This window comes from Pleurodeles waltl, chromosome 10 (genome assembly GCF_031143425.1).
Source record: "Pleurodeles waltl isolate 20211129_DDA chromosome 10, aPleWal1.hap1.20221129, whole genome shotgun sequence".
Classification (NCBI taxonomy): domain Eukaryota; kingdom Metazoa; phylum Chordata; class Amphibia; order Caudata; family Salamandridae; genus Pleurodeles; species Pleurodeles waltl.
In genome coordinates, this window is record NC_090449.1 from 726779099 (window position 1) to 727932531 (window position 1153433).

The window sequence follows — 1153433 nt, forward strand, 5'->3', positions numbered from 1 at the left end:
ATCAGGGAGCCAGCAGATCGCCAAATCCACCCACACCCCCCTTCAGCCTCCAAGCCTTCCTAGTCCGCAGGTACATCAGGGGGCAGTAGGTGGCAGGATACACCATCACCTGCCCCAGTGGCAAGCCATTACCTCGGACAGGTGGGTACTCCAAATTGTCTAAAGGGGCTACTCCCTCCCCATCGAGACATCTCCTCCAGCCATGCCACTTTCATACAGTCAGATATCGGAGGATCATATGGCCCTTCTCCTCGAGGATGTACAAGCCCTTTTGGCCAAAGGAGCTATAGAGAGGGTTCCTTTGCCAGAAGTATGTTATGGTTCCTATTTCCGCTACTTTCTGGTTCCGAAAAAGGACAACAGTCTTCGACCTATATTAGATCTTTGGTCCCTCAATTTCTTCCGAAAAAAGGAGAAGTTAAAAATGTTGACATTGGCTCAGGTCCTATCTCCCTGGATCCCGGAGGCTGGATGGTAATGTTGGACTTGCAAGACGCATACTTCCACATTCCCGTCTTGCCAGCCCACTGCCGTTACCTACGATTCGTGGTAGGTCACGAGCACTTTCAGTTTACGTGCTCCCCTTTGGCTTTACCAGTGCCCCTCGGGTGTTCACGGGAGTGATGGTAGTGGTGGCAGCTCATCTGCGCAGGATAGGGGTCCCAGTCTTTCCCTACCTTGACAATTGGCTGTTGAAGGCAAACTCGCCCCAGACAGCCATCTCCCATCTCCAGACTACGGCAAACCTTTTGCATTCGCTAGGGTTCACTATCAACATGCCGAAGTCACACCTGACTCGTTCTCAGACGCTCCCTTCTATCTGAGCTGTTCTGGACACAGTGCAGTTTCGGGCATATCTTCCCGAAAAGTGAGTCCAGGATATATGGGCTATGATACTGATGTTTCAGCCTCTGTCCTGGATTTCGATGAGAATGACTCTGAGGCTGCTGGGCCTCATGGCCTCCTGCATCCTGCTGGTTCAAAATGCCATATGGCATATGCGGGCTCTGCAGTGGAACCTGAAGTTCCAGTGGGCACAGCATCAGGGGAATCTCTCTGACAAGGTCCAGATCTCAGAAGGCACTGCAAAAGACCTGCAGGGATGGTTAACGAATCAGAATTGGGTCAAGGGCAGATCCCTCTCCTTTCCCCAACCAGATCTTACGATCGTGACAGATGTGTCACTTTTTGGGAATGCGGTGGCCACATGGGAGAGGCAGAGATCAGAGGTATCTGGTCTCCGGTAGAAACCAGTCTTCATATCAATCTTCTGGAGCTCCGAGTGATTTGACTGGCATTAAAAGCATTTCTTCCCTCCCTCAAGAGGAAAGCAGTGCAGGTGTTCACAGACAACACCACCACCAAGGCGGAGTGGGGTAGGGGACCCTTTGTTAAGAGGCCCTTCGCCTCTGGACTTGGCTGGAACATCAGGGCATTTCCCTGGTGGTTCAACACCTGGCAGGTTCCTTGAACGCCAGAGCAGAGGAACTCAGCCGACGATGCATGGTCGACCACAAAAGGCGTCTCCATCTGGAGGTGGCGCAAGGTCTCTTCCTTCAGTGGGGGAGAACCTTGGTGTAGGAAAATGGCTCCCTGTTGCAGTTACCCCCCACTTTTTGCCTGATATTGATGCTGACTTGACTGAGAAGTGTGCTGGGACCCTGCTAACCAGGCCCCAGCACTAGTGTTCTTTCACTTAAAAATGTACCATTGTTCCACAATTGGCACATCCCTGGCACACAGATAAGTCCCTTGTAAAAGGTACCAGTGGTACCAATGGCACTGTGACCAAGGAAGGTCCCTAAGGGCTGCAGCACATGTTGTGCCACCCTAAGGGACCCCTCACCTAACACATGCACACTGCCATTGTAGATTGCGTGAGTTGGTGGAGAGAAAAAGGCAAAGTCGACATGGCGTCCTCCTCAGGATGCCATGCCCACAAAATACTGCCTGTGGCATAGGCAAGTCACCCCTCTAGCATGCCTTACAGCCCTAAGACGGGGTGCACTATACCACATGTGAGAGCATAGCTGCATGAGCAATATGCCCCTACAGTGTCTAAGTCTATTCTTAGACATTGAAAGTACAGTGTGGCCAAATTAAGTATATGGTCTGGGAGTTTGTCAAAACGAACTCCACAGCTCCATAATGGCTACACTGAATACTGGGAAGTTTGGTATCAAACTTCTCAGAATAATAAACCCACACAGATGCTAGTGTTGGATTTATTAAAAAATGCACCCAGAGGGCATCTTAGAGATGCCCCCTGTATTTTACCCAATCCTTCAGTGCAGGACTGACTGGTCTGTGCCAGCCTGCTGCTAAGAGATGAGTTTCTGACTCCCTGGGGTGAGGGCCTTTGTGCCCTCTGAGGCCAGAAACAAAGCCTGCTCTGGGTGGAGGTGCTTCACACCTCCCCACTGTAGGAACTGTAACACCTAGCAGTGAGCCTCAAAGGCTCAGGCTTCATGTTACAATGCCACAGGGCCTTCCACCTACTGGAGATGCCTGCCCCCTGGACACAGCCCCCACTTTTGGCAGCAAGTCCAGAGGGGATAAAGAAAAACAAGGAGGAGTCACCCACCAGTCAGGACAGCCCCCAAGGTGTCCTGAGCTGAGGTGACCCCTGCCTTTAGAAATCCTCCATCTTGATTTTGGAGGATTCCCCCAATAGGAATAGGGATGTCCCCCCTCCCCTCAGGGAGGAGGCACAAGGAGTGTGTAGCCACCCTCAAGGACTGTAGCCATTGGCTACTTCCTCCAGACCTAAACACACCCTTAAATTGAGTATTTAGGGGTGACCCTGAACCCAGGAAATCAGATTCCTGCAACCTGACCTACAAGCCTTCAGAGATGACGGAAGACGACAACTGCTTTGGCCCCAGCCCTACCGGCCTGTCTCCTGACTCGAAAACCTGCTACCAGTGACACATCCAACAGGGACCAGTGACCTCTGAAGCCTCAGAGGACTGCCCTGAATCACAGGACCAAGAAACTCCCGTGAGCAGCAGCTCTGCTCAACAACAGAAACATCTTTGCAACAAAGAAGCAACTTTTAAAGAACTCACTCTTCCCGCCGGAAGCGTGAGACTTCACACTCTGCACCCGATGCCCCCGGCTCGAGATCCAGAGAACAAACACCACAGGGAGGACTCCCCAGAGACTGCGACCCCGTGAGTAGCCCAAGACGACCCCCCTGGACCCCCACAGCGACGCTTGCAGAGAGAATCCAGATGCTTTCCCTGACCGCGACTGCCTGTAACAAGGGACCTGACGCCTGGACCAAGCACTGCACCCGCAGCCCCCAGGACCTGAAGGAACCGAACCTCAGTGCAAGAGTGACCCCCAGGCGACCCTCTGCGTAGCCCAGGTGGTGGCTGTCCCGAAAAGCTCCCCCTCTGCCTGCCTGCACCGCTAGAGCGACCCCTCGGTCCCTCCATTGATACCTATCTAAAACCTGATGCCTGCTTTGCACACTGCACCCGGCCGCCCCTGTGCCGCTGGGGGTGTGTTTTGTGTGCCTACTTGTGTCCCCCACAGTGCTCTACAAAACCCCCCTGGTCTGCCCCCGAGGACACGGGTACTTACCTGCTGGCAGACTGGAATCAGAGCACCCCTGTTCTCCATAGGCACCTATGTGTTTTGGGCACCTCTTTGACCTCTGCACCTGACCAGCCCTCAGCTGTTGATGTGGTAACTTTGGGGTTGCCTTGAACCCCCAACGGTCGGCTGCCTATGCCCAGGAACTGAGACTTGTAAGTGTCTTACTTACCTCACAATCTAACCATTACTTACCTCCCCCAGGAACTGTTGATTTTTGCAGTGTCCACTTTTAAAATAGCTTATTGCCATTTTAACAAAAACTGTATATGTTATTGCTCTAATTCAAAGTTCCTAACTTACCTGTGTGGAGTACCTTGCATTTTATGTATTTACTTCAAATCTTGAACTTGTGGTTCTAAAAATAAATTAAGAAAATATGTTTTTCTATATAAAAACCTATTGGCCTGGAGTAAGTCTTTGAGTGTGTGTTCCTTATTTATTGCCTGTGTGTGTACAACAAATGCTTAACACTACCCTCTGATAAGCCTACTGCTCGACCACACTACCACAAAATAGAGCATTAGAAGTATCTAATTTTGCCACTATCCTACCTCTAAGGGGAACCCTTGGACTCTGTGCACACTATTTCTTACTTTGAAATAGTATATACAGAGCCAACTTCCTACATTGGTGGATCAGCTGTGGGGTCTAAGACTTTGCATTTGCTGGACTACTCAGCCAATACCTGATTACACGACTAAATTCCAAAAATTGTCATTAAAAAACAGATTTTTGAAATTTGAGCTATTTTTCTAAATTCTTAAAAGTCCTGCTAGGGCCTTGTGTAAGTCCCTGTTAGCACTTCTTTTAGAGTTTAAGAGTTTGGATTTAAGTTCTAGAAGTAGTTTTTAGATTCTTAAAAATTAATCCCAACTTTTTGAGAAATAATGTCTAGCACAGATGAGATGGTGGTGGAACTCAACCTCACACCTTACCTGCATCTAAGGATATCAGAGTTAAGGACTTTCCGTAAGCTAAAAAAAAGAGAACAACTGGGTCCAATCCTACCAAAGTAAAGCTCCAGAAGCTTTTGGCAGAGTTCAAAAGGGACCACCCTTCTCAGGATAATCCTTCAGATGGGGAAATTAGTGAACAGGCGGATGAATTCCCCCCTCCTGTCCTAAATAAGGAGGACAGGGTCCCTCAAACCTTGACTCCTCAAATCATATTCAGAGAGACTAGTTCTTCCACAGGGGAGACCAGTAACTCTGGAAGCATTGAGGGCAGCCTCAATGAAGATGACCTCCTGTTAGCCAGGATGGCCAAAAGATTGGCTTTGGAGAAGCAGCTCCTAGCCATAGAAAGGGAAAGATAAGAGAAGGGTTTAGCTCCCATCAATGGTGGCAGCAACTTAAATAGGGTCAGAGAGAGTACTGACATCCTAGAAATCCCCAAAGGGATTGTAACAAAATTGGAAGATGGTGATGACATCACCAAATGGTTCACAGCTTTTGAGAGGGCTTGTGCAACCAGAAAAGTAAACAGATCTCACTGGGGAGCGCTCCTTTGGGAAATGTTCACTGGAAAGTGTAGGGATAGACTCCTCACACTCTCTGGTAAAGATGTAGAATCTTATGACCTCAGGAAGGCTACCCTGATTGAGGGCTTTGGATTCTCAACTGAGGAGTACAGGATTAGGTTCAGGGGGCTCAGAAAACCTCGAGCCAGACCTGGGTTGATTTGGAGACTACTCAGTGAAAACACTGGATGGTTGGGTAACTGGAAATGAAGTGCATGACTATGTTGGGCTTTATCGTTTGTTTATGAAAGAACACATTATAAGTAACTGCTTCAATGAAAAGTTGCATCAGTATCTGGTAGACCTAGGTCCAATTTTGCCCCAAGAATTGGGAAAGAAGGCAGACCACTGGGTCAAGACTAGGGTAACCAAAACTTCCACTGGGGGTGACCAAAAGAGAGGGGTTAGAAAGCCTCCCCAGGAGAAAGTGGGTGACACTAGAAACAGAGAAAAATAGTCCTCTACAGGACCCCAAAAACCAGACCAGGTGGGTGGCCCCAAGACACAACCCAAAACAAAGGTGGGTACCAGGGTAAGAACTGGGATGCCACTAAGACATGGTGCCAAAACTGTAGACAGACAGGGCACCACACCAAAAACACTTCTTGTCCCAAAAACAAACCCCCTAGCAAACTCCCGAGGGTGACGAGTTTAGCCATTGGGGATGACTCCTCAGATGAGGAGGTCTTCATAGCCTTCAACTGGAAAAAGGGCCCAACAGGTGAGTTGGAGATTCCAGAGGGAAGTAGACATTTCCACCACCTACTGGTGAATGGAATCCCAGCCACTGCCCTGAGAGACATTGTGCCAGTCACACTATTGTGCATGACAGGCTGGTGTTCTCAAACCAGTACATCCCAGGTGAGACTGCCAGAGTAAGAGTTATCCCAGACAGGGTCACTGATAGGCCTGTGGCTTTTGTGCCCATAGAAGTGGGTGGCACTTTTAGCTGGAGAAGGGTGGTAGTCAGTACAGACCTCCCCCTTGATTGTCTGCTGGAAATGACTACCCAGAGGTTAGTCAGAGCTCAAGAGAGGAACTGGTCCAGTGCCAGTCCTCTCCAGAGGATTCTGGAGGTGCTATCCCTGCAGTAACTGCAAGTAGGCCCCAGAAAAAAAAAAAAAGAAAACAGTGAAGGAAAGGTGGACAACCTTTAGCCAAGGTTCCAGCAAGCCAAGGAGATTCTGCTCCAGTAGGGGAGAACTCCAAAAGTGGCACTGGTAAAGTCCAACCTGACCCACAAGACGTCCTGCCTAGTCAGGCAACTGTTAAGCCTGAGTGGGTGGCTCCTCAGCTAACAGAAAAAAGAGTGGAAGAAGGGTGTTTACTACAAGATGTAGTAACCACCCACTCTAACACAGAAGACAGGCACCCTGAACCCAACGAAGCCTGTAACTTAGCCCATTCCCTTGTAGGTGAAGAGCTAAAGGTGTGGTTCTGGGCACTGATAGCTGTCAGTGACCTCTGCTGGGTGTTAATATTTATGGCTGCACTATCCTTGGCATGGTGGTCTGACCCCAGACCAAGAAACTCCCGTGAGCAGCGGCTCTGCTCAACAATAGCAACATCTTTGCAACAAAGAAGCAACTTTTAAAGAACTCACTCTTCCTGCCGGAAGCATGAGACTTCACACTCTGCACCCGACGCCCCCGTCTCGAGATCCAGAGAACAACCACCACAGGGAGGACTCCCCGGTGACTGCGACCCCCTGAGTAGCCCGAGACGACCCCCCTGGACACCCACAGTGACACCTGCAGAGAGAATCCAGAGGCTCCACCTGACCGCGACTGCCTGTAACAAGGGACCTGACGCCTGGACCAAGCACTGCACCCGCAGCCCCCAGGACCTGAAGGAACCGAACCTCAGTGCAAGAGTGACCCCCAGGCGACCCTCTGCGTAGCCCAGGTGGTGTCTGTCCCGAAAAGCTCCCCCTCTGCCTGCCTGCACCGCTAGAGCGACCCCTCGGTCCCTCCATTGATACCTATCTAAAACCTGATGCCTGCTTTGCACACTGCACCCGGCCGCCCCTGTGCCGCTGGGGGTGTGTTTTGTGTGCCTACTTGTGTCCCCCACAGTGCTCTACAAAACCCCCCTGGTCTGCCCCCCGAGGACGCGGGTACTTACCTGCTGGCAGACTGGAACCGGAGCACCACTGTTCTCCATAGGCGCCCATGTGTTTTGGGCACCTCTTTGACCTCTGCACCTGACCGGCCCTGAGCTGCTGGTGTGGTAACTTTGAGGTTGCCTTGAACCCCCAACGGTGGGCTGCCTATGCCTAGGAACTGAGATTTGTAAGTGTCTTATTTACCTCACAATCTAACCATTACTTACCTCCCCCAGGAACTGTTGATTTTTGCACCGTGTCCACTTTTAAAATAGCTTATTGCCATTTTAACAAAAACTGTATATGTTATTGCTCTAATTCAAAGTTCCTAACTTACCTGTGTGGAGTACCTTGCATTTTATTTATTTACTTCAAATCTTGAACTTGTGGTTCTAAAAATAAATTAGGAAAATATATTTTTCTATATAAAAACCTATTGGCCTGGAGTAAGTCTTTGAGTGTGTGTTCCTCATTTATTGCCTGTGTGTGTACAACAAATGCTTAACACTACCCTCTGATAAGCCTACTGCTCAACCACACTACCACAAAATAGAGCATTAGAATTATCCAATTTTGCCACTATCCTACCTCTAAGGGGAACCCTTGGACTCTGTGCACACTATTTCTTACTTTGAAATAGTAGATACAGAGCCAACTTCCTACACTTGGTTAGACTTGTTCGCCTCCGTAGAGAACGCGCAATGTCATCCGTTTTGCACGTTGGAGTATCCAAGGCGGCACTCACTCGGCAATGCTTTTCGCTGTGAGTGGAACTCAGGCCTCCTGTACGCCTTCCCCCCAATACCACTTCTGCCCAGAGTTCTGAAGAAGATCAGGCAAGACCGGGCCCAAGTACTGGTGGCTCTGAACTGGGCACGGACAGTCTGGTATCCCGAGCTTTTGAACATGGCCATAGCCTCTTCAGGAGGATCTTCTGTCGCAGTAGTAGGGGAAGGTCCTCCACACGAACCTGGCAACTCGACTTCTTGTGTGGAGATTGAGTGGGGACAGTTGATGTCTTTCGACTTGCCACCCGAAGTCTGTGACTTTATCTTGGCAGCCTGGTGTCCCTCAACCAAGACTATATACGCCTGTCGTTGGAAGAAATTTGTGGCATGATGCGTCGAAAATTCTGTTGATCCTCCATCTGCTCCTCTCTCTCACGTTTTTCTCTTTATTCTTTCCCTTGCCCGTCAGGGTTCCACCTTGGGCACTCTTAAGGGATATCTCTCTGCTATCTCTGCCTTCTTAAGGTTATCTGATCAGCCTTCCTTATTTAAGTCTCCCATAGTTAGGAGGTTTCTTAAAGGCCTCACACATCTTTTTCTTCCTATCCTATTCATCATGCCCCAGTGGGATCTCAACCTGGCCTTAACCTACCTTATGTGTACCCCGTTTGAACCACTTCACAACTGTCCCCTAAGGCTCTTAACTATAAAGACTGTCTATCTAGTTGCCATTACTTCCGCCCACAGAGTTAGTGAACTCCAGGCTCTGTCATCTAAGCCACCTTTTCTTGCCATACACCCTGACAAAGTGGTGCTTCGCACAAGGGCTTCTTTTCTACCCAAGGTAGTGACACCCTTCCATGTTGGACAGTCCATCACATTGCCTACCTTTTATGCACCCCCACATCCCTCTCATGAAGAGGAGAGACTCCACCGTCTGGACCCAAAAAGAGCGTTGGCGTTCTATCTTGATTGTACCAAAGACTTCCGGATGAACGATCAACTCTTTGTGGGATATGTGGGTGCAAAGAAAGGGAAGGCGGTGCAGAAGAGGACCATTTCAAGATGGGTACTCTTATGCATCAAAACGTGCTACGATCTGGCTAAAAAGCAATCCACTGAAGGTTTGCGAGCTCACTCCACCAGAGCTACTGCTGCTACCACAGTGCTAGCACGGGGCGTTCCAGTCCTGGATATTTGTCAGGCAGCAACATGGGCATCTCTGCACACTTTTACCAATGACTACTGCCTGGACAATCAGGTCCGACGGGACGGCTACTTTGGCTGTTCAGTTCTACAGGACTTTTTGGTGTGATCTTAGATCGCAAGCCCTCCACCGGGGATGGTATTGCTCGGGTATCTACTCAAAGGTAAGGAATCTGCAACTAGAAGTCTCTATCAAATGTACAAGTTAGTTACCTTCAGTAACAAAATATCTGGTAGAGACATATTCTAGTTGCAGATTCCTTACTGACCCGCCCATCCTCCCCGCACTGCGAACTGATTTCTAGGGACAGGAACTTTCCCTTGAGGGCCCTAGTTTTGGCTCACCACTCTCAGTGTTGTTCATGGCTCCGCCCTACTGGCGTGGAAAGTCGTGGAAAGAAACTGACATCAGCGCGCCGGGGTGGCGCCTATATACGACCGTGACGCCATCACGGTGAGCACAACACCAACGACGTCTACGGAGTCGACCAACGCCACTTGGTGGTGCGCAGTGGTACTGCTCGAAGAAAAATTCTCCGGATCCAGTCTGACGCCTGGGGAAATTCAAAGGTAAGGAATCTGCAACCAGGATATGTCTCTACAAAATATTTTGTTACCAAAGGTAAGTAACTTGTACTTCTGGGGATGTCCCCTCTGGTAGGCCTTCTAGCCCTAAGGCAGAGTCCATTATATTACTTGTGAGAGCATATCTGCATGAGCAGATATGCCCATGCTATGTCTGTCGATTCTCAGACATTGAAAGTGACCAGGGAAGCCATTTTAAATGCATGTGCTTGACACTAGACACTACAAGTTACCCATTGAAAATAAGTGATACACTGTTCCAATCATATAAAACAGAAAATAGTGACCGGGGTCCTAAATTCTAGGAGCAAGAGGCCTCACACACCCATAGGGTGTCATGCTTCATCATAGGCACTGCTCCTCGTCAGACCGGCGCTGCAATGTCTGACGGGCACCACCCCTGGTGGGGGGGGCTCTTTGCCAGAGATCTTAATATATGGTGGTGCCGTGACCCCACAGGTGACTAAAGTGTCAACGGAGATCAAAAGAGAATGTGGTTAAAATTGACTCTCAAAACCGCCACTGAGACAGTAGATTTTATTGGACCCAATGGACGGTCAGGGTCAAGGTTAAAAAATAGAATCGGAAGAGTGAATAAAGAAGTTAAGATCAATCACTCTTGTAATACAGAGAATATCAAAGAGAGGAGTTTGGGAATTCTCCAAAGTCTACCCTCTCATGGGTCAACATGTTTCGCATCCTGGTGGTCCAAACGGATCCAGTGATGCTTCATCAGGACCTTATGTGACTGTATGTATCTCCTGAATAATGAGGGCCACATATATTTTCAAAGAAGTTATACAAGTACCTCTAGACCAGCAATTAGTTGGGAGGCGTAATAATCACTTACATGAATATGGAATCAATAATTCCTAACTCGTACCCGTCCTAAAATTGAAGAAGCACTTTGGGAACCACGGACCGGGGTAGGTTTCCGCCTGGCCAGAACTGCTCCAACAAACATTGTTTAGCGCTGGACTATTGGTCTGTGTATTCCTAGGATGCTCGTCTTCAATTTTAGGACGGGTACGAGTTAGGAATTATTGATTCCATATTCATGTAAGTGATTATTACGCCTCCCAACTAATTGCTGGTCTAGAGGTACTTGTATAACTTCTTTGAAAATATATGTGGCCCTCATTATTCAGGAGATACATACAGTCACATAAGGTCCTGATGAAGCATCACTGGATCCGTTTGGACCACCAGGATGCGAAACATGTTGACCCATGAGAGGGTAGACTTTGGAGAATTCCCAAACTCCTCTCTTTGATATTCTCTGTATTACAAGAGTGATTGATCTTAACTTCTTTATTCACTCTTCCGATTCTATTTTTTAACCTTGGCCCTGACCGTCCATTGGGTCCAATAAAATCTACTGTCTCAGTGGCGGTTTTGAGAGTCAATTTTAACCACATTCTCTTTTGATCTCCGTTGACACTTTAGTCACCTGTGGGGTCACGGCACCACCATACTGTATATTAAGATCTCCGGCAAAGAGCCCCCCCACCAGGGGTGGTGCCCGTCAGACATTGCAGCGCCGGTCTGATGAGGAGCAGTGCCTATGATGAAGCATGACACCCTATGGGTGTGTGAGGCCTCTTGCTCCTAGAATTTAGGACCCCGGTCACTATTTTCTGTTTTATATGATTGGAACAGTGTATCACTTATTTTCAATGTTTACACCAGGAGGATATACACTGGACCACAACTCCTCCTGATCCCTCCCTTATTCTCAGGACTACAAGTTACCCAGCCACATGATGGCTTCTCTGAATATAAGGCTGTTTAATACCAAACATCTCAGATTAATAAATCATCACTGATACCGGTGAGGGATTTATTAATAACTGCATCCAGCAGGCACCTCAAAGGTGCCCCCTGAAAACCTATCAGCTACTAGTGGGTTGACTGACTGGTTCTGACCAGTTCAGCCACCATAGATGCATTTCTGGCCCCCCAAGGTGAGAGCTAGCGTTCTTGGGGGTCAGAAACAAAAGCCTGCACTGGATGGGGGTGTTATCACCTCACCCAGGCAGGATGGACATGCCAGGGTAAGAAGCTTCAAAGTCTACCCGCCTTGTAATGCAACCCAGGTCTCTCCAGATGGTGGAGATGACCGAACCCCCTGTCCCCACCCCACTTTTTACGGCAGCACAGGCAGGAAAACTAGGCAGAATGTGAGGTGTGCCCACTTCATGCCAGTGCCACGCCTAAGGTGGACGAGCTGAAGTGGGCACCACTTTTCAAATTCTTCTATCTTGTTTGGAAGGAATTAGGCCACTAGGGTTAGAGGTATTCCCACCTCTCAGTGGAAGTGGTCGTAGAAAGGTTGTAGTCACCCTAAAGGTGGGCAGCCCATTGGCTACCGCCTGGCACTCTCTGTAATGCCCCTAAATTGAGTATTTGGGTGGCACCCCTGAACCTTCAAACTCAGATGCTGATGACCTAAGAAACAAAGGACAAAGAAGAGTTGCACCTGAAGAAGAGGAAAAAAAGAAGCAGCTGACTTGGTATCAGCCCCACCAGCCTGCCTGCAACCCTTGATGGACTCTGTACCAAAAGGCATCTCCTCCTGCAGCTGAGCCTCCAAAAACCCAGGAGGACTGCCTGCCTTCGGCAAAGACTCCAGCATCCCGTGAGCATCAGGTCTGCTCCCCAACAAACTCCAAAGAAAGGACTCTGCAGCCTACAGAACCTCAAAGACCCAACACCTGAAGTCACCACTGCAGCCACCATCACTGACCCAAGTGAGAGTTGAACTCTAGTGCAATCAAGGTTCCCCAGCTCCCCAGAGTCTGAGTCCACCATGGTTTCACCCCTCCTGGACTCCCTGAAGTTGCCTGCAGCCTCTGCATGCAGGCCCCCTCTCCCACAGCCTCTGTGGTGAGAGAAACCCGACACCTAAAGCAACCACTGCACCCGTCTTATACAGACCAATCTGAAGTGGGTACCTGGTGTCAACGATGTTCCTGAGCTCAAGTTCACTGTGATTTCACCCCTCCTGGACTCCAAGACTCAGACCACAGGACCACTCAACTGCGAGTGCTCCTGGACACAGGAACCCAACGCCAAAGGACACCCATGCATCCGTCAGCCCAAAACCTTGGAGAAGAGGGCCAAAGGTACACCTACGTCCCAGAACACACCACGCTTGTTACCTGCCTGTTGGTTTTCCCTGACTGGCTGCCTAGCCAAAGCCTACAGCCTTTTTCCCAAAGAGACAATCCCCGTTAAAATACATTGAGCACCTGACACCGTACTACACCTGTGCACCCGGTCGCCCCATTGCTGCCCGGAGTGATATGTAGGTGTGGTCCTGACCCTTTTCCATTAATTACCTTAAGTCTCTGAGATTGGTCTTGTAAGTCATCATAAAGTACCTGTTTGATGACTTTGTTTTCCTCTCGTAGGTTAACATTGAAGAACTGAAAAGTTGCACTAAGTGCTCACTTTTGCAAATGAAAAGTATGTATGCTTAAAAACATGCTTACCTTTTTACGAAGTTCTTGGTTTCAAAGTATATGTAAAAAGAAGTGTTATTTTTTAAAATTGGTCTCAGATTTATTCTTTGATTGTGTCTCATTCATTGCTTCTGTGAGTATAACAAATGCTTAGCACTACACTCTGATAAGTCTAACTGCTCGCCCACACTACCACAAAATAAAGCATTAGTACTAACTACTCTGAAAACTAATTGGGGATCCACTGGACTCTCTGTATGGTGTACTTCTTTTTAGTGCACCGTATAGAGCCAGCTTCCTACAGCTCCAATTTATATATCTTTTCTCTTTTGGAAAATAGTACAAATGGCTTAGTGTCTGTTGTGTTATGTCTGATGAAAATACAGAGTACATTGGTCTTAGATGCTTGCGATTTCATCTTGAAGATTTATTCATCATCTCAGCAGGTGTGTTTTTTGTATATATTAATACTGGTAATACAGGTAAGAATAGACTGATCCCCTATAAATTGCATTAGTCTGAAAAACTGCTGGTGTAAATGTGAAAATGCAAGTTTATAGGAAAGGGCACAGACTCCCATTTGCACTTGCTTCACGATCATGTTTTTTAAAGTTAGTGAACGTGTGAGCACAAAAAAGGGCACACATGAAAGCACGCGCACACCATGCATGCTCAAATTGTATAGAACCATCATTGTCAAGACTGCCACCATTACATGTCTGTGCCTTTATGTTGCTAAACAGGGAAGACCTCAAAGTAACTCTATCCCAGGCACATACATGACAATAAGCAGCAAGGGCCCAGTGCCGATGATGCTCTCTCTCTCTCTCCTTTACTTATCAGTGATTCGTGATGACTGGTCACAGCAGATCAGCACAGTGCTGGTTGGTGCCTTAATTAATCCGTGCAGGCCATGCGAGCGTCCACTACTCAGGTTCTTGTGCCGGTGCCTGCTGCCCACCTGCTACCTGACCCCATAAAGTTGCCAGACTCACACAGCTCAGCAGTTAGGGTAGTGGTGACAGCCAGTGCAGTTCAGCACAATGATAGGCGAGCGTTCTGACTGAAATTGCTGGGTCACAAGCACAACAAAGGCAGAATTATGGCCAGAAAGTTTTATTTCTAAGCAGTAAGGGAAGTATAAGGTGTGCTGGGCACACACTTTTATTTTCTCTGAAGTATGGTTTGTTCGCGGAAAAGTTCGTCCTGTGTCTGTGCTGCCACATCATGCTTTACCCCAGCTCATCCATGGAAGCCAGGCCTGACGCTACTATCCAATCAGAATAAGTAAAATTGAGTGAACATGATGGTCTTCGCAACAGGCAATCGTTCTGATATCATGATGCATGTTCATCTTGCCTTGACCAGGGTGGACTAGCCTGAAGACATACCCGGCAGGCACTCTGAAGGACAGGTACATTTATTTGTAATAATTATCTGGCCCACGCATGAGAAACAAATTCTATAGCCCCGGACTTGTGAAGTAAGTGCCGGTGCTGGGCACTAGAAATCACTGGTACAAATTAAGCACTGGCTATAAGTCTCTATCAGAAGAACATATTGCTTACCTTTGGTAATGCTCTTTCTGATAGTTGCTCTATCTACATACGGATTCCTTACCGACCCTCTCATCCTATTCAGACTATGATGGGATTCTACCTCCTAAAACGATCCCAAGTCTGGGAATCTGCACACAGGTATACCAATTTGCTTTTGGGGCTCCACATCTGTAGATGTAGACAGTCTCAAAACCAACTGACAGCCTTAGGGAGTGGCCCCACATTTCACTTCCAGAGAAGAACGACGTCAGTGGGAAAGGTACTGTTAGAAATGGGGTTTTTGGTTGGCAGTTAGGTTGCCCTCTGTCCAAGCAAGAACCCTCACTCTAGTCAGGGTAAGTCACACACAATCCAAAATCAGCCTGTGCTCACCCTCCGGTAGCTTGGCACGAGCAGTCAGGCTTAACTTAGAAGGCAATGTGTAAAGCATTTGTGCAATAAATCATACAACACCATAGCATAACACCACAAAAATACACCACACAGTATTTAGAAAAATATATAATATTTATCTGGGTATCTTCAGGTCAAAACGATCAAAGTTGCAATATGAATTTGTAAAGATATCACTGAAAAGTGATATAAAGTGTCTTAAGTCTTTAGAAAGTAAACAGAGTCTCTTTCAAACACAAAGTACCTGGTTTCTGGTGGAAAATCTCCTCAGAGGGCCACAAAGGAAGAGGTGCGTGGAAAAAGGGTGTGTGCGTCGATTTCTCCCCAGCACACACGGACTTGCGTCGTTATTTTCCACGCGGGGAAGTCGGGCGTCGTTTTCTGGCGCGCGGACAGTCTCTTTCTGTGGGTCGCGGGGATTACCAGATGTCCCGGGTCTGTGCGTGGATTTTCCTGCTTGTTTTCCGGCTGCGCGTCGTTCTGCGGGGCTGCGCGTTGAAGTTTCGATCTCACGGCAGGCGTCGCGTCGATTTCTCCTGCGGAGTCGGGCAGCGTTGTCCTTGCGAGGCCGTGCGTCAAAGTTTTGATCTCACGGCAGGCGTCGCGTCGATTTCTCCTGCGGAGTCGGGCGGCGTTGTCCTTGCGAGGCCGTGCGTCAAAGTTTTGATCTCACGGCAGGCGTCGCGTCGATTTCTCCTGCGGAGTCGGGCGGCGTTGTCCTTGCTAGGCTGTGCGTCAAAGTTTTGATCTCACGGCAGGCGTCGCGTCGATTTCTCCCGGGAAGTCGGGCGGCGTTGTCCTTGCGAGGCCGTGCGTCATAGTTTCGGTCGTCCCAAAGGCGTCGCGTTGATCAGCGTCGGTGTGCGGCGTTTTTCTTGCCGCGGAACAAGCTGTGCGTCGAAAAGTTCGGCGCACGGAGCGTCCAAGAGGAAGAGTGAAGTCTTTTTGGTCCTGAGACTTCAGGGAACAGGAGGCAAGCTCTATCCAAGCCCTTGGAGAGCACTTTTACAGCCAGGCAAGAGTTCAGCAAGGCAGCAGGCCAACAGCAAGGCAGCAGTCCTTTGTAGAAAAGCAGACAGGTGAGTCCTTTGAGCAGCCAGGCAGTTCTTCTTGGCAGGATGTAGTTTCTGGTTCAGGTTTCTTCTCCAGCAAGTGTCTGATGAGGTAGGGCAGAGGCCCTGTTTTATACTAAGTTGTGCCTTTGAAGTGGGGGTGACTTCAAAGAGTCTCTAAGAAATGCACCAAGTTCCCTTTCAGCTCAATCCTGTCTGCCAGAGTCCCAGTAGGGGGTGTGGCAGTCCTTTGTGTGAGGGCAGGCCCTCCACCCTCCCAGCCCAGGAAGACCCATTCAAAATGCAGATGTATGCAAGTGAGGCTGAGTACCCTGTGTTTGGGGTGTGTCTGAGTGAATGCACAAGGAGCTGTCAACTAAACCTAGCCAGACGTGGATTGAAGGGCACAACAAGATTTTAGTGCAAAGAAATGCTCACTTTCTAAAAGTGGCATTTCTAGAATAGTAATATTAAATCCGAATTCACCAGTCAGCAGGATTTTGTATTACCATTCTGGCCATACTAAATATGACCTTCCTGCTCCTTTCAGATCAGCAGCTGCCACTTCAACAGTGTATGAGGGCAGCCCCAATGTTAGCCTATGAAAGGAGCAGGCCTCACAGTAGTGTAAAAACGAATTTAGGAGTTTCACACTACCAGGACATATAACTACACAGGTACATGTCCTGCCTTTTACCTACACCGCACCCTGCTCTAGGGGTTACCTAGGGCACACATTAGGGATGACTTATATGTAGTAAAAGGGGAGTTCTAGGCTTGGCAAGTACTTTTAAATGCCAAGTCGAAGTGGCAGTGAAACTGCACACACAGGCCTTGCAATGGCAGGCCTGAGACAGGGTTAAGGGGCTACTGAGGTGGGTGGCACAACCAGTGCTGCAGGCCCACTAGTAGCATTTAATCTACCTGCCCTAGGCACATGTAGTGCACTCTACCAGGGTCTTACAAGTAAATTAAATAGTCAATCATGGATAAACCAATCAGTAGTACAATTTACCCAGAGAGCATATGCACTTTAGCACTGGTTAGCAGTGGTAAAGTGCCCAGAGGTCAAAAGCCAACAACAACAGGTCAGAAAAAATAGGAGGAAGGAGGCAAAAAGTTTGGGGATGTCCCTGTCAAAAAGCCAGGTCCAACATGACCCCCTACCAGCCTAAAGCCAGGGGAGAACAATCACTATCCTGATGTACTTCCCTGTTTGAGGCGACAGAACAAGGACCCAGGCCCACAACAGCAGGGGCATGCTCCAGTTCTTCACCTTCCTGACTCCAATTGGATCACTCTGTCCATACTCTCAGGGCCCACTAAGCCAACCCATGGGGAACCTTTCTCCTTACCTGCGGATCCCATCTGTGCAGCACCTAACCTTACTTTGCTCACAGATGTATCCCAGGAGCAGGATAGTACCACCATGACCAACACAGTGGTGTTTCCCACTCTACCCCTGGGGTGTGACACTTGTCCCCTCCCCAGGGATAACTCTGTCCACCCGGACAGCAAGCCACAGTGATTACTGACAGCTGCCAGGGATGAGAGCCAGGCCCCAGGCCTCTCAAAGCTCTCCAACCACTGTGGCTGTGGAGAGTGGGGGGCGGTAGCCCCAGGTGCTGGGCACCCTTTAACCACTCTCCCTTCCACCAGGTCAGGGATGACAGCCTGAACTTGGTCCTCCCCTCTGGGGCTTTGTACCCTCCCTCCTGGAGCGGTACCCCCAGAGTCCAACATGGTCAGGGTGCTTACAGAAGTCACCCTGTACCATTCCTCCACCAGTGCAGGGCTGTTAACCTGCAACTGGCCCTCCAACCTGGGGCCTGTACCTTCAGGTTGGACTAGGGCCCAGGGTGAGGCTTCCCTCCCCCTGCCCTCCCTTCTGGGGTCCAGCACCCTCCAACTAGGAGTGGCCTCCTCAGAAGACAACATGGTAGGGGCACTGTTATCAGTAGCCCCTCCCTCCAGGTCCGGGGGGACACCCTGAACCTGGTCTTCCAGCCCAGGGTCTGTACCCTCAGACTGGATCACTGCCTGGCAAACCAGGACTTCCTGGGAGGCACACCTACCCCCCACCAGGTCAGAGTTTAACCTCTGCACCTGCCCATTCAACTCAGAGTCACCACCCTGAAGTTGAACAATTGCCTGGCACGCCAGGACTTCCTGGAGGGCACACTGACCCTCCACCAGGTCAGAGTTTAACCTCTGCACCTGACCATTCAACTCAGAGTCACCACCCTGAAGTTGAACAATTGCCTGGCACGCCAGGACTTCCTGGAGGGCACACTGACCCTCCACCAGGTCAGAGTTTAACCTCTGAACTTGGCCATTCAACTCAGAGTCATCACCCTGAAGTTGAACAATTGCCTGGCACACCAGGACTTCCTGGAGGGCACACTGACCCTCCACCAGGTCAGAGTTTAACCTCTGAACTGGGCCATTCAACTCAGAGTCACCACCCTGAAGTTGAACAATTGCCTGGCGCACCAGGACTTTCTGGGAGGCACACCTACCTCCCACCAGGTCAGAGTTTAACCTCTGAGCCTGGTTCCCCAACCCAGGGTCACCACCCTGAGGTTGGGCAATTGCCTGGCACGCCAGGACTTTCTGGGGGGCACATCTACCCCCCACCAGGTCAGAGTTTAACCTCTGAACCTGGTCATCCAACCCAGAGTCAACACCCTGAGGTTGGACAATTGCCTGGCACAGCAGGGCTTCTTGGGAGGCACACCTACCTCCCACCAGGTCAGAGTTTAACCTCTGAACCTGGGTATCCAACCCAGAGTCACCACCCTGAGGTTGAACAATTGCCTGGCACGCCAGGACTTTCTGGGGGGCACACCTACCCCCACCAGGTCAGAGCTTATCCCCTGAACCTGGTTAGCCAACCCAGAGTCACCACCCTGAGGTTGAACCATTGCCTGGCAGGCCAGGACTTCCAGGGAGGCACACCTACCTCCCACCAGGTCAGAGTTTAACCTCTGAGCCTGGTTCCCCAACCCAGGGTCACCACCCTGAGGTTGGGCAATTGCCTGGCACGCCAGGACTTTCTGGGGGGCACACCTACCCCCCACCAGGTCAGAGTTTAACCTCTGAACCTGGTCATCCAATCCAGAGTCAACACCCTGAGGTTGGACAATTGCCTGGCACAGCAGGACTTCTTGGGAGGCACATCTACCTCCCACCAGGTCAGAGTTTAACCTCTGAACCTGGGTATCCAACCCAGAGTCACCACCCTGAGGTTGAATCTTTGCCTGGCATGCCAGGACTTCCTGGGGGGCACTCTCACCCCCCACAAGGGACACACCGTCCCCAAGGGCCACACAAGAGTCTGGTTGGCGCAGGTCTCCCGACCTCTGCCCATCCGGCAGAGTCTGGGTTTCCCCCAAACCAGAAACGGTTTCACCTGGGTCATTCCTGGGGGGCTCTGCTCTCAGAGCTGTCCCCTGACTCTCAAGGTCCTCCACTGGGGTCTGCAACCCCCTCTCAAACCTATGTCTGGACTTCTGCACCCCCTCACTAGGAGGGGTACTGCCAGACACCAGAACTGTTGGGATGCTGGCTACAGTCACCCCCCCAAGTTCTTCTGACACTGCGGGGCTTCCCTCAAAAGGTGGCCCTACGGTACAGGCTAGGCTTCCCTCCTGGTGTTCCCTCATGGAACCCTCTAGGACCTGGGACCTACCTGGGACACTACAATCCTCTCCCACCACACTCGGTTGGGAACCACCTAGACCACTCCCTTCAGGAGCACCCCCAAATGCCTCTTCAGACTCTCTGGTACTCACCCAGAAGTCTGCCTCCATTGTAAGTTCCCTGGGGTCAGAGAACTCACACTCCACCTGGTGTTGGCGTAGCTCTGGAAAATAAGGACCAGACATATGCTCTCCAGCAATTACATCACTCTGCCCTTCACATGTATTAACCACAGTACCCTTCACCCAACCACCCAGTAACTCAACCTTGGAAAAGCACTCTACTTCACCCTCCTGAGACTGGTGAGACAGTATCTGTCTGTCCCTGACACTCAACCCAAACTCTTCTGGGATGTCTCTACACTCTATATCCAGGACGTCCACCAGGGGGGAACCCTTTTCTCTGTCACTCTCTGCTAGAGTCAGTAAAGTGTCCCTCCCCCCAGTAGGAATATGACTCCCTGTGCCAGTTCCCCAATCCTTCTCAGGGACCCTGTGCATAACGGGAACTACCTCATACCCTTGAACTGCCTGGGGTGTGTCAACTCCCTTCTTCAAGTTGGGCACCACATCTCTGGGCTTGTGCCCTTCTTCAGCAGTACTAGATGCAAGATTTTTGCTGCCACCATCTGAACTGGACTCAGCCCTTCCGGCCTCCAGTTTTAGCTCTTTACAGCTCAGCTCTTGAGCTGCAATCTTTTCTTCATCCAGGGCTAAGAGTCTTTTTGCCTCAACCTCTGCAAGATACTCCTCTAATTGTTGCTCCTGTCGCCTTTGACTTCGGAGCCATTCATCTATTTCTGGGTCACTGTCCAACTCTGAGTAGTCTTCCTCCTCATCTGAGTAGTCTTCCTCCTCATGTGCGTAGTCCTCCTCCTCATCTGAGGGGTACTTAGTCATTTGGTTTCTTGCTGCCTCTCTCTCTGCCCATCTTTCCTCCCCCCAGACTATGTAGTGATGGAGCATCTCCGCTTTAGTAGATCTCCTTGCTACAGGAAGGCCCCATTGTCTGCAAAGCTTCCTTAGGTCAGCCTTAGTGAGGTGGTCAGTACGAACAAAGAATGAGTAGGTACACAATCCCATTTTGATAAGATCTTATCAGCAAAAACCAAAATCCAAAGTCCAAAATATCAATAGTATATCCAGGAGGACATCAGAGAACCAAGAGCCAAAAAAGATGAAAAATCAAGTTGACCTTCAACTGTGGGTAGGTAGTGAAATACTTAGCTACTGTATGTCACTGCACAAACACAAGTCCTATCCTCACCGCTGATCACCAATGTTAGAAATGGGGTTTTTGGTTGGCAGTTAGGTTGCCCTCTGTCCAAGCAAGAACCCTCACTCTAGTCAGGGTAAGTCACACACAATCCAAAATCAGCCTGTGCTCACTCTCCGGTAGCTTGGCACGAGCAGTCAGGCTTAACTTAGAAGGCAATGTGTAAAGCATTTGTGCAATAAATCATACAACACCATAGCATAACACCACAAAAATACACCACACAGTATTTAGAAAAATATATAATATTTATCTGGGTATCTTCAGGTTAAAACGATCAAAGTTGCAATATGAATTTGTAAAGATATCACTGAAAAGTGATATAAAGTGTCTTAAGTCTTTAGAAAGTAAACAGAGTCTCTTTCAAACACAAAGTACCTGGTTTCTGGTGGAAAATCTCCTCAGAGGGCCACAAAGGAAGAGGTGCGTGGAAAAAGGGTGTGTGCGTTGATTTCTCCCCAGCACACACGGACTTGCGTCGTTATTTTCCACGCGGGGAAGTCGGGCGTCGTTTTCTGGCGCGCGGACAGTCTCTTTCTGTGGGTCGCGGGGATTACCAGATGTCCCGGGTCTGTGCGTGGATTTTCCTGCTTGTTTTCCGGCTGCGCGTCGTTCTGCGGGGCTGCGCGTCGAAGTTTCGATCTCACGGCAGGTGTCGCGTCGATTTCTCCTGCGGAGTCGGGCGGCGTTGTCCTTGCGAGGCCGTGCGTCAAAGTTTTGATCTCACGGCAGGCGTCGCGTCGATTTCTCCTGCGGAGTCGGGCGGCGTTGTCCTTGCGAGGCCGTGCGTCAAAGTTTTGATCTCACGGCAGGCGTCGCGTCGATTTCTCCTGCGGAGTCGGGCGGCGTTGTCCTTGCGAGGCCGTGCGTCAAAGTTTTGATCTCACGGCAGGCGTCGCGTCGATTTCTCCCGGGAAGTCGGGCGGCGTTGTCCTTGCGAGGCCGTGCGTCAAAGTTTCGGTCGTCCCGAAGGCGTCGCGTTGATCAGCGTCGGTGTGCGGCGTTTTTCTTGCCCCGGAACAAGCTGTGCGTCGAAAAGTTCGGCGCACGGAGCGTCCAAGAGGAAGAGTGAAGTCTTTTTGGTCCTGAGACTTCAGGGAACAGGAGGCAAGCTCTATCCAAGCCCTTGGAGAGCACTTTTACAGCCAGGCAAGAGTTCAGCAAGGCAGCAGGCCAACAGCAAGGCAGCAGTCCTTTGTAGAAAAGCAGACAGGTGAGTCCTTTGAGCAGCCAGGCAGTTCTTCTTGGCAGGATGTAGTTTCTGGTTCAGGTTTCTTCTCCAGCAAGTGTCTGATGAGGTAGGGCAGAGGCCCTGTTTTATACTAAGTTGTGCCTTTGAAGTGGGGGTGACTTCAAAGAGTCTCTAAGAAATGCACCAAGTTCCCTTTCAGCTCAATCCTGTCTGCCAGAGTCCCAGTAGGGGGTGTGGCAGTCCTTTGTGTGAGGGCAGGCCCTCCACCCTCCCAGCCCAGGAAGACCCATTCAAAATGCAGATGTATGCAAGTGAGGCTGAGTACCCTGTGTTTGGGGTGTGTCTGAGTGAATGCACAAGGAGCTGTCAACTAAACCTAGCCAGACGTGGATTGAAGGGCACAACAAGATTTTAGTGCAAAGAAATGCTCACTTTCTAAAAGTGGCATTTCTAGAATAGTAATATTAAATCCGACTTCACCAGTCAGCAGGATTTTGTATTACCATTCTGGCCATACTAAATATGACCTTCCTGCTCCTTTCAGATCAGCAGCTGCCACTTCAACAGTGTATGAGGGCAGCCCCAATGTTAGCCTATGAAAGGAGCAGGCCTCACAGTAGTGTAAAAAAGAATTTAGGAGTTTCACACTACCAGGACATATAACTACACAGGTACATGTCCTGCCTTTTACCTACACCGCACCCTGCTCTAGGGGTTACCTAGGGCACACATTAGGGATGACTTATATGTAGTAAAAGGGGAGTTCTAGGCTTGGCAAGTACTTTTAAATGCCAAGTCGAAGTGGCAGTGAAACTGCACACACAGGCCTTGCAATGGCAGGCCTGAGACAGGGTTAAGGGGCTACTGAGGTGGGTGGCACAACCAGTGCTGCAGGCCCACTAGTAGCATTTAATCTACCTGCCCTAGGCACATGTAGTGCACTCTACCAGGGACTTACAAGTAAATTAAATAGTCAATCATGGATAAACCAATCAGTAGTACAATTTACCCAGAGAGCATATGCACTTTAGCACTGGTTAGCAGTGGTAAAGTGCCCAGAGGTCAAAGCCAACAACAACAGGTCAGAAAAAATAGGAGGAAGGAGGCAAAAAGTTTGGGGATGTCCCTGTCAAAAAGCCAGGTCCAACATGACCCCCTACCAGCCTAAAGCCAGGGGAGAACAATCACTATCCTGATGTACTTCCCTGTTTGAGGCGACAGAACAAGGACCCAGGCCCACAACAGCAGGGGCATGCTCCAGTTCTTCGCCTTCCTGACTCCAATTGGATCACTCTGTCCATACTCTCAGGGCCCACTAAGCCAACCCATGGGGAACCTTTCTCCTTACCTGCGGATCCCATCTGTGCAGCACCTAACCTTACTTTGCTCACAGATGTATCCCAGGAGCAGGATAGTACCACCATGACCAACACAGTGGTGTTGCCCACTCTACCCCTGGGGTGTGACACTTGTCCCCTCCCCAGGGATAACTCTGTCCACCCGGACAGCAAGCCACAGTGATTACTGACAGCTGCCAGGGATGAGAGCCAGGCCCCAGGCCTCTCAAAGCTCTCCAACCACTGTGGCTGTGGAGAGTGGGGGCGGTAGCCCCAGGTGCTGGGCACCCTTTAACCACTCTCCCTTCCACCAGGTCAGGGATGACAGCCTGAACCTGGTCCTCCCCTCTGGGGCTTTGTACCCTCCCTCCTGGAGCGGTACCCCCAGAGTCCAACATGGTCAGGGTGCTTACAGAAGTCACCCTGTACCATTCCTCCACCAGTGCAGGGCTGTTAACCTGCAACTGGCCCTCCAACCTGGGGCCTGTACCTTCAGGTTGGACTAGGGCCCGGGGTGAGGCTTCCCTCCCCCTGCCCTCCCTTCTGGGGTCCAGCACCCTCCAACTAGGAGTGGCCTCCTCAGAAGACAACATGGTAGGGGCACTGTTATCAGTAGCCCCTCCCTCCAGGTCCGGGGGGACACCCTGAACCTGGTCTTCCAGCCCAGGGTCTGTACCCTCAGACTGGATCACTGCCTGGCAAACCAGGACTTCCTGGGAGGCACACCTACCCCCCACCAGGTCAGAGTTTAACCTCTGCACCTGCCCATTCAACTCAGAGTCACCACCCTGAAGTTGAACAATTGCCTGGCACGCCAGGACTTCCTGGAGGGCACACTGACCCTCCACCAGGTCAGAGTTTAACCTCTGCACCTGACCATTCAACTCAGAGTCACCACCCTGAAGTTGAACAATTGCCTGGCACGCCAGGACTTCCTGGAGGGCACACTGACCCTCCACCAGGTCAGAGTTTAACCTCTGAACTTGGCCATTCAACTCAGAGTCATCACCCTGAAGTTGAACAATTGCCTGGCACACCAGGACTTCCTGGAGGGCACACTGACCCTCCACCAGGTCAGAGTTTAACCTCTGAACTGGGCCATTCAACTCAGAGTCACCACCCTGAAGTTGAACAATTGCCTGGCGCACCAGGACTTTCTGGGAGGCACACCTACCTCCCACCAGGTCAGAGTTTAACCTCTGAGCCTGGTTCCCCAACCCAGGGTCACCACCCTGAGGTTGGGCAATTGCCTGGCACGCCAGGACTTTCTGGGGGGCACACCTACCCCCCACCAGGTCAGAGTTTAACCTCTGAACCTGGTCATCCAACCCAGAGTCAACACCCTGAGGTTGGACAATTGCCTGGCACAGCAGGGCTTCTTGGGAGGCACACCTACCTCCCACCAGGTCAGAGTTTAACCTCTGAACCTGGGTATCCAACCCAGAGTCACCACCCTGAGGTTGAACAATTGCCTGGCACGCCAGGACTTTCTGGGGGGCACACCTACCCCCCACCAGGTCAGAGCTTATCCCCTGAACCTGGTTAGCCAACCCAGAGTCACCACCCTGAGGTTGAACCATTGCCTGGCAGGCCAGGACTTCCAGGGAGGCACACCTACCTCCCACCAGGTCAGAGTTTAACCTCTGAGCCTGGTTCCCCAACCCAGGGTCACCACCCTGAGGTTGGGCAATTGCCTGGCACGCCAGGACTTTCTGGGGGGCACACCTACCCCCCACCAGGTCAGAGTTTAACCTCTGAACCTGGTCATCCAATCCAGAGTCAACACCCTGAGGTTGGACAATTGCCTGGCACAGCAGGACTTCTTGGGAGGCACATCTACCTCCCACCAGGTCAGAGTTTAACCTCTGAACCTGGGTATCCAACCCAGAGTCACCACCCTGAGGTTGAATCTTTGCCTGGCATGCCAGGACTTCCTGGGGGGCACTCTCACCCCCCACAAGGCACACACCGTCCCCAAGGGCCACACAAGAGTCTGGTTGGCGCAGGTCTCCCGACCTCTGCCCATCCGGCAGAGTCTGGGTTTCCCCCAAACCAGAAACGGTTTCACCTGGGTCATTCCTGGGGGGCTCTGCTCTCAGAGCTGTCCCCTGACTCTCAAGGTCCTCCACTGGGGTCTGCAACCCCCTCTCAACCCTATGTCTGGACTTCTGCACCCCCTCACTAGGAGGGGTACTGCCAGACACCAGAACTGTTGGGATGCTGGCTACAGTCACCCCCCCAAGTTCTTCTGACACTGCGGGGCTTCCCTCAAAAGGTGGCCCTACGGTACAGGCTAGGCTTCCCTCCTGGTGTTCCCTCATGGAACCCTCTAGGACCTGGGACCTACCTGGGACACTACAATCCTCTCCCACCACACTCGGTTGGGAACCACCTAGACCACTTCCTTCAGGAGCACCCCCAAATGCCTCTTCAGACTCTCTGGTACTCACCCAGAAGTCTGCCTCCATTGTAAGTTCCCTGGGGTCAGAGAACTCACACTCCACCTGGTGTTGGCGTAGCTCTGGAAAATAAGGACCAGACATATGCTCTCCAGCAATTACATCACTCTGCCCTTCACATGTATTAACCACAGTACCCTTCACCCAACCACCCAGTAACTCAACCTTGGAAAAGCACTCTACTTCACCCTCCTGAGACTGGTGAGACAGTATCTGTCTGTCCCTGACACTCAACCCAAACTCTTCTGGGATGTCTCTACACTCTATATCCAGGACGTCCACCAGGGGGGAACCCTTTTCTCTGTCACTCTCTGCTAGAGTCAGTAAAGTGTCCCTCCCCCCAGTAGGAATATGACTCCCTGTGCCAGTTCCCCAATCCTTCTCAGGGACCCTGTGCATAACGGGAACTACCTCATACCCTTGAACTGCCTGGGGTGTGTCAACTCCCTTCTTCAAGTTGGGCACCACATCTCTGGGCTTGTGCCCTTCTTCAGCAGTACTAGATGCAAGATTTTTGCTGCCACCATCTGAACTGGACTCAGCCCTTCCGGCCTCCAGTTTTAGCTCTTTACAGCTCAGCTCTTGAGCTGCAATCTTTTCTTCTTCCAGGGCTAAGAGTCTTTTTGCCTCAACCTCTGCAAGATACTCCTCTAATTGTTGCTCCTGTCGCCTTTGACTTCGGAGCCATTCATCTATTTCTGGGTCACTGTCCAACTCTGAGTAGTCTTCCTCCTCATCTGAGTAGTCTTCCTCCTCATGTGCGTAGTCCTCCTCCTCATCTGAGGGGTACTTAGTCATTTGGTTTCTTGCTGCCTCTCTCTCTGCCCATCTTTCCTCCCCCCAGACTATGTAGTGATGGAGCATCTCCGCTTTAGTAGATCTCCTTGCTACAGGAAGGCCCCATTGTCTGCAAAGCTTCCTTAGGTCAGCCTTAGTGAGGTGGTCAGTACGAACAAAGAATGAGTAGGTACACAATCCCATTTTGATAAGATCTTATCAGCAAAAACCAAAATCCAAAGTCCAAAATATCAATAGTATATCCAGGAGGACATCAGAGAACCAAGAGCCAAAAAAGATGAAAAATCAAGTTGACCTTCAACTGTGGGTAGGTAGTGAAATACTTAGCTACTGTATGTCACTGCACAAACACAAGTCCTATCCTCACCGCTGATCACCAATGTTAGAAATGGGGTTTTTGGTTGGCAGTTAGGTTGCCCTCTGTCCAAGCAAGAACCCTCACTCTAGTCAGGGTAAGTCACACACAATCCAAAATCAGCCTGTGCTCACCCTCCGGTAGCTTGGCACGAGCAGTCAGGCTTAACTTAGAAGGCAATGTGTAAAGCATTTGTGCAATAAATCATACAACACCATAGCATAACACCACAAAAATACACCACACAGTATTTAGAAAAATATATAATATTTATCTGGGTATCTTCAGGTCAAAACGATCAAAGTTGCAATATGAATTTGTAAAGATATCACTGAAAAGTGATATAAAGTGTCTTAAGTCTTTAGAAAGTAAACAGAGTCTCTTTCAAACACAAAGTACCTGGTTTCTGGTGGAAAATCTCCTCAGAGGGCCACAAAGGAAGAGGTGCGTGGAAAAAGGGTGTGTGCGTCGATTTCTCCCCAGCACACACGGACTTGCGTCGTTATTTTCCACGCGGGGAAGTCGGGCGTCGTTTTCTGGCACGCGGACATTCTCTTTCTGTGGGTCGCGGGGATTACCAGATGTCCCGGGTCTGTGCGTGGATTTTCCTGCTTGTTTTCCGGCTGCGTGTCGTTCTGCGGGGCTGCGCGTCGAAGTTTCGATCTCACGGCAGGCGTCGCGTCGATTTCTCCTGCGGAGTCGGGCGGCGTTGTCCTTGCGAGGCCGTGCGTCAAAGTTTTGATCTCACGGCAGGCGTTGCGTCGATTTCTCCCGAGAAGTCGGGCGGCGTTGTCCTTGAGAGGCCGTGCGTCAAAGTTTCGGTCGTCCCGAAGGCGTCGCGTTGATCAGCGTCGGTGTGCGGCGTTTTTCTTGCCGCGGAACAAGCTGTGCGTCGAAAAGTTCGGCGCACGGAGCGTCCAAGAGGAAGAGTGAAGTCTTTTTGGTCCTGAGACTTCAGGGAACAGGAGGCAAGCTCTATCCAAGCCCTTGGAGAGCACTTTTACAGCCAGGCAAGAGTTCAGCAAGGCAGCAGGCCAACAGCAAGGCAGCAGTCCTTTGTAGAAAAGCAGACAGGTGAGTCCTTTGAGCAGCCAGGCAGTTCTTCTTGGCAGGATGTAGTTTCTGGTTCAGGTTTCTTCTCCAGCAAGTGTCTGATGAGGTAGGGCAGAGGCCCTGTTTTATACTAAGTTGTGCCTTTGAAGTGGGGGTGACTTCAAAGAGTCTCTAAGAAATGCACCAAGTTCCCTTTCAGCTCAATCCTGTCTGCCAGAGTCCCAGTAGGGGGTGTGGCAGTCCTTTGTGTGAGGGCAGGCCCTCCACCCTCCCAGCCCAGGAAGACCCATTCAAAATGCAGATGTATGCAAGTGAGGCTGAGTACCCTGTGTTTGGGGTGTGTCTGAGTGAATGCACAAGGAGCTGTCAACTAAACCTAGCCAGACGTGGATTGAAGGGCACAACAAGATTTTAGTGCAAAGAAATGCTCACTTTCTAAAAGTGGCATTTCTAGAATAGTAATATTAAATCCGACTTCACCAGTCAGCAGGATTTTGTATTACCATTCTGGCCATACTAAATATGACCTTCCTGCTCCTTTCAGATCAGCAGCTGCCACTTCAACAGTGTATGAGGGCAGCCCCAATGTTAGCCTATGAAAGGAGCAGGCCACACAGTAGTGTAAAAACGAATTTAGGAGTTTCACACTACCAGGACATATAACTACACAGGTACATGTCCTGCCTTTTACCTACACCGCACCCTGCTCTAGGGGTTACCTAGGGCACACATTAGGGATGACTTATATGTAGTAAAAGGGGAGTTCTAGGCTTGGCAAGTACTTTTAAATGCCAAGTCGAAGTGGCAGTGAAACTGCACACACAGGCCTTGCAATGGCAGGCCTGAGACAGGGTTAAGGGGCTACTGAGGTGGGTGGCACAACCAGTGCTGCAGGCCCACTAGTAGCATTTAATCTACCTGCCCTAGGCACATGTAGTGCACTCTACCAGGGACTTACAAGTAAATTAAATAGTCAATCATGGATAAACCAATCAGTAGTACAATTTACCCAGAGAGCATATGCACTTTAGCACTGGTTAGCAGTGGTAAAGTGCCCAGAGGTCAAAAGCCAACAACAACAGGTCAGAAAAAATAGGAGGAAGGAGGCAAAAAGTTTGGGGATGTCCCTGTCAAAAAGCCAGGTCCAACAGGTACTATGAAAAAAATCTATATCTGGCCTGATACCTGGGGAATATTCAAAGGGTGAGGAATCTGTGGCTTGATAGAGTCTACCAGAAAGAGTGTTACAGAAGGTAAGTAACTTGTTTGTTTGGACGTGCAGGTCCACCATGGTCAAATTCAAGGTATTGTGCAAAATCCACAAAATGTTTTTGGGGTGAAGGTCCTGCATACCTGCAGAAACAAACACCTCACTGCATCCCTGCATTCCAGATCTGCCCACTGGATCAAATAATGATTCTTTAAGATGAGTAAACCAGGGGGCAGACACCTTGGTGTGTATTGACTGAGACTCTGGCCCTGGACCCTGAAATGAAAGAGGAATCAAACCAGATGATGTTCAGGAAACTCCCAATAACCAAACCCTTAAGCTTGTCTTGGAGTGAAATTGACATGTCATGATGAAGATCCTGCCCAATTGGAGAGCTAACCTCCCTTTCCAACAAGCGGACTAGATTTGTCATTGCTCTGAATTTATGAGAATGTAACACAGTGCTATACAAAAGTAACTCATATTACCAGTTTATCTTTAGAAGCCTTTACCTCGGGTTTGAGACTTGTGTTGAGTGACTCATAGTCAAATTCCCTGAAACCCATAGTGCATATGCAGTGGCTTAGCGTGGCGGGTGCAGGGGGGGCCGGCCGCACCGGGTGCAACATCTTGGAAGAGACTAAATCCACGGGTTAGGGGGCGCAAATTACTTGCCTTGCCCCGGGTTAGGGGGCGCAAATTACTTGCCTTGCCCCGGGTGCTGACAACCCACGCTACTCCACTGTGCATATGGACTCTAGACCAATCTTTAAATATGTTTTCAGCTATAAAGTTTGAAGTTGTTTAATGCTGCTTTTTCTAGGAACTGTGCATCACGACCATAAGAAACGTTACAGTTTAATGCAAACACCAGGCAGTTCAGAAGCCTTAACTATAGCCTTAGAAGCTGAGAAAACATAACTTGCCATTTGAGGAAACTATTTCTTATGAACTCGGGCAGTTTCCAGTACCCATACAGTTAACATCATTGGTGGCTTAACTAACTGCGTCCATTTCTATGACTCAAGTCCCCTTTAGCTCTGTACCAATAGAGTCACCGGGGAAGAAGGAAAGCTGGAAAGTTGATCAGCGAGCGAATGAAGAAAATAATGCTTGGACAAAGCATGAAATAGATCCCCCAGAAGAAGGATTAGATGCTTGTCCAGAAAGGTAATACTGCAGACTAGACATCGTCTCATCATGAGGCTGTTTTTCATCATAAGGTCACAAAGGTTACAGTGCAAGGAAAAGAAAAGGACGCTCACTTAGACACCAGAACGTAGAAGACAAACCTTTATTTTCCAGTTCTGATACGAAAATGTACTTTTGAGAATTGGAAGAGCCCAGTAATGAATAAATCTGTCACATCACACGTAGAAAAGAACAGGGTAGCACCACACAGCGTTTTGTATTTGAGATTGCAACCAAATTAATTGATAGTCTATTCTGCACATAAATGTGTTTGACTTGGATCAAAGGAGAGTCTGCCTCTGAAGAAGGTGAGCAAGAGGATGGATGCAGCAGCCAGTACAGGTTGGCTTGAGGGAAAGCATGGGTTGATGTTTTGCTAATTTGCTGCTCTATTAAGAGTGTAGTATCAAGAAAAGGAAATTAAGGATTTACTCCAGCAAATAATTCAGGAAAGCAGGACTATTACTTCTATTTATTTTGAATTAATTTATTAAAGTTTCCAAGAGTTACAAATCATAACATGAATGAAACTCACTTAGTATATTGTTAGAAATTGGGTTTCTGATTGGCTAGGGTATACACCTAAGTCAGGCAGAGCCCAACACTCTAACCAGGGCAAGTAAGTTACACACCAAAGGTAACCTGTGCTCCCCCCCTTGGTAGCTTGGCACAGAGCAGTAAGGCTTATCCCCAGAATAAAACTGTAAAGCATTTGCACTACACACTCACACCAGTGACACAATAAAGACACCACAAAAGAGATTCCACACTAAATATGTATAAAAATATGCTTCTATATTGGAATGTGCATCACAGACAAAACAATTACATAAATCATAAATATTGTGCATAAGGAACAATTACTAAAAGATGGTACTTGGTATCCTGAGTAATACAGTATTCAACAGTGACATATAACACATTATCAGTGGCTATTTCGAACGTGAACGTTACCCAACTCAGAACTAAACACATGAAACGTCATGTGTCACCATAAATTAGAACTAGTGTGCACAGTATGCCAACACTGAAATAATACTTATCATTCTGTATCAGACAAGAATCCAAACGACAGGCATCAAGGGTACCTTGCAAATCAGGCAGGCTAGTAGCCTCCAAAGCGTCATGCATTATATAATGAATACAAGCAATGTGAGTGAAACACTTATTTGGCAAAACGATATGACTTCTGTAAGCAGTGCAAGCAATGCAACCGATCTTCACACGACACACAATTCACCAACCACAATTGGAAGGCGCGAGGACACTAGTGCTCCTACTAGGTTAATTACTGTACGTTTCGAGCGCCTCCGGGGAGAACGAGTAGAATCATAGCCAAGGTGTAGGCCGCAGGCGTACCTGCGCACCTACAGGTTCGGTTATGGTAATCCGGTCACCCATTCACTGAGCCTTCCTGTACGAGGCGAGTTTTCCTGTGGCGATCGGGGCTTCCGTCAAGGGTGTTCCCCCTCTCTGTGATGCAATAACTGTTCAAGTGCCCCCCAAGCAATGCCCCCTAGGCCTTGCTCAAAGAAACGAGATTGGGGGGGTGGACACCCATGTGACAGAGACTCATGGAAAAACCCTTCTCGGGTCACCATAGGCACAATCAACACAGGAGCAGCTGTGCGCTGCACAGCTGCAGCAGGAACAAATGGTTGGCATTTCCAGACGTTTAGCATGTTGTTTTACATTTAGCTTTTATGGTTACACATATTTTGCTCTCTCCTTTCTTTTTTAGACTTATCAAGGTTGGTGATTTTTCACAGTATACTATATTTTTGGTATCTGTTTTCATCTGACATTACTGTTATTCTGGAAGATAGGAATCTTTTACAGGACATAGATTGACGGGGTTCAGAAAATGACAAACTGTGTGTAAGGAAACGCCTCCTTGGCATGGTTACCCTCTGACTTTTTTCTTTTGCTGATGCCAAGTTATGATTTGAAAGTATGCTGAGGCCTGCTAACCAGGCCCCAGCACCTGTGTTCTTTCCCTAACCTGTAACTTTGTTTCCACAATTGGCACACCCTGGCATCCAGGTAAGTCCCTTGTAACTGGTACCCCTGGTACCAAGGGCCATGATGCCAGGGAAGGTCTCTAAGGGCTGCAGCATGTCTTATGCCTCCCTGGAGACCCCTCACTCAGCACAGACACACTGCTTGCCAGCGTTTGTGTGCTGATGGGGATAAAATGACTAAGTCGTCTCCCTCAGGGTGCCATGCCAATCTCACACTGCCTATAGGCATAGATAAGTCACCCCTCTAGCGGGCCTTACAGCCCTAAGGCAGGGTGCACTATACCATAGGTAAGGGAATAAGTGCATGAGCACTATGCCCCTACAGTGTCTAAGCAAAACTTTAGACATTGTAAGTGCAGGGTAGCCATAAGAGTATATGGTCTGGGAGTCTGTCATACACGAACTCCACAGCACCATAATGGCTACACTGAAAACTGGGAAGTTTGGTATCAAACTTCTCAGCACAATAAATGCACACTGATGCCAGTGTACATTTTATTGTAAAATACACCCCAGAGGGCATCTTAGAGATGCCCCCTGAAACCATACCCGACTTCCAGTGTGGGCTGACTAGTTTTAGCAGCCTGCCACACACCAGACATATTGCTGGCCACATGGGGAGAGTGCCTTTGTCACTCTGTGGCTAGTAACAAAGCCTGTACTGGGTGGAGGTGCTTCTCACCTCCCCCTGCAGGAACTGTAACACCTGGTGGTGAGCCTCAAAGGCTCACCCCCTTTGTTACAGCACCCCAGGGCACTCCAGCTAGTGGAGTTGCCCGCCCCCTCCGGCCACAGCCCCGCTTTTGGCGGCAAGGCCGGAGGAGATAATGAGAAAAACAAGGAGGAGTCACTGGCCACTCAGAACAGCCCCTAAGGTGTCCTGAGCTGAGGTGACTCTGACTTTTAGAAATCCTCCATCTTGCAGATGGAGGATTCCCCCAATAGGATTAGGGATGTGCCCCCTCCCCTCAGGGAGGAGGCACAAAGAGGGTGTAGCCACCCTCAGGGCTAGTAGCCATTGGCTACTAACCCCCCAGACCTAAACACACCCCTAAATCGAGTATTTAGGGGCTCCCAGAACCTAGGTAACTAGATTCCTGCAACCTAAGATGAAGAAGGACTGCTGACCTGCAAGCCCTGCAGAGAAGACGGAGACACCAACTGCTTTGGCCCCAGCTCTACCGGCCTGTCTCCCCACTTCAAGAAAAACTGCAACAGCAACGCGTTCAACAGGGTCCAGCGACCTCTGAAGCTGCAGAGGACTACCCTGCATCTAAAAGGACCAAGAACTCCTGAGGACAGCGGCTCTGCTCCAAAGAAGAAACATCTTTGCAACAAAGAAGCAACTTTTAAAGAACACACGTTTCACGTCGGAAGCGTGAGACTTTGCACTCTGTACCCGACACCCCCGGCTCGACCTGCGGAGAACCAACACTACAGGGAGGACTCCCCGGCGACTGCGACCCTGTGAGTAGGCAGAGTTGACCCCCCCTGAGCCCCCCCAGCGACGCCTGCAGAGGGAATCCAGAGGCCCCCCTGACCGCGACTGCCTGCTTCAAAGAACCTGTCGCCTGGTAAAGACACTGCACCCGCAGCCCCCAGGACCTGAAGGATCCGACCTCCAGTGCAGGAGCGACCCCCAGGTGTCCCTCTCCCTTGCCCAGGTGGTGGCTTCCCCCGATGAGCCCCCCCTTGCCTGCCTGCTTCGCTGAAGAGACCCCTTGGTCTCCCATTGAACTCCATTACAAACCCGACGCCTGTTTGCACTCTGCACCCGGCCGCCCCCGTGCTGCTGAGGGTGTACTTTTTGTGCTGACTTGTGTCTCCCCCGGTGCCCTACAAAACCCCCCTGGTCTGCCCTCCGAAGACGCGGGTACTTACCTGCTGGCAGACTGGAACCGGGGCACCCCCTTCTCCATTGAAGCCTATGTGTTTTGGGCACCACTTTGACCTCTGCACCTGACCGGCCCTGAGCTGCTGGTGTGGTAACTTTGGGGTTGCTATGAACCCCCAACGGTGGGCTACCTTGGACCCAACTTTGAACCCTGTAGGTGGTTTACTTACCTGCAAAACTAACAAACACTTACCTCCCCCAGGAACTGTTGAAAATTGCACTGTGTCCAGTTTTAAAATAGCTTATTGCCATTTGTGTGAAAACTGTATATGCTATTTTGCTAATTCAAAGTTCCTAAAGTTCCTAAGTGAAATACCTTTCATTTAATGTATTGTTTGTAAATCTTGAACCTGTGGTTCTTAAAATAAACTAAGAAAATATATTTTTCTATATAAAAACCTATTGGCCTGGAATTGTCTTTGAGTGTGTGTTCCTCATTTATTGCCTGTGTGTGTACAACAAATGCTTAACACTACCCTCTGATAAGCCTACTGCTCGACCACACTACCACAAAATAGAGCATTAGTATTATCTCTTTTTGCCACTATCTTACCTCTAAGGGGAACCCTTGGACTCTGTGCATGCTATTTCTTACTTTGAAATAGTGCATACAGAGCCAACTTCCTACACTGTGGTATGTTGTTTATAGTTTTTTTGGTTGGTGTCTTATATTATTATTCTTTTCGCCTTTCCTGATACACTAATCTGGTCATCCATTTTTTGGGGCTGTTGGTGAATGTTAACGTCGGAGTGTTATAGGCGGGCTCTTGGGTTACTCACAAGAATTTATGTACAGTCACACTGCTTGTTGTATTGCATCACCTGTGGTCTCATTTTCTCACATGGGGTCTTTTACTTAGCGTTTTCTTTCCTTTTTACTTTAGACCCACCGCATGGGTGACCCCTTTGTATTTTCAGGTCTCTTGTTTTATATAAAACATCTCTTTCACTATCTTGGAATTTGTAGGAATTGCTGTTTAGATGATACCAGTTTGTACTATGCAATATCTGGGATGGTAGGATTTTATCTAATTTTTTTCTGTGTATGTATTTTGTTACAGCCTTGAGAAAGTCTCATGGACGAAACACGTGTCGGCTGTAATTTCTGTTGAATGGTGTTATTATCGGAGATATATGAAAACAAACCATATTAAATCTTCTTTATGGGCCACATTACAGTGTTCTACGTTTCCGTTTGAATACACAAAGGACTGAACCTTACAGACTTTTTGGAGTGCCATGGTACATTGGTGTTATGAATAAATGGTTGGTGGCTGGTCCCGGAGAAGGGCTTCCTGGCTGAACAAAGAGGGCAGACGTCAGGGAAATCTTTGTCATTTGGGCCATGCGCCTGGTAGGAATAAGGCTTTTGGGTATGGCGCGCACCGCCTGAGAATAACACCCCTTGTGGACTCTGCTCAAGCAGCCCTTGCGACACGAATCCAACAGGGGATATGCTTGTGCTTCTTGGAGATCGCTCAACACGTGCTGATATCCTGGAGAGCACACAGGGCTTAAAATGCGTGAAGAAACAGCTAAGCGCTTCCCATGCACTGATCACAGAGAAAACAAGCATTTGCAATGCAACGGATCTTACAACCGGACTTTTCTTGCCACATTTAATAAATAAATAAATTGAAAAAAAGAGCACGATGGCGCTGCGAAATAAAGAGAAAAAGTAGTCCAGGAACCATACGGAAAACATGGAGCCTCGTATGTTTCCAGTAGTTTACCGTGCTCTCTAGGAGGGCTAAACACCGGAAAAGGCATGACATATGCATGCCTGTCACAAATGAAAACAAGCGGATTTTTAAAGGGCAAGCCCACCAGCCAATGAAACTGACTGAGGTAACATTTAAAATCCCCCTAAAGAGAGATTAGAAGAGGGAACTAATGAAGCATGAATCGCTCCCCATGCGCTGATCATGCAGGGGTGCAGAATGAGTGAAGCACTCACCAGCTGCAGGCAACTTGAATGGCTGGACTCAGAGTCCCACAGCCAATTTTGAGGTGGCCACCAGTCCCAGAAGGATACTGGGGGCACAAAGGGGGCAGGCAGGGCAGTACAAGAGTCCTTACTGCAGGGTGGCAGTGTCTTTAGCAGCCTAACGGGCAAGCAGGCCAGCACACAGCAAGCAAGTAGTTCCAATAGCTGTACCCCCCGACAACACCACAGTGCCTTGGTAGAACAGGGTCAGGGAGCAGCTGGTTGCAGGGCAACAAACAGAAAAGCAATCCAATGAGTCGTCCTTTAGGCCACACCAGAAGTAGCAGGCAGCAGGGCAACCGCAAAAGAGCAGTCCAGATGAGTCCTTTGTGCAGCGCAGTAGTAATTCTGACAGAGATTCAGTCCCAGTTCCAAAACTGCTATAAAAATATGGGGTCAGAGGAACAAGTTACTTACCTTAGCTAAAGCCTTTTCTGGTGGATACACTAGCTACCTGTGGATTCCTCACCTAATGAATTCTCCCAATGCGCAAGCATTCAACAGAAATTTTCTTCCCAGCTCTGCACGTTGACGAGGACGTCACAATTGCCCCACTCCAACGCGAAGCTGTCTGACGTCACTGAGGCAATAAGAGGTCCTTGCCGTCGTGCTGACGTCAGTTTTCACCATTTTTTACGTGCCTTTGAGGTGAACAGGTGACAACCAACAACATATATTTGACATAAATACCTCAACCAAATATTTAAGATCATCATTTAATCAAAAACAACTGCAAAATATCAATTTAAAAATAACCATACACAAATAGACATATATTTACATATATATATATATATATATATATATATATATATATATATATATATATATATATACTTACATATATCCATATAAATATACAATTCCATTGATATATACATATCCATACACAAATAGACATATATTTATATATATATATATATATATATACTTACATATACCCATATAAATATACAATTCCATTGATATATACATATCTACAATATACAGATGCACACCCAAGGAAATCTTGGTACGACCATACAGGCAACGGGAAGGTGGGTGGGACCGTGAGGAATACACAGGTAGCTAGTGTATCCACCAGAAAAGGCGTTACCGAAGGTAAGTAACTTGTTCTTCTGATGGATACAACTACCTGCGGATTCCTCACCTAATGAATAGAGTCTCAAAGCAGTACCGCACACGGTGGTGGGTGCCTGATTGGTCAAACCAAGAAATCCTGCAGCACGGACCGTGCAATATGGCCATCTCACCTAACCTCTGAATCCAAGCAATAATGTTTTGCAAAAGTGTGGAGGGACGCCCAAGTTGAGGCCTTACAGATGTCAACCACAGGAACACCTCTAGCCATGGCCGAAGAGGCCGACTTAGCCCTGGTGGAATGGGCTCTAATTCCAACAGGAGGAACCTTCTTTGCCAAAGAATAACGGATTTTAATGCAAAGAATGACCCACCTGGACAGTGTTCTCTTGTGGACAGCCTTGCCTTTCCTCTTCCCCACGTAACCGACGAAGAGCTGATCCTCCAATCGAAACTCTTTCATTCTGTCGATGTAAAAGCTCAACGCCCTTTTAGTATCCATTCGGTGCAGCCTCTCTTCCTCCTTTGATGGATGAGGAGGAGGATAGAAGGACAAGAGTATTATAGACTGCCCTACATGAAAGGGTGTAGCAACCTTCGGTAAGTAAGCCGCCTTGGTCCTCAACACCACCTTGTCCACATGAAAGGAAGTGAACGGGGGCTTCACACAAAGCGCCTGAAGCTCACTCACCAGCCTAGCAGATGTATTGGCAACAAGAAAAACAATTTTCAATACTAACAACCTTAAGAGTCATGAACGCATTGGTTCAAACGGCGAACCCATCAGAAATGTTAGCACTAAATTTAAATCACACTGAGGCATAATAAAGGGAGTGGGAGGAAACCTATTAGTTAGGCCCTTTAAGAACCTTAAAACTGTAGGGGACTTAAATAAAGAGGGTTGGTTAGGAAGGCACAGAAAGGCTGGCAGTGCCGACAGATAGCCTTTAACAGTCGCAACTGCACAACCCCCCAGCCCCAAGGATAAAGCAAATAATAAAATGTCAGACAAGTGGGAACGCAAGGGATCAATTTGCTTCTCTCCACACCAAGTCACAAATTTAGCCCACCTGCTAGCATAGATAGATTTGGTGGAGTGTCGCCTGCCCGATAAAATAACATCCACCACTTCTGGTGGGAAAGAAAACGAACTCAGATTGCCCCATTCAATCTCCAGGCATGAAGGTGCATGCTCTGGAGGTGGGGGTGCAGAACCTGCCCCTGCGACGGCAAGAGGAGGTCTGCCCTGTGAGGGAGACGGAGCGGAGGGCACAGTGAGAGTTGGAGAAGATCTGTGTACCACACCCTTCTTGGCCAATTGGAGCTATCAAGATAACTTGGGCCCGGTCTCGGCGAATCTTCCTCAGAACCCGAGGGATCAAGAGTATGGGGGAAACTCATAAAGCAACTGGCCGAACCAGGACATCTGAAACGCATCCCCCAACGCTACTTGCACCGGATACTGGAGGCTGCAGAACGACGGGCAGTGCGCATTCTCCCGAGTGGCAAACAGGTCCACCTGAGGAAACCCCCACATCCAGAAGATGTAAAGGATCAGGTCCGGATGGAAACGCCATTTGTGATCAGCCGAGAAGTGCCGACTGAGACTGTCCGCACATACATTCAGAGCTCCGGCCATATGGTTTGCTACCAAGCAAATCCGATGGTCCTGAGCCCAGGACCAGAGCCGCAGCGCCTCCCTGCAAAGAAGGTACGACCCTAGTCCTCCCTGCTTGTTTATATACCACATCGCAGTAGTGCTGTCCGTCAGGACCTGGACCGACTGGCTGCGAAGGGAGGGGAGGAAGGCCTTGAGAGCCAGAGGTATCGCCCGCAATTACAACAGATTTATGTGAAGCATCTGTTCCACTGGAGACCAATGACCTTTGATCTCCAGGTCCCCAAGATGAGCTCCCCACCCTAGAGTGGAAGCATCCGTTATCACCGTGGCCACTGGAGGAGGCAGCGAAAACGGCTGTCCTTGGGAAAGGTTGCTGCCTCCAGCCCACCATCGTAGATTCGCTGCAGTGTCTCTGGAGATCTTTATCGACTCCTCGAGATCCCCTTTGTGTTGAAACCACTGCCTGCGGAGGCACCACTGAAGAGCCCTCATGTGCCAGTGTGCATGAGTGACCAACAGAGTGCATGAAGCGAACAGACCGAGCAGACCAAGGACCTTGAGGACCGGAACTACAGCTCCACTTTGAAATATTGGAATCAACGCCTGAATGTCCTGAGTCCGCTGAGGCAGAGGAAAAAGGCCCGATTCAATGTCGTGTCCAGTACTGCCCCTATTAACAGTAGGTGTTGAGAGGGCTCCAGGTGAGATTTGGGCATTTATTGTGCTGAGAAGTTTGATACCAAACTTCCCAGTTTTCAGTGTAGCCATTATGGAACTGTGGAGTTCATGTTTGACAAACTCCCAGATCATATACTCTTATGGCTACCCTGCACTTACAATGTCTAAGGTTTTGCTTAGGCACCGTAGGGGCATAGTGCTCATGCACATATGGCCTCACCTGTGGTATAGTGCACCCTGCTTTAGGGCTGTAAGGCCTGCTAGAGGGGTGATTTACCTATGCCACAGGCAGTGTGAGGTTGGCATGGCACTCTGAGGAGAGTGTCATGTCGACTTAGTCTTTTTCTCCCCACCAGCACACACAAGCTGTGAGGCGGTGTGTATGTGCTGAGTGAGGGGTCCCCAGGGTAGCATAAGACATGCGGCAGCCCTTAGAGACCTTCCCTGGCATCAGGGCCCTTGGTACAAGGGGTACCAGTTACAAGGGACTTATCTGAGTGCCAGGGCTGGGACATTTGTGGGAGCAAAGGTACAGTTTAGGGAAAGAACACTGGTGCTGGGGCCTGGTTAGCAGGGCCCCAGCACACTTTCAATCAAAACTTAGCATCAGCAAAGGCAAATAGTTAGGGGGTAACCATGCTAAGGAGGCATTTCCTTACAAACATTTATACAGCACATAATACAAATCAGTTGTCTAACTGTACATATGCAAAAGTAAATGTCAGTAAAAACATGAGTGGAAAAAAGCATTGCACAGAAAACTGCACTGAAATTGAATCGAGTATGCTTCTGTAAAGGCTGCAAGACGCCTAAGAGGTCGGGCTTCTCAGATGCTTGGCATTAATTGATTCCATAGACAGGAATCTCACAGTTATCATTGGCAGATAATGTGTGCCACAATCCTGCAAACATTTCTGTACAAGTCCATGAGAAATACATTCTCGATGTTTGGCAGTTCACAGAAAGAATTCTGGTCCATATGTACGAGAGAGATGCAAACACTTGAAGTGCACTTCCATCCACAGACGATTGCTGAGGACCACACCAGACAAAAGCAGCAGAAACAAGGACTTTCTTGACTGTGATCCTAAAGTTCCCACTGGAAGCCACTGACTCTGCACACAGCTAACATTGGTGCTGGAACAATTTTCATGATGGGGGTGCAGACCATCAACATCATGCGACTTGAGTGATGTATTGGTACTCCATGCTGTTTATGTACATTTTGAGATATTTGTTCATTCTCCAATACTGGATATTTCACTCACTCATATACTTGAATCACCACTGTTGTTGAATTGGGATTCCTATGGTAGTCATAGTGAGGAGTTAAATATTAAACATACACAGAAAAGCTCACAACTTTAGCAGAGTAGGGAGAAACATAGTGGCAGGCTGAGCTAGCCTGTTAGGAAGCCCCCTTTTGCGCTCTCCCTGTACATCAGAGGTCTTCAAACTGGAAGGCGGGCCCCCCTGGGGGGCCTCAAGTGGTCCCAGGGGGTGCGCCAGACTATGGCCAAAATAAGCATTATACGGATAACAGGCCCTTTTTTTAAGCAGCAGCAGGTTATTGCATTTTTAAGAAGGTAACAGCACTTAACGGCAATGTTTAAATAGGTCTAGAGATATTTAAACATTGCCATCTTTATAAAATAATTGTGAAAAATTCTGAGGGGGTGCCCAATGATTTTTATTTTTTAACTGGGGGGCGCGACATTAAAAAGTTTGGAAACCACTGCTGTACATGCTGGAAATATGCAAAATGTGTTGGTTACTTTATAAGCAGTAGATGAGCTTGTACATGCTGGAAAAATGCTAAATGTGATGCTTACTTTGCAAGCGGTGGATGAGCTTGTACACGCTGGAAAAATGCTAAATGTGTTGAGCTTGAAACCACACCTTTAGAGCTTACCTTTTTAAGGTTGAGCACAGCAGCGCGCAAGCGCAGCTTTTAGGACTTTTTGTTATCTATTTAGGCTCTTAGCCACTCCCTACTCACGCCCATCACTATGGCTCGCTCATGGGCTTGCTCTTCAAAAATCCTTTGTTATCATTGGTAAATGCTTTATGTTTGTCCCTCATTGGGGCGGTTTGGTTATGGCCTTGGACATCGACCCTGTTATATGGCTTATTGCACTTTTGCCGATATGTTTGACTGCCAGTGAACTTCTTTTTCCTTTTATGTGTCTCCTTCACACTCATGGAGTGGCTCTTTGATCAGCTCGCTTATGTGACACTTTATTACTTTTCATTTTCAATTTATGTGGCAAGAAAAGTCTGGTTAGGTGTTTACAACGCTAATAGCGCTAACTCGAGCAACTGCGAGAACCGTTGTATTGCAAATGCGTGTTCTTCTTTCTTTGTGGTGCCCCCATGTTCTTTTTGTCCGCTTTCAAAGGAAGAGGAGACTCGAACTTGCGCGCACAAGGCTGGCTTCGGACGGCGTTGTACATCCAGCGAGGAAGTGCTGTGGTATGCTGGTTGTTTCTCCTAGCGGCAGTGCCAGCACAGCAGCTGCATGCCATACGCCTGGAGATGAGGGGGTTAGGCGCCCATGTGATAGCTGGCATGCCAGCTCCTCCCCACCTCCAATGTCGGCACGGATAAGGGAGGTCCCGCTGGAGCAAACGTAATGCTGAAGCAGATACGGAGACTCCGCAGACCGTGAACAACATATCAGGTAAGTGGGAAAACCAAGTATAAGAAGTCTGAATTGGATACTACTGCTCAAGGTAAAGGGGCTAAGGTGGGCCAGTTGTTAAAAAGAGCAGGTATTTAGTGAGGTCAGCAAAGTTAACCCCCGTATTGCAGACAGGAAAGCAAGGCATTTACAAAGAAGGTACTCTGAACACAGAAAGCCCAAAAGGAAAACAAGAATTGGCATAGCCAATGGGTCTCGCTTTTGGGACCTTTTAAGTGTTTAGCCAGAGCTATTGGCTTTGCCAATGTGTCCAAGCTATGTTGTAGGGCAGCGTGGGTACTGCTCAGCATGTCGAAAAGTTATAATAAAAAAGACTTATAAGCATTTTTGCTAATAAATCTTATGTCTAGTGTGTCAAGTGCACTATATCCTTTGTTTTTGTGGTTACTATGCTCATACTAGATCAATATTACTTTTCATAACAAAAGCGGCCCAAAGGTGTTGGTTTACAGGTGTGGATGCTGAGAGTGAGAATCAGGAAGTAGAAGACGAGCTATGCATCAGATTTAAACTGATTGTCATGCTTATAAGGCAAACCTTATAACCACATGGTTGTTAGCACCGAAGTGAAAGTTTGACCTCAACCAGCGAAATCATCCTCAGAAAATTACATTTTTTCCAGGAAAACAAGACAGTCCTAGTGCAGTTATAACTCTCACCCACCAAAACCCCAAAACGTGATTTTATAAATAATATTGCTTTGTGACAGAAAGAGGTCTTACAGTCTCATCTACAATTCACTTGAAAGAGAATGGCTCTATTTTCCAGACAAAGCTCAGTTACACACTTCATTCATGTGTGTTAGTTGGTGTGCGTCAAAGTGTCCCCGTCCAATATAAATGGTCATATCTAACTAACACTTTTATGTCTACCAACATTGTTGCCCACCACTACAAAGCAGCAGTCAACTTTAGAGGCAATGCATGTACATTAGGAATAAAATTCATGCATCACGGAGCATAAGTAAAGCTTTCTATCCAGAGGTCTTGGACGTGATCTTGTTTTATTTATTTAAAATTAAATAATAAGTTACATATTAACCGACAAAGAAATGTGAAAGAAATACGTATGTGTGCATCATTCTATGTAACGAGTGGCAGTTCAACTTTAAAGTGTTGCTAATTAACAAGATATTACAACAGAGGAAAGAAACGCTTGGTTCGAACATTCAAAAGGTACAATTTTCCACAATCAAAACAAATGTTTTGTATGCCAGTCAGTCAAAATAACTTTATTCGGAGTTTTGCCATAAAAATATACATGCATACATAAAAGTCATCATAAAATACAGTACTTATAGCATTCATAAAAAGCAAATCTATTAAATCTAAGCTTATCACCCAAGCTTACTAAAACAGTATAAGATAATAAATACTTATAAAAGCGTATATAATGATATAATGATAAGACAATGTAGTAATAAGACAATGCCTAGTTTCTCTTAATAAATAGTCACATTACCAGTTCATATCGGTTTCTAATGGTGATAGCGGATTTAATAAAACTAAAAATAGAAATGCACATTTGTTTGGATGAGAGGCTTTGGATGCCAGTCAATCCTTCTTTGTAGGAAGAAGTGTGCAAGTTACGCAAAATGGGTAATAGAAAGGATTTCCTGGGAGCTGAGTAAAGTTTACAAAATAGAATAAAGTGGCAAGTGCTTTGTTATCACAAGGGCGTGGCGGTAGTGTTTTTTCCCACACGCATTTTATCGGAAACGCCACTCTAAAATGGATCAGGTTAAATCTAAAAAGTACGAGTAAAGAGTATAAAGAAGGGGTCGGGAACCAAACAAAATAAGGTTCTAGCAAGTCTGATGATAGAATTTGTATGTATAAATTAAAAGAACTCAATTTCTCTGCCACTTGGTATCTAAGATTCATAACATGCTCTTTATGTCGAAGTTTAACAATTTCTTTCGCATTAGCTGGCAGGGGCTCTGGTTTAAAATACATATACTCCAAGTCCAAGTTTCGAAAGCCATTGTGGACAAAATTTAGCCATGGAATTTTGTTACGGTTTGTTAGTGAAATACAATCTTTTACGCAATCGTGTGTTAAAGTAGCCGCCAGGTTTAACCATACTTTTATCCATAGCAAAAGTGGGGCAATATCTATCAAATCTGTAATGTAGCGGATTCCCAGTTCCTCGTGGCATAAAGGGCCATATTTATACTTTTTGACGCAAAACTGCGCTAACGCAGTTTTGCACAAAAAAAAATAGCGCCGGCTAACGCCATTCTGAAGCACCATGCGGGCGCCGTATTTATTCAATGACGTTAGCCGGCGTTAGCCGCCGGCGCTGTCTGGTGTGCGTTAAAAAAAACGACGTACACCAGGCAGCGCCGGCGTAGGGGGAAAATGGCGTATGGGCGTCCACAAATGGTGCAAGTCAGGCTGAGGCAAAAAAATCGCCACAACCCGATTTGCGCCATTTTTTTACGACGCCCATCCCCCATTGAAATGACCCCTGTCTTAGCAAAGACCCCTGGGCATGGTAATTGGGCATAGTGGCATGTAGGGGGGCACAAATCAGGCCCCCCTATGCCACAAAAAAAATAAAAAAAATACTTACCTGGACTTACCTTAATGTCCCTGGGGTGGGTCCCTCCATCCTTGGGTGTCCTCCTGGGGTGGGCAAGGGTGGCAGGGGGTGTCCCTGGGGGCAGGGGAGGGCACCTCTGGGCTAATTCTGAGCCCACAGGTCCCTTAACGGCTGCCCTGACCCAGGCGCTAAAATCCGGCGCCAATGCGGTTTTTTAGACCCGCCCACTCCCGGGCGTCATTTTTGCCCGGGAGTATAAATACGACGCATATGCATCGGAGTCATTTTTTAAGACGGGAACGCCTACCTTGCATATCATTAACGCAAGGAAGGTGTTCACGCCAAAAAATGACGCTAACTCCATAAACTTTGGCGCTAGACGCGTCTAACGACAAAGTATAAATATGGAGTTCGTTTTGCGTCGAATTTGCGTAGAAAAAAACGACGCAAATTCAGCGCAAACGGAGTATAAATATGCCCCAAAATGTTCGCTATGTTCTTAGGTACCATAAGTAACCGATGAAGGAATTTATTCTCTGCAAGCTTTAGAATGCTTGGACTGGTATACCCCCAAAGGCCACCCCCATAAATCGCAGCCGAAACACATTTAGAGTTGTAGAGCATGAGGATCTGGTGGACCGGTCTATGCCCTAATCTGCGGGCAAAACGAAAGATTGCCTCAACATTTCTTGCCAGTTGTTGAAACTTAAAATTCAAATGGGATTTCCAAGACAGAGTGGAACTTAGATACAGACCTAGATAGCAAAAGTCTTTTACCTTTGTCAAAGTGTTCCCCCCCATTCTAAAACATTTGGTACGAGTATTTTTAGGACCGCAGGTCATAACGTGTGATTTTTTAAAATTGACTTTCAAATCAAGCTCTCGTGTATGTGTTAAAAAAAGATCCAGGAGAGTCTGTAGACTATTGGCCGTGCGGGCAATTAAAACAGCATCATCGGCATATAATAAAATTGGCAATTGTCTAAAACTCATCCTTGGGAAATCCTTACCATTTTGGACCAAACAATTATACAAGCCAGTTATGTACAGTAGAAACAAAAAAGGTACCAGTGTGCAGCCCTGTCTAACACCTCGATTGGAAACAAGGGGATTAGACCTTTCGCCGTGTTGTCCAAACTGAATTAAAATAGAGAGGTCAGAGTATAAGCGTTTGATCAAATCCAGCAAATCTTGCTCAATCCCCATTGTATCCATTATGTCCCACAGTTTTGCTCTGTTCACCATATCAAATGCACTGGACAGATCTATAAATGCTAAGTGGATAGGTTCCCTTTTGGCAATAACATATTTACTGAGGATAAGATGTAAATTTAGGGCCTGATCCACTGTGCCTAATCCAGGCCTAAACCCATATTGAATTGGCGATAAAATGTTTGTCCTTACAACCCAATCCTCGAGCCGGGTCAGAATGACACTCCCCAGTATCTTTGCCGTGGAGTCTATTAAAGAGATGGGTCTATAGCAGAAAGGGTCAAGCCTATTACCCTTTTTGAAAATCGGGACGATTATTGCCATTAACCATGAGGAGGGGATGGCACTTTGAATAGCACTGTTCAGAACATTTGTGATTAATGGAACCCACAGATCAGGTAGAGATTTAAATAGGTCCACCGGTATTCCATCGGGGCCAGGAGCTTTCCTTGGTTTCATTTTAGTTATTGCTGCACTGATCTCGTGTGCCTCAAGTAAAATGCCGCTCTTAGCTGGATTTAGAGTAGCCGAACATGGGAGGCCACATACCTCCCCTCCATCATTAGGATTATTTGCAGATTGAAATACAGATGAAAAATGCTCTACCCAAACCCCCTCTGGTATCAAACAGTCGTCGTCCCTATTTTCCTTTCCTGAGAAATATGGGTGATTAACCACCTTCCAAAATTGAGAGGGATCCCGTAGTTCCGTCGCAGCCATAAGGTCTTCCCAAGCGCTAGTGCGTATTTCATGCTTTCTCTTTTCAAGGACTGATTTGTATCGGCCCCTGGCCTGTTTAATTAAATCCCGATTACATGGAATAGTTTTGATCGCTGACTTTAGATCTCTATGGGCAGCCGTACAGGCAGAATTGAACCACTGTTGAGGTTTTGCACCTTTGGGATATTGGGCACACGTCAGTGCCTCAGAAATAGCACAGCTTAAAGATTCAAAGGCAGTTATAAGGTGGAATGGAGTGGATTGCAGGGACAGGCAAGTGTTGATGTCAGCCTTATTTTGAGTTATAAGGTTCGCATGAAAAGTGTTAGGGTTTACCCTCTCCCACCTCATGCGAGGGCCAGAATTTCTTTTAAACACCTCTTTCCCTTTATATGCAGTCCTAGGTAAGATTACTCTAGTTTTAAAGGATAATTTTATACTCAAAGGGTTATGGTCGCTGGCACAGTGAGATTTAATTTTAAAATCCACTATTGAACGTGAAAGTGAGGAGTTGATAAGAATAAAATCAATAATGCTGCCATTAGTACTCCCTGTATAGGTGGGTATTTCTCTTATCTGACTGTTTTCCATATCCCTTGCAAAAGCAAGGTCAAATTTATAAATAATGGTATTCAAGGCATTTCCTAAATTAGAGTGAATAAAATGAGTGAGTGACTCTCTGCCTTCTGTAACGGCACCACATAAGTGGGGTAATTCATACTTGCATAACTGAACATTAAAATCTCCAACCCAGATCGTAGCAAATTCCCTGTCCTGGAGTTTCCCGGCTGAGTCTAGTTGGTCTGTAAGCTCTTCGAGACTTCCTGGCAGGGCAACACTTGGAATGTTATTGTAAAAGTTTAAGAGTAGAATGTCTTTCAGTCCAGATATTGATAATAAAACTACCAAAAAATAAGCACAATACCAAATCAATGAAACCTCAATTTTTGGGAGTAATAATGACACAAGTACCAGAAGACCGCCGCTTGCTCTGCCTGCTCTAGATGGAGTAGCTGGCTGAGACACGGAGTAGTAGCCGTCTAAATGGAAAGGTGCCGTAAGCCAAGTTTCTTGAAAACAAATGATATCAAAAGTGGATATAAACTCCAGCCATTCAAAATGTTCAACTTTAGAACGAAGCCCAGCAATATTCCAACTAATTAAAGATAACAATGCATTACTTTGCTGGGGCATTTTCCCAGACTCCTCAGTTATGGCCGTGTCTGTTATAAGATGTGGAAAGCTTACTAGCTCATCAGACCCTATGGGTGATTCCAAAAGTGAATGCACTCCCATCAGCTCTAGTTCCTGTAAACAATCATTTGGGAGCCCCAAGCCCTCCAATTGTCAATCAATTGCATCAAGGGAAGAGTGATTTTGGGTATCCCCAGGGTCAAGGGTGGGGTTCTGTAAAGGTGCCTTTGTTAAAATATTTTTACCATGGGAAGCCCTCGTAGGAGGAAGTGATGAAGTGGGCGGCCTGTAGAAAAAGCTTAATGGATAGACTTTGATCCCACCTTCCCCTTTTGGACTCGATGGTAGAGATGCCAACAGATAATTAACACAATGAGAATTTGCTAAATTAATCACTATACAATCGCCTTCATATACTTTTTTAGACAAGCCTAACCACTTCACCCTTCTAGCCATAATTATTCTATTATTTAAATCATCTTGGCTCATCCAATGTGGACATTTCCTTATTAGCGCATGAGTATCTTCCTTCTGGGTACAATCAAGAGGAGGAACGTTTGCTAAGACTAAAACATATGGCTTGCTATCCGGATGAAGCTGTAGAACCTCCTTTGTACTAGTGGAAGATCTAGGTTTAGAAGCAGTTTCAGGCTTCAGTAAGGCATTCGCACCACCATCCAAAGTAGACAGAGAATCAGATAATAAGTCATCATGGGAATCGCGGGTAGATATGCGATGGAGCGGGAGTTGGTTGCAATTCATTAAACAGTTAGCCTGCTGAGAGGCATTGGGATCAGACACCAGTTTCGGAGTAGAGGGAGGGGAATTTGTACTAGTTTTTAAAGTGGATTGCCGAGGCAGATATTTAAGAATAGTTTCTTGTAACTGCTCAAATTTGGAATCAATAAGTAATGTTAGCTTCTCCTCTAAAGCCGAAAGAAAAGGTTTGAGGATCGAGTCTAAGTTGGTCAAATGATTGTCTCTTAGAATCCTGCAGTCGCCCAATAATGGAGTTTCCTTTGGAAAAGGGTCGACCGGGGTATCCAATGGTGTTAAAATACATTCCTTAGCCTTCGTTGGATATTTAAGTAACTTATTACACTTACGGAGTCCTCCAGCTTTCCTTTTTTTGGGGGGGAGGGGGAGTGTCAGCTAAATGTTCGATGTTAGCTGCGTTAAAGGACTGTAAGGAATGCAAGGTAGTAACGTCATCTTCAGGCAGAGGCAAATTGAATACACGGGGAGCAATTGAAGAGACTGCAGACTGTATGTAAGTCGTGGATTCTAAAGAGGTTCTTTGAGTCAAGTTATTTGCCACCCCAATTCTTTCTTCCACTTGGACAATTTCAGTTTCAATGGCCCCGATAACTGAAGATAAGTAGCTAGTTATTGATGATTGGACGGGCACGGCGTGTACTCCATCGGCCCTAGGTGTGGTGGTCTTTCTTTTACCCATCGTCTTGCAAATAATAGTGGGGCAAAACACCAATCTAAGCCGATATGAGTAATATACAGGGAAGCTATGGCAGTGTGAAAATAGTAAATAAATAAGTGGAACTGCTCTATTAGCAGGTCTTACTTAAATGCCAGTTACTTGGGACCTCCCGAGCCGTGAAACCCAAAAAAGGGGGGTTATGAAAGAACAATCACAGGAGATAAAAATGCAGTACCTCTTAGGAGTCCAATGAGCCTGATATCCCAAGGAAGTTCTCAGGGGGGTGGCCCAGCCCAGCCTCTTCCGGGCGCTGACGGGCGAAGGACGGGCCCGCCCTTGGCCCGGGCGCGTCCCGCGGCAGCGGGAGCGCGAAATCAGATTAAAGGGCTCCTGCCCTGTAGACCGCCTCCGCCTCGAAATGCGATTCCCGCGACAACGGGAGCGCGAAATCAAATTAAAGGGCTCCTGCCCTGTAGACCGCCTCCGCCTCGAAACGCGCTTCCCCTGTTTTGTATGCATTTATTTACAGCTCTAATGCTAATGCTCTATGTGGCTAAATGACTTTCAAATGGAGCTACATATGTGACTCTCATACAGCCCGTTGACATACTAATCTACCAATACCTTTTTCAGTTCTTTAAAAGTGCTTAAATTGAGGTAGAAGTAGACATAAGTGAAATATGAAAAAGCGCGGTCTCCCAGTCATCGGAAGTTTGGTGGATATGGCGTACAGGTATATTAAGGCACAGCAGTGTCAACCTGTACTTTTAGAGGCAAACCAGCAGTGCTATATTCCTTATGACAGTGTGAGCATACAATTGGTGCTCTGCTGTATTAAATAACTGTCCGTGTCTGAATCTGTTGCTAATGAAAGGTTGTAAGTGCCCTACTTTTGTTACTATGAAGAAGTTGGCAGAGTCACAGACAAGCACACAGTGATAGACTAGCAGTGTCCTGGGTGTGCCAATAACAAACGATTGGTATTGCCCTACATGCGCCTACATACAATAAAAAGGGAGAGTGCGGCAGTGACCGGGTATGCACATAAACTAACACTGCTTGATCTGTGCTGGTATTTAGTTAGGGAATAGGAGTTCCTTTGTGTTGAACTAGAAGTACCATACCATCGTGGTTGATCAGCAGTGCTCATGGTACGATGAGCTAGTAGCTCCCCATTTGGGCTGATCTTAGGGTTATGGGGCAGGAGTCAAGTAGTGCTGGTAGTGAAAATCAAGCAGAGCCAGTTGCTGTCCGACTCATCTGCGTGCTGGTAATGTACTGCAGAGGGGGCTTGACAGGTCCTGGTGTTGCAATGACACTGCTTTTGAGTCAGCAAAACTGACAATGCCATCCAATGTATAGGGATGGAAACACACCTAAGGAAGAACTGGTGTATATATCCTCGGGATCCTTGTACTCACTCCTGCGTCAGGTGCCAGTGACCAGTTCCAACTGTTTCTGTGGATCTCCTCCAGCATCTTTGGCCATTCCTAGGTGGCATTACTATGCCCTGAGCCCCCTCGGCTCTCATGTGAGGCACAATGTGATCACGTGACCTGGAATTTTTACCTGGAAATGAGTACTCACCGTACTCTATCAGTAGTCTGGGTGTGTCTCTGGGAACAGTTACATTAGGGTCAGGCAATGAGCAGCAAACTAATCTTTAAACCACACCTATTAAAGTAGAGACTTGAGTGTGCACTTCTAGGGGAATAGAGTTTGGAAACAAAAGCCCTCATTACAACCCTGGCGGTAAATCCCACTTACCACTGTGCAGAAGACCGCCAACATTCCGCTGCGGCCACGGAATTCCGCTACAGGTATTACGACCCAAGGCTCGGAATCCGCCACAATAAAGACAACCACACAAGTCTGCCGCTCCAAAGGACAGTGATAAACTGGCAATAACAAAACCGACACCGTCACGCCGACAAGAGTACGCCCACACTATCACGACCCACGAACCAACGTGGCGGACTTTCAAACGCAGTAAACCATTGGCGGTACACACCGCTGCGCTCAAAATACACACACACTTAAAAAACTCCACCACATTGGACAATTCGAAATACACACACCTGATACACATACACACACCACACTACCACAACACTATAAAACACACACCCACATTACCCACAAACCCTTACAACCAGAAATTTAAAGCAGGCCAGAGAGACACTATCTTAAACAATAGCAGCATCCACAGACACACAACACCATCACTTACACAACATCCACGCACCTCAAACAACACACACCAACACATCCCTTCACACATCACAACAGACACCACCTCACACATCACCCACACCACATCATGACACCTCAACAACACCCCAGGTTCTCTGAGGAGGAGCTCATGGTCATGGTGGAGGAAATCGTCCGGGTAGAGCCACAGCTATTCGGATCACAGGTGCAGCAGACATCCATTGCAAGGAAGACAAGGAAGATGGAGCTATGGCATAGAATTGTCAACAGGGTCAGCGCAGTGGGACAGCATCCAAGAACACGGGATGACATCCGGAAGAGGTGGAACGACCTACCGGGGAAGGTGCGTTCCGTGGTCTCCAGACACCAGATTGCAGTACAGAGAAGTGGCGGTGGACCCCCACCTCCTCCCCCACAACTAACAACATGGGAGGAGCAAGTCTTGGCAATTCTGCATCCTGAGGGCTTCGCAGGAGTAGCAGGAGGACTGGACTCTGGTAAGGCAAATCTTTACTACTTTATCCCCCACCCTACCTGCATGCCATCACATACCCCACCCTTACCCTCACACCCATCACCCCAACAACCCACAGATACCCCACCAACACAACACACACATCCCAAAAACAAGCCCTGCATGTAACACCAATGCATGGACACCCATCACTAAAGCATGTCCAGTACAGATACCCACACAGGCCCCCAACCAACTATCACATAAGGACCAAACCAAGAATGCAAGCACTGGAGTAGAGGGTCACTCACCCATTGCACACGATGGCACATGCAGATGCAATAAATATGCTTTTACACCCCTACAGGACCCCTAGCCAATGTCACCGGACAGGAGGTGCCAGACATATCCAGTCCCCCCACAGAAGAGGTCCACAGTGATGACAGCAGCTCTGCACAACTGGATCAAGAGGACCAGCCCGGCCCATCAGGGACCTCGGGACAGTCGGTTCCCCTGACACAGTCACAAGCCACCACTGAGCCTCCCCCCTCAGGAAACACCTGCACAGCACCCACCCAGCGGGCCCATCCCTCTGTCCCCAGGACACGTCAATCAGCAGTGTGTCCACCACTACAGGGAATCCAGGCAACCCCACTAACACAGGACGATCCGGGACCTGGGGGCAGTGGACACACGGTTCAGGGGACAGAAGAACAGGACAACAGGGAAGCTGGGAGGACTGCTGTGTGACAGGGGGAGGACGGGCCCAGGGAACCCACTCTCCACGAGGCCCTCTCCAACATCATGGGAGCTTACCATCATTCCCAGGAGACGATGGCAACGGTACTGGCCAAGTTTCAGGAGACCCAGCGGCTGCAGGAGGAACACTACCTTGGGATCAGGGAGGACTTGAAGTCCATTAACACTCTGGTCACCATTGCAGGGGTGCTGCAAGACCTTGTCAACACCAGGAGGGATGCAGTGGCACAACAAGGGGCCCCTGACATTAGCCTGGACAATGAACAGCCCTCCATCTCTGCTGTCGCTAGTGCACAGGAGGCACCGCCACAGGAACACGACATCAGCACTCCACCCCAGATGGTCCCTGAGATCCAGAAACAAGACAGAGAACATTGCCAAGACCCCCGCCAGGAAATGAGACCCCCCTGAATGTCACCCTTCTGTCCCACTTTGTCCCCCTGTCCATCCTTCAACTGCCATTGCTGCACTTCCTATGCCCCTTTGGACAATGCACATGTGAAACAAATAGACTGGACCCTGCCATGGACATTCCTCCACCATCCCCCAGCCCATTTTACAACCCCCTCCACTTATTAGCTCAGAAATAAACACACTTCGATCACAAAACAATCTGGAGTCAGTCTGTGCTTTCACAAATGTGTAATTGCAATAGCCATGGAATATAGCAATGTCAATTTACTTGTGCACATACCAATGTAACACAGCTGTAGGCCAGGAGGAAACATAGCAGAGGGCACAAAGTGGGAGCCAAATCTGTGAAATGGAAAGGCAAAGTGACAAGTCAGGGTCCATACACTGAGTTAAAATGACAGACTGATGCTAGCTCAAACAATAGTATGAGATGTGGGAGGCAGTGACATCTTCTTACCTGGGTCTCACTGGAAGAATTGCCAGATGATGTTGTTTCGGTTTTCGATATCCTCTTCTTCTGCCTCCTCTTCTTCACTGTCCACAGGCTCCACAGCTGCTACAAGACCACCATCTGGCCCATCCTCCTGCAGAAAAGGCACCTGCCATCGCAAAGCCAGGTTGTGCAGCATACAGGAGGCCACGATGATCTTGCACACCTTCTTTGGTGAGTAGTATACGGAACCACCTGTCGTATGGAGGCACCGGAACTGGCCTTCAGGAGGCTGAAGGTCCGCTCTATAATCCTCCTAGTTCACCCATGTGCCTCATTGTAGCGTTCCTCTGCCCTTGTCCTGGGATTCCTCACTGGGGTCAGTAGCCATGACAGGCTGGGGTAACCAGAGTCACCTGCAAATATCGAGGGACAGCTGTTAGACACACACTAACAAGTAGGGACAACCCCAGGCCCAGACACCTGTTCACACTGTATTGGGTCCTTGGCCTCACCTATTAGCCACACACGGTGCCTCTGGAGTTGCCCCATCACATAAGGGATGCTGCTATTCCTCAAAATGTAAGCGTCATGCACTGAGCCAGGAAACTTGGCATTCACATGGGAGATGTACTGGTCTGCCAAACACACTATCTGCACGTTCATCGAATGGTAGCTCTTCAGGTTTCTGTATACCTGTTCACTCCTGCGTGGGGGTACTAATGCCACATGTGTCCCATCAATGGCACCAATGATGTTGGGGATATGTCCCAGGGCATAGAAGTCACCTTTCACTGTGGGCAAATCCTCCACCTGAGGGAACACGATGTAGTTGTGCATGTGTTTCAGCAGGGCAGACAACACTCTGGACAACACGTTAGAGAACATTGGCTGGGACATCCCTGATGCAATGGCCACTGTTGTTTGAAAGGAACCACTTGCCAGGAAATGGAGTACTGACAGGACCTGCACTAGAGGGGGTATCCCTGTGGGATGGCGGATAGCTGACATCAGGTCTGGCTCCAACTGGGCACACAGTTCCTGGAATGTTGCACAATCAAGTCTGTATGTGACTATGATGTGTCTCTCTTCCATTGTCAACAGGTCAACCAGGGGTCTGTACACCGGAGGATGCCGCCATCTCATCACCTGCCCCAGCAGACGTGCCCTATGGAGGAGAACAGCGAGCAGAGTCAGCCAACACTGAGGTATCACAAAATGTAATTTGCTGAAAATGTATTAATCCGCAGTATGCCTGTAACTGTGTGTATTTCAGGCCTAGATAGGTGTGACGCAGTTATTAATAATGCCATGTGGCCCCCTGAAATGGCGGCTGCCTGACCTGTAAGATGGGACAAGGGGATATGAGGTAACTGCGCTGGCGTTGTACACCGTCGCGGTGGGCGGTCGAAGACCGCAGCACAATTCAGCATTGGTTAACATTGGGCCCTATGGGTCTGAGGAGCCAATGACGATGTACGCCGGCGGTGATGGTACGCACCGCCACAGATGTGACCGCCATTTTCTGTCTGTTCACTCACTTGATACCTGACCTTCAACAGGAGAGGACCTACACTGCAAGTGCTGCTGTGACCTGTGTCTGGAAGCGACGATGGCTACAGTGTCTGGGGAAAGGGCCCACGCCTTCACTTCGGAGGAGTTGGAGAAACTAGTGGATGGGGTCCTCCCCCAGTACACGTAACTGTTCGGTCCTCCAGACAAACAGGTGAGTACACTGTGAGCATGCTGAATGGGCAATGCCTGCTTTGAGTGGTGTGGCTGGAAGTAACTTGGGGGGGCTGAGGCCTACATGTGTGGATGCTGAGTGTATCTGCGTCATGGCATGGGTGGGAACTGGTGGGCAATGAGTATGACGGTCCGGCTGGGTGAGTAATGTCCTTTCCCCCGTACCATTCCTCTAGGTCAGCACCCACCAGAAGAAGGCTATGTGGCGTGCCATCGCCAAGGACGTCCGGACCCTGGGGAGCACCCACTGCCGTAAAAGATGGGAGGACCTGCGCCGCTGGAGCAAGAAGACGGTGGAGGCCCAGCTGGGGATGGCCTCCCAACGTGGAAGGGGTGCCCGTCACACCATGACCCCCCCTGATGTTCAGGATCCTGGCGGTGGCCTATCCGGAGTTGGATGGGCGCTTGAGGGCAACACAGCAGCCACAAGGGGGTGAGTACACTCCTTCAGCTGACTCTGCGTGCATTACGAGGTGTCTGGGCGGGGGAGGTGGGCAGTGGGTTCCCCTAGGCCAGGGTGATCTTGGTAGACAAGGTCCCTTGTGAGGCTGGCTATGTGGCACCCCAACCCCACTAGTGTTAAGAACCTTCTACACCTAGTCAGGCTCCTGTGACTTCCAGGTGTGCAGCAATTGGGCTTAGGCCTTGTACCCCATGGCCATGTGAAAAATCTAGGAACTATAAGTGCATGGCGTAGTGCAGAGGGCTGCTCACTGTCTGTTGTGTCCGCCAACGGTAGTGGTGTTGCATGCACTGAACATGTCTTTCTTCTGTTTGCCCCCCCTTTTGAGGTCTCCCTGTTCTTGTGTGCAATAGCATCATCAGGCAGAGGAGCATTGGCACCGGAGCAGGAGGGAGCTGCATCCCACTTGGCCCTGGAGGGTGAAGGTACAGAGTCTGAAGCCACCAGTGGACAGAGGGCGAGGGGAGCTCCATGACGGGGACAGGAGCAGAGACCAGCGACAGCGACTCCTCCTCTGATGGGTGCTCCCTTGCGGTGGTGGCCCCCTCCGTGCCCACTGCATCAACAGGTACAGCCGCCACCCCCTCTACCAGCACCGCCCTCCCAGCAGCCCCTCAGCGTCTGTCCCGTGGCCGCTCACCCAGGAGGGTGGGCATCTCCTTCGCCCTAGGCACCTCAGGCCTGCCCCATCAGCCCTGCTGCCCTCAGTGAGGAGGCTATTGACCTCCTGAGATCCCTCACTGTTGGGCAGTCTACCATTGTGAATGCCATCCAGGGTGTTGAGAGGCATTTGCAACAAACAAATGCATACCTGGAGGGCATTCATTCTGGCCAGGCAGCCCAACAGAGAGCATTTCAGGCTCTGGCCTCAGCACTGATGGCAGCCATTGTCCCTGTGTCCAGCCTCCCTCCTCCAACCTCCTCCACCCAGACCCAATCCCCTGTACCTCTGCCTATCCCAAGCACACCATCAGACCAGCATGCACACACATCAACACACAAGAGTGGCTCAGGCAAACATAAGCACCACACATCCCACAGGCACTCACACAAGCACCATACCCATCACACATACCAACATCCACTTCCTCCACTGTGTCCCTCTCCTCTACGTCTCCCTCCTCCCTCCCAGTCTCTTCTCCACTCACACCTGCATGCGCTACATCCTCAGCCACTACCTCCATCACCAGCACGCCCATCACCACACACCGCTCATGTGCAATCACCACCCCCACTACCATTCACACATCCCCAGTGTCCTCTACCAGTGTGTCTGTGAGCCCTCCTCCCAAAGTACACAAGCGCAGGCATACACCCACCCAAGAGCCATCCACCTCACAACAGCCTCCAGCCCATGCACCTTCACCCAAATTCAGCAGACGTACACATCCTACAATCACTACTTCCACCTCCACTCCCAAACCCCCTCCATCTACCTGTCCCAGTGTGACTAAAAAACTTTTCCTGGCAAACCTTGACCTCTTCCCTTCACCTCCCCCCGATCCTTCCCCTAGGGTCAGGCTTTCCAGGTCTCAGTCCAGCACCTCAGCCACCACATCCCCAGGCACAGTGGTACCAGCAACTGAAGAGTCATGGAGTGTGCCACCCATCAGGGTTGCCAGTGTGCCACATAGCAAAGGCAAGGACATTCCGCCACCTGCCAAGGTGAAAAAGGTGCCTACATCCCAGAGGGAGAAGCTGAAACTACAAGCCACCAAGGGCTCAGCGAAAACGAAAGGGGATAGTGGCAAGACAACTGCACCACCATCAAAGGTGGGGAAGGGCCAAAAACAGAAGGTCGGGTCAGGAGAGGGCATGGTGGCACCGACTGAGGGACCAGTGTCACACCTTCTGTCCACGTCCACGCCAACCTGTACGGCGGCGAACACCGCGAGCTGCACCACCACCTGCACCGCCTCTGGCACGTCTACAGCCGCTGCGACAGTCCCCAGCCTCTTCCCCGGTGGGCAGCTGTCCGAGGCTGCAGGAGACATCCTGCTTTCTCCCTCAGCAGGTGCTGACCCATGCACCGCCGCCAGCCCCGCAGCCACAGACCCCGCCGCCAGCACCGCCACCACATACACCGCCGCAAGCACCGCCGCCACAAACACCGCTGCAAGCACCACCAGCGGCCCCGCGACGTCCTCGGACAGTGGCACCACCACTGACATGCCTATCATCCCCAGTGGTCAGTCGTCCGAGGCTGGAGGAGAGTTCCAGGACCCTGGGCAGCTTCTATGACCCATTACTGTCATCACTGTTGGCCCCTACAGGTGGAAGGCGAAGCCGCAGCAGTGTGGGGTATGTCGCTGCCTCCATGGCGTATCATGCTACCTGTACCTCGCCAATGTCGTGGCACGCACACCCAGGTGAGGGAATTGTACCGGCCACACTGCACGTGGAGCACTCTGGGCACCATGCCCCCTCCAGAACCAGTGGAGTATCACAGCCACTACCTCAGTCCTTGGCAGGATGAAGCACTCTGGGCACCAGGCCCCCTCCAGAACCAGTGGAGTATAACATCCACTACCTCAGTCCTTGGCAGAATGAAGCACTCTGGGCACCAGGCCCCCTCCAGAACCAGTGGAGTATCACATCCACTTCCTCAGTCCTTGGCAGGATGAAGCACTCTGGGCACCAGGCCCCCTCCAGAGCCAGTGGAGACTGTTATCCACTTGAGAGACTGTGGCTTTGCACTCCCCAGGATAAAGCAGTGGGCATCCCACCCACTGGAGAGACTTGGGAGACTGTGGCTTTGCACTCCCCAGGATAAATCAGTGGGCAAACCACCCACTGGAGAGACTTGAGAGACTGTGGCTTTGCACTCCCCAGGATAAAGCATTGGGCAACACCCACTGGAGAGACTTGAGAGACTGTGGATATGCACTCCCCAGGATAAAGCAGTGGGCAAACCACCCACTGGGGAGACTTGAGAGACTGTGACTTTGCACTCCCCAGGATACAGCAATGGGCATGGAGCCCCCGTGTGCAGCAGTGGCGTCGTGCATTCATCTGGCTGAGGTGCCCCCCCTCTCCCTACCCCTGAGGTGCGTGGTTCATTTGGATCTGATGCCCCTGCAGTGTTCTCTCAGTTTCCAGTCAGGCATCTAGTGTGGGCTTCACCCATTTTTTTGGGCCCAGTGGTCCACGGACAATGATTGGTGCACTACCCGGACTTGTGTAGTTGGTGTACCTAATTGTATTGACTGGATTTTGAACTTTGATGATGAGCTTCCACATGATTACATTTGTTCAAATCATTTCCTTTTCCTTTTGCGTTCTTCCAGGGATTGGGGGAGGGGGTGTATATGTAATGTTGCTGCATGTATTTGTGTATATGGTGTTGTGGGTAAGGGTGGGGGTGCTGCATGTGTGTGTCACTATCTTTTCCCTCCCCCCTTCCCTGTGTTGTAGGTGCAGTACTCATTGTGGTCGTCGCCGCCGTCTTTGGTGCTCCTGAAAGAAGAGAAGGAAGACCAGCATCGGCAATATCTGCAATTCAGGCTCCATGGCGTCCTGGTTCCTCGTGGGGTGTGGAGAGGTGAGTGTTTTCCCTTCTGTGTACTGTTTCCGCTGTGTTTCTGTTCGCGTTGGTTCTGCCCTGGAAAAGGTGGCGGATAGGCCTGTTGTGATACGGTGGGCTGTACTTTGTCTTCTGCCTGTCTGTTGGCGGTTACCACCGCGGTGTTTGTTTCTACCTCCGTGGCGGTCAGAGTGTTAAAGTGGCTGTCTAAGTTGGCGGTTTCCGCCATGGTCATGATTCCATTTTTTTTCCGCCAGACTGTTTGCGGTATTAACGCCGCTTTAACACCGACCGCCAGGGTTGTAATGAGGGCCAAAGATTCCAGCTTCCTCATAGTCGTCATGAAAGCACCAACAGGAGGGAGGGGTGCTTTGCGTGGCAAATAGCGATGGCTGGTGGAGGGGGGGTGTGGAGGCACAGATGGGTGCTGAAGCTGAACATGCACCAAAGCACACAGCAGGAAACAATTAAAAAACAAGTAACAGAATAGGAGGTGCGGGAGAGGAAGCAGTGGGGGAAGGGAAATGTGTGGAGGACTTGCTCGACCAGTCCCCGAGGGAGCATGGCTGCTCTGGAACACATACCCACAGTGTAACATGAGCAGGAAAGAAATAAAAAATAGTCCCCCCATGAACAGATATACACAACAAAGCATAATGATATTGTACTTAGACCCTGTTACGGACTAAAGAGAACAAGCATTTGCAATGCAATTGGTCTTGCCTTTTCTTGAGTTAGAGCTATTGGCTTTGTAAATTCAGAACTGGACTTTTTTTGCCACATAAATTGGTCAACCCTTTCTCATAATTTTGTCTTTTTCTGCCATGTTTTGGTGGTGACTGGCAGCTTCTGACATCAGAAACATCTGAACAGAAATTTAAAATGAGGCTAGAAAAGTATTTTCTTTTTATTTTAACAGAATGAAAAGTCTTGCAAGAGTTTTTGCCTCGCGTTTCAACAAAGGTCTAATGAAGTTAACAATAGCAGAGCAGCCTGAGAAGATTTATGTCCACAATAAAGGAGATAAGCAATGCCCTGCAAGCGATGTCCTGAGCGCTGGCAGGGAGGGACCCTGGAAAGAGAGACTCTGCGAGGCAAAGCAAGTTTCATGTCATTGCTTCTAGGTTTAGCTACATTCTACAAGAAGGGACATAAAGTGGCTATTGTGAGCAGTGACCTAAAACAACTGTGTGCTTCTTTTGTAAAATAAGCTTATTTTAGGAGCCAGAGGTAAACGAGGACAACTCTGGAACAAAGCCAAAACAAATGTCAGCAACATGGGGGGAGTTGGGAGGAACGAAGTGCTGCAATAAAACAGGCAGCTACCAGCCTAAAACACCCACAGTGAAAAGGCAACAACAAAGAAATAACAAAACAAGTCTGTTACAGCAACAGATGAAGAAACCAAAGTGGAATAATACAGTAGTTGGTCACTGCTCTGAAACAGAAAAAAGAGGGAGAAAAAGGCAGAACTGACCACTAGAGAGCAAGAATTTTTAAAGGACACTGCAACCAACAAATTAAATTGCTTTAAGCCATAAAAGGTATACTAAGAGTATACACGAGGTCGAACGCTTATGCTCAACCTAAAAAGGAGTGACAGCACCCCAGAGCTGCTCCTCCTTTACGCACCTTTCTTAAAATCACCTCCGGGGAACAAGCAAAAGAAAATTTGCAGCAATAGTCTTCCCTAGATAGAAGAGTGCTTATTATAGAAATTAAAATAGTATCAATGAATAAACTTAGACTGCAGTTAAAATAAAGAAGCATATTTTAGGACGAACCTTGTCCCCTGGCAGTCCTGCTGAACTTGTAAAGGTGACTGAGTATAGGCAAGTAAATATTATTGGGGAGAAAGAGATCAAAAAGCATGAACTGAGGGAAGAAGGGTCAATACCATTAGTCTTGGCTGACAAACATGCCACTAATAGATATGAGGTGTTGAATGAACTTCAACCCAATTTAGAAGACCACCTTTAGAACCCAGGATATAGCCAGCAGGAAGGCAATCTCAGAAAATACATTGTGTTCATGTTCCACATTTATATGCACTTTGTATGTATTTCGTTCTGTGCTCTGCTCAAGGTTGTTATATTTATCCAGAATAGTTTACTAAGTTTTGCCACTAAAGAGTACAAAGTCATGGACACACAATCACATTTTGTTATAAAAACACCACACAGGCCAAAGGAGGTTAAAAAGGACATTCCAGCCAGAGACGCAATCTTATGCTGTGTGCCACTTCGTCGCAGCCACACTGATCTTGGCCTTATCTTCCCAGCCAACCAGGAGGACTGCCAGGCAGACCAACAGGCAAGACCCTGGCCTATCTCAAAGTATGGGGTTGTGGATCCTTCCATAAGACTGGGACACGAGAAAAGGCTAACACTGCTATGCTCTCATGTTAGAGAATAGGCTGTAGGTATGAATTCTTATACACATGTTTATTTCAGGATGTTGGGGCTGTTCCTCTGTTTTTCCCTAATGGTCACAATTCTTCCTGTGCTATGTTTCATCCTCCTAATAATCGCAACTCATGTCTTTTATCGTAGAATGCAGTCATTTCAATCACTGCATTGAAACATGTTCTGCATCTCTTTGTCTGCCTCTGCATGTGTGAGACATTGTGCAACTGAGAGAAAGGGGTAGGGTCTGTCGAGCACGACTTCCCTCAGGAGTCAGAGTGTCATGCGTTTAGGCTGCCACAAATCACATTTACTGAAGGTGCTACTAACCGCAGGCTCTGTGGAGCGAGTAAAGAGTTGATGGTTCATATTTTATCTGTTTGCCCATCATGACTTGCGGAAAGAAAAAAACTACATTTAGGGGCTCTTTCATCCAAGCCAGAATTAGAACTTGTAGACAAGTGCTCATACAGGGCCTCAACCTCGAAAATACCTGTCTGAGCATAAGGGTTGTTAAATTTGTACAGTTATTTTTGGTGACGGTAAAGGCCCAGTCGGTGAGTGACAAACAACAACTACAGGAGAAATTTACACAGGAAATTAAGTAGCTACCCCTCTGGAGAGGCCACACGTAAATATGTGACTTTTTTTTGTTTCATTTTTTTTTTTACTACTGACCAGATGTGACACACCTTTGTTCATAAATCATCTATTGTTTTAGCATGTAAATATTGTATTATAATGACATTAAAATGTATGTTGGTATAGTGGTTTTAATTAACTATGCACTTTGTTAATAAAATCGGAATCTGAAATCTGGTAAACCTGTAGAGACACACTTACATGCACCCACTTACAACACTACTCAGCAGCCCACAAAACATATGTCAGACCACACTATGGTGGTCATTACAACCCTCGCAGTCGGTGTTAAAGCGGCGGTAAATCCGCCAACAGGCCGGCTGAAAAGAAAATGGAATTACGACCATGGCGGAAACCGCCAACATAGACAGCCACTTTAACACTCCGACCGCCAAGGTGGTACAAACAAACACAGCGGCGGTAACCACCAACAGACAGGCGGAGGACAATGTACCGCCCACAGAATTACAACAGTCCAATCTGCCACCTTTTCCAGGGCGGATTCACCGCGAACAAAAACACGGCGGAAACAGGACTTGGAAAGACCACGGTGAGTACTGCACCTACGGCACAGGGGAGGGGGGATGGAAAAATCAGTGACACACACACGCAACACACAAAACCACCCACCCCTACCCACGACAAAACACACACGAATTAATGTAATATATTCAAATACAGTAATCAAAAATATATACATATATAAAGATATGTACACTATAAACAAATATATACACCAAGTATACAAGTCCAAGGGATTCCACTATCATAGTCCGTGGACCACTGTGCCCAAAAGGCATGGGCGAGGCCCACACAAGATACCCGAACAAGACGGAGAGAACACTGCTGGGGCATCAGATAGAAAAAAAACAGGCACCTCAGGGGGAAGGGAAGGGGGGGCACCTCAGCCAGATGAGTGCACAACGCCAGATCCACAAGGGGGCTCCATGCCCACTGTTCAATTCTGAGGAGTGCAAAGCCACAGTCTCTCAAATCTCTACAGTGGGTGGTTTGCCCACTGTTCAATCCTGGGGAGTGCAAACCACAGTCTCTCAAGTCTCTGCAGTGGGTGGTTTACCCACTGTTCAATCCTGGGGAGCGCAAAGCCACAGTGTCTCAAGTCTCGCCAGTGGGTGGTTTGCCCACTGTTCAATCCTGGGGAGTGCACAGCCACAGTCTCTCAAGTCTCTACTGTGGGTTGTTTGCCCACTGCTTAATCCTAGGGAGTGCAAAGCCACAGTCTCTCAAGTGGATAACATTCTCCACTGGTTCTGGAGGGGGCTTTGTGCCCAGAGTGCTTCATCCTGCCAAGGACAGAGGTAGTGGATGCCTTTCTCCACTGGTTCTGGAGGGGGCTTTGTGCCCAGAGTGCTTCATCCTGCTCGTGGCGGCCTCAGTAGCGTCGGAATCTTTGGTGCTCGGCAACACTCCGTCCGCCTGGGACGACTCCTGGTGGTCCACGGCCCTCGGCACCGCACCGACCCCCACAGACCACGCCCGCAACCTCGGCTTCATCTTGGACCCCCTTCTCACCATGACCAAGCAAGTCAACGCCGTGTCCTCCGCCTGCTTCCTCACCCTCCGCATGCTCCGCAAGATCTTCCGCTGGATCCCCGCCGACACTAGAAAAACCGTGACCCACGCCCTCGTCACGAGCCGCCTGGACTACGGCAACACCCTCTACGCTGGGACCACCACCAAACTCCAAAATCGCCTGCAACGCATTCAAAACGCCTTGGCCCGCCTCATCCTCGACGTACCCCGCAACAGCCACATCTCTGCACACCTGAGACACCTGCATTGGCTCCCAGTCAGCAAAAGGATCACCTTTCGACTTCTCACCCACGCACACAAAGCCCTCCACAACAAGGGACTGGAATACCTCAACCGACGCCTCAGCTTCTACGTCCCCACCCGCCTCCTCCGTTCCTCTGGCCTCGCGCTCGCTGCCGTCCCTCGCATCCGCCGCTCCACGGCGGGCGGGAGGTCTTTCTCCTTCCTGGCAGCCAAGACCTGGAACTCCCTCCCCACCAGCCTCAGGACCACCTAGGACCACTCCGCATTCCGGAGACTCCTAAAAACCTGGCTTTTCGAGCAGCAGTAACCCCCCCCTTTCCCCTAGCGCCTTGAGACCCGCACGGGTGAGTAGCGCACTTTATAAATGTTAATGATTTGATTTGATTTATTTTGATTTGATTTGCTCACTGGCCTGCGGTGCTTGTTGCGGCGGTGTCCTGGGCAGCAGTGCTTGTTGCGGCGGTGTCCTGGGCAGCGGGGCTGGTGGCGGCGGTGTCCTGGGCAGCGGTGCTGGTGGCGGCGGTGTCCTGGGCAGCGGTGCTGGTGGCGGCGGTGTCCTGGGCAGTGGTGCTGGTGGCGGTGGTGTCCTGGGCGGCGGTGTCCTGGGCAGGGGTGCTGGTGGTGGCGGTGTCCTGGGCAGTGGTGCTGGTGGCGGCGGTGTCCTGGGCAGCGGTGCTGGTGGCGGCGGTGTCCTGGGCAGCGGGGGTGGTGGCAGTGGTGTCCTGGGCAGCGGAGCTGGTGGCGGTGGTGTCCTGGGCAGCGGGGCTGGTGGCGATCTTGTCCGCCGTGCAGATTTTCCCAGACTTGCCGGTTTTACTGTGCCCCTTCCCCACCTTGGATAGTGACGCAGCTGTCTCCACACTCCCAACTGTACCCATGGGAGCGGCTTTGGTGGCTGATTTCTTTCCTCTCTCCTGCCGGGCATTGGCCAACTTTTTATGCTTTACAGGTGGGAGACTGTCCATGCTCTGGCTCCTTGCCACACTGGCTGCCCTGCTGCCTGGCCCACTCCAGAAGCCGGTTACTACTGGCACCACTGGTCCCGCAGATGTTGTGGCTGAGGTGCTGGGTTGGGACCTGGAGAGGCAGGTCCTAGGAGACTGAAGGGGTGGGGGAGGTGAGGGGAAGAGGTCAAGGTTGGACAGGAAACGTTTTTGGGAACACAGGGACGGGTAGATGGAGGGGGTTTGGGAGTGGAGGAAGAGGTAGTGGTTGTAGGAGGTGTACGTTTGGTGACTTTGGGTGAAGGTGCATGGGCTGGAGGCTGTCATGAGGTGGATGGCTGTTGGGTGGGTGTGTGGCTGCGTTTGTGTACCTTGGGAGGTGGGCTCACAGACACACTGGTAGAGGACACAGGGGATGTGTGAATGGTAGTGGGGTGGTGACTGCACGTGAGCGGGGTGTGGTGGTGGGTGTGCTGGTGATGGACGTAGTGGCTGAGGATGTAGTGCATGCAGGTGTGATTGGAGATGAGGCAGGGAGGGAGGAGGGAGATGAGGAGGAGGGGGACACCTTGGAGGCAGTGGATGTTGGTGTGTCTGCATGTGTATGAGGCTTGCGTGAGTGCCTGTGGGATGTGTGGTGCTTATGTTTGCCAGAGCTTCCCTTGTGTGTTGAGGTGTGTGCATGCTGGTCTGATGGTGTGCTTGGGATAGGCTGAGGTACAGGGGTTTGGGTCTGGGTGGAGGAAGTTGGAGGGGGGAGGCTAGAGACAGATGCAATGGCTGCCATCAGTGCCGAGGCCAGAGTCTGAAAAGCCTGCTGATGGGCTGCCTGACCAGAATGAATTCCCTCCAGGTATGCATTGGTTTGTTGCAACTGCCTCTCTACACCCTGGATGGCATTCAAAATGGTAGACTGCCCAACAGTGAGGGACCTGAGGAGGTCAATGGCCTCCTCACTGAGGGCAGCAGGGGTGACAGGGGTAGGGGCTGAGGTGCCTGGGGCGAAGGAGATGCCCATTCTCCTGGGTGAGCCAGCACGGGACACACATTGAGGGGCTGCTGGGAGGGCGGTGCTGGTAGGGGGGTTGTCAGCTGTACCTGTAGATGCGGGGGGGACAGATGGGCCAGCCACTGCAGGGGAGCTCCCATCAGAGGAGGAGTCTGTATCACTGGTCTCAGCTCCTGTCCCTGCCGTGGAGCTCCCCTCGCCCTCCGTCCCACCGGTGAATTCAGACTCCGTTGTGTTGCCCTCCAGGGCCTTGTAGGATGCAGCTCCCTCCTGCTCCGGTGCCACTGCTCCTCCGCCTGATGATGCTAATGCACACAAGAACAGGGATAACACAAAAAGGGTGGGGAAGACAGAAGAAAGACATGTTGAGTGCATGCAATACCGCTACCGTTGGCGGACACTACAGACATAGAAGCCCCCTGCACTACGCCGTGCACTTGGAGTTCCCTAATCAATCCCAGAGACATGGGTTACAAGGCTATGCCCAATGGCTGCACACATGGATGTCACAGGAGCCTGACTAGGTGTAGTTGGCACTGTACACAGGTGGGGTGGGGTGCCACAGGGCCTGCCTTAAGAAGGGACCTTGCCTACTAAACTCGCCCTGGCCTAGGGGAACCCAAAGCCCACCTCCCCTACCCAGACACCTCCAATGCGTGCTGAATCAGCAGAATGAGAGTGTACTCACCCCCTTGTGGCTGCTGTGATGCCCTCAAGCGCCCATCCAACTCCGGGTACGCCACAGCCAAGATCCTGAACATCAGGGGGGTCATGGTGCGATGGGCACCCCTCCCATGTTGGGAGGCCATCCCCAGCTGGGCCTCTGCCGTCTTCTTGCTCCAGCGGTGAATGTCCTCCCATCTTTTCCGGCAGTGGGTGCTCCGTCTGTGGTAGACCCCCAGGGTCCGGACTTCCTTGGTGATGGCACGCCAAATGTCCTTCTTCTGGTGGGCGCTGACCTACAGGAATAGTACAGGGGAAAAGGAGAAGATATTACCATCTGCACCATCACAGTCATTGGCCCGCATCCCTACCCTTGCCATGACGCACATGCACTCACCGTCGTTTCATGCACGCCTCATTCTCTCCCCCCCTATCTTTCATCCACACCACTCCACACAGGCATTGCCCATACAGCATGCTCACAGTGTACTTACCTGTTTGTCTGGAGGACCGTACAGTAGCGTGTACTGGGGGAAGACCCCATCCACTAGTTTCTCCAACTCCTCCGTACTGAAGGCAGGGGCCCTTTCCCCAGACACACAAGCCATTGTCTCTTCCAGACTGAGGTCACAGCAGCACTTGCAGTGTAGGTCCTCTCCTGTCGAAGATCAGGTATCAAGTGATTGAACAGAGAGAAAATGGCGGTCACGTCCGCGGCATGCATACCGTAACCGCCGGGGTACATTGTCATTGGCTCCTGGGACCCATAGGGTCCAATGTTAACCAATGCAGGATAGCGCCGCGGTCTTCGACCGCCTACCGCGACGGTGTACAACGCCAGCACAGTTACCTCATATCCCCTTGTCCCACTTTACAGGTCAGGCAGCCGCCATTTCATGGGCCCACATGGCATTATTTTGGACTGCGTCACACATATCTAGTCCTTGCTTAAACACTAATACAGGCATATGTCGAATTGCTAAGATTTTCCGATTAAGCTGTGTTTACGTACCTCAGAGTTGGTTGACTCTCTGCACGCTGTTCTCCTCCATAGGCACCGTCTGCTGGGGCATGTGAGGAGATGGCGGCATCCTCCGGTGTACAGACTGCTGGTGGACCTGTCGACAATGGAGGAGCGACATGTGATCATCACCTACAGACTTGATCGTACCACAATCCTGGAACTGTCTGCCCAGTTGGAGCCAGACCTGATGTCAGCTATTCGCCATCCCACAGGAATCCCCCCTCAAGTGCAGGTGCTGTCAGTACTTCATTTCCTAGCAAGTGGGCCAATTCAAACTACAGTGGCCATAGCATCAGGGATGTCCCAGCCTATGTTTTCCAACGTGTTGTCCAGAGTGTTGTCTGCCCTGCTGAAACACATGCAGAGCTACATCGTTTTCCCTCAGGTGGAGGATTTGCCTACAGTGAAAGGCGATTTCTATGTCCTGGGACATATCCCCAACATCATAGGTGCCATTGATGGGACACATGTGGCCTTGGTCCCCCCGCAAGAGTGAACAGGTATACAGAAACCGGAAGAGTTACCATTCGATGAATGTGCAGATGGTGTGTTTGGCAGACCAGTACATCTCCCATGTGAATGCCAAATTCACTGGCTCAGTGCATGACGCTTACATTTTGAGGAACAGCAGCATCCCTTATGTGATGGGGCAACTCCAGAGGCACCGTGTGTGGCTATTAGGTGAGGACATGGACCCAATACAGTGTGAATAGTTGTCTGGGTCTGGGGATGTCCCTATGAGTTAGTGTGTGTCTAACAGTTGTCCCTCAACATTTGCAGGTGACTCTGGTTACCCCAACCTGTCATGGCTACTGACCCCAGTGAGGAATCCCAGGACAAGGGCAAAGGAACGCTACAATGAGGCACATGGGCGAACTAGGAGGATTATAGAGCGGACCTTCGACAGGTGGTTCCCTATTCTGCTCACCAAAAAAGGTGTGCCAGATCATCGTGGCCTGCTGTATGCTTCACAACTTGGCTTTGCGACGACAGATGCCTTTTCTGCAGGAGGATGGTCCAGATGGAGGTGTTGTGGCAGCTGTGGAGCCTGTGGACAGTGAAGACGAGGAAGAAGAAGAAGAGGACATAGACAACAGGAACACAGTGATCCTGCAATACTTCCAGTGAGACACAGGTAAGAAGACAACACAGCCTGCTACATCTGATTTAATTCTACTACCTCTCATCTGTCTGTCATTTTCACCCAGTGTATGGTCACTGAGTTGCCACTTTCCCTTACGATTTCACAGATGTGGATCCCACTGTGTGACATCTGCTTTGTTTCTGCATGGACTAGAGCTGTGTGACATAGGTATGTTGACATTACATTTGATATAGCATTTTGCCACTGTTATTGCTAATACACATTTTCGAAAGCACAGACAGACTCCTGATTGTTTTGTGATTTAAGGGTGTTTATTTAAGTGCTCAATAGTGGAGGGGGTTGTAAAATGGTCAGGGGTGATGGTGGAGGAATGTCCATGGCAGAGTTTAGTCTATTAGTCTCACAAGTGCATTGTCCAAAGGAGCATAGGAAGTGGAGCTAGGGCAGTTGAAGTATGGACAGGGTGGCAAAGTGGGACAGAAGGATGACAATCAGGGTGGTCTCATTTTTTGGTGGGGTCTTGGCATTGTTCTCTGTCTTTGTCCTGGATCTCAGGGACCGCTTGCGGGGTGGTTCTCCATCTGCAGGGGGTGGGGTGCTGGTGTGGTGGTCCTGTGGCGGTGCCTCCTGTCCGCTAGCGCCGGCAGAGGTGGTAGGCAGTTCATCGTCCAGGCTAGTGTCAGGGGCCCCTTGTTCTGCCACAGTGTCCCTCCTTGTGTTGACGAGTTCCTTCAGCACCCCTACAAAGGTGCCCAGGTTGGAATTGATGGATTTGAGTTCCTCCCTGAAGCCCAAATACTGTTCCTCCTGCAGCCGCTGAGTCTCCTGAAACTTGGCCAGTACCGTTGCCATTGTCTCCTGGGAATGGTGGTAGGCTCCCATGATGTTGGAGAGGGCCTCGTGGAGAGTGGGTTCCCTGGGCCTGTCCTCCTCGTGTTGCACAGCAGCCCTCCCAGTTCCCCTGTGTTCCTGTGCCTCTGTCCCCTGAACCGTGTGCCCACTACCACTGCCCCTAGGTCCCTGGTGTTGTTGGGGTGGTGGGTTAGCCTGGGTTCCCTGTAGTGGTGGACACACTGCTGATTGACGTGCCCTGGGGACAGAGGTATGGGCCCGCTGGGTGGGTGCTGTGCTGGTGTTTCTAGAGGGGGGGAAGCTCTGTAGTGGCCTGTGCCAGTGTGAGGGGAACTGAATGTCCTGAGGTCCCAGATGGGCCAGGCTGGTCATCCTGATCCAGTTGGACAGAACTACTGTCATCACTGTGGGCCTCTTCTGTGGGTGGAGTGGACATATCTGGACCCTCCTGTCCGGTGACGTTGGGTAGGGATCCTGCAGGGGTGTAAAGGCATGATTATTGCATCTGTGTGTGCCATGGTGTACAATGGGTGGGTGACCGTGTACCCCAGTGCTTGCATTCCTGTGTAGGACATTGTGTGATAAAGGTTTAGGGGGGTGTATGGGTATGTGCAGTGGCCATACTTTGGTGATGGGTGTCCATGCTTTGGTGTTACATGCAGGGCTTGGGTTTGGGATGTGTGGTTTGTGATATTGGGACATACGTGAGGAGTTGCAGTGATGTGGTGAGGGCGAGGGTGGGGGCATGTGATAGCATGCAGGTGGGTGGGGGATGAAGTAGTTAAAGGTTTGAGGCCCTCAGGATGCAGTATAGCCAAGACCTGCTCCTCCCATGTAGTGAGTTCTGGGGGAGGAGGTGGGGGTCCGCCGCCAGTCCTCTGAACCGCAAGGTGGTGTCTTGAGACCACGGAACGCACCTTCCCCGTAGGTCATTCCACCTCTTCCTGATGTCATCCCGTGTTCTCGGGTGCTGTCCCACTGCCTTGACCCTGTCCACGATTCTTCCCCATAGCTCCATCTTCCTAGCTATGGTGGTGTGCTTCACCTGTGAATAGCTGTGGTTCTACCCGGATGATTCCTCCACCATGACCCTGAGCTCCTCCTCAGAGAACCTGGGGTGTCTTTGCGGGACCATGGGGTGGTGTGGGTGATGTGTGGGGTGGTGTGTGTTGTGATGTGTGGGGTGATATTTAGAGGTGTGTTGTGTGAGGTGCTTGGATGTTGTGTGAGTGATGGTGTTGAGTGCCTGTGGATGCTAGTTTGTAGATGGTGGTGTCTCTCTCTGGCCTTCAGTTGCAATTGTTGATGTAAGGGTTTGTGGGTGATGTGGGTGCGTGTTTTATATTGTATTGGGTGTGTGGGAGTGGTGTGTGTATGTGTATCAGGTGTGTGTATTTGGAATTATCCAATGTGGAAGTGTTTTGTAAATGTGTGTGTATTTTGAGCGCAGCGGTGTGTACCGCCAATGGAATACCGCGGTTGAAAGACCGCCACGTGGATTTCTGGGTTGTGATAGTGTGGGCTTATTTCTGTTGGCGTGACAGTGGAGGTTTTGTTATCGCCAGTTTATCACTGACCTTTGGTGTGGCGGACTTGTGTGGGTGTCTAGATTTTGGTGGATTCCGAGCTGTGGGTCATAATGACCGTGGCAGAATTCCGCGGCCGTGGCGGTGTGATGGCGGTCTTCTGCACGGCGGTAAGCAGCTTTTACCACCAATGTTGTAATGACCCCCTATATTTTTGCAGTTAAATGCCTCATACAGATGTTGGAGGAGGTCGACCAAGGCCCTCCTACGCTATATAACCATGGCCTGGTGACTAGTACCCCACACTTGAATGCAGAAAAACTCATACACAAAAAGGCCTTTGAGTACTTAACAATACTTCTCTGAAAGCCCCTCCAATTACAAATAACATAGCTTCATGTGTTATGTTTTGGGGCGATAGCATTTGTTTAATTTTGTTCTCCATTTAAAATACATACATAAAGTTATTTTACATTTTTATTTAACACAAAAGTATTTTTACTTTTCTTTCAAGTTATACAAATTGTTTTTAATTTTATATATTTATTTTAAATGAATGTAGAACAAAAAAAACGACAGCACTCTTAACTTATTTCTAAATCTTTAATTAAATTAAATCTATTACATTCAATTAAAATTAGCTTCTAAAGTATAATTTAAAAAGATAAAATAAATGCAAGTTTTATACATTATTTATTAAAATTATGTATAACATTAATTAAACGTAATTATATTTCCATAAAACTGATACATTCATATTTTAAATTTAAAAAGGTTTTTAAAATATGTTATAATTAGATAATAAATGGCTACTGTTTTGGGTTTTTGTTTAACATTAAAATGTATATATGTACTTGCAAACAATTTTAAATCATGTCATTTACTTTACCATTATTTCGTTTGGGATGTTATTTTAATTCCAGCCCTCAATTATTTTCTGTGGGATGGTGTTGCATTATCAGTGGTTGGCCATTTGTGGTGCTGGACATACTACTATTTTTTGGCAGTAGTAATTTACACTTGTAAATTTGTCTTCACCCATTTTTCAGGTCTACACTTTTGACTAACTTTACACTCGGATTTTGTGGAAAGCCAAAAGTAGTAAAGTTACTCAAACTTTTAAGAGTAAATCACACATGAAAATTATTCATAAGTGTAATTTACCTTTGTGAATAGCCCCGTATGTTAGCTAGCATCAAGACTGAAGACTAGGAATATGTATGGCGTGTAACAATAAATAGGTTATTTGATATGAGACAAGGCCACCAATATATGCTCCATAAGGTACTGTTAGGATGGGAAAGCTATCTTGGTCAAATGTTATCAACTTTTGATCTTTTTCTGCTCTTTGTACCTTAGCTTTCAGTCTGGTATCTTAACTTTCCAGGCTTTTACGACCAAGTGGACGAACTGTAATTCTGCAAAGAAAGACATTCTACAAGATTCGTAAAAACATTTATCAAAACATGATCTCAACCCAACACCCCTATAAGTCCTTATCTTATTAAAGAAGGCAGTAGGTGTCTTGCTCAGGAACCCAATATATCATGTCCTTGATCCTGTTGGTTCTCTTCTGTCAATCTTCAAGAAATATATACATGCAGATATGCAAGGTGCATATACAGAGTCTACTGCTTTAAATTATATCATCATAGTTTAAATATTATTGGTTATAACCAGGAGACGGTCTGCAGACACAAACTAATAAGAACTGTATATAAAAACATGATAGATTATTAGATACACCCCAGAGATAGTGTGCAGAAACAAAAAGTGAGAATTAAATTTTATTGGTTGCAGTAGTGGCGGCTGGTGACATTTGAGAGAGGTAGGGCGTAAAAGTCTGGATATGACTTTTATGTAGTAAGTGAAGCAAGCAAGCTTAATGGACAAAGAAGGGTTCCAGGGTGGTTCTCCTCCCAAGAACAAAAATAAAAAAGACTGACAAATGGTGCATTTAAAAGGAAATACATTTAGTGAGAAAGCAAGGTTTATAAAGCAGGGGGAATGTATAGTCTTGGGATATTGAACACATTAAAAACTGCCCCATATTGTACTACATTAATATGTTCACTCTTTATTTGAATGTGCAAATTATACACTGCAACAACTTCAGGCCCTGTAAAGTGTGTGCTTACCCAGTGTCTTGCACTGCATGCAGCATCTACTTTGGAAGAACATGCTCTAACCAGGCATCAGGAAGCACCCACAGCCACTGGCTGCAATCAGTAATACAGAAATATGTGCAGACAGATGTTTAAGTGGGATGCAAAAATTGGGGGCTCGCTAAAAGGGAACATGCAAAATACATTTCTGTGATTCCCATAATGTGCCACCTGGCCTGTATTTTGGTTTCTCTCTAAGATGTTATTGCATCCAGAAATATAACACATCAACTGACATACACCTAAAATCAGTCAATACTGGTAGCTTTGTCAGTGGTTGTTAGCTGTTTAAGATAAATGACTAACAACGATTAGTTATAGAAAATTAACAATGGAAACAATTCAATTATGAAAATGTGAGATTGTGAATTAAATATTATTAAGGCCTGTGGAAGGACTAGGGCCTTCAGTTATGTGTGCTTATGTTAGATATATGAGCCCTTTTTCTTTTCACAGCTCATCCATCTGCCCATTGTCAACTCTTTTCACTCTCCCCTGAATGCACTTTTCGTCATCTCCCTCATTTTATCATACCACACATACAATGCACTCAGTCACATTTAGGCATTGTATTTCTTTTTGCTTTCAAAATATTTTGACCTCTGTGCACCCCCTTCTCACATATGTATACTGAATTTAAATTGTAACTGGAATACATGACCATTGCTCTGTGTTCTCTGCAGAGACGCCAACCCACTGACAATCACTTTGCTTTGCCTTTAGCCTTAGCACCAGCGCTCTCAATCAAAGTTCTTCCTAAACACCTGGCACGAGTGTGCACTATGCAAGAGTAATAAAATGGATGTAAAGAAATACAGAAACTGAGCATGATGAAACAGCTAATTGTCTTGGTGAATGCCATATTAAGTACAATGTGAAATAAAAGAGGAACTAAATTGCTTTTTAACATTCATTGTTCTCATAGCAACCCATGTGTTTGCCATTAATGCAAAGCACACGACGATAGGGCCAGTTTTAATGCCATACAGCAGATAACTGCCTTTACTGTCAGCACATAGTTCTCTCTTTGTACTTGACTCTGATATTTGTATCAATTTTGCAAGGGAACAAGAACCCTGCTCGTCTTTTGTAACAATTTGTGGGGGAACAAATACAGCAGCTACACTTCTAAAGGGGCCAGTGATTAGCAGCCAGGGCCTGGTTGCACACAGTGGGGAGGCTAGTGTGGCAAGGGGACTCAGTATAGTGAAAATAATACAAGATTAGCATTATAACACTTACCATTACGGAAGCCAAGGCACCAAGTTACATGTGCTTGCATCCACTTCTACTGCATGACGAATGGAGAAAGGGTGGGAACTATGCCTATGAATGACGATGGCTTCCCTCACGCAGGGATGAAGCCTCAAACACCTGAAACCATGATGCTAAACGTGTAAGTGGCCTATAGTGGATACTGCCATAGACCACAATGGAAATGAAGGGCTTTAGATCAGTAAGCCCTGCTTCATGCATCCCAGCGCAGAAAGGTGTTTTACGGCCTGGCTTTCGTCTCCAGCTTCAGAGAGAGGCGGGGCAGGCAGCCAGGGGGAGGGAGCCCAGACTTAAATGCATCGATTTGTTTAGCGTTTCGATCGTGATCTATTTATTATTTTTTCCTAACAATGTGTAGGACTTTCTGAAGGGTGCAGCCCCTCAGCTCTAAAGGAGAAACTGCCCCTGGGTTGCAGCCAGGAGAAGAACACAAACCCATATGAATAGTATCAAAAGATTAGTGGTTACTGTCTGGAGATGAGCAAAACCAGTATGCATTATACATAAGAACACGAAAACTGTAACAATATTGGTTGCACCCCGAAGTTATAATTAAACCAATAAAGAATGTAGATGTGACAACTGAAACTTTATTTGTTGCAACCCAGAGATGGAACAAATACAATAACAATGGTTGAGAAGAAAACTGAAACAACATTAGCTGCAACCTAGAAATGGTCAACAAAGCGATAAAAATTGTGATTTAAGTAATGAAAATAGGAATAACCAGCCTCTTACACTACTGCTGTGGGCTTGAACTAGTTCTCCCCAGCATGACCCCCACCATAGGCTGTTTTAGATGCCCTTGGTTTTCCTTTCTGCTCTGTGAGTCTCCCTCTAATGCTATCCATTGAGTAGTGTCTCTTCTCCAGGTGGCCATTTGTGGGGGACAGAGGGACTTCCAACAAATCGTTGTTTGCTGAGCCACGAGCGATAATAGATCTCACAATTTCACGTTTGCTTTATTTTCCTTGGGCCTAGTAAACAATTCCAATCCCAACATACATCCCTCTTTACTTTCAAACCCTGTACTCCCAGTAGTTTGCGCCAGGCCTCCCAACACTTCCTCCCAGAACCAGCTGCACTTCTCCACACGTGCATGCCAACATTTTAAAACAGGAACTTGGGAAATTCTGAAAAACAAAATCCGGGGAATGTAGTTTCTCCATTGACTTTTATTGAAGCAGAGGCAATTTTAGGAGTGAAACATCTAAAATAATTCCATTTTTGGCTCTAAAAATCGGAAGTCTCCAATTCGAATCGGGACTATTAGTATGTCTGCACACATTCCCAAAGTATGTGTTCAAACCCAGCCTGACTATTTCCACATTTAGGACATCCGAGCGCAACTCCTAGGTTGATCACGTAATAACTTCTAAGGTGCGAGATATGCAACATGTAGCATATTAAAGCGTATGTATTTAAAGGAGACATTTCGGGATAATTTGTGTGGGAATTATTGTGCCTTCTTTCGTTCGTTAAACATGCGAGGCTCGCTGTTTTCCATCGGGCTCGTGGACTTCTTTTTCTCTAATTTACGAGCGCGATCTCGCTTGGCAGAAGTCGAGCACTTTACATAGTTAATTGCACTTTTTCGGGTTACTTATATAAATGCACTTTTGCCCGATAGATGAAAAGTCGGGTTAGGAGTTTACAACGCTATCAGCTCTAACATGAGCAAACGCGAGACCCGTTGCATTGCAAATGCTTGTTTTTATTGCAAGTGTATCCTGCTTCTGTTTCCCACCAGTCTCTCTCTCAATGACCAAAGTATTGTCCCTGTGTGTTCTAATATGGCATTGTATAGCCACTTAATCAATTTCTTGCCATGCCCAATAGTGTGAATCGCCTATATTTATTCCATTTGACCCTAGCTTCAAAATGATGTGGTACTCTACTAAGGTATTTGCTATACCCGTGAGGTCTTCAATATCATGTACAGCAGCATGTTATCTGCGTCTAACAAGATAACATGTTGAGTTTCTCCCACAGGTATGTCCCTCTCAACTCCCTGGGTCCTCATCTTCACCACCAATGGCTCCATTGCTGAGGCAAACAGTAACAGGGAGAATGGAACGCCTGCATTGTACCTACCCCTCGCTATTAGCTTCACATAAAGAAGTAAAACCTATTTGATCACTTGCTTCCTGATGCTGAACCTATCCTGTGCCAATGCCATGTATCTCCAATTTAAGTGTGTCGAAAGCTTGCTCAAGGTTCAGCGACAGGCCAGTTGACAAGGACATCACTGCTGTTTTTTTTTCAAGGATCTAATATAATCTTCAAATATTTAGGGATGTACTATGTCATGGCATAAAGCCATTCTAGTCTTCATGTATCATAATGGGTAGGACTGCAAATAGCCTATCTTCTAAGACCTTACTCAGAATGTTGATATTTGGTGTTCAAAAGCAATGCAAGAAAGTAGGAGGACATTGTAAGTAGGTCACGCCTAGGTTTTAAAGGTGCACTGACTAATACCTTGTATGTAGAGTCTGGTAACTTTCTCCGCTTCTTCATAGAGGCTGGGGCCAACTGGAGCTCTTGAGTAGAATTTGATGGGTAGTCCATCAGAACCTGGTGTTTTTTCTCCTGCCTACTACATGAATAGCATTTTTAATTTCTGGTATGATTATTGATGCACTCAGCCCATCCATATATTCCTGGGGCCCTCTGAGGAGTGTCATGTCCTGCATAAACCTTTCTAGCTCCTCATCAGTAAGGTCAATTGTGTTAGAGTATAATTTCACAAAGTAGTCCTTAAACGCTATTTTTATCACTCCCTGGGTGCAAACCGCATACTCCTGACCATCCTTGATAGCTAGGATTAGAGTGTCTGGGAGACTTATTTCACCAAAGAAGCCAGGAGCCTCCCAGATAGTCGCTCTCCGAATGAATTTTCAGGGTGCATGCCAGAATATCAATACAACGCAGACGTTGTGACAACTCTGCATATCTCTTGATCGCAGCCATTAATTATTCTAAGCGCCCAAAGCTGCTTTCCACTCAAGACTCTGTAAGGTGTCTTCCACACTATGCAACTCAGACTCAATCATCATGTGCACCCTGTTCTTGTTCGTATACATGTTGCCTTGATTAACTATTCAACTCAGACTCAATCTTCATGTGCACACTGTTCTTGTTTTTATTCGTTCCCCCTGACTACTCCTTGAAAAATTTCCCACTCTGATAGGGTGTTGCCTTTGCTTTCTTTAAAGTAGTTCCCAATCATTCCTTTCAATGTTTCTTTAAATGCTGCATCCTCTAACCATTAGAGCTGGAGCTTCCACAAGGATATTGGCATTGGGTTTCTGCCTCAGGTTAAGCTTATCTCCATGTGGCTGTGGTCTCAAACCCCCAGGTTAAGGTCATCTCCTTTGGGCTGTGGTCCAATTAAGCTTACTACTTGGTGCTTTGAAAAGCCCTTAACACTTTGTTCATTGAGGGCCTCGAGGCACAAGTAGTGGCTTCAGGCTACCCACCAATGTCAGCTCTCATAATAAACCCCAAGCCCTCAAGTAAGATTATGAGTTTTGGAAAAGGCAATAGCTATTCAAAGACATTCTCATCATTGTCACAGGGATCACCCTACTCTCTATGATCTGGCGATGCCAACTACCTTAATGGGTTAGTTTTCATATTCCCACACAGATAACAAGACAAACTGTTTGAGGAGCTACAGGAAGAAACTCTACCAGTTTGGATGTATTTCTCTCTTGGGAAGGCTATTAGTGGGTTCCAAGCTACATCTGTTGTAAGTTTACAAACATTATGCCACCTAGCTCCTAAACTGTGCCCTGGAAGGAGTTTTTTGGATCTGAGCAAAAAATGCTGATTTCCCGGGACCTTACTAACATCACCCCCCTTACCATAAACACTGCTTTTCCTGCAGCCATAAGCATGGCTAAAGTCTTCATGTCTGAAGCCAGATGCCCAAGAGAAAGTTGTTGACATTGTTCAATGGGGAGAAAACATCTTTGATCTCTCCACCTACAAGATGATCAAGTAGCACAAAATAGAGATGGTCACAACCAAATGGCCCTGCTATACCTACTTGGAACAATCTTCCATCCATTGCCACTGTAGGTAAGGCAACTTATGGAACTTTCGTCAGGCATTAGCTATTGGGCAGCTTCTTGGGCTAATCAAAATGGATACTGCAGACATTAAGCTGTTGAGTCTTGCTCACGGCATAATAGAGATTCGGAGGAACCTATGTGCTTAAGCTGTCCAGTGCTGTCTTACCTCCAACCTTTCTGATGTTTTTGCTGTGAAATCTACTAGCAGATTGAGAATGAGAGAAAGGCAGAAGAAAGGAATAGGTGAATGCTTGATACGCTTGAAACCTTATTGTATTCCCAAAGCTAGAAAGTAGGCAATTGAACAAGAGGTTAAAGCAATGTTAGATGCAGAGATTATAGAACCTCCCCATAGCGAATGGTGTTCCCTAGTTGTTTTAGTACCAAAATCAGATGGCAGTTTGAGATTCTATGTGGACTTTAGACAACTGAATGCTAGCTCCTATTTTGCCACCTACCCCATGCTCTGAGTAGATGAGCTGGTAGAAACATTAGGCAGGGCAAAAGTGATGTCCACCCTGGATCTAATAAACGGGTATTGGCAGATCTCCTTGAGCCCTGTCAAAAAGGAAAAAAACAGCCTTCGCCACTCATACAGGCCTATACCAATTCCGGGTGTCACCATTCGGCCTTCATGGGGCACCTGCAACTTTTCAGAGTTTGATGGTCAGTTTACTAAAAGAACACGCAGCATATGCTGGTGCCTGCTTAGATGACATTGTAGTATATATCCCGGACTCGGATACTCACTCACCTGTTCCATTTAGGCCAGGTTTTACTCTTACTCAACCAGGCAGGGCTCATGGTAAACCCTGCGAAAAAGACACTCGCCACTAAGCATACTGACCATTTGGGTATTCCATCTCTGATGGAAAGATACTGCCCCATCTAGAAAAAGTTAAAGCAACTCAGCAGATCCCTCAAACCGTGACTAAAAAGGACAACAGGTAATTTCTGGGGCTCGTAGGCTATTATCGTTGGTTGGTGTCACACTTTTCAGAGACAGCCTGTCCTCGTACGGATCTTTGGATGGCGAAAAACATAAGGAAATGTATTGAATGGACCCAGGCGCTAGAAGACGCCTTCTCTCAGTTGAAAGATATACTTTGTAGCCCTCCCCTCTTGGTTGGGCCCGGCTTAAAAAAAACATTTGTACTCCAAACTGATGCCACAGGCTGGAGATTGGGTGCAGTTCTGTCTCAGCCTGACTCAGGGGAGGACTTCTGTCTTGTATCGTACCTCGGTCATACACTTTTCCCCAGAGTGATCCTTATGCTAATATCAAGAAGGAGTGGCTTGCTATTAAGTGGGCCATTTAGGCCCTTCAGTACTATCTCCTAGGACGGACTTTCTATCTGTTGACTGATCATGCCCCTCTTACTTGGGTAGCCCAAAATAAAGACACAAACTCTTAGGTTTTGGTGTTGGTTCATGGCATTGCTGCCTTTTTCCTTTCAGACCTTCCATGTCCCTGGTAAATTCCAGGGCAATGAGGATTTCCTTTCATGTGATCCCATTCCTGAATGGTCCTCCAATCCATTCCAGTAGGGGAGGCAATATGGTCATGCCATTCTGGAACCCCGGAACTCCAAGATGGCAGCCATGTCACTCCATGGTAGTGACGCACCCAGCGCACCAGTCTGCTACAGCAATGTCACACACTAGATGCCACTGTTGTCAAAAGACAAGCAAGGAAGAACGGAGTGGTCACCAGGAGAAGTTGAATGCGGCGAGGGATGACGAGAGAACACGCACAGAGCAGCAGGTGGAGCCCAGAATGAAGACAACCGTGCAAAGTGGATGTCGGACCAGACCTGGGAAAGGAAAGTGAATGCTGGGAAGGAGTACCATGCTAGTGCTACTAGCCCCAGTGGTCCTGGGGTGGAGGAGGATGCAGTGGGTCCCTATGCCATGTCCCTAGTGGGTTGTGGCCGAAGACAGGTAATAGGAAAAACGGGGGAGGGGATACAAAGCTGGTGGGCAGAATTGTGGACAAACACGGGCACAAGTGAATAGAGAAATCCACCTAGCATAATAGTCTGGTAGCACTGCACTATAGCACAAAGGTGACAGACACTGTAAAATTGCAGGCACCCCTTGAGAACATGAACCGATCCCTACCTTGTTTTCTCGAGGGCAACCTTACTCCCAAGCAGGACCTCTAAAGAGGGGACAGGACTGCATAATAAGCCAAGCAAGAAGAGAAAATATCAAACCAACCCTGGGAAAAGCTAGAACAGAAGAGGAATACTCACTTTACTCTGATATTATTATAGTGTTTTTCACCTTTACAGATACACAGCAAAGATTACAAATACCTATATTATAGAACTCTCAAGCCTCTGTGCCTTTCTATTCAGTTGTGAAAACAAGAGAACTAGCAGAGATAAGCCCATACACTACAGTAACTTTATACAATTCAGAGTCGTCCCTTTGCTCTGACCAGTGCAACTTGTGTTCACCAAGGTTTCAGAAGAGGTATATGCTAGCTGAGACTTACAATGTGTTGAGGTATACATATGCCTGATTCCTTGTGAATGGAAAGTCCTCCTAGGAAGTAATGCTGTCTATTGTTCACATAGCAATGCCCTTGCTACTCAGTTTAGGCTTCTCACTACATTTTGCAAAGCCAAACAATATCCAAGCAAATAAGAATTCAGACTATTGGAGCGGTATTAGTAACGATGGTGGAGAAAGCCTACATCTCACAGACAAAGACTGGGAAAACTGGGCTGATTGCAGAAGCCCCCTAACTGTTTGCGTCCATTTTTCACTTATGCTGGTGTTTTTCTGACTCTAATGGTGCCCTGGGTCTATGCTCTGATTAACATTATTATGCAAATTAGGCTAATTATAATTGGCTGTGTCAACCTACCTATGAGTTCATAGTATGTGGTAGGACATAGGTACACTGGTGTGGTGCCGGGGTCATTTTAAAGGCAGACCTGCCTTGCTGGCTGCTTTTAATTAAAGTTAACCTAAAATTGGACTTTGGGATCAATAGTAGTTCCAAAAACCTAAACTACCTTATTTTTACATATAAGTCATCCTAAGGTGTACCCTAAGTGTCCCTAGGGTTGTGTGTAGTGTAACTATAAGCAAGGACTTTATAAAATATGTTTTATAAGCCCTGGTGAGGAAAATATAGCAACATTTGTTTTCCCCCATTGTTGTGAATGGGTTCCATAGTCTAACATTGGGAGGCTTTAAGTTAAAATAATAAAGTCATATTTTCCATAGAAAGGAGCTAAATATGGCATGTTTAGTACCAAATTAAAAGTTATAATAAATCCAAAAACTTGCTGCTGTTGAATTTAATATAACTTGCACCTAGAAAGTGTTTTACAACTCTTCCTAAAAGTTACCAGTTTCAGCTCTATAGTGCCCTTCCTTCTCTGACTGGCTAGCCTCTGGCAGCCTGGCCAGGCTGCCTTGATGAGGTGTGAAGTGGCCTGGGCTGAACACAAAAGAAGTGCTTGTGGGAGGAGAACAACTTCAGCAGATGGTGAAACAGGATGGGAGACAGCAGCCAAACTGTACTTCAAAGGAGCGAAGGACAGCCAGGTGTCCCCTAATTCGATTAAAGGAGGGCTGGAAAGGGATGTACCAGGGGAAACTTAGCCACACCAGTAGGTGGGCTCAGCAAGACCTAACCTCTGAGATTGAATTTTTGCCATCTTGGATTTTTGGAGGCTGCTGCTCCGTGGGATTGAATTTTGCCACATTTCCCAGTAGGTGGTTACTCAAGAGGGTGGTGGCCTGCACATGCTTGGACAGAGGCCCCTCCTGCTTTACACCCCCAGGACTAAGGAGAAAACTGGCAGAGCTGCACCTCACTTCAGATCCCTACAAGGAACAATATAAGAAGAAGAAGGACTGCCCTGCTGGACGCCTGACCTGCACCTGGACACCACAATTTGACGGACTGCACCAGCTGTACACTTGGGCTTCACCACTTTTCCTGTCTTCTACTGCTTCAAGAATGGACTCCCTGTTTGCTACAGGTAGAAAATAGCTGACCAGAGTCCCCTGCATCAAGCCCTGAAGAAACTGACCAGTGATCATTTTTGGATTTGAGCCAGGTGCATTCTGGGAGTTGGAGTCCTAACCCTAAAGGAGCAACATAGAGCTTCTGGAACCTTGCAGTGAGTTCTGGAATCCTAAAGGGCCTTAAAAATCTTCTGGAAGAAGATCCAGAAGTTTGGTGCAAAAAAGCTCCATAAGTGGACTGACCAGATGTCATGAGTCAAGTCAGCCTGACTTGCAGGTTCAACCCGCTGAAAAGCTCCGGAGCTCCAGACCACAAGGATTTCTCCGGAGGCTTGCGGAAAGGCAATGTGATGACGTCAACTCAAAATTTTCTTGCTGTGGAGGGTCATCCGATGTTGGAGAGAAAAAGCTCCAAAAAAGTTTCTAAGTCTGAATGTAAAAAGTTGACAAAGGGTTTTTGCACAACGTATCCAAAGAGGGCTCCAGGAAGGTCAGCTTAAATTTCAAGTTTGTCCTGGATGAAGATTTCCGTCATGAAAAATTGTTTAAGTTTGAACGTAGAATCCTTCACCGGCTTCTCCTACGAAACGTATTCGAAGAGGGCCCTAGGGAGGTCGGATCCGACTTGTGACTGCATCCCGATGCAGAAAATCGTCAAGAAAAAGACTAAGGGGCATATTTAAGAAATGTGGCGCTGCACATAGTGCAGCGCCACTTTTCTTGCACCCCTTAGTGCCCCCCCAACACCACCATGTGTGCACCGTATTTAAAATATGGCACACCATGGCGATAGTTAGGGGACTATCATCAGAATTGTTTACGCTAGTCCAGAGCTTTGCAGGATTAGCGTAAAAAATGTTAACGCTAATCCTGCAAAGATCATTTAGGCCCATTGTAATCAATAGTGTGTGTCCTTCTAACGCCTGCTCTCAGCAAGCGTTAAAAGTGCCAAAAAATGACTCAAATAAATCTGTTAGATTTCTTTGCACCATTTTTTCAGCCCCACTAACAGGGGAACGCCCCCTTTGCATACATTATGCCTGATGCCGGCATAATACAGCGCAAAGGGTTATAAAGTAGTGCAATGCATGCATTGCCCCACTTTAAAAATATGACGCAGGGATTTTGGCCTCTTTGGGCCACATTAGCATCAAAATAAATTATGCTAATGTGGCGCAAGGAGGCACTAGGGGCTCTCAAATATGCCCCTAAGTCTGAAGGTAAAACTTTGACCAAGGCCTGCCGCTCACTCTAGCTGAGCAGGACTCCATTATGGTTGGCCTCAAATTTTGACTTTGCCCCAGTCAAGTTTGACCAGATGTCCAGATTGGCACTTTTAGTTTCTATACGCTTAAAAACATTTAGGCCCTTATTTATACTTTTTTAGCGCGGCATTTGCGCCTCTTTTTGACGCAAAAACGGCGCAAACTTACAAAATACAATTGTATTTTGTAAGTTTGCGCCGTTTTTGCGCCAGAAAGCGGCGCAAATGCGGCGCTAAAAAAGTATAAACATGGGCGTTATTCTTTACAAATTCATATCTCCGGCTCCCTTTATTGGATTTTTGTTGTTTTCGTTTTATTTTAAACATAAACATATAAGCTATATTTATAAATTGGTGTTGAATTTTTATTGTGTTTTGTGTTTTACTTATTTACTGTTTTGTGATTTTTAAGTGTGGACAACAAGTTTGTCACCAAAATAGGCAACCTGTCCAAACTGATCAGTAGTGACTCCACAGCAAACCCAATGTGGTCTGAGCATGTTTCAGCCACACTAGAAAAGATTGTAGAAAGTCTGAAGAATGAAGAAGGCAAAAGCACATAGCACAGTCTTGGGATACTAATATAAGAGGTGAGTCAGTTAATGAATTGATAAAAGTTTTTGCCCAGCATTTATATTTTGCTTCTAGTTATTTACCCTTATCATCACCTGTCACCTACTGTATAAATAAAAATTGGTTGAACATTGTTACAAAGCAGCTGTAAAAAACATAACACTTTAGGAAAGCCTAAAAGTCTAACATAAGTTTAGTGCAAAAATAGCCCAAACGCAAGCAAAACATACACAACTATTGCTGCTTCAATAGATCAGAGCTATAATACTAAAATACATACATTTTGAGCACATAGAACAAAGCGTTGAAGAGAAGTGCTTGATTATTGAGAAATGCTTCCCCAATGGGTGGTGGTAGTCCAAATCAAGAAAGTAAATCCACTTATATAAGGAAAAATCCTTCTTATCCAGTTCATCAAATTCATCAGCCAAGTATCAGCAGGAAGCCACGTTGTAATGTCACATTCACATTTTATTAGATTTTCTTTGTAATATGCAGCAGCCCAGCCAATGTGTTTCGTCCAAAGAAGGACTTTATCAGGGCTGCAAATGTATAAACAAACATAGAAATCGTACACAATAAAATATATGACATAATTTTTATATATTACATAATTTACCACACTGTTATATACCTATATAAATACTATCCCTTAAACACCTGGCTCCCCTATATATCACCCACAATAACCCCCACACATTTAGAATCTGGTGCCAGAAGCATAAATGTACATCAATAGATTTATGAAATATAAAAAAATGAAAGTGATATTTATTCAACTCAATTTCTTTATGCAAAAAGAGAATTAAAAACAATTATGTTGCAGTATTTCTGTCCTAATATATTCTTCATATTTACACTGAGTACCAAAATTATGAACCAACTTGAACTACAGCCATATTCTACTTACTCAATGTATCAGTATATTCATATTGCTTGTATTCTTTCTGTCAGATAAATTCGCTCACTCAGGCCTCTGTGGACCTGGCGGCACTCGCAGTGGGACACTTCCAGAAAGGGCCAGAGAATGGCAGGTGCCAGGGTGAGGGTTGTCTTGGTGTTGGGCTGTTTGGGGAGATCTCTTGGCCTTCCATGACCAGGCCCCAGGCTGCACACTCCCATGACTAGGAGAGCCACTCGGAGGTCTGCTCAAGCCACAGAGTCAGGTCATCTCTCTTAGTCGAGCGTAGGCCACAGCGAACACCTCCTCGCCTCTGTGCTCCTCCACAGGGATCTGCTCTCCCAGTAACGGGTGTCTCCAGGATGAAGGATTACAGGATTATGTGTGGGCCCAGGACAAGCTTGCTAGAGAACATCTTGCTCAGTCGCCATCTTCGCCATGCCCTCCCAGATGCAAACATCCTTCACGCAAACCACTGATATTAGTTCAAGTCAGATTGTTATGGGTACTTCACATTCAGAATAGGCCTACAAACTCCTGATATTTTGTCAGATGTTTATTGGTCCTTCATGATGGCTTTCACAGGGATGGTAAACTGTATTGTTTCTCCATGTGGTAGCTCACAAAAACAACTATATTCATTTTGATTGTTCATTCCCATATGTGCCAATGTACTGAGTTTCTTTATCCATTAAATTTCTCTGCGTATTCCAGATTTTCGGCATCCCCAATACAGTTAATCTTAACTGACTGATGTTAAGCCCATGAGTGTTGAAACGTAAGCAACTGTGGATTTTTCATTTTTCGTCCAAATATTGTTCTTAAAATTAGTTACTCTGACCTTAACTTTTCACTCAGTTTTGCCCCCACATGCTGACCCACACAGGTATTTCAGCATGTAAATTAAATTTTTTGATTCACACGTAGCATTGGTTCTTAGTTGGATTTTTGTGCTTTTAGAAGGATGGGTTACTTTTGTACCTTTATTGATGTTATTGCAATTGCTGAAATTCAAACATGGATTGGTGCTTTTTGTATTTGTTAGCCATATTCACTAGTTTATCGTAACATTTTTGGGATGTAATCGTTTTTTCAAATTCTTGGATCATCCATCAATGAACAATGGAGGTTGCTCAAAAATCCTCTTAAAGTTTGGTTCCATTTGTAACATTGGTCAATGTTTAAGAAAACTTTTCTTTATATGACATTCAGACTTTGGATCTTTTTTGGAAGTCAAAAATCTCCACTGGGACAAAGCTGCAGGCTGCAGCTGACAAGGGCTCCATGAGGTCGGATATTTTGCAGAGAGGTTGCGCTGAACAGGATTTGCTGCTACATAAAAGAGATAGCAGGAGTTACTGCAAAGCCAGGCTGACTGGCAATGAATTGTGGGTGGGTCGGCAAGCAAGTAGGTCCCAGTCTCATGCCAGTTCTCACACCACTTTTTGGTGAAAATGTTTCTAAGTCCCAACTTTTAGGGATAGTCAGGAGCAGCACCTTCAATACCATTTCCAAGGTCCAGGACTGTAGGGGCACCACTTGGAGCATCAGGCTCACTCTAGCAGAGCCCAGTTGCAGGTTTCAATGTCTTTTAAGCTTTTTATGACCTTGAAGCTCACACAGGAGGCCAGCCAACTAGCCATTGGAGTCACTCTGGTAGTCCTGGATTCAAGCAGCAGGGCAGTGCTCTGTGGTGCAAGGCAAGCATCAAGCAACAAGGCAGTCCTCTGGTAACAGCAGAGAAGTCATCTACTGTACGAAACAGGCCTCAGGCTGCAACAGACCTCTGGGGATTCAAGGCAGTCCTTTCAAAGCCTGACACAAGTGCAGGGGTGAACTGAATAGTTGTCCAAGCAGGGCCGGCTTTACAGTTGGGTGACTGGAGCAGTCGCCCTGGGTGATGACCTGTATGGGGGCGCTAACCTCAGGGGGGCGCTGTGTTTGGCAATAATTCATGAAACGTGTGATTTAAAAGCACCTGCTTCAGTGTTCATTGTGCTTCCAGCCTTCAGGAAGCAATAAAATGTCAAGGTAACTCTTGTGATTAATGTTCCTGCTAGAGAGAGAGAGAGCGATGGAGTTTTGTCGATCTGCAGCTTTGACTCGCCATAAAGTAGCGCAGAGGGTTAATGTGCCAGCTGCAAAGAACAAATCTATATTTTATGTGGAAAGCTCAGTGGATTAGTAAAACCAGCCTTCACCAGCGCTTTAAAACAAATGAAATGTATGAGGGAGGGGGGCTATGGAGAGAAGAGGGGCACTTTTTCCAGCTGGTAGTGAGGGAAGCTGACGAGGTGGTCATGGGGTGGTGGGGCCAAAAAAGATTGTCGCACAGGGCGCCAACAGCACTAAAGCCGGCCCTGGGTATGAGGGTCCAATATTTACACCTGGTTCCAGCTTTTGAAGAGGGGGAAACTTCTAGACCACCCAACATCTGGTCCTGGAAAGTTCTTTTTTCACCCACCCATGGCTTCAAGAAGTCTAGGATGAAAAAAGCCTAGTGTTAGATTTCTTTGTGTGTGTTTGAGGCAGTCCCTTTGGATGTGCAAGTGGGACAGGGGACACCTCTGCCCACCACTTATCCTGCCCACGCTGAGACCCTTTTGTTTCACAGTCTAAGAGGAATACACAAAGCCTGACAGCAGGATTATTTGATAAAGGACACTGGTAGCAGGCGCTAAGTGGTTGGGATAAGAATCTGTAGATTGTTATCAAGGAATTAAAGTTTGTAAACAAATAACACAATAAAATGTTCTAATAACTCAAATCCCAGGACATTCAGTCTCTATTAGCTTCACATCTCTTCATTGACTTATTATAGAGGCTAGCTTTTTCTTTTCTGAGGGTCTGTTCTGTCTAATCTTCTTTACGTGCTCTCTCAGTACTCACTGCCATCGTCTTTACATATATATATTTATAAATGAGATAGTTTTCTCCCACCCAACTCCCTAGTGTCCCTCCCCTTCCTTTGCCAACGCGTACCCTTTTACGCATCCGTGATAGCCAAGCTCTTCCTGTAACATGGGGAGTGATAGAGCGAAACTGGTGGGGCTTTCCAGAGTCTGCTGCACTGCGATTATCGATGTCCTTAGCACTGGGAGCTTCACCCAGACTATGGACTGCGCACAGGAACTGTTCCATTGCTTTCGCTTGCCTGGGATTTGTTTTGAGGGATTGGAAACAGCCCCCATTTGGGAAACTCTTCTCATTTCTTTCCGACTGATTTTGAAGTATTTTTGTGTTTCCCAGTGTCTTTCTTCTCTTCACCTTTCTCGCTTTCAGTTTTCCCCGTGTCCATATTCTCTGTCTCCTTTTGTAGTTTCCCCGTCCTTTTTCTATCTCCTGATCCTCTTTAGCATCCTATAGGAACAACAGCCTGTCCTTTGTTTCCATTACTGGTGGAGATGTCAGAGATGGCCACAGAGTCAAAGTTGTGGAGCAGGCAGTGAGTGAGGAAGATATAGGTGGTCATTACAACCCTGGCGGTCGGTGTTAAAGCGGCAGTAAAACCGCAAACAGGCCGGCGGAAAAAAAATGGAATTACGACTGTGGCGGAAACCGCCAACATAGACAGCCACTTTAACACTCCGACCGCCAAGGCGGTACAAACAAACACCGCAGCGGTAACCGCCAACAGACAGGCGGAGGACAATGTACCGCCCACAGAATTACAACAGTCCAATCCACCACCTTTTCCGGGGCGGATTCACCGCAAACAAAAACACGGCGGAAACAGGACTTGGGAAAACGCTCACCTCTACACAGCCCACGAGGAACCAGGACGCCATGGAGCCCGAGCTCCAGATTCTTCCAGCCTTTATCTTCCTGCTCCTCTACCAGGAGCATGAACGCCAGCGGCGAAGACCACGGTGAGTACTGCACCTACGACACAGGGGAGGGAAAAAACAGTGACACACACACGCAACTCGCAAAACCCCAACCCCCACCCTCACCCACGACAACACACACACTAATACATCATGATACATTATAGTTACACCCCCAACCCCCCCTGGAAGAATGCAAGGACAAAAGGAAATGAGTCGAATGATTGTAATATATTCAAATACAGTAATCAAAAATATAGCGAGATATAAATATATCTACACTATAAACAAATATACACACCAGGAATACAAGTCCAAGGTATTCCACCATCATAGTCCGTGGACCACTGGGCCCAAAAAGCATGGACGAGGCCCACGCTCAATACCCGATCAAAACGGAGAGAACACTGCTGGGGCATCAGATAGAAAAAAACAGGTACCTCAGGGGGAAGGGAAGGGGGGGCACCTCAGCTGGATGAGTGCACGACGCCGGATCCACGTGGGGGCTCCATGCCCACTGTTAAATCCTGGGGAGTGCAAAGCCACAGTCTCTCAAGTCTTTACAGTGGGTGGGTTGCCCAGTGTTCAATCCTGAGGAGTGCAAAGCCACCGTCTCTCAAGTCTATACAGTGGGTGGTTTGCCCACTGTTCAATCCTGGGGAGTGCAAAGCCACAGTCTCTCAAGTGGATAACAGTCTCCACTGGTTCTGGAGGGGGCATTATGCCCAGAGTGCTTCATCCTGCCAAGGACAGAGGTAGTAGATGTGAATCTCCACTGGTTCTGGAGGGGGCTGTGTGCCCAGAGTGCTTCATCCTGCCAAGGACAGAGGTAGTGGATGTATCCCTCCACTGGTTCTGGAGGGGGCTTTGTGCCCAGAGTGCTTCATCCTCCCAAGGACAGAGGTAGTGGATGTGAATCTCCACTGGTTCTGGAGGGGGCTTTGTGCCCAGAGTACTTCATTCTGCCAAGGACAGAGGTAGTGGATGTGAATCTCCACTGGTTCTGGAGGGGGCTCTGTGCCCAGAGTGCTTCATCCTGCCCGTGGCGGCCTCAGTAGCATCGGAATCATTGGCGCTCACTGGCCTGCGGTGCTGCTGGCTGCGGTGTCCTGAGCAGCGGGGCTGGTGGCGGCGGTATCCTGGGCAGCGGTTCTGCTGGCGGCGGTGTCCTGGGCAGCGGTTCTGCTGGCAGCGGTGTCCTGGGCAGCGGGGATGGTGGCGGCGGTATCCTGGGCAGCGGTTCTGCTGGCAGCGGTGTCCTGGGCAGTGGTTCTGCTGGCAGCGGTGTCCTGGGCAGCGGGGCTGGTGGCGGTCTTGTCCGCTGTGCAGATTTTCCCAGACTTGCCGGTTTTACTGTGCCCCTTCCCCACCTTGGATAGTGGCGCAGCTGTCTCCACACTCCCAACTGTACCCCGGGAGCGGCTTTGGTGGCTGATTTCTTTCCCCTCTCCAGCCGGGCACTGGCCAACTTTTTATGCTTTACAGGTGGGGGACTGTCCGTGCTCTGTCTCCTTGCCACACTGGCTGCCCTGCTGCCTGGCGCACTCCAGAAGCCGGTTACTACTGGCACCACTGGTCCCGCAGATGTTGTGGCTGAGGTGCTGGGATGGGACCTGGAGAGGCGGGCCCTAGGAGACTGAAGGGGTGGGGGAGGTAAGGGAAAGAGGTCAAGGTTGGACAGGAAAAGTTTCTTAGGAACACTGGGATGGGTAGCTGGAGGGGGTTTGGGAGTGGAGGAAGAGGTAGTGGTTGTAGGAGGTGTACGTTTGGTGACTTTGGGTGAAGGTGCATGGGCTGGAGGCTGTCGTGAGGTGGATGGCTGTTGGGTGGGTGTGTGGCTGCGTTTGTGTACCTTGGGAGGTGGCCTCACAGACACACTGGGAGAGGACACAGGGGACGTGTGAATGGTAGTGGGGGTGGTGACTGCACGTGAGCGGGGTGTGGTGGTGGGTGTGCTGGTGATGGACATAGTGGCTGAGGATGTAGCGCATGCAGTTGTGAGTGGAGACGAGACAGGGAGAGAGGAGGGAGACGAGGAGGAGGGGGACACAGTGGAGGCAGTGGATGTTGGTGTGTCTGCATGTGTCTGATGCTTGCATGAGTGCCTGTGGGATGTGTGGTGCTTATGTTTGCCAGAGCTTCCCTTGTGTGTTGAGGTGTGTGCATGCTGGTCTGATGGTGTGCTTAGGATAGGCTGAGGTACAGGGGTTTGGATCAGGGTGGAGGAAGTTGGAGGGGGAGGCTAGAGACAGGGACAATGGCTGCCATCAGTGCTTAGGCCAGAGTCTGAAAAGCTCGCTGATGGGCTGCCTGATCAGAGTGAATGCCCTCCAGGTATGCATTGATTTGTTGCAACTGCCTCTCTACACACTGGATGGCATTCAAAATGGTAGACTGCCCAACAGTGAGGGACCTGAGGAGGTCAATGATGTCCTCACTGAGGGCAGCAGGGGTGACAGGGGTAGGGGCTGAAGTGCCTGGGGCGAAGGAGATGCCCATTCTCCTGGGTGAGCCAGCACGGGACACACATTGAGGGGCTACTGGGAGGGCGGTGCCGGTAGGGTGGGTGGTGGCTGTACCTGTAGATGTGGCGGGCACAGATGGGCCCGCCACTGCAGGGGAGCTCCCATCAGAGGAGGAGTCTGTATCGCTGGTCTCAGCTCCTGTCCCTGCCATGGAGCTCCCCTCGCCCTCCGTCCCACCGGTGAATTCAGACTCCGTTGTGTCGCCCTCCAGGGCCTTGTAGGATGCAGCTCCCTCCTGCTCCGGTGCCACTGCTCCTCTGCCTGATGATGCTAATGCACGCAGGAACAGGGAGACCAGAAAAAGGGGAGGGGACAGAAGAAAGACATGTTGAGTGCATGCAATACCGCTAATGTTGGCGGACACTACAGACACAGAAGCCCCCTGCACTACACAGCGCACTTGGATTTCCCTATTAAATCCCAGGGACATGGGTTACAAGGCTATGGCCGATTGCTGCACACATGGATGTCACAGGAGCCTGACTAGGTGTAGTTGGCACTGTACACTGGTGGGGTGCCACAGGGCCTGCCTTAAGAAGAGTCCTTGCCTACTAAACCTGCCCTGGCCTAGGGGAACCCACAGCCCACCTCCCCCACTCAGACACCTCCAATGCACGCTGAATCAGCAGAATGAGAGTGTACTCACCCCCTGGTGGCTGCTGTGATGCCCTCAAGCTCCCATCCAACTCCGGGTACGCCACCGCCAGGATCCTGAACATCAGGGGGGTCATGGTGCGACAGGCACCCCTCCCACGTTGGGAGGCCATCCCCAGCTGGGCCTCCGCCGTTTTCCTGCTCCAGCAGCGAATGTCCTCCCATCTTTTACGGCAGTGGGTGCTCCGTCTGTGGTAGACCCCCAGGGTCCGGACTTCCTTGGCGATGGCACGCCAAATGTCCTTCTTCTGGTGGGCGCTGACCTACAGGAATAGTACAGGGGAAAAAGAGAAGTTATTACCGTCCGCACCATCACAGTCATTGGCCCGCATCCCTACCCTTGCCATGACGCACACCGTCACGCCTCAATCTCACCCCCCCCTATCTTTCATCCACACCACTCCAAACAGGCATTGCCCATACAGCATGCTCACAGTGTACTTATCTGTTTGTCTGGAGGACCGTACAGTAGCGTGTACTGGGGGAGGACCCCATCCACGAGTTTCTCCAACTCCTCCGTGCTGAAGGCAGGGGCCCTTTCCCCAGATATATGAGCCATTGTCTCTTCCAGACTGAGGTCACAGCAGCACTTGCAGGTTAGGTCCTCTCTTGTTGAAGATCAGGTATCAAGTGAGTGAACAGAGAGAAAATGGCAGTTATGTCCACGGCGGTGCGTACCGTCACCGCTGGCGTACAGCGTCATTGGCTCCTGGGACCCATAGGGTCCAATGTTAACCAATGCAGGATTGCGCTGCGGTCTTCGACCGCCTACCGCAACGGTGTACAACACCAGCGCAGTTACCTCATATCCCCTTGTCCCACTTTACAGGTCAGGCAGCCGCCATTTCATGGGTCCACATGGCATTATTTTGGACTGCGTCCCACATATCTAGGCCTTGCCTAAACACTCATACAGGCATATGTCGATTTGCTAATATTTTCAGAGTAAGCTGTGTTTACGTACCTCAGAGTTGGTTGACTCTCTGCTCGCTGTTCTCCTCCATAGGCACCGTCCGCTGCATGTGAGGAGATGGCGGCATCCTCCAGTGTACAGACCGCTGGTGGACCTGTCGACAATGAAGGAGCGACATGTGATCATCACCTACAGACTTGATCGTGCCACAATCCAGGAACTGTGTGCCCAGTTGGAACCAGACCTGATGTCAGCTATCTGCCATCCCACAGGAATCCCCCCTCAAGTGCAGGTGCTATCAGTACTCCATTTCCTAGCAAGTGGGTCATTTCAAACTACAGTGGCCATAGCATCAGGGATGTCCCAGCCTATGTTTTCCAACGTGGTGTCCAGAGTGTTGTCTGCCCTGCTGAAACACATGCAGAGCTACATCGTTTTCCCTCAGGTGGAGGATTTGCCTAGAGTGAAAGGTGATTTCTATGTCCTGGGACATATCCCCAACATCATAGGTGCCATTGATGGGACACATGTGGCCTTGGTCCCCCCGGCAGGAGTGAACAGGTGTACAGAAACCGGAAGAGTTACCATTCAATGAATGTGCAGATGGTGTGTTTGGCAGACCAGTACATCTCCCATGTGAATGCCAAATTCCCTGGCTCAGTGCATGACGCTTACATTTTGAGGAATACCAGCATCCCTTATGTGATGGGGCAACTCCAGAGGCACCGTGTGTGGCTATTAGGTGAGGACATGGACCCAATACAGTGCGAATAGTTGTCTGGGTCTGGGGATGTCCCTATGAGTTAGTGTGTGTCTAACAGTTGTCCCTCAACATTTGCAGGTGGCTCTGGTTACACCAACCTGTCATGGCTACTGACCCCAGTGAGGAATCCCAGGACAAGGCCAGAGGAACGCTACAAAGAGGCCCATGGGTGAACTACGAGGATTATAGAGCGGACCTTCAGCCTCCTGAAGGCCAGGTTCCGGTGCCTCCATAAGACAGATGGTTCCCTATTCTACTCACCAAAGAAGGTATGCCACATCATTGTAGCCTGCTGTATGCTTCACAACTTGGCTTTGCGGCGACAGGTGCCTTTTCTGCAGGAGGATGGTCCAGATGGAGGTGTTGTGGCAGCTGTGGAGCCTGTGGACAGTGAAGACGAGGAAGCAGAAGAAGAGGACATAGACAACAGGAACACAGTGATCCTGCAATACTTCCAGTGAGACACAGGTAAGAAGACAACACTGCCTGCTACATGTGATTTAATTCTACTACCTCTCTACTGTCTGTCATTTTCACCCAGTGTATGGTCACTGAGTTGTCACTTTCCCTTACGATTTCACAGATGTGGGTCCCACTGTGTGGCATCTGCTTTGTTTCTGCATGGACTAGAGCAGTGTGACATAGGTATGCTGACATTACATTTGATATAGCATTTTGCCACTGTAATTGCTAATACACAATTTCGAAATCACAGACAGACTCCTGATTGTTTTGTGATTTAAGGGTGTTTATTTAAGTGCTCAATATTGGAGGGTGTTGTAAAATGGTCAGGGGTGATGGTGGAGAAATGTCCATGGCAGAGTCCAGTCTATTAGTCTCACAGGTGCATTGTCCAAAGGGGCATAGGAAGTGGAGCTGGGGCAGTTTAAGGATGGACAGGGTGATAAAGTGGGACAGAAGGATGACATTCAGGGTGGTCTCATTTCTTGGCGGGGTCTTGGCATTGTTCTCTGTCTTTGTCCTGGATCTCAGGGGATCATTTGCGGGGTGGTTCTCCATCTGCGGGGGGTGCTGGTGTGGTGGTCCTGTGGCGGTGCCTCCTGTCCACTAGCGCCAGCGGACGTGGTGGGCAGTTCATCGTCCAGGCTAGTGTCAGGGGCCCCTTGTTGTGCCACAGTGTCCCTCCTGGTGTTCACGAGTTCCTTCAGCACCCCTACTATGGTGCCCAGGGTGGAATTGATGGATTTCAGTTCCTCCCTGAACCCCAAATACTGTTCCTCCTACAGCCGCAGGGTCTCCTGAAACTTGGCCAGTACTGTTGCCATCGTCTCCTGGGAATGGTGGTAGGCTCCCCTGATGTTAGAGAGTGCCTCGTGGAGAGTGGGTTCCCTGGGCCTGTCCTCCCCCTGTCGCACTGCAGCCCTCCCAGTTCCCCTGTGTTCCTGGGCCTCTGTCCCCTGAACCGTGTGCCCATTACCACTGCCCCAAGGTCCCTGGTGTTGTTGGGGTGGTGGGTTAGCCTGGGTTCCCTGTAGTGGTGGACACACTGCTGATTGACGTGTCCTGGGGACAGAGGTATGGGCCCACTGGGTGGGTGCTGTGCTGGTGTTTCCAGAGGGGGGAAGCTCTGTAGTGGCCTGTGCCAGTGTGAGGGGAACCGACTGTCCCGAGGTCCATGATGGGCCGGGCTGGTCATCTAGATCCATTTGGACAGAGCTGCTGTTATCACTGTGGGCCTCTTCTGTGGGTGGAGTGGACATATCTGGACCCTCCTTTCCAGTGACATTGGGTAGGGGTCCTGCAGGGGTGTAAAAGCATGATCATTGCATCTACTTGTGCCATGATGTGCAATGGGTGGGTGACCGTGTACCCCAGTGCTTGCATTCCTGTGTAGGACCTTGTGTGATGATGGTTTAGGGGGGTGTATGGGTATGTGCAGTGGCCATGCTTTGGTGATGGGTGTCCATGCTTTGGTGTTACATGCAGGGCTTGGGTTTGGGATGTGTGGTTTGTAATATTGGGACATCTGTGAGGAGTTGGAGTGATGGGGGCGAGGGTGGGGGTATGTGATGGCATGCAGGTAGGGTGGGGTATATGGTAGTTAAAGATTTGACTTACCAGAGTCCATTCCTCCAGCTTCTCCTGTGAGGCCCTCAGGATGCAGTATAGCCAAGACCTGCTCCTCCCATGTTGTTAGTTGTGGGGGAGGAGGTGAGGGTCCACTGCCAGTCCTCTGAACCGCGATGTGGTGTCTTGAGACCACCTAACGCACCTTCCCCCTTAGGTCGTTCCACCTCTTCCTGATGCCATCCCGTGTTCTTGGGTGCTGTCCCAATGCGTTGACCCTGTCCACGATTCTTCGCCATGGCTCCACCTTCCTAGCTATGGTGGTGTGCTGCACATGTGATCCGAATAGCTATGGCTCTACCCGGATGATTTCCTCCACCATGACCCTGAGCTCCTCTTCAGAGAACCTGGGGTGTCTTTGCGGGGCCATGGGGTGGTGTGGGTGATGTGTGGGGTGGTGTGTGTTGTGATGTGTGGGGTCATATTTAGAGGTGTGTTATGTGAGGTGTTTGAATGTTGTGTGCGTGATGGTGTTGAGTGCCTGTGAATGCTAGTGTTGTTTCTAGTGGTGTCTCTCTCTGGCCTTCAGTCGTAATTGTGGTCATAAGGGTTTGAAGGTGATGTGGGTATATGTTTTATATTGTTTTGGATGTGTGGGAGTGGTGTGTGTATGTGTATCAGGTGTGTGTATTTCGATTTGTCCAATGTGGCTATGTTTTGTAAATGTGTGTTTATTTTGAGCGCGGCCGTGTGTACCGCCAATGGAATACCGCGGTTGAAAGACCGCCGCGTAGATTCGTGGGTCGCGATAGTGTGGGTGTATTCCTGTTGGCGTGACAGTGGAAATTTTGTTATCACCAGTTTATAAACGCGGGGATAAACACATTATGTGTACCGTCAGTAGCCCCAATAATATTGGGACCATGCCTCATTGCATAGAATCCCACTTTCACAGTGCCCAAATCTTCCACCGGGGGGAAAGCAATGTAGCTGCACGTGTTTCACCAAGGCAGACAATACCCTTGCCAGCATGATTCAGAACATTGACTGTGACATTCCTGCTGCCAAGCCCACTGTCACTTGGAAAGAACCAGTTGCCAGGAAATGGAGCACTGATAGAACTTGCACAAGAGGGGGGATCCCAGTGGGATGACGGATAGCTGATATCAGGTCAAGCTCCAATTGGGCACACAGATCTGTAGTTGTGGCCCTGTCCTATCTATAGGTGAGTATAATGTGCCTGTCCTCCAGTGTAGCCAAGCCCACAAGGGGCCTGTACATGGGGGTTTGTCTCTTCCTCCTATTCATCCGCAGTGGTAGGTATCTAAGGGACACAAGTGAGTAGGCTGTCACAATTTGTACAACGGAACCACCACCTCAGTGTGCATACAGCATTAATGTGATAGGACAGTGGGAATAGCAATGTAGGTGCAATTTCCATAAATGATGCAGTTATGGAAGATCTGTATGTAGTCCGCCACCATAAATTGGCGGCCGCCTGTCCTGTATCTAGGGACAGGTGGAAGTGAGGTAACTCCGTCGACGTTGGGCTTCGTGGCAGAAAGCGGTCTTGCACCGCCGTACAATTCCTCATTGGCTAATATGGGGCTCTATGAAGTACAGTGGCCAATGGGGATCAGCGTCGGTGGTGACAGTGTTCATCGCCGCGGACATAACTGCCATTTTCTGTCTATAACCTCACTTGATACGTGACTTTCCACAGGACAGCACTTACACTGCATGTGCTGCTGTGCCCTGTGTCTGGAACCTACCATGGCCCGTGTGACTGGGGATTTGGCCCCTGCCTTCACTTCAATGGATTTGGAGCGCTTGGAGGACGGGGTCATGCCCCAGAATGGACCGTTGTATGGGCCTCCAGACCAACAGGTGAGTACACCTTGGGCACGATGCATGTGAGAGGGTTGCATGGAGATGTATGTGCAGGCATTGTGGGGGTCATTCTGACCCCCGCCGGCGGCGGAAGCCGCCGGCCTGGCGGGAACCGCCAGAAGACCGTACCGCGGTCAAAAGACCTCGGCGGTCATTCTGACTTTCCCGCTGGGCTGGCGGGCGACCGCCAAAAGGCCGCTTGCCCGCCCAGCGGGAAAGCACCAGCAACGAGGAAGCCGGCTCCGAATGGAGCCGGCGGAGTTGCTGGTGTGCGACGGGTGCAGTTGCAGACACGCAGACACTGAAAATCTCAATGGGGCCATGTTAGGGGGCCCCTGCAGTACCCATGCCAGTGGCATGGGCACTGCAGGGGCCCCCAGGGGTCCCACGACACCTGTTCCCGCCATCCTGTTTCTGGCGGTGAAAACCGGATGGCGGGAAGGGGGTCGGAATCCCCATGGCGGCGCTGCTTGCAGCGCCGCCATGGAGGATTCCCTGGGGCAGCGGGAAACCGGCGGGAAACCGCCGGTTTCCCTTTTCTGAACGCGGCCTTACCGCCGCGGTCAGAATTGCCCCAGAAGCACCGCCAGCCTGTTGCCGGTGCTTCCGCGGCACTCTGCCCCAGAATGACCGCCTGTGTCTTATGTGGAGGGGAGTTGTCTGGTGGTAGTGTGTATGGTTTGCGCCGGGCGATGTGTGTGCCATTGAATTTGGAAACGGGATTTGTGGGCCATATGTGTAACAGGCTGGATTGTATTTGTAATGCTGTCCTCCTGTCTGTATTACCTCTGCAGGTCAGCGCCCATCAAGAGAAGGGATTGTGGTGTGCCATCGCCAAGGACATGCAGACCCTGGGGGTCTAGGGCAGGCGGAGCACCCACTGCAGGAAACGGTGGGAGGACCTGAGAGGCTGGGCATGGAAGACCGCAGAGGCCCAGATGGGGATGGCCTCCCAACGAGGAAGGGGTGCCCGTCGGAACCTGACCCCCCTAATGGCCTGCATATTGGCGGTGGCCTACCCAGAGCTAAATGGGCACTTGAGGGCATCACAGCAGCCACAAGGGGGTGAGTACAGTGGGCTTTACTACAATAATTGGTAGGTGGCATGGGATCCGGGTGGTGGTAGTGGTTGGCCCCTTAATGCCAGGCCCGACATTGCAGAGTGATCCAGCTCAAGGGTAATGAGTGTATGGCAAATGCAGGTAACCTAGCTTGTTTGCATTCCATGTCAGTCAGGGCTTTGTGGGTCCCAGGAGGTGTGCAGTTGGCGGGGTTTGGCCCTCATCTTGCTGTGCCATCTAGCCAATTCAAAGTCAGTGCAATGCATAGTGCTCAATCCTGATCCCTGGTGTTGGTGCTGTAATTGACCCAGTGCTCCCTTTCTCTCCCTGCCCCCTTTCTCCTTCTGTCATCCTGTCCATGTGTGCATTAGTATCATCTGACGGAGGAGCAGGGGCTCTGGCGACAGAGGGCACTGCATCCCACAGGACACAGGAGACAGAGTCCACCGACGCAGAGGGAACTAGTGGGACGGAGGGTGAGGGGAGCACCACAGCGGAGACAGGAGGTGACAACACTGTCTCAGATACCTCCTCCGATGGAAGCTCCCTGGTGGTGGTAGACACCTTTGTGACCACCCCAGCTGCAGGTACAGCCGCCACCCCGTACCAGCATGCCTTCCCAGTATCCCCTCACAGATGTCCCCGCTCACCTAGGAGGGTGGGCATCTCCTTCGCCCCAGGCACCTCAGGTCCTTCCCCAGTCAGCCCTGCTGCCCTGAGTGCAGAGGCTATTGACCTCCTTAGATCCAACTCTGTAGGGCAGACAACCATTGTGAATGCCATCCAGGGGCTGGCATCCCAGATGCAGTAATGCATGTATTCCTGGAGGGCATCCACAGTGGATTGGCAGCCCAACAGAGATCAATTCAGGTTCTGGCCTCCTTTCTGATGGCAGCCGTGGTCCCTGTTCCTACTGTCCCCCCTCCAACCACCACTTCCCAGTCCCAGTCTCCTCAACCCCAACCCATCCCATGCACACATACAGACGAGCATGCACACAAGAGTGGCACAGTCAAACACAGGCACCACACTTCAGTCCACAAGCACTTACACAAACAACAGACAGTTGCACACACATCCACTGCCTCCACTGTCTCTCCCTCCTCCTCCATCTCCCTCACAGTAATGTCCACACTCACACCTGCATGCACTGATTCAACAGCCACCACCAGTATCACCACACCAAGCAGCACACACACCTCACTAGCAGACACCTCCACAACATCCATCCACGTGTCCCCTGTGTCCTCTCCCACTCTGTCTGTCCCCTCCTTCCTAAAGGACACAAACGCAGGCACTCAGACACCCAACAGCCATCCACCTCACATCAGCATACTGCCCATGCACCTGCACCCAAGTCCAGCAGACATACTCCTCCAACAACCACTCCCTCAACCTCCACTCCCATCCCTCCTCCCTCATCCCAACCCACCGTCCCTAAGAAGCTTTTCCTTGCTCAACTTGACCTCTTCCCTCCCCCCGTCCTGCTGGTAAGAGCAGGGCCCCAACTACCCAGCCCAGCACTTCAGCCAAACATTCCACGGGGACAGTGGAGGCACTTCCTGGTCATGGAGGCAAGACAGTGAAGATTCCCACTCCACTAGCCAGGAAAGGGAAGGATCCCACTCCAGCAGCCAGGAAAGGGAAGGATCCCATTCCACCAGCCAGGAAAGGGAAGGATCCCAGTCAACCACCAATGTCAGAAAAGGTTCCCACTCAACCACCAATGTCGGAAAACGTTCCCACTCAATTACCAATGACAGAAGAGGTTCCCACTCAACCACCAATGACAGGCAAGAAGCCCTCACCTCCACCTCCATGTGGGCCTTATGTACTTTAGACTGGGTATTATGTACTGTAGACTGGGCATTAGCCCTTTCTGGACAATTGTTCTAAAATTGGTTCATATGATGGGTGTTTCCTTGCTATTAATGTGTCAGTGCTGCTGACCTGTAGTCCTTGTATTATTATGCGTTGCTTCGTGTGCCATTTGTTTACGTCTGCAGCTGGTTGTGTGTATGGTGTGTGTGTCGTGCCTGTGTGTGTCACCCTCCTTTTCCTCCCTCCCCTGTGTGCTAGGCGGCTGTACTCACCGTTGTCATCTTCATGGGCGTTGGTGTTCCAGGTGGAGCATGGCGGGAAGACTTGGAGTTGCAGTTCCATGGCAACGTTAGTCTTATCTGTGTCTCTGTTCGTGAGTCCTTGGTCTTATGTGATGTGTTTCTGCCAGACTTTTGATGGCGTTCGTACTGCCCCAGAAATCGTGGCCGTTTGCAGTTTCATAATGTGGTGGGGGGTACCTTGTCTTCCGCCTGGCTGTTGATGGCTGCCGCCGTGGTGCTTGGTGTTAATACCCTGGCAAATGTGGCGCTAAAAAAGTATAAATATGGGCCTTAGTGTTTTGTGTGGTGCCCATAGGTGTCATGGATAAAGATGGTGGTTAAGCCTTTGGGCTTACTAGAGCTAGTAAGTAGCGTAGCACAATCAGGGTGACTCACAAAGTGTATCTTAGTGCCTCAGACGGTGGACGGGAAGAGGAGGGAAGGAGCTGGGGTAAGCCTAATTGTGCGTCTGGTTGACAGGGTATCCAGGCATATGACGCTGTAATGCCCCTCATATGTTGACACAAGTCTCATAACGTCACAAACAATGGCTGTCCCTCCCCAGGGAGCACAGGGTTGGAACAAAACAGAAAATAAACAAACATAACATATATAACTGAGCCAACAGGGCCCAACGTTGTAATCCGGCTCAAGCGGTGATAGGTGCCAAAGCACTCCGATCCCGCTGGAAGTGTCACCCTCTTTGGTTGCAAATCATGGTGTGTGGGTCTCAGGGAAGACTAACAATATCCTCAGTAGAAGACAAGTCCAGTGATGAGACATAAGGGCCAACAAAGTCGGGTAACAAGTGCTTCTCCCCTGACCCTGTGGTCTGCTTCTGCCAGGGTCAAGAGCCTAGACATAGCCTACAGCAAAACAAGATGGCGAGCGCCCCCTCAATATGTTAAGGAAATAGTTATCAGGTGTAGATGTCAGCCACAAGTGGAAGTCGCCAGTGAGAATTTCTTCTTCATGTTCTTGAGGTGAGTGATTAAGTCTTCTTTGGCCTCCCGAAGGGTGCACTCCAGTGGCGGCCCGTCCTTTAGGGCGGAGGGCCACGCCCCCTCACCCCATGAAGAGTGTCTGTCAGGCTGAACAAAGGTCAGCCTGACAGACACTCTTCATGTTCAGGTCAGGCAGCCAGGAGCAGACATGCGCGATTTGCGCAGACTCCTGGCTGCCTGAGCTGAACTTTGCTGGGCTGAGGAGATCACAGCTCCTATGGGAGTGACCTCCTCGGCCCAGCAAAGGTGCCTCGAGGCCCTCCCCGGGGTGACGAGGAAAGCGTCACCCATTGACACTCTCCCTGGGCGCTTCAGGTTTAAGCCCTGAAGCGCCCAGGGCAAGTGTCAATCAGTGACACTTCATCACAGAGTGGGGTGGGGTCAGCAGTCTCACTGACCCCATCCCACTCTGTGACGAGGCTGGGACTGCTGCCTTCCATCATTGGCTGACCTCAGGTCAGCCAATGAGGGAAGGCAGCAGTCCCAACCCTCCTGGGACCTGGAGGCTAAAGGTAAGTGTGTGTGTGTGTGTATGTATGTGTGTTATGTTTTACATTGAATGTTTGGTGCACGCGTGCATGTTTGAGTGTTATGAGTGTTGTTAATGGATGTGCGTGTGTGCGTGCGTGTGTGTGTGAAAGAATGTGTGTGATCTTGTAAAATGAATGTTTGGTGCGTGCGTGCATGTTTGAACGGAATGAGTGTTGTTAATGGATGTGCGTGCATACGTGTGTGTGTGTGAAAGAATGAATGTGTGTGATCTTGTAAAATGAATGTTTGGTGTGTGCGTGCATGTTTGAATGGAATGAGTGTTGTTAATGGATGTGAGTGCGTGCATGTGTGAAAGAATGAATGTGTGTGATCTTGTAAAATGAATGTTTGGTGCGTGCGTGCATGTTTGAATGGAATGAGTGTTGTTAATGGATGAGCATGCGTGCTTGCGTGTCTGTGTGTGAAAGAATGAGTCTGTGTGTGTGTTTGTGTGTGTGTGTGTGTGTGTGTGTGAGCCCCGCCCACCCCCCTCCCAAAGCTGCCGGCCGCCACTGGTGCACTCCTTCACCTGCTTTTCATGGGGGTGACAGCAAACAGTCTGTGAGGCCAAATGCCACCTGGGATGGAGATGGTTGTCTGCTGGGTGTGTTGTCTGGAATAGTCAACAATTTTTTTGTTTCTCCCAGGGAGCGTATGATACATTGCTTCCCCTTCCATTGGAACATAAGGGAAAATGGATGGCCCCATTGAAATCAGATGTCTTACGCCATCAGTTTTTCAGTGACTGGCTTGAATTCACACCTCTTGTAGGTGTGAATTCAAGGTCTTGGAAGAGCTGTAGATTGTGGCCACGAAAAATCAGTCTGTTTTCCCCCTTGATGCTCACAGAATGGCCTCCTTTTCTGTGAAGAAGTGGACTCTCGTGAGAATATCTGGTGCTGCGTTTGTATGCAATGGGATAGGGGACACCCGATCAGCCCCGTCAAGGTTTGGCAGGGAAGCCCCAGCATAGCTTCAGATCATCTGGAGGAGCTCTGCGGTGAAGGCCATGATACCATCACCTTCCGCGCCCCATGTAATGCCCGGAATACGGATGTTGTTTTTGGTGGCTCCTGTTTTCTAGGTCTTCCTGCTTGCCTTGTGGTCATACTTGTTGTTCTTCTAGCATCGCCACTCTGCGCCACAGCATCTCCTGGTCTCCTGCCTCAGAGTCCGGCATTCATTCCAGGTCATCGAGCGTGTCCTTATTTTGTAGATGTTGCGGTGCAGATCTTGAAAACAGGTTCCGAATTCTGTTTTGAGGGATCCTATTTCTGAGTGGATGTCCTTAAGAAATTGCTCTATGTAGTCTTGAGAGATGGGCACAGGAGCTGAGCCTCCTGCTGTCGCCAAGGGGCCTCTGTCCTTAGCATCCATGTCCAGTGATGCAGCCTTGTGCCAGAGGGCAGTCACAGAGCTTTCCTTGGCGAGCTTAAGATGTGGCATAATGTGTTGGTCCGTTGGGGGTGTACTGCCCCAGCCAAGGGGTGGTGTGGGTGTGAGCACCTCCTCCCCTGGCCAGCGTCCGGCAAAAGGTGCCTCGGAGATAAAGGCAAGCAATGGTCCCTGGGAAGTCCAGAGAAAAAGGGGCACAATGATAATCCCCTTCAATTTACAATGCGCATGTACCAGAGCTTAGGCCACAGAATTTTATCAGGATAGTCCTGGGGGTGTCAGGATTCAACAGAACAAGGTCAACATAAAGTTACATTCAGTAGGTTTAGTCAGTTATAAAAGATGTGTGAGGTCAAAGAAGAACAAAATTTCAACTTGCAGGTTTCAACTACAACAAAGGAATTCAAAGATGGCCACTGACTCCCCATTTCCAAGTTCTCGCACTAGTTGTGCACCTCCTCTGGGGCCCTAAAATGTAAAACGGGCACACTCCACATCCAGTGCACTTCACTGAGGAGAATTCTTAGTGTGCTTGTGTTTTACTGAAGCTCCTTCATGTAGTTAGTGTTAAGGTAGTGGCGTTGGGAAAGGTGTTGCTGCACTTAGTTATTTCGACACGCAAATCACGTACCTGGTAAATAAGTTCTGGTGAGAGATTCTTTCATGTGAAAAAGGAAGTGTATCAACTTTTACTCAGCCCAGAAAGGAGATTAGTGTCTCTCCTGAGAATACGAGCATTACATTCCGAATGCCCGGCCCCTTCTTTGAGAGAGAGACTTATGGGTTGTGTCAACTTTGCTGAGTATTCGGTAATATGAAAGAGTAGTGTTTCTAGAAGAACGCAGCTATCAGCAGTTCTAATTAGAAGTCAATGATCCTGACACAGGTAAACAGTATTAGAAAAACAAGCAAATAACTACAGCTTACCTGATTGAAGAATTCCAGAAGACACATTTCATATGGGGAGCCAGAAGATTTTCCTGTGGGGTAACACAAGTATCCTAAAATAAAAAGAAAAGCAAGACATTTTCATAAGGGTTCGTTATTCCCGGTTGCCTGGTTGCTTTTTTTCACAGATGAGAGTCTTAAGTATATCCTCCGTTGAAGAGATAGGACCAGCATAAAAAATGTTTGGCTTTACAATGGACTTTGTGCCTGATTTCGATATTAGCAGACAAGTTAAGGATATCCCATCCACTGAAATCTAATTCCCCTTATATCCTATGGGATTTCGATTTTGGCAGACGGGATATCCGCCACTGTTGTGACGGAGTAACTCGTCCACCAGTATCTAAATAAGGCCCTTTACTTCAAACACTAAGTTGGAACTATTGTTGATAATGCACTGTTTCCACATGTATTCCTCAGAGACTTTACTCCCTCTAGAACTATTGTTGTGGGTCCATTTTAGTTAGTTGCTTGGACACAGTGATAGCTTAGCTTAGGCTTGCGGCCTGTGCCCTCTTACCTAGTTATTATGCTCTGTATCCCTGTATTCGTTTTTATTTCTCCTTCCTTTTGGCAATGTTTTTAATTCATTTTAAGGCGCTATTCTGCGAAAGCGTCATTATCAGTGCTATGGATGACATATTTTGCATCATGTTCCTTTCCTCAGATTACAAGAACGGAATGCGAGGCACACAGAATAATATTTTATATTGCCGGCCCCAAGGCTGCATAAACAGTCTAGCGCTTAGGAACAAACCTGCCTCAGGCTTCTGTGCATGAACATAAACATGTCCCCTATAAAAACATCTTGTAGGACAAAGGGCATTAGAGGGGGTTCCAGCCAGAATTTCTATCCATGCTGCATGCTGCTTTTTGGCCAACCTCAGCCTTTGTGTCTCCATGGATCCTGATCTGGAGACTGGCGGCCTGACCTTGTATCAAGGTAACTGGGGTAGGGTGCACTTCTCATGGACACTGTCGGGACAGATTTGGCTTACATCGCCATGCTCTTGCTCAGGGGCTAGAGATTAGGCTTTTAGGTAGGAATTGTATACTTATGTCTTGACAATATGTTGGGGTTGTTTGTATTTACATCTCTAATTTTCACAATCTTGATTTTGTTATTCCTCACTATCCTAATCATTGCAGCTCATGCATTATATCGTAGATTGCAGTCTTTTCAATAAATGTTTTGAAAACTTTCCTGCATCTCTTTTCTTGCCTATATGTGTGTAAGAGACTTTTATGTGAAGAGAAAAGGGTAAGGCGTGTTTCACCATGATTTCCCTGAGGGGTCTTCAGAGTTCCATTCGCAAGGCTGTCACAAATCACCTTTACCGTTCGGGTTTGGGTAAGGAGCTGCCAGAGAGCCAGGAGGGTTGGGCCAACAGCTGCAAACTGGTGTGGGAGTGACTCAGTTGCCTGCCAGCAGAGATGCTGCTGCCCCAAATTCAGCCGTCTCGTTGGAGTACGACAGTCCTTATGACACTATTGCCTACTAAGGATGATTTAATCTATTTATTTGAACCAAATCCATTAAAGAAAATACTGACACTATTACAAGACATTCTAAGTAGAAGGGCAGCAGTTTACTGGGAGAGTACAAGTGGTAACCGACAGGAACCAGTGGGAGGGAGGTATTGTAATCGATATAAGATGGACAATGGTACCACAGTAATCAATTGCCTATAAATATTGTAATCAGCATAGTTACTAACAAAACCAGAAGACATTCAATGTGAACATCACCAGGCATGTCATTACAGCTGAGGCAGTCTTTTGTGATCCAATTATCCTATATGCTGCAAAGAAGAGTTATGAGAGAAAGGTAGGGGCATTGTCAACTAGGCATTTACCTGTATTGACAAGGTTGAAATGTTTTTGACACTACAGAAACGAGGCAATGTCCCACTACATTAATTTGAGGATCGTGCTGTGCATCTTAACATAAGTCAGATATCCAGATGTCGATCTGATCTTGGTTGTTTCTATTTGCATAGACACACATTCAATCACAATCATTGCTGCTCATCATTGTGTGATCACCGTGGGCACTGAGCACTTGTTTGACACTTAATGATCAATGTATATGAGAAGAAGATTTATTTAAACATTTGAAGGGGGCATGGCTTGGTCGCTGAACATGGCAGATGCATGATAAGGAACCCTCTACTGGATTCCTTGAGCCCCTTATGTTACTAAGTAAACTACTTGGCATTCCAACATTGCATTGGAAAATGGAGGGGAGTGCACAAACAACAGAGGGATTCCCACTCTGACCCCGACCACATCTTCCATTATTGCTTCACTCAATGAAGGATACACCTATGGTGACTAATACGGACCCCACGAGGTGATGAATCTCTACCGTACTGAAAGTTAGCCCCCCCACTCCCGGTTCAGCTGGCCCGGATACTGGTAGCAATCGCTTAGCGTCAGGAAGCCTTTGAGGCTAAATGTGACTCATTTACCAATGACAAAATGATCCTCAGAGAAACCCAGCAACATTTCTCAGAGAGAATCCACACAAATACCTAAGCGAAAGCAGAACTGCAACTATTTCCTCTAACGATTGCCAAACAGATGCCGTCAATCCTAAAGTGACTGTGTATTGCAGATGAAAAACTAGACGATACAGAGGGTCGTTCCCACCACAATAATGTGTGGCTAATAGGTTTACTGAAGTGTGCAGAGGGGCCGACTTTGTCGCATTTCTGGAATTCTCCATAAGACAAGATATTGTGCCTTCCATGCTCTCCCTGAATTTTGTGCTTGAACGGGCGCACAGGGTCCCAGCTCTAAGCCCTCCCCTGGATACCCTGCCAAGACCCATTGTTGCAAGACTATTTAATTATCTGGACTGAGATGTAATCCTTGCAGCGGCCCATGAAAAGGGCACCGTCTATTTTAGCAACACAAAACTGATGTTTTTTCCGAAGTATATACTGGCGGGACAATGCCAGAAGGCTTTGTTCCTACAGGTCAAGAAGAAATTACGAGACATAGTGCTCAAGTATGCTCTAATATTTCATAACAAATTGCATGTTTTAGATGGACAGTGTACCCATTTCTTCACACAGTCATAAGCAGCATGGACTGGGTGGAAGTTTTTGGTAAATGAGCTCCTTGTCGCTCCCTGTCACCACTTGCTTGCTACTCCCAGGACGGATCAAATAATGACCACAGAGTGGAAGCTGTGTGGCCAAAGATTACAGCGGGGTACAAACTCTCGCTCATACAGAGTCAGAGGGGGAAGCAGGATATGGACACAGCAGCAGCTTCCTTGTAGGGACTATCAGCATCGCCACATTTACTTTCATCGGATTCAGCCGTTTTGGGAGACGACCCCATGTCCGAGGAACAAATCACTTATGGTTAGGATACAGATATGGTTTTATCCTTTCTCCCCTTCCATTCATTCACTTGGTATGTTTGTTTGTGTTTTTTGTTGTTATTGGACAGCCAGGATATGTTCTGTCCTATGGATGCTATTCTTATTCAGTTAGATTTCTATTGTTGTCTCTGCAACTATGATGGTTTGTACCATCCTTGGCACCTCTTGCTATATCTATTACACAAGTGTTATGTTCCAAACACACCATATAGTACCAACCACAGCTATATCATTTTTTCAATTCGCTAACACATATAATATGATTACGTGGAGTGTCAGGGATATGAACACTTGAAAAAACTTTACAGGGTACATGCAGCGCTACTCTGCGGGCAAACACACATTGCTCTGTTACAGGAAATCCACTTGTCAGCTGTGGAGGTTTTCCGGCTGCAGAATAAATGGAAGGGACCAAGTGATTGGCACAGGTTTCGCTGGTTATACTAGAGGGGTTGTGATATGGATTAAAGCGGGAGTCCCCTTTAGAATGGATAAAGTACATATCAATTCTTATGGCCGTTTGGTACTTATTAACGGTTCCCTCAATGACCACCTGTGGAATTTAGCAGTTGTTTACGCTTCCCACACCAACCAATTAGCCATCTGGTCTCGGCTAACAACTATAATCGTTAATTGGCCAACTGCCCCATGGGTCATTGGAGGCGACTTTAGGGTGATCTTTGATGCTCATCTTGACTAATTGACACTCCCTCTCCCGCAATCCCCAGTGCTACTCAACTCTGACGTGCTTTGACAATGGCTGATTCACTGGGTGTCAGACGATACATGGTGTGAGGAAATGGGGTGTAGTATATAATTGTAGAGAAATGCCTCCTTGGCATGGTTACCCCCTAACTTGTTGCCTTTGCTGATGCTAAGTTTTGATTGAAAGTGTGCTGGGACCCTGCTAACCAGGCCCCAGCACCATTGTTCTTTCCCTAAACTGTACCTTTGCTTTGACAATCGGCACATCCCTGGCACTCAGATAAGTACCTTGTAACTGGTACCCCTGGTACCAAGGGCCCTGATGCCAGGGAAGGTCTCTAAGGGCTGCAGCATGTCTTATGCCACCCTGGGGACCCCTCACTCAGCACATGCACACTGCCTCACAGCTTGTGTGTGCTGGTGGGGAGAAAATGACTAAGTTGAGTGCCATGCCAACCTCACACTGCCTGTGGCATAGGTAAGTCACCCCTCTAGCAGGCCTTACAGCCCTAAGGCAAGGTGCACTATACCACAGGTGAGGGCATATGTGCATGAGCACTATGCCCCTACAGTGTCTAAGCAAAACCTTAGACATTGTAAGTGCAGGGTAGCCAAAAGAGTATATGGTCTGGGAGTTTGTCAAACATGGCTACACTGAAATCTGGGAAGTTTGGTATCAGAATTCTCAGCACAATAAATGCACACTGAGGCCAGTGTGCAATTTATTGTAACATGCTCCCAGAGGGCATCTTAGAGATGCCCCTGAATACCAATCCGACTTCTAGTGTGGGGCTGACAAGTTTCTGCCTGCCTGCCACAACCAGACGAGTTGCTGGCCACATGGGGAGAGTGCCTTTGTCACTCTGTGGCCAGGAACAAAGCCTGCATTGGGTGGAGGTGCTTCACACCTCCCCCTGCAGAAACTGTAACACCTGGCGGTGAGCCTCAGAGGCTCACCCCCTTTGCTACAGCGCCCCAGGGCATCCCAGCTAGTGGAGATGCCCGCCCCTCCGGCCACTGCCCCCACTTTTGGCGGCAAGGCTGGAGGAGATAATTAGGAAAACAAGGAGGAGTCACCAACCAGTCAGGACAGCCCCTAAGGTGCCCTGAGCTGACCTTTAGAAATCCTCCATCTTAGTTTTGGAGGATTCCCCCAATAAGATTAGGGATGTTCACCCCTCCCCACGGGGAGGAGGCACAAAGAGGGTGTAGCCACCCTCAAGGACAGTAGCCATTGTCTACTGCCCCCCAGACCTAAACACACCCCTGAATCTAGTATTTAGGGGCACTCCAGAAACCAGATTCCTGCAACCTGAACTACAAAGAAGGACTGCTGACCTACAAGCCTGCAGAGATGACGGACAACGACAACTGTTTTGGCCCCAGCCCTACCGGCCTGTCTCCTGAGTCGAAAACCTGCACCCAGCGACACATCCAACAGGGACCAGCGACCTCTGAAACCTCGGAGGACTGCCCTGACCCCCAGGACCAAGAAACTCCAGTGAGCAGCAGCTCTGCTCAACAACAGCAACATTTTTGCAACAAAGAAGCAACTTTTAAAGAACTCACACTTCCCACCGGAAGCGTGAGACTTCAAACTCTGCACCCGACACCCCTGGCAAGAGATCCAGAGAACCAACACCACAGGGAGGACTCCCCTGCGACTGCGACCCCAAGAGTAGCCCGAGACGACCCCCCTGGACACCCACAGCGGCGTCTGCAGAGACAATCCAGAGGCTCCCCCTGACCGCGACTGCCTGTAACAAGGGACCCGATGCCTGGACCAAGCACTGCTCCTGCAGCCCCCAGGACCTGAAGGAACCAAACCTCAGTGCAGGAGTGACCCCCAGGTGACCCTCTGCCTAGCCCAGGTGGTGGCTGTCCTGAGAAGCCCCCCCGTGCCTGCCTGCACCGCTAGAGTGACCCCGGGTCCCCCCATTGAAGCCTATTCAAAACCCGACTCCTGCTTTGCATACTGCACCCGGCCACCCCTGTGCTGCTGAGGGTGTGTTTTGTGTGCCTACTTGTGTCCCCCCCCAGTGTTCTACAAAACCCCCACGGTCTGCCCCCGAGGACGCGGGTACTTACCTGCTGGCACACTGGAACCAGAGCACCCCTGTTCTCTATAGGCGCCAATGTGTTTTGGGAACCTCTTTGACCTCTGCACCTGACCGGCCCTGAGCTGCTGGTGTGGTAACTTTGGGGTTGCCTTGAACCCCCAACGGTGGGCTGCCTATGCCCCGGAACTGATACTTGTAAGTGTCTTACTTACCTCACAATCTAACCTTTACTTACCTCCCCCAGGAACTGTTGATTTTTGCACTGTGTCCACTTTTAAAATAGCTTATTGCCATTTTAACAAAAACTGTATATGTTATTGCTCTAATTCAAAGTTCCTAACTTACCTGTGTGGAGTACCTTGCATTTTATGTATTTACTTCAAATCTTGAACTTGTGGTTCTTAAAATAAACTAAGAAAATATATTTTTCTATATAAAAACCTATTGGCCTGGAGTAAGTCTTTGAGTGTGTGTTCCTCATTTATTGTCTGTGTGTGTACAACAAATGCTTAACACTACCCTCTGATAAGCCTACTGCTCAACCACACTACCACAAAATAGAGCATCAGAATTATCTAATTTTGCCACTATCTTACCTCTAAGGGGAACCCTTGGACTCTGTGCACACTATTTCTTACTTTGAAATAGTATATACAGAGCCAACTTCCTACAATAATTGTGAAACTTCCCCTTATAATACACTTACTAACCCCTTTAGCACCCTTAGGTTTTGTTTGCAAAATCTTCAGCAACCCTGACTAGATGTGGCTCTGAGCAGCAAGGCTTACACAAATGAACAAGTGTAAAGCATTTAAACAGCACCAAAACAATTGAAGAAAATGAGGACATCAAAGAAATCTGACATTTTTAGGTACCACAATGAAATAGATCCATCGAAGGACTCTGGAGCTGTAGAATTTACAAGGTATAGTAAATCAGAGCATTTCACTCAGCTGTGAACAATCACTGGCAAATTCAAGGAGTCTGACACTTAGAAACTTTTTCACTAATAGGTTTGGGATAGGTGTAATTCGGTCACTTGGATTCACTTTGGGTGACCAACTCCAGGAGTAGGATGGCAGTCATGGGGACCAGCAAGGTCTTCTAAAACAGTAACCTCAGCAGGTGAAGCAGTCTTCAGCCAGTTCCAGGCACTTTTATCCTTTGCTGGGTTTTCCTATTAAAGTGTTCCTAAAACACGGGATGAAGGATGCAGAAGATGCTCAAAGGATGCTGTGGATGCAATGCTGCCAATGGTAGTTGTGCTGCAACTACTCCTCAGTCCACAAAGGCTGTGAGGCATTCCTGTTCACAGGGTTGATGTCACTCGAAGTCTTCTCAGTGCTGGCAGAAGCCCAAGTGCCACTAGACTCCCAGTCACCCAGTATCACGGTCACAGGCAAATCCTTTCTGGGCCAATAACTCATCCTCTGGGGGTCATAGCTGCACTTCAATGACACTCCTGGGCTCAGTAAACTTGGGTGCACATTTGTGCTTTGGGTCCTGGTTCCCAATGCTGCACAGCAGCGATTGGCAGCAAGTTGAAGACTTTGTGCTACCAACTTGCCTCTGCAGGGTTCTCAGCAATTGAGTCCCTGTGCTGTGAACAGGAGGCATGCTCACTGACCCTTGGAGTCGCTTGGCTTTGGCTGGGCTCTAGAGATGGCTTCTCCTTGAGCAGGACACAGCAGACACAGACCCTCTCCTTTGCTAGCCACCAGGTTCAGCAGGTGCAGTCCATGCTGGTGCAGCCTCTCTTTGTTGGTTCCACTGTGCAGCAGGGCAGTCTTTTTCAGTCCTCCTTCCAGTCTAGTCAAGATCTGAGTTTTTGATGCCCTACTTATGCTCAGAAAATGACCCCAGGGCAGGATGTGGTTGGTAGCCAATGGGCTAGCAAGGTCCCTCCCACCTGATGATCACTTCCTGTAAAGTGTGGCATCTGGGCATCCCAGGATTCAACATTCTCCTAACTTCCAACATGGCAGGATTCCTCTCCCAGCGTGTGGCGCTCCCTAGCCCAGTCCAGAGGTGTGGCTATCAAGGGGGTCAAATGTTCCTGGAAAACCAGTTTGGCAACGGGTTTCCCCTCTCCTGTCCCTAGTGCCTGTTGTCTGCCTGAACAATGGAGCTGCACCTCCCCCAAGTGTTACCAATTTGTGCTTTAAAGGCTGCTTCTAGTTTAAAGCTCGCCTTTTGGGCCAATAGCCTTGTGGCTTCCTGCAGGAGTGAGTTGACACCTCCTTCCAGAGCAGGCCCCTATTGTATCCTTTCCCGCAAGTCGTTAGCACATCTCCCCGACAGGGCCAAAAGCTGTCTAGGTGACTGGACCCCATGAGCAACCAGTATGGGCACAGCGTACTAAAGGCAGCAAAGTGGAAACTTTACTAAAGTAAACTGTAACATGTTACATTAATTCCGACCTGATAATCAAGTCAAGATTAATGTAACAAGTTATTTGATACCTTGGATGACCCACTTTGGTTATGCCTTTCCACAGTTAGCACAGCTGAGGGGTTAGCATATAAATCTTCAATTGCCAATTGGGCGACCAAACTTTTCCACAGTAAAAACAACAGTTACCTGTTTTTACCATATGAACGTGTAAAATTACATGTTCTGTCTGGAATATGTTGTACCCTTCCTTAGGACTCAAAAGGCCTGCCATTGGGGTGACTTTCACATATACCAGGAAGAAGTCTGGCTTTGCCATTGCTTGAAATGGCAAAGTTGGGCCTGCAGTTAAACTGTTCTTCAAGCCTGCAAATGGTGGACTGGGGAGTCTCATTTTACTCGTGTCACACCTATAGTAGGACAACTAGTGCTGTAGGCCCTGGAGTGACCTTCTAACTTACATGCCCTGGATACCGTTTACTAAAGGCTTACAAGCAAGTTAGCCGATTGGGTATGAGCCAATTCGACATACCAGTAAAAGGGTAAAGGTACAAGCACTGAGGTCTGGTTAGTAGGCCTCAGTGCACTAGAGTCGAAAAACCAGGATCATTAGTCCAGAAAATATATGATACAAATATAAGCATTTCCTTACACATGGAGTCTTAGCTAAGGGACGTGAGGAGAATTCTCCTTCTTTCCCTCAGTCCATAAACTAAATTCACGACTGGACCAATTTATTTGCTCTACAGCCTTCCTTATGACACTGACCTCTATATACTCCCAGCCCTGAGTTTTATCTACTTATAAACCTCTGATCATGAAAGTGGGCTGGGGCTCCCCTACTTCATTAATCCCCACTTGGAGACTGGCATTTTTGATTCTAGATGATGCGATGATCCAAAGAGACATTGTCCCAGCACACTGATACCTTTTTTCAGGAAAATGCTGGAACCTTCTCTCCTCTGAAAGAATGGGAAATTTTAAAGTGGTCATGAGGGTGTTATGCATTAAAACCATGGTGGTCGTATGCAGGGTGCTGTCCCTTTTGGAGCTAGAGCGGGCAGTGGTGCACTTCCCTGCTAGAGTAGGCAAATTGCGGGAGGCGCAAACCACGTATTTTGAGACTGTGGAAATGCTTAGTTGTATGGCCATGCTGCCTGTCTGACTAGAAACCCACAATGAAGGGGACAAATGTAATATCCCACTGGCTTGACTGGTTACTCCCCTGATTGATTCTAACCCGCTGAACATTTTTCTCCCATCTGGAGACATATCCAAACCCCAACTATCAACGGTGCCTTTGGGAATTATATGCCGCTCCACCGCCACTGTCCGACGATTTGTTCTATCATTTTGTTGCCCAGATCCACCTCCCACATCTATGCCAGTAGCCCCAAATGTCCCTGAACGCATCCATTATGACACTAAAGATCATCTCACTCTTAACGGACTTGTGTCAAGACAAGATCCCAGGCATAGATGGCCTACTAGCTGAATTTTATGCACAGTTTGTACCGATACTGGCACACAATTAGATACATTATACAAGGTAATTCATTCAAAGGGCTTGTTCCCCCACCCCAACTCTCTGTCGCTCCACTCCACTCTACTGAAGCCCCACAAATTCTCAACAGATTTAGCATCATACTCTCCATTTTAAACACCAACTATAAGATCTTAACTAAACTACTCAAATGTCACCTTACTCCCAGAACTACCAGGTTTAATTCATGAAGACCAAGAGCGCTTTTTACTAGGTCGAAATACCTCTTTAAACCTCAGCAGACTGTGACACTTTAAAAACAACTTGGCAATTCACTTTCTCAATGCATTTTGTATTTCATTAGATCTAGAGAAAGCATTTGACTCCCTGTCTGGGATTATATGCATGGGGTGCTGCAACTGTTTTGTGTAGGCCAGTGGTTCCCAACCTGTGATCCGTGGACCCCCAGGGGTCCATGACACATTCACAAGAGGGTCCGCAGGCCTGGGCGGGCAGGAAGGCACTTCTCCAGCTGGGACCTGTTGCTACCTGTTTTTATGAACTGTCACCAAAGAGCTGCATGCAAACTGCATGGCACAAATTAGAAAGTTATGTTTTTCCCCTAGTCTTTCATTTTCCTTATACTGCTAAAAAAAGGTTTGTTGTGTAGAAATACATTCTTAATATTAAAGTAAATGCTAACCACTTTGTTATGTTCTGAATCCTGAGTTTGTGCTTCTCCAGATCAAGCATTCTGAGAAAATGCCTGCCAGTTTGGATACATGGGAATCCTACACCTTGTAGTTCCTTGTAAAGTGGCTCTGACACCCTACACTGGTATGAGAGGTGCTATAAAACAAATTAATTCATGCAACAGAGAGGCTATGGAGAAATGAGAGGCCCTTATGGTTTTACTTCCTTTCCCCACTACATATTTATGTGATAAAACTTTCTCAGATGTTATGTACATAAAAGAGAAAAACAGAAATTGCTTCTGAAATGTAGAATCTGACCTGAGGATTCAGCTTTCCTAAATAAAACCAGACATTGAAAAGTTAGTTGACTAGATTCAGCCCCAACCTTCCCATTAAAACGTTTCGATTTTTGAATTTTTGGTCAATATAAAATAATTATATCTTTGGTAAATTGAGTATTTGGTGGGTGTGTGCTTGTTTTTGTATTTTTTGTGAATTACTGTTTTAATGTTTGACATTTAAATCGTACAAATTGCTTGGGGGTCCCCGGCTTACAGTAGTGATTCAGTGGGGGGTCCTCAACCCTCAAGAGTAAAATGGTTGGGAACCACTGGTGTAGGCCATTATTGGAGGAAATGAATACAAATGTAATAGTCTGCACCTTCGACTCTTGTAAAAACTGGGATGTGTATCTCTGCTCCGTGGCCTGTACGTAGAGACAGCTGAAAGGGTTGCCCCCTTTCACCTCTGATATTCACCATGGCCATGGAAACATTGGCGGCCCATCTATCCCTTCTCGGGGTGACATGGGGAATAAAAGTACAATGTTCTACCTACATAGTGTCCTTATATGCTAATGATCTTCTCTTGCAGTGTCCATGACACAGATGCTGATTTATCATCCATTACACAGAATTCCTCTGAGTTTACGATCCTACCAGGCCTCAAGGTGAATTGGGCTAAATCCTGTATTTTTCCTCTACAACAAATGGGCAAACCTCCTTCCCATTCCCTGTTAGACCCCAGGTTGCGATTCAAACCGGTTATGTGACAGAAAATTGGGCACGGCAAGGCGAGCACTCCGAGCGCAAATTACTTTTTGGTTGTCTGTCACAGTCTGTAATCAGTCGTATAGCTTTGGTAAAAATGGTAGTGTTTCCCCAGTTGCACTATAATTTCACTAACCTTCCCCTCCTTTCATGTTCTTTCTTTAACCCCTTGGTCGCCAAGGACGTAATGGTTACGCCCGGTGGCGCGACGCTGAGGCGCCATCGACATAACCATTACGGCCTGAGACTGGCCCTCGGGGGAAGAGCTAGCGCTACCCCCGAGGGCCAACCCCCCCAGGGCAGGAATGGAAGGGGAATCGCTTCCCCTTCCACCCCAACCCCCCCTCACCGTGACCTCTGATGACATCAGTGCGCGATTGTGCGCTGACCTCATCAGAGGCCGCCCCCACGGATCGGAAGAGAAATGCATTTCTCTTCGGATCAGGGGCTGGGGCATGCAGAGGCATCAAAGGAAAGGAAAAGCCTGAAGCGATCGGGCTTCAGAAATGCCCAATAGACAACAGGGATTTTGTGTTTTGTTTAATGGTGAATGTAATTGGCATGAGGGGAGTGACCCCCTGAGAAAGGGTTGCTGTCCGGGGGAGGGGGTGCAATTTTTTATTAGGCCATTTCTGCCACCCCTGGGGCAGATTGGTCTATTTTAATTAGGCCGATAGGCCAGAAGCCACTAGGCACCAGGGATAAACATTTTTTATGTAAACAATGACGGGGAGCCACCCCTTCAATTATTTATGAGGCCTTTTCTGGACTCCCCTGGAGGCAGATCAGCCTATTTTAATTAGGCCGATCTGCCCCCGGAGGGGGGGGCAGAAGCCACTAGGAACCAGGTTTTTTTACAGACGGAGAGCGACCCCTCAGGCAAGGATCGCTCCCCTGCGGGCAAATTCTTTTTAGGCCAATACTCCCCCCTTTTGGGGGCGAGGGCAGATAGGTCTATGTTTCTTAGGCCAAACTGCCCCAAAGGGGGTGCAGAAACCACTTAGGCACCAGGGATTGGTGTGTGGGTGTTTTGTTTGGGGGGGCAGCCCCTTGGGCAAGGGTCGCTCCCCATGGGGGCACATTCCTGTTGTCCATTTTTGCCCCCTTTGGGGGCAGATCGGCCTATTTTTGGAAGGCCCATCAGCCCCCTAGGGGGACAGAAAGCCCAGCAGAGACCAGGGAAGATTTTTTTTTTTAAAAAGAGGGTGGGGGTAGGACGATACCCACACCCCAAATAAATGGGGACAAAGTTTTTCTGCCCACAGGTGGGCAGATGGGGCAATTACCCCTGATCCACCCTCTGGGGGGGCAGAAAGCATACTAGATGCCAGGGAATTACAAAAAAAACATAGTGGGATGGTGGCTGCCAACCAGTATGGACGTAGTTATGCCCCCACCCCAACTGAAGGGGGTAGCAGTCTTTCAGCTCTCCCCCCCACACACTAAAAGATCTTATCCTACGGCAAGCAAGAGGGCATTTGATTATTTTGGGTTTTGGTTTTACATTTGGGCCATGAGAGCTGTCTAACTCTCAAAATGGTCCCACTAGTAATGGTGAGGGCTGAGCCTTTTGGACTTTGGGACGCTGTCCTCTAAAAAAATCTATGAGACCTAGACACATCTGAAAACTAAACATCTGCGTGAGTCCAGGGTGGTGTGCGTTACATGCACCCCGCACCCTTTTCTTACCCACAATGCCCTGTAAACCTCCAACTTTGCCTGAAATCACAGATTTTTCCCACATTTTTGTGATGGAGACCTTCTGGAATGTGCAGGAATCCACAAAATTCCTACAACCCAGCATTGTCGCCGATAAAAATTCTACTCCACTTGTCAGCCTAAAAACTTTTTTTTTCAAGCTGCCCTTTTGGACCCGCTTTGGTTCCCCCTTAATGTTGACATGTTTTTGTCTCTTGCCTGTCACAGGCACTTGGCCCATCTACACAGGTGAGGTATAATTTTTATCGGGAGACTAAGGGGAATGCTGGGTGGTAGGAAATTTGTGCCGGTGCAGTGATGCCACACAGAAATGTGTGAAAATGTGATATTTTAGCTAAATTTGAGGTTTGCTGAGGATTCTGGGTAAGAAAACACTGGGGGATCCAAGCCCAGTCACACCTCCGTGGACTCCCTCCGTTGTCTAGTTTTCAGAAATGTCTGCGTTTGGTAGATTTCCCTAGATGGCTGCCGAGCCCAGGACAAAAAACGCAGGTAACCCCCAGCAAAAACAGGTAGGTTTGTATTTGATCATTTTGATGTGTCCACGTAGTGTTTTGGGGCATTTCCTGCTGCGGGCATTAAGCCTACCCACACAAGTGAGGTACCATTTTTATCAGGAGACCTAGGGAAATGCTGGGTGGAAAGAAATTTGTGGTTCCTCTCAGATTTCAGAACTTTCTGTCACCGAAATGTGAGGAAAAAGCGTTTTTTTTGACAAATTTTGATGTTTGGTAACAGAACCTAGTCAGAGCGCCACACGTTACCCCGTCCTGGGTGTCAAGTTTTCAAAAATGCACAGGTTTAGTAGGTTTTCCTAGGTGCCGGCTGAGCTGGCGACCAAGATCCACAGCTAGGCACTTTCCAAAAAACACATCTGTTGTCAATGTAAAAATGTGATGTGTCCATGTTGCGTTTTGGGGCGTTTCCTGTCGTGGGCACTAGGCCTACCCACACAAGTGAGGTGCAATTTTTATCGGGAGATTTGGGGGAACACAGAATAGCAGAACAAGTGTTATTGCCCCTTGGCCCTTGCCTTTCTCTAAATTTTTTCCTTCCAAATGTAAGACTGTGTGTAAAAAAGACGTCTATTGAGAAAATGCCCTGTAATTCACATGCTAGTATGGGGACCCCAGAATTCAGAGATGTGCAAATAACCACTGCTTCTCAACATCTTATCTTGTGCTAATTTTGGAAATACAAAAGTTTCCATGATATCTATTTTTCCACTATCTATATTTCACCAAATGAATTGCTGTATACCCGGTATACAATGAAAACCCATTGCAAGGTGCAGCTCCTTTATTGGCTTTGGGTACCGAGGGTTCTTGAAGAAGGTTCTTGGGTGGTAGGAAATTTGTCCTGGTGCAGTGTTCCCAAAGAGAAATGTGGGGAAAATGTGATATTTTTTCCCCGTTAAATTTGAGGTTTGCTGAGGATTCTGGGTAAGAAATCAATGGGAGATCCATGCCAGTCACACCTGCCTGGACTCTCTCAGGTGTCTATTTTTCAGAAATGTCTGGGTTTGGTAGGTTTCCCTAGATGGCTGCTGAGCCCAGGAACAAAAACGCAGGTGACCCCCTGCAAAAACAGGTAGGCACCGATATGTGTGGAAAAGGTGTTTTTTTAAGCCAAATTTTGAGATTTGCAAAGGATTCTGAGTAACAGCTCCCCAGCTTGGATTCCCCTAGGTGCCACATATACGCAGGTTTGGTAGGTTTCCCTAGGTGCCGGCTGAGCTAGAGCCCAAAATCCATAGCTAGACAATTTGCAAAAAAACACGACAGATTTCAATGAAAAAATGTGATGTGTCCATGTTGTGTTTCCTGTCGCGAGCATTAGGCCTACCAACGCACGTGAGGTACCATTTTTATCGAGAGACTTGGGGGAACACAGAATAGCAAAACAAGTGTTATTGCCCCTTGTCTTTCTCTACATTTTTTCCTTCCAAATGTAAGACATTGTGTAAAAAAGAAGTCTATTTGAGAAATGCCATGTAATTCATATGCTAGTATGGGCACCCCGGAATTCAGAGATGTGCAGAAAACCACTGCTTCTCAACACCTTATCTTGTGCCCATTTTGGAAATACAAAGGTTTTCTTGATACCTATTTTTCACTCTTTATATTTCAGCAAATTAATTGATGTATACCCGGTATAGAATGGAAACCAATTGCAAGGTGCAGCTCATTTATTGGCTCTGGGTACCTAGAGTTCTTGATGAACCTACAAGCCCTATATATCCCCACAACCAGAAGAGTCCAGCAGATGTAACAGTATATTGCTTTTGAAAATCTGACCTCTCAGGAAAAAGTTACAGAGTAAAACGTGGAGAAGAATTGCTGTTTTTTGCACCTCAATTTCAATATTAATTTACTTCAGCTGTTATTTTCTGTAGGAAAACCTTGTAGGATCCACAGAAATAACCCCTTGCTGAATTCAGAATTTTGTCTACTTTTTTTAAATGTTTAGCTGCCCGGGACCTAGTATTGGTTTTACACCCATTCTGTCACTAACTGGAAGGAGGCTAAAAGCGCAAAAAAAATGGTAAAAATGGGGTATGTCCCAGTAAAATGCCAAAATTGTGTTGACAAATGTGGTTTTCTAATTCAAGTCTGCCTGTTCCTGAAAGCTGGGAAGATGGTGATTTTAGCACTGCAAACCCTTTGTTGATGCCATTTTTCAGGGAGAAAAAACACAAGCGTTCTTCTGCAGCCCTTTTTTCTCTTTAAAAAAAAAAACTACAAAAACTTTTTGCTGTATTTTGGCTAATTTCTTGGTCTCCTCCAGGGGAACCCACAAAAAAAAGTTATGAGGGCCTAAGCACAAGCTGCCCCAAATAGCCAAAAAAAGGCCTGGCACCTGAGGAGGAAAAGGCCTGGCAGCGAAGGGGTTAATCAGCTAAACTCCTCTTGGTTACCTTGGTCTGGATGACAGGGAGACGCCAGGTGCCCCTTGCTACACCAAAACTTCCGGTGGATGCAGGAGGGCTGAACCTCCAGGATTGTGAACGCTATTACTTAGCTTCACAACTGCAGTGGACGTCTTGCTAGCTCTCTGGCTGATTTCCAGTACAAGCAGTGCTTTAAATGGGCCGGTACTCTCCGGTACTGAGTACCGGCACTTTTTTATTTTGAGAGGGAGAGTACCGGCATATCTCAAGAAAAACGTAATACTTTTAATTGGAGAGTACCGGCACTTCTCAGAAACAAGCAGGTACTCTAGTACAGAGTACCTGCACTTCTATTTTTCCATTTAAAGCACTGAGTACAAGACAGGGCTTTCAATGGCTGATTTAATGGACGGTCTCTTGAATGATCTCCCATTCCCTCCACCTGCCTAGATACTCCGGCCACAGGCCTGCTTTGAGTAGTGGATGTCTACTTGGCCAGGTCAAATGGATTGATGGGCCTTTGCCCCTGCTATTTTCCTACTAGGTCAAGCTACGACCGCCGGACGCTTGAGAACGGGACATTTATGGTATACTGTTGGCAATCTCTTTCTTAATGGGGAGATGATGAACTTTCATAGTCTAGTGGCGGAGTATGATGTTCCACTTGGGCAATTCTTTACCTATGAACGCATCTTGCACTCCTTTAACACTATTTTTCGTACCCGGCTTCAAATACCCCAACACACAAAGTGCACTAGACATGGCATACGGTGGGATCATGAGGAAAAGTGAGAAAGTGGTTCTATAGGGCATTACAGCTTAAATAGTTAGCTCCTGTCACAACACTGAATGGGCTAGTACACTGGTATACCCCCACACGATATCTAGAGGGGTTTGATTCAAATATATTTAATTTAATATTTTAAACAGAGCCTACCTCACGCTGGCCCAAATTAATACAAGTTTTTCCTGAATGAAACACAAGCTGTTCCCGAATGTTCTCTCCTAGATGCAGACCTTTTCCATATGCTGTGGTCCTACCCCTTGTTACAGACCTACTGGACACAAATTCTTCAAAAACGTGGTACTACAACTTTCCTCCCCACTCCTAACTCTCCAAGGTTGTACTCATGGGACTCTTTCCTCATCCTAAACTGTGAAGGCCTACACTGAAATTCCTCTACCTGGCACTTCTTTCAGCAAAGTGCTCTATTGCAAAGCTTTGGAAACAATCTACTGCCCCCACATTGCCATTCTGGGCTTGGTCGGTAGGTTCTTGAGGTCGAGCAAACAGCACAGATTCACAGGGAAGAACGTGCAGGCGGAGGAAATATTGAATCCCCTAGGCCTGGTACATGATCCTGGAAACACAACCAAAAATGATACCCACTGTGATATGCTCCTGGCACACATATACAATTGTGCACATCGATATTTTTTGTTCAGACATTTCTTGGAGGGTTTGGGACACAGCATCTTGCAATGATGTACTAACGGATTGAGGGCGTTAGGCAGATTACTCCGATATGTTAGACAGTAAAGAGGGGGTGAGTTTGGTTCGTTTCCAATGTTTAAGGATTTGTGTTCTTGTTCTCTCCTTTTTCTTTGGTTCATAACAAAAAAAACACTGTACATGGAGACAATTATAATTCTGTGCTTATGTATTATGCTAATGCTTTATCTCATGGGTTGTATTATAGGAGTGCCAGATGATGCATATGCATCTGTAACATTAACAATAACCATGTACTTCAATAAACATTTTTTTTTTTAAAGGGGGGGATGGGAGCACACTACCTCACAACATGGCACAGTTTGCCCCTTTGCATTGTGATAAATGCACTACAAAGTTTGTGCTTACTTGAATATTAGCCATAGTTTTTCACCAGAGTTTGTGCAGATAGTGCTGCACATCTCTAGACATGTTTCTGGATTTTGTCCTTTATCAGTAGAGATCCAAAAGCTAATTTTATCTGGGGTTGCAGAGACTGCTGCCACGGTCCACTCAGGCTTCAGTACCTCTCACTGGCACACAGATGTATCTCCAAAAGCTTGCCAGTTTTTTGGCTCGAAGGAGCCTTTTTAAACAGAAGGGGGAAGGAAACACGCTGCCTCACATCACACCACAGTTCGCCCCTTTGCATTATGCCCAGGAGACTGAACGTGTAAGTGCTTTACTTACCTGAGAAAGTAACCAATACGTACCTCCCCTGGGAACTGTTGATTTCTGCAGTGTCCACTTTTAAAATAGCTTAGCCATTTTAACCAAAACTGCGTGTGCTACTGTTTTAAATCAAAGTTCTATACTTACTTGTGTGGAGTACCTTACAATTTATGTACTTACCTAAATTCTGAATCTTGTGGTTCTAAAATATGTTAAGAAAATAATATTTTTCTATATCAAAACCTATTGGCCTGGAGTTAAGTCTTTGAGTGTGTGTTCTCATTTATTGCCTGTGTGTGTACAACAAATGCTTAACACTAACCTCTGATAGGCCTACTGCTTGACCACACTACCACAGAATAGAGCATTAGTATTATCTAATTTTGCCACTATCAACCTCTAAGAGGAACCCTTGGACTCTGTGCATACTATCTCTCACTTTGAGATAGTATATACAGGTCCAACTTCCTACAACGTGTGTTTCTGGATTTTATCCTTCATCAGTAAGGATAAAAAACTAATTTCATAAGGGGTTGCTGAGAATGTCCCACTGTCCCCTCAGGTCTGGCGGACAGGTGCATCTTCAAAAGCTTGCCAGTTTTTTGGCTCGAAGGAGCCTTTTTAAACAGAAGGGGGAAGGAAACACGCTGCCTCACATCACACCACAGTTCGCCCCTTTGCATTATGGTAAATGTAGTACGTTTGCGTTTACTTGAATATTAGCTGTAGTTTTTCAACCTGAGTTTGTGCAGATAGTGCTGTAATTCTCTGGACACGTGTGTAGGAAAATGCCTCTCATGGCTTGGTTACCCCCTAACCTTTTGCCTTTTGTTGATGCTAGTTATGAGTGAAAGTGTGCTGGGATCCTGCTAACCAGGCCTCAGCACCAGTGTACTTTCCCTAAACTGTACCTTTGTCTCCACAATTGGCACAGCCCTGGCACACTCATAAGTCCCTTGTAACTGGTACCAAGGGCCCTGCGCCAGGGAAGGTCTCTAAGGGCTGCAGCATGTATTATGCCACCCTGGGGACCCCTCACTCAGCACATGCACACTGCCTCACAGCTTGTGTGAGCTGGTGGGGAGAAAATGACTAAGTCGACATGGCACTCCCATCAGAGTGCCATGCCCACAACCCACTGCCTGTGTTAAAGGTAAGTCACCCCTCTAGCAGGCCTTACAGCCCTAAGGCAGGGTGCACTATACCACAGGTGAGGACATAGTTGCATGAGCACTATGCCCCTGCAGTGTCTAAGCCAAACCTTAGACATTTTAAGTGCAGGGTAGCCATAAAGAGTATATGGTCTGGGAGTTTGTCAAACACGAACTCCACAGTTCCATAATTGCTACACTGAAATCTAGGAAGTTTGGTATCAAACTTCTCAGCACAATAAATCCAAACTGATGCCAGTGTGGGATTTGTTGAAAAATGCACACAGAGGGCATCTTAGAGATGCCCCATGTATACCAGTCCAATTCCTAGTGTTAGGCTGACCAGTTCCTGCCAGCCTGCCACAACCAGACGGCTTTCTGGCCACTTGGGGTGAGTGCCTTTGTCACTCTGTGGCCAGGAACAAAGCCTGCACTGGGTGGAGGTGCTTCTCACCTCCTCCTGCAGGAACTGTAACATCTGGTGGTGAGCCTCAAAGGCTCATGCCTGTTATAACAGCGCCCCAGGGCATCCCAGCTAGTGGAGATGCCCGCCCCTCCAGACACAGCCCCCACTTTGGCAGCAAGTCTGGAGGAGATAATGAGAAAAACAAGGAGGAGTCACCCACCAGTCAGGACAGCCCCAAAGGTGTCCTGAGCTGACCCCTGCCTTAAGAAATCCTCCATCTTGTTTTTGGAGGATTCCCCCATTAGGAATAGAGGAGGCACAAAGAGGGTGTAGCCATTCTCCAGAACAGTAGCCATTGGCCACTGCCCCCCAGACCTAAAGAAACCCCTAAATTGAGTATTTAGGGGTGACCCTGAACCCAGGAAATCAGATTCCTGCACCTGAAGAAAGAAGAAGGACTGCTGACCTGAAAACCCCACAGAGACGACAGAGACGACAACTGACTTGGCCCCAGCCCTACTGGCCTGTCTCCAAAGAACCTGCACAGCGACGCATCCAGCGGGACCAGCAACCTCTGAGAACTCAGAGGATTGACTTGCACCTAAAGGACCAAGAACCTCCTGAGGACAGCGGCTCTGTCCAAAACCAGCAACAAGAAACCAACTTTAAAGAGACTCTTGCCTCACTCCGGGAAGCGTGAGTCTTCACACTCTGCACCCGACGCCCCCGGCTCGAGTTCAGGAGAACCAACGTCGCAGAGAGGACCCCCAGGCGACTCCAACGATGTGGACACCATGAGTCGACCTCCCTGCACCCCCACAGCGACGGATGCTGAGAGGATCCAGAGGCTCCCCAGACCGGGACTGCCCGGTAATAAAGGGACCCGAGGCCTAGAGAAGCACTGCACCCGCAGCCCCCATGACTGAGAGGAACTAACCACCAGTGCAGGAGTGACCAGCAGGCGACCCTCATCCTAGCCCAGTCGGTGGCTGGCCCGAGAAGCCCCCCTGTGCCCTGCCTGCATCGTCAGAGAGAGAGACTCCCGGGTCCCTCCATTGTTTTCAATGACAAACCCGACACCTACTTTGCACACTGCACCCGGCCGCCCCTGTGCCACTGAGGGTGTATTTTGTGTGCCTGTGTGTCCCCTCCCCCAGTGCTCTACTAAACACCCCCAGTATGCACCCTGAGGACGCAGGTACTTACCTGCTACCAGACTGGAACCAGAGCACCCCTGTTCTCCATAGGCACCTCTGTTGTTTGGGCCCTCCTTTGACCTCTGCACCGGACCTGCCCTGTGTTGCTGGTGCTGAGGGTTTGGGGTTGCCTTGAACCCCCAATGGTGGGCTGCCTATGCCCAGGAGACTGAACTTGTAAGTGCTTTACTTACCTGAGAGAGTAACCAATACGTACCTCCCCTGGGAACTGTTGATTTCTGCAGTGTCCACTTTTAAAATAGCTTAGCCATTTTAACCAAAACTGCGTGTGCTACTGTTTTAAATCAAAGTTCTATACTTACTTGTGTGGAGTACCTTACAATTTATGTACTTACCTAAATTCTGAATCTTGTGGTTCTAAAATATGTTAAGAAAATAATATTTTTCTATATCAAAACCTATTGGCCTGGAGTTAAGTCTTTGAGTGTGTGTTCTCATTTATTGCCTGTGTGTGTACAACAAATGCTTAACACTAACCTCTGATAGGCCTACTGCTTGACCACACTACCACAAAATAGAGCATTAGTATTATCTAATTTTGCCACTATCAACCTCTAAGAGGAACCCTTGGACTCTGTGCATACTATCTCTCACTTTGAGATGGTATATACAGGTCCAACTTCCTACAACGTGTGTTTCTGGATTTTATCCTTCATCAGTAAGGATAAAAAACTAATTTCATAAGGGGTTGCTGAGAATGTCCCACTGTCCCCTCAGGTCTGGCGCACAGGTGCATCTCCAAAAGCTTGCCAGCTTTTTGGCTCAAGGGAGCCTTTTTAAACAGAAAGGGGATGGAAGCACATTGCCTCACATCACAGCACAGTTTGTCCCTCTGCATTGTGGTAAATGCAGTACACAGTTTGCACTTACTTGAATATTAGCCATAGCTTTTCACCAGAGTTGGGGCAGATAGTCCTGCACATCTCTAGACACATTTTTCTAGAGTTTATCCTTCATCAATAGAGATGAAAAAACGAATTTCATCAGAGATTGCTGAGGTCACAGTACCTCTCAATGGCCCACGGGTGCATCTGCAAAAGCTTGCCAGCTTGGTGGCTCAAGGGAGCCTTTTTAAACAGAAGGGAGATGGGAGCACATTGCCTCACGTCACAGATCAGTCCACCCCTTTGCATGGTGGTAAATGCAGTACAAAGTTTGCACTTACTTGAATATTAGCTGTGGTTTTTCACCAGAGTTGGTGCAGATAGTGTTGTACGTCTCTGGACATGTGTTTCTGGATTTTATCCTTCATCAGGAGAGATCAAAAAATGAATTTCATCAGGGTTTGCTGAGAATACTGCCACAGTCCTCTCAGGTCTCAGTACCTCTCATTGTCATACAGGTGCATCTCCAAAAGCTCACAAGCTTTTTGGCTCGGAGGAGACTTTTTTAACAAAAGGGGATGGCAGCACACTTCCTTACATCACAACACGGTTCAGCCCTTTGTATTGTGGTAAATTATGTAAAAAGTTTGCACTTACTTGAATATTAGCTGTAGTTTTTCACCAGAGTTGGTGCGGATAGTGCTGTTCATCTCGACACGTTTCTGGATTTTATCCTTCACCAGTAGAGATCAAAGAACAAATTTCATCAGGGGTTGCTGAGAATGCTGCCACTGTCCTCTCAGGTCTCCATACCTCTCACTGGCACACAGGTGCATCTTCAAAAGCTTGTCAGCTTGTTGGCTCCAGGGAGCCTTTTTAAACAGAAGTGGGATGGGGGCATATTGCTTCACATCACAGCACGTTCACCCCTTTGCATTGTGGTAAATGTAGAAAAATGTTTGCACTTACTTGAATATTAGCCGTAGTTTCCCGCCAGAGTTGGTGCACATAATGCTGTACATCTTTAGACATGTTTCTGGATTTTATCCTTCATCAATAGAGATCAAAAAACAAATTTCATCAAGGTTTGCTGAGAATGCTGCCACGGTCATCTCAGATCTCAGTACCTCTCACTGGCACACAGGTGCATCTCCAAAAGCTTGTCAGCTGGTTGGCTCCAGGCAGCCTTTTTAAACAGACGGGGTTGGGAGCACATTGCCTCACATCACAGAACGGTTCACCCCTTTGCATTTTGGTAAATGCAGAAAACGTTTTGCACTTACTTGAATATTAGCCGTAGTTTCCCAACCAAGTTGGTGCACATAGTGCATAATGGTAGACATGTGTTTCTGGATTTTATCCTTCATCAATAGAGATCAGAAAACACTTTTCATCAAGGGTTGCTGAGAATGCTGCCACAGTCCTCTTAGGTCTCAGTACCTCTCACTGAGGCACAGGTGCATCTCCGAAAGCTTGTTAGCTTGTTGGCTCAAGGGAGCCTTTTGAAAGAGAAGGGAGATGGGAGCACACTGCTGCATATCACAGTACAGTTCACCCCTTTGCATTGTGGTAAATGCAATACAAAGTTTGCTCTTACCTGAATAGTAGCCATAGTTTTCCCCCAGAGTTGGTGCAGATAGTGCTGTACATCTCTAGACAAAACTGTTTCTGGATTTTATCCTTCATCAGTAGAGATCTAAATACAAATTTCATCAGGGGTTACTGAGAATGGTACCACAGGCCTGTGTGTATGTGAACTGGAGTCTGGCTGACAGTCTGTGTGTATTGGCATCTGGCTGGCTGTGTGTGTACTGGCATGTGGTTGGTGGTGTGTCTGGACTGGCGTTTGATTGATGGCGTGTTTGAACTGGGGATTTTTCTGGTGGTATGTGTAGACTGCTTTTTGGTTGGCAATGAATGTGGCTGGCTTTTGGATGGTGGTGTGTATGAAGTGGTGTTTGGATGGGGTAAGAGTCACTTCTTCAAGTCAAGTCAATTTCTTGTCTTTGCTTTGTGCCTTCTTTGGGGGGAGATTGGATGTTTGTGATGCTGATCTGCCATCATGGTCAGACTTCATAGTTTTTATAATGTTAATGTCGAGGATCTCACCTGGACTTTCTGCTGGAGTGAGAGAAGGCTCGAGGATAAACTCTCAACTTCCAGATCAAACAGGTGGGCCAAAACTAGGTCAAAGCCACTTCTGCTTAATGGGGAAGAGAGAAAGGAATAAGAGAGACTCAATAACAGGATGGAACTGCTCAACAGACTTCTGGATGGTCACCCACGCCACACAAGTTCCTTCCCTAAAATACACATATACATAATATTACTTTTCCGTCACGTTTCCTCAATGACATAAGTGTACCTGGGATCCTTCTTATGAGAAACTGCACTCTACCTGATGCTTCCTCCCTTCTTTTATGTGAAGTTAGGAAGAAAACAAGGGAGTTACCATTGTGGCTGAGAAAACAAACAAAAAGAAGGAGAACAACTGTCATTCCCCAAACTATGGTAAGATAATACTAATAATGTGACATAATCTCTGTTATAACAATTCCCTACCTTACTACCATCTCCAAGTCCCTTCTTAAGGTAGACATAGGGTACATTAGGTGCACATGACACATAGAGACAGACCCACAGAACATAACAGCAGAGAATGTCAGTGTCACTTGTAAGCATAATATACAAATTAACTTTATTAAGAAAAATCAGAATACTTGCTTTCAACTGAAAGCTAACATTGGAATTCACTTAGTTAAAAAAACATATTATATTCACCAACACATAGGCCCTCATTACAACATTGGCGGTAAATGCGGCTTACCGCAGTGCAGAAGACCGCCAACACACTGCTGCGGAATTCCGCCACAGCTATTATGACCCACAGCTCAGAAATCACCAAAATCTAGACACCCACACAAGTCCGCCACACCAAAGGTCAGTGATAAACTGGCGATACCAAAACCTCCACTGCCAACAGGAATACGTCAACACTATCACGACCCACGAATCCACGCAGCGGTCTTTCAACCGCGGTATTCCATTGGCGGTACACCGCCGCGCTCAAAATACACACACATTTACAAAACACAGACACATTGAACAAATCGAAATACACACACCAGATACACATACACACACCACTCCCACACACCCAATACAATATAAAACACACACCCACATTACCTACATACAAACACCTACTACCAAAAATTCTGAAGAAGGTCAGACAGATAGCAAAGCAAAGACAACACCAGCATACAGAGGCACACAACACCATCACACATACACATCCACGCACAAAACACCACACACCCCTAAACATCACCCCACACATCACAACACACACCACCTCACACATCACCCACACCACCCCATGGCACCGCAAAGACACCCCAGGTTTTCTGAAGAGGAGCTCAGGGCCATGGTGGAGGAAATCATCTGGGTAGAGTCACCGCTATTCGGATCACAGGTGCAGCACACCACCATAGCTAGGAAGATGGAGCTATGGCGCAGAATCGTGGACAGTATCAACGCAGTGGGACAGCACCCAAGAACCCGGGATGACATCAGGAAGAGGTCGAACGACCTAAGGGGGAAGGTGCGTTAGGTGGTCTCAAGACACCACATTGCGGTTCAGAGGACTGGCGGCGGACCCCCACCTCCTCCCCCACAACTAACAACATGGGAGGAGCAGGTCTTGGCTATACTGCATCCTGAGGGCCTCGCAGGAGTAGCTGGAGGAATGGACTCTGGTAAGTTAAATCTTTCACTACTTCATCCCCCACCCCACCTGCATGCTATCACATACCCCCACCCTCACCCCATCACTCCAACTCCTCACATATGTTCCACTATCACAAACCACACATCCCAACACCAAGCCCTGCATGCAACAACAAAGCATGGACACCCATCACCAATGCATGTCCACTATACCCACACAGACCCCTAAACAATTATCACACAAGGTCCTACACAGGAATAGAAGCACTGGGGTACAGGGTCACCCACCCATTGCACACCATGGCACACACAGATGCAATAATCATGCCTTTACACCGCTGCAGGACTCCTAACCAACTTCACCGGACAGGAGTTTCCAGACATGTCCACTCCACCCACAGAAGAGGCACACAGTGATGACAGCAGCTCTGTCTAACTGGATCTAGATGACCAGCCCGGCCCATCTGGGACCTCGGGACAGTCGGTTCCCCTCACACAGTCAGAGGCCACCACAGAGCCTCCCCCCTCAGGAAACACCAGCACAGCACCCACCCAGCGGGCCCATACCTCTGTCCCCAGGACACGTCAAGCAGCAGTGTGTCCACCACTACAGGGAACCCAGGCTAACCGACCTCCCCAAGAACAGCAGGGACCTGGGAGCAGTGGTAGTGGGCACACGGTTCAGGGGACAGAGGCCCAGGAAAACCGGGGAACTGAGAGGGCTGCTATGCGACAGGGGGAGGACAGGCCCAGGGAACCCACTCTCCACGAGGCCCTCTCCAACATCATGGGAGCCTACCATCATTCCCAGGAGACAATGGCAATGGTACTGGCCAACTTTCAGGAGACCCAGCGGCTGCAGGAGGAACAGTATTTAGGGTTCAGGGAGGAACTCAAATCCATCAATACCACCGTGGGCACCATTGTAGGGGTGCTGAAGAACCTCGTGAACACCAGGAGGGACACTGTGGCACAACAAGGGGCCCCTGACACTAGCCTGGACGATGAACTGCCCACCACCTCCGCCGGCCATAGTGGACAGTAGGCACCGCCACAGGACCACAACACCAGCACCCCACCCCCTGCAGATGGAGAACCACCCCGCAAGCGGTCCCTGAGATCCAGGACAAAGACAGAGAACAATGCCAAGACCCCGCCAAGAAATGAGACCACCCTGATTGTCATCATTCTGCCCCACTTTGTCACCCTGTCCATCCTTAAACTGCCCTAGCTCCACTTCCTATGCCCCTTTGGACAATGCACCTGTGAGACAAATAGGTTGGACTCTGCCATGGACATTCCTCCACCATCACCCCTGACCATTTTACAACCCCCTCCACTATTTAGCACTTAAATAAACACCCTTAAATCACAAAACAATCTGGAGTCCGTCTGTGCTTTCACAATTGTGTATTTGCAATAACTGAGGGAAATAGCAATGTCTATTCTATTGTCAACATACCTATGTCACTCAGCTCTAGTCCATGAGGTAACATAGCAGAGGTCACACAGTGGGACCCACATCTGTGAAATCGAAAGGCAAAGTGACAAATCAGGGTCCATACACTGGGTGAAAGTGACAGACAGATGAGAGGTCGAACAATTTTATCAGATGTAGGAGGCAGTGATGTCTTCTTCCCTGTGTCTCACTGGAAGTATTGATGGATCACGTTGTTTCTGTTGTCTATGTCCTCTTCTTCTGCCTCCTCTTCTTCACTGTCCGCTGGCTCCACAGCTGCCACAACACCTCCTTCAGGACCATCCTCCTGCAGAATAAGGGCACCTGTCGTCGCAAAGCCAAGTTGTGCAGCATACAGCAGGCCATGATGATCTGGCACACCTTCTTTGGTGAGTAGTATAGGGAACCACCTGTCATATGGAGGTACCTGATCCTGGCCTTCAGGAGGCCGAAGGTCCTCTCTATAACCCTCCTAGTTGGCCCATGTGCCTCATTATAGCATTCCTCTGCCCTTGTCCTGGGATTCCTCACTGGGGTCAGTAGCCATGACAGGTTGGGGTAGCCAGAGTCACCTGCAAATGTTGAGGGACAACTGTTAGACACACACTAACCCTTAGGGACAGCCCCAGACCCAGAAAACTATTCACACTGTGTAGGGTCCATGTCCTCACCTAATAGCCACACACACGGTGCCTCTGGAGTTGCCCCATCACATAAGGGATGCTGCTATTCCTCAGAATGTAAGCGTCATGCACTGTGCCAGGAAACTTGGCGTTCACATTCATTTAATGGTACCTCTTCCGGTTTCTGTACACCTGTTCACTCTTGCAGGGGGGACCAAGGCCACATGTGTCCCATCAGTGGCACCTATGATGTTGGGGATGTGTCCCAGGGCATAGAAGTCACCTTTCACTGTAGGCAGATCCTCCACCTGAGGGAAAACGATGTAGCTGTGCACGTGTTTCAGCAGGGCAAACAACGCTCTGGATAACACGTTAGAGAACATTGGCTGGGACATGCCTGATGCAATGGCCACTGTTGTTTGAAAGGACCCACTTGCCAGGAAATGGAGTACTGACTGGACCTGCACTAGAGGGGGGATTCCTGTGGGATGGCGGATAGCTGACATCATGTCTGGCTCCAACTGGGCACACAGTTCCTGGATTGTGGCACGATCAAGTCTGTAGGTGACTATTACATGTCGCTCTTCCATTGTCGACAGGTCCACCAGCTGTCTGTACACCGGAGGATGCCCCATCTCCTCATCTGCCCCAGCAGACCTGCTCTATGGATGAGAACAGCGATCAGAGGGTCAGCCAACACTGAGGTACGAAATCACCAACTTTATTGCACACATTTGTCAATCCGCTATGTGCCTGTCTTAGTGTGTATGCAAGGCCTACATTGGTGTGACGCATTTAAATGAATGCCATGTGGCCCCCTGAAATGGCGGCTGCCTGACCTGTAATGTGGGACAGGGAGATATGAGGTAACTGCGCTGGCGTTCTACACCATTGCGGTAGGCGGTCGAAGTCCGTGGCGCAATCCTGCATTGGTTAACATTGGACCCTATGGGTCCCAGGAGCCAATGACGATGTACGCCGGCGGTGACGGCACGCACCGCCGCAGACGTGAACCTCCATTTTATCTCTGTTCACTCACTTGATACCTGATCTTCGACAGGAGAGGACCTACACTGCAAGTGCTGCTGTGACCTCAGTCTGGAAGCGACAATGGCTCAAGTGTCTGGGGAAAGGGCCCCTGCCTTCACATCAGAGGAGTTGGAGAAACTTGTGGATGGGGTCCTCCCCCAGTACATGCTACTCTACGGTCCTCCAGACAAACAGGTGAGTACACTGTGAGCATGATGTATGGGCAATGCCTGTTTGGAGTGGTGTGGATGGGAGATGGGGGGGTGAATGAGGCGTGCATGAAACGACAGTGAGTGGATGTGCGTCAGGGCAAGGGTGGGAACGTGGGCCAATGACTGTGACGGTCCGTCCGGTTATAGTTTTACCTTTTCCCATGTACTATTCCTGCAGGTCAGCACCCACTAGAAGAAGGATAATTGGCGTGCCATCGCCAAGGACGTCCGGGCCCTGGGGGTCCACCACAGACGGCGCACCCACTGCCGTAAAAGATGGGAGGACATTCGCCAATAGAGCAAGAAGACGGCGGAGGCCCAGCTGGGGATGGTCTCCCAACGTGGGAGGGGTGCCCATCGCACCATGACCCCCCTGATGTTCCGGATCCTGGCGGTGGCGTATCCGGAGTTGGATGGGCACTTGAGGGCATCACAGCAGCCACGAGGGGGTGAGTACACTCACATCCATCTGATTCAGCGCGCATTGGAGGTGTCTGGGTGGGGGAGGTGGGCTGTGGGCTGTGGGTTCCCCAAGGCTAGGACGAGCCTTGAAGGCAAGGACCCTTTGTGAGGCAGGCTCAGTGGCAACCCATCCCCACCAGTGGTAAGAGCCATCTACACCTAGTCAGGCTCCTGTGACTTGCATGTGTGCAGCAATCGGGCATAGGCCTTGTACCCCATGTCCCTGTGATCAATTAGGGAACTCAAAGTGCATAGCATAGTGCAGAGGGCTGCTGTGTCTGTAATGTCCGCCAACGGTAGCGGTATTGGATGCACTGAACATGTCTTTCTACTTTCTTCCCCCCCCTTTGTGGTCTCCCTGTTCTTGTGTGCATTAGCATCATCAGGCGGAGGAGCTGTGCCACTGGATCAGGAGGGAGCTGCATCCCACATGGCCCTGGAGGGCGAGACTACGGACTCAGAATTCACCAGTGGGACGGAGGGCGAGGGGAGCTCCCCGGCGGGGACAGGAGCTGAGACCAGCGACACCGACTCCTCCTCTGATGGGAGCTCTCTTGCGATGGCGGGCCCCTCTGTGCCCACCGCATCTACAGGTACAGCCGCCACCCCCCCTACCAGCACCGCCCTCCCAGCAGCCCCTCAGCATGTGCCCCGTGGCCACTCACCCAGGAGGGTGGGCATCTCCTTCGCCCCAGGCACCTCAGCCCCTGCCCCAGTCAGCCCTGCTGCCCTCAGTGAGGAGGCCATTGACCTCCTCAGATCCCTCACTGTTGGGCAGTCTACCATTCTGAATGCCATCCAGGGTGTAGAGAGGCAGTTGCAACAAACAAATGCATGGAGAGCATTCATTCTGGCCAGGCAGCCCAACAGCGAGCATTTCAGACTCTGGCCTCAGCACTGATGGCAGCCATTGTCCCTGTGTCCAACCTCCCCCCTCCAACTTCCTCCACCCAGACCCAATCCCCAGTATCTCAGCCTATCACAAGCACACCATCAGACCAGCATGCCACACCTCAACACACAAGGGTAGCTCTGGCAAACATAAGCACCACACATCCCACAGGCACTCACACAAGCATCATGCCCAATCACACATACCAACATCCACTGCCTCCACTGTGTCCCCCTCCTCCACGTCTCCCTCCTCCCTCCCTGTCACGTCTCCACTCGCACCTGCGTGCACTAGGTCTTCAGCCACTACCTTAATCACCAGCATGCCCATCACCACACACCGCTCACATGCACTCACCACCCCACTACCATTCACGCATCCCCTGTGTCCTCTCCCAAGGTGTCTGTGAGCCCTCCTCCCAAACTACACAAACGCAGTCACACACCCACCAACAGCCATCCACCTCACAACAGCCTCCAGCCCATGGATCTTCACCCAAAGTCAGCAAACAAACACCTCCTACAACCATGACCTCTTCCTCCACTCCAATACACCCTCCATCTACCTGATCCAGTGTGTCTAAAAAACTTTTCCTGTCAAACCTTGACCTCTTCCCTTCACCTTCCCCACCCCTTCCATCCCTTAGGGCCCGCCTTTCCAGGTCCCAACCCAGCACCTCAGCCACCCGCTCAGGACACCGCCGCCAGCAGCAGGCTCAGTGAGCCCTCCACCAGCACCGCCGCTCAGGACACCGCCGCCAGCAGCACGCTCAGTGAGCCCTCCACCAGCACCGCCACTCAGGACTCCGCCACCAGCAGCACGCTCAGTGAGCCCCCCACTAGCACCATCGCTCAGGACACCGCCGCCAGCAGCAGGCTCAGTGAGCCCTCCACCAGCACCGCCGCTCAGGACACCGCCGCCAGCAGCACGCTCAGTAAACCCTCCACCAGCGCCGCCACTCAGGACTCCGCCACCAGCAGCACGCTCAGTGAGCCTCCCACTAGCACCATCGCTGAAGACACCGCCGCCAGCAGCAGGCTCAGTGAGCCCTCCACCAGCACTGCCGCTCAGGACACCGCCGCCAGCAGCACGCTCAGTGAGCCCCCCACCAGCACCGCCGCTCAGGACACCACCGCCAGCAGCAGACTCAGTGAGCCCTCCACCAGCACCGCCGCTCAGGACACCGCCGCCAGCAGCACGCTCAGTGAGCCCCCCACCAGCACCAGTGCCCAATAAGCGCCGCAAACACCACCGCTACTGAGCCTGCCGCCAGCACCGCCATCGGCCACGCCACATCCTGTGCCAGTGGCACCACCGCAGACATGGCTGCCATCCCCAGTGGTCATTCGTACAAGGCTGGTGGTCAGTTCCAGGGGCCTGGACAGCTTCCATGTTGCCCCACCGTCAGTGAAGTGTCAGATCCACTACCTCTGTCCTTGGCAGGATGAAGCACTCTGGGCACCAAGCCCCCTCCAGAACCAGTGGAGTATCACATCCACTACCTCTGTCCTTGGCAGGATGAAGCACTCTGGGAAAGCCCCGTCCAGAACCAGTGGAGTATCACATCCACTACCTCTGTCCTTGGCAGGATGAAGCACTCCGGGCACCAAGCCCCGTCCAGAACCAGTGGAGTATCACATCCACTACCTCTGTCCTTGGCAGGATGAAGCACTCCGGACACCAAGCCCCATCCAGAACCAGTGGAGTATCACATCCACTACCTCAGTCCTTGGCAGGATGAAGCACTCTGGACACCAGGCCCCCTCCAGAACCAGTGGAGACTGTTATCCAGTTGAGAGACTGTGGCTTTGCACTCCCCAGGATAAAGCAGTGGGCAAACCACCCACTGGAGAGACTTGTGAGACTGTGGCTTTGCACTCCCCAGGATAAAGCAGTGGGCAAACCACCCACTGGAGAGACTTGTGAGACTGTGGCTTTGCACTCCCCAGGATAAAGCAGTGGGCAAATCACCCACTGGAGAGACTTGTGAGACTGTGGCTTTGTACTCCCCAGGATGCAGCAGTGGGCAAACCACCCACTGGAGAGACTTGTGAGACTGTGGCTTTGCACTCCCCAAGATGCAGCAGTGGGCAAAGCACCCATTGGAGAGACTTGTGAGACTGTGGCTTTGCACTCCCCAGGATAAAGCAGTGGGCAAACCACCCATTGGAGAGACTTGTGAGACTGTGGCTTTGCACTCCCCAGGATTAAGCAGCGGGCAAACCACCCACTGGAGAGACTTTTGAGACTGTGGCTTTGCACTCTCCCGGATACCTCAATGGGCATGGAGCCTCCTTGTGGAGCTGGCGTCGTGCACTCATCCGGCTGAGGTGCCCCACCTTCCCCCTGAGGTGCCTGTTTTATTTCGATCTGATGCCCCTGCAGTGTTCTCTCCGTTTGGATTGGGTATTGAGTGTGGGCCTCGCCCATGCATTTTGGGACCAGTGGTCCATGGACTATGTAGGTGCAGTACATGGACTTGAATTCTTGGTGTACATATTTGCTAATAGTGTATATATATTTTTGAGTAATGAATTTTTCCTGATTACAATCGCTCAACTCATTTCCTTTTGTCCTTGCGTTTTCCAGGAGGGATTGGGGTGGGAATGTAATGTTTCAGCAAGTATTTGTATGTGTGTTGTTGTGGGTGAGGGTGGGGGTGTTGCGTGTGTGTGTCACTCTCTTCCCCCCCTCCCCTGTGTCCTAGGTGCAGTACTCACCGTGGTCGTCCCCGCCGTCGGTTGTGCTCCTGGTAGAGGAGCAGGAAGACTATTGCAGGGAGAATTTGAAGTTCCGGCTCCATGGCGTCCTGGTTCCTCGTGGGGTGTGTAGAGGTGAGAGTTTTCCCTTCCAAGTCCTGTTTCCGCCGTGTTTTTTGTTCGCATTGAATCCGCCCCGGAAAAGGTGGTGGATTGGCCTCTCATAATGGTGTGGGCGGTACATAGTCTTCCGCCTGTCTGTTGGCGGTGACCGCCATGCTGTTTGTTTGTACTGCCGTGGCGGTCGGAGTGTTAAAGTGGCTGTCTATGTTGGCAGTTTCCACCATGGTTGTGACTCCATTTTTTTTACTGCTGGCCTGTTGGCGGTCTTACCAGCGCTTTAACACCGACCGCCAGGGTTGTAAAGAGGGCCATAATGTTTGATTAATGTGGCCTTTCTAACAGTCGTTAAATCAAATTATTTGTTCCCCAAGGAATCTCACACAAGTCAAGAGAAGCTGAGAACCCCTGTGTCAAGAAATGAGTCTAAGTGTCTGTTATGCGCATGAGCACTGCATATTACAGCATTGTATGATTTGATTTTGTCTTGTTCATTCTTCTCTTGTCGTTGCAGGTTCCAGGTATGGACTCGTTCAGGAGCCTGTGGAAGAGTGCCTGTCAAAGACTCCAGGACACGACTAACAGCTACTGAGACGGCACACCCGAGAGATCCGGGAGCACAAGAGGATGCCAAAAATCTGTGAGGACACCGAAAACAAACGCAGAGTTAAAGCGCAATGAGAGGCGAGCATGCAAAAAATTGCAAGTTGGAAAAAAACACTAGAACAGCAAGCAACTTACAGTAGTGTAGCACTTAGATTTATAGGCTACGTGCTTTGTCAAGGCTTCACACAAACTGCAGACCAGTTACTTGGCAGGCCCAAGAGCACACCCCTCCTATAGCTCCCCCTACGTGCTTGGGTTTGACAGGGTGTCTGCAATGAAATTGCCGTAGTAAATGAGGAGCGTGTACATGACCCATCGGTTCCCACATCCAAGCCTCTGGGCCATAACCCTTCCAGTGGACCAGGTAGTAGAGTATGTTGCATTTGTTTAGAATCCAGAATAGCTTCCATCTCAAACTCAGGTTTATCATTGATCATGATAGCAGGGGTTTTGGTGGGGAGAACAGTACAAGAGGTAACAAGTTTCAGCAAACAAAAATCAAACACAGGATGTATTTGCATCTTCGAAGGTAAATCTAATTTCATTGCAACACCATTGATTTTCTTTGTGATTTTATAAGGTCCAATGTACCTTGGGTTCAATTTAAGTGGTCCTTTCAAGGTTAACACGTGGATAACCAAACTCCATCACCAATTTGGAAGTCAGGACTAGATCGACAATGTTTATCAGCTTGCTTTTTATAAGCGTCTTTAGCTTGATCAAGGTTACCTTTTGCTGCCTTTTTAATCTCTGGTACATGGTCAAAAAAGTCTTGTATAGCTGGTACCCCAGATGGTGATTTGAAAGACGTATAGAACGGGGTTTGAAACCCATAATTACAATAGAATGGAGAGTAGTTAGTTGAACTATGTACAGTACTGTTGTATGCAAAGTTCGCTGCTCACAAGTAGTTATCCCAATCTGCTGTGCTATGCAACAACTGACACCATACATATTGTTCGAAACATCGTTTCACTCTTTCTGTTTGGCCATCCATCGGAGGATGGTGACTAGAAGACAAACGTACATCAATATGCAATATATCACTAAACGCTTTCCAAAATTGAAAAATAAACTGAGCACCACCATCTGAAATCACAACAGAAGAAAGACCATTGAGACATATAATCACCTGTAGAAATATATCTGCCAGGTCTCTGGATCTAGGTAGCCTCTTCAGCGGAGTGAAGTGAGCCATCTTGGTTAATAAAGCTACAGTGACCAGTACGGCAGTATGACCTTTCTCGGTTTTAGGTAACTCGACTACGAAATCTATAGAAATTGTATGCCAAGGGATTGAAGGAGTGGGCAATGGAGTTACCAACCCTGTTGGCACCTTATGGATGTTTTGACTCTGTGCACATGTACCACGTCTGACATATTGTCTAGTGTCAGCAACTATAGATAGCCACCAAAAATAGCTACTAAGCATTTCCAATGTCTCCCGCCCCCCCGGCCCCCTGAATGACCTGGTATGATTTATGTATGACACAACTCAATAGCTTGTTGTTGTATGGTGTATGTAGGAACATACAAACCCTCTTGAACTTAAATAAGATCATTTATCTTCTGGCCATCGTTTTCTTGAGTAACAGTTTCTGCCCCACTAGTCCTTTGACCCTTGGTCACCTCTGTGATAAAACGTTCTTCAGGATACAACCCTTCCAATATCCCTTCAACTGGGATAATATGTGGATGCTCCACTGTTTGTTCAGGTGCATTGTGTCACAAGCGAGAAAAAGCATCAGCCTTCCCATGTTTTCAACCTGACTGAAATTACAAAATCATAATCATTAAAGAACTGTGTCTAGCACAGCTGGTGCATGGACAAGGTTCTAGCTGATTTCAGAAAATGTAGGTTTCTATGGTCTGTTAGAATAGTGGCAGTATGTAAGGACCCCCGACAAATAATGTCTCCATTCCTCAAAGGCTCTCTTGATAGCCAAGAATTCTTAGTCTCCTACGGAAGAATGTGCTTCTGTGGGACTTAACTTGTGAGAAAAGTAGGACACATGATGTAGCTCCACTGTAATTTTATCCCTTTGTGACAAGACCCCACCCACAGCCACTTGATAGGCATCTACTTCAACTATAAAAGGTTGTATGGGACCTGGATATTGCAAAATAGGGGAGCTAATGAACACATGTTTAACTCTTGGAAAGCCTTCTCATTCCACTGAAATGTAATGCCCTTGCACAATAACTTGGTGATGGGTGAAACTAAGGTGGAGAACTGGTCAATGAATCTGGATAAACATTTGCAAATCCTAAAAAAGTTTGTACTTCCTTAGCTGATTGAGGTGATTTCCAATGTGCAATTGATGACACTTTCTGGGGATCCATTCTAATGCCTTGTGCCAATAGTATATAATCTACAAAGGACACTTCGGGACATGAAGTTTGCACTTTTCCAATTTGACAAACAGGAATTCCTCTCTCTTCTTAGGTAAGGAGATGGTGCTGGGGAACAGAATGATCTAACAAAACCTATAAGAAACATTTCATCTAGATATTGTCAAAGATGGAGACTTCCCTTTTCAGTTAATACATATATTCTACTACATGGAATTACCAGCCCCTGGTAGAAGGTAAATTTGGAAATCATAAGATCTATGGGGAGGGAGAACTGATGCCTTCTGTTTATCAAAGACATCCGCAAGGTCCTGATACCACGGTGGTATAGTAGGAATCAATACCTCAGAGGTCGCTGCAATCCCTCCTTGAACACCCCTTACAGGGATGGAACCCAAGCAATGTAAATCACAATAAGTGGAATTAAAAGTTAAAGAGTGCTTAGCGTTGCCAATATCAGTGTTATGAATTTCCAACCAAGGTATCCCTAAAATAGCCTAAAATTGAGGTTCTTGGATTAAGTCAAAACATACATTTTCTGTATGTGTATCCTGTATAAATACCACCAGATCCCTAGTGGAATGAGTAATGGGTCCGACGACCTGCTGAAAATCTGTGAGGGTGCCAAAAAACACAGCGTGAAAAAGCGATGAGAGGTGAACACACAGGACATTGCAAGTCGGAAAAAAGACTAGAACGGCAAGCAACTTCCTGCAGCGCAGCGCGTAGTTTTATAGGCTGTGAGCTTTATCAAGGCTGCACACAGACCCCGGACCGGGAACTCAACAGGCCTGATAGTAAACGGTTTTATTTCTTGTCATCATTTGCATTTGTGATCTTAATGTTTTATTTCTCTGTTGTATTCTAGTGTAAAGCTTTTGATTTCTGTGGTGGGGACGCCTGCTTTCAGTTTCGGCACTGGTAGATCTGGAGTTTGTATAGTTGCATTTTTAAATGGTGTAATAATTGAAGCCTATTTAGCTTCTGTTTTATTTTATGTTAAATTCTCTTTGGATTTGTTCAGGGTGTGTATTGTGTTGTCTTGTGTGTAATTTGTTGTTTTTCCTTTCTAGTAGGATATTGTTGCTGCTTGCTGTGTCTGTGTAGAGTAGGTGCAGGTGATCCGCAGTCTACCTGTCTTTGGGAAGTGAGTGGTATCGTTTTTGAGTGTGTCGATCTTTGTGTGCTTTGTATTGACTCTTCCTTCCAGATTACTATAGGCCAGTAATTTGACTTTCTGCTTGATGAAGCCACACATTGTTTATTACTTATTTTACGCAGTGATGGTTATAGTTGACTTATTTGTTGTGTTAGTTTTATTAGTAAGGATTATGGCTGGCTGCAGGATTATCACTAAATAGGTTGTTGGTTTGCTTTTTGAATCTTCCTCTGACCATGGCTCTGAGACTGACTCTGCATCTGAGACAGAGGAGGAAGCACAAGATTCAGGCAGTGAATTTTCTGTCTGAGAGGAACCATCTAATAACGAAGCCACTCTCAGTATGAAGGAAGTGCTTTTTTTTTTAGAGGAGGACACTGATATGCCAATAGTGCAGCAAGAGAAGTATGAATTGCAGCCTGGGTCTGAATGGGTTCACATTGGAAGTGCTGAATTCTGAGTTGCCCCACACATGGTGTAGCCTGTGTTGCCTGCTTTTAGTGGTGTTTTAGAGTGTAGAGTCAATATTGAAAGCTTTTTGCCTATAAAATATTTTAGTTGTTTATGAGGATGTCTTTTTGAATAAGACTGCTGATCAGGCAATTTGTATGGTGAACAGTATTTGAGGGACAACAGTGCCAGATTTAAGCCCCACTCTAGAGGTAGCCGGTGGACTCCTACAAATATGGATGAGTTGAAGTTCTTGGGTTTATCCTTTCTGATGGGCTTGATAAGGAAGGTGTCGCTGTCTTTGTATTGGTCTCCTAGTCCCTTGATCGTAACTGCTATATTTCCTGCAACCATGAGGCATGATCAGTATTTGCTTCTGCTTCAGATGCTGCATTTTGTTGCTAATGCTTTAGCGTTGCCAGTGGATCACCTGGATTGGGACCGTCTCTTCAAGATTCGGCCTGCACTTGATAATTTTGTAGATAGCTTTTCAGAGATCTAGGTTCCAGGGAAAGAAATTACTATGGATGAGTATTTGGTCCTTTTAAAGGCCGTTTGGCCAAATGAAGCCTGATGATGTGATTAATGAGATATAGCAGAGACTTTAAAAATGCAAAGATAGGCTTCAATCATTAATCTGGAATAAAGTAGTTAAAGCATCTCATAATACTAAGCTTATCACCTTTGAAAATAGCGAGGATATGGGTCACGTATTAGTATTGTAGTTTCAGGAAAAAATGAATAAAAATTCCATACATTCTATTAGACATGCGAGCAACAGGTTGCATTGGAGACACTGACAGCTATGGAGTTTGCTGGACAAATGTTGACTAGAATGCAAGCGCTTTATTCTAATCTGTCTGCCTGTGTAGTTTGTCTAGGTTCCATAAAGGAGAATGTTGCTATCAAAAAAGAGGACCATGTCTAAGTGACTGCTGTCCCCGCTACTATTGCCAATCAATTTGGAACTATATTTGAGCCACATAAGAAATTTAGAGCAGCCTGTAACGCTCAGGATCAATGCAGCAACCTATAGTATAGTAGTATATGTAGACGATGAGGCGGTCTTCTCATCCGATCCATCTACATCCATTTTGGCAATCGAAAGGGAAGCCATGTCACTAGGAGCTCTGCCTGGCTATAAGGTTAATACATCCAAAAAAACAAATTCCTTATAATCAAGTTAAGTCAGAGGGCGACAATTGCTATGTAGACCCTGCTCTGTACATGGGAGTTCAGCTTTCTCTAGTGATTAAGGATAATCTATCATTAGGTGTGTCAGTTGTCATTATGATTAATTGTGAGTGTGTGAAGGAGGTACACAGCTCCTATTGACAGCAAAATATTCACAGGGTAAAAGTTAAAGAAAATGTAGTACGTACAAGTGGGTGTGTTAACGCATCCCAATCTAGATAATTTACTTACTCTGGGACTCGTTTTAGGCCAATGGATCCTTTGACCCTGATTGAAGTCTCCTTAGGACGAGATAGCTACTCAACCTGTCAATCAATAGATCAATAACCTTGTCAATAATCACAATAGCAAGTCAATCAAAGTAATCAATGGCATCAATAAGACTTGGAAACCACCATGACCTTTCAGTCATGAATAACCACACAGAATTTAGTAAGATTTATGATATTTATTCCCTATTGATTACAATTCTACTAGCAAGTTTATTAGTCTCAAAATCAGAAAACACATCAACATTGTCGTAATTTGGCAAATTGAATAAGACTTCATCAAAGCAAAGATTATAAACATTAGAACATAGCACGACGTCAACATGGATTAACTTTAGCTGAGTATTATTAGCGCGTTACTCAACAAAGCATAGATTCAGTAATTTGTCTATTTGCGTCATTCAGTGAACCCCTTAACTAACCTCAAATTAGCATCAGCATGTTGGGCTTCATGCAAAACAGTTTAGCAACATCAATTTGGAAAATGTCTATGGTCTCTGTCAAAAGAAGCAGTTGGTACCTAGAAAGGAAAGGCAAACAGACAATTACATTTGCATCATTATATAGTTACCCTCCGTAATGGCTCGTAATGGCTAGAATGGCATGTAATGGCATGTAATGGCATATATTGGCCTATATTAGCTGATTTCTCCTCGTATCAAGGGATTTTATCCTTTTCCTGTTGTACAGTCCCCTATTCCTAATTGGGCAAAATTTGGCGCACCATTATCTCCATCCAATGATTTACCAGTCGTACCATCCAAATCATCACCTCATAACAGTTCTCACGTAGTTTATTGGCTCCTGTGATTGACGCCTTCAATGGGCAGAATGTCCGGTATGATTTCATGTTCATGTGGTCCTCTCACATCCCCAGTCAGCAGTCCCATTGTCTATACCGGTTTAGGCGACCTTGTACCTGTTGCAAGTCTACACTGTTGCATTCGGCAAAAATGTTTCCTTGAGCAAGTCGAGTTTCATGAGAACGGATCCACTACGGTTACATAAATCCTCTAACTTTTGGAAAAGTACGAGTAAATGTCCTTCAGCAAGTCAGCACACTGCGCGTTAGAAAAACACATTTAATATGAAACCGGGCAGCTAGGCCTCGACTCATGCTAACTAAGGCCTAGTGATTCATTAGCAAAACCTTAACACATATAACCCCCAATACTAATATAAAATCATACATTAATGCATTAATTCTTCATTATTAGTCAATTTCATTAATCATCAAATACATTGCTGGCCACTCCCCGTGGGCACATTTCAAACACACGTTTAGTAAGGCATATTAATACATTTTCTATGCAGCATTATTACGCATTAGTTCATAAACATTTCATGTTAATTTTCATTAGAAGAGCTACGCTCCCACAGGTGCATTGTGTGTTTGTGGGGGAATGTGAAGATCCCTGGACTCTCATAAGTGGCGACTTGTGAAACTTACCAGATGGGCAACAACTTCTAGTTTGAATGGATTCATGTTCCAAATACTCCACAATAGAGATTGTGTAATCAACCACATTTGAAAAGATCAAACCTGAGTTGGAGAAATCTTCTCCACGCATGGACTCCCACAACAGCAAAAGACAGACAATGACCTACAGACCTGCCAACTCACACGGTGCCATCTTGTCACAATTTTGTCTCTCTTCACACGGTCACCTGGTGAGGAGCCAAAATCACACAATGGCAGGCAAGAGGAGCTGGAAACCACTGAAAAATGTGGATTTCCAGCTACACTTGAGGTTGCAAGCAGCCAATGTCCATTAAGAACTATGAAAACACACCACGACATTGGCTGCAGCCCAAGCAACCCTTTATTTTTTGTTTTATGGGGGTGTGAAGGCTGATGGGGTCAAGGCACGGAGCAGACATGCCTTAAATGTAGTTCTCAGCATAAAGCCCTGACCCTCCAAGGCAAAGCCCCTTTTCACACTGCAAATTGTATGTTTAAGTTGGCAGGTCTGGGCCTACCATTCTGTGGGCAGGATTTGTGGGAGTAATTCCTAGAGCTACAGAAACAGAATCAGAAAATCACACCTCGTTGGCCCCACGCAAATGGGGATGTGGAGAGATTCATGTGCACCATGAATAAGAAAACGTGTGTTGCAATGGAAGCAGAGATAACATCAAATGGACTCTACGCCGTTTTCTCAGGGCATACAGAAACACTCGCCACTGCACCACCCAATGTTCCCACACAAGTATATTATTTCAAAAGACCTCCCGAGACACCATGCCAACTGCCTCTCAGAAGTGTCCACTGCAGATTGACCACTAGAGCAGCCAGCTGCCGAGGAGAGGGACCAATGACCTGGCAACGTGGAGAAGAGCTATGCCCCCGGACATGTACATATCAGAGACTGGGTGCTGGTCCTAAACCATCACCCTGGAAGCAAACTCAGTCTATCCTTTGAGAGAACGCCCTGAGTGGGTACTGACATTGATGGGACAATGGTATCGGACAAGAAAGGTCCCAAGACAGTCACCAGAAACATATCAATATTCAAAAGGTTGATCCACCACCTAACCCGAGTGCCCCTTTTAACAGTCAATTGCAGAAAACAGAATGAAGGAGAAGATGAGAGCACAATCTTCAATGAATTATGAGCTTTCCCGTGGAGTGGAATCTGCGGTGCTGCAGGGACACTCAGAAAGCACTGAAGGCAGAGATGTCCTCTTGCAGAGCCAGATATGCACTGCAAGATCATCCACAACCATCCCAAAGGATGCATGACTTTGTGAAGCACTGAAAGACTCAGGGTTTTGTGTACTGTTGTATTTACTTGTGTTTGATCAAGGTTGATGAGAAAAAGGATTTAGATTTATTAAAATTGTGTGCCTATTGCTGTGAACATTTTTCCACTAAAATGAAAATGCTGCACATTGTTAAACTATATTTTTCTGTGCTTGGCTAACTAGACCAGAGCTAGGATTAAACTCCATCTTGAATTCTAAGGCAGCCATGATGCCTCACATCACACATAGCAAATTCTGCACTTATATAATGTTCTGTGCTGAACTGCTATTCTTTAACAACTCCGGAGAAAGCCTTTCGGCAAATTTTATGGCTTTCTTCCTTAAACTACTGTAGGCATATTTGAATGTAAAGACTTTTGCGTGTAACAGCTTTGTACTGACACATCTGATATTAGGTCAAAGGGGATATTCTACTATTCATTTAGGGGATGGTGCAGATGATGCTGTATTCTGATGTGTCAATTTGTGAAATGATGTATGATAACCTTATGCCATCACTGTGCTTTTCAGAGTGTATTTTATATAAAAGGGCCCTTTTTGGAGGTGAGTCACAAGTCTAGTTTACAAGATTTTATAGAGTGGACCTACATCTTTCTCTTGCTTAGAACTTAGGAATATTTTGAACTTGACTTCTTGTCATTCTCTTTGCTGCACTGATTGAGCCTTATGCTAATTCCATGCGCTGATTTACTGTGTTTTTTTGTCTGTTATTTTGCCTTCTGTTATGCACGTCAACTATTTAGCAAACCTTAATGATTTTGAACTTAAAGAAGGCTTTGAGTTTCTTCTAGTTCTTAAAATATGTTGATTTGCTGTTACTCTGCTACCTGTAGGGACATTTTGCCTCAAATTATTTCAGATTAACATAGTTTCTTATCCTGTATAAACACTTTATATTGACTATAAGATATGATAGCATCATCACTGACAAGTAATGTAATGTGCAACCCCACCATTGTGAGGAGTATGCTCATCAGCAGGAATGTCAAACACAATAAAAGCATACATGCCAATAGACCTGATTCAGGCAGAAACTAGCCATTTTTAAAGCCAAAATGGCTTTACTTTAGCTACCCCCCCTGAATATTAGCTCTGCCTCAACAGAAGTCAATGGAAAAAATGAATTTGCCAAATATTATTTCCAAAATCTCCCACTTTCCATTGTCAACATTTTGGAATGTATGTAAAAGGGATCAGCTTACACAGTTTCCTGGCACCTGTACCCAGTGAAACATGCAACCTTGGATGACCCAGTCACTACACACCATAGGCGATGAGTTTGCTGACGCCTCCTCTCCTTTGTACAACTGATTACAGATCACAACCTCACACCAGGCAATTTCCTCCTCCAAAGACAGCTGGTTCGTACCTGCCAACCGCTATGACACACCTCAAATGAAGATACTGCCACCCATCCAGTAGTGCAAACTATGCTGATCCTGGGCAATGGCTGGTGTCATATTACTTGGCTGTACAAAGCCATTGTAGGCCTGTTGGCAGCCCCCTACATGAGCTCAGGTGCAAATGGGAAGATGACTATGTGAGAGTGCTACATGATAAAGATTGGCTAGAAGCCCTGTAGTTTCCCCTGAGAGTCTCGTGAAATTCTTGCCTTAAAAATATACAATTCTTTATCCTGCATAGGGCATATCTCACTCAGGCCCAAATCAACGGATACCGCCCTGATGTACAAGAACACTGCCCGTGTTGCCAAACCCCAGCCAAGGACCTAAAACACGTTGTGGACCTGTCTGGCGCTTCAACAATATTGGTTCTCAGCACACGACACCCTCCGGGCAGTTTAACCTTGATTGGTTGATGAAGTCAATGTAAGGACAATATTGACTAGGGGCACACAACCCGGACGAAATGAGATTTACTCAACTGTGTAATGGTCAACCAACAGGCTTTTTAAACTTAGTATTTTTTGTAGATTTGTTGTAGATTTATTGCTGATTTCCATGTCTCTAATCATGAGCACTTTACTTTTGTGCTTTTTTCTGTCCTCTTTTTTGTTCTATTGTGGTAGGACATTAAGATTGTTATATTTTTATAATTGTGCAAGGAATAATTAAAAATTGTATATTTTCTTATGTGGAGTAATTCATGTTTTTCTGGTTGTCTCATTATTTGTTATGTTATGCTGCACGGCTAGAACATCTACTCTGTATGGATCATTAATTGAACGTTGTCAATGAGAAACTGTCTCCGAGTGGGCCAATGTAGTTTTTATTTTATTTTATTATTGTAGTTTTTATTATGATTTACCCAGGTCCTTCGGGTTACTTTTGGCTTACCCAGTGTATACTGCAGTATACAAATGGGCACCAGCAGAGGACGTCCTCCGTTATGAGGAAGTTCACCACCTATGCAACAACCCACATCTCCCCACTGGTCGGTTCTCCTGGGAGAATTTACCCAACATACAAAGAAAGACAACCTGCCCCTGTGACCAGATTTGCCCAGCTCCCAGTCTCTAATATAGCTAATTATGTCAGACACTCACCTGACCCGCCAATGGCATCGTTAAAGTCTCCCTCTATGGGTCCTTCACAAGCCATTCCCTCCTCCCTCTACATTTCGGATGTCCAGTGACCTGCCATTAATGCCCCACCAGTTCCCTCCTTCAGTTTACTGAGACTGTTGTTCCTGTTCCTCATAGCATTTTTTAACTTCTTCAATGGACAGAAAGTGATATTGTTTTATCCTGGTGAACTCACAAACTACATTTGCTAACTGATGTTCAATATACTTACTGATACTTATAAGACACAAATGGTCTAGGTAAATTATATATTGACGTGCACATCTGCAAAATGTGTCCTGTTATAGAAATTTGTTATTGATTTTTGTTACAACTCTATAAAAATGATTTACAAAAAAATGTATGTAAAAGGAACCGGTTTGAACTGTGCGCACGCATCCAAAGCCATTTCAGTGCCCCTGCCTTATTTGTTGCACACGTTTTTAAGCCAAAAATGGTTTCATTTTGGCTATCTCCCGTCTGAAATTGCTTCTGCTTCCATACAAGTCAATGGGAGAAATAGTCTCAATGAGTTAAAAAAAAAAACGTTTTTTTTTCTACAATATTGGCATCTAAGCTGTTACGCTAACCCCAACCCAAACAAGCATTTGCAATGGGTCTTGTGTTTGCTCAAGTTAGAGCTATTAGCGCTGTAAATTCCTAACTGGACTTATCTTGCCACATAAATTGAAAATGAAAAGTAAAACAGTGGACATAAGCAAGTCAATTCAAAGCGTTACGACCGCCATGAGTGTGAGAGTTATTGGCTCCGTGTGGCGGGGATGAAAGGCAAAGCAAAATCGGATGAGGGGCCATCACACGCTTTGACAGGAGGAAGCGTGAGGTAGTGTGATGGCCAACAAAAATGTTCACTTAGTGAAATCACCTGGGAGGGAACTCAGCACACAAAGGAGGGACATTTAACAAAATGCACAAATAAAAATGAAGCATTTAAAACAAGAACAACAAAGAATGAATAGCAAGAGTGGGAGTTGTGACAAACCCACAAAGAGATTACAACAGATCAGAGCGCTTGCGCGCTCGACTCTTAATATGACCTCATAGAGATTCTACTTCTAGGTTATTATATTTGAATGTCACCTGAGAGGTCACATTGGCCCTTGGAGGCATACAAACTGGTGCAGCTGATTTTGGCCACACATGCATTGGTTCTCATGCCTAAGGCTTATTATGGTCGTATGGGTTATCTAGTGTCGCAGGACGGATGTTTATGAACATATTCTTCATATTGTTAAGGTTTTTCCTCGTACTAGAACCATATACTATACTTATAACAAAACCTGGACATTATTTATGCATTTCTAAGCTCGGGCCTTGAAAAAGTCTTGTTGACGAAACACGTGTTGGCTGTTGCATTCCTGGATTTATGGATTTATGATGTCTGCTTTCCTCATGAACTATTGGAAGGATTAACCGCTTCTGTGCCGCGGAAGTAATGGTTACGTCCCACGGCACAGTGCTCATGTGCCGAGGACTTAACCAATCTCTTTGAGCATTCCTGTGCGATCGGGCAGCAGGAATGCCCACTAGACGCCAGGGATTTTCTTTTTTTTTGTTTTAGTGTGCTGTTTGTGTGTCGGGAGCGGCCCCTTGGGCAAGGGTCGCTCCCATTTGGGGGCATGTTTGTTGTGGCCATTTCGGGGGGCAGATCGGCCTACTATTTTTAGACTGATCTGCCACCAGGGGGGCAGAAACCACTAGACACCAGGGATTTTTTTTTTCATATTGCTTGATTTTGTTGTTTGGAAGTGGCCCCTTGGGCAAGGGTCGCTCCCATTTTGGGGGCATGTTACCTGTGGCCATTTCTGCCCCCCTTGGGGGCAGATCAGCCTATTATTTTTAGGCTGATCTGCCCCAAGGGTGGCAGAAACCACTAGAAGACCAGGGATTTTACTAAAAATGTTTATTTATGTGGGGGGCGCCCCCTTGGGCAAGGGGCACCCCCCCCGAGGGGGGCATTGAACTGTTGGCCATTATTTTTAGGCCGATCGAACGCCAGGGATTTTTTAAATATGTTTATTTATGTGGGGGGGCGTCCCCTTGGGCAAGGGGCGCCCCCCCCAAGGGGGCATTGAACTGCTGGCCATATCTGCCATCAAGGAGGCAGATGGGCCTATTATTTTTAGGCTGATCTGCCCCCAAGGGTGGCAGAAACCACTAGACACCAAGGATTTTTTTTTTTCATATTGCTTGATTTTGTTCTTTGGGAGCGGCTCCTTGGGCAAGGGTCACTCCCATTTTGGGGGCATGTTACCTGTGGCCATTTCTGCCCCCCTTGGGGACAGATCAGCCTATTATTTTTAGGCTGAGAATGCCAGGGATTTTTTAAAATATGTTTATTTATGTAAGGGGGCGTCCCCTTGGGCAAGGGGCACCCCCCCAAAGGGGGCATTGAACTGTTGCCCATTTCTGCCCCCCTTGGGGGAAGATGGGCCTATTTCTTTTAGGCCCATCTGCCCCCAAGGGGGGCAGAAGCCACTTAGACACCAGGGATAGTGTGTGTGGGTGTTAGTGGAGGGGGGCCGGCCCATGGGGAAGGGTCACCCCCCTTTGGGGGCACGCGTACCAAGGCCATTTCTGCCCTCCCTTGGGGACAGATCGGCCTATTATTTTTAGGCTGATCGAACGCCAGGGATTTTTTTATGTGTTTATTTATGTGGTGGGGCATCCCCGTGGGCAAGGGGTGCCCCCCCAAGGGGGGCATTGAACTGTTGGCCATATCTGTCCCCAAGGGGGGCAGATGGGCCTATTTATTTTAGGCCCATGGGGCAGAAGCCACTTAGACACCAGGGATAGTGTGTGTGTGTGTGTGTGTTAGTAGATGTGGGGCGGCCCCTTGGGCAAGGGTCGCCCCCCCCCTTTGGGGGCACGTGTAACAAGGCTATTTCTGACCCCCTTGGGGACAGATCGGCCTATTATTTTTAGGCTGATCTGCCCCCAAGGGGGCAGAAACCACTAGAACGCCAGAGATTTTTTTATATGTTTATTTATGTGGGGAGGCATCCCCTTGGGCAAGGGGGCATTGAACTGTTGGCCATTTCTGCCCCCCTTGGGGGCAGATGGGCCTATTTTTTTTTTAGGCCCATTGTCCCCAAGGGGGCAGAAGCCACTTAGGCACCAGGGATAATGTGTGTGTGTGTGTTTTTTTGTTTGGAGGTGGCCCCTTGGGAAAGGGTCGCTCCCTGTGGGGACACACTACTAAAGGTATTTTCTGCCCTCCTTGGGGCAGATAGGCCTATTTTTTAGTAGGCCCATCTGCCCCAATGGCAGAATCCACTTAGGTACCAATTTCTAAATGTTTGATGGTGAGGTGTTTGTCAACTGACGAAGTATTTGCATTTGTGATACATTTTTTTCCTCCTTTTTGTTCTAGTTCAAAGCTTTTGCTTTCTTTGCTGTGGCTCCTTGCGGTTTTGGCGGTGGTTGACCTGCGGTTTGCATAGTTGCATGTTTTAGGTAAGTAAAAACAATTTACTCCAAAGGAGTATTGTTGCCATGCATGAATGACATGTTTGTAGGTGGTGTACTAAATGCAGGTTTGTGTGTGAAATTGTCCTTAGATTTGTGCACAATGATATTTGTGTTGTCTTATTTCTAATTTGCTTTTCTTTCTTTCTTTTTAGTGGGATATCATTGGTGATTGCTGTGTCTGTGCAGAGTAGTTGCTGGTGAGTCAAGCTTTTTCAGGCAAGTGAGCGATATAGTTTTTGAGTTTATAACTCTTACTGATAAAGCTACACTTTATTACTTATCTTACACAGTGCTGGTTATTGGTGGTGCATTTGTCCAGTTAATTTTCGTAGGAAAGATCATGGCTAGCCGCAGGATGACCACTCAGCAGGTGGTTGGTATGCTTTTTGATTCATTGTCTGATCATGATTATGAGACGGACTCTGCATCTGAGGCAGAGGAGGAAGTGAGAGATTCTGTCAGTGAAGTTCCTGTCGGAGAGGAATCTTCTGATGAGGAAGCCACACTCAGTGCAGATGAAGGACCTGTTTTAGAGGAGGACACTGATGTGCCATTAGTGCAGCAACCTGGGACTGAAAGGTTTCCCATTAGAAGACCTGAACTCTGGGTTGCCCCAAACATGGAGCAGCCAGAGTTGCCTGCCTTTACTGGTCTCCCGGGGTGTAGAGTCAATGCAGAGAACCTTTTGCCTGTCAATTTCTTTGAGTTATTTGTGGATGATGTGTTTTTGGAAGAGATTGTTGAGCAGACTAATTTGTATGCGGAGCAGTATTTGAGGGACATCGCTGCTAGACTTAGGCCACACTCTAGAGCTACCCAGTGGATTCCCACAAATTTGGAGGAGATGAAAAGGTTTTGGGGTTTGACTCTTTTGATGGGTTTGATAAGGAAGCCGTCACTGGCTTCTTATTGGTCTACTAGTCCCTTGATGGCAAGAGCTATATTTCCTGCAACCATGAGTCGTAATCGGTTTTTGCTTCTTCTTAGAATGCTGCATTTTGTTGACAGTGCATTAACCTTGCCACGAGATCACCCTGATTCTGACCGTCTTTTTAAGATTAGGCCTGTACTTGATCATTTTGTAGATCGGTTTTCAGAGGTCTATGTTCCAGGCAAAGAAATAGCTGTGGACGAGTCTTTGGTCCTCTTCAAGGGTCGTTTGGTTTTTAGGCAGTACATTCCTAGCAAGAGGGCACGATATGGAATTAAATTGTATATGCTGTCTAAACGTAGTACAAGATATGTGTATAGTTTCCGTGTCTACACTAGTAGGGATTCCAGTATTGACCCCCCTGGTTGTCCTCCCACTTTTGGAGTTACTGAGAAAATTGCGTGGGAACTTGGTAGACAACTGTTCAACAAAGGTCACCATTTGTATGTAGGTAACTTCTACACTGGAGTGCAGTTGTTCAAGGAATTGTTTGAGTGGACACTGTTGCTTGTGGCACAAATCATTGTAACCGGAAAGGCTATCCAAGGGAGCTTGTCTGTAAAAAACTTGAGAGGGGACAGTGTAGTGCCTTGCGGAATGATGAGCTGCTAGCTTTGAAATGTTCAGACAGGAGGGATGTCTACATGCTAAGTACCATCCATGATGAGAGTACTTACCTCCTGAACTGTTTGGGGCCAGGTTGCTGAAGTGGGCAAACCTGTGTGCATTTTAGATTATAATAAGCACATGGGAGGTGTAGATAGAGTTGATCAAAGGTTGGAACCTTATACTGCTATTCGTAAGTCTTACGTTTGGTATAAGAAGTTAGCAATTCACCTCTTCCACTTAGCAACTTTTAATGCTTTTATTGTGTTTAAGGATAGGTCTCCAGAGTCAAATATGACATTTGTGAAATTTCAGAAGTCAGTGATAGAGAGCCTTATTGTGGTGGAACAGGCCAGAGTTCCTAGAGAAGCAGTGGTGGAGGATGTGGCTAGATTGAAAGATCTCCACTTTGCTGAGCACATTCCTCCCACACCCAAAAAAGACTTTCCAGATAAGAAACATAGAGTGCGTTTTCGAAGAGGTATCCGGTGGGAGACTCAAATGTACTGCCCAGATTGTCCTTCAAAGCCTGGGCTGTGTGTGGGTGGTTGTTTCAAGAATTACCACACCCAGAAGAATTACTGGGAACAACCATGAGTGTAAACTGCCTGTTTTGTATTTTCATGTGTTCAGTTTCATTGTTGGCATTTCTGTCATGTACTTAGTTAGAGCTTTTGTGTTTGTAGTTTTGTAATTATTTCTAATTAGTTAGTGGTTTCTTTGTTTAAAAAAAAAATAAGTGATGCCATTGTGTGTAGAGTGGCGCTTGGCTGACAGTGTACATATTGGCTTGCTGTTGGCTACTGCCATCAGCTGGTGTGATTGCTGTATCAGGCACGTGGGCTTATGTAAGTCATGGGCCCTTGAGTGGCGCTGTCTGTTGATGCAGGTGTTGTAATGTGCTAGGCCTGTGGCTGGCGGCGTGAATGGTCTTGTGCATGTCATGTATGAAAGGTGTGTGAATGGACTGTAAAGCGGTTGGTGCCTTGCCGTGGCTTTACAGCTCACGAGCTGTGAGTCATTGGTTCAGTTTTTTGGCCTTTCAGTTATTAACAGCGCATTTCATTTTTGTGAAATCTCTTGTTAATAAAATTTTATCCACTGAACCATCACTCACCCTTGTGCCAAATCCAACCAGTATGTGTGGTAAAAATGACAAAACCTGCTCTGCTGTAATCAGGCGTCACAACACACCTGCGACACGCTAGGTGCCTCGGGTGGGACCCCGATGATGAAGCATGCCACCAACTTAGTTGGTGGGTGAGGGGTCTTTTTAACATAACCTAAGTGTGTTTCGTTTTACAATTTTAGTGTTTGGAACATCACATAAGTATGTGGACACACCAAAATGATCTATTGCAAAACTACTTGTTTTTTTGGGGGGGAGGGGGGACCTATGGTTTTGGTCCCGGGTGCGGCCTTCATCTAGGGAAACCTACCAAACCTAGAAATGTTATAAACATAGACACCCCAAGGAGTCCAAGGAGGTGTGGCTTGCCTGGATCCCCCGACATTTTCTTACCCAGACTCCTCGGCAAACCTCAAAATTTGCATACAAAATCATATTTTCCTCACTTTTCTTTGTAGGATCACCGCTGCAGCACAAATTTGCTACCACCCAGCGTTCCCTTCTGTCCCCCAAGTAAAATGATACCTCACTTGCATGGGTCCCCAAAGCAAAGTAAGCCTAAAAGATGTATAAAAGAAAAATGTGTGCTTATCAACTCGCTGTGCTATCCCCTCAATCACTATAAGTTTTTGGCCTTTTTCTGTTGCCGGCACCTGGCCCATCCACACAAGTGAGGTACCATTTTAACAGGAGACTTGGGGGAACGCTGGGTGGAAGGAAATTTGTGGCTCCTCTCAGATTCCAGAACTTTCTGTCACCGAAATGAGAGGAAAAGGTGTTTTTTGGCCAAATTTTGAGGTTTGCAAAGGATTCTGGGTAACAGAACCTGGTCAGAGCCCCACAAGTCACCCCATCTTGGATTCCCCTAGGTGTCTAGTTTTAAAAAATGCACTGGTTTAATAGGTTTCCCCAGGTGCCGACTGAGCTAGAGGCCAAAATCAACAGGTAGGCAGTTTGTAAAAAACACCTCTGTTTTCTTTGTGAAAATGTGATGTGTTCGCGTTGTGTTTTGGGGCTTTTCCTGTCACGGGCGCTAGGCCTACCCCCACAAGTGAGGTACCATTTTTATCGGGAGACATGGGGGAACGCTGGGTGGAAGGAAATTTGTGACTCCTCTCAGATTCCAGAACTTTCTGTCACCGAAATGAGAGGAAAAAGTGTTTTTTGGGCCAAATTGTGAGGTTTGCAAAAGATTCTGGGTAACAGAAACTGGTCAGAGCCCCACAAGTCACCCCATCTTGGATTCCCCTATGTGTCTAGTTTTCAAAATTGCGCAGGTTTGCTAGGTTTCCCTAGGTGCCAGCTGAGCTACAGGCCAAAATCCACAGCTAGGAACTTTGCAAAAAACAGCTCTGTTTTCTTTGTGAAAATGTGATGTGGTTTGGGGAATTTCCTGTTGCGGGCGCTAGGCCTATCCACGCAAGTGAGGTACCATTTTTATCGGGAGACGTGGGGGAACACAGAATAGCAAAACAAGTGTTATTGCCCCTTGTCTTTCTCTACATTTTGTCCTTCCAAATGTAAGACAGTGTGTAAAAAAAGACGTCTATTTGAGAAATGCCCTATAATTCACATGCTAGTATGGGCACCCCGGAATTCAGAGATGTGCAACTAACCACTGCTTCTCAACACCTTATCTTGTGGCCATTTTGGAAATACAAAGGTTTTCTTGATACCTATTTTTCACTTTTTATATTTCAGCAAATGAATTGCTGTATACCCGGTATAGAATAAAAACCCATTGCAAGGTGAAGCTCATTTATTGGCTCTGGGTACCTAGGGTTCTTGATGAACCTACAAGCCCTATATATCCCTGCAACCAGAAGAGTCCAGCTGGAAAAAGTTACAGAGTAAAACGTGGAGAAAAATGGCTGTTTTTTCACCTCAATTTCCATATTTTTTTTTTTATATCAGCTGTTATTTTCTGTAGGGAAACACTTGTAGGATCTATACAAATGACCCCTTGCTGAATTCAGAATGTTGTCTACTTTTCAGAAATGTTTAGTTTTCTGGGATCCAGCATTGGTTGTGTGTGAAGGAGGTACACAGCTCCTATTGACGGCAAAATATTCACAGGGTAAAAGTTAAAGAAAATGTAGTACGTACAAGTGGGTGTGTTAACGCGTCCCAATCTAGATAATTTACTCACTCTGGGACTCGTTTTAGGCCGATGGATCTTTTGACCCTGATTGAAGTCTCCTTAGGACGAGATAGCTACTCAACATGTCAATCAATAGATCAATAACCTCATCAATAATCACAATAGCAAGTCAATCAAAGTAATCAATGGCATCAATAAGACTTGGAAACCACCATGACCTTTCAGTCATGAATAACCACACAGAATTTAGTAAGATTTATGATATTTATTCCCTATTGATTACAATTCTACTAGCAAGTTTATTAGTCTCAAAATCAGAAAACACATCAACATTGTCGTAATTTGGCAAATTGAATAAGACTTCATCAAAGCAAAGATTATAAACATTAGAATATAGCACGACGTCAACATGGATTAACTTTAGCAGAGTATCATTAGCGCGTTACTCAACAAAGCATAGATTCAGTCATTTGTCTATTTGCGTCATTCAGTGAACCCCTTAATTAACCTCGAATTAGCATCAGCATGTTGGGCTTCATGCAAAACATTTTAGCAACATCAATTTGGACGGGCACTACAAAGGTTTTCTTGATACCTATTTTTCACTTTTTATAGTTCAGCAAATGAATTGCTGTATACCCGGTATAGAATAAAAAACCCATTGCAAGGTGCAGCTCATTTATTGGCTCTGGGTACCTAGGGTTCTTGATGAACCTACAAGCCCTATATATCCCCGCAACCAGAAGAGTCCAGCTGGAAAAAGTTACAGAGTAAAACGTGAAGAAAAATGGCTGTTTTTTCACTTCAATTTCAATATTTTTTTATTTCAGCTATTATTATCTGTAGGAAACACTTGTAGGATCTATACAAATGACCCCTTGCTGAATTCAGAATGTTGTCTACTTTTCAGAAATGTTTAGTTTTCTGGGATCCAGCATTGGTTTCCCACCCATTTTGGTCACTACCTGGGAGGAGGCTAAAAGCACAAAAAAAAGTTTAAGTGGGGTAAATGTCAAAATTGTATTGTAAAATTGGGTTTTCTAATTCAAGTCTGCCTGTTCCTGAAAGCTGGGAAGATGGTGATCTTACCACCGCAAACCCTTTGTTGATGCCATTTTCAGGGGAAAAAAACACGGCCGCCTTCTGCAGCCCTTTTTTCCCCATTTAAAAAAAAAAACAAAAAAACGTTTCACTGTATTTTGGCTAATTTCTTGGTCTCCTTCAGGGGAACCCACAAAGTCTGGGTACCTCTAGAATACCTGGGGGGGGGGGGGGGGGGGACGTAAATTTGGCGTGGGTAACTTATGTGAACAAGAAGTTATGAGGGCGTAAGGGCGAACTGCCCCAGATAGCCAAAAAAAACTGCAGAGGGGAAAAGACCTGGTAGCGAAGGGGTTAATAAAAAGCTGCTACTTTATACTTACCTCGAACTATTGCTTTTGATGTCTACAACAAGAAGGAATTGACTTTTATGGTGTGCCGTGGTTTGACAATATTATGAGGCTTACGAACTAGCATGTTCGAGCTGTACTCCGTTATTATTTTTAATAAGAACAAATATTTTAAAACAAGCAGCCACGTCGAAGAGCACCGAAAGGGAGGGGTAGTAACGTCAGGAGTACTAAGCGCTAAACACATACAAGTGAGCCAAAATATAAACTAAGTTCCGCTATGTCCAGTGTGGATTCGTGCCCCATTCCTGACATCTCTTCGTGCGTTGTTATTGAAGCCTTAGAACAACCAAAGAGAGAAAATGGAAATAGGTCACAATTCCACATATGTGACTGAAGCTTCCCTGTGAGGCGATGCTGCCGCACCCACTCACTGCGAAGCTCTCTGCCAGCTGTAAGGCATGCGGGCCAGCCCCGCCCGGGAGACCTCGGTCAACGCCAGGTGCTGAACGCAGCGGACCAGGCCTAGCCTGCTGCCTGGCTGCTCCTGCACTGGTTGGCAGTCTCTGGCGTCTAGCACTGTCAACCGTCTCCTCCCTTCTGCGACTAGGAGGGCCCTCGTGCCTGGGCCGTTGTTTCTTTTCCTCAGACGTCGAATACGTCACTACTGGACTGCCCAATCCCAGGGCGTGCCGGGAGGAGGAGGGCTACCCGGCGCCTACCCCTATGGCTGCCATGTTGGATCGGAAGTGAAATCTCCTCCTTTGCCGCGGCTCCTTTGACAGGGTTGTGCACCAGGACTGGGCACTGGGGCCGTGCCCGCCTTCTCAGCGGGCAGGAAACGGTGAGCGTGGGTTAGCAGAGAGGCTCCTCGTCCCTCAGTGCCCCTGGCACCTTACCATATTATTCCCACTCAGTAACAGAAGAGGAAGATGGCGGACCCGGCGGAGTGCAGCATCAAAGTGATGTGCCGGATCCGGCCCCTCAACGACTCTGAGGTTTCCCGCGGAGACAAGTTCGTCGCCAAGGTGCAGGGGGATGACACGGTGGTAATAGCGGTAAGTGGCAGTTGCGGAGATGTGTATGGTGTTGCAGGGGTGAGTGCTATACTGGTTGGTTTCTCATAGCTTGCCTTGTAGGCTGCTTTCGTGGCTTCTGGCAGTCAGGCCCGGTTTCATCTGGGGCTATTCTTCATTTCCAGACGACACTTCCGGTATGCGTTGTTGTAAACCTCCACGCAGACCATAACAACAAGCTGCACAGCGAATGAGTTCTATGTATGACGTCATAGTGCGTCAATAAGCATGGGGGCGTCAGTTAAGAGTTGGTTCTTGAGATGGCATTGATTTGACTTCACCGTACTGAGATGGTTCAACGCTGTCTGCGCTGAACAAAAGGATGTACAATTCGTGCCTGTGACACTACCCGGGGTCACCCCCGGTAGTTGTTTGCATCCACGGTTTTACTTTTCACAGTTACCCTTCCCAGTTTTTACCTTGACAACTCCTCTTCCCGATGTCATTGACCCCCTCCTCCCTCGAAGTTTAATCGGTAACCAACTTTACCAGCGATCGTCAGTCACCTTCAATTGCACCAGTGATAGACCACCCTCGGGTTTATACTGTGGACCTTTATTCGTTGACGTAATTCCACTGCCATGTGTATCCAATGACATGTGTTCCTTTTCTTCGTAGGCTAGATCACTTATATAGGGTGGGGAGTGACTCTACAAAGTGTACCAGTGTCTTCCGTCTATTCATATTCGGATTAATATATACTTCAAAATCATTAACTTTTCTATTTGAGGTATACATGAAATTGTGTGTAATCACAGAGCTCTAGAGTTCCTCATCCAGTTGTAAAAACACGTCTTTCCTAAAACTAACAGCATCCCGTTCATATAAAAGCGCACCCATTTCTGCTAGATGTTCCATTAGAGCCACCACACTTATCCGAATACTTGGCCAGTGGACGAGAATTATAATCTCAGCTATATTTTAAATTCGCAGCACAGAAAAGCTTTTGGCTCTGCACCACTCAGTGAAACAGCGATGGCACATGACAGCAGAAATGCATCACTTGAGTCTACGCAAAGAGTGGAACGTATGCCTCGCGCATCTTTGTCATACAAAACATTACCACTACCTGCTGGATATAACTGTACCCTCTCCTAAATTCTGTGTGCCACTTACACTTGTTTTCGAAGTTGAAAACAGGAATTTTCATGAGTGTACTTGTGTAAAATATCTGTAATGTTTCTTGAACAAAGTGTTTTTATTTTGATCAAACATCGATTTATCTTTTACTTTCATTGTTCGTACCTAAACTTTTGGCGCACTATTTGCCCAGTTTTTAGAGTGAGGAGGAACACACAGCACAGACGTTTCTAAGCGAGTGAAAAAAAAACGGTCATAAGCAATCTTGAGTGCTAAGCCTAAAAAGTGCCTCCCCGATTTAAACAATGTAGCCGGTGCAGAAATCCTGTTTTAAAAGCTTTTATCCAAAAGATGAAACTGCATGCAAGATAAGTGCCTAAAAGCGGTCACTGCGAGGTAACTTCCTAAGTGCATCATTGATAATGCGCATGACAAAAGTCATATTTGACAGTGCATGCTGATTGAAAGTAGCTGCTAGACTGCCACTGCCATGAGCAATCTTGATGAGTTTTGCTGTTTAAGTACAAGAACAGGCAATTATTATTGACCGTGATACAGAGCATAAAGCAGTTGGTATAGTCCTTTAAAATAATAATAATAATAAATAAAAAAAACACACTGGAAAAAGCGGAAGGTCTATACATGCTTGTCAGACCATATGTATGTTAACATTCCTTCAACTCCGTTAACTAGTTCCCACTCATTCTGTCACACATTAATTTTAGACCTACCTCAATCTGAGTAATGGATTTTTTTTAAGGAGGGGATCCGTTTCGACTACTACCTAATGCACAGTTTTTAAGATTACCTCTCTGTTCCAAGTCTGTTACAACAACTTCCACACCTGTTCACCTCATATCACTCCTCGCATTGTTATGTGTATTTGTGAAGTGCACTATCACCTAAAAGGGCTGATGCTGAACAGGTGTGTGTGCCGAGCCCTGCCTATGGTAGGTTAGTTAATTGTAAAACCAGCTGTTCAGCTTCTAGAAGAATTCAAGTAGAGAGAAGTAGCCTATGATGTGAAGTAGGGGTCAATTCCAGGCTTTGAAGCGATGTAAGAGAACAACCGTCCTCTGAGTGTGTGTCTGTAGAGCAGAGGGGTCTGGCTGGTTGGCAAAAAGAGATGTGACTGTTCAGGTAGGTGGGGCCTAAGTTATATAGTGTCTTGAATGTGCGTGTGAGGAGTTTAAAATTAGTGTGTTTTGAGAGCCAGTGTCGCTCTCTGAGGTGTGGTGTGATGTTGAGTTCTGTGTGGGAGGTTTAGGATGAATCTGGCTGCACATTTCTGGATGGTTTATAGCCTTCTAGAGAGTTGCTTGGTGATCCCATCATAGACGGTGTTCCTGTAGTCCAGCTTGCTGGTAACCTATGACCCGAGTGACAGCTTCTCTAGTGTTGCTTGGGAGCCATTTGAAGATCTTCCTCAGCATCTTCAGGGTGTGGAAGCAGGATGCAGTGATGGCGTTGACTTGTGCAGTCATGTCTAGTTTGCTGTATGGTTCTTTGGAGGATCCTGGTGTGAGTGCTGGATTCTGTTTCTTAAATTTTGCTACCCAGTGCACAGGGTGTGGCAAGCACAGGGTACTATGGCAAGTGAGTTAGACATTTAGACAGGTAAACAGACGTTTGTGTTTTTTGCCAAAGTTACCTGTGTTATGTGTTAAGGACAAGTAATGCTTCCCACCTCCAGCTATGGATATGGGGTTGGAATGATCTTTTGCCCAGTTGTTATTTACACAGATTTGAAAAAAATTGAGCAATTTGAAAACAAATGTGACTTGTCCATGTGCGAATGTCGGCATTTAATATTCTAGAGCATGGGCTGACAGTTCTATCTATATTAAGTTATTTTTCAGTCAAGATCCTTTATTGGATATTGTAAATGTCTATTCAAAAAGTGTTTTTTTTGTATCCAAAACATGACATTTGATTTTGTTTCTAGTTGGTGGAAAGATCGGTGCATGTATGCAATTACCTTTCCAATTACCTGCTTTCCTTTAACACAAGTTTTGTCTGGAAAAAAATCCTCCCCATTTTGTAATAGCTAAGTTTAGATCTCTTAGATGATGTCTATTCAGCCTAACATTGATCTTCTTAAGGATGCATCACTATCTTACTTAATTGAGGTGCCTTGATGGGCTATGTTTGTGAATTATTTTTCATATGTTTATTTCTAGTTAGTTTACTGACATTCACTACATATTTATTGTAAAGTTCTTGCAAATGTAATAATGTTACTCCGCCTTTTCCATGCTGGTGTGTTTGTGCACATCGGTATTGTAACTTTTAAAAATTGTATTTGTTTTAGAGAAATAAATGTGCATAACGTTGTACAAGCTCTTATAATTGTTTGGTATTTTTGGTCACCTATACAAACAGTATTTGTTTGTTTGTTACTCGCAGAGCTATTTATTGATACATAACCCTTAAATTTTTCAGTCTGAGCATGTAATGACAATTATTATTGATATATATCATTTTTTTATGAAAATTGGCTCAGTGTTTTATTTCATTTTTCAAATCGATATACATGAATTCTAGAACTCTAACCAAGAAAATGATGCTCTTGATATCTTCAGTCTGACAATATGAAACACTTGTGGGGTTTCCCAGGGTATTTAGTCGGCGAAATCAATTATATAAAATTATCACAAACCACTAAACTATGGAAGAATCACAATTAATTGTGCACAGTTCATTTGATGACATATCAAACTCGGGGCAATATGGAAAGTATAAAAACTACATATTTTCTAAGTCTATATGAGCTAAAGAATCTCTTGGTGAAGGCCAGACCTCCCTTGTCCTGACTGGCTGACAAGTGAAACTAGCTGCAGAAACAAAAATTTGATGGATGGAATGTTTGAATAATCTAAGCCATTGGTAATTACCTGAGTCGCATCCCAATCCATCGTTTGTTTTGCCCACCACGCCACCTCAGTTTAGACCCAGTCATATGCAAATCAGTCTTGACCCTCCTCCTCGTGGAAACAGTCAAGCCCAAACTGCCAGGCCAGGTCCTCCCTGAACCGGAACACAAGCAGATTAGGACTGATATGACTAGATGTGGGACCCCTGCACACTGTCACTGGAACCAAGCTCAGCTCAGCTGCTGAGTCCATAATTAGGGCGAAACCGGTCCTGGATTGCTTGTGTTCCGGTTTAGGGAGAACCTGGCTTGGCAGTTCGGACTGGATTGTTCCTGCTGGAGCAAAGTCAGGACTGATTTGCATACATCTGGATCCCAACTGAGGTAGCGTGGTGTGCAAAATCATGATGGGTTGTCCCGTGCAGATATCTGATTGGTGAACAACACTTCAACAAGGAAGTGTTGGCAGACGTCTTTGGACTCGGCTTCAGCTGAGTTTTAGGAAAAAAAAAAGTAAATAAATAAAAAAGTGTCCATCTCTTCGGGATTTGAAACATATAGAAATGGGAGGGTACCTCCCCCGCACACCCAGGGACCACCACCTCCCCAAGGCAATGCCTGTTGGAGGGGGGCTACGCAGCCCTCCTTGAGGAGCCAGTGATTAGCCTGGGGACCGCTACCCCCCTGCTATGCCCCGGGGTGCCCACTCATGGGACATAGTTGTTTGCTTTTGCTTGGTGGGAGCTGACAGCCTCCACCAAGCAAAAGCAAACAAAGTCCGGTTTCTGACCATGGGAGCTGTCAGAAAGCAGAGTTTTCAACTGTTTCCCTGCACGCAGATATGTGAACATTGCTTCCACAAGCATGGAGCTGCCATTTTTAAAGCAAATTCCTGCTTGTGGGAGCAAAGCCGCCTCAGACAGGATGTGGGGAGCCGGCTAGGACCACGGGGCCGTGAGGATCCCCCACCGCGGCTCGCTCTCTCTCTTCTCTCTCTCTTCTCTCTCTCCTCCATCCCATAGTGGGATGGAAGAGAGAGAAATTGTCATTGCAATGGTCTCTCCATGCAGTGACTTCAAAGTGGCCTAGTGATCAAGGTCTTGTACTGTCACTGTGTAGGCTGAAGGTTCAAATCCTAGTTTTGCTTGGTAATGTGTTTATTTATCTAGTAGTGTTTTGACTGTTAAAGCTTCCTAGGGATGGAACATACACTTTTCTTTCCAATCACGTGGTGGGGTTGACTCATAGGTATGTCTGGAAGCATCAAAGTAAGGAGTCACCTATGGCCTCAGGGTTAAGGTCACAGACCGTCTCACTCAAAGTTGAGGGTTCTACTCTAGGCGTGTCCGTGGTCATTTTCCTTCTTTAATTTCTTTTAAACTTCAGAAGTTTAAAACGTTTATACTGAAAGGTGATCTCACTCTTTATAACTGATATATACATTTTTCTTTTCAATTTGTCCAGAACTATCTCATTCTAAGTATATTATTGATCTAAGCCTTAAAAAAACTCTTTCTCTCACCCTCTGACTCTTCCTCGCTCTCTCAATTTTTCTCTCTCTCTCTCTTTCTCCCACTCACACATTCACTCAGAACCTCCTGAACCTACTCCTAGAACCACTCACAGACCCATTCAGACACTCAGGCATCCACTCACAGACCGACTGGAACTCTTACGCACCCACTCAGACCCAACACATTGACGCACCCGCTAAGACACTGATGCACCTCCTCTCGCTCCCAGACACTCTCACAGCCACTCTCACCACACATACACCCTCTGACACCCAGAGAGACAGTCTGCAGCCAACTCCCTCCGTATATGACTAAAGGGCTATGTGCAGTGTGGGGTTGGGTGGTTGGCTGCAGGGTCTGGCGCAAGGTTGAGTGCTTGTAGGGGGTTGGCCTCAAGGCCTGTGGTGGTGGTTGGATTAACGTATAGCAATGACAATTACTATACATGAAAAAACCCATAGAAATTTACTGAAAAAAACAAAGGTTACAGTGACGTTATAGTTAGGAAATAGAATTGAAAAAATAAGCATAGAAATTCACTTAAAAAACAGTTAACAGTGATGTTATAGTTAGGCTCACATTTTACACGTACAAACCATAGAAATTAACCTGTTATAGTTAGTTATCTCAAGTAACTATAATTTGTGCCCTAAGGTAACTAACTTTCGCCCTCGTCTTGCACTGTTAATTACCCCCACAAATTACAGCACTCATGACACCTTTAGTAACAAAATTGATATTATCAGCGGAATATTTGAAGTAACATTTTTGACAAATAAACTGTGCATGGCGTGGGCGCGAGTCCAAGACTTACCTTGATTCTTGTTTTTTCATTAACCCTCTGAAATTTAGCATCGTTTGCACATCCATACATGGAAGTTAATTTTTAAATATCCTGTTAATTTTCTGTTTGCATAATTTAAAATGTTTGCATTAAATAGCACTATTTGCACAATATATTGAGTTGTTTAGAACTCTTGAATGAACATGATGCAGTGTTTAGTTTTTATGATTTTTGATATTGTTACCTGCGCTCAGTGTGCCCTAGGATTAGTATGGATAATTTATTACTAGGGTGAAGATGTGGAACGTGTACATCAACATGAAATTGTGGTTTCTCGTGTTGGTGACTACTTCCACTGATAAGATTGTTTCATGAATTGTGTAGATGTTCATGTATTGACTTATCATAGAATTATATAGCAACATTGATATGTGCTCGGCAACCTGAACTTCCACCTAGAAAACAACACCACCACCAACCTGCTGGACAACCTCGCCAACCTCGGCCTCCAAAACTCATCACTTCACCCACCCACTCCGCAGGCCACACACTCAATCCCGTCTTCTAAGCCAGCAACCACGTCTCCATCAGCCACACCACCAAACTCAGCTGGACAGACCACCGCTGCATTCACTTCTCCTACCAGAAACCGGCCACTCACCACCACCGCACACACACCCACGGACGCAACTGGAGCAAAATATCAACGGATCGACTGATTTCTACCCTCGCCCGGGCCCCACCCCCTGGGACCCCAAACCCCAACACAGCAGCCACCAACCTGTGTCGCTGGATAGAAGACTCCGCCAACACCCTCGCACCGCTCCAAAAAACCTCAAACACCCTCCACAGAATCAAGGCCAGCTGGTTCACCCCAGACCTACAGGAATCCAAACGGCTATGTCGCAGAATGGAAATAACCTGGCACCTTGAACCTACCAACTCCAACCACATCGCTTTCAAGGATGCCATACACAAACATCACCAACTGATCCACACCACCGAAAGGACCCACTTCAAAAACCGCATTGACACCAACGCTCACAACAGTAAAGAGCTCTTCGGCATCATCAAAGAGCTCTCCACTCCCAGGACCTGCTCCAACGAACCCCCGCCATCACAGGAGTTGTGCAACTCACTCGCAACCCACTTCCGTAGAAAGATAGAAGAAATCCACAACAGCTTCAACCCCCAGACCCACCAGCTGACTACAAACACCCACGAACCCAACGCCCCGAGCAACACCCACCTCCTCCACATCTGGACCCCCGTCAACATAGAAGACACCGCCAACACCATGGCCTCCGTCCACTCCGGATCACCATCGGACCCCTGCCCACACAATATCTTCAATAAAGCAAACATCATCATCGCTCCCCACCTCTGCAACACCATCAACAGCTCCTTTGAGTCAGCCACCTTCCCAGAAAGATGGAAGCACGCCGATGTCAATGCCCTGCTGAAGAAGCCAAAGGCAGACCCAGACGACCCCAAGAACTACTGGCTGATCTCCCTCCTACCCTTCCCAGCCAAGGTCATCGAAAAAATTGTCAACAGCCAACTATCCCGGTTCCTGGAAGACAGCAAGGCACTCAACACCTCCCAATCCGGATTCCGTAAAAACCACAGCACTAAGACCGCACTCATTGCTGCCACAGACGACATCAGGACCATGGTCGACGAAGGAGAAACGGCAGCACTCATCCTCCTGGACCTCTCCGCAGCCTTCAACACGGTATGTCATCACACTCTCTGCACACGCCTCCACAACTCTGGAATCCGCGACAAGGCACTCGACTGGATCTCGTCATTTCACGCAGGCAGAACCCAGGGAGTCCGCCTCCCACTGTTCCTGTCAGAAGCCTCCAGAATCATCTGTGGCGTCCCGCAAGGATCATCACTCAGCCCCATGCTCTTCAACATTTACATGGCCCTACTCGCCAACATTGCACAAACCCACCACATCAACATAGTTTCCTACGCAGAGGACACTCAGCTCATCCTCTCCCTCACGAAAGACCCTCCAACTGCAAAGAACAACCTCCACAACGGACTTCATACCATCACCAGCTGGACGGAATCAAGCCGCCTCAAGTTAAACACAGACAAGACAGAAATCCTCATCTTTGGCACCAACTCCTCAGCATGGAACGACTCCTGGTGGCCCACCTCCCTAGGATCCGCACCCTCACCCACCACCCACGCACGCAACCTGGGATTCATCTTCGACTCCTCAATCGGCATGACTCAGCAGGTCAACGCCATGTCCTCTTCCTGCTTCAACACTCTCCGCATGCTCCGCAAGATCTTCAAGTGGTTCCCCGTCAAAACCAGGAAAACTGTCACCCACGCCCTGGTCAGCTGCCGGTTGGACTACGGAAATGCCCTATATGCAGGAACAACAACCAAACTCCAAACAAAGCTGCAAAGAATCCAGAACGCATCTCCCACCTCATTCTTGACGTCCCACGCCGCAACCACATCTCCCCCACCTCAGAGACCTACACTGGCTACCAGTATCAAAGAGGATCACCTTCAAACTTCTCATCCACGCACACAAAGCCCTCCATGACACAGGTCCAGCCTACCTCAACGACAGACTCACCTTCCACACCCCCACCCGCAATCTTCGCTCCGCCAGCCTCGCCTCCGCCCCCGCATCTGCCGCACCACCGCCGGAGGAAGATCCTTCTCTCACCTATCCATCAAGACCTGGAACTCCCTACCACTCCACCTTCGCCAGATCGAAGACCTCTTGACATTCAGGAAACGCCTCAAGACATGGCTTTACGACCAGTAGCTCCCCCCCCCCCCAGCGCCTTGAGACCCTAACGGCTGAGTAGGGTGCTTTATAAATCTTTTGATTGATTGTTTGATTGAAAGTATTTGTATATGGATTTATGGGATCACTCAATACTAGATGCTTTTTTGAAAACCAGGGCAGGGTGGTAATCGCAATAGTAATGACATTCACCCTAGCAGGTGTCTCTGTTGCCAGAACACCGGGTCTGGAGAGTGCCTTCGAATGTACTGCGTGATGAACGCCTCTTTTAATGAGATGACTCTCAATGGGTCATGGTGTTGCATCGTCATATTCACTGTTGTCTGTGTTCCTACTGAGTTGTGGCAGGCGTATGCCAGCTGTATCCTCTCTCTCGTGCATTGATGTATTCGTATGTTTTGCCCTACACAACTATAAACAACCAGAATTAAGAATCCCATCTATGGCCTCCACCTCACTTTTACCTGGCTTGGGTTTTGAACTACCCACGCCATTAACACCACTTTAAGTGCTTCCCTCCCTCAACTGAAGTAGAGTGTGCTCTCCCTTCTTCCCCCAGCACTCACTCAAATCGAGTTCACCGCCTAAAGAAAGTCATTGAATGGCGCTGCTTATTCTTTTGTGTCCTAGCCCCTCTTGCTGGTTTGCATGCAATGATACCAGTGTCGAAGGAAAGGGCCTCCGACATCTTTCCTTGGGTGGCCAGGCTGTTTGTCTTCCCACGACCCTCCTCTCCGTGCCTTGGGCCTTCCCCTCTCTCTACACCCCGTTGTGTTCACCACATCCCGAGGGGGGAGGGCATCAGTCCTCCCTTCCACCTTGTGGTTGTTCATCCAACCAGTCCCGTGCCCAGTCTAGTCAAACGGGATGGCTTTGCCTTGGAAAAGCACTTTCCGTTTGGCTGGATAAAGCATCTTGTATTTAATATTCAAAGCCACAATTTCTGCTTCACCTGCTTCAGAGATTTTCTTTGTTGTTTTTGTTCTAGTTTGACGTCTGCGGAATATATGGCTCTACCTGGATTCATGCTTGACCTCCCCAGTCCTCTGACCATGCGTGGCACTAAGTCCCTGTAGTTCAGAAAATGAGCGATCATCTGCCTTGGGACAGTGGCCAGTGGAGGTTTCCTTATCAGGGCTAAAGGCGCTTTCTCGATGAGAAAACTCTGTGAGTTAATCGGATGTGGAGGAAGTAATGCAGCCATTCTTCCAAGATCTTTTCCGGCTGGGGGCCCTCTGTTCTGTCCGGAAACCACAGAATTCGAAGGTTTTTGCACCAGCTCTCCAGAGATGCCTCCTTTTTTTATTTTTTATCACTTGGTTCAAATCCCACACCCTGCCTACCAGTGTCGCTGTTCATGTTTTGGCCTCTGCCAAACGTCCAGTAGTTCTCAGGTCCTTTCTGAGCAGTGCTACATCCACACCTCTACAATTTGTGTCTCTAGGACTGGTGGGAGGATTCAATAGCTAGCATCTATCTCTGGGTGGGGCTGTCTCCCACCGCGCCCGTAGCTGGTGGTGCAGGACTACCACGTTGGCTGTGTTAGTGGCTTGGCAAATTTATCTAGTTTCCCAGTTTGGGTTAGGCTTTCTCTTTGTCCGTGATGGTGACATCTCAGTCACTGTCAGTAAGTAGAATCGTTTTGTGTAGCCTACCATTCCCCTGTTGCTAGAAATGAAGTTCCAGGTTGGCTAGGGTAGGCACCTAAGCCAGGCAGTAACCACCACTCTAGTCAGGGCAAGGGTGGTACACACCGAAGATAACCCCTGCTTACCCCTTTGGTAGTTTTGGCCAGAGAAGTCAGTCTTATCCCAGAGACAATGTGTAAAGCGTTTCCACAACACACACAACCCAGTGACGCAATAAATACACTAGAAAAGAGACTTCACATTATAATATACAAATAAACTGTATTGCACTTAAACTGTAGACCAAAACAACATCCTAAATCAACAACACTTTGCCAAGCAGGCAATTGTCAAACCATAAGCGTCATGAATGCAAGTATAAGAAACAGTCCCCTATGCACAGGTCATAAATATACCCCCCTTGTGCAGGCAATGCAGATCCTGAAATATGTTTGTTGCAACCAAGTAAAAGTGACTTTATAAATCATGGCATAACCACAGCATAAGCCTTAAGGGCATGTGACCGTCATAGCGAACTTGCGGCACTTAAAGAAATCACTCCTCCTTCACAATGTCATCATATAGACACGTGAACACCACTTGTCTCACCCAGAGACACAGCGCACCTGCACTCATTTTATATGTTCCATGGTAATCTGTCCACAAAGTAGCAGGCAGACTCAGCTACGTGCCTACTAGGTTAAATACACTGAGCGTAATGGCCCAAAGGCTGGATCTCATGGTCCTCAGCAATAACCTCCAAGAGGATCTTACCTGCAAAACCAGCGTCCTCAGGTTAAGGGTGCCCAGTATGTACACAGCCAAAAAGGGTGGGATCGACACCCACACCCCGACAGGAGATGGCCCGGAGGTCTCCTGGGGTCTTCCCATGCTAGTGCAATGTAGGTGACTGCACAGGAATGCACAGTGTAGCTGTGCCTGCTGACTTTGTTGGGGTGTGCCTCTTAGGCGTTCTATGGTGCAGCCAGGAGTGGAGAGCGCAAGCACTGTTGTCGAGCAAGGACCTCGCTTGGACTTCTCCCCGGCTGGCACACACTTTCTCTGTGTTCCCCAGATTGTGGTCTTGCGACCGGGGGCTCTCAGCGTCTCCCTCGGCCTCTGCTGTGTTCCGGGAGAGGGGGCAGAGTGAACAAGGTCCAGATAATGTATTCTAGGTTATTGAGCAACTTGCGGCCGTGCTGCAGAGGCATGTGACTGCAGACTTCATTAACAAGCACCGGGTGTCTCAACTAGGACAATGTCAGGGAGCAGACAGGCAGCACAGAAACATACAGAAAAGCAATCCAGATGAGTCCCTTGTACCACCTAGCAGACACCAGGCAGCAGGGCAACAAACAGAAGAGCAGTCCAGATGAATCCTTTTGTGGGGACAAGCAGTCCTTCTGACAGAGGTTCAGCCTCTGTTCCAAAAGTGTTCTAAAAATCAGTCGGCTGGAGTCCCTCTACTTATACTCTGAAATGCCTTTGTTCAGGGGGTAACTTCAAAAGAGCCCTTTCAAGTGAAGCACCACACCCTCTCAACCCAGTCCTGTCTCCAGACATGAGTAGGGGGTAATCAGTCCATTGTGTGAGGGCCGGACACAGCCTATTCACATGCAAGGTGTGAACGATCCTCCCTCTCTCCAGCCCAGGAAGACTATCAGTATGCAGATGCCTCTTCTGTTACACCCAGCCCCTCCTGTGTGATGGCTGTCTGGAAAGTATGCACCAAGTGGAGCTGTCACTCTGCCCCAGATGTGGATTGGAGTCAGGCTGAAAATCACTAGAAGTATAAGCACAGAATAATGCCCACTTTGTAAAAGTGTCATTTCTACAATGTTAATAAAAAATCCACCAAAAGCAATCAGCAGGATTCCTCACTACCATTCCAAACATGCCTGCACTACTTCTCATAGATCAGAAGATACCACTTAGACATATGTTAGGGCATTTATAATGCAATCCTATGAGAGGAGCAGCACTCGCGGTAGTGGGAAACTAAACAGGCGGATTGTCACTACTGGGACATGGAACACATAAAAATATATGTCATATCTTTTATATACACAGCATCCTGCCCATAGGGCTATCTATGGCCTACGTGGGGGTGACTTGGGTGTAGTAAAAAGGGAGTTTAGGCCTTGGCAAGAAGTTGGACTTGCCAAGCCAGGGTGGCAATAAACTTTGCATGCAGGCTCTGCAGTGGCAGGCCTGATACAAGTTTGAAAGGCTATTCCTGTGGGTGGCGCAGTCTGCAATGCAGGCCCACTATTAGCATTTACAAGGGACTTACAGGTAAATTACATAAGCCAAATAGGTGCAACCAATTCTATCAAGTTGTAGGGGGGAGAGCACATGCACTTTAGCACTGGTTAGCAGTGGTAAAGTGCCCAGAGACCTAAAGCCAACAAAAAAGGGGGTGAGAAAAATAGGAGGAGAAAGGCAAAAAGTTTGGGTATAATCCTTCAAAAAGGGCCATTTCCAACACCTGTCTTTCTGTTCAGGGCAGATGGCACACGCAGCCATAGTCCTAACAGTCTCCTAACAGTATTGGGTACATCTGGCTTCACTCTCACCTGGTTGCTCCCCGAGATGCAGAAGGAAAATTAGGTTGACTTAGTTTTCCAGTTTACTGGGCCACCTCTCTCTCTCAGGGCCCCTGCAGTGCCCCCGCACTCTGAGCCCCTTTGTGTCTCACACTCCTTGTAGTCGGTTGCTGGAACACCCCCTCAGAGGTGTATTTTGGCTACTCCCCTTCCCTTTGTCCCTATTTTCTCATATCCCCACCTGGGCTCGGAACCTCAGTGGGGCCTTGATGCTCCCTACCCGGTGTAATTGCAGGTCTAGGGTAGTGAAGATGGGGGGGATCAACGGTCCCACTGGACTGCTGGGCTGTCCATGGTCCCCTGCTGCACCTCGGCAATCCCATAGCCATCCCCACCACTTCTTCACCCTACAGAGGGGTGGGGCTGTCACTGGAGGACACCAGCCGCAGACAAGTGCTTCACAGCCTCAGGGGTCTCCTCCAGGTATGGCTGGCCTCCCTCCCGAGCTTTCCAGGGGCCCTCATGGGTTCCCCGCCCTACGGGGAATGCGTCTTCAGCCGCAAAAGGAGTCTAGTTTTCTGCAGCTTTAATGTTGCTCCTCACAATCATGGGGGGCCTCCTCGCCACCAGGAAAGTCGACTAGGCATTTGCAACACCCGGATACTGCCCGATGGTCAGTGTGAAAGCACTACTGGATGGTAGCCACCATCTTGCACTGCCAACTGCTATTTTTTTAAGCAGCTGAATTTGTAGTAGCCTACGTAAAGAGCTTACATCAGTAGTCCGAATGCATTAATGACATCTGTGGCAGTGCTTTTCTGATGACATGTATGCATATTATTTAAAAATCAGGCCTAATTCCAGACGAACATGAGTGAACTAACTGTTTACGGGGGCTAAGGGCATAGAAAATTCACATTTTGAATGGTACTACTACCTAACAGTCTGTGCAAAATAGCCACGCTATAAGCTAGTTGACATTAGTCATACTATCAAAAATAACAGAAATGCCTCAAAGAAGAAACTTCTATGCTTTATTGAGGACATAAGGAATCGAGCACTGGCTGTAAAACACTTAAAAAAAAATGTTTATCCACCTAAAAGCGATCATAGTGCCTACCGCAAAAATAGAGGAGATGTGTGGCAGTTTCAATTAGGAGGGTTGGGGTGAGGAGGCGAGTGACAGTCATGGGTGTCCATATTTGCTTCCGTTATTCCCGTTCTAAAATAGTCTTTGCTCCAAAATTTTGCCTCTCTGCGATTACCTGCACTAGCTGAAAAAAAAACCTAAGCCCCGCATGTAACCTCAATCAAGTAAATAACCTTCATATTTACTCTTAAAAAAAAAAAAAAAAAAAATCCTGGGACACCTCTACCTAAGTGAACACAACCCGTTTTCCCTTCAGTGATACATTTAGCTTTGCATGGTGCCTCAGGGAGGCATTCCACTGGCAAGCAATTCCTTATTACTGAGTTGTAGCTTCTGCATGCTCTTCTGCTTGGAGTGACTAGTCTGGTAAAGTCATAACATCCTTGTTGAAAATCTTCCCCCTTTCCCTGGTGGTTGGCTGCATGCCATTTATTATCCGTATCTGCTCTGGTTTGCCATATCTATGGCTCTTGAATCTCTGTTCCCCTTGGAAATCTTGGTTGGACATCTGTGTACCTTTCTTACCTAATTCGGGAGGAAAGATCAGTAGGTACTCCAAGAAACTATGCATCATGGCAAAGTGGGGTGATCACTAAAAGGTAGTGCTGGGAGCTTGGTTGATTTCATTTTGAATCATTGACTAGTCTACAGAGGTAATGCCTGTCGACCTTCATAGCTGTCAGCACCACCATTTATGTTGTACCGATCAAATCTGTTTATTAGCATATAAAAGGGATAGAAACCAGACACAAAACACTGTGCTGCGACCATAACTGACAGAAGCATTGAATACAGACCAGTACCACTGTCATGGATAGTAAAAGACAACCTAGGCATGAGCCGAGGACAAGGCACGCAGGAGTTGCATTCTGCGCCACCCCATCCACCGGCGCTGGTACCCACGCCGCCCGTGTCCATCAGCTCAGTCCGTGCTAAGCTGGAATGCACAGAAACAAACAAGAACACAATAACAAAACAGTGCTCCCCCATACCACCCTCAGCAATGAAGCTCCCTCCTGACGCCCTCCTCGCCCTTCTCGCCCTCCCCAGGAGGTCCCCCAGCCCGCCACCGTCCCGGGTCGCCCGTCTAACCCCCTCCCCCAGACACCTCCAGCAGTCCCAGTACCCTTAGATAGGTAGGACAAGTCAATTCATTAAATTCTGTGGAAAGGATCTGAATGAAGGGTCGCCAAAGTTCGGAGGCCTCCTCTGCCCGCTGCTGCGAAGCTAATGTTAATTTCTCCATCGCAAGGATGAACCACAGCCTATGGAGCCAGGAGGTGTAAGTCGGGACCCCATCCGAACCCCACAGGGCTAAGATTGCCTGATGTGCTGCATTAAGGGCAACGGCCATCTGTCGGCCCCTCAACGAGCGCAGGGGATAGGTGCAGGGATTGGGTAAACCCAATATAACATAAGCGGGAAGCCTAGGTATCTCTTTATGGAAAAATTTGTCTATATCATCAAGAATGCCCTTCCAAAATCTATTCAACTTGAGACAGTGGCACAGCAGATGTAGAAGGGTGCCCGTGTTGCTGCATCCCCTCCAGCAGAGCCGCGTTCTAGAAGGGTCCGACGCATGCACCCTGGGCGGCGTATAGTACCAATGTGTTGCCAGCTTATAGACTGTCTCCGCCCCCGATGTATTGTATGCTGTGCTCTATAGTGGGTGCTCTATAGTGGATACTCTCCCATTCCTCCTCTTTCAGCCCTCGTCCCAACTCCTCCTCCCATTGCTTCTGTCCCAAGGTTTTCGGCGGACGTGCCACTCCCTGCAGGAATCTGTACAGCTCCGATATCACCAGTTTTTCATCCCTCTTCACCTGAAGCCATCTCTCAAAAGGAGTTAGCACTCTGTCCATCAAGGGCCTAACCGCCGACTGGAGGGCACAGTGTCGGACCTCATAATATGTCAACCTGTCCGCCTCCATGAGCCCATAATCCTCCCTCATCCGATGTAAAGTGATTATTCCCTCTGTATCAAATAAGCTCCCCACTCTTCTGCAACCCCCTTCATACCAACGACGGTTGCAGGCCCGGAGCAAAATCCGGATTCTCACAAATCCGCGACAAGGGAGAGGGGAAGGTTGTCAGGCCCTGCCTGACTGCCACTGCATCCCAAACTCGGAGGGTCGCACCCGTAATCGGGGAGGAATACAGCCCATGCGCTCTGTGCCTACGACAGAGCCAGGGCTCCTTCCGTATGTGAGACCCAGCCACTTCCTGGTCCATAAAGCACCAGTGCTTTTCAGTTAGCGACCGGTTCCTCTCCAGTAAAAAGCGTAACTGAGCTGCCTGGTAGTACTTCAATAGACACAGGACCGCCAGGCCCCCCTCGTCCTTAGGACGATACATTGTGTGGTGCGGGATCCGCGCTGGCCTCCCATCCCAAATAAATTTCGGAATCGCCTTTTGAAGCCTTGCAATGGTATGCGGCGGTGGCGTCAGAGGAAGCGTCTGGAACACATAGAGTATGTGTGGCAACAAAAGTCATTTTAACCGCAGAAATCCTGCCAAACCAGGACAGCTTTTGCTTACCCCACTTCCCTAGATCCTTCAGGATCTCCCCAGCGAGGGAGGCGTAATTCACGCTAGCCGTCCTAGTCACTGACGTGGCCAGCTCTATACCGAAGTACGGGATATGTGATGCCACCCATATGACGGGATATCTGGACCGAAGGGCCTCCTCATGCTCCGGACGGACTGACAAATTTAGAATCTGTGACTTCTGTGTGTTCACCTTAAACCCCGAGACCCTGCCAAAGGCACTCTGGGCATCCATAAGCACCTTCTCCGCATCTATAGAGAGAAGGAGCGCTTCCCTATGGGACTTGTTTGTTTTTTCTATTATGTGTAAGGGCCGTTTTGTGTTGTCCCCGCACTGTCTATGAAGTATAAAGCCCGCCTGATCCGGGTCGATAAGTTGAGGCATAAAAGGGCTAAGACGCTGTGCCAAGACGCTGGTGAATAACTTCTATATTCAGGAGCGAGATGGGTCTATATGAGCCGCATTCCTCCGGATTTTTCCCAAGCTTATGGATGACCGTGATAGTGGCCTCGAGCATGCTGGGGCCAAGGGCCCCCGTCGTGAGGAAGGAGTTAAAGAGCTGCGCAAGGACTGGGGTCAACTCTGGACAGTAGGTCTTGTAAAAGAGCACCGTGAACCCATCTGGGCCAGGAGACTTCCCGACCTTAAAACGGGAAATCGCTGATATCACCTCTTCTACTGGAATGGGTTGGTCAAGGCTCTCCGCATCTTGTTTGCGTAGCGGCACAACCCAACAGTCCTTGAGATACGAGGAAGGATCTGCACTAGCTACCCACTCCGTGGCATAGAGCTCCCTATAAAAATCTGCAAAAACCGCAGTGATTTGCCGATCAGTCCGGCATTCCGCCAGATCGGTGGAGCGCACCATTTTGACAGCATCAGCAGAGCGTTGCGCCCTCATCTTGTGAGCCAAAAGTTTCCCACAACGGTTACCTCCCACATAAAATTTGTGTTTGAGCCGGGCTATTGCATACTCCGCTCGGTCACAATCCAGTCTCTTCAACTGATGGCGCATCTTCTCCAGCTCCCTCCATATTCTAGGGGCACCCGTGTGTATGTGGGAGCATTCCAATGCTGTCACTTTCTGCTCTAACACCGCCCTCAGCTCTCTTCTAGTTTTATTTTCTTTAGCCGAGAGTGAGATCACCTCCCCATGCACAACAGCCTTCATTGCCTCCCAGAGTGTCGTTAGGCTAGTCTCCCCATTATCACTGTGTCTGAAATAATCCAGAATCACCTGACGCAGCGTATTTTCCATCGACCGGGGCTGCAGCAATGCGTCCCGGAAGCGCCAACCCGGAGCCCAAGCCTGCTCCACTTCAAGACAGGCCACCATGGTTATGGGGGTGTGATCGGTCATCGCCCTAGGCTCAATCGAAATCTCCCTAACAATGGAACCAAACTCTGAGGAAGTGAAAAAGAGGTCTATGCGTCTATAGGTCTTGGCCGCTCCCGAATAAAAGGTATAGTCTTGAAGGTCGGATGTGTCCTCCAGACGTCATCAAGGTCACAGTCAGTCAACCACTGTCGCCCCGCCGGTGTCAGTGCCCCTGTCTGCCCAGAGTGGTGTCCCGATCTGTCTAGCTCATTATCCATGACCAAATTGAAGTCCCCGCCCACGAGAATAGACCTGTCCGGAGTGGTAAGCATTGGGGTTATAGCCTGCCTCATAAATGCTTCTTGCTGCACATTAGGAGCATATATCGTAGCAGCTGTAAAGTGGAATGAATCTACGCACAATCTAAGGGCTAGAAACCTCCCCTTAACCTCGTGGATCCTGGCGTCCACCTCCCCAGAGAAAGCTCTCGATAGCAAAATCGCCACCCCCGCATGCTTTGTTGGGGCGGAGGACCAGTACTGCCTGGAAAACCATCTGGACTGCATTCGATATGTGTCTGAGGCCACAAAATGCGTTTCCTGCAGCAGACAAATGTGGCTCCGAGATCTCTCTAAAGCAGAGAGGATCGCCAACCTCTTCGTTGGGCTATAAAGGCCTCTGATGTTAAGACCTAAACACTTTAATGACCTGAATGGTTATGTAGGTAAAGCCCTAGTCGGCATCCCCCCGCGTGGCAGCAGCCGGGGACACCCCCAGAATCAGCGCGGTCTCCATGGAGGAAGGGCCGAGTCCACAATAAGAAAGGCCACCCTGGGGAGCACAAGAAAACAAAACCAAAAGGCACAGCAGGTGCACATCAAACACAGACAAGTCCCTCATCGGAAGTCCAATGAAAGGTAAGTTCTAGACGGGGGTCGACAACGCCTCCCAAGGCTGTCTCGTGATATCCTGAGACCCCGCCGCCCGGGCCCCCCTGGCATCTTCACCGACCGCCCCAGAAACAGGCCTGCACCCCAGCAACTTTTCAGGGAACCTTCACATCTAGCAACTGGTCCCTGCCGCCAGACTGCTCAACACAGACTGTCTCTCCAACGCACGTTCGGACGACGACGGTCGCAGCTGCCTCTGCTTCTTATCTGTCTTGCACCATTGTGTCTGTTTCTCAGCAAGGCCCCCCACCGGAGGCCTGGAGCCCGCCGCCTCCTCCTCCCCCAGATCCAGGATCCGACGTGCCTCCGACAGCGACCTCACGTGCCTCATCTGGTCCCCCCATGGGAACATGAGGCGGAGTGGGTGACCCCAGGTATAAGGCGTAGAATGAGCACGGAGGTGCTCCGTGATAAGCTTGAGTTCCCTACGCTTCACCAGTGTCTGCAGCGTAAGGTTGGGGAAGATTGCGTGTCTTTTGCAGGATATTTTCTTTAGTCACAAAGTTATGGACACAAGCTAGGATGTCCGGAGGGCGGGCGCCGGCCCGCCCGGCCGACCAGCCCTATGAACCCGATCCAGCGCTATTTCATGCGTGCTGTCCGGGCCCAGGATGGAACGGAACAGGGCTGCAACGGACTCCCTGATACCTTCGCCTTCCGCCCCGGCCGGGGCACCTCTAATACGTATATTATGCCTCCGAGAACGGTTTTCAAGGTCCTCTGTCGCAATCCGCAGCTTCTCCTGCTGCTCCCGGAGACGCAGAACCTCCTGTTGCAACTGTTCAATCTCTTCTCCCCGGGAGATCTCATTATCCTCCATGCTCGAGACTCTTTCCCCCTGTGAGGTAACATCGGTAAGTAGGTCTCGCAGCTCTTTGGAAAGATCCCTCCGCAGTTCCTGCAGGTCCATCCTCAAGGAGTCAAATAAGGAGGTAAGAAAGCCCTTTGTCACTGGCGCCCGCTGTCCTCTTCCTCTTCACCCCGATCTTCAGGCCTCTTTGCCTGCGTTGCCCCATCAGCCGTTTTGCTCTGTGAGGGGTGAGATCTCTTCAACATTTCCCTCACTGATTGGTCTCTTTTCGGGTTGGAGAACGCCATCTGTGCCCCGAGTATCAGCCGGTACCAAAGTGGGAACAACTCCTGACTCCCACCTCGCAGCGGGCAGACCCACACCACCAGGCCTCCGTTCTCCACTGGGGCCCCCAGCTCCTGCTCAGGGCCCTCGGGCCTGCCCAGTCATGGACAACCAGTCCTATCACTGCTGCTCACTCAGGGCCCGCCCGTCATGTTAGATCTCCACTGCAAGGCCCTCTGAGGCCCCAATCCGAGGCCTAATGACCCTTACCAGCCGTCTTCTACAATTTCACGCCGAGTGCCGAAATGTCCCGCTGAGCTCAGCGCCCGTGCTCTCTCCGCTCACCTCAGGCTTTCGCTCCGCCGTCTCCGGGGGGGGCTGGGGATCTCTTTCTCTCCCCTTCCCAGCCCACACTGTCTCAGTCAGGCCTCCCGGAGGGGGGCCAGGGCCCACTCCGGCCCAGAGGCCCCGACTACACGGCACGACCTCCGCCGTGGCCCCTCCTCCTGCTCTGTGTCTCTGCGGCCCAGCAGCCGCGGCCCGACCAGCCAAAGCCACTGCTCCCCTCCTCGGCGGCGCACGGTCAGGAGCACTGCCTCCGCTCCCCAGACCGGTCCCTCAGTCGCAGGCCCAGGCTGCCGCGCCCACCAAGGGCAAGCAGCCTCCGTTGGCCCAATCAGCTCCCATCTGGCCGTTCAAAGTGGTCCCCGGCTCTTCTTGGCGCACCCCCTAGACCTGGGGACGCCCCAGCCAGCAGAATCCGAGCCCGTAGTGGCGCTGGAGAGGCCCGAGCGGCGGAGCCCCAGAACATATGTCCATTCACGCCGCCATCTTGAACACGCCCCACCATATAGGTTTTAGAGGCTGTGCAGGTGCACTTTTGCTTTCTGCTATAATGTGTAGCACTGGCAAAGATGCTCCTAACCAGGACATTAGAAGTTGGAGCTGCACGACATCGCCCTGATTCTGATATGCAGTGGTGTTGGTCAAAGTGGTACACCATCAGAATTTGTCAAAGTGCTAAGCGTCTTGCTGGTTTTCTGGTTAGATGTGTGCAAGTTGATGAAAAGTCTGCGGATGCCTTTATTAGTTGTTGAGTAGTTAATTCTCCCATTTGGCATCGGATTGTCATTTACCTAACTTATGGACCTTGCATAACAAAAAATTAAGAACGTGCTCTGTGAATGTACCACTGCACATGTGCTATCAGGGGAAATAATTGTTTGCCTGGTCATTAAGTACCAGTGACTCCGTACATTTGTATGACCATGGCTAGATAGCTTAGGGCAGGTGCCTTGTAACGGTGAAGGACCTCAGCTTATATATTTTCTTTTTACCTAATGGAAATTTTGTTCTACACATACATGCCAAAATTGTCTTACACCTGTTTTGAACGCTAACAATAAAACCAGCCTGATAATATTCACAGAGGTATGTACTGATATTTTAAAGAAATGACAGATAAATAACGGGGCATCCAAATGTTAATGTAGCTATATTTGTTCATCGATGGTCCTTAATTTTATACTTCAAAATACAACAGTAAGTGCTGATATTAGGTGCAAGCTATATGGATGCTGCATCACCCAGTTTTTCTTTGCAGTTTCACTTAATTCTATGGGATTCAGAGTACAATATGAATTGTAGATCACTCTGAAAATGTATATGAACTAAAAATAAAATGTAAACATGGATGTACTTTTATAATCTTTTAATGGTGAGTGAGGACTCTGTCTCTGAAAGAAACAACATACTGATATGGTGGCACTCCTGCAGTTCTTCACTAAATTGGCCCACCTAGTGACTGAAAAAACAAAGAACACTCAAATATTAACAACAAATCTGAGTCTTTACTTGCCCGGTGTTAGACCTGGTTTCCTGGGCACCGGGGCACTCATCAGGTATCCCGCTTCAATCGTATCAACTGGAGTGTCTCCCACTGGTGTCCTGGAGCCTCAGTACTAGTGGACCCAAAACTGGATAACCAAGTACTCCTCTCAAGCACTTGACTCTCTCCGGTTAGTGAGGCTGAGCAGTCCAATGCTTACTTCAGGAGGTGAGGTGGATTTAGACATTCAAAATATAGGGTACACTGTACTACCAGCTGATAAGATAAGTATCAGCTCACCCGTGCCCTTCCCTATTCCTTGGAGTCTTCTCGTAATTTTCTCCAGATTCATTTTATCCAAAGTTGGTGGCAAAAGGTTTTGTAAATAGATATTAGGGCATGTAAGGCTTTCAGCTCAACCTCCTAACATGAAGTCTTAGGGCAGATTTTTACGCTGCATCTACTATTGTCCTAGTGTGGCCTTTATCACCCCTTACAGTGTACTTTAGGCCAGACCGTTGCATAGCATTTATTGGCTTTCTTTTCTATCACATTTTATTCCCATTCAGTCGCTTTCCTTAGTCTTGTTGAACTTCAACATCCTTTTGATGGAAGACTTCTATCCTTTCGCTTCTCACATTCAGGGAACGACTTTTTTCTTGTTTCTTTCACCTACGGAAAGGATTTTGTTTTGTTGCTGTATCTCTTGTGCTGTTCCTTGCCTTAAATATTCTCTCCCCCATGTGCTCCGTGTTGCTGTCACCTCCCTCCCCACAGCTCATTCTTAGATGTTTACTCACTGGTAGTTCTTCGTTTTACTCTTAACTTTTATTTTTCTCCCCCAAACTCCTTTGTTAAGCCCTTACCCATCCACCTCCCCGTTCTTTCCCACCCAGTCTTCCTAAAAAAGAAATAATAAATAAAAAAATAAAGTTTTAAAACTTTTGAAGAGCCCATCAGATACAATTTGCTGCTGGGACACTCCTTTTAAAAGTGCGCTTTCGTGCACATTTAAATTATTTTTCCATTCACCTCTCCAGATTGGTGCCCACCATATTGGAATTGTCACTAAAAAAAAAAAAAACCTGGCGGTCATATCATGCTGTGTGCATACATTTGTAGTGATGCATGCGAGTATGTTATCACATTATGCTACCATAGTTTCATGACAGATACATTCCTGCACCTCTTAATGCTTTTTTTAAATTCTACATCTCTTCATGCTTTCTTCTTTCTTTTCTGCTCATGCTGCACAGCATTAGCAAAAAGTATTGGCAAATCCAACAGGCCTGTGTTAGCAATCTAAAACTGAGACCAGTGGGCTTTGCCAACGCTTGTTTTTTTTTTTTTTTAACGTTTCATTTATTCATGCACCTATATCTTAATTTACTGTACAGTGTCTGGCAATTGTTTTTCTGAAGCACCTGAACACCAGTGGCTCCTCTAGCACATAAGACCTTCTTAGGTAGCTTAAATTTCCCATAAAAAAAAAATCAGAGAATTGCGTGCATAAAAAAGTGCTTCATAATTTATTATTATTAAATTCACAAAAAAACATCCAATAATTCAGATAACAAATGTAACCTATGTTCTACCTTTTTTTAAATTTTTATTTTCCAGTTCCCTTTTCAGTTCATTTTTACGTTTCTCGACATGTAGTAATCAGCATTTATGGGCTTGCACCACACCCATCACTTTCCTTCGTTCCTTGGCCTGCCTTTCCAAATTTTCTTGATTTCATAGGTAAATGCTTTACGTTTATCCCAACTTGAGGCTGCTTTGTTACCGCCTTGGAGATTGACCCTGTTACCGGGACTATTAATTGCATGATTGGCCATATAGCTTAGTGCAGCACGCTACTTTTTTCTTTTGCCTCACTCTGCATGGCCATATGTTGTTTGTTTCTCTTCCTTGTTTTGGGCATGCTGCTGTTTTTTTGTGGTGTCTGCACACAAGGGCTGCAAGCTGGAGGGGGGTTATTTTTTTATTTCATTTTTGAAGAAAAAAAAAGGTTCATGTATCACAGACTCGATTGGAGGAGTGCTTTACATGAGTACGTGTTTGGCAGTTGAAAAATATACAAACCGAAGCATTTAAAACAGGAAAAAGCACAGAAATCCTAAACGTGACACTCCTGGCACAGCGGGACGTTGATACTACAATATTCACTGCACTTGGGGAAACTCACCCCACAATGTTTGCAGAGAATTTCTTTTTCAAAACATTTTTGGCCATAACTCAGCCTGTGGTGGTCCTATGACAATAGGACAACCACCAAACCGTTCAGCACGACACTTTCTTGCTGTCTAGGTCATCTCTGGGTCCCCATACTAGGTTTGAGGGGGGGGGCTGCAAAATAGTAACCTCCCCCACCATTCAATGTCTTTTAAAGCGCTCTCATGGCTGGATGATAGTTTTACAGCTGGGAGTAGTGTGTTTTTTTAAGGGCCTTGCTTGTAATGGTATTTCAGTAGGCCTGCTGGACCTGAAAATGTGAAAGGCACTGCGCCCCCTAGGGGCTACATATATGGTTACACTGCATTACTTAATGCCATTCTGTTTTCATGTTGTTAGGCGTCTAGGGGCTGATTATATGGTTACATAACCATGTTTATTTTTTTTTTACAAATGCTATATTTATTGTGTTTCCTCTAGGGGCTGTTCTGAACATTACAGTCAAGATGCTACAGAATTTGCTGCACTCAGAAACTCACCCCATAATGCTTTGCGGGGCATTCCTTTTACAAAACAACCTCACTGCACGACGTCTTTCTGTCTAGGTCATCTCTGGGTCACCACAATAGGTTAGGTGGGGGACCCCAAAATAATAATATTAAAAAAATAATAATAATGGCAATATTTTCATTTTTGGCTGCAGGTAGAGGAAGAAGGTAAATGGAAGTGCTTTAGTTATATGCAGGGCCACTGGAATTATGTGGGATAGAGGGCCAAATTATACAGCAGGGTTGACCAACGTATGTGGCAAGAAACGTCCATTTATGCATTCCCAGCGCCAATAGCTCTTAACTCAAGCAAATGCTAGATATATTGAATTTGCAAATGCTTGTTTCGTATGTTAGATACAGTTCAAACAAATCTACACTGCTTTGAGTGCAAATACTTATTACCTTTTAACCGTCTTTACAAGTTTTTCTAGGAATTGTAATATGATTTAATCCTTAGGCCTGGTTCTAGACATACTGAAATAAAATGTAAACGTTTGTATGTATCCAGTACTGCCATTGTTTCTGGCAGCTAAGTAATTTTTTTTCTGAATATGCAGTTGCTTGAGATCTGTTTGATCTGGTTCTTTTCAGTATAATTGATTCTATTATTATTTTATGAGCACCAGTTAATACATAATGCATCAAGGGGTGAACTGTAAGAGCACATAATGTTTTAGCCCCTTTTCACAATGTTGGGATGTGCTGCCAAGATATTGAGGGATAAAAATGCATCCACCCTGGTTTTACAATAACACTTATGATGTTTTGAAAATGGAAAGTAATCTATAATAATAAGCTATAATCAAACATCTTACCAGAACCAAACTCAGATGCCCCCTAGAGGCCAATGGGCTTATAATTGAAGGAAAGCAAAAAGACAACAAGTACATCAGCCTCAAAAACGTTCCCAAGTAACACTATGCGTGCTCCTCAGCTCTCCCTTTCCCAGTCCCCAGAGGATGAGCCATTCCCAAATCAACCATCCCAACCCCCCTTCCCAGGGCATTACCAGCTTAAACTGTAACCCAAGCAGGATGTTCCCCTGGTTATTCCTCAAGGTAGGATCTCTCAGTTTCTGCCTGTGAGAAAACATATTAAAACGTATTGCATAATTTGGAAACCACCTAATGCAGAGAGACCCTTTGCTGCCATATGCTCCTTAAACACGTCAAATCCTTTCTAGCCAGCATGTTTGAAGGAAGACCCTAGAAGAGCGTGAGTGATCTCTCTTCAGACATCACCCTTTTCCTACTGCAGCAGCTCAAATGATTCTTTCTTTGCACTGAGGACTGGAGGATCACCCTCACTATAGTCCCTGTTGAATTGTTCTCTTTTCGTGACCTCAGAGGGAGTCAGTGGGTCTATTCATTAATGGCTAATTTAACCTGGTTTGAATGTTCAGCAGTTTCGGTGCAGTTGTTTATAGCGGGATACTCAGTTTTTCTCCCAGAACCACGGCTGGTACTCCTAGAATTCAAAGGTGAGGTCAACTTCTAAAGTTATCCTGCAGCTCTATTTGTGAGTTCAAAATACTCGCAGTCACACAGAACTTAAGGCAGTCAGATCTTCCACAGCTCTCTTGGTAGCCATATGCTTGTCTTCAGTGAGGTAATATCCTGTTTTACAATTTCAATAGAGTGCTCTTAGGCGATCAATCTATTGGCTTGCCCTTCTGCTTTTTGCTTTTTGCTGGACTGCTTTAACTGCTGCCTGTTGTTTTAAAGGTTCTAGCTGTGATTTTGACGCGCTGGGTGTTAATGGATTTTAGTTAGAGCTCTGACTGGGAGAGAAAACTTACGTCTGCCGCTACCGCCCTGTCCTTTTGCAGCTGAAGTAGAAATGGAACCAAAAAAGTACACTTCTGCTTCCCATTATATACTCTGTGTTAGGCGATTACACCTGTATATAATGAGGACTCTCCACTTCTCTGGGTTGGTGTGCCCTATTTTATGGCCAACTGAGACATGATGGAGGAAGTCTAGAAAACCTTCCCAGAGAAAAGATGTTCACACTTTCGGTCGTTACTCCTTCTTTTCACTTGCATGTTTGCCTGTCATGTTGGTTTGAAAGGGTTTTCCCGATGCTAAACAAAATTATTAGATCTGTGGAGAAAAGACGTAAGTTCCGTCCGTTCACAGCAGCTTGAATGCAGTGCCCAGTCCAGTTTCACTATTTTTATGTTCATTAAGTACAGTGTTGCCCTTGGTTTTAAGACTGCAAATATTTGTAGGCATTCCTAACTCATTTTGCACACAGTGTCACGTGCTACTTGACTTTTGCAAGCTTTGACTGCACACTTTAGAATTTCTTTCTCATACCTATGTATCAGGCAGTTTATCGCAACAACGTCCTAACACAGTTTGAAAAACCCTGTTATGGCGCCCATACACAACTATAATGACAAAATGAAAATGGCAGACCTGCAAAAGAATCCACGTACATCTGTGGCTACCTGTACGTACAGTAGTTAGTTCTTACCGAAGGAGCAATCATGCAAAAAAAATGAACTAGAAGTGAAAAAGTTCAAAAATGAAATTGATGCACTCCCCGGGTAGTGGTGTTGTGTGGTTTAAGATTAATCTCAAACCAAATAAGGCAAAAAGGAGGAGAACCATAGCACGCTGAATGGAAACAGTAGCAAAGATAACTGCCAGTGTAATTAGGATTAACTGGAGTTTGGATGTACCTCCAGATTAGATAGTTATCAAACTGTGCCTGCATAGCCATTGCAAAATGCAAAAAAAATCCCTGGCGTCTAGTGGTTTCTGCCCCTTGGGGGCAGATCGGCCTAACTAAAATAGGCGGATCTGCCCCCGAAGGGGCAGAAGTGGCCTAAAATAAATTTGCCACCAGGGTAGCGAACTTTGCCTAAGGGGTCGCTTCCCTTGCGTGAAACTGACATAACAAAAAATCACTGGTGTCTAGCGGTTTCTGCCCCCCATGGGGGCTGACTGGCCTCATAAAAATAGGCCCATCTGCCCCTAAGGGGGGCAGAAATGGCCTAAAAAGAAATTGCCCCCCAGAGGAGTGACCCTTTAAGGGGTCGCTCCCCCCCTTTAATTTTTTTTTTTTTCTTATTATCCCGGCTGCCTAATTGATGGATTAAACCCAGATCTGTGACTAGGGATGAATATTTGATTGGTTCTGCACTCATCCATCATTTGTGTTTTTTTGTTTTTGTCACCCTAAGTACGCCGAGTATGCCCAGACATGGGTCTCGGGCTCACTAGGCTACTGGATTCAAGCTAGCCTGGCTGATACACTCAAACCGGTCCCAGGATGCTTGTTTCCGGTTCAGGGGGGACCTGGTCTGGCAGTTCGGGCTTGACTGTACCGGATCAAGGCTAATTTGCATGTAGCTGGGTCCAAACTGGGTTGTCTTGGCAAGCAAATTAACAGTGTATTAAGCCCAAAGCTGTGACCGGGAATGAGTGTTTGAAAAGTTTCAACACCCTGTCCATCATTTTAATTTGTGGTGTTTCTTTTCTCATACATGTCTCCACTGGCATGGTACTGATCATTTGTGGGGTTACTATTAGCCCATTCCATCCCTCAGCACCCTCTGGGTCCTCAGCTGTTCCCCTGATGTCACCATGGTGTCTTGCATGTTTGACAGCGGGTATTGAAAATTGGGTCCAACAATGTTCTAGTCTCCGTAGAAGAGCTTTTAATGGAGTAATGGAATAGAGTTGAATGTGAGCTCAGTACAGAACAACTGTGTGTTGGTCGGAGGCCCAAAATAACTTTATGCAATTGAGTTCTGAAGATCAAAAAGCCTAATCCTCCACATTACTGAGATCCCAGGACTTATGGTGCAGCCACAGCTGTAAATCTTCTCTTCTTTTGTATGCTCTAATGGCCACAACCTGTACAGAAAAATTATTATATTTTCTGCTGTTTCTACATATTGGAAATGAGACCAGAAAACCCTCTCTTCAGCAGACCGAGCTGAAGAAAACAGACACATACCCTGAGCTTACCTCTTTGAAAATCCTGCAAACATGCCTCCTTTACTTTGGCAAGGTGGGTGGAGTATACTCCAAACAAACAAACCACCGATCATCAGTCCAGTTGCATAAGCTGTCCCCAACACAGCTTCAAGGTGGATGCTCTTAGGTGAAACCTTTACCTCTGCCATCCATCTAGTCCATGCATAGTATGCTTCTTCCACGAAATTTAAAAAGCACACGTTATGCCACATAGCTGATTAGTCCAAAAAGAGTTTGTGAGCAATTGAATATATCATGACACATTCATCCTTTTGATTAAGGGGCAGAACGTTTAAATTGCACAGCCACTGCAACTGCACTCAAATATGGGAATGCATGACAGCTATCCATTGAGTATATAAGTGTGGCAGTTTCCTTCTACTTTACGTAGGGAGGTAGAGTCAGATTCAAGAACGTCTATTCTCTCACTGTTGATTGAAGAGGGCAACTGGTAGTGTTTCGTGTTTGTGTATTAGAGAGAACTTTAGTTTTTGTTGTAGTTTAATTTAGGTGTGACGTGAATACCTGATGTTTTTCTTGGAGACTCGGGTGTAGTCCTGATGAGATTGCAAACCTAATGATAGAGGTACATAGCTGATGCAGTGTTTATGTTGCCATATGCTTGACTCCTTTAAGTTAACTATCCCTTGCTTGGTTTGACCAAATGCATCGTAATCCCTATCTTGGTAGTCACATTGCTTCAGGTAAGTTGTCAGTGAAGGTTCCCTTCTACTAGGGACTTATGTGCCTGGTCTATCTGCACAGAAATCTTCAAATTTGGCACTAAAACAAAGTCATGCCTGGTGCTAGCAAAGTCGGTCTCACGGATGGGGTTTTTAAGCGTCTGTTCTCTTAACCTACAATTCTGATTTTATTCAATGGTGATCTTAACTGATGCACTGGCTACGTTGTCTACAACGCTCTTGCTGCCTTTCACTTTGCTTTCCTTAACATGGAACATGGAACCTAAAGACAGCTAAACAGCACTCTCTGAATACCTTTGTGTAGAACAAAGGTTTTTACGAGAACCTTGACAGCCCTGTATGCAGCATCGTTTAGTTACATCTCCCACCCAAGAACTTTTTATGGTGCTGCATTATTTTCGGAGAAGCGCGAATTGTTCAGTTCTTCTGCAGACAGTAAAGCTCCTTTGTATTTTTTAACCCCCCTATAGTTTTGATTGTCTGAAATCGGCATGGGTGAAATTTTTATTATGCCTTTGCAATTTGCATACTTTCAAGAATTTCGTCTAATGTTTAAGTGAAATTACCGAAATTGTCGTTTTTTATGCCCAGCAATTACATTATCGATCACACTAAAATTATAGCACAGGAGCGTGGGACTAACCAGAACAATCAATATGCGAGTGACCGTTGTGTTTTCTCGCTTTTTTGTGTGAAAGGGACCCTTGAATTAAAACTTGACGTGGAGATGTTTTTCGTGCTAAAATATAGCATTAAATGATGGTTTTGCATTTTAATTAATTATGCTTAATTTTCACTGAATTAAGCACACTCCAGTCTAAATGATTCATCCAACCATTTAAAAAAAATAACATAAAACAAAATAACAGTGCAATTACCACACAACAGTGGATTGTGTTTCAGAATGAGCAGAGGATTACAAGGTTAGTATTTATAACCAACATAGACTTGTACACTTTTGATTGGCACAACAAGGAATCTGAGCCCTGCACTGCACATATAGCATTATCATAATGCAGCCTTTCCTGGGTCAGAGCACACCTAGCTAGAATTGCAGGCACCAATGGTTCTTAACCCTTTGACTTCTGTGGACCCCCACTGAATCATTAGTGGAATCTGGGGATCCCCACTGAGAAATTACTGGAAGCCGGGGACCCTGGCATAAATGCTATATTTGAGGGAAATGTCGAGGTATTTTGGCCTTTTATCTGGGTTGTGGGTACTCTAATTTGAGGTTGCCTGAAGAGAGAGAAAAGCTACAGTACTTGCTTTTTGGGGCCTTGATTAGTCGTTGCGTGAGTTTAGTGAATTTCAAATAATATATCTAAGAAAAATATAATGTTACACTTCCTCAAAAATATAGAAACATATAAAATGTTACATGTTAAAATAATTAAATGTAGATGCTTATTCGTATAGCCAAAAGGGTAAAAACACAACACGATTTTTTAACAAAATGGGTTGCATATATTATACCCGCATATTATTAATCATGTTCGTTTGCTACAATCTTTTGAATCAGCGATCATATGAAGAAAAGACTAGGCATAACCCATATATGCAGATGCGGAGTGTAATATGCTTCTTTCATACCATTGATGGAAAAATGTGAGGGACATCATGATCCCTCAACACACTTAACAGTGGTAATAAATATTATATTACACGCTGTGTGTGTGTGTCTGTGTATATATTCACTTAAAATAAAACACAACACTTTCAGGGATGTTACAGTAAGGCTGACATTTTAAACATACCAAACCATAGAAATTCACCTGTTATAGTTATCTCAAGTAACTATAACTTGTGCCCTGAGGTAACTATAACTCGCGCCCCAGCCTTCCACAGTCTTTTCCGTCAAAAAGTTTAGTGCAAATATTACAGATATTACCAATGAGGTTATCAAAGATGTCATGAGTGCCGTAATTTGTTCAGGTAATTAGCAGTGCATGGCGAGGGCAAGAGTTATAGTTACTTGAGAGAACTCTAAATATAAACAAATGAATTTCTGTGTTTTTGTACGTTTAAAATGTGAGCCTAACTACAACATCCTTGTAACGTTTGTTTTATTTTTTAAGGGAATTTCTACAGTTTCTTTAAATGTAAATTAATTTTCATTACTATACCTCAATCCAACCACCACCACGCACGGCCATGCGCGGTGGCTGTTGGCTGCAGGGCCTGGCCTGTGGCCAGCCCCTGCAGCCAGCCCCCCAACCAGCCATCCCCACGCTGCGCACGGCCCTTTGGCGGGAGTTGGCCGCGGCCTATCTCTTTGGGTGTGAGAAGAGGTTTGAGAGGGTGTATCTGAGGGTGAGAGTAGCTGTTAGAGTCTCTGCCTGGGGGTGTGAGTGGGTACCTCAGTGTCATAGTGGGTGCTTCAGTTTCTGTGTGGGTCTGTGAGTGGGTGTGAGTCTGAATGTGTCTGTGAGTGGGTGCGTGAGGGTCTGAGTGGGTGAACAAGGGTCTGTAAGTGGGTGTATGAGTGTCTGAGTGGGTCTGTGAGTGGGTGAAAGGTTTAAAAATAGAAATTGAGAGAGAATTTTTTAGGCTTACTTAGATCGAGATATTTATGGATAAACTGAAAAGAAAAATGTATTGTCTATTAAAAAGAGTGAGATTACCTTTTAAACTGTAAACTTCGTACTTGTATAGCGCACTACTCAGCCGTTAGGGTCTCAAGGCGCTGTACGCATACCGCTGTGGAACCCCTCCTGGCTTTTCCCTGTGAGGTGCACACTCCTGGGCAACCTCCAAGGTGAAGCCAGGCATCCCAGCGCTTTTGGGGCCGTTGTGGAGATTAAGCAAGCTATTGCCCAGAGTTACAGAGTGGGACCCATGAATTAGATTAGGCACCGATGCGAGAATTATCAGGTCTGAGGAAATTGAACTCAAGACCCGCCAAGGTGGGAATTGAACCCTGGTCCCAGTCCAGATTTCTGCATCAGGGTCTGCCGCTCTAACCATTGAGCCACTCTTCTCCACACTTTTATTATGTACCTTAAACTTTTGAAGTTGAAAACAAATTAAAGTAGGAAATGACACACCTGAACTAGAACCCTCAACCTTCAGTTTTAGGGTCTGTTGCCTTAACCATTGTGTCACAGGTGACTCGTTATTGTGCTGCAAAGTCATTGCGCAGAGAGACCATTGCAAAGACTATCTCTCTCTTCTATCCCTGCATCATATCACTTAGAAGCCCTTTCTACCCTACCCTGGCCACTTTTTTAGCCGAGTTTCAAGATGGTTGCCAACACCTCCTTGTTGAAGTGTTGGCAGCCAGTCAGATCTCAGCATGAGATTGGGAGGATGTGCAAAGCCTTTGCATCCCTAAATGTGTAAATTTTGATTTTCTTTTATTTCTCAAAAACTACTGAATGGATTTACACCAAATAACAAAAAGGTCTCTTTCTCGACCAAGAGCTACCTTTCTGCCAAATTTGGTGTAATTCTGTCCAGTGGTTAGGCCGCTACAGCTGTTCAAAATACCATGGAAAAATTAATGGAGAAAAAGCTTTTTGGGACCCCTCAGTTGACGGATCAACCCAAAACTTTCCAGACAGAGTTTCACATGAGTGTCAATTTTTTTGGGGGAAATTTCGTGAAGATTCGTCAAATGGTGCCAAAGATATTGGCAAGTAAGTAAAATGCTTTTTCTACCGAATTTAGGTCCTAACTAGAACTACCTAGTGGCATCCACCACTAGGTAAAATATATATATCACATTACCTACTGGTGATAACTATTTGGTATTTCTAGTTAGGACCTAGTTTCCATAATAAAAGCATTTTTTGTTTTGCTAATTACTTTGCTGCTGTTTGCCAAACCTTCACAAAATTTTCAAAACTAGTGTCCTGGTCACTTCAGTTGGTGTCTGGGTTTATCTGTCAATAGGGGAAGTCCCAATACGTTTTTCCAGTGCAATTTCCCGTATGGATTTTAGACATGGCTACAGGCCGAACTACTGAACAGAATTACACCAAATTTGGCAGAAATATAGATCTTGGTCCAAAAATATATTTTTGTTATTTGGTGTAAATCAGTTCAGTAGTTTCAGAGTTATTAAAGGAAAAATACATTTTTATATCTACGGTTACGGGTCCGCTCGTGGAGGATCCATGGATCTGGGGAAAAAGCAAGGCCCTGACTGGCTGGCAACAACATGAGAGGAAAGTTGCGGTGGCCATTTTGTTTCACACATTGGGCTGGAGGGAGGAAATAAGAATAAAAAACTAACATAAGGGGTCAGGATACAGGTAGCCTGATCCCCATAAGAGAGGTCACCACAAGCATCCCCCAAGGGCAAAAATTAGGTAAATATTTTTTTGTTTTTTTCCCCCAGCCGATCTGGGGACTCCTTGCGGCGCTCATCATGTCCCTCCAGTGAAACTTGTAAAGGATCCATGGATCCCGCAAAAAAGAAAATACACCCACTAACACACAAAAACCTGCAGCGCATGGCCAAAGGCCAACATGTGGTAATTAGATATTACTTTATGGTAAAAATAAAATAAAAAAAATACATAGAAATTCTCTGGGAAAGCCAAAGTACATTAAAGTTAGGTTGACATTTTAACCATACATTAGTATAATTATAACTATACTGCTATAACTGCTGAATTTCTGTGGTCTTGTGCGGGTAAAATTTCAAACTAACTAAACGTCTCTATAACCTTAAGGGATATGGGTGTAATATATATATATATATATATATATATATATGTGTGTTCAATGGCATGTGTAGCTACAGATACACATGCTGTGCATATCCCGCCATCTAGTGTTGGGCTCAGAGTGTTACAAGTTGTTTTTCTTCGAAGAAGTCTTTTCGAGTCACGAGATCGAGGGACTCCTCCCATTTCGGCTCCATTGCGCATGGGCGTCAACTCCATCTTAGATTGTTTTCTTTCCGCCATCGGGTTCGGACGTGTTCCTCTTCGCTCCGTGTTTCGGTTCGGAAAGTTAGTTAGATATCGGAAAATTCGATGGTATTGTTTGTGTGCGGTATCGGGTTAGTTAACGCAGATCGACACCGAATTTTGAAGCGCTCTGGTGGCCCTTTGGGGTTTCGATTCCCCGGCGGGGCCTGGTCGGCCCGACCACGTGAGTCTACAAGGCTAATGGAACAACTGACCCCATTCCGCTTCTGCCCCGAATGCCACAACAAGTCTCCTTACACAGATCAACATTTGGTCTGTAATTTGTGTTTGTCTCCCGAACACAAAGAGGATACCTGCGAGGCCTGTCGAGCGTTTCGGTCGAGGAAAACGCTGAGGGACCGGAGAGCAAGAAGGCTTCAAATGGCGTCGGCGCCGTCACGACACCACGACTTGGAGGAAGAAGAATCCTTCTCCATTGCTGACTCGGAAGAGGCCGAAACAGAACAGACGCCAAAAACCGTGAGTAAAACAGCCCCGGCCAAAACTCACGTAAAAATCATCAAAGCCCAGGGGACGCCACCGCCGGCAGGCCATGGCTTAACCCGAAAAATCGGTGACCGTCCATCAGCACCGAAAAAGGGCACACATGTGTCGGAAGTCATCCGACTCCGGTCGAGATACCGGCACAGAACAGACTCTGCACCAAGACACTGCTTCAGAACAATCTCGACATCGAGATACCGGCACCGAAATGAGTCGGCACCGAGAGATTGGAACACCGAAACTTTAAAAAGTGGCTTCTGAGCCGAAAAAGACTGTTGAAAAGGTTTTGATACCGAAACATCCGGCTTCGGAGCCGAAAACAAGTTCCTACATCGAGGAACAAGGCCTCTCTGCACAAATGCAAAGCCATAAATTCGGACAAGAGCTAGAAGTAGGGGAGCCAGATTATACACAGAGAAGGCTCCATATCCAAAAGGAGACGGGGAAGATAAGAACTCTCCCTCCTGTAAAGATGAAAAGGAAACTTGCTTTCCAAGATAAAGATAAACAACCACAGGCAAAGGTGGCAAAACAAGTAACTCCGCCACCATCACCACAACGCTCAACGCAACCATCACCAATTGCTACCCCTCTTATGATGCAGTCTCCAACGCACACAGGGATGAGCCAAGATGACCGAGATGCATGGGATCTTTATGATGCGCCTGTGTCATATAATAGTCCCGACTGTTACCCAGCAAGCCCATCACCACCTGAAGACAGTACTGCTTACACAGAGGTGGTGTCCAGAGAAGCTGCTTTTCACAACGTCGCACTCCACACTGAACCGACTTTTTATTTAATACTCTGTTGTCTACACATAGTCAGTACCAGAGTCTTCCGATGCTACCGGGAATATTGAAACACGCAAAGCAAGTATTTCAAGAACCCGTAAAAGGCAGAGCCATTACTCCTAGGATGGAAAAAAAAGTACAAGCCACCCCCAACAGACCCTATGTACATCACGCAGCAACTGACACCTGACTCAGTAGTATTAGGCGCAGCACGTAAAAGGGCGAATTCACACACCTCCGGAGATGCACCACCTCCCGACAAAGAAAGTCGCAAGTTCGACGCAGCGGGAAAAAGAGTGGCAGAACAAGCGGCCAATCAATGGCGCATTGCCAATTCACAGGCTTTACTGTCAAGATATGACAGAGCCCACTGGGATGAGATGCAGCACTTTATTGAACATCTGCCCAAAGAATTCCAAAAGCGTGCACAACAAGTGGGGGAAGAGGGCCAAAGTATCTCGAATAACCAGATACGATCGGCAATGGACGCAGCAGACACAGCTGCAAGAACTGTAAATACAGCTGTCACAATCCGGAGACACGCATGGCTACGCACCTCGGGATTCAAGCCCGAAATCCAACAGGCTGTGCTTAATATGCCTTTTAATGGACAGCAGTTGTTTGGGCCGGAAGTGGACACAGCTATCGAGAAGCTCAAAAAGGACACAGATACGGCCAAAGCCATGGGCGCGCTCTACTCCCCACAGAGCAGAGGCACATTTAGGAAGACCCAATTTAGAGGGGGGTTTCGGGGCCAAACCGCAGAACCCTCAACCTCACAAACCAGGCCCACATACCAGAGCCAGTATCAGAGAGGAGGCTTTCGGGGACAATACAGAGGTGGACAGTTCCCTAAAACTAGAGGGAAGTTCCAAAGTCCAAAGACCCCTCAAAACAAACAGTGACTTCAGTGTCACAAATCCCCAACACATAACACCAGTGAGGGGGAGACTAACAGATTTTTACCAAAATTGGGAGGAAATAACAACAGACTTGTGGGTCCTAGCCGTCATCCAACATGGTTACTGCATAGAATTTCTACAATTACCACCAAATGTGCCTCCAAGAACACTCAACATGTCCAAACAACACATGGATCTATTACAGCTAGAGGTCCAAGCGTTGTTGCAAAAAGATGCAATAGAACTAGTACCCCAAAATCAGAGAGGAACAGGGGTTTACTCCCTGTACTTTCTCATACCCAAAAAGGACAAAACTCTAAGACCCATCTTAGATCTCAGAACACTAAATCTTTACATCAAATCCGATCACTTTCACATGGTGACACTTCAAGACGTAATCCCCTTGCTCAAACAACAAGACTACATGACGACATTAGATCTCAAGGATGTGTACTTCCATATACCCATACATCCTTCACACAGGAAATACTTAAGGTTTGTAATCCAAGGAGTACATTACCAGTTCAAAGTTTTACCATTCGGGATAACAACAGCACCAAGGGTATTTACAAAATGCCTTGCAGTAGTAGCGGCACATATCAGAAGACAGCGCATACACGTATTCCCATATCTGGACGATTGGTTAATCAAAACCAACACACAAGAAAAGTGTTTTCAACACACAAAATGTGTCATAGAAACCATTCACAAATTAGGTTTCTCACTAAACTACCAAAAATAACACTTACAACTGTGTCAAATACAACAATATTTAGGAGCAACAATCAACACAAAAAAGGGATTGCCACTCCAAGTCCACAAAGGGTACAAGCATTCCAAAACGTAATACAAAGCATGCACCCAAACCAGAAGTATCAGGTAAAATTAGTGATGAAACTACTAGGCATGATGTCCTCATGCATAGCCATTGTCCCAAACGCAAGATTACACATGCGGCCCTTGCAACAGTGCCTAGCAACACAATGGACACAAGCACAGGGTCAACTACAAGATCTAGGCCCTCATTCTGACCCTGGCGGTTCTCTACCGCCAGGGCCAACGGGGGCGGGAGCACCGCCGACAGGCCGGCGGTGCTCCCTTGGTCATTCTGACCGCGGCGCTTTGGCCGCGGTCAGAACGGGAAAACCGGCGGTCTCCCGCCGGTTTTCCACTGCCCCTTAGAATCCTCCAAGGCGGCGCAGCTCGCTGCGCCGCCGAGGGGATTCTGACCCCCCCACCGCCATCCTGTTCATGGCGGGAAAGCCGCCATGAACAGGATGGCGGTAGGGGGGGTCGCGGGGCCCCTGGGGGCCCCTGCCGTGCCCATGCCAATTGCATGGGCACGGCAGGGGCCCCCGTAAGAGGACCCGCAAAGTATTTCAGTGTCTGCCTTGCAGACACTGAAATACGCGACGGGTGCCACTGCACCCGTCGCACCTTCCCACTCCGCCGGCTCGATTACGAGCCGGCATCCTCGTGGGAAGGGAGTTTTTCCCTGGGCTGGCGGGCGGTCTTTTGGAGACCGCCCGTCAGCCCAGGGAAAAACTCATAATACCCTCCGCGGTCTTCTGACCGCGGAGCGGTATAATGGAGGGCGGGATCCTGGCGGGCGGCCTCCGCCGCCCGCCAGGGTCATAATGAGGCCCCTAGTGTTGATAGACAACCAAACACACACCTCGCTACAATGGTGGAATCATATAAATTTAAATCAAGGGCGGCCTTTCCAGGACCCAGTGCCTCAATTCGTGATCACAACAGATGCTTCCATGGTAGGGTGGGGAGCACACCTCAACCAACACAGCATCCAGGGACAATGGGACACTCAGCAGAAACAACTTCACATAAATCAGCTAGAACTACTAGCAGTGTTTCTAGCGTTGAAAGCTTTTCAACCGCAAATAGCCCACAAGCACATTCTTGTCAGAACAGACAACATGACAACAATGTATTACTTAAACAAACAGGGAGGCACACACTCATCACAACTGTGTCTCTTAGCACAAAAAAATTGGCATTGGGCGATTCACAATCACATTCGAGTTTGGACTTAGCCTAATGCAAATCAGTCTTGACCCTGCTCACCATGGGAACAGTCCAGCGTGAACTGCCAGGCCTAAGTGCGCTGGGTATGACCAGATGTGGGTCCCGGGTTCACTATGCCACTGGAATCAAGCTAGCCTGGCTGATGAATGGTGATACCCTGAAACTGATCCCAGGATGCTTGTTTCTGGTCCAGTGTGGATCTGGTCTGGCAGTTCAGGCTGGACTGTTCCCATGGGTAACAGGGTCAAGACTGATTTGCATATGGCTGGGTCCAAACTAGGGTGGTGTGGTGAGCAAAATAATTGATAGATTAAACCCAGATCTGTGACTAGGGGTGAATGTTTGATTGGTTCCGCATTCCGTCCATCATTTGTATTTTTTTGCTTTTGTCACCACAAGAAGGAAGGCGGTAAGAATCAGGACAAGGGTGGCGAGAAACCAAAAGAAAAAGAGGCTTCATCAGGCCCACAAAAGTCTTCTGGGAGTGGGTCTAAGCCCTCTTCCTCTTCCTATAAGAAACCTTGGTGCTACATCTGTAGAAAACAAGTCCATTGGGCAGGTGACAGCATCTGTCCTAAATAGAGCACCAAGCCCCCAACCACTACTACTGCCACTCGTACCCCTAGTGCCCCTAGCAGTATCAGTAACAGTGGTAGTAATAGTCAGTCCAAAAGTGTAGCTGGGCTCACCTTGAGGACTGTAGTGGGCTCTGGGGTAGTCGGAGAGACCATGGAGACTGTGTTGGTCTATGAGGGTGGCATTGACACCCTAGCTGCTTGTCCCCTTAATGTGGGTAAGTAGAGGCAAAATCCCTTAATAAATGGTGTTGAGGCTCAGGCCTACAGGGACACAGGTGCCAGTGTTACTATGTTGACTGAAACACCGGTGTCACCTGAAGAACAACTATGTGGTCACACATACCAAGGGACTGATGCTCACAATAACATAGTGTGCCACCCCATGGCAGTTATTGACTTTAGCTGAGGGGTGGTTAGTGGCCCTAAGAAGGTTGTAGTGTTCTCTGATCTACCTATAGAATGTCTGCTAGGTAATGACTTGGAGACTTCAGCTTGGGCTGTAGTGGAGTTGGAGGCCCATGCAGCAATGCTGAGCATCCCTGGGCATATTTGCTGTGACCAGAGCACAGGCCAAAAAGAAAAGGGAACCGGAAGCTGTGGAGCCTGGAACAATGGCACAGGAAGCTCCTGAAAAAGAAACGCAGGCAGGGTAAAAAGTTAACCCCTACTTAATCTTCCAGTAAGGATTGTATTCCAGAGGGAGGGGAATCCCTCCTTGGGTGGAACCTACACCACAGAAGCTCAAAGCTGACACAACTGAGCTCTTAGGTGCGGGGGGAACCAGGGAGAAACTCAGTATGGAACAGAAAACCTGTCCCACACTGTAATGCTTAAGGCAGCAAGCTGCAGCACAAGAGACAGGGGATGTCAGTGGTACCCATAGGGTATACCCGGTTAAGAGCCTCCTTTATTCAGAAGCAAGGGACCCTAAACCTAGTGCCACCAGGAGACTGCTCATCCCTCTGGAATTTAGGGAGTTGCTGTTAACTCTAGCACATGACATACCCCTTGCAGGCCACTTAGGGCAGAGCAAGACTTGGGACAGGCTTGACCCTCATTTTCACTCTCCCCACATATCTGAAGACACTAAGGAGTTATGTCACTCCTGTGTGACCTTTCAAGTCAGTGGCAAGACAGGTGACACCCCAAAGGCACCCTTAATTCCACTATCAGTGGTTGGGATACACTTTGAGAGGGTTGGGGTGGATATTGTTGCTCATCTGGACCCTCCAACAGCCTCTGGAAACAGATTTATACTGGTGGTGATGGACCATGCCACCAAATATCCAGAGGCCATTTCTCTTAGGACCACTACAGCCCCTGCAGTGGCTAAGGCCCTCCTGGAAATTTTCTCCATGGTGAGTTTTCCGTAAGAGGTGGTATCAGACAGAGGTGCAAACTTCATGTCTACTTACCTTAAAGCCATGTGCAAGGAGTGTGGTGTCACTTATAAATTCACCACTCCATACCATCCTCAAACAAATGGGTTAGTTGAAAGGTTCAACAAAACCCTCAAAGCATAATAATGAGACTCTCAGAAAAACTCAGAAGGGGTAAGATGTCCTGTTACCTTGCATTTTCTTGGCCTGCAGGGTGGTTCCTCAAAAGGGAGTGGGCTACAGCCTCTTTGAATTTTTGTTTGGACATCCTGGTAGGGGTCCACTTGCCCTTGTAAAAGAAGCGGGAGCAACCTCTCAAGCCTTCCAAACTGGACATTGTGGGTTACTTATTGGGCCTCAGATCTAGAATGGCCGTATACATGGAAAGGGCATCCAAAAATCTTAAGGCCATCCAAGAACTGCAGAAGCAGTGGCATGACCAGAAGTTTGTGCTTACTCTTTATCAACCAGGACAGAAGGTGTGGGTCCTGGAGCCTGTGGCTCTCAGGACACTCGGACAAGTGGAGTGGCCCACACACTATTGTGTAGAGAAAGGGTGACGGCACCTACCTGGTTGACCTAGATACTCGTAGATACCCCTATAGGGTACCACCTGAAACCTTTTTATGACAGGGCTGACATGACTGTGCTCATGGCCACTGATGAAGGTCAGGAAGAAGAGTGACCCTCTCCCTGACCTCTTCTCCCACAATATAGTGGATGGCTCAGAAGATGGAGTTTTACTTGCTGACTGCCTCCCTGAGCAGCCAAAAGAAGACTGCAGAAATTTCCTAGGCCAGTTCTCTGAATTGTTCTCTCTGACATCTGGTCAAACTACAGGGTTTGAATATACCATTGACACAGGTGACAGCCTGCCTGTCAAAAGTAAAATATACAGGCTGCCTGCTCATGTCAGGGAGTGTATCAAAGCTGAGGTGCAAAAGATGCTAGACCTAGGTGTCATTGAGGCTTTAGACAGCCCTTGGGCTAGTCCGGTAGTCTTTGTCCCAAAACCCCACTCCCAAAATAGCAAAAAAGAGATGAGGTTCTGTGTGGCCTTTAGAGGTCTCAATACTGTAACAAAAACCGATGCTCATACTATCCCTAGTGAAGATGAGCCAACTGGCCTCTGCCAAGTATCTAAGCACTTTTGATCTGACTGCTGGCTACTGGCAGATCAAGTTATCAGAGGATGCCAAAACAAGAACGGCATTGGCCACTCCCAGTGGGCATTAGCACTTTACCGTGATGCCCTTTGGACTAAAGAATGCACCTGCTACATTCCAGAGGTTGGTGAACAAAGTTCCCCAAGGCCTGGAAAGCTTCAGTGCAGCATATCTAAACGATATAGCTGTCTTTAGCTCCACCTGGGAGGATCACCTGGTCTACCATGGGAATGTACTGGAGGGTCTGCAAAAAGCAGGCCTCACTATCGGGCATCAACGTGCCAAATAAGGCAGGGGAAAGTGGTTTACTTAGAGGCCACCTGGTAGGTGGAGGCCAGATCCAACCACTTCAGGGCAAAATCCAGTCAATCTTGGATTGGGTTGCCCCTACTACTCAGACCCAAGTCATAGCCTTCCTAGGCCTGACAGGGTACTGTAAGAGGTTCATTAAGAATTATGGCTCCATTGTAGCCCCCTTAAATGACCTCACATCCGAAAGGATGCCCAATAAAGTATTGTGGACAGCTAGTTGCCAAAAAGCTTTTGATGACCTCAAACAGGCCAAGGGCTTTGCTCCTATACTAAGAAGCCCTTATTTTTCCAAGGAGTTGATTGTAAAGACAGATGCTTCTGAGCTAGGGATAGGGGCAGTACTGTCTCAACTGCACGATGAGGGCCAGGACCAACTTGTAGCTTGTATAAGCAGAAGGCTGACCCCCAGGGAAAAGCGTTGGCCAGCCACAGAGTGGTAAGCCTTTGCTGTACTCTGGGCGTGAAGAATCTTAGGCCATACTTGTTTAACAATCACTTCCTTGTTGAGACAGACCACACGCCCCTCCTATGGCTCAAGCAAATGAAAGGTGAAAACCCCAAATTGTTAAAGGGGTCCACATCCCTACAGTGAATGGACTATACAGTGGAGCATAGACCCCCTGAGTAACCACTCCAATGCAGATGGACTCACCAGATAGTTTATGTAGGAAAGTGCCCTCTTTTTGGCAAGGTTACCCCCACTTTTTGCCTGTCATCAGCATGCTTGGACTGTTTTCACTGGAATCCTGCTAACCAGGACTCCAGTGATTGTGCTCTCTTCCTCTAAATTTGATTGCTTAGGACTTTGCACATCCCACAATTGTCATACTGATGCCCCCATAGAAGTCCCTAGTATATGGTACTTAGGTACCCAGGGCATTGGGCCACCAGGGGTTCCTCATGGGCTGCAGCATTTATTGTGCCATCCATAGCAGCCTGTGCAAAATGTGTCTGCAGGCCTGCCATTTCAGCCTGGCTGAAACGTTGCATGCACCCTTTCACCACAGGTCACTGTACCAGGCCACTGTAAGTCACCACTGTGGGAGACCCTCCTAACCCAGAGGCCTGGGTCCTCCTCTGCCAGAATACACCTTTGGTGTCTTCCAGTCAGGTCTGGGTCTTGCATAATCCTTTTCCTAAGTCCCCATGTTAGTTTTGGGGAAAACCAGGTACATACTTCTGGTCTCTGGGGATCACATTGGTACTTACCTCTTGGGGTTCCTAGTTTCTCTAGCTTCCCACTAATGAATCCATATTCTTGGGTGGAGACTGTGTCTCACATTTCACTTTTAGTATATGGTTTGGCCCTCCCCTAGGGCTCTCTCTGTTTTCTAATACTTTTGCCAATGCTTGTTATTTTTATGCTCCTTACTGGTTGGTATTGTGTATATAATTAGTGTGTATACTTACCTCCAGTTGGAGGGACTGCCTATTAGTATTCTAGTATTTGTGTTACCATAATAAGGTACCTTTATTTTTGTAACACTATGTGGTTCTTTCATGTGTGATAGTGCTGTGTGACTATAGTGGTATTGCATAAGCTTTGCATGTCTCCTCGATGAGTCTTGGCTGCCCATCCATAGCTACGTCTAGAGAGCCCTGGCTTCCTGGACACTGCCTACACTTCACTAATAGGGGATACCTGGATCTGGTATAGAGTGATGACACAGTAGTTGTCCATCACACACCTGGCCAGCTTCCTACAATTAGTATTCATATTCATTTTGAAAACAAGCTTTCTAAAGATGTAGGGCTAACTAGTCTGAAATGCGCTGGCATTATAGGATCTGTACAGTGGGAGGGAATGGCAGTTTGTTCCTGGTCAAAATTGGTGAATGTTAAGCCTTTCATGGATTTCAAAAAGTTAGTTTGCTCTTACGTGCTGTGAAAGGGATTTTGAATGTTTGGAGTCCTGCACATGAAATGCCTCTGGAAAGGTGTTAGCCTTTAACTCAGAGTTATGTATGAATGTACACAGTAGACACTAAATGCATTTGTTGCATCAGTAATAGCGCACTACTTTAGTGGGGTGTTTTGGGGCTGTTACTTGGGTTATTATGTGTTCCAAGTCAGCTGTTTCTTCTAGGTGGATTTTTGTTATTGGTTTAATATTGGCATAAGTGTATGGACGCTCTGCAGCTTGTTTGCAGGGAAAGGCTAATTGAAATGATGTAGCCCAATAAAGACATGCACAGGTATTCTAAACACTAATGTGACGACATGAGTAAATGGCATAGGAGGGAAGATGCAACTTTGCCTTCCTTACTCACTGAACAACGTGCAGCGAGTGAAAGAAATTTGGGGAAAATAATTAACTTTTGGTTTCACTGAGCAGGCAAGCTGAGACGAATGTGACTCAAAGGTTTCATATCTTCTGATCTTGAGTTGGAGGGGCAAGGAGACTAGAGCAAAGGAACTACTGGGCCTGTCGCACACCCATAGACTTGATAGTCCTCGAAAGAGGACCTGGGGTTCTTCTAAGGTGACTCTCGGTTCGCTACTTCAGATTGGTCTCATTTCTGTGAAGTGATCATGAGAGATGTCCAAAGTAAGATTGAAATGAAGCAGCCCATCCCAGCCCTTGTTTTGTGCCGATGCTTGTGTTGGGGGGGGGGGGGGGGGTGGAGGAAAGGTGGTGGTTCAGGTATGCTGCTCCTGCATTGTGTATAGCCTTGTACATGTGGGTGAGTAGCTTGAATATGATTCGTTTCTCGAGCGGGAGCCAGTGGAGGGTCCTCAGGTGTTGGGAGATGTGTTCTCAGCGTGGAAGGTCCACGATGAGTCTGGCAGTGACGTTCTCGATGAGTTGTAGTTTTTTGACGTTTCTAGTCAAGGTGCTGACGTAGAGGGCGTTGCCATAGTTGAGCTTGCTTGTGACTAAGGCGTGGATGACTGTCCTGCGACAGTCTGCTGGGATCCATCTGAAGATCTTCCGAAGTTTGCGGAGTGTGTGCCAGCAGGGGAAGGCGACTGAGTTCACCTGGCAGGTCATGGATATGGTGGAGTAGAGTATGATGCCTAGGTTGCGGGCGTTCCCAGTTGGTGCATGGACGGCGCTGAGGGATGTGGCCCACCAGGAGTTGTCTCAAGCTGAAGGGGGGTTTCCGAAGATGATGAGCTCAGTCTTGTTGGAGATGAGTTTGAGGCAGCTTTCTCTCATCCAGGTGGTGACGGCTTCTACTCCTGAGTTGAAGTTCCTTTTGGCCGTGTCTGGGGCTTCAGTGAGGAAAATGGTTGTAGGGTCTCTGTTCACTTGTGTAAGTCGTGGTGTGAAAAGGAATCAGTATTGTTATGGAAGTATTAGGTAACAAAAGGTGTTATTTGAATTCTGTATGATGAGGAATGGGCAACATAATTTTAATCACATGTTAAGGGACAACAGAGATGGAGAATAAAAAAAAGCACGGCAATCATTGAGGACTTTAAAAAATAAAATAAAAACTTGTTTGCTTTTTGTGTTGCTTTTGACGTCATGTTATTCAGAAATGGAGCAAAGTCCATTAAAGGTTGTTGGATAGGCTCTCCCACCTGTTCCCTCTATTTTGTTTATTTTTTTTTTGTTGCTGTTCAATCGTGTGTTGTCTACGCAGGTGGACAGTATGTTAGATAAATAGCTTTTGTTGTGCAGGTACTCCAAGAAAAGAATGTTGTAGGTTTTCTTTAGGGTGTTTTTTAAAACTATTGTCCTGTATTTGGTACAGTGCTGGTGCTATTATAACTGCATTTACAATTGTGTATTATCAGAAAGATTTGCAAGCAGTTAGGCCTATTACATTCGTAATCATATTAACTTAATTTAGTATTCAGTTGGTGAGAAGAATGATGGAGAGATAGGAATGCGAGGTAGAAGAGATACGTGAAGAGCTGTTCATGGGCAAGAGTGATTGGAGGCCTGGTTTTCAAATGGGAAAAACAAGACTACAACTCACATAAGCAAAGAAAAACTTTGACTGGAACAGGTTGTCACAGCTAGACTTGCAAACCTTGCCAGTGCTATGATAATGGCCGTACTCCGAAAACAACAGTAGCTGCTTTATTTATCAGTAACTAAATAATTTGGGCATGTTAAGCAGAGAGCTGGCAGCTCATTGACCTGCTCCACTCTTCTTCTCAGGTAAACTGTCTATGCAGCGAGACCCAGAAATGAATAGGGAGGAAATTTTAACTAATTTATCATAAAAGAATACAATGACAGAGCAAAACAGTTAAAGAAAATATCGTGCTGCTAAATTGGCCATTGTTTTTCTGTGCTGCAGTATCGTGAGGGATGTGATTTGTGTATCTAAGACTTGTAGGTTGTGCGCTACTGGTAGCTCTCCATCTGCTGGTCCTTAGCTGTTCTGTATGAATCCTAGCCTTTTAAACTGGAACTTTTTTGCTTGGTTAATTTAACAAATGTATAACAAAATTATGTTTTCCAAGATGAAAATGTGTTATTTTCACAACTTGATGGCTGACGTTTGGAGAAAAATGGCTTGAATTTTCAAAATATATTTAAAGGTGTATTTTGAGTGATGCATCACGTGCGGAGATTTATTACAACTATGATTAGTTTTGTGCCAAGAGCACTGGAGCTGTGGCTGACATGTATTACATATGTATAGGTATTCCACATTGACTTCTTTTTTTATACATTACTGGGCACCCTCCTGCACTGAGGTGATCTTTGGCATGGTGGTCAGTCATGTAATCTTGTGTGATATGGTCACTATTACAACACTAATAATATTAGTAGCTTGCAATGATTTTCTTTTAATATAAGTAGCTCGCATTACTCAAAAGTCTGGAGATTAGTGATCTAGAAGCGATGTGTGTTTGACTTAGTGTGTGTATTTCACCCCTCGGGTGCCTTGGACGTAACGGTTAAGTCCTGGCAGCACCGCTTGGGCGCCCAGGACGTAACAGTTACGTCCAGACAGGGGCCCATGGGGGAAGCACTAGCGCTCCCCCTGGGGTCCTGGCACCCCCTCCCCTTGGCAAGGGTGGAATGAGAATCGCTTCCCCTTCCACCCACGACCCCGACACCCGTGGCGTCTTATGACGTCAGTGCACGATCGCACGATGACCTGATCAGAGGCTGCCCCCACCGCGCTGGAAGCTCAGCTTCTGGCACGGATCGTATGAGAAATGCAAAAGCATTTCTCCTCCGATCACATGGAGGGGACAAGAGAGGCTTAAAAGGAGAGGAAAGGCGTTTCCTCTCCTTCCATGTCTCTCTCAGCATTTCTGCTGCTCGATCGCGATGCGAACGAGCAGCTGAAAGGCCACTAGACACAAGGGAATGTTTTTGTTTATGGCATAAGGGGAGCGGCCCCTTGGGCAAGGACTGCTCTCCGGGGAGGCAATTTATTTTTAGACACTAGACACCAGGAACCTTTTTTTGTTTTGTTTTATGTATTTGGGGAGCAACCCAAGGGGCAGATTGGCCTATTTCTATTAGGTGATCTGCCCCCGGGGGAGGGGGGATAGAAACCACGTAGGCACTAGGGATTGGTGTGTGTATGTATGTGTTTTGTTTGGGGGGGCAGCCCCTTGGGCAAGGGTCATTTCCCATGAGGGGCACATTACTGTTGGCCATATTGGCCCCCCACCGGGGTCAGTTCGGCCTATTTTTGGAAGGCCCATCTGCCCGAGGGGGGCAGAAAGCCGACCAGGGAAGATTTTTTTTTCTTCCAAAAGAAGAGGGTGGGGTTTAGCCATACCCCCACCCCAAATAAATGGGGACAAAGTTGTTCTGCCCACCAATGAGCACATAGGGCAATTACCCCTGATCCACACCCTGGGGGCAGAAATCCACTAGATGCCAGGAAATTGTTAAAAAAAAAAAGTGGGGAGGTGGCTACCAACCATTATGGGCCTGGTTATGCCCCCACCCCAGCTGAAGGGGGTAAACATCTTATCCCCCGGCAAGCAAGAGAACATTTGATTATTTTGGGTTTTGGTTTTACATTTGGCCCATGAGAGCTTGGCTAACTCTCAAAATCATCCCACTTGGAATGGTGAGGGCTGCACTTTTTTGGACTTTGAGACGCTGCCATATAGAAAAATCCACAAGACCTAGACACATCTGAAAACTAAACGTCTGGGTGATTCCAGGGTGGTGTGCTTCACATGCAGCCCGCACCATTTTCTTACCCACAATGCCTTGCAAACCTCCAACTTTCCTGGAAATCACAAATTGTTTCCACATTTTTGTGATGGAGCCTTCCAGAATCTGCAGGAATCCACAAACTTCCTACCACCCAGCATTGTCTCACCTATACCAATAAAAATTGTGTTGCACTTGTCAGCCTAAATTTTCTTTTTTTCCAAACTGCCCTTTTGGACCCCTTTTGGTCCTCCCCCTCAATTTCGGCATGTTTTTGTCTCTTCCCTGTCACAGACATTTGGCCCACCCACACAAGTGAGGTATCGTTTTTACCGGAAGTCTGAGGGGAACGATGGTTGGTAGGAAATGTGTCCCGGTGCGGTGTTCCCAAAGAGAAATGTGGGGAAAATTTGATATTTTTTTCCCCGTTAAATGTGAGGTTTGCTGAGGATTCTGGGTAAGAAAACATTGGGGGATCCATGCCAGTCACACCTGCCTGGACTCCCTCAGGTGTCTATTTTTCAGAAATGTCTGGGTTTGGTAGGTTTCCCTAGATGGCTGCTGAGCCCAGGACCAAAAACGCAGGTGCCCCCCTGCAAAAACAGGTAGTCACCGATATGTGTGGAAAATGTGTTTTTTTTTTAAAGCCAAATTTTGAGGTTTGCAAAGGATTCTGGGTAACAGCTCCCCAGCTTGGATTCCCCTAGGTGCCAAATATACGCAGGTTTGGTAGGTTTCCCTAGGTCGGCTGAGCTAGAGGCCAAAATCCATAGCTAGGGACTTTGCAAAAAAACACGACAGATTTCAATGTAAAAATGTGATGTTTCCATGTTGTGTTTCCTGTCGCGAGCATTAGGCCTACCCACGCACGTGAGGTACCATTTTTATCGAGAGACTTGGTGGAACACAGAATAGCAAAACAAGTGTTACTGCCCCTTGTCTTCCTCTACATTTTTTCCTTCCAAATGTAAGACATTGTGTAAAAAAGAAGTCTATTTGAGAAATGCCAGGTAATTCACATGCTAGTATGGGCACCCCGGAGTTCAGAGATGTGCAGATAACCACTGCTTCTCAACACCTTATCTTGTGCCCATTTTGGAAATACAAAGGTTTTCTTGATTCCTATTTTTCACTCTTTATATTTCAGCAAATTAATTGATGTATACCCGGTATAGAATGAAAACCCATTGCAAGGTGCAGCTCATTTATTGGCTCTGGGTACCTAGAGTTCTTGATGAACCTACAAGCTCTATATATCCCCACAACCAGAAGAGTCCAGCAGACGTAATGGTATATTACTTTAAAAAATCTGACATTGCAGGAAAAAGTTACAGAGTAAAATGTTGAGAAAAATGTCCTCAATTTATTTTTTATTTTTTTATTTCAGCTTTTATTTTCTGAAGGAAAACCTTGTAGGATCTACACAATGACCCCTTGCTGAATTCAGCATTTTGTCTACTTTTCAGAAATGTTTAGCTTTCTGGGATCCAGCTTTGATTTCACACCCATTCCTGTCACTAACTGGAAGGAGGCTGCACAAAAAATAGTAAAAATGAGTTATGTCCCAGTAAAATGCCAAAATTGTGTTAAAAATGTTTTTTTATTTTTTATTATTCAAGTCTGTCTGTTCCTGAAAGCTGAGAAGCTTGTGATTTTAGCACCGCAAACCCTTTGTTGATGCCATTTTCAGGGGAAAAAACACAAGATGCCTTCTTCCGCCCTTTTTCCCCATTTTTATTTTCAAACAACATTTTCACTGTATTTTGGTTAGTTTCTTGGTCTCCTTCAGGGGAACCCACAAAGTCTGGGTACCTCTAGAATCCTTAGAATGTTGGGAAAAAAGGACACAAATTTGGCGTGGGTAGCCTATGTGGACAGAAAGTTATGAGGGCCTAAGCGCGAACTGCCCCAAATAGCCAAAAAAAAGACCTGGGACCTGAGGGGAAAATGCCTGGCAGCGAAGGGGTTAAGAGAAAAGGTAATGTTGACATACCTGTTCACCATCAGTAATAAAAGAAAACAAGCATTTGCAATGCAGTAGGTCTCACGTTTGCGTGAGTTACAGCTATTGGCGTTGTAAATGCATAACTGGATTTTTTTCCACATAAATTGGTCAACCATGCTGCATAATTTGGTCCTCCCTTAACCGCGTAATTCCACTTGCCCTGCGTATAAGTAAAGCACTTCCATTTACTGCAGAGAGTTTTGCCCTGATGACCATGAACATTTCTTAGATTGCTTTTAGTACTGTTTTCTTTTACATTTTTTTTTTTAATGTGGGTGATTTGTGAGGGACTATTATTGACATTTTCAGAGAATTTGGACGGGTGTGTCTGTGCATTGTCAGTGACCTGAACCAAAGAGGGCGAGAAAGAGCTAGAACTGGATCATAAATTCAAATCTGCTAAGAACGGGGCTTCCCAAAAAACGTTAGGCCCAGGGCCCCCAGAATCCTTAAGATGCCCAAGGGGAGAACTAGGGCAAAAGTATGATTAATTTGGTTGCACAAGTAGGGAAGTGGATTAGACTGCAGTTGTCAGTAGCTGGGAGAATATGTCTTATGAAGATCGTTCTTCTCCTGAAAAGCGTTCTCTAAAGAGTTTACAACAGACATGGAGCTTTACATGGGCCAGAATTGAGTCATGATGGCTGACCTCTCCTCGTTGCTGCTACTAAGAAGTTGGAACTGGAGGGGTGGCTTTAAATCAATATGACAAGCACTAATCTGTGTAACCACACTTTTTCATCCCATACATATGGTAAGCAGAGTGCAGGAGAGGGGCCTATAGGGCAGCGGAAAGAGAGAGGAATGTGGATTTGTAGGGGTAGTAAGTGGGATAAAGCACATTACTTTGTGAAATGACCAACATTTTTGAAGTCTTTCCAAACAGAAAAAGGGATAGTGTGGCATCGTTTTTAACTATGTTTGAAAATTCCTGGTGAAATCTGACAGACACCGCACCATACCCACCTGAAAGCACCTTCCTTGTCACAAAGGATGACAGAAGCTCGGCATTTATGTGAATTCTTGGTGCTAGGTGACTTGTGACTTAAAATCTTCTCCAAAATCACTGCTGTTATTTTTCAGTTTTATATAGTGCAATCTCAACCAGCAGGCATCGAATCGCTTTGCAGGAACACCAATTATATTACGCAAGTGCAGATTTATTTTTTGGGGGGGGCACAGGAAGATTAAGTGAATTGTCCAGAATCACGGGATGGTGAACCAATGCTGATACTTGAACCTTGAACCCTCCCCAGTTACAAAGGGAGCAGCTTTGGCACTTCGCACATTTGAGACATCTGTTGACGGAGAGCTTTATTGCAGTGGGAACGCTTTAGATAGCATGGACTAAAAGAAACAAGATTATGTAAAGCATGTGAAATGTCATCAGGAAGAATATGGTTATGTTAACGCTTTTACACTTACAATATGCTGGCTGGAAAAAACCTGCACATTTACTTCAGGGCAAGGGTGCAGTGCCACAGGCTGTCCCTAGGTGTCCCTTGGGATCTGTTTTGGCCACTTAAGGTACTGCACCCTGCAATCTTGAATTCCACACATCCCCAGTGACTTTCAGGCACTGTGCTGAAAAATGAAACGCACCGCCTGTTTTGTTAAGGTTTACGCTGCACATTCAGGTTATGAGGGAGGGGAGACCAGAGTAATGTGCTGGCTGAAAGAAACCAGCGCCATGAGCAAAACAGTTAAAATAAATTTAAAAAATAAAATAATAAATCACTGTGTGAACCTACAGTAACAAATAGAACAATGGGCTGGAGAAGGTGGTGTGCGCAGCCGCCATACTTAAAGATTCAATATGACGTGCTGCACTGCAACAATTACAAAACAAGTATTTGCAATGCGACGGGTCTCGTGTTTGCTTGAGTTAGGGCTATTTGAGTTTTAAACTCATAACTTTACTTTTCATGCCATTTAAACTGAAAAGTAAAGCAGTTTCACATAAGCGAGCCCACGGCCACCGTGATGCATGACAGACACACACAAAAGGAAACAGAAGTTTGCTTGCAGTGAAACATATCAGCAAAAGTGCAATTATCTATGTAACAGGTTCGATGTCATGCAAAGTGCTCGACTATTGCCCAGCGAGATTGCACTGCCTGCGAAATAAAGAGTAAGAGTAGTCCAGAAACCAATCAGAAAACATGGAGCCTCATATTTTTTCAGTAGTTAGCCGGTGCACTCGAGAACGGCAAAGCACCGGAAAAGGAATGACATATGCATTTCTCCCACTAATGAAATGAAGCTAATGGTTAAAAGGCAAGCCCATGAACCAACCAAACTTATGGGCGTGGTTAAAAACCTGGAAACAGATTACACCAGGGACAGAGCGCTTTGCGCTCGATCCTAAAAAAGAGTATGTTCCAACACCAGATGAAGAATACAAGCGGAAGGAAACTAATTGAGCGGTGCTTCTCTGCGGAAAAATAGAAGTGGCGTATCTCTACGTGTACCACTTTGGAGGCAGCAAAAAACAGCGGCACTGGACTAAACCAATGGTAAGCAGCAAGCGGGAGCAAAGTCCTTTATTCAGTACAATAGGTCTTCCAGACAGCAGATGCTCATTGCCGAGGCTCGACCTAAAAAATCAGACGTAGTGTCTTTGTCAATAGTTGGTTTTGTTTTGCCGTTTGCTGCTGCTGGACGGCGCTTGGGTCAGCATGCATCTGCCGATGAGTGTTCACCACTTTCTACCATCACTCCACTGGGACAAAAAGAAAATGGTATACCTCTGCAGCCAGGAAAACTCACTGGAACAAATGATGCTGCAGAAAGATTGAGGTCTCTGCTCAATTCGTTTTAGTGCTTTGTTTATGGCTTGTAGGCTCCATACACAAGAGTGTCTGGTGATGCTACGACTACAGTTCCTCTGTGCACGTGACTGAATAGTGCAGTGTGTAAGTTTGGGTTTGTCCTTCCGACAGAGTGGGAAAAGAACAAATAGTTATGTTTGTTAATATAAATGAATCGTGACATGCGTGGGGTCTGCACACAGCTGATTATCCTGCTTACATTTCCTCATACAAGTGATGCTTTGCCTAAGGCTTTCACATACATGGATTCATGAGTGGTATTGTGCCTTCATCTCCCTGGTACATAAATAAATGCTGATATGTTTAGTATCCATCACGCTCAAAATGTGTCCCTAGAGCATCCTACCGGAGAGGATATTCTACGTACTGACCATCGTACATGAATAGTACAAATGCAGTGGGATTCTCATGCATGAATAAAAGTACTTTTTTTTGTTGTTGTTGGGCCTCGAGCTCTCACACACACACTCACACTCACACTCTCTCCTGTGCCTGGACTAGTACACAGGAATGACTGGTGTTATAACAAGTAGTTTTCTCTTGTGAACTGTGATATTCATATGGCTCTTCACACGTGAATGTTGCTAGGGGAAAAAAAAAACTTCACACATCAGTGATTTCTGTAGAGCTCCTCAGAAATTATTGGCATTTCGCATAATGAGCTCATCACATGTAAATGTAAGGCACTGTACTTAGGGCTGCTTACTCAGTGACTGATGTTTGCTTATGGCTCCTCTGGCCCGCCGACTTGAATGAAGTTTGCTATTTGATGGGGGCATTGAAACTGTAAATATCAACCAACGGTCGTTTGCCTTGAGCTTCTCACATGAACGAATTAGCCCAGTCCCCCTGAGTTCTGCACATCATGTGGAGAGGTCGGGCAGACATTCATCTATTTAGCGTTGTATTCCATATGAAGGCTTTTCCTTCATCTGGGTAGTCCTTATCAGCCTTGTGTATACTGTCGGCATCGCCAGGAATCTTAAAATCTCAGTTTAGTTTTCTCATGCCATCTAGCTTCTTCCAGCTGCCTCAGTACAAGCACAGCCTGGATACCACCCGGCGTCATGGCAGTTCATCAAGCTGGGGAGAACTCGCTGCAGCGTCGTCACCTCCCCACTTAACTTCCTGGGGCTGCTTCTCTTGGGTCCCAGCAACTGAATGGAACTGATGTGTTGCATTTTGCCTACGTATGTTTATGTATTGGTTTATATGTTCTTAAAGGACCGTTGCTTTCTGTGCATCCGTACGTGCCCACGTTTGTTCTTACTTTTAAATATCAAAGTTGTAAGGAAAATACTTCATGCACATCTACAGAAGCCGATCCAGGTATTGACTTTAAGTGGCTGAAGATACTGTGGGCCTGATTCCAACTTTGGAGGACGGTGTTAAACCGTCCCAAAAGTGGCGGATATACCACCTACCGTATTACGAGTCCATTATATCCTATGGAACTCGTAATACGGTAGGTGGTATATCCGCCACTTTTGGGACGGTTTAACACCGTCCTCCAAAGTTGGAATCGGGCCCTGTATGTCTTGAAATAAAACAACTGAAACTTTAAAAACACCATCTGTATCATTATTTAAAGCAAAAGTATTAGTGTGTAACAAATGGAGTGCAAGGTCTAAATGGTGCTCGTTAGCAGCAGAAACGACGGTTTAATTCAGCTGTTGGGGTGTGCTGTGACAGCTGCTGATTTGAGAACAGCTAACCAACAACACAGGGCCTCCAGTAATAAGTGCCTTAAATGTGCGATGCATAACTATACGATGAACTTGGATAGTAATTTTAAACTCCTCATGACGCATTTGGCTGAGAATATTTTCCATGCACCGGCTGCTAATAGATGCGCTTACTAACAGAGCTTTAATCTTTAGGGTAATAATTTAAATTGGAGATATAGAAATATAGAAAATGCACGGCCTGACTGAAAACGTTATTTTTACCTGCTTCCTATAATGATTTTGATAATGTCGTTATTTCTACCATTTGATCCCTTAATAGGCATAGCTGATAAATTCTGTTTTACTTACACTTGTTAATTTAAGTCATTGTTATTTAAGGATGGTGGGACAGAATTTTCCACTAGTATTTTAGTGAATGAGGTATTTACTGGCTGGTTTTCCCAAGAGCAGTTCTTCTTAGCGACGGTTGAAGGGCTTTCTTCATGCGTTAAAATAGCCTTTTACCTCCAGCAGTAACTCCTTACTCCAGAGATACACTGGTAGTCTGAAAGTGACTCCGAAATAATTCGCAGTAAGAAGGGAAAAAACTGAAGCTCAGAAAGAAAAAAAAATCCTACTACGCAGGCCAAGCAGCAAGTAGAGAAGCAGTATGAGGTTCACTGGAACATGGCAACTCCAAACGAATCCAGTGAGTGAGCAACCAGGCAAGCCACAGTAGCGACACAATCTAGACTCAAAATGGATCTCTTTATGTACTGCAGGAACAGGATGTGATTTAAAAGTTTTAAAAAACACATTTGGATTTGGGAAGGTTGCAGTAAGTTTAATGAGTTTCATGCCCAAAAGTACCTTAATTCTAAATAGTTTTTAAATAATAGAAAATGGGAAAAAGACATTTACATATGGCGTTGCAAAGACTACAGGGATTTTGGAAAATCCTGTTTGCATGCACTATTTCAGAGACCCTGCATACAGGATCAGATTTGCCCTATAAAGGCCGTTATGTGCTTCAGGCAGAAAAACCAAGCCTAGTGGCGGACTCCGAACAAGTGCTCCCCATAATTCCCCATGGGTGCCTCAGCAGAGAAGCTGAGCTGTGGAGGAGCCAGAGAGTTGGTCATGTAGTCAAGCCAACGGTGGGCAGACAAATGGCACTGCGGGCCCCAATTAGGCAAGGAATGTTCACTCTGCCTCTCTTTACTAGCATGTGCTTTACGGGGACACTTGGGAAAGAATTGCTTGATCTAGAGGGAAGCATGAACCATTTCAGCATGTTGACAGAAACAGTCACAAGGGTGGTAACACTATCACTCAATGAGAGGTAGTGACTTTCCTTTTTAAATGAAAGAATTTACAAATGTCCAGATGGCTTCCTTTTGATCAGGTTGCCTGAACGTTGAAGATAAGGTTTCAGCTGGGAAGCATGAAAGGAAGGATGAACCTTCCAGGAAGATGTAAGCTTAAGCCCTAAAGGGACAGGATTAATTATCTTGGAGATTTCAAAGGGGCCATACAACTTTGGAGAGAGCTTGGATTTATGAATGGATGAGGTAAATTGGTGGAAGACCTCAACACATTGTCTCCTAGTTTATAGCATGCAGCTGATTGCCTAGGTTGATGGTCCTGATTACCTTTTTTTGTTTAGATAATTACAAAACTGGATTAAAATTTCTCAAACCTGTTTGTCTTGCCATCAGGACTTGCACCACAGATACAGGATCTTCAGTTTCTGAGATGTCGGGCAAATCCCAGTCAAGGCAAAAAATGGTGAACAACCAGGTGGAAGGTGGATTGAAATACAGGCAAATTCATCCACGGGCAACAGAGCCTTCCAGTTGTCTTGAGAGACTTAAATGTAGCATATTAAATGCTCTTCAAAGTTCTATTCAGTCTCTTAGGTCAAGGTCCTGTAAAAAATATTGTCAAGGTAGACCACCATAGTTTGAAGGATCAGATCAGAAAAAAATTGTATTTATGAATTTGCTGGACGACAGGTGGTGCATTGCAAAGGCTGAATGGCATAACAGGGTATTTGTAAAACGCATGGTGTTCTGAAAGTGGTATTTGATTTGGCACCACCTTTAATTCAGATTAGATGGCACACCCCTTTTGAGCCCACCCCTCTTAAGTCTAAGCCTTGAACAGCTTCTAGACCATCAAATTTAATGGCAAGGGGTAGCAATCTGGGGTGACCACAGTATGTGGCTACATGTGTTCTGTTGGGAATAAAATCAATTATTGCTTCAAACAGTTTATTTTCTGTCTTATAACTTTATTATATCAATAAATGATTTCAAATACACAGGAGTCTGGTAGCCATCATATCATGTCATTCATATAATGAACAAAAAGCATAAAAAGAAACATCAGAATTGTTAAAGTGCCAGTTTTGTTCTTTCAACCTTCTATACAACAACAGCTTGTTCAGAATCACTTGATCACAATGGTTGATCACTTCACATTTATAATACTTCTGAAGACAGCCTTGTTTAATGATTCTGAAATCATTTATTGATATACCAAAGTTATAAAACAGAATATAATCTGTTCTTAGCAATAATTTATTTTATTCATAACTGAACCCTTGTAGCCATATTCTGTTATATACACAGGTTCTGAGGGGCATAGGGTTACCCCATTGCAATTAATTGTGCCCACAGTAAAGGCACAAGCCCAGTTTACATCTCCTAGATCTTTCTTCTGCAGTCAAGAGACTTCTTATGTAGCCATCTTGCATTGGTTCTTTCTTGCAATCAGGGGCTTTGAACATGGCCTTGAACGCAGTTTTGTGGAAAATCTCCATCCTCCTCTCCTGCATTTGCCTATCATTTTGAATGGTCATTTGAATGAGATCTTAAAAGGTCGTTGGTTGAACGATTCTTGAGATTTCATCTTTTAACTCATCATTTTACAGAACATGGTGACTAGAGCTGAATCAGGCTAAACTTGGAAATATAGATGTGAGATCCCAAGATATTTTTATTTACCCCCACAATGGCTTCTTGAGCCTAGTCTTTCCAATCTTGACAATCAAATACTTTCTTGAATTCCATCATAAAAGCAGGTAAGTTATCTAGGAATGGATTTGTGTCAGAAACTAACAGCATAGTCCAGGCCAAGGCTTGTCGGTTTGTATTGCCAACAATAAACAACACCCTGGGCCCATCATTGGCATAAATGTGAGGTGTAGAAAAGTAACCTCTGTCTTGGCATGGTTACCCCCATTGTCTGCCTGTTGTCAGTGTGGTTCATTGTATCTTCTGGGATCCTGCTAACCAGGACCCCAATAGTTTTGCTCTCTCTCCTAAAAACTGAACCCTTTTCTTCCCACAATTGGCATATTGGTCCCCCCATGTAAGTCTCTAGTATATGGTACTAGGTACCCAGGGCATTGGGTTCCAGGGGATCCCTATTAGCTGCAGCAGTTATTCTTCCACCCATAGGGAGCCAAGCAAAGGGTTCTGCTGGCCTGCCATTGCAACCTGCGGGAAACGCGTGCATGCACCAGTTTTCACTGCAGGTCAATGTAAGTCACCCCTATGTTAGACACTCTCAGCCCAGATGGCAGGGTGCAGGTACCTGTGTGTGAGCTGCCCCCCAAACTCCTGATACATTTTCCTGGATTTTGTGAGTGCGGGACGCCATTTTACGCTTGTACTGGACATAGGTCACTACCTGTGTCCAGCTACATAATGGTAACTCCGAACCTGGGCATGTTTGGTATCACACGTCGGCATCATACCCCAATACTGTTGCATGTATTGGAAGTAAGATTCCATGCACTCTGGGGGCTCCTTAGAGGACCACCAGCATTGCTACCACCAGTCTTACAGGGTTTTCCAGGCAGCCCAGCTGCTGCCACCCCTCTGACAGGTTTCTGCCCCCCTGCTCGTTGTTGATCAAGCCGAGGAAGGCAGAACAAAGGATTTCCTTTGGAAGATGGAGGTAACACCCCCTCCCCCTTTGGAAATAGGTGTGACTGGTTTGGGAGAGGTAGCCTCCCCAAGCCACTGGTTTGCTTTGAAGGGCATATTTGGTGCCCTCCGTGTATAAACCAGTCCACACCGGTTCAGGGACCACCAGTCCCTGCTCTGGCACAAAAGTGGACAATGGAAAGGGGAGTGTCCACTTCCCTGTCCATCACCACCTAAGAGGTGGTGCTCAGAGCTCCTCCAAAGAGTCCCTGGGTTCTGCCATCTTGTTTGCAAGATTGGCAGGAAACTCTGGGAGCATCTGAGTGGCCAGGCAGGTGACCTCAGAGCCCCCTCCTGATAGGTGCTTACCTGTTTGGTCACCAATCCCCCTTTCAGAGCTATTTAGGGTCTCTCTCTTGGGTGGGTCTTCAGATTCGGCTTGAAAGACTCCAGCAGGATTCATCTGCAACCTCCACTTTAACTTCTGGCCACTGGAACTGTGCCTGGACCCTCTAGGAACCGACAATGCTGCAATCAACGAAGAAGACTCTTCTGCAACTTTGTTTCCATGGCTCCTTCCAGCTTTGCAAAATTTCCATGGCCGTGCATCCTCAGAAGACCGCAACTCTTCAAACTGCACAAGAAGAAGAAGCAATCTCCCTTGGAGTGAAGGAGTCACTCCCTTGCAACCGCAGGGACCTACAGCAAGCAACGATAAGCTGCGTGGATCTCCCCTCATCTTGAGATGTGTGGATCCCCCATCCCAGGTGGTGGTCCGGAGTAGTCCTCTTGGTCCTCTCTGCCAGCTGTCCATCTTTGATGGAGGTAAGCCTTTGCCTTCAAACGCAGGACAAAACCCCCGTGCACTGCGTCTCTTGCAGATGCCAAGGCTTGTTGGCATCTCCTCCAAGGGATCGTCAGGCAACGTGTTGCTCCAGCCCCCAGCACTCTTTCCTACAAAGCACAGCCTCCTGCGTGGTTCTCCGGCGGCGTGGGATCCTCTTTTGTAGTGCTGCGTGGGCTCCTTCTGTGACTCCTGTGTCCCCATCCTGTGAGACTCCTGTGGGTGCTGCCTCTATTCCTATGGACTCTCTGCGATGCTGAGGGTTCCCTGTGACTCCCCCTCCTGGGTTGAGTCCTTCTGGGCCTAGCTGATCCCTGGCAACACAGCTTTTCACTAGCCACCAGTTTGCCTTTGCCAAAGCTTGTTGGTGGAATTCCTGCCTAGAGACACCCGTCTGCAACCTTCACTCCAGCGTGGGACATCATGTGCATCCATCAGGAACTCCTCTCTGGGTCCAGGACTGCAGTGCTGACCTGTTATTCATCACAGTCGACCAACTCCTGCAAGTACAGGGGTGGGTAGTAGCTCCTTCTCCTCCTGGACTCCACTGTGACTCTTGGACTTTGTCCCCTATCTCCATAGGTCTTTTTTCTTTAGGAATCCACCGCTGTTTTTCTTGCAGTCTTCCCTGGGTGTTTTCTTTTTCTTATTTTCTTTTGGGTGGTTTGGGGAAATTCCAGTGATTTACTCCTGCTTTCCTGGTCACCGGGAGGTACTGTGTTACTTAGCTCTGTGGTTTTCTAGTACTTCCATCTCCCCTCTATACATTCCACTTACCTAGGAGTGAGTCCCGTGTTCGCATTCCATTTTTTTTGTATATGGTTTGTGCTGGCCCCAGGGTCACTGTTGATTATTGCTTTTTGCACTGTTTTCTAGCCTTTTCTATGCCTATTTCTGATTGCTAGTGTATTTATTACTTACCTCCTATTGGAGGGTTGCCCTTTCAGTAATTTGTGGTACTGTGATCCAAAAATAAAGTACCTTTATTTTTGTACAACTGAGTCTTTTCTTTCATGTTTGTAAGTGCTGTGTGACTACAGTGGTATTGCATGAGCTTTGCATGTCTCCTAGATAAGCTTTGGCTGCTCATCCACAGCTACCTCTAGAGAGCCTGGCTTCTAGACACTGCCTACACTTCACAAAGAGGGGATACCTGGACCTGGCCAGTTTCCTACATGAGGTTTGGTAGTAAAGTGGTTTGAACCCCAAAACTCTTGTAGCTTTTAATGATTTCCATCAAATTTTAATTAAACCTAGTCAGCGAAAGGAAGATCCAAGGACCCTTATTGCTGAGTGGCTAGAGATTGGCATATGGATATATTTTCAGAGGTTAAAATTTGGACTTGGAGGGTGGAGGGAGAGTTATTTACTGCTGTTAACAAGCCCTAGATTTGGTCAATCTACAGATTTTGGTAGCATGGCAACTGGACATGGGCAGACCATCTTGGCTAGGTTTGAAGGACCTTTTCCATGCATAAAAACAGCCTTCTATCTCCAGCAGCAACATCAGACTACAAGATCACACTGGTAGTCTGAAATTACATCTGAACTAATTCACAGCAGAAAGGGGAAACGGGAATTCAGAAAAAGCTTCCTACTGTCCAGGCCAAGCAGCAAAGAGAAAAGCAATACAAGGTTAACAGGAACACATAACCTCCAAATGAGTAGAGCAAGCGGGCAACAAGGCAAGGCAAAATTACAACTCAACCTAGAAGCGAAATGGATCCCTTTATAGAATAGAATACAGGAACAGGATGTTTTCTAAAAGGAGCAACAGAAAGAATAAACCTCTCATCTTGGATTGGGAAGGTTATGATGTGCTTAATGTTGTGCTCAAAAGTTCCTGGATATTAAATAACCTTTAAATAATAGAAAATGGAAAAAATAACTTTGACCAGCAGCATTGAAGAGATGGTATAGGCCTAGTGGGAAATCCTGTTTGCTTGTAGCATTTCAGAAGTGCCACATGCAGAACCTAACTCCTCCTCGCACGCGCCTGAAGGTGGGAATTCATATGCCACTGTGAAACCCAAGTAGGTAAAAAAAAAAAAAAGTCCCTTAAGTATTTTGTCTAACTAGCAGAGCAATATGAATTGAAATAATTGGGAGAGAGATAGCATAATGGCTTGTACATAGCTGCTGAGACAAGGTGAGAAGATAGTCTGAGAAGGATGTTGACAAACCTACATATACTGAGAAATTACAGTGGAGAGAGAGAGAGTTTGAAACCAACCTGTAGTGCCATCGGGATAGAAGGAATTTACGGAGATCATAAGACATAAACGGACGAACAGTAAGAACAATAATGACTTTGGACAGACCTGATTTTTTTTAAATTGAATCTTTTCTGTCACTGGCTGTCTTTTTGTGTACTCCTTCCTCTCTGTAGGTACATGATTTTAACCACTCTTGGATCAGAGGATCAGTGAGGAATTGTGGCCCACTAATAGTTTTTTTTTAAAACTTGTAATCACTGCTTGGAGACTCATTTCTTTCATGGTTTTAGCTAAGCAGAAGCTGGTGAGCTTGCACTGACTGGCTATTCTAACCTTCTTCTTGACCCGGTGGCTTGGGAAACAAAGAAAGATTACTTCTGTTCACAGGACTGAAGAACCAATGCAGTTTTCCACTGTTGCAACTTGCATCAGTAACAGTTATGAGCCCACTGCTTCTGGACGTAATAGCAAGTAAATACACAGTGAACCCTGTTTAAGATGGTAACTATTTGACATTTGCCTGCAGCGCTTCTGCCACTAGTGTGTCTTGGCAGCTTTGTTCTTCTGTAGTTCATGAGGACTCGGGTTTGTGATGAAAATAGTGCATGGATGGCAGAACAATTTATGTGAGGTTTTGTGGTCTTGATACTGGGGGTAGGGACTTGCCTTAGTCTTGAAGAAGAGTAAGGTGGAAACACGGTGCCTTCATATGTATACCTGCACCTCTCCCTGGCTTGGTCTCAAGTCCTCCAAAGTTTTGAAAGGGATGGGGAGGGCTAGGTTCTTCTAGTGTTTGTGGTTGGTGAAAGACTGATGCAGGTTGGTCGGTTTGCCTTTCTGTAGTGGGTGTAGATGCCAATAATAATCCGTGAACTCCATTGTTTGTATTTCCTGCTGCTGGAGAATTCAGTTGATGGGACAGAATATTGTGTCCTTGAATCAACAAGGTCTTCGGGTGGATTTTTATTTATAGTTCACATTTAGGATTTAGGACCTAGCCAGAGATAGCCAGATTGGATCTGGAACCTTGGGGGATTTGCTTTGTGTATTTATTTATTTTTGTGATCCTGGCCATTTCTGCGTTCATTATGGAAAGTAGATCCTGATTGCCAGTTCTTTGCAGCTATCTGGAGTCATTTGACAATAAATTATATCAGTAAGGTTGAACATACAAATGACTGCATGCGCTGAGATTCCTGGACACAGAATTGCTGCTGCATTAACTGAGAGAAACATGCATCTTGATTGTACAGCTGCTGTTTTCAAAATGAGATGGGAACATTATTTTTTTATAATTCACAGCAATTAAAATTACTCATATAAAAATGGAATAAGAATATTCTGATGGATACAACTACCTGTGGATTCCTCACCTCATGAATACTCCCATGGCGCCAGCATTCGACGGAAATCTTCTTACCAGTCTCTGCACGTCGACGAGGACGTCACTGTCTCGCACGCGACGCCGTCTGACGTCATACAGGCAATAAGAGGTCCTCGACGACGTGCGGACGTCAGTTCCCTTTTTTCCGTGCATTCGAAACGGTTATCTTCGAGGGAGCAACTGTTACTCTTGCGGTTACAGTGTATATCTTGCTGCGTACTCTTTCTCTGTGGAAATAATGTCGCAGAGAAAGTCTGGATTTAAGCCTTGTCGTGAGTGTGGAGGCAAGATGTCGGTGACGGATCCTCATTCCGATTGCCTTTGGTGTTTGAGCTCCGACCACGACGTCTCGACTTGTGATTCGTGTCAGCACATGAATCCGAAGGCCATTAAAGAACGCGAGGCGAAGCTGTTTATGGCCAAGTCAAAGGAGAAGCATCACAAGAAAAAGTCTTCTCCAAGACATCGGCGTCATCGAGAATCCCGGCGCCGTAGAGAATCTCGGCGTCATTCAAGGGAGGCTCGTTCCAGGTGTCCGGATCGGCACCGGAGGACATGGGAGGTCAGCCCCACGGTGACGCCGCATCCTTCGACGCCGTTGCTCTCTCCGACGTCTCCAACTTCGCCTGGACAGGCGTCGGTGATTGAGGTATTGGAGCCTGAGGTGTTTTCTCCGGCGCAGACGCCGAGGCCGGCGTCGGGGTCGCCTCCGAGTCAGGCACCCCAGTATCCGGCTTTTCCCATCCCTGGAGCCGATAGTTCCGCATTCTTGAATGCGATGTATGCCATCTTCCAACAGATGGCTCCAGGGGGTGCTCCGGCTGGGCCTTTGGCCTTTTCTTTGGGTGATCCTGCGCCTCTTCGGCCGGCACCCTTTATGCCCTTTCTCCCGTTTGGGAACGTGGGCTCGGCGCCAGTGTCGGCGCCGGTGGCCGCTCCGATGGCTTCGGAGGGATTGGCCCCAGGGATTTCCATCCCGTCGACGTCGAGATTTCGGCCTGTGACTCCGGTGGGTCCATCCGTTTCATCTGCTCTTCAGTCGGCGCCGAAGTTACCTGTGGCGCCGGATGCGGCGTCGGTGGCTTCGGAAGATCGGCGCCGATCTCCGACTTCAGCGGAGGTGTTGTCGACTCCGTGGATTGAGCAACGACTGCGTTCAAGGAGGCGTGCTCTCCGGGTACTAGAGGAGCAGGAGTACCAACGAGCCCTAGAGGAAGGAGAGCTAGAGGACTCGGGTGATGGGCTGCGTGGACTGGAGTCGGCCAGTGGGCTGGACACTTCCCCTGAGTGGGACCTTTCGTCCCCGGGGGAATATACCGAGGAAGCTGCTTCCTTTCATACAGTGGTACGGAAGGCAGCTAGTTTTTTGGACCTGCCTTTGCCGGTGGTGGAGGCGAAACAAAACCTTTTGACAGAGGTGTTGCATCCGGCCTCAGCCGCGGCGGAGCCTCTATTACCTTTTAATGACGCTCTGCTGGATCCGGTTTTAGAGGTGTGGAAGAAGCCGGCATCTTCCCCAGCAGTTCACAGAGCCGTGGCCAGGAGGTATCGGACGGCTCCAACTGATCCTGGTTTCCTATCTAGGCACCCTACGCCGGAGAGCTTGGTTGTGCAGGCCTCCTGTTCGTCCAAGTCAGCGCCTGGTTCTTTCCCGACGGTGCCTGGGGACAGAGACTCAAAAAAGCTAGAGGCGCAGTCGAAGAAGATTTTTTCGTCCTGCAGTCTGGCGTTAAAAGCCACTAATGCGACCTGTATCCTGGGGAGGTATATTCATGCTCTGATGGATGACATCTCCTCTTCATTTACAGAGCTTCCCCAGGGTCTTTTGGATCTTGTCTCTGATGCCCAGGCTGCTGCGACCCAAATTATCCAGACGGGACTGGATACCACCGACTCGGTAGCCAGAGCAATGGGCACAACTGTGGTGGAAAGGAGACAGGCCTGGCTCCGTAACTCGGGCTTTTCGGCAGATGTACAGTCCACATTGTTGGATCTCCCGTTTGATGGGGACAAACTGTTTGGGGCTAAGGCTGATTCGGCCTTGGAACGTTTTAAGGAGAGCAGGGCCACGGCTAAGTCGTTGGGACTCCAAGCTCCTTCTTCCACGGCCTCTTCCAGATTCTTCAGGAGGTTTCGTGGATTTGGGCGTGGCTCTTCCTCCTCTTCCTTTCGGGGAAGATATCAGCAACCTGCCTCTTCCCATCCCTATAGATCTTTTAGGGGGAGGGGTAGGGTCCGCACCAGGGGAGCCTCTCAGCAGCACTCTGCCTCTTCCTCATCCTCTGGCGGGGTGCAGCAGGGGAAGCAGCCTTAGGCTTCCACCATTTCCCACTCACTCCTCTCCTGTAGGGGGAAGATTACAGCATTTTCTCACCAAATGGGAGACTGTTACGTCGGACACTTGGGTTCTCAGTGTTGTGGGAAAAGGCTACACCCTTCCCTTTCGGGAGTTTCCGCCCCTCATCCCGCCCCGCCCTTCGTATTGTTCACAAGAACACCTCCTGTTGCTAGAACAGGAGGTAGAAGTCCTCCTTTTAAAGGGCGCGGTGGAGTTGGTCCCGGAGCAGGAAAGGGGTCAAGGAGTTTACTCAAGGTATTTCCTGATTCCCAAGAAGGATGGTCGTTTGAGACCAATTCTGGACCTGAGGATCTTGAATTGGTTCCTCAAGCAGGAAAAGTTCAAGATGCTGACCCTAGCACAGGTGCTTTTGGCGTTGAACATGGAAGACTGGATGGTGTCTGTCGACTTGCAGGATGCTTACTTTCATATCCCGATACTCAAGTCACACAGGAAGTATCTCCGGTTTGTGGTGGGATCGCAACACTACCAGTTTGCGGTCCTTCCGTTTGGTCTTACTTCAGCACCTCGAGTCTTCACGAAGGTGATGTCGGTGGTTGCGGCAGAGCTCAGAAGGAAGGGGATAGCAGTATTCCCTTACTTGGACGATTGGTTGATCAAAGCCAAGTCCCCGGAGCTTGTGTTGCGTCATCTGCAGTCAACAACCCAGTTGTTGTTCGACCTGGGCTTTTCGGTGAACGAGCCCAAATCTCACCTGGAGCCCTCTCAGCGCCTCCTGTTCATAGGGGCAGTACTGGATACGACATTGGGTCGGGCCTTTCCTCCGCCTCAGCGGATTCAAGATATTCAGGATTTGGTTCCAATGTTTCGAAATGGAGCGGTAGTTCCAGTCCTCAAGGTCCTTCGTCTGCTCGGTCTTTTTGCCTCCTGCATTCTGTTGGTCACGCATGCTCGCTGGCACATGAGGGCTCTTCAGTGGTGCCTCCGAAGGCAGTGGTCTCAACACAGAGGGGATCTAGAGGGTACTGTCAAGATCTCCAGAGATGCTGCTGTGGATTTGAAGTGGTGGATTGCAAGCAACAATCTTTCACAAGGAAAACCGTTCCAGCAGTCGCCACCAGTGGCCACAGTCATAACGGATGCTTCCACTCTAGGGTGGGGAGCTCATCTGGGGGATCTGGAGATCAAAGGTCTTTGGTCTCCAGAGGAACAGATTTTTCACATCAATCTGTTAGAGTTACGGGCTGTACGTCTGGCTCTCAAGGCCTTCCTCCCTTCCCTTCGTGGTCAGTCGGTACAGGTCCTAACGGACAATACTACCACGATGTGGTACATAAACAAGCAGGGAGGAGTGGGGTCGTACCTTCTCTGCAGAGAAGCTCTTCGACTATGGTCCTGGGCAAAGGACCATCGGATTTGCTTGATAGCAAACCATCTGGCCGGAGTCTTGAACGTGCGTGCGGACAGTCTCAGTCGCCACTTCTCGGCAGACCACGAGTGGCGTCTCCATCCAGATCAAGTCCGTTTAATCTTCCAGAAGTGGGGGTTTCCTCGGGTAGATCTGTTCGCCACTCGAGAGAACGCGCATTGTCCGTTGTTCTGGAGCCTTCAGTATCCGATGCAGGAAGCGTTGGGGGACGCGTTTCAAATGACCTGGTGCGGCCAGTTGCTTTACGCGTTTCCTCCCATACCCTTGATTCCTCGAGTATTGAGGAAGATTCGCCAAGACCGGGCTCTAGTAATCTTAATAGCTCCGGATTGGACAAGGAGGGTGTGGTACTCCGACCTTCTCCAACTCTCAACGTGCCCGCCGCTCCGTCTCCCTTTCAGGGCAGACCTCCTCTCGCAGTCGCAGGGGCAGGTTCTACACCCCAACCTCCAGAGTCTGCACCTACATGCCTGGAGATTGAACGGGGCAACCTGAGTTCCTTCTCTCTCCCGCCTGAGGTAGTGGATGTTATATTAGCGGCCAGGCGACACTCCACTAAATCTATCTACGCTAATAGGTGGTCTAAATTTGTTGCGTGGTGTGGAGAGAGGCAGATTGATCCTTTACATGCTCATCTATCGGACGTTTTGTCTTTTGCTCTATCTCTGGCGCAGAAAGGTTGTGCAGTGGCTACCATTAAAGGTTATTTATCGGCCTTGTCAGCCTTCATATGTCTTCCAGACCAACCATCTTTATTTAAATCCCCTATTGTTATCAGATTCTTGAAAGGTCTTCTAAATCAATATCCTCCAAAGCCATTCGTTATGCCGCAATGGGATTTGTCCTTAGTCCTGACTTTCCTTATGGGGTCCCCTTTTGAACCTATGCATTCTTGCCCCTTGAGGTATTTGGTTTTAAAAACAGTCTTCCTGATAGCTATAACATCAGCAAGGAGAGTGAGTGAGTTGCAGGCCTTATCAGTAAAACCCCCTTATACAACTTTTTATGGGGATAAGGTGGTGTTGAGGACCAAGGCTGCTTTCCTCCCGAAGGTTGTTTCACCCTTCCATTTGGCTCAGGCAATTACTTTGTCCACGTTCTATCCTCCGCCTCATCCTTCCAAAGAGGAAGAAAGACTGCACCGTCTGGACCCAAAGAGAGCGTTGAGCTTCTTTATCGATAGAACAAAGGATTTCAGGCTGGAGGATCAGCTGTTTATTGGATACGTGGGCAAGAGGAGAGGAAAGGCAGTCCACAAGAGAACACTATCCAGGTGGGTTGTTCTTTGCATTAAAATATGTTACTCTTTGGCAAAGAAGGATCCTCCTGAGGGCATTAGAGCTCATTCCACCAGAGCTAAGTCGGCCACTTCGGCCTTAGCCAGAGGTGTTCCTGTGGTCGACATCTGCAAGGCCGCAACTTGGTCGTCCCTTCACACTTTTGCAAAACATTACTGTTTAGATTCTGAGGTTAGAAGGGACGGCCATTTTGCACGGTCAGTGCTGCAGGATTTCTTGGTTTGACCATTTAGGCACCCACCGCCGGGCGTGGTACTGCTTTGGGACTCTATTCATGAGGTGAGGAATCCACAGGTAGTTGTATCCATCAGAAGAACGAGTTACTTACCTTCGGTAACGACTTTTCTGGTGGATACATTAGCTACCTGTGGATTCCTCACGGTCCCACCCGCCTCCCCGTTGCCGTTATGGTCTTGCCAAGTAATCCTTGAGTGCGCTCCTCTTGATCTTTGAGGGTGCAATAGATGTATATATATAATATATTTATATATATATATAGGTATATGTGTATATATCTTTATGTATATACTTGGTGTGTGTGTATATTTTAAAAGAGAGAGTTTTATATATATATATATATATATATGTATATATATATGTACATAAAAAGATTTACAGTTATTCATACAATGTGGTGTATTTTTACAATATAATGGATGTTGCTTTGTTCTTTCATTGCATTGCCTGGTTGTTCTCATGCACGTAAAAAATGATTGGTACTGACGTCCGCACGTCGTCGAGGACCTCTTATTGCCTGTATGACGTCAGACGGCGTCGCGTGCGAGACAGTGACGTCCTCGTCGACGTGCAGAGACTGGTAAGAAGATTTCCGTCGAATGCTGGCGCCATGGGAGTATTCATGAGGTGAGGAATCCACAGGTAGCTAATGTATCCACCAGAAAAGTCGTTACCGAAGGTAAGTAACTCGTTCATTTGGTTTATTTTTAATTGACCATAATTGTGCCTAATTTGGCCACTGAGAACGAAAAATTGGCCATGATCGATGAAAATTAAGCATCAAACAAAAAAAAGACATATCCAAGAAAAAAGCGAAGCACACACAAACATTTTTACCACAGAAATGTTAAAATCTTTATTCTTTACAATTAATTCAAAACTCACAGTCATAGATGTAGTTTTAAAAATCAGAATATACATTTATATAACACCAATCCTATATTTTCATTCTTGGCAATCTTGCCAAACTGTAAATTAAATTTTTCAAACAAAATGTTAAATAAGCCTTCTATTTGTTACCCCATTATAGGTTGTAATGCTTTCATAATTTTATTTTTTTGCTGCCTGATGTTGTAAGGGATTTATTTAAATCCCAATTTAACACGAAGTGATATAAATGGTTCTAGCAATATCCTTTCTACATACAGCTTAAAAGGAGGTCGTTATGAATTAAGATAACTCCCTCTGCCAGTAAATAGTATGCAGCACGGAAGGGGAATATTGGCAAACAGCAGTGAGCAATGAAAAATTCTCACAAGTACTCAACAATGTATATATGTTTGTGTATGTATGTGTGTATATATATATATATATATATATATATATATATATATATATATATGTCCGATGGCATGTGTAGCTGCAGATACAAATGCTATGCATATCCATTCCGACATCTAGTGTTGACTCCATTGTTAGATTGTTTTCTTTCCGCTGTCGGGTTCGGATGTATTTCCTCTGTCTCAGAGATTTCGATTTGGAAAACTTTAGAAAACCTTCCTTTTCATTGGTATTGTTTCGATCACATTCTCTATCTAGCATCGAACCGGTAGTACCGTCGCAAAATCACTTTGTTCGCCCTTCGGTCTGTGCGCTTAACTCGGGCCTACGGCGTGGAGAGCCTGATGGATCAGACTCCATTCCGATTCGGTCCTCGGTGCCACGCGAAGTACCCACATACAGACCAGCATTTGGTTTGCAGCTTGTGCTTTTCTTCAGACCATCGGAAGGAAAACAGTGAGGCCTGTCGATCGTTTCGATCAAAAAAGACTCTGAGATCAAAGAGAACAAAGACTTGAAATGGCTTCGAAAATCAGTGAATATCTTGACGTCACCGAAGAAGAGCAGGCGCAGACAGCAGTCTCTATCCGAGACACAGACTCCGAACAGGAATCCGAAGACGACAGACCCATCACAGCTGGCTAGCATGTGAGTACGTCTGCCCCTGCACTCCCACACAAGAAACATCCTAAGGCCTTGGGTAAACCACTGTCGGAAGGCCATAGTTCGGTCCGAAAAAAGACTGTCGGCGACTGACCTCCGAGATTAGCGCCGAAAAAGGCCACTCCTCCGTCCACTTCGGAGTCGAGTAAAACTATAAAAGGCTCAATTTCAGACTCCAGCAGCGAACACCAAGTTTCGGAGTCGAAAATTCGAAAGGTAGCTTCGGAGCCAAGACCTTCCACAACATTTTCGGTACCGAAAAAAACAACCGACTTCGGAACAGAAAAAGACATCATATACAGAGGAGCAAGAACTTTCCAGAAAATTAAGAGAAAGCCATAAAACCTCTGAGGAAGAGTCGGACACTGAGCCCATACTACAAATTATGGATGAGAGACAATCTAGAATACACATCCATAAAGAGACAGGAAGGATTATTACAGCACCTCCTTTAAAAACAAAAAGAAAGCTGGCATTCCAAGAAGAACTGGACACTGCACAGCCACCAGCAAAAGTGCAAAGGCAGAAGAAGCCAGTACCTCCTCACTCTTCTCCTCCTCATTCTCTGTAACTATCTGTCTCTCCCCACACCAGCCCTCCACCAATGCCTTCTCCAATACACTCTTTTTATTTCGCAAGAAGACATAGTAGATCCATGGGACCTTTATGATCCTGATCCCATCCCAGATAATGACCCAGATACTTACCCATCCAAAACATCTCCACCTGAGTATACCACAGTATACAACCGGGTCATAGCCAGGGCTGCAGCCTATCATGGGGTAACATTGCACTCTGAACCATTGGAAGAAGATTTTCTATTTAATACATTATCTTCAACACATTCTAGGTACCAATGTCTCCCAATGTTACTGGGCATGGTAAAACATGCAGACCAAATGTTTAGTGAGCCTGTGAAATCTAGAATCATCACACCTAGTATAGAAAATAAATGTAAGCCTGCACCCTCTGACCAAGATTATATTATTCATCAGGTGCCTCCAGATTCAGTGGTGGTTAGTGCAGCACGAAAGAGGGCAAATAGCCAGTTTTCAGGAGATGCACCCCCTCCTGACAAAGAGAGCACAAAATTTGACGCTGCAGGGAAAAGAGTTGCTTCCCAAGCAGCAAATCAATGGAGAATAGCTAATTCTCAAGCACTGCTAGCCCTCTATGATAGAGCTCATTGGTATGAGATGCAGGATATTATACAGCATCTCCCAAAAGAACACCAAAAGCGGGCACAACAAGTGGTAGAGGAAGGGCAAGCCATTAGCAACAATCAAATAAGATCTGCCCTTGATGTTACTGATACAGCTGCAAGGAGCATTAACACAGCCATTACAATTAGAAGACATGCATGGCTACGCTCCTCTCATTTTAAACCAGAAATTCAACAGGCTGTGTTAAACATGCCTTTTGATAAAAACCACCTATTTGGCACCAGAAGTCGACACTACAATCGATAAATTACGAAAAGACTCTGATACAGCAAAAGCAATGGGTGCTCTGTACACAACACCATATAGGGGGCAATTTCGTAAGCCTCAGTTTCGAGGAGGTTTTAGAGCACAATCCTCCGAGGCTTCTACCTCACAAACAAAGCAACCATATCAAACCCAGTACCCGCGAGGTGGGTTTAGAGGAACATACAGAGGTCAATACTCTAGAATTAGAGGTAAATTCCAAACCTCTAAAGAGCCAACAACCAAATCAGTGACTTCCTTCACTCCCTTCCACTCCACACATCTCCTGTGGGGGGGAAGACTACAGCAGTTCCACTCTCATTGGCAAAATATCACCACAGACAATCGGGTATTATCAATTATCTGCAGTGGCTATTGCCTAGAATTGATAAACACCCCTCCAAACATTCCACCAAAATATCACAAATTATCCCCAGAACATACAGTTCTGCTACAAGAGGTTCAATCTCTACTACTCAAACAAGCGAAAGTAGTAGTTCCACAGTCCCAACAAGGTTCAGGAATATACTCACTATACTTCCTAATTCCCCAAAAACATGGCACCCTCACACCAATATTAGACCTCAAGCCCCCCAATCTCTACATCTTGTCAGAGCATTTTCACATGGTAACTCTGCAAGATGTTATTCCACTGCTACAAAAACAAGATTTTATGACCGCTCTAGACTTAAAAGATGTGTGTTTCCACACACCCATCCACCCAGCTCAAAGAAAATATCTCAGGTTTGTCATAGCAGGAAAACACTACCAGTTCAAAGTGTTACCATTTGGCATAACAGCTCCCAGGGTGTTCACAAAGTGTCTAGCGGTAGTAGCAGCATACTTAAGAAGACAACACATCTATGTCTTTCCATATCTAGACGATTGGCTGATAAAATCAAACAATCGTACACAATGCCAAAAACCTACACGTTACATGATAGAAACTCTGCACAACCTAGGATTTTCTTTAAAATACCAAAATCAGTCTGTAGTATCTCACTCCAAACTCCGAAACGGACCAGATTTGTTAACACAAAACAAGGTCAAATCAGGCATCCAAACCCCAATGCTCTCAATCTAGCGATTTGGCGCCTGAAGTCATAGAATTTGGATACTTAAATCTTTCATCTGAATGTTTGGAAGTCATTAAACAAGCACAAAACCACCCACTACTAGACAGTGCTACACAAACAAGTAGAAGAGATTTGTCTACTATTGTCAATCTAAGACCATAGATCCACTTACAGCATCTATACAAGATATTGTATGTTATTTACTTCATTTACAGAAAATAAATGTAGCTTTTTCCTCCATAAAAAATACACCTTATTGCAATATCTGCATACTTACAAACTATTAAACATACTTCTTTATTCAGAGTTCCTGTTATCAAAGCCTTCATGGAGGGATTAAAACGCCTAATTCCACCCACAACACCACCAGTTCCATCATGGACTTTAAATATTGTACTTACAAGACTCATGGGACCACCCTTTTGAACCCATGCAGTCTTGCCAAATTCAATTTTTGACATGGAAGGTTGCCTTCCTTGTGGCATTTACTTCTTTAAGAAGAGTTAGTGAAATACAAGCATTCACTCTTGAAGAACCTTTTTTCCAAGTACACAAACATAAGGTTGTACTAAGAACAAATCCAAAATATCTACCAAAAGTAGTATCTCCTTTTCACATCAATCAAACAGTGGAATTGCCAGTCTTCTTTCCACAGCCAGATTCTGTGGCAGGAGCTCTTCATACCCTAGATCTAAAAAGAGCTCTTATGTATGTACTATATAGACAGAACTAAACAGATTAGGAAAACAAAGCAACTTGTTGTTGCTTTCCAACAATCACATGCAGGCAATCCTATATCAAAACAAGGTTTAGCAAGATGGATTGTTAGATGTATACAAACATGTTATATCAAAGCAAAAATACAACTTTTAATCACTCCTAAAGCACATTCTCAAGAAAGAAAGTTGCAACAATGGCTTTTTTAGGAAACATACCAAAGGTTGATATATGTAAAGCAGCAACATGGTCAACCCCGCATACATTTACTAAACCCTACTGTGTTGATGTTTTCTCTCAACAACATGCCACTGTAGGGCAAACTGTCTTAAGAACATTATTTCAAAGAACTTCAACTCCTACAGGCTAGCCACCGCTTTTTGGGGAGGACTAACTGCTTTGTAGTCTATGCATAGCATGTGTATCTGCATATATATATTTTTTTGATGGCACGTGTAGCTGCAGATACACATGCTTTGCATAAGTTTGCCATCTAGTGTTGGACTCTGAGTGTTACAAGTTGTTTTTCTTCGAATAAACATTTTCGAGTCACACGATCGAGTGACACCTCTCGAGTCCTTTGTTAGATTGTTTTCTTTCCCTCCGTCGGGTTCAACGTGTCCTCTCTCGCTCGGCTAGATCTCGATTTGGTACTATCTGAACTTCTCTATCTTTCGTTTAAATGTTGGTATCGTTTTTTAATGCTTTTTCTATACTACGCTTGATCCGATTGTAGCATCGGGATCGATTAAATGCCCTTTCGGGCGCCTGTGCCCTTCTTGGGCCTTCTCGGGCCTACTGCGTCACAGTTTCATGGATCATACTCTGTTTCGATTCTGCCCTCGGTGCCACGCTAAGTTCCCCTGCATCGACCAGCACTCGGTGTGTAACCTCTGCCTCTCTCCAGACCACCAGGAGGAAATCTGTGAGGCGTGCAGATCCTTCCGCTCCAAAAATACTGTGGGATCGGAGAGTGCGTCGGCTGGAAATGGCATTGAAGTCGACCGAAGAAATGCCTGACATTTTCGGTGACGAACAGGCGCACATTGCGGTTTCCATCGCAGACTCAGATTCCGACTGTGACTCAGATGGGGGAAAGCCAAGTTATTCCTGCGGTGCAGTACACAAGTACGCCAGCCCCTTTCCATCACCAGAAACGTCACAAAAAGTCAACACAAATGGTCTTGGGTCCACCACTGCTTACCGGCCATGGTCGGGCCCTTAAGTTACATCTCGACGACTGACCCTCTGGTTCAGCGTTGCAGAATATCCAAATGTTTTTGACCGAGCAGACTGCCACGCCTGTTTCGGTCTTGAGTCGCAAGATGAAGGCTTCCTCTTCGGAACCTGAAACTTTGCATGCCACCTTGGTGCCGAAGCAACCAAGCTCCTCTTCTGAGCCGATAAACTCCCATTTGGTTCAGAGCCCACATTTTCGGCCCGATTAAAGCAGTGAATCGCCACGCTTTTGGAGCATAGAACTCTAGGAAGCAGATATGTTCCATCTACAGTGGAACCAGCAGATATTAGACTCATTCTTGAAGTGATAGACCATAAACAACGGAAAGTATATATTCAAAAAGACACTGAGAAGATTGTCTATCCTCCTTCAATAACGAAGAGGAAACTGTCTTTTCAGTAAAGTTTGGAACCTGGGCCTTCCCCTGCAAAAATATTTGAGCACAAGGAGAAACCAAAGACAGTACAACAGTCTTCTCCACCGCACTCTCCTCCTGCTTCCCACTTTTCCACCACCTCAGACTCCACCACCTTCACCTACACAGTACTCTATGCAGTCTCCTGACTCTTCACATGGGGATTATATGGGTGACAATACTTACATTGTAGGCCCATGGGATGTATATGATTCTGACCCTATCCCATCTAATTACACTGCTCTATATCCCACTAGGCCATCTCCACCAGAAGACGCAACGGCCTATAATCAGCTGATTGCTAGAGCAGCCACATCCCACAATGTGCAGCTGCCCTCTGAACCCATAGAGGATGACTTTCTGTTTAACACCCTGTCATCTACAAATAAACAGTACCAATGTTTGCTAATGGTACCAGGCATGCTAAAACATGCTGATGATATTTTTAAAGAACTAGCAAAGGCTAGAGTACTCACATCAAGGGTGGACAAAAAATATAAAGCCAGCGCCATCAGATCCACTCTTCATGACACAAAAATTACCATATGATTCCATTGTTGTCAGTGCAGCTAGAAAAAGAGCAAACAGTCAGTCCACAGGGGTTGCTCCTCCCCTTGATAAAGAGAGCCACACATTTGATGCAGCAGGCAAAAGAGTGGCAACTCAGGCTGAAAATCAGTGGAGAATTGCCAACTCCCATGCTTTTTTGGCCAGGTACGACGAGGCCCAATGGGACTAGATGCTAGAGTTCCTCCACTATCTCCCTACGGAACACCAAAAAAGGGCACAGCAGGTAGTGGCAGAAGGACAAGCTATTGCCAACTTAGATCTGCTCTAGATGCAGCACACACCACAGCTAGGGGTTTAAATACTAGCGTTATGATCAGACCACATGCTTGGTTGCAGTCCTCAGGATTCAAACCTGAGATATAGCAAGCAGTCTTTAATATGCCATTTAACAAACAGCAGCTATTTGGACCAGAGGTGGATACCACCATCAAAAAATTAATAAAGGACTCGGATACAGCAAAGGCCATGGGTGCCCTTTACACAACACCTTTTTGGGGTACATTTTGCAAGCCCCAATTCAGAGGGGTTTTAAACCCCAAACATCAGAGGCCTCTACGTCCCAACAAAATCAGGGACATCCGTAGTATTCTAGGGGAGTTTTCGGAGGATCCTATAGACGACCCAACCTCAGAAGTAGGGGTAAATCCACTGCCACAAGAGGTGATCCACCTCATCAAAGCAGTGACTTTCTCTGCATCCCTACACAGCACACATCTCCTGTTGGAGGAAGACTGCAACATTGCTGCCATCAATGCTGCAAAATTACATCAGATAAATGGGTACTGTCAATTATCCACAATCGTTATTGCCTAGAACTCATCTCCACTCCACAAAATATTCCCCCTCATTCACACAGGCTTTCTCCAGAACACATTGTTCTGCTAAAACAAGAGGTAGAATCCCTTCTACTCAAACTTGCAATAGAGGTAGTACCTATCCCTCAACAAGTAACAGGAGTATATTCTCTATACTTCCTCATACCAAAAAAGGATGGCACTCTCAGACCAATCCTCAATCTCAGACCTCTCAATCAGTACATTTTCTCAGAGCATTTCCACATGGTCACTCTTCGGGATGTCATCTCTTTGTTACAAAAACAAGACTATATGACAGCATTAGTTCTAAAAGATGCTTACTTCCATTTTCCCATACATCCTGCACACTGTAAATACTTGAGCTGTGTGATAGCAGGCAAGCACTACCAATTCAAAGTGCTACCCTTTGGAGTAGCAACGGCTCCAAGGGTATTTACCAAATGCCTAGCAGTGGTTGCAGCACACCTCAGAAAACAGTATATACATGTCTTTCCCTATCTGGATGACTGGCTCATAAAAGCCAGCACCATTCAAACCTGTCAACAACACACACAATACACAATCGATACCCTACACAATCTAGGGCTCACAATTAATTACCAGAAGTCACACCTTCAGCCAGCGCAAATACAACCATATCTGGGAGCAATTCTGAACACTCAGTCAGCATTAGCCTACCCAAACCCACAAAGAAATCACGTGTTTCACAATTTCATACCTCATCTACAATACAATCAAACTTACACAGCAAGGTTTATTAGGAAACTGTTGGGAATGATGGCATCCTGCATACCAATAGTGCCCAATGCACGTCTAAACATGAGACCCCGCAACAGTGTCTTTCACAACAATGGTCTCAGGCACAGGGTCAGCTTCACAATCTAGTGTTGTTGGTTTGCCAAACGTACAACTCTGCAATGGTGAAATCACACCCACTTACCAAAAGGGCCGCCATTTCAGCACCCTGTGCCACAAACCATAATCACCACAGATGCATTAGTGACATGTTGGGGAGCCCATCTCAACAATCTTACGATACAGGGAGAATGGGACTCAATCCAGCAGATTTACCACATAAACCACTTGGAATTGCTTGCAGGGTTCTTGGCATTCAAAGCATTCCAACCACAGATCACACACAAGACCGTGTTAAGCAGGACAGACAACATGACAACAATGTATTATCTGAAGAAACGGGGCACACACATACTCATTTCAATTGCCCCTTCTAGCACAGACAATTTGGAAATGGGCAATTCACAATCGCATTCACCTCTTAGCAGAGTATCCCAGGGATATACAACCAACTAGTGGACCTCTTAAGTAGGACGCAGCAACAAACACACGAATGGGAGATTCACCCTCAAGTAATTCAACAGTACTTTCACATGTAGGGAACACCAAACATAGACCTCTTCGCAACAAGCGAAATCGCAAAATACCCAAACTTCGCATCAAGGTACCCACACCCTTGATTCAAGGGCAGTGCTCTGTGGATCAGTTGGTCAGGGAAATTTGCTTACGCTTCCTCCCCCTCCCACTAATTCTGTTTCTGGTCAGCAAGATCTGTCACACTTCCCTCACTATGATACTCATAGCTCACACATGGGCACATCAATACTGGTACACAACACTATTGTGTCTATCTGTAGTACCACATCACAAGCTCCCAAACAGACCAGACCTATTGACTCAAACCAAAGGTCAAATCAGGCATCCCAATCCCAGTATGCTTAGCCTAGCTATTAGGCTCCTGAAGTCATAGGGTTTGGATATCTACAGCTTCCATCAGAATGTATGGACCTTCTAAAGGAAGCACGTAAACCTACAACCAGCCAGTGCTATGCAGCTAAATGGAAACATTTTGTATATTACTGTCAACCCAAAAACATTGCTCCACTTAAAGCATTGGTACAGGATATTGCATGTTATTTGCTTTACTTACAAAAAGCAATTCTTGCATATTCATCTAATAAAATTCATTTAACAGCAATATCAGCCTACCTCCAAAACAGACCTCTCTGTTTTGAATTCCTGTCATAAAAGCGTTTATGGAAGGCCTTAAAGGAGTTATTCCACATAGAACTCTACCAGATCTTGCCTGAAATCTTAACATTGTGCTCACAAGGCTTGTGGGTCCACCATCTGAACCCATGCATTCTCGCGCTCTTCAGTTTCTCTCATGGAAAGTTGCTTTCCTGGTAGCAATTACTTCCTTCTCCACCCCGACCCGACAGCTTCGCTACGCTGACCTTGCCCTCGCCACCGTCCCACGCATCCACAGTACGGCCGCCAGTGGCAGATCGGTCTCCCTCCTCGCCGCCAAGACATGGAACACTCTTCTCACCCACCTACGACAGACACAGGACCTACTTGCCTTCAGGAGACCTCTCAAGACTTGGCTGTTGGATCAGTAGCAGCCCCCCCCTCCCATCAGCAGCTTGAGACCCTCACTGGTGAGTAGTGCGCTTTACAAATGCTTTGATTGAATGATTAATTAAGTGGAATTCAAGCATTCTCTTTAGAACAGCCCTTCTTCCAAATTCACAAACACAAAGTAGTACTTAGGACAATTCCAAAATTTCTACCCAAAGTGATTTCACGTCAATCAATCAGTGGAATTGCCAGTCTTCTTTCCACAGCCAGATTCAGTTGCTGATAAGAGCTCTCATGTATTATATAGACAAAACAAAAGATTTTAGAAAATCTAAACTTTTTGTGGCTTTTCAACAGCCTTATAAAGGTAATCCTGTTTCGAAACAAGGAATGGCCAGATGAATAGTCAAACTCAAACTTGCCATCTTAAAACTGAAAGGCAACTATTAGTAACTCCAAAAGCGTTCTACTATAAAGAAAGGAGCTTCAGTGTCATTCTTAGCAAATATACCAATGGCAGACACCTGGTCCACACCACACACATTTACTAAACACTACTGTGTGGATGTGCTATCTCTACAACAAGCAAGTGTTGGTCGAGCTGTGCTTAAAACACCATTTCAGAGTACTCCAACTCCTACGGCCTAGCCACCGCTTATTTTGGGAGGAGACTTCTTTTCAGTCTATGTAAAGCATGTGTATCTGCAGCTACACATTCCATTGAATAGAAAATGTCTCTTACCCAGTGTACATCTGTTCGTGGCATGTAGTTCTGCAGATTTACATGCGCCCTCTCTCCTCCCCGGAAGCCTTCAGCTGTTGCAGTACTTTCTTATGTAAATACATGTATACATTGTATGGACATCTTCTTTACTTACTAAATATATGTACATATACAATTCTTTACTCCTTACTTCACCCTCCTGTGGGAAAACAATCTAACTAAGGACTCAGTGCCCATGACTGAGAGGAGGAGTCTCTCGATCTCGTGATTTGAAAAAGCTTCTTCTAAGAAAAAAAACTTTGTAACTCTCTGAGCCCAACACTAGCGAACTTATGTAAAGCATGTGAATCTGCAGCACTACATGCCACGAACAGATGTACACTGGGTAAGTGTCATTTTCTATATACACAAACTCATACAGTTGTTTCAGTTGCAAAACCTTTATTCTTGCTATAGAAACCCAATTTAAGCTATGCAAACAGTAGAAATTCTAAACTTCTAGTTATGTTATTTATAATTTACGCACCACCTACAGTTTACTATGCCACGCCACTCCGTACATAGTCTTGCCACCTCACCAGCTACATTACATTAACTATAACTCACCACTATACCATTTAGTGGGTTCTCAGAAATGGTGTATTTAGAGACTTCTTAAGTGTTATCAATGCTATAATTTTACATGATATATGTCATGCAGTGTGCAAGGTATAACCTGTGCATAACGGAGGCGCGAGTTATAGATAATGTTGTGTGGTGAGTGAGGTGACAACACTGTAAAGAGATGTGCAAACTAAAGCAATTTGATGGTGGTGCATACATTTAAGTAGTTACAGTTACAACTTTAAAATGTGTTTCAGATTGAAGTATTTCATGTTATTAAATGAAGTGTTGTTAAGCGCAGTGTTGTACATTTCAGTGGAGGAGAGTGTCCTAAAGTCTGTTTTCATACAGTGGATTATTGTAAAGTGGAATCGGTTGGTGTGTCGTAGCGTGCAGAGAAATAAAGTGTTATATAGTGGAGTATTGTAGAGTGGAGCAGCGTGTTGTACAGTGGAGTGGTGTATGGTACATTAGAATTGTGTTGAACATTGGAGTATTACAGTGTAAATTGGCGTAGAGGGGAATTTAGTGTACTGGAGAGTTGTATAGTTGAGTACTGTTGTACAATGGACTGTGGTACAGTGGATTACTGTGGCAGGCAATACAGTGGAGTTCATTCTTCTAGAGAGAAGTGCAATGTGATGAAGTACAGTGGAGTGCCATATAGTGCAGTGCACTGCAGCAGAGTGAAGTGTTGTACAGTGTAGTGTGGCGCAGTGTTGTCTTAGTTTTGGCATTCTTTGTGGCTGAATGACATGTTCGCAAGTAGAGTGTCATAAACTGTCAAAGAGTAGAGTATTGTAGAGTGAAGTGTCGTATAGCCCAATGGAGGAGAGTGTCGTGGAGCGGAGTGGCGTATCTTAGAAAGCAGTGGAGTGGTATGTTTTTGAGTGTAATAGAGTGTAGTACAGTGGCATTGGTAGATGGACATAGAGCGGAATAGAGTGCCATAGAGTATAGTACAGTGGAGTTGCATACAGTGGAGTAATGTGTCGGATAGTGGAGCGGTGTTAAGTAGAGTATGCTGCAGTGGCATAGAATAGGCCAAAGTGTCATGGAGTGGAGTACACTGGAGTGGGGTAGAGTGGAGTAAAGTCTTAGAGTGGAGGGGTAATGTCATATAGTATAGTGGCATGGAGTGGCATAGCATACAGTTGAGTAAAATGTCATAAATTGGAGTACCATGTTGTACAGTGCAGTGGCATGTCGTACAGTGTTGGAAAGTGTTGTAGACTAGATATGCATACAGTGTAGTCCACTTGTGTAGAGTGAAGTGGCGTAGACTGGAATGGCATTCAGTGGAGAGTGGTAGAGTAGAAAAGCATACAGTGCAGTGGCGTAGAGTTGAGTAGTGCCCAATGTACCGGTGTAAACGTGACTGGCATGGAGTGGCGTAGATTGAAGTGGTTTAGAGTGGAGTACTGTTCATTGAAGTGGCATACGGTGGTGCAGCGTATTGTAGAGTGCACTGGAGTGCTATTCAGTTTATAAAATGCAATGTGCTACATTATATTTGAGAAATCTATTGTACTACAGTATGTTTTCAATGCTTTACATGTATAAATCTTGGATCGAGTACCGTGGAGATACCTCCGAATTAATGCACTAATTCAAAGAATTAAAAAACATTTGTTACAAAAAAATTAAATATTCTGTACTATGTTATTTTCAAGTAATATAGTGTGTTATAGAGTGTTTTTAACTTTTACATTTGTTTCTTGTTACTACTGCGGTACTTTATAGGTACTAGCACAGTTCTCCGCAAACGTAAAAAAAATAAATAAAAAAAAATCTAGAGAACAGTATAAATACATTACTTTACCTATTACCTCTAAAGTGGTAATCGGTAGGGAACAACAATAAAACCCACTGCTTACCTATATCTAGTGCTCGAACCCAGAACACTGCAAAAGTGTGCTGAAACTTCATGGTCGACTTTTACGTTTCTTAAAGATAGCCATTACCCAGTTATATACTGTGTTATTGGCATGAACTGTGCTAAACCGCAAATTTACTGCAGTATAATATGTATCTATTTTACACCCCATAATCGAAATTCCTGCCAGATTATATCTGATAGACACTTCTAGCTGCAGATTCCTTTTCTTTGAATTCCCTGGCTTCACCTTTGAATATGGAATTTTTTGCTGAGAAATAACCTGCTCGCGCCGTCGGGTGGCATCATTCGGATCCTCATGCGTTGAGCGGCTCAGCGTGGCATTGTCTGGGTCGTTGGAGCTGTCTGTGACGTCACAATTGTCTATAAAGGCACCACCTCGGTGTGCGTGCATCAGTTCTTTTCCTTCTGCGCCGGCTAAGCGCAGTTCCAGGATCGAGCTACCTTCAGCCTTTTTTTTTTTTTTGGCAGGCCTTTTTCAATTTTTTGTTGAAGATTTTTTTTTTCTGTCTGTACGAGATGTCCTCGAGGAAGAAGGGGTCCAACCTGTGTGGTGCATGCCATTGTGCCATGTCGGTGACAGACCCCCACCAGGTATGTGTCTGGTGCCTCGACAGAGACCACGACTCGAAGTCGTGTTCCGACTACTGTGCCATGACCTGAAAGCTTTGAGAGAGCGATCTCTGACGCTTCTAGCGGCCTGGCAGTTGACGTTGGTTGCCGCGACTCCTAGTAGGTCACAGTCTAGCTCGTGGAGGTTGCGGGACCCTTCCAAAAGCCCCAAGACCTCTTTTTCGCACTCGAGGTCCTCCAGGCACTCGGAGAAAGAGGCACAAGTAGAAGAAGTCCAAGAGGACTTCGACTTCACCATTCCAGTCGGACGATGAGGTGACTCTGGAACGTTGACGTTCCACACATGATTCCGCGGAACCGATGCTCACCGGTGGTGCAAGCCTCATCCTCATTGCGGATGATCCTGAGGCGGAACAATGTCGTACGACGCTGATTCCGACAGCGCTGACACTTCCCAGAGTGCCTGAGGCTTATTTCGAACAGCCAGGCACAGGTGAGGAATGGGAGGGGTGTGAGGACCCTTTAGAATATGGATTGGAGCAGAACTGGCATGAAGATCTAGGGGGGAGCCAGTGGACTGGATACTTCTCCAAATACTGGCATGCTCTCACCTCCTTCTGTGGCTATGGAGGAGGGAGCTTCATACGCCATGGTGGTGCGTAGAGCTGCTGAGGTTTTGGACCTAGAGTTGCCTAGAGTGCTGGTAAGGACTAACATCCTGACAGAGGTGCTTCAGCCGGAGGGCATCCACATCGAAACCGATGTTACCCTTCAACGAAGACTTCACTGATGTCCTGCTGGGGACGTGGTCGAAACACATCACAAGGGCTCCTGTAAATAGGACAATCGGCCGTCGCCATCGACCAGCTACTACTGACCCTAGTTTCCTCACCCAACACCTCATCCTGGAGAGCTTGGTGGTCCAGGCCTCCACTTCCCATGGTGCCTTCTCTTCTGCTCCCCCGGATAGGGAATCCAAGAGACTGGAGCAGCTTGGTCAGGAGATGTTTTCTTCCTCCAGCCTCGTGTTGAGGTCCATAAACACCTCATGCCTATTGGGCCCTTTTCCCCATACTTTATGGATTACGGTGGCATAGGTGCTGCCCCAGGTCTTGGAAGACGTATGGGACACTCTTACTCAAGCTGTCAAAGATGGGAGAGACGCAGCCAAGTTTAAGGTTTGGTGTGGTTTGGACATGACCGACTCACTAGGCAGGGCGATTTAATCGACAGTGGCCCTTCGACGCCATGCCTGGCTTCGTACTTCTGGCTTTTCGGGAGATGTCCAGACAAACCTCATGGAAATGGCTTTCGATGGCTCACACCTTTTTGGAGATAAGGCAGACTTGACGCTTGGGCTATGGCCAGCTCCTTGAACCTGTCGACACCAGCTCGTCAGCAGTCAGCCTTTCGTCACTTTCCAGGCTTCAGAAGGGGTGGGGTACCACACCACCCCAAATCAGCCACTGTCCTCCATCATCTCAGCATCCAGTGCGAGGACGAGGTTGTGGTACCTTCAGACCCAGAGGGTCTAGCCAGAGGTTGCCAATCACCCAGCCCCCCTCCTCTGCAGTGCCCAAGTCCTCCTAGTTTGCTTCTGCAAGATCACATATGTCCATTTGGAGGGAGGATTATTCCCTCCTCTTCCAGTCTTTCCCTCCCTCTATTCCTCCATTCAAAGAACGGCTGATGGAGGATCACTTAATTTTGCTCCGCAAGGAAGTTATGGCTCTCTTGGCCAAGGGACCTATACAGAGGGTCCCGATGTCAGAAATAGGCAGTGGTTGTTATTCCCGCTACTTTCTGATTCCCAAAAAGAACAAGGGTCTTTTCCCCATTCTGGATTTGCTGGACCTCAGTCTTCGCCTCAAAAAGGAGAAATTGAAAATGCTCACTCTTGCTCAGATCTTGTCTGCCTTAGACCAACGGGACTGGGTGGTAGTGTGGGAGTTGCAGGATGCGTATTTTCACATCCCCATCCTGCCTGCCCACAAGCGTTGCTTGCAGTTCTAGGTGGGCCAAAAGCACTTTCAGTTTACCATGCTCCCCTTCGGTCTCATCAGTGCCGCCCCTCGGGTGTTCACCAAGGTGATGGCTGTGGTAGCAGCTCATCTGCGCAGGCTGGGTTTTTAGCCTTCCCCTAATGGCTGTTGAAGGCTTCTGTGCCCCAGCTTCTCGTCAACCACATTCAGACTTTGGCGGAATCTTACCGACATTCGCTGGGGTTCACCGTAAACGTGCCAAATTCACATCTGTCTCTCTCTCAGAAGCTCCCTTTCATCTGAGCTGTTCTGGACACAGTGCTGTTTCAGGCTTATCCTCCCGAGCAGCAAGTCCAGGATATTCAGGTTATGATAATGATGTTTCAGTCTCTATCCTACATTTCGGTGAGACCGACTCAGAGGCTGTTGGGACTCATGGCCTCCTGCATCCTGTTTCTCAAGCATGCCAGATGGCATATGAGGGCTCTGCAGTGGGACTTGAAGTTCCAGTCGGCGCAGCATCACAGGAATCTTAACGACATGATTCAGATCTCGGAGGGAACTGCAAAAGACCTGCAGTGGTGGTTAGTAAACTGCGATTGGGTCAGAGGCAGACTCCTCTCCCTTCTGCAGCCAGATCTCACAGTAGTGACAGATGCATCACTTCTGGGATGAGGCGGCCATGTGGGAGAGGTGGAGATCAGAGGTCTCTTGTCTTGGGCGGAATCCCAACACCATATCAACTTACTGAAGCGCCGGACGATCAGACTGGCATTGAAAGCATTTCTTCATGTTGTAAAAGTGAAGATAGTCCAGATGTTCACAGACAACACCACCGCAATGTGGTACTGCAACAAACAAGTTTGTGTTGGTTTGTGGACCCTTTGTCAAGAGGCTCTGTGTCTCTGGACATGGTTGGAACAGCAGGGCATAACCCTGGTAGTTCAATACCTGGCAGATTCTCTGAATGCCAGGGCGGACAAACTCAGCCATCGGTGCCTATCGGATCACAAATGGTATAGCCCCCCAGAGGTGGCCCAAGGTCTCTTTCAGCAGTGGGGAGAGCCTTGGTTAGATCTGTTTGTCTCCGCAGGGAACGTGCAATGTCAGCAGTATTGCCCATTGGAGTTTCCAAGGTGGCAATCGCTTGGCGACACTTTTCATCACGAGTGGAATTCAGGCCTCCTGTACGCTTTATCGCCCATACCACTTCTGCCCAGAGTTCTCAAGAAGATCAGGAACGACCAGGCACAAGTAATCTTAGTGGCTTAGTGGTATCTCGAGCTTTTGAAATTAAGCATTGATCCTCCGATCATGCTGCCCCTTTGGAAAAATCTTCTGTCGCAGCAGCGGGGGAGTGTTCTCCACCCGAACCGGTCAACTCTGCGCCTTCATGCGTGGAGATTGAGCGACGGTTGATGGCTTTTTACCTTCTTCCTGGAGTCTGCTAAGTTATTTTGGCAGCCAGGTGTCCCTCTACTAAAACGGTGTATGCCTGCCATTGGAAACTCTTGGTATATTATTGTACAGAAAGTTCTATTGATCCTCTTTCTGCTTCTCTTTCTGATATCCTTCTCTTTATACTATCTCTTGCCCAGTAGGGTTCTGCCTTGGGCAGTCTCAAGGGCAATCTTTCTGCCTTATCAGCATTTCTTCTGCTGCCTGATCTGCCTTCACTTTTCAAATCTCCCATTGTACATAGATTCATCAAAGGGCTTGTACATATGTTTCCCCCTACGTCCTTTGTTATTCCCCAAGGGGACTTAAATCTGGTCCTCACATTTCTTATGTGTGCTCTCTTTGAGCCCGTACACAACTGTCCCCTCCGACTGCTCAACATCAAGACAGCCTTCTTAGTGGCAATACCATCTCCCAGAAGGGTGAATGAGATGCATGCTCTTTCATCCAAGCACAGTATCTCACTATATTTTCAGACAAGATGGTGCTCAGAATTGTGCCTCTTTCCTCCCCAAGGTGGTGACCCCATTACATCTGAGTCAGAACATCACCCGGCCCATCTTCTTTGCTCCACCACATCCCTCTAAAGAAGAGGAGTGACTACACCGGCTGGACCCAGAAAGACCATTGTTGTTCTACCTTGACCACACAAAAGAGTTCTGGGTGGATGACCAGCTCTTTGTTGGGGTGCTTGGGAGCAAAGAAGGGTCGGGCAGTGCAGAAACAAACCATTTTGTGCTGGGTTGTTCCCTGCATTAAGATCTGCTACGCATTGGCCAGGAAGCATCCTCCTGAGAGCTTGAGGACTCATTTTACCAGGGGCAAAGCTGCTACCACTGCACTAGCTCGGGCGTACCAGTCCTGGATATCTATCAGACAGCAACATGGGCATCCTTGCACACATTTGCAAAACATTACTGCCTGGACAATCAGGTTCCGGAGGGACAGACACTTTGCCCGTTCAGTCCTACAGGACTTTTTAGTGTAAAGGAGATTTATCCGCAGCCCACTGAGGTTAGGGCTTGGGTATCTATTCAAAGGTAAGGAATCTGCAGCTAGAAGTCTCTATCAAATGAACAAGTTACTTACCTTTGGTAACTTGTTATCTGGTAGAGGCTCTATCTAGAAGTTTCTTCCATACGTGAATCCAGCCCTATGACATCTCCAGACTATCGAAAAAGGATTCCCCTTGATGTAGTACACTTTTCTTGACTGTGTATTACATGTGCTGAAATTGTATAACTGAGTTTTTCTTCATTGAAATGCTCCAGCTGATGCTGTACCTATTTCCGTGTAGTCCATAAAAATGAGCATATTAGCTAAGTCATAGTTTATGTCCTGTTTCTGCCCGGGTATTCCAAGGATGATGCCCCTATCCACGTAGTTCAGCACCTTAAGAATCATGGGTCATGGACGGGCACTTGGAGGAGGCCTCATAGATAATGTTGTGTAGACTATTTCCAGTACAAAACACACAAAAATCAATTTCCAGAGTCCCAAGATTTAAACCAGGTTGTTAAAAACTTCTTGGGTCTAAGGCCCTTTAGGGATTACCACAAGTCTTAAATCATCCCTCCTGGGTCTTTCCCCTGCATCTTCTATCCGTCTCCAACTGGATCATGGTATATTGCAGGTTCTTTTAATTCTTGGTGAAGGATTGTAAATCGTCCTCCTGAGATACGGTCCTGGCATGTGTGAGGCTGTCGGCCAGCTTGTGAAGGTCCTGTCAGAGCAGCAATACTTCTCTCCATTTCTAAACTTCTCATTGAGAGCCCTGCACATGTACTGGATGGCTTGCAAGGTTGTGGCTGTAGAGATGGTCTCCTCTGAAATAATACGTTAAATCTCTTGGATGTGCTGGAATGTGCTATATAGGGAGTTTGTATATTAGTTTAATTTGTCTGATTGAGAGGCTCTCAGTCTCTCCTCCCCCGGTGGTGCAACTGTCCCAATGCTGGAATACAGTCCAGTTTTGAGGTAGTATTTTCTGCGTGTGGCTTGGTACCCTGATTTGCCTCTCGGTGGGAACCATCATAGCTGTTCAGTCACGCCAGCTCCTCATAGCAAACAGTCAGTAAAAACATTTAGCCCCCTGTATGAACTGAGCTGCACAGCTCACAGAGGCCCTGCTCACGCTGCATGTAAAAGGGGTGGAGAAGGCCATGACCAGCTCACCGCTCCCACTATAGGTCTCTGTTCAAAGCAGGCGGAGTGCCTCCAAAGTATACGGATCCCTCTTGAAAAGCCACAGACCCAAGGACTGGCCGCAATGCTGCTCAGATGGTCTGCTTAGAATCTGGTGTTCATCCTCATCCCTATTCATGGCCCAGTGAGAAATTACCTGGGCACTTCACCACTTCCCCATTAGCCTTCCACCTCTGAAGCTGCTGATCCTTCTCTTCACCTCTGAGCTCCTGTCAGGCACAGGCTTGCTGACTTCACAACTTTTTCCACTCATGACTGCTGCGGGCTGTGGTCCATTTCAGCCTCCTACCACTGCACTGTTCTGTGAAGGGTAGGAGAGTGAGGAAGACAGCCCACTCAGCTAGAGGCCTACCTGGCTGTGTAGGCTGTCTTCCTCACTCTCCTCCTTTTCACAAAGCATTGCTCCATGAGCGCAGTAGTTGAAAAGGAAAAGGTCCAGCAACTCCCCAAAACAGCAGCATTTTGCACAAAGGCAGCAGCAACGGTTATTACATTCACCAAGGCATACTTTTGTAGGATTTACACAGTCAGGCCCAGAAAGTGACTAAATTGTGGCTGCCCTCTTGGACATTCATGCCACACTCCAAGATTTGAAAAAAGTTTCAGGAAAACCTTTTTGCGCATTTCTCTTTTTCGCTGATAAATCACCTTTTGTTGTTTAATCATTGTTGTTTCCCCCAACTTTTATTCTGTATTTGGGATACCTTCTTTAGAGATATTTTATAGTTTAGAACAATAGTTCCCAACCTGTGGTCTGAGGACCCTCCTCACTGGGTCCGCGACTGTTTAGAAAATTAAATAATATTAACAGATTAGGTCCCTGGATTCCAGTGAAGATTCAGTGGGGGTTCCGGGCCTCCAGCAATGATAAAGTGGAGGTCCACGAAAGTCAAAAGGTTTGGAACCACTGGCGTAGAAAGCTTTGTTGTTGATCAAATATAATTCCTCTACATATTTAACCCAAGAGAATACTAACCATAGTTCCTTATAGTGGATGTTGTGTTGCTTCGGATTGTATTTTACTTTATGCTTGTGATTAACGTGTACATCAGTGTGTTGTACAGAGCACATGTACATCTGAAAGAATGTGAAAAGTTGCCAAGGTATCAAATCAGTATTCCAGTCCAGCTTTGGTATCGAAATAGGAGTCTAGGCTCTGAACCGTTTTTTCTCTAAGTGAAGAGCAAGTGAAACCCAGGGGAGGAGCTTAGGAAAGAGCGACGCCCATTCAGATGCGGATGGTAGGAACCTGTGCAAACAGACCTGGGTGAAAGGTTTTAGCCTACATGAGTATAGAGAGCCTGACACATCATCATACACTTGAGCTTAGCATTTATTTTGACAATGGTATATCATCAGACCAAGGAGATAAAGTGGCTTAATCTGTCACCATGATTAAAGTTGCATGGGAACAACATCGTGTAATAATGTAATGTAGGTTTCATTTCATAACGCAGTGGGAAAATCCTAAGTGAGGAGCCTGGTGTTACCTATATCGGAAGTGTGTGTTGCAAAAATTAGTATTTTATTATTTCCTGAATGTATTTTTTGTACATGTAAACATGTTAATGTTGTGAAATTAAAAGATGGCTTCATCTAAAAATGCTGTATTCTTTTTTTAAATTTCAGTCCAAACCATACGTTTTTGATCATGTGTTCCAGTCAAACACAACTCAAGAAAATGTTTACAATGCCTGTGCGAAAAAAATTGTCAAAGGTAAGGCCATATAGGTAGGTCTCTTTCCAGGCAATTAAAATGTAATTTACAGGATGATAAAATATTTCCCTTAATTAGTACTATTAAACTAGATGATGAGATTTTCTTTTTGTCAAATCTGGGCAGATTTAGACTTCACAGATAACTGAAGTGTTGACCACCTTCCGCTGCATTTATTAGTTCCAGATACGAACAGAATTCTTTTAAGCAATGATAAAAAGATTCCATCACAGAATGTTGTCTTGCTTTGGTGCCTTGCTCTTCCTCCTTCCCAGCTGGTTGCCTGCACTGCACCTGCTTCTATTTCCTTATTTTACAGTGGATTCGGGCGGCAATCATGGTCTACCTGTCACAACTGTTACTAAGTTTGGTTTCCTCAAGCTATCGTTCATGTTGGCTTATGTGTACAAGAGCAAATGGTTTTGCTTTTTTGCTGTTGTTTTTTTACAACCTGTATCTATTAAAGCAGTGGTTCCCAACCTTTTGACTTCTGTGGATCCCCACTTTACCAATATTGGAACCCAGGGCCCCCATCTCCCCCACCCACTGAATCATTATTGGAATCCTTGGAACCCTCTCCCCCCCCCCCCCCCCCGAGTCATTTCTGAAAGCTGGAGACCTAATCTGTTAATATTATTCAATTTTCTCAGCCGTCACGGATCCCCTAAGAGGCTTCGCGGACCCACAGGGGTCCCTGGACCACAGGTTGGGAAGTACTGTATCAAAGTGATACCACTTTTAGCTTCCACCCACTAGTCAACGTGTGTGCGTGCGGCCTGTTGTGAGCCATATTGTGGCTTACCAAGAACAAAGAGGGGCTTACCATTCGTTGGCATTCCTTGTCACTCTTGTTTGGCTGCATCTTATTAGTGCCCCAGCTTGTCAGTTTTATGTTTGTCCCTTCCATGGAGCTTTGTCGTTTTACAATCTCTTTGGCTGGCTGGCATTGCTGCTTCCACTGCTTGCTTTTCAAGGACAACAGTTTTCTTTTGTGTAAAGAACTCCATTGGTGTGGGTGTGTGTGTCTTTGTGCACCGTCTCCTTAGTGTAAGTCTCTTACCCTGCACTCTGTGTTGCTCTCGGTTGCCGTACTTGTCCTCCCTGCCCTAACTAAAATGAAAGGAAAACAAAAGTGTCATTTTGTAGGATCATGCAAGCATCATGTGCATGATTACAAAATGACACAGGTGGTCCCGTCAAAAAGGCTTTTGTTTTTTTTCTTTTAGTTATGTCGCGCAGCATTTGTTGCTAAAAGTCATTTGTTATTCCGATAGGTCACTAAAGCGGAACCTATTTGTTTGCTCATGCTTATTTAACGAGGCTGTTAGCGGTCCGTCTTGCATGATTGGCAGTGTTCATGTATCATAAAGAAGGGATAGGTGTGGACTGAAATCACCATAAATACCATAAAGACTTTTTTTTATTTGTTTAGCATGTTTAGCTGTAGATCTTCTGAAGAGCAGTTTTTATTAGATCTGTTTGTATGAAATGGGAAGGCAAAGTATTAGAGAAACATCAAGTATTACCATGTCTTCATTAATTTCTGTTCCGCCACCTTTTATTTAAACATTTTGTTCCACATTAGAGTTGATATTTTATTTGATACGGCAACAGAAGTCAAGATCAGTAATTATTATGTTGTGGTGAGTTCATTGTGTACTCACTTTTAGCCTGATGTGTGCGAATAGTTTAGTTTGGTAGTGCCACATCCCTCATAGGGTCAGACCCGATATGTGTCACTTGCTGTCTCCTCGACCTAATGATCTTGCTCCATCCTTTGCCTTTGATCCTTCTGATCCCCCTGCCTCCACTAATTAATGTTCCAACCACCCCTCAAGTGATTTGCTTCGAAAAGTTAGGAATATCCTTTTCCTGCACATCTTTGGCACTTTGACAATACCAGTGTTAAAAGTGGCAGAACTTTATCAATGGAAAAAAAGTAGGTACTTTAAAGTAAGTTGCTTAGAAATTTCACATGTCTTTTCCTAAATGTACACCAATCATTTGACCAGCTGATCAATGTCAGTGACCCTAATACGTCCCTATCGCACCTCTGTCCATATCACTTACAAGCAGGTAAATTAATAGAGAACTTGAACCACCGGGTCTGGCTAGTAAGACTGTCTCTTCAGTTGACTGTAGAAAACTGCTCACAATTTCATTTGAAACAGACTATGTTGGAATAAAAACCCTTTCCAAAGCGTCTTTTTGACTGCTGTATTCATTTGCTTAATTGTAGTACTCACAAAAGAGACTGAGGCAGAATTCTACTGGGTGGGGCACCTATAAATCATGCCTGGTTCCGTTGGCACAATAGGATCAACTGAAACTTGAACAGGCCCTGCAACGTACAGCCAGCATTTTAGGGACTGGCACAGATTCAGTCTGAAATGGTTATCATGTGATGCAGTTGAGTGATAAAGCAAGCAAGTGACATACTTCACCTACATTTAGCGCTAGTCATCTTTTATAGACCTTGAAGATCCCTCTGCTACAAAAGAGACAAGCGAGCAGGGAAGGTAAGATGCCTGAATACTGAAGGCCCTAAGTACTCCAGTAGTTAAAGGTTTCTAAACCAGTTTTGGGTGCTATTTTCAGCCACAGCAAACCCAGATCCCACCTTAGACTTCACAACACTTCCAGTTTTAAGATGATATAAAGGAAAACTCTCAAGCCTTTCCATTGCACTCAAAGCTAACATGCTGGGTGTGTTTGTTTGTTTTTTTCTTTGTTGTTCATTTTATTTATTTTATCATTTAATAAGACATATCTATAAGCCTCAAGAGGTAGGTATAGTGAAAAATAATATACTGTAGAAAACAATGTTTAAAATCAAAGAAGAAAGGGAAGCAGATGATGGAACAAATAACCAATACAATTTGGTATCATAAAGAACAGCAAACATTGGCAAAGCCAGCAGGTCTGACGTTGGTTGCCGGTCTTGCGGTTTGCTGGTTTTGATTTATCATGTTTGCAGCGTCCTCCCCAGCCTGTGTACGCTCCAATGACTGTGCCACACACGGAGCTGTAAATTGCACGTCTTTATTCTTTTGCATGTACCTGTGAACTCCAAACATTCTAAACCTAGTTTTCATTACAGTCCACTCCAGCGATTTCATCACACTGCTACCTGCTGCTGAGACTGTTCAGAGCCAAAAGGGTTCCGTCATAAAACTTCGAGACACTATATCTCCTTCTCTGTTAAATGAAAATTTATAATTGTTATAAAATTTGTGTGTCCACACATTTCTTCGATCAATCTTCTTGATACTTTGATCTTCCTACCTGCTCTTGTTACTGGAAGCTGCCATCTTCATTGTCTGAGATCGTTAGACGGTGAAGAGATAACAGCAGTCACTGAGCATTCTGGTTTAGTCTTACCTTCACTATCTCGATTGAAAGACTGACGAATCAAAAGGCCTAAAAGGAGAGTAATTTCTTGTAATAGACGTCCCATGGCATTGGGCTGTCACCATGCCTCCTTGGTAGACACTGCATGGAAAGGCTCAGCATCATATGGAGCAGAGGTCTTCGACATTGGTGAATTCCATGTCGACGCCGAGAATAGAGGCCAGGTTAAGGTCAAGGAGAAAGGCTCTAAGGCTCTAAAGACAACTCCTGGAGAAAGGAGAAATTGCTGAGCCCCTGGGGGTCTATCAGGGCTTGGACTCTGCAAATGGACTAGACACTTCCCCTGAGTGGGATCTAGCCTCTCCAGTGGAATTTACAGAGGAGGCGGCCTCATTTCATACTGTGGTAAGGAAGGCGGCAGAATTTCTGGACCTCCCACTACCATCTGCAGAGGTCAAGACTAACATTTTAACCGAGGTCCTCCATCCTGCTTCAGCTGCTGCGGAGCCACTATTTCCTTTGAACAATGCTTTTACAGATCCTATTCTGGTAATCTGGAGGAAGCCCGTGACTTTGTCTGCTGTTAGCAGATCGGTTGCAAGGAGGGATAGAGTGGCTCCAGGGGACCTGGACCTGTCACGACATCAGACTCCAGAGAGTTTGGTGGTCCAGGCTTCATGTTCGTCACATTTGGCTCCTGGTACGCCTTCAGACAGGGAATCCAAGAGGATGGAGCAGTCTGCCAAAAATACTTTTTCATCATGCAGTATGGCCCTCACATCTGCCAATGCGACTTGTGTTTTGTGCAGATACATACATGCCCTGATGGACAAGGCCAACGCTGTGCTACCTCATCTGCCTTTGGATATGCAGGGACTCCTGTCGGATGCTCAGGCTGCTGCTACACAAGTTATCCAGTCAGGTCTGGACACTACAGACTCTGTGGCCAGGGCGATGGGCACTTCCATTGTCACCAGAAGACATGCATGGTTGAGGTCTTCTGGGTCCTCAACGGATGTCCAGACGACCCTTTTGGACCTCCCTTTTGATGGGGACAAATTGTTTGGGGCTAAAGCTGACTCTGCCCTAGAGCGCTTTAAGGAGAGTAGGGCTACTGCCAAATCCTTGGGCCTGCAGGCTTCCACTGCCACCCCATTCAGATCTTTTAGGGGCTTGGACGAGGAGCTTCCTTTCATGGGAGACCCCAACCGGCAGGCCAACAACCCTCAAGTTTGCATATAGAGGGCGGGGTAGGTTTAGAACAAGAGGGGCCACCCAGCAGTACCCTTCCTCTTTCTCCGGGGGCGTGCAGCAAGGAAAACAGCCTTAGTTCTTTGCCCTTTGGGTCTCATGCTTCTCCTGTAGGGGGAAGGTTATTTCATTTTCTCCATGGGTGGGAGTTAGTCACATCGGTCTCCTGGGTCCTCTACATTGTGGGGAAAGGTTATGCCCTTCCTTTCCTGGAGTTTCCTCCTCCCATCCCTCCCCGTCCATCCTTTTGCACAGAAGGCCGTCTCCTGTTGTTACAGCAGACGTTCTATGCCTTTTATCGAAAGGTGCAGTAGAGTTGGTTCCAGAGCAATAGAGGGGTCAGGGTTGTTATTCAAGATATTTCCTGATCCCCAAGAAGGAGGGTCCTCTGAGGCATATCCTGGACCTGAGGGTTTTGAATTGGTTCCTCAAACAAGAAAAATTCAAAATGCTGACTCTAGCACAGGTGCTCCTAGCGTTGAACAAGGAGGATTGGATGGTGTCTGTAGATTGCAGGATGCTTACTTTCATATCCCTATTCTGAAGTGGCACAGGAAGTATCTCCGGTTTGTGGTGAGGTTGCAACACTACCAGTTTGTGGTCTTTCTGTTTGGTCTTACTTCAGCACCTCAAGTCTTCACGAAGGTGATGGCAGTGGTTGCAGCAAGTCTCAGGAGGAAGGGAATATCAGTATTCCCTTACCTGGACAATTGGTTGATCAAAGTCAAGTCTCCAGAGCTCGTGCTGCATCACCTGCGGATGACAACCCAGTTGTTCGATCTGGGATTTTTGGTAAATGTGCCCAAATCTCACCTGGAGCCCTCTCTGCGTCTTCTGTTCATAGGGGCAGTACTGGACACAATATTGAATCGAGCCTTTCCTCCTCCTCCTCAGCGGATTCAGGACATTCAGGCGTTGATTCCAGTGTTTCAAAGCCGAGCGGTCGTTCCAGTCCTCAAGGTGCTTCGTCTGCTCGGTCTGTTCGCTTCATGAATTCTTTTGGTCACTTATGCACACTGGCATATGAGGGCTCTTCAGTGGTGCCTCCGCAAGCAGTGGTTTCAACACAGAGGGGATCTCGAGGAGTCGATAAAGATCTCTAGAGACACTGCAGCAGATCTACAATGGTGGGCTGTGGACTGCAACCTTTCCCAAGGAAGGCCGTTTTCACTACCGCCTCCAATGGCCACGATTATAACGGCTGCCTCCACTCGAGGGTGGGGAGCTCATCTGAGGGACCTGGAGATCAAGGGTCATTGGTCTCCAGTGGAACAGATGTTTCATATCTATCTGTTAGAATTGCGGGCGATATGTCTGGCTCTCAAGGCCTTCCTCCCCTCCCTTCGCGGTCAGTCAGTCGAAGTCCTGACGGACAACACTACCACGATGTGGTACATCAACAAGCAGGGAGGAGTAGAGTCGTACCTTCTCTGCAGAGAGGCTCTGCGGCTCTGGCCCTGGGCACAGGACCATTGGATGTGCTTAGTAGCAAATCATTTGGCCGGGGTTCTCAATGTTTGTGCTGACAGTCTCAGTCAGCACTTCTCAGCCGATCACGAGTGGCTTCTTCATCCAGACCTGATCCTTAACATCTTCTAGATATGGAGATTTACTCAGGTAGACCTGTTTGCCACTCAGGAGAACGCGCGCTGCCCCTCGTTCTGCAGCCTCCAGTATCCGGTGCAAGAAGCGTTGGGGGACGTGTTTCAGATGTCCTGGAATGGCCAGTTGCTTTGCGCATACCATCTCCCCCCAATATCCTTGATTCCTCGGGTTCTGAGGAAGATTTGCCAAGACCGGGCCCAAGTCATCTTAATAGCTCCGGATTGACCGAGAAGGGTGTGGTACACAGACCTTCTCCAACTCTCGCTGTGCCCTCCTCTCCGTCTCCCTCACAGGGCAGACCTCCTCTCGCAGTCGCAGGGACAGGTTCTACACCCCCACCTCCAGAGCCTGCACCTTCATGCCTGGAGATTGAACGGGGCAATCGGAGTTCCTTTTCTCTCCCGCCAGAAGTGGTGGACGTTATTTTATCAGCCAGGCGACACTCCACCAAGCCTATCTATGCTGGCAGATGGGCAAAATTTGTTGCTTGGCGTGGAGAGAAGCAAATTGATCGCTTAGGGGCCCATTTGTCGGACGTTTTATTGTTTGCATTGTCCTTGGCGCAGAAGGGTTGTGCATTTGCGACTGTCAAGAGCTATTTATCGGTACTATCAGCCTTTCTGTGCCTTCCTGATCAACCTTCCTTGTTTAAGTACCCTATAGTTGTAAGGTTCTTAAAAGGACTGACCAAAAGGTTCCTCCCACTCCGTTTTTATGCCTCAGTGGGATTTGAATTTGGTTCTCACTTTTCTGATGGGTTCACTGTTTGAACCTTTGCATTCTTGCCCTTTAAGGCTTTTGGTTTTGAAGACAGTTTTCCTCACAGCCATCACGTCTGCTAGGCATGTGAGTGAGCTTCAGGCTCTTAGTGTTAAACCCCCTTTCACATCCTTTCATGCAGACAAGGTGGTGCTAAGAACCAGGGCGGCTTTCCTACCAAAGGCAGTTACTCCCTTTCATATGGGGCAATCCATAACACTCTTTTCCTTTTACCCTCCTCCCCATGTATAGAAAGAGGAGGAGAGACAGCATCGGCTTGACCCAAGGAGAGCTTTGAGCTTTTTTATTGAAAGGACAAGAGAGTTTCGAGTGGACTCTTCATTGGCTATGTGGGGAAGAGGAAAGGCAAGGCCGTCCACAAGAGATCACTGTCCAGGTGGGTCATTCTTTGCATTAAAATCTGTTATTCTTTGGCAAAGAAGGTTCCTCCTGTTGGAATTAGGGCCCATATCAAAATCAAATAAACCAAGCAAAACGTTGCAGTCACTTACAATGAAGAGTACTGTCCAACCAGTCAACTAAACTCGTTCAGGAGGATACGCTGGGGTAGGTGACAGAAGAAGGGACTGCCGCAGCAATACTAGCGACAATCTTATGCGTGTGCCTCCTATGGAGCCCTTTCTACAGTTGTGTTTAGTTGACCGGTTGGACAGTACACTTCATTGTAAGTGACTGCGACGTTTTGCTTGGTTTATTTGATTTTGATAAACTATACTAGGTACTTTATTCCTTGTGATACAGGAGAAGTTTCTTTGTTTTTGATGGTCCTGAAGAAGCGTCATAGGATCTGTTAGACCGTAAGACGCGAAACATGTTGACCAATATTTAGGTGGCTTTGAGATAGTTTCCCGCCCCTATTATTCTAGAAAGTGTTTGAGCATTATCTCAATTTATCACTTTCAAGTTGTTTTTAATCTTGGTCTTATCCCCTTGGTGCCTATTAAATGAGTGATTCTTGTTGGGGTGCAGAACCAATTTTAACTCTTTCCTGTTTTTAGCCACTACCTGCCTGTAGGTTTTAGTTCCTCACATTCTACCACAGCAGTTATTATAAAAGATCTCCGGCAAAGAGCCCCCTCACGGGGAGCCCGTCAGACATTGCAGTGCCGGTCTGACGAGGAGCACCCCGATGATGAAGCATGATATCCAAATGGATGTGTGAGGGCTCTTGCTCCTAAACCAGTGGGTTTCTCATTTTTCTGCCAGGAACAGTGTATTCATTATTGCTTATCACTCTTCAAGATGTCCACTCTGACAACAAGGCGACTTCATGACCGCTTTAGATCTGTAGGACGCATACTTTCATCCCATTCATCCAGCACACCACAGATACCTCAGATTTGTCATTGCAGGAAAACATTATAAAATCCAAGTCTTACCATTCGGGTCACAACTGCCTGAGTATCTTCACAAAATGTCTAGCAGTAGTTGTGGCATACCTTAGACTGCAATACATCCATGTCTTTCCCTACCTGGATGACTGGCTCAACAAAGCCAGTACCATCCAACAATGTCAGTGTCCTACTCAGATAACAGTAGACACCCTGGGATTCATGATCAACTTTCTCAAATCTCATCTCCATCTATTACAGATACATCTTTATCTAGGGACAATTCCCAATTCTCACTCTGGGTTGGCATATCGAAACCCAACTCGAATTAAAGCTTTTCAAACATTCCTTTCCCAGCTACAGGAAAACCACACTTACACAGTGAGATTGTTAATGCAGCTTCTAGGGATGATGGCATCCTGCATTGCTATCGTTCCCATGCCACTCTACACATGTGTCCCTTACAGCAGGGACTGACTTGCCAGTGGTCTCAGTCACGGGGTAATCTCCAAAATCTAGTGCTGTTGGACTGCCAGACTCCCTGCGCTCTGCAATGGTGGAATCCCACCAATCTCTTTTCAGGACCCTGTGCCTCAGATTACTCTCACTACAGATGCTTCACCGACAGGTTGGGAAGGTCACCTCAACAACCTCTCAATATAAGGTATATGGAATCCCATTCAACAAGCTTCTCACATCAGCTACTTGGAATTATAGGCAGTCTTCCTAGCAATCAGATCCTTTCTAGTACAACTCTTACACAATGTGGTTCTATTCTGTACAGACTACACAACAGCCATGTATTACCAGCAGAGACAGGTTGGGGACACGTTCATCTCAATTACCCCTTCTTGTTCCGACAACCTGGAAATAGGCAATTCACCATCACATTCACTTACTGGCAGAGTATCACCCAGGCATGGACTACCTGTTTGCAGACCTCCTCAGTAAGAAGCAGCAACAAGTCCACCAATGGGAACTCCACCCACAAGTCCTTCATCAGTACTTTCAAAGGTGGGGAACACCACAACAAAACTTTTCTTCCAGATACCCACACCCTCAGTCCAAGGGCAATGCTCTATGGATGAATTGGTCAGGTATATTTGCTTACACTTTTCCTCCTCTCCCACTCATTCCTCCTCTAGTTTGTAGACCGAGACAAACTTCACTCACAGTGATCCTTGTGGCTCCCACGTGGGCATTTTAACCCTGGTTCACTACAATTCTGGATCTATCTGTAGTTCCTCACAAGAAACTCCCCAACAGGCCAGACCTTCTTACCAAAGTCAAGGTGAGATCAGACATCCAGATCCCAAGACTCTCAACCTTGCAATATGGCTCCTGATGTCATAGAGTTTGATTACTTGAATCTTCCAACAGAATGCATGGACATTCTTAAAGAAGCCCGTAAACCTACCACTAGACAGTGTTATGCTGCACAGTGGAAACATTTTGTATGCTACTGTTGCCTTAAACACATTGACCTACTCAAAGCTTTAGTCCAAGACATTGTTATTTGCTGCATTTGCAAAACTCAAACTTAGCATACTTATCCATTTGTCTTCATTTAACACCTATACTGCTTACCTTCAAATCTGACAGCACGTCTCTTTATTTAAAACAATTTAAAAGGTCTTGAAAGAGTCATTCCACTCCGGGTTCTCCAGCATCATCCTGGAACTTTAATGTTGTACTTTCCAGGCTCATGGATCCACCTTTTTAGCCTGTGCGTGCAGGCACGTTAAAATTCCTTCCATGGAAGGTAGCCCTTTTTTGTAGTTATTACTTCTCTAAGGTGTGTAAGTGAACTCCAAGCTCTGACTCTAGAAGAGACATTCTTTTAGTCACACAAGGACAGAGTAGTTCTTCGAACAAACCCTAAATTCCTTCCAAAAGTACTTTCACAATTCCACATCAATCGGTCCATTGAGTTACTAGTCTTTTTCCCACAACCAGACTTAGTTACAGAGTGAGCTCTTCACACACTAGATATTAAAAGGGCTCTTCTGTATTATATTGTCAGGCCAAAACAGTTTAGGAAATCCAAACAACTTTTTGTAGCATTTTCAACACCTCATAAAGGTAACCTAATATAAAAAAATGATCTAGCTAGATGGTGTAGGAAGTTGGCTCTGTATATACTGTCTCAAAGTGAGAGATAGTGTGCACAGAGTCCAAGGGTTGCCCTTAGAGGTAAGATGGTGGCAAAATTTGGATAATTCTAATGCTCTATTTTGTGGTAGTGTGGTTGAGCAGTAGGCTTATCAGAGGGTAGTGTTAAGCATTTATTGTGCACACACAGGCAATAAATGAGGAACACACACTCAGAGACTTACTCCAGGCCAATAAATTTGATATAGAAAAGTATATTTTCTTAATTTATTTTTAGAACCACAAATTCAAGATTTGAAGTAAATCTAAAATGCAAGGTACTCCACAGAGGTAAGTTAGGAACTTTGAATTAGAGCAATAACATACACAGTTTTAGTAAAAATGGCAATAAGCTATTTTAAAAGTGGACACAGTGCAAAAATCAACAGTTCTTGGGGAGGTAAGTAATGGTTAGTTTGTCAGGTAAGTAAGACACTTCCAAGTCTAAGTTCCTGGCCATGGGTAGCCCACCGTTGGGGGTTCAAGGCAACCCCAAAGTTACCACCTCAGCAGCACAGGGCCAGTCAGGTGCAGAGGTCAAGGAGGTGCCCAAAACACAAAGGTGCCTATGAAGAACAGGGGTGCTCCTGTTCCAGTCGGCCAGCAGATAAGTACCTGCGTGCTCGGAGGAGTCGGCCAGCAGATAAGTACCCGCGTGCTCGGAGGGCAGACCAGGGGTTTTTTGTAGAGCACTTGGGGGGGGTGGGGGGGGGGGGCTGGGGGGGGGGGGGGAGGGTACACAAGTAGGCACACAAAACATACCCTCAGCGGCACAGGGGCAGCCGGGTGCAGTGTGCAAAGCAGGCGTCGGGTTTTGATTGGAAATCAATAGAGGGACCTGGGGGTCACTCTAGCGGCGCAGGCAGGGCACAAGGGGGCTTCTCGAGCCAGCCACCAACTGGGCTAGGCAGAGGGTCGCCTGATGGACACTCCTGCACTGAGGTTCGGTTCCTTCAGGTCCTGGGGCCTGCGGGTGCAGTGCTTGGTCCAGGCGTCAGGTTCCTTGTTACAGGTAGTTGCGGTCAGGGGGAGCCTCTGGATTCTCTCTGCATGCGTCAGAGGTGGGAGTCCAGGGGAGTCCTCCCTGTAGTGTTGGTTCTCTGGAACTCGAACCGGGGGTGTCGGGTGCAGAGGGTGAAGTATCACGCTTCTGCCGGGAAGAGTGAGTTCTTAGAAAGTTGTTAGAAAGTTGCAAAAATGTTGCTGTAGGTGAACAGTGCCGCTGTTCTTGGGAGTTTCTTGGTCCTTTGGTTCAGGGCAGTCCTCTGAGGATTCAGAGGTCGCTGGTCCCTGTTGGATGCCTTGCTGTTGCAGTTTTCTTCGAGTCAGGAGACAAGCCGGTATGGCTGGGGCCAATGCAGTTGTCATCTCCGTCGTCTCTGCAAGGCTTTCCGGTCAGAAGTCCTTCTTCTTGTTTCAGGTTGCAGGAATCTGATTTCCTGGGTTCTTGGGTGCCCCTAAATACTAAATTTAGGGATGTGTTTAGGTCATGAGGGCAGTAGCCAGTGGCTACTGTCCTGGAGGGTGGCTGCAGCCTCTTGGTGCCTCCTCCCTGAGGGGAGGGGGGCACATCCCTAATCCTGTTGGGGGAATCCTCCAATCGCAAGATGGATTTCTAAAGGCAGGGGTCACCTCAGCTCAGGGCACCTTAGGGGCTGTCCTGACTGGTAGGTGACTCCTCCTTGTTTTTTTCATTATCTCCTCCAGCCTTGCTGCCAAAAGTTGGTGGAGGGGGCGGGCATCTCCACTAGCTGGGATGCCCTTGGGTGCTGTAACAAAAGGCATGAGCCTTTGAGGCTCACCGCCAGGTGTTACAGTTTATGCAGGGGGAGGTGAGAAGCACCTCCACCCAGTGCAGGCTTTGTTCATGGCCACAGAGTGACAAAGGCACTCTCCCCACGTGGACAGCAACTCGTCTGGTTGTGGCAGGCTGGCAGAAACTGGTCAGTCTAGCACTAGGAGTCGCACTGGTATTCAGGGGGCATCTCTAAGATACCCTCTGGGTGTATTTTACAATAAATTTCACACTGGCATCAGTGTGCATTTATTGTGCTGAGAAGTTTGATACCAAACTTCCCAGATTTCAGTGTAGCCATTATGGAACTGTGAAGTTCGTGTTTGATAAACTCCCAGACCATATACTCTTATGGCTACCCTCCACTTACAATGTCTAAGGTTTTGCTTAGACACTGTAGGGGCATAGTGCGTATGCACATATTCCCTCACCTGTGGTATAGTGCACCCTGCCTTAGGGCTGTAAGGCCTGCTAGAGAGGTGACTTACCTATGCCACAGGCACTACAAGCTGTGTGGCAGTGTGCATGTGCTGAGTGAGGGGTCCCCAGGGTGGCATAAGACATGCTGCAGCCCTTAGAGACCTTCCCTGGCATCAGGGCCCTTGGTACCAGGGTACCATTTACAAGGGACTTAGCTGAGTGCCAGGGGTGTGCCAATTGTGGAAGCAAAGGTACAGTTTAGGGAAAGAACACTGGTGCTGGTGCTGGTGCCTAGTTAGCAGGGCCCCAGCACACTTTCATTTGTAACTGGCATCAGCAAAAGGTAAAAAGTCAGGGGGTACCCATGCCAAGGAGGCATTTCCTTACAGATGGATAGTCAAGTGTATGCAAACTTGTTATGCCAAAGCCAAAAGGCAGTTAACGGTTACCCCCCCAAAGCATGTTCCACCAGAAAGAAGGGTGCTTCTATAGCCTTTTTAGGTAACGTCCCAATAGCAGATATATGTAAAGCTGCTACTTAGTCTACTCCACAGACGTTTACTAAACACTATTGTGTAGACTTTTTAGCACATTAACAAGCCAATGTTGGCCAAGCTGTGCTCAGAACACTTTTTTAAGCAAATCCAACTCCTACAGGCTTCCCATCGCTTACTTGAAGGGACTGCTTTACAGCCTGTGCAAAGCATGTGTATGTACAGCCAAACATGCCATTGAACGGAAAATGTTAATTACCCAGCAGACATCTGTTTGTGGCATGTAGTGCTATAGATTCACATGCGCCCTCCCTTCTATCCGGACACCTGTGGCCGTTGATGTTGCATTTTTATATAAATATTGTATATATGTAAATACATTGCATGGACATCTCTTTTCCTATTACCCTATATCAACTCCTTGCGTCACCCGCATGCACGAACACAATCTAATAAGTGACTTGACGTCCATGGGTAGTATCGCCAAGAGGAGTCACTTGATCGCATGACTCAAAATTGTTTGAAGAAAAAGAAGTTGTAACAGTCCAAACCCAACACTCAATGTCGTATTTATAGAAAGCATGTGAATCTACAGCACTACATGCCATGAAAAGATGTCTACTGGGTAAGAAAAGTTTCATTTTCTAGCTACGCCCATTACCAAGTTTAGGATTAGGATTTTAATGTGTACTTTGGATTTCTACATAAGACGGCTATGCCTCCAACAGTGAAAAATAGCTTTTGGGTGCTAGTCACTGTAAGGATATGGTAAATTACATTTCTACATGTCCTACTTTTAAATACAGTGCTCCCTGCTTTGTGGGCGAGAAGGTCTACATAGGGGTTACTTTACTATTTAAAAGGGAGATTTCAACCTCATGAAGGGATTATTTGGACAATTCGAATTGCAGTTTTTACACTGCTACACTAAAATGGTAGGTCTGAAGCTATGTTTTACACTGTTACTGTAGTGTATGGCACAATAGGTGCTGACATTTAACTTACTGGCCCCCGGTGTCCATGCACGAGGGCTTTATCTCTATGGCATTGAAGACTGACTGGGGCCACTACTTTGTATCCATCCGCCTATCGTCCGCTTACAATGATAAGTACGGACATTAAGGTTCTTTGTAAGGTCCTTGCCCTTATTCTGCGCCCAGTGATTTCTCAACTGGTCCATGAGGATCAGTATGGTTTTATTCTGGGGCGTAACACTACCACGAACTTGAGATGGTTAATGCATGTTATGCATGAGGTGGAAGGCAGAGATGAAGACTTGATGGTTATATCTGTCCATATTGCTAAGGCGTTCAATACTGTGGATTGGTATTATCTTAAAGTATTTGAAGATATGGGGTTTGGCGAGCAGTTTTGGGCATTGGTGCATATGTTGTATACTGCACCAACAGCCAGGGTGAATGTTGGTTGCATGTGCTGTGACTCATAGGAGGTGGGTAGAGATACACGGCAGAGTTGCCACCCGTCAGCTCTTCTTTTTAACATAGCACTTGAACCACTGACAATTCAGATTTGGTTGACGATGCAGTAATGGTGGCATCTGAGTGGGTGATGTTAAACATTTAGCCTGTCTTTACACTGATGATAATCTCTTTTATCTCGCAGCCCCTAGGGAGTCACTAGCCCTTCTACTGCAGCACTTAGAGGCACTCGGGGAGCTCATAGGTCTTAAGATCAATCAGGGCAAATCAGTTCTGTTCCCACTGAGTGCACTGGCTGACATGAAACCAGCTTCCCTGCTCACCCTGCCCTTACGATGGGAAACTGATCAGTTCCGCTACTTCGGGATCATGATGGCACATACCTCCCAAAAACAAAGGCATTATAATATTGATAAGAGTCACTGAGGGTCTGAGTGCTTTGGTTCAGTTTTGGAATACTCTCCCCCTATCATTAATAGGCTGAGGGGCTGTGACCCAAATGGTGTTCTTGCTGCGGTGCCTCTACACTCTGAAACGCTCGTTTGATGGCCTCCTTCCAGCAGCATTGGGGATTACACTCTCTTTTTATGAGATGGGTGCAAGATCCTTGGAGATTTGTACCCAAATAAGATTTTTATCACTTTTGAGGTGGCGCAGGAGTCCTTTGAAGTAGGTCATGGGCAATTTTCGACATATACTAGAGTAGATGTCATAACGCAGGAAATACTGGCCAAGTTTCCGGCTGCAGTGCCCACGTCACTCCTGTTCCGAGGGTTATTTGAGGTAGGAGGGTCTTGCTGCTTAGTTTCGCACCTATATAGAGTCATGATGGCTGACAGACCCTGAATCCCATTTCCTGCCAGAGCTGCTTGGGAGGTGGAACTAGGGGGTGCCCTTGGAGGATGTTCAGTGGTGCAGGGCCTGTGCCTTGGTCCAGACTGTTTCTAGGAATGCACATTTTAAATTGTCTCATTTCACTTTCCTACACCGCACGTATATCACACCAGTACTGCTTCATAGAATGGATCCCAGTAAGCCTTGTGGTTGCCACTGGTGCTAGGCTTGGGTGGCATCTTGTCCCCAGGGTAAATTCTTTTTGGACTTCTATTATGTTGTGAGTGGCCACAGTATCTGGGGCTGCAATGATGATGATGGACCCGGTCAGTTGTCTGTTGTCAGATGTTAAATGGTGCAAAGATTAAAAAAAAAAAAAAGGGAATTTTAATTCCTGCATCTGCAGTATTTGTTAGTAAAAAGGTGAGTTGCAATAACATGGATTGGGCAGGCTGGACTGATTGATGAGAGATGTAAATGAGTGGGCAGTTTCAGGAGAAATACGTCTCAAGAAATGTCAGCGTGATGAGAAATTGAGGGAAGACCTACGAGTTTGGGATGTGCTCCTTAATAAAATTGTGGGACAGAGGGGATTGCAGGACACTTTCTCAGAAGAGGACGCGCAAACTCCACCTGCCTCCCCTGTTGTGGCACGTGCGGACACATGAGAGGAGAGTGCTGGGACATGAAACATATATATCTTTGTGGGGTCTGAACCACGAAACCCTGTTACTTCAGGTCAATTTTTTGGGGATGGCTCTAGTTTCTTTGTTTTTTTTCCTGTATTGCTGTTTACCAACTGCAAAGAATAAAAGATGTCTTTAAAAAAAAAAAAAAAAAAAAACATACCAGCCTTTGGTACATTTTGTGCCATAAACGAACTTATGGGTAAGTTAAATATATCAATTAGGAGTGTGCCGAAATGACCATGTTTGCAGGTGGTAACCGGGCCCTTAACCACTGGTTAGGAGGGTTAAAGTGCAGAGCTCCAAAGCCAGCATAAATGTGTCTTGCAAAAGACGAAAAATACTGGGTGATCATGCAGAAAATGCAGATTTGCTATGATCCTGATGTTTTAAGATCAGTCCTGAGTCGTTGTGAGGATGTATTAGGCTTTTTGGTCTCCTGGCCTCAGTTGTTTTTCTCATTCTGAATGGCAGGTGACACATGGTGGATCCTGCGGTGTATTCTCATATCCCAGTGGGCCTTCATCCGGATGCCTCATAGACTCCATCAATATCATGCAGGAAAGAGCTCATGATTTTCTGGTGGCAGACAACTCGCAGTCCGATTTACAGCAGTCCACTCTTCCTCCCCCATCCATAATTCAAAGAGGTGTCTGACACATCACTGCTGGGCTATGGAGGGGGTCATTTGAGAGTGGTGGTGATTAAAGTTTATAGCTCTGTATATCAAAATCTTCTACTCAGTGGTTGAGAAGCAGCACCTGAAGTCACGTGGGCTTATTCCAACAGATCCAAAGCTGCTACCATGGCTTGGAGGTGAGGAGTGCCTGTTTGAGGCATCTGCCAGGCTCGGCCATGATTATCAGTACATTTTGTTCATTAAAACCTACTGCCTAGAAAACCAGTTTGCACAGACTTGCAAGACTTCCTAATCTGAGTCCACTTCAGACCCTCTACCTTGGGAGGTACTGCTATACTGTCTATTCTAAAGGTGAGGAATCTGTGCTTAGAAGTATCCATCAGAAGGACAAGTTAATTACCTTTTGTAACCCTCTTTCTGGTGGATACTCCATCCAATCACAGATTCCTCACTGACACATGCCTTGACCATCCCATTTCATGGAGTGTCCGATGTATCCTCTTTAAAGGTCCCAAGTTAGGAGTCTGCACACCATCTCAAACAATTTTTCCTATACTCCATGCTTGAGGTTGCGGAAGGAGAAGGATACAAGAAACTGGCTAATAGGGGTAGTGCTCATAAGCTTCTTTGCTCGATCTCTTCCTGGGTGATGCGGATTAATTGTGGAACCACTCAGTGCCATTTTCTTGTGTGCTGCAGCATTTCTGGAGAATTCTTTGAATCTTGTCCTGGTGCCTGGGGATATTTTAAAGATGAGGAATCTACAGTTAAATTAACCCCCAGAAAGAGCGTTCTGAAGTTAACTAACTTTTTAATTTGTTTCTGCTCTATTCTTGAGTTTTTTGCCAATGGAAGGCAGGTTGGTTTTTGCATGGTGTTTAGTAACATTTGCATGATCCATGTTAGAGTTTGTAAGCAGTGGTAAAACACCTGTCGTACTTTACTGTTCTTCCAGAAGATTCCCTGAGCTAGAGATTCAATAAATAAAGAAATTGATAGAGGAATCAAAATGTTTAAACTTTGTTGGAGTTAACAGGGATCCGTTGCCATTTCAAGTGAATTTCATAGCTATGACCTACGCTCCATTTAGGGCTTTAAAGTTTTCCACAGGGAACTGAGCATGGTGTTAACCTTGAAATTCAGGATAAGAGGTTTGATCTTTTATCATTATTGCTCATGGCAGTTTTTGTCAGAAAATATTCTATTTGGCTGAGTAGTAACATGATCCATGGGTGTCTGATGACAGCAAGCAATTGGTTTGAATGCTTTAAAGCAGAATTATTTGGCTGGAAATAATTGTCTTGTGTATTAATGATTCACCTTCTTAAGTTCTGATTCTTTGGAATTCTCGATTTGTAGGTACACTGTGACCTATTTGTAGGTTCAGATGCTTCAATTATAACTCTTAAAATATAGCTCTGCCTGCTCTGGGCACTCCATCTAATTTATTTTAGAGATTTTTATTAAAATTACTTAACTAGCTTCATCGCTTTCAGTTCAGTTTACATTCCTTTAGCATACATATTAAACTGTCTGAAAAGTTTCTTAAGCCAAAACTACAGGGAGTGCAGAATTATTAGGCAAATGAGTATTTTGACCACATCATCCTCTTTATGCATGTTGTCTTACTCCAAGCTGTATAGGCTCGAAAGCCTACTACCAATTAAGCATATTAGGTGATGTGCATCTCTGTAATGAGAAGGGGTGTGGTCTAATGACATCAACACCCTATATCAGGTGTGCATAATTATTAGGCAACTTCCTTTCCTTTGGCAAAATGGGTCAAAAGAAGGACTTGACAGGCTCAGAAAAGTCAAAAATAGTGAGATATCTTGCAGAGGGATGCAGCACTCTTAAAATTGCAAAGCTTCTGAAGCGTGATCATCGAACAATCAAGCGTTTCATTCAAAATAGTCAACAGGGTCGCAAGAAGCGTGTGGAAAAACCAAGGCGCAAAATAACTGCCCATGAACTGAGAAAAGTCAAGCGTGCAGCTGCCACGATGCCACTTGCCACCAGTTTGGCCATATTTCAGAGCTGCAACATCACTGGAGTGCCCAAAAGCACAAGGTGTGCAATACTCAGAGACATGGCCAAGGTAAGAAAGGCTGAAAGACGACCACCACTGAACAAGACACACAAGCTGACACGTCAAGACTGGGCCAATAAATATCTCAAGACTGATTTTTCTAAGGTTTTATGGACTGATGAAATGAGAGTGAGTCTTGATGGGCCAGATGGATGGGCCCGTGGCTGGATTGGTAAAGGGCAGAGAGCTCCAGTCCGACTCAGACGCCAGCAAGGTGGAGGTGGAGTACTGGTTTGGGCTGGTATCATCAAAGATGAGCTTGTGGGGCCTTTTCGGGTTGAGGATGGAGTCAAGCTCAACTCCCAGTCCTACTGCCAGTTCCTGGAAGACACCTTCTTCAAGCAGTGGTACAGGAAGAAGTCTGCATCCTTCAAGAAAAACATGATTTTCATGTAGGACAATGCTCCATCACACGCGTCCAAGTACTCCACAGCGTGGCTGGCAAGAAAGGGTATAAAAGAAGGAAATCTAATGACATGGCCTCCTTGTTCACCTGATCTGAACCCCATTGAGAACCTGTGGTCCATCATCAAATGTGAGATTTACAAGGAGGGAAAACAGTACACCTCTCTGAACAGTGTCTGGGAGGCTGTGGTTGCTGCTGCACGCAATGTTGATGGTGAACAGATCAAAACACTGACAGAATCCATGGATGGCAGGCTTTTGAGTGTCCTTGCAAAGAAAGGTGGCTATATTGGTCACTGATTTATTTTTGTTTTGTTTTTGAATGTCAGAAATGTATATTTGTGAATGTTGAGATGTTATATTGGTTTCACTGGTAATAATAAATAATTGAAATGGGTATATATATTTTTTTTGTTAAGTTGCCTAATAATTATGCACAGTAATAGTCACCTGCAACACAGATATCCCCCTAACATAGCTAAAACTAAAAACAAACTAAAAACTACTTCCAAAAATATTCAGCTTTGATATTAATGAGTTTTTTGGGTTCATTGAGAACATGGTTGTTGTTCAATAATAAAATTAATCCTCAAAAATACAACTTGCCGAATAATTCTGCACTCCCTGTATATGGGATCAACTTGTATGTAAATGCTAGCTCTCTGCTGCTCTAATTCATTGATCCCTTTTGTCTGCCATCTTTTATTTGTCTGTCTTTTTCTCTCTTTTATATCATTGTTGACTTAGCGTATATAATGTCGTTCATGTATGTACAATCATTTAGATTATTCTTTTATTTACCTATCCTGTGTGGAAGTGGTGATCTTTTGGAAATGTACCATGTGCATAGAACCAAGTTTTCTGCATTTCTCATTGTGTTGGCTTCTGCTTCAACCACTTCACAATTTTAGATGTCCACCCTGCTATCCTGGGAGGAACAACTGACCTCTGATTCCTAGATACCCAGAAGCAGTGCCAGATCTACAAACATGGATTCAGTTTTGCCCTTGTTTAGGTTTCAGCATGCCACCCAGTAAGCACGTTCTGTGGTTATTCACATTTCTCCTATCTGTTAGCAAGTTAACAAGTCTGTAAAATTTGACCAGTACTTGGATAGCGTGCTACATCACATAACTAAGCCATGTATAGGAACAATGCCCCTTCCTCCCTGCATCTTAGGTATGCGCCCAAAACCTCTCTATGTATTTGATGTAATCTCTTTGATGTCAGGTATGTTTGGTGGATATACTTAAATTGGAGTTATTTAAAACTCGAATTCCTTGACAGTAATTTGCGAAATGTCATAACCCTGTCCCAAAATGAATTGCTGAATGTTTTTTTTAAACTGTGTTTCCCATCTGATCCTTACTAGCTCTCTGGAAGCCAGCAGGACCTTTTTAAGTATTGTGTATATCGGCTGTACGTTCTCTCCCCAAAGTGAATACACTTTGCTGGGTGCTGTCAGTTGGTGGTTCATCTGATTCTGTGTATAATTTCTACGTTATTGCTGGTATCACCCTAGTGTAGTGTAGATAAGTTGTAGTCTTTGGTGTGTTCTTCAGATGTTTAACTTTACATCTTCAAATATATCTCCTAGTCTGACAATTACTACAATCCATATTCTCCTCCTAAACAACCTCCCAATCACTTTCATATTACCCGTGTTCTGCAGTGGTAATTTGTATAATGGGTCTGCCTTTAGTTTGCAGGTATATTTTACCCAGCAATTATTAGCCATTGTTACCAGCTTGGGTGGCATCCATCCTTTTCTAGCCAATCCCCCATACTATCATTTTCAGTAGCATATTTTCAGTGACATTTCTACCATGCTAGTCTCTGATGGGCTGGGTATGTACCTACCTAGCTTCCATTGTAATTAAACAACTAGGTACTTGCTTTCCAAGTTTGAAACACCCAGTCCTCCTTCTGATGATGACTGCATTAGTTGCTGTAAAGCAAAACTCTATCTTTCATTGCCTTCTATGATGTCAGTAATAATTATATTTAACTCATTACAGAGGGCCTCATTATGACCCTGGTGGCCGGCGGGAAGCTGGCGGTAACATAGCCAACAGGCTGGTGGTGTTCCGCCAGCTATTATGACCGTGGCGCAATAGCCATGGCCATACCGCCGGCCCCTCCACTATACTGCCAGGCTTCTGCCTGGCGGTCATAATCCCCAGGGCAGCGGTTCAGGCACCCCTGCCCTGGGGATTGAGTCCCCGACTACCTCCATGGAAAGGCTGGCGGTAAGGGGGGGACTTGGGGTGCCCCTGGGGGCCCCTGCACTGCCCATGCACTTGGCATGGGCAGTGCAGGGACCCCCAGGCATAGCCCCGTTGCGCATTTCACTACCCGAAATGCGCAACGGGCAGTGAAATGCGCGACGGGTGCTACTGCACCCGCTTCAAATCAGCATTGCCACCGGCTCTATTACTAGCCGGCAGCAATGTTGATGTGTCTTAGGGAACCAGGAATACAACCAGCGCTGGTGGTATTCTGGCGTCTGCAGCCGCGGCGGTCTTTGGAAAAGACCGCCGAGGTTGCAATGAGGGTCAGAGTTTGGTAGCTGATTATGTAGGGATATTGGTGAAGTAATATAGTAGTCTTGGTAGAAATACTGTTTGGTTACTGTAACCCTTCCCACATATTGGTAATCTGGACGAGAAATGTGGGTGGCTGGTGTAAGGTGGATCCAGCTTGCCGTAGTTGCTATCAACAACATCTTTTTATTTTCTGTATGTTCAGCTTCTTAAGTATTTAAATGTGCCCACTTCCTTACCAATACTACATTCTTCATTGGTGCCTTGATTGCCAGTTCCTGTTTTGATCATGTGAATTGAAATGTTTTGTTTCTGTTTATATGCATACCTGAGATTCTCCCACGTATATGTAATCATTTGATTGTGAAATCCAATTTATCATTTGATTTTGTAAGGCACAACAAGATGTCTTCTGCATATATTGATATGTTGTATGTCACCTTACATATTCTGACTCCCTTGCGTTAGTGCCCACTGTGCAGTGACCGCACTAGTCGTTCCACAGTGATTGCAAGAATAATTATGTCAAGGGACATCCTTGCCTGGTGCCCCTTCCCACTTTCAGCATACTTGATATGGCAGAGCATGTTTGCACTCCTGCTTTTGGCGCCAGAGATAAAATCCCAACTTACTGTATAAGAAGTTTTCTTCATGTCAATGGAGGTGACTGTAGCATATTGTGTGTGGCCATCTAACATGTCCATTATTAGTGTTTCTCTGCTAGATTATGAAAGTGCTTCTAACCTCTGTTTTGTACATTTTGAGTGGATTGGGTGAGAGAAAGTATGCATATGTGACAAAACAATTGGCAGACAAGCCATCTCTGCCTGTTGTTTTGTTTTCAACATTTTTTAATTAGCATTCTTAATACCGCAATAGAGAATGGCCCCTCTAACATCTCTGCCCTCTGGTTGTAGTTGCACATATTTAGTTTCTTCTAGAAATTGCATTATCTCTAGGTCTGGTTGTTTGTAATACATATTACAAATGTAATTGTTTCTTAACCGAGTGTATTTGATTTTCCCTTTCTGTCCTCTTAGTGCTGTTCTTAGACACCTGGCTATTTTATCAGCTGGGCCCGTAATTGTCTGTCTTACATGGCTCTGCATGCATTCTGTTCTTGATGCATCTTAATCTTTCCTTTGAATCAGCATATTGTTCCTTGGCTCGTACACACTTGGTGTTAAGAGTTAAATTATTAACTATTTGTCTTTCTAAAGTGCTCATGTAAACTTTTCCCTTCACAATACTGGCGTGTCCACATATGTTCCATACTCTTTCCCTACATCATGTATACCATGTATATTAGAGGGGAGTGGTGTCTGAGATTGTAATATCTAGACTTATCTGTAGGTTATGTAGAGGCTGGAAAATAATAGTCTCTTGTGTGCATTTGTCGCCAAATATCTTGTAAATTCTAGTTTGTTTTCCACATTAAAATTTCTTTAGTTGCTCTAGCGTTCAGGGTACTCAGAAGCAGTGGTAAGGATATATCTATTGCTAGATGCTTTACAAAGTTAAAATCTCTATATAATATTGTACTTTTGAGTAGAGTTTATTTAAATATGAAATGGGTGAAGCATTTGAAATGTATATTAACCCGCATTCTGAGCCCGATTTGTGGACCACATGTTGGAATGGCACATCTGGTTTGATCCAGGCTGCTACTTAGCATATGCACAATAATTTGTGAAGTACACCATCCTCCACATTTTTTTTCTTCTTTTTTTTGGGATCATTATTCCCTCATCTCCTGTAATGTAGAATTCTTGCATAAATGTGGTGATTTTGCCTCTAGGTTTTAAGTACATATGTATTTAAACTTATTGGAAGGAGTAGCCATCCCTCCCAAGTATCAGGTCATGTAGGTGAAGATCGCACTCCCTTTGAGTCGCATTACAGCAACTCCATGTGACTGCTCACTCTCAGGACTGTATTTCTTGTCGCCATATTATTGGCGTGTCGTGAAAGAGTTTCAAGCTCTTCGTCAACCCTCCCCTAGTTCAATCCATGATTTGGGTCCTCCTTAGGGGCCCTCCGCCCTGTCTATTTCTCTAGGCTGCGATCCAGCTGGGGCACCCCCTGGCAGGGCATGAGGAAAGAGCTGATCCAATCCAGTGGCACGCATTGCTTATACTGCTCCATGCATTACCCAGGTGTATGAGAATCTTACCTTCCTTCTTGATCTGGTTTGGGGACGAGACACTGGGTGGATGTGGAGAGTCCTGGGTTGCACCACATTCTTTTTTGGCTTATTCACACGGCTGCCAGGGTCTTATTTTTTGTTCCCCTTACCCTCCTCTCTTCCGAGAATTCTACTATCCTACCTTGCATCAGTACAGGGCCAGGTCTTTTCACCTGAGGGACCCAGGATCATTGCATTGATGCTCAAAACCTAGGCCTGAGCTGCGCACACAACTTATGCATCAGCTGCTCCTTTCTTAATGCCTCTGGTGCTTCCTTACAGTGCCAACCCTTTTCTTATGGCAATCTGTGTCTTACTGTCAGCTTGGTTCAGGGCCACTTTAGGCTTCAAGCGGATGTTCCAAGGGTGCAAATCAGTTGGATTTTTTTTCGAGGTGGTTAGTTGATTTTCCACTGAAGGATTGTAGCTTTAGGAGTCTGCTGCTGTGAGAGCTGAAGCTGAGTATGTGCTCTCTCCATTTTGATGCTGCCACGCCCACTTTTCTTATGTGAAATCACCTATGTTTGCCTTATTCGAATGCCGAAGCGGACCTCTGGAAAGTTAAAAGTGTGTTGTCACAAGGCCAGTTTCTTACTGGTGTAAGACGTTCTCTATCCAGATGCTGTTCTTACAATTGAGGCAAGGGGTATGAAGCTCAGCAGTGAAGCATCCTTCGAAGACTAGATTCTCTCCCACTCCTGAGTGACCCTGCACCCTTTAGAGTTGTGCCCTGTTCTTAATGTATGCATGGGGATCCCTAGCTGCTGGTACATTGTAGGACTTTAGCAGGTTTCACCGTCTGGATGTTGAGTACCAGGCCTGTTACACTAACAGGTTGAACGAGTCTCCCTCTCTGGTTACAGGTCAGGGAACTAAGTTGTAGTTTGCTTTGGTGACTCCGGAGAATTGTAGGGGGAATTGAGCCCAGTTCCCCATAGCAGACTTTCTGACACAGGCTCTCTATATTCAGATAGGCCCATCTCCTTACTTCCTCCAGGACACCTGTCAAGCCTAGCTCTCGGGCTGTGCAAGTGGCGTGTAAGAGAAGGGCACCCCCTATTAGGATCAGAGCTCTTACGTGTAATTAGAAGCTTAGGAGGCATGTCTCCCTGAAAAACGAGAGGTGTGAGAAAAATAGATGCTCTCAAAGGCAGTGGGATTTCTGTCATGATTTTTTTTGGCACCTTGCTAAGCAGTCCTGTTTGAAGCCTGCCTACTCCAGAGGTACACTGCACTATGGAGCACATGAATCCTCCACCTTCTGTGCCAGTTCAGTTTCTGGACGAGCAGCTGGACTCCTGAAGCTACTGCAGAGCTTTCAGGAGTTAATCCAGTATGTCTATGTCTTAACTTTACATCCACTCACCCAGTCAATTGGACCAAGCGTTACTTTAAGTCAGTTGTCTTGTCAAATCAAGTAGCAGGACCTGCCTCTATGCCATCCTTGCCCATAAAAGTTTCTTCTTGCATGCAGTGATTGCACACTTAAATACTAGACAAACCACCCAAACCTGTCCATCTCAGGACTTGGTTCAGCTCCCCACAACTCTCTTGCAGCTCTGGGCAACCCTTGTTTGGCTCCCTCAAACTCTGGTACTGCTTTTGAGACCAGAAGACCAGCCCAGTGGACCAGTTTGCTTTCCAATCAGTACTCCTACAGTAAGTGGGCAAGCAACCAGTCCAGACCTACCTTTCTGGGCCATCAATATTTGAGAGTTCCCTTGGATCCATCTTGCAGCCCCCCTACAAGAGATCCCTGTTGGGAAAACTAGGCAGAAGTTCAGAGAACTGTACTGGTGTCCACTAAAACCTGTATTCAACCAGGTATTGCTGTGAGCATTATCCATCAAGACTTTTGCTCCCACACCAGAAAGAAAGGGCATTGGTAATTTTGTGGCTCCATCAGCTCTTTCCCTAAGCCAGACCTGGCATCCATTCTTAGGTTTGCAAACAGGGTCATGAAATTTGAAGGAGGTCCATCTCAGAGCATGCCATCTCAAAGTCCTTGGACAGCAAATAGTGGACCCCAGTGAATTCTTTGTGTCCAGGAATTACCTCTCTCAATCTGCGATGGTAATGACAACTTTTCTGACGAACAAGGCAGTCCTCCTATAAGGACAATGAGGCCAAGTGCCTGAAGACAAAAAAATGTGTCACTCTACGGATGGGGCGGCCATCTGGGAGAGATGGAGATCAGAAGAGTCTGGTCTCTGGCTGAAATGGGACTCTGCATCAACATGCTGGAGCTCTGTGCTATCCAAGTGGCATTGGAAGCCTTTCTTCCTTCTACCAAGGAAAAAAAGTGCAAGTGTTCACGACAACTCCATCGCCATGGGGTACTGCAACAAGCAGGAGTGGGGTGGGGTCTCGGACCCTTTGTCAAGAGGCTCTTCGCTGCTGGACAGAAGGGCTTATCACTAGTGGTTCAACATCTGGCAGGCTTTCTGAACGCCAGAGCAGACAAACTCAGTTGAAAATGCATAGCGGATCACAATTGGCATCTCCATCCGGAGGTGGCGCAAGGTCTCTTTCAACAGCGGAGAGAGCCTTGATTAGATTTTTTCCTTCTCTGAGAATGCACACTGTCAGTGGTTTTGTGCGCAGTAGTTTCCAGGGCGGCTATCACTCGGGGTGATTTTCGTCTTGAGTGGAATTCAGGCCTTCTGTATGCCTTTACACCCATACAACTCGTGCCCAGAGTTCTCAAGAAGATCCGGAACGACTGGGCCCAAGTAATCCTTGTGGCTCCCGACTGGACACATAAAGTCTGGTATCCCGAGCTGCTGAACATGTCCATCAGTCCTCTGATCAGTCTGCTCCTTCAGGAGCATCTTCTTTCGCAGCAGCTGGGGAGGGTTCTTCACCCGAACCTGTGCACTCTCTGCCTTCTTGAGTAGAAATTGAGTGGCAGTAGTTTGGAGATTTTGACCTTCCTCCTGAAGACTGTCACATCATCTTTGTAGCCAGGCATCCCTCCACCACAATGGTATATACCTGCCATTATAAGAAATTTGTGGCTTGGTGCCCAGACAAGTTTGTGGATCTCCTTTCTGCCCCTCTTTCTGAGGTTCTCCTTTTCATTCTTTGCCTTGCCCAGCAGGGCTCTGCTTTGGGCACTCTTAAGGGCTATTTATCTGCTATTTCTGCTTTTTTGCGGTTGTCTGATCAACCTTTCTTGTTCAAGTCTCCGATTGCACATAGGTTCCTCAAAGGTATTACCCTTCTCTTATCTCCATCCCCATTAATTATTCCCCAGTGAGATCTTAATTTGGTTTGGGCCTTTTTGATATGCGCTCCTTTAGATCCTCTTCACAACTGTCACCTCAGGCTTCTCGCATTGAAAACAGCCTTCCTTGTGTCAATTGCATCTGCCCGCCGAGAGAGTGAGCTGCAATCTCTATCATCCAAGCTGCCATACCTTTTCTGCCAAAAGTGGTCACACCTTTGCATGTAGGCCAATTTATCACGCTGCCTACTTTTTATGCGCCCCCACATTCTTCTAAGGAAGAGGAGAGACTCCACCGCCTGGACCCAAAAAGGGCGTTGGCATTCTATCTTGATCGTGCAGAAGAGTTCCTCTTTGTATATGTTGGTGTGAAGAAAGGTCGAGCATTTCAAAAGTGGACCATCTCCAGATGGATCATACTCTGCATTAAGATCTGCTATGCACTGACCAAAAAGCAACCCAAGGGTTTGCACACTCATTTTACCTGAGCTAAAGCTGCAACTACTGTATTAGCGTGCAGAGTTACGATCCTGAACTTCTGTCAGGCAACTACGAAGTCATTGCTGTGCATGCTTATCAAACACTGCTGCCTGAACATTCGGGTCTGTAGGGACGGCAGTTTGCCGTTCGGTCCTTCAGGACTTTCTCGTTTGAAATTAGTTCGCATACCCACCTCCGGGGATGGTATTGCTTATGTATCTATTGAAAGGTAATAAATCTGCAGCTAGAATTCTCTATCAGATAAACAAGTTTCTTCCTTCGGTACCGCCGTACCTGGTAGAGACTATATCTAACTGCAGATTCCTTAGCGACTCACACATTATTCCCGCATTGCAAACCGATTTCTAGGGGCAGGGACTGCCCTATCAGGACCCTAGTTTTGACACACCAGTGGTCACTGTTCTTCATGGCTTGTGAAAAGAAAAAAGACATTGTTGCGCCTGGGTGACGCCTGCATTGGAATCACAATGTCATTCCTGCTGCAGACACCTCTGCCCATGGATGCAGGGCTGATTGACGCCACCTACCGGTGCGCCAAGCTACTGCTTACAAAAAACCTCCAGGTCTAGTATGATGCCTGGGGAGAATTCAAAGGTAAGGAATCTGCAGCTAGATATAGTTTCTACCAGATAAGGTGTTACTGAAAGAAAGTGACTTGTCCTTTATGTAGCTTTTAGAAGCATTTACATACTACCTTTTTAAATCTGTTTTGCTTAAGAGCCCACCCATAGGCTGATGTATTTGTTTTTGGTTACTCTTTGTCTGTAGGCTGTTTGTGTTCTCATATGGAGAAGTCTGCTTAGACCAGTTTTCTTTCAAAGAATGTAACTGGCTACTTATGAAATATGAGTACATGTAAAGTTCCAGCACTCCAAGCTTTATAAAAGAAACAACTAAAGCATTTTCAGTGGTCCTAACACTAGGTTTAATGCTACCCACCATAATGTGTTACCCCCCCCCCCCCCCCCAATTCACTTACGTCAAAGATTGCATGATATTGAATTCAGGTGATGTGTTAAACAGTACTGACACTGAAAGGGGCAGAAACATAGAACCACCTGTTGACATACATAGGAGGCTTTCTTGGTGAACATAAATGCCACGCGTTGCACTATACCTTTGAGAAAACAGGGGTCTGTCGCATGAAGGACATGGATGAAGACCTTGCTTTCCAGGGCACGCTGTCATCTTAGAGGATGTACCACAACAATGTATTGGTGCAGGGGGATATTCATATAGTTACCATACACACAAGACACTTTCATGTTGGGGCCCTTGTGATTGGTCTTCTTGGAGATATTCAGATAGTTACCATATGCAAAGAATACTTTCATCTTGGGACCTTTTTGTTAGTGGCCTTGCTAGGATCAGGAGAGAGGGCAGCTCACAAAATTATCTTCTCCTTAAAGAGAATTCCAACACAATAAACTTTATTTGTTAAAACAAACGATTGCAGGCAACTGGTTAGTTTTGGCGCTGTGAATGATTTTTATAGAGCTGGCTAATTATGTATTCTTGATACCGAGGCCAGAGAAGAAATACACACAGCTCTTCAGGACCTTTATGATGAAAACATCTATCTGATGGTAGATTCCAGAAAAAGATTTACGTAAGATGGTTTTACAATAAGCTGTTTCACAGTCCAGGGCAGCAGATGTGGTTTGAAGGAGATAAAAACAAATGTTAGATTTTTTTCATCATAGGACGAACAAAGTTATCTGTGATTCTAGATGAGTGGAATTCTACGACTGTCAGAGCTGCGTTGGATGCAGGAAATAACACTGCACGAGAACTTGTCATGAGCAGAGTAGTTTAGAATTGAGGCCTATGTTATGATTATGCGCTTTCATAAGTGCCCTTTTCAGTGGAGGTGATGCATTGTGCCCTGCACCGAATGAATAACTTCTGAAGCAAATGACCAAAGCATTTGGAGAACTGCAAATAAATCCACTTTTTTATGGAGTCTCTCATAAATAGAAGCATGATGAGGTACCAACATAGCAAAACAAGCTCATCATGGGCTTTCTGCAATAGCAAAACCTCCTATGCAGAAGGTCAGTGCCATAGGACAGGAAAAGGTGCTATGAGCGTGTGTGTCCTTTTTCAAGACTGCCAGTTGATTGTGTTGACATACATCTGGTTAACATTTATTTCAGACCTTTTAGAGAGATCTGTGAAGTCCCCTCAACTTCATGGGGATTTCCTGTCTCAGAATTTTGGCCTTTTTCCACATCTGTGGCCTCAGTTTTTTCCGCTTGGTTCTTTAAGACTAAGGTCCTCATTATGAACCGGGCCTGGAACCCTTCCGGCCGTAAAATGGACATTCCTCTTGGCCGGTGGGCGGAAACATTGTTTCTGCCCGCCGGCCCAGAGGAATGCGTGGCCGGGTCAATGCCTCGGTGCGGCGGGTGCAGCTGCACCCATTGCGCAGATCACTGTCGTAAATCGGGCAGTGACCTGCGCAACGGGGCACTACACAGGGGCCTCTGCACTGCCAAGTGCAGATGCCCTCAGGGGTGCCCTGGTGCACCCCTTCCGCCAGCATTTCCCTGGCGAGGAAACCTGCCAGGAAAAAACTGGAGGCAAAGGGATCATTATCCGAGGGGCAGCAGCGCTGCCCTGTTGGATAATGATGCCGTCCACCACCAGGCTGCCTGTTGGAGGTAGCCTGGCGGTGGGTGGCAGCCCTCTCTGGCTTCATTATGTGGCGTGTGGGCCGCCATGCCGGATGGCGGGATTTCCCGCCACCGCCGGCATGGCAGCCCACACCGCCACATTCATAATGAGGGTCATAGTCTAAAGTTACCCTGTTCTGTTTTGAGTCAATTAAGTGTCCTGAAGCTTTTTATTTGATGATGCTTTGAATGTACTCCCTCATCTCTTCCGGTGTTTACACATGCTATTCACTGAATGCCAAAGCTTGAAGCTTATGATCCAGATGCACCAGAGGCTTAACGAAGTGCATCGGGATCTGTAATATGGACAATCTATATGCTAAGCTGCATGTTAACGTTGTGGATAGCTGAAATAGTAGTAATGTATTTAGCGAGTGTACTCACACTGGATTGGTGTGTCTCTCCTCAAGAGAATCACTTTTCATTGTTACAAATGTTCGTTCAGTACTAATATTTGTACATCTTTTTTTATAGATGTGCTTGAGGGGTACAATGGTACAATATTTGCCTATGGACAAACTTCCTCTGGAAAAACTCATACTATGGAGGTAAATCTTAATTTTCTCAGTTATTGCAATCATTGGTTTTCTTGCCATTTTCCCTAGTTTTCTGTTAGTTTAATTTTAGCTTTGATAACCCTTTTGTAAAGTCTTTAAAGTTGCTGAAATAGTTCATGTTCTAGTCTGAGAAATTAATTTGTGCATAGAACTTGTTTATTAAAGGAAGCAGAGCATTCTATCTCAGCGTTGGTCTTTTCCCTTTTCAGGTGTTAGAGCCCATTCTAGCACATAAGTATATTGTTCTAATGGGGTATTTGTTTAGTGCAGCAGGTTACTTTCTTCAGTATGTTTAATGATTGTAACCATTGTTAAAAGAAATAAGAATTCCATCCAGGCAAAACATATGGTGTTCTCCTTTCATAAAAGAAATGTGCCAAAGATCATTTCTGCAGCTCTCTGAAGTTGCGTAAATGTCATACTTTACTCTTCAGCTCGAAACTTTATTATATGCATTTATGGATTTCATCTGAACCTGAATATCCATACTGTTGCTGGTCATTTTGGATATCTTTAAATGCAGCTTTAAATGACCCCAAGCAAATGTTCCTACTTGTTGCATTTTGATGTGCTCCTTTTTCTCGAGTCATATCACTTGGATCTGTTGATATTTCTACCCCTTTTCATTTAGGTTGTAGATTCCTGATCTTTTATTGGACTCCTAGAGCAAACTTTCTTTTCATGATTTTATTAACAATACATACTGGGGCAATAATTGGCATTGCTTGTGAAAGAAGCAACAATTTGTAAGTAATACACATTTGCACTGTAAATCTTTTTAGGATTCCCATATTGTGCATTATTTCGTCATCTAAACGTTTGGTCCAGACAGCAACATGGGAAACTGAAAAAAAACACGGACACTGAAAATTTGGACCCTACATTTGGGCTTCAGACACACTGGCTGGGGGAAGGGTGGAGCTTTTATGAGACTTGAAAAATATCCCTCTTAATATTTTGCCTGACGTGCCATCAGAAACACGGTCGGAAGCACAAATTCAAGATTTATAACTTGTACCTACCCAAGGATCATAAGTCTCAAGGAGTTCCTCCTTAGCACACTTATAATAAGGGAGAGGAGAGGTGGGCTCATTATGCCATAATTCATTCAGAGCCCAAACGGGGTTTCTTAAGGATCTTGTACTGTTAAACGAAGAAGTAAAGTAAGGCAGTGAAGGGGAGGTGTAAAACATCATTTAGACCAACTTCGCCCTGGAGAAAGAAGAGGCGCCGAAAAAGACATAGACCTGGAACAGATGAAAATTGCATCCAAACAGTGCCTAAGGATTGTAGTGAAATTAAGCCAACACCATTGGTCCTAACGTCTTCAAACACATCCAGCGTTTAAACTAAATGTAGTCAAACTGAATAGAAGGACCGAAGAGCCCTACAGTTCGAAGACGCTGCTGGGAGGACAAACTTCAGACCTTGGACCTCACGCAGAGAGAGGATCAGAGTCAGAGGAAAAAAAAGAATAAGAAGGGAAAAATACTTAACCTCACAAAAGAAAAGCCATCCCTTTCCTTTTGAAACGCTTTAGGGATTGAGAGCACCCTTGAAAACAGAGAGCAGGACTCGGGAAGAAGAGCAGGTAGAGTTAGAGCCACCTGCAGTCTCGAGCACCAAGAAGAAGGACAAGACCACGTATATGAAGATAAGGAACAGTATGAGCATGGTGTGCATGACACATTGGAGACAATAGAAGAGTGGTGGCAAACTTTGAACACAGTTGCCGAAAGAGGGCATTGGTTTACTCCTCAAGAGCATCACCTCCAGATGATATTTCAGTCATTAAAAGGGCCAATGTCACAGATGGTATGCAGTTAGAAGAGGAACAAACAAAAACATCCTTTTCAGAATCTTACTTTAAGCACGAAAAAAAGAACAAAAACCTGCCTGTGTTGCCATGCATGCTAGACCAAAGTAATAAAAAGCTTGTGAAGGACTTGCCTCTTCAGACGCAGTCATACCTAGGGTGGAGAGGAAATTCAGACAATTCAAAAGACCCTATTTAAACATATAAAAAGTAACACCCCTTACCAATTTTATCATAGTCTCTATGCCTAGGAAGACAGCTACCACATCCACACGACCACCACCAGATATTAAAACCAGGAGAATAAAAATCATTGGGAGAAAATGTAGAGCTCTAATTTGCCACACAATAATGACTAGCAACATCTAATGCCATGTTAAACAGATATGTGAATCACGCCAAAAGTGAAGGATGGAATGCTTGCTAAAACCCTTACCACTGGCAATCGCTCAGGGGAGCATTCCGACCTATTGTTCTTTTGCCTACTATGCCACTTCTGAATAGACCTTGCCACATGGAAATTAGTCTTGGTCTTGCTCCAATAAGAAGAGTCTAGCCCGAACTGCCAAGTCAGGCCCTCTCTCATTCATAGCGCAAACAACCCATGACAGCTTTCGGCCTGATTGGACCTCTTCAGTCAGGTGTAGTTTTGTTACAGTTGCACAGTGAGCAGGAGACTCACGTCTGAGCATACACCTGGCCACTTAATGTGTTACATCAATCTCACAAAAGGTTAAGTCTAACCATTGGCAATTGCTAGGGCTTTGTGTTGCTCTGCTTTAAACTAAGAGGAAACGAGGCCAAAGAAGGAGGCAGTCTTAGTCTGAGTAATGAATTGTTAAGGCACTTCCCAGATATCAAGTAAAAGCACACGAAGATATGTACATAAGCATTTAACTCAAATGCAGTGAAACACAGGCATATGCCAAAATACTAACAACAGTTAAACAGTGACAGGCAAAAAAGGTGCAATACATCAGCAGTGAATATATACATATATATGTTCAAAACAACAAAAGAACTGGCAACTCTGACCAACAAAAAATGCACATTCCTGTAATTTCCTATGCATATAGTGAACAACTCCGGTGCTCATACACTAATATACACTGTTGCCAAAATGTACATACTGGAATCTCATAGAAACTCCAGTGGATACATAAGATTACAAAATAGCGGAGCACACCATGTATAACAAACACATTTAACTCATATCAGATTAAATCTAGATAAGAAACATTAATAAATTCCATATTTGTAGGAAAGTTTATCCAAACGCAAAAAGAGTGTTTATTGTTCTCTTTAAACAACCAAACTCAGTTATTAATATAAAACTAAAAACGTTTAATATAACCATACAAAGAATAAAATAAAATACCATACAAACATATGACACACATAATACAAATATGTAATACATACAATACAACATAAACCCATAAATCGTGATGTGAACAGTTCTCAAATATCCCAATTGTTTGGACAAGGGCAAAATGATGTATAATTCAACCCCTTTGCAGTAGTGCTTCAGCCGACACGTGTTTCGTCCACAGATGGACTTTTTCAAGGCTGATAAATCACAATGAGGAAACATTGTATTAGTTTCAGCAATCCACACAGTAAACAATTTTTCTCCACTTACAGAATTCATTATTATAACCCATTTATATTACCAAAGGTCCTCAAACACCAATGACCATAAAAAAATAAAAAAAACCAATATCCCAAGCCAAATCAAAACTACATAGTGCATAGTATGTGATTCAAAACCTAAAAAGTTTTATCACAAGACATGCAACCAAAACGTGTAAAAGAAAGTGAGACATTAGGGAAAGCAAGACATGCATTTTGAGAGCAAACCTACCATAGTATAATAATAAAACTAGATCCAAGAACATAGATAGTTATGACCCAGAAACCATGCACAGTCACTATTTTGTTTTTTAGAACTAACCGTAATTTGTAAATAGAAACCTGCAATAGACAAGAATATTCTTAAATCCAAAGCCGTAACAGTAGCTGATATAATTCAAAGTGACAACCAGGTCAAATTCTACATACCATTCTTTCACAAAGAGTCCACTAATTATATAATAGCACCATCCTCTTGGCCAGATGGAACTTATCAGTCTTTTCATTCAACCCATTCACAATACGGTATGAACACTGGGCTAACGTGAGCTCAGCGTACACCAGTTGGGCGAAACCACCAATGGGACAATCCCTTTTGTATCTGAAAACACAAAATCACTTCTAAGTCTGATAATGTTTCCACAGCTGACATTTTAGACTTTTAACTAAACCCTTTATTAGATTCCGAGACCACTTATGAACTTATCCTTTTCCAAAAAGTCCAAACTACATTATCGACTGTACCAAGACAAAACAAAACAATTTTATTCTATATCTAACAACACAGACACTTATAAGCGTAATAGTGTCCACAGCGACTCCCATTTTGGACTGTAAAGGAACTTTTAACCAATTTATTTTTTAAATTCCAAAACAACTGTTAATATTCCCTTAGGATATATCCATGCTAAATTGTCTACTAGAGACAAAACAAAACTTCTTTTCTAAGTCAAAACTATTAAATTATAGCAACAGTACCTGTATATAGTAGTCTTAGAAAAACAGAATCGCAGACGTTCGTAAAACTGTGCAGAAACGAATTATGTATTGCAGACTTATTTAAATAGGGAAGTACTCTTTCACTATAGGGTTGACTTATCCAATGGCGTCTCCCGTTATTAACAAATGTGAACGGCTACGGCCATATTGCTAGTTTGGGCGAAATCAGGAAATTACCCACCACCTCCATCAATGACACGAAGGTAGTCTTACTAAATGCAAAAACGGCGGCCATTTTGACAGTATCACATAATGCATTATCATCAATACCGGTATAGCCATTGTAACAGCACTTATCCTATATACCGCGACAAAAAATCTAATCAATATTGTATAATTCTTTACACTAGCTAGAACAATAATACTCAAACATCAAAATTCGTCTTATCATCAAGTTACTAAATGGTGCATATTATCCTTACAATATCCACAGTACATTGTCTACTAGAGACAAAGCAAAACATCTTTACTAAATTGAAACTATTAAATTACAGCAATAGTACTTGTATATAGTAGGCTTAGAGAAACAGAATCGCAAACGTTCATAAAACTGTGCAGAAGCGAATAATGTATCGCAGACTTATTTGAATAGAGAAGAGCTCTTTCACTATACGGTTGAAATACCCAATGGCATCTCCCGTTATTAACAAATGTAAACGGCAGCGGCCATGTTGATAGTTAGGGCGAAGTCAAAAATAAATCCACCATCAACAACACGATGTCAAAAAATTAACTACCACCACCATGAACAGCACAATGTTATTCTTACTATTGGCAAAAACGGCCATTTTGACAGTATCACATAAGGCATTATCATCAATACCGATATTGTCATTGTAACAGCACTTACCCTGCCACGACGAAAAATCTAATCAATGTTGTGTAATTCTTTACACCAATTACAACAATAGTAATCAGACATCAAAATTCGAATTAACAACAAGTTATTAAATGGTGCATATTATCCTTACAGTGTGTTAGTAAACAATCATATATACTGGTCTGGGTCATTAAATGATTGTTACATAGTTGTCCAATAGTGAAACATGCTGTTAATATACATGGTGAGCAAAAATGTCCATATAACCCGTAGATGGAAAACAAAGGGTTTGTGTACAAATACTCCCAATTATTTGTGTATGGCATATTTCAATATGTAAACAGTACATGTATTTACAGAAAATTGTACATTTCATCGTCCAAGTTAATTCCAAATTCTATAGTTCTCAGTCTGAATGTCCATTTTGCTTCATTTCTTCTTAGTTCCAGGGTGCTATTGCCACCCCTGGGATTGGCAGAAGTCTGACTAATACCCATAAATTTTATAACTTGGAACTCAGAAGAAGGATGCGTTTTTGCCATATGTCATACCACCGGAGATGTCACATCATTATTCCTTAACAAGCGTATATGCTCCTGAATTCGCTCCTTAAGGGACCTAATAGTACTACCTACATATATCTGACCACATTCACACACCAATATATATACAATATATTTGGTGTTACAATTGATAAAAGTTGCAGTTTTGTATGTGGTGGGTAATTTCCTGATTTCGCCCAAACTAGCAATATGGCCGCTGCCGTTCACATTTGTTAATAATGGGAGACGCCATTGGATAAGTCAACCGTATTGTGAAAGAGTACTTCCCTATTTAAATAAGTCTTTTTCTTATGGTCATTGGTGTTGTCGAGGATTCACACATTTGAGGACCTTTGGTTAAATAAATGGTTTACAATAATGAATTCTATAAGTGGAGATACATTGTTTACTGTGTGGATTGCTGTAACTAATATGATGTTTCCTCATTGTGATTTATCAGCCTTGAAAAAGTCCATCTGTGGACGAAACACGTGTTGGCTGAAGCACTGCTACAAAGGGGTTGAATTATACATCATTTTGCCCTTGTCCAAACAATTGGGATATTTGAGATCTGTTCACATCACGATTTATGGGTTTATGTTGTATTATATGTATTACATATTTGTATTATGTGTGTCATGTTTGTATGGTATTTTATTTTATTCTTTGTATGATTATATTAAACTTTTTTAGTTTTCTATTAATAACTGAGTTTGGTTGCTTAAAGAGAACAATGAACACCCTTTTTGTGTTTGGATAAACGTTCCTACAAATATGGGATTCATCAATGTTTCTTATCTAGATTTAATTTGATATGAGTTAAATGTGTTTTTGTTCTACATGGTGTGCTCCGCTATTTTGTAATCTTATACATATATATGTTCAATGGCGTGTAGCTGCAGATACACATTCTATGCATAGCTCTTCTGACATCTAGTATTGGGCTCGGAGTGTTACAAGTTGTTTTTCTTCGAAGAAGTCTTTTCGGAATCATGGGATTGAGTGACTCCTCCTCACGGTTACAGTGCGCATGGGCATCAACTCCATTGTTAGATAGTTTTCTTTCCGCGGTCGGGTTCGGATGTGTTTCCTCTCGCTCCCAGATTTCGATTCAGAAAACTTCAGAAAACCTACTTATTCATTGGTATTCTTGCAATCGCGTTTCCCATCTAGCATCGAACCAGTAGCTCCGTTGAAACTTTCAAATCGCCCTTCGGGGAGTGCGCGAGCCCAACTCGGGCCTGTTCAGGCTTACCGCGTGGAAAGCCTGATGGATCGGACTCCATTTCGATTCTGCCCTTGGTGCCACACGATGTACCCCTATTGAGACTGTAGGAAGTTGGCTCTGTATACACTATTTCAAAGTAAGAAATAGTGTGCACAGAGTCCAAAGTTTCCCCTTAAGGGTAAGATAGTGGCAAAATTAGATAATTCTAATGCTCTATTTTGTGGTAGGGTGGTCGAGCAGTAGGCTTATCAGAGGGAAGTGTTAAGCATTTGTTGTACACACACAGGCAATAAATGAGGAACACACACTCAAAGGCTTAACTCCAGGCCAATAGTTTTTATATAGAAAAATATATTTTCTTAATTTTTTTTAAGAACCACAGGTTCAAGATTTGAAGTAAACACATAAAATGCAAGGCACTTCACACAGGTAACTTAGGAACTTTGAATAAAAGCAATATCATATACATTATTTGTTAAAATGGCAATAAGCTATTTTAACCTCTTAGCTGCTGGGCCTTTCCCCCCCCAGTGCTGAGCCCTTTTTTGGCTATTTGGGGTAGTTCGCGCTTAGGCCTTCATAACTTTTTGTCCACATAAGCTATCCACGCCAAATTTGCGTTCTTTTTTTCCAACATCCTAAGGATTCTAATGGTACCCAGAGTTTGTGGTTTCCCCTGGAGGAGACCAAGAAAATAGCCAAAATACAGTGAAAATTTCGTTTTTTCCAAAAAAATGGGAAAAAAGGGCTGCCGAAGAAGGCTTGTGGTTTTTTCCCTGAAAATGCCATCAACAAAGGGTTTCTGGTGCTGAAATCACTATCTTCCCACCTTTCAGGAACGGGCAGACTTGAATCAAAAAACCACATTTTCCAACACAAATTTGGCATTTTACTGGGACATACCCCATTTTTACTATTTTTGGTGCTTTCAACCTCCTTCCAGTTAGTGACAGGAATGGGTGCGAAACCAATGCTGGATCCCGGAAAGCTAAACATGTCTGAAAACTAGACGAAATTCTGACTTCAGCAAGGGGTCATTTGTGTAGATCCTACAAGGTTTTCCTACAGAAAATAACAGCTGAAATAAAAAAATATTGAAATTGAGCTGAAAACAACAGCCATTTTTCTTTGTTTTACTCTGTAACTTTTTCCTGCGATGTCAGATTTCTGAAAGCAATATACCGTTTTGTCTGCTGGACTCTTCTTGTTGCGGGGATATAAAGGGCTTGTAGGTTCATCAAGAACCCTAGGTACCCAGAGCCAATAAATGAGCTGCACCCTGCAGTTGGTTTTCATTCTGTACTGGGTATACAGCAATTCATTTGCTGAAATATGAAGAGTGAAAAAGAGGTATCAAGAAAACCTTTGCATTTCCAAAATGGGATCAAGATAAGGTTTTGAGGAGCAGTGGTTATTTGCACATCTCTGAATTCCGAGGTGCCCATACTAGCATGTGAATTGCAGGGCATTTCTCAGATAGACGTCTTTTTTACACACTCTCTTATATTTGGAAGGAAAAAATGTTGAGAAGGATAAGGGGCAATAACACTTGTTTTGCTATTCTATGTTCCCCCAAGTCTCCCGATTAAAAATGATACCTCACTTGTGTGGGTAGGCCTAGTGCCCGCGACAGGAAATGCCCCAAAACACAACGTGGACACATCACATTTTTTGACAAAATACAGAGTTGTTTTTTGAAAAGTGCCTACCCTGTAGATTTTGGCCTCTGGCTCAGCCGGCACATAGGGAAACCTACCAAACCTGTGCATTTTTGAAAACTAGAGACCTAGGGGAATCCAAGATGGGGTGACTCATGGGGCTCTGACCAGGTTCTGTTACTCAGAATCCTTTGCAAACCTCAAAATGTGGCTAAAAAAACTGGTTTTCCTCAAATTTCGGTGACAGAAAGTTCTGGAATCTGAGAGGAGCCACAAATTTACTTCCACCCAGTGTTCCCCAAATCCTCCCGATAAAAATGACACCTCACTTGTGTGCGTAGGCCTAGCGCCCGCGACAGGAAATGCTCCAAAACACAACGTGGACACATCCCATTTTTTGACAAAATACAGAGCTGTTTTTTGCAAAGTGCCTACCTGTAGATTTTGGCCTCTAGCTCAGCCGGCACATAGAGAAACCTACCAAACCTGTGCATTTTTGAAAACTAGAGACCTAGGGGAATCCAAGATGGGGTGACTCGTGGGGCTCTGATCAGGTTCTGTTACCCAGAATCCTTTGCAAACCTCAAAAAGTGGCTAAAAAAACAAGTTTTCCTCACATTTCGGTGACAGAAAGTTCTGGAATCTGAGAGGAGCCACAAATTTCCTTCTACCCAGCGTTCCCCCAAGTCTCCCGATAAAAATGATACCTCACTTGTGTGGGTAGGCCTAGTGCCAGCGACAGGAAATGCCCCAAAACACAATGTGGACACATCACATTTTTTCATAGAAAACAGTGCCTACCTGTGGATTTTGGCCTCTAGCTCAGCCGGCAGCTGGGGAAACCTAGCAAACCAGCACATTTTTGAAAACTAGAAACCCAGGGGAATCCAAGATGAGGTGACTTGTGGGGCTCTGACCAGGTTCTGTTACCCAGAATCCTTTGCAAACCTCAAAATGTGGCTAAAATAACACGTTTTCCTCACATTTCGGTGACAGAAAGTTCTGGAATCTGAGAGGAGCCACAAAATTCCTTCCACCCAGCGTTCCCCCAAGTCTCCCGATAAATCTGATACCTCACTTGTGTGGTTAGGCCTGGTGCCCGCGACAGGAATAGATCACACAACGGTCAATGTTGGTCCTTACGTGAGGCAGCTGTTGACCCTGGGGTGATCCATTCCTGACACAGGCACTAGGTCAGAGGTCTTCAAACTTTTTGATGCCGGGACCCCCTCTTAAAAAAAAATGTGGGTGTAAGGACCCACTCCTGATAAAAATTTCTAGAACCTGGTACTCCTCATCATCAACAATAATAAAGATCCCCATTTCGCACAGCAAATCATTTTTACTGTGAGGAAATAATACTGAACAGTGTTTAGCAAACCAATGATCAGTGAGTGTGGGGCGTGGTCAAGGGTTTGGCTAAAAACAAAGGTCATAATTTATGAGAAATTGACGTGGGGCAGCACCGCAACTCTAATTGCTACACTGCCCCACGCCAATACAAAAGGGCAGGAATGGACCGTATTTATGAAATACTGTGCATTTCTGTCCTTTCCCCTTGTGCTGGCGCACAATTGTTGCCTAGTGCCAACATAGGCAGGATTGTATTTGTGCAGGAAGGGGCAGCTTCCTGCGCAAAAACAATCCAGAAAGGCATTGTACCTCTTTCTACATGTGCGGCAGAACGCAACACATACGGAACGAGAAAAAAACAAGGAGAAATTTAAACATTTCTCCTCGTTACGCCTGCTCTGGTGAGGCGTAAGGTTTTGGCACTGCTCCAGTTTACGTGATTTTGTAAATCCGGGGCAGCGTCAAAATCCATCTGGGTTGCATGGGAACACCTACCACTACACCCGTGGAACGCCTTCTTGACGCAAAGAAAGGCAATGCAGCGGCTTGCGCTGCTTTGCCTTACTCAATATCTACAAGGCCATTCAAAGCCACTCAGGGTGGCTTTGCGTCACCTCATAGGTATGATTGAGAGGCTTGTGTCGCTGGAGAATCAAAAAAGTGATGCTCCAGCAGCACAAGCCTCTCATAAATAAACCCAAAATATTCTCTAAAAGTTTTTAAGTCTTTCACCGCAAGGTAGCTACATCTAAAATAATAGCCAGCTGAAATGAAAAATAAATAAAATAAAGTTCTTACTCATTGGGAAATGCACTGTAGTGCATTATGAAACCTCTATTAGTTAATGCACTGCAGAGGTCTGTGTTTAACCGGTGAGCAACAGAACTAAATCTTTGTTAGTACAGTTGAGAATAGTGACTTGTGTATTTTTTGTGCCATGATGTCACTGCCTGTGACAAAAAGCACTGTGAATATATAAAAAGGCATTATTTTATACTTGCATTGCACACAGTATAATATAGGCCACTACAAAAAGGTTTATTATAAAACTGTGCTTCCAAAATGTGGATTTAAGTAATATCAGAGCATATGGAATACCTTTTTTTTAATAGCTGTCCCTTCAACACCTCCAGGTGAAGTGAGCTGTGTAAATAAAATTACAATTAAACGCATGCACTTCACAGCTCAGTTGTTAACTCTTCGCACTACCCCTAAAAAAAAAAAAATGTTTGTCCTCACAAAGCTTTGATCATTTAAAGCTGCTCCCAAGCACCCTTTACATTTGCAAATCAGCTCGTAGAGCACATTTGCTTTTCATTCAGGAAGCAGAAGCCCTGGGCTGAAAGTCTCCTTAGCTGTCTGTACAGCTTTCACAGCACAGGAGACTCAAATTAAAGTTCAGCTAAGGCATTTTAAGGATCAGCTGGGGGAATGTGCGACCCCCTTTCCAGTTCTCCACGCCCCCCCTGGGGGTCCCGACCCCCAGATTGAAGACCTCTGCACTAGGTGTAGGCACTCAAGTGGGGTAGTGTTTTTATCAGGACAGGTGAGGAGTCACTGGGTGGTAGGAATGTTGTGGATCCCAGCATATTCCTGTAGTTTGTGTGACAGAAATGCGAGAAAAATTGAGTTTTTTTTCAACATTTCAGCTTTGCAGGGTATTCTGGGTAAGAAAACTTTGGGGAATCCACACAAGTCACACCTCTGTGGACTCCCCCGAATGTCTAGTTTCCAGAAATGTTTGGGTTTAGTGTGTTTCTCTATATGGCCGCCGAATCCAGGACCAAAAACACAGGTGCCTGCCTTACAAAACCAGTTTGTTTTGCCATAGATAATTTTGATGTCTCCACAATATGATTTGGGTGGTGGAATTTGGGGCTGAACTTAATTGGGGAGCTCCCAAGAGAGCACTCTCTCTCTGCTTGCCGCCGCATTCACCTGCTCTCTGGGTTGGGCTAACCCACTATTACCCAGTTGCACAAACAGCTTGCGAAGGGACAGCAGGACTGTCCCCATCACCTCCCTCATAATGTACTGGAAGAGGAGTTATCGAATGGGACTCCTCTGACTGAAAAATCACTCCCAGAGTCTGCGCCATTGTCCTATCCCTCAGATGCTGTCTCAGTATCTGATGTCTCAGTCTCTGATCCTATACCAGAGCGGTCCTCTGTAACCCGAGTGCAGGCAGCAGTCATCCATCAAGATGCCATCTCTGCTATTGGCTAAACTGTTGCTCTAAGACACTAGCCTACGTAGACAGTCACAAAATCGATGGTGTGTGTGAGATACGTGCAACAGTAGAGGCCACCTTACCTGCGCGTCTTCCCTCAATCAGCACGTACTTTCAAGACACTCACAAAACACCTTGTCACATACCATTCGTTACAGTCTTTAGCACCTCCTGCGCCCAGTCCAACAATCATTATTGGGGCTCCCACTCCCTCCTCCTCGGATTCCCTCATTACCACCCAGCAAAAGTGCCCTTCATCTCTCCATAGCCGCCCTCCACCCCGCACATACATTTCATTGGTATTATAGCGCAGGTAATGGCTGACTTTACTAATGTACTCAGCTATTTACATAAAATAAAGATTTGCTCTTTGCAGTAGGCATATAAACCTTCTGCGCTTCTTTATGGCACTAAAACTGTCACTAGACAAGTCGGACCCTTTTCCCCCCAGGGAAACCACACACATATTGACAAAAGTGATATCTATATGACCGCCAACCACCTGAAACTCAACTCAAGCAAAACCGAAATAATCCTCTTTGGCCCACACAAAAACACCTGGGACCCCTCATGGTGGCCCACCACGCTAGGCCCTGCACCCACCCCTGCCAACCACGCACGCAACCTCAGCATCATCCTAGACTCCTCCCTCTCGATGACCCAACAAATCAACGCTCTCACCTCCTCATGCTTCAACACACTCCGTATACTGAAAAACATTCGAATGGATCCCCACAGAGACCAGAAAACTGTCGCTCACGCACTCATCAGCAGCAGGCTTGATTACGGAAACGCCCTCTACGCCGGCACCACTCTAAAACTCAAGCGCAAACTACACGCATCCAGAACTCAGCAGCACAACTCATCCTCGACCTCCCCCGACACAAACACATCTCTCCACACCTCAAATCCCTCCACTGGCTCCCCATTGACAAAAGGATCACCTTCAAGATCCTCATCCTCGCACACAAATCACTCCACAACACAGGCCCTGCCTACCTCAACGAGAGTCACCTTCCACACCCCCACACAAAACGTCCGCTCAGCTGACCTCTCTCGCGCCTCTGTCCCCCGCATCAAACACACCACCACCGGGGGTAGATCCTTCTCCTACCTTGCACCCAAAACCTGGAACGCCCACACAACCCACCTTCGCAAGACCCAAAACCTACTTCTTTTCAGGAAGGGCCTCAAAACCTGGCTTTTCGAACAGTGAACCTCCCAGCCCCTTTCCCTCCCCCCGTCCCCAGCACCTTGAGACCCTCACGGGTGAGTAGCGCGCTTTATAAATCTCTTTGATTGATATATATAGATCTACCTATATATATATATATATATATATATATAGATATATATATATATATATAGATATATATAGAGATATAGATATCTATCTACATAGATATATCTATAGATATATCTATAGATATATCCATGTACATAGATATATCTATCTACATAGATATATATATATATATAGATATATTTTTTTAGTTGTTGTATGGTTTCCTTGGGGGCCAAAATGGCCCCCAGGGAAACCCTACAACATCTAAAAAAAAAAAAATTGCCCCCACAGGGGGTCACCCTGCCCACGGGCGACCCCCTGTCATTTTATTTTATTTTGTATTTTTTTATCCACTGGGGGGGCGCGGTAGGGGGGCACCTACCTTTTTTTTAATTTTTATAAAAAATAGGCCCCGGGGGTGGGGGGGCGGCCCGTTTTCCGAGGGGGCCGCCCCCCCAAAGTGAAATCCCTGGCATCTAGTGGTGTTTCCTGGCCCCCGATCGCAGCTGTGCTGCAATCGGGGCCAGGAAACAGTTTCATAAGGCCTCGTAAGAAAGGGGAGAGTCTCCCCTTTCTAACGAGGCTTTCTGAAAGTGTTTCCTGGCCCCCGATCGCAGCACAGCTGCGACCGGGGGCCAGGAAACACTTTTCAGGAAGGCCTCGTAAGAAAGGGGAGACTCTCCCCTTTCTTACGAGGCCTTTCCGAACGTGGGGAAGGCCGTTTTCCCCACTGAAGCAGGAAGCGGCCGCAAGGCTGCTTCCTGCTTCGATGGGGAAAACAACTTTGTAACGTCAGCGCGCCGCACAAAGGGGCGGGTGCGGTGCGTGGGGAGACACGGAAGCTTCCGTGTCTCCTGGGAAAAGTTAAAAAAACAAAAAATGTAAAAAAAATCCTCAGGTGCAACGCACCCGAGGATTTATTGACACCCTCCCTGGTGTCGGCCACTGGTCGTGACCCGCACCAGGGAGGTAGTGCGGGCGTCGGCCAGTGGCCGTCGTCCGCATTTAGGGGGTTAAAAGTGGACACTGTGCAAAAATCAACAGTTCCTGGGGGAGGTAAGTAAAGATTAGATTGTGAGGTAAGTAAGACACTTACAAGTCTCAGTTCCTGGGCATAGGCAGCCCACCGTTGGGGGTTCAAGGCAACCCCAAAGTTACCACACCAGCAGCTCAGGGCCGGTCAGGTGCAGAGGTCAAAGATGGTGCCCGAAACACATAAGCACCTACGGAGAACAGGGGTGCTGCAGTTCCAGTCTGCCAGCAGGTAAGTACCCACGTCCTCTTGGGGCAGACCAGGGGGGTTTTGTAGAGCACTGGGGGGGACACAAGTAGGCACACAAAGCACACCCTCAGTGACACAGGGGCGGCCAGGTGCAGTGTGCAAATCAGGCGTCGAGTTTTAGGTAGGATTCAATGGAGGAACCCGGGGGTCACTCCAGCAGTGCAGGCAGGTGCGGGGGGGCTTCTCGGGACAGCCACCACCTGGGCTAGGCAGAGGGTTGCCTGGGGGTCACTCCTGCGCTGCAGTTTGGTTCTTTCAGGTCCTTGGGGCTGCGGGTGCAGTGCTGGTTCCAGGCGTCGGGTCCCTTGTTACAGGCAGTCGCCGTCAGGGGGAGCCTCTGGATTCTTTCTGCAGGTGTTGCTGTGGAGGCTCGGGGGGGGGGTCGTCTCTGGCTACTCATGGGCTCGCAGTCGGGGAGTCCTTCCTGTGGTGTTTGTTTGCTGGATCTCGAGATGGGGGTGTTGGGTGCAGAGGGTGAAGTCGCACGCTTCCAGCGGGAAACATGATGTCTTTAAAAGTTGCTTCTTTGTTGCAAAGAAGTTGCTGTTGTTGAGCAGAGCTGCTGCTCACAGGGGTTTCTTGGTCCTTTAGTCCAGGGCAGTCCTCTGAGGCTTCAGAGGTCGCTGGTCCCTGTCGGATGCGTCGCTGGTTGCAGGTTTTCGAGTCAGGAGACAGGCCGGTAGGGCAGGGGCCAAAGCAGTTGTCGTCTTCCGTCTTCTCTGCAGGCCAGCAGTCCTTTTTGTTTCTTAAGGTTGCAGGAATCTGATTTCCTGGGTTCTGGGGTGCCCCTAAATACTAGATTTAAGGGTGTGTTTAGGTCTGGGAGGGCATTAGCCAATGGCTACTGTCTTTGAGGGTGGCTACACCCTCTTTGTGCCTTCTTCCGGTGGGGAGGGGGGCACATCCCTAATCCTATTGGGGAAATCCTCCAAAACTAAGATTGAGGATTTCTAAAGGCAGGGGTCACCTCAGCTCAGGACACCATAGGGGCTGTCCTGACTGGTGGGTGACTCCTCCTTGTTTTTCTCATTATCTCGTCCAGCCTTGCCGCCAAAAATGGGGCAGTGGCCAGAGGGGCGGGCATCTTCACTAGCTTGGATGCCCTGGGGCGCTGTAACAAAAGGGGTGAGCCTTTGAGGATCACCGCCAGGTGTTACAGTTCCTACAGGGGGAGGTGAGAAGCACCTCCACCCAGTACAGGCTTTGTTCCTGGCCACAGAGTGACAAAGGCACTCTCCCCATGTGGCCAGCAACTTGTCTGGTGTGTGGCAGGCTGGCAGAAACTGGTCAACCTACACTAGAAGTCAGATTGGTATTCAGAGGGCATCTCTAAGATGCCCTCTGGGTGCATGTTATAATAAATTGCCCACTGGTATCAGTGTGCATTTATTGTACTGAGAAGTTTGATACCAAACTTCCCAGATTTCAGTGTAGCCATTATGGAACTGTGGAGTTTGTGTTTGACAAACTCCCAGACCATATACTCTTATGGCTACCCTGCACTTACAATGTCTAAGGTTTTGCTCAGACACTGTAGGGGCATAGTGCTCATGCACATATGCCCTCTCCTGTGGTAAAGTGCACCCTGCCTTAGGGCTGTAAGGCCTGCTAAAGGGGGTGACTTATCTATGCCACAGGCAGTGTGAGGTTGGCATAGCACTCTGATGAGAGTGCCATGTCGACTTAGTCATTTTCTCCCCACTGGCGCACACAAGCTTTAGGGCAGTGTGCATGTGCTGAGTGAGGGGTCCCTAGGGTGGCATTAGACATGCTGCAGCCCTTAGAGACCTTCCCTGGCATCAGGGGCCTTGGTACTAGGGGTACCAGTTACAAGGGCTTTATCTGAGTGGCAGGGCTGTGCCAATTGTGGAAGCAAAGGTACAGTTTAGGGAAAGAACACTGGTGCTGGGGCCTGGTTAGCAGGATTCCCAGCACACTTTCAGTGAAAACTTAGCATCAGCAAAGGCAAAATGTTAGGGGGAAACCATGCCAAGGAGGCATTTCCTTACACAGACCAACACATGGTTTGTAATTTGTGCCTTTCTCCTGACCATTAGGAGTAAGATTGCGAGGCCTGTCGATCGTTTCGATCAAAGAAGACACTTGGAGATCGCAGAGCCCAAAAACTCGAAAAGACGTCGAAAAGCACCAAACATCTCGACGTCATGGAGGAAGAGCAGGCGCAGATGGCAGTCTCCATCCGAGACACTGATTCCGAACAAGAGTACGAGGACGATAGACCCATCACAGCTGGCCAGCTTGTGAGTATGTCTGCCCCTACACCTCTACAGAAAAAACATTTGAATGCCTTGGGTACATGACTGCCGGAAGGCCATGGTTTTGCCTGAAAAAAGACTGCTGGCGACTGTCCTTCGGGGTCGGCGCCGAAAAAGGCCACTCCTTCGTCCACCTGGGAGTCAAGTAAATCAGTTAAAATCTCCCACTTCAGACTCCAGTAAAAGGCCTCATTCCTCAGAACCGAAAATTTGGCAATCTGTTTTGGAGCCGAGACAAACAACTACTTTTTCGGGACCGAAAAAGATACACACTTCGGAGCCGACAAGATTCTCATACACAGAGGAACAGGGACGTTTGAGAAAATTAAAGGAAATCTCAAAGCCCGTTATGGAATCTCATAAATCTTCTTAAGAAGAGACTGAGATTTAACCAATATTAGTGATTATGGATGAGAGACAATCACGAATCCATATACACAACAAGACAGGACAAATCATCACTGCACCTCCATTTTAAACCAAAAGAAAGCTGGCTTTTCAAGAGGAATTAGACTGTTCAATCACCAGCAAAAGTGCAGAAATAAAAGCAGAAACCAGCACCTCTCCCTACTTCTCCTCCTCACTCTCCACAGCTTTCTTTTTCGCCTCACAGTAGTCCACCACCATTGCCATCTACAACATATTCATTATTCTCACATGGGGATACAATGGACCCATGGGATCTCTATGATCCTGATCCAATCCCGGACAATGATCCAGACCTTTACCCATCTAAACTTTCTCCTCCAGAAGACACCACTGCATAAACCTAAGTAATATCTAGGGCAGCAGCTTATCATGGAGTCCTTTTGCATTCTGAACCCTTAAATAAAAAGTCTTCTTCTAACACACTGTCTTCTACTCATTCCAGGTACCAGTGTCTTCCTATGTTGCCTGGAATGGTTAAACATGCGGACCAAATTTTTAATGAGCCTGTCAAAGCTAGGATCATCACCCCTAGAATTGATAAAAAAAAATATATATATATATAAGCCTGCTCCTACTGACCCAGACTATATCACTCATCAGGTCCCTACAGACACAGTGGTAGTCAGTGCGGCAAGGAAAAGAGCAAACAGCCAGTCATCAGGAGACGCACCTCCTCCCGATAAGGAAAGTAGGAAATTTGATGCAGCTGGGAAAAGAGTTGCCACACAAGCAGCCAACCAATGGAGAATTGTCAATTCTCAGGCACGTCTAGCCAGATATTACAGGGCCCATTTGGACGAGATGCAAGATCTTATACAGCATCAAAAGAGAGCACAACAGGTTGTGGAAGAGGGACAAGCTATCAGCAATAACCAGATATGGTCTGCCCTTGATGCTGCTGATACAGCTGCAAGGAGTGTCAGTACTGCCATCACAATTAGAAGACATGCATGTCTACGCTCCTCTGGTTTTAAACCAGAAATTCAACAGACAATAATATGCCTTTTGACAAGAAACATCTATTTGGCCCATAAGTAGACACTACTATTGAGAAACTGTGAAAAGACTCCGATACTGTGAAAGCAATGGGGGATTTATACACCACACCATATAAAGGCTCCTTTCGCAGGCCCCAGTTTAGAGGAGGTTTCAAGCCACAAACCTCTGATGCTTCCACCTCACAAACAATACAGGGACAACAAACCCAATATCAAAGAGGTAGGTTTAGAGGGTCCTGCAGAGGACAATATTTAAGAAATAGAGGTAAATTCCAAACCTCAAAGCAAACCACAACACAACCTAAACAGTGACTTTCTTCCCACCCTTCCACTCCACACTTCTCCTGTGGGGAGAAGACTACATCAATTCCACTTTCATTGGCAACATATCACCACAGACAATTGGGTATTATCAATTATCCACAATGGCTATTGCCTAGAATTAATCTCCACCCCTCCAAACGTTCCACCACGATAACACAAGTTGTCCCCAGAACACAAGGTTCTGTTACAACAAGAGGTACAATCTCTACTATTAAAACAAACACTAGAATTGGTTCCACATTCTCAAGAAGGAACAGGAGTATACTCACTATACTTCCTCATTCCCAAAAAAGACGGCACTCCAGGCCCATCTTGGACCTCAAGCCTCTCAATCTATACATCCTGTCAGAACATTTTCACATGGTGACTCTGCAAGATGTCATCCCACTACTACAAAAACAAGATTATGAATGCTTTAGACCTCAAAGATGTGTATTTCCACATATCCATCCATCCAGCTCACAGAAAATACCTCATGTTTGTCATAGCAGGAAAACACTACCAGTTCAAGGTGTTGCCATTCAGCATAACAGCAGCTCCAAGAGTGTTCACAAAGTATCTAGTAGTAGTAGCAGCAGCCTACGTAAGAAGACAACACATCCACGTATTTACATATCTAGATGATTGGCTAATAAAATCAAGCAATTTTACACAATGCCAACAACACACTCGTTATGTGATAGAAACCTTGCACACGCTAGGGTTCACTCTCAAATACCAAAAATCACACCTTCAACCAGCACAGGTACAACCTTACCTAGGTGCTATCCTAAATATTCAAAAAGCCCTAGCTTATCCAAATATACACAGGATACAAGCTTTCCAAAATCTCATACCATTCACACAGCCAAATCAACAATATAATGTAAGATTTATCATGAAGATTCTAGGAATTATGGCATCTTGCATAGGTATAGTTCCACATGCAAGACTAAACATGAGGCCCTTAAAACAGTGCCTCTCACAACAATGGTCCTAGGCACACGGTCAACTTCAAGAACTAGTGTTGATGGACCGCCAAACACATATGTCCCTTCAGTGGTGGAATCACAGCAATCTAATGAAGGGGTGGTCATTTCAAGACCCTGTGCCTCACACTATAATCTCAACAGACGCATCAATGATCGGTTGGGGAGCTCACCTCAACAATCAGACCATTCAAGGACAATGGGATGCCAAACACAAACAGCTACACATAAACCACTTGGAATTATTAGCTGTATTTCTTGCACTAAAAGTGTTTCAACCTCTTCTCAAACAGAAGAATTTTCTCATAAAAACAGACAACATGACAACTATGTATTACCTCAACAAACCAGGTGGGACACATTCATCTCAACTGTCCCTACTCGCCCAAACAGTTTGGAAATGGGCAATTCACAATCATATTCATCTACTAGCACAATATATTCCAGGGATAGACAATCAACTGGCAGATCTCCTAAGCAGAAATCACCAGCAAACACATGAATGGGTGATTGACTCCCAAGTACTTCAAAAGTACTTTCAAAAGTGGGGAACACCAACCTAGATATATTTGCAACAAGCAAAAACGCAAAATGCCTAAACTTCGCATCCGGACACCCACATCCCCTATCCAAGGTCAATGCTCTATGGATCAATTGGTCAGGGATATTTGCTTAACCTTTTCCCCCTCTCCTACTCCTTCCCTTTCTGGTCAACAAACTGCGTCAAACATCACTCACCATGATACTCATAGCACCAACACGAGCACACCAGCATTGGTACACAACATTTCTAGACCTGTCTGTAGTACCACATTCCAAACTCCCAAACAGACCAGATTTGTTAACACAGAACAAAGGTCAAATCAGGCATCCAAACCCCAATGTTCTCAATCTAGCGATTTGGCTCCTGAAGTCATAGAATTTGGTTATCTAAAACTTCCACCAGAATGTATGGAGGTAACTAAACAAGCATTTAAACCTACTACTAGACAATGCTACGCAAACAAGTGGAAAAGATTTGTTTTCTGTTGTCAATCTAAAAACAGAGCTCCACTTACAGCATCTACACAAGATATTGCATGCTATTTACTTAATTTGCAAAAATCTAATTTGGCTTTCTCATCCATCAAAATACACCTTACTGCAATATCTGCATACTTGCAGACTATTCAACAAACTTCTCTATTCAGAGTTCCTGTTATTAAAGCCTTCATGGAAGTATTAAAACACATTATCCCACCTAAAACACCACCTGTTCATCATGGAATTTAAATATCGTACTTACCAGACTCATGGGACCACCTTTTGAACCCATGCACTCTTGTCAAATACATTTTCTAACATGGAAAGTCGCCTTCCTTGTAGCTGTTACCTCTTTAAGAAGAGTTAGTGAGATACAAGGGTTCACTCTTGAACAATGTTTTTTCCAAGTACACAAACATAAAGTTGTACTTAGAACAAATCCAAAATTGCTACCAAAAGGAGTATCTCTTTTTCACATCAACCAAACAGTGGAATTGCCAGTCTTCTTTCCACAGCCAGACTCTGTGGCAGAAAGAGCTCTTTATACCCTAGATGTCAAAAGAGCTCTTATGTACTATATAGATAGAACTAAAGATTTTAGGAAAACAAAACAACTTTTCGTTGCTTTCCAACAACCACATAAAGGTAATCCTATATCAAAACAAGGATTAGCAAGATGGATTTCTAGATGCATACAAACATGCTACATCAAAGCAAAAAGACACCTTTTGGTCACTCCTAGAGCACATTCTACAAGAAAGGAATGTGCGTCAATGGCATTTTTAAGGAACATACCAGTGATTGAGATGTGTGAAGCAGCCACATGGTCTACTCCTCATACATTTACAAAACTCTGCTGTGTTGATGTTTTCTCACAGCAACAAGCCACTGTAGGTCAAACTGTCTTAAGGACACTATTTCAAACAACTTCAGCTCCTACAGGCTAGCCACCGCTTTTTGGGAGGACTAACTGCTTTGTAGTCTATGCATAGCATGTGTATCTGCAGCTACACATGCCATCGAACGGAAAATGTTACTTAGCCAGTGTACATCTGTTCGTGGCCTGTAGTGCTGCAGATTCACATGTACCCTCCCTCCTCCGCGGATGCCTGTAGTCATTTAAGTTTATCATATGTAGAGACATCTACACTTGCATGGACATCTCTTTATATTCTTATACACTCACTCCTTCCTTCACCCTTTGCAGGAAAGCAATCTAACAATGGAGTTGATGCCCATGCGCACTGTAACCGAGAGGAGTAATCACTCGATCCCGTGACTCCGAAAAGACTTCTTCGAAGAAAAACAACTTGTAACACTCCGAGCCCAACACTAAATGTCTCAAGAGCTATGCATAGCATGTGAATCTGCAGCACTACATGCAACGAACAGATGTACACTGGGTAAGTGACATTTTCCACATATATTTATATATATTTATATATATGTGTTCGACAGCATGTGTAGCTGTTGATACACATGCTTTGCATAAGTCTGCCATCTATTGGGCTCGGAGTGTTACAAGCTGTTTTTCTTCGAAAAAGGTTTTCGAGTCACGAGATCGAGTGACTTCTCTCGGTGATACTGTGCATGGGCTTAGAGTCCTTGGTTTAATTTTGTTTTCTTTCCGCAGTCGGGTTCGGACGTGTTTCCTCTCGCTCCGGTGGATCTTGGTTCGGTATTTCTGAACTTTATTTTACCTCTCTCTAATATCGTTGGTATTGTTTTGATCACGTTTCCCATCTATACTCGGTCTGATTTAGACCGTCTAGGTTGAATTCTCCCCCTTACTAGGCCCTGCCCCCTTGTAGGGCCTACTTCAATGTCGGGCTGATGGGACGAACCCCGTTTCGATTCTGTCCTCGGTGTCATGCTAAATTTCCATACATTGATCAACATTTCGTGTGTAATCTCTGTTTATCTCCTGATCATTGAGAATAGACTTGTGACGCTTGCAGATCATTTCGATCTAAAAAGACTCTCCAGGACCGTCGTGCTCGTCGTCTCGAAATGGCATCCAAGTCCACAGAAAACACACCTGATATCTTCTGTGAAGAACACGCCCAGGAAGAAATTCGACAACGGGCAGCATTTTCCATCCAAGACTCAGACTCCGATCAACACTCTGACGATGATAGCCATAACGTGCCTCCGGCGCAATACGTCAGTTCAACTGCCCCATCGCTCTACACAAAGATACTTAAAAAGTCTCCAGCACTATTCGTCGGTCCTCCACTGCCTTCGGGCCATGGTCAGATCTGAAAAGAAAGTCTGGATGACCAACCTTTGGTTTCGGCACCGAGAACAAGGACTAAAGTGCATTCAGCATCGCCCAGACACACAGCTACATCTGTCTCGGAATCAAGCCGAAAGTCAGAAGGGAAGGCTTCGGAGCCGAACAAATTAACATCACCTTCGGAGCCGAACAAATTAACATCACCTTCGGAGCCATTGTTTTCTGTTTGAGCCAAGCATTCCATACATAAACCTTCAGAGTTGAAAGACTTGGGTACCAAGCAAACTACTTCTTCCCCCGAAACTTCAGACATGCAACTTAATTTAGAGGTGATGGACGCTAAACAGCGAAAACTACACGTTCAAAAGGACACAGGAAGAATAATTGCTTCTCCTCCAATGTCCTTTAAGAGGAAATTAACTTCTAAGGACATATTAAAGGATGCACCTCTACCAAAAGAGGTCTCCAAGGATAAAGAGCAGGAGAAGGCTACAATACAAAAACAGCCTCCTCCACCACATTCACCTGTTCTTCCTTTTACACCACCATCACCCACATATGAAACACAGTTGTCATCACACACATCCTCACTATCACCACATAGGAATGATTTCAGTGATGACCAGCAGAGTAAAGATCCATGGTGTGTGTGTGTGTGTGTGTGTATATATATATATATATATATATATATATATATATGATCTCGATCCCATGCTTCCAAATGATCCAGACTTGTATTGTGCTAGACCCCCCCGCACCAAAAAGACACTACTGCACAAAACCAAGTAATAGCCACCAGAGCTGCTGCCTATCATAACGCGCAGATGCATACAGATCACATAGAACAAGATTTCTTCTTTGACACACTAGCATCTACACATAAGCAATATCAAGGTCTTCCAATGCTTACCGGAATGCTCAGACATGCTTCTGATATTTCCCAGGAACCCGTAAAGGCCAGAATGATCACTTCTAGAGTAGATAAAAAATATAAACCTGCACCCTCAGACCCAGTATTTATAAAAACTCAATTACCACCTGACCCAATTGTCGTTAGCAAAGAAAGGAAAAGGGCGAACTGTCAGTCCACAGGAGACGCTCTGCCTCCAGACAAAGCAAGAAAATAGATGCCTCAGATAAAAGAGTAGCTTCACAAGCTGCAAATCATTGGAGGATAGCCAACTCACAGGCTCTCTTGGCTAGTTATGATAGGGCCCACTGGGATAAAATGGAAGAACTCTTGCAGTACCTTCCTCCAGAACACCAAAAGAGGGCACAACAAATAATTACAGAAGGCCAAGCAATATCTAATAATGCTATTAGATCTGCTATGGATGCAGCTGATAAAGCAGTTAGATCAATCAACATCAGTATTCTTATTAGAAGACATGCCTGGTTAAGATGTTCAGGGTTCAAACCTGAAATACAGCAAACTGTTTAAAATATGCTCTTTGACAAAGAACATCTATTTGGCCTGGAAGTTGACACAACCTTAGACAAACATGAAAAAGATTCTGAAACAAGCAATGGGTGGTTATAAACCACGCCCAGTAGAGTAGACCACAATTTAGAGGGGGTTTCAAAGCATCGGCCTCAGAAACCGCAAACTCCCAACAAAAACAGTCCTCATAATTCTATACAAGAGACTTGTTTATAGGCTCCTACAGAGTATCCAACAATAGAGGAAGAGGTAAACCATCCACCTCCAGAGGTTCCTCTAACTCAAACAGTGACTTTCTCACCATTCACACAGAGCACACATCTCATTTGTAAGGAAAACTGGAAAATTTCTATCCACAATGGCACAACATCACTATATATCAGTGGGTTCTATCAATTATCCAACATGGTTATTTTCTAGAACTCATTTCCACTCCACCAAACATTCCTCCTTGTTCACACAGACTTACTCAGGAGCATCTCACTCTATTAAAACAGGAGGTACAATAAATTCTGCTCAAAGGAGCTATAGAAATAGTACCTATATCCCAACAAGGATCCGGAGTATATTCACTATACTTCCTCATACCAAAAAAGGGTGGGACTCTCAGACCAATCTTAGATCTCAGGCCTCTCAATATATACATACTTTCAAAACACTTCACAATGGTCACTTCACAAGACGTCACTCCCCTACTACAAAAACAGAATTACATGACAGCATTAGACCTCAAGGATGCTTATTTCCACATTCCCATACATCCAGCACATCGAAAGTATCTAAAATTCGTTGCAGCAGGAAAACACTACCAATTCAGAGTGCTACCATTCTGGGTATCAACAGCACCAAGGATGTTCACCAAATGCTTAGCCCTGGTTGCAGCATTCCTCAGAAGACCACACATACATGTTTTCTCATACCTCGACGACTGGCTCATAAAAGCTAGTACACTTAAAATTTGTCAACAGCATACTCAATATGCTATAAATAGCCAACACAATCTAAGATCCACCATCAGTTACCAAAAATCTCACCTGCAACCATCACAAATACAACTAGGAGAAATTCTGAACACTCAATCAGCATTGGCATACCCAAACACAGTCAGCATTCAAGCATTTCACAGTCTCATATCACAACTACAATACAACCACACTTGTACAGTAAAGTTAGTGATGAAACTATTAGGGATGATGGCTTAATGGGTAGCAATAGTACCCAATGCAAGAGTCCACATGTGACTACAGCAATGTCTCTCTCAACAATGGTCTCAGGCACACGGTCAAATTCAGGATCTAGTGTTGTTGGACCGCCAAAGTTACCACTCTCTGCAATTGTGGAATTCCACCAACCAATCAAAAGGGTGGCTCTTTCAGGACCCTGTGCCTCAGAGCCTAATCACAACAGATGACTCAATGATAGGTTGGGGAGCTCAGCTCAACAGCCTCACTATACAGGAGGAATGGGACTCAATCCAACAGATTTCCATCTCTCCCACTAATTCCATTTCTGAGCAAAAAGATGAAGCAAACCTCGCTCACCCTGATACTCATAGCTCCCACGTGGGCACGTCAACATTCTCACACAACACTATTGGACCTGTCTGTAGTACCACATCACAAACTACCAAACAGACCAGATCTGTTGACTCAAAGGAGAGGTCAAATCAGACATCCAAATCCCAGCATACGCAACCTGGTGATTTGGCTCCTGAAATCATAGAATCTGGCTACTTAAAGCTCCCATCTGAATGTATGGATATTCTAAAAGAGGCACGCAAACCCACAGCTAGACAATGTTATGCAGCTAAATGTAAGCGTTTTGTCTGCTATTGTCAGCCAAAAAGAATTGACCCATTTAAAGCTCCAGTACAGGATATTGTTTGCTATTTGCTATACTTGCAAAAAAAAAAAAAAAAAAAAATTGCATATTCCTCCATTCTGATCCATTTAACAGCTATAGCTGCTTACCTCCAAAACAGACAACATACTTCCCTGTTTAGGATTCCTGTTACAAAGGCTCTTATGGAGGGTCTTAAAAGGGTTATATCTGATAGAGACTTCTAGCTGCAGCTTCCTTACCTTAGAATTCCTTGGCGTCAGCTTCGAATCCGTTGGGCGGCGGCGTTCAGATCCGCGTGCGTCGACCAGCTCCGCGTGCGTTGTCGGCGTCGTTGGAGCTGTCTATGACGTCATGGTTGTCTATATAGACACCGCCTCAGCGCGCGTACGTCAGTTCTTTTCCTTCCGCGCCGGTTAAGCGAAGTTTTGGAAAGAGCTACCGTGCTTCGACGGTTTGTCGACACTTTTTTGACTGTTTGGAGTCATGTCTTCGAGAAAGACAAGATTCAAGCCGTGTGGTGCATGTCATCGCACCATGTCGGTGACGGATCCGCACTGAGTCTGTCTTTGGTGCCTAGAGAAGGACCACAATTCCACCTCGTGCTCCGACTGTCGGGCCATGGTGCCAAAGGCCTTGAGGGAGAGATCCCTTAAGCTTCTTGCAGCCCGACATTCGTCTTCGGTCGGCGCGACTCCGCGGAGGTCACGGTCCCGCAGTAGGAGGAGGTCGCGGCACCGCTCTCAGAGCCCCAAGTCCTCTTCCTCGCATTCAAGGTCTTCCGAAGGTAAGAGGCACAAGAAGAAGAAGTCCAAGCGGACTTCGTCTTCGTCATGCCCGTCGGCCGACGAGGCGTCTAGGGAACGTCGACGTTCCGAGCGCGGTTCTGCGGAGCTGTCGCCAGGGTCGACTCCGCGACTTCCCCCCTTTCCGGGGGCCGGATCGACCCCCGCTCAAATAAGAGTTTTACGAGGCCATGCGTCTCGTTTTTGAGCGGGCTGCACCCTCGGGTGGGTCTTTGGGCCCCACGGGGTCAGCAGGGGCCCCTCAGATTCAACGCCGGCGGCTTTGGCCCTCAGCGCCGTTGGGGACCCCAGGATCCGATACCGGATCCGGACCTGCGCCGGTCTCTCACAGTCGGCCTCCTACGGCGCCGGGTCCGACGTCGACGATTCCGCCGCCGGCACCCACCGGTGGCAGCCCCATCCTTATTCCGGATGAGCCGGAGCAATGTCGTACGCCGTTGACTCAGACTTCGACGGAGCCAATTCGGCCCAGATCATTGTCTGAGCATTATTTGGAACAGCCAGACGCAGGAGAGGAATGGGAGGGGTCTGAGGACCCTTTTGAAACTGGATTGCAACAGGACTGGTATGAGGATGTAGGGGAGGCCAGTGGACTGGACACGTCTCCAGATACTGGTATGCTCTCTCCTCCTAATGTGGCTTCGGAGGAGGGTGCTTCTTTCGCTATGGTGGTGCGTAGGGCAGCTGAGGTCTTGGAACTAGATTTGCCTACGGTGCCAGTCAGGACGAATATCCTGACAGAAGTGCTTCAGCCGGGGGTGTCAACATTGGAACCGTTGTTGCCCTTCAATGAGGCTCTTACAGATGTCCTTCTGGGTACGTGGTCCAAACCCAGCACAGAGGCTCCTGTGAATAGGACGTTGGGCCGCTGCCATAGACCGGCTCCCAGCGACCCTAGTTTCCTGACTCAACACCCCACTCCTGAGAGCTTGGTTGTCCAAGCCTCTACTTCCCGTGGTGCCTTCCCTTCCGCTCCCCCAGATAGGGAATCCAAGAGGCTGGATCAGCTTGGGAAGAAGATGTTTTCTTCCACCAGCCTGGCATTGAGGTCCGTAAACACCTCTTGCCTATTGGGCCGTTTTTCCCATACTTTATGGGATACGGTGACGCAAGTGCTGCCCCAGGTCCCGGAGGGCATACAGGACACTCTCACCCAGGCTTTCAAGGATGGGAGAGATGCAGCCAAGTTTACGATCCGGTGTGGCTTGGACACGACCGACTCGCTGGGCAGAGCGATTTCATCGTCAGTGGCCCTATGTCGCCATGCCTGGCTACGTTCTACTGGTTTTTCAGGGGAGTGTCCAGTCTAGCTTGATGGACATACCCTTTGATGGCTCTCGCCTTTTTGGCGAAAAGGCAGACTCCGCGCTTTAGAGGTTCAAGGATTCTTGATCCACGGCCAGATCCTTGGGCCTTTCAGCGCCGGCACGACAGCAGTCTGTCTTTTGCCACTTTCGAGGCTTCGGAAGGGGTGTGGTACCACGCCAGCCACAGTTTAGCCACCGTCCTCCGGCTTCACAGCATCCCGGAAGAGGACGTGGTTGTTGTACCATCAGACCCAGAGGGCCTGGCCAGAGGTCGGCCACCACACAGCCCCCCTCCACTGCGCCCAAGCCCTCCTAGTGTGGTTCTGCGGGATCAGGTCCGTCCAGTTGGAGGGAGAATTTGTTTTCATCTCCCTCACTGGCTTTCCCTCACCACGGACAAGTGGGTCCTGCAGATCATACGGAAGGGCTACTCCCTTCCCTTCCAGTCTTTCCCTCCTTCTATCCCTCCAACAAAGGAATGGCTGATGGAGGACCATCTAGCTTTGCTCCGTGAGGAAGTTATAGCTCTCTTGGCCAAGGGAGCCATAGAAAGAGTCCCGATGTCAGAAGTAGGCAGTGGTTGTTATTCCTGCTACTTTCTGATTCCCAAAAAGAACAAAGGCCTTCGCCCTATCTTGGATTTAAGGGATGTCAATCTCTTCCTCAAGAAGGAGAAATTCAAGATGCTCACTCTTGCTCAGGTTTTGTCTGACCTAGACCAAGGAGACTGGATGGTAGCGTTGGATTTTCAGGATGCATATTTCCATATTCCTATTCTGCCAGCCCACAGGCGTTACCTGCGGTTCAAGGTGGGCCACGAGCTCTTTGTTTACCGTGCTTCCTTTCGGTCTCACCAGTGCCCCTCGGGTGTTCACAAAGGTGATGGCGGTGGTGGCAGCTCATTTGCACAGGTCAGGGATCTGTCTTCCCCTACCTAGACGATTGGCTGTTGAAGGCTCCTACGCCCCAGGCTCTCGTCACCCACCTCCAGACGACGGCGGACCTCTTGCATTCGCTGGGGTTCACTATAAATGTGCCGAAGTCACACTTGACTCCCTCTCAGAAGCTCACTTTCATCGGAGCTGTTCTGGACACAGTGCAGTATCGGGCTTATCCTCCCGATCAGCGGGTTCAGGATATTCAGGTTATGATTCTGATGTTTCGGTCTCTATCCTGGATCTCGGTGAGACAGACTGAGGCTGCTGGGACTCATGGCTTCCTGCATCCTGTTGGTCAAGCATGCCAGATGGCGCATGAGGGCTCTGCAGTGGGACCTGAAGTTCCAATGGGCACAGCATCAGGGAAATCTTACCGACGTGGTTCAGATCTCGGAGGGGACTGCAAAAGATCTGCAGTGGTAGTTAGTGAACTGCGAGTGGGTCAAGGGCAGACCCCTCTCCCTTCCCCAACCAGATCTAACGGTAGTGACAGATGCGTCACTTCTGGGATGGGGCGGCCATCTGGGGGAGGTGAGATGAGAGGTCACTGGTCTCCGGCGGAATCCGGGCTCCACATCAACTTGTTGGAGCTTCGGGCGATCCGGCTAGCATTAAAAGCATTTCTTCCCGTTGTGAAAGGGAAGGTGGTGCAGGTGTTCACAGACAACACTACTGCAATGTGGTACTGCAACAAGCAGGGCGGTCTGTCTGTTGAAGGCGTGCTCACCCCAGACTGTCGTTCTTCACCTCCAGACCACAGTGGGCTTCCTGCGTTCACTGGGGTTCACTATCAACGTGACAAAGTCACACCCAGCTCCCTCTCAGACACTCCCTTTAATTGGAACTGTTCTAGACACCGTGCAGTTTCTGGCCTATTCCACTGAGCGTGTATTCAGGTGATGATATCAATGTTTCATCCTCTATCCTGGATTTTGATGAGAATGACTCTGAGGCTGCTAGACCTCGTAGCCTACTGCATCCTACTGGTGATACATGCCACATGACATATGCTGGCTCAGCAGCGGTATCTGAAGTTAAAGTGGATGCAGCATTAGCGGAGTCCCTCCAACATTGTCCAGATCTTGGAGGGAAATGTGAAAGGCCTGCAGTGGTGGTTAACAAACTGCAATTGGGCTAGAGGCAGATCCCTTCCCCAACCAGATCTGACACTAGTGATGGATGCTTCACTCCTGCGATGGGGTGGCCATCTGGGAGAGGCAGAGAACAGAGAAATCTGGTCTCCGGTTGAAAGGGGACTCCACATCAACGTGCTGGAGCTTCATGTGATCTGACTGGCATTGAAAGCCTTTCTTCCCTCCATCGAAGGAAAGATAGTGTAAGTGTTCAGTGACAACACCGCCATGTGATTCTGCAGTGGGCGGTGTGAGCTTGTGGACTCTTTGTCAGGAGTCTCTGTGCCTCTGGATATGGCTGAACAGCAGAGCATATCCTTGGTGGTTCAACATCTCTCGGGCTCTCTGAACACCAGAGCGGACTAACTCAGCTGAACATGCCTAGAGGTTAACGAATGACGTCTCCATCCGGAGGTGGCACACGGTCTTTTCCGCAGTAGGGAGAGCCTTGGTTGGATCCATTTGCATCCACCGCGAATGCACAGTGTTAGCTTTTTTTAAGCACTGGAGTTTCGATTCTGGATGTTGCTTGGAGACGCTTTTCATCTTGAGTGGAATTCAGCCATCCTGTACACCTTACCCCCAATATCATTACTGCTCAGAGTTCTCAAGAAGATCAGAAACGACTGGGCCCAAGTAATCCATGTTGCTCCAGCCTGGGTCTGGAGAGTGTGGTATCTCAAGCTTGTGAGCATGTCCATCAATCCTCTGACTGGACTAGGGCCTCTTTTATGCCTAAAGTAGCCACCGCTGTTCATGTAGGCCAGTCTATCACCTTGCCTACTTTTTAAGTAGCCGCACATCCTTCTAAGGATGAGGAGAGACTCCACCACATGGACCCAAAATAATCATTGGCGTTCTACCTTAATCGTAAGGAAGAATTCCGGTGGATGACCAACTCTTTGTAGGGTATGAAGAAATGTTGGTCAGTGAAGAAGCGGACCATCTCCAAGTAGGTCGCACTCTGCATTAAGATCTCCTACTGACTGGGCAAAAAGCAACCTCCTGAAGGTTTGCAGTCGTGGACATCTATTAGGAAGCACCCTGGGCACCACAGCACACGTTTACCAAACACTTCTGCCTGGACAGTCAGGTTCGTAGGGACTGCCACTTTACTGTTCGGTCCTGCAGGACTTTCTTGTTTGAAATTCGTTCACAGACCCACCTCTGGGTATGGTACTTATTCATTTTTCTATTTTTCAAAGGTAATGATTCTGCAGCTAGAAATCTCTATCAGATAAACATGTCACTTAACTTCAGTTATGCCTTATCTGATAGAGACTATAGCTAGTAGATACTTTACCGACCCACCCATCCTCCTTGCTCTCCGAACGGATTTCTAGGGGCAGAAACTTCACTTTCAGGTCCCTAGTTTTGACACACCAGTGGTCCATGCCTTTCATGGCTCCACCAGGTCCGGCGTGGAAAGTAAGGAAAAGAAACAGACCTCAGCCCACCGAGTTGGAACGTATATAGGAATCGCAACATAATTTCTGGCAGGGTTGATGCCAACAGCAGACGTTGAGCCAATTGAGCCACCTACAGGCAAGTAGGAATACTGCTCACGTCAATCTGACACCTGGGAAGAATTCAAAGGTAAGGAATCTGCAGCTAGAGAGATAGACTGCCAGATAAGGTGTTACTGAAGGTAATTAACTTGCCTTTTTGTTACACAAATAAAAGGAACATTTGACATTACTGTGATCTATTTACACTTACGTACCAAAATGAAAACCGCTGATGGTGGATGTCATTGCTCTAAAGTTCTGTTTCTGATCATGATAACTAACATGCATTCTGTTTTGTTTAAAATAGGGAAAACTTCATGATCCAGATGGAATGGGAATTATTCCAAGGATAGTGCAAGATATTTTTAATTATATTTATTCTATGGATGAAAACTTGGAATTCCATATTAAGGTATGTAATTATCCGTGATCTCAATATTAGCATTGCAAAATTGGAATTGCTTGTAGAACAGGACGTGTTTGCCGGTTAGCGGTGACTGGAACATTTATCAAGTAACTCAGTAGTTTTAAGGACTGTTTTGGTTGATGGGGAAGTACATATGCTAGTACACAGTTGACATTAACTATTGTCCTGTAGTAGGTAATTTTTGTGTTATTAGTGTTCACTTTTTTCCTGGCTAGTCCTATCATCCTCTATTGGACAGATTTCTTGCCTCTGACTTATGTATCCTAGGTAATACTTAGTCATCATTACATCCCTTATTTATGGCTCAATTACATTTTTTCTTGTTTTCCCTTATTTTTCTTGGTCCCTAGCCATTCCTTTTATACAGATCAAAGGGAAAGCACAAGACAGAAAATGCTGGCAAGACAATTATGGGTTTGTCACACTGTCCACTTTATCTGTTTCATAATCTGCAAAGTTCAGTAAACATATAGCTTCTAATTTAGATTGATTGAACATTAATAGCACAGTGAAAAATACTTTGCAAAGCTAAATCAGACACTTTTCAGCTGTTGACTGCTGAGGTGGAGTTGTACTGAGATGGTGTTTCCAGCAGGTTTTTTTTTTTTTTTTTACACATTTAAACATATTTCAGACATAATCGAAACAATGATTGCATCCTTTTTGTAAAAATGTATTTTAACAGTATTGATACATATTCTTTCATGCATCAGATACAGTGCTGTTTAAGAACTCTTTAAGAAATGCCTCCCTTGGCATGGTTGCCCCCTAACTTTTTGCCTTTTGTTGATGCTATTTATGATTGAAAGTGTGCTGGGATCCTGCTAACCGGGCCCCAGCACCAGTGTTCTTTCCCTAAACTGTACCTTGTTCCCACAATTGGCACAGCTCTGGCACACAGATAAGTCCCTTGTAACTGGTACTCCTGGTACCAAGGGCCCTCTTGCCAGGGAATGTCTCTAAGGGCTGCAGCATGTATTATGCCATCCTGGGGACCCCTCACTCAGCACATGCACACTGCCTCACAGCTTGTGTGTGCTGGTGGGGAGAAAATGACTAAGCCGACATGGCACTCCCCTCAGAGTGCCATGCCCACATCCCACTGCCTTTGGCATAGGTAAGTCACCCCTCTAGCAGGCCTTACAGCCCTAAGGCAGGGTGCACTATACCACAGGTGAAGGCATAGTTGCATGAGCGCTATGCCCCTACAGTGTCTAAGCCCAATCTTAGACACTATAAGTGCAGGGTAGCCATAAAGAGTATATGGTCTGGGAGTTTGTCAAACACGAACTCCACTGTTCCATAATGGCTACACTGAAATCTGGGAACTTTGGTATCAAACTTCTCAGCACAATAATTCCACACTGATGCCAGTGGAATTTATTGAAAAATGCACACAGAGGGCATCTTAGAGATGCTCCCTGTATACCAGTCCAAACACCAGTGTTAGGCTGACCGGTTCTTGCCAGCCTGCCACAACCAGATGAGGCCACATGGGGTGGGTGCCTTTGTCACTCTGTGGCCAGGAACAAAGCCTGCACTGGGTATAGGTGCTTCTCACCTCCCCCTGCAGGAACAGTAACACCTGGCGGTGAGCCTCAAAGACTCATGCCTTTTGTTACAGCACCCCAGGGCATCCCAGCTAGTGGAGATGCCCGCCCCTCCGGACACAACCCCCACTTTTGGCAGCACGCCCTGAGGAGATAATGAGAAAAACAAGGAGTCGTCACCCACCAGTCAGGACAGCCCCTAAGGTGTCCTGAGCTGAGGTGACCCCTGCCTTATGAAATCCTCCATCTTAGCTTTGGAGGATTACCCTAATAGGAATAGGGATGTTGACCCCCCCCCCCCCTCCCCCAGGAAGGAGGCCATTGGCTACTGCCCCCCAGACCTAAAGACACCCCTAAATTGAGGATTTAGGGGCGACCCTGAACCCAGGAAATCAGATTCCTGCAACCTATAACAAGAAGGACTTCTGACCTGAAAGCCCCACATAGATGACTAAGATGACAACTGAATTGGCCCCAGCCCTACTGGCCTGTCTCCAGACTCAAAGAACCTGCACGACGACGCATCCGGCGGGACCAGCGACCTCTGAGGACTCAGAGGACTGCCCTGCACCTAAAGGACCAAGAACCTCCCGAGGACAGCGGCTCTGTCTAGAAACAGCAACAAAATTGCAACAAAGAAGCAAAGAGACTCACTTCCCACCAGTAGCGCGAGTCTTCACACTCTGCACCCGATGCCCCCGGCTCGAGTTTGGAGAAACCCAACACCACAGAGAGGACTCCCAGGCGACACCAACAACATGGACACCCTGAGTCCACCTCCCTGCACCTCCACAGCGACGCCTGCATAGAGGATCCGGAGGATCCCCCTGACCGCGACTTCCTGGTATCAAAGGAACCCAACGCCTGGAACAAGGACTGCACTCGCAGCCCGCAGGACCGAGAGGAACCAGCTACCAGTGCAGGAGTGACCAGCAGGCAGCCCTCATCCTAGCCCAGTCGGTGGCTCTCCAGAGAAGCCCCCCTGTGCTCTGCCTGCATCGCCAGAGTGACCCCGGGCCCCTCCATTGATTTCAACAGCAAACCCGACACCTACTATGCTTACTGCACCCGGCCACCCATGTGCCGCTGGGGGTGTGTTTCGTGTGCTCCCCCCCCGCTCCTTCCCACAGTGCTCTACAAAACCCCCCTGGTCTGCTCCCCGAGGACGCAGGTATTTACCTGCTAGCAGACTGGAACAGGAGCACCCCTGTTCTCCATAGGCGCCTATGTGTTTTGGGCCCTCCTTTGACCTTTGCACATGACCGGCCTTGTGTTGCTGGTGCTGTGGCTTTTGGGTTGCCTTGAACCCCCAACGGTGGGCTGCCTATGGCCTGGAGACTGACTGTGTAAGTGCTTTACTTACCTGAAAAACTAACCAATACTTACCTCCCCCAGGAACTGTTGATTTTTGCAGTGTCCACTTTTAAAATAGCTATTTGGCATTTTAACCAAAACTTTGTGTACTACTGTTTTAAATCAAAGTTCTATACTTACCTGTGTGAAGTACCTTACGTTTTATGTACTTACCTCAAATTTGAATCTTGTGGTTCTAAAAATAAATTAAGAAAATATATTTTTCTATATAAAAACCTTTTGGCCTGGAGTTAACTCTTTGAGTGTGTGTTCCTCATTTATTGCTTGTGTGTACAACAAATGGTTACCACTACCCTCTGATAAGCCTACTGCTCAACCACACTACCACAAAATAGAGCATTAGTATTATCTAATTTTGCCACTATCAACCTCTGAGGGGAACCCTTGGACTCTGTGCACACTGTCTCTCACTTTGAGGTAGTATATACAGAGCCAACGTCCTACAGTGTTTCAACAGGTAAAGGGCTTCCTGATAATACACAAAGATAATAAATATTCATTTGTCCTTCTCAGCTATTTCATCATAGAAAGAGGTGCTGAAACGACCTTACTGTATGAGATTGAGAGTAACCCCAAAACGAAAAATGGGTTTTAAAACTTCCTGAGGTGCGCAGAATAAAAATAGTGTACTTTTAATTCTAAGAACTGTGTATGTTTAGACTTGTTTTATGCAACTCTGTTTATGTTTAACACAGATTATTGTACTCTAGATCATTGTTGATAAAATGGTATTTTTAATTATGGACATTAGTACTGTTCATTAACATTAAATGTCGGGAAGTAAAACCCTTAAACATTTTTTTGATTGAACGCACAAACCTATTAAAAATGCAATACATATTATAAGACATGTTGTTTGTTGAATCTTTCAATAAAACAGTATTTGTATATTTTAACCCCTTCGCTGCAAGGCCTTTTCCCCTCAGGTGCCTGGCCTTTTTTTGGCTATTTGGGGCAGTTTGCGCTTAGGCCCTCATAACTTTTTGTCCACATAAGGTACCCTTGCCAAATTTGCGTCCTTTTTTCCCCAACATTCTAGGGTTTCTAGAGGTACCCAGACTTTGTGGGTTCCCCTAAAGGAGACCAAGAAATTAGTCAAAATAAAGCGAAAGTTTAGTTTTTTTTTTTTTAAATTGGAAAAAAAGGGCTGCAGAAGAAGGCTTGTGGTTTTTTCCCTGAAAATGGCATCAACAAAGGGTTAACAGTGCTACAATCACCATCTTCCCAGCTTTCAGGAACAGGCAGACTTGAATCAGAAAACCCAATTTTTCAACACAATTTTGGCATTTTATTGTGGCATAACCCCATTTTCACTATTTGTTGTGCTTTCAGCCCCCTTCCAGTTAGGGACAGAAATGGCTGTGAAACCAATGCTGGATCCCAGAAAGCTAAACATTTCTGAAAAGTAGACACAATTCTGAATTCAGCAAGGGGTCATTTGTGTAGATCCTCAAGCAGTAATACAACTTGCTTAACAACGCATTCAACAAAATCATTCAACTTAAAACAAAACTACACCCAAACTTACATGAGATGCCGTGAATCATGACAAAACCATGAAAGAAGAAATCATTGTCTACTTGAAAAACAATTACTTCCAAAGACTGAACCGGATCTGCAAATCAAAAAAAAAAAAAAAAAAATTAGAAGCCCACTCTTCGTAACAGAATTTCATATAACAAAAGCCCCATTGTATAACTCCACAAATTACTCTGCAATCATCAGTTCTGCATGCTCCTTAGTGGCGATTCTCAGTCACAGGAGTTATGCAACCTATTGGTGAAAAACTTTGGATGGATACTTCTGGCTGCAGAATCCTCACTTTTGAATATCCCAGGCATCAGTCTAGGTCCTGAAAGTTCTGACATAGCTCCCTAGCTGTGACTCAAAAGTGGGAACAAGGTCATGGTGGCATTAATGGAAGTATATACCTCCCACCCTGACGCATGTTCTGTTTCTTTCACACATTTCGGCCTAAGTCCGGAGACTTTAACCTCCACTTTGAGGTGAAGAAAATGTTGCTCTACAAATTATTCTTTGGTGCAGAGCTAGGAACCTTTCCCCAGCAAAGAAGTCCAGGTTTAAGCCCTGCCACACGTATGATGGCCAAATGTCTACCCCACACCTTCATATAGACCATTTATGATTTTTTGTGCTGAAAATAAGACTAGTCTTCGTGTGACCTCTGCTTTTGCGTGACCCCTAGGGCATCAAAGAGAGGGAGGCCAAGCTTTTCATGACGTGCGGCATAGATAACAGTAGAGGTTGTGGATTGTCAAGGTCAAGATCCACCTTCTCGTTCTTCCCTTCTTCCTAGTATTCTATGGAAAAAAGGCGGTGCCACAAGAAAAAGAAGCACTCCTTTCTTTCCAAGAGGTTGAAATCTAAGGGTAAGTCACCTCCTCTGACTTTGCTTCCGGTTCCCTCTTCTTCCGAGCTGAAAGTAATGGCATTGCCCCTTAGATTCAGGCTTCCTGGGGCCACCAGTCACAAAGCTGACAAGCCTCCTCCAGTACCAAGGTCAATACCATCATGCCTAGAGTTTCTGACACCAGGTACCAATCTAGATTCTATCTCCATACTATGTTAACATCAGGGGTGCTGCAGTTCCCTCTGGGAGCCCTTGGTATCTTTTAATGAGGTTCTTGTTGAGGCAGTTAAAGACCCATGCCCTAAGCTAGCATCATGCCCACTCTTCCTAGTTTTTTAGCCTATGCTGCACCCTTAGAGCAGCAGTTTCTGCAGTTCAAAATTACTACCTTTTCAACCCTTCCTAAAAATACTTATACTTTCCTCAAAGTATTCCAGGACTGAAGTTAGAATAGTAAATAAGATTCCCAAAATTTTTGGGGGAATGTTGCTCTTTACCCAAATATCCAGGGCTGGAGTTAAAATAGTAAATTTGACCTTCTAGTGTCTGTCATGCCTATTTCAGTGCAAGAAGCATGGACAAGCATTGTGCCCTGTGTTCAGCTGGGCAAATGCATGATGCTACATCACAGCCCCTGGGCACAGTGCCTTATTATATCTGCATCCCTCACCTCAGAGTTTAGTGGTTAAAGCTTTCTCCACTGCAATGATGAACCCAGTAGCTCCCCCTACTAGCCCCCCCAGCAGAAAGTCAAAGAAATTATATGGGACATCCTTCCATTGGATGCCTGAAAAACTGTAATCCAAGCATCTGTGTCATCCAGATTAGACTATTCAAATGTTTTAGACTTGGGTCTACCTTCCTGATTCAGTGCCTGTAGTTAGGGTAGTCCAAAATACAGCAGCTCATGTGCTGTTTAATATTCCTAAGAGTACTCATACATCACCCTGCCTTAAACAGCTGCGTTGGCTACCAATCAACAAGCGGATCATTTTCAAAGCATTAATGCTTGCTTGCTGTGTCTTCCACAACTCAGATCCTTATTATTGGAATGAGAGAATGCAGGAGTACCAGCCTAACAGGGACCTGCAGTATAGAAAAGCTCATATGATAATGGTCCCCCCTTTAAAGAAGCGAGATATGGTGGTGTGTCTTTTTTGGTCTGTGTGTCCAAGATCTGGAATCATTCATCATCCTGTCCAATTTAGGAACCTGTCAAATCAGACCGCTTTTTGGAAACTATTGAAAACTTCCCCAGTCACATGTTTTAGAGCCAGGACACTTCCTTAGTAGCTGTGCGTTCTATATGCCATGCCATTCATTCAAATTGGAAGGCTTGGGGAAGAAAGCTTTTTCTGCAGGCTGTTTACCATTAAGTTCACTGAATGATGCTGGTCTTTTGGTATTCTCCTTTTTTGGCACATGGCAGCATTGATGGTCCTTAACATATCAGAACACCTTAGGGGCTGTTTAGCAGAACTAGACAGAGATGACCGGATTCTTCCCATTGCATCCCCAAGGCAAGCATGGATATGGTAAATTGTATTGCCAGGACTATGAGCTCATTGGGTAGCTCAAGAAGCTATGCCTAGCTGCACTGTACTGGTTTTTCAGCAGATGTGTATAATAATTTGATGGCTATGTTGTTTGACAAGGAGCAGATTGTTAGTCAAAAATCAGATACAGTATGCTTCAAGGAAGGCAGAACCACAGCAAGATCTGTGTGGCTTCAGTTGATAACAAAGGATGTTTACTCCTTCCCCAAACCCAGAGCCTTTGACTTAGGTTTTCACTACAAACTGAATCGCTCATTTCCTGCTGTTCAGCAGCAGTAGAACCCCACTGTCCGTCAGGGCAGAGGAAGGGGTAAGGGAAGCCCCTGACGGGGCCAGTCTTATTCCACATCGATGAGAACCTGATGCTGATGGGAGGACAGGTGTCCTCTTTTCTATGAACCTGGCCTGCCATTACTGCAGGTCAGTGGGTCTTACAAGTCTTAAAGTAGGGGTATATACTACCCTTTCAGCAACAGTACCCTTTCATTCCTGCCAAACCTTCTTTTCTCCATCTGCCTGCAACAGAAAGTAGTGGCCCTGCTGCAGAAAAAAGTAGTGGAGTTGGTGTTGGAGAAGGAAACTGGGTAGGGGTGCTTCCTTTGGTCCTTCTGGTTCTCGAGAAGTATGGCGGTTTTAGTCTGATTCTGTCCCTTAGGGTACGGAACTGGTACCTCTGCAAGGGGATTTTCAGGATGCTCCCCTGACTTAGATTTTGCTAGCGACGGAAGTGGAAAACTGGATGGTGCTCTCAACCTGCAGGACTTATAATGATCCTACAGTCACACAGGGAGTACCTGAGATTGTGATGGGTTCTACTCATTACCAATTTCCAGTCCTTCCCTTTCGATTGAATTCAGCACCTCAAGTCTTTAACTGGAACGGCAGTGATCATGGCTCATCTCAGGAGGCTTGGAATTGCAGTGTATCCAAGTCCAAATATTGGGCTGATAAAAGCTGGCTTGCTGCAGATTGTATTGCACCAAGTACAGATGACTGCTTCACTGCGGTTTGATTTGGGGTTTTCAGTCAATGTAACTAAGCCTCTTTCCCAATCAGAAGGCCTAGTCCTCCACCTCACTCAAAGGAATACACCTTCCTTCAAGTCACCAGTGGTTGCCAGATTGTTTTAGGGTTTGACTAACTTACTTCTGCCGCTCTCTTTTGCCTGCTTTTTTTTATTTTTAAGCTTTGTTTATTGGTGTTTCATGTAGGTACAACATTTAGCCAAGAGTGATAGCTCTCGGCGCATGATATATATATACAAATGTATACAGTACAGCCGGTTCATAATCGGTAACGTAATTAAGACATAACTTTACTTTGTATGATGTTTACACCCAGCATGTACAGCGCATAGAACTCAGTTGCATAGCCTTGCTGCTCCCCTCCCGCTATGGCCAAAGGACATTTGTGACCATTGTTGCTGTTATCATTTAAACTATTAACTGAAACTTGTAACAGTGTGCTGTTAAGACATTTCGGTGCTGTGTTATGGCTGGGGAAGCCAAGGGTATCTGAGCTATCTAATTTGGGAGGTTGGTGCCCCCACCGTGGTCGCTCCTTGGCACCAGTGAGGGAGTGGGGCCCCTCCGTGGGAGTCACAAACACCATCCCCACCAAATCAGTGGATACAGTACATGTATGGTGATGTCAAAACAGTGGGCTCTGCCCCTCCACCTCACGCAGCTGGGGCATCGCGTCCTCTTTGTGGTAAGGCATATGTTCTGTCCTATCTCTGCTCTTCCTCGTATGGGTCCATAGTCTGTCGCTAGCTGCCCCCCCCCCCCCCATCTCCAGGACCCCATCTGCCTCTCCTCTCTGCACTTCCCAAGCCTCCAATACCTCAGCCCACAATGGAGCAATAGGTTGTGCACATATCCCCCGAGCCTCCTCCCTGCGTAGTGCGTGTAGCTCGGCCTGGGCCCAGGTTGAAACATCCCATTTCCATTCCTCCAGGGGCGGGCCCGTGAGGGATTTCCAGGTCATAGCAATCCGACACCTGAGCAACACCAAACCCAGGAACCTGCTGCCTACTCTTTTGGAGGCAGGTCTAGCATGTAAACCCAACAGACAGAAGGAAGGGTCCAGGTTCAATTGCGTATCAAGGGCACCCCCCCCAAAGGACTCAAGTGCTCCCCACCAGCACCTCTGTATCTCAGGGCACTCCCATATCATGTGGTCCAAGTCTGGGTCCAGAGCGTTTCACCTGGGGCATTCTCTGGGTTCGCCTCCGTAGATCACCCTGAGTCTGCGAGGGATAAGGTATGTTCTATGTACATAATTGCACTGAATTAAACAGAGACGCGGATTGCGCGATACCCTACAAGGGTGTGCTAGCACTTTCTGCCATTCTGTGTCCGTCAACTCCTTGCCTATTGTCCCCTCCCATTTCGCTCTTAGTGTTTGCAGGGATTCAAGTGTAACCTTGGTAAGGGCCCTCTAAAGCCTGGTAATCAAGTGGGTGTCCTCCCCTATTGTCAATAAAAGTTGGAGTATTCAGTGCTCTCTGGTTCTGCATTCACCGTGGGCCATAGTGCCTGGATAACATGTCAATGTCTGGTCAGTGGGGCGTCGAAGAGTGGAGAGAGATGTCTACTGTCAGCCCCCATCCCACAGGAGTTCCCTGAGGAGTGCATTCAGCTCCCTAAACCAACCCACCGGAATAATCACTGGGAGGTTGATGAAGTAGTATAAGAGACAGGGCAGCTTTAGGAAGTTGGCTCTGTATATACTATCTCAAAGTAAGAGATAGTGAGCACAGAGTCCAAGGGTTCCCCTTAGAGGTAAGATAGTGGCAAAATTAGATAATTCTAATGCTCTATTTTGTAGTAGTGTGGTCGAGCAGTAGGCTTATCAGAGGGTAGTGTAAATCATTTGTTGTACACACACAGGCAATAAATGAGGACCACACACTCAAAGACTTATTCCAGGCCAATAGGTTTTTATATAGAAAAATATATTTTCTTAATTTATTTTTAGAACCACAAGTTCAAGATTTGAAGTAAATACATAAAATGCAAGGTACTCCACACAGGTAAGTTAGAAACTTTGAAGTTCGATGGCATCTGTCGCTGTAGATACACATGTTGTGCATAGCCCGCCATCTGGTGTTGGGTCGGAGTGTTACAAGTTGTTTTTCTTCGAAGAAGTCTTTCGAGTCACGGGACCGAGGGACTCCTCCTCTTTGTCTCCATTGCGCATGGGCGTCGACTCCATCTTCGATTGTTTTCTTTCCGCCATCGGGTTCGGACGTGTTCCTTTCGCTCCGGGTTTCGGAACGGAAAGTTAGCTAAATATCGGAAAAATTACGTCGTATTGTTGCGTTCGGGATCGGCTTAGTTAGAATCGACACCGAATCGAAGAGTGAAGAGCTCCGGTACCCTTCGGGGTAGTTTTCGATCCCCCTTCGGGGCCTGGTCGGCTCGACCGCGTGTAAAACAACGCTGATGGAACGGACCCCGTTCCGTTTCTGTCCTAAATGCCACAACAAATACCCGTATACAGACCAACATTTGGTCTGTAACCTGTGCCTGTCGCCTGAGCACAGTGAAGAGACTTGCGAGGCCTGTCGTGCGTTCCGGTCCCGAAAAACACTCCATGACCGTCGAGCCAGAAGACTGCAGATGGCGTCCACGCCGACAGCTCACTGAGAGTTCGAGGAACAAGAGGAAGAAGAAACCTTCTCGATCAATGATTCGGACTCCGAAGAATTCGACGACCAAAAAACTGTGAGTAAGACGTCGAAGCCAGCACACAAGAAAAGTGACAAGGCCCAGGGGACGCCACTGCCACCAGGCCATGGCTCGACCCATAAATTCGGTGACCGACCATCGGCACCGAAAAAGGCCGAAATGGTGCCGAGATCATCCGACTCCGGTCGAGACACCGGCGCACAGCCTTCTCGGGACCGAGAAAGTGCTGCTGAAAAACATCGACGCCGAGATATCGGAGCCGAAACTGCTCGACGCAGAGACAGCGGCACCGAGGAAGATCGACGCCGAGAGGGTTCGACTCCGAAAAAGAAGAAGGTCACTTCGGAGCCGAAAAAGAGTACAGACAGGGTTTCGGTGCAAAAACAACCCGCAACCGACCCACCTACCGGTTCCTATTCAGAGGAGCAATCACTGTCCTCTCAGATGCGAAAGCATAGATTTGAGGAAGAGTTGCAATCCACCGAAGTGGGCCACACTCAGAAACGTATTTTTATACAGGAAGGAACAGGGAAAATAAGCACCCTTCCCCCTATTAGGAGAAAAAGGAGACTGGAGTTTCAATCAGATCAAGCACCACAAACAAAAATGGTGAAAAAGGTAACTCCGCCACCCTCTCAAAAGGTAACTCCGCCACCCTCTCCTCCACCTGTAACTAACGTTTCACCGGCACAAACTCCATCACATTCTCCGGCTCACACCACCATGAGCCAAGGTGATCAGGACCAAGACGCTTGGGATTTATACGACGCCCCAGTGTCGGACAACAGTCCAGAGGCGTACCCTACAAAGCCCTCACCACCGGAAGATAGCACAGCATATTCACAAGTGGTGGCTAGGGCAGCAGAGTTCCACAACGTGTCCCTACACTCGGAACCAGTCGAGGATGACTTCTTATTCAACACCCTCTCCTCCACCCATAGCTCCTACCAAAGCCTGCCTATGCTCCCAGGAATGCTTCGGCACGCAAAGGAAATCTTCAAGGAGCCGGTCAAGAGTAGAGCAATAACACCAAGAGTGGAAAAGAAATATAAAGCACCTCCCACAGACCCTGTTTTCATCAGCTCACAGCTGCCACCAGATTCCGTCGTAGTTGGAGCAGCTCGCAAAAGAGCCAACTCCCACACATCTGGGGATGCACCGCCCCCAGATAAAGAGAGCCGCAAGTTCGATGCATCCGGAAAGAGAGTCGCAGTATAAGCTGCAAACCAGTGGCGCATCGCTAACTCTCAAGCACTACTTGCGCGCTATGACAGAGCCCATTGGGACGAGATGCAACACCTCATTGAGCATCTACCCAAAGAGCTACAAAAGAGGGCGAAACAGGTGGTTGAGGAAGGACAGAACAAATCTAATAATCAGATACGCTCCTCTATGGATGCAGCGGACACAGCTGCAAGAACAATTAACACATCTGTGACTATCAGAAGGCACGCATGGCTACGAACGTCTGGTTTTAAACCAGAGATTCAGCAGGCAGTGCTCAATATGCCATTCAATGAGAAACAACTGTTCGGACCAGAAGTGGACACGGCGATTGAAAAACTCCAAAAGGACACTGACACTGCTAAAGCCATGGGCGCACTCTACTCCCCGCAGAGCAGAGGCACTTACAGCACCTTCTGCAAAACATCCTTTAGAGGGGGGTTTCGGGGTCAAGCCACACAAGCCAGCACCTCACAGGCCACACCGTCTAGCTACCAGGGACAGTACCAAAGGGGAGGCTTTCGGGGCCAATACAGAGGACAATTCCCTAGGAATGGGGGAAAATTTCAAAGCCCCAAAACCCCTACGACCAAACAGTGACTCGCATGTCACTCATCCCCTCCACACAACACCAGTGGGGGGAAGAATAGGTCAGTATTACCAAGCATGGGAGGAAATAACTACAGACACTTGGGTCTTAGCAATTATCCAACATGGTTATTGCATAGAATTTCTGCAAATCCCTCCAAACATACCACCAAAAGCACAGAATTTATCAAAACAACATTCAGACCTTCTGGAAATAGAAGTTCAAGCATTATTGCAAAAGAACGCAATAGAACTAGTACCAAAGACACAAATAAACACAGGAGTTTATTCCCTGTACTTCCTAATACCAAAAAAGGACAAAACACTGAGACCAATCCTAGACCTCAGAACACTAAACACCTACATCAAATCAGAACACTTTCACATGGTCACGCTACAAGAAGTGTTACCATTGCTAAAGCAACAGGACTACATGACAACCTTAGATCTCAAAGACGCGTATTTCCACATACCAATACATCCGTCGCACAGGAAATACCTAAGGTTCGTATTCAAGGGAATACATTACCAATTCAAAGTATTGCCGTTCGGTTTAACAACTGCACCAAGAGTCTTCACAAAGTGCCTAGCAGCAGTGGCTGCACACATCAGAAGGCAGCAAATACACGTATTCCCGTATCTAGACGACTGGCTAATCAAGACCGACTCACTGACAAGGTGCTCACACCACACAGATCAGGTCATACAAACCCTCTACAAACTCTGTTTCACCATCAACTATGCAAAATCACACATTCTGCCGTGCAAGGTACAACAATACCTAGGAGCCACAATAGATACAACAAAGGGAATAGCCACTCCAAGTCCACAAAGGGTTCAAAATTTCCAAAAGATTATACAACGCATGTATCCAACACAAAAAATACAGGCGAAGATGATATTACAACTACTAGGCATGATGTCCTCATGCATAGCCATTGTCCCACACGCAAGGTTGCACATGCGGCCCTTACAACAGTGCCTAGCATCACAATGGTCTCAAGCACAGGGTCAGCTTCTAGATCTGGTGTTGATAGACCGCCTAACATATCTCTCGCTTCTATGGTGGAACAACATAAATTTAAACAAAGGGCGGCCTTTCCAAGACCCAGTGCCACAATACGTGATAACAACAGATGCTTCCATGACAGGGTGGGGAGCACACCTCAGTCACCACAGCATACAAGGACAATGGGACGTACATCAAAGAAAGCTGCATATAAATCACCTCGAACTACTAGCAGTTTTCCAAGCATTAAAAGCATTTCAATCACTCATAACTCACAAATACATTCTTGTCAAAACAGACAACATGACAACAATGTATTATCTAAACAAACAGGGGGGGACAAACTCGACACAGCTGTGCCTGCTGGCACAAAAAATATGGCAATGGGCAATTCACAACCACATTCGCCTAATAGCACAGTTCATTCCAGGGATCCAGAATCAGCTTGCAGACAATCTCTCTCGAGATCACCAACAGGTCCACGAGTGGGAAATTCACCCCCAAATTCTAAACACTTACTTCAAAAGTTGGGGAACACCTCAAATAGACTTATTTGCAACGAAGGAGAACGCAAAATGCCAAAACTTCGCATCCAGATACCCACACAGGCAGTCTCAAGGCAATGCCCTATGGATGAACTGGTCAGGGATATTTGCGTACGCTTTTCCCCCCTCTCCCTCTCCTTCCATATCTAGTAAACAAATTGAGTCAAAACAAACTCAAACTCATACTGATAGCACCAACATGGGCAAGGCAACCATGGTGCACAACACTGCTAGACCTATCAGTAGTACCCCACGTCAAGTTGCCCAACTGGCCAGATCTGTTAACGCAACACAACCAACAGATCAGGCATCCAAACCCAGCATCGCTGAATCTAGCAATCTGGCTCCTGAAATCCTAGAATTCGGACACTTAAACCTCACACAAGAATGTATGGAAGTCATAAAGCAAGCCAGAAGACCATCCACTAGACACTGCTATGCAAGCAAATGGAAAAGATTTGTTTGCTATTGCCATCATAATCAAATTCAACCATTACACGCATCTCCAAAAGATGTAGTGGGTTACTTACTACACTTACAAAAAACAAACCTGGCCTTCTCTTCCATTAAGATACACCTAGCAGCAATATCTGCATACCTGCAGATTACCCATTCAACTTCACTATTTAGGATACCTGTCATTAAAGCATTTATGGAAGGCCTCAAAAGAATTATACCACCAAGGACACCACCCGTTCCTTCATGGAACCTTAACATCGTCTTAACCAGACTCATGGGTCCACCCTTTGAACCTATGCACTCTTGCGAAATACAATTCCTAACCTGGAAAGTTGCATTTCTCATCGCCATCACATCTCTAAGAAGAGTAAGTGAAATTCAGGCGTTTACAATACAAGAACCTTTTATCCAACTACACAAAAATAAAGTAGTCCTAAGGACCAATCCTAAATTTTTGCCAAAGGTTATTTCACCCTTCCACCTAAATCAAACGGTAGAGCTACCAGTGTTCTTCCCACAGCCAGATTCCATAGCTGAAAGGGCACTACATACATTAGACGTCAAAAGAGCACTAATGTACTACATCGACAGAACTAAAAACATCAGGAAAACTAAACAACTGTTTATTGCATTTGCAAAACCTCACGCAGGAAACCCAATCTCGAAACAGGGTATAGCCAGATGGATAGTTAAGTGCATCCAAATCTGCTACCTTAAAGCAAAAAGACAACTGCCCATTACACCAAGGGCACACTCAACCAGAAAGAAAGGCGCTACCATGGCCTTCCTAGGGAATATTCCAATGCACGAAATATGTAAGGCAGCCACATGGTCTACGCCTCACACATTTACCAATCACTACTGTGTAGACGTGCTATCAGCACAACAAGCCACAGTAGGTCAAGCCGTACTAAGAACCTTATTTCAGACTACTTCCACTCCTACAGGCTGAGCCACCGCTTTTGGGGAGATAACTGCTTACTAGTCTATGCACAACATGTGTATCTACAGCGACAGATGCCATCGAACTGAAAATGTCACTTACCCAGTGTACATCTGTTCGTGGCATCAGTTGCTGAAGATTCACATGTGCCCACCCACCTCCCCGGGAGCCTGTAGCCGTTTGGAAGTTAGCTTCAACTTTGTACATTTGTAAATATATTCAATCTTAGTTAGGTACATACTTAGTCACTCCATTGCATGGGCACTATTACTAACAAACAACTCCTACCTCACCCTCTGCGGGGAAAACAATCGAAGATGGAGTCGACGCCCATGCGCAATGGAGACAAAGAGGAGGAGTCCCTCGGTCCCGTGACTCGAAAGACTTCTTCGAAGAAAAACAACTTGTAACACTCCGACCCAACACCAGATGGCGGGCTATGCACAACATGTGAATCTTCAGCGACTGATGCCACGAACAGATGTACACTGGGTAAGTGACATTTTCATTAGAGCAGTAACATACACAGGTTTTGTTAAAATGGCAATAAGCTATTTTAAAAGTGGACACAGTGCACAAATCAACAGTTCTGGGGGATATAATTAATGGTTAGTTTGTCAGGTAAGTAAGACACTTACAAGTTCAAGTTCCTGGGCATAGGCAGCCCACGGTTGGGGGTTCAAGGCAACCACACCAGCAGCACACTGCCGGTCAGTTGCAGAGGTCAAAGAGGTGCCCAAAACACATAGGTGCCTATGAAGAACAGGGGTTCTCTGGTTCCAGTCTGCCCGCAGTTAAGTACCCGAGTCCTCGGAAGGCAGACCCGGGGGGGTTTGTAGAGCACTGGGGAGGACACAAGTAGCCACACAAAACACACCCTCAGCGGCACAGGGGCGGCCGGGTGCAGTGTGCAAAGCAGGTGTCGGGTTTTGTATAGGAATCAATGGAGTGACCCAGGGGTCACTCTAGCGGTGCAGGCAGGGCACAGGGGGGCTTCTCAGGCCAGCCACCAACTGGGCTAGGCAGAGGGTCGCCTGATGGCCACTCCTGCACTGAGGTTCGGTTCCTTCTGGTCCTGGGGGCCGCGGGTGCAGTGCTTGGTCCAGGCGTCAGGTTCCTTGTTACAGGCGATTGCCGTCAGGGGGAGACCCTGGATTCTCTCTGCATGCGTCACTGTGGGGGTTAAGTGGGGTCGTCTCAGGTTACTCACGAGGTAGCAGTCGCCTGGGAGTCCTCCCTGTGGTGTTGGTTCTCTGGAGCTCGAGCCGGGCCGGGGTCATCGGTGCAGAGGGTGAAGTCTCATGCTTATGGAGGGAAGAGTGAGTTCTTTAAAAGTTGTTAGAAAGTTGCAAAATGTTGCTGTAGGTGAACAGTGCTGCTGTTCTCTGGAGTTTCTTGGTCCTTCGGATTTCAGGGCAGTCCTCTGAGGCTTCAGAGGTGGCTGGTCCCTGTCGGATGCGTTGGATGTGTCCAAAACCAAGATTTCCACTTACTGAAAGTGGAAAAAAATATGTATTGTTGACACTTTAGTCCAGGTACTTGGGACTCCATAAACAGAACTGAGAAAACTAGGAGTCCTCATGTATTCCAACCTCCTTCTTGACGCTTAAGTCAACCAAGTGACAAACTTTAATCTCATATGATGCAGACTCTACTGCATATTTTTCTACATCTAGGATTCCTGCAGAACATCCAGGAAACTACCTCTCATTATATCAGGACTTGACTAAAGGGGGTCTCAGTTGTAATTATGAGATGACTAAAAATAATTGACCTCAGTACCCTTATATCTCCTATACATCAAGCTACACAACAGCGTCGCACCTGCTTTAAAAGCACTTCACTTGCTTCCGCTTGCCAATGATCTACATTCAAGATTCCCGGCATTGTGCTATTAAAGGCTATAAATGCCAAGGACGTGGCTATCCTACAAGCAATGCTGAAGAGATCTTAAAAAAAAAAATCACTATAATTCAGATTGGAACAACAGGTAATGATGCTACCATTCAACAAGACAACTATATATGGTATTTCCTTCTGCATGCAAGCTGCACAACTTTGGAACTAATTTCCTTTAAGAATGAGAGTGACTGACAACCACTTGGAATTCAGGTTGATGGTGGACACCTGAGCTTCTCTACTTGAAGCTACTGAATTGAACAAAACATTCTTATTCAGTATCATTCCATAAAGATTGTACACTAAATCTGCAAGACAATGACTGTACTAAATTCATGCCGCACCAACTTGAATATCATCTAAATCAGCGGTTCTTAATCTTTTGACTTCTTTGGACCCCCCACTGAATAATTATTGGAACCCGGGGATCCCCATTGAAGCATTATTGCAACCCTGGGACTCTCACCGAAGAATTATTGGAATCCTTGGACTCCAACTGAGTAATTATTGGAAGGCAGTGACCCCAGCCTAATAATTTTCAATGATTTGAACCACATTACAATACACAAAAATTACAGACACAAACATTCAGGAAACAAATACACATATGATGACATATTTTATTTGATTCACAAACCATTATTTAAAAAAATTAATTGAGGTCACTCTCCATCCATAGTGTATTCAGTTTGATGGATTTGCACTTCTCCCACAAATTAATCTGAGGATACAAACATATTTGTAGTCTCCAATTTCAAATTCCTTCACATTTACAGAACGTTTTTACATTTTTAATTTTACATTTTGCTTCTTTATGGGTATACATTTCTTTAATCTGTATATATTAATTTCCTAAGCTGTCATGGATCCCTTGAGAAGGCTTTGCGAACCCCAAAGGAGTCCCTGGACCAGAGGTTAAGAATCACTGATCTAACTGACATATAGAGAGAGGCTACATAGAATTATAAAGTTCAGTCTCTTAAGAGTCAGTCAAGGAAAAATACCAGACATTAATGAAACAGTTGGAATCAGTGTAGCCGGCACTAGTAGAGCCAAGTGGGTGATACAAGATAATGCTCCTTGTCATGAGTCTAAGCTTATTACTAAGCTTTAATAAAGTCTTCTACATCATATGGGTAGTGGTGAAGTAGTATTACATACAGTATGCCTCAATTTGTTCTTGCATGACCAAATTTTAAGATGACATACAAGACTACCACACTAAAGCATGAACTACTATTTGAGCAACTGAATTTATGGATAACCTTTTACACCTCCGGGGCAATTAGCAGGTTAGGTTTGCTTGTAGTCAACATGACAGCTTTTAACTGACACATACATCTAATTGAATGGGCGGGGTGGTCAAGGCGGCCAACTTGGCAGGCACTTTTTGGTGAGCTCCCAGCCACCAGAGCCCATGAAGGGTACAAATTCTGTTGCTGGTCTTTTTCTGGGTGGGGGGCCCTTCCATGAGGATGGGCTGTGTCTGTGTGGCAGAGGGAGCATAAGGGTCTTGTAAAAGAGATCGTCTGGGGCAGTGGAGACCTGTGGTCCGCCCGACTGTGGCCCAGGTGGAAGTGGACGTCTTCTGGCCCCCCTCGAGTGGAACGGCTGGGAGGAGACCCGATCCTGTGAGCCAGGCTGTCCAGATGGCTCGCAGCACCGCAACAGAGATTAGATTGAGGCACGCATAGAGGAGAACACCCGACCATGCATGCAGAAACAGGAACAGTGATCACCCAAGACGATCAGAAGAAGGGGTTGAGTGACACTGCCCGCAGCCTGGTGTGTATATCTGCGCACAGCCTGATATTCTAACACTGTTGGAAGCCAATCAAGGGTCCGGATCAGCGCTGGAGACAAGGATTGGTTAGGCGGGTTGGACATGGGCCTACTGCGGCAGAAATCCCGTAATGCAATGGGCAATGTTGTAGGGGCAGATGGCCACATCTCGGGCTTGGAGGACTCAGTGGCTATGCTGAAGACCAAAGTGGCGCATTTGACTTGGGGAACACAGGTTCTAGAGCGCTGCATGGAAGATGTAGAGAACCACGAACAAAGGAACAATTCACGGTTCTTTCGCTTTTCTAAGTGGTCTAAGCCGGAGGCCTTTCTGGAGCAATGGCTCTCCTCCTAGATCTCAGCAACTCATCTTGCTTTGTGTTTAGACAGGCACACAGGATGCTTAAGGTGTCACCACCGCGGGGGCTCCCCCGCGCCCTAGGATTATGAAAGTGCTCAACTATTAAGGTAGACAAGTGATCATGAGTGCGGTGAGGGGTGCAAGGGTGGACTAACATATCTGTCCTCCAGAATCCTGATATTCCTGGTTTATACCCGATAAGTACAAAAGCAATGCAATTGTTGAAAGTGAAGTGCCAGTTCCTTGCTCGATATGGTTGAAACAGAGTGTATAACTTGGGTAACGCAAGGAGATCCTGAAGTGTGGCTGTTCTCATACACTCTTGCTCCCATTTTGTGGTGCCCCAGTGGTGACGGTTGACCAAGGCAGATACTTGGTGGCTGAAGGGATGATATCAGGCCAAGTCTATAATTACTGAAGTGTATATGTGCCCACACAGCTGACAAACCTGACATTAGATAAGGTAAAGGAGGAGGTGCTACGTATCTCCAATGGCCATACAATTCTGGGAGAATATTTGGTGCTGTGATGGACTGTGGTATTTGGGGAGTATGGGATGGGGGTAGTTTGGGGCAGGGTGGAGAGGGTCCTAAAGGAGAAAGTCTGGAAAGGCGACATGGATTACTAGCCTTGGCCTCTGTGACACCTAGGGGGTTGCGATACTTGTTGAAATAAAAATACACTTGTACCTGTACTGCACATGGCACAAGGCCATGGATTGACCTTTTCCTGGTGCCAGTGACAGATCTACTTGTAACCAAGTGCTCAGACATTTGCCCAGGGGCATCTCGGACCACTCCCCAGTGGTGCTTTGGGTTGAAGGCCAAAGTGAGGGATGCTGTCCATTGTGGCGGATAAATGCCTGGTGTCTCACGAACAGAAGGGTATCACACTTCTTATCACAGGGATTGAAGTTCTTCCTGGAACAGACTGAAGGGTTGGTGGAGTCCCCTGGAACTCTGGGGTGGGTAGGAATGGGGGGGCGTTTATGTGGGGAGTGGCCCATCGCATCTTAGAACTTGCGATAAGACGACACATCACCATATAGCAGAAGTGGAAGCTGCTTTGCCCACCTAGAAAGAGACTGAACTAGATGCATCTGAAAGCCGTCAAGACATGATGGACAGAACAAAGGTTTGACAACTGTATCTTGGCAAGGCCTGCCAATTTGGTCAAAGTCCACCAGTAAAGTATATGAATGGGGGTGTGAATCTAGCAAACTGCTCTGTTGGCCGACAACCCACGGAGGAGCTAGTCGGGTGATTCTGAGGATCAAGGTATCCTCCTTCTCAAGAATCACTGAAAGACTGGGTCACAGCTCCTGTTACCGTTGCTGACCATGTACAATGAGGCAATTGAAAACGGCTGCTTGCCGGATGGCCTAGACATGGCTTTTATTGTAATCCTTCAAGTATGCCCATCTGGAGGATTGCCCCTCCCATCTCCCCATGTCATTGATTAATAAGGAACTCTTAAACTCTATGTCAAAGTCCTCACCAAACGGTTCCTCAATGTTTTGCCAGCCATGGCCCATCAAGACCATTGGGGCATTGTGCCACAGTGAAGGACCAGACACTGTGTATGACCAAAGCATGCAGTATTAGCGTACCAGAGCCACACGTCCGAGCCTAGTGTCTTTCTCCTCATTGATTTTGAGGAAACCTTTGATTCCTTTGACTGGGAATTCCTATGGGGTGTACTCCGCCGCATGGACTTCGGGCCACAATTTATAGCATATGTGACGGTGCTGTATGTCTACCCCACAATGCGGGTTTGCATAAATGAAGTTTTACCACATGATTTCCAGATCCAGGGTGGAGCCAGAGAGGGCTGCCCCCTATCGCCTCTCCTTTTTACATTTGTAGTGGAGCTGTTGGCGACATGGTTCAGATGTGCTGCGCAGGTGTGGATTTAAGGGAGGAGAGGATGGACCGGACGACCGTGTTGCTCTATATAGAGATGGCATCCTTTTTCTATCCTGGCCAGAGGCCAGTGGTCCCAGGCCCCTTTAGATGCTCGACTTGTATTGTCACGCGTTGGGACTTCTAGTTAACTGGTCCAGATCCTTGCTATTCCCAATCACCGGTGAGGAGGAAATGAGGAGCTGGCATTACAGGGTGCCTGTTTTCCAGCTAAGTTTTCAATATCTGGAGTTCACATCTCCCTACTTATGGACCTAGCCTGGTCTTTGAACTGAATAACCCTGGTATCAAACATAAAGAGGGACTTGGACAGGTGGACCCGTTTGCTTCTCAGTATTCTGGGAAGGTCAACCCCCTTCAAGATTATTATTTTGCCAAAATTCCTATATATTCTCCAAAACCTCCAACGCCTGATTCTACAAAAATGCTTCACAGATGTCCAGTCCACAATAAAGTCCTCCTTTTGGGCAGGAAAAACACCACGCATAACCTTTGACAAGTGTACTCTGCCTACTTACGATGAAAGCATAGCCACAGACAATATGCGGTTGTGCTACTGGGTGTCACAACTCTTGGTTATCGGTGACTGGACACATGGAGGCTTGGCAGATCCAGCGGTCAGGGCGGAAGTATTAGCTATGGGGTGGAATTCCATCATGGACATGGTGACTAGGACCCTGATTGGGGCCCTGATTCCCCGCTCTCTCCCTGAAACGTTGCGGATAGTCCTCTTGGTGAGGAGATGAGCACTGTGCTAGATGGGATTGGATTGGATGGCAGGCAGACTCAGGAAACACACCCCTTTGGAGAGGCCACTGCCTAGGACAGGTAGCTAGCCCGCTGGGATTCTGTAAATCAAACTTAATTGCAATTTCAAAGTTGGAGGATGTTAGTTTGATACTGGGGGTGAGGTATTCCACACTCTGTCATGGGTCCTGGAGTGCCCCATATCTTCCTGCATCTAGCATTCCTGGGCCTTCTTAAAGAGGCAGGAAGGGTCAGAGGGGAAAGGTCGCTAGTGGGCCGGGGCACCCTTATTGTTAAATGTGACATTGCCTGAGCCTGGAGTGCGGCTGTCCCATTATCTGTTAGCAGTGTGTACAAAAATTGAGTGGTGCACAAAGTTTGAAAAACTGGTGAATGCAGCCAGAGGATGCCCCAGTATAGATAAGAAAATCTAAGGATGATAGAGGATTCATTACGGACTGGAATATGCTGGTCATGCTTATGGATTTTTGTATGTCACTTTGTGTTCTTTATGTGGATCTGTGTTGAGTTTGAGAACATAACAAATTTAAATTGAACTGAGTTAAGTAATTGATGTACCTTTTTGTTGTGCTGTGTGACGTGCACTAAAGCCTTTACTTACTGAATACATTGTTTGGGTTACCCTTCTACAAAAATAAAGATTATTTGCTTATAAAAATTCTAATTGAATGTCAGTTCTGTAACAGCAAGAAATAAAAAATTTTGTGATAAAAAAATCAGTAATTTTGTGGATGTTGTCTGAAAACCTGGCCAGTAATGGCTACTATCCATTTTCCCACACAGTTCCTATCTTCATTGAGGGAAAAAAACGTATTATCAAGAAAATATGGATAAACGTTGAAACTATATATAAAGTCCCAATCAAGTCACTTTCTTGATATTTGTGTAAAAGAGATTTAAAATTCAACACCCTCCTGACAGTCATCTTATGAACACAGATACTTTTAGGTAATGTGTAGGTAGGAACAGGTGCAATAGAAATAATAATTAATATGCATTTCTAGGAGCAAAATTGATCAAGGGGCAAACTCATGCAGCAAGCCTAATAAATTAACGCTGCATCGATCAAATCCACAGAGAGCAAGAAAAATTATTGGCTGGATCAGCTACCAATATGATACATTCTGTAGCTCTCTCTGGATCTGTAACGTTTTAAATTTGATAAAAGGTAAAATAAAAAAAGCTTGGTCTATAATGCAACTTTCTGTGATTGAAATTGAATGACCTTTCATTAAAAGATAATAAATAAAAGAGAATATTTATATTAAATGCATTATTATATTTGTAGAGTGTTTTTTATCAGTTCCTCACACATAGACAGGTTGGCCAGAATTTGGTTTAGGGATCAAGGGGTGGAGGTGTAGGGTGAGTGGGAGGAAGGGGGTTGAGTTGGAAGGCCAATTCCATCTGGTATATTCTCACCAAATTCTGGCTAGTCTGATATAATTATCCTGTGATCTGTAATAACTGTTTCAGCCTGAAGATACCAAGTTCTTGACTGCGCAGCTTTTTCCAGTTACGGCAAAAAATCACAGATGTTTTCTATCGGCTATCAACAGGTCAAATGTGTCAGCAGAAGGGTTGTGGGTCAGAGTGGTGCGATGGGGCAGTCTGGCTTCTGTCTGCTCTTGGGAGAGAGGTTGTCTACTTCCCTCATGCTGCTCCTGCAGAGGTCAGGTGGTGGCTGGGCTCATACCCCTTCAGCAGCCAAGTCGTGTCTGGTTTCTTTGAGCTGGGAATTATCAAGTCGGGGGTTTGTTGGCCTGATAACTCTGTGCCCCGAGAAACAAGAAAAAAATAGTTGCCTGGAGTGGTATCTCCACTTCCCCAGCATCTCGTAATGAGGGCCATAGACTGAGAGATTCATTGTTCTTGAGTTTAGTAAAGAAACCCATAACAGAAAATTGGTATTATGAGTAAGTTAGTTTATTTTCCTCTGTTCACACACAAGACTGTATAATTACTGATAAATAACTGGTTCCACAGAAGGTGTATGTAGGGAAAGTGCCCCTTTTTGACATGGGTACCCCTGCACCTTTTGCCTAGTATCTGATGTAATTTTGACCAACTGTGCACAGGTTCCTGCTAACCAGACAGTGCCAGATCTTCTTCCCCAAAACTGAACAGTCGTTTCCCCAATTAGCACTCACTGTAAGTCCCTAGTAAATGGTACCCCTGGTACCTAGGGCCTGGGTTACTCAAGAGGGTCCCTTAGGGCTGCAGCACAAATTGTGCCACTCTCAGAGAAACCCCCCTCCCCCTCCCCAGCACATGACAGGCTGTCAGTGAAGACTGCATGTCTTGGTAAAGACAAAAGTGAAGACATGACAAGGTACTCAGCCTGTGTGCCATGTTCCCTAACACTGCTTGCAGTATATGTAAGACACCCCTCTAGCAGGCCTTAAAGCCCTAAGGCAGGATGCAGTATATCACATGTGAGGGCATATCTGTGCAGGCAGATATGCCCAGGCTATGTCTGTGTAATTTCTCAGACATAAGGCCTCATTACGAGTGTGGCGGTCCAAGGACTATCACACTTGCGTTGATTGTTGGACCTCCGCACTCTGGGCGGTCTGACCGTCCAATTACAACCCTGGTGGGTGGACCTACCAGGGGACCACCATCCCTTCTGGGAACATGGTTTCCAACAGCATGACGGCAATCAGAGTTGTACTCAACCAGGGCGGCGCTGAACTCAAAGATCTGACTGACTTGGAAAGGCTGGTGGTGAGGGTGTGTTGGGGGCCACAGGGGGGGAAATGCGCACTGTCTGCTTTGCAGACAGTGCACATTCTGAGGGTGCTGGATGGCCCCCTCTGTGCTGCGAAATAGCACTCTGCTCCTTTAAGGGAGCCAAGTGGTATCTCGTAGCACTCCTGCTGCCGGTCTGACCGGCGGGAACGCTCTATTGCAATGTTCTCGGCAGTCGGACCAGTAATAGGGCAGAGAGGGGTGCCACCGCCATGGCTGTGCCGTCCTCCCTGCGAATTTGGCGGTGTGACCACCAAACTTGCAGTGAGACGGATAGTAGGTGGCCAAGAAAGCCATTTTTAATGCATGTCCTGGAGACTGGTCAGTACGAGTTCCCCAGCCTCATTATGGCTTCATCAACGATAGTGATGTTTAGTATCAAACATCTCGTATGGTGAACCCACATTGATGCCAGTTTATCAATACATACACCCATGATCTACCTTAGAGGTGTGCCCTCTGAAAACCTACTGTAAGGAAATGCCTCCTTGGCATGGTTGCCCCCTGACTTTTTGCCTTTGCTGATGCTATGTTTACAATTGAAAGTGTGCTGAGGCCTGCTAACCAGGCCCCAGCACCAGTGTTCTTTCCCTAACCTGTACTTTTGTATCCACAATTGGCAGACCCTGGCATCCAGATAAGTCCCTTGTAACTGGTACTTCTAGTACCAAGGGCCCTGATGCCAAGGAAGGTCTCTAAGGGCTGCAGCATGTCTTATGCCACCCTGGAGACCTCTCACTCAGCACAGACACACTGCTTGCCAGCTTGTGTGTGCTAGTGAGGACAAAACGAGTAAGTCGACATGGCACTCCCCTCAGGGTGCCATGCCAGCCTCTCACTGCCTATGCAGTATAGGTAAGACACCCCTCTAGCAGGCCTTACAGCCCTAAGGCAGGGTGCACTATACCATAGGTGAGGGTACCAGTGCATGAGCAGGGTACCCCTACAGTGTCTAAACAAAACCTTAGACATTGTAAGTGCAGGGTAGCCATAAGAGTATATGGTCTGGGAGTTTGTCAAACACGAACTCCACAGCACCATAATGGCTACACTGAAAACTGGGAAGTTTGGTATCAAACTTCTCAGCACAATAAATGCACACTGATGCCAGTGTACATTTTATTGCAAAATACACCCCAGAGGGCACCTTAGAGGTGCCCCCTGAAACTTAACCGACTGTCTGTGTAGGCTGACTAGTTCCAGCAGCCTGCCACACTAGAGACATGTTGCTGGCCCCATGGGGAGAGTGCCTTTGTCACTCTGAGGCCAGTAACAAAGCCTGCACTGGGTGGAGATGCTGACACCTCCCCCAGGCAGGAGCTGTAACACCTGGCGGTGAGCCTCAAAGGCTCACCCCTTTGTCACAGCCCAGCAGGGCACTCCAGCTTAGTGGAGTTGCCCGCCCCCTCCGGCCACGGCCCCCACTTTTGGCGGCAAGGCTGGAGGGAACAAAGAAAGCAACAAGGAGGAGTCACTGGCCAGTCAGGACAGCCCCTAAGGTGTCCTGAGCTGAAGCGACTCTAACTTTTAGAAATCCTCCATCTTGCAGATGGAGGATTCCCCCAATAGGGTTAGGATTGTGACCCCCTCCCCTTGGGAGGAGGCACAAAGAGGGTGTACCCACCCTCAGGGCTAGTAGCCATTGGCTACTAACCCCCCAGACCTAAACACGCCCTTAAATTTAGTATTTAAGGGCTACCCTGAACCCTAGAAAATTAGATTCCTGCAAACTACAAGAAGAAGGACTGCCTAGCTGAAAACCCCTGCAGAGGAAGACCAGAAGACGACAACTGCCTTGGCTCCAGAAACTCACCGGCCTGTCTCCTGCCTTCCAAAGAACTCTGCTCCAGCGACGCCTTCCAAGGGACCAGCGACCTCTGACTCCTCTGAGGACTGCCCTGCTTCGAAAAAGACAAGAAACTCCCGAGGACAGCGGACCTGCTCCAAAAAGACTGCAACTTTGTCTCAAGGAGCAGCTTTAAAGACCCTGCAATCTCCCCGCAAGAAGCGTGAGATTTGCAACACTGCACCCGGCGACCCCGACTCGGCTGGTGGAGAACCAACACCTCAGGGAGGACCCCCGGACTACTCTCCGACTGTGAGTACCAAACCCTGTCCCCCCTGAGCCCCCACAGCGCCGCCTGCAGAGGGAATCCCGAGGCTTCCCCTGACCGCGACTCTCTGAAACCTAAGTCCCGACGCCTGGAAAAGACCCTGCACCCGCAGCCCCCAGGACCTGAAGGACCGGACTTTCACTGGAGAAGTGACCCCCAGGAGTCCCTCTCCCTTGCCCAAGTGGAGGTTTCCCCGAGGAAGCCCCCCCTTGCCTGCCTGCAGCGCTGAAGAGATCCGTTGATCTCTCATAGACTAACATTGCAAACCCGACGCTTGTTTCTACACTGCACCCGGCCACCCCCGCGCTGCTGAGGGTGAAATTTCTGTGTGGGCTTGTGTCCCCCCCCCGGTGCCCTACAAAAACCCCTGGTCTGCCCTCCGAAGACGCGGGTACTTACCTGCAAGCAGACCGGAACCGGGGCACCCCCTTCTCTCCATTCTAGCCTATGCGTTTTGGGCACCACTTTGAACTCTGCACCTGACCGGCCCTGAGCTGCTGGTGTGGTGACTTTGGGGTTGCTCTGAACCCCCAACGGTGGGCTACCTTGGACCAAGAACTGAACCCTGTAAGTGTCTTACTTACCTGGTAAAACTAACAAAAACTTACCTCCCCCAGGAACTGTGAAAATTGCACTAAGTGTCCACTTTTGAAATAGCTATTTGTCAATAACTTGAAAAGTATACATGCAATTGAAATGATTCAAAGTTCCTAATGTACTTACCTGCAATACCTTTCAAACAAGATATTGCATGTTAAATTTGAACCTGTGGTTCTTAAAATAAACTAAGAAAAGATATTTTTCTATACAAAACCTATTGGCTGGATTTGTCTCTGAGTGTGTGTACCTCATTTATTGTCTATGTGTATGTACAACAAATGCTTAACACTACTCCTTGGATAAGCCTACTGCTCGACCACACTACCACAAAATAGAGCATTAGTATTATCTATTTTTACCACTATTTTACCTCTAAGGGGAACCCTTGGACTCTGTGCATGCTATTCCTTACTTTGAAGTAGCACATACAGAGCCAACTTCCTACATTGGTGGATCAGCGGTGGGGTACAAGACTTTGCATTTGCTGGACTACTCAGCCAATACCTGATCACACGACAAATTCCAAAATTGTCATTAGAAATTGATTTTTGCAATTTGAAAAGTTTTCTAAATTCTTTAAAGTCCTGCTAGGGCCTTGTGTTAGTCCCTGTTAGCATTTCTTTTAGAGTTTAAAAGTTTGTAAAAGTTTGAAATTAGATTCTAGAACCAGTTTTAGATTCTTAAAAAGTATTCCAACTTTTAGAAGCAAAATGTCTAGCACAGATGTGACTGTGGTGGAACTCGACACCACACCTTACCTCCATCTTAAGATGAGGGAGCTAAGGTCACTCTGTAAACTAAAGAAAATAACCATAGGCCCCAAACCTACCAAAATACAGCTCCAGGAGCTTTTGGCAGAGTTTGAAAAGGCCAACCCCTCTGAGGGTGGCAACTCAGAGGAAGAGGATAGTGACTTGGAGGACAATTCCCCCCTACCAGTCCTATCTAGGGAGAACAGGGTCTCTCAAACCCTGACTCCAAAAATAATAGTCAGAGATGCTGGTTCCCTCACAGGAGAGACCAACACCTCTGAAATCACTGAGGATAACTCCAGTGAAGAGGACATCCAGTTAGCCAGGATGGCCAAAAGATTGGCTTTGGAAAGACAGATCCTAGCCATAGAGAGGGAAAGACAAGAGATGGGCCTAGGACCCATCAATGGTGGCAGCAACATAAATAGGGTCAGAGATTCTCCTGACATGTTGAAAATCCCCAAAGGGATTGTAACTAAATATGAAGATGGTGATGACATCACCAAATGGTTCACAGCTTTTGAGAGGGCTTGTGTAACCAGAAAAGTGAACAAATCTCACTGGGGTGCTCTCCTTTGGGAAATGTTCACAGGAAAGTGTAGGGATAGACTCCTCACACTCTCTGGAAAAGATGCAGAATCTTATGACCTCATGAAGGGTACCCTGATTGAGGGCTTTGGATTCTCCACTGAGGAGTATAGGATTAGATTCAGGGGGGCTCAAAAATCCTCGAGCCAGACCTGGGTTGACTTTGTAGACTACTCAGTAAAAACACTAGATGGTTGGATTCAAGGCAGTGGTGTAAGTAATTATGATGGGCTGTACAATTTATTTGTGAAAGAACACCTGTTAAGTAATTGTTTCAATGATAAACTGCATCAGCATCTGGTAGACCTAGGACCAATTTCTCCCCAAGAATTGGGAAAGAAGGCGGACCATTGGGTCAAGACAAGGGTGTCCAAAACTTCCACAGGGGGTGACCAAAAGAAAGGGGTCACAAAACCTCCCCAGGGGAAAGGTGGTGAGACAGCCAAAAATAAAAATAGTAAAGAGTCTTCTACAGGCCCCCAAAAACCTGCACAGGAGGGTGGGCCCAGAGCCTCTTCACAAAACAATCCTGGGTACAAGGGTAAAAACTTTGATCCCAAAAAGGCCTGGTGTCGAAACTGTAGTCAGTCTGGACACCAAACTGGAGACAAGGCCTGTCCCAAGAAAAGTTCCACTCCAAACTCCAATCCAGGTAACACTGGAATGGCTAGTCTCCAAGTGGGATCAACAGTGTGCCCAGAGCAAATCAGGGTCCACACTGAAGCTACTCTAGTCTCTGAGGGTGGGGTGGATTTAGCCACACTAGCTGCCTGGCCGCCTAACATGCAAAAATACAGGCAGCAGCTCTTTATTAATGGGACAAGTGTAGAGGGCCTGAGGGATACAGGTGCCAGTGTCACCATGGTGACAGAGAAACTGGTTTCCCCTGGCCAATACCTGACTGGAAAAACTTATACAGTCACCAATGCTGACAATCAAACTAAAGCACATCCCATGGCAATGGTAACTTTAGAATGGGGAGGGGTCAATGGCCTGAAACAGGTGGTGGTCTCCTCAAACATCCCAGTAGACTGTCTGCTTGGAAATGACCTGGAGTCCTCAGCATGGGCTGAGGTAGAGCTAAAAACCCATGCAGCCATGCTGGGTATCCCTGAACTGGTGTGTGTAAAAACAAGAGCACAATGCAAGGCACAGGGTGAAAAAGTAGAGCTGGAGTCTGGAAAAATGGCCCAGCCTACCAAGAGAAAAGGAAAGTCAGTTGGGAAACCAACTGCAACACAGTCAGAAAAAGAGAACCTCTCTTCTCAGGAAGAAGTTCTGCCCTCTGAGGGAACTGAGCCTTTGGAGCTTGAACCTTATCAGGTTGAGCTCTTAGGCCCAGGGGGACCCTCAAGGGAGGAGCTGTGTAAGGGACAAGAAACCTGTCCCACTCTTGAAGGCCTTAGGCAGCAAGCTGCTGAAGAGTCCAAGGGCAAGAAAAATGGAACACATAGGGTCTATTGGGAAGATGGACTCCTGTACACTGAGGCCAGAGACCCCAAAGCTGGTGCCACTAGGAGAGTGGTAGTGCCTCAGTCGTTCAGAGAGTTTATTCTGACCTTAGCCCATGATATTCCCCTTGCTGGGCATTTGGGACAAACCAAGACGTGGGAGAGGTTAGTCAACCACTTCTACTGGCCCAATATGTCCCAGAAGGTTAAGGAGTTTTGCCTCTCCTGCCCCACCTGTCAATCCAGTGGTAAGACAGGTGGGCACCCAAAGGCCCCCCTCATTCCACTTCCAGTGGTGGGGGTCCCCTTTGAAAGAGTGGGTGTGGACATAGTGGGTCCACTGGAACCTCCCACAGCCTCAGGAAATATGTACATCCTAGTAGTAGTGGATCATGCTACTAGGTATCCTGAAGCTATTCCCCTTAGGTCGACTACTGCCCCTGCAGTAGCCAAGGCCCTCATTGGTATCTTTACCAGAGTGGGTTTCCCTAAGGAGGTGGTGTCTGACAGAGGTACCAACTTCATGTCAGCATACCTAAAACACATGTGGAATGAGTGTGGAGTGACTTACAAATTCACTACACCATACCATCCACAAACTAATGGCTTAGTTGAAAGATTCAACAAGACATTAAAAGGCATGATCATGGGGCTCCCAGAAAAACTCAAAAGGAGATGGGATGTCCTCTTGCCATGTCTGCTTTTTGCTTACAGAGAGGTGCCACAGAAGGGAGTAGGATTCTCACCCTTTGAACTTCTGTTTGGCCACCCTGTAAGGGGACCACTTGCTCTTATTAAAGAAGGCTGGGAGAGACCTCTTCATGAGCCTAAACAAGACATAGTGGACTATGTACTTGGCCTTCGCTCTAGAATGGCAGAGTACATGGAAAAGGCAACCAAAAACCTTGAGGCCAGCCAACAGCTCCAGAAGTTTTGGTATGACCAAAAGGCTGCACTGGTTGAGTTCCAACCAGGGCAGAAAGTCTGGGTTCTGGAGCCTGTGGCTCCCAGGGCACTCCAGGACAAATGGAGTGGCCCTTACCCAGTGCTAGAAAGGAAGAGTCAGGTCACCTACCTGGTGGACCTGGGCACAAGCAGGAGCCCCAAGAGGGTGATCCATGTGAACCGCCTTAAGCTCTTCCATGACAGGGCTGATGTGAATCTGTTGATGGTAACAGATGAGGATCAGGAGGCAGAGATTGAACCTCTCCCTGATCTTCTGTCATCAGACCCAAAAGATGGCTCAGTAGATGGAGTGATCTACTCAGACACCCTCTCTGGCCAACAGCAAGCTGATTGTAGGAGAGTCCTACAACAGTTTCCTGAGCTCTTCTCCTTAACCCCTGGTCAGACACACCTGTGTACCCATGATGTGGACACAGGAGACAGCATGCCTGTCAAAAACAAAATTTTTAGACAGTCTGACCATGTTAAGGAAAGCATCAAGGTGGAAGTCCACAAGATGCTGGAATTGGGAGTAATTGAGCGCTCCGACAGCCCCTGGGCTAGCCCAGTGGTCTTAGTCCTCAAACCTCACACCAAAGATGGAAAGAAAGAGATGAGGTTTTGTGTGGACTACAGAGGGCTCAATTCTGTCACCAAGACAGATGCTCATCCAATTCCTAGAGCTGATGAGCTCATAGATAAATTAGGTGCTGCCAAATTCTTAAGTACCTTTGACTTGACAGCAGGGTACTGGCAAATAAAAATGGCACCTGGAGCAAAAGAGAAAACAGCATTCTCCACACCTGATGGGCATTATCAGTTTACTGTTATGCCCTTTGGTTTAAAGAATGCCCCTGCCACCTTCCAAAGGTTGGTGAATCAAGTCCTTGCTGGCTTGGAGTCCTTTAGCACCGCTTATCTTGATGATATTGCTGTCTTTAGCTCCACCTGGCAGGATCACCTGGTCCACCTGAAGAAGGTTTTGAAGGCTCTGCAATCTGCAGGCCTCTCTATCAAGGCATCCAAATGCCAGATAGGGCAGGGAACTGTGGTTTACTTGGGCCACCTTGTAGGTGGAGGCCAAGTTCAGCCACTCCAACCCAAGATCCAGACTATTCTGGACTGGGTAGCTCCAAAAACCCAGACTCAAGTCAGGGCATTCCTTGGCTTGACTGGGTATTACAGGAGGTTTGTGAAGGGATATGGATCCATTGTGACAGCCCTCACTGAACTCACCTCCAAGAAAATGCCCAAGAAAGTGAACTGGACTGTGGAATGCCAACAGGCCTTTGACACCCTGAAACAAGCAATGTGCTCAGCACCAGTTCTAAAAGCTCCAGATTATTCTAAGCAGTTCATTGTGCAGACAGATGCCTCTGAACATGGGATAGGGGCAGTTTTGTCCCAAACAAATGATGATGGCCTTGACCAGCCTGTTGCTTTCATTAGCAGGAGGTTACTCCCCAGGGAGCAGCGTTGGAGTGCCATTGAGAGGGAGGCCTTTGCTGTGGTTTGGTCCCTGAAGAAGCTGAGACCATACCTCTTTGGGACTCACTTCCTAGTTCAAACTGACCACAGACCTCTCAAATGGCTGATGCAAATGAAAGGTGAAAATCCTAAACTGTTGAGGTGGTCCATCTCCCTACAGGTAATGGACTTTATAGTGGAACACAGACCTGGGACTGCCCATGCCAATGCAGATGGCCTTTCCAGGTTCTTCCACTTAGAAAATGAAGACTCTCTTGGGAAAGGTTAGTCTCATCCTCTTTCGTTTGGGGGGGGGGGTTGTGTAAGGAAATGCCTCCTTGGCATGGTTGACCCCTGACTTTTTGCCTTTGCTGATGCTATGTTTACAATTGAAAGTGTGCTGAGGCCTGCTAACCAGGCCCCAGCACCAGTGTTCTTTCCCTAACCTGTACTTTTGTATCCACAATTGGCAGACCCTGGCATCCAGATAAGTCCCTTGTAACTGGTACTTCTAGTACCAAGGGCCCTGATGCCAAGGAAGGTCTCTAAGGGCTGCAGCATGTCTTATGCCACCCTGGAGACCTCTCACTCAGCACAGACACACTGCTTGCCAGCTTGTGTGTGCTAGTGAGGACAAAACGAGTAAGTCGACATGGCACTCCCCTCAGGGTGCCATGCCAGCCTCTCACTGCCTATGCAGTATAGGTAAGACACCCCTCTAGCAGGCCTTACAGCCCTAAGGCAGGGTGCACTATACCATAGGTGAGGGTACCAGTGCATGAGCAGGGTACCCCTACAGTGTCTAAACAAAACCTTAGACATTGTAAGTGCAGGGTAGCCATAAGAGTATATGGTCTGGGAGTTTGTCAAACACGAACTCCACAGCACCATAATGGCTACACTGAAAACTGGGAAGTTTGGTATCAAACTTCTCAGCACAATAAATGCACACTGATGCCAGTGTACATTTTATTGCAAAATACACCCCAGAGGGCACCTTAGAGGTGCCCCCTGAAACTTAACCGACTGTCTGTGTAGGCTGACTAGTTCCAGCAGCCTGCCACACTAGAGACATGTTGCTGGCCCCATGGGGAGAGTGCCTTTGTCACTCTGAGGCCAGTAACAAAGCCTGCACTGGGTGGAGATGCTGACACCTCCCCCAGGCAGGAGCTGTAACACCTGGCGGTGAGCCTCAAAGGCTCACCCCTTTGTCACAGCCCAGCAGGGCACTCCAGCTTAGTGGAGTTGCCCGCCCCCTCCGGCCACGGCCCCCACTTTTGGCGGCAAGGCTGGAGGGAACAAAGAAAGCAACAAGGAGGAGTCACTGGCCAGTCAGGACAGCCCCTAAGGTGTCCTGAGCTGAAGCGACTCTAACTTTTAGAAATCCTCCATCTTGCAGATGGAGGATTCCCCCAATAGGGTTAGGATTGTGACCCCCTCCCCTTGGGAGGAGGCACAAAGAGGGTGTACCCACCCTCAGGGCTAGTAGCCATTGGCTACTAACCCCCCAGACCTAAACACGCCCTTAAATTTAGTATTTAAGGGCTACCCTGAACCCTAGAAAATTAGATTCCTGCAAACTACAAGAAGAAGGACTGCCTAGCTGAAAACCCCTGCAGAGGAAGACCAGAAGACGACAACTGCCTTGGCTCCAGAAACTCACCGGCCTGTCTCCTGCCTTCCAAAGAACTCTGCTCCAGCGACGCCTTCCAAGGGACCAGCGACCTCTGACTCCTCTGAGGACTGCCCTGCTTCGAAAAAGACAAGAAACTCCCGAGGACAGCGGACCTGCTCCAAAAAGACTGCAACTTTGTCTCAAGGAGCAGCTTTAAAGACCCTGCAATCTCCCCGCAAGAAGCGTGAGATTTGCAACACTGCACCCGGCGACCCCGACTCGGCTGGTGGAGAACCAACACCTCAGGGAGGACCCCCGGACTACTCTCCGACTGAGTACCAAACCCTGTCCCCCCTGAGCCCCCACATCGCCGCCTGCAGAGGGAATCCCGAGGCTTCCCCTGACCGCGACTCTCTGAAACCTAAGTCCCGACGCCTGGAAAAGACCCTGCACCCGCAGCCCCCAGGACCTGAAGGACCGGACTTTCACTGGAGAAGTGACCCCCAGGAGTCCCTCTCCCTTGCCCAAGTGGAGGTTTCCCCGAGGAAGCCCCCCCTTGCCTGCCTGCAGCGCTGAAGAGATCCGTTGATCTCTCATAGACTAACATTGGAAACCCGACGCTTGTTTCTACACTGCACCCGGCCGCCCCCGCGCTGCTGAGGGTGAAATTTCTGTGTGGGCTTGTGTCCCCCCCGGTGCCCTACAAAACCCCCCTGGTCTGCCCTCCGAAGACGCGGGTACTTACCTGCAAGCAGACCGGAACCGGGGCACCCCCTTCTCTCCATTCTAGCCTATGCGTTTTGGGCACCACTTTGAACTCTGCACCTGACCGGCCCTGAGCTGCTGGTGTGGTGACTTTGGGGTTGCTCTGAACCCCCAACGGTGGGCTACCTTGGACCAAGAACTGAACCCTGTAAGTGTCTTACTTACCTGGTAAAACTAACAAAAACTTACCTCCCCCAGGAACTGTGAAAATTGCACTGTGTCCACTTTTGAAATAGCTATTTGTCAATAACTTGAAAAGTATACATGCAATTGAAATGATTCAAAGTTCCTAATGTACTTACCTGCAATACCTTTCAAACAAGATATTACATGTTAAATTTGAACCTGTGGTTCTTAAAATAAACTAAGAAAAGATATTTTTCTATACAAAACCTATTGGCTGGATTTGTCTCTGAGTGTGTGTACCTCATTTATTGTCTATGTGTATGTACAACAAATGCTTAACACTACTCCTTGGATAAGCCTACTGCTCGACCACACTACCACAAAATAGAGCATTAGTATTATCTATTTTTACCACTATTTTACCTCTAAGGGGAACCCTTGGACTCTGTGCATGCTATTCCTTACTTTGAAGTAGCACATACAGAGCCAACTTCCTACACCTACCAACTATTAGTGTATTGACTGATTGTTCCTGACCAGTTCAGCCACCTTAACCCCCTAATAAGAGAGCCAGTGCTGTCAGAGGCCAGAGAAAAAAGCCTGCACTGGGTGGGGGTGTTGACACCGCCTCCAGGCAGGATAGGCATTCCAGGGTGGGAATCTTCAAAGGCCTAGCCGGATTTGTAATACAACCCAGATCTCTTCAAATGGCGGAGATGACCAACCCCCCTGTCCTGAGACTACTTCTTGCTGGCAAGACAGGTGGGAAAATTAGTCAGATTAGGAGGTGTGCCCACATCAAGCCACTCCCACCCTGAAGATGGACACGCTTAAGTGAACACCACTTTTTAAATTCCTCCATCTTGTTTTGGATGAAATTAAACCTCTACAGTTTGGGTTATTCCCACTTCCCAATGGAAGTGGTCATAGAGAGGGTGTACCCTAAAGCTGGGCAACCCATTGGCTGCCACTTGGCACTCCCTGTAAATCCCCTAAATAAAGTATTTAGGTGGCACGCCTGAACCCAAGAAATCAGATCCTGATCACCTAAGAAGCCCAAGGACACTGAAGATTCACACCTTCAGAAGAGGAGAAAAGAAGCAGCTGATCTGGTACCAACCCCGCTGGCCAGTCTGCAACCGTCGTCGGACTCTGCATTAGATGATGGCTCATTCTGCAGCTGAGCCTCCAGAAACCCAGTAGAACTACCTGCCTTGGAAAAAGACTCAAGACTCCTGTGAGCAGCAGACCTGCTCCCCAACAAACTCTGAAGAAAGGACTGTGCAGGCTCTAGAACTGCAAAGACCTGACACCTGAAGTCATCACTGTGCCTGCTGTCTCTAACCTGAGGTGAAGTGGATCACCGGTGCCAGCAAGATTCGTCAACTCCTCAGAGTCCAAGTCCATTGTTGTTTCACCCCTCCTAGACTCCCCGAAGTCACCTGCAGCTTCTGCGGTGAGAGAAACATGACGCTTTAAGCATCCACTGCACGCATCGCCTCCTGCCTGAGTTGAAGTAGATCTCTGGTGTCAACCGCGTCCTCCAGCCCTCCTGAGCTCGAGTCCACTGTGGTTTCACCCCTGCTGGACTCCACAAGGACACTTGCAGCCTCATACCCCAGTAGGCCTCAACCACAAATGCTCCCAGACACAGAAACCCGACGCCCTTTCATCCATCATTCCTCAGCCTTGGTGAAGAGGACCAAACGTGCACCTATGTCCCCAAGCACCCCACGTTTGTTACCTACCTGTTGGTTTTCCAAGACTGGCTTCCTAGCCAGAGCCTGCAGCCTATTTCCACAGAGACCAATCCCCATTTGAATACATTGGGCAACTGGCGCTGTACTAAACCTCTGCACACGGCTGCCACAGTGCTGCCCGGAGGGACCTGTTGGTGTGGTCCTGACCCTTGCTCAATGCTTAACTCCAGTCCCAGAGATTGGTCTTGTTAGTCGTCATATAGTACATGGTTGCTGAACTTGTTTTTACTCCCTTAGGATAACATTGAAGAACTCTGAAATTGCACAAAGTGTCTGTTTTTACAAGTGAAAAGAATTTATATTTGAAAACGTGCTTACCTTAAAACGAAGCTCTTGGTTTCAAAGTATATACAAAAAGAAGTGTTATTTTTCTACTTTGGTCTTGGAGTTATTCCTTGAGTGGGTCTCTCATTTATTGCCTCTGTGAGTACAATAAATACTTATCACTACCCTCTGAATAACCATGGTGCTCTTTCACGCTACCACAGAATAGAGTGTCAGGACTATCTACTTTTGTCTTTGCAAACCAGTTGGGGATCTACTGGATTCCCTGCTCAATGCACTTATCTTTAGTGCCCCACATAGAGAGCCAACGTCCTACAGTGTATAGTTTTCTTTCTGAAGAAATGCTTATTATCTAATAGAGACATCTAGTTGCAGATTCCCTACCTCAGAATTTCCCCCAGGCGTCAGTCTGGATCTTGAGATTTTTCTCGAGCAGTACTCTTTCACACAGTTAGGTGGTGTTGATTGGCTCTACATCTGTTGTCTGTGCCGGATTTGACATCGTGGTTCCTAAATAGGTGCGACCCAGGCACATCAACGCAGTTTTTTTATTTACTTTCCACGCTAGCCATCCCTGATCGAATAGAGCTACAACTCAGTGAATTTCTGATTTGCCTTTTTTTTACTTTTTGCCAAAGTTTTTTCGAGTTGTTAACTCCTTTTACGTCGAGGGATATCATTGAAGAAGACCAAGTTCAAGCCCTGCGGGTCCTGTCATTGGGTGATGTCGTTGACTGATCCACACCTTGTGTGCCTTTAGTGCCTGAAGCTCAACCACAACCCGAAGTCGTGCTTCGAATGTCAAGTCACGCATCCGAAGGCTTTGTGGGAGCAGTCCGTAAAGTTGATGGTGGCTCGACGCTTGACTCCACGCAAATCACAATCTCGATCAAGAGGAAAGTCTCTGGATCGGACACGGAGTTCCCCTTTGTTGATGTTGCACTCCAAGTCCTCGTGATAAGAGGGTAAGTCGTGGCACAAGAAGTCGTCGAAAAAAGCATAACGTTCTCTGACTTCCTCTCGTCCATCGGCTGACGAGGGGAGTGGGAGCGGGAGCATTCTATGCCTCATCTGCAGAGCCTGGGCTGACTCTAGAGGCTCCCCGGGTTCTGGGACCCACTCCTTTGCTCAACGAAAGTAGTTCTGTGAAGCCATTGTAGGAAGGTAGCCTCTTTCTAGCCTTGTTACCCCCACTTTTGGCCTGTTTGTGAGTATATGTCAGGGTGTTTTTACTGTCTCACTGGGATCCTGCTAGCCAGGGCCCAGTGCTCATAGTGAAAACCCTGTGTTGTCAGTATGTCTGATATGTGTCACTGGGATCCTGCTAGCCAGGACCCCAGTGCTCATAAGTGGTGCCTAACTGTATCACTGAGGCTGTATCTCTGTTTTTAAAATTGTCACTGCAGCTAGTGACTAATTTTACCAATTCTCATTGGCACTCTGGAACACCCTTATAATTCCCTTGTATATGGTACCTAGGTACCCAGGGTATTGGGGTTACAGGAGATCCCTATGGGCTGAAGCATTTCTTTTGCTACCCATAGGGAGCTCAGGCAATTCTTACACAGGACTGCCACTGCAGCCTGAGTGAAATAACGTCCACATTATTTCACAGCCATTTTACACTGCACTTAAGTAACTTATAAGTCACCTATATGTCTAACCCTCACTTGGTGAAGGTTAGGTGCAAAGTTACTTAGTGTGTGGGCACCCTGGCAGTAGCCAAGGTGCCCCCACATTGTTCAGGGCAAATTACCCGGACTTTGTGAGTGCGGGTACGCCATTACACGCGTGCCCTACATATAGGTCAATACCTATATGTAGCGTCACCATGGTAACTTGGGGGGCCAATTCCATGCATCCCCGGGTCTCTAGCACAGAACCCGGGTACTGCCAAACTTGCTTTCCGGGGTCTCCACTGCAGCTGCTGCCAACCCCTCAGACCGGTTTCTGCCCCCCTGGGGCCTGAACAGCCTGGTCCCAGGAAGGCAGAACAAAGAATTTCCTCTGAGAGAGGGTGATACACCCTCTCCCTTTGGAAATAGGTGTGAAGGGCTGGGAAGGAGTAGCCTCCCCCAGCCTCTGGAAATGCTTTGATGGGCACAGATGGTGCCCTCTCAGCATAAGCCAGTCTACACTGGTTCAGGGATCCCCAACCCCTGCTCTGGCGCAAAACTGGACTAAGGAAAGGGGAGTGACCACTCCCCTGACCAGCACCTCCCAGGGGAGGTGCCCAGAGCTCCTCCAGTGTGTCTCAGACCTCTGCCGTGGTGTTGGGGCACAATGGACAGCTCTGAGTAGCCAGTGCCAGCAGGTGACGTCAGAGACCCCTCCTGATAGGTGCTTACCTTTCTCAGTAGCCAATCCTCCTCTGAGGGCTATTTAGGGTCTCTCCTCTGGGCTATTCCTCAGATAACGATAAGATGTAGGAAGTTGGCTCTCTATGTACTATTTCAAAGTAAGAAATAGCATGCACAGAGTCCAGGGGTTCCCCTTAGAGGTAAGATAGTGGCAAAAAGAGATAATTCTAATGCTCTATTTTGTGGTAGTGTGGTCGAGCAGTAGGCTTATCAGAGGGTAGTGTTAAGCATTTGTTGTACACACACAGGCAATAAATGAGGAACACACACTCAAAGACAATTCCAGGCCAATAGGTTTTTGTATAGAAAAATATATTTTCTTAGTTTATTTTAACAACCACAGGTTCATGATTTACAATCAATACTTTAAATGAAAGGTAATCCACTTAGGTATCATAGGAACTTTGAATCAGCAAAATAGCATGTACAGTTGTCACAAAAATGGCAATAAGCTATTTTAAAACTAGGCACAGTGCAATTTTCAACAGTTCCTGGGAGAGGTAAGTATTTGTTAGTTTTGCAGGTAAGTAAACCACCTACAGGGTTCAAAGTTGGGTCCAAGGTAGCCCACCGTTGGGGGTTCAGGGCAAACCCAAAGTTACCACAGCAGCAGCTCAGGGCCGGTCAGGTGCAGAGGTCCAAGTGGTGCCCAAAACGCATAGGCTTCAATGGAGAAGGGGGTGCCCCGGTTCCAGTGTGCCAGCAGGTAAGTACCCGAGACTTTGGAGGGCAGACCAGGGGGGTTTTGTAGGGCACCGGGAGGGGGGGGGATGAAACACAAGTCAGCACAAAAGTACACCCACAGCGGCACGGGGGCGGCCGGGTGCAGAGTGCAAACAGGCGTCGGGTTTGCAATAGGTTTCAATGGGAGACCCAGGGGTCTGTTCAGCAAAGCAGGCAGGACAAGGGGGGCCTCCTCGGGGTAGCCACCACCTGGACAAGGGAGAGGGCCACCTGGGGGTCGCTTCTGCACTGGAGGTCGGATCCTTCAGGTCCTGGGGGCTGCGGGTGCAGTGTCTTTACCAGGCGTCGGGTTCTTAGAAGCAGGCAGTCGCGGTCAGGGGGAGCCTCTGGATTCCCTCTGCAGGCGTCACTTGGGGGGCTTCAGGGGGGGTCAACTCTGGCTACTCATGGGCTCGCAGTCGCCAGGGAGTCCTCCCTGTAGTGTTGTTTCTCCGCAGGTCGAGCCGGGGGCGTCTGGTGCAGAGTGGAAAGTCTCACGCTTCCGGCGGGAAACGTGGAGTCCTTTTAAAGTTGTATCTTTGTTGGAAGTTTTGGTTTCTTTGGACCAGAGCCGCTGTCCTCAGGAGTTCTTGGTCCTTTTAGATGCAGGGTAGTCCTCTGAGGCTTCAGAGGTCTCTGGACCCTGGGGAACGCATCCCTGTTGCAGTTTTTCTTGAAGTGGGGAGACAGGCCGGTAGGGCTGGGGCCAAAGCACTTGGTGTCTCTGACTTCTCTGCAGGGCTTTCAGGTCAGCAGCCCTTCTTCGTCTTCAGGTTGCAGGAATCTATCTTGCTAGGTTCTGGGAGCCCCTAAATACTCAATTTTGGGGTGTTTTTAGGTCTGGGGGGTTAGTAGCCAATGGCTACTAGCCCTGAGGGTGGCTACACCCGCTTTGTGCCTTCTCCCTGAGGGGAGGGGGGCACATCCCTAATCCTATTGGGGGAATCCTCCATCTGCAAGATGGAGCATTTCTAAAAGTTAGTCACCTCAGCTCAGGACACCTTAGGGGCTGTCCTGACTGGCCAGTGACTCCTCCTTGTTTTCCTCATTATCTCCCCGGCATTGCCACCAAAAGTGGGGCCGTGGCCGGAGGGGGCAGGCATCTCCACTAGCTGGAGTGCCCTGGGGTACTGTAACAAAGGGGGTGAGCCTTTGAGGCTCACCGCCAGGTGTTACAGTTCCTGCAGGGGGAGGTGAGAAGCACCTCCACCCAGTAGAGGCTTTGTTACTAGCCACAGAGTGACAAAGGCACTCTCCCCATGTGGCCAGCAACATGTCTGTTGTGTGGCAGGCTGGCAAAACTAGTCAGCCCACACTGGAAGTCGGGTATGTTTTCAGGGGGCATCTCGAAGATGCCCTCTGGGGTGTATTTCACAATAAAATGTACACTGGCATCAGTGTGCATTTATTGTGCTGAGGAGTTTGATACCAAACTTCCCAGTTTTCAGTGTAGCCATTATGGTGTTGTGGAGTTTGCGTTTGACAGACTCTCAGACCATATACTCTTATGGCTACCCTGCACTTACAATGTCTAAGGTTTTGCTCAGACACTATAGGGACATAGTGCTCATGCACCTATGCCCTCACCTATGGTATAGTGCACCCTGCCTTAGGGCTGTAAGGCCTGCTAGAGGGGTAACTTATCTATGCCATAGGCAGTGTGAGGTTGGCGTGGCACCCTGAGTGGAGTGCCATGTCGACTTGGTCATTTTCTCCCCACCAGCACACACAAGCTGGCAAGCAGTGTGTCTGTGCTGAGTGAGGGGTACCCAGGGTGGCATAAGACATGCTGCAGCCCTTAGAGACCTTCCCTGGCATCAGGGCCCTTGGTTCCAGGGGTACCAGTTACAAGGGACTTACCTGGGTGCCAGGGTGTGCCAATTGTGGAAACAAAGGTACAGGTTTTAGGGAAAGAACACTGGTGCTGGGGCCTGGTTAGCAGGCATCAGCACACTTTCAAATCCTAACTTGGCAAAGGCAAAAAGTCAGGGGGTAACCATGCCAAGGAGGCATTTCCTTCCACAAACCCCCCCCCCCCCCCCAAACAAAAGAGGATGAGACTAACCTTTCCCAAGAGAGTCTTCATTTTCAAGTGGAAGAACCTGGAAAGGCCATCTGCATTGGCATGGGCAGTCCCAGGTCTGTGTTCCACTATAAAGTCCATTACCTGTAGGGAGATGGACCACCTCAACAGTTTTGGATTTTCACGCCATCTGAGAGGTCTGTGGTCAGTTTGAACTACAAAGTGAGTACCAAAGAGGTATGGTCTCAGCTTCTTCAGAGACCAAACCACAGCAAAGGCCTCCCTCTCAATAGTACTCCAACGCTGCTCCCTGGGGAGTAACCTCCTGCTAATGAAAGCAACAGGCTGGTCAAGGCCATCATCATTTGTTTGGGACAGAACTGCCCCTATCCCATGTTCAGAGGCATCAGTCTGCATAATGAACTGCTTGGAGTAATCTGGAGCTTTTAGAACTGGTGCTGTGCACATAGCTTGTTTCAGGGTGTCAAAGGCCTGTTGGCATTCTACAGTCCAGTTTACCTTCTTGGGCATTTTCTCGGAGGTAAGTTCTGTGAGGGGTGTCACTATTGATCCATATCCCTTCACAGACCTCCTGTAGTACCCAGTCAAGCCAAGGAATGCCCTGACTTGAGTCTGGGTTTTGGAGCTGCCCAGTACAGAATAGTCTGGATCTTGGGCTGGAGTGGCTGAACCTGGCCTCCACCTACCAGGTGTCCCAAGTAAACCACAGTTCCCTGCTCTATCTGGCATTTGGATGCCTTGATAGAGAGGCCTGCTGCTTGCAGGGCCTTCAAAACCTTCTTCGGGTGGACCAGGTGATCCTGCCAGCTGGAGCTAAAGACAGCAATATCGTCAAGATAAGCTGCATTAAAGAACTCCAAGCCAGCAAGGAGTTGATTCACCAACCTTTGGAAGGTGTCTGGGCATTCTTTAGACCAAAGGGCATAACAGTGAACTTATAGTGCCCATCAGGTGTGGAGAATGCTGTCTTTTCTTTTGCTCCTGGTGCCATTTTGATTTGCCAGTACCCTGCTGTCAAGTCAAAGGTACTTAAGTATCTGGCAGCACCTAGTTTGTCAATTAACTCATCTGCCCTTGGAATAGTATGGGCATCTGTCTTGGTGACAGAATTAAGTCCTCTTTAGTCCACACAAACCCTCATCTCTCTCTTTCCATCTTTGGTGTGAGGTTTGGGGACTAAGATCACTGGGCTAGCCCAGGGGCTGTCAGAGTGCTCAATGACTCCCAATTCCAGCATCTTGTGGACTTCCACTTTGATGATTTCCTTAACTTGGTCAGACTGTCTGAATATTTTGTTTTTGAGAGGCATGCTGTCTCCTGTGTCCACATCATGGGTACACAGGTGTGTCTGACCAGGGGTTAGGGAAAAGAGTTCAGCAAACTGTTGTAAGACCTTCCTACAGTCAGATTGCTGTTGGCCAGAGACGGTGTCTGAATAGATCACTCCATCTCCTGAGCCATCTTTAGGGTCTGTGGAGAGGAGATCCAGGGAGAGCTTCACTCTCAGCTTCCTGGTCCTCATCTGTTACCATCAACAGATTCACATCTGCCCCGTCATGAGAGTTTGAGGCGGTTCACATGGATCACCCTTTTGGGGGTCCTGCTAGTGCCTAGGTCTACCAGGTAGGTGACCTGACTCTTTCTTTCTAGCACTGGGTAAGGGCCACTCCATCTGTCCTGAAATGCCCTGGGAGTCACAGGCTCCAGAACCCAGACTTTCTTCCCTGGCTGAAACTCAACCATAGCAGCCTTTTGAATATACCACATCTTCTGGAGTTGTTGGCTGGCCTCAAGGTTTTTGCTTGCCTTTTCCATGTACTCTGCCATCCTGAAACGTAGGACTAGTACACAGTCCACTATATCTTGTTTAGGCTCATGAAGAGGTCTCTCCCAGCCTTCTTTTACAAGAGCTAGTGGTCCCCTGACAGGATGGCCAAACAGAAGTTCAAAGGGGGAAAACCCTACTCCCTTCTGAGGCATCTCTCTGTAGGCGAAAAGCAGACATGGCAAGAGGACATCCCATCTCCTTTTGAGCTTTTCAGGGAGCCCCATGATCATGCCTTTCAATGTCTTGTTAAATCTTTCTACAAGGCCATTGGTTTGTGGATGGTATGGTGTGGTGAATTTGTAAGTCACCCCACACTCATTCCACATATGTTTCAGGTATGCTGACATGAAGTTGGTACCCCTGTCAGACACCACCTCCTTAGGAAATCCCACTGTGGTAAAGATACCAATGAGTGCTTTAGCTACTGCAGGGGCAGTAGTGGACTAAGGGGAATTGCTTCAGGGTATCTAGTGGCATGATCCACTACCACTAGGATATACTGGTTCCCTGAGGCTCTGGGAGGTTCAAGTGGACCCACTATGTCCACACCCACTCTTTCAAAGGGGACCCCCACCACTGGAAGTGGAATGAGGGGGGCCTTTGGGTGTCCTCCTGTCTTACCACTGGCTTGGCAGGTGGCACAGGAGACCCAAAACTCCTTTACCTTCTGGGACATGTTGGGCCAATAGAAATGGTTAACTAACCTTTCCCAAGTCTTGGTTTGTCCCAAATGCCCAGCAAGTGGAATATCATGAGCTAAGGTTAGAATGAAATCCCTAAACTCCTGAGGCACTACCACTCTCCTAGTGGCACCAGGTTTGGGATCTCTTGCCTCAGTGTAGAGGAGTCCATCTTCCTAATAGACTCTGTGTTCCAATGATCTTTCCTTTTAGTCTCTTCAGCAGCTTGCTGTTTAAGGCCTTCAAGAGAGGGACAGGTTTCTTGCCCCTTACACAACCGTTCCCTTGTGGGGCCCCCTGGGCCTAAGAGTTCACCCTGATAAGGTTCTAACTCCATGGGCTCAGTTCGATCAGAGGGTAGAGCTTCTTCCTGAGAAGAGAGGTTCTCTTTCTTTTGTTGTGTTGCAGCTGGTTCCCCAGTCTTCTTTCCTTTCCTCTTGGAGGGTTGGGCCCTTTTTCCAGGCTCCAACACCACTTTTTCACCCTGAGCCTTGCACTGTGCCCTTGTCTTGACACACACCAGTTCAGGGATACCCAGCATGGCTGCATGAGTTTTGAGTTCTACCTCAGCCCATGCTGAGGACTCCAGGTCATTTCCAAGCAAACAGTCTACAGAGATATTTGAGGAGACCACCACCTGTTTCAGGCCATTGACCCCTCCCCACTCTAAAGTTACCTTAGCCATGGGATGTACTTTAGTCTGATTGTCAGCGTTGGTGACTGGATAAGTTTGTCCAGCCAGGTATTGACCAGGGGAAACCAGTTTCTCTGTCACCATGGTGACACTGGCACCTGTATCCCTCAGGCCTTCTACACTAGTCCCATTAATCAAGAGTTGCTGCCTGTATTTTTGCATATTAGGGGGCCAGGCAGCCAGTGTGGCTAAATCCATCCCACCCCCAGAAACTAATGTAGCTTCAGTGTGAACCCTGATTTGCTCTGGGCACACTGTTGATCCCACCTGGAGACTGGCTATTCCAGTGCTAACTGGAGTAGAGTTTGAAGTGGAACCTTTCTTGGGACAGGCCTTGTCTCCAGTTTGGTGTCCCTGCTGATTACAGCTATGACACCAGGCCTTTTTGGGATCAAAGTTTTTACCCTTGTACCCAAAATTGGATTGTGAAGAGGCTTTGGACCCTCCCTCCTGAGCAGGTTTTTGGTGCCCTGTAGAAGACTCTTTACTTTTTCCCTTGGATGTCTCAACACTCTTCCCCTGGGGAGTCTTTGTGACCCCTTTCTTTTGGTCACCCCCTGTGGAAGTCTTGGTCACCCTAGTCTTGACCCAATGGTCAGCCTTCTTTCCCAATTCTTGGAGAGAAATTGGTCCTAGGTCTACCCGATGCTGATGCAGTTTATCATTGGAACAATTACTTAACAGGTGTTCTTTCATAAATAAATTGTACAGCCCATCATAATCATTTACACCACTGCCATGAATCCAACCATCCAGTGTTTTGACTGAGAAGTCAACAAAATCAACCCAGGTCTGGCTCGAGGATTTTTGAGCCCCCTGAACCTAATATTGTACTCCTCAGTGGAGAATCCAAAGCCCTCAATCAGGGTATCCTTCATGAGGTCATAGTATTCTGCATCTTTTCCAGAGAGTGTGAGGAGTCTATCCCTACACTTTCCAGTGAACATTTCCCAAAGGAGAGCACCCCAGTAGGATCTGTTTACTTTTCTGGTTGCACAAGCCCTCTCAAAAGCTGTGAACCATTTGGTGATGTCATCACCATCTTCATATTTAGTTACAACCCCTTTGGGGATTTTCAACATGTCAGGAGAATCTCTGACCCTATTTATGTTGCTGCCACCATTGATGGGACCTAAGCCCATCTCTTGTATTTCCCTTTCTATGGCTAGGATCTGTCTTTCCAAAGCCAGTCTTTTGGCCAACCTGGCTAGCAGGAGGTCATCTTCATTGAGGCTGCCCTCAATGCTTGCAGAGCTGTTGGACTCTCCTGTGAGAGAAGCAACATCTCTGACTATTACTTCTGGAGTCAGGGTTGGAGAAACCCTGTGCTCCATAACTAGGAGAGGTGGTGGGAGATTTCCCTCCTCATCACTAGCTTCCCTCTCTGTGAAGATATCATCAGAGGGGTTGTTTTTAGAAAACTCTGCCAAAAGCTCCTGGAGCTGTACTTTTTTAGGGTTTAAACCAGTTTTTATCTTTTTGATTTTGCAGATAGACCTTTACTCTGACATCCTAAGATGCAGGTAAGGGGTGAGGTTGAGTTCCATCACTTTCTCTTCTGCAGCAGACATTTTGGGGGTTATTACAACTTTGGAGGTGGTGTTAATCCGTCCCAAAAGTGACAGTAAAGTGACAGATATACCACCAGCCGTATTACGAGTCCATTATATCCTATGGAACTCGTAATACGGCTGGTGGTATATCCGTCACTTTTGGGACAGATTAACACCTCCTCCAAAGTTGTAATAACCCCCTTTGTTTCTAAAAGTTGGAATACTTTTTAAGAATCTAAAACTATCTCTAGAACTTAATTCAAACTTTTACAAAACTTTTAAACTCTAAAAGAAATGCTAACAGGGACTAACACAAGGCCCTAGCAGGACTTTTACAATTTTAGAAAAATAGCTAAAATTTCAAAAAATCAGTTTCTAATGAAATTTTTTGCAATTTAGTCATGTGATCAGGTATTGGCTGAGTAGTGCACCAAATGCAAAGTTTTGTACCCCACTGCTGATCCACCAATGTAGGAAGTTGGCTCTGTATGTACTATTTCAAAGTGAGAAATGGCATGCACAGAGTCCAAGGGTTCCCCTTAGAGGTAAGATAGTGGCAAAAAGAGATAATTCTAATGCTCTATTTTGTGGTAGTGTGGTCAAGCAGTATGCTTATCAGAGGGTAGTGTTAAGCATTTGTTGTACACACACAGGCAATAAATGAGGAACACACACTCAAAGACAATTCCAGGCCAATATGTTTTTATATAGAAAAATATCTTTCCTTAGCTTATTTTAAGAACCACAGGTTCAAGATTTACAATCAATACTTTAAATGAAAGGTACTTCACTCAGGTATCATAGGAACTTTGAATCGGCAAAATAGCATATACAGTTTTGGCAAAAATGGCAATAAGCTATTTTAAAACTAGACACAGTGCAAATTTCAACAGTTCCTGAGGGAGGTAAGTATTTGTTAGTTTTTCAGGTAAGTAAACCACCTACAGGGTTCAAAGTTGGGTCCAAGGTAGCCCACCGTTGGGGGTTCAGGGCAACCCCAAGGTTAGCACACCAGCAGCTCAGGGCCGGTCAGGTGCAGAGGTCAAAGTGGTGGCCAAAATGCATAGACTTCATTGGAGAAGGGGGTGCCCCGGTTCCAGTCTGCCAGCAGGTAAGTTCCAGCGACTTCGGAGGGCAGACCAGGGGGGTTTTGTAGGGCACCGGGGGGGACACAAGTCAGTACAGAAAGTACACCCTCAGCGGCACGGGGGTAGCCGGGTGCAGACTGCAAACAGGTGTCGGGTTTGTAACGGAGTTCAGTGGGAGACCCAGGGGTCTCTTCAGCAAAGCAGGCAGGCAAGGGGGGGGCTCTTCGGGGTAGCTACCACCTGGGAGAGGGCCACCTGGGGGTCGCTTCTGCACTGGAGGTCGGATCCTTCAGGTCCTGGGGGCTGCGGGTGCAGAGTCTTTACCAGGCGTCGGGTTATTAGGAACAGGCAGTCGCGGTCAGGGGGAGCCTCTGGATTCCCTCTGCAGGCGTTGCTGGAGGGTCTCAGGGGGGTCAACTCTGGCTACTCACAGGGTCGCAGTCGCCGGGGAGTCCTCCCTGTAGTGTTGTTTCTCCGCAGGTCGAGCCGGGGGCGTTTGGTGCAGAGTGGAAAGTCTCATGCTTCCGTCGGGAAACGTGCAGTCCTTTAAAAGTTGTTTCTTTGTTGCAAAGTTGTTTCTTCTTTGGAGCAGAGCCGCTGTCCTCTGGAGTTCTTGGTCCTTTTAGATGCAGGGTAGTGCGCTGAGGCTTCAGAGGTCGCTGGACCCTGGGAGACGCGTCGCTGGTGCAGTTTTTCTTGAAGTGGGGAGACAGGCCGGTAGGGCTGGGGCCAAAGCAGTTGGTGTCTCCGTCTTCTTTGCAGGGCTTTCAGGTCAGCAGTCCTTCTTAGTCTTCAAGTTGCAGGAATCTATCTTGCTAGGTTCTGGGGGCCCCTAAATACTCAATTTAGGGGTGTGTTTAGGTCTCGTGGGTTAATAGCCAATGGCTACTAGCCCTGAGGGTGGCTACACCCTCTTTGTGCCTCCTCCCTGAGGGGGGCACATCCCTAATCCTATTGGGGGAATCCTCCATCTGCAAGATGGAGGATTTCTAAAAGTCAGTCACCTCAGCTCAGGGCACCTTAGGAGTTGTCCTGACTGGCCAGTGACTCCTCCTTTTTTTCCTCATTATCTCCCCCGGCCTTGCCGCCAAAAGTGGGGCCGTGGCCGGAGGGGGCGGGCATCTCCACTAGCTGGAATGCCCTGTGGCGCTGTAACAAAGGGGGTGAGCCTTTGAGGCTCACCGCCAGTTGTTACAGTTCCTGCAGGGGGAGGTGAGAAGCACCTCCACCCAGGACAGGCTTTGTTACTAGCCACAGAGTGACAAAGGCACTCCCCCCATGTGGCCAGCACCATGTCTGGTGTGTGGCAGGCTTGCAAAATTAGTCAGCCCACACTGGAAGTCTGGTATGCTTTTCAGGGGGCATCTCTAAGATGCCCTCTGGGGTGTATTTCACAATAAAATGTACACTGGCATCAGTGTGCATTTATTGTGCTGAGGAGTTTGATACCAAACTTCCCAGTTTTCAGTGTAGCCATTATGGTGCTGTGGAGTTTGTGTTTGACAGACTCTCAGGCCATATACTCTTATGGCTACCCTACACTTAAAATGGCTAAGGCTTTGCTTAGACACTGTATGGGCATAGTGCTCATGCACCTATGCCCTCACCTATGGTATAGTGCACCCTGCCTTAATGCTGTAAGGCCTGCTAGAGGGGTGACTTATCTATGCCATAGGCAGTGTGAGGTTGGCATAGCATCCTGAGGGGAGTGCCATGTCGACTTGGTCATTTTCTCCCCACCAGCACACACAAGCTGGCAAGCTGTGTGTCTGTGCTGAGTGATTGGTCCCCAGGGTGGCATAAGACATGCTGCAGCCCTTAGAGACCTTCCCTGGCATCAGGGCCCTTGGTACCAGGGGTACCAGTTACAAGGGACTTACCTGGATGCCAGGGTGTGCCAATTGTGGAAACAAAGGTACAGGTTTTACGGAAAAAACACGGGTGCTGGGGCCTGGTTAGCAGGCCTCAGCACACTTTCAAATCATAACTTGGCATCGGCAAAGAGTCAGGGGGTAACCATGCCAAGGAGGCATTTCCTTACAAAGAAGGTATATTGGACTTTTATCAACATTTTGTAAACGAGGCAGCAGAAGCTAGCAAACTTCAGTTGTGGCAGAATAAGACTCTCCAACATCAAAAGTGACAGTTATCCAGACTTTTACCAGCTTGCAAAGGGAACTGAAAGACAGGTGTATGATAGATCTTGAGCAGATAGTTTCAAAATCAGATTTTGACTTTCAACACCCCAATTTCCTCCAGTGCTGTTGAAATCTTCTTGTTCGATGGCATCTGTCGCTGTAGATACACATGGTATGCATGAGCTCGCCATCTGGTGTTGGGTCGGAGTGTTACAAGTTGTTTTTCTTCGAAGAAGTGTTTTCGAGTCACGGGACCGAGTGACTCCACCTTCTGTGCTCATTGCGCATGGGCGTCGACTCCATCTTCGATTGTTTTCTTTCCGCCATCGGGTTCGGACGTGTTCATGTCGCTCCGAGTTTCGGAACGGAAAGATAGCTGAAGACGGAAGATTTTCGACGGTATCGTTGCGATCCGGTTAGAGATAGACACATACGACGACGCGTTGAACATCGAAGCGCTTCGGTGCCCTTCGGGGTAGATTTCGGCACCCCGTCGGGGCCTAGTCGGCCCGACCGCGTGGAGGACAACGCCGATGGATCGGACCCCGTTTCGATTCTGCCCCGAATGCCACAACAAATATCCTTATACGGACCTGCACTCGGTCTGTAATCTGTGCCTGTCACCCGAGCACAGTGAAGAATCCTGCGAGGCCTGTCGGGCGTTCCGGTCCCGAAAAACTCTGCGCGACCGTCGAGCGAGAAGACTGCAGATGGCGTCCACGCCGAAAGAGCGTCGACAGTTCGAGACAGAAGAAGAACAGGAGGAATCCTTTTCCATCCAGGATTCAGACTCCGACGAGCTACACTCTACAAGAACTGTGAGTAAGACGTCGAGATCAAACCTTAAAAAAGGAAAGAAGGCCCAGGGGACGCCACTGCCAACCGGCCATGGCTCCACCCAAATTCTCGGTGACCAACAATCGGCACCGAAAAAGGCCCATTCAGTGTCGAGATCGTCCGACTTCGGTCGAGACACCGGCACGCAGCCTCCTCGGGACCGAGAGAGTGCTAAACAGAAGCATCGACACCGAGAGTTCGGTGTCGACACCGATCGACGCCGAGACAGTGGCGCCGAAGACCATAGAGGCCAAGAATTTTCGGCACAGAAAAAGAGGAAGGTTACCTCGGAGCCGAAAAAACAATCGACAGGGCTTTCGGAGCCGAAAAAAGCGACATCAGACCCTGTTTCTGGCTCCTATACCGAAGAGCATTCTATGTCTTCTCAACTGAAGAAACATAGATTTGAACAAGAACTGCAATCCACTGACGTGGATCACACGCAAAAGCGTATCTTTATTCAGCAGGGGACTGGGAAGATCAGTACCCTTCCACCTGTCAAACGAAAGAGAACGCTTCAGTTTACTCCTCAGCAAGACACAACACAAAAGGTAACACCTCCTCCCTCGCCTCCACCTGTAACTCCGGCTTCGCCAACTTACACCCCGTCACATTCGCCAGCTCACACCGCCATGAGCCACGACGACCAAGATCAGGATGCGTGGGACTTGTACGACGCACCAGTGTCTGATAACAGCCCAGACACATACCCAACTAGGCCATCACCACCGGAAGACAGCACAGCCTACTCACAAGTGGTGGCTAGAGCAGCTCTATTCCATAATGTGGAACTACACTCGGAACAAGTAGAGGATGATTTTTTATTTAACACCCTCTCCTCAACCCACAGCTCCTACCAAAGCCTGCCGATGCTCCCAGGCATGCTACGCCATGCAAAAGACATTTTCAAGGAGCCAGTTAAAAGTAGGGCAGTGACGCCTAGGGTGGACAAAAAGTATAAGGCGCCTCCTACGGACCCTGTCTTCATCACCTCTCAGCTGCCACCAGACTCTGTGGTGGTAGGGGCTGCCAGAAAACGGGCAAACTCACACACTTCTGGGGATGCACCTCCCCCAGATAAAGAAAGTAGGAAGTTCGATGCAGCCGGGAAGAGGGTTGCTGTCCAAGCAGCAAACCAGTGGCGCATCGCAAATTCACAAGCGCTGCTAGCGCGATACGACAGAGCCCACTGGGATGAGATGCAGCATCTCATTGAACATCTCCCAAAAGATCTGCAAAAAAGAGCAAAACAGGTTGTTGAGGAGGGTCAAAACATTTCCAACAATCAAATACGCTCCTCCATGGATGCAGCAGACACGGCCGCAAGAACCATTAATACGTCGGTTACCATCCGTAGGCACGCATGGCTCAGAACGTCTGGATTCAAGCCAGAAATTCAGCAGGCAGTGCTTAACATGCCAGTAAACGAGAAACTTCTGTTCGGTCCGGAGGTCGACACAGCTATAGAAAAGCTCAAGAAGGACACTGACACTGCCAAGGCCATGGGCGCACTCTACTCCCCGCAGAGCAGAGGATCTTATAACACCTTCCGCAAAACACCTTTTAGAGGAGGGTTTCGGGGTCAGGCCACACAAGCTAGCACCTCACAGTCCGCACCGCCCACCTACCAGGGACAGTACAGGGGAGGTTTTCGGGGCCAGTATAGAGGGGGGCAATTTCCTAGGAATAGAGGAAGATTTCAAAGCCCCAAAAACACTACCAACAAGCAGTGACTCACACGTCACTCACCCCTCCCACACAACACCAGTGGGGGGGAGGATACATCAATATTACGAAGCATGGGACAAAATAACTACAGATACATGGGTCCTAGCAATTATCCAACATGGTTATTGCATAGAATTCATGCAATTCCCTCCAGACATACCACCAAAATCACAAAATTTATCAAAATACCATTCACAACTTCTAGAGATAGAAGTTCAAGCACTACTGCAAAAAAATGCAATAGAATTAGTACCAAGCACACAAATAAACACAGGAGTTTATTCACTGTACTTCTTGATACCAAAAAAGGACGAAACACTGAGACCAATTCTAGACCTCAGGGTAGTAAACACATTCATCAAATCAGACCACTTTCACATGGTCACACTACAAGAAGTGTTACCATTGCTCAGAAAACACGACTACATGACAACCCTAGACCTCAAGGACGCATATTTCCATATACCAATCCATCAATCACACAGGAAATATCTAAGGTTTGTATTCAAAGGAATACATTACCAATTCAAAGTATTGCCTTTTGGTTTAACAACCGCTCCAAGAGTATTCACAAAGTGCCTAGCAGTAGTCGCTGCACACATCAGAAAGCAGCAAATACATGTGTTCCCGTATCTAGACGACTGGCTAATCAAAACCAGTTCGCTCACACAATGCTCAAACCACACAAATCAAGTCATACAAACCCTCTACAATTTAGGGTTCACCGTCAACTTTGCAAAATCAAACATTCTGCCAAGCAAAGTACAGCAATATCTAGGAGCCATAATAGACACAACAAAAGGAGTAGCAACGCCAACTCCACAAAGGATCCACAATTTCAACAGGGTCATTCAACACATGTCTCCAAACCAAACAATACAAGCAAGAACAATACTACAGCTCCTAGGCATGATGTCCTCATGCATAGCCATTGTCCCAAACGCAAGACTGCACATGAGGCCCTTACAACAGTGCCTAGCCTCACAGTGGTCTCAAGCACAGGGTCACCTTCTAGATCTGGTGTTGCTAGACCGCCAAACTTACCTATCGCTTCTATGGTGGAACAGTATAAATTTAAACATAGGGCGGCCTTTCCAAGACCCAGTGCCACAGTACGTAATAACAACAGATGCTTCCATGACAGGGTGGGGAGCACATCTCAATCAACACAACATAAGAGGACAATGGAACATACATCAAACAAAACTGCATATAAATCATCTAGAATTATTAGCAGTTTTTCAAGCACTAAAAGCTTTCCAACCAATCATAACCCACAAATACATCCTTGTCAAAACAGACAACATGACAACGATGTATTATCTAAACAAACAAGGAGGAACACATTCAACGCAGTTAAGCTTGTTAGCTCAAAAAATATGGAAGTGGGCTATCCACCATCAAATTGGTCTAATAGCACAGTTTATTCCGGGGATCCAGAATCAGCTGGCAGACAATCTCTCTCGAGATCACCAGCAAGTTCACGAATGGGAAATCCACCCACAAATTCTGAACACCTACTTCACACTCTGGGGAACACCACAAATAGACTTATTTGCAACAAAAGAGAACGCAAAATGCCAAAACTTCGCGTCCAGATACCCACACAAGCAATCCCAAGGCAATGCCCTATGGATGAACTGGTCAGGAATATTTGCTTACGCTTTTCCTCCTCTCCCTCTCCTTCCTTACCTAGTAAACAAATTGAGTCAAAACAAACTCAAACTCATTTTAATAGCACCAACGTGGGCAAGACAACCCTGGTACACAACACTGCTAGATCTGTCTGTAGTACCACACATCAAACTGCCCAACAAACCAGATCTGTTAACGCAACACAACCAACAGATCAGACACCCGGACCCAGCATCGCTGAATCTAGCAATCTGGCTCCTGAAATCCTAGAATTCGGACACTTACAACTTAGCCAAGAGTGTATGGAAGTCATAAAGCAGGCCAGAAGGCCATCCACTAGACACTGCTACGCAAGTAAGTGGAAAAGATTTGTTTGGTACTGCCATCATAATCAGATACAACCACTAGAGGCAACTCCAAAACATATAGTAAATTACTTGCTCCATTTACAAAAAGCAAAGCTAGCCTTCTCTTCTATTAAAATACACCTTGCAGCAATATCTGCATACCTGCAAACTACATATTCGACTTCCTTGTATAGGATACCAGTTATCAAAGCATTCATAGAAGGGCTTAAAAGAATTATACCACCAAGAACACCACCTGTTCCTTCATGGAACCTAAACGTGGTTCTAACAAGACTCATGGGCCCACCCTTCGAACCCATGCACTCTTGCGGAATACAATTCCTCACCTGGAAAGTTGCCTTTCTCATCGCCATTACATCTCTAAGAAGAGTAAGTGAAATTCAAGCGTTCACAACACAAGAGCCTTTTATACAAATACATAAAAATAAGGTCGTCCTACGACCTAATCCAAAATTTTTACCAAAAGTTATTTCTCCATTCCATCTAAATCAAACGGTAGAATTACCAGTATTCTTCCCACAGCCAGATTCTGTGGCTGAAAGAGCACTACATACATTAGATGTCAAAAGAGCATTAATGTACTACATTGACAGAACGAAGAACATCAGAAAAACTAAACAGCTATTTATTGCATTCCAAAAACCTCATGCAGGTAACCCAATATCAAAACAAGGTATAGCCAGATGGATAGTTAAATGCATCCAAATCTGCTACCTTAAAGCAAAAAGACAACTGCCCATTACTCCCAGGGCACATTCAACAAGGAAAAAAGGTGCTTCAATGGCCTTTTTAGGAAACATCCCAATACAAGAAATATGTAAGGCAGCCACTTGGTCTACGCCTCACACATTCACCAAACACTACTGTATAGATGTGCTATCCGCACAACAAGCTACAGTAGGTCAAGCTGTATTAAGAACTCTATTTCAGACAACTTCTACTCCTACAGGCTAAACCACCGCTTATGGGGAACTAACTGCTTACTAGTCTATGCATACCATGTGTATCTACAGCGACAGATGCCATCGAACTGAAAATGTCACTTACCCAGTGTACATCTGTTCGTGGCATCAGTCGCTGAGATTCACATGGACCCACCCACCTCCCCGGAAGCCTGTAGCAGTTCAGAAGTTACCTTCAATTTTGTACATTTGTATATATATTACTTAATCCTTTAATAGGTACATACTTACATTTTTCATTGCGCGGGCACTATTACTATAGTACAACTCCTACCTCACCCTCTGCGGGGAAAACAATCGAAGATGGAGTCGACGCCCATGCGCAATGAGCACAGAAGGTGGAGTCACTCGGTCCCGTGACTCGAAAACACTTCTTCGAAGAAAAACAACTTGTAACACTCCGACCCAACACCAGATGGCGAGCTCATGCATACCATGTGAATCTCAGCGACTGATGCCACGAACAGATGTACACTGGGTAAGTGACATTTTCATTCTGGATCATTTAGCATAGAATCTGCTCTTTTATGTGCAGTCCGAATTTAAGGAGTGTAAAGCGAAGGTGATTCTCGTTGATCTAGTATGTCCACATTAGTGTTGATATTCAGGTTTACCGCACCTTTATTTCTGATGGATACACCTACCTGTGGATTCCTCACCTAAAGAATTCTCCCCTCGCGCCAGCCTCTACGGAAATTTCTTCTAGTTCTGCACGTTGACGATGACGTCACAGTTGCCCGACTCCATGCAACGCCGTATGACGTCATCTAGGCAATAAGAAGCCCTCGTCGACTTGCAGACGTCAGTTCCCTTTTTTCCGGGCCTTCGAATAACAGTTTTTCTTCGAGGCTAACAGGGAGCTACAGTTGCTCATCTGTAGTTACTATGTCGCAGCCAAGAAAATCTGGTTTTAAACCTTGTAACCAATGTGGGGGTCGGATGTCGGTCACTGACCCCCATGAAAATTGTTTATGGTGCCTTAGCTCCGACCATGAGGTCGAGTCATGCGGTTCTTGCCAGCGCATGAACCCTAAGGCGCTGAAAGAGAGAGAGGCTAAATTATTCCTAGCCCATTCCAAAAAGAGGAAGGAAAGGTGGCATCGTAGAGAGTCTTCTTCGAAATCTTCAAAGACTCATCGTCGCCATGGAGACTCTCGGCGTCGTCGCGACTCTCGGCGCCGATCGAGTAGAGGTCGGTCCAGGTCCAGATCCAGATCTCCATCAGCTTGGCGCCGTCCGACGTGGGAGATTAGCCCGATCGCTTCTCCGACGTCACCTTTGTCGGTGTTTGAAGTCAAGCCTCTTCAAGAACTGGCGGCTTCTCCGGGGCAGGAGATGCCTGGTCCATCATCTGCTTCTATGCAAGCATATCCAGCTTTCCCGGCGCCGGGTACGGATCCTGCTGCATTTTTAAATGCTACGTTCAATATCTTTTCCACCATGGCGCCTGGTGGAGGGCATGCGGGTCCGTCAGGCCCTTTGGCTTTTAATTTGGGTGCTCTGGCTTCTTACAAGCCGACACACTTCATGCCACTTCTGCCTTCTGGAGCCGCTGCGGCGCCGATGCTCTTGGCGTCGCCCAGGAGACCTGTGATGCCTACAACGTCTGCTACTCCGGCGCCGGTGGATTCTCCACGGATCCAGTCCACAGTCAAGTTTCGGGTGGCGCCGGAGGGACCAGCGTCGGATGGATCCGAAGAGCGGCGCCGGCGAAGATCTTTGGCGTCGGCCGACGCCTTATCGACACCGGGACTCGAATCCATGCTCCGGTCCAGAAGATTAGCTTTACGCCTCCTGGAGGAGGAGGAATATAGCAGACAGCATCTGGAGGAAGACGAAATCTTTGAGCCTTCAGGTGATTTTCAGGGCCTGGACACTGCAAGTGGCATTGACACTTCCCCTGAATGGGATTTGGCTTCCCCTGGGGAGTATACCGAAGAGTCTGCATCTTTTCATGCAGTAATAAGGAAGGCTGCAGACTTTTTAGATCTTCCTCTTCCGGCTGCTGAGGTGAAAAGGAACCTTTTGACTGAAATGCTGCATCCGGCTTCAGTAGTGGCGGAGCCTCTCTTGCCCTTCAATGAGGCTCTCTTGGACCCCATCAAGGACATTTGGAGAAAGCCAGTGACTTCTACAGCTGTCAACAGGGCGGTAGCGAGGTGCTATCGTGCGGCTCCAGGTGACCCGGACTTCCTCGCCAAACATCCAACGCCGGAGAGTTTGGTTGTTCAGGCATCGTGTTCCTCCCGGTCAGCCCCTGGTTCGTTCCCCGGGACCCCTGCGGACAGGGAGTCGAAGAAAATGGACCATGCAGCAAAAAAGGCCTTTTCTTCATGCAGTATGGCCTTGAAGTCGACCAATGCAACTTGCATTTTGGGTTGTTACATTCATGCCCTTATGGAGGAAGCAAAAGGTCATCCTAACTTGCCACAAAAGGTGTTGCATTTGTTAACGGACGCTCAGGCGGCGGCGACCCATGTGATTCAGTCTGGGTTAGACACCTCAGACTCCGTGGCAAGGGCTATGGGTACATCCATAGTGTCGAGGCGTCGGGCTTGGCTGCGTTCATTAGGCTTCTACTCGGATGTACAAGCAACTCTTCTGGACCTGCCTTTTGACGGGGAAAAACTCTGTGGGACAAAAGAAGATTCTGCTCTTGAACGTTTCAAAGAGAGCAGAGCCACAGCGAGGTAGTTGGGACTTCACGCAGCCACTTCCTTTTCCTTTAGGTCATATAGGAAGTTTAGGGGTTTAGGACATGGCTCCTCCTTTCGTGGCAGGTTCCAGGCACCACAACAGTCTGCAGGCTCCCTGCCTTACAGATCCTTCAGGGGCAGGGGCAGAGTACGTACAAGAGGAGCCACCCAGCAGCACTTTGCCTCTTCCTCCGGAGGAGTGCAGCAGGGAAAGCAGCCTTAGTCCTCCACCAGTCCCTGTTCACATGTCTCCGGTAGGGGGGAGACTTGCCCAATTTCTTCCAATGTGGGAGTTTATAACATCAGACTCTTGGTTGGGTCACCGACATTGTGAAGAAGGGGTATGCTTTTTCCTTTCGGGAGTTCCCTCCTCCCTTCCCTCCCCGCCCATCCTTCTGTTTGGAAGACTGTAGACGGGTGTCTTCCACCGCGCCTACAAACTCCTCCGACTGGCACTGTTTGCGCGCGTCGGAGGACGGACTTTCCCGTTCCCATGACAACATGGGGGCGGCAACAGACGCCTGGGACTCAGATTTCCGGGTCCCGGGCACAGAAAAGGACGACGGACTTAGGAAGCAGGGAGAGGAGTTTCCCACGGCGACGGACGCGAGGGGAGAACACCGGGAGCTGGAGAACGCAGCGGCAGCAGCATAAGGAGACGAGCACTTTCCGCCACGCCCCAGGAGGGACGTGGCTCAACAAGGTACGGTCCTTGTTCCAAGGACACCATAACCTCACTAAATCCCAGAGCACAGTTGAGAGGGGAGTGAGACAGGAGGGGAGGGTGGCAGAGGAGGGGGTTTGAAGGGGAAATCACTACTGATATTTATAGGCACAGGGAAGACCGACCTGAGTGCTAACAAGGACCTACAGGGGAGCACTAAGGGTGTTTGTGTGCAACACACATGTTCCTGCCCTCCCACACATACACAACCGGGTGTCTGTCTGTCTGTCTGTCTCTCTCTCTCTCTCTCTCTCTCTCTCTCTCTCTCTCTCTCTCTCTCTCTCTCTCTCTCTCTCTCTCTCATTATCTCTCTCTCTCATTATCTCTCTCTCTCATTATCTCTCTCTCTCATTATCTCTCTCTCTCTCATTATCTCTTAAACTCTTACTTGTGTGTTAGAGATATCTCTGCGCCCGACTTACCTTCCATTCCGTTCCTTTTGCTTTCCGGTACACCTGGGAGTCCACATCCAATCAGCGCCAGTCAAGAGGGGAGCCTATAAAGAACACGAAGAGAGAGACATTAAAGAGGAAAAGAGCACGGAAAATTAAAACAACATTATTTATTTTTTCTTGTTTGGCACAAATGCGTTAATAAATAGCACCGTCACCTAAAAATACGTCTCCGAGTCCTTCGTACCACCCGCGCACCCCGTCACAAAGACCATCTTCTCTTACTGCAACAGGAGGTGTTATCCCTATTGTCAAAAGGTGCAGTGGAGTTGGTTCCGGAGCAGGAGAGGGGTCAGGGCTGTTCTTCAAGATACTTCCTGATCCCCAAAAAGGATGGTCGGTTGAGACCAATTCTGGACTTGAGGTTTTTGAATTGGTTCCTCAGGCAGGAAAAGTTCAAAATGCTGACCCTTTCACAGGTTCTTTTGGCGTTGAACGAAGGAGATTGGATGGTGTCTGTCGATTTGCAGGATGCGTACTTCCATATTCTGATCCTCAAATCGCACAGGAAGTATCTCCGGTTTGTGGCGGGGTCGCAGCATTATCAGTTTGCGGTCCTCCCGTTTGGTCTTACTTCAGCACCTCGAGTCTTCACAAAGGTGATGGCGGTGGTAGCAGCAGAGCTCAGAAGAAGAGGGGATAGCAGTGTTTCCCTACCTGGACGATTGGTTGATCAAAGCCAAGATTCCAGAGCTCGTGCGGCGTCACCTGCAGTTCACAACTCAGTTATTGTTCGACCTGGGTTTTTCAATCAATGTGCCCAAATCTCACCTGGAGCCCTCTGAACGCCTCCTGTTCATAGGGGCAGTACTGGACACAACTTTGAATCGGGCCTTCCCTCCGCCCCAGCGGGTTCAGGACATTCAGGCGTTGATTCCGATGTTTCGAAATGGAGCGGTAGTCCCAGTCCTCAAGGTCCTTCATCTGATCGGTCTGTTTGCTACTTGCATACTGCTGGTCACTCATGCACGCTGGCACATGAGGGCTCTTCAGTGGTGCGTCCGCAGGCAGTGGTTTCCACACAAAGGGGACCTTGAGGATTCGATCACGATCTCCAGAGACACTGCGGTGGATCTTCAGTGGTGGGCCGCGATCGTCAACCTGTCGCAAGGAAGGCCGTTCTCGCTGCCTCCGCCGGTGGCCACAGTTGTAACGGATGCATCCACTCTAGGGTGGGGAGCTCATCTGGGGGACCTGGAGGTCAAAGGCCTTTGGTCTCCAGTGGAACAGATGTTTCACATCAATCTGTTGGAATTGCGGGCGGTACGTCTGGCTCTCAAGGCCTTTCACCCTTCCATTCGCCGACAGTCAGTCCAGGTCCTGACGGACAACACTACCGCGATGTGGTATATAAACAAGCAGGGAGGAGTGGTGTCGTACCTTCTTTGCAGAGAAGCTCTTTAACTCTGGTCCTGGCTTCAGGACCACAAGATTTGCTTGGTAGCAAATCATTTGGCTGGAGTTCTGAATGTATGTGCGGATGTTCTCAGTCGACGCAATCTCGGTCCACCACGAGTGGCGTCTTCATCCGGATCTGGTTCTTTACATCTTCCAGATGTGGGGGTGTCCGCAGATAGATCTGTTTGCTACTCAGGAGAACGCGCAGTGCCAGTTATTTTGCAGCCTCCAGTATCCGGTGCAAGGAGCTTTGGGAGACCTGTTTCAGATGCCCTGGAAGGGTCAGTTGCTTTACGCGTTTCCTCCCATACCCCTGATTCCTCGAGTTCTGAGGAAGATCTGCCAAGACCGGGCCCAGGTCATCTTGATAGCACCTGATTGGCCAAGAAGGGTGTGGTACACAGACCTTCTCCAACTCTCTCTGTGCCCTCCTCTCCGCCTCCCTTACAGGGTAGACTTCCTCTCGCAGTCGCAGGGGCAGATTTTACCCCCTCACCTCCAGAGTCTGCACCTTCATGCCAGGAGATTGAACGGGGCAATCTGAGTGCTTTTTCTCTCCCACCGGAAGTGATGGATGTTATTTTATCGGCCAGGCGACACTCCACCAAATCGATGTTTGCAAGTAGGTGGGCTATACTTGTACGTTGGTGTGGAGAGAACCGAATTGATCCTTTAAAGGCTCACTTGTCTGATATATTATTATTTGCTCTTTCCTTGGCACGGAAGGGTTGTGCAGTTGCCACAGTTAAGGGCTATTTATCAGCACTGTCGGCTTTTCTGTGCCTCCCAGATCAACCTTCCTTGTTTAAATCTACACTTGTTTTCAGGTTTGTTAAGGGTCTCACTAATAGGTTTCTGCCCACACTGATTGTTATGCCACAGTGGGACCTTAACTTGGTATTAACATTTCTAATGGGATCGCCATTTGAACCAATGCATTCTTGTGCTTTGCGTTTGCTGGTTCTTAAGACTGTATTTCTGGTGGCCATAACATCGGCCAGAAGAGTCAGTGAGCTTCAGGCTCTTAGTGTAGAGTCTCCATACCTTTCCTTCTTTAGAGACAAAGTGGTGTTAAGGACCAAGGCGGCTTTCCTCCCGAAGGTTGTTACACCCTTTCACTTGGGGCAGTCTATTGCTCTCTCTTCCTTTTACCCTCCGCTTCATCCATCCAAGGAGGAAGAGAGGCTCCACCGACTGGATCCACAAAGAGCATTGAGCTTCTTTGTTGACAGGACGAGGGAGTTCAGGCAAGATGATCAGCTCTTCGTTGGATACGTGGGGAAGAGGACCGGCAGAGCAGTCCACAAGAGAACGCTATCCAGGTGGGTCATTCTCTGTATCAAGCTTTGTTATTCCTTAGCTAAGAAAGAACCACCTGTGGGGCTTCGTGCTCATTCCACCAGAGCTAAGGCTGCTTCTTCGGCTTTAGCTAGGGGTGTTCCTGTGGTTGACATCTGCAAGGCGGCAACTTAGGCATCCCTCCATACTTTTGTCAAACATTATTGTTTGGATTCTGAGGTTAGGTGGGATGGCCATTTTGCTCGCTCGGTGTGGCAGGATTTCTTGGTTTGACCATTCAGGCACCCACCTCCGGAGGTAGTACTGCTTTGGGACTCTATTCTTTAGGTGAGGAATCCACAGGTAGGTGTATCCATCAGAAGAATAAGTTACTTACCTTCGGTAACGCTTTTTCTGGTGGATACATTAACTACCTGTGGATTCCTCACGGTCCCACCGGCCTTCCCGTTGCCTGACTGGTCGTTCCACGAAATCCGTGGGTGAGCGCCATTGTCTTGTATATATACAGATAGATATATATGCCTGTTTTATGTATATAGTTATAGCATGTATATATGTATTTCTGTCTCTGGTTTTGAAAATTCAAGTATCCATGATTGAATTTGACTGCCATATTTGGCTTCATATGGAACAGTATTGCTGTTAGTTTCTTATTATTTTGATTGTAATAAATGTTGCGTTTTCACTTCTTTTGATGTGATTATGTTCTCTTCAAGGTCAATGTTTACCTGTTCGCCTCTAATGCACATAAAAAATGTTGATAACTGACGTCTGCACGTCGACGAGGGCTTCTTATTGCCTAGATGACGTCATACGGCGTTGCGTGGAGTCGGGCAGTTGTGACGTCATCGTCGACGTGCAGAGCTAGAAGAAATTTCCGTCGAGGCTGGCGCGAGGAGAGAATTCTTTAGGTGAGGAATCCACAGGTAGTTAATGTATCCACCAGAAAAAGCGTTACCGAAGGTAAGTAACTTATTCATCTGTTCATAATGCCACACATCTACTGTCTAGGATGTCAGACAGGATTTTTTCCATATCATTGTTCCATTGCTATGCCCCTTTGTGTTAGTCCTTTTTTTTTTTAAGTTAATGTTTGTTTTCCAGGGGAAAAGAATAAACTTCCTCCTGATAGTCGTTTCAAGCAGAAACATTCTACCTGCACATTTTATGTTGAGATCGCTGCATTATTACTTGGGCAGAACGAGGGGCATATGCAAATTTAATAAATTGTTGGCAAATTATAGGATGCTTTACACAGTACTTCAAGTAAACAAAATAGAATAAAACAATTGTTACACATTCTTTATCATTTTGTTAATTAACATGACATAGAACATACAGAACACTCAACTTAGCCTTAGTACCATAGATCAGCTGGTGCACATTGTCCAGACTAAAGCTAGTTCTCTGTTCTCCTACATCATTGCATTCTAGAGAAAATAGTGTTGGGCTCTTTTAGGTAATCCCAGACCTCATCCGGGTAGGGAAGAAAGGCAGACATTGCTGCTCTGAGCCCTACCCCTCTTCCCTATTCCAGATCATAGATTCAAAATGAATCCAGACTGAATGCCGTAGTGGGGCAGATGTCCCCTGCATAACCTGTTTGCATCCATATGTTCTGCTCTTCTGCCCGTGGCTTGGGCTGCCTATTCTTTTCTGCTGATTGCAAACATAAGAGAAATCCCATAACAAAGTAAATGTTAGATACTTGTAATTCTAGCTTTCCATCGAGGATATCTCTGCATTCCTAACTGTCCCTTTCAACTCTGTTGGGAACAGGACCATTGAAATTAGAGAGGGCTTCTCCTTCAATATAGTAAAGCCACTCTGTTGCCGACCCAGCTATGTGAAGGGACAGGTGCAGCCTCTGGAATTCTTAGAGCGGTAATGGCGGGTGTTCTCATTGCAGCCTATGAAGGGAGCAACATCATTTCCTGCATTATTTGTTATGCTTATTACTTCTGCTGCAAACTTCTGTTTTCAGTCTAATGTGCTTTATTTGAAGTATTTGTTGCCTTTTTAAAATGTGGAACTGGTTTTATCCAAAAAGCCTGTTAATGGATCCCACACATTTAGAGTTAATCTTCTGTTCATGAGTTCCCAAATAATTCTGATGATGCACAACTAAAATTATAAGTAATAAGATGTTTCCTGTAGAGTATTGGAACAAGTTTTTATTTTCAATGAAGAAGATTTATTTAAAATCAACTTTATTTTTTAATATAAAACATGCTCTCTTTCAGGTGTCATATTTTGAAATCTATTTGGATAAAATAAGAGACCTTTTAGATGGTAAGTATTTTGTGTGCTAAAAGGTATTTAACATCTTTCTCTAGTGGAGTTGCAGTAAATGGTAGGAGTGTGTTTTTAGATATTACAAAAATCAGAGTAAGAAATGGTAGCTTGGGAAATAATTTGCTGAATGTACATTGAGTTTAATAGGTCGGCAAAGAACAGTTTTGATGAGTAAATAACCATTTCGTTGAGTGCATCTTCGTAAGCTAGAGACCGTGGGTGTGCGGGTATATGGTTCAAATGAGAAGTTGTCTGGCTAACCTCAGTGTTTATAGCAAAGATGCATCTTAGATTGTTTATAATTTCTTGAAAGATAAAATTGTAAGGTAAGTTCTCAAAAAGGTAAGTTGAGTTCTCAAAATGATGAGCCGAGTATTACTTAAAGTTGTATCAACCCTCTAGTAGAATTGTTTCAAGATGTGAGATGTTATATATATTGCTCTTGCTAGCAGAAGGAGTCTCCTACTCTGTCAGCCTCTGGATGTGTTTAGGAGTCTAGCCAGATAAAGAGGGTTTGTGAGCCAAACACCACAGTTTAAAATTGTTATGTGCATCAAGCAGAAGCCAGTGTAGTTCTTTTAGGATTAGTAAAATGTAGTTGAATTTCCTCCCATCTAAGATATGTTTAGCTGTAGTGTGCTGGATGGCTTACTGTGGAGCCAAGGGTGATAGGACAATGCCTGCCAAGCAGCACTGGCTGCTGCAGATGTCAAGGTGGTCAGGGGGCGACGGGGACAGGGGAAACAATTAATAATAATAAAAAAACACTTGCCTTCCGCCTCGCTTGTCTGCTCCTGATGGTGTCCCAGCATTTACTGGGACACCAGCACAGGCTCCCCAGCAATCCTGGTGCTGCTTTCATGCTAAACCTAGCATGAAAGCAGCGTTAGGATTGGTCTGAGTGAGCGGCTCGGACTGCTGTGCACTGAGGTCTGTACAGTTTCTTCAACCTGGTTGTTCAACACAGCTGGGCTGGAGAAACCTAAGTGTGCATGTGTGTTTTGGCCAGCCAAACACACATGCAGGTGGACTCTCTCCTCCTTCTTCCCTCTCCCTCCTCCCGTGGCCCAACCCCGCCCCTCCCTGCACTGCTGGTTGAATCAGCAGATGAAAAATTAAACAATAGTAAACTATCATTTATTTTTCATCTGCTGGTTGTTAGCCAGGGAGGCAACGCTCCTCCGCCATTGCCCCTGCTGCCAAGCTTGTGTTTTCAGAGTCTGGTCGGAAAATAAACAGTACATGTATTGCAGTATTCTATAGGGCAGGGAAGATGACATTTTAAATCTTTGTTTTAGGAATTGTAGGAAGAAGTCAGCCAATCAGCTAGTTTGAATGCATGTCTAGAGATAGTATTATCAAGGGTGGAGCCCAGTGATTTTCCTTCAGTTACTGGATTTTGGATAAAATTATCAAGGTGTGGTTTTGAAAATGATAGGCATGGGGTCACTATCGTGACTGATGGGGAGCCTTTATGTTTTTCCTTGCTGTTGAGGAACCTCTTAAATCTGATCTCTGTGCGACCCATTGTGTCATAACTCTCAGTGTCATTTAGCAGGTCCTTCGGTCCTGCACCTTCACAGTAATGGAAGACAGGATGTCTTTGTTATGTTTTTTCCTGCTTTCAATGATTTAAAGCAGAGTGCTATGCAACCCTTTGTGTGTAACTCCACCTGCTAACTAGCTAATCTTGGGTCATAATATATCACCCACACAGGTAACATTTCTACCTGTGTGGCGCATACATTAATGATCAGTGCTCCTGTAAAGTGGTGTTTCTAGCATTGGTGCTCGCCTATAGTGAGCCTGTAGATGGAAATGAATGTGGCAATATAGATAACTAGCGTTCAAATCTTTTTTTCAGTTGGTGGTTTAGTCCCTTTTTTGTTTCTGCCTGGACTTGTACTGAGGTGCTAAGCAATAGACTTAGCTTGGGGTCAAAGCACTCTGCTCAAGGGAATGTGGTGCATAAATGTCCGTAGTGAGCATGCAGGGAAAGTTTAAGAACTGCTTTCCTTCAGCACTGGAGCTGCAGTCTCACTTACAAATACAAATATTCCGATGTTCTGCCTTGGCAGTGTTGTGTTATCTTACTGCTGGTCTAAAGATTGGATTTTGTGTATAATTTTAGTAATTTAACACAACTGTGCTTTGAAACAAGTTACTGCTGAATGAATACAGTTGTGCAAATCCTTACCAGTGTTTGGCTCAGTCACTCCTTGTCTTAATCTTTTAACCGTAGAATTAGTGATAAGAATGCATGTTCAATGTTAAGTTGTCTCTGATTATGTGATAAAGCCGCTAATCTTTTTAAGGAACTTTGCATAAATGCCTTTTTATTAGTATTCCCATATATCTGGGAATAATGTATTACTTTTATATTTGTAAGTTGACTGATTCATCATAGCTGTAAAAAGGCAAGACTTCACACCAGTCAACATCTATAAATCCCAGTAAGAATTCAGCTGTTTAATATTGGAAAAGCCAATTGTTTAAGTAGCCTACTTTGAATCACAGATTTTTCAACTGTAACTCTGGTGACAAATTTATTTTTCAGTCTCAAAGACCAACCTGTCTGTGCACGAAGATAAGAACAGAGTTCCTTATGTAAAGGTGAGAATACATTTTGCATTGTTGGACATTTAAATGTATGCTTACCTGTCGGTTCATTTTTAATAAATATGTATTTTTCTAATTTCAAAGGGTTGTACAGAGCGATTCGTTTGCAGTCCAGAAGAAGTTATGGATACCATTGATGAAGGAAAATCTAACCGACACGTTGCAGTCACAAGTGAGTAGTGAGCATTTTGTTATTGCATTTAATATGTTCATAAAACAATTGGAGTTCAATCTTATGTTCCAACTAATTATTTATCAAGGAATATTAGCAATATCCATTTTTATCTTCTTCACTTATCCACAACCTTGTTCAGATGTCTTAATTTGCTTGCAGTACTACTTCTCCATCAGCAGTATTTTCACTGTATTCATAAAAATCCCACCCCACCCCCATTGGGCCAGGTTCTTGATAGTGAAGAGCGCTTCATAGAGCCTTCCTCAGTCGTTGCAATTGTTGCCATTGTCCCATTACTGACAGTCCGTGGAAAATATAAACCGCTCGGGCCGGCGAGTTCTGGCAATCGATGTATGATGTACTGGTGTCACCACTAAATTTCTCTGAATCAAGCACACTTCATTTGAATCTGCCTCTGAAATAGACAGCAGTGCACTGTCCACCACATCGTCTTGGTCCATGAGATGTAGAATTGTGCCTGGCTCGAATTCAGTTCATGGTAAGGCCACCCTGGGCACAGAGCGCGTAAGGAGAAGTTCTGGCTGCTCTTTACACCACCCCTTAATATCAATGCCTTTTTTTATTTACACTTGATGTATAGACCCAGATCTTTAAGTTATGCAAGGCACAAGGTGAATCTAAGCATGAGTAACTAAATGTTCAATTCTTCTGCAGTCAAAAGGAGTTCTGTTGAATTGGGTGATAATAAGACATTTATTTGACCACCTGAAGACCTCAATGTGTGATCTAATGAAAATACATAAGTATGTTTTGTTATATGCTTTACTTCCCAGCTCTTCTCTGATTTCAGCATATGGGGTGTCCCTGCCACGTTCTGGAATCAGCTTTTTCAGCTGTTACTAATACAGTGTTTTCCACGCTAGCGCAAATGTTTGACTCAGTTTGAAGGAAAGTGTAAGTTTTGCTCAGCACTGATAAAATCTATGAAGGCTACGTCTGTTAAAGGCCGGTGCAGTCATTTCCCTTGCCTTCTTTGTGTGGACGTTATGTTTGTGTGGTAAAACACTGGGTGAGTGATGGGCCCTGTTTGTGCACCAGAGGGCTTGTGTCCAGGGTTGACATGATATCCTGCACATACTCCTCATCAGGATTCTTCCTAAAACCTCTTCTACCTGGTGGACAAGAGGACTTTACTAGCACATTTCTCTTGTTCTCTTGTTAGAGTAGGTTTGCTCCTGCTATATTGAAACAACTGGTCTCTCCCTTCCTCTGCTGCTACTGTCAACCAATGCAACAGTGACTTGTATTTGTATTAGACCTTTCTGACTTGAAATGTGCAGAATCACCTTGACCAATTCAATCTGGTAAGATGCACTTCTCCTTGATTAGAGGGTTTTTTGAAGCTTTTTAAATGGCAGTACTCTTCTCTGCGATTGTTCCTTGTTCTGGCCAGCATTAGTAATTTATGTGAAAACCAAACTTTTTGCTAAAATTCTGGCTAGTAAGCTAATCAAAGTAATCCATACCCTAATCCACAGGGACAAAATTACATCTGCAGATGGCAACGACAAGAATGGGATAAAGAAAGAAATCCATAGCACTGGTGGATTTTGAAAAAAGCTTTTGACTCTGCGACCTTTTTCACCAAGTACTGAAGAAATTGAACTTAGGCCCACTTTTACCCTAATTCTATTTAGAGAACCTTGGGCCCACATAGGATCAATGGAATGTGCTTCTCACCTTTCTCTGTAGAACTGGGAATTAGACAGGGTTGCCTTCTATCTCCCTTTTATTTGCCCTGGTCATTGAGCCACTGGCTAAGTCTATTAGTAGAGGTGCTCAGGTCTGGGAGTTTGAGTGGGGATGAGTGTATGAAGACAGTGTGTTATGATGATAGAGTATCCCTATACGCAGGTAGTATCCTTCTTTACTTCCAGAATCCCAAGAGCTCCATGCCAAGATTAAGGCAGATTCTTAAGATCCACAGTGTTGCCTCTGGATTAAAAGTTAGTTGTGGAACATCCACATCCGTACCAAAACATGCAACCAACTCACTCTAGGAAGCTGACTCTCTGTATACTGCACTAAAATGAAATACACTGTGCAGAGAGTCCAGTGGATCCCCAATTGAAATTGCAGAGGCAAAAGTAGATAGTACTAATGCTCTATTTGTGGTAGGGTGTGCGAGCAGTTAGGCTTATCAGGGGATAGTGCTAAGCATTTGTTGTACTCACAGAGGCAGTAAATGAGACACACATGCAATTAATAAATCCAAGACCAGTGTAGACAAATAACAATTATTTTTATATATGTTTTTAGCCCAAGAACTTTGTAATCAGGTAAGTAGACTTTAAGCATAAATACTTTGCAGTTTTACAAATAGACAATGCAATTTTCAGAGTTCTCTCAATGTTATCCTATAGATGAAAACAATGTTCAGCAAACACAGGGCTAACAACGACTTACAAAGCCAATCTCAGGGAGTGAAGATAAGTATTGAGCACTAATCAGTACCACACCAGCAGGTCACAACAGATGGCACTGGGGAGGCAGTAAGGTGTCTGGTGCCCCATGGTTTTCTTTGGAGGTTTGACCCTGTTACAAACAGGCTGCAAGCTCTGGCTGGGAAGACAGTCGGGGACAACAAACAGGTAGGTAGTAGACTTGGGGTGCTCAAGGACGTAGGTGCACCTTTTTTCCTCTTCTCCTGTACCCACAGGTGACGGATGCAGGGGTGTCTTTAGGCATCTGGTTTTCACGTCCAGGAGCACTCGTGGTCAGTGGGTCCTTTGTGTTGAGGCTGCAAGCGTCGTGGGGGAGTCTGGAAGGGGGTGGACGTCATTGGCATCAGTGACCCACCTCAGCTGAAGTCAGGGGTCACGGGTGCAGTGGTTGCTGTAGCTATCGGATTTTCTCTCTCCACAAGCCTGTGGGAGAAGGGGCCTGCGTGCAGAGGTTGCAGGCGTCTCAGAACAGTCCAAGATGGGTGAGGCCACACTGGACTTGGTCTCTGGGCAGCTGGGGACCAGCGTTGGCACCATATGGTGCAGTGGTCACTTCTGGCATTCGGTTTCTGGGGTCCAGCAGCTGCAGAGTCTTTTCTTTGGAGTTCCTTGTTGCATGGAAAGTCTGGTGTCCATGGGAGACTTGAGTCTTTATTGAAGGCTGGCCGAGTTGGCTTTATGTGCAGAATCCTTCAAGGTCAGTAGGCAGGCTGTAAGGGCTGGGTCCAGGTCTTCTGCTGCTTTTCCACTTTTGCGGGTGCAGCTCTTCTTAGTCCGGGTCTTCTTAAGTTGTCAAAATCTGAGTTCTAGGGTTCAGGGGTGCCGCCTAAGTATTCAATTTAGGGGCATTACAGGGAGTGCCATCCAGTAGCCAATGGGCTGAACACCTTTAGGGTGAATACACCCTTCTTATGACCACTTCTGCTGGGAAGTGGGCATAACCCTAACCCTTGTGGCCTAATTCCTTCCAAACAAGATGGAGGAATTTTAAAAAAGTAGTGTTCACTTCAGCTCATCCACCTTAGGGATGGGACTGTCATGAAGCTGGCCCTCCTCCTATTTTAACTAATTTTCCTGTCTGTGCTGCCACCAAAAGTGAGGTTGGGACCGTGGTGGGGATGTGGATGGGGAAGGGGGGGGGGGTCATCTCCACCATTTGGAGAGAACTGGGTCTCATTACAAAGGCAGCAATGCATTTGAAGCTCCCTGTCCTGGAATGTCTTTCCTGCCTGGGAGAGGAGGTCACACCTCTGCCCAAAGCAGGTCTTTGTCTCAGTCCCTCGAGAGCACTGGCTCTGATTTGGGGGGCCAGAAACGCGTCTGCGGTGCCTGAACTGGTCAGGATCAGTCAGGACACTAGCAGCTGGTAGGTTTTCAGGGGGCACCTCTAAGGTGCCCTTTGTGTGCATTTTTTTATAAATATGTCACTGGGGTCAGTGATGGTTTGGTATTCTGAGATGTTTTATACCACACATTCTAGGATTCAGTGAAACCATCATGTAGCTGGGGAACTTGTAATGACCATTGTCCAGCACATGCATTTAAAATGGCTTCCCTGTGCAGTTACTATGTCTCAGAATCGTCAGAGACATAGCGGGGGCATACCTGCTCATGCATTTATCCCCTCACATGGGCCTTGATGCACCCTGCCTCAGGGGTGACTTACACCTGGCACATGCAGTGATAGGGGACCTGGCACACAGGGTTGTGTGACAGGTGTTGTTTGCAGTTTAGCCTGCACCAACACACTCAATCTGCAATGGCAGCACTTTGTGGGTTTGGTGAGGGGTCCCTTAGAGTGGCACAATTGGTGCTGCAGCCTTCAAAGACCTTCCCTTTGTACCCCAGTCTCTAGATACCAGGGGTGCCATTTACTAGGGACTTGCAGTGGTAGCTAAAGAGTTTTCCAATTGTGCAGAACAACTCTGCAGTTTGGGGGAAAGAGATCTGGCACTTGGGAACGGGTTGGCAGGGGCCCAGTGCACTAACAGTCAAAGCCACATCCAGAAACCAGGCAAAAAGTGAGATTGGGCCTTTGGATGAGTACCAAGGCTTGGGGTCTACAAGCGGCCTGGACACTTCCCTGGAATGGGACATTGCATCTCCGGGGGAGTTTACAGAGGAGGCAGCATCTTTTCATACAGTGATCAGAAAAGCAGCAGAGTTTTTAGACTTGCCTTTGTCTGTGGCGGAGGTGAACACCAACCTGTTGACTGAGGTGTTGCATCCCTCTACGTCCACTGCCGATCCTTTACTGCCCTTCAACGAGGCGTTGACGGAGCCCATTCTAGACCTGTGGAGGAAGCTGGTTACGACTCCAGCGGTGAACAGGGCAGTAGCGAGGAGACATAGGGGCGCACCCAGGGATCCGGGTTTCCTGTCACACCATCCAACTCCTGAAAGCTTGGTAGCCCAGGCATCTTGCTCTGCGAAGTCTTCTCCTGGAACATTCCCTGTGGTCCCAACTGATAGGGAGTCCAAAAGGATGGAGCAAATGCTACCTGTGTGCTGGGCAGGTATGACCACGCCCTTATTGACTCTGCTAAGGAGATGGTCAGAGATCTACCGCAGGATGTACAGAAGCCCTTTGGATCTCTTTTTTCGGATGCGCAGGTGGCTGCGCAGCAGATCATACAGTCTGGCCTGGACATGACGGATTCAGTAGCCAGGGCCATGGGATCATCTGTGGCTACTTGGAGGCACGCCTGGTTGAGGTCCTCTGGGTTTTCCTCGGACGTTCAAACCACCTTGTTGGATCTACCATTCGATGGAGAGAAGTTGTTTGAGGAAAAGGCGGACTCTGCCCTTGAGAGGTTTAAAGACAGTCGGGCTACAGCTAAGTCTTTAGGCTTACAGACTACCAGTGCTACTCCTTATAGACCTTTTCGCAGGTTCAGGGGGTTTGCACGTGGTTCTGCCTTTCGGAGGCCCCAGTACTCGGCCCAGCAACCTGCCAATCCACCCTATCGTTCCCTTAGAGGGTGGGGTAGGGGTAGAGCTAGAGGGCCAGTCCAGCAGCCTTCATCCTCATCCTCTTCCTCTGGTGGACAACAGCAGAGGCAGCCCTAGTTTTCCCCACTTTATTGTTCATACCTCTCCTGTAGGGGGAAGGCTGAGTCTTTTTCTCCGCAAGTGGGAGTCGATAACAACGGACTCTTGGTTGTTGGAAAAAGGATATGCTCTCCCCTTTCAGGAGTCCCCTCCTCCCTTTCCCCCCGTCCCTCATTTTGTTCAGAAGACCATCTTCTGTTGCTGCAACAGGAAGTTCAGGCCATGTTATCAAAGGGCGCAATAGAGTTGGTGCGGGTGCAGGAAAGGGGTCAGGGTTGCTATTCAAATTGATCCCCAAAAAGGACGGTCGTCTACGACCGATCCTGGACTTGAGGATTTTGAATTTGTTCCTCAAACAGGAAAAATTCAAGATGCTGACCCTAGCGCAGGTGCTATAGGCGTTGAACGAAAGAGACTGGATGCTGTCTGTCAACTTGCAGTATGCGTACTTTCATATTCCGATACTCAAGTCGCACAGGAAGTACCTCCGGTTTGTGGTGGGGTCGCACATCTCAGAAGGAAGGGAATAGCAGTATTCTCCTACCTGGACGATTAGTTAATCAAAGCCAAGTCTCCAGAGCTTGTGCTGTCTCATCTGCGGATGACAACCCAGTTGTTGTTCGATCTGGGTTTTTCGATAAAAGTACCCAAATCTCACCTGGAGCCCTCTCAACGCCTCCTGTTCATTGGGGCAGTACTGGACACAACATTGTTTCGGGCCTACCCCCCGTCCTCAGCGGATTCGGGACATTCAGGCGCTGATTCCAATGTTTCAGAATGGAGCGGCTGTTCCAGTCCTCAAAGTCTTACGCCTGCTCTGTCTGTTTGCTTCTTGCATTCTGTTGGTCACTCATGCACGCTGGCATATGAGGGCTCTTCAGTGGTGCCTCCCCAGGCAGTGGTTCCAGCACAAAGGAGATCTCGAGGATTCGATAATGATCTCCAGGGACACTGCAGCGGATCTTCATTGGTGGACGGCAACCTTTCCCAAGGAAGACTGTTTTCGCTACCACCGCCAGTGGCCACAGTGGTATCGGATGCTTCCACTCTAGGGTGGGGAGCTCATCTGGGGGACCTGGAGATCAAAGGTCATTGGTCTCCAGCGGAACAGTTGTTGCACATCAATCTGTTGGAATTGCAGGCAATACGTTTGGCACTCAAGGCCTTCCTCCCTTCCCTTTGCGGTCAGTCAGGTCAGGTCCTGACGGACAACACTACTGCGATGTGGTACATAAACAAGCAGGGAGGGGTAGGGTCGTACCTTCTCTGCAGAGAGGCTCTGCGACTCTGGTCCTGGGCTCAGGACCATCAGATTTGCTTAATAGCAAATCATTTGGCCGGAGTTCTGAATGTACGTGCGGAAGGTCTCATTCGTCACTACTCATTAGATCACGAGTGGCGTCTCCATCCGGACCTGGTCCTCTACATCTTCGGGATGTGGGGTTTGCCTCAGGTTGATCTATTCGCCACTCGGGAGAACGCGCACTGTCCGTTGTTCTGCAGCCTCCAGTATCCGATGCAAGGAGCGTTGGGGGACGCGTTTAAGATGTCCTGGAGCGGACAGTTGCTTTACGCGTTTCCCCGCCATACCCTTGATTCCTCGGGTTCTGAGGAAGGTTCGCCAAGACCAGGCCCAAGTCATCTTGGTGGCTCCGGACTGGCCGAGAAGGGTATGGTACACAGACCTTCTTCAACTCTCTCAGTGCCCTCATCTCTGTCTCCCACTCAGGGCAGACCTCCACTCAGTCGCAGGGGCAGGTTCTACACCCCCACCTCCAGAGCCTGCACCTTCATGCCTGGAGATTGAACGGGGCAACCTGAGTTCCTTTTCTCTCCCACCGGATGTAGTGGATGGTATTCTATCGTCCAGGCGACACTCCACTAAATCCTTTTATGCCGGTAGGTGGGCAAAATTTGTGGTTTGGTGCGGAAAGAATCAAGAAGATCCCTTAAAGGCCCACCTTTCAAATGTTCTTTTGTTTGCTCTTGATTTAGCAAAGAAAGGCTGCGCGGTAGCTACAGTTAAGGGCTATTTAGCGGCTCTGTCGGCTTTTCTTTGCCTTCCGGACCAGCCTTCTCTATTCAAATCTCCAATTGTAAATAGGTTCATTAAGGGCTTAGTTAATAAGTTTCCTCCCACACCCTTCCACATGCCTCAGTGGGATTTAAATCTGGTTTTGACATTCCTGATGGGTTCGCCTTTCGAACCCATGCATTCATGCCCATTAGGATATTTAGTCCTTAAGACTGTTTTCTTGATTGCAATCACCTCTGCTAGAAGGGTTGGGGAGCTTCAAGCCCTTTCCATTAAACCTCCCTTTACCATGTTTTTCCCTGATAAAGTGGTGCTGAAAACCAGGGCAGCTTTCCTGCCAAAAGTTGTCACTCCTTTTCATATGGGACAGACTATTACCCTTCCCTCTTTCTACCCTCCTCCACACCCCTCTAAAGATGAAGAGAGACTCCATTGGTTGGACCCTAAAAGGGCTCTTAGTTTCTACTTGGAGGGAACAAAAGACTTTCGTCTGGATGATCAGCTGTTCGTGGGGTATGTTGGACAGCGGAAGGGCAGAGCGGTCCAGAATGGAACGATCTCCAGGTGGGTCATCCTTTGTATAAAAGTTTGTTACTCTCTGGCGAAGAAAGTTCCTCCTGAAGGTATCAGGGCCCATTCTACTAGGGCGAAGTCTGCTTCTTCGGCCCTAGCGAGAGGAATTCCATTAGTGGACATTTGTAAAGCGCCAACTTGGGCGTCCCTCCATACCTTCGTAAAACATTGTTTGGACTCTGAGGTGAGGAGGGACAGCCACTTTGCCGCTCGGTACTGCAGGATTTCTTGGTGTAATCATGCGGGCACCCACCACTGAGTGCGGTACTGCTTTGGGACTCTATTCATAAGGTGAGGAATCCACAGGTAGTTGTATCCATCAGAATCTCGGAAAAAAACGTCGGTATTGTTTGCGTTCGGTATCGGGTTAGTTAGAACAAATCAACACCGAATTTTGAAGAGCTCCGGTGGCCCTTTGGGGTTTTTCGATCCCCCGTCGGGGCCTGGTCGGCCCGGCCACGTGCGACTTCAAGGCTCATGGAACAGACCCCATTCCGCTTCTGCCCAAAATGCCATCACAAGTATCCGTATACGGATCACCATCTGGTCTGTAACTTGTGCTTGTCCCCCGAGCACAAGGAGGATACTTGTGAAGCCTGTCGAGCGTTTCGGTCGAGGAAGACGCTGAGAGACCGAAGAGCCAGGAGACTACAAATGGCGTCCACGCCGACAGGTCAAGATCGTTTCGAGGAGGAAGAAGAAGCTTTCTCCATCCGCGAGTCGGATTCGGAAGAACTCGACGCCGAAGAAACAACCAAAACCGTGAGTAAGATGTTGAAAACAAGACTCACGAGAAGTCTACAAAAGCCCAGGGGACGCCACCGCCAACAGGCCATGGCTTAACCCGAAAAATAGGTGACCCATCCAAGGCACCGAAAAAGGGCATGCTGGTGTCGAAGTCATCCGACTCCGGTCGAGATACCGCCAGACAGCAACCTCGGAGCCGAGACAGCGGCTCCGAGAAACTTCGGCACAGAGACAGCGGCACCGAAGAATTTCGGCACCGAGACACCACGCCGAAAACAAAGAAGGTTTCTTCGGAGCCTAAAAAGACTTCCGAAAAGGTTTCAGTTCCGAAACAGCCAGCCTCGGAGCCGAAAACTAGTTCCTATACAGAGGAACAAGGATTAACCTCCCAATTACATAGATTTGGAGAGGAGCTTCAAGCTGTAGAGCCTGACTACACACAAAGAAGGCTTCATATTCATGAGGACACAGGGAAGATAATCACTCTTCCCCCAATCAAAATAAAAAGGAAACTTGCCTTTCAACAAAAGGACAAGCAACCACAGGCAAAGGTGGCAAGGAAAACAACCCCACCACCGTCTCCACCACCATCAATACATGCATCACCAGCAACAACTCCACCACTGATGCACTCACCAGCTCATACCACAATGAGTCAGGATGATCCCGATGCATGGGACCTCTACGATGCTCCAGTGTCTGAAAATAGCCCAGACTCTTATCCTACAAAACCGTCACCACCTGAGGACAGTACATCCTATACACAGGTGGTCGCAAGGGCAGCCGAGTTTCACAATGTCTCCTTACATTCGGAACCAATTGAGGATGACTTTCTCTTTAACACCCTATCCTCCACCCATAGCCAGTATCAATGCCTTCCCATGCTCCCAGGAATGCTAAGACATTCAAAACAAATTTTTCAGGATCCAGTTAAAGGCAGAGCCATAACTCCAAGGGTGGAGAAAAAATATAAGCCACCGCCCACAGATCCAATATATATTACAACACAACTAACACCAGACTGAGTAGTTGTGGGGGTAGCTCGTAAGAGAGCCAACTCTCATACCTCAGGCGACGCACCACCTCCAGACAAGGAGAGCCGCAAATTTGATGCTGCGGGAAAAAGGGTTGCAGCACAAGCAGCAAATCAGTGGCGTATTGCCAATTCACAAGCACTTTTGGCAAGATACGACAGGGCTCATTGGGATGAAATGCAACATTTCATTGAACACTTACCCAAGGAGTTCCAAAAAAGAGCGCAACAGGTGGTGGAAGAGGGACAAAGTATCTCAAATAATCAGATACGGTCTTCCATGGATGCAGCAGATACAGCTGCAAGGACAATAAACACTGCAGTCACAATACGAAGACACGCATAGCTGCGCACTTCTGGGTTCAAACCGGAAATCCAGCAGGCTGTGCTCAATATGCCGTTTAATGAACAGCAATTGTTTGGGCCGGAGGTAGACACTGCCATCGAAAAACTCAAAAAGGACACCGATACAGCCAAAGCCATGGGCGCACACTACTCCCCGCAGAGCAGAGGCACATTTCGGAAAACACCTTTTAGGGGAGGGTTTCGAGGTCAACCCACAGAAACCACAACCTCACAAACAAGACCTACCTACCAGGGTCAATATCAGAGGGGAGGTTTTCGGGGGCAATTTAGAGGGGGCCAATTCCCATAAAATAGAGGAAAATTCCAAGGCCCCAAAACCCCTCAAAATAAGCAGTGACTCACAAGTCACACAACCCCATCACATAACACCTGTGGGGGGAAGACTAAGCCAATTTTACAAACTTTGGGAGGAAATAACAACAGACACTTGGGTCTTAGCAATTATCCAGCATGGTTATTGCATAGAATTTCGCCAATTCCCTCCAAACGTCCCACCGAAAACACACAATATGTCAAAACAACATATAGATCTTCTAGGACTAGAAGTTCAAGCATTGCTACAAAAGGACGCAATAGAATTAGTACCAATTCAACAAAAAAACACAGGAGTTTACTCACTGTACTTTCTAATACCCAAAAAGGACAAAACTCTGAGACCAATACTAGATCTCAGAACACTAAATACCTACATAAAATCAGACCACTTTCACATGGTCACATTACAAGACGCAATCCCACTGCTCAAACAGCAAGACTACATGACAACATTAGATCTAAAAGATGCGTATTTCCATATACCAATACATCCTTCACACAGGAAATACCTAAGGTTCGTATTTCAAGGAATACATTACCAATTCAAAGTGTTGCATTTTGGAATAACAACTGCGCCAAGAGTTTTTACAAAATGCCTGGCAGTAGTAGCTGCACATATCAGAAGGCAGCAAATACATGTGTTCCTGTACTTAGACGACTGGTTAATCAAAACCAACACGCTAAAACAGTGTTCACAGCACACAAAATATGTCATACAAACCCTTCACAGGCTAGGTTTCTCCATCAACTACGCGAAGTCACACCTTTTGCCGTGTCAAACGCAGCAATACTTAGGAGCGACAATCAACACAACAAAAGGGATTGCCACTCCAAGTCCACAACGGGTTCAAACATTTCACAAAGTAATACAGGCCATGTATCCAACACAAAAGATACAAGTCAGAATGGTAATGAAACTACTAGGCATGATGTCTTCATGCATAGCCATTGTCCCAAACGTAAGATTGCACATGCGACCCTTACAACAGTGCCTAGCATCACAATGGTCACAAGCACAGGGTCAACTTCTAGATCTGGTGTTGATAGACCGCCAAACATACATCTCGCTTCTATGTTGGAACAGTACAAATTTAAACCGAGGGTGGCCTTTCCAAGACCCAGTGCCACAATACGTCATAACAACAGATGCTTCCATGACAGGGTGGGGAGCACACCTCAATCAACACAGCATCCAAGGACAATGGGACATACATCAGAGACAGTTTCACATAAATCACTTGGAAATGTTAGCAGTATTTCTAGCGCTGAAAGCATTTCAACCCATAATAACCCAAAAATACATTCTTGTCAAAACAGACAACATGACAACAATGTATTATCTAAACAAACAAGGAGGGACACACTCAACACAGTTGTGCCTCCTAACACAGAAAATATGGCATTGGGCGATTCACAACCACATTCGCCTAATAGCACAATTTATTCCAGGGATTCAGAACCAGTTGGCAGACAATCTCTCTCGAGATCACCAACAAACCCACGAATGGGAAATTCACCCCCAAATACTAAACAATTACTTTCAAATTTGGGGAACGCCTCAAATAGATCTATTTGCAACAAAGGAAAACTCAAAATGCCAAAACTTCGCATCCAGGTACCCACAAGATCAATCCCAAGGCAATGCTCTATGGATGAACTGGTCAGGGATCTTTGCATACGCTTTTCCCCCTCTCCCTCTCATTCCATATGTAGTAAACAGGTTGAGTCAAAACAAACTCAAACTCATACTAATAGCACCAACATGGGCGAGGCAACCTTGGTACACGACACTACTAGACCTGTCAGTAGTACCTCATGTCAAACTACCCAACAAACCAGATCTGTTAACACAACACAAACAACAGATCAGACATCCAAATCCAGCATCTTTGAATCTAGCAATTTGGCTCCTGAAATCCTAGAATTCGGACACTTGCACCTCACACAAGAATGTATGGAAGTCATAAAACAAGCTAGGAAACCTACCACTAGACACTGCTACGCAAACAAGTGGAAAAGATTTGTGTATTACTGCCAGAATAATCAAATTCAGCCATTACACACATCTCCAAAGGATATAGTAGGATATTTACTACATTTGCAAAAATCTAATCTAGCTTTCTCTTCCATAAAAATACATCTCACTGCAATATCAGCTTACCTACAAATTACTCATTCAACTTCACTATTTAGAATACCAGTCATTAAAGCGTTTATGGAAGGCTTAAAAAGAATCATACCACCAAGAACACCACCTGTTCCTTCATGGAACCTCAACATTGTCTTAACAAGACTCATGGGTCCACCTTTCGAGCCCATGCATTCTTGTGAAAAGCAATACTTAACGTGGAAAGTTGCATTTTTGATTGCCATCACATCTCTAAGAAGAGTGAGCGAGATTCAAGCATTTACCATACAAGAACCATTTATTCAGATACATAAAAATAAAGTAGTTCTAAGAACAAATACTAAATTTTTACCAAAGGTTATCTCACCGTTCCACTTAAATCAAACAGTAGAATTACCAGTGTTCTTCCCACAACCAGATTCTGTAGCTGAAAGAGCACTACATACATTAGACATCAAAAGAGCACTAATGTACTACATTGACAGAACGAAACTAATTAGAAAAACAAAACAACTATTTATTGCCTTTCAAAAACCTCATACAGGAAATCCAATTTCAAAACAAGGCATTGCTAGGTGGATAGTTAAGTGTATTCAAACCTGCTATCTTAAAGCAAAGAGAGAGCTACCTATTACACCAAAGGCACACTCAACCAGAAAGAAAGGGGCTACCATGGCCTTTCTAGGAAATATTCCAATGAACGAAATATGTAAGGCAGCAACATGGTCTATGCCTCATACATTTACCAAGCACTACTGTGTAGATGTGTTAACTGCACAACAAGCCACAGTAGGTCAGGCTGTACTAAGAACATTATTTCAAACTACTTCAACTCCTACAGGCTGAACCACCGCTTTTGGGGAGATAACTGCTTACTAGTCTATGCACAGCATGTGTATCTGCAGCTACACATGCCACCGAACGGAAAATGTCACTTACCCAGTGTACATCTGTTCGTGGCATTAGTCGCTGCAGATTCACATGCGCCCACCCGCCTCCCCGGGAGCCTGTAGCCGTTTAGAAGTAGATCTTCAACATTTGTACATTTGTAAATATATTACTTTAACCTTTATTATGTACATACGTATTCATTCCATTGCATGGGCACTATTACTAACATACTCAACTCCTACCTCACCCTCTGCGGGGAAAACAATCTAAGATGGAGTCGACGCCCATGCGCAATGGAATCGAAGTGGGAGGAGTCCCTCGGTCTCGTGACTCGAAAAGACTTCTTCGAAGAAAAACAACTTGTAACACTCTGAGCCCAACACCAGACGGCGGACTGTGCACAGCATGTGAATCTGCAGCGACTCATGCCACGAACAGATGTACACTGGGTAAGTGACATTTTCCATATATGTGTATAATTTGATATTTATATTTCATGTGAATATATGCAATTATGGGAAGTGTTCTTGAGTATATGTATTTAAAAAAAAAATTATGGGTCGGTTCTCACCTGTTCGCCTCAAAGGCACGTTAAAAAAAAATGGGGTGAAACTGACGTCAGCACGCTGACGAGGACCTCTTATTGGCACAATGACGTCAGACGGAGTCACGTGGAGACGTGCCATTATGATGTCCTCGTCGGCGTGGACAGCTAGGAAGAAGACTTTCCGTCGGATGCTGGCCCACACGAATTCATAAGGTGAGGAATCCACAGGTAGCTATTGTATCCACCAGAAAAAGCGTTACCGAAGGTAAGTAATTTGTTCTGTACTACATGTCAGGCACCCCTAAGGTAGGCCGTAGGTAGCCCCAGGGGCAGGGTGCAGTGTATGTTTAAGGTAGGACATGTACTAGTGGGTTTTATATGTCCTAACAGTGAAATAATGCCAAATTCGGTTTTCACTGTGCAAGGCCTATCCCTCTCATAGGTTAACATGGGGGCTGCCTTTAAATATCCTTAAAGTGCAGATTCCCTTTGAGAGCAGATATACATGTAGAGTTTAGAGTCTCTGAACTCACAATTTAAAAATACATCTTTTAGTGAAGTTGGCTTTTATATTGTCTGTTTGAAAATTCCACTTTTAGAATGTAGGCATTGTCTTGCTTAAACCATTCAGTGACTCTGCTTGTTTGTGGATTGTCTGTCTGGGTCAGTTTGACAGTTGGGCTGTGTAGGAAGTTGGCTCTGTATGTACTATTTTTAAGTAAGAAATAGCATTCACAGAGTCCAAGGGTTCCCCTTAGAGGTAAGTTAGTGGCAAAAAGGGATACTTCTAATGCTCTATTTTGTGGTAGTGTGGTCGAGCAGTAGGCTTATCAGAGGGTAGTGTTAAGCATTTGTTGTACACACATAAATGAGGAACACACACTCAAAGACAATTCCAGGCCAATAGGTTTTTTGTATAGAAAAATATATTTTCTTAGTTTATTTTAAGAACCACAGGTTCAAGATTTACAAGTAATACTTCAAATGAAAGGTATTTCACTTAGGTAACTTAGGAACTTTGAATCAGCAAAATAGCTTGTACAGTTTTCACAAAAATGGCAATAAGCTATTTTAAAACTAGACAGTGCAATTTTCAACAGTTCCTGGGGAAGGTAAGTGTTTGTTAGTTTTGCAAGTAAGTAAACCACCTACAGGGTTCAAAGTTGGGTCCAAGGTAGCCCACCGTTGGGGGTTCAGGGCAACCCCAAAGTTACCACACCAGCAGCTCAGGGCCAGTCAGGTGCAGAGGTCAAAGTGGTGCCCAAAACACATAGGCTTCAATGGAGAAGGGGGTGCCCCGGTTCCAGTCTGCCAGCAGGTAGGTACCCGCGTCTTCGGAGGGCAGACCAGGGGGGTTTTGTAGGGCACCAGGGGGGACACAAGTCAGCACAAAAAGTACACCCTCAGCGGCACGGGGCAGCCGGGTGCAGAGTGCAAACAGGTGTTGGGTTTGCAATGGAGTTCAGTGGGAGACCCAGGGGTCTCTTAAGCGAAGCAGGCAGGCAAGGGGGGGAGGGGGGGGGCTCCTCGGGGTAGTCACCACCTGGGCAAGGGAGAGGGCCACCTGTGGGTCACTTGTGCACTGGAGGTCGGATCCTTCAGGTTCTGGGGGCTGCGGGTGCAGGGTCTTTACCAGGCGTCAGGTTCTTAGAAGCAGGCAGTCGCGGTCAGGGGGAGCCTCTGGATTCCCTCTGCAGGCGTCGCTGAGGGGGCTCAGGGGGGGTCAACTCTGGCTGCTCATAGGGTCGCCGTCACCGGGGAGACCTCCCTGTAGTGTTGTTTCTCTGCAGGTCGAGTCGGGGGTGTCGGGTGCAGAGTGCAAAGTCCCACGCTTCTGGCGGGAAACGTGTTTTCTTTAAAAGTTGCTTCTTTGTTGCAAAGATGTTTCTTCTTTGGAGCAGAGCGCTGTCCTCTGGAGTTCTTGGTGCTTTTAGATGCAGGGTAGTCCTCTGAGGCTTCAGAGGTCGCTGGACCCTGTGGAGCGCGTCGCTGTTGCAGTTTTTCTTGAAGTGGGGAGACAGGCCGAGCTGGGGCCAAAGCAGTTGGTGTCTCCGTCTTCTTTGCAGGGCCTTCAGGTCAGCAGTCCTTCTTCGTCTTAGTTTGCAGGAATCTAGTTTCCTAGGTTCTGGGAGCCCCTAATTACTGAATTTAGGGGTGTGTTTAGCTCTGGGAGGGCAGTAGCCAATGGCTACTGTCCTTGAGGGTGGCTACACCCTTTTTCTGCCTCCTCCCTGAAGGGAGGGGGGCACATCCCTATTCCTATTGGGGGAATCCTCCAAAATAAAGATGAATGATTTCTAAAGGCTGGGGTCACCTCAGCTCAGAACACCTTGGGGGCTGTGTCCAGGGGGCGGGCATCTCCACTAGCTGGAGTGCCCTGGGGCATTGTAACACGAAGCCTGAGCCTTTGAGGCTCACTGCTAGGTGTTACAGTTCCTGTAGGGGGGAGGTGTGAAGCACCTCCCCCCAGAGCAGGCTTTTGTTTTTGTCCTCGGAGAGCGCAAAGGCCCTCACCACATGGGGTCAGAAACACGTCTCTCAGCAGCGGGCTGGCACAGACCAGTCAGTCCTGCACTGAACAATTGGGTAAAGTACAGGGGGCATCTCTAAGATGCCCTCTGTGTGCATGTTTTTAATAAATCCAACACTGAAATCAGTGTGGGTTTATTATTCTGAGAAGTTTGATACCAAACTTCCCAGTATTCAGTGTAGCCATTATGGAGCTGTGGAGTTCGTTTTTGACAAACTCCCAGACCATATACTTAATATGGCTACACTGTACTTACAATGTCTAAGAGTAGGGGCATATTGCTCATGCAGCTATGCCCTCACCTGTGGTATAATGCACCCTGCCTTAGGGCTGTAAGGCCTGCTAGAGGGGTGACTTACCTATGCCACAGGCAGTATTTTGTGGGTATGGCATCCTGAGGGGGATGCCATGTCGACTTTGCCTTTTTCTCCCCACCAACACACACAATCTACAATGGCAGTGTGCATGTGTTAGGTGAGGGGTCCCTTAGGGTGGCACAACATATGCTGCAGCCCTTAGGGACCTTCCCTGGTCACAGGGCCCATGGTACCACTGGTATCTTTTACAAGGGACTTATCTGTGTACCAGGGGTGTGCCAATTGTGGAAACAATGGTACATTTTAGGTAAAAGAACACTGGTGCTAGGGGCCTGGTTAGCAGGCTCCCAGCACACTTCTCAGTCAAGTCAGCATCAGTATCTGGCAAAACGTGGGGGGTAATTACGAAAGGGAGCCATTTCCTTACAGGCTGTTTTGCACCTCTCTAGACAGTGACACAAAGGGGGTGGGGGTGTAGCCTGCATATCCTGATGAGCCATCTGAGCTAGAGGGGGAGGGAGGAGTGGTCGCTCACACCTGAAAGGACTGTGCCTGCCCTCAAACAATGCAATCTCCGGTTCCCTAGTGTGCGTCTGGGGACTGGCGTGGACAAGGAAGGATCTTGCAAACACTTGATACTTTGCTTTGAAGTTTGCCAACTTCAAAGGCAGATCAGGGTATAAGAAGATGACCCAAAACCCCAGCCTTCTAGAATCTTTCTGGAATCAAGAGGAACCTCTGCCCAGGAGAAGAGCTGAAGGAGGAGTACTGTTCCTTTGCTGTGTTGCTTTGCTGGACTGGCCTGCAGTTGCTGCTTCTGCTTGAAAATAGTGCAAAGGGTGAACTTTGCTGTGTGTGTCGCTTGAGAAAGTTCTCCAAGGGCTTGGAGTAGAGCTGGTCTCCTGTTTGGAAGTCTCAGGGACACCAAAGACTTCGATTTCCTCAACCTGCAGCACTGGGAACTGTGTGTTTTGTGCTGTTCAAGAGGAGAAACCACTGCGATGCTGCCAACGAAGCCACTGGCCGCACCGTGACCTGCCGCCGCTGCACAGAACTGCAGTGCCCCGCTTCGCACCGCGATCCTGGTCTCACTGACGCCTGCATCAGACGACTTCACTGAGCCTCTGCTCGCACTGCGACCTGTGGGCCCCGCACTCCGGCATCGCCTGCTCACACCGCAGCCTGGGCCTCCCCGACGACGACGCTCCTGCTGACACCGGCACCGCTGCCTGCACCATGGCCTGTGGACACCGCGCGTGAGGAGCACAAAGCACCGTCCCGCATCACAGCCCCGGTCCACCGACTCCAACACCATTGACTCCGGTGTCGTCACCAGGCAACCATGCCTGCACCGTGGCCTGTGGACACCGCTCGTGAGGGTCACGAAGCACCGCCTCATCACGCACCGCTGGCTTGGGCCTACCGACTACAGCACATCCGCAACAACGCCGCCCCTGCCTGCACCGTGACCTGTGGGCATCGCACGTTGAACCACCCCGCTTCACATCGCAGCCCTGGTCTCACTGATGCCGCTAGACGCTGTCACCGAGCCACTGCCTGCATCATGTCCTTCGCACCACAGCACTGACGCCATCAATGCCGGTGCACCTTACTTCATCAGCCTGGAGTTCAATCTGCAAGGCGTGTGACTTCAAGGGCCCGATGACTCCTGCACTGACGCTGGAACTGACACCGCAATGCCAATCTATAGAGCTTACCACGAGGATCATGGCCCCTACAAATCCAAGGTACTGTTTGCGGGTCTTCCCGACATCGTAGCTGGCCCCCGACACCACAGCCGGCCAGAACTGTTGGTTTTGTTGCTCACAATGCCGTGATAGCCCCAGTTGGCGCTTTTGACTTCAAGGAACTGTATTTTAGAGAAAATATTGCAGAATTCATATTTTTATTACTGTATGTTAGATTTTTATTGTCTTTTTCTTGTTTTACACAGATAAATATATGGATTTTTTTCTAAAACTAGTGTGGTGTCCTTTTGTAGTGTTTTCACTTTTTACTGTGTGTTATGTGCAAATGCTTTACACATTGCTTCTGAGATAAGCCTGACTGCTCGTGCCAAGCTACCAAGGCCAGTGAGCAGGGGTTATCTGAGCGTATATCTCCCTTATCCTGACTAGAGTGAGGGTCGCTACTCGGGCCGGGTTCAAACTGACTGCCAACTAGAGACCCCATTTCTAAGCCAGGGTTGATAAGAATTCCCTATACTGTTTTCCCAATAGATCCTGTGGGATCCACTGACATCCCTGCCTCTTCTGCAGCAGCTTGCTGTCTGAGGCCTTTAAGAGAGGGACGCTAACTCAATTTCTCCCTGGAGGGCCCTCCTGAACTCCAGAGCTCCGCTGTGTCAGGTCCAAGCGCCTCTGGTGTAGGTTTCTCACGAGGGGCAAGATTGTTTCCCTGAGGAGACTGATCCTCACATGAATCTTTGGGATAGGGTAATTTTTTTTCCCTTCCTACCTCTCTTCTTGGGAGCTAGCTGGGTCAAAGTTTCATGCTCCAGTGCTCTTGTTTCTCCCTGTTTTTGGCCTGTGCTCTTGTAGTCACAAAGACATTTCCAGGAATGCCCAGAATTGCTACATGGGCCTGTAACTCCATTTCAGCCCAGGCTGAATTGTCCAAATCATTGCCCCTAAGACACTCCACAGGAATAGAAGAGGACAGTACAACATGTGACCAAGTAGGCCTTTCTCAGATGACACCATTTTTTACAGTCACCATGGCGACACGTACACCTGTGTCCCTGTAAGCATCTTCCTCAGTACTATGTATAAGGGGGTGCTTTCTGTATTCCTCATATTAGGAGACCAGGCAGTCACAGTGGCAAGGTCAGTGCCACCCTCTGATTTTAGGGCAGTGTCAGTGGTCAGAGTCCACTGCAGTACCCAAAGTGAACCCAGCTACACCCTTGTTGAATTAATACTACAAGTGATAATGCTAGGGGCACTGGGTGAGTGGTAGAAGTACTATACTTGGTGCCTTTCTTAGGACAGTTGCTATCACCTGTCCTATGGCCTCTTTCCTTACAGAAAAAGCACCAAGGTTTCTTTTTGGAAGAGGACTTGGAACCACCCTAGGAGAATTGTGTGGACCTGATGAAGGCCCTTTCTTCTTATCTTGAGATTTTTTCCCCCTCCTGCTGGGATTTAGAAACATTATTTTTCTTTTGGTTGCCCCTACCGTGAGATTTCTTACCCACCCTGGTGCAATCACACTTGTCTGCCTTCTCAGTTCTTGGGGAGAGGTCAGATCAGAGTCCACCAGGTATTGGTGCAGTTTGTCAGACACACCTTAAGGTTGTGCTCACTCATGATGAGATTGTACAGCCTTTCATAATCATGCACATTATTACCATGTAACGAGCCTTCCAGAGCCTTAACTGCACAGTCAATAAAGTCTACCCAGTCTTGAGAGGACTCCTCCTGAGTTTCCCTGAACTTAATCTTATACTCCTCAGTTGTGAGGCCAAACCCATCAATCCGGGCCCCTTTCAAGACTTGGTATTTGTCTGCATCCTCTTCTCTTACTGCTAACAGTGTGTCTCTACCTTTGTCTGCAAAGGAGTGCCACAGGATAGTTGCCCACTGCCTCTGAGGGACCTTCTGGACTTTACAGGTCCTCTCTAAAGCAGTAATCCACTTAGGGATATCATCCCCATACTTGTAGGGAGGGACTATACTGCTGAGATTCCTGGAGTCAAAGGTATCTTCTCTGACCCTGGACTTCCTGTTGCTGCCACCATGGGGTTCGAACCCCAAATTCTTTCTTTCTCTCTCCATCTCTAGGGCCTCTCACTCAAGAGCTACCTGCTGCTTTTTCAACTTGAGTTTTGCTTTCTCAAGTCTCAGCAAACTGAACCCCCTATCTAAGGATTCCTCTTCTGAGCTAGAGTTTGATGGGCCCAGCAGTAGATGATGAGGCTTGGCAAGATAAGGAGGATCTACTCCTCCTGGAAACCATGGGATACAAAGTGAGCCTACTACTGCAACCCCCTCTTGTACTACCAGCACTGCTCACTGCAGGTTCAGAGTTCTCTCTAGAATCTCATATATCTGTTGATTGTGGCCATAGGAAGGATCTGGTACCTCCTTTTCCAGCACCAATTGTTCACCCTCCTCATCTAACTCACTCTCCCTTTCGGGGTTCTGGATGTTCCCCGGATGTCATCGTGGATGAGTATCTCTAAGAGTGTAGACTTGGTAGGGTTACTACTTGTCTTTTATTTGCTAGCTGTACATAGGATCCTAAGATCCTGGAACTTAAGAGCCCCATACCCAGACTTCTGAGTCCGGTCAGCTCCCTCAACTAAAGACATGGTGTAAAAGTAGTGTATGTAGTGTACCTACCTACTCTAAAGTTCTAAACTTTTGGAATGTTTGGAGAAAGGGCTATGCTAGACCCCTGACTACCCAAGCAAACTGTTTAGAAGTCCCTGAAGTCACAGTTGCAGCATGTACCCAACAGTCAGAAGTTATCTTTCTTATGGAAAGTCCCTGATGATCAAGTGGTAAAGCAGTGCAAGTATTGTACCCCACCACTGCACCACCAGTTTAGGAGGCTGGCTCAGTTTATGGTGTACACCTATGGTGTAGCACCCTGTCCTGAGTCCAGGCAACCATTAGTGATAGTGTTTTGGTGCCTAGATAGCCAAAGCTGTCTAGGATTAGCTGTGAAAGCAGCTCAGACTTAATTTGGAGGAGTGTAAAGCACTTACAATACCACAGTAGTCAGTCAGCAACTATCACACAAGAAAAAACCACACTAAGTGTTGCAAATGTATTCTTTATTACAACAGTAAGAATATACTAAAGTTGGTACATCTCCACTTGGAGATATCTACACAAAAATATACACTTAGGAACACGCAGAAAAAGCATAGAAATAAATGAGACACTATGGGAGGTGGGAGAGGGCTACAAACCATATACTAAAGTGGTGTAATATTGGAGATGCCCAACCTAAGTAAGTGTGTTAGAATATCTGGTGCTGGGGAGTAAGAAATTACCATAGGTAAATACCAGAAATCCCACTGGTGCCTGGGTACAGAGTTGATATCAAGCCAGGTGTCCCACAGGTTAACACAGGACCGTCGCGGTTGGATTTTTATGGATTCAGGACCCTTTCCACTGGACCCCTAGGCAACCAGTTGGCACAAAGAAGGCTGGATAGTGTCCCTACCTGTGGAATCCCAGAAGATTGGAGTACCTACACCAGGCAGACAAGGTGCATAGATGTGAAGTGATGTCAGAAACCTTCGGTGGAGTCAATGGAAGCCTTGATTGTCCAGCTGTTAGTGTGACCCGTGGACCAGGTCGGTGGAACCCAAGGGTGGATTCCGAATGTGAAGAACCTGAAAAAGAAAGGGACAATGTCCAGACCACCCAGAGATATCCAGGCAGTGCAGGTAGGCAGTGTGCATCCTCTTGGAAGTCAAGTTCCTGCAGGATGGTGAAGAAAGAAATCTAGCAGCTGAGTGCAGGGGATGCAGGAGTTATTTGGAGTCGCTCATGAGCTGTCCCACGTCTGTCACCGGATTACAGGAGGTTAGTGGCCAGCAGGACCACCAGCAAGCCTTGGCAAATGCATTTAGTTGTTGCAAGTAAGATTTCAGTTTTTTTGGGACCAGCAAGGTCCTAGTGACTAGACTATTGGAGAACAGTCAGGGCAGGCTTTCAGCAGGAAGGAAAGCCAGCCGGAGTCAGGGGAGCCCCCACGAGTTAGCCACTGGCAGCAGCCTGTGGCTTCTTGGGGCCTGAAGATCTCCTGGTGAAGAGTCAACAAGCCTCGGCAAGAACAACCATTGCGGTGCACATGTGTTCTGTTTCAGTGGCTGCATCCGGGGCCCACTGTCTCCCAAGTTGGTCAGAAGACAAGGGGGTCCAGGAGAGGATAACAGAACCACCACCTGTCTTGCAGAGCCTTTCAGTGTCCGTGGGACAGTAGAATCCACTAGTCAGTCGTTGTCTTCTTCAGGTGCCTGTGGATGCAGGGGAGTGACTCCTTCACTCCAAGGGAGATTCCTTCTTGCTTCTTGGATGCAAAGTCCTTGTGAACCTGGAGGATGCACAGCCGTGGATGTTGCAGAAATATTGCAGTAGCTGGAGAAACAATGTTGCAGTAGGAGCCCTCCCAACTGGATACAGTCTTGTTTCAGTTCCAGAAGCAGGCCAGCAGCGGTTCGAGAAGCCAGGAGCAGAAGATGTCTTGCAGAGATTTCCTTGTAGAGTTTTGCTCGACGAATCTGAGGACCCACCCTCTGGGGAGGCCTTAGGTAACCCTGAAAGGGGGTTGGTCACTCTCTGTAGTGACCCACCTATCGGACGGGTTCAGGGACGTCATCTACCTGGCCTGACCAGGCCTGACCTGTTCCCAGGGGCCTTGGACTACCTTGTTTCCAAGAAGGCAGAATCAACTGGCCACCAAACAGGGCTCTGTGCACCTCCCTAAGGAAGGAGCTGGACAGGGAGGTGGCCACTCCCCTGTCCTTTGTGTGGTTTCGTGCCAGAGCGGGAACCGGGCGTTCCTGCACTAGTGCAAACCGGTTTATGCAAGGAGGGTACTGAATGTGACCTTCAAAGCAGTCTGGTGGTGCTTGTAGTCCACCCCATCCCAGACACCTAGTTCTAAAGGATAGGGGGTCACACCTCCCTCCTACAGAAAACCATCTGTTCTGCCTTCCCTTATTCGAGTTACACTCAGCAGCACGAAGACATGACTGGGGTCTGCAGCAGCGTGGGTTGGCAGGCATACCCTGCAAACCTGTACAGGCAGAGCTGAGGAATCCTCTAAGGAACCTCCAGAGTACATGGTATCATGCATTAGCACTGGAATCAGTGTAGTTGCCTGATTCCAACATGTTTGATACCAAACATGCCTAGGTTTGGAGACACCATTATGTAGTTGGACCACTTGTGTTGGCCAATGTCCACTATATTCCTTAAGATGGCTTCCCCGCACTTATAAAGCCCAGGAATTGGAGTTTGGGGTTTGTAGGGGTACATCTGCTCTTGCAGGGGTACCCTTACACTTCGGAACATGCACCCTTCCCTTGGGCTGAAGGGCCTACCAGAGGGTTGATTCACAGTGTCCAAGTGCAGTGAACACGATATAAGGCAAGCCTTATATCTTAAGTGAGAGGGCCACGCACCATTTCACGCAGGCTGCAATGGCAGGCCTGCAGACACAGTTTGCATGTGCTCCTGTGGGTGGCATAATACATGCCTCAGCCCATGGGAGACCGCTGGCCTGCCAATGCCCTAGGTACCCTTAGTACCATTTACCAGGTACTTATATGGGTGCACCAGTATGCCAATTGTGAGGTGTAAAAGTTTACCAGCAACCAAGTTTACTGAAGAGAGCACAGACACTGGGATCCTGATTAGCAGGAACCCAGTGTACTGCAGCCTAAACACACTGACACCAGGCAAAAATTGAGGGTAACCATGTCAGAAAAATGCTACTTTTCTACACTTGTAAACAAGCATTATTGTTATCCGAGGTTATAACACTGGTCCTGGACTGGTTGATATGGATTAATGGTATTCACTGTGTCGTATTTGATCCCTAATTTCAAAGTCCTACCACCTAAAGTAAACTTTGACTGCTTGACATTGCTGCCCCTTGTTTAAGCTGTACGACATGAAGTAGTTCTTATGGGAAATAGGTATCAATAGTAAACCTACATAGTAAATTACCCATTCACTACTATTTTTTTCATATCATAACAGCTGGAAACCGCTTTAATAAATACAACTGTACAAGCACTATTCACCTTACAGTGTTTAAGTTGTGGATTGCGCAGCGATTATACTGTTAACCACTCTGGATAGTATTATGACCTCCTCCTTTTATTGAGCAAGGCCTTAAATTAATCCCCATCCAGAGTCAAAGGCATAGTCATATCCCAGAATGAAAACTTGGCGGTAAACATGATTAGAAATTATATTTGGGACAATCAGGAAAATAGCACTTTTCTCATGTGCCCTGTTCTTATTTCTCTTAAAGACATGAATGAACACAGCTCTCGAAGCCACAGCATATTTCTTATAAATGTAAAACAAGAAAACACGCAAACTGAACAGAAGTTGAGTGGGAAACTGTACTTGGTGGATTTAGCAGGAAGTGAAAAGGTAAGATTTTGGCAGTGTTACATGATTATACCTTTGTGTACTCGGATGCTACCTATGCAGCTGACTGTAAATGTGTCCTTGGAGATTTATTTTAAAGTGTATGCATTGTGTTTATTGAGGTTTTGGTTTGTGTGATTTTGCTAAAAAAAAAGCATCTCTCTGTACAGATTTTTTTATTTTATTTTATTTAGGTCAGTAAAACTGGAGCTGAAGGTGCTGTGTTGGATGAAGCAAAGAACATCAACAAGTCCTTGTCTTCTCTTGGAAATGTTATTTCTGCTTTGGCAGAGGGAAGCGTAAGTACTTAGTTATTCTATTAAAAGTATATTTTAAAAATGTCTCTATGTCATTGTGTAGTGCTTCATAGTTCTAATCCTGGAATGTGTAGTCAGTAGGGGATGTTAGTAATTCTGCATACCTACTCTTCATCAGCAGTTACCTAGTGTTTGTTGTTTTTCCCTCATGGACTCCTCTCCTTTAAGGTATTTCTGTGTTCGATGGCATGTGTAGCTGCAGATACACATGTTTGTGCATGCGTCTGCCATCTAGTGTTGGGCTCGGAGTGTTACAAGTTGTTTTTCTTTGAAGAAGTGTTTTTGAGTCACGGGATCGAGTGACGACTCCTCTTCGGCTCCGTTGTGCATGGGCATCGACTCCATGTTAGATTATTTTCTTTCCGCCATCGGGTTCGAATGTGTTTCCTTTCGCTCCAATAGTTCGATTCGGAAAAGCTTGAAAACTCTTTATTTCTCGTCGGTATTGTTTTGATCTCTTTACACCTTCTATTGACACTTCGGGACCGTCGAATCAAACCTGTTTACTCGCCCTTCGTGGCGCTCGGGCCACGTCGGGCCGACCACGTGGAAGCCTCATGGACCAGACTCCATTCCAATTCTGTCCTCGGTGCCACGCTAAGTTCTCTTATACGTACCAACATCTCGTCTGTAATCTCTGCCTTTCCCCCAGACCATCTGGAAGAAAATTGCGAGGTCTGCAGGTCCTTCCGGTCCAAGAAGACGCTTCGAGACAGAAGAGCACGGAGACTCGAGATGTCATCCAAAAGCACCGAACATCTCGACGTCGAAGGGGAAGAGATCATGCAGACCGCTGTCTCCGTTTGAGGATCTGACTCTGAGCAGGAATCCGAGGAGGACAGACCGGTCACGGCAGGACAGCACGTGAGTACGCCTGCCCCTGTCCCATCCAAGCGGAAACATAAGGCCTTGGGGACGCCACTGTCTGAAGGCCATGGCTTGACTCGAAGAAAGACCTTTGGTGACCAACCCACAAGTTTGGCACCAAAAAAAGCCACTCCTCCAAAGCCATCGGACTCTGGTCTAAGCTCCGTTTCCGAACCGATCAAACACTGCTCTTCCGAGTCGAAATCTCTAAAATCTTTTTCAGAACTGAGACCATCTTCGAATCCATCTTTTTCGATCCCGAAAAAGCCAGTTTCAGAGCTAAAAAAACTGGCTTACACTGAGGAGCATGGACTTTCAAAAGCACTTAAAGAAAGCCAAAAATCTACTGAGGAGGACTCACAAATGCAGCCCATCATAGAACAAATGGATGAAAGGCAAGCCAGTATTCATATCCACAAAGAAACTAGCAGAATTTTAACTGCACCTCCTCCAAAACCAAAGAGGAAATTAGCCTTTCAGGAGGAATTGGACACTGCACAGCCTCCAGCTAAAGTGCCAAGAACAAAGGAGAGACCTCCACTTCCTCAATTTTCTCCTTCTCAGTCTCCTCCTCACTCTCCACATATCTCTCCTCCTACCAGCCCTGCACCTATGCAGTCACCATCACATTCATTTGATTCACAGCACGACAATATAGATCCATGGGATCTTTATGATACATATCCCATTCCTGATAACGACCCAGACTGCTATCCCTCAAAGCCTTCACCACCTGAAGATAGTACAGGGTACAATCAAGCTAGGGCTGCAGCATACCATAGTGTCACCAGGCACACTGAACAGTTGGAGGACGATTTTTTATTTAATACACTCTCCTCCAAGCACACAACATACCAGTCGCAACCTATGCTCCCAGGCATGCTAAAGCATACTGATCAAATTTTTAGCGAGCCTGTCAAAGCGAGAATAACAACTCCCAGGGTAGAGAAGAGATACTAGACCCCTCCCTCAGATCCTGTGTATATAACTCAGCAACTCCCTCCAGACTCAGTAGTAGTAAGCGCTGCTAGGAAGAGGGCAAACTCGCAGTCGTCAGGTGATGCACCCCCACCAGACAAAGAGAGGAGAAAATTTGATGCTGCAGGGAAGAGAGTGGCATCCCAGGCAGCTAACCAATGGAGAATAGCCAACTCACAGGCGTTGTTGGCTAGATACGATAGGGCACATTGGGATGAGATGAAAGATATAATTCAGCATCTCCCCAAGGAACATCAAAAGAGGGCACAGCAGATAGTAGAGGAAGGGCAATCCATCTCCAATAACCAAATGAGGTCTGCCCTAGACTCAGCAGACACAGCTGCCAGGAACGTCAACACTGCTGTAACAATCAGGAGGCACTCATGGCTCAGGTCCTCCGGGTTCAAACCTGAAATTCAACAAGCGGTGTTGAATATGCAATTCAATAAAAAAAATAAAAAAAACATTCGGCCCAGAGGTGGATACTGCAATTGAAAAATTGACACCGCAAACGCCATAGGTGCGCTATACACCACACAATACAGGGGATCCTTTTGAAACCCCAGTTTAGAGGTGGATTTAGGCCCCAGAGTGCAGATCTGTCCACATCACAGCCAAAATCTCCCTACCAACCTCAATATCAAAGAGGTAGTTTCATAGGTTATAGAGGCCAGTACCCCAGAGGCAGGGGAAAATATCAGACATCAAAACAAGCCTCACAAGGTAAACAGTGACTTGAACCATTCTTTTCCAATTCACACCTCCCCTATAGGGGGAAGACTGCAAAAGTTCCACAACAATTGGCTACACATTACCACAGACAACTGGGTATTATCAATTATCCACAATGGCTATTGCCTAGAATTGATACAAACTCCACCAAACATTCCATCAAAACCACACAGGCTATCCACAGACCATGTCACTCTGTTACAGGAAGAGGTCAAATCTCTATTACTCGAACAAGCAATAGAACCCGTCACACAACATCAAGTAGGAACAGGAGTTTACTCACTGTATTTCCTCATTCCCAAAAAGGATGGCACCTTAAGGCCAATATTAGATCTCAGAACCCTCAATCTTTACATTCTGCCGGAACACTTTCATATGGTAACACTACAGGATGTTATCCCATTACTTCAGCAACACGATTTCATGGCAACATTAGACCTCAAAGATGCGTATTTTCACATACCCATCCATCCTGCGCACAGAAAATATTTCAGGTTTGTCATTCAAGGAAAGCACTGTCAGTTCAAAGTGTTACCCTTTGGAATAACAACAGCTCCAAGGGTATTCACAAAGTGCCTAGCTGTAGTCGTAGCCTACCTAAGAAGACAACACATACATGTCTTTCCATATCTAGACGATTGGTTAATAAAATCAAATAGTCATATGCAGTGGCAAAACCTTGCGCATTATTTAATAGAAACCCTGCACACGCTAGGGTTCTCAATAAGCTACCAAAAGTCACAACTACAGCCTGCGCAAATACAACAGTATTTAGGGGCAATACTAAAAACTCAAAAAGCGCTTGCAAGTCCAAATACGCAGAGAATACAAGCATTCCACAATATATTAGCACAAATACAGGCAGGTCAACAATACACTGTCAAATTTTCATGAGACTATTAGGTATGATGGCATCATGTATTGCAATTGTTCCACATGCAAGACTAAACATGCAGCCCTTGCAACAGTGCCTTGCACAACAATGGTCACAAGCACAGGGTCAACTTCAAGATCTGGTGTTGATAGACCGCCAAACATACATGTCCCTTCAGTGGTGGAATTCCACACATCTAAACAAAGGGTGGCCGTTTCAAGACCCTGTGCCTCAGACCATAGTTACAACAGATGCATCAATGATTGGCTGGGGAGCTCACCTCAACAATCACAACATTCAAGGACAATGGGATTCACAACACAAACAGCTACACATAAATCACTTAGAGCTGTTCGCTGTCTTCCTAACACTAAAAGCTTTTCAACCCCTTTTAGTCCACAAACACATTCTTGTCAAGACAGACAATATGACAACAATGTAATATCTAAACAAACAGGGGGGGCACACTCGTCACAACTATGCCTCCTAGCACAAACAATTTGGCATTGGGCAGTTCACAACAACATTCGCCTGATAGCGCAATATATACCAGGCATTCACAATCAGTTAGCCGACAAGCTCAGTCGAGATCACCAGCAAACTCACGAGTGGGAAATACATACCCAGATTCTACAAGATTACTTCTACCGCTGTGGAACACCAGACATAGATCTGTTTGCAACAAAATGCAAAATGCCAAAACTTCGCATCCAGGTACCCACACCCTCAGTCCAAGGGCAATGCTCTATGGATCAGTTCGTCAGGGATATTTGCTTACGCTTTTCCCCCTCTCCCACTCATTCCTTTCCTAGTCAACAAACTGAGTCAAAACAAACTCAGACTAATACTCATAGCACCAACGTGGGCTCGCCAACCGTGGTACACCACACTGTTGGACTTCTCAGTAGTACCTCACATCAAACTCCCAAAGAGACCAGATCTGTTAACACAACGCAAACAACAGATCAGACACCCCAATCCAGCATCGCTCAACCTAGCAATCTGGCTCCTGAAGTCTTAGAATTTGGCTATCTAAACCTTTCAAATAAGTGTATTGAAGTCATTAAACAGGCAATTAAACTGACAACAAGGCATTGTTATGCTAATAAATGGAAAAGGTTTGTTTTCTACTGCCAAGCAAACCAAATCACACCGTAGAAAACATTGTGAGTTACTTACTACACCAACAAAAAGCAAATCTCGCTTTTTCTTCCATCAAAATTCATATCACTGCAATCTCTGCTTACCTGCAGATTAAACATACAAAGTCACTTTTTAGAATCCCAGTTATTAAGGCCTTTATGGAGGGACTAAAAAGGATCATACCTCCAAGAACCCCACCAGTACCCTCGTGGAATCTTAATATTGTACTTACACGACTCATGGGCCCACCTTTTGAACCCATGCTTTCTTGCCAAATCCAATTCTTGACTTGGAAGGTAGCATTTCTAATAGCCATCACTTCACTGCGAAGAGTTGGCGAAATACAGGCGTTCACTATCGAAGAACCATTTATACAAGTACACAAACATAAAGTGGTTCTCTGCACAAATCCAAAATTTCTGCCAAAAGTCATTTCACCGTTTCATCTAAACCAAACTGTAGAGCTCCCCGTCTTCTTCCAACAGCCAGACTCAGTAGCAGAAAGAGCACTGCATACATTAGACATAAAGAGAGCGCTAATGTATTACATAGACAGAACAAAATAATTTCGTAAAACTAAGCAATTGTTCGTTGCTTTACAAAAACCCCATGCTGGTAACCCTATATCCAAACAGGGCATAGCCACTTGGATAGTCAAATGCATACAGACCTGTTACCTCAAAGCTAAAAGAGAGTTACCCATTACACCAAAGGAACACTCCACTAGAAAGAAAGGAGCAACAATGGCCTTTCTAGGTAACATACCAATGCCAGAGATTTGTAAGGCAGCCACTGGGTCTACACCTCATAGGTTTACCAAACATTACTGTGCAGATGTGTTAGCAACACAACAAGCTACAGTAGGACAGGCTGTACTAAGAACATTATGTTCGATGGCATCTGTCGCTGTAGATACGCATGTTTTGCATAGCTCGCCATCTGGTGTTGGGCCGGAGTGTTACAAGTTGTTTTTCTTCGAAGAAGTCTTTCGAGTCACGGGACCGAGTGACTCCTCCTTTTGTCTCCATTGCGCATGGGCGTCGACTCCATCTTCGATTGTTTTTTTTCCGCCATCGGGTTCGGACGTGTTCCTGTCGCTCTGAGTTTCGGAACGGAAAGATAGCTAATTTCGGAAGATTTTCGTCGGTATTGTTGCGTTCGGGATCGGGGTAGTTAGATTCAACACCGCGTCTAAGATCGAAGAGCTCCGGTGCCCTTCGGGGTAATTTTTTCGATCCCCCGTCGGGGCCTGGTCGGCCCGACCGCGTGCAGAAGAACGCCGATGGAACGGACCCCGTTCCATTTCTGTCCCAAATGCCACAATAAATACCCCTATACAGACCAACACTTGGTCTGCAACCTGTGCCTGTCACCTGAGCACAGTGAAGACACCTGCGAGGCCTGTCGTGCGTTCCGGTCCCGAAAAACACTCCGAGACCGTCGAGCCAGAAGACTTCAGATGGCGTCCGCGCCGACAGCCCACCGGGAGTTCGAGGAACAAGAAGAGGAGGGAACCTTTTCGATCCAAGAATCGGACTCCGAAGGATTAGACGATACACAAACCGTGAGTAAGACGTCGAAAACCACTCAGAAGAAGATTTACAAGGCCCAGGGGACGCCACTGCCACCAGGCCATGGCTCGACCCATAAATTCGGTGACCGACCGTCGGCACCGAAAAAGGCCCAAACAGTGCCGAGATCGTCCGACTCCGGTCGAGACACCGACACGCAGCCTTCTCGGGACCGAGAAAGTGCTGGAGACAAGCATCGACACCGAGATACCGGTGTAGACACGGCTCGACGCCGAGACAGCGGCACCGAAGAAGATCGACGCCGAGAGGTTTCGGCCCCGAAAAAGAAAAAAGTCACCTCGGAGCCGAAAAAAGATGCAGACAGGGTTTCGGTGCCAAAACAAACTGCAACCGACCCAGTTTCAGGCTCTTATACAGAAGAGCACTCGCTAACCTCCCAAATGCAAAAGCATAGGTTTGAGGAAGAGCTACACTCAACTGATGTAGACCATACGCAAAAGCGTATTTTCATACAGCAGGGGACAGGAAAAATAAGCACCCTTCCCCCTATTAGAAGAAAGAGAAGATTGGAGTTCCAAACTGAACAAACACCACAAACAAAAGTGGTGAAAAAAGTTACCCCACCACCCTCTCCTCTACCTGTGATTAACGTCTCACCAGCACACACTCCATCACATTCCCCAGCTCACACCACCATGAGCCAGGGTGACCAAGATCAAGACGCATGGGACTTATACGACGCCCCAGTGTCAGATAACAGTCCGGAGGCATACCCTACGAAGCCATCTCCACCAGAGGACAGCACTGCGTATTCTCAAGTGGTGGCTAGAGCAGCACAATTTCACAATGTAAGCCTCCACTCAGAACAGGTCGAGGATGACTTTTTATTCAACACACTCTCCTCCACCCACAGCTCCTACCAAAGCCTGCCTATGCTCCCTGGTATGCTCCGGCACGCAAAAGAAATCTTTAAGGAGCCGGTCAAAAGTAGGGCAATCACACCAAGAGTGGAAAAAAAGTATAAGGCGCCTCCTACAGACCCGGCTTTCATCACTACACAGCTGCCACCAGACTCTGTCGTTGTAGGAGCAGCTAGGAAAAGGGCCAACTCCCACACATCTGGAGATGCACCGCCCCCAGATAAAGAAAGCCGCAAGTTCGATGCAGCTGGTAAGAGAGTCGCAGCACAAGCTGCAAACCAGTGGCGCATCGCTAACTCCCAGGCACTACTTGCGCGCTATGACAGAGCCCATTGGGATGAGATGCAACATCTCATTGACCATCTGCCCAAGGACCTACAAAATAGGGCAAAACAAGTGGTTGAGGAGGGACAGACCATTTCCAACAACCAAATCCGCTCCTCCATGGCCGCTGCAGATACAGCTGCACGGACAATTAATACATCTGTAACTATCAGAAGGCATGCATGGCTCCGAACGTCTGGATTTAAACCAGAGATTCAGCAAGCAGTTCTCAATATGCCTGTTAACGAAAAAGAGCTTTTCGGTCCAGAAGTGGACACAGCGATTGAGAAACTCAAAAAAGACACGGACACTGCTAAAGCCATGGGCGCACTCTACTCCCCGCAGAGCAGAGGGAATTACAGCACATTCCGTAAAACACCCTTTAGAGGGGGGTTTCGGGGTCAGAGCACACAAGCCAGCACCTCACAGGCAACACCGTCCAGTTACCAGGGACAGTACAGAGGAGGTTTTCGGGGACAATATAGAGGAGGGCAATTCCCTAGGAATAGAGGAAAATTTCAAAGCCCCAAAACCCCTACTACTAAACAGTGACTCACATGTCACTCACCCCCTCCACACAACACCAGTGGGGGGAAGAATAAGTCATTATTACAAAGCATGGGAGGAAATCACTACAGACACTTGGGTTCTAGCAATTATCCAACATGGTTATTGCATAGAATTTCTACAATTCCCTCCAAACATACCACCAAAAGCACAAAATTTGACAAAACATCATTCCAATCTCCTGGAGATAGAAGTGCAGGCACTATTGCAAAAGAATGCAATCGAATTAGTGCCAAACACACAAATAAACACAGGAGTTTACTCACTGTACTTTCTGATACCAAAGAAGGACAAAACGCTGAGACCAATCCTAGACCTCAGAATAGTGAACACATTCATCAAATCAGACCACTTTCACATGGTCACACTACAAGAAGTATTACCATTGCTAAAACTACACGACTACATGACAACTTTAGACCTCAAGGACGCGTATTTCCATATACCAATACACCCATCGCACAGGAAATACCTAAGGTTTGTATTCAAAGGAATACATTACCAATTCAAGGTACTGCCTTTCGGATTAACAACCGCACCAAGAGTCTTTACCAAATGTCTAGCGGTAGTCGCTGCACACATCTGAAGGCAGCAAATACATGTGTTCCCATATCTAGACGACTGGCTAATCAAGGCCCATTCGTTAATAGAGTGCTCAAATCACACAAATCAGATCATACAAACCCTCTTCAAACTAGGGTTCACCGTCAACTTCACGAAATCCAACATTCTGCCGTGCAAGGTACAACAATACCTAGGAGCCATAATAGACACAACAAAAGGAGTAGCCACTCCAAGTCCCCAAAGAATTCAAAATTTCAACACCATCATACAACGCATGTATCCAACACAAAAGATACAAGCAAAGATGATATTACAACTCCTAGGCATGATGTCTTCATGCATAGCCATTGTCCCAAACGCAAGACTGCACATGAGGCCCTTACAACAGTGCCTAGCATCACAGTGGTCTCAAGCACAGGGTCATCTTCTAGATCTGGTGTTAATAGACCGCCAAACTTACCTCTCGCTTCTGTGGTGGAACAACATAAATTTAAACAAAGGGCGGCCTTTCCAAGACCCAGTGCCACAATACGTAATAACAACAGATGCTTCCATGACAGGGTGGGGAGCACACCTCGATCAACACAGCATACAAGGACAATGGAACGTACATCAAACAAAACTGCATATAAATCACCTAGAACTTCTAGCAGTTTTTCAAGCACTAAAAGCTTTCCAACCAATAATAGTTCACAAATACATTCTCGTCAAGACAGACAACATGACAACAATGTATTATCTAAACAAGCAAGGGGGGACGCACTCCACGCAGTTAAGCCTGCTAGCACAAAAAATTTGGCGTTGGGCAATTCACAACCAAATTCGCCTAATAGCACAATTTATACCAGGGATCCAAAATCAACTCGCAGACAATCTCTCTCGAGATCACCAACAGGTCCACGAATGGGAAATTCACCCCCAAATTCTGAACACCTATTTCAAACTCTGGGGAACACCTCAAATAGACTTGTTTGCGACGAAGGAGAACGCAAAATGCCACAACTTCGCATCCAGATACCCACACAAACAGTCCCAAGGCAATGCCCTATGGATGAACTGGTCAGGGATATTTGCTTACGCTTTTCCTCCTCTCCCTCTCCTTCCTTACCTGTTCAACAAACTCAGTCAAAACAAACTCAAACTCATATTAATAGCACCAACTTGGGCAAGGCAACCCTGGTACACAACGCTGCTAGACCTATCAGTAGTACCCTACATCAAATTGCCCAACAGGCCAGATCTGTTGACACAACACAACCAAAAGATCAGACACCCAGATCCAGCATCGCTGAATCTAGCAATCTGGCTCCTGAAATCCTAGAATTCGGGCACTTACAACTTACCCAAGAATGTATGGAAGTCATAAAGCAAGCCAGAAGGCCATCCACCAGGCACTGCTATGCAAGTAAATGGAAGAGGTTTGTTTGCTACTGCCATATTAATCAAATACAACCATTACACACAACTCCAGAACATGTAGTGGGTTACTTGCTTCACTTACAAAAATCTAACCTGGCTTTCTCTTCCATTAAAATACACCTTGCAGCAATATCTGCATACCTGCAGACTACCTATTCAACTTCCCTATATAAGATACCAGTCATTAAAGCATTCATGGAGGGCCTTAGGAGAATTATACCACCAAGAACACCACCTGTTCCTTCATGGAACCTAAATGTTGTCCTAACTAGACTTATGTGTCCACCTTTTGAACCCATGCACTCCTGCGAAATACAGTTCCTAACCTGGAAGGTTGCATTTCTCATCGCCATTACTTCCCTAAGAAGAGTAAGCGAGATTCAGGCGTTTACAATACAAGAACCTTTTATACAACTACACAAGAATAAGGTCGTCCTAAGGACTAATCCTAAATTTTTGCCAAAGGTTATTTCACCGTTCCATCTAAATCAAACAGTGGAACTTCCAGTGTTCTTTCCACAACCAGATACCGTAGCTGAAAGGGCACTACATACATTAGATGTCAAAAGAGCATTAATGTATTACATTGACAGAACAAAGAACATCAGAAAGACTAAACAACTATTTATTGCATTTCAAAAACCTCATGCAGGAAACCCAATATCAAAACAAGGTATAGCCAGATGGATAGTTAAATGCATCCAAATCTGCTACCTTAAAGCTAAACGACAGCTGCCTATTACACCAAGGGCACACTCAACCAGAAAGAAAGGTGCTACCATGGCCTTTCTAGGAAACATCCCAATGCAAGAAATATGTAAGGCAGCCACATGGTCTACGCCTCACACATTCACCAAGCACTACTGTGTAGACGTGTTATCCGCACAACAAGCCACAGTAGGTCAAGCTGTATTAAGAACATTATTTCAGACTACTTCCACTCCTACAGGCTGATCCACCGCTTTTGGGGAGATAACTGCTTACTAGTCTATGCAAAACATGCGTATCTACAGCGACAGATGCCATCGAACTGAAAATGTCACTTACCCAGTGTACATCTGTTCGTGGCATCAGTCGCTGTAGATTCGCATGTGCCCACCCGCCTCCCCGGGAGCCTGTAGCAGTTTGGAAGTTACCTTCAACTATTTGTATATGTATCATCTCAACCTTAAATAGGTACATACTTAGTCACTCCATTGCATGGGCACTATTACTACAATTCAACTCCTACCTCACCCTCTGCGGGGAAAAACAATCGAAGATGGAGTCGACGCCCATGCGCAATGGAGACAAAAGGAGGAGTCACTCGGTCCCGTGACTCGAAAGACTTCTTCGAAGAAAACCAACTTGTAACACTCTGGCCCAACACCAGATGGCGAGCTATGCAAAACATGCGAATCTACAGCGACTGATGCCACGAACAGATGTACACTAGGTAAGTGACATTTTCATTAAAACGGCTTCAACTCCTACAGGCTGACCATCGCTTTGGGGATGATTACTGCTTTGTAGTCTGTGCACAGCATGTGTATCTGCAGCTACACATGCCATTGAATGGAAAATGTCACTTACCCAGTGTACATCTGTTCGTGGCATGTTTCGCTGCAGATTCACATGCGCCATCCCACCTCCCCGGGAGCCTGTAGACGTTAAGTTGCAATTAAAAATTGTATATATGTAAATAAGCATTCCTTTAGCACAAACTATGTACATACATTTCTGATGGATACAACTACCTGTGGATTCCTCACCTAATGAATACTCCCATGGCGCCAGCATTCGACGGAAATCTTCTTCCTAGTCTCTGCACGTCGACGAGGACGTCACTCTAGCCCACGCGACGCCGTCTGACGTCATACAGGCAATCAGAGGTCCTCGACGACGTGCCGACGTCAGTTCCCTTTTTTCCGTGCTTTCGAAATGGTTATCTTCGAGGGAGCAACTGTTACTTTTGTGGTTACAGTGTATTTTTTGCTGCGTAGTCCTTCGCTGCAGTAATAATGTCGCAGAGAAAGTCGGGTTTTAAGCCTTGTCGTGAGTGTGGGGGCAAGATGTCAGTTACGGATCCTCACTCCGACTGTCTTTGGTGTTTAAGCTCCGACCACGACGTCTCGACTTGCGATTCATGTCAGCACATGAATCCAAAGGCCCTCAAGGAACGTGACTTGGTCCCGTGACTCGAGAAGACTGCTTCGAAGAAAAACAACTTGTAACACTCCGAGCCCAACACTAGATGGCAGGAACAGTGCACAGCATGTGAATCTGCAGCAGAACATGCCACGAACAGATGTACACTGGGTAAGTGACATTTTCCATTTACCATTCCATTAGCATGGACATCTCTTTTCTTCATACTCTATCACTCCTACCTTAACCTCTGCGGGAAAACAATCTAAGATGGAGTCGATGCCCATGCACAATGGAGCCGAAGAGGAGGAGTCACTCGATCCCGTGACTCGAAAACACTTCTTTGAAGAAAAACAACTTGTAACACTCCGGGCCCAATACTAGATGGCAGGAATAATGCTCAGCATGTGAATCTGCAGCGGAACATGCCACGAACAGAAGTACACTGGGTGACATTTTCCATTTTTCCCTAACTTGCAGAAATGAAGGCAGGTGTGTGACGGTTCAGTATCGTCAAGATCTCTTGGAGCTTCTATTGACAAACTGCCATTTGGCCTGCCTTTGTGTCATTGAGGTACTATAGTAACCTATAGACAGGAGCCACTTAAATTTGGTCTCTATAGGAGTGCTTAGCTTAAGATGTATTCCTCCCTGTCTTTCTCCCTGTGGGCTTGTTGCAAGATATAGTTGACCCCCGAGGTGACGTGTAGGACTACAAGGCTATAGCCTCCGAGTGGTTGGGTTAGTGCTGGCTCTTTTTGTAGCCTGTTGTTGATGAGTAGACATTCTGAAAGAGACTTCTAACCACAGATTCTTTACCTTAGAATGTTCCCTAGGCTTCAGACTGGAATTCATAAGAAGTACCTCTGCACGCCAGTAGATGGCCCAGGCTGCTCTGCGTCAGTGTTGTACACACTGGATGTGACGCCCAGTGCCTATATATGCACCACCACACCGGTGGGCTGACACCAATTCCTTTTATTATTTTTTTGTCACAACACTCATGGTTCCGGAGAGTTACCTAGGCCACATTTTGGCCAACTTTTTCTTGACTTTTTTCAAGTTTTTTTTCCACATTGTTTCCAGTGTGCTTAGGGTATGTGCCTCTCCAAAACCTACAGGTTTTAAACCTTGCAGGAAATGTCAAAAACAATATCAGTGAATGAACCTCACTAAGTCTGCCAGTGGTGCTTGAGGTTGAGCCACAAATCAAAGACTTGACCCCATTGCCTTCTGATATATCCATAGGCAATTCGGGAGAGGGCGATGCAAATCCTTGTGGCGCAGCACTAGAAAAAACTGAAACACTCCTGCTGTCTAGGACAGTTGCAGTCCAGTCCTGAGAAGGTTCCCGGGTCTGATCCCAGAGTCGGTCCCGTGATGGCTGGTTTTCAAAGCAGACTTCGGGTATGTCTAAAAAGAAGTCTTCGGTAAAACATTGCTCACCTTTGTTGTGTAATTCCAAGTCCCCATGTGCCTCTAGGCCCTTTCTTGCACTTCACCTGCTGAGCCACTTCGTCTCCATACCTCCTGGGGTTTTCTTGCCCCGGATCCACTCTTGCTCAGTTTTGTGAGTTCTTTTAGGCAATGGCCCACATCTTTGAGGAACCAACTCATTCTGATGAACCCTCTGGCCCCAAGGAGCCAATAGGTGCTCCAACCAGATTACTGTTGGCAGGCCCTCCCCGCTAATCGACTAGACCCTCTGGATCTGTTCATGAATCTGGGCCGGACCCAATTTTGGCTCCACAACCCTCTCTGGAATTCTGTCCTTGGACGCTGTTCCCGGTGTCACTGTTGCAAGACACCAAACTGATTGCCCTGTCTGACTCTGAAATAATGCTGCATCAAGCCCGTCCAAGGTCGAAATTGGCCCTACCAGGACGTTCCCAACCCCAATTATGTAATATCCCAGCACTTCCTTGAGGAGAACTGGTATAAGGAGTTAGATGATGCCAGTGGACTTGGTACCTCCTCAGACTTGAGGATGGTCTCTCCTCCTGGTCCAACCACAAAGGAGACTACCTAATTCGCAATGTTCATGAGGGCGGCAGACTTCCCTCCCTCCCCTTCCAGAGCTGACAGTGGTGCCCGATGCCTCACTTATGGAAATGGGTGACTCTGATCTCTGGCAGTGACTTTCCTCCATATCATTCTTTTGGAGTTGCAGGCCATCCACTTGGCATTGGGAGCCTTCCTGGTGCAGTGTTCAAGGACAGACACCACAGCCGTGTGGTACTGCAATAAGCAGGGCAGGGTGGGGTTATGGCCTCTGTGCCAAGAGGCCCTGCACCTCTTTGTCTTGGCTGGAACATCAAGACATCTTCCTGAACCTGCAGCACCTTGCTGGTTTTTGACAATCTCAGACTAACTCCGCCGTTGACGCCTTGTCTGTTCGCCACCACTGAGAACTTGCAGTATCAGCACTTTTGAGTTTCTGGAGCGTTCTTGCTCAGAGACTTGTTCCACTTGGAGTAGAATTCGAGAACCCTGTAAACCTTTCCGTCAATACTTCTCCTGCCCAGAGTCCTCAGAGGACTGTGGGGTGACAGTTGAATGTTTTTGATCTTCCTCCCGAGGTTGTTGATATTATTCTGCCGGTCAGGTGTACCTCAATGAAAATAGTATAGTCCTGCTCCTGGGACAAATTTGTGGGATGGAGATCAGACAATTATGTTGACCCGCTTCATGCCAAACTGTTTGAGGGTTTGCAGTTTTTTTTATCGTTGGCCCAGCAAGACTCTGGGCAGTGTTAAAGGAGATTTTTCAGCTATATTGGCTTTTTTATGGTTGGCGTATCAGCTGTCCCTGTTTAAATCATCAGTTGTCGCTCTTTTCATCAAAGGTTTTCAACACGTTTCCACTTTCTCTCTTCATTATTTGGTTTTGACCTTTCTGATGTGTTCGACATTTGAACCCATGCATAATTGTTGTCTCAGGCTTCTGACACTTAAGACAGTTATTCTGGGTGGCTGTTTGGCCCAGAGGGTGAGTAAGCTTTAAGCCCTCTTGATTCACCTAAGGTATGTACACCAACTACCAGGACAAACTGGTTCTTCAAACGTGTTCTTCTTTTCTACCTAAGGTGTTCACCCCATTTCACATCGGTCAGACGATCACCCATCCGAAGTTCTTTGCTTCCCCTAACCCTTCCAAAGAGGAGAGGTTCCATCCTTTGCGTCCAAAAAGGACCCTTAATTTTTATTTCGATCATATCAAGGAACACTGATTGGACGATCAGCTCTTCATTAGATTCTCTGGAGCAAAGAAACACAAGGGTGTGTAGAAAATGACCATCTCTTGATGGAGGATGCTCTTGTAAGAAAGTGTCTTTTTGACATGGTCACTCCCCACACTTTTTGCCTGGTTTCTGGTGTAATTTCGACTGAAAGTGCACTGATTTTCTGCTAATCAGGTCCCCAGTGCCAGATCTCTTCCCCCAAAACTGCACAGTCATTTCTCCCAATTGGCAAAAACTTTAGCACCCCCTTAAAGTCCCTAGTAAATGGTACCCCTGGTACCTAAAGCCTTGGGTCCTAAAGAGGGACAGTAAGGGCTACAGCACGAATTGTTACCCTCAGGGGCCCCTTTCCAAGCACATGACAAGCTGCCAGTGCAGACTGCGTGTCTTGGTGCAGACAAAAGTGAAAACACGACATGGCACACAATGTATGTGCCATGTCCCCTAACACTGCAAGCAATATATGTAAATCACCTGTCTAGCAGGCCTTACAGCCCTAAGGCAGGGTGCAGTATAATACTTGTGAGGGCAAATCTGCATGAGCAGATATACCACTGCTGTGTCTTTGTCAATTCTCAGACATAGTAAATGACCAGGGGAGCCATTTTAAATGTACATGCTTGTAGGAAGCTGGCCTGGTGTGTGGTGGGTACCTATGGTACTTACACCTTATACCAGGTCCAGGTACCCCTCTTAGTGAAGTGTATACAGTGTCTAGAAGCCAGGCTCTCTAGAGGCAGCTGTGGGTGAGCAGCCAAGGCTTATCTAGGAGGCATGCAAAGCTCATGCAATACCATTGTTGTCACACAGCACTTACACACATGGAAGAAAACACTCAGTTGTACAAAAATAAAGGTACTTTATTTTTGGAACAAATCACCACAAAATACTAGACAGGTAACCCACCCTTAGGATGTAAGTAATGCACTAAATATACACAGGCATAAAAATAGTTGGGAAACAGTGCAATCCGTAATAACCAATACTGATTCTAGGGGAGCACAAACCATATACTAAAAGAAAAATTGAATGATAACAAGGTATCCCGACCTAGGTAAGTAAGATGTGTATAGGGGAGCTGGGAGTAGTAGAAAACCACAAAGGTAAGTAATACAGTACCCCCCAGCGACCAGGAATACAGGAGTAAAACACTGGATTTTCCCAAAACCACCCAAAAGGAGGAAAAGAAGAAAAAGAAGACACTCAGAGAAGACTGCAAGAAAACCAGTGGTGGATTCCTGAAGAAAGAAGTCCTGTGGAGAGAGGAGGACCAAGTCTAGGAGGAGTAGGAGCTACTACCACCCCGCTGTGGATGCAGGAGTTGGTCGACGGTAATGAAGAACAGGTCAGCACTGCAGCCCTGGAGCCGGAAAAGAGTACCTGATGAATGCAGAATAAGCCCTACGCTGGAAGGAAGATTGCAGACTGGTGTTGGTGCCAGAATTCCACTAACAAGCCTTGGCAAAGGCAAACTCATGGTTAGTGGAAAAGAGGTGCTGCCGGGGACCAGCAAAGCCCAGGAGGACTCAATACAGGAGGGGAGGCACAGGGGACCCTCAGGGTTGCAGAGAGTCCACAGGAGTAGAGGCAGCACCCACAAGAGTCCCACAGGACGGGGACACAGGAGTCGCAGGAAGAGCCCACACAGCACTACAAAAGAGGATCCCAAGCTGCAGGAGGCTGTGCTTTGCAGAATGGAGTGCTGGGGGCTGGAGCTACACGTTGCCTGAAGATCCCTTGGAGGAGATGCAAACAAGCCTTGGCAGCTGCAAGGGATGTGGTGCACAGGGGTAGTGCCCTGCGTTGGAAGGCAAATGGTTACCTCCACCAAAGTTGGACAGCTGGCTGAGAGGACCAAGAAGACTACTCCGGACCACCACCTGTGATGCAGGATCCACGCAGCTCAGCAGGAGAGTAGATCCACGCAGCCAGTCATTGCTTGTCGTAAGTGTCTGCGGTTGCAGGGGAGTGACTCTTTCACTTCAAGGGAAATTCTTTCTTCTTGTGCAGGCTGAAGAGTTGCATTCTTCTGAGGATGCACGACAAGGAAAATGTTGCTGAAAAGTCCTTTCTTCTCGGAAGCAGCTTGTCGCAGTTCCGGAGGCCAGAAGACGAAGCAGAGGTTGCATAGGAGTCCTGCTGGAATCTTGCAAGCTGAATCCGAGGACCCACCCAAGAGAGAGAGATCCTAAATAGCCTGAAAGGGGGATTGGCCACCTATCCAGGTAAGCACCTATCAGGAGGGGGCTCTGACGTCACCTGCCTGGCCTGGCTACTCAGATGCTCCCAGAGTTCCCTGCCAACCTTGGAAACAAAATGGCAGAACCCAGGGACCCTCTGGAGGAGCTCTGGGCATCACCCCTGGGGGGTATGATTGACAGGGGAGTGGTTGCTCCCCTTTCCATTGCTCAGTTTTGCGCCAGAGAAGGGACTGGGGTCCCTGAACCGGTGTGGACTGGTTTATGCACGGAGGGCACCAAAAGTGTTAGACATACATTTCGTTGTTTTTAGGCACTCATCCAGCTACTCATTTGCAGTTCGTAAAATTCACAGTACATAATCAGTGTTCATCATTTTGTACAATATTTATTGTAATTTTTTCACCGTCCATATATATGCCCATGTGGCATCCACTGCGATCCTTTTAGTTGTTAATATTCCAAAAATAAATCCATTAAATATTCAGCCAAATCCGAATCATATGGATTTCACATTAAATCTCCAATGTAATAACAGGCTTATATTCATCAATTTAGCTCACACGTGTTTCATCAGGGGTGTCTCCCACTAGACTTCATCAAGGCTGTGATAATATATAGCATATAACAAAGAATTTAGTACAGATTAACACATTGGTTCTGTTAGTTTATCTCACCATGTGGTGTTAAGTGGGCAATAATATGATGTCTCTAAATATCTGGTTGACAATTATATGTGTATTCATTCACCAGTGTATTACTTTATGATGAATTGTAAGATATTATGTGCTATAAGGTAGTCTTATTCCTAATGTCTTAAATTAGAATAAGTGAGAATTGTACTAGTTTCAATACACATATTCACCCTGTTTAAGAAGTAATGCATACCCTGTGTACATGCACACCCATGTGAATATTGCCCAAATTATAATATAAACTGACCTTTATTGATCATAAGATTCTTTAATTTCAAGAATTGATCCTTAAATTGTTGTGAATTCCTAATTCATAGATAGTTGGCCATCTAAGTGCACCATTGTTTGTACTCCATCTCTCTAAAATGTCAATAATAATATGACTTGCTTGTGAAGTATGGTATTAATACTCTTACAACTCTCTAACTAAAAAATAAGTTACCATGTAGTTAAATAAATACGATTATTTACATGTTTATATTCAGATTATTCAGAGTAACCCATATGTATAATAAGGAGCCACTTTAAGGACCTAGATTGAGGTATATGGTCATATTACCCCTCTACATGGTTGTAAATCATTAACACGGACTCTACTGCCAGTTATTATTAATAGCACCACCTTACTCTTAGAAATAATCACTATCCGATGGTACAAATGTATATTTTTAGAGCCGCTCCACATTTTAACTACAAAGTAAACGATCCTTTGAACTGCTCTATATAGTCATATTTCAATCTCCAGACCACATTGCTGAAGTTCTTAATATGTTTTTGGTTAACCACACCGCTTACCTTCCAATGGCCACTAATCAGTGTTTCTTTTTGTAATTCCTTATTTGCCGTCCGATGTGAGTATGCTCATCAGATGGGCGCGAAGTGCACACAAAATTAAATACCGGCGTCTGCATTTTGCACGCGAGTTCCGGTATCCCGTTTTGCTATGTTCTTCTTCAGTTTCTATGTATATGCACCCTTGCATAGTAATAGAAAAAGGACTAGAACGCCGTGTCTTCTTTCTGTGTACCAAAATGTTCTATCCAGCTCATCCATAAATACTATAACTCTAACCTCAGAATAAATCCTAAATCAACAGATCTGTTATTCAGATAAGGCAACTGACAATATTAAGTAGGTTTTGGACGTTAACACTGAAAATAAACTTTACAAACCATTAAATCCATGCTATGATGCCAGTGTGTTAATCTAATGTCCATTCCAGATCATTTTACCAGGAAAATTAATTCAACATCATTTATTGCATGTATAATTATTATCAAAAGGGCAGTAGTAAACTAATAAAATGTTTATATTGCTATATGTTCCTATTACTCCATTAAATATTGCCTGTGGATATTGATCGGCTTCATTTGAGAACTTCCTTGTGTATAGATGAAATTGTGAGCTGCAAACTCTACTGAAATATGTCCCCTCCTGGTTTTCCTGTTGGTCCCCTTTGTTGTTGTCGGTTCCCTTGTTTTATTCTCAGCATCTCCTGTAATAAAGAACTCCCGTTTATGGGATCTAAACTTGTACTTGCTTAACCTCTATTGTTATCGCTCTCACCTATTGACTCACTGCCACCTGAGGATGAAACAGAGCTCAAAGAAGTGCTTGAAGGAGTTTTCTTATGGGTCTCCTTAGCTAGATGATCATATATCCTAGCAAAAGTAAAGACTCTGACATTTATATAATCCCATTCGTCCCTTGTTAGCTTTCTTTCTTTCCTTTGCTTGATTTCTTCTTGATGTCGAGTTAGAATATCATTCAATATTCCATAATTTTCCCTATTGCTTCCAGTAAACCAGTATCCTTAATTTCTTGTTAAACAAATGGATGAGAGATATCTGATTGTACAACATATATTATCTTGTACTGATCAAAATACTCATGAAAAAATAAAATTCTTTGGTTTAGAACATATTCCTATGGACCCCAGGGGTGGCAACAGGGAACTACAACTGAGATGTAAGGAATCACTATGGATTATTGTAAGGAAATGCCTCCTTGGCATGGTTGCCCCCTGACTTTTTTGCCTTTGCTGATGCTATGTTTACAATTGAAAGTGTGCTGAGGCCTGCTAACCAGGCCCCAGCACCAGTGTTCTTTCCCTAACCTGTACTTTTGTATCCACAATTGGCAGACCCTGGCATCCAGATAAGTCCCTTGTAACTGGTACTTCTAGTACCAAGGGCCCTGATGCCAAGGAAGGTCTCTAAGGGCTGCAGCATGTCTTATGCCACCCTGGAGACCTCTCACTCAGCACAGACACACTGCTTGCCAGCTTGTGTGTGCTAGTGAGAACAAAACGAGTAAGTCGACATGGCACTCCCCTCAGGGTGCCATGCCAGCCTCTCACTGCCTATGCAAGTATGGGTCAGTCACCCCTCTAGCAGGCCTTGCAGCCCTAAGGCAGGGTGCACTATACCATAGGTGATGGTACCAGTGCATGAGCATGGTACCCCTACAGTGTCTAAACAAAACCTTAGACATTGTAAGTGCAGGGTAGCCATAAGAGTATATGGTCTGGGAGTTTGTCAAACACGAACTCCACAGCACCATAATGGCTACACTGAAAACTGGGAAGTTTGGTATCAAACTTCTCAGCACAATAAATGCACACTGATGCCAGTGTACATTTTATTGCAAAATACACCCCAGAGGGCACCTTAGAGGTGCCCCCTGAAACTTAACCGACTGTCTGTGTAGGCTGACTAGTTCCAGCAGCCTGCCACACTAGAGACATGTTGCTGGCCCCATGGGGAGAGTGCCTTTGTCACTCTGAGGCCAGTAACAAAGCCTGCACTGGGTGGAGATGCTAACACCTCCCCCAGGCAGGAGCTGTAACACCTGGCGGTGAGCCTCAAAGGCTCACCCCTTTGTCACAGCCCAGCAGGGCACTCCAGCTTAGTGGAGTTGCCCGCCCCCTCCGGCCACAGCCCCCACTTTTGGCGGCAAGGCTGGAGGGAACAAAGAAAGCAACAAGGAGGAGTCACTGGCCAGTCAGGACCGCCCCTAAGGTGTCCTGAGCTGAGGTGACTTTAACTTTTAGAAATCCTCCATCTTGCAGATGGAGGATTCCCCCAATAGGGTTAGGATTGTGACCCCCTCCCCTTGGGAGGAGGCACAAAGAGGGTGTACCCACCCTCAGGGCTAGTAGCCATTGGCTACTAACCCCCCAGACCTAAACACGCCCTTAAATTTAGTATTTAAGGGCTACCCTGAACCCTAGAAAATCAGATTCCTGCAACAACAAGAAGGACTGCCTAGCTGAAAACCCCTGCAGAGGAAGACCAGAAGACAACAACTGCCTTGGCTCCAGAAACTCACCGGCCTGTCTCCTGCCTTCCAAAGAACTCTGCTCCAGCGACGCCTTCTAAAGGGACCAGCGACCTCTGCATCCTCTGAGGACTGCCCTGCTTCGACGACGACAAGAAACTCCCGAGGACAGCGGACCTGCTCCAAAAAGACTGCAACTTTGTTTCAAGAAGCAGCTTTAAAGAACCCTGCAACTCCCCGCAAGAAGCGTGAGACTTGCAACACTGCACCCGGCGACCCCGACTCGGCTGGTGGAGAACCAACACCTCAGGGAGGACCCCCGGACTACTCTACGACTGTGAGTACCAAAACCTGTCCCCCCCTGAGCCCCCACAGCGCCGCCTGCAGAGGGAATCCCGAGGCTTCCCCTGACCGCGACTCTCTGAAACCTAAGTCCTGACGCCTGGAAAAGACCCTGCACCCGCAGCCCCCAGGACCTGAAGGACCGGACTTTCACTGCAGAAGTGACCCCCAGGAGTCCCTCTCCCTTGCCCAAGTGGAGGTTTCCCCGAGGAAGCCCCCCCTTGCCTGCCTGCAGCGCTGAAGAGATCCCTTGATCTCTCATTGACTTACATTGCGAACCCGACGCTTGTTCTAACACTGCACCCGGCCGCCCCCGCGCCGCTGAGGGTGAAATTTCTGTGTGGGCTTGTGTCCCCCCCGGTGCCCTACAAAACCCCCCTGGTCTGCCCTCCGAAGACGCGGGTACTTACCTGCAAGCAGACCGGAACCGGGGCACCCCCTTCTCTCCATTGAAGCCTATGCGTTTTGGGCACCACTTTGAACTCTGCACCTGACCGGCCCTGAGCTGCTGGTGTGGTAACTTTGGGGTTGCTCTGAACCCCCAACGGTGGGCTACCTTGGACCAAGAACTGAACCCTGTAAGTGTCGTACTTACCTGGTAAAACTAACAAAAACTTACCTCCCCCAGGAACTGTGAAAATTGCACTGTGTCCACTTTTAAAATAGCTATTTGTGAATAACTTGAAAAGTATACATGCAATTGAAATGATTCAAAGTTCCTAATGTACTTACCTGCAATACCTTTCAAACAAGATATTACATGTAAAATTTGAACCTGTGGTTCTTAAAATAAACTAAGAAAAGATATTTTTCTATAACAAAACCTATTGGCTGGATTTGTCTCTGAGTGTGTGTACCTCATTTATTGTCTATGTGTATGTACAACAAATGCTTAACACTACTCCTTGGATAAGCCTACTGCTCGACCACACTACCACAAAATAGAGCATTAGTATTATCTCTTTTTACCACTATTTTACCTCTAAGGGGAACCCTTGGACTCTGTGCATGCTATTCCTTACTTTGAAATAGCACATACAGAGCCAACTTCCTACAATTATGGAATTACAAGTGGTGGAGGTGGGTTTAAATACAGACTATTAGTTGGAATACTTTTTAGGGACATAAACATAGGATCTTAAGAGACATTAGGTTAATTAACAAATGAGCACAAATTATTTCTAAGTATATTTCACCCTGGTTAGCAGGGTCCCAGCACACTTCTCAGTCAAGTCAGCATCTATACCAGGCAAAAAGTGTGTGTGTGTGGGGGGGGGGTAACTACAACAGGTAGCCATTTTCGTTCAGTGACCTGTCATGCAGGCTGCAATGGCAGGCTGCCCTTTGCATGGGCTCCCTATGGGTGGCAGAATAACTGCTGCAGCCCATAGGGATTCCCTGGAACCCCAATGCCCTGGGTACCTAGGTGCCAAATACTAGGGACTTACATGGGGGAGGACCAGTATGCCAATTGTGGGAAGAAAAAGTTACCAGCAGCCACTTCTTCAAGGAGAGAGCACAGTCACTAGGGTCCTGTTTGGCAGGATCCCAGTGAACACAGTCAAACATACTGACAAACAGGCAAGAGGTGGGGCTAACCAAGCTAGAAAGAGGCTACTTTCCTACAGTGCTGGATACTGGTTAATAAGTGTTCCCATCTACATGATGGCTTCACTAAGGATAAAGATATTTAGTATCAAACATCTCGTTTTGGTGAACCCACACTGATGCCAGTGTTGGATTTACCAATGCATGCACCAAGAGGGCACCTTAGAGGTGCCCCCTGAAAACCTACCAGCTACTAGTGTGTTGACTGACTGGTCCTGACCATTTCAGCCACCTTAGACATGTTTATGCCCCTCCCCCCAAAGAAGGTGAGAGCCATCGCTCTTGAGGGCCAGGGACAAAAGCCTGCACTGAGTGGGGGTGTTAGCACCTCACCCACGGCAGGATGGACATCCCAGGGAGGGAAGATTCAAAAACTACCACCGTCCTGCCACAGCAGTCCCATGTACACCATTGAGTCGGCGGAGTTCCGACCAACGTATTTAGATGTTTTGCGGCGGAGCTTCCGACCGCCGGTGCAGTGGATTCCTATGATAGCTAACCTTACTCTGTCACCGTCAGGAAGGCAGGGGTAACTGACAATCAGATTTAGATTTCACAGTCGTACTTGCGGCGGTCTCTTGACGGAGGGTGTCTGTTGCGGGTGGTTGAACATTGTCCCATGCCTGTGGCACTTAGACTCACACAAAAGCACGCTTGCACATGTGACAACAGAAACCAGGACCAAACAGTGATACTTAACAGAGTATTACTTTCCAGCATAACATCATACAACCTAACAGACACCAGACCACATGCAACTGCGAAACATACTCACACAACCACATCACCCACTCCTCAACCTGTCAAACCACTCACACCCCTCCAACCCCTAATCCACCTTCCCAGTTCTTAGGCTACCTTGCCTTGACCCCTACCACACATACTCCCACCCCACCCAGGCGAGATGTGTCCAGTACATGCCCATTCTTGAGGAGGATGATACTCCTGGACAGTAGGCAGGGGATAAGTGATAGGCATTAAGGTCAGGGGAATGTGTATCTGCACAACATTGTTCACTGTCTCATATGTAACAAACTGCCAAAGGATTGTACATTGAGGGAACTATTACATGAATGGATACTTGAGTACAACTTTAACAAAGTATGCCCCACATTGCCCATTCCTGTACAATTCATTCTGCCGATGGATTGTAAGTAATGTGCAGTGATGGACATATTCTGAATTACATCCTTTACTGCAAATACAAGAGCTCACTGACATGTTCCATTGAAAGGTAGAGGCATTTACATTGCTGACAATTCTGAGGTAATTTGGGATTTGGTGCAAGTATTCATTTCATTAATGAAAATTGACACTCCTGAAAAGAAAAAATTTGAACAGCAGCAGGTATATGCACATGGGTGTCACAATAACATACAGACACATCTAGTGCAAACACATATGCATTACACAAGTTTTTTTAAAAATGTGTAGAGGAGATGTATGCAAACACACAATTCCCAAGCTAATGTTAAGTGAGACTGCAACGTTCACAAGTAACATGGTCTGCTCGTCTTAGAGTCCGGTGACGACTGGGTCGTTTTCCTCCATGTTCAAGTAGCAGCAGCAATGGCAGGACGTGCCCGGTTGCGGTACAGTTGAAAACTGAAGTGAAAAAAGGGAAAAAAGGTAGGTTTTGGGCCCTATTTCCCTTCCAATCCGCCAGTTCGATGTGCAGGTTTCACTGCCAAAGTTGCCTTGGCTGGAAGACACATCGTGATTGGCACAGTGGGAACTGTGGTTGTAGTCCTGCCGCCATCCACTATTTCTAGTGACTCTGTCGACGCGGGTGTAAAGTCCTGGCAGAGTCGGCGGGACTCTGGTATCATTTGTCTGTCGAACTGCCAGCATCTAAATAGAGTGGGCAGACTGTCCGTTAGGCAGACGGGGAATCTGTAGAAAAAGTGATGGCCAAACCATTACCGCCAAGATCTAAAGCACGCTGAAAGTGTTGACTAAACTTTGTCAAACCTTTATGTTATCCTTTTGGCTGTTTGGGTGATCAATTTGGCCCTGAAAGCCTTTTTAACAACTATCAGAGGGAAGGCCGGTACTTGTCCTAACATCCAGCGTAACCACCATTGTGTACTGTAACAAAGTCACTTCATGCATGCCAAAGGTTATTAAGTAATTGATGATTGGCACTGGTTCAAAATCTTTTTTATTAAGCTTACAGAGCCAAATGACAAACAGTATGCTGACAGGTGCCACTGCAGTGCCGGCAGCCCAGTGATTCAAATTGCGTGGATAGCTGAACAGTGAGAACAAACTTTCTCCAGTGTCCCCTTCCCTACTTCCCTCCTCCCTCCCTCCTTAATACAACTCATTACGTAGTGGTTTCCTTTGAGTCCCTTGCTATGTCTTTTTGGCCAACCACAGTTACTAGATCCCCACCGTTGTGTGTGTATATCAGCTGCTGGAGCTGTCAGGCACAGCAGTTTGAGGCTTTTAGGTAAAGTCAGCTCAGAAACTCAGCTGAAAGCAGTACTGTATATGGACCCCACAGTTCTGGAATGTGTCAGTTTGTGGGTCAAGGAGAAGGATCAACTTATCCATGCTTAGAAAGTGCCATAATCTGTGCAGCCAGCTTTGTGTGTGTGTAGGCATTTTATCTGTCCCGCAGTGTGAGAGAATTGTCTGTAGTGCAGTGCGGGTGCGAGACCGATATGCCTCTCTCATCTCAATCAGAAAGGAAGATTCAGAGCTTTGGCGAGCTGTAATATGATGTAGGTAGGAAGCTGTGGTAGCTGCATTCCAAAGTATGAGTCTGTATCCATTAAAAGCATGTCTCAGTATGATGTCAGCTTTGGGCATGCCTAAAGCAAGTGAAGGAGAGTTCCTGGTGCCCCTTATTCCCTAGAGCGATCCTTGCTGTGAGCAGTACTGCCTCGGTGTAGTCTGGCAGTTGTGAGATACCAATAAGTCACAATCTTAGTTGTGATTTCTTTGCTTGAGGTACTGCTGGCCATGTGATGAGCCTAGTAGTATATGTCTTCCCAAACTCTCTGTGGGTAAATGAACATCGTGGCTCCTGTTCCCAGCACCACTGTCCTTCGGTTTTCTCCTGTAGAGGGGGGTGGGTCAGAAGGGCTTAAAGTTCAGTGATTGTCCATTTGTTGTTCTCTTTAAGCTTGAACCGTTTCTCAAAACCAATGAGCGTCCTCCGTGCTTCTTCCTGGATCCTGACAGAGATTGAAACCATCTGCATCAAAAAAGTGTCTGATGGACCTACAGCCAGCCTGTTGGCAAGCCATGAAGACTTTGGGTGGAGACTCGGGCTAAATCTGGATTACCCAAGATGGGTGTGTCTGGTGAGGGGCAGGATGTTTGGCTTCATCAGGTTATTATGCTATCTCAAACAGCAAGGGTAGCCCTGGTGATTGGTAAGCGTACAGTCCCCACACTCTGCGTTTCTGATGTAGACAGGGTAGATTTTATAGTTGCTCCCACACCACAGCTTGGGCCATGAAGCACCAGTGTTTCTAAGGCTTCATGTGGTTCTACTCCACCAAGAAGCAGAACTGTGCCACCTGGTAGTATTGTAGAAGAATAGGGACCTTCAGACCTCCCTCTACCGCAAGGCAGTATGTCAAATCAAGGCGCATACGTGGGTGGTTGTTTTCCCATGCAAAGTGATTTAGCTCAGCCTGCATGGATTTGAGCAGTCCGGCAGGTGGCAATACTGGACAGGTTTGGAAAAATAACAGGGCTTTAGAAAGATTTGTCATTTTGAAGGCAGCTATTCGTCCAAGCAATGGGAGCCGGTAGTGCGTCCATTGGGTGAGGTCTATCTTGATCTGGCAAAGCAGCGTGTTATAGTTCAGACAGACTATGTCCCAGACCATTGAAGCAACCTGGATCCCCAGATAGGAAACCGAGGATGTTTCCCACGCAATAGGCTAACGGGCCGCCAACTGTTCCTGCAAGAGGGGGTGTCTCTAAAAAGTTAAGGGTCTGAGAGTATTGTATGTTTATGCTAAACCCTGCCACTTTGTTGTACCGGTCACATACCCCTAGAAAGACTAGCAGGGAATGCAGCAGGTTGTCGAGCACCACCATGAAATTGTCTGCAAATAAGGATATAGTGTCACCTCCAAACCTCTCTCCAGTAATCCGGGGTTATCTCTGACTCTGTGCCATCTCTTCATGTATAGAGCAAACAGAAGAGAGCAGGATGAGCATCCCTGGTGTACCCCTCTGCATATGGGAGAGGGGGCTGATAGTTGCCTGTTGAGTCGGATCACTGCCATAGGATTGCTAAAGCAACCAAGGACTTCTCTGCAGAACCAAATACTGAGGCCAAAATGTGCTAGAGTAGCCTCTAAGCATGGCCAGTGGACTCTAAAGCGTTTTCTCTGCGTCTACTGCTAAGAGCATTACCTTTTGGTGGGAGCGTTTGGCCATGTCAATCAGGTGCAGACTCCTCTTAGTATTATCTCCGCACCGTTGATGGAGGATGAACCCAGATTTGTCGGGGTCCACCATGCCTAGCATGAGTGGGTTGAGATGTGTCGCTAAGATGCCTGTGAAGAGCTTGGCATCTCCATTTATGAGCGATATGGGGTGATAGGAGCTGCATGAGCGCATGTGCTTTCCTGATTTGGGAATTGGGAACTACTGCGATTGAGACCTCAGCATAGTCCTGAAGTGTCCTAGGATCAGGTTGGAGAGTCTGGTCAGAATTGGTGCGCGCACATGGCAAAATGTTTTATAAAACAGCCCTGAGAAACCATCTGAGCTAATGAATTTCAACGGGTTTAAACAGGAAATAACAGAAGTGACTTCAATTCAAAAGGATGTGTCAAGGGAGTCAGCCTGTTGCTCGGCTTACCGAGAGGTATCAATACATACTTTTAGATTTGATGTTTCTCACAACAAGTATCTTTCTCACAACAAGTATGTGAATCACTTGCTGAGGTTAAGTTGCAGTTATGGTTAGCATTTATAATGGTATTTAATATGCATTGCTTTTACGTAAATGTCCTTTCTTGATTGTTGACAAAAGTCATCTGAGAATGTAATTTGTGTGTGATTGTAATTCATGTTATATTACTCGTTTTTATTTGTCCAGAACTGCTTGCTGTACTCAGAAGATGCTTACAGCAAAGTTATTTAAAGACCTATTTAAGGACTGTTACAGAAGCATTGGTTTTTCCATATTCACAAGATGTTATAGATCTTCACTTGAAATACTTTTTTTTTTTTTTTTTTTTTTATACATTTGAGTAAGCCAATAAACTACCAATCTTTTTTTCCCTGCACTTTCTTTCCAGTGGTGAAAGACTAGGTGCAACTCATACAGGTTAAAATGTCCAGCCTGAAAGTATGTTCCATTGCTCTTGCTGTAAATGTCAAGTTGCTCCTTAATAAACTCATTGTGGGCCCCTCATTTATAATGGTGAGTTGGCCAACCAAGCAAATACATCGATAACAGAAACCTTTGTTTGTAATCTTGACCTTTTCATTTTTAAAGAATGATTGCCTTTTGTGCTTACAAAACAGATTCTATTATGTATTTTATTTCTGGAAAGTTAAAAGGAGACTTGCCAGAGAACGTTTTATTCTACGATTCTCCTAAAGTTTTTTGTACTATAACTAGGTACTTTTTGGAGTTTCGGACTCCAAGATTGTGATGTATGTTACGTTATAGGTACTTTTGTGGGTATAGTAATTTCTTGCATTTTCTGTGCTGCCTTTACACAATTCAAGTGCTTCAATCGCAGACTGCAGTGTGAAATGCCCCATGATTGTGTCAGATCTGATAAGTGATGTTTTCCTGTGCCTAAATGTACCAGATACCACATGAAAAACCTATAAACATAAGATTTTATTTTTTTGCAGACTTATATTCCATACCGTGACAGTAAAATGACGAGGATTCTTCAGGATTCATTAGGGGGCAATTGTCGAACTACTATTGTTATTTGTTGCTCTCCGTCGTCATACAACGAGTCTGAAACTAAATCTACTCTGTTGTTTGGGCAAAGGTTAGTAGTCACTTTTCTTAGGAACCATGGATTCTTTGGAGGCATTGTTTGCACCTGCCATTGCATTTGTATAATTTATTTATGTTTCAGCATTTGATAACTTGCAGCAGAGTATTGTTTTCAGCAATGTACATGCGTTACAATTTTTCTGCTGTTTGTATGATATCAGACTTTGATTCTGCCTTCTTTTTCTGATTAGAGACAGGGTTAATTTATAGGGCAGATTTTTTTTTTAAAGACTTATCTGGTTTAACCTAGGCCAGCTATCCTTTAAGGCAGCATTTTTTCTACTACTAACTGAATGTTGGCCTTGTGCAGCATATTTATTTATTCAGTGGCTAGATTGAAGTATAACATGAATGATTTTATATTTTATACTGTTCATAAAGATCAATTTATGCTAATATATTAGCATTGAAGTTGCACTTGGTCTTCTTTAGTTTTTGTTATGTATTTAAAACTTGGTGTAGGAAAACGGCTCCCTGTTGCAATTACTCCCCACATTTTCCCTGCTATTGATGCTGACTTGACTGAGAGTGTGCTAGGACCCTGCTAACCAGGCCCCAGCACCAGTGTTCTTTCACTAAAAAATGTACTATTGTTTCCACAATTGGCACACCCATGGCACACAGATAAGTCCCTTGTAAAAGGTACCAGTGGTACCAAGGGCCCTGTGACCAGGGAAGGTCCCTAAGGGCTGCAGCATGTATTGTACCACCCTAAGGGACCCCTCACCTAACACATGCACACTGACATTGCAGAGTGTGTGTGTTGGTGGGGAGAAAAAGGCAAAGTCTACATGGCATCCTCCTCAGGATGCCATGCACACAAAATACTTCCTGTGGCAGAGGTAAGTCACCCCTCTAGCAGGCCTTAAAGCCCTAAGGCGGGTGCATCACACCACAGGTGAGGGCATAGCTGCATGAGCAATATGCCCCTACAGTGTAAGTCCATTCCTATACATTGTAAGTACAGTGTGGCCGTATTTAGTATATGGTCTGGGAGTTTGTCAAAAACAAACTCCACAGTTCCATAATGGCTACGCTGAATACTGGGAAGTTTGATATCAAACTTCTCAGAATAATAAAACCACACTGATGCCAGTGATGGATTTATGAAAAAATGCACACAGAGGGCATCTTAGAGATGCCCCCTGTGGTATTTTACCCAGTCCTTCAGTACAGGACTGACCGGTCTGTGCCAGCCTGCTACTGAGACGAGTTTCTGACCCCATAGGGTGAGAGCCTTTGTGCTCTCTTAGGCCAGAAACAAAGCCTGCACTGGGTGGAGGTGCTTCACCCCTCCCCCCTGTAGGAACTGTAACACCTAGCAGTGAGACTCACAGGCTCAGACTTTGTGTTACAATGCCCCAGGGCACTCCAGATAGTGGAGATGCCCTCCCCTCCGGACACAGCCCCCACTTTTGGCAGCAAGTCCGGAGGAGATAATAAGAAAAACAAGGAGGAGCCACCCTCCAATCAGGATAGCCCCTAAGATGTCCCGAGCTGAGGTGACCCCTACCTTAAGAAATCCTCCATCTTGTTTTGGATTCCCCCTGGTAGGATTAGGGATGTGCCCCCCTCCCCACAGGGAGGAGATACAAAGAGGGTGAAGCTACCCTCAAGGACAGTAGCAATTGGCTACTGCCCCCCAGACCTAATCCCACCCCTAAATTAAGTATTAAGGGCGACCCTGAATCCAGTAAATCAGATTCCTGCAACCTGAAGAAAGAAAGAGGACTGCTGACCTGAAAGCCCTGCAGAGACGACAGTGACGATAACTGACTTGGCCCCAGCCCTACCGGCCTGTCTCCAGACTCAAAGAACCTGCACAGCAACGCATCCAGCGGGTCCAGCGGACTGACCTGCACCTAAAGGACCAAGAACCTCCTGAGGACAGCGGCTCTGTCCAAAAACAGCAACAAGAAACCAACTTTAAAGAGACTCTCGTCTCACTTTGGAAGCATGAGTCTTCTCACCCTGCACCCAACGCCTCCAGCTCGAGTTCAAGTAAACCAACACCGCAGAGAGGACTCCCAGGCGACTGCAATGACGTGGACACCCCGAGTCGACCTCCCTGCACCCCCACAGCGACACCTGCAGAGAGGATCCAGAGGCTCCCCAAGACCGCGACTGCCTGGTAACAAAGGAACCCGATGCTTGGAACAAGCACTGCACCCGCAGCCCCCAGGACCGAGAGGAACCACCTATCAGTGCAGGACTGACCAGCAGGCGGTCCTCATCCTAGCCCAGTCGGTGGCTGGCCCGAAAAGCCCCCCTGTGCCCTGCCTGCATCACCAGAGTGACCCCCGGGTCCCTCCATTGCTTTCAGCGCAAAACCCGACACCTTATTTGCTTGCTCCACCTGGTCGCCACTGAGGGTATGTTTTGTGTGCCTGTTTTAATTCAAAGTTCCATACTTACCTGTGTGAAGTACCTTGCTGTAGGAAGTTGGCTCTGTATATACTATTTCAAAATAAGAAATAGTGTGCACAGAGTCCAAGGGTTCCCCTTAGAGGTAGGATAGTGGCAAAATTAAATAATTCTAATACTCTATTTTGTGGTAGTGTGGTCGAGCAGTAGGCTTATCAGAGGGTAGTACACACTCAAAGACTTACTCCAGGCCAATAGGTTTTTATATAGAAAAATATAGAAAAATATATTTTCTTAGTTTATTTTAAGAACCACAGGTTCAAGATTTGAAGTAAACACATAAAATGCAAGGTACTTCACACAGGTAAGTTAGGAATTTTGAATAAAAGCAGTATCATATACAGTCTTTGTTAACATGGCAATGAGCTATTTTAAAAGTGGACACTGCAAAAATCAACAGTTCCTGGGGGAGGTAAGTAGAGGTTAGATTGTGAGGAAGTAAAACACTTACAAGTCTCAGTTCCTGGGCATAGGCAGCCCACCGTTGGTGGGTTCAAGGCAACCCCAGAGTTACCACACCAGCAGCTCAGGGCCGGTCAGGTGCAGAGGTCAAAAAGGTGCCCAAAACACATAGGCACCTATGGAGAACAGGGGTGCTCTGTTCCATTCTGCCAGCAGGTAAGTACCTGTGTCCTTGGGGGGCAGACCAGGAGGGTTTTGTAGAGCACTGGGGGGGACACAAGTAGGCACACAAAGCACACCCTCAGAGGCACAGGGGCGGCCGGGTGCAGTGTGCAAAGCAGGCGTCAGGTTTTGGATAGGAAACAATGGAGGGACCCGGGGGTCACTCTAGCGGTGCAGGTAGGCACGGGGGGGCTTCTCTGGACAGCCACCTCCTGGGCTAGGCAGAGGGTCACCTGGGGGGGGGGGGGGTCACTCCTGTGCTGAGGTTCGGTTCCTTCAGGTCCTGGGGGCTGCGGGTGCAGTGCTGGTTCCAGGCGTCTGGTCCCTTGTTACAGGCAGTCGCGGTCAGGCGGAGCCTCTGGATTCTCTCTCTGTAGGTATCGCTGTGGAGGCTCAGGGGGGTCGTTTCTGGCTACTCACGGGCTTGCAGTCACCGGGGAGTCCTCCCAGTGGTTTTTGTTCTCTGGATCTCGAGCAGTGGGCGTCGGGTGCAGTGTGTGAAGTCTCACGCCTCCGGCGGGAAACGTAAAGTCTTTGAAAGTTGCTTCTTTGTTGCAAAGAAGTTGTTGGTTTTGAGCAGAGGCACTGCTCACGGGAGTTTCTTGGCCCTTTAGTCCAGGGCAGTCCTCTGAGGCTTCAGAGGTCGCTGGTCCCTGTTGGATGCATCGCTGGTTGCAGGTTTTCGAATCAGGAGACAGGCCGGTAGGGCTGGGGCCAAAGCAGTTGTCGTCTTCTCTGCAGACTTGTCAGTCAGCAGTCCTTGTTTCTTCAGGTTGCAGGAATCTGATTTCCTGGGTTCTGGGGTGCCCCTAAATGCTAGATTTAGGGGTGTGTTTAGGTCTGGGAGGGCAGTAGCCAATGGCTACTGTCCTGGTGGGTGGCTACACCCTCTTTGTGCCTCCTCCCCATGTGGTCAGCAACATGTCTGGTGTGTGGCAGGCTGGCAGAAACTGGTCAGCCTACACTAGAAGTCGGGTTGTTATTCAGGGAGCATCTCTAAGATGCCCTCTGGGTATATGTTACAATAAACTGCACACTGGCATCAGTGTGCATTTATTATACTGAGAAGTTTGATACCAATCTTCCCAGTTTTCAGTGTAGCCATTATGGAACGGTGGTGTTCGTGTTTGACAAACTCCCAGACCATATACTCTTATGGCTACCCTGCACTTACAATGTCTAAGGTTTTGCTTAGACACTGTAGGGGCATAGTGCTCAGGCACATATGCCCTCACCTGTGGTATAGTGCACCCTGCTTTAGGGCTGTAAGGCCTGCTAGACGGGTGACTTACCTATGCCACAGGCAGTGTAAGGTTAGCATAGCACTCTGAGGGGAGTGCCATGTCGACTTAGTCTTTTTCTCCCCAACAGCACACACAAGCTGAGAGGAAATGTGCTGAGTGAGGGGTCCCCAAGGTGCCATAAAACATGCTGCAGCCCTTAGAGACCTTCCCTGGCATCAGGGTCCTTGGTACCAGGAGTACCAGTTACAAGGGACTTATCTGAGGGCCAGGGCTGTGACAATTGTGGAAGCAAAGGTACAATTTATGGAAAGAACACTGGTGCTTGGGCCTGGTTAGCAGGGTCCCAGCACACTTTCAACCACAACTTAGCATCAGCAAAGGCAAAAAGTTAGGGGGCAACCATGCCAAGGAGGCATTTCCTTACACTTTCAATTTATTTACTTACCTACATTCTGAATCTTGTGGTTCTAAAATAAATTAAGAAAATAATATTTTTTGATAGAAAAACCTATTGGCCTGGAGTAAGTATTTGTGTGTGTTCCTATTTATTGCCTGTGTGTGTACAACAAATGCTTAACACTACCCTCTGATAAGCCTGCTATTTGACCACACTACCACAAAATAGAGCATTAATATTATCTAATGCTGCCACTATCAACCTCTAAGGGGAACCCTTGGACTCTGTGCACACTATCTCTCTCTTTGAGATAGTATATACAGAGCCAACTTCCTGCACTTGCTGTTTGCATATATTTTATTTTTATTATTAAATATTGTTGAATCATCATGGTCCGACATACGCGAATGCTAACTAATTTAAATCTTAAGGATTTTGCCTTCTGCATCACCAGGTGCTTTTCACAGTATTCTCTGTACAAGCCTTTGCAGAAATATTATAACTGAGCATCAACCCATAAAATTCACTTGAATTGGCCTTTTGCTATTTTCATTAAAGAACATTTAGTTTTAATGAAAGTCTTTTAGCTGGAGTTTGTTCACTAGTATTTTGTTTTTCGCCTGTTAGTGATGTTGAAGATGAGCATACAGTCTTTGGCATGTGCTGAATTTTGGCAAGATTATATGTTGGTGGCAAGATCTGTTTTAATGCCTTTACATGACTTGAAGTTGCGATCATCTTTTTCTGCCCTTTCAAGTAATGGGAAAGACTTACTTTGTATGCATTTTAGAGCACTGGTTGACTGGGAGTTCTTGGGATGCTCATTTTCTCTCGTTATTTCCATTCTCCAGTATTGTATCTTTCATAGATTCACATGCTTGAGTCTTCCTCGTCATCATGCTGGGAGTTCCACGGTAACAGTAATATAAGCACTGTTGAACCATTAAAATTGAACCCTCATAGAAAACAGACATTGGTAGCCAATTGACATTGTTTTAAAGCATCCAAACTTCAACCAGTCAGGGCAGAGATCTGAAGCACTCATCCGCTGAAGAGCCACCATACCTCAGATTTCTTAACGCACGTTGTTAGGGAGTCTCCCTGAGTTCTACTCAGTCACAGTGTTGCTCAGCTCAACCTTTGACCTGACAGCTTTCCAGTTTGACCAGAGCCACCGAGAACACCTGAGGTACAGTTGGAAGTGTGCTTGGTTTACTTTTTTTTCATCATGTCTGAGCATTCCAAGTAAAGGTTCTTCAGGCTTTGCAGGTCCTATGGAAAGTCTAGACTTTTCTCAGAAGATCCTCACAGAGAATGCCTCTACTGTTTATACCCTCGGCACAAACCTAAAGAGTGCAGATATTTCTGCACCTTTTCGGCAAAGACTCTTAAAGACCATGAAGCCAGACTGCTCCTCTGGTTGTGAAAGAAAAAACAGCACTTTGATTCAGATTCTGACTCTGAGGAGAGAGGCCATTACTCCTCAAAGAAGCAAAAAGAAGGGTCTCTGCCCCCTCTCCCACCACCCCCAGAGGATTGAGGCACAAAAAAGATTAAGCCTCACTCCAGGGTGACCAGTGAGGAGAGGTCTAAAGTTAAGGAGCTGGCTGGTCCTTCTTCCTCTCAGGCACAGCAGTCTGCCACAATTTAATCTGCGTCTTCTACACCTTTCGAGGAACCTTAATTGAAAAATCTCACCCATTGACGAAGGTTACTGCATTAATGACCATTGCAATGACGTCATTTATAAAAACAGTGACTAACATCTTCGACAGTGACAGCGACCGCCATCTCTGTGTCGGCGACAGTGACAACCACGTCATTCTCATCGACAAGACAGTCTCTGACAACATGAATATCATTGCCAGCGGCAACACCATTACCTGAGATCCTAAGGTCGACGAAGATTACTTCTGGGGGTACAGTGTCAACGACACCATCGACGAGCACAATGGACGTATTGCTTATTTCTTCAAAGGGCATTCATCATATTTGGCCCAAGACTTATCCCATATTTCTCTATTACCACCATTATGCTTGCTGGAAATGCAGGAGTCAGCAGATGAGGTACTTTTTGGCCCCACTTACTGCCCCTACCAACTCAATGGGAAGTGCCAGGAGTCGAAGGATGAGGGGCCAGAACAGTCCGTCTGTCTGGAGGGTGACTTTTCTTTCAAGGACCAGGACCGTCATCCGCCTCAAGAATATGACTCTTTTCAAGAACATTACCCATATGAAGAGTCTGAGGATGATCATCATCAGATTCAAGACTGACCTGTCATGATATTGATCTTCGTTTAATGATGAACTATTATAAGTGATTGCACAACCTGTTATAGTGGCTGCCTCGACTCCTAAGAGTCTGTCTTCCTTGCAACCTAGAGAGAAGCCTGTGTTGCCCTCATTCACTATCTCGGACACCTTTGCTGACAGCGATGGTGACCAGCCACCTGAGGAGGGTGAAATTCAGTTTGGTGTTCAGACCAACGTGAATGTGATGATTATGTGGCACCGTTACCAGAGACTCCAATTTCTCCTCCAGCGGACTCCCCACTAGCAGACATTGGGGGATTTCATGACATCACAGACAGGGCATGCAATTGTTTCGACCTTCTGCTTCAAATGAAGCAAATTGAATGTTTTCTCTATGATTTTAAGCTTATCGCTCTATTAGAGCCATCCCGCCTGTGGGCTTCATTTGTCAGGAAGAAATAAGTGTTCGAGAAAAGTGACTTAAAAGTGATGTGTTCTCTCCGTTTCTGCTCATTCCAGGGTCATCCACGAGATGAAGTGCGATCCTTGCCATTTAAGCTTCATAGCCCCAGCGCGGTAAAGACAGTATTTGTTCAAAGAGCTACTTTTCCTGTCAGTACAGACAATTCCACCCTGTACAGAATCTTTTGTCATTGAATGAGGGGCAAGTGCTGCATCCACAAATTTGCACACTCCGTGTCAGCCTCACTCCTCACAACATTGAATTTGGTGCCCTAGGTCTCTCTGAGGAATTCTCATCTATTTTGAAAAAGGCTCAGGCTGCATCAACATACTAATGCTACTCAGCCAAGTGAAGAAGACTTTGTCCATGGTGTGCTTCTCAATCTTTTCATCCCATCTCATCTACACTGGAGCGGATCCTCCCATATCTGTTGCATCTTGCAAAATCAGGGCCCACTCATTCTTCCATTAAAGTCCATATATCAGCCATTTTCAGATTCAGGAGACGTTCTCGGGATTTATCACTATGGTCAGATCGCTTGGTGAAGGAGTTCATGAAGGAGCTTTTTCAGGCCTTTCCTCCAGCTAAGATTGCTTCGGTGCAGTGGTAGTTTAACACAGTCTTGTCTCAGCTTATCAGATCTCCTTTTGAACCGGTTCACAAGACGGACTTGAAATTTCTCCCTTGGAAAGTGTAATTTCTGTTAACTATCACGTCTGCAAGAAGAATGTGAGATCCAAGCGTTTACGATCCAAGACTCCATCTTTTCATTCAAATAAAGTCATACTTCACACTAAACCAAAGTTTATTCTGAAAGTGCCGTCTTATTTTCACTTAAACCAGTTATTCTATCAACCTTTTTTCTTAACCCATCATCTCCTTGGTAGAGAGCCTTACCGTCTCTGGAAATTCATCATTGTCTGAAATTCTATTTGGATAGAACAAAATCAGGAAGTCCAACCAGCTTTTGGTTTCTTACACACTGAACTTAAAGAACAGACCTTGTCGGGGGCAAGCATTGCTAGCTGGGTGTTGGCGACCATCGCCTTTTGCCATGAAAAGGCAGTAAGTCCACTATCTGCCAAGGTAAAAGCACATTCTATTTGAAAGGTCGTTACTTCAGTCGTTGACTGATATCTGCAGGGCGGCCTTGTGGGTTAATACCCACAGCTTCACGAAATACTACTGCCTAGGTGCATGGAACAAGGCAGTTGTGGTGGTTGGACAAGCTGCGCTTTGATATCTCTTTTCATAAGGTAGGCAGCATGAGATTTGTTGACTCATTTCTTAGTGTGATGTCTAATTGATGCTTTCTCAGCCTCTTTTACTGTATATATTAGGCTGATCAGATAGAGGTTCCTCATATCAAAGTGTAGTATTACATGTTATTCTTGGAAAATAACTGTCTATATCAATTGCGCATGGTGAGTTGATTTGCCCTACCTACCTCCCTTTGGTACGACATGCTTGTCTGATTGAAGCATATGAATCAATGAAAGATTTAATACTGGAGAAAAAACAAGTTACCCTGTACACAGTGGTTCTCCACTGTTATCTTACGTAGATTCTCATGCATCTCCCTCCTCCCCATTAAGGCTCAGCATTGTTTATACGTCTTATTTTATATATTATACTCTTGTGCTCGAAATCTGAGGGATGGTGGCTATGCAGGGGATTAGGGCTTCAGGGTCTCTGTTCGGATTGGTTGAAGTTTGGATGCTTTGAAACAATGTTAGTTGGCTACCATTGTCTATTGTTTTCTGTTCGGGTTTAATTCTAATGTTTCAACACTGCTTATATTATGGTTACCGTGGGACTCCCACCATGGCGATTGGGAAGATTCAAGCATGTGAATGTATGAAAGCCAACAATACTGGAGAACCACAGTATACAGCTAAGTAACTTGTTTTTGTCTCTTATATCTATCATCTTTGATTGATCGTGTTACATTTTTTGGGATTGGGTCCTTGCGCTGAAAGCTCTCAAGTAACAGTCAAATATTATTTTGTGTAAGCAGTGCAAGATCAAGAGTGTAATCTAGGATGCACTGAAGTTACTTTTTACTCCCTTTTGCATTTATTTGTGATCTCTTGAAGAATATATTCATCACTTCACATTACAACAGACATATTTGTCACCTCTTGATCTTCCATTTGTGAGTGGTCCTCACATTCCTTTATTGTGAATGCCACTGTGTGAGGCCATTTCTGGTTTAGTCTGACTCAGAACACGTTGACTGAACTCCTTAATTGATGATATGAACCATTGTAAAGAAGTCACCATACTCTGGGTACACTATTGCCTCATAGAGTTGATCGATCCGACAGTACACTGTAGACTCAGTGGTAGTATCTGAGGTAAAGAATTCTGTAAGAATAATCAACACCAAACAAAATGATGCATTATGCAAACAGCAAGCCAACTGAAGCAGGATTAGCGTATGGCACGAAACAAGAGAACTTAATGGTAGTTTGAATGGTGATCAAGAAGGCAACAATCATTTGCAGCAAACTAGGCAGATACGGATACTTGGTGGTAGAGCAGGGGGGGGGGGGGCACAGTAGAAGTCTTCTGAAGATTGACCAAGCTACACGAAAATGATTTAGGTCACAGCAGGATATATGTTGAAGAACGGTTTCCAGCATAATAAACTCTAGTTGATATTCCCTACCTTGTGTTCTACCAGGAATATCCCTGGCTAAGTCCCCATGCTTGGCCCTTGTTTGAAGCAGGTCATGGTCCATATCCTGAATTCCAAACCTTTTAACTTCTCTGCTAGCTTTGTCTTTATGCAGTAGCTTTCATAGAAAGCAACGTTTAGTGGCTGAAGAAGCAGATTCTACTCCAAACTGATTGATCAGTAGCTATTATACACTGCCCTAGTCTTTGCTCTAAAAACTTACTTCTCCAAGCTTTTCCATTGGTACGGCAAATGATTCCGTTAAGAAAGGGTAGAGTGAATTTCTGGTGGCCTTGCCACTATAGCCCGGTCACTTTTCATGAAGCCAACCTTCCTCTTTTTAGGACTTCAAAACATAGATATAGGAAGCTGGCCCTTTATGTGATATGTAGATAGTGTGTAAAGCGTCCAGGGGTCCCCCACTGAGTGGCCAGAGCTTGCTATGCCATCCCAAAGTGCTCTAATTAGGGGTAGTGTGATCAAGCAGCCTTAGGGTTAACACACAGGAGTGCAGGACATCGAGAAATACACGCAATACACAATCAATGAGACACTAGTTTCAAAAAGGAGATCCACACCAATTTATAAAAATAGAAAGTATCTTTATATATGTTTAGGCTTCAAAGAAAAATCGTTCAGGTAAGTACGTTTTTAAATAGGAATTCTTTTCACTTTAAAAAGTGGATATAGTGCAATTTCGGAGTTCTGCAATGTTATCCTATAGGAGGAAAAACAAGTTCTGCAAACATGTAGAGTGCAGCGACTTACAAGACTAATATCCACGAGTTGAGGTGAGTTGTGGGCAAGGTCCAAGGCAGCACCAGCAATACACCCTCTGCGGCACCGGGACGAGCAGGTACAGAGTTCAAAACAGCACTGGGTGCCCAATGTGTTATAATGGAGATGAGTCACTGCGAAAAGAGGTTGCAGACTCTGGCCGGAGGACACTCGGACTAAACCAACAGCGGGGCTCAGGCTTCCCAACGCTTGGACACAGGTAGGCCTCTTCTACACTGCTCAAGGGTGATGGATGCAGAGTTCTCCTTAGGTGTCACGTTTTCTTTACTGGAGCGGTCGTGGAGGGCGGCTGCGTACCGAGGCTGCAGACGTCATCGGGGAGTCCAGGGAGGGGTGAGACCATGATAGACTTCCACTTTGGAGGGTTGGAGAACCTTGTTGGCACTGGTGGTACACTTCAACGCAAAAACAACAAGTGATGGACGGAATGCTGAAAATTGTCAAACATTCACCCCCAGTACAGTGATCTGGGCCTAAATCCATCATTTTTTTGCCGCCCATGCCATTCCAGTTTGGACCCAGCCATATGCAAATCAGTCTTGACCCTGTTCCCCATGGGAACAGTCCAGCCCGAACTGCTAGGCCAGGTCAACCCCGTCGTCCAATTCAACTCTGGTTGGAGGCGGCGGGTGCAGTGGTATCTTCAGGTGTCGGGTTTTGGTGGTTCCAGAGGCTTCGGGAATCCCTTCTTTTGGAGTTTGCTTGAGGACAGGTCAGATGTTCACGGGAGGTCTTGAGACTTTAGTGAAAGCAGGCAGTCCTCCCTGGGTTTTGGAGTCATAGCTACAGGAGGAGTTGACTTTGGTGCAGATTTCGACAAGGGATACAGATAGACAGACAGGCTGGCAGGGTTGGTAGCAGGTCAGCTGCTTATTTTCTCCTCCTCTGCTTTTGCGGCTCTGTGTCCTTGGTCGTCTTAGGTCATCAGGATCTGCTTCTCTGGTGCTAATGGCTCCCCTAAATACTGAATTTAGAGGCATTAGGGGTGTGTATGGTAGTAGTCAGTGGCCGACTGATCCATGGGGTCACTAAGCCCCCTATATGACCACTTCCTGTGGGATAACCCTGTCCCAGAATTCCTAGGTATGCCATCACAAATATGGCTACCTCTGAAATTTTGTGTCCACCTCGCAGTATCCCAACGTAGGGGTGGTACTAGCCTAGGGTTGGCAGTTCTACCTGACAAGCTAATTTCCCTGTCTGCCCAGGTGCCAAGTGGATGGACAGGGAAGGGGGAGTGGCTTTCTGTCCTGTGAGGGGAGCCAGATATGTGTTTTAAAGGTAGCAGCCCTTTGAGTCTTGCCACCTTAGGAAGGCTAATCATCAGGTCATCATGTGGGAGGGAGTGTTACACCCTCTTCCTGGGCAGGCTTTTCTTCTGGGCCTCCTGAGAGCAGAAGGCTCTCACCCTAGGGGGCCAGAACCATGTCTCGGGTGGCAGGCTGGCAGAAACCAGTCCACAAGCACACCAGAGACTGGTAGGGTTTCAGAGGGCACCTCTAAGGTGCCCTCTGGGTGCATGTATTGGTAAATCCAACACTGCCATCAGTGTGGGTTCACCAGTATGAGATGTTTGATGCCAAACATCCCTATCTTCAGTGAAGCCATCATGTAGCTGAGGCAACTTGTGATGACCATTGTCCAACACATGCTTCCCTGGTCACTTACTGTAGGAAAGTAGCATCTTTTTAGCATAGTTAGCCCCACTTTGTGCCTGATGTCAGTGTGTTTAGACTGTAGTACACTGGAATCCTGCTAATCAGGACCCCAATGTCTGTGCTCTCTCCTTTAAAGTTGGTTGTATGGTATCTTTTACACCCCACAATTGGCATACTGATGCACCCATGTAAGTCCCTAGAATAGGTGTCCTTGGATATACAGGGCATTGGTTCACCAGGGGTCCCCCATGGGCCGCAGCATGTATTATGCCACCCATGGGAGCCCATGCTAACTGTCTGCAGGCCTGCCATTGCAGCTTGCCTGAAAAGGTGCATGCACCCTTTCACTATAGATCACTGCACCAGGTCACTGTAAGTCACCCCTATGGTAGGCCCTTCCAGCCCAAAGGGCAGGGTGCCGGTCCCTGTGTGATAGTGCACCCCTGCGTGAGAAGAGGTGGCCCTAGGAACTCCACTTCCAACTCTGTGGACTTGTGTGTGAAAGCCATTTTACCCGTGTACTGGCCACAGGTCACTCACTACCTGTTGTCCAACTTCATAATGGTAACTCCGAACCTAGGTATGTTTGGTATCATGTTGGAATCATACCCTGAATCTAAAACCAGTATTGGTGGCATGGTTCCGTGCACTCTAGGGGCTCCTTAAAGGAACCACAAGTATTGCTTCTACCAGTCTTCCAGGGTTTGCGGGCAGCCCACCCTGCTGCAGCCGCGCAAACAGGTTTCTGCCCTTATAGTGTGGTCAGTTTTACGTATATTTTGCGCATTAGCTTCAGGCCTTAGGCCTCTGTGGACTTTGCCCTAAATATATTTTATTCATTTGCTAACAGCTTAGAGCCTCTGTGCACTTTGCTCTAAAGGCTTTCTATTAGGCTTCGTACTGTTATTTTACAGAATAGCCAGTTCTACGGTGTTGTTTTTTATTCATATCACACTGTTTTGCCTACTTCAGCACTGGAGTTCTTCATAACAGATTCACTCTGTGCTTTAGTCAAGGATACAGTCTGGTACATTGCCGATAGACGTGGTAGGAGTCTAGACTTGCCATTTCTGCATAGGAACATTTTGTGATCACGATGACATGTTAGTTATAAAATCACTTCCTTGTCCCAATACATGCAAGAGGGAGATTCCGATCAGGGAACCACAACTAGACGCTGACTGCCTCGTTGCAGATGCTGAACCAGATCACAGGCCTTTGCTCAGGTATGAGTGTGTCCGTCTCCCTAGTGATACAGAAAGGCAAGCTGAAAGCTTAACATGCTGTGCTCTAAATAGAACAAGCAGAGGGAGAGTAGAAACGGTTAGGAATTATGATAGCTTTATTTCTGTTTTACTCTCCTGGTTACTATATCAATCCTACTATGTTGTATTGTTCTGGTTATTGCGGCTCACGCCTTAATATCTAAAATACAGTCGTTTTATTAAAACATTATATAAAACTTATACTGTCTTTGTCATTTGTATATGAGACCATATAGTGAATGAGAGAGTTGGTTTGGATCTGAGTGACCACGACTTCCCTGAGAAGTTCCAAAGATGTCATGCGCTCGGCTGCCCAATCATTTCTTCCCAGTGGGAGAAATGAGGCACTGCTAGTTAGCCGGAGCAACAACCGGATTTAGGGTGACAGAGTTCCTTACACGTGGGTCAGACTCAGTCCCCCACACCGTTATCGATCCTGCTGCCTAGAAATCCAGTAGTCTCATTTAGGATAATGAGAGCCCACGCGACACCCTCCTGCTGTTTCACCAGCTCAAGCAGGGAAAGGCAAAATACAAAATTTCCTGTGGGAGAGGGGATATAACACCCTCTGATTTGGAAATAGGTGTTACAAGGCTGGGGAGCTGTGCCTCCCCACGCTACCAGCTTGCTTTGAAGGACACATTTGGTGCCCTCCATGCATAATCTGGTCTGCACCAGTCCAGGGACACCAGGTCCCTGCTCTGGCGCGAAACCACACAAAAAAAGGGGAGTGACCACTCCCCTGTCAATCACCAACCCAGGGGTGGCCACTTGATTCTGCCATCGTGGAAACCAGATGTGCAGAGGCCCCTGGGAGCATCTAGTTGGTCAGGGCAGGTGTCTGAAGTCAGTGACTCCCTCTGATAGGTGGTCACCCTGCAGAGTGACCAAAACCCCTTGTTAGGGCTATTTAGGTACTCCTTTGCGGGTGGGTCCCCAGATTTGGCGTGCAAGACTCCACCAGTACTCCTCTGCATTGCCCTCTTCTGCTGATGGCTACCTGAACAGCTGCTGGACTTCACAGGAACCAGACAAGCCTGCAATTCCCGAGACCAGATCGCCTTGCAACATTGTTTCTTTGGCTCCTTCCAGTAATTGCAACATTTCCACTGTGCATCTTCTGGGGTTGGCAGGACTTTAGCTGCACCAAAGAAGCAAGAAGGAATCTCCCTTGGAGTGAAGGAGTCGCTCCCCTGCATCTGCAGACACCTAAGGCAACGACAACCGACTGCTGGGATCTTCTTCCATCCAGGCCCAGGAAGAATCTCCAACACATGCAGTGGTTCTGAGTGGTCCTCCTGGTCCTCTCTACCTGCTGTCCAACTCAGGAGACTGTGAGCCCTTGCCTCTCCTTGCAAGACAGTACCCCTATGCACCACGAATCTTGTAGCAACGTTGGCTTATTGATTTCTGCTCCAAGAGTTCTTCAGGCTCCAAGTAGCCCCAGCCCCCCACACTTCATCCTTGCAAGGACATTCTATCTTCTGCTGCTCCAGCTACGTGGGACTTCTGTGCTGATTGGGTCTTACTACAACTTACTGTGCCTGGTGCCAGTGGGTTGCCTGTGGGGGCTGCGACTGCTGGCTCTCCTGACTGCTGAGGGTCAGCCTGGACTCCCCTCCAAGTGTCGTGTCCCCTGGACCTTGCTGGTCCTCTCCTTCTCTGCAAACCCTCTTTTTTTCCTGATTTGCATTTAAGGCTTGTTGGTGGTCCTTCTGACCACTGACCATCTGCGACCAGGCGACCGGGGTGAGTCATAATCTGCACAACTCCAAGACCTCTCTGTAGCTCCTGGGCTCCACAGCTGATTGTCATCTTCCCTCGTCGACCCCGATCTTCATCTACAGAAGGGTGGGTAGTGGCTCCTGGCCACTCCTGCGTGGACTGGACTCTGTCCCATTCTTTTGCAGGTCCTCTTCATCCAGAATCCACCATTTGGTTCCACTGGAATTGTCCTGGTCTTGTAATCTTCCTTTTCCAAGTCCCCTTGTTAGTCTTTGGGAAGCCAGGTAACTTACCTCTGCTCTCCTGGTTGCTGGAGGTCACATAGGTACTCACCTTTTAGGGTCCCGAGTTCTCCCAGCTCCCGAGTTCTCCCAGCTCCCGAGTTCTCCCAGCTCCCGAGTTCTCCCAGCTCCCGTCTAACTAGTCTATATTCTTGGGAGGGGGCCCCAACTTCGCATTCCACTATTTCAGTATATGGTTTAGCCCCCCTATAGGGTTCTACCTATTTTCTGCTGTTTCTTGCCAATGCTTATTTTCCTATGCTACTTCCGAATACTTACTGAATATATAAATATATAGTGTGTAGTTATCTCTAGCAGGGGGTCTGCCTATAAGTCATCTAGTTCAGTACTACTGTAATACAGTACCTTTATTTCTGATGGATACAACTACCTGTGGATTCCTCACCTAATGAATACTCCCATGGCGCCAGCATTCAATGAAAATCTTCTTCCTAGTCTCTGCACGTCGACGAGGACGTCACTCTAGCCCACGCGACGCCGTCTGACGTCATACAGGCAATAAGAGGTCCTCGCCGACGTGCCGACGTCAGTTCCCTTTTTTCCGTGCATTCGAAACGGTTATCTTCGAGGGAGCTACTGTTACTTTAGTAGTTAGTGTATTTTCTGCTGCGTAGTTCTTCTCTGCGGTAACAATGTCTCAGAGAAAGTCTGGTTTCAAGCCCTGTCGAGAGTGTGGGGGCAAGATGTCCGTTACAGATCCTCACTCCGACTGTCTCTGGTGTTTGAGCTCCGACCACGACGTCGTGACTTGCGATTCATGTCAGCACATGAATCCGAAGGCCCTCAAAGAACGTGAGGCTAAACTATTCCTGGCGAAGTCGAAGAGAAAGGAAAAACATCACAAAAAGTCTTCCTCGCCAAGGTCTCATCGGCGTCATCGAGACTCCCTGCGCCGTAGAGATTCACGGCGTCATTCCAGCAAGGAGACTCGTTCGAGGTCGCCTTCGGCTCCGCGTCGGAGGACTTGGGAGGTCAGTCCCACGGTCACGCCGCATCCATCGACGCCGTTGCCCTCTCCGGCGTCACCGACTTCGCCTGGACAAGCGTCTGTGGTTGAGGTGATGCAGCCTCTTGTGATGTCTCCGGCGTCGTGGACGTCGAGGCCGGCGTCGGGTCGCCTTCGATTCAGGCACCTCAGTATCCGGCTTTTCCCGCCCCTGGAGCCGATAGTACCGCATTTCTGAATGCGATGTATACCATTTTTCAGCAGATGGCTCCAGGAGGTGCTCCAGCTGGTCCTTCGGGGCCTTTGGCCTTTTCATTGGGTGATCCTGCGCCTCTTCGGCCGGCACCCTTTATGCCCTTTCTCCCTTTTGGGAATGTGGGCTCGGCGCCGGTGTCGGCGCCGGTGGCTTCAGAGGGATTGGCTCCGGAGGTTTCCATCCCGTCGACGTCGGGATTTCGTCCTGTGACTCCGGTGGGTCCATCGGCTCCAAGATCTCTTCGTCCTGCTCCTTCATCGGCGCCGAAGCTGCCTGTGGCGCCGGATGCGGCGTTGGATGCTTCTGGAGATCGGTGCCGATCTTCGACTTCGGCAGAGGCCATGTCGACTCCGCGTATTGAGCAGAGACTACATTCGAGGAGGCGTGCTCTCTGTCTTTTGGAAGAGCAGGAGTACCAGCGAGTCCTGGAGGAAGGAGAGGTTGAGGACTCTGGTGATGGACTGCATGGTCTGGATACGGCCAGTGGGCTGGATACTTCCCCTGAGTGGGACCTTTCATCTCCAGGGGAGTATACGGAGGAGTCTGCTACCTTTCACGCGGTGGTGAGGAAGGCAGCTAACTTTCTGGACCTGCCTTTGCCGGTGGCAGAGGCGAAGCAGAATTTACTGACGGAGGTGCTGCATCCGGCCTCTGCTGCAGCGGAGCCTCTCTTGCCGTTTAATGAGGCTTTGCTTGATCCGGTGTTGGAGGTGTGGAAGAAGCCTGTATCTTCCTCTGCAGTTCATAGCGCTGTGGCCAGAAGATATCGGGCTGCACCATCTGACCCTGGCTTTCTTTCAAGACACCCTACGCCGGAGAGCTTGGTGGTGCAAGCCTCCTGTTCATCGAAATCAGCGCCTGGATCTTTCCCGACGGTACCTGGAGACAGGGACTCTAAAAAACTGGATGCGCAATCCAATAAAATATTTTCATCTTGCAGTTTGGCGTTGAAGGCCACCAACGCAACTTGCATTCTGGGGAGATATATCCATGCTCTTATGGATTATATTTCATCTTCTTTTACGGAGCTTCCCCAGGGACTCTTGGATGTTGTCTCGGACGCCCAGGCTGCAGCAACCCAGATTATCCAGTCTGGGCTGGACACGACCGACTCGGTGGCTAGGGCGATGGGCACGGCTGTGGTGGCGAGGAGATAGGCCTGGCTCTGTAATTCAGGGTTTTCTGCGGACGTGCAGTCGACCCTACTAGACCTCCCGTTTGATGGGGACAAACTGTTTGGAGCAAAGGCAGATTCGGCCTTGGAGCGATTTAAAGAGAGCAGGGCCACAGCCAAATCGCTAGGGCTGCAAGCTCCTTCTTCCTCTGCCTCTTCCAGGTTTTTCAGGAGGTTTTGTGGATTTGGGCGTGGCTCTTCCTCCTCTTCCTTTCGGGGGAGGTTCCAGCAACCTGCCTCTTCCCACCCCTATAGATCATTTAGAGGGAGAGGTAGGGCCCGCACCAGAGGAGCCTCTCAACAGCACTCTGCCTCTTCCTCGTCCTCTGGAGGGGTGCAGCAGGGAAAGCAGCCTTAGGCTTCCACCATTTCCCACTCACTCCTCCCCTGTAGGGGGAAGATTACGGCATTTTCTCCACAAGTGGGGGACTATTACAACGGACACTTGGGTTATCAGTATTGTGGAAAAAGGCTACACCCTTCCCTTTCGGGAGTTTCCGCCCCCACTCCTGCCCCGCCCATCTTATTGTTCAGAAGAACACCTCCTGTTGCTAGAACAGGAGGTTCAAGTCCTCCTGTCAAAGGGCGCGGTGGAGTTGGTCCCAGAGCAGGAAAGGGGTCGAGGTTGTTACTCAAGGTACTTCCTGATTCCCAAGAAGGATGGTCGGTTGAGACCGATCCTGGATCTGAGGATCTTGAATTGGTTCCTCAATCAGGAAAAGTTCAAGATGCTGACCCTAGCACAGGTGCTTTTGGCGTTGAACAAAGAAGATTGGATGGTGTCTGTCGACTTGCAGGATGCTTATTTTCATATTCCGATACTCAAGTCACACAGGAAGTATCTCCGATAGGGTCGCAGCACTATCAGTTTGCGGTCCTTCCGTTTGGTCTTACTTCAGCACCTCGAGTCTTCCCGAAGGTGATGTCAGTGGTTGCGGCAGAGCTCAGAAGGAAGGGGATAGCAGTATTCCCTTACTTGGACGACTGGTTGATCAAAGCCAAGTCCCCGGAGCTTGTGTCGTATCATCTGCAGTCAACAACCCAGTTGTTGTTCGACCTGGGCTTTTCGGTGAACGTGCCCAAATCTCACCTGGAGCCCTCTCAGCGCCTCCTGTTCATAGGGGCAGTACTGGATACAACATTGAATCGAGCCTTTCCTCTGCCTCAGCGGGTTCAAGATATTCAGGAATTGGTTCCAATGTTTCGAAATGGAGCGGTAGTTCCAGTCCTCAGGGTCCTTCGTCTGCTCGGTCTGTTTGCCTCCTGCATACTGTTGGTCACGCATGCTCGCTGGCACATGAGGGCTCTTCATTGGTGCCTCCGAAGGCAGTGGTCTCAACACAAGGGAGATCTAGAAGGTGCGGTCAAGATCTCCAGAGATGCTGCTGTGGACTTGAAGTGGTGGATTGCGAGCAACAATCTTTCCACCAGTGGCCACGGTCATAACGGATGCTTCCACTCTAGGGTGGGGAGCTCATCTGGGGGATCTGGAGATCAAAGGACTTTGGTCTCCAGAGGAACAGATGTTTCATATCAATCTGTTAGAGTTACGGGCTGTACGTCTGGCTCTCAAGGCCTTCCTCCCTTCCCTTCGTGGTCAGTCGGTACAGGTCCTGACGGACAATACTACCACAATGTGGTACATAAACAAACAGGGAGGAGTAGGGTCATAACTTCTCTGCAGAGAAGCTCTTCGACTATGGTCCTGGGCAAAGGACCATCCGATTTGCTTGGTAGAAAATCATTTGGCCGGGGTCTTGAATGTACGTGCGGACAGTCTCAGTCGCCAATTCTCGGCCGACCACGAGTGGTGTCTCCATCCAGATCAAGTCCGTTTAATCTTTCAGATGTGGGGGTTTCCTCGGATAGATCTGTTTGCCACTCGGGAGAACGCGCATTGTCCGTTATTCTGCAGCCTCCAGTATCCGGTGCAGGGAGCATTGGGGGACGCGTTTCTGATAACCTGGTGCGACCAGTTGCTTTACGCGTTTCCCCCCATACCCTTGATTCCTCGAGTGTTGAGGAAGATTCGCCAAGATCGGGCCCAAGTCATCTTATTAGCTCCGGATTGGCCAAGGAGGGTGTGGTACTCCGACCTTCTCCAACTCTCGCTGTGCCCTCCGCTCCGTCTCCCTCTCAGGGCAGACCTCCTCTCGCAGTCGCAGGGGCAGGTTTTACACCCCAACCTCCAGAGTCTACACCTACATGCCTGGAGATTGAACGGGGCAACCTGAGTTCCTTCTCTCTCCCGCCTGATGTAGTGGATGTTATATTAGCGGCCAGGCGACACTCCACTAAATCTATCTACGCTAATAGGTGGTCTAAATTTGTTATGTGGTGTGGAGAGAGACAGATTGATCCCTTACAAGCTCATCTGTCGGACGTTTTGTCTTTTGCTCTGTCTTTAGCGCAGAAAGGTTGTGCAGTGGCTACCATTAAGGGTTATTTGTCGGCTTTGTCAGCCTTCATTTGTCTTCCAGACCAACCATCGTTATTTAAATCCCCTATTGTTCTCAGATTCTTAAAAGGTCTTCTAAATAAATATCCTCCAAAACCATTCGTTATGCCTCAATGGGATTTGTCCTTGGTCCTCTTTCCTTATGGGGTCCCCTTTTGAGCCTATGCATTCTTGCCCCTTAAGGTATTTGGTTATTAAAACAGTCTTCCTAGTGGCTATAACATCTGCAAGGAGAGTGAGTGAGTTGCAAGCCTTATCGGTAAAACCCCCTTATACAGCTTTTTATGGGGATAAGGTGGTGTTGAGGACCAAGGCTGCTTTCCTCCCGAAGGTTGTTTCACCCTTCCATTTGGCCCAGACAATTACTTTGTCCACGTTCTATCCTCCGCCTCATCCTTCAAAGGAGGAAGAGAGACTACATCGCTTGGACCCAAAGAGGGCGTTAAGCTTCTACATTGATAGAACGAAGGACTTCAGGCTGGAGGATCAGCTGTTCATCGGATACGTGGGCAAGAGGAGAGGAAAGGCAGTCCACAAGAGAACACTCTCCAGGTGGGTTGTTCTTTGCATTAAAATCTGTTAATCTTTGGCAAAGAAGGATCCTCCTGATGGCATTAGAGCTCATTCCACCAGAGCTAAGCCGGCCACTTCGACCTTGGCCAGGGGTGTTCCTCTGGTCGACATCTGCAAGGCCGCAACTTGGTCGTCCCTTCACACTTTTGCGAAACATTACTGTTTGGACTCTGAGGTCAGAAGGGACGGCCATTTTGCACGGTCAGTGCTGCAGGATTTCTTGGTTTGACCATTTCGGCACCCACCACCGGGAGTGGTACTGCTTTGGGACTCTATTCATTAGGTGAGGAATCCACAGGTAGTTGTATCCATCAGAAGAACGAGTTACTTACCTTCGGTAACGACTTTTCTGGTGGATACATTAGCTACCTGTGGATTCCTCACGGACGTGCAGAGACTAGGAAGAAGATTTCCGTCTAATGCTGGCACCATTGGAGTATTCATTAGGTGAGGAATCCACAGGTAGCTAATGTATCCACCAGAAAAGTCGTTACCGAAGGTAAGTAACTCGTTCTTTTGTAACACTGTGTGGTTCCTTTCATGTGTGGTACGTTACAGTCTGACTGCTATGGTATTGCAAGTACTTTACACTTCTCCCAGATAAGTCTTGGCTGCTCACCACTAGAGGGCCCTGGCTTCCTAGACACTGTCTCACTAACTAATAGGGATGGCCTGGACCTGGTATAAGGTGCAAACACCATAGGTGTCCACCACACAGCAGGCCAGCTTCCTACACATACCACAATAATAATAATAGCACAGTATTTCACTTTAAATCAGTGCCTAGGGGCACATAAGTCAGCTTCCCAATCACCCATCGACATGGTAGAGGCAGTTCTGGAAACCTCACGGTGTTGATGGCAGAAAGCCTGCTAGACAGGGAAAAATAGCCCGCCAAGCTGTTGGGACATATTCCGTCCCCAAAACAGTTCCAACAGTCTCTCTGCACTCTAGGAGGCATATAGGGAGGGTGATACACACAATTTGCCCCAAGTGAGAGGAGGGGATATAAAGACAACAAGACATCAAGGGAAAATGGTAGAGAAAGGATGATGGTGGTCCACTCAGGCATTGAGCTAACTGTCTCTGTACTACCTTAAGTGGGGTGCAGATTGTGGGGTTTACCATCAGTCTGCTTTTGGGGGGGGGCAGAAAGCCTACTAGACAACTGGGAGAGAAAGAAAAAAAGAGAGAGAGTTAGACATACAGATGGAAAGACAGAGAGATAAGTAGACAGACAGATTCATTTTTTGTTAAGGTAAAACATATTAAATGGTACACAATACCAAGTCATTGGACCTATCCTGCAGCTCTAACAGTCTTTCTGCCTACTTGGGGCAATGAGTGACCAAAAGTAGATTTGTGGTGAGTCCCCACTGCTGTATAGAAGTTCTGGCTGTCGGACCGCCAAACTCCTGATTAGGCCCAAAACGTTGCAGCCCCTCAGAGTTGGAGGAGGTTGAGCAGTAGACCAGAAGGCAGTGGATCTGTCCAGACTTGGGACTAAAGCGATATTGAAATCACCTCCCATTAAGATTTGATTGTTGGCAAAATGAGCTAGTGTTGTGGAGAATTGGGTTAAACAATAACCTCTGTATGGTCAGTGAAGTTGTATAACTGTAGTACATAGTTGGTTATAGAGGATGCCCTTCTAACCCCTTTCACCTTTATCTTTATGAAGTGCGTCTGAATTTGAAAGGCAATTTGTCTTGGAATTGCAATAAAAGTTTAAAGTGAAGCCTCCATCTGTAGAGAATTTCTTGGCTATTCAAGTATTAAGTCACTGGCTTAAAATGCCTTACGTTTGTCCAAGTTCCTGGTTGATAAGTCTTGATAGAGCAACAGAGTGGTTCCCTCCAAAAACAACAGATGTGATGCTCTTGTCACCCTTAAGGTATACTTCTTGACCCGGATAAGGTAAACTTGGGCCAGCTCATCAGGAGTAAGATTGCTCTTGGTTGGCAATGTAATGTATACTTTGTGAACCCTGTCTTACTCTAGAGAGTGGTTGTTTTCAAGCATGGAGCAGAGCACCACTTGGTGTGTATTTCACTAGATCCACGTCGGAGATTGTGTCTGGGATACCTCAGATTCAAACGTTATTTCACCTTGGTCTGTTTTCCATTGTCCATTTTGTTTTGGAGGGATTGACAACGTTCTTTGTGTTCTGGTACATGAGTCTCCAGATAATCATGGTTGTGCCTGGTCTCTGCTACTGCCATTTCCATCTGGTCCCCCTTAGAGTCTGTTCATTAGAGAGGGTGGTTGTGCCCCGAGATGGCCTTGAGGAAGTATTTTTTTCAACAAATCTATGTTCTTTTTTAAATTCACCCAACATATATCTGATGTCGCCTTTCATTGCGGTGGCCTCCCTATTCTTTAATGGTGACATATCAGCGGGGACGATATCCATCATTTGTTTGGTGCCAGCAGTTGAAGATGTTGGTGAGCTGTGGTATGGAACAGATCCCTGGCATTGGGGCCTTTCAAGGCTTTCTTAGCCAGCATAGAGCTTAGGTAAATGTATTGTTAATAATGTCAGGTAACGCCTATCACCTATATTATATGGTTGTTTGAATAAGTGTCTGTTTGGTAGCGTGCTGCACCATGCTGTGTGTTATCACCATTCATAGAGGTCACTGAGGATTTCAAATCCAGTTGCATACAGTCTGCGTTTCTCTAGTGCTCTGGACTGCAGGTTCTTGATTCTTTATTTACCTAATATGAAGAGCCTGTTCACTCAGCTCATTGTCCCGCTGTAGCGGGGGAAAACTGTGCACTGACCTGGGCCTCAGGACAATGGGGGTAGGTTAAGTACAAGTGTTCTTCCACCTGCAAGGCAACGCAGTGGTTCTGCATTCAGAGTCCCTCAGGCATCAGCCACTCTTTATCCACAGGAGCCACGGGGCACATATGAGTCCCTCAGTGATTGTGTTTGGTCACAGTGGCCATCTAGTTCTTTGGCCTGCTAGGATCACTGGGTCCTCCTCTCCCAGGTCTCACATCCATTTGCTCTGGCGCTAATAGTAGATCCTTCCGGTGGCCCACTGCTTCAGTTCAGGATGGAATTCATCCAGGAGCTTAAGTCAGTGATGTCCCATATGTGTTCAGGTAGATCACCAGCCTTGTGGAGTATGTGGGGAAGCAACTACATGCGTCCTTGTTATAGCCATGCCCTAACCCCAGACATTTCTGAAAAGTAGACAACCAGGGAATTCCAGGGTTGTATGACTTGGAATGCAAAACATAGTTTTTGCTAAACTCAAACATTTTCCTCACAGTAAAGTTCAGGGATCCACAAAATTCCTACCACCCAGCATTTCCACACTTTGAGTAATTATCATATCCCACTTGCATGTCTGGGCCTAGCACAGGTGTCAAGAATGGCTCAAATCAGGGTACCTGCCTTTTATAGACCAGCATCATTGGGGAGATTGAAACTAGTGCTTGCCCTTATAAGCTTTTTGTGACAAGGCTGCACATAGGGGGGCACTGTAGAAACTTTGTAAAGGAGATTTTAGCACTTCTGCCTTAAATGTAGGATTTTATTTGTGTATATTTTGTAAAAATATGGCCACATAGATGTAATGTTTGAGAAGTTAGTCCTGTTGTTTTCTTGAAAATATACCTTTTGATGAGAATGATGAATGTTTGTTGGCTGTAGTTTGACTTGGGTACCTGAAAATGAATGCAGTCAGAATACCTATATGAGCTGATTTGCATTCCTTCAAGCATTTGTTACCTTCACTATTACAAGACCTGTAAGTACATGAAAAATCCTTGAGAGGAAGGCAGGAGTCCAAACTGACTAAATAAACATGATATGCTATATTCTGTGTAATGGGCACCAGTTTCCTTATAATGCTTTCATGAATGTTTGTGCAGGTAAGTGAACAAGTGAAATCACTTTCTTAGATAATATCCAGATAATATTAAGATCTTACATGTTTCTACCCAATTTGATTTAAAGAAAGATGATAGTTGTCTAGTAGGGTTAAAATGAAAAGCATTCAATAGAGATGTCTTGCTTTATAATGAATGATGTCTATGTTGGTAGGGGAGACAATATTGATTTTGGATTCATTGCACTTATAAACAAAAAAAAAAGTGAGTGCGCCTGCCAGTTTAAAAACACTAATCCTCATCTAAAGTTTGGTTTGAGAGGCTAGGTCTTCCCAATACTAAAAAGAAATGTTGAAGGAAGTTCAGAGAGGGATTTAAAGGAATATCCAATGAGGAGAGGGTAAAATATTCAGAACTCGTATACTCTGAGAATCTTGATGGAAAGAAGAGATTTAAGCTCATGACAGAAGTAAACATGTTTGAAAGAACCATTCACGGTTTAAAAGAATGGTATTCCATCAATTTAATGTTGCAGTGTGGGACTGGCGTTCGGAAAGCACATAAAGCAGACAAATAGATGCATTATTTCACATTGAACAAATAAAGAAACCTCATTCGGATGAGTGGTGATTGCAGAAACTTTCAATTAATTTAATCAAAGACAAAGTAGGTTGGGGAAAACCTGCCATTACTGAACATGTTGGATGAGCCAAATGATTGTCTGCGCCGTTTTCTGTGCATAAATTGATATAGCTTCTGCCGATTCAGATCTAACCCATCTCAGCACCTCTCCTGCTTTGACTTTCCAAATGCTGGCTTGACTGTCTCAGGAGCTTGGGTGACCAAAGGGTCTTCTTAGGATGTCAGGAGGTAATAGAGAAAATAGACAAGTACAGCAACTGGGAAGTCTAAAATCATTTTCAAAATGTGTTTCCGAAGCCTCCATCTGAACGCGAGTGATATTATGATCATGTAATCCATTAGACTATTGACACTTGAGAATCTGTATCCCTGTTAATGATCTTTCTTTCACAAACTATTGAATAACTGCTAGGTAGGAAAATGGTGCCCTTTTTGTTTTGTGGTTGAATGTGTTTTGGTAATTTAATATACTTTGTTCTGTAGAGCCAAGACCATTAAAAACACAGTGTGTGTCAATGTGGAGCTCACTGCAGAACAGTGGAAGAAGAAATATGAAAAAGAAAAAGAGAGGAACAAAACCCTTCGAAGTACTATACAGTGGCTTGAAAATGAGCTCAATAGATGGCGCAATGGTAAGAAAAGTTTGTGATGCCTTATTTGTGATTAAGGAAAGCAAAAAAATCATTTTTATTGGGATCTTGCCCTTATTATTATGTGGATCAGTGATGGACATCTGACCTCCATCTCATCTTTCTCCTATGGGAAAGCTTAAACCCTAACTTCTTAGACGGAGGCATGTCCCTAGCACGGCACTAGAAACAATTTAGAGAGCAAACTCTCTTCACCTCAGAGTTGAGTAGAGCTCTGAAACCCCATTGAAAGGAGCAGAACAAAACAGCTGATGACAGGGTGCCACGGTGGGCGCTACAGTGGGCACTTTATGGCTCTAGTGATGTCACCACAACTCTCTTTTCTGTTTTGAGTTGGAGTCAGTGCACCCTGTTGATGCTGGAGTCCTATGTCAGAAGTTTCTGGATCCAGACTGGTGCCAGAGAGATCACAGAGATCAGAAATCTGAAGCTAAATAGCATATCCTCCAGAAAGATAGTAACTGAAGGTAAGTAACTTTTTCTTTAGACCAGCAAAACAAGGCTACTGTGCAGCACCTAACTGCACAATGTCAGCCCACAGCTTAGACCAATGACCAACCCTTGTGTTACAGTAAAGAAAAATGAAGGAAAATGGTGTCTGACACTGCTTATTTAAGGGTCTACCATATTCCCTATCCCAGTGGGCACCATACTGGCAGTTTGCCTCAGAGCCTCAGATGTTGTGTTCCAGCTCGTGTTGACTGGTTTCTTCTGGTTACTCTGCGGGAACAAAAAGAAATGCTACTGTCAAGGTACTGCTGACTTAAAAGAAATATTAAGAGGCAACAGGGTCCTGCACTTCGACCTCACATTCACTTACTTGGAGCTGACATATGGTGAGGAGGGAACCCAAAATCATGTCTCTCTCGGCACTGGAAAATTGCTCTCCAAGCTGATGAGTAGTGTAGCTTATAAGTAAGGCATGGTCACTGAACACTGCTAGCAATGCAAGAAGGCCTGAGTCCTGGATTTGACGTTACGGGACCGCGTTGGTATAAGAAACAGATGCAGTCTTTCTGTGCAAGTAAAAGAGATCAACCGCCGCTGTCTTAGGTGGTGCTCACATGTAGAACCATTAAAACGTACAGAAAACAAGTCAAGTACTGAAGGTGACAACCGACCCGTGCTGAAGTGCCCAATAGGGTGAACTAAACACCATTCACAATGAGTGGTCTCATATCTTGGTTCCTATTGTTAAAAAACATGTATTACCCCTATGAAGTGGTATGGAAACAATGAGGTTTGGTCAGCTCCCTGTGCATACAAGAAATAAATTCTATAGAGAAAGACGTCCTCTCAAATCTAAGTTTGAAAATATTAAATGTAGTTGGTGTAATAATTGTTCACACATCTTCACTGAATAAAAAAAGAATGGATGTAAATAAATACACAGAGAAAAATCAAAGTTAACTATATATACACGTGGCTTAAGATATTTGGCTCATACATTTTTTTTTAAATCTTTTTTTAAATTTAGGTATTACAACATATTCAACCGACGCATGATACAGGGTTTACATTACAGTGTAGTCTGTATACCAGGGAGAGCGGGCCTCAAGTGCTCCGGAATGGGGGTCAACGGTAACAAACAGGACTTCTCCCAGTTCAAGCGCAGACCGGATAAGTCCCAAAATAGCTTGAGTAGTTGTATAAGCTCTGGCAGTGAAGGCGCACTCCTATGCAAGTACATTAATGCGTCATCATCATAGAGAGAGGCAATATGTTGTTTGCCCAGGTCTGCACCTGTAGGTGAAGATGAACTGCCAAGGGCTCGATTGCTATCACGAGTAACAGTGGCAATAGCGGAAAACCCGGTCTAGTGCCACGACAGATGGGGAAACTATCAGGAATGAAGCAGCTCGTCTTCATGCGGGCTGTGGAATTAGAGTACAATTTACTAATCCAATTTAGGAATCCTTGACCAATGCCCATGCTGCTCAATGTCTCCTTTGAGAAGGGTCATCCAAGGGTGTCGAAGGCCTTCTCAATATCGAGAGACACCACTCTATCATGTTCCCCTCTTGGAGTCCCATTCATTAAGCACAGGAGCTGTATAATATTTAGGAAGGTATTGTGTCCTGGGGTGAAGCCCGATTGATCCTCATTAATCAGTTGACCCATCAGCGGGAGAAATCTATTTGTGAGCACTTTGCTCAGCAATTTGCAATCCAAGTTAAGCAACGATAGGGGCCTGTAAGATCGCACATCCAAAGGGTCCCGGCCTGATTTAGATAAGACCACTAACAGTGCTTTACGCTGAGAGTCTGTGAGGTGCTGACTTGACTTTGCTTCACGCAGAATGGTTTGGCTATCTGAGTGAAAAACACAGCATAATTCTCTACTGTTATCCCGTCTGTTTCGGAGGGTTTATTGTGAGCTAATTGACGCAATACAGTTCGGAGCTCTTCGATCTCGATGGGTTTGTCTAACTACCTCTGTTGTAGAAGGGTAAGTTGGGTTAGAGTGAGTTCATTAGAGTAGGGGGGGCTATGTTGATAAGTCATGCCTATGCAAGCGTACATCTACCTCACTGTGTCGCTGTCGTGGCTCACGTAGTGCATCAGTTTCCAGATAGCCTGCTCTCCTTCTTGTTCCACATTACGCAGGTCTGTCTCCAACGAGGTGCGTGCACACACCAGCGTGCATCTGAATGCCCCATTGGCCAAGAGGCCTCATACAACCACTTTGTGAGGATCCCACTCCATAGCCCGCTACGTAGCTGTCCTCCCGTTGAGCTTAAAGTATTTGGAGACACAGTCAGCCAGCACCTGGGAGATCTGCTAGCGTTTCAGGCTGTAGACACCACGTAGGTTTGCATGTGCGCAGTCTACCCCAGTGGAAGCTGAGTCGCAACGGGCAATGATCTAGCAGCATCCTAGCCAAGTAGTCCGCCTGCAGGGAATCATGAGCCTGGCCTGCTGAACCCAAGATCAAGTCAATGCAGGTATGTAGTTTATGTACTGGGGAGTAGAAGGAGAATTCCCGATCCTGGGGGTGGGGTAGGCGCCTATATATTATGTAGTCCTCTGTCGGTCATCCAGGTTCAGCACTTCCGCGACATTGTCCTGCTACGTGTACATGCCAGTGGGGGATGAGATCTGTCCATGTCCACATCAGGTACGCAGTTGAAGTCGCCCCCGCCCCCATATGCTTTGGTTGATAGGGTTCTGGAAGAGTGTGGGCGTGATGAACATTAAGATTCCCTCTGTTTTGAAGTGGGGGCCAGTATTCCGGCTAGTGCTAAGGGTTTACCATCTAAGGAGCCTTCAACCAGTACATGTCTGCCCTCTTTATTTACTGTGAGACAATCAACAACATAGGGAACCTCAGGAGCCACCCATACCAACACCCGCCTGGCAAATACCAATACTGTTGTGCCACATGCGTGTCCCCTCCATTTAGTTTTGAGACTTTGCAATTCCCCTTCTGTGAGATGTGTTTTTTGTAGTATCACTATGTGGACCTTGTGGCATTTCAGGAATGCGTGATTGGTGTCGCCATGCCCCTAATGTTCTATGTTAACACATTGTAACTTATAGTCCCCGTATGTGCCTGAGTGTGTGTTTTGTCTTGTGCGCCTGTTACTTGCGTCCAACTATGAATGCCATGGCATGAATTAGTGTACAGGGTAGGTTCCTTCCCCCACCCCTGTGCCCCCATCTATCCATGTCGCCCAGCATCTGTGTCAAGAACCTTGAAAAAGCATGAAAAACCTCAGCAAGATTAATCCCCCTAGACTGACAGCCAGCGGGGCCGTGGCTGCCCCACATCCTGTAACCACAACGGGAATCGAGGTCTTTGGAGGATTGACAATTGTCCATTCGGAAAGCCATGTTGGGGGTGTGTGTGCGCTGATAAGGCGCTCATAGCTGTTCCAGTCCATTTCTAATACAATCAGACCCACCCCACCCTGGACGCCCTTCAGTCACCGGGCAGTTACATGCTTATGCCAATTGCCGAAGCCCCTTGGAACTGTTAAGCCAGTAGTCAATAATTGCATTATGTGGATACTGTCGGAGATGTTGTTCCGCAGCCAAGGCCGGGCTGGTGCTTAGTCTTGATCCTGTTACGGGTGACTATGCATCTTGGGTGTGAACAGGTTCCTGATCCAGCGTGAAACATTACTTCCTCCTCCGCAGTATGTTGTCAGCATTTGAACGCCATGGAGCGTCATGTGTAGAAGCGCAATTAAAGGTCATCTGCTGTGCTCTGAGTAATATCCGGTCCCTGCATAGAGTTAGTTGTTAAGCTACTGGAATGTCCTGCTGATGAATCAGTGTCTGATGCGCGATCTTAGCGGAGGGTAGCATATGGGTTCATTGTAAGTTGAGTAGCTTCAATCAGTGCTTGTGGCTGGCCCCCTGCTGCCTGGGCCTTCGATGGACTCGCCTTGATCTCATGTTATTTTTTACACCAGGGTTGGGGTGTCAACCACTCCCCAGCCAATGGGCTCTCCACGGATCGATCTGGCCAGGCCCTTGGCATGTAGCCATGTCCACACATCTTCTGGTGAGGGGACGATGTGGGTTTTTTCTTCGTCCACCACCCTCAGTTGCGCTGGGAATAACAGTGCATAGCTAATGTGTTCATGGAGGTGCTGTTTAACCTTTACATATGAGTTTCTCTTGAGCTGTTCTTCCATCGTGTAGTCAGGATAGGCTGAGATGGTGGTATTTTTGAACTTCCAACGGCCCTGTGTCCTGAAGCCCTGGAGGATCAAATCACGATTTAAAAATTTGAGGAGATGGACTATTAGTGGGTGGGGCGGCGACGGCCGGCCCGGTTTCCTTTGTACACGTTCAATCGAGAAGAAGGTTGGCACTTTATTCCCTAGCACTGCAGTCGTCAACCATTGTTCGGGGAAGAGTTTGGCATTGTTCTTCTGTGCGCTCCGGAAACCCCAAAAAGCGGACATTATTACTTCGCGAACGTCCCTTCACGTCTTCAGCCATGCGTTGCAAAGGGGAGACCTCTGCTGTTAGCTGTGCAGCCTGCGTCTGAAGATCTCGGAGCGTTGGTTGCACCGTTGCCAAGGATCCCTCATTTCCATTCACTCTGTCGGCCAGTTTACGATGGCCCACACGGAGCAAGTTGACTTCCTGCGATACAGAGTCAATTTTGATCTCTAAGGCCGACTTGATGCCCAGTACTGCTTGCAGTAGCTTTTCAAATTGGATGGAGTGAGCCTGTAGCGTGGTATTCATTTGTTGGAGGGTAACAGGGCGTCCTTGGAGGCTGTGGACAATAGCGACATGGTTCCCTCAGAGGGGTGGGGTAGCTGCAACACCTTAGGTTTCACCATGAGGGTGACTAGGTGGGACGATCAACGTCCAGATGCCCAGCTTTCTGATTGACAGGGCCCAGCTTTACAACTCCGGTGTAGTCGTGGGTGATGTCCAAGGTCAGCGGACCAGATCACTTGAGCTGTATCAGCACACTGCCATGGTCGCCCCCAGAGGCACAGAGCCACAGGCCTACTCGCCCGATGTACCCAACGGTAGGGCCCTCAGGTCACTTGTTCCTGGTGTCCTGGGCCCCTCCGCTCACAGCACCCACCCTCTGCTCGGCAAGCCGGGTGGTGGAGCAGTGCCCTCGCTGTGCTTGTCCTCCTGTGGGACTGCCTCCGGCCTCTTCTGCGAGCTTTGTTGGCTGCAGCTCCCCCGGTAGGACTCCAAAATCAGCCCCAGCCACCCCCTCATTGGTTATGAAAACTTTTTTCAGGAACCCTGCAGCGTAGGGTGTCACTAATGGTGTCTGTCAGCACCCGTTGTAAGTATGGGTGATGCAGTTCCGGTGGCCGTCCAGGCTCAGGGCGATATGTGAACACCTTTATTTGGCTCACCTTCCTTCCTTGATGGGAGGGCCACTGCCTACTTAGCCCACACGCCTCGCGGATCCGCTGCCTCACCATCTGCTAAATTCACCACAGAGTCCTGTGGTCAATACACATATTTGCTGCGGGTTTAATCACTAAATTAGGATCAGTTGCTATCAGTGTGCTTAGACTGTTTTCACCGGGATCCTTCTAACCAGGACCCCATTGATTGTGCTTTCTCCCTCTAAATTTGGTTACCTTGGACCTTTGTGCACTCCACAATTGACATACTGCTGTCATCTTATAAGTCTGTACTATATGGTACTTAGGCACCTAGGACATTGGGTCACCAGGGGTCCCCCATGGGCTACAGCATGCATTATGCCACCCATTGGAGCCCATGCAAAATGTGCCTGCAGGCCTGCCATTGCAGCCTATGTGAAAAGGAGCATGCACCCTTTCACCACAGGTCACTGCACCAGATCACTTTAAGCCACCCCTATGGTAGGCCCTTCCAGCCCAAAGGGCAGGGTACAGGATCCTGTGTATGATTGCACCCCTTCATGAGTAGAGGTGCACCTGCGAACTCCAGTTCCAATGCATTGGATATCGTAAGTGCAGGGAAGCCATTTTACCCGTGTACTGGCCACTGGTCCAGCAACATAATGGTAACTCAGAACCTAGGAATGTTTATATCAAACATGTCAGAATCATACCCCAATACTAATGCCAGTATTGGTGTCATGATTCCATGCACTTTGGGGTCTCCTTAGAGGACCCCCCAGTATTGCTCCTACCAATCTTCCAGGGTTTACATGCAGCCCACGCTGCTGCCACCCCTCAGGCACGTTTCTGCCCTCCTGCTGCTTGACCAGCTCGGGCAGGACAAGCCAGAACAATGGATTTCCTGTGGGAGAAGGAGGCAACACCCTCTCCTTTGAAAATAGGTGTGACAAGGCTGGGGAGGGGTAGCACATTTGGTGACCTCCTTTCATAAACCGGTTTGCATCAGTCCACGGACCCCTGGTTTCTGCTCTGGCATAAAACTGGACAAAGGAAAGGGGAGTAACCACTCCCCTGTCCATCACCACCCCAGGGGTGGTGCCCAGAGCTCCTCCAGGAGGCCACTTGATTTTGCTATCTTGAAAACTTGATGTGCAGAGGCCCCTGGAAGCATCCGAGTGGTCAGGTAGGTGACGACAGTAACCCCCCTCTGATAGGTGGTCACCATAGAAAGTGACCAGATCCCCTTTTAGGACTATTTAGGGGCTTCCTTGCGGGTGGGTCCCCAGATTTGTGTGCATGACTCCACCAGGACTCTTCTGCCCCTTAGCCACAGGAACCGAAAGTGGACACTTCAGGAACCGACAAGAATGCAACTCCTGAGACGACCTTGTCTTGCAACATTGTCTCCCCGGCTCCTTCCAGCAACTACAACATTCCCCCGACTGTGCATCCCATGGGGTCTGCAAGATTTCAGCTGCACCAAGAAGCAAAAAGGAATCTCCCTTGGAGCGAAGGAGTCACTCCCTTGCATCCACAGACACCAAAAGCAACGCCGTCCGGCTGCGTGGATCCTGCAGCACGGGTGGTGATCAGGAGTGGTCCCCCTGGTCCTCTCTGTCTATTTTGGGAGACAGTGAGCCCTTGCCTCTCCATGCAGGACAGTACCACTGTGCACCACGACTCTTGCAGCAACCAAGGCTTGTTGTCTCCTGCTCAAAGGGATCTTCAGGCTCTGAGTAGCCCCCGCCTGCAGCACTTCATTCTTGCAAGGACAGTCTCTCCTCTGCTGCTCCAGCAATGATGGACTCCTCTCCAGGTGTGCTGATTGGGTCTCACTGCAACTTACTGTGCCTGCTGCCAGTGGGTTCCCTGTGGGGGCTGCAACTGATTCTGCTGGCTCTCCCGACTGCTGAGGGTCAGCCCGGACTCCCGTCCAAGTCTAGAGTCCTCTGGGCATTGCTGGTCCTCTTCAGCCATGCAGGTTCTTCTTTTGCTCCATCTTGCATTTGCCAAGGCATGTTGGTGGTTCTCCTATCCACTGACTATCTGCGACCTGGCAACTGGCATGCTCCACTGCTGATCTTCTTCCACTGCCCACCCGGATCTTCATCCACAGAAGGGTGGGTAGTGGCTCCAGCCCCGTCTGGACAATCCATAGTGAACCGGAATGGACTCTGTCCCCTTCTTTTGCAAGTCCTCTTCTTCCAGAATCCACCTTTGGGTTTCTCTGGTCTGGTTCTGTTCTTGCACAATTAATTTAATAAGTCCTCTTGTTAGTCCTTGTGAAGACCAGGTACTTACCTCTGCTCTCGTGGTCACTGGGGGACACTAAGGTACTCACCCCTTTTGGTCCTGAGTTCTCCCAGCTCCCCTCCAACTACTCCATATCCTTGAGTGGGGGACTTCACTTTGCATTCCACTATTTTAGTATATGGTTTGGTCTTCCACCAGGGCCCTGGCAATTTCCTACAACTCCTGCCAATGCTTGTTGTTTCCTATGCTAATTCCTAATTATTATTGTGTAGATATATAGTGTGTACTTACCTCCAGTTGAGGGACTACCCATATGTAATCTAGTACAGTGCTACTAGTATAAAGTACTTTTATTTTTGCAACACTGTGTGGTTCCTTTCAGGTGTGAAAAGCTGCTGTGTGACTGCTGTGGTACTGCGAGCGCTTTGCACTCCTCCTAGACAAGTCTTGGCTGCTCATTCACAGCTACCTCTAGAAAGCCCTGCCTTCCTAGACACTGTCTTCATTCACTAATAGGGGTTGCCCGGACCTGGTATAAGGTGCCAACAACATAAGTGTCCACCACACACCAAGCCAGCTTCCTACAAGGAGGCTCTTCTCTCCTGTGTCCTCAATTGCCCGTACCCCTTCTTTTGCCTCTTTCTAAAAAAAATAAAAATAATGTTGTCCTGGTTGAACTGAAATGATTAGAGGGACACCTTCATTCAAATCGCATTGGAGTCTGAGGAGGTATCTGAAAATGTGATGTATCCCCGTCAACCTAGCATAGGGTAGTGGATTATTTTGAGACTGTAGTTTGTAGAAATCCTCCCTCAAATACGAGTATGTAGATTCTATGCTGACTTTATAATCTTTCGTAGCTTTCTTTTAATCGTGTTCTTTTCAAATTCTGCAGTCTGCATGTCTACTTCTTCAGTTCGTTTTTAAGTCCTCTTTCTGTATCAGTTTTTCTAGGGCCTCAATCTATTTTCATTGTTTTTCACTTCTTTTTATTGCGGTTTCGATGGAAAGCACAAGCCAGTCACATGAGCACTTGGTGCCCACTGCACTAAATCGTGTGAGATATTGTTTGTCGTCTGTGAAAAGAATAGGGATAGGCAAAGCAATCAAGGGTGTAGTTTTCTTTTGGTGGGCGGGGGTGTCTGAGGTGTTATCCTCACCCCAATAAGTGTATTTTCTGATAAATAATTGGGTTGCTTGTCGTATCACGTATTTAAACATTATATGCCAGCCGATTGTCGGAAAATCTGAAGCTTAACAACCCCCCGACCCACCCCACCCCAAATAATACCAAGCTATGCCCCCCCAGCAGGTGTTGAGACCTGAGCAGGGCAGAAAGAAACTACTGGGCCGTGACCCACTTCTGCCCTGAGCCTCCAGTTAGCATCAACAGAAGGCTTTGGAGCTGAGCAAGCTCCCTTCCTCAGTTATCGATCCACTCTCAATGGAAGGGCACTGAATATCACCCCAAGGAGCAGACATAGAAACAGCCTCAGAAACAGAGTGCTACGTTGACACCTAGATTGGTGGAATCTGCAGTGCCCATCCTAGAAAATCTTGCAGTGGAATTCAGCACCAGGCAGAAGCAACTTTTCATTCACCCGGAGATTGACAGGACCTCTGACAAGCCACTGCAGTGTGCCATCAACCATGCTGCCTCCAGTTCAAATAAATGGAGGCTAACCTTCGAGCAGCAGCTTGCTTTTGGTGCACCCAAGGCATCCGGTGCCCAAGAATCTCGAGAAATAGGATGCAAGCCCTCCAACTCAACCACCCATACCCAAACAATCACCACCACCACTCTCTCCTCCACCTCTGCCATTAGCGCCATCAATCCATACTCACCTTTGTCTCCACCATCACCAGAGTTTCCTGTCTGCGCAAGCAGTAATTCTCAGACCCAGACAGCCCTCTAAGAGGTTTTAGGAAGAGCCTGTGTGACCAGCCTCTTGAGATGGGACAATTAAATTTTGGCCCCACAGATGACCCACAGCTGAAGCGATATCCAGCTAAGACATCCCTTTTTTTTTTTTACTGTCACTGTGTACCATGCCGTAATTCAGAGGGTTCTGCAAGAGTAGGATGAGCTCCTAGTGGAGTACTTCTCCAAGACTGAACACATTGTTCAGTTCCTCCCTGTGCTCAACAGCATCAGTCCCATACAATTGAAGGTGGTCACACCACGGGTCAAGAAGAAGCTTAAAGCTTCTTGCAGTGACCCAAGCTATATCCATAGCCATATACCCCCAGACACTATTGGTGGTGCTTGCAGCACAGAAGCAAACCTCAGCTGGAGCATTGAGTGACAAACCCACCAGACAAGGGAAGTAAGCACTTTGATGCCATTGGCAAGCGTATGGCGTTTGAAGCAGCCAAACAGTGTTGTATTAACAATTTAATTACATACTGTCGCTTCAACAGGTCCCGTTGGGAGGAAATGTTAGCACTGATGAGTGAGACCTATGGGAAAAAGGGGTAGAACCAGTCACTGAGGGGAAGATTGCCTCCAGTGCATATATCCACTCTACACTTGATTCTACAGGCTCGCGTAGTGTGAACTCCAGCATCTTCCTCTGCCTCTGTGCATAGCTAGGCATCTCATAGCTCAACACCTCCTCTGCATCACAATTGAAGGGAAACATCTATTCGGACCCCATGGGAATGAGATGCTGGAAAAGATTTTAAAAAATGGCACCAAGTTGGACTTTTCATACACCACAACCTAGAGGTGGGGCACATACCCCTCTCCCTGGGTCAGTTGCAAACCTAAGAGCACCAATAGCAGGCTTTTCATGAGTCATAGGCATGCAAACGATACAAAGAGGCAGCTACCACAAAGGGGTTAGAAGCAAGACTGGCAGGGGAGCCTCTTCTCCTAAACATTGACATGAACCCAATAATCAGTCACACACAGCTCTCAGTGGGAGATTAAAGTATTTTCACCCTTGTTAGGAGGAAATCACCCCGGACCAATGGGATCTAGCAATACTTTAGAAGAGTGAGGTACTGCTTAGAATTCCCCACAGACTCCCCAACATGGCACCCTGCTGCCACATCCTCAGCTATGACCACCTCACTCTTTGAGAATGAGGTCCAAGTGCTGCTCCAAAAAGGGACTAGTACAATTCATGGTGTCACACCAATGAGCTAAAGGCATCTACTTGTACTTTATCCCACAGAAGGATGGCTCCCTCCAGCCCATCCTGCACTTGTGGCCACTAGACTGGTGTGTCCGGTCAGAGCACTTGAATAGGACAGTTTTACACGGCAAGGGGATTTCATGACAGTATTTGACTTAAAAGGCACCTGCCTCCATTTTCCCAACCACCCTGCCCAACATCAGTACCTTTGGTTTTAAGTGAGTGATTAACCTACCAGTTCGTAGTTCTACCCTGTCAAGGTATTTACGAAGTGCCTGGCAATTTTGGCCATTACTCTCTGCAGAGCTGGTATTGTTGTCTTCCAGTACTGGCTGATCAAGAGCAGCAGCAGATAATAATGCCTAACACACGCTCAAACAGTCTTAACCCTGCTTTGCAGCATAGGGTTCACAGTAAATGCAAAGGATTCCTACCTCCAACAGATCTTTCCCTTCTTGTGCTTCATATTAAAGACTGTCACAAGGATAGCATATCTCAACTAGCCAAAGGTAATGGCATTTCAGCAGCTACTGACTTTTTTCTGACCACTTCTCCACTCACTATAAGATCTGCAATGAAGCTCTTGGCTAGGATGGCATTCTGCAAGTTTTCATACTACACACCAGATTACCCATGCACCTACTACAAAAGTGTCTTGTACGCACAGGAGATCTAGCATTGGGCAATCTGCAACAACATCCACCTGTTTAACAGAGCACCTACTGAGGGTTGACAATGACTTTGCAGACATTTTAAGCAGGACACATCAAGTCCTTGAGTGGGTAAATCCTTTGCAGGTACTTCCAGCTGCAGGGAACCCCTAGCCTGTGACCTCATTGCCCCCAAGAAGACCTAAAATGCCTAAGCTTTACTTTCTGATTCCCAAACCCACAGTCCTCCGGCAGTGCATTGTGAATGAAGTAGTTTGAAAGGGCATCATACACCTTAGACGTCAATCGTTCACTCCTGTACTATATTAATAGAACTAAGTCATTACGCAAGACTAACAAGCTATTTGTAGCTTTTACTAAATCACGCAGAGGTAACCCCATGTTCGATGACGTTTGGCTGTCGATAGACATGCTCTGCATACTCCTGCCATCTCGTGTTGGAATCCAGAGTTGTGCAAGTTGTTTTTCTTCGAAGAAGTCGTTTGAGTCACAAGGTTGAGTGAATCCTTCCCTTGGTGATAATGCACATGGGCATCAACTCCATGGTAGATTGTTTTCTCTCCGCCATCGGGTTCTGATGTGTGTGCCTCTGCCCTCCGCATTTCGACTCTTTCAGTTTGATTTCTTCGGCTCTGTTCTATTCTCAGTGATATTGTTATTGTTTGCACTTTTTCTATCTGCGCCTTCTTGAGAAACTCTGCCGGTTCGACTTCGCTTGACCGAAGCCCCTTCGAGGCACCGTCCTTTGGGGCCTACACTTTGACGTTGCTACCAGCCTTCTGAAAATGTGATACTGGTGATGGAACGCACACCCTTAGATTCGGTCTGCATTGTCACATGAAATACTCGCAGACGGACCAACATTTGCTGTGTAATTTGTGTCTATCCGAAGACTGCAAAAAACCAGACCGCGACGTGTGAAGATCCTTCTGATTGAAGAAGACACTCTGGGACAGCAGGGCTCGTCCCATCTAAATGTTTTACAGGGCCATGGAAGATACTCCTGATACTTTCTGTGAGGAGCACGCCCAGGAGCATCCAACTGCTGAAGGAGAGAGTCCTTTTCTCTCATTGACAGCCCTGGCTCTGACCTCGAGGTAAACATGCTGATCAGGAAATTAGTCGGCTCACCCCATAAGTACTGTAACCCCTACCCTCCTACCTTCTAAGATGATCACAAGATAAACAACTTCGACAGTCCCACAACCTGACGTCACCGGTCCACCACTGCTATCTGGTCGTGGTCTGATGTGGAAAGCTGTTTTAGACGCCCTGCTGAAGAGTATGATGAGGCATACTGAGGAGATCTTTAAGGAGCCCATTAGAGCTAGAGTAGTCACACCTAGAGTAGACCGAAAGTGCAAGCCTGCACTTCTGACCCTATTTTCATTAGAGGTTGTAGGGAACGGTGTTTTTGTTGCAATAGCCCCCTCCCACTTTTTGCCTGTTATTTGATGCCAACTTGACTGAAGTGCACTGGGTCCCTGCTAACTAGGTCTCCAGAGCCAATGTTCTTTCCCCCAAAACTGTCCAACTGACAAATACTTTAGCCCCCTCTGTAAGTCTGTACTAAATGGTACCCCTGGTGCCTAGGGCCTGAGATGCTAAAGAGTGTACTTAAGGGCTGCAGCACAAATTGTACCACCGTAAGAAACCCCTCACCAAGCACACAAGAGGCTGCCATTGATGCAGACAAAAGTGAAACACAACATGCCTGTGTGCCATGTCCCTTAACACTGCATGCAATATATGTAAGTCACCCCTCTAGCAGGCCTTACAGCCCTAAGGCAGGGTGCCTTATATCACATGTGAGGGCATTCTCAGACATAGTAAGTGACCATGGATTCCGTTTTAACTGCATGTGCCGGGCTCTTGTCAGTATGAGTTTTATAGCTACATGATTGCTTCACTGAAGATGAGGTTGTTTGGTATCAAACAACACATATTGGTGAACCCACACTGATGCCAGTGTTGGATTTACCAATACATGTACCCAGAGGGCACCATAGAGGTGCTCCCTGAAGCCCCACCAGCCTCTGGTGTGCTCGATGACCAGTTTCTGCCTGCCTTCCGTCCGAGACACCGTTCTGGACCCCTAGGGTAAGAGCCTTCTTCTCTCATGAGGTCCAGAACAAAAGCCTGTCTGGGAAGAGGGTGTAACACAGCCTCCCACAGGATGACCTGTTGATTAGCCATCCTAAGGCAGCAAGCCTCAGCGGGCTGCTTCCTTTAAAATGTGAATCTGCTCCCCTCACTGGAGAGGAAGCCACACCCACTGTCCAGAGCCCATTTGGCACCTGGCTAGGGGAGAAAATTAGCTAGTCAGATAGGCGTGCCACCCCCAAACTAGTGCCACCCCTAAGGTGGACTACTGTGAGGTGGACCCGATTTTTTAGAAGTAGCCATCTTTGTTTGGAATGCTTAGGAATTCTGGGACAGAGTTATGAAAACTTCCCACAGGAAGTGGCCATATAGGGAGCTTAGTGACCCAAGCATCAGTAGCCCATTGGCTACTACCTTACACACACACCTAGCATCCCTAAATTCAGTATTTAGGGAAGTCCCTGACACCAGAGAAATAGATCTCGACTATCAAATAAGACAGGGGACACCGTAGAGCCGTAACAGCAGAAGATGAGAAAAGAAGCAGCTGACCTGGTAACAACCTCTCCAGCCTACCTGCATCCCTCGTCGAAACCTACACCACAGTGGACTGATCCTGCAGCTGTGACTGCAGAAACCTTGGTAGGACTGCCTGCCTTCAAAAAAGACTCAAGACGTTCTGTGAACCTGTTCTTCAAAAATCTCCACAGAAGGGACTCTGAAGCCTCTGGAACCACCAAAATCTGACACCTGAAGTCACCACTGCACCCGCTCTCTCTGACCCAGTGTTAAGTGAACCACCAGTGCCAACAAGGTCCCCCAGCTCCCCAGAGTCCAAGTCCAGCTTGGTTTCACACCACCCTGGGCTCCCCGACAACGCCTGCATCCTCTTCTGGCAGGCCCTCTCTCCCGTGGCCTCTGTAGTGAGAGAAACCGGACACCTAAAAAAGCCACTGCACCCATTGCCTCTGTCCCTAGTTGAAGTGGACCCTTGGTGTCAACGAAGTCCTTCAACTCTCCTGAGCTCGAGTCCACCCGTCCTGGACTCCCTGAAGTTGCCTGTAGCCCCAGATCACAGGACCCCTCAAGGACAAGTTCTCCTGGACACAGAAACCCAGTACCAGTAAACACCTCTGCTCGGTCGTCCCTGACTCGGTGAGAAGAGGATCAAAGGTTCCCCCAGGCCGCCCCTGTGCCACCCAGAGTGACCTGTTGGTGTGGTCCTGACCCTTCCCCAATACTCACCTTAAGTCTCAGAGATTGGTTCCATAATTCGTCATACAGTACCTTATTGCAGAACTTGTTTTTCCTCCCATAGGATAACGTTGCAGAACTCTGAAATTGCAGTGTTCACTTTTTAAATTGAAAGAATTTCTATTTAAAAATGTACTTACCTGAGCGATTTTTCTCTGGAGCCCAAACATATGTTGTACCTGCTGTTATTGGTGTGGATCTCCTTCTTTAGTTGTGTGTCTTATTTATTAACTATTGTGTGTATTTGTAGATGTCTTGCACTCCTCTGTGTTAAGCCTAAGGCTGCTTGGCCACACCACCCCTAAATAGAGCACTTTGGGATTGCATAGCAAGACCTGCCCACTAACTGGACAACCCCTGGACCCTTTACACAGTATTAGCATACCAGATAAAGGACTAGCTTCCTACAGAGGTGAACTACTACATGATTCTCTGGCTGCTGCTATGGCGTACAATATGGATAACCCACGAGCCATTGGAGAGACACCGCCTCCTGATAAGGAGAGAAAGTGGATAAACACCACAGGGAAAAAGGGCTGCAGCCCAGGCTGCAAACCCTTGGCGTATTACTAGTTCCCAGGCTCCCTTAGCGCGGTACGAAAGAGCTCACTGGCAAGAAATGGAGGAGCTACTGCAGTACCACCCAGAAGAGCACAGAAAAAGGGATCTGCAGCTAGTAGTTGAGGGGCAAACCATTACTAATACTTCTATACGGTGTGCTTTGGATGGCACAGACACTGCTGCACGGATAATTAATGTTAATATTCTCCTAAGGTGTCATACTTGGCTCAGGATTTCTGGTACCAAACCAGAGGTTAAGCAAGACTGTTCGTAAGATGCCCTTTGATAAAGAACACCTCTAGGCCCTCCAAGGAGACCCTACTTTGGAGAAAATAAAAAAAAGACACAAGCTGCCAAAACTACAGATGCACAACCGAGACCTACTCCCAGTAGGACTTTTCATGTCCCAACCTCCTGTGGGGGCCACAAATACAAACACTCACAAACCTCTTACACCAAAAGCTACTACTGTGGCTCAATTTTAGGCAAGAATAAAATCAGAGGTAAGGGCGCCTCCCATTGCGCAGCAAGGCTCTCAACCAAACAGTGCCCCCAGTCCACACAACACCTGTAGACAGGCAGGCTACAACATTTTCACCCAGCATGGCAGTCCGTCACCACGGACAAGTAGGTATTAGCCATTATCCACCACGGCTATTGCATGGAGCTCATTACCACACCACCCAAAATTCCACCTTGCACTTACAGGTTAAAGCAGAAACATTAAACACTACTTGAGCAGGAAGTCTAAGCCCTTCTCCTCAAAGTGGCCATAGAACCCGTTCCTCTTCAACAACTTTTGACCTAAAGGACGCCTGCATTCACATACCAGAACACATAGCTCATCGCAAATGCTTAGGATTTGTCATAGCAGGCAAACATTTCCAATTCAAGGTTATTCCATTCGGGGTAACCACCGCACCTTAAGCGTTTATCAAATGCCTAGCAGTTGTCTCAGCTCATCTGCACAGTCAAAAATTTCCATGTATTCCCTTACCTAGAGGACTGGCTTATCAAAGCCAGCACACATCATCAATGCCAACACCACTCTCAGATGACAATAGATCTTCTCCACATCTTAGGGTTTACTATCATCACTCCCATATCTCACCTGCAACCACTACAGGTTCAACCATATTTGGGAGCAATCCTAAACATACAGTTAGAATTAGCCTACCCTAATCCCACACAAATTCATAACTTTCAAGCAGCATTGCCCCGTTTCACACAAACCAGGAACTCTCAGGATGGTTATGAGTCTGCTAGGAATTATGGCTTCATGCATTGCCATAGTTCCCCATGTCAAGGTTACATATGCATGTGTTACAGGGATGTCTAACTGGTCAGTGGTCTCAGTCACAGGGCCAGTTGGCAGTTGAAGGATCTAGTGTTGATAGACAGCCACACTATCTGTTCTCTGCAGTGGTGGAACACCAACAACCTGTTGAAGGGGCGGCCTGTCTGGACCCGATACCGCATGTCAGTCTCACAACAGATGTATAGCAGATGGGATGGGGTGCTCACCTACAACACCTTACAGTAAAGGGTTTCTGGGATGCGAGGCATCAATCTCTCCACTTCAACTACCTAGAGCTTAAAGCTGTTCCTCTAGAATTTAAAGCATTCCTACCTCACCTGTCTCAGATGGTTGTCCTTGTCAGGACGGACAATATGACCACCATGTAGTACCTACTGAAATCAGGTGGGGGGGGCACAGTTTTCACATCTATCACACTTGTCTCATACCATCTGGAATTGGGCTCTACATCGCAACATTCACCTGTTGGCGAAACACCTTCCGGGAACAGAATATGACTTTGCAGACTGGCTCAGTAGGATGCAGCAACAAGTCTATGAATGGGAACTCCACCCACAAGTTCTCCTACCATACTTCCAAAGGTGGGGGTTCCCTCAGAAAGACCAACGCAAAATGCCCAGATTTCACCTCCAGGTTCCCAAACCCACTATACAAGGGCAACGCACTATGGATGAGTTGGTCAGGGATATTTGACTACACTTTTCCACCTCTCCCTTTCCTTCCATTTCTTGTTCAGAAGCTCAAGCAAAGTTAGCTTCTTTTACAATGATACTAGTAGCTTCTACTTGGGCACATCAGCCTTGGTTCACAACACTTCTAGACTTCTCTGTAGTTCCACACACGAAGATCTCCAAGAGGCCGGACCTTCTCACTTAGAATCAAGGATAGATCAAGCACCCAGACCTTAAAACTCTCAACCTAGCAGTTTGGCTCCTGAGGTCATAGTGTTTGTTTATCATAACTTACCACCAGAATGTATGAACATTCTTAAGAAAGCATGTAGACCCACCACTGTAGCCGGTTTTGCAGCAAAATGGGAATATTTTGTTTTTCACTGTCGCTCAAAAAAAATTGATACTTTCAAGGCCATGGTGAAAACCTTTATCTGCTACATGCTTCACTCCCAAAAGGCAAACGTAGTGTGCACATCCATACAGCCGCATCTTGTTGCAATGACTGCCTACCTAAATAGACAGCACCTTTCTCTTTTTAAGATTCCAGTCATCAGAGCCTTCAGGGAAGGACTCGAGCAGGTTATTCCACCAAGCATTTTCCCAGCCCCTTCATGGAACCTTGCTACTGTTCTTACCAGACTCATAGGTCTCCCATTTGAACCTCCACTCTCGTGCCCCCTTCAGTTTCTTTCTTGGAAGGTGGCATTCTTAGTGAAGTCCAGGCTTTAACTTTAGAAGAACCCTTCTTCTAAATACACAGAGACAAGGTGGTTCTCCCACCAACCCTAAATTTAACCAAAGGTAGTGTCTCAATTTCACCTCAGCCAATCCATTGAGTTGCAGTTTTTTTTCCCTCAACCACATTTTGTTGTGGAAAGAGCTCTTCATACATTAGATGTATAAAGAACATTCATGTTCTACATTGATAGGACTAAAACTTTCAGAAAATCTAAATATCTGTTTGTCGCCTTTTCACCACCACACAAAGGCAACGCTATATCCAAATCAAGCATTGCCAGATGGATAGTGAAATATATTCAAACTTGTTATCTTAAGGCCGAAAGACCTTTACCTGTTCCTCCTAAAGCACATTCCACTCTCACAAAGGGAGCAACCATGGCTTTTTTTAGGAAACCTCCCCATACCTGACATGTATGGCAGCTACATAGTCCACACCACACACCTTTACCAAATATTACTGTGTGGATGTTATAGCACACCAGCAATCTAGTCTAGGTAAAGCAGTGCTACGTACCCTTTTCCAAAATTCTGCAGCACTCAGAGGTCAGCCACCAGAATATTTTACTTACCCTGTAAGCAGCTGTTCGTGGCATGTAGTGCTGTTGATTCACATGCACCAACCCTTCTCCCAGACACCTGCGGCCATTTGCAGTTCCTTATATATTTATATTTAGCATTGTCATCACTTTACTTAGACATACTTTATACTCATTTCTCACACGCTTGTGGGAAAACAATCTAACAATAGAGTCGATATCAATGCACATTATCACTGAGAGGAGGATTCACTCGACCTTGTGACTTGAAAGACTTGTTTGAAGAAAAACAACTTGCACAATTCTGGACTCAACACTAGATGGCAGGAGTATGCAGAGCACGTGAATCTACAGCACTAGATGCCACAAAGAGATTCTTACAGGGTAAGTAACATATTCCTTTCAAAGCAGAAGTTCCCAAATGGATTAGCAAGTGTATCTAAACTTGCTATGCAGAAGGCAAAAATATACAACTCGTGCTTTCTAGGGCATGCAGTACAAGCAAAAAAGAGGGCAACCTTAGGCTTTTTAGCTAACATCCTGTTAACAGACTAATGCAAGGCAGCTCCCTGGTTAACTCCACACACTCTTACAGAGCACTACTGTGTGGACATTTTAGCCTCTCAGCAGGCTACGGTTGGTCAAAATTGTCCAACCACCTACCCGCTAGTATCCGCATAGAAAGTAACTTCTTTACAACTGAAGGAGAGCATATGTATCTACAGCCACACAAGCTACAAACGGATAACGTTGCATACCCTGTAGGCACTCAGTTTGTAGCATGTAGAGCTGTGGATTCAAATGAGCCCACCCCTTTCCCGGAAGCTTGTCATTGTTGTCAGGTTTGCTTTTCTCACTCTACCTTTCTATCAGTTTGCAATGTGCAGAGCACAATATTAGTCTTACTCTGTACTCCACTTTCACCTGTCATCTGCTCAATGGAAAGCAAGGTAGAATCTGTGTTAGTGGCATTGTGGAATAAGGGAGGAGTTGCAGCAGATGCTGTGACTCTAAACATTTTTGAAGAAGGTTGTAATGTCCAAGCCCCTCACTAGATGCAGAAGCATGCAGAGCTTGTGAATATATTGCACTACATGCTTCAAACAGATGTTTACAGGGTAAGTTGCTTTTCTTTCCAAGGCAATTTAAGAAAAATGTTTGGGCAAATGGAAAGCTTCAAGAACCAGTCTTAATATGTCATTACCCTGGATGTGATTGATTTTGGTGTGAGGGAGGCATTCAGACACGCAGCGGATGTTTGAATCCCTCCATGTAAGCATCCTCCACATATTCTGTTCTCCTTCACAGTGGACTTAAGTGCTGCTTTGTTCATAGATTGTTTTGTCACCATTGTGACATTTTTTATTCTTTTTCAATTTAATGTGGTGTTTTTAGATCAGTACCAAACAAAATGTTAGCATGTTTTTCTTAAATATAAACTGCAGTGCGTTTTACGTGGTATTTTTAGGTGAATCTGTACCAGTTGAAGAACAATTTGATAAAGAAAAGGCCAATCTGGAAGCCCTCGTTGTAGATAACATGGTTAACAATGACAAACCAGCAACAACAATTGGAGTTAATTTTACTGATGCAGAGAGAAGGAAGTGTGAGGAAGAAGTTTCTAAGTTGTACAAACAACTTGATGACAAGGTATGGGTTGTTTTTTTCTCTCTGAATATTCTGTCTTGTAAAATCGTATTTTCTCTGGAATATGTTTACTGTTGGATATTGGTAGTAGTTGATTGAGATTTAAGATGGTCGCTGCTTGAAAGAGTTGTGAGCATGTGTGCTCACTTAACACTAGCGTAATGTACAAATCCAGGGCCCAATTAGCTATTTTGGCATTTTGTGTGTTGTCAGAAGATAGTTTCTGATGGATACATCTACCTGCAGATTTCTAACCTTTTGAATTGCCACAGTGCACCAGCATTCCATGGAAACATTTCTTGGCATCTCTCCCGCATCGAGGAGGACGTCACAATTGCCATGGCTCTTTGCGTGGTGTCACTGGAGACAAAAGAAGCCCTTGATGGCATGCTGACATCAATTCCCTTTTTTCTGTACCTTCATCGGTATTTCTGGCCTCTCCAGAGTGTTACCAGTTTTTCCTGATATTCCAATGTTGTTGCAGGGGGAAAAATGTCTCCACCAAGGAAATCTGGTTTTAAACCATGCAGGGAATGTTAGTGTCAAAAGTCAATCACTGATCCTCATGAAGACTGTCTTTGGTGTCATGTCAAAAGTTGAACCCTGACGTTCTGAAGGAGAGAGAGAGGCGAAGCAAGAGAAGAGGGGACATTGAAAGTCTCGTCCACGATCAAAGTCCCTGTTCTTTTGAAGTCAGCCAAGAGGAAGTTTAAGGTGCAGCGGCACCATAGACCCGATGTCGTTCTTCAAGACATGAGTCTTCAAAGTTGGTGACCCCTTGTTTGAGGTAGATGAAGATTGAGAGGAGGTGACTCTGGCTTCATCTCCAGTGGACTCTCCAGCGAGGCCTTCAAGTCCGAAACCACCATCGACTTTGCATGGACATCCTGATCAGGAGCAGGTTAAAGATATACAGTATCTCCTGTGCCTCCTCAAAAGGAGCAGAGGTATCCAGCTTTTCCTACTCAAGGATCTGATATTTCAAACTTTTTAATTGGTATGTTAAGCATTTTCTGCAGCACAATTAATCGATCTGGTGTGCTTGAGGGCCCCATGTTTCCGTTTTCATATCCCCTAGGAGGATTTCTGCACAGTATCCGCAGGTGCCATTTATGCCCTTTATGCCGATGGCCCAGGTTTTCTGCCCGACTCTGGTGCCGAGAAAGGCTACTCCTTTGCCAGTCCGTGTTCAGCAGGTGTCGCCGGTTGCTCCCTCTCTGACATAGGCTGAATATCCTCCGGTGTCACATCATTCGACTCCAGTTCTTTTTGCCTCTTCTACACAAGTGCTGAAGTCACCGGCGCAGTTATCGACATTACGGACGCCGGTACTGGCTTGACTGACGTTGTCAAGACAAAGGTCTTGAAGGGAAGCGCAGAGTCTTCTTGAAGAGGAACAGTATGCTTTTGGAGAAGGGGAAATGGAAGAGGGAGAAATACAGTCACTGTATCCAGATACTAGTGGAAAGTGGGTTGGATACTTCCTCAGAATTGGAGTTGTTGTCTTCACAAGGTGTTCCTCCACTGGAAGTCACATCATACCATTCAGTGATAAGGAAGGCAGAGAATATGTTGGAACTGCCTCTTCCATCAACTGAGCTCATGCCTAATTTAACAGAAGTGTTGCATTCTTCTTCAACATCAGAGTCTTTATTACATTTGAGGCATTGACTGAGCCGATTCTAGAAATTAGGCAGGAACCCATGTCATCCTCTGCAGTATCCATCACTATTGCCAGGAGATATAACTCTGCTCAAGGAGATCCTCTGTTTTTATCTACTCATTCTATACCTAAGAGTTTGGTGGTACACGCTTCCTATTCATCCAAGTTGTCTTGTGGGATTCTCCCCCCCCCTCTTTCTCCCCCCCTCCCCCCTCTTTCTCCCCCCTCCAGCAGAGAGGGAGTCAAAGAAGATTGACCAGTCTGCAAAAAAGATGTTTTCTTCTGGTAATATGGCTCTGAATTCAACCATTGCAACTTGTTTATTGGGACCAATCGTTCATGCTTTGATGGACTCAGCTAAAGCAGTGGTTCCAAAATCACTGGAGGATGTTCAGGCTGAGTTGCTGAACGACTACCAGGCTGCTGCTTGCCAAGCCATTCATTTGGGCCTGGATACAGCTGATTTGGTTGCAAGAGCGAACAGGACTTATGTCGCTACGAGGGGGCGCACATCACGGAGACGATCTGGATTCTTACTGGATGTGCAAAGCACCTTGATGGATTTGACTTTCGATGAGTCGAGACTGTTTGGTGCCAATGCTGATTCTGCCTTGGAGAGATTTAAGGATAGCAAGGCAACAGAAAGATATTTGGGCTTTCAATTGCAGTTCAGGGATTACAGGCTGTTTCAGAGGTTCAGTGAGTTTGGCAGGAACTTTTACATTCAAGGAAGGCAGTAATACCAGCAGCAGCAGTCCAATCCCCTCTATAGACATTTCAAGGGACAGGGCAGAGGCAGACAGTGGGGAGCCACCCATCAGTCATTCTCTTACTCGTCCTCCCAGGCCAATGCCACAGGAAAGCAGCCCTAGTTTTGCCATCTTGGAGCATGCTTTGCCAGTGGGAGGACAGGTGTCCCAGTTTCTACTACAATGGAGATCCATAACATCAGATCAGTGGGTTTTAAATATTGAGAAAAATGGGTACACCCTTGTAGGAAGTTGGCTCTGTATGTACTATCTCAAAGTAAGAGCTAGTGTGCACAGAGTCTAAGGGTTCCCCTTAAAGGTAAGATAGTGGCAAAATTAGATAATGCTAATGCTCTATTTTGTGGTAGTGTGGTCGAGCAGTAGGCTTATCAGAGGGTAGTATTAAGCATTTGTTGTACACACACAGGCAGTAAATGAGGAACACACACTCAAAGACTTAACTCCAGGCCAATAGTTTTTATAGTTCAAGATTTGAAGTAAATACATAAAATGCAAGGTACTCCACACAGGTGAGTTAGGAACTTTGAATTGGAGTAATAACGTAAACAGTTTAAGTTAAAATGGCAATAAGCTATTTTAAAAGTAGACACTGCAAAATTCAACAGTTCCTGGGGGAGGTACGTATTGGTTAGATTGTGAGGTAAGTAAGACACAAGTCTCCGTTCCTGGGCATAGGCAGCCCACAGTTGGGGGTTCAGGACAACCCCAAAGTTACCACACCAGCAGCTCAGGGCCGGTCAGGTGCAGAGGGCATAGTGGTGCCCAAAACACATAGGCGCCTAGGAGAACAGGGGTGCTCTGGTTCCGGTCTGCCAGCAGGTAAGTACACCACCCTCGGGGGCAGACCAGGGGGGTTTTGTAGAGCATTGGGGGGGGGGGGGGGGACACACAAGTAGGCACACAAAACACACCCTCACAGGGGCGGCCAGGTGCAGTGTGCAAAGCAGGCGTCTGGTTTTGTATTGGTTTCAATGAAGGAACCCGGGGCTCACTCTAGCGGTGCAGGCAGGGCACAGGGGGACTTCTCTGGCCAGCCACCACCTGGGCTAGGCAGGGGGTCGCCTGGGGGTCACTCCTGCACTGAAGTTCGGTTCCTTCTGGTCCTGGGGGCTGCGGGTGCAGTGCTTGGTCCAGGCGTTGGGTCCCTTGTTACAGGCAGTCGCGGTCAGGGGGAGCCTCTGGATTCTCTCTGCATGCGTCACTGTGGAGGTTCAGGGGGGTCATCTGGGGCTACTCACGGGGTCACAGTCGCCAGGGAGTCTTCCATGTGGTGTTGGTTCTCTGGATCTCTAGTCCGGGGCGTCCGGTGCACAGTGTGAAGTCTCACGCTTCCGGTGGGAAGAGTGAGGTCTTTGAAGTTGTGGAAAAGTTGCAAGTTTGTTGCTGGTTGTTGAGCAGAGCCGCTGCTCACTGGAGTTTCTTGGTCCAGGGAGTCAGGGCAGTCCTCTGAGGCTTCAGAGGTCACTGGTCCCTTTTAGATGCGTCCCTGGTTGCAGGTTTTCGAGTCAGGAGACAGGCCGGTAGGGCTGTGCCAAAGCAGTTGTCGTCTTCCATCTTCTCTGCAGGGATTGTAGGTCAGCAGTCCTTCTTGTTTCTTCAGGTTGCAGGAATCTGATTTCCTGGGTTCTGGGGTGCCCCTAAATACTAAATTTAGGGGGGGTGTTTAGATCTGGGAGGGCAGTAGCCAATGGCTACTGTCCTGGAGAGTGGCTACACCCTCTTTGTGCCTTCTCCCTGTGGGGAGGGGAACATCCCTAATCCTATTGGGGGAATCCTCCAAAACTAAGATGGAGGATTTCTAAAGGCAGGGGTCACCTCAGCTCAGGGCACCTTAGGGGTTGTCCTGACTGGTTGTTTTCCTAATTATCTCCTCCAGCCTTGCCGCCAAACTGGAAGCAGTGGCCGGAGGGGCGGGCATCTCCACTAGCTGGGATGCCCTGTGGTGCTGTAACATAGGGGGTGAGCCTTTGAGGCTCACCGCCAGGTGTTGCAGTTCCTGCAGGGGGAGGTGTGAAGCACATCCACCCAGTACAGGCTTTGTTCCTGGCCACAGAGTGACAAAGGCACTCTCCCCATGTGGCCAGCAACTTGTATGGTTGTGGCAGGCTGGCAGAAACTGGTCAGCCCCACACTAGAAGTCGGGTTGGTATTCAGTGGGCATCTCTAAGATGCCCTCTGGGTGTATGTTACAATAAATTGCACACTGGCATCAGTGTGCATTTATTGTGCTGAGAAGTTTGATACCAAACTTCCCAGATTTCAGTGTAGCCATTATGGAACTGTGGAGTTTGTGTTTGACAAAGTCCCAGACCATATACTCTTATGGCTACCCTGCACTTACAATGTCTATGGTTTTGCTTAGACACTGTAGGGGCATAGTGCTCATGCACATATGGCCTCACCTGTGTTATAGTGCACCCTGCCTTTGGGTTGGAAGGTCTGCTAGAGGGGTGACTTACCTATGCCACAGGCAGTGTGGGGTTGGCATGGCACTCTGATGGGAGTGTCATATCGACTTAGTCATATTCTCCCCACCAGCACACATAAACTGTGAGACAGTGTGCATGTGCTGAGTGAGGGGTCCCCAGGGTGGCATAAGACATGCTGCAGCCCTTAGAGACCCTCCCTGGCATCAGGGCCCTAGGTACCAGGGGTACCAGTTACATGGGACTTATCTGAGTGCTAGGGCTGTGCCAATTGTGGAAGCAAAGGTACAGTTTAGGGAAAGAACACTGGTGCTGGGGCCTGGTTAGCAGGGTCCCAGCACACGTTCAATTACAACTTGGCATCAGCAAAGGCAAAAAGTCCGGGGGTAACCATGCCAAGGAGGCATTTCCTTACAGCCCTACTGTAGGAAGCTGGCTCTGTATATATTATATCAAAATGAGATATAGTGTGCACAGAGTCCAGGGGTTCCCCAAGAGGCTTGACAGAGGCAATAATAGATAATAATAATGCTCTATTTGTGGTAGTGTGGTCGAGCAGTCAGGCTTATCAGAGGGTAGTGTTAAGCATTTGTTGTACACACACACAAGCAATAAGTGAAGACACACAGTCAATGACTTAACTCCAGGCCAATAGGTTTTTATACAGAAAAATATCATTTTGTTTATTTTTAGAACCACAAGATTCATTTAGCAGGTAAGTACATTAAATGAAAGGTACTTTGCATAGTAATAGTTGAGACTTTAAATAGATTCAATATTGTACACAGTTTTTATTAAAATGGCAAAAATATATTTTTAAAAGTGGACACTGCAATTTTCAACAGTTCCTGGGGGAGGTAAGTACAGTACAGTTTCAGAGGTAAGTACCACACTTACGGGTTAAATCTCCGGGGTTTAAGTAGTCCAACGTTGGGGGGTTCAAGGCAACATCCGACATCAGCAACACCAGGCCGGTCACGTGCAGAGGTCAAACAGGAGCAAAAATAATGTGGGCGCTTATGGAGATAGGTGGTACTCCGGTTCCAGTCTGCTGACAGGTGAGTACACAAAACTTGAATATATCTCTATGAAACGGAGTGCCTCAGGAACACTTCTCGTTCCCCTCAGGATGACAGTTGAAGTGCACAGCTCCCAGAGAGAAACAGCTAGAGGGAAGCTTCAGCACGAGACTAATGTAGAAACACTAGAGCGCTGACCTCACAAAGATTTGGGGCCACCATCTTGAGTGGCAGTTAAACCTGAAGAAGCTAGTTCTAAGAACAGCCTCTGCAAAAGCCACCGGGTGTGAGGACGCCGCTATAACCAATGTGGGCACAAGGAAAAGGGGAACCGTTTTTGCTGAGGGAAGAACTTAACAACACTGGCAATAGTTTTCCTGACAAGATGTGAGAATGTTTATAAAACTAAATGGACACCCTAGATGAAAAAAGACGACAGGTTTTAAGTTGCTTTCTGTAACAGATTTAATTGGACTTAACTTTGAGATGCAGTGGCATTTTGTTCCAAATTTTGTACATGTATAAAATAAAGCTTTTGCCACTCCGCAGCGCGCTGTTTTAGGTGTTAATACTGTTCTTGAGGTGGCTATTGAAGGGATCTCCTTGAAATGTATCATAAAATTTCTTCTCAACCTACTCAAAACTTATGTCGTGAAGGGCTTTGTGAGCTGTGCATAGTCTGGAAAGCTACTAGCTTCCTAATAGGAATCCACTGTAGTTCTGACAGTACATGCGAGATATAGGTGTAGGAAAGTGCCCCTTTTGGCATGGTTATCCCCCGTTTTGTCTGACGTTGATGCTAACTTGACTGAGTGTGTGTTGAAATCCTGCTAACAAGGCCCCAGGAGCAGTGTTCTTTCCCTAATTGTACCATTGTTTCCACAATTGGCACACCCCTGACACACAGCTTAGTCCCTTGTAAAAGGTACCAGTGGTACCAAGGGCTCTGTGGCCAGGGAGGGCCCCCGAGTTCTGCAGCATGTATTATTCCACCCCAAGGGACCCCTCACCAAACACATGCACACTTCCAGTGCAGCTTGTGTGTGGTGGTAGAGAGAAAAAGGTAAAGTCAGCATGGCCTTCCTCTCTGGGGTCCATGCCTACCAATCACTACCTGTGGCATAGGTAAGTCACCCCTCTAGCAGGCCTTACAGCCCTAAGGTAGGGTGCACTATATCACAGGTGAAGGCATAGCTGCACAAGCAATATGCCCCTGCAATGTCCAAGTCCATTCTTAGACATTGTAAGTGCAGTGTGGCCATATTAAGTACATGGGCTGGGAGTTTGTCATTACGAACTCCGCGGCTCCATCATGGCTTCTTTGAAGACTGGGAAGTTTGGTATCAAACTTCTCGGCACAATGAACCCACACTGATGCCAGTGTTGGTTTTATTGTAAAATGCACAGAGGTCATCTTAGAGATGACCCATGTATTTTACCCACCCCTCTAGTATAGGGCTGACCGGTCTGTGCCTGCCTGCCACTAACAGACACATTTTTGACCCCATGGGGTGAGAGCCTTTGTGCTCCCCCCTAAAGGAACTGCAACAATTGGCGGTGAGCCTCAAAGCCTCAGGCCTCCTGTTACAGTGCCCCACGGCACTCCAGCTAGTGGAAGCTAGTGCAGGACCAGCAATCTCTACAAACTCCCAGAGGACTGCCTGCTCTGCAGAGGACCAAGAACTCCTGAGGACAGCGGCCTTGTCCACAAGAAACATCCAAGAAGAATGCCAGAACCTGCCCGGATCGGCAAGACCTGCCCACTCTGCAGCCGACGCTCATGGCCCTTGTCCAGGTACACATATACACATGATATAGAGAAGGTCCCCAGGCGATTCTGACTTCGAGTCCACCCTGGAATGACCCCTCCTGGACAGCACACTGACCACTGCAGCCAAAAGGCCCTTCGGCCGCGACCAGATCCAATGAAAATTCCCAAAGGTACTCCTGCACCTGCCGCACCCTGACCTTGGGGAATCCAATTGACTGTCCAGCATCATCCAGTAGACGCGCCTCCTACCTGCCCAGCATTTGGCTTTCCGCAAACAACTCCCTGGACCCAGCCTGTAGCATCTGTGTTGCCCCTGGGGTTCCCCCATTGAAAATCATTGGGAGCCCGATGCTGTGTTTGCACCCCGCACCCGGCCGCCCCTGTGCCGCTAAGGGTGTGGGTTCGGTGCTGACCTGTGCCCCCCTTCCCAATGCTTATGTCAACCCCCAAAGTCTATGTCCTGAAATGGTGGGTACTTACCTGCAACTTATTTCTTTTGGAGTGCCCCAGTCCTCATAGGATTCCATTGAAAACCCGGCATCAACTTTGACCTCTGCACCCAGGAGGCCCTGTGTCACTGGTGGTGCACTTTTGGGGTCAACTTAAACTTTGGCTTGTGGACATCCTAACACCCGAAGACTGGGATCGTAAGTCGAGTACTTACCTGTTAACTGTGCTTACACCTTAGCTCCCCTAGGACTGCATTGGTTCCTATGAAAAATGACTGTCAACATTTGAAATTGAAAAGTGTTACTTATGTGTAAACTGTTTTATCCGAAAAACCTAAACAAAGTGCATTTGATATATAAGCTTGAAAGGAACTTATAAGTGTACTTACTTACCTGCAACAAAGATCCTTTTGGTTCTAGAAATAAAGTAACTAAATATATTTTTGCTATATAAAAAAAAACTGGCCTGGACTTGAGTATGTGCCTCATTTCTTGACTGTGTGTGTACAAGAAATGCTTTGCACTACCCTCTGATAAGCTTAACTGCTCAACCACACTGCCGCATAAGAGAGCATTAGTATTATTAGTATTATCTACTTTCGCCTCTGTTAAGCCTTTGTGGATCCACTGTACTCCGTTCACACTATACCTCAATTTGGAATGGTATATACAGAGCCAGCTTCCTACATTGGTGGATCAGTGGTGGAGTCTACGACTTTCCATTTGCTGGACTACTCAGCCAACATCTGATTACACAACTAAATTCCAAATTTTCCCTTAGATTCAATTGATTTTGAATTGGACCATTTTTTTCTAAATTTTTGAAAGTCCAGCTAGGGCCTTGGTTAAGTCCCCTTTAGCATTTCCTTTTGAGTTTTAAAAGTTAATATAGTTAGGGGTAAGTAGCTAGAAGTAGGTTTAGCTCCTAAAGGAAGTCCCCAACCTCAGTGAAATAATGAGCAGCCCAAAGGGCATGGTTATACAACTCGACCTGACTCCTTACCTCCATCTCAAGATGAGAGAGGTAAGGTCTTTCTCTGGCCTCAAAAAGATTAAAACTAGTTCTACCAAGATTCAGCTCTAGGAGCTGTTGGCAGAGTATGCAAAGGAATACCCTATTGAAGAGGATAATACCCTCTCAGGTGGGGAAGAATTTAGGGATTAGGAGCTTGACCCCCCCACCCACTCCTAACCTAACTAGGGAGGACAGGGCCTCAGTGCTCCGACTCCAAGGATAGTACTCACAGGATCTGAGTATCCCACACGGAAGTCTGGTTCCTGTGCTGAGGGCAGCCTCAATGAAGAGGACCTCCTTTTAGCAAGGATGGCCAAAAGATTAGCTTTGGAGCGAGAGTTCCTTTGCTATAAAAAGGGGGAAATGAGAAATGGGCATAGCCCCCATTGATGGTGGCAGCAACTTAATACTTAGGGGCAGAGAGCACTCTGATACCCCTAAAACCCCCAAAGGTATTGTCCCCAAAAATGAGGATGGTAATGATGTCACCAAGTGGTTCACAGCCTTTGAGAGGGCCTGTGGAACCAGAAGATTGAAAAAATCTCACTGGGGAGCTCTCCTTTGGGAACTGTTCATGGTCAAGTGTAGTAATAGGATCCTTACGCTCACTGGTGCAGACGCTGAGTCCTATCACCACATGAAGGCTACCCTGATTAAGGGCTTTGGACTCACCAGTGAGGAGAATAGAATTAGGGTCAGGAGGGCTCATAAAACCTTGAGCCAGTCCTGGGTTGAATTCCTAGACTACTCAGTGAAAACACTAGATGGTTGGATAGCTGGGAGTGAGGTGCATGACTATGATGGGCTTTATAACTTGTTTATAAAAGAACACATTTTAAGGGACTGCTTCGTTGAAAAAGTGCATCAATATCTGGTAGACCCCGGTCTAATTTCTCCTCAAGAATTGGGAAAGAAGGCAGACCATTGGGTCAAGACAAGGGTGACCACTGGGGGTGACCAAAAGAAGGGGGTTACAAAGCCTCCCCAGGGAAGGGTTGTGAGACACCTAAGGATGAAAGTAAAGAATCTTCTGAAGTCCTCCAAAAACCTGAGCAGGAGGGTGGGCCCCGAACAGCACTAAAGCAGGGTGCACCGTGCCACAGGTGAGGATATAGTTGCATGAACAATGTGCCCCTACAGTGTCTAGTGCATCCTTCAACATTGTAAGTGCAGTGTGGCCATACTCAGCGCATGGGCTGGGAGTTTGTCATTACGAACTCCACAGTTCCATAATGGTTTCACTGAAGTCGGCAAGTTTGGCATCAAACTTCTCAGCACAATAAACCCACACTGATAACAGTTGTAAGAAGTTGGCTCTGTATATACTATCTCAAAGTAAGAAATAGTGTGCACAGAGTCCAAGGGTTCCCCTTACAGGAAGAATAGTGGCAAAATTAGATAATTCTAATGCTCTATTTTGTGGTAGTGTGGTCGAGCAGTAGGCTTATCAGAGGGTAGTGTTAAGCATTTGTTGTACACACACAGGCAATAAATGAGTAACACTCACTCAAAGACTTAACTCCAGGCAAGTAGGTTTTTATATAGAAAAATATCTGTTCTTAGTTTATTTTAAGAACCACAGGTTCAAAATTTGAAGTAAATACATAAAATGCAAGGTACTCCACACAGGTAAGTTAGGAACTTTGAATAAAAGCAGTATCATATACAGTCTTTGTTAAAATGGCAATAAGCTATTTTAAAAGTGGACACAGTGCAAAAATCAACAGTTCCTGGGGAGGTAAGTAATGGTTAGTTTGTCAGGTAGTAAGACACTTACAAGTCTCAGTTCCTGGGCATAGGCAACCCACTGTTGGGGGTTCAAGGCAACCCCAAAGCCACAGCACCAGCAACACAGGGCGGTCAGGTGCAGAGGTCAAATGAGGGTCCAAAACACATAGGCGCCTATGAAGAACAGGGGTGCTCCGGTTCCAGTCTGCTAGCAGGTAAGTACCTGCGTCCTCGGGGAGCAGACCAGGGGGGTTTTCTAGAGCACTTGGGGGGGACACACACAAGCACACAAAATACACCCTCAGCACCACAGGGGCGGCCGGGTGCAGTGTGCAAAGTAGGCATCGAGTTTGCTATAGAAAGCAATGGAAGGACCCGGGGGTCACTTAGGTGATGCAGGCAGGGCACAGGGGGGCTTCTTGGGCCAGCCACCAACTGGGCTAGGATGAGGGCCGCCTGCTGGTCACTCCTGCACTGGTAGGTGGTTCCTCTCGGTCCTGTGGGCTGTGGGTGCAGTGCTTGGTCCAGGCGTCGGGTTCCTTTGTTACCAAGCAGTCGCGGGCAGGGGAGCCTCTGGAACCTCTATGCAGGCGTCGCTGTGCGGGTGCAGGGAAGTCGACTTAGGGTGTCCACGTCGTCGGTGTCGCCTGGGAGTCCTCTCTGCGGTGTGGGTTGTCCTGGACTCGAGCTGGGGCGTCGGGTTTAGAGTGTGAAGATTCACGCTTCTGGCGGGAAGTGAGAGTCTCTTTAAAAGTTGTTTCAAAGTTGCAAAATTGTTGAATTTTCTGAACAGTGCTCCTGTTCTCTGGAGGTTCCTGGTCCTTTAGGTGCAGGGCAGTCGTCTGAGTCCTCAGAGGTCGCTGGTCTCGCTGGATGCGTCGCTGTGCAGGTTCTTTGAGGCTGGAGACAGGCCGGTAGGGCTGGGGCCAAGTCAGTTGTCGTCTCTGTCGTCTCTGCGGGGCTTTCAGGTCAGCAGTCCTTCTTCTTGTTGTAGGTTGCAGGAATCTGATTTCCTGGGTTCAGGATCGCCCCTGAATACTAAATTTAGGGGTGTGTTTAGGTCTGGGGGGCAGTAGCCAATGGCTACTGCCCTTGAGGGTGGCTACACCCTCCTTGTGCCTCCTCCCAGAGGGGAGGGAGGCACATCCCTATTCCTATTGGGGATTCCTCCAAACTCACGATGGAGGATTTCTAAAGGCCGGGGTCACCTCAGCTCAGGGCACCTTAGGGGCTGTCCTGACTGGTAGGTGACTCCTTGTTTTTCTCATTATCTCCTCCGGACTTACTGCCAAAAGTGGGGACTGTGTCCGGAGGCACGGGCATCTCACTAGCTGGGATGCCCTGGGGCGCTGTAGCAACAGGCATGAGCTTTGAGGCTCACCGCCATGTGTTACAGTTCCTGCAGGGGAGGTGAGAAGCACCTCCACCCAGTGCAGGCTTTGTTCCTGGCCACAGAGTGACAAAGGCACTCACCGCATGTGGCCAGAAACTCGTCTGGTTGTGGCAGGCTGGCTGAAACTGGTCAGCCTAGCACTAGGAGTCGGACTGGTATTCAGGGGGCATCTCTAAGATGCCCTCTGAGTGTATTTTACAATAAATCCCACACTGGCATCAGTGTGCATTTATTGTGCTGAGAAGTTTGATACCAAACTTCCCAGATTTCAGTGTAGCCATTATGGAACTGTGGAGTTCGTAATTGACAGACTCTCAGACCATATACTTTTTATGCTACCCTGCACTTACTATGTCTAAGGTTTGTCTTAGACACTGTAGGGGCATAGTGCAGGCACGCACATACCGGTCAGCCCTATACTAGAGGAGTGGGTAAAATACATGGGTCATCTCTAAGATGATCTCTGTGCATTTTGCAATAAAACCAACACTGGCATCAGTGTGGGTTTATTGTGCCGAACTTCCCAGTCTTCAAAGAAGCCATGATGGAGCCGTGGAGTTCTTAATAACAAACTCCCAGCCCATGTACTTAATATGGCCACACTGCACTTACAATGTCTAAGAATGGACTTAGACATTGCAGGGTCATATTGCTTGTGCAGCTATGCCTTCACCTGTGGTATAGTGCACCCTGCCTTAGGGCTGTAAGGCCTGCTGAAGGGGTGACTTACCTATGCCACAGGCAGTGGGATGTGGGAATGGCACCCTGAGGGGAGTGCCATGTCGACTTAGTCATTTTCTCCCCACCAACACACACAAGCTGTGAGGCAGTGTGCATAGGCTGAGTGAGGGGTCCCCAGTGTGGCATAATACATGCTGCAGCCCTTCGAAACCTTCCCTGGCCACAGGGCCCTTGGTACCAAGGGTACCATTTACAAGGGACTTATCTGTGTGCCAGGGCGGTGCCAATTGTGAGAACAGAGATACAGTTTAGGGAAAGAACACTGGTGCTGGGGCCTGGTTAGCAGGGTCCCAGCACACTTTCAGTCATAACTGGCATCAACATAAGGCAAAAAGTTAGGGGGTAACCATGCCAAGGGAGGCATTTCCCTACAGCATGGAAATATCTATTTTAGTTCATCTGAATTCCAATATATTCGAGTAAAAGTTGTTCCTAAAAATAGTGTCCTAGGCTTTTGGGGGTGTCATGTGAATATAATTTAAAGTCTGAGGACTTAATGTTTTTTCTTATTCATTACACTGTATCAGGTTGCCCAGTTCTGTATGGATCTAATTTGACTATTAAAAACTGGGTATTTAAATATATATGTGTATGTATACAAACACACACTTTTGCTTTATGTAACTGTTGAGCAGGACCATCTCCTGGAGAATATTGTCGCAAGACGAAATGCACAATGAAGAAAATACTCATACCAACTACAGTGCTTCTTAGGGCATAGTCCCTTTGCAATGAAGGAGTGTCTTTGCTCCACCTAGAAGAGGTGGAAGTGCAACCCACTGGAAGGTGCAGCTTTCCACAGAAATAAAAAGTCTAATTATTATAATTATAACTCTGGAGCACACCCAATTGTGACCTTTGTGTAACCCACTGAGAAGCAGCTTCCAAAAATTACCAAGTGAAACAGTTGTGTTGGGAGTCATCCTAGGTATGAGAGCGCGCAATCCACTGGGGGGCTCATGTTCCAGAAGCGACAATCGATTATATTGTAATTCTGTTTGTCCACCCGTCAGCTGTGGGAGTGGAACTCACTAAAAGATTTCTTTCAAAACCATCAAAGGCGTGATTCCTTGTCTTCTGTGCCAGAGGCACTAATTACTGCACTGATAAAATCTGACACCAAGATGTCTGGAATTTGGCAAGTGAGATAACTTTTGCTTATATTGTTTGGAAAATGACATGTTGGCGTAGGTGCTTTACACACCAAAATCTGCCTGTCCTGGTAATTACCAAGACCTTTTTGCCAGCAAGGTCCATGAAAGGAGGTACTCTAAACTTTGGATGAATTCAGGGAGGTATAATACTGTTAGAAGCAGAGGGAAGCCCACTGGGAAGTCTTATCTGCTTTACTGGGCCTCCATCAGTGATTTGAAGTACTTCCTGGAGTAGGAGAGACTGCAACCTTGGAGAGGGGTTGATGCAGGGATTAGTGGGAAATAGAGTGATGTAGTGTGATGAAGTTAAAGGGACTGGCCAAATCAGGGAAGGCGCCACTTGAAAAGATCTTCAAACTTTATTTTACCTGGAGCACTTTTTACCTGTCTTCCCTAGGAGGAGGAGTTAAAGATGGTATGGAATCATGGTGGGCTCTAACAAATGTAACAAAATAGTTTTGATGTATTATTTTTCACTCTTTTTCTTTGCATGTTTGAAATAATTTATTTCAGAAATGTTTAAACAATGTACTTTTCATGTTGAATTAATTTATGCAATCACTTCCATAGGATGAAGAAATTAATCAGCAAAGCCAGTTGGTAGAAAAGTTGAAGCAGCAAATGTTGGATCAGGAGGAGGTGAGTTAGACCACATGTTGCAAGACATGACCTTACATCCATACAGGACTCTTTAATTGACTCACTCATTATTTGCTGCCTTCCTTTTCCTGCAGATGTTTTGCTCCGATATCTCAATATCAGCCTTCTACTTTCTTTCTTCCATCTGCTCCTTCCTACTCCTATATGACCATCCTATTTTAACATCTCTCACTTTAGGTGAGCTTCCCTCCCCTGTTAAAACATTTGATTTTTGTTCCTTTTCCTTCTAAATCCACTGTGTATCTTAAGGTGAAATCCAGCTAGTGTGCCTCCTTCCTCTGAACCTTAAAACATGAAAAGTCATAGTTCATCTAGAACGTGTGCATATCACTCCTTTTCCACCTATTTTAAGGGGGGGCTGGCTGCTTTTACTTCAACACAGTGCTTTAATTCATGTCCACAGCCTACTTTGGCTTTTTTCAAAATTTACAGCTCTACTCTTGTCTCTGGTGAAATCTTAGCTCACATCTGATGTTGCAGAGCTATTTTCCTCTCAAAACTATAATCTCTCATGTTGCTGGTCTTAGTTTAGTTGTTACCTCATGTCATACTTTCGTTCTCCTTACTAAAGCAACGACTAAGCAGGAGAGCCAGTAGCTAATAATGTGCTGGAAAGTATACCATACCTTAGTGACTATTGTGAGTACTACTTGCTACTTCAGCTCTTTTTAAGTTGCTTACCTTGTGCTCTCAGGACTTAGTGCACAAATGTGTGGCACGACTCCCTAGAAGAAAGGAATGTATGGAAACTTTGTTAAAACATGGAAAGTCTCAGTAGATTTGTTGTTACATAGCTGTTGTCTTCAGCTCTCCCTGAGCCTCTCTCTTTGGTCCCCTGTTGATGATACCACCAAAGGATGAAAGCTGATGTGAAATCGTGCTGCATTCCTCTCAAGATCAGAAGTTGCCATTTTTCAGCACTAAAGATAGTCCAGTCATCTCTCAGTATGACAAAGTTGGATGCTTGATATTGTGAAGATGAATGAAAAATGCGATCCCACATTTGTCTATGCAGCATACTATCAAGGGTGCCTAAACCTGTACTCTGAAATTTGCTATATCTACTGGTCATCAGACTTCCTTTCAAAGGGTGTAAAGACCACATTGCAGCACCTAGATGAAAGAAATGTGCTACTCTACTCAGTGAAAGAAACAAATTAAGGAAAAGGTGCTTCTCTGATCCAGATTGCATAAGCTGCAACCAGCTTAAACTATTCCTTTAAGAAGCCAGTAGTTTGTGTCCCCCAGCATGCACTGTATTACCATTTTGCCTCACAGCCTCATGTCTTTTTGAGCAACAATATCTAATGTTTTGAATATAAAAATGTTACTGATAATATTGACAACTGTTTTTGTTGAGGGGATGGTTGCTTAGGGAGGGAATGGGTGATGTTTGTCTTCAGTGAGGATTTCATAGATGCAGAAGAATGATTTCAAGTAACATATTGTTAGCATCATAGGCTCCTCGCTGATAGTCATAAGCGGGGACATAAGTGATTACAAGGGGACAGTGTCCAGACCATCCTCAGTTGTCCAGGCAGGTGAAGTGCCTGCAGGACGGTCAAAGGAAGATATCCAGCAGCCGAGTCCACGGGAGGCAGGAGATCCTTGAAATCGCCCACGATCTGTCCCACGTTGGTTGCCAGATTGCAGAAAGCTCAGTGTCCAGCAGGGCCACCAACAAGCCTTGGCAAATGTAAATAGCTGATGCAGGGAAGATTGTAGGTTGTTTTAGACCAGCAGGGTCCTAGTGACTTGTCCCTTGGAAAAGAATCAGGGTAGGCCTTCAGCAGCGAGGAAAGCCAGCCAGAGTCAGAGGAGCTCCCATGAGTGACCCTCTGGTAGCAGGCACAGGAAGTCACATGGAGGCCTCAGCAGCACAGGAGTCCCATGTTGCAGGAGCTGTACAGTGGAAGCTGATCTTTGAGTTGGAGTGCTGGTGGCTGGGGATTCTTGGAGGAAGTGTCAGCAAGCCTTGGCAAGAGCAGCAGTCACGGTGCACAGGGTTTCCGTTCCAGTGGTTGCAGCAAGGGCCCATAGTCTCCCCAGTTGGTCAGAAGACAAAGGGGACCCAGGGAGGACAACAGAACCACCCCTGTGAGCAGAGCCTTTTCATTGTCTGTGGGACAGAAGGATCCAGCCGCTGGTTGATGTCGTCTTGAGGTGCCTTCAGATGCAGTGGAGTGACTCCCTTCACTCCAAGGGAGATTCCTTCTTGCTTCTTGGATGCAGGCAGAGTCCTTGTGACCCTCGAGGATGCACAGCCATGGATGTTGCAGAAATCTTGCAGGAGTTGGAGAAACAATGTTGCAGTGAGAGTCCTCCTAACTGGAAACAGTCTTGTTTCAGTTCCAAAAGCAGACATGCAGCGGCTCCGGAGGCCAAGAGCAGAAGATGTCTTGCAGAGAGTTCCTTTAGGAGTCTTGCTCGACAGAATCTGAGGACCCACCTTCAGGGAAGCCCTTAATTAGCCCTAAAAGGGGGTCAGGGGCATCATCTACCTGGCCTAACCAGTTAGATGCTCCAACGGACTTCTGCCAACCTTGTTTCCAAGATGGCAAAATCCACCGGCCACCTCTGTGCACCGCTCTAGGGGGAGGAACTGGACAGGGGGGTGGTTACTCTGCTGTCCTTTGTGCAGTTTAGTGCCAGAGCGGGAACTGGGGGTTTCTGAGCTGGTGCAAACTGGATTATGCAAATAGGACACCACATGTGCCATTCAAAGCAGTCTGGTAGCGCTCAGAGGCCACCCCAGCCCAGAGACACCTATTTCAAAGAGAGAGGTGGTCACAACCCTCTCTTGCAGGAAATCCTTTGTTCTGCCTTTCCTTACTTGAGTTAGACTCATCAGCAGGGGGCAGCACAGTGTCTGGGGTCGGCAGCAGCGTGGGCTGGCATCCAGACACCGTAAGGCTGCTCATGCTGAACTGGGGGATCCTCTAAGGAACCCCCAGAGTACATGGGATCATGCAACTAGCACTAGAAACTGTGTAGTTCTACAAGTTACTTACCTTCGGTAACGAAGGCTGGATTCTGAGATTTTTCTTAGAACAATACCCTTGCGCGTCGGTAGGTGGCGTCGGTCGACTCCTCGGGCGTCGTCGTAGTCGATGTGATGACGTCGGGAGTAGTACATAGATGGTGCCTCAGCACAGTGACGTCAGTTTCTTTTAACGACTTTCCACGCCAAAGCGCAGAGCTGCTAAGAACACAGAGATTGGTGCGCCAGAGCTAAGGACCTGAAGGGGGAATCCCTGTCTCTAGAAATCAGTTCACAAGCAGGGAGGATGGGTGGGTTGGTAAGGAATCTGCAGCTAGAATATGTCTCTACCAGATATTTTGTTACCGAAGGTAAGTAAACCTGTGTATCTGACTTCTAGTTGTGGATTCCTTACCTTAGAATAGATACCCAAGCAATGCCATCCTCAGAGGTGGGCTGCGAACCAAGATCATACTAGAAAGTCCTGCAGGACCGAGCAACCAAAGTAGCCGTTCCGACGGACCTGACTGTCCCGGCAGTAGTGTTTAGAAAACGTGTGCAGGGATGCCCACGTAGTTGCCTGGCAAATATCCAGGACAGGAACTCTGCGTGCTAACAGCAGAGCAGTAACTCTGGTGGAATGACTGCACAAGCCCTCAGGGGGTTTCTTGGCCAAAGCACAGCACATCTTGATGCAAAGAAGTACCCATCGAGAGATGGAACGTTTTGCCCCGCATTCCCTTTCTCTGCAGCCACATATCCGACAAAGAGTTGATCGTCCACCCGGAAATCTTTAGTACGATTAAGGTAGAATACCAACGCTCTTTTTGGGTCCAGACGGTGGAGTCTCTCCTCCTCGTGGGAAGGATGTGGGGGTGCATAAAAAGTAGGCAGGGTGATGGACATTAAAGTCCAACACCACTTTGTCAGGGTGCACAGAAAAGAATGGAGGTTTGGACGAAAGGGCTTGAAGCTCACTCACTCTGCGAGCAGAAGTGATGGCAACAAAAAAGACAGTCTTGAAATGAGGAGCCGTAAAGGGCAATTGTGCATCGGATCAAAGGGAGTACACATTAAGTAAGTAAGGACAAGATTGAGGTCCCACTGAGGTATGATAAATGGAGTTGGAGGAAATAAATGAGTGAGACCTTTAAGGAATCTATTCACAATAGGAGATTTAAAGAGTGAGGGCTGATCAGGTAGCCTAAGAAAGGCCGAAATGGCAGATAAATACCCTTTAAGGGTGCCCAAAGCAGAGTCCTGCTGGGCCAAAGAAAGAATGAACAAAAGAACCTCAGAAAGAGGGGCAGAAAGGGGATCAACAGATTTGTTGGTGCACCATGCCAATCAATCAATGAATCAATAAAAAAAAATTATAGAGCGCGCTACTCACCCGTGAGGGTCTTAAGGCGCTTGGAGGGGGCTTAAGGGGGGGCAAGAAGGGTCACTGTTCGAACAACCATGTCTTGAGATTCTTTCTGAAGAGCAGGAGGTCTTTTGTTTTGCGAAGGTTGGTGGGGAGGGAGTTCCAGGTTTTGGGGGCGAGGTAGGAGAAGGACCTGCCTCCTGTGGTGGTGCGTTGGATGTGGGGGACTGTGGCTAGGGCGAGGTCGGCTGATCAGAGGTTGAGTGTGGGAGTGTGAAAGTTCACTCTTTCGTTGAGGTAGGTTGGGTCGGTGTTGTGGAGGGATTTGTGTGCGTGGATGGGATCTTGAATGTAATTCTCTTGTCTATGGGGAGCCAGTGAAGGGATTTGAGGTGTGTTGAGATTCGTTTGTGGCGGGGGAGGCCAAGGACGAGGTGTCCTGGATCTGTGTTCTGGATTCTCTGGAGTTTGCGTTTAAGTTTATGTGTGGTCCCTGCGTAAAGGGCTTTACCGTAGTCACAAATTTATGCCAGCAACAGGTGTATACCGTTTTGGAGGAGCGACGCTTGGCTGCCAAGATAACATCACTGACTTCGGGTGGAAGATCAAAAGTCGTCAACTGTCACCACTCAATCTCCACGCATGAAGGTGGTGATTGGACGGGTTTGGGTGGAGAACCATCCCCTGTTGCTGCAACAGAAGATCTGCCCGAAGAGGCAGTCTGAGTGGAGAATCGATCGCCATACTCAGTAGGTCCGGATACCATACTCTCCGTGCCCAGTCCGGAGCCACCAAGATGACTTGGGCCTGGTCGTTCCTGATCTGCTTGAGAACTCTGGGCAGATGTGGTATAGGCAGAAAGGCGTAAAGGAGGCCAGAGTTCCACTCAAGACGAAAAGTGTCTCTGAGCGAGTGCCACCTTGGAAACTCCAATGCGCAAAACAGCTGACATTGCACGTTCTCTGCGGAGGTGAACAGATCTAACCAAGGCTCTCCCTGCTGCGGAAAGAGACCTTGCGCCACCTCCGGATGGAGACGCCATTCGTGATCAGCTGTGCATCGACGGCTCAGTTTGTCCGCTCCGGCATTGAGGGAACCCGCTGTATGTTGAACCACCAGGTTAATGCCCTGATGTTCCAGCCATGTCCAGAGGCGTAGTGCCTCCTGACAAAAATTCCAGGACCCTACTCCGCCCTGTTTGTTGCAGTACCACATGGCGGTAGTATTGTCTGTGAACACCTGCACTACTTTCCCTTTGAGAGAGGGAAGAAATGCTTTTAACGCAAGCCTGATCGACCGGAGCTCCAGAAGACTGATATGGAGCCCAGACTCCGCCGTAGACCAGAGGCCTCTGATCTCCACCTCTCCCATGTGGCCGCCCCAAGTCAGAAGCAACACATCTGTCACTATAGATAGATCAGGCTGGGGATCTGCCGCGGACCCAATGTGGATTCGAAAGCCGTCACTGCAGGTCTTTCGCAGTCCCCTCTGAGATCTGGACCATGTCAGAGAGATTCCCCTGATGCTGCGCCCACTGGAACTTCAGGTCCCACTGCAGAGCCCGCATGTGTCACTAGCAGGCTGCCATGAGGCCCAGCAGCTTCAGAGTCAGTCTGACTGAAACCCAAGACAGAGGCTGAAAGATCAGAATCATAGCCTGAATATCTTGAACTCACTTTTTGGGAGGATAAGGCTGAAACTGCACTGTGTACAGAACAGCTCTGATGAAAGGGAGCGTCTGAGCGGGAGTCAGGTGTGACTTCGACACGTTGATAGTAAATCCCAGCGTGTGCAGGCTGCTCTCTGTAGTCTGAAGGTAGAAGACAACTCTCTGGGGTGAGTCCGCCTTCAACAGCCAGTTGTCGAGGTAGGGAAAGACTGAAACACCTAACCTGCGCAGATGAGCTGCAACCACCACCATCACTTTTTGTGAACACCCGAGGGGTGCTGGTAAGTCCGAAGGGGAGCACAGTAAACTGATAGTGCTTGTGACCTACCATGAATTGTAGGTAACGTCTGTAGGCAGGATGGGAATGTGGAAACAAGCGTCCTGCAAGTCCAGTGCTACCATCCAGTCTCCTGGGTTTAAGGCAGACAGAACCTGAGGAGGGATGAGCATTTTGAATTTCTCCTTCTTGGGGAAGTAATTGAGGTCTCGAAGGTCTAGGATAGGACGTAAGCCATTGTCCTTTTTCGGCACCTGAAAGTAGCGAGAATAAAAACCACGACCTACTTCTGGCACAGGGACCTTCTCTATGGCTCCCTTGGCCAAGAGAGCTGCGGTTTCCTGGCGGAGAAGTGCAAAATGATCCTCCGGAAGGTGACTGAATGGAGGAGGCATGGCTAATGGTGCAGATTCCAAAGGGAGGGAGTAGCCCTTTCGAATATCTGCAAAACCCACCTGTCTGTAGGTATGATTCCCAGTGGGGCAGGTGACGGCGAATCCTGCCGCCAACTGAATTGAAGTGAGGGGACGGACCAGCAGGGTTTGGAGGCTGCAGGGAGGTCAGGAGTGGACTGGGTAGACCTCTGATTCCCTGTCCCACGCCCACCTGGGATTCCGCGTCCCCGGCCACGCATAGGCTGAACAGCATGGGTGGCACAGTGGCTGAGAGAGGGACGCGACAGGGAGCCTCTTCCCTGGCCAAGAAAGGGGCGAAAGGCAAACCGCTGGGGGCAAGGGGCAGCGGAAAAAGACCAAGGGACCGAGCCGTAGCCCGGGAGTCCTTGAAACTCTCCAAGGCTGAGTCTGACTTGTCTCCAAAGAGACAGGAGCCATCAATGGGCATGTCCATGAGAGACTGTTGGACATCTCCCAAAAAACCAGAAGTACGCAACCAGGCGTGGAGTCTCAAGGCCATCGTCGTAGCAACCGATCTGCTCAGAGAGTGGATATAGCGGCTCAAAAGGCATGCGGTGTTCACAGACGACAGTGTGAGACTGGAGGAAGAAAACATCTTCCCAAATTGTTCCAGCCTTTTTGATTCCCTATCTGGGGGTGCGGAAGGAAATGCGCCTGAGGAACAGGAATCCTGGATGACAAGACTCTCAGGCGTGGGGTGTTGGGACAAGAATTTAGGGTTGTTTGGGGCGGGCCGATGGCAGTGTGCGATAGTCCTGTTCACAGGAGCCCCTGTGTTTGGTTTGGACCAAGTACCCAAAAGGATGTTGGTGAGGGCTTCATTGAATGGCAAAAGGGGCTCAGATGTGGAAGCCCCTGGTTGAAGCACCTCCGTCAGGAGATTGGACCTGACCTCTACAGTAGGTAGCTCAAGGCCAATGACCTCAGCCGCCCTATTGACCACCATAGCATAAGTCTCTTCCTCCGCTGTAGCCACGGTAGGAGGAGACAGCATGCCAGCGTCTGGAGAAGTGTCCACTCTGCTGGCCTTGCCCAATTCCTGTGCCCAGTCCAAAGATGGTATTCATAAGTGTCCAGGGACCCCTCCAATTATTCTCCGAATTCGTACCCATAAGGAAAAGTGACCAAATCCGACGTGGAGTGAGTAGGCCATATTGAGGGCAGAGGCGGCGCTGACGGACGCCACTCCGACTCTGAGTCATAGGGGATAAGGATCGGGTCGACGTCAATAGTGGGCGGTACCGACATCGGGAGCATCGACAATTGAACCGGCGCCAGGGAAGGTCTTGTGGTACGAGCGGATCTGGAGGGAACCTTGATGGCCTGAGTCGCTGGTGCCGACCCGAAGGCCTCTCGACCTAACCCCTTGGGCCTGAAGGCGCCTTGTCAGGCTCGGACCAGCCAAAAATGAGGCGCATGGCCTCATAAAACTCTTTGAGTTGGGCGGGGGTTAGTCCGGCTCCCGGAAATTCGTGCGTCGACACTCCTCCCGCTTCGCATCAGCCAAGCATCAGGACGAACTCGAAGGGCGACGGGACCTCTTTGACTTCTTCGTACCTGTACCTGAAGATTTGGAGGAAGAAGAATGGTGGTGGTTCTGCGAATGATCTCGAGACCTTCCTCTTGAGCGAGACCGCGACCTACGTGGAGTTGAGCGCTGGGCCGCCATAAACTTGAGAGACCACTCCCTCAAAGCCTTTGGGTGCATGGCCCGGCACTCGGAGGACAACTTCGGGTTGTGGTTGTGCCCAAGGCACCACAAACAAACCCAATTCGGATCTGTCACCGACATCATGCGGTGACAGTCCTCGCACGGCTTGAAACAGGTCTTGGAGGGTCAAAGTTGGTCAAAAATAGACCAGGGTAGCTCTCTCAGGATCAGCGCGTGGCACGGAAAGAAAAGAACTACTGACGTGACTGCGCTAACACGGAGTCTATGTGCTTCTCCCGACATCATCACTGCGACTACAATGCCAACGGCACCTGTGGCGTTGACCGACACCACCTACCGATGCGCAAGGGTATTACTGGAAGAAAAACCTCCAGATCCAGTCTGACGCCTGGGGGAAATTCTAAGTTAAGGAATCTGCAACTATCTGATGCATGATCAACCATGTTTGATACCAAACATGCCTAGGTTCAGAGAGGCTGTTATGTAGTTGGTGCACTTGTGTTGACCAATGTCCACTATATACCTTAAGATGGCTTCTGCACACTTACAAAGCCCAGGGAATGGAGTCTGGGGTTTGTAGGGGTATCCTGCTCATTCAGGAGTACCCTCACACTTAGGGACATGCACCCTGCTCTTGGGCTGGAGGGCCTACCGGAAGGGTGACTTAGAGTGTCCAAGTGCAGTGACCGCGATATAAGGCATGCCTTAAATTTGTAGTGAAAGATGCATGCACCATTTCAGACAGGCTGCAATGGTAGGCCTACAGACATAGTTTGCATGGGCTCCCATGGGTGGCATAATACACGCAGCATCCAATGGGAGACCCCTGGTATACCAATCCCATTGGTTGCCAAGTACCATATACCTGGGGCTTACATGTGTGCACCAGTATGCAAGGTGTAAAAGTTTACCAGCAATCAAATTTATAAGAGAGAGCACAGACCAGACACCGCGGTTCTGATTAGCAGGATCCCAGTGTACTAAAGTCTAAATACACTGACACCAGACGAAAAGCCGGAATAACTGTCAGAAAGATGCTTCTCGTCGTGCCCTTGAGAAGGCCTGGCGCAAGGACCACACCGCTGACAACATGACCGCCCTCAAGAACGCTACACGCGAACACCACCACCTGATCCGCACTGCCAAAAGGAACTTTTTCACCGACAGACTAGACAAAAACAGCCACAACAGCAGAGAACTCTTCAGCATCGTCAAAGAGTTCTCCAACCCCAGCGCCAGCGCCAACGCCGTCACGCCCTCACAGGATTTGTGCGAATCCCTCGCCACTTTCTTCCATCGCAAGATCAGCGACCTCCACAACAGCTTCGGACACCAGACCCAACCATACACCACTGAACCCGCTTCCCCGGACATCACCCTCAACAACTGGACCCACATCAACACGGAAGAAACCAAATCCATCATGAACTCTATCCACTCCGGCGCCCCTTCGGACCCCTGCCCGCACTTCATCTTTAACAAAGCCGACGACATCATCGCCCCGCACCTCCAGACCGTCATCAACTCTTCTTTTTCTTCTGCTACCTTCCCCGAATGCTGGAAGCACGCTGAAGTCAACGCCCTACTAAAGAAACCTACGGCTGACCCAAGCGACCTGAAAAACTTCCGCCCCATCTCTCTTCTACCTTTCCCAGCCAAGGTAATAGAAAAGACCGTCAACAAACAGCTGACCACCTTCCTGGAAGTCAACAACCTGCTCGACCCTTCACAAACCGGATTCCGAACCAACCACAGCACGGAAACCGCCCTCATCTCAGTCACAGACGACATCAGAACCCTGATGGACAACGGTGAAACAGTCGCCCTCATTCTCCTCGACCTCTCAGCTGCCTTTGACACCGTCTGTCACCGCACCCTAATCACCCGCCTACGCTACACCGGGATCCAAGGCCAGGCCCTGGACTGGATCGCCTCCTTCCTCGCTAACCGCTCCCAAAGAGTTTACCTCCCTCCGTTTCGCTCAGAACCTACCAAGATCATCTGCGGCGTACCTCAAGGCTCATCGCTCAGCCCGACACTCTTCAATGTCTACATGAGCCCCCTCGCCGACATCGTACGCAAGCACGACATCATCATCACCTCCTACGCCGACGACACCCAACTTGTACTCTCCCTCACCAAGGACCCCGCCAGCGCCAAGACCAACCTACAAGAGGGTATGAAGGACGTCGCAGATTGGATGAGGCTCAGCCGCCTAAAGCTGAACTCTGAAAAAACGGAAGTCCTCATCCTCGGCAACACCCCGTCCGCCTGGGACGACTCCTGGTGGCCCACGGCCCTCGGCACCGCACCGACCCCCGCAGACCACGCCCGCAACCTCGGCTTCATCTTGGACCCTCTTCTCACCATGACCAAGCAAGTCAACGCCGTGTCCTCCGCCTGCTTCCTCACTCTCCGCATGCTCCGTAAGATCTTCCGCTGGATCCCCGCCGACACCAGAAAAACCGTGACCCACGCCCTCGTCACGAGCCGCCTGGACTACGGCAACACCCTCTACGCCGGGACCGCATCCAAAACGCCTCGGCCCGCCTCATCCTCGACGTACCCCGCAACAGCCACATCTCCGCACACCTGAGACACCTGCATTGGCTCCCAGTCAGCAAAAGGATCACCTTCCGTCTTCTCACCCACGCACACAAAGCCCTCCACAACAAGGGACCGGAATACCTCAACAGACGCCTCAGCTTCTACGTCCCCACCCGCCCCCTCCGCTCCGCTGGCCTCGCACTTGCTGCCGTCCCTCGCACCCGCCGCTCCACGGCGGGTGGGAGATCTTTCTCCTTCCTGGCGGCCAAGACCTGGAACTCCCTCCCCACCAGCCTCAGGACCACCCAGGACCACTCCGCTTTCCAGAGACTCCTAAAGACTTGGCTGTTCGAGCAGCGATAACCCCCCCTTTCCCCCCTAGCGCCTTGAGACCCGCACGGGTGAGTAGCGCGCTTTATAAATGTTAATGATTTGATTTGATTTGATTCTTTCCTACAGCATTGAATTTACGGGTCTGTTCTCCGGGAACTAAGGTGAGTACGGGCAAGGTCCAAGGCCACATTAATAGGTCACCTCGGGAGGCTCTGGGGGGGTCTGGGTGCAGAGAAGTGTTACTGCATTGGGTGTCCCATCCATTTCAATTGGGAATGGTCCAGTCACAAAGTGGCTGCAATTTGGGACTGGGGGGCCAGTCCGGGTGATCTCAATGGTGGGCTTAGTTCTTGAGATGCTCAAGGATGTGGGACACCTTTGGTCCTCTTCTCCTCGGGCTGGGGTGGCTGCGTGCAGAGGTGTCCTGAGGATTCTGAGCAACGGAGACACTCAAGGTAAAACAGGCCTGCAGAAAGAGGCTACAGGAGGTGACTGGGAGGCCAGTCTTGCCAAACCCAAGGGTGGGCTCAGCTCTAGAGGGATTCAGGAGTCTGTGGGCTAAGTTGACTCCCTCAGACTTGGCCTGTGGGGCTCAGGTGCAAAGGTGCTTTGAGGTGTTGGGTTGCTGTGATCAGAGACTTACTTTGTGTCTTGGTGACCTGGTGCAAAGGGAAGCAGGGCAGTGGGGCCACTCTGGTTATTGGGCTTGTGGCTCATGACGTCCCTGAATGGTAAGTCTGCTTCGGTGCTGTTGGGATCCGGATTAGACCAGCAGCAAGCCTTGGTTCCTGCAAGGGGTCCAGTACCCTGGGTATAGGTGTAGGGAGCCTCCGGGAGGGGTCAGTGTCTCTGGACTTTGTTGAAGTGGTGGACTGACCTCTTGGGCTCCAAACAATCTTCTCCTGGCTAGTTGTTCTGGACTTTGCAAATTGTACCTGCAGATGCAGGAAAGCAGCTTTTCTGCTCAGCATGATATCTTTCCCGGTTGTTGAGGTGCTGGGCAGTCCTCCAGTGGTATTGGGGAGGGTGTCCAGTTCTTGGTGAAGTTGGTCCAGCGATTGTAGAAGCACAAGGAGCCTGGCAGGGTTTTGTACCAATCTTTGGTGCACATCTTCAGTTCTCGCTCTCTAAGGTCCATCTTCAGTATTCCACGGTTCGCAGTAGTCGAGACTGGACTTGATCTGCTTTCCTGGTGTCAGGACGTCCTCTGAATACTCCAATTAAGGGCATTAAGAGGCACAAAGGGTAGTAGCCAATCGGCTACTTACCCTCGGGGTCACTGCACCCCTTAGCTGACCACTTACTATGGGGAGTGGGCATCACCCTGTCCCAGAATTCCTAATCCTGCCACAGACAAGATGGTGGAATTCCTAATTTCATGTTCACTTCAGGCTGCTCTCCTCTACGGGTGTGTCCAGCCTATGAGTACAGAACGCCTCCTGACTTTCTAATTTCCCACCTGTCCTGGTGCCAGATGGGCCTCAGGGCATGGGTTCGCCTCTCCCCGGCATGGGGAGCATTGTATACCAAAGGGGGCAGTGTCTTTGAATCACAGGCCTTGGTATGCAGGTCTGCTAGCCATCCTGTTGATGGAGGTGATAAACCCTCCTGCCAGAGCGGGCATTGTTGCTGACCTCAGAGATCAGAGGCTCTTACCTCCAAGGTGGTCAAAAACTTCTCTGAGGTGGCAGGCTGGTCAAAAGCAGTCAGCCAGCACACCAGAGGTCTAACAGGTTTCATGGGGCACCTCTAAGGTGCCCTCTGAGTGTGTATCATTTTAAGTTCAATACTGACATCAATATGGATTTACTAAGATGAGGTGTTTAATACCAAACACCACTATTTTCCGTGTAGCCATCTTGCAGCTGGGTCACTCGTGTTGACCAGTGTCCAGTATGGGCTTTAAGACGGCTTCCTGGTCACTTGCAATGTCTAGGAATGGAACTAGACATCACAGGGGCATATTTGCTCATGCAGAAATGTCCTTGAATGTACTATAATGCACCCTGCCTTAGGGCTTTGATGGACTGCTGTAGGGGTAACTTACATGTAATGTATGCAGTGACTTTGACATGGCACACAATGTGTGTGCCATGTAGTTTTCGGGGTCTGCACCTTGACACACAGTCTGCGATGGCAGGCTGCATGCCATTTGTGTATGGGTCCTTTAAGGTGGGCTAAGATATGCTGCAGCCCTTGGGGACCCTCTTTAGCACCCATGGCCTAGGTACCAGGTTTACCATTTATTAGGGACTTACAGGGGTGCTGAAGTCCTGTGCCAGTTGTAAACAATTAGACACATCTTGTTGTAGGGAAATGCCTCCCTTGGCATGGTTACCCCCTAACTTTTTGCCTTTTGTTGATGCTAGTTATGATTGAAAGTGTGCTGGGATCCTGGTAACCAGGCCCCAGCACCAGTGTTCTTTCCCTAAACTGTACCTTTGTTCCCACAATTGGGTCAGCCCTGGCACACAGATAAGCCCCTTGTAGCTAGTACCAAGGGCCCTGTCGCTAGGGAAGGTCTCTAAGGGCTGCAGCATGTATTATGCCACCCTGGGGACCCCTCACTCAGCACATACACACTGCCTCACAGCTTGTGTGTGCTTGTGGGGAGAAGATGACTAAGTCGACATGGCACTCCCCTCAGATTGCCATGTCCTCAACCCACTGCCTGTGGCATAGGTAAGTCACCCCTCTAGCAGGCCTTACAGCCCTAAGGCAGGGTTCACTATACCACAGGTGAGGGCATAATTGCATGAGCACTATGCACATACAGTGTCTAAGCCAAACCTTAGACATTGTAAGTGCAGGGTAGCCATAAAGAGTATATGGTCTGGGAGTCTGTCAGTTACGAATTCCACTGTTCCATAATGGCTACACTGAAATCTGGGAAGTTTGGTATCAAATTTCTCAGCACAATAAATGCACGCTGATGCCAGTGTGGGATTTATTGTAAAATACACCCAGATGGCATATTAGAGATACCCTCTGGACACCAGTCCGACTCCTAGTGCTAGGCTGACCAGTTTCTGCCATCCTGCCCCAACCAGACGAGTTTCTGTCCACATGGGGTGAGTGCCTTTGTCACTATGTTGCCAGGAACAAAGCCTGTAAAGGGTGGAGGTGCTTCTTGCTTCCACCTGCAGGAACTTTAACACCTGGCGGTAAACCTCAAAGGCTCATGCCTTTTGTTACAGCACCCCAGGGCATCCCTGCTAGTGGAGATGCCCGCCCCTACAGCCACTGCCCCCACTTTTGGCGGCAAGGCTGGAGGAGATAATGAGAAAAACAAGGAGGAGTCACCCACCAGTCAGGACAGCCCCTAAGGTGTCCTGAGCTGAGGTGACCGCTGCCTTAAGAAATCCTCCATCTTTCATGGTTTTGGAGGATTCCCCCAATAGGAATAGGGATGTGCCCCCCTACCCTCAGGGAGAAGGCTCAAAGAGGGTGTACCCACCCTCCAGAACAGTAGCCATTGGCTACTTCCCCCCCAGACCTCAACACACCCCTAAATTAAGTATTTAGGGGTGACCCTGAACCCAGGAAATCAGATTCGAGCAACCTGAAGAAAAAAGGACTGCTGATCTGAAAGCCCCGCCGAGATGACGGAGACGGCAACTGACTTGGGCCCAGCCCTACCAGCCTGTCTCCAGACTCAAAAGAACCGGCACAGCGACGCATCCAGCAGAACCAATGACCTCTGAGGAGTCAGAGGACTGACCTGCATCTAAAGGACTAAGAAGCTCCTGAGGACAGCGGCTCTGTCCAGAAACAACAACAAAGCAATCAACTTTGAAGAGACTTCTTAACTTCCCGCCAGAAGCGCGAGTCTTCACACTCTGCACCTGATGCTCCCAGCTTGAGTTCCGGACAACCAACACAGCAGAGAGGACTCCTAGGTGACTCCAACGATGTGAACACCCTGAGTCGACCTCCCTGCACCTGCACAGCGACGCCTGCAGAGAGGATCCAGAGGCTCCCCCTGACCGCGACTGCCTGATAACAAAGGAACCCGTTGCCTGGACCAAGCCCCGCACCTGCAGCTCCCAAGACCGAGAGGAACCACCTACCAGTGCAGGAGTGACCAGCAGGCGGCCCTCATCCTAGCTCAGTCGGTGGCTGGCCCGAGAAGCCCCCCTGTGCCCTACCTGCATCACCAGAGTGACCCCCTGGTCCCTCCATGGTTTTCTACGGCAAACCCGATACCTACTTTGCCCACTGCACCCGGCTGCCCCTGTGCCACTGAGGGTGTGTGTTTTGTGTGTCCCCCCCCCCCCCCCCCCCCTCCGTGCTTTGCAAAAAAAAAAATCCCTGGTCTGCTCCCATAAGGTTGTAGCAGACTGGAACTGGAACCGGAGCACCCCTGTTCTCCATAGGCGCCTATGTTATTTGGGCCCTACTTTAACCTCTGCACCTGACCAGCCCTGTGTTGCTGCTGCTGTGGCTTTGGGGTTGCCTTGAACCCCCAACAGTGGGCTGCCTATGCCCAGGAGACTGAACTTGTAAGTGCTTTATTTACCTGAGAAACTAACCAATACTTACCTCCCACAGGAACTGTTGATTTTTGGAGTGTTCACTTTTAAAATAGCATATTGCCATTTTAACCAAAACTGTGTTTACTACTGTTTTAAATCAAAGTTCTGTACTTCCCTGTGTGAAGTACCTTACAATTTATGTACTTACCTAAAATTTGTATCTTGTGGTTCTAAAATAAATTAAGAATAGAATATTTTTCTGTATAAAAACCTATTGGCCTGGAGTTAAGTCTTTGAGTGTGTGTTCTTATGTATTGCCTGTGTGTACAACAAATGCTTAACACTACCCTCTGATAAACCTACTGCTTGACCACACTACCACAAAATAGAGCATTAGTATTATCTAATTCTCTTCCAGGGGATCCTCATCAATAGTCATAAACATTGAATATTCCCGCCCTCGTGCGGGGATCCCGGAGCACATATAAAAAACACACATGTATAAGTATGAAATAAATACGAAAAATATAGTATTTTTTAGTGCACAATTTTCATACCAAATTCATGTATACATGTGCCCAACAGCAATGCAGACTATATTGATAAACAGGCTAAAATGCTTTATTTCTATGGATTTTTAAAAAAAATATATTTTTTTTTTTTTAAACACTCCCTTTTATAATTACAAGAAGAACTTTCTAAATCCCCATAGCTGAGCCCAGGAAAAGAAGCAGTAGAAATACATGTGAAAAAAAGAGAAAAAACTACATTGAAAACAATGGAGCATTATTAGCCAATAGGCTGCATGCAGGTTATTACAGCAGAACCACCAAATTTGGCACCGTGCCTTTAAGACCCTGAGCACCTCCAGTATCCCACCATGCCTCAAGGGTGAAGGAGAGGTGACCGTTGGTTCACAGTTAGGTCAGTTCTTTTTTACGGCTTCTTCTGAGAGGATCCTGGAGCATTGAGCTCTCAATTTGTCTGCGTTTTTCACAGGAAATTTTTCAAAAACACAGTTTTTTCTACCTTCACTCGACGTTGTTAGCCTTTGTCTGAGTTAGGGGATTTTTTCCTGACTGGAAAATGCCTTCTCTTTTTGTGAAGTGCCCTTCCTGTGGGAAGAAGAAGGCACAGTCTGATCCACACTCTCTGTGTAATGTGTGTTTGCCTCAGAGTCACTGCCCTGACACATGCAGGCACTGTAAGAACACGTCCAAAAGGACTCTGAAGGACAGAGAGAAAATCAGGCTTCATGGCCTTCATGAACTTACCTAAAATTTGAATCTTGTGGTTCTAAAATAAATTAAGAAAAGAATATTGTTCTGTATAAAAACCTATTGGCCTGGAGTTAAGTCTTTGAGTGTGTGTTCTCATTTATTGCCTGTGTGTTCAACAAATGCTTAACACTACCCTCTGATAAGCCTACTGCTTGACCACACTACCACAAAATAGAGCATCTGTGCACACTATCTCTCACTTTGAGATAGTATATACAGAGCCAACTTCCTACATTGGGGGATCAGCGGTGGAGTCTAAGACTTTGCATTTGCTGGACTACTCAGCCAACACCTGATCACACAACAAAATTCCCAAAATTGTCATTAGAAATTGATTTTCGCAATTTGACTATATTTCTAACTTTTTTAACCGTCCTGCTAGGGCCCTGTGTAAGTCCCTGTTATGATTTGTTTTGAGGTTTAAAAAATTGTAAAAGTTAGGATTTAAGTTCTAGAAGTAGTTTTTAGATTCTTAAAAAGTAATTCCAACTTTTAGGGTGATAATGAGTCAAACAGAAGAGACAGTGATGGAACTCAACCTCACACCTTACCTACATCTAGGGATGTCAGAGTTAAGGTCTCTCTGTAAGATAAACAAGATGAAGACTGGATCCAATCCTACCAAGGCAATGCTCCAGGAGCTCTTGGCAGAGTTCACAAGGGACGACCCCTCTGATGTGGAGGATACTCCTTCAGATGGGGACATTAGTGAACAGGAGGAAGAACTCCCCCTTCCTGTCCTAAATATGGAGGACAGGGTTCCCAGAACCTTGTCCTCAAAAATCATAGTCAGAGAGCCTGGTTGTTCCACAGGGGAGTCCAGTAGCTCGGTAAGCACTGTGAGGACAGCCTCAGTAAAGAGGACATCCTGTTAGCCAGGATGGCCAAGAGATTGGCTTTGGAGAAACAGCTCCTAGCCATAGAAAGGGAAAGAAAAGAGATGGGTCTGAGTCCCTTAAATGGTGTCAGCAACTTAAATAGGGTCAGAGAGAATACTGACATCCTAAAAATCCCCAAAGGGATTGTAACTAACTATGAAGAAGGAGATGATATCACCAAATGGTTCACAGCTTTTGAGAGGGCTTGTGCAACCAGAAAAGTAAACAGATCTCACTGGGGTGCTCTCCTTTGGGAAATGCTCACTGGAAAGTGTAGGGATAGACTCCTCACGCTCTCTGGTAAAGATGCAGAATCTTATGACCTCATGAAGGCTACCCTGATTGAGGGCTTTAGATTCTCAACTGAGACAGGATTCGGTTCAGGGGGGCTGACAAATCCTCGAGGCAGACCTGGGTTGATTTTGTTGACTTCTCAGTTAAAACACTAGATGGTTGGATTATTGGCAGTGGTGTAAATGATTATGATGGGGAGTACAATCTGTTTATGAAAGAACACCTTTTAAGTAATTGTTTCAATGATAAACTGCATCAGCATCTGGTAGACCTAGGACCAATTTCTCCCCAAGAATTGGGAAATAAGGTGGACCATTGGGTCAAGACTAGGGTGACCAAGACTTCCACAGGGGGTGACCAAAAGAAAGGGGTCACAGAGACTCCCCAGGGGAAGAGTGTTGAGACATCCAAGGGTAAAAGTAAAGAGTCTTCTACAGGGCCCCAAAAACCTTCTCAGCAGGGAGGGTCCAAAGCCTCTTAACAATCCAATTTTGGGTACATGGGTAAAAACTTTGATCCCAAAAAGGCCTGGTGTCGTAGCGGTAATCAGCAGGGACACCAAACTGGAGGCAAGGCCTGTCCCAAGAAAGGTTCCACTTCTACTACTACTCCAGTTAGCACTGGAATAGCCAGTCTTCAGGTGGGATCAACAGTGTGCCCAGAGCAAATCAGGGTTCACACTGAAGCTACATTAGTTTCTGAGGGTGGGGTGGACTTAGCCACACTGTCTGCCTGGCCCCCTAATATGCAAAAATACAGGCAGCAGCTCTTAATGGGACTAGTGTAGAAGGCCTGAGGGATACAGGTGCAAGTGTCACAATGGTGACAGACAAACTGGTTTCCCCAGGACAATACCTGACTGGACAAACGTATCCAGTCACCAACGCTGACAATCAGACTAAAGTACATCCCATAGCTATGGTAACTTTAGAATGGGGAGGGGTCACTGGCCTGACACAGGTGGTAGTCTCCTCAAATATCCCTGTAGACTGTTTGCTTGGAAATTACCTAGAGTCCTCAGAATGGGCTGAGGTAGAACTCAAAACCCATGCAGCCATGCTGGGTATCCCTGAACTGGTGTGTGTCAAGACAAGGGCACAGTGCAGAGCTCAGGGTGAAAAAGAGGTGTTGGAGCCTGGAATACTGGCCCAACCCTCCAAGAGAAAAGGAAAGAAGACTGCGGAACCAGCTTCAACACATCAAAAGAAAAAGAACCTCTCTTCCCAGGAAGAAGTTCTGCCCTCTGAGGTAACTGAGCCCCTGGGGGTTGGAACCTTATCAGGTTGAACTCTTAGGCCCAGGGGGCCCCACAAGGGGACAGTTGTATTAGGGGCAAGAAACCTGTCCCTCTTTTGAAGGCCTTACGCAGCAAGCTGCTGAAGAGACCAAAGGAAAAATCACTGGAACACATAGAGTCTTTTGGGAAGATGGACTCCTCTACACTGAGGCAAGAGATCACAAACCTGGTGCCACTAGGAGAGTGGTAGTGCCTCAGGAGTTTAGGAAGTTCATTCTGACATTAGCTCATGATATTCCACTTGCTGGGCATTTGGGACAAACCAAGCTTTGGGAGAGGTCAGTCAACCATTTCTATTGGCCCAACATGTCCCAGAAAGTAAAGGAGTTTGGTGTCTCCTGTGCCACCTGTCAAGCCAGTGGTAAGACAGGTGGCCATCCAAAGGCCCCCCTCATTCCACTTCCAGTGGTGGGGGTCCCCTTTGAAAGAGTGGGTGTGGACATAGTGGGTCACTTGAACCTCCCACAGCCTCGGGAAACCAGTATATCCTACTGGATCATGCCACTAGGTAACCTGAAGTAATTCCCCTTAGGTCCACTACTGCCGCTGCAGTAGCTAAAGCACTCATTGGTATCTTTACCAGAGTGGGATTTCCTAAGGAGGTGGTGTCTGACAGGGGTACCAACTTCATGTCAGCATACCTGAAACACATGTGGAATGAGTGTGGGGTGACTTACAAATTCACCACACCATACCATCCACAAACCAATGGTCTGGTAGAAAGATTTAACAAGACATTGAAGGGCATGATCATGGGGCTCCCTGAAAAGCTCAAAAGGAGATGGGATGTCCACTTGCAATGTCTGCTTTTCACCTACAGAGAGGTGCCTCAGAAGGGAGTAGGGTTTTCCCCCTTTGAACTTCTGTTTGGCCATCCTGTTAGGGGACCACTAGCTCTTGTAAAAGAAGGCTGGGAGAGACCTCTTCATGAGCCTAAACAAGATATAGTGGACTATGTACTAGGCCTACATTCCAAGATGGCAGAGTACATGGAAAAGGCAAGCGAAAACCTTGAGGCCAGCCAACAACTCCAGAAGTTGTGGTATGACCAAAAAGCTGCTATGGTTGAATTTCAGTCAGGGCAGACAGTCTGGGTTCTGGAGCTTGTGGCTCCCAGGGCACTTTCAGGACAGATGGAGTGGCCCTTACCCAGTACTAGAGAGAAAGTCAGGTCACCTACCTGGTAGACCTAGGCACTAGCAGGACCCACAAAAGGGTGATCCATGTGAACCGCTTCAAACTCTTTCATGACAGGGCAGATGTGAACCAGTTGATAGTTACAGATAAGGACCAGGAAGCTGAGAGTGAACCTCTCCCTGATCGCCTCTCCACTGACGCTAAAGATGGCTCAGTAGATGGAGTGATCTATTCAGACACCCTCTCTGTCCAACAGCAAGCTGACTGTAGGAAAGTCTTACAACAGTTTGCTGAGCTCTTTTCTCTAACCCCTGGCCAGACACAGCTGTGTACCCATGATGTGGACACAGGAGACAGCATTCCTGTCAAAAACAAAATATTTAGACAGTCTGACCAAGTTAAGGAAAGAATCAAAGTGGAAGTCCACAAGATGCTGGAATTGGGAGTCATTGAGCACTCTGACAGCCCCTGGGCTAGCCCAGTGGTCTTAGTCCCCAAACCTCACACCAAGGATGGAAAGCGAGAAATGAGGTTCTGTGTGGACTACAGAGGACTTAATTCTGTCACCAAGACAGATGCCTATCCCATTCCAAGGGCAGATGAATTAATTGACAAGCTAGGTGCTGCCAGATTCTTAAGTACCTTTGACGTGACAGCAGGGTACTGGCAAATCAAAATGGCACCAGGAGCAAAAGAAAAGACAGCATTCTCCACACCTGATGGGCATTATCAGTTTACTGTAATGCCCTTTGGCTTAAAGAATGCCCCTGCCACCTTCCAAAGGTTGGTGAATCAAGTCCTTTAGTGCAGCTTATCTTGATGATATTGCTGTCTTTAGCTCCAGCTGGCAGGATCACCTGGTCCACCTGAAGAAGGTTTTGAAGGCCCTCCACGCAGCAGGCCTCTCTATCAAGGCATCCAAATGTCACATATGGCAGGGAACTGTGGTTTACTTGGGACACCTTGTAGGTGTAGGACAAGGTCAGCCACTCCAACACAAGATCCAGACTATTCTGGACTGGGTAGCTCTAAAAACCCAGACTCAAGTCAGGGCATTCCTTGACTTGACTGGATACTACAGGAGGTTTGTGAAGGGATATGGATCAATAGTGACACCCCTCACAGATCTTACCTCCAAGAAAATGCCTAAAAAGGTAAACTAAACTATAGAATGCCAACAGGCCTTTGACACCCAGAAACAAGCCATGTGCACAGCACCAGTTCTAAAAGCTCCAGATTACTCCAAGCAGTTCATTGTGCAGACTGATGCCTCTGAACATGGGATAGGGGCAGTTTTGTCCCAAACAAATGATGATGGCCTTGACCAGCCTGTAGCTTTCATTAGCAGGAGGTTACTCCCCAGGGAACAGTGTTGGAGTGCCATTGAGAGGGAGGCCTTTGCTGTGGTTTGGTCCCTGAAGAAGCTGAGACCATACCTCTTTGGTACTCACTTTGTAGTCCATCTGACCACAGACCTCTCAGATGGCTAATGCAAATGAAAGGTGAAAATCCAAAACTGTTGAGGTGGTCCATCTCCCTATAGGGAATGGACTTTATAGTGGAACACAGACCTGGGACCGCCCATGCCAATGCAGATGGCCTTTCCAGGTTCTTCCACTTAGAAAATGAAGACTCTCTTGGGAAAGGTTAGACTCATCCTCTTTCATTTGGGGGTGGGGGGGGGGGGGATTGTGAAAGGAAATGCCTCCTTGGCATGGTTACCCCCTGACTTGTTGCCTTTGCTGATGCCAAGTTATGATTTGAAAGTGTGCTGAGGCCTGCTAATCAGGCCCCAGCACCAGTGTTTTTTCCCTAATCTGTACCTTTGTCTCCACAATTGGCACACCCTGGCACCCAGGTAAGTCCCTTGTAAATGGTACCCCTGGTACCAAGGGCCCTGATGCCAGGGAAGGTCTCTAAGGGCTGCAGCATGTCTTATGCCACCCTGGGGACCCCTCACTCAGCACAGACACACTGCTTGCCAGCTTGCGTGTGCTGGTGGGGAGAAAATGACTAAGTCGACATGGCACTCCCCTCAGGGTGCCATGCCTACCTCCCACTGCCCATGGCATAGATAAGTCACCCCTCTAGCAGGCCTTACAGCCCTAAGGCAGGGTGCACTATACCATAGGTGAGGGCATAAGTGCAAGAGCACTATGCCCCTACAGTGTCTAAACAAAACCTTAGACATTGTAAGTGCAGGGTAGCCATAAGAGTATATGGTCTGGGAGTCTGTCACACACGAACTCCACAGCACCATAATGGCTATACTGAAAACTGGGAAGTTTGGTATCAAACTTAACAACAAAATAAATGCACACTGATACCAGTGTACATTTTATTGTGAAATACACCCAGAGGGCATCTTAGAGATGCCCCCTGAAAACATACCCGACTTCCAGTGTGGGCTGACTAGTTTTTGCCAGCCTGCCACACACAAGACATGTTGCTGGCCACATGGGGAGAGTGCCTTTGTCACTCTGTGGCCAGTAACAAAGCCTGTACGGGGTGGAGGTGCTTCTCACCTCCCCCTGCAGGAACTGTAACACCTGGCGGTGAGCCTCAAAGGCTCACCCCCTTTGTTACAGTGCCACAGGGCATCCCAGCTAGTGGAGATGCCCGCCCCTCCGGCCACAGCCCCCACTTTTGGCAGCAAGGCCGGAGGAGATAATGAGAAAAACGAGGAGCCACTGGCCAGTCATGACAACCCCTAAGGTGTCCTGAGCTGAGCTGACTCTGACTTTTAGAAATCCTTCATCTTGCAGATGGAGGATTCCCCCAATAGGATTAGGGATGTGCCCCCTCCCCACCGGGAGGAGGCACAAAGGGGGTATAGCCACCCTCAGGGCTAGTGGCCATTGTCTACTAACTTCCCAGACCTAAACACACCCCTAAATTGGGTATTTAGGGGCCCCCAGAACCAAGCAAGATAGATTCCTGCAACCTGAAGACGAAGAAGGACTGCTGACCTGAAGCTCTGCGTAGAAGACGGAGAAACCAACTGCTTTGGCCCCAGCATTATTGGCCTATCTCCCCACTTAAAGAAAAACTGCAACAGCGACGCTTCCCCCAGGGTCCAGCGACCTCTGAGGCCTCGAGAGGACTACCCTGCATATAAAAGGGCCAAGAACTCCAGAGGACAGCGGCCCTGTTCCACAAAGACTGCAACTTTGCAACAAAGAAGCAACTTTTAAAGACCACAAGTTTCCCGCCGGAAGCGTGAGACTCTCCACCCTGCACCCAACACCCCTGGCTCGACCTACAGAAAACCAACACTACAGGGAGGACTCCCCAGCAACTGGGAGCCCATGAGTAGCCAGAGTTGACCCCCCTGAACCCACACAGCAACGCCTGCAGAGGGAATCCAGAGGTTCCCCCTGACCGCGACTGCCCGCTTCAAAGAACCCGACGCCTGGGAAACACACTGCACTCAAAGCCCCCAGGACCTGAAGGATCCGACCTCCAGTGCAGGAGCGACCCTCAGGTGGCCTCTCCCTAGCCCAGGTGGTGGCTACCCCAAGGAGCTCCCCCTTGCCTGCCTGCATCGCTGAAGAGACCCCTGGGTCTCCCATTGAAACCTAATACAAACCCGACGCCTGTTTGCACTCTGCACCCAGCCGCCCCCGTGCCGCTGAGGGTGTACTTTCTGTGCTGACTTGTGTTCCCCCTGGTGCCCTACAAAACCCCCCTGGTCTGCCCTCCGAAGTCGCGGGTACTTACCTGCTGGCAGACTGGAACCGGGGCACCCCTATCGCCATTGAAGCCTATGTGTTTTTGGGCTCCACTTTGACCTCTGCACCTGACCGGCCCTGTGCTGCTGGTGTGGTAACTTGATTTTTGCACTGTGTCCAGTTTCAAATGAGCTTATTGCCATTTTTGCCAAAACTGTACTTGCTATTGTGTTGATTCAAAGTTCCTTAGATACCTTAGTGAAATATCTTTCATTTAAAGTATTGTTTGTAAATCTTGAACCTGTGGTTCTTAAAATAAACTAAGAAAATATATTTTTCTATATAAAAACCTATTGGCCTGGAATTGTCTGAGTGTGTGATCATCATTTATTGCTTGTGTGTGTACAACAAATGCTTAATACTACCCTCTGATAAGCCTACTGCTCGACCACACTACCACAAAATAGAGCATTAGAATTATCTCTTTTTGCCGCTATCTTAACTCTAAGGGGAACCCTTGGACTCTGTGCATGCTATTTCTTACTTTGAAATAGTACATACAGAGCCAACTTCCTACACAGGAGCTTCGGAAACAATGTCGAAAGGAGAGATCATCTCGGTGTTGCAGTCATGTTTGGGTCCTGTGAAGCCGGCAGCGGTTCCGGTGGCTAGGTGCAGAACATGTCTTTGCAGAGAAGTCCTGGTGGAGTCTTGCACAACAAATCTGGGGACCCACCTGCAAGTGAGTCCTTAAATAGCCAAAACAGGGGCTTGGTCATTCTCTGAGGTGATTATTAGAGGGGGTCACTGATGTCAGCTACCTAGCCTGACCACTCAGATGCTCCCAGTGGCCTCTGCACAGCTTGTTTCCAAGATGGCAGAATCAAGTGGCCACCTGGAGGAGTTCTATGTACCACCCCCGGGGTGGTGATGGACAGGGGAGTGGTCCTTTCCTTTGTGCAGTTTTGTGCCAGAGGTAGGACCAGGGGTGCCTTGACTTTTGCAAACTGGATTATGCAAGCAGGGCACCAAATGTGCCCTTCAGAGCAAACTGGTGCGTGGAGAGGCTACCCCTCCCCAGCCCAGTAACCTCCATTTCCAAGAGAGACGAGGTTGCATTCCCTCTCCCACAGGAAATCCTTTGTTCTGGCTACCCCTGCTTGAGCTGATCAAGCAGTAGGAGGGTAGAATCCTGTCCAAGGGGCTGCAGCACTGTGGGCTGCTCGCCGACCCTGAAAGACTGGTAGAAGCAGTACTGGAAGGTCCTCTTAGGAGCCCCCTTAGAACATGGAATCATGCCACCGATACTGGCATCAGTATTTGGGTATGATTCTGACGTGTTTGCTCCCAAACATGCCTAGGTTCAGAGTGACCATGACGTTGCTGGACCACAGTGGCCAGTACATAGCTAAAATGGCTTCCCCGCACTTACGAAGTCCAGGGAATTGGAACTGGAGTTCGTAGGGGCACCTCTGCTCATTCAGGAGTGCCCACACATGGGAACTTGCACCCTGCCCTTGTGGCTGGAAGGGCCTTCAATAGGGTTGACTTACAGTGACCTGGTGTAGTGACCAGCTGTGAAAGGGTGCATGCCCTTTTTCACGATGGCTGGCCTGCGGACACAGTTTCCATGGACTCCCATGGGTGGCATTAATATATGCTGCAGTCCATGGGGGACCCCTGTTGTATCAATGCCCTGGGTATTGGTACAACAGACACCACCATCTCATCTGAGCTGCAGACAGCCACAAGGAGCTCTTCAGCGTCATGAAGGAACTCTCCAACCCCAGCTTCAATGCCATCCTGCCATCCCAAGACCTCTGCGACTCCCTAGCCTCCTACTTCCACCGTAAGATTGCAAACATCCACGACAGCTTCAGCACCCAGACTCCCCGGCAAACCACCAACAGCACAGAGCCACCTCTGACCAACCTCCTGCTATCTTGGACCCCCTTCAACGACAACGACACCATCGAAATCATGAACACCATCCACTCAGGCTCTCCATTTGACTCCTGCCCTCACCACATCCTCAACAAAGCAAGCTTAGTCATCGCACCCCAACTACGGAAAATCATCAATAGCTCCTTCGAGTCAGCCACCTTCCTGGAGAGCTGGAAACAGACTGAGATCAACACCCTCCTCAAAAAACCCAAGGCAGACTGTAGGAAGTTGGCTCTGTATGTACTATTTAAAAGTAAGAAATAGCATGCACAGAGTCCAAAGGTTCCCCTTAGAGGTAAGATAGTGGCAAAAAGAGATAATTCTAATGCTTTATTTTGTGGTAGTGTGGTCGAGCAGTAGGCTTATCAAAGGGTAGTGTTAAGCATTTGTTGTACACACACAGGCAATGAACGAGGAACACACACTCAAAAGACAATTCCAGGCCAATAGGTTTTTGTATAGAAAAATATATTTTCTTAGTTTATTTTAGGAACCACAGGTTCAAGATTTACACACAATACTTTAAATGAAAGGTATTTCACTCAGGTATCAACAAAATAGCATGTACAGTTTTGGCAAAAATGGCAATAAGCTATTTTAAAACTAGGAAGTGCAATTTTCAACAGTTCCTGGGGGAGGTAAGTGTTTGTTAGTTTTGCAAGTAAGTAAACCACCTACAGGGTTCAAAGTTGAGTCCAAGGTAGCCCACCTTTGGGGGTTCAGGGCAACCCCAAAGTTACCACACCAGTAACTCACGGCCGGTCAGGTGCAGAGGTCAAAGTGGTGCCCAAAACGCATAGGCTCCAATGGAGATAGGGGTGCCCCGGTTCTAGTCTGCCAGCTGGTAAGTACCCGCGACTTCGGAGGGCAGACTAGGGGGTTTTGTAGGGCACCGGGTGGGGGGGGGGGGAGGGGGGGGGGACAAGTCAGCACAAAAAGTACACCCTCAGCGGCACAGGGGCGGCCGGGTGCAGAGTGCAAACAGGCGTCGGGTTTGCAATTGGTTTCAATGGGAGACCCAGGGGTCTCTTCAGCGAAGCAGGCAGGCAAGGGGGGGGGCGGGGCTTCTCGGGGTAGCCACCACCTGGGCAAGGGAGAGGGCCACCTGGGGGTTGCTTCTGCACTGGAGGTCGGATCCTTCAGGTCCTGGGGGCTGCGGGTGCAGTGTCTTTACCAGGCGTCGGGTACTTTGAAGCAGGCAGTCACAGTCAGGGGGAGCCTCTGGATTCCCTCTGCAGGCGTCTCTGTGGGGGCTCAGTGGGGGGGGTCAACTCTGGCTACTCATGGGCTCGCAGTCGCAGGGGAGTCCTCCCTGTAGTGTTGTTTCTCCGCAGGTCGAACCTGGGGCGTCAGGTGCAGAGTGGCAAGTCTCACGCTTCTGGCGGGAAACGTGGAGTCCTTTAAAAGTTGTTTCTTTGTTGCAAGTTTCAGTCTTTGTGGAACAGGGCCGCTGTCCCCAGGAGTTCTTGGTCCTTTTAGATGCAGGGTAGTCCTCTGAGTCTTCAGAGGTCGCTGGACCCTGGGGGACGCGTCGCTGGTGCTGTTTTTCTTGAAGTGGGGAGACAGGTCGGTAGGGCTGGGGCCAAAGCAGTTGGTGTCTCCGCCTTCTCTGCAGGGCTTCAGGTCAGCAGTCCTTCTTCGTCTTCAGGTTGCAGGAATCTAGTTTCCTAGGTTCTGGGGAGCCCCTAAATAATGAATTTAGGGGTGTGTTTAGGTCTGGGGGGTTAGTAGCCAATGGCTACTAGCCCTGAGAGTGGCTACACCCTCTTTGTGCCTCCTCCCTGAGGGGAGGGGGGCACATCCCTAATCCCATTGGGGGAATCCTCCATCTGCAAGATGAAGGATTTCTAAAAGTCAGAGTCACCTCAGCTCAGGACACCTTAGGGGTTGTCCTGACTGGCCAGTGACTCCTCCTTGTTTTTCTCTTTATCTCCTCCGGCCTTGCCGCCAAACGTGGGGCCGTGGCCGGAGGGGGCGGGCATCTCCACTAGCTGGCATGCCCTGTGGTGCTGTAACAAAGGGGGTGAGCCTTTGAGGCTCACCGCTAGGTGTTACAGTTCCTGCAGGGGGAGATGAGAGGCACGTCTACCCAGTACAGGCTTTGTTCCTGGCCACAGAGTGACAAGGGCACTCTCCCCATGTGGCCAGCAACATGTCTGGTGTGTGGTAGGCTGGTAAAACTAGTCAGCCCACACTGGAAGTCGGGTATGTTTTCAGGGGGCATCTCTAAGATGCCCTCTGGGTGTATTTTACAATAAAATGTACACTGGCATCAGTGTGCATTTATTGTGCTGAGAAGTTTGATACCAAACTTCCCAGTTTTCAGTGTAGCCATTATGGTGCTGTGGAGTTCGTGCATGACAGACTCCCAGACCATATACTCTTATGGCTACCCTGCACTTACAATGTCTAAGGTTTTGCTTAGGCACTGTAGGGGCATATTGCTCATGCACTTATGCCCTCACCTATGGTATAGTGCACCCTGCATTAGGGCTGTAAGGCCTGCTAGAGGGGTGACTTATCTATGCCTATAGGCAGTGTGAGGTTGGCATGGCACCCTGAGGGGAGTGCCATTTCGACTTAGTCATTTTCTCCCCAGCAGCACACACAAGCTGGCAAGCAGTGTGCATGTGCTGAGTGAGGGGTCCCCAGGGTGGCATAAGACATGTTGCAGCCCTTAGAGACCTTCCCTGGCATCAGGGCCCTTGGTACCAGTTACAAGGGACTTACCTGGACGCCAGGGTGTGCCAATTGTGGAGACAAAGGTACAGGTTAGGGAAAGAACACTGGTGCTGGGGTCTGGTTAGCAGGCCTCAGCACACTTTCAAATCATAACTTGGCTTCAGCAAAGGCAAAAAGCCAGGGGGTAACCATGCCAAGGAGGCATTTCCTTACACAGACCCAAAGGACCTCAAGAACTCCCTGCTCCCCTTCCCGGCAAAAGTAATCGAGAAGGCTATCAACCGACAACTAACCTGCTTCCTCAAGAAGAACTGCACCCTGGAGCCTTCCCAATCTGGATTCTGCAGCAACCTCAGTACTGAAACCGCCCTCATCGCTGCCACCGACGACATTAGAACCATACTGGACAACGGTGAAACTGCGACCCTCATCCTCCTGGATCTCTCGGCCGCGTTCGACACCGTCTGCCACCACACCCTACGCTCACACCTCTGCAATGCAGGAATCTGCGACAGAGCCCTGGACTGGGTCACCTCCTATCCCACCGGCAGAACCCAGACAGTCCGCCTTCCCCACCATTCCGCTTGGAAGCCACCAGAATCATCTGCGGCGTATCCCAGGGGTCGGGCTTCAACGTCTACATGACCCCGCTCGCTAACATCACCCGATCCCACAACCTCAACATCATCTCATACACAGACAACACCCAGCTGATCCTCTCCCTCACCAAGGACTCCGCCAATACCAACCTTCACTAAGGAATGAAGGCCATCGCTGAATGGATGAAGAGCAGCTGCCTCAAACTCAATTCCAATAAGACTCAATTCCGATAAGACGGAATTCCTCATCGTCGGCCCCACCCCCTTCGCATTTGATGACTCCTGGTGGCCTTCCACTCTCGGAGCCGCTCCAACTCCCACCAACCATGCATGCAACCTAGGATTCATCTTGGACTCCTCATTATCCATGACTCAGCAAGTCAACGCCATCTCGTCCTCCTGCTTCAACACTCTCCGCATGCTCCGAAAGATCTACAAATGGATACCCATCAAAACCAGAAGAACAGTTACCCAAGCCCTCGTAGGCTGGATTATGACAATTCCCTCGACGCAGGAACCACGGCCAAACTCCAGAAGAGGCTGCAACGCATCCAGAACTCCTCTGCACGCCTCATTCTGGACATCCCCGCCACTGCCACATTACAGACCACCTGAGAAACCTGCACTGGCTCCCAGTCAACAAGAGAATCACCTTCAAACTCCCCACCCACGCTCATAAAGCACTGCACAACACCAGACCAAAATAACTCAACAGGCGGCTCTCCTTCTACACCCCGACCCGGCATCTCCGCTCAGTCGACCTCAGCCTCGCAACCGTCCCACACATCTGCAGAACTACAACCGAAGGTAGATTATTCTTGAACCTCGCTTCCAAAACGTGGAACACTCTTCCCACCCACCAGCGCCAGACCAAAGACGACCTTACCTTCAGGAAACTTCTCAAGACTTTGTTGTTCGAGCAGTAGCAGCAGCCCCGCGCCCTCCATCCCCCTCCTTAGCAAATTGCGACCCTCAACGGTGAGTAGTGCACTTTTCAAATTCCTGATTGATTGATTGGATACCTAAGTACCATATACTAGGGGCTTACATGGGTACACCAGTATACCAATTGTAGGGTTTGATAAATATCAAAACAATTAAATTTGGTGAGGGAGCACAATCACCAGTTATAACAGCCTAAGCCCACTGACATCAGGCAAAAAGTGAGGGTAACCATGCCAGAAAAAGGGGACTTTCCTACAATAGGGCCTGACTACCCTTCAAGAGTAGAGTCTCCCTGACCTTGCTGGTCCCCAAAACCTTGCAAATCCCTCTTCAGCTCCTGTGTGCATTTGCCAGTGCTTGTTGGTAGCCTTGTTGGTCACTGACGCTCCTGCAATCTAAGGACCGAAGTGGGGTAAGCTCGTAGGCAACTCCTAGGATCTTCTACAGCTCCTCAACACTGCAGCTCGACAAAGAAAACACAAGTGGACCCCAATGTCAGATTACGGATGTGGAAGACCTGAAAAGGAAGGTCTTCCACATCCGTAATCTGACATTGGGGTCCACTGACCTGGTCCACGGGTTGCGACAGCAGCTGGACTACCCAGGCCTCCACTGACTTCAGCATGGGTTTCCGATGTCCTTTTACCTGTATGCATCTGGGTGCCCTGGTGCAGGTACTCCTGTCTTCTGGGTATCCTTGGGTGGGTACACTCTCTAACCTTCCTCCTGCCTTTGGGTTTCCTCTGGGTCCACTGGGAAGGATCCTGAAACTCTCATATTCCAACTGTAACTTTCCTGTGTTAGTCTATGAGACGGCCGGTTAGGGAACAACTCTGCATCTGGTCGCTGGGGACACTTACTGTACTTACGTCTGGTGTTTTCTTTGTTCCTCGGCCCCTAGCCAACTACCACACTTACCTTGTTTGGGTTCATTAGTTCTCATTCCACTTACTTGTATATGATTTGGCCCTGTACATTTTATGCCATTTCTGCATGCTCGTTGGTGTATATAATGTGTGTAGATATCCCTAAAGGGAGCTATAACAATGTTAGTCTAGTAGTTAGTGCTGTAGTAAATAATACTTTATGTTCGGTGGCATGTGTAGTTGCAGATACACATGCTGTGCATAGTCCGCAGTCCGGTGTTGGGTCGGAGTGTTACAAGTTGTTTTTCTTCGAAGAAGTCTTTTCGAGTCACGAGACCGAGGGACTCCTCCCACTTCGGTTCCATTGCGCATTGGGCGTCGACTCCATCTTAGATTGTTTTTTTTCCGCCATCGGGTTCAGACGTGTTCCTTTTCGCTCCGTGTTTCGGGTCGGAAAGTTAGTCAGAATCAACGGAAAATTCGTCGGTATTGTATCGGGATAGTTAGGGCAAATCGACACCGAGCCTTAAAGAGCTCCGGTAACCCTTCGGGGTATTTTCGATCCCCCGTCGGGGCCTGGTCGGCCCGACCGCGTGCAACATCGAGACTGATGGAACGGACCCCGTTCCGATTCTGTCCTAAATGCCACAGTAAATATCCTTATACAGACCAACATTTGGTCTGTAACTTGTGCCTGTCCCCCGAGCACAAGGAAGAGTCGTGTGAGGCCTGTCGCGCGTTTCGGTCGAGAAAAACGCTCAGGGACTGAAGAGCCAAGAGGTTGCAGATGGCTTCCACGCCGACAGGACAACGAGGGTTCGAGGAGGAGGAAGAAGATGAAACTTTCTCCATCCGCGAATCGGATTCCGAAGAATTCGACGTCGACGAGCAACCAACCGTGAGTAAGACGTCGAAAGAAAGATCACACGAAAAAACAGACAAAGCCCAGGGGACGCCACTGCCAACAGGCCATGGCATAACCCATAAAGTAGGTGACCGTCCATCGGCACCGAAAAAGGGCGAGCTGGTGCCGAAGTCGTCCGACTCAGGTCGAGACACAGGCACGCAGCAATCTCGGGACCGAGAGAGTGGTGCAGAAAAGGCTCGACACCGAGATAGCGGCACTGAAGCTACTCAACACAGAGACAGCGGCACCGAAGCTGCTCGGCACAGAGATAGCGGCACCGAAGATGGTCGGCACCGAGAGGCCAAGACACCGAAAAAGAGAAAGATCTCGTCGGAGCCGAAAATAACTAAAGACACGGTTTCGGTGCCAAAACACCCGGCAACCAAACCAAAAACCAGTTCCTACTCAGAGGAACAATCACTGTCCTCCCAACTAAAAAGACACCGATTTGAGGAGGAATTACAAACTACAGAGGTAGATCACACGCAAAAGCGGATCTTTATCCAAAGGGGTACAGGGAAAATCAGCACTCTTCCCCCAATCAGAAGGAAAAGGAAACTTGACTTCCAACAACAAGACAAGCCACCACAAGCAAAGGTGGTAAAGAGGGTAACTCCACCACCCTCTCCACCACAGTCAACTCATGTATCACCGGCACAGACTCCACCACAATCACCAGCTCATACCACCATGAGCCAGGATGATCAGGAAGCATGGGACCTCTATGATGCTCCAGTATCGGACAATAGTCCAGAGTCGTACCCAACTAAACCCTCACCACCTGAGGACAGTACAGCATATGCACAGGTGGTAGCTAGGGCAGCCGAATTTCATAATGTATCTCTACATTCGGAGCCTATTGAGGATGACTTCCTCTTTAACACCCTGTCCTCCACCCACAGCCATTATCAAAGCCTTCCCATGCTCCCGGGAATGCTAAGGCACGCTAAACAGATTTTCAAGGAGCCTGTTAAAAGCAGAGCAATAACTCCAAGGGTGGAGAAAAAATACAAGGCACCGCCCACAGACCCTGCTTTTATTACATCACAACTGACACCAGATTCAGTAGTCGTAGGAGCAGCTCGTAAAAGAGCCAACTCGCATACATCAGGCGACGCACCACCTCCGGACAAGGAGAGCCGCAAGTTTGATGCAGCTGGGAAAAGGGTTGCAGCACAAGCTGCAAATCAGTGGCGCATCGCCAACTCGCAAGCACTCCTAGCGCGATACGACAGGGCCCATTGGGACGAGATGCATGATCTCATCGAGCACCTCCCCAAAGAATTCCAGAAACGAGCGAAACAAGTGGTTGAAGAGGGGCAAAATATCTCCAACAACCAAATACGTTCTTCTATGGATGCAGCAGATACAGCAGCAAGAACAATAAATACTGCTGTGACAATAAGAAGGCACGCATGGCTGCGCACATCTGGCTTCAAACCTGAGATACAACAGGCAGTGCTCAATATGCCGTTCAATGAACAGCAATTGTTTGGCCCAGAAGTGGACACTGCAATTGAAAAATTAAAAAAGGACACTGACACAGCCAAAGCCATGGGCGCACTCTATTCCCCGCAGGGCAGAGGCACATTTGGCACATTTCGCAAAACAACTTTCAGAGGAGGGTTTCGAGGTCAAGCCACAGAAGCCAGCACCTCACAAACAAGACCACCTACCTACCAGGGACAATATCAAAGGGGTGGCTTTCGAGGCCAATACAGAGGGGGCCAATTCCCAAGAAACCGGGGAAAGTTTCAAGGTCCCAAAACCCCTCAAAATAAACAGTGACTCACAGGTCACACAACCCCTTCACACAACACCAGTGGGGGGGAAGACTAAGCCAGTTCCACAAATCATGGGAGGAAATAACAACAGACACTTGGGTCTTAGCAATTATCCAACATGGTTATTGCATAGAATTTCTCCAACTCCCTCCAAACGTCCCACCGAAAACACACAATATGTCAAAACAGCATATAGACCTTCTAGGACTAGAAGTTCAAGCATTACTGCAAAAAGACGCAATAGAATTAGTACCAAAAACACAAAAGAACACAGGAGTTTACTCACTGTACTTTCTAATACCGAAAAAGGACAAAAGTCTGAGACCAATATTAGATCTCAGAACACTAAACACCTACATCAAATCAGACCACTTTCACATGGTCACGTTACAAGACGTAATACCACTACTGAAACAGCAAGACTACATGACAACGTTATATCTAAAAGACGCGTATTTCCATATACCGATACATCCCTCGCACAGGAAATACCTAAGGTTCGTATTCAAAGGAATACATTACCAATTCAAAGTGTTGCCATTCGGAATAACAACAGCACCAAGAGTCTTTACAAAATGTCTAGCAGTAGTAGCTGCACATATCAGGAGGCAGCAAATACACGTGTTCCCGTACCTAGACGATTGGTTAATCAAAACCAACTCGCTAACAAAGTGTTCACACCACACAGATTATGTTATACAAACCCTTTACGAACTGGGTTTCTCCATCAACTATGCAAAGTCACACCTTTTGCCGTGTCAAACACAGCAATACTTAGGAGCGACAATCAACACAACAAAAGGGATAGCCACTCCAAGTCCACAAAGGGTTCAAAATTTTCACAAGGTGATACAAGCTATGTATCCAACACAAAAGATACACGCAAAGATGGTATTAAAACTCCTAGGCATGATGTCCTCATGCATAGCCATTGTCCCAAACGCAAGATTGCACATGCGGCCCTTACAACAGTGCCTAGCATCACAATGGTCACAAGCACAGGGTCACCTTCTAGATCTGGTGTTGATAGACCGCCAAACATACATCTCGCTTCTATGGTGGAACAGTACAAATTTAAACAAAGGGCGGCCTTTCCAAGACCCAGTGCCACAATACGTGATAACAACAGATGCTTCCATGACAGGGTGGGGAGCACACCTCAATCAACACAGCATCCAAGGACAATGGGACGTACATCAAAGAAAGTTTCATATAAATCACCTAGAATTGTTAGCAGTATTTCTAGCGTTGAAAGCATTCCAACCAATGATAACCCACAAATACATTCTTGTCAAAACAGACAACATGACGACAATGTATTATTTAAACAAACAGGGGGGAACACACTCGACACAGTTGTGTCTCCTCACACAAAAAATATGGCATTGGGCAATTCACAACCACATTCACCTAATAGCACAGTTTATTCCAGGGATCCAGAACCAGCTAGCAGACAATCTCTCTCGGGATCACCAACAGGTCCACGAATGGGAAATTCACCCCCAAATACTGAACACTTACTTCCAAATTTGGGGAACACCTCAAATAGATCTATTTGCAACAAAAGAAAACGCAAAATGCCAAAACTTCGCATCCAGGTACCCACACCGGCAATCTCAAGGCAATGCTCTATGGATGAATTGGTCAGGGATATTTGCGTACGCTTTTCCCCCTCTCCCTCTCCTTCCATATCTAGTAAACAGATTGAGTCAAAACAAACTCAAACTCATACTAATAGCACCAACATGGGCAAGACAACCTTGGTATACCACACTACTAGACCTGTCAGTAGTACCTCATGTCAAACTACCCAACAGGCCAGATCTGTTAACACAACACAAACAACAGATCAGGCATCCAAACCCAGCATCGCTGAATCTAGCAATTTGGCTCCTGAAATTCTAGAATTTGGACACTTAAATCTCACACAAGAGTGTATGGAGGTCATAAAACAAGCTAGAAGACCATCCACTAGACACTGCTATGCAAGTAAATGGAAAAGATTTGTTTGTTACTGCCATAATAATCAAGTCCAACCATTGCATGCATCTCCAAAAGATGTAGTAGGATATTTACTACATTTACAAAAATCAAATCTAGCTTTTTCTTCCATAAAAATACATCTCGCAGCAATATCTGCTTACCTGCAGATTACTCATTCAACTTCCCTATTTAGAATACCTGTCATTAAAGCGTTTATGGAGGGCCTAAAGAGAATTATACCACCAAGGACACCACCTGTTCCTTCATGGAACCTCAACATTGTCTTGACAAGGCTCATGGGTCCACCTTTCGAACCCATGCATTCTTGTGAAATGCAATACTTAACGTGGAAAGTTGCATTTCTCATTGCCATCACATCTCTAAGAAGAGTAAGTGAAATACAGGCGTTTACCATACAAGAACCATTTATTCAAATACACAAAAATAAGGTCGTTCTAAGAACAAATCCAAAATTCTTACCAAAGGTTATCTCACCGTTCCACTTAAACCAAACAGTGGAATTACCAGTGTTCTTCCCACAGCCAGATTCAATAGCTGAAAGAGCACTACATACATTAGACATCAAGAGAGCGCTAATGTACTACATTGACAGGACAAAAGAAATTAGGAAGACAAAACAACTATTTATTGCCTTCCAAAAACCTCATACAGGAAATCCAATTTCAAAACAAGGTATCGCCAGATGGATAGTAAAGTGCATCCAAACCTGTTATCTTAAAGCAAAGAGAGAACTGCCTATTACACCAAAGGCACACTCAACCAGAAAGAAAGGTGCTACTATGGCCTTTCTAGGAAATATTCCAATGACCGAAATATGTAAGGCAGCAACATGGTCTACGCCTCATACATTTACTAAACACTACTGTGTAGATGTGTTATCTGCACAACAGGCCACAGTAGGTCAAGCCGTACTAAGAACTTTATTTCAAACTACTTCCACTCCTACAGGCTGAACCACTGCTTTTGGGGAGATAACTGCTTACTAGTCTATGCACAGCATGTGTATCTGCAGCTACACATGCCACTGAATGGAAAATGTCACTTACCCAGTGTACATCTGTTCGTGGCATTAGTCGCTGCAGATTCACATGCGCCCACCCTCCTCCCCGGGAGCCTGTAGCCGTTTAGAAGTAGATCTTGAACATTTGTACATTTGTAAATAGATTACATTAAACCTTCATTTTGTACATACGTATTTATTCCATTGCATGGGCACTATTATTAGCATACACAACTCCTACCTCACCCTCTGCGGGGAAAACAATCTAAGATGGAGTTGACGCCCATGCGCAATGGAACCGAAGTGGGAGGAGTCCCTCGGTCTCGTGACTCGAAAAGACTTCTTCGAAGAAAAACAACTTGTAACACTCCGACCCAACACCAGACGGCGGACTATGCACAGCATGTGAATCTGCAGCGACTAATGCCACGAACAGATGTACACTGGGTAAGTGACATTTTCCTTCTGCAACACTTGTGTGGTTCTTTCTTGTGTGGAACTTACTGTCTGACTACTGTGTTATTGCAAGTGCTTTACATTCCTCCTGGATGAGCTTCGGCTTCTGGCCTCAGCTATCCATAAAGAGCTTATGCTATCAGTACACCTAAACACAATCACTAAGGGTTGCCTGGACTCAGTATAGGGTGCCACACCATAGGTGTACACCATAAACTGAGCCAGCTTTCTACAACGGTACGCTAGGGTACTTCTTGAAGAAAAATCTCTGGATCCAGGCTGACGCTTCGGTGGAATTCTAAGCTAAGGAATCTGCATCTAGAATAGGTCTCTCCCAGATAATATATGTTCGGTGGCATGTGTAGCTGCAGATACACATGCTGTGCATAGTCCGCCGTCTGGTGTTGGGTCGGAGTGTTACAAGTTGTTTTTCTTCGAAGAAGTCTTTTCGAGTCACGAGACCGAGGGACTCCTCCTCCTTTGTTTCCATTGCGCATGGGCGTCGACTCCATCTTAGATTGGCTTTTTTCCGCCATCGGGTTCGGACGTGTTCCTTTTCGCTCCGTGTTTCGGGACGGAAAGATAGTCATAACTTCGGAAAACTACGTCGGTATTGTTTCGTTCGGTATCGGGTTAGATTAGAATAGACACCGAATCCTGAAGAGCTCCGGTAGCCCTTCCGGGTAATTTCGATCCCCCGTCGGGGCCTGGTCGGCCCGACCGCGTGCAACATCGAGACTGATGGAACGGACCCCGTTCCGATTCTGTCCTAAATGCCACAGTAAATATCCCTATACAGACCAGCATTTGGTCTGTAACTTGTGCCTGTCACCCGAGCACAAGGAAGAAACGTGTGTGGCCTGTCGAGCGTTTCGGTCGAGAAAAACGCTCCGTGACCGAAGAGCCAGACGGTTGCAGATGGCGTCCACGCCGACAGGACAACGAGGGTTCGAGGAACAGGGAGAAGAAGAGGAAGCCTTCTCCATCCATGAATCTGACTCGGAAGAATTCGACGTCGAAGAAACCGTGAGTAAGACGTCGAAGCAAGCACCACACGGGAAAACAGACAAAGCCCAGGGAACGCCACTGCCAACAGGCTATGGCTCAACCCATAAAGTAGGTGACCGTCCATCGGGACCGAAAAAAGGCGAACTGGTGCCGAGGTCGTCCGACTCGGGTTGAGACACAGGCACGCAGCAATCTCGGGACCGAGAAAGTGCTGCAGAAAAGGGTCGACACCGAGACAGCACCACCGAAGCTGCTCGGCACAGAGACAGCGGCACCGAAGATGGCCGACGCCGAGAAAGTTCGACACCGAAAAAGAGAAAAATCTCGTCGGAGCCGAAAACAACAAAAGACACGGTTTCGGTGCCTAAACGACCAGCAACTGAACCGACAGCCAGTTCGTACTCAGAGGAACAATCACTGTCCTCCCAAATGTGCAAACACAGGTTTGAGGAAGATTTACAAACCACAGATGTAGACCACACCCAAAAGCGGATCTTCATACAAAGTGGTACAGGGAAGATCAGCACTCTTCCCCCAATCAGGAGGAAAAGGAAACTCGATTTCCAACCACAAGAAAAGACACCACAAGCAAAAGTGGTAAAGAAGGTAACTCCACCACCCTCTCCACCACCGGTAACTCATACATCACCGGCACAGACTCCATCACATTCACCAGCTCATAGCACTATGAGCCAAGATGATCAGGATGCGTGGGATCTCTATGACGCCCCAGTATCAGACAATAGCCCTGAGTCGTACCCTACTAAGCCCTCACCACCTGAAGACAGTACAGCGTATGCACAGGTGATAGCTAGGGCAGCAGAGTTCCATAACGTGTCTTTACACTCAGAGCCTGTCGAAGATGACTTCCTTTTCAACACCCTCTCCTCCACCCATAGCAATTATCAAAGCCTCCCTATGCTCCCGGGAATGCTAAGGCACGCTAAACAGATCTTTAAAGAACCTGTCAAAAGCAGAGCAATAACTCCAAGGGTGGAGAAGAAATATAAAGCACCGCCCACGGACCCTGCTTTTATCACATCACAACTGCCACCAGATTCAGTTGTCGTAGGAGCAGCTCGTAAAAGAGCCAACTCGCACACATCAGACGACGCACCACCTCCAGACAAGGAGAGCCGCAAGTTCGACGCAGCTGGGAAAAGGGTTGCAGTACAAGCTGCAAACCAGTGGCGCATCGCTAACTCACAGGCGCTCCTAGCGCGATATGACAGAGCCCATTGGGACGAGATGCAGCATCTCATCGAGCATCTACCCAAAGAATTCCAGAAACGGGCAAAACAAGTGGTTGAGGAGGGACAAAATATCTCCAACAACCAAATACGTTCCTCTATGGATGCAGCGGATACAGCTGCAAGAACAATAAATACCGCGGTAACCATAAGGAGGCACGCATGGTTGCGCACATCCGGCTTCAAACCCGAGATACAACAGGCAGTGCTCAATATGCCGTTCAATGAACAACAATTGTTTGGACCCGAAGTGGACACGGCAATTGAAAAATTGAAAAAAGATACTGACACAGCTAAGGCCATGGGCGCACTCTATTCCCCGCAGGGCAGAGGCACTTTTGGCACGTTTCGCAAAACAACCTTCAGAGGGGGGTTTCGAGGTCAAACCACACAAGCTAGTACCTCACAAACAACACCGTCTACCTACCAGGGACAGTACCAAAGGGGAGGCTTTCGGGGCCAATACTGAGGGGGACAATTCCCTAGAAACCGGGGAAAATTTCAGGGTCCCAAGACCCCACCAACCAAACAGTGACTCACAAGTCACTCAACCCCTTCACACAACACCAGTGGGGGGAAGACTAAGCCAGTTCTACAAATTTTGGGAGGAGATAACAACAGACACTTGGGTCTTAGCAATTATCCGGCATGGTTATTGCATAGAATTTCTCCAACTCCCTCCAAACGTCCCACCAAAAACACAGAATATGTCAAAACAGCATTTAGACCTTCTACAACTAGAAGTTCAAGCATTACTGCAAAAAGACGCAATAGAATTAGTACCAGGTCCACAAAAGAACACAGGAGTTTACTCACTGTACTTTCTAATACCAAAAAAAGACAAAACACTGAGACCAATCTTCGATCTCAGAACACTAAACACCTACATCAAATCGGAACACTTTCACATGGTCACGCTACAGGACGTATTACCACTGTTGAGACAACAAGACTACATGACAACCTTAGATCTAAAAGACGCGTATTTCCACATACCGATACATCCCTCGCACAGGAAATACCTAAGGTTCGTATTCAAGGGAATACATTACCAATTCAAAGTGTTGCCGTTCGGTATAACAACCGCACCGAGAGTCTTTACAAAATGTCTAGCAGTAGTAGCTGCACATATCAGAAGGTAGCAAATACACGTGTTCCCCTACCTAGACGATTGGCTAATCAAGACCAACTCCCTAACAAAGTGTTCACACCACACAGATTATGTCATACAAACCCTCTACAAACTAGGGTTCTCCATCAACTATACAAAGTCACACATTCTGCTGTGCCAAACACAGCAATACTTGGAAGCGACAATCAACACAACAAAAGGGATAGCCACTCCAAGTCCACAAAGGGTTCAAAATTTTTACAAAGTCATACAAGCCATGTATCCAACACAAAAAATACATGCAAAGATGGTGTTAAAACTCCTAGGCATGATGTCCTCATGCATAGCCATTGTCCCAAACGCAAGATTGCACATGAGGCCCTTACAACAGTGCCTAGCATCACAATGGTCACATGCACAGGGTCACCTTCTAGATCTGGTGTTGATAGACCGCCAAACATACATCTTGCTTCTATGGTGGAACAGTATAAATTTAAACAAAGGGCGGCCTTTCCAAGACCCAGTGCCACAATACGTGATAACTACAGATGCTTCCATGACAGGGTGGGGAGCACACCTCAATCAACACAGCATCCAAGGACAATGGGACGTACATCAAAGAAGGTTTCATATAAATCACCTCGAATTGTTAGCAGTATTGCTAGCGTTGAAAGCATTTCAACCCATCATAATCCACAAATACATTCTTGTCAAAACAGACAACAAGACAACAATGTATTATCTAAACAAACAGGGGGGAACACACTCAACACAGCTGTGTCTCCTAGCACAAAGGATATGGCAGTGGGCAATTCACAACCACATTCGCCTAATAGCACAGTTTATTCCAGGGATCCAGAACCAGCTAGCAGACAATCTCTCTCGGGATCACCAACAAGTACACGAATGGGAGATTCACCCCCAAATTCTAAAATCTTACTTCCAAATTTGGGGAACACCTCAAATAGACCTATTTGCAACAAAAGAGAACGCAAAATGCCAAAACTTCGCATCCAGGTACCCACACCAGCAGTCTCAAGGCAATGCTCTATGGATGAATTGGTCAGGGATATTTGCGTACGCTTTTCCCCCTCTCCCTCTTCTTCCATATCTAGTAAACAGATTGAGTCAAAACAAACTCAAACTCATACTAATAGCACCTACATGGGCAAGACAACCTTGGTATACAACACTACTACACCTTTCAGTAGTGCCTCATGTGAAACTACCCAACAGACCAGATCTGTTAACACAGCACAAACAACAGATCAGGCATCCAAACCCAGCATCGCTGAATCTAGCAATTTGGCTCCTGAAATCCTAGAATTTGGACACTTAAACCTCACACAAGAATGTATGGAGGTCATAAAACAAGCTAGAAGGCCATCCACTAGACACTGCTATGCAAGTAAATGGAAAAGATTTGTTTGCTACTGCCATAATAATCAAGTTCAACCATTACATGCATCTCCAACAGATATAGTAGGATACTTACTACATTTGCAGAAATCAAATCTGGCCTTCTCTTCCATAAAGATACATCTCGCAGCAATAGCTGCATACCTGCAGATTACTCATTCAACTTCACTGTTTAGAATACCTGTCATTAAAGCATTTATGGAAGGCCTAAAAAGAATTATACCACCAAGAACACCACCTGTTCCTTCATGGAACCTCAACATTGTCTTAACAAGACTCATGGGTCCACCTTTCGAACCCATGCATTCTTGCGAAATACAATACCTAACGTGGAAAGTTGCATTTCTCATTGCCATTACATCTCTAAGAAGAGTAAGTGAAATTCAGCCGTTTACTATACAGGAACCATTTATTCAAATACACAAAAATAAGGTAGTTCTAAGAACCAATCCAAAATTCTTACCAAAGGTTATCTCACCGTTTCACTTAAATCAAACAGTAGAACTACCAGTGTTCTTTCCGCAGCCAGACTCAATAGCTGAAAGGGCACTACATACATTAGACATCAAAAGAGCACTAATGTACTACATTGACAGAACAAAACTAATTAGGAAAACAAAACAACTATTTATTGCATTTCAAAAACCTCATACAGGAAACCCAATATCAAAACAAGGTATAGCCAGATGGATAGTTAAGTGCATCCAAACCTGCTACCTTAAAGCAAAGAGAGAGCTGCCTATTACACCAAAGGCACACTCAACCAGAAAGAAAGGCGCTACCATGGCCTTCCTAGGAAATATTCCAATGAACGAAATATGTAAGGCTGCAACATGGTCTACACCTCACACATTTACTAAGCACTACTGTGTAGACGTGCTATCTGCACAACAAGCCACAGTAGGTCAAGCTGTACTAAGAACTTTATTTCAAACTACTTCCACTCCTACAGGCTGAACCACCGCTTTTGGGGAGATAACTGCTTACTAGTCTATGCACAGCATGTGTATCTGCAGCTACACATGCCACCGAATGGAAAATGTCACTTACCCAGTGTACATCTGTTCGTGGCATTAGTCGCTGCAGATTCACATGCGCCCACCCGCCTCCCCGGGAGCCTGTAGCCGTTTGGAAGTAATCTCCTACATTTGTACATTTGTAAATATATTACCTTAACCTTTATCTTGTAGATACTTATTCATTCCATTGCATGGGCACTATTACTAACATACACAACTCCTACCTCACCCTCTGTGGGGATAACAATCTAAGATGGAGTCGACGCCCATGCGCAATGGAAACAAAGGAGGAGGAGTCCCTCGGTCTCGTGACTCGAAAAGACTTCTTCGAAGAAAAACAACTTGTAACACTCCGACCCAACACCAGACGGCGGACTATGCACAGCATGTGAATCTGCAGCGACTAATGCCACAAACAGATGTACACTGGGTAAGTGACATTTTCCTACTGAAGGTAAGTAACTTGTTCATCAGAGGGTAGTGCTAAACATTTGTTGAGCTCACAGATGCAATAAATGAGACACACATTCAAAGAAGAAATCCAAGACCAATTTAGAAAAAAATTTCTTTTTATATATGTTTCAAATGTAAGAACTACGTAATCCGGTAAATAGATTTTGAAGCATAATTACTTTGCAGTTTCCGAACTAGACACAGTGCAATTTTCAAAGTTCTCTCAAAGTTATCCTATGGAGGAAAAACAATTTTCAGCAAACACAGGGTTAACAATGACTTAAGAAGTCAATCTCGGGGAGTTAAAATAAGCATTGGGCACTGATCAGAACTATACCAACAGGTCATAGTGGGTGGCTGGGTGCAGAGGTACAGTAAGGCGTTGGGTGGTCAATGGCTTCCTATGGGAAACTGACCTCATGACAAACAGGCTTGCAGGTTCTGGTTGGAAAGCCATTTGGGGACAAGAAACAGGTAGCTAGTAGGCTTGTGGTGCTCTGGGACATAAGTGCATGTTTGGTCCTTATCGCCTGTGCCCAGGGGCGAGGGATACAGGGGTATCTTTAGGTGTCAGGTTTTCTCGACTGGGCGCACTTGCGGTCAAGGGGTCCTGAGAGTTGAGACTGCAGGCATCGTGGGGGTGTCTGGCAATACTGGACCCAGGGTTTGACTTGAGATCTCAGGACGTGGGGGATGTCGTTGGCACCGATGACCCACCTCAGCTGTGGTCAGGTATCAAGGGTGCAGTGGTTTCTATAGGTGTCAGATTTTCTCTCACCACCAGGCTGGTGGAGAGGGGGCCTGCAAGCAGGGGCTGCAGGTGACTTGGATGAGTCCTGGAGGGGTGACAGCCGGGTGGACTCAGGCTCAGGACAGCTGGGGAGCCCTGCTGGCACCATTGGTGGTCTTCTCACCGGCTCAATGTAGTCTGCTGCAGAGGTCACTTAAGGTGTTGGGTTTTCAGGCTGCAAAGTCCTTGTTAGATACTTTGTTGCTGAGCAAGTCCATTGCTCACGGGAATCTGAGTCTTTTTAGAAGGCAGGCAGGCTTCCTGGGTTTCTTGAAGCTGTAGCTGCAAGACAAGTCTTTTTGTGCAGAGACTACTGAGGTAAGCAGGCAGGCTGGAAGGGCTGGTACTGGGTCAGCTGCTTCTTCTTCCTCTTCTTCTGCGGGGTCCACTCGTCATTGTCCTTCTTGTTCATAGATAGTCAGGATCTGAGTTCTAGGGTTCAGGCCTGCCACCTAAATACTCAGGGGTATTTCAGGGAGTGCACAACGTTACCCAATGGACCGACCACCTTTAGGTTGATTACACACTTTCACTGTGAAGTGGGCATAACCCTAACCTTAGTGGCCTAATTCCTTCCAAGCAAGTTGGAGGAATTTGAAAAGTAGTGTCCACTTCAGCTCGTCCAACTTAGGGGTGGGACTGCCATGAAGTGGGCACACCTCCTAATTTAACTAACTTTCCCACCTGTGCTGCAGCCAAAAATGAGGTCAGGACAGAGGGGTCGGTCTCCTCTGCTATCTAGAGAGACCTGGGTTGCATTTCATAAGCGGCTAGACCTTAGAAGCTCTTCCCCCAGAGCCGGCCTGTGTTCTGGGCCTCCGGGATCGTCAGGGGGTCGGGACTCAGTCTAGGTGCCCTCTGTGTGCATCTATTAATCCATCACTGGGGCCAGTGGGGGTTTATTATTCTGAGATGTTTGATACCAAACATCCCAAGATTCAGAGAGGCCATCATATAGCTGGGTAACTCATGTTAACCAGTGTTCAGCTGATGCATTAAAATGGCTTCCCTATGCACTTACTATGCCTCAGAATCGACAGAGACATAGCAGGGGCATATCTGATCATGCATATATGCCCTCACATATGCCTGGATGCTCCTTAGGGATGGCTTACACCTGGCACATGCAGTTATAGGGGACCTGGCACACAGGGGTGTTGGTAGGTCATGTTTTCAATTTAGCCTGCACCAGCACAAGCAGTCTGCAATGGCAGCACTTGTGTGAGTTTGGGAAAGGCCCTCGGAGGGTGGCACAAGTGGTGCTGCTGCCCTCAGAGACCTTCCTTAGTACCCCAGGACCTAGGTGCCCAGGGGTACCATTTATAACGGACTTACAGTGGTAACGAAAGAGTTTGCCAACTATGCAAAACAACTGTGCAGTTTTGGGGAAGGGATCTGGCACTGGGGACTTCGTTAGCTGGGAATCAGTGCACTACCATGCAAAGCCACATCAGAAACCAGGCTAAAAGTGGGGGCTATCTATGTCAAAAAAGGTTCTTTCCTACAAAGTCAAACAACTGTTGACATGTACCTCAATGTTCCAGGAGCTCAGAGAAAAATGTTTGAACCAAACTTCAGAAAAAAACCACAATCCAAGTTATAGTGCATTATAGATTTTGGGGAAGGATAACGAGTCACATCGAAAACTTTACTTCAAAGAAAAACAATGTGACGTCCATGCCCAGCCCTAGATGGCCAGGGTGTCCACAGCATGTGATCTACAGCTACACATGCTACAAAGAACAAGCTACTTAACTTTGGTAACAAATTATCTGGTAGAGACATATTCTAGTTGCAGATTCCTTACCTTAGAATTTCCCCCAGGCATCAGTCTGGATCCAGAGATTTTTCTTCAAGCAGTACCCTTGTGTGCAGTCAGGTGGCGTCAGTCGACTTCACGTCCGTCATTGGCATCGTGATCGCTGTGGTGATGTTATATATAGGCGCCACTCCGGTGTGCTGAAGTCAGTTTCTTTACACAACTTTTCACGCCAAAAGTGCAGAACCAAGAAGAAGACTGAGATTGGTGCGCCAGAACTAGGACCCTGAAAGGGAGCCCCTACAAATCAGTTTGCAGAGCGGGAAGAATGGGAGGCTTGGTAAGGAATCTGCAACTAGAAAATGTCTCTACCAGTTAATTTGTTACCGAAGGAAAGTAACTTGTTCATCTGATAGAGGATAACCCACAAAGAGTTGATCGTTCACCCAGATGTCTTTGGTACAATTAAGATAGAATGCCAATGCTCTTTTTGGATCCAAACAGTGGAGTCTCTCCTGTTCATGAGAAGGAAGTGGGGGTGCATAAAAATTAGGCAAGATGATGGATTGGCCTTCATGAAAGGGTACGACCACTTTACGTAGGAATGATGCCCTGGTACAAAGCACCACTTTGTCAATATGGACAAAGATGAAGGGTGGCTTCGAAGAAGGAGCTTGCAGCTCTCTCACTCTATGTGCAGAGGCGAAGGCTACAATAAAGGCTGTTTTTTAAGTGAGAAGCTGGAGAGGACAATTATGAAGCGGCTCAGAAGGAGCACACATGAGGAAAGTGAGTACCAGGTTCCAACTCCACTGGGGTATTATGAACGGGTAGGTGGAAACGTGGGTAAGACGTTTGAGGAATCTCCCAACAATGGGAGATTTAAACAAGGAGGGTTGATCTGGTAGCCTGAGGAAAGCAGATGTCAGACAGGTAACCCTTAAGGGGTGTGCAAAGCAGAGCCCTGCTGGGCAAGAGAGAGTATAAACAAAAGAACCTCAGAGAGAGGTGCAGAAAGGAGATTAGCAGACTTGTTGGTACACCATGCAACACATTTATTTCAACAGGCGTATACTGTTTTTGGTGGAGGGACACCAAAGATAACATTACAGACATCAGGCAGAAGGTAGAAAGCTGTCAACTGCTGCTGCTCAATCTCCATGATAGAAGGGGGACAGTGGACAGGTTTGGGTGGAGAACTGTTTCCTGCTGCTGCAATAGAAGATCCTCCCGAAGAGGCAGTTTGAGTGGAAGATCAATGGCCATGCTCAGAAGTTTGGGATACCATACTCTTAGTGCCTAGTCCAGAGCCTCAAGAATTACTTGGGCCCTGTCGTTCCTGATCTTCTTGAGAACTCTGGGCAGAAGTGGCATTGGTGGAAAGGCGTAAAGGAGGCTCTAGTTCCACTCGAGACAAAAAGTGTCACTGATCAAGTGCCACCTTGGAAACTCCAACGCGCAAAACTGATGACATTGTGCTTTCTCTGCGGAGGCGAACAGATCTAACCAAGGCTCTCCCCACTGTTGAAAAAGACCTTGCGCCACCTCCAGATGGAGACGCCATTCATGACCGACCATGCATCGTATGCACTGGTGCTAGGAGAGACCGCCAGATGTTGAACCACCAGGGATATGCCCTGCCGTTCAAGCTACGTCCAGAGACACAGGGCCTCTTAACAAAGGGTCCACGACCCCACCCTGCTTCTTGCAGTACCACATGGCGGTTGTGTTGTCCGTAAACAACTGCACCACTTTCCCTTTGAAAGATGGAAGAAATGCTTTCAATGAATGCCTGATCCAGAAGGTTTATGTGGAGTTCTGACTCTGCTGGAGACCAAGGGCCTCTGATTTCCACCTCTCCCTTGTGGCCAACCCGTCCTAGGAGTGACTCATCTGTCTTTACTGTTAGATCTGGTTGAGAAAGGGAAAGGGACCTGCCCTTGACCCTATTGCAGTTAGAAAGCCAAAACTACAGATCTTGCACAGTTCCTCTGAGATCTGGACCATGGCAGAGAGAGTCCGCTAATGCTGCGCCCACTGGAACTTTAGGTCCCACTGCAGATCCCCCACATGTCATCTGGCATGTGTGACTAGCAGCATGCAGGAGGCCATGAGGCCCGGCAGCCTCGGAGTCAATTTCACTGAAACCCAGGACAGAGGCTGAAACATTGGTATCATAGCCTGAATATCCGAGTCTCGCCGCTAGGTAGGATAGCCCGGAAACTACACTGTGTCCAGAAAAGCTCAGATGAAAGGGAGTGTCTGAGAGGGAGTTGTAGGAAAGTGGCATCTTTCTGACCTAGTTACCACCATTTTTTGCCTGGTGTGAGTGTGTTTAGACTGGAGTGCACTGGGATTTGGCTAAGCAGGGCCCCAGCGTCTGTGCGCTCTCTAAATTCAATTGCTAGTAAACTTTTATTACCACAATTGGCATTCTGGTGCACCCATGTAAGTCCCTAGTATATTGTACTTCGGTACCCAAGGCATTGGTACACTGGGGGACCCCCATGTGCTGGAGCATGTATTGTGCCACCAATGGATGACCATGCAAATTGTGTCTGCAGGCCTGCCAGTTGCAGCCTTCGTGAAGTAGTGCATGCACCTTTCACTACAGATATAAGGCTTACCTTATATCATGGTCACTGCATTTTCTCACTGTAAATTACCCGTCTGGTAAGCCCTTCAGCCCAAGGGCAGGGTGCATGTTCCTAGGTGTGAGGATACTCTGGTATGAGCAGGGTACCCCTACAACCCCCAGATTCCATTCTCTGGGCTTTGTAAGTGTGGGGTAACCATCCTAAGGTATGTAGTGGACACTGGTCAACACGAGTGGTCCAACTACATAATGGCTTCTCCAAGCCTAGGCCTGTTTGCTATCAAACATGTTGGAATCATGCAACTACACTGATTCCAGTGCTAGTTGCATGACCCCCTGCACTCTGGAGGCTCCTTAGAGGACCCCCCAGTTCTGCCTGTACAGCCTTACGGTGTCTGGCTACCAGCTCTCGCTGCTTCCGACGCCAGACACTGTTCTGCCCCCCTTTGATGAACTTAGGTTAAAGAGAGGAGGGCAGTACAAAAGATTTCCTGCAAGGAAGAGGTGTGACCACATCTCCCTTTGAAATAGGTGTCTCTGGGCTCGAGTGGGGTGGCCTCGTGAGAGCCACCACACTGCTTTTAAAGGCACATTTGGTGCCCTCCTTGCATAATCCGGTTTTCACCAGTTCAGTAACCCCTGGTTCCTGCTTCTGCACGAATCTTCACAAAGGACAGGGGAGTGACCAGCCTCCCGTCCAGCTCCTCCCCTAGGGAGAAGCACAGAACTCTGCCAGGTGGTGGGTAGAATCTGCCATCTTGAAAATAAGATTTGCAGAGGACCCTGGGAGCATCTGACTGGTTAGACCAGGTAAATGACATCCTTGACCCCCTCTAATAGGTGGGTCACTTCCGAGAGTGACCAACCCTTTTTTAGGGTTACTTAAGGGCTTCTCCACGGATGGGAACTCAGATTAGTTGAGTAGGACTCTTCAAAGAATTCTCTGCAAGACCTCTTGTGCTCCTGGCCTCTGGAATCGCTGCGGGTCTGCTTTTGGAACTGAAACAAGACTGCATCCAGTTGGGAAGGCTCCCACTACAACATTGTTTCTCCACCTCCTGCAAGATTTCTGCAACATCCATGGCTGTGCATCCTCCAGGGTCACTTGGGCTCTGCCTGAATCAAAGAAGCCAGAAGAAATCTTCCTTGGAGAAAAGGAGTCACTCTCCTGCATCTGCAGGCGCCTCAAGCCAGCAGCGACCAGCTGGTGGATCCTGCTGTCTCACGGACAACGTAAAGACTTTGCTCACAGGTGGTGGTTCTGTGGTCCTCCCCAGCTCTAACTTGTCTTCTGACCAACTTTGGAGATGGTGGAACCTTGCTGCAGCCACTGGAACGGCACCCCAGTGCACTACTACTGTTGCTTTTGCCAAGGCTTGTTTGCTCTTCCTCTAAGAATGTCTTCGAGCTCCAACATTTCCCGGCCTCCAGCACTCCGCAACTCCATATTCAGTTCCCCCCTTGCAGCTCCTGTGATGTGGGACTCTTTGTTGTGCTGCTGAGGCCTTCTTGCGACTCCCTGTGCCTGCTGCTAGTAGGTCACTCTTGGGGGCTCGACTGGCTTTCCTTTCTGGTGAAGGCTTGCCCTGACTCTCCACCAATGGTCGAGACACTTGGACCTTGCTGGTCTTCCAAAATCTGCAAACTTCCCCGACCCGCCATTTGCTTTTGCGAAGACTTGTTAATGGTACTGCTGGCCACTGACCCTCTTGCAAGCTGGTGACTGACGTGGGGCAGCTCATTGGTGACTCCATGGATCTCCAGCATCCCCCTGACCTCCGCAGCTGGAATTTTTCTTCCACCGTCCTGCAGGAACTTCACCTCCAAAAGGGTGGGCATTGCCTACTGGTACCGCCTCGACATCTCCTCTCCTAGTTGTTTGGACATTGTCCTCTTCTTTTTCAGGTTCCTCTCTTCTGGAATCCACCTTTGGGTTCCACCGACCTGGTCCACGGGTCATGACAGCAGCTGGACAACTGAGGCTTTCATTGACTCCAACAATGTTTTCCAACTTCACTTCCCTCCTATGCACCTGGGCTCCCTGGTCTAGGTACTCAGGTCTTCTGGGTATCCACGGGTGTGGGGGCACTCTCCAACCTTCTTTGTGCCAACTGGTTTCATCGGGGTCCAATGGTAAGGGTCCTGAATCCATACAAATCCAACAGCGACAGGCCTATGGGACCCCCGGCTCGATAACTTTGCATTCGGGCGCCTGTGGGATTTCTGGTACTTACCTCTGGTAATTTCCTACTCCCCAAGCCCCTGGGATCTTAACACACTTGGTTGGGCACCTCCATTCTTACACCTTTTCCTTTATATACTGTCTGCCCTCCTGCCCCAATAGGTCCCCATGTATTTTTATGCTTTTACTGATTATTTCTAAGTGTTTTATTTTGTGTGTTGAATCTCCAGGTGGAGATACAACTATGTTAGAGTAACTTTAGTGTTGTAATAAAGAAACCTTTATTTTTGCAACACCTAGTGTGGTTCATTCTTGTGATTGGTTACTGACTTACTATTGTGATATTGGAAGTGCTTTTCACTCCTCCTAGATAAGCTGTAGCTGCTCACCACAGCTATCCCTAGAGAGCTTTTGCTACCTGGACACCTGAACACTATAACTAAGGGTTGCCTGTCCTCAGTATAGGGTGCCACACCATAGGTATATTCCATAAACAGAGCCAGCCTCCTAGACAGACCTATTCAGTTCACCAGAAGGTAATGTTGCATGTGACATAGGAGGAAGACAATTTCGTGTTAGAACACTATTCTGAATAAAGCTTCAAAATTGATGGAGCTGCCAAGGGAGTGACTGTAGATGCAGCATCACAATGGTGAATCTAAGTGAGCCCCCTTTCCTGGTACAGCAGTTATCACTGGGAGGAGATGAAGCAGCTGGAGTTAACCCCTGTGAGAAGGCTACCACAAGAGTCAATGAGTTGGTGCAAGAACTGAAAAGAAGCTTCAACACCAATATATTATTATTTAAGACCGACACCAGTATCCTCCGTCAAGGCATGTATCGATCAGATTATTGGCTTCCACTTGGAGGTATAATATCATCTACTCAGTGTAGGAGAATACTTGTTTGTACCTCAGATAGTCCCAGTGCTTGGCATAGACATAGCCAAGGCTGTGGAGACACTTAATACCCAAACTGGCAGGTCTGGGTTTCCGTGCCAAGAGGCGAGAGGATGTGGCGAGGGTAAGCATCTATGCAGTACCCTGGTTTTTAGCAGTAGCAGTCCTTTCAAGAAGGCCAGGCTTCCAAAACATACCCAAGAGGAGACTTTCAGGACACAGACTATAAAGCAAAAAGGAGCCTAAAGAGTGGGGTTATACCTTCTGCAATGGGAGCAGATAAACTCAGACAGGTGGGTCCCTATCTATTGTACACCAAGGCTACTGCTTGGAGCTTTGTACGTAACCACTGAAGAAACCACAACCTATCAGCCTGGAACATCAAATCCTGCAGAAGGAAGTTTAGGCACTGCTGCAGAAAGGTGCAAAAGATCCAGTTTTACTGCAGCAAAGAAGATGAGAAGTATACTCTGAACACTTTTAATCCCAAAAAGCATGTGATACTAAAGCCAATATGAAACCTCAGGTCACTTAACAATTACGTAGTATCAGAGCACGGCAAGATGACAGCTCTGCAACACTTCCTTTGACTACTCTGCACAGGAAATGGCAATTCTCAAATCAATGGGACGTCTATTTCCATATGCCAGTCCATCTGGTGCACCATTGCTACCTCACGTTCATGGTAAGTGGACATTAAGAGTTGAAAGTACTATACTTTGGGGTCATGACAACCCATGGCTGGGGCATTTACCAGGTGTCTAATAGTCAGTTCAACACATCTACATCACAGTGCCATTCATGTCGTTCCATTTATGATGGACACTTTAAACACAGATTTCTCACCTTGAAATAATATGTAGGAGTCGGACTGCATTCTAAAACTTTTCAGCCGTGCTCCAACACCTTCCTGGGTGGCGCTGAGGAGCTCTGTGCTGACTTCGCACTGCCCTGGAAGTACCACTGTTGCACATAGATGTAAATTCCTTTCTTTGTGTGCCTTCTGGCATGGATTATGAGCTTTGCTCCCCCATTTTTTCGACCTTTCAATAATTTCTAAAAATGAGAAACTAGTGTGCTAGAAAGCTATCTCTCCTCTCCTTTTCTTCCAGAACAACATGCTTTAAAACATGCTAATATTGTGAGAATCAGATGAGTTATGGATCTGTTCAAGGTGTCTTCTAGTGTCTTGGCTCAGGCTATGACTCGAAGTCATGGAATGTGTGCCCTTGTGCACCCACCGTCAATCCAGGACTCAGGAGGTGAAGCTATATGTTGCCGAATATCAAAAGGAGAAGCCAAAGACTTTGCACTGGTTTTGCTCCAGGTCATCGGCACAGTCCCGGTCTCACTCCAGGGCAGTTCTTGTGAGAGTCCACATCAGTGTCAAAGTACCCTGTTAAGTCGCAGTCAATAGGATAACAGCAGAAAGCGTAGTATGATGCGTCCCCATCCTGCCACTACATGTCAAGTTTAAGGTGCTTGGGTGTCACAGTGCTGGTCAGTCTTCTCAGGGGATCCCCAAGTGTGGAGCCAATCTTCGATCTGAACCTGAGGTGCCAAGAGTTTCCTCGGCCATCTGCAATAGTGGAGAAAATCAAGGCCTTTAAAGCAACCATTCTGTAGATTTTCAGCACATTTTTGGCTCCCTCTGCCATACCTTTAGTCACAAAGGATCAAGCAAGTCCATGAGTAAGCCTTCACTGGCTCCAACTGACCCCGTTCCAGGTCCAGACACTCGTAGACACCTACTCCAGCACCTATTCCTGTGCCGGTCTGCCACTCCTCAACACCAGTGTCGATGTTGCCAGCACCAGATAACCTGATTATGGTCCTGATAACGACCCCAAGCTGACTTCGGTACAATCTCGACCAATGTCTTGCAATGATATTACTAAAGTGCAACTGATTCCCATACTGCCTGACTATTCATCAAAATATCAACCAGGGAAGACATGCCAGCAGAGGTTGCATTATCTTTTTGGCTCTGACTCTGATCATGGTGGGGTTGAGGATTGTGATGTTCCCCCTCATCATAAAGATGACAGTTTGCATCCAGGGAGTGCCTGACCTTGATATCTGCCAGACTGCAAAGTGGGCATTGGTGCACATCTTCACAAATCACTACTGCCTTTACAGCCAGGACCTACTGGGAGGACTTTTCACCTGTTTGATCCTGCAAAATATTTTGGTCTGAGTCTACTCCACAGACACTTTAGCTGAGGACATGCTTCTTTGTTATCCATTCCAAGGTGTGGAATCTGCAGATAGAAGTATCCATCAGAAGACAAAGTTAACTGTGTTCGGTAATGCTGTTTCTGTAGGATACTCTTAACTGCAGATATCTCACTGCTTTCCAATCTCCCTGTTCTGTGGAGAAGCCTCTTTTGAACATTTAAAAAGGTTCCAAGTGATTAATCTGCCCACTGGTACCGACAATGGTTTCATGCTTTCTGTCTGAGACTGTGGAAAGAAACAAGCAAGAAATTGACATTAGTGAACAAGGGTTGTGCTTACATACAGCTATAATTCATCACTTCTGGGGTAATATGGAACCAGCCTTAATTCACACTGCAGCAGCTAGCAGTGAGCAGGAGCGTTAATGAAAAATTTCGAGATTCAGTCTGATGCTTGGAAATATTCTAACGTGTGGGATCTGTTGTTAAAGTACCCACCAGAAAGACTGATACTGAAGGTAAGTAACTTGTTCATCGGGACGACTCACTGATCAGCAGACACAATCAGTGCGTGGCACACACTCAACAAAGTGGTGTTGCTTTTACACACATTGGAATTTATAGTGAGTGTCAAGAAATAACATCTTTGTCTTCACAAATACAACCCATGTTGGGAGCCATATAGGACACTGTGACAAAGCCTATCTTAACCAAGAGGGAGTGATGCCATTTCAAAAGTTGCCTATCCTTTACCATGGGTTGTTTCCTTTAACATGAAAAATGATCATGTCATTGTGGAGGATACCTTGCGTTGCCAAATGCTTTTCTTCACATACACCCCTTACAGAAGTCTATGCCCTGTCACTGTTCATAGGTGACAAATTGTTGGGAGTAGGTGGTGTTGATAGATCCCAGAGTTTAGCACAAACTATAATAGTGGAACATCAGCTACTTGTTACAAGGTATAATTCTTATCAGTCGTAAACCACTGGTGTCCATGACTGTGGATGCTTGCCTCACAGGGTGGGTAGCCCACTTAGACAACTTCACTATTCTCGGGCATCTGTACACAGCAGCAAATGCACATCAGTTTCTTGGAGTTGACAGCAGTGAAACGGGCACTCAAAGCTTTTTCTACCTTAACTCACAACAAGAAGTGCTCTTATCAACAGAAACTAGGATTATAATTTATTACATTCAGAAATTAGGGTGAAGGGCACTTGCTCAGGCTACTTTTCAGCCTTGGCACAAACAATACAGTACTGGGACATTTGGCACCAAACCCTCCTCCTAGGGAAACCTCTGCAGGGAGTAAACCAAGACCTTGAGGATCTGCTAAGCAGGATGCAGAAACAAACACACAAATGAAGATTAATACTCAAGAACTCCTGCAGTGCTTTCAGAAATTATAAACACTCACTGTTGATCTGTTCCTCACTGCAGGAATTTCTCAGACTTTGACTCTAAGTATCAACTTTCCATGAGGAGTGCTTTATGATTCTGCCAGGTACATTTGCCATTTCTTTTCCCCCACTATTCTGCAGTTAGCAAGGAAATAAGACCAGCATCATTGAGGCTCATTCTAGTCACTGCCACCTGGGCAGGACAGCCATGGTAATCCCTGCTACTGGACGTGTCAGTTTTCCTGAACAAGAAGCTACTCCACCTCAAAGGCTTCTGACACATCATCAGGGGCAAGTACATCACCCAAATCTCAAGACACTAAATCTGGTGATTTGGCACTGAGGTCTTAGAATTTGGTTATCTTAACTTTTCTGAGGCGTGTATTCTGTAGGAAGTTGGCTCTGTATATACTATCTCAAAGTGAGAGATAGTGTGCACAGAGTTCAAGGATTCCCCTTAGAGGTTCATAGTGGCAAAATTAGATAATTCGAATGCTCTATTTTGTGATGGTGTGGTCGAGCAGTACCCTTATCGGAGGGTACTGTTAAGCATTTGTTGTACACACACAGGCAATAAATGAGGAAGACACACTCAAAGGCTTACTCCAGGCCAATAGGTTTTTATATAGAAAAATATATTTTCTTAATTTATTTTAGAACCATAAGATTCAAGATTTGAGGTAAGTACACAAAATGCAAGGTACTTCACACAGGTAAGTATAGAACTTGGATTCAAAGCAGTAGTACACACAGTTTTAGTTAAAATGGCATTAAGCTATTTTAAAAGTGGATACTGCAGAAATCAACAGTTCCTGGGGGAGATAAGTTTGGTTAGGTTTCCGAGATAAGTAAAGCACTTACACAGTCAGTCTCCTGGGCATAGGCAGCCCACCGTTGGGGGATCAAGGCGACCCCAAAGTCACAGCACCAGCAACACAGGGCTGGTCAGGTGCAGAGGTAAAAGGAGGGCCCAAAACACATAGGCGCCTATGGAGAACCGGGGTGCTCCGGTTCCAGTCTGCTAGCAGGTAAGTACCTGTGTCCTCGAGGAGCAGAACAGGGGGGTTTTGTAGAGCAATGGGGAGGGGACACAAACAGGCACAGAGAAAACACGCTCAGCAACGCAGGGGTGGCCGGGTGCAGTGTGCAAAGTAGGCGTCGGGTTTGCTATAGGAAGCAATGGAGGAACCTGGGGGTCACATAGGCGATGCAGGCAGGGCACGGGGGCTTCTTGGGCCAGCCACTGACTGGGCTAGGAAGAGGGCTGCCTGCTGGTCACTCCTGCACTGGAAGGTGGTTCCTCTCGGTCCTAGAAGCTGCGGGTGCAGTGTTTAGTCCAGGCGTCTGGTTCCTTGTTACCAGGCAGGTGCGGTCAGGGGGAGCATCTGGATCCTCTCTGCAGGCGTCGCTGTGAGGGTGCAGGGGGGTTGGCTCAGGGTTCTCACATCGTCGTAGTCACCTGGAAGTCCTCTCTGCAGTGTTTGTTCTCTGGAGCTCGAGCCGGGAGCATCAGGTGAAGTCTCACGCTTCCGGCGGGAAGAGGGAGTTCTTTGCAAAGTTGTTGCTGTTTTTGAACAGTGCCACTATTCTCTGGAGATTCTTGGTCCTTCGGGTTCCGGGCAGTCCTCTGAGTCCTCAGAAGTCTCTGGTCCCTGTCGGATGCGTCGCTGTGCAGGTTCTTTGAGTCTGGAGACAGGCCGGTAGGGTTGGGGCCAAGTCATTTGTCATCTCCGTCGTCTCTGCGGGGCTTTCTGGTCAGCAGTCCTCCTTCTTGTTGTAGGTTGCAGGAATCTGATTTCCTGGGTTCTGGGGTGCCCCTAAATACTGAATTTAGGGGTGCGTTTAGGTCAGGAGGGCAGTAGCCAATGGCTACTGTCCTGGAGGGTGGCTACACCCTCTTTGTGCCTCCTCCCTGAGTGGAGAGGGGCACATCCCTATTCCTATTGCGGGAATCCTCCAGTCTCAAAATGGAGGATTTCTAAAGGCAGAGGTCACCTCAGCTCAGGGCACCTTAGGGGCTATCCTGACTGGTGGGTGGCTCCTCTTTGTTTTCCTCATTATCTCCTCCAGCCTTGCTGCCAAAAAGTGGGGTCAGTGGCCGGGGGGGGCGGCATCCCAACTAGCTGGGATGACCTGGGGTGCTGTAACAAAAGGCATGAGCCTTTGAGGCTCACCACCAGGTGTTACAGTTCCTGCGGGGGAGGCGAGAAGCACCTCCACCCAGTACAGGCTTTGTTCCTGGCCACAGTGACAAAGGCACTCACCCCATGTGGCCAGAAACTCGTCTGGTTGTGGCAGGCTGGCAGAGACTGGTCAGCCTACCATCAGGAGTCGGACTGGTATTCAGAGGGCATCTCTAAGATGCCATCTGGGTGTATTTTGCAATAAATCCCACACTGGCATCAGCGTGCATTTATTGTGCTGAGACGTTTGATACCAAACTTTCCAGGTTTCAGTGTAGCCATTATGGAACTGTGGAGTTTGTATTTGACAAACTCCCAGACCATATACTCTTATGGCTACCCTGCACTTACAATGGCTACGTTTTTGCGTAGACACTTTAGGGGCATAGTGCTCATGCAACTATGCCCTCACCTGTGGTATAGTGCACCCTGCCTTAGGGCTGTAAGGCCTGCAAGAGAGGAGGGGAGTGCCATGTCGACTTAGTCATTTTCTCCCCACCAGCACACACAAGGGAGGCAGTGTGCATGTGCTGAGTGAGGGGTCCTTGGGGTGGCATAAGACATGCTGCAGCCATTAGAGACCTTCCCTAGCAACAGGGCCCTTGGTACCAGGAGTTACCATTTACAAGGGACTTATGTGTGTGCCAGGGCTGTGCCAATTGTGGCAACAAAGGTACAGCTTAGGGAAAGAACACTGGTGCTGGGGCCTGGTTAGCAAGGTCCAAGCAAACTTTCAATCATAACTGGCATCAACAAAAGGCAAAAAGACAGGAGGTAACCATGCCAAGGAAGGCATTTCCTTACATATGCTTATTTTGAAATAGTTGCATAACAGAAGAGATTTGTATACTTCTACCTCAGTAAGGAAAAAATACCTCTCCGGAATTTGGTACAAGACATTATGTTATTTAATGAATTTTCAGTAATCAGGCCTAACACTCACCCTTAGACTATACTTGTCTGCTGAAGCAGCCTACGTGCTAATTCGACAACACTAGTCTCTGTTTAAGATTCCATTTGTGAAAGTATTATAACATTATGCAAGAATATATGCAGAAAGCTGTTTGTATATAATTCAACAAGAAGGAAAATTATTTTTATATGCCTCACTTTAGTCTTTTGTTACTCACTCTAGCTTTTAGCTTCTACTAGACGGGACCAAGACAATATGCAAGCTGAGTTGAACCGCCTCCAAGCAGAAAATGATGCCTCCAAAGAAGAAGTAAAGGAAGTGTTGCAGGCCTTGGAAGAACTTGCTGTAAATTATGATCAGAAGTCTCAGGAAGTAGAAGATAAATCCAAGGAATATGAGATGCTCAGTGAAGAACTCAGTCAGAAATCGGTCAGTGAGTTAAAAGGGAAAAGGAATAAGAACCTGAGTATAGTTGTCATCTTCAGTGACTTTCTTGGTTTGAATATGTGTAATTTGTGTTCTTCTTTCTGTGCAATATTTTGAAATGTTTCTTTATATGTGTGTGTATAATATATAATCCATTTTTTAGGTTATTTTATCTAGTATAGATTCGGAACTGCAGAAACTGAAGGAAATGACCAACCACCAGAAAAAAAGGGCAACAGAAATGATGACATCGTTGTTGAAGGACCTTGCAGAAATTGGAATTGCTGTAGGAAATAATGATGTAAAGGTAAGCAAAAAATATTTAGCTTCAAAACAAAACAAAAAAAACATTTCCAGCCAATGTTTACTGTCTCTCTTAATGCAGAGTAGCATGGTGTACATTGCAAAATTATGTAAATCTAGATCAAAAGTCACGTCATCTGTTTTTCACAGTGAGAAAGTAGCTGGTACCTCATTGATGAGCTTTAATAAAATACACATAAAGTTAATTTACCATGTGACTACCTATATTCACTTGTGCCGGCAATCTTATAAAGCCAAATTTCCTGACGAGGGAAGACAGTCTTGCAGTGTTGATCATTTAGTCATACAAGGAAAATGTTCTTTTAATGTTTTATTTCAAATATAGAGAAAGGCCTCATGCTAAATATTAGAGAGGTTTGTGGTAAAGCAGGTTGACTCTAATCTGACCACGCTTTTGGTAATGGTAAACTATTTGCTGGTATCTGTAGCCTGAAGACTGCCAAATCACAGTGCTGGATTTTTCAGTGTTAAAGGTTTAGAATAAACCAGAACTTCGTATTAAACCAGTTTTTTAGGGCAATCTGTAGTGACTTGTGAATCTTTCTGGCGTCTTTATATTCTGTTTTCCGGCATTTTCCGGTTTTGAAGCTCATTTTAGCTTATAGAGAAAAGGGGGGAGGAGTCATTAATTGTTAGACATATTCTTTGCCTCTGGTGAGTATGTGTTCTGTAATAATGTACTGCAGAGAATTTGATTCCCCTGCAATAATGGTATAGAGAACTATGGTGCCGGATTAGAATGCCTTTCAGATTTGATGGCTTTGTTTGTTAAAATGGCTGGAAAAAATCTTGGAACTATTTCCTGCCTTTAATATGGAAGATCTTTCTTTTTGAGAGTACAATTTACATTTAGTCTGAGGCTAAAGCATTGTTTTTGCTTCTTTGTGTTCAGTACTGGGCTTGTTACAGAGTCAAGAAGCCAGATATTATATACCCATGCTTTCCAATGCCTGACCTGCCACTTCCAGGTGACAAGACAATCTCTCTGTCAAAGATTTCTCTCTGATATCAATAAGCAGAAGAGTATCTCTGTTCATATCCAGTAGCTCCCAAACATTTTTAACACATTTTCTGCATGCAAGAATTAAATAAAATGGTTTCTGATATCTGTTTTAACTATTTTTCTTTTAGACTTGTATTAAGCTAGCTGGATAATATATCACATTTGACTTACAACAACACTGTTTTACCATTATTTACAACAAGCGATAATGGCCTGCGTGGTCAGTCAGGCAGTTCGTATTTTCAGTTGTACTTCAAAGTATTCCCAAACACAGTTGCTTTTTATATATTGTTTTTTTAACTTATTTTTTCCCCTTTACTCGCGGTCTATAATCACATTTTTCTAGGAATAGGTGTCAATTTTACCTTCTCAGTTTGTTACCACCCTTCAGTCTTTCTCTTGACCCACAAGGCCTGCTCTCATTTAATGCCCTTCTTGTTTGATGGAAGGACAAGCACAATGTCTTTTGTCTGCCTTACATATCCTCTCTCCGTAAAAGGGGGTAAAATGTGTCTAGAAATGTTTTGGTGGGAGTGAGTGCATCACAGAGTGAAACATGGAGATGTATGACAAGTATCTTATAGGTCACTCAGCCTCCAAAATTGTGAGGGAGCCTTTACCCTTCTCATCTACCTTTTATGCTCAGACCTTTCTTTGTGACTGATGGTCCCTGTTGATGGTAAGGGCTTCATGGAACTCTCATTTGATGCCCAGTTACTTTTAAACATTGAGGCCCTTTTCTTCCATGGAAAGCTTGGCATCAGGGGCTAGGCCGTGGAAGTTAATCATTATGGTAGATTGTCCCTGTAACAGAATCCTTTGCTGAAGAAATACCAACCATCTTAACAACAGAAGATCACTCCCTTCCATTTCAGAGGTCTGCCTGTCACAGAAGTGTCAGAATCCATAGCTGAAGGTCCTAGTCCAGGGGTCTCCAAACTTTTCTTTATTACAAGCTACTTATGGTCAATGAAAATCAGACAAGATAATGTTATTGAACCCTATTTAAGATTAGCAGCACTGATCACCTCAGTAAATCAGGCAAGGTTGCCAGCAGTAACTTAAGAAAAAGTATTTATACGTTTGGAATGCCTTTACATGGGTAGTAACTGTCATAGCTCCAGCACCACTAGTACCAAGGTAATAATATTAGTAATTTGTCTCGCCAACACCAAATGATTCATCGCTCAATTATCAGCTTTAAATGTATTTTGGAAATTCACCTATTTTTTTTCTCCAATCAGCAGCTTAAAAGGTCTAAAGAAACACCCATTCTCATCTTGAATACACACTGTTCAATTTTGATAAACATTAATTCAAACAAGCAGAAGTTTTTAATTTAGTAAGCTGGGCTGCACACAGTAGAGCTACTTAAACGTAGCTGGAGAGCTACCAGTACTTCACAAGTTACTCGTTGGAGAAACCTGCTCTAGTCTTTCAATGTTGTTCCTGCTCATCCTCTTCTACCTTTTCAAGCGAGAGACAAGAGATGAGTCAGGAAGGCACAATGAATGAGAAAAAAACATCACTCTTGGTGCTCTATAGTAATAAGATCAGAGAAACGAGGATTTCAGAAGAACCACTTTTTCCAGAAAGAGCAAAGTAGGCAGAAGCCTTTTCTGTAGCTGTAGCATGGAGTAAAATGGTGCCACCACCTACTGCTTAATACCCCGACACTGACCAGAGCGTGTGTTCTGCTAGAACTACAGATTCCCTTCTTCATCCTATGTGGATAGTGTGGCCTCTTTCCTTGAGATTACTATTGAAGCAGGTATGAGGTTTAACATTAGACAGTCTCCTCTTTCCATAGAATCTCTTTCACTTTTGAGACTTGTCTTCTGAATCCCCAGGGAAGGTATGTTGTGGCTTTCGTTCCAGGGCTTATGAAACCTAACATACAAGTGGTGATTGTAGGAAGCTGGACTGGTGTTATCACCTTATACCAGTTCCAAGTATCCCCTATTAGTGAAGTGTAGGCAGTGTCTAGGAAGCCAGGGCTCTCGAGAGGTAGCTGTGGATGAGCAGCCAAGACTTCTCTAGGAGACATGCAAAGCTTAAGCAATACCAATACCATAGCACTATCACACATGAAAGAACCACTCAGTGTTTCAAAAATAAAGGTACTTTATTATAGACGAGGGAACTTAAACCAACACGCCCAATTAAATCTGTTAGCGCCCTGTGAGGAACCCCCGTGATTAAACCACCAAAAGTAGCCAAGAAAATTACCGTACACCTGACAAGGCACTTAGGAGGACTTAAGTGAATGATGCAAGCAATGATGTCAGCAAGAGGGAAGGTCGGGACTGGGATTGGCTCCCTGTAGCTTCGGCCACCAAAGGGGAAATGCAAGTTTAGCGATAGAGGCTTCCCACCTAATGAAGCCAACAAGGTGATTAGAATATTCAGCTGGAATGTGGCTGGCCTGGCCACCCTCATTGCTAGCCCTAATATTGAAGGCTTCCTAAGTAATGCAGATATTCTATGCCTACAGGAAACTTGGACGCTGGAGCCCAAGCCCATGTCAGGCTTCTTAACAGCACAATCCCCTGCACAAAAGAAAAACCTGTTAGGTAGATACATGGGTGGTCTCGCAACATAAGTCAAGCTAGATTTAGCGGTTAAGCTGGTTCCTTGGGAAAAATCGACCAGTGATGTTCATGTGATAACCATACATGGTCTAGCTCTCTCCAAAAAAAACAACACCAATATCCATCATAAATTTGTACTTAAATCCTAAGCGGGAAAGCAAGAAGTCAAGGGTCAAATCTACCCTGGATTTTTTAAAGGAGTTCTTAAATGAATTCCCGGACCACGAACATCGAATTACAGGAGATTCGGCACCCTGGTCAGGAGGAAGGGCTCCTGGGAGATGATATAAGATCACGCTTAGAAACCTTTTTCAAGGACTACGACCTGAGAACGTCTAATTGCAGCAATACAGTAGCAGGCTCTCCTGTCCCTACGTTTAGAAAGATATCCACACTGGATTACATCTTTTTAAGCCCAGCCTCACTACACAGGTGTGTATTACATAAGGTCAGAGGAAGATCAGAGAGTGATCATAATCCCAAAGAAATGGAGATTGACCTCCAGGCACTGAGACTCCTGTCCTACAAAACTGGCGGGCAGCAACTATCAACCAAGCTATGCCCTCTGACAAAAAAAATCAAATGGAGCATGCCCTGCAAGAGGAAATACGACCTATAGAAGCAGGCCAACGGCCCATTAAATCTGGGAGGTGGGTCAGGTAGAATTAGTGGGCAAACACTGTTAGGAATTTACACGAGTTACTATGCAGCTCAACGCACCAAGGGTTTGCAGGAATCAAAAGACAAAAAACTGCTGGGTTCACAACAGCTAGGGAATGCAGACAGTGTAAGTGGAAATGTAGGCGGTTAGAAGAAAACTGCAGAAGAAATAAATTCCCTGAAGCTGAAGTTCGTAGGAGGTTGGCGAGGAAAGACTACAAAAAAGCAATATGGGAGCTGAAAGAAAAGGAGATCAAAGAATGCTGGATCCATCTACATATATTATTACCACCGAGCAAAAGTAAAGAATATTGGGCCTATGTGAACTCTCTACTCCATGGAACAACAAGTAAGGATAATGGGATATCGGCCAGCTCGTGGGAAACCCACTTAGGCAATCTCTAGGTGGACCCAGAACACACTGCAGCCCTGAGCACCACAGGGAGGCCACACAATCTGGAGGGCCCTGTAGATATGGCACTAAAGACCGCAGTTAAATCAGTGAAAACATTGATTGGCAACATCAGGAGGGATGGAGCTCCAGGACCAAATGGCCTGCCAGGGTGCATATTCAGAGACGACCAGGATTATTGGGCTGAACCCTTGAGCACTCTCATCAATTATTGTTTACATCATTCTGAGGTCCCAGAGGCTTGGAAATGCTCAATATTGCACCCAGCCTATAAAAAAGGAGACTTCAATCTTCCGGGAAACTACAGACTAATAGCCCTTTTGGATGTGGACAGTAAAGCCTACGCAAGGGTGCTGTTACAAGAGCTGGAAAAATGGATCGCAGATAACAAGATTATACCAATATACCAAACCGGCTTCAGACCTAGCTCTTCCACCTTAGGCAATGTGCTAGCCTTCTCATACCTTGGTCAGAAAGCACTGAAACCTTCGGTCTATCCGCTGTATGCTTGTTTCATAGACTATAGTGTGGCCTTTGATATAGTGGTGCGCCACATCCTCTGGAAGAAGTTAGCGGCATGGGGTATACTAGGGAATCTGCTCGCTTCCATAATCACACTCTACTCTGATACCTGGGTGAGCATCAAGATCACAAACTCACAGGGGACCAGGAAAATTTATACCAATAAAGGTTTAACCCCTTTGCTGCCAGGCCTTTTCCCCCTCAGGTTCCAGGCCTTTTTTTGGCTATTTGGGGCAGGGCGCGCTTAGGCCCTCATAACCTTTTGTCCACATAAGCTACCCACGCCAAATTTGCGTCCTTTTTTTTCCAACATCCTAGGGATTCTAGAGGTACCCAGACTTTGTGGGTTCCCCTGAAGGAGACCAAGAAATTAGCCAAAATACAGCAAACATTTCTTTTTTTTTAAAAAACAATTGGAAAAAAAGGCTGCAGAAGAAGACTTGTGTTTTTTTTCCCTGAAATTGGCATCAACAAAGGGTTTGCAGTGCTAAAATCACCAGCTTCCTAGCTTTCAGGAACAGGCAGACTTGAATCAGAAAACCCAATTTTTCAACACAAAGTTGGTATTTTACTGGGACATACCCCATTTTTATGACTTTTTGTGCTTTCAGCCTCCTTCCAGTCAGTGACAGAAATGGGTGTGAAACCAATGCTGGATCCCAGAAACCTGAACATTTCTGAAAGGTAGACAAAATTCTGAATTCAGCAATGGGTAAATTGTATAGATCCTACAAGGGTTTCCTACAGAAAATAACAACTGAAATAAAAATAAAAATTGAAATTGAGGTGAAAAAACCAGCCATTTTTCTCTACGTTTTAATCTAACTTTTTCCTGCATTGTCAGATTTTTTAAAGCAGTATACCGTTACGTCTGCCGGACTCTTCTGGTTGCGGGGATATATAGTGCTTGTAGGTTCATCAAGAACCCTAGGTACCCAGAGCAAAATAATGAGCTGCACCTTGCAGTGGGTTTTCATTTTATACCGGGTATACAGCAATTCATTTGCTGAAATATAAAGAGTGAAAAATAGGTATCAAGAAAACCTTTGTATTTCCAAAATGGGTACAAGATAAGGTGTTGAAGAGCAGTGGTTATTTGCACATCTCCGAATTCTGGGGTGCCCATACTAGCATGTAAATTACTGGGCATTTCTCAAATAGACATCTTTTTTACACACTGTCTTATATTTGGAAGGAAAAAATGTAGAAAAAGACAAGGGGCAATAACACTTGTTTTGCTATTCTATGTGTCCGGGTCCCCCCCCCTCTTCCCCCCCCCCCCCCCCCCCCCCCCCCCAAGTCTCCCGATAAAAAAGATACCTGTGTGGGTAGGCCTAGCGTCCGTGACAGGAAATGCCCCAAAACACAAAGTGGACACATCAAATTTTCTCAAAGAAAACAGAGGTGTTTTTTGCAAAGTGCCTACCTGTGGATTTTGTCCTCTAGCTCAGCCGCCACCTAGGGAAACCTACCAAACCTGTGCATTTCTGAAAACTAGAGACCTAGGGGAATCCAAGATGGGGGGACTTGTGGGGCTCTCACCAGGTTCTGGTACCCAGAATCCTTTGCAAACCTCAAAATGTGGCTAAAAAAACACTTTTTCCTCACATTTCGGTGACAGAAAGTTCTGGAATGTGAGAGGAGCCACTAATTTCCTTCCACCCAGTTTTCTCCCCAAGTCTCATGATAAAAATGGTACCTCACTTGTGTGGGTAGGCCTTCTGCTCGCAACAGGAAATGCCCCAAAACACTATCTGGACACATAAAAATTATCAAATCGAAAACCGCCTGTTTTTGACTGGGGGGGGGGAATATGACACCTGCGTTTTTGGTCCTGGGCTCAGCAGCCATCGAGGGAAACCTACCAAACCCAGACGTTTCTGAAAACTAGACACCTGAGGGATTCAAGGGAGGTGTGACTTGCGTGGATCCCCCAATGTTTTCTTACCCAGAATCCTCAGCATACCTCAAATTTAGCTAAAAAAAAATCAAATTTTTTCCCACATTTCTGTGTGGGATCACTGCACCGGGGCAAATTCCTACCACCCAACGTTCCCCAAAGTCTCCCGGTAAAAATGATACCTCTCTTGTGTAGGTGGGCCAAGTGTTTGTGACAGGGAAGAGCCAAAAACACGTCGAAATTGAGGGGGACCCAAAGTGGGTCCAAAAGGGCAGTTTGAAACAAAGCATTTTTAGACTGACAAGTGCAGCAGAAATGTTATCGGTATAGATGAGACAATGCTGGGTGGTAGGAATTTTGTGGATCACAAAAATGTGGGAAAAATGTGTGCTTTCCAGCAAAATTGCAGGTTTGCCAGGGCATTGTGGGTAAGGAAATGGTGCGGGGTGCATGTGAAGCACACCACCCTGGAATCAACTAGATGTTTAGTTTTCAGATGTGTCTAGGTCTTGTGGATTTTTCTACATGGCAGCGTCCCAAAGTAAAATTTAAAAAAAAAAAAAAAAAGTGCAGCCCTCACCATTCCAAGTGGGACGATTTTGAGAGTGACCCCATGGGGAGCAACCCTTGCCCAAGAGGCTGCCCCCCCCCCAAACAAAACACACACACCAATCCCTGGTGTCTAGTGGTTTGGCAGATTGGCCTAACAAAAATAATGAAATGGCCTAAATACAATTTGCCTCCCAGGGGAGCGACCCTTGCCTAAGGGGTCGCTCCCCATACATAAAAACATAAAGTAAATACAAATATATATATATATATATATATATATATATATATATATATATATATATATATATATATATATATATATATATATATATATATATATATATATATATATATATATATATATATATATATGTTCAATGGCATGTGTAGCTGCAGATACACATGCTGTGCACATCCCGCCATCTGGTGTTGGGCTCGGAGTGTTACAAGTTGTTTTTCTTCGAAGAAGTCTTTTTGAGTCACGAGACCGAGGGACTCCTCCCATTTCGACTCCATTGTGCATGGGTGTCTACTCCATCTTAGATTGTTTTTTTTTCCGCCATCGGGTTCGGACGTGTTCCTTTTCGCTCCGTGTTTCGGGTCGGAAAGTTAGTTAGAATCTCGGAAAAAACGTCATTATTGTTTGCGTTCGGTATCGGGTTAGTTACAACAGATCGACACCGAATTTAGAAGAGTTCCGGTGGCCCTTCAGGGTTTTTTCGATCCCCCGTCGGGGCCTGGTCGGCCCGGCCACGTGTGAATTCAAGGCTGATGGAACGGACCCCATTCCGCTTCTGTCCAAAATGCCATAACAAGTATCCGTATACGGATCAGCATCTGGTCTGTAACTTGTGCTTGTCCCCAGAGCACAAGGAAGATACTTGTGAGGCCTGTCGAGCGTTTCGGTCCAGAAAGACGTTAAGAGACCGAAGAGCCAGAAGACTGCAGATGACGCCGACAGAACAAGAGCGTTTCGAGGAAGAAGAGGAAGCTTTCTCTATCCAAGAGTCGGACTCGGAAGAGCTCGAGGCCGAAGAAACGCCGAAAACCGTGTGTAAGACGTCGAAACATAAGACTCACGAGAAGTCAACAAAAGCCCAGGGGACGCCACCGCCAACAGGCCATGGCTTAACCCAAACAAGCGGTGACCGAGCCAAGGCACCGAAAAAGAGCACGCTGGTGTCGAAGTCATCCGACTCCGGTCGAGATACCGCCACTCAGCAATCTCGGACCCGAGACATCGGCTCTGAGAAATTTCGGCACCGTCACAGCGGCACCGAACAAATTCGGCATCGAGACACCACCACGCCGAAATTTACAAAGGTTTCTTCGGAGCCTAAAAAGAGCTCCGAAAAAGTTTCCAGCCTCGGAGCCGAACACAGGTTCCTATACAGAGGCCGGAAGTCGACACTATATAGTCGACACTGCTATTGAGAAACTCAAGAAGGACACTGATACGGCAAAAGCCATGGGCGCACTCTTCTCCCCGCAGAGCAGAGGCACCTTTCGCAAAACACCTTTTAGGGGAGGGTTTCGAGGACAACCTACAGAAACCACAACATCACAAACAAGGCCCACTTACCAAAGCCAATATCAGCGGGGAAGTTTTCGGGGGCAATATAGAGGGGGACAATTCCAAAGAGGTAGAGGAAAATTCCAAAGCCTCAAAAGTCCTCAAAATAAGCAGTGACTCACAAGTCACCCATCCCCATCACATAACACCTGTGGGGGGAAGATTAAGCCAATTTTACAAACATTGGGAGGAGATAACAACAGATACTTGGGTACTAGCAATTATCCAGTATGGTTATTGCATAGAATTTCGAGAATTCCCTCCAACAGTCCCACCAAAAACACACAGTATGTCGAAACAACATATAAATCTTCTAGGATTAGAAGTTCAAGCATTGCTCCAAAAAGAGGCAATAGAATTAGTACCAAAACAAGAACTAAACACAGGAGTTTACTCACTGTACTTTCCAAAACCCAAAAAAGACAAAACTCTAAGACCTATACTAGATCTCAGAATATTAAATACATACATCAAATCAGACCACTTTCACATGGTTACATTACAAGAAGTAATCCCACTGCTCAAACAACAAGACTACATGACAACACTGGATCTAAAGGATGCATATTTCCATATACCAATACATCCTTCACACAGAAAGTACCTAAGGTTTGTATTCCAAGGGATACATTACCAATTCAAAGTGTTGCCATTCGGAATAACAACTGCGCCAAGAGTTTTTACCAAATGTCTAGCAGTAGTAGCTGCACATATCAGAAGGCAGCAAATACATGTGTTCCCGTACCTAGACGATTGGTTAATCAAAACCAACACGCAAAAACAGTGTTCATGACACACAAATTACGTCATAGAAACCCTACACAAACTAGGTTTCTCAATCAATTACTCAAAGTCACACCTTCTGCCGTGTCAAACACAGCAATACCTAGGAGCAACAATCAACACAGTAAAAGGGATTGCCACTCCAAGTCCACAAAGAGTCCGAACATTCCAAAATGTAATACAAGCCATGTATCCAAACCAGAAGATACAGGTCAAATTAGTAATGAAACTCCTAGGCATGATGTCCTCATGCATAGCCATTGTCCCAAACGCAAGGTTGCACATGCGGCCCTTACAACAGTGCCTAGCATCACAGTGGTCACAAGAACAGGGTCAACTTCTAGATCTGGTGTTGATAGACCGCCAAACATACATCTCGCTTCAATGGTGGAACAGTATAAATTTAAACCAAGGGCGGCCTTTTCAAGACCCAGTGCCACAATGCGTAATAACAACAGATGCATCCATGACCGGGTGGGGAGCACACCTCAATCAGCACTGCATCCAAGGACAATGGAACATTCAGCAAAAACAGTTTCATATAAACCACTTAGAACTGTTAGCGGTGTTTCTAGCTCTGAAAGCATTTCAACCCATATTAACCCACAAATACACTCTTGTCAAAACAGACAACATGACAACAATGTATTACCTAAACAAACAGGGAGGAACACACTCGACACAGTTGTGTCTCCTAACACAAAAAATATGGCATTGGGCGATTCACAACCACATTCGCCTAATAGCACAATTTATTCCAGGGATTCAGAATCAGTTAGCAGACAGTCTCTCTCGGGATCACCAACAGATCCACGAATGGGAAATTCACCCCAAAATACTGAACACTTACTTCAAAATGTGGGGAACGCCACAAATAGATCTATTTGCAACAAAAGAAAACTCAAAATGCCAAAACTTCGCATCCAGGTACCCACAACATCAGTCTCAGGGCAATGCACTATGGATGAACTGGTCAGGGATATTTGCATACGCTTTTCCCCCTCTCCCACTTCTTCCATATCTAGTAAACAAGTTGAGTCAAAACAAACTCAAACTCATACTAATAGCACCAACATGGGCAAGGCAACCTTGGTACACAACACTACTAGACCTTTCAGTAGTTCCTCATATCAAACTGCCAAACAGACCAGATCTGTTAACACAACACAAACAACAGATCAGACATCCAAATCCAGCATCGTTGAATCTAGCAATTTGGCTCCTGAAATCCTAGAATTCGGGCACTTAGACCTCACACAGGAATGTATGGAGGTCATAAAACAGGCTAGAAAACCTACCACTAGACACTGTTATGCAAATAAGTGGAAAAGATTTGTTTATTACTGCCATAATAATCAAATTCAACCTTTACACGCATCTGCAAAAGAGATAGTAGGATACTTACTACATTTGCAGAAATCTAAACTAGCTTTCTCTTCCATTAAAATACATCTTACGGCAATTTCAGCTTACCTGCACATTACGCACTCAACTTCATTATTTAGGATACCAGTCATAAAAGCGTTTATGGAAGGCCTAAAGAGAATTATACCACCAAGAACACCACCAGTTCCTTCATGGAACCTCAACATTGTCTTAACACGACTCATGGGTCCACCTTTTGAGCCCATGCACTCTTGTGAAATGCAATACTTAACGTGGAAAGTTGCATTTTTAATTGCCATCACATCTCTAAGAAGAGTTAGTGAGATTCAAGCATTTACCATTCAAGAACCATTTATTCAAATACACAAAAATAAAGTTGTTCTACGGACCAATCCTACATTTTTACCAAAAGTAATCTCACCGTTCCACTTGAATCAAACAGTAGAATTACCAGTGTTCTTCCCACAGCCAGATTCTGTAGCTGAAAGAGCACTACATACATTAGACATCAAAAGAGCACTAATGTACTACATTGACAGAACAAAACTAATTCGAAAGACAAAACAACTATTTATCGCCTTTCAAAAACCTCATACAGGAAATCCTATTTCAAAAAAAGGCATTGCTAGATGGATAGTTAAGTGCATTCAAACCTGCTATCTTAAAGCTAAAAGAGAACTGCCTATTACACCAAAGGCACACTCAACCAGAAAGAAAGGTGCTACCATGGCCTTTCTGGGAAATATTCCAATGAACGAAATATGTAAGGCAGCAACATGGTCTACGCCTCATACATTTACCAAGCACTACTGTGTAGATGTGTTAGCTGCACAACAGGCAACAGTAGGTCAAGCTGTACTAAAAACATTATTTCAAACTACTTCAACTCCTACAGGCTGAACCACCGCTTTTTGGGGAGATAACTGCTTATTAGTCTATGCACAGCATGTTTATCTGCAGCTACACATGCCATCGAACGGAAAATGTCACTTACCCAGTGTACATCTGTTCGTGGCATTAGTCGCTGCAGATTCACATGCGCCCACCCGCCTCCCCGGGAGCCTGTAGCCGTTTAGAAGTAGATCTTAAACATTTGTACATTTGTAAATATATTACTTGAAACTTCATTATGTACATACGCATTCACTCCATTGCATGGGCACTATTACTAGCATACACAACTCCTACCTCACCCTCTGTGGGGAAAACAATCTAAGATGGAGTCGACGCCCATGCGCAATGGAGTCGAAATGGGAGGAGTCCCTCGGTCTCCTGACTCGAAAATACTTCTTCGAAGAAAAACAACTTGTAACACTCCGAGCCCAACACCAGATGGCGGGATGTGCACAGCATGTGAATCTGCAGCGACTAATGCCACGAACAGATGTACACTGGGTAAGTGACATTTTCCATATCTATCCCTGGTGTCTGGAGGTTTCTGCCCCCCTTAGGCTGATCTGCCTCCAGGGGAGGCAGAAATGGCCTAAAAATAATATGGCCCCCTAGGGAGCGACCCTTGCCCAAGGGGCCGCTCCCTTTATTAGGAAACACACAAAAAAAATCCCTGGTGTCTAGTGGGCATAATTAGGCCGATCTGCCCCAGGGGGGCAGAAACGGCCTAACACAATTTGGCCCCCCAGGGAGCAACCCTTGCTTAGGGGTTGCTCCCTGCACATAAATGAAAAATAAAACAAACAAAAAAAAGTACCTGGTGTCTAGTGGGCATTTAAAAATAATATGGCCCCCTAGGGAGCGACCCTTGCCCAAGGGGCCAGTCCCTTTATTAGAAAACAGAAAGAAAAAAAATCCCTGGTGTCTAGTGGGCATTTCTGCCCCACCTGGGGGCAGATCGGCCTAATTATATTAGAAATGGCCTAAGCACAATGAGCGACCCTTGCCTAAGGGGTCGCTCCCTGCACATAAAAGAAAAAAAAAATCCCTGGTGTCTAGTGGGCACTTCTGTCCCCCCTGGGGGCATAATTAGGCCGATCTGCCCCGGGGGGGGGGGGGAGGGGAATGACCTATAAATTATTTGCTCCCCTAGGGGGCGACCCTTGCCCGAGGGGCCGCTCCCTTTATTAGAAAACAGAAAGAAAAAAAATCCCTGGTGTCTAGTGGGCATTTCTGCCCCACCTGGGGGCAGATCGGCCAAATTATATTAGGCGGATCTGTCCCTGGGGGGAGTGGGGGGCAGAAATGGCCTAAGCACAATTTGGCCCCCCCGGGAGCGACCCTTGTCTAACGGGTCACTCCCTGCACATAAAAAGGGGGGAAAAAAAAAATCCCTGCTGTCTAGTGGGCATTTCTGCCCCCCCCCCCCCCCCCCCCCGGGGGCACATCGGACCTAAAAATTATTAGCCCCCCCCTAGGGAGCGGCCCTTGCCTAAGGGGCCGCTTCCATCATGCAAATTTTTTTTTTAAATGAAATTCCCTTGTGTCTAGTGGGCATCGCGATCGGGCAGCAGAAATGCTCAGAATGACATCGAAAGAAAGGAAAAGCCTTTCCTTTCTTCCGATGTCTCTCCCACCCCCTCCTCCCGAGCGGAAGAGAAATGCTAAGCATTTCTCTTCCACATCGCGCTAGAAGCAAGCTTCCAGCGCGATGGGAGGCGACCTCTGATGCATGCTGATGTCATCAGACGTCACTGGGGGGTTTGGGGGGGTTGGGGTGAAAGGGGAAGCGATTCCCCTTTCATCCCTGAGAGGGGCTCACGGGGAGCGCTAGCGCTTCCCCCGTGGGCCCGGTGCAGGACGAGTTCAACCTGTACATGGCAGATTTGGGAGTGGAATTGCTGAGAGGTAACACACTCCTCTCGAAATTGGGGAAGACAGCGCTCCCCATAATACACTGTGAGCATGACCTGGTACTGCTTGCTCAGACCAGGATAGTTCTGAAAAGGGGATTGGACATACTTCATAGATACAATGAAAATAATTATTTAAAGGCGAATGCGGTAAAATCCAAGGTTTTGGTCTTTGGACATCAGACCAAAAAACATCACAGAGAGGGGAAGCTTGGCCCACTAACAATAGAAACAGAAGATAAATATCACTACCTCAGAGTCTGGTTATCAAACACGGGGAAAACATCATACCAGGTAGCGTCAATAAGAGCCAAGGCGGAAGAGCTACCTACACCTTAGCAAAACTTCACCTTTGGTTACGGTCACCAACACCTCAGGCAATCTGGAGTGCTATTACAGCAAAACTACTCCCGGCTATCACCTATGGACACTTGGCACACCCTGGCAGGATGACTGCATCATTAGAGAAGTGCCAGATGAGAACCTAAAAAAGGATATTCCAGATCCCTAATTCACCCAGACATGCAGGGCTACGCTTAGGAATACTTCAACTTAGTTCCCACCTATGCGCTGGATCCTCTCATATCGAAGGCACTCCTAAAAAAGACTTTGAAAGATCAGGACATGCAAACTTCTAGAGAAAATTATATACACATAATCAAGAATATCACCGGAGCAGAGGGCTTGGCCGAGTCTTACCTTACCAACAATGTCCAACCGTATATGAAAACAGCTCTGGGAGCTCATGCGTTTCAGAATATTCTGTTAATGCGTCTCCTAACACTCCGCGTCAGGGACTTTAGACGCAACTGGAAGTCCTCATGGGGTTATTCCCAAGATTGTGCACCGTGCAGATATCACACTGAATCTATAAGACACCTAGTATGTTGCTGCCTGCGATTGGCCTTGGAGAGACGTCTCCTACTAAAACCACTTTTTCTGAAATATGGAGTGAGATCATGCAATGATGCCATAAACCTAATATTCAGGGCTGACACCCCAATTTAACTTTGGGACTTTTTTTTGTTTACCAACAATAAACTGGCCCTACAGAATGCCTGAACCTCCAACGTGTAGAATCGAAAAGGGGAGATGCGGACACTAAAGAAACATTACTAACGAAGTGGCTTACTCACCTATGAAAGCCCCCTGAGAGCTTGAGACTCCAAGCCAGACCCTGCATTGATAGGCCAGACAGGGCGTCCCTGTTTGAACTTTCAGTGCAGACTATTGTGCATTACTACTCTGTGCTTCTTGCATCCTACTCATCCATGGAAAGCTCCATGACAGTTTGAGACTCGGATGTCAGACCTGGGAGTGATAAGCCAGACAGGGAATCTGTTTGATCTCTCAGTTCTTACTATTCTGCATTACTTTACTCTGCCTTTCCCATTGCCATCTCAATTTCCAGACTGCAGGGAAGCCTGGTACAGGCAACTACCCTTCCATCGGCGTGCTTGTGGACGGCACACTAAAGGATGAGATTAAGCTGTAACATCATGCACTTCCTGTCATCGGCACTCTAGTTTTAAGTTTTTAGATCTTCTATAAATTTTATCTGACATTGTAACAGTCCTTTGCTTGAGCATCTATACGGATATGCAGACAGCATTATAGGTAGATTGCTCATATGTTCATTGTCATTAAAACTGATGATAAGGATGGGCGTCTGATTCTTGCACACTTGCCATTGAATGCAGTGAAGTGGAGGATGTTGTATATGTTTAGAAGTATTTTTATGGTAAATTATTTGTGTTTTCTGCAATGATACCTAATTATGCAATAAAAAGTACTGCTACTACTTTATTATAGTAACACAAATACTAAATTTCTGTATGGGCAATACTCCACTTGGAGGTGCATAATCACACTATTATGTACACATTAGAAGTCAATGATTAGGATAGAAAGCAATAGCACATAGTAAAAACAATAGAAACTAGTGAAGCCCCCTGGGGAAGACCAAACCATATACTAAGTAAGTGGAATGTGAAAGGGAGTCCCCACCCAAGGAAGTGGAATCTGTAGAGGGGAGCTGGAGGAACTAGGAACCCCAAAAGGTAAGTGCCAGGGTGCCCTCCAGCGACCAGGAGAGAGGAGGTAAGTACCTGTTTTTTCCCCCCAAACCCACAGGTAAACTTTGGAAAAGGACTCTGCAAGACCCAAGCAATACTGGAAGATCAAAAGGTGGATCCTGACAGAAGAGAATCTGTAAATGAAGGGGACCAAGTCCAGTTTGAGTTGGAGTGTCCGCCTATGGCAGGAGCCGCTATCCACCCTTCTATGGATGCAGGACCAGGTCTGTGGTGGATGAAGAATATCAGCAGTGCAGCACAGGAGCAGAAGAGGAGTTCCAGAAGTGATGCAAGTGATGTCCCATGTCAGCGGTCGTGCTGCAGGCACAGTGGAGCTGGCAATCACCAACAAGCCTTGGCAAATGTAACAGTTGGAGAAGAAGGTTTTGCAAGGCTGAAGAGGACCATCAAGGCCCAGAGGACTCAACCCAAGGAGGTGAGTCTGAGGTGACCCTCAGCAGCTGTGAGAGTCACAAGAAGAGGGGGCAGCCCCCCACAGGCAACCCACAGGCAGCAGGCACAGGAGTCACAGTGAGGCCCACTCAGGACACCTGGAGAGGAGTCCCACGTCGCTGAAACAGCAGGCAGGAGACTGTGGTTTGCAATGAAGAGTGTTGGAGGCTGGGGGCTACACGGAGCCTGAAGATCCCTGGGAAGAGGAGCAAACAAGCCTTGGTAGCTGCAAGAGTTGTGGTGCACAAGGGTACTGTTTTGCAAGGAGAGGCAAGGGCTTCCATCTCCCAAGTTAGACAGCTGGTAGAGCAGACTAAGGGGACCACTCCAGACCACCACTTGTCATGCAGGATCCATGCAGTTCTGGAGGAGAGAGGATCCACGCAGCCCGTTATCGCTGGTGTCTGAGGATGCAGGGGAGTTACTCCTTCACTCCAAGGTAGATTCCTTCTCACTTCTTGTGGAAGCTGAAGACTCGTCACCCTCAGAGAATGCACAGCCAGGGAAATGTTGCAGTTGCTGGAAGGAGCTGGAGAAACCATGTTGCAGAGCCGAGTCGTCGCTTGAGTTGCAGATTGTCAGTTCCTGGAGGGTCAGTTGCAGTCCCACTGGCCAGAAGATGAAGTAAACGATGCAGAGGAGTCCTGCTGGAATCGTGCATGTCGAATCTGAAGACCCACCCAAGAGGGAGACCCTAAATAGCCTAGAAAGAGAGATTGGTCACCTTTCAGGGTGACCACCTATCAGTAGGTGGCTGTGACGTCACCTACCTAACCTACCCACTCAGATGCTCCCAGGGGCCTCTGCCCACCTTGGATTTGAGATGGCAGAATCAAGGGCCACCTGTAGGAGCCCTGAGCACCACCCCTGGGGTGGTGATGGACAGAGGAGTAGTCACTCCCCTTTCCATAGTCCAGTTTCACACCAGAGCAGGGACCGGGGATCCCTGGACTTGTGCAAACCAGTTTATGCAAAGAGGCTACCAAATGTGCCCTTCAAAGTATACAGGTGCTTGGGGAGGCTACCCCTCCCAATCCATGTAACACCTATTTCCAAAGGGGGAGGTTGTTACTTCCTGTACCTGAGCTGGTCAAGCAGCAGAAGGGCAGAAACCTGTCTGGGGGGTGGCAGCAGCGCAGGCTGCCCGGAACACCCAAGAAGCCTAGTAGGAGCAATGCTGGGGGTCCTCTATGGAGTGCATGGAATCATACAATCAGTACTGGGAACAGTATTGGGATATGATTCTGACATGTTTGTTACTAAACATGCCCAGGTTCGCAGTTATCATTATGTAGCTGGACATAGGTAGTGAGTGACCTGTGTCCAGTACACGGGTAAAATGGCTTCTCCGCACTTACAAAGTGCAGAGTAATGGAGCTGGAGTTTGTAGGGGCACTTCTGCTCATGCATGGAGGCACTCAGAGACAGGTACCTGCACCCTGCCCTCTGAGGTAGGAAGGCCTGTGTAGGAGGCTGGCCCTCTGTGTAGCCTGTAAAATTAAGCACACTGTGCAGGAGGTCCAGGCAACCACCCATTGGTTTCCAGAGGTAAACATTAGACCACCTAATGCTCCAATTTTTAAGGTAGCTGTTCGAGCAGTTAGGCTATTCCAGGAGCTGTCCTAAATATTTGCTGTACTCACAAATCCAATTATCCACCACACTCACTCAATGAATAACTCAAGACCTAATTTTATAAAAATACTTCAGACTTTTATATAAACTTTAAGACCAAGATCTTTAAAACACGTTAAGTACTTTTTGAGTTAGGACTTTTCAAAGTTTTAATAAAGTTAGTCTTTCTGTGCTTAATTAAGCATCATAGGATCAATGCACAGTCACCTTTAAAAATGCATAAAAAATCGTACAGTTGAGTTACTAGTCTCTTCTTTTGCACGATGGTCGCAGCAGTCGGTGGGCCTCTTGTGCCAGCTGGAGAGATTCAGGCGGTTCTCAGTTCCGGCAGGAGCAGCGTTGGAAAGTCTCTTGGCACTGGGTCACCTGGAGGGGCCACTTGGAAAAGGAGCTGGTTTGCAGATTTAAAGATGGTGCCTGGGGGTATCCTTGGACTGTTGAGATCGCAAGGGGTTGGGGAACTGGGGCACACAGCAGATCCTGTGATGCAAGGCTCAGGGCGGCCAGGTGCAGGGCGTTTTGAAGGTCTTGGATGCTGTGTGCAAAGGGACCCTTTGGAGCTGGAGGTGAGTTGTCTTCTTGGGGTCTTGCAGGTTGTCGCGGACGCTCTGGTGGGAGGTCTGGGGTGTCACTGAAGTCCCTTGACTGGGGCTTCCTCCTGGTCCAACAGCAGCTCCGGGTGAGCTGTTTTTGGGGTTGTCTGACGTGCACTGACCAGTACTCGGGTATTGGCACATCTCGGCCACAGGAGGGCGCTGTACTACCAATGTTGGCACACTTGCAGGTCTCGTCCGGGCTGTCGTTGGTGTTTTATTGGGTCCAGCTGCGACTTACGGTTGCGGATATATCATCCGGTCGGTGAAGTGTCCCTCACTGGTTTGCAGGTTCCTTCGGTTTCTTGAGTGGTGCCTCCACTCAGGAGGGAGATCTCAGACTATTTGCGAAGCCTGGAGGTCCTTGGTGTCTTTTGAGGTCGGCCCAGTGGTTAGCTCCTCCGCAGCAGCGATTGTCGGAAATCTGGTGGAGCAAGCAGGGGTTTTGGAGCCTCTTCTGGTGCAGTAGGTCCTCTGTTGTCGTCCTGGCGGGTTCTTTGGTGCTGTCTTCTTTTCTTCCAGATTAATCTTATTTCTTGGTCTAGGGGAGCCCACTAAATACTGAATTTAGTGGCCGCTTTAAGGGGAACCTGGTAGTGTCCAATGGGACACCTACCCTTGGGTGGCAACACCCACTACAGTGACCACTTCCTGAGGGAGGGGTCACTTCCCTAAACCTCATTGGCTATTTTCTTGCGATCCAACATGGAGGAAAATGAAATGGAGGGTCCACTTCGCTTACAGGCCCCTAGGGGTGGTGCATGCTTGGTGAGGCCACTCCTCCTACCCTTTGTCTGGTTTCCTGCCTTTGCTCCTGCCAAAAGTGGTGGTTTGCAAAGGGGGAAGCTATCTGCTGCTAGCAGCAGGCCTGGGGGCTCGAGCTTTCAGGGGCAGTAGCCTTTGAAGCTCACTGCCAGGGTGTTGCACATTACTGAGGGAGGGGTGTTAGCTCCTCCACCAAGGAAGGCCATCGTTTTACAAACCAGAGAGCCATGGCTCTCCCCCAGTTTTGTATATTGTCTGTCTGGAAGTGGCAGGCTGGATGGAACCAGTCAGCAACTATGCCAGTTAGGTTAGCTTTTGCAGTGGGCACCTGTAAGGTGACCTCTGGGTACATTTAGGGTTAAATCCAATACTGGTACCTGCTTGAATTTATCATTCTGAGTTATTTGATACCAAACAACCCAGGCTGCAGAGTAGCCATTATGTAGCTGGGGGCCTCGTGCTTGAGCAGCGTCCAGTACATGCACTTAAAATGACTGCTCTGTTCACTCACTATGTCCCAGGTTTGGCAAGGACACAGTGGGGACATATTGCTCATGCAACCATTCCCTCACGTATAGTATGGTGCACCCTGCCTTAGAGCTGCAAGGCCTACCAGAGGGGTGATTTACCCATATTATACGCAGTGTAGGGTGGACAGGGCAGGACACACAGGGTGCCGTGTCGAGTTTGCCTTTTTAGGTTTGCCCCAGTACACTCAGCCTGCACTGGCAGTGCTGGGTGCATCTGGGTGCAGGGCCTTAGAGGGTGGCATAATCAGTGCTGCTGCCCTTAGGGGCCTACTTATACTATCCCATACCCTGGGTACTGGGGTACCCATTTACTAGGGTCTTACAGTGATAAGTAAGAGTGTATCCAATTGTGCCAAGCATCACAGCAGATTTAGGGAAAAAGCTCTGGCCCAGGGAACCTGGCCAACAGGGTCCCTGGGCACTACCAACTTCTAGGACACAAAATTAACACGAGGAACTCGCTAAAGTAATGAATATATTCAGTGATTAGTAACAAAACAGTATATCCAATCCTCTTAGAACCCCCTGCGACCTGGAACGTAGAAGTAAATCCCTGGAATTTCCCCAAACAACCCAAAAGGAGGAAAAGAAGAAAAAGAAGACACCCAGACAAGATTGCAAGAATACCAGCAGTGGATTCCTGAAGCAAGAAGACCTGTGGAGAGAGGGGATCAAGTCCAAGGGTCACAGTGGAGTCAAGGAGAAGTAGCAGCTACTCCCCAACCGGCTGTACTTGCAGGAGTTGGTCGACGGTGATGACCAACAGGCCAGCACTGCAGCCCTGGAGCCAGTGAATAAATTCTGATGAATGCAGACGTCTCCTGCTGGAGTAAAGATAGCAGACGGGCGTCGGTGCAGGAATTCCACCAACAAGCATTGGCAAAGGCAAACTCGCGGTTAGTGGAAAACAGTGCTGCCGGGAACTAGGACTCAGCCCAGTGGGGGGAGTCAAGGGGATCCTCAGCTTAGCAGAGAGTCCACAGTAGCAGAGGCAGCACCCGCTGTCCCACAGGACAGGGACACAGGAGTCGCAGAAGGAGCCCCACAGCACTACAAAAGAGGATCCCACGCCGCCGGAGGACCACACAGGAGGCTTTGCTTTGCAGGAAGGAGTGCTAGGGCTGGAGCTGCATGTCGCCTGAAGATCCCTTGGGGACCATCAAACAAGCCTTGGCAGCTGTAAGAGACTGGGGCACGGGGGTACTGTCCTGCGTGGGAAGGCAAACCTTACCTCCACCAAAGTTGGACAGCTGGCAGAGAGGACCAAGAGGACTACTCCGGACCACCACCCATGATGCAGGATCCACGCAGCTCAAGATGAGGGGAGATCCACACAGCTGGTCGTCGCTTGCTGTAGATGCCTGCGGTTGCAGGGGCGTAACTCCTTCACTCCAAGGGAGATTCCTCCTTCTTCTTGTGCAGGCTGAAGAGTTGCTGTCTTCTGTGGATGCATGGCCGGGCAATGTTGCAAAGCTGGCAGGAGTCATGGAAACAAAGTTTCAGAAGTGTTCCAGTGGCCAGAAATTGAAGTGGAGGTTGCAGAGCAATCCTGCTGGAGTCTTGCAAGCTGAATCTCAGGACCCACCGAAGAGAGAGACCCTTAATAGCCCTGAAAGGGGGATTGGTCCCTTAACCAGGTAAGCACCTATCAGGAGGGGGCTTTGACGTCACCTGCCTGGCCTGGCCATTCAGATGCTCCCAGAGCTCCCTGCCAACCTTGGAAACAAGATGGCAGGACCCAGGGACCCTCTGGAGGAGCTCTGAGCACCACCCCTGGGGTGGTGATGGACAGGTGAGTGATCACTCCCCTTTCCATTGTCCCATTTTGCGCCAGAGCATGGACTGGGGGTCCCTGAACCGGTGTGGACTGGTTTATGCACCGAGGGCACCAAATGTGCCCCTCAAAGGAAACAAGTGGCTTGGGGAGGCTACCCCTTCCAAGCCAATCACACCTATTTCCAAAGGGAGAGGTGTCACCTTCCTCTCCCAAAGGAAATCCTTTGTTCTGCCTTCCTGTGCTCAATCAGATCAGGCAGCAGGAGGGCAGAAACATGTCGGAAGGGTGGCAGCAGCTGGGCTGCCCAGAAAACCCTGTAAAACTGGTAGTAGCAATGCTGGGGGTCCTCTAATGAGCCCCCAGAGTACATGAAATCATACTTCCAATACTTGCAACAGTATTGGGATATGATTCCGAAAGAGGCCTAGGTTCAGAGTTACTATTATGTAGCTGGACTTAGGTAGTGACCTATGTCCAGTACACATGTGAAATGGCATCCCTGCACTCGCAAAGTCCAGGGAAATGGATCTGGAGTTTGTGCGGGCACCTCTGCTAGTGCAGGGGTGCCCACACACACATGTACCTGCACCCTGCCCTCTGGGCTGAGAGGGCCTACCATAAGGGTGACTTATAGTGACCTGGTGTAGTGACCAGTAGTGAAAACGAGTGCATGCACTTGTTTCACACAGGCATCAATGGCAGGCCTGGAGAACTCTTTGCATGGGCTCCCTATGGGTGGCAGAATAACTGCTGCAGCCCATAGGGTTCCCCTGGAACCCCAGTGACCTGCGTACCTAGGTACCATATACAGGGAGTGCAGAATTATTAGGCAAGTTGTATTTTTGAGGATTAATTTTATTATTGAACAACAACCATGTTCTCAATGAACCCAAAAAACTCATTAATATCAAAGCTGAATATTTTTGGAAGTAGTTTTTAGTTTGTTTTTAGTTTTAGCTATGTTAGGGGGATATCTGTGTGTGCAGGTGACTATTACTGTGCATAATTATTAGGCAACTTAACAAAAAAAAAATATATACCCATTTCAATTATTTATTATTACCAGTGAAACCAATATAACATCTCAACATTCACAAATATACATTTCTGACATTCAAAAACAAAACAAAAACAAATCAGTGACCAATATAGCCACCTTTCTTTGCAAGGACACTCAAAAGCCTGCCATCCATGGATGCTGTCAGTTTTTTGATCTGTTCACCATCAACATTGCGTGCAGCAGCAACCACAGCCTCCCAGACACTGTTCAGAGAGGTGTACTGTTTTCCTTCCTTGTAAATCTCACATTTGATGATGGACCACAGGTTCTCAATGGGGTTCAGATCAGGTGAACAAGGAGGCCATGTCATTAGATTTCCTTCTTTTATACCCTTTCTTGCCAGCCACGCTGTGGAGTACTTGGACGCGTGTGATGGAGCATTGTCCTGCATGAAAATCATGTTTTTCTTGAAGGATGCAGACTTCTTCCTGTACCACTGCTTGAAGAAGGTGTCTTCCAGGAACTGGCAGTAGGACTGGGAGTTGAGCTTGACTCCATCCTCAACCCGAAAAGGCCCCACAAGCTCATCTTTGATGATACCAGCCCAAACCAGTACTCCACCTCCACCTTGCTGGCGTCTGAGTCGGACTGGAGCTCTCTGCCCTTTACCAATCCAGCCACGGGCCCATCCATCTGGCCCATCAAGACTCACTCTCATTTCATCAGTCCATAAAACCTTAGAAAAATCAGTCTTGAGATATTTCTTGGCCCAGTCTTGACGTTTCAGCTTGTGTGTCTTGTTCAGTGGTGGTCGTCTTTCAGCCTTTCTTACCTTGGCCATGTCTCTGAGTATTGCACACCTTGTGCTTTTGGGCACTCCAGTGATGTTGCAGCTCTGAAATATGGCCAAACTGGTGGCAAGTGGCATCGTGGCAGCTGCACGCTTGACTTTTCTCAGTTCATGGGCAGTTATTTTGCGCCTTGGTTTTTCCACACGCTTCTTGCGACCCTGTTGACTATTTTGAATGAAACGCTTGATTGTTCGATGATCACGCTTCAGAAGCTTTGCAATTTTAAGAGTGCTGCATCCCTCTGCAAGATATCTCACTATTTTTGACTTTTCTGAGCCTGTCAAGTCCTTCTTTTGACCCATTTTGCCAAAGGAAAGGAAGTTGCCTAATAATTATGCACACCTGATATAGGGTGTTGATGTCATTAGACCACACCCCTTCTCATTACAGAGATGCACATCACCTAATATGCTTAATTGGTAGTAGGCTTTCGAGCCTATACAGCTTGGAGTAAGACAACATGCATAAAGAGGATGATGTGGTCAAAATACTCATTTGCCTAATAATTCTGCACTCCCTGTACTAGGGACTTACATGGGGGACCAGTATGCCAATTGTGGGAAGAAAAAGGTACATTTTACAGGAGAGAGCAAAACTACTGGGGTCCTGGTTAGCAGGATCCCAGTAGACACAGTCAGAGACACTGACAACAGGCAGAATATGGAGGTAACCATGCCACGAAAGGGCGTACTTTCCTACACCGTGATATAAGGCAAACCTTGTATCGGGGGTCAACAGTGTATGCACTGTTTCACACAGTCTGCAGTGGCAGTCCTGTAGTCAGTTTGCATGGGCTCCCATGGGTGGCACAATACATGCTGCACCCCATGGGAGACCCCTGGTGTACCAATGCCCTGGGTCCTTAAGTATCATATACTAGGGACTTAAATGAGTGCACCAGTATGCCAATTATGGGGTGTTAAGCTTACCAGCAACCAAATTTAGAGGAGAGGGAGCACAGACACTGAGGTGCTGATTAGCAGGATCCCAGTGTACTACACAATAAATCCCACACCGGCATCAGTGTGGATTTATTGTGCTGAGAAGTTTGATACCAAACTTCCCAGTATTTAGTGTAGCCATAATGGATTTGTGGCATTCATGTTTGACAAACTCCCAGACCATATACTCAGTATGGCTACCCTGCACTTACATTGTCTAAGAAATTGCTTAGGCACTGTAGGGGCATAGTGTTCATACAGCTATGCTCTCACCTGTGGTTTAGTGTCGACTTGGTCATTTTCTCCCAACCAGCACACACAATCTGTGAGGCAGTGTGCATGTGCTGAGGGAGGGGTCCCCAGGGTGGCATAATACATGCTGCAGCCCTTAAACACCTTCCCTGGCCACACCTGCACCCTCCAGGAACCCGACTATGTCTTCTTGGGTGCAGTGCTGACACTTCTTCTTCACTGGTGGTTCACCTTTTTGTACCTTCATCCGGGTTGGTAGGGGCTCATGCCCTTCCTGGACTCTTCTGTGCATCTTGGACTTGGTCCCCTCTTTCTACAGGTCTTCTTGTCCAGGAACCCACTGTTAGTGTCTTGCAGTCTCTTCTAGGTTTTGCAATATTCATCTTTACTTTTCTGTGTGTGCTCTGTGTAACTTACTGTGATTTACTCCTGTTTTCTTGGTCGCTGGGGTGGGTTGTGGCACTTAACTTTGGGCTTTCCTAGTACTCCCAGCTCCACTCTCCACACTACACTTGCCTAGGCGGGACCGACTTTCGCATTCCACTTTCTTAGTGTATTGTTTGTGCGCCCCCTAGGCCCATTTCCAACTATTGTGATTTTCACTATGTTTTCTAACTGTTTTATGCCTATTTCTGCATACTAGACTAATACAGATAGAGACTTCTAGTTGCAGATTCCTTAACTTTGAATTTCCCCAGGCGTCGGACTGGATCCAGAGATTTTTCTTCGAGTAGTACCTCTGCGCGCCGTCAGGTGGCGTTGGTCGACTCCGCGGGTGTGGTTGGCATCATGTTCGCTGTGATACCATTGCGGTCGTTTATAGGCGCCACTCCGGCACGCTGACGTCAGTTCTTTTCTTTCCATGCCAGTTTACGTGCAAATTTGGAGAGAACTACATCAGTCATTTTTTGAATACGTCAACACTTTTGTCGAATTCTTTTGACAAGTTTGTGGATGGGTCGAGGGATGTCCCGAAAGACTGGATTCAAGCCCTGCGACTCCTGTCACCGAACGATGTCGGTGACTGATCTGCACCTCGTGTGACTTTGGTGCCTGAAGCGTGATCACGACCCGAAGTCGTGCTCTGAGTGTCTGGCCACGAACCGGAAAGCTTTGAGGGAGCGTTCCCTAAAGCTCATGGAGGCCTGACACTCTTCGTCCTCAAAGTCATTGGGACATTCAGGTCACAAAAAGAAGTCGTTGAAGCAGGACAAGCCTTCTTCGACTTCACCCCATCGCTCGGACGATGCAGAGTGGGAAGAGCGTCGACGCTCTAGGCCTCCGTCCTCGGAGCCTTCATCTGGCTTGGCTCCGCGCTTCCCCAACCTCCCAGGAGCCGGAGCCACCCCTTGTAGGAAGTTGGCTCAGTATAGTGTGCACAGAGTCCAAGGGTTCCCTTTAGAGGTTGATAGTGGCAAAATTAGATAATACTAATGCGCTATTTTGTGGTAGTGCGGTCGAGCAGTAAGCTAATCAGAGGGTAGAGTTAAGCATTTGTTGTACACACACAGGCAGTAAATGAGGAACACACACTCAAATACTTAACTCCAGGCCAATAGTTTTTATATAGAAAAATATATTTTCTTAATTTATTTTAGAACCACAGGATTCAAGATTTGAGGTAAGTACATGAAATTCAAGGTACTTCACACAAGTAAGTATAGAACTTTGATTCAAAACAGTAGTACACACAGTTTTGGTTAAAATGGCAATAAGCTACTTTAAAAGTGGACACTGCAAAAATCAACAGTTCCTGGGGGAGGTAAGTTGGTTAAGTTTTTCAGGTTAGTAAAGCGCTTACACAGTCAGTCTCCTGGGCATAGGCAGCTTACTGTTAAGGGTTCAAGGCAACCCCAAATCCACCGCACCAGCAACACAGGTGCATAGGTCAAAGGAGGGCCCAAAACACATAGGCGCCCATGGAGAACAGGAGTGCTCCGGTTCCAGTCTGCTAGCAGGTAAGTATCTGCATCCTCGGGGAGCAGACCAGGGGGGTTTTGTAGAGCACTGGCGGGGACACAAACCGGCACACAAAACACACCCTCAGCAGCACAGGAACAACCGGGTGCAGTGTGCAAAGTAGGCATTGGATTTGCTATAGAAAGCAGTGGAGGGACAGGGGTGTCACTTAGGTGGTGCAGGCAGGGCACAGGAGGGCTTCTCAGGCCAGCCACTGTATGGACTAGGAAGAGGGCTGCCTGCTGGTCACTCCTGCACTGGTGGGTGGTTCCTCCCGGTCCTGGGGGCTGCGGGTGCAGTGCTTGGTCCAGGCGTCGGGTTCCTTGTTACCAGGCAGTCACGGCCAGGGGGAGCCTCCGGATCTTCTCTGCATGCGTCGCTGTGGGGGTGCAGGGGGGTCGACTCAGGTTACTCACATCATCGTAGTCGCCTGGGAGTCCTTTCTGCGGTGTTGGTTCTCCTGAACTCGAGCCAGGGGTGTTGGGTGCAGTGTGTGAAGTCTCACACTTCCGGCGGGAAGAGAGAGTTCTTTGAAAGTTGCTTCTTTGTTGCAAAGTTGTTGCAGGTTTTGAACACTGCCGCTGTTCTCGGGAGTTTCTTGGTCCTTTGGGTTTAGCGCAGTCCTCTGAGTCCTCAGAGGTCGCTGGTCCCTGTCGGATGTGTTGCTGTGCAGGTTCTTTGAGTCTGGAGACAGGCCGGTAGGGCTGGGGCAAAGCCAGTTGTCATCTCCGTCGTCTCTGCGGGGCTTTCAGGTCAGCAGCCCATCTTCTTGTTGTAGGTTACAGGAATCTGATTTCCTGGGTTCAGGATCGCCCCTAAATACTGAATTTAGGGATGTGTTTAGGTCTGGGGGGCAGTAGCCAATGGCTGCTGTCCTTGAGGGTGGCTACACCCTCCTTGTGCCTCCTCCCTGAGGGGAGAGGGACACATCCCTATCCCTATTCCTATTGGGGGAATCCCAACAGGGAGCCATTTTCCTATACGAGGGATGCAGCGAAGTTCATGATTCGTTGTGGACTGGATACAACCGACTCTGTGGGCAGATAGGTTGCATTGACAATGGCATTGAGACGCCATGCCTGGCTGAGAACATCTGGCTCTGCAGGGGATGTCCAGCAGTCCTTGATGGACATGCCCTTTGATGGCACACGTCTCTTCGGAGACAAGGCGGACTCGGCGATCGTGCACTTTAAGTATTCCCGAGCCACGGCCCGAACCCTTGGCCTCGTGCCCGCTTCTAGATCCCAGCAGTCCACCTTTCACCCCTTTCATGGCTACAGAAGAGGCACCCAACCACGTCCTTTCCCCTCTGGCCATCGACCCTCGCATGCTGTACAGCCTCTGTGGGGCCGCCAACACAGGATTCCATGCCCCCAGGGATCAGGAAGCCAGCGGTCAGCCAGTCCACCCCCACCCCATACCCAACCTCCAAACCCTCTTAGTCCGTGGGTACACCAGGAACCAGTTGGCGGCAGGATTCGCCATTACCTGCACCAATGGCAATCCATTACCTCGGGAAGGTGGGTCCCCCAGATTGTCCGAAGGGCTACTCTCTCCCCTTCAAGACACCTACAGCCATGCCACCTTCATACAATCGAATATCGAAGGATCATATGGGGCTTGTCCACGGGGACGTCCAAGCTCTTTTGGCCAGAGGAGCTATAGAGAGGGTTCCGTTGCCAGAAGGAGGTCGTGGTTGCAATTCACGCTACTCTCTGGTGCCGAAAAAGGACAAAGGTCTTCGTCCTATATTAGATCTCGGGTCCCTCAACCTCTTCCTCAAAAAGGAGTTCAAAAAGTTGACATTGGCTCAGGTCCTATCTGCCCTAGATCCCGGAGACTGGATGGTAGGCTTGGACTTGCAAGACACATACCTCTAAATTCCCGTCTTGCCGGCCCACAGACGTTACCTACGATTCGTGGTAGGTCATGAGCACTTTGTTTACTGTGCTCCCCTTTGGCCTTTCCAGTGCCCCTTGGGTTTTCACAAAAGTGATGGTACCGACCACTGGCTGTTGAAGGTGAACTCGCCCCAGACAGTCGTCTCCCACCTCCAGATTACGGTGAACCTTTTGCATTCACTATCAAGTGCCAGAGTCACTCCTGGCTCCTTCTCAGACGCTCCCTTTCATCGGAGCTGTTCTGGATATAGTGCAGTATCGGGCATATCCCCCCAAAAAGCGAGTCCAGGATATTCGGGCTATGATACCAATGTTTCAGCCTCTGTCCTGGATTTCGGTGAGAAAGACTCTGAGGCTGCTGGGCCTCATGGCCTCCTGCATCCTGCTAGTTCAAAATGCCAGATGGCATATGCGGGCTCTGCAGTGGCACCTGAAGTTCCAGTGGGCGCAGCATCAGGGGAATCTCTCCAACAAGGTTTAGATCTCGGAAGGACCTGCAATAGACCGGCAGTGGTGGTTTACGAATAAAGATTGGGTCAAGGGCCCCAACCAGATCATACAGTCATGACAGATGCGTCACTCCTGGTATGGGGCGGCCACATGGTAGAGGCGGAGATCAGAGTCCTCTGGTCTCTGGCGGAAACCGGGTTCCCTATTAATCATCTGGAGCTCTGAGCGATTCGACTAGCATGGAAAGCATTCCTTCCCTCTCTCAAAGGGAAAGCAGTGCAAGTGTTCACAGACAACACCACCGCCATGTGGTACTACAACAAGCAAGGTGGAGTGGGGTCATGTACACAGTGCCAAGTGACGCCTCTGGACTTGGCTGGAACATCAGGGCATTTCCCTGGTGGTTCAACACCTGGCGGGCTCCTTGAATGCCAGAGCAGACGGACTCAGCCGACGATGCATGGTCGATCACGAATGGTGTCTCCATCCGGAGGTGGCGCAAGGTCTTTTCTTTCAGTAGGGAGAACCTTGGTTAGACTTGTTCGCCTCCGTAGAAAATGCGCAATGTCAGCTGTTTTGCGCTTTGGAGTTTCCATTGTGGCATTCGCTCGACAACTTCTTTCGTTGCGAGTTGAATTCAGGCCTCCTGTACGCCTTTCCGCCCATTCCATTTCTGCACAGAGTTCTGAAGAAGATCAGGCAAGAGCGGACCCAAGTTATACTGGTGGCTCCTGACTGGACATGAAGAGTCTGGTATCCCGGGCTTTTGAGCATGGCCATAGCTCCTCCGATCAGACTGCCTCTTCATAAGGATCTTCTGTTACTGCAGCAGGGGAGGGTCCTCCATCTGAACCAGTCCACCATCTGCCTCCTTGCGTAGAGATGGTGTGGCGACAGTTGACGTCTTTTGACCTGCCACCTGAAGTCTGTAATCTTATCTTGGCAGCCAGGCGTCCCTCAACCAAAACTGTATACGCGTGTCGTTGGAAGAAATGTGTGGCATGGTGCATCTACAAATCTGTCGATCCTCTTCCTCAAATCATCCTCTTTATTCTTTCCCTTGCCCAGCAGGGTTCCAACCTGGGCACTCTTAAGGGATTTCTTTCTGCTATCTCTGCTTTCTTGAGGTTACCAGATCAGCCTTCCTTATTTAAATCTCCTACAGTTGGGAGGTTTCTTAAAGGCCTCACACATCTCTTTCCTCCTATCACTTTCATCATGCCCCAATGGGATCTAAATCTGGTATTAACATACCTTATGTGTGCCCCGTTTGAGCTGCTTTACAACTGCCCTTTACTGCTCTTAAAGTAGTGATACCCTTCCATGTCTGACAGTCCATCACCTTGCCTACCTTTTATGCACGCCCACATCCCGCTCATGAAGAGGAGAGACTCCATCGCCTGGACCCAAAAAGAGCATTGGCGTTCTTCCTTCATCGTACCAAAGACTTCTGGGTGGACAATCAACTGTTTATGGGATATGTGGGTACAAAGAAGAGGAAGGCGGTGCAGAAGAGAAACATTTCATGACGGGTACTCTTATGCTTCAAATTATGCTACGCTCTGGCTAAAAAGCAACCTTCTGAAGGTTTGCGAGCTCACTCCACCAGAGCTACTGCTGCTATTACAGCGCTAGCATAGGGCGGTCCAGTCCTGGACAACAGTCAGGCAGCGACGTGGGCATCTTTGCACACTTTTACCAAACACTACTGTCTGAACAGCCAGGTCCGAAGGGACGGCTACTTTGGCTGTTCGGTCCTGCAGGACTTCTTGGTGTGATCTTGGTTCGCAGCCCACCACCGTGGATGGTATTGCTCGGGTATCTATTCAAAGGTAAGGAATCTGTCAGATGTACAGGTTACTTACCTTCGGTAACGATATATGAGCTTTTCCACAGCAGTTGCCAAATGCAGGGAAGTCAATGGGGAGCAGGACCACCAACAAGCCTTGGCAAATGCAAAAAGGTGAGTTGCAGGAGTGGAACCAGCAAGGTCCAAGGGACTCAGCCTTTACAGGTAAGTCAGGACCAGCCATCAGCGTTGAGGCAAACCAGCAAGAATCGATGGAGACCCCAGGAGGACCCTTTGACAGCAAGCACAGGAAGTTGCGAAGAGGCCTCAACAGCACAAAGAAGAAGGATGACCAGGTTGCAGGGAGGAAATCGGTCTTGGAGCTGTGTGATGCTTGAGGCTGGGGCTTCTTAGAGCTAGGAGGTCTCTGTGCCAGCTACATAATGGTAACTCCGAACCTGGGCATGTTTGGTATCAAACATGTCGGAATCACACCCCAATACTGTTGCCAGTATTAGTTGTATGATTCCATACACTTACGGGGCTCCCAAGAGGATCCCCAGTATTGTTCCTACTAGATTTCTAGGGTTTTCCAGGCAGTCCGTGCTGCTGCCACCCCTTAGACAGGTTTCTGCCCTCCTGCTGCTTGACCAGGTCAAGCAGCGGAAGGCAGAACAAAGGATTTCCTGTGGGAGAGTGAGGTAGCCTCTCCCTTGGAAATAGGTGTTAAAAGCATTGGGAGGTGTAGTCTCCCCAAGCCACCGGTTTGCTTTGAAGGCCACATTTGGTGCCCTCCTTGCATTAACTGGTTTCCACCAATCCAGGGGCCCTGGTTCCTGCTCTGGTGTGAAACTGGACAAAGGAAAGGGGAGTTTACCACTCCCCTGTCGATCACCATCCCAGGGGTGGTGCCCAGAGCTCCTCCAGGTGGCTACTTGAAACCAAGATGTGCAGAGGCCCTTGGGAACATCTGAGTGGCCTGGTCAGGTAGGTGACATCACAGACCCCTCCTGATAAGTGGTCACCTTGCTAGGTAACTGATCCCCATTTTAGGGCTATTTAGGGACTCCCTTGCGCGTGGCTCCTCATATTCGATGGGCAAGACTCCACCAGGCCTCCTCTGCATAGTTTACTCCAACTTCTGGCCACTAGAACCACAATTGGACTCTTCAGGAACTGACAACACTGCAACTTTGGCGACGACTTCGCTTTGCAGCTTTGTTTTTCCAGCTCCTTCCAGCAACTGAAGTATTTCCCCGACTGTGCATCATCTGGGAGCAACAAGACTTCAGCCGGCACCAAGAAGCAATCAGGAATCTCCCTTGGAGTGAAGGAGTCACTCCCCTGCATCTGCAAGTACCTACAGCAATGATGTCCGGCTGCGTGGATCTGCTCTCTTCTGGAACTGCCAGAATCCTGCATCACAGGTGGTGGTCTGGAGTGGTCCCCTTGATCCTCTCTGCCAGCTGTCCAACTTGGGAGACGGTGAGCCCTTGCCCCTCCTTGCAGGACAGTACCCCTGTGCACCTTGCATCCTGCAGCTACCAAGATTTGTTGTCTCCTGCTCCAAGGGATCATCAGGCTCCGAATTGCCCCGGCCCCCAGCATTTCTTCCTGCCAAGCAGAGTCTCCTCTTCAGGTATGCTGACTGGGCCATACTGCGACTTACTGTGCCTGCTTGCCAGTGGATTGCCTATGGGGGCTGCAACTGCTTCAGCTGGCTCTCCAGTCTGCTGAGGGTCACCCCGGACTTCCCTTTAAGGATCGAGCCCCCTGGCCCTAGCTGGTCCTCTTCAGCCTTGCAACTCTTGTTTTGCTCCTCTTGCATTTGCCAAAGCTTGTTGGTGGTTCTCCTACACCACTGACCATCTGCAACCCGACAACAGACCTGGGACACCATCTGCACTGTTCCAAGGACTCCTCTTCAGCTCCTGGGCTCCACAGGTGGTTTTCTTCTTCCCCCATCAACCTGGTTCTTCACCTACAGAAGGATGGGTAGTAACTCCTGTCCCCACTGGACACTCCATTGTGGACTGGACTCTGTCCCCTTCTTTTGCAGGTCCTCTTCTTTCAGAATCCACCATTGGTTTATTCTAGACTTTACCTGTTCTTGCATATTTTTTTTATTTTTTTTAAGTCCTCCGTTAATCCTTGGGAAGACCAGGTATATACATCTGCTCTCCTGGTCACTCTGAGGTCACTGAGGTACTCATCTATAGGTTTTCCTCGTTCTTCCACCTTCCCCCATAACAACTCCATATCCTTGGGTGGCAGGCTGCATCTCACATTCTACTTTCCTAGTATATGGTTTCACCAAGTATTGCCAATGCTTGTTTATTGTGTATATATCTAGTGTGTACTTACCTCCAGGTGCCCCGGGCACTGCCTATAAGTAATCTAGTGTTGTGTTACTATAATAAAGTATCTATTTTTTCTTTTTTTTGTAACACTGTGTGGTTCTTTTATGTTTGATAAGTTGCTATGTGACTACAGTGGTATTGCATAAGCTTTGCATATCTCATAGATAAGTCTTGGCTGCTCATCCACAGCTACCGCTAGAGTTCCCTGGCTTTCTAGACACTGCCTTCATTTCATAGGGGTTTCCTGGACCTGGTATAAGGTGCAAACACCATAGGTGTCCACCACACACCAGGCCAGTTTCCCTACAACGGGTACTTCTGCTCATGCAGAGTTATCCTCACACTTAGAATTTTGCACTCTGCCCTAGGGCTGAAGGGCCTACCAGAGGAGTGACTTACAGTGTTAAGTGCAGTGACCCCCGATATAAGGCAATCCTTACATCTAAAGTGAAAGTTACATGCACCATTTCACGCAGGCTGCAATAGCAGGCCTACAGACCCAGTTTTTATGGGCTCCCATGAGTGGCACAATGCATGCTGCAGCCCATGGGGGACCATTGGTGTACCAATGCCCTCTGTACCAAAGTACCATATACCAGGGACGTACCGGGGTACATCAGTAGCCAATTGTGGGATGTAAGAAATGCTTACCAACAAGATTTAGTGTAGAGAACACAGGCACTGGGGCGCTGGTTAGCAGGATCCAAGTGTACTACAGGCAAAACACACTGACACAAGGCACAAAGTGAGGGGTAAACATGTCAGAAAGAAACTACTTTCCTACAAGTTAAGCAGCAAAATGGAAACTTTTTGTTTGCTCTTGCTTTCAGCAAGCTGACCCATTCGGAGCCACTGTATAAGAAATTGTCTCCTACCTACTTACCTTACAGAAGGAAAACTTAGTGTACATTTCTGTCCTTTTGCATCCTGCTTCAGGTGCTGCTTACTTAAAAAATAGGCAGCCCCATTCTCTTTTCAAAATTCTGGCCATCAAAGCCTTCATGGAAGTGCTTAAACAAGTGATTACACCAAGAACGCATCCTGTGCCTTCGTGGAATCTTAATGTAGTTCTTACAAGACTCATGGGTCTCATGCCCTCTTTAACTTTTAACTTGGAAAGTGGCATTCTTAGTCACCATCACATCATTTAGGTGTGTTAGTGAGCTCCAAGCTTTAACTTTACAAGAACTTTTCTTTCAGTTACACAGAGATAAGTAGTTCTTCATACCAATCTTAAGTGCCTACCTAAAGCTGTATCTCAGTTCCATTTCAACCAATCTATCAAATTAATTTTTTTTCCCCTCAACCAGACCTTTTCCTCCCAGAGCACAACCCACTTGCAGAAGAGAGCAACCCTGGCTTCTTTAGGGACTATTTTCATAGCTGGCATATGTAAGACTTCTACATGGTCTACACCCCACACCTTCACCAAACATTATTGGTTGGATGTATTAGCATGTCAACAAGCCAATGTAGGAGAGGCAGTGCTACGTACACTTTTCCAACCAACTACAACACCCACAGGTTAGCCCCCGCTTTTAGAGGGACTGCTTTACAGTCAATGCAGGTCATGTGTATCTACATCAAACGGAAAATGTTACTTACCCAGTAAGCATCTGTTTGTGGCATGTACTGCTGTAGATTCACATGCACTCGCCCTCCTCCCTGGACACCTCTGGCCATTGCAGTTCATTTGCTTTTCATTTACGTTTTATTTGCATGGGCATCTCTTTATTAACACTGTAAGGAGATGCCTCCTTGGTATGGTTACCCCCTGACTTTTTGCCTTTGCTGATGCCAAGTTATGATTGAAAGTGTGCTGGGGCCCTGCTAACCAGGCCCCAGCACCAGTGTTCTTTCCCTAAACTGTATCTGTGCTTCCACAATTGGCACAGCCCTGGCACTCAGATAAGTCCCTTGTAACTGGTACCAAGGGCCCTGATGCCAGGGAAGGTCTCTAAGGGCTGCAGCATGTCTTATGCCACCCTGGGGATACATCACGCAGCACATGCACACTGCCTCACAGCTTGTGTGTGCTGGTGGGGAGAAAATGACTAAGTCGACATGACACTCCCCTCAGAGTGCAATGCCAACCTCACACTGCCTGTGGCATAAGTAAGTCACCCCTCTAGCAGGCCTTACAGCCCTAAGGCAGGGTGCACTATACCACAGGGGAGGGCATATGTGCATGAGCACTATGCCCCTACAGTGTCTAAGCAAAACCTTAGACATTGTAAGTGCGGGGTAGCCATAAGAGTATATGGTCTGGGAGTTTGTCAAACACAAACTCCCCAGTTCCATAATGGCTACACTGAAATCTGGGAAGTTTGGTATCAAAGTTCTCAGCACAATAAATGCACACTGATGCCAGTGTGGAATTTATTGTGAGATGCACCCAGAGGGCATCTTATAGATGCCCCCTGAATACCAATCCGACTTCTGGTGTGGGGCTGACCAGTCTCTGCCAGCCTGCCACAACCAGACGAGTTGCTGGCCACATGTGGAGAGTGCCTTTGTCACTCTATGGCCAGAAACAAAGCCTGTACTGGGTGGAGGTGCTTCACACCTCCCACTGCAGGAACTGTAACACCTGGCGGTGAGCCTCTAAGGCTCACCCCTTTTGTTAGAGCGCCCCAAGGCATCCCAGCTAGTGGAGATGCCACTGCCCCCACTTTTTGCGGCAAGGTTGGAGGGGATAATTAGAAAAACAAGGAGGAGTCACCCACCAGTCAGGACAGCCCCTAAGGTGCCCTGAGCTGAGGTGACCTCTGCCTGTAGAAATCCTCCATCTTAGTTTTGGAGGAGTCCCCCAATAGGATTAGGGATGTGCTCCCCTCCCAACAGGGAGGAGGCACAAAGAGGGTGCCAACCTCCAGGACAGTAGCCATTGGCTACTGCCCTCCCAGATCTAAACACACCCCTACATTTAGTATTTCGGGGCACTTAAGAACCCAGGAAATCCGATTCCTGCAACCTGAACTAAAAAAGAGGACTGCTGACCTACAAGCCTTCGGAGACGATGGAAGACGACAACTGCTTTGGCCCAGCCCTACCGGCCTGTCTCCTGACTCGAAAAACCTGCAGCCAGCGACGCATCCAACAGGGACCAGCGACCTCTGAAGCTTCAGAGGACTGCCCTGAACCCCAGGACCAAGAAACTCCCGTGAGCAGCGGCTCTCCTCAGCAACCTGCAACTTTTCTACAACTTCAAAGACCTCACTCTTCCCGCCGGAAGCGTGAGACTTCACGCTCTGCACCCAGCGCCCCCCCGCTCGAGATCTAGAGAACCAACACCACAGGGAGGACTCCCCGGTGACTGCAACCCAGTGAGTAGCCAAAGCCAACCTCCTTAGACCCCCACAGCGACACCTGCAGAGAGAATCCAGAGGCTCCCCTGACCGCAACTGCCTGTAACAAGGGACCCGACGCCTGGACCAAGCACTGCACCCGCAGCCCCCAGGACCTGAAATGAACCGAACCTCAGTGCAAAAGTGACCCCCAGGTGACCATCTGCCTAGCCCAGGTGGTGGCTGGCCTGAGAAGCCCCCCTGTGCCCTGCCTGCACCGCTAGAATGACCCTGGGTCACTTCATTGAAACCAATACAAAACCTGACGCCTGCTTTGCACTCTGCAACCGGCCGACCCTGTTCCGCTGAGGGTGTGTTTTGTGTGCCTACTTGTGTCCCCCCCCCCACCCCAGTGCTCTACAAAACCCCCCAGGTCTCCCCCCCCCCCCCCCCCCCCCCCCCCTGAGGACGCGGTTACTTACCTGCTGGCAGACTGGAACCGGAGCACCCCTGTTCTCCATAGGCGCCTATGTGTTTTGGGCACCTCTTTGACCTCTGCACCTGACCGGCCCTGAGCTGCTGGTGTGGTAACTTTGAGGTTGCCTTGAACCCCCAACGGTGGGCTGCCTATGCCCAGGAACTGAGACTTGTAAGTGTCTTACTTACCTCACAATCTAACCAATACTTACCTCCCCCAGGAACTGTTGATTTTTGCAATAAATGTCTACTTTTAAAATAGCTTATTGCCATTTTAACAAAAACTGTATATGTTATTGCTCTAATTCAAAGTTCCTAACTTACCTGTGTGGAGTACCTTGCATTTTATGTATTTTCTTCAAATCTTGAACTTGTGGTTCTTAGAATAAATGAAGAAAATATATTTTTCTATATAAAAACTATTGGCCTGTAGTTAAGTCTTTGAGTGTGTGTTCTTCATTTATTGCTTGTGTGTGTACAACAAATGCTTAACACTACCCTCTAAAAAGCCTACTGCCGACCACACTACCACAAAATAGAGCTTTAGAATTATCTAATTTTGCCACCATCTTACCTCTGAGGGCTGTGCACAGTATCTCTTATTTTGAGATAGTATATACAGAGCTAACTTCCTCCAAACAGTTATTATACATTCACACCCGCCTGCTGGAAAACAATCTTAACAATGGATTAGATGCCCATGCGCATTATCAGCACCAGGAAGAGCCAGTATACCTTGTGACTCAAAAGGCGACTTTGATGAAAAACAGCTTGCACGCTTCCGGACTCAACACTAGATGGAGTATGCAGAGCATGTGAATCTACAGCACTACATGCCACAAACAGATGCTTACTGGGCAAGTACCATTTTCCTTTTACTTTATTCTTCAAAAGACTCTTCCTAATCTTAGATATACTTATCCAAAACCCGAGACTTCTTCCGATACCGGGGCGGTGATGGGTGTGCCCATGTTGGTAGGATAATTCTTGCCTCCGTGTACTTAATAGAATTAAAACTTTCTTTCACGATTGCTAGGAAATTTTACATTCTGTGTTGGGACCGAAGGCTCGGATTATGCTAGTTTAAAGCGGGTCGACAACCAGAGAAGCCATACCAGTGAACTGGTTAAAATAAACGATCTTAAAGGTAGAATACAAATACTGATCAGCAGCTGTAAGTGTATCTTCCAATCTGCCACCAAAGTTTAAGGCCTTTGATGTCATCTCCCCTCTAGTAGAGTGGGCCCCAAAAGAAGGCATGTCAATACCTGTTTCTTGTAAAACCCATTTCACCCATCGAGCGATAGTTGTCCTCGAAACTTGTTTAAAAGGCTTCTTGAGGGAAATAATAAGTTGTGCCATCCCATTATGCTGGTTTTCCTCTGTCATGTATTCATAGGTCAGTAGGCAACGGACCATGTATAACTTGAGGTGTGAAGGAAAAGCAGGATAGTGTGCCACTCTGGTATTAGATTTTGTGCGATTTGAAATAGTAAGAGATACCCCATCCGGAGTAAACGTACGAGGTGTAACATCCAGTGCTTTCACATCAGACACTCTTTAGCAGGAAATAAGGCATAACAAAATTGCCAACTTACCTGTTTATGCCTGGTGTGGTAACTATTGATTGTGTGGCCAGGAGCTGAGCATCCGGAGTACCACATTGACATACCACAGGGAAGAATGCTTGGGCTCCAGAGGAAAGGATAACTGAATTCCCCTCAAAAGTCTGTAGACTAGCGAATGTTCCCCGGCCGGAATATCATGACTAGGGGTATGACACACAGAGATTGCTGACTGACATACGTTGATTGTACGATATGTTAAACCTTTGTCAATTCGGACAAAAAATTTACCACCTGTACTGCACCTGCACCCACGGGAGCAAGCACCAGTCGCACACACCAGCCTGCCCATCTCCTCTAGGCCAAGCCGTATCTTTTGACAAAACAGTCTGCCCATACACGACAGATAGAAGCAGCCCAGGTCTGCCATGAGGAGAAGAGTTCTGTCCTGTGCCAGTGGGTGTAAGTTGCCATAAGGATCTGTCCGTAGACAAGGAGTCGGGGAAGGGGGATCTGTCACCTCTGCCAGAGGGATCCGGTCGCCAGCTGAAGAATCGTGAAAGTTGATGATTGAGTCTTGTGGCAAATAGATCCATATGGCATAGACCCCACTGATCCATTATCTTCTGAAAGAGAGAGGGAACCAATTTCCATGCATTGTAATCCTTCAGATGTCTGGATTGCCAGTCCGCTGACTGACTGACAGCTTTTCCAGGAGCTATTATGCCTTCACCGTCAAATGGTGGTCCACAGTATTCCCCAAAATCCCTTGCCCGGTCTGTAAGTACTTTGAATCGTGTACCCCCCAGTCAATTGACATATCGAACAGCAGAGATGTTGTCCATCTTTATGAGGATGGAGCACAACACCTTGTTGTCCGCTAAGCTCTTAACAGCGAAGGAACCTGCTAAGAAGTTCCAGACGGTTGGCATGAAGACTTCCTTCTTGCTATGAACACTGGCCTCCTGTGGTAATATCCCCGCAACGTGCGCCCCATCTTAAGCGATTGACATCAGATTCGGTAATGAGCTCGGGGCTGAACAAAAAAATAGCCCTGCTGTTCAACGCCTGCATGTGGTCGAGCCACCAAAGGAGTTCTGTCTGAGCTTCAAGGGAGAAGGGAATCTTTTGCGCATATATTAACCCATTCCGTAGTTGTTGAGCTTTTCAGGTACTACAGCGCTCAATAGTACAGAGGGAAGATTGCTTTTATTGATGAAGACAGGAGACAGACTATCCGAACAAGATGACAAAGCAATAACATTTCCCTCTCCAGTGTCTTGTGAAGTTCCGTCGAATTAGAAGCATCATCTTCTGTGATAATTGAAGGGATTGCTGTACTGTGTCCATCTCTGTAGAAAGTTGGCTCTGTATATACTATCTCAAAGTGAGAGATAGTGTGCACAGAGTCCAAGGGTTCCCTTAGAGGTTAATAGTGGCAAAATTAGATAAAACTAATGCTCTGCTTTGTGGTAGTGTGGTCGAGCAGTAGGTTTATGAGAGGGTAGTGTTAAGCATTTGTTGTACACACACAGGCAATAAATGAGAACACACACTCAAAGACTTAACTCCAGGCCAATGGGTTTTTATATAGAAAAATATTATTTTCTTCATTTTAGAACCACAAAATTCAGAATTTAGGTAAGTACATCAATTGTAAGGTACTTCACACAGGTAAGTATGGAACTTTGAATTAAAAAAGTAATGTACACAGTTTTGGCAAAAATGGCAATAAGCTATTTTAAAAGTGGACACAGTGCAAAAAAAATCCTGTGGGAGGTAAGTATTGGTTAGTTTCTCAGGTAAGTAAAGCACTTACAAGTTCTGTCTCCTGGGCATCATAGGCAGCCCACCATTGGGGGTTCAAGTCAACCCCAAACACCCAGCAACTTAAGGCCAGTCAGGTGCAGAGATCAAAGTATGGCCCAAATAACATAGGCGTGTATGGAGAACAGTGGTGCTTTGGTTCCAATCTGCTAGCAGGTAAGTACCTGCGTCCTCGGAGAGCAGACCAGGGTGGTTTTGTAGAGCACTTGGTGGGATCCCAAACAGGCACACAAAATACATCCTCGGTGGCACATGGGCGGCCGGGTGCATTGTGTGATCAAGGCGTCGGGTTTTGTATTGAAGTCAATGGAGGGACCCAGAGGTCACTCTGGCGATGCAGGTAGGGCACAGTGGGGCTTCTCGGGCCAGCCACCAACTGGGCTAGGATGAGGGCTGTCTGCAGGTCACTCCTGCACCAGTGGTTGGTTCCTCTCGGTCCTGGGGGCTGCGGGTGTAGTACTTCTTCCAGACGTCGGCTTCTGGCCTCAGAGAGCACAAAGGCTGTCACCCCATGGGGTCAGAAACTAGTCTCAGTGGCAGGCTGGCACAGACCAATCAGTCCTGCACTGAAGGATTGGGTAAAATACAGGGGGCATCACTAAGATGCCCTCTGTGTGCATTTTGTAATAAATCCAGCACTGGCATCAGTGTCGGTATGTTATCCTAAGAAGTTTGATACCAAACTTCCCAGTGTTCAGTGTAGCCATTATGGAACTGTGGAGTTCGTTTTGACAAACCCCCAGACCATATACTATATATAGCCACACTGTACTTACAATGTCTAAGAATGGACTTAGACACTGTAGGGGCATAGTGCTCATGCAGCTGTGCCCTCACCTGTGGTATAGTGCACCCTGCCTTAGGGCTATAAGCCCTGCTAGAGGGGTGACCTACCGATGCCACAGGCAGTGGGTTGTGGGCATGGCACCCTGAGGGGATGCCATGTCGACTTTGCCTTTTTTCCCCACCCACACATACAATCTGCACTGGCAGTGTGCATGTGTTAGGGGAGGGGTCCCTTAGGGTGGCGCAACACATGCTGCAGCCCCTAGGGACCTTCCCTGGTCACAGGGCCCTTGGTTCCACTGGTACCTTTTACAAGGGACTTATCTTGGTGCTAGAGGTGTGCCAATTGTGGAAACAATTGTACATTTTTAGTGAAAGAACACTGGTGCTGGGGCCTCGTTAGCAGGGTCCCAGCACACTTCTTAGTCAAGTCAGCATCAATATCGAGCAAAAAGTGGGGGGTTACTGCAACAGGGAGCCATTGTCCTACAATCTCAAAACCCAGAAAGGTCATCTGTTGGACCAGAATAAAGTCTGACTTCTGCACATCTACTGTCAGACCCAGATCCTCTAGGATTCTCTTTGTCATCAGCACGTGGAATATCAGGATGAATTTGTCCTGGTACATTAGAAGAATGTCGTCCAGATACTCTCCACGGGCCCGGAGCCATTCCATGACTGGTCTCAATACCTTGGTGAAGCACTAAGGTGCCGTGGGCAGTCCGAATGGTAGGTAAGTTGTTGGAAAGTGGGTTATTGATTGAGGTAACTATGATCCTACCCCTAAGTAGGCCACTAACCAAATATAGGGTCAGTAAAGGTCTCAGTCAATTAGTCCCTTGCTCAACCCTTGGTAGCTGTAACCGAGCAGGCAGGCCTAACTTAAGGGACAAGAGTGTAAAGCATTTAAAAATACCAATACAGTAAATAAGTGAGACACAACAGATAATAAAAAAAAATCCCACACCAATTTATAAAAAGAGGTTATATTTTTATAAGTAAATAGACACCAAAAAATCAAAAATCCAATGTAGGGAACCAGAGATCGAATAAAAAGAAAATCAACACTTTCTAGCGCTTAGAAACACAAAATGACAACTTCACCAAAATTCTCCAAACTTCAAGAAGTGTTTCCTGAAGTCCTCCTTGCAGGTACAAAAGGTCCAAACACAAATCCAAGGGTCTGGAATCTCCTGGTTGGTCCTTGGAACCGTAGATATGATTTTTTTTTAAAGAATAATGACTTCCCAGTGCTTAGAAACACAAAGCACCAACTTTACCAAAATTCTCCAAACTTCTCCACTCTTCAAGAGGTGTTTCCTGAAGTGTTCCTTGCAGGTACAGAGGGTCTAAAACAAAAATCCAAGGGTCTAGAATCTCCTGGTGGGTCCTTGGAAAGTTGGGCCACAATTCCCACAATGCACCTGGCTAAATCCTTAAAAGTCCACTGGATGCACTCCAGGCTGGGGACTTTTGCTGGGGTTGATGCAGGTGAACTTACATTAACCTGTAGCTTCAGGGAGTCCACTCCTGAGTCCTTCTTGAAGCAAGACTGCGCCCCCAGGGCTGTAGTACCAGATTGTGCAGCAGGCACAGTTCACTCAGAAGTGCAGGCCAAGGGTGCGAATCCAGATTTCAGCAGGGCAGTACTTCTTTCTCTTGTAGTTTCAGGCAGCAGATCTGAGAGGCTATGAACTTCTCACATATTTATTCCCAGCTCCTGGGCCTCAGAAAGGGGGGCACCCAACCAGTAGAATGCAGAGTGACGCCCAGTTGCATGACCACTTCCTCCAAAGTGTGCCATATTCCTGTCCCAGAAAGCACCATTCTTCCAAAATCCATGATGTCTGAAACTAAGACCTGACTAAACCATCCTCCAGTGTGGCTGTTCTCCATAGCTGTCCTCCTCCTAAGATCTGCAAATTCCTTCCTTAAGCCTGGTATCTGGCTGAGGGGTCCGGAATGTGGGGGTTAGGTGATCTGGCATTCCCTCCTGTCTTGCTCTCCTTTGAGGCTGTATGTTATATTACCCCTCCTCCTGCTCTGGGACTCGTGTGTAGCCCCCTCCGCACCCCCCCTCCCCCAAAGTTGCCCTTCACCAGATGGGCTCTCCCCTGGACAGCCACTTAACACTCAATCAAGCAGCTCTGCTAATCCTGTTAGCACTGACCAATCAGAGGGGACCTTTAAAAGGCTGGATTTTAGCTTACAGAAAGAAAAGCCGTATAACATATTTTCTGTACAAGTTGTGATAAATTCACCAGTCAAATTTCTGGATTTATCGAAACAAATCTTGTAAGTCCTTGCATGACTTTTCTGCACTTTTCCTCACTATTATTACCATGAAATACAATATAGCAATGATAGTCTAGGAAGGCCAGTATCTATAATGGGGGGAAAATGAAATGATCAGTTTTCCCCTACCAGGGTTTATAAAACATATTTTATAAGGCCCCTGCTTATATTTACATGACCTCCCACCCTTGGGACACCTAGGGGAGACCCTAATATGTGAAAATAAGGTAGATCATCGAGTGCCCACAGCACCAAAGTTGAATCGGGACACCATTTCCATTTAAATGCAGAGTCAGGATGCATTTAAAAATGACAGAAAACCTCCAGCAGAGCCAACATGCAAAAGGCAGCAATTTTGCTGGGCCTCTACTTCCATGCCCTATTATGTATTCGGGTATTATAGGTAGTTGGTACCCCTTGCCACATTTTTCACTCCGGACCTGTAGGGGCTGGCATGCAAATGGTAGGAATTCAACTTTTAAAGACAGGCTGCAAGGCAGGTCTGCATTTCAAAGGACAGGAAGCACACAGGAGTGCACCCATGCAAGTGCAGAAATCCTGCTGGGCCTCTAATCTCCATGCCCTATTTACTAGGGGCTTATAGGCGGACTGTACCCCCTTGCCCTAGTGTATACCAGGGACTTACATGGTTTGTCAGGACAATTGGGAGGGTACCCTAATACCTAGTGTACTGTACTACAATTGTGTGTTTTAACATAGCACTGGCCTGGGTCTAGCTAACAGAGCCCAGGGCACAGTCGGTGTCAGTTATCATCAGCACCACTCAGCAACAAAAAACTGGGGATGAACAGGGCAAAAAGATGACTTTGCAACAGAAGTCAATTAAAAACAATTCGGCCGTCGTCCTGGAAGTGGAGGAAGTGTCTATGAGGAGGGAGCATTGGATATGGTACTAAAGGCGTCTTTTAGGTCGAGTCTTTAATAGCCAGTCGTTGAGTAGAAGTATGTCCCTGAGGAGGTAAATGCCTTCTATTTTAAAGTGGCGATACACCACCCACCTGTTGAATGCTTTCAGGTTGATAACTGGTGTGAAACCTTTGTCCTTCTTTTCGACCAGAAAAATGTTGTTAAAAAATCCCCCAGGGTGAAGGCATGAATGGGTGATAGCCACGTTTTGGAGAAACTCTCTCACCTCCTGGTTCACCTACTGAGTCCCTTCCTGCGAGAGAACTGAGGGAGAGGATTGAGAAAGTTGACGGAGTTTGCTGTAGTATTCTGTATGAAACATCCTCACATTTTGCAGCACCCACATGTCCACTGCTATGGACGTCCAATTGTGAATGAACCATTGCAATCTGCCTTCCACCCTTGGTGGGGAAGAAGGCATATTACATACCGGTTGTGCCACCTGGGACGTTCTGGCTCCTATGAAGAATCCTTTGCTGCCACGTCCTCTGCTGCAACCTCTAGACGGATAGAACCCTCCAAATTCCTTATGTTCTTGTCACTGGATGAAGCACCAGGTTTGTGGGGATTGGAATTATTAGGATGGCTTGAGGAGCACCCCCTACCTCTTCCGGCTCCTCTAAAACCCTACTGGTTGAAAATCTTTTTGATGGACTGCTCGGCTTTGTCCACCGAAGAGAAAGTATTCACGAACCGTGGCAATTCTTTAGTAAAATGGTCTCCAAAAAGGCCCCCATTTGCCACTGATCCGGCTTCATCGTGGCCCACTCCCCAATCTGGGTTCAATATTTTTTTTATTTTTTTTTAGCACAGAACATCTTGGCACTGTGGGCATGGCGCAGTTGGCATTTCCCAAAAATCACAGGGCCATTGGTCTCAGTCTGATAACATGGTGAGGTCTATCATGTGACCAGACTCCTTGGCATCTTCTTCCATATCCAAGATTTTAGGAAGTGGCCCCACTACATTGAGCACCTTGTACTGACAAGAGCAGCAGGACTAGTGTAGGCCCTTCTTAGGGTCCTTGAAAAATTTGGCAATGAACGTAGCCGTTCTGGCATCAGTGTCTGGGGTCCATGGCACTTTATTGGCCACAGAGGGTCTTGGACATTCCATCCATAAGCACCCTTGGAACTCCTGCTCTATAGGTTTCCTAATCTGCCCCGTGACATAGCATGCCACTTTAGGCACATGGACCAAATATGCCGAGCAAGGGTGGTAGATATCCTCTGGGTTCAGCAGACCTAGCACCCCCACGGAGTCCATATCGCTGGCTTTGTCCAGCTTGGGTTTCTTGGCACCGCCTTCCTGCCACCATGGTCTGCTTGTGCCTGGTTCGTCACCCGAGTCCCCATCAGGGGTGTTGGAGTCGTCCCCGGCATTTTCATCTGTTCCTTCATGGGAACAGGAATCATTCTCGGAGAGCATCTCCAGGCTGGGAACCATTAGTAGTCTCCTGGGCGTAAAGACGCCTCTTCAGGAAGGCCTGGTTGAAGCCTCTCAAAGGCATTTGAGGAGGCAGGTGACGGTAGGACGTTAGAATTTGGTCTCGCTTTTTTTAGTGGCCTGGCCAGAGGCAGCGCCCGGGCTCTTAAGCCCCTGAACAGTAAAAAAAAAAAAAAAGAAGACCTTCGTAAGCCTCAAGCCTGACAAGATAGCACACCACAAATAAGTAACCACACCAATTACACGAACTGACAGCACGACCACGCAGCACAGAAAACAACACAATATTAGAATCAAGGAAAAGCAATTATCTGAGCAGCATAGAAAGAGGAAGTGCTGTTCCATGATATGGATATATTGGGATATCCTCTGTGGTTATTTTACTGGACTATTGAAAAGACTCATGGGATTTGTAGTCTTTCAAAAATGTGTTTTTTGGTTAAGGCTGCTGAGTCGAATAAATGAGAGTTTAGCACAATCCAAGCCCCTAGTCCTGACATATAATTGTATATAATTAACACATTTTGAAAACTCTGTCAACACTATCGGTGGCATTCCCAGTACTCTGGTGTGTAATGAGATATGACCTTAATCGAAACACAGAGCATGTGGAGGCCCAGCAATATTAGGAAGGGGCAAAATGTTCTTCTTGGGTCAGTTGCCTCGTATTTACTATGAAAAAATAAAATAATTATAATAGCAAAATATAATGCACACGTGTATGGGGGCAAGGCATGATTGAAACAGACTGAATAGACTTGATAATTGTCTTGTTTAAATTTAGAAAAAAATAGGGTGTATTTAATTAATGGACAAAAGATAAATGGGGTTAATTATAAAGTGATTAAATTAAAGTTAATGTTAAAGAAAAGTTTCAGTGACTAAGCTCAAAATCCCTGAAAAGAATATCCTAGAACAGTGGTTCCCAACTTTTCACTTCTGTGGACCCCCACTTTATCATCGCCTGGATCCGGGGACCGCCACTGAATCATTATTGGAATCCAGGGACTCCCCCACTTCGTCATTACTAAAAGCTGTGGACCTAATCTGCTAATATTATTTTACTTTCTAGGCAGTCGTGGAACCCCTGAGGTGGGTTCGCGGACCCCTCCGAGGTGGGTTTGCAGACCCCTTGAGGTGGGTTCTTGGACCACAGGTCGGGAACCACTGTCCTAGAAAGTCTGTTTCAAAAGCATTACGCGGTGATTAATAACTGCAGGAATAATCACCTGAGATTAACTTTGAAATGTTTAATGAACACAGTATATGCATGAAACCTTAGTGGGGACTGCACACCTTCGTTCAGGGTTTGAATACTCAAGTTGTTCATTTGGATTTATGAATTTCAATGAGCACTGAGTAATGTTACACCATTGTCTAGTATAGTGGAATTTTGAACAAGTCACTAGTTGTCAAAGTCTATAGAGGTTAATTTATGTTCAGCATAAAGCCTTATGGGGAGATCTCTGATCAGAATCGCTTCTAATTAAATGCTTATTAGCCTAATTTTTTTACAAATGTGTTTTAGAGGTAGCTTGAGAGAGATAAGGCTAACTATTGTTGTGTTGTAGTGCTTATATATTCATTTTTCTCCATTTGTCTTCAGCAGCCTGAAGGAACCGGTTTAATAGATGAAGAGTTTACTGTTGCAAGACTGTATATTAGCAAAATGAAGTCAGAAGTTAAAACCATGGTGAAACGCTGCAAGCAGTTGGAGAGCACCCAAACTGAAAGTAACAAAAAGATGGATGAGAATGAAAGAGAATTGGCGGCATGCCAGCTTCTTATTTCACAGGTAAGATCAGCATTGAAAAACGTTTTTTTTTATTTGCTCCAGTGCTGTTAGTCTATAAGCAGTGCTCTTACTCATTATTTGGATTATTGTTTTCAGCACCCCCATTTCATTGTATCAAACCTAGATTGTGTTATAAATGTGATCCTTTATCAAATAGCTCTGGTCTTTCAAGCCATGTTAAACTTCCACTGATTTGACTCTCTATAACCCAGCCATCATGGTTCTACAAGTACTAGGTCATACATTTTTTTTTCTGCAACAGACTTCTGGCTATGTATGTAACCTTGTTTGGTGTGTTTTTGTGCTGTTATGTTGACGTGTAATGTTTGTGTATGTGATATTTTATTTTTTGAAAAATATTTTCAATTGAGATTTGCCTGGAAATTGTTAAGATAACAATAAAAAAGGGAAGTTTATTGAGACCTGGTCTTTGTCTTGTTAGAGATCCCCATATGAGCGAGGGCAGCCGCTGGCCTATTCAATCTATTTCAGATACCGCACCAATGCATGTGCTTCCAGTAGGGGAGTTGGACTGAGGATGTAGTTGCTTGACTTACATGGGGTGCCCTTCTTCACTCAGAATTAACAGTATCATACTGTTGGTACTTACTGTCAAAACTAGTGTTCATGTTTTATTTTGAAACCAGTTTTATTGATGTTCTGTGTTTGATGCACGTTTCTTACAATTTAAGATAAATGAACCTCTTTCTAAATTGGAGCCTTAAAGTAAAGCAGGAAAGAGGTCTGAGGAAAAGGCACTATTAATCTAAAAAACACATTTTCTCAATCCTAAAATTAATGTCTTATTGTACACCCTTTTCCGTAATATTGAGAACTACTTAAGATCTGTGCTCTGGCTTACATGAAGGTAGACGCCAGCCATAAGACTTGACATACACTCACGCAGTTTTCAATGTTTATGCCATGTTGTCTTATATGCCGCCGTGACGTATCAGATATAAGGTGAGTTGCATTCTTTTTTCGTTAACAAGCAAGATAGTTTGTGGCGTGCATTCTTCTTTCTTAATTGCTGAAGACAACTGCTGCCTTCAGCTCACTGTCCTGCCTTATATGAAGTAAAGACTTGCACAGTTGGTCTTTTTTATTTTATTTTTTATCACTGGTGAGAACTTCCCCAACCTCCCGTTCCCCTTTTTCCCCTTGGCTACAATATGCACTGCTTTCTAGTGATTTTAAGAGTAGGATATCGGCAGTGATTGCGAAGTGGGGGTGTTTACCACTACCAATACAGAGCAAGACAGACATAGACATGATAACCCTATGTGCCATTACTCTATATTTCTCCACTTACAACAATTAACGGTTGTGTCAAATATCTTGCTTATGAGATAGTTGATTAAACAAAGTTCTTTACGTTAGACTGAGATACCAAAGCTAATGGCCCTGCTTCCCTATCCATACCACAGGGTATCTCATACTTTCTTCAAAGTGATATTTAGTTTGCATTGTATCGTACGTAGACATTTTCTTCATTGATCACTCACACTTGACTATTTTTATAGACAAAGCACATCCACTCTATTCTTATTTTCAGAGCCTTGAAATTGGCGAGAGGACAAATGTGTTGGTTTTCCAAAACTGTAATTAAAAGTAATGGTTCCGATTGTTAAAAAATCTGTACAGTAGAAAAGAAGCAAATATTTTCATTTCTGTTTTTGGTTGAATTTAGGGGTTATATTGTGCCTTCAAACATGCCATCTGTATATAGCTACATCAATTTGCTAGACTTTTGTTTTGACAGAGAAAAAATATAAAAAAAAGACACCTGGTGGCAAAAGGGTGCATTACTAGCATTTCACCCAGTGCACAATTTGAGCCTTAGTGCTGGGCACCGGCACTTAATTGCCAACACCAGCGCTTATGACAGCTGCCACATGGTGGCGCTGTTTGCGTAAGTTAAAGATAAGGAAAGCAACAGTTGATTATTATTTCAGTATGCATTTAAAACAACTAATACCTGCTGCTAAGCCATTCTTATAGCTTTGGGGGCCTTGAACAGTCTGAATTGTCAAACCTTTTTAAAAAAAAAAAAATATTGTATTACTTTTTTTGTGAATTGTCAAACTTGTAGCAGTATGATGGTTAGTAGTTGTGAAGGTACTGTCATTGGCAGTGGCAATGAGTGGTGTAAGCTGGGGTGGCCACCTGTGAAGGGGCCTGGCACTTAAGTTTTTAAAAACAAATTAAGCTTTGATTTCACCCACTAAATTGACTGGTCCAACAAAATGTTACGGTTCAAACAAGCATTTACATCTGTGGGTAATCAAGACTGTCCGTGTTCATAAACGTTGTATGGCAGCCCCTGTATGGAAAGCTTTCCAGGGACAGAGGACTGACCAAACTGAATATTTAATGTGGGCTTCAGCTATAATTTGCCTTGATGTACCCCTTACAACATGTAATTCATGTGAGGCAGGTTGATAAATTGTACATGCTATGGTAGTGCTAACGCGTCCCTTTATGCCTATTTTATACACATTGGGGGGCTCGCTTTAGGCCAATGAATCTTTCGACCCTGATTGAAGACACCTTAGGACGAGATAGCTAATCAACATGTCAACCAATATGTCAATAACATCACCAATATTTATTATAACAAGGCAATTCACTTTAGTCAAAGACATTTAATAAGACTCAGGGCACCACCATGACCTTTCAGTCATAAATAACCACACCAGTTTAGTACGATTTTGTGATATTTATTCCCTATTAATTACAATTCTACTAGCAAGTTTATTAATCTCAAAGCCAAGAAACACATTAGCATAGTCACAGTATGGCAACTCTGATTTGACTTCATCAAAGCAAGAATCATGAATATTAGAACATAACACGGCGTCAACATAGATCAACCTCAGCAAAGTAATGTTGGCGCATTGTTCAACAAAACCTAGATTCAGTCATTTGTCTATTTGCGTTCGTTTAGTGAACCCCTTAACTAACCTCGAATTAGCATTGGCATGTTGGACTTCATGCAAAACAATTTAGCAACATCAATTTGGAAAAAACATCCAACTGAGGTCTCTGTCAAAAGAAGCAGTTGGTCCCTAGAAAGGAAAAGCAAACAGACAATCACAATTTCATTGTCATATAGTTACCCTCTGTATTGGGTCAGCACTCGGGTTCAGTCTTCGTCCTCAGGACATCAGTTGATTCGCCATCAGTCAGGAACTAAGCTCGGGCAAAAGGTAAAAGGGTACTTCCCTCATAAGGAGGTAAAGTATAACGGGCAATATAAGAGCAAGGATGGTTTTAAGAACCAAACAGAAAGGTCTCTAAACAGAGTGACAAAGTGTCTGGATCATAACAATGGCATTTCACTAACTAATCTCTCTGTTCTCCTGTCTCGAGTCTCTTTACTTCCTTATGTCATAGGTTTTTATCCCTTTTCTGTTGTACAGTCCCCTAATTTCCCATTGGATGCGGGTTTGCACCCCACTATCTCCATCCAATAGGTTTCCAATTAGCTCATCAAATTTGTTACCCCATAACAGTTCTCATGTAGTTTATTGGTCCTTATGATTGACGTCTCCAGCGGGTAGAATGCCCGGTATGATTTCATCTTCTCGTGGTCTTTTGCACATCTTCAGTCAGTGGCTCCATTGTCTGTACTGGTTCAGGCGACCTTGTACCAGGTAATAATCTACACTGTTGCATTCAGCTAAAATGTTTCTATAAGCAAGTCGAATTTCATGAGAACGGATCTACTACAGTTACATTCATCTTCTAGCTTTGGAAAAACAAGAGTTCATGTCCTTCAGCAAGTCACCACACTGCACGTTAGAAAAACACATTTAATCTAAAAGCCAGGCAGCTAGGCCTCAACTCATGCTAACTTAGGCCTAATGGTTTATTAGCAAAACTTTAGCATATAACCTTTAATTATTAGTATAAAACTACACTTTAATATAACATTTTATCATTATTAGTTATTTTCATTAGTCCCTGTATATATTGGCGGCCACTCCCTGTGGGCACTTTTCAAGCATGTGTTTAGCAAAATACACTAATACATTTTCTATGCAGCATTATTACACATTAGTTCATAAACATTTCATGTTAATATTGATTATATAAGCTACGCTCTCTCAGTAGAAACTAATTTCAAACCAGTGTGTCCTGTAGGTGTTGAAGAATTGCAATCTTTATGTCCGAGTCACCTTTCAACTTAATTTTGCTGAGTAAACCTAAAGACAGAAACAAACTGAGACCAACTTTTAGAGGTTCAACAGATGTTTTTTGATAGAGACCCACAAAATATGTGGAGTGGGAAAATTAGGTATGTTTTACTTAAGTATGTGAAGAAAAACATTTTTGGTGGTTTCTCTCGCTCAAACATTGAGTATCTGTTTTAAAAGACAATTGGTCTGTTGTCCTAGTGAATTACCTCTGTTTCTCAGTTGACAATGCAAATGATCTTGAAGACTTAATGATCTAAAGTTCTAGGAATATTGACAAATTTGGTGGTAAAACTTTGTTGTTCACAGTGTTACCGGTGGGTGTTAGATGACTTTGATAGGTTTGCTGTTATGCCTTTTATTTGCAGGTTAGGACACCTGATCCTTTGCGTTGTTAGGTGGCACATCTAGTAGAACTGATTGTGTGCAGGTTTTGTTTTTAGAAAAGAAAAAAACACTAAAGATCAATTTATGGGAGCTTAGGGCAATCCAAATGAACTATTGATGCACACGCATGTTCTAGTGGTGTTGAATATCGTTGCTGTGCTCAGTCACAGCGAAGGAGAATGGGCTCCCTGCATGTATCCTGAGAAGCCATTAACTTCCGAGATTGGGCATTGCTCAAGGCATAAGATTGTTCATCAATCAGCATACTTTGTAGACCTAAGCACTGATTTGCAGGTACCTTCAGCTTCCATCTTTATTTTTATTTCAGATGTAGTGGCTAAAAATTTTGTGTACACAGGTTTATCTCTTTGGATAATGTTCTTGGTCTGCTTTTTGGCGTTTCTGATCAGTTGTGCTTTTCAACATGTGAACTGATTCCCTAGATTTAAGATTTGGTTTATGATTTTTCATCCTTATTAATGTGGTCACACACAAGTCATTTTGTGACCTGAACACATCTAATAGATTCAGATAGTTTTGAGTTACATTGATTCTGATTACACAGAATTGGCTTGGGGGTCTAAAGCTCAATACGTGACTCCCAGTGAAGACTGTCTGCTTTGGCCAGCAAGAGGTATTAACTGATTGCACGATTTTGTAACGAGAACTTGGAAATAGGTGGGCACAGGAAGTTTGGTATGTAAGTGGGCTGCTACGGTGCAAGTTTTAAAAGACCACAACACCTGTAGCTTTAATGGGCATTATAAGTCACCTAATTGAGCAATAACCTGGAAGAAAAGGAATTGCCTGTAAAGGACCGTTTTGTTCCTCGACTGCGTGAAGAGAACAGGGCAGTGCTTGAAGGGGAAGTGACAGAAGACTAACTTGGTGAGTATTTATTGCAGATGCAGTCAGGTAAGGTGTTCACCTGGACGGTTTTTCAGCTGGGCTATATAAGAAGCTTACTAAGCATACAATTATATTTGTGGACGCTACAAGAGATGGTTTTCATTCAGATGATTATGAATAGTGGATGGCTACAATAGTTGTCATTCCTAAAGAAGAGAAATTGAGGAAGGAATCTAGTTCCTGACGCTGTATCCACTTTCCTAATTTTGCCAACATGATTCTTGCAAAGGATCTAGTCATTTGGCTCTTTTAGGTGATTGAAAGGTCAGCTCACCGGAATTACCTTTTTTTTGGTTTGTTTTTTAATACCCAACCGTACTCAATAGTAATCCTATACTTAGTTGCAGCAGTGACTTTGAACTCTTTCCTTAGATCTACTATCCTCTTGGGTCCGACAAGACCTTATAGTCAGCGGATTAATATGTTTTGGGAACTTTGTTCTGGGGGAAATGTGAGGAGTCATTGTTCTAGCCTAAAAGCACAAGTAATGCTGGGTCGCTTGGCTAATTAGGGTAAGCCAGTGAACTTTTGCTCTGCTTGGAGAAAGCTCCAGCAGGATTTTTAGGTAAGCCAGGTGAAGTAAGGCCTATGTACGTATTGGTCATGGAGGCAGAATGTCGGATCCTCTCTCTAAGTCCACAGTGGCTATTGTGCATTCATGGAAATTGCCAGCAGCCATGTTTGGTAAAGTAAGATTACCCATGAGACCCCAAAGTGAGTGAATGGGGCAGGCCTCAAAAAATCCTAAAAATATTACTAGACCTGCAGGTCTAGTGACTTGAATAATCTACTCAACCAAATTGTGATGTGCTTGACCCGTAAACTGGTTGCAAGCTGCAAGTTGCGTGATCCTGGGTGACTAATGTATTTTACAGTAGCCTTTTTCTTCATTATCACGTGAGAGCACTTTCAAATATGTGCGTTCAGCATTTCTGAGGTACAAAAAACCTATATTTTATTTAAGACTAAACATTTGCTCCATGTATAATAAGAATCTAGCCTACCTATAGGGTACACATGACCCCTGACTTGCCTCTTAATTCACTAATAGCATTGTCATCAGGGTGGGTACAGGAGTGTTTCTCAGTTCATGTTTAAGAACTCTCACTTTTAATAAATGTTACTAAAGCACGATGTGGTAACACTCTCTCATTTACATATAGCACATTTTACAATGAAATGGCCACATATCTTCCCAATACATGCAGCCTTACTGACAAAACTACATAGCATATAAATAATGTGTGAAAATTGGATTTCAGCAAAAATATTTATCATTTGCACATCACAAAGTAAAGTATTCTGATTGGTTTTGATCCCATTAAAATCTTTGTTTCCATCACACAGAATTACAAAAAATGTGCTTTACTAACTACTGAAATATATTTTGAAATATTTGTAAAGCTGATTTACAAGCTATTCATATGTTTTGTTTTAGAAAAAAAACTGACATCGTACAGCCTTTCATTTCACACTTGTACATCACATTGTCAAACAGTTAACTTTACAGAATCCTCTAACTTTGCAGTCAGTGTAAGAAAAGTAAACACAAATCTCCAGGATAAAATAAGAATCAACTTTTAAGAAGACATATGCTGACAGCTGACATTTGACCACTGTAGTTGAACTCAGAGCAATTGTGACAAGGTAAAAACAAGATTTAAAGGCATCTTTCTCTTCCAGGGGATCCTCATCAATAGTCATAAACATTGAATATTCCCGCCCTTGTGCGGGGACCCCAGAGCATATATAAAATACACACATATAAAGTATGAAATATGCACAAAAAATATATATATATAGCATTTTTAGTAGACAAATTTTCATACTAAACTCATATATACATGTGTAAAACAGCAATGCAGACTATAATCATAAACAGGCTAAAATGCTTTATTTCTATGGAGGTTTTTTTTTTTTTTTAAATTCTTCTCAAAATTACAATAAGAGAAAAAAATTCAACCAAAACCCCACCACTGGGCCTAGGGAAATCAGCAGTAGTAATCATCAAAGAAAAAAGAGAAAAAAATACATTGAAAAACACTAGAGCATTCTTAGCCAATAGGCTGCATGCAGGTTAACACAGGAGAACCATAAAAACGTTGGCACCGTGCCTTTAAGACCCTGAGCACCTCCAGTATCCCACCATGCCTCAGGGGTGAAGGAGAGGTGACAGTTGGTTCACAGTTAGGTCAGTTCTTTTTTCCGGCTTCTTCTGAGAGGATCCTGGAGCATTGAGCTCTGTTTTTCTGAGTTTTTCTCAGAAAAATACTTCAGAACAGTGTTTTTTCCACTTTTACTCGACATCTAACATCATTGTCTGAGTCTGGAAATTTTTTCCTGACTGAAAAATGCCTTCACTTTTTGTGAAATGCCCTTCCGGTGGGAAGAAGGCCCAGTCAGATCCACACTCTCTCTGCATTGTGTGCTTGCTTCAGAGTCACTGCCCTGACACTTTCAAACACTGCAAGAACATGTCAAAGAGGACTCTGAAGGACAGGGAAAGATCAGGCTTCATGGGCTTCACGAGAGGCAGAAAACATCATACTCTTCTCTTCCCAGGCAGCCCACATGCCATTCTCAGGAGAGACAGGCGAGATCGACGTCAGCAGGTAGGAAGATACTTGTTTGTTCCCCGTTGACGTCGTCGCTGCCACCATCTCACCGTCATAGATAGCCGTCGACAGCGACCCGACCGACGTCGAAGGATATGGCGTCGAGAGAACATGGCCACCGCAGGGGCATATCTCCGTCGACGGCAACCCACTGATCGACGTCGAGCCATCACCACCGCGCCCATTCGCCGCCGAAGGCCTCGCACCCCTCGACGTCAAGGGAGGCGACATCGAAATCGCCTCAGCGGCGAGAACGAGGACATCCGCTGTCGGCAGCCCACCGCTCGACGGCGAGGCACACGACGGTGAGCAGGTCGCGGTCCAGGGATCGCCGGTCAACGTCGAGGCACTCAACGTCGAGACAAGAACAACCGGCGGCGCTCCCTTCGACGTCATTACAGCTGTCGACGCAGGTTTTACCTGTCTTGCAGGTAGCAGAGCATCGGCATCCGCCAGCAGATAAGACCACTCCATCTCCGGTGGTCTCCATAAGAAGTGGTTCATCTTGGTCGAGAGCTGCATCATCGGGGCATGTCTCGCCCATCAATTTGTCACTGAGGTGGTTGGAGAGCCTTAATAGACCAACGGCCTCCCCGGACTCGCAGTATTCGAGAATGTACTCTCCTACTGCCTCTCTCCCGAGAACACCATCACCGACAGCACGGGCAGGACGGGCTCGTTCTACTTCTCACCAGTCGACCACGAGGCCTGGGCGCTCTGCTACAGCATCTCGCAGCAGGTCACGCTCCCAGAGACGATCTAGGTCACGGTCAAGACACAGAAGGTCGCCCTCTTGGTCATCGTCAGGTTCATCCATCAGACAATACTCCCCCACCTTAACGGATTCTCCACCAGATGGGGTTTCACCGGTGGACGACATTACTACCTTTAATGAGGTGCTTATCAGGGGAGCGCAGAAGCTAAACATGGAGGTTCCAGAACCGTCAACCTCCTCATCCGTTATTTTTGAGACTCTGCAGCATAGAGCGGTTTCGAAAAAGCTGCTGCCGCTAGTGCCTGGTCTGTTGCAACCAACCATGGACACCTTTTTAGCCACCCTCAAATCAGCTCCTGCTAGGATCTTGAAAAAATATAAAGCACCTGAACAAGATCCTTTATTTCTCAGGACGGATCCGCCGCCCAGACTCAGTCATATTGGCCGCAGCCCGAAAAACTCACTCAGTAGCATCATCCTCCACAGTTCCACCGGACAAAGAGAGCAGACATCTAGACTCTCTGGGGGAGGAAAATGTGCGGCACGGCGGCTTCTATGATGAAGGTCTCCAGCACTTCTGCACTCCTAGGCAGATATGACTGTTCCCTGTGGGACTCTCTGAACAGGTTCGCAGACAAATTGCCTAGGGATGACAGGCAGGACTTCCAGAAGATCCTTCAAGAGGGATGTCTGGTCTCCAACCAGATCATCAGCGCAGCGGCGGATGGGGCAGGCTTGGCTTCACATGGATACGCACATGGGGTTTGTGCAAGAAGGTCTTCCTGGTTGAGACTCGCTGGATTAAAACAGGAAGCACAACAGCGTATCCTAAATCTTCCAATCAACGGGAACTCGCTGTTTGGTACCCATACGGACGAAGAGATGGTGCGCATGAAGACGGAAGTGGACACCATGAGGGCAGTAGGCCTGGAGAGAAAAAAGGACTTCAGGCGAAGGTATAGGCCTTATGACAGGCGCCCTTTCCAGCAGAGGGTTCAAACCCCTCATTGGTCCCAGAGGCCACAGCAGAGGCAAGGACGCCCGCTTTTTCAGTCTCGTAAGGCCACGAGGGAACGAGGGTCAAGTAGACCACAGCAGTCCACACCCAAAGCGCCAGCCAAACAATGAGAACCCGCTTCCCTTAACACTGTGCACCACTCCGGTGGAGGGGAAGTATTACAGACTTTATTCACGAGTGGCGTGGTATAACAAAAGACAAATGGGTGCTCAACATTGTCGAGAATGGGTACTCTCTTCTTTTCCGGCAACCTCCACCGCACTTGCCACCAACCAAATGCAATCCGTCTCACGTTAGCCTATTGCGCGAAGAGGCTCACGCCCTTTTACGAAAGAAAGCAATAGAAAAAGTTCCACTCGCGCACAGAGGGAAGGGGTTTTACTCACGTTATTTTCTGGTAGGGAAAAAAGGCCGAGACAGTGTTTTCAGACCGATTCTGGACTTACGACTACTGAACAAGTACATAAAAAAGCAAACGTTCAGGATGCTGGCCCTTCACCAGATTTTCCCTCAGCTACATCAGGGAAGACTGGATGTGCTCCATCGACCTGCAGGATGCGTACTTTCACATCCCGATCGTTCCCAAGCATCGAAAATTCCTGCGCTTCCGAATAGCCTCACAGCACTATCAGTTCAAGGTGCTACCATTCGACCTGAAATCTGCCCCTCGCGTTTTCTCGAAGTGCGTTGCAGTGGTAGCGGCACATCTACGGAAACAAAAAATCTTCATTTACCCATACCTAGACGACTGGCTACTGAAAGCCTCCTCTCCGGAACAGGCGAGAAACCATCGGGACATTGTGCTCAAGGTTTTCGGGTCTCTAGGTCTTCAAGTCAACTACCAAAAGTCCACCTTGATTCCAACGCAGAACCTCCACTACCTGGGAGCAATACTAGACACAAAGCTCGAAAGAGTGTAGCCTTCGGAAGAACGAATATTATCAATAAAGAAAAAGTGTCAAGACCTGTTGAAGTCCGACACACCTACGGCCCGTCAGGTGACATCTCTACTGGGCTCCATGGCATCATGCATTTTCATTGTTCCGAGTGCCAGGCTACATATGAGGCCCCTCCAAGAGGCTTTGGAAATCAACTGGAACCAAAGGACAGGCCTCTGGGAGGACAGAGTGCGACTGCCGATAGCAGCACGACAGTCATTACAATGGTGGATGCACAGACCTCACCTGTCAGTAGGAGCTCCGTTTCACCAGGTAATTCCATCCGACACTCTGGTAACGGATGCGTCTCTTCAGGGATGGGGGGCTCATCTAGGTCCCCTTCAAGCTCAGGGCCTGTGGTCCGACAACGAAAGGGAGTACCACATCAATCTGCTGGAGCTCAGAGCGGTCCATCTGGCTCAAGTCTTTTGCTCCATCGATTCAGGGGAAATCTCTCCTAATACAAACGGACAATACAACCACAATGTATTATTTGAACAGACAAGGGGGAACGAAATCCCTACCCCTATCTCGGGAGTCTCAAACAATCTGGCATTGGCTCCTGACGAGTGGAATGTCGCTTACAGCGGTTCACCTACCAGGTCAACAAAACGTGGAAGCAGATTTCCTGAGCAGACACCTCAAGGACGCCCACGATTGGGTCCTGCACGACGAAGTCGTCGAGGACATCTTCGCTCAATGGGGTCGGCCTCAATTGGATCTCTTCGCAGACGAGGTAAACAGGAAATGCCCAGACTTCGCGTCCAGGTTCTACCGTCCGGGATCTCGAGGGAATGCCCTGTTGATCGACTGGTCTGGGATATTTCTCTACGCTTTTCCACTGATCCCCCTCATACCAAGAGTGATCAACAAACTTTACAGATCCAGCACCAGAATGATTCTCATAGCTCCGCAATGGCCCCGTCAGTTCTGGTACACAGATCTCCTCAACCTATCGGAACAACCTCACAGGAGGCTGCCGTGCAGACCGGATCTTCTTTGCAGGATGGAGGGCAGGGTACTTCACCCCACCCTTCCCTCTCTGAGCTTGACAGCATGGCTCCTGAATTCCTGCAGTATGGACACCTAGGGCTCTCGCAGAAGTGCATGAACATCTTGAAGGAGTCTAGACGACCTTCCACGCAGCGTTCTTACGCGTTCAAGTGGAAGAGGTTCTACATATGGTGCTGTCAGCAAGGTCAGAATCCTATACGGGCTCAGGAGGAGGTCATACTGTCTTACTTACTCCATTTGGCAAAATCCGGTCTGCAGGTATCATCTATTAAGGTACATTTATCTGCCATTACAGCCTATCGTAAATCACCTTCTCAGGAATCCTTCTTTACGAAACCAGTAGTCAAGGATTTCTTAGAAGGTTTGAAAAAAGTTTTTCCGCCCATTCGGAAACCCTCCCCTCCATGGGAGCTGAACATAGTACTATCAAAACTTATGAGCCCTCCTTTCGAACCTATACACAAAGCTTCTTTACAACACCTTACGCGGAAGACTGCTTTTTTGGTAGCCATTACTTCCGCAAGGAGGGTCAGTGAAATTCAGGCTTTGTCCTTCAAAGAACCATACACAGTCTTTCACGACAATAGAGTAGTTCTACGAACTCATCCATCATTCCTACCGAAGGTGGTGTCAGAATTTCACATCAATTAGACTATTTCTCTACCAACTTTTTTCCCCAATCCGGAGACTCTGGCGGAGAAAGCTTTGCACTCCCTAGATCTGAAAAGAGTGCTGACATTTTATTTGGATAAAACCAAACTGATTAGACATTCCAACCACTTGTTTATAAATTATGGTCATTTGAGAACAGGGGAGGCAGCATCAAAACGAACCATATCAAGATGGATAGTTTCTTGTATTGTTAATGCATACCAGTTGGCTAACAAACAACTACTTGCTAGACCTAAAGCGCATTCCACAAGAGGAAAGGCGGCTACTGCTGCCCTCCTTAATAATGTTCCAATCTCTGAAATTTGTAAGGCTGCTACATGGAAGTCTGTACATACATTTACTAGATATTACTGTTTGGACTCAGATGCAAGAGCAGACGCCCAAGTTGGGCAAGCTTCTCTGAGAAATTTGTTTGCATGATGCATATCTATTCCTGCACTTCTATTGGACAGTCCGCAGAGTCAAGGGATGGGCTTGCTAATCTATTCAATGTTTATGACTATTGATGAGGATCCCCTGGAAGAGAAGGATAAGTTACTTACCTGTAAATCCTAGTTCTCTTCCAGGGGTATCCTCATCAAAGTCATAAACAACCCACCCTCCTCCCCGGACACACGTCTCCTAGAAGTGCAGGACACACTATCTTTTGAATCGGCTACACAGATTGTCACCGTAAAAAAGCACTGACCTAACTGAACCAACTGTCACCTCTCCTTCACCCCTGAGGCATGGTGGGATACTGGAGGTGCTCAGGGTTTTTAAAGGCACAGTGCCAAAGTTTTTATGGTTCTCCTGTGTTAACCTGCATGCAGCCTATTGGCTAAGAATGCTCTAGTGTTTTTCAATGTAGTTTGTTCTCTTTTTTTCTTTTATGATTACTACTGCTGATTTCCCTAGGCCCAGTGGTGGGGTTTTGGTTGAAATTTATTCTCTTATTGTAATTTTGAGAAGAATCAAAAAAAAAAAAGAAGAAAAAAAAACTCCATAGAAATAAAGCATTTTAGCCTGTTTATGATTATAGTCTGCATTGCTGTTTTACACATGTATATATGAGTTTAGTATGAAAATGTGTCTACTAAAAATGCTATATATATATATATATATATATATATATATATATATATTTCGTGCATATTTCATACTTTATATGTGTGTATTTTATATATGCTCCGGGGTCCCCGCACAAGGGCGGGAATATTCAATCTTTATGACTTTGATGAGGATACCCCTGGAAGAGAACTAGGATTTACAGGTAAGTAACTTATCCTTATTGGTCATTCACTTTCTGAGTGAACAGAACACCTGTTCTTTTTCTGTTTGCAAGAACGGGCCAGTAGGCCCCTAAAAATAGTTTGGCATGATAAAATCTGACTCACCATAGTGAGTGGGCAGGTAGATTTCTCAATATCTGTGGGGTGATGGGAGGTTTGAGATTAGGTTTTAGGAGTTGGAAGCAGATTGAGGCCGAAGGACTTTTGGAGTCCTATGTGGCTGAGATCGCTCTTTATTAGTTCATGATCTAGTTGCAACCTCTAGGAGACTATTCATAAATGAGGGCCTTCAAGTCTGCTTTATTGAAGGGTGCTTTCTTCTGTCTTCCCATGTTTGCGGTTCTGGGACAAAAAGGTGCACTGATGGTGTTATTGAGGGTACTCTTGGTATTGCTGGCTAGACTCATTATATTAATGACCTCAGAATGCCATGCATCACAGGCTTGCAGCCCGGAAGTATAAAACAAGCATTTGCAATGCAACAGGTCTTGCATTTACTTGAGTTAGAGCTGTTGGGGTTGTAAATTTATAACTGGACTTTTCTTGCCACATAAATTGGCCAACCTGCCTCACTATTTTGTCTTTTCCTGTCACATAATTCCAGTGGCCCTGCATATAACTAAAGCACTTCCATTTACCTTCTTCCTGTATCTGCAAACCAAAATTAAAATATTGCCATTTTGCATCGTAATTTAAAACTGTCATGCTAATTCCAATAGATTACTGCTTTCACCACCCCACCATCAGGGTTGCTGACTAGCACAATTCCCCCCAAAAAGACTCAAGACATCCACGAAGGAGTAACGAGAGAAAAAAACTAGAAGGGCCACCCAAAAATATCAAGAGTGTTCAAACATTCATAGTGTACTAAGGATGTTAAGTTGGCCTGAATCATGGTCAAAATGGCAATAAGGAGAGATTAATAAAACACATACAATTATCATGTAAACCCAATAAAAACCTTTATCAGAAATAAACTTTTGGCATTAGACTGTGATGCTCAGAAAAGCCTTTAGAGGACACCACAATGAAAATAGCATTTGTAAGAAACATGGTCATGTACCCATATAGTTAGCCCCTAAAGGGCATAACCACACAAATAGAAAATGTCAGATAGTAATGCACTGTAACCATATGTTTAGCCCAAGAGGCCATAGCACATTACACATTTTTAGGGCTAGCAAGCCTACTGCAGTGAAATTACAAACAAGGCATTTAAAACACAAACTACTGCCAGCTGTAAAACAAAAGTTATTACCATGAGAGCTCTTAAAAAGACATTTAATGGTGGGAAGGGTTATTATTTTGAGGCCCCTACTAACCTAGTATGGGTACCCAGAGATGTAGATAGAAAAAGCACGTTGTTGTGAACATTTTGGTGGTGATCCCATTGTCCGAGGACCACCGCAGGCTGAGTTATGAGCAAAATTGTTTTCTAAAAGTAATGGTGTAGGAAGTTGGCTCTGTGTATACTATTCCAAAGTAAGAAATAGTGTGCACAGAGTCCAAGGGTTCCCCTTAGAGGTAAGATAGTGGCAAAATTAGATAATTCTAATGCTCTATTTTGTGGTTGTGTGGTCGAGCAGTAGGCTTATCAGATGGTAGTGTTAAGCATTTGTTGTACACACACAGGCAATAAATGAGGAACACACACTCAGACTTACTCCAGGCCAATAGGTTTTTATATAGACAAATATATTTTCTTAGTTTATTTTAAGAACCACAGGATCAATATTTGAAGTAAACGCATAAAATGCAAGGTGCTTCATACAGGTAAGTTAGGAACTTTGAATAAAAGCAATATCATATACAGTCTTTGTTAAAAATGGCAATAAGCTATTTTGAAAGTGGACACAGTGCAAAAATCAACAGTTCCTGGGGGAGGTAAGTAAAGGTTAGTTTGTGAGGTAAGTAAGACACTTACAAGTCTCAGTTCCTGGGCATAGGCATCCCACCATTGGGGGTTCAGGGCAACCCCAAAGTTACCACACCTCAGCTCAGGGCCAGTCAGGTGCAGAGGTCAAAGAGGTGACCAAAACACAAAGGCACCTATGGAGAACAGGGGTGCTCTGGTTCCAGTCTGCCAGCAGGTAAGTACCAGTTTCCTCGGGGGCAGACCAGGGGCGTTTTGTAGAGCACTGGGGGGGGGACATAAGTAGGCAAACAAAACACACCCTCAGCGGCACAGGGGCGGCCGGGTGCAGTGTGCAAAGCAGGCGTCTGGTTTTGTATTGGTTTCATTGGAGGGACCCGGGGGTCACTCTAGCGGTGCAGGCAGGCACAGGGTGGGGTTCTCGGGACAGCCACCACCTGGGCTAGGCAGAGGGTCACTTCTGCTCTGAGTTTCGGTTCCTTCAGGTCTTGGGGGCTGCAGGTGCTGTGCTTGTTCCAGGCATCCGGTCCCTTGTTACAGGCAGTCGCGGTCAGGGGGAGCCTCTGGATTCTGTCTGCAGGCATCACTGTGAGGGCACAGGGGGGGTCGTCTCAGGCTACTCACGGGGTCGCAGTCGCCTGGGAGTCCTCCTTGTGGTGTTCTCTGGATCTCGAGCCGGGGGTGTCGGGTGCAGAGTGGGAAGTCTCAAGCTTCCGTTGGGAAACGTGAAGGCTTTAAAGTTGTAGAAAAGTTGCAAGTTTGTTGCAGATTGTTGAGCAGAGCTGCTGCTCACAGGAGTTTCTTGGCCCTGGGGGTCAGGGCAGTCCTCTGAGGCTTCAGAGGTCGCTGGTCCCTGTTGGATGCGTCGCTGGTTGCAGGTTTTCGACTCTGGAGACAGGCCGGTAGGGCTGAGGCCAAAGCAGTTGTCGTCATCCGTCGTCTCTGCAGGTCAGCAGTCCTTCTTTGTAGTTCAGGTTGCAGGAATCTGATTTCCTGGGTTCTGGGGTGCCCCTAAATACTAGATTTAGGGGGTGTGTTTAGGTCTGGGAGGGCAGTAGCCAATGGCTACTGTCCTGGGGGTGGCTACACCATATTTGTGCCTCCTCTCTGTAGGGAGGGGGGCACATCCCTATTCCTATTAGGGGAATCCTCCAAAACTAATATGGAGGATTTCTAAAGGCAGGGGTCACCTCAGCTCAGGACACCTTAGGGGCTGTCTAGACTGGTGGGTGACTCCTCCTTGTTTTTCTCATTATCTCCTCCAGCCTTGCTGCCAAAGGTGGAGGCAGTGGCCGGAGGGGCGGGCATCTCCACTAGCTGGGATGCCATGGGGCGCTGTAACAAACGGGGTGAGCCTTTGAGGCTCACCACCAGGTGTTACAGTTCATACAGGGGGAGGTGTGAAGCACCTCCACCCAGTATAGGCCTTGTTCCTGGCCACAGAGTGACAAAGGCACTCTCCCCATGTGGCCAGCAACATGCCTGGTGTGTGGCAGGCTGGCAGGAACTGGTCAGCCTACACTAGAAGTCAGGTTGGTATTCAGTGGGCATCTCTAAGATGCCTTCTGGGTGTATGTTACAATAAATTGTACACTGGCATCAGTGTGCATTTATTGTGCCGAGAAGTTTGATACCAAACTTCCCAGATTTCAGTGTAGCCATTATGGAACTGTGGAGTTTGTGTTTGACAAACTCCCAGACCATATACTCTTATGGCTACCCTGCACTTACAATGTCTAAGGTTTGGCTTAGACACTGTAGGGGCATAGTGCTCATGCTCATATGCCCTCACCTATGGTATAGGGCACCCTCCCTTAGGGCTGTAAGCCCTGCTAGAGGGGTGACTTACCTGTGCCTCAGGCAGTGTGAGGTTGGCATGGCACTCTGAGGGGAGTGCCATGTCGAATTAGTCTTTCTCTCCCCACCAGCACACACAAGCTGTGAAGCGGTGTGCATGTGCACACGACATGCTGCAGCCCTTAGAGACCTTCCCTGGCATCAGGGCCCTTGGTACCAGGGGTACCAGTTACAAGGGTCTTATCTGAGTGCCAGGGCTGTGCCAATTGTGGAAGCAAAGGTTCAGTTTAGGGAAAGAACACTGGTGCTGGGGCCTGGTGTGCAGGGTCCCAGCACACTTTCAATCATAACTTAGCATCAGCAAAGGCAAAAAGTTAGGGAGTAACCATGCCAAGGAGGCATTTTCTTACAAATTGCCTTCAAAGTATGGGGGCAAGTTTCCTGAGTGTATTGAATATTGCAGTATCGGCTCTCCCGCTGTGTCGGAAGAGCAACTGTGAGCATTTCTGTGTGTTTTATGTAAAGCATTTATTAATTACAAGTGTTTTTGTGAAAGTTATGGAGCGTGAAGGGGAGAGCCATAAGAAATTACTCTCATTAGGTAACTGTGTGGTCCATGTGACCAACGCTTCAGTATTGTAGGTGGAGTTTGCAATGTTCGCGCACTGAGCCAAATGGCCACCATTGAGCATGAAGAGAAGAGACAAAAGAAAACAATAGTTCACCCACACTGAAATATATCGGCAGTCGTGCATAATCAAAGCGGGACAAACGTGAAGCATTTACCAATGACATAAAGGGATTTTTGAAAGGCACCTATTGCTGCTTTCTTGGGAAGGATAGGTAAGCAGGAAAGTTATTATGCAAAGTATTTGCTTAGCATTCCCTTTGCACATTTAGTTAATTTGCCAGGTCTGGAACCATGTTAGGAAGATTAATGCTTTATCATATGTCGAAATAGCTTCTTTCTTTTTGCTGTCTTCTTCTTCCTTTTAATTTTCTTGTTTATTGAAGTGTAATCTTTCAAAGAAAAAAATGTTTTCTCATTAACAGTAAAAAGGCACAAAAACCTACTTTGCGGCCTGGAGAAAAGTAGATTGGCTTGCAGAAATAAACAGGGAGTCAGATGGGCATCATCTCTAAAGAAGCTCAGAAGTGTGCACTGCTCCTTTAAAGAGTTGAAACTTCATATTGAAGCCCTGGTCTTTTTTCCCCAGCTCATGTGAGGAGGATCCCCGGAAACTATTAGGGTTTTGGCATTAATTTCCTCTTGATGAATTTAATTGTTTGTTTTTGGTTGAATGTTTTGCTTTTGATTGAGTTTTTCGCTCTTGATTTAATTTTTTGCTCTTACTTGACGTCTTTGCTCTCCTAGTGTGTTCCAAATTTTTGATCTGATAGAGACTTCTAGCTGGAGATTCCTTACCTTAGAATTCCCTGATGTCAGCTTCAAATCTGGATTTTTTTCTGCTGAGCAGTACCAGGTGCGCGCCGTCGGGTGGCGTTGTTCAGATCCGTGTGTGTCGTTCAGCTCTGCATGGCGTCGTCTGCGTCGTTGGAGCAGTCTGTGACATCACGGTTGTCTCTGTAGACGCCACCTCGGCGTGTGTGCATCAGTTCTTTTCCTTCCACGCCGGTTAAGCCCAGATCCGGATAAGAGCTGCTCTTTTCTTCGACTGACGTCAAGGTTTTTCTTGATTGTTTGAAGCATGTCTTCCAAAAAGGCTGGATTCAAACCGTGGGGTGCATGTCATCGCACCATGTCGGTTACGGATCCGCACAGTGTGTGTCTCTGGTGCTTAGAGAAGGATCACAACTCCAGTTCGTGTTCAGACTGTCCAGCCATGTCTCCGAAAGCCTTGAGGGAGAGATCCCTCAAACTTCTTGCGGCCCAACAGCCGTCTTCGGTAGGCGCAACTCCGAGGAGGTCATGGTCCCGCAGTAGGCGGAGGTTCCGGCACTGCTCCCGGAGCCCCAAGTCCTCTTCCTCACATTCGAGGTCATCCGATCACTCAGGTAAGAGGAACAAGAAGTAGTCCAAGCGGACTTAGACTACGCAATGCCCGTCGGCCGACGAGGCGTCTAGGGAACGTCGACGTTCCGAGCCTGGCTCCGAGAAGCCGTCTCTAGAGTCGACTCCGTGTCTTTCCCCTTTTCCGGCGACTGGGGCGACCCCCGCTCAAATGAAGTAATTTTACAATTCCATGCGCCTTGTTTTTGAGCAGGCTGCACCCTTGGATGGGTCTTCGGGCCCCGCGGGGTCAGCAGGGGCCCCATCGGGTTCGACATCGGCGGCTTCGGCCTCCGCGCCGTTGGGGACCACAGGATCCGATACCGGATCCTGACTGGCACCGGTTCGTCACAGTCAACCCTCCACGGCGCCGGGTCCAACGTTGACTCTTTCTCCACCACCGGCGCCCACCGGTGGTAGCCCGATCCTCATTCCGGATGATCCAGAGCGACGTCGTACGACGCCGACTCTTGACTGCACCAATTAGGCCCAGATCATTGCCTGAGCCTTATTCTGATCAGCCAGGCACAGGAGGAGTGGAAGGGGTCTGAGGACCCTTTAGAATATGACCTGGAACAAGAACAGGACTGGTACGAGGATCTAGGGGAGGCCAGTGGACTGGACACATCTCCAGATACTGGCATGCTCTTGCCTTCTCATGTGGCTACGGAGGAGGGAGCTTCTTATGCTATGGTGGTGCGTAGGGCAGCTGAGGTCTTGGACCTAGACTTGCCCACAGTGCCAGTCAGGACAAATCTCCTGACAGAGGTGCTTCAGCCGGTGGTGAGTACATCAGAGCCGATGTTGCCCTTCTGGGAACATGGTCCAAACCCAGCACAGGGGCTCCTGTGAATAGGACGGTCGGCCACTGCCATGGAACCTCTCTGAGCAACCCTAGTTTCCTTACCCAACACTCCACCCCTGAGAGCTTGGTGGTCCAAGCCTCTACTTCCCGTGGTGCCTTCCCTTTCGCTCCCCAGATAGAGAATCCAAGAGGCTGGATCAGCTTGTCTGTAAACACCTCTTGCCTATTGGGCCGATTTCCCCAGACTTTATGGAATACGGTGGCAAAGGTGCTGTCCCAGGTCCCGGAGGGCGTATAGGACACTTAACAGGCTGTCAAGGATGGGCGAGATGCAGCCAAGTTTACTATTAAGTGTGGATTGGACACTATCGACTCGCTGGATACAGCGATTGCATCGACAGTGGCCCTACATCTCCACTCCTGGCTACGTTCAACTGGCTTTTCAGGGGATGTCCAGTCAAGTTTGATGGACATGCCCTTTGATGGCTCTCGCCTTTTTGGTGAGAAGGCAGACTTGAGAGGTTTAAGGATTGTCGAGCTACGGCCAGATCCTTGGGCCTCTCAGCGCCAGCTCGACAGCAGTCTGTCTTCCACCCCTTTCGAGGCTTTGGAAGGGGCATGGTACCACGCCAGTCACAACTTAGCCACCGTCCTCAGGTTTCGCACCATCCCGGGAGAGGACGTAGTCGTGGTACCATCAGACCCAGAGGGTCTGGCCAGCGGTCGGCCATCACACAGCCCCCTCCACTGCGCCCAAGCCCTCCTAGTGTGGTTCTGCAGGACCATGTCCAGCCAGTTAGAGGGAGGATTCAATTTCATCTCCTTCACTGGCATTTCATCACAACGGACAAATGGGACTTACAGATCATACGAAAGGGCTAGTCCCTCCCCATCCAGTCTTTTCCTCCCTCTATCCCTCTGACAAAAGAACGGCTGATGGAGGACCATTTGGTTTTGCTCTGCAAGGAAGTTCTGTCTCTCTTGGCCAAGGGACCCATTGAAAGTGTCCCGATATCAGAAGTAGGCAGTGGTTGTTATTCCCGCTACTTTCTGATTCCCAAAAAGAACAAGGGCCTTCACCCTATCCTGGATTTAAGGGACGTCAATCTCTTCCTCAAAAAGGAGAAATTCAAGATGCTCACTCTTGCTCAGGTCTTGTCTGCCCTAGATCAAGGAGACTGGATGGTAGCGTTGGCCTTGCAGGATGCGTATTTTCATATTCCCATCCTGCCTGCCCAAAGGCGTTACCTGCGGTTCATGGTGTGCCACGAGCACTTTCAGTTTACTGTGCTCCCTTTCGGGTCTCACCAGTGTCCCTCGGGTGTTCACAAAGGTGATGGCGGTGGTAGCAGCTTGTAGGAAAATGGCTCCCTGTTGCAGTTATCCCCCACTTTTTGCCACAGCGACACATCCAGCAGGACCAGGGACCTCTGAGGACATAGAGGACTGACCTGCACCTCAAGGACCAAGAATCTCCAGAGGACAGCGTCTCTGTCCAGAAACAGCAACAAAAGTACAACAAAGAAGCAACTCTAAAGAGACTCTCACTTCCCGCCAGAAGTGTGAGTCTTCACACTCTGCACCTGACACCCCTGGCTCAAGTCCAGGACAACAAACACCGCACAGAGGACTCCCAGTTGACTCCAACGACGTGGGCACCCTGAGTCGACCTCCCTGCACCCCCATGGCGACGCCTGCATAAAGGATCCAGAGGCTCCCCCTGACCGCTACTGCCTGGTAACAAAGGACCCCAATGCCTGGACCAAGCATTGCACCTGCAGCCTCCAGGACCGAGAGGAAACACCTACCAGTGCATGAGTGACCAGCAGGCGGCCGTCATCCTAGCCCAGTCGGTGGCTGGCCCGAGAAGCTCCCCCTGTGCCCTGCCTGCATCGCCAGAGTGACCACTGGGTCCCTCCATTGTTTTCAATAGCAAACCCGATGCCTACTATGCACACTGCACCCGGCCCCCGTGCCGCTGAGGGTGTATTTTGTGTGCTTGTTCCCCCCCACCCCCCTTGCTCTACAAAAAAAACCCTGGTCTGCTTCCCGAGGACACAGGTACTTACCTGCTAGCAGACTGGAATTGGAGCACCCCTGTTCTCCATAGGTGCCTATGTGGTTTGGGCCCTCCTTTGACCTCTGCACCAGACCGGCCCGGTGTTGCTGGTGCAGTAACTTTGGGGTTGCCTTAAATCCCCAACGGGTTCCTTGTTACAGGCAGTCACGGTCAGGCGGAGCCTCTGGATTCTCTCTGCATGCGTCGCTGTGAGGATCCAGGGGGGTCGTCTTGGGTTACTCACAAGGTTGCGGTCGCCTGGTAATCCTCCCTATAGTGTTGGTTCTGTGGAGCTCGAGCCAGAGGCGTTGGGTGCAGAGGGTGAAGTCTCACGCTTCTGCCGGGAAGAGTGAGTTCTTTAGAAGTTGCTTCTTTGTTGCAAACATTTTGCTGTGGGTGAACAGTGCCGCTGTTCTCGGGAGTTTCTTGGTCCTTTGGGTTTCAGGGCTGTCCTCTGAGGCTTCAGAGGTTGCCGGTCCCTGTTGGATGCGTCACTGTGCAGTTTTCTTTGAGTCTGGCCGGTATGGCAGGGGCCAAAGCAGTTATCATCTCCATCGTCTCTGCAGGGCTTTCAGGTCAGCAGTCCTTCTTGTTTCAGGTTGCAGGAATCTGATCTCCTGGGTCCTGGGGTGCCCTAAATACTAGATTTAGCGGTGTGTTAAGGTCAGGAGGGCAGTAGCCGATGGCTACTGTCCTGGAGGGTGGCTACACCCTCTTTGTGCCTTCTCCCTGAGAGAAGGGGGGCACATCCCTAAACCTATTGGGGGAATCCTCCAAACTTAAGATGGAGGATTTCTAAAGGCAGGGGTCACCTCAGCTCAGGACACCTTAGGGGCCACTAGCTGGGATGCCCTGTGGTGCTGTAACAAAAGGCATGAGACCTTGAGGCTCACTTCCAGGTGTTACAGTTCCTGCAGGGGGAGGTGATGAGCACCTCGACCCAGTGCAGGCTTTGTTTCTGTCTTCAGAGAGCACAAAGGTTCTCACCCCAGAGGGGCAGAAACCCGTCTCAGTGGCAGGCTGGCACTGACCAGTCAGACCTGCACTGAAGGATTGGGTAAATTACAGGGGGCATCTTCTAAGATGCCCTCTGTGTGCATTTTGTAATAAATCCAACACTGGAATCAGTGTGGGTTTATTATTCTGAGAAGTTTGATATCAAACTTCCCAGTATTCAGTGTAGCCATTATGAAACTGTGGAGTTAGTTTTTGACAAACTCCCAGACCATATACTAAATATGGCCACACTGTACTTACAATGTCTAAGAATAGACTTATACACTGTAGGGGCATATTGCTCATGCAGCTATGCCCTCACCTGTGGTATAGTGCACCCTTCTCTAGGCCTGGATGGCCTGCTAGAGGGGTGACTTACCTATGCCACGGGCAGTATTTTGTGTGCATGACACCCTGAGGGGGATGCCATGTTGACTTTGCCTTTTTCTCCCTTCCAACACACACAATCTGCAATGGCAGTGCGTATGTGTTAGGTGAGGGCTCCCTAAGGGTGGCACAACACATGCTGCAGCCCTTAGAGACCTTCCCTGGTCACAGGGTCTTTGGTACCACTAGTACCTTTTACAAGAGACTTATCTGTGTGCCAGGGCTGTGCCAATTGTGGAAACAATGGTACATTTTAAGTGAAAGAACACTGATGCTGGAGCCTGGTTAGCAGGGTCCCAGCACACTTCTCAGTCAAGTCAGCATCAATATCAGGCAAAACATGGGGGGGTAACTGCAACGGGGATCCATTTTCCTACTCCGGGCCCAAGTAATCCTAGTGGCTCCGGATTGGGCACAGAGTCTGGTATCCAGAGCTTCTCAAAATGAGCATCAGTCCTCCAATCAGGTTGCCTCTTTGGGAAGGATCTTCTGTCGCAGCAGCAGGGGAAGGCTCTCCACCCGAACCTGTCAATGTTATGGCTTTATGCGTAGAGGTTGAGTGGCGACAGTTGATGGTTTATGAGCTCCCTTCCGAAGTCCGTGATGTCATACTGACAGCCAGGCGTACCCTCTACTAAGTCGTTTTACGCCTGCCGGTGGAAACGTTTTGTTTCATATTGTACAGAGAGTCTATTAATCCTCTTTCTTCTTCTCTATCTAATATCCTCTTGTTTATTCTATCTCTTGCCCTACAGTGTTCCTCGTTAGGGACTCTTAAGGGCTATCTTGCTGGCTTTTCTACGCTTGCCCCAGCAACCATCTTTGTTCAAGTCTCCCATCATACAAAGATTTTGAAAAGGGCTTGTGCATATGTTTCCACTGTGCCTTTTGTCATGCCCCAGTGGGAGCTTAATCTTGTTCTTACTTTCTTAATGTGTGCTCCTTTTGAGCCTCTACATAACTGTCCTCTCCGGCTGCTCACTGTCAAAGCAGCCTTTTTTGGTGGCAATTACATCTGCCAGGAGAGTTACTGAGCTGCAGACTTTATCATTGAAACCGCTGTATCTCACGATATATCCTGACAAAGTAGTCCTCAGAACTCGTGCCTCTTTCCTCCCCAAGGTAGTGACCCCTTTCCATCTGGGTCAAAATATCACCCTGCCCACCTTCTTTGCGCCACTGCATCCCTCTAAAGAAGAGGAGCTTCTCCATAGGCTAGACCGAAAAATAGCATTATTGTTCTACCTTGACCGCACATAAGAGTTCCGGGTGGACGACCAACTCTTTGTGGGATACGTTGGCTCAAAGAAGGGTTGGGCAGTACAGAAACGGTCCATTTCAGGCTGGTTCGTTCTCTGTATAAAGATTTGCTACACTTTGGCCAAGAAGCAGCCTCCGGAGGGTCTGAGGGCTCACTCTACCAGAGGAAAAGCCGCTACCACTGAGTTAGCTTGTGGCGTGCTGGTACTTGACATCTGCCAAGTGGCAACGTGAGCTTAGTTGAACACGTTTGCGAGACACTACTGCCTGTATAGCCAGGTGAGGAGAGAGTGGCATTTTGCCTGCTCAGTCCTGCAGGACTTCCTGGTATGAAATATATCCTCGCAACCCACACCAGGAGTTACAGCTTAGGTATCTATTTTAAGGTAAGGAATCTGCAGCTAGAAGTCTCTATCGGATGAACAAGTTACGTACCTTCGGTAACTAATTATCTGGTAGAGACTGTCTATCTGCAGATTCCTTACACCCACCCAAGCCTCCTTGCACTGCGGGTATATATATATATATATATATATATATATATATATATATATATATATATATATATATATATATATATATATATATATGTGTATTTGTATTTTTGGCCTTTCTTCGGGTATGTCTTTTTCTTCAAACAATCAAGTGAAAAAACTAAATGCTGTTGGTTCTTCCATGACTCTACGCTTCTAGCATGGAAAGTTGTGGGAAAAAGAACTGACACACACGCGCCCAGGTGGCATCTATATAGACAACCCTGACGTCACCAACGGCACACGCAGGGCACTGCTCAGCAGAAAAAAATCCAGATTCGAAGCTGACACAAGGGAATTCTAAGGTAAGGAATCTGCAGCTAGATAGCGTCTCTACCAGGTAATTTGTTACCGAAGGTAATTAACTCTTTCTTCCTGCTTTTAGGCAACTTTTTTCCCTACATGACTTAATCTGTGCCTTAACTCTTGTGAAAAGCCACTCCTGTGGAAAGAAGAAAGCCTCTAATGATCCACTTGCAGTTCTTATGGTCTGTCTTCCATTCTCAAGTTCAGCTGAATTTTACCAGAGGTCAACAACCGTGAAGGCATTCACCATAGAGAAACCAGTCTGAAACTCTAAGCACTCCCACAGATGGAGATAAAGAACAAAGACAATGGTCAAGAAGAATCTGTATTCTCTGCACTCTTCTTACTCTTGATCTTTGTTGTCTTAAATTTGAAGGAAGATACATTTGAGACATGTTTACCTTTAAGAACGAGCATAGCATTATTTAAATCATGGACGTTTAAGAGGTCAATAAACAGCAAGTCACAGACCTCTTTCTGATGGTTACCTCTAACAGCAGCGTCCTCACCATAGAATACTCCTCAGGCACCAGACTGGAACCTGAAAACCTTTATAGCAGTGGTCCCTTATGCCACTTTTGGAAGTGATGAAGGGAGCCACTCAAAGGCGCTATCCATGTACTCTGAAGACCGTTCATTTCTTCCTGCGCCTTCTGATGCAGATCCAGAGCTCCGTTCCCAACGTGTTTTTTTGTGATGTCATCTTTGCAACTTCACAATGGCTACAGCACAATGGTGAAGTCCCCACCTAAAACAACAGGTTTCAAAGCATGCTATGATTGCAGGAGCCAGATGTTGGTCACGGACCCACAAGAGGAGTACCTTTGGTGTCCTGCTCAGACTGCAACTACTCATTCGATAAATGTACACTCATTGCACCTGAAGGCGATCCGAGACTGGGGGCAAAGCTGTATATTGCCAAACACAAGAAGTTGCAGCCTTGGCATGTGTCCTGCACCCAATCCAAGGTGCGGATGCAGTTCCAGTACAAAGACGTTCCTACGACTTCTGAAACTTATGCTCAAAGGCCTCCAGAAAGTCTGAGTTCAAGCTTAAGTAAACCACGAGTCCCATCCCTCCATTTTGACTCCAGAGAGCTCTTGACATGCCCCAAATTCCCAGGACTGTCGATCCCACAGCAGATGGAGGCCATGCTGCTAATTCTCAGTGCACTTCTGGTTTTCTCTGGTACGTCCTAGGGCCCCATGAAACCACAGGGACCCACAGTCTGTTTACTGTCATGGTTCCATCTCCAGAGCTGTCAGTACGCCATGACCCAATAGAGGGCCCATGCTGACTCTGGTGCAGATTTCTACTCTGGTCCTGAAATCCATGCCAGTCCCTGCTACCCCAGCGCAGATACCAATGCCACTGGCACCAGAAGAGGAACCTGGTGACAACGGCAGCGTTGGACACAAAACCAGCCTCTACCTGAGCCCAGCTGAAATTGTGGTAGAAAATTACAAAACCGCAACCGGTTGTCATGCAACCTGATTCTATCCCAGTGCCACTGCCAGGTTGCACTCATCAGCAGAGATTGTTATTTTTTTGGTTCTAACTCTGTCCTTGGTGTTCAACAGGAGGCGCCCCCAGATGTTTATAATGGTAATGGGGGATGGCTTGCTCCTGCCTCACTATACTGATGGTGCCTTACACATTAATTTACAGAGTACCTGTGGGCTTGATGCCTCACCTGAGACAGTTTGACTTACTACTTTGACTGTGGTGGTCCGGAGGGCAGCTGCAGCACCACATTTTAAAGCTACATTCAATTGAGATCAAAACAAATGTCCTTAAAAAGATCTTGTAGCCTGGACCAGCTACTTCTCAGCTCTTGCTTAACTTTAATGACGCATCATGGATGCTTTAATGGCTACTTGGTCAATGGCTTGTTCTTGCCCTCCTGTGAATTGGCAGCTGTCAGGATGTCACCAAGTGGTGCATGGTGACCCCTATTTTTCTCACCAAGCCCCCCATTCCAAAGACCTTTATTGTGCTGACCTTGACCAACATAGTGAATACTTAACTTTCTGTTGCACCCAGCAGTGTAACAGAACTTGCTGACCCGGTGCTTATACAAGGCCCCAGCCTGTCTGGCCCGGGGATCCACTGCAATATGAGGGTGATCCTACTCCTGTGTGTCACGCAGGTGATGGGAGGGACGCTTAGTGAGTCTCCTGGACCGGCACCAGGTTTTTTGTCGTTTTGTAGTCCTATTGGTTAATCTATTCATCTTGATTCTGGGGTCGCCCCCCTTATATTGGAGGAATTATGGCTTGACCTCTATACTGACTTCTTCTGTGAGGTTCATTACCATCCCTTACCTAATTCTACGTGGATTCTATCACAAGTTGGTTTACTCCTTCTCATAGGTGAACCATACTTACAGCTCTTAACTGCCGCCTCCCGGTAGCCCCCCCCCCTTTCTTTTCAACTTCCTTGAGCCATATTGGCCTGGTAAGGTTTATCCCTGATATATCAAGTTGGGTCACTTTTCATCCAGGACTTCCTTTGTTCCACAGGGCAATTAGTCCCTCCTTTCGCACTGGTATGTTTTACTATTCTCTATGGCATCTGGATTATATGGTTTTGCAGGGGGTCCTTTGTCCATGCAGCATGCTTTTCTGTTCACTTTCATATCCTTATTGTAGGAAGCTGGCCTGGTGTGTGGTGGGTACCTATGGTACTTGCACCTTAAACCAGGTCCAAGTATCCCCTTTTAGTAAAGTGTAGGCAGTGTCTAGAAGCCAGGCTCTTTAGAGGTAGCTGTGGATGAGCAGCGAAGGCTTACCTAGGAGACATGCCAAGCTCATCCAATCCCACTGTAGCCACACAGCACTTACACACATGAAAGAAAGCACTCAGTTGTACAAAAATAAAGGTACTTTATTTTTGGAACAAATCACCACAAAATACTAGGCTGAGGACCTACCCTTAGGAGGTAAGTAATACACCAAATATATACACTAGCAATCAGAAATAGGCATTTAAAAGGTTAGAAAACAGTGCAAATAGTAATAATCAATAGTGACCCTAGGGGAGCACAAACCATATACTAAAAAAAGGAATGGGAAGAAGGTACCCCCATCTAGGCAAGTAAAATGTGTAGAGGGGAGCTGGGAATACTAGAAAACCACAAAGGTAATTAACACAGTACCCCCCCCACCCCCCAAGGGAACGGGAATGCAGAAGTAAAACACTAGACTTTCCCCAAACCACCCAAAAGGAGGAAAAGCAGAAAAAGAAGACACCCAGAGAAGACGGCAAGAAAACCAGCTGGGGATTCCTGAAGAAAGAAGTCCTATGGAGAGAGGGGACCAAGTCTAAAAGTCACAGAGGAGTCCAGGAGGAGTAGGGCGTACTACCCACCCAGCTGTGGATGCAGGAGTTGGTCGACGGTGATGAAGAACAGGTCAGCACTGCAGCCCGGGAGCCGGAGAAGCGTTCCCGATGGATGCAGATGAAGCCCCACGCTGGAGGGAAGATTGCAGACTGGTGTTGGTGAAGGATTTCCACCAACAAGCCTTGGCAAAGGCAAACTCGCGGTTAGTGGAAAAAAGGTGCTGCCAGGAACCAGCAAGGCCCAGGAGGACTCAACCCAGGAGGGGGAATCACAGGGGACCCTCAGCGTCGCAGAGAGTCCACAGAAGCAGAACCTACAGGAGTCCCACAGGACGAGGACACAGGAGTCGCAGAAGGAGCCCACGCAGCACTACAAAAGTGGATCCCACGCCGCAGGAGAACCATGCAGGAGGCTGTGCTTTGGAGGATGGATTGCTGGGGGCTGGAGCTACAAATCACCTGAAGAGCCCTTGGAGGAAATGCAAGCAAGCCTTGGCATCTGCAAGAGGGTACTGTCCTGAATATGAAGGCAAAGGCTTACCTCCACCAAAGTTGGACAGCTGGCGGAGGGGACCATAAGGACTACTCTGGACCACCACCCGTGATGCAGGATCCATGCAGCTCAGCAGGAGAGAGGATCCACACAGCCGGTCGTCGCTTCTCGTAGGTGCTTGCGGTTGCAGGGGGGGTGACTCCTTCACTCCAAGGTAGATTCCTAATTCTTCTTGTGCAGGCTGAAGAGTTGCAGTCTTCTGAGGATGCACAACGAGGAAATTGTTGGAAAGCTGGCAGGAGCCCTGGAAACAATGTTGCTGAAGAGTCCTTTCATCTTGGAAGGAGCTTGTTTGGTCCTAGAGTTCCAGTCGCAGTTCTGGAGGTGAGAAGTCAAAGCAGAGGGAATCTTGCAAGCCAAATCTGAGGACCCACCCAGGAGAGAGACCCTAAGTACCACTGAAAGGGGGATTAGTCAGCTAACCAGGTAAACACCTATCAGGAGGTGGCTCTGACGTCACCTGCCTGGCCATTCAGATGCTCCCAGAGTTCCCTGCCAGCCTTGGAAACAAGATGGCAGAACCCAGGGACCCTCTGGAGGAGCTCTGGGCACCATCCCTGGGCTGATGATGGACAGGGGAGTGGTCACTCGCCTTTCCATTGTCCAGTTTCGCACCAGAGCATGAACTGGGGGTCCCTGAACCTGTGTGGACTGGTTTATGCACGGAGGGCACCAAATGTGCCCTTCAAAGCAAACCAGTGGCTTGGGGAGGCTATCCCTCCCAAGTCAGTCCCACCTACTTCTAAAGGGAAAGGGTGTTACCTCCCTTTCCCAAATGAAATTCTTTGTTCTGCCTTCCTGGGCTTGATCAGATCAAGCAGCAGGAGGGCAGAAACCTGTCTGAGGGGTGTGCTGCAGCTGTGCTAACTGGAAAACCCTATAGGACTGGTGGTAACAATGCTGGGGGTCCTCTAAGGAGCCCCCATAGTGCATGGAATCATACTTGCAATACTTGCAACAGTATTAAGGTATGATTCCGACATGTTTGATACCAAATGTGCCCAGGTTCAGAGTTACCATTATGTAGCTGGACATAGGTAGTGACCTATGTCCAGTACACTTGTAAAATGGCGTCCCCGCAGTCACAAAGTCCAGGAAAATATATCTGGAGTTTGTGGGGGGCTCCTCTGCTAGTGCTGGGGTGCCCTCACGCATAAGTACCTGCATCCTGCCCTCTGGGCTGAGGGGGCCTATCATAGAGGTGACCTGGTGTAGTTACCTGTGGTGTAAATGGATGCATGCACCCGTGTGACGCAGTCTGCAATGGCAGGCCTGCAGAACCCTTTGCATGGGCTCCCTGTGGGTGCAGAACTGCTGCAGCCCATAGAGTTCCCCTTGAACCCTAATGCCCTGGGTACCTAGGTACCAAATGCTAGGGTCTTACATGGGGGGAGGCAGTATGCCAAATTGTGGGAAGATGAGGTAAGTAGCAACCAACTTTAGAAGAGTGAGCATAATCACTGGGTTCCTGGTTAGCAGGATCCCAGTGAACACAGTCAAACACACTAACAACAGGCAGAAAATGTGGGTAACCATGCCAAGAAAGAGAGCACTTTCTTACATCCCCCACCCTCCAAACAAAGGAAAAGAAGGCTAATCTTGCCCAGATGAGTCTTCATTGTCTAAGTGGAAAAATCTGGTGAGTCCATCTGCATTATTGTGGTTATTCCCAGGTCAATGTTCCACTGTATAGTCCATTCCCTGTAGGGATATGGACCCCCTCAACAATTTGGGGTTTTCTCCCTTCATGTGTTTGAGCTATAGAAAGGGGTTTGTGGTCTGTTTGAACAATGAAGTGAGTGCCAAACAAGTATGGCCTCAGCCTCTTCAAGGCCCAGACCACACCAAAGGCCTCCCTTTCTATAGCTGACCAACACTTCTCTCTAGGGGTCAACCTTCTGCTGATAAAAGCAACTAGTTGATCCTGGCCCTCAGTCTTGAGCTGAGAAAGAACTGCCCCACCCCTACCTTTGAAGCATCAGTTTGGACAATGAATGTCTTGGAGTAATCAGGGCTTTTTAACACTGGTGCAGACCATATGGCCTGTTAAAGGTCCTCAAAAGCTTTTTGACAGCTAGCTGTCCATAAAACTTTCTTTGGCATCTTTTTGGACGTGAGGTCATTGAGGGGCTACAATGGTGCCATAATTCTTAATGAACCTCCTGTAGTACCCATTGAGGCATAGGAAGGCTCTCACTTGGGTCTGTGTGGTAGGGGGAGTCCATTCTAAGATGGTCTGGATCTTCCCCTGCAATGGTTGAATCTGGCCTCCACCTACCAGGTGGCCAAGATATACAACCTTCCCCTGCCCTATCTGGCACTTGGAGGCCTTGGTAATGAGGCCTGCCTTCTGCAGGGCCTCCGAAACATTCCACAGGTGGACCACGTGGTCGTCCCAGGTGGAGCTAAAGACAGCTATATCACCAAGATAAGCTGCACCTTAGGCTTCCAAACCCAGCCTCTGGAAAGTGGCAGGTGCATTCTTCAAACCAAAGGCCATAACAGTAAATTAATAATGCCCTCCAATTGTTGAGCATGCAGTTTTTGGTTTTCCATCCTGTGACAATTTGATCTGCCAACATCCTGCAGTCAAGTCAAAGGTGCTTAGATACTTGGCAAAATGCCTGTGTATCTATCAGCTCATCTGCCCTAGGTATAAGGTAAGCATCAGTCTTTGTGACTGTGTTGAGCCCTCTGTAATCAACACAGAACCTCATCTCTTTTTTTCCCATTTTGTGAGTGAGGTTTTGGTACCGGCACCAGTGGGCTAGCAGAAGGGCTGTCAGGGTGTTCAATCACTCCTAGGTCAAGCATCTTTTGCACTTCAGCGTTGATGCAATCCCTAACATGATCATGTTGCCTGTACATTTTACTTTTAACAGGCAAACTGTCCCCTGTGTCAATGGTGTGTTCACACCATATTGTCTGACCAGGTGTCAAAGAAAACAATTCAGAGAACTAGATTAGGAGATTAGGAGGTTCCTGCAGTCCTCTTTTTGAGACTCAGAAAGGAAGTCTGCTAGGACACCCCATCCACTGAGCCATCAGCTGCAGTGGTGGAGAAAAGATCAGGGAGAGGGTCACTCTCTTCTTCCTGTCCCTCATCAGTTGCCATGAGCAGGGTCAGATCAGCCCTGTCATAGTAGGGCTTCAGGCGGTTCACATGAAGCACCCTGAGGGGGCTTCTGGGAGTGCCAAGGTCCACCAAATAGGTGACCTCACCCTTTCTCTCTGTTATAGTGTGGGGACCACTCCATTTATCTTAGAGTGCCATAGGAGCCACAAGCTCCAAGACCCACACTTTCTATCCTGGCTGATACACAGTTAGGACAGCCTTCTGATCATGCCACTGCTTTTGCAGTTCTTGGCTGGCCTGAAGGTTTTTAGTGGCCTTTTTCATGTACTCAACCATCCTGGATCTGAGGCCACATACATAATCAACAGTGTCTTGTTTAGGGGGCATGAGAGGTTGTTCCCATCCATCCCTTACAAGTGCAAGTGGACCCCTAACAGGGTGTCCAAACAGAAGTTCATAAGGGCTGTAGTCCACTCCCTTCTGAGGAACCTCCCTGTAGGCAAACAGGAGACATGGCAATAGGACATCCCATCTCCTCCTGAGTTTTTCTGAGAGTCCCATAATCATGCCTTTGAGAGTTTTATTAAATCTCTCAACCAAACCATTGGTTTGGGGCTGGTAAGGAGTGGTGGACTTGTAAGTAACACCACATTCCTTCCAAGTAGCTTTTAAGAATGCAGACATGAAGTTTATACCTATATCTGATGCCACCTCATTTGGAAAGCCCACCCTGGAGAAGATTCTAAGGAGGGCTTTTGCCACTCAAGAGCTATAGTGGTCCTTAGGGGAGTAGCCTCAGGATACCTAGTGGTGTGGTCCACCACCACCAGTATAAATCTGTTTCCAGAGGCAGTGGGCGGGTCTAGGGGGCCAACAATATCCACCCTAACCCTCTCAAAGGGAACCAAAACCACTGGCAGTGGAATTAGGGAGGGCTTTGGAGTGCCACCTGTCTTGCCACTGGCTTGACAGGTGACACAGGAGCGACAAAGCTCCTTTGGATCTTCAGACATGGGACCAGTGAAAGTGTGGGACATGTCTGTCCCAAGTCTTGCTTTGCCCCATGTGATCTGCCAGGGGTATGTCCTGTGCAGTTTCAACAAAAACGCTCTATACTGAAGATGTACTACCAACTTCCTGGTGGCACCAGGTATGGGTTCCCTTGCTTCTGAGTATAAGAGGTTGTCTTCCCAATACACCTTGTAGGTGCCACTGACATCCCCTGCTTCCTGAAGGACAGCTTGCCGTCTTAACCCTTCCGGTGTGGGACAGGTGCTATGCCCTACTGAACTCCTTCCAGGCAGGCCCCACCTTCAAGTTCAGTTGTATCAGCTTTCAACTCTTCAGGTGTAGGTTCTACCAAGGGAGTGGATTCCTCCTCCTCAAAGGGGGAATCCTCACTGGAGGGTGGGGTAGGGGGCAACTGTTTGCCCTTACTACCCTTGGGAGCCTCTTGGGCATTTGTTCCAGGCTCCAAGATTCATTTTTCGTTTTGATTCTTGGTGTGAGCCCTTGTGAAAGGAAAATATGCCCTGGGAAGCCCAGCATTGCTGCATTGGCCTCCAACTCCACTTCATTCCAAGCTGGTCTCCAAGTCATTCCCCAAGAGACACACCACAGGTAAATCTTGGTACACGACAACCCCCTCTACCCCCAGCTGAAATCAACAACTGCCATGGGGTGGCATACAGTAGTGTTGTGGGCGTCAGTCACTCGGTACTGTTGACCAAGGAGGTGTTGCTCAAGGGACACCTGTTTATCAGTCACCATAGTGACACTGGCATCTTTGTCCTTGTAGGCCTCTGCCTGAATACCATTTATCAAGGGCAGCTGCCTGTACTTACCCATATTAAGGGGACAGGTAGCAAGGGTGGCAAAATCAGTGCCCCCATCTGAGACTAAAACAGCCCCAGTAGTTTCCCTAACTAAGCCAGCCCCCACCACACTTCCTAAAGTGAGCCCAGCTATACCCTTGGATTTGCCATTACTGTCTGACCCACCATTACTGTTGTTACTAGGGGCACTAGTGGTAGAGGAGAGGGTTGTAGTGGTGGGTAGTTTGGTGCTTTTCTTAGGTCAGGAGCTGTCTCCTGGCATATGGCCCTTGTTCGTACAGACATAGCACCAAGGCCTTTTGTTGTGTGAAGAGAAAGAGGATTTGGACCCACCCCCAGAAGAATTTTGTGGGCCCGATGAAGACTCTTTAGTTTTGTCCTGCCATTGTCCTGAGACTTACTTGCTACCTTTTTCTTGTCCTTGTCACCCCCAGTGTGAGCTTTTCTGCTTACCATTGTTCTGATCCACTTGTCTGCCTTCTTTCCCAGTTCTAGGGGAGAGGTCAGATCTGAGTCTACCAAGTAGTGGTGCAACAAATCAGACACACAGTTGTTCAGTATATGCACTCTTAAAATCAGAATGAACAAGCTCTCATAATCACTGACTTTGCTACCATGTAACAAGCCCACCACCGCCTTCACAGAGCAGTCCACAAATTCAACCCAGTCTTGGGGAGGACTCTTTCCTGGTCTCCCTGAACTTAATTCTGTACTGTTCAGTGGTAAGACTAAATCCATCTAACAGAGCAGACTTCAAAGCTGTGTAGTTGTCAGCATCCTCCTCTCTGACAGTAAGAAGCCTATCCCTACCCTTGTCAGAGAAGGAGAGCCAAAGGGTAGTAGCCCACTGTCTCTGGGGTACCCTCTGTACTTTGCAGGCCCTTTCTAGAGCAGAGAACTACTTATGGATGTTATCCCCTACCTTGTAGGGGGGAACAACTTTGCTAAGGTTTCTAGAATCAAGAGTCCTCCCTGACCCTAGGTTCCCTGAAACCAAAGCTGCTGCCACCATGAGGTGCTATCCCCAATCCCTGCCTCTCTCTCTCTCTCTCTCTCCACTCCCAAGGCCTCCCTGTCTAGGGCTAGCTGTTGCTGCTGCAGCTCCAGGTTGGCCTCCTCCAGCCTCAGTTTCCTAAGTTCTCTATCTAAGGAGTCCTCTTCTGGAGTTGAGTATGTTGTCCCCTCTGATACAGAGGTGGCATGAGAGTAGCAGGATGAGAATCTGTCCCTAGGCTTAGTAACCCTCTGAACAGGACCCCTGAGAACAAAGGGAGGCCTACTGACATGGCCACCTTTGGCACTACCTGTAGTGCTCCAAGCTACACTAGGACTTACTAGAGACCCTGTGATCCTACGAGGGACCCTCCTGACCCTGCTAGATGTCCAAATCCTCTCTTTCTAACACTGGGGGTTTAGAGTCTAGCTCCTCTTTTCTCTCCTCCAGGCTACCAGCTTGCTCCTGGTCATCCTGGAGAAGTCCCAAGAGCAGACTCTTATTAGGGTTCCTCCCTGTTTTCAGTTTCCTACTCTTACACACTTCCCTCAGTTCCTGAAAGGTAAGGTCCTCATAGTGAGAACCCATGTTCTGATAGGAGCTAGGTACTGAAGACATGTTAGAGTGGTGTAGGGTGTGCCTAACCTCCCTAACTTCAAATCTCTCTTACAGACGTTTGGAGCAAGGGCTATGCCTAGATACCTCTCTTACCCAAACCCTAGAGACTATGGGCCTGATTACAACTTTGGAGGAGGGTGTTAATCTGTCCCAAATGTGACGGATATCCCGCCCACCGTATTACGAGTTCCATAGGATATAATGGACTCGTAATACGGCGGGTGGTATATCCGTCACATTTGGGACAGATTAACACCCTCCTCCAAAGTTTTAATCAGGCCTTATGTCCTGACACCAGGTGTATGTGTATATTCCTAGCTAGTAAGAGGTCTTTCCTGTGGCACGTACCAAGTGACAGTGTGAAAAGGCAATTGAAAGTGCTTATCCCACTGCTGCACCACCAATGTAGGAAGCTGGCCTGGTGTATGGTGAGTACCTATGGTACTTACACCTTATACCAGGTCCAGGTATCCCCTCTTATTGAAATGTAGGCAGTGTCTAGAAGCCAGGCTCTCTAGAGATAGCTGTGGATGAGAAGCCAAGGCTTATCTAGGAGACATGCAAATCTCATGCAATACCACTGTAGTCACACAGCACTTACAGAAATGAAAGAAAACAGTTGTACAAAAATAAAGGTACTTTATTTTTGGAACAAATCACCACAAAATACTAGATAGGTGACCCACCCTTAGGAGGTAAGTAAATCACAAATATATACACTAGCATTCAGAAATAGGCATATAAAAGGTTAGAAAACAGTGCAAATAGTAATAACCAATAGTGATCCTAGGAGGAACACAAACCATATACTAAAAAATGGAATGCGAACAAGGTACCCCCACCTAGGTAAGTAAAATGTGTAGAGGGGAGCTGGGACTACTAGAAACCACAAAGGTAAGTAACACAGTACCGCCCAGCAACCAGGAATGCAGGAGTTAAACACTGGATTTTCCCCAAACCACCCAAAAGGAGGAAAAGAAAAAAAGAAGACACCCAGAGAAAACTGCAAGAAAACCATCAGTGGATTCCTGAAGAAAGGAGAGAGGGGACCAGGTCCAAGAGTCACAGTGGAGTCTGTAGGAGGTACTACCCACTCAGCTGTGGATGCAGGAGTTGGTCGACAGTGATGAAGAACAGGTCAGCACTGCTGCCCTGGAGCCGGAGAAGAGTTTCTAATGTATGAAGATGAAGCCCCATGCTGGAAGGAAGATTGCAGATGGGTGTTGGTGTAGGGTTTCCACCAACAAGCCTTGGCAAAGGCTAACTCGGTTAGTGGAAAAGAGGTGCTGCCAGGGACCAGGAAGACTCAACCTGGAGGGAGGAGTCACAGAGGACCATCATCATTGCAGAGAGTCCACAGGAGCAGAGGCAGCACCCACATGAGTCCCACAGGACGAGGACACAGGAGTTGCAGAAGGAGCCCACGAAGCACAACAAAAGTGGATACCACGCAGGAGGCTGTGCTTTACAGGATGGAGTGCTGGGGCTGGAGCTACATGTCGCCTAAAGATCCCTTGGATGAGCTGCAAACAAGCCTTTGCAGCTGCAGGAGACGCAGTGCATGGGGGGTACTGTTCTGCGTGGGAAGGCAAAGGCTTACCTTCACCAAGGTTGAACAGCTAGCAGAGAGGACCATGAGACCACCACCCGTGATGCAGGATCCATACAGCTCAGGAGGAGAGGGGATTCACGGAGCCAGTCGTCGCTTGTCGTAGGTGCCTGCGGTTGCAGGTGAGTGACTCCTTCACTCCAAGGGAGATTCCTTCTTCTTGTGCAGGCTGAAGAGTTGCAGTCTTCTGAAGATGCTCAGTGAGGAAATTGTTGCAAAGCCGGCAGGAGCCCTGGAAACAATGTTGCTGAAAAGTCCTTTAATCTTGGAAGCAGCTTGATGGGTCCTGGACGTTCAAGTCGCAGTTCCGGAGGCCAGAAGCTGCAGAGAGGTCCTGCTGGAATCTTGCAAGCCTAATCTGAGGACCCACCCAAGAGAGAGACCGTAAATAGCCTGAAAGGGGAATTGGTCACCTAACCAGGTATGTACATATCAGGAGGGGGCTCTGACATCTCCTGCCTGGCCTGGCCACTCAGATGCTACCAGTGTTCCCTGACAAACTTGGAAACAAGATGGCAGAACCCAGGGACCCTCTGGAGGAGCTCTGGGTACCACTTCTGGGGCGGTGATGGACAGGGGAGTGGTCACTCCCCTTTGCATTGTTCACTTTTGTGCCAGAGCAGGGACTGGGGTCCCTGAACCGGTGCAGACTGGTTTTATGTACGGAGGGCACTAAATGTGCCCTTCAAGCAAACCAGTGGCTTGGGGAGACTACCCCTCCCAAGCAAGTCACACCTATTTCCAAATGGAGATGGTGTTACCTCCCTCCCCCAAAGGAAATGCTTTGTTGTTCACATCAAGCAGGAGGAGGGCAGAAACCTGTCTGAGGGGTGGCAGCAGCTGGGCTGCCCAGAAGACCCTGCAAGACTGGAGGGAGCAATGCTGAGGGTCCTCTAAGGAGCCCCCAGAGTGCATTGGATCATACTTCCAATACTTGCAACAGTATTGGGGTATGATTCAGACATGTTTGATACCAGGCATCCCCAGGTTCGCATGCGCCCGTTTCACGCAGTCTGCTGTGGCAGACCTCCAGAACCCTTTCCGTGGGCTCCCTATAGATGGCAGAATAACTGCTGTGGATCTCCTGGAAGTCCAATGCCCCAGGTACCTAGGTACCATATACTAAGGACTTAATGGGGGGACCAGTATGCCAATTGTGGGAATAAAAGGTAAGTAGCAACCAAATTTAGAGGAGAGAGGATAATCACTGGGGTCCTGGTTAGCAGGATCCCAGTGAGCACAGTCAAACACACTAACAACAGGCAGAAAATGGGGTAACCATGCCAAGAAAGAGGGCACTTTCCTACACTTATCCTCTACTTTGTGGCACCTGACAATGCATTTGTATTGGCCTCCCACATTGCGTTGGTTGCCATCACTCACACAGCTGACTGGCAGGCAGCGTACGGGTCAGCATGGTCATCACTCCTCCAGTTCCTGCTCCCCTGTTGTCCACTTTAGTTTGCCCTTAGTGGTGCATGCCAAATCAGTGGGGGCGGGATTCCACATTGCCTCCCTGGTTAGAGATCCATCATGTCAGACAAACTGGTCTTAAAGATAGTTCCAAATCGCTATGCTCTCCCTTTTATTTCTGCCCGCCCACTATCCTTCCCACACTAGAGTGGATTTCTAATGAGCATCTGTCCGTTCTGTTACATGTAGGTGCCATTGAGAGGTTTCGAGACTCGGAAAGAGGAGAGAGAGGGCCATTATTCTTCTAATTTCCTTGTTCAAAAATAAGATGAGAGCCTGAACCCTATTTTGAACCTCTGGTCTCTGAATTCCTTTTGTGTGGTAGCAAAATTTAAAAATGATCACGCTGGCCCAGATCCGGCCTTCTCAGGACAGTGTGGATTGATGGTGTCCTTGGACCTGCAGAATGTATAGTTTCATATACCTGTTGTGCAGTCCCATAGGTGTTTTCTGCAGTTCAAGGAACGCCAGAAGCGTTTTCCCCTTCGTCCTCACCAGCAGCCCTTGGGTGTTCATGAAACTGATTACAGTGGCCACAGGTGGTTGTTGAGATCAGTATTCCTAACGTGTCCAGATATTTAGGCTGTGATCCTGATGTTAGTCTTGATCCTGGATGAGAGGAGGGCTGAGGCTTCTTGTCCTATCAGCCTGCTGCATCCTCCTTATCAGCTGTACCAAGTTGCCTACATGGGTTCTGTAATACAGTGTAAAATTTTAGTAAGCCCGGTATCAAGGCTGTCTGACCGACACCATCCAGGTCTTGTAGAAGAAGGCTCAAGATCAGCAGTGGTGGTTGCAGGAACACAATTGGTCCAGAGGCAGGCCCCTCTCCCTCATACACCTATGACTGGTAGTGATGACGTACATGTCCCTGCTGGGCTGTGGGAGGTTATTTGGGGATAGTGGAGATCAGCAGACTTTGGTCTCTGGCGGAAAGCCAGCTCCACCCCAGCCTACTGGAGCTTCGGACCATTTGTCTGGTTCTGAAGGCCTTCCTGCCACCATTCAAACAGTGACTGGTGCAGGTTCTCATGGGCAACACCTCTGCAATGTGGTACTGCAACAAGCATGGGGAGTGGGTTCCTAGGTCCTGTGTCAGGAGGCACTGTGCTGCTGGAGGTGGCTGAGAACATTAGGGCATTTTCCTGAATACGAACCACCTGTGATGGTTCCTAAATCTCGTAGCAGAAAAGGTTATTATTCATCAATAACCCTCCCTATTTTTGGTATCACGCACATAAAGATTGATGAAGAGAACCCATACTACCCTCTAATGAACCCCCTTTTATCAGAAAGAATTCCAGCTGCAGATTTATTATCTTGGAATTATCCCCAGGCATCAGACTGGATCTTGAACTTTTTTTGTCAGCAGTACTAGTAAACACCGATAGGTGACGTGTGGAAGTGACATTCGCGGTGTCTTTATAGGCGCCACCCAGGTGCAAGAAGATCTACCCCTTAGTAATTTTTTGACAAACTTTTTTTTTACATTTTGTTGATGATTTCTAAGGTTCTTTCCTCCTGGTGTGGCAGGGATGTCTTCTAGGAAGGCCAGCTTCAAGCCCTGTGGCGTCTGCCATTGATCAATGCTAGTGACAGATCGGCTCCTTGCATGCCTCTAGTGCCTTGAGCGCAACCATGACCTGAAGGCCTGGCCAGTTGGCACAAGATGAACCCAAAGGCTTTGAGGGAGTGATATCCCAAGCTCCTGTCGTAGTTCAGTGTGCTACGCCGCAACAATCCAAATCCCTGTCGAGTGGAGTGCTCACAGAACTCAAGATCTTTGTCCCACTCCATCATTGGCCACTCGGGTAAGTCCTACCAACACAAAAAAAGAATTAGTCGTAGAGATCCTTGACTTCATCTCGTCCATCAGCAGACGAGATGAGGGAGCATCATGCATTGAGGCCTGGCTCTGCGGGAAAGTCAGTGTCCTTGCCGTCTCCGCGCCTCCCCGAGTTTCCGGGACTTGGAGCAACCCCTTCCCAACTTGAAGAGTTCTTTGAGGCTGTGTGCTTCTTATTTGAGGGGTCTGTTCCCTCTGGTGTGCCTTTGGGGCCCCTAGGGAAGCAGTCCCTTCCGGTTCTGTGCTGATAGGTCCATCCTCGATGCCAGTAGGGCCTTCAGGATCCAATCTCGAATCCCGACCGATGCCGGTCCTGCCATCTTGACCTTTCCCAGTGCCGGTCCTATTATTGACTCTGTCAGTGCCGCTGGCTCCTACCAACAGCACTGCCCCTGAGCTGGAATGACTACTGCCTACGGCACCGACTGTTCCAGACTGGCGGCTCAGCCCTATTCCTATGTTCTTGGACCCGGGGAAGATTGAGAGGGGTCGCTGGACCCTGAATAATATCCGTATTATGAAGTCGCTAAAGCATGGTCTAGTATGAGGATCTGGTCATGGACCACAGTTTGCCTTCGGTGGCAGTCAAGACTAATGTCTTGACAGAGGTATTGCAACTGGGAATCTCCCCCCTCAGAACCGCTACTCCAGTTCAACAAGGCCCTCACAGATGTTCTTCTGAGGACATGGTCCAAACCCAGCACAGAGGCTCCTGCGAATAGGACGATTGCTTGCCACCACCTCCCGCTCCCAAACTTCCTCACACAACACCCTACCCCAGTGAGCTTGGCGGTCCATGCCTCTACATCCCAAGTAAATCCTGGCACTATTCTGTAAAGCACCCCTGGATATTGAATTCAAGAGGCTGGATGTTTTTGGGCAGATGTTTTCTTCCACCAGCCTGGCATTGTGGTCCGTGAACACCACATGCCTTTTGGGCCGCTACTCCCACACTCTGTTGGATGTGGTTGTGCAGGTGCTGCCGGTGGTTCCGGAGGAGGCCCGGGCTGTAGTCTCCCAGTCTGTTGCCGACTAGAGAGGTGCAGCGAAGTTAACTATCCGTTGTGAGCTGCACACTACCAACTTGTTGACCAGAGCAGTTTTGTCAAAAGTGACCTAGAGGTACCGCACCTGGTTGAGGAAGGCTGGCTTTTCTGGGGAAGTCCAGTCATCACTTATGGACATGCCCTTTGTTGGCTACCATCTGTTCAACAACAAGGTGGATTTGGTGCTGGAGTACTTTGAGGACAGCATGACTACAGGCCCTTGGGCCTTTCCATTGTCCCTCATCACCTACAATATGCCTTTCGTGGCTATGGAAGAGGCTTCCAAGTGCACCTTTACCCTCTCGGCCACTGTGCCGCGCCTGATCCCTTGCCTCTGTGTGGTTGTGGTCACATTACCCACAGACTCTGTGGGTCAGTGTAGGAAGTTGGCTCTGTATATACTATCCCAAAGTGAGAGATAGTGTGCACAGTGTCCAAGGGTTCCCCTTAGAGGTTGATAGTGGCACAATTGGATAATACTAATGCTCTGTTTTGTGGTAGTGTGGTCGAGCAGTAGGCTTATCAGAGGTTAGTGTTAAGCATTTGTTGTACACACACAGGCAATAAATGAGAACACACACTCAAAGACTTAACTGCAGGCCAACAGGTTTTCATATAGAAAAATATTATTTTCTTAATTTATTTTAAAACCCCAAGATTCAGAATTTAGGTAAGTTCATAAATTGTAAGGTACTTCACACAGGTAAGTATGGAACTTTGAATTAAAACAGTAATGTACACAGTTTTGGCAAAAATGGCAAGCTATTTTAAAAGTGGACACTGCAAAAATCAACAGTTCCTCAGGGAGGTAAGTATTAGTTTCTCAGGTAAGTAAAGCACTTACAAGTTCAGCCTCCTGGGCATAGGCAGCCCACCGTTGGGGATTCAAGTCAACCCCAAACACCCAGCACCAGAAACACAGGGTCGATCAGGTGCAGAGATCAAAGTAGGGTCACTCTGGCAATGCAAGCAGGGCACAGGGGGGCTTCTCAGGTCAGCCACCGACTGGGCAAGGAGGGGGGCCGCCTTCTGGTCACTCCTGCACCGGTAGTTGGTTCCTGTCGGACCTGGGGGCTGCGGGTGTAGTGCTTCTTCCAGGCATCGGGTTCCTTTGCTACCAGGCAGTCATGGTCAGGTGGAACCTCTGGATCTTCTCTGCAGGTCTTGCTGTGGGGGTGCAGGGAGGTCGTCTCAGGGTGTCCACGTTGTGGGAGTCGCCTGGGGGTCCTCTCTGCGGTTGGCTCTTTTGGACACAAGCCGGGGGGCGTCGGGTGCAGAGTGTGGAGACTCGCGCTTCCGCAATGAAGCTGGAGTCTCTTTAAAGATGGTTTCTTTGTTGCAGTCTTGGACAGAGCCACTGTCCATGGGAGTTTGTTGGTCCTTTGGGTGCAGGTCCGTCCTCTGAGTCCGCTGGTCCCACTGGATGCGTCAATGTGCAGGTTCTCCGAGTCTGGAGACAGGCCGGTAGGGCTGGGGCCAAGTCAGTTGTCGTCTCCGTCATCTCTGCGGGGCTTTCAGATCAGTAGTCCTTCTTATTTCAGGTTGAAGGAATCTGAATTCCTGGGTTCAGGGTCGCCCTTGAATACTCAATATAGGGGTGTGTTTAGGTCTGGGGGGGGCAGTAGCCAATGGCTACTGTCCTGGAGGGTGGCTACCCTCTGGTTGGTCTTCGGGCTCTGCAGGATCAGCAGGAGCCCCATCGGATTCGACGTCAGTGGCTTCGGTGCCGTTGGGGTCCCCAGGATCCGATAGTGGACCAGGACCGGCGCCGGGTTCTCACAGTCCACCTCCTCTGGCACAGGGCCCGACGTCGACGCTCCCTCCACCACCGGTGCCCTCTGGTGGTGGTAGCCCCATCCTCATTCCAGATGATCCGGAGCTGGAACGTCGTCGTACAACGCCGATTCTGACTTCGACGGCGCCAATTAGGCCCAGATCAGTGCCTGAGGCTTATTTAGAACAGCCAGGCACAGGTACTGGGTGGAGGTGCTTCTCACCTACCCCTGCAGGAACTGTAACACTTGGCGGTGAGCCTCAAAGGCTCAAGCCTGGTGTTACAATGCCTAAGAAGATGTCATACCAATGATGCTCAGTTACTTGCTGGATACGTGAAGCAGTGTGCATAAGCTGTTTAGCGTCTATGGTCATCTGTATGGCTGTATCCTTGGTGTATTTAGCTGCCATATCAAATTAGCAAATATAACTTGTGCGTAGTGCCTGATTGCCTCTAATCTGGGTAGCTTAACAACAAGCGGGATGTTCCACTCTAACTGCGCTCGCATTTGCGTCCGTAATGTGGTTATGGTGAACTTAGTCAGTAGGTACAAGATGTGAGTGCTTATGTCAATAATGCTGGTAATATTGCACATACACATTACTTGCTCTCCGGTGGTTTGTATAAATCCGTTAATAAGTAAGGGATGATTAGTGACATAACATATACTCTCTGTCCCTATCTGATATAAGTCTGTGCCATTAATAGGATAAGGTAACCATTCACATTCTCCTGGTATTGTGTGAAGACAAGGATCTAGCACCCGTCCAGTGTGGGTACATACCCACCCCTTAGACCAATCTGCACATCTAGTGGGATCTACAGTGTGATTTGTTTGATCAATCCACATTTTGTCAGTGTGAGGTATCCACCATTCTTTACCTATCACTACGGGGAGCAATATAAAGGGGCACCATATGTCAGGAGGAAGATCACTTCTTGCTATATCAAAAAGAGCATAACACATTTTTTCCTCACAGTGAAACTGTATGGGCTTTACCCATATTTCTTCAGGCAATGTCTCTAATATTCACCCTGAAGCTGTCCCCATTCCGCTTTAAAGTCTGCATACTGTTGATTAACAATGCTTTGCCATAGTATGCACTGGATGCTGTTAGTCACTGTTTGTGTGTTTGGAAAGCTTTTTCCGAATTGTTCATAAGTGAAATTATGCCATTGCCAATCACGATACAACCCGCGCAGGACTTTGCATACTTCTTGTGAGTGTATGGGCCCCGACTGAGAAATTATTTTTATGGCCTCTCCTGTACTATATCCTGTAGAAGACAGCTTATTCCTAATGGCTTCAATATTAAAAGAATTCAGGGCCCCTACCCCGAGTCCAGTGGCCCCAGCTATCAAGGACCCTAGATCTCTTCTAATGCGTAACTTTGGCAAGGGCCATAACTGTGGTGTACATGGTGCACATAATGGATCATACTTTGAGACATTCCCCTTGGCAATATTTATCTGTAACACAATACGGTTAATTATGCTTGCATGCAGAGCTTGCTTACATCCTATTCTATATCGAACTATGGAAAAGTTGCCTAAGTTGCTGACTATGTGTCTTTCGGTTACATAAAACACGAAGGCTGGTGGTTTGAAGTATCGGACTCCTTTGGTTCCATTGTTCATTGTAACAACCACCATATGTCCTGGTAAAATACTTTGTTTATCAGAGCAATCATAGAGTTTACACTGATATGCCCATGCTGGTGTAAAAGGTACAATGGTATCACAATATTTAAATATCATATATGTCATCGTTTATGACAGTGGGGTAAGTCTCACTGCAGGTACAAATACAGGTACATTAGAGTTCTTTAAAAGTACAATATACGAACTCCCCACCCCTTGACTCAATATCTCTCCTGCCTCTGGCTTTTTCCCTGGATGGTTCACCCATACTTTTTTTCCTGTGCTTCCAAATCCTCCCTCACCTCTCTGGTGTTATCGGGGGGGCAGATCTTTCTTCCATGTGGGGGGTGTACTCTTGTTCACAAATCAATTGTGCAAGTGTGTCATGTGCTGATAACTTTTTTAGCTGTTCTTTCCACAATCCGTTGTATCTCTCAGTCATGCCTGCAGCTTGTGAATAATAACTAAGGTGCAAAATCCACCGAATTCCCTGTTCCTGCACCCAGCCCTGCACTGTTTTCCCTGAAAAGTGTGTGCCCCTATCTGTTTGGATCTCATCAGGTGCCCCATAATGTTTTATCAGGTGGTTTAGCCCTCGCAAAGTGGACTTTTGGTCTGCAGACTTACAGGGCATAGCCAACATAAGGCCAGAGTAGGTGTCCACCATGGTCAATACGTAGCTTTTTCCTCCTTCTTTTGGTAGCGGCCCGATATAGTCCAATTGCCACACCGCAGCAGCTGCAGTTCCTCTTTTGATATGGCCGCTAGGCTTCTTTTGCAGGGGCATTTGTCTAATCTGGTTGCACGTGGGCACTCCTTTACTGCTTGTTGCACTTGTTCTTTAGTAACTGAAATTTGTTGTTGCTGTGCCCATGCGTAAGTGCCATTGTCTCCTAGATGTCCGGATGTTGCATGGGCCCAGTTTGCTAAAGCAGCTTCAGCTTCCTCATTGATGACCACTGTTCGTGTTTTGGCCATCTGATCTGCGGTGTTGTTGAATAGAGATGCAAGAGAGGTGTCCGATGGACAATGGGCATCCACATGTCCCACATAGATCTCCCACATCCCTTACCATAGCTGCTCGCCTCCCCAAATGGGGGTGCCTTTAATTTTCCATCCATCCTTGCGCCCAGTTTACTAGTCCTTGGTAAGTGGCCCACCTGTCAGTGTACACAAATGTTTTCTCTCCGATGGGGGCTTGTTCGATCATTGCTGCTACCCCCTGCAGTTCTTCAAGCTGGCTTGATCCATTATCCCCTCCTCGCAGCAACATTGTTTCTCTAGCAGGCTGGAATGCGACTGTTTGCCATTGTCTTTTTCCTTGATGGTACCGGGCGGTACCATCTGTGAACCATGCATTTTGCTGTTCTTCTTCAGTGAGTTGTTCAAAAGGTGGGGCTGTTTTAAATGGTGAGAACTCTATTTCAGAGGGCTCTGGCGAGGGGGCCCTTGGCTGCAAGTCCACTGCCCCTAGCATATCTTCTTGTAACTTCGAAACTCCTGCTGGTCCCGGTTTTGCCCTCTGCTGCAGATACCATTTCCACTTTACAATGGTAGACTCCTGCGCCCTGCCTACTTTAGTGCCAACCCCTCCTTCTCTTATCCAAACTAGTAAGGGGACCCGTGTTCTTAAGGTAACCGGCCGGTCATCAGTTATGCGTTCTGTTTCCACTAATGCCCAATATGCCCCTGCTGTCACTGGTTCAACATCTGGTCCTAAAAACTGTTGGGAATACACTGCGTTCTGCATCCCCATTTCTCGCATTTGTTCATTTGCCTCTTTAATTGTGTGCCAAGGGCCCCAGCTCTCTTCCACATCTATAGCAGTTGGGGACAATTGCTTCACTCCTTCCATCAACCAACCCATTAGAGAGAAAGCTTGTTGCCACTGTGCACCTCGTAACCGTTGCCCTAACATGGCATGTGTAATTACTGATCCTATTTTCAAAAGTTCAGTTGGTGATAAATATGTACCATCTGCTCCAGTGTCCCACAACCTCACCAACCATTTAAACAAAGGCTCTGCAGGCATCTGTCTGAACATACGAGTTATCTCCAACAACTCACTCTGTGTATAATCTCTTACCAAACGAGAATTCTGTATTTGCCCACCATTCACTCCCTTTGATTTGTTTTGTACGAGTGGGCGAACCTCCATTACACTTCCTCTTCCACCTTCAACTTCACCTACACTTCCTTCTCCACTTTTAACTCCACCTAGTTCTGCTACGCGTACTTCCACCTCATCCTCCCAATTCCAGTCGTCATCATTATCTGAGACTGTTCCATCCCAAGTATATGGATCCCAGTTTCCTTTGCGTACCAATGCCCTCACTTGCACAGCTGAGGGTATTTTAGGATTCTGCCTACTCTTCTGTTTTACTACTCGTGAAGCTAATGCGGTGCACCTTTCCTCTATTTGATCACCCCGAGTCACTGCAGTTTCTATAGTCTCTTTCATAAATAACTGCCTTTCCTGCAAGGCTCCAACCTCATCCCGCAGTTTTCTTAATGTCTTCCTGTATATCGTACGGAGCGCAGACAGGAAAAGCCATCCCACTTGCCCTGCCGCTTTCAGCTCCAGCTTCGCCCCGCTTAGCTTCACACACTCGTCCACTAAGAGAGGAGTCACTTTCTCATCTAGTGCTTTCCATAAAACCGGCACTGCCCACCGGTTCAGGAGTCCTGCCACACCAGAGAACGGGTCAGTTGCTAACCCCGCTGGAATGGATCTGGCTTCTGCCCCATGCTGCCTTCCACTCTCTGCCCCACTTTTCTTACATCTCCAAAGAGGCATTATTGACTTATACCCCACTTTTGGTACCAAAATGTCTTATCCAGGTGACTGGTTGACACCTGTTCGATATAAGTCAATAAGGACGCTCAATGAAGGACCACACGCCAATTATGAACACAATTTAGCTTTACTAGAATTTCAGGTAAATGTATGCATTTGTCACATCAACGTGGTAGAATAAAAATAGCAATAAAGAGCATCTATTTATTTATATATGAGTACACTACAAAGAGCATCTATGTATATATGAGCAAAGAGTTCATTGACAGATATAAGCTTTGATTAACTGTATACCAAAATTCGTGTCACTACGATGTTCAGGAAGCAAAATATAAACGAGCTGAATACTTCAGATAAGCTTTGATTAACTGCATACCAAAAGGCATGTATCAATTACTACAGCAAGCTCACACTGATGTTCAGGAAGCAAAATATAAACAAGCTGAATACTTCAGATTATAAACACAGTGCAAGCATAATAATCAATCATAATAATAGAGCAGAGAAACACAGGCCTTTCATCCCTGGGTGGAACTTAACTTAGTCCACGAAATGCTGGGAAGCCCTCTACCGCCCGCTTGGACCTCTCTCCCCCTCAAGCGTCATAGTCTCTGAACAGCAAACAGGGAGGCAGCGCTGTGGGCCTGGCGATGGAAGCTTACACAACCCCATCTGCGAGCTTCAAATCCCTCACCTGCACTTCAGTGCTTAAATAACTTGAAGCTTGGACTCTATCCCTTTCTGGCATTTTCTAGCTATGTTATCAGCACTTGTCTCTTGGCTGCTCTGCCATTCCCTAGCCATTGTTTTCATTCCATCTTCTCCCTGTACACTCGTTCTCAAGGTTGAGACTGAGTCTCCTACACAACCCGTTTCTTACACATGCAGATGCAAATACATTTATCTATGGAATGTTGGGAAACAAGCTTGAAAATAACATTGTGAACTTTTCCACGTTGTTCGGGTTTCAGCAGGCATCACGCTCATCTACACTGCTCAAGCTAATTAACCCTTCACATAACATTGTCTTCCACACCTTTCCCTATACTGATCAGGTGGGCTGCCTATGCCCAGGAGACTGACTGTGTAAGTGCTTTACTTACCTGAGAAAACTCACCAAACTTACCTCCCCCAGGAACTGTGGATTTTTGCACAATGTCCACTATAAAAATAGCTTATTGCCATTTTAACCAAAACTGTGTGTACTACTCTTTTAAGACAAAGTTCTATACTTACCTGTGTGACGTACCTTGCATTTCATGTACTTACCTCAAATTTGAATCTTGTGGTTCTAACAATAAAGAAAAGTAATTTTTCTATATGAAAACCTATTGGGCTGCAGTTAAGTCTTTGAGTGTGTGTTCCTCATTTATTGCCTGTGTATGTACAACAAATGCTTAACACTACCCTCTGATAAGCTTACTGCTCGACCACACTACTACAAAATAGAGCATTAATATTCTCTAATTTTGCCACTACCAACCTCTAAGGGGAACCCTTGGACTCTGTGCACAATTTCCTTCACTTTGAGATAGTATATACAGAGCCAACTTCCTACAGGGCGGCCACATCGAAGAGGCGGAGATCAGAAGCTGGAGCTCCGAGCAATTTGACTAGCATTGAAAGCATTCCTTCCCTCTCTCAAGGGGAGAGGAGTGCAGGTGTTCACAGACAACACCACTGCGATGTGGTATTGTAACAAACAATTCATAGTGGGGTCGTGGACCCTTTGTCAAGAGGCTCTTCGCTTCTGGACTTGGCTGGAACATCAGGGTATTTCACTGGTGGTTCAAAACCTGGAAGGCTCCTTGAATGCCAGAGCAAACAAACTCAACCGACGATGCATGGTCAAGCACGAATGGCATCTCCATCTGTAGGTGGAGCAAGATCTCTTCCTTCAGTGGGGAGAACCTTGGTTAGACTTGTTCGCCTCTGTAGAGAACGCACAATGTCAGCTGTTTTGCACGTTGGAGTTTCCAAGGCGGCACATGTTTGGCTACGCTTTTCATCGCAAGTGGAATTCAGGCCTCCTGTACGCCTTTCCGCCAGTACCACTTCAGCCCAGGATTCTGAAGAAGATCAGGCAAGACTGGGCCCACGTAATACTGGTGGCTCTTGACTGGGCACGAAGAATCTGGAATTCCGAGCTGTTGACCATGGCAATAGCTCCTCCGATCAGACTGCCTCTTCGGGAGGATGTTCTATCACAGCAACAGGGGAGGGTCGTCCACCCGAACCTGTCAACTCTGCGGCTTACGTGGAGCTTGAGCGGCGACAGTTGACGTCTTTCAACTTGCCACCCGAAGTCTGTGACGTTATCTTGGCAGCCAGGCGTCCCTCAACCAAAACTGTATACGCCTGTCATTGGAGGAAATTTGTGGCATGGTGCATCGACAAATCTTCTGTCTTCTCCTTTCTCAAATTCTCCTCTTTATTCTTTCCCTTGCACAGCAGGGTTCCACCCTGGGCACTCTTAAGGGATATCTTTCAGCTATCTCTGCTTTCTTGAGGTTACCAGATCAGCCTTCCTTATTTAAATCTCCTATAGTTGGGAGGTTTCTTAAAGGCCTCACACTTCTCTTTCCTCCTATCCCTTTCATCATGCCCCAATGGCATCTCAATTTCGTATTGACATACCTTATATGTAGCCCGTTTGAGCTGCTTCACAACTGCCCTTTATGACTTTTAACTGTCAAGACTGTCTTTTTAGTTGCCACTACTTCTGCCCGCATAGTAAGTGAGCTCCAGGCTCTCATCTAAGCCACCTTTCCTGGCCATCCATCCTGACAAAGTGGTACTTCGCAAGACGGCTTCTTTTCTACCTAAAGTAGTGACACCCTTCCATGTCGGACAGTCCATCACCTTGCCTACCTTTTATGCACCCCGCATCCCTCCTCATGAAGAGGAGAGACTTCACCCTCTGGACCCAAAAAGAGCATTGGTGTTCTATCTTGATCGTACCAAAAATGTCCGGGTGGACGATCAACTCATTGTGGGATATGTGGGTGCAAAGAAGGGTAAGGCAGTGCAGAAGAGGACCATTTCACGATAGGTACTCGTATGCATCAAAATGTGCTATGCTCTGGCTAAAAGCAAACTCCCGAAGGTTTACAAGCTGCTGCTGCTACCACAACGCTAGCACGGGGTGTTCCAGTCCTGGATATCTGTCAGGCAGTGATGTGTTCCAAACACTACTGCCTAGACAATCGGGTCCGAAGGGACGGCTACTTTGGCCATTCGGTATTGCAGGACTTCTTAGTGTGATCTTGGTTCGCAGCCCACCTCCTGGGATGGTATTGCTCTGGTATCTATTCAAAGGTAAGGAATCTGCAACCAGAAGTCTCTATCAGATGTACAAGGTACTTACCTCCGGTAATGATATCTGATAAAGACATATTCTAGTTGCAGATTCCTTACCAACCTGCCCATCCTCCCCGCACTGCAAACTGATTTCTAGGGACAGGAACCTCCCTTTAAGGGCCCTAGATCTGGCGTGCCACTCTGTGTTCTTCATGGCTCCGCACTGCTGGCGTGGAAAGTTGTGAAAAGAAACAGACCTCAGCGTGCCGGGGTGGTGCTTATATATGACCGCAATGTCATCACGGCGAACATGACGCCAGCGGCGCTTGTGGAGTCGACCACTGCCAGCTGACGGCACGCAGAGGTACTGCCTGAAGAAAAATCTCCCAAACCAGTCTGATGCCTGGAGAAATTCAAAGGGAAGGAATCTGCAACTAGGATATGTCTCTACCAGATATATCGTTACCGAAGGTAAGTAACTTGTACTTCTACCCCTGACAAGGCGTGAAGCACTTTATGGCAGGTTGCATGATACTCTGTAGCCCAAAGTTAGTGGTTATTGATTATTGTTGTACTGTTCCTTTGCTATTCCATCAACTAGAGGTAGAGCCTCAGGGGAACTGGTTATCTGGGTTAAAGTGACTCTAGAAATAGAAGTCACCCAGTTATCCATCCCCTCTCCGGACCTATTAGGCATTAAAATTGATACAAGAGGGAAAGAAACTATACATTTAATAAATATATATAATAGACCGTCCCCATCTAGCAAGGAGTCAGAGGTGGTAGAACTCTTGGATTCCTTTTTAGATTCATTAGGAGATAATGCAAAGGTGTTAGTTGGTGGGGATTTTAACTGTAAATATGTGCCTTTCTTGGGGTTGGAAAAATTACTTGATGAACAAGATGCTGCTAATGACATCTTGCCCTTAGAATCTGCAAGTTCAGCTAAAAGCACAAAAGCCGCCTTACAGATTTTACAGTTGACTGTGGTACATGATCTAAGGGCTTGTAATGGTCGATTCCGATCAGATAGACCAGCAGCTCCAACCTATTTTAAGGGAAATTCCAGGTCACATATAGATTTTGTAATGGCTACCCGGAATATATGGGACCAAATAACCGATTTCAAGATAGACCATAGGACGGAGAGTGATCATTTCCCCCTCCAACTATGGCTAGACTCTCAATCATTTATTGTTAGATCCGAAGAAGAGACCCTATTAAATACCACGGTCGCGGAGCTAGAGGTAACCAATAACAGGCGTGCTCTAAGATGGCCATATATCTTGGGAACAGAAAAGACGCTGATAAATATTTACAATGTATTTACCGAAACGGTAGGAGACTTACAGTCAGCATTAGTGGGAACACAAGGTGTTCTTGATTTACATCTTAAACTGGTAGATGCACTAACTCCACTATTGAGTAAAATCTATAAAAAAGATGGTAATAGGATAAGGAACCATCTTGAGACAGCGAACCCATGGTATAATAAAGATTGTCGAATAGCAAAATCAAGACTGATCCAGGCAGTAAAATCCGGGAATTGTTTGGATATAAAAAGCGGTAGACTAACCTACAAAAACACTATGGCCCAAGCTAAAAAAGCATGGGATGAAAATTTTTGGGAGGATCTCTTGAATGCAGCTAAGTTACGGGATCAGAGCATGTTCTGGAATTTAATCGCTAAGGGAAATAAGCAGGGTAGATCAACAAAGGATATTTTCCGAGATGAAAATACTTGGTGTGATCACTTCACTAAGCTCTATACTAACAAAAAGGAGAGTTTGCCCTTCGGGGACTATGAGACAAACTTAGAAATGAGTATTGCTCCATTAACTTTTAGTTTAGAGGAAACTAATAAGGCTTTATTAGCTGTGAAAATGGGCAAAGCCCCAGGCCCTGATGAAATTCCCGGCGATCTACTAAAATATGATGTGGATGTGTGGGGGCCTTATATAAATTACCTGAGTAATTCCATTGTGGCAGGCACACCGATCCCCGATTCATGGAAAGGGGCAGAAATCATAACAATTTTTTAAAAAGGTGATCGCTATGATCAAAGTAATTACCGCCCAATAAGTTTAATAGACATTTTTCAAAAGATATATGCCAGACACATTTTAAATAGGCTTTTACATTGGATTGAAGAGACCAAAATATTAACCAAATATCAGGCTGGTTTTAGAACAAAAATCAGTACGGTTGACCAGGTGTTTAGGTTTATGTGCATCTGTTGGAAGTACATAAATATAAGGAAGGGTAGTCTCTATGTGGCATTCGTGGATCTAAGGGCCGCCTTTGATCTTGTTCCGCGCAATTTGTTGTGGATTACATTAAGGAACATGGCGGTCCCTGGGGAACTACTTAAAGAACTTATCAAGCTTCACACAGGGAACTATGCAAAAATTAGATGGGGAAAAGAAGGTGAAACCTCAAGGGCCATACCTGTAGACCGTGGTGTGCGCCAAGGTTGCGTGTTAGCACCTACACTCTTCTCATTATATGTTAATGATATTCCGAGCTATTTAAGGAATTGTGTACATGACTCCCCGAAGCTAGGTGGTGAGCCGGTTACAGCATTATTATTTGCCGATGATACCATCCTTATTTCTCAAACTCCGAGAGGTTTGCAAAATTTGGTGGACTCTTTCCAGAAGTATTGTGTGGGGAAGGGGCTAGAAATAAATCCTACCAAAACTAAGTATATGTCCATAAACCCCAAGAAATCCCTCAGGAATAATCTGTCCTTGGAGAACCAAAAACTGGAACAGGTAGGGAGTTTTAATTATTTGGGGTTAATGCTGGATAGTAACCTGTCCTGGAAAGGACAGATGGATAAAAGCATCTTATCCCTTAAACAAAACTCAATGCCTATTTTAAAAGTACACGGAGCTAGTTATTCTAAAGCAATCTCACCGGCACTTGAAGTATATAAAGCGAAGGCCCAATCGGCCTCCCTTTATGGTGCTGAACTCTGGGGCTACTATTGCAATAACAACTTTGGAAAAACGGAAAACCACTTTGTACGAAAGCTACTTAAAATACCGACAAGAACCCCTCTAGTCCCTGTTTTCCTTGATATTAATCTTAAAAGAGCAGACTATCAAGCATTATTAAGACCACTGCTGTATTGGGTCAGGTTATGGGTAACCCCGGAGTTGAGTGATTACAAGAGTGGATTGACTGAATTAACTCAGATAGATGGTCATATGAATACCCCTTGGTTAAAATATGTGTTTGATGGCATATGTTGCTGCAGATACACATGTTGAGCACAGTCCGCTGCCTGGTGTTGGGCTCGGAGTATTACACGTTGTTTTTCTTCGAAGAAGTCTTTTTTGGTCACGGGACCGAAGGACTCCTCCCTCTTCGGCTCCATTGCGCATGGGCGTCGACTCCATCTTAGATTGTTTTTTTCCGCTGTCGGGTTCGGACGTGTTCCTTTTCGCTCCGTGTTTCGGTTCAGAAAGTTAGTCAGAATCTCGGAAGAAAGCGTCGGTATTGTTCCGTTCGGTATCGGGATAGTTAGGTACATCGACACGATCATCGGAAGACTTTGGGGTAGCTTCGATCCCCCATCGGGGCCTGGTCAGCCCGACCGCGTGTGACGCCGAAGCCGATGGAACGGACCCCGTTCCGTTTCTGCCCAAAATGTCACAGTAAGTATCCTTATACAGATCAGCACTTGGTCTGTAGCTTGTGCTTGTCCCCCGAGCACAAGGAGGATACCTGTGAGGCCTGTCGAGCCTTCCGGTCCAGAAAAACACTCCGGGACCGAAGAGCCAGGCGTCTACAAATGGCGTCCACGCCGACAAAACAACGTTTTGACGACGAAGAGGAAACATTCTCGGTTCCGGACTCAGAATCCGGAGACTCCGACGTCGAACAACAACAACAAACAGTGAGTAAGACGTCGAAAATAAAGACCATCGAAAAAACAAAAGCCCAGGGGACGCCACTGCCAACAGGCCATGGCTCGACCCATAAAACCGGCGACCCGTCGAAGGCGCCGAAAAAGGGCACGCCCATAGCGAAGACACCCGACTCCGGTCGAGGGACCGCCATGGAGCAACCTCGGAGCCGAGATAGCGGCTCCGAGAAGCAAAAACAAGATGCCGGCACCGAAAAACATCGGCACCGAGACACACTGCCGAAAGCCACAAAAATTCAGTCGGTACCGAAGCCGAAAAAAGATTCTCTCTCGGCGCCGAAAAGTTCCACACCTCCTTCCTACACAGAGGAACAAGGAATAAGTGGCCAGATGCACAGATTTGGACAAGAGCTCCAAAGTGTAGAATCAGACTACACACAAAAGAGACTGTACATCCAACAAGACACAGGGAAGATATCAACCCTTCCCCCAATAATGAGAAAAAGAAGGATCGGATTTCTCAAGGATGACGCACAACCACAAGCCAAAGTGGTTAAAAAAGTCACGCCTCCGCCCTCTCCACCACAACAGGCATCGCCGGCACAAACTCCGCCGCAAATGCACTCACCAGCGCAAACTACTATAAGTCAAGATAATCAGGATCAAGACGCTTGGGACTTATACGACACCCCAGTGCCGGACAATGATCCCGATTCATACCCCACAAAGCCGTCACCGCCAGAGGACAGTACCTCATACTCGCAACTGGTGGCTAGGGCAGCAGAATTCCACAATGTCCAACTGCATTCCGATCCTATAGAGGATGATTTTTTATTTAACACCCTCTCGGCTACACATAGCCAATATCAATGTCTCCCAATGCTACCAGGGATGTTACGGCACGCAATTTTTTTTTTGAAGAGCCCGTAAAATCAAGAGCCATCACCCCAAGGGTGGATAAGAAATATAAACCACCACCCACAGACCCAGTGTTTATTACTGCGCAGTTACCACCTGACTCCGTAGTAGTAGGGGCAGCTCGCAAAAGAGCAAATTCCCATACATCTGGCGACGCCCCACCTCCGGACAAAGAAAGCCGAAAATTTGATGCGGCAGGAAAAAGAGTCGCATCACAGGCAGCCAACCAGTGGCGCATCGCAAATTCTCAAGCGCCGCTAGCCCGATATGACCGCGCACACTGGGATGAGATGCAACTTCTCATAGACCATCTTCCCCAGGAATACCAAAAAAGGGCGCAGCAAATAGTTGAAGAGGGACAAACGATCTCGAACAATCAAATCCGCTCTTCAATGGACGCAGCCGATACTGCAGCAAGAACAGTCAACACTGCTGTCACCATAAGGAGACACGCATGGCTCCGCACTTCAGGGTTCAAACCTGAAATCCAGCAGGCTGTCCTTAATATGCCCTTCAACGAAAAACAACTTTTTGGCCTTGAAGTGGACACAGCCATTGAAAAACTTAAAAAGGACACAGACACGGCCAAAGCCATGGGCGCACTCTACTCCCCGCAGAGCAGAGGCTCTTTTAGAAAAACTCCATTTAGAGGGGGGTTTCGTGGCCAACCCACAGACACCACCAGCCAACAAACAAGAACCACACCCTATCAGGGTTCATTCCAAAGGGGAGGTTTCAGGGGATATAGAGGGGGTCAATTCCCAAGGAGTAGGGGAAAATTCCAAACTCCAAAAACACCTCCACCTAAACAGTGACTTTCAAGTCACACAACCCCTTCACTCAACACCAGTGGGGGGAAGACTAAGCCAATTCTACCAATCTTGGCAGCAGATTACAACAGACAATTGGGTACTAGCAATAATCCAACATGGCTATTGCATAGAATTCCACAAATTCCCACCAAACATCCCTCCAAAAACACGCAAAATGTCACTACAACATTTAGAACTTTTAGGACTAAAAGTTCAAGCACTACTGCAAAAGGATGCAATAGAATTAGTACCAGTACAACAAAAAAACACAGGAGTTTACTCCCTGTACTTTCTAATTCCAAAAAAAGACAAAACATTAAGACCAATATTAGATCTCAGGACACTAAATACCTACATCATATCGGACCACTTTCACATGGTCACACTACAAGACATCATTCCACTGCTCAAACAGCAAGATTACATGACCACATTAGACCTAAAAGATGCGTACTTTCATATACCGATACATCCTTCTCACAGAAAGTACCTAAGGTTCGTATTCAAAGGAATACATTACCAATTCAAGGTGTTGCCATTCGGAATAACAACTGCACCAAGAGTATTCACAAAATGTCTAGCAGTAGTAGCAGCACATATCAGGAGACAACAAATACATGTGTTTCCTTACCTAGACGATTGGCTAATCAAGACCAACACAGTAAGAAAGTGCAAAAACAACACCACATATGTCATACAAACCCTTCACAAACTGGGTTTCTCCATCAACTATACAAAGTCACACCTCGAACCGTGTCAGACACAACAATATCTAGGGGTAACCATCAACACATCAAAAGGAATTGCCACTCCAAGTCCACAAAGAGTTCAAGCATTCCACAAGGTAATAAGTGCTATGTTTCCAAACCAAAAGATACAAGCAAAATTTGTGCTAAAACTTCTAGGCATGATGTCATCATGCATAGCCATTGTCCCAAACGCAAGACTACACATGCGACCCTTACAACAGTGCCTAGCATCACAATGGTCACAAGCACAGGGTCAACTTCTAGATCTGGTGTTGGTAGACCGCCAAACATACCTCTCGCTTCTATGGTGGAACAGCAACAATTTAAACAAAGGGCGGACATTTCAGGACCCAGTGCCTCAATACGTTATAACAACAGATGCTTCCATGACAGGGTGGGGAGCACACCTCAATCACCACAGCATTCAAGGACAATGGGACGTACACCAAACAAAATTTCATATAAATTACCTAGAACTGTTAGCAGTATTTCTAGCGTTAAAAGCCTTTCAACCCATAATAACACACAAATACATTCTTGTCAAAACAGACAACATGACAACAATGTATTATTTAAACAAACAAGGAGGAACACACTCAACACAATTGTGTCTCCTAACACAAAAAATATGGCAGTGGGCGATTCACAACCACATTCGCCTAATAGCACAATTTATTCCAGGGATCCAAAACCAACTAGCAGACAACCTTTCGCGAGATCACCAACAAGTCCACGAATGGGAAATTCACCCCCAAGTTCTGAACAATTACTTTCAAATTTGGGAAACACCCCAGATAGATTTGTTCGCAACAAAACAAAACGCAAAATGCCAAAACTTCGCATCCAGGTACCCACACCGCGAATCACAAGGCAATGCTCTATGGATGAGTTGGTCAGGGATATTTGCATACGCTTTTCCCCCTCTCCCTCTCCTTCCATATCTAGTAAACAAATTTAGTCAAAACCAACTCAAACTCATACTGATAGCACCCACATGGGCAAGACAACCTTGGTATACAACTCTACTAGACCTTTCACTAGTACCGCACGTCAAACTACCCAACAGACCAGATCTGTTAACACAACACAAACAACAGATCAGGCATCCAAACCCAGCATCATTGAATCTAGCAATTTGGCTCCTGAAATCCTAGAATTCGGACACTTAGACCTCACACAAGAATGTATGGAGGTCATAAAACAAGCTAGAAAAGCTTCCACTAGACACTGCTATGCATCTAAGTGGAAAAGATTTGTTTGCTACTGCCATACCAATCAAATCCAACCATTGCATGCCTCTACAAAGGACATAGTGGGATACTTACTACATTTGCAAAAAGCAACCCTCGCTTTTTCATCTATAAAAATACACCTCGCAGCAATATCTGCTTACCTACAAACTACTCATTCATCGTCTCTATTTAGAATACCAGTTATTAAAGCATTCATGGAAGGGCTAAAAAGAATTATACCACCAAGAACACCACCAGTTCCTTCATGGAACCTTAACATCGTCTTAACAAGACTCATGGGTCCACCTTTTGAACCCATGCATTCCTGTGAAATGCAATATTTAACGTGGAAAGTCGCATTTCTCATTGCAATCACATCCCTCAGAAGAGTAAGTGAAATACAGGCATTTACCATACAAGAACCATTTATTCAAATACACAAAAATAAAATAGTTCTAAGAACAAATCCAAAATTTCTACCAAAAGTAATCTCACCATTCCATTTAAATCAAACAGCAGAATTACCAGTGTTCTTCCCACAGCCAGATTCCGTGGCTGAAAGGGCACTACATACATTAGACATCAAAAGAGCACTAATGTACTACATTGACAGAACAAAGTTAATCAGGAAAACAAAACAACTGTTCATAGCTTTTCAAAAACCACACATAGGAAATCCAATCTCTAAACAAGGCATTGCTAGATGGATAGCCAGATGTATTCAAACATGCTATCTTAAAGCCAAGAGAGAATTGCCTATTACACCAAAGGCACACTCAACCAGAAAGAAAGGTGCTACAATGGCCTTTCTAGGAAACATTCCTATGAGCGAAATATGTAAGGCTGCAACCTGGTCTACGCCTCATACATTTACTAAACACTACTGTGTAGATGTACTAAATGCACAACAAGCTACAGTGGGCCAAGCTGTACTAAGAACATTATTCCAAACTACTTCAACTCCTACAGGCTAAACCACCGCTTTTAGGGGAGGTAACTGCTTTATAGTCTATGCTCAACATGTGTATCTGCAGCAACATATGCCATCGAACTGAAAATGTCACTTACCCAGTGTACATCTGTTCGTGGCATTAGTCGCTGCAGATTCACATGTGCCCTCCCGCCTCCCCGGGAAGCCTGTAGCCGTTTAGAAGTAAATCTTAAATCTTAAACATTTGTACATTTGTAAATAATTATTAGAAACTTTTTATGTACATACGTATTCACTCCATTGCATGGGCACTATTTATAGCAAACAACTCCAGCCTCACCCTCTGCGGGGAATACAATCTAAGATGGAGTCGACGCCCATGCGCAATGGAGCCGAAGAGGGAGGAGTCCTTCGGTCCCGTGACCAAAAAAGACTTCTTCGAAGAAAAACAACTTGTAATACTCCGAGCCCAACACCAGGCAGCGGACTGTGCTCAACATGTGAATCTGCAGCGACTAATGCCACGAACAGATGTACACTGGGTAAGTGACATTTTCAATCTAAGTGGTATGAGAGATTAGGTTTATCACACCTATGGGAAGTTCCTCAGAATATGACAACATGTACCAGGAAATATGTAAAGGACACTTTTTGGTCTTATGTCAACAGAGAGCTATTGCATAGTTCATCGATTGGTACTCTGACTTTGAATTTTTTGAACATAAAAGATACACCTAAATTCGAACCATTTTTGGACGAGGTCGGTCCTCCAATGGCAAAAACACTATCTACAGTTTAGGTATGGGGTCTTACAGATTAATGCTTACACATGCAATTGGGGGGGGGGGTAAAAGGTTGTGAACTGTGCACTCTCTGTACTTTAGGGGCCAAAGAAGATGTTGTTCATCTACTCTTCTTTTGCCCAGTATACAAGAAACCAAGGGATTGTTAGATCAAACCCGTTTGTAAATATGTGGGGGTTAGATCCTACAAAGAAGCAGAGCGCATATTTCAGTCTAATACTTCACAATTAGTGGTGTTTGGCACGAGTAGATTTTTATTTAATGTGTACCTTATCGGAAAACGACTTGGTCACAAACTGTAATATTTTGTTAGGTGGCCCGCTCTTCCCCTTCCTTGTAAAGGTATACGATGCACTGTTTCTTCGATCCAAGTTAATTAATTTTTTAGTTCTGGCTTTTAATTAATTTATAAATAGTTATTTATATTTTTATACGCGGTACTGCTGAATCATGGAGACATCCATATATTTCCTGCCAACTGTTTGTATTGTATTTTATATTTAATTGTGAAATGTATATATGTATGTTGTATTTATCTCTTGTCTTGACTTTTATGGCAATATTTGCCGAAATAAAGTTTAACGAACGAACGATTATTGTTGTGTGCTTGTTGATTATTGGGTCAATCTTGTGCTCTAGCGAAACTGAAACATTTCATTCAAGCTGTGATGTAACGAGTTAATAGGACATAGGTGTAACTAATAGAATAGAGTTAATGCACATTTAGTTGTAATTAGTTGGTACAAGTGTAAAAAAATAAAAAATAAAGAGCGGTTGATAAATGAGGTGGAGAAGGAGGTTGGATTTTGTGGGATAACAATGAGAAGTTAAACAGTTTGAGAATTTGTGCTTTATAGGAGCAGGATGAGTAGACAGATTAGAAAGGTATTGGTATTGCAAAAATGGTTACTCAGAAGGAGAGTTTGATGTAAGAGGAGGAGTATGGTTAGTTTGTTGAATTATAACAGAGGTGAAAGCGGTAGGCCAGGTGGCTGGACCATTCTCCTTATTCCTTCATGGTAAGCCCAGTATTTTGGAATAAGATTGATTTGTCAATAATCAAATTATTAGCATGAAGCCTATCCGAAGCTTCTGTTGTTGAAAGAAAAAGGGGGATGCCTTAAAGAGCATAGTGTGTCTGAGTCACTGGCTCTAAAAGATTTTAAAAGGATGGCAAGAGAGGGCACCTCTTTTATGAACACTACGCACCACTTTTGATTACAAAATGAACCCTGGATTCATCACAATGACCAGCTTAGTTGTGACATTGCCATCACTTCCCTCCACTGTGAAATAGGCCACATAAATTCCATGAACGCTTCCAGTGTGTCAAAATACTAGGGCTAAATTTGAAAGGTAGTCTTCTAAATCTGCTGGGAAATTGAATCATGGCCTCGGCACTCTCAACCCTCAGGAGTTTAAAATATTGCCTACTTTTTCCTGGCCAAGCCTCTCTCTGAAAAACAGAAACAAACATTAGGTAGCGTTAGTTATCCATCTTTTGCATGGTTTGCATATTTTATATATATTGAATTTCTTTTTAATATGTGGTTGTTGATTAAAGAAAAATGAAATGCGACTATTATCTTCCCTTACCGAAAAGCATGAAGCAAAGATCAAGTCCCTGACAGAATATCTCCAAAATGTGGAGCAGAAGAAACGGCAGCTGGAAGAGTCGGTGGATTCTCTCAATGAAGAGCTTGTCAAACTAAGAGCACAAGGTATGTGTTCCAATTTATAGCTTTTAGACCAGAATTGCCCTCAATGGAGTATGGGTTATTTTCAAATGGTGTTAAAAGAATCTTTTAAAAAAAAAAAAAAAAAATTATTTGTTACACAACATGTATTTAATTGTAGAACATTATTCCACCGATGCTATTTGTATTGCAAAAGTCCGACATAACAGCTATAGACATGCGGTATCATTCTTTCATAAACTCTTGAATGACTGGATGAAATGGAGTCTGTCGATGTTGTATGTCATTATGTTATATACTGAATATGTTCTGGCATAAATATTGTGTCCTATATATTGTTTACAAAAATATTGTCTGTTTGTGTGTAGATTTTCTATTACCAACTTCAGTGGGTTTTTATGTAAACAGTATTTATGATACAATGTTTTGGGGGCAATACGGGGTAAGTGTTATTCTGATATACATAAAAACTTCTTCTATAGTAAAGTCACCACAGTAACTTGAAAATGTTAATATTGCTAAGTCACCATATTTGTTGTGTAGCTGCCTGGAATAAACCTACATTTGTCATCACCACACCTAAGTTGAAGATAAATACTGTGGCCTCTGATTATACCACTAGCAAACTAGTGCTGAAGTGTAGTTCATGGATGTGTCTGCTCAAAGAGTGGTACAGTTTATTGGTGGTTGACAATGTCTATTTGTCCCAACTCCTCATTACACCAATATTGTTGGTGATGATGTAGTTTATCAGTGTTTATTCCTTTGCCATTTCTTGAATATCAATACCATTTTATTTACCAATCCTGCCCTAAAACATCCTAAAACATCCCACCAACTATCCCTTCCCCAAACTATTATAATGTAGGGCTGTTGTAATGTAGGGCTGCAGGACTTCTAGCCACAGATTCCTTACCTTAGAAAAGTCCCCAGATGTCAGACTGGAAGTAGAAGCTTTTTGTGAGCTGCACCTCTGCACACTGGTACGTGTTGTCATTCGATTCCACATGGCAGCGTCTGTGCTGGAAGTGACGTGCAGTGTCGATATAGGCACCACCCCAGCTCGCAGATGTTATTTTCTTTCCATACTAGTCATCGAAGATCCAGGAAGAGCTACGACCAGATTTTCTTTTTTTTGGGGAAAGATGCAAGGCAAAGCTGAGTAGCTAAAAATATATGTTCTTCTTGTAATTCTGATATGTTCAAAACGTCAAAAGTCCTGATTTGTGTGCAGCATAGTATTTATTCCTTTTGGTTTGGCAAAAATCCAAAATGTGAATTGCAAAGTGTTAAAAGACAGCCAACGTGTTTTGCCCCTTCCTTGTCTTGCAGGCCTGGGGCTTTCTCAAGGCAAGATTTAAGTGTGGCGGGAAGTCATGGTAACCAACAGATAGTCTGAAGGTTTAGGACACAACCTTATACACGTTGCAGTAATTGGCTGAGTTACATGAGCAAAAGTGCAGAGACAGTCCTAGCCGTGGTTTGTATTCAGATGTTTCCTAGAGAGGTCTATTGAAATCCAGTGCAGTCTGGGAGCAAGAAGAGCGAGATGATTCCTCTTTGAGTCTGGGTGAGATATCAGACCATTGGGTTTTGCAGCTTGTCCACATGGGCTACTGTCTCTCCTTTGTGACCACCGACTCATGACAAGCTGACAGAGGATCACCTCTCCTTGCTTTGTCAGAGGGTGGTAGCTCTATTTCCCTAGGGAGCTATAGAAAAGGTGCCAGCATCAGAAGGAAGTCACCACAACCAAAGCACATGAACCTCTAGCTCCTGATTTAACCCTGGACTTTCATTAATTAACTATATATGATATATGCATACCTTCACTTTGAGAAGGCCAAAGGTACCTCAGAATATATATACCTGCTCCACAAAGTGGGCTGGTATTTGACTGGATATGCTACATAGGGTTTGTATCATAAACGTGCGCTACAGAACTGTCACTCCCTAAAAACATCTTCCCAAAAGTGCGAACTTGAAAGAATCAGCTTTATGATGATGCACTACGGACCCTCTGAGCTATCTCCTAAGCCCTGCTTGATATATGGGATTGGTTTGCTAACCAGTCACTGTGGAATGGCAGAGCCGTCTGCCCAGCAGTGCTTGCTGCGTGGGATCGGCTTAATGAAGGTGCACTGCTTAAATTTGAGCTGTATTTACTACATGTGATTGGCTTCACAAAGGTATACAACTGAGCCTCTTAGCCACCTCCCCAGTAGTGTTTCTCCAGTATTGGATCTTTCATAGATTCACATGCTTGAATCATTCCCCCTCATCAAAGTGGGAGTCCTACAGTACCATGGAAAGTAGTAGAGAAAAAACGTACATAAAGGTCAGTGTTCGAGGCCTTCACTTTAGCAGCTTATCAACATCATTTAAAACGAAGCAAAGTTCAGCCAATCAGGCGAGAGCACCCTTTAGAACTCTCACTACAGCCCTCACCAGAGTCTCCAGTCCCTCAGATTTTCTACTGCACGTTGTGTGATGGCTGTCTCCCTGAGCTCTGCTCAGTATTTCCACAGTTTACTCAACGTATTAGAAGATTTCTCTTCAGGTCTGAATTTATTTCTACTGTTCCAGACTCTATTTGTTCTGCTGGGCTAAACAACCCAACTAAAAAAAAGATGTTCGGTGGCATGTGTAGCTGCAGATACACATACTGTGCATAGTCCGCCGTCTGGTGTTGGGTCGGAGTGTTACAAGTTGTTTTTCTTCGAAGAAGTCTTTTCGAGTCACGAGACCGAGGGACTCCTCCTACTTTGGTTCCATTGCGCATGGGCGTCGACTCCATGTTAGATTGTTTTTTTTCCGCCATCGGGTTCGGACGTGTTCCTTTTCGCTCCGTGTTTCGGGTCGGAAAGTTAGTCAGAATCAACGGAAAATTCGTCGGTATTGTTTTGTTCGGTATCGGGTTAGATTAGAATCGACACCGAATCTTGAAGACCTCCGGTAGCCCTTTGGGCTAATTTCGAGCCCCAGTCGGGGCCTGGTCGGCCCGACCGCGTGCAAGATCGAGACTGATGGAACAGACCCCGTTCCGATTCTGTCCTAAATGCCACAGTAAATATCCCTATGCAGACCAACATTTGGTCTGTAACTTGTGCCTGTCACTCGAGCACAAAGAAGAAACGTGTGAGGCCTGTCGAGCGTTTCGGTCGAGAAAAACGCTCAGAGACCGAAGAGCCAGAAGGTTGCAGATGGCGTCTACGCCGACAGGACAACAACGGTTCGAGGAAGAGGGAGAAGAAGAAACATTCTCCATCCACGAATCGGATTCCGAAGAATTCGACGTCGAAGAAACCGTGAGTAAGACGTCGAAACAAGCATCACACACAAAAACAGACAAAGCCCAGGGGACGCCACTGCCGACAGGCCATGGCTCAACCCATAAAGTAGGTGACCGTCCATCTGCACCGAAAAAGGGCGAGCTGGTGCCGAGATCGTCCGACTCAGGTCGAGACACAGACACCAAGCAATCTCGGGACCGAGAAACTGCTGCAGAAAAGGGTCGACACCGAGGCAGCGGCACCGAAGCTGCTCGGCACAGAGATAGCGGCACCAAAGATGGTCGACGCCAAGAAGGTTCGACACCGAAAAAGAGGAAAATCTCTTCGGAGCCGAAAACAACAAAAGACACGGTTTCGGTGCCAAAATGCCCAGCAACCGAACCGAAAGCCAGTTCCTACTCAGAGGAACACTCACTGTCCTCCCAACTTCAAAAACACAGATTTGAGGAGGAATTACAAACAACAGCTGTAGATCACACGCAAAAGCGGATCTTTATACAAAGTGGTACAGGGAAGATCAGCACCCTTCCCCCAATCAGAAGAAAAAGGAAACTAGATTTCCAACAACAAGAAAAAACACCACAAGCAAAAGTGGTGAAGAAGGTAACTCCACCACCCTCTCCACCACCGGCAACTCATATATCACCGGCACAGACTCCGTCACAATCACCAGCTCATACCACCATGAGCCAAGATGACCAGGACGCATGGGATCTTTATGACGCCCCAGTATCGGACAATAGCCCTGAGTCGTACCCCACTAAGCCCTCACCACCCGAGGACAGTACAGCATATGCTCAGGTGGTAGCTAGGGCAGCAGAGTTTCATAACGTATCGCTACATTCAGAGCCTATCGAGGATGACTTCCTTTTTAACACCCTGTCCTCCACCCATAGCAATTATCAAAGCCTTCCTATGCTCCCGGGAATGCTAAGGCACGCTAAACAAATCTTTAAGGAGCCAGTTAAAAGCAGAGCGATAACCCCAAGGGTGGAGAAGAAATACAAGGCACCACCCACAGACCCTGCTTTTATTACATCACAACTGACACCAGATTCAGTTGTCGTAGGAGCAGCTCGTAAAAGAGCCAACTTGCACACATCAGGCGACGCACCACCTCCTGACAAGGAGAGCCGAAAGTTTGATGCAGCCGGGAAAAGGGTTGCAGTACAAGCTGCAAATCAATGACGCATCGCCAACTCGCAGGCACTCCTAGCGCGCTATGACAGAGCCCATTGGGACGAGATGCAGCATCTCATCGAGCACCTCCCCAAAGAATTCCAACAACGGGCAAAACAAGTGGTTGAAGAGGGACAAAACATATCCAACAACCAAATCCGTTCTTCTATGGATGCAGCAGATACAGCTGCAAGAACTATAACTACTGCTGTAACGATAAGGAGGCACGCATGGCTGCGCACATCCGGCTTCAAACCTGAGATACAACAGGCAGTGCTCAATATGCCGTTCAATGAACAACAATTGTTTGGACCAGAAGTGGACACTGCAATTGAAAAATTAAAGAAAGACACTGACACAGCTAAAGCCATGGGCGCACTCTATTCCCCGCAGGGCAGAGGCACATTTGCCACATTTCGCAAAACTACTTTCAGAGGAGGGTTTCGAGGTCAAGCCACACAAGCCAGCACCTCACAAACAACACCGTCTACCTACCAGGGACAGTATCAAAGGGGAGGCTTTCGGGGCCAATACAGAGGGGGCCAATTCCCAAGAAACCGGGGAAAATTTCAAGGGCCCAAAACCCCTCAAAACAAGCAGTGACTCACAAGTCACTCAACCCCTTCACACAACACCAGTGGGGGGAAGACTAAGCCAGTTCTACAATTCTTGGGAGGAGATAACAACAGACACTTGGGTCTTAGCAATTATCCAACATGGTTATTGCATAGAATTTCTCCAACTCCCTCCAAACGTCCCACCGAAAACACACAAACAGCATATAGACCTTCTAGGACTAGAAGTTCAAGCATTACTGCAAAAAGACGCAATAGAATTAGTACCAAAAACACAAAAGAACACAGGAGTTTACTCACTGTACTTTCTAATACCGAAAAAGGACAAAAGTCTGAGACCAATATTGGATCTCAGAACACTAAACACCTACATCAAATCAGACCACTTTCACATGGTCACGTTACAAGACGTAATACCACTACTGAAACAGCAAGACTACATGACAACGTTAGATCTAAAAGACGCGTATTTCCATATACCGATACATCCCTCGCACAGGAAATACCTAAGGTTCGTATTCGAAGGAATACATTACCAATTCAAAGTGTTGCCATTCAGAATAACGACAGCACCAAGAGTCTTTACGAAATGTCTAGCAGTAGTAGCTGCACATATCAGGAGGCAGCAAATACACGTGTTCCCGTACCTAGACGATTGGTTAATCAAAACCAACTCGCTAACAAAGGGCCTGATTCTGACTATGGCGGACGGCGGAGGCCGTCCGCCATAGTCCCGCCGCCAAATGACCGCACCGCGGTCAAAAGACCGCGGCGGCCATTCACACATTTCCTCTTTCCAAAAGAGCGCCCGCCGGCCCAGAGGAAATGCCCCTGCAACGAGGACGCCGGCTCAGAATTGAGCCGGCGTAGTTGCAGGGGTGCGACGGGTGCAGTTGCACCCGTCGCGTATTTCACTGTCTGCAAAGCAGACACTGAAATACTTTTTGGGGCCCTCTTACGGGGGCCCCTGCAGTGCCCATGCCATTGGCATGGGCACTGCAGGGGCCCCCAGGGGCCCCGCGGCACCCCCTACCGCCATCCTGTAACAGGATGGCGGTAGGGGGTGTCTGAATCCTCATGGCGGCGGAGCGCGCTCCGCCGCCATGGAGGATTCCCCCGAGCAGCGGAAAGTCGGCGGGAGACCGCCGACTTTCCGCTTCTGACCGCGGCTGAACCGCCGCGGTCAGAATGCTCGTGGGAGCACCGCCAGCCTGTTGGCGGTGCTCCCGTGGTCGGTGGCCCTGGCGGCCACCGGCCGCCAGGGTCAGAATGACCCCCAAAGTGTTTACACCACACAGATTATGTTATACAAACCCTTTACAAACTGGGTTTCTCCATCAACTATGCAAAGTCACACCTTTTGCCGTGTCAAACACAGCAATACTTAGGAGCGACAATCAACACAACAAAAGGGATAGCCACTCCAAGTCCACAAAGGGTTCAAAATTTTCACAAGGTGATACAAGCTATGTATCCAACACAAAAGATACACGCAAACATGGTCTTAAAACTCCTAGGCATTATGTCCTCATGCATAGCCATTGTCCCAAACGCAAGATTGCACATGCGGCCCTTACAACAGTGCCTAGCATCACAATGGTCACATGCACAGGGTCACCTTCTAGATCTGGTGTTGATAGACCGCCAAACATACATCTCGCTTCTATGGTGGAACAGTACAAATTTAAACAAAGGGCGGCCTTTCCAAGACCCAGTGCCACAATACGTGATAACAACAGATGCTTCCATGACAGGGTGGGGAGCACACCTCAATCAACACAGCATCCAAGGACAATGGGACGTACATCAAAGAAAGTTTCATATAAATCACCTAGAATTGTTAGCAGTATTTCTAGCGTTGAAAGCATTCCAACCAATGATAACCCACAAATACATTCTTGTCAAAACAGACAACATGACGACAATGTATTATTTAAACAAACAGGGGGGAACACACTCGACACAGTTGTGTCTCCTCACACAAAAAATATGGCATTGGGCAATTCACAACCACATTCGCCTAATAGCACAGTTTATTCCAGGGATCCAGAACCAGCTAGCAGACAATCTCTCTCGGGATCACCAACAGGTCCACGAATGGGAAATTCACCCCCAAATCCTGAACACTTACTTCCAAATGTGGGGAACACCTCAAATAGATCTATTTGCAACAAAAGAAAACGCAAAATGCCAAAACTTCGCATCCAGGTACCCACACCAGCAATCTCAAGGCAATGCTCTATGGATGAATTGGTCAGGGATATTTGCATACGCTTTTCCCCCTCTCCCTCTCCTTCCATATCTAGTAAACAGATTGAGTCAACACAAACTCAAACTCATTCTAATAGCACCAACATGGGCAAGACAACCTTGGTATACAACACTACTAGACCTGTCAGTAGTACCTCATGTCAAACTACCCAACAGGCCAGATCTGTTAACACAACACAAGCAACAAATCAGGCATCCAAACCCAGCATCGCTGAATCTAGCAATTTGGCTCCTGAAATCCTAGAATTTGGACACTTAAACCTCACACAGGAATGTATGGAGGTCATAAGACAAGCTAGAAGGCCATCCACTAGACACTGCTATGCAAGTAAATGGAAAAGATTTGTTTGCTACTGCCATAATAATCAAATTCAACCATTGCATGCATCTCCAAAAGATGTTGTAAGGTATTTACTACATTTGCAAAAGTCAAATCTAGCTTTCTCTTCCATAAAGATACATCTCGCAGCAATATCTGCATACCTGCAAATTACTCATTCAACTTCCCTATTTAGAATACCTGTCATTAAAGCATTTATGGAAGGCCTAAAAAGAATTATACCACCAAGGACACCACCTGTTCCTTCATGGAACCTCAATATTGTCTTAACAAGACTCATGGGTCCACCTTTCGAACCCATGCATTCTTGCGAAATGCAATATCTAACGTGGAAAGTTGCATTTCTCATTGCCATTACATCTCTAAGAAGAGTAAGTGAAATTCAGGCATTTACTATACAAGAACCATTTATTCAAATACACAAAAATAAGGTAGTTCGAAGAACCAACCCAAAATTCTTACCAAAGGTCATCTCACCGTTCCACTTAAATCAAACAGTAGAATTGCCAGTGTTCTTTCCACAGCCAGACTCAATAGCTGAAAGAGCACTACATACATTAGACATAAAAAGAGCACTAATGTACTACATTGACAGAACAAAACTAATTAGAAAAACAAAACAACTATTTATTGCTTTTCAAAAACCTCATACAGGAAATCCAATATCAAAACAAGGTATAGCTAGATGGATAGTTAGGTGCATCCAAACCTGCTATCTTAAAGCAAAGAGACAGCTGCCTATTACACCAAAGGCACACTCAACCAGAAAGAAAGGTGCTACCATGGCCTTTCTAGGAAATATTCCAATGAACGAAATATGTAAGGCAGCAACATGGTCTACGCCTCACACATTTACTAAGCACTACTGTGTAGACGTGCTATCTGCACAACAAGCCACAGTAGGTCAAGCTGTACTAAGAACTTTATTTCAAACTACTTCCACTCCTACAGGCTGAACCACCGCTTTTGGGGAGATAACTGCTTACTAGTCTATGCACAGCATGTGTATCTGCAGCGACACATGCCACCGAACTGAAAATGTCACTTACCCAGTGTACATCTGTTCGTGGCATTAGTCGCTGCAGATTCACATGCGCCCACCCGCCTCCCCGGGAGCCTGTAGCCGTTTGGAAGTAATCTTCAACATTTGTACATTTGTAAATATATTACTTTAACCTTCATTTTGTACATACTTATTCATTCCATTGCATGGGCACTATTACTAACATACACAACTCCTAACTCACCCTCTGCGGGGAAAACAATCTAACATGGAGTCGACGCCCATGCGCAATGGAACCAAAGTAGGAGGAGTCCCTCGGTCTCGTGACTCGAAAAGACTTCTTCGAAGAAAAACAACTTGTAACACTCCGACCCAACACCAGACGGCGGACTATGCACAGCATGTGAATCTGCAGCGACTAATGCCACGAACAGATGTACACTGGGTAAGTGACATTTTCCTTGTCAGGCCATGTGGGACATGTGGCAAAAAGAGGGTACACTTTGATGATCCTCACAAAGAGTCTATTTATTTTCTTCACCCAGAACATAAACGTAAGGATTGCAAGGTATGTCAAACCGTTTCTCAAAAGACTTTTTAAGGACAGAGAAGGGTGATTAATACTTTTGCTACAAAAACTTAAAGCTGAGGAGAACCCTCTCTCTGAGAAAGATAGAGATGACTCCTCCAGGACACAAAAATCCCACAAAAGGGATAAATCTTCTGAAAGTGTGCTCCTAGAAATATCAAAAAAGGCATCTTAAAAAGTTCCAACATGAGCCTGCTGGACATTCTAAAAAAAAACCTGAAGAGCATCCACATACCTCTAAAGAAAATAAATTCTCCTCCTTGAAAAAGTGCATTCAGAGCCTGCAACCCCTTCTATAAAGGTGCAGACAGTCAAAAGGTCATCAAAATCCCCACTTTTGACGACCAAAGTCTCAAAACCTGCATCTGAGGCAATTTCTCATTTATCGTCTACCCTGTCGATAACAGCCTTGTCAACGATGACTGCGTCAGTGGGCACTGCCAGTACTGTAACATCCGCTTTCTCCTCTGCGATGTGTCCCATGCTGATTTCGTCATCACCTCTGGCTTCAACAACCATTACCTCCAGAATCCTCTCAACTACGGCACCGTAGACGGAGAAAGTCTTCATGAAGATTGCTAAGACATTGTTTATGACAATCAAACCGTCGACAACGGCCCCGTGTAGGAGACTGTCAACAGCATCAATATCCGTGACAACAGTGCTGACGACGAGAGCATAATCGATGATCTGTTAATGGCGACACTGTCAGCGATGGACTTGTGGACTATGTAGGAAAATGGCTCCTTGTTGCAGTTAAACCCCCCCACTTTTTGCCTGATATTGATGCTGACTTGACTGAGAGTGTGCTGCCACCCTGCTAACCAGGCCCCAGGACCAGTGTTCTTTCACTAAAAATGTACCATTATTTCCACAATTGGCACACCCCTGGCACACAGGTAAGTCCCTTGTAAAAGGTATCAGTGGTACCAAGGGCCCTGTGACCAGGGAAGGTCCCTAAGGGCTGCAGCATGTGTTGTGCCACCCTAAGGGACCTCTCACCTAACACATGCACACTGCCGTTGCAGATTGTGTGTGTTGGTGGGGAGAAAAAGGCAAAGTCGACATGGAATCCCCCTCAGGATGCCATGCACACACAACACTGCCTGTGACATAGGTAAGTCACCCCTCTAACAGGCCTTAAAGCCCTAAGGCAGTGTGCACTATACCACACGTGAGGACATAGCTGCATGAGCAATATGCCCCTACAGTGTCTAAGTCCATTCTTAGACGTTGTAAGTACAGTGTGGCCATATTAAGTATATGGTCTGGGAGTTTGTCAAAACGAACTCCACAGCTCCAAAGTGGCTACACTGAATAAAAGTTTGGTATAAACTCAGAATAATAAACCCACACTGCCAGTGTTGGATTTATAAGAAATGCACACAGAGGGCATCTTAGAGATGCCTGTATTTTACCTAATCCTTCAGTGCAGGACTGCCTGGTTGAGCAGTAGGCTTATCATAGGGTAGTGTTAAGCATGTGTTGTACACACGCAGGCAATACATGAAATCACACACTCAAAGACCTAACTCCAGGCCAGTAGGTTTTTATATAGAAAAATATTATTTTCTTAATTTATTTTAAAACGACAAGATTCAGAATTCAAGTAAGTACATACATTGTTAGGTACTTGGAATAGGTAAATATGGAACTTTGAATTAAAAAAGTAATGTACACAGTTTTGGCAAAATGGCAATAAGCTATTTTAACATCTTAGCTACCAGGCCTTTTCACCCTCAGGTGCCAGGCCTTTTTTTGGCTATTTGTGGCAGTTCGCACTTAGACCCTCATAACTTTTTGCCCGCATAAGCTACCCACACTAAATTTGCGTTCTTTTTTTTCCCCATATCCTAGGGAATCTAGAGGTTCTCAGAATTTGTGGGTTCCCCTGAAGGAGACCAAGAAATTAGCCAAAATACAGCAACAATTGTGTTAAAAAAAAAAAATAGGAAAAAAAGGGCTGCAGAAGGCGGCTTGTGTTTTTTTCCCTGAAATGGCATCAACAAAGGGATTACGGTGCTAAAATCACCAGCTTCCCAGCTTTCAGGAACAGGCAGACTTGAATCAGAAAACCCAATTTTTCAACACAATTTTGGCATTTTACGGGGACATACCCCATTTTTATGATTTGTTTGTGCTTTCAGCCCCCTTCCAGTTAGTGACAGAAATGGTTGTGAAGTCAATGCTGGATCCCAGAAAGCTAAACATTTCTGAAAAGTAGACAAAATTCTGAATTCAGCAAGGGGTAATTTGTGTAGATCCTACAAGGGTTTCCTACAGAAAATAACAACTGAAATACAAAAATATTGAAATTTAGGTGAAAAACCCAGCCATTTTTCTCCACGTTTTACTCTTTCACTTTTTCCTGCGATGTCAGATTTTTTAAAAGTAATATACGTTACGTCTGCTCGACTCTTTTGGTTGCGGGGATATATAGGGCTTGTAGGTTCATCAAGAACCCTAGGTACCCAGAGCCAATAAATGAGCTGCACCTTGTAGTGGGTTTTCATTCAATACCAGGTATACAGCAATTCATTTGCTGAAATATATAAAGAGTGAAAAATAGGTTTCAAGAAAACTATTTCCAAAATGGGCACAAGATAAGGTGTTGAGAAGCAGTGGTTATTTGCACATGTCTGAATTCCGGGGTGCCCATGCTAGCATGTGAATTACAGGGCATTTCTCAAATAGACGTCTTTTTTTACACAGTCTTACATTTGGAAGGAAAAATTGTAGAGAAAGACAAGGGGCAATGACACTTGTTTTGCTATTCTATGTTCCCCCAAGTCTCCCGATAAAAATTGTACCTCATTTGTGTGGGTAGGCCTAGCGCCCACAACAATAAATGCCCCAAAACACAACGTGGACACATCACATTTTCCCAAAGAAAACTGAGGTGTTTTTTGCAAAGTGCCAATCTGTGAATTTTGGCCTCTAGCTCAGCCGGCACCTAGGGAAACCTACCAAATCAGTGCATTTTTTAAAACTAGACACACAGGGGAATCCAAGATGGGGGTGACTTGTCGGTCTCTCACCAGGTTCTGTTACTCAGAATCCTTTGCAAACCTCAAAATTTGGCTAAAAAATACCTTTTCCTCACATTTCGGTGACAGAAAGTTCTGGAATCTGAGAGAAGTCACAAATTTCCTTCCACCCAGCGTTCCCCCAAGTCTCCCGATAAAAATGATACCTAACTTGTGTGAGTAGGCCTAGTGCCCACAACAGGAAATGCCCCAAAACACAACGTGGACACATCACAATTATCAAAGAAAAAAACAAACTGGTTTTTGGTTCGGGGGGGGGGGGGGAGGGGGTACCTGCGTTTTTGGTCCTGGGTTCAGTAGCCATATAGGGAAACCTACCAAACCCACACATCTCTAAGAACTAGACTCCCAAGGGTATCCAGGGAGGTGCGACTAGAGTTGATCCCCCAGTGTTTTTTACCCAGAATCCATTGCAAACGTCAAAATGTGGCTTATAAAACACTTTTTCTTCTCATTTCGGTGACAGAAAGTTCTGGAACCTGAGAGGAGCCACAAATTTCCTTCCATCCAGCGTATCAGCGGGAACCAAGTCTCCTGATAAGCCAGGAAGCCAGGTGTCTGCAACAGAAAAAGGCCAAAAACCTGTAGACATTGAGGGGATAGCACAGCGAGTTGATAACCACATATTTTTCTTTTATACATCTTTAGGCTGACTCTGCTTTGGGGCCCCATACAAGTGAGGTGTCATTTTACTTAGGAGACTGAGGCGAACGCCTGGGAGTAGGAATGTTGTGCCGGAGTGGTGATCCTACAAAGAAAATATGTTTTTTTAATGCACATTTTGAGGTTTGCAGAGGAGTGTGGGTAAGAAAATGTTGGGGGATCCACGCAAGCCACCCCTCCCTGGATTCCTTGGGGTGTCTAGTTTAAAAAAAATTCTGGGTTTGGTAGGTTTCCCTAAATGAAGGCCGCACCGGGACCAAAAACATTGGTAGGTCCCCCCCCCCCCCCCCCCCCCTCCCCCCCAAAACAGGTAGTTTTGTAATATATCATTTTGATGTGTCCACGTACTTCTGTTATGTGCCAAACAATAAAATTGTGAAAAGAAACACACTTAGGTTATGTTACAAAGACCCCTCACCCACCAACCAAGTTGGTGCATGCTTCATCATCGGGGTCCCATCTGACACACCTAGCGTGTCACAGGTGTGCTCATTATTCCGCAAGGCACTGCACTGTCCCCTCTCAAGTTTTTTTTTTTACAGACAAGCTCCCTTGGATAGCCTTTCTGGTTAGAACAGATTGTGCCACAAACAACAGTGTCCACTCTAAACAACTCCTTGAACAACTGCACTCCAGTGTGGAAACTATTAACGTAAAAATGGTGACCTTTGTTAAGCATTCGTCTATCAAGTTCCACACACAATTTTCTCGCTAACTACAAAAGTGGGCGGACAACCAGGGGGGTCAGTACTGGAATCCCTACCAGTGTAGACCCGGAAATTATACACGTATCCTGTACTACTTTCTTACAGCATCTACAATTTAATTCCACCCACGTAGACTCATCCTCTCTTAATTCTTTGCCTGGAACATAGACCTCTGAAAAACGATCTACAAAATGATCAAGGACAGGCCTAATCTTAAAAAGATGGTCACAATCGGGGTGATCTCGTAGCAAGGCTAAAGCACTGTGTACAAAATGCAGCATACGAAGAAGAAGCAAGTAGCGATTACAAGTCATAGTTGCAGGAAATATAGCCGTTGACATCAAGGGACTAGTAGACCAATAAGAAGCCAGTGACGGCTTCCTTATCACCCCCATCAAAAAAGTCATACCTAAAAAAAATTCAGCTCTTACAGATATGTGGGATTATACTGAGTAGCTCTAGACTGAGGCCTTAGTCTGGCAGCGTTGTCCCTCAAATATTGATCCGCATACAAATTAGTCTGCTCAACAATCTCTTCCAAAAGTACATCGTCCATAAACAAGTGAAAGAAATTGACAGGCAAAACGTTTTCCGTATTGACTCCACACCCTGGGAGACCAGTAAATGCAGGTAACTGTGGCTGCTCTGTGTGTGGGGCAATCCAGGTGTCAGGTCTTCTAATGGCAAACCCTTCAGCCCCAGGCTGCTGCACTCTTGGCACATCAATGTCCTCCTCTAAAACAGGCCCTTTATCTGCACTGAGAGTGGCTTCCTCATCAATAGAATCCTCTCGGACAGAAAACTCACTGCCAGAATCTCTCACTTCCTCCTCTGCCTCAGATGCAGAGTCAGTCTTATAATCATGGTCAGAAGACAACTCAAAAAGCAGGCCAGCAACCTGCTGAGCGGTTACTCTGCGGCTAGCCATGATCCTTTCTAACAACAAATGGATTACCAACAACCACCACCACTAAAATAAGTAATAAACAAAGTGTAGCTTTATCACAAAGAGTAATGTACTAAAAAACTATATCGCTCACTTGCCTGAAAAAGCTACTCGCCAGCAACTACTCTGCACAGACACAGCAATCACCAATGATATCCCACTAAAAAAAAGCAAATTAGACACATGACAACACAAATATCGTTGTGCTAAAATCTAAGGACAATTTCACACACAATCCTGCACTTAGTACACCATCTACAAACATGTCATTCATGCATGTCAACAATACTCCTTTGGAGTAAATTGCTTTTACTTACCTAAAACATGCAACTATGCAAACCGCAAGGATCCACAGCAAAGGAAGCAAAAGCTTTGAACTAGAACAAAAAGAATAAATAAACTGTTATAATCACAAATACAAATACTTCGCCAGTTGACAAACACCCTGCCACCAAGAACTTAGAAATTGTCCCTGGTGCCTAAGGGGCTTCTCTCCCACTTGGGGGCAGATGGGTCTAAAAATAATAGGCATGGCCAACAGCTCTGTACCCTCTGTTTTTGGGGGAGGACCCTTGAAAAGGGGGCGCCCCAGCACAAAAAAACTAAGGGGGAACCAAAAAAAAATTAAAATAAAATAAAATCCCTCACATTTTGATGGCTTCTGCCCCCTTGGGGACAGATAGGCCTAGAAAAATAGGCTGATCTGCCCCCAAGGGGAGTAGAAATGGCCATCAGTAATGTACCCCCCTTTGGGGGGTGACCCTTGCCAAAGGGGCCACCCTTCCCCCCACAAAACACACACACTCACACACACAGTCACTCACTCACTCACTCCCTGGTGCCTAAGTGGATTGCCTAAACAAAATAGGCCAATCTGTCACCAAGGGGGGCAGAAATGGCCAACAGCTCTATGCCCCCTTCGGGGGGCGACCCTTGTCAAAAGGTGCGCCCTCAGCACACAAAAAAACAAAGGGAACCAAAACAAAAATCTCTGACGTCTCGGGGGCAGATGGGCCTAAAACAAATAGGCCGATCTGCCCCCAAGGGGGGCAGAAATGGCCATCAGTAACGTGCCCACTTTGGGAGGCGACCCTTGCCAGAGGTGTCACCCCCCACACAAAACACACACAGGATCGCTGGTGCCTAAGTGGAATCTGCCCCCAAGGGGGGCAGAAATGGTCAACAGCTCTGTGCCCCCTTTAGGGGGCGGCCCGTGCCAAACGGGACGCCACCAGCACAAAAAAAGGAAAAAAACATAATCCCTGGCGTATTGGTGGTTTCTGCCCTCCTTGGGGGCAGATGGGCCTAAAAGAAATGGGGTGGCGACCCTTGCCCAAGGGGTGCCTCCAAGACACAAAACGCAAAAAACACAATCCCTGGGGCCTAGTGGGTTTTGACACCCCCCCCCCCCCAGGGCAGCGACCCTTGCCTGAGGGGTCGCTGCCCAAAAACATGAAAATAAAATCCCTGGTTCCCTAGTGGGTTTCGACCCCCCTGGGGGGTGAAACAGGATTTATTATTGCCCCCAGGGGAGCGACCCCTGCCCAAGGGGTCGCTCCCCAAATAAAATTCAGAGTAAATCCCTGGTGCCTTCTGGGGATTCCTGAAGCAGGAATCCATTGAAAACAGGCGCAGGGGGAAAGAAAAAACTCTTTCCTTTCCCCTGTCTGTTCCCCCCCCCCAAAAAAAAAAACCCCACAAAGAGAAGGACTCACCTGAAATGGGTCCTTTCTCTAGACGTGCTGGAAGCAAATGGTTTTCAGCGCGTCCTCGGCAGCTTCTTATGACGTTGGCGCATTGTGAGCGTGTTGACGTCATCAGATTGCCGAAGGGAGGGTCAGGATGGAAGGGGAAGTGATTCCCCTTCCATCCCCGACTGGGGCGTGTGGGAGGGTGGGTGGAGGACGAGCTAGTCTCGTCCCAGGCACACGGGAACCGTGTGTCTGGACGAGACCAGCTCGCCTGAGGCACCCTGGGGGTTAAAAGTGGACATAGTGCAAAAATCAACAGCTCCTGGGGGAGGTAAGTAATGGTTAGTTTTTCAGGTAAGTAAAGCACTTACAAGTTCAGTCTCCGGGGCATAGGCAGCCCACCGTTGGGGGTTCAAGTCAACCCCAAACACCCAGCAACACAGGGCCAGTCAGGTGCAAAGGTCAAAGTAGGACCCAAATAGCATAGGCATCTATGGAGACCAGGGGTGCTCCAGTTCCAGTCTGCTAGCAGGTAAGTGCCTGCGTCCTCGGGGAGCAGACCAGGGGGGGTTTGTAGAGCAATGAGGGGGCCACAAAAAGGCACAAATAATACACCCTCAGCGGCACAGGGGCGGCCGGGTGCAGTGTGTGAAGTAGGTGTCGGGTTTTAGGTAGAAATCAGTGGAGGGAACCGGGGGTCATTCTGGCGATGCAGGCAGAACACAGGGGGGCTTCTTGTGCCAGCCACCGACTGGGCAAAGATGAGGGCCACCTGCTAGTCACTACTGCACCGGTAGTTGGTTCCTCTCACGCCTGGGGGCTGCAGGCGCTGTGCTTCTTCCAGGCATCGGGTTCTTTGTTGCTGGGCAGTCGCGGTCAGGGAGATCCTCTGGATTCTCTCTGCAGGCATCGCCGTGGGGGTGCAGGGAGGTAGTCTCAGGGTGGATACGCCGTGGGAGTCCCCTGGGGTCCTCTCTGCAGTGTTGGACACGAGCCGGGACGTTGGGTGCAGAGTGTTGGGGACTCACGCTTCATGAGTGAGTTGTGAGTCCCTTTAAAGATGGTTTCTTTCTTGTTGTTTGGACAGAGCCGCTGTCCACGGGAGATTCTTGGTCCTTTGGGTTGCAGGGCAGTCCTCTGAGTCGGCAGAGGTCACTGGTCCCGCTGGATGCGTCGCTGTTGCAGGTTCTTTGAGTCTGGAGACAGGCCGGTAGGGCTGGGGCCAAGTCAGTTGTTGTCTCCATCTTCTCTGCGGGAGTTTTAGGTCAGCAGTCCTTCTTCTTTAGGTCGTCAGGAAATCTGTTTTCCTGGGTTCAGGGTTGCCCCTAAATACTCAATTTAGTGGTGTGTTTAGGGCTGGAGTCCCTGAGGGTGGCTACACCCTCCTTGTGCCTCCTCCCTTTGGGGGGGGGGGGCATCCCTAATCCTATTGGGGGAAATCCTCCAAAGCAAGATGGAGGATTTTCTAAGGCAAGGGTCACCTCAGCTCAGGACACTTTAAGGGCTGTCCTGGCTTGAGGGTGACTCCTCCTTGTTTTTCTGATTATCTCCTCCGGACTTGCCGCCAAAAGCGGAGGCTGTGTCCGGGGGGCTGGGCATCTCCACTAGCTGGTGTGCCCTAGGGCATTGTAACACGAAGCCTGAGCCTTTGAGGCTCACTGCTAGGTGTTACAGTTCCTGCCGGGGGAAGGTGTGAAGCACCTCCACCCAGTGCAGGCTTTGTTTCTGGCCTCAGAGCACAAAGGATCTCACCCCGGGAGATCAGAAACTCGTCCCTCAGTGGCAGGTTGGCATAGACCAGTCAGTCCTGCACTGGTTGATCGGGTAAAATACAGGGGGCATATCTAAAATGCCCTCTGTGTGCATTTTGTAATAAATCCAGCACTTTCATCGTTATGGGTTTATTATTCTGAGAAGTTTGATACCAAACTTCCTAGTATTCAGTGTAGCCATTCGTTTTGACAAACTCCCAGACCATACACTTAAAATGGCCACACTGTACTTACAATGTCTAAGAATAGACCTAGACACTGTAGGGGCATATTGCTCATGCAGCTATGCCCTCACCTGTGGTATAGTGCACCCTGCCTTAGGGCTTTAAGGCCTGCTAGAGGGGTGACTTACCTATGCCACAGGCAGTATTTTGTATGCATGGCATCCCGAGAGGTTGCCATGTCGACTTTGCCTTGGGGTGGCACAACACATGCTCCAGCCCTTAGGGACCTTCCCTGGTCACAGGGCCCTTGGTACCACGGGTACCTTTTATAAGGGACCTATCTGTGTGCCAATTGTGGAAACAATGGTACATTTGTAAGTACAAGAATACTGATTCTGGGGCCTGGTTAACAGGATCCCAACACACATCAGTCAAGTCTGCTTCAGTATCAGGCAAAAAGTGTGGGGGGGGTATCTACAGCAAGGAGCCATTTTCCTACAATGACCAACCTTCCTCAGATTAGGACAGAGAAGAAGGGCTAAGTGAGAGACTCTACTTCCATAACAAATGGGTTGGATGACTACTTAATCCCAACCCTATCCCCACCTATGCCCCTAACAGTGGACTCACCACTAGACGACATTGGTGGTTTTCACAATATGGAAAGAGCAGTGAAAAGGTTACAGCTTCCCCTAATCACCAAGCAATTAGATTGTTTCTTATATTATTTCAAAGAACCAACAAAGAAATCCTTAAGAGTTGATTAAAGGCAGTGAAATATCCAGCACCTGTAACAGCTGTGTTGCCCAGACTCGACAAGAAATTCAAAGAACCGGATGATTTCCCCAGCTTGTATAGTTGGCCATCCCAAGCCAGATTCTTTCATAACACAGGCAGTTTAGCGGCGTTTAGGGAATCCATCAGCCCCTATCATTGCACCACCTGACAGAGAGGGGTGCTGACCGGCAGCCGCTACTGTTAGAGCGACCAAATCCCTAGCAATACTAGGGCGCTACGACAGGCAGATGTGGTCTGACATTGCTCAATACCTAAACCTACCACCAGAAGATGCAAAGCTGGAAGCTAAAAAAATTCTCCAGGAAGGGGAGATAGCATCAGCAGAAATTATAGACTACGCCATTAATATTTCGTTTACAGGAATTAGGCAACTAGCAGGATCTGCATTACTCCGCAGGCAGGGCTGGCTGAAGACAATAACTTTAAGGTATGTAGTTCAAAGCAAGATCCTGGGTATGCTGTTTTATGGCAAGGACCTCTTCGGCAAACATGTCGAGGATGCTCTCCAAGCTGTTAAATCGGATATGGACTCTGCCAAGTGCACCTTACAGGTGCGTAGTCAGCCCTTTTGAGGAGCAAGAGGAAGGAGTTCTTTCTCATTTCAAGGAGGATATCAACCTTTCAGACAACAGCAGTCTCTTCAAGGCCATTATTTTCCACAATATACACAACAATATCGGCAGCCACCTCCAGCGGCATACAAGCAGCCGACAAAAGGAAACTCGTCCTCAAGAGGCAGAGATTCTGCCAGGAAACAGTAACCTCTTCATGGTATTAGCTGGATCCCCCCCCAAGTCATCAACCAACTTGGAGGCCACATATCCTATTTTCTTCCACAGTGGTCCAAAATAACTACAGACAGATGGGCCCTCGACGTTGTGGCCGAGGACACACCCTAGAATTTATCACCAAGCCCCTGAATGTTCACCCAAGAGGGCCACTGCATCCTCATCTTAAGCAACTTCTGCTGGGGATTTCAACTATTTTTGTGCAATAGAAGTGGTGCTAAAGACTCAGAGGGGACTGGTTTCTACCCCTGTTTCTTCCAGGTATGGAAAAAAACAGGTGACTTGCACCGTATATTAGATCTTCTGAAACTCAGCAAATACCTAAGGAACAGTCCTCTCTTATAGTCACCCTAGATCAGTGGTCTTCAAACTGGGGGGCGGGCCCCCACAGGATATTTTACATCTCTTCTGTCACTGAATCATATGACGTCCTTAGACCTCCAGGAGGCATAGTTCCATATTCCAGAGTTGCCAACACGCACTACCAATTCAGAGTCCTTCACATTGGACTCAAATCAGCTCCCTGTAAATTCACCAAGTGTTAGGCTTCGGTGGCAGCTCATTTGAGACCGAAGGGAGTCCAGGTAGTCCCATACCTGGATGACTGGTTAATAAAGGCAGCTACATCTCAACATGCCACAAATCATACTTCCCAAGTCACAGGGTCTCACAGTCAACATGAAAAAATCTTGTCCCACTCCCACAGCAAATTTTACTTTCCTGGGAGCTCTTCTGGACAACATTAAAAACAAAGAATTTGCATCCCAAGAATGCCCAAACAGTATACAGAAGCAGGCCCAATGACTCAGCTCACAATAGTACGTTTCATTGAGACGGTACAAATCTCTCCTAGGGATGCTGTCCTCGTGTGCTCCTCTGATAACCAATTGCCAACTTCACATTCGTCCTCAGCAGAAGGAACTGGGCAAGCAGTGGGGGCAGTTGAAAGAGTCCTTCAATTTAATTAAAATTACGTCAACTATGATGAAGTTGATAAAATGGGGGTGTCAGACAGGCAGCATCGGCCAAGGGCTCACATTCCTTCCCCAGGTATCAGACTTTGTGATTACAACAGACGCGTCCTTAGCATTTGCTTTTCCTGTGATCTCATTGATTCACAGGCTCCTCAACAAACTAAAGAGTGAACCCTGTTGAGTGATCCTCATTGCTCCCAGATGGCCCAGAAAGGTCTGGTTTATACAAATCCTCGTTCTTTTGGAACAGGGCCACATGCAACTAACACAGATTTCAACGCTACTTACTATGAACAATGGCCAGGTGCATCATCCCAACCCAGCATCGCTACACTTGTTGGCCTGGCTCCTGCGTTCCATGAATTTCGTTCAGTTAGACACCCCAGCGGACTGCATAGGGAGATCCTCTCCAAGTCAGGGCTGATACTGCTAGTAAGATATACAAGCTCAAGTGGAAGCGTTTGTGTGTCTCATATCATGGCAAGGGCATTTACCCCATTTCTTCCGCCCCAGAGCATATTTTACCATAACTTCTTTAAATGGCTAAGTCCAGACTAACTCACTCATTTATCAAAGTTGATTTAGCAGCGATATCTTGATTGTGTAAGTCAAGTCAGATACCCACTTATGCTCAACCAGGTTAATCAAACAGTTCTTTAAAGGACTGTTCAGGGTGTTTCATCCTGTAAGGTAACCTCCCCCTGCTTGGCTTCTCAATATTGTACTAAGCCACTTAATGAAAGCTCTGATTTAGCCAATCCATAAAACTAAATTGAAATACTCACGTGGAAGACTGCAATCTTACTGGCATTGACGTCCACAAGACGTGCAAGTGACATCCATGATGATAGAACAGTTCTTGCAATTTACCCAAAACAGTGTAATTCTGCATACTAACCAAAATGTCATACTATAACTCCCATTAGACTTTCACCCCAAAAAACCTTATCATACTGAGGACATTTTATCCCAGCCCACAGACATCTGCAGAAAGATCTGTACATACACTAGATGTAAAGAGATGTATTAAATTCCACTGACATAGAACACAACAATTGCACATAACTAACCAGCTATTGTGGCTTATTAGACACCACAGAGAGATTTCCCAGTATTGGAATAGACCATAGCCAGATGGATGCCACAACTATCCAGTTCTGTCACAGACAAGCAGGAAAGTCTTTGTCATGCAAGGTTAGGTCACATTCTACTAGAGCTGTTTCCACCAGTATGGCTCTCTTTACTGGTGTGCCTATCCACCAGGTTTGCCGGGCAGCAACATGGTCCAGTAGGCACAATTTTACGCAACATTACTGCCTTGAGTCCTCTGACAGGAACGATGTATCAGTAGGACAAGCAGTGCTTCTCCATCTATTCCAAAAAGGTGAGCCACGTCTAACTATTTTCCACCATCTGCTATAACATTGTAATGCTCATATTTGGGAAAGCTAACTGCTAACTATTCTGATTCAAGCATGTGAATCTATGAAAGATACCTGTACTGGAGAACTATAGTTACAGGTAAGTAAATTATTTTCTTACTGCGTGTGATGATCACAAACATGCACAACAGAGCCAATAGTGCTTACTGTGTAGGATCAGATTTAGTAGGTTGCACTTGGTGTTTAATTAGCAATTGGCAAAACCTTTAGCACGCACTGCAAGTCCATAGTAAATGGTACCCCTGGTACCTAGGGCTTGATCCCTAAGGGCTGCAGCACAAATTGTGCCACCCTAAGGGATTCCTCACCAAGCGCATGACAGGCTGCCATTGTTAAATGCAAGTGCTGGACACTGGTCACTGTGACTTCCCCAGCTACATGATGGGATGTTTGGTATCAAACCTCTCAGATTATTATACCCTCACTGATGTCATTGAGGGAATTATTAATAACTGCACCCAAAGGGCCCCCTGCAAACCTACCAGCTACTAGTGAATTCACTGACTTGTCCTGACCAGTTGAGCCACCACAGACGTGTTTCTGGCCCCCCAAGGTGAGAGCCAGCGCTTTCAAGGGCAAGAGACAAAAGCCTGCACTGGGTGGGGGTGCTATCACCTCACCCAGGCAGGATGGACATTCAAGGGCTGAAACATTCAAAGGCCCTGTTGCCTTTGTAATGCAACCCCGGTCTCTCCAGATGGTGTCCCCCTGTCCTGACCCCACTTTTGGCAGCAGTACAGGTGGGAAAATTAGGCAGATTAGGAGGGGGTGGCCACTTCATGCCAGTCCCACCCCTAAGGTGGAGGAGCTGAAGTGGACATTAGTTTTTAAATTCCTCCTTATGTGGAAGGAATTAGGCCACTAGGGTTGGGGTTATGTCCACTTCCCAGCAGGAGTTGTCATAAGAAGGGAGTTAGTCACCGTAAAGGTGGGCTGCCCTTTGGCTGCCACTTGGCCCTCCATGTACACCTCTAAATTGAATATTTAGGTGGCACCCCTGACCCCTAGAACTCAGATCCTGATGACCTAAGAAGCCAAGGATAAAAAAAGAGTCACCTGCAGAAGAGGAAAAGAAAAAGCAGCTGACTTCAAATAAGCCCCTCAGGCTTTCCTGTTGACCTCGACGACCTTTGCCCAAAAAGCTGACGCGTCCTGCCTTCCATAAAGACTCAGCTCTCCCGTGAGCAGCTGACCTTCTCTACAACAAAACTTCAAGAGAAGGCCTCTGCAGCTGCTGGAACCAAAAAAAAAAAAAAAAGGACACCTGAAGTGACCACTGCACCCGGCGTCCATGACCCCAGGTGAATCCAACCAATGAGGTTCCCCTACTGCCCAGAGACCAAGTCCAGTGTGGTCTCACCCATCTTGGAGCACCCCTCTCCCTCCCGAGATGCCTGCTGCAGCCTCTGGACACAGGCCCCCTCTCCTACAACCTTGTGGTGAGAGAAAACCCGGCAGTCAGCAACCACTGAACCCTTCGCCCCAACACCATCTGAGGTGGGTTACTGGTGTCAGCGTCGTCATCCAGCTCCTAAGAACTTGAGTCCACACTTGCCAACCTCACTCCCCCCCCCCCACTCACACCGCCCCAAACCCCTCAGAGAACTCCCTGCGATGCCCGCAGCCTCTACACACAGGGACCCCCTGACCGCTACTAGGTGAGAAAACCTGTTGCCTAAGGACACCCCTGCATCTGTTGCCACAGAGCCCTGGCGAAAAGGACCAAAGGTGCACCTACATCCCTGAGCCCACCCACCCCCCCAAATCTAAACCTACCTGCTTTTTGTCCCTTACTGGCTTCCTAGCCAGAGCCTGCAGACTGTCTTCATAAGGACCAAACTCCCACAGGAAATCATTAGTCACCCAACACCTTACTACACCCCTGCACCTGGCCGCCCCAGTGCTGTCCGGAGTGACCTGCTGGTGTGGTTCTGATCAGTGCCCAGTACTTACCTTAAATTTCTGAGATTGGCTTTGTAAGCCATTGTTAACTGTTTGCTGAACATTGTTTGTCTCCATAGATTAACATTAAGAGGTGCACTGTGTTGATTATTGAAACTGAAAGGTATTTGTGCTTGGAAAAGTGCTCACCTGATTACGAAATTCTTGGGTTTGAAACGTATATAAAAAGAAGTGTCATTTTTCTAAATTGGTCTCGGATTTATTCTTTGAGTGTGTCATTAAGCGCCTCTGTGAGTACAACAAACTCTTAGCACTAACCTCTGATAAGCCAATGCTCACCCACACTACCACAAAATAGAGCACTAGTCCTATCTACTTTTGTCTCTGCAAACCAATTGAGGATCCATTGGACTCTCTGCACGGTCTACTTTTTAATACACCATATGGAGAGCCAGCTTCCTACATTGACCCTTTGTGTTTGGCAAATGCTCAACACTGCCCTCTGATAAGCCTAACCTTCTCGTCCCACACTGCCACAAAAGAGAGCATTTTGAGTTATTAGTTTAAACCTATTTTTACCAACAAGGTTCATATGATCTATATAGCCTGCCCCTACATTGACACACTACAAGTAGCTTCCTACAAATAAAAATAAAAAATACAACCATATTGTTCAACAGATGTTTACAAAATAGTACTGGTTGCAGCTATTATTAGTCATACCTATCGGCATTGCCAATGCGCATTACATTATTTTGCAACACAGGTTAGACAATTTAAATATTTGCTAATAAAAATATTTTACAAGATTTCCCTGATGATGATGATGAAATTGTATATGTTGTGAAATTTGAATATTTCTACTTACTCTTAGTGAAACTATAGATTGAGCTAAAGCTGGGAAACCATTAGTTGTAGGAAGCTGGCCTGGTGTGTGGTGAACACCTATGGTGTTTGAACCTTAAACCAAGTCCAGGCAACCCCTATTAGTGAATGAAGACAGTGTCTAAGAAGCCAGGGCTTTCTAGTGGTAGCTGTGGAGAGCAGCCAAGACATTTCTAGGAGGAGGACTGTAAAGCACTTGCAATACCCAAGCAGTCACACAGTAACGAGCCACACACGAAAGGAGCCACACAGTGTTACAAAAATACAGGTACAGCACTGAACTAGATTATGTATAGGTAGTCCCCCAACTGGATGTAGGTACACACACACACACACACACACCCAAAAGGGGGAGGGCAAACCATATACTAAAAACACATACACACCCCACCCCCAAAAAAGGAGGAGGGCAAACCATATACTAAAATAGTGGAATGTGAAGTGAGGTTCCCCTAACCAGGGATGTGAAGTAGTTAGAAGGGAGCTGGGAGAACTCAGGATCCCAAGAGGTGAGTACCTAGGTGACCCCCAGCGACCAGGAGAGCAGAGGTAATATACCTGGTCTTGCCAAAGACCAAGAAGGGGACTTGGAAAAAGGAAGATTTCAGGACAAGTCCAGTGGGTCCCAACAGTGGATTCTGGAGGAAGAGGACCTACAAGAGAAGGGGGCAAAGTCCAGTCCACACAGGCGTGTCCAGGTGGGGCAGGAGCAACTACCCACCCTTCTGTGGCTGATGATCCGGGTCAACAAGGGAAGATGAAGATCAGTTGTGGAGCCCAGGAGCTGCATAGAAGTCCTTGGAGTCATGCAGATGATGTCCCCCGCTGGTTGCGGGTCACAGATGGTCAGTGGTCATGAGGGCCACCAACAAGCCTTGGCAAATGCAAATCTGGGCACAAGAGGATTTGCAGAGCTGAAGAAGTCCAACAAGGTCCCGGGGGCTTGACCTTTGGATGAGAGTACATGCTGATCCTCAGCAGTCAAGAGAGCCAGCAGAATCAGTCGCAGCCCTCACAGGCAACCCTCTGGCAGCAGGCACAGTAAGTTGCAGTGAGGCCTAGTCAGCACATCGGGAGAGGAGTCCCACGTCTCTGGAGCAGCAGAGAAGAGAATCCATGCAAGGGTGAAGTGCTGGAGGCTGGGGCTACTTTAAGCCTGAAGATCCCTTGGAGCAAGAGGCATCAAGCCTTGGTTGCTGCATGAGTTGCGGCGCACAGGGGTTCTGTCCTGCAAAGAGAGGCAAGGGCTCACCGTCTCCCAAGTTGGTAGAGAGGACCACTCAGAACCACTATCTGTGTTGGAGATTCTTCCTGGAGCCAGATGGCAGAAGATCCTAGCAGCCAGATGTCGTTGCCTCAGGTGCCAGCATGTGCAGGGGAGTGACTCCTTCACTCCAAGGGAGATTCCTTCTTACTTCTTTGGTGCATCTGAAGTCTTGCCAACTCCATAGGATGCACAACCGTGGAAGTGTTGCAGTTATTGGAAGGAGCCGAGGAAACAATGTTGCAAGACAAGGTTGTCTCAGGAGTTGCAGGCTTGTTGTGAAGTCCAGCAGCGTTTCCAGTGGTCAGGAGCAGAAGAGGTTGATGCAGAGGAGTCACGGTGGAGTCTTGTATGCTGAATCTGGGGACCCACCCGGAAGGGAGTCCCTAAATAGCCCTAACAGGGGGCTTGGTCATTCTGCAGCGTGACCACCTATCAGAGGTGGTCACTGACATCAGATACCTGATCTGACCAACCAGATGCTCCCAGGGGCCTCTGCACATCTTATTTCCAAGATGTCAGAATCAAGTGGCCACCTGGAGGAGCTCTGGGCACCACTCCTGGGGTGGTGATGGACAGTGGAGTGGTCACTCCCCTTTCCTTTGTGTGGTTTCGCGCCAGAGCAGGGACCGGGTTCCCTGGACTGGTGCAAACTGCATTATGCAAGGAGAGCACCAAATGTGCCCTTCAAAGCAAGCCAGTAGCGCGTGGAGCCTGCCCCTTCCCAGCCTTGTAACTTCTATTGCTTAGGAAGAGAGTGTTGCCTCCCTCTTCCACAGGAAATCCTATGCTCTGCCTTCCCCTGCTTGAGCTGGTCAAGCAGAAGGTGGGCAGAAACCTGTCTGAGCGGTGATCACAGCGCGTGCTGCCTGGAAAACCCCAGACGACTGATAGGAGCATTGCTGGGGGTCTACTAAGGAGCCTACAGAGTGCATGGAATTACACAACCAACACCAGCAACTGTATTGGGGTATGATTCGGAAATGTTTGATACCAAACATGCCCAGGTTCAGGGTTACTATTATGTAGCTGGACAAAGGCAGTGACCTGTGGCCACTATGCGGGTAAAATGGCTTCCCTGCACTTATAAAGTCCAGTGCATTGGAACTAGTGTTCGTACAGACACCTCTGCTCCTATGCAGGGTTCCCTAACAAGCATGAACCTGCACGCTACCCTCTGGTCCAGGAGGGCCTACCACAGGGTAGACTTACAGTAACCTGGTGCAGGGAGCAGCAGTGAAAGGGTGCATGCACTGTTTCATGCAGGCTGCAATGGAAGGCCTGCAGGCATAATTTGCATGGGCTCCCATGGGTGGCATAATACATGCTGCAGCCGAGGGGGACCCCTTGTGTACCAATGCCATGGGTACCTAACCCTTGTGCCAATTGTGGGGTGTAAAGGGTAACAAAGCAACCAAATTGAGAGGAGAGAGCACAATCACAGGGGTCATTGTTAGCAGGATCCAGGTGAAAACAGTCTAAACACACTGGCATACAAGCAAAAAGTGGGGGTAACTATGCAAAAAGATTCACTTTCCGACAGAAGTGTTATGATGTTATTATTTCTGGTGGGAATTCACAAATAAAATATGCTTAAGTTCAGTGGTGTTGATTCTGATTCATTCAAACCAAACGTTATCTTTATCTTATCGTTTTATTTTTATTTGTGCAGAAAAAGTCCATGAAATGGAGAAGGAACACTTAAATAAGGTGCAGACTGCAAATGAAGTGAAGGTGGGTATTTTATATTACAGATTATCTTGATGACCTAGAGAAAAGACATTCATTAAAATTAGATCTGTGTATGGGATTTATAAACTAACTTTATTTTATCTGTAGCTTGCTGTTGAGCAGCAAATCCAGAGTCATCGTGAAGCCCACCATAAGCAAATCAGCAGTCTGAGGGATGAGATTGAAGCCAAGGAAAAAGTTATCACTGACCTTCAGGAGTAAGTATTTTGTAAGATAAACATCTGTATGTGTTCTGTAGCGTGCTACTTGTGCTTGTTTGATTCTTTGAGCATCTATCATGCAGAATGTACTACTGGAACGTGTGTGCGTGTGCACACGCACAAAGTACTTGTGTGATGTCGTGTGCAGTGCATTCTGAAGTGCTATACAACTCACATAAGTAGAAAATCATAAGTATTTTCATAACTATAAATTTGTGTGTAGTGCTGCTGCAAAAGGTTAATGTTCACAAATAAGTTGGAGAGAAGAATGCTAACTGCTTGGTTTGATACATTACTCATTTTCAGTTTTTGTTTTGCTCAATATAAACAGTAAACCTCTTTTAGATGTGTCTGAATTAACATCTGAGACCATTGTAAATGATTTTAGTTATGGATTTTGCTGTTTGTTTGGAAATTGTAATATCCATTAGTTCAAAAACAAATCCATTGATAAAGGCAAGGCTTGGATCTAAAAAAAAATTGCTAACCTAAGGTACAAGCCATATCTCCCCCAAATAGGTAACCGCTCTGTTCCGGCGCTACTCTATGAAGACAATGCTGTACTTATGGCCAGGACTCCATTAGCCCTCCAAAAACTTTTAACCACTTGTATAATTTTTATGGCAGACTTGGGAAACAGAGTAAGACCTATAATATTACCACACAAGAGGGGAAAGTTGATATAGCCCAAACATTTTCATACTTGGGTATAATGTTTGATAAACAGGGCTCCTGGGCACACTGTGTGAAAACGAAAAAAGTCCAGATCATCAAAACAATGGCAGCCTTGAATTTTTTTTCAAAAAGACTAGGGGGGATTACCCCGCAGAACATGGTAAAAATCTATAGAGCCAAGTGTATCCCGGCTGCCATGTATGGATCAGGTATCTGGGGATGCACTAATTGCAACCTGATCCAGACGGTGAAAAATGATTTTCGGAGATATTTGTTAATGGTACCAAATGGCACATCGTCGTACATTAGTCACGTGGAATTAGGGGTTTCCTTCCTAGCTGACTCAATAAAGATACAGCCATTATTATTATGGCAGAAAGTCTGGACTTCTAAGCATACTGGATTAAATAGGGCAATTTTACCTGATTGTATGGCATCAACATATTCTCTAAGAATCCCTTGGCTGAGGTACATTATGACCTTTTTTGAAAACATGGGTAGTAAAGAATATTATACAAATCCAGAATTACTGGAAAAAAATCACCAGGAAAGAATTGAGGGCCTTGACATTGAAGTATATAGAAGAACAGCGATGGGAAGCAGAATCAAATAAGCGTAGTGTTATGTCTAACCAATTAATCTTGTCTACAGAGGGCATGCAGCCATATTTGGTAAATGTGGTAAATCCTCGGTATCGTTTTGTCCTTACAAGATAAAGGTTAGATACTTTCCACCGCTTAGTAACTTTCCCGACTATGAACGATTGGAGTGCAACCTTGGGGGTATGCCCTTGCGACGCAAAGGCACCCCAAACTACGATACGTGTGGTCCTCTTTTCGAAATTTTATGATAAACAGAGAAAGCGCCTTTTAATGCCTTTTTTAAGATTTATCAATTTGCGTCAGTGTCGTATTGCGTATATTAGTTTACAGATTTTATCTTCTATTGAAATGTGTGGAATTCTGGCACATTTTTTGTGCTCTGTAATAACTGCAAGAAAGTCTATGGGTGTATTGGTGCCAATCTAACTAGACCATTTAAATATGTGTGAATGGACAAATTAATGGCATGTATTTTATCTCTGGTATTTATTCTTTTACTATTTTATTGTATTTATTGTGCTTTTATACATGTGTTTTACTTGCTACTTTTATGACTTGTTTGAAAGTCGAATAAAGTTTTGGACTACTACTACAAGCCATATAACAACAATAAAAATCGACTAACAACTAGTGGTATTCATCCTTCTGCGAATGTATTGAAATTTATTTAAGTATTAGCACAGTACTAGCAACATATGTAACTTACAGCTGTTTGAGGAGCTCTTCCTATTGTTGGTATTATCTTTTGTCTATATAACCAGTGATATCTAGATCCTCTCATAGGAGATTTCCATTTATAGTCATAAGCACTGAATAGTCCCACCCCCATGCGGGGGCCCTGGAGCACTTCTTCCTACTATATCCTGTTAAGTGGAGATGTTCGTCTTTCTTCGGGAAGGCTTGCAGAGTCACTTAAGAAAGAAAATTATTGTGCAACCTATAGGGATAGGCTACAATGGCCCATCCCTATAGGATCCCTATATATTTTTAATTCAAAAAAGGGTCAAGAGATTATATGTGTATATGATGTGATGGTGTTTTAGTTAAAACAGAATAAAACATTTTTTGGAGTATCAGAGAGATTAAGCTACCTGGGACAGTGTTGCCCCATAGGCTGCCATCATATGAGTGAAAATAGAGTCTGTGCTTTTAAGAAGCCAGACACCACCATTATCCTATCATGCTGAGCAGAAGACAGTTGCTTCAATTCTTTTTTCCGGCTCCTGCTGCCAGGATGCTGGAACATTGAGCTTGGCCAAAATGTGGCTTTTTTCTTCAAAATTCATTTCTGTAATTGTGTGCCATTTGTTTTATTTGATATGTCTTTACCAGGCATTTTCTTTCTTTTTCTGACTGAAGGTAAAGGTCTTTTCTCTGAAAAATGCCCCTCTCTTTTTGAAAAGTGTCCTTCCTCTGGAAGGAAGAAGGCCAATATACACCCTCACGAGGTGTGCATCCTCTGTCTACCAGACACATGTTTCTGCATGGCCAACATTGCAGGAACCTCTCCAGATGCACCCTCAAAGACAGAGAACAGATTTCCCTCCATGGAACAGAGAAAAGGAAGAAGACAACAGGCACAGTCTGTAAGAGGGACCTCCGAGCGAGGAAAGGCTCATACCTCTACCAGAGCTTTTTCATTTGTGTGGTGAGCGTCCCACACAAAAACCAGCTGAGAAACAGCGAAGGTCTCTTTCAGCATTCAGGGCATAGATGTTTAGGAGAGGTGCGGCCTCTACATGTTCGCTGTCCATCCATGACTCGCCATCGAGGAAACACCGTCATTCGCTGTCCAGACATGGGTCATTGATGTTGAGAGCAACAAGAGCTCTGTCGATGTCGAGTAATCCAACATCACCGCAACACTCGTCGTCAACCAGGTGACCGCCAAGACTCCATAGGAGATGGACATCAAGATCGTTACCAACGTTGAGGCGTCATCGTTTATCACTGTCAACAAGCAGGTCGACGGCGAGGCAGAGAGGACAGTCGAGGTCGAGGAGCTTTACAACCTCATGAAGACTCCAGGAGGCAAGATGGAAGAGAAGGCACATCTATACTTCTCCAGACTCTGACATAGTAGTGGCAGCCAATAAAACATCATGCCACTACCCCTACTTCCACAGTACCTCCCGATTTAAAAAAAAAAAAAAAAAAAATAGTGAAATAATTGATCAGTTGGGCGAAATGTCTGCACTACAGCGGCAACCTCAATGAAGGCAGCAAGCGCTACGGCCCTGTTAGGCAGGTATGACAGGGCGTTATGGTACTCCATGCAGCTATTTGTGGACCACCTCCCAAGAAGTAAGAGAGGATTTCCAGGAAATCCTTGATGAGGATTTGCTCGTATCAAACCAGATTGTTAGTGCTGCGCCTGACTCCTCATTCCTTGCAGCATATAAATTCTGCCATGGGGTTTGCTCTCCGAAGACGTGCGTGGCTTTGTCTTGCCTCTCTGAAACCAGAGGATCAGCAGACAGTTTTAAATCTTGCAGTCTCTAACACAACTCTTTTCAGACATCATACCGATGATGAGATGGTGAGGATGAAAGCTGAGATGGAGACCTAGAAAGCTGTCAGCCTGGAAAGATCCAGAGAACAACGTAAATCTTTCCGACCCTATTCAGAAGACTCTATACACAGAGGGTTCAAAAGCACCAGTGGGGATGACACCAGAGCGACACCCAACAACAGCAGCAGCTCCCCTACCACTAGTACCAGAGGAAACAAGCCAGAGGTAGATCCACCCAGCAGACCACTCAAGGTGGAAAACAACCATCCACTTCCAAACCCCGAGTCATTACTTCCTCCTCTTCTGTTATCCATTCCGGTGGGGGAAGCATATAATCTCATTTGACAGAGTGGCAAAAAATAACAAAAGACGCCTGGGTTCTGAATATTGTACAAAATGGATGTTGTCTCAGATTCACCAGTCCTCTGGATGCTGTCTTTACACCACAGTTTTCTCCAGTTACAGCAGGGGAATTGGCTCTGTTCCATCGACCTTCAAGGCGCATACTTTCACTTTCCAGTTGCCAGAAAGCACTGTAAGTTCTTGAGGTTCGTAGTAAGTCAAGAGTACTACCAGTATAAAGTCCTTCCATTTGATGTCACATCATCACCCGGAACATTCTCGAAGTGCATGGCAATGGTGTCTGCCCATCTGAGGATGCAGAAAATATTTGTCTACCCCTACTTAGATGATTAACTGATCAAAACGTCCACGTCTCAAGAAGCTCAGCTTCACTACAACTGGACTTGCAGTCTTCTCCAAAGATTAGGCTTTCAGGTCAACCTCCGGAATTCAAATTCTGTCCCGGTTCATACATTGCACTACTTTGAAACTACCATTGACACACTACTGTAAAGATTGTATTCTTCGGAGGAGAGACATTTATTGATCCTTCGGAAATGTCACTCTCATGACAACTTCCCGTCCAACAGTGAGAACAATATCCTCGCTCCTGGGCTCGATTGCATCTTCTTCACACTGAATGGTCGTTTCCACATGTGACCTCTACGGAAATGTCTAGAGCAGGGGTCTTCAAACTGGGGGGCGGGCACCCCTAGGGGGGCCTCAAGTGATCCCAGTGGGGGGCACCAGACTCTGACCAAAAGAAGCATTATAGAGGTAACAGGGCTTTGTTTGGAGCAGAAACATGTTATTGCATTTTTTATAAGGTAACAGTACTTAACTGCATTGTTTAAATACGTCTAGACATATTTAAACATTGGCAGCTTTAAAAAATAATTGTGAAAAATTCTGAGGGGGGGCAAATGGTTTTTATTTTTCAACTGGGGGGGCGCGGCATTAGAGTTTGGAGACCACTGGTCTAGAGGATCAGTGGGACCAGCTGAAGGGCAATTGGGAGGACAGGATAACACTATCTTGTCATGCAAAGCTGTCACTGAAATGAACAACCTGCTTTGGGGAATGCTTTTTCATCTGGAGGTTCCTCAAACAATAGTGACGAACACCTCACTACTAGGCTGGGGGGCTCACATGAACCACCTCCAGATTTAGGGCACTTGGTCAGAGCGGGAGTCCACATACTGTATCATCCTTCTGGAATTATGCGCAGTCCATCTAGTGCTAAAAGCGTATCACCTGTCGTTCAAATCCAACTCCTTGCTTGTCCAGAAGGACAATATGACCACCATATACTACCTCAACAAGCAGGGAGGGGCGAGGTCCAGACCTCTATCACACGAAGCCCAGGCAGTATGGAAATGGCTCATAGCCAGGAATATAACAATCATGTGTAGGAAGCTGTCTCTGTATATACTATATCAAAGTGAGATATAGTGTGCACAGAGTTCAGTGGTTGCCCAAGAGGTTTGACAGAGGAAATAATAGATAATACTAATGCTCTATTTGTGGTAGTGTGGTTGAGCAGTTAGGCGGCTTATCAGAGGGTAGTGCTAAGCATTTGTTGTACACTCATAAGTGAAAACACACACTCAACTTAATTCCAGGCCAATAGGTTTTTATATAGAAAAATATTCTTTTGTTAATTTATTTTTAGAACCACAAGATTAATTTAGCAGGTAAGTACATTAAATGAAAAGTACTTTGCATAGTAATAGTTGAGACTTTGAATAAATTAAATATTGTACACAGTTTTCATTAAAATGGCAAAAAGCTATTTTAAAAGTGGACACTGCAATTTTCAACCGTTCCTGGGGGAGGTAAGTACAGTACAGTTTCAGAGGTAAGTATCACACTTATGGGTTCAATCTGCTGGGTATAGGTAGCCCACCGTTGGGGGTTCATGGCAACCCTAAACACCCAGCACCAGCAACACAGGGCCGGTCAGGTGTAGAGGTCAAACAGGAGCCAAAATGACATGGGCGCCTATGGAGATGGGTGTACTCCGGTTCCAGTCTGCTAGCAGGTAAGTACCCGCATTCTCAGAGGGCAGACCAGGGGAGTTTGAAAGAGTACTGGAGGAGCCCTAAGTAGCCACAAAAAACACACCCTCAGCAGCATGGGGCAGCTGGGTGCAGTGTGCCAACAGGGCATCGGGTTCTTAACAGAACTCTATGGAGGGACCCGGGGGTCACTAAGGCGCTGCAGGCAGGGCACGGGGGGCCTCTTGGGCAAGCCACCGACTGGGCAAGGGTGAGGGCCATCTGCTGGTCGTTGCTACACCAGTGGTCTGTTTCTCACAGGCCTGGGGGCTGCGGGTGCAGTGCTTCTTCCAGGTGTCGGATATCTTCGTCCTGGGTAGTAGCGGTCAACGGGCTCCTCAGGATTACCTCTGCAGGAGTCGTCGTGGGAGTGCAAGGAGGTCAGCCCAGGTTGGACACGTCGGAGTCGGAGTCGCCTGCGGGTTCTCTCTGGATAGTTGGTTCCTCTGGACATGGGCCGGGGGCGTCGGATGCAGAGTGTTGGGGATTCGCGCTTCTGGAGTGAGGTGGGAGTCCCTTTAAAGATGGGTTCTTCTTTCTTGGTTGAACAGGTCTGCTGTCCACGGGAGTTTTGATCCTACTTTGGTGCAAGGCAGTCCTCTGAGTCGGCAGAGGTCTCTGGGCCCACGGGATGCGTCGCTGTGGTGCAGGTTCTCTCAAGTAGGAGACAGGCTGGTAGGGCTGGGGCCAAAGCAGTTGTCATCTTCCTTCTTCTCTGTGGGGTTTTGCAGGCCAGCAGTCCTCCTCCTTTGTAGGTCATCAGGAATCTGAAGTCCAGGGTCGCCCCTAAATACTGAATTTAGGGGTGTGTTAGGGTCACTGGGCAGTAGCCAATGGAGGTGTTAAAGTTCCTGCATGCGGGATGTGTGAAGCGCCTCCACCCAGGACAGGCTTTGTTTCTAACCAGAGTGCACAAAGGCACTCACCCTATGTGGTCAGAAACCCGTCTGGAACTGGCAGGCTCGCACAGACCGGTCAGTCACACATTAACAGTAGGGATAACATACAGGGAGCATCTCTAAGACGCCCTCTGTGTGCATTTCTCAATAAATCCCACACTGGCATCAATGTGGGTTTATTGTGCTGAGCAGTTTGATACCAAACTTCCCAGTATTCAGTGTAGCCATTATGGTGCTGTGGAGTTTGTAATGACAAACTCTCAGACCATATACTCAGTATGGGTACCCTACACTTGCAATGTCTAAGAATTGACTTAGACACTGTAGGGGCATAGTGCTCATGCAGCTATGCTCTCACCTGTGGTATAGTACACCCTGCCTTAGGGCTGTAAGGCCTGCTAGAGGGATGAATTAACTATGCCACAGATAGTGGGTTGTGGGCATGGCACTCTGAAGGGAGTGCCATGTCGACTTGGTCTTTTCTTCTCACCAGCATGCACAAGCTGCAAAGCAGTGTGCATGCACTGAGTGAGGGGTCCCTGAGGGTGGCATAAAACATGCTGCAGCTCTTAAGGACCTTCCCTGGCCACAGGGGCCTTGGTACCAGGGGTACCTTTTACAAGGGACTTAACTGTGTGCCAGGGCTGTGCCAATTGTGGAAACAAAGGTACAGTTTTAGGGAAGGAACACTGGTGCTGGGACCTGGTTAGCAGGGTCCCAGCACACTTCCTATCAAAGCTGGCATCAACAAAAGGCAAACCATTAGGGGGTAACCATGCCAACAGTGGAGTTTCCCTACATCCCGACTTTGCATCTTCCAGGTTTGCAAAATGCTAAGGCAGACTCTCTCAGCAGGGTTCTGCAAGGAAATCATGAGAGGGTCTTGCATGACGGCGTCATTTTCGACCTATTTTACCTGTGAGGCACAACTTCCATTGACCGTTTGCCACCGCTGAAAAGAAAAAATGCTGATGCCTTGCCTCAAGGTGCTACCAACCAGGGACACTGAGAAATGCCCTATGGATCGACTAGTCCAGAAAATGTCTTTACGCCTTTCCACCGATTTCCCTAATACCAGGAGTGCTCATCAAGCTGTCTTACTCGAGAGCCAAGATGATCTTAATAGCTCCGTCGTGGCCACTTCAGTGGTAGTTGGTGGACCTCCTTCACCGGTCCATCTGTTCAGATTTCAGGCAGCTATGCAGGACAGACCTCCTGATGAAGTTCTGAGGCCAGACACCAATCTCGCCTCCTTGAATTTGGGGCATGGCTCCTGAGATAATACAGTATTGACACTTGTCTGCCAAAGGAATGCACGGACATCCTCAAAGAGGCTAAGCAGCCTTCAACCCGTTCCGCATATGCTTTCAAATGGAAAAGATTCTGCATTTGGTGTTCCTCCAAGAATGTGGACCCCACTTCTCTGTCAGGAAGACGCCATACTACCATGCTTACTCCATCTGGCAAAATCTGACTTGCAATTCTCAACTACAAAGGTTCACCTGGCAGCCCTTACTGCCTACAGAAAATGTCCTTCACAAACCTCTTTTTTCAAAATCCCAGTCATCAAGGATTATCCAGAAGTTTTTAAAAGGTTTTTTCCTCCCATTGGGCATCCGTCACCTCCCTTGGAGCTTAATCTTGTACTCTCTCGTCTAATGCATGATCCTTTTGAACCTATTCACAAAGCATCCCTGCAGTACCTTTCCTGGAAAGCAGCTTTTTGTAGCATTAACATCGGCTCACAAGGTTAGCAAAATCCAGGCACTCTTTTCCCACAAACCATATACAGTCTTCCACTCCAACAAAGTGGCTTTGAGAACTCATCTGAAGTTCCTCCCTAAAGTTAGTTTGGATTTTCACGTTAATCAGACCATATGTCTTCCAACATTTTTTCAGAATCCCTCTACTCCAGCGGAAAGATCTCCACTCCCTGGATGTCAGAAGAGTTTTAAAATTCTACCTAGATAAGACACGAGACATTCGTAGGTCGAACCAACTGTTAATCAAATATGTCCAATCCATACTTATTTACCCTCTTCTAAACAGTCGATTTCCGAATGGATTGTTTCTTGCATCCTCTTATGTTATCAGAAGGATAATAAAACACTATCAGCTAAGCCTAAAGCACACTCCACTAGGGGTAAAAGTAGTTACAGCTGCTTTATTAAGAAATATTATACCTATCCCAAAAGCTTTCAAAGCAGCCACCTGGAGATCCTTCCACATAGTTACCAAGCACTACTGCTTAGATTCAGATGCCAAAGCAGTAGCTCAAGTAGGGCAGACTTCCCTTAGGAATCGGTTTGTTGAAATTGCATTGCTTTTTGTTCTCTCCACCGCATCAGGCAGGAATGGGCTTGCTACTCTATTTAGTGCTCATGACTCTAAATGGAAATACCCTACAAGAGAAGGAATAATTTCTTACCTATAACACCAGTTCTCTAAAGTGCCATCACACATACATTGCCTTAAAAAAAGAATTGAAGCAACTGTCACCTTCTCAGCATGATGGGATACTGGTGGCCTCTGGCTTCTTAAAGGCACAGACCCTATTTTCACTCATACAATGGCAGCCTATGGGGATACACTGTCCTAGGTTGCTTCATCTCTCTGTTACTACAAAAAAAGGGTTTGTGAAAGTAATGTATGCTGTTTTTACTAAAACACCATAAAATTATATACATATATAATCTTCTGGCCCCTTTTTTTAATTAAATATGAAGATTTGGGCCATTGTAGCCTATCCCTAAACATGCAAAATAGGTTTCTCTCAAGTGACTCTGCAGGCCTTCCCAAAGAAAGGTGAACATCTCCACTTAGGAGGATATATTATGAAGAAGTGCCCGATGGCCCCCGCACATCAACAGGACTATTAAGTGTTTCTGACTATAATGGAAATTCCCCTGCGGGAGAACTGGAGTTACAGGTAAGAAACTATTCCTTGATCTATTTATTCTCTTTGCATTATTCTCAAAGCAGCTTAGACCAGAAATGTAACTTTTAAAAGGACTGCAAGCTGCAAAGGAAGGCCTGCAGACACATTCTGCATGGGCTTTCATGGGTGGCACAATACATGCTGCAGTTAATGTGGAAGCCCTGGAGCCCCAGTGCCCTGGGTACCTACGTACCATGTGCTAGGAACTTATATGGGGGCACCAGTATGCCAATAGTAGGCAACCAAATTTAGAGGGAGAGAGCACAATCACTGTGGTCCTGGTTAGCAGGATCCCAGTGAAAACAGTCAAATCATACTGACAGCAGGCAATAGTGGGGGTAACAATGACAAGATGGTACTTTCCTTCAACTATTACTACCAGAGACTGGATTCCTTGTTCAGCTTAGACTTGGACAGAGTCCGAGAGCTACAAAATGCTCTCCAGGATAACGAGCAGGAAGCAGACACCTTACTCCCCCCTCCCTCCCCCCCTCCTCCAAGCACTGCACCCATGAAGGACTCTTTTTAGATCTAGATGCTAGTGGGTTGGTACCCCGCCCGACTTGGTCAATCTCTTTTGCACATGTAATCTGCAGGGCACTGAAGGTCCTTGACATACAACTGCTCATTCATTCAGTTTACTTACTAAAATTCTTCATCTGGGACTAGCCTTTACAGCACCACTATTTCCCTACCGGAAGGCATTTATGGACGCTGTAATGGTCAATTGAAATAAAGCCATGCTCAGTAGATGTCATACATCCTGTGGCTAGTTGACATTGCATTCCTCACTATACACCGGCTCCTGAAAGTTTTGTAATGCAAGCAACACCCAATAAGCTTAATCCAAGTGCATTCCCTGCAGCCCTTCTGGACAGAGAATTCAAGCATATTAACCCATTTTGGAAGAAATTATTATTTTCTAGTTTGTGTTCTGGATAGATACTCCTAAGCATTGAGAGATGTGACTAGCTACATCTTTCCTGCTGTCCCAGAAAATCCAAAAGTAACCTTTTCTTAGAACATTTAAGATGTGCAGGACACAGCAAAGTAATTCATGCGGCCTGGGCTTAATACCACAGACTGCGTAGGTCGCACCATGAACACCAGTGTGTTGCTCAGATCATATGCTTCGATGCTGCAACTGATTTTTTCAGGGGATATTCAAGCATACTTGATAAACTTGCCATTGTATGGCTCTAGACATTTTGTGGACAGAACTGACTTGGTCTTAAAGGGTTTATATAGATTGTCATATTATGGCTTGCTCTTAAGGTTGCTTTAGCTGGCCTGTCAGATTAATTAACAATAGGGAAAGTTCAAAGTCCTGCAACACTCTACTTCCTCCTCACCTACCGCAGCACCCACCAAGCCATTCTGTTTGTACCTTTGAGGACTAAAGCCCACAGTTACAGGGCAGGATCAGATTTTTTTTTTTACTGCTTAGCTGGAAATCTATTACATTGGATCAGTGTGTCCTACAAATCGTTAAACGAGGCTATGCCCTGTCTTTCATTTCATACACCATACATTCCTCTCACCTAAAGTTTTGACAGACCACCCTACTGTCCTTAAGCAGGATATCTTCTCCAAGGATGCCATTGATAGCGTACCGTAGACAGAAATGGGCAGCGGGTGTTACTCCCACTACTTCATTGTGCCCAAGAAACATGGAGGACTCTAACCCATCATAGACCTCCAGCATCTGAATGCTTTCTTACAAGAGGACAAATTCGTAGGAGGCTTTCTCAGTTTATGGTGTACACCTAGGGTATGGCACCCTATACTGAGTCCAGGCAACCCTTAGTTATAGTGAATAGTTGAAAAGATAGCAAAAGCTCTCTAGGGGTTGCTGAGGCGAGAAGCTGAAGCTTATCCATGAAAGAATGTAAAGCACTTGCAATACCACAGTAGTCAGTAACTCACTCACAAGAAAGAAACACACGTGTTGCAAAAGTAAAGGATACTTTATTGCAGTACTAGAACCAGACCTGCACTGGTATATCTTCCTTTGGAGATACCTACACACAATAGATACACAAAATAACCAGCAGAAATAGCATGAAATTTACGAGGCCCTAGGAGAGGGCTGAACCATATACTAAAAGTGGAATGTGAAATAGTGAACCCAACCAAGGTAAGTGTGTTAGTTACCTAAGGGTTAGTGGCAGATTGAAACACCAGAGGTAAGTACAGTATGTGTCACCAGTAACCCAGGTGCAAGGTAGTTACCCACTCAGTCGTCCTTTAGACTAACATAGAGAATAGCGGTTGGAGTTCGTGGGATTCAGGACCCTTCCCAGTGGACACTGAGGAAACCAGCAGACAAGAGGAAAGTTGGAGAGTGCCCACACCCCAGGACACCCAGAAGAAAGGAGTACCTACACAAGGGACCCAGATGCAGAGGGAAGAAGTCCAGCTGCAGAAGATCCCAGGAGTCGCCTATGAGCTGTCCCTTGACGGTCGCCAGATTGCAGGAGGGTCAGTGACCAGCCAGGTCACCAACAAGCACTGGTAAATGCATTCAGGATCTGAAGAATTATTTGCAAAGTTTTGGGGACCAGCAAGGTCCAGGAGAGACTAACAAAGAGGGGTAGTGAGGGCTGGCCCTCAGCACATAGGAAGGCCAGCAGAAGTCGAAGGAGCTCCCACGAATGACCCACAGGCGTTGGACACAGGGAGTCAGAAGGAGGCCTCACCAGCACAACAAAATGGAAATCCTACGTCGCAGTAGTTACAGGACAGGGGCTGATCTTCGAGTTGCAGAATGCTGGAGGCATGGGCTTCTTGGTGCCTGAAGATTAACTGGAAGCCTTTGGAAGTGCTACAGTCGCGATGCACAGGGTTCCTGTCCAGGAGCAGAGGCCCACAGTCTCCCAGGTTGGTCAGAAGATAAGCAGGACCCAGAGAAAGCCACAGACTCACCCCCTGTGAAGCAGAGCCTTTAGATGTTCGGGGAACTGCAGACCCCACCAACTGGTCGATGTTGTCTTCAGGTGCCTGCGGTTTCAGGGGAGTGACTCCTTCACTCCAAAGGAGATTACTTTTTGCTTCCAGGTGCAAACAGAGTCTTTGTGACCCTGCAGACTGCACATCCTTGGATGTGTCCGAATTCTTGCAGGATCTGGAGAAAGAATGTTGCAATGGGAGCCTTCCTACCAAGTGTTTTAGTTCCAAATCAGACTAGCAGCGGTTCTAGAGGCCAGGAGCAGAAACTGTCTTGCAGAGAGTTCCTTGGAGAGTCTTGCTTCACAAATCTGAGGACCCACCCACGGGAAAGCCCTAAGTAACCCTAAAAGGGGGTTGGTAACTCTCTGAAGTGACCCACCTATCAGAGGGGGTGAGGGATGTCATTTACCTGTCCTAACCAGTCAGATGCTCCCAGGGCCCTCTGCCCATCTTTTTTCCAAGGTGGCAGAATCAAGCGGCCACTTAATAGAGCTCTGTGCACTTCCCTAGGGGAGGAGTTGGACGGGGGTGGTCACTCCCCCGTCCTTTGTGTAGTTTTGTGAGAGCAGGAACCTAATACAAAGGGGGAGGTGGTCGCACCTCTCCCTTGCTGAAACTCCTTTGTTCTGCCTCTCCAGCATGAGCCAGGTTCACCAGCAGGAGGGCAGCACAGTACCTGGGGTCAGTAGCAGCGTGGACTGGCAGCTAAACCCCATACGGCTGCACAGACAGAAGTGGAGAATCCTCTGAGGAACCCCCAGAGTACATGGTATCATGCAACTAACACTGAAATCTGTGTAGTTGCATGATTCCAACATGTTTGATGTTTCGGAGAAACTATTATGTAGTTGGACCACTCTTGTTGACCAGTGTCCACTCCATACCTTAGGATGGCTTCCCCGCACTAAGAGTCCAGGAAATTGCCTGGCTTTTGTAAGGGGCACCCTGGTCATGCACCCTGCCCTTGGACTGAAGACCTACCAGAGGGAATGACTGATAGTGTGTAAGTGCAGTGACCAGGTTCAGTGGTGAAATGGTGCATGCACAATTTCATGCAGGCTGCAGTGGGAGGCCTGCAGACACAGTTTGCATGGGCTCCCATTGGTGGCACAGTATATGCTGCAGCCTACGGGAGACCCCTGGTGTACCAGTGCCCTGGGTACCTAAGTACCATATACTAGGGACTTGCATGGGTGCACCTATATGTCAATTGTGGGAGTAAAAAGTTTACCAGCAACCAAATTTAGAAGAGAGCACAGTCACTGAGGTCCTGATTGGCAGGATCCCAGTGAACTACAGTCTAAGCACACTGACAGGCAAAAAGTGGGGGTAACTATGCTAGAAAGATGGCACCTTCCTACAAAATTCAAAGTGCTCACTTTGCCACAGCTTCTTTATGCTGTTGATCCAGGAGAATGGATGATGTCCTTAGACTTGCACATTTTTTCATATACCTGTCCTGCAGTCCCTCAGACTTTAGCTGCAGTTCATAGTTGGGATGCAACACCTCCTATTTGGCTTCCTACCATTGAGCCTCACCTCGGTCCCTTGGGTTTTCACAAAGGTGTTGGCGGTGGTAACTGCTCATCTATGAAGGTCACGGATGCATCTATTCCCATACTTCAACTGGATGCTCAATGCCGGCTCTCCATAGCTTGTTGTAGACCACCTCTGGTAAAAGGTTATCTGTTGTCTCAAGGCTTTTCTATCATCACACCAATTTGCGACATGGCACCCATAAAGAGAATTCACTTTATAGTGGATATTTTTGACACTGGTGTTCAAGGCCTTTCTACTGCTGCAGCAAGTCTGGTACATTCCGAATATGGCCCGATGTTTCTGGCATCTGTGATATGCGAGGATAGTTCTGAGGTTTTTTGGGCTCCTAGTTTCATACCTCCTCCTTGAACCTTCAGTTTTAGTGGGCTTAACACCGTAGCAGTTTAACGGACTCTATCAATATCTCTTAGGAGACGTTTAGGATCTGCAGTGGTGGGAAGCAGACACCAGTCAGACTTGTGGCAGGCTACTCTCCCTACTCCACCTAGAGCTCACAGTAGTGAGGGATGCATTGTCTCTTCGCAGGGTGGAGGGTAAAATCAGGGTTTTCTAGTACTGCTAGCCATGTCGCTAGCCCTGAGAGCCTTCCTACTGACCAAAGAGCCTGCCTACCGATCAAAAGAAGGATATTGCGGGATCTCGCAGGCAGCACTACCACCATATAGAAAACAAATAGCGCAGGCCACACTTCCTTGACATCCTAGCACCCAGTTCACTCAGATGAATTCTAGTAAATGCAGTGCATGGTAACATTTAATTCAGTTGCTGTGCCGATGATACCATCATTTGCATGGAGGGCAATCTGGGCCAAATTCAAGACCAATTTAAAAGCTGCCTGATAAAGATGGCTGACTGGATGAATGCCATTTCCTTTGGTTAAACTCCATTAAAACCAAGGAGTTGGTGTTCGGTAATCCCATGGAGTGGCCCTCCCTATTATAGCCCCGAGCATTAGGGGAATGTCCTGTTTCCCCTACTGCATCCAGTTTGACAGCAAATTGTCATTTGAACATCATATAAGCAAGTTAGTAACTGCATGCTTCTTACTAATGAAAGAGTTTAAAAAAAAAAAAATCCCATCATTCCTACCCTATATTGTAGGTATATTTAGAAAGCATGCTCCATCCAGGCTGCTTCACTCTGCCTCCTCATATTTGTTACCTGTACCCAAGTATCGGCGATCTAAACTGGTAGGACTCGCCTTCTTTGTAATTACAGCACAGGCATGGAATAACCTACCAATCAAATTACGTTCGGAAACTTCTATTGTAAAATTCCATAAACTCTTAAAGACTCACCACTTTATCGAATCTTTTAAATGTTAGTGAATATTCACCTTCTATACATTTGTTACAAAAGCTGGATAAGCAAAGTTAGATACTTTAACGCATTGCCAGGACACCTTCAGGTAATCACACGCTTGACAAAACTAATAATAAAAAGTCTTTGTTTTCACCATGGTTGGTGCATCCAGTGCTAAGTATTTTTAGCCATATGCTCCTGTTTCGCAATAATTGTCCTTTATCAGTAGAGATTAACACAAACAATCTGATATAGACTTCTAGCTGCAGATTCCTTACCTTTGAATTTCCCAGGCGTCAGACTAGATCCAGAAGATTTTCGTGAGCTGTACCCATGGGCACTCGTAGGTGGCGTCGATTGGATGTGCATTGTGGTTCCTATATTGTACAGGCGCCGTCCAGACGGGCCTATATCAATTCTTTTCTTTGTGCGCCAGCTAGTGCTGATCAGGAGAAGAGCTGTCCCCTCAGTCATTTTATGACTGGCTTTTTTCTGAGTTTTCTCGAGAAATTTTGAGGATTTCCTCCTGGTGTGTTAAGAAGAATGCATCTAGGAAGATAGGGTTCAAGCCCTGTGAAGCCTGTCGTCTGCCGATGTTGGGAACGCACCTTTTCTGCCTTTGGTGTCTGGAGTGCGACCACAACTCGAAGCCTTGCTCCAATTGCCAATTCATGTACTCAAAGGCTTTGAGGGAACATTCCCTAAAGCTCATGGCGGCCCTGCATGCGATTCCATGCAAATCGAGGTCCTGGTCAAGAGGAAGGACGGGTGGTTGAGCCGGAAGGCATCCCACTCTAAGTCCTCAGGACGGTTGGGTAACTCAAGGCAAAAGAAAAAGAGGAAGAAGTTGAAGCATCCTTCCCCATCAGCTGGCAAGATGAGGTAGCGGCAACAATTGAGGCCTAGTTCCTCAGATCGTTCTTCTGGGCTGATTCCGCACCTTCCCAACTTTCCGGAGTTGTAGCGACCCCCGCCCAACTGAAGGAGTTTTATGAGACCATGCGTCTCATTTTTTGGCGGCCGACCCCTCCAATGCGCCTTCAGGTCCTGTGGGGTCAGAGAGGGCCCCATCTGGTCCACACCAGCAGCTGTCTCCAGAGGGTCCCCAGGGATCCATCATTGGACCCGGACCGATGCCGGTCATAAAATCTCGCCCTTCCTCGGCCCGCCATCCCCATTGTGATCCGCGACTCCAAGATGGAGTGAGAGGGGCATCACACAACGCCGCATCAGACGCCGGCAAAAACCTCTCTTTCTAGATTGGAAACAGAGCCATGTTCTCTTGGGATAAGCATTGGAGAGGAATGGGAGGAGTCGCTGGGCCCTGCAGAATGTCATCCCTATGGAGAAAACCAAAATATGAACTTGTGTGTGGAACTGGGTGAAGTCAGTTAACTGGATACTTTTCCAGATACTGGTATGCTTTCTCCCCCTACTGTGGCTACCGAAGAGGGAGCTTCATTTACAGTGGTGGTGCAGAGGGCGGCTGTGGCCCCTGACCTTCAGGAGCCCTTGGTGGCAATCAAGACTAACGTCTTTACAAACGTGTTGCAACCAAGAGTTTCCTCATCAGAACCCCTACTCACATTCAGTGACGCCCGTACGTCCTGTTGGGGACTTGGTCCAAATCCATCAAAGGGCCTCCTATGACTAGGACGATTGCTCGCCGCCACCTCCCTGCCCTGCCCTAGGGGACCCAAACTTCCTCATCCAACACCCTACCCCAGAGAGCTTGGTGGTCCAACCCTGAACATTCCAACGTGCATTCTCTACTGCTCTCCAAATCAAAGAGGCTGGACTCTTTGGGAAAGAAGCTGTTTTCTTCTGCCAGCCTTGCATCATGGTCTGTGACACAACATACCTTTTGGGCCATTATTCCCACACTCTGTGGGATACATTTGCACAAGTACTGTCACAGGTCCTGGAGGAGGCCCAGTCCATTCTCTCTCAGGCTGTTGCAGATGGGAGAGATGGAGCAAAGTTCACAATACCATGTGGACTCAACATGACTGCCTCATTCGGCATAGCAGTTTCTTCGACGGTGGCCTTGAGGTGCCACACCTGGTTGAGAGCGCGTGGCTTATCAGGGACATCCAATCCACTTTTATGGACACGCCCTTCAATGCCACCCGTCTCTGAAGAAACAAGGCAGATTCAGCACCAGAGCGCTTTAAGGACTCTTGGGCTATGCCCAAGCCCTTGGGCCTTTCAGCAGCCCCCACCATCCACATTCTGACTTTAACTCTTTTTGTTGCTGCAGAAGGAGCTTCCAGCCTAGCCAATTCCCTCCCATGCACTGAGCCACACATTCTCCCCAGCCTATGCGTGGCTGAGGGCCTGGTACCCAGAAGACTAATGGATCAGGTAGCCAGCGGTCTGGTCAGTCCACCAACCCCCCCTGTCAGCTGCAGCCTCCAAGTCGTCCTAATCTGCCCCTTTACCATCATAGGCACCCAGTTGGCAGCAGGCTTCACCATCACCTGCCTCACTTGCCGTCCATAACATCAGACAGGTGGGTGTTGCAATTTGTCGAAGGGGATACCTCCTCCCTTCATAGACCGCCCCTCCCTCCTTGCCACCCTCTCACGTCAGAGGATCATCTGTCCGTTCTCCACGTGGAAGTTGCAGCTCTCTTGGCCAGGGGAGCCATAGAGAGGGTTGCGGTGCCAGAAGTATACTGTGGTTGCTATTCCCACTACTTTCTGGTTCCCAAAAAGGACAAAGGCCCCTATTTTAGATCTCCTAATCCTCAACCTCTTCTTCAAGAAGGATACATTTAGAATGCTCACGTTAGCTCAGGTCTTGCCTGTCCTTGACCCAGGAAACTGGATGGTAACGTTTTACTTGCAGGATGTATATTTCCACATTCCCATCCCACCTGCCCACAGGCGTTGTTTACTGTGGGCCACAATCACTTTCAGTTCACCGTACTCCCCTTTGGCCTTACCTGCGCCACTCGGGTGTTCCACAAGGTTATGGTGGTGGTTGCAGCTCATCTGCGGAGTTCAGGTTTGCCAGTCTTCCCCATATCGACGACTCTCTGTTGAAGGCGAGTTCGCCCCAGGCTGTCATCTCCCACCTCCAGACTACGGCAGACCTCTTGCATTCGCTGGGGTTCACTATCAACACACCGAAGTCACACAGATCACGAATGGCGTCTTTACCCAGAGGTGGCGCAATGTCTCTTTTAGCAATGGGGAGAGCCTTGGTTATATCAGTTCGCCACCACAGAGAATGTGCAATGTCAGCAGTTTTGCATGCTAGAGTTTCCAATGTAAAAAGAACAAAAGATGAACGGAATGATGACCAAATCGAGCATTCACCCCTAGTCATAGATCTGGGTTGAATCAATTGTTTTTTGCTCTCCATTCTAGATTGGACCTAGCCATATGCAAATCACTCTTGACCCTGATCCCCATGGGAACAGTCAAGCCTGAACTGCAAGGCCAGTTCCTCCCTGGACCAAAAACAAGCATCCTGGGACCGATTTTGGGGTATGACCCGCCCCTCCCCTCCCCCATTTGCCAGGCTAGTTTGAATCCAGAGGAGTTTCCGAGGCAGCTCTCCCTCAAGACCCTTTTCATCTCGAATGTAGAGGCTCAGACCCCCTGTATGCCCATACCACACCTGCCTACAGCTCATAAGGAGATCAGGAACGACCGCCATAAGTCATTCTGTGGCTCCGGACTGGGCACAGAGAGCCTGGTACCTCGAGCCACTGAGCTTGGCCATCAATCCTCGGATCAGTCTGGCATTTTGGGAGAATCTTCTGTCTCAGCAGCAACTGAGGGTATTTCACCCAAACCTGTCCACTCTCTGCCTTCTCGTGTGGAGATTGAGCAGCAGCAGTTTACAGCTTTCGACTTTCCTGCGGAAGTCTGTCAAGTTATTCTGGCAGCAAGGCATCCCTCCACTAAAATGGTATACTCCTGCCACTGGAAGAAAACATTTTGCGTGGTGTGCAGAGAAACATATTGATCCTCTTTCTGAAATCTTGCTGTTTATTCTTTCCCTTGCATAGCAGGGCTCTGCTCAGCGCACTCTTAAAGGTTATCTATCTGCAACCTTCTGCCTTCTTTCGGTTGCCTGACCAACTCTCCTTGTTCAAATCCCCTACTGTACATAGGTTCCCAAAGGGTCTTGTTCATCTTTTCCTTCCTTTACCTTTTATAATGCCTCAGTAGGATCCTATTCTGGTCTTAACATTCTTAATATGTGCTCCTTTTGAGCCTTTGCACAATTGAACCCTCAGGCTTCTGACATTGAAAATAGCCTTCCCTGTGGCAATTACATCTGCTTGAAGAGTAAGTGAGCTGCAGGTTTTATCATCTGAGCTGCCTTACCTGTCTATCTACCCTACCAAAATGGTGCTTAACACAAGGGACTCTTTTCTGCTGAAAGTTGTCACACTGCCTACCTTTTTTGCTCCTCCAAATCCCTCTATTGAAGAGGAGCGACTCCACCATCTGGACCCAAAGAGAGCTTTGTTGTTCTGTCTTGATAGAACAAAAAAAAAGAGTTTGGGGTGGATGACCAACTCTTCATGGGATATGTTGGGGCGAAATAAAGGTTTTTGATGTTAAGAACATGCCATTGAGAACTTGATTTGTCTGATTCTGTCATTCAAATTCAAGTGGCGGTTGGCACATACCACCCTCTCATTTTCTTTCCTTTCACTTGAAACATTGACTGACGATCATAGTATTTAGCTCTTTTGAGCGACTCTTTAATCAGTCTCTTTGGGTATCCTCTCTGAATTAATTTATTTGCTAGCCCCTCAGCGTGCTCCAAGAACTCTTTTATATCCATGCAATTCCTCCTCACGCGTAAAAACTGACTAAAAGGAATGCCTTGCCTCTGACATCTTGGATGATAGCTGTCAAAATGTAAAAGAGTGTTCCTAGCTGTGGGTTTAGTGTATAAGGACAACAAGAGGTGTCCGTTCTTGTGTTTAATGCAAACATCCAAGAATTCAACCTGACTATGATCACTCTTCGTAAATTTCAGATTTGTGAGACACACTCAATAAAGAAACCGACACCAATTTATAAAAAATAACGCATACTTGTATATAAATTTTGATATTAAGATCACCGGAATCAGGTGAGTATTTTTGAGTTATGAATTTTTACAGTTTTCAAAAGTTGATTTTTGGATGTGGTAACGTTATTCTATGGGGAAGAACATGTACTGCATTCAGGCACGTCACAGCAAGTTACGGGACTGTTCTCTAGGACTTAAGGTGAGTATTGAGTAGGGTCCAAGGCCACGCCAACAGGTCACCTCGGGAGGCTCTGGGTCGTTTGAGTGCAGAGTTGTGTTACGGCGTCGGGTGTCACATTCATTTTAATGGAAAACGGTCCATTCAGGAAATTGCTGCAAGCTGGGACTGGAACGTCAGTCTGTGGGGGACCCAGAGGAGTGGCCCAGCCCTTGAGGTCCTCTGGCACATGAGGACTCAGTCAGTCCACTTCTACTTGGGCTGTGGGACGCACTGATGTTTTTTGTCATCAGGTCCGGGGCTGAAGCTACTCGCGGTTGGAGGGGGTCCTGCAGAAAGAGGCTGCAGGCAGTGACTGGAAGTCCAGTCTGGCCAAACTTAGGGATGGGCTCAACTCCAAAGGGTCTCAGGACCCTGTTGGCACTGTGAACACAATTGAACGTGGGCTGTGGGGCTCGGGTGCAGAGGTACTTCGAGGCGTCTGGTCACAGTGGTCAGGAACTTTCTCTGGGTCTTGGTGACCTGGTGAAGACGGGGAACTGGGTAGTGGGGTGTAAGGAAATACCTCCTTGGCATGGTTGCCCCCTGACTTTTTGCCTTTGCTGATGCTATGTTTACAATTGAAAGTGTGCTGAGGCCTGCTAACCAGGCCCCAGCACCAGTGTTCTTTCCCTAACCTGTACTTTTGTATCCACAATTGGCAGACCCTGGCATCCAGATAAGTCCCTTGTAACTGGTACTTCTAGTACCAAGGGCCCTGATGCCAAGGAAGGTCTCTAAGGGCTGCAGCATGTCTTATGCCACCCTGGAGACCTCTCACTCAGCACAGACACCCTGCTTGCCAGCTTGTGTGTGCTAGTGAAGACAAAACGAGTAAGTCGACATGGCACTCCCCTCAGGGTGCCATGCCAGCCTCTCACTGCCTATGCAGTATAGGTAAGACACCCCTCTAGCAGGCCTTACAGCCCTAAGGCAGGGTGCACTATACCATAGGTGAGGGTACCAGTGCATGAGCATGGTACCCCTACAGTGTCTAAACAAAACCTTAGACATTGTAAGTGCAGGGTAGCCATAAGAGTATATGGTCTGGGAGTTTGTCAAACACGAACTCCACAGCACCATAATGGCTACACTGAAAACTGGGAAGTTTGGTATCAAACTTCTCAGCACAATAAATGCACACTGATGCCAGTGTACATTTTATTGCAAAATACACCCCAGAGGGCACCTTAGAGGTGCCCCCTGAAACTTAACCGACTATCTGTGTAGGCTGACTAGTTTTAGCAGCCTGCCACAAACCGAGACATGTTGCTGGCCCCATGGGGAGAGTGCCTTTGTCACTCTGAGGCCAGTAACAAAGCCTGCACTGGGTGGAGATGCTAACACCTCCCCCAGGCAGGAATTGTCACACCTGGCGGTGAGCCTCAAAGGCTCACCTCCTTTGTGCCAACCCAGCAGGACACTCCAGCTAGTGGAGTTGCCCGCCCCCTCCGGCCAGGCCCCACTTTTGGCGGCAAGGCCGGAGAAAATAATGAGAAAAACAAGGAGGAGTCACTGGCCAGTCAGGACAGCCCCTAAGGTGTCCTGAGCTGAAGTGACTCTAACTTTTAGAAATCCTCCATCTTGCAGATGGAGGATTCCCCCAATAGGGTTAGGATTGTGACCCCCTCCCCTTGGGAGGAGGCACAAAGAGGGTGTACCCACCCTCAGGGCTAGTAGCCATTGGCTACTAACCCCCCAGACCTAAACACGCCCTTAAATTTAGTATTTAAGGGCTACCCTGAACCCTAGAAAATTAGATTCCTGCAACTACAAGAAGGACTGCCTAGCTGAAAACCCCTGCAGAGGAAGACCAGAAGACAACAACTGCCTTGGCTCCAGAAACTCACCGGCCTGTCTCCTGCCTTCCAAAGATCCTGCTCCAGCGACGCCTTCCAAAGGGACCAGCGACCTCGACATCCTCTGAGGACTGCCCCTGCTTCGAAAAGACAAGAAACTCCCGAGGACAGCGGACCTGCTCCAAGAAAAGCTGCAACTTTGTTTCCAGCAGCTTTAAAGAACCCTGCAAGCTCCCCGCAAGAAGCGTGAGACTTGCAACACTGCACCCGGCGACCCCGACTCGGCTGGTGGCAATCCAACACCTCAGGAGGGACCCCAGGACTACTCTGATACTGTGAGTACCAAAACCTGTCCCCCCTGAGTCCCCACAGCGCCGCCTGCAGAGGGAATCCCGAGGCTTCCCCTGACCGCGACTCTTTGAACCTAAAGTCCCGACGCCTGGGAGAGACCCTGCACCCGCAGCCCCCAGGACCTGAAGGACCGGACTTTCACTGGAGAAGTGACCCCCAGGAGTCCCTCTCCCTTACCCAAGTGGAGGTTTCCCCGAGGAATCCCCCCCTTGCCTGCCTGCAGCGCTGAAGAGATCCCGAGATCTCTCATAGACTAACATTGCGAACCCGACGCCTGTTCCTACACTGCACCCGGCCGCCCCCGCGCTGCTGAGGGTGAAATCTCTGTGTGGACTTGTGTCCCCCCCGGTGCCCTACAAAACCCCCCTGGTCTGCCCTCCGAAGACGCGGGTACTTACCTGCAAGCAGACCGGAACCGGGGCACCCCCTTCTCTCCATTCTAGCCTATGTGTTTTGGGCACCACTTTGAACTCTGCACCTGACCGGCCCTGAGCTGCTGGTGTGGTGACTTTGGGGTTGCTCTGAACCCCCAACGGTGGGCTACCTTGGACCAAGAACTAAGCCCTGTAAGTGTCTTACTTACCTGGTTAACCTAACAAATACTTACCTCCCCTAGGAACTGTGAAAATTGCACTAAGTGTCCACTTTTAAAACAGCTATTTGTGAATAACTTGAAAAGTATACATGCAATTTTGATGATTTGAAGTTCCTAAAGTACTTACCTGCAATACCTTTCGAATGAGATATTACATGTAGAATTTGAACCTGTGGTTCTTAAAATAAACTAAGAAAAGATATTTTTCTATATAAAAACCTATTGGCTGGATTTGTCTCTGAGTGTGTGTACCTCATTTATTGTCTATGTGTATGTACAACAAATGCTTAACACTACTCCTTGGATAAGCCTACTGCTCGACCACACTACCACAAAATAGAGCATTAGTATTATCTATTTTTACCACTATTTTACCTCTAAGGGGAACCCTTGGACTCTGTGCATGCTATTCCTTACTTTGAAATAGCACATACAGAGCCAACTTCCTACATGGGGCCACTCTTATACGAAGCTGGCCTGGTGTGCAATGTTCTCACCTTATACCAGGTCCAGGGATCCCCATTAGTGGAGTGTAGGCAGTGTCTAGGAAGCCAGGGCTCTCTAGAGGTAGCCATGGATGACGATCCAAGACTTATCTAGGAGACAGGCAAAGCTTATGCAGTACCACTATAGCCACACAGCAACGTATCACACATGAAAGAACCACACAGTGTTATAAAAATAAAGGTACTTTATTATAGTAACACAACACTAGAAACAACAAGCATTGGCATTACGTAGTGAAAATAGGAGGGCCAAACCATATACTAAGAAAGTGGAATGCAAGATATAGTCCAGAACCCTTTCCCCCCCACCCCCCACGCAAGGATGTGGAGTTGTTATGGGGAAGCTGGAAGAACTAGAAAACCCTGAGTGGCGACCAGGAGAGCAGAGGTAAGGACCTGGATTTCCCCAAGGACTAACAGAAGGACTTAGAAAAAGGATTATGCAAGTACAGGACCAGTCTGAGAAACCAGCAGTGGATTCTGGAAAACGAGGACCTGCAAAAGAAGTGTCCAGAGTCCAGTGCACGATGGAGTGTCCAATGGGGGCAGGAGCTACTAACCTCCTCTTGTGGATGGAGAACCAGGTCGACAGGGGAAGACGACCAGCTGTGGAGCAGCAGAGAGGAGACTGTGATTGGAATGAATACGTGCTGTGGGCCGGGGCTACTCAGAGCATGAAGATCCTTTTGGAGCAGGAGACAACAAGCCTTGGTAGCTGCAACAGACACATTGCACAGGGGTACTGTCCTGCAAGGTGAGGCACGGCCTCACCGTCTCCAAAGTTGGACTGCTGGCAGAGAGGACCAAGGGGACCACTCCCAACCATCACCTGTGATGCAGGACCCACACAGTTCCAGAGGAGAGCAGATCCACGCAGCCAGACATCGTTGCTGTAGGTGCCTGCAGGGGAGTGACTTCTTCACTCCAAGGGAGATTCCTTCTTGCTTCTTGGTGCAGGCTGAAGTCTTGTACACCTCAGAGTATGCACAGCCAGGGAAATGTTGCAGTTGCTGGAAGGAGCCAGAGAAACAATGTTGCAATCCAAAGTCATTGCCGGAGTTGCAGCTTTGTCGGTTCCTGAAGAGTCCAGTTGAGGTTCCAGTGGCCAGAAGTCAAAGTAAGCGATGCAGAGGAGTCCTGGTGGAGTCTTGCATGTCGAATCTGAGGATCCACCTGCAAGGGAGTTCCTAAACAGCCCTAGAAGGGGATTGGTCACCTTGCAAGGTGACCACCTATCAGGAGGGGGATGTAACGTCACCTGCCTGACCTGGCCACTCGGATGCTCCCAGGGGCCTCTGCACATCTTGGTTTCAAGATGGCAGAATCAAGTGGCCACCTGGAGGAGCTCTGACACCACCCCTGGGGTTGTGGTGGACAGGGGAGTAGTCACTCCCCTTTCCTTTGTCTGGATTTGTGCAAACAGGTTTATACAAATGTGCCCTTCAAAGCAAACCGATGGCTTGGGGAGGCTATCCCTCCCTAATCTATTTCCAAGGGAGAAGGCGTTGCCTCCCTCTCCCACAGGAAATCCTTTGTTCTTCCTTCCCCTGCTTGAGCTGGTCAAGCAGCAGGAGGGCAGAAATCTGTCTGGGGTGACAGCAGCACGGGCTGCCTGGAAAACCCTAGAAGACTGGTAGGAGCGATGCTTAGCGGTCCTCGAAGGAGCCACCACACTGCATGGAATCATACAACCAATACTGGCAGCAGTATCGGGGTACGAGTCTGATATGTTTATACCAAACATGTCCTGGTTCTGAGTTACTATTTGTAGGAAAGTGCCACTGTTGGCATGGTTACCCCCCACTTTTTGCCTAATACTGATGCCAACATTGATTAAAAGTGTGCTGGAATCCTGCTAATCAGGCTCCAGCACCAGTGTTTTTCCCCAAAATATGTACCTTTGTTTCCACAATTGGCACACCCATGGCAGACAGTTAAGTCCCTTGGAAAAGGTACGCAGGGTCCCGCAGCCAGGGAAGTTCCCAAGGACTGCAGCATGTATTATACCACTCTGGGGGACATCTCACCAAGCATATGCACACTACTGTTGCAGCTTGTGTCTGCTGGTGAGGAGAAAAAGGCAAAGTCGACATGGTACACCTCTCAGGGTGCCGTGCCCTCAAACCACTGCCTGTGGCATGGGTGAGTCACCCCTCTAGCAGGCCTTACAGCCTTAAGGTAGGTTGCACTATGCCACAGGTGAGGGCATAGCTGCATGAGCAGTTTGCCCCTACAGTTTCTAAGTCCATTCTTAGACATTGTAAGTGCAGTGTAGCCATATTGAGTATGTGGTCTGGGAGTTTGTCATTGCATACTCCACAGCTCCATAATGGCTTCACTGAAGACTGGGAAGTGTGGTATCATACTTCTCAGCACAATAAACCCACACTGATGCCAGTGTGGAATTTATTGAAAAATGCACCCAGAGGGCATCTTAGAGATGACCCCTCTATGTTCGCCAAACTGCTAGTGCAGGACTGACCAGTCTGTCTCAGCCTGCCACTTTCAGACATTTTTCTGACCACATGAGGTGAGAGCCTTTGTGCTCCCAGAAATAAAGCCGGTCCTGGGTGGAGGTGCTTCACACCTCCCCCCTGCAGGAACTGTAACACCAGGCAGTGAGCCTCAAAGGCTCAAGCCTCATGTTACAGTGCCCCAGGGCACTCCAGCTAGTGGAGCTGTCCGTCCCCCGGACAAAGCCCGACTTTTGACGGCAAGTCCGGTGGGAAAATTAGGAAAAAAGGAAGGAGTGACCACCTCTAAGGTGTCCAGAGCTGAGGTGATCCCCCCCTCCTGCAGAATCCTCCATCTTGAGTTGGAGGACAGGGGCCTGTAGGGTTAGGATTTTGTCCCCCTCCCCAAAGGAAGTGGACACAAGAAGGGTGTAGCCACCCTCAGGGACAGTAGCCATTGGCTACTGCCCTCTGACCCCTAGAAAGCCCCTAAGTCCAGGATTTAAGGGCTAACCTGAACCCAAGTCATCAGATTCCTGGCCACCTGACAAGAAAGAAGGATTGCGAAGCTGAACTCCCAACAGAGAAGACCGGCCTGTCTCCTGCCTCAAAGAACCTGCAGCAAGAAAGTGACGCATCCAGCGGGAACTGCATCCTCTGCCAAGCCCCAGAGGACTGCCATGCACCCCAAAGGACCAAGAACGTCCGTGTACAACAGCTTTGTCCGAGATTAAACAAAATCCCAAGGACTCCTGCACCTCCCCTAATGTGTGAGTCCTGACCACTCTGCACCAGACGTCCACGGCCCATGTCCAGGTGGCCCAACCGACTAGAGAGGATCCCCAGGCGATTCCGAGCAAGTGTCCACCCTGGATTGACTTCTCCACCCCTCCACAATGGTGCCTGCAGAGGGAATCCTGAGAACCCACCGGACAGTGAAAACTCTGGACGAAGATAACCGGCGCCTAAAAGACCATAGCACCCGCAGCCCCCCAGCCTTGGAGAACCCGACCTCCAGTGCACCTATTTTCAACAGGTGGCCCTCCTCCCTGGTCAGCCTGTGGTTTGACCAAGTCAACCCCCATGACCTCGCTTGCAGCCCCTGAGTGACCCCGGGGTCCCTCTTAGACCAGCATTTGAAACCTGATGCCCTGTTTGCACCCACCCGCCCCAGTGTCTCTGAGGGTGCATGTTTGATGCCTACTTGTGGTCCCTCAGTGCTTCTCTAATCCCCCCTGGTCTGCCCTCAGAGCTGCGGGTACATACCTGCAGACAGGCCTGATTCAGAGTACCCCCTGTCTCCATAGGAGCCCACATTAAATTTGCTCCACTTTGGCCTCTGCACCCGACCGGCCCTGTGTTGCTGGTGTTTGGGGTTATCCTGAACTCTAACCTGTGGACCTCCTAACCCCCGGAGACTGGAACTGTAAGTCAAGTACTTGCCTGTAAATTGTACTAACTCCTGCCCCCCCCCCCCCCACCCCCCCAAACCCACCCCCCAGAACTGTTTCTGAAAATTGCACTGTCAACTTTTAAAACGGATAATTGCCAGCAAACAAAGTACTATTGATATATGTGTGAAATACAAATCTATTGAAGTACTTACCTGCAACTTAAATCTTGTGTTTCTAGAAATAAACTAAGAAAATATATTTTTGCCATATAAAAACCATTGGCCTGGAGTTAAGGCATCAAGTGTGTGCCTCTTCTATTGTCTGTGTGTGTACAACAAATGCTTTGCACTACCCTCTGATAGGCCTAACTGCTCGACTACACTACCACAAAAGAGAGCATTAGTATTATCTACTCTAGCCTCTGTTAAACCTCTGGGGAACCCTTGGACTCTGTGCACACTATTTCGCATCTACCTTCTGAGGAAAGCCAGGTCTGCATACTAAAGACGGTGGGCTCCTTTGAAGCCTCCTGTTTTGGAGTGCAGATTTGCAGGTCATCCTGTTGGGAGGGGTGTGTAACACCCCACCCAGAGGAGACTTTGTTCCTGACCTTCCAATAGCAAAGGCTCTCACTCTTGGGGCTGTTGGTGACAGGCTGGCTAGAACTAGTCAGTTGATGCATCAGCAGCTGGTAGGTTTTCAGGGGGCACCTCTAAGGTGCCCTCTGGGTGCATGTATTAATAGATTCATCACTGGAATCAGTGAGGGTTTATTAATACAAGATGTTTGATACCAAACATCTCTATTTTCAGTGAAGACATCATGTAGCTGGGGAACTCGTATTGACCAGTGTCCAGCACATTAATTTAGAATGGCTTCCCTGTTCCTTTACTATGCCTGTGAATCGACAGAGATGAGCCGCGTTCCCCGCCGCTGCCTCCCTGCGGCCCCGCCCCCTCGCGCCCCCTTTCGCCGCTCCCTCCCGCCTCCCAGCTGCTCCTCCCTCCCCCCTCCCTTCTTAATGGCTGGCGCTGCGCGTCGAGGGTGAGCGACCTCTGACCTGATTTCGGTCAGGAGCTCGCTCTGCCACGTCCGCAGCACCACCTTGCTGTGTCCGTGTCCCTGACCCCCACCCACGCTGCTGCTGGCGTGTTCGAGGCCCTCCTCCACTCGCAGGCATCCGCCTGCGCCTCATCCCTGGTGTCTAGTGGGCTTCTGGTAAGCGTATCTAGACTCGTGTGCATTGTGCCGTTTTTGCCGTATTTGTGATTGTATTCTGTGCCTTGCTTTATTGTTGCCTTTTTGTTCCAATTGCCTCCATTTGTGCCTTTTTTTCGCTCTGTGACTGTTTTTGCCCCTTGTGCGCTCCCCTTGACCGTCTCTCTGAACCCCTCGCGCCCCCTTTCGCTGCTTCCTCCCAGCTGCTCCTCCCTCCCCCCTCCTTAATGGCTGGCGCTGGCCGGAGGCGCACCAGAGGCAAGCCCGTCTGCGCCCAGTGCCACCCTGCCCCCCCCCCCCCCGGTCCGCACGACCCCCGCACCGGCAGATGCTGTTACACGGCCAACCAGCTCATCGCCCTCAACCCCGGCCGCTCCACAACATGCTTCCAGTCCTCACCGAAGAACACCAAAGGACCCTTCTCCTGCCGCACCTGCAACTTCACCTGCGACAGAACAAGGAAACCTGCAACAACCGGTACAAACCACCTCCACTGTATACTCCTCAACACACGCTCCACACGCAAGCACGCCATTGAGCTCTGGGACCTGCTCGACACCACCGCCCCAGACGTGGCCTTCCTGACCGAAACCTGGTGGAACGATTCTTCAGCACCGGACATCGCCATAGCCATCCCGGACGGCTACAAGATCACCAGAAGGGATCGCGCCAACAGAATCGGAAGAGGAATAGCCATTGCCCACAAATCCACCCTCAAAATCCACACCCACACGGACGACACCCTCAAGACAGCCGAACACCTGCACTTCCGAATCCACACTGACCCCAACACCACTCTCAGAGGAACGCTCATCTACAGACCCCCAGGACCACAAGCACCCTTCAGCGACTCCATCGCCAACCTCACAAGCACCCACGCGCTCCTTTCTACGGACTACATCCTCCTTGGAGACCTTAATTTCCACCTCGAGAACAACAACAACGCCAACACCGCATCTCTGATAGACAACCTCTCCAGCCTCAGACAACTCATCAACACACCCACCCACATCGCCGGCCACACTCTTGACCCTATCTTCTCCGCAAGCACCCACGTCACCTTCAACCACACCACCGAACTCCACTGGACCGACCACCACTGCATCCACTTCACATTCAAGAAGCATATCGAGCACCACCGCACCCAACAACCACCCCACCGCCGCTGGAGCAAAATCACCAAAGACCAGCACCCTTGCCCAGAACCCACCGACTCCACCGACCCAGACACCGCCGCACTGAACGTGCGACGGTGGATCAACGACTGCACCGACACCCTCGCACGACTCAAGAGATCCACCAACAACCAAGAAAGAAAAAAAGCCACCTGGTTCACTGACAAACTCCTCACCTCCAAACGTGTCTGCCAGAAACTAAAGAAGAAATGGCTCCTCGAACACACACCCGACAGCCTTACAGCCCATAAGGATGCCACCCGCAAGCACCACCAGCTAATCAGACTTGCCAAACGATCCCACTTCACAGAACGCCTGAACAACAACGCACACGACAGCAAAGAGCTCTTCTGCATCGTGAAAGAGCTCTCCAACCCCAACATCAACGACATCCCACCATCCCAAGAACTCTGCGACTCCTTGTGGACCTTTTTCTACCAGAAGATCGCTGACATCCACGACAGCCTCAACACCACGCCGGACCCCACCCCCGAAAACTCCACCTGCACCAACCGCTTGACCACCTGGACCTACGTAGACAACACAGAAACACGCAAGATCATGAATTCCATCCACTCAGGATCCCCATCAGACCCATGCCCCCACCACGTTTACAACAAAGCCGACTCTACCATCGCCCCCCAACTTCGAAAGGTCATAAACTTATCCTTCGAAACCGCGACATTCCTGGAAAGCTGGAAGCACTCCGAAATCCACGCCCTCCTTAAGAAGCCCAAAGCAGACCCCAACGACCTCAAAAACTTCCGACCAATCTCCCTGCTCCCCTTCCCGGTGAAGGTCACCGAGAAGATCGTAAACGCTCAGCTTACCCACCACCTCAAGGACAACTCCATCCTGGACCCCTCCCAGTCCGGTTTCAGACGTAACCACAGCACCGAGACTGCCCTTCTCGCCGCCACAGACGACATCAGACAGCTAATGGACAACGGCGAAACATCAGCCCTCATCCTCCTGGACCTATCCGCTGCCTTCGACACGGTCTGCCATCGCACCCTGAAAACACGCCTCCACGAAGCCGGAATACAAGAAAAAGCCCTCAACTGGATCTCCTCATTCCTGTCCGGCAGAACCCAGAGAGTCCGCCTCCCTCCCTTCTGCTCCGAGGCCACCGACATCATCTGCAGCGTCCCCCAAGGCTCCTCGCTGAGCCCGACACTGTTCAACATCTACATGGCCCCCCTCGCACAACTGGCATGTCAGCACAACCTCAACATTCTCTCTTACGCCGACGACACCCAGCTCATCCTCTCCCTCACCAAAGACCCACGCACCGCCAAAGCCAACCTCCACGAGGGAATGAATTCCATCGCCGAGTGGATGAGAAGCAGCCGCCTGAAGTTGAACTCTGACAAGACAGAGGTCCTCATCCTCGGACGCACCCCCTCCGCCTGGGACGACTCCTGGTGGCCCACCTCACTGGGTGCCCCGCCAACACCTACCGACCACGCACGCAACCTGGGTTTCATCCGCGACTCCTCCCTTTCCATGTCCAAACAGGTCAACGCAGTTTCCTCCTCCTGCTACAAAACCCTCCGCATGCTCCGTTGAATCTACAAATGGATCCCGACAGAAACCAGAAGAACGGTGACCCAGGCCCTCGTCAGCAGTAGGCTAGACTACGGCAACGCACTCTACACAGGCATCCCAGCAAAAGACATACGACGCCTCCAACGCATCCAAAACTCCTCCGCCCGGCTGATCCTCAACGTACCCCGCCGCTGCCACATCTCCCACCACCTGAGAGACCTCCACTGGCTCCCCGTGGACAAGAGGATCACCTTCAAGCTCCTCACCCACGCTCACAAGGCACTCCACAACACCGGACCAGCCTACCTGAACAACAGACTCAACTTCTACGCCCCCACCCGCCAACTCCGCTCCGCCAACCTCGCCCTCGCCATCGTTCCCCGCATTCAGTGGCAGATCCTTCTCCTACCTCGCCGCCAAGACCTGGAACACCCTCCCGACCGTCCTACGACAGACCCAGGACCTACTTGCCTTCTGGAGACTACTTAAGACCTGGCTCTTCAACCAGTAGTAGCGCCCCCCCCATCCCCCGCCCACACACCCCCACCCCCCAGCGCCTTGAAACCCTAACAGGTACGTAGTGTGCGCTACAAATATTGTGATTGATTGATTGAGAAGGGGCATAGTTACTTATGCATATACGAACCCCACATGTAAAATAATGCACCTGGCCTTAGGACTGCAAGGCCTACTGTAGGGGTGACTTACAAATAGCATAGGCAGTGTTCGAAGACATGGCACATGAGTGTGTGCCATGTTGTGCTTTCACTTTTTTGGAGAACCTTGTCACACAGCCTTCAGCAGCAGTTTGTGCGAGTTTGGTGCTGGGTCCATTAGAGTGGCACTAGTTATGCTGCTGTTCTTCGGGACCCTCCTTAGTACCTAGGCCTTAGGTACCAGATGTAATATTTACTAGGTACTTAGTGGTGCTACAAGGCCTTGCCTATTGGGGATCAAGTGCCTAGATGTTTTCTTTTGGGAAAAGAACACTGGTACTAGGGACCTGGTTAGCAGGAACTCAGTGCACTTCAATCAAACTTGCTTCAAGAACCGGGCAAAAAGTGTGTGTGGGGGACTTCTGCAACCAGAACCCAGTTTCCTACATCTTGCCCAAGTAATCTTAATAGGCCTGTCTGTGACAGTAAATTGTAGTATCCAGATTTGTTGAGCCTGAGGATTTGCCCTTTGATACAGCTACCCTTTTAGGAGGACAGTCCTATCTTGGCAACAGGGCAGTGTCCTCTACCACATCATTTCAACCTACTACACCTCCATGCGTGGAGATTGAATGGTGGTAATCAAGCCATTTTGACTTGCTTTCAAAGTTGGTGGATGTGATCTTGGAAGCCAGACTTTCCTTAACCGTATCCTTCTATTTGGGACACTGGGAAACTTTTGTGGCCTGATGTAGGTCTTTTAGCTTAAGTTTCAGAAGTGTTATTTTTTTGTCATTGACCCAGAAATGCTTTGCGGTGGGCACAGTTAAAGGTTGAATGTCAGCCTTTTCAGACTTTTAATGTTTGTCTGACCAGCCTTCCCTCTGTAAGTTACCTCTTAAAATGCTTATTTCTGAAAAGCTTAGCACACATGCTTCCCCCCTAAACTATTATTATGCCTAATGGGACCTTACTTGGTCCTCGCCTTTCGCATGTGCACACCATTGGAGCCCAGGCATAATTGTTCCTTGTGGCTCTTGAATGTTAAGATGGTCGTCCTTGTTGCAATCACATCCGCCCTTTGTATCAGAGATCTACTTGCCCTTTCAGTGCAACCCTTGCCTCCTTGACAATTTGCCACTAAGGACCTGGGTTGCTATTCTACCTGCCTAAAATGGAATTTCAAATCCTTTGAAAAAGGAGAGGTTTCATTGTCTTGATCCCAAGAGACCCATAAACTTTATCAAACGCACAATCAGTATCATTTTGATGATCAGCTCTTTGTGGGGGGTTTGCTGGTGCCAAAACAGAAAAGGCGGTACATAAGAAGACTCTTTAAAGGTGGATCATCCTAATCATGAATTTGTGCTGCAACCTAGCCAAGAAAGAACACTGTGAAGGCCCATGGGCTTAGTCTACCAAAGTTAAGGCGCTACAGCTGCATGTCTTGGACAGCTGCAGGGCTTCTACCCGAGTGCTTGGTGCACATGTTCACCAAATGCTATTGCCTTGACCGTAGAGTGCTCCGTCGTGCAGGATTCTTTAATTTTAGTTCACTCCTGTAGACCATCCATTTTACTGAAATGCAGGTAAGCAATCTGCGGTTCGATGTATCTTTCAGAAGTACAGGTTAACTTCTGCAACCATGATTCTGGTGAATTGTCTCTCTAACCACAGATTACCTACTGCCCTATGGCCCCGTTCTGTGGATTGGATATCTGCACATTCTAAAAAGGCCCCAAGTTAGTGTTCCACACACTTTCATCTACAATTTGTAATATAACGTGTTTGTAAAGTGAACAGTCACCTATTGGGTCATCTTGGTGCTGAATAACAGGGTTTTATTGTTAGCCAACTCCATGATGCTTGTTTTATCTTCTTTGAAAGGATGAAAGGCTGAGTGGACTTGTCAAAATTCAAACCTGTGGCCATGAGGCCAAATACAGGTTTCTAGAGTGGATGAAATAGTCCACTGAGCCACCAGATGCAGCCTCAGTTGATCCATGTCTGAGGACATGGAAGAGCAACAATACAGAAACTTATGTTGATGTGCAGGAATGTTGCTGTTACACAGCTCTGCTGTGTCACTTCAGGACAGTGCGACGCCGTTACAGAGTCAGAAGGCAACACTTTGCCTCACACAGGATCTATTAATTTGGAGATCACTGAATCTAGTGATAAAGTTTGCTCCCTCCTAACCTACAAGTGTGTTATTCCTCAGATTGGAGTTTCTGTTTGTGGCAGCCTCAGAACAGGAATAGTCCTCACATCTGTACTGTAGAGATGTCTTCAGGTTCATGTGGTTTGAGGGCCTGCAAAAAACACATTTCTGCTGATTCCACTTCTGTTGCCGGAGCATCAAGCATCGCTGATCGCCCACATTAGATACTGAGGATCTGGTATGCCAGTTTGTTGGTACTATGCAATTGGCCATCCCTTCTTCTACCCCACTAGGCAGACCTGCTCTTATAGTAGAGATTATAATTTCTTCCAACCTAACCCCAAAACGCGGGGAGTACAGGTATTGTACATTGAGCAGTGTCAGCTAAAGTACTGTTCTCTTACTGATGAGATTGCAGATGTCATGTAGGCAGCCTGAAGGTGGGGGCTACCTAATACATCTATTCAGGTTGCTCGAACAAGTTTATTCTGCAGTGTAAATTGAAAGGCGTCAACCTCTTGTGCCCAGTCTTTATAACATCTTGTGGTTTGCACTGCCCCTTCTACAGTAGGTTCTGGCAGTGGCTACAATTAATGGTCATTTGACTCTTCGCATGCCTTCCCAGTCACTCCTCTTTAGATAGCTAATAGTGAATGTTGTGCTTTCTATAAATGTTGCTTACCCGTTTCCTCCCATTCCTAGAATTGTTTCTCAGTGGTACCTGAACCTTGTATTAACTTTCATAAATGCATCCCCATTTGAGTTGGGGCATAGTTACCCGATTTGTTTTTTTAATTTCAATACAGTGAGCCTCTGTCGGTCCATCTTTCACAGTTTTCTACCCAGATGAGATGGTCCCTCATACTTGCCGATACATCTTACCCAAAATGGTAGTCTATCTCCATGCCTTCTTAATTCCTTTCTCCCCATGCAGCCAAATAGCTATGCCTTACCCAATAATGATATTCTGATAGGGCATTTGTGCCCATCCCACACTTTTAATGGTTCTGTGGTGGTACTTGCATCTTGTGTTAACTCTTTTGATGGCATCCTGAAATTGTCATTAGCTGGTTACCCAGTTTGGCTTCTTACTTTGAAGACAGTGTGGTTGGTTTTGATAACTTCTCTGATAGTGTCAGAGAGCTGTTTGACCACCTGTCAGCTTGGGTAAGGTAGTCCTTCACACTTACCCATCCAACTTACCCAAAATGGTTTCTGCATTTCATATGGCCAGTTTGTCACCCCTCCATCATGATTGCTTCTCCCCATCCAACCAAGTAACCATAAAGCTATGCCTTAGGCAAGAAAGATACTCAGGTAGGGCATTTGTGCATATCCACTAGGGCCATGACCACCTTTACTGCCCTCTATTCAGGCTTCCCAAAGTTAAAATGTTATTTTGCATCATATATATATATGTTCGATGGCATGTGTAGCTGCAGATACACATGCTGTGCATTATCCTGCCATCTAGTGTTGGGCTCGGAGTGTTACAAGTTGTTTTTCTTCGAAGAAGTCTTTTCGAGTCACGAGACCGAGGGACTCCTCCCTTTCGGCTCCATTGCGAATGGGCGTCGACTCCATCTTAGATTGTTTTCTTTCCGCCATCGGGTTCGGACGTGTTCCTCTTCGCTCCGTATTTCGATTCGGGAAAGTTAACTATTTATCGGAAAATTTGACTGTATTGTTTGCGCTCGGTACAGGTCTAGTGTTAGTACATCGACACCGAAACAAGAAGCGCTTCGGGGCTTCCACTCTTCAGCGGGGCCTGGTCGGCCCGACCGCGTCCATCGTCGAAACTCATGGACCAGACCCCCTTCCGTTTCTGCAAGAATTGCCACGCAAAGTATCCTTATACAGACCAACACTTGGTCTGTAATCTGTGTCTATCACCAGAACACAGGGAGGATACTTGCGAGGCCTGCCGGGCATTTCGTTTGAGGAAGACCCTACGCGATCGAAGAGCCAGAAGACTTCAGATGGCGTCGACACCGGCCGAACAGATCGACGTCGAGGAAGAGGAGAGATTCTCCATTCACGAATCGGACTCGGACGACTCCGAACCTGAGCAGCCGAAGGCGCAGCCAAAAACTGTGAGTAAATCTGCCCCGGCCAAGACTCACTCCAAAATTATAAAGGCCAAGGGGAGGCAACCGCCAACAGGCCATGGCTTAACCCGAAAACACGGTGACCAAACATCGGCACCGAAAAAGGCCTCTCAAGAGCTGAAGACATCCGACTCCGATCGAGATACCAGCTCCGAAACAACTCTGCGCCGAGAGTTCGACAACCCCAAAGTTAAAAAGGTTTCCTCAGAGCCGAAAAAGAGCGTACCGAAACCATTGATGTCGAAACATGCAGCCTCGGAGCCAAAAACAGGCTCCTACACAGAAGAGCATGGTTTTTCCAGCTAAATGCAAGGGCACAGATTTGAGCAGGAATTAGCTATGGGAGAGCCAGACCATACTCAAAGGAGGCTGCACATCCAGAAAGAGACTGGTAAAATTCAAACTCTTCCACCAATAAAAATAAAAAGGAAGTTAGCATTCCAGGAGACGGAAATGCAGCCAAAAGCAAAAGTGACAAGAGACAAAACACCACCAAGGTTTTCGCCACAGCCTTCACCACTGCACTCACCACATCTGTCCCCGGTAGCAACACCCCCAATGCAGTCGTCAACACACACAGGGATGACACAAGACGACCCGGATGCATGGGACTTATATGATGCACCGGTCTCTGACAACAGTCCCAATTGCTACCCAGCAAGGCCGTCACCACCAGAGGAAAGCACTGCATATATGCAGGTGGTATCAAGGGCAGCTACTTTCCATAATGTAGCAATGCATGCAGAGCCGATAGAAGATGACTTCTTATTTAATACCCTGGCATCCACTCACAGCTCTTACCAAAGTTTGCCAATGCTCCCAGGCATGCTAAAGCACGCCAAACAGGTGTTCCAGGACCCAGTAAAAGGCAGAGCCATCACGCCTAGGGTAGAGAAGAAATATAAGCCTCCCCCAACGGACCCTGTGTTTATAACACAGCAACTGACACCAGATTCGGTGGTCGTGGGAGCAGCCAGAAAAAGGGCAAACTCCCAATCATCAGGAGATGCACCACCGCCCGACAAGGAAAGTCGGAAGTTCGATGCTGCAGGCAAGCGGGTGGCAGCACAGGCAGTCAATCAATACTGACTCGCTACGATAGGGCACACTGGGACGAGATGCAATATATAATACAGCACTTGCCCAAGGAACACCAAAAGCGTGCCCAACAGGTTGTTGAGGAAGGACAAGCGATTTCCAACAACCAAATAAGGTCTGCAATGGACTCGGCAGACAGAGCAGCACGGACAGTGAACACTGCGGTAACCATTCGTAGGCACGCATGGTTACGAAGCTCAGGTTTTAAACCGGAAATCCAGCAAGCTGTGCTAAATATGCTGTTCAACCAAGAACAATTGTTTGGGCCGGAGGTGGATATGGCAATCGAAAAACTCAAAAAGGACACAGACACTGCCAAAGCCATGGGCGCGCTCTACTCTCCACAGAACAGAGGCACTTTTAGAAGGACACAATTTAGAGGGGTTTTCGTTCCCAGACCACAGAGCCTTCCACCTCACAAGCCAGACCCACATATCAGGGCCAGTACCAAAGAGGTGGTTTTCGAGGATCATACAGGGGTGGACAATTCCCAAAACCAAGGGGGAAATTCCAAAGCCCTAAAACCCCTCAAGCCAAACAGTGACTTCAATGTCACAAATCCCCACCACTCAACACCAGTGGGGGGAAGACTTACCGCATACTACCACAACTGGGCAAACATAACCACGGATGCATGGGTCCTAGCCATTATCCAACATGGTTATTGCATAGAATTCATAAATTTCCCACCAGATGTGCCCCCAAGAGCACACAATATGTCCAAACAACACTTAAACCTGTTACAGCTAGAAGTTCAAGCATTGTTACAAAAACAAGCAATAGAACTAGTGCCCAAACATCAAAAAGGTACAGGTGTCTACTCCCTGTACTTCCTAATTCCAAAGAAAGACAATACGTTGAGACCTCAGAACTCTGAATCTCTACATCAAATCAGATCACTTCCACATTATAACACTTCAAGACGTGATTCCCTTACTCAACAAACAGGACTACATGTCAACGTTAGATCTAAAGGATGCATATTTCCATATACCCATACATCCTTCTCACAGGAAATACTTAAGGTTTGTGATACAGGGAGTGCATTACCAATTCAAGGTGTTACCATTCGGGATAAGAACAGCCCCAAGGATATTCACAAAATGCCTTGCAGTAGTAGCCACTCATATAAGGAGACAGCACATGCACATATTCCCCTACTTAGACGACTGGTTAATAAAAACCAGCACTCAACAACAGTGTCTGCTTCACACACAATACGTTATAGAAACTCTACACAAACTAGGGTTCTCTATAAACTACCAAAAATCACATTAGAACCCTCCCAAATACAACAATACTTGGGAGCAACACTCGACACACAAAAGGCGATTGCCACTCCAAGTCCACAAAGAGTACAAGCCTTCCAAAATATAATATTAAACATGCACCCAAACCAACACTACCAAGTGAGGTTTGTAATGAAACTTCTAGACATGATGTCTTCATGCATAGCCATTGTCCCAAACACAAGACTACACATGCGGCCCTTACAATAGTGCCTAGCAACACAATGGGCACAAGCACAGTGTCAACTCCAAGATCTAGTGTTGATAGACCGCCAGACACACTTCTCGCTTCAATGGTGGAACCCTATAAATTTAAACCAAGGGCGGCCATTCCAAGACCCAGTGCCTCAATACGTGATCACAACAGATGCTTCCATGATGGGGTGGGGAGCACACCTCAACCAGCACAGTATACAGGGACAATGGGACGTTCAACAAAAACAACTGCATATAAATCATTTAGAACTGTTGGCAGTGTTTCTAGCATTGAAAGCATTTCAACCACTGATAGCCCAGAAACACATTCTTGTCAAAACAGACAACATGACGACAATGTATTACCTAAACAAGCATGGAGGGACACACTTGTCACAACTGTGTCTCTTAGCACAAAAGATTTGGCATTGGGCAATTCACAATCACATTCGCCTAATAGCACAATACATCCCAGGGGTTCAAAACCAGTTAGCCGACAATCTGTCGAGATCATCAACAGACACACGAATGGGAGATTCATCCCCAGATCCTACAAGATTACTTTCTACATTGGGGAACACCAAAAATCGACCTATTCGCAACAAAAGAAAACACAAAATGCCAAAACTTTGCGTCCAGGTACCCACACCCTCTGTCCAAGGGCAATGCGTTATGGATGAGTTGGTCAGGGACATTTGCTTACGCTTTTCCCCCTCTCCCACTCATTCCTTATCTGGTAAACAAACTGAGTCAAAACAGACTCAAACTAATACTCATAGCACCAACTTGGGCTCGCCAACCGTGGTACACAACACTGCTGGACCTATCAGTAGTACCTCACGTCAAATTACCAAACAGGCCAGATCTGTTAACTCAACACAAACAACAGATCAGACACCTGAATCCAGCATCGCTCAATCTAGCAATCTGGCTGCTGAAGTCTTAGAATTTGGACACTTAGACCTTACACAAGAATGTATGGAGGTCATTAAACAAGCTAGGAAACCTACTACAAGACATTGTTATGCAAACAAATGGAAAAGATTTGTTCATTACTGCCACAATAATAAAAATTCAACCACTACATGCTTCTGCAAAGGACATTGTAAGCTACTTATTACACTTACAAAAATCTAAGCTAGCATTCTCTTCAATTAAAATACATCTCACAGCAATATCTGCCTATCTGCAGATTACACATTCAACATCGCTTTTTAGAATCCCAGTCATCAAAGCATTTATGGAGGGATTAAAAAGAATCATACCCTCGAGAGCACCACCAGTATTTTCGTGGAACCTTAATATTGTACTAACACGACTCATGGGACCACCATTTGAACCCATGCACTCTTGTGAAATGCAATACTTAACTTGTAAAGTAGCCTTTCTAATAGCTATCACATCACTTAGAAGAGTAAGTGAGATACAAGCATTTACTATACAAGAACCCTTTATACAAATACATAAACATAAAGTGGTTCTCCGTACAAATCCCAAATTCCTACCAAAGGTTATATCACCATTTCACCTAAACCAAACAGTGGAACTCCCAGTCTTCTTTCCACAGCCAGACTCAGTAGCCAAAAGAGCCTTACATACATTAGACATAAAAAGAGCACTAATGTATTACATTGACAGAACAAAACAATTTCATAAAACAAAACAATTGTTCGTAGGCTTCCAAAAACCTCATGCAGGTAATCCTATATCCAAACAAGGCATTGCCAGATGGATAGTTAAATGTATTCAAACTTGCTATATTAAAGCAAAAAGAGATTTACCTTTTGCACCAAGAGCACATTCCACTAGGAAGAAAGGTGCCACAATGGCTTTTCTGGGAAATATACCTATGACAGAAATTTGTAAGACAGCCACCTGGTCTACGCCTCATACATTCACGAAGCATTACTGTGTAGATGTGTTAACAACACAATAAGCCACAGTAGGACAAGCTGTATTAAGAACATTATTTTAGACAACTTCAACTCCTACAGGCTAAGCCACCGCTTTTGGGGAGATTACTGCTTATTAGTCTATGCACAACATGTGTGTCTGCAGCTACACATGCCATCGAACGGAAAATGCGCCCTCCCACCTCCCCGGGAGCCTGTAGCCGTTAGAAGTTGGATAAAAACGGTAAATTTGTAAATAAATATTATTTTAATACACATTATGTACATACATACATACTCCATTGCATGGGCACATTTAGTATATTCACAACTCCTACCTCACCCTCTGCGGGGAAAACAATCTAAGATGGAGTCGACGCCCATGCGCAATGGAGCCGAAAGGGAGGAGTCCCTCGGTCTCGTGACTCGAAAAGACTTCTTCGAAGAAAAACAACTTGTAACACTCCGAGCCCAACACTAGATGGCACAGCATGTGAATCTGCAGCGTCTCATGCCACGAACAGATGTACACTGGGTAAGTGACATTTTCCAGATATATAATTAGTCTAAAACTGTCTAGTATTGTGCTTTGCTAGAGAAAGGTTTGAGGCTGCTTTCGATTCCACCCCCTCTCCAACCACATCGTGGCCAGTCATATTGATTTGTTTGAGAACACAATAGAAGTGAGCATGTGCTCTTCAATTAAAAAATATATTATTATGGTCAATCAGATTAATTATATGAGCAGTGTGCTTGAATAGTTAAAAATATATGTAGTGTGTATGTGTGTGCATTCTAGCATTATGTCAGCCAGCTTAGTTCTTAAATGCAGCACTTTATCTTTTCAGCCAAAATCAGAAAATGATCCTTGAGCAAGAACGTCTGAGGCTTGAGCATGAGAAGCTGAAATCTACAGACCAAGAAAAAAGTAGAAAATTGCATGAACTCACGTAAGTACCTGACTCAGATGCATCATGTTAAACAGTAATTGTAAAGTAAACAGAATGGAAGTGCAATATATCTTATATCTTTTTTACTTCTTATATAAAATCAATGCAAGTGGGTGTGTCTACATTCATGACTTTGCTTGCTTTTTCTCAGTGCTAACTGGAAGAACGAAATATGTATTTAGTTACAACTCTTACAGCGAGGTCTTTATTTGCCTTTGTTGCGTGTCTTACTTTACTGCATCAGCATTTTGAGAGAGGAGAATACAAGGGACCTGGTGTCTAATGTATTGCACAACTTTGAGGCTTTCGTGGTTGTATAGTAAAACAGTAATTGACTGTATAAGAGTTTGTCTTGGAATTCCTACTGGGCATTAAAGGATAATAGAAGCTTATGACTCTCATACACAAGAACCAATGGGGTTGGAGGGCATGTCTAGAGTGATATACGCTGGCTAAAGGCTGAGCTTAAGAGTTGTATTTTAAATAATATTTTAAGCAGTGGTACAATGCACATAGTTAATGTTTATGGCCACTGTACGTGAAGCTTTGCTGATTAGGAGTTATACACCTAGAGAGATGATGGGTCCCCTGAACCGGGTTAGCTTCTTACACCTTAGAGATCGGTGCTATGGCTCATCAATGGGAGGATGTGGCATTGAAATAAATTTTGGCCTTTGTCACAGTTGTCGTTCTAGGACAAAAGATTAAGGGACTTTGTCTGGTCTGCAGGCCATTAACTACAGAAACTGCTGTAAGAGCAGAGATAGAATTTGCCAGCTGGAGAGGGGAGGCCATCGGCAACTGTGGTAGGATGGCCTTCAGTAATTCTGTTTTATTCATTCAGTGTTGTTCCTTTAACCTTTAAGGCTCTATTGAGGCAGCAGTTGGCCTCTTCTTTCCACTATGCCGTTTCCCCAAAACAGATCCAAGACAGTGGTGTGTGTCAGGTGTCAGACAGTGTAGGCTTGCTAACATCTGAGGCTGACGTGCTCAGTGATATAATGCGCTTTATTGGTTTCTCAGGCAGTGCTAAGAAAGATTTAGCAATAGTCAATGAGGACACTGGTCATTAGGCTGGATGCCAGATTTTCTGATGGTGTGGTACAGTGTAAAAAGAATTCTGTAGATAAAGTTTGGAGCACCAGATTACAGTCGTTTTTGTGTGTCCTTCCTCCATCAAACTCTGGTTGTATCTACACGATCAGCATGACCCGTACCTTTTTAAAAAGAAAGGAGTGGGTTATAGGAAGTGGATAGAAAAGTATGTCAACCCTCAACATCATTTAGGAGAGAGGCTAGCTTATGAGTCATCCAAGGTTGTTGCAGCCACGTTCTCTGGGATATTGGACAACTGTGTTTGACCTACTGGCCAGAGAAATAGATAGACTTTCCAAAGAATTTATGCCAGTTGTGGTCAGTAAAAAGCATTTGACACCAAGGTACAATTTAGCCCCCAAAGGCGGCTATATTGCAGTTCCTTTAATTTATTAATTTTTTTTTTAAACGGAGTAGTGCTTAAAATCCAGAATTGTAACTATAACGTAAGATCAGTGACATTTAAAAAAAAAAAAAAAAAAAGTCAGAGTCTCTTTTGTTTTTGTTTAAAGTGAATGAAGAGGAAGGTCATGGCAATGTAAAATGCGTCCCCTGTTCACCCAGTCATCCCCATTGCCCATTACAATTAACTTTCACAGTTATGTCGACCTTACATGTTTATAGTTAATGTTACATTTCCTCTTCCACTTCGGCCCATAAGCCACCTGTCTCCTCCCCCCCCCCCCCCCCAAAACCACCACCACCACCACCTTGAGAGCTTAGGTGGACTACTGCCCATCTACTGTCTTGCAATGTCCCGTTTAGCAACCAGAAGAGCAGTGCCCACCAACAGTCTATCTGTCTGAGAACTTCCCACTCCCTCCATTACCCCTAGAAGGACCATCAGTGGAGAAAATTCCAACGTCTGCCTCACAAGCTGGACCAACTTTTTAAGTATGTTTTTTTGTTCCTTAATTGTTTGGAGTTTTGTTTTAATAAAATTACCATCTCTTTTTGCAAAATGCCAAAAATATGGCAGAAAAATGGCCAAAGCAGACCCCACCAGGTCTTTGTCCTGCCTACCAGAATATCACATCCCCAGAAGGTGTCATCACTACAGCTCCCTCTCCAGGTGCACTTTGAGAGCACTCTAAGAAGATCTGCCTTAAATTGTGCCTGATATGCTATGGTATATGTCTTCTCCTCAAGGACCTTCTCTACGGGTTGTCCTCCTCCAGCCGTGGGTGCAGTAGTGCGAATGTCTCACTTTCAGGTGGGGAGCCCTTCTGGAGATCAGGGGCTTCTGGTTTCCAGATGAGCAGGTGCTTCATATCAACCTGCTAGAGCTGTGGGTGATTTGGCTGGCTCTCAAGGCCTTCCTGTCTTCTATTTGCAGCTGGTCAGTCCGTATCTTGGTATACAATAAATCAAATCATTAGCATTTATAAAGCGCGCTACTCACCCGTGCGGGTCTCAAGGCGCTAGGGACAAAGGGGTTGGTTATCGCTGCTCGAACAGCCAGGTCTTTAGGAGTCTCCGGAAAGCGGAGTGGTCCTGGGTGGTCCTGAGGCTGGTGGGGAGGGAGTTCCAGGTCTTGGCCGCCAGGAAGGAGAAAGATCTCCCACCCGCCGTGGAGCGTCGGATGCGAGGGACGGCGGCGAGTGCGAGGCCAGAGGAGCGGAGGGGGCGGGTGGGGACGTAGAAGTTGAGCCGTCTGTTGAGGTATTCCGGTCCCTTGTCATGGAGGGCTTTGTGTACAATACAGCTGCGATGAGAGAGGGTCTCAACTCCTTTGTCAAGAGGCATTGAGACTGTAGTTTTTGTACACCATCAAGGGATCTGGTTAACAGTCAAACTCTGGGCAGGTCTCTGAATGTTAAAGCCAGCATTATCCTGCAGATCAAAAGTGTTGTCTTCTACCAGAGGTAGTCCTGTATATCTTCACCTTGGGGGCCATTTCTCCCATGCACTTGTTCGTGTCATTGGAAAATGCTTTGTACCAGCAGTTCTGTGCCCTGCAATATCGGTTGAGGCAAGCCTTTGAAGGCACGTTTCAGTTGAGGCAGAACTTTCTGCTTTACTACATATTTCCTCCTGTACCCTTGATTCCTCTGGTTCTGAGAAAGGTTCACCTAGCCCAAATAATTATAATCTCCCCAGATTGACAGAGAACTGTGAGCTATGCAAACCTTCTGCATTTCTACCTGTATCCCCCGCTTCGTCTACCTCTCTGTCAATTTTCTCTCCCAGCAGTTTGGGGTGGGGGGAGGGGTGCAGGATGTTCTGTACCCCAATCTTGAAAGGCTCACCTTCCTGCCTGGATAATGAGCAAGGACACCTAAGCATCTTTTATCTGCTGCCTGAGGTATTAGGTTTCATCTTGTCCGTTCAGTGCCCTTATTTGTATTCTGTATATTCTTGGAACATGGAATGCAGGGATCCGTTGTGGTTCCCTTGTGGTTCAAATAATCAGGAGTCATCTAATTCACACTTATTCTGGCTCAGAGAGAGAGTGCAGGTCGGCACAGTCAAGAGTTATTAGGCAGCCTCAGTGTTCTGCATCGTAGGATCCTCAGTGATAGTCATAAATGCAAAATATTCCCATGCATCTACTGGGATCCCAGAACACTTTATCCTCAAATCCTGAGAAAAATCATTTTTAGTAGGAGTTTCTACCTCAGTTCTTAACTTGTGGAGTTATCTCCAAAGGGAATGACAGGCCTGCTTTTTGACTGATAATTTATGTTTTGAAAGTCATGTAAACAAAGTAAAAAGTCCACATAACAGCCCCTGACTGCAGGACAACCATGAATTTAAACAGAAACAGTTCTTTAAAGTACCTGTAGAGACGGAAAATGACACAAAAACAAAGCGTGTCAGGTCGAGTTAATTGAGTGTAAGAGAAAAATACAATGTTACCTTAAGGAGCCAGAAGCTTCCCTTTCCACCATTCATTGTACTGGCAGCTTGCCTCACCACAGCGTCAGTTCTTTTTTCTCGCTAATGCTGAGAGGATCTCGGGAACACTCTCTGGGTTACTTTACCCAGATATTCTTTATTTTTTCAGTCTAAAGTCAATTTTCTTGCCTCACACAACATCTTTGAGCTTTCCTTACATTTTTCAGCCAAGAGTGGTGATTTTTTTCTTCAGAATGACTTCACTGTTTGTGAAGTTCCCTACATGTGGGCGAAAAATGGTCAGACCCTCCACTCACTGTGTGGTCTGCCTGTCTCTCATTCAATGCAGGTCTGTGAATTTTGCCAAAAGTTGTCTAAAAGAGCCCTGAAAGATCAGGAAGGCATCTGTTTGAGGGGAAAGCTGGAGAACCTACGACTGCAGGATGAGATTAACAAACAGAGGAAAAAGGGCAGAGAAGGGGCTCCTTCTTCTGTGACAAGACTTTCTCACTCTAAAGACTCACAGAGAGGAAGATCAGGTGAGAGAAAGACCCAAAAAACTATCATCACCTTCTTTCAGGTCATTCACACCATTCTAGACACTGGTCGACGTCGAGCCAACCATCGGCACTGACTTTTTCGCCGTCAAGCACAACAACATTGCTGACACCATTATCTTTACCTTTAATGTCGACAACAGCTCCAGCACCACAACAGCGACGTTGACACTGTTGGAGCACTCAATATCGACACACCACTATTCGACGTCGAGGGTGACATATGCTAAGCTAATACTAGGGTAGGTTCAGTATATTAGGGAACTGACTTCACTTTATTGTGGCACAATTAAGTAAAAATAAAAATGTAGTTGAGAAGGACCGCAAACACTGATTGTTCTTTCTTATTATGAAAAATAATCTGTGATTTGAATGTGTTTTGCCTGAAAATAGATAGCCATGTGTATTATTGAAATAACTTGAATTCATGGTTCATTTACTCTGCAGAGTTATGCAAGACAGGCGTGAGCAGGCCAGGCAGGACCTCAAGGGCTTGGAAGAGACTGTGGTAAGTAATTAGCCTTTAAATTCAACCCAAGGTAACCACAAGGAAACTGGGAGGATTTCTTTAGGGGTGCTTGCTGAAAAATCTTAATTGTGAAGGGATTGGACTCACTGTATTAAATGTTTGTGGACTTTTTCAATGCTGCTCTTAAATTCAAAAGTACATCTTCCTGCCAGTGCTGTGTCTATGCAGAATCTGTAGATTTTGAAATAGCCCATATATCATTCTGGGACCGGGTAAGTCTTTTGCACAGTACAGGCATACTGCAGAGTCAATTGTGGTCCTGTCCCTTACCACCTGTACTCTCTAGAGTAATAATTACACCTCCTCGACCATGCATGACAGGTGTCAAGTGTTAATTCCAACAGCTGAGTTTTGTTTGCTGATACTTAAATACAGTGTCAGGTGATAGGATTCCACAACAACTTTTAGTGGTGTTTCTGGTGAATATTTCTACCTGCAGATTCCTCACTGTAGAACAACTGAAGGTGTCAGACTGGATCAATAAACTTAAAATCTTTAAGTTTGCTAGTAGAGGGCCCTGGATTCAGTTGCACCAGAAGAGACGTGAGATGGTGACGCCGATCCCATGCAGCACTCAGCCTGGCATCAGTTCCCTTTTTCTGTGCCTTCAACGTGGATGAAGACCTTCTCTCCTGAGGAAAATGTTTTCTCACAAATTCTACATGGGCAGTACATTCTATAGAAGAATGTCTCCAAAAGAATGTCTCCCCCAAGAAAATCAGGGTTTAAGCTTTGTGGGGAATGTGAGGGACAAATGTCCATCATAGATTTACATGCCATTTGTTTATGGTGTTTGGGCTCCGATCATGAAACTAAGTCTTCTCTCGTAGGGGATTTCCATGATAGTCATAAGCGTTGAATATTCCCCGCCAGCCTGCGGGGACCCCTGAGCACTTTTTCCAATATAACTTCTTAAGTGTCCATGTTCGCCTTACTTCAGAAAGGCCTACCAAGTCACTTAAGAATTTTCCCATGCAGCCTATAGGAAGGGCTACAGTGTTCAAACTTCTTCATTCAGATTGTCCTTGAAGTAAATGCATTAAATTGCTTGACCAATTAATATAATTTTTCAGAAAAATTCCTGTACAAACCTTTTTATATCAGAAAACCCCCTATGAAGGAGTGCAGAGCAGTGTAGCCCATAGGCTGCCATTAGTAATGAAGAAAAAGGATACGGTGCCTTTAAGGACAGCCAGTCCTCCAGTATCCTATCATGCTTAGAGAGAGACAGTTATCTCAGTTCTTTTTTCCGGCACCTGCTGACAGGACCCTGGAGCATTGAACTCGACCTTTTTAGGGTTTTTTCCTCAAAAATATAGAGAAACTTTGAGAGAAAAAAGGCTTCATTCGACATCTTTTGTCATTCTCTATTGGATTTTGAAGTTTTCGGACAAGAATTTAAGGCTTTTTTTTACACAAAAAATGCCTTCCTTGTTTGACAAATGCCCAAAATGTGGCAGAAAAAAGGCCAAAACAGACCCTCATGAGGTCTGCATCATTTGTCTGCCGTCCTCACATATACTTGCCTCCTGTAACATATGCAAGACATTCTCTAGGCGCACATTGTGTGACAGAGAGAAGATTCGCCTTCAAGGGAGAGCAGAGAGAAGACGCCAAGGAACCAGTGGGACTTCTGAGCGAGGGGAAGGTCAGTCTCCACCAGGGCTCATACCTCAGCCTCCAGTGGTCGTGGAAGGTCTGAGAGGCGTTCCTCAGGGCAAAAACGCCATTGGTCCCGATCGACGTCGAGAGGAGGTACAGCGCCGACATGCTCGCCGTCGAAGTCCGGCTCAACGTTGTATAGGAGTCGCCGTTCGACGTCAAGGCACCCCATGACGTCGAAGACCCCACGACGTCGAGGAGCAGATCGGCGGCGGCGGAATCGACATCACTGCGTCGATGCCGAGACGTAGAGGGAGATCGACGTCAAGGAGTCCATCAACATCGAGGAGACCATCGACGTCGAGGAGACACAAGAGAAGGAGAATTTATTCGTCCTCAGAGCGATCTACTTTGGTAGTGCTGCTTCCCTTGTCGCCTTCCACTCGTGCTTCTCCTCATGCCTCTCCTCCTCCAGATCTACCGCCAACTTCACCTCAGGCACAGACACTGCGGCCTACGGGTCAGGAGTTACCACAACCGGCACCGCTTCCAGTGCCTCAAGTACCGATTAGTGTCCAAACTAGACCGCGCTCTACATCGCGCCACCGTTCACGTCATGGTCATGAATCATCCCGCTCAAGGTCTCACCACAGATCTAGACATAGATCAAGTTCAAGGGGTCATGAGAGAGAGTCTTGGTCTTCCACCAGAGACTACTCCCCTACCTTATCGGACTCTCCTCCACCTCGGTCCTCGCCGGTGGATGATATTAACACCTTCCATGAAGTGCTGGTCCGAGGTGCGTCAAAACTAAATATTCCGATGGTCGCCCCTACACCATCTACGTCTGTCATCTTTGAAACTCTACAACAGTGTACAGCTGCCAGACCGTTACTACCCCTAGTACATGGCCTCTTAGAGCCTGCTATGGAAGTGTTCCTCACAACAGCTACGACAAGACCTGCACCGTCTAGACTGCAGAAAAAGTATCGCCCACCTGAGCAAGATCCTGTATTTTTGCGATCCGACCCGCCACCGGACTCAGTGGTTATATTGGCGGCTCGCAAAGCTCACGCTACCTCTCAGTCTTCCACCTCTCCCCCGGATAAGGAGAGTAAAAGGCTGGATTCAACAGGCCGTAAAGTCTTCAGTTCGGCTGCATCGTCTATGAAGACTGCAAGCGCCACAGCCCTTTTGGGCAGGTACGATAGATCTTTGTGGGATTCCATATTGCCTTTCACAGAGCATCTCCCGAGAGATCACAGAGAGGACTTCCTAGAAATAGCCAAAGAGGGTGCTATGGTCTCCAATCAGATCATAAGTGCGGCGTCAGAAGCGTCTTTACTCTCAGCACATTCTTACTGCCATGGTGTGACACTGAGAAGACATTTGTGGCTGCGGCTTACGTCATTGAAGCCGGATGCTCAGCAAAGAATTACAAATCTGCCATTTTCAGGATCAACCTTATTCGAATCACACGCAGATGATGAAATGGCAAGGATGAAAGCTGAGGTGGACACATTAAAAGCAGTAGGTCTTGACAAACCTAAAGAGCAACGTCGGTCCTTCCGTCCTTTCCATCGCTGCTACACCACGCAGAGGGTTCAAACCCCTCAATGGGTCCCTACGAGGTCTCACCAGCAGTACCAGCGAGCCTATCAGCCTCAGCGTAAATCACAGAGGGGACGATCGACCCATCAGTCTACTCAGAGTACCCGACAACCTACCACCTCAAAACCCTGAGAATTTCCTCCCCCCAACTTCATTAACCACTCCGGTGGGGGGAAGCGTCACCAATTGCCTGGTAGAATGGCAAAAAATTACAACAGACGCTTGGGTCTTAAACATTGTACAGAATGGATATTGTCTCAGGTTTTCCACACCGCCTCCGGCCATTCCGCCAAAACCCTCAACTGCGCACCTCGACCTCTTAAGGGCCGAAGTTTCCATCCTCCTCGAAAAGAGAGCAGTGGAATTGGTTCCCCTCAACCAACGGGGGAAGGGTATTTACTCCAAATACATTCTCATCCCAAAGAAGGACAAGAGCGAATTCAGACCCATTCTAGACCTCAAAATTGCCAACAAATGGTCTGAAAGGAAAAGTTCAGGATGCTATCCTTACACCAATCCTCAGATTCAACATGGAGACTGGCTTTGCTCAGTGGATCTCACAATGCGTATTTTCACATCCCCATTGCGTAGAAGCATTGGAAATTGCTGAGGTTTGTGGTGGGTCAAGATCACTTCCAATACACGGTCCTACAATTCGGTCGCAGGTCTGCACCCAGAACCTTTTCCAAGTGCATGGCGGTGGTGGCAGCTCATCTCAGGAAAAATCGAATTTTCATATACCCTTATCTGGACGACTGGTTAATCAAAGCATCCACTTATGCAGAAGCCAAAATGCATTTCCAGATGACCTGCGAGCTCCTGTATCGACTAGGTCTTCATGTCAACTTTCATAAGTCAACAACAGTTCCTGTCCAGAAGTTACAGTACTTAGGAGCTACCATAGACACACTGCAGGCAAAAGTGTGTCCTTCGCAGGAACGACGCTTATCCATTCTCCGGAAGTGTCGGACTCTCCGATCAATGCGTCACCCAACAGTGCGAACAGTCTCCTCACTTCTCGGCTCCATGACATCCTGCATCTTTCTGACACCCAACGCTCGCCTCCACATGCGACTGCTTCAGGAATGCCTGGAGGACCAATGGAATCAATTGTCGGGGAACTGGGAAGACCGAATTAGTCTGTCCACCCATGAAATCAGATCTCTAACTTGGTGGTGCTCTCCAGCCAATCTCCTAAAGGGGATGCCATTCCGGGCACAGCCTCCAATGCAGACTATTGTGACAGATGCCTCTCTCCTCAGATGGGGAGCTCATATGGATCACCTGCAAATACAAGTTTGATGGTCTCACAAGGAATCATTGTACCACATTAGTCTCCTAGAGCTACGGGCGGTACACTTAGCTCTCAAGGCATTTCTACCCTCAATCACCACCAACAACTTGCTGGTACAGACAGACAATACCACCACTATGTCTGAACAATCAAGGGGGCACCAGATCCAGAGTCTTGTCTCAAGAGTCCCAGTCAATATGGCACTGGCTCCTAGCCAGGAAATTGAGCATAGTGGCAACTCACCTTCCAGGGTTTCAGAATATGCAAGCGGATGCCCTCAGCAGAGTTCTTGAAGAGAACCACGAGTGGGTACTCGACGAAGATGTCACTCAAGACATTTTCCGTTTGTGGGGCACACCTTCTATCGACCTCTTTGCCACAGAAGAAAACAGGAAATGCCACGACTTCGCCGCCAGGTTTTACCACCCAGATTCGCTGGGGAATGCTCTGTGGATAGACTGGTCCAACAAATGTCTGTATGCCTTTCCACCAACTCCGCTGATCCCAGCAGTCCTCCTCAAACTCTCGATGACACCAGCCACGATGATCCTTATTGCACCAGAGTGGCCGAGACAGTGGTGGTTCCCGGATCTCCTTCACCAATCACTCCAGCAGCATCTCAGGCTACCCTTCAGACCGGACCTCCTGACGAAGTTCGGAGGACAAATGAGACATCCCAGTCTCTCCTCATTAAATTTGGCAGCATGGCTCCTGAGTTAGTCCAGTATGGTCATCTAAACCTTCCACAGGATTGTATGGACATCTTAAAAAATGTGAAGCGGCCATCTACTTGTTCAGCATACTACTTCAAGTGGAAAAGATTCTGCATCTGGTGTTCCTCTAAGGGGATTACTTGTTACAATTGGCACGATCTGTCCTGCAACTTTCTTCAACAAAAGTTCATTTGGCAGCCTTAACTGCTTATAGGAAAACTCATTCGCAAACCTCTTTCTTTAGAATTCCTGTTACCAAAGATTTCCTAGAGGGGTAAAGAAGGTCTTTCCTCCAGTTAGGCGCCCTTCTCCACCATGGGAACTTAATGTGGTCCTTTCACGTCTAATGCAACATCCAATCGAACCTCTACACAAGGCATCCCTCCAACACCTCACTTGGAAGATGGCCTTTCTAGTGGCAATCACTTCAACAAGAAGGTTTAGCGAAATCCAGGCCCTCTGTACCCACGAGCCCTACATAGTGTTTCATTCCTCTAAAGTAGTCCTACAAACACATCCTAAATTTCTACCCAAGGTTATATCCGACTTCCACATTAACCCGTCGATTTCGCTACCTACTTTCTTTCAAAACCCTTCCACTCCAGCAGAGAGAGCTCTCCATTCTCTAGATGTTAAGAGAGTGTTGAAATTGTATCTAGATAAGACCAATCCCCTATGGAGAACTTCACAACTGTTTGTTAATTATTGTACGGTCCGTACCGGCTTAGCCACCTCCAAGCAATCGATATCGAGATGAATAGTCTCCTGTATTTTATTTTGTATCAACTAGCTAAGAAAACCCTACAGGGTAAACCAAAAGCACATTCCACCAGAGGCAAGTCGGCTATGACTGCTCTACTGCGGAATGTTCCATTATCAGAAATTTGTAAAGCTGCGACTTGGAGATCGGTTCACACCTTTACTAAACACTATTGCCTCGACTCTGATGCTAGGGCAGATGCTCAAGTAGGACAGGCTTCACTTAGGAACCTCTTTGCTTGAGAGAATATTCTCCGATTACTCTATCTGCTCCTCCGCGGGTTATGGGATGGGCTTGGTATTCTATTCAACGCTTATGACTATACATGGATATCCCCTACGAGAGAAGGTATAGTTTCTTACCTGTAACTCCAGTTCTCTCGTAGGGGTATTTCCATGATAGTCATAAGCGTTGAATATTCCCCGCCCGCGGGGACCCCGGAGTACTTTTTTCAATATAACTTCTTAAGTGTCCATGTTCGCCTTACTTCAGAAAGGCCTGCCAAGTCACTTAAGAATGTTCCCATGCAGCCTATAGGAAGGGCTACAGTGTTCAAACTTCTTCATTCAGATTGTCCTTGAAGTAAATGCATTAAATTGCTTGACCAATTAATATAGTTTTTCAGACAAATTCCTTCACAAACCTTTTTATATCAGAAAAACCCCTATGAAGGAGTGCAGAGCAGTGTAGCCCATAGGCTGCCATTAGTAATGAAGAAAAAGGATACTGTGCCTTTAAGAACAGCCAGTCCTCCAGTATCCCATCATGCTTAGAGAGAGACAGTTACCTAAGTTCTTCTCTTGGGAACCTCTTTGCTTGAGAGAATATTCTCTGATTACTCTATTTCCTCCTCCGGGGGTTATGGGATGGGCTTGGTGTTCTATTCAACGCTTATGACTATACATGGATATCCCTTACGAGAGAAGGTATAGTTTCTTACCTGTAACTCCAGTTCTCTCGTAGGGGTATTTCCATGATAGTCATAAGCAACCCTCCCACCACCCCGGGGGAGCAGATAGATGGCTTTATTAGATAAATATTTATTATCAGCTAATAACTACCTGCAAAAAGAACTTAGGTAACTGGCTGCATGGGAACATTCTTAAGTGACTTGGCAGGCCTTTCTGAAGTAAGGCGAACATGGACACTTAAGAAGTTATATTGGAAAAAGTACTCCGGGGTCCCCGCAGGCGGGCGGGGAATATTCAACGCTTATGACTATCATGGAAATACCCCTACGAGAGAACTGGAGTTACAGGTAAGAAACTATACCTTGTTCATCATGCCTTAGTATGAGTTCTAAGGCCATTATGGAACACAAGGCCACATTTTCATAGCCTGGGCAAAGGACGTTCAATGTCACCAAAAACTGTCCCACAGATCCCGGTCTCTATGGACGTCGTCAGGGAAAAGATACCACATACATAAGAAAAAGGACAAAGAAGCGGCATAGAGGTCGGTCTCCTCAACACTCTGTCCCCAACAGGACCCTTGCCTTCAGAGCCAGAGCTCATCCTTATCCCCAAAGAGAATCCTCAGTGCAGACCTTCTTTCTCTCCAGCCTCGACGACCGCGATTCCTTCAGCACCACCCCAGACAGTACTCGACTTCCTGGTGCAATTCTGCAGCGCTTAATAACAACATGCACACCATTTTCACAAAGCATCAACACCATCTGCCACCTCTTAGTGCCCCTTAAAGCCGCAAAGTTACCCGCTCTTTCTGCCATTTGGGGCTGTTCCTGCAGAGCCAACTCCATACTGCTTCGACCCGCACTTCACTTCATGAAACTGATATCACTACCAGCACCATCATCAGTCCCGCCAGTCTCAGATGTGGGGCCACTGGCGCCACACTCGGTCTTCAAGGAACGAGTTCAACCCCGTCAAGAGGCCCAAAGGATTCGTGAAGAGGAGGCGTATAGAGCCTGACAACTATGACATTTTCAGAACTGACTCCTTCCCACTGGAGCACTTTTCTGATAATAGTCCCATGCAATAACCTCTGCATTTTTCAAGGACTGCCCTCTGCAAGCGTCTGGATACTGCCCCAGAACTTGCTATGGATTATCCCACTAGGCCACCTACTTAAGAGGTTGTCTTACTCCACAGAATAATGCTCAACGCTGCTGTGGTGCTGGACCTGAAACTTCCCACAACTGAAGCTAAAACAAATGTCCTCACTGAGGTTCTACTTCCTTGGGTGGCTCCGGCTGAGCTACTTCTTCCGTTCAATGATGCTCTGCTGGATACAGTACTTCAAGCATGAGAGAAACCCTCCTCTTCAGGAATCACCTTCTGTCCCGCTGGTATCATGTGATTCCTGGTGACCCAGCCTTCTTGACTTCTATAACATCCCCAGGCAGCCTAGTTATACAAGCCTCCTGTTAAGGGACGCATTCTGGTGGCATCTTTAAATGCTCCCTTCTGACAGGGATTCAAAAAGAATGGAGGCTTCAGGGAAGAAAGACTTCCCAGCAGGGAGCACATGGCCCAAAAATCCTTTAATGCAAATCACTTGCTTGCTAGATACAACCATACTTTGTGGGACGTGAGGCAAATTAAACTCCCTCGTGTACACCCAGACATTAAAAATCACTTCCAAGAAGTCATAGCGTATAGGTAGAATGCTTCGTGGCACATAATAAAATCAGGTTTGGATACTGTGGATTCGGTTGCCAGAGCAATGGGCACCTCCATCTCAGTAAGATGGCATGCTTGGCTTTGGATGTCAAATTTTTCCTCAGATGTCAATGCCAATCTCATAGATCTTCCTTTCAGTGGCATTCAGCTCTTCGGAGATAAAGTGGACTCTACACTGGAGAGGGTTTAAGGCCTGCAAAAGTCACTGCAAGATTCTTATGCTTGCAGCCTCCACCTGCTAAGGACTATAGAAGCTTTTGCTGCTTCGAAAGAAGATTCTCCTTCCATCCTTGTCACTACTCACTGTCCCACCTGCTGCAACAACAGCAGTAGAGCCTGCTTACCAGACAGTACAAAAAATGGGCAAAGCAAGAGGTTCGCAACCCTTCTCTTCATCCTCCTTCACAGCACCCCAAGGAAAGCAGACCTAGTTTTCTTCCTGAACCCCAACGCAAGGCCTGTGGGAGGTAGTGTGTCCCATTTTCTACAGGGCTTGAAGACCATTACTTCAGACCAATTTGTCATACAAATTGTAGAAGAGGGTTACTCCCTCCCATTCCTACGGGTTCTGCCCACGTACTCCAACCCCTTCTGACCATCTGATCATCCTGCAGCAGTAGTTAGCAGCTCTTTTTCTCAAAGAGGCAGTGGAGCGAATGCCTGAAATGGAAAATGACCCGAATTGTTAATCTTGTTACTTCCTGGTGCCCATAGGAACGGCTCTGTCCTGGATCGCAGGAGCCTGAACTACTTCTTCAGAAAGAAAAAAAGTTAAAGATGCTGACCCTAACTCACGTTCTACTGGCTTTAGAGCTTGGAGACTGTGGAAGTATGCATCCTGCAAGTTATGGACACCATCCATTCCTACCTTGCGGTCTCATCAGAGGTACTTGCGATTTGAGGTGGGCTTTGTTTACTACCAATTTACAGTACTACCCTTTGGACTGACATCAACACCTCAATACTTAACAAAGGTGTTTGCTGTGGTGGTGGCCCATATCAGACGGTCTGGCATCCCTATCTTTCCATAACTGCATGACTGGTTTCTCAGAGCCAGCTTGCTATATTTGGTGTTGCACCATTTGCAGTCATTGTCATCTCCTGTTCAACCTGGGCTTTTCGATCAGCGAGCTCAAATATTATCTGTGGCGCTCTCAACAAATCCAGTTCATAGGGTCGGTACTGCCTAGGGATCTGGCTCACCACCTATCACCTACCGGGGTCTCTGAAAGTCTGAGCCACCAGTTAGAGCCAGCATTATCTTGCTGATCATGAGTGGCTTCTTCTACCGGAGGTAGTCAGAACATCTTTGCCCATTAGGCTCTCCTCAGGTGGACTTGTTTGCTTCCTTGGAAAAATGCTCAATGCCAACAGTGCTGCGCCCTCCAGTATCCGTTGAGAGGAGCCTTGGAGAGACGCTTTTCAGTTAAAGTGGAACCTTCAGCTGCACTGCGTGTTTTCCCAAATACCCTTGATTACTCAAGGAAGATTTGCCAAGACCCAGTCATTCTCATTCTGTCAGATTGGCCGAGAAGGATGTGGTATGCAGACCTCCTGCCCTTCTCCACATGTCCTCTGCTCTCCTTGCCGTTCAGGCTGCATCTTCTCTCCCATGCTGTGTGTAGTAAACTGGACTTCTTTGCAGATGCCCCCCTACACACTTTTTGCCCCTTTAGAACTATTAGATGCTGGTTTTCAAATCTGACAGTGCTGTGAGACCTGCTCATCAGACCTCAGTGCCAGTGCTCTTTCCTTTAAAACAATGCCTGTCTAATTGTAGCACAATTGGCAAAGAACGTTAACACCCCTGTAAGTCCCTAGTAAATGGTACCTGTTGATCCCAACCCTTCAAAACAACCTTAGGGTTGGTCCCAGCTGCAGTGGTCACTCCTCCCTGGTATACCTAATTTTTCCGCCTGACCTGCCAGCAAAAGTGGGGCTTGGTCGGGGGGGGGGCATTTCCACTAGGTGGAGTGTCATGGGGCACTGTAACAGGAGGCCTGAGCATTTGAGGCTCACCGCCAACTTTTACAGTTCCTGCAGGGGGGAGGTGTGTGAATAAGCACCCTCACCCAGAGCAGGCTTTATTCCTAACCCCAGAGAGCACAGAGGCTCTGACCCCATGGAATGAGAGAGAATTAGTGGCAGGCTGGCACAGACTGGTCAGCCGTGCACTAAAAGATTGGGTAAAATACAGGGGGCATCTCTAAGATGCCCTCTGTGTGCATTTTACAATAAATACAACACTGGCATCTGTGTGGGTTCATTGTGCTGAGAAGTTAGATACCAAACTTTCCAGTGTTCAGTAAAGCCATCATGGAGCTGTGGAGTTCATACTCCGTATGGCCACACTGCACTTACAGAGTTGAAGAATGGACTTAGACACTGTAGGAACATATTGCTCATGCAGCTATACCTTCACCTGTTGTATAGTGCACCTTGCCTTAGGGCTGCAAGGCCTGCTAGAGAGGTGACTTACCTATGCCACAGGCAGTGGGCTGTGGGCATGGCACTCCGTGAGGCATGCCATGTCGATTTTACCGTTTTCTCCCCAAAAACACGTTCAATGTGCAGAGGCAGTGTGCATGTGTTTGGTGAGGGATCCCTTAGGTTGACACAATACGTGCTGCAGCCCTTGGGAACCCTCCCTGGCCACAGAGCCCTTGGTACCACTGGTATCTTTCACTAGGGACGTAGCTGTGTGCCAATTGTGGAAACTATGGTAGTTTTGCGAAAGAACACTGGTGCTGTGCCTGGTTAGCAAGGTCCCAACAGACTCTCAGTCAAGTCAGCATCAATATCAGGCAAAAAAAGGGGGGGTGGGGGAGTAACTATACCAATAGAGGTGCACTTTCCTACATGGCTGTTCTAGTTTTGACCAGTCAGTGCGCAATCAAGGAGTTGGTAGGTTTTCAGGGGCACCTCTAAGGTGCCTTCTGAGTGCATGTATTAATAAATCCATCACTGGATGGCCAAAAATCCATATTGTCAGTGAAGACATCACATAGTTGGGGAACTCGTAATGACCAGTGTCCAGGACATGTACTTAAAATGGCTTTAGTGATCACTTACTATATCTGAGATTCAACAGAGATAGCAGAGGCATATCTGCTCATGCAGGTATCCCCTCACATGTAATATAATGCACCCTGCCTTTAGGGCTGGATGGCCTGCTAGAGGATGACTTAAATATATTGCATGCAGTGTAGAGGTGGACAGGGCACACAGGCTGTGTGCCATGTCGTGTTTTCGGTTTAGTTCTGCACCAAGACATGCAGCCTGTGAAAGCAGCAGTCTGTGTACTAAGTGAGGGGGTCCCTGAGGGTGCCACAATTCGTGCTGCAGTCCTCAGGGGTTTTCCTTTAGTACCTGTGCCCTAGGTACAAGAAGTACCATTTACTGTGGACTTATAGTGGTAGCTAAAGGTTTGCCAATTGGGGAAAAAATTACTGTGCAGTTTTGGGGAAAGAGTTCTGGCATGGGGACCCTCTTAGCAGGGACCCAGTGCACTTCAGTCGAAATTGTACCAGAAACCAGGCAAAATGTGGGGGAGTGACCATGTCAAAAGAGTGACTTTCCTACAGTTAAGTCAGCACCCTCAGCATATTTGCGGACAGACCCTTTGGGGATTTTAGGGTCGAAATTGCCTCTCTCTCCCTCCCTATTTGTATTGTTGCTGCCACCATTGATGGGTACTAGACCCATTTCAGCCCTTCCTCTTTCTATGGCCTGCGGTTTCGCCTTAAGGGCTACTGATTTGGATAGTCTCTCCAGTGCCAAGTCTGCATCCTCTAGTACAGGCCATATAAGTGCCTGGATTACCTCCAGATATATTTTTAAAGTAGGGGTTTCTGTTTTCCTCTCCCTCTGGGGCGTTGGAGAGGAGCCCTTTCCATGAGCACTGTTGCAGACTTATCCTCACTGACTATGTCATATTTAACACTGTCAGCATTTTCTTGGAGTGCCAGGGTCCTACCGACCTGAGCAAGCAACTCCCGACCTGAGCAAGCAACTCCTGGATTGGTGCTTTTGATGGTCAGCGCCCAAGGGCTTAACAGAGGTTAAAGTAGATAATACTAATGCTCTCTTTTGTGGTAGTGTGGTCGAGCAGTTAGGCTTATCAGAGGGTAGTGCAAAGCATTTGTTGTACACACAGGCAATAAAAGAGGCACACACTCAACTCCAGACCAATTGTTTTATATAGCAAAAACATATTTGTTACTTTATTTCTAGAACCATAAGGATTTTGTTGCAGGTAAGTACATTTGCAAGTATCAAGCATATGTATCAAAGGCACTTTGTTTAGATTTGGCAAAGAAAACAGTTTACAGGCAAGTAACACTTTCCACTTTCAAAAGTTGACGCAGTGCAATTTACAACACAGTCGGGTTGGGTGGGTGGGATGGAGTGTTAATGCAGTTATGCGATAAGTACACGACTCACAGTTCCAGTCTTGGGCTTTACGATATCCACTGGTGAAGGTTTAGGATGACCTCAAACATGCACCACGTGCAACACAGGGCCGGCTGGGTGCAGAGGTCAAAGTTGGTGTATGGTTTAGAATGTGATCCTATGAAGACTGGGGCCTCTAGTAAATAGATCTGCTGTCAGTAAGTACCCGCAACTTCAGAGTGCAGACCTGAGGGGTTCAGGTGAGCACCAGGGAGCCCACAGGTCAGCACCAAACACACACCTTCAGTGGCACAGGGGCGGCCGTGTGCAGGATGTAAACACAGCATCCGGCTCCCAGTGCTTTCCATTAGGGTGACCCCAGGGGTCACAAAGATGCTGCAGTCTGGGTTCAAGGGGTCGGTTCTGGGAAACCAGAAGCTGGACAAGGAGGAGGGCCTCCTACTGAACGTTTCTGGACCATAGGTCAGATTCCCCATGGCCAGGGTTCTGAGGGTGTAGGGGTCCCTTTAGGCATCCAGAACCTTCATCCAGTTATCTCGCGGTCAGGGGGGTCCTCTGGATTTAGGCTGCAGGTGTTGTCGTGTAGGCCAGGAGGGGTCAACCCAGGTTGGACACAAGGTCAAAATCGCCTGGGGACATGCTGTGGACCGGTGGGTCACCTGGACACAGGGTGTGGGCATTGGGTGCAAATTGGGCAGAACTCGAGGATCTGCAGTGATTCTGGAGACCTTATTGGAGTTTTTTGTGTACAGGACCACTGTCACCAAGAGTTCTTGGTCCTCAGGGGGGCTGGCAGTTCTCTGGGGGTTTGGAGAGGTTCGCTGGCCCTGCAGGATCTGTCGCCTTTTTGTAGCAGGGCTTCTGAAGCTGCAGACAGGCTGGTAGGGCTGGGGCGAAGTTAGTGTCTGGTGTCTTCCCTGCTGGGGGGGTGGGGGGGGGCTTAGTAGCCCTTCTTTCTTCTTGTCTTGAAGTTGCCAGTAATCTAATGATTTAGGGGGCGTTACATGGGTCAGGGGGCAGTAACCAATGGCTACTGTCCCTGAAGGTGACTACAACCTTCCGGTGTCCACTCCCTTTCGGAAGGGGGACACGGTCCTAACTCTATTGGTCCCTGTCCTCCAAACCAAGATAGAGGATCCTGCAGGAAGGGGTTCACTTCAGCTAAGGACACCTTAGGGATGATCCTAGTTGGAGTGGTCAGTCCTCCCTGTTTTACCTAATTTTCCTGCCAGACTTGCAGCCAAAAGTGGGGCTTTGCCTGGGGGCGGGAGGGGGGGGGGGGCAGGGGGACAGGCATCTTCTGTAACAGGAACCCTGAGACTTTGAGGCTCACCGCTAAGTGTTGCAGTTCCTGCAGGTGGGAGGTATGAAAAACCTCCACCCAGAACAGGCTTTGTTTCTGGCCATAGAGAGAACAAAGGCTCTCAGTCCATGTGGTCAGACACTTATCCGAAAGTGGCAGGCTGGCACAGACTGGTCAGTCCCGCACTAAAGGGTTTGGTAAAATACAGGGGACATCTCTAAGATGCCCTCTGTGTGAATTGTACAATAAATCCAACACTGGCATCTGTGTGGGTTTTTTGTGCTGAGAAGTCTGATACCAAACTTCCCAGAATTCAGTGGAGCTATCATGGAACTGTGAAGTTTGTAATGACAAACTCCCAGCCCATGTACTCAGTATGGCCACTCTGCACTTACAGTGTCTAAGAATGGACTTAGACACCATAGGGGCACATTGCTCATGCAGCTATGCCCTCACATGTGGTATAGTGCACCCTGCATTAGGGCTGTAAGGCTTGCTAGAGGGGTGACTTACTTATGCCACAGGAAGTGGTGTGTAGGCCTGGCACCCTGAGAGGGATGCCATGTCGACTTTACCTTTTTCTCCCCACCAACACACACAAGCTGCAATGGCAGTGTGCATGTGTTTGGTGAGGGGCCCCTTAGGGTCTTGCAATACATGCTGCAGCCCTTAGGGACCCTCCCAGGTCACATTGCCCTTGGTACCATTAGTACATTTTACAAGACACTTAACTGGGTGCCAATTGTGCAAACAATGGTACAGTTCTGGGAAAGAACACTGGTGCTGGGGCCTGGTTAGCAGGATCCCAGCAGACTCAGTCAAGTCAACATCAATATCAGGCAAAAAGTGGGGGGTAACCATGCCAAAAGGGGCACTTTCCTGCACCTAGGTATCCAACTATCTCTAGAGTGCCCACTAATGTTTTTATGGAGGGGCTCAAGCTCATTTACCCACTATGCTATACCTTGCCTCCCTCATGGAACCCCAATCTGCTATTCAGTAAATTGATGCTATCCCAATTTCAACAAACTTGAAGCTCTCTGGGTAGGCATATTACCTCAAAGGGTGCTTTTCTGAATTTCACAAGTCTAAAAGATCTGTGGAACATTCTGAGAAGAGTGAAGCTCAGAGTCTCAACTTTGTTGACTCTGGTTAGGGCCTTATAAATGGGAGGTTAGATATGCACCTACTGCAATGTAAGATGCATGTTATCACAGCTGAGTTATGTTTGGTACCAATGATTACCCGCTTAACAGTGAGGAATAATTCAAGTGTGAACCTGTGACAGGTGTGAATGATAGGGAGCGTAAGAGTAATTTTTTCTTACCTGTTCTATGGCTCACTTTTGATCTGTCTAGCCTTCTTAAGCTGTTGAACTACTGGAGCATAGACTATACAAAAATCTGTAAAGGTCTCTTGGTTTAGGCTCATGTGTGGTCAATGGTTGAAGGAAAAGGAATGACGTGATGGAAAAAGCTAGATTATGTGGAAAAATACATGAAAGTATAAAATCACAAAGGAGTTCAATCCTGAAGATAGTTCATGTTCTAGACATGTGACTGCATGAAAGATGTCAGCCCTATAGAGAGACAATTAAAGGAGATGATACATTTTTCCCCCTAGAACATTATTTTTCCATCTGCCATTGAGTAAAAGGAATGAGAAGTGTACACATACCTGAATCTGATGATTTATTTGTTACCTACTTATTTTTCCCTTTGAATGGACTCTTTGACAGCTTTACCTGTTTCCAGTTTGGTATGGATTAAAGTTACTAGAAATATAATTTATAACATGCAGATCATTTTCATTATTTTTTTAGGCAAAAGAACTTCAAACGCTGCACAACCTTAGGAAGCTTTTTGTTCAAGACTTGGCTACAAGAGTGAAAAAGGTACCCCATGGTTACAAAACTAAAATGTAATCCTTGTTTAATCTATAGTTGGCTTGTTTGCATTTGAAGAAATCTTTTTTAGATTTTCTACTTCTTCTTCTTTTGATTGGATACATTTGATTACATGGACTGCTAATGCTGTATGCTTTAAACTACTTACTTTTGAATAAGGAATATTATTTCATTTGGGCCTAGAACGGTCTGCTGGGTCAGCGTGTGTGATTCCCACCAGGAGAATTTAGCACCTGAATTACGAGTTGGTAAACAAAGTGCTTTAGGTTTAACAAAACTTACACTGTCCGTTAATTGTGACAAAAAGTGTGGTTATGCTTTGCAGAGTGCAGAGATGGATTCAGATGACACAGGAGGCAGTGCTGCACAGAAACAGAAAATATCCTTTCTGGAGAATAACCTTGAACAACTCACAAAAGTCCACAAACAGGTATCTACTCCACTGCTGATCTTTGGCCTAATCTCATGTCATCTGGTGTTTATTTGAGTTGCACTGTGCACTTTAGATTTGTCTGCACCCCCCTGTTTTTTAAAGTGACCTGGGTGTAACACAACGTATGCAAATGCACGATTACAATTTAAATCTTCTATCAAGTTATTTACTTTGACTTTTGTGATCACAATTTGAAGTTTTGTGGTGACCCACTCCTACACCTAAAAGACCCCTGCATGTACACAGATTGTTTTCAATATTTAAAAAAATATTGTTTAGTTATTTTCCACAGAGACCCTAATCAAAATAGGACAGTTATATTGCACTGAAATCGGAGGATACAGTATTAGCAGTCAGTATGTTAACTAACATGATTTGTAGTGTGCAACAAATACCCAGCGATTAGGAGCTAGCAGACAGCATAGACGCATTGCATTACATGAAAAAACATGTTTTACTGCATTGAAACATTCCTGTATTCACATGCTTAAATCATTCCCCATCATCGTGCTGGGAATCCCAGGTAACTTTAAATAGAAGTAAAGTGTTAAAATGACCTTAGGCCTCAACAACAGTACATGTTTAGTAGCACATCCACCTTATGTGAATCAACTTCAGCATTGACCAATGGGATGTAAGTGCTGAGCTTGAATACTCCACCTTAGAAGCCACCATAGCTCATATTTATATTCCACATCATAAGTGAGGACGTGCTTCTGAACAGCTTTGCTCTAACAATGTTCAAAGTATCCGAGGCACTCATGTAAATCAAAATGTTAATTTTCATGTTTATTCTAGTAGATCGAGTCTTCTTCTTGTCATAAGAATGTCCCAATACACAACGGTCAACAGCCAACAGCTTGGATCCAATCTTCTTATTGTTTATTTAGAGATGTATCAAACAACAATAGCCAAGAGTCAACAGCCAACACGTGTTTCGTTGGGCGAAAAACTGTCGCAATTACTTCCTCGGGGCTGTAAATACAATTTTTATATTTATATGTTTAGAAGCAAATCAGATCCATCATTTAAGTTGATTGTTATTTTTTATTTTTTTAAACCATCACCCACATCAAAAAGTGATATGACAGTGTGTCCCATGGGTGGACTCAAACCTTAGCATTAAGAAAATATCACAATTTTAAGAGTGACTTTGTCTCGGAAAAAACATCTTTACATTGTATTTATATGATACAAGTGATGTGACTTTTATAATTATGAATTCTGACTAGAAAAAAAGAGAAAAGCCTAGAGAGCATATCGCCACCACGCACTCGTGGGGTAAGTAAAAAAAATTGTAAAGAAAAAAACGTAGGAAAGCTAGCAATAATGTGGACCCCAATTGTCACCAGAAAAACCAAGGAGATTGTGTCTCTGTTGAGCCCGAATTCGGAATTTCAAAGTGCATACCTTTAAAGACAAGTTCCAAGTTCTAGTACTCCAAGCAAATAGAATGAACTTTAGTCCAATCACGGCATATCATCCAATGCCGAATATCTACAGAGGTTTTAGAGTTCATTAGTTTCACCCACACCTTTAATTTTGATGCATGACTCGCATGAATCTAAAATGATACATGCTAAATATCATCCACCTTAAAGTAGAGGCAAAGTGTAGCGAAAAAGTATATCCGAAACAGAGTGTTTGATGGCATCTGTCGCTGTAGATACGCATGTTCTGCAATAGCTCGCCATCTGGTGTTGGGCCGGAGTGTTACAAGTTGTTTTTCTTCGAAGAAGTCTTTCGAGTCACGGGACCGAGTGACTCCTCCTTTTGTCTCCATTGCGCATGGGCGTCGACTCCATCTTCGATTGTTTTTTTTCCGCCATCGGGTTCGGACGTGTTCCTGTCGCTCCGAGTTTCGGAACGGAAAAAATAGTTAATTTCGGAAGATTTTCGTCGGTATTGTTGCGTTCGGGATCGGCGTACTTAGATTCAACACCGCATCGAAGATCGAAGAGCTCCGGTGCCCTTCGGGGTAGTTTTTCGATCCTCCGTCGGGGCCTGGTCGGCCCGACCGCGTGCTGAGGAACGCCGATGGAACGGACCCCGTTCCGTTTCTGCCCCAAATGCCACAATAAATACCCCTACACAGACCAACACTTGGTCTGCAACCTGTGCCTGTCACCTGAGCACAGCGAAGACACCTGCGAGGCCTGTCGTGCGTTCCGGTCCCGAAAAACACTCCGAGACCGTCGAGCCAGAAGACTTCAAATGGCGTCCGCACCGACAGCCCGACGGGAGTTCGAGGAACAGGAAGAGGAAGGTACCTTCTCGATCCAAGACTCAGACTCCGAAGGATTCGACGATACACAAACCGTGAGTAAGACGTCGAAAACCACACAAAGAAACATTTACAAGGCCCAGGGGACGCCACTGCCACCAGGCCATGGCTCGACCCATAAATTCGGTGACCGACCGTCGGCACCGAAAAAGGCCCAAACAGTGCCGAGATCGTCCGACTCCGGTCGAGACACCGGCACGCAGCCTTCTCGGGACCGAGAAAGTGCTGGAGACAAGCCTCGACACCGAGATGCCGGTGTGGACACGGCTCGACGCCGAGACAGCGGCACCGAAACAGATCGACGCCGAGAGGTTTCGGCCCCGAAAAGGAAAAAAGTCACCTCGGAGCCGAAAAAACACGCAGACAAAGTTTCGATGCCGAAACAAACTGCAAGCGACCCAGCTCCGGGCTCTTATACAGAAGAGCACTCGCTAACCTCCCAAATGCAAAAGCATAGGTTTGAGGAAGAGCTACAAGCAACTGATGCGGACCATACGCAAAAGCGTATCTTCATTCAGCAGGGGACAGGAAAAATAAGCACCCTTCCCCCCATTAGGAGAAAGAGAAGGTTGGAGTTCCAGACGGAACAAGCACCACAACCAAAAGTGGTGAAAAGAGTTACACCACCACCCTCTCCTCCGCCCGTGATTAACGTTTCACCAGCACAAACGCCATCACACTCCCCAGCTCACACCACCATGAGCCAGGGTGACCAAGACCAGGACGCATGGGACCTATACGACGCCCCAGTGTCAGATAACAGCCCAGAGGCATACCCTACAAAACCATCTCCACCAGAAGACAGCACCGCGTACTCTCAGGTGGTGGCTAGAGCAGCACAATTTCACAACGTAAGCCTCCACTCAGAACAGGTCGAGGATGATTTCTTGTTCAACACACTCTCCTCCACCCACAGCTCCTACCAAAGCCTGCCTATGCTCCCTGGTATGCTCCGGCACGCAAAAGACATATTTAAGGACCCGGTCAAAAGTAGGGCAATCACACCAAGGGTGGAAAAAAAGTATAAGCCGCCTCCTACGGACCCGGCTTTCATCACAACACAGCTGCCACCAGACTCTGTTGTTGTAGGAGCAGCTAGGAAAAGGGCCAACTCTCACACATCTGGAGATGCACCACCCCCAGATAAAGAAAGCCGCAAGTTCGATGCAGCTGGTAAGAGAGTCGCAGCACAAGCTGCAAACCAGTGGCGCATCGCGAACTCCCAGGCACTACTTGCGCGCTATGACAGAGCCCACTGGGACGAGATGCAACATCTCATTGAACATCTGCCCAAAGACTTCCAAAATAGGGCAAAACAAGTGGTTGAGGAGGGACAGACCATCTCCAACAACCAGATCCGTTCCTCCATGGACGCTGCAGATACAGCTGCACGGACAATTAATACATCTGTAACTATCAGAAGGCATGCATGGCTCCGAACGTCTGGATTTAAACCAGAGATTCAACAAGCAGTTCTCAATATGCCTTTTAATGAAAAAGAACTGTTCGGTCCAGAAGTGGACACAGCGATTGAGAAACTCAAAAAAGATACAGACACTGCCAAAGCCATGGGCGCACTCTACTCCCCGCAGAGCAGAGGGAATTACAGCACATTCCGTAAAACGCCCTTTCGAGGGGGGTTTCGGGGTCAAAGCACACAAGCCAGCACCTCACAAGCAACACCGTCCACTTACCAGGGACAGTATAGAGGAGGTTTTCGGGGACAATATAGAGGAGGGCAATTCCCTAGAAATAGAGGGAGATTTCAAAGCCCCAAAACCCCTACTACTAAACAATGACTCACATGTCACTCACCCCCTCCACACAACACCAGTGGGGGGAAGAATAGGTCATCATTACAAAGCATGGGAGGAAATCACTACAGACACTTGGGTTCTAGCAATTATCCAACATGGTTATTGCATAGAATTTCTACAATTCCCTCCAAACATACCACCAAAAGCACAAAATTTAACAACACACCATTCCAATCTCCTGGAGATAGAAGTGCAGGCACTATTGCAAAAGAATGCAATCGAATTAGTGCCAAACACACAAATAAACACAGGAGTTTACTCACTGTACTTTCTGATACCAAAGAAGGACAAAACGCTGAGACCAATCCTAGACCTCAGAGTAGTGAACACTTTCATCAAATCAGACCACTTCCACATGGTCACACTACAAGAAGTATTGCCATTGCTAAAACTGCACGACTACATGGCAACTTTAGACCTCAAGGATGCTTATTTCCATATACCAATACACCCATCGCACAGGAAATACCTAAGGTTTGTATTCAAAGGAATACATTACCAATTCAAGGTACTGCCTTTCGGATTAACAACCGCACCAAGAGTCTTTACCAAATGTCTAGCAGTGGTCGCAGCACACATAAGAAGGCAGCAAATACATGTGTTCCCATATCTAGACGACTGGCTAATCAAAGCCCATTCGTTAATAGAGTGCTCAAATCACACAAATCATATCATACAAACCCTCTTCAAACTAGGGTTCACCGTCAATTTCACAAAATCCAAAATTCTGCCACGCAAGGTACAACAATACCTGGGAGCCATAATAGACACATCAAAAGGAGTAGCCACTCCGAGTCCACAAAGAATTAAAAATTTCAACACCATCATACAACGCATGTATCCAACACAAAAGATACAGGCAAAGATGGTATTACAACTCCTAGGCATGATGTCATCATGCATAGCCATTGTCCCAAACGCAAGACTGCACATGAGGCCCTTACAACAATGCCTAGCATCACAGTGGTCTCAAGCACAGGGTCACCTTCTAGATCTGGTGTTAATAGACCGCCAAACTTACCTCTCGCTTCTGTGGTGGAACAACATAAATTTAAACAAGGGGCGGCCTTTCCAAGACCCAGTGCCACAATACGTAATAACAACAGATGCTTCCATGACAGGGTGGGGAGCACACCTCAATCAACACAGCATACAAGGACAATGGAACGTACATCAAACAAAACTGCATATCAATCACCTAGAACTTCTAGCAGTTTTTCAAGCACTAAAAGCTTTCCAACCAATAATAGTTCACAAATACATTCTCGTCAAAACAGACAACATGACAACAATGTATTATCTAAACAAGCAGGGAGGGACGCACTCCACGCAGTTAAGCCTGCTAGCACAAAAAATTTGGCATTGGGCAATTCACAACCAAATTCGCCTAATTGCACAGTTTATACCAGGGATACAAAATCAACTCGCAGACAATCTCTCTCGAGATCACCAACAGGTCCACGAATGGGAAATTCACCCCCAAATACTGAACACTTATTTCAAACTCTGGGGAACACCTCAGATAGACTTGTTTGCGACAAGGGAGAACGCAAAATGCCAAAACTTCGCATCCAGATACCCACACAAACAATCCCAAGGCAATGCCCTATGGATGAACTGGTCAGGGATATTTGCTTACGCTTTTCCTCCTCTCCCTCTCCTTCCTTACCTGGTAAACAAACTCAGTCAAAGCAAACTCAAACTCATATTGATAGCACCAACTTGGGCAAGGCAACCCTGGTACACAACGCTGCTAGACCTATCAGTGGTACCCTGCATCAAATTGCCCAACAGGCCAGATCTGTTGACACAGCACAACCAAAAGATCAGACACCCAGATCCAGCATCGCTGAATCTAGCAATCTGGCTCCTGAAATCCTAGAATTCGGGCACTTACAACTTACCCAAGAATGTATGGAAGTCATAAAACAAGCAAGAAGGCCATCCACCAGGCACTGCTATGCAAGTAAATGGAAGAGGTTTGTTTGCTACTGCCATATTAATCAAATACAACCATTACACACAACTCCAGAACATGTAGTGGGTTACTTGCTTCACTTACAAAAATCTAACCTAGCTTTCTCTTCCATTAAGATTCACCTTGCAGCAATATCTGCATACCTGCAGACTACCTATTCAACTTCCCTATATAAAATACCAGTCATTAAAGCATTCATGGAGGGCCTTAGGAGAATTATACCACCAAGAACACCACCTGTTCCTTCATGGAACCTAAATGTTGTCCTAACTAGACTTATGGGTCCACCTTTTGAACCCATGCACTCCTGCGACATACAGTTCCTAACCTGGAAGGTGGCATTTCTCATCGCCATTACTTCCCTGAGAAGAGTAAGCGAGATTCAGGCGTTTACTATACAGGAACCTTTTATACAACTACACAAAAATAAAGTCGTCCTAAGGACCAATCCTAAATTTTTGCCAAAGGTTATTTCACCGTTCCATCTAAATCAAACAGTGGAACTTCCAGTGTTCTTTCCACAGCCAGATACCGTAGCTGAAAGGGCACTACATACATTAGATGTCAAAAGAGCATTAATGTATTACATTGACAGAACAAAGAACATCAGAAAGACTAAACAACTCTTTATTGCATTTCAAAAACCTCATGCAGGAAACCCAATTTCAAAACAAGGTATAGCCAGATGGATAGTTAAATGCATCCAAATCTGCTACCTTAAAGCTAAACGACAGCTGCCCATTACACCAAGGGCACACTCAACCAGAAAGAAAGGTGCTACCATGGCCTTTCTAGGAAACATCCCAATGCAAGAAATATGTAAGGCAGCCACATGGTCTACGCCTCACACATTCACCAAGCACTACTGTGTAGACGTGTTATCCGCACAACAAGCCACAGTAGGTCAAGCTGTATTAAGGACATTATTTCAGACTACTTCCACTCCTACAGGCTGATCCACCGCTTTTGGGGAAATAACTGCTTACTAGTCTATTGCAGAACATGCGTATCTACAGCGACAGATGCCATCGAACTGAAAATGTCACTTACCCAGTGTACATCTGTTCGTGGCATCAGTCGCAGTAGATTCGCATGTGCCCACCCGCCTCCCCGGGAGCCTGTAGCAGTTTGGAAGTTACCTTCAATTATTTATATATGTATCATCTCAACCTTAAATAGGTGCATACTTAGTCACTCCATTGCATGGGCACTATTACTACAATTCAACTCCTACCTCACCCTCTGCGGGGAAAAACAATCGAAGATGGAGTCGACGCCCATGCGCAATGGAGACAAAAGGAGGAGTCACTCGGTCCCGTGACTCGAAAGACTTCTTCGAAGAAAAACAACTTGTAACACTCCGGCCCAACACCAGATGGCGAGCTATTGCAGAACATGCGAATCTACTGCGACTGATGCCACAAACAGATGTACACTGGGTAAGTGACATTTTCATTTCCTTTCACTCCTTCAACGTGTGTACACGAGGGCTGGTTAATCGGAGCCGACGCCGAGACTCACGTTAAAAAACAGAAACTAAGGAAATAGATAAAGGACTAAAAATCCCCGTGTTCGGGCGCCATGTTGGAAGTATTCCTTATCAATGTGTTTGTCTAATATCAGCGAACCAGTACACTAATAATCAAACATTCGTCTTGATAATCTCATATGTTTTGAATAACTAAACATAGTAACCCAGGCCTGTTAATTAGTACTAAATAGTAGCTGGACTTAACGAAGTGTGTAACCCGCATTAGAATAATAACAACCAAAGGGAATGGAAACAAACCTGCGGTCCTGATGTAAAGGTGCCATGTTAAGGTTATTAGTTAGGAAAATTGCGTTGCCCAATAGCAACATACCAATACATTTGTGTCCACAAAATCATCATGGTTACCTTGAGTACGTAAAGAGCCATAATGTCAAAAACCTGTTGCTTTAGTAGTTTATAGCAGCTCAATTACCGGCATATGTAATTACAAAATATCCCTGGAGCCAAAACATCATACTTATCTTATTAGTGAGAATATAACGTGTTGAACCCAAAACTGAGGTGACATGCCCAAGCAGAGCACATTAGTTAATCAGCCCCTCTAGCAACTGACCATACATTTAGAGGTTCCATGGTGGTATGAAATCATTAGCTGGCGGCATGTGAGCAAACTCAGTAAAAACCAAGTGTTTAAACCATCATCATCTTAATGTGATAATAGGTAGTATCCTGTGTTGTCAAAGTATATTCTACCTTATCCGTGAACCATCATCATCATTGTCAAACATGAAACGCTATCATTGATAAAATGTGTATATCAAATGGAAATCATTATGTCAAACATTGAGGAACTGTTACACAATTCTACAATTTTTTGGATTCACCGTTCCTGGGGTTAGTTAACCTCAAGAATTTGTGTGAACAGTCACAAGTCCAAAATGTCAAATATTTCATAAATAACAGTTGTTTATATCAGACAAACAAAATTATTCCCCCAAGAAGTATTCCATTTCATGATCTGTGTTCAGACCCTCTTCCACTGCTCTAAGTTTCAAGATCCACATCGATTCCCGCTTTCTAAGGAATAGTTCTCTGTTTCCACCACGAGGATCTTTCTGTACATGTTCAAATCCAAAAAAGTCAAAACTCTTCACCAAGCCTTGTTTGGGACATTGTGTCATGTGTACTACAATAGGATAGCGAACATCATCCTGTCTCATGGCCCTATAATGTTCACTTATTCTGATCTTCAGCGGTCTGATTGTACTGCCCACGTAAATGAGTCCACACTTACAGGTAATTATTTAAATAACAAAATTGCCATTACAAGTAATATTAGAATATGAAATTCCTCATGAATCAAATTACTAAAAGGGGAGATACCAGACCTTGCCCTTCTCCACATACCACAATGCCCACATTTATAAAAACCTTTGTTACGAATTGTAAGCCAATTTTCATTAGGTTTTCTACAGGGGTAGCTAGGACATAGGATGCTCTTTAGGTTTCTACCTCTTCGATACGTGAATAGAGGAGTTTCAGAAATGCAACCCTTCAAATTTACATCTGCTAAAAGTAAATGCCAGTGTTTTTTCATATACCTGCGTAGCAGGGCAGAAGTCTGTGTGTAATTCACTATGCAACGAATGTCATCACTACTCTGTTTAGGCTTGTGACTTAAGGTATCCTTTCTGGGTATTTTCATAATCCTGTTACAGGCTTGTTTCAAAATGTGTGGCTGATAGCCACGTTGTCTAAACCGTTTTTCCATATCATCAATACATTTCAAAAATTCAATATGATTGCTGCAGTTTCATCTAGCACGCATCATTTCTCCATACGGAATGGATTCTATCTGATGTCGCGGATGTGCACTAGTAGCATGTAGAATGGAGTTACATTCTGTACTTTTCCTATATAATCGGCTTTCAATTCTTCCATTATTGATAAACAATTCCACATCCAAAAATGAAATATTGGAGGTACTATATTGCCACGTAAATTGAATATTTAATTTGTTAGAATTTAGATATTCAGAAAAAGCCATTCAGTTCCAGTATGTCACCTGTCCACATCATTAGGCAATCATCAATATATCTGCCCCAATAGAGAATATTGGAGTTCCAAGGTTGCCCCTCCATGCTCCAAATTATTTTTTGTTCCAAATCCCCATAAACAAGTTTGCATACGCTGGGGAAAACCTGGATCCCATTGCAACCCCCTGTTTCTGTCGGTACCAATCAGTTTTGAATAGGAAAAATGTATTGCACAATATTAACTCAGTCATTTTTAACAACATAAGAGTATGTTCATGTAGACTGGCTGATCTGTTATTCAAAAAATATTTAAGCGCCAAGATTCCCAAATCATGTTCAATATTAGTATAAAGTGAGGTCACATCCAAAGTGACCAAGATCATGCCTGGTTCCCAGGTAATATCAGCCAAAATATTCAAATATGCTTCGTGTCCTTAATGAATGATGGGAGATTGAGAACAAATGGTTGCAGAAAAATTTCCACAAACTCTGAAAGCCTCTCTGTGGGGCCACCTATGCCTGAAACTATAGGCCTGCTTGGTGGAAATTGCAGGTTTTTGTGTACCTTAGGTAAGGTGTACAAACACGGATTTCTAGGTCTGAAAACCCGAAGATACAAGTATTCATCCTCATCCAATAGGTGCTTTTCAAAACATTGTCTTAAAAAACTATTAATATTGTTTGTCAATGTAGGTATCGTATCCGATATGATCCTTTCATAGCACACTTGATATGCCAATTGAGAGTAAATCTCTTGTTCATAGTCATGAGTATTCATAATTACGATGTTGCCACCCTTAGCAGTAATATCATTAAGTTGTTTTAGGGATTTTAACTCTGAGTATTCTTTGTTATTAAGATTCCTGTGGGGGCATCTATGACGTATTTTATTTTTTCATTCTAGTCTGTCTAGGTCCTTCCAAACCAATTTGTAAAAAGTGTTTATACTGTTCACACTAGATAAGTTAGGAGTCCATCTAGATTTTGTTTTAAGACCACTAGTCAGAGTGTCAGACGAGATATCTAGATCAGCAAGTATCTGTGGAACAGTAATTGGATCTTGTTCATAATTGGTAATGGACAGCAATGTAACCGTGTCATGAATATCCTGTATTGTTACTGGACCAAAATCTCTACTGTAATCATGAAAGGCATTTCCAACACTGTTGTCCGCATGAGTGATGAAGTGTTTCTTATGTTTCAAACGTCTGATGAACTTGAAAAAATCAATCTTAACTTTGTAAAAGTCACCAAAATCACTAGGACAAAAGCCCAGGCCCTTGTTTAGTAGAGATAGATCGTTCTCTGATAGTAACTTAATTGACAAATTCTTAATGGAAATGGTCCCTTCAATGGTATTTATTGTTTCCCCTTGGTCCAGGACCTGGTTCTCATTCCCTTTCTTTCTTCTGCATCTCCTTCCTCTCTTACCCCTCCTTGTTTTACGAGGTCTTCTTTCCTCCGATTTGCTCTAACAAGTTTGACCCTTATATTGGACACTTTTGAATCTTTGTTTTGTTTTTCCTGAATTTCTGGCAGCCCTATCTTCAGCTTTCAACAAACGGGGATTTGTTTGTTTGCTATTTCTGAGATTTTCATCTTGGAACTAGTCCGGATGGACCACAGTCCCCAATTGCCACTATGGCTGAGAAAAAAAAGGCCTCCCAAGTCCTGCTAAGACTGCAGTCAAAACAAGATATACACTGATGATCCCCATGATCAATGCATTTATTGCCATTATCTGAAACAAAGTGTCTCTCTGTGACATGTGAATCTTTTACTCAAAAGGAAGAGAATTCCACATTCCATACTGGATGGTCCCCTCTTCTTGGGGTGATTGTGTCCCACTGAACATTTCCATGAAGGCGGTGCAAAAATGGAAGTAAATGGAGCTTCCTCAGCTGGAGTTTACTTCAAAAGCATCCTCAGCCACCTCCTTTAAGTATCATACAAAGCCGTACTTTGCGAAGGCTTTAGAAAAAGGAGGTGAAACATACTGCCCAAAATATTGTGTGAAAATCCAAATATTCTGATATCCTGTCAGACTTGCCACCCAAGTCGTCAACAACCAGAGCTCCACCATCAACGGGGAATGCCCCATTGATGATGATCAACCTGTCAACTCGTACCTCATAGTTGTCAAGAAGCTCGCATCGATAGCAACAATGCATGCACCATTGTTGACAGTGATTTTCTCAACAATGATGATCCAGTCGATCGGGATATTGGTTTTTTGTTGGTGACTCCCATAAATGACATTAATTCCTTTACAGCATATGACTTTCCCACAGTCTCAGCTGAAGATTTCTGCACACCCTACGTTGCAGATACTGAATTCAGAAGTGGAGATTGATACTAGCGACTAGGATCAAGTTTTGGTCAGCCTTCGGTTCCGCATAGAAGTCGGGCAGAATGATGATCATGCGCATAAAGAAGAGAGAGCGAGGACTATGTTCTCCCTAGGCCTGATTTGCTTCCAGATAACATCTCCCGTTTTCACACTTTGTTGCAGCTGAAAACTGCTACCTCCCCAAGACTTCTGTGGAACAGCTATGTTTTCTATCTGATATTAAGAAGCATCCTTGCAAAATAACTGAATCCATCCCAATTCTGGTTAATGTCTCAAGATTAGATATACGCAGGCAGCAGTTCAGGCAGTCGTGATGGGGAAGAAATATGCACAGGAGTGCTTGACTGTCACTCCCAAACCTTACTCTGTCATCTTGGCAACAATTTAATGTAGATTAAAAAAATCTGGTTGCTCTGCTCCTACAGACACCAATGGTAGACACAGTGACAACTTCGAGCATAGCTCGATGGCTGGATCATTCATCAAGCAGTGACTAGGCCGGCATTCTGGACGATATGATTGAAAGATGTGGCATGACATTTTTGCCCCCTTTCAAACTCATCCTCATCCCAAAGGAATGAAGAGAACAAACTAAGATCATTGTTAGACAAAGTGCAAAAGCATTGCCCATCACTCAAGAGCCAGCAATGAATTATTCCAACACCAGCTTCTGTCAGCTCGCGGGCACAGCAGTCTTATACAAGCAGGAATTGCTTCAGTTAGCTTCCTTTCTTCTGAAGGTCCAGGCAAAGATGTTGATGTTCCTTTCGATGACCAAACTTTGTTTGGGAAACATGGATGGCTCGCTGCAAAATGTCAAGATGGTCAGACACATCATGCACCCTAGAAGTTTGTTACAATACAGATGTTCCATTTCTCTTCCTTTCCTAGCTCAAGGAGATCAAAAGCCTATGAAAGCGATTGCTTCAAATATCTAAAAAGTCTTCAAAGACAATCTGGGTATGATTAATGTTGCTCTCAAACTGAGGCAAGCACTGAGAGTATGGCATAACACTGGCAAGAAAAAGGGAAGCATTAGTCACGCTCTCTGAATAATCAGAAGTTAGTCAGAAGAGAGCTTGACTTTAAACTGCGTTCCAGCCACATTATTTCTGCTCAGGGAAGAATCATTTTTCTCATGGTTACTTCTAACCACATATATCAAATAGAGACTTCTAGTTGAAGATTCCTTACCTTTGAATTTACCCAGGCATCAGACTAGATTGGGAGAATTTTCTGAGCAGCACTCCTGTGTGCCGTTATGTGGTGTTGAGAGGCTCTGCATCTGTCATCGACGCCATGTACACCGGATATGATGTCACTGGCCTATATAGGCACCATCCTGGCGTGCTGACATCAGTTGTTTTTTCCGTGCCAGTTAGCACCGATCTGAAAAGAACTACCCCTCAGTCACTTTCTGACTGGCCTTTTTATAGAAGATTGTTCAACTCCTGGTGTGTCGAAAATGTCATAAAGGAAGACCAGGTTTAAGCCCTGCGTTTCCTGTCATAGGTTAATATCTGTGACTGACCCGCACATCATGTGTCTTTGGTGCCTGGAGGGGGACCATGACCTTATGAGTGTCGGGCCATGCAACCGAAGGCTTTGAAGGAGCGGTCCCTAAAGCTGATGGCTGCCCGACACCTGACTCTGCGCAAGTCGAGGTCTCGGTCGAGAGGAAGGGCCCTGATTGGTCACTGAGACCTCCATCTTCATCGTCCCACTCCACGTCCTCTATGCGATCGTGTAAGTCGAGGCACAAAAAGAAAAGCAGGAAGTCATAGCGTTCTTCGACTACTCCTCGTCTGTCAGCTGATGAGACGAGGGAGCATCGGCACTCTAGGCCTCGTTCCGAGGAACCTGCGCCTGGATTGACGCCACGCTTCCCTGAGTTCCCGGGAGTCGGAGCGACCCCTGCCCAACTCTGAGAGTTTTACCATGTCATGCACCTCATTTTTGAGCAGCCAGACTCCGCTGGAGCTCCATGTCCATCGTCATCTCCTGGTGTGTTGAGTAAGTCATTGAGGAACACAAGGTTTAAGCCCTGTGGTTCCTGTCATAGGGCCAACTCTGACACAAAGCTGGATGGGTGCCGTACGACTACGTCAGCAGGAGCCTTGTCCCCTATGTCGGACCCTGAGCCCCTTTCTTATGGGCTAGGTTACGGCGAGGAAAGGGAGGGGGTCACTGGACCCTTTAGGATACCAGCTTCAAAACCCTATAGACTGGTGTTCAAAACGTGAGTGAGGCCAGCCGACTAGCATACTTTCTTCTCCTACTGTGGCTATGGAGAACGGGGCTTCTTATTCCTTTGTAGTGAGAAGAGCATCTGAGGTTTTGGACCATGAGTTGCCCTTTGTGTCAGTCAGGACTAATATCTTGACAGTTGCTTCAGCCTTGGGTTTTCGCCTCAAAACATATGCACCTCATTAATGAAGCCCTTACGGATGTCCTACTGGTTAACTGGTACAAATCCAGCACAGGGGCTCCTGTGAACAGGACAATTGCCCACCACCACCGCCCTGCTCCGGGAGACCCAAGCTTTCTGATGCAACCCTCACCCCTGAGAGCTTGGTCATCCAAGCCTTCACTTCCCAAGGCACGTTCCCTTCCGCATCCCCGGATAGAAAATCCAAAATGTTGAATACACTTGGAAAGAAGATTTTTTTCTTTCTTTGACCTAGCATTGCGGTCTGTGAACACTGGATGCCTTTTGGGCCGTTATTTCCACACACTGGGATACGGCTGCGCAGGTGCCGCTACGGGTCCCAGAGGAGGCCCCGGCTGTACTCTCTCAGGCATTTGCCGATGGGAGAGATGCAGCACAGGCAGCATTTTCATCATCAGTGGTTCTGAGATGCCACGCCTGGTTGAGGATGTCTGGCTTTTCATGGGATGTTTAGGTGTAGAAAGCTGGCTCTCTGTCTAGTGCACTAAAATGAAGCACACTGTGCAGGGAGTCCACTGGATCCCCAATTGGTTTTGCAGAGGCAAAAGTAGATAGGGCTAATGTTCTATTTTGCGGTAATGTGGGCGAACAATTAGGCGTAACAGAGTAGTGCTAAGCATTTGTTGTACTCGCAGAGGCAATAAATGAGATACACACTCAAAGAATAAATCCAAGACAAATTAAGAAGAAAAAAATTAGCTGTAGGAAAATGCCTCTCATGGCATGGCTACCCCTAAAGTTTTGTCTTTTGTTGATGCTAGTTATGATTGAAACTGTGCTGGGACCCTGCTAACCAGACCACAGCACCAGTGTTTTGCCCTAAACTGTACCTTTGTCCCCACAATTGGCACAACCCTGGCGCACAGATAAGTCTCTTGTAAGTGGTACCCATGGTACCAAGGGCCCTGTGGCCAGGGAAGTTCTCTAAGGGCTGCAGCATGTATTATGCCACCCTGGGGACCCCTCACTCAGCACATACACACTGCCTCACAGCTTGTGTGTGCTGGTGGGGAGAAAATGACTAAGTCGACATGGCACTCCCCTCAGAGTGCCATGGCCAAAACCCGCTGACTGTGGCATATGTAAGTCACCCCTCTAGCAGACCTTACAGCCCTAAGGCAGGGTGCACTATACCACAGGTGAGGGCATAGTTGAGCACTATGCCCCTACAGTGTGTAAGCCCATTCTTAGACAGCGTAAATGCAGGGTAGCCATAAAGAGTATATGGTCTGGGAGCTTGTCAAACAGGAACTCCACAGTTCCATAATGGCTACACTGAATTCTGGGAAGTTTGGTATTAAACTTCTTAATACAATAAATCCAAACTGATGCCAGTGTGGGGTTTATTGAAAAATGCACACAGAGGGCATCTTAGTGATGCCCCCTGTATACCATCCAACTACTAGTGTTAGGCTGACCAGTTTCTGCCAGCCTGCCACATCCAGACGGGTTTCTGGCCACATGGGGTCAGTGCCTTTGTCACTCTGTGGCCAGGAACAAAGCCTGTACTGGGTGGCGGTGCTTCTCACCTCCCTCTGCAGGAACTGTAACACCTGGCGGTGAGCCTCAAAGGCTCAAGTCTGGCGTTACAGCACCCCAGGGCATCCCAGCTAGTGGAGATACCGGCCCCTATAGACACAGCCCCCACTTTTGGCGGTAAGTCTGGAGGGGATAATGAGAAAAACAAGGAGGACTCACCCACCAGTCAGGACAGCCCCTAAGGTGTCCTGAGCTGAGGTGACCCCTGCCTTAGGAAATCCTCCATCTTGTTTTGGAGGATTCCCCCCAATAGGATTAGGGATGTGCCCCCCTCCCCACACGGAGGAGACACAAAGAGGGTGTAGCCACCCTCTAGGACAGTAGCCATTGGCTACTGCCCCCAGACCTAAACATACCCCTAAATTGAGTATTTAAGAGCGACCCTGAACCCAGCAAATCAGACTGGGCTTTTTAGGATCTCCCTCTTGGGTGGGTCAGATTAGACGTGCAGGATTCTAACAGGACTCCTCTGCATCATTTACTTCACCTTCTGGCCACTGGAACTGTAGCACAACTCTCCAGGAACCGACCGTCTGCATTCCCAGCGACGACTCTGCTTGCAACATTGTTTCCACGGCTCCTTCCAGCAGCTGCAACATTTTCCTGGCTGTGCATCCTCTGAGGGTTACAAGTCTTCAGTCTGCACAAGAAGCAAGAAGGAATCTCCCTTGGCTTGAGTAACTCCCCTGCATCTGCAGCCACCATTTACAACAATGACCAGGTGCGTGGATCTCCTCTCCTCCAGAGCTGCGTCGATCCTGCATAACGTGTGGTGGTCCGAAGTGGTCCTCTTGGTCCTCTCTACCAACTGTCCAACTTGGGAGAGGGTAAGCCTCTCCACGCAAGACAGTACCACAGTGCAGAGTGTCTCATGCAGCTACCAAGGCCTGTTCCCATCTCCTCCAAGGGATCTTCAGGCTCTGTGTAGCCCAAGCCCTCAGCACTCTTCCCTGTGACGCACAGCCCTCTGCGTGCTTCTCCAGGGACGTGGGACTCCTTTCTAGTTGTGCTGCGTGGGCCTCACCTCGACTACACTGCTTACTGCCTGTGGGGGCTGCCTCCTCTTCCTGTGACTTTACTCACTGCTGAGGGTCACCCAGGACTCCCTTCCATAGGTTGAGTCCCCCTGGACCTTGCTGGTCCCTGGCAGCTCAGCATTTCTTCTACCATGTCATTTGCTTTTGCCAAGGCTTGTTGTTGGTCTTTCCACACCACTGACCGACTGCAATCCTTCCGGTGTGGAACATTGACTGTATCACTTCAGGAACTTTTCAGCTGCTCCAGTGCTGCACTGCTGACTGTCTTCATTCACTGTCGACCTGGTACTGCATCCACAGACAGGTAGGTAGCGGCTCCTGTCACTACTGGACACTCCAACGTGAACTGGATGTGGTCCCCTTTTACAGGTCTTCCTCTAGCAGGATCCACCTCTGGTTTCTTGCAGTCTTATCTGGGTGTTGCAAAATCCTCTTCTGAAGTCCTTTAGGTGGGTTTGGGGAGAACCAGGTACTTACCTCATTTCTCCTGGTCGCTGAGGGACACTGTGATAATTCCCTTTTGGGGTTCCTGGTTCCTCCAGCTCCCCTCTAACGATTCCACTTGCCTGAGTGGGATCCTGGCTTTTTGTATTCCAATTTCTTAGTAAATGGTTTGATCCCCCTCTAGGGCCTTCGGTACTTAGTTTTCACAGTTTTCTATTGCCTTTTATGCTAATTCCTGATTCCTAATGTGTACATAATAGTGTGTTACTTACCTCCAGTTGAGGTATTTGCCTAGTCAGTATTTTAGTATGTGTGTTTCTTTAATAAAGTACCTTTGTTTTTGTAACACTGTGTAGTTCTTTCATGTGTGTGAATGCTGTGTGACTACAGTGGTATTGCTTAAGCTGTGCATGTCGACTAGATATGTCTTCGCTGCTCATCCATAGCTACCTCTAGAGAGCCCTGGCTTCCTAGACACTGACTACACCTCACTAATAAGGGTACCTGGACCTGGTCTAAGGTGATAACACCATAGGTGCTCACCACACACCAGGCCAGTTTCCTACACCCCATAGTTGATGCACCCTGCTCCTTGGTGATAGTGTTAGAGGTTTCTCATAATCGGAGTGCTCAAAGGGTAGCTTTGGAGAGCAGCTAAGGCTTATGAGAGAGGGTGTAAAGCAATTGTAGTAACTACAAAGTCAGTCCATGATTTATATCAAGAAAGAACCACACCAACTATTAGAAAAATAAAGTATTATTTATTAACACACAGGCATTAAACTAACTAAGGTGTATCTCCTAACTGGAGATATGAACACACAAAAATATACTTAAAAACAGGTAGGTACAAGCATATTATAACGAAGGCCCCTGGGGGGGGGGAACCAAACCATATGGTAAACAAAATGAGTTACCAAAGACACAACTAACCAAGACTATCACTCCAGAATACTAAGGGCTGGGGAAGTACTAGAGCACCAGACGTAAGAAGTAGGTATTCGCCAGGAGCCCGTGTGCAGAGGTGTTACCTAATGTCTGGTGTCCCACAGGATAACATTGAGAAAGACGCAGTGAGTGTTTGTGTGTTTCAGGACCCTTCCTGGATGGTGATAAAGATGCCCTTTGGAGTGAACAGACCTCAGATGATGACCTAGCAGTGACCACCCTCAGGACCCGTGGACCGGAATCCAGGAAGCCGTGTGCATACGGTTGAAAGTGTCTTGGAACCCCCGTAGGAAGCAATGGAGGAGGTCACGGTCAGGAAAAATTTGGAAGCGGACCCTTCCCAGAGGACCCTGAGAAAACCCATTGGGACAAGGAAGGCTCAAGAGAGCCCCCACCTGTGGATACGCAGAGAAGTGGAGTACCTACACCAGGGAGCCCAGGTGGATAGGGGTGAAGTTGTGTCAAACTCTCATTGAAGTCAATGGGGACCTCAGCTGTCCAGCTGCTAAAGCGACTGGTGGACTAGTTCGCTGGACCCCAGGCGTGGATTGTAGGCAAACCACTCGGAGGCATCCCGGGGGGGGTGCAGGAGGGCAATGTCCACCCTTCTCGTGGATGCTCCTCTGTTTGACGGTCATCGTGAAGATGAAGCTGTGGCGTCTTCCAGGCGATACAGAAGGATCCCTGGAGTCGTCCACTAGCTGTCCCACGCTGGTTGTCGAATGCACAGGATCAGTGGTCAGCAGGACCACCAGCAAGCCTTGGCAAAAGGAGTGTTGCACAAGGAGTTGCTGTGGTTGGGACCAGCAAGATCCTGGAGACCCAACCTTTACAGGTGAGTCAGGACCTGCCCTCAGTAGTGAGGGGAGCCAGCAGGAATTGAAGGAGACCTGCAGAGGACCTTCTGGCAGCCATGAAGAAGGCTCAGCAGCACAAAGAATATGGACACCCATGTTGCAGAGAGCACGCCATTCTTGGAGATGTGTGATGCATGAGGCTGAGGCTTCTTGTAGCTAGGAGGTCTTCAAGATGAAGAGCCAACAAGCCTTGGGGACGACAAAAGACGAGGTGAACAGGGGTTCTGTCGCAGCAGCTCTAACGAGGGACCACCGTCTTCCCAGTTGCGAAGAAGACAGGTGAGACCTCTAGAGAGCCTCAGAACTACCACTGGGTTGCAGAGTCTTGAGGAATCCGTGGGACAGCAGGATCCACAGACCGGTCGTCAAAGTTGAGGTGCCTGCGGTGTCAGGGGAGTGACTTCTTCACTCACAAGGTGTAGGAAGCTGCCTCTGTATATACTATATCAAAGTGAGATATAGTGTGCACAGAGTCCAGGGGTTCCCCAGAGGCTTAACAGAGGCTAAAGTAGATAATACTAATGCTCTCTTTTCGGGTAGTTAGGCTTATCAGAGGGTAGTGTAAAGCATTTGTTGTACACATACAGACAATAGAAGAAGCACAAACTCAATTACTTAACTCCAGACAAATGTTTTTTTTATATAGCAAAAATATATTTTCTTAATTTATTTTTAGAACCACAAGATTCAAGTTGCAGGAAAGTACTTCAATAGATTCGTATTTCACACAGGTATCAACAGTACTTTGTTTGAAATGGATAAGTTTTACAGTTTTTGAATTATTGGCAATAATTGGTTTTAAAAATGGACAGTGCAATTGTCAGAAACAGTTCTTGGGGAGACGAAATGTTAGATCGTTTTACAGGTAAGTACAAGACTTACAGTTTCAGTCTCTGGGTTTTAGGAAGTCCACCAGTTGGGGTTCAAGTTAACCCCAAACACCCACCACCAGCAACACGGGGCCGGCCGGGTGCAGAGGTCAAAGATGAACAATTTTAACATGGGCTCCTATGGAGACAGGGGGTACTCGGAATTCGGTCTGCCTGCAGGTAAGTACCCACAACTCAGAGGGCAGACCATGGAGGATTAGAAGAGCACTGAAGGGGCCACATGTAAGCACCAAACACACATCCTCAGCGGCACAGGGGAGGGAGGGTGCAGGTTGCAAACAGGACGTCAGGTTTATAATGCTGGTCTATGAGGACACCCTGGGGGTCACTAAGAGGCTGCATGCGAGGTCCAGGGGGGTGTCTCGGGCACACCACCTGTCGGATAGGTAGGAGGGCTGCCTGCTGAAAGTAGCTGCACCGGGTGTCGATTTCTCCAAGGCCTAGGGGCTGTGGGTGCAGTGTCTTTAGGCGTCTGATTTCTTTGTCCGGAGCTTCGCGGTCAGGCGGTGTTCCTCGAGATTCCATCTGCGGGCTTTGTCGTGGAGGGGTGGAGAGGTCAACCAAGGGTGTGGGCCCTTGCTCGCAATCACCTGGGGATCCTCTCTTGCTGGGTGGACCACCTGGACACGGGCCATAGGCGGCAGGTGCACAGGGGTCAAGACTCACGCATCCGGAGTGAGGTGGTAGTCCTTGGTTGTTGGTTTTCCTAGACAGAGCCCCTGCCCTCGTGAGTTCATGGTCCTTTTGGGGGCAGAGCAGTCCTGGAGTTGGGCAGAGGCTGGATGTGTCGCTGGTCTTTTGCAGGTTATTTGAAGCAGGAGACAGGCCGGTAGGGCTGGGGCCAAAGCTGTTGTCGTCTTGCTTCTTCTCTGCTGGGGGTTTCAGTTTAGCAGTCCTTCTTCTTGTGTGTCGCCAGGAATTTGGTGAGCTGGTTTCAGGGAGTCCCTTAAATCCTAGATTTTGGGGTGTTTTAGGTTTCAGAGGGCAGTAGCCAATGGCTACTGTCCCTGAGGGTGGCTACACCCTCCTCGTGCTCACTCCCTTTGGGGAGGGGGGCACAAACCCAATCCTATTGGTCCCTGTCCTCCAAACCAGGATGGAGGATTCTGCAGGGAGGGGGTCACCTCAGGCTTGGAAACCTTAGGCGTGGTCCTGGCTGACGTGGTCACTCCTCCCGGTTTTCCCTAATTTTCCCACCGGACTTGCTGCCAAAAGTGGGGCTTTGTCCAGGTGGGCGGGCATCTCCACTAGCTGGAGTGCCCTGGGGCACTGTAATCCGAGGCTCGAGTCTTTGAGGCTCACCGCCAGGTGTTACAGTTCCTGTAGGGGGGAGGTGTGAAGCACCTCCACCCAGGACAGTCTTTGTTTCTGAACACAGGGTGCACAAAGGCACTCACCCCATGTGGTCAGACTCATCTGAAAGTGGCAGGCTGGCAGGCACAGACCGGTCAGTCCTACACTAGCAGTTTGGCTAACATACAGGGGGCATCTCTAAGATGCCCTCTGTGTGCATTTTTCCATAAATTCCACACTGGCATCAGTGTGGGTTTATAGTGCGGAGACGTTTGATACCAAACTTCCCAGTATTCAGTGAAGCCATTATGGAGCTGTGGAGTTCATAATGACAAACTCCCAGACCATATACTCAGTATGGCTACAATGCACTTAGTGTCTAAGAATGGACTTCGACACTGTAAGAGCATATTGCTCATGCAGCTATGTCCTCACCTGTAGTACAGTGCACCCTGCCTCAGGGCTGTAAGGCCTGCTAGAGGGGTGACTTATCTATGCCACAGGCAGTGATTTGTGGGGTCTTGTTAGCAGGGTCCCTGCCCATTTCCAGTCAAAGTTGGCATCAACACTAGGCAAAACGTGGGGGGGTAACCATGCCAACAGTGGCACTTTCCTACAGAGGGAGATCCCTTCTGGGTGTAGTTGGTGCAGGCAGAGTCCTTGAATCGCTGGAGGATGCACAGCCATGAAAGTTGCAGAGTTCTAGCAATACCTGTAGACAAAGCCCTCCTACCAGTTGCAGTCTTGTCTTGGTTTCCGGCAAAGTCCAGCAGCAGAATCTGGTGTCCAAGCTGCAGAGACTAATCTGGGATCCCTTCCTCAGGGGAGCCCTTAAATAACCCAGAAAGGGGGTTGGACGACTACTGCGGTGATGGACCTATCGGGGAGGGAGGTCTTGGACGCAACTCGACTGGACTGAGCAGTCAGCTGTTTCCAGGGGCCTCTTTTCATCCTGTTTCCAAGATGGAAAAATCAGGTGGCCACCTGGCAGAGCTCTGGGCACCCTCCGAGGGGAGGAGCTGTGTGGTTAGCACCGGAGCGGAGCCTGGGGGCACCTGCACTGGAACGAACCGGGTTTGGAAGAAGGGCACCAAATGTGCCTTTCACAAAAGTCTGGTGGCGCTCAAGAGCACCCCCACCCTAGCCCAGAGACACCAATTTTTTTTTGAAGAGAGGAACACCCCTCCTCTAAAGGAGAACCTTTGCTCTGCCTTCCCCTGCCAGAGTTAAGCTCAGCAGCAGGAGGGCAGAACAGTGTCTGTGGTCGGTGGCAACACTGCCTTGCACTCAGACCCTGGCATGCTGAACTGGCAGACATGGGGGTTCCTCTAAGGAACCCCCAAAGTTCATGGTATCATGCAACTAACACTGGAAGCGGTGTTGTTGCATGATTCCAACATGTTTGATACCGAACATAGCTAGGTTCAGAGAAACCATTATGTTGTTGAACATCTAGTAATGATCCATGTCCAATACGTATCTTAGAATGGTTTCCCCGCACCCTCAAAGCCCAGAAAATGGAGTCGGGGTTTGTAGGGGTACCTCTGCTCTTCCAGGGGTACCATCACTCTTACAACCATGCACCCTGCCCTTGGGCTGAAGGGCCTACCTTAGGGGTGACTTATAGGGTCAAAGTGCAGTGACTGTGATATAAGGTAAACCCTATATCTGGGGTGAAAATTGGATGCACTGTTTCACACAGGATGCAATGGCAGGCCTGTAGCACAGTTTGCATGGGCTCCCATAATAAATGCTGCAGCCCTTGGGGGACTCTTGGTGTACCAATGCCCTGGGTATCTATGTACCATACGCCAGGGACTTATAAGGGGACACCAATATGCCAATTGTGTAGTGCACGAGGTCCAAGGTAACCACATTTGGAGGGAGAGAACACAATCTCTGGGGTTCTGGTTAGCAGCATCCCAGTGAAAAGAGTCTAAGCACACTGATAGCAGGCAAAAGTGGGGGTAACCATGCCACAAAGAGGGTACTTCCCTACTCACACACACACACCAAACTAAGGACAATAACATTAACCTTGCCCAGTTGAGCCTTCATTGTCTAAGTGGAAATATCTGAAGAGTCCATTTGCATTGGAGTGGTTACTCCCAGGTCTATGTTCCAATGTATAGTCCATTCTCTTCAGGGAAATGGACCACCTCAGCAGTTTGTGCTTTTCGCCTTTCATTTTGCTTCAGCCATAGGAGGGGCTTGTGGTCTGTCTGACCAAGTGAGTGAGTGCCAAACAAGTATGGCCTCAGCTTCTTCAGGACCCAGACCCCAGAAAAGGCCTCCATCTCAATGGCTGACCAACACTTTTCTCTAGGGGGTCAACCCTCTGCTGATAAAAGCAACTGGTTGATCCTGGCCCTCAACAATTAGTTGAGAAAGTACTACCCCTATTCCTACCTCAGAAGCATCTGTTTGTACAATGAATTGTTTGGAGTAGTCTGGCTTCTTAGTATGGGAGCTGAGCACATGGCCTGTTTGAGATCATCAAAGGTTTTCTGGCAGCTAGCTGTCCAGAGGACTTTGTTTGGTCTCCTTTTGGATGAGGTGATTTAAGGGTGCTACAGTGGAGCCATAGCTCTTAATGAACCACTTGTAGTACCCATTCAGGCCTAAGAAGGCTCTGACTTGGGTCTGTGTAGTAGGGACAACCCAATCTACGATTGTCTGGATTTGCCCTGGAATGGCTGGATCCTGGCCTCCTCCTACCAGGTGGCCCAGATAAACCTCTTTACCCTGCCCTATCTGGCATTTTGATGTCTTGATAGTGAGACCTGCTTTTTGCAAAGCACATTTCCAAGGTGGACCAGGTGATCCTCCCAGGTGGAGCCAAAGACAGCTGTTGTCAAGATAAGCTGGACTAAAACTTTCCTGGCCTTGGAGAACTTTGTTCACCAACCTTTGAAATGTTGCAGGGGCATTCTTCAAACCAGAGGGCATCACTGTGAAGTGATAATGTCCACTAGGTGTGGAGAATGTTGTCTTGAGTTTAGCATTCTCTGACAATTTGATCTGCCAATATCCAGCAGTCAAATCAAAGGTGCTAAGATACTTAGCAGCAGCCAGAGTATCTATCAGCTCATATGCCCTATGGCTTAGATGAGCATCAGTCTGTGTGACTGTATTGAGGCCTCTGTAGTCCACACAGAACCTCATCTCTTTTTTTACCATTCGGAGAGTGGATTTTGGTACTAAGACTACAGGAATAGCCCAAGGGCTGTCTGAAGGCTCAATAACTTCTAAGTCAAGCATCTTTTGCACTTCTGCTTGGATGCGTTCCCTGACATAATCAGGCTGTCTGTATATTTAGCTTTTGACACGCAGGCTGTCACCTGTGTCAGTGGTGTGTTCACATTATGTTGTTTGATCAGGGGTGTTGCAGAACAGTTCAGAGCACTGACCCAGGAGATTTTTGCAGTGATCTACTTGTTGGTCAGAGAGGCAGTCATCAAGAACAGCCCCTCTACTGAACTATTTACTGAGTTGTGGGAGAGGTCATCAGGGAGAGGGTCACTTTCTTCTTCGTGACCTTCATCAGTGGCCGTGAGCAGAGTCATGTCAGCACTGTCATAGTAAGGCTTTAGGCGATTCACATGAAGCACCCTGTGGGGGCTTCTGGGGGAGCCCAGGTCAACCGGGTAGGTGACCTCACCTTTTCTCTCCACAATAGTGTGGGAGCCACTCCACTTATCTTGGAGTGTTCTGGGAACTACAGGCTCCGGGACCCACACTTTCTGTCCTGGATGGTTAACAGTCAGCACAGCCTTCTGGTCATGCCACGTCTTTTGCAGTTCTTGGCTGGCCTGAAGATTTTTATATGTCCTCTTCATGTATTCAGTCATTCTGGGTCTTAGGCCCAATACATAATCCACTGTGTCCTGGTTTGGGAGGTTGCTCCCAGCCTTCGTTGACAAGAGCAAGTAGATCTCTAACTGGATGTCTAAACAAAAGCTCAAAGGAGCTTTAGCCTACTGCCTTTTGAGGAACATCCCTGTAGGCAAAGAGGAGGAAGGCAATAGGGAATCCCACCTCCTTCTACGCTTTTCTGAGAGTCCCATGATTATGCCATTCAGGGTTTTGTTGAATCTCTCAACTAACCCATTTGTTTGTGGATGATAAGAAGTGGTGAATTTGTATGTCACACCTCACTCCTTCCACATGGCTTTAATGAATGCAGACATAAAGTTTGCATCTCTGTCTGTTACCACCTCTTTAGGAAAACCCACCCTGGAGAAGATTCCCAGGAGAGCTTTGACCACTTCACAAGCTGTAGTGGGCCTAAGAGGAATTGCCTCTATACTGGTGGAGGACCATACCACCACATACCCAAACCTGTTCCCAGTTGCTGTTGCAGTGTCCAGGGCCAACAATATTCAACCCAACCCTCTCAAATGGTACCCCAACCACTGGTAGTGGAAGCAAGGAAGCCTTTGAAGTGCTACCTGTCTTACTACTGGCTTGACAGGTTACAAAGGAGCGACAAAACTTGTTTGTGTCTTCAAACGTGGGGCCACTGGAACAACAGCCTCTTTTATTCTAAGGCAAGGGACCCAGGGCATTGGTACACAAGGGGTCTCCCATGAACTGCAGCACATATAGTGCCACCCATGAGGAGCCCATGCAAGCTGTCTGCTGGCCTGCCTTTGCAGCATGTGTAAAATGGTGCATCCTTTCACCCCAGATATCAGGCTTACCTTATATTGTGGTCACTGCACTTACACACTGTAAGTCACCCCTCTGGTAAGCCCTTTAGCCTAAGGGCAGGGTGCATGTCCCTAAGTGTAAGGGTACTCCTGCATAAGCAGGGTACCTCTACAGATCCCATACTCCATTCTCTGGGCGTTGTAAGTGCGGGGAAGTCATCTTAAGGTATCTAGTCGACACTGGTCAACACGAGTGGTCGAACTATGTAACAGCTTCTCTGAACCTAGGCATGTTTTGTATCAAACTTGCTGGAATCATGCAACTACACTGATTCCAGTGCTAGTTGCATGATCCCATGTACTCTGGGAGTTCCTTAGCAGATCCCCCAGTTCTGCCTGTGCAGCCTTACCGGGTTCGGCTGCCAGCTCACACTGTTGCTGATCCCAGACACTGTTCTGCCATCCTGCTGATGAACGTAGCTCAAGCAGAGGAAGGCAGAATTAATGATTTCCTGCAAGGTGGAGGTGTGACCACCTCTTCCTTTGAAATAGGTGTCTATGGGCTGTGGTGGGGTGGCAACTGAGCGCCACCAGACTGCTTTGAAGAGCACATTTGGTGCCCTCCTTACATAATCTGGTTTCCTCCAGTTCATGAACTCCCAGTTCCCGCTGTGGTGCAAAACCACATAAAGGACAGGGGAATGACCACCCCCCTGTCCATCTCCTTCCCTAGGGAGGTGGGCAGAGCTCTGCCAGGTGGCCAGTTGATTTTGCCATTTTGAAAATGAGATGTGCAGAGGCCCATGGTTAGGCCAGATAGATGACGTCCCTGACTGCCTGTGATAGGTGGGTCACTTCAGAGAGTGACCAACCCCTCTTTAGGGTTACTTAAGGGTGGGTCCTCAGAATAATTGAGCAAGACTCTTCAAGGAACTTTCTGCATGACATCTTCTTGCCCATAGACTCTGTACCTGCTGCTGGTCTGCTGCTTTTGGGACTGAAACAAGGCTGTAGCCAGTTGGGAGGTCTCCTACTGCAACATTGTTTCTCCAGCAAGATTTCTGCAACATCTGTGGCAGTGAATCCTCCAGGGTCACAAGGACTCAGCCTGCATCCAGGAACCAGGAAGGAATCTCCCTTGGAGTGAAGAAGTCACTCCCCTGCATCAGCAGGCACCTCAAGACAGCGACAACAGGTTGGTTAATCCTGTTGTTTCACAGACAACGTAAAGGTTCTACTCACAGGTGGTGGTACTGTGTTCCTCTATGGGTCCAACTTCTATTCTGACAAGCATGGGAGACGGTGGACTCTTTCTGCAGCCACTGAAATGGAAACCTCTGCACCACGACTGTTGCCTTGCCAATGCTTGTTGGCTCTTCCACTAAGAAAATCTTTGAGCTCCAAGAAGCCCAGGCCTCCAGTACTCTGAAACTCCAGATTCGGCTCCCTCTCTGCAGCTTCTGTGACGTGGGACTTCTCCTTATTGTGCTACTGAGGCCTCTTTGCGACTCCATGTACCTGCTGCCAGTGGGTCTTTTGTGGTGGCTCCAACTACTTCTGGCTTTCCTTTCTGCAGACGGCAGGCCCTGACTCCCCACCAAGGCTCGAGTCACTCTGACCCTGCTGGTTCTCCAAAATCTGCAAAATTCATTGGAACCCCAATTTGCATTTGCCAAGGCTTGTTGGTGGTCCTTCTGCAACCTGGCGACCACCATGGAGCAGCTTGTGGGTGACTTCAAGGATCTCCTGCACTCCACTCATGGACTTCTTCTTTCACCCTCCTGCAGGAACTTCAGCTCCAAGAGAGTGGGCACTGCCTACCTGCACCACCTGGACATCTTCTGGTGGTCTGGACACTGTCCCCTTTGTTTTTTTCTTCAGGTTCCCCTCATCCGGAATCCACCTTTGGGATCCACCAACCTGGTCCACGGGTCGCAACAGCAGTTGGACAATCAAGGCTTCCATTGACTCCAATGAGGGTTTTCGATGCCACTTCACCCATATGCACCTGGGCTTCCTGATGTAGGTACTCTGGTCTTCTGGGTATCCATGGGCTCTCCATCTTTCTTTGTGCCAACTGATTTCCTCAGGGTCCACTGGGAAGGATCGTGAATCCATAAAAATACAATGGAGATGTTCCTGTATTAGGCTATGGGACACCCGGCATGATAAAAACTCTTCACCCGGGCGCCTGTGGGATTTCTAGGACGTCTTCTGGTAATTTCCTACTCCCCCAGCCCCTGGGATCCTAACACACTTACCTGAGTTGGGCACCTCCATTCTTATACTACTTTCTTAGAATGTGGTTTGGCTCCCCTGTTTTTTATGCTTTTCCTCATTATTGCTAAGTGTACAATTTTGTGTGTTCATATTTCCAGGTGGAGATATACCAATGTTAGAGTAACTTCAGTTTTGTAATAAAGAAACCTTCATTTTTGTGATTGATTACTGACTATTGTGGTATTACAAGTGCTTTTTGCTCCTCCTAGATAAGCTTTAGCTGCTCACCACAGCTACCCCTAGAGAGCTTTTGCTATTTGGACACCTAAACACTATCACTAAGGGTTGTCTGGACTCAGTATAGGGTGCCACATTATAGGTGTACACCATAAACTGAGCCAGCCTCCTACACTGGTACCTAGGCCATGGGGTATTAAGGAAGAACTCTGAGGGCTGCAACAGCAGTTTGCCACCCTTGGGGAGCCCTCACCTAACCCACACACTGCTGCCACTGCAGACTGTGTGTGTTGGTGCAGGCTAAATTGAAAACACAACCTGTCACACAGCCCTGTATGCAGGTCCCCTATAGCTGCATGTGCCAGATGTAAGCTTATCTAGGAGGAATGTAAAGCACTTGCAATACCAGAATAGTCAGAAAGTAGCTCACTCACAAGAAGGGACCACATAAGTGTTGCAAAAATAAAGAATACTTTATTACAGCACTAATTATAGACTACAATTGGTATATCTCCCTTTGGAGATATCTACTCACAATATACACACAAAATAACCAGCAGAAATAGCATGCAAATACACACGGCCCTATGTTGGGGGCAAACCATATACTAAAAAAGTGGAATGTGAAATAGTGAACACAACCATGGTAAGTGTGGTAGTTAGGGGCCAGGGGAGCTAGAAACACCAAAGGTAAGTGCAGTAAGTGTCCAGAAGAATTCAGGACCCTTCTATTGGGCCCTGAGGAACCAGGAGACAAGAGGATGGATGGAGAGTGCCCCTACCCCAGGATACCTAGAAGACAGGAAGACCTACATTAGGGACCAGGATGTAGAGTCAATGGAAGTCTTGGATTGTCCAGCTGCTGTCACGACCTGTGGACAACCAGGCCGGTGGAACCTAGGGACGGGTTCCGGACGTGGGGGATCTGCAATGGAAGGGGACAGAGTCCAGCACCCTTGGAGACGCCCAGGTTGTGCAAGTGGCAATGTCCCCCTCCTGAAGGTTAAGTTCTTGCAAGTCGGTGAAAGAAGTCCAGCTGTGGGAGCCAGGAGCTGCAGAGGATCCCAGGAGACGCCTACAAGCTTTCCCTCAACAAGCACTGGTAAATGCAAACAGAAGCTGGCAAAGAGTTTGCAAAGTTTTGGAAACCAGTAAGGTCCAGGTGACTCTACCTATTGGTATGCAACTAACGCTGTAGTTGCATGATTCCAACATGTTTGATACCAAACATGCCTAAGCTTAGAGAAGCCATTACGTTCTCTGACCTTGTTGTCAGGACAGGACGCTCCCCCCGCCGCGCAGCGCACCCTGCAGGTGCTCTGTCCCTGACTGCCGCTGCTGCCCGTGTTCGAGGCCCTCCTCCACCCGCAGGCCCCCGCCTGTGCCTCATCCCTGGTGGCCCAGTGGTGGGCAGTAAGGTTTGCTTCTGTCTTGTTTGTATTCACTTCGTTTGTCTCTTCGTTTCTGTCTCTGTTGTGTTGTTGTCTCTGTTGTGCCCACTGTATTCACTAGTAACTGTATTCTGTATCTGTATTGTATTCACTAGTATCTGTATTCTGTATCTGTACCTGTATTGCCTAGTAGTCACTCTATTGTTTTAGTCCTCTCTGTGCGCTTGATCTCGCTCTCTCCCCTTGCGCGTCTCCCTCCTCCTCTGCCCCCCACCCCCAATCCAGCGCCATCCGCCCGCTTCCCTGACTTTTTTCCCCTACTCTACACCCCCTGCCCTCCCACCTCCCCCTCCCCTCTAGCTACCTAGCGTTATTTCCAACCCCCACTCGCCACTCCCTCGCCCGTTTTCCCGCCGCTTCGGCCCCGCCCCCCTCCCGCCCCCAGCTCCTCCGCCCTCCCTCCACCCCCTCCCTCCACCCCCTCTTAATGCAGGTCGCTGCGCTACCGCGCAGCGGACGCGCCGATGGCGCGCCAGAGGCAAGCCCATCTGCGCCCGGACCGTGCCCAGCGCCAGAACCCCTGGACCTCGCACTCCACTCCGCCCAGGCTCAGCTACGCCACCGCCTCCCTCCACGCACTCAACAACGGCCAAAACCAACACTGCTACCAAGCCGCCCCAAAGCACACCCATGGACCTTTCGCCTGCCGCAACTGCCACTTCTCCTGCGACCGAACCTCCAAGCCAACGACCACCAGACCGCACCACCTCCACTGCATACTCCTCAACACCCGCTCCGCACGCAAACACGCCGTAGAACTCTGGGACCTGCTCGACAGCACCGCCCCGGACGTAGCCTTCCTGACCGAGACATGGTGGAACGACTCATCCGCGCCAGACATCGCCATTGCCATCACAGACAGATACAAGATCTCCCGCAGGGACCGCATCAACGGCCACGGAAGAGGACTCGCCATCGTCCACAAATCCTCCCTCAAGATCACCACCCACACCGACGACCACTTCAACACTGCAGAGCTTCTACACTTCCGGATCCACACCGACCCCAACACCACCCTCAGAGGAACGCTAGTCTACAGACCCCCCCGGACCACGAGCCCAGTTCTGCGACGCCATCGCTGACCTCGCAAGCACCCACGCACTCGCCTCCACGGACTACATCCTCCTCGGGGACCTCAATTTTCACCTCGAGAACAAAAACGACCAAAACTCCACCACGCTGATCAGCAAGCTCACGAACCTCGGACTCAGACAACTCGTCACGTCACCAACCCACGCCGCCAGACACACACTGGACGCCATCTTCTCCACCAGCGACCACGTTACCTTCAACGACACCACTGAACCCTACTGGACCGACCACCACTGCATCCACTTCACCTGCATCAAAAACACCGCACACCACCACAGCCGCCAACTCCCCCGCCGCAACTGGGGCAAAGTCACCGAAGAACAACTTCTCAGCACCCTCTCCCAGAACCCACCGAACGAGCCCACCGACCCAGACACCTCGGCCTGCAACTTCAGACAATGGATCAACAACTGCGCCAACATCCTCGCCCCACTGAAGAAACCCCCCAGCAACCTCGCCAGCAAGAAAGCCTCCTGGTTCACCGACGAACGCCTGGCCTCCAAAAGCGCTTGCAGGAAACTGGAAAAGAAATGGCTCCAAGAACGCACACCGGACAACCACGAAGCCCTCAAAGACGCAACCCGCCGACACCACCACCTCATCAGGACCACCAAGAGGTCCTCCTTCAAAGACCGCCTAGACAACAACGCACACGACAGCAAAGAGCTCTTCCTCATCGTAAAGGAACTATCCACCCCCAGCGCCAACGACATCCCGCCCTCTCACGAACTTTGCGACTACCTCGACGCTTTTTTCCACAGCAAGATCGCCGACATCCACAGCAGCTTCAACACCCTGACCAAGCCCACCTCCGTCACCACCTCAAACCCAAGCATCGCCAACCCCATCACCGCCTGGTCCAACGACGACGCAACACGCAAAATCATGAACTCCATCCACTCTGGATTACCGACAGCCCCCTGCCCCCACCACATCTTCAACAAAGCCGACTCTATCATCGCGCCCCAACTCTGCAAGATCATCAACGCCTCCTTCGAAACAGGCACCTTTCCGGAAAGCTGGAAGCATGCAGACATCAACGCCCTCCTCAAGAAACCCAAAGCCGACCCCAAGGACCTCAAGAACTTCCGCCCCATCTCCCTCCTCCCCTACCCAGCTAAAGTCGCAGAAAAGATCGTCAACCTTCAACTGACACGCCACATCGAAGACAACAACGTCCTCGACCCCTCACAAACCGGATTTAGGCGCAACCACAGCACCGAGACCTCATCGCCGCCACAGATGACATCAGACGCCAACTCGACCGCGGCGAGACCTCCGCCCTCATTCTCCTAGACCTCTCCGCGGCCTTCGACATGGTCTGCCACTGCACCCTACTATCACGCCTCCAAGAAGCCGGCATCCAGGAAAAAGCCCTAGCCTGGACCTCATCTTTCCTCTCCGGCAGAACACAGACCGTCCGCCTCCCTCCCTTCCGCTCAGAAGCCAACATCATCATCTGCGGCGTCCCCCAGGGCTCCTCCCTGAGCCCATCGCTGTTCAACATTTACATGGCCCCCCTCGCACAAGTGGCCCGCCGTTACGACCTCAACATCATCACCTATGCCGACGACACCCAGCTCATCCTCTCCCTCACCAACGACCCTGCCAAAGCCAACCTCCACGAGGGAATGAAAGCAGTCGCCGACTGGATGAGAAATAGCCGCCTGAAACTCAACACCGACAAGACAGAAATCCTCATCCTCGGGACATCCCCCTCCACCTAGGACGACTCGTGGTGGCCCACCACCCTTGGAACAGCCCCGACGCCCACCGACCACGCCCGCAACTTGGGATTCATCCTCGATTCCGCACTCTCCATGGACAGACAAGTCGGCGCCGTCACCTCCTCCTGCTACAACACCCTCCGAACCCTCCGCAGGATCTACAAGTGGATCCTGACCGACACCAGGAAGACCGTGACCCACGCCCTCGTCAGCAGCAGACTGGACTAAGGCAACGCACTCTATGCAGGAACCTCAGCAAAACACCTCCAACGACTCTAACGCATCCAAAACGCCTCAGCCTGACTCATCACCAACGCACCCCGCCACAGCCACATCACCCCTCACCTCAAAGAGCTCCACTGGCTTCCTGTCGACAAAAGGGTCACCTTCAAGCTCCTCACCCACGCACACAAAGCACTCCACAACGCCGGCCCCTCCTACCTCAACGACAGACTCAACTTCTACACACCGACTCGCCAACTGCGATCCGCGAGCCTCGCCCTTGCCACCGTCCCCCGCATCCAACGAACCACCTCCGGCGGCAGATCCTTCACCTACCTCGCCGCCAAGACCTGGAACACGCTCCCTACCTACCTCCGACAGACTCAAGACCTACTCGTCTTCAGAAGACTCATCAAGACCTGGCTCTTCGAGCAGTAGCAGTCTCCCCCCGCCACCCCCTTCAGCGCCTTGGAACCCTAACGGGTAAGTAGCGCGCTTTATAAATGTCTGTGATTGATTGATTACATAGTTGGACCACTTGTGTTGACCAATGTCCACTATATACCTTAAGATAGCTTTCCCGCAGTCCAGGAATTGGCCTGGGGTTTGTAGGGGCACCCTGCTCATGCAGGGGTAGATGCACACATAGAAATTAACTCTGCCCTTGGCATGAAGGCCTACCAGATGGGTGACTTATAATATCTAAGTGTTGTGGTCAAAGGGTGCATGCACCTTTTCACGCAGGCTGCAATGGCACACCTGCAGTCACAGTTTGCATGGGCTCCTATGCGTGGCATAATATATGCTGCAGCCCATGGGGTACCCATAATGTATCCATTCCCTGGGTACCTAAGTACCGTATACTAGGGACTTACATAGGTGCAACAGTTTGCCATTTGTGGGTGTAAAAGATTATCAGCAACCACATTTAGGAGAACGAGCATGGTCGCTGTGGTCCTGGTTAGCAGATTCCCAATGAACTACAGTCTAAACACACAGACATCAGGCAAAAAGTGGGGGGTAATCATCCTAGAAAGATGTCACTTTCCTACAACCCGGGGTGCCATTTACTAGGAACTAACAGTGGTGTCTAAAAAGAGTTTGCCAATTGTGCAAAACAACGTTGCAATTTTGTGGAAAGAGATCTGTCACTGGAGACCTGTTTAACAGTTGAAACCACATCAGATACCAGGTAGAAAGTGGCGGCAAACCATGTCAGAAAGGGTGCTTTCCTATACTTGGCTACCTTGATGGACGTGCCCTTTGATGGCATCCGTCTCTTCGGAGACCAAACAGACTCGCTGCTCGAGCGCTTCAAGGATTCTTGTGGTACGACCAGGTCCTTGGGCCTCGCAGTGGCCCCTGGCCGCCCTCATTCTGTTATTGTGGCTACGAAAGGGGTCTCCAACCACATCCATTTTTGGCCAGTCGCCATGCCGCGCAAGCTGCCCAGCCTCTGCATGACCGAGTGCATGGGATCTACCAACCTTGTGGATCAGGGAGCCACTCCCCCTACTGCAGTAGCCTCTAAAACTTCCTAATCTGACTTCCCATCAAGGGCCAGTCGGAAGCAGGATTCATCATCACCTGCTCCCCTGGCAATCCATCATGTCAGACATGTTTTTTTGCAGAGAGTCCGAAGAGGCTGCTCCCTCACCTTTGAGACTACTCCTCTATCCATGCCACCATCATATGATCCGATGATGGAGGATCACTGGTCCCTTCTCCAGGAGGAAGTTACAGCTCTCTTGGCCAAGGGAACTATAGAGAGGTTTCCCGTGCCAGAAGTAGGTTGTGGTTGCTATTCCTGCTACTTTCTGATTCCCAAAAAGAACAAGGGCCTGTGCCTTTCCCTAGATCTTCGATCGCTCAATCTTTTTCTCAAAGAGAAGTTCAAAATGCTTACTCTCTGGCTCAGATTGTTTCTGCCCCAGACCCAGGAGACTTGATGGTACAGTTGAACTTGCAGGATGCTTATTTTCATTTTTCCGTCCTGCTTGCCCACAGACGTTACTTGTGGATTTGATAGAGACTTCTAGTTGCAGATTCCTTACCTTAGAATTTCCCATAGGTGTCAGACTGGATCTGGAGATTTTTCTTCGAGCAGTACATCTGCACACAGTCAGGTGGTGTCAGTCGACTCCACAGGCGGCATTGGTGTCGTGGTTGCTGTGATGACATCAAGATCGAATATAGGAGCCACCCCAGCGCGCAGACATCTGTTCTTTACTTTCGGCACCAGCCTGTGTGCAGATCCGGAGAAGAGCTACCCCTAGTCATTTTTTGACTAACTAACAATTTAGTCTAATATATTTTGACAAGTTTTGGATGCGTTGAAAGATGTCCTGGAAGACCGATTTTAAACCCTGAAGAATGTTGGTGACGGGTCCGAATCTCGTCTGCATTTGGTGTCTGGAGCGCGACCACGGCCCTAAGTCGTGCTCTGGGTGTCTAGCCATGAACGAGAAGGCTTTGAGGGAGTAGTCCCTGAAGCTCCTGGTGGCCCAGCACCCAACAACGCGTCGCTCCCGGTTTTGTTTGAGAGGGATGTGACGAGACCGCTCCCAGAGTCATCACCACTCCTCTTTGTCGAAGTCATCGGGACAATAGAGTCACAAAAAAACAAGTTGAAGAAGGCCGACACGATGTAGGAAGAGCATCGACGCTCTGGGCCTCCACCTCTACTCCACGCCACCCTGACTTTCCGGGAGCCTGTGCCACCCCTGCCCAGTTGAAAGAGTTCTATGAGGCCATGCACCTCATCTTTGGGCAGACCAACCCGTCCACAGCGCCTTTGGGCCCAGGAGAGTCGTTGAGTGCCCCTTCAGGTTCCACGTCAGTGGCTTCGGCCCTAGCTCCGGGGTGGCACCTCAGATAAGTTCTTGGTTCCATACTTCTGCAGGTCGTGCCAGTGCAGTCTTCCCTGGCATTGGGACAGACGACTACGCTCCCAACATCGGTTGGGCCCGCATTCAACGCCAATCCTATATTCATCCCTGGTGACCCGTAGCCAGAACGGCATCACTTGACGCCAATTCCATTTTTCATGGGCTCTCCTGGGCCCAGGGCGGATCCAGACCCTTCTTTCTATGGGTATGGATATAGAGATAGTGTACAGAGATTGCTGGACCCTTTAGAATACTAGCTTGACCCTGACATGGACTGGGTTCAGGATTTGGGCAACACTAGTGAAATAGGTACTTCTCCTGACACTGGCATGCTTTCTCCCCCTACCGTGGCTACGGAGGATGGAGTTTCATACTCCGAGGTGGTAAGAAGGGCTGCTGAGGTTTTGGACCTCGAGCTTCCTTCTGTAGAGCTCAGGTCTAACCTCCTGACTGAGGTGCTTCAGCCTGGGGCTTCCAGTTCGGAACCCTTCCTACCCTTTAATGAAGCCCTTACGGACGTCCTTCTGGGTACCTAGTCCAAACCCAGCACAGAGGCTTCTGTGAATAGGACGGTTGCCCGCCTCCATCGGCCTGCGCCAACTGACCCAAAATTCCTGACCCATCATCCTACGCATGAGAGCCTTGTCATCCAGGCTTCTTCCTCATCTAGAGCGCATTCCCTTCAAGATTGGATAACCTTGGTAAGAAAATGTTTTCTTCCGCCAGTCTAGCGCTATGGGCCGATATTCTCATACCCTCTGGGATACGGTCGCGCAGGTGCTGCCTTGAGTCCCAGGCGGTTCTCTCCCAAGTTGTTACTGCCAGGAGAGATGGAGCTAAGTTCATGATTCGTTTTGCACTGGATATGACTAACTCACTTGGTAGATCGGTTGCATCGATAGTGGCCTTGAGGCGCAATGCCTGGTTGAGGACGTCTGGCTTTTCAGGGGATGTCCAGCTATCTCTAATGGGCATGCCCTTTGATGGCACCCATCTCATCAGAGACAAAGCGGACTCAGCGCTGAAGCGATTTAAATACTCCCGGGCTACGGCTTGGTCCCTTGGCCTCGTAGCTGATCCTCGCCCCCATTGTCCACTTTTCGCCCCTTTCGTGGCTACGGAAGGGGCACCAAGCCAAATTAATATCCAATCTGCGACCGACCCGTATATATTTCACAGCGTCTGTATGGACGCAGGATCCTAAATGCTTGTGGATCTGGGAGCCAGAGGTCTACCCAGTCCACTGCCTCCAAGCCTTCCTAGTCCGTTGGAACATCCTGGACCAGTTGGCAACAGGATTCGCCATCACCTGCCCCACTGGAAATCTATCACCACAGACAGGTGGGTGTTGCAAATTGTCAGAAGGGGCTTCTCCCTCCCCTTCGAGACCTCCACTCCGACTATGCTATCATCATTCGATCAACTGTCTGAGGATCATTTGGCATTTCTCCATGAGGAAGTCAAGGCTCTCTTGGTCAAGGGTGTCCTAGAGAGGGTCCTGCACCAGGAGTAGGTTGTGGTTGTTATTCCAGCTACTTTCTAGTGCCGAAAAAGGACAAGGGTCTTCGCCCTATCCTAGATTTCCGGTCCTTCAATCTCTTCCTCAAGAAGAAGTTCAAAATGCTAATTGTAGCTCAGGTCCTGTCTGCCCTGGACCCTGGATGGTAGCGTTGGACTTGCAGGACGCCTTTTTCCACATTCCAGCCCTGCCGGCCCACAGACGTTACTTGAGATTTGTGGTAGGTCACAAGAACTTTCAGTTCATCAAGCTTCCCTTTGGCCTTACGAGTGCCCCTCGGGTGTTCACAAAAGTGATGGTAGTGGTTGCAGCTCATCTGCGCAGCTTAGGGGTTTCAGTCTTCCCCTACCTTGATGACTGTCTGTTGAAGGTGAACTCGCCTCCAGACTACGACGAACTTCTTGCATTCGCTGGGGTTTACTATAAACGTGCATAAATTACACCTGATTCCCTCTCAGACACTTCCTTTCATTGGAGCTGTCTGGACACTATGCAGTTTGACTCACTCCCCTGAGCGGCGAGACCAGGATACTCAGGCTGTGATACTGATGTTTCAGCCTCTGTCCTTGATTTCGGTGAGAATGACTCAGAGGCTATTGGGCCTCATGTCCTCCTGCTTCTTGCTGGTGACATGCTAGATGACATATACAGGCTTTGCAGTGGAACCTGAAGTTCCAATTGGCGCAGCATCAGTGTTTTATCTCCAACATGGTCAAGATCTCGGAAGGGAACTACAAGATCTGCAGTGGTGGCTAACGAACCGCAGTTGTGTCAGAGGCAGAGCCCTCTTCCTTCCCCAACCAGATGTGACAGATGCGTCACTCCTGGGATGGGGCGACCGTCTAGGAAAGGTGTAGATCCGAAGAGTCTGGTCCCTCGGGATGTCTGCATTCCATATCAACTTGTTGGAGCTCCGGGTTATCAGGCTGGCATTGAAAGTATTTCTTTCCCCTCTCAAAGGGAAGGCAGTGCAGGCATTCACAGAGAACACCACCACCTTGTGGTACTGCAACATGCAGGCTTGTGTGGGATTGTGGACCCTCTGTCAAGAGGCTCTGCTCTTCTGGACGTGGCTGGAACATCAGAGCATTTCCTTGATAGTTCAACATCTGGTGGGCTCTCTGAACATCAGAGCGGACAAGCTCAGCTGTCAATGCTTAGTCGATCATGAATGGCATATCCATCCGGGGGTGGCACAAGGTCTATTTCAGCAGTGAGGAGAGCCTTGGTTAAATTTGTTCCTCTCCACAGAAAACACACATCAAAATATCAGCAGCAGTATTGCACATTAGAGTTTTCCAGCTAGCAATAGCTCTGCAGCGCTTTTCGAATCGCTTGGAACTCAATCCTCCTATACGCCTTTCCTCCCATACCACTTCTGTCCAGAGCTCTCAAAATGATAAATAACCGGGCCCAAGTAATCCTTGTGGCTCTGGACTGGGGACCAAGAGTCTGATATCCCGAGCTTTTGAGCATGGCCATCGATCCTCTGCTCAGAGTGCTCCTTCAAGAGGATCTTCTGTTGTAGCAACAGGGGAAGGTTCTCCAGCGGAACCTGTGCAGTCTCCGCCTTCTTGCATTGAGATTGAGCGGCATTTGACAGCTTTTGACCTGAAGTCTGTAATGTTATCTTGGCAGCCAGGCATCCCTCCACCAAAACGGTATACGTTTTTCTATGGAAGAAATTTGTAGCATGGTGCTCAGATATGAGCCCCTTTCTTCCCCTCTTTCTGAGGTTCTCTCATTAATAATTTCTTTGGCCCAATAGGGCTTTGCTATGGGTACTCTCAAAGGTTACTTATCTATTAACTCAGCATTTTTGAGGTTGCCTAATTAACCTTCCTTATTTTAGTCTCCAATTATAAATAGGTTCCTTAAAGGCCTTACTTTGTATGTTTCCTCCATCTCCATTCATTATTCCCCAATGGGATCTGAATTTAGTTTTGAAATGTACGCTATGCGCTCCTTTTGAGCCTATTCACAATTGTCCTGTCAGGCTTCTCACTTTGAAAACAGCCTTCCTTGAGACCATTGCATCTTCCCGAAAGGGTGAGTGAGCTGCAGGCGTTTTAATCTAAGCCACCTTACCTTTCCATCTATCCTGACAAAGTGGTGCTTCGCACTAGTGTAGGAAGTTGGCTCTGTATATACTATTTCAAAGTAAGAAATAGTGTGCACAGAGTCCAAGGGTTCCCCTTAGAGGTAAGATAGTGGCAAAGTTAGATAATTCTAATGCTCTATTTTGTGGTAGTGTGGTCGAGCAGTAGGCTTATCAGAGGGTAGTGTTAAGCATTTGTTGTACACACACAGACAATAAATGAGGAACACACACTCAAAGGCTTACTCCAGGCCAATAGGTTTTTATATAGAAAAATATATTTTCTTAATTTATTTTAGAACCATCAGATCAAGATTTGAGGTAAGTACACAAAATGCAAGGTACTTCACACAGGTAAGTTAAGAACTTTGAATAAAAGCAATATCATATAGTCTTTGTTAAAATGGCAATAAGCTATTTTAAAAGTGGACACAGTGCAAAAATCAACAGTTCCTGTGGGAGGTAAGTAAAGGTTTGATTGTGAGGTAAGTAAGACACTTACAAGTCTCAGTTCCTGGGCATAGGTAGCCCACCGTTGGGGGTTCAAGGCAACCCCAAAATTACCACGCCAGCTCAGGGCCGGTCAAGTGCGGAGGTCAAAGAGGTGCTCAAAACACATAGGTGCCTATGTAGAACAGGGGTGTTCCAGTTCCAGTCTGCCAGCAGGTAAGTACCCGCGTACTCGGGGGCAGACCCAGGGGGGTTTTGTAGAGCACTGGGGGGGGGGGCACAAGTAGGCACACAAAACACACCCTCAGCGGCACAGGGGCGGCCGGGTGCAGTGTGCAAAGCAGGCGTCAGGTTTTGAATAGGATTCAATGGAATGGAGGGACCTGGGGACACTCTAGTGGTGCAGGCAGGCACGGGGGGATTCTCGGTCCAGCCACCACCTGGGCTAGGCAGAGGGTCACCTGGGGGTCACTCCTGCACTGAGGTTCGGATCCTTCAGGTTCTGGGGGCTGCGGGTGCAGTGCTGGTTCCAGGCGTCGGGTCCCTTGTTACAGGCAGTCGCGGTCAGGGCGAGCCTCTGGATTCTCTCTGCAGGCGTCGCTGTGGGGGGTACAGAGGGGTCGTCTCGGGCTACTCACGGGGTTGCAGTCGCCGGGGAGTCCTCCCTGTGGTGTTTGTTCTCTGGATCTCGAGCCTGAAGCGTCGGGTGCAGAGTGGGAAGTCTCACGCTTCCGGCAGGAAACGTGAAGTCTTTAAAAGTTGATTCTTTGTTGCACAGAAATAAGCTGTTTGAGCAGAGCTGCTGCTCACGGGAGTTTCTTGGTCCTTTAGTCCAGGGCAGTCCTCTGAGGCTTCAGAGGTCGCTGGTCCCTGTCGGATGCATCGCTGGTTGCAGGTTTTCGAGTCAGGAGACAGGCTGGTAGGGCTGGGGCCAAAGCAGTTGTCGTATTCTGTCTTCTCTGCAGGCTTGTAGGTCAGCAGTCCTCCTTGTTTCTTCAGGTTGCAGGAATCTGATTTCCTGGGTTCTGGGGTGCCCCTAAATTCTAGATTTAGTGGTGTGTTTAGGTCTGGGAGGGCAGTAGCCAATGGCAACTGTCCTGGAGGGTGGCTACACCCTCTTTGTGCCTCCTCCCTGTGGGGAGGGGGGCACATCCCTAATCCAATTGGGGGAATCCTCCAAAACTAAGATGGAGGATTTCTAAAGGCAGGGGTCATCTCAGCTCAGGACACCTTAGGGGCTGTCCTGACTGGTGGGTGACTCCTCCTTGTTTTTCTCATTATCTCCTCCAACCTTGCCGCCAAAGGTGGGGGCAGTGGCCGGAGGGGCGGGCATCTCCACTAGCTGGGATGCCCAGGGTCACTGTAACAAAAGGGGTGAGACTTTGAGGCTCACCGCCAGGTGTTACAGTTCCTGCAGGGGGAGGTGAGAAGCACCTCCACCGAGTACAGGCTTTTGTTCCTGGCCACAGAGTGACAAAGGCACTCTCCCAATGTGGCCAGCAACTTGTCTGGTTTGTGGCAGGCTGTCAGGAACTGGTCAGCCTACACTAGAAGTCGGATTGGTATTCAGAGGGCATCTCTAAGATGCCCTCGGGGTGCATGTTACAATAAATTGCACACTGGCATCAGTGTACGTTTATTGTACTGAGAAGTTTGATACCAAAATTCCCAGATTTCAGTGTAGCCATGTAGCATTCGTGTTTGACAAACTCCCAGACCATATACTCTTATGGCTACCCTGCACTTACAATGTCTAAGGTTTTGCTTAGACACTGTAGGGGCATAGTGCTCATGCACATATGCCCTCACCTGTGGTATAGTACATCCTGCCTTAGGGCTGTAAGGCCTGGTATAGGGGTGACTTACCTATGCCACAGGCAGTGTGAGGTTGGCATGGCACTCTGAGGGGAGTGCCATGTCGACTTAGTCATTTTCTCCCCACCAGAGCTGTGAGGCAGTGTGCCTGTGCTGAGGGAGGGGTCCCCAGGGTGGCATAATACATGCTTCAGCCCTTAGAGACCTTCCCTGGCATCAGGGCCCTTGGTACCAGGGGTACCAGTTACAAGGGACTTACCTGAGTGCCAGGGCTGTGCCAATTGTGGAAGCAAAGGTACATTTTAGGGAAAGAACACTGACTGATGCTGGGGCCTGGTTAGCAGGGTCCCAGCACACTTTCAATAAAAACGTAGCATCAGCAAAGGCAAAAAGTTAGGGGGTAACCATGCCAAGGAGGCATTTCCTTACAACTAGGACCTCCTTTCTGCCAAAAGTGGTTAAGCCCTTTAATGTAGACCAATCTGTCACCCTGCCCATTTTTTACTCACCCACACATCCTTCCAAGGAAGACCATAGACTCAACCTCCTGGACCCAAAAAGAGCATTGACATTCTACCTTAATTGTACAAAAGAGTTCCAGGTGGATGATCTACTTTTTGTTGGTTATGTGGGTGCGAAGAAAGGTCGGTGTAGGAAAATGGCTCCTTGTTGCAGTTACTGCCCCCGCCTCCCCCCCTCACATTTTTTGCTTGATATTGATGCTGACTTGACTGAGAAGTGTGCTGGGACACTGCTAACCAGGCCCCAGCACCAGTGTTCTTTCACCAAAAATGTCCCATTGTTTCCTTGTAAAAGGTACCAGTGGTACCAAGGGCCCTGTGACCAGGGAAGGTCCCTAAGGGCTGCAGCATGTGTTGTGCCACCCTAAGGGACCCCTCACCTAACACGTGCACACTGCCATTGCAGATTGTGTGTGTTGGTGGGGAGAAAAAGGCAACATCAACATGGCATCCTCCTCAGGGTACCATGCCCACAAAACACTGCCTGTGGCATAGACAAGTCACCCCTCTAGCAGGCCTTAAAGCCCTAAGGCAGGGTGCACTATACCACAGGTGAGGGCATAGCTGCATGAGCAACTTTCCCCTACAGTGTCTTAGTCCATTCTTAGACATTGTAAGTACAGTGTGACCATATTAAGTGTATGGTCTGGGAGTTTATCAAAACAAACTCCACAGTTCCATAATGGCTACACTGAATACTGGGAAGTTTGGTATCAAACATCTCAGGATAATAAACCCACACTGATGCCAGTGTTGGATTTATAAAAACAAATGCACACAGAGGGCATCCTGCAGATAACCCCTGTATTTTACCCAATCCTCAGTGCAGGACTGACTGGTCTGTGCCAACCTGCCAATGAGAGGCGAGTTTCTGACCCCCTGGGGTGAGAGCCTTTGTGCTCTGAGGCCAGAAACGAAGCCTGCACTGAGTGGAGGTGCTTCACACCTCCCCCTGCAGGAACTGTAACACCTAGCAGTGAGCCTCAAAGGCTCTGGCTTCTTGTTACAATGCCCCAGGGCACTCCAGCTAGTGGAGATGCCCGCCCCCCGGACACAGCCCCCACTTTTGGCAGCAAGTCCGGGGAGATAATGAGAAAAACAAGGAGGAGTCCCCCCCTCAGCCAGGTCCACCCCGAAGGTGACCAGAGCTGAAGTGACCCCCTCCTTGGAAAATCCTCCATCTTGTTTTGTAGGATTTAGCTCAATAGGGATAGGGATGTGTTCCCCTCCCCAAAGGGAGGCGGCCCTAGAAGGGTGTATCCACCCTCAAGGACAGTAGCCATTGGCTTCTGCCCTGGGACCCTTACACACCCCTAAATTCAGTATTTAGTGGCGACCCTGAACCCAGGATTTTAGATTCCTTGCGACCTACAAAGAAGGAGGACTGCCTAGCTGAAAAACCCCGCAGAGAAGAAGGAAGACGACAACTGCTTTGGTCCCAGCCCTACCGGCCTGTCTCCAACTTCAGAGAACCAGCACCAGCGATGCATCTTGTGGGCCCAGCGACCTCTGCCGACTCAGAGGACTGCCCTGCAACTACAATGGATCAAGAACTCCCATGGACAGCGGACCTGTCCAACCAAGAAAGAAGAAACCATCTTTAAAGGGACTCTTACTCCACTCCAGAAGCGTGAGTCCCCACCACTCTGCACCCGACGCCCCTAGCCCGTGTCCAGAGAAACCAACGATGCAGAAAGGACTCCCAGTCGACTCCGACGATGTGTCCACCCTGGGCTAACCTCTCTGCACCCCACGAAGACGCCTGCAGAGGGAATCCAGAGGACCCCCCTGACTGCAATTGCCTGGGATGAAGATATCCAACGCCTGGAGAAGCATTGCACCCACAGCCCCCAGGCCCGTGAGAGACCGACCACCGGTGCAGCAGTGACCAGCAGGCGGCCTGCACTCTTCCCCTGTGCCCTGCCTGCAACTTCTGAGTGACCCCTGGATCCCTCCATTGAATCCTATTACAAACCAGACCCCCTATTTGCCCACTGCACCCGGCCGCCCCCTGTGAAGCTGAGGGTGGGTTGCGTGTGCCTACTTGGGACCCCTTCAGTGCTCTATTAAACCCCCCTGGTCTGCTCCTCGAGGACGCGGGCACTTACCTGCCAGCAGACCGGAACCGGAGCACCGCCTGTATCCATAGGCACCCATGTTATTTTGGCTCCTCTTTGACCTCTGCACCTGACCTGGCCCTGTGTTGTTGGTGCTGGGTGTTTGGGGTTGACTTGAACCCCCAACGGTAGGCTATCTATGCCCCGGAGACTGAACTTGTAAGTGCTTTACTTAACGTATTAATTAAACTGAACTTACCTCCCCCAGGAACTGTTGAATTTTGCACTTTTAAAATAGCTTATTGTCATTTTATGAAAAAATGTGTACATAACTGTTTTGGTTCAAAGTTCTAACTATACCTATGCCATGTACCTTACATTTAATGTACTTATCTGCAATTTGAATCTTGTGGTTCTCAAATAAAGTAAGAAAATATCTATTTTTTTATAAAAACCTATTGGGCTGGAGTTAAGTCATTGAGTGTGTGTTCTCATTTATTGTTTGAGTGTGTACAACAAATGCTTAACACTACCCTCTGATAAGCGTAACTGCTCGACCACACTACCACAAATAGAGCACTAGTATTATCTATTATTGCCTCTGTCAAGCCTCTTGGGGAAGCCCTGGACTCAGAGCACACTATGGCCCTCATTCTGACCTTGGCGGTCTTTTCGCAAGACCGCCGAGTTACCGCCGCGGTGAAGACCGCCGACCGCGGTGGTATGCCGCTGTGCGCATTCTGACCGCTGGGAGCGTTCCGCCGGAAAACCGCCAGCAGCCACACTGGCGGTCGGCGGGAAAGTGGAGACTGGTCAACCTCCACCGCCACGCCAGCAGAACACCGCCCACAGAATTACGACCCACATTTCTGTGTGGCGGTCTTCTGTTGGCGGTCTTCTGTTGGCGGTCACCTCCCCATGGCTCCTGTCACCTCCCGGAGGACCAACGCACAAGGTAAGTTGATCGTCCGTGAGGGGAGGGGGTGGGGGGGTGTTGTGTGATGTGTGCGTGCATGGGGGTGTGCGTGGGAGTGTGTAGAGGGGGTGTGTGAGTGCGTGCATGCGGGCGGGGAGTGCTGCTGTGCCTATGGGCAATGTGTGTAGTTCGGCGGGTGCGCATGTCGGCATGTATGTGTGCGGGTATGTGTCCCCGTTGTGTATGTGTGTGTGTAGGGGGTGTGTATATGTGCATGTAGGGGGTGTGTGCATGTCGGGGTGCGTGTATGTGCATGTCGGGGTGGGGGTGGGGAGGGGGTTCGTACCACCTCTGGGGGGTGGCAGGGGGGTGGAGGGTGTGGGGGGTGGACTCGGGGGGGCAGTGGGGGGTGGGGGAGACCCCTATCAGTGCCAGGGAAGGAATTCCCTGGCCCCGATAGTGCCTACCGCCATGGTTCGCATGGCGGTTCCCGACCGCCAGAAACCGCGGCGGTAAGCAGGGTCATGATACCGTTGGCGGTCTTGGGTCGACCGCCGGACCGGAGTGCGCAGACTCCAGCCCGTCGGTCATGACCGCCGTGGCTGTCGGAGTGGGGAAGTGGCGGTCGGTCGCGGCGGTGACCGCCGCGGTCAGAATGCCATTTTTAATACCGCCGGTCTGTTCGCGGTCCGACCGCCGTCTCTCCGCCGACCGCCAAGGTCAGAATGAGGGCCTATATCTCATTTTGATATAGTATATGCAGAGCCAGCTTCCTACAGTCGGGCAGTGCATAAGTGAACCATTTCCTGATGGGTCGTACTCTGTAACAAAATCTGCTACACACTGGCCAAGAAGCAGCCACCTGACGGTTTGCATTCTCATTCTTCCAGAGCAACAGCTGTGACCACTGCGTTAGCATGCGGAGTTCCAGTCCTTGAAAGCTGTCAGGCGGTGATGTGGGCATCCTTGCACACATTCGCCCAATACTACTGTCTGGCCAGTCAGGTTTGTAGGGATGGATACTTTGCCCGTTCGGTCCTGCAGGACTTTCTAGTTTGATCTTTGTTCTGTTGGTTAAACCTTAATTGAAGTAGAAAAACAAGCAAATATTAAGTGATAAAGTATAAAGGTTTTATTTTTTACAGCAGCTGGGAGAGTAGGTTACCACCTAACTCTTAATTTGGCTACTGCAGGTAGTCCTTTATATATTGTGTTTTTGCTGAATCAGACTAATCATATGGCTGCCAATGAACAAATATAGCATATTTGAGCAACGTTACACAAATAAAGTAAAGCCTAAAGTCAAGCCTCCCACCCCCTATGTTCTTTGGTGCAATTATCTGACTACGTGTCCTGTCTCTAAAACCTCAGCACAAGCAGAACGCTCACTACTGTTGCAATATATTTTGATCACCCCATTGTCTTATCTTTCTCTACTAAATTGACCTCCTAGCTGATTGGCATCCTTCCCTGGTCTTCCTCCCCTGACGAAGTCATTGTCTTGAGAACAGTCAATACTGGTTTATTTGTAAAACTAGAGACTTCTTAGTTTGTCTGTTGTATTGATCACTGGCTACTTGTCAGTATGTATCAAAGGTTGCAGCTGTTCTTTCTCAGAGCCCGTCCACGTGTAATTCATTAACTTGTAACATTGAGCACATACTATTTAAGCACATACATTTCTGTGTGGGTGCAGGCGAGGCTTTTCAGTGGCATTTTTTCAGGTTCCCATTCCTCACTTTCTATACTATCTACACTGACACTTTCTATACTAACATTCCCCCTTTAGTTGATTCTTCAACTATCACAGGCTTTGTCCTATCTTCTCTCATCTTTGACCTAGGGTTTTTTCTTCTGTTAACATGCATTCCCTTTCCCAATTCTTTAACTGTATTTTTACAGCAATATAATATTAATTGGAAGGTACAACAAGCAGCACAACTATTATTGGGAATAAGGATTTCAATAGTTCAAATACTCAATTCGGAAGCCAACTAAAACAATTTGAGTACCACTTACCTGGGGCACCTCCTTCTTCATCTATAGTCTGTTGTAAGTTATGTAAAGGTTGTATGGCTTTAGTTAGAGAGACATTTTCTGCGTTATTTCCTGGGATAAATGTACAGCACACAGTTCCTCATGTTTTTCCTCCGTCAGCGGCTGTAAGCAAGTCCAACACAAATCTGTTTTGTGTCACCATCATCCTCAAAGGCATTTTCCTACACATACCATGTGTTATCCTTTAATCCTGTATGAATCTTGTCGTCCTTAGTTTAAGTGTTTCAGTGTACACTGTTCAGTTCCCTGATTTCCCAATGAGTATGCTTGTTTATCCTATCATTGTTGTCACAGCTATTTTAACTCCATCATTGTTGCTCATTAATTATTTAGGTGATCTAATATAATGTATATACATACACAACACAGCCGTGCACAATAGACAAAATGACAGAACAGTACATATCTCATATTTCTTTGAGGTGAAACAAAGTCCAAATGCCATGTTGGACGGGAAGATGTCTTCGGCTGCTTCGCCTTTCTGCAGCCTCCCCTTTTTGACTTACTTTATATCTCCTGGTATTATGCTTTGTTGGTTTGTTGTACGTGTGTAAGGTGTATCCATTGGGTCTTGCCGTTTACTTCCAGCGCTGTATCCGTTGATTCAATGACTGTGTAATGTCTTTCAAACTTAGGGTTTTTTCACTTTCTGATGACCTTCTTGATGTACACTGCCTCCTGGTCATAGGACCGGGTCTGGCCCTGCAGGATCATTGGATCTCTTTTGTTGGTACTGTAACACCTGTTTAGATAACAATTCAGCTGCCTTTGTTAGTTAAGACAAATAGTCATACATTTAATTTCCTAGTACCTCACTTCTTGTTTCAGCATCTGTCCTTCGTGTAGATGGAGGATGCTGTATTCAATAGTTCTCCCTGTTACTATTTGACGGGGTGTGAGGTGATGATCAGTACTTTGGCATCACAAAATATACGTCTGCCTCTATCCACCGTGAGAATGGACAGACTACAACTAATAAATACCTGTAGTTGTTGCACTTATATAACATGTCTAAAAAGACAAGATGTAAAGCTCTAAAAGGACCCTGTGGGCGTGGTATTTTTGATGTGATCACCTTTAGAGTTGGTTTTAGGGAATATTTACGACAGGTTTGGCACTCACTTAAATACAGTTACTATTTCATGTCAGTTTGGTATCAACCAGTCTGATTGCAACTCATTGCATATTGGAGTAATAGCAGTGTGTGCTGGGTATTTGATCTAAGGCAATAGTCAATAGCTTCTGGGATATCACTGGTTTGCCATAGTGTTTTGTCTGAATCAGTCAGTTCTAGATTGTTGACCCCCCCTCTGTTTTCAGAGATCCTTCTCAAACTCAGGTGCTGCCTCTTGCAATTCTCTAAGATGTAGCTGGGAAGGCTCGGCGTATGGTGATCTAGATATCTCTACTTCATCAGTCTTATTTTCTCCTCATTTTGTCCTGCATAGAACATTTGGTGTCTTGGTTGTGTGCCTCTAGCTGCTTCTTTAGCTACTTGGTCTGCCAACTCATTTCCTCTGGACACAAAATCTTGTGTTCCTGTATGTGCTGAACATGTCACTACTGCTACTCTAGTTGGTACTTCTAATGCTTCAATGATGAGTTCTAAGATATCTCTATGTGCTACTAGTGTACCATCGCTTTCGAGAAATCCCCCTCTTTTCCTCAGAGAGACACTAGAGTGCACTGTGGTGGTGACATGCTGAATCTGAATGTACTGTATTATTATGTTTTATTGTGTGTGTGACTATAAATACACATGCAGTGCATTATCTCGCCATCTACTGTTGGGCTCGGAGTGTTGCAACTTGTTTTCTTCGAGAAGTGTTTTCAAGTCACAGGATCGAGTGGCTCCTCCTTCTCGGTGATACTGTGCATGGGTTTCGAGTTATTTGTTACATTGTTTTTTCTCCACCATCTGGTTTGGACATGTTTCTTCTTGCTCAGTTTTCGCTCAAACTGGTTTGAACTTCTCTTTACGCCTTTACTTTCCATAGATGGTATTGTATTCAGTTGTGTTTTCTACATCATAGTCTCGATCGAGTCTGTTCTAATCTCAACTGTGCGTACCTTTGGGTGTCTTCGCCCGGCCCCAAGCTTATCTCCACGTGGTCAGAAAGATATGAGACCCTAATGGAACAGACACCATTTAGATTATTTCCTCGGTATCATGCCAAATTTCCACACACGGATCACCATCGTGTGTAACCTCTGCTCTGCTTTACCTCAGATCACAATGAAGCTACCTGCGACGCGTGACGATCGTTTTGATCCAAGAAAACATTTCAGGACCGAAGAGCTCACAGGCTGGAAATGGCACACTCCGCGCAAGACAACACCCCGGATATTTTCAGAGAAGAACATGCACAAGAGGTGCTGGCACAAAAAGGGGCATTCTCCGTCCAAGACTCGGATTCAGACATTCAATCCGAGATCAAGAGCTAGGACATCACTTCGGCGCAAGTCGTGAATACAAAAAAACTGCCCCTCCTCTGGCAATAAAGACAACAAAGAAATTCACAAAAGAGGTCGCCGGACCATCACTGCTCTCGGGCCATGATAGGTCAAGGAAACTTGCTTCGGCTGCCCTGTCATCTGGCTCAGCTTCGAAATCCGGAAAGACTATAGCTGGGTCTTCACAGTAGCCCTCTATTACTTCGGTCCGAACGAAAGCTTTCATGATTTCGGAACTGAAAAGTTTGGGGCTGACTATTTTGACGCCTACAACTTCGGTACCAAAAAGTTCAGCACTGAGCAGGACTAAACCATTGGTTCCTTCGGAATCAAAACAACATAAAATGTCGGTACTGAACACAACTGAGTCTGAACATTCTTCATTGTTTCCAGTTGAGCTTGTTTTGGAAACCATGGACATTAAGCAGCAAAATGTATATTGAATAGGACACAGGCAGTATTGTGGCTTCTTCTAATGTCCCTATAAAGAAGAAGCTTTCTTCTTAACAGGGACTTGACAAAACACCACCTCCTAAAAAGCAACATACAGAAAAAGCTTCTACATCTGCAGCTCATCTCCCAGCTCTGCCTGCATCCCCTCACCTCCACTGATTCTTTCTTCTCTACCTCATTCTCAGATTGAGGAACATTACACGCCACAGGGTTCACCTGTACATGGTAGGGAAGATATAGGGGAGGTTCCAAAAGACCCTGACCCTGGGACACTTATGATGCAGATCCTGTTATAGATACAGACCCAGATCTATAACCTGCCACCTTCTCCGCCAGAGGACATTACTGGGTATCAACAAGTAATAGCGAGGGCTGCTGACTATCACAATGTCCAATTACACCAGGATCAAATAAAAGAAGATTTTCTATTTGCCCTCACCACAACACACAGAGACATACAATTGCTCCCTATGTTACCAGGAATGGTTTGTCATGTGCAAGACATTTTTAAAGAGCCTGTGCATTCCCTTATAATTACGCCACGGGTAGATACAAAAGGTAAAGCTGCTCCATCTGACCCATAGATATCCAATCACAAGTCCCTACAGATTTTATTGTCACCACCACAGCCAGGAAAAGAATAAATAGCCAGGCTACTGAAGATTCTCTTCCTCCAGAGAAGAAAAAAAAATGTTGCAGCAGGGAAAAGAGTTGCTGCACAAGCGGCCATTCACTGGCTCATTGCTAATTCCCAGGCACTGCTTGCAAAATATGATAGGTCACACTGGGACGAAATGGAAGACATTCTTCAACACCTCCCAGAAGAACATCGTAAACATGCATAGCAAATTGTCTCTGAAGGTCATACAATTGCAAATAACTCATTTAGATGTGCACTTGATGAAGCAGACACAGCCACATGAGGGTTCAATACCAGTATCCTCCTTAGAATACATGCCTGGTTAAGATGTTCTGGTTTCAACCCAGAAGTCCAACAAGCTGTCATCAATATGCCTTTTGATGGAGAGCATCTATTTGGGTCCCAGGTTGACTCCACCCTTGAAAAGGTAAAAAAAGATCCCAGCACAGCTAATGGCATGGGTGCTTTACAAAATGAGCCAAGCAGGTTTTTTTTCGACCCTCATTGTACAGGGGTGGCTACAGAGGGACCACATCCACTGATCACACCAGCTCATGGCAACGTCAAGCCTCTTCCTCCTACTCTAGAGGGTTTTTCCAAGAAACATGTACGGAAACAGCCCTAAGGACAGAGGAAAAAACACACACACGTGGTACACCCTCAGCACCCAAACATTGACTACCTCCAAATTCCCCCTCCTCATTCCACTCCAGTAGGGGGGCGTCTTCAATTTTACCACAAACAATGAATAGAGATAACAACAGACCAATGGGTCTTATCCTTTACCCAACTTGGTTACTGTCTAGATTATACGTCAACACCCCAGAACATTCCACCTCGCAGACACACAATGTCAACAGTCCATATCACTCTTTTAAAAGAACAGATTCAGTCGCTACTATTAAAAAAGCAATAGAAACTGTTCCCATACAGTATCAAGGAACAGGAGTGTACGCTCTCTACTTTCTCATTCCCAAATAAGACCAAACTCTCAGGCCTATTCTGGATCTCAGACCATTATTTCAATATATTCTCTCAGAACATTTTCATATGGTTACCCTTCAAGATGTAATTCCCTTACTACAAAAACGTGACGTCATGACCGGTCTAGATCTAAAAGACGCCTATATCTAAGATTTGTAGTGGCTGGACAACAATATCAGTTCAAAGTTCTACCTTTCAGAGTCACAACCGCTTCCAGGGAATTCAACAAGTGTCTAGCAGTATTCGCAGCACATCTCAGAAGGCAACACATACACTTTTTTCCTTACCTGGACGATTGGTTGATCAAAGCCAACACTTTGTCGATGTCAGTCACACACTCAAACAACAGTAAACCTTCACAAATTAGGGTTCACAATAAACACCCTAAAACCACATTTACAGCCTCTTTAGATTCAACCACATCTAGGAGCTATACTCAACACACAATTGGGGCTTGCTTACCCCAATCCAGTATGTTTCCACAATTTTCGGGAAACAGTTTCTCAAATACAGGTCAATCAAATGTACACAGTCAAAACACTGATGTGACTTCTAGGCATGATGGCATCCTGCATTGCTGTCGTCCCTCATGCCAGATTTCATATGTGGCCCCTTCAATAATGTCCCTCTCTGTAATGGTCGCGAGCTCAGGGTCATCTTCAGGATCAAGTGTTGGTAGATCGCCCAACTTATCTCTCTCTCCTATGGTGGAATTCCAGCAATCTACCCGAAGGGAGACTGTTTCAAGACCCTGTACCCCAAATAGTTCTAACTTCGGATGCCTCTCTTACAAGATGGGGGCTCAACTCAACAATCTCACAGTGCAGGGATCATGGGACTCCAGCCACCAGACCATGCACATCAATGCTTTGGATCTTCAAGCAGTTTTTCTAGCCCTCAAAGCTTTTCTGCCTCAAATCTGTTTTCACACAGACAACATGACCACAATGTATTATCTACAGAAAGATGGGGGAACACACTCTCTCCAGATGTCTCAGTTAGCACACACAAGCTGGATGGTGGTCCCATCATCACCATATTCATCTATTGGCAGAGTATCTCCCAGGAACAGCCAGCGATTTTGCATACCTGCTAAGCAGGACTCAGCAACAAGTCCACAAATGGGAACTACAGCATGCAGTACTTCAAAATTGGGGAACACCTCACATAGACCTATTCTGCAGAGCAGAAAACTCAAAATTCCAAAACTTTGCTTTCCAGGTACCCATACCCCCAGTCCAAGGGCAATGCCCTATGGATCAGCTGGTCAGGCATATTTACTTGTGCTTTTCCACCTCTCCCACTCATTCCGTTCCTAGTATTCAAATTCAAACAAATGTCTCTCAAAATGATCCTGGTAGCACTCACATGGGCTCGCCAGCCGTGGTTTACAACTTTACTGGATCTCTTCCTAGTACCTCACAAAGACTTCCCAACAGACCTGACCTTCTTACACAGAATTTACAACAGATAAGACAACTGGATCCCAAATCACTCAACCTTGCGATATGGCTCCTGAAGTCGTAGAATACAGTTACCTGCATGGACATTCTAAAACGGTCACGTAGATCAACTAATAGAGCCTATTATGCAGCTAAATGGGCAACTAAATGAAAAAGGGACTGTATGTTACTCTCAATCTAAACACATTTATCCACTAACACCATCAGTGCAAGATATTTTTTGCTATTTGCTTCACCCTCAGAAAGCTGATTTAGCTTACACATCAATTCAGTTACACTTAGCTGCAATTGCAACCTATTTACAAAATAGACAACATACTTCTTTATTTAAAACACCAGCCATTAAAGCTTTCATGGAAGGTCTTAAAAAAGTAATCCCACCCAGGCTACCCCCAGTGCATACCTGGAGTCTTAATATTGTACTCGCTAGGCTCCTGGGACCTCCATGTGAACCTCTTCATGCATGTTGTAGGAAGCTGGCCTGATGTGTGGTGGACACTGATGGTGTTATCACTCAATACCAGGTCCATGTATCCTGTATTAGTGAAGTGTAGGCAGTGTCTAGGAAGCCAGGGCTCTCTAGAGGTAGCTGTGGATGAGCAGCCAAGACTTATCTTGGAGACATCCAAAGCTTATGCAATACCACTATAGCCACATAGCACTCTCACAGATGAAAGAACCACACAGTGTTGCAAAAAACTAAAGGTACTTAATTATGGTAGCACAAATACTAGAATACTAACGGGCAGTCCCTCAACTGGAGGTAAGTAAACACACTATTATATACACATTAGCAATCAGTAAATAACATAAAAAGCAGTAAGCACTGGCAAAAGTATAGGTAAACAGTGAGGGCCCTAGGGGAGGGCCAAACCATATACTAAGAAAGTGGGATGTGAAAGGCAGCCCCCCCCCAACAATGTGGAATCAGTAGAAGGGAGCTGAAGGAACTAGGGACCCCAAGAGGTGAGTACCATAGTGACCCCCAGCGACCAGGAGAGGAGAGGTAATTACCTGGTTTTCCCCAAAACCAACTGGAGGACTTTGAAAAGGATTGTGCAAGACCCAAACAAGACTGGAAGAACCCAAAGGTAGATTCTGGCAAGAGAGGGTCTGCAAAGAAAGGGGACCAAGTCCAGTTCGTGATGGAGTGTCTGGTTGTGGCAGGAGCCACTGTTCACCCTTCTGTGGATGCAGGACCAGGTCGACGAGGAATGAAGAACACAAGCAGTGTAGCACAGGAGATGAAGAGGAGTTCCTGAAGTGATGCAGGTGGTGTCCCACGTCGTCCGTCGGGTTGCAGTTGGCCAATGCTGCTGGAGAACGACCAACAAGCCTTGGCAAATGCAAAAGAAAAAGAAGACAAGTTGCAAGGCCCAGTGGACTCGACCCAAGGAGGGGAGTCTGGGGTGACCCTCAGCAGTCGGGACAGTCACAGGAAGAGGAGGCAGCCCCGACAGGCAACACGCTGGCAGCAGGCACAGGAGTCTCAGTGAGGCCCAAACAGCACACCTAAAGAGCAGTCCCACGTCACTGGAGCAGCAGGAAGGACACTGTGCTTTGCAGGAAGAAGTGCTGGGATGAGCCTACACGGAGCCTGAAGATCCCTTAGAGGAGGAGCAAACAAGCCTTGGTAGCTGCAAGAGTGGTGGTGCACAGGGATACTGTCCTGCAAGGAGAGGCAAGGGCTTACCGTCTCCCAAATGGGACAGCTGGCAGAGAGTACCAAAGGGACCACTCCAGACCACCACCTGTGATACAGGATTCACACAGTTTCAGAGGAGAGCAGGTCCACGCAGCCAGTCGTTGTTGCAGTTGGTGCCTGCAGATGCAGGGGAGTGACTCTACTTCAAGGGAGATTCCTTCTCACTTTTTGGTGCAGGCTGGAGTCGACCTCAGAGGATGCACAGCCAGGAAATGTTGCAGTTGCAGGATGGAGCGGGAGAAACAATGCTGCAAAGAGGCTTTGTCGCTGGAGTTGCAGATTGTTGGTTCCTGAAGTGTCCAGTTGCGGTTCCAGTGGCTGGAAGATAAAGTAAATGATGCAGAGGAGTCCTGCTGGAATCTTGCATGTCGGATCTGAGAACTCACCCAAGAAGGAGACCCTAAATAGCCTTAAGGGGGGGAGTGGTCACCTGCGAGGTGACCACGTATCAGGAGGGGGTGTGGCGTCACCTGTCTGACCTAGCCACTCAGATGCTCCCAGGGGCCTCTGCACCCCTCTCAAGCCATGTCAAGGGGAGAGGGTGTTGCCTTCCTCTCCCATAGGAAGTCCTTTGTTCTGCCTTACCCTGCTTGAGCTGGTCAGGCAGCAGGAGGGCAGAAACCCCGTCTGGAGGGTGGCAGCAGCGCAGGCTGCTTGCAAAACCCTGAAAGACTAGTAGGAGCAATACTGGGTGGTCCTCTAAGGAGCACCCAAAGTGCATGGAATCATATAACCAATACTGGAAACAGGGTTTGATTCCGACATGTTTGATACCAGACATGCCCAGGTTCGGAGTTATCATTATATAGCTGGACACAGGTAGTGAGTGACCTGTGGCCACTATGCAAGTAAAATGGCTTCCCTGCACTTATAAAGTCTAGTGCATTGGAACTGGTGTTCGTACAGGCACCTCTGCTTGTGTGGGGGTGCCTTCACACGCAGGAACTTGCACCCTACCCTCTGGTCCAGGAGGGCCTAAAACAGGGTAGACTTACAGTGACCTGGTGCAGTGACCTGTATTGAAAGACTCATTTTGCATGAGCTCCCATGGATGGCACAATACATGCTGCAGCCCATGGGGAACCCCTGGTGCCCAAATGCCCTGGGTACCTAAGTACCATGTACTAGGGACTTGTATGGCGGCACCAGTATGCCATTGGTAGGGTGTGCAAAGTTTACTTGTATACTGTAGTTCCCCAGTATTGATATCTTTCATAGTCACATGCGACACACCCTCTTTCCCAGTACGGGCTCATCTCAGCAAAGATATAAAACACTCCTGTGTGAGAAATCTGAGATAGGGTGGTCTTTGAAGGCAGTGGTGTTGGCTATCCTGTGCTCTGGCTGAAGGTTTTTCTTTTGTGGTGATCTAGATAGATTAGCAATGTTGCTTCTCTAAACTATTAAAGCATAGCATAGCTTTTGTACTTCTTATCATAATATCGCCAAACTCCTGCCTCGACAGCGATGGTGATTCAAGCATGTGGAGCTATGAAAAGCTATCAGTGCCAGGGAACTATAGAATATATGGTAAGGAGTTTGTTTTTTTACTAAACATTTCTTAATTGGTTTCAAGTGCTTCATAAAAATTCCCAGTGCGCCTTACTATCTGTGCACTTGTGAAACAGTTTGTCACATGGAATGATTTGTGAAATTTCATACAAAGAAATTTACATCTATGTTTTGTGATTTCATCTGTGAAATGAAATTACACTGAAGTCTTGTAACTAAGCATATGATTTTCATTTTAGTTGGTACGAGATAATGCAGATCTTCGGTGTGAACTTCCTAAGCTGGAGAAACGACTTAGGGCTACAGCTGAACGAGTTAAAGCCTTAGAATCTGCACTAAAGGAAGCCAAAGAAAATGCATCTCGTGATCGTAAACGATACCAACAGGAAGTCGACCGTATTAAGGAAGCAGTGAGATCCAAGAATATGGCACGAAGGGGGCATTCCGCACAGATTGGTTAGTAACAAATTAAGCACTTTAAAGGTTTCATTTCTATATCATAATGGTGTAATTGTTCGTTCCATAACCTTCATACATCTATGTATTCATTTTTATTTGATACACATTTATGTTTGCCACCATCATTCATCATCATGACAGTAACATTAATATTCAATGTGGCTGTAAAAGGACCAATGAACAGCGATAGACCTAAAACCATTTATCTGTAACACTATCAAGGGACATACATTTACACATTGTTTATCAATCTTCCACCTTTTATCCTCACAAGCTTCCAGATTATGAACTCTGCCAGACAGTCTCAGCAAAAACATTTCAGGGTTGATGAAAAGCACCTGATTCCTTCACTGGAAGAAGGAGCACACCGCTGGCAGATCGGCATGCATTCTCCCAACGTGTTATGGAATGTCCTGTTCATGTTTTTCAATTACAAATAAGTGCCTTTGCTGTCAATGTTGTCAAAGCCATTGCTCGTTGCATTCCAACACTTGTGTTTCTAGGTTGTTTACCCATCTTCAGAGGAGGTAGTAGTCATGCTGAGGGTGCCTAAAGAGCCACTTTTGGGGCCAGATGTTCAACACTTTTTGCATGTCGCAAACAGCGAATTTAGCTGTTTGCGACGTGCAAAAAGCACATTGATGCCCAATCCCCATTTTGCGAGTCAGTAACCTGGTTACCGACTCGAAAAACAGGACTGCGAGTCGCAATTAGGAAGGGGTGTTCCCTTTCCTAATTGCGTGTCACAGCCCGATGCTGTATTGTTTTGTGACCGCGGTCGCAAAACAATCGCAGTTACCACCAGTATCACACTGGTAGTAACCCATTCGCAAAAGGGAAGGGGTCCCCATGGGACCCCTTCCCCTTTGTGAATGGCATGAAAAAATGAAACAAAAACGTTTCAATTTTTAGTTTTGTAATGCATCTCGTTTTCCTTTAAGGAAAACGGGCTGCATTCCAAAAAAAACTGCTTTATTTAAAAGCAGTCACAGACATGGTGGTCTGCTGTCTCCAGCAGGCCACTATCCCTGTGAGTGCCACCACTCGCAAGGGGGTTGCAAATTGCAACCCACCTCATTAATGTTAATGAGGTGTGCCTTTGCGGCCCCCTTGCGAGTCCCAGATGGTGTCAGGGACACCATCCTACATTCTGGATTGCGAGTCGCAATCCAGATTTTTACTACATCTGGCCCTTAGTTTATAAAGTGTAGTACTACTCTCGAGCATTCAGGTGCATCCCTTTGAGGCTCATTAGCCTTAGGAATCTGGAGGAGCCCAACAATCAAAATGAGTGGGGGGGAGCACATTTCCAGCTAGTATGCAGAAACACTTTGTCCAGGAATACACAGAAATACCAATACTAGCTGCACCAGCTGATGGTGAACACTCCACCCCTCCCCCACAGGTTCCCCTTTTCCCAGTATTAGTATAACTCCTCTAGCAGGTTTTAGACAGATGAACATTGGAAGACTCCTGTTAGAGTTTGAGTGATACTTGACATAATGAAATACAAGCAACATTTCAAGCACTTCAAAACAGGTAATTACCTAGTACCACATATCCTGGAACGCACAGAAATACTAGCGCTGCCTGTACCAACCTTTTCCTTACTTGTGAGTCACTGAAAAGTAGATATTTGGAACTGGAATTACCACAAGGAATGTTCCTTCATTTTTTTTCCATAAAGCATTTTGTTAGTATTTGAACAGAAATGAATTCCATTGGAATTCCCCACTAGCGTGCTGTAGACCAGTGGTTCCCAACCTTTTGACTTCTGTGGACCCCCACTGTATCATTACTGGAACCCAAGGACCCCCACTGAATCATTAGTGGAATCCAGGGACCCCCCATTACTGAAAGCTGGGGAGCTAATGTGTTAATATTATTTAATTTTCTAAGCAGTCGCAGACCCCCAGGGGTCCCTGGACCACATGTAGGGAACCACTGCTGTAGACTATAAATTAACAATCAGCTGATGGGGTTATAGCACACCAGTACTTCAGTTATTTTCAGTACTACTGTTAGTTTTTCTGTTAGCGGCTTATGATTTTCCCCCACCAGCAAGAAAAGGCAAGCCCTCTATTCTTGTGTTGTTCCATACAGCAGAATGGCCTAGAGTCAAGTGTGGTGAAGGTAGTATTGACTCCACCGAGCCATTGGCTTAAGGAAGCCAACCAGCAGGCTCCAAAATTTATCAAATTGAGTGATTGTGCCTTGGATTGTGTGTGTGATTCTCTTTAATGCCAGAGTGTGAGGATATCCAATGTGTCCCCAATGGAGTTTCTTTCTTTTTCAATGTTATAAGTCCCTTAGCTGAACTTAGTAGATGCTATATTAATGTTTTTGAACTCTAACCCTCTTCCCTCCCTCTGGTTTCACTACAAACACCACAATTTTGCCCGACCCTCGGAGATTCAGACCTGGCAGAATCTTGTTGATATGACTGAGCTTTCCTTTCCAAAAAGTTTGTATTGCTTCATGCTCTCACCATATAGGTAGGTAGCTAGTATAACGTTATTCAGTTTTTTTTTTCTTCCTTACAATCATAAAAGTGCACACGAAAAAAGAAGCAATCATGAGAAAGACTCTGACTCCTTATATAAAGGAAAGTGCATCCCCAAAAATATGAAGTTTACAATACATGTATGAAAGGCTTACACTTTCACAGAAGCTGAATAACAATATATATAGCCAGCTCAGGTGAACCCCTAATTAATAAACATCCTCACGGAGGAAAGTTTAAAGTGCCCGTGCAAAAGCATTTCATAGAACAACCATAAAAGTCTTGAGTATTTACAAGACTATAGACAGTCAGTGAGAAGATATACAATCCAGATGAACAAACTGAGCTCAAATACAATATTCCAGATCAAAAGCATGATAGAAAAAAGCACATGTTGGTAAAAGTTGTAGAAACAGAAGTGTGGGTTTTACCTTCCTAAAATTCATGGGTAAAAGTAATTGGTGAATATATATTGATGGTGTAAAGTACTAATTCTGGGACAGATCATCACTCTGGAGGATGTCTGGGAATGAGATTTTGTCACAAGCACACACTTGCAGTTCATATTCCTTTATCAACCCTCTTAGAAAACATCAAATGATGAAACAAGTTTAACCTAAAATAGGTCCACAACCTGTGATAGTAACTGGACGTGCCCAAGTTCAAATAAGGTTCCATCCCGCTAACAAATTTTACCAAGATATATTTGCGCATCGAGGACTTGGTCAGAGGAGAAGCCTCTTGTTCTGCTGCCAACTCAGAAAAAAGGCCTGCCTTAACCAAGCAATATCTCCTTTCACTATGCTTTGAAGGTCAAAAAGTAGTTCAGGTGTGCCCAGCTCTATAAAATTTCTCCTAGTGTAAAGCAGGCACGGAGTTTGGGACATATTATCTAGACCCATGAAGTCTCACTTCATTAATTTTTCAAGATTTAGTTTGTCCTTCAACCAAAGGGAACCCATAATAGAAGGGGGCAGGGGACGAATAAAATCGGAAGTTTAACCGTCCCCAATTCTTCATGAGCAATTTCACTGGGAATTCCCTGAGGGTTATTTAAAAGACCTCTCCATTGAGTTGCCAAAACCCTAACCGTGTTTGAGAAAATCAAGAGAAAGCCCAGAATACAGGAAAAATTAGATGTAATCATCTCCTTTTTACAGTTTAAGCACAGTTTTATAAATGTCACTAGCCCACTTTAGCTGTGCCATGAGTCGAAGAGGTGGCATTGGAAGAAAACGTGGCATAGCATTGGAAGCAAATGTGGCATAACAATCTAAATGTATAGTCTCATCTGTATCCCATGTCTCCTGAAGACCGATGATATCAAAAGTGCCTAGCAATTGGATCCACTCCTCATTATCTAATTTCCCTTGAACTCCCACAATATTCCAACTTAACGACCTTAGGGTGTTGGGAGAGCTCAGCTCGTTAGACGTAACAATCTTACCCCAGGGCATGTCAGTATTGAGTATTTAACTCAATGGTACAAAACACGTACTCAGTAGTAAGCTGAAAACCTTCCCCTCATGACAGAAACTACCCAAGCCCTCCTCCAATCCAGCACACTCTCCAGACCATGATGATTTCATCAAAGAGAGAGAGAGGTCAAGATTTACCCTGCCAGACAACCAGTGTGTGACTTTAGTTTTGAGCTGCTGGTAACTCTGATTCTTCTTGCTTGTGGTGGAGGAAGGGTCTGTGGGACGGTGGTCAAAACTAGAACATACGAGGTGGATGCAGGATGAAGTCCCCAAAATAACTTCAGAAGATTTAATCCATGCCCTCCCTTGGTGCCCTTGAACTATGTTTTGAATAGTTTTGTGAAGAGAATTCTTGCTATTAGAATCACAGGCCCCCCGCACCTGGGGGTCCCTTGCAGTGTGGGATGGGGTGGTGGAATAGTATTGGCTGTGTTGTCAGACTAAAGAGCAACGCTCCTCTACCACCTTTCCATCTCTACTAATTGAGATGGACATTACACACTGGAGTGATCTTGCAAGGAAGCTCTCAAATTGTTGGGGGTGCCAACGGCCCATAGCAAGATGGCCGCACTTTAGTGTAGCTCTGCCTGCCTAAGTTACACAGTGCCTCCCAAAGTGTTAAAGCAGGAGAGAAGACATTTATGGCCCCGTTCTAATTGGTAGTGGCCCACCTGCACTGCAACAACGGCCCATGTCTGCTGACTGCATGGGCTGTACGAGGAGAATAGGCCACAGAAAGCGGGGAGAATGGGAAGGCACCAGTGCTTCAGGGACCCCGGCGGCACTCTGGGGGAACCACGTGGCGAGCGGTGAGGTGGAGACCAATGCAGCATGACTCCAGGCCAATGAGGCGGGAAAGTCGGCCTGCAGCTGTGGAAAGTAAAGGCACGGACCTCCCAAGGAAGCCCTGCAGCTGCATTGGAATAGGCTGCCGGGCCCATTAACATTATTACGTTCACCCATAAGTAACCTGGTGAGGGGCAGCAGGTGGGAAATAACATCCTGGAGTCAAGGTGGTGGATCCTGGTACAGATGGGTCGCCTGGAGGTGGGCTGAACAGTGTGAATAAAACTGAACGACGCAGATGAAGAGGGAGGGATGACTGTCTTGATCCTGTGGGAAGCATGTCCTGGCACGCACTGCAAGGCGTGTATAATAGATCTCCCCGACAGAGTACAGACAGCAGGTGGAGGACAACGCTAAACTAGGTGCAGGAGCGAGTGTTGATTGTGCCACACATCTTAGGCCTGGTCTTCGCAGAGTGTACTCAGCACCAGCTACCCAACTGACTGAGCTGCTGGGTTTGAGTGTAGCACTTCCCCCACTTCCTCATCCTGCTGTTTGATGCCAAGGCCTGGGGAAGAGTATCTGATGGGCATGCAAGGAACATAGTGTGGATAAGTGCTACAAGAGGCCTCTGTAGGGGTGTGCTGACCACTTGCTTACAAATCTGATTTTCAAAGGGGCTGGGCTGTTTAACAGTGCGTGACTGACACATACATGCACTTGAAAAGGGTTGAACATAGGACACGTGCTCCACCATACAAAACTACTCTAGCCAGCACCATCAGACCCTAAGAAACCTGCCTCTTCCATAACGAACTGCGAGCAGCAAGTCCAAATCGCACAGTACATACTTGAGGTGGGGTCAACCGCAAGATCGCAGACATGAAAAAGACTGCCAGAAATCAAATATGCCTCACGTTCGAGTCCCAGTGAGCCACCAAATTTTCGCAGGACCCACAGAGCGCTCTTTGCAGACACTTAGGATGCAACTGTCCTAGAGTCTACTCTAATGGCTAAGCAACAAAGCCTCCAATCAATAGACATGAAGATTTACTCTCTAAATATAGGAATGGATGATATGGCTGCCAAATTAGACAAGCAATTCTCACGAATCACAGAGGCAGAATAGCAGCTATTTACAGAGGAGAATGACCTTCAGAGGAGGAGGGCAAAATGTTTAGACATGGAGAAAGTACTTGTGGTCACTGTATGAAGCTGGTTCTGTATATACTATATCAAAGTGAGATATTGTGTGCACAGAGTCCAGAGGTTCCCCAAGAGGCTTGACAGAGAAAATAATAGATAATACTAACGCTCTTTTTGTGGTAGTGTGGTTGAGCAGTTAGGCTTAGCAGAGGGTAGTGTTAAGCATTTGTTGTACACACACACAAGCAATAAGTGAAAACACGCACTCAATGACTTAACTCTAGGCCAGTAGATTTTTATATAGAAAAATATTCTTTTGTTTATTTATTTTTAGAACCACAAGGTTCATTTAGCAGGTAAGTACATTAAATGAAAGGTACTTTGCTTAGTAATACTTAGGATTCTGAATAGAATCAGTATTTGTAGGAACATGCTTCTCCTGGCATGGTTACCCCCTAACTTTCGGCCTTTTGTTGATGCCAGTTATGATTGAAAGTGTGCTGGGACCCTGTTAACCAGGCCCCAGCACCAGTGTTCTTTCCCTAAACTGTACCTTTGTCTCCACAATTAGCATAACCCTGGCACACACATAAGTCCCTTGTAAGTGGTACCCCTGGTACCAAGGGCCCTGTGGCTAGGGAAGGTTTCTAAGGGCTGCAGCATGTATTATGCCACCCTGGGGACCCCTCTCTAAGCACATGCACGCTGCCTCACAGCTTGTGTGTGCTGGTGGGGGGAAAATTATTAAGTTGACATGGCATTCCCAGTCGGTGGCTGCCCCAAGAAGCCCCCCTGTGCCCTACCTGCATCACCAGAGTGACCCCCAGGTCCCTCCATTGTTTTCAACAACAAACCCGACACCTACTTTGCACACTGCAACCGGCCGCCCCTGTGCCGCCTGTGTGTTCCCAACCCCTCCGCCCCGTGCTCTACAAAACCCCTGTGGTCTGCTCCCCGAGGACGCAGGTACTTACCTACTAGCAGACGGGAACCAGAGCACCCCCCTGTTCTCCAATGGTGCCTATGTTGTTTGGGCCCTCCTTTGACCTCTGCACCTGACCGACTCTGTGTTGCTGGTGCTCAGGGTTTGGGGATGCCTTGAGCCCCCAACTCTGGGCTAACTATGCCCAAGAGACTGAACTTGTAAGTGCTTTACTTACCTGAGAAACTAAACAATACTTACTTCCCCCAGGAACTGTTGATTTGTGCACTGTGTCCACTTTTAAAATAGCTTATTGCCATTTTTGCCAAAACTGTGTGTACTACTGTTTTAAATCAGAATTCCATACTTACCTGTGTAAAGTACCTTACAATTTATGTACTTACCTACATTCTGAATCTTGTGGTTCTAAAATAAGATAAGAAAATATATTTTTCTATATAAAAACCTATTGGCCCCCTTTGACCCCTGGTCAGACACACCTGTGTATCCATGATGTGGACACAGGTGACAGTTTACCTGTCAAGAATAAAATATTCAGACAGTCTGACCAAGTCAAGGAAAGCATCAAAGTGGAAGTCCACAAGATGCTGGAATTGGGAGTGATAGAGCACTCTGACAGTCCCTGGGCTAGCCCATTGGTCTTGGTTCCCAAACCTCCCACCAAAGATGGAAAGAGAGAGATGAGGTTTTGTGTGGACTACAGAGGGTTCAGCTCTGTCACCAAGACAGATGCTCACCCCATTCCAAGGGCAGATGAGCTCATTGATAAATTAGGTGCAGCCAAATACTTAAGTACCTTTGACTTGACAGCAGGGTACTGGCAAATCAAAATAGCACCTGGAGCAAAAGAAAAGACAGCATTCTCTACACCTGATGGGCATTATCGGTTTACTGTTATGCCCTTTGGCTTATAGAATGCCCCTGTTATCTTCCAAAGGTTGGTGAATCAAGTCCTTTACTGCAGCATATCTAGATGATATTGTGTCTTTAGCTCCAACTAGCAGGATCACCTGGTCCACCTGAAGAAAGTTTTGTAGGCCCTGCAAGAAGCAGGCCTCTCTATCAAGGCATCAAAATGTCAGATAGGGCATGGTACTGTGGTTTACTTGGGACACCTGGTAGGTGGAGGCCAAGTTCAGCCACTTTAACCCAATATCCAGACTATTCTGGACTGGAAAGCTCCAAAAACCCAGACTCAAGTAAGGGCATTCCTTGGTTTGTCTGGGCACTACAGGAGGTTTGTGAAGGGGTATGGATCCATAGTGACACCCCTCACAGAACTTACCTACAAGAAAATGCCCAGAAAAGTTAACTGGACCATGGACTGTCAAAAGGCCTTTGACGCCCTAAAAGAAGCTATGTGCTCAGCACCTGTTTTGAAAGCTCCAGATTATTCAAAGCAGTTCATTTCACAGACTGATGCTTCTGAGCATGGGATAGGAGCAGTTCCACCCCAAACAAATAATGGAGTTGACCAGCCTGTTGCTTTTATTAGCAGGAGGTTACGCCCCAGGGAGCAGCGTTGGAGTGCCATTGAGAGGGAGGCCTTTGCTGTGGTTTGGTCCCTGAAGAAGTTGAGACCATACCTATTTGGTACTCACTTCACAGTTCAAACTGACCACATACCTCTCAGATTGCTTATGCAAATGGACTTTGTAGTGGAACACAGACCTGGGACTGCCCATGCCAATGCTGATGGCCTTTCCAGGTTCTTCCACTTAGTAAATGAAGACTCTCTTGGGAAAGGTTAGTCTCATCCTCTTTCTTTTGGGAGGGAGGGGGGGTGTAGGGAAATGCCTCCCTTGGCATGGTTACCACCTAACTTTTTTGCCTTTTGTTGATGCTAGTTATGATTGAAAGTGTGCTGGGACCCTGCTAACCCTGGTACCAGACGCCCTGTTGCCAGGGAAGGTTTCTAAGGGCTGCAGCACATATTATGCCAACCCGATGACCCCTCACTAAGCACATGTACACTGCCTAACAGCTAGTGTATGCTGGTGGGGAGAAAATGACTTAAGTCTACATTGCACTCCCCTCAGGGAGCCATGCCCACATCCCACTGCCTGTGGCATAGGTAAGTCACCCCTCTAGCAGGCCTTACAGCCCCAAGTCAGGGTGCACTATACCACAGGTGAGGGCATAGTTGCATGAGCACTATGCCCCTACAGTGTCTAAGCCAAATCTTCGACATTGTAACTGCAGGGTAGCCATAAAGAGTATATGGTCTGGGAGTCTGCCTGGCCAAGAAGCAACCCCCTCAGGGCTTGCGTGCTCATTCCCCAGAGCAACTGCTTCTTCTACTGCGTTAGCACACGGAGTTCCTGTCCTGGATATCTGTCAGGCAGCTACGTGGGCGTCTCTGCACACGTTTGCTAAGCATTACTGTCTGGGCAGTCAGGTCCGTCGCGACGGCTACTTTGGTCGTTTGGTCCTGCAGGACTTTCTAGTATGATCTTAGTTTGAAGCCCACCACCGAGGATGGCATTGCTTGGGTATCTATTCTAAGGTAAGGAATCTACAACTAGAAGTCTCTATCAGATGTACAAGTTACTTACCTTCTGTAACGAAATATCCGGTAGAGACATATTCTAGTTGCAGATTCCTTACCGCCCACCCATCTTCCTTGCTTGCGAACTGATTCCCAGGGACAGGGATTGCCCCCCTTTCAGGTCCTTAGCTCTGGCGCACCAATATCAGTGTTCTTAGCGGCTCTGCGGTCTGGCGTTGAAAGTCGTTAAAAGAAACTGACGTCACTGTGCGAGAGTGGCGTCTATGTACTACTCCCGACGTCATCACGGCGACCACGACGCCTGCGGAGTCGACTGACGCCACCTACCAACTCGCAAGGGTATTGCTGGAAGAAAAAAATCTCCGGATCCAGTCTGACGCCTGGGGGAAAATTCTAAGGTAAGGAATCTGCAACTAGAATATGTCTCTACCAGATATTTTGTTACCGAAGGTAAGTAACTTGTACATTCTCTTCCAGGGGATCCTCATCAATAGTCATAAACATTGAATATTCCCGCCCTTGTGCGGGGACCCCGGAGCATATATAAAATACACACATATTAACATGTGTAAAAAACAGCAATGCAGGCTATAATGTTAAAAACAGGCTAAAATGCTTTATTTCTATGAAGTTTTTTTTATTTTATTTTTTTATATTATAAAGCTACAATAGAGAATAAATATCTACCCAAGCCCCTCAAACTAGGCTTAGGGAAGTAAGCAGCAGCAAATTCTAGAGAAAAAGAGAAAAAACTGCATTGAAAACCAATGAAGCATTCTTAGCCAATAGGCTGCATGCAGGTTAACACAGGAGAACCATAAAAACTTTGGCACCGTGCCTTTAAGACCCTGAGCACCTCCAGTATCCCACCATGCCTCAGGGGTGAAGGAAAGGTGACAGTTGGTTCACAGTTAGGTCAGTTCTTTTTTCCGGCTTCTTCTGAGAGGATCCTGGAGCATTGAGCTCTCAGTTTTTCTGAGTTTTTCTCAGAAAAATTCTTTTTAAAAAAAAGCGTTTTTTCATTTTTCACTCGACAAATAATATCTTTGTCTGAGCTAGGAAGGTTTTTTCTGACAGAAAAATGCCTTCTCTTTTTGTCAAATGCCCTGCTTGTGGGAAGAAGAAGGCCCAGTCAGATCCCCACTCTCTGTGCATAGTGTGCCTGCCTCAGAGTCACTGCCCTGACACTTGTAAGTACTGCAAGAACATGTCTAGGAGGACTCTGAAAGACAGAGAGAAGATCCGACTTCATGGGCTTCAGGAGAGGAAAAGAACATCGTCTTCCTCACTTCCCAGACAGCCAGAAGGCCATTCTCAGGAGAGAATGGCCCGGTCGACGTCGACAGGTAGGAAAGTGCCTGTTTGTTCACCGTCGACGTCGTCGCTACCACCGCCTCACCGGCATAGATCGCCGTCGACGGCGACACACCCGACGTCGAAGGGAACGGCGTCGAGGGAACATCAGAGCAGGGGCAGGTCTCCGTCGACGGCAACCCGCCGATCGACGTCGAGCCATCGCCGGCGTGCCCGGTCGCCGCCAAAGGCTGTGCGCTCCCCGACGTCAGGACACACGACGTCGAGATCACCACGACGGCACGAGAAACATCCGCCGTCGACCTCCCATCGCTCCACGTCGAGGCACACGACGGCGAGCAGGTCGAGGTCCAAGGAGCGTCGTTTGACGTCAAGACACTCAACGTCAAGGCACTCAACGTCGAGGCAGGACCAACCGGCTGGGTGCCCTTCGACGTCGAAACAGCCATCGACATCGACGCAGGTTTTACCTGTCCCACAGGGAGCAGAACATCGCCCCACGCCAGACAAGGCGCCATCTCCAGTGGTCTCCATACCGATCGACTCTTCTCGGTCAAGAGCGGCATCATCTGGGCATGTCTCGCCCATCAATCTATCTCCGAGATGGCTGGAGAGCCTCAACAGACCAGCGGCCTCCCCAGATTCGCAGTATTCGCGAATGTATTCACCTACTGCCTCCCTGCCAAGAATGCCATCACCGACAGCCAGGGCAGAACGGGCTCGTTCAGCTCCTCGGCAACCGACCGCGAGGCCTAGACGCTCTGCTACAGCGTCTCGCAGCAGATCTCGCTCTCAACGGAGATCCAGGTCGCGGTCAAGGAGAAGATCACCCTCTTGGTCTTCATCAGGTTCTTCTGTCGGGCGTTACTCACCCACCCTTACAGATTCACCACCTGCTAGAGTCTCACCGGTGGATGATATTACCACATTCAACGAGGTGTTGCTAAGAGGGGCGCAGAAACTCAACATAGAGGTTCCAGAACCATCTACCTCCTCATCGATCATCTTTGAGACTTTACAACAGAGATCAGCGTCGAAAAAGTTGCTGCCTCTAGTGCCTGGCTTGCTGCAGCCAACCATGGACACTTTTCGGGCCCCAGCATCGCTTAAGTCTGTCCCGGCTAGGATTCTTAAGAAATACAAGGCTCCAGAACAAGACCCTTTATTCCTTAGAAAGGATCCGCCACCGGACTCGGTGATCATAGCTGCCGCCCGTAAGACCCACGCGGTGGCATCTTCATCCACGGTACCCCCGGATAAAGAGAGCAGGCATCTAGACTCTCTAGGGAGGAAGATATGCGGGACGGCGGCTTCAGCAATGAATGTCTCCAGTGCGTCTGCGCTCCTGGGCAGGTACGATCGTTCTCTGTGGGATTCCCTCAGTAGATTTACAGAAAAATTGCCCAGAGAAGACAGACAAGATTTCCAGGAGATACTACAAGAAGGATGCCTGGTATCCAACCAGGTTATCAGCGCGGCAGCGGATGGGGCGGATTTGGCTGCTCATGGGTACGCACATGGTATCTGTGCGAGGAGATCTTCCTGGCTGAGGCTCACTGGCTTGAAACAGGAAGCACAACAACGCATCCTGAATCTCCCATTTGCCGGGAACTCTCTATTCGGTGCCCATGCAGACGAAGAGATGGCCCGCATGAAGACAGAGGTGGATACCTTGAAGGCGGTGGGCCTCGAAAGAAAGAAAGATTTCAGGAGGAGGTACAGGCCGTATGATAGGCGCCCTTTCCAGCAGAGGGTTCAAACCCCTCATTGGGCGCAAAGGTCACAGCAGCGACAGGGACGACCTCTTTTTCAACGAAGAAACACAAGGGAGCGAGGGTCAAGCAGACCTCAACAATCCACTCCGAAAGCACCCACCAAGCAATGAAATCTCGCTTCCCTCGACACTGTACACCACTCCGGTGGGGGGAAGTATTACGGCTTATCTTCACGAGTGGCACTCTATCACAAGAGACAAATGGGTGCTCAATATTGTCGAACATGGCTATTCTCTTCTTTTCAAACAGCCTCCACCACACTTGCCACCAACCAAAGACAATCCATCTCATCTCAACTTGCTACGCAAGGAGGCTCTCGCCCTCCTAAGAAAGAATGCCATAGAAAAAGTTCCACCTGCACGAAGAGGACAGGGGGTCTACTCCCGTTACTTTCTAGTGGCAAAGAAGGGTCGAGAGGGCGTTTTCAGGCCAATCCTGGATCTACGGCTGCTGAACAAATACATAAGGAAGCAGAAGTTCAGAATGCTAGCGCTTCACCAGATTTTCCCTCAACTGCATCAGGGAGACTGGATGTGCTCCATCGACCTGCAGGATGCGTATTTTCACATCCCAATAGCTCCAAAACATCGAAAATTCCTGCGCTTCCGAGTAGCGTTACAGCATTACCAGTTCAGGGTTCTACCCTTTGGCCTGAAATCTGCCCCAAGAGTTTTCTCGAAATGTATGGCAGTGGTGGCGGCACATCTCCGAAGACAAAGGATATACATATATCCATACCTAGACGACTGGCTACTAAAGGCTTCTTCTCCGGAGCAGGCGAGAAGCCATCGGGACATTGTACTAGGAGTTTGCGAAGCTCTAGGTCTTCAGGTCAATTACCAGAAGTCAACCTTGACTCCAACGCAGAATCTTCACTACCTAGGAGCTATCATAAGCACAGAACTACAAAAAGTGTATCCTTCGGAGGAACGACTATCCTCAATAAACAAGAAGTGCCAGGACCTGTTGAGAGCCAGCGCACCTACGGCACGTCAGGTGACATCACTGCTGGGCTCCATGGCATCGTGCATTTTTATTGTCCCAAATGCCAGACTCCACATGAGACCCCTCCAAGAGGCATTGGAGACCAACTGGAGCCAGAGAACAGGTCGCTGGGAGGACACGGTGCGGCTACCGGAGGTAGCACTTCAGTCATTGAGATGGTGGATGCGCAGACCTCACCTGTCAGTGGGTGCTCCGTTTCACCAGGTGCTTCCATCCGACACCCTAGTAACAGATGCATCTCTTCAGGGATGGGGGGCTCATCTGGGTCCTTTTCAAGCACAGGGTCTGTGGTCAGACAAGGAAAAGCAGTACCACATCAATCTGCTAGAACTCAGAGCGGTCCATCTCGCTCTCAAGTCCTTCATACCGCTAATTCAGGGGAAAACTCTCTTGATACAGACGGACAATACAACCACGATGTATTACTTGAACAAACAGGGGGGAACGAGGTCCCTACCCCTATCGCGAGAGTCCCAAGCGATATGGCATTGGCTCCTGGCCAGAGGAATGTCAATTACAGCAGTTCACCTGCCAGGTCAGCAGAACGTGGAAGCAGACTTTCTAAGCAGACACCTGGAGGACGTTCACGATTGGGTCCTGCACGGCGAAGTCGCAGAATACATCTTCGCGCAATGGGGTCGGCCTCAACTGGACCTCTTCGCAGACGAAGTAAACAAGAAATGCCCAGACTTCGCATCCAGGTTCTACCGTCCGGGATCTCGAGGGAATGCCCTGTTGATCGACTGGTCAGGGACATTTCTTTACGCTTTTCCGCCGATTCCCCTCATTCCGGCAGTGATCAGCAAACTTTACAGATCCAGGACCAGAATGATTCTTATAGCGCCGCAATGGCCCTGACAGTTCTGGTACACGGATCTCCTCAACCTGTCGGAAGAACCTCACAGGAGGCTGCCGTGCAGACCGGATCTTCTGAGCAGAATGGAGGGCAGGATTCTACATCCCAACCTACCCTCTCTGAGCTTAACAGCATGGCTCCTGAATTCCTGCAGTATGGGCACCTAGGACTCTCGCAGGAGTGCATGAGCATCTTGAAAGAGTCCAAACGACCTTCCACGCGGCGTTCCTACGCTTTTAAGTGGAAGAGATTCTACATATGGTGCTGTCAGAAAGGTCATAATCCCATACGGGCGCAGGAGGATGTCATACTGTCCTATTTGCTTCATCTAGCGAAATCCGGTCTGCAGGCATCATCTATTAAAGTACATTTGTCTGCTATTACTGCCTATCGCAAATCGCCTTCTCAGGAATCCTTCTTTACAAAACCTGTAGTCAAGGATTTCTTAGAAGGTTTGAAGAAAGTTTTTCCGCCAATTCGGAGGCCTTCTCCTCCATGGGAACTGAACATAGTCCTGGCAAAACTTATGGGCCCTCCTTTCGAGCCTATCCATAAGGCCTCTTTACAACACCTTACGTGGAAGATGGCTTTTCTAGTGGCCATCACTTCAGCGAGGAGGGTCAGTGAAATCCAGGCCTTGTCTGCAAAAGAACCGTACACGGTTTTTCATGACAATAGAGTGGTTCTGCGAACTCACCCATCTTTCCTTCCGAAGGTGGTGTCAGAATTCCATATTAATCAGACCATAACTTTACCGACGTTCTTTCCCAATCCGGAGACTCCGGCAGAGAAAGCATTGCACTCATTAGACTTGAAAAGAGTGCTGAAATTTTATCTGGACAAGACAAAATCGATTAGACACTCTAACCGCTTGTTTGTAAACTATGGTCATTTAAGGACAGGAGAGGCAGCTTCTAAGCGAACAATATCAAGATGGATAGTTTCTTGCATTGTTAATACTTACCAGCTAGCTAATAGACAATTGCTAGCGCGGCCTAGAGCGCATTCCACAAGGGGTAAAGCGGCTACTGCTGCTCTCCTTAACAATGTTCCGATATCTGAGATTTGTAAAGCTGCTACATGGAAGTCTGTCCATACGTTTACAAGACATTATTGTTTAGACTCAGATGCAAGAGCGGATGCCCAAGTGGGGCAGGCCTCTCTAAGAAATCTATTTGCGTAAGACATATCTATTCCTGCACTTCTATCGGACAGTCCGCTGGGTTTAGGGATGGGCTTGCTAATCTATTCAATGTTTATGACTATTGATGAGGATCCCCTGGAAGAGAAGGATAAGTTACTTACCTGTAAATCCTAGTTCTCTTCCAGGGGTATCCTCATCAAAGTCATAAACAACCCACCCTCCTCCCCGGACGCACGTCTCCTAGAAGTGCAGGACAGACTGTGTTTGAATCAGTTATACAAATTGTCACCGTAAAAAGAACTGACCTAACTGTGAACCAACTGCCACCTTTCCTTCACCCCTGAGGCATGGTGGGATACTGGAGGTGCTCAGGGTCTTAAAGGCACGGTGCCAAAGTTTTTATGGTTCTCCTGTGTTAACCTGCATGCAGCCTATTGGCTAAGAATGCTTCATTGGTTTTCAATGCAGTTTTTTCTCTTTTTCTCTAGAATTTGCTGCTGCTTACTTCCCTAAGCCTAGTTTGAGGGGCTTGGGTAGATATTTATTCTCTATTGTAGCTTTATAATATAAAAAAAAAAAAAAAAACTTCATAGAAATAAAGCATTTTAGCCTGTTTTTAACATTATAGCCTGCATTGCTGTTTTTTACACATGTTAATATGTGTGTATTTTATATATGCTCCGGGGTCCCCGCACAAGGGCGGGAATATTCAATGTTTATGACTTTGATGAGGATACCCCTGGAAGAGAACTAGGATTTACAGGTAAGTAACTTATCCTTACTTACCTCCTAAGGGTGAGTTATCTATCTAGTATTTTGTGGTGATTTGTTCCAAAAATAAAGTACCTTTATTTTGTGCTGTGGGCCTACAGTGATATTGCATGAGCTTTGCAAGTCTCCTAGAGAAGCCTTTGCTGCTCATCCACACCTACCTCTAGAGAGCCAGGCTTCTAGACTCTGCCTACACTTCACTAAGAGGGGATACCTGGACCTGGTATAAGGTGTAAATACCTTAGGTACCCACCACACACAAGGCCATCTTCCCACTGTGGCCCTCTTGTTTACTAAAAGAAGAATAGCACTCCATTGGGGTGCTTGTGTAAGTCCAATCGCAAAGAACTAGCTGCTGGAAATAACACACTGTAGAACTCAATCGGAACTCTATGCCGAAGAGCTACCCAGGGCCTTGCGGCCTAAGGACGTTTGGAATCCTTTGAGGGTCCGACACCAGAAGTCAGTTATGATTGTTATTCTCACTACTACCTGGTGCCAATTTAAAGTTTAATAGGTAACCCTAAGTTTTTGTTCATAGGCCTATCCCCTTCCCCAATATACTCTTTAGGGTGTGTGGCACAAACCAAGTCTTGAGACTGATTTGAAGAATGGTTAACAGTCAAGTCATTAACAGTGGGGTTGTGTGTGGGGCAACACTGGTAAGGAATTCACTCAGAGGGACCAACAATGGACATAGTACATGAACATAAGCTTAGTGGAGCACACCAAAAGATTTGTATATCCCCATTTTAAGAAACAAGAATTAACTTGTAGATCAGGTATTACAGAAAAAAGACATAAATTACATCAATAAAGTATTTGTCATAATAGTGCTGGTATTTCAACCGTATAAAGTTGACAAGACCAACAGACAAATAAAGCAAAATATGTAACAACACAACAACCAAACAACATAGATTTAGTGAACATAGAATTATCACAAAGATAAAACTTTGTAATACAAGAAATACATATATAGATACAAAACACAAGAAGAAACAGCCGACATGTGTTTCTTCCGCACCGGACTTCTTCAAGGCTGAGAAAATCACAATAACATACCATTACAATACATATATACATACATAACACTTACAAAAATGAATACATACTTTTAATCATTATTATAAAACTTTTTCTATTAGTAAAGGAAAAGAAAAAAGTAAAAAGAGAAACCACATGATTACCAGAATAATGTGACCACTCATAACATGTGCAAACTGAGAAGAAGAGATAACCAACACCATATTTTCGCTATGGTCTAGTATTGAATGTTCCGTGAGAGAGATAGTCCAAGTAAATCCAGGTATCAAAGTTATATGCAACATGCAGCCCCTGTGAATCAATAGTTCAAAAATACTAACACCCTTTTAAAGCCTTACAAAAACCAATAAAACATCTAAATATAAATAATGTCTGCTGAAAATAAATACCTTTCGTCGTCCAACTAGCGCTCAAACTTGTGCCCACCTTTGAAACTACCACAAAGAAGAGAGAGAAACCATCAATTTATCCCTCATTAGTTGAAAAGACTGGGCATATCGACATACGTAATCACGTAGCCCACACTAACCTGATTTTAAAAACCAGAGGTTCCTTCTCCTGATATCTTCAAATTGCATCTGATTCCTTTCATCTCTTCAGTACGAACTAGGGAACAACAGGATACCCTTAGAGCCTGTAACCATGTACTTTCCCCTACACAAAAAAAAAATGAAGCACTACCCTGAATGCCTAATTTATTGATGACATCCAATTCTGTAAGAACCAAACATCCACATTCTATGCCTCTCTAGATTGTAACAACTTCTTAGATGTGGAACCGTGATTCCCCCTTAAAACGGTAAAGGTTTAACACTGTCAGTCGCTATGAAACCTGCCCGATATTTTATACATATTTTATGATATAATCAATAAACTCGCAAAGTCTTTATCTTTAAAGCTACCAGTATCTCACCTTTTAATGCTCATCAATGTCTACATAATGTGAGAATCCCCGCTTCTTACAGGATGCCCCGTCATATGTCCCAGTAACCCGCGCGGGCGTTCAAGCCTTCAATTAAATAATGAAGGTTTGTAATTGTACGTCCAATCATCGCGCGAGTTATGTATCTATCGCGCTCGTAAATAGTGACCAACATAGAAAAAGGACACCCAGATAACAAGCCGGTGCCCGGTGACAATCTTTAGAGAACAACACAGTTGTATTTGATTGTCCTTATGTACAGAGAGACAAAAATTATCAACAATCGTCAAAACCAACTTGACATATCCGTAATAGGACTCGCCTACTTATTAAGACCTGTGATGCAATATAATAGGTACATTGTTACGCACCTAAACCTCATACAGGTTTTCTAATTATAGTACTCATAAAAGGTGACCAATATAAAAGAGGGACACCTTAATTCCACACAGGTCCGCCGTGGCCATCTTTAAGCAATAACCCACTTATATTGGATCTACTCATTTAAACAATGAAAGCCAACTTGACACATCCATAATGGGATTTGCCTACTCGTTGAGACCTATGATGCAATATAATGGGTGCACCATTATGCACCGAATCATCAAACAGGTTTCCTAATTGTAGTACTCGTGAGAGGTAACCAACATAAAGGAAGGACACCTTAATTCCACGCGAGTCCGCAACGGCCATCTTTAGGTAATAACCTACTTATATTAGATCTACTCATTTAGACAACAAGAACCAACTTGACACATCCGTAATGGGATTCGCCTACTCATTAAGACCTATAATACAATATGATGGGTGCATTATTAAGCACCTAATTATCATACAGGTTTTCTGATTGTAATACTTATAAAGGGTGACCAGCATAAAAGGAGGACACCATTATTACAACGTAAATCCGCAGCGGCCATCTTTGAGCAACAACCCACTCATATTGGATTCACTCATTTGAACAACAAGGAGGTAAATAAATTTGCCCATCTTATAAGGCGAATTTTACACTGATGACATATCAATAAGAGAAACACTTATATTCAAAAGTCCATGTGGTGGTGTGCTAAAAGTCCCCATGTGAGAAACAGGTCACGGTGTCATTAAAAAGTACAAAGAATAGAGATATTGAACATAGATCATAGTACACAGAACAAAGTGATTTCATCAGCAATATATTATTCAGATGACAACCATAATCATATTTTCAAAGAAAGTGATATAATTCATCATCCAAGTTCATTCCCAATTCAGTGGTTCTCAACTTGATTATCCATTTTGCTTATTTATTTCTTAGATCGAGTGTTCTATTCCCACCCCTAGGATTCATTGGGATGTGATTTATGCCCATATATTTAACTAAGGGTACTTCATGCCACGATGTTTTTCATTAACATGTCGCACTATTGGTGACGCCGTATCATAGTTTTTAAGAGCTCTAATGTGCTCCTGGATTCGTTCCTTCAGGGGCCTGATGGTACTGCCAACATACATTTGCCCACATGCGCATTCCAATATGTACACCACAAATTTGGTATTGCAGTTGATAAAAGTGGCGATTTAAAATTTTTCACTGCCATTGTAACTGAATTCGGTGGCTTTATGCAATGCCAAATGGCACATATTGCAACTCCCACACCTATAAAATCCAGTGATTTTATCCGAGAGCCATGTAGATTTACATTCCTTTATAGGAGGTAAAAAACTCTTACACACTTCATTTCTGATGGTTTTACCTCTTTTATGAATCATTCTTGGTCTCTCTGGTAATATATCCGCAAGTGTATTATCAGTCTGTAATATATTCCAATGTTTACATAGGATCCGGTATATGTCTTGGCTATTCTGGCTGAATGCTGTGCAGAATTTTGCTGTTCTATAAAATGAGCCATCCCGTATTTTTGTATGTTGACTCTACTCACTCGATCGATCTTTTTCCTTGCTGTCCTAATAGTGTGTTTGGAATAACCTCTTTGTAAGAATTTATCCCTCAAGTTATTCAATTCCATATTACATACATTAGGGTCACTACAATTCTTTTTCAGCCTAGTCATCTCCCCGAAGGGGATAGCTGAGATCTGATTTTTAGGGTGAGCACTTTCAGCATGTAGTATCGAGTTACAGGCTGTTTGTTTTCGATGAATTTTCGTATGGATCCTATCATCTGCAATAAATATGACCAAATCAAGAAAGCAGACGTTGTTCTTACTATATTCATAGGTCATTTGTATATTGAAAATGTTGGTGTTTATGTAGTTATAAAACTCCACTAGTAATTGTTCTGATCCAGTCCTGATCATTAATACATCATCAATATATCTTCCCCAGAAGAAGATGTTTTCAGTCAGGACAGGAGGGCCCTCCTTCCAAATTTGTGTTGCCTCAAAAAAGCCCATATACAGGACGGAGTACCCCTTGTCCCCTGGTGGGGTTGGTCTCACAGTGAATTGTAGCCAGCTGATCTCCCACACCTAACATCTCCTCCATTAGGACCCCCATTGCATCATTATGGAAAAGTAAAATAGTCTTGCTGTTCCTTGGTCGTTTATCAACCATATTTAACGAGTCAGCTTTCCTCTTCCCCATACTTCTGCAGAAGAAATAAGGGGGGCTGTGACCCACTCCTCAAGACTACCACCGAACTGCTGGAGGACAGATGCAGCCTTTAGGAAGATGTAGCAGATGCAAGAGGAATGGCCCAGCCCCACCTCTTCTGAGATCTGATGAGCACAGATGGGCCCACCCTTGGCCCTAACTTTGCCTGGGCACATCCTGCATGGCGGGAGAATCAGCACACTTTTAGCGCAAAAGTAGTGGGCCCCACTGCCTCCTTGGAGGTAATGTAACAAGGCATCATGAGCTTTTATTTTGATTCACAGTCGAATACGTCAGAAGCATTTGTGTATATTACTCCACATTTGTTCCCACTTTTAGTCTGGGATTTTTTTCCTAAATCTGACTCCCATTGAGTTTGGCATCCTTATTTATTCAGGTTCAGTTTTCACTTAGTATAAACATAGCATTGAACGGTGTTGTTTGTTCACAGGTACCTTTTGAAGGGTTTTAGCAGTTCAGTATCTGCCTCTTTGTTGTGGGGCTGCATAACCCAATATCTACTTTGTGCATATTGTAGCCAATTTAATTATACCACATTAAATATTTTTTAGCAATCGTGGAATGATTTAACTTGTCCCTTGTGGAACATGTCCCTTAGTGTAAAGCTCTTTCTTTTTCTCCATCTTTTGAACAATTCCTCTCCACTTTTGATGTATTCAGGGGTTATCCCAGACAGAGCTGCCTGCTAAAGCGCGCTCCATGTGGATTCCTTTCCTCTCTTTCTCCCTCTTGCTGACCTATAACCCATAATTGTGCTGCATAGTACTATTTCAAAATGTCTGGCCGTGCAAGACCACCCTTCTTACTAGGTGCCATCAGGATCTTCACAATAATTCTAGCTCACCCTCCTGCCCGCACAAAAAAGCCTCTTCATTGCCTTTGTCACCATGATTGGAATTGACACAGCCTAAAATAGGTATAGCAAAAAAAAAAAAAATCTTCATTTTCACTACATTGATGTGTCCAAGTTTTGAGTTATAGATTCATCACCATCTATTCCAATCTGTACTAATCTGGCCTTTTAGAGCTGTTCACTACAGATAGTTCATCCTTCACTGAATGTATACACACTTTTTATTATGTTCTTAGACACACTCACTCTCTCCTCCAGTCTCTCTCACTCTTCCATCTCATTCATTTACTCTCTCTCTCACTCTTTGTTGAACATAGCCAGTGGGATCTTGCCAGCATTGTGTAGGACATCAGGGCATCACTTGCACAAACGATTCTGGGATTCAGGATGTATTGAAATATGAACTGTGAGCCTGCTTTGACACAACCAATCACATAGGCCATGCTGTCGGGACTAGAATAGTGCTTAAATGGCACAATTGGGTGTGAGCAACTGGGTTCTATAGGGATATCTGTCTCTTTCACTGACATGTAACATGATGCCTCTTTGGGGAGAATGTTTTTTCAGTGCTTGAGCTATTCTGATAGACTTCTAACCTCACCCAGTGCATATTCAACTGCCGTCAGACTGGATTAGGAAGATTTTCAGCAGTACCCCTGTGCACCCGACAGGTGGCGATGGCAGCTGTGTCAACGTCACCCCGCACTTACTGAGACGTGCAAAGCCATATAAAATTTATACAGTGTGCAAGGTAATGTGTCACCTCCCAAATCTACAAAGCTGTAACCCTGTGGGGACTGTCGCAGTCAGATGTCTGTGACTGACCCACTTGTGGTTTGCCTGTGGTACTTAGGCTCAGACCAAGGCTGTAGGTCCAGAAGTGATTGTACCTTGATGCACCCCAAGGCCTTTTAAGACCGGGAAGCGGTCAGAGTTCATTCTCACTCTTGTTATGTGGCCACCAGCTAATGGATGACTTTTTCACAGCCGTCCTCTGGCATTTTGGCACATTACTGGCTTCCTCCGATGCACCTGTGGGCCCCAAGGTGCTGAGAGGCCTCCCAGTTAGACTTCGACCAGCGTGTCTGCCCTTGGTGCCATCTGCGCCCCTTGGATTCACTCCAGACTCTGGGCTAACTTAGGTACCAGTTCCCTGCTCAGTGGCACAGCCCACACTGGAATGCGATCTGTCAGTGCTATCAACTCTGGATGAAGGCAGCCAACCCAGAGAGCTGTCTGATGCCGAGACGGCAGAACCCTGCCCTAAATGTGCTGCTTTAGCTGAGCCGCAGCCATTTAGCCAACCTTCTGCTTCTGGCAGAGTTCTTCTGCCTTTCAGAAAGGCTAATGTCCTCCATGAATTATTCGTCACAGACTCTGATAATGAGGGCATCAGTGCCTGGTATGAAATTACCCGGACATAACAGTAGGATCATTGGTTCAAAGACCTCCAGGGATACCAGTGGCCAGCATACATCCCCAGACAGGGGACTAGTTTCTCCTCGGGACCCTGCCACCAAAGATAGTGCCTCCTTCAACTTGTTTGTGTGAACGGCGGCAGAGGTTCTCAACCTTAAGCTTACTACTAAGGACGTTAAGACTTGACTGAGGTATTTCATCCTGAGCTCACAAGTTCTTAGCTTCTCCTTCCATTTGATGAGGCTCTAACCAATATACTTTTGGCGGCCTGGGCCAAACCTTGCTCAGGTCGACCTAGATTTTCTTACTTAGCACCTTTTGCCCAAGAGCCTTGTGTTCAGGCTTTGGCCAGTAAGATAAATCTGAACTTGTTTCCCACTACTCCCTGTGATAGGGAATGGGAGAAGATAGAAACCTTCAGTAAAAGAATGTACTGGTTGACAAGCTTGGCCCATCGCTTTGTAAATGCAAGCTGCCTCCTGGGTCACTACTCTTCACACCCTATGGGCCTCAGTAGCCCAGTTATTGCCCACGATCGTGGAAGAAGCCCATGCCATCCTTTCTCGGGCCATGTAGAACGGACTTGATGTGGCCAAATTCACAGTTCGCTGTGGACTGCATACCTCCGATTATCTTGGAAAAGCTAGTGACACTAATGAGGCCCTTTGCAGGCGTGCCTGGGACAGCAGTCCACCAGGTTTGGCGAGAGAATTCAGGGCTAGAATTATGGACATGCCATTTGATGGTTACCACCTTTTCAGGGACAAAGCAGACTTGACCTGTGATTGCTTGAAAGAAAGCAGGGCCATAGTGCAATCTCTGGGACTCTCTATTCCCAGCTACATCAACACTTTCCCATCCTCTTGGGCTATGTTTTGGACTTCTGTTGTCTCCAACCGGTACACCAGTCATTTCAGCTCTTTCTTCAGTGCGGTGACCACAAGAGAGCGCAACAGGGACAGCCCTAAGCCCAGTCTTAACACCCCTCTAGCTGCCATACCCTGACCCTTTTTATCATGCCAAGGCTGGCATACGGACACCTGTATGAGACAGGATCAAACATTTTCCACCAAGGTGGCAGGCAAAAGCTTCAGACAAGTAGGTCTTGCAAATTAAGTGGGGTTATGCCTTGTAGGACGCAGGCCTGGTGTGTGGTGGAAACCTATGGTGTTATCACCCTATTCCAGGCATCCTCTATTAGTGAAGTGTGGGCAGTGTCTAGGAAGCCAGGACTTGAGGTAGCTGTGGATGAGCAGTCACAACTTATCTAGGAAACATGTAAAGGTTATGCATTACCACTTTAGTCACACAGCACTATCACACATAAAAGAACTATATAGTGTTACAAAAATAAAAGTACTTTATTATGGTAACACAAATAGTAAAATACTAATAGGCAGTCCCCCCAACAGGAGGTAAATATACACACTAATTATATACATAATAGCAATCAGTGAGGAGCATAAAAGCAACAAGCATTGGCAAACGTATTAGAAAATATTTAGAGCCCTGGAGAGGGCCAAACCATATACTAAAAAAGTGGAATACGAGATAGTCCCCCAACCAGGGATGTGGAGTCGTTAGATGGGAGCTGGAGGAAATAGGATCCCCAAGAGGTGAGTACCAGAGTGACCACCAGGAGAGCAGAGGTAAGTACCTGGTTTCTCAGAAATAGGAGGACTTATCAATAGGATTGTGCAAGACCCAGACCAGACTTGAAGAACCCTAAGGTGGATTTTGGTAGAAGAGAACCTGCAAAGGAAGGGGACCAGCTACCCACCCTTCTGTGGTTGCAGGACTAGGACCAGCCAGGTCCTGAGCACTGAACTCGGAGAGGGGAGTCCGAGGTGACCCTAAGAAGTCAGGAGATCCAACAGAAGCAGATGCAGCCCTCACAGGCAACCCACTGGCAGCAGGCACAGCAGTCGCAGTGTGGCCCACTCCTCACACCTGAAGAGGAGTCCCACGTTGCTGGAGCAGCAGAGGGGAGACTGTGCTTGGCAGGAAGAAGTGCTTGGGGGCTGGGACTAACCGAACCTGAAGATCCCTTTGAGCAGGAGCAAACAAGCCTTGGTAGCTGCAGGAGTCACGGTGCACAGGGGTACTGTCCTTCAAGGAGAGGGAAGGGCTTACCGTCTTCCAAGTTTTACAGCTGGCAGAGAGGACTAAGGGGACCACTCCAGACCACCACCTGTGATGCAGGCTCCACACAGGTCCAGAGGAGGAGAGCAGATCCACGCAGGTGGTCGTTGATGCAGTTGGTACCTGCAGGTGCAGGGGAGTGACTCCTTCACTCCGAGAGAGATTCCTTCTTGCTTCTTGGCACAGGCTTTACTCTCCCCGACCTAAGAGGATGCACAGCCTGAGAAATGTTGCACTTGTTGGAAGGAGCCGGAGTTGCAGATTGTCGGTTCCTGGAGGGTCCAGACACAGTTCCAGTGTCCAGATGATGAAGCAAACAATGCAGAGCAGTCCTGATGGAATCTTGCACATAGAATCTGAGGGCCTTCCCGCAGGGTAGACGCTGAATCGCCATAGAAGGGGGATTGGTCACCTAGCAAGGAGATCACCTATCAGGAGGGGGCTGTGATGTCACCTGCATGACCTGGCCACTCAGATGCTCCTAGGGGCCTCTGCACGTCTTGGTTTCAAGATGGCAGAATCAAGTGGCCACCTGGAGGAGCTCTGGGCACTACCCTGGGGTGGTGATGGACAGGGGAGTGGTTACTCCGCTTTCCTTTGTCAAGTTTTGCACCAGAGCAGGGGCTGAGGTCCCTGGACTGGTGCAAACCGGTTTATGCAATGAGGGAACCAAATTTACCCTTCAAAGCATACCAGTAGCTTGGGGAGGCTTCCCCTCCCAAGCCATGTCACACCTATTTCCAAGGGTAGAGGGTGTTACCTCCCGCTCCCACAGGAAATCCTTTGTTATGCCTTCCCTTGCTTGAGTTGGTCCAGATGGAGAAGAGCAGAAACCCCACTGGAGGGTGGCAGCAGTGCGGACTGCTTGCAAAAGCCCCGAAGACTGGTAGGAGGAAAACTGGGGGTCCTCTAAGAAGCCCCCAGCGTGCATGGAACCATTCCACCAATACTGGCAAAAGCATTCGGGTATGATTCCGACATGTATGATGCCAAACATGCCCAGGTTCAGATTCACTAGTTTGTAACTGTTTACACGGGTAAAATGGCTTCCACACTTACGAAGTCCAGTGCAATAGAGCTGGAGTTTACAGGGGTGCCCTCCCACACAGGGACCAGCACCCTACCCTCTGGGCTAGGAGGGCCTACCATAGGCGTGACATACAGTGCCCTGGTGCAGTGACCTGTGGTGAAAGGATGCATGCACCTTTTCATGCAGGCTAAAATGGCAGGCCTGCAGACACAGTCCTCCCTCAGCACATGGGCGCTGGATAGCAGTTAAGGCTACCCGCCGTCTGCCTTGTCCCCATATCAATTCCATTTATAGGCTATTCAATTCCCAGAAATCACTCCTAGGGAGGAAGGGCAACAAAAAAGTAGAATAGCCTGGCCAGTATTAGCATCTTGGCGATTGCCACCCTTCGCCCAGAAGGGTAAAGAGCCCCTAATCAAACGAAGCATGCGACCCAGATTGCCATCTCTAATTGCCTGTGTGGTATACTTGTTTTCCCAGGTGTTTGATGGACTCGTAGCACCAGCGTAGGCGATTCTCCAAACCCATGTGCACGAGGAGGTTACGGCTCTCTTGGCCAAAGGAGCCATAGAAGAGGGTCCCTGCGCCAGACGTATGTCATGGTTGTTACTCCCACTGCTTTCTGGTGCCCATAAAGGACAAGGGCCTCTGCCCTATCCTAGACCTTAAGTCCCTCATTCTTCTCCCCAGGAAGCAGTTCAAAATGCTCACTCTGGTTCACGTTGGATCTGCCCTGGACACAGGAAACTGGATGGTAGCGTTTGACTTGCAGGACGCCTATTTCCATATTTCAGTCCTGCCTACCCAGAGACATTACTTGCGGTTCAAGGTAGGCCATGAGCATTTTCAGTTCACTGTTCTCCAGTTTGACCTCACCAGCGCCCCTTAAGTGTTCACCAAGGTGATGGCGGTGGTCGCAACTCTTCTGCGTAGGTCAAAGGTTTCAGTCTTCCCCTACCTGGATGACTGGCTGTTAAAAACGGACTCGCCCAAGGCTGTCGTGTCTCTCCTCCAGACTATGGCAGACCTGCATTCTAGGCTGTCGCCTCTCACCTCCAGACTATGGCAGACCCCATGCATTCGTTGGGGTTCACTATACATGTGCCGAAGTCACACTTATCTCCCTCTCAGAGACTCCCTTTCATCGGAGCTGTTCTTGACACAGTGCAGTTTTGGGCTTTTTCTCCCGAGCAGCAAGTCCAGGATATTTAGACTATGATACCTAGGTTTCAGCCTCTGTCCTGGATTACGGTGAGAATGACTCTGTGCTTCTGTGCCTCTTGACCTCCCCATCCTGCTGGTAACACGTGCCACATGACATATGCAGGCTCTGCAGTAGGGTCTGAAGTTCCAGTGGGCGCAGTATCTGGGGAATCTCTCCATCATGGTCCAGATCTCAGAGGGAACTGTGCAAGATCTGCAGTGGTGGCTTTTAAACCACGATTCAGTCAGAGTCAGATCACTCTCCTTTCCCCAACCTGATCTGACAGTACTGACAGATGCACCAGTCTTGTAATGGGGCTACCTCATGTGAGAGGCGAAGATCAGAGGTGTGTGGTCTCAGGTGGATTCCAGGCTCCACATCAGTCTTTTGGAGCTCAGGGAGATCAGACTGGCATTTAAATAATTTCTTCCCTTTCTCAAAGGAAAAGTAGTGAAGGTGTTCACAGACAACACTACCATATGGTACTGCAACAAACAGGGCAGGGTGCAGTCGTGGACCCTTAGTCAGGAGGCTCTGCACTTCGGGACATGGCTGGACCATCAGGGCATTTCCCTGGTGGTTCATCACCTTGCAGGCTCTCTGAACGCCAGAGCTGACGAACTCAGTTGGCAGTGCCTGGTTGATCATGAAAGGCCTCTCCATCTGGAGGTGGCGCATGGTCTCTTTCAGCTGTAGGAAGAGTATTGGTTAGATCTGTTTGCGTCAACAGAGAACATGCAATGTCAGCAGTTTTGCACGTTGAGTTTCCAAGGTGATAGTTGCTCTGCAACACTTTGTCTCGAGGGGCACTCAGGCCTTCTGTACACCTTTCTGCCTGTACCACTTTTGCCCAGTGACATCAAGAATGACTGGGTCCAAGTAATCCTTGTGTCTCAAGACTGGGCACAAAGAGTCTAATATCCGGAGTTATAAAGCATGGCTATCGATAGTCTGATCACACAACCCCTTTGAAAGGATCTTCTGTCGCAGGGGAGGGTTCGCCACTCGAACCTGTCCAGCCTCTGCCTTCTTGTGTGGAGATTGAGTGGCTGCATTTGACAGCTTTTGACCTTCCGCCCAAAGTCTGTAATGTTATCTTGGCAGCCAGGTGCCCCTCCAACAAAGTAGTATACGCCTGTCGCTGGAAAAAATTTGTGGCATGGTGCACACACAAGTCTCTTGACCCCTTCTCTGCGCCTCTTTCTGAGGTGCTCATGTTTATATTTTCTTTGGTCCAGCAGGATCTGCTTTGGGCACCCTCATGGTTATTTGTCTGCTATCTCTGCATTTCTGAGATTACCTGACCAACCTTCTTTAAATCTCCTATAGTTAATCGTTTCCATAAAGGTCTCACCCATATGTTTCCTCCATCACCCTTCATAATGCCCCAATGGGTTTTGAATTTGGTTCTTAGTTTCTCAATGTGTGCTCCTTTTGAGCCGCTCCATAATTGTCCTCTCAGGGTTCTGCCGTTAAAAACAGTCTTCCTTGTGGCCATTACGTCTGCCTGCAGGGTGAGTGAGCTGCAGGCATTGTCATCTAAGCCACCCTACCTTTCCATTTTTCTAACAAAATCGTGCTTTGCACCAGGGCTTCCTTTTTGCCAAAAGCGGTCACGCTCTTTCATTTAGGTCAATCCATCACCTTGCATACTTTTTATGCACCAAATCATCCTTCTGAGGAAGAGGAGAGACTCCACCTCCTGGACCCAAAAACAGCATTGGTGTTCTACTTTGATCGTACCAAATATTTCCGGGTGGATGACCAGCTGTTTGACCAGCTGTTTGTTGGATATGTGGGTGCGATGAAAGATCAGCAGTGCAGAATAGAACCATCTCTAGATGGGTCGTTCTTCTGCATTAAAATGTGCTACACATTGGCTAAAAAGCAACCTCTGGAGGGTTTGCTCACTCACTCTACCAAGATGACAGCTGTAACCACTAAATTAGCACGCAGAGTTCCAGTCCTGGACATCTGTCAGGCAGCAGCGTGGGCTTAACTGCACACATTCACTAAACACTACTACCTGAACAGTCAAGCCCGAAAGGACAGGTACTTTGCCCATTAACTCCTGCAGAACTTGCTAGTGTGATCTTGGTTCGCAGATCCACCTCCGGGGATGGTATTGCTTGAGTATCTATTCTAAGGTAAAGAATCTGCAACTAGAAGTCTCTATCGGATCAGCAAGTGAATTACCTTCGGTAATGCCATATCTGGTAGAGACATTTTGACTTTTTTTTTTTTTTTTTTTTGGGGGGGGACGGGGGGGGGTGGAGGGAGTCATCTGCCAGTCACAAGGAAGAAATTCCCTGTAGCCTTTCTGCCAGGGTTTTTGTGGCGGTGCTACCGCCGAGGAAAGCTGGATCAAAATACCACCGGCGGTCTTCTGTGGACCACCAGGTCGGAGACGCTCATCTCTGGCCCATCTGGGGATGTGGTGGGTTGGCAGTGGCCAACCCGCCACACTCATAATGTGACGGTCTTCTCCGCCAGCCTGTTGATGGTGAAATGGCCAGAAGACCGCCAGGGTCATAATAAGGCCCATAGTCTAGTTTAGATACCTTACTGACCTACCCCACTATGCAAACTGATTTCTAGGGACAGGGACTTCCTTTTCAGGGCCCTAGTTTTGACGCATCAGTGGTCAGTGTTCTTTATGGCTCTGCGCTTCTGGTGTGGAAACTCGTGAAAACTGTAGGTAGCTGGCCTGATGTGTGGTGGTTACCTAAGGTACTTACACCTTATACCAAGCTCAGGTATCCCCTATTTGTTAAGTGCAGGCAGTGTCTAGAAGCCTAGCTCTCTAGAGGTAGCTGTGGATGAGTAGACAAGGCTTATTTAGGAGACATGCAAAACAAATGTAGTCACACAGCACTTACCCACATGAAAGAAAACCCTCAGTTGTACAAAAATAAAGGTACTTTATTTTTGGAACACAATGCCACAGAATACTAGAAGGGCAACCCTCCAATACGAGGTAAGTAATACACTAATTATATACATTAATAAACAGCAGTAGGAATAGAAAAGGTTAGAAATCAGTGCAGATAGCAATAACCAATAGTGACCCTAGGGGTAGTCCAAATCATATACTAAAAAAATTACATGCGAACACAGGACTCCCACCTTGGTTAATCGAATGGGTAGAGGGGAGCTGGGAGTACCAGAAACCACTGAAAGGTAATTAACACAGTACCCCCAACGACCAGGGAAACAGAAGTAAATCACTGGAATTTCCCCAAACCACCCAAAAAGAGGAAAATAAGAAAAAGAAGACACCCAGACAAGACTGCAAGAAAACCAGCAGTGGATTCCCAAAGAAAGAAGACCTGTGGCAAGAGGGGCCCAAGTCTAAGAGTCACGGTGGAGTCCAGGAGGAGTAGGAGCTACTCCCCACCCAGCTGTACTTGCAGGAGTTGGTACTTTATTTTTGGAACAAATCACCACAAAATTCTAGAAAGGTAACCTTCCCTTAGGAGATAAGTAATACCCTAAATATATACACAAGTACTCAGAAACAAGCATAGAAAAAGTTAGAAAAAATATCAAATAGCAATAACCAATAGTGACTGTAGGAAAATGGCTCCTTGTTGCAGTTAACACCCTCACGGCCCCCCCACCCCCAACCCCACACACACACTTTTTGCCTGATATTGATGCTGACTTTACTGAGAGTGTGCTGGGACCCCTGTTCTTTCACTAAAAATGTACCATTGTTTCCACAATTGGCACACCCCTGGCACACAGATATGTCCCTTGTAAAATGTACCAGTGGTACCAAGGGCCCTGTGATTAGGGAAGGTCCCTAAGGGGTTGGAGCATGTGTTGTGTCACCCTAAGGGACCCCTCACCTAACACATGCACACTGCCATTGCAAAGTGTGTGTGTGTGTTAGTAGGGAGAAAAAGGCAAAGTCGACATGGCACCCCCCTCAGGATGTCATGCACCCTAAATACTGCCCATGGCATAAGTAAGTCACCCCTCTAGGAGGCCTTAAAGCCCTAAGGCAAGGTGCACTATACGACAGGTGAGGGCATAGCTGCATGAGCAATATGCCCCTGCAGTGTCTAAGTCTATTCTTAGACATTGTAAATACACTGTGGTCATATTAAGTATATTGTCTGGGAGTTTGTTAAATCGAACTTCACAGTTGCATTATGGCTACACTTTAGAGATGCCCCCTCTATTTTACCCAGTCCCTCAGTGCAGGACTGACTGGTCTGTGACAGCCTACCGCTGAGAGACGAGTTTCTGACGCCCTGGGGTGAGAGACTGTGCTTGATGGGGCCAGAAACAAAGCCTGCACTGGATGGAGGTGCTTCACATTTCCCCTTCAGGAACTGTAACACCTAGCAGTGAGCCTCAAAGGCTCAGGCTTTGTGTTTCAATGCCCCAGGGCACTCCAGCTAGTGGAGATGACCGCCCCTCGGACAAAGCCCCCACTTTAGGCAGCAAGTCTGGGGAGATAGGGAGAAAAACAAGGAGTCGTCACCCCCTCAGCCAGGTCCACCTGTACAGTGACCAGAGCTGAAGTGACCCCCTCCTTGGAAAATCCTCCATCTTGTGTGGGAGGATTTAGCCCAGTAAGAATAGGGACGTGCACAAGGAGTCCACCCTCAGGGACAGTAGCCATCGGCTTCTGCCCTCCAGCCCTAACACACCCCTAAATTTAGTATTTAGGGGCGACCCTGAACCTAGGAAATCAGATTCCTGACAACCTCACAAGAAGAAGGAGGACTGCTTAGCGAAAACCCCAGCAGAGAAGGAAAGGCGACAACAACTGACTTGGCCGCAGCCCTACCGGCCTATCTCCTCCTTCAAAGCGACGCGTCCTGCAGGACCAGCGACCTCTGAAAAACCTCCAGAGGACTGTATGCATCACAGAGGATCACGAACTCCCGTGGACAGCGGCCCTGTCCAAAGAAGAACAGAAGAAGAAACCCATTCTGAATGACTCCCACTTCACTCCAGAGTGAGAGTCCCCACCACACTGCACCCGACGCCCCTGGCCCATGTCCAGAGAAGCCAACGAACCAGAGAGGAGCCTCTGACGACGTGTCCACCCTGGGCTAACCCCTCTGCACCCCCACGACGACGCCTGCAGAGGGAATCCCGAGGACCCCCCTGACTGCAACAGCCCAGGACAAAGAAACCCGACGCCTGGAAGAAGCACTGCACCCGCAGCCCCCAGGCCTGTGAAGAACCGACCACCTGTGCAACAGTGACCAGCAGGCGGCCCTCACCCTTGCCCAGTCGGTGGCTGGCCCAAGAAGCCCCCCTGTGCCCTGCCTGCAGCGTCTTAATGACCCGAGGGTCCCTCCTTTGATGTCTATCACAAATCCAGTGCCTTGCTGCCCCTGCGCCGCTGAGGGTGTATTTTGTGCGCCTACTTGGGACTCCTTGATCCCCTGACCGCCCCCCTTCCCCCAAACCCCCCCCCCCCTCCCCCCTTTCAGTGCTCTACAAGTCCCCCCTAGTCTGGTTCCCGGGGACGCAGGTAGTTACCTGCTAGCAGACTGGAACCAGAGCACCCCCTGTCTCCATAGGCACCTATGTTATTTGGGCCCCTCTTTGACCTCTGCACCTGACCGGCCCAGTGTTACTGAAGCTGGGTGTTTGGGGTTGGCTTGAACCCCCAACGGTGGGCTGCCTGTGCCCCAGAGACTGAACTGGTAAGTGCTTTACTTACCTCAAAAACTAACCTGTACTTACCTCCCCCAGGAACTGTTGAATTATGCACTGTGTCCACTTTTAAACTAGCTTATTGGCATTTTATGCCAAACTGTGTACATTACTGTTTTGATTCAGAGTTCTATCTATACATATGCAAGGTACCTTACATTTAATGTACTTACCTTCAATTTGAATCTTGGGGTTCTAAAATAAATTAAGAAAAGCTATTTTTTTATATAAAAACCTATTGGCATGGAGTTAAGTCATTGAGTGTGTGTTCCCTTTTATTGCCTGTGTGTGTACAACAAATGCTTAACACTACCCTCTGATAAGCCTAACTGCTCCACCACACTACCACAAATAGAACATTAGCATTATCTATTATTGCCTCTGTCAAGCCTCTTGGGGAATCCCTGGACTCTGTGCACACTATCTCTCACTTTGAGATAGTATATACGGAGCCAGCTTCTTCCAGTAACCCTAAGGGGAGCACAAACCATATGCTAAAAAAATGAAATGCGAATAAGGTACCCCCACCTAGGTAAGTAAAATGTGTAGAGGGGAGCTGAGAGTACTAGAAAATCACAAAGGTATGTAACACAGGACCCCCCCAGCGACCAGGAAAGCAGGAGTACATCACTGGAATTTCCCCCCAAACCACCCAAAAGGAAGAAAAAGAAGAGAAGAATACACCCAGACAAGACTGCAAGAAACCAGAGGTGGATTCCTGAAGAGGAAGACCCGTCGAGAGAGCGGACCAAGTCCAGAAGTGTCAGTGGAGTCCAGGAGGAGTAGGAGCTACTACCCACCCAGGTGTACTTGCAGGAGCTGGTCGACAGTGAGGAATAACAGGTCAGCACTGCAGCCCAGAAGCCGGAGAAGAGCCAGAGAAGAGTTCTGATGGATGCAGAAGAGGTCCCATACTGGAGTGAAGATTGCAGATGGGTGTTGGTGTAGGAATTCCACCAACAAGCCTTCGCAAATTCGCAGTTAGTGGAAAAGTGGTGCTGCCGGGGACTAGCAAGGCCCAGAAGGACTCAACCCAGGAGGGGGAATCACAGGGGACCCTCAGTGACACAGAGGACCCACAGAAGCAGAGGCAGCACCCACAGGAGTCCCACAGGACGGGGACACAGAAGTCACAGAAGGAGCCCACGCAGCACTACAGAAAGGGATTTACGCCACAGGAGAACCACACAGAGGGCTGTGCTTCGCAGGAAGGAGTGCTACGGGCTGGAGCTGCACCTAGCCTAAAGATCCCTTGGAGGAGATGCCAACAAGCCTTGGCATCTGCAAGAGACGGGGTGTATGGTGGTACTGTCCTGCGTGGGAAGGCAAGGGCTTACCTCCACCAATGTTGGACAGTTCGCAGAGAGGACCAAGAGGACTACTCCGGACCACCACCAATGATGCAGGATCCACACAGCTCAGGATGAGAGAAGATCCACGCAGCCGGTCGTCGTCATGGTAGGTGACTGCGGATGCAGGGCAGTGACTCCTTCACTCCAAGGGAGATTACCTCTTTCTTCTCGTGCAGACTGAAGGCTTGCCGCCCTCATAGGATGCACAATCAGGGAAATGATGCAGAAGCTCGACGGAGACGTGGAAACAATGTTCCAAGAACAGTCTTCTTGGTGGATGCAGATTGTCGGTTCCTGGAGGGTTCAGTCGTAGTTCCATTGGCTAGAAGTCGAAGTGGAGGTTGGAGAGGAGTCCTGCTGGATTCTTGCAAGCTGAATCTGAGGACCTGTCCCACAGAAAGGCCCTAAATAGTCAGGTGATCACCTATCAGAAGGTGCCTCTGACGTCATCTCCTGACCTGGCCACTCAGATGCTCCCAGAGTTCCCTGCCAACCTTTGAAACAAGATTGCAGAACCCAGGGATCCTTTGGAGAAGCTCTGAGCACCACCCCTGGTGTGGTGATGGACAGAGGAGTGGACAGCTTTGGCTGCCCGGAAAGACCTGTAAGACTGGTGGTAGCAATCCTGGGGGTCCTCTAAGGAGCACCCAGGGTGCTTGGAATCATTCTCCCAATGCTTGCTATAGTATTGGGGTATGATTCTGACATGTTTGAATCCAAACATGCTCAGGTTCGGAGTTATCATTATGTAGCTGGACATAAGTAGTGACCTATGACCAATACATGCGTACAATGGTGTCCCCGCACTCACAAAGTCCAGGAAAATGGAACTGGAGTTCGTGGGGGTATATCTGCTTGTGCAGGAGTGCCTTCACACACAAGTACCTGCACCCTGCCCTCTGAGCTGAGAGGGCCTACCTAGGGGTCCTGTTACATGCAGACTACAAGTGCAGGCCTGCAGAACCCTTTGCATGGGCTCCCTATGGGTGGCAGAATAACTGCTGCAGCCCATAGAGATCCCCTGGTATCCCAATGCCCGGAGTACCATATACTAGGGACATACATGGGGGGTCCAGCAAACCAAATGTGGGAAGAAAAAGGTACAGTTACCAAATTTACAGGAGAGAGCAGAACCACTGGGGTCCTGGTTAGCAGGAGCCCAGTGGACACAGTCAAACACACTGACAACAGGCAAAAAATGGGGAGTAACCATGCCAAGAAAGAGGGCACGTTCCTACAGAAACAAGTCAACGCGCCGGGTTGGCATCTATATAGGTCCTGCAGTGTCATATCCAGCGTGCACGACGAGGGACGCGATGATGACCAACTCCACCTGACAGTGCATAGGGGTACGACTCGAGAAAAATCTCCGGATCCAGACTGACACCTGGGGAAAATTCTGAGGTAAGAAATCTGCATCTAAAATAGGTCTCTACAAGCTAAGGAGTTACCGAAGGTAAGTAACTTGTTAGTTTAGAAAATATCCATGCTGTTTAACTGATGTTAAAGGTAAATAACAGTTCGGTGGCATGTGTAGCTGCAGATACACATGCTGTGCATAGTCCGCCGTCTGGTGTTGGGTCGGAGTGTTACAAGTTGTTTTTCTTCGAAGAAGTCTTTTTGAGTCACGAGACCGAGGGACTCCTCCTACTTTGGTTCCATTGCGCATGGGCGTCGACTCCATGTTAGATTGTTTTTTTTCCGCCATCGGGTTCGGACGTGTTCCTTTTCGCTCCGTGTTTCGGGTCGGAAAGTTAGTCAGAATCAACGGAAAATTTGTCGGTATTGTTTCGTTCGGTATTGGGTTAGATTAGAATAGACACCGAATCTTGAAGAGCTCCGGTAGCCCGAAGGTTGCAGATGGCGTTCACGCCGACAGGACAACAACGGTTCGAGGAAGAGGGAGAAGAAGAAACATTCTCCATCCACGAATCGGATTCCGAAGAATTCGATGTCGAAGAAACCGTGAGTAAGACGTCGAAACAAGCATCACACAGAAAAACAGACAAAGCCCAGGGGACGCCACTGCCGACAGGCCATGGCTCAACCCATAAAGTAGGTGACCGTCCATCGGCACCGAAACAGGGCGAGCTGGTGCCGAGATCGTCCGACTCAGGTCGAGACACAGGCACGCAGCAATCTCGGGACCGAGAAACTGCAGCAGAAAAGGGTCGACACCGAGGCAGCGGCACCGAAGCTGCTCGGCACAGAGATAGCGGCACCGAAGATGGTCGACGCCAAGAAGGTACGACACCGAAAAAGAGGAAAATCTCTTTGGGGCCGAAAACAACAAAAGACACGGTTTCGGTGCCAAAATGCCCAGCAACCGAACCGAAAGCCAGTTCCTACTCAGAGGAACAATCACTGTCCTCCCAACTTCAAAAACACAGATTTGAGGAGGAATTACAAACAACAGCTGTAGATCACACGCAAAAGCGGATCTTTATACAAAGTGGTACAGGGAAGATCAGCACCCTTCCCCCAATCAGAAGAAAAAGGAAACTAGATTTCCAACACCAAGAAAAAACACCACAAGCAAAAGTGGTGAAGAAGGTAACTCCACCACCCTCTCCACCACCGGCAACTCATATATCACCGGCACAGACTCCGTCACAATCACCAGCTCATACCACCATGATCCAAGATGACCAGGACGCATGGGATCTCTATGACGCCCCAGTATCGGACAATAGCCCTGAGTCGTACCCCACTAAGCCCTCACCACCTGAGGACAGTACAGCGTATGCTCAGGTGGTAGCTAGGGCAGCAGAGTTTCATAACGTATCGCTACATTCAGAGCCTATCGAGGATGACTTCCTTTTTAACACCCTGTCCTCCACCCATAGCAATTATCAAAGCCTTCCTATGCTCCCGGGAATGCTAAGGCACGCTAAACAAATCTTTAAGGAGCCAGTTAAAAGCAGAGCAATAACCCCAAGGGTGGAGAAGAAATACAAGGCACCACCCACAGACCCTGCTTTTATTACATCACAACTGACACCAGATTCAGTTGTCGTAGGAGCAGCTCGTAAAAGAGCCAACTCGCACACATCAGGCGACGCACCACCTCCTGACAAGGAGAGCCGAAAGTTTGATGCAGCCGGGAAAAGGGTTGCAGTACAAGCTGCAAATCAGTGGCGCATCGCCAACTCGCAGGCACTCCTAGCGCGATATGACAGAGCCCATTGGGACGAGATGCAGCATCTCATCGAGCACCTCCCCAAAGAATTCCAACAACGGGCAAAACAAGTGGTTGAAGAGGGACAAAACATATCCAACAAGCAAATCCGTTCTTCTATGGATGCAGCAGATACAGCTGCAAGAACTATAACTACTGCTGTAACGATAAGGAGGCACGCATGGCTGCGCACATCCGGCTTCAAACCTGAGATACAACAGGCAGTGCTCAATATGCCGTTGAATGAACAACAATTGTTTGGACCAGAAGTGGACACTGCAATTGAAAAATTAAAGTAAGACACTGACACAGCTAAAGCCATGGGCGCACTCTATTCCCCGCAGGGCAGAGGCACATTTGGCACATTTCGCAAAACTACTTTCAGAGGAGGGTTTCGAGGTCAAGCCACTCAAGCCAGCACCTCACAAACAACACCGTCTACCTACCAGGGACAGTATCAAAGGGGAGGCTTTCGGGGCCAATACAGAGGGGGCCAATTCCCAAGAAACCGGGGAAAATTTCAAGGGCCCAAAACCCCTCAAAACAAGCAGTGACTCACAAGTCACTCAACCCCTTCACACAACACCAGTGGGGGGAAGACTAAGCCAGTTCTACAAATCTTGGGAGGAGATAACAACAGACACTTGGGTCTTAGCAATTATCCAACATGGTTATTGCATAGAATTTCTCCAACTCCCTCCAAACGTCCCACCGAAAACACACAAGATGTCCAAACAGCATATAGACCTTCTAGGACTAGAAGTTCAAGCATTACTGCAAAAAGACGCAATAGAATTAGTACCAAAAACACAAAAGAACACAGGAGTTTTCTCACTGTACTTTCTAATACCGAAAAAGGACAAAAGTCTGAGACCAATATTGGATCTCAGAACACTAAACACCTACATCAAATCAGACCACTTTCACATGGTCACGTTACAAGACGTAATACCACTACCGAAACAGCAAGACTACATGACAACGTTATATCTAAAAGACGCGTATTTCCATATACCGATACATCCCTCGCACAGGAAATACCTAAGGTTCGTATTCGAAGGAATACATTACCAATTCAAAGTGTTGCCATTCGGAATAACGACAGCACCAAGAGTCTTTACAAAATGTCTAGCAGTAGTAGCTGCACATATCAGGAGGCAGCAAATACACGTGTTCCCGTACCTAGACGATTGGTTAATCAAAACCAACTCGCTAACAAAGTGTTTACACCACACAGATTATGTTATACAAACCCTTTACAAACTGGGTTTCTCCATCAACTATGCAAAGTCACACCTTTTGCCGTGTCAAACACAGCAATACTTAGGAGCGACAATTAACACAACAAAAGGGATAGCCACTCCAAGTCCACAAAGGGTTAAAAATGTTCACAAGGTGATACAAGCTATGTATCCAACACAAAAGATACACGCAAAGATGGTCTTAAAACTCCTAGGCATGATGTCCTCATGCATAGCCATTGTCCAAAACGCAAGATTGCACATGCCGCCCTTACAACAGTGCCTAGCATCACAATGGTCACATGCACAGGGTCACCTTCTAGATCTGGTGTTGATAGACCGCCAAACATACATCTCGCTTCTATGGTGGAAAAGTACAAATTTAAACAAAGGGCGGCCTTTCCAAGACCCAGTGCCACAATACGTGATAACAACAGATGCTTCCATGACAGGGTGGGGAGCACACCTCAATCAACACAGCATCCAAGGACAATGGGACGTACATCAAAGAAAGTTTCATATAAATCACCTAGAATTGTTAGCAGTATTTCTAGCGTTGAAAGCATTCCAACCAATGATAACCCACAAATACATTCTTTTCAAAACAGACAACATGACGACAAAGTATTATTTAAACAAACAGGGGGGAACACACTCGACCCAGTTGTGTCTCCTCACACAAAAAATATGGCATTGGGCAATTCACAACCACATTCGCCTAATAGCACAGTTTATTCCAGGGATCCAGAACCAGCTAGCAGACAATCTCTCTCGGGATCACCAACAGGTCCACGAATGGGAAATTCACCCCCAAATCCTGAACACTTACTTCCAAATGTGGGGAACACCTCAAATAGATCTATTTGCAACAAAAGAAAACGCAAAATGCCAAAACTTCGCATCCAGGTACCCACACCAGCAATCTCAAGGCAATGCTCTATGGATGAATTGGTCAGGGATATTTGCATACGCTTTTCCCCCTCTCCCTCTCCTTCCATATCTAGTAAACAGATTGAGTCAAAACAAACTCAAACTCATTCTAATAGCACCAACATGGGCAAGACAACCTTGGTATACAACACTACTAGACCTGTCAGTAGTACCTCATGTCAAACTACCCAACAGGCCAGATCTGTTAACACAACACAAGCAACAAATCAGGCATCCAAACCCAGCATTGCTGAATCTAGCAATTTGGCTCCTGAAATCCTAGAATTTGGACACTTAAACCTCACACAGGAATGTATGGAGGTCATAAGACAAGCTAGAAGGCCATCCACTAGACACTGCTATGCAAGTAAATGGAAAAGATTTGTTTGCTACTGCCATAATAATCAAGTTCAACCATTGCATGCATCTCCAAAAGATGTTGTAGGGTATTTACTACATTTGCAAAAGTCAAATCTAGCTTTCTCTTCCATAAAGATACATCTCGCAGCAATATCTGCATACCTGCAAATTACTCATTCAACTTCCCTATTTAGAATACCTGTCATTAAAGCATTTATGGAAGGCCTAAAAAGAATTATACCACCAAGGACACCACCTGTTCCTTAATGGAACCTCAATATTGTCTTAACAAGACTCATGGGTCCACCTTTCGAACTCATGCATTCTTGCGAAATGCAATATCTAACGTGGAAAGTTGCATTTCTCATTGCCATTACATCTCTAAGAAGAGTAAGTGAAATTCAGGCATTTACTATACAAGAACCATTTATTCAAATACACAAAAATAAGGTAGTTGTAAGAACCAACCCAAAATTCTTACCAAAGGTCATCTCACCGTTCCACTTAAATCAAACAGTAGAATTGCCAGTGTTCTTTCCACAGCCAGACTCAATAGCTGAAAGAGCACTACATACATTAGACATCAAAAGAGCACTAATGTACTACATTGACAGAACAAAACTAATTAGGAAAACAAAACAACTATTTATTGCATTTCAAAAACCTCATACAGGAAATCCAATATCAAAACAAGGTATAGCTAGATGGATAGTTAGGTGCATCCAAACCTGCTATCTTAAAGGAAAGAGACAGCTGCCTATTACACCAAAGGCACACTCAACCAGAAAGAAAGGTGCTACCATGGCCTTTCTAGGAAATATTCCAATGAACGAAATATGTAAGGCAGCAACATGGTCTACGCCTCACACATTTACTAAGCACTACTGTGTAGATGTGCTATCTGCACAACAAGCCACAGTAGGTCAAGCTGTACTAAGAACTTTATTTCAAACTACTTCCACTCCTACAGGCTGAACCACCACTTTTGGGGAGATAACTGCTTACTAGTCTATGCACAGCATGTGTATCTGCAGCTACACATGCCACCGAACGGAAAATGTCACTTACCCAGTGTACATCTGTTCGTGGCATTAGTCGCTGCAGATTCACATGCGCCCACCCGCCTCCCCGGGAGCCTGTAGCCGTTTGGAAGTAATCTTCAACATTTGTACATTTGTAAATATATTACTTTAACCTTCATTTTGTACATACTTATTCATTCCATTGCATGGGCACTATTACTAACATACACAACTCCTACCTCACCCTCTGCGGGGAAAACAATCTAACATGGAGTCGACGCCCATGCGCAATGGAACCAAAGTAGGAGGAGTCCCTCGGTCTCGTGACTCGAAAAGACTTCTTCGAAGAAAAACAACTTGTAACACTCCGACCCAACACCAGACGGCGGACTATGCACAGCATGTGAATCTGCAGCGACTAATGCCACGAACAGATGTACACTGGGTAAGTGACATTTTCCTTACCTGTTGATATTATGCATATTATTTTGCGCTTCCTACAAAAGCATCAGTGCGTATTATAAAGTTTATGCTTTATTTCTTTCAAGAGAGATAGGGAAAGGGCAGGACTAAATGAATTAACACAGTTGAGTTGACTCTTAAATAAAAAACACTCTCCCCTTCACTTTTAAAGAGCCTTTCCATCCCAACTTCAGAGTCTGACAGATACATTACACCCACAGTATGGATGCTCACTTTATGGAACAAACAAAATCCTGCAGCATTCTTGTTACAGAGACCATGGCCATCTTTCATACCTAAAGATAAACAAAAAAGTGATGGGTGGAATGCCTGTATTAATCTTAGCTTTTGGTATGTACTTAGGTGTATCCTACACCATTGTTTTTCTTAGCTCACCATGCCACTGCCACCTTAGATTAGACCCACCCACATGCAGATCAGTTTTGGTCCTCCTCCAGTAAGAACAGTCCAGCCCGAAATGCCAAGCCTGATCCTCTGTCAACTGGAACACAAGCATGTTATTAGACCAGCAGTGAGGACACCATTGTCACCAGCTAGTCATACAAGTACAGAAATACATGGTATCTGACCTCCGTATTTGAATTTCTACAGCCCACAACAGCTTCATAACTACATAGAGGCTGTCATCAATCCAAATGGTAGGACTGCATGGTGAAACTGTTGGGACCCCACAGTGAATTCAAGTAGCATCTGTGGGCAGTGATGATTGAAATGTGAAAATAGGTGTCCTGGATGTAGGAAGCTGGCTCTGTATATACTATACCAAAATGAGGTATAGCGTTTCCAGAGTCCTTGGGTTCCCCAAGAGGCTTGACAGGCAATAATAGATAATCCTAATGCTCTCTTTTGTGTGGTAGTGTGGTTGAGCAGTTAGGCTTATCAGAGGGTAGTACAAAGCATTTGTTGTACACATACAGTCAAGAAATGAGGCACAAACTCAATGACTAACTCCGGGCCGATTGGTTTTGTATAGCAAAAATATATTTTGTTACTTTATTACTAGAACCAAAGGATCTTTGTTTCCAGGTAAGTACAGTTGTAACTAAGTATTAAGCATATGTATCAATTGTACTTTGTTTTGCTGGTAAAGCAGTTTACAAGCAGGTAGCACTTTTCAGTTTCAAAAGTTGACACAGTATAATTTTTCATAGGAGTCAATAGAGTGGTGGTGGGGAGTGTTAGCACCGAAAACAGTTAAATGCGCAACTTATGATTCCAGGCTTCAGGGGTTGGGTGGTCCACGGGTCAAAGTTCAAGTTGCCCACAAAAGTGCACCACCAGCAACACGGGGCCGGCCAGGTGCAGAGGTCAAAGTTTGTGTCGGGTTTTCAATGGAATCCTATGAGGACTTTCGGGACTTAGTAGAAAAGAGATTGGAGATATGTACCTGTGGTTTCAGGACATAGGCCTGGGGGGACTGAGTCAGCACCAAACACACATCCTCAGAAGTGCAGGGTGCAAACAGTGTTGGGCGCCCAATGCTTTTCAGTGAGGGAATCCTGGGGGTCACAAAGATGCTGCATGCTGGGTCCCGGGGGTCGGTTCTGGAAAACCAGAGGCTGGACAGGAAGGAGAGGTGCCCGCTGGACATTGCTGGACTGTTAGTCGGGTTCCCCAAGGCCAGGGGACTGCTGATGCAGAGATACCCCGGATGGTCTCGAAGTCGGATTTGCCTGAGGGCCGTCCCTGGACCAGTGGGCCACCTGGACTCGGGCTGTGGGCAACGGGTGCAGAGTGGACAGGGCTCGCAGCTCCGGGACGGTTCAGGAGTCCTTTTGGTGATTTGTTCTGGACAGGGCTGCTCTCCTCTGGAGTTCTTGGTTTTCTGCTAGGCAGGCAGTCCTCTGGGGGTTTGTAGAGGTTGCCCATCCTGCAGGATGTGTCTCCTTCTTGGAGCAGGGGTCTTTAAAGCTGCAGACAGTCTGGTATGGCTGGGGCCAAGTCAGTTGTCGTCTGGAGTCTTTACTGCCGGGGTCCTTCTTTCTTCTGCGGTCACCAGGAATCTGGTGAGGGAGGTTCAGGGGAGCCTCTAAATACTAGACTTAGGGGCGTTACAGAGGTCAGTGGGCAGTAGCCAATAGCTACTGTCCGTGAGGGTGGCTACACTCTTCCGGTGTCCACTCTCTTTGGGGAGGGGGGCACATTCCTAAACCTATTGGTCCCTACCCTCCAAAACAAGATGGAGGATTCTACAAGGAGGGGGTCACTTCAGGTCTGGACACCTTAGGGGTGGTACTAGCTGCAGTGGTCACTCCGTCCCTGTTTTACCAAACTAGCTGCTGTGGTCACTCCTCACTGTTTTACCTAATTTTCCCACCTAACCTTCCGCCAAAAGTGTGGCTTGGTCCAGGGGAGGGTGGGGTGGGCATTTCTGCAAGCTGGAGTGTCCTGGGGCACTGTAACAGGCCTTTGAGGCTCACCGCCAAGTGTTACAGCTTCTGCAGGGGGTGGGGGGGTGTAAAGCACCTCCAGCCAGAGCAGGCTTTGTTTCTGGCTCCAGAGAGCACAAAGACTCTCACCCCATGGGGTCAGAAACTTGTCTGTTAGTGGCAGGCTGGCACAGACTGGTCAGCCCTGCATTAAGGGGTTGGGTAAAATACAGGGAGCATCTCTAAGATGACCCTTGTGTGCATTTTACAATAAATCCAACACTAACATCAGTGTGGGTTTATTGTGCTGAGAATTTGTGGAAACAATGGTACAGTTTAGTGAAAGAACACAGGTGCTGGGGCCTGGTTAGCAGGATCCCTGCACACACTCAATCAAGTTAGCATCCGATAGCAGGCAAAAAGTTTGGGGGGGGTACTGCAAACAAGGGGGCAGTTTCCTATACTGGAGATCCTGTGACATCATTCAATCTGCCAAGGGTAATAGGACCTTACTAGGAATGAGCATCTTGAACTTGTCTTGCCAAATGAACTGGTTCAGAGGGCTTAGATCCAGATTAGGCCTCATGGCTCCATCTTTCTTGAAGGACAGGAAGTAAAGGGAAAAAAATCTCCTGCTCTTTTATTCTGAGGGCACTACTTTTATTGTCCCATTTTCCAGTAAGGTACGGTGGCAAGCCCAGTAGGGACTGAATCTTCTGCTTCTGTTGCTGCTGCCACCTTCTAGACTCATCCCTGCATAGTAAGAATCAATATATCTGCAGAGGCGTTTCAACAGGTGAGAAATACACAGCCTAGACTAACCACAGAACTTCTGACACTGTTATTGGAATCGCTGTACAGGTAGCCTGGGGCTCAGGTCACTGCCATGCTTTTCTTGAAGTGTTTCAAATAGGTGTCTTTTTTTCCATCCAAATAGTAGTTTGCCGTAAAAGGATACGTCTATGAGTGTAGCCTGGACATCCTCTGAAAATTCAGTGGCAAGCATCCAAGCGTGTCACTGTAGTGTGACAGCAACAGCCATGGACCGGACCTTGATGGCAGCAGAGTCAAATCCACATTTCAGTACCTGTATAGCTGCATCCACTCCCATCACTTACTAGATCTTAAAATGGCATTTTCATGTGCTCTGGCAGAACTATGATTGTGAAATTTACCAGTTTACATAAAGCATGGACATAGCAGCCCTAAAGGCAGATGGCAATAATTGTGTCAAAAGCCAAACTGGAGGGGCAGTAGGCTGAGTATTTGCATTTTGGTTTGAAGACAAGGTCTGAACCACCAGACTCTCTGGGGATGGGGAGGGAGATAAAAATTGTCAAACACCTGGAGCCGGCCTATGACTTAGGCTGATCTGCTTATGGGCTCCTGTGTCCAAAAAGGTTTTCTCGTGTGAAGACCTTAGCTGGTCTAAAAGAGTCTGTAGGAAGCGGGCTCTGTATATACTATTTTAAGGTAAGAAATAGTGTGCACAGAGTCCAAGGGTTCCCCTTAGAGGTTTGATAGTGGCAAAAGCAGATAATTCTACTGGTCTATTTTGTGGTAGTGTGGTCGAGCAGTAGGCTTATCAGAGGGTAGTGTCAAGCATTTGTTGTACACACACAGGCAATAAATGAGTAACCCACACTCAGACCTCCTCCAGGCCAATAGGTTTTTATATTGAAAAATATATTTTCTTAGTTTATTTTAAGAAACACAGGTTCAAGATTTACAGTTAATACTTTAAACGTAAGGTACTTCACTTAGATACTTTAGGAACTTTGAATGAAAGCAATATCACATACAGTGTTTGTAAAAATGGCAATAAGCTATTTTTAAAGTGGACACAGTGCAAAAATCAACAGTTCCTGGAGGAGGTAAGTAAAGGTTAGTTTTGGAGGTAAGTAGAACACTTACAAGTCTCACGTTTGGGGCATAGGCAGCCCACCGTTGGGAGTTCAAGGCAACCCCAAAGTTACCACACCAGCAGCTCAGGGCCGGTCAGGTGCAAAGGTCAAAGAGGTGCCCAAAATACATAGGCACCTATGGGGAGCAGGGGTGCTCTGGTTCCAGTCTGCCAGCAGGTAAGTACCTGCGTACTCGGAGGGCAGACCAGGGGGGTTTTGTAGAGCACCGGGGAGGACACGAGAGGGCACACAAAGTACACCCTCAGCGGTACAGGGGAGGCCGGGTGCAGTGAGCAAAGCAGGCGTCGGGTTTCAGGTAGGAATCAATGGAGGGACCCGGGGGTCGCTCTAGCGATGCAGGCAGACACAGGGGGGCTTCTCTGGACAGCCACCACCTGGGCTAGGCAGAGGGTCGCCTGGGGGTCACAACTACATTGAAGTTCGGTTCCTTCAGGTCCTGGGGGCTACAGGTGCAGTGTTGGTTCCAGGCGTCGGGTCCCTTGTTACAGGGGTCAGGGAGAGCCTCTGGATTCTCTCTGCAGGCGTCGCTGTGGGGGCTCAGGGGGGGTCCTCCCTGAGGTGTTTGTTTTCTGCAGGTCGAGCCGGGGGTTTCGGGTGCAGTGTGTGAAGTCTCACGCTTCCGGCGGGAAACGTGCAGTCTTTGAATGTTGCTTCTTTGTTGCAAAGAAGTTGCAGGTTTTGAACAAGGCCGCTGTTCATGGGAGTTTCTTGGTCCTGTAGTCCAGGGCAGTCCTCTGAGGCTTCAGATGTCGCTGGTCCCTGTCGGATGCGTAGCTGGAGCACCTTTTCGAAGTTGTAGACAAGCCGGTAGGGCTGAGGCTAAATCAGTTGTCGTCTTCCTCCTTCTCTGCAAGCTTGTAGGTCAGCAGTCCTTCTTCTTTCTTCAGGTTGCAGGAATCTGATTTCCTGGGATCCGGGGAGCCCCTAAATACTGAATTTACAGGTGTTTTTAGGTCTGGGAGGGCAGTAACCAATGGCTACTGTCCTTGAGGGAGGCTACACCCTCTTTGTGTCTCCTCCTTGAGGGGAGGGGGGCACATCCCTATTCCTATTGGGGGAATCCTCCAAAACCAAGATGGAAGATTTCTAAAGGCAGGAGTCACCTCAGCTCAGGGCACCTTATGGGCTGTCCTGACTGGTGGGTGACTCCTCCTTGTTTTTCTCATTATCTTCCCTGGACTTGCCGCCAAAAGTGGGGGCTGTTTCCAGGGGGCGGGCATCTCCACTAGTTGGAGTGCCCTGGGGCATTGTAACACAAAGCCTGAGCCTTTGAGGCTCACTGCTAGGTGTTACAGTTCCTGTAGGGGGGAGGTGTTAAGCACCTCCACCCAGAGCAGGCTTTTGTTTCTGGCCTCAGAGAGCACGAAGGCTCTCACCTCAGGGGGTCAGAAACTCGTCTCTCAGCAGCAGGCTGGCACAGACCAGTCAGTCCTGCACTGAAGGATTGGGTAAAATACAGGGGAAATCTCTAAGATGCCCTCTGTGTGCATTTTTTTTAAAATAAATTCAACACTGGCATCAGTGTGGGTTTATTATTCTGAGAAGTTTGATACCAAACTTCCCAGTTTTCAGTGTAGCCATTATGGAGGTGTGGAGTTCGTTTTTGAAAAACTCCCAGACCATATACTTAATATGGTCACACTGTACTTACTATGTCTAAGAATAGACTTATACACTGTAGGGGCATATTGCTCATGCAGCTATGCCCTCACCTGTGGTATAGTGCACCCATGGCCGTGTGCATGTGTTAGGTAAGGGGTCCCTTAGGGTGGCACAACATATGCTGCAGCCCTTAGGCACCTTCCCAGGTCACAGGGCCCTTGGTACCACTGGTACCTTTTACAAGGGACTTGACTGTGTGCCAGAGGTGTGCCAATTGTGGAAACAATGGTACATTTTTAGTGAAAGAACACTGGTGCTGGGGTCTGGTTAACAGGGTCCCAGCACACTTCTCAGTCAAGTCAGCATCAGTAGTTTTTGCATCAGTATCGGGCAAAAAGTGGGGGGTAACTGCAACAGGGAGTCATTTTCCTACAAAAGCTCCCCCCCCACCCCCCACCCCCCAAACCCACAGGCCAGGAGGCTCAGCTAAAGCTGGGAGAGTCTTCCTAGTCTGTCAGGCGAGGAAGAGTAGGGAAAACAGGCTGGTTTGTTGCAGGGCCTCCTCTGCCTTACATCCTCCTGTTCAGGTCATTCCCTCTGGGGAACTGACCTACTTCCACAGTGATAGGACCTAGTCTGAATTGCCTCTTGTCTGTGTTTTTAATGTCTAAACCCATTCTCTCTATCTTGGGGTTAGAGGTATCCACCTCTGCTAATCTTTTCTTAGCCAGGGTCACCCCTAGCTTACCCAAAGAGGTTACCCAGAGCTGGAGTAACCCCACCATGACCAACAGGGTCAGGGGGCCTAACTTGCTATTTGGCATAGGGTCAGACCACCATGCCAAGGATAGTGCAGCCATAAATGCTAACACCCAGCAGAGGCCACTGACAGCTGTCAGTGCCCAGAACCACACCTTTAGCTCTTCACCTACAAGGGAAGGGGCTAAGTTACAGGCTTCTTTGGGTTCAGGGTGCCTGTCTGCTGTGTTAGAGGGGGGGTTACTACATCTTGTAGTTAACACCCTTCTTCCACTCTTTCTTCTGTTAACTGAGGCGCCACCCACCTAGGTTTAACAGTTGCCTGACTAGCCAGGACTTCTTGTGGGTCAGGTTGGACCTTACCAGTGGCACTTTCGGAGCTCTCCCCTACTGGAGCAGCATCTCCCTGGCTTCCTGGAACCTTGGCTAAAGGTTGTCCATCTTTCCTACTCTGTTGTCTTTTCTTTTTCTTCTGGGGCCTACTTGCAGTAACTGCAGGGGTAGCACCTCCAGAATCTATGGGAGAGGACTGGCACTGGACCAGTTCCTCTCCTGGGCTCTGACTAACCTCTGGGTAGTCATTTCCAAGGAGACAACCAAGGGGGAGGTCTGTACTGACTACCACCCTTCTCCAGCTAAAAGTCCCACCCACTTCTATGGGCACGAAAGCCACAGGCCTATCAGTGACCCTGTCTGGGCTAACTCTTACTCTGGCAGCCTCAGCTGGGATGTACTGGTTTGAGAACACCAGCCTGTCATGCACAATAGTGTGACTGGCACAAGTGTCTCTCAGGGCAGTGGCTGGGATTCCATTCACCAGTAGGTGGTGGAAGTGTCTACTTCCCTCTGGAATCACCAACTCACCTGTTGGGCCCTTTTTCCAGCTGAAGGCTAGGAAGACCTCCTCATCTGAGGAGCCATCCCCAATGGCTACACTGGTCATCCCTGGGATTTTTCTATGGGGTTTGTTTTTGGGACAAGAAGTGTCCTTGGTGTCGTGCCCTGTCTGTTTACAGTTTTGGCACCATGCCTTAGTGGCATCCCAGTTCTTACCATGCTACCCAACTTTGTTTTGGGTTGTGTCTTTCGGCTCACCCACCTAGTCTGGTTTTTGGGGGCCTACAGAGGACTCTTTTTCTTTGTTTCTAGTGTCATCCACTTTCTCCTGGGGAGGTTTTGTAACCCCTTTCTTTTGGTCACCCCCAGTGGAAGTTTTGGTTACCCTAGTCTTGACCCAGTGGTCTGCCTTCTTTCCCAATTCTTGAGGAGAAATAGGACCTAGGGTTACCAGATGCAGATGCAACTTTTCATTGAAGAAGTTAGTTTAAATCTGTTCTTTCATAAACACATAAACACATTTTAAAGCCCAACATAGTCATGCACTTCATTTCCAGTTACCCAACCATCCAGTGTTTTCACTGAGTAGTCTACAAAATCAACCCAGGTCTGGCTCGAGGATTTTTGAGCCCGCCTGAACCTAATCCTGTTCTCCTCAGTGGAGAATCCAAAGCCCTCAATCCAGGGTAGCCTTCATAAGGTCATAGGATTCTGCATCTTTACCAGAGAGTGTGAGGAGTCTATCCCTACACTTTCCAGTGAACATTTCCCAAAGGAGAACTCCCCAGTAAGATCTGTTTATTTTTCTGGTTGCACAAGCCCTCTCAAAAGCTGTGAACCACTTGGTGAGATCATCACCATCTTCATCTTCATATTTTGTTACAATCCCTTTGGGGATTTGTAGGATGTCAGTATCCTCTCTGATCCTATTTATGTTGCTGCCACCATTGACTGGAGCTAAACCCATCTCTTTTCTTTCCCTTTCTATTGCTAGGAGCTGTTTCTCCAAAGCCACTCTTTTGGCCATCCTGGCTAACAGGAGGTCATCTTCATTGAGGCTGCCCTCAATGCTTTCAGAGGTACTGGTCTCCCCTGTGGAAGAACCAGTCTCTCTGACTATGATTTGAGGAGTCAGGGTTTGAGGGACCCTGTTCTCCATATTTAGGACAGGAGGGGGGAATTCATCCTCGTGTTCACTAATTTCCCCCATCTGAAGGACTATCATCAGAGGGGTGGTCCCTTTTGAACTCTGTCAAAAGCTCCTGGAGCTGTACTTTGGTAGGGTTGGACCCAGTTTTTATATTTTTTAGCTTACAGAGAGTCCTTAACTCTGACATCCTTAGATGCAGGTAAGGGGTGAGGTTGAGTTCCACCACCATCTCATCTGTGCTAGACATTATTTCTCTAAAAGTTGGGATTACTTTTTAAGAATCTAAAGACTACTTCTACAACTTAAATCCAAACTTTTAAACTCTAAAAGAAATGCTAACAGGCACTTACACAAGGCCCTAGCAGGACTTTAAAAAATTTAGAAAAATAGCTCAAATTGGAAAAATCAGTTTCTAATGAATTTTTTTGAAATTTAGTCATGTGATCAGGTATTGGCTGAGTAGTCCAGCAAATGCAAAGTCTTTGACCCCACCGCTGATCCACCAATGTAGGAAGTTGGCTCTGTATATACTATTTCAAAGTAAGAAATAGTATGAACAGAGTCCAAGGGTTCCCTTTAGAGGTAAGATAGTGGCAAAAGCAGATCATTCTAATGCTCTATTTTGTGGTAGTGTGTTCGAGCAAAGGGCTTATCAGAGGGTAGTGTTAAGCATTTGTTGTACACACACAGGGGATAAATGAGGAACCCACACTCAGACTTACTCCAGGCCAATAGGTTTTTCTATTGAAAAATATATGTTCGATGGCATGTGTAGCTGCAGATACACATGTTGTGCATAGTCCGCCGTCTGGTGTTGGGTCGGAGTGTTACAAGTTGTTTTTGTTCGAAGAAGTGTTTTCGAGTCCCGAGACCGAGGGACTCCTCCTCCTTTGTTCCATTGCGCATGGGCGTCGACTCCATGTTAGATTGTTTTTTTTTCCGCCATCGGGTTCGGACGTGTTCCTTTTCGCTCCGGGTTTCGGGACGGAAAGATAACTTAACTTCGGAAAACTACGTTGGTATTGTTTCGCTCGGTATCGGGTAAGAATAGAATCGACACCGAATCGTGAAGAGCTCCGGTAGCCCTTCGGGGTAATTTCGATCCCCCGTCGGGGCCTGGTCGGCCCGACCGCGTGTAACATCGACACTGATGGAACGGACCCCGTTCCGATTCTGTCCTAAATGCCACAATAAATATCCATATACAGACCAACATTTGGTCTGTAACTTGTGCCTGTCGCCCGAGCACAAGGAAGAAACGTGTGAGGCCTGTCGTGCGTTTCGGTCCCGAAAAACGCTCCGTGACCGGCGAGCCAGAAGATTGCAGATGGCGTCCACGCCGACAGGACACCGAGAGTTCGAGGGACAAGGAGAAGAAGAGGAAGCCTTCTCCATCCATGAATCGGACTCGGAGGAATTCGACGTCGAAGAAACCGTGAGTAAGACGCCGAAGCAAGCACCACACAAGAAAACAGACAAGGCCCAGGGGACGCCACTGCCAACAGGCCATGGCTCAACCCATAAAGTAGGTGACCGTCCATCGGCACCGAAAAAGGCCGAACTGGTGCCGAGATCGTCCGACTCGGGTCGAGACACAGGCACGCAGCAATCTCGGGACCGAGAAAGTGCTGCCGAAAAAGATCGACGCCGAGACAGCGGAACCGAAGCTGCTCGACACAGAGACAGTGGCACCGAGGAAGATCGACGCCGAGAAAGCTCGACGCCGAAAAAGAAAAAATTCTCCTCGGAGCCGAAAAAAAGCAGAGACACAGTTTCGGTGCCAAAACGACCAGCAACCGAACCAACTGCCAGCTCATATACAGAGGAACAATCACTGTCCTCTCAAATGCGCAAACCCAGATTTGAAGAAGAGTTACAGACCACTGATGTAGACCACACACAAAAGCGGATCTTCATACAAAGTGGGACAGGGAAGATCAGCACTCTTCACCCAATCAGGAGAAAAAGGAGACTCGAGTTCCAAACACAAGAACAAACACCACAAAAAATGGTGAAGAAGGTAACTCCGCCACCCTCTCCTCCACCTGTAACTCACACATCACCGGCACAGACTCCGTCACATTCACCGGCTCATACCACCATGAGCCAAGACGACCAGGACGCTTGGGACCTATACGACGCCCCAGTATCAGACAATAGTCCTGAGTCGTACCCTACCAAGCCCTCACCACCTGAGGACAGCACAGCGTATGCACAGGTGGTAGCTAGGGCAGCAGAATTCCATAACGTGTCGTTACACGCAGAACCTGTCGAGGATGACTTCCTTTTCAACACCCTCTCCTCCACCCATAGCTCCTACCAAAGCCTACCTATGCTTCCAGGAATGCTAAGGCACGCAAAACAGATCTTCAAAGAACCTGTCAAGAGTAGAGCGATAACTGCAAGGGTGGAGAAAAAATATAAAGCACCACCCACGGACCCTACTTTTATCACCTCACAGCTGCCACCAGATTCAGTCGTGGTAGGGGCAGCTCGCAAGAGAGCCAACTCGCACACATCAGGCGAGGCACCACCTCCGGATAAGGAGAGCCGCAAGTTCGACGCAGCTGGGAAAAGGGTCGCAGTACAAGCTGCAAACCAGTGGCGCATCGCCAACTCTCAGGCGCTCCTAGCGCGATATGATAGAGCCCATTGGGACGAGATGCAGCATCTCATCGAGCATCTACCCAAGGAATTTAAAAAACGGGCAAAACAAGTGGTTGAGGAAGGACAAAACATCTCCAATAACCAAATACGCTCCTCTATGGACGCAGCGGACACAGCTGCAAGAACAATAAATACTGCAGTAACCATAAGAAGGCACGCATGGTTGCGCACATCTGGCTTTAAACCGGAAATACAGCAAGCGGTGCTCAATATGCCGTTCAATGAACAACAATTGTTTGGACCCGAAGTCGACACGGCAATTGAGAAATTGAAAAAGGACACTGACACAGCCAAGGCCATGGGCGCACTCTATTCCCCGCAGGGCAGAGGCACTTTCGGCACCTTCCGCAAAACAACCTTCAGAGGGGGGTTTCGGGGTCAAGCCACACAAGCCAGCACCTCACAATCAACACCGTCTACATACCAGGGACAGTACAAAAGGGGAGGCTTTCGGGGCCAGTACAGAGGAGGACAATTCCCTAGAAACCGGGGAAAATTTCAAAGTCCAGAAACCCCTCCAACCAAACAGTGACTCACAAGTCACTCAACCCCTTCACACAACACCAGTGGGGGGAAGACTAAGTCAGTTTTACAAATCTTGGGAGGAGATAACAACAGACACTTGGGTCTTAGCAATTATCCGACATGGTTATTGCATAGAATTTCTCCAACTCCCTCCAAATGTCCCAACAAAAACACAGAATATGTCAAAACAACATCTAGACCTTCTAGAACTAGAAGTTCAAGCATTACTGCAAAAGGACGCAATAGAATTGGTACCATGTACACAAGAAAACACGGGAGTTTACTCACTGTACTTTCTAATACCAAAAAAGGACAAAACACTGAGACCAATCCTAGATCTCAGAACACTAAACACCTACATCAAATCAGACCACTTTCACATGGTCACGCTACAAGACGTGTTACCACTGCTAAAGCAACAAGACTACATGACAACCTTAGATCTAAAGGACGCGTATTTCCACATACCGATACATCCCTCACACAGGAAATACCTAAGGTTCGTATTCAAAGGAATACATTATCAATTCAAAGTGTTGCCGTTCGGTATAACAACCGCACCAAGAGTATTTACAAAATGCCTGGCAGTAGTAGCTGCACACATCAGAATGCAGCAAATACACGTATTCCCGTACCTAGACGATTGGCTAATCAAGACCAACTCCCTAACAAAGTGTTCACACCACACGGATTATGTCATACAAACCCTCTACAAACTCGATTTCTCCATCAACTATACAAAATCTCACATTCTACCGTGCAAAACACAGCAATACTTAGGAGCGACAATCAACACAACAAAGGGAATACCCATTCCAAGTCTACAAAGGGTTCAAAATTTTCACAAGGTTATACAAGCCATGTATCCAACACAAAAGATACAGGCAAAGACGGTATTAAAACTCCTAGGCATGATGTCCTCATGCATAGCCATTGTCCCAAACGCAAGACTGCACATGAGGCCCTTACAACAGTGCCTAGCATCACAGTGGTCACATGCACAGGGTCACCTCCTAGATCTGGTGTTGATAGACCGCCAAACATACATCTCGCTTCTATGGTGGAACAGTATAAATTTAAACAAAGGGCGGCCTTTCCAAGACCCAGTGCCACAATACGTGATAACAACAGATGCTTCCATGACAGGGTGGGGAGCACACCTCAATCAACACAGCATCCAAGGACAATGGGACGTACATCAAACAAAGCTGCATATAAATCACCTCGAATTGTTAGCAGTATTCCTAGCGTTGAAAGCATTTCAACCCATCATAACCCACAAATACATTCTTGTCAAAACAGACAACATGACAACAATGTATTATCTAAACAAACAGGGGGGAACACACTTGACACAGCTGTGCCTCCTGGCACAAAAGATATGGCAATGGGCAATTCACAACCACATTCGCCTAATAGCACAATTTATTCCAGGGATCCAAAATCAACTAGCAGACAATCTCTCTCGAGATCACCAACAGGTCCACGAATGGGAGATTCACCCCCAAATTCTAAACACTTACTTCAAAATTTGGGGGACACCTCAAATAGACCTATTTGCAACAAAGGAGAACGCAAAATGCCAAAACTTCGCATCCAGGTACCCACACAGGCAGTCTCAAGGCAATGCTCTATGGATGAACTGGTCAGGGATATTTGCGTACGCTTTCCCCCCTCTCCCTCTCCTTCCATATCTAGTAAACAAATTGAGTCAAAAGAAACTCAAACTCATACTAATAGCACCAACATGGGCAAGACAACCTTGGTACACAACACTACTAGACCTGTCAGTAGTACCCAATGTCAGGTTGCCCAACAGACCAGATCTGTTAACACAACACAAACAGATCAGGCATCCAAACCCAGCATCGCTGAATCTAGCAATCTGGCTCCTGAGATCCTAGAATTCGGACATTTAAACCTCACCCAAGAATGTATGGAAGTCATAAAACAAGCTAAAAGACCATCCACTAGACACTGTTATGCAAGCAAATGGAAAAGATTTGTTTGCTACTGCCATAATAATCAAGTTAAACCATTACATGCATCTCCAAAGGATATAGTGGGATACTTGCTACATTTACAAAAATCAAATCTAGCCTTCTCTTCCATAAAGATACACCTCGCAGCAATATCTGCATACCTGCAAATTACCCATTCAACTTCACTATTTAGGATACCTGTCATTAAAGCGTTTATGGAAGGCCTGAAAAGAATTATACCACCAAGAACACCACCTGTTCCTTCATGGAACCTCAACATCGTCTTAACAAGACTCATGGGCCCACCTTTTGAACCCATGCACTCTTGCGAAATGCAATTCTTAACGTGGAAGGTTGCATTTCTCATTGCCATTACATCTCTAAGAAGAGTAAGTGAAATTCAGGCGTTTACTATACAAGAACCTTTTATTCAAATACACAAAAATAAGGTGGTCCTAAGAACCAATCCAAAATTTTTACCAAAAGTTATTTCACTGTTCCACTTAAATCAAAAGGTAGAACTACCAGTGTTCTTCCCACAGCCAGACTCAGTAGCTGAAAGGACACTACATACATTAGACATCAGAAGAGCACTAATGTACTACATTGACAGAACAAAAGAAATTAGGAAAACAAAACAACTGTTTATTGCATTTCAAAAACCTCATACAGGAAACCCAATATCAAAACAGGGTATAGCCAGATGGATAGTTAAGTGCATCCAAACCTGCTACCTTAAAGCAAAGAGAGAACTGCCCATTACACCAAGGGCACATTCAACCAGAAAGAAAGGCGCTACCATGGCCTTCCTAGGAAACATTCCAATGAACGAGATATGTAAGGCAGCCACATGGTCTACGCCTCACACATTTACTAAGCACTACTGTGTAGACGTGCTATCCGCACAACAAGCCACAGTAGGTCAAGCCGTACTAAGAACTTTATGTTCGATGGCATCTGTCGCTGTAGATACGCATGTTTTGCATAGCTCTCGCCATCTGGTGTTGGGCCGGAGTGTTACAAGTTGTTTTTCTTCGAAGAAGTCTTTCGAGTCACGGGACCGAGTGACTCCTCCTTTTGTCTCCATTGCGCATGGGCGTCGACTCCATCTTCGATTGTTTTTTTTCCGCCATCGGGTTCGGACGTATTCCTGTCGCTCCGAGTTTCGGAACGGAAAGATAGCTAATTTCGGAAGATTTTCGTCGGTATTGTTGCGTTCGGGATCGGCGTAGTTAGATTCAACACCGCGTCTAAGATCGAAGAGCTCCGGTGCCCTTCGGGGTAATTTTTTCGATCCCCCGTCGGGGCCTGGTCGGCCCGACCGCGTGCAGAAGAACGCCGATGGAACGGACCCCGTTCCGTTTCTGTCCCAAATGCCACAATAAATACCCCTATACAGACCAACACTTGGTCTGCAACCTGTGCCTGTCACCTGAGCACAGTGAAGACACCTGCGAGGCCTGTCGTGCGTTCCGGTCCTGAAAAACACTCCGAGACCGTCGAGCCAGAAGACTTCAGATGGCGTCCGCGCCGACAGCCCACCGGGAGTTCGAGGAACAAGAAGAGGAGGGAACCTTTTCGATCCAAGAATCGGACTCCGAAGGATTCGACGATACACAAACCGTGAGTAAGACGTCGAAAACCACTCAGAAGAAGATTTACAAGGCCCAGGGGACGCCACTGCCACCAGGCCATGGCTCGACCCATAAATTCGGTGACCGACCGTCGGCACCGAAAAAGGCCCAAACAGTGCCGAGATCGTCCGACTCCGGTCGAGACACCGGCACGCAGCCTTCTTGGGACCGAGAAAGTGCTGGAGACAAGCATCGACACCGAGATACCGGTGTAGACACGGCTTGACGCCGAGACAGCGGCTCCGAAGAAAATCGACGCCGAGAGGTTTCGGCCCCGAAAAAGAAAAAAGTCACCTCGGAGCCGAAAAAAGATGCAGACAGGGTTTCGGTGCCAAAACAAACTGCAACCGACCCAGTTTCAGGCTCTTATACAGAAGAGCACTCGCTAACCTCCCAAATGCAAAAGCATAGGTTTGAGGAAGAGCTACACTCAACTGATGTAGACCATACGCAAAAGCGTATTTTCATACAGCAGGGGACAGGAAAAATAAGCACCCTTCCCCCCTATTAGAAGAAAGAGAAGATTGGAGTTCCAAACTGAACAAACACCACAAACAAAAGTGGTGAAAAAAGTTACCCCACCACCCTCTCCTCCACCTGTGATTAACGTCTCACCAGCACAAACTCCATCACATTCCCCAGCTCACACCACCATGAGCCAGGGTGACCAAGATCAAGACGCATGGGACTTATACGACGCCCCAGTGTCAGATAACAGTCCGGAGGCATACCCTACGAAGCCATCTCCACCAGAGGACAGCACTGCGTATTCTCAAGTGGTGGCTAGAGCAGCACAATTTCACAATGTAAGCCTCCACTCAGAACAGGCCGAGGATGACTTTTTATTCAACACACTCTCCTCCACCCACAGCTCCTACCAAAGCCTGCCTATGCTCCCTGGTATGCTCCGGCACGCAAAAGAAATCTTTAAGGAGCCGGTCAAAAGTAGGGCAATCACACCAAGAGTGGAAAAAAAGTATAAGGCGCCTCCTACAGACCCGGCTTTCATCACTACACAGCTGCCACCAGACTCTGTCGTTGTAGGAGCAGCTAGGAAAAGGGCCAACTCCCACACATCTGGAGATGCACCACCCCCAGATAAAGAAAGCCGCAAGTTCGATGCAGCTGGTAAGAGAGTCGCAGCACAAGCTGCAAACCAGTGGCGCATCGCTAACTCCCAGGCACTACTTGCACGCTATGACAGAGCCCATTGGGATGAGATGCAACATCTCATTGACCATCTGCCCAAGGACCTACAAAATAGGGCAAAACAAGTGGTTGAGGAGGGACAGACCATTTCCAACAACCAAATCCGCTCCTCCATGGACGCTGCAGATACAGCTGCACGGACAATTAATACATCTGTAACTATCAGAAGGCATGCATGGCTCCGAACGTCTGGATTTAAACCAGAGATTCAGCAAGCAGTTCTCAATATGCCTTTTAACGAAAAAGAACTGTTCGGTCCAGAAGTGGACACAGCGATTGAGAAACTCAAAAAAGACACGGACACTGCTAAAGCCATGGGCGCGCACTACTCCCCGCAGAGCAGAGGGAATTACAGCACATTCCGTAAAACACCCTTTAGAGGGGGGTTTCGGGGTCAGAGCACACAAGCCAGCACCTCACAGGCAACACCGTCCAGTTACCAGGGACAGTACAGAGGAGGTTTTCGGGGACAATATAGAGGAGGGCAATTCCCTAGGAATAGAGGAAACTTTCAAAGCCCCAAAACCCCTACTACTAAGCAGTGACTCACATGTCACTCACCCCCTCCACACAACACCAGTGGGGGGAAGAATAAGTCATTATTACAAAGCATGGGAGGAAATCACTACAGACACTTGGGTTCTAGCAATTATCCAACATGGTTATTGCATAGAATTTCTACAATTCCCTCCAAACATACCACCAAAAGCACAAAATTTGACAAAACATCATTCCAATCTCCTGGAGATAGAAGTGCAGGCACTATTGCAAAAGAATGCAATCGAATTAGTGCCAAACATACAAATAAACACAGGAGTTTACTCACTGTACTTTCTGATACCAAAGAAGGACAAAACGCTGAGACCAATCCTAGACCTCAGAATAATGAACACATTCATCAAATCAGACCACTTTCACATGGTCACACTACAAGAAGTATTACCATTGCTAAAACTACACGACTACATGACAACTTTAGACCTCAAGGACGCGTATTTCCATATACCAATACACCCATCGCACAGGAAATACCTAAGGTTTGTATTCAAAGGAATACATTACCAATTCAAGGTACTGCCTTTCGGATTAACAACCGCACCAAGAGTCTTTACCAAATGTCTAGCGGTAGTCGCTGCGCACATCAGAAGGCAGCAAATACATGTGTTCCCATATCTAGACGACTGGCTAATCAAGGCCCATTCGTTAATAGAGTGCTCAAATCACACAAATCAGATCATACAAACCCTCTTCAAACTAGGGTTCACCGTCAACTTCACGAAATCCAACATTCTGCCGTGCAAGGTACAACAATACCTAGGAGCCATAATAGACACAACAAAAGGAGTAGCCACTCCAAGTCCCCAAAGAATTCAAAATTTCAACACCATCATACAACGCATGTATCCAACACAAAAGATACAAGCAAAGATGATATTACAACTCCTAGGCATGATGTCTTCATGCATAGCCATTGTCCCAAACGCAAGACTGCACATGAGGCCCTTACAACAGTGCCTAGCATCACAGTGGTCTCAAGCACAGGGTCATCTTCTAGATCTGGTGTTAATAGACCGCCAAACTTACCTCTCGCTTCTGTGGTGGAACAACATAAATTTAAGCAAAGGGCGGCCTTTCCAAGACCCAGTGCCACAATACGTAATAACAACAGATGCTTCCATGACAGGGTGGGGAGCACACCTCGATCAACACAGCATACAAGGACAATGGAACGTACATCAAACAAAACTGCATATAAATCACCTAGAACTTCTAGCAGTTTTTCAAGCACTAAAAGCTTTCCAACCAATAATAGTTCACAAATACATTCTCGTCAAGACAGACAACATGACAACAATGTATTATCTAAACAAGCAAGGGGGGACGCACTCCACGCAGTTAAGCCTGCTAGCACAAAAAATTTGGCGTTGGGCAATTCACAACCAAATTCGCCTAATAGCACAATTTATACCAGGGATCCAAAATCAACTCGCAGACAATCTCTCTCGAGATCACCAACAGGTCCACGAATGGGAAATTCACCCCCAAATTCTGAACACCTATTTCAAACTCTGGGGAACACCTCAAATAGACTTGTTTGCGACGAAGGAGAACGCAAAATGCCACAACTTCGCATCCAGATACCCACACAAACAGTCCCAAGGCAATGCCCTATGGATGAACTGGTCAGGGATATTTGCTTACGCTTTTCATCCTCTCCCTCTCCTTCCTTACCTGGTAAACAAACTCAGTCAAAACAAACTCAAACTCATATTAATAGCACCAACTTGGGCAAGGCAACCCTGGTACACAACGCTGCTAGACCTATCAGTAGTACCCTACATCAAATTGCCCAACAGGCCAGATCTGTTGACACAACACAACCAAAAGATCAGACACCCAGATCCAGCATCGCTGAATCTAGCAATCTGGCTCCTGAAATCCTAGAATTCGGGCACTTACAACTTACCCAAGAATGTATGGAAGTCATAAAGCAAGCCAGAAGGCCATCCACCAGGCACTGCTATGCACGTAAATGGAAGAGGTTTGTTTGCTACTTCCATATTAATCAAATACAACCATTACACACAACTCCAGAACATGTAGTGGGTTACTTGCTTCACTTACAAAAATCTAACCTGGCTTTCTCTTCCATTAAAATACACCTTGCAGCAATATCTGCATACCTGCAGACTACCTATTTAACTTCCCTATATAAGATACCAGTCATTAAAGCATTCATGGAGGGCCTTAGGAGAATTATACCACCAAGAACACCACCTGTTCCTTCATGGAACCTAAATGTTGTCCTAACTAGACTTATGGGTCCACCTTTTGAACCCATGCACTCCTGCGAAATACAGTTCCTAACCTGGAAGGTTGCATTTCTCATCGCCATTACTTCCCTAAGAAGAGTAAGCGAGATTCAGGCATTTACAATACAAGAACCTTTTATACAACTACACAAGAATAAGGTCGTCCTAAGGACTAATCCTAAATTTTTGCCAAAGGTTATTTCACCGTTCCATCTAAATCAAACAGTGGAACTTCCAGTGTTCTTTCCACAACCAGATACCGTAGCTGAAAGGGCACTACATACATTAGATGTCAAAAGAGCATTAATGTATTACATTGACAGAACAAAGAACATCAGAAAGACTAAACAACTATTTATTGCATTTCAAAAACCTCATGCAGGAAACCCAATATCAAAACAAGGTATAGCCAGATGGATAGTTAAATGCATCCAAATCTGCTACCTTAAAGCTAAACAACAGCTGCCCATTACACCAAGGGCACACTCAACCAGAAAGAAAGGTGCTACCATGGCCTTTCTAGGAAACATCCCAATGCAAGAAATATGTAAGGCAGCCACATGGTCTACGCCTCACACATTCACCAAGCACTACTGTGTAGACTTGTTATCCGCACAACAAGCCACAGTAGGTCAAGCCGTATTAATAACATTATTTCAAACTACTTCCACTCCTACAGGCTGAGCCACCGCTTTTGGGGAGATAACTGCTTACTAGTCTATGCAAAACATGCGTATCTACAGCGACAGATGCCATCGAACTGAAAATGTCACTTACCCAGTGTACATCTGTTCGTGGCATCAGTCGCTGTAGATTCGCATGTGCCCACCCGCCTCCCCGGGAGCCTGTAGCAGTTTGGAAGTTACCTTCAACTATTTGTATATGTATCATCTCAACCTTAAATAGGTACATACTTAGTCACTCCATTGCATGGGCACTATTACTACAATTCAACTCCTACCTCACCCTCTGCGGGGAAAAATAATCGAAGATGGAGTCGACGCCCATGCGCAATGGAGACAAAAGGAGGAGTCACTCGGTCCCGTGACTCGAAAGACTTCTTCGAAGAAAAACAACTTGTAACACTCCGGCCCAACACCAGATGGCGAGAGCTATGCAAAACATGCGAATCTACAGCGACTGATGCCACGAACAGATGTACACTGGGTAAGTGACATTTTCATTCAGACTACTTCCACTCCTACAGGCTGAGCCACACACGTTCACCAAGCACTACTGTGTAGACGTGTTATCCGCACAGCAAGCCACAGTAGGTCAAGCCGTGTTAAGAACATTATTTCAAACCACTTCCATTCCTACAGGCTGAGCCACCGCTTTTGGGGAGATAACTGCTTACTAGTCTATGCACAACATGTGTATCTGCAGCTACACATGCCATCGAACTGAAAATGTCACTTACCCAGTGTACATATGTTCGTGGCATTAGTCGCTGCAGATTCACATGTGCCCACCCACCTCCCCGGGAGCCTGTAGCCGTTTGGAAGTTATCTTCAACATTTGTACATTTGTAAATATATTACTTAAACCTTAGTTGGTACATACTTATTCATTCCATTGCATGGGCACTTTTACTAACATACACAACTCCTACCTCACCCTCTGCGGGGAAAACAATCTAACATGGAGTCGACGCCCATGCGCAATGGAACAAAGGAGGAGGAGTCCCTCGGTCTCGGAACTCGAAAACACTTCTTCGAACAAAAACAACTTGTAACACTCCGACCCAACACCAGACGGCGGACTATGCACAACATGTGAATCTGCAGCGACTAATGCCACGAACAGATGTACACTGGATAAGTGATATTTTCATTTCTTAGTTTATTTTAAGAACCACAGGTTCAAGATTTACAGTTAATACTTTAAATGTAAGGTACTTCACTTAAATACTTTAGGAACTTTGAATGAAAGCAATATCACATACAGTCTTTGTAAAAATGGCAATAAGCTATTTTTAAAGTGGACAGTGCAAAAATCAACAGTTCCTGGGGGAGGTAAGTAAAGGTTAGTTTTGGAGGTAAGTAGAACACTTACAAGTCTCACGTTTGGGGCATAGGCAGCCCACCGTGGGGAGTTCAAGGCAACCCCAAAGTTACCACACCAGCAGCTCAGGGCCGGTCAGGTGCAGAGGTCAAAGAGGTGCCCAAAATACATAGGCGCCTATGGGGAACCTGGGTGCTCCAGTTCCAGTCTGCCTTTAAGTACCTGTGTCCTCGGAGGGCAGAACGGGGGGGTTTGTAGAGCACCGGGGGACACGAGAAGGCACACAAAGTACACCCTCAGCGGCACAGGGGCAGCTGGGTGCAGTGAGCAAAGCTGGCGTCGGGTTTCAGGAAGGAATCAGTGGAGGGACGGGGGGGTCACTCTAGCGATGCAGGCAGGCCCAGGGGGGGCTTCTCGGGACAGCCACTACCTGGGCTAGGCAGAGGGTCGCCTGGGGGTAACTGCTGCATTGAAGTTCGGTTCCTTCAGGTCCTGGGGGCTGTGGGTGCAGTGTTGGTTCCAGGCATTGGGTCCCTTGTTACAGGCAGTCACGGTCGGGGGAGCCTCTGGATTCTCTCTGCAGGCGTCGCTGTGGGGACACAGGGGGTATTCTCTGGTTACTCACGGGCTCGCAGTCGCCAGGGAGTCCTCCCTGAGGTGTTTGTTTTCTGCAGGTCGAGCCGGGGCGTCAGGTGCAGAATGTGAAGTCTCACGCTTCCCGCAGGAAACGTGCAGTCTGAAAGTTGCTTCTTTGTTGCAAAGAAGTTGCAGGTTTTGAACAGGGCCGCTGTTCACAGGAGTTTCTTGGTCCTGTAGTCCAGGGCAGTCCTCTGAGGCTTCAGATGTCGCTGGTCCCTGTCGGATGCGTCGCTGGAGCAGGTTTTCGAAGTTGTAGACAGCCCGGTAGGGCTGGGGCTAAATCAGTTGTCGTCTTCCTCCTTCTCTGCAAGCTTGTAGGTCAGCAGTCCTTCTTCTTTCTTCAGGTTGCAGGAATCTGATTTCCTGGGATCCGGGGAGCCCCTAAATACTGAATTTATGGGTGTTTTTAGGTCTGGGAGGGGAGTAACCAATGGCTACTGTCCTTGAGGGGGGCACATCCCTATTCCTATTGGGGGAATCCTCCAAAACCAAGATGGAAGATTTCTAAAGGCAGGGGTCACCTCAGCTCAGGGCACCTTAGGGGCTGTCCTGAATGGTGGGTGACTCCTCCTTGTTTTTCTTATTATCTTCCCTGGACTTGCTGCCAAAAGTGGGGGCTGTGTCCATGGGGGAGGGCACCTCCACTAGTTGGAGTGCCCTGGGGCATTGTACCACGAAGCCTGAGCCTTTAAGGCTCACTGCTAGGTGTTACAGTTCCTGCAGGGGGGAGATGTTAAGCACCTCCACCCAGAGCAGGCTTTTGTTTCTGGCCCCAGGGGGTCAGAAACTCATCTCTCAGCAGCTGGCTGGCACAGACCAGTCAGTCCTGCACTGAAGGATTGGGTACAATACAGGGGGCATCTCTAAGATGATCTCTGTGTGCATTTTTTAATAAATCCAACACTGGCATCAGTGTGGGTTTATTATTCTGAGACGTTTGATACTAAACTTCCCAGTATTCAGTGTAGCCATTATGGAGCTGTGGAGTTCGTTTTTGAAAATCTCCCAGACCATATATTTAATATGGTCACGCTGTACTTACAATGTCTAAGAATAGACTTATACACTGTAGGGGCATATTGCTAATGCAGCTATGCCCTCACCTGTGGTATAGTGCACCCTGCCTTAGGGCTGTAAGGCCTGCTAGAGGGGTGACTTACCTATGCCACAGGCAGTATTTTGTAGGCATGGCATCCTGAGGGGGATGCCATGTCTACTTTGCCTTTTTCTCCCCATCAACACACACAATCCACAATGACAGTGTGCATGTGTTAGGTGAGGGGTCCCTTAGGGTGGCACAACATGTGCTGCAGACCTTAGGGACCTCCCCTGGTCACAGGGCCCTTGGTACCACTGGTACCTTTTACAAGGGACTTAACTGTGTGCCAGAGGTATGCCAATTGTGGAAACAATGGTATATTTTTAGTGAAAGAACACTGGTGCTGGGGCCTGGTTAGCAGGTTCCCAGCACACTTCTCAGTCAAGTCAGCATCATTATCAGGCAAAAAGTGGGGGGTAACTGCAACAGGGAGCCATTTTCCTACAGAGTCTTTTTAAAAGGAAGCAAAGGCTCCATAGAAACTGTGGATGGTTTAAATAGTAACTCATAATCTCAGTGTCACCTCCCTAGAAGGCACAGTCAGTAACAGGTTCTGTGCTGCATTTACAAACAACTGTGGTGAAAGATGAGACCTCCTCCGAAGCAGGGCTAGATTGATTAGAAATGTCCCCGTGGTAGAAGTATCCTGGCCACTGACATTATGGAAATCCATATAAACACTGGCATATCTATTATAAGGAGGCAGGAAGTGATCAGCTTCTGAGTAATCCTCCATGTGTATTTGGTCCTTATCCGCCAGGTTCAGGACATCTGAATCTGAACCATGTCCTCTAATTCAAAAACGTTTGGGCCCTTGAGAGAAGTTCACTTCGCTGGTCATAATTTGTTAGCTCTGACTTTTTCCGTCACACAGATGATTCTTTTACCTACAGACGGTTTGTTCCATGGTTTTCGCCACAACCAACTATGTGGGTAGTGCCAAAGGAGGCTCCAAGCAAACTGGGGGACAGTGCTTTGGTCCATTTCAACTTTGCCTCGGTTGCTGGGGCTGAAGCTCAGGAAGGTATGACGTCTAGCTGAGAGCCACTGGAGTTGCCAAGCATGGTGAAATGTGCCACTGTACCCACGGAGAGTAGCACAGAGGTTTTTTGAGCTATCCTGAGAAGATCATGCCTAGCTAGAAAGTATCGAACTGCCTGGGGTCAGCCAAAGGGCCAGGTAACTCCAGTCCCTGCCTTTTAGGTGCCATGGTTTATCCCAATATCAAGGAGGAGACCTGCGTCATCTTTGTTTCTTTAAGTGATCTCTGGAGCATGATTACTACGTCACGAAGAAAAGGATGTCTCTTTCCTGTAGTGCTTTCTTAACCTCCTATGAGATCATTTCCTGGTTGGTAACTTCCCTTTTGGATAGTGGGTTCGCATGAGGGTCTCCCTGCAGGTGTTAGCTGACTATGGGGGTTATTCTAACTTTGGAGGAGTGTTAATCCGTCCCAAAAGTGACGGTAAAGTGACGGATATACCACCAGCCGTATTACGAGTTCCATAGGATATAATGGACTCCTCCAAAGTTAGAATAACCCCCTATATCTTGGATTCCTGCTTCCTAACGGCCTAAGGGTGCCTGGAGGACAAAAGTCACAGGCAGTGGCTGTAGTAAAGTAGCATCTGTCTGGCATAGTTGCCTCCACTTTTTGCCTAGTGTCCTTATATTTATTCTGTAGTACACTGGGATCCTGCTAACCAGCACCCCAGTGTCCGTCTTCTCTCCCCTAAATTTAGTTGTATGGTAACTTTTACACCCCACAATTGACATATTGGTGCACCTATGTAAATCCCTAGTATATGGTACTTAAGTACCCAGGGCATTGGTACACCAGCCCCCACCCCCTCCCATGGGCTGAAGCATGTATTGTGCCACCCATGGAAGCCCATGCAAACTGTGACTACAGGACTGTCCTTGCAGCCTGTGTGAAATGGTGCCTGCACCTTTCACTCCTGATATAAGGTTTACCTTATATCGTGGTCAATGCACTCTGACCCTGTATGTCATCCCTAAGGTAGGACCTTCAGCCCAAGGTCAGGGTGCATGGTTCTAAGTGTTAGGACACCCCTACATGAGCCGAGGGGGTCCCTACTAACCCCAGACTCATTTGCCTGGGCTTTGTAAGTGCGGGGAAGCCATATTAAGGTATGTAGAGGACACAAATTGCCTAACTACATAATGGCTTCACCAAACATAGGCATGTTTGGTATCAAATATGTTGGAATCATGCAACTGCACTGATTCCATTACTAGTTGCATGATACTGTACTTGGGGTGCCCTAGGGGATCTCCCCAAAATCTGCATGTACAGCCTTGCAGGGTCTGCATGTCTGCCCGTGCTGCTGCGGACCCCAGACACTGTTCTGTCCTTCTGCTGCTGAGATTAACGCAGGTAGGGGAAGGCAGAACAAAGGGTTTCTTGTAATATAGAGGTGTGACCACCTCTTCTTTAGAAGTGGGTTTCTCTGGGCTGGGGTGGGTGCGCCTCTGAGCACCACCATACTACTTTGAAGGGCACATTTGGTGCCCTCCTTGCATAAACTGGTGTGCAGCAGTGCAGGAACCTTCGGTTCCTGCTCTGGCGTGAAACCCCACAAAGGTGAGGGGAGTGACCACCCCCCTGTCCTGCTTCTCCCCTGGGGAGGTGCACAGAGCTTTGCCAGGTGGCAAATTGATTCTGCCATGTTGGAAATGAGATGAACAGATGCCCCTGGGAGCATCTCACTGGTTAGTCCAGCTGGGTGACATCCCTGACCCCCTCTGAAAGGTTGGTCACTGCAATAAGTGTGAAAACTCCAACCGCGACTTCCTCATGTTAGCCTATAGACACTGACCGAGATTACTGCTCTGCACCAGGGCGTCTGTGGAATCCTACCTACTTACCTTTGGGCCTTTAGTCCTTCCCCAGTCCTTAGGGTCTTTGGGTGGTATTGTGGGTTGAGAGTGATTTTCGCATTCCATTTTTTTTTTTGTATATGGTTTGGACACCCCATAAGGGCCTGTGTTATTTTATGCGTTACTTACCTGTTGCTAAGTATATTTTTGTATGTCCATATTTCTCGTTACGGGATATACCAAAGTTAGTTCTAGAGTGTGTGTTACAATAAATATAACACACTTTTCTAACACTGGTGTGGTTCTTTCCAGTTTGTATATCACTGACTGACGTGTGGTATTTGCAACCGCTTTACACCCTCCTGGATCAGCCTTAGCTGCTCTCCACAACTACCGCTATGAAAGCTCTGATAATCTAGAGCTGCCTACACTATCACTAAGGGTTGCCTGGACTCGCTACAAGTTGCCTCACCTGTAGGTGTATACCATGTACTGAGCCAGCCTTCTACAGTGGCAGTCATGACCCCAGATCCCAATTGCAGTCATTGTAGAGTCCCTTTGAGGAGACATTTGACCTAGTTGCTGTGGAAAACTATCAGTTGTGTTGGTGAGAGAGACTGGTGCACCACATTAATGAGATGCAGAAAAACAAGAATAGATGGCTGCACCAGGTTTTTACTTGAGGTTTGTAGGAGGCTGGCCTGGCTTGTAGTGGGTACCAAGGGGTACTTACACTCTGTACCAGGTCCAGTTATCCCTTATTAGTGTAGAAGAGGTGTTTCTAGCAGCTTAGGCTGAACTAGGAGACATGCAAAGCTCCTACTATACCACTGGTGTCATATGCACAATATCATAAGAAAACACAATACACAAATATACTAAAAATAAAAAGGTACTTTATTTTTATGACAATATGCCAAAAGTATCTCAGTGAGTACCCTCAGTATGAGGATGCCAAATATACACAAGATATATGTACACAATACCAAAAATATGCAGTAATAGCAAAAGGAAGTAATGCAAGCAATGTAAAGTTACAGTAGATTGCAATAGGAGCACATAGGTATAGGGGCAACACAAACCATATACTCCAAAAGTGGAATGCGAACCACGAATGGACACCAAACCTATGTGAGCTGGGACTGTAAGAAAACAGTGAGGGTTAGAAAAATAGCCCACCCCAAGACCCTGAAAAGTAGGTGTAAAGTGCACCTATAACCCCCAGAGAGCACAGAAGTCGTGATAGGGGGTTTCTGCAAAGAAGACCAACACCAGCAATGCAACAACAGTGGATTTCCGGACCTGAGTACCTGTGAAACAAGGGGACCAAGTCCAAGAGTCGCGACAATGTCGAGAGTGGGCAGATGCCCAGGAAATGCCAGCTGAGGGTGCAAAGAAGCTGCCACCGGATGGTAGAAGCTGTGGATTCTGCAAGAACGAAGAAGGTTAGAAACTTCCCCTTTGGAGGATGGATGTCCCACGTCGTGAAGAAGCTTTCTGAGGTGTTCCCACGCAGAAAGACCGCAAACAAGCCTTGCTAGCTGCAAGGGTCGCGGTTAGGGTTTTTGGATGCTGCTGTGGCCCAGGAGGGACCAGGATGTCGCCACTTGGATGAGGAGACAGAGGGGGCGCCCAGCAAGTCAGGGAGCCCTCACAGAAGCAGGCAGCACCCGCAGAAGTACCGGAACAGGCACTTGGAGGAGGGGTGAACCGGAGTCCACCCGAAGACACAAAAGGGAGTCCCACGACGCCGGAGGACAACTCAGGAGGTTGTGCACTGCAGGTTAGAGTGTCGGGGACCCAGGCTTGGCTGTGCACAAAGGAAATCCTGGAAGAGTGCACAGGAGCCGGAGCAGCTGCAAATCACGCGGTACCCAGCAATGCAGTCTAGCGTGAGGAGGCAAGGACTTACCTCCACCAAACTTGGACTGAAGAGTCACTGGACTGTGGGAGTCACTTGGACAGAGTTGCTGAGTTCCAGGGACCACGCTCGTCGTGCTGAGAGGGGACCCAGAGGACCGGTGATGCAGTCTTTTGTTGCCTGCGGTTGCAGGAGGAAGATTCCGTCGTCCCACGGGAGATTTCTTCAGAGCTCCTGGTGCAGAAAGGAGGTAGGCTACCCCCAGAGCATGCACCACCAGGAAACAGTCGAGAAGGCGGCAGGATCAGCGATACAAGGTTGCAGTAGTCGTCTTTGCTACTTTGTTGCGGTTTTGCAGGCGTCCTGAGCAGTCAGCGGTCGATCCTTTGGCAGAAGGTGAAGAGAGAGATGCAGAGGAACTCTGGTGAGCTCTTGCATTCAGTATCTGAAGAATTCCCCAAAGCAGAGACCCTAAATAGCCAGAAAAGGAGGTTTGGCTACCTAGGAAGGAGGACAGGCTAGTAACACAGGTAAGAGCCTATCAGAAGGAGTCTCTGATGTCACCTGATGGCACAGGCCACTCAGAGCAGTCCAGTGTGCCAGCAACACCTCTGTTTCCAAGATGGCAGAGGTCTAGAGCACACTGGAGGAGCTCTGGGCACCTCCCCTGGGAGGTGCAGGTCAGGGGAGTGGTCACTCTCCTTTCCTTTGTCCAGTTTTGCGCCAGAGCAAGGCTGGGGGGATCCCTGAACCGGTGTAGACTAGCTTATGCAGAGATGGGCACCATCTGTGCCCATCAAAGCATTTCCAGAGGCTGGGGGAGGCTACTCCTCCCCAGCCCTGACACCTTTTTCCAAAGGGAGAGGGTGTAACACCCTCTCTCTGAGGAAGTCCTTTGTTCTGCCTTCCTGGGCCAGGCCTGGCTGGACCCCAGGAGGGCAGAAACCTGTCTGAGGGGTTGGCAGCAGCTGCAGTGAAACCCCGGGAAAGGCAGTTTGGCAGTACCCGGGTCTGTGCTGGAGGCTCGGGGGATCATTGAATTGTCTCCCCAATGCCAGAATGGCATTGGGGTGACAATTCCATGATCTTAGACATGTTACATGGCCATGTTCGGAGTTACCATTGTGACGCTATACATAGGTAGTGACCTATGTATAGTGCGCATGTGAAATGGTGTCCCCGCACTCACAAAGTCCGGGGAATTTGCCTTGAACGATTTGAGGGCACCTTGGCTAGTGCCAGGGTGCCCACACACTAAGTAACTTAGCACCCAACCTTCACAAGGTGAAGGTTAGACATATAGGTGACTTATAAGTTACTTAAGTGCAGTGGTAAATGGCTGTGAAATAACGTGGACGTTATTTCACTCAGGCTGCAGTGGCAGGCCTGTGTAAGAATTGTCAGAGCTCCCTATGGGTGGCAAAAGAAATGCTGCAGCCCATAGGGATCTCCTGGAACCCCAATACCCTGGGTACCTCAGTACCATATACTAGGGAATTATAAGGGTGTTCCAGAATGCCAATGTGAATTGGTGAAATTGGTCACTAGCCTGTTAGTGACAATTTAGAAAGCAGAGAGAGCATAACCACTGAGGTTCTGGTTAGCAGAGCCTCAGTGAGACAGTTAGTCATCACACAAGGAACACATACAGGGCACACTTATGAGCACTGGGGCCCTGGCTGGCAGGGTCCCAGTGACACATACACTAAAACAACATATATACAGTGAAAATATGGGGGTAACATGCCAGGCAAGATGGTACTTTCCTACAAGGTTCTAGACCTGTTTATGGAACAAACTCAAACCTACTTTAATTAAAGTTGTAAACAGCAACTCTGGAGAACTGTGTTTACACTTAAGAAACTAGTTTCTTACATACGTGTAGAAAGGTTTCTATTCCCTGGTCCCTTGGCAGCAACTCTTAAGGAGTTTTTTTTTTCTTTTCACACTCTAAAATTCTCTAGATAACATCACTAATAACCAAACACCTAATTGGAAGTGTTCCTGCACTGGCGTAATCACTATAGCAAATTGCAGCATTTACAATAAAATGTTTAAGAAGCAAATCTATTTCCATTCTCACATATTAAAATGTTTGACAGTTCAAAGCTTTCCCACTTGAAACATATGATCGACTTGTACTAGGCTTCACACATTATTCTGTTTAGCGCTTGCATATTTAAGTTTTTGCATGTGTTCAGTTTGCCTACATTTCTGAAATTATGTGAATGTAAATTGTAGGAAGCTGCATTAGTAAAAATCTTGTTTCATTGTTTTCTTTTCCATCTTATCCAGCAAAACCTATACGCCCAGGACAGCACCCAGCTGCTTCGCCAACCCATCCAAGTGCAATTCGTGGTGGTGGTGCTTTTTCTCAGAATAGCCAGCCAATCGCAGTGCGTGGAGGTGGTCCCCGTCAGGATAAAATGTAAGATTGCATTTGATTCAAGTGAAAGTCTATAATATTTTGTAGAAATTGCTCTGGAATGAATTTATGACACTTACTTACATAATAATGTTTCAGGCCTTGATGAAACTTGGGTTTACAATGAGTATCACCTGTACCTGCATATCTTGACTTCTTATTCATAGAATTCAGATCTGTGGCTACTGGTAGTTGCAGACAATAATACACCAACAGTAAAATTTCCAGGTGCCTACATTTGTGTGCTCTTTTGCAGTCAAACATTTAATTAAGAGGTTAGAAAGCATAACGTTATGGGTAATAAGAAACATTTTTAGTGTATTTTCCCAGCTTAAATTCCCAAACACAGTGGCCTAAAAAGTTGGAAAAACCTATTCAGTGTGTGAAAGTGAATCAAATGCACCTGCTTATTCAGGGGATGTAGGGGAGGGTTTTCTCCATTTTGGAAACTCTGGGCCTCATTATGACCCGGTACAGAACCGCCAGGGTCAACGGGGGCGGGAGCACCGCCGACAGGCCGGCGGTGCTCCCTTGGGCATTCCGACCGCGGCGGTAATGCCGCGGTCGGACCGGGACAACTGGCGGTCTCCCGCCAGTTTCCCGCTGCCCAAATGAATCCTCCAAGGCGGCGCAGCATGCTGCGCCGCCTTGGGGATTCTGACACCCCCTACCGCCATCCTGTTCCTGGCGGTTTGCCCGCCAGGAACAGGATGGCGGTAGGGGGTGTCGCGGGGCCCCTGGGGGCCCCTGCAGTGCCCATGCCAATGGCATGGGCACTGCAGGGGCCCCCGTAAGAGGGCCCGCTAGTATTTCACTGTCTGCATAGCAGACAGTGAAATACGCGACGGGTGCAGTAGCACCCGTCGCACCTTCCCACTCCGCCGGCTCGATTACGAGCCGGCTTCATGGTGGGAAGATCGTTTTCCCCTGGGCTGGCGGGCGGCCTTTCGGCGGCCGCCCGCCAGCCCAGGGGAAAAGTCAAAATACCCGCCGCGGTCTTGCGACCGCGGTACGGTATTTTGACGGCGGGACTTTGGCGGGCGGCCTCTGCCGCCCGCCAAGGTCCGAATGAGGGCCTCTGTGATAATTATTACTAAGAAACTACACTTCATCATATATTAAAATAAAAATATTGAGAACCTCTCTGTTAAAAAGTAATTGTGCCCCCCATGCTGCTAACTTACAAATCTGATAGAGACAACAAGCCACAGATTCCTTATTGTAGAATTCTCCCCCAGGCATCAGACTGGATCTGGAAAGTTTTCCTCAGCAGTACCTCTCCACGTCGGTAGAGGGCGTTGAGCGACTCCGCAGTGACATGTCAGCAGAGTCCATATATTCCCTCCTCCGACGCACTGACATCAATTTCTTCTTTTCGGCGCAGCAGCACAGATCCGGTGTATCGAGTAACTCTGGCCTTTTTTCTACCCGACCTTCAGTTTTTTTGTAATCTGTTCTAATACCTAATTAGTTCTATGCCATCTGAGTTAAAATCCTGTGGATCCTGTTTCCGGCAGATGTCGGTCACGGATCCCCATTCCTTCTGTTTATGGTGTCTGGGGTCTCATCACGACGCTGACGTCTGCCATAGTTTAAAGCCCAAGGCTTTGAGGGAGCATCGCATGAAGCTCCTCGCGGCACCCTCTTCTCACCAGTGTCTGAGTCTGTTGTCGTCTTCCTGATTCCGGGAGTCGTTCTCGCATGGTTCCATCGATCTTGGATGGTCCTTCTTCTCCAGATAAGTCTTCCAAGACGCCTTTTCGCCCTTCAGCGTCCCCGCCCCGCGTTCTCCTCTCTGTGTAGTCTGCTACCGAGTCAACCCATTCCCTTCCACCGTATCCCGGTGCTGGGGCGACTATGGACCAAATGCAGCATTACTATGCATCTCTATGTTCCATCTTTGGTTCGTCCCCTCCCTCTGGAGTGCCTTCGGGCCCTATGGAGGTGGTGATTGCTTTGGTGGTGTCTTCGCCAGAGGTTTCCACCTCGGTGCAAGTTCACACTCTCGACTCCAAAACTGGAGTCGGTTCTGCGCTGGTACGCGACCTCATACATTCTGTCTCCTCCGCCTGATCCTGTTGTCCCGACACCCCTCACAGCACTGTTGGGTCAGCTGCCTCTGCTTGACACCCCTATACTGATTTCACCGGAGTCAGACGACAACTCTTCCGAGGGTGCTTCCCCCTCTCGATGTCTGTAGACCCCGACGCCGGGAGCGGCGCCATGTGATTTGTAAGTGGTTCCTGTGCTGGATCCACTGTCTGTTCCTTCTATTTTTTCTCCTGCTCCCCTTCCAGGTTAATCCTCTGATTGGGTGCTTGATTTAGCCACGGCTAGTGGCCTGGACTCATTGCCGGCGTCTAGCCTACTCTGGATCGGCGATGGAAGCCAGTACTGCTTTTGCAGATGTCTTGAGGCGGGTGGCTGATATTTTGAACTTGGACCTTCCTATGGTGCAATTATCTACTGATCCGTTATTTTTTACTGCGGCTCATTCCAACACTGAATCAGTTCTGCCTTTTTGTGAGGCTCTGTGTGACATTCTTCTTGGTGTCTGGAATCAGCCCTTCTCTGGTCCTTCGGTGGACCATTCTATCTCACAAAGGCATTGGCCAGAACAGGTAGATCCCTTGAGCCTTCGCCACCACCTTACGTCTCTGAGGGTTGTAGTCCAAAATGCTTTGGGCATCACTGCTTTGGAGCAGATTCCTCTGACTCCGCTGCACAGGGACTCTAGTCAGCTGGATGCAGCCAGCAGGCATATTTTCACCTCCTTTAGTGCCATTCTTCGTTCCACCAACACTTCCTGTGTGTTGGCCCATTTTTCCCATTCTTTCTGGGACTCCGTGGAACATTTATTGCCATCGCTCTCTGAGGATGTTCGCACTAGTTTGACACCAGTTTTCTCTCAGATGTGGGTTCTGTTACATACTCCCCTGTTTCTGTTACATGTTCTTGCATTCCGTTCGGCTTTGGGACTTCTGATTCAATTCAGAGTCTCCTCCTGTTTTTCGCAGTCTGTTTTTTATCCACGTGGATATTGTTGCACTTCCTTTGGTGGTGCTCGATGTTCCTTCATTGCTGTTGCCCCGTTAGCAGAGCTGTAGTTATGTGGCATATTCTGGTGCTTCTACTGCCGTCTGTTCCTCTGTACAGGGATTTGGTTCCAGAGCCCGTAACAGTACATTTCAGAACATGTATATCAGTATAATTTCTATGTGAGTTCCAACTCTGTTTCGTTTACAGTCGGCGGATTCTCACCGTGTTAAGTAGTAGCTCTACTTCTGAAGCGGGCTGGGTGCCCTCTTATTATTTGGCCATCTCTACTGACAGATCCTTCTGCCTACTCTTGGTCTTTTCATGCCACGGTTAGTGGTTCTCTTTTTGTTGTGTGTTCTGACACCATTGCCTCTCCTTTCATTTACCCTAGGCATCTTGCCTGTCTTCTCTTTTGGTATAGAGATTGGGTTGGACATTCGCTCTTTTGAGCTTTTAGTAATACACTACTTTACGCATTGACCTTGTTTATCTTCCCTTGTGGGAACATGTTGTTGTACTCCTTCCGGAGCCATTTCTTCCCCACTTTTTGTAGGGTCCCCACCTCTAGTGTTGCTTCCTATTATGGCTTCTTTTCCCATTTTTTCAACGGATTCTACATTGTCCTTGTTTCCTTTGCTACATGCTCCTGTTGGTGCTTGTTGCAGATTCTCCTCCTTGCCTTTCAGGGTGTTCTTGATTGCTTCTAAGTTACCTCCCTAGTCCCATTTCTTCCAGGACGTTTACGCCCTGGCTCAGTGATTGCATCTCTTCCCTCTAGTGGCACCTGCTCCCCCATTCCAGGGGTTCCCGGCTAGCCAATACAACAATATTTTATGTCAAGTAAATATATATATATATGTTCGATGGCCTGTGTAGCTGCAGATACACATGCTGTGCATTATCCTGCCATCTAGTGTTGGGCTCGGAGTGTTACAAGTTGTTTTTCTTCGAAGAAGTCTTTTTGAGTCACGAGACCGAGGGACTCCTCCCTTTCGGCTCCATTGTGCATGGGCGTCGACTCCATTTTAGATTGTTTTCTTTCCGCCATCGGGTTCGGACGTGTTCCTCTTCGCTCCGTATTTCGGTTCAGAAAAGTTAGTTTAATATCGGAAAATTCTACGGTATTGTTTGCGCTCGGTACCGGGTTAGTTCTAGCACATCAACACCGAAGAAAGAAGCGTTCTGGCGGCCCTCCGGGGCTTCAACTCCTCTGCGTGTCCTTGTCGGCCCAACCGCGTCCATCTTCGGACCTCATGGACTGGACCCCCTTCCGCTTCTGCCCCAACTGCCACGCAAAGTATCCTTATACAGACCAACACTTGGTGTGTAATCTGTGTTTGTCTCCCAAACACAAAGAGGATACTTGCGAGGCCTGCCGGGCATTTCGATCCAAGAAAACACTGCGGGATCGAAGAGCTAGAAGGCTCCAGATGGCGTCGACACCGGCCGGACACATCGACGTCAAAGAAGAGGTTCTCCATTCGAGATTCGGACTCGGACAAGTCCGAGAGTGAGCAGCCGAAAACGCAACAAACCGTGAGTAAACCAGCCCCGGGGAAAACTCACACCAAAATAATGAAGGCCAAGGGGACGCCACTGCCAACAGGCCAAGGCTTAACCAGCAAACACGGTGACCAAACATCGGCACCGAAGAAGGCCTCGCAACAGCCGAAGGCATCCAACTCCGGTCGAGATACCGGCTCCGAACAGACACGGCACTGAGAGTTCGGCACCCCGAAACCCAAAAAGGTTTCCTCAGAGCCAAAAAAGACTGCTGAAAAGATTTCGGTGCCGAAACATGCAGCCTCGGAGCCGAAACACAGCTCCTATACAGAGGAACAAGGCCTTTCCACACAATTACAAGGCCACAGATTTGAACAAGAACTGGGCATGGGAGAGCCAGACCATACCCAGAGGAGGCTCCATATACAAAAAGACACGGGGAAAATAAGAACTCTTCCTCCACTAAAGATGAAACGGAAGCTCGCATTCCAAGAAGCGGAAATGCAGCCAAAAGCGAAAGTGGCAAAAGAAAAAACACCACCACAGTTTTCGCCACAACAATTGCCAGCGCACTCGCCACATCTGTCCCCAGTAGCAACACCCCCAATGATGCAGTCACCAACGCACACAGGGATGAGCCAAGATGACCCGGATGCATAGGATTTGTATGATGCACCGGTCTCAGACAATAGTCCCGATTGCTATCCAGCAAGGCCATCACCACCTGAGGACAGTACTGCTTACATGCAGGTGGTTTCCAGGGCAGCTACATTTCATAATGTAGCATTGCATGCAGAGCCCATAGAAGATGACTTCGTGTTCAACACCCTGTCATCTACACGCAGCCAATACCAAAGTTTGCCAATGCTGCCAGGCATGTTAAAACATGCCAAACAGGTGTTTCAGGACCATGTCAAAGGCAGAGCCATCACACCTAGGGTGGAGAAGAAATATAAACCTCCCCCTACGGACCCTGTATACATCACATAACAGTTAACGCCTGATTCGGTGGTAGTAGGAGCAGCCTGGAAAAGGGCAAACTCACAAACTTTTGGAGACGCACCACCGCCCGAAAAGGAAAGTCGGAAATTCGATGCAGCAGGCAAGAGGGTGGCAGCACAAGCAGCCAATCAATGGCGAATTGCCAATTCGCAAGCACTACTGGCAAGATACGACAGGGCACATTGGGATGAAATGCAACATCTCATTCAACACCTTCCCAAAGAGTTCCACAAACGTGCCCAACAGGTTGTCGAGGAGGGCCAAACTATCTCCAACAACCAAATAAGGTCGGCTATGGACTCAGCAGATACGGTGGCCAGGACAGTGAACACGGCAGTAACCATGCGTAGACACGCATGGTTACGAACCTCCGGATTTAAGCCAGAAATCCAGCAAACTGTGCTGAATATGCCTTTCAATGAACAGCAATTGTTTGGCGGAGGTGGATACTTCTATAGAAAAACTGAAGAAAGACACGGACACGGCCAAAGCCATGGGCGCGCTCTACTCCTCACAGAGCAGAGGCACTTTTAGGAAGCCGCACTTCAGAGGGGGGTTTCGGGCCCAAACCACAGAGCCTTCCACCTCACAAGTCAGACCTACATATCAAGGCCAATATCAGAGAGAAGGTTTTCGAGGACAATATAGGGTTGGACAGTTCCCTAAAACAAGAGGGAAATTCCAGAGCCCAAAAACCCCACAAACCAAACAGTGACTTCAATGTCACAAACCCCCACCACACAACACCAGTGGGGGGGAGACTTACAAATTATTACACAACTGGGAACACATAACTACAGACGCATGTGTCCTAGCCATTGTCCAACATGGCTATTGCATAGAATTCCTACATTTGCCACCAGATGTGCCTCCGAGAGCACACAACATGTCCAAACAACACTTAGCTCTGTTACAACTAGAAGTCCAAACATTGTTACAAAAAGAAGCAATAGAACTAGTACCCAACCAGCAAAAAGGAACAGGTGTTTACTCCCTGTATTTCCTAATTTCAAAAAAGGACAAAACACTGAGACCATATTAGACCTCAGAACACTGAATCTTTACATCAAATCAGATCACTTTCACATGGTAACACTTCAAGACGTGATTCCCTTGCTCAAACAACAGGACTACATGTCAACATTAGACCTCAAAGATGCATACTTTCACATACCCATACATCCTTCCCACAGGAAATACTTGAGGTTTGTAATCCAAGGCGTGCATTACCAATTCAAAGTGTTACCATTCGGCATCACAACAGCCCCAAGGGTATTCACAAAATGCCTTGCAGTAGTAGCCGCTCACATCAGAAGGCAGCATATGCACGTATTCCCTTACTTAGATTGGTTAATAAAAACCAGCTCTCAGCAACAGTGTATTCTACACACGAAATACGTCATAGAAACCCTGCACAAACTAGGGTTCTCTATAAACTTCCAAAAATCACATCTACAACCGTGTCAAGTACAATACTTAGGAGCAACAATCAACACACAAAAAGGGATTGCCACTCCAAGTCCACAAAGGGTACAAGCCTTCCAAAATGTGATATCAAACATGTACCCAAACCAACACTATCAAGGGAGGTTTAGAATGAAACTCCTAGGCATGATGTCTTCATGCATAGCCATTGTCCCAAACGCAAGACTACACATGCGGCCCTTACAACAGTGCCTAGCAACACAATGGACACAAGCAGAGGGTCAACTTCAGAATCTAGTGTTGATAGACCGCCAAACACACCTCTCGCTACAATGGTGGAATCCTATAAATTTAAATCCAGGGCGGCCATTCCAAGACCCAGTGCCTCAATACGTAATCACAACAAATGCTTCCATGATCGGGTGGGGAGCACACCTCAAACAGCACAGTATATAGGGACAATGGGACATTCAACAAAAGCAACTGAATATCGATCATTTAGAACTGTTAGCAGTGTTTCTAGCATTGAAAGCATTTCAACCGCTGATAGCCCACAAACACATTCTTGTCAAAACAGACAACATGACAACAATGTATTAGCTAAACAAACAGGGAGGGACACACTCATCACAACTGTGTCTCTTTGCACAAAAGATTTGGCATTGGGCGATTCACAATCACATTCGCCTAATAGCACAATACATCCCAGGGATTCAACACCAGTTAGCCGACAATCTCAGTCGAGATCACCAACAAACACACGAATGGGAAATTCATCCCCAGATACTACAAACTTACTTTCAACGCTGGGGAACACCACAAATAGACCTATTCGCAACAAAAGAGAATGCAAAATGCCAAAACTTTACGTCCAGGTATCCGCACCCTCAGTCCAAGTGCAATGCGTTATGGATGAGTTGGTCAGGGATATTTGCTTACGCTTTTCCCCCTCTCCCACTCATTCCGTATCTAGTAAACAAATTGAGTCAAAACAAACTCAAACTAATAGTAATAGCACCAACTTGGGCACGACAACCTTGGTACACAACACTACTAGACCTGTCAGTAGTACCTCATATCAAACTACCAAACAGACCAGATCTGTTAACTCAACACAAACAGCAGATCAGACACCCAAATCCAGCATCGCTCAATCTAGCAATCTGGCTCCTGAAGTCTTAGAATTCGGACACCTAGACCTTACACAAGAATGTATGGAGGTCATCAAACAGGCTAGAAAACCTACTACAAGACATTGCTACGCAAATAAATGGAAACGATTTGTTTATTACTGTCATAATAATCAAATTAAACCATTACACACGTCCGCTAAAGACATTGTAAGCTACTTACTACACTTACAAAAATCTTAGTTAGCTTTTTCATCCATTTAAATACATCTCACAGCAATTTCTGCTTATCTGCAAATTACACATTCAACTTCACTATTTAGAATCCCAGTCATACAAGCATTTATGGAGGGTCTAAAAAGGATCATTCCACCAAGAACACCACCAGTTCCTTCGTGGAACCTCAATATTGTATTAACGCGACTCATGGGTCCACCATTCGAACCCATGCACTCTTGTGAAATGCAATACTTAACTTGGAAAGTAGCCTTCCTAATAGCTATCACATCTCTCAGAAGAGTAAGTGAAATACAAGCCTTTACCATACAGGAACCCTTTATACAAATACACAAACATAAAGTGGTTCTACGCACAAATCCCAAATTTTTGCCAAAAGTTATATCACCGTTCCACTTAAACCAAACTGTGGAACTCCCAGTGTTTTTTCCACAACCAGACTCTGTAGCTGAAAGAGCATTACATACATTAGACATAAAAAGAGCTCTAATGTACTACATTGATAGAACCAAACTGTTTCGCAAAACAAAACAATTGTTTGTAGCTTACCAAAAACCTCATACAGGAAATCCAATATCCAAACAAGGCATTGCCAGATGGATAGTGAAATGTATTCAAACCTGTTATGTTAAGGCTAAGAGAGAACTGCCTATTAGACCAAAGGCACACTCCACTAGAAAGAAAGGCGCCACAATGGCCTTTCTAGGAAATATACCAATGACAGACATCTGTAAGGCAGCCACATGGTCTACGCCTCATACATTCACTAAACATTACTGCGTGGATGTGTTAACAACACAACAAGCCACAATAGGACAAGCAGTACTAAGAACATTATTTCAAACAACTTCAACTCCTACAGGCTAAACCACCGCTTTTGGGGAGATAACTGCTTACTAGTCTATGCACAGCATGTGTATCTGCAGCTACACATGCCATTGAACGCAAAATGTCACTTACCCAGTGTACATCTGTTCGTGGCATGAGACGCTGCAGATTCACATGCGCCCTCCCACCTCCCCGGGAGCCTGTAGCCGTTAGAAGTTGATTAAAATTAAACTTGTACATTTGTAAATTAGTAAATATAATACTTTTAGTCACATTATGTACATACATAATTACTCCATTGCATGGGCACTATTACTATATACACAACTCCTACCTCACCCTCTGCGGGGAAAACAATCTAAGATGGAGTCGACGCCCATGCGCAATGGAGCCGAAATGGGAAGAGTCCCTCGATCTTGTGACTCAAAAAGACTTCTTCGAAGAAAACCAACTTGTAACACTCCGAGCCCAACACTAGATGGCAGGATATGCACAGCATGTGACTCTGTAGCGTCTCATGCCACGAACAGATGTACACCGGGTAAGTGACATTTTCCATATATATATATGTTCGATGGCATGTGTGGCTGCAGATACACATGCTGTGCATTGGTCCTGCCATCTAGTGTTGGGCTCGGAGTGTTACAAGTTCTTTTTCTTCGAAGAAGTGTTTTCGAGTCACAGGATTGACTGACTCCTTCTCTTCGGCTCCATTGCACATGGGCATCGACTCCATCTTAGATTGTTTTCTTTCCGCCATCAGGTTCGGACGTGTTTCTTTTCGCTCCGGTAGTTCGAGTCGGAAAAGTGCTACAAACTCTCAAATTCGTCTGTATTGTTTTGATCGTGTACCATCTATCATCGACACTTCGATACCGGTGGATCCTGTTCCTTACTTGCCCTTTGGGCAGTCTCCTCCTCATTCTCCTCACCTGACTGTCTCTCCACCTACTGCCCCCACTGCACAGTCTCCTGTACACTCTGCAGATTCGCACCAAGATAATGTCGACACATGGGACCTTTACGATGATCCCATTTCTGATAACAGTCCAGACTGCTATCCGTCAAAACCATCACCCCCAGAGGATAGCACCTCATACACTCAGGTTCTAGCAAGGGCAGCGTCAAACCATAACGTAGCCATGCACACAGAACCTCTTGAGGATGATTTGTTCTTTAATACGTTATCCTCCACTCACACTACATACCAGTCTCTACCCATGCTTCCTGGCATGTTAAAACATGCACAACAGATTTTTCAGGAACCAGTTAAGGCAAGAGTCATCACTCCTAGGGTAGAAAAGAAATATAAGCCGCCTCCTTCTGACCCAGCTTTCATTACCCAGCAGCTACCTCCAGATTCCGTAGTTGTCAGCGCAGCAAGGAAAAGGGCTTAACTCCCAGTCGTCTGGTGACGCACCGCAACCAGATAAAGAAAGTAGGAAATTCGATGCTGCTAGTAAACGAGTAGCATCACAAACGGCCAATCAATGGAGAATAGCCAACTTCCAAGCACTACTGGCTAGGTACGATAGGGCCCACTGGGACGAGATGAAAGATATCATCCAGCATCTCCCCATGGATCAACAAAAAGAGCTCAGCAAATAATCGAGGACGGGCAGGCTATTACAAATAATCAAATTAGGTCAGCTCTAGACTCCGCAGACACAGCAGCAAGAACAATCAATACTGCGGTCACCATTAGAAGACACGCATGGCTTCGCTCGGCAGGGTTTAAACCAGAAATCCAGCAGGCTGTCCTTAACATGCCATTTAATGAAAAACAGCTGTTCAATGGCATCTGTCGCTGTAGATACACATGTTCTGCATAGCTCGCCATCTGGTGTTGGGTCGGAGTGTTACAAGTTGTTTTTCTTCGAAGAAGTCTTTCGAGTCACGGGACCGAGTGACTCCTCCTTCTGTCTCCATTGCGCATGGGCGTCGACTCCATCTTCGATTGTTTTCTTTCCGCCATCGGGTTCGGACGTGTTCCTGTCGCTCCGAGTTTCGGAACGGAAAGTTAGCTAATATCGGAAGATTTTCGTCGGTATTGTTGCGTTCGGGATCGGCGTAGTTAGAGTCAACACCGCATCGAAGATCGACGCGCTCCGGTGCCCTTCGGGGTAGTTTTCGATCCCCCGTCGGGGCCTGGTCGGCCCGACCGCGTGTCGAACAACGTCGATGGAACGGACCCCGTTCCGTTTTTGTCCCAAATGCCACAACAAATACCCGTATACAGATCAACATTTGGTCTGTAACCTGTGCCTGTCGCCTGAGCACAGTGAAGAGACTTGCGAGGCCTGTCGTGCGTTCCGGTCCCGAAAGACACTCCGTGACCGTCGAGCCAGGAGACTTCAGATGGCGTCCACACCGAGAGTGCACCGAGAGTTCGAGGAACAAGAGGAAGAAGAACCTTTTCAATCCACGAATCGGACTCCGAGGAATTCGACGATCAAAGAACCGTGAGTAAGACGTCGAAAACAACACAGAAAAAAAGTGACAAGGCCCAGGGGACGCCACTGCCACCAGGCCATGGCTCCACCCTTAAATTCGGTGACCGACCATCGGCACCGAAAAAGGCCAAAACAGTGCCGAGATCGTCCGACTCCGGTCGAGACACCGGCACGCAGCCTTCTCGGGATCGAGAAAGTGCTGGAGAAAAGTAACGACACCGAGATAGCGGTGTAGAAGCGGCTCGACGCCGAGACAGCGGCACCGGCGAAGATCGACGCCGAGAGGTTTCGACGCCAAAAAAGAAAAAAGCCACCTCGGAGCCGAAAAGACATACAGGCAGGGTTTCGGTGCCGAAACAACCCGTAACCGACCCAGGACCAGGCTCTTATACAGAGGAACAATCACTGTCCTCTCAGATGCGTAAGCATAGGTTTGAGGAAGAGCTGCAATCCACCGAAGTGGACCATACGCAAAAACGTATTTTCATACAGCAGGGAACGGGAAGAATAAGCACCCTTCCCCCTATTAGGAGAAAAAGGAGACTGGAGTTTCAAACAGACCAGGCGCCACAAACAAAAATGGTGAAAAAGGTGACTCCGCCACCCTCTCCTCCACCTGTAATTAACGTCTCACCAGCGCAAACTCCGTCACATTCCCCGGCTCACACCACCATGAGCCAAGGTGACCAGGATCAAGACGCTTGGGACTTATATGACGCCCCAGTGTCGGACAACAGTCCGGAGGCATATCCAACAAAGCCCTCACCACCAGAAGACAGCTCAGCATACTCTCAAGTGGTGGCTAGAGCAGCACAATTCCACAACGTAAACCTCCACTCAGAACAAGTCGAGGATGACTTTTTATTCAACACCCTCTCCTCCACCCACAGCTCCTACCAAAGCCTGCCTATGCTGCCAGGTATGCTTCGGCACGCAAAGGAAATATTCAAGGAGCCGGTCAAAAGTAGGGCAATAACGCCAAGGGTGGAAAAGAAGTATAAGGCACCTCCTACAGACCCTGTTTTCATCACCACACAGCTGCCACCAGATTCCGTCGTAGTAGGAGCAGCTCGGAAAAGAGCCAACTCCCACACATCTGGGGATGCACCACCCCCAGATAAAGAGAGCCGCAAGTTCGATGCAGCTGGGAAAAGAGTCACAGTACAAGCTGCAAACCAGTGGCGCATCGCTAACTCTCAAGCACTACTTGCGCGCTATGACAGAGCCCATTGGGATGAGATGCAACACCTCATCGAGCATCTTCCCAAGGAACTACAAAAGAGGGCAAAGCAGGTGGTTGAGGAAGGGCAGAACATATCAAATAACCAGATACGTTCTTCTATGGACGCAGCAGACACAGCTGCAAGAACAATTAATACATCTGTGACCATTAGAAGGCACGCATGGCTAAGAACGTCTGGGTTCAAACCAGAGATACAGCAGGCAGTGCTCAATATGCCATTCAACGAAAAACAACTGTTCGGACCAGAAGTGGACACGGCAATCGAAAAACTTAAAAAAGACACTGACACTGCTAAAGCCATGGGCGCACTCTACTCCCCGCAGAGCAGAGGAACCTACAGCACCTTCCGCAAGACACCCTTTAGAGGGGGGTTTCGGGGTCAGGCCACACAAGCCAGCACCTCGCAGGCAACACCGTCCAGCTACCAGGGACAGTACAGGGGAGGCTTTCGGGGCCAATACAGAGGAGGGCAATTCCCTAGGAATAGAGGAAAATTTCAAAGCCCAAAAACCCCTACAACCAAGCAGTGACTCAGATGTCACTCACCCCCTCCACACAACACCAGTGGGGGGAAGAATAGGTAATTATTACAAAGCATGGGAGGAAATAACTACAGACAATTGGGTCTTAGCAATTATCCAACATGGTTATTGCATAGAATTCCTACAATTCCCTCCAAACATACCACCAAAAGCACAGAATTTATCAAAACAACATTCCGAACTCCTGGAAATAGAAGTTCAAGCACTATTGCAAAAGAATGCAATCGAATTAGTACCAAACACACAAACAAACACAGGAGTCTATTCACTGTACTTCTTAATACCAAAAAAGGACAAAACACTGAGACCAATCCTAGACCTCAGAATACTAAACACCTACATCAAATCAGACCACTTTCACATGGTCACGCTACAAGAAGTGTTACCATTGCTAAAACTACAGGACTACATGACAACCTTAGACCTCAAAGACGCGTATTTCCATATACCAATACATCCGTCGCACAGGAAATACCTACGGTTCGTATTCAAAGGAATACATTACCAATTCAAAGTATTGCCTTTTGGTTTAACAACCGCACCAAGAGTCTTTACAAAATGTCTAGCAGTAGTGGCTGCACACATCAGAAGGCAGCAAATACATGTATTCCCGTATCTAGACGACTGGCTAATCAAAACCAATTCACTAACAAAGTGCTTACAACACACAAATCAAATCATACAAACCCTTTACAAACTAGGGTTCACCGTCAACTTTGCAAAATCCAACATTTTGCCTTGCAAAGTACAACAATACCTGGGAGCCATAATAGACACAACAAAAGGAGTAGCCACTCCAAGTCCACAAAGAATTCAAAATTTCAACAAGATCATACAACGCATGTATCCAACACAAACAATACAAGCAAAGATGATATTACAACTCCTAGGCATGATGTCTTCATGCATAGCCATTGTCCCGAACGCAAGACTACACATGAGGCCCTTACAACAGTGCCTAGCATCACAATGGTCACAAGCACAGGGTCACCTTCTAGATCTGGTGTTAATAGACCGCCAAACTTACCTCTCGCTTCTATGGTGGAACAGTATAAATTTAAACAAAGGGCGGCCATTCCAAGACCCAGTGCCACAATGCATAATAACAACAGATGCTTCCATGACAGGGTGGGGAGCACACCTCGATCAACACAGCATACAAGGACAATGGAACGTACATCAAACAAAACTGCATATAAATAACCTAGAAATGCTAGCAGTTCTTCAAGCATTAAGGGCTTTCCAACCAATTATAACTCACAAATACATTCTTGTCAAAACAGACAACATGACAACAATGTATTATCTAAACAAACAGGGGGGGACACACTCAACGCAGTTGAGCCTTCTAGCACAGAAGATATGGCGATGGGCAATTCACAACCACATTCGCCTAATAGCGCAGTTTATTCCAGGGATTCAGAATCAACTTGCAGACAATCTCTCTCGAGATCACCAACAGGTCCACGAATGGGGAAATTCACCCCCAAATTCTAAACACTTACTTCAGACTCTGGGGAACACCTCAAATAGACTTGTTTGCAACAAGAGAGAACGCAAAATGCCAAAACTTCGCATCCAGATACCCACACAGGCAGTCCCAAGGCAATGCCCTATGGATGAACTGGTCAGGGATATTTGCCTACGCTTTTCCTCCTCTCCCTCTCCTTCCTTATCTGGTAAACAAATTGAGTCAAAACAAACTCATTTTAATAGCATCAACTTGGGCAAGGCAACCCTGGTACACAACACTGCTAGACCTATCAGTAGTACCCCACATCAAATTGCCCAACAGGCCGGATCTGTTAACACAACACAACCAACAGATCAGACATCCAGATCCAGCATCGCTGAATCTAGCAATCTGGCTCCTGAAATCCTAGAATTCGGACACTTACAACTTACTCGAGAATGTATGGACGTCATAAAGCAAGCCAGAAGGCCGTCCACTAGGCACTGCTATGCAAGTAAATGGAAGAGGTTTGTCTGCTACTGCCATCATAATCAGATCCAACCTTTACACGCAACTCCAAAGGACGTAGTGGGTTACTTGCTTCACTTACAAAAATCTAACCTAGCCTTCTCTTCCATTAAAATACACCTTGCGGCAATATCTGCATACCTGCAGACTACCTATTCAACTTCCCTATATAGGATACCAGTCATTAAAGCATTCATGGAAGGCCTTAAAAGAATTATACCACCAAGAACAACACCTGTTCCTTCATGGAACTTAAATGTTGTCTTAACAAGACTCATGGGTCTACCTTTTGAACCCATGCACTCTTGCGAAATACAGTTCCTAACCTGGAAGGTTGCATTTCTCATCGCCATTACATCTCTAAGAAGAGTAAGCGAAATTCAAGCGTTTACAATACAAGAACCTTTTATACAACTACACAAAAATAAAGTCGTCCTAAGGACTAATCCAAAATTTTTACCAAAGGTTGTTTCACCGTTCCACCTAAATCAAACAGTGGAACTACCAGTGTTCTTCCCACAGCCAGATTCCGTAGCTGAGAGGGCACTACATACATTAGATGTCAAAAGAGCATTAATGTACTACATTGACAGAACGAAAAACATCAGAAAGACTAAACAACTATTTATTGCATTCCAAAAACCTCATGCAGGAAACCCAATATCAAAACAAGGTATAGCCAGATGGATAGTTAAATGCATCCAAATCTGCTACCTTAAAGCAAAACGACAACTGCCCATTACACCAAGGGCACACTCAACCAGAAAAAAAGGTGCTACCATGGCCTTTCTAGGAAACATCCCAATGCAAGAAATATGTAAGGCAGCCACATGGTCTACGCCACACACGTTCACCAAGCACTACTGTGTAGACGTGTTATCCGCACAGCAAGCCACAGTAGGTCAAGCCGTGTTAAGAACATTATTTCAAACCACTTCCATTCCTACAGGCTGAGCCACCGCTTTTGGGGAGATAACTGCTTACTAGTCTATGCAGAACATGTGTATCTACAGCGACAGATGCCATCGAACTGAAAATGTCACTTACCCCAGTGTACATCTGTTCGTGGCATCAGTCGCTGGAGATTCACATGTGCCCACCCACCTCCCCGGGAGCCTGTAGCAGTTTGGAAGTTAGCTTCAATTTTGTACATTTGTATATATATTATTTTAACCTTAAATAGGTACATACTTAGTCACTCCATTGCATGGGCACTATTACTACAACACAACTCCTACCTCACCCTCTGCGGGGAAAACAATCGAAGATGGAGTCGACGCCCATGCGCAATGGAGACAGAAGGAGGAGTCACTCGGTCCCGTGACTCGAAAGACTTCTTCGAAGAAAAACAACTTGTAACACTCCGACCCAACACCAGATGACGAGCTATGCAGAACATGTGAATCTCCAGCGACTGATGCCACGAACAGATGTACACTGGGTAAGTGACATTTTCATTTTGGCACTCAGGTTGATACAGCCATTGAAAACAATGAAAAAGGACTCTGACACTGCTAAAGCCATGGGTGCTCCTTATTCAACACAGTACAGAGGTTCATTTCGAAGGCCTCAATACAGGGGAGGTTTTAGAGCCCAAACATCTGAGGCATCTACCTCACAAGCAAAACCGTCTTACCAGCCTCAGTACCAAAGAGGTGGATTTCGAGGAACCTACAAGGGCCAATTCCCGAGAGGTAGGGGAAAATATCAGCCATCAAAGCAAACCTCACACACAAAGCAGTGACTTGCTCCACATCTTCCCTCACCACACTTCCCCTGTGGGAGGAAGACTGCAAAAGTTCCACACACACTGTGTAGGAAGTTGGCTCTGTATATATTATTTCAAAGTAAGAAATAGTGTGCACAGAGTCCAAGGGTTCCCCTTAGAGGTAAGATAGTGGCAAAAGTAGATAATTCTAATGCTCTATTTTGTGGTAGTGTGGTCGAGCAGTAGGCTTATCAGAGGGTTGTGTTAAGCATTTGTTGTACACACACAGGCAATAAATGAGGAACACACACTCAAAGACTTACTCCAGGCCAATAGGTTTTTATATTGAAAAATATATTTTCTTAGTTTATTTTAAGAACCACAGTGTAAGGAAATGCCTCCTTAGCATGGTTACCCCCTGACTTTTTGCCTTTGCTGATGCTAAGTTATGATTTGAAAGTGTGCTGGGACCCTGCTAACCAGGCCCCAGCACCAGTGTTCTTTCCCTAAACTGTACCTTTGTCTCCACAATTGGCACAACCCTGGCACTCAGGTAAGTCCCTTGTAACTAGTACCCCTGGTACCAAGGGCCCTGATGCCAGGGAAGGTCTCTAAGGACTGCAGCATGTCTTATGCCACCCTAGGGACCCCTCACTCAGCACATACACACTGCTTCACAGCTTGTGTGTGCTGGTGGGGAGAAAATGACTAAGTCGACATGGCACTTCCCTCAGAGTGCCATGCCAACCTCACACTGCCTGTGGCATAGGTAAGTCACCCCTCTAGCAGGCCTTACAGCCCTAAGGCAGGGTGCACTATACCACAGGTGAGGGCATATGTGCATGAGCACTATGCCCCTACAGTGTCTAAGCAAAACCTTAGAAATTGTAAGTGCAGGGTAGCAATAAGAGTATATGGTCTGGGAGTCTGTCAAACACGAACTCCACAGCACCATAATGGCTACACTGAAAACTGGGAAGTTTGGTATCAAACTTCTCAGCACAATAAATGCACACTGATGCCAGTGTGCACTTTATCGTAAAATACACCCAGAGGGCATCTTAGAGATGCCCCCTGAAAACCTACCCGTGTGGGCTGACTAGTTTCTGCCAGCCTGCCACACACCAGACATGTTGCTGGCCACATGGGGAGAGTGTCTGTCACTCTGCGGCCAGGAACAAAGCCTGTACTGTGTGGAGGTGCTTCTCACCTCCCCCTGCAGGAACTGTAACACCTGGCGGTGAGCCTCAAAGGCTCACCCCCTTTGTTACAGAGCCACAGGGCATCCCAGCTAGTGGAGATGGCCACCCCTCCGGCCACTGCCCCCACATTTGGTGGCAAGGCTGGAGGAGATAATGAGGAAAACAAGGAGGAGTCACCCCCCAGTCAGGACTTGCCCCTAAGGTGTCCTGAGATGAGCTGACTCTTACTTTTATTAATCCTCCATCTTGTAGAAGGAGGATTCATCCAATAGGAATAGGGATGTGCCCCCCTCCCCACAGGGAGGAGGCACAAAGAGGGTGTAGCCACCCTCAGGGCCAGTAGCCATTGGCTACTGCCCTCCCAGACCTAAACACACCCCTAAATTCAGTATTTACGGGCTCCCAGAACCAAAGAAGACAGATTCCTGCAACCTAAAGTAGAAGAAGGACTGCTGACCTGAAGCCCTGCAGTGAAGACGGAGACGACTAATGATTTGGCCCCAGCCCCACCGGCCTGGCCCCCTACTTCGACGAAAACTGCACCAGCGACCCATCCAGCAGGGACCAGCGACCTCTGAAGCCTCAGAGGACTGCCCTGCATCTAAAGGACCAAGAAGCTCCTGAGAAAAGCGGCCCTGTTCAAGAAACTGCAACTTTCTGCAACAAAGAAACAACTTTAAAGAACCCACATTTCCCTCCAGAAGCGTGAGACTTTCCACTCGGCACCCGACGCCCCCGAGGACGCACGTACTTACCTGCTGGCAGAATGGAACCGTGGCACCCCTGTTCTCCATTGAAGCCTATGTGTTTTGGGCACCTCTTTGACCTCTGCACCTGACCGGCCCTGAGCTGCTGGTGTGGTAACTTTGGGGTTGCCTTGAACCCCCAACGGTGGGCTACCTTGGACCCAACTTTGAGACTTGTAAGTGTTTTACTTACTTGTGAACTTAACCTTTACTTACCTCCCTCAGGAACTGTTGATTTTTGCACTGTGTCCACTTTTAAAATAGCTCATTGCCATTTTTACCAAGACTGTACATGCTATTTTGATTATTCAAAGTTCCTAGAGTACCTAAGTGAAATACCTTTCATTTAAAGTATTACTTGTAAATCTTGAACCTGTGGTTCTTAAAATAAACTAAGAAAATATATTTTTCAATATAAAAACCTACTGGCCTGGAGTAAGTCTTTGAGTGTGTGTTCCTCATTTATTGCCTGTGTGTGTACAACAAATGCTTAACACTACCCTCAGATAAGCCTACTGCTCGACCACGCTACCACAAAATAGAGCATTAGAATTATCTCTTTTTGCCACTATCTTACCTCTAAGGGGAACCCTTGGACTCTGTGCACCCTATTTCGCACCCTATTTCTTACTTTGAAATAGTATATACAGAGCCAACTTCCTACAGTGATGTGCAACCCCGCTACTGTCACAGCAGTACTGCCCCGACTAGATAAAAAATACAAGGCATCAGAGGATGCCCCAGCATGTCTAATTGGTCATCCTCATCTGGACTCGGTGGTGGCCCAGATGGCACAGAGGAAGTCCAAGAATCCGTCTGCTCCGATTTCTGCACCTCCAGACAAAGAGGGTAGACGGCTAGGCAATATAAGAAAGAGGTTCTCGTCGATGGCTAGCCTAGTGGTAAGAGCTGCTAACTCCCTAGCGGTGTTAGCCAGGTATGACAGACAGCTATGGGCAGACATCGCCCCACATATTGACCAGTTGCCTGAGCATGGAAGATCAGAGGCAAGGAAGACGTTACAGGAAGGTCAGCGCACGTCAGCTGAGCTCATAGACTGTATAATGGACATAGCCACGACTGCATTTCGCCAGCTCGCAGGTGCGGCTGTACTTAGGGGACAAGGCTGGCTAAAGCCTATATCTTTCCAGCCTGAGGTACAGAATAAGATATTTGACCTACCTTTCGATGGCCAAGCATTATTTGGTAACATATTGATGAGGCCTTACAATCTGTCAAATCCGACACGGATACAGCAAGATCGTTAGGGACTTCAGTTTCGGAAGCCTTCCTTTCGAGCTAGAAGACATGGACTGCCTTCATATAGGGGGGGCTATCAGCAATATAGATACTCAACCTATCCTTCCTCCTCTCAGCAGTTCCGTCAATACTACCCACAAAGACAACCACCACAAGCAGCTTATGGTAGATCTGGCACTAGGGGACGCTCAACTCGCCCTGCTAAGGACTCAGCTCGTAGAGCCTGATACATCCAAGGCTCAGGCTACATCCAACCCTCCTCCTCTGATTTTAGGCAGAAAGATATCCCTGTTTCACAAGCAATGGCAAGTCATCACATCAGACAAGTGGGTCCTCCAATTAGTGAAACAGGGCCACACTCTGGAGTTTATCCAACTACCTCCCTCCAATCCTCCTTGCAGGACTCCATCAAGGTATCCAGAACAGCTCAAGAGGGAGATCAACAAGCTGCTCCTCAAAGGAGCTATAGAGAAAGTACCTCTGTCACAGCGAGGAAGGGGTTTTTATTCCAGGTTCTTTCTCATTCGCAAGAAGTGGAAGAACTGGAGGCCGATCCTCAACCTAAGAGAATTAAACGTCTGCTTAAAAAAGCAGTCGTTCCGCATGATAAGCCTACAGGATGTCCTCCTGCGAATGAACCAGGGAGATTCCATGTCTACACTAGACCTAAAAGACGCATATTTCCACATTCCCATCCACCCAACCCACAGACAGTACGTGAGATTCATGGTAGCCGGAAGCCATTTTCAATTTCGTATCCTCCCTTTTGGCCTCAAGTCAGCTCACAAGATATTTACCAAATGCCTAGCGCCAATCGCAGATTTCCTAAGGAGGAGAAAACACCAGATATTCCCATATCTCGACGATTGGCTGATAAAAGCAAAAACCTACGCAGGAGCACGCAGATCAAGAAGAAGGTACGTTTAGTTTAGGCATCACCATTCACTGGGAGAAGTCCAAAACTCTACCATCACGCAATATCACCTTTTTAGGGGAAAACCTGGACACTCAATCCAACATGGCGTGTCCCACAGTAGAGAGACAACAGAAGTTACTGGCTCTAGCAAAGTCAATACAGGGAAGAAACTCCGTTTCAGTTCACCTTTTCAGATCCTTGTTGGGCATGATGTCATCATGCATACCTCTGGTTCCTCTCTGCAGACTAAAAATGTGACCGCTACAGGAGCAACTCAACCTTCAATGGCTCCAGATTTCGGGAAGCTTCGAAGATCGGATAAGCGTAACCTCACCAATAGTCAAAGCTCTGACATTGTTGTCTCAAAAGTATCATCTGTCTGTCGGCCTTTCCTTTCTACATCGTCCAGCTCCGTGGACTGTCACTACAGCCGCCTCTCTGGAGGGCTGGGGAGCCGTTTTGCAAGATCTTCAAGTAAGTGGCAAGTGGCCACTAGAGTTGAGGGCGATGCACATCAATCTGCTAGAGCTCAGAGCAGTTTATCTCGCTTTGCAGACTTTTCTTCAGAAGATAACGGGAACAGACATAGTAATAAGAACAGACAACACCACCACGATGCATTACATCAACAAAAAAGGAGGTACGAGATCTCTCACCCTCTCCAGGGAAGCCCAAAAAATTTGGAATTGGGCCTCCCAGCAAGGCATCAGACTTACAGAGGTGCATCTGCCAGGGATAGAGAACAAAATATCGGTCTCGCTCAGCAGACAAACATCGAGCTGCCACGAATGGGAGCTGGACTAGTCCAGAGTGGATTACATCTTTTCCCAGTGGGGCACGCCCAAAATCGACCTGTTCGCCAGCAAGTGGAACGCCAAACGCCAGTACTTCGCATGCTGGCATCTCCAAAAGGGATCTTGGGGGAACGCGTTTTCCATAGCTTGGTCAGTTGAAGGAAATGCCTCCTTGGCATGGTTACCCCCTAACTTTTTGCCTTTGCTGATGCTAAGTTATGATTTGAAAGTGTGCTGGGACACTGTTAACCAGGCCCCAGCACCAGTGTTCTTTCCCTAAACTGTACCTTTGTCTCCGCAATTGGCACAACCCTGGCACTCAGGTAAGTCCCTTGTAACTGGTACCCCTGGTACCAAGGGCCCTGATGCCAGGAAAGGTCTCTAAGGGCTGCAGCATGTCTTATGCCACCCTAGAGACCCCTCACTCAGCACATGCACACTGCTTCACAGCTTGTGTGTGCTGGTGGGGAGAAAATGACTAAGTCGACATGGCACTCCCCTCAGGGTGCCATGCCCACCTCTCACTGCCTGTGGAATAAGTAAGTCACCCCTTTAGCAGGCCTTACAGCCCTAAGGCAGGGTGCACTATACCACAGGTGAGGGCATAGCTGCATGAGCACTATGCCCCTACAGTGTCTAAGCAAAACCTTAGACATTGTAAGTGCAGGGTAGCCATAAGAGTATATGGTCTGGGAGTTTGGCAAACATGAACTCCACAGTTCCATAATGGCTACACTGAAAACTGGGAAGTTTGGTATCAAACTTCTCAGCACAATAAACGCACACTGATGCCAGTGTGCAATTTATTGTAAAATACACCCAGAGGGCATCTTAGAGATGCCCCCTGAGCACATACCCGAATTCTAGTGTAGGCTGACCAGTTCCTGCCAGCCTGCCACACACCAGACATGTTGCTGGCCACATGGGGAGAGTGCCTTTGTCACTCTGTGGCTAGGAACAAAGTCTGTACTGTGTGGAGGTGCTTCTCACCTCCACCTGCAGGAACTGTAACACCTGGCAGTGAGCCTCAAAGGCTCACCCCTTTTGTTACATGTCTGTTACTTTTGGATATAACTTTCTTTGACCGTCAGTATTGTTTCGATCGCTATTCCATCTATAGTCGAGCCGATAGTACAGTTGAAAACCAGATTATGCCCTTTTGGGTGTATGCGCCCAACTCGGGCCTGTTCAGGCCTACCACGCCGAAGCCTGATGGATCGGACTCCATTCCGATTCTGTCCTCGATTACTCATGACATTTCCATACACAGATCAACACATGGTATGTAATCTCTGTCTCTCTCCCGACCATCGAGAAGAAGACTGAAGCCTGTCGGTCATTCCAGTCGAAGAAAATACTGCATGACCGGAGAGCCAGAAGATTTGAAATGGCGTCTAAGAATACAGAATACGTCAACACCGTTGAGGAAGAACACGGACAGATGGGCGTTTCCATTCAGGACACCGACTCTGAAGAAGACTTAGAGGAGGCTAGCCAACCCATCACTGCGGCTCAGCATGTGAGTACAACTGCCCCTACGCCCACTACTAAAAGACCATCAAAGGCCTTGGGTGCACCACTGCCAGAGAGCCATGGTTCGACCTGAAAGAAAATGATCGGTGACCAACCTTCGGGTTCGGCGCTGAAAAAGGCCACACCAGCTTCGATACTGAAGTCGAGCAAATCTATCAAAAGCTCCACATCCGACCTGAGCCGGCGTCCACACTCTTTGGAGTCAAAACCTGGCTGTACTGCTTTGGAGCCAAAACAACAGGCATTATTTTCGGGACCGAAAAAATTGCCAACTTCGGAGCCGAAAAAATATTCATATACAGGAGAAGGACTTTCGAGACGATTAAAGCAGAGCTCAAAAACATTCGATGGACAGTCCTCTAAATCACCAAAAACATCAGAATATATTTCTGAAGACTCTAACATTAAGCCTATTCTTGAGATCATGGATGAAAAACAATCAAGGATTCATATCCACAAAGAGACTGGGAGGATCATTGCTGCACCTCCTCCACAAACAAAAAGAAAGTTGGCTTTTCGGGAACATCTTGCTACTGCTCCACCACCAACAAAGATTTTTTAAAGGAAGAAGAAGCCATTACCTTTGCAAAATTCTCCACCACATTCGCCACGACTTTCTTTCTCTCCACGACCAGTTAGCCCACCAAAATTGCCTTCACCAACACACTCACACATTTATTTGCATAGTGATACAGTTGATCCCTGGGATCTGTTTGATCCAGATCCCATTCCACTAAAGGACCCAGACCTTTATCCTTCCAAACCTCCGCCACCAGAGGATACAACAGAATACACACAGGTGATTTCAAGGGCATCTGCGTAGCATGGAGTACTTATGCATAGTGAGCCTTTAGAAGAGGATTTCCCGTTCAATACACTATCCTCCACGCATTCACGTTACCAGTGCCTACCAATGTTGCCTGGCATGATCAGACATACAGACGAAATATTTAAAGAACCTGTTAAAGCTAGGATATCTGATAGAGACTTCTAGCTGCAGATTCCTTACCTTAGAATTTCCCCCAGGCGTCGGACTGGATGCGGAGATTTTTTCTTCGAGCAATACCCTTGCTCGTCGGTAGGTGGCGTCGGTCGACTCCGCAGACATCGTGGTCGCCGTGATGATGTTGGGAGTAGTACATAGATGCCGAAAATTCGAAGGTAAGGAATCTGCAACTAGAATGTAAGTAACTTGTACTTTAACACCACGTATAGATAAAAAAAAATACAAGCCTGCACCTACAGATCTAGATTACATCACACAACAGGTACCACCAGACTCTGTTGTCAGTGCTGCCAGAAAAAGGGCCAAAAGCCAATACCCCTCCCCCTGACAAAGAAAGCAGGAAGTTTGATGCTGCTGGCAAGAGGGTAGCTACACAGGCAGCTAACCAATGGCGCATTGCTAATTCACAAGCCTTGCTAACAAGATAGGATAGGGCACACTAGGACGAAATGCAGGAATTATTTCTACACCTGCCAAAAGAACATCAAAAAAGTTCTCAACAAATTGTTGAAGAAGGTCAGGCAATAAGCAACAACTAGATAAGGTATCCTCTTGATGCTGCAGATACAGCAGCTAGAAGCGTAAATACTGCTTTAAACATACATGCATGGTTAAGTTCTTCTGGATTCAAACCAGAAACACAACAAGCAGTAATAAATAAGCCATTAGACAAAAAACATCTGTTTGGTCCTGAGGTTGACACCACAATCGAGAAACTCGGGAAAGATTCAGACACTGCAAGAGCAATGGGAGCCCTGTACACAACAACTTATAGAGGCTCCTTTCATAAACAACAATTTAGAGGAGGATTCAAGCCCCGATCTACAGATGCTTCTACCTCCCAACATAAACAAGGCCACCAACAATACCAGAGAGGAGGATTTAGAGGCTGTTATAGAGGCCAACACTTCAGAGCCAGAGGAAAATTCCAGGCCTCAAAAAGTGTTACCACTCCAACAAAACAGTGACTTCTTAAGCATACCACAACCCCACTTATCTCATTTGGGGGGGAAGACTACAGCAATTCCACTCCCAATGGCAAAATATCACCACAGACCAATGGGTACTTTCAATTATCCGCAATGGTTATTGCCTAGAATTAATTTCTAGCCCTCCAAACATTCCTCCTCGTTATCACAAACTGTCCCCAGAATACAGCGTTCTATTACAACAAGAGGTACAGTCGCTACTACTAAAAGAGGCAATAGAATTAGTTCCAAAATCTCAACACGGAACAGGGGTATACTCACTATACTTCCTCATTACTAAAAAGGATGGCACTCTCAGACCCATTCTAGCTCTCAGACCACTAAATATGTATATCCTGTCAGAACACTTTCACATGGTAACTCTGCAGGACGTCATTCCACTACTACAGAAACACGATTAAATGACTCCATTAGATCTCAAAAATGCGTATTTTCGTATCCCCATGGATCCAGCTCACAGAAAATACCTAAGGTTTGTGATAGCGGGAAAGTATTACAAATTCAATGTTCTACCATTCGGCATAACAACAGCTCCAAGAGTATTCACAAAATGTCTAGCAGTAGTAGCAGCTTACCTAAGAAGACAACACATACATGTCTTTCCTTATCAAGACGATTGGCTAATAAAATCAAGCACTATTATACAATGTCAACACACTCAGTACACTTGAAACCCTTCACAAATTATGGTTCACTGTCAATTACCAAAAATCTCATCTTCAAACAGCACAGGTTCAGCCTTACCTAGGTGCAATTCTAAATATACAGAAAGCCTTAGCCTATCCAAATACACAAAGGATACAAGCTTTTCAAAACATCATAACACAAATGCAGCCAAATCAACGTTGCACAGTAAGGTGTATCATGAAATTATTGGCAATGATGGCATCCTCTATAGCAATAGTACTGCATGCAAGATTAAGTATGAGAACACTTCAGCAGTGCCTCTCACAACAATGGTAACAGGCACAGGGTCATCTGCAAGATCTAGTGTTGTTAGACCGCCAGACGCACAAGTCCCTTCAATGGTGGAATCACAGCAATTTAATGAAGGGGCGGTCATTTCAGGACCCTGTGCCTCAAACCACAATAACAACAGATGCATCAATGATAGGTTGGGGAGCTCATCTCAACAACCATACCATACAGGGGGAATGGAACTCAAAACAGTTAACTTATCACATAAACCATTTAGAATTGTTAACTGTGTTCCTTGCCCTAAAAGCATTTCAACTACGTCTCAAACACAAAACTGTCTTGATAAAAACAGACAATATGACAACCATGTACTATCTGAAGAAACAAGGGGGGACACATTCATCTCAACTGTCCCTTATAGCCCAAACAATTTGGAAATGGGCGATTCACAATCATGTTTACTTACTAGCAGGATACATCCCAGGAATACACAATCAGCTAGCGGACCTGCCAAGCAGGACACACCAACAGATATACAAATGGAAGAATCACACCCCGGTACTTCACCAGTACTTTCAAAAGTGGGGGACACCAGAAATAGACCTCTTTGCTACAAGCGGAAACGCAAAATGCCAAAACTTAGTGTCCTGGCACCCACACCCGCTCTCCAAGCGCAGTGCTCTATCGATCAACAGGTCGGGATATTTGCTTACGCTTTTCCCCCCTTTCCCACTAATTCCATTTCTGGTCAACAAACTGTGTCAAACTTCTCTCACCATGATAATGATAGCCCCCACGTGGGCACAACAGCATTGGTATACAACACTCCTAGATCGGTTTGTAGTACCTCACTGCAAACTTCCAAACAGACCCGATTAGTTAACACAAAACAAAGATCAAATCAGACATCCCAATCCCAGTGCTCTCAACTTACCGATTTGGCTCCTGAAGTCATAGAATTTGGATATTTGCAACTTCCCTTGGAATGTATGGAAGTGTTTAAACAAGCACGCAAACCTACAACTAGACCATGTTATGCTAACAAGTGGAAACGTTTTGTTTATCACTGTCAATCTAAAAATATTGACCCACTTACAGCATCTATACAAGATATCATATCCTACCTACTTCATTTGCAAAAGGCAAATTTAGCTTTCTCATCTATTAAAATTCATCTTACTGCTATAGCAGTGTTAGAAGTTGGCTCTGTATATACTACCTCAAAGGGAGAGATAGTGTGCACAGAGTCCAAGGGTTCCCCTTAGAGGTTGATAGTGGCAAAATTAGATAATTCTAATGCTCTACTTTGTGGTAATGTGGTCGAGCAGTAGGCTTATCAGAGGGTACTGTTAAGCATTTGTTGTACACACACAGGCAATAAATGAGAACACACACTCAAAGACTTAACTCCAGGCCAGTAGGTTTTTATATAGAAAAACATTTTCTTAATTTATTTTAGAACCACAAGATTCAGAATTTAGGTAAGTACATAAATTGTAAGGTACTTCACACAGGTAAGTATGGGACTTTGAATTAAAACAGTAGTATACACAGTTTGGGCAAAAATGGCTATAAGCTATTTTAAAAGTGGACACTGCAAAAATCAACAGTTCCCCGGGGGAGGTAAGTAATAGTTTCTTAGGTAAGTAAAACACTTACAAGTTCAGTCTCCTGGGCACAGGCAGCCCACCATTGGGGGTTTCAAGTCAACCCCAAACACCCAGCAACACAGGGCCGGTCAGGTGCAGAGGTCAAAGTAGGGCCCAAATAACATAGACGCCTATGGAGAACAGGGGTGCTCCGGTTCCAGTCTGCTAGCAGGTAAGTACGTGCGTCCTCGGGGAGCAGACCGGGGGGGGGGGTTTGTAGGGCACTGTGGGAGGGGGGGGAGCCAAACAGGCACACAAAATATATCCTCAGTGGCACAGGAGCGGCCGGGTGCAATGTGTGAACAAGGCATTGGGTTTTGTATTGAAAACAATGGTGGGAACCGGGGGTCACTCTGGCGATGCAGGCTGGGCACGGGGGGGGTCTTCTTGGGCCAGCCACCGACTGGACTAGGATGAGGGCCGCCTGCTGGTCACTTCTGCACCAGTGGTTGGTTCCTCTTGGACCTGGGGGCTGCGGGTGCAAGTGCTTTGTCCAGGCGTCTGGTTCCTTTGTTACCACACAGTCACAATCAGGGAGCGCCTCTGGATCCCCTCTGCAGGCGTCGCTGTGGGGGTGCAGAGAGGTCGACTCAGGGTGTCCACGTTGTTGGAGTCGCCTGTGGGTCCTCTCTGGCTGTTGGTTTCTCTGGACTCGGGTCGGCTGCAGGGTGTGAATACTCACGCTTCGGGAGTGAGGATGAAGTATTTTTTAAAGATGGTTTCTTGGTAGTAGATTTGGACAGAGGCTCTGTCCTCAGGAGTTTCTTGGTCCTTTAGGTGCTGGTCAGTCCTCTGAGTCCTCCAGGTCACTGGTCCAGTTGGATGCGTCGCTGTGCAGGCTCTTCAAGTCTGGAGACAGGCTGGCAGGGCTGGGGCCAAGTCAGTTGTCGTCTCTGTGGGGCTTTCAGGTCAGCAGTCCTTCTTTCTTCAGGTTGCAGCAATCCGATTTCCTGGGTTCAGGGTCGCCCCTAAATACTCAATTTAGGGGTGTGTTTAGGTCTGAGGGGCATTAGCCAATGGCTACTGTCCTTGAGGGTGACTACACCCTCTCTGTTCCTCCTCCCTGTGGGGAGGGAGGCAGATGCTTAATCATATTGGGGGGAATCCTCCAAAATCAAGATGGAGTATTTCCCTAAGGCAGTGGTCACCTCATCTCAGGACACCTTAGGGGCTGTCCTGACTGGTGGGTGACTCCTTGTTTTTCTCATTATCTCCTCCGGACTTGCCGCCAGAATTGGGAGCTTGGTCCGGAGGGGCGGGCATCTCCACTAGCTGGGATGCCCTGGGGCACTGTAACAAAAGGGGTAAGCCTTTGAGGCTCACCGCCAGGTGTTACAGTTCCTGCAGGGGGAGGTGTGAAGCACCTCCACCCAGTACAGGCTTTGTTCCTGGCCACAGAGTGACAAAGGCACTCTCCCCATGTGGCCAGCAACAAGTCTGGTGTGTGCCAACCAAGATGGAGGATGGCAGGGGTCACCTCAGCTCAGGACACCTTAGGCGCCGTCGTGACTGGTAGGTGACTCCTCCTTGTTTTTCTAATTATCTCCTCCGGACTTGATGCCAAAAGTGGAGGTTGTGGTCGGAGGGGCAGGCATCACCGCTAGCTGGGATGCCCTGGGGGGCTGTAACAAAAGGCATGAACCCTTGATGCTCACAGCCAGGTGTTACAGTTCCTGCAGGGGGAGGTGAGAAGTACAGGCTTTGTTTCTGGCCAAAGAGTGACAAAGGCACTCACCCCACGTGGCCAGAAACTCGTCTGATTGTGGCTGGCTGGCAGAAACTGGTCAGCCTAGCACTACGAGTCGGACTGGTATTCAGGTGTCATCGCTAAGATGCCCTTTGTGTGTATTTTTCAATAAATCCCACACTGGCACCATTGTGCATTTATTGTGCTGAGAAGTTTGATACCAAACTTCCCAGATTTCAGTGTATCTATTATGGAACTGTGGAGTTCGTGTTTGACAAACTCCCAGACCATATACTCTTTATGGCTACCCTGCATTTACAATGTCTAAGGTTTTGCTTAGGCACTGTAGGGGCATTGTGTTTATGCACATATGCCCTCACCTATGGTATAGTGCACCCTGCCTTAGGGCTGTAAGGCCAGCTAGAGGGTGACTTACCTATGCCACAGGCAGTGTGAGGTGGACATGGCACTCTGAGGGGCATGCCATGTCGACTTAGTCATTGTCTCCCCACCAGCACACACAAGCTGTGAGGCAGTGTGCTTGTGCTCTGAGTGAGGTGTCCCCAGGGTGGCATAAGACATGCTGCAGCCCTTAGAGACCTTCCCTGGCATCAGGGCCCTTGGTACCAGGGGTACCATTTACAAGGGACTTATCTGAGTGCCCGGGCTGTGCCAATTGTGGAAGCAAAGGTACAGTTTAGGGAAAGAACACTGGCGCTGGGGCCTAGTTAGCAGGGTCCCAGCACACTTTCAATCATAACTGTCATCAGCAAAAGGCAAAAAGTCAGGGGGTAACCATGCCAAGGAGGCATTTCCTTACATCTGGTCTCCGACGGAGCCTGGCTTCATATCAACTTAATGGATCTCTGGGCGATCTGGCTAGCATTGAAGGCATTTCTTCCTGTTGTGAAAGGAAAGTTAGTGCAGGTGTTCATGGACATCACCACCGCAATGTAGTACTGCAGCAAGCAGGGCGGTGTGGCTTCGTGGAACCTTTGTCAAGAGGCTCTGCGTCTCTGGACTTGGCTGGAACAGCAGGGTATAACCCTGGTGGTTCAACACCTGGCAGCTGTTGCCCTCTCCTTTTTCATGCCATGGTGGGACCTGAACTTGGTCTTCACCTTTCTAATGTGCACTTTATTTGAGCTGCTTCACAGCAGTCCGTTGTGGCTTCTCACCTTCAAGACAGTAATCCTTATCCCCATAACATCAGCACGGCATGTGAGTGACCCTCCAGCTCCCTGTGTCAACCTGCCATACACCACCTTCTTCCTGGACAAACTGGCTCTGCAGACTTGGCCATTCTTTGTGCCAAAAGTTCTGATGTTGCTCCTCATCCTTCACACCATCCCCATGCTAGGATTCTATGCATCCACCTCACTCCTCTAAGAACAAAAGAGTGCAGAGCTTCTACATGGATCATACCAAAGCACACTGGGTGGACAATCAGTGCTTTGTGGGGTTCTCTGGAGCGAAAAAGGCATGGCAGTGCAGAAGACATCAGTCTCCCACTGCATTGTGCCCTGCTATGCATTGGCTAAAAAGCAGCCCCCGGAAGGACTGCTTGTTAATTTTGCCAGACCCACAGCTGCTACCACTGCTTTAGCATGCGGAGTCCCTGTCCTAGACATTTGGCAGGCAGCTACATGGGTGTCCCTACACACGTTCACGAAGAACTATTGTGTAGACAGTCAGGTGTGCTGAGAAGGGCATTTTGCCCTGTTTTGTTGTTGTTTTTTTACAGACCGCGGTTCCTGTTTTTACCTAAGCAGGTCAGTGCCGGCTTCTCTGTAGGCTGTTTTTCCCTGTGGTAGTGGTTGGACACATGCACCTATATAATGTTTCCCTTTCACATCCCCCTTTTTTGTCCTGGTGGGGGTATGAGCTGTGGTGCGTTTTGGGAGCACTAGTTCAGCTTTGTTCTTTGTTGCCCAGGTGGGGCATTTTGCCCGCTCAGTTCTACAGGACTTTTTGGTTTGAATTTCAATTCACAGCCCACCTCCAATAATTTACTGCTTTGGCATCTATTCAAAATGTGGGGAATCGGCAGCCAGAAGTGTCTATCAGAAGAACAAGTTACTTACCTTAGGTAACGCTCTTTCTGGTACAGACTCTATTTAGCTGCATATTCCCCACGACCCTCCCATCGTACCCATTCTCTGATTGGATGCTATTGATTAATAAGATCACAGGCCTAGCATTCTGAAAGCTAGTCACAATAATTTGCTTTTGGGGCTCTGTGTCTGGGCACATGGACAGTCTTAACAGCAGCTGATGTCAGCATGCAGGAGTGGTGCCTATATAGGCTCAGCAAGTCCCTTCCAGAGCGGAACGACGTCTGTGCGGAGCACACAGTGCCAATTACCGGCACATAGAAGTGCTGTTGAAATGTTTCTGGATCAGGCTGATGCCAGGGGAATATTCAAAAGGTGAGGATCTGCTGCTAGATATTCTGTACCAGAAAGAGTGTTACTGAAGGTAATTAATGTGTTCCTTAATGGCTTTTTGGATGTAATTCCCTAGTTGAACGTACGTAGGAGTTGAGCAGCAGCTTCCACAGCATGCAACAGATGCTTATATTTGTATGCCTACCATTATGTTAGATATTTAGATAACTGCATGCCTATTTGTACACATTCATGTGTGTGCTTGTACATATGGCCTTTTCGGTATGTGTATGTCTAGAAGAATTTTGGTTGAAATTTTTTTCCAGACATGCATTCAGGAAGGATATTCATTGTAATGTAAGGAATTCATCCATGTACAAGAATATCTTACATTACAATGTTAAAATGTATGATGGTGTTCTTCTGTCCCCAGTACGTTTTTTTTTTTCAGTCTGGGTGGAACTTTGCTCCAATCGATGTAATCTATTAGTCTGTTATGCTGCAAGGCTTTCTCACTTGTCAGTCCAGACTTGTCGGAGAGCTTTTATTTTTATTTTAGTCCTCTTAGCCAAAGTTCTTCCCTCTTCTCCCTAAAGGGTGCTCAACATTGTCAAGTTAACCTGTCTTAAAATTCATAAACCAGCCCTTGTTCCCCTCATGGTTGGCAACTGGTAGAAAACCTAGGTTTTAGTTTATCTGTTCTTGTGTTTTCATACGACTAGTTCACAGTCATAGTTTCAAAGTGTGACAAAATGAGTTCTACCCATGGAATCTACTCTTATTTTAGCTTGTTGATCACTAGATTTTGGGACTTAGTGCTTCATCCACGGCAATTACATGGTAATCGGACTTTACAACCAATGTCTGACTTTTAAGAAGAGGTCGCTGCAACCCACCAATGGTATGGGCACGCTTGGCTGGTTAAACGTGATACTGAGTGCACATGGTGCGTGTGTGAGACTACCACTGTGCTCTGCGCGGTATCTGTGCACATGAAGGCTGGTGCAGTGGGGACTCTGCAGGATTCTATATTGACCTGGGTAAACCTTATAATATTAATGGACACTCGTAGGGAAAGTCAGCGTGGTTAACTAATTTGTCTACAGTTACACTCTATTATACACGTTGGGGGGAATCTGCATTAGAGTTGAGATTTGCTTACCTTTGGCCTACAAAGTCCATCAAGGTAAGTCCCAAGAAGCTATATGTACATCCTATGGGTCATCCATCATTGTCATGTTTCACTGGCTCATCTGAGGATCAGAGCCCAAGCCTTTTGTCACCTTGCTGCATCAAGTTAATTACATTGTACTCCAGAAGAAGAAATATTGGCTTCCCCACATAAATGGAGCAATTGACAGTGCTTCACTCAGCTCCTGATGGGGCTGACCTCGACCACGCGATGGCTTCATTCCCCTCTTTTCTTTACTGCTTTCTTATTGTTTCCCTTATGTTGGGCGTTGTTCCCTTCATCTAATGAGCTTGGTATATGTCTCTCGTTGTTCCTTACAGAAATTATCAAGAATAGGACTCGTTTCAAGGAAGTTGATCTAGATTGTTTCTGGTTGGGTAAGAGTTGCCCTTTCTGCTTTTCACCTATGACAGATTAGAAGGTTTGGGAATGATCAGCTATAAACTGTTTCAATTTTGTCCTTTATATTTGTCTACCAATATCCTGTCCTGATGATGACCTCAGTGAATTGATCCAAGTAGGGGTCGAACGTCAACCTATCCATTGTTCCCATGCCTCATATATATTGCAGGATACAGGACTCTTGTTTTATAATATTGCTGAATTGAACCCTAGGGTCTATTAATCGAAGCTGGTCTGGACATTCGGTGCATTGCATACCTTTTGCTGATTTTATTTTGTTCATTTTGTATAAATTTTATATAATTGTGTTTTCTCACTATTCACAAAACATCACTTGTTTACTGCGCCGTCACTTGGAACACCTTGTTGCAGTCTATCTGATTAGCAATACACTGTTTTTGAAGTAAGTCATATGTCATTCTTTCTTGACAGGTATTTATTGACCTAGGTGCCAGGTCAATTGTATATCCAAGCTTCATTGGTATGAATTTAGCTTATCATCCAAAGTCATTCTCTAGGCAAAGCTGGTTTCTGGGACTGTTTTAGGCCTTTAGAGGTTCCTTCAGGCATCTGACATTTTTAAACAAATACGTCATTTGGGTAGTTACCTGCATTACTAGTTAGTCTGATGAATCAAAGAAAGTTTCACCTCTCCATGAGAGTTTTGTGTTACTACTCATTCTGCTGTAGAAAAGTGTCTACAGTGGCTTTCTTGAGACATTTGTAGGGGAGAGCTTTATGCTCCCTGTATGCTCAAGCTCAGCTGTCTTACTGGTTAGTTGGTCTTCACATGTTCTGGGCACACATTTTTGTGTGTTAAGTTGAAGGGCCTCTTCTTCCATATTGTTTTAGGTATTATACTAAAAGAATCTGCAATGGAATAGTATCATCTGAAGCATGTATTGTGTGGCTGGAACAATAACTGATGGAAAAACATGTTCGTCTTTAGATTTCTTTGCTTCCTTCCACCACCTTTTTATTTGCTTTTAAATCATCCTAGACCATGTGTGGCAAGACCTATAGGAGAGTGTATACATGTGGGGTTATCAAGTATATCCTGTGTGTCTTTACTTCTGATAGACCCAAATAATGACCTAGGTGATGCTGGCGCTGCAACTGAAACGACATGTCCATCTCGGTGGTTAAGAAAGTGTCAGCATAATAAAATGCAGAGGAAAAACACTAACTAATGATGCACAAATAAATGTTTTATCTGTTTACCTCTTCCTATTGGTAATATTTTCATTATCTATTTATCTCTTCACATTGGCAATTTGTTTTTTTATTATAAAGGGCTATATTTAGCACTTTGGAGTAGTATGTTTGCTCCCCATTTCTTAGAGTGCACACCATTAAACATGCAGTAGTGTGATTCATATATAATTGTTCATCGTAGGATTTTCATTGGTAGTCTAAAATGGTAAAATAATTCCCCACTGCATTTGTGGACCACAGATCACATAAATATATTTGTCCATATTTTCACAGATAGGGGTTAGTTCCCATATGACTATAGCACCCTTCAGGAGCCTTTCAAATGCAAGTCTTTTTCTGAATACAAACTTCAAATAGTCCTCTTGCTAAAAACTGCATTGCATTATCTACTGTGCAAAACGTAATGTACCTGCTTAATATTGAGGGGAAATGTGTTCAGACTTAAATTGACGAATCTTGATAAGTGTCCTGTCTCATTAAGACTTTGACCTTCCACTATCCATAATGCTTTGCATTAGCAATCAATGTATGCAACGGTCTCAGTTGTGTTTTTTCTGGTTTGTGTTAGAAGGGTCCTAGTACACAGTGGGTGTTTGACACCACAGTTTTGTTTGTTGTCTTTTGATGTTTTTAACATCTGCCAAATAAACGTATTTTTTCTTATTGCTGCAGGATTTTCCCGTTAGGATGCCTTCTCTCTTTTTTATAATACCCCTCCTATCGGAGAAAGATGGTGACTGGTTTACACACAGGCTGTGTGTGTTGGACCTTACTTCTTCACATCCTGTGAAGGAATGTAAATTCTGCACATTAAGTTAGAAGAGTACTTTAAAAGCTGAGAAGGCAACAGACTGAAAGATGCTCCAGCGATGCAGCCTCTGTTGCTAGAGTCAGCACCTAATAAACACTCTCCCAGTGGGAAATCTAGAGAGGAGGTTGAATAAGGGTAAAAGAAAAAACATTGTAATTATTGCTGATGATCCTGGTCTGTGTCTAAAGCCCTGACATTGCTGCCAAAGCCTGGCTCACTGGGGAATAATCAAGTTCGATGGCATCTGTCGCTGTAGATACGCATGTTCTGCAATAGCTCGCCATCTGGTGTTGGGCCGGAGTGTTACAAGTTGTTTTTCTTCGAAGAAGTCTTTCGAGTCACGGGACCGAGTGACTCCTCCTTTTGTCTCCATTGCGCATGGGCGTCGACTCCATCCTCGATTGTTTTTTTTCCGCCATCGGGTTCGGACGTGTTCCTGTCGCTCCGAGTTTCGGAACAGAAAAAATAGTTAATTTCGGAAGATTTTCGTCGGTATTGTTGCGTTCGGGATCGGCATACTTACATTCAACACCGCATCGAAGATCGAAGAGCTCCGGTGCCCTTCGGGGTAATTTTTCGATCCTCCGTCGGGGCCTGGTCGGCCCGACCGCGTGCTGAAGAACGCCGATGGAACGGACCCCGTTCCGTTTCTGCCCCAAATGCCACAATAAATACCCCTACACAGACCAACACTTGGTCTGCAACCTGTGCCTGTCACCTGAGCACAGCGAAGACACCTGCGAGGCCTGTCGTGCGTTCCGGTCCAGAAAAACACTCCGAGACCGTCGAGCCAGAAGACTTCAAATGGCGTCCGCACCGACAGCCCGACGGGAGTTCGAGGAACAGGAAGAGGAAGGTACCTTCTCGATCCAAGACTCAGACTCCGAAGGATTCGACGATACACAAACCGTGAGTAAGACGTCGAAAACCACACAAAGAAACATTTACAAGGCCCAGGGGACGCCACTGCCACCAGGCCATGGCTCAACCCATAAAATCGGTGACCGACCGTCGGCACCGAAAAAGGCCCAAACAGTGCCGAGATCGTCCGACTCCGGTCGAGACACCGGCACGCAGCCTTCTCGGGACCGAGAAAGTGCTGGAGACAAGCCTCGACACCGAGATGCCGGTGTGGACACGGCTCGACGCCGAGACAGCGGCACCGAAACAGATCGACGCCGAGAGGTTTCGGCCCCGAAAAGGAAAAAAGTCACCTCGGAGCCGAAAAAACACGCAGGCACAGTTTCGACGCCGAAACAAACTGCAAGCGACCCAGCTTCAGGCTCTTATACAGAAGAGCACTCGCTAACCTCCCAAATGCAGAAGCATAGGTTTGAGGAAGAGCTACAAGCAACTGATGCGGACCATACGCAAAAGCGTATCTTCATTCAGCAGGGGACAGGAAAAATAAGCACCCTTCCCCCCATTAGGAGAAAGAGAAGGTTGGAGTTCCAGACGGAACAAGCACCACAACCAAAAGTGGTGAAAAGAGTTACACCACCACCCTCTCCTCCGCCCGTGATTAACGTTTCACCAGCACAAACGCCATCACACTCCCCAGCTCACACCACCATGAGCCAGGGTGACCAAGACCAGGACGCATGGGACCTATACGACGCCCCAGTGTCAGATAACAGCCCAGAGGCATACCCTACAAAACCATCTCCACCAGAAGACAGCACCGCGTACTCTCAGGTGGTGGCTAGAGCAGCACAATTTCACAACGTAAGCCTCCACTCAGAACAGGTCGAGGATGATTTCCTGTTCAACACACTCTCCTCCACCCACAGCTCCTACCAAAGCCTGCCTATGCTCCCTGGTATGCTCCGGCACGCAAAAGACATATTTAAGGACCCGGTCAAAAGTAGGGCAATCACACCAAGGGTGGAAAAAAAGTATAAGCCGCCTCCTACAGACCCGGCTTTCATCACAACACAGCTGCCACCAGACTCTGTTGTTGTAGGAGCAGCTAGGAAAAGGGCCAACTCTCACACATCTGGAGATGCACCACCCCCAGATAAAGAAAGCCGCAAGTTTGATGCAGCTGGTAAAAGAGTCGCAGCACAAGCTGCAAACCAGTGGCGCATCGCGAACTCCCAGGCACTACTTGCGCGCTATGACAGAGCCCACTGGGACGAGATGCAACATCTCATTGAACATCTGCCCAAAGACTTCCAAAATAGGGCAAAACAAGTGGTTGAGGAGGGACAGGCCATCTCCAACAACCAGATCCGCTCCTCCATGGACGCTGCAGATACAGCTGCACGGACAATTAATACATCTGTAACTATCAGAAGGCATGCATGGCTCCGAACGTCTGGATTTAAACCAGAGATTCAACAAGCAGTTCTCAATATGCCTTTTAATGAAAAAGAACTGTTCGGTCCAGAAGTGGACACAGCGATTGAGAAACTCAAAAAAGATACGGACACTGCCAAAGCCATGGGCGCACTCTACTCCCCGCAGAGCAGAGGGAATTACAGCTCATTCCGTAAAACGCCCTTTCGAGGGGGGTTTCGGGGTCAAAGCACACAAGCCAGCACCTCACAAGCCACACCGTCCAGTTACCAAGGACAGTATAGAGGAGGTTTTCGGGGACAATATAGAGGAGGGCAATTCCCTAGAAATAGAGGAAGATTCCAAAGCCCCAAAACCCCTACTACTAAACAGTGACTCACATGTCACTCACCCCCTCCACACAACACCAGTGGGGGGACGAATAGGTCATTATTACAGAGCATGGGAGAAAATCACTACAGACACTTGGGTTCTAGCAATTATCCAACATGGTTACTGCATAGAATTTCTACAGTTCCCTCCAAACATACCACCAAAAGCACAAAATTTAACAACACACCATTCCAATCTCCTAGAGATAGAAGTGCAGGCACTATTGCAAAAGAATGCAATCGAATTAGTGCCAAACACACAAATAAACACAGGAGTTTACTCACTGTACTTTCTGATACCAAAGAAGGACAAAACACTGAGACCAATCCTAGACCTCAGAGTAGTCAACACTTTCATCAAATCAGACCACTTCCACATGGTCACACTACAAGAAGTATTGCCATTGCTAAAGCTGCACGACTACATGGCAACTTTAGACCTCAAGGATGCTTATTTCCATATACCAATTCACCCATCGCACAGGAAATACCTAAGGTTTGTATTCAAAGGAATACATTACCAATTCAAGGTACTGCCTTTCGGATTAACAACCGCACCAAGAGTCTTTACCAAATGTCTAGCGGTAGTCGCTGCACACATCAGAAGGCAGCAAATACATGTGTTCCCATATCTAGACGACTGGCTAATCAAGGCCCATTCGTTAATAGAGTGCTCAAATCACACAAATCATATCATACAAACCCTCTTCAAACTAGGGTTCACCGTCAATTTCACAAAATCCAAGATTCGGCCACGCAAGGTACAACAATACCTGGGAGCCATAATAGACACATCAAAAGGAGTAGCCACTCCAAGTCCACAAAGAATTCAAAATTTCAACACCATCATACAACGCATGTATCCAACACAAAAGATACAAGCAAAGATGGTATTACAACTCCTAGGCATGATGTCATCATGCATAGCCATTGTCCCAAACGCAAGACTGCACATGAGGCCCTTACAACAATGCCTAGCATCACAGTGGTCTCAAGCACAGGGTCACCTTCTAGATCTGGTGTTAATAGACCGCCAAACTTACCTCTCGCTTCTGTGGTGGAACAACATAAATTTAAACAAGGGGCGGCCTTTTCAAGACCCAGTGCCACAATACGTAATAACAACAGATGCTTCCATGACAGGGTGGGGAGCACACCTCGATCAACACAGCATACAAGGACAATGGAACGTACATCAAACAAAACTGCATATCAATCACCTAGAACTTCTTGCAGTTTTTCAAGCACTAAAAGCTTTCCAACCAATAATAGTTCACAAATACATTCTCGTCAAAACAGACAACATGACAACAATGTATTATCTAAACAAGCAGGGAGGGACGCACTCCACGCAGTTAAGCATGTTAGCACAAAAAATTTGGCATTGGGCAATTCACAACCAAATTCGCCTAATTGCACAGTTTATACCAGGGATACAAAATCAACTCGCAGACAATCTCTCTCGAGATCACCAACAGGTCCACGAATGGGAAATTCACCCCCAAATACTGAACACTTATTTCAAACTCTGGGGAACACCTCAGATAGACTTGTTTGCGACAAGGGAGAACGCAAAATGCCAAAACTTCGCATCCAGATACCCACACAAACAATCCCAAGGCAATGCCCTATGGATGAACTGGTCAGGGATATTTGCTTACGCTTTTCCTCCTCTCCCTCTCCTTCCTTACCTGGTAAACAAACTCAGTCAAAGCAAACTCAAACTCATATTGATAGCACCAACTTGGGCAAGGCAACCCTGGTACACAACGCTGCTAGACCTATCAGTGGTACCCTGCATCAAATTGCCCAACAGGCCAGATCTGTTGACACAGCACAACCAAAAGATCAGACACCCAGATCCAGCATCGCTGAATCTAGCAATCTGGCTCCTGAAATCCTAGAATTCGGGCACTTACAACTTACCCAAGAATGTATGGAAGTCATAAAACAAGCAAGAAGGCCATCCACCAGGCACTGCTATGCAAGTAAATGGAAGAGGTTTGTTTGCTACTGCCATATTAATCAAATACAACCATTACACACAACTCCAGAACATGTAGTGGGTTACTTGCTTCACTTACAAAAATCTAACCTAGCTTTCTCTTCCATTAAGATTCACCTTGCAGCAATATCTGCATACCTGCAGACTACCTATTCAACTTCCCTATATAAAATACCAGTCATTAAAGCATTCATGGAGGGCCTTAGGAGAATTATACCACCAAGAACACTACCTGTTCCTTCATGGAACCTAAATGTTGTCCTAACTAGACTTATGGGTCCACCTTTTGAACCCATGCACTCCTGCGACATACAGTTCCTAACCTGGAAGGTGGCATTTCTCATCGCCATTACTTCCCTGAGAAGAGTAAGCGAGATTCAGGCGTTTACTATACAGGAACCTTTTATACAACTACACAAAAATAAAGTCGTCCTAAGGACCAATCCTAAATTTTTGCCAAAGGTTATTTCACCGTTCCATCTAAATCAAACAGTGGAACTTCCGGTGTTCTTTCCACAGCCAGATACCGTAGCTGAAAGGGCACTACATACATTAGATGTCAAAAGAGCATTAATGTATTACATTGACAGAACAAAGAACATCAGAAAGACTAAACAACTCTTTATTGCATTTCAAAAACCTCATGCAGGAAACCCAATTTCAAAACAAGGTATAGCCAGATGGATAGTTAAATGCATCCAAATCTGCTACCTTAAAGCTAAACGACAGCTGCCCATTACACCAAGGGCACACTCAACCAGAAAGAAAGGTGCTACCATGGCCTTTCTAGGAAACATCCCAATGCAAGAAATATGTAAGGCAGCCACATGGTCTACGCCTCACACATTCACCAAGCACTACTGTGTAGACGTGTTATCCGCACAACAAGCCACAGTAGGTCAAGCTGTATTAAGGACATTATTTCAGACTACTTCCACTCCTACAGGCTGATCCACCGCTTTTGGGGAAATAACTGCTTACTAGTCTATTGCAGAACATGCGTATCTACAGCGACAGATGCCATCGAACTGAAAATGTCACTTACCCAGTGTACATCTGTTCGTGGCATCAGTCGCAGTAGATTCGCATGTGCCCACCCGCCTCCCCGGGAGCCTGTAGCAGTTTGGAAGTTACCTTCAATTATTTATATATGTATCATCTCAACCTTAAATAAGTGCATACTTAGTCACTCCATTGCATGGGCACTATTACTACAATTCAACTCCTACCTCACCCTCTGCGGGGAAAAACAATCGAGGATGGAGTCGACGCCCATGCGCAATGGAGACAAAAGGAGGAGTCACTCGGTCCCGTGACTCGAAAGACTTCTTCGAAGAAAAACAACTTGTAACACTCCGGCCCAACACCAGATGGCGAGCTATTGCAGAACATGCGAATCTACTGCGACTGATGCCACGAACAGATGTACACTGGGTAAGTGACATTTTCATTCCATTGCATTTTTTTGAGATCCTCAACGTTGAGGCACTCCAGACCAGTGGTGACACAGTCATAGTACTCCAAGTGCATGACTTTGTCTCCTTCCTCGCTAATACAGGCAATTCACTTGACATTGTCCCAGCAGTCTCCCAATGCTGAAATCACTGTCACAGCACTTCTCAACCTTTTCCACGTCTATAACTCCTAGGAAGAGATTGACTGTGAGGACCAAGGCTATAATTTGAATCCAAGTAAATAGGCTCAAGCCTCCCTGAAACCTAAGATCGTTTGAACTTATTTAAAAAACGCAAGCACTCAGAGTTGGGCCTTGGAGAAACACGGGAGAGGGGAAGAGTAAGGTAGAAACAATGGAGTGAGTGCTGGTTTTTATGAAGCCCCTGTCGCCGCCAGTAAAGAAAAGTATTTGCATTCAGTGTAAAGGCATAGGTTGAAACTGTGGAATTAACAGTTTGAAAACATACACTCACCACCTGAAGGTTCTTGGACAGCCTTTTCAGCAGGCTAAATCTAGAGATTCCAGCACGAAAAGGAGCTGACAGAGGCAGAACAAGATGTAAATAGCAACAGCACAGTGATTCCTCCTTAATTAAGCTACCCGTGGAAACAGAAGAGCAGCCAAATGGAAACCTGAACAAGTGAATAAACTCACCAACACGCACAGTTGGCAGGTGAAGATTGATTGGAAATGCTGACCTTCAATTTATCTCTGCTTATCCTGAACCTGAAAGGAAACATGTACCCTTTCTTAGTCTGACCCTCTCCACGAGTTTGGCACAGAACAGCTAGGACGAAAATGCTTGCTGTCACGACTCCCCAGCCCCCATCTCCCAGGGTTGCCGCATGTGTCAAGGCACCCTTTAAGTTCTGACCCTCCTGTGGATCCCCAACACCCTGAAACCTTTTCTCGAGTAACTGCTGTCAGTGTCCTGAAGAGCCTGTAATGCTACAGTTGGGCCCTCAAATCGTTATCATCCCTGCAGAAAACCCATGGCAGGTTCCACTAATAAATTAAATCCACTTGCACCTCCAAGGATAGCCTCACACCCAACCTATGTCTCCCATCAGAAAATTTGCCAGTGACATTTAGCCAACCTATAGTGATGGGTGTTTTAGTCTTTAAGCTGCCTCTTCTCGGAAAGAAAAAAGGACTCTTCAGCATAGCTGAAATGTGCAGATGACACCAGTCCATTTCTCTATCTCTTTCCTAGTTGCATTCTGTTGGCAATGACACACCCTCTTCGTACACTCCTACATTTCTTTCTGCTTCTCCCTCAAAAGTATAGCTGGTGTGTGACATTGCCATCTTCCACAATGTGTTGGTAAGGTGGGTGCTTCAAAATTAAACAGCCAGAGGAGAGCACCACAAGCTTCAGTGTCCATGATTCCGAAGGCCCTATCGCTTTTTGCCTCTTGTCCCATGGCTTCTAGGATTGGTAAAAGAAAATGTCTTACTCCTGCCATGGTGAAACAGCCCACTCCACACCTAGTAGAGAAGTACATACCACATCATCAGTATAAGGTTTTGTTGAAAGTGGATCCAAAGCCACACAAAATGATAGTGATTTCGGTCAGGCAAAGACTGGCCTGGGTCTCTGAAACAAACGCACCACCCTGACGTAGAAAGCAAACCGTTAGATACCACAGGATGGAAGATGTGAGTTAAAGCTGGGACATCTTTGAAAAATGCCATTGCAGTGCAGCTCTCGTTGGGCAATATGAAGGGGAAATTTGGGACGGCATGAAGTCCTTCGTATAATAAATCTGTCACTTAATTCACGAGAAAACTTCGAGGAGACGATCACGGAAGACTCCTTGGTTTCTAACTAAGTGTTCGGTGGCATGTGTCGCTGCAGATACACATGCTGTGCATAGTCCGCCGTCTGGTGTTGGGTTTGGAGTGTTACAAGTTGTTTTTCTTTGAAGAAGTCTTTTTGAGTCACGAGACCGAGGGACTCCTCCTACTTTGGTTCCATTGCGCATGGGCGTCGACTCCATCTTAGATTGGTTTTTTTCCGCCATCGGGTTCGGACGTGTTCCTTTTCGCTCCGTGTTTCGGGTCGGAAAGTTAGTCAGAATCAACGGAAAATTAGTCGGTATTGTTTCGTTCGGTATCGGGTTAGATTAGAATCGACACCGAATCTTGAAGAGCTCCGGTAGCCCTTCGGGGTAATTTCGATCCCCAGTCGGGGCCTGGTCGGCCCGACCACGTGCAAGATCGAGACTGATGGAACGGACCCCGTTCCGATTCTGTCCTAAATGCCACAGTAAATATCCCTATACAGACCAACATTTGGTCTGTAACTTATGCCTGTCACCCGAGCACAAAGAAGAAACGTGTGAGGCCTGTCGAGCGTTTCGGTCGAGAAAAACGCTCCGAGACCGAAGAGCCAGAAGGTTGCAGATGGCGTCCACGCCGACAGCACAACAACGGTTCGAGGAAGAGGGAGAAGAAGAAACATTCTCCATCCACGAATCGGATTCCGAAGGATTCGACGTCAAAGAAACCGTGAGTAAGACGTCGAAACAAGCATCACACAGAAAAACAGACAAAGCCCAGGGGACGTCACTGCCGACAGGCCATGGCTCGACCCATAAAGTAGGTGACCGTACATCGGCACCGAAAAAGGGCGAGCTGGTGCCGAGATCGTCCGACTCAGGTTGAGACACAGGCACGCAGCAATCTCGGGACCGAGAAACTGCCGCAGAAAAGGGTCGACACCGAGGCAGCGGCACCGAAGCTGCTCGGCACAGAGATAGCGGCACCGAAGATGGTCGACGCCAAGAAGGTACGACACCAAAAAAGAGGAAAATCTCTTCGGAGCCGAAAACAACAAAAGACACGGTTTCGGTGCCAAAACGCCCAGCAACCGAACCGAAAGCCAGTTCCTACTCAGAGGAACACTCACTGTCCTCCCAACTTCAAAAACACAGATTTGAGGAGGAATTACAAACAACAGCTGTAGATCACACGCAAAAGCGGATCTTTATACAAAGTGGTACAGGGAAGATCAGCACCCTTCCCCCAATCAAAAGAAAAAGGAAACTAGATTTCCAACAACAAGAAAAAACACTCCAAGCAAAAGTGGTGAAGAAGGTAACTCCACCACCCTCTCCACCACCGGCAACTCATATATCACCGGCACAGACTCCGTCACAATCACCAGCTCATACCACCATGAGCCAAGATGACCAGGACGCATGGGATCTTTGACGCCCCAGTATCAAACAATAGCCCTGAGTCGTACCCCACTAAGCCCTCACCACCTGAGGACAGTACAGCGTATGCTCAGGTGATAGCTAGGGCAGCAGAGTTTCATAACGTATCGCTACATTCAGAGCCTATTGAGGATGACTTCCTTTTTAACACCCTGTCCTCCACCCATAGCAATTATCAAAGCCTTCCTATGCTCCCGGGAATGCTAAGGCACGCTAAACAAATCTTTAAGGAGCCAGTTAAAAGCAGAGCGATAACCCCAAGGGTGGAGAAGAAATACAAGGCACCACCCACAGACCCTGCTTTTATTACATCACAACTGACACCAGATTCAGTTGTCGTAGGAGCAGCTCGTAAAAGAGCCAACTCGCACACATCAGGCGACGCACCACCTCCTGACAAGGAGAGCCGAAAGTTTGATGCAGCCGGGAAAAGGGTTGCAGTACAAGCTGCAAATCAATGGCGCATCGCCAACTCGCAGGCACTCCTAGCGCGATATGACAGAGCCCATTGGGACGAGATGCAGCATCTCATCGAGCACCTCCCCAAAGAATTCCAACAACGGGCAAAACAAGTGGTTGAAGTGGGACAAAACATATCCAACAACCAAATCCGTTCTTCTATGGATGCAGCAGATACAGCTGCAAGAACTAGAACTACTGCTGTAACGATAAGGAGGCACGCATGGCTGCGCACATCCGGCTTCAAACCTGAGATACAACAGGCAGTGCTCAATATGCCGTTCAATGAACAACAATTGTTTGGACCAGAAGTGGACACTGCAATTGAAAAATTAAAGAAAGACACTGACACAGCTAAAGCCATGGGCGCACTCTATTCCCCGCAGGGCAGAGGCACATTTGCCACATTTCGCAAAACTACTTTCAGAGGAGGGTTTCGAGGTCAAGCCACACAAGCCAGGACCTCACAAACAACACCGTCTACCTACCAGGGACAGTATCAAAGGGGAGGCTTTCGGGCCAATACAGAGGGGGCCAATTCCCAAGAAACCGGGGAAAATTTCAAGGGCCCAAAACCCCTCAAAACAAGCAGTGACTCACAAGTCACTCAACCCCTTCACACAACACCAGTGGGGGGAAGACTAAGCCAGTTCTACAATTCTTGGGAGGAGATAACAACAGACACTTGGGTCTTAGCAATTATCCAACATGGTTATTGCATAGAATTTCTCCAACTCCCTCCAAACGTCCCACCGAAAACACACAAGATGTCCAAACAGCATATAGACCTTCTAGGACTAGAAGTTCAAGCATTACTGCAAAAAGACGCAATAGAATTAGTACCAAAAACACAAAAGAACACAGGAGTTTACTCACTGTACTTTCTAATACCGAAAAAGGACAAAAGTCTGAGACCAATATTGGATCTCAGAACACTAAACACCTACATCAAATCAGACCACTTTCACATGGTCACGTTACAAGACGTAATACCACTACTGAAACAGCAAGACTACATGACAACTTTAGATCTAAAAGACGCGTATTTCCATATACCGATACATCCCTCGCACAGGAAATACCTAAGGTTCGTATTCGAAGGAATACATTACCAATTCAAAGTGTTGCCATTCGGAATAACGACAGCACCAAGAGTCTTTACAAAATGTCTAGCAGTAGTAGCTGCACATATCAGGAGGCAGCAAATACACGTGTTCCCGTACCTAGACGATTGGTTAATCAAAACCAACTCGCTAACAAAGTGTTTACACCACACAGATTATGTTATACAAACCCTTTACAAACTGGGCTTCTCCATCAACTATGCAAAATCACACCTTTTGCCGTGTCAAACACAGCAATACTTAGGAGCGACAATCAACACAACAAAAGGGATAGCCACTCCAAGTCCACAAAGGGTTCAAAATTTTCACAAGGTGATACAAGCTATGTATCCAACACAAAAGATACACGCAAAGATGGTATTAAAACTCCTAGGCATGATGTCCTCATGCATAGCCATTGTCCCAAACGCAAGATTGCACATGCGGCCCTTACAACAGTGCCTAGCATCACAATGGTCACATGCACAGGGTCACCTTCTAGATCTGGTGTTGATAGACCGCCAAACATACATCTCGCTTCTATGGTGGAACAGTACAAATTTAAACAAAGGGCGGCCTTTCCAAGACCCAGTGCCACAATACGTGATAACAACAGATGCTTCCATGACAGGTTGGGGAGCACACCTCAATCAACACAGCATCCAAGGACAATGGGACGTACATCAAAGAAACTTTCATATAAATCACCTAGAACTGTTAGCAGTATTTCTAGCGTTGAAAGCATTCCAACCGATGATAACCCACAAATACATTCTTGTCAAAACAGACAACATGACGACAATGTTTTATTTAAACAAACAGGGGGGAACACACTCGACACAGTTGTGTCTCCTCACACAAAAAATATGGCATTGGGCAATTAACAACCACATTCGCCTAATAGCACAGTTTATTCCAGGGATCCAGAACCAGCTAGCAGACAATCTCTCTCGGGATCACCAACAGGTCCACGAATGGGAAATTCACCCCCAAATCCTGAACACTTACTTCCAAATGTGGGAACACCTCAAATAGATCTATTTGCAACAAAAGAAAACGCAAAATGCCAAAACTTCGCATCCAGGTACCCACACCAGCAATCTCAAGGCAATGCTCTGTGGATGAATTGGTCAGGGATATTTGCATACGCTTTTCCCCCTCTCCCTCTCCTTCCATATCTAGTAAACAGATTGAGTCAAAACAAACTCAAACTCATTCTAATAGCACCAACATGGGCAAGACAACCTTGGTATACAACACTACTAGACCTGTCAGTAGTACCTCATGTCAAACTACCCAACAGGCCAGATCTGTTAACACAACACAACACAAGCAACAAATCAGGCATCCAAACCCATCATTGCTGAATCTAGCAATTTGGCTCCTGAAATCCTAGAATTTGGACACTTAAACCTCACACAGGAATGTATGGAGGTCATAAGACAAGCTAGAAGGCCATCCACTAGACACTGCTATGCAAGTAAATGGAAAAGATTTGTTTGCTACTGCCATAATAATCAAGTTCAACCATTGCATGCATCTCCAAAAGCTGTTGTAGGGTATTTACTACATTTGCAAAAGTCAAATCTAGCTTTCTCTTCCATAAAGATACATCTCGCAGCAATATCTGCATACCTGCAAATTACTCATTCAACTTCCCTATTTAGAATACCTGTCATTAAAGCATTTATGGAAGGCCCTAAAAAGAATTATACCACCAAGGACACCACCTGTTCCTTCATGGAACCTCAATATTGTCTTAACAAGACTCATGGGTCCACCTTTCGAACCCATGCATTCTTGCTAAATGCAATATCTAACGTGGAAAGTTGCATTTTTCATTGCCATTACATCTCTAAGAAGAGTAAGTGAAATTCAGGCATTTACTATACAAGAACCATTTATTCAAATACACAAAAATAAGGTCGTTCTAAGAACCAACCCAAAATTCTTAACAAAGGTCATCTCACCGTTCCACTTAAATCAAACAGTAGAATTGCCAGTGTTCTTTCCACAGCCAGACTCAATAGCTGAAAGAGCACTACATACATTAGACATCAAAAGAGCACTTATGTACTACATTGACAGAACAAAACTAATTAGGAAAACAAAACAACTATTTATTGCATTTCAAAAACCTCATACAGGAAATCCAATATCAAAACAAGGTATAGCTAGATGGATAGTTAGGTGCATCCAAACCTGCTATCTTAAAGCAAAGAGACAGCTGCCTATTACACCAAAGGCACACTCAACCAGAAAGAAAGGTGCTACCATGGCCTTTCTAGGAAATATTCCAATGAACGAAATATGTAAGGCAGCAACATGGTCTACGCCTCACACATTTACTAAGCACTACTGTGTAGACGTGCTATCTGCACAACAAGCCACAGTAGGTCAAGCTGTACTAAGAACTTTATTTCAAACTACTTCCACTCCTACAGGCTGAACCACCGCTTTTGGGGAGATAACTGCTTACTAGTCTATGCACAGCATGTGTATCTGCAGCGACACATGCCACCGAACTGAAAATGTCACTTACCCAGTGTACATCTGTTCGTGGCATTAGTCGCTGCAGATTCACATGCGCCCCCCCTTCATCCCCGGGAGCCTGTAGCCGTTTAGAAGTAGATCTTGAACATTTGTACATTTGTAAATATATTACATTGAACCTTAATTTTGTACATACGTATTTGTTCCATTGCATGGGCACTATTATTAGCATACACAACTCCTACCTCACCCTCTGCGGGGAAAACAATCTAAGATGGAGTCGACGCCCATGCGCAATGGAACCAAAGTAGGAGGAGTCCCTCGGTCTCGTGACTCGAAAAGACTTCTTCGAAGAAAAACAACTTGTAACACTCCGACCCAACACCAGACGGCGGACTATGCACAGCATGTGAATCTGCTGCGACTAATGCCACGAACAGATGTACACTGGGTAAGTGACATTTTCATATCATTGCCATGATTGAATCTGCTGAGTTGGTGGAAACTGGTTATTGCTATGGAATAACATTACATCGGTTATTCCGGGTGCCCCGACTACTTTCAAGCCAGACACCCTGTTCAAGATCTTCAGTCTCCATTTCTCAGGCGTCTCTTTTCTTAGTCAGCATACAGAGGAGGAAATGCTGGAAATGGGTAACGAGACAGAGAACCTCGAAAAGGTAGGGCTTGAAGACTATAAGTTGTTCTTCAGGCCTCAGTTCAGGACAAGAGACCACTGCTAAAACTCCCAGAAGGTTCAGGCCCCTCGCCGGCCATGTGAACAGCAAGATCAGCAATAAGTTGAGAGGTATTTCTACCAAAGTAAGTCTTCCAAGGCCAAATTGACAGCACAGAATTTCAATGCTTCCAGAAGACCTTCCCATGATAACCGACAGTGACACCTTAATTGCCCCCTCCCCCTGTTTTTTCCATTTGTCTTTCCAGTTATCAAGTGGCCTTGTATCCAGACAAGTAGGAAAGAATAATAAAAGTGATAAACAAGTGGGTGAGATAGATAAGAATCAGAGTTCGGGTCAGTTCTAAAGCTGTGCTTTGCTAACAAGTGAATCAAGAAAGAGAAATGTTGGATGGTTGCCATCCACCAGATTTTTCCTTACATAAATCAAGGAGATTGGATGTGTGCAGTTGACCTGCAAGATGCTTACTTATATGTCAGTGCAGCAAACCACCGTAGGAATTATCCAGAATTAGATGTGGGCAGCTCTCATTTCCACTTGTTGTTCTTCCATTCAGTCCGATGTCTGCCCCATGCATTTTCTGCAAAAGCATGTTACTGGTACCCAGCTCCTTCGTTAACAAATATTAATCTATCTGTAATTGGACAACTGGCTACTCAAAGCTCACAGACCTTCGAAAGTTAAGCAAGACTCTTTTAAAAGACAGTATCACAGATAAATCGTCTGTCATTGCGTGCTCAAGTTCTCTCTTCTCTAGGAGTAACTATCAAGACAATTAAAGGAAAAATTTGTTTGATTGCATATGTGGCTGTAGCTACACATGCTCTGCATACTCCTGCCATGTAGTGTTGGGTCTGGAGTGTTGCAAGTTGTTTTTCTTTGAAGAAGCATTTTCGAGCCACGGGATCGAGTGACTCCTCCTTTTTGGTGATACTGCGCATGGGTATTGACTCCCTTGTTAGATTGTTTTCTCTCCGCCATTGGGTTCGGACATGTGTGTCTTCGCTCTGTCTTTCGACTCGCTTCGGTCAAAATCTTTCTTTCTGTCTTCTCTTTATCAAGGGTTTTGTTTCTCGATCGCGTATTTCCATCTTCACATTCGTCTCTGTAGGAAAGTTTCTCTTTTTGGCATGGTAACCCCCACTTTTTGCCTGTTGTAAGTGTGCTTAGACTGTTCTCACCGGGTGATTGTGCTCTCTCCTCTAAATTTGGTGGCCTTGGTACCCTTTACACCGCACAATTGGCATACTGGTGTACCCCTGTAAGTCCCTAGTATATAGTGCTTAGGTACCCAGGGCAATGGTACACCAGGGGTCCCCCATGGGCTGCAGCATGTATTATGCCACCCATGGGAGCCCATGCAAACTGTGCCTGCAGGCTTGCCATTTGCAGCCTGCGTGAAAAGGTGCATGCACCCTTTCACTGCTGGTCACTAAACCAGGTCACTGTAAGTCACCCCTGTAGTAGGCCCTTCCAGCCCTAATGGCAGGATGCAGGTCCCTGTGTGTGTGGGCAAGAGCAGAGGTTCCCCTATGAACTCCAGTACCAATTCCTTGGACTTCGTCACTGCTAGGAAGCCATTTTAGCTATGTTCTGGCCATAGGTCTCTACCTATGGTCCATCTACATAATGGTAACTACAAAACTAGGCATGTTTTTCATCAAACATGTCGGAATCATACCCCAATACTGATGTCAGTATTCGTGGCATGATTCCATGCACTCTGGGGGCTCTTTAGAGGACCCCCAGTATTGCTCCTACCAGTCTTCCAGGGTCTGCGAGCAGCCCCTCAGACACGATTCTGTCCTCCTGCTTCTTGACTCGCTCAGGCAGAGGAAGGCAGAACAAAGAATTTCCTGTGGGAGAGAGGTGCAACCTCCTCTCCCTTGGAAATAGGTGTTACAAGGCTGGGGAGGGGTAACCTCCCCATGCCACTGGCATGCTTTGAAGGGCACACTTGGAGCCCTCCTTGCATAATCCAGTTTGCATCAGTCCAGGGACCCCCGGTCCCTGTTCTGATGCGAAACTGCAGAAAGGAAAGGGCAGTGACCACTCCCCTGTCCAACACCACCCCAGGGATGTGGTGCCCGGAGCACCTCCAGGTGGCCACTTGATTCTGCCATCTTGAAATCAAGATAGACAGAGGCCCCTGGGAGCATCTGACTTGTTTAGTTTAAGCAGATGACATCAGTGAACCCCTATGATAAATGGTCATCTTGCAAAGTGACCAAGCCCCTTTGTGGGCTATTTAGGGACTCCCTTGCGGGTGGGTCCCCAGATTTAGCATGCAATACTCCACCAGGCCTCCTCTGCAGTGATCTCTCATGCTCCTTGCTACCAGACCCCCTGCTGGAATCCACAGGAAACAAACAAAACTGTAACACTGAGACAACCTCTCCTTGCAACATTGTTTCCGCTGCTCCTGTCAGCAACTTGCAACATTTCCACGGCCGTGCCTCTTCTGGGGTCGTCAAGACTTCAGCTGTACCAAAGAAGCAAGAAGGATCTCCCTTGGAGTGAAGGAGTCACTCCCCTGCATCCGCAGGCACCTAAGGCAATGACGACCGTCTGCTGGGATCTTCTGCCATCTGGCACAAGGAAAAATCTCCAATACAGGTGGTGGGTCTGAGTGGTCTCCTTGGTCCTCTACCAGCTTGGGAGATAGTGAGCCCTTGCCTCTCCTTGCAGGACAGTACCCCTGTGCACCACAACTCTTGCAGCAACCAAAGCTTGATTGTTCCTCCTCCAAGGCATTGTCCGGCACAGTGTAGCCCTGGCCCCTAGCACTCCTTCTTGCAAAGTAAAGTCTCCTGCCTCCTGCCCCCTGCTCCAGCGATGTGGGACTCCTCTTCCGGTATGCAGAGTTGGCCTCACTGCGACTCCTCTGCCTGCTGCCTGTAGGTCGTCTGTGGGGGCTCTCTCTTCTGCCTTTGACTCTCCCATCTGCTGAGGGTCTCCCCAGACTCCCCTCCTTGGGTCGAGTTCCCTAGACCTTGCTGGTCCTCTTCAGTCTTGCAAAACCTTCTTCTCCAACTCTTGCATTTGCCAAGGCCTGTTAGTGGTTTTTCAGCACCACTGACTGACTGCATCACGACCGCCTACTTGGGACATCACTTCTGAAACTCCTCTTCTGCTCCTGTGCTGCACTGTTGACTTTCTTCATCCTCCAACCACCTGGTCCTGCATCCACAGAAGTGTGGGTAGTGGCTCCTGCCAGAGCCGGACACACCATCACAAACTGGACCTGGTCCCCTTTCTTTTGCAGGTCCTCTTCTGTCGGGATTCACCTTTGGTCTCGTCCAGTCTTGTCTGGATCTTGCACAGTCTTTTTCTAAAGTCTCCCTGTTGATTTTGGGGAAAACCAAGTGTAAGGGAATGCCTCCTTGGCATGGTTACCCCCTGACGTTTTGCCTTTGCTGATGCTAAGTTATGATTTGAAAGTGTGCTGGGACCCTGCTAACCATGCCCCAGCACCAGTGTTCTTTCCCTAAACTGTACCTTTGTCTCCACAATTGGCACAACCCTGGCACTCAGGTATGTCCCTTGTAACTGGTACATAGGATACCAAGGGCCCTGATGCCAGGGAAGGTCTCAAAGGGCTGCAGCATGTCTTATGCCACCCTGGGGACCCCCTCACTCAGCACATGCACACTGCTTCACAGCTTCTGTGTGCTGGTGGGGAGAAAATGACTAAGTCGACATGGCACTCCCCTCAGAGTGCCATGCCAACCTCAGACTGCCTGTGGCATAGGTAAGTCACCCCTCTAGCAGGCATTACAGCCCTAAGGCAGGGTGCACTATACCACAGATGAGGGCATATGTGCATGAGCACTATGCCCTTACAGTGTCTAAGCAAAACCTTAGACATCGTAAGTGCAGGGTAGCCATAAGAGTATATGGTCTGGGAGTTTGTCAAACACAAACTCCACAGTTCCATATTGGCTAAACTGAAAACTGGGAAGTTTGGTATCAAACTTCTCAGCACAATAAATGCACACTGATGACAGTGTGCAATTTATTGTAAAATGCACCCAGAGGGCATCTTAGAGATGGCCCCTGAATACCAACCCGACTTCCAGTGTAGGCTGACTAGTTTCTGGCAGCCTGCCACACTCCAGACATGTTGCTGGCCACATGAGGGAAAGTGCCTTTGTCACTCTGTGGCCAGGAACAAAGCCTGTACTGGGTGGAGGTGCTTCTCACTTCCCCCTGCAGGAACTGTAACACCTGGAGGTGAGCCTCAAAGGCTCACCCCCTTTGTTAAAGCACCACAGGGCATCCCAGCTAGTGGAGATGCCCGCCCCTCCGTCCACTGCCCCCACTTTTTGGCGGCAAGGCTGGAGGAGATAATTAGAAAAACAAGGAGGAGCCACCCACCAGTCGGGACAGCCCCTAAGGTGTCCTGAGCTGAGGTGACTCCTGCTTTTAGAAATCCTCCATCTTGAAAGTGGAGGATTCCCCCAATAGGGTTAGGGATGTGCCCCCCTCCCCACAGGGAGGAGGCACAAAGAGGGTGAAGCCACCCTCCAGGACAGTAGCCATTGGCTACTGCCCTCCCAGGCCTAAACACACCCCTAAATCTAGTATTTTGGGGCACCCCAGAACATAGGAAACTAGATTCCTGCAACCTTAACAAAGAAGAAGGACTGCTGACCGGAAGCTCTGCAGAGAAGACGGAGACGACAACTGCCTTGGCCCCAGCCCTACCGGCCTATCTCCCAACTTCGTAGAAAACTGCAACAGCGATGCAGGGACCAGCGACCTCTGAAGCCTCAGAGGACTGCCCTGCACCCAAAGACCAAGAAACTCCCATGAACCGCGGCCCTGTTCAAAAACCTGCAACTCCTTTGCAACAAAGAAGCAACTTTAAAGACTTGACATTTCCCACCGGACGCGTGAGACTTCCCACTCTACACCCGACGCCCCCGGCTCGACTTGCAGAAAACCAACACCCCAGGGAGGACTCCCCGGCAACCGCGAGACACGGGTACTTACCTGCTGGCAGACTGGAACCGGGGCACCCCTGTTCTCCATAGAAACCTATGTGTTTTGGGCACATCTTTGACCTCTGCACCTGACTGGCCCTGAGCTGCTGGTGTGGTAACTTTGGGGTTGCCTTGAACCCCCAACGGTGGGCTACCTATGCCCCAACTTTGAGACTTGTAAGTATTTTACTTACCTTCAAAACTAACCTTTACTTACCTCCCCCGGGAACTGTTGATGTTTGCACTGTGTCCACTTTTGAAATTGCTAATTGCCATTTTTACAAAGACTGTACATTATATTGTGTTCGTTAGAAGTTCCTAAAGTATCTAAGTGAAGTACCTTAAATTTAAAGTATTAACTGTAAATCTTGAACCTGTGGTTCTTAATATAAACTAAGAAAATATATTTTTCAATCTAAAAACCTATTGGCCTGGAGTAAGTCTTTGAGTGTGTGTTAATCATTTATTGCCTGTGTGTGTGTGTACAACAAATGCTTAACACTACCCTCTGATAAGCCTACTGCTCGACCACACTACCACAAAATAGAGCATTAGAATGATCTATTTTTGCCACTATCTTACCTCTAAGGGGAACCCTTGGACTCTGTGCACACTATTTCTTACTTTGAAATAGTATATACAGAGCCAACTTCCTACACCATGTACTTACCTTTTCTCTCCTGGTCGCTGGGGTGCACCATGTTAATCACCTCTTGGGGTTCCTAGTTCCTCCAGCTCCCCTCTACTGATTCCACTTCCTTGGGTGGGGGACTGCGTTTCCACTTTTTTCGTATATGGTTTGACCCTCCCCTAGGGCCCTCACTTTTTGCTATTGCTTTTACCAATGCCTATTATTTTCTATGCTATTTCCTGATTGCTAATGTGTATATAATAGTGTGTTTACTTACCTCCATTTGGGGCATTGCCTATACAGTATTTTAATATTTGTATTACCATTATAAAGTACCTTTATTTTTGTAACACTGTGTGGTTCTTTCATGTGTGTAAGTGCTGTGTGCCTATAGTGGTATTGCATAAGCTTTGCATGTCTTCTAGATAAGTCTTGGCTGCTCAACCACAGCTTACCCTAGAAAGCCCTGGCTTCCTAGACACTGCCTACACCTCACTAATAGAAGATACTTGGACCTGGTATAAGGTGATAACACCATAGGTGTGCACCACACACCAGGCTAGCTTCCTGCACACAGGTCGCAACAGCAGCTGGACAATCAAGGCTTCCATTTACTCCAACGAGGGTTTCTGATGTCACTTCACCCCTTCACTTCACCCCTATGCACCTGGTCTCCCCCACTTGACAGGTGGGGGGCACTTGCCAACATTCCTTGTGCCATCTGGTTTCCTCGAGGTTCTCTGGGAAGGGTCCTGGGTCCAAAAAAATGCAACTGCAACGGTCCTGGCCACCTGTGGGATTTCTGGTATTTACCTCTGGTAATTTCTTAAACCTCCAGCCCCTGGGATTCTAACACACTTATCTTGGTTGGGCACCTCCATTCTTATACCACTTTCTTAGTATATGGTTTCTCCCACACCCGCCCTCCCAATAAGGGTCCCTTGTATTTCTGTGCTTTTTCTGCTTGTTGCTAAGTGTATATTTTGTGTGTAGATGTCTCCAAGTGGACACATACCAACATTAGTTTAATGTTAGTGTTGTAATAAAGAATACTTTATTTTTACAACACTTGGTGTGGTTCTTTCTTGTGTAACAGTTACTGACTGACTACTGTGGTATTGCAAGTGCTTTACACTCCTCCTGCATAAACTTTAGCTACTCACCACAGCTACCCCAAGAGAGATTTTGCTATCTGGGCACCTAAACACTATCAATAAGGGTTACCTGGACTCAGTATAGGGTGCCACACCATAGGTGTACACATAAACTGAGCCAGCCTCCTACAATCTTCAACTAGAAGTCTCTATAAGATGAACAAATTACTTAACTTGGGTATACAATTATCTGGTGGAGACACTTCTTGCCTGGTGTCCGTATTTTTGGACTGTAGTAAATTGGGATCCTGCTAACCAGGACCCCAGTGTCGGTGCTCTCTCCCCTAAATTTAGTTGTATGGTAACTTTTACATCCCACAATTGGCATTCTGCTGCACCCATGTAAGTCCCTAGTATATGGTACTTAGATTCCCAGGGCATTGGTACACCAGGGTCCTCCATGGGCTGCAGCATGTATTGTGCCACTCATGGGGGCCCATGCATACTGTGACTTCGGGCCTGCCATTGCAGCCTGCGTGAAATGGTGCATGCTCCTCTCACTCCAGATATAAGGTTTGCCTTATATCATGATCAATGCACTCTGACCCTATAATCCCCCCTAAGGCAGGTGTCCACCCCAAGGGCAGGGTGCATGGTTCTAAGAATGAGGGCACCCCTGCATGAGAAGAGGTGCTCGTACAAACCCGAGGCTCCATTTCCTGGGCTTTAAGTATTGGGAAGTCATCTTAAGCTATGTAGTGGACAATGGTCAACACGAGTTGTTAAGCTACATAATGTCTTAACCAAACAGGCATGTTTGGTATCAGAAATGTTGGAATCATGCAGCTACACCAATTCCAGTGCTATTTGCATGATACCATGTACTCTGGGGGTTTCCTAGGGGATCCCTCAAAGCCTGCCTGTAGATCCCTGCAGGGTCTGCATGACAGGCCATGCTGGTGTTGGCCCCAGACACTGTTCTGCCCTCCTGCTGCTGAGCCTTACTCGGGCAGGGGAAGGCAGAACAAAGGATTTCCTGTAAGATGGAGGTTTGACACCTTTTCTTGAGAAATATGTGTCTCTGGGCTGGGGTGGAGGGGCCCCTGAGTGCCACCAAACTGCTTTAAAGGGCATATTTAGTGCCCTCCTTGCATAAACTGGTTTGCACCAGTCCAGGATCTCCCGGTTGCTGCTCTGGCGTGAAACCACACAAAGGACAGGGGAGTGACCATCCCCCTGTCCAGCTCCTCCCTTAGTGGGGGTGCACAGAGCTCTGGCAGGTGGCCACTTGATTCTGCAATCTTGGAAGACAGATGAGCAGAGGCCCCTGGGAGCATCTGTCTGGTTATGTCCCTGATTTCCCTCCCCCCCCCCCCCCCCTCCGATATGTGTGTCACTGCAGTAAGTGTCCAACCCCCTTTCTGGGTTACTTAAGGACTCCTCTGGGGGTGGGACCCTAGATTCATCTGCAAGACTTTGGTAACCACCTGAAAGTCTCCTCTGGAAGACACTTCTGCAACCTGGACAACAAAACCGCTGCTGTTCTTCGCTGGAACCAGAAGCAAGACTGTAACCATAAGGCGGGCTCTTTGTGCAACTTTGTTAACAAGTACTGCAAAGACTTCTGCAACCCCTTGGCCATGCATTCTCCAAAGTCATTGGGATGCTGCCTGCACTTAGAAAAGTAAGAAGGGATCTCCCTTGGAGTGAAGGAGTCACTCCCCTGCATCCACAGACACATGAATGATGACGACAGTCTTGTGGATCCTGCTGTCCCACGGACTCTCCAAGGCTCTACAACCCAGGTGGTGGTTCTGTGGCTCTCCAAAGGTCTGATCTATCTTCCTTGCAAATGTAAAGTCTGTGATCCCTCGCTGGAGCTGCTTGGCTGGAATCCCTGTGCACCATGTCTGCTTGTCGTTGCCAAGGCTTGTTGGCTCTTCTATCTGAAGACCTCCTAGCTCCATGAAGCCCCAGCCTCCAGCACTCTCCAGCTCCAGGAACAACATCCTCTCTGCAACTCCTGTGACATGGGCATCCCTCTTTGCTGTGCTGTTGAGGCCACCCAGTGACTCCCGGTGCCTTCTGCCAGAGGGTCCTGCTTGGGACTCATCGATTCCTGCTGGCTCTCCTGCATGCTGAGGGTTGTCCCTGACCTATCTGCCAAAGTGGGTCACCTGGACCTCGCTGCTCCCCAGACATCCTGCAAATTCCGTACATTGCTTCCCTGCATTTGCCAAGTCTTGTTGGTGGTCCCGCTGACCACTGTTACCTCTGCAACTCGACGACCCGCATGGGACAGCTTGTGGACTACTCCTAGGATCTTTCTGAATCGCCTGAACTCCACGGTTGCACTTTGTCCACCATCCTACTGGAAAGCATTTCCAAGAAGGGTGGGCATTGCCCTCCTGCACTGCCTGGGCACCTCTGGGTGGTCTGGACTCTGTCCCCTCTCTCCTTAGGTCCTCTTCTTCAGGAATCAACACTTGGGTTCCCCCGACTTGGTCCACAGGTCGCGACAGCCAAAGTCCCCATTGACTTCAGCAGGAGGTTCTGACACAAATCCACCCCTTTGCACCTGGGCTCCCTGGTGTAGGTACTCCACTGTTCTGGGTTTCCACAAGTGGGGGTACTATCAAACCTCCCTTATCCCAATGGGTTTGCCCAGGGTCTTCTGGGAAGGGACCTAAAACACGAAAACCCCAACTGCGACTTCCCCATGTTAGCCTATGGGCACTGACCCAAAATTATTACTGTGCACACGGGTGCCTGGGGAATCCTTCCTATTTACCTTTCGGGTTTAAGTACTTCCCCAGTCCTTAAGTTCATTGGGTGGTATTGTGAGTTGGGAGTTATTTTCACATTCCATTTTCCTAGTATATGGCTTCCCCCCACCCCCCATGTTATTTTATGCCTTTAGTTACCTGTTGCTAAGAATATTTTTGTATGTCCATATATCTGGTTAGGAGATATACCAAAGTTAGTTTTAGAGTGTGTGTTATAATAAATATAACATATCTGGTAGTGACTTCTAACTGCACAATCCTTACCTTTGAATTCCCTGGCATCAGCTTTGAATCTTTAATTTTTTCCTGAGCAATACCCTGCGCGCACCGTCGGTGGCGTCGTTCGGCTCCGCATGGCTTAGTCCGCGTCTTTGGAGCCGTCTGTGATGTCACGTCATCTATAAAGACACAATCCCGGCGCTCGTACATCTGTTCTTTTCCTTCCATGCCGGTTAAGCACAGGTCCGGGATAGTGCTACGCTCTGCCTTTTTTGGCCGGCCCGAAAGCTTTGAGAGAGCAGTCTCTGAAGCTCATGGTGGCCCGGCAATCGACTTTGGTTGGCGCAACTCCTAGGAGTCACAGTTCAGCTCGATGAGGACGTCATGGGACCGCTCCAGGAGCCCCACGTCCTCTTCTTCGCACTCAAGGTCCTCAGGACACTTGGGGAAGAGGCACAAGAAGAAGATGTCCAAGCGGACTTCACCACGCCCATCTGCCGATGAGGCGTCACAGGAATGTCGCTGTTCTGAGCACGGTTCCGCAGAGCCAATGCCAGGGCCAACTTCGCGTCTTCCCCTTAGCCGGGAGCCGGAGCGATCCCCGCTCAAATGAAAGACTTCTATGAAGCCATGCACCTCGTTTTGGAGCAGGCTGCCCCTGCGGGTGGGTCTTCGGACCCTGAGGGGGTGGGTCAGCAGGGGCCCCATTGGGTTCAATGTTCGACTTCTGTGGCTGTGGAGGAGGCAGCGTCGTATGCCATGGTGGTGCGTAGAGCAGCTGAGATCTTGGACCTAGACTTGGCTACGGTGCCGGTAAGGACTGACATCATGACAGAGGTGCTTCAGCCAGGGGTTGCTACATCAGAGCAGATGTTATCCTTCAATGAAGCCCTTACTGATGTCCTGCTGGGCACCTGGTCCAAACCCAGCGCAGGGGCTCCTGTAAATAAGACAATTGGCCTCTGTCATCGACCAGCTCCTTCTGACCCTAGTTTCCTCACCCAACACCCCACCCCGGAGAGCTTGGTGGTCCAAGCCTCTACTTCCCCTGGTGCCTTTCCTTCCGCTCCCCCGGATAGGGAATCCAAGAGGCTGGACCAACTTAGGAAGAAGATGTTTTCTTCCTCCAGCCTAGCATTGAGGTCTGTAAACAACTCATGCCTATTGGGACGTTTTTCCCTTTCTTTATGGGATACAGTGGCAAAGGTGCTGCACTAGGTTTCGGAGGGCAATCTTGTACTTCCATATGTAGGATTGATGCATTCCAATTGTACCCCAGCCAACACGTGTTTCGTCCAAGGGAATAACCCCATGACTTCTTCAGGGTTATAATCATAAAAAGAACTAAATGTAAGTATATAATTTTTACAGCTGTAATAGACATCAACCCTTCACCATAGTGTCCTAGGAATGGAGACCTAAACGTTCTTAAAATAATGATTCAGTATTAATCTCGTGATTCGTAAGACTTAAAGTGCATTGATATGCCATAGTTACTTAAGAAACTTGACATGCTCAAATCGTGTGGATCCCAAAACTCAAGTAAAAAAATGTATTGAACCATGCACACACATGTGCCACAGAACCTTGTGATAATTCAAATGAAAAGGTCCCAACTATTCTCAAAATCCTACCTGGTACAAAGATCAGTTTAAAGTCAACTACTGAGTTCACTAGTCTTAATGGGCAAACTCCAACATAATGCAATGCAGTGCAGACGCGAACCATTTCGCGCTGGGTCATTCTCTGCATGAAGATCTGCTACACATTGTCCAGGAAGCAGGCTCCTGAGGGCTCATTCTACCAGAGGCAAAGCTGCTACCACTGCGCTAGCTCGGGCCGTTCCAGTCCTGGAGATTCGTCAGGCGGCAACGTGGGCATCTTTGTACATGTCTGCAAAACATTACTGTCTAGACAATCAGGTACAGACGGACGGACATTTTGCCCATTCGGTCCTACAGGGCTTTTTAGTGTAAGTAGAGGTATCTGCAGCCCACCGCCAGGAGGTTATGGCTTGGGTATCTATTCAAAGGTAAGGAATCTGAGCTAGAAGCCTCCATCAGATGAACAGGTTACTTACCTTCGGTAAGGCATTATCTGGTGAAGATTTTATCTAGCTGCAGATTCCCCACACCCACCCATGCCTCCCTGCTCCGTGAAATGTCTAGTAGGGTTAGGGTTTATCCCTTTCAGGGCCCTAGTTTTGCACAGACAAATTGTTGGTTCTGTACATGACTGCGCTTCTGAATGTGAAGTTTGTGGGTAAAAAAAACTGACGTACACGTGCCCGGGTGGTGCCTTTAAAGGGGATTGTGACATCATAGACAGCTGCAATGACGCTGACGAAGCCACTCAGAGCTGAACGACGCACGTGGATCCGAACGATGCCACTCGCGGCACTCGCAGGGTATTGCTCAGCAAAAAATTCTGGATTAGAAGCTGATGCCAGGGAATACAAAGTTAAGGAATCTGCAGCTTGATAGACTGTCTACCAGGTAATGTTACCCAAGATAAGTAACTTGTTCTTTTCTAACAAGGATGTGGTTATTTCCTATATGTACATCACTGACTGACCTGTGTGGTATTTGCAACCATTTTATACCCTCCTGGATAAGCCTTAGCTGCTCTCCACAGCTACCCCTATGAGAGCTCGTGTTATGTAGAATCTCCTAAACCATCTCTTAGGGTTGCTTGGGCTCAGTACAGTGTGCCTCACCTATAGGTGTACACCATATACTGAGCCAGCCTCCTACAACCACCACCCAAGACTTTACCTTCACTGGAAAGCAGTGACTACCTCAGTCTTCCCCCTGCACGCTGTACACCTGTCAGGGGACGACTTCAAAATTTTCATCTAGAATGGGTCAGTATCACCACAGACTAATGGGTCCTTTCCATTATCCAACGTGATTGTCTGAAGAGGATCTGATAGGGACATCTAGCCGCAGATTAATTACTTTAGAATTTTCCCCGGGTGCGAGCCTGGATACTCGTAAACTTTTTTCCCCATAGCACATCGGAAAAGGGCATCACGCAACTCCATAGTGTTGTTGTCCATCAGATGTGACATCAGCAGACTCCTATAACCCCCTCGCCGATGCTAGTTCCTTCTTTTTCACCCTTGCAATGTGGATCCAGTAACAGTAGTCGGGCCTTTGCGGCCCACATCAACGTTTTCATCGTATGGAACAGTATGTTTTTTGCATGTCTTCGGGGTTCAAATCATGTGGGTCCTGTGGATGACAAATGTCGGCTACAGACCCCCACGCAATGTGAGCCCGTTCAAGGAGTTGTTCTTGTGGATGCTGTAGGACAGTGCCCTCTTTCTTGGCATGGTTACCTGCCATTTTCTGCTTGATGTCATTGTGTTTGACTGTGTTCACTGGGATCCTGCTAACCAGGACCCCAGTGAGTAAAGTCTTGCCCCTCTAAATTTGGTTTCTACTAACCTTTTCTTCCCACAATTGCCATACTAGTCCCTAGTATATGGTACTTAGGTACCCAGGGCGTTGGGGTTCCAGGGGAGCCCATGCACAGGGTTCTGCAGGCCTGCCATTGCAGCCTGCGTGAAACAGTTGCATGCACCCGTTTTCACTATAAGTCACTACACCAGGTCACTATAAGTCACACCTGTGGTAGGCCCTCTCAGCCCACAGTGCAGGGTGCAGGTACCTGTGTGTGAGGCCACCCCTGCTCCAGCAGAGGTGCCCCCACAAACTCCAGATCCAATTTCCTGGACTTTGTGAGTATGGGGATGCCATTTTACCCGTGTACTGGGCATAGGTCACTACCTATGCCCAGCTACATAATGGTAATTCCGAACTTGGGCATGTTTGGTATCAAACATGTCGGAATCATACCCCAATACTGTTGCAAGTACTGGAAGTATGATTCCATGCACTCTGGGAGCTCCTAAGAGGAACCCCAGCATTGCTACCACCGGTCTTACAGGGTTTTCCGGGCAGCCCAGCTCCTGCCACTCCTCAGACAGGTTTCTGCCCTCCTGCTGCTTGATCTGATCATACTCAGGAAGGCAAAACAATGGATTTCATTTGGGAGAGGGAGGTAACAATTTGGAAATAGGTGTGACTGGCTTGGGAGGGGTAGCCTCACCAAGCCACTGGTTTGCTTTGAAGGGCACATTTAGTGCCCTCTGTGCATAAATCAGTCCACAATGGTTCAGGGACCCCCAGTTCCTGCTCTGGCGCGAAACTGGACAATGGAAAGGGGAGTGACCACTCCCCTGTCCATCACCACCCCTTGGATGGTGCCCAGAGCTCCTCCCGAGGGCCCCTTGGTTCTGCCATCTTGTTCTCAAGGTTGCTGGGGAGCTCTGGTAGCATCTGAGTGGCCAAACCCAGCAGGTGACGTCAGAGCCCCCTCCTGATAGGTGCTTACATGGTTAGGTGACCGGTGCCAGTGCCAATCTCGGGTGTGTCCTCAGATTCTGCTTGCAAGATTCCAGCAGGACTCCTCTTCAACCTTCACTTAGACTTATGACCTCCTGAACTGCGACTGGAACCTCCAGGACCCCTCAAGCTGCTTCCAAGAAGAAAGGACTCTTCAGCAACATTGTTTCCAGGGCTCATGCCAGCTTTGCAACAATTTTCTCGCCGTGCATTCTTGAAAGACTGCAACTCTTCATCCTGCACAAGAAGAAGAAGGAATCTCCCTTGCAGTGAAGGAGTCACTCTTCTGCAGGCACCTACAACAAGTGACAACCGGTTGCGTGGATCTCCTCTCCTGCATCACGGGTCAGGGTCCGGAGCAGTCCTGTTGGTCCTCGCTGCCAGCTGTCCAACTTTGGTGGAGGTAAACCATTACCTTTTCAAGCAAGACAGTACCCCGTGCACCGCATCTCTTGCAGTTGCTAAAGGCTTGTTTGCTTCTCCTCCAAGGGATCTTCAGGCAACGTGTAGCTCCAGCCCCCAGCAATCCATCCCGCAAAGCACAGCCTCCTGCGTGGTTCTCCTACGGTGTGGGATCCTCTTGCGTGGCCTCCTTCTGAGACTCCTGTGTCCCCATCCTGCGGGTGCTGCCTCTGCGGTTGTGGACTCTCTGTGATGCTGAGGGTCTCCTGTGACTCCCCCTCCTGGGTTGAGTCCTCCTGGGCCTTGGTGGTCTCCGACAGCACCTCTTTTCCATTAACCGCGTTTGCCTTTGCCAAGGCTTGTTGGTGGAAATCCTGCACCAACACCTGTCTGCAATCTTCCTTCCGGTGTGGGACATCTTCTGCATCCATCAGGAACTCTTCACCGGCTCTAGCGCTGCAGTGCTGACCTGTTCTTCTTCAGCGTTGACAGCTCTCACAGCCACAGCTGGGAGGGTGGTACCTCCTACTCTTCCTGGACTCCACTGTGACTCCTGGACTTGGTCCCCTCTCTCCACAGGTCTTCTTTCTTCAGGAATCCACCTCTGGCTTTCTTGCAGTCTTCTCCAGGTGTCTTTTTCTTCTTATCTTCCTTTTGGGTGGTTTGGGGAAAATCCAGTGTTTTACTCCTGCATTCCTGGTCAATGGGGAGTACTGTGTTACTTTCCTCTGTGGTTTTCTAGTATGCCCAGCTCCCCTCTACACGTTTTACTTACCTAGGTGGTGGTACCTTGTTCGTTTTCCATTTTTTTAGTGGATGGTTTGTGCTCCACTGAGTGTCACTATTGGTTATTATTTGTACTGTTTTCTAACCTTTTCTCTGCTTGTTTCTGATTACTAGTGTATATATTTAGTGTGCCCCTCCATCCTCCTCGCTCTGTGAACGGAGTCGTCTTTGGTTCCAGAAGATTTTTTTTATGGAAATCAACACATTGAATTAAGAATTCAGTGATTATTTGACAGAGGAGTTTCTTTTGTGCTAGCTCTGTGTTTCAGTATGCAGTTTCTATATGTGGGTCCATGTTTTGAGCGCAGAAAATAGTCACAGAAGAAACTGATATCGGCGAGGGGTTATACGGACTCCGCTGACTTCACATTCAGTGGACAACGTTGATACGGAGTAGCACAACGCCGCCTTCTGACGTGCAAACGTGCTATGGGAAAAAAGTTTTTGGGTCCAGGCTTGTCCCTTGGGGAAGATTCTAAAGTTGTGGCTAGATCCTATCTCTACCAGATAATGCTTTATTAAAGGTAAGTAACTTGTTCTTCCGTCCCCTCTTCTCAAAGGGGCCATCAAGTCTGTCCCCTTACAACACCAGGGAACAGGAGCATACTCCCTATAGTTTCTCATTCCCAAAAAAGGCCGGCTCTCTCAGGCCTATAATGGACCTCAGACCATTACATTCTCTCAGAACACTTTCATATGGTTACTCTTCAAGATATGATTCCGCTTCTACAACAAGGCGACTTATTGGCGGCCCTAGATCTAAAGGACGCATACTTCCATGTCCTCAGCCACCCTGTACACCCAAAATACCTAAGATGTTTGGTTGCAGGCAAACCTTACCAGTTCAAAGTCCTGCCGTTCGGAGTCACAACTGCTCCCAGAGTCTTCACAAAGTGCTTAGCAGTAGTCGCTGCACATCTTAGAAGACAACTCCTACATGTGTTCCCTTACATAGACTACTGGCTCATCAAAGCCAGCACACTACCACAGTGCCAATATCAGTGACAGAGGGCCTGCTTCACAACTCTGTCACATTCCGTCTACAACCTCTTGAGATACTGCCCTATCTAGGAGCTATACTCAGTGCAGGGTTAGGGCTACCATAACCCAACCCAGCCTGAGTTCAGAGTTTTCAGCCTCTTCTCCCCCATTCTCAGGAGAATCGGACATACACAGTCAGGGCTACTAGGTGCCGGTTACGGATGATGGCGTGCTGCATTGCCATTGTTCCCAATGCTAGACTCCACATGCTTCCCCTACAGCAGTGTCTATCTTGTCAGTGGTCTCAGTCACAAGGTCCCCTGGAGGATCTAGTGTTGTTACACTGTCATACTCACCGCTTTCTGCAATGGTGGAACACCACCAGCCTGTTGAAAGGTTGGCATTTTCTGGACTCTGTACCTCAGGTCATTTTGACCACAGACTCATCACTGACGAGTTGGGATGCTCACCTTCAAGGCCTCACAGTACAGGGCCTCTGGGATCTCAGTCACCAATCCTTAGCTATCATTACTTCAAGCTTCTGGCAGTGTTTCTAGCCGTGGGAGCTTTTCTTCATTAACTGTCTCACAGGCTTGTCTTAGACGGCACGGACAACATGACGGCCATGTATTATTTACAGAAAGGGGGGGGAGACACGGTTGTCCCAGTTGTCACAACTCTCTCAGACAATATGGAAGTGTGCTCTCAACTGCCACATTCACCTAGTGGCAGAGTATCTCCCAGGGATGGACAACGACTTTGCAGATCTGCTCAGCAGGATGCAGTAACAAGTACACGAATGGGAACTCCACCCAAAAGTCCTTCAAACATACTTTGCAAAGTGGTAAACTCCTCAGATACGCCTTTTTGCCACAGCAGAAATTGCGAAATGCCCAAGCTTCGTCTCTAGGTATCCACACCCTCTATCCAAGTGCAACGCTCTATGGATGAACTGGTCAGGGATATTTGCTTACGCTTTTTCACCTCTCCTTCTCATTCTATTTTTGGTTCAGAGGATCAGGAAGACATCTCTCACCATGATCCTTGTAGCTCCCACGTGGGCTCGTCAGCCAAAGTTCACCACACTTCTGAACCTCTCAGTAGTTCTCCATGAGAAGCTCCCCAACAGGCCAGACCTTCTCACTCAAAATCAAGGACAGATAAGATATCCAGGCCCCAAGTCACTCAACCTTGCGATATGGCTCCTGAAGTCATTGAGTTTGGTTACTAATGATTTCCTGCAAAATGTATGGCCATTCTCAAAAAAGCTGGTAGACCCACAAACAGTGCTTGTTACGCTGCAAAATTGAAACATTTTGTATGCTACTGCAAACCCAAACATATTAATCCCATGAAAGCTACTGTCCAAGACATTGGGTGTTATTTGCTACATTTACAGAAGGCACATTTAGCTTACACTTCCATTTGTTTACGTCTCACAGCTTTAGATGCACATCTACAGAACGGACAACACATTTCCTTGTTCAGAATTCCAGTCATCAAAGCTTTCTTGGAAGGCCTTAAAAGGGTTATTCCACCCAGTGTGCCTCCTGCACCACCCTGGAAGCCCAAACGTGCTTATTAGGCTCATGGGTGCTCCTTTTGAGCCACTTCATTCATGCCCTCTTAAGTATCTTTCTCGAAAAGTGGCGTTCTTAGTCGCTGTCACATCACTCAGACATGTAAGTGAGCTCCAGGGCCCAACCTTTGATGAACATTTCCTCTAGATTCATAGGGACAAGGTGGTCCGTCGCACAAACACGAAGTTCCTTCTTACAGTGGTTTCCCAATTCCATATCAACTAATCCATTGAGTTACCAGTCTTCTTTCCGCAGCCTGGCTCAGTTGCGGAAAGAGTTCCACACACTGTAGATGCTAAACGAGCACTTAAGTATTACACTGACAGAACCAAAGACTTTAGGAAACCAAACAGCTCTTTGAAGCTTTTTCAGTACCTCACAATGGCAGCCCAATATCCAAAAACAGCATAGCTAGATGGATAGTAAACTGTATGCGAACTTGCTATGCTAAAGCAAAGAGGCGCAGTTACTGTTACTCCTACAGCACTATCTACGGGGGGAAAAAAAGAGCCACTATGGCTTTCTTTGGAAACATATGTCTGACATTTGTAAGGCAGCTACATGGTCTACACTACATACATATGCAAAGCATTGCTGTGTGGATGTACTAGCACCTCAGCAAGCCAATGTAGGTCAGGCTGTGCTGCAAACACTTTTCCAGTCAACTGCAACTCCCACAGGCTAGCCACCGCTTTTATGGAGGGACTGCTTTACAGTCTATGCAAAGCATGTCTACCTATAGCCACACATGCCATTGAACAGAAAATGTTGCTTACTTAGTAAGCATCTGTTTGTGTCATGTAGTGCTGTTGATTCACATGCACCCTCCCTCGTCCCCGGACACCTGTGGCCATTCTAGTTTCTTTATATTTGTATATACTTGTACATATGTATCTACATTTGCATGGACATCTTTCTCGATACTTCTCCTACACTGCTTTTCTCAGCCACCTGCGGGAAAACAATCTAACTAAGCAGTGGGAAGGAGATGTCACTCAATCCTGTGACTCAGAAATGCTTATTCGAAGAAAAACAGCTTGCAGCACTCTGGACCCAACACTAGATGGCAGGAGTATGCAGCCTATGTGAATCTACAGCAGTACATGCCTCAAACAGATGCCTACTGGGTAAATAACATTGTTCGGTGGCATGTGTAGCTGCAGATACACATGCTGTGCATAGTCCGCCGTCTGGTGTTGGGTCGGAGTGTTACAAGTTGTTTTTCTTCGAAGAAGTCTTTTCGAGTCACGAGACCGAGGGACTCCTCCTCCTTGTTTCCATTGCGCATGGGCGTCGACTCCATCTTCGATTGGGTTTTTTTCCGCCATCGGGTTCGGACGTGTTCCTTTTCGCTCTGGGTTTCGGGACGGAAAGATAGTCAAAACTTCGGAAAACTACGTCGGTATTGTTTCGTTCGGTATCGGGTTAGATAGAATCGACACCGAATCGTGAAGAGCTCCGGTAGCCCTTCGGGGTAACTTCGACCCCCCGTCGGGGCCTGGTCGGCCCGACCGCGTGTAACATCGACACCGATGGAACGGACCCCGTTCCGATTCTGTCCTAAATGCCACAGCAAATATCCATATACAGACCAACATTTGGTCTGTAACTTGTGCCTGTCGCCCGAGCACAAGGAAGAGACGTGTGAGGCCTGTCGTGCGTTCCGGTCCCGAAAGACGCTCCGTGACCGAAGAGCCAGAAGGTTGCAAATGGCGTCCACGCCGACAGGACAACGTGGGTTCGAGGAACAAGGAGAAGAAGAGGAAGCCTTCTCCATCCATGAATCGGACTCGGAGGAGTTCGACGTCGAAGAAACCGTGAGTAAGACGTCGAAACAAGCACCACACGGGAAAACAGACAAGGCCCAGGGGACGCCACTGCCAACAGGCCATGGCTCAACCCATAAAATAGGTGACCGTCCATCGGCACCGAATAAGGGCGAACTGGTGCCGAGATCGTCCGACTCGGGTCGAGACACAGGCACGCAGCAATCTCGGGACCGAGAAAGTGCTGCCGAAAAGGGTCGACGCCGAGACAGCGGAACCGAAGCTGCTCGATGCAGAGACAGCGGCACCGAGGATGATCGACGCCGAGAAAGCTCGACTACAAAAAAGAGAAAGTTCTCCTCGGAGCCGAAAACAAGCAAAGACACAGTTTCGGTGCCAAAACGCACTGCAACCGAACCTACTGCCAGCTCGTATTCAGAGGAACAAGCACTGTCCTCTCAAATGCGCAAACACAGATTTGAAGAAGAGTTACAATCCACTGACGTAGACCACACCCAGAAGCGGATCTTCATACAGAGTGGGACAGGGAAGATCAGCACTCTTCCCCCAATCAGGAGGAAAAGGAGACTCGAGTTCCAAACACAAGAACAAACACCACAAGCAAAAGTGGTGAAGAAAGTAACTCCACCACCCTCTCCGCCACCTGTAACTCATACATCACCGGCACAAACTCCGTCACATTCACCAGCTCATACCACCATGAGCCAAGATGACCAGGACGCTTGGGACCTATATGACGCCCCAGTATCAGACAATAGTCCTGAGTCGTACCCTACCAAGCCCTCACCACCCGAGGACAGCACAGCGTATGCACAGGTGGTAGCTAGGGCAGCAGAGTTCCATAACGTGTCGTTACACTCAGAACCGGTCGAGGATGACTTCCTTTTCAACACCCTCTCCTCCACCCATAGCACCTATCAAAGCCTGCCTATGCTCCCGGGAATGCTAAGGCACGCAAAACAGATCTTTAAAGATCCTGTCAAAAGCAGAGCGATAACTCCACGGGTGGAGAAAAAATATAAAGCACCGCCCACAGACCCTGCTTTTATAGAAATCACAACTGCCACCAGATTCAGTTGTAGTAGGGGCAGCTCGCAAGAGAGCCAACTCGCACACATCAGGCGACGCCCCACCTCCGGACAAAGAGAGCCGCAAGTTCGCAGCTGGAAAAAGGGTTGCTGTACAAGCTGCAAACCAGTGGCGCATCGCGAACTCTCAGGCGCTCCTAGCGCGATATGACAGAGCCCATTGGGATGAGATGCAGCATCTCATCGAGCATCTACCCAAAGAATTACAGAAACGGGCAAAACAAGTAGTTGAGGAGGGACAAAATATCTCTAATAACCAAATACGCTCCTCTATGGATGCAGCGGATACAGCTGCAAGAACAATAAATACCGCGGTAACCATAAGACGGCACGCATGGTTGCGCACATCCGGGTTTAAACCCGAGATACAACAGGCAGTGCTCAATATGCCGTTCAACGAACAACAATTGTTTGGACCCGATGTGGACACGGCAATTGAGAAATTGAAAAAGGACACTGACACAGCCAAGGCCATGGGCGCACTCTATTCCCCGCAGGGCAGAGGCACTTTTGGCACATTTCGCAGAACACCCTTCAGAGGGGGGTTTCGGGGTCAAGCCACACAAGCCAGCACCTCACAATCAACACCGTCTACCTACCAGGGACAGTACCAAAGGGGAGGCTTTCGGGGCCAGTACAGAGGGGGACAATTCCCTAGAAACCGGGGAAAATTTCAAGGTCCCAAAACCCCTACAACCAAACAGTGACTCACAAGTCACTCAACCCCTTCACACAACACCAGTGGGGGGAAAACTAAGCCAATTTTACAAAGCTTGGGAGGAAATAACAACAGACACTTGGGTCTTAGCAATTATCCAACATGGTTATTGCATAGAATTTCTCCAAATCCCTCCAAATGTCCCACCAAAAACACAAAACATGTCAAAACAGCATTTAGACCTTCTGGAATTAGAAGTTCAGGCATTACTGCAAAAGGACGCAATAGAACTTGTACCACGTACACAAAGGAACACAGGAGTTTACTCACTGTACTTTCTAATACCAAAAAAAGACAAAACACTGAGACCAATCTTAGATCTCAGAACACTAAACATCTACATCAAATCGGAACACTTTCACATGGTCACGCTACAAGACGTATTACCACTGCTAAAACAACAAGACTATATGACAACCTTAGATCTAAAGGACGCGTATTTCCACATACCGATACATCCCTCACACAGGAAATACCTAAGGTTCGTATTCAAGGGAATACACTACCAATTCAAAGTGTTGCCGTTCGGTATAACAACCGCACCAAGAGTATTTACAAAATGCCTAGCAGTAGTAGCTGCACATATCAGAAGGCAGCAAATACACGTGTTCCCCTACCTAGACGATTGGCTAATCAAAACCAACTCCTCAACAAAGTGTTCACACCACACAGAGTATGTCATACAAACCCTCTACAAACTCGGTTTCTCCATCAACTATGCAAAATCACACATTCTGCCGTGCAAAACACAGCAATACTTAGGAGCGACAATCGACACAACAAAGGGGATAGCCACTCCAAGTCCACAAAGGGTTCAACATTTTTACAAGGTTATACAAGCCATGTATCCAACACAAAAAAAACATGCAAAGATGGTATTAAAACTCCTAGGCATGATGTCTTCATGCATAGCCATTGTCCCAAACGCAAGACTGCACATGAGGCCCTTACAACAGTGCCTAGCATCGCAATGGTCACAGGCACAGGGTCACCTTCTAGATCTGGTGTTGATAGACCGCCAAACATACATCTCGCTTCTACAGTATGGTGGAACAGTATAAATTTAAACAAAGGGCGGCCTTTCCAAGACCCAGTGCCACAATACGTGATAACAGAGGCTTCCATGACAGGGTGGGGAGCACACCTCAATCAACACAGCATCCAAGGACAATGGGACGTACATCAAACGAAGTTGCATATAAATCACCTCGAATTGTTAGCAGTATTCCTAGCGTTGAAAGCATTTCAACCCATCATAACCCACAAATACATTCTTGTCAAAACAGACAACATGATGACAATGTATTATCTAAACAAACAGGGGGGGACACACTCGACACAGCTGTGCCTCCTGGCACAAAAGATATGGCAATGGGCGATTCACAACCACATTCGCCTAATAGCACAGTTTATTCCAGGGATCCAGAATCAACTAGCAGACAACCTCTCTCGAGATCACCAACAAGTCCACGAATGGGAGATTCACCCCCAAATTCTAAACACTTACTTCCACATTTGGGGAACACCTCAAATAGACCTATTTGCAACAAAGGAGAACGCAAAATGCCAAAACTTCGCATCCAGGTACCCACACAGGCAGTCTCAAGGCAATGCTCTATGGATGAATTGGTCAGGGATATTTGCATACGCTTTTCCCCCTCTCCCTCTCCTTCCATATCTAGTAAACAAATTGAGTCAAAACAAACTCAAACTCATACTAATAGCACCAACATGGGCAAGACAACCCTGGTACACAACACTACTAGACCAGTCAGTAGTACCCCATGTCAAGCTACCCAACAGGCCAGATCTGCTAACACAACACAAACAACAGATCAGGCATCCAAACCCAGCATCGCTGAATCTAGCAATCTGGCTCCTGAAATCCTAGAATTCGGACATTTAAACCTCACCCAAGAATGTATGGAGGTCATAAAACAGGCTAGAAGGCCATCCACTAGACACTGCTATGCAAGTAAATGAAAATGATTTGTTTGCTACTGCCATAGTAATCAAGTTCAACCATTACATGCATCTCCAAAGGATGTAGTAGGATACTTACTACATTTGCAAAAATCAAATCTGGCCTTCTCTTCCATAAAGATACACCTCGCAGCAATTTCTGCATACCTGCAGATTACCCATTCAACTTCACTATTTAGGATACCTGTCATTAAAGCGTTTATGGAAGGCCTAAAAAGAATTATACCACCAAGAACACCACCTGTTCCTTCATGGAACCTCAACATCGTCTTAACAAGACTCATGGGTCCACCTTTCGAACCCATGCATTCTTGCGAAATGCAATTCTTAACGTGGAAGGTTGCATTTCTCATTGCCATTACATCTCTAAGAAGAGTAAGCGAAATTCAAGCGTTTACTATACAGGAACCTTTTATTCAAATACACAAAAATAAGGTAGTTCTAAGAACCAATCCTAAATTTTTACCAAAAGTTATTTCACTGTTCCACTTAAATCAAACTGTAGAACTTCCAGTGTTCTTTCCACAGCCAGACTCAGTAGCTGAAAGGGCACTACATACATTAGACATCAGAAGAGCACTAATGTACTACATTGACAGAACAAAACTAATTAGGAAAACAAAACAACTGTTTATTGCATTTCAAAAACCTCATACAGGAAACCCAATATCAAAACAGGGTATAGCCAGATGGATAGTTAAGTGTATCCAAACCTGCTACCTTAAAGCAAAAAGAGAGCTGCCCATTACACCAAAGGCACACTCAACCAGAAAGAAAGGCGCTACCATGGCCTTCCTAGGAAATATTCCAATGAACGAAATATGTAAGGCAGCCACATGGTCTACGCCTCACACATTTACTAAGCACTACTGTGTAGACGTGCTATCCGCACAACAAGCCACAGTAGGTCAAGCCGTACTAAGAACTTTATTTCAAACTACTTCCACTCCTACAGGCTGAGCCACCGCTTTTGGGGAGATAACTGCTTACTAGTCTATGCACAGCATGTGTATCTGCAGCTACACATGCCACCGAACTGAAAATGTCACTTACCCAGTGTACATCTGTTCGTGGCATTAGTCGCTGCAGATTCACATGCGCCCACCCGCCTCCCCGGGGGCCTGTAGCCGTTTGGAAGTAATCTTCAACATTTGTACATTTGTAAATATATTACTTAAACTTTATTTTGTACATACTTATTCATTCCATTGCATGGGCACTATTACTAACATACACAACTCCTACCTCACCCTCTGCGGGGAAAACAATCGAAGATGGAGTCGACGCCCATGCGCAATGGAAACAAGGAGGAGGAGTCCCTCGGTCTCGTGACTCGAAAAGACTTTTTCGAAGAAAAACAACTTGTAACACTCCGACCCAACACCAGACGGCGGACTATGCACAGCATGTGAATCTGCAGCGACTAATGCCACGAACAGATGTACACTGGGTAAGTGACATTTTCATTACTTTCCCTCACAGCTGAATATGTTCTCATTTCAGGACAAATGTGACCTTCTGTTGAGCAACACACCAAATCAACATCCTGACAAATCTCCCCTCTTGTATGTGCCATGGCTTCCTGCATTTCCATTGTCCCAAATGCAAAACTGCATAAGAGACCCTTGCAGCTGTGCCTAGTGGACCAATAGTTGAGAAAACAGAACACTTAAGATGACAAGCTTCAGTTGACCATACCAGCGAAACAGTCTCTCTCGTGGTGGTTTAAGAAAAAGAACTTGCTTGAGGAGTTTTTTCAGTCGGAACCCCTCACCCCGGGTCCCTCACAGACTGTTGTCATAGACACACCTCTCATAGAATGGGGAGTCTATTAAATACAGTTGGCAATGCAGGGTCATTGGTTGGGCAAAGAGAGTTTATATAATATCAACTATCTGGAGCTGAGAGCACTCCATCGGTCTTTAAAATGTTTCCTTCTCTGATGATGAGTGGAAATCTCTTCTAAACATATACCATTATGACTGAGCACTACCTGAACCAGCAGGGAAGCACAAGATAAGATCCCTATCGCTCAAGGCTCTATAAGGCTTTGGAGGCTCCTAGGCTTTGGCCAAGGCAGTGCATATACCAGACCCTCTCAACCAACAATTTGATTTTCTGTGTCTTTTTATAGGAAGTAAACAATGAGTTTCGTATTTGATAGCAAGGTTTTGCAGCCTATCTTCAAATAGTCAGGTTCTCCATCAGGAGACCTCTTCACAACAGTGCATAACAAAAATGCTAAGACTTTACATCCAAAATTTCAGAACCAGGTTTATTGGGCAATACCCTTTTGATGAAATTGTCAGGGGCATTACTTTACACCTTTCCTTCCAACCCACTAATACCAGCTTTGATTTTGACACTCCACAAGTTTCAGATGTCAGCGATCCTTATATCACCTAACGGCTGATACTGTTGTGTTAAAAAGAGACCTATTTCAAATATTCAGCCAACCACACAAGAGATTGTCAAGCATACCATATCTATTGACTTGGCTATGGAGCTACTGAATTTGGCATCATGGGTCCTGATGTCAGACAGTATGGCTACTTAAATAGTCATAACACACCTCAATACCTTTTGACCGAAGGAAAGAACAAGATTCACAAGTACTCTTGCATTCAAGATGAAAGCAATCACCTGCCTATTAGGTGGCATGTTCCATCATCAGGACCCCCGGTCTGAAAACTCCTGGTGGAAGCTGCCACCCAGATACTGTTTTGATTGGACTGTAAGGTAAGGGTTGATTATGAGCCTACAAAGGGGTCAAAGGGAATGAGGTGAGACAGGAAAGTCTATGCTAAAACTACGTCAAGGTAGACAAAAATTGTTTAATGGGCCTCCAAGGGTGTGTTTAAAAATGTGGGGTGTAATTCGACCTACTTGCCGAGGTCAACATGTTTGTGCCCCTATGATACCCTGAAGTGAAGTATTAGGGCACTCCTCAGGTCATAGATGCCATCACCGCTAAACTTATGTATGTCAAAAGTGGGGAGATTTGTCCTCACTAGATGCCCTTAGCGTCTTGGGGCTGGTCTTCTAGATAGTGGAGTTCATTTCAGCTTATCTCAGTGGTAGATTTGGATGAGGATGGATCTCTACTGATTTGTGCACCTCTACTGTATGTACCTCCATCCGCTGTAGAGAATTAAATTTGAAAATGTAAATCTTCCTCCTTCAGAATATATGAACATCCTCATGGAAGCCAAGTGTTGTTCGCAAGGGCTTGTTATTCTTTTAAATGGAAAAGACTCTGCTTATGGTGCCAGAACAATGCCCATAATCCAGTAAATTACCAGGAAGATACTATTGATCCATATCTTTAGTATTTGGCTCAATCTAAATTACAATGTTTGTCTATCAAATGTCTCCTTGTTGCAGTTATTACAGTATACAGGAAAGAACCATACCAGGTTTTTTTCCTTCAAAATCCCTGTTAAAAGCTTTTTTAGAAAGCCTAAAGAAAGTCTTCCCTAAAGTCAGATACAATCCGTAGTCTGGTCTTCTCTAACTTAATGGGCCTTCCCTTTGAGCCTATTCACAAGGCTTGATTTAGCATCTATCATGGAAAAACTCAATCTTGATTAGGAATAATATTGACTGTTGGGGTTAGTAATATTCAAGCCCTTTCAGCTGTTGAACCCTATGCAGTATTTTATTTTGACAGGATGGTGATGAGGATACACCTCTGTTTTCTTCTATAAAATACTTTCTAAAGGCTAAATTAACCAACCGTTTAAATTACCTGTCTTCTTCCCTTTCCTATCCACTCAAGCAGAACATTCACTTCATTCACTGGCAGTTAGAAGAATGCTGCACTTTTTATCTTGACAAAACTAGATTGCTAAGAATTCCAGCCTCACTGTTTATCAGTTACCGACATGTTCATCAAGGTTTGGCCCTATCCAAACAATTCACATATTGGATTATAGACTGCCATTTCCATATGTTGCAAGTTGGCTGATAATCCTATCCCTGGGAAACCAGAAGGATATTACTCTGAGTTAAGTTAGCTACCACAGCTTGGTTTAGAAATATTCTGCTCGCAGTCATTACCAACAGAGCTTACTGGAAATCCCTCCATACCTTCACAAGACCACTACTGCATTGACCCTACTACAAAGGCTGACTTTAATATTGGTCAGGCCAAACTGAGAAATATTTTTGGTTAATCTGACCACCTCTCACAACATTTCTTATACTTGTTTAGTGTGCAACTTCTGTTTCCTCTGCCCAGTAGCCAAAGTGAGGTTAGATTCCTAGCTTGCTATTCTATTCTAATGTTTGTGACTGTCAGTGAACATGCTATGATGCAGAAGAAATGGTTAATTTCTTTTAGTCCAGGTTCTAGATTGTAGGAATCTTCATTTAATTCATAAATTACCCTCCCACCAGACGGTCATCTATCTTCTTGGGCACTATAAACAGCAGCAGATTCTTATTATTAATTTATTTTGGTCCAAAAAGAGCAGACTCTGTGAAGCAGCTTCTAGTACAAAGCATTTTTAGTAACATAAGCTCCTGGAGTTTGAAGATGACCAGGCTCTTTCTCAAGGTTCTTTACCCTAAGCCTCTAGAGCTGAATTTTTCCCTCAGTGTTAGACTGATGCTCTACATGTTGCAGTCTAGATGCTGCGATGCAGTTTTGAAAAAGGTATTTTTGGAGTTCCAGTCTAAATTTCAGAATAACTTTCCCTTTCATGGGTTCCTGAATGATGCTCCACATCATATGGACGAACAAGTTACTTACCTTCTGTATCACCTTATCTGGTAGAGACTCTATCTGGCCACAAATTCCAGGCATCAGACTGCATCCGGAAGGTTTATGAGCAGTACCCCTGCATGCTGGTAGGTGGTGGTGTTTCACTCTGCATCATCTCCGCCGGAAGTGATGTGTGTGATACCTATATAGTTGCCACCTCTGCGCCCTGACATCAGGTCTTTCCTTTCAGCGCCAGAAAGTGCTGATCCAGATTGTGCTACCCTCAATCACTTTTTGACTGGTCTATTTTTGACTTTTTGTCAACTCATTAAGATTTTTTTTCCTGGTGTGAGGATGTCACCAAAGAAACCAACTGGTTTGAAACCATTTGGTGTCTGTCATAGAGAAATGTGTGTGACAGACCCGCACTTGGTCTGTTTGGGCGCCTGGAGCAGGGACATGACTCTATGGTGTGCCAGGACTGCCACGCCATGCACCCGAAGGTGCTGAGAGGGTGATCCTTCAAACTCCTCGCCAACCGATGTCGGTCAACTCCGAGATGCTTGAGTTTTGAGGAGCCCCTCCTTACGTTCTTCGTCACTCTGTCACTTGGAAAGTCTGGTAAGTCCCACTAGCATAAGCAGTTGAACATATGAAATTAAGCACCCTCTCTGTGACAATTCGGACAAATCTATTGATATGAGTGTCCAGTGTCCATGCACGTGGGGAGGAATTACTCTAACATGTATGACTAATTTGAAGATTCCTACGATGCAGAACCAGGAATACAAGTAAGTAACCATTTAACCCCAACTGCCAGAGACGTTGGGTTAGCAAAGGTTTAACTTGCACAAATCAAATAAAACACAGCTGACCTTGCACTGGAGCCCTACATGTTTTAAGTCGAAATAAAGCACTGAACAATCATGATTGTTTTTCTTTTTGCTCACAATTTGTCTTCTATTTCCCCTTGCAGCTGCTGAAGAAAGTGTGAAGAAGATTGGTTGTCGTGCAGATGTAGCAAGGAATCATTATCTCAAGTGAATTGGGTTCTTCTCTTGGGATTCTAGGCTTATTTTACAAAATGTACAAACTATACCTGGCCTGTACAGCGCTCTTGTTTATCCCTCCCCTTCCACAATTTCTGCTAATTGGTTCAACAAAACTATAGTGCAATTCTGGCGTCTTGCAAATAATGCCATGTAATTTAAAATGTATCTGTTCTTTGCAAAGTTTGTTATTCATGTCTTAAATTTAGTTTGCACTGTGCCAAGTTGAATGTATGTTACAGGTTAAGAAAATCTTATTTGCAAATACCTTGCTTACTTTGTGTACATTTCACTGTGTATAAGGACCATGAAACAATGTTGGTCTAAATTTAATATGTTTGAGGGATAACCATTAAATGCAGATACAACACTAATGTCACTGTATTAATTAAAGCAGTGATGTACATTGACGTCCTGCAATTTGACTGCTCGAAGCAAGGACTCAAATTCTTTTTACAGTGTCTATATATTTTAGAGGGCTATGACAACTGCCATTTGCCAGTGAATTCTTGAAGTCACAGAAAGTCTGTGATTTAATTTTTGGTATGACCACGCTTGTCAACTGTTTTCAGATAATGGCCGTTGCCAGCCTATCCTGTATGATAACAAATTACAATAGTGATATTTTATGTCCTAAAGGAGGAGTCTAAACGTTTGTATTTAAACGTTTTGTCTGTCATTTTTGATTCTGCACAGAGCATATAGCCTAGGGTAAAAATGCCCTGCTTAATTCTGATGAACCTTTCCACAAGGGCACAGTGTCTATTCATTTTTATCCATCAAATTAACATAGTTAATGCACTAGGAGTGGATGTGGTTCAGAATCTTTTCTACCTTCTAATGTATTAGTAACATGTTAACTAAGTAAAAGGTAGTGTTGCTCAATAATGATTTTTTTAAACAATCGAATAGTGAATTCAAAGACACTAATGAAGTCTGAGGTAAAGTAGAATTTAGTACAGTTACTTAATACAAGATCTGAAACTTTTTTCACTGAAAAGTGCATCCAATGAATCACACCACATAGTTTCTACTAATTGAACATCTATGCTATTTAATCTTATACCTAAAATCTATTTGTGCATCTAAAATGTAAAAGTAATTTATTTTTCTGCAGACTACCTCCTACAGTTGTATGTTGGGAAAGACTTGTAAAATAGTAATGAAAATAAAAATGTATCTCTTTTGTGGTTAGGATACATCCTAACATTTTTTTAAATAATCTGGATATTTAGCTTTTTTTCAAATTATTTCTCTTAAAAGTGAATTGTTAAATACATTCTCATTTGGACATGGATAAAATAGTCCGTCTTTCAAGACATCTTAACCTTGATCCCTGTTTTCAAATCCCCTTATATTTATCAGTTTGGAAATTAGTATGGCAAAATGCAATTTGAATTATTTTATAATTGATTTTGGACATTTCTATTATAATATTTGCTCCTAGAGATGATGACTTCACACCCCACATCAATTATGTTTTTCTATTCCGTTGTAAAATACTGCTATGGTTTTGCTGTTTTATAGTTCATCTTCTGTGCAAAGATTGTACCACATAATATGGTTTTATTTTTAAATGAATGAGCATCAAAACATCCTGCGCTTCAGAAGAACGGACCATTCCTAGGACCTGAAAATGAAGAGTAGCAAAAATATACACTCCAAATTCAAGAACCATGAGAGTAATAGTTAAAAGCAATATGCTTTTGCTTGAGTCCAATTTGCACATTATAAGCAGATTTGAGTTTTCCCATTCTTGTTTCAGTAAGCCAAACATTCTGCTTGAGCAATTAGAAGATAAAATAAAGAAGTTAAAAACAGTTTGACATTGCTACAAATATGTGACCATAAAGGTAACTAGTGATGGTGATAATCTTAATAAAAAGCATATACTATAAACATATGCTTTTATTAGTAACTATATTGTATGATGCACTCCAAATAGAAATCCTGCTAAATTTCAAACTGTACTGTACTGTCCTATGCACTGTACTATTTAAACAGCTGCAGGTAAAGCATTAACAACTTCTATAGTGCAACACCTCTCTGATTTGTGCCCATAAGGAAGTGCTTTGTGAATAGAGCCTTAGCATATTTTTAACTATTTAAGTCTGGATTCTCTGGAGGTCTTTAGAGTAAAACAGAATTTCTTTATCTTGTGCCTCCTATATGGTAGTTGAATTCTTATAAGTAATATGCTACAGTCACTTGTGCTGTATATTACTTTGTAATCTACAGTAAAATAAACTGTAACGAGCATGAAGCTTAAACTGTGCAACTCTACCTTAGTGGGGGGAAAGAAGATTTGCTGTTTCTAAAGGCCTACAAACAATTTAACTTTCAACCACTATTGGGTTCTTTTTTTTCTGGGCTATGATTTCATTTGGACATGACAACATTGCTCTGTAAGTAAAATTGTTGGTCTATGCTTTATTCAATTTGATTTGCAGGTTTTATTGGAAGGGTTTTCCTTTTGTGTGTTACTCTGGAGCATATTTCCAAAAATGGTTTAGAATACAAACTCAATGAAATAAAGACAAATATTTATTCAAGGTGATCAACTAAATTATTTTGATTGACGTTACAGTGTCTTTCTAGCTGTGTAAAGCAACATTTGAAAGAAATGTGTTACTGAAACAGGGGCCGTCCTTCATTGACTATGCTGTTAAACTCATGTCATACAATTGTATATGAAAAGTTGTAAATAAATATACTTTAGTAGGGTACTGGCAGTAAGGATATTCTAATGGCTCCCGAAACCAAAAGAGCACAAGTTTGAATCCTGTTCACCCACTCTCTGATTGACCATAGGTTAAAAAAAAAAGTTTTGAAAACCAAATGATAATTATTATTCCATGTCTTTCCTTATTTTCAACAAAAAAAATGATTTCCGTAAAGTTTGTTTGTCTTTCTTAATGTTATTGGTTTCCCATCCAGCCACTGATTTGATCAATATATTTACTCACTTTGACTCCAGTCATTGCTCGAGGTCCACCCTTGAGTGCTAGCATAAGGATATAGTAGACATGAAGGGTCTGCCCTGCTTCGTGCCTGTCCATTAGCAGGAGGAGTCCAGTAAAACAGTTTGACTGTCTGCAATCTGCTCTAAAAATTCCACAATTTATGATGACGTTCTGGAGTGACCTGCTTGAAGTTTCTAATGGCTACTTCTACCTGCAGTACTAACCACTTGAATCCCTCCAGCTAACAGTCTGGATCTGAAAAATTTGCAAAAGCTGCTTTGCGCTCATAGGTTGCACCATTACTCATCTCATCTCTGGACCCACCCAAAACATAATATCACACAGAAGTTACCACCCTGGTGCACCCTTATCAATTCGTTTTTTTCCCCTACATAGTTGCACAAGTGCTGTATTGTGTTTAGAATGGCTTGACAAAAATTATTCATGTTCAAACCTTGCCTCGCCTTGCCTCTCCTGTGGCACACAGATGTCACTCTTAGATTAACACAACCTCTGCATATCATGTCTCGGGCTGTGGCATGACTCCAAGTCCTGAGATAAGCATTCATGCTAAGGCCATTAATTAAAAAGGAGCAAAACTTTTCATGGTCTAAGCTTGGGATGAGTGCAAAGGAGAAGCAGTGCTATTTGTCTTCCAGGTGGTGCACTAAGTCCTGCTCTGACTCATCTTCAACAAGCAAGTTTTCCAAGGAGGCCTGATCTAAAGAGAGAGATTTCAGTAGAAATCAAAGAAATCAGCATAGTCGAAGGTTGTATAGTCATCAATTTTGTTCCCTAGCCTCATTGTCTTTCTCTGAGCCAGAATTAGTGGAATTCTTGCCTCCACCAGATTTGGAGAAAGTAAAGGCACTGCCACTGGAGTCTTTGCAGCCTGTGGCTCTGACCCCATGCAAATTGCAGCCTTTAAGGCAATGCTAACGTTTTTCAGAGCTGTCTCATCTTTGGCTCCTTCGTGTGCGCTTGCACAACCAGTTTTTAGGACCACAAACTGGTCCTCCACAGGTGGTTCTCATCCTGGCACCAGTCTGTCCCACCTCAACACAGCTGTATCATCTTCTCGGTTAGAGGCTTTTGCTGGCTGTTGACCCATCAGTGCTGTTGGCACCAGTCTCAGATCCATCTTTCAATATATTGAATTTTCCAAAGACTAAGGTCATTCTCACCAGGTCTGAATGCAAGGTGCATCGGTTTTTGGAATAAACATCTTGTGAATAGTACAATGGCAAACTAAGTAACATTTTAGACTCTGACTCAGATCCTGTCCAGTTGTATGATTTTGTCTATCATGATGATGATGAAGATAGTAGTGAGAAGGTCCACCTCCTTCCTCCTTTGAATACTGAGGCAAGAGACAATCTGGCCCTCCAAAATGCTATTGGCCTAGTCACCTGTACAGTGGTGTCAATGCCAGATGTGCCCTTTTTTTCTTTATGACAGTCCTACATGAGCTAGCTTGGGGCTGATCAGCGTGTATGCCTGCTGCAAATCATCAGGTTATAAGCCGGCATGGCCATGCTCCTACAGATCATAAATCTCGACAGTTCTTCCTTTTTCAGAATGCATTGTGGCACAGGCGTCTTCCACCAAACAACATTCTGATTCCTTCTCCGTTCACTCCCCTTGACAGGAGTGTGAGAAAGTCAAGACTGTGTGGTGGAAGTTTTTCTTCTGTTGTGGTCTTGCAGTGATTTCTTTTCATGTGACTTGCCTTCTGGCCTGTTATTCATTGCGTGTGGCGATTGCATAGCTGGTTATCCCGAGCCTGAGTGATAGTTTTGTGGCAGTTGTTGCGCACTATGTGCAAGATAAGGCTAAATAAATTCCTCCACTCTGGTCTCACTGTGAATTCTGCTTCAATCTATGGGCACCTCCATCTCTATGCTTGGAAGCATATAGCAGGATTTTCAGAGACTGTTTGGCTGACCATGATGGACATACACTTTCAAGGATTTCAACTTTTTAGCAAGAATGCCAGTTCAGCGCTTGGACACTTTAAACAATTCTATGCCACTACCAAGTCTTTGGCCTGGCCCTCCCGGCACACACGTTTCATGAATAGGCCTGCCAATTCAGATGTTGTTTCTGGGGCATACTCCGAACACCCATTTGGGAGGCACCAGCATTCTCAGCCTGTGCAGCAGCCCAACCTGTTGTTTCTGTGCTAAAGAGGATGTGGTAGCTTTTGAGGTCATAGAGGCCATGAGCAGCAATCTACCTCCTCATCTCCTTTCCTTGCACTCACAGCTAATCGCCTTACCACATCCTTGAAGGAGCACTTGCTGTATGTTGGGAGGGAGGGGAGCATTCTACCACGCTGGCAGTCCGTTCCAGCGTACTATTTCATCCTCCAAATTGTTTAGCAAGGATACTCCTCTCCCATACTTCCTCAGTCACCTCAAATGGCCATGTTATAATTTTACAGAAGCAGGTTCTTACATTGTTGAGGAAGGGGTAAAAATGTGATGAAGCCACTTTTTGGGGGGAAATAAGTAAAAACTGAGAATAGCAACAGTGCTCTATTTCTGCTCCTGGTACCAGCGCCGCAAGCAGAACTCGACAGGGATGTTCTCAAAAAAGTATTTGTCTCTGCCTGTTTTAGACCTCTGTGTTCCCAATTCATTTCTCCTTAAGAAGAAATTCAAAATGCTGTCTGTAGCACAGGGTACTCTGGCTCTGGAGTTAAATGTCTGGGTGGTGTCTCTCGAGTTGCAAGATGTGTATTTGCACATACCATCCTGCAGTCTCATAGGAGATAGCGTCATTTCGTTGTTGGCTCCACAGCTATAAATTCATGGTTCTGCCATTTTGACTAACATTGGCACTTTAGGTGTTCACAAAAGTGATGGCAGTGGTTTAAGCACACTATCCCATTTTGACTCTGTATACTGTGGCTTGAATGGCTGCTGAAGGCAGGCTCGCTACAGCTGGTGTTCCACTTACATTGTACACCTACAGTTAACGATCTCCCTAATGTTTGACTTCAGGTTTCCTGTCAGCCTCCCCAACTCACAGCTCCATCTTTCCTGCATCACATCTTCATTGTAAAGGAAATGGATGCCAAGATATTGCATCATCCCCAACACATTGGAGACATTCAAGCAGTGACTCTGATGTTTCATGAGGGAGCTCTTCCACTGCTGACAGTCCTGTGCCTCTATGCCTCAGAAATTTTGCAAGTGTCTTATGCTCAGTCGCATATGCAGGCACATCAGTGGTGACTGATCTTCCAGTGAGCCCAGCACATCTCAGACAGCAGTAGAGGTTAGTGATGCAGCACTTTTCTTGTGGGAAACCCTACAGCTATCTGCCAGTTATGGCAGTGCTCATATTGAGCTCACATTGCCTGTGCTCCTACACCAGACTGGTTTATTTTGGCTGTTAGTCCCAGTTCCTCTATTGGTGCGCTGAAGCAGAGGTTAGCCCCCCTCAAGGTGCACTTGTCTGATGTGTTGTGCTTTGCCCTTTCTTTAGCCTCCTAGTAAGACTTTACTGTGGGCATTCTTAAGGGCTGTTTGTTGGCCATTTTGGTTCTTTGTTCGCTAAATAAACTGTAATTGTTTAAAGCTTGTATACTTATATATTTTCTGAAGTATGTGATCCATTTGTTACCCCTATTCTCCCATTGTATTTATCAACAGAACCTAAATTTGGTGCTCACTTTTTTAATGGGTTCTCCGTTAGCGTCTTTGCATACCAGCCGTCTGCAGCAGCTCACTGGAAAGACTCTGTTCTTGAGTACAATTACTTCATCTTGGCATGTTTCAGGCTTTGGCTATTCGTCCTCTACCACATTTTTCCCAGGCAAGCTGGTGCCTTTGACTTATTTTTTGCTGATGGTTGTCAGCCCCACTTCACATGGACCAGTACATTACTCAGCCAGCATTCTACCTGCCTCTTTATCCCACCAGAAAGGAGAAATCACCTCCTTGATTATTGCAGGCTATTACTTTTTGCATAGATAAGACCTGCAAATACTGTATTGACGATCAGCCTTTTTTTGGTTATGCTTGCTCAAAGAAAGGTGTTTCAGAAACTGTTCTTCCCTAGCCTCATGCTTCTTAATAGGATCTTCTATGCTCTTGCCAAAAAGGGCAGCCCTTAGACCATAGGCGCAGAGGCCACTTCTTCAGCACTGTCCAATGGAATTTCTATCCTGTGTATCTGATGAGCAGCAGAATAAGTTTCGGTTCACACCTTCACCAGGCATTTGTGTCTCGACTCTGAAGTCCACAGGGATGGCCATTTTAACTAATCTGGGTTGCAGGGCATCTTGGTTTGACCTTCAACTCAGACCGAGCACTTTGGAGATACTGCCTGGATGGCAATTCAAGACGCAAAGAATCTGCAGATTAAAGTATCCATGAGAACCGGTTACTTCCCTTTGGTTACTATCTCTCTGGTGGATACTCTACTAGAGATTCCTCATGGATTCTGTTAATCTCCCTGTTCTGAGGAGTAGTTATGCTTAATAGTAAGGTTCAGAGGTAGTTTGTACACTGCAACTCTTGATAATCTCGTTGTCCTCATCTTCTCCTTAGAGGACGTACGAAAAAGGGCAGGGAACTGTCCTTTCTGCGCCTTGTAAAACTCAATTACACCATGTCTAGCATGTTCCTTTAGTGGAGGGGGAGTCTTGACACCAGCAACGGTGCACAAGAGCTGTTGAAATATTTCGACATCCAGTCTGGCACCTGGAGGGGTTCTAAGAAATGAGGAATCTGCAGGTAAGTATCAGCCAGAAATATTGTTACATAGGTAATGACCTTGTCCATATAGTGCTGAACACCTCCAGCTATGTCCTTACCTATCATTTTGTCACTTCCACAGCTGGAGGTAGGAGGTCGTTTGAGGCTAGAATGGGAATTTTCATCAAATGGGCTCTCAGTAAAATGTGTATGTGTGCCCAGTCAACTTTTCTCAAAGTCCCAGTAGAGTAAGGCACATACAGTCTAGACACTTCTCCTCTTGATAGTTTGGAAAGAACACGTTCAGCACATGCTTTGCCTGTGTACTTAGCAAACATCCTTTACCTTGCATTCGTAGCATTGTGTTGCAAAATTGTGTTAGTGGCTGTTTATGGTGCATTAGCAGCAAAGGACTTAATGAACAAGGGAACCTAAAGACAAGAACTCCTCCGCTTGTTTGCTCAGTAAATCAAAGACCTCGTTTCATTCAGAACAGAAAAAACGTCAGCCCAGAAACTCAGGTGGACATGTTTCAAACACATTTGCCACACGTATTTTGCCCGTAAGTATGGCTTGGAGGCCTTTCATAAGAGTGTATTTAAAGCAAACAAAGCCATTTAGGGGTAAGACTCGTATTTGTTCAGATATTCTAGCTGATTTGTGCCTTCTTGAATACGGTCTCAGCTGAGACATCACTTAACTTAAGAAGCATTGTAACATCGAGGGACACTGTTGCTTTTAAGCAACATCACACAGTGTCTACATCATGACTTACAGCAGTGGTAATTCTATATTTTTTGTTGGTAACAGATGAATGGATATGGTTTTCTCCTCAGCCACCCAGAGAAGTTTGGCTACCCATAAGGACCTTTCATGCAAAGGCCATGCGAGGAAAGGATTGAATCAGAAAGGAATGGTGTTCAGAAAAGCACCACTGACATTCCACCTCTCCTTCTGAATGTCACCCATGAAAATACGGTCTTTCAGAAGAAGGCTGTTATGAGAAGGATCAGCCCACTTGTAAGAAAGTCACCTTTGATGCCTCATCGAGGAAGCATCTGAGGACACTAGATACAGACTCAAATTCCTACCCTAGACTCTGTTCATTTTCTCCCAGATAAACAATCCATCAAGAATCTGTTTAGCACACAGTTCAGCCATCCAAAAAACTTAAAAATGTACTGGAACTTAATATTGCAGCCTTGTATATGGGAGCCCACCATCTTTGACTCTCTGTAAACAAAGCAGCAAACGACCTATCAAGCCAATGAGTCCTTGTCACCTCAAAACAATATTTAATGCCTTTGTCAGCCCATCCGCAGTATGCCCAGTCAATGAAAGAGAAATAAAGAGGAGCTGCATTAGTCCCTTATTTCCTCAACAATAAACCAACATCTGATTCTTTGGCTGTTGCTATGGCACAAAAAAGGTACATACAGTGGTACGTCAAAAGCTCCCACTTTGTCCCTTCCAGCATAGAAAAAGAGCGTACAGACATATGCCTTAGGCAAGTAGCTTGGCAAGATTGCTTCCCCACTTTAATAGGATGAAAACAATTCAGGGAGCAAAGACATAATTTCTTGAATATCAGGGAAGGCATGGTCACCCCTGCCGCAGTAAATAGTGCAGCAATCGAGACAACAGACCTGGCCATCTTCCCTTGCTCACTCAGGGCCTCAGTACTAAGTCTGGCAGTCTTAAGACCGCCACAGTGCGACTCTGGCAGTCAGTACACCGTCACCGCCAGGAACATGGGTCCCAACAGAGTGGCGGTGGTTGGAGTTGTGGTCAGCCACAGCGGTGCTGTCCCCTTTCTGCCAGCTTTTTCTTGTGGGTTCCCTGCAATGAAAAATGCTTGCAGAAAGGAAGTGCCCGCAACCATGTCTGTTACAGTAGACAGCGTGCATTCCGGCGGTGCTGGGGGCATGAAAAGCCAAGGCCAGCGTTGCCACACAGTTTCCACTGGGCTCACCCCAGTGGAAGCCTTGTAATGGGGCCGGGGGAAGCCCACCAGCTTTGAGGCTGTCTCCTCCCTACCGGTCTGGCAGTCGGGGTTTCGGACCGCCAGTCTCGTAATGAGGCCTTTAGTCTTTTGATACAGCGTTCCTCCTTTTGCAAGCACTGTTCAATGTCACTTTTCACTTTGAATGAAAACTAAGGCAGAAATGCTTAAGTCTGTGTGCATGGGGGGGCGTGGCCGGCATCATGGCTAGGTAGTTGCATTGAGTGCAAACTCTGGCCTCACCAGTGTAATCTGCCTGGAATCCGGCCATTCTGAACCTGAAGACAAGACCATTGTCGGCCCCCAAGATGGTGAGTGGGCCCTGCGTTGCCTCAGACATCTGCAGATGGCCCGCCAGTTGTCCAGCCACTGCGACGGTTAGAGGAGCGGGCCCGGAGAGAGGCATATGCTTGGGCTGGTCTTGTGTGGGGGATGGGGATAGACAGACTGTGGTTGCTGGGCGGGACCCCCTGAGGGTTGATCCCTTACATCCGAGGCACAGAGGCCCCTGCTGGAGAGATAACGGAGAGAGGCGCCCGGCTGCCCGCTGCCTGATTGCCCACCCGCGACCCCTTGTGGTGGGCTGCTGCCAGCACCACAGTCTATGGCCCGCAGCTTGGGGGCTCCCTCTCTGATTCCCCCAGGGCAGCAGGGATTCACGGGAGGCCCTCCTGCGGTTGGCCCCTTGATTCCGAGACCAGAGATCCCCACCGGAGATATAGAGAGGTTGTCAACGCTTTGCTTCTTCCGCTTGACCATCAGCCTGGGGCCCTGCGGATTCTACTGTTGTCAGCGTCGCGGTCCCTGAGGAGCCCAGGGGAAACCTGCATCCCACAGCAACAAAGGGGGACTCTTCTGCTCCCCCCCTTGAGGATTGAGATTGGCGGAGTGGTCCCCTGCCCAGCTTCGAGGAGCTCAGCTGGAGACGTGGTGAGAATGGGGGCACTGGGGGGAGCCTCCATGGTGGCTGAGATGGTCATCCAATTGGCTCGCGTGCCCACAGACAGGCGCTGCATCCGGGACCCTTGTCAAGACCTGGAGGTGGGACCCTAAAGGACCCTCCCCACCTTAAAACACTAGTGCCCCGTCTTGGCCATCGAAGGCGACCATACACACGGCCACGAACAATACACTGGTCATCTGATGCAGATCGAAATGATTGGAGAAGGGCTGCGGCACCTCAGAATGGCTCCCCGAAAAGAGATCGGGTCCAAGGGAAAGGCATTGTGTTCTCATCGGAGGCGGAGAGCACCTACCCATTACTTAAAGACATCAAAGACCTGGAATGGGACTGAGATAGAGAGACGAAGCTTCAAACCCCAGACGTGGCAACAGAATAGCCAAACGGCACAACACCATGATGTAGGCTCAGTGGCGCTACCCCCCTTTAATAACGCTTGCTTGGCCGCAGTGCACTAGTGACTTACTAGTACTGTTTTTTCCCCTTCTCCGGCCCTGCCTCTCCACCCATTCTGCCCCCCTATTTCTTCTCTCTCTGGCTGCGCTCCTCTCTCTTCGCCACTTCTCCATTTTGTTATTGTAATTGGCAGTTTGTTTTAATATTTGGGATGGGGAGGGCGACAGATCCCCCATGTTGCCTATATTGCATATGCCCTAAATGTTTTTGGGATTTACGTTATGATGTGGGGGGTGCAGTTACCCAGTTACATTGGTTTTGTTGTAACAATATGGTCTGGACATCACTAGACGAGACAATTGCAATGACGGCTTCAGTTGCACACGTAGTGGTGGGAGTAGAAGACCGATATTAACGACCTGACATGGCACTCTCCACCAAAGGGGTCTAATGCAATATTCAGTCCTTACATGGAACATAAATGGGATGGGAAGCAAGATTAAACTGGGACTGGTCATAGCTTACCTTAAATGCCTTTTACAAGAGACCCATCTCAAAAGAACACACTTTATTTTCTTGGGCAGAGAGACATATTCTGTACTAGCACATCGTGGATTCACAAATGGGTCCAGAGGGGTAGCAATATTAATTATGAAGCCCCCCCCTCCCTATTCCATACACTTCAATGTTGGCTAGATCCATTGGGACTGGGAACCTAAGTGGCAGTCCAGAGGACATGGGGCAGGACATCTGTAGGAACTTGGCTCCGTATATACTATTTCAAAGTAAGAAATAGTGTGCACAGAGTCCAAGGGTTCCCCTTAGAGGTAAGATACTGGCAAAAGTAGATAATTCTAATGCTCTATTTTGTGCTAAGTGTGGTCGAGCAGTAGGCTTATCAGAGGGTAGTGTTAAGCATTTGTTGTACACACACAGGCAATAAATGAGGAACACACGCTCAAAGACTTACTCCAGTCCAATAGGTTTTTATATTGAAAAATATTGTTTCTTCGTTTATTTTAAGAACCACAGGTTCAAGATTTACAGTTAATACTTTAAATGTAAGGTACTTCACTTAGATACTTTAGGAACTTTGAATGAAAGCAATATCACATACAGTCTTTGTAAAAATGGCAATAAGCTATTTTCAAAGTGGATACTTAGTGCAAAAATCAACAGTTCCTGGTGGAGGTAAGTAAAGGTTCGTTTTGGAAGTAAGTAAAACACTTACAAGTCTCAAGGTTGGGTCATAGGCAGCCCACCGTTGGGGGTTCAAGGCAACCCTAAAGCTACCACACCAGCAGCTCGGGGCCAGTCAGATGCAGAGGTCAAAGAGGTGCCCAAAACACACAGGCGCCTATGGGGAACAGGGGTGCTCCGGTTCCAGTCTGCCAGCAGGTAAGTACCTGCGTCCTTGGGAGGCAGACCAGGGGGGTTTTGTAGAGCACCGGGGGGCACGAGAAGGCACACAAAGTACACCCTCAGCGGCATAGGGGCGGCCGGGTGCAGTGAGCAAAGCAGGCGTCGGGTTTCAGGTAGGAAACAATGGAGGGACCCGGGGGTCACTTCAGCGGTGCAGGCAGGCACAGGGGGGCTCCTTGGGGCAGCCACCACCTGGGCTACGCAGAGGGTCGCCTGGGGGTCACTCATGCGTATAAGTTTGGTTCCTTCAGGTCCTGGGGGCTGCGGGTGCAGTGTTGGTTCCAGGAGTCGGGTCCCTTGTTACAAGCAGTCGCGGCAGGGGGAGCCTCTGGATTCTCTCTGCAGGCGTCGCTGTGGCGGCTCAGGGGGTGTCGTCTCTGGTTACTAACGAGCTTGCAGTCGCCAGGGAGTCCTCCTTGTGGTGTTTGTTCTCTGGATCTCGAGCCGGGCGCGTCGGGTGCAGAGTGTGAAGTCCCATTCTTTCCGGCGGGAAACGTGCATTCTTTGAAAGTTGCTTCTTTGTTGCAAAGAAGTAGCTGGTTTTGAACAGGGCCGCTGTTCACTGGAGTTTCTTGATCATTTAGTCCAGGGCAGTCCTCTGAGGCTTCAGAGGTCGCTGGTCCCTGTCGGATGAGTCGCTGGAGCAGGTTTTCAAAGTTGGAGACAGGCCGGTAGGGCTGGGGCCTAATCAGTTGTCGTCTTCCTCCTCCTCTGCAGGCTGGTAGGTCAACAGTCCTTCTTGTTTCTTCAGGTTGCAGGAATCTGATTTCCTAGGATCTGGGGCGCCCCTAAATACTGAATTTAGGGGTGTGTTTAGGTCTGGGATGGCAGTAGCCAATGGCTACTGTCCTTGAGGGTGGCTACACCCTCTTTGTGCCTCTTCCCTGTGGGGAGGGGGGCACATCCCTAATCCTATTAGGGGAATCCTCCAAACTCAAGATGGAGGATTTCTCAAAACAGGGGTCACCTCAACTCCGGACACCTTAGGGGCTGTCCTGACTGGTGGGTGAGTGACTCCTCCTTGCTTTTCTCATTATCTCCTCCAGCCTTGCTGCCAAAAGTGGGGGCAGTGGCCGGAGGGGCGGGCATCTCCACTAGCTGGGATGCCCTGGGGCGCTGTAACAAAAGGGGTGAGCCTTTGAGGCTCACCACCAGGTGTTACAGTTCCTGCAGGGGGAGGTGAGAAGCACCTCCACACAGTACAGGCTTTGTTCCTGGCCACAGAGTGACAAAGGCACTCTCCCCATGTGGCCAGCAACATGTCTGGTGTGTGGCAGGCTGGCAGGAACTGGTCAGCCTACACTAGAAGTTGGGTATGTATTCAGGGGGCATCTCTAAGATGCCCTCTGGGTGTATTTTACAATAAATTGCACACTGGCATCGGTGTGCATTTATTGTGCTGAGAAGTTTGATACCAAACTTCCCAGTTTTCAGTGTAGCCATTATGGAACTGTGGAGTTCGTGTTTGACAAACTCTCAGACCATATACTCTTATGGCTACCCTGCACTTACAATGTCTAATGTTTGGCTGAGACACTGTAGGGGCATAGTGCTCATGCACATATGCCCTCACCTGTGGTATAGTGCACCCTGCCTTAGGGCTGTAAGGCCTGCTAGAGGGGTGATTTACCTATGCCACAGGCAATGTGAGGTTGGCATGGCACCCTGAGGGGAGTGCCATGTTGATTTAGTCATTTTCTCCCCACCAGCACACACAAGCTGTGAAGCAGTGTGCATGTGCTGAGTGAGGGGTCCCAAGGGTGGCATACGACATGCTGCAGCCCTTAGAGACCTTCCCTGGTATCAGGGCCCTTGGTACCAGGTGTACCAGTTACAAGGGACTTACCTGAGTGCCAGAGTTGTGCCAATTGTGGAGACAAAGGTACAATTTAGGGAAAGAACACTGGTGCTGGGGCCTGGTTAGCAGGGCCCCAATATACTTTCAATCATAACTTAGGATCAGCAAAGGCAAAAAGTTAGGGGGTAACCATGCCAAGGGGGCATTTCCTTACCAAACCCCCCCACCCCCAAACGAAAGAGGATGAGACTAACCTTTCCCAAGAGAGTCTTAATTTTCTAAGTGGAAGAACCTGGAAAGGCCATCTGCATTGGCATGGGCAGTGCCAGGTCTGTGTTCCACTATAATGTCCATTCCCTGTAGGGATATGGACCACCTTTACAGTTTAGGGTTTTCTCCTTTCATTTGCATGAGCCATCTGAGCGGTCTCTGGTCAGTTTTAACTATGAAGTGAGTACCAAAAAGGTATGGTCTCAACGTCTTCAGGGATCAGACCACAGCAAAGGCCTCCCTCTCAGTGGCACTCCAACGCTCCTCCCTGAGGAGTAACCTCCTGCTAATAAAGGCAACAGGCTGGTCAAGGCCATCATTTGTTTGGGACAGGACTGCTCCTATCCCATGTTCAGGGGCATCTGTCTGCACTATGAACTGCTTAGAGTAATCTGGAGCTTTCAAAACTGGTGCTGTGCAAATTGCTTGCTACAGGGTGTCAAATGCCTTTTGACAGTCCAAGGTCCAGTTACCTTTCTTGGGCATTTTCTTGCAGGTAAGTTTTGTGATGGGGGGTCACTATAGATCCATAATCCTTCACAAACCTCCTATAGTAAGCAGTCAAGCCAAGGAATGCCCTGACTTGAGTCTGGGTTTTTGGAGCTACCCAGTCCAGAATAGTCTGGATCTTGGGTTGGAGTGGCTGAACTTGGCGTCCACCTACAAGGTTTCTGTCCGAGTCACCAGATCCTCGGGGTCTATGCACGTTTTCAACACGTCCACCACTGAACAGCTCCAAGACTCTGATAGATAAATCACAGAGACTGAGAGAATTCAAGAGGGGAAGAGGGGATTAGGAAGGGAACAGCTGGGAAGGAGACCTGTAGTAAGAAAAAGGTTAGAACACACAATAAGAAAATTATATCTCCTGAAATCAATACTAGACTATGAGTCTAAGCCTAGTCACTCTGAAAACATGAACAATCTAAGAGTTAAGTTTAAAATGACTAAGTTTCAAGATGGCCGGATACCTGTAGGGGAATCAAGATGAATTAAATGAAAACTTTCTTATTCAAGTACTTTCCTTTACATGAGAATCAGAAAAAACATTCTGACTAAATTTTAAACCAGTCATATAAATCCTGTTTTGAGAATGTATACTAGGACCATACAATATTGCATCTAGAAACTCTGGCCTTCTGTGTACTCTTAAAATGTTTCAACACAAATTGCGCATATTGCAGATTATATATATATAGTAAGCACCATAAAAGGAATGTGCACCATGAATAACACAATATGGATTCAGGAAACAAATCACATAACTTGTCAACTCTAATATTACATAATAAATATCTTAGAATAGTGGCATACAATAAACAACATGAATTAAACTTGAGGAGAAAATTGTGCGTCTTGCCGATTCGAGTGTCACCATGGAAAATACCAAGAAATGGTAGCACGCAATGAATATCAAAGTCAAATCATCATTAATCGAATCGCGCGTCTTGCCGATTCGTAAAACACGATGTAAATGTCAAGAAATAACAGCTCACAATAATTAACAAGATCCAAGTACAATGAAACGAATCGCGCTTCTTTTGCCGATTCTTAAGCCACCATGTAAATGTCAAGAAATGGTAGAGCGCAATAAACAACAAAGTTAAATCCTCATGAAGCGAGTTGCGCGTCTTGCCAATTCGTAAAACATCATGTAAATGTCAAGAAATAGTAGCGCGCAATGGACAACGATGTTTAAACACCATAAAACGAATCGCGCGTCTTGCCGATTCTTAAGCCACCATGCACATGTCAAGAAATGGTAGCGCGCAATGAATAACAAAGTCAAACCTTTATGAAACAAATTGCGCGTCTTGCCTATTTGTAAACTACCATATAAATGTCAAGAAATGGTAGCGCGCAAGTAATCTGTTACTCATTTAAGAATTAAACCAAGAATATGAAAATTCTCAATAACGGTGTCTGGATAGTCCAACCACCGTCTTACCGCCTGGAACAATGATCACCAATGGAGGATGAAGGGCAGAAGACTGTAAGATCCAAATAGGCCGCCGGGACAGGAGCTCAGGAAGAAGCTGCTGCTCTGCACCGGGACCTCTGAATAGTGAGCACTGGGAGTTGGGCTGGCTCTCTTTTATAGAGTCTTGGCCCAGCCCAGAACCACGCCCAGGCATGTTGCAGGGAAAGTCTATGGAAGGCCCTGGAAAGCCTAACACACCCTAACACACACTGAAAACCTGCAGCAATACTTTGCAAAGAAACAGTATTTGTAAGCATATTAAAAATAAGTTTTCAGGATTGAACTCTGCAATGCAAAAGGTTAAACAACAACATATCAGCACAAAGCTTAAGTTATGTTGTTTTGAGAGTGCTGGGTTTTTGCATTTTTGTCGCCAATAGAGCGCGCACTGATCTGGTTTTGACAGTACTCCCCTCTCCCAGACACACTCTAGGGCCTGGTTTGCTTGGATTAAGACGATGAAAGCGTCTCACAAGTACTGGAGCATGAACATCGGATGCGGAAACCCATGAGTTACTTTCTAGACCATAACCTTTCCATGAGATTAAGTACAATAGGTTACGCCCTCTCAGTTTAGAATCCAACACTTTCTTGACTTCGTATTCTTCTTCCCCTTGTACTAGAATAGGAGCTGGATGAGGGTGGACCTTTTGGACTGCCTTTTTCAAGAGGGAAGTGGGGAACACTGGATGAATCCGTAAGGATCTGGGCAATTGTAGTTTATAGGTCACCGGATTGATTTGCTGAAGGACAGTATAAGGACCTATGAATTTAGGGTTAAACATGTGCTTCTTCTTGAAGTCTGTATGTTTTGTGGAAAGCCACACTTTGTCACCTGGTTGATATTGCGGTCCCGCACAATGTTTCTTGTCATAATGCCTTTTATATTTTTGTTTGGCTTTTTCTAAATGCTGTTGAATCAGTTTCTGGGTTTGATGTAAATGCTGAATGGTTTCTGACACAGCTGGAGTAAGAGAACTTTCTTGAGGAATTGTGATGGGCAAGGTGTTAGGATGATAGCCAAATAAACCAAAAAAGGGTGTAAGGCCAATAGAAGTGTGGAATGAGTTATTGTAAGCTAATTCAGCTAACCAGAGGATAGATGTCCAAGAATGAAGTGCCTTTTCAGCGTAGTCACGTAGGTATTGTTTCAAAGTCTGATTTAGTCTCTCCGTTTGACCATCTGCTTGAGGATGGTGACTAGTAGATAGCGTAGATGCCACTTGGAGTGTTTTACACCATGTCTTCCAGAAATTGGAGGAAAATAGTGAACCCGATCGGAGAGGATAACCTTTGGCAGTCCATGATAACGAACCACTCTGTTCAATAAAATAGTTGCCAATTCACTAGAAGTGGGCAATTTTTTACAGGCGATGAAATGTCCATATTTTGTGAGACTATCTACTACCACCAGAATTACTGAATGCTGTTGAACCACTGGCAGACCGGTAATAAAGTCTAAAGAAATGTGCTCCCATGGACGACTTGGGGTTGGAAGTGGATGTAACGACCCTTTTGGTTTTGAATGACTTGTTTTAATGCGAGCACAAACTTCACAGTTGTTTACCATTGCTTTTACATCTTTTGTTAGGGTAGGCCACCAAAAATAGCGTTGGATCAGTTCAAGAGTTTTAGGAGTACCTGGGTGACCTGCCGTAGGTATAACATGCAACCAATGAAACACTATCTTGCGAAGTTTGGTAGTGGGTACGAACAAACGAGCGTCATGAAAGGGTAAACCTTGTTTGATTTACCTTTTAGGATCTGCTTGGGCCCATGTTTGCCATTTTTCAACAGTGAAAGAGTTGCGAATTTCTTCAAAGAAATCTTCAGTTTTTATGATACATAGAACCTTGTCTGGAGCAATGATAGCTCTGGAGGCTTGAAATGCAGGCAACGTGGTAGACTCTTGATGGGACAAGGCGTCAGCCTTGTGATTATCTTTACCAGGCCGGAAGGTTACTACAAAATCAAATTCGGCAAAAAAAAGCATCCAGCGTAATTGCCGAGGGGTCAAAAGTCTGGCGGAACTCATGAATTGAAGATTACGATGATCAGTATATACTGTGACCGTGTATTTGGCACCCAGCAAATGATGTCTCCATTCTTTAAAGACGTCACGAATTGCCAGAAGCTCTTTTTCAGCAATGACATAGTTCTGTTCGGCTTCGTTCAACTTCCGAGACATATAAGCTACAGGATGAAGTTGACCAGTGTCTTTATTTCGTTGTGATAAGACGGCTCCTATTGCTACATCTGAAGCATCAGCTTCCACTATGAAAGGTTGATTCGCATCAGGATGAGTCAAGACTGGGGCAGTGGAGAAAGCTTCCTTCAAAGTCGAGAAGGCTTGATCAGCTTCTGGGGACCATACAAACTTTCTTTCTTAGTAGCTTAGTGATTGGAGCCACTGTCTGGGAGAAATGATTTATGAACCTCTGGTAAAAATTTGCAAGCCCCAGGAAGAATTGTACATCACAAACAGTCTTTGGGGTGGGCCAATCAGATACGGCTTTTACTTTCTTTTCTGCCATCATCATACCTTGAGGGGTAAGAATAACCCCTAAAAACTCAACTGTGGTAACATGAAACTCACACTTGGTTAGTTTGCAGTATAAATGGTGTTTTCAAAGGGCTACAAGAATTTTCTTGTCATGTTGGACATGTTCGTTTTCATTGTCTGAGTAGATCAAAATGTCATCGATGTAGACTATGGTAAATATGTCGAGGTACTCTCTAAGAACGTCATTCAAGAAAAATTGAAATGCTGCTGGAGCATTACACAGACTAAAAGGCATGACAGTGTATTCAAAAAGGCCATATCTTGTCTTGAACGCTGTTTTCCATTCGTCACCCTCTCTCATTGTGACCAAATGATAAGCCCCTCAAAGGTCAAGCTTCGTGTAGATTTTTGCTCTCTTTACTTGTTCCAATAAGACCGGAATTAGGGGTAAAGGATATTTATTCTTGATGGTGACTTTGTTCAAACCCCTATAGTCGATGCAAGTTCGAAGTTCTCCATTAGCTTTTGGAACAAAAAACAAAGGCGAAGCTGCAGGAGACTTAGAGGGGCGAATGAAGCCATTCTCCAAAAATTGATCTAGGTATTTTCGTAAATGTTGATTTTCATGTTCTGACAGGGCATATACACGACAGTTGGGAAGTATCGCACCTGGGGCTAGATCAATGTGACAGTCATAAGATCTATGAGGAGGTAGAGTCTCTGCTCCTTTCTCATCAAATACATCTTTGTAAGATGAATACTGTTTGGGCAGCTGAATTTTTTTCTCCGCTGCAGTAGCTATGTAAGAGTTGCAAACTTTTGGTACTTGAATCTTTTGGAGACATTGTTCGTTACATAGCGCAGATGAGAACACGATTTTTCGTTCTGCCCAATTGATCTCCGGATTGTGATGAGTTAACCTTGGCAAGCAGAGGATAATCCCATATTGGGGAGCATGGATCACGTCAAGGATGATTTTCTCTTTATGTTTCTTTCTTTGATTCTTATCTTCACAAATCATCGACAAGGGGATAGTCTGAAGAGTTACTGGACCTCCAGTCAAGAGTTTTCCATCGACTGCCTGGATGATTTCTGGGGTCTTCTTTTCAATACATGGATCCCCCATGCACGAACCAATTGGACATCAACAAAGTTCCCTGTAGCCCCAGAATCGACTAGAGCCTTTTTGAAATAGATCTTTTTCTTGACCTGAACTCTTATTTCCAGTTTAAGATGTCTATATTGTGAAGGGTCCACGGTGACACCCAAGAGCAACCCTTCTCTGCATCTTGGGTGTTTTAGTTTTCCAACTAGACTGGTGCATTGGCTGCGACCTTCTGAACTGGACCTTGCTTGTTCTTTGGTTTGATTGGACAATCATGGTGCACAATCCTTTTATGGTGTTATATATATATATATATATATATAACACCATAAAAGGATTGTGCACCATGAATAAAACAATATGGATTCAGGAAACAAATCACATAACTTGTCAACTCGAATATTACATAATAAATATCTTAGAATAGTGGCATACAATAAACAACATGAGTTAAAAAGTCAAATCATCATTAATCGAATTGCGCGTCTTGCCGATTCGTAAAACACGATGTAAATGTCAAGAAATAACAGCTCACAATTAATAACAAGATCAAAGTACAATGAAATGAATCGCGCTTCTTTTGCCGATTCTTAAGCCACCATGTAAATGTCAAGAAATGGTAGCGCGCAATAAACAACAAAGTTAAATCCTCATGAAACGAGTTGCGCGTCTTGCCAATTCGTAAAACATCATGTAAATGTCAAGAAATAATAGCGCACAATGGACAACAATGTTTAAACACCATAAACCGAATAGCGCGTCTTGCTGATTCTTAAGCCATCATGGCAATGTCAAGAAATGGTAGCACGCAATGAATAACAAAGTCAAACCTTTATGAAACAAATCGCGCGTCTTGCCTATTTGTAAACTACCATATAAATGTCAAGAAATGGTAGCGCGCAAGTAATCTGTTACTCATTTAAGAATTAAACCAAGAATATGAAAATTCTCAATAACAGTGTCGGGATAGTCCAACCACCATCTTGCCGCCAGCAAAAATGATCACCAATGAAGGATGAAGGGCAGAAGACTGTAAGATCCAAATAGGCCGCCGGGACAGGAGCTCAGGAAGAAGCTGCTGCTCTGCACCGGGACCTCTGAATAGTGAGCACTGGGAGTTGGGCTGGCTCTCTTTTATAGAGTCTTGGCCCAGCCCAGAACCACGCCCAGGCATGTTGCAGGGAAAGTCTCTGGAAGGCCCTGGAAAGGAACCACACCCTAAGACACTCTGAAAACCTGCAGCAATACATTGCAAAGGAACAGTATTTCTAAGCATATTAAAAATATGTTTTCAGGATTGAACTCTGCAATGCAAAAGGTTAAACCACAACATATCAGCACAATGCATAAATTACGTTGTTTTGAGAGTGCTGGGTGTTTGCATTTTTGTCGCCAATAGAGCGCGTACTGCTCTGGTGTTGACAGTTTCCCAAGTAAACCACAGTACCCTGCCCTATCTGACATTTAGATGCCTTGATAGAGAGGCCTGCTGCTTGCAGGGCCTGCAAAACCTTCTTCAGGTGGACCAGGTGATCCTGCCAGCTGGAGCTAAAGAAAGCAATATCATCAAAATAACCTGCACTAAAGTACTCTAAGCCAGCAAGGACTTGATTCACCAATCTTTGGAAGGTGGCAGGGGCATTCTTTAAGCCAAAGAGCATCACAGTAAACTGGTAGTGCCCATCAGGTGTATAGAATGCTGTTTTCTCTTTGCTCCTGGTGCCATTCTTATTTGCCAGTACCCTGCTGTCAAGTCAGAGGTACTCAGGTATTTGGCAGCACCTAATTTATCAATCAGCTCATCTGCCCTTGGAATGGGGTAAGCATCTGTCCTGGTGACAGAATTAAGCCCTCTGTAGTCCACACAGAACCTCATCTCTCTTGCCATCTTTTGTGTGAGGTTTGGGGACTAAGACCACTGGGCTAGCCCAGGGACTATCAGGGTGCTCAATCACGCCCAACTCCAGCATCTTGTGGACTTCCACTTTGATGTTTTCCTTAACTTGGTCAGACTGTCTGAATATTTTGTTTTTGACAGGCATGCTGTCTCCTGTGTCCACATCATGGGTAAACAGGTGTGTCTGACCAGGGGTTAGGGAAAAGAGCTCAGCAAACTGCTGGAGGACTTGCCTGCAGTCAGCTTGCTGTTGGCCAGAGAGGGTGTCTGAATAGATCACTCCATCTACTGTGCCATCTTTAGGGTCAGTGGAGAGGAGATCAGGGAGAGGTTCACTCTCTGCTTCCTGGTCCTCATCTGTAACCATCAACATGTTTACATCTGCCCTGTCATGGAAGAGTTTTAGGCGGTTAACATGGATCACCCTCTTGGGGGTCCTGCTAGTGCCTAGGTCCACCAGGTAGGTGACCTGACTCTTTTTTTCTAGCACTGGGTAAGGGCCACTCCATCTGTCCTGGAGTGCCCTGGGAGCCACAGGCTCCAGAACCCAGACTTTCTGCCCTGGTTGAAACTCAACCTTATCAGCCTTTTGGTCATACCACATCTTCTGGAGTTGTTGCCTGGCCTCAAGGTTTTTACTTGCCTTTTCCATGTACTCTGCCATCCTGGAACGTAGGCCTAGTACATAGACCACTATATCTTGTTTAGGCTCATGGAGAGGTCTCTCCCAGCCTTCTTTCACAAGAGCTAGTGGTCCCCTAACAGGATGGCCAAACAAAGTTCAAAGGGGGAAACCCCTACCCCCTTCTGAGGCACCTCTCTGTAGGCGAAAAGCAGGCATGGCAAGAGGACATCCAATCTCCTTTTGAGTTTTTCAGGGAGCCCCATGATCATGCCCTTCAATGTGTTGTTAAATCTCTCAACAAGACCATTGGTTTGTGGATGGTATGGTGTGGTGAATTTGTAAGTCACCCCACACGCATTGTTTTAGGTAAGCTGACATGAAGTTGGTACCTCGGTCAGAAACCACCTCCTTAGGAAATCCCACTCTGGTAAAAATACCAATGAGTGCTTTGGCTACTGCAGGGGCAGTAGTGGACCTAAGGGGAATTGCTTCAGGGTACCTAGTAACTTGATCCACTACTACTAGGATATACTGATTCCCTGAGGCTGTGGGAGGTTCAAGTGGACCTACTATATCCATTCCAACTCTTTCAAAGGGGACCCCCACCACTGGAAGTGGAATGAGGGGGGCCTTCGGATGGCCACCTGTCTTACCACTGGCTTGACAGGTGGCACAGGAGGCACACAACTCCTTCACTTTCTGGGACATATTGGGCCAATAGAAATGGTTGACTAACCTCTCCCATGTCTTGGTTTGTCCCAAATGCCCAGCAAGGGGAATGTCATGGGCTAAGGTCAGAAGGAGCTCCCTAAACTCCTGAGGCACTACCACTCTCCTAGTGGCACCAGGTTTGGGATCTCTTGCATCAGTGTAAAGGAGTCCATCTTCCCAATAGACCCTGTGTGTTCCCCTGACATTTCCTTTTTCTTGGTCAGCAGCTTGCTGTCGTAGACCTTCAAGAGACGGACAAGTTTCTTGCCCTTTGCACAGCTGTTCCCTTGACCTGATAAGGTTCTAACTCTATAGGCTCAGTTCCCTCAGGGGATAGAACTTCTTCCTGAGAAGAGAGGTTCTGTTTCTTTTTCTGTGCTGAAGCTGGGTCCCCAGTCTTCTTTCCTTTTCTCTTGGAGGGTTGGGCCATTATTCCAAACTCCAACACTTCTTTTTCACCCTGAGCTCTGCACTGTGCCCTAGTCTTGACACACACCAATTCAAGGATACCCAGTATGGCTGCATGGGTTTTCAGTTCTGCCTCAGCCCATGCTGAGGACTCCAGATCGTTTCCAAGCAGACATTCAACTGGTATAGCAGAAGAGACTACCACCTGTTTCAGGCCAGTGACCCCTCCCCATTCTAAAGTTACCATAGCCATGGGATGTACTTTAGTCTGATTGTCAGCATTGGTGACTGGATAAGTTTGTCCAGTCAGGCATTGACCTGGGGAAACCAGTTTGTAGGTCACCATAGTGACACTGGCACCTGTATCCCTCAGGGCCTCTACTCTAGTCCCATTAATAAAGAGCTGATGCCTGTATTTTTGCATGTTAGGCGGCCAGGCAGCTAGTGTGGCTAAGTCCACCACACCCTCAGAGACTAATCTAACTTCATTGTGGACCCTGATTTCCTCTGGGCACACTGTTGATCCCACCTGGAGACTGGCTATTCCAGTGCTATCTGGAGTAGTAGTTGAAGTGGAACCTTTCTTGGGACAGGCCTTGTCTCCAGTTGATGTCCATGCTGAATACAGCTGCAACACCAGGCCTTTTTGGGATCAAAGTTTTTACCCTTGTACCCAAATGAGGATTGTGAAGAGGCTTTGGACCCACCCTCCTGTGAAGGTTTTTGGGGCCCTGTAGAATACTCTTTACTTTTTCCCTTGGATGTCTCAACACTCTTCCTCTGGGGAGGCTTTGTGACCCCTTTCTTTTGGTCACCCCCTGTGGAAGTCTTGGTCACCCTTGTCTTGACCCAGTGGTCTGCCTTCTTTCCCAATTCTTGGGGAGAAATTGGGCCTAGGTCCACCAGATGCTGATGCAGTTTATCATTGAAACAATTACTTAAAAGGTGTTCCTTCATAAACAAATTATACAGCCCTTCATAATCATTTACACCACTGCCATTAATCCAACCATCTAGTGTTTTGACTGAGAAGTCAACAAAATCAACCCAGGTCTGGCTTGAGGATTTTTGAGCCCCCTGAACCTAATCCTGTACTCAGTGGAGATTCCAAAGCCCTCAATCAGGGTAGCCTTCATGAGGTCATAGGATTCTATATCTTTTCCAGAGAGTATGAGGAGTCTATCCCTACCCTTTCCAGTGAACATTTCCCAAAGGAGAGCTCCCCAGTGAGATCTGTTTGATCCAATTTTTATATTTTTTATTTTACACAAAGTCCTTAACACTGACATTCTTAGATGCAGGTAAGGGGTGTGGTTGAGTTCCACCACCATCTCTTCTGTGCTAGACATTATTTCTCTAAAAGTTGGGATACTTTTTAAAAATCTAAAACTATTTCTAGAACTTAATCCAAACTTTTACAAAACTCCCTAAACTGTACCTTTGTCTCCGCAATTGGCACACCCTGGCATCTACGCAAGTCCCTTGTAACTGGTACCCCTGGTACCAAGGGCCCTGATGCCAGGGAAGGTCTCTAAGGGCTGCAGCATGTCTTATGACACCCTGGGACCCCTCACTCAGCACATGCACACTGCTTCACAGCTTGTGTGTGCTGGTGGGGAGAAAATGACTAAGTCGACATGGCACCCCCTTCAGAGTGCCATGCCATCCTCACACTGCCTGTGGCATAGGTAAGTCAACCCTCTAGCAGGCCTTACAGCCCTAAGGCAGGGTGCACTATACCACAGGTGAGGGCATATGTGCATGAGCACTATGCCCCTACAGTGTCTAAGCAGAAAGACATTGTAAGTGCAGGGTAGCCAAATGAGTATATGGTCTGGGAGTTTGTCAAACACGAACTCCACAGTTCCATAATGGCTACACTGAAAACTGGGAAGTTTGGTATCAAACTTCTCAGCACAATAAATGCACACTGATGACAGTGTGCAATTTATTGTAAAATGCACCCAGAGGGCATCTTAGAGATGCCCCCTGAATACATACCCGACTTCTAGTGTAGGCTGACCAGTTCCTGCCAGCCTGCCACACACCAGACATGTTGCTGGCCACATGGGGAGAGTGCCTTTGTCACTCTGTGACCAGTAACAAAGCCTGTACTGGGTGGATGTGCTTCACACCTCCCTCTGCAGGAACTGTAACACCTGGCGGTGAGCCTCAAAGGCTCACCCCCTTTGTTACAGCGCCACAGGGCATCCCAGCTAGTGGAGATGCCCACCCCTACGGCCACTGCCCCCACTTTTGGCGGCAAGGCTGGAGGAGATAATGAGAAAAACAAGGAGGAGCCACTGGCCAGTCAGGACAACCCCTAAGGTGTCCTGAGCTGAGTTGACTCTGACTTTTAGAAATCCTCCATCTTGCAGATGGAGGATTCCCCCAATAGGATTAGGGATGTGACCCCCTCCCCACCTGGAGGAGTCACAAAGAGGGTGTAGCCACACTCAGGGCTAGTAGCCATTGGCTACTAACCTCCCAGACCTAAATACACCCCTAAATTGAGTATTTAGGGGCCCCCAGAACCTAGGAAGATAGATTCCTGCAACCTGAAGATGAAGAAGGACTGCTGACCTGAAGCCCTGCAGAGAAGGAGGAAGATGACAACTGATTTGGCCCCAGCCCTATCGGCCTGTCTTCAACTTCAAAAACCTGCTCCAGTGATGCATCCGACAGGGACCAGCGACCTCTGAAGCCTCAGAGGACTGCCCTGGACTACAGGACCAAGAAACTCCTGTGAACAGTGGCCCTGTTAAAACCAGCTACTTCTTTGCAACAAAGGAGCAACTTCCAGGACTTCACGTTTCCCGCCGGAAGCGTGAGACTCTACACTCTGCACCCGACGCCCCCCCGGCTCGACCTGCAAAAAACCGACACCTCAAGGGGGACTCCCCGGCGACTGCGAGCCCGTGAGTAACCAGAGACGACCCCCCTGAGCCCCCACATCGACGCCTGCAGAGAGAATTCGGAGGCTCCACTGACCGCGACTGCCTGTAACAAGGGACCCGACGCCTGGAACCAACACTGCACCCGCAGCCCCCAGGACCTGAAGGAACCGAACTAAGATGCAGGAGTGACCCCCAGGTGACCCTCTGCCTTTCCCAGGTGGTGGCTGTCCCGAGAAGCGCCCCCCTGTGCCTGCCTGCACCACTAGATTGACCCCCGGGTCCCTCCATTGAAACCTATCCAAAACCAGACGCCTGCTTTGCTCACGGCACCCGGCCGCCCCTGTGCCGCTGAGGGTGTACTTTGTGTGCCTTCTCGTGTCCCCCCCGGTGCTCTACAAAACCCCCCTGGTCTGCCCCCAGAGGACCCAGGTACTTTTCTGCTGGCAGACTGGAACCGGAGTGCCCCCTTTCTCCACAGGCGCCTATGTGTTTTGGGCACCTCTTTGACCTCTGCACCTGATCGGCCCTGAGCTGCTGGTGTGGTAAGCTGCCTATGCCCCAGGACTGAGACTTGTAAGAGTTTTACTTACCTCCTAATCTAACCTTTACTTACCTCCCCTAGGAACTGTTGGTTTATGCACTGTGTCCACTTTAAAAATAGCTTATTGCCATTTTTACAAAGACTGTACATGATATTGTTTCCATTCAAAGTTCCTAAAGTATCTAAGTAAAGTGCCTTACATTTAAAGTATTAACTGTCATTCTTGAACCTGTGGTTCTTAAAATAAACTAAGAAAATATATTTTTCAATATAAAAATCTATTGGCCTGGAGTAAGTCTTTGAGTGTGTGTTCCTCATGTATTGCCTGTGTGTGTGCAACAAATGCTTAACACTACCCTCTGATAATCCTACTGCTCGACCACACTACCACAAAATAGAGCATTAGAATTATCTACTTTTGCCACTATCTTACCTCTAAGGGGAACCCTTGGACTCTGTGCACACTATTTCTTACTTTGAAATAGTATATACAGAGCCAACTTCCTACAATCTCCCTCACTGGCTTTCCATCAAAACGGGCAAGTGGGTCCTGCAGGTCATACGGACGGGCTACTACCTTCCCTTCCAGTCTTTCCCTCCTTCTATCCCTCCGACAAAGGAATGGCTGGTGTAGGACCATCTGGTTCTGATGGATACAACTACATGTGGATTCCTCACCTAATGAATACTCCCATGGCGCCAGCATTCGACGGAAATCTTCTTCCTAGTCTCTGCACGTCGACGAGGACGTCACTCTAGCCCACGCGACGCCGTCTGACGTCATACAGGCAATAAGAGGTCCTTGCCGACGTCAGTTCCCTTTTTTCCGTTGCATTCGAAACGGTTATCTTCGAGGGAGCTACTGTTACTTTAGTAGTTACAGTGTATTTTCTGCTGCGTAGTTCTTCTCTGCGGTAACAATGTCTCAGAGAAAGTCGGGTTTCAAGCCCTGTGGAGAGTGTGGGGGCAAGATGTCCATTACAGATCCTCACTCCGACTGTCTCTGGTGTTTGAGCTCCGACCACAACGTCGTGACTTGCGATTCATGTCAGCACATGAATCCGAAGGCCCTCAAAGAACGTGAGGCTAAACTATTCCTGGCGAAGTCGAAGAGAATGGAAAAACATCACAAAAAGTCTTCCTCGCCAAGGTCTCATCGGCGTCATCGAGACTCCCGGCGCCGTAGAGATTCACAGCGTCATTCCAGCAAGGATACTCGTTCGAGGTCGCCTTCGGCTCGGCGTCGGAGGACTTGGGAGGTCAGTCCCACGGTCACGCCGCATCCATTGACGCCGTTGCCCTCTCCGGCGTCACCGACTTCGCCTGGACAAGCGTCTGTGGTTGAGGTGATGCAGCCTCTTGTGATGTCTCCGGCGTTGCGGACGTCGAGGTCGGGGTCGCCTTCGATTCGGGCACCTAAGTAACTGGCTTTTCCCGCCCCTGGAGCCGATAGTACCGCATTTCTGAATCCGATGTATACCATTTTTCAGCAGATGGCTCCAGGAGGTGCTCCGGCTGGTCCTTTGGGGCCTTTGGCCTTTTCATTGGGTGATCCTGCGCCTCTTCGGTCGGCACCCTTTATGCCCTTTCTCCCTTTTGGGAATGTGGGCTCGGCGCCGGTGGCCGCTCCGGTGGCCGCTCCGGTGGCTTCAGAGGGATTGGCTCCGGAGGTTTCCATCCCGTCGACGTCGGGATTTCGTCCTGTGACTCCGGTGGGTCCATCGGCTCCAAGATCTCTTCGTCCTGCTCCTTCATCGGCGCCGAAGCTGCCTGTGGCGCCGGATGCGGCGTCGGATGCTTCTGGAGATCGGCGCCGATCTTCGACTTCGGCAGAGGCCATGTCGACTCCGCGTATTGAGCAGAGACTACATTCGAGGAGGCGTGCTCTCCGTCTTTTGGAAGAGCAGGAGTACCAGCGAGTCCTGGAGGAAGGAGAGGTTGAGAACTCTGGTGATGGACTGCATGGTCTGGATATGGCCAGTGGGCTGGATACTTCCCCTGAGTGGGACCTTTCATCTCCAGGGGAGTATACGGAGGAGGCTGCTACCTTTCACGCTGTGGTGAGGAAGGCAGCTAACTTTCTGGACCTGCCTTTGCCGGTGGCAGAGGCGAAGCAGAATTTATTGACGGAGGTGCTGCATCCGGCCTCTGCTGCAGCAGAGCCTCTCTTGCCGTTTAATGAGGCTTTGCTTGATGCAGTGTTGGAGGTGTGGAAGAAGCCTGTATCTTCCTCGGCAGTTCATAGGCCTGTGGCCAGAAGATATCGGGCTGCAGCATCTGACCCTGGCTTTCTTTCAAGACACCTTACTCCGGAGAGCTTGGTGGTGCAAGCCTCCTGTTCATCGAAATCAGCGCCTGGATCTTTCCCGACGGTACCTGGAGACAGGGACTCCAAAAAACTGGATGCGCAATCCAAGAAAATATTTTCATCTTGCAGTTTGGCGTTGAAGGCCACCAACGCAACTTGCATTCTGGGGAGATATATCCATGCTCTTATGGATGATATTTCATCTTCTTTTACGGAGCTTCCCCAGGGACTCTTGGATGTTGTCTCGGACGCCCAGGCTGCCGCAACCCAGATTATCCAGTCTGGGCTGGACACGACCGACTCGGTGGCTAGGGCGATAGGCACGGCTGTGGTGGCGAGGAGACAGGCCTGGCTCCGTAATTCAGGGTTTTCTGCGGACGTGCAGTCGACCCTATTAGACCTCCCGTTTGATGGGGACAAACTGTTTGGAGCAAAGGCAGATTCGGCCTTGGAGCGATTTAAAGAGAGCAGGGCCACAGCCAAATCGTTAGGGCTGCAAGCTCCTTCTTCCTCTGCCTCTTCCAGGTTTTTCAGGAGGTTTCGTGGATTTGGGCGTGGCTCTTCCTCCTCTTCCTTTCGGGGGAGGTTCCAGCAACCCGCCTCTTCCCACCCCTATAGATCATTTAGAGGGAGAGGTAGGGCCTGCACCAGAGGAGCCTCTCAACAGCACTCTGCCTCTTCCTCGTCCTCTGGAGGGGTGCAGCAGGGAAAGCAGCCTTAGGCTTCCACCATTTCCCACTCACTCCTCTCCTGTAGGGGGAAGATTACGGCATTTTCTCCACAAGTGGGGGACTATTGCAACGGACACTTGGGTTATCAGTATTGTGGAAAAAGGCTACACCCTTCCCTTTCGGAGTTTCCGCCCCCCCCTCCCGCCCCGCCCATCTTATTGTTCAGAAGAACACCTCCTGTTGCTAGAACAGGAGGTTCAAGTCCTCCTTTCAAAGGGCGCGGTGGAGTTGGTCCCAGAGCAGGAAAGGGGTCGAGGTTGTTACTCAAGGTACTTCCTGATTCCCAAGAAGGATGGTCGGTTGAGACCGATCCTGGATCTGAGGATCTTGAATTGGTTCCTCAATCAGGAAAAGTTCAAGATGCTGACCCTAGCACAGTTGCTTTTGGCGTTGAACAAAGAAGATTGGATGGTGTCTGTCGACTTGCATGATGCTTATTTTCGTATCCCGATACTCAAGTCGCACAGGAAGTATCTCTGGTTTGTGGTAGGGTCGCAGCACTATCAGTTTGCGGTCCTTCCGTTTGGTCTTACTTCAGCACCCCGAGTCTTCACGAAGGTGATGTCAGTGGTTGCGGCAGAGCTCAGAAGGAAGGGGATAGCAGTATTCCCTTACTTGGACGACTGGTTGATCAAAGCCAAGTCCCCGGAGCTTGTGTTGTATCATCTGCAGTCAACAACCCAGTTGTTGTTCGACCTGGGCTTTTCGGTGAACGTGCCCAAATCTCACCTGGAGCCCTCTCAGCGCCTCCTGTTCATAGGGGCAGTACTGGATACAACATTGAATCGAGCCTTTCCTCCGCCTCAGCGGGTTCAAGATTTTCAGGAATTGGTTCCAATGTTTCGAAATGGAGCGGTAGTTCCAGTCCTCAAGGTCCTTCGTCTGCTCGGTCTGTTTGCCTCCTGCATACTGTTGGTCACGCATGCTCGCTGGCACATGAGGGCTCTTCAGTGGTGCCTCCGAAGGCAGTGGTCTCAACACAAGGGAGATCTAGAAGGTGCGGTCAAGATCTCCAGAGATGCTGCTGTGGACTTGAAGTGGTGGATTGCGAGCAACAATCTTTCACAAGGAAAGCCGTTCGCGCAGTCGCCACCAGTGGCCACGGTCATAACGGATGCTTCCACTCTAGGGTGGGGAGCTCATCTGGGGGATCTGGAGATCAAAGGACTTTGGTCCCCAGAGGAACAGATGTTTCATATCAATCTGTTAGAGTTACGGGCTGTACGTCTGGCTCTCAAGGCCTTCCTCCCTTCCCTTCGTGGTCAGTCGGTACAGGTCCTGACAGACAATACTACCGCGATGTGGTACATAAACAAACAGGGAGGAGTAGGGTCGTACCTTCTCTGCAGAGAAGCTCTTCGACTATGGTCCTGGGCAAAGGACCATCAGATTTGCTTGGTAGCAAATCATTTGGCCGGTGTCTTGAATGTACGTGCGGACAGTCTCAGTCGCCAATTCTCGGCCGACCACGAGTGGCGTCTCCATCCAGATCAAGTCCGTTTAATCTTTCAGATGTGGGGGTTTCCTCGGATAGATCTGTTTGCCACTCGGGAGAACGCGCATTGTCCGTTATTCTGCAGCCTCCAGTATCCGGTGCAGGGAGCATTGGGGGACGCGTTTCTGATAACCTGGTGCGACCAGTTGCTTTACGCGTTTCCCCCCATACCCTTGATTCCTCGAAGTGTTGAGGAAGATTCGCCAAGACCGGGCCCAAGTCATCTTAATAGCTCCGGATTGGCCAAGGAGGGTGTGGTACTCCGACCTTCTCCAACTCTCGCTGTGCCCTCCGCTCCGTCTCCCTCTCAGGGCAGACCTCCTCTCGCAGTCGCAGGGGCAGGTTTTACACCCCCAACCTCCAGAGTCTACACCTACATGCCTGGAGATTGAACGGGGCAACCTGAGTTCCTTCTCTATCCCGCCTGATGTAGTGGATGTTATATTAGCGGCCAGGCGACACTCCACTAAATCTATCTACGCTAATAGGTGGTCTAAATTTGTTATGTGGTGTGGAGAGAGACAGATTGATCCCTTACATGCTCATCTGTCGGACGTTTTGTCTTTTGCTCTGTCTCTAGCGCAGAAAGGTTGTGCAGTGGCTACCATTAAGGGTTATTTGTCGGCATTGTCAGCCTTCATTTGTCTTCCAGACCAACCATTGTTATTTAAATCCCCTATTGTTCTCAGATTCTTGAAAGGTCTTCTAAATAAATATCCTCCAAAACCATTTGTTATGCCTCAATGGGATTTGTCCTTGGTCCTCACTTTCCTTATGGGGTCCCCTTTTGAGCCTATGCATTCTTGCCCCTTAAGGTATTTGGTTATTAAAACAGTCTTCCTGGTGGCTATAACATCTGCAAGGAGAGTGAGTGAGTTGCAAGCCTTATCGGTAAAACCCCCTTATACAACTTTTTATGGGAATAAGGTGGTGTTGAGGACCAAGGCTGCTTTCCTCCCGAAGGTTGTTTCACCCTTCCATTTGGCCCAGACAATTACTTTGTCCACGTTCTATCCTCCGCCTCATCCTTCAAAGGAGGAAGAGAGACTACATCGCTTGGACCCAAAGAGGGCGTTAAGCTTCTACATTGATAGAACGAAGGACTTCAGGCTGGAGGATCAGCTGTTCATCGGATACGTGGGCAAGAGGAGAGGAAAGGCAGTCCACAAGAGAACACTCTCCAGGTGGGTTGTTCTTTGCATTAAAATCTGTTACTCTTTGGCAAAGAAGGATCCTCCTGATGGCATTAGAGCTCATTCCACCAGAGCTAAGTCGGCCACTTCGGCCTTGGCCAGGGGTGTTCCTGTGGTCGACATCTGCAAGGCCGCAACTTGGTCGTCCCTTCACACTTTTGCGAAACATTACTGTTTGGACTCTGAGGTCAGAAGGGACGGCCATTTTGCACGGTCAGTGCTGCAGGATTTCTTGGTTTGACCATTTCGGCACCCACCACCGGGAGTGGTACTGCTTTGGGACTCTATTCATTAGGTGAGGAATCCACAGGTAGTTGTATCCATCAGAAGAACGAGTTACTTACCTTCGGTAACGACTTTTCTGGTGGATACATTAGCTACCTGTGGATTCCTCACGGTCCCACCCGCCTCCCCGTTGCCTTTCTGGTCTTACCAAGTAATCCTTGAGTGCGCTCCTCTTGGTCTTCAAGGTTGCAATAGATGTTGTAATTATGGATACTTGTATATATTTATATGTATATATATATGTATATATCTTTGTGTATATACATGATTTGCATATATTTGTTTGTTAAAAAAAAAGAGTTATATTAAATCTACAGCCATTTTATTGCAATGTTGTGTATTTTACAATGTTATGGGATGTTGCCTTGCTCTTTCATTGCATTGGGTTGTTATTCTCATGCACGTAAAAAATGTTGGTACTGACGTCGGCGAGGACCTCTTATTGCCTGTATGACGTCAGACGGCGTCGCGTGGGCTAGAGTGACGTCCTCGTCGACGTGCAGAGACTAGGAAGAAGATTTCCGTCGAATGCTGGCACCATGGGAGTATTCATTAGGTGAGGAATCCACAGGTAGCTAATGTATCCACCAGAAAAGTCGTTACCGAAGGTAAGTAACTCGTTCTTTTGCTCCGCAAGGAAGTTACGGCTCTCTTGGCCAAGGGAGCCATAGAAAGAGTCCCGATATCAGAAGTAGGCGGTGGTTGTTATTCCCACTACTTTCTGATTCCCAAAAAGAACAAAGGCCTTCGCCCTATCTTGGATTTAAGGGACGTCAATCTCTTCCTCAAGAAGGAGAAATTGAAGATTCTCACTCTTGCTCAGGTTTTGTCTGCCCTAGACCATTGAGATTGGATGGTAGCGTTGGATTTGCAGGATGCATATTTCCACATTCCTACCCAGCCAGCCCACAGACGTTATCTGCGGTTCAAGGTGGGCCACGAGCACTTTCAGTTTACTGTGCTTCTTTTCAGTCTCACCAGTGCCCCTCGGGTGTTCACAAAGGTGATGGCGGTGGTGGCAGCTCATCTGCGCAGGTCGGGGATTTCAGTCTTCTCCTACCTAGACGATTGGCTGCTGAAGGCTCCTACGCCCCAGGCTCTCGTCACCCACCTTCAGACGGCGGCGGACCTCCTGCATTCGCTGGGGTTCACTATAAATGTGTTGAAGTCACACCTGACTCCCTCTCAGAAGCTCACTTTCATCGGAGCTGTTCTGGACACAGTGCAGTATCAGGCTTATCCTCCCGAACAGGAGGTCCAGGATATTCAGGTTATGATACCGATGTTTCGGCCTCTATCCTGGATTTCGGTGAGACAGACTCTGAGGCTGTTGGGACTCATGGCTTCCTGCATCCTATTGGTCAAGCATGCCAGATGGCGCATGAGGGATCTGCTGTGGGACCTGAAGTTCCAATGGGCACAGCATCAGGGAAATCTTACCGACGTGGTTCAGATCTCGGAGGGGACTGCAAAGGATCTGCAGTGGTGGTTAGTGAACTGCGATTGGGTCAAAGGCAGACTCCTCTCCCTTCCCCAACCAGATCTCACAGTAGTGACAGATGTGTCACTTCTGGGATGGGGCGGCCATCTGGGAGAGGTGGAGATGAGAGGTCACTGGTCTCTGGCGGAATCTGGGCTCCACATCAACATGCTGTCGCTTCAGGCGATCCGACTAGCATTAAGAGCATTTCTTCCTGTTGTGAAAGGGAAGGTGGTGCAGGTGTTCACGGACAGCACTACCGCAATGTGGTACTGCAACAAGCAGGGCGGTGTGGGGTCGTGGAACCTTTGCAAAGAGGCTTTACGTCTCTGGACATGGCTGGAACAGCAGGGCATGATCCTGGTGGTTCAACACCTGGCAGGTTCTCTGAACGCCAGGGCGGACGAGCTCAGCCTAAAATGCTTAGAGGATCACAAAATCACGAATGGTTCTCCATCCAGAGGTGCGCAAGGACTCTTTCAGCACTGGGGAGAGCCTTGGTTAAATCGCCTCCGTAGAGAACGCGCAATGTCAGCAGTTTTGCACGGTCGAGTTTCCAAGAGGGCTATCGCTAGGCAACGCTTTTTGATGCGAGTGGAGTTCAGGCCTCCTGTACGCCTTTCCGCCTATACCACTTCTGCCCAGAGTTCTCAAGAAAATCAAGAACAACCGGGCCCAAGTAATCCTAGTGGCTCCGGATTGGGCACAGAGAGTTTGGTATGCAGAGCTTCTCAAAATGAGCATCGGTCGTCCAATCAGGCTGCCTCTTTGGGAGGATCTTCTGTTGCAGCAGCAGGGGAAGGTTCTCCACCCAAACCAGTCAACTCTGTGCCTTCATGCGAGGAGATTGAGTGGTGACAGTTGATGGTTTATGACCTCCCTCCCGAGGTCTGTGATGTCATTCTGGCAGCCAGGCGTCCCTCTACTAAGTCGATCCACGCCTGCCGTTGGAAACGTTTTGTTTCATATTGTACAGAGAGGTCTATTGATCCTCTTTCTTCTTCTCTGTCTAATATCCTTTTGTTTATATTGTCTCTCGCCCAACAGGGTTCCTCCTTAGGGACTCTCAAGGGCTATCTTGCAGCCTTATCGCCTTTCTTCAGTTGCCCGATCAACCATCTTTGTTTAAATCACCTATAGTACAGATTTTTTTTAAAGGGCTTGTGCATTTGTTCCCGCCTGTGCCTTTCGTTATGCCCCAGTGGGACCTTAATCTGGTTCTTACCTTCCTTATGTGTGCTCCCTTCGAGCCCTTACATAACTGTCCTCTTCGGCTGCTCACTATTAAGACAGCCTTTTTGGTGGCAATTACATCTGCCAGAAGAGTGAGTGAGCTACAGGCTTTGTCATCAAAACCGCCGTATCTCACAATCTTTCCTGAAAAAGTGGTTCTCAGAACTCGTGCCTCTTTCATCCCCAAGGAGGCAACCCCTTTCCATCTGGGTCAAAATATCACCCTGCCCACCTTCTTTGCACCACCGCATCCTTCTAAGGAAGAGGAGCGTCTCCATCGGCTGGACCCAAAAAGAGCGTTATCGTTCTATCTTGACTGCACTAAAGAGTTCCGGGTGGACGACCAACTCTTTGTGGGGTATGTTGGTGCAAAGAAGGGTTGGGCAGTACAGAAACGATCAATTTCGCACTGGCCATTCTCTGTATAAAAATCTGCTACGCTTTGGCAAAGAAGCAGCCTCCTGAGGGCTTGAGAGCTCATTCTACAAGGGGGAAAGCTGCTACCACTGCGTTAGCACGTGGTGTACCAGTGGTGGACATCTGTCAGGCGGCAACGTGGGCTTCCTTGCACACGTTTGCAAAACACTACTGCCTGAATAGCCAGGTGAGAAGAGAGGGGCATTTTGCCCGTTCTGTCTTGCAGGACTTCCTAGTATAAAAATCTCCTTCAGACCCACCGCCATGAGTTATAGCTTGGATATCTATTCTAAGGTAAGGAAGCTGCAGCTAGAAGTCTCTATCAAATGAACAAGTTACTTACCTTCGGTAACGAGGTATCTGGTAGAGACTCTATCTAGCTGCAGATTCCTTACACCCACCCAAGCCTCCCCGTTCTGCAGATATTTTTTATACAAATATATATATATATATGATTTTGGCATTTTTGCCTTTCTTAAAGGCATGTAAGAATTTTTACTTCAAACAGTCAAATAAAGAATTAAAATCCATAACTGTTGGTTCTTCCATGACACTGCGCTTCTGGCGTGGAAAGTTGTGGGAAAAGAACTGACGTACACGTGCCAAGGCGGCGTCTATATAGACAACCGTGACGTCATAGACTGCTCCAACGAAGCTGACGACGCACGCGGAGATGGTCGCCGCACATGGGTGCGAACGATGCCACCCGACGGCGCGCGCAGTGTACTGCTCAGCAGAAAAGTTCCGGATTCGAAGCTGAGGCCAGGGAATTCGAAGGTAAGACATCTGCAGCTAGATAGAGTCTCTATCAGATACCTTGTTAACGAAGGTAAGTAACTTGTTCTTCTCCCCTTGTGAATATCCCAAGGTGACTGGCTGCTGAAGTCCTCGATGTTCATCTCCCCAATATGGAGGTGTAGGAAGGTAGCCTTTTTCTAGCCTTGTTACCCCCACTTTTGGCCTGTTTGTGAGTATATGTCAGGGTGTTTTAACTGTCTCACTGGGATCCTGCTTGCCAGGGCCCAGTGCTCATAGTGAAAACCATATGTTGTCAGTGTGTTTGATATGTGTCACTGGGATCCTGCTAGCCAGGACCCCAGTGCTCATATGTTTGTGGCCTATATGTGTTCCCTGTGTGGTGCCTAACTGTATCACTGAGGCTCTGCTAACCAGAACCTCAGTGTTTATGCTCTGTCTGCTTTCTACAATTGTCACTGCAGGCTAGCGACTAATTTTACCAGTTCTCATTGGCACACTGGTACACCCATATAATTCCCTTGTATATGGTACTTAGGTAGCCAGGGTATTGGGGTTCCAGGAGATCCCTATGGGCTGCCGCATTTCTTTTGCCACCCATAGGGAGCTCAGACAATTCCTACACAGGCCTGCCACTGTAGCCTGAGAGAAATAACGTCCACGTTATTTCACAGCCATTTTTCACTGCACATAAGTAACTTATAAGTCACCTATATGTCTAACCCTCACCTGGTGAAGGTTGGGTGCCAAGTTACTTAGTGTGTGGGCACCCTGGCACTAGCCAAGGTGCCCCCACATCGTTCAGGGCAAATTCCCCGAACTTTGTGAGTGCGGGGACACCATTACATGCGTGCACCGCACATAGGTCACTACGTGTATCATCACAATGGTAACTCCTAACATGGCCGTGTAACATGTCTAAGATCATGGAATTGTCACCCCCAATACCATTCTGGTATTGGGGGGGACAATTCCATTATCCCCCGGGTCTCTGGCACAGAACCCGGGTACTGCCAAACTGCCTTTCCGGGGTTTCCACTGCAGCTGCTGCTGGTGCCAACCCCTCAGACAGGATTCTGCCCTCTTGGGGTCTGGGCAGCCCCGGCCCGGGAAGGCAGAACAAAGGATTTTCTCTGAGAGAGGGTGTTACACCCTCTCCCTTTGGAAATAGGTGTGAAGGGCTGGGGAGGAGTAGCCTCCCCCAGCCTCTGGAAATGCTTTGATGGGCACAGATGGTGCCCATCTCTGCATAAGCCAGTCTACACCGGTTCAAGGATCCCCCAGCCCTGCTCGGGTGCGAAACTGGACAAAGGAAAGGGGAGTACCACTCCCCTGACCAGTACCTCCCAGGGAAGGTGTCCAGAGCTCCTCCAGTGTGTCCCAGACCTCTGCCATCTTGGATTCAGAGGTGTTGGGGCACACTGGACTGCTCTGAGTGGCCAGTGCCAGCAGGTGAGGTCAGAGACCCCTTCTGATAGGTTCTTACCGCTCTTGGTAGCCAAACCTCCTTTCTTGGTAGCCAAACCTCCTTTTCTGGCTATTTAGGGTCTCACCTCTGGGGTATTCTTCAGATAACGAATGCAAGAGCTCACCAGAGTTCCTCTGCACTTCCCTCTTTGACTTCTGCCAAGGATCGACCACTGACTGCTCCAGGACGCCTGCAAAACCGCAACAAAGTAGCAAGAAGACTACCAGCAACATTGTAGCGCCTCATCCTGCCGGCTTTCTCAACTGTTTCCTGGTGTTGCATGCTCTGAGGGCTGTCTGCCTTCACCCTGCACTGGAAGCCAAGAAGAAATCTCTTGTGGGTCGACGCAATCTTCCCCCTGCTAACGCAGGCACCAAAAGACTGCATCACCGGTCCTCTGGGTCCCCTCTCATCCTGACGAGCTTGGTCCCTGGAACACAGGAGCTGGATCCAAGTGACCCCCACATTCCAGTGATCCTTCAGTCCAAGTTTGGTGGAGGTAAGTCCTTGCCTCCCCACGCCAGACAGCAAACCTGTGTACTGCGTGATTTGCAGCTGCTCTGGCTTCTGTGCACTTCTCCAAGGATTCCTTTGTGCACAGCCTAGCCTGGGACCCCAGCACTTGGTCCTGCAGTGCTCAACCCTCTGAGTTGGACTCCGACGTCGTGGGACCCTCCTTTTGTGACTCCGGTTTCACAAATCCTCTAAGTGCCTGCTCCGGTACTTCTGCTGGTGCTGCCTGCTTCTGCAGGGGCTCTCTGAGTTGCTGAGCACCCCCTCTGTCTCCTCTTCCAAGGGGCGACATCTTGGTCCTTCCTGGTCCCCAGCAGGACCCAAAAACCTCTACTGCGACCCTTGCAGCTAGCAAGGCTTGTTTGCGGTATTTCTGGTAAAAACACTTCTGCCACAACCAGCAGGCCTTGGGACACCTTCCATCCAAAGGAGAAGTTCCTAGCCCTTTTCGTTGTTGCAGAATCTTTGGCTTCTTCCACTCGGAGGCAGCCCTTTTGCACCTTCATCCGGGGTTTCCTGGGCTCCTGCCCCACCCCCCCGCCGGACACTATCGTGACTCTTGGACTTGGTCCCCTTGCCTTGCAGGTCCTCACGTCCAGGAATCCATCTTCAGTGTTTTGCTGGTGCTTGTGGTTCTTGCAGAATCTCCCTATCACGACTATTGTGTCTTTCTGGGGTAGTAGGGCAACTTTACTCCTACTTTTCAGGGTCTTGGACACCCTGACTGTTTTCTTACAGTCCCAGCGACCCTCTACAAGCTGCCATAGGTCTGGGGTCCATTCGTGATTCGCATTCCACTTTTGGAGTATATGGTTTGTGTTGCCCCTAGACCTATGTTCACCTATTGTATCCTATTGTGATTCTACATTGTTTGCACTACTTTTCCTACTGTTACTTACCTATTTTGGGTTTGTGTACATATAACTTGTGTATATTATTTACCTCCTAAGTGAGGGAATTCTCTGAGATACTTTTGGCATATTTTCATAAAAATAAAGAACCTTTATTTTTAGTAACTCTGAGTATTGTGTTTTCTTATGATATTGTGCTATATTATATAAGTGGTATAGTAGGAGCTTTGCATGTCTCCTAGTTCAGCCTAAGCTGCTTTGCCATAGCTACCTTCTATCAGCCTAAGCTGCTAGAAACACCTCTATTCTACTAATAAGGGATAACTGGACCTGGCACAGGGTGTAAGTACCACAAGGTACCCACTATAAGCCAGGCCAGCCTCCTACAGGAGGTTATAACGAACATTCTTGCAGAGGTCCTAGAGCCTGGATAGGCACCAACAGAACCTCATCTACTTTTCAGTGGTCTTTACTAACCCACTGATGGACACTTGAGCTAAGCAATGCTCTGGGCCCCCAGTTGACCGTCTACCAATCATCTTCTACCATAGACGTGCTCCAGGCAAATCAGATTTCTTGACCCAGCATCCGACACCTCAGAGCTACCGGTACAGTGGTACAGGTGTCCACCAGTTGGGTAAAATGTAATACTTTTATAGTCACTCCACCTGAAAGGAGTCAAAATGAGTGGACACTTTTGCCAAACGCATGTTCTCCACGTCAATATTGCCCTGAGGTCAGTCAGTTTAAGCAGCCTGCTGGGACATTTTAATTGCACACTTTGAGGCATGGTGGGTGAGTTCTTACCTGCGGCCCCAGAAGACATGCAGACCTATTTGATAGAGACTTATAGCCGCTGACTCCTTAACTTAGAATAATCCCCAGGTGTCAGACTGCATCTGAATTATTATTTTTTAAGCTTTACTCCTGTGCCCCGATAGGTGGCAGCGTTCAGCTCCACATGCGCGGTGCCTGTACAAGTGCTGCCCCAGCATGCTGGCATCAGTTCTTTTCTTTCCGTGTCAGTCAGCGCAGATCGGGAAGCGCTACCTCCAGTCATGTTGACTGACCTTTTTTCAACTTTTTGTTGACATTTTATGGAGACTTATCTCCTGTTGCGTGAAGGATGTCAGCTAGGGGGTGTGACCTGGCTGGGCATGCGAGAGACAGACAGTGAGGAGCTCCCGCTGACCACAGGGCTCAAGGGACAGAAATCCTGTTTGAAACCTGAACGACATCGCAGCACTGGCAAGGCAAATGTAGCCTGAGTCACCCTGGAAGCAGAGTCGGCCGTGTGATCACACCACAGCCTGGATTCAAGGTGCTAGAACTGAGGCAGCGAGAGACAAAATGGCAGCCCACAGTGTTTCCCCAAATGCAGAGAGAGCCTGAGGGGAGGCAAAGGAGACGCTCAGTACGAGGTGGTGCCTGCCGCGTCAGAAAGCCAGCAACGGGAGCTGGGCAGTAGTGCAAGCGGCTGCCGCCAAGAATTAACAAAGCAGCGGAGTGGAGTTCCTCTGAGCTAATGGTGCCGGCCTAAGGGCGATGTCAGCTGAGGGGATGGGAAGGACTTGCGCACCACCTACTGGCCAAACATACAGCAATGATACTGGAGGCCATCAAGGATACAAAATTGGCATTAGAAGACCAGAGGTGGGACTCCTGAGAGAGGATCATTAAAAAAAGTGACTGAGCAAGTGCAAGAGAAGGAATCACAACTTACTACCCTCCACTCAAACGTCAAAGACCTCATGACAAGCAGGTCGTGATGGCACAGCATGCGGCTGGTAGAGTACCGGAGGGGTCAGATTGCCAACTGGCTGACTTGTTTTTTTTTTAAAGATGGTTGGCAGAGACTACTACAAGGGCAACTGTTGCAGTTCTTCTCAGTTGAAGGGCATACTGTGTACCAGTGAAGGCACTAGTGATGGTTGGCAGACCTGCGCCTTATAATAGCTTGACTCATGAACTTCCGAGATAAAGATGTAACTCTGCACACCGCTAACCCTAGTCATCCGATGACTTCAGCTGGGCTATTCCTTTAATTAACTAGTGAAGTCATCACAGGCCATCCTGAAGTATGCCTATAGGGCGAAATATTTAAATGAGATGACTCTAGAGTCATCAGAAAAACTACAGTAGGAAGATGTTGTGATGACTTCAAGGTGATGATCATTTACTACTGTAGGATGGCCTTCTGATTACTTCAGTGGAAAGCCTGTGATGATCTTTTAATATTCCAGGATGATTTCCTGATGACTTCAGGGTACGCTAGTATTGCTTCAGGATTATAGTAGGATGATCTCAGCATGACTTCAGGATGGAGTGTTACTACACCAGGAAAACTCCCTGATGACTTCAGGATGAGGTTTTATTACTCTAGAATGATAGCATGATGATTTCGGGAGGAGGCTGTTACTACTTCAGGGTGGTGCCCTCTTAACACCTTGATGTAGTTGTTTTACTTCACAATGGTCCCATACTGATTTCAAGATGGGGGTGCTATGCCAGGAAGATCTCAGAGTATTGCAAAAATTATAAAACCTGTTTTTGTGCGAAAAGCGTGGATCATGGTCACAGAAACACCAGAACTGCTTTGCAGGCAAACTAAAAAAAGGGGTGAAGTCCATTATTTCCAAATATGGGAAAACACATGTCAAGCTGCCTGCATTACCTTGTGCTGCAAAATGATCCAAGAAGTCACTGGCTACCCACTGTTATTCTGAAAGGTTTTCCAGTGGTTAATCATAATTATCTAGCAACAGATACCTGTACTGATTGGTTGATGGGAACCAACTTGATGTGTATAAACAGGAAGCAGTGCAGTTGTTATACCCTTGTAATTAGCTTCTCAGAACCCATTCATAATAGCCCTGTTCCTTCCTGCTCATTCCATCATGTAAACAATCTTGCAGCAACTCATTTTTTACTAGAGGATGTAATTGGCTATTGGCGCCTTTTCTGTGCATCGTAATTGGAGGAGGAGGTGACAGAAAATAGCATGCTCCCACTTACCATGCAAACTTAATCCAGACCCTCTCATGTGTACTGTAGGATATGTACTGGTTCTTCAGAATGATTTGACAATTGCTAAGATCCATGACTACCACTTATCCTATTACAACGTAAACGCAAAGAAGTGTTGTTAAGCTAATACACAGCAACAACCACAAACCCACCTGTCACTTCTCCACTCCTTGTAATCCTGCCTCCATATTGTTCTGTGACTCCTTCTGGTAGTAGTGGAAAGGCAGGAGAAAGTGAGTGATTGTAAGTGCCTGCGATAATGCAACAGGTGGAGAATTTGTGTGGAGAGACTCAAGGTGTCTAGGTATGTGTGACTGTGTTCGGGATTTTGTGACGAACAGTGGTTGAGGCCTGTAACTGAGATTCAATGTAATATTGGGAACAGCAGAGCAGGATACTACAATTAAATGGAGTTGGGTTTGAAGATATTGTAAAAGATTAATGTCAGTGGTGGGTGATTGGTGTTGTGGTGGTGAGTGGTTGGCAGTACCTGATGAAAAGTGGCTTGATCAGATGATTTCTGTGGTTTGCGATCCTAAAAGTGAGGAAAGAAGTGTTGGTGTCACTCAAAGGTATTTAGAGTGGTTTCAAAAATATGGTGTCAGTGAACTTTCATACATAACTAAGTAATTGGTTGAATGGCTGAATGCTGTGAGAACAAAGTGAGCCTCTGAGTATCTTATTATGAGTAGCCGTTGGTAGAGAGATGAACAGGTAGTGTTGTATGAAATGGTGGGCATGCTATGAGTGGATGATAAGGTGAAGGGTAAATGACTATAGTCAGATTTAGACTTTTGCCATCGGATTACTCAGTCACAAATGTGACAGATGTCCCGTCCACCATATTATGATTTCCATAAGCTATAATGAAATCATAATACAGCGGATGGGATATCCGTCACATTTGTGACAGAGTAACCTCATCCTCCAAACTCCAAATCAGGTCCTAAGTATGATTACATGGTGCGTGTGAGTAAAGGCAAGGCAAGTTATGTTTTGATTGGATGGTGCGACTAACTGAGCATGTATCTAACGCAACAGTGTTGTTTTGTGAATCTGGATGAATGGTGTGGGTAATATAGAGAGCAGTGGGTGATACAAGTAACACAGAGTAGTAGGAGAGGAGTTAGAGTTTATACGGTCCAAGGCCCCCCCAACCAGAACTACAGGGGTCAGAGTTCTTTGAAGGACTTCCTCATTACACCAATATAAATTAGAAATCAAGTTGGACTGCAACCTATACACAACCCACTGAGCAATGGAAGTGTTTCTGGCAACGACCAGTACCACAAGATAGGTTCAATGACAGTGGAAAACCAAGCCCTCTTGAGTAAACAAATAACACACTCACAGACGCACAAAGAAACAATACATGTATTTTAAAATGTTTATTTTAAAATCCAACCCAGTGCATAAAATATAAATGGTAAACACACAGGATGCAAAAAAGAAATGCAACTAACCATGTCATGATCACCAAAACCAATACGAAAGTCTCTAACATGGATGTTTAGTTCTTTTCATCCTAATACCCTTGGGCTGTTTCTAATTACTGCGCTAAGATATAAAGCTGTAAATAGATAGCCTATTTTCATGTTTCTTAAAATGGCTCACGCAGCATAACCGTTTTCATTAATAAATAGCAACTCAGCTATTCTCCATCACAGCTTGTTCAGAGCTTTGGTATAAACAGTGACTGGCCCACAGCATGTTCTCCAGTGTTGCTTCAAATTGAGGCTGGTTGGTGCTGCAAGCCGGTGTGACCTCTGGTGTGATATTGCTGTAGGAAGTCCCTCTCCAACTATGATCCAATACCTGGGTTTCTGTAGCATCTGATCCCCTATTTTATCCTTTTTTGTGTGGAGATAAATGCAAGGCTTGCAGACAGTAATGCATCTAGAAGGCTAACAATCATGGCAAAAAAATTGTCAAATTGATTCACATATGGATTAGATGCATTTATAACTAAAAAGCTAGTGAGGTTACACAATATGGGGGCATGATGTTATGAGAACCTAAATGGACACGATGGCAACATTTCTATGCATGTATAAAACTTTGCACATTCTAGGATAAAGAAAAGAGTGTCTGAAACCAGCAAAGAAGCTGCTACAGTGATCACAAGAGTGTGTTGTGAAGAGTGGGTATGGCAACTGGCTATGGGAAATGTTACATGAGATTAAGCAGATATTTGGGAAAGGTGTTACTGAATATGTGTTGTTAAATGCTGGAGATAAGTGGCTGCTGCTGTACAAAGTGATGTGTTGAATGAGTAGTACAAGTAGCTGAGTCAAATGTTCTGATTGATTATAGGTTTGCAGTATCAGATGTGAGCAGTAGGTTTTGCTGTGCAAGGCTGAAAGGGTATGCATCTGACTGTGGGTGAGAACTGACTGGTATGAGTGACTGGTTATGTTGATGAGTGGTGTTTAAAATGGTTTAGAGTGAGTAAAAGGTGTGAGCAAGTGGGTGAGGGTGAATATCTGCACATGACTGCTTGCATAAATGAAGACTGATTTAGAGTGCGGTTTGTGGGTGATAGTATGACTGGTGTTGCAGAATAACTGTGGGTGTATGTCAAAGTGGCTGAAGGTGAGTAGCTTGATGACATTGTGTTTGGGTTGTGCTAGAATGTAGCTGATGTGCTGTGGGTATTGGGGTAGTGAATAAGTACTGTAAGTGCTAAAGAGGAGTGGTGTTGCAAGTGACTAGGAATGAGAGGTGTGGTGAAAGTTGTTCTGTGAACAGACAAATTATGAGAATGGCAGGACAATCTAATCACTGTCCAAGTTATTTGAGGAATAGTGATCTGTTGTAGAGTGGGCGAGATATATTGTGCTTGTGTGATAGTGTGAGTGATTGGTGTTAAAAGTAGGTTCTGCTAACCATCTGATCGCGAGTGATCAGTGGTGTGACACTAAGTGCAAGCTGCATGTTGGTTTTCTCAGTGGATCACCGGTGTTACATGTAGCTTAATGTACGCTGTGTTGTGAGGTTGAGAGTGATTGGTGATGGCATGGATGAGTGATATTGCATCTGGTATGCGTTCTTAGTGTTTCAACTGAGTGGTATACGTGAGTGATGGTAAGTGAATGGTTTAAGCAGATAAGTGTTGTGGGCTGTATTACTATTTTAAAGTGGTGCCACTTAGTAATGTTGCAGGTGGCAGTTCGGTATTGTGAGAGGCCAACTGGTATGATTAGAGTCCAGTTGGTATACCAAATTAATGACTGCTTGCAGGGGTGAGTTACTATATGAATCAGTGAGACAAGTGATTAATGTGAGATATACAAATGTTGCAGAGGCTGGAGGCAAATGAATGGTGGTGTGAGTAGTGTAAGCAGCTGAAAGTTATTATATGATGTAAAAGGCAGCAGACATCCATGTGTGGTAAGAGATTAGGGGTATTTTGAGCAGGTTGTGTAAGTGGCTGTGTACGGGTTTAAGAGGGGCATTATAATATGTCAATGTGTGTAGTTCAATGGCATAGTGAATGGCAGGCTTTGACTGCATGCCATGCTCCAATACTGTTGCAAATAACTAGAAAACACAAAATATTTACAGATAAATCATACTGTGAGTGAGAGATATTATAACAAGCTGTGTGGAGAGGCAGTGGGCATGAATACTTGCAAGAGATCCTGGGTGCAGGCTGTGACAGGAACAAGCCAAGTAGCACTTACCCTCCTCTATGTTGATATAAGGCACTGGTCATGTGCTGTGGCCACTTACGTTATCCAAAGTATCGCAGTCCCTGCTCTCTTGAGGCACACAGTTCTGCTCTCTGTCTTCGAATGTTGCTTTATAAGGCTGCTTTGATTTTGAAATGTAGTTTCAGCTTTGTATACAAATGTGCTGGAAGAGGAAAAATACTTTAGATGGTTACAGAAGTACATTATAGGTTTTCTACAAATGAGCCTCATGTACACCACATCTTGTCACGATTACTCCCCTGATTACACACACCATCCTGTCAAACCTCCCTTTCATCTCCCTCCCACCCAACCCCCTCCTTTTTGCAGCTCCCTTCTACCACCCATCCCATCATCAATTGCTGTCCTTCGGTGCCCTCCATGCACCCCAAATCAGATTGCTCGCTCCCCTCCTGCCTTAATCTGTCCACTCCTGGTACTCAACCTCTTTTCCCTCTGATCATGCCACCAAACCACCATGCCCTTATATCATATTTATCTCCTCCAATCCTTCTATTCCTCCTTTCTGTGTCACCCAACACCTGCCCTGACTAATCATCCATCCCCTCCTTTCTCTTGCTCCACCGTTCAAACCCCCCATTAGACATTCCAGGTTGATTTCTATTATCTATATAGTGTCCCTTTAAATATCTGTTCCATCCTATCTGATTATCTCCTTTCCACTGTCACCCATCAACTTTCACAGTTTGTCCCTTACGCCCTGCCACCTTGCTACCTCCTCAAAGCTGTGATTCATTCCATGTATGTCCCTTATGATATATCAATAATTCACAGCCCAGTCCTACCTCATGCGCACCTGCTCCGACCAAGTCACCCCAACACCCATTATTTCCCTCAACTATAATTTTCTTCTACTGTAACCTATCCTATTCTCTCACTTTCTACTGTGTCAACCAAACTACTACTTGTACATCCCATGTCCTGACACCTTTCAGTTGCAATACCCTCCACTCCCACACCTTTTTCATAAACCACACACTCTAAGGTATCCATACCTGTCCCATCAGTCACCCCCCTCTTGTCATCTGTTGTGTGGCACTGCCACACGCATTTGGCTGTCCAATAAGCCTTCTCTCTTCCATTACACACCTCCTCACTTGACATTGGAAAGATGATTCAATGAGGGAAAGTTTGTAGCCGAGTTCTGGTAGTCTTCAGGTCATAAGTCTGGATCCCCACAGTGCCAGCATAGTCTTCCATCCTTCTAAGATTGGTAAAATGAATACCATGCTAGAGTTAAGAAGTAACCTGTTATTTACAGCACTTGGAAACTAACACAACTACCTCTGCCATCTATCACCAGACATAGTTATCAAATGTTAATTAAGTTATATTGTATGATGATATCTGGGTCAGAAACCACACTATCATTTCTTCTGATCAGAATTCCATGTTATGTGATATATTTTGGCCAAGGCTGACGCAGTGGGGTTCTAGGTATTTTAACAGAATGCTATTTATTGGTATTGAAACCGGACAAACCCTCAGAAAACAATTGCTAGTATGTTTATGGAAGCTTCATAGAAGCGGATTACACATTTGTCTCTTGCAAAGTTAGTAACAGTCCCTTAATGTAAGAGGGGAGAACCATGAAAGACGGGTCAGAGAACGATATGGAGGAAGGTGGTCAAGTGGGAGGTGGATTTGACAGAGAAGGGATGGTGAGGGAGGAAGAGAAAACTGAGGAAATCAAAATGAAAGGAACATTGGGGTGGAGAAGGGAAGGAATAAACACAGGTGGGAAAGGAAAAAAAGAGGACAAGGGAGTTAAAGACACAGTAAAGCGAGGAATATGCATACATGTGAAATGGGACAGAGTAAATCATTGGTGGAATAGCACAAAAGGAGAGTGGAGGAAGGGAATGGGGGAGCAAAACAGGAGAGTGAAGAGGAAAAGCAGACTGGTAGAATTTTTGGCTCTGGGGCTAGAGGGGTGTGTGTGTGTGTATATATATATATATATATATATATATATATATATATATATATATATATATATATAAAAGACACACACACCAATTTGGGACTTTGATGGGTCTGCAAGTCTCTCAGTGTGTATGTGCTACATCTTCATTTCAAACAGAATGGTAAGTCAAGGGCAGCTTTTCACAATAGCTTTGCCTGTGGCAGGTATGGCAGCACTATCCTACAAGCCCCAGAAGCCAGAGAGACCCTTGCATATGCCATAGAACACATTTGTGAAATATATAGGTGGCAGTGATTGTCGTAAACCTGTAGTCTTTACTGACCAAATTCGGTAGCGATACAAATGTGCATCATACCTGCAGGTTCTATCAGGTAGTACGCTTCTCCCCTCCTGCTGCACACTAACACATACAGAAGGATGAAAAACGGGGATGCATTAATTAAATGTTGAATGCACAATAATTACGAGTTTGCGGTGGAGTGTCTAGCAATCGAGAATACAACTACAGGTGATGGGGACACACATGCTGTACAGAAATGAAATTCATACATTTTTAAAGGATTAACTTTTCAGATGCCTAGATGCTGGGAGGTCGAGAAGTTACTCACTACCCGGATTACACTACACTGGTCCAGTGGCAGAAAGGAGAATTTGTGCCGCTTAAACAGCTCTTCCAGCTGCTGAACTTGAAATACTCATATTCCCTGCGAAGCTGAGGATTGTAAATGAGGATAAGGCCCATTTCTTCTTCTCGGCTCGGGAGGCACAGACCTGGCTGGAACAGACCTGATTATGGTCGGATCCATCGCCCAACCCTCGGACAGGATCTGGAGGGTAGCCAGCACCAAAAACACCAAGTCACTCCCAACCAAGGAGCAAGTGAGAGCGGAACAGCGGAAGACAGTGCAGGAGGTCAAGAGCAGTACCTCCACTTTGGCCAACAACAAGGGGAGAGCACTGGTTTTGGAAAATGAGAGTAGTGGCTTTGAGCGGACGGAGACTGATCTAGATACAGAGAAAGAGAGACCGCCAAAGCTTACCCCAGTATCTTCTGCGAATCTTGAGTAGGGAACGCCGGCAATGGAGGATGGACTTTAGTGTGCTTCACTGTCCTGGCCAAACTGTTCGAGAATAAACCTGGAGAAGGACATATGTACATGAAAAATGGTGAGATCCTACATAGACCCTGGGGCCCCGGACAGCAGGGACTTTGTGCAAGTAAGTGAGAGACTGAGACAACAGAGACATGATCTGTGACTCATGCACAAGCTACCGGCTGCGCCTCAGCCAATGGCGACAAGAAGTTGAAATGTTGTTTACAGTTTGGGGTTATATATACCATGATTTGGGGTGATGGTCAGTAGCAGGATCATGGCACAGTAAAGGAGGGAGGTGGGGTAGTTAGTGGAGAAGTTCACAGAGCATCGGAGTGTCATTATAACAAGGCAGGGAATGAGTGGAATCAACAGGACATGGAAGGGAATGGGAGATGGGGGACCTGTAGTTGCCATGACAAATACACAGCAATTGACGTTGTTAACATGGAATGTTAAAGGGGTTTGGCAATAAAGTGAAGAGAGGATTAGACACCAAGACACTCATCAGGTACAAAACTGACAGTGTTTTTGCAAAAGGCACGCCTCATGGATACCAACACAGCGACATAGGGAGAGGGAGATACAAGGTTGGGTTCTCCAGGCAAAACATCTCAGGCTGTGGGGGGGGAGGGTTGATTCTTCTTAAAACAAAAAAAAATAATTGCTGTATCATGTGTCATGCATGTTGACAGATGCTGATGGCTGCCACACTGCCCTGATGGGTGAATAGGAGGGAAGGACCATACTTGTACTGAATGTGTACCCCCCACCAGGACTGCAAATGGCAACGCTGGGTAAGATACAGAATATTCTAACAATTGTATGACAGGCTCTCATGATCTTTGGAGTGGGATTTCAAACTAGTTCTTGACACTCTTCTGGACAGGATAAGCTCTAGACTGAGGGAGAGGAGACAACGGAAGCTGGTGGGCTTTATGCAGGCGCTAGGTTTGTGTGACATCTGCAGGGCATTCAGTGGGCAAGAGAGAGGGCATATTAGTTTAATTCACACACACAACATGCTATCTAAATTGGACTATTTTTTTCACCCCAGGAGAGACGATGCACAACTTCTCTGAGGCACATTACCTAGCACGGGTTTAAGCAATCACTCCTCTTTAAGGGTCACTTAGGCCACTGATGGTCAGAGTGCAACTCGGGAATGGAGGATGACGACCTGCCAATTCACCAAAAAACAGGAAATTTGAAGACTAGATAAGGCTACCATGCTTTATTTTAAAGACAAGCGTAACTATACACAGTCGGGTTTCATTATGGGGGCACATAGAAAGCCACGATCTAGGGAGTTATTGTCTCTGGAGAAATAGGAGATAGAAGGGAACGCCTTAGTAGACTGACAAACCTAATGCAGCTAGAGATGGAATATGAGACCAAACCACACCCCAGTGGAAGAAGGATATAGACCTGATCTGGGAGGAGTACCAACTAGTTGCCCAGAATAAGGTTAAAACAGAATACCTTGCCTGGGAAAACGCTTTTGCGAGGCAGGGGACAAGGCAGGCAACTTGTTGGAGCAGATAGGGAGCAAGGAAAGAAGAGGGGCTGTATGTGCGAGGGATCCTGCTGGACAATGGGGAAAGAGTGATAGGCAATGAGCGCATGGCAACGGTGTTTGCAGATTATATGGAACCCTTTTAGAATGCTAAATCCCAGGCCTCATGTGTTGGACTTTATCAGTGATTGCTATGTTCAATGCCTACTGCTGGAAGTTGATGTAAAAATGGAGGAGATAGCATTGGCAATGGGACACATGCAGGCAGGGAAGGCCCCTGGACCCAGCGGGCTGCCTATAAAGCTATTCCACAAAATTTCCAGGGCAACTGTGAGCATGTTACATGCAGCATATGTCGAGGTGTTCAAAGTAGAGGAATTATCAGAGAATCAGAGAACAGTGACAGTTGTCCTCAGACCCAAACCCAGGAAACATTGAGATAGATGTGAATCGTACAGACCAATACTGTTGAACATGATACAAAGATATTGGCGAAAGTATTAGCTACTAGACTGCATGAGGTGATTAATGATTTAGCGCATCGGGATAAAAACAAATTTATGCCCGGCCGGTCAACTAAGTTGAATCTACAATGACTACATAGTAATATTGCAGAGGTGGAGAGACGGGGGGAACCGAGGGTGATTGTGTCGATGGATGCCAACAAGTTGGACTCGTAGCTAAAATAGGGTTTAGACCCAGCTGTATTCGGTGGGTAAAACTGCTGTACGAAAAACCCAGAGCTAGAGTGAAACTTAATGGATGGGTATCCCAGGGATTCCAGGTGAAGACGGGCACCGGACAAAAGTGCCCACTGCCAATGAGGTTGTTCGCACTGGCGGCGAGGGTGCACACCGATGCCCAGGTATTGGATGGCCAGGTGGTACAGGGTAGGAAGAGCTTCTTTATACCCAGACATCCTACTGTACCTGACAAAGCAGAGCAATCACTGACTTGCCTGGGAAACGTCTTCAGGACCTTTGGTAGATACACTGGTTTCCAGATCGGTTGTATGATGGAACCACGCATGCTGAAACCACGCATGCCTTAACAACCCAGTCAGAACCACGACCGTGTTGTTTCCATACATGCCTTTACCACACATGCCTTTACAACGAATTGTTGTAAAAGCATGCCTAGTAAAGGCATGAGCTGAAATGGCATGCAAAACGGCATGTGTGGTTCTATCATACCACCCACCTTGAGGCCCAAAACTACCCCCACCCCTAATAGCTAAATTGTCCCGGCCCATCTACCCTGAGCCCTTAAAAAAAAAAAAAATAGCCCAACACACCCACCCCTATAAAAAAGTACCCCGACCCCCACCTGCCCGAAACCTAATAAAAAATAACTACCCGACCCCACCCACCCCTGCCCCATAAAAGTAAACTACCCGACCACCTGCTTGCCCTGAGCCCTAAAAATAAATACAAGAAATGACCCCACCCCTAAAAACTAAATTACCCTGACTCCCCCACCCTCCCTGAGCCCTAAAACCCCCCAAAAAGTAAACTACCCCAAACACGCCCACCCACCCTTAGCCCTAAAAAACAGAAACTATCCCAACCCCCAGCCCTTAAAAACTAAATTACCCCAACTAACCCTGAGCCATTAAAAAAAAAATACCTCGACCCCTACCCCTAAAAACAAAAGCTAAAGTACCCCGACAACCTCCACCCACCCTAAGCCCTAAATCCACCCCACCGCTAAAAACTAGTCCCCAACCCCACTTACCTCACTGCGTCCTCTCCTGATCTTTCCTCCTCTTCTCTCCTCCCTCCCTTCCTTAAACCTTCCCCCACCATTTTAAAAATAAACTACCCCACCACCCACCCTAAATAAAAAATATACCCAAACCCCTCTACTCCCGCTCCTAAAAAAAAAAAAAAAAAATTAGCCCTACCCCCCACCCTGAGCCCCTAAATAAATACCCAAACCCCCAGTCCCTTAATCCACCCCTACCCCTGCCAAAACCCCATTTATCTCTCTGCCTCCTGTCCCGAACAAAGCATGGCTTTTTCTGAGCCTTAACCATTCATATGCGTAGTTCAGCACATGTTTGGTTAAGGCACAGAAAAAGGCATGCATTGTTTAGGCAAGCGTGGTTACTCTTGCATGAGAAAGGTCTGCGTTGTTTACAACGCGTGGTTGAGGATGTTTCCCTTCCAGATCAACTGGAACAAATCCCTGCTGTATCTGATGGGCGGCTGGGAGCAGTGGAGAACATTGCCTCTTCCACTATGTGTGACACTTCGGAGCTCAAGTACTTGGGGATCTGGGTCACTAGAACTGTGACTGTCCACTATGATGCCAATCTGCTTCCCATGGTCCAGCGACTGGAGAGATTTATGCAACACTGGCATACCTTTCGTTGTCCCTTATTGGTCGGCCTGCCATGATAAAATGATAGCACTGTCCCGGCTTTTCTGTTCTTCGAAATTGCTATCACAAAGTCCCAGACGTTTTCTTGGTCAGGATGGATGCACTGGTCAGAACACTTGTGGGTGGGAGACAACCTAGGATTGCAATGAAAGCCCTCCATTAGAGCAAATATTAGGGTGTCATAGCCCTTCCAAACATACGGAAGTACTACGAGTCGGCATAGGTTAGAGTGGTTAATGACTGGGCCTCCTCGGACTGGGATGACTGCGTTCTGTCTGGATAGGAAGGGGATGGGCGACAGGAGCTACCTACACATGCTGTATGAGAGAAAACTAGATCCACAGGTAGTACTTGCAACAAGGATTGTTACAGATACTTGGTGCAAATTACACAGGGAAATGAAGTGGGACAGACGGCTGACCCCCTAGTACACCACTGTTTGAAGGTACCAAGCTGTAAATCGTATCCGCACTAGGGGATTTCGGGGATGGGACGCTATTGGACTTTCCACATTGGCAGATACCTGGGAATATTCGTTTGAATATTTACATAAAGAATATGAGATGTCATGGTGACAGTGGTTGAGGTATAGACAGCTGAGATGTGCTTCAGGGGTGCATACTTAGCGAAGAGGACACCCAGGCAGACTTCCCCTTGAAAGGAGACTGCTGGATGACCGCACAGGGGAAAAACTAGTCTTTCTTACATATTGCACTCTTATGAGTAGTACGCAGGGCCCCTTAACACAACTGCAGGTATGTGGGGGAGATGGTCGAATAAGGCTGGCAGAGAGTGCTTGGGTTCTCTGCAGCAGTTGCGATGAAGACGCCCTGTCATGTGATCCAACTTAAAATAGTTTACAGGACATACTATACAAGTGTCCTAACCACAAAATAAGGAGAGTGGAACATGCACAGTGCTTGCACAGTTGCGGACTGGAGGGCACACTAATGCACACTTTGTGGACATATCCTAAACTGCGACCCTTCTGGGAGGAGGTGCTCAAGTCTCTAGAGGAGGCAGTTGGAATACCTCTGGTCCTACAGCCCCGAATCGCCTTCCTAGGTATTTGGGTCTCCAGCCCCCAAGACCCCCCCCCCATTTCAGGAACTTGGAGACTTGTATGGAGTACTTGAAGATGCTGGAAAGAGAAGTATACAAGGACAGGGGATTCATGCAGAAATTTAAAATGTCTCGGATGCATGGGAAGCAACCTTCATGTAACAGAAGGATGATACATGTGGATGGGTGTCACTCTGGGGGAAGGAAGTCATGAGTCATACAGGGCGTAGAGCAGAGGGGGGCAAGGGAGTTGAAAACCAGTGCAGGGAGGAATTGAGGCATGGTGACCTGGGAGTCGTTAAAGGCAAGGGACAGTACACAACTGGGCTGCGGTATTAAGTAAAAGGTGGGCCAGTGAGAGATAAACAACAAAGAAAGGAACTGCCATTGTTAAGAAGATGCGTACATTATAGCCCTTTCTTTCAGAGACATGGCGCAACATGGCTACAGCCTAACACCAGACTCCAATGTAGAGCTTGATAGCTCTAGAGGGTATCCCTCCTAATTAACGTGTGAACTCCTGAAGGGTGCATGTTGTCTGCTGGGAGTGTAAATGAGACTGTTTGACCATGGAAGTTGAAATGCCTTGTCATTTATTGATACTCTGTGATTAATGCCAAATTACTCAAAATAATAAAAAAGTTAATAAAAGAATAAAAGGATGTCAGCTAGGAAAGCTGGTTTCAAGCCGAGTGGTTACTGACGGGTGTCGGTGACAGACCCGTCTTTGGTGTGCCTTTGGTGTTTGGAGCGCAACCACGTTGCCAAGGCCAGTGTCGATTGCCGCGCCATGCACCTTAAGACCTTGAGGGAGCAACCCCTGAAGCTCCCCAACCCTGCAACGCTCATGATCTCAGTCGAGGGGAAGGTCCTAGGATTGGTCGGGGAGCCACTCCAAGCACTCGTCATTGCAGTTGAGGTCGTCTGGGAAGTTGGGTCAGTCCCACAGACGCAAGAAGTTGAAGTGATCGATGAGTTAAGGGAGCATTGGCACTTGAGACCTACCTCTGTAGTAAAGCCTGCACCTGTGCAGTCTGCACCTCCCAGAGGTTTGGGGTGCGATGCCCACCCAGTTAAGTGACTTTTATGTGGCCACGTACCTCATATTTGGACAACCAGACCCCACTGCAGTGCCTTTGGCCTCTGGAGGGGCCCCTACTGGACTTCTGCCAGTGGGTTTGTCCCAGGCGCCAGTCAGTCCCTTGCATGCATGGATGGACCGTATTGGTGCTAGTTGAGCCACCTCGACCTGCACTGGTTCCAGTGTGAGCATCCCTGGCACTGCCATCCCCATTGTCACCCCCACCTCTGACACAGAGATGGATGGGTGTTGTCCAGCGTCAGCTGCAGCGCCGATGGGGCACGCTCCCCATGACGGAGCCAGTGCCTTATTCCTGTGATAGGCCTGAACTGGGAGACAAATGTGAGCGATCTGCGGACCCTTATGGATACCGGTTAGAGGAGTATGAGGACAACTATTATAAGGATCTGGCAAATTCCTGTGGTCGGGACACCTTCCAAGACAGTAGCCTGGTCTCTCCCCTTACCGAGCTACGGAGGAGGGTGCCTATTTCGCCATGATGGTTCAGAGGGTGGCTTAGGTCCTAAACCTAAAGGTACCCTCGGCAGTCAAGACAAGCATTTCAACAGAAGTGCTTCAGCTGGGAGTTACCTTCTGAACCATTGCTCCCATACAGTAAAGCCCTTACTAATGTCCTACTCAGAACCTGGTCCAAGCCCTGCACAGGGGCTCCTGTGTGTACAACATTTGCCAGCTGCCATCACACAACCCCTCCGAACCCCAGTTTCCTTACCACGCACCCAACCCAGGAGAGCTTTGTGGTCCAGCCTTCCACCTCCAAAATGAACGCAGGTGCATTCCCTACCACTCCACTATACAGGGATCCCAAAAGGCTGTATCCACTCGGGAAGATGTTCTGTTCTGCCACATTGGCACTGCAGTGAATTTCCTGCTGCCTCTTAGACCGATACTCCCATACCATCTGGAACTCGGTTGCACAAGTACTGCCCATGGTCTCGGAGGAGGCCCGAACCATGCTCTTTCATGCAATTGCAGTGATTTCATTGTCTGTGGTTCTTAGGCGCCACGTCTGGCTGAGAACCACTGGCTTTTCGGGCGATGTCCAAACTTCACTCATGGACAAGCCATTTGATGGCTCTCACTTGTTCGGAGAGAAGGCAGACTCTTCGCTTGAGCACTTTAAGGATAGCAGAGCTACTGCCAGGTCATTGGACCTTTCCTTTGCCCCATGCCCACCCCGGTTTGCCTTCTGCAGGCGCGTTTTTCCATGGGGTGTAGGAACATTGCCCCCTACCAACTTTAAGCCACCATGGACCACAGCATATTCAATTTAAAATTAATATTTTTGTTTATTCTGTCAAGACCACAGTGTAGGAAAGTCACCTCTTTCTGCATGATTACCCTCCACTTTTTGCCTGATGTCAGTGTGCTTAGACTGCTTTCAGTGGGATTCCGCTAACTAGGACGTCAGTGACTGTGCTTCCTCCTCCAAATTTTAGTTGCTTTGGTACTTCTCACATCCCATAATTAACATACTGGTGTGCCCCTGTAATTCCCTAGTATATGGTACTTAGGTACCCAAGGCATTGATACAAAAGCGTCTCCCATGGGCTAGAGCATGTATAATGGCGCCCATGAGAGCCTATGCAAACTGTGTCTGCAGGCCTGCCATTTGCAGCCTGCTAGAAAAGGTGCATGCATCCTTTCACTGCTGGTCACTACACAAGATAACTGTAGATCACCCCTATGGTAGGCCCTTCCAACCCAAAGGGCAGGGTGCAGGTCCCTGTGTGTGTGGGTAACCCTGTATAAGCAGAGGTGCCCCTACAAACTCCAGTTCCAATTCCATGGACTTCGTAATTGCAGGGAAGCCATTTTAGCTATATCCTGACCACTGGTCAATACCTGTGGTCCAGCTACATAATGGTAACTCCGAACCTAGACATGTTTGGTATCAAGCATGTCAGAATCATACCCCAATACTGATGCCAGTGTTGGTGGCATGGTTCCATGCACTCTGGGGGCTCCTTATAGGACTCCCTAGTACTGCTCCTACCAGTTTTTCAGGGTCTGCGGGAAGCTCACGCTGCTGTAGCCCCTCAGACAGGATTCTCCCCTCCTGTTGCTTGACCAGCTCAAGCAGGAGAAGGCAGAACAAAAGGTTTCCTGTGGGAGAGGGGATGCAACCTCCACTTCCTTGGAAATAGGTGTTACTTGGCTGGAGAGGGGTAGCCTTCCCATGCCACCAGACTGCTTTGAAGGGCACGTTTGGTGCCTTCCTTGCACAATCCAGTTTTCACCTGTCAGGTACACCCTATCCCTGCTCTGACGTGAAACTTCACAAAGGAAAGGGGAGTGACCACTCCCCTGTCCATCACCACCCCAGGGGTGGTGCCTAGAGCTCCTCCAGGTGGATTTGCTTTTGCCATCTGCTTCTGCCATCTTGAAAACAAGATGTGCAGAGGCCCCTGGGAGCATCTGACTGGTCAGGTTGAATAGCTGATGTCAGTGAGCCCCTTTGATAGGCGGTCACCCCAGAGAGTAACCAAACCCCTTTTCGGGCTATTTAGGAACTCCCTTGCAGGTGGGTCCCCAGATGCATCATGCAAGACTCCACCAGGACCTCTCTGCAAAGACATCTTCTGCTCCTGGCCTTTGGAACCTCTGCTAGGCTTTACAGGAACTGAACAAGACTGCAGTGGTTAAGATGTTCTCTCCTTGAAAATAGTTTCAGCAGCACCTGTCAGCAAACTGCAACATTTTCACGGCTGTGCATCCTCTGGAGCAACAAGACTTCAGCTGCACCAAAGAAGCAAGAAGGAATCTCCCTTGGAGTGAAGAAGTCACTTCCCTGCATCCGAAGGCTTGTAAGGCAATGATGTCCGGCTGCTGGCATCTGCTGTCCTCTGGACCTGCAAAGATTCTCCAACAAAGGTGGTGGTTGTGAGGTGCCCTCTGGTTCCTCTCTGCCTTTTGTCCAACGTGGGAGAGGTTGAGTCTTTGCCTCTTCCTCCAAGGCAAACCCCTTTGCACTGCAAGTGTTATAGCAGCCAAGGCTTGTTGATTCCTGCTCAGAGGGATCTTCAGGCTCCAAGTAGCTCTGGCTCCCAGCACTTCACCACTGCAAGGACAGTCTCCTCTGCTGCTCCAGTGACGTGGGACTCCTCTCCCTGACTGGGCTTCACTGCAACTTTCAGTGCCTGCTGCCAGGATGTTGCTAGCTGCTTCTGTCTTCTGAGGGTCAGCCCGGACTCCCCTCCAAGAGTCGAGTCCCCATGACCTTGCTGGTTCTCTTCAGCTCTGCAAATCACCAACAGCTCTGGATGGATTTGCTTGTTGGTGGGCCTCCTGATCACAGACCTGTCTGCAGTCCGGCGACTGATGAGGGAAAGCTCCTGGGTGACTTCAGTGACTCCTCTGCAGCTCCCGGGCCCTGCAGTTCGACTTCATCCATCACCGTCGACCCAGATCTTCACCCACAAAGAGTGGGCATTGCGTCCTGCCCCACCTGGACACTTTTGCAGGTTTTCTTTATCCAGAATCCACAGCTGAATTCCACCAGACTGGTCCTGCTTTTGCAATATTCCATCTACAAGTCCCCTTGTTAGCCAATGGGACGACTAGGTAATTTACATCTCCTCTCTTGGTCGCTGGGTTTCTTCAAGATGCTTACGTCTTGGGGTTCCACCATCTCCCAGCCCTTGGCTACCTACTCCAGATCCTCTGGTGGGGGTCCCATTCTTGGATTCCACTTTTTTAGTATAAGGTTTAGTCCTCCTATAGGTCCCTTGCTATTTTATGCTATTTCCCAGTACTTACTTATGTATATTTTGTGTGTACTTACCTCCAGAAGGGGGGGTTACCTATAGTAATCTAGTTTGGTGTTTCTGTAATACAGTACTGTGGGAAGTTGGCTCTGTATATACTATTTCAAAGTAAGAAATAGTGTGCACAGAGTCCAAGGGTTCCCATTAGAGGTGAGATAGTGGCAAAAGTAGAAAATTCTAATGCTCTATTTTGTGGTAGTGTGGTCAAGCAGTAGGCGTATCAGAGGGTAGTGTTAAGCATTTGTTGTACACACACAGGCAATAAATGAGGAACACACACTCAAAGACTTACTCCAGGCCAATAGGTTTTCATATTGAAAAATATATTTTCTTAGTTTATTTTAAGAATCACAGGTTCAAGATTTACAGTTAATACTTTAAATGTAAGGTACTTCACTTAGATACTTAAGGAACTTTGAATGAAAACAATATCATGTACAGTCTTTGTAAAAATGGCAATAAGCTATTTTCAAAGTGGACACTGAGCAAAAATCAACAGTTCCTGGGGGAAGTAAGTAAAGGTTAGATTAGGAGGTAAGTAAAACACTTACAAGTCTCAGTCCAGGGGCATAGGCAGCCCAACATACCACACAGCAGGTCAGGGCCGGTCAGGTGCAGAGTTCAAAGAGGTGCCCAAAACACATAGGCGCCTATGGAGAACAGGGGTGCTCCGGTTCCAGTCTGCCAGCAGGTAAGTACCTGCGTCCTTGGGGGGCAGATCAGGGGGGTTTTGTAGAGCACTGGGGGGGACACAAGTAGGCACTCAAAATACACCCTCAGTGGCACAGGGGCGGCCGGGTGCAGTGTGCAAAGCAGGCGGCTGGTTTTGTATAGGTTTCAATGGAGGGACCCCGGGGTCACTCTAGCGGTGCAGGCAGACACAGATGGGGCTTCTCAGGACAGCCACCACCTGGGCAAGGCAGAGGGTCGCCTGGGGGTCACTCATGCGTCGAAGTTCGGTTCCTTCAGGTCCTGGGGGCTGCAGGTGCAGTGTTGGTTTCAGGCGTCGGGTCCCTTGTTACAGGCAGTCGCGGTCAGGGGGAGCCTCTGGATTCTCTCTGCAGGCGTTGCTGTGGGGGCCCAGGGGGGTCGTCTCTGGTTACTCACGGGCTTGCAGTCGCTGGGTAGTCCTCTCTAAGGTGTTGGTTTTCTGAAGGTCAAGCCAGGGGCGTCGGGTGCAGAGTGTAAAGTCTACACTAGAAGTCGGGTATGTATTTAGGGGGCATCTCTAAGATGCCCTCTGGGTGTATTTTACAATAAATTGCACACTGGCATCAGTGTGCATTTATTGTGCTGAGAAGTTTGATACCAAACTTTCCAGTTTTCAGTGTAGCCATTATGGAACTGTGGAGTTCGTGTTTGACAAACTCCCAGACCATATACTCTTATGGCTATCCTGCACTTACAATGTCTAAGGTTTTGCTTAGACACTGTAGGGGCATAGTGCTCATGCACATATGCCCTCACCTGTGGTTTAGTGCACCCTACCTTAGGGCTGTAAGGCCTGCTAGAGGGGTGACTTACTTATGCCACAGGCAGTGTGAGGTTGGCATGGCACTCTGAGGGAAGTGCCATGTCCACTTAGTCATTTTTCTTCCCACCAGCACACACAAGCTGTGAGACAGTGTGCATGTGCTGAGTGAGGGGTCCCTAGGGTGGCATAAGACATGCTGCAGCCCTTAGAGACCTTCCCTGGCATCAGGGACCTTGGTACCAGGGGTACCAGTTACAAGGGACTTACCTGAGTGCCAGGGTTGTGCCAATTGTGCAGCCGAAGGTACAGTTTAGGGAAAGAACACTGGTGCTGGGGCCTGATTAACAGGGTCCAAACACACTTTCAATCATAACTTAGTATCAGCAAAGGCAAAAAGTTAGGGGGTAACCACCCCAAGGAGGCATTTCCTTACAAGTACCTTTATTTTGCATGTGTGACTACTGTGGTATTGCAAGTGCTTCACACTCCTCCTTGGCTGCTCACCACAGCTACCACTGGAGAGCCCTGGCTATCTAGACACTGTAATACTATCTAATAAGGGTTGCCTGGATCCAGTATAATGTGTAACACCATAGGCGTCCACCACACACTGGGCCACGCTCCTACACCCAGCATTATGGGGGCGGGGTTTCTGAGGCGGGCCAATTCTGTTGATTGGTAGGCAGAAGGGCGGTTTAATGGCTGGTGTCATGATGTGAAGTGCGCATGTCGGGTTGGACAGGTATCTTACAGGTTCACTTCAGGCCTGTTGCCCCTCCGCTGCAATAGGAACCCAGGGGGAGATCATTGCAATCCCCCAGTCTCCTTTGGAGCGCTGGGTTCACTGTCCCAACCAGTCCTTGTGTTGCTCTTATGCTGTTACTATTACCAAAACAGCATGAGCGCAAAGTTTTAATTATTTCAAGGTGGCTATGCTGTCCTGCAGGCCCAAGGTCACAAGTCAGTGCGGAATGGGAGAATTATAGAATGTGACCAACAACTGTGTGGCTTATTTTGAAGCCACGCAGTCATTGGCAGCTTATTGTTCAATGCATGGAGATGATGAGATGCCTTTTCCCTCACGCCCAGCACCACTGTGCCAGTGACTACTGTAGTAGACTGGCTCAGTATATGGTGTACACCTATAGGTGAGGCACCTTGCACTGAGTCCAAGCAACACTTAGTGATAGAGTTAGAGGCCTTCTAATAACCAAAAGCACTCAAAAGGGGTAGCTGTGGAGAGCAGCTAGGGCTTATCAGAGAGGGTGTAAAGCAATTGCAATAACCACAGAGTCAGTCAATTGTTTGCACACAAGAAAGAACCCCACCAAGTGTTAGAAAAATAAACTATTATTTATTAACACACAGGCAATAAACTATTTTTGGTATATCTCCTAAATGGAGATATAAACACACAGAAATATACTTCAAAACAGGTAGATGCAAACATATAATAACATGGGCCCCTATTGGGGGGGCAAACCATATACTAAAAAGGTGGGTAAGTAAAGTCACAGCTGTCCAAGACTGATACTCAAGACTCCTAAGGACTGGGGAAGTACTAGAACACCAAAGGTAAGCAGGAGGAATTCCCCAAGAGCCGTTGTGCAGAGGTGTTACCTAGTATTGGATGTCCATAGGATAATATTGGGTAAGTCACAGTTAGAACAAAAAGTTGGAAAAGGACCCTTCCTAGAGGATCCAGAGGAAACCTTTTGGAGCAAGGGAAGGTTCAAGAATACCCTCTCCCGTGGATACCCAGAGAAGTGGAGTACCTACATTAGGTAGCCCAGGTGTGAAGGGGTCAGTTGGAGTTGGAAACACCTGTTGAAGTCAATGGGGATCTCGGTTGTCCAGCTGCTGAGGTGACCCATGAACCAAGTCAGTGGAACACAAGTGTGGATTCTGGGCAAGGAGCACCTGTGGGGAGAGGGGACAGAATCCAAACCACCCGGAGGCGTCCGGGGTGGGTGGGTGCAGGAGGGCAATGCCCATCCTTCTCGTGCATGCTTTTCTGTTGGGTGGTTGTCATGAAGATGCAGCTGCAACGTCCATGCAATGCAGCAGAATCCAAGGAGTCATCCACTACCTGTCCCATACCATTTGTTGAATACAGAGGGGTCAGTGATCAGCAGGACCATTTACAAACCTTGGCAAATGCAAAAGGAGTTGCAGTAATGGTTACCAGCAAGGTCTGAGGGGCTCATCCTTTACAGGGAATTCAGGACTCACACTCAGCAGTGAGGAGAGCCAGCAAGAGTCGATGGAGACCCCAGGAGGACCCTCTGACAGCAAGCAGAGAGAGTCGTGAGGAGGCCTCAGCAGCACAAAGAAGATGGATGCCCACATTGCAGGAAGGACGTCGGTCTTGGAGCGGTGTGATGCTTGAGGCTGCGGCTTCTTGCAGCTAGGAGGTCTTCGTGCTCAAAAGCCAACAAGCCTTGGTGACAACAACAGACGCAGTGCACAGTGGCTCCTGCATTGGATGGAACCGGTTTTGGAAGAAGGGCACCAAATGCGTCCTACAAAGAAGTCTGGTGGTGCTCAGGAACACCCACACCCTAGACCTGAAACTCCTACTTCTAAAGGAGAGGGGGTAACACCTCCCTCAAAAGTGAAATCCTTAATTTTGCCTTTCCCTGCCCGAGTTAAGCTCAGAAGCAGGAGGGCAGGACAGTGTCTGGGGTCGGTGGCAGCATTAGCTTGCATGCAGACCCTGCAAGGCTGAACAGGCAAACTTGGGGGACCCTCTACGGAACCCCAAAGTACACAGTATCATGCAACTAACACTTGAACAGGTGTATTTACATGATTCCAACATGTTTGATACCAAACATGACTAGGTTCGGAGAAACCGTTATGTAGCTGGATATCTCGTAATTGCCAAGTGTAGGAAAATGCCACTCTTGGCATGGTTACCCCCTAACTTTTTGCCTTTGATTATGCTAGTTATGATTGAAAGTGTGCTGGGACCCTGCTAACCAGGTCCCAGGACCAGTGTTCTTTCCCTAAACTGTCCCTTTGTCTCCACAATTGACACAGCCCTGGGACACAGATAGGTCCCTTGTAAATGGTACCCCTGGTACCAAGGGCCCTGGGGCCAGGGAAGGTCTCTAAGGGCTGCAGCATGTATTATGCCACTCTGGGGACCCCTCATTCAGCACATGCACACTGCCTCACAGCTTGTGTGTGCTGGTGGGAATTAAAAGACTAAGTCGACATGGCACTCCCCTCAGAGTGCCATGCCCACAACCCACTGCCTGTGGCATAGGTAAGTCACCCCTCTAGCAGGCCTTACAGCCCTAAGGCAGGGTGCACTATACCTCAGGTGAGGCAGTAGCTGCATGAGAACTTTTTGGTGTGATCTTAGTTCGCAGCCTTCCACCTGGGATGGTATTGCTCGAGTATCTATTCAAAAGTAACAAATCTGTACCTAGAAGTTCGGTAACAATATATCTGGTAGAGACATATTCTAGTCGATTTCTCCAAGGCCTGGGGACTGCGGGTGCAGTGGTTCTTCAGGTGTTGGTTATCTACGTCCGGAGCTCGCGGTCAAAGGTGTCTACTGCATTCTCTCTGCAGGCGTCATCGTGGAGGCTTGGAGGGGTCAACCCAGGGTGGGCTCTTGTTCCCAATCGCCGGGGGACCCTTTCATGGTGGGTGGACCACCTGGACACAGGCCGTGGGCGTCAGGTGCACAGGGGTCAGGACTCACACATCCAGAGTGAGATGGGAGTCCTTGGTTGAAAGTTTCTTTTAGACAGAGTGTTGTCCTCAGGAGTTCTTGGTCATTTGGGGTGCAGGTCAGTCCTCTGGAGTTGTCAGAGGTCAATGGGCCCACTGGATGTGTTGCTGTTCTTCTTACATATTCTTTGAAGCAGGAGACAGGCCGGTAGGGCTAGGGCCAGGGCAGTTGTCGTCTTCCTTCTTCTCTGCTGGGGTTTTCAGCTTAGCAGTCCTTCTTCTCTTTGTTGGGCGCCAGGAATCTGGGGAGCTGGGTTCAGGGAGGTCCTTTAATCCTAGATTTAGGGGCATGTTAGGGTCAGAGGGCAGTAGCCAATGGCTACTGTCCCTGAGGGTGGCTACACCCTCCTTGTGCCCACTCACTTTCGGGAGGGGGGCACATTCTTATCCCTATTGGTCCCTGTCCTCCAAATCAAGATGGAGGATTCTGCACGGAGGGGGTCACCTCATCTCTGGCCACCTTAGGGGTGGTCCTGGCTGGGGTGATCACTCCTCCCTGTTTTCCCTAATTTTCCCACCAAACTTGCCGCCAAAAGTGGGGCTTTGTCCGGGGGCGGGTGTAGGAAGCTGGCTCTATATAATCTATATCAAAATGAGATAGTGGGTACACAGAGTCCAGGGGTTCCCCAAGAGGCTTGACAGAGGCAATAATACTAATGCTCTATTTGTGGTAGTGTGTCGAGCAGTTAGGCTTATCAGAGGGTAGTTTTAAGCATTTGTTGTACACACACAAGCAATAAGTGAAAAGACACACTCAATGACAACTCTAGGCCAATAGGTTTTTACATAGAAAAATATTATTTTCTTAATTTATTTTTAGAACTACAAGATTCATTTAGCAGGTAAGTACATTAAATGAAAGGTAATTTGCAAGGTAATACTTAGGACTTTGAATATATTAAATGTTGTACACAGTTTTCTATAAAATGGCAAAAAGCTATTTTAAAAGAGGACACAATGCAATTTTCAACAGTTCCTGGGGGAGGTAAGTAAAGTACAGTTTCTGTACAGTGGCAGGCTGGCACAGACCGGTCAGCCTTGCACTAGGAGTTGGGCTAATATACAGGGGGCATCTCTAAGATGCCCTCTGTGTGTATTTTTCAATAAATCCCACACTGGCATCAATGTGGGTTTATTGTGCTGAGAAGTTAGGTACCAAACTTCCCAGTATTCAGTGTAGCCATTATGGGGCTGTGGAGTTTGTAATGACAGACTCCCAGACCATATACTCAGTATGGATACCCTGCACTTCCAGCGTCTAAGAATTGACTTAGAGACTGGAGGGGCATAGTGCTCACACAGCTATGCCCTTACCTGTGGTATAGTGCAACCTGCCTGCCTTAGGGCTAGAAGGCCTGCTAGATGAGTGACTTACCTATTGTAGGAAAATGCCACTGTTGGCATGGCTACCCCCTAACTTTTTGCCTTTTTGTTGATGCCAGCTTTGATTGAAAGTGTGCTGGGAACCTGCTAACCAGTCCCCAGCACCAGTATTCCGTTCCTAAAACTGTACCTTTGTCTCCACAATTGGCTCAGCCCTGGCATACAGATAAGTCCCTTGTAAAAGGTACCCCTGGTACCATGGGTCTTGTGGTCAGGGAAGATCTCCAAGGGCTGCAGCATGTATTATGCCACCCTGGGGACACCTCACTCAGCACATGCACACTGCCTCACAGCTTGTGTGTGCTGGTGGGGAGAAAAAGACTAAGTCGACATGGCACTGCCCTCAGAGTGCCATGCCCACAACCCACTGCCCTTGGCATAGGTAAGTCACCCCTCTAGCAGGCCTTACAGCCCTAAGGCAGGCTGCACTATACCTCAGGTGAGGCAGTAGCTGCATGAGCACCATGCCCCTACAGTGTCTAAGCCAATTATTAGACATTGTAAGTGCAGGGTAGCCATAAAGAGTATATGGTCTGGGAGTTTGTCCAACACGAACTCCACAGTTCCATAATGGCTACACTGAATACTGGGAAGTTTGGTATCAAACTTCTCAGCACAATAAATCCATACTGATGCCAGAGTGGGATTTATTGAGAAATGCACACAGAGGGCATCTTAGAGATCTCTCTCTGCACCCCCACGACGATGCATGCAGAGTGAATCCCGAGGACCGCCCTGAACGCGACTGCCCAGTGAAAAGAAACCCGATGCCTGGAAGAAGCACTGTACCCGCAGCCCCCAGGCCCGTGAAGAACCAATCACCAGTGTAGCAGTGACCAGCAGGCGCCCCTCACCCTTACCCAGTCATTGCTGGCCCGAGAAGCCTCCCCTGTGCCCTTACTGCAACGTCTGAGTGACCCCAGGGTCCCTCCATTGATTTCTATCACAAACCCGACACCTTGTTTGCCCATTGCACCCGATCACCCCTGTGCCGCTGAGGGTGTTTTTGTGTGACCTCCCCCAGTGCTCTACAAAACCTCCCTGGTCTACTCCCCGAGGACACAGGTACTTACCTGCTAGCAGACTGGAACTAGAGCACCCCCTGTCTCAATAGGCGCCTATGTTATTTGGGCCCCTCTTTGACCTCTGCAAGTGACCGGCACTGTGTTGCTGGTGCTGGGTGTTTGGGGTTGACTTGAACCCCAAACTGTGGGCTGCCTATGCCCTGAAGACTGGACTTGTAAGTGCTTCACTTACCTCAACAACTAACCTGTACTTACCTCCCCCAGGAACTATTGAATTTTGCAGTGCCCACTTTTAAAATAGCTTATTGCCATTTTATGCCAAACTGTGTACATTACTGTTTTGATTCAAAGTTCTATCCATACATATGCAAAGTACCTTACATTTAATGTATTTACCTGCAATTTGACTCTTGTGGTTCTAAAATAAATTAAGGAAAGAATATTTTTCTATATAACAACCTATTGGCCTGGAGTTAAGTCATTGTTTGTTCTCATTTATTGCCTGTGTGTGTACAACAAATGCTTAACACTACCCTCTGATAAGCCTAACTGCTCGACCACACTACCACAAATAGAGCATTAGTATTATCTGTTATTGCCTCTGTCAAGCCTCTTGGGGAACTCCTGGACTCTGTGCACACTATCTCTCACTTTGAGATAGTATATACAGAGCCAGCTTCCTACACCTATGCCACAGGCAGTGGTTTATGGGCATGACACTCTGAAGGGAGCGCCATGTCGACAGTCTTTTCTCCCCACCAGCACACACAAGCTGCAAAGCAGTGTGTATGTACTGAGTGAGGGGTCCCTGGGGATGGCATAATACATGCTGCATCCCATAGGGACCTTCCCTGGCCACAGGGCCCTTGGTACCAGGGGCACCTTGTACAAGGGACTTAACTGTGTGCCAGGGCTGTGCCAATCGTGGAAATAGAGGTACAGTTTTAGGGAAAGAACACTGGTGCTGGGGCCTGGCTAGCAGGGTCCCAGCACACTTCAAATCAAAGCTGGCATCAACACTAGGTAAAAGGTGGTGGGTGACCATGCCAACAGTGGCATTTTCCTACAGCGGCCATCTCCAGTAGCTCGAGTGGCCTGAGGCACTGTAATCCGAGGCTTAAGCCTTTGAGGCTCACTGCAAGGTGTTGCAGTTCCTTCAGGGGGAGGTGTGAAGCACCTCCACCCAAGACAGGCTTTGTTTCTGACCACAGAGTACACAAAGGCACTCATCCCAGGTGGTCAGAAACTCGTCTGAAAGTGGAAGGCTGGCACAGACTGGTCAATCCTACACTAGCAGTTGTGCTAACATAAAGGGGGCATCTCTAAAATGCCCTCTGTGTGCATTTCTCAATAAATCCCACACTGGCATCAGTGTGGGTTTATTGTGCTGGGAAATAGGATACCAAACTTCCCAATATTCAGTGAAGCCATTATGGTGCTGTGCAGTTTGTAATGACAAACTCCCAGACCATATACTCAATATGGCTACACTGCACTTACAATGTCTCAGAATGGACTTAGACACTGTAGGGGCATATTGCTCCTGAAGCTATGCCCTCACCTGTGGTATAGTGCACCCTGCCCTAGGGCTGTAAGGCCTGCTAGAGGGGTGACTTACCTAAGCCACAGGCAGTGGTTTGTTGGCACGGCACCCTGAGAGGGGTGCCATGTCAACTTTGTCTCCCCCCCCCCACATCAGCACACATGCTGCCAGGCAGTGTGCATGTGCTGAGTGAGGGGTCCTCTAAGGTGTAATAATATATGCTGCGGCCCTCAGAAACCTTCCCTGGCCACAGGTCCCTTGGTACCGTGGGTACCTTTTACAAGGGACTTAACTGTGTGCCAGGGCTGTGCCAATTGTGGATGCAAAGGTACAGTTTTAGGGAAAGAACACTGGTGCTGGGACCTGGTTAGCCGGGTCCCAGCACACTTTGAATCAAAGTTGGCATCAACAGTAGGCAAAAAGTGGGAGGGTAACCATGCCAACAGTGGCACTTTCCTACAGGGGGGATGAGCACTCATGCCATGTACCAGTTTTATTTCTCCTGGTCCCACTCTGTTCCCCATCATCACCCAGCAGTTCCCTCATACCTATATCAGGGGAGTAAAAAAGCCAGACTGGCTCCTTAATAGTGATATTAGTTATTACAGCTGAGCTATGTTGTTGTGCTCGTCTTCGTGCAGGCAAGGGACATATTCTAGCTGACTCGGAAGGTCAGCAGACAACATTAGAAATCACAGTGATTGGGTGGTTCAGCCTGGGGATGAATCCGGCTGCACAGTACATTATACATGTAAGATGCGTCTAAAGTCCTTCATTTGTCCTGGTGCTGTGCTGGTCCATATCTCTGTCTTGAGTGTTGCCCGAAGTCACAGTGAACATGGCAAGGGAGCTTGCTCACTAATACTGCCAGCAGCCCTGGGCTCAGAGAACCTCTATGGCTGGTGACTGAGAGTAAGGGGGCATTGCTACCATCTGGCCTGTACACCTGCTTGCAGATGCCTATTCTGGTACTTGGAGATGTATGTAGTTGGCAGCTGTGGTGCTGCCAGGACCGTGCACTGCCCCCGTTGAAGCCTTCCCTGCTCAGACCCCATTTTCTGCCTCTCAAAGACTGACCAGCATGTCCCTGAGCACTGTATTTAAGACCACTGATAGGCCACAGAACACCAGTCCATACACTAGGAGAGACAGCTAAGCGCTAGCTGTGCATTTGCGCAGTTATTTTTCCATTACTCGGTATCCAGAGTACACATTATCTTCTATTCTGGAAGCAGTTCAGCTGAAACTTTCCCTTTTTTCCTGTGGCGTCTCATCTATAACAGCCCAGCGTTATGTATTAAAGGCCATGGGGTCTCTTTATGAATTTGTTTCCAGAGGAAAACACATCGCACTTTTGCTTTTCTTTTTTTCTTGTACCTGCTTTTAAAATTCACCTCCCTCTAAATGGTTTATCACTGCTCAATTAGCAGTTGTGATTTGTGGTGTCAACTGGAAGACTCCATACAAGACAACAACATTTGTATCTGATAGAGACATCTAGCAGGCGATTCCTTACTTTAGAATCCTCCCCAGGTTCAAAACTGGATCCGGAAATTCTTTACACAGCACGTCTGCACGCTGGAAGAGGGCGTCACGCGACTCCGTATCGACATCACCCACCGGATGTGACGTTGATGGAGTCTATATAACCCCCTCGCCAACGCACCATCAGTTCCTTCTTTTCCACGCATGCAACACGGATCTGGAGCAGTTAGGAACTGTTTTCCGGCCCATTTCGACACTTTGTCGAGCAGTGTGCTTTTTCTCAATGTCTTCAGAGTTTAAGCCCTGTGGATCTTGTGGCAGACCATTATCGGTCACCAATCCTCATACCATCTGTATGTAGTGCCTAAGAAAATACCATGTCTCCTAGGAGTGTGGTTCTTGTTGTTGTCTTTGGCTGAAGGGGTTGAGGGAGCATTGCATGAAAATTCTGGCGATGCGACTATTGGAGGCACTGCGGCATTGTCAGTCCACATCCAGAGACTGATCGAGGAGCCATTTGTGTGAGGGGCCATCATGTTCAGCATCAAAGGAGGCTCTGAAGCAAAAACGGTCAAAACTGATGCATTAGTTGGTCATCTCCAATGCCGTCTTCCAACCTTCCGTTGCGGAGCATTCACAGGAGCCCACTCCTTGCTTCCCTAAATTTCCTGGTGCCGGGGCAACTCTAACCCAAATGCAGGAGTATTATAAATCCCTGCATAAAGTCTTTGGGCCTCAGCCCCCTCTGGTTCGCTTTTGAGCCCCAAGAAGGTGAGAGGTGCCCTGACTGAATCGATGCCAGCGAGTTCGCCCTCGGTGACAATTGGGCCTTCTGAGTCTGCTATTGGATTCGTACCAGTGTAGGTACACAGCCCTTTGGGGTTCCCACCTTTGGAGTCAGGTCAGCCAATAATGTTGGCGGCACCAATCGATGCCGAATCGATTCATCTTTCTGATGTCCATACCACACCCCAACAGCGCCGATGGAGCTGCCTACTTTAGACAATACAATATCTGTCCCTATACAACCTGTCACTGTTATTCCTATGGGAACATGCAGTTTTCAAGGTAAAGGGCAGCATGTAGGGTTTCAAACCCCTTTAGACAACACTGTCCAGCCTGCTTTGGAGAACAATTGGCTGACAGAACTGGATGAGGCTAGTGGTCTTGAGTCCTCTCCAGTTTCAGACTTACTTTCTCCTTCTGGTATGGCAACAGAGGTGAGTTCGTCTTATGCTGAGGTTTTGAGGAGAGCAGCTGTAATCTTTTTATTGGCAGGTTCCCTCATTAGAATTATCCACAGATCTGCCCCTGGGGAACTGGTTTTTCTCCTGCAACATCCCACCACAAACGTTCTGGTGGTGAGGGCTGCTACAGCTTCGACAGACCATAGTGTCCTTTTTTTGGTTCCACTAAAGAAAGAGTCCAGGTGCCTGGAACATTGTAGGAGAAATATTTTCTCTTCTGGCAGTTCAGCATTGAGGTTGTTAAACACAGCATGTGTTCTGGGCAGATTTTCTCATGCATTATGGGATACAGTGGCGTGCACACTGCCTTCCCTTCCGGAGGAAGCCAGGGGTGAACTCCTACAGGTGGTGCAAGATGGCCAGAAAGTGGCTAAGGTCACCATAAAATGTGGTATGGATACCAGAGATTCAGTGGGTAGAGCTATGACTCCGTCTGCTGCGCTGCGCAGACATGCATGTCAGCATCAGTCTGGGTTTTCAGAGGCTGTATAGAATAGCCTGAAAGATATGCCGTTTGATGGTGTACATTAATTTGGTGTACATGCTGATTCTGGATTCTGGTTTGCAGAGATTTAGAGCTGTCGATGTGACAAAGCCACCTAGACATGTCTTTGAATATTCTGATTGTATTCTTTTTTTTTGACTTTTGAGAAAAGAAATGCTTATACATGACTGAGTTGGAATTTGTATTTCATCTGGTGACACCCAGTGTAGTGACTTTGCCTAATTCAGGGGTTTGTGGTTATTAAAATAACCCTGTGGTCCTTTACATGTTTTGTCATGACCCTTTTTTCTGGCCTGTTAGGATAATGAGGGATATCATAGGCACATCTTTTCTAAAGGACTCTTTTCAACTGGATATATATTCTTTAAAATAAACCCTACTTTCCCACGGTAAGTGGCTTTCGTTATTATTTACTACTTGGTAAAGAAGTGGTGACTTTTCACTTCAAGTCTATTCTGATTCTTAGTTGATGTCTGATATACAAGTCATACAGTTCTCTTTACTCTGAAAAAGAGCTTGAGCTCAGGAATTGATACCTTCATGGTATGGAACTTACTCGAGGTGGAATATCTTTTTTATGCTATGGTGAACATATATATGTATTTTCCAAAGAAAGAGGATACTCGATAAAGACTATTGATAAAGCACTGGCAAAAGTTATGCAAGTAAATAGATATGATCTGCTGGTAATGTAAGCAGCTAGCGATTCAAAAGTGAAGAATCTATGATGTTTATCACCACTTTTCACAATATGACAGGAGAAATAAAGAAGATATTTAAAACGTTTTGGCCAGTACTGATAACAGATGAAAATATAGCTGACGCACTGGAAGAATATCCAAGATTTACTTTTAGAAAGGGTAGATCGTTGAAATATTCCCTAAGCCAGTGCTTACTACTGAAGATAGAAAGTAATAAACCCATCAATGTTTTTCTTGTGTGTGGGAAATGTAAGGCTTGTAAGAACAGTGAAAATTGTAAGGAAGTCACATTTCGGAGGGTTTCTAGAGCGTTCATCATCAGAAAACATGGAAACTGCAATTCTGATTATTGTGTATATGTCCTAAAATGTCCTTTTAATACATTTTATGTAGGTAGCACTATTCATGCAGCCAAGAAAAGAATATTGGAGCATATGAGGGCCATTAAGAATGATTATAAATCATTTCCAGTAGCAAGACATTTTAAAGAATACCAGGAACAAAACATCAATAAATTGAAATGTGTTGTCTTAGACAGGATTGTACTATATGAAAGAGGGGGTAATAGAACCCTTGAACTAAGAAAGCTGGAATCTCGTTTGATTGTTGCTTTGAATACTATGCAGCATATAGGATTAAATAAGGACAAGGAATTAGCCATTCACCTGATAAGCTAATAGCAGTCTTTAGAGTAGTATCAATTTCACGCTGTATTGGATACATTTTCTTTTACTTACTGTCTAGCTGATGGTATTTTAATGTTTTTTTAGGTGGATGTGTTAAATTTCGATGGGCCTGGTATAGGGCGGAAAAAAAATCAATGGATTGAAGAAAAAGATGAGAAGTAAAAGAGCTTACTGTATCCTTTATACTCTTAGTGAGAATTGTAAAAATATATCCGACTTGGGTATTGACCTGTATAGAGTCATGTTGATTACTTTAAATGTGTTTAAGTATTTGTGATCCACTTTGGCAATTACATGATGTTTTATACCCACTGGGGTTTTACATTGGATGAGCTATGGATGATGACGATTGGATTGTAAACATATTAATATGATTGAAATTGGAAATATTATACAATCTAATCAGGATATTAATTCAAATTAATCCATTTAATACATTTTTTAGATTAATTATGATACAGATATAATTATACTTGAATGGGGTTGAAATATATGTTTAAAGATATCTGCCATATAGATGCATGATTGGGTTGTAATTATATTAATATGATTGGAATTGGAATAGTTGAATATTTGTAAATATTATGCAATCTAATTGTGATATTAATTCAAATTTATCTATGCAATCCGTCTTTTAGATTAATTAATTACGATGTATACAGACTTAATTACACTCAAACGGGGTTGAAATACGTGTTATAAGATGGTTGCCTTAATTGTGTACAAAAAAGGAAGTGTTTGGGGCCCATAGTTTATGTTTGCTTTGTTTTGAAACATGTGATTATAAAGAAATGAAGGTATGGACACGATAAAATACCAGTGAACAAGGAAACAACGATTTCCGAAACGTGTTGGGTGGTTATTTTGTTGCAAAATAAAACGGATTCACTTTATTCCAAGACTATTGTGGCTGTGGCAGTTTTTCTTCCTGTAGGAAGTTGGCTCTGTATATACTATTTCAAAGTAAGAAATAGTGTGCACAAAGTCCAAGGGTTCCCCTTAGTGGTAAGATAGTGGCAAAAGTAGATAATTCTAATGCTCTATTTTGTGGTAGTGTGGTCGAGCAGTAGGCTTATCAGAGGGTAGTGTTAAGCATTTGTTGTACACACACAGGCAATAAATGAGAAACACACACACAAAGACTTACTCCTGGCCGATTTTTATATTGAAAAATATCATTTCTTAGTTTATTTTAAGAACCACAGGTTCAAGATTTACAATTAATACTTTAAATGTAAGGTACTTCACTTAGATACTTTAGGAACTTTGAATGAAAACAATATCATATACAGTCTTTGTAACAATGGCAATAAGCTATTTTCAAAGTGCACACAGTGCAAAAATCAACAGTTCCTGGGGGAGGTAAGTAAAGGTTAGATTAGTAGGTAAGTAAAACACTTACAAGTCTCAGTCCTGGGGCATAGGTAGCCCACCGTTGGGGGTTGAAGGCAACCCCAAAGTTACCACACCAGCAGCTCAGGGCCGGTCAGGTGCAGAGGTCAAAGAGGTGCCCAAAACACATAGGCACCTATGGAGAACAGGGGTGCTCCGGTTCCAGTCTGCCAGTAGGTAAGTACCTGCGTCCTCGGGGGGGCAGGTCAGGGGGCATTTGTAGAGCACCGGGGGGGGGACACGAATAGGCACACAAAGTACACCCTCAGTGGCACAAGGGGGGCTGGGTGCAGTGAGCAAAGCAGGCATCGGGTTTCAGGTAGGAAACAATGGAGGGACCAGGGGGTCACTCTACCAGTGCAGGCAGGCACAGGGGGGGATTCTCAGGACAGCCACCACCAGGGCAAGGCAGAGGGTCACCTGGGGGCTACTCCTGCATCGAAGTTCAGTTCCTTCAGGTCCTGGGGGCTGCGGGTGCAGTGTTGGTTCCAGGCGTCGGGTCCCTTGTTACAGGCAGTTGCGGTCAGAGGGAGCCTCTGGATTCTCTCTGCACGCATCACTGTGGGGGCGCCGGGTACAAAGTGTAGTCTCACGCTTCCGGCGGGAAACCTGAAGTCCTTGGAAGTTGCTTCTTTGTTGCAAAGAAGTAGCTGGTTTTGAACAGGGCCTCTGTTCACGGGTGTTTCTTGGTCCTTTAGTCCAGGGCAGTCCTCTGAGGCTTCAGTGGTCACTGGTCCATGTCGGATGCGTCGCTGGAGCAGGTTTTCGAAGTTGGAGATAGGCCGGTAGGGCTGGGGCCAAATCAGTTGTCGTCTTCCTCCTTCTCTGCAGGCTTGTAGGTCAGCAGTCCTTCTTCTTTCTTCAGGTTGCAGGAATCTGATTTCCTGGGATCTGGGGAGCCCCTAAATACTGAAGTTAGGGGTGTGTTTAGGTCTGGGAGGGCAGTAGCCAATGGCTACTGTCCTTGAGGGTGGCTACACCCTCTTTGTGCCTCCTCCCTGTGGGGAGGGGGGCACATCCCTAATCCTATTGGGGGAATCCTCCAAACTAAAGATGGAGGATTCCTCAAGGCAGGGGTCACCTCAGCTCAGGACACCTTAGGGGCTGTCCTGACTGGTGGGTGACTCATCCTTATTTTTCTCATTATCTCCTCCAGCCTGGCCGCCAAAAAGTGGGGGCAGTGGCTGGAGGGGCGGGCATCTCCACTAGCTCTGATGCCCTGCGGCACTGTAACTAAAGGGGTGAGCCTTTGAGGCTCACCGCCAGGTGTTACAGTTCCTGCAGGGGGGGGGTGAGAAGCACCTCCACCCAGTACAGGCTTTGTTCCTGACCACAGAGTGACAAAGGCACTCTCCCCATGTGGCCAGCAACATGTCTGGTGTGTGGCAGGCTGGCAGGAACTGGTCAGCCTACACTAGAAGTCGGGTCTGTTCTCAGGGGGCATCTCTAGGATGCTCTCTGGGTGTATTTTACAATAAATTGCACACTGGTATCAGTGTGCATTTATTGTGCTGAGAAGTTTGATACCAAACTTCCCAGTTTTCAGTGTAGCCATTACGGAACTGTGGAGTTTGTGTTTGACAAACTCCCAGACCATATACTCTTATGGCTGCCCTGCACTTACAACGTCTAAGGTTTTGCTTAGACACTGTAGGGGCATAGTGCTCATATGCCCTCACCTGTGGTATAGTGCATCCTGCCTTAGGGCTGTAAGGCATGCTAGAGGGGTGACTTACCTATGCCACAGGCAGTGTGAGATTGGCATGGCACTCTGAGGGGAGTGCCTTGTCGACGTCGTCATTTTCTCCCCACCAGCACACACAAACTGTGAAGGAGTGTGCATGTGCTGAGTGAGGGGTCCCTGGGGTGGCATAAGACATGTTGTAGCCCTTAGAGACCTTCCCTGGCATCAGGGCCCTTGGTACCAGTTACAAGGGTTTTACCTGAGTGCCAGGGTTGTGCCAATTGTGGAGACAAAGGTACAGTTTAGGGAAAGAACACTGGTGCTGGGGCCTGGTTGGCAGGGCCCTAGCACACTTTCAAATCATAACTTAGCATCAGAAATGGCAAAAGGTTAGGGGGTAACCATGCCAAGGAGGCATTTCCTTACACTTCCTGTATGGACTTTTGGTCTTTTGGTAAGAGGAACAGTGATTGATATATGGGGTTCGCAACCTGCACAAGATGTGCCATGTTTGGGCTCAGATGGAAGCGACTTTGTGTGGAACATATATATATGTATATATATATATATATATATATGTGCTGAGCTGAGATTACTCAGCTTGTGAACTATTAGACTCCTATTTGAGGGTTCATAGTTCCACCCTCTGTACATTGTTATTTTCTTTAGCTTACGAGTTCATAAATTTATTGGATTTAGGGCCTGATTACAACTTTGGAGGAGGTGTTAATCTGTCCCAAAAGTGACGGTAAAGTGACGGATATACCACCAGCCGTATTACGAGTTCCATAGGATATAATGGACTCGTAATACGGCTGGTGGTATATCCGTCACTTTACCGTCACTTTTGGGACGGATTAACACCTCCTCCAAAGTTGTAATCAGGCCCTTAGTGTCCCTTATAGGGTACTTTTGATAATGGCAAATCTATCTGAGTTTCAATATATGATTTACCTGTTGATGAGAGTTTTTATTACAATAATCCTCTTATTAGTCTTAGTTATTATGTTGAAGTCTCTCTTATAATTTTATATGTTATTTGTGCAACCTTATGTTTCATTTATGGGCATTCATCAATAGAATGATGTTCCATTGTTGTGATTATATATCACCGAGGGTATCTGTCTCAGAATTCCTTGTTGTATTTTCAAACAAGGTCGCTTGTAGGCTTCATTATTAGTTTATATGGGTTCTACTTTTACTCCTGGTTTTTACATTACATTTAAGTGATAGATGACATCACTTATGACTGACTCTACTTTTGCTAGATTTAGTACATTGTACAGCAGAAGGTTATTGTCTTGTGAGTCATAAGACACAATGGCCCTCCTTACGGGTTTGGCAGTCACCGGATCGTCACGCCGGCAGTGCAGACCGCCATATTACGACCACGTCAGTGATACAACCGCAACACAGCCAAGTCACCGCCAGTATCACCAGTGCGGTCGGACTGCCGCCGCCGGCAGTATCCATCTCCATGCCGTTGGGGACAAATTCACCACCCGCCATATTACGAGTCAGCAGACCGTCAGGATTTCTGGGACGGTGCGACCGCCACAAAAAGCCTGGCAGAAACTGGTAGCATAAAAGGAGACACTCACCGCCAGGTACACAGATGCACCGGCGTCGCCATGGAACCCAAACTGGAAGTATTCCCACTGCTGTATCTCGTTGTACACCACCAGGACCAGCGATGACGAAGATGACAACCATAAGTACCCCCCACCTAACTCACACTGGAGGGAAGGGCAGTGTCACAAACCCACACACAACACACACACCCAGCACGGACAGCGACGGCCACACACCCGCGCAAACAAATGCCCATATCAACACACACATCTACAGACACATGCACACACTAACTACACAAACACACACGCCAAATGCACACTCCATGGCCAACAGACATGTGCCATTCACACAGCACACCACACAGGCACACCACCGCCGCTTTCAAACACAGCCATACACAACACCCCACAATCACACAAAGAGAACAACATCACAAACACATAGTGAGAAAGGCACATCGAACAACTCCACCCAACACATACTGGCAGCATTACGTAGCAACAACACACAATCATATAAATAGTACAGACATCCAAACAAGGGCTCAGGTGACACGCCACATCCGACCAACATGCAAAGGACATCACAGATGCATCACTATACACACGGACGCACACACCACTACCAAACAAGCTTGGGCTTGGAAGAGGGGTCCTTGAGTTGAGGCTTCGATTTTGATTGTGGGGGAGGGGTTTGGATTTTGGGGTAGGAGTAGGGACCATAGGTTTTGGAGGGGGTGGTTTCTTTGTAGGGGTAAGGGCATGGGAGGACAGGGACGTGGAAAGTCTGGTTTGAGGCAGGGAGACATGGCGCTTAGAGGAATCAGGGGTTGGGACAGGAGCAGGGAACAGGTCAAGACTGGCAAGGAAAACTTTTTCAGGTACACGTGGGCGGTCATGGGTAAAAGGTTTAGAAGTGGAGGTAGAGGGAGTGGTTGTAGGAGGTTATGGTGTGCTGTATGTGGATGCAGGTGTGTGCTTGTGTGTGGTGAGTGTATGTTAGGTGGGTGAGTGAGGGCTTTTATGTTTTTTTGGAGGAGGGTAGAAGAGATGTAGGGAGATGGTATGTAACGTGTGTGTATATGTTGGGTTGGTGGCTACAAGTGAGGTTGATGTGCTCCATGTGGTTGTGATGGTTGTCATGGTGAGTGCAGATGTGGTATGTGGGCTGGATGTCTGCAGGTCTGCTCTTGTGTCTGTGGGTATGACAGGACTGGTGGCAGGATCAGGGAGTGTTGGAGTAGTGATGGCAGGTGTGAGTGGTGATGTGTCTGTGACAGAGGAGGTGGTAGGGAGACATTGTAGGGAGTGGCTGTTGTAGTGTCTGCAGGTGTGAGTTGACTGTGTGCATGTTGTTTGTGGTGTGTCCTGTAGTGCCTGTGTTTGTATTTGTGCACCTTGTCTGTTGTAGTGGGTGAATGCTGGTCTGTATGTGTGTTCTAGATGGGTGAGGGGTGTTGGATTCGGCACAGATAGCTGGAGGGGGGACGGAAGATGAAGGGACACTGGCTGCCGTCAAAGAGGAGGCCAGAGCCTGAAACGATCTCTGAATGCCAACCACGGCACCATGAATGCCTTCCAGGTAGGCACTATTTTGTAGCATCTGGGATGCCAGTCCCTGGATGGCATTCATGATGGTTGACTTCTCCACAGAGATGGACCTCAGGAGGTCAATAGCCTCCTCCTTGAGGGTAGCAGGGCTGACTGGGGCAGGGGCAGAGATGCTTGTGGCGAAAGAGACGCACACCCTCCTGGTTGAGGGGGCACAGGCAACTGGGTGGGGAGCTACAGGGAGGGTATTGCAGGTAAGGGGGGCTGCTGACAAGGATGGTGCTGGGATGTTCCCAGATGGGTCCGCCACCGCCTGGGAGCTTCCATCAGAGGAGGAATCCGAAGATGATGTTGCTGTACTGGTCTCCCCTGTGGTTCTCCTCTCGCCCCCTGGCCCACTGATCCCTTCAGCGTTGGTGGACTCTGCCTCCTGGGTCCCGTGGGCTGCAGCTTCCCCACTCACCGGTGCCCCTTCTCCTTCACCTGATGATGCTGATGCACACAAGGATAGAAGAGGGCAGGGAGAGAGGGTGGGAGAGAAAGAAAGGGAGGAAAGGGTCAATACCTACCCATCTAGTATACATGCCAACAAGTAATCTACTCCTCCTCTGGCGTGGCAAGGAATGGCTATGAAACATTGTCCCCAAATATTGGTCATGAAGACATAACCCAATATGCAAGCTGTTACCACCTAATTCCAACTAAATGACTAGGTTGGGCATGCTGCAATCTGTCATCAGTCGTTCTACAATGGTAAAAACTACCAACTACCCACATATACTTACCAAACTGACACTTTTGACACATTGTTTTTCATGTGCCCTGGATAGGTACATTGCACACAAAATATTCGACAGGTTGATAAAGGACTCATGATGTACAGAGTGCAATGATTTCACAGTAGACGTTCCCTACTCACAGGACTTATTACCCAATATCAGCCCTAATTAGATGACATTAGCTATCTAAAGCAGACTCAGCGATAGGGAAATAAGGTATGGAAATCACTCAACATAGGAGTGTGTCTAAGCGTAACTGGACAAGGAGGTGTAGCACTAACATATTACTGCTTGCATGGTGTTCAAAAGCTAACTCACACCACTTCTAAACAGTGGTAGTAAGAGCTGGACTATGATCTTATCTAATGTACACACTCCTCATTAGTACCTATGTAATCCAACGGACACACTAGAAGCCCAATCAACTGATATTAAACAGTCTGTACTCACCCTCTTGTGGCTGCTGTGCTGCCCTCAAGTGCCCATCTAGCTCCGGGTAGGCCACCTCCAATATGCAGGCCATTAGTGGGGTCAGGGTCCGACAGGCACCCCTCCCTCGTTGGGAGGACATCCCCAGCTGGGCCTCCGCGATCTTCCGGGCCCAGAGTCTGAGGTCTTCCCACCGCTTTCTGCAGTGGATGCTCCACTGGGTATGGACCCCCAGGGTACGCACTTGCTTGACAATGGGTCTCTATAACCCCTTTTTCTGATGGGCACTGACCTGCATGGGAGACACAGACAAAATGAAATATTCATATAGAGTTACAGTGCACCTACAGCAGTGGCGTACACACAGTGTGCACAGCACATTCTCATACAAAGTCCACAATACACCATTATCTTTCATTCAACACTGTACTGACCTGTTTATCTGGTGCCCTATAGAACTGTCCATACAGGGGTAGGACCCCTTCCACTAGTTTCTCCAGTTCCTCCGTAGTGAAGGCTGGGGCCCTATCCCCTGCAGACGGGCCATTGTGGCTTCCAGATGCAGAACACAGCAGCTCACGCAGTGGAGGTCTTGCTTGCTCGAGTGTCTGGAGTCAAGTGAGCTGGGCTATAGAAAATGGCGGTCAAGACCCTCACCGCAGGCAGTAATAAACATTGGCCCAGTTTCCCATAGAGATCAATGTTAACCAATGAGGAGTTACATGACGGTTCTGACTGCCTCCCGCCATGATGACTAACGCCGGCGGAATGAGGTCTCTTCCATCTATCCTTGGCATGCAGGACAGGCGGCTGCCATTTTACATATTTTTAAGCTTTCTATGTCACCCTAATGCGTCATAGCATGAAATTAATCACTAGTTTATTGATGTATGATGTCAACTCATGTGAACTCACTAGTGAAGTGAGTGTCACCTGCCAAAATGTCTGATGTATAATCTTTTCAATGTGTGGATGTTTGATAACTGTGTCCGACTTAGGGATGAGTTTACTGTGTCTGACTTCCATCTCTGTACAGACTCATGTCTGAATGTTATTCCCATTAAAAGTGAACCTCAGCCACAACCCCAGTATCCCATAAAACATGAATCAAGGGCACTGGTGAGAGAGTTACTTACACAATTAGAATACCAGGGTGTGATTGAACCCTGTGTCTCACCGATGAATAACCCTTTATTTCCTGTAGCCAAGCTGGACCATTCATACAGAATAGTCTTAGACTACAGACATTTAAACCGACATACACATACATATGCTATACAAAATTCACATAGCACTGCACTGATGAGCAACATAGTGCAGAAAAAATACAAAACAACGTTAGATATCTCGAATGGGTTCTTCTGCCAGAATATAGCACCTGAAAGCAGGGACTTAACAAGCTTTAGCGCATTAGTCTCTCCGAAAAAATTCTGTAATTTGCCCCAGGGGTATAAGAACAGCCCAGGACTGTTTGTGGCTCGTGTGACTGCTATTTTACACCAGATAGACCCTGAAGCATTGTCATATGTGGATGATATATATCTCACGGATGACGAGTTACTACAACATTTAAGATGGGTAGCCCGCATTGTTGTAGGGTTTGCTGAACTTGGCAACAAATTAAACTTTAAAAAATCAAAAATTGCCTTCCTCAGCGTCCTGTTCCTGGGATATCAGCTGTCAAGTGAAGGGAAGCGCCTAGTGCCACAATTTGTAGAAAAATTTGCACAATTACAACCACCAAATACGATTAAAAAAACTTCAATCGTTGTTGGGTTTTCTAAATTTTGGCAGAACATACATTCCTGATTATGCAACGCGCATAAAACCTTTATACGTCCTGATTTTTCAAACAAATACTGGACAGTTGAACATACACGCACCCTTCCAGATTTGCATGCTATCAGCAAAACACACCCTTCGAGATTTGCATGCTAGCAGCAAAACATTTACACACAAGGGACAACAAAACACATTTGGTTATCAGGGTAATAGCTGGGGCCATCGGTTTCACCTATGTGACATTTAATGAAGATGAGACAGTCCCGATAGCATACAAATCACATTTGTATTCAGCTGCTGAACAACACTTTGCACCCACTGAGAAAATTCTCACTGCTGTACAGATGGCTGTTATTAAAGAAAGACCTCTTGCCCAAGGGAAACGTATCATTGTTGTTTCTCCAATTCCAGCCCTAGAGGCTGTTACAAAAGCTAGCGTTCCGAACGCCTTGGATACAATGGGCTACGTCTCTAACAGCCACTGATGTAGACTACATTTTCAATCCAAAATTACAAACTCAAGAATTCCTACAATATGAAGTAGAATATCCAGTTCCAGCGTATACCTTGCCTATTGATCAATATCATAGAGTCATGTACACCAATGGCTCTGCGCAACCAACAATTGGAACTAAACATCAATACTCTGCTGCTTGCGCGGTCATAAGCGGCTATATGGAAGGGGAGACATTTTGTCCCCAACATACCTATACACAGATCTTAGGGGATTGTACAGCACAGTTGGCTGAGCTAAAAGCTCTGCTGATGGCACTAGAACATACAGATCCAGTGCAGTCCACACTAATTGTTTGTGATTCATATTACTATGTCCAGTCCTTTAATAAATATCTGCATTACTGGCGTCAGAATGGGTTCAGAGATTCGAAAGGCAACACCATAAAACACAGACTCCTGTGGGGGAAGGTAGCAGACCTGAAAGAGACGCTACTGGAGGTCCATGTTCTGCATACACTTGGACACCAGCGCGTTGGAATACACGTTGCTGGAAATAAATTGGCTGATGAAGCCGCAAAGTCAGCAGTGGCAATTGCCACTGTAGCTGCAGTGACTCGTTCGAGTACGAAACGAGACACAGACATTATGGCTGCCATAAAAGCTACGGTTGCTGGTACGCCTATCCTAAAGGATTTCCTAATAAATATCAATATTTGATGGGAGGTATGCTGAACGCTGAAGCTAAAATTCCAGGCGTAGGCGTATACAACATCCCCAATAAGAATGTAAGATCACAATTGATTAAAGCAGTGCATGAGGGGGTGGCATCTGCACATGCTGGTGTGGCGGCTACAATTCCACTCTTACAGGCCCGTTATTGGTGGCCCGGTGTCTATAAAGAGACTAAGCAGTATGTCCTTTGTTGTGACAGCTGTCAACAAATTAAAGTTTCCACGGCCAAGCGCCCGCCGCAGACACCCGTCTTAATTTCCAATAGACCATTACAATGTGTGTACTTGGACCATTGCGGTCCATTAACACCTGATAGTGCATACAAATACATATTAGTCGCTGTTGATTCATGCTCCAGATTTGTGTGGGTGTGGCCACAACGCTCGGCTGGTGCTCGGACTGTTATTATAGATTTGCGAGTCTTTATCGATACATATGCAGTTGCGGCCTTCCATTCGGACTAGGGCCCTGCTTTTGCCTCAAGGGCATTTAAGGACACCATGGCTTCGTTGGGGGTTCAACTGCAGTACTCGTCTCCATTTCAGCCCAAGGGAAATAGTGTCGTGGAACGATTAAACCGCGATTTAAAGCAATCCTTAACAGCCAGAGTCTTAGGTACGGGTCGTAGTTGGCTATCCCACCTGTATGGAATTCGAAGAGCACTAAAATAACCTGCCTAGAAGGTCTCTGGGGGGTCATACTTTATATGAGTGCCTGTTTGGAACACAAATGTTTGTTCGGGATCTTGATGATCCTGGCGTGGAGGCAGCAGAAACACCTTTTGACATAAATGATTGTGTCACTGTTTTACAGGAATTACAGCAGTTCCGTGAGGAAAACTCTTCTAAAAGTGCTGCCTCCACAGGAATTAAGGATGTGCCTGTAACATCTACCGGCTGAATTCCCAGGGTTGGGGATCTTGTACGTGAGAAGGTCGCAGTGAAAAAAGAATTTGGCCGCCCTTATCGGGCACCAGTCCCTGCACTGGGAATGCACGGTACCAGAACTGTTATTCTACCACAGTTGCCAGGTGCCAAAGAAAATCGCTTTGTTTCAATTGACAATGTCAAACTAGAACATGTGGCCGATTCTGCACAGCCGACAGCTGACCAGGAGGAACATCCAGTAGTTCCCGAATCCCTCTCACTACTGGAGAAGAAGTTCCTCTTCAAGTTGTTTATACCAACACTGATACCTCTCCGAGCTTGGGGAGAGTGGATGATGATCTTGCATTAGTTCAACTAACAACAAGCAATTTAGAAATGTTTGATCAAGTCACCACGACTACTAGCCAGACGGATGGTGCTGTCTACAGTGTACCACCCCAAGAAACACCAACTCCACCATTGACCACGGCTACGCCATTTGCACCTACTGCCTCTGGTTACTTTGCTGACTTCAACGACTATCTATCGGACTCGTTTGCCTCTTCGACAGCTGAACTGTCAGGTGCATGTAAACTAATACATTGGCTTAAAGACACATATTTTGTTTTTCCATGGAACTATGTATGTCTTTCTTTGACTGTCCTAGCCTTTCTGCTTTGGATTGGTTTTGTTATTACCTTTTTCTTGCTGATACATGGTCATTTTCTTCCAGAGAGATCAGCGGTTGAACAGGTGGGGGAGGTTTTGAAACCACATTTTTCATCACATAAGATTCGAAGAGACTTGTCTTTTGTGAACATTTCTGCAGTGCCAATTTCTGATGGGATTGTGTGGACAAAGTAATGTTTAATATATATGGCCCCACTGAAATGATCCAAATACCGTATGTGTTAAAATGATCTATGAATGATATAGTTATACCAGGCATTGTGTCAGATGATTGGGATGTGAAAACAGTTGATTCTATGATGACAGAATTTCAATATTATACTGTCTATGAAAACGAAGATGTTTACCAGTTTAAAGAAAATTATGGTGATATGTTTTGCTATGGTTATTATGGGCACCACTTCATACATAGAGCGAGTAGTCCCAAGACGATATTTAATTACACTCAACATTGTCCAACTCCACCACAAGGGAGTTCAAAAACGTATACTGAAAATTTTGCGTACTTTTCTGGGCATCGTCCAAAAAAAATGCTGAGTCATATTATTTTAAAGTAACTCCTACTAAGGATATACATATGTTATTGACCAACACAAAATTTATATATTCGGACTCCTTTGTTTCCCGGTTATCAATAGAAGGTTATGAATATTGGTCCAAATATATTGATTTAAAAAAATGTTTGGGGAACAAAAAATTGGCAGACTAAGGGTTCAGAAACATTGTTTAGAGCGTGTCTCATCCCTGTTCAAATGATCTTTTTGAATGAAACAGTACAACAAACAAGTTGTTTAGGCTTAGCAACAATAAGAGAATTGAATATGCCCAGTATACCTGTCCCTGCAAAATTTGACAATTGGCAAAAATACACAAATGCAACCACAAACAAGCTTAATGAGTGGGTCCAGAATGGCACGTTTAATGCTTCACTGACACGTCCAGGCGGGTGGTTATTGTGGCCCATAAATACCAACGGGTGTCATCAACATTTTGTCACCTCCTCAGGGGGTTTCCGGACGAGTAGGTCAGTCCCTCGCTATATATCACCAGAACATGCTGACATAATTACAACATATAGTGTAAGAAAATTGTGCCAACAGTGGCTACAATCGTCCTCACTTGATGCGGTTAAAACGCACCTCAATCTCTTGTCTAACAACACTGACTTACAAGATTTCTTGTCAGGCCCCAAGATACCACATAGGAAGCGTTTCTTGTATGAAGTATACAATGAAATATGGAAACTTTCCCAACAAGAGGCTGCAGCCCGGTTAAGCCAAATAGACCAGGAAAATTTTAAAAAGGCATTAGCTGTTGTGGATAATGAGATTCACACCTTGTCTGACCGGATATATACAATTAACAACATTGTTTCTTCTGCTATAGACATTATACGATCTGATATGTCTTCTTTATATCATGGACTGAGTCAGACAGGTCCATTATGCAGTTGGGTTGAACACTTCAGACATTGGAAGGCGGGTCGCGTTCCGTGGCAGCACATCAGTGCCAGGGAAATCTTTTTTTCCTTTAATTTGACGCAGCAACAACAACTAATGGCTAAGAAAGAAGCGACTTATGTCATGCTTAACACTGAAAAGATAGAAAGACTGCCTTTTACCGTGGCTGAGATTCCTTCGGCAGAGTGGTTAATACACGGGGTTATTAATCTGCCTATTTCGACATTACAATTCACTTCTTGTTTGAAACACGTTCCGGTAGGCAGATATGAAAAGTTGGGAGATAGTTACATCCATGAGGTGTGGGAGCTTCCCTTCTTGTACAAATGCCTCAATGGCATGAAAGAGGTCTTTCTTAGCTGTAGTGAATGCGAGACTTCAGTCAGCCATTCGATGATTTGTAAGCAGCTGTCCCTGCATGGGGCGTGTAATACCTATGTTGCAAACTTGGCTTGCTATCTGAAGGGAGTTCCAGTCATCTTGATTAAACGCATGTTCCAGGTGCTTTCAAACGGCAGCTACGTCCTTCTCAATAGTGAAGACTTTTGTGGTATGTGGGCTGGTATAGTTTACGTTGTTTCGGTCTCTAAGGTCGTTACATGCTGCGGGAACATGTTGTTTCCCCCCACTAAATTAAGGGAGGTAGCTGATATCTGGTCTCATATTGCTACTTCCAAGGTGAATTTTGACAAGTTGAGTAGACTCAAGGCTTTATTGTTTCAGAAGCATGTGGCCCTTACATCTGCACGCAAGACCTACGCGCTTCAAGTGGCAAGGTCGTCGGCAGAAATACAGTCCCTGTTAAATACGAATTTTCCGAGACACTTTGGTGAACTCGTGGGATGCATATTTAATGCGTCCAGCACGGCTGGATTAGCACATTTTGTCAAAGCTGTTGGTATTGGTTTTGTTCACCCCTTTTCCTCTATATTCGGTTTGATACCTTTGGCTATTCACTCAATTTTCTGAAGTATTTTTGGGGGATTTCCAATAACTTTGGCTTTACTAGCCAGCATTTTGCTGTTGCTGTTTTTTTTTCCGCAATGGCTGTCCCGCCGCAACAAGGACAAATGAAGGCGCTCCCATCAGCGCAGCTGTGTCGTGAATGCAGGATGCAACAGTTTGGAGCAACACTCCTGGAACATTTGGGGTGTGACTGGTCTCTGTCATTCAGACCGGTTTTGGATTGTGTGCAGCCTGCGTTTCGGTGCCGTTGGTGCTCTTTTAAACATGCACTAGAAGTTTGTCTTTCACAGCAACGCCCCTCAGTGATTGATGCTGATCTGTGGATGTTCTCGTTGAGGGTTCATTACCAGACATGCGCACTACGGCTGCTGAGAGAAGCTGATTAAGAGCTACCCTTCCTGGAGGAAGTTAATATCGACTTGTTAATGGGCACTGCACGGGATACCGCCTTGGTTGATACTGGGGCTATGGAACACACCTGCTCCTTAGTTGTTTTTGGCGTGGATTTACCGGTTTTGGCATCTGCCGAAGTTGATGATCTCCTACGTTCCATGACTAGTGCTTCATTTGGAATCTTTTTAAATTGACATTTTTTTATATATTTCGCCACTAAGCCGCATGCTCACTTATAAATTGTCAAGTAAAATGCTTTTGTGAACTCGTGTCAAAATTAAGTAGGGTTTTAAGTATATTTTAGGTTAGGGCATCTTAGCTTTGGCTTGAACCACTTTCTACCGACAAGGGGAGGGTGTTGTGTACCCATTTTAAGTATAGCTCCATGCACATTAGTTTAACATACTAGGCTGCTGTGCACTTTGCCCTAGATATATTTTATTCAGCTTCACACTGTTATTTTACAATACCAGTTGTTACGGTCTTGTTTTAATTTCTTCTATCACACTGTTTAGCTTAGTTCAGCACTGTGTTCTCAAATAATGCATTCTTGATTGCCCTGCGCTTCAGTCAAGGCTACAGTCTGGTACGTTGCCGGTAAACGTGGTAGAAGTTTAGTCTCCTGCATTCGTAGAAAATACACATCCTTACGTAGGGACATTTTCTTAGAACATCTGCGTGTTAGTTATAAAAACACTTTCTAGTCCTAGTACACGTCAAGAGGGAGATTTCAGCCAAGGAACCACAACTGTATGCTGAATGCCCCGTTTCAGATGCTGATGCAGATTACAGGCCTTTGCTCAGGTATGAGGGTTGATGTCCTACCGGGGGAAACTGAAAGGCAGGCTTAGAGCTTAACATGGTGTGCTCAAAATATAATTTAGAGAGAGAATAATCTAGCGGCACTATGATAGCCTTATTCTTGTGCTTCACTCTCATCGTTACTATTTTAATATTATTGTGTTGTGTAGTTCTGGTTACTGTAGCTCATACTTTGCTATCCAAAATGCAGTTGTTTTATTAAACAAATCTTTAAAATACGTACACTGCCTTTATTGTCATTTATATATGAGACTGTACTGTGTATGAGAGAACCAGTTGTGACCTTAGTGACCACGACTTCCCTGAGAAGTACAGAAATGTCATGCGCTCGGCTGCCCAATCATCTCAACTATCCGAGAGAGATGAGGGAATGCTAGTTAGCCGGAGCAAAGCCCGGATTTGGAGTGGCAAGTGTCATCCACCATGGGTCAGACTCCGTCACCCACATCATGGATGATCTCGCTGCTCAGAATCCAGTAGTCTCATTAAGATAATGAGAGCCTACGTGACAATGACAAGTATAGCAATGGAATCGACAGCCAGGACGTTGCAGTTGTGTAGTTTGTGAATAACTGTTTCCGTGTGTCAGGTTTCAAATACCTTACATGACTTGCCCTTTTTACCACTTCTATGGTGTAATTTAGTAACAACAGTGTAACAGATGTCCTGAAATGTGTTCTGTCCTATACCTAGATACCGTCCAATGGGGAGTTTGAGAAATGCACCGGTCTACCATCCCCTAGTCAACCTTGTTACCATGGAAGAAAGACCCATACAGACGTATCGTCAGACCATCAGGGAACTGTGTACCCAGTTGGAGCCGAATCTTCTGCCACCCATACGTAATCCACATGCCATCCCACCAACAGTACAGGTGTTATCTGTCTTGCATTGCCTCGCCTCAGGATATTTTAAGGTAACAGTGAGACTGGCTGCAGGAATGTCACAGCTGATGTTCAGTTTTGTGCTACAGGATGTATTGGATGCCTTACTCAAGCACTTGAACAGCTACATCAGGTTCCCACAATGTTACGATCTGTAGACTGTGAAGTCAGCCTTTTATGACATTGCACATGTGCCACATGTAACAGGGTTCATTGATGACACCCACATTGCTTTAGTTCATCCCAGGGACAATCGGCAAGTCTACAGGAAAAAAGAAGAATCACTGTTCAATCAGTGTGCAGGTGGTGTTTCTTGCCGACCATTACGTATCCCATGTGACATCAAAGTTTTCGGGATCTGTACATGATTCTTACATCGTGAAGAACAGCAGTGTCCCACAAATGATGTCACGACTACAGAGAGAGAAGTCCTGGCTCATTGGTAAGTGCACCACTGTCTATGTCTAGCATCCATGCTACTTCACTTCACAGTCAGCTCTATGTCTCACATAGTTCCCTAATGATTTGTGCCTTTGTGCACACGGGTGACTTCGGCTACCCAACCTGCCCTGGCTCCTGACACAAATGAGGTACCCTACAGCAGATGGGGAGGATAGTTACAATGAGGCTCATGGCCGAATGAGGCGTGTAATCGAGAGGACATTTGGGCTACTGAAAGCAAGATTCAGATGCATATATGTGTCTGGTGGTGCCCAACAGTACAGTCCACAGAAAGTCTGCCAAATCCTGGACCAGTGGCTCAGGCTGATGACTCTGGAACTGAGGAGGAAGCAGATGAGGAGGATGCAGCTGACTCTAGGACTGAGTTGATTCTGCAGTTCTTACATTGAATGCCAGGTATGTGTGGTGTAAAGTTAATGGGGCCTCTAACTCTGTCTGCCTAGTGACATTGTCCCTCCTTGTGTTTAGCATCAGGGGATATGAGTGCACTCCATCCATCCTTCTGTGTTAAGCATTTTGATGGGATGCTGACTTACCATCAGGGGAGGTGTGACTGCTATACTGCCAAACCCATGTGGTACTTGCTGTTGGCATGGCATGACTTCAGCATCGGGTTCCTCATGTTGCATAGTTTCAAGACTGCAGTTTGGATGTGTATGGTCTTTCCCAATCCTATCACATGACAGTCCAGCTACCCATCCACACTGTTCCCAAAGCTGATGTTGGTTTTCTGTTGGTGATGTTAGCTATGAGGAATGGTACTTTTACTCTGCATGTGTGAGACCTACAGACCTACCTCGCAGATATGTGGTGACCTCCCCACTGCAACATGATTCCTGTGGATTGCATTATGTCCTGTATGTGTATTGGATGGGCAACATGGGAGACATCATTGAAAATTTACCCTATCTTGTTCTATCTTCAGGTCAGATGTGTGGTCGCACTCTGTTTTCTGACACGACTATTGGCACTCTTGGCACAGGATTGCAGTACAGGAAGGATGTCATGACCAACCTGCTGGACATTCCTGCCACATCTGTCCATCTTTAAGATGTATTGACACCTATATTTGTATTTAGATTTACATCTTTCACGTTAACTGGTACTGGTGACAATGATGACACGTAAGCCATGACTGTGCTGAAATGTGTTTATTGTGATTCAAAGCGCATCTGCTGAGGAGTGGGGTCATGGGGTTTGAAAGCATCAGAGTAGGTGGCCCAGCTGTTGGTTTCACAGGTTCAGTCTCCAAGGGCCAAGGGGAAATTGAGTTTTAGCAGTGGATAGTCAACTGGGTGTCTCAGTGGCACCCAAGGGAGAATGTTCAGGAGAGAGATCACTTCCTGTCGGTGTTTTTAGTTTTGAACTCAGGTCCTGCAGGGTGCCTGGATGGGCGACCTCATTTGCGTGGGGATCCTCAGCTGCAGGGGTGTTCATAGCCTGTGGGTCATCTGGCTGGGTCTCCATTGCAGTAGCTGTGGCAGATGTAGATGGCACAGGTGTTGATTGGCTACTGTTAGGGGCCTGCTGCTGGGTGGAGGATGCACGCAGGATGCTGATAAGTTCAGTGAGCACCCCACAGATGGAGGCCACTGCTGCATTGCCTCCTGGTGGTATTCCCTCTGCAGCCTCTGGTTCTCCTGCAAGGTTGTCAGTATTTGATCCATCCTGTCCTGGAATTGCAGGTATGCTCCCAGGACTCTGGAGATGCCCTCCTGGCCAGTGGTGTCCCATTGGTACCTCATTCCTTGACCCACAGTTGCTCTCCCACTGCCCCTTGCCCTCTGTGCCTGTGACCCTGGCAAAGTGTGCACACTCCCACTGACACCAGGACCTTCATCGTCTTGGATGTTAGGGGTCGACTCAGGTCCCTGTACTGTGGGGCACACTATAGACTGATCTGTCCTTGGGGCACAGGTTTGGAGAGGAGGGGTTTCCTGTGCTGTAGTAGCCACAGAGGTAAGGGACCCAGATGTGGGGAGGGTGAGGCTTTTTGGTGGTGGACTGACCGGTCATCCTGGGTGGGCCAGGTGAGGCGTCCCCTTCCAGGCTTCCAGAATTGTAGTCCTCAATTGAGCCTACTTCCAGGGGCTGACTGTCTGTCTCTGGCATGCTCTGCTGAGTGGCAGTATTAGGGTTACCTGTGGATGGAAAGGAAGTGTGTTACATTGTTGAAATGTACTTGTTGTTTACATGGTTGTTTGCAGTCATAGCTTTGACATGCTTTCCAGTGATGGCAATGACAGCTGCTTGACCACTGACAATGTTTAAGGGCTCATGGATAGTGCTGTTGTGTGCTTGTAGTATGGTAGGTTGTGGTCACTGATGCTGTCATTGCCATGTACTAGTGAGCAGTCCAAGTATCCTGTAGGTAAAAGGGGTGACATGGTTATACGTGCAAGTGTCCTAATGTGGAGTGAAATTAGCAGTTATACAAGGATGGGGGGTGTTGCCTTGTGGTAGTTTTAATACTTGCTACAGTAGGAGATATCCGTGCCCTTGGCAGGCCTGTGTGGGATTAGTGGTAGTGGCATGGCATGCAAGGGAGGGTATTGGATTCAGAGTGGATTGGTGCACGTAAGGATGCTGTGAGGGGATGTAAGGGTGGTGGGGGTACATGCTGTGCAGGAGTACATAGTGCCCGGGGAGTGTTGTTGACATACCAGAGTATAGTCCTCCTGGTATTCCAGTCAGGCTCACTGGGTGCAGGATTACCAAGACCTTCTTCTCCTACGATGTTAACTCTGGGGGCGTAGGTGGGGGTCCACCGCCAGTCTTGTTGAAGGCTATCTGGTGTCTTGCCACCATGGAACCGCCCATCCCCTGTAGGTCATTCCAACTCTACCTGAGGTCCTCCCTTGTGCGTGGATGGTTTCCCACTGAGTTCACCCTGTCGACGATCCTCTGCTATAACTCAGTTTTCCTGGCTGTGGATGTATGCTGGACCTGTGCTCCAAACAATTGTGGCTCCACTCTGATGATTTAGTCTATCATGACCCTCAACTCCTCATCTGTGAATTGTGGGTGTTTTTGTTGTGACATGGTGGATGTGTTGTGGGTGGTAGGGTGTGTAATGTGCAGGGGTGCAGGATGTGCTGTTTGGTGAGGTGGGGCTGTGTGGTTCTGTGTGCTTGTGGTAAGTGGTGGTTGTGTGCAGTTACGATGTGTTTGTTGTGTGCAGAGGTGCAGTTATGTAGTGTGTGCTGCAGGTTAGGTATGGTGGTGCCTATGGTGTCCAAGGGCAGTGTCTTCAATTTGTGTGTTCTCTTTCTCTGTGAAAAATTCAGGATGCAAGGGGTTGTGGGTATGTATGGGGGGGGTGTTTTATAGTGCAGTGATCAGGGGTGTGTGTATGTGTATCAGGTGTGGGGTATTTGTACTGCCCAATGTGGTGGTGTGTTCTGGTGGAGTTGAGTTTTTGACAGCGGCGGTTCGGATCGCCAATGGATTACCACCATGCAAAGAAAGCTGTGCTGATTTGTGGGTCGTAATTTGGAAGGCGGGTTGTTGCTGCCGTGGCGGTGCTGGCGGTGGAACCTCCTCTCTCCTGCCCTCGGTCAGGCCGACGGTGTCAGATTTTTGGCTAGTTTTTGCCGGTCTACAGTTTGTGACTTGTAATACGGCGGTCATGAGACCGCTGACTCTGACGGTCTTTTGGCCCATGCAAAGACGGCGGTCTTCTGCTTAGACCGCCATAGTCGTAATGAGCACCTGTATGTTTTTATTCTTAAGGTTCTTTCTTATAACTATTAGAGTTTGGTAGCTATTCTACACCTTTGTGTAGATATTTGTTGGTTTATACATGTTCTTTGAACATTATTGTTTTGTTTTCGGGGTTTATATCATGCTATTATAGGTCTCCAAGGAGACATAGGCCCTCAATAAAACTTCAGCGGTCTTTCACAAAGACCGCTGAAGCTGCGTGCGCCAGTATACCGCCAGTGCTGGTGGTATATCTGGCTCCCTATTATGACTTTTCTGCTGGGCCAGTGGATGGTAACATTGTTTCCGTCCGCTGGCCCAGCGGAAAAGTCACATCAACATTGCTGCTGGCTCGTAATAGAGCCGGCGACAATGTTGATGTGCAGTGGGTGCAGTAGTATCTGTCGCGAATTTCGGGAAGTGAAATGCGCAATGGGGCTGTGCCTGGGGGCCCCTGCACTGCCCATGCCAAGTACATGGGCAGTGCAGGGGCCCCCAGGGGTACCCCGAGTTCCCCTTACCGCCAGCCTTTCCATGGCGGTGTTTACCGCCGTGGACAGGCTGGCGGTTGGGGACCTATAATCCCCAGGGCAGCGGTGCTTGCACCGCTGCCCTGGGGATAATGACTGCTAGGCGGAAGTCTGGCGGTATGTTGGAGGGGCCGGCGGTATGGCCGTGGCTATTGCGCCACGGTCATAATAGCTGGTGGAACACCGCCAGCCTGTTGGCGGTGTTACCGCCAGCTTACCGACGCCCGCCAGGGTCGTAATGAGGCCCATAGCCTCTCAACCTATTTTATTCACTCTATTATGAAGAGTACTTAATATTCTTGACTCTTTAGGGGTTGTTATGGCACTTTTGCGTTATTATTTAAGATTTCCTTTTCTGAAGGAACTTTCTGTCTAATTGTGTACCTTTTCTTCTCTATGTAGATGCTCATATACGTTTGTACATGCTGAGAATGTGTTTGCCTCATAACTTCTACTTTTTTGTAGAAGATTTTTATTACTATATTAAAGGATCGTTGCTTTTCTAGGAGACAACTATATTCATCATTCAACTGACTCTAGTTGTTTGTAGTTTGGGTTCACAATTTGCGGAATGTTGTCCCTAGATGGAATATACAAAATCAGGTAGACTAATTTTATTATAGAATCCCGTAACCTTTCTGGTTTAAGTATGGGAGACCTTTTCTAGATCATCTATAGATGAGCCTGTATTCATATAGTAGGGTCATCTACTAACCTCGGTTTTTTGCTGGCTATCAAGGTTTCTTTTTCATACTTACTATCTTATTCAACTTTATACTACTATTGCTTTATAGTGGTGTCTCAGGCAAGTTGTATTACTCTGATGGTTTGGATGGCTGTTGCTTTCCTAAGTGGTATGCTGCCCACTATAGGGCCCATATTGTTATGCCAGTACTGTCTGATTGATTACATAGCTTTATTTTTGTATCTATAAGTAATACATTTACTCTTGTTAGTACATATGTGTTTTATTTTTTTTCTCCTATGTCAGTACACATATTTGGAGATATCCCAGAGGTATTTGTATTATCTCCAGTTAAGTTTCCTAGGGAAAAGACTGATTCTGTGCCAACAGTTGCTATTGTTGTCTTCAACTTCTTTTTAATAGAGTATTTTTGATGTTTTATCCACAGGTAACGGGCCTTTTTCTGTGTTTTTAGAGAGCATGTCTGGCTAAGATAGAACTTAATATGAGAAAGAGGTATTGCTGAGTGACATGGCATGTTGATCTATGTTTCATAAGTATCGAACATGCAGTTCTGGATATATGAGCAAATTAATTTATCTTCATAGGGTCATTTGGCAAAATTGGCCTAATGCCATGGGTAACGTTATTCACATGCTTTTAATGTCTTTGTGATTTTTATTACTGTGGCCTTTTCACCAGTTCTTATGGGGTGCGCATGCATTAGTTTGAATCCCATTAAGGGTGCGAATAGTTTTATATTCATATTGTTGGGTGACATCTGAAACAGATTTGTCATACTAATATGGATAATTTTATTCACATGCTTTTTAATGTCTTATGACTTTATTTATCTGTGAGTCCTTCCACAGGTTTTTGTGTTGTAGAGGATGTTATTGCCCACCTAAATTATTATGAATTTCAGGTCTTTTTCTCTCGTTCTAGACCAGTTTTGCTAGAGTTAAAGACTTTTAATGCTCTCAGTCCACAGACCCTTGTCCGGTGATGGTATGACTTTGGCATCAAATTCTAAAGTAATCTGTTGCTCGGTGTCTCTATCAGATGAACAAGTTACTTACCTTCGGTAATGCATTATCTATCTGGTAGACAGGATCTAGATGCATATTCCTTAACGACTCTCTCCTCATCCCCACTCTGTGGGCCGAGTCCTCTTTTGTCTCAAAGATTTCATTATGGAAATTTGCATCTTGAGTTAAGAATTCAGTGATTATTTGACACAAGGATGTCTTTTATTTTAGCACAGTTTCAATAGGCAGTTTCTGTATGTGGCTCCACATTTTGGGTGTGGAAAATGGTCACGGAAGTAACTGACATAGGCATGTTGGCGAGGGGGTTATACAGAGTCCGTCAACTTCACATCTGGTGGATGACGTCACTACGGAGCCGTGCAACACCCTCTTCTGACATGCAGATGTGCTATGGAAAAAAAATCCATACCCAGTCTTGTGTCTGGGGAGGATTCTAGATCCTGCCTCTACCAGATAATTTGTTACCAAAAGTAAATAACTTGTTCTTTAGTTCATACCTGACATGGCTTTGCAATGAATAGCAGTTGTGTGTTTCTTCACTGTGTTGTCCAGCTTAAATGAAAATGCACAGGGTGACCAATTTCAGATGAGGAACATACAAAGGTGTGACATATGTTTTGCAGATGCTTGACTGTACTGCCAATAACAGCTTCTTCAGAGTAGAGTGAACACAGAAAAAAACTGTAGATTGTTTAAGGTGTGTGAGTAGTGAATGGGCATGGGTGAGCCTACTGACTCCTAATTGCTCACTTCTCAGTATTGGAATTCTCTAGTCAAGACACAAAAAGACAATTACACCAGTATTTTCTGAAAATGAGTATAGTGAAAGTTACATTTTGTGGGGCAACAGTCCACTTGGAAGATGAGTGAGACCACTGACAGCATAGCTGAGATTTACTGTTACTCACAAAAGTCAGCAGCTTATATGTCTCTTGAATAATATTTCTGAATGTAAGCTGATCACTACTAATTCCATTGAATCATCCACTACTGTAGACTAAATATAGAGCTTACATGTTTTTTTAACCAGACACTTGTTCCAAACCCTTGAGCACAAATGAACATATAACCTACCAATTTTAAAGATTAGTCCTTTCAGTTATCAACATAGTCACTTACTACAGTTTCTAGCTGAAGCCCATCCCATGCATGCTGAATAGTGATCCTTTCATCAACCTCGAATGATGGTTAGCACCCTAACTTCCTGGTTACATAGCAGACACAGTGAATGCATTTATTTATACTGCTAATTAGCCACTGTGGTTATTTGTAAGTTAAAAAGGGAACATGTTTTAATGGATTCCTAATGGTAGTCTTGGGATTTGATAAAGACTGCATAAGTATTGACATAGAACAACCAGTAATTTTAATCATAATTAGCCTTAATTCAGTTACTTGCCCCTCTCTTTTTTTCAATTTTTTCATAGAGAGCATCTCACCAAACCCTCCTTATGTCATTAGGAGTCACTTTGGTAAACCAAACTCTCCCCCCATACTTATGCCACACCACTTTAAAAAGTCACCAGCTGCCACTGGCCTTCTGCCCCCTTTGTTGCCAAAGGAGGGGCTTCCAAGGGTGTCTTAACACAAACAACCACCATGGCCAGCAATCCTCACATCTTTTCATGGTCAAGCATGCAGTTCCCAGGGACCACGTGAGACAGGCAGCCAGAGGCTGAACCAATCCACCACCTTCCTGGCAGCCACAGCCTCTAACCCCTTTATTATGCCTGCTGACCAACATAGGCATCCTGGGGGGGGGCGAGGGGGCACAATAGGCCATCACCTACAGTACTGGAGGTCAGTAACATCCGACCATTGGGTTTTTCAGCTCGTCCAACGGGGCTACTCCCTCCCCTTTGTGACCACCCTCCCTATGCTACCTACTTAACAACAAGCTGGAGCACCACCTCTCTTTACTTTGTCAGGAATAGTTAGCTCTCTTGGCCGAGAGAGCTATGAATAAGGTGCTGGCATCAGAAGTGGGTATTGGTTGCTATTCCCGCTACTTTCTGTTGCCCAAGAAACACAGAGGACTTTGTTTATTTTAGACCTGTGCCTTTTCAATCTCTTCCTGAAAAAGGAGAAATTTGAAATGCTCACACAAGTCACGTCTGCCATGAACCCAGGAAACTGGATGGCATTGCTGGATTTGCAGGATTCTTATTTTCACACCCCAGTCCTGCCTGCCAACAGGTGCTACCTGCTGTTCACAGCAGGTCAAGAGCACTTTCACTTTGCCGTACTCGCCTGCAGCTTTATGAGCGCCTCTCAGGTGTTTCCAAAAATGATGGTGGTGGTTGCAGCTCATCTGCGGAGGTCAGGAATTCCAGACTTTTTTCTACCTCGACAAATGGCAGTTGAAGGCGGGCTCTCCTTGGGCAGTCGCCTTCCACCTCCAAACTAACATTCTGCACATGCTGGGCTTCACTAGCAACATGCTGAAGTCACACCTGACTCCCTCTCATTTGCTCCTTTTCATCTGAGTTGTTGTGGATACAGTGCAGTTTTTAGCATATCCTCCCGAGCAACGAGTGCAGGATAGTCAGGTTCTGATACCTATGTTTCAGCCTCTATCCTGGAAAATGGTGAGAGTGACTCTGAGGCTGTTGGGCCTTATGCCTGCATCCTTCTTCTGATGCATACCTGCTGGCGTATAAGGTCTCTGCAGTGGGAACTGAAGTTCCTTTGAGCATAGAATCAGAGGAATCGCTCCTACATGGCCCAGAACTCAGAGGGAATTGCGAAACACCTGCAGTGGACATGGCTGGCATATCAGGGCATATGCCTGGTGGTCCAACACCTGGCTGGCTCTCTGAACACCAGGGTGGACAATCGCAGTCATTGATGCCTAGCCGATCATGAATGGCATCTTCATCCAGAAGTGGCACAAGGTCTCTTCCAAGAATGGGGAAAGCCTTGGTTGGTTCTTTTCACCTCCGTCAGAGTGTGCAATGTCAGCAGTTTTGCATGCTGGAATTTCTAAGGCAGCTCTTGCTTGGCAGCACTTTTCGTCTTGAGTGTAGCTCTGGCTTCCTGTAATGCCTTTTCACCAACACCACTCCTGACCAGAGTTCTCAAGAAGATCAAGTCATTTCCTCGGCTCTGGATTGGGCGTGGAGAGTCTGGTATCCTGAGCTGTTGAGCACGAGCATAGTTCCTCTGATCAGGCTCTTTCTTCTGGAGGATCTTCTGTTACAGCAACAGGACGGGGTTCAGCACCCGAACCTAAAAATGCTTAACTTTCATGCATGGAGACTAAGATGCGAAGTCTGCAGTGTTATCTTGGCAGTCAGGTGTCCCTCCATCACAATGATATATGCCTGCCATTGAAGCAAGTTTGTGCATGGTGTACAGATAAACAAGTTGACCTCATATCTGCAGCCCTTTCCCAGGTTCTTTTGTTTATTCTTAATCTAGCCCAGCAGTGCTCTGCTTTGGGCACCTTAAAAGGCTATCTTTCAGCCATCTCAGCATTTCTGGGGTTGCCAGATCAGCCATTCTTGTTCAAGTCCCTTATTATACCTAGGTTTTTGAAGGGTCTCCAGCATGTGTTCTCACCTTCATTATGCCTCAGTGGGACCAAAATGTAGTCCTAATGTTTCTGATGTGAGCTCCTTCCGAGCTGTTACACTGCTGCTTTATCAGGCTTACCATCAAAATGGTCTTCCTTGAGTGTCAGGGATCTATAGGCTTTGTGGTCTCAGCCTGTGCACCTTAACATCTACCCAGACAAGCTGGTCCTTGGAACTAGAGCATCCTTCCTACCAAAGGTAGTCACTCGCTTTCATGTAGACCAGTTCATCACCCTGCCTATCTTTAATGCTCCCCCTCGCCCCTCTAAAGAAGAGGAGAGATTCCATCTCCTGGATCCAAAAAGAGCGATGTTGTTCTACGTGACGGCACAAAAGAGTTCCAGGTGCACGATCAATTCTTTGTGTGGTATGTACAAATAAGGAAAGGTGGTGCAGAGACAGACTATCTCACAGTGGATACTGCTCTGCATCAAACCTGCTACTTACTGGCCAAAAAGCAAGCTTATGAAGGTTTGTAAGCTCATTCCTTCAGAGCCGAAGCTGTCACCATTGTATTAGCTCCCGAAGAACTCATCCATGACATATGTTTGGGAACAAAGTGGGCTTCCCTGCACACGTTTACGAAGCACTACTGCCTTGACAGTCAGGCCTGTTGAGACTGGTATTTTGCTTGTTCAGTCCTGCCGGACTTTCTAGTATAATCAGTGTTGCAGCCCCACATCCAGGAATGTATTGCTTGGGTATCCATGCAAAGGTAAGGAATTTGAAGCAAGAAGTCTCTTATCAGATGAACAAGTTACTTATCTTTGGTAAAGCGTTGTCTGGTAGATGTCTAGACTCATTCACACGCATACATCCATGCAAACAATACACACAGACACACTCAGGCATTCATGCACACATTCAGACATACATACACAACACCCCCCACCCTCCCACCCCCCTCCCCTGTTCGAAGCCCAACTTACCTTGGTCGAGGACGGCTTCAGGCAGGGAAAGGGAGGGGACATTGCTACCGCCAGCAGCGCCCCGCCAGCAGAACAACGCCACACCGTATTACTGGTCATAATACGGCTGGCAGCGTTCTACTGGCATGGCGGTACTGGTAGTAGCAGCACCAGATTACCACCGTCCACCACCATGAGCACTGCCAGATTTCCACCTTAATTGTGGTGGAAGTCAGGCAGGTCTCATAATATGGCAGATGGATGGTAGCCGCAGTGGCTGTATGTTGGTGGCCGTCACCGCAGCAGTAGGCGGTATGTACCGCCGATGTTAAAATGAGGGCCTTAATTTCTAAAACAACTCCCCTCACCCATTCCCACCCCCCATGACTCCATACTCAATTTGGTCCATAGACAAATGGAGACAATAACACAGCAGTGCAGTCATGAGTATTACGTCATAGGACCCAATCAATGGGGTATAATTGTGATTGGGGTTATTGGCCTCCTTGTCTGTAGAGACTATCTCATATAGGACACCTGAGTCCATAGCTGTACTGTGCACTCAATTTGATATATTATGTACTATCCTCCAAGAGTGTTACCAATGCCTGTGCCATCATTCCCTAGGAAAGCAGATCATCTGCTGCCCTATTATCCCATCTCGGCCATCTTATATGTGCTTCCTCAGCTCCCTCCCATTCCAGTAAGTCATCTTGCTAAGCCCTAATCGTGGGGTAGGGGGTCTAGCACTCAACTAATGGATCACAACGTGATTCTTAGCCACTGTACGCCCCAACACTGTAAACTTTCTGCTCCACTTCTTAGCATGGTCCGGGAGTAAACCCAGCAGACACTGTTGAAGGTTATGAGGGACTTCCCATCCCATGACCGATTCATTGTGGGCCAGTACTTCCGCCCAGTAGATTTTAGTTACTGAACAGTTCCATACGATGGTAAGTAACTTGTCCAAATAATTCAAGATTGTTATGATGTGGCCGAAATTGTCATCCACTCAGACATGGACACCACAGACTGTCTAGACACGGCTATGGGAACTAGCACATGGTGCTTCTGCACCACTTGGGGGTGAGGTCCACAAGCTTCTGCTGGGACATCCAGGCATCCTATAGTGGAACGCCTGGTGGAGGCCCATTTATCTATCTTATGTCAGGAAGTTCAGGCTGTTTTGCCCGGAGGATCTTTTTGGAAGGCACCTTCCATGGAAGTGTGAACTGGGTGTTATTCCTGCTGCTTCCTTGTGTCAGAAGAGGACAATGGCCTACACCCTATCCTGCATCTTCATAATCTCAACACCTTCTTACACAGAGAAGAATTCAGGAATGCCACCCTGGCCCAGCTTCTGTTTGCCCTGTATCCTGGAGATTGGATGGTTTTGATGGACCTGCAGTACACAGATTTTCACATCCCGTCCTGCCTACCTACAGGTGTTGTGTGAGGTTCAAGATGGGCCACTTTTAGTTTGTCGTGCTCCCTTTTAGCCTTACCATGTGCACCTTGAGAGGTCTCTAATATGATGGTAATAGTCGCTGCCTATCTGCAGAGGATGGACATACCAGCAGCAGCGGCTCCTCCGTTAGGGTAGAGGAGTGTCACCCCCACCAGCAACAGCCACTGCAAATCCTTTAACAAACCAAAAGATAATAAACCATGTTTATTATAATTTTGGTTGTTAAAAGGGCGGGGCATTGGGAATGACGAGGATATGAGGGGAGTGCACTGTGCACTCCCCTCAGTGCGCATGTATGTTTGGTCGGCCATCTTGGGCCGGCCAAACATACATGTGCAATAGGCTCTCTCCAGCCCAGCAACACAGTTGCTGGGCTGGAAAGAGCAAGCACAGACTCCCAGTCTGCCTGGGAGCACCCTGGCTCGGTGCTCCCAGCCAATCCTGATGCTGCTCTGAGCAGCGTCAGGATTGGCTGCAGGGCAGGCTAGGAGCCTGTCTGCAGCAGATGACACGGAGGGGCGGAGCAGCGCAGCGGTGTGCAGGTAATTCTTTTTTTAATTAAAATTTTGTTAATTACATTTTACTCCCTTCACCCCCGCGTGCTGCACCTGTCCCGCCCCACGTGAGCGCAGTGAGCTGCGACTCCGTACCAGTCTTCCCATACTTCAACGACTTGCTGTTAAAGGCAGGCTTGCCACAGTCAGTTGCAGGCCACTTCCAGACATTGGTGAAACTTTTGACATCATTTGGGTTCTTAACCTGTCAAAGTCAAACCTCATTCTTTCGCAAAGGCTCCCCTTAATCAGTCCCATCGTGGATACAGTGCACTTTTGAGCCTTCCTCTGGAATGAACTGCGACGTTCGGGCGATGATCCTGATGTTTCAACCTCTATCCTGGGTCACAGTGAGGATTGTGGCTCTGAGTTCTGGTCACTTCTGTGGAGCGGTGACCAAGCACAGATTAATTCAAATGAATGCTGTGCCCATTCACTGCTTCCGATGTGATTGAGGTGATATTTCTTGCCTACTACTTTTTCTTGTTTTTAATGCTGACTCCAGAATCTGCAGTTGCTAATGTAGTAATTTGCCAGGGGTTGCAACTGGAGCACGTATGCAGTGCAGCAGTTTTGTGATCACCCTGCCTGGGCCACAGACGTCCTGATTTCTTACCTGTGCCTTGTTTTCCACTTCACCGGCCTTCCTGTGTGTGCTCTTGTGTCTGAGGATATTTCAGGTGCTACCCCTGGGTTTTAAGTCATTTTTTCCTTCTTTCCCCATTCTCCCTGGTTTCATTTACTTCTAGCACTCACTAGAGTGCATTTGTTCCCAGCCTGTCTCCCTCTGTACCGCAGTGCAATGTTGTGCATGTAGGGTGTTGGACAGCACCCTTTTTGGCATGGTTAGCCCCCACGTTTTGCCTAGTTTCTGATGTGGCTTTGACTGTTAGTACACTGGGTCCCTTCTAAGCAGGTCCCCAGTGCCGAATCTCTCTCCCCAAAATTGCACAGTTGTTTTGCACAATTGGCACACACTTTAGCACTCAGTGTAAGTCCCTAGTAAATGGTAACCCTGGTACCAAGGCCTGGGGTACTAAAGAAGGCCCCTGAGGGCTGCAACACCAGTTGTGCCACCCCCATGGATCCCTCACCAAACCCACACAGTGCTGCCATCACAGACTGCATGCAATGGTACAGGCTAAATTGAAATCACTACCTATCACACACCTCTGTGTGCCAGGGCCTCTATCATGCAGGGTGCATCAGGGCACATGTGAGGGGATATATGCATGAGCTCTCTTAGCATGCACAGATGAAATCAGATCCAGAGTCGACATGGGTGAAACCGTAGCACTCATACTCCTGGATCTCTCTGCAGCCTTTGACACCGTCTGCACCACACACTCAGCACAGGCCTTCACGACGCAGGGATAAGACACAAAGCCTTAGACTGGCTCACCTCCTTCCTCACCAACAGAACCCAAAAAGTCCGACTCCCCTCCTTCCAATCGTCCGCCACCAAAATCACCTGCGGAGTCCCCCAAGGCTCCTCCCTTAGCCCCACACTATTTAACATATACATGACCCCACTAGCCAACATCATCAAACCCCATGGAATCACCATCCTCTCATACGCCGATGACACTTAACTCATCCTCTCCCTCACCTGCAACCCCAACACGGCCAAATCCAACCTACACGACGCACTCATTGACACCGCCACATGGATGACAGCCAACCACCTGAAACTCAACTCAAGCAAAACCGAAATAATCCTCTTTGGCCCACACAAAAACACCTGGGACCCCTCATGGTGGCCCACCACGCTAGGCACTGCAACCACCCCTGCCAACCACGCACGCAACCTCGGCATCATCCTGGACTTCTCCCTCTCGATGACCCAACAAATCAACGCTCTCACATCCTCATGCTTCAACACACTCCGCATACTGAAAAAAACATTCAAATGGATCCCCACAGAGACCAGAAAGACTGTCACTCACGCACTCATCAGCAGCAGACTTGATTACGGAAACGCCCTCTACGCTGGCACCACTCTAAAACTCAAGCGCAAACTACAGCGCATCCAGAACGCAGCAGCACGACTCATCCTTGACCTCCCCCGACACGAACACATCTCTCCACACCTCACTCCACTGGCTCCCCATAGACAAAAGGATCACATTTAAGATCCTCATCCTCGCACACAAATCACTCCACAACACAGGCCCTGCCTACCTCAATGAAAGAGTCACCTTCCACACCCCCACACGAAACCTCTGCTCAGCCGACCTCTCTCTCGCCTCTGTCCCCCGCATCAAACACACCACCAACGGGGGCAGATCCTTCTCCTACCTTGCACCCAAAACCTGGAACGCCTTCCCAACCCACCTCTGCAAGACCCAAAACCTACTTCTTTTCAGGAAGAGCCTCAAGACCTGGCTTTTCGAACAGTGATCCTCCCAGCCTCTTCCCCCCCGTTCCCCCAACGCCTTGAGACCCTCATGGGTGAGTAGCGCGCTTTATAAATCTGTTTGATTGATTGATTGATTGAGCTGGTATGCTTTGTCCCTGTCAATTCTGAGACACAGTAAGTGAAAAAGGAAGCCATTTTAAATGCATGTGCTGGACACTGGTCATTACGAGTTCTACAGCTACATGATGGCTTCTCTGAACCCTGGGATGTTTGGTATCAAACATCTCAGAATATTAAACCCTCACTGAATCCAGTGATGGATTTATTAATAACTGCACACAGAGGGTACCTTAGTGGTGCCCCCTGAAAACCTACCAGCTATTAGTGTACTGACTGACTGGTCCAGACCAGTTCAGCCACCACAGACACGTTTCTGGCCCCCCAAGGTCAGAGCCGCTGCTCTCAAGGGCCTGAGACAAAAGCCTGCACTGGTCAGGGGTGTTATCACCTCACCCAGGCAGGATGGACATTCCAGGGTTGGGAGCTTCAAAGGCCTAACCATCATTGTAATGTGACCCAGGTCTTTACAGATGGTGGAGATGACTGACCCCCTGTCCGGACTCCACTTTTGGCAGCAGCACAGGAAGGAAATTAGGCAGATTAGGAGGTGTGCCCACTTCATGTAATTCCCATCCCTAAGGTGGGTGAGCTGAAGTGGATACTACTTTTAAAATTCCTCCAACTTGTTTGGGAGGACAAGCTGAAGTGGACACTACTTTTTAAATTCCTCCATCTTGTTTGGAAGGAATTAGACCACTCTGGTTAGGGTTATGCCCACTTCCCAGTGGAAGTGGTCATAGAAAGGGTGTAGGCACCCTAAAAGTGGGCAGGCCATTGGCTATCACCGGGCACTCCCTGTAATGCCCCTAAATAGAGTATTTAGGTGGCACCCCTAAATCCTGGAACTCAGATCCTGACGACCTTAGAAGACAAAGAAGATTTGCACCCACAGAAGAGGACAAGAAGAAGCAGCGGATGATGCCGGACTGCCTGCTGACCTCAAAGGACTCTGCCCAAGAAGCCAACTCGTCCTGCTTTCAGTAAGGACTCCAAGGACCCGCCACCTGAAGTGACCACTTCACCTCACGTCAATGACCTGAGGTGAAGCCAACCAGCTGTGCCAATCCGGTTCCCCTGCTGCCCAGAGACTGAGTCCAGTATGGTCTCACCCATCTTGGACTCACCCTAGATGCCTGCAGCCTCTGCACGCAGGCCCCCCTCTACTACAGCCTGGCGGTGAGGGAAAAGACAACACCTCTAGCAACCTCTGCATCCCTTCGCCCCTGACCCCATCTGAGCTGGGTCACTGGTGGTAATGAGGTCTCCCAAGAGGTCAAGTCCAGCCTGGGTCCATCCCTACTGGAATGTCCAAATGGCACCTGCAGTCTGAACACACCGGACCCCCTCACCACGAGTGCTCCCAGATGAGAAAACGTGATGCCTAAGGACACCGTTGCATCCGTCCGCCCTGGAGAAAAGGACCAAAGATGCACCTATGTCCCTGAGCACCCCAAGTCTACTACCTACCTGCTTGTTGTCCCTGACTGGCTTCCTGGCCAGAGCCTGCAGTCTGTTTGTCACGAGTTCCAACTACATAGAGAACTATTGGGCACGATGCCTTACTGCACCCTTGCACCCGGCCTTCCCAGTGCTGCCCGGTGTGACCTGTTGCTGTGGTTCTGATCAGTGCCCAGTACTTACTTTTGCTCCCTGAGCTAAAACTTGTGAGTCATTATTAACCCTGTGTGTGCTGAACATTGTTTTCCTCCACAGGATAACATTGAGAGAACTCTGAAAATTGCACTATGTTGATTTCTGAAACTGCTAAGTATTTATGCTTAAAGGTTTTCTTACCTGATTATGAAGTGCTTGAGTTTTAAACATGTATAAAAAGAATTGTTAGTTTTCTAAATTGGTCTCATATTTATTCTTTTAGTATGTGTTTAATTTATTGCCTCTGTGAGTACATCAAATGCGTAGCACTACCTGTAGGAGGTTATCTCAGTTTATGGTGTGCACCCTATACTGAGTCCAGGCAACCCTTGGTGATAGTGAATAGATGTCCAGATAGCAGAAGCTCTCTAGGGGTAGCTGAGGCGAGCAGGTAAAGCACATCCAGGAGGAATGTAAGACAATTGCAATAACACAGTAGTCAGACAATAACTTAGTCACAAGAAAGGACCACACTAGTGTTGCAAAAATAAAAGATGCTTTATTACAGCACTGCTACTAAACTGGCATTGGTATATCTCCCTTTGGAGATATTACATACAATAGGCACATAAAATAACCATCAGAAATAGCATAGAAATATACAGGGCCCTAGGGCAGGGCCAAACCATATACTAAAAAAAGTGGAATGTGAAAGAGTGACTCTAGCCAAGGTAAGTGCGATAGTTAGCTAGGGGCAGTTAGGAACACCAGACGTAAGTACAGTAAGTGAACCCAGCAACCAAGAGTCAGCTACCCACCCAGTTGTCTTATAGGCTAACACAGAGAGTAGTGGTTGGAGTTTGTGGAATTCAGGACCCTACCTAGTTGACCCTGAGGAAACCAGCAAGCAAGAGGATGGATGGAGAGTGCCCCTACTCCATGATACCCAGAAGACAGGACTACCTACACCAGGGGCTGGATGGAAAGGGGAGAATGGACTCTCTGAAAACTGTGGATGCCTTTGATTGTCCAACTGCTGTCATGACCCGTGGACCAGTCCGGTGGAAATCAGGGATGGATTCTGGACGTGGAGGACCTGCAAAGGAAGGATGATAGAGTGCAGCACCTTTGGTGGTGCTCAGGTGGTGCAGGTGGCAATGGCCACCTTCCTGAAGATGAAGTTCCTGCACGTCGTTGGAAGAAGAAGTCCAGCTGTGGAGACCAGGAGCTGCAGGAGATCCCAGGAACTGCCAACAAGCTCTCCCCTGATGGTTGCCAGATTGCAGGAGGGTTAGTGACCAGGCAGGTCACCAACAAGTACTGGAAAATTCAAGCAGAAGAGAAGTTTACAAAGTGTTATTGTAAGGAAATGGCTCCCTGTTGCAGTTACCCCCCACTTTTTGCCTGATACTGATGCTGACTTGACTGAATAGTGTGCTGGGACCCTGCTAACCAGGCCCCAGGACCAGTGTTCTTTCACCTAAAATTTACCATTGTTTCCACAATTGGCACACCCCTGGCACACAGATAAGCCCCTTGTAAAAGGTACCAGTGGTACCAAGGGCCTTGTGACCAGGGAAGGTCCCTAAGGGCTGCAGCATATGTTGTGCCACTCTAAGGGACCCCTCACCTAACACATGCACACTGCCATTGCAGATTACGTGTGTTGGTGGGGAGAAAAAGACAAAGTCGAAATGGCATCCCCCTCAGGATGCCATGCACACAAAATACTGCCTGTGGCATAGGTAAGTCACCCCTCTAGCAGGCCTTACAGCCCTAAGGCAGGGTGCACTATACCGCAGGTGAGGGCATAGCTGCATGAGCAGTATGCCCCTACAGTGTCTAAGACTATTCTTAGACATTGTAAGTATAGTTGTGGCATATTAGGTATATGGTCTGGGAGTTTGTCAAAAACGAACTCCACAGCTCCATAATGGCTACACTGAATACTGGGAAGCTTGGTATCAAACTTCTCAGAATAATAAACCCACACTGATGCCAGTGTTGGATTTATTAAAAAATGCACACAGAGGGCATCTTAGATATGCCCCCTGTATTTTACCCAATTGTTCAGTGCAGGACTGACTGGTCTGTGCCAGCCTGCTGCTGAGAGACAAGTTTCTGACCCCATGTGGTGAGGGCCTTTGTGCCCTCTGAGGCCAGAAACAAAAGCCTGCTCTGGGTGGAGGTGCTTCACACCTCCCCCATGCAGGAATTGTAACACCTAGCAGTGAGCCTCAAAGGCTCAGACTTCGTGTTACAATGTCCCAGGGCACTCCAGCTAGTGGAGATGCCTGCCCCTCTGGACAGAGCCCCCACTTTTGGCGGCAAGTCCAGAGGAGATAATGAGAAAAACAAGGAGGAGTGACCCACCAGTCAGGACAGCCCCTAAGGTGTCCTAAGCTGAGGTGACTCCTGCCTTTAAAAATCCTCCATCTTGATTTTTGAGGATTCCCCCAATAGGAATAGGGATGTGCCCCCCTCCCCTCATGTAGGAGGCACAAAGAGGGTGTAGCCACCCTCAAGGACAGTAGGCATTGGCTACTGCCCTCCCAGACCTAAACACACCCCTAAATTCAGTATTTAGGGGCTCCCAGAACCGAGGATGATAGATTCCTGCAACCTAAAGAAGAAGAAGGACTGCTGACCTGAAGCCCTGCAGTGAAGACGGAGATGACAACTGATTTGGCCCCACCGGCCTGTCTCCCTACTTCGAAGAAAACTGCAACAGCGACACATCCAACAGGGTCCAGCGACCTCTGAAGCCTCAGAGGACTACCCTGCATCTAAAGGACCAAGAAGCTCACAAGCACAGCGGCCCTGTTCAACAAACTGCAACTTTCTGCAACAAAGAAGCAACTTTTAAAGACCACAAGTTTCCCGCCGGAAGCGTGAGACTTTCCACTCTGCACCGACGCCCCCGGCTCGTCCTGCGGAAAACTAACACTACAGGGAGGACTCCCCAGCGACTGCAAGCCCTTGACTAGCCAGAGTTGACCCCCCCTGAGCCCCCACAGCGACGCCTGCAGAGGGAATCCAGAGGCTCCCCCTGACCGTGACTGCCTGTAACAAGGAACCCGACGTCTGGAACCAGCACTGCACCCGCAGCCCCCAGGACCTGAAGGAACCGAACTCCAATGCAGGAGCGACCCCCAGGCGACCCTCTGCCTAGCCCAGGTGGTGGCTACCCCGAGGAGCTCCCCCCGTGCCTGCCTGCATCGTTGAAGAGACCCCCGGGTCGCCCCATTGATTCCTATCAGAAACCCGACGCCTGTTTGCACTCTGCACCTGGCCGCCCCTGTGCCGCTGAGGGTGTACTTTCTGTGCCTGCTTGTGTCCCCCCCGGTGCCCTACAAAACCCCCCTGGTCTGCCCTCCGAGGACGCCGGTACTTGCCTGCTGGCAGACTGGAAGCGGGGCACCCCTATTTCCATTGAAGCCTATGGGGGTCATTATGACCCTGGCGGAAGGCGGAGAAGCGGCGGTAAGACCGCTAACAAGCTGGTGGTCTTTCCTCAGCGTATTATGGCCATGGCGGTTACCGCCATGGTCATCCGCCGGTTCTCCGTTCAGGGCGGAGATGACCGCCGGGCTGGAGACCAGGGTCTCCAGCCCGGCGGCTGTCACTATACCGCCGGCAGTATTTGGACCCGGCTGACTGCCGTGGAATTAATGCGGTTTGAAACTGCCGTGAAATCCATGGCGGTAAGCACTATCAGGGCCAGGGAATTCCTTCCCTGGCACTGATAGGGTTTTCTCCCCCACCCCCCACCCACATCCGACTCCCTCCCCTACCCCACCCACCCCCCCTGCCACGCCCCAAAGGTGGCAGGACCCCCCTCCCCACCCCGACCCCCGACATAACAACACTCATACACACACGACACGCACGCTGGCACCACCAACACACATACATGCACACACACCGACATACATGCCAACATCCACACACACAGACACGCACATCCACATTCAAACATACACACACACATCCATACAGACATACCTACAGACATACACACACTCATTCCCAAACACACAGCACCCCGCAAGCATACACGCACTCTCACACCCCCTCTACATACACACACGCATACCCCCATGCACGCACACAACACACAACACCCCCCCCGCCCCCCTCCCCTCACGGACGATCGACTTACCTGGTCTGACGATCCTCCGGGAGGGGATGGGAGCCATGGGGGCAGCCCCGCCGACACCACACCGCCAACAGAACACCGCCAGGCCGAATCACAGGACGTGATTCGCTGGATGGTGTTCTGTTGGCGTGGCAGTGGAGGTGGAGCAACCTCCACTTCCCCGCCGCCCGCCAGTACGGCTGTTGGAGGCTCTCCGTCCGTAAAAGGACGGAGAGCTGCCAACGGTCATAAGAGGCCGAGCGGCAAACCGCCAACACTGGCGGTCTTTCGCAAGGCGGTCCCTCGGCGGTCTGGAAAAAAGACCGTTGAGGTCAAAATGACCCCATATGTGTTTTGGGCACCACTTTGACCTCTGCACCTGACCGGCCCTGAGCTGCTGGTGTGGTAACTTTGGGGTTGCCTTGAACCCCCAACGGTGGGCTACCTTGGACCCAACTTTGAACCCTATAAGTGTTTTACTTACCAAATACCTGCCTCCCCCAGGAACTGTTGATTTTTGCACTAAGTGTCCACTTTTAAAATAGCTTATTGCCATTTTTGTCAAAACTGTACATGCTATTGTGATATGGACCAGCAAGGTCCACAAGACTCTAACCAGGAGGGGGAGTCAGAGCTGGCCCTCTGCACACAGGAAGGCCAGCAGAAGTCGGTGGAGCCCCCCTGAGTGACCCACAGGTGCCGGTCACAGGGAGTCACATGGAGGCCTTACCAGCACAACAAAACAGAAGTCCCACGTCGCAGGAGTTGCAGGATAGAGTGCTGCGGATTGGGGCTTCTTAGAGCCTGAAGATCTCCGAGAGGAAGAGTCAACAAGCCTTTGCAAGTGCAACAGTCGTGGTGCACAGGGTTGCCAGTCCAGTGGTAGAGGCAAGGGTCTACAGTTTCTGAACTTGGATAGAAGACAAGCAGGACCCAGAGGAGGCTACAGACTCACCACCTGTGTTGATGATCTTCTGATGTCCGAGAACAGCAGACCCATCAGCCTGTCAACGTTGTCTTGAGGTATCTGCGGATGCAAGGGAGTGACTCCTTCATTCCAAGTGAGATTCCTTCATGCTTCCTGGTGCAAACAAAGTCCTTGTGATCCTGGAGGAAGCACAGCCTTGGATGTTGCAGAATCCTTGCAGGACCGGAGAAACAATGTTGCAATGGGAGCTTTACTACCAGAAGTAGATTTGTTAATTTCCAGCGAAGACCAGCAGCAGTTCTAGAGGCCAGGAGCAAAAGATATCTGGCAGAGAGTTCCTTTAAGAGTCTTGCTTGACAAATCTGAAGACTCAACCACAAGGGAGCCCTTAAGTAACTCTAAAAAGGGGTTGGTCACTCTCCTCAGTGACCCACACATCAGAGGGCCTCAGGGACATCATCTACCTGGCCTAACCAGTGAGATGGTCCCAGGGGCCTCAGCACATCTTATTTTCAAGATGGCAGAATCAAGCGGCCAACTGGCGGAGGTCTGTGCACCTCCATAGGCGAGGAGATGGACAGGGGGTGGTCACACCCCTGTCCTTTGTGTAGTTTTGAACCAAAGGGAGAACCGGGGGCTCCTGAACTGGTGCAAACACGATTATGCAAGAGGGCACCAAATGTGCCCTTCAAAACAGTCTGGTGGAGCACAGAAGCCACCCCAGGCCTTAAACACCTAATACACAGGCAGAGGTGGTCATACATCTCCCTTGCAGGAAATCCTTTGCTCTCCTCCTCTGGCCTGAGCCTGGCTCACCAGCAGGAGGACAGAACAGTGTCTGAGGTCAGCAGCAGTGTGGGCTGGCAGCCAGACTCAGTAAGGCTGCACAGGCAGAAACTTGGGGATCTCCTGGGCAACCCCTGAGTACTTGGTATCATGCAACTAACCCTAGAATTGGTGTAGTTGCATAATTCCAACATGTTTGATACCAAACATGCCTAGGTTTGGAGTAGCCATTATGTAGTTGGACCACTTGTGTTGACCAATGTCCACTACATACCTTAAGATGACTTACCTGCACTTACATAGTCCAGGAATTGGCCTGGGGTCTGTAGGGATACCCTCACACTTAGAGAAATACACCCTGTCCTTGGGCTTATGAGCTGACCAGAGGGGTTGAGGTATAATGTCTTAGTGCAGTCATTATGTTTAGCAGTGAAAGGGTGCAGCCACTCTGTCACGCAGGCTGCATTTGCAGGTCTGCAGTCACAGTTTGCATGTGTTCCTTTGGGTGGTATAATACATGCTGCAGCCCATAGAGGTCCCAATGTGAACCAATGCCTTGGGTACCTAGGTACCATATACTAGGGACTTACATGGGTGCACCAGTATGCCAATTGTGCGTGTGAAGAGAAAACAACAACTAAATGTAGGGGAGATAGCACAGTCACTGGGGTCCTGGTCAGCAGGATCCCAGTGTACAACAGTCAAAACACATTGACATCGGGCAAAAAGAGGGGGTAACTATGCCAGAAAGATGGCACTTTTCTATACTACCCTCTGATAAGCCTAACTAGTTTCCCACACTACCACAAAATAGAGCATTAGTCCTATCTACTTTTGCTTCTGCAAACCAATTGGGAATCCACTGGACTTGTTCTTCTTGTTAGTGGACCATATAGAGAGCCATCTTTCTACAGAGGGGGTTACAAGGTTGTTTGGTGGGCAGTTCCACATCTGGCACAGTAGGAGTAGTGAGAGAGCAGGACTACATGTGATGTGCCCAGGTGATGAGGAGAGAGTAGGTGGCTAGGTGCCTGTTGCCACAGGTGAAGCAAGCGTGGAGGAAGATAACTGCTAGTGGTAGAAGGAAACAGAGTGGCTCAGGTCAGATCTGAGCCCACCAGGTACTGATGCAGTTTCTCAGACACACAGTTATTAAGGATGTGCTCTCTTATGATAAGATTGTACAGCCCTTCATAGTCATGCACAGCTCCACTTCAGCCCTTCAGCCCGTGCAATAACGGCCTTTGGCCTCAGCTGCTTGAGATCTGAACTCTCAGAAATCACCCCTGCACTGCATGCTTACAGTATTATTGACATCTAGTTAAAGGCAGATGTTCAAATGATATTTAATGAGTACGAGTGACTCCTAGCTTGTTTCAAAGCTATGCTGAGTGCAATGCAAGTACAGCACCTTATAGACGTGGGTAGCAGGTTAGAATGGTAGATGATGCGGGGTGAAAATGCTCACATACTTTTTTTGATAATGTACAGCAAAATATTTAAAGCACTAACACTAAACCAAATCCCTTCTCATCATGCTGGAATGTTGGTAAACAGTGAACTCCAGGCCGAAGAAGTGATGTAATAGCGAGGTACGCACAGGAACACACAATTTGCTCAACTGATGGAGAGGGATACTAAAGCGGATCTTTTTACTCTGAAGTCTGCACTTTGACTCCAAAGCACATCCCCTCCACACTTGTTAGATATTTAGAATAGTTAATTTCCCTTTTCTTAACAATGTATGTGTTTCACTGCCTAAATATATATAATGCAAAATAAAAGAGGCAGCTGTGTGAAATGTGTGCATGCCTCTCTTCGTTCCTTTTTAACATAATCATTTGTTTCTTGTTTTACTACTTAAAACCCCAGTCAGGTACTGTAAGTAATAAGTTCCCATTACCCACTTTAGTAATGGGCACTCTCACATCAAACTTACAAGGCTGACTTTTTTTCTGCTGGGACTCTACACGGCAGCCTCAAGTGACAGCTGATGTTAGCAGCGAGTGACTAACCTGAGAGGATGTGTTGTTACTGCCAGAGCTGCCGACCTTGCGATTCTGGAACCAGGTTAGAGTACCAGCGTCGGCACAACATCCTGTTATTCTCGACAAATCACTTAGGCCCATATTTATACTTTTTTTGCGCCGCATTTGTGTCACTTTTTGACGCAAAAGCGGTGCAAACTTACAAAATACAATGGGCCTTAATCTCCCCGCGTCTATAAAAATTAATCAGACCTTGTGTAATGTATCTGGTACTCATGTAAAGAGCTCTAATGCAAAAGTAAAAAATATTTATTTTCGACTTTTTAGCAAACTCCACCTTCACAACCTACCCTTCACTTGTCAAAGCATTGCAGACACATAACAGGGTACCAACTCGAAATAAAAAGAGTATATGGGCCAATAACGTTTGATGGCATGAAGAAATATGTCCACGTACTGCAGTGTCTGCTGTTTATCTTTTACAGGTCAGACACAAGCATAGCGAATTGTGGTGGAGGCTCTCTGGCTGTGCTCAGAGACGTATTACTTGACTGGCACACTGCACATAGTTGAAGATAGCGATGGGAGTGAAACCCAATAGATTCGGATCCTCGGTTTTTTTGTTTAGCTATCTACACCTACAAAAGGTAGATTGTAGTGATGTATTGGTTTGTATGTAAAAGAAGAATGCTATGACATCAGGGGCAGTGGAATGTTGGGGCAGTGGAATGTTGGGGCAGGCTGTGACTGGGGATTGGAATGTTTTCATATGAAAGGTTGGAGTTGTGCCGGTTTGGGGATGGCGAGCACATGTATCTCTGTCTGTACATTATAACTGGAAATAAACTTGTAAGGAAAGAACAAGAAGAGCCAGTGTACTTACTTCACATGGCGACGAGCAGGATCGTAAAGCAGCAAGCATTGGACTAAGAAAACTGTATTGGAAGGCAACGCTACAGACATCAGACTAAGGATTGGAGAGCAGCTATTTTCGGACCTGCTTTGTTAAAGACAACTTATTTTAAGCAAGCGAGGGCAGTTTTTTTTTATTATTATTTATTTATTTTTATTTTTCTCTTTCTCTAATACAGTTGCCGTTTGTTTATTTTGTTTGAGGCGCGTGTGTACTGCTCAAACGTTAGATTTTCCATCGCGTTGGTCCTCGCGTGCACCCCCGCATGGTTACTGGTTGCCTGGACAACATAATGCTTAATAACAATGTCTTGTGAACGTGCTGGTTCTTGCGCTGGAAGTTACATAGGAGCAGGAACAGCGCCCTTTTAATGTTAATTAGTACCAAGTACATGGTATTATTTTTACTATTCTTAACTTTTTAGCAACTTCATTGCTGAAGTTTATCCGGCACAAAGGAAAACTAACAGAAATTATTATAACAGAGATACATGTCTTGCTGAAGAAGTAAGCTAAAGAGTTATATTTTACAGCTATAATTTTTAGTACACTATGTCTTCGAGTGGAGATTCTTCTGGTACAGGGACGTCGCTTTCTTTGCAGTTGAGTACACCAAAGGAATTTTTAGCATCTCCTGGTGAACCAGCTGTACAATGGAAGGAGTGGAAGGAATATTTTTTTAATTACATAGCAAACTTAGAAGATTGCAATGGTTTAATCTCTGCTGAAAGAAAAAAAAGGATCTTAATGCACTGTTTAGGCCCTGAAGGTCTTCGTATTTACAATCAACTACAAAAACACGATAGAGGCGATGAAGATGTGTTTCAAAGTGCTATTTTGGATTTAAATGATAAATTTTCTCCTGCTGTTTGCATTGCGGTTACTCGTCACGCATTTTTCCATAGGAAACAAGAGAAACACGAGGACATAGAGAGCTACGTTTCTGCTTTAAAACATTTAGCTAGCTCATGTAGGTTTGCTGGTCTACATGATGAACTGGTACGGGACCAGATTGTAATGTATACTAAAAACAAATCTATTCAAGAGAGGTTGTGGATTGAAGGCGAATCCAGTTTAAAGGATATTATTGCTTTAGTGAAGAAAGCGGAATTATCCGAAAGATGTGCGAAAATCACTTTGGCACAGGATAAGAACTTTGAAGAAGTTGTTGCCAGAGTTAGTGATCGCAAGCACAACAAATGGTCCATGGATAAGCGGGATAATGACTTTAAAAAAGAGAAAAATCAAACTTTTGCAAAGAATCAAAAATATAACATGTCTGATCGATCCAGAAATGAGTGTTTCCGTTGCGGGAGTTCCTTTCATTCTGCAAAATTTGATGGGTGTCCAGCTAAAAATGCTAAGTGTTTGGAATGTGGAATTGTAGGCCATTTTGCTAGGGTGTGCAGGAAGAAACAAATGAAGAAAGTGAACAGTAAAGTGGCCTGCATTAAGGAAGTGGTGGAAGACTGTTCTGATGACAGTGATGAAGACGTAAATTATAAACTGAGGGGTCACAAAACTGTGGTTTTGAACATTTCAGGACACACGTCAAACAAACCCTTGTGTTGGGTATCATTTGGGGGAGTTATGCTGCAGGTGGCAGCAGACTCTGGTTCCCCATACAGTATTGTTTCAGAATGCACATGGCAAAAGCATTTTGTACATAGTTTAGGAGAACATTTAGAAACCTCTGACATTTCTCCTGAAAGTTACACTGGTGATAGAATAGATATTATTGGTTTTAGATTGCTGGTATTCAAATTTAAGCAAAGACAAGCCGTATGTAAATTATATGTGGCTAAGGATGGTCCGTCGGTATTAGGCTGGAAAGACCAAAAGAAACTGCATATTGTGCTTGATCCTAACAGTGTAGAGCAAGTCTTAGTAATGTGTGATGAAGAAGACACAAAAAAATGGGTCACACAAGAGTTTCCAGGAGTGTTCAATGGGCAAGTAGGTCAACTGAAAGGCTTTATACATCTTATTAGACTCAAAAAGGATGCCAAACCAAAAATTCATAAGGTACGGAATATTCCGTTTATTGTCAGGGAAGAGGTAAAAAAAGAGTTGGACAAGTTACAAAATTCACAGATTATAGAACCAGTTGAAGCTTCTGAGTGGGTTTCACCTTTGGTTGTTGCGCGTAAAGCTAATGGCAAAGTGCGTTTGTGTGTGGATTTGAGAGGTTTGAACAATAATATCATAGTAGATCAGTTTCCTTTGCCTCGTATTGATGAGATGTTGTCTGCCACGAGAGATGCTAAATGGTTTTCCATTTTGGACTTGTCGTCTGCTTACCACCAGGTTAGGTTGGACTATCATAGCAGACATCTTACAACTTTTTGTACACCATGGGGTTGTTTTCGTTTCAAACGTATGCCATTTGGTTTGGCGTCGGCGGCTGCCGTCTTTCAAAGGTTGATGGCGCAGTTATTTGGACATTTGCCTAATGTTACATTCTTTCAGGATGATATTTTAGTTATGGGAAGTAGCAAGAAACATCATGATAAGGAATTGAGGAATGTTTTGAACATCTTACAAGAAAAAGGTCTGACCGCAGAGATCAGTAAATGTAGGTTTGCACAGAGAAAAGTAACGTATTTAGGACATGAGATTGACCATGAAGGCATAAGACCTAAAAAAAAGTTGGTGGAAGCTATTAAGAATGCCCCATGCCCCACATCTAAAGATGATTTGAGATCCTTTTTAGGTCTAGCCGAGTTTTATTCGAAATTTGTAGAAAAGTTTTCAGCTAAAACCTACCAAATGAGACTGTTACTAAAAAACAAAGTGAAATTTGAATGGAATGTAAGTTGTCAGAAGGCTTTTCAGGAAATTAAGAATGCAATTGTGAGTGCTCCAATGTTGCATGGGTACGATCCAAAAGCCTGTTCTATTATCACTACGGATGCAAGTGGTAAGGGCCTTGGTAGTGTATTAACACAGAGTGACAATGTGGGTAAAGAATATGTGGTTGCATTTGCATCCCGTTCTTTGTCTCCCACAGAGGAAAAATACTCTGTAATAGAGAGAGAAACTTTGGCATGTGTATGGGCATTAGAACACTTTCGGAAATTTGTTTGGGGGCAAAAATGCATCATACGGACTGACCATAAGCCTCTTACTAAATTGTTAACTACAGAAGGTTTATGTAGAGCACCTGCGAGAATAGCTAGACTATCTATGAGACTACAAGATTTCTTATATGAAGTGCAGTATGTTCCTGGGGTAAAAAATGTTACTGCTGATTTTTTAAGTAGAATGTCCTTACCTTTAAGAGAGTTGGATCAACATCCATGGAATGACTGGTGTGTAGCTGGTGTGTTTGATGAGAATACTTTAAGCTCATTGCAAAAAGAAGAATGGATCATGGAGTATGAGAAAGACGAAGTGTTGAAAGAAGTTAAAAACAAAGTGATGTTCGGCTGGTATAATGACAAGAAAGTCAAAAGCAGTGATATGTTAAGAGCTTTTTGGGAAGTGAGAGATGAATTGAGTATTGAAGGTGATTTTGTGTGTAGAGGTGGGAAGATTATTCCCCCCTGTGGTATTAGAAATAAACTTATCGCTATTGGACATGAGGGTCATTCAGGAATATCTCGCACCAAAAGAGGAATTAAAGTACTTTATTGGTGGCCAAAAATTGATGTAGAAATTGAGAGATATGTACGTGACTGCATGGAGTGTGAGAATAGTGACAAATCTCAAAAGACACTTAACCCGCCAATTTCTTCTTCAAGTTGTCCTAATATACCATGGGAAGAAGTTGCTTTAGACATTATGGGTCCTATTACGTGGCATGATGGGTCTTCAAAGTTTATTGTGGTTTTAGTTGATTTGTTTTCAAGGTGGATTGAATTTTCTGTGTTACAAAAAATTGATACCAAGGCAGTGATTAATTTTTTGGAGGAAATATTTTTGAGGGAAGGATTTCCCAGAATTTTATTGACGGACAATGGTGTTCAATTTAAATCTGAGGAAATGAAAACTTTTGCTAAAATGACTGGTATTGAACAAAGGTTTACAGCTTTATATCATCCCAGGGGGAATGCTGTAGTGGAACGTATAAATAGGATTTTCAAGGGCATCATTCAAATTGCAAAGCATGGAAACAAAAGTAATATAGATTCTGAGTTAAGGAAAATGTTATGGGCTTATGGAGTGACACCTCATGAGACAATAGGTCAAAGTCCGTTTGATATAATGCGAGGTAGAATTCCATTTTCGAAGATTAACCCTGGTTGGATGCAAAGAAGCAGACAAGTACTTTGGAGCAAAGAACATGTAAGAAAGTGCATAAAGAGTTCACAAGAAAAGAACAAGAAATATTTTAATAATAAATATGGTACTAAAGAAGCACATTTGAATGTGGGAGATTGGGTGAGAGTGAAATCCGTAAGGAAAGTGTCTAAAGGTGAGAGCAAGTTTGGCGAGCCTATAAGAATTAAGAAAGTGATGAGAAATACTGTCATTTTGGATGATGGCAGTGTATGTCACATGAGTCGCGTTGCTATTGCTAAGCCTTGCAAACAACAATTTGTGCAGTATGATTTGCTGGAAGGTAATAATAACAAATATTGGTGGTTGGAGTGTGATATTGATGGTAACAAAGATTCTAGAGTTATTGGGGAATTGGGAGCTAGGGGCTGTCAGGAAGGTGTCCAGACTCGTATTAATATGGGAGAATTTGAATGTAATGTGAATGAGCGTGAACAGAATAAAAATGTAGCTTGTGGTGAAGTGAAGAAAAGTTGTTTCGGCAGGGTTTTGAGAAAACCTAAGGTATTAGAAAATTTTGTGTGTGAATAAATAAAAATATATATATTTATTTATATACATATTATAAAAAAAAATTCTTGTTTTTTTGTTATTTTTTTTAAGGGAAGGGGATGTGTAGTGATGTATTGGTTTGTATGTAAAAGAAGAATGCTATGACATCAGGGGCAGTGGAATGTTGGGGCAGTGGAATGTTGGGGCAGGCTGTGACTGGGGATTGGAATGTTTTCATATGAAAGGTTGGAGTTGTGCCGGTTTGGGGATGGCGAGCACATGTATCTCTGTCTGTACATTATAACTGGAAATAAACTTGTAAGGAAAGAACAAGAAGAGCCAGTGTACTTACTTCATAGATCTCTTGTAAAACACGAGTGCCATGGCAGGCCAGGGGCAAGCGGTGTTTATCTGAACACTGTTTTATGTTCTATTCCAACTTCATTAAATACTAATGGAGACTATCAGTGAATGTTGTAATGGGAGCACATTGGGTGAAGAGCTGGATGTGGGGGCTGGGCGCAGATGTTTGTGCTAACGCACTGCTTGTCCCTAAATAATACACAATCCACAAGTGCAGAGGTGGACTGAGCCAAGATGAAGCATGCCGAACGCCTTAAAAGCCCTTGTCTTCGAGCCGCCGTGATAGAAGGTGTTGAATCAGATATGCTAATTAAGAAAATTATTAATGATCTATATGTTATTACTAATGAGAAAATGTGTAGAGAAAATAATGGTAGAAAATTAATGTGCATGTTTGAAAAATGTGCCCTCGCGGTATGATCACCATGTGTACTAAAATGACTGAAAATTTGAAAAATAATGAAAATATATGAGAAAAATGTAATAATATGTCATAATGAAATGTATAACCTATGTTTTACATTAATTTATAGTACTAAGTTAGCTGAACTAAAGGCCTAGTTCCACTGGGCCTCGCACTCTCGAAACATTGAGAAACTGGACGCCTTGCAAAGGAATGGAAACCGCTGTATGCAACCTTGACCCGTTCGAAGTTCAAGTTACTTAGCTAGAATTTTCTGCAATGTACCGGCGGACAGGAGATGATGAAGACAATTTGATACAATTATGTGTAGAGCAGGCTAAATGTACTTTCCCAGGACTTGAACAATAGAGGCACTGACTGGAGAGCCATATGCAACAATTTTGATACCTGAAGGGCCGGATGATGAGGGCACCACATGAAGAACCAATCCACTTCTTGGGACATAGGAAAAGTAGTAGATTTGGTAAACAAAAACTATAGGTTAAAGTCATATCTGCTGACTGACTGACCAATTAGCAATTAGTGGGATGGACTGAGAGACCCTAATAAAAAGTCATGACAAGGGGTGAGAATTCAGAATTGCGGGAAGAAAATTGATGACTTCAGGATACGCTGTCTGAGGGACTGATATTGGGTTCACACTCTGTGAGCCTGATCTGTAGCTGACTAATTGATGACCTGAAGACGAAGACTGACTTGTTGCTGATCCATCCTGGATAGGTAGCTATGAAAATGTGACTGACGATTTTGTGCCTTTTCTTCTAGGTACCAACTGCGCTGTTTTATAGAGATTCTTACTTAGGTAGAATTTTTCCAAATTGATGTTTTCTCTAAATTGTTTTTCGCATGAAGTCCCCCATGCTAATGCTAATCTTGGTTAGGTAGGCTGTTAGGGTGACGTCGACAGTGACAAATGACGACAAACTTAATTGCTGAATTACATTATTAATGCTGGTATTCGTAGCTTATGGTATTGTATTGTCACATATGTTTTCTTTAAGAAATAATGTCTTTCTATTAATGAATTAATAAAAGTTTGATTTGAATAAAGATTTAACTAAGGAGTGATCTAGAATTGTAATCAATAGGGAAATAAAAATTGTTAAACTCTTTCTTGCAAAGTGGTTATTCTTGATTAATATGGTTTATAGTTGTTTTTCATAGAATGTTTCTTGATTATTGATGTTAGCTACCGTTTCAGTAGTCACTGAATGACTAGGATACTACATGTGATTCAAAAGGTTCATCGACCTATACGCGTCCCCTTGTAAGTTTACTTACTAATGACCAGGCGTGCCGGCAGTTTTTGGTAGCAGCTTGATGGTTAGTTTCCTTGGGTTACTAGTTATGTGGTGATTATTGGTTATGGTAGTAGTTTAAGTTAGGATTAATTGTGCGTATTTTGATGAGGTTTGGATTTTGTTTTTCTGAAATGGCAATTGTAGCAAGGATGATGTCCCCTTAAGCCCAGAAATGACTTTCCCAGATCCTGGATCCTGCTAGTAAAGTTGGGTATGTTCTCGGCGTGTTTTGTGATAGTGTGAAAGTGGTAGGTTGCGCTTGCACAGGCTTAAGCAAACCGCAGGTGAATTGTGATGTATGAGAGCTAAAGCAGGGAGTCTGCCTACTTCAGGTGAGATTAGTAGGAGTGTGCGTACTCCGCAGTATGAGAGTAGGGAAGCCGTCGAACTTCACATGTGTGTGGAGCTTTGTGCTAAAAAATTATCCACGTTGTTGTTGGTGATGTACGGACCCTGGGTGGTCTAAGGCTCCGGAGTATATTGACAAGTGTAGGAGACACTTGGTTATATGTTGTAATCTGTCTGGTTTAGTAGGTTGATCGGGTGTGGTCAACAAATCGGTGAATGAGTTAACTGAGTAAGTGGAAAATTTCGACTCAGATTTGGCAAGTTCTATGTGCACTAGGACAGACCCATTGACCAGTTGAGGGTAAAATTTGCGGGTTGAATTTTGCTTGCAAATGTGGGAGACTGAGAAAGAGGAAAAGCTACATAAGCGAAAGGGCCATTTGTGAAAATCCGTAAGGTCTCTGAAGCTAATTGTGTCCCTTCCTGTAGTAAACCAGCAGGTTTGTTTTAGTTATTGGTATTTGGTTAAAGTGATTGAAATAATTTGCATTAGTTGTGTGAGTCTCAGTAGGAGGACGTGCCGCAAGACTTTGTCAGCTGCTGTGTGTGGGTGTGACGTCAGAATGTGCAGCGCTGGGATAGGTTGGTTAGTGAGAAGAGTCGCGAGCAGATTGACAGCCATCCGTAAGAGGCAATTGGTTGAGTAAGCGGGTGAAGGGAATCTTGGGAGTAAAAGTCATTTCATTGTTGAATCAAAATAAATAAAACAGACAAAATGAAGTTCTTCAAGGCGTTTAGAAGTGCGATGAAAGGTGATTCTTATATTAAAGCGTCACGGCGGAGCCGACCCCACCGGATAATTCTCCGGCTTACATTGTGATGGAGGAGCGAGGTGTAGTACCGTGATTGTGGTTAAAGCAGTGGTGTAAGCTAACTAAGAAGCGAGGGTCCTTAGTATTTCCGAATTTGAGAATTCTGGATCAATTGCGAATGGCATTATATGAGATGAAGCCGTTACCAAGACCTGCGCAGTTTGAAGCTTTAGCCGTTCGGGAACTGGTAGCCAGACAGCAACAAGAAATTAAGTTTAAAAAGAGAATGAAATGAGTAGAGAAATCCCTAGCTGAAGCTAGATGGGATTGGGAACAGAAAAGATGGAGAGCGGAGTCACTACAGTGTGCCAAATTGTTTCCTACCATTACGGAAGAAGATGAGGCAGAGAAGGAAGATAGTGCTAAGGAGGATGGGAGTGCAGAGACAAGGAAAAAAAGAAAGTCTTACGTTGACAATTGATTCTGATGTTGAGGACCTCATTAGGCAATTGTTGAGGGATAGACCTCCACCCTTTGCGACATACTCAGGGGGTCCAAGTATTAGTGCCACTACAATTGCTACAACACAAGCACAGGGATCTGAGTGAGCAGCTCAGATAGATAGTGGACAGATACCAGGGTAGTACAGAGTACACCTAATGCAGGGACTACTACTGTGGTCCAAGCGCAGATGCATTCACCTTCGGTGCAGAGAATTTATCCAGATGTACCAGTTCTTGAGACAGTCTCGAACATAATGATGCCAAGGGAGCAAGTGCTTCAGAAGCCAATGCTAGTTCAGACAGAACCAACACCAATGCTATTGCCTTCAGCACAGGCGCAGGGTTTACCGAAGTTTACACCAATGACAGGAACACAGTCAGATGTTACACCAGTCATGAATCAAGCGATGGGAGTAACTTTTCCACAAAGTGCGAGTGTCAGGGCAGCTCCAGATGCAATATCGCTACCAATTACTGTTGGTCCAGTAGTAACCTTATGTAACAAGGTTGCAGGGACCTTGTTTCCTGATGGTGCCCAAGACCTATGATCTGGTGCCCCGGGGGCACCGCCGACAGTCAAAAAGTTGGCACGCCCACCTCTAACCCGGACATCCGGGTTAAATCAGAGAGAAACGACGGATCCAGCGCGACGCTGTGTTTCGAGGAGAAGACCGGCAACGAGAGGGAGAGAAGCCAAAGACAGAGGGAGTCACAAGGAAAGGAGCCCAGAACAGACAGCCGAGCCCGACGACCGCGACGATTACTGCTGAAGGCGAGGATCCAGAAACACCACGGAGGCAGGACGCCCCACAGACGGAGAGGACTTTGTGTGACGACTCCTGCCACGTCCCAGGAGGGACGTGGCTTTCGCAGGTACGTGCCTGCTTGACAATTCCTGCTGGGTATTAGTGGTAGGAGGGAGGGAACGTGGGTGGTGCAGGGCGAACAGCGGGGAAGGGGACGTAGGCAGTCCACACCGCGTCCCTTTTGATAGAGTGTTTATTTTTGTTTTTGTTTTTGTTGTTTCGTTCTATTTTCATTCCGTGGCACTAACGTACACGGAAAGTGCACTGAAAACAACAAATCCTGTGATGGCAAAAGGATTGTGAAACTAAGAGAACCAGTACTTTAACCTTTTTTTTTCATTTGTGCATGAGAATGAACACACCGTCACCACGGTTAAGGCCTGGGAGCACCCGCCGACTGTTTGTTTTCCCCACCACACTGCACCTGCACTCCCTATCCCCAACGCAAGACAAGAAGAGCAAAATACCTAGAGTTTTCTTTTGTTTCTTTTGTTTTCCTTTGGGTGACTGGCCCCCCAATCCTAAAAGAGAAAGGAGAAAAGAGGTGGTTTAGAAGAGAGAAGAAAGAATTTAAAAAAAGAGAGAGGAGAGAGAGACATAGAGACATTAAACAGAGAAAGAGAGAAGAACTCTAGGAGAAGACACCAGAAATTCTTGTGAATCATTAATATTGACCTAATTCAAAATCCCAATAAAAAGACCATTTATTTTTAACTATACAGTGACTCCAATCAGGTTATTAATGTTTTCCATCCTGCCTAGTATCCCACGTCCTCTACACCTTATTTGCGCAAAAGAAATCAAACACAGGGGAGCAAAGCAAGATGTCACAAAGTCTTGTAAGAAGGGGAGTAAGTGATTCTGTGCAAGTGATGTCATCAGTAGGTCAGACTTCCAATGGATCTAGACCATTGATTGATCTTAGTCCACTTGTAGCGCTTCCAGATGCAGTAAACGGCCCGAATGCGAGTCAAAGTTTGAAACTTTTGACGCCTCAGTCTCCAGGTGCAGTGGTTCAACAGTTACCAGTGACAATTGCGAGTAACATTTCATTACAGGGATTGTCAGCCCAGCAACTGAGTGAATGGCTAGATAGTCTAAACACTCCTCAAAATGCATCCAAAGGTGAAGAGCAGATAAATCGTGTGAGGCTAAATATAGAAGCAACCAAACTAGTTGAGGGAACAATGGGTGTGAACAGATTGGAAGCCTACACTGAAGAAGAGCTGAGATATTTGTGACCAATGATTACAAGAGAAGTGAGTAAAATACATCCGAAATTGGTAGTGTAGGAAGTTGGCTCTGTATGTATTATTTCAAAGTAAGAAATAGTGTGCACAGAGTCCAAGGGTTCCCCTTAGAGGTAAGATAGTGGCAAAAAGAGATAATTCTAATGCTCTATTTTGTGGTAGTTTGGTCGAGTAGTAGGCTTATCAGAGGGTAGTGTTAAGCATTTGTTGTACACACACAGGCAATAAATTAGGAACACACACTCAAAGACTTACTCCAGGCCAATAGATTTTTATATAGAAAAATATATTTTCTTAGTTTATTTTAAGAACCACAGGTTCAAGATTTACAAGTAATACTTCAAATGAAAGGTATTTCACTCAGGTATTCTAGGAACTTTGAATAATCACAATAGCATGTACAGTTTTGACAAAAATGGCAATAAGCTATTTTAAAAGTGGACACTGCAAAAATCAACAGTTCCTGGGGGAGGTAAGTAAATGTTAAGTTCACAGGTAAGTAAAACACTTACAGGGTTCAAAGTTGGATCCAAGGTAGCCCACCGTTGGGGGTTCAAGGCAACCCCAAAGTTACCACACCAGGAGCTCAAAGCTGGTCAGGTGCAGAGGTCAAATAGGTGCCCAAAACATATAGGCTTCAATGGAAACAGGGGTGCCCCGGTTCCAGTCTGCCAGCAGGTAACTACCCGCGTCCTCGGAGGGCAGACCAGGTTTTTTTTGTAGGGCACTGGGGGGGACACAAGTAGGCACAGAAAGTACACCCTCAGCGGCACAGGGGCGGCCGGGTGCAGAGTGCAAACAGGCATCGGGTTTTGTATTGAAAGCAATGGGGAGACCCGGGGGTCTCTTCAACGATGCAGGCAGGCACAGGGAGGGCTCCTCGGGGTAGCCACCACCTGGGCTAGGCAGAGGGTCGCCAGGGGGTCACTCCAGCACTGGAGTTCGGTTCCTTTAGGTCCTGGGGGCTGCGGGTGCAGTGTTGGTTCCAGGCGTCGGGTCCCTTGTTACAGGCAGTCGCGGTCAGGGGCAGCCTCTGGATTTCCTCTGCAGGCGTCGCTATGGTGGCTCATGGGGACATCTCTGGTTACTCACGGGCTCGCAGTCACCAGGGAGTCCTCCCTGAGGTGTTTGTTTTCCGCAGGTCGAGCTGGGGGCGTCGGGTGCAGAGTGGAAAGTCTCACGCTTCTGGCGGGAAACGTGGAGTTTTTAAAGTTGCTTCTTTGTTGCAGAAAGTTGCAGTTTGTTGAACAGGGCCGCTGTTCTCGGGAGCTTCTTGGTCCTTTGGATGCAGGGCAGTCCTCTGAGGCTTCAGATGTCGCTGGTCCCTGTTGTATGCGTTGCGTCGCTGTTGCAGTTTTCGTCAAAGTAGGGAGACAGGCCGGTGTGGCTGGGGCCAAATCAGTTGTCGTCTCCGTCTTTACTGCAGGGCTTCAGGTCAGCTGTCCTTCTTCTTCTTTAGGTTGCAGGAATCTCATTTCCTAGGTTCTGGGGGGCCCCTAAATACTGAATTTAGGGGATTGTTTAGGTCTGGGACGGCAGTAGCCAATGGCTACTGTCCTTGAGGGTGGCTACACCCTCTTTGTGCCTCCTCCCTGAGTGGAGGGGGGCACATCCCTATTCCTATTGGGGGAATCCTCCAAAATCAAGATGGAGGATTTCTAAAGGCAGGGGTCACCTCAGCTCAGGACACCTTAGGGGCTGTCCTGACTGGGGGGGTGACACCTCCTTGTTTTTCTCATTATCTCCTCCAGCCTTGCTGCCAAAAGTGGGGGCAGTGGCCGGAGGGGCGGGCATCTCCACTAGCTGGGATGCCCTGTGGTGCTGTAACAAAGGGGGTGAGCCTTTGAGGCTCACCGCCAGGTGTTACAATTCCTGCAGGGGGAGGTGAGAAGCACCTCCACCCAGTACAGGCTTTGTTCCTGGCCACAGAGTGACAAAGGCACTCTCCCCATGTGGCCAGCAACATGTCTGGTGTGTGGCAGGCTGTCAAAAACTAGTCAGTCTACACTGGAAGTCGGGTATGTTTTCAGGGGGCATCTCTAAGTTGCCCTCTGGGTGTATTTTACAATAAATTGCACACTGGCATCTTATACCAAACTTCCCAGTTTTCAGTGTAGCCACTATGGTGCTGTGGAGTTCGTGTTTGACAGACTCCCAGACCCTATACTCTTATGGCTACCCTGCACTTACAATTTCTAAGGTTTGGCTTAGACACTGTAGGGGCATAGTGCTCATGCACTTATGCCCTCACCTGTGGTATAGTGCACCCTGCCTTAGGGCTGTAAGGCCTGCTAGAGGGGTGACTTACCTATGCCACAGGCAGTGCGAGGTTGGCATGGCACTCTGAGGGGAGTGCCATGTCGACTTAGTCATTTTCTCCCCACCAGCACACACAAGCTGTGAAGCAGTGTGCATGTGCTGAGTGAGGGGTCCCTAGGGTGGCATAAGACATGCTGCAGCCCTTAGAGACTTTCCCTGGCATCAGGGCCCTTGGTACCAGGGGTACCAGTTACAAGGGACTTACCTGAGTGCCAGGGTTGTGCCAATTGTGGAGACAAAGGTACAGTTTAGGGAAAGAACACTGGTCCTGGTGCCTGGTTAGCAGGGCCCCAGCACACTTTCAAATCATCTGCAAAGGCAAAAAGTCAGGGGGTAACCATACCAAGGAGGCATTTCCTTACACAATCCCCCCCAAACGAAAGAGGATGAGACTAACCTTTCCCAAGAGAGTCTTCATTTTCTAAGTGGAAGAACCTGGAAAGGCCATCAGCATTGGCATGGACAGTCCCAGGTCTGTGTTCCACTATAAAGTCCATTCCCTGTAGGGATATGGACCACCTCAACAGTTTAGGATTTTCACCTTTCATTTGCATCAGCCATCTGAGAGGTCTGTGGTCAGTCTGAACTACAAAGTGAGTACCAAAGAGGTATGGCCTCAGCTTCTTCAGGGACCAGACCACAGCAAAGGCCTCCCTCTCAATTGCACTCCAACGCTGCTCCCTGGGGAGTAACCTCCTGATAATGAAAGCAATAGGCTGATCACGGCCATCATCATTTGTTTGGGACAGAACTGCCCCTATCCCATGTTCAGAGGCATCAGTCTGCACAATGGACTGCTTGGAGTAATCTGGAGCTTTTAGAACTGGTGCTGTGCACATAGCTTGCTTCAGGGTGTCAAAGGCCTGTTGGCATTCTACAGTCCAGTTTACCTTCTTGGGCATTTTCTTAGAGGTAAGTTCTGTGAGGGGTGTCACTATCGATCCATATCCCTTCACAAACCTCCTATAGTACCTAGTCAAGCCAAGGAATGCCCTGACTTGAGTCTGGGCTTTTGGAGCTACCTAGTCCAGAATAGTCTGGATCTTGGGTTGGAGTGGCTGAACTTGGCCTCCACCTACAAGGTTTCCCAAGTAAACCACAGTACCCTACCCTATCTGACATTTAGATGCCTTGATAGAGAGGCCTGCTGCTTGCAGGGCCTGTGAAACCTTCTTCAGGTGGACCAGGTGATCCTGCCAGCTGGAGCTAAAGACAGCAATATCATCAAGATAAGCTGCACTAAAGGACTCCAAGCCAGCAAGGACTTGATTCACCAACCTTTGGAAGGTGGCAGGGGCATTCTTTAAGCCAAAGGGCATCACAGTAAACTGTTAGTGCCCATCAGGTGTAGAGAATGCTATTTTCTCTTTTGCTCCTGGTGCCATTTTAATTTGCCAGTACCCAGCTGTTAAGTCAAAGGTACTTAAGTATCTGGCAGCACCCAATTTGTCAATTAACTCATCTGCTCTTGGGATGGGATGAGCATCTGTCTTGGTGACAGAATTAAGCCCTCTGTAGTCCACACAGAATCCCATCTCTCTCTTGCCATCTGTAGTGTGAGGTTTGGGGACTAAGACCACTGGGCTAGCCCAGGGGCTGTCAGAGTGCTGAATAACTCCCAACTCCAGCATCTTGTGGACCTCCACTTGGATGCTTTCCTTAACTTGGTCAGACTGTCTAAAATTTTTGTTTTTGACAGGCATGCTGTCTCCTGTGTCCACATCATGGGTACACAGGTGTGTCTGACCAGGGTTTAGGGAAGAGAGCCAAGCAAACTGTTGTAGGACTTTCCTACAGTCAGCTTGCTGTTGGCCAGAGAGGGTGTCTGTAGGAAGTTGGCTCTGTATGTGCTATTTCAAAGTAAGGAATAGCATGCACAGAGTCCAAGGGTTCCCCTTAGAGGTAAAATAGTGGTAAAAATAGATAATACTAATGCTCTATTTTGTGGTAGTGTGGTCGAGCAGTAGGCTTATCCAAGGAGTAGTGTTAAGCATTTGTTGTACATACACATAGACAATAAATGAGGTACACACACTCAGAGACAAATCCAACCAATAGGTTTTTATATAGAAAAATATCTTTTCTTAGTTTATTTTAAGAACCACAGGTTCAAATTCTACATGTAATATCTCATTCGAAAGGTATTGCAGGTAAGTACTTTAGGAACTTCAAATCATCAAAATTGCATGTATACTTTTCAAGTTATTGACAAATAGCTGTTTTAAAAGTGGACACTTAGTGCAATTTTCACAGTTCCTAGGGGAGGTAAGTTTTGATTAGTTTTACCAGGTAAGTAAGACACTTACAGGGTTCAGTTCTTGGTCCAAGGTAGCCCACCGTTGGGGGTTCAGAGCAACCCCAAAGTCACCACACCAGCAGCTCAGGGCCGGTCAGGTGCAGAGTTCAAAGTGGTGCCCAAAACGCATAGGCTAGAATGGAGAGAAGGGGGTGCCCCGGTTCCGGTCTGCGTGCAGGTAAGTACCCGCGTCTTCGGAGGGCAGACCAGGGGGGTTTTGTAGGGCACCGGGGGGGACACAAGCCCACACAGAAATTTCACCCTCAGCAGCGCGGGGGCGGCCGGGTGCAGTGTAGAAACAAGCGTCGGGTTTGTAATGGAAGTCAATGGGAGATCTAGGGATCTCTTCAGCGCTGCAGGCAGGCAAGGGGGGGGTTCCTCGGGGAAACCTCCACTTGATCAAGGGAGAGGGACTCCTGGGGGTCACTCCTCCAGTGAAAGTCCGGTCCTTCGGGTACTGGGGGCTGCGGGTGCAGGGTCTCTCCCAGGCGTCGGGACTTTAGGTTCAAAGAGTCGCGGTCAGGGGAAGCCTCGGGATTCCCTCTGCAGGCGGCGCTGTGGGGGCTCAGGGGGGACAGGTTTTGGTACTCACAGTATCAGAGTAGTCCTGGGGTCCCTCCTGAGGTGTTGGATCGCCACCAGCCGAGTCGGGGTCGCCGGGTGCAGTGTTGCAAGTCTCACGCTTCTTGCGGGGAGCTTGCAGGGTTCTTTAAGGCTGCTGGAAACAAAGTTGCAGCTTTTCTTGGAGCAGGTCCGCTGTCCTCGGGAGTTTCTTGTCTTTTCGAAGCAGGGGCAGTCCTCAGAGGATGTCGAGGTCGCTGGTCCCTTTGGAAGGCGTCGCTGGAGCAGGATCTTTGGAAGGCAGGAGACAGGCCGGTGAGTTTCTGGAGCCAAGGCAGTTGTCGTCTTCTGGTCTTCCTCTGCAGGGGTTTTTCAGCTAGGCAGTCCTTCTTCTTGTAGTTGCAGGAATCTAATTTTCTAGGGTTCAGGGTAGCCCTTAAATACTAAATTTAAGGGCGTGTTTAGGTCTGGGGGGTTAGTAGCCAATGGCTACTAGCCCTGAGGGTGGGTACACCCTCTTTGTGCCTCCTCCCAAGGGGAGGGGGTCACAATCCTAACCCTATTGGGGGAATCCTCCATCTGCAAGATGGAGGATTTCTAAAAGTTAGAGTCACCTCAGCTCAGGACACCTTAGGGGCTGTCCTGACTGGCCAGTGACTCCTCCTTGTTATTCTCATTATTTTCTCCGGCCTTGCCGCCAAAAGTGGGGCCTGGCCGGAGGGGGCGGGCAACTCCACTAGCTGGAGTGTCCTGCTGGGTTGGCACAAAGGAGGTGAGCCTTTGAGGCTCACCGCCAGGTGTGACAATTCCTGCCTGGGAGAGGTGTTAGCATCTCCACCCAGTGCAGGCTTTGTTACTGGCCTCAGAGTGACAAAGGCACTCTCCCCATGGGGCCAGCAACATGTCTCGGTTTGTGGCAGGCTGCTAGAACTAGTCAGCCTACACAGATAGTCGGTTAAGTTTCAGGGGGCACCTCTAAGGTGCCCTCTGTGGTGTATTTTACAATAAAATGTACACTGGCATCAGTGTGCCTTTATTGTGCTGAGAAGTTTGATACCAAACTTCCCAGTTTTCAGTGTAGCCATTATGGTGCTGTGGAGTTCGTGTTTGACAGACTCCCAGACCATATACTCTTATGGCTACCCTGCACTTACAATGTCTAAGGTTTTGTTTAGACACTGTAGGGGTACCATGCTCATGCACTGGTACCCTCACCTATGGTATAGTGCACCCTGCCTTAGGGCTGTAAGGCCTGCTAGAGGGGTGTCTTACCTATACTGCATAGGCAGTGAGAGGCTGGCATGGCACCCTGAGGGGAGTGCCATGTCGACTTACTCATTTTGTTCTCACTAGCACACACAGGCTTGTAAGCAGTGGGTCTGTGCTGAGTGAGGGGTCTCTAGGGTGGCATAAGACATGCTGCAGCCCTTAGAGACCTTCCTTGGCATCAGGGCCCTTGGTACTAGAAGTACCAGTTACAGGGGACTTATCTGAATGCCAGGGTGTGCCAATTGTGGATACAATGGTACATTTTAGGTGAAGGAACACTGGTGCTGGGGCCTGGTTAGCAGGGTCCCAGCACTCTTCTCAGTCAAGTCAGCATCAGTATCAGGCAAAAAGTGGGGGGTAACTGCAACAGGGAGCCATTTCTTTACACAAGCCCCCCCCAGCCCACAGGCCAGGAGACTCAGCCCAAGCTGGGAGAGTCTTCCTAGTCTGTCAGGCGAGGAAGAGTAGGAGAAATAGGCTGGTTAGTTGCAGGGCCTACTCTGCCTTACATCCTTCTGTTCAGGTCATTCCCTTTGGGGAACTGACCTACTTCCACAGTGATAGGACCTAGTCTGAATTGCCTCTTGTCTGCCTCTTCAATGTCTCCACCCATTCTTTCTATTTTGGTCTTAGAGGTATCCACCTCTGCTAACCTTATCTTGGCCAGGGTTACCCCTAGCTTACCCAGAGAGGTTACCCAGAGCTGGAGTAACCCCACCATGACCAATAGGGTCAGGGGGCCTAACTTGCTATTTGGCATGGGGTCAGACCACCATGCTAAGGATAGTGCAGCCATAAAGGCTAACACCCAGCAGAGGCCACTGACAGTTGTCAGTGCCCAGAACCACACCTTTAGCTCTTCACCTAAAAGGGAAGGGGCTAAGTTACAGGCCTCTTTGGGTTCAGGTTGCCTGTCTGCTGTATTAGAGTGGGGGGTTACCACATCTTGTAGTAAACACCCTTCTTCCACTCTTTCTTCTGTTAGCTGAGGAGCCACCCACTCAGGTTTAACAGTTGCCTGACTAGCCAGGACTTCTTGTGGGTCAGGTTGGACTTTATCAGGGCCATTTTTGGAGTTCTCCCCTACTGGAGCAGAATCTCCTTGGCTTGCTGTAACCTTGGCTAAAGGTTGTCCACCCTTCCTACTCTGTTTTCTTTTCTTCTTCTTCTGGGGCCTGCTTGCATTTACTGCAGAGGCAGGACTTCCAGAATCCTTGGGAGAGGACTGGCACTGGACCAGTTTCTCTCTTGGGCTCTGACTAACCTCTGGGTAGTCATTTCCAAGGAGACAATCAAGGGGGAGGTCTGTACTGACTACTACCCTTCTCCAGCTAAGAGTGCCACCCACTTCTATGGGTACTAAAGCCACAGGCCTCTTAGTGACCCTGTCTAGGCTAACTCTTACCCTGGCAGTCTCACCTGGGATGTACTGGTTTGAGAGCACCAGCCTGTCATGCACAATAGTGTGACTGGCACAAGTGTCTCTCAGGGCAGTGGTTGGGATTCCATTCACCAGTAGGTGGTGGAAGTGTCTACTTCCCTCTGGAATCTCCAACTCACCTGTTGGGCCCTGTTTCCAGTTGAAGGCTATGAAGACCTCCTCATCTGAGGAGTCATCTCCCATGGCTACACTGGTTACCCCTGGAATTTTGTTCTGGGGTTTGTTTTTGGGACAAGAAGTGTCCTTGGTGTGGTGCCCAGACTGTTTACAGTTGTGGCACCATGCCTTAGTGGCATCCCAGTTCTTACCCTGGTACCCACCTTTGTTTTGGGTTGTGTCTTGGGGCCCACCCACCTGTTCTGGTTTTTGGGGGCCTACAGAGGACTCTTTTTCTTTGTTTCTAGTGTCACCCACTTTCTCCTGGGGAGTTTTTGTAACCCCTTTCTTTTGGTCACCCCCAGTGGAAGTTTTGGTTACCCTAGTCTTGACCCAGTGGTCTGCCTTCTTTCCCAATTCTTGGGGAGAAATTGGACCTAGGTCTACCAGATACTGATGCAACTTTTCATTGAAGCAGTTACTTAAAATGTGTTCTTTCATAAACAAATTATAAAGCCCAACATAGTCACACACTTCATTTCCAGTTAACCAACCATCTAGTGTTTTTACTGAGTAGTCTACAAAATCAACCCAGGTCTGGCTCGAGGATTTTTGAGCCCCCCTGAACCTAATCCTGTACTCCTCAGTGGAGAATCCAAAGCCCTCAATCAGGGTACCCTTCATGAGGTCATAAGATTCTGCATCTTGTCCAGAGAGTGTGAGGAGTCTATCCCTACACTTTCCTGTGAACATTTCCCAAAGGAGAGCACCCCAGTGAGATCTGTTCACTTTTCTGGTTACACAAGCCCTCTCAAAAGCTGTGAACCATTTGGTGATGTCATCACCATCTTCATATTTAGTTACAATCCCTTTGGGGATTTTCAACATGTCAGGAGAATCTCTGACCCTATTTATGTTGCTGCCACCATTGATGGGTCCTAGGCCCATCTCTTGTCTTTCCCTCTCTATGGCTAGGATCTGTCTTTCCAAAGCCAATCTTTTGGCCATCCTGGCTAACTGGATGTCCTCTTCACTGGGGCTATCCTCAGTGATTTCAGAGGTGTTGGTCTCTCCTGTGAGGGAACCAGCATCTCTGACTATTATTTTAGGAGTCAGGGTTTGAGGGACCCTGTTCTCCCTAGATAGGACTGGTAGGGGGGAATTGTCCTCCAAGTCACTATCCTCTTCCTCTGAGTTGCCACCCTCAGAGGGGTTGGCCTTTTCAAACTCTGCCAAAAGCTCCTGGAGCTGTATTTTGGTAGGTTTGGGGCCCATTGTTATTTTCTTTAGTTTACAGAGTGACCTTAGCTCTCTCATCTGTAGATGGAGGTAAGGTGTGGTGTCGAGTTCCACCACATTCACATCTGTGCTAGACATTATGCTTCTAAAAGTTGGAATACTTTTTAAGAAACTAAAACTGATTCTAGAATCTAATTCAAACTTTTAACAAACTTTTAAACTCTAAAAGAAATGCTAAACAGGATCTAACACAAGGCCCTAGCAGGTCTTTTAAGAATTTAGAAAACTTTTCAAATTGCAAAAATCAATTTCTAATGACAATTTTGGAATTTGTCGTGTGATCAGGTATTGGCTGAGTAGTCCAGCAAATGCAAAGTCTTGTACCCCACCGCTGATCCACCAATGTAGGAAGTTGGCTCTGTATGTGCTATTTCAAAGTAAGGAATAGCATGCACAGAGTCCAAGGGTTCCCCTTAGAGGTAAAATAGTGGTAAAAATAGATAATACTAATGCTCTATTTTGTGGTAGTGTGGTCGAGCAGTAGGCTTATCCAAGGAGTAGTGTTAAGCATTTGTTGTACATACACATAGACAATAAATGAGGTACACACACTCAGAGACAAATCCAACCAATAGGTTTTTATATAGAAAAATATCTTTTCTTAGTTTATTTTAAGAACCACAGGTTCAAATTCTACATGTAATATCTCATTCGAAAGGTATTGCAGGTAAGTACTTTAGGAACTTCAAATCATCAAAATTGCATGTATACTTTTCAAGTTATTGACAAATAGCTGTTTTAAAAGTGGACACTTAGTGCAATTTTCACAGTTCCTAGGGGAGGTAAGTTTTGATTAGTTTTACCAGGTAAGTAAGACACTTACAGGGTTCAGTTCTTGGTCCAAGGTAGCCCACCGTTGGGGGTTCAGAGCAACCCCAAAGTCACCACACCAGCAGCTCAGGGCCGGTCAGGTGCAGAGTTCAAAGTGGTGCCCAAAACGCATAGGCTAGAATGGAGAGAAGGGGGTGCCCCGGTTCCGGTCTGCGTGCAGGTAAGTACCCGCGTCTTCGGAGGGCAGACCAGGGGGGTTTTGTAGGGCACCGGGGGGGACACAAGCCCACACAGAAATTTCACCCTCAGCAGCGCGGGGGCGGCCGGGTGCAGTGTAGAAACAAGCGTCGGGTTTGTAATGGAAGTCAATGGGAGATCTAGGGATCTCTTCAGCGCTGCAGGCAGGCAAGGGGGGGGTTCCTCGGGGAAACCTCCACTTGATCAAGGGAGAGGGACTCCTGGGGGTCACTCCTCCAGTGAAAGTCCGGTCCTTCGGGTACTGGGGGCTGCGGGTGCAGGGTCTCTCCCAGGCGTCGGGACTTTAGGTTCAAAGAGTCGCGGTCAGGGGAAGCCTCGGGATTCCCTCTGCAGGCGGCGCTGTGGGGGCTCAGGGGGGACAGGTTTTGGTACTCACAGTATCAGAGTAGTCCTGGGGTCCCTCCTGAGGTGTTGGATCGCCACCAGCCGAGTCGGGGTCGCCGGGTGCAGTGTTGCAAGTCTCACGCTTCTTGCGGGGAGCTTGCAGGGTTCTTTAAGGCTGCTGGAAACAAAGTTGCAGCTTTTCTTGGAGCAGGTCCGCTGTCCTCGGGAGTTTCTTGTCTTTTCGAAGCAGGGGCAGTCCTCAGAGGATGTCGAGGTCGCTGGTCCCTTTGGAAGGCGTCGCTGGAGCAGGATCTTTGGAAGGCAGGAGACAGGCCGGTGAGTTTCTGGAGCCAAGGCAGTTGTCGTCTTCTGGTCTTCCTCTGCAGGGGTTTTTCAGCTAGGCAGTCCTTCTTCTTGTAGTTGCAGGAATCTAATTTTCTAGGGTTCAGGGTAGCCCTTAAATACTAAATTTAAGGGCGTGTTTAGGTCTGGGGGGTTAGTAGCCAATGGCTACTAGCCCTGAGGGTGGGTACACCCTCTTTGTGCCTCCTCCCAAGGGGAGGGGGTCACAATCCTAACCCTATTGGGGGAATCCTCCATCTGCAAGATGGAGGATTTCTAAAAGTTAGAGTCACCTCAGCTCAGGACACCTTAGGGGCTGTCCTGACTGGCCAGTGACTCCTCCTTGTTATTCTCATTATTTTCTCCGGCCTTGCCGCCAAAAGTGGGGCCTGGCCGGAGGGGGCGGGCAACTCCACTAGCTGGAGTGTCCTGCTGGGTTGGCACAAAGGAGGTGAGCCTTTGAGGCTCACCGCCAGGTGTGACAATTCCTGCCTGGGAGAGGTGTTAGCATCTCCACCCAGTGCAGGCTTTGTTACTGGCCTCAGAGTGACAAAGGCACTCTCCCCATGGGGCCAGCAACATGTCTCGGTTTGTGGCAGGCTGCTAGAACTAGTCAGCCTACACAGATAGTCGGTTAAGTTTCAGGGGGCACCTCTAAGGTGCCCTCTGTGGTGTATTTTACAATAAAATGTACACTGGCATCAGTGTGCCTTTATTGTGCTGAGAAGTTTGATACCAAACTTCCCAGTTTTCAGTGTAGCCATTATGGTGCTGTGGAGTTCGTGTTTGACAGACTCCCAGACCATATACTCTTATGGCTACCCTGCACTTACAATGTCTAAGGTTTTGTTTAGACACTGTAGGGGTACCATGCTCATGCACTGGTACCCTCACCTATGGTATAGTGCACCCTGCCTTAGGGCTGTAAGGCCTGCTAGAGGGGTGTCTTACCTATACTGCATAGGCAGTGAGAGGCTGGCATGGCACCCTGAGGGGAGTGCCATGTCGACTTACTCATTTTGTTCTCACTAGCACACACAGGCTTGTAAGCAGTGGGTCTGTGCTGAGTGAGGGGTCTCTAGGGTGGCATAAGACATGCTGCAGCCCTTAGAGACCTTCCTTGGCATCAGGGCCCTTGGTACTAGAAGTACCAGTTACAAGGGACTTATCTGAATGCCAGGGTGTGCCAATTGTGGATACAATGGTACATTTTAGGTGAAGGAACACTGGTGCTGGGGCCTGGTTAGCAGGGTCCCAGCACTCTTCTCAGTCAAGTCAGCATCAGTATCAGGCAAAAAGTGGGGGGTAACTGCAACAGGGAGCCATTTCTTTACAGTGTCTGAGTAGACCACTCCATCTACTGAGCCATCTTTAGGGTCAGAGGAGAGGAGATCAAGGAGAGGTTGGCTCACAGCTTCCTGGTCCTCATCTATAACCATTAACATGTTTACATCTGCCCTGTCATGAAAGAGTTTGAGGTGGTTCACATGGATCACCCTTTTGGGGGTCCTGCTAGTGCCTAGGTCTACCAGGTAGGTGACCTGTCTCATTTTCTCTAGCACTGGGTAAGGGCCACTCCATCTGTCCTGAAGTGCCCTGGGAGCCACATGCCCCAGAACCCAGACTTTCTGCCCTGGCTGAAACTCAACCATAGCAGCCTTTTGGTCATACTACATCTTCTGGAGCTGTTGGCTGGCCTCAAGGTTTTTACTTGCCTTTTCCATGTACGCTGCCATCCTGGAACGTAGGCCTAGTACATAGTTGTAAGGAAATGGCTCCCTGTTGCAATTACCCTCCACTTTTTGCCTCATACTGATGCTGACTTGACTGAGAAGTGTGCTGGGACCCTGCTAACCAGGCCCCAGCACCAGTGTTCTTTCACCTAAAATTTACCATTGTCTCCACAATTGGCACAACCCTGGCATCCAGGTAAGTCCCTTGTAACTGGTACCTCTGGTACCAATGGCCCTGATGCCAGGGAAGGTCTCTAAGGGCTGCAGCATGTCTTATGCCACCCTAGGGACCCCTCACTCAGCACAGACACACTGCTAGCCAGCCTGTGTGTGCTGGTGGGGAGAAAATGAGTAAGTCGACATGCCACTCCCCTCAGGGTGCCATGCCAACCTCACACTGCCTGTGGCATAGGTAAATTAACCCCTCTAGCAGGCCTTACAGCCCTAAGGCAGGGTGCACTATACCACAGGTGAGGGCATAGGTGCATGAGCACTATGCCCCTACAGTGTCTAAGCAAAACCTTAGACATTGTAAGTGCAGGGTAGCCATAAGAGTATATGGTCTGGGAGTCTGTCAAAAACAAACTCCACAGCTCCATAATGGCTACACTGAATACTGGGAAGTTTGGTATCAAACTTCTCAGAATAATAAACCCACACTGATGCCAGTGTTGGATTTATTAAAAAAATGCACAGAGAGGGCATCTTAGAAATGCCCCCTGTATTTTACCCAATTGTTCAGTGCAGGACTGTGCCAGCCTGCTGCTGAGAGACGAGTTTCTGACCCCATGTGGTGAGGGCTTTTGTGCTCTCTGAGGACAGAAACAAAAGCCTGCTCTGGGTGGAGGTGCTTCACACCTCCCCCCTGCAGGAACTGTAACACCTAGCAGTGAGCCTCAAAGGCTCAGGCTTCGTGTTACAATGCCCCAGGGCACTCCAGCTAGTGGAGATGCCCGCCCCTGGACACAGCCCCACTTTTGGCGGAGAGTCCAGGGGAGATGATGAGAAAAACAAGGAGGAGTCACCCACCAGTCAGGACAGCCCCTAAGGTGTCCTGAGCTGAGGTGACCCCTGCCTTTAGAAATCCTCCATCTTGATTTTGGAGGATTCCCACAATAGGAATAGGGATGTGCCCCCCTCCACTCAGGGAGGAGGCACAAAGAGGGTGTAGCCACCCTCAAGGACAGTAGCCATTGGCTACTGCCCTCCCAGACCTAAACACCCCCCTAAATTGAGTATTTAGGGGCACCCCAGAACCTAGGAAACTAGATTCCTGCAACCTGAAGACGAAGATGGACTGCTGACCTGAAAGCCCTGCAGAGAAGACGGAGACACCAACTGCTTTGGCCCCAGCCCTACCGGCCTGTCTCCCCACTTCAAGAAAAACTGCAACAGCGACGCGTTCCCCAGGGTCCAGCGACCTCTGAAGCCTTAGAGGACTACCCTGCATCTAAAAGGACCAAGAACTCCTGAGGACAGCGGCTCTGCTTCAAAGAAGAAACAACTTTGCAACAAAGAAACAACTTTTAAAGGACTGCACGTTTCCCGCCGGAAGCGTGAGTCTTTCCACTCTGCACTCGACGCCCCTGGCTCGACCTGCGGAGAAACAACACTACAGGGAGGACTCCTGGGCGACTGTGAGCCTGTGAGTAGCCAGAGTTGACCCCCCCCAGCAACGCCTGCAGAGGGAATCCAGAGGCTCCCCCTGACCGCGACTGCCTGCTTCTAAGAACCCGACACCTGGTAAAGACACTGCACCCGCAGCCCCCAGGACCTGAAGGATCCGACCTCCAGTGCAGGAGCGACCCCCAGGTGGCCCTCTCCCTTGCCCAGGTGGTGGCTACCCCAAGGAGCACCCCCCTTGCCTGCCTGCTTCGCTGAAGAGACCCCTGGGTCTCCCATTGAAACCAATTGCAAACCTGACGCCTGTTTGCCCTCTACACCCGGCCGCCCCTGTGCCACTGAGGGTGTACTTTTCATGCTGACTTGTGTCCCCCCGGTGCCCTACAAAACCCTCCTGGTCTGCCCCCCGAAGTCGCGGGTACCTACCTGCTGGCAGACTGGAACCGGGGCACTACCTTCTCCATTGAAGCCTATGTGTTTTTGGCACCACTTTGACCTCTGCACCTGACCGGCCCTGAGCTGCTGGTGTGGTAACTTTGGGGTTGCCCGGAACCCCCAACGGTGGGCTACCTTGGACCCAACTTTGAGCCCTGTAGGTGGTTTACTTACCTGCAAAACTAACAAACACTTACCTCCCCCAGGAACTGTTGAAATTTGCACTATCTAGTTTTAAAATAGCTTATTGCCATTTTTTTGAAAACTGTACATGCTATTTTTCTGATTCAAAGTTCCTAAGTTACCTAAGTGAAATACATTTCATTTGAAGTATTGATTGTAAATCTTGAACCTGTGGTTCTTAATAAACTAAGAAAATATATTTTTCTATACAAAAACCTATTGGCCTGGAATTGTCTTTGAGTGTGTGTTCCTCATTTATTGCCTGTGTGTATGTACAACAAATGCTTAACACTACCCTCTGATAATCCTACTGCTCGACCACACTACCACAAAATAGAGCATTAGAATTATCTCTTTTTGCCACTATCTTACCTCTAAGGGAAACCCTTGGACTCTGTGCATGCTATTTCTTACTTTGAAATAGTACATACAGAGCCAACTTCCTACAATAGTCCACTATATCTTGCTTAGGCTCATGAAGAGGTCTCTCCCAGCCTTCTTTCACAAGAGCTAGTGGTCCCCTAACAGGATGGCCAAACAGAAGTGCAAAGGGGGGAAAACCCCACTCCGTTCTGAGGCACCTCTCTATAGGCGAAAAGCAGACATGGCTGGAGGACATCCCATCTCCTTTTGAGCTTTTCAGGGAGCCCCATGATCATGCCCTTCAATGTCTTGTTAAACCTTTCAACAAGACCATTGGTTTGTGGATGGTATGGTGTGGTGAACTTGTAAGTCACCCCACACTTATTCCACATGTGTTTAAGGTATGCTGACATGAAGAAGCCACCTCCTTAGGAAATCCCACTCTGGTAAATATACCAATGAGTGCCTTGGCTACTGCAGGGGCAGTAGTGGACCTAAGGGGGATTGCTTCAGGGTACCTAGTAGCATGATCCACTACTACTAGGATATAGTGATTTCCTGAAGCTGCGAGAGGTTCAAGTGGACCCACTATGTCCACTCCCACTCTTTCAAAGGGGACCCCCACCACTGGAAGTGGAATGAGGGGGACCTTTGGGTGGCCACCTGTTTTACCACTGGCTTGACAGGTGGCACAGGAGACACAAAACTCCTTTACTTTCTGGGACATGTCGGGCCAAATGAAATGGTTGACTAACCTCTCCCATGTCTTGGTTTGTCCCAAATGCCCAGTAAGTGGAATGTCATGGGATAAGGGCAGAATGAACTCCCTAAACTCCTGAGGCACTACCAGTCTCCTAGTGGCACCAGGTTTGGGATCTCTTGCCTCAGTGTAAAGGAGCCCATCTTCCCAATAGACCCTGTGGGTTCCACTGACTTTTCCTTTTGTTTCCTCAGCAGCTTGCTGCCTAAGGCCTTCAAGAGAGGGACAGGTTTCTTGCCCCTTACACAGCTGTTCCCTTGTGGGTCCCCCTGAGCCCAAGAGTTCAACCTGATGAGGTTCCAACCCCATAGGCTGAGTTCCCTCAGGGGATAGAACTTCTTCCTGAGAAGAGAGGTTCTTTTTATTTTGCTGTGTTGAAGCTGGTTCCGCAGTCTTCTTTCCTTTTCTCTTGGAGGGTTGGGCCATTATTCCAGACTCCAACACCTCTTTTTCACCCTGATCCTTGCACTGTGCCCTTGTCTTGACACACACCAGTTCAGGGATACCCAGCATGGCTGCATGGGTTTTGAGTTCTACCTCAGCCCATGCTGAGGACTCCAGGTAATTTCCAAGCAAACAGTCTACTGGGATAGCAGAGGAGACTACCACCTGTTTCAGGCCAGTGACCCCTCCCCATTCTAAAGTTACCATAGCCATGGGATGTACTTTAGTCTGATTGTCAGCGTTGGTGACTGGGTAAGTTTGTCCAGTCACGTATTGTTCTGGGGAAACAAGTTTGTCTGTCACCATTGTGACACTGGCACCTGTATCCCTCATGGCTTCTACACTAGTCCCATTAATAAAGAGTTGCTGCCTGTATTTTTGCATATTAGGGGCCCAGGCAGCTAGTGTGGCTAAGTCCACCCCACCCTCAGAGACTAATGTAGCTTCAGTGTGGACCCTGATTTGCTCTGGGCACACTGTTGATCCCACCTAGCGACTAGCTATTCCAGTGCTAACTGGAGTAGTAGTAGAAGTGGAACCTTTCTTGGGACAGGCCTTGTCCCCAGTTTGGTGTCCCTGCTGATTACAGCTACGACACCAGGCCTTTTTGGGATCAAAGTTTTTACCTTTGTACCCAAAATTGGATTGTGAAGATTCTTTGGACCCTCCCTCCTGAGCAGGTTTTTGGGGCCCTGTAGAAGACTCTACTTTTTCCCTTGGATGTCTCAACACTCTTCCCCTGGGGAGTCTTTGTGACCCCTTTCTTTTGCTCACCCCCTGTGGAAGTCTTGGTCACCCTAGTCTTGACCCAATGGCCTGCCTTCTTTCCCAATTCTTGGGGAGAAATTGTATCTAAGTCTACCAGATGCTGATGCAGTTTATCATTGAAACAATTACTTAAAAGGTGTTCTTTCATAAACAGATTGTACAGCCCTTCATAATCATTTACACCACTGCCATTAATCCAACCATCCAGTGTTTTGACTGAGAAGTCAACAAAATCAACCCAGGTCTGGCTCGAGGATTTTTGAGCCTCCCTAAACCTAATCATGTACTCCTCAGTTGAGAATCCAAAGCCCTCAATCAGGGTAGCCTTCATGAGGTCATATGATTCTGAATCTTTTCCAGAGAGTGTGAGGAGTCTATCCTTACACTTTCCAGTGAACATTTCCCAAAGGAGAGCTCCTCAGTGAGATCTGTTTACTTTTCTGGTAGCAGAAGCCCTCTCAAAAGCTGTGAACCATTTGGTGATATCATCACCATCTTCATATTTTGTTACAATCCCTTTGCGGATTTTTAGCATGTCAGTAGTTTCTCTGACCCTATTTAAGTTGCTGCCACCATTGATGGGAGCTAAGCCCATCTCTTGTCTTTCACTTTCTCTTGCTAGGAGCTTTTTCTCCAAAGCCAGTCTTTTGGCCATCCTGGCTAACAGGAGGTCATCTTCATTGAGGCTGCCCTCAATGCTTCCAGAGTTTCTGGACTCCACTGTGGGAGAAGCAGCATCTCTGACTATCACTTGTGGAGTCAGGGTGGGAGATACCCTGGTCTCCCTAACTAGGACAGGAGGTGGGAAATTATCCTCCAGGTCACTAGCTTCCCCCTCTGTGAGGTTGTCTTCAGAGGGGTTGTCTCTAGCAAACTGTGCCCAAAGCTCCTGGAGCTGTACTTTGGTAGGGTTTGATTCAGTTTTAATCTTTTTAACTTTACAGAGAGTCCTTAACTCTGACATCCTAAGATGCAGGTAAGGGGTGAGGTTGAGCTCCACCACCATCTCATCTGTACTAGACATTATTTCTCTAAAAGTTGGGATACTTTTTAAGAATCTAAAACTATCTCTAGAACTTAATCCAAACTTTTACAAAACTTTTAAACTCTAAAAGAAATGCTAACAGGGACTCACACAAGGCCCTAGCAGGACTTTTAAAAATATAGAAAAATAGCTCAAATTTCAAAAATCAGTTTCTAATTAAAATTTTTGGAATTTAGTTGTGTGATCAGGTATCGGCTGAGTAGTCCAGCAAATGCAAAGTCTTGTACCCCACCGCTGATCCACCAATGTAGGAAGTTGGCTCTGTATGTACTATTTCAAAGTAAGCAATAGTGTGCACAGAGTCCACGGGTTCCCCTTAGAGGTAAGATAGTGGCAAAAAGAGATAATTCTAATGCTCTATTTTGTGGTTGTGTGGTCGAGCAGTAGGCTTAACAGAGGGTAGTGTTAAGCATTTGTTGTACACACACAGGCAATAAATGAGGAACACACACTCAAAGACTTACTCCAGGCCAATAGGTTTTTATATAGAAAAATATACTTTGTTAGTTTATTTTAAGAACCACAGGTTCAAGATTTACAAGTAATACTTCAAATGAAATGTATTTCACTCAGGTATTCTAGGAACTTTGAATAATCACAATAGCATGTACAGTTTTGACAAAAATGGCAATAAGCTATTTTAAAAGTGGACACTGCAAAAATCAACAGTTCCTGGGGGAGGTATGTAAATGTTAAGTTCACAAGTAAGTAAAACACTTACAGGGTTCAAAGTTGGGTCCAAGGTAGCCCACCGTTAGGGGTTCAAGTCAACCCCAAAGTTACCACCCCAGCAGCTCAGGGCCGGTTAGGTGCAGAGGTCAAAGAGGTGCCCAAAACACATAGGCTTCAATGGAAACAGGGGTTCCATGGTTCCTGTCTGCCAGCAGGTAAGTACCCGCGTCCTCGGAGTTCAGACCAAGGGGGGTTTGTAAGGCACCGGGGGGGACACAAGTAGGCACAGAAAGTACACCCTCAGCGGCACAGGGGCGGTCAGGTGCAGAGTGCAAACAGGCGTCGGGTTTTGTATTGAAAGCAATGGGGAGACCTGGGGGTCTCTTCAACGATGCAGGCAGGCACAGGGAGGGGCTCCTCAGGGTAGCCACCAACTGGGCTAGGCAGAGGGTCGCCTGGGGGTCGCTCCTGCACTGGAGTTCGGTTCCTTCAGGTCCTGGGGGCTGCGGGTGCAGTGTTAGTTCCAGGCGTCGGGTCCCTTGTTACAGGCAGTCGCGGTCAGGGGGAGCCTCTGGATTTCCTCTGCAGGTGTCGCTGTGGGGGCTCAGGGGGTCATCTCTGGTTACTCACGGGCTCGCAGTTGCCGGGGAGTCCTCCCTGAGGTGTTTGTTTTCCGCAGGTCGAGCCGGGGGCGTCGGGTGCAGAGTGGAAAGTCTCACGCTTCCGGCGGGAAACGTGGAGTCTTTAAAGTTGCTTCTTTGTTGCAGAAAGTTGCAGTTTGTTGAACAGGGCCGCTGTTCTCAGGAGCTTCTTGGTCCTTTCAATGCAGGGCAGTCCTCTGAGGCTTCAGAGGTTGCTGGCCTCTGTTGGATGCGTCGCTGTTGCAGTTTTCGTCAAAGTAGGGAGACAGGCCGGTGTGGCTGGGGCCAAATCAGTTGTCGTCTCCGTCTTCACTGCCGGCTTCAGGCCAGCAGTCCTTCTTCTTCTTTAGGTTGCAGGAATATCGTTTCCTAGGTTCTGGGGGGCCCTAAATACTGAATTTAGGGGGGTGTTTAGGTCTGGGACGGCAGTAGCCAATGGCTACTGTCCTTGAGGGTGGCTACACCCTGTTTGTGCCCCCTCCTTGTGGGGAGGGAGGCACATCCCTAATCCTATTGGGGGAATCCTCCTTCTACAAGATTCAGGATTTCTAAAAGTAAGAGTCACCTCAGCTCAGGACACCTTAGGGGCTGTCCTGACTGGGGGTGACTCCTCCTTGTTTTTATCATTATCTCCTCCAGCCTTGCCGCCAAAAGTGGGGGCAGTGGCCGGAGGGGCGGGCATCTCCACTAGCTGGGATGCCCTGTGGCGCTGTAACAAAGGGGGTGAGCCTTTGAGGCTCACCGCCAGGTGTTACAATTCCTGCAGGGGGAGGTGAGAAGCACCTCCACCCAGTACAGGCTTTTTTCCTGGCCACAGAGTGACAAAGGCACTCTCCCCATGTGGCCAGCAACATGTCTGGTGTGTGGCAGGCTGGCAAAAACTAGTCAGCCTACACTGGAAGTCGGGTATGTTTTCAGGGGGCATCTCTAAGATGCCATCTGGGTGTATTTTACAATAAATTGCACACTGGCATCAGTGTGCATTTATTGTGCTGAGAAGTTTGATACCAAAATTCCCAGTTTTCAGTGTAGCCATTATGGTGCTGTGGAGTGCGTGTTTGACAGACTCCCAGACCATATACTCTTTTGGCTACCCTGCACTTACAATGTCTAAGGTTTGGCTTAGACACTGTAGGGGCATAGTGCTCATGCACTTATGCCCTCACCTGTTGTATAGTGCACCCTGCCTTAGGGCTGTAAGGCCTGCTAGAGGGGTGACTTACCTATGCCACAGGCAGTGTGAGGTTGGCATGGTACTCTGAGGGGAGTGCCATGTCGACTTAGTCATTTTCTCCCCACCAGCACACACAAGCTGTGAAGCAGTGTGCATGTGCTGAGTGAGGGGTCCCTAGGGTGGCATAAGACATGCTGCAGCCCTTAGAGACCTTCCCTGGCATCAGGGCCCTTGGTACCAGGAGTACCAGTTACAAGGGACTTACCTGAGTGCCAGGGTTGTGCCAATTGTGGAGACAAAGGTACAGTTTAGGGAAAGAACAATGGTGCTGGGGCCTGGTTAGCAGGGTCCCAGCACACTTCAAATCATAACTTAGCATCAGCAAAGGCAAAAAGTCAGGGGGTAATCATGCCAAGGAGGCATTTCCTTACAGGTAGAATTAGCAGAGAAACATGACATTGCGATTGAGAAAACAAAGCATTTGAAACGCAGTTACAGATTAGATTTCGAGGCAAATGATTTTGAACACATGAGATCAGCAGGAATGAAGGCATATTTGAGAGAATTGCTGCAGAGTGCTCAGATCTAGGGAGCATTAGAGAAGGGGGAAGGTAGATGGACAAAGAAAAAAAAACAAAAGTGGGAATCACAAGAAGTGTCAGAGGAGGTTAAAAAAGAAAGCGAATCAGTAAAGATGCTTCTGATGAGAGAGATTCCAGGAGAGCAGTTTGTTCATGTCCCATGGCACAGGAGTGATATATTTGTCATTTACAAATGATTACCCAAAATTGAGAGAGAAGCTGGTCGAGTGGTATCAGCAAACAGATAGATTTGTGAAACTTTCCAAATGTTTGTGGGAAAACCTGAACACGCTACTGGAGATAATGCCACCAGCTGACTTGTGGGTTGAGTGTAAGAGAGCAGTGGACTGGCCAACAAGTGAACCAGAAAGGGATAAAGTAACAGGTGCACCTTCACCTGAGGTGATGAAAAACTACTATAAAGTGATTGAGTTTCTGAAGACAAGAATTTCTCCCAAAAATATCCCAAAAATATTGATTGGCAGAGGACTTACAGAACGGTTCAGGAGTCTAAAGAGTCAACACATGCCTACTATGAAAGATTGTTAAAAGCGTTCAAGGAGTACAGTGGTAAGGAAGTAATTGAGCCGAAACACATGTTGCATTTTGTGTTCAGGTTCAACGAAGGTTTGAGATCAGAAGTAGGGCAGATGATTAAGAATCATTTGATTTGCTGGTAGGCAAAGCCGATTGATGAACTGTTGCAGTATGCAAAATATATTGTAGTGACAAGATTGAATTGAAGCAGAAAAAGTTGAAGGAGAAAGCGATGGTCATGAAAATAAAGGCAGCTCAGACAGGAGTGCAGGAAGCTATAGTACCGCCTATGCCACCGCAACAGAGAGCTTTCATGTTTCAGCCTCAAATGAGAGGTAGAGGACGTGGAGTTGACGTGATGCGTGGTCCGGAGTTAGGGACTTTAGTGGTTCAGAACTACATGCAGGGGATGAAAAAAATGTTGCTGTGTCATTTGTGAGGAAACGTGGGACACTGGAAGCGGGAGTGTCCGTTGATGGTGCAGGATGGTGTTGTTCAGCAAAGTGATGTCAGTATATTTCAAACTGTGAAAGTCCCAAGAATGAAAGGATTTATCCCTAATGTTCAGAATAGAGGACGGAATTAACTACCGGTGCAGCAAATGCAGGTGCCATGTGCACAATTTACACAGATGCAACCAGTACAGCAGCAGGTCCCCATGGTACCTAGACAGCAAATGCAGATACCTCAAGCCCCGATGGAGCAGCAACAGGTGATGCTTACTCTGGTCTGGTGTAGGCTTCCACAAGGGTATACGGAGTCACCATCACTGTTTAATCAAATCTTGAAAAAGAACCTGGAGTCATTGGAATTACCATACCAATCGACTCTAGTGCAATACATTGATGATTTGTTGATCGCATCCAGAACAAGGGACGAGTGTAAGTATGACTTGATTGCCCTGTTGAATCATTTGGGAGAATTTGGACATAAAGTTTCACCTGTCAAACTGCAGTATTGCCAAAAATCAGTAAAGTATCTGGGACACCAGATTGAGAAGGGATTAAGGAGAATCTCCAGGGAGAGAATTACCATGATTCTGCAAAGAAGTCCCCCGGCTTCACAGAGAGATGTCAGAATGTTTCTGGGAATGGTGGGGTACTGTAAACAGTGGATTCCGAATGTTGCTGAAATTGCTAAAACTTTACAGCAGTTGACACATAAGGAAGTTACAGATCCCATTACCCTAGATGAAGATCAGATGAAAGCATTCACTGAATTGAGAGTTTGTGCAGAGCTCCAGCGTTGGGAATGCCTCATTACACAAAGTCTTTCACTTTGTTTTGTCATGAATGTGATGCTTGTTCTTTGTCTGTTTTGACACAGGTCCATGGAGGTGCTTATCACCCAGTAGCCTATTTTTCAGCTACCGGGACCCGGTCGCAGCTGCTTTACCAGGTTGCCTGCGCACAGTAGCCGCAGTTGGTCAGAGTCTTTCCCAATGTGAGGGATAGTCATGGGATACCCTTTGACGGTAATGGTACCACACTCTGTTGAGATTTTACTGACAAGCACGAAAACGCAATACTTGACGGTTGCAAGACTGACAAGGTATGAGATGAGCATATTGGGTGCTCCAAATGTAACATTGAAGAAACGTACAGTGCTGAATCCAGCGACATTGCTTCCAAGTGATACTGTTGAAATTGAAAAAGAAGAAGACATCGAGCATGATTGTCTTGAGGTAACCAAGTTATGTACAAAACCAAGACCTGATATTAGAGACACGTGTTTAGAAGAAAATGACGAAATTGTCTTTGTTGAAGGCGGGACAGTCCTGTCTTCCTGTCAGGAATATTTCGCATCGACATCAATACCAAAGGTAAAGCATCTGGCCATTTCAGATTAGTCGTGGCACACATCTTGGCACAGGTTGTGAAGTGGTTATTCTTGATTAATATGGTTTATAGTTGTTTTTCATAGAATGTTTTTTGATTATTGATGTTAGCTACCATTTCAGTAGTAACTGCATGACTAGGATACTCATGCGATTCAAATGGTTCATTGACCTATATGCGTCCCCTTGTAAGTTTACTTACTAAGGACGAGGCAAAGGGCACAGCCATTCCCAAGCCATCCATAACAAAACCCTGCAGGCATTGCTTAGCCACGAGCATATTTGTAGAAAACTGAGCTATTTGAGTGACCCCTCACGCTATCATTGGTGTGTAGCTGTCTGTGCCATAGACCTAACCACTTGAGGATATTTCAGGTGGTACCCTTGGGTTTTGCCTATATCTGTCCTTCTGCGGCTCCCAGCACACCCACACTGCCCCCTCCCTCTATAAGTCCGATATACCCACAGGATTGTGAGCCCCACCGCCCTCTGCTCTGTTCTCTGGGGCTCGTTGGTGGGGGGGAGGGCGCTAACACACACTCTAATACAGCTAATTTTACATGCAGGTCACACTTATGAGACTAGACGTCTCAAAGTATGAGCACATTGTTTTGGACGTGAGCTACAGGCTTCCGAGGTACTTCTTTGTACAAACCCTTGTCCCTGTTTTCGCAGGCTGAGGTGCCTCCTCCCTACTGACAAACGAGAGAAAGAGACCCTCATATCTGCTAAAAAAAAATGTCCACTTTAGTGCTCCCTGTCACATCGTTTGCAGAGCCTGCTGCTGAATAATGCAGTATCTCTTTATTTCAACAATCCTTCCCTCAAGTCCACTATAAACCTGTCTCTTAATGGCCTGCATGTGGTCTGATACAAAGGTGGTCAATATGACCTTGGCGGTCTTCTGACCGCCAGGGTCAATGTGGCGGTATCACCGCCAACAGGCTGGCAGTGAGGACCGCCACATTATGGGCATGGCGGGTTGGCCGCTGCCAACCTGCCAGATCTCCACCCATACCTCCATGGCGGTATGAACCCCCGGGCCGGAGATGTTCATCTCCGACCCGGCGGTCCACAGAAGACCACTGGCGGTATTACGATCCGGCCCACCGCCATGGTTTCCGCAGCGGTAGCACCGCTATGACAACCATGGCGGTAGGGCTACCGGTGACAGGGAATTCCTTCCTCTCCCTGGTGGACTGCTCCCCCTACAGCAAGCACCTGACCCCCTACGCCCCTTACTGTCACAGTGCCCCTCACCCCCTTCTCCCATAGCGCCCCCACCCCCTCTCCACATACATGCACACAGACACCCTCACACACCATGCATACACATACTCGCCTACACTTCCAGACACACATCCACTGTCACTCATCCATACACGCATTCACTAACACGCATCCATCCACGCATTCGCTTACACATACTTACACGCATTAAGGCATGCATACACACAAACATCCAAACATGCATCCTCACATGCATACACAGTAACACACAGACACGCACTCACTTCAACATTCATACACGCATTCACTCACACGCATACAACCATGCATACACCACAGCACTCACAGTTGCATTCACACATGCACTACACACGCACAGAAAACACCCTCCACCCAACCACCCCTCTCCCCTGTTGGACACCCGACTAACCTTGTCCAGCGAGGAGGTCGTCTGGCAGGGAACGGGAAGGGGTGCTGCCACCGCCGACAGCTGCTCACCAGCAGAACACTGCCAGGCCGTATTAATGGTTTTAATATGACTGGAGGCGTCCTTCTGGCAGGGTGGTGCAGGTGCCAGCAACGCCAGTGAGTCACCGCCTGCCAGCATGGCTACAGCAGGATATCCGCCCAAAGTGTGGTGGAAATCCAGCAGTATACATTACATGGCTGGCGTAGGACCGCCAGCACTGGTGGTCTTCTGGTGCCCGTGGCTTTGGCGGTCTCGCTCAAAGACTGCCAAAGTCATAATGAGGGCCAAAGTGTTTTGCTGCAAGCATGCCTGTTCGTACACTGAACATGTGGCCGACATGCAAAAGGCTGTCATTAGTTTCTGGTCTCTGGAAAACTCCTTGTGAAAAATAGCTGAAGCATGTGCACCTGTAGTTGGCCTGCCAGGATTCTTGGTCAGCAACTGTGGTTAAAGGTAATCTCAGTGAAGCCAAACCGCCAATGTACCACATCAACCGCCACGGCGGTAACGGCCGCTGGACTGGAGACATCAATCTCCAGCCCAGCAGCTGTCACTTGACCACCTATAGGATTATGACCCCGCCTACCGCCATGGTTTTCGTGGCTTCCTTATCGCCATGAAAACCATGGCGGTAGGCACTATCAGTGACAGGGAATCCCTTCCCTGTCACTGACAGGGGTCTTCCTCATCCCCCTCACTCTCCACAGGTTCCTCCCCCACTCCCTCTCCTCTCCAGACCCCCCTTCATACACGCCCCTCCCTTCGCACATGCACACACGCATGTACACACCCATTCCCACATTCATCCACGCATGCTGCATACATCCATTCACATACACATACACACACACTTACATATATACACGCAAACACATATTCACACTACATACAACACACAACACACACCCACATACACGCATGCACGCAGAGACATACACACACACCCCCACCCCACACACAACACCCCACCCCCTCCACTGTCGGAGCACCCACTCACCTGTGTTCAGAGGGTGCTCCAGCAGGAGACAGGACGGGGCACTGCTGCAGCAGCATACGCCAGCAGAACACTGTCAGGCCGTATTAATTCTCATCATACGGCCGGCAGCAGACTACTGGCGTGGCACAGCTGCTGGCAGCAGTGCCACCTTACTGCCGTCTGCCGCCATTGCCACAGCCAGATTTCTGCCATCCTTCTGACAGAAATCCGGCTGTGGTCGTATTATAGTGGATGGCTGGTAGACGCGGCAACGGTCTTTTGGCGGCCGTCACCGCGTTGGTATGTGGTTTTTACTGCCAAGGCCCTAATGAGGGCCTCAGTCTTTTAGATAGCATAAGGGACTTCAATACACATCTACATCAAGGTGCTAATGTGTTGGCTGCTTTTACTAAACTGAATCCTTTCGATTGAGTGCATTCCTGTATTGATATGGAGTCCTGTGTTAAGGTCACTTCTTGTCAGGTCTCTTTGACTAGCATTGCAAGCAGGCTGGGTGATTTACACAAGAAAACTCTTTCTTAGATTTTGCCTTGATTTGTGTAGTAATTGTAGCATCTATTTGGAAACCAGTACTAAAACATTCTAGAAATGTCTTGAAAATGTATAGCTAGATGGCCACATTCTTTGAAAATTGTGCTGATTTATGCACTATTTAGTACAATTTCTAAACAAAATTCTTGGTCAGAGGACTTTATGAATCTTCCTAAGGAACATAGGCTCGCCCGCTCACTCACTTTCCAAAAGCCATTCCATATGTGGCTCAAGTGGGTGGGTGTATTTTTTCCTGGCTACGTCCCTGACCCACATGAAGGCACAGCGTATCTTTACCAGAGACATTACGGAAAGAATTAATTGTTTCTATTTCACATGCACTCGAGAGCCACATGGCCGACAGACATATCTTCTCTCTTTTAGCTAGCATTGTGAAGAATGAGTGATAGGAACTGTTGTGGGTACACTAGCATGTTCAAGAACTCAATTACATTAAGATGCTGTTGCTTTCAAAATTCAGACTTATTGGGGTATATTCATTACATCCTTGAATATCAAGATTGCAATAACCAATGCTTGTTAATTTGCTTCTTTATTATAACCGATGCTTGTTGATTATACACATTGTATTCCACCTGCTCCAACTGTAACTACCAAAGCATGTGCTCTTCATAATGTGATCTGTATTGAACATGTGCCACAATCAGGAGGATAATTGCTCCTTTCCTTAACAAGCAATCAATTGCCAAAAGGCACATGTGCGCATTTTATTATTTAAGGATGCTAGTGAGTCTGAGGCCTTGCTTGGCTTTGTACCTATTGCTCTGCTTGCCTGTTTCTAGTCAAGTCAAGTTCCTTGTCCTGCAGCCTACCTACAGTCAAGTTCCAGTGTTCCTCGTTCTCTGACTAGCTTCCAGTCGAGTTCCAGCATTTCTCGTCCTCCGGACAGCCTCCAGTCGAGTTCTGTCAATCCTCGCCCTCTGGTCGGCTGCCTGCGTAGTCCCAGCTCTCCTTTTCTGTCTTCTGCCGACAATCCCGAGAGAAAATAATAAAGGTGAAAAAAAACAGTTGGGTTCTTCTGAAATTTTCAAGCAAGTAACTTCATTTCAAGGTAAAGAAGGATTAATCGCTGAAATGAAACAAATCAGAGCTCTGTCTTTTAAATAATTTATGACAATAAGAACAAGCGTGATTTATTGTTTGGGTGGGAAGTGGGAATGCAAGATACTGTTAAACGGACATGAAGGAAAAACGTATTTCCTGTAACAAGGGCTCCCCTGAGAATTAGGAGATTGGAAATAGAGCAAGTTTATCAGAACTATTATTGGCAAAAGAGTACGCCAGAACACAAAGAAGCCCTTTAGTCAAGTTGATTGCTTTTGAGTATGGACATTGCTTAAGAGACTCTGAAAATATTGTAAAAAGAGGAAGCGACTTGTTCAGCCTTATAGAAATATATGCAAAATGTGTCAACAACAACTGACAATATTGCAATGTACAATAGTTAATGCAAGTTAAATGTATTAATAAAGTCATTCTTTTGCAGTCCAGAATCCTAAAAACACAAGAACCGAGTATTTTGAGAAATGAGAAGTCCTGACACCCAAAACGACACGCAGTCCAGGTTCCAGCAGTCCAATTCTAGCAGTGCATGAAGCAGAAGCTGGTATTTTCTCTTTTTCTCTTCTCAAAACCCCCTTACCATTGAGGACTTGCGAGAGGGCAATGTACTCTTCATGCAGTCACGTTAGTCCTCACGGGGAGAGGGGGAATTGTCATCACCTCATCGGAACGCCTGGAATTCAGGTGAGTGGCTTGTACAGAACAGAAAGTCAAGCCACAACATTACCGTTCCTTTGGGGTAAAGTCATCATGGATCACAAGTTTGTAACTGATTCAGATCATTTAACCCTTACTGAGCAGTTGGCAGTCCTAGTATAAAATTTACAGGAACAAGTCCTGAAATTACAAACCAAGAATCAAGAGCTCAGGGAGACCCTAACACGTTCCACATCTTTCACACAATGGGGGGATCCCTCAGGTCCAAGGCCCAATATAAATCCCCCAAAATGTGGTACTTAACCCTCCACTTCCACTCCTGCTAATCCCTCTGACCACAATCTACATGTAAGCATGATCACTAGGATGTATGTACCGTTGGCCAACCCTGAAAAATTCACTGGGGATAGTTTTTGCTCTGCTGCTTTCATTAGCAAATGCCAATTGCATTTTTTGTGTAATCCTCGAATATTTACATCTGATGCTGCTAAGGTAGGTTTTGTAGTTTCCTATCTTGGTTGTGTTGCCACCAATTGGTCTATTCCACTTAATTAAAACAATGATCCCATCCTATATAATTTTGTCACCTTTAAGCAGTCCTAACGCGATAGTTTGCAAAGCATGTTTTTATCCAGTCTTCTGATAATGAATTATTAAATTTACAACAATTGTCCAAGGACGTCCTCACTTACATTACTATTTTCAACCAGTTAATTACTGAGACTAGATGGCCTGATGAAAAATGTATGTCACTTTTTTTTACAGATGATTTAAAAGATAGTTGTAGGAAGTTGGCTCTGTATATACTATTTCAAAGTAAGAAGTAGTGTGCACAGAGTCCATGGGTTCCCCTTAGAGGTAAGATAGTGGCAAAATTAGATAATTCTAATGCTCTATTTTGTGGTAGTGGGTCGAGCAGTAGGCTTATCAGAGGGTAGTGTTAAGCATTTGTTGTACACACACAGGCAATAATTGAGGAAAACACACTCAAAGACTTACTCCAGGCCAATAGGTTTTTATACAGAAAAATGTATTTTCTTAGTTTATTTTAAGAACCACAGGGGTCAAGATTTGAAGTAAACACATAAAATGCAAGATACTTCACTTAGGTAACTTAGGAACTTTGAATAAAAGTAATATCATATACAGTCTTTGTAAAAATGGCAAACAGCTGTTTTCAAAGTGGACACAGTGCAAAAATCAACAGTTCCTGGGGGAGGTAAGTAAAGGTTAGTTTGTGAGGTAAGTAAAACACTTACAAGTCTCAGTTCTGGGGCATAGGCAGCCCACCATTGGGGGTTCAAGGCAACCCCAAAGTTACCACACCAGCAGCTCAGGGCCGGTCAGGTGCAGAGGTCAAAGAGGTGCCCAAATTCTGCCATCAGGTAAGTACCTGTGTCCTCAGGGGGCAGACTAGGGGGGTTTTGTAGAGCACTGGGGGGGGGACACAAGTAGGCACAGAAAACACACCCTCAGTGGCACAGGGGTGGCCAGGTACAGTGTGCAAAGCAGGAATCGGGTTTAAGATAGGAAACAATGGAGGAACCCAGGGGTCAATCTAGCGGTGCAGGCAGGCACAGGGGGGGGCTTCTCGGGACTGCCACCACCTGGTCTAGGCAGAGGGTCACCCGGGGGTCACTCCTGCACTGAGGTTCAGTTCCTTCAGGTCCTGGGAGCTGCGGGTGCAGTGCTTGTTCCAGGCGTCTGGTCCCTTGTTACAGGCAGTCGCAGTCAGGGGGAGCCTCTGGATTCTCTCTGCAGGCGTCGCTGTGGTGGTTCAGGGGCATCGTCTCTGGCTACACACGGGCTAGCAGTCGCCGTGAAGTCCTCCCTGTGGTGTTTGTTCTCTGGATCTTGAGCCAGGGGCGTCGGTGCAGAGTGTGAAGTCTCACGCTTCCGGCGGGAAACATGAAGTCTTTGAAAGTTGCTTCTTTGTTGCAAAGAAGTTGCTGGTTTTGAGCAGGGCCGCTGCTCACAGGAGTTTCTTGGTACTTTAGTCCAGGGCTGTCCTTTGAGGCATCAGAGGTCGCTGGTCCCTGTCGGATGCGTCGCTGGTTGCAGGTTTCCGAAGTTGGAGACAGGCTGGTAGGGCTGGGGCCAAAGCAGTTATCGTCGTCCGTCTTCTCTGCAGGCTTGTAGGTCAGCAATCCTTCTTGTTTCTTCAGGTTGCAGGAATCTGATTTCCTGGGATCTGGGGTGCACCTAAATACTAAATTTAGGGGTGTGTTTAGGTTTGGGAGGGCAGTAGCCAATGGCTACTGTCCTGGAGGGTGGCTACACCCTCTTTGTGCCTCCTCCCTGTGGGGAGGGGGGGCACATCCCAAATCCAATTGGGGGTATCCTCAAAAACTAAGATGGAGGATTTCTAAAGGCAGGGGTCACCTTAGGGGCTGTCCTGACTGGTGGGTGATTCCTCCTTGCTTTTCGCAATATCTCCTCTAGCCTTGCCGCCACAAGTTGGGGCAGTGGCCGGAGGGGCGGGCATCTCCACTAGCTGGGATGCCCTGGGGCACTGTAACAAAAGGGGTTAGCCTTTGAGGCTCACCACCAGGTGTTACAGTTCCTGCAGGGGGAGGTGTGAAGCACCTCCACCCAGTACAGGCTTTGTTCCTGGCCACAGAGTGACAAAGGCACTCTCCCCATGTGGCCAGCAACATATCTGGTGTGTGGCAGGGTGGCAGAAACTGGTCAGCCTAAACTAGAAATTAGATTGGTATTCAAGGGGCATTTCTAAGATGCTCTCTGGGTGTGTGTTACAATACATTGCACACTGTCATCAGTGTGCATTTATTGTGCCGAGAAGTTTGATACCAAACTTCCCAGTTTTCAGTGTAGCCATTATGGAACTGTGGAGTTCGTGTTTGACAAACTCCCAGACCATATACTCTTATGGCTACCCTGCACTTACAATGTCTAAGGATTTGCTTAGACACTGTGGGGGCATAGTGCTCATGCACATATGCCCTAACCTGTGGTATAGTGCACCCTGCCTTAGGGCTGTAAGGCTTGCTAGAGGGGTGACTTACCTATGCCACAGTGAGCGTGAGGTTGGCATGGCACTCTGAGGGAAGTGCCATGTCGACTTAGTCTTTTTCTCCCCACCAGTGCACACAAGCTGTGAGGCAGTGTGCATGAGCTGAGTGAGGGGTCCCCAGGGTGGCATAAGACATGCTACAGGCATTAGAGACCTTCCCTGGCATCAGGGCCCCTGGTACCAGGGTTACCAGTTACAAGGGACTTACCTGAGTGCCAGGGCTGTGCCAATTGTGGAAGCAAAGGTACAGTTTAGGGAAAGAACACTGGTGCTGGGGCCTGGTTTGCAGGGTCCCAGCACACTTCAAATCATAACGTAGCATCAGCAAAGGCAAAAAGTTTGGGGGTAACCATGCCAAGGAGGCATTTCCTTACACACACCCCCAAACGAAATAGGATGAGACTAACCTTTCCCAAGAGAGTCTTCATTTTCTAAGTGGAAGAACCTGGAAAGGCCATCAGCATTGGCATAGGCAGTCCCAGGTCTGTGTTCCACTACAAAGTCCATTCCCTGTAGGGATATGGACCACCTCAACAGTTTAGGGTTTTCTCCTTTCATTTGCATTACCCATCTGAGAGGTCTGTGGTCAGTTTGAACTATGAAGTGAGTACCAAAAAGGTATAGTCTCAACTTCCTCAGGGACCAGACCACAGCAAAGGCATCCCTCTCAATGACACTCCAATGCTGCTCCCTGTGAGAGTAACCTCCTGCTAATAAAAGCAACAGGCTGGTCAAGGCCATCATCATTTGTCTGGGACAGGACTACTCCTATCCTATGTTCAGAGGCATCTGTCTGCACAATAAACTGCTTAGAGTAATCTGGAGCTTTCAAAACTGGTGCTGTGCACATTGCTTGCTTCAGGGTGTCAAAGGTCTTTTGACAGTCCATGGTCCATTTAACTTTTTTGGGCATTTTCTTGGAGGTAAGTTCTGTGAGGGGTGTCACTATTGATCCATATCCCTTCACAAACCTCCTATAGTACTCAGTCAAGCCAAGGAATGCCCTGACTTGATTCTGGGTTTTTGGAGCTACCCAGTCCATAATAGTCTGGATCTTGGGTTGGAGTGGCTGAACTTGGCCTCCACCTACAAGATGACCCAAGTAAACCACTGTACCCTGCCCTATCTGACATTTAGATGCCTTGATAGAGAGGCCTGCTGCTTGCAGGGCCTGCAAAACCTTCTTCAGGTGGACCAGGTGATCCTGCCAGCTGGAGCTAAAAACAGCAATATCATCAAGATAAGCTGCACTAAAGGACTCCAAGCCAGCAAGGACTTGATTGAGCAACCTTTGGAGGGTGACAGGGGTATTCTTTAAGTCAAAGGGCATCACAGTAAACTGGTAGTGCCCATCAGGTGCAGGGAATGCTGTTTTCTCTTTTGCTCCTGGTACCATTCTTATTTGCCAGTACCCAATTTTTCAATTAGCTCATCTGCCCTTGGAATGGCGTGAGCATCTGTCTTGGTGACAGAATGAAGTCCTCTGTAGTCCACACAGAACCTCATCTCCCTCTTGTCATCTTTTGTGTGAGGTTTGGGGACCAAGACAACTGGGCTAGCCCAGAGACTGTCAGAGTGCTCAATCACTCCCAACTCCAGTATCTTGTGGACTTCCACTTTGATGCTTTCCTTAACTTGATCAGACTGTCTGAATATTTTGTCTTTGACAGGCATGCTGTCCCCTGTGTCCACATCATGGGCACACAGGGGTGTCTGACCAGGGGTTAGGGAAAAGAGCTCAGCAAACTGCTGGAGGACTTGTCTACAGTCAGCCTGCTGTTGGCCAGAGAGTGTGTCTGAATAGATCACTCCATCTACTGTGCCATCCTTCGGTTCAGTGGAGAGGAGATCAGGCAGTGGTTCACTCTCTGCTTGCTGGTCCACATCTGTAACCATTAACATGTTTACATCTGCCCTATCATGGAAGAGTTTCAGGTGGTTAATATGGATCACCCTCTTGGGGGTCCTGCTAGTGCCTAGGTCCACCAGGTAGGTGACCTCACTCCTCTTCTCTAGCACTGGGTAAGGGCCAGTCCATTTGTCCTGAAGTGCCCTGGGAGCCACAGGCTCCAGAACCCAGACTTTCTGCCCTGACTGAAACTCAACCATAGCAGCCTTTTGGTCATACCACTTCTTCTGGAGCTGTTGGCTGGCCTCAAGGTTTTTGCTTGCCTTTTACATGTACTCTGCCATCCTTGAACGTAGGCCTAGTACATAGTCCACCACATCTTGTTTAGGCTCATGGAGAGGTCTCTCCCAGCCTTCTTTTACAAGAGCTAGTGGCCCCCTAACAGGATGGCCAAACAGAATTTCAAAGGGGGAAAACCCTACTCCCTCCTGAGGCACCTCTCTGTAGGCGAAAAGCAGGCATGGCAGGAGGACATCCCATCTCCTTTTGAGTTTTTCTGGGAGCCCCATGATCATGCCCTTCGATGTCTTGTTAAATCTCTCAACAAGACCATTGGTTTGTGGATGGTATGGTGTGTTGAATTTGTAAGTCACCCCACACTCATTCCACATGTGTTTTAGGTAAGCTGGCATGAAGTTGGTACTTCTGTCAGAAACCACCTCCTTGGGAAGTCCCACTCTGGTAAAAATACGAATGAGTGCCTTGGATACTGCAGGGGCAGTAGTGGACCTAAGGGGAATTGCTTCAGGGTACCTAGTAGCGTGATCCACTACTACTAGGATATACTGATTCCCTGATGCTGTGGGAGGTTCTAGTGGACCCACTATATCCACTCCCACTCTTTCAAAGGGGACCCCCCCCCACTGGAAATGGAATGAGGGGGGCCTTTGGATGGCCACCTGTCTTACCACTGGCTTGACAGGTGACACAGGAGGCACAAAACTCCTTTACCTTCTGGGACATATTGGGCCAATAGAAATGGTTGACTAACCTCTCCCATGTCTTGGTTTGTCCCAAATGCCTAACAAGGAGAATGTCAGGGGCTAAGGTCAGAATGAACTCCCTAAACTCCTGAGGCACGGCCACTCTCCTAGTGGCACCAGGTTTGGGATCTCTTGCCTCAGTGTAAAGGAGTCCATCTTCCCAATAGACCCTGTGTGTTCCACTGACAATTCCTTTTTCTTGTTCAGCTGCTTGCTGTCTTAGGCCTTTAAGAGAGAGACATGTTTCTTGCCCCTTGCACAGCTGTTTCCTTGAGGGTCCCCCTTGGGCCCAAGAGCTCAACCTGGTAAGGTTCTAGCTCCATGGACTCAGTTCCCTCAGGGGATAGAACTTCTTCCTGAGAAGAGAGGTTCTGTTTCTTTTTCTGTACTGAAGCTGGTTCCCCATTCTTCTTTCCTTTTCTCTTGGAAGGTTGGGCCATTATTCCAGACTCCAACACTTCTTTTTCACCATGAGCCCTGCACTGTGCCCTAGTCTTGACACACACTAGTTCAGGGATACCCAGCATGGCTGCATGGGTTTTGAGTTCTACTCCAGATTATTTCCAAGCAGACATTCTACTGGTATAGCAGAAGAGACCACCACCTGTTTCAGGCCAGTGACCCCTCCCCATTCTAAAGTTACCATTGCCATGGGATGTACTTTAGTCTGATTATCAGCATTGGTAACTGGACAAGTTTGTCCAGTCAGGTATTGTCCTGGGGAAACCAGTTTGTCTGTCACCATAGTGACACTGGCACCTGTATCCCTCCGGGCTTCTACTCTAGTCCCATTGATTAAGAACTGCTGCCTGTATTTTTGCATGTTAGGAGGCCAGGCAGCAAGTGTAGCTAAATCCACCCCACCCTTAGAGAGTAATGTAGCTTCAATGTGAACCCTGATTTGCTCTGGATACACTGTTGATCCCACCTTGAGACTGGCTATTCCATTGCTAACTGGAGTAGTATTAGTTGTGGGACTTTTCTTGGGACAGGCCTTGTCTCCAGTTTGGTGTCCATGCTGAGTACAGATGTGACATCAGGCCTTCTTGGGATCAAAGCTTTTACCCTTATACCCATTTGAGGACTGTGAAAAGGCTCTGGGCCCACCTTCCTGAGCAGGTTTTTGGGGCACTGTAGAAGACTCTTTACTTTTTCCCTAGGATGTCTCAACACTCTTCCACTGGGGAGGCTTTCTGACCCATTTCTTTTGCTCACCCCCTGTGGAAGTCTTGGTCACCCTAGTCTTCACCCAATGGTCTGCCTTCTTTCCCAATTCTTGGGGAGAAATTGGACCTAGGTCTACCAGATGTTGATGCAATTTGTCATTGAAACAGTTACTTAACAGAAGTTCTTTCATAAACAAGCTATGCAGCCCATCATAATCATTTACACCACTGCCAGTTATCCAACCATCTAGTGTTTTGACTGAGAAGTCAACAAAATTGACCCATGTCTGGCTCGAGGATTTTTGAGCCCCCCTGAACCTAATCCTGTACTTCTCAGTTGAGAATCTAAAACCCTCAATCAGGGTAGCCTTCACAAGGTCATAGGATTCTGCATCTTTACCGTAGAGTGTGAGGAGTCTATCCTTACACTTTCCAGTGAACATTTCCCAAAGGAGAGCACCCCAGTGAGATTTCTTTACTTTTCTGGTTGCACAAGCCCTCTCAAAAGCTATGAACCACTTGGTGATATCATCACCATCTTCAGATTTTGTTACAATCCCTTTGGGGATTTTTAGGATGTCAGTATTCTCTCTGACCCTATTTATGTTGCTGCCACCATTGACCGGAGCTAAACCCATCTCTTGTCTTTCCCTCTCTATGGCTAGGAGCTGTCTCTCCAAAGCCAATTCTTTGGCCATCCTGGCTAACAGGAGGTCATCTTCATTGAGGCTGCCCTCAATGCTTCCATAGTTACAGGTCTCCCCTGTGGAAGACCCAGTCTCTCTATTACTTGTGGAGTCAGGGTTTGAGAGAACCTGTTCTCCCTAATTAGAACAGGAGGGGGGGAATCATCTTCCTGGTCACTAAGGGGCATATTTATACTCTGTTTGCGCCGGAATTGCGTCGTTTTTTTTAACGCAATTTAGACGCAAAACTAACTCCATATTTATACTTTGGCGTTAGACGCGTCTAGCGCCAAAGTCCATGGAGTTTGCGTAATTTTTTAGCGTGGACACCTACTTTGCGTTAATGATATGCAAGGTAGGCGTTCCCGTCTAAAAAATTGACTCCGAGGCATGTGCGCCGTATTTAAACTCCCGGGCAAAATTCACGCCCGGGAGTGGGCGGGTCAAAAAAAATGACATACGGCCGCTTTTGCACCGTTTTTTAGCGCCTGGAAAAGGCAGGCGTTAAGGGACCTGTGGGCTCTGAAGGAGCCCAGAGGTGCCCTCCCATGCCCCCAGGGACACCCCCTGTCACCCTTGCCCACCCCAGGAGGACACCCAAGGCTGGAGGGACCCATCCCAGGGACATTAAGGTAAGTTCAGGTAGGTATTATTATTTTTATTTTTTTTGTGGCATAGAGGGGCCTGATTTGTGCCTCCCTACATGCCACTATACCCAATGACCATGCCCAGGGGACAGACGTCCCCTGGGCATGGCCATTGGGCAAGGGGGCATGACTCCTGTCTTTGCTAAGACAGGAGTCATTTCTATGGGGGTTGGGAGTCGAAAAAAATGGCGCAAATCGTTTTTTTCCACACACACCAGGCAGCGCCGGCGGCTAACGCCGGCTAACGTCATTGATTAAATACGGCGCCCGCATGGTGCTTCAGAATGGCGTTAGCCGGCGCAAATTTTTTTGACGCAAAACTGCGTTAGCGCAGTTTTGCGCCAAAAAGTATAAATATGGCCCTAATTTTCCCATCTATAAAATTATCCTCAGAGGGGTGGTCCTTTGCAAACTCTGCCAAAAGCTCATGGAGCTTTACTTTGGTAGGGTTCGGCCCAGTCTTTATATTTTTTGCTTACAGAGAGTCCTTAACTCTGACATCCCTAGATGCAGGTAAGGGGTGAGGTTGAGTTCCACCACCATCTCATCTGTGCTAGATATTATTTCTCTAAAAGTTGGGATTACTTTTTAAGATTTTAAAAACTACTTCTAGAACTTAAATCTAAACTTTTACAAACTTTTAAACTCTAAAAGAAATGCTATCAGGGACTTACACAATGTCCTAGCAGGAGTTTTTAAAAAGTTAGAAAAATAGTTCAAATTGCAAAAATCAGTTTCTAATTAACATTTTTGGAATTTAGTTGTGTGATCAGGTATTGGCTGAGTAGTCCAGCAAATGCAAAGTCGTGTACCCCACCGCTGATCCACCAGTGTAGGAAGTTGGCTCTGTATGTACCATTTCAAAATAAGAAATAGCATGCACAGAGTCCAAGGGTTCCCCTTAGAGGTATGATAGTGGCAAAATTAGATAATTCTAATGCTCTATTTTGTGGTAGTGTGGTCGAGCAGTAGGCTTAGCAGAGGGTAGTGTTAAGCATTTGTTGTACACACACAGGCATTAAATGAGGAACACACACTCAAAGACTTAACTCCAGGCCAATAGTTTTTATATAGAGACATATATTTTCTTAATTTATTTTAGAACAACAAGATTCAAGATTTGAAGTAAATACATAAAATACTAGATTTAGGGGTGTGTTTAGGTCAGGAGGGCAGTAGCTAATGGCTACTGTCCTGGAGGGTCGCTACACCCTCTTTGTGCCTCCTCCCTGAGGGGAGGGGGCACATCCCTATTCCTATTGGGGGAATCCTCCAAACTTAAGATGGAGGATTTCTAAAGGCAGGGGTCCCTTCAGCTCAGGACAGCTTAGGGGCTATCCTAATTGGTGGGTGACTCCTTGTTTTTCTCATTATCTCCTCCAGCCTTGCCGCTAAAAGTGGGGGCAGTGGCTAGAGGGGTGGGCATCTCCACTAGCTGGGATGCCCCGGGGTGCTGTAACAAAAGGCATGAGCCTTTGAGGCTCACTGCCAGGTGTTACAGTTCATGCAGGGGGAGGTGAGAGGCACATCCACCCAGTACAGAGTGACTGAGGCACTCTCCCCATGTGGCCAGAAACTCATCTGGTTGTGGCAGGCTGGCAGAAACTGGTCAGCCTAGCACTAGGAGTCGGACTTGTATTCAGGGGGCATCTCTAAGATGCCCTCTGGGTGCATTTTACAATAAATTCCATACTGGCATCAGTGTGCATTTATTGTGCTGAGAAGTTTGATACCAAACTTCCCAGATTTCAGTGTAGCCATTATGGAACTGTGTAGTTCGTATTTGACAAACTCCCAGACCATATGCTCTTTATGGCTACCCTGCACTTACAATGTATAAGGATTTGCTTAGACACCGTAGGAGCATAGTGCTCATGCACATATGACCTCACCTATGGTATAGACACCCTGCCTTAGGGCTGTAAGGCCTGCTGGAGGGGTGACCTATCTATGACACAGGCAGTGTAAGGTGGGCATGGCACTCTGAGGGGAGTGCCATGTCTACTTAGTTATTTTATCCCTACCAGCACACACAAGCTGAGAGGCAGTGTGCATGTGCTGAGTGAGGGGTCCCAAGGGTGCCATAAGACATGCTGCAGCCCTTAGAGACCTTCCCTGGAATCAGGGCCCTTGGTATCAGGGGTAACATTTAAAAGGGACTTATCTGGGTGCCAGGGCTGTGCCAATTGGGGGAACAAAGGTACAGTTTAGGGAAAGAACACTGGTGCTGGAGCCGGTTAGCAGGGTCCCAGCACACTTTCAATCATAACTGGCATCCACAATTGGCAAAACGTCAGGGTTAACCATGCCAAGGAGGCATTTCCTTACAGCAGCTTAATATCAGATCTCATAGAGAGGTGTTAGATTTATGTTATACCTCCCAATGAAAGATTTTGTTACAAGATTTAGAATTTTTTTTAATTATTTTTGCAGATAGTTTGAATCTAAGGCCCATATTTATACTTTTTGACGCAAAACTGCGCCGGCGCAGTTTTGCGTCAAAAATATTACCGCCGGCTAACGCCATTTTGGTGTGCCGTGCGGGCGTCAGATTTATACTTTGACGCACAGCGGCGCAAACAACAGGTGGGAGTCATTATTTTTGACGCACACCGCAGCGTCAAGTCGTAAAGGAAAACGACGTTAACGCGGCGGAAATGCCTGTGGGTCGATTTATGACACCGCAAACCGGATATGTGCCGTTTTTTTTAGACGCAATAGCGTCAAAAACACAGCGAACACAGCCATTTCACCAGAGGAGAGCCAAAATGGATCCCAGATGCCACTACAGACCCCAGGAAGATGACAGCAGACCAGGAACAAGTCAGGTGGACCCACACAAGAACCAGGACACTTTTAAGAAGAAAAGAAAGTGTGGCTTCAGTGCAGAGGAGCAGGAAATCCTGGTTAAAGAGGTGACGGAACACCAGCACCAACTGTTTGTCACATCAAAGTTGCCAATCAGTAGGAGAGAGGCTATATGGCAACAAATTGTCGACAAGATTAACAGTGTGGCTGAAGTACGCAGAACAGTCATCGAGTGCAAGAAACGCTGGCATGACTGCAAACGCAGGACAAAGGAAAAGATGGCCAGGAACAGGAAGGCAGCACTGCAGACTGGAGGTGGGAGTCCAGCACACCAGGAGACCCTGGACCACATGGAGGAGATGGTCGCAGCCGTCATCCCTGAGGAGATCGTCACAGGGATTCAAGAACAGGACAGCGCAGACTACCAGGAAACAACGCACATGCAGGGTAAGTCGCATGGGGAATTAAAATGCACTAATGTCAACTGCAACCGGGGGGGGGGGGAAATACCTACTACACATTGCATGAAAGTCATCCTAAACATGGAGTGGCATGGGTAAAGGGGCACGGCAGGGGGGCATGGCCCGTTCTGAAAAGACCCGGGGCACACCATTACACAACACCAACAACAGTCCCATGGGGGCATGCTGTCATGCCAACGATGGAGCAAAGGGAAAGCCACGACAGGAGGGAAGGCCACCACGTCAAACTGACATCCTGGCACTCGTCAGCCAACATACCTCCTACATTAACTAGGGCCCTATTAGCAATCCTCTAGCCAAACCGACAACTACAATGTAACTGCGACAACAGTCTGATCTGTGTGCAGCTCAAGTAGCCAACGGCAGTAACCTCCCCATGGAACATACATACCTAAATTAGGGGGTGAGGATGACATCTGCAACAATCTCCTGAAACAAGACAAAGGCCCCAGTACACTCAAATGTCAATGCCCATAGTTGTCACAAACATCAGCCAAAGTAAACAACAATAGGAGCGACACAGCACTAAGGACACACCCATGCTGCATATGTCAGGGTCCATCCTGTGCCTAGGTAACAAGGCAACATCCCAAATGTCATACTGTTCAGACAACAGCATTGAGGTGGGGACACATGCAACTGGTCACTGAAATACACCTGCACAGTCAGAGGACGAAATAGGACACTGATACGACTATCAGGGAAATCCAATGTAACACACATTACCCAACATCAGCAGGACAATGTCAACATCCATATCAGATCATAACATAGCCATGCATAGGATATGCAACATGTCAATTTCATTTAAGTCGATGTGAACGATCAGGGATTGGGGCAGGTCCTAATAATTAAGTGTGCTGCCAGGGCCATCAGAACACCCACAGCCAGTGAAAGGTCTCACCATGAGAATGGATATACACGGAGGGTCAAGTAGGACAAGAAGGTGGCAATTCTCGATTTGGCATAAACCAACACCTAGAGGCGATGCGGCTGACAAGTCTGATAACTCAATAACATACATGTGACACACAGGTGGGCCATAGGCCTGAAACAATGCCCATCTGAAGGACTGCAGATATTAATACAAAACAAGATAACAAAGTGAATTCATCAAAAGGCAGGCACGTCACGTCAAAATTGTCACAACACAGACACACTAATTGTACCCTGTTTCATTGCAGAGGAAGATGGATCTCCTGCAGATATGCCTGTCCCAGATTTCCCTGATGACATGGATGACGAGCCGATAAACATTCCCCAGGAGACTATCCAAAAGGTCCTTGAAACCCTCCAGACCCCACCTTCTGTCACAAGGAGGAGCACAGAACAAGCAGCCATCGCAGAGGAACCACCCACCACCCCAATTGTAAGACCTGCCAGCTCCAATACAGCTGAGGACTCAGACGACACTGGCACCAGCTTTGAGAGAACTGTATTTGGAGTACAGCGGGAGCTGGCCAAGGAGGTGTGGGTGGGGATGCAAAATATGGCAGCCAGCCTAGAGGGGGTGTGTTCGTGCATGATGTCATCTGCAGATCAGGCAGCAGCTATGCAAGCCCTAACATCTATCTTGCAGGAACTGCAGAAAACCCAAAAGGAAATCAGCACAGCTGTAATACAGTTGACCCAACACCTACAACAGCAATCCTGTCAATGCGTGCACGAATGCAACATTGAACCCCTCAGGGCTGACCTGGCTGCCTACCATCAAGATGTTTCTGCTATTCTCAAGAACCAGCAGGCCCTCCTTGCAGCAGTACTGCCCTTAAGACCTTCACAGGGAGCAGCGACCGGGATATCTGACTCCACGTCTTCTAACACTGAGGTGTGTGTTGCCCCTTCACAACCAACAACAACAAGGACAAAGCAGGCAACACACACATCAGAAGAAGAAGACATGGAACAGATCACATTCACAAGGAAAATGACCCGGAAGCACTAGTCCCTGCCACATGGCCAACTATTACCAAGGTCCTGCGCTTTGTAACTTGCCAGTCTTGCAACAACTGTACTCAAGCACTGTTCTGCAAACCACTGTATATCTTGTCACCCAGCCCAGTGATTGTCTCTCTCCTACTCATTGGCTAAGTCTGTCCCTCTGCACTGTCTGAAACAGCAACCCCAGCATGACAAAAGCATTTTGGTAAACCCTTGTGTTGGATCACAATGTAAGATGTCACTATGATGGACTCACAATCATGGACAATGTACAGATAGCACTACAGCACTTACACAACAAATCTGTCTCTGGGTAATGTGACATATCAACTGCGCAGTAGATAATTGAAATGTCCCTACTGTCAAATAACATAGCTTGTCAATACAACTGTCCAGATATTATGTAGTTAGAGAAATCTGCACAGTGACCATGATTGCATCATACTCTGCCCATCCTGAGGGACATATCTGATGAAGTGAGAAACCATAGACCACCATGCTGTGTTGGACAGAAGAATGCTTCCTCAGGAGATAACTAAGTCATCAAATAGTGCCCGCTAAATGTTGTCAACGTGCAAAACTAACACAATAAACATGCCACACTAATCTAAGTAAATACAAAAAAAAACCTGCACAAATGAAGGTGTCTGAGTTAACGTACAAATAGGTAATCATGCCGAACTGTGTCACAAATGATGTATGAGGGTCATGAAGACAAGAATACAAGATTGCCAATGAGAACTCATCTTATAAGGGTGTGCATGATCATCACACTGCAGTCAGACCTAAAACTGTTTCCCCAATATCAAGTCTGGAAGGACTGTTAGTGACTTTGAAAACACACTTATCAACAGAAACACATTGTCATCCATATTAACTGTGATTGGTGGTTGCAACAAAGGGTAGATACTTTGCAAGGTAGCTCTGGGTTAGCTGCCAATCGTACAGCTCAGTTGGGATTTGTGTGTAGCATTGGACACAGATGTTATAGTACAAAAGAGATGTACATGGAATCCAAACCCACGATCAAGTACCATTCAACACATACTATTAAGGGGCAACCAAATATTTATTAAAAGCTAACCATAGATGAGGAAACTGAGGGAAAAATCATACCTACCCAATCTACCCTGACTACTCATTACCCACAACTGTCCCTAACTAACCTAAGCTACACTTACTTATCACATGTAACGAAACGGTCCAAACATCTACCCCCACCCCTCTTATGAGATGGGACACATTGAGGACAACACATACTAACATAAACACATACTATACTATCCTAAACAAATATATTTTTTGGGGGTAATTTTTTTTTTAATGTTTCTTAACACAAGAACCCCAACATAGCCAAACAACCCACCCACCCACACATGTAATAAGTCAAAAAAGAAACAAGCAGGACCCCCTACCCCCCACCCACTAACACTGACTAAACTAACAGCCTATACTAACCTAACACTAAGCCCCCTAGGCCCACTAAGTATAAGAACAAGGAAAGAGGAGGGAGGGGAGGGTATCATGTCCATCTATTCAACTGTTTAGAGGTTGGCCCTCCGGAGAGTCCTCTTGATATCCTTGACCCGTCGTTTAATGTGCCGTACGTCCCGGCTCAGGTGGCTCACCTTGCGCAGCACTTTGTCCATCTTGTTTTCAAGTCTATTGAAGGCAGCAGGGTCAACATCTGGAGCAGTGGCAGTCTGGGTACCGGTGGAGGAGGTCTGTGTGGGCTGTCCTGCACCAGTGGCAATGCTGGGGCCAGGAAGTCCAGCAGATGTAGATTGAACAGAGGCAGCTGTGGGTGGGGCCACCTGGCTCTCATTGGTGGTTGTTTCTGTGTTGGCTGTGGTGGGCACAGTAGGCACTCCCTGTGGGAAGGCTCGCCATGCCCCGGAGGCACGTTCATGGCAATATCGCCGGGCCATCCTCCGGAACCCCGACTCCACCAGCAGGATGTGCTGGTATCGCATGGCCCGACGCTGAAATTCACGGACCTGGTCTGGAGTCATGTTAGCTGCTGTGAAGACAAATGCAGATATGCCACATTAGTAACTGCATTGTGTGAAACAGCACAGCAAGTTAATCAGACAATACATCTACTGTACTTCTAACAGCTCATATCATGATACAGAGCATCGAATGTCCCTGAGGAAGTACATGGCAGGCCAGACAACAAAGGTCACATCACACAAAGCACATTCATAACCCACAAGATGTGTAACAACTGGCCTTGACTCGCAATCTGACTTCTGACAGTTAACATCTCAGAATCATGCTGCATATCCTCCACCAAGAGCTGGGCTACAAATGTCAGTGTATGGAAAGCAAAACTAAAGCCACATGGTCTGCAAGTTGTAACTGGACTTTCCAGTATGGTACCAAGTGCCAAACCTGAGTGTGTATACTAGTATGCAACCAAACCGTCACTTATTCACAGGTATGTGTAACATACTGGTAGCATCAATACTAGGTACCCCATTCACAAACCCATGGCCGTGTTTGAGGGGGGGGGGGGGGCGGTGGATATACAACTATAATTTGCCAACAACATGTACACCGAGGAGTGTATAGGCTAATCCACACATGTTTGTCTCTACAGACACACCACAGGTAAGGACAATCTACAATTAGGAGTCAGCAAAACCTAGAGCACTCATAGGGTCAGACATGTCAGGAAAATCAGAACTTAATACACAACATATACTTCCAGTGAGGCCTGACTTACATCAGACACAGAGTTGCTAGAACACCCATGATCATAAATTGCATGCACACCTAGGCCGTTACACTCAGGTTCCACAGACTTGATGCACTACATGTGGAATTTCATGATGCTAGGAGGTTCTACCTACTGTTTCAAAATTACGTAGGTAAATAGTGTAGCAGATGTCTATTGGGAAGCTATTAGCTCCACCAATCTTTGAGAATGTGGGTCTGACAGGCTGACTTAATAGGGGCTAACTTCCATTGTGACTCTTGGTGATACAAGTGTCAGACACATGACTATCCCCTGTACTCACAGTGGGGCCTACAGGGATGTCTTACAATCCCTATATGATACCATTGGATACGCATTGGCAAACTCAAAACATGTGAAAACTGCATTCCCACTCATGGAACAAGTGAAAAACTTGCCCACAGCATCACACCTTGCTATGCGTCCAAATCACACGAGTCCATAACCAGCAAACACAACACATAACAGATATATCAACACTTACTGTAGTGGTCGGGGTCCTCAAATGTCGCCACCTCTCCCACAGTGTAGGGCGCCGGTCCACCTGTAAGGTATGGAAGGAAGAAATGTGCTCAAAATCTGTGCACAGTGCAACATTTTCAGTATCATTTACAATGTGTAGGCTGAATAAGTAAATGGCAGCCATTCAGACATGATGGTACTGCATCTGATATTTCACGGCCAACTTATACATTGCATGGGTCTCCTGTGACAGTTACACACATATCTGCACACATACATTGGCCCTAACTATCATGTGGTTGCAAACTTGCTCCATAAATGGCGAGCACTAAAAAATATGGAGTGTAATCGTCTCATCATGTGCATCCAAGAGAAACATCCAACGCCTGGTTACTTGAGGACTGCATTACCAGTCAAACATGCCTTGTGGCCATGACACATTTAGTGCACATAGGCCCAATGAAACAATGAAGCAGGGTGTGAAATGAGGATAAATGGCGCTACGGGTAATGATCTACCCCCAGTAGATATCGGGGAACCTCTTCAGGGAAACACCCTACCCTTGGAGGAAAGCACCTCCAACTACAGACTTGATGTGGCGAGGGTCCCTTCTTATTATATAGAAAACCAGGAATATTAAATGAACATTTCACAAAAAAAAACAAAAAAAAAAACTTTCATTTTCAATACATCAGTCCAAAATATATCACAATGGTCCTGGAGTCAACCAGTCAAGTTGATTGATGAATCCAAAGTCTTTATTCCAAATCTGATTCACATTACACAGTCTGCAATCCACAGGTTATAATCCTTCCAGCCAACACGTGTTTCGTCTTGGGAAATGATATATCCCTTACGACTTCTTCAAGGCTAGAAATCATAGAGTAAAATGTAACATAATGAGTTGAAACCAAAATGCTCAATCGTCTACTGCAAAGTGCATAAACACTTAAGACCCAAGGGAGGTGAAATTTAAAATAAAAGACACCAAGAATGAGTGACAACAAGAGAAAGTGAAACCAAATCCAAAATCAAAGCAACTAAAGTGATTACTAATCAACAACAAGCCACCAACAGCCTCCAACTAACTATCTAAAAGTGAAGACCAACATCATTACAAATCTAATACCGAGCTATAAGCCCCCTAAAGTGCACAAAATTATCATAAATCAAGTGATACAATAACAGAATACCTTCTTAATTCAGGCACTAATCGTCAACAGTCAAAAATGTGAATTTCTCCACTCCAAATTTCGATCCATAACACTGGTAGTATTTCAATAACTGCCAGTATAAAAAGAATTTCTTTATTATTATTTTATATGTGATCTAGAGTCAATGCATTATAGCTAATAATCATATATAGTTACAATACGAAGAACCAGTAGAAGTATGACCAGGGTCAAACTCAGTGGTAATTGCTATGGATCTAATGTACGACCCAAATCTTATCTTTGTCCTTACGACACTCAATGAAATTTCGTAATAACCAAAACTCACCCCATTATTCCGCCACTCCTTATTTAATGGCTACAGCGTCTAACAGTAAGGACGCCTCGCGAGTACGCTGCTCGTGCGCAATCGAACCCGGAAATAAATACGCTTCCGGGTTCGCGCTCCTGACCCAGAGTAACCGTGATTGAAAACGGACTCATAACACGAGTGGGGATGGAACGAGTATTTAAAATACGCTCAAAACTGCCCAGGAAACAACAAATCCTATTTTTTTCTACTGGTGAATCATATAATGGTGTTCACTACTACATTCAGCACACAAACCAGGCGAAAGCAATCAATTTAAATAGCTCAATTCTGTCCACAATATTCATATTGCAATATAGTTAGAAGTATCTTACTAAAAACAACACGACAACCATTAAGGTAAGTAGTCTGGGAAATTCCAACTTTCAATATCATTGAGAAAATTAATAAAACTATATTGGTAAATCAGCTACAACCTCATCCCACTTTCTTCAATATGGTAAAGCTCAATTATCAGATGGATAATAATGGCAGAGAGAAATTACAGTTGGAGTACCCATATGAATTCTTCAAAATTATGACGTTTGGGAATTTTGGTTAATAACTCATGAGAGCAAAGAATTATTTGACATATTACAATATACAGTATTTCTCCAGGAAACAACGTTAATACATATACAAGCAATGTGTAACAAGATGATATTAGAGGCTTTACAGAGTCCAAATCTTTTAATATATCTTATCAATCACCCAGAAAGAATTCCAATTCTCTATCGGAATTCAATCCTGCCTCTACAGCTCTTAATTTCATGATCCATATTGCTTCTTGTCTACGTAGACATAGTTCCCTATTACCCCCCTAGAATCACGGGGGATATACTCAAATCCAAAAAATTCAAAACTCTTCTGAGTTGGTTGTCTCTCACAAGAAACTATATGTGCCACCAAGGGATATCTCATATCAAAATTCTTCAGTGCCCGTGCATGTTCACCTATTCTAATTTTAAGTGGTCGTATGGTACTGCCAACATAGATCTTAGAGCATCTGCAGCGTATAATATAAACCACATAATTAGAATTACAATTAATAGTGGAACGAATTGTAAATACCTTGCCATCATGAGAAAATTCTTGCAACTTATGACAAGCCCAACGGCAAACTCCACAGCAACCACATTTGTAGAAACCCGCTTTTTTACTTTGTGATAGCCAAGTTTCTTTAGGGGTGATAGTGGTAAAACTAGGACTCAAAATGCTTTTGAGAGTTCTGCCTTTGCGAAATGTTGTCACCAAGCCCCCAGTGATTACATCCTTTAATGACACCTAGGCCCAATGTACAGAGGGAGGGGCAGGGACTCCTGTAAGCCATCCTGTTGTTACAGTATAGTCAATTAATGTGGCCCAGCTATGGTGATTTGCACCAACCATGGAGATGTAAAGCCATGTGCATACACTTGGACTGCCATCCATATTTGGATTGTGGCTCAACCAATTCCAACAAACATCTTACGATGTTAGCTGAGGGCACCTTACACCTTTACACGATGTATTCAATTCATGAACTGACATTTAGCCTAAAAGATTAAGAAACACAATAATCCCACACATTCATAGTACTTCTGTGAACGCTTTCCTTCCACACTCACCAGACTCACATGAGACCAATGTTTGAGCCACTTTGCTATTATAAATTGTTGTGAAGGCAGCACTCATTTTCAGCATCATGTAGTGATTCTAAAGACAGTCTAACAATTGCGTCAACATAGTTGGCCTAAATGTCGATACATCTGTACTTCTCTGTCAATAATACCCTATATAAACATGATTGGCTCCTATTTTGTTAGCTGTGCTGACAGAAAGGCCGCACTAATTTCCTTCATGGTAAAGTTACCTGTAAGTTTGCAGAGCACATGCTACCTGACAGCTAGCAATTGTGATCCTTGCCATAGTGCATCAATGATCCCCTTATATGTCCCCAAAATTACACACAGTCATCAAGTTAGCTGGCAGACATTGCACTAATCCACTGATGTCACTACAGAGCATTTAATTGTGCACAATAACAATAGTCGTACTCACCAACAGTGCCACCAATCATGATTCCCAGGTGGTCCAAGAGATCCTGCTCCCTGGTGATGAGGTCAGCCCACCGGTGCTTCAGCTGGTGGTCACTCCTCTGGCTGGCATACACACGCTGCAGGTGATGCAGCACCTTTCCCCACCGGATTCTGCGCGCCTCTGTCGAGTACTCCTGTATGACCCTGCCCCCTGCCTGGATCATGAGCGGCAAGAAATGTGTCACCAGCCAGATGAAGCCCCCCAACTCCTCTTCCCCCATCCTGCCAAGACGTGGCCTACCAGACATACTTATAATTGAAGAGAAGGAATAGGGGTAAAAGAAATAGAAAGGGGAAATGGGTGAAAGTAGGGGTAAAAAGACAGAAAAAAAGTAAACCTAAACACTAAAAGAGCCCAACTATCCCCAAATTAACACTACCCACAACAGACTCCCACAAACAATAAATCGACAAGATAAATGGACAAATGTAGACAAAACACAGTACTACAGTATACACAAACAAAATTTATTTCACAAAAGGACTTTACAGATAGCACACAGGACAAATACAGCACAAAATCTCTGGACAACACTCTCTACACAGCCACACAGTCTAGAAGGATCATAGACTGCAAAGTGAAAGTGAAAGTACACCCACTGTACATGATCTGTAAACAGGATATCCTATTACATCACTTCCTGAATAAAAAGTCTCGTTATGCGTAATGTTTTGTTGCACAAAACTGTATTTGCGTCATTTTTTTTGACGCACAGACGTGAATATTAACCCGCATCCACATAATGATACATGGACTGTACAAATATCTGCATCCGGGCTAAATTTCACTCCTGTGCGTCAAAAAAAATGACACAAATACAGTTTTGTGGAACAAAAAATGACGCACACCGCTAGGGACGTCAAAATTACAGTGCATTAACTGGTTTGGGGCATTTTTACTTGTTTTTTGGTTATTTTACATTTGGAACACATCAGAGATTGGCTAATTGAAGACAGTATGGTGTTGATGGTGTATGTTCACATGTATGACATCATACTGCAGCGGAACATCATCCACTACACCCTTCACAGTATGTTTACAGGTGGCTGACGTCATAGATGGTCATAAGTGTGGCCTACATATATGTGTGGCACAAATTGTGCATATTTGCCATAAGGAGAGGATAGCAATGTGACGCACATATGTACAATACCTAATTGCCTTTGGCTCAAGGTGTGTGCTTTGACAACTAATTTGTTGGTTGACCAGGTGTGTGTGTACATCACATGAAGCATTATTGTACATTTGGTTGTATGAATGGGACGTCCATGTGTCCAACCCTAAGATGCAAGTAAAAATTGGAATGAGCAAGGGCATGTGTTAGTCATACATGTAACAACACCCGCAAAGTATACTTCCAAGTTTTAGGGTGACGTAGACACCACATGTGACATAGCATGCACCAGATGGATGGCAGACACATGTTCATGTCAAAGGTCCACAATTTCTACATCCTATGTCCTAGAGTATTGGTAAGAGCTTCCTAGGCACTAGTTGATGAATCCCACAGTGAGTCATACACATGCATTGAGGAAGTGGGTACCATGTTGGTTGCACAGACAGACAAGGGTCAATCTCATATGTATGATGACACCACAGTTGAGGCCATAGAGGTAAGCCCCAATTATCAAGTGGCTGTGGTGGACCAGCATACAAGACAGCACGTGTCCACATATTTCCAGTGATCATTTGCACATAGGTGTCTTGTTCATGTGTGTGGTCAAATGATGATCCTGTAGATTTTTTGGGATGTAATTTGTCACAGTTCGGACCAGGACTCATCATGAGTCAGTGGCAGCTATTCCTGTAACTACTGAGTATCCTTTGTTAATCAATGTGAGTAAAGTAGATGTGGACATGTGAACCAACATGTGGATGGTCCCACCCTGTCACTAAAGACGTGTAATGAGATAGTCAACAAGGCAACCTTGGTGTGCTGAGTGAGATAATGTCTCAATTGTCATGTTCTGGCAGGTGTCATTACAAAATTTGTACACAGGTTGGCCCCTGCACTTCCCACTGCATCTAGGAACATCATAGCCTCTGTGCTGTTTATTCTCGCAGCTATTCACCACACACGGCCCATCACTATGTTGTGCGCACTGTGATGCTGTGTGTGAACTGTCATGGTTCTGACATTTGTCTATTATTCATGTACATTATCAGAGGTTGCTGGTTGTGCTGAAAGCCCTGTACCCAAGCCCTGCCTACGACCCTGGGACACTGTCACACTTTGTCATTCATGCATAAATGCAACCCAGAAAAGGGATGGCCATGAATTTTGCATTTCCAAGAGGATTTAACTCAAATGGTACAGTTAAAAGGCAGATGATGCTATACAATGTATTTGTGTATGCATGGTAGAAGCCCATGCCCAATGCCCCCTGATGAATGGCAGGTTTGCTAACGCAAGTGTGGTACATATGTAGACACAGGGATACTTTAGTGTGACGCACAGACAGTTGCCAGTCAGGCTGACAGAATGCAAGACGATTCAGGAGCCAGCTACTGGACAAGTTACATAATCAGTGGTCTGACTGAGACTGTTTGGAGGACAAACTAGACAGTTGACATGTCAATCTGTGTATGTCCTGTGTTTTTGAAGGTGACAAATGAACCCAAGGGCTGTGTTACACGTCTTAATTACTATCAATGGTTGACGATGTATTTGACATAATGGCAACTCCTATGCTGTTCCAGGCATCATCAGGGGCAGTGCTTTTTGTAATGGGTGGTGTGCATGGAGGTGATCACAGGTGTGGGCTGCATCTGTTTCTCACCAGTCCTGTCGGTGAGACTTGCATTCTAAGGGCCAACAGACATTTTCACAAGGGAAAGCAATCTACATGTGCTAACAGGGCTTTGAAACTAGAAAACAGTGTATAAATTGACCTGACGTCCTTGCAGTCAGATGTTCTTTGACAATGGCATACCTTAGAAAAGGGTGTAGCACACTGGGTTGCTAATGTTGGTCTGTGTTTGTAGAGGAGGTATTATCAGGGTACACATCTTAGTATTCCAGGGACCTCTTCCGACATGTGGGTTGTGACCAGGTGCATGGGTGTGTCAGGAGTTAGGAAATGGCCTGACATGTTCATGGAATGTCATGTGCGCAATGCATGTCATATGTGTGGCACTTGTGCTGTCTATGTTCTGCTTCTATGGAACTCTAGTCACAGATATTCCTTGCAAATATTGGATGCAGTTGGACTAACTGCTGTCAAGGGTCTTGTCAGACATTCCTGTTAGTGATACCAAAGCACATTGACTGCCTCATGTATGAGGCTTGTTTTCCACTTATTGAGTGATGGTGTCATAGTTGTGTGTCATATGCTGTGTTGGACCTTGCTTTCAACATGTATGTGTGAAATAGTTGTGGTCCTCTGCTATAGGCCTTCAAAGGAGATATGTACATGATATATGTCATTAAGAGTGTGTGTGTATGTGACCATTGTAGGCATCACATATGCTCTGGTATGTTCCGTGTCCTACTCAGTATCTCAGCAATGCTCCATGAGGCAACACTCTTATTCTGATAAGTAGAGATGAAGGTGTGTAAAAAGGAATAGCCAGACCATGATATGGTGATTATAATAGGTGTTTATTTACATTAGTTAACTAAAGTGGTGAAGGTGATCATATTCAGAAGAAATTATTTACAATCTGTTGCCACCTGCGTATACCAGCAGCTGTGTTCTGTAGTTCTCCCTCCTGTTGCAGGCCATCATCCTCCTCTTCCTCCTCTTCAGGCATGTGTGGCTCTGGTTCCAGGAGGGGAATGTTTCTTTTGATACAAATGTTGTGCAATATTGCACATGTGAGGATGATCCTACAGACCATCTCCGGGGAATATAGGAGGCTACCACCAGTGATGTCGAGGCAGCGGAACCTTGACTTGAGGATGCCGAAGGTCCTCTCGACAATGCTGCGTATCCTCCTATGGGCCTCATTGTATGCACGCTCTGCAGCTGTACTTGGGTTGCCAAATGGTGTCATAATCCATGGCTGGATGCCATACCCCTGATCAGCTGCAAGAGAAAATGAATGGGATCATGTTAATGTAGATGGCACTATTGAAAAGACCTTTAATAGCAGTAGTTGTCTTGTGTTGTCTGTGACTCTTTTGTGTACTAATGTGACATCCTATGCTTGTAGGCTATACCATCTGCATTGTGTTGTTTCCTTGGCTGAACAAGTGTTTGTCTGCTAACCATTTGTCAGCAGTATGTTTTGGGATTTTCAGTACAGTGTGCCCTCCCTAGCATTGTGACTTGTGATACAGGTGTCCGTGTGTCTTCACTGGGGGTGAGATGATAGTTCCATGCACAGTTAAAATTGAAAGTGTTGTTAACACGTTCATATGAAAGTACCCTGGACATCCCATACCTTTAGACTTATGCAATGTATTAATGTAAAGGTCATTGGGACACTTACAATTTGCAAGGTGACATTTAGGCAAATTTTATACTGACTGCATCAGTGCTTAATTTGTATAAAAAATAATTGCCAGGCCCTCACGAGGAGGCCAAGGCAGCTTGCACCATCGAGTGCCCCTCAGTTAATAAATAGCTGTTGTTGTGCTCATCTCAAAGTTAGGCAGACAGAGCCACCATGTGGCAGACTGTCATAAGTGCTGGAAATTAGGTGCTGGTGCCGAGCACCGGAAACCACAGGCTCAAATTAAGCACTGGACTGCAGCGAAGAAAGGGAAGGCGGGCAGAAAAAGACTTTGCCAAGGTGGATAGTCCTTTGCATCAAAATTTGTGATACACTGGCCAAGAAACAACCTCCAGAAGCTCATTGCACCAGATCCAAGGCCACTACCACCGAATTGGCAGAGGGGTAGACGGTTCTTGACATCTGCCAGGCGGCAACATGAGCATTGGTGTATTATTCACATAGTACTACTGCTTTGACCGCAAGTCTAAAAAGAAGGGAGATTTGCAAGACTTTCTGGTGTGATTCCTCTTCTCAGACCCCCTGCCTTTGGGAGGTACCTCTATGGTATCTCTTCTTGAGGTGAAGAATCTGTGGGTAGAAATATCAGTCAGACTCAACAGGTTACTTAGCCTCAATAACACCTTTTCCGATGGATACTTTAACCACAGATTCATCACTGTTCTCCCATGTCCCCATTCTGGGGCGTTGACTACTGAACATTATAATAAGATTTTAAGATAGATTGTAGCACTCTCTCACTTACAATTTGTTCAAACTACTCTGTGTCTGGGGCATGAAAGGAGAAAGACTGAAACTGATGTCAAAGCTCAGATGTGGTGCATATATCCCCCTCTACTCCGTCACATCTGGGGAGGTATGGAGTCATTCCAGAGCCACATAGCGCCACTTATCACTGCGCAGCAGCCGAGCTGGGAAAATAGTCCAGATCTAGTGTAGCACCTGGAGATATTCTTATGTGAGGAATCTGTGGAAAGCTAGAATATACACCAGAAAGCACATTACCAAAGGTTAGTAACTTGTTCATCAGAGACTCTCACACTTTTAGGATTTGTTTGGGTGGAATTCAGATGTTTTGGGGTTTTCTGAAGCTTATTCCAACAAAAGCTATGAACAATCCTTCCTACGGGGCACTCAATTGCAATATTCATTTTCTAAATCTTCAAAAAGCAAGGGGTTTGTTCGGGGGCATAGACAATAACAGGGGACATATAACATTTGCACCGGTAGCGTTTGCACTTATTGTCAATAAACTGATGACACTCTGGATATTATTTTTCAGTTTTAACTGTCAAAGTCAAATCTCTGTACCTCACAGCGGTCGAGATGGGTATAATTAAAGCTGCTTTGGAGAAGCCTCAATTTGCCCCAGCTGTTGCTTGTGAAACAGCTAGAGATCAAATGCCAGTACCTATTAAACTGTCTTAACATCCCACCCAATCCCAGAATAGCCACTAGTCCAAACCTTTTCACATAAATTTCCATCTGGTTTGGCTCAGATTCAGACGCAGATTAGAGACCTTAAAAATGGCCATGTGAAGAGGACGATGATGAGGATACGGACAACTTGCTCCACTTTCACTATACTGATATTGAAAGGTACCTGGAGTTGTAGGATGCCAGCCATCTAAACATTTCTCCTGAGACTGAATTAGAATCCCCATCCGGACAACCCACAAAAACAGAGTCCTTAGTTTGTGGTGGTTGTTTGCAGAGCAGCAGAAGTATTTGGTTTACAACTCCTAAATACATACTGAGGCAAATGCCAAAATGTTGAAATTGATTTTGTAGCCTGGGCCTGCCACATCTGAACCCTTGATGCACTTTAATGAAGCCCTAACATACGGCTTTATGAGCTCATGGATGAAGCTGTGTTCAGCTCCAGACATTTTATCACCCAGTGACTAGACAACACAGGCCAGCCCAGGAGGTGTACAGCCTTCTCCCTCAGCATATGCCACCTAAGGTTTTACTGGTCCAGGCATCCATGACCAAGATAAACCCAAATGAATTATCTCCTCGACCTCTAAATAGGAAGTCAAAATGCACTTGGCAAAATAATATTTTCTTCCACCAACTTGGCCGTTTGGTTCTTAATTGTTGTCTGTCTCCTGGGAGAATATACACATGATGTGGGACAGGGCAGCAATATCTTGCCACCCATCCCTGAAGTAGCCAAGAATGCTTTTGTCCAAACAATTAATCAAGAACAAAATGCAGCAAAAAATGTTTTGTGAGCTGGCCTAGACATGATGGCCAGTATGGGTTGTGCAATGGGCACTGATTTGTGAATAAGTAGCATTCCTGGAAGTGCACCTTGACCTTCTCCAGTGACATACAGACACCCAAATAGATATGCACTTTGATACCTCTAGGCTCTTCAGAAAAAAAGCTGACTCGGCTCTAGAAAGTTTTAAAGACAGCTATGTTACAGTCTACCATCAGGGATTGCGTTCATTGCTGTTCCACCATCAATACAGGAAATTCAGGGGGCACTCGCACGAACTAGCTTACATCCAGGGATAGACCCAGCAACTTGTGCAGCAGTCAAACCAAACTTTTTGCAGCTCCAGATGACGTGAGGGTGGTCGAGGTCACAAGTAGCACCAAGAATGGTAAGCTTCAACCTGTTGCTCACCCGCTGCAATGATTGTGATGGCAAAATGTTCATCATAGACCTCCACAATATTCGTCCGTAATGTCTGGGGCCTGACCATAACACACCGTTATTTCGGTCATGCCTCAGCATGATCCCAAGGCCCTCAAGGAAAGGGAGGCAAAGATTGGAAAGATCTTTGATGCTGGCGTAGATCTTGTGTGAGGTGACCTGAATCCCCATCCACTCTTCCCTTCCTCCAGGGAATACCAACATAAACACAAAAAGAAGAGGAGAGGCAGTGACTCGTTCAAATGTCACTTATCCAAAGTTAAGTCACGTAAACCCTCCATTTCCTCTGTGGAGACGTCTTCTGAGCATGTGCTCTTTCAGATCCCAGTGTGCGGGGAGCGGCACGACTGACACTATCTCCAATACCAGGTCCTGCTCTACCTCAGGAGATGACATCAGAGCCTCAGGTCCCACACGGTTACCCAAAATGTCTGAGACTGGGCTCAGATCTAGTGTTCTTTTTTAATGTAATTTATTGGTATATTCAAATGGGCTGTTGTGAGAAAGTAGCCTCTTTCTAGCATTGTTACCCCCACTTTTAGCCTGTTTGTGAGTGTATGTCAGGGTGTTTTCACTGTCTCACTGGGATCCTGCTAGCCAGGGCCCAGTGCTCATAGTGAAAACCCTATGTTTTCAGTATGTTTGTTATGTGTCACTGGGACCCTGCTAGCCAGGACCCCAGTGCTCATAAGTTTGTGACCTATATATATGTATGTGTTCCCTGTGTGATGCCTAACTGTCTCACTGAGGCTCTGCTAACCAGAACCTCAGTGGTTATGCTCTCTCTGTACAAATTGTCACTAACAGGCTAGTGACCAATTTTACCAATTTACATTGGCATACTGGAACACCCTTATGATTCCCTAGTATATGGTACTGAGGTACCCAGGGTATTGGGGTTCCAGGAGATACCTATGGGCTGCAGCATTTCTTGTGCCACCCATAGGGAGATCTGACAATTCTTACACAGGCCTGCCAGTGCAGCCTTAGTGAAATAACGTCCACGTTATTTCACAGCCATTTACCACTGCACTTAAGTAACTTATAAGTCACCTATATGTCTAACCTTTACCTGGTAAAGGTTGGGTGCTAAGTTACTTAGTGTGTGGGCACCCTGGCACTAGCCAAGGTGCTCCCACATTGTTCAGGGCAAATTCCCCGACTTTGTGAGTGCGGGGACACCATTACACGCGTGCACTATACATATGTCACGACATATATATAGCGTCACAATGGTAACTCCGAACAAGGCCATGTAACATGTCTAGGATCATGGAATTGTCACCCCAATGCCATTCTGGCATTGGGGAGACAATTCCATGATCCCCCGAGTCTCTAGCTCAGACCCGGGTACTGCCAAACTACCTTTCCCGGGGTTTCACTGCAGCTGCTGCTGCTGCCAACCCCTCAGACAGGTTTCTGCCCTTCTGGGGACCAGCCAGGCTTGGCCCAGGAAGGCAGAACAAAGGACTTCC

The 1153433-nt window shown here is 46.9% G+C and overlaps 1 protein-coding gene across 2 annotated transcripts; it reads left to right on the plus strand.

Moving 5' to 3' along the window:
• Positions 1 to 160768: 160768 nt before the first annotated feature.
• Positions 160769 to 972151, plus strand: KIF5B (kinesin family member 5B). Of its 2 annotated transcripts, none has more exons than XM_069211250.1 (26): positions 160769 to 161128; positions 251161 to 251248; positions 282124 to 282197; positions 314585 to 314689; positions 379417 to 379465; positions 382026 to 382081; positions 382172 to 382259; positions 407283 to 407407; positions 407599 to 407703; positions 436973 to 437118; positions 463335 to 463483; positions 484042 to 484223; positions 498920 to 498988; positions 557873 to 558079; positions 558240 to 558383; positions 606134 to 606322; positions 668914 to 669031; positions 696973 to 697034; positions 697140 to 697249; positions 739635 to 739736; positions 744674 to 744734; positions 760916 to 760987; positions 761325 to 761429; positions 818220 to 818436; positions 890365 to 890497; positions 969527 to 972151. In XM_069211250.1, exons 1-26 carry the CDS (start codon positions 161003 to 161005, stop codon positions 969531 to 969533), a joined length of 2889 nt encoding a protein of 962 aa, XP_069067351.1. In that variant the 5' UTR covers positions 160769 to 161002; the 3' UTR covers positions 969534 to 972151. The 2 variants fall into 2 exon arrangements, with proteins under 2 accessions (XP_069067351.1, XP_069067353.1); XM_069211252.1 differs by having other exon boundaries at positions 160772 to 161128; positions 606137 to 606322.
• Positions 972152 to 1153433: the final 181282 nt, after the last annotated feature.

Coding starts and splice junctions, on each gene's coding strand:
- KIF5B (XM_069211250.1), top strand. CDS start 161,003: ATGGCGGACCCGGCGGAGTGCAGCATCAAAGTGATGTGCCGGATCCGG. Junction 739,737..744,673: donor AGAAAATTGCATGAACTCAC/GTAAGTACCTGA, acceptor TTTACTCTGCAG/AGTTATGCAAGACAGGCGTG. Junction 761,430..818,219: donor TCACAAAAGTCCACAAACAG/GTATCTACTCCA, acceptor TTTTCATTTTAG/TTGGTACGAGATAATGCAGA.